The 995,000-nt window shown below is 34.3% G+C and overlaps 7 protein-coding genes across 9 annotated transcripts in view; 5 read left to right on the plus strand and 2 right to left on the minus strand.

Annotated features, from left to right (window-relative positions):
- The first annotated feature begins 51,628 nt into the window (after positions 1-51,628).
- Positions 51,629-73,043, plus strand: LOC149409618 (uncharacterized). The gene is made up of 3 exons (XM_089649542.1): positions 51,629-52,534; positions 62,379-62,594; positions 72,932-73,043. Exons 1-2 carry the CDS (start codon positions 51,878-51,880, stop codon positions 62,574-62,576), a joined length of 855 nt encoding a protein of 284 aa, XP_089505668.1. The 5' UTR covers positions 51,629-51,877; the 3' UTR covers positions 62,577-62,594; positions 72,932-73,043.
- Positions 73,044-78,816: 5,773 nt separating this feature from the next.
- On the plus strand, positions 78,817-103,600 carry pall (F-box protein pallbearer). Its single transcript, XM_089649424.1, has 9 exons — positions 78,817-79,023; positions 81,246-81,373; positions 82,955-83,075; positions 83,330-83,525; positions 86,864-87,009; positions 93,621-93,708; positions 96,279-96,356; positions 97,167-97,331; positions 100,727-103,600. The coding sequence occupies exons 1-9, from the start codon at positions 78,940-78,942 to the stop codon at positions 101,608-101,610; spliced, it is 1,890 nt and encodes a 629-aa protein (XP_089505550.1). The 5' UTR covers positions 78,817-78,939; the 3' UTR covers positions 101,611-103,600.
- Positions 103,601-273,478: 169,878 nt separating this feature from the next.
- On the plus strand, positions 273,479-831,100 carry igl (IQ calmodulin-binding domain containing protein igloo). 2 transcript variants are annotated; one of them, XM_089649614.1, is made up of 5 exons: positions 273,479-273,717; positions 468,528-468,586; positions 487,619-487,933; positions 574,741-574,847; positions 828,518-831,100. In XM_089649614.1, the coding sequence occupies exons 2-5, from the start codon at positions 468,535-468,537 to the stop codon at positions 828,623-828,625; spliced, it is 582 nt and encodes a 193-aa protein (XP_089505740.1). In that variant the 5' UTR covers positions 273,479-273,717; positions 468,528-468,534; the 3' UTR covers positions 828,626-831,100. The 2 variants fall into 2 exon arrangements, with proteins under 2 accessions (XP_089505740.1, XP_089505741.1); XM_089649615.1 differs by lacking the exon at positions 273,479-273,717 and adding an exon at positions 294,980-295,285.
- On the minus strand, positions 384,911-387,206 carry LOC149409621 (uncharacterized). Its single transcript, XM_089649403.1, has 7 exons — positions 386,964-387,206; positions 386,618-386,804; positions 386,275-386,484; positions 385,988-386,182; positions 385,514-385,546; positions 385,284-385,339; positions 384,911-385,049 (listed from the first exon to the last, which is right to left on the minus strand). Exons 1-7 carry the CDS (start codon positions 386,984-386,986, stop codon positions 384,959-384,961), a joined length of 795 nt encoding a protein of 264 aa, XP_089505529.1. The 5' UTR covers positions 386,987-387,206; the 3' UTR covers positions 384,911-384,958.
- LOC149409622 (uncharacterized) lies at positions 811,365-812,751 on the plus strand. Its single transcript, XM_089649434.1, has one exon. The coding sequence runs from the start codon at positions 811,365-811,367 to the stop codon at positions 812,469-812,471; it is 1,107 nt and encodes a 368-aa protein (XP_089505560.1). The 3' UTR covers positions 812,472-812,751.
- Positions 831,101-837,888: 6,788 nt separating the features above from the next.
- Positions 837,889-844,777, minus strand: LOC149409623 (zinc finger matrin-type protein 5). Its single transcript, XM_089649560.1, has 3 exons — positions 844,443-844,777; positions 840,461-840,598; positions 837,889-838,678 (listed from the first exon to the last, which is right to left on the minus strand). Exons 1-3 carry the CDS (start codon positions 844,567-844,569, stop codon positions 838,407-838,409), a joined length of 537 nt encoding a protein of 178 aa, XP_089505686.1. The 5' UTR covers positions 844,570-844,777; the 3' UTR covers positions 837,889-838,406.
- Positions 844,778-846,441: 1,664 nt separating this feature from the next.
- The window catches only part of LOC149409624 (uncharacterized), a 152,532-nt gene continuing 3,973 nt past the window's right edge, over positions 846,442-995,000 (plus strand). Inside the window, exons 1-8 of one of the 2 annotated variants that reach the window (XM_089649668.1) lie at positions 846,442-847,194; positions 972,174-972,320; positions 973,102-973,245; positions 976,372-976,497; positions 978,548-978,663; positions 982,725-982,831; positions 985,295-985,466; positions 985,895-986,085. In XM_089649668.1, coding sequence (XP_089505794.1) covers positions 846,653-847,194; positions 972,174-972,320; positions 973,102-973,245; positions 976,372-976,497; positions 978,548-978,663; positions 982,725-982,831; positions 985,295-985,466; positions 985,895-986,085 — 1,545 coding nt within the window. In that variant the 5' untranslated portion in view covers positions 846,442-846,652. The remainder of the gene's footprint in view (positions 847,195-972,173; positions 972,321-973,101; positions 973,246-976,371; positions 976,498-978,547; positions 978,664-982,724; positions 982,832-985,294; positions 985,467-985,894; positions 986,086-995,000) is intronic. The other variant, XM_089649669.1, reaches the window with a different exon arrangement.

Genomic DNA, 995,000 nt, shown 5'->3' on the forward strand with positions numbered 1-995,000 from the left:
GTTTGAAAACACGGTCATCATGGAGAGCATTCATTTCTATGTTCCCGATGGTTATCTACGTCACCTACAACATAGACTGTTTTATCTCCCAGCCTGTAGAACTAACTTGCCAATGGTCATGCCTGTGGGGAGAGCAATCTTGCTAACTGAATCAATTAGGATATCAACATTTAAGGCATCAAGGAAGCTTCCTTTAAAAGGCAAGCTCTATTATCACTGGTATAGTTGATATACACACTGTTAATATTAATCTTAGAATTCTTATTATAAAATTATATTAAAAACGCATTGAAATTAACAATTTTGTAATGTTTTTGAAATTAATAAACAAATTGAATTGAATTGAGCCCCTGCTAAGTCACCAAACGTAGCGAATCACTTGGGATGACGTATGGCAGAGATCTTGGAAAATATATGGCAAATTCTGGTCACAAACTGACTGCATAAGATTCCCAACTGCTCCCATTGCTCCCAACCATCTCGAGCCAGTGAGATTATAGTATCCCCAATTGGGGTATGATGTGAGGCTGAGAAAAACTGAGAGAGGATAGAGATGGGGCAGAGGAAGATGAAAAAGTACCTAGCTATTCAAATATGATAATACCAAATACGGCTAAAGCCATTTCAAGCAAAGTTTTGATTCTGAACGTGTCGCAAGTAAAATAACGCAAATCAATCGAATATAATTTACACGCGCAAGCCGGGATTTAAATTTGAGACATCCGAATTGATAACCGAGGATTTTAACCACCTGAAAACGGAGGCCATCAAAGAGATACTGTACCAACTAACTCTTTCTATCTGGGCAGGTTAACGTCGTTAAAGTCGTAATAGTAATTTGTTTCATTTCTCGTTGCATTTTTTTTTCCAACAAGACTAGTGAACTTGGTCCATGGCAATCGAAAACTGTTCAATGCGTTCGCCAATCCTCTCGGTAAACCAGATCTTTCTTAGTGAAACAGGGCTGTGCTAAAATACTGAAAGTAGAAATAAGATCCCAATAATAGTAACTATTATATCAATATATCAGATATAACAAACGTCAATACTTCCTAATCCTAAATGTAAAAAAACAATAGGACAGTTCAACCATGAATATCTCGGAGTTAAATTTTTTAATTCATTACCAGAAAAAATTAGAAACATGAATGTAAATATAAACAAATTCAAAAGCCACCTTAAAAAGTATTCCGAACACTTGAACTGAATCATATCAAATTTAAACCAAAATAACAACACCCCCATACACACAAGCCTTGCTTATTTATTGGGGTACATCAAATACTTATATTATATCATATTGTATTATGTAATTAAACACTTTATTATATTATTTAATGTAATTCGTGTATATTTTTTTATAAATAAATAAAAAAAAATAAAAAAAAAAAAATATGTATATATACTTTTCAATCAAATCTTTTATTTGTTTACCATAACAGAATACTCTAATAAGTGCTTAAAAATTTTTGAATTTATAACTAAGCTAACCAGAAATTTTAATAATATAAAATGTATAGAATTATATTTTTCCTATGAAAGAAGTAAACTTGAGTACAATTCTCCTGTCTGGGACCCACATTATAATATACACGTACAAGCTGTTGAAAGAATACAAAACAAATTCTTACGTTTTATAAATTTTAAAATGGGTATTCCAGCAATTATATTGAACTATAACACTCTGTTAAATTATATGAATATGCTCAAATTGTCAGATAGAAGAATTTTCAGTGACTTGGTATTTCTATATAAAATTTTAAATGTTTAAGTTGATAGTTGATAATGATATAATTGATAAGTTTCCGGATTCCACAACGTAATACTCAGGTCAAGTCAGGATTTATTTCAGTGCAGAAATTCTGGGAATAATTACCATATGTATTCCTCTTTGCCCAGAATACTAATAAATGGAGGGAAACAATTATACCAAGTCAGTGGACATCTTCAATTTATCTTTAAACAAATATAAAATGTTGTTAATGAAGCAATTCAGTAATGTACAATAAATAATGTATATTTCTTAATATTCTTATGTAAAAGCCCTGAAAAAGGGCGTTTATAAATAAATAAATAGTTTCTTGAACAGAAATAAACCTCGCGTGCCGAAATGTATTTTTTACTTTTCTCTTATCTAATAAATTGAAACCAGAATTTCCTCGGAAATCGTAAGATTTGTAAGTAGGTACCCAAATATCTATCTAATCAATTATAAAACCATTTATTTTAAGTTACATTTAAAAAAAGTTCAAATAAGGAATTATACAAATTAAAGTTAAAGTTTTTAGAAATAAATGATTTTTTTTTAATATTTCCCTCTTATCTGAAATTTTTTTACAAAATAAATGCACATTTGTAATAAAGAATTATTAATTCATTTTAGTACCTACCTACATTATTGCTTGTCTGAATCGTTCCCATAATCAGTTCAAATTTTGAAACACAAATCAAATCACAGTTCAGAATTAAAATCAACACAGGCTTGTCCTAGTGAGGTTAAAAATTCTTACATAAAAGAAGATAAAATGTAAAGAAACAATAATTCATTGAACCGGTTCTACATACAGACACAGAGACACACCACTGAAATAGTAAATGCTAGCAGTTATTGCTAGCGGGTTTTTTGCTGCTGGGCTGCACTTGGTTAGGCTTCGCCCAGTTTAAGTGATACTAACAACAGTTACATTTAATAGGTAAAAATTAGGTCATTCATAGAGAGAGGGTGAGTATATATTTTAAATAGATTATTACAATATAGCGCCCCTGAGGTGATATCTCACAAAAGCAGCGCTAAACAAATTGTCCAATAAATAAATAAATATAACGTTTACATTTTATTGCGTACATATGCATTGATATACAACGGAATTAGATAAAATAAGGTAATCTTATTAAACTTTATTTCATTAAAACACAAATAATTTTGTTTATATTACTTTATTATATACAACCACTACATGTTTCATGAACGAAGTTCACCTCATCAGGAGTAAGTATACTCCGAAGTCAAAAATTAAATATAGATTACAATTGGAAAGAAGAAGTGGGAGGAGGGGGGAGGGGCTAGAGTGGGCGGGGTTTATCAGAATTAGGAATTACAATATCGTTAGACGGGAAAGACCAGTTGAGTGGGAATATCAGATTACATTTTTGAAAGATTACGGAGGTTGTCAATGATGTTAAGAGATAGTTAAGAGCAGTCGATCAGTTAGCGAAAATTCTCGCATTCAAAATTCAGCCACTAAACACGGCCAAAGCCATTTTAAGCAACTTTTCGATTCTGATTAGGGTGGTAAGTATCTGTCACTGTTGCAGTTCAAATATACAATATATATTTACAAGTAATTTCATGAAACGTATACTAAAAAGACATTTACATATTTATTTGCCCAAGACGGGTTTGAACCCAGATCACTGAGACATGATGTTTTTCCAGAGTCCCTATTGCTCCCATCCGTCTGGACCCAGTGAGACTATTTCATTCCCAATTGGGGTATGTTGTGAGGCTTAAGGTAGTATAGAGGGGAAGGAGATGGGGAAGAGGAATTTCCTGGCTATTCAGATCTGGTCAACAAACACGGCCAAAGCCATTTCAAGCAGCTTTTCAATTCTTTATTGTGCTCTTACACCAAGGCGATACTGAGAGTATCTTCCACTCTGGAACGTGCCGCAAATAAACTTTATTATTATAATTATTAAAAATGAGTAAATTGTGAAATAATACAAATTTATCAAATGTAAATTACTTGCGCACGCCGGGATTTGAACCTGCGAACTCTATCTTGCTAGTCGAGAGTCTCACAGCTTGAACACACAAAATATAATAAATTATTCAATAATTATTTACAAAGCACAGCCCTGAACAGCTATGCACACAGAAACCGTATTCAAGCATCATATAACCGCGCCGGACAAATGAAAGTTAACAGTCTTTACATAAACCTCGCCCGGTCAACAGTCACTATTATTAAACAACTGCTATACAAAACAGTTCAAATTATAATAAAAAAACGACAGTGTAAAAAGTCTATAAAAATTCATTGTCAATGCAATTTATTTTTTCAAACTACACAAGGAACGATCTGTCAGACTGACAGTTATAGTGCGCGCGAGTTTTTGACATTTTCGCGCGCGTTTTGAAGGTGTTTTAATTTCAAAGCGGATGTTTTGAGTTTGCAGAACAACAGCGGATTAGGTATTATATATTTTTTTAGTATTTAATCATTATTTTATTGATTTGTACAGGTCCCGTAAGCACTCGGGCCACAGGCCCATCACGCTACCTCTCACAAGGAGAAAAATAAAAATATCCAGTTAAAAATTTTACAGCATGCCATTTCCTAACTTCCTTTCATAATATATCGGAACACGTGTTCATGCAGATGGTTTATTTTATTATTATATAATGACTATGAATTGAATATTAGAATTATAAAATGTGTTCCGAAATCGTCATAACATGGTTTACTGGTATTTTATTATGAATTCTGTCAAAGACCTTCAGTCCCATTTTTAAAATTAATACAAAAAAATTGAAAAGATTTTGAAAAACTTAAAAACTTAAAAAATATTTTTTCTCCGTGCTTATTAGTAATAATAAATGTTTTACTATTTTTTTTGTTTGGGATCTCTCGTGCTGATGACTTAATTTACATATTATTAAAATGTAATAATATGAAGTAATTATGAATACACATATGGTGTTTAACACATTACGTGGTGTTTTTTAGTCTGTATTTGGTGTCAGTATATTTTCTATGTCTGATCTTAGGGAGATATCGTTACGTATCCATCGTTTTATTTGAGATTTAAATGTTATAATATTGACGTTAGTTTTGAATGAGAGTGGAATTTTGATTAAGCATTTAGTACCATAATATAAGAAGCTTTGTACACAAATGTTGTATTTGTAGTTGCTTGTTGGATATGTTTTTGATTCTGAGATCTAGTGTTTCTAATAAATGTGTTAGTTGTTATTTCTTGTGTTTTGTATTTATGAATGTAAAGGAGTATTGTTTTAGAAAAGAGTTGTTCAATTGACATGATGTTAAAATTGTTGAAGATTTCGTCGGTAGTGTCAGTAGTGAAATCCTTTTTAAAAAAGTCCACCAGGATTGTCACCGTTTTGTTTGTCCAGGTCTCCTGGTTCCATAATATGCTACTCAACTCCCCAGGAATGTCAATAAGTGTTCCAGATTGGTATGGATACTCTCAGTATCGCCCTGGTGAGATCCATTCGGATTCTAAACTTCGCACGTAGTCAGGCACATCCAAACCTTCTTATTTCACACCTTCTTCCCCTTCCAATATGCTTCAACTCATAATAAATCCCAGATTTTATTTTATTTGATTTTAACCGATCTTTTATATGCATTTTAAAACAGAATATATCTTGCAAGCTATCGAAAATTATACAAAAAAATTAAAGTTAATGAATATAAAATAATATTAGTAAAACATGTAAAAGTAACATAATATATTATAGAGACCAGAACAATACTACATATAAGACAAATCACTAAAACTACATTTCCAACGCTACTATAATTTGTAGGATTCAACAAAGTGCTGGTATAGATTACGATTAGTTCTATAAATGGAGTAAATAAATATATCAATAGTACCCGCATACCTGTTGCCCAGATCATGCATCGTATTAGTCAGTGTGTGTGTCTGATAGTTGGTTGTGTATGTATTGCAGAAGAATGTTATATTTTGTCTTGTATTCCTAGTCGATAAATGCAATTTAATAGTGGCAACGATGGCAGGACTGTCAACAAAGTTGTTAGTGACTCTGTAGAACACAATCAGGTCTGACATAATTCTCCCGTCAGACAGTGTTATTAGATGCAATTGATTCATCAGACTGACATAGAAATTAGATGGAGGATACCATAACTGGCTATGGACAGTCAGAAATCTTTCGCGGTAATCAAATAAAAATAAACAACATATAGGTACATACCGCGAAACTTTGGAGAAACATTAAAAAAAACATGGAAAAAATGTAGATATTTTTTTTTCATTTGTGCCCATATATATTTTTTTTTTCGTGAAAATGCACATTATAATTATAATTTCTTAGCACTTGATCAGCTCTTTTATTTAGAATTTGAGATGTTGATTTCTCGCAAAAAAAGCTACGATTACACTGGACAATTTTCATTTATTTATTTTAAAATTATAATTATTTTTTCTTAGATTATCATTTTTTTTTTTTTTTTTTTAAAAGAAAGACAAACATTCCCAGGTTACGAATAACCCAACAATGTTTGAAAATCTCCTACTACCACCACAGAAAGCCGAAAATGTTGCTTGTGTTGTGATGGAGGACTTAGCCAGCCGAGGAATCGAACACGCGACGCTCGGGTGAGACCCAAGCGCTATGCCCACTCAACCACTGACCGGCCGACCATGAATAAACAGATCCCAAAGTTTCGCGGTATGAGCGTGGAATACGGATATAAGAGCGTCAAGAGACTGATCGGTTGCTAAGTTGACAAATACGCAGTGTTCCTACCAAAGATATTAGAAGAACGAGATGTGCTATGAGCAGTTCGTACTGTGTGGAATTGTTTTGCGGAGTGTCGCCGGTTTTGTTCACTAATACTACTGCACACCTTCGCTTACGCTAAGGTAGCCGCACTAATACATAGAACAGATTTCTGTGCGTACACGTCCCGATACCGTTCAAAGTACCCTAATTAGGTAGTACTTCGCCTACGGTCCGACGGACAACATAGCATATCTCGTTCTTCTAATATCTTTGGTTCCTACCCAAGGGTTATGGGTTCATTATTTTTTAATGATAAAATAATGTTTATAAGACAAGATTTGCAACATACGTTAATTAAGTGTTAATCTCAAGTGACCTACAGGTAAGTATTGTACTGTATATTATCTCCATAAATAGTTGTAATAACATAGATCACTGTGGAAATGTATTATAAGTTTGTACAGCGCCCTTGAGGTGATTTTGCACAAAAACGGCGCTATACAAGTCATACAATTATTATTATTATTATTATAGCACAAAGGATAACAAATAATTATAAGCAATAATTAGTCGCCTGAAATATCAATACAAATGGAAAATATCTCCCGAGTAAAAATAAATGCCGCCAACTGGAAATTGAACCCGTACCTTCCGATGTCCGGTCAGGTGCTCTGTATCACTGAGCTATGTCGGCTTATTTCCAAGCCGCCAAATAATTCAATATGTACTAGTACCTACCTCAATCAACAATTACTGCTTATAATATTTTTTTCACATGTATTTGTTATCCTCTATGCTATGCATATAACCTTGTCTTATAAACATTAGTTTATCATTAAAAAATAATAATATTAGACAACTCAAAATATTTCACCAACAAATGTAGATATAATATGTCTCGATGCCATCTAGTGGGAAATTTAGCTCTAACAAAGCCTTTCCTACAAAAATAAAGTTGGTTGTTTACAGGTGAAAAAAATATGATAATCAGTAATTGTTGTCTGAGGTACTAGTATATATTGAATTATTTGGCGGGTTGGAAATAAGCCGAAATAGCTCAGTGGTTTAGAGCACCTGACATCAGAAGTTACGGGTTCAATTCCAGTTAGCGGCATTTATTTTTACTCGAGAGATATTTTCAATTTTCGTACATTTAATTAACCTAACCTAACATAACCTGGATATGTTTGCGTTAAAAAACTAAATTACATAAATTTTCACTTTTTGAACAGTCTATATCTATATATTTTGGACAGTCGCCGTCCATAACCAGGTTGTTATTCAACTTGGTAACACAAAAGGAAATGTTAATTAATTAATATTTAACGGTATGAGAAGTCATTGTTTGAGAAACCATTTTTTGCACAAACCAAGTTTCTCTTTTTATATCGCCATCATAATTGCCTGAAGGATTAATAAGATAACAAGTGACAATAAACAATAATATCTCTTTAACGATGCAATTTAATAATGAGTAATTTTATTACCAAAATAATATTATTTGAATCTGGCCTTTTCCAAATTTATAACTACCGGTTTGTACGTATTTTCTTTTTTAAGAATTAAAAACTAACTTGCTTTTGACGGCTACCGGTTAATTCAGAATTTCTACTGAAATATAACTTGATTACTTATCTTGAACATTAAAACTTTTTGAGGCTTTAAAAGTATATTATTATTTTTTACGATATTTTCTGTTCATTGGACGAGTTGAAATAATAATAATATATATTTTTTTTAATTTTTAAAGTTATAAAAAAATAATATGGTTCTGTTATTTGACATGTTGTGAGCATGAAAAATATCACAGTGTTTCTTTAAATGCTACTTAGGATATTAAAAATCCTACTCAATACATTGTCGAGAGATTTATTCTATTTATATAAGTCGTGCAAATATTTGTTAAGCGGATTTTCATTCAATTTGTTTGCAGATATTATAAGTATATCCATTTTTGGGTTTTATGGCAACTCAGGTTAGAAGCAATTCAACGCATTTTTGACAAGTGATATAAAGTCGTTAAAAGTGATCAAAAAGGCAATTAAAACTAACCTAAAGTAACTTATTTAACACAATTAACAATTTTCATGAATTTATATCACAAGAGTGTGTTGAGTTACTGTTCTGAGTCGCTCGGTTACCTAATTTTGTTATACGGCCGTATATCCTCTTTGCATACGTTTCCAGAGAGTAAGTACCTACCTACAATAGAAATAATCATTAGAGGGATTAAGTATCCGGGGGATCAACTTCCGGGGGATCAACTGTACAGGTATCAAGTGTCCGAAGAACTCAGTTTCCGGGGATGTACTATTCGGGGGTTTAACTGTAAGGGGGATCAACTGTTTGGGGGATCAACTGTTCGCGGATCAAGTGTCCGATGGACCAAGCGTCCGAGCTATTAATTGTCCTGGACTAACTCTACGGGGTATCAACTTCCGAGCGATCAACTGCCCGGAGGATAAAGTGTCTGAAGTACCAAGTTTATGATTGATCAAATATTCGGGGGATCAACTGCCCGGAGGATAAAGTGTCTGAGGGACCAAATTTCCGGGGATCAACTGTCCTAGGGGCCAAGTGTCCAGGGGATCAACTGTACTGGACCATTTTCGGGGGCAATTCAATTCAATTCAATTTTGTTTATTTATTTCAATAACATTACAAAATTGTTAATTTCAATGCGTTTTAAAAATATTTTTGTAATAAGAATTCTTAGATTAATATTAACAGTGTGTATATCAACTATACCAGTGATAATAGAGCTTGTCTTTTAAAGGAAGCTTCATTGATGCTAAAAATGTCAATATCCGAATTGATTCTGTTCAACAGCAAGATTGCTCTCCCCACAGGCATTACCATTGGCAAGTTAGTTCTGCAGGCCGGGAGATAAAATAGTCTATGTTGTCGGTGACATCAGGAACATAGAAATGATCTACTATTCAGGGTATCTACTGTCCGGGGGATTAAGTTTTCGAGGAACCAAGTGTCTAGGGGGTCAACCCTCCGGGGATCAACTGTCCAAGGGACCAAGTGTCAAGAGGATCAATTGTCCAGGGGACCCACTGTCCGGGTTATCAATTGTCCGGGGATCAATACGGGTCACCTAAAATAAACAAAATTTTCAGTCCATAACCTTTCGCACAATCAAAGCGATATTGTTAATTGTCAGTGCCGGTAAAGTGACCTAGTGTGTTTTTTGTATTCTATTGTAATTGTTCCACTAACTCAATACAACCTATGTTGGCCTCCGTGCTTGAGTGGTTACGTTATAAGGCTACAAATCCGGAGGTTGCGGTATTCATTCCTGGCGTGTAAAACTAAATTTCATTTAAACTATAGTATATATATAACCAATAAGAGGTGTTATTTTAACATTCAAAGAAACTTTTCCCGTAAAAGATCAATGGTTTCGTTGCTTGTGTGGCACGTAGCGCCGTCTTGTTGAAAGTAAACGTTGTTCAGATCAATGCTATCCAATTTCAGCCATGAAAAATCATTTATCATCTCTCGATAGCGCAATCCATTCACCGTAACTGTTGCTCCAGCCTCATTTTCGAAAAAGTAAGGTCCCATGACTCCGCCGGACGATAAACCGCACCAAACAGTCACACGTTGAGAATAAAGAGGCTTTTCAATAATAACTCTTGGGTTTTACGAGCCCCAGATGCGACAATTTTGCTTGTTGACGAAGCCACCGAGGTGGAAATGGGCCTCATCACTTAAGATGATTTGCATTTGATTCACTCAAGTGAATTTTAATAATTTCAATGCGTTGTTGAAGCGTGTATCGTTCCACTTTTATTAATGGCGTAGTTTCTACTTGTCAAATGTCGAAAAATGGCAGCTTCAAAAGTAACATCTACCGAAATAGCGGGCTATTCAAAATAACACCTCTTATTGGAAAACCCTATATATTCGCGGTATGTTTTATAGTGTTAGATTCTATCAGTAGTGCCCTGGTGAAAGACCATCATTTATAATTTAAAAGTTGCTTGAAATTGCTTAAGCCGTGTTTGGTGATCGGATTTGAATAGCGAGGTATTCCCCCCACCTTCATTTTCCTCATGTCCTTCCTCTCCCTACTACCATCAGCCTTGCAACATATATGAATTGGGAATGCCATAATCTCACTGGCTCCAGACGGTTGGTAGTAGTTGGGGTTCTTGTCCGGTATTCACATAAAAAAAATTGAGAACAGTGGCAATTCAGCACACTTTTGAAAAGTCATTAAAAGTAATGAAAAAAGGCTTATAAACAATTTAAATGAAAATCCGTCATGTCATGTTCTCCATAATAGCCTTCGAATTCCGCTTTCTTTTGGAACCGCTTATACATTATCCGTCTAACTCATAATAGATAATACGGAGGGATAAGAACAAGTTAAGGCGATGCACTACGTAGTAATTCAAAATCATGTTTTTTTAGTTTGAAAATTTGGTCGCCTAGAAATGTTTCAGATGCTCTAATTAAATACTGCGAGTAGAATACATCTTGGCCTTTGAAATAATCGAGTATTTTTTAGATAAGTCTTTTTATAAGCCCAGAAAAAAATAATGTAAAGGCCTATGAAAACTGCTTTAAAGTTCAAAATCTCCTAATTACGAACCCATTTTCGGTTATGATTTTATTGTATAATGTGGAAAATTAAGTTATTTATAAAATGATCGAAAAAAAATTAAATATTTATGCCTGAACATCCACAAAATAAAATAAAAGACACTTTAAGCGTGTTAAGCGTGAATTTTAACCTTATCGCCATCTACGTAAGGGGTATTATTGATAGCGGCTCGATTTAAAATATTACACTACGTAGTGCATCGCCTTAATAGAAAACGTTACAAATAATCACGCGCACGCGTACTGCTTATACCGGCCGTAATACCGCAGTTTTAGTGGCTGACAGATAACCGTCCGTACCCCAGGATTAGTGAAGTTTTACTAAGATATTAGACGGAGATCGCGGGCTTTGTTAAAAAGTGTTTTTTCTGTGTGATTTCACATTTCGATAGCGCAATGAAAATATAAAAAAGCAGTAATATCTATTGGCAGCACTATCAGAGCAAATACAGAACGCATGATCAAATTAGCCAAATTTCGAAGCAATTCAGAAGATACCGGGTCAGTAAAATCGCAAATGTCATCTGAAGAATCGTGAAGTTAGCAACTAAACGCAAAATGCAAAAATGACCGTGTTTTTTGAGGATTGGAACAAAATGGTTCCAGTCTGAAAAAATCTTGCATGAATATAATAATATACGGCCTTCCTCAGCGTATAGCTATTACCAGCGCTGCAACAGCGTATTAGGGAATCTTTATAAGTAAGACTGAACACGTATTCTCAGAGTAATTATTCAGTAGGTCTTTCTGAATACATACTTACGTGTAGATTTAGGTTCATCGTCAACAGCACAAGGGATTGATTATCCAATTTTGAAAAAGACAATAAGATAATTTTCTGTTGAAATATTATATTATAGGTAGTTTGTTCGAGTTTTTCACACAATTTTGTTCCATTTTGAAAATACACCAAAAATCAAAGAAAATTCATTGAATTATTAAGGACGGGTTGTTTCGGAGAATTTGAACAATTCTTCAAATTTCAAAGTTAATTTTCCAGTTGTGTGAAATATTTTTTCAAGTTCTGTTATTATTTCAGTGTTGTCATGGAACTAGCCTATGATGATATAATAACAGAACTTGAATAGGACTTTCACAGTACCCGGAAATGAGCGTTGAAATTTGATGAATTGTTCAAATTCTCCGAAACAACCCGTCCTTAGTATTTTGATAGCTATGACAGTAATTTTCCGTTAAAATTTTTCATACAATCAGTTCCAATTTTGAAAATGACACTCAGGACGAGTTGTTTCACAGAAATTCAAATGTAACATTTTCATCAATGCCATTTAGCGCCATTTTGTTTATTTGACAATTAAAATATCATCGTTAAATGGCGATTCTAAATCTGCTTTTGAACAAATTTCGATCAGCAGAAGAGAACAACAATAATATTGTGAAGGTTGTCAGCTTAATTCAATTTTATAGAAAGCTGAAACGCACGTAGAATTGGCGTTTAATTAGGATCTTTCAAATGTCAAAAAAAAACAAAATGGAGCTGAATGGTCATTTGATGAATTTGTCACATGTGAATTTCTGTGAAACAACTGGGCCTTAAAGACACAAATCAGTATTTTTGATCAGTAGGTACGTTGAATGGTATTTTTTTACTACTATAAATTAAGATGGAAATAATAAAAAATAAATTGTTTATTTTAAAGCATTAAAAATTTTATACTAATATATTTTGAACGTTTGTAACATACATTTCCGAAATAAAAAAGCATTTAAATTTTGATTATATTTAATTCATCAGCTTCAATTGCTTCGTCGTGTGGACAGACGTAGTTCATTTTAAAATTAACACATGGATTTGAAACTCTAGGCACGAAAATAAGCTAAATATAGGAAATGCGATGGTTCCATAGACATTCGAATTAATATACCAGACAATCAGGGAATGGGAAAGAAACCAAGTGCGAGGAGCGCGGGAGGCGACATGACCGATGACCGTACTATTTTCCGTGATTTGTTAATAAATTAATCTGACGGTGTACAGGTAACTCGTATTGTATATCACCATTCGAACCACGAATATAAAATCACCAATTACTGGATGCGTAAAAAATCTGCGAGCTCCAAATCCTGTAAATAAAAGATCGGACTTATTTCCAAAATGTAATATTTTGTTACATTATTTAGTTTGACACTTTTACAAATGTGTTTTAATTTACCCACAGGCGGTTCGTAAAAAACGAACATTCAGATCCTGCACAGAAAAGTCCAACAATAGACTGCGGTGCAAACCTTAGCCTTACTTAAGCAAACTTTACTTTTCTGCGCAGGGCTTGGCTATTTCAATGTGCGCTCTACGTTTTGCACCTATGGGCACGTGGTTTGTCTACTTTTTGCTAACATATTTATTTGAATGTCTGTGGACGTTCAAAGCGTTTTAACAGACGTGATTAAATTTTCATTATAGTTATATTTTTTCTTTCTTACCTCACTTATTTTAACCATTTAGGCCTCTGACATATTGACCATTATAGTTCTTAAAGAAGCTGTCAGAATGTCAGAGAATTTTTGCGTATTTCCGCTTCTCAATAAAAGCAAAATAAATGGAAAATATCTGAACATATCCGAAAACGAAAATCTGTTTTTAAAAGGTGATAAAAAACACTTTTTTATTAAAAATAAACATATCACTATTGAAATATAAAAATTTTCAATGAAAACATATTTTTTTTTTTTAAATAGCTCGCTTTACGTTTTTTCGTGAAAACACTAAATTAAAAGTACTAAAAAATATATACATTTTATTAAACAAATGTATTCTCAACATGATAAATACCTCAATTTTTTGTTAGTTCATTTAAAAAAAATTTAAAATAAGTTCAACGAATTTCATAATTTTTTCTCAAATTGCGGTAGGATCCTGTGTTTCGATTAAGGTTTACATTTATTATTAATTTATCTATGGTTAATATCTTTATTTGAATATATAACTAAACATTTTTTCTTTTTAATACCATTTAGTTAATATTTCTAACTATGAACATAAGAGAGACACAATCATTTCTATGAAACCATATGAGTTGTTCCCAAAACCAAACAGGAGTTAATTTTCTTCCATTTATAAAGATTTAAAATAATAATGATGTTATTTATGATACATGCAGTTGGCAAGTAAAAATTACGAATATATTATAATACTTGTCATTTATAACTCGTGATTTTTGGGTGCAGTAACGCGAATAACGCGAATAAAAAATACCGTATATTTTTGTGACAGCCCTGCCGCCTAATCGAAGAAAGATCTAGTTTTCACGTGAAGCGTAATACCTTGTAACTAATGGTATAAATTAACCACATAAGTACCAGTAAGCTTCATTACTGTAGCAGAATATTCATTACCACATTACTTGCAATAACCTTTCATAAATTATAATACACGTCATATTTTAGAGAAATGAACGGATAATAATTTATAATTTCGATAATAAATTACAGAAGAAAACAAATTTAAGAAAAACATTTTAAAAATCTACAAATACTATGTATCTGCTTCCTGCGTAACTCTTATTTAATGAAATAAAATTTGCTTTGAATTTAAGTCTCATTTTCAAGATTGGAACTGATTATGTTTAGAATTCCAAAGTACCAAGGCTCTCGACTAGCAAGCTGGGGGTTGCGGGTTCAAATCCCGGCGTGCGCAAGTAAATTTTATTTGATTAATTTGTGTTGTTTCACTAATTACTTATTTAAAATAATAAAAAAAGTATATTTGAGTGGAAGATACTATCAGTATCGCCTTGGTGAAAGACCACCATTCAGAAAAGAAACGTTGATTGATATGGCTTTAGCTGCATTTGGTGAACAGATCTGAATAGATAGGTGCTCCCCACCACCATCAGCCGCACAACATACACCAATTGTAGATGCCATAATCACAATGGTTCCAGACAGTTGAGAAAAGTTGCCTTCAACCCTCCTTGCTTAATTCACATTCAAAAATAGTCACAAACATACTATCTCTCACGCGTACTTATTAAAAACTGTTCAAACCACAGAAATAGTTTGAAAAAAGTTTTTAAAAACTAGTAATGGGTCGTTGTTTTTCTATTTGGTCATTCAATTTAATTCTCAAAATATTAATAAGGAAACATTTGAACTGCTTACTGCTGTTTAAAGTAAATGAATCCACCTACACTTCACCGTTTATTCCATATTTTTAAGTTCTACATAAATTTTGCTCATTATGGCTATCAATAGATCCAGACATTTTTCAAATAAGCCATAATACAGAAGCTCAAAATTCATATTGATTACATCAATAATGTCAGTTTTATGAATCAATTGCATCTAATAACACTGTCTGACAGAAGAATTATTTCAGACCTGGTTTTGAAAACAAGAGTCATTAACAACTTAATTGACAGTCCTACCATCATTACCACTGTTAAATTCCATGTGCCGACTAGGAATACAAGACAAAATATAACATTCTTCTGCAATACATACACAACCATCTATCAGACACACTCACTGACCAATAGGATGCATAATCTGGGCAACAAGTATGGGGGTACTGTTGACTCCATTTATAGAATTAAGCAAAATCTATACCAGCACTTTGTTGAATCCTATAAATTAGAGTAGCTTTGGTAATGTAGTTTTAGTGTTTTGTCTTATATGTAGTGTTGTTGTAATTTCTATTTTATTTTATGTTACTTTGTTTTTTTTTAATATAATCTCATTATACTTGTAATCACAATTTTACTAATTGTCTATTTTGTACCTTCTTTACAATGGATTACATCTATTTACTGTCAGTATCTCCTGTTTAATACAAATATTCTCCTATGTACACTGCATCATGTATTACTTTTATGTAAAAAGCCTTTTAGGCGTATAAATAAAATTGTTCGAGTGATAACTTTACTTTTACTTGTCAAATATTTTATCGCGGTAGTAATCTTGCAAAGATCTTCTCGATATGATTCCCCTTTCTTTATCAGCTTTTTATTCTTTAAGTTAATTAAGCTTGAAGCATTTGATTCATCGGAAACTCCCACATAATTTCAGTTGTGCAAAGAATTTACTCTTAACGCCATCAAAAGATAAAAAAGTATCTAATTAAAAATTATTCCACTATTTAAAAAGTAACTCTTATTTCATGATTACGAGGAGAAAAACCCATTGTCTTTATAAAGAAAAATGTAACATTAATTTTAAAACGACTATGGGAGTTTGTATACATTCTTTGTTCATCTAACACTACAATGGAAGCATTTATCAAAAATTTGCGATCATTATTATTAGAGTTATGATTTGTTTGATTGCTTTTAATTATTGTTTTATTTATTAAAGACTAGCTGAGGTGTTCCCGGTGTTGCTCGGGGTAATGAACTGTCCTAGTGAGGTTGATTTTTATGAGAAAAAACGTGATTTATGTATAATGCGATGCAATAAATAAATAAATGAGTAGTTTAGAGCAGAGGTTCCCAAACTTTTTTGCCCCGTAGACCACTTGCCAAATTTTTTTTTCCGTAGACCCCCTGCCTGCCGAATATTGAATTTTCCTAAAACTATTAACGTCCCATGTGATAATCATTTATTTTTTTGGTAAAAATATTCCCTTCCCTTGCCTGCCCAACAACCAACCGGTGGCGGTATACAGGGGCACCCTTATGAGGTATTGTCACATGATATCCGATTCTTCAACGTTCCATTTCCATAGTCAAAATGTCCTCAAACTTAGTTTTGAAGTCTGTGTGAAGTGCATTTAAATGTTGAACGTCATTATTACCCTGGACCTTTTTCAAAAACAAGTTGGGGAACTAGGAAAATTCGCGACTTCCAATGTGCAATGTTTTGCTTGAATATATTAATTCTGACTAGAAAATGAACGTAAACTCTATTTATATACCTCAATTAACAACTTTACGAAATATAAAAATACAAATATCAAATAAGTAATTTCTCAGTCTATTATATTTGTGTTAGGTCTATTGTGTCATTTACGGAACTCCTAAATGTTGACTTGAGGTAAATGGGGGTCCGCTCGTATGTACCCCCATTTGAATCTCGTGGACCCCCAAATTTTTTTCTCGCTGACATAGACCCCCAGCATGCCGATATCGACCCCTGGTGGTCCATATAGACCACTTTGGGAACCTCTGGTTTAGAGTAAAGTGGTTGTGAATTTTAGTGAAGTTACCTGAAAATTGGGTGCATTTTGAAGTTGGAAATAATATTATTTTATTTGTTTCACTTGAACAAGCCGTGTTCTCTTCGTACATCCTCAATTTATTCTACCATTCGCTTCTAAGTCATACATTCTCTTTACACTCCTATCTTCGTTCATCGCATACGTCACATCTTACAACACGTAAATGTTTGATTCGTGATTTTTTAAATCGTTTACATCATGTAACTAACTAAACAACTATATCACGCCGTATCCCCACAGGGGTAGGCAGAGGGGCCGCCAAACAACTTGGTCTTGGCACACACTCCTTGCCTCATTCACATTCATACACCGGCTCATACATTTTATTATTCTGACTCTTGTATCTGATTCAATTGATCGTGCTATGTCTTCCACGGGCTTCCGACTTATGCTACCATTCACATTTGCATCATCTTCTCCTTACACTCCTTTCGTCGCTCATTTGCTCAAAATGCCCAAACCATCTAAGTGTCCCTTTCTTGATCTTACTCATTACGCTTACATCAGCCTTGCAATCTTTGCGGATTCTTTCGGACATTTCTCATAAGATCATACATGGTTTTACCACACATACGCTTCAGGGATATCATTTCTACAGCAATCAGTCTACTTTAATCCTTTTTCTGCTAGTTCCACGCCTCACTGTCATACATCAGGGTAGGTAACAGCACTCCATTGTGGACTGCTAGCTTCGCTTCTTTGGATAATTTTTTGTTAGTGCCAACTGCGTTCAGTCCTCCGTTAATGGAGTTAGTAATTAATTTCATGAAATCCACATTGTTACTTTTAAATATGTACATTATATAGACTTTTATTCGACTACTTATCTCATTTCAGTGCAGAGATAACGTGTAAAATCTTTTTCGGGATTCCTTGTGACATTCAAATCACTATCTATACAATTTTGACACTAATAAGAACCAACTTCAGTAGTTTTGGAGACCACAGGGTACACACAAACGAACATTGCCATTTATTTATACAGATGAACACAACAAAACAATTATTTTCTAATGATAAACTAATGTTTAAATGAATAAGTTTTTATTCATAGCGCAAAGGATAACAAATTACTAAAAGCATTAATTACTCATCTGAAATATCCATACAAATTGAAAATATCTCCCGAGTAAAAATAAATGCAGCCGACGAGAATTGAACCCACACCTTCTGATGTCCGGTCAGGTGCTCTGAAACTCTCAACCACTGAGCTACGTTGGCTTATTCCCAACCTCCCAAATACTTATATTTGTACAAGTACTTTAATAGACAATTACTGCTTATTATATATTTTTTGCACAGACAACACTTTATACAATATAATAAGCAATAATATTTAATATTTGATTGGTAATAAGCATTAATATTTGATTGGTTCAAATCGTACCTCACAGACAGAAAGCAATGTGTTAAGCTACCATCGCATAAACCATCCCAACTAGCATTAACTTTGGTGTGCCACAGGGCAGTGTACTCGGTCCCACACTTTTTCTCATTTATACCAATGACTTATGTAAACTATCTATTATTAATGGCAATATAATCACTTTCGCCGATGACACTGCCCTAGTACTAAAAAGTAAGACATGGGAAGAAACATTTCACAGAGCGGATCTAACATTGCAAATTATTAAACAGTGGTTGGATGATAATCTACTCACCTTAAACATAACTAAAACGAAATATATAACGTTTAGTCTTAATATTCCGAGTCAGCCTTCAATCAATCATACACTAAAAATACATTCTTGTAGAGATAACTCTAGTTGTCTGTGCAATCCACTAGAACGAGTAGATTCCATTAAATATTTGGGTGTAATAATTGACAATAAACTACGATGGGAAGATCACGTAATAAATGTTACAAACCGTATACGGAAACTGGCATATATCTTCAGGTTATTACGAAATATTCTTAATAAAAATACACTAAAAACGGTATACTTTTCTTTATGCCAATCAATTATATCTTACGGTATAATAGTCTGGGGAGGATGCTCTAACACGATATTAGATCCATTAATTAAAGCTCAAAAATTGATAATGCGGACTATTTACAAAGTACACTATATTCACCCCACGAAGGACTTATTTAACGACTTCAAAGTACTCAACATAAAATCCTTATACGTCAAAAACATATCCTCCTACTATAAATTCAAACATACGAAAAAAAATATTTTTGAATCGACCCATAATACAAGATATTCCAACAAATCGAATTATACTATTCGCCCAATAAAAACCTCAATGGCACAAAGACAATTTAACTTTCTTGCTCCAAAAATATTCAATAATTTAACGTTAGAAATAAAATCAATAGCCAAATACGACAGTTTCAGGAAAGCGCTTGGGGATTTTTTTGATGTGTGATTGTTATAGTGTTAGTAGCCTATTCCAAGTACTCAGATAGAGGTGTATATATTGTTTATATGCGTGAGGATGCGTCATATGGGTGTATGTATAGGTACATGTGCTGTTATATGTATATAGGTATGTCTGCTGCTATATACACATGTGTGCTTGCATGCACACATATTAAAAATTATATATATAATTATGTACATTTTTACAATCTAATGCTAATTTACTTCTTTCTCCTTTCTAATTTCTATCTTCTACTTTTTATTACAATTTTTCCAAAATTTTAGCTTCATCTATAGTTACTAATTTCATATGTTTACACTAGATTTCATATTTCATACAAATTAATTACACTCAATTGGTCACCATGAAACAGGCAGCCGCCTAGTATGGTGATTCATTATATCTACTTTATGTAAATTTCATAATAATGTAACATGTATTAAATAAATAAAAAATAAATAAATATTTTCCTTACATTCCTATATTCATACATTCGCTCTACATGCCCAAACCGTATCAGTCTTACATTCTTTGCGAATCTCTACATTTCTCACACGATCATACATAGTTTTACCACACATACGCCTCAGATATTTTATTTCTAAAGCATTAATTCTACTTTCATTAATCCTTTGCAAGTTCCAAGCCTAACTGCAGATACAATAAGTACTCTATTGTGGACTGCCAGTTTCACTTCTTAACCGAGTTAAGTCCTATATTAAGGCCCCGTAGTAAGCGTTCAAAGATGGTTTGAAAGGGAGATATGTAAATATGAATGTTAGAGGGAGCGCGCTAATATCAAAAAATGAAATAATTAAGTGAAAATATTTATTAAAACACGACTCGTTTGAAATAGAGCAAAAGCCTCTCGACAATGTTTTAGTTGCATTTAAAGATACACTGTGAATTTTTGCATGCCTGTAACGTATTAAATAACAGAACAAAAGGTGTTTTCAATAATTTTTGAAGCTTCTTTGCGATTTTTTTCTATCGAGGGAATTTCATATAATTAACGTTTCGGCCTAACAAATGTATAGATATTATCTACAAAAATAACATTATATTTTTAGAACTTAAAGAGTTAACAAGAAACTTGTTATAAATCGGTATAAATTGGGTATGCGGAAACTTAAACGTAATTTCCCGCTTTAAGCGTTCTCTCAATATCCCAGTCAGTCTTCTCAACTCTTGTAAATCTTCTTCCCAAATACACAAACTCATCCACCTACTCTAAATATTCATTATTTACACCTATATTGCACACTATCTTCGTACACTCTCTTTCAAACACCATGACTTTAGACTTACTTGCATTCATCAACGCGAAAAGTCAATTATTACAAGTTGACTGATGTTACACAACTTTTGGCGCTATGCCATATAAATCACATTTATTTATATATACATATGTTATACATACATGTGTAAATCAGCCAAACATTATAAGTTGTAAGGTTAGGTAATACGTAAATTACTAGATTATGCAATCCCGCAATCCCACATCCCACAATCCCACATCCCGCAATCACACAATCCCAAAAATCACGCAGGATATCTAGATTTATTTATTTATTTATTTTTTTTTTTTTAATTTTTTTTTTTATTGTTTAACTTATAACATTGTTACATTGTACATAAAATTAGGTAATAATAAGTAATAGTGTAAAACATATGTTGTTGAATTTCTACTCCAATGAAGAGTGCTAGCTCTTGAGCTTGGCGTAGGAGTTATTTGACAATTATTTCATGTAATTAACATTATTACAGTACAATAAATATAAACTTAAAAGAGGATTGTGACGTTAATTTTGGTTGTAACATGAATTGAAGTTATAACATTTGATAGGTGATATTAATTTTTTTTAAAGATAAATTTGACCTTCTTTTTGAATAAAATAAAATCTGGTATTTTTTTCACTTCTTCGGGAAGACTATTAAAATATCTTATGCCTTTGTAAATGTAGTTATTGTGCATTTGTTGTGTTGAAAATAGAGGAATTTGGATGTTAAAATTATGCCTTAAGGATGAGTTAAATTTAAGTTTTTTTACTACAGTTTCTTTATATATTTGTAATATTGCATCTTTTTTATAGAGGTCTTCAATTTTTGGTACTTCGAAAATTTTGAACAATGATGCTGAAGAGAAAGTTGGTTTTTTTTTCAAAATTACTTTGATAATTAGTTTTTGTACCACTTTAACAGAGCTTAAAATTTTTTCATATGCACCTCCCCACCCAATGATTCCATACTGAAGTAATGATTGGACTAGTGCGTAATAGACTTTTTTCAGGTTGTTTATCTTGAGAACATTTCTTAATCTAATGAATATATAGATACATTTTCTAATGCGTTTAACAAGTTCACATATGTGTCTGTTCCATTTCATATGTTGGTCTACAATTACACCGAGGTATTTTATTTCAGTTGTTTGGTTTAGTATGGTACATGATTCATTACAAACATCTTTGTTACATTTTTTGTTGTGTATTATTGAAGTGAAACTTCTTTACGCGCGTCATGCAATTTCGAGGACCGGAGTAAAACCGACTCATGACCGAAACGAAAATGCGGGTACCCCCACCACCGATTAAAGTTCATTTGATCTAGTCAAAGTTTTGAAGTAACATATAAATGCTTCTTAGCTCATCCCGACAACTGGCGTTGGTGGTGTAATGGTCAGCATAGTTGCCTTCCAAGCAGTTGATCCGAGTTCGATTCTCGGCCATCGCACATTATTTTTTTGTTTTTAACGCCTTTTTCATTCAATATCTTATTTTTTAGTAGGTCAGAACATTTTTTAAAAGAAAATAATATTGCAAAATAATAAAAACACTTATCTCACTGTGATAAAACATTACTCCGCTAGAGCGCGCTTTGCGTTATTGTGTTGGATTAAAATTATTATCTAATCCGTATATTATGATAATTGTATTACATTTATTTAATTAATTTATTTATTTTGATAATATGTAATAATTTACAGAAAAAAAAATTAAAACTATCTCCCTCTGATAAAATATCCGCTCGCTAGAGCGCACTACGCGATCTTGTGTGGGATTCTATTTCTGTACATTGTACATTATTTTTAAAAATATATTATATTTTGGGTGTGATGTAGGTAACATTATAAAACATAACAAGCTCTCATATTTTCAGAACCTACATAATATAATCAATTTATGCGGCTTTGCTTACAGTTGGTGCTCAGCGTGGTTGGCTTTCAATCAGTTAAGCGAGGTTCGATTCTCGGCTGTGGCATTTTTGAAGTGAAACCTTGTTGAGGTGGGGGAGCCGCTCACGAACGTTCTCTCTCTTCTCTTCTTTCCTCTCTCTCAGACACCAGCGAACTGCGCCACGCCAAGCATCAGCTGAAACTAGAAGTTTCACTTCTGTCTTGCGTAGGCTTGACACACCCACTTTTTTTATGTGAATGTTGGGGTTAGTTTTGAATTTATTTATTGTGAATGGTATATAAACTGTTTTTTTGCGTTAATTGTAAGTAGATTTGTATCGAACCAGTTTTTTAGGATTTGGATGTCATTATTTGCATTTTCATTTACAATTTTCCAGTCATTACCCTTAATTATGATAATTGTATCATCTGCGTAAGATATAACTGTTCCACTGAGGTTTTGTTTGAAAATATCGTTTACGTACATGATAAAAAGTAAAGGACCCAAAACAGTACCTTGTGGTATCCCAAAATCACTTGTGAGTGGTAGACTAGATGCGTGATTAATTTTTACAACTTGTGTTCTTTGGTGAAGATAACTTTTTAGCCAACTTAATGCTGTGTCATTAAAACCTTCGATCTTTAATTTTTGTATTAGTTTGACATGAGATATGCTGTCGAAGGCTTTTTGGAGATCAACAAAAATACCAACACATTTTAATGATTTGTCTAAAGCGTCTTGTATGGTACTAGATAATTTAGCAATGGCGTCTTTTGTGCTTTTGTTTTCCATGAATCCAAACTGATTTTCGTGAATTATATTATTAATCTTTATGAACTGAGTTATTCTTTTTTTGGCAATTTTTTCAAATATTTTTGCAATGTTTGATAGTAAAGAAATAGGGCGGTAATTGGTTGGTTCTTCCGGATTGCCGGTTTTAAATATTGGTATAATTACAGATTGTTTGTACATGGATGGAAAAACTCCGCTTTTAAAATTTGTATTGATTATATGAGTTAATGGTTTTGATACTTGTGATTTTATACATTTCAGTGTTTGTATTGTGACCCCATCAAAACCAGGGGCAGAACCTCCTTTCATACCTGTAATAATTTGTTCAATTTCTTCTGGTGTTGTTGGTTGAAATAATTCAAATTTATGCTCATTATTTACTGTAGTATTTGGGTCATTTGGGGTAAGGCCTTGTTGGGTTTTTTTAGCGAGGTTTTTTCCTACATTAGCAAAAAAATTGTTAAATACATTTGCGACTTCTAGAGGTTTATCTTTACAGCAGATTTTTGAATCATTATGATTTACATTGTTGATTGTTTTATTTTTTAAATGTTTTTTATCGACAATTTCATTTATGATGGACCAAATCCTTTTACTGTCATTTCCAGATAATTCAAGTTTTTGTTTGTAGTAGTCATCCTTTGTGTTTTTTATTAGATATGTAAATTTTTTTTTATAAGCTTTGATATGTTTTTGTAATGTTATATTTTCCGGTTGTTTTGTATATTGTTTGTAGAGTGTTTCTTTGTGTCTAATTGAGATGATTAATCCGTGATTTATCCATGGTTTGATTGGCTTTAGTTTTGAAGATGTTTTGTTAGATTTAATATTTCTACAAGCATTTATGTGAAAACTCAGTTTTTTATCAAATATTTTGCAGCATTCTTCTACATCGTTACATTGATATATTTCTTGCCATTCTTTTTCGTTACTTAATATTTTAGTGAGAGAATTTATATTAATACTATAGTTGTATTTATCAGTTTTATTAACGGCCGTTGTGGTTGGTAATGAGAGGTTTTGATGTTTGTAGTCATATTTAAATATACATGCAAAATGATCCGTTACAGATGTTTTAATTACCGCAGATGATATATTTTGTATATCTTTGGTGTTTGTGAATATGTGATCGATACAAGATGGTCGTTGTCCGATAATGTTTCTGGTGTATGAATTTATACATGAAATGTAATTTAATTCTGCTAACATATTTAAATAGTTATCTTTATCGTTAGAGGAGTAGTCATTAGCGATATTTAAGTTAATATCTCCGATGAGTATTGTTTTTTTGTTTCTATGATGTTGTAATATTTTTTTTATTTCTTCTATGTATGTGGTTATAGCAGAAGAGTGTGTCCGATAAATAGCAATGATATTAAATGAATAATTCATAAAATTTATCTCCAAGTTTAATAAATTGACATTATTCACCATTATTTCATTTACACTTGTGACAGCGTAAATATTTGATACAAATATGGCGACGCCGCTATTTCTGTTAATTTTATATTTTGTTGCATAGTACGAGTAACCCGGTATATTATAATTAATTTCACTCGATGAATGCGTTTCTGATAATATTATACAGTCAAGTCTATTTAATTGTTTAATAGTTATTAGAAATTCTTCGAAATTTTTTTCCAAAGATCTAACGTTCATGTGTATTATTATTAGGCTGGCTGTAGGTTTTACATCTATAAAATCGTTTGTATTATTTACCGTGTCAAAAATCCTTTCGTCTATTTTATATGAATTATCTATTGCGTTTATTATAAAGTCGTTCATTTTGAGGTAGTAATAAAATTAACAATAATGTTGGCGCTGGGAATACACTTCACATTTGCAATTATAATATTATATGTGTTGGCTTGTACATTATCACTGCGTGTTAACACTTTGCGGGCGGGCTTTTCGTAATATTTTTTTGAAATATTGTGCATATTATTTAGGTTTTCGTTACACTTGTAATTAATAATATGCATCATTAGTCGTAATCGATGCGATCCCTCGCAATTTTCAGCATTTTGTTTCTATAGTTGCACCGAATACTGTTGGCTGCGTGGTCCGTGGTGTTTTTTTCTCCATATTTAGAATTTTGTCTGGTGCAGTTTACACATGCTGGTACTGTTTTTTCTCTTCCCGGACATTTTGAAAGGATGTGATCGCCCATGCAGTGTGGGCAAATTGGAGGGCTGGTTCGGTGTAGGCATCTTTTAGCCGTATGCATGAACATACAGCAATGAAAACATTGAGTCAGTGGATCGCAATCTTCAATTTTTACTCGTTGAAACTGTATATTTAGTTTACCGAGTGCAAGGAGACTTTTTCGCATTTTGCCACTAGTTTCTATGATGTAGCTAGTGAACTGGCGCTGCTTTTCGTTTATGTTTGTGTTTTTTATCTCCGTTATAAGTGTGATTTTGTTGTCTTCACTTTCCTTGTAAACATCTTCAATTCCTTCGTTCTGGGTAATTATTCCGCAAACTATTTCGTCTTCAGTAAGATTGGATTTTAATCCTTTTATTATTATTTTTGGTCTTTTCTTTTGAATTTCATTTACCACCAAATCGGTATTCAGTTTTTTTATTTCGGCGGTTAAGGTATTTGCATATTCCTTTTTTGGGCATGATATTATTATTTTTTCTTCTTTTGTTTTTCTCAAACCATTTATTCCTATCTTTATGTTGCTTAAATTTATTTCTTTTTTTATTATCTTTTCAATTTCTTCTGCTTTAGCATTATTTTTGGTCGACGAAATGATGATTGAGAATCTCTCTTCTTCTCGAGGAGTGACTTTGGTTGTTGATAATACCTGTGCATAGGATGGTGTTGATGCGCTTTTCATTATTTTTTCAAAGTTTCCCACCAGTTGGTCGTTTTTTTCGATAAGTTTGTCTTGTAGTTGAATTATTTGTTGTTGCATTTTTAATATTTCAGATTTCACTTCATTGTCAAGATTAATAATAATTTTTTCGATATTAGTTTTGGTTTTCGAGTCTTTAACGGTTTGTATTTTTTGAACTTCATTTTTTAGCGTATTCAACAACTCTTCTACCGTCATGAAAGTGTTACGTTGCGGTGTAACGAGAGCGCGAAGACAGTACCGTGCGGGCTGCCGTTACGAGCGTAAGATTAATACAGTAGTATACAAGTACATGTTACATGATCAATACATTTATTTAGAGAAGCTACATTAGAGCACCATACTAGGCAGCTGCCTGTTTCATGGTGTCCAATGGAGGAATGGTTAGTTTAAATTTAAGTCTCATGTAAACATATTTTGGTAGAATTATAAAAAAAATTGGAAATTGGTAAAAAGATGTTTTCAATAACTCACAAAAATTGACAAAGTTATCTATAAAATAAACACAAATATATAAAGTACTACACATATGTACATACATACACATGCACACGCAAATCTATATACATACATACATGCATATATGCATATACATATTCATACATACACACAGCATACATATACCTACATACATGTATCTTCTTCCTCACACATGTAAACAATATACACACCTCTATCTTAGTACGAAAAGCAGGTTACCGACACTATCCCACTCACTCATCAAGAAATCCCCAAGCGCCCTCCTGAAACTGTCGTATTTGGAAATTGACTTTATTTCTATTGGTAAATTGTTGAAGATTTTAGGAGCAAGAAAATTAAATTGTGACTGAGCCATTGAGGTTCTTAAAATATTAATAAGGAAACATATGAACTGCTTTATTCCAAATTTTTAAGTTCTACATACATTTTGCACATTATGGCTAAATAAGCCATAAAACAGAAGCTCAAAATCCTATTGATTAAATCAATAATGTCAATTAGATGAACCAATTATATCTAATAACACTGTCTGACAGGAGATATATTTCAAACCTGGTTTTGAAAACAAGAGTCATTAACAACCTAATTGACAGTTCTGCCATCGTTGCCACTATTAAATTCAATTGGCCACTAGGAATACAAGACAAAATATAACACTAGTCTGCAATACATACACAACCAACTATCAGACATACTTACTGACCAATTGATATAAGATTTTAGGAGCAAGAAAATTAAATTGTGACTGAGCCATTGAGGTTCTTGTTGCTGGAATAGTGTAGTAGGATTGGTTGGAATATCTTGTGTTATAGGTTGATTCAAAAATGTTTTTTTCGTATGTTTGAATTTGTAGTATAAGAATAAGTGTATAAATTACATCCCGCAATCACGCGAGATGCGGTAAAAAGTACGGGATTTGCAAACCATACCTAATACGTTTATTATTACAAGAGTTTCGTAATTTCGTTTGGTGTGAGAATGGTTTTCACAAAACATAACCTTCCTACTCTGAAGTTTATTATCAAGTCGCACATCAATTCACCTACGTCATTACCATGTAACAGTTAATGCATAGTTGTACCTGTTTACATATAATGCTTTTTACCATCTTCCATATAGTCTTCACTTTCACCTCAGCACACAATTATTTTAAAAACAAACTTACCATATTTCATAATAGAGCCCTTGTTGCGGAAAAACAGCTTTACGTGAAAACGTGAGTTTTGAGAAATGGGCTGTCAAACATTTAAATTGATTGTAGTGAAAATTTACAATATTAAAAATCCGTAAATTATTACGTAATGAGTTATTTCAATTAATGGAAAACACGTTTTATGATTTTAATAAATTCATTCATAAGTTTTAACCCTTCAGGTTTTAAAATATTTTTACCAACAAGTCCCAACGACATGATGAATTTTCTTAGAATTTCGTAATGCTCCAGAGGTATCTAAAGTGTGCTACATATTACCTATTGTGAAGTTGTCGTTAAAACAAATACTATTTTAGAAAGTAGATTAAACTATTTTTAATATTTGGATTTCAAGAAAACATTGATCTTTCTAAAAAATATTTTTTTATGTAAAATATAAAAATGTTAACAAAAAAAACTTACCAGGACATTTTGACTCGGTACATCCTTAATTTTGAAAGAATTCGATATTTATAAAATATATTCCTTTTGTATAGGTATTAAGTAATAAAATATGACTTCGATTTTTATACCGTTTTTACAATAAAAAAACATTAATAATTTTTTAACTTTCAACTGTCAATGAAAAAATGCCAAATTCGCAATCATGCACTTTGACAATTTAAAAAAAATTTAATCATGTAAAATAATGTATAAATATTTGATACGAACTGTGAAGAATAATTATTTATCTTTCCAATGACGAACAGATCACATATTTACGCATTATAGAAAAAAAGATAAAAATATTTTTATAATGTATTGACGCACCGGTCAGATCTGTCCTTCAGAGGCTATAATGGAATATGATGTTTGTGGCTAGTAATGCCCTTCCGAGACCTGAAGGGTTAAATACTTTTATACAGGTAAAAAATTAAAAATAACTTCTTTTTTCCTCAAATTGTTATCATTCGTTTTACTAACAAAAATGTCAGTTTCAATGAAGTATTGGCCGACTTGTATTGGGAGCGCGCTACCGGCAGTCACCATAGGCCTTGTACTGTCTTCTGTATTGAGATTTTAAAACAGTTTTTGTTGTGAATACAGTTGGATATACGCCGCGTAATTTGAATGGACCTGCACAAAAACAGCTTTATTTTGATAACGCTATTTTTTCGCAATTACTGTTTGTCAGCTGATTCCCAAACATTGAAATTATGCAAACAACATATAAAAAATGAACGTTTTATTTTTTATAATAACTCCATACAGGAGGCCCTCCGAAAAACAGTTCCTTTCAGAGTCTATGTTATGTTTGGGGATGTTGAATTTAGCTCTCTTTGGGGAGAGGAAGGACCACAGAGAATGTCAAATTGTTCTCATGTGACAACTGTCAGATGTGTGTTTGGCCTTTTTTCCGACTATGCACCGGTGCCGAAGGGATTAATGACGTTAGTTCCTCTGAGCATCTTCCATTTAAACACCGGTAGAACGAGCACAGCATTTCCACCCGGCTTCTGTGCCTCAAAGATTGCGATCCGTCTGTTATGATAGGGGAATCTAAATGGACCGCATTCAAGATGCCACATAATTAATGTAACTCACGGACAAAACTTACTAATATAAAATTATGTTAATTTATTAAGAATCTGCTCAAATTATTCGTATTCCTGTTATAAACGGGTCTGCAAACCTTGAACGAATGAATTGACAGGTTTCCTAACAATTGTCGGTAAAACATATGTTATCAGAATGTCGGATCATGTGTTCATAAAAATTCTAATATTGTAACATTTCATCAATAGATTTATCAGGAATAGGGTACCTGCATAATGAATATGATCAATCGAAATAAATTCAATAAATATATTTTTAAATATGTCTTTATTCACCTCTGTGCTTTTAAAAATGCCGTATCATTCTGTTGAACGGCGGAAGTTTTGTGCCAAGAAAGTTAAGTCATAATTATTGCACAAGAAAAGACAGCTAACAATAGGTTAGTACTAGAATAATAAGTATTTTTAATTAAATTGTTACCAAAATTAAAAGGCGTGAAATTCATTAAATTGCATTGTTTCTTTGAATGACACAAATGAGCAAGTTGCATGCGTATTTATTGGCGTGGAAAAATTCATGTCGTAAAACCAAATATTTTATATGATATTTCAATAAAAAAATAAATAAATTCGTCCCATGTCTCGCGACGCCTTTTTTTGGAAATAACGTAATTTACCTGTTCTTTTTTGTATTTTCATAAATTAAAGTCTGATTTTTTTTAACATCCATAACCACATTTACTACCTTACCCATACTATTTGACGTTTTCATTTTTATCTGTGAAAATAAAATTGACTATTTTTTTACTAGTTTTAACGAAAATGTAAACATCTCTGTAACGAATTATTGCATTTACTTATATATTATTGAACCCAATGATATATGGTTAAGTACAGTGATAAAATTAAGGAATTTTGAACTAGCATGCATAATTTCCTCGCTTTTATAGATTAATTTACTATTTATTTAGGGAATACCTAACTTTTTAATTTTTACAGTTGTCAGGAAGGTGTCTATGGCTATTATTAATAAACATGGTTTACTATTTGTCGTATTCATTTTTATATCTGAAAAAGAAATTGAGTATTTTTTATTTGTTTTAACGAAAATATCAACATCTCCGTAACAAATTATTGCATTTACTTATATATTCTTGAATCCAATGATATATGGTTAAATACAATGATAAAATGAAGGAATTTTGAACAAGCAGGCATAATTTGTGTCTATGACTATTATTAATAATATATGTTGTCCGGGGTAAAGTGACCGAACTTCTGGAGGTGATTTTACATCATAAAAAAGAAAAAATTACTTATTTAGAAATTTCAACCTTTTAGGTAGTTTTTAGGTAGAAAAGTTGAATTGTTTAATAAGGAAAATCATGTTTTTTCATAGAAAAATACTATGAAAAAAAAATAATGAGATCACCTACCATAGTTTTTTCGAAATTTCACTGTTTATTTTTTCAAAAGTATTTTTCCATGACAGAAAATTATTTTCATTGAAATTTTAAAAAAATCTTTTTTACTGATACTATCATGTAGAATCACCTCCCAAAATTTTTGCACTTTACCCCCCGGATATTCTGTATTCTTGATAACACGGGATTTATGAATGATATGATATTGATATTGATAATTATGCCAGTTGGTGTAACCAAATAATTCTAAATTCATCTGTGAAACGCGACATAGCAACGAGGTTGAAAAAATCCTTATAATTGTATAAGTCTTAAGATGGCCATAAACCAGTAACGGTCAAAAGTAGAATTGGTAGAAAAAGGTTTTAAATACACCTCTTCCATCCGTAACTGCTTTCGAATTACAGCTTCAAATGAACATTAATTGTGGATTGTAAATGAATTAAAACGCATACAAAACGAATGATGTTTGTTGAAATTGGGTGAGAGTATGCGTAAAGATAAAAAAGGTATGAAAGAAGAAAAAAAAGGATGATCAATCACTTACCAAGAAGCAGCACACAATACGATATAATAATATTAGAGTTCCACCGTGATACCAGCAATATGCACACGATAACCAGCAACAACTTGCTTCCAGTACTTACTAATTCTTCTTCTGTTTTTTTTCAAAACAAATGCACTCGAATTTCAGTGTTCTTGCTAATGTTCTAAATATCAAATCTTTCTCCAGCAAGGTGATGGTTGGAGGTAGGTAGGAACTGGATAAAAAACATTCCAGCAGGAACTATACATACTGTCATTTCAAAACAAAACAATACCTATATGGCTATTCAAAATTCCAAAATAATCGATTATATGGTTGACCAAAAAGCTTCGATTTTGCAATTGGCGAAATTTGTATACAGTAAAAATGCTGTTTTTGCCATACCAAAAAATACTTAATTCCCTGGAATTTTTTTAATTCTTAAATCAGCATGCATGAGGCTCATTATATATTAAATAATTTGGCACAGTCAAGTCAGGAGGAATTAGTTTTTATACACAATTTTTTGGCAAGTTAATTGTAAGATTTCATGTTTTAAACTTGTTATTAATTGCAATTTTTTTCTTACTAAAAAGTTAACTGTACAATGTCTGTTTTAGTGTTTTGTTACCAAGTCATTTACGTGAGAATAAGCCAGCAATAAAAAGTCAGTTATTATACAAATACCAACATACAATTACAAAAATATACTCTGTCAAAGGATACAGGCTCAGTATCATCTTTGATCCCAAACTAACGTTCTCGGACCACATATATTATCAAGGATCACATCAGATGTCGACGAACTCCTGGAATTTAGCATCAACACATCTAAAAAATATAGATTTATATTCGCCCATACCTGCTTTCTTTAAATACGCCCGACATCACTCACTCGCTTGCACATAAGAGTTGATGCGGAACATACATATGAGATTCGAATCGGGTTTGACGGTCATATAAACCCTTATTTCAGGAATTGAATTATTACAATAACAAATAATATACATACTATCACTTTGTTGAAATACCGGTGATGTAAACGAAAGGCACGAAGATAAATATAAATACTTGCATTACGATTCGATAATTATGTACATATAGTTGGAACCTTTGCAAAGAGATTGGTATTTAATATTCTTTTAAAAATATTGAATAATTCCGTATTTCATACCATTGAAATGAGGCCGGCACAAAAGGTAGAACTATCCTTCCCGCCGTTAAACATCAGTCGATCGAACGGGTAGAAACCTTTCCCAGCCGAAGTGTGTAAAACATTTTATAATAAACGTATTAATTAATTTATTGTTATCAAGTTTAATTTGTAGAACTCCATTTTAATTTTTATTTTTTTATATATTCAATAATATTGTTATTGGGTTTATAAAAACAGTTTATTTTTTAACAAGTTCTGCTGTGTAATTATTATTACGCGTGACAGCTGTTTCGCCCTCTGAAGGGATTACCAAACTGTCAGTTTGGAACTGGACTGTCAGTTTGGAAACTGGACAATTTGATTATGCCTTCAGAGGGCGAAACAGCTGTCACGCGTAATAATAATTACACAGCAGAACTTGTTAAAAAATAAACTGTTTTTATAAACCCAATAACAATATTATTGAATATATAAAAAAATAAAAATTAAACGTATTAATTTTATAACTCAAAATTAAAATGTACTCTTATAGATTCCGCACATTTTGGTAGAATTTAGGAAAACCAAATGAATTATTAACACACAAACACGGTTACTATCAAAATTTATCGGTTTATTTCTTTTGTTGTTGGTACACAAACGTAGAATAACTTATAATCGTACTAGCTGACGTGTACCCGGCGTTACTGGGGGTTATCTTTAAGAGATAGACAAATACCACTATTGACTTATCTGTAGGCGTTTTTAAGATATACAATTCCCTAGTAGATTATTTTGATGTATCTCATAAGATTTAGCCAGCGTTAGCAATGTAAGCGCACGAAAATATTTTTTACGACTCGATTACAAAACTACGATTTTTCTCTACTTTCTATAAATATAATATGCATATATTATATATTTAAACCTCCCAGAAGAAATTTTCTAAACGAGAGTGAAAACTTTATCAAAATCTGTTGCGTAGCTTAGAAGAACTAAGCGCACAAACAGACAGACACAGATTTAAAAAAATACTATTTAGAAATTTTTGTTGTTAATATTTCGAGTCTTCAGGTTTCGCGCTTACCCAACCGATGCAGTTATTCGTATAGATGTTTGGAGATCCCACAATTTAGTTCAAGGACAATCTATCATAATTCTTTGAGTACCAATTAAAGTTACACGCTAACTGACAGATAATAAATAATACGTCTTTTTGTTTATTTGTAGTGCAATAACAATGCGATTTTCGTGGAATATGTACATAACTACAAGCATTTAAATTAATAAATCTTAATAAAAAAAAAATCTTTATCCTCTTATTGCTCCATCCGTGTCTTCCGTGGTTGGGCGGTTACGATTCTCGCCTATGAATCCGGAGGTCACGGGTTAAAATCTCAGCTTTATTTAATATAAATAATATATTTATAGTATACTAACTGTACCACGCCGCGCGTTGCTGTGGCTCAGTATGTCTGTGCAGATATAGAGACAATAGAGCGAGTTGATTTACAGTCCAAAAAATGGTGCTGTTTTTAAAAAAAGCACCTTTTTACCTGTCACAGGTGAAATCTTTATAATATATGTAAAAAAATATGTGTATTCGAATGCAACGTTGTGACATTCTGAGATTTAAGATTAAAAAAACGATAATTTACATTTTTATTTATATAGATTTGCGGCGTTGCTTGAATGTTTGATGATCAGATCTGAATAGCCAGGCACTTACAAACCTTTCTCTACCTCATCTCCTTCCCTTAAGCCTCACAAAAACCCCAATTAGGGATGCCAAACAAAACGTTGCTTGAAATCCCCTGTATTGTGTTTGGTGACTAGACCCCATGACCCAGGCACTTCCCCACCTTTATCTTTCTCATCCCCTCGATGAAAGAAGATGGAAAGATATTCTCCTTGTACTCCTTTTTTCGTTCATTTGCTCTACTTGCCCAAAGCATCAAAGCGTTCTTCTCCTAATCCTACTCTTTACGTTTAGATCAGCTTTGCATTCTTTGTGAATCTCCACATTTTTAAGACGATAATAAATATGATTTTACCACACGTACGTCTAAAGGATCTCATTTCTACAGCATCCAGTCTCTCATTTGCTCTACATGCCCCAACCATCTAAGCGTTATTTTTTTAATCTTTCTTACTACGCTAACAACAGCCTTGCATTCTTTGCAAATCTCCACACGATCATACAATTAGTCTCATTTGCACAGCATCCAGTATAAGGTAATGCTTCCTCTGCAAGTTGCAAGCCTCATTGCCATATATCAAAGCAGGTACCAGCACTCCATTGTGGACTGCTAGCTGGACAATGTTTTTGTCAGCGCCGACCGCAGTGACTCTGTGATAAAAATAAATAATATTACGTGCAGAAAACATATCATTGCAAGAAATCAACCCATTTTTTAGCCTTCATCTCAACTAATCTTTTGAAATGAGTTTTTATTATTTTTTTTAATGTCTAATATTGGTAATATTTTAGATCATACTTACTGGAATATCTTTGTAACTAGAATGTACTATTTTATACATGCACTTTTATAAATTTTAACAAATTATTATAAGCAATAATTAGTCGCCTAAAATAACCATACAATTTGAAAATATCTCCCGAGTAAAAATAAATACCGCCAATATAATAAGCAGTAATTATTGATTAAAGTATATTACATATTGACTTATTTGGCGTGTTGGAAATAAGCCAACGTACCGGACATACCGGACATCAGAAAGCACGGGTTCAATTCCCGTCGGCGGCATTTATTTTTACTCGGGAATTATTTTCAATTTGTATTGATATTTCAGGCGACTAATTATTGCTTATAATATTTTGTTATATTTGTGTTATGTATAAAAAACGTTGTCTTGTAAACATTTGTTTATTATTAAAAAATAATTAACAATTAGTTGAAGTAAATAGACTAGCTCCCGACTTGACCCAATATTATTTCTCTACTAACTGGGTAATTAAATCAGTATATAAGAATGTTATGTAACATATTATTAATAACTAGAGGACCTCGCTATCGCAACAATGCTTCGCTATTGCTAATGTCTTTCTCGGTCGTATCTACACCATTAGTGCGCCCTACTGTCGAATTTGGCAGCCATCTCTGGTCCGGAGCCCCTAAATACCTGAAAAAACCCTCGACTCTGTGCAGAAACGGGCGGTCCGTTTGATAGATTCCCCAATCTTAACAAACGGACTGCAATCTTTAGAGCACAGGCGTCAGGTAGGTATGCTGTCTTTGTTCTATCGGTAATACAATGGAAGATGCTCTGAGGAACTAGCATCATTGATCCCTTCGGCACCGGTGCGTAGTCGGGATACACGCCAAACGCGCGCCCAACATTTGTACACGGTTGACATTTGTCACATGAGAACGGGTCGCTTCTACTTCTTATTCGTTCTTAAGTTCAACAGCTCGGCTGTGGAACGAACTGCCGGCCTCTGTGTTTCCTCCCTCCTACAACATGGGACTCTTCAAGACCCATGTTCACTCCTTCCTCTCCACAAAAAGACCCTCCACACAGCATCCCCAAAGATGACATAGGCCCTGAGGGAAATTATTTTCTTCAGGGCCTCCTGTGTGGAGTTAATATTAAAAAAAAATCACTATTGTATACCACAATGTTACTGTTAAAAAACTACATTACATCGAATTTAATTCGACTCTGTATCTCACTCCGGTGCAGAGATATTGCGTTAAGCATTCCTCGGGCGACCCCGATTTCTTATACCATTCAAACCACTCTCTAAGCACTTCTGGTACTAATAAGAACAAGTGATGAAATTTTCAACTATATGGGCCGAGCGCAAACCTACGCAATGTCAAACACTTCTTTATAATAAAAAATCAACAAATCATGCCCACAGGAGAATAGAGACTCTATTAATTTTGGATGTTCTTAATACGATAAGTTTGACATTGCGGATTCGAAATGATCGAGGCAAAATAAATATTTTTTACACTTATCATATTTATCTTATTATATTTAAATTTCCCAAAGTTTTCTACGTCAATACGACGTATGTGACTTATTGTATTACTTTCTAAGCGACTAATATCAACACGTTGTAAGTAGGGCTGCCACCTTTCAAAAACAGTAGACCCGGAGATTTTAGAAATATAGTATTTTTATTAAAATAAAACTTTTTTTTATGAATTATTTAATTAAAGCAAAATGTCATGGTAATTTACCATTGGTAATGTTTTTTTTTAAATATAAATGACCTAGCTAGTGCTAAACTGACTTGGACCAGCTTGACACTTAAAACTATATTTTTCATTCTGAAGGGATTGTTTAAGCATTTTTTCTTGCTCAGGTTTCTTCAAAAATACTTGGAAATTCATATTGTAATTAATCTTCACAATTAACTCTGCCTTCATCATGTCCACTGACAAGCAGTTTCGCTCGTCTGTCCACAAATTTCCCATTAAAGAAAAGACACGTTCAACAAAAGCATTGCTTATAGGGATTGAAAAAAAATTCCAATTATTTTTGGCAGTTCGGTGAAGGTTGAGGTGAATTTGAATAACTGAACCCATCGTAAATCAACAGGCAATGAGGAAATACTTCGTTTAATTTTCGGGTCATAAAGTTTATCTTCGTCGACATTTTTCAAACCAAGTGATTCGACAACTTCCACAGTATTTTCGTAACTTACTGCACTTGTTAGATCGAATTTGGAAAAGATTTTGAATACAGAATCCTCAAATTCATAATATTTCTGTATGTATTCAAGAGTTTTCCTATAAACTTCTTTTTTTAATTGATCCTGATCAGAAGGCCTCAAAAACTCATTTTGTCATTATTTTGGCACCGTAAAATTCATCATGCATTCACTCAGTCAGACAGTCACGCGCTCTGCGCCGTGATGGTCGTCTGTCGATTCGCTACCACCGCCCGGTCTGACCCGGAGATATTGATGTTAAACCGTAGCCCAGACATGCACTATGCAAACCCGTAGACTCCGGGTCAAACCCGAAGAGGTGGCAGCCCTAATTGTGAGCGTACTAATACCTAATATACAAAGCATACATAATAGTAATTATTTTTCAGTGGCGCACACGAATTTTTGAATGTGTATTTATTTAGGAACAACTTTTTTTATTTTTTATTAGTTGCAATTGAAAAATTTGTACATGATGTAAGTATAAAGTATAATATTAAAATTAAAAAAAATCACATTCCTCCTTACTAGGGTTTTCTGTTCTGAGGCGGCCTGTAGTTTTTAAACTTTTGTATTTAGTTTCAAGTTGTCTTTACATCGTCTTCATAATATATGTAAGTTGAATATCGTACTTATTTTGAACGGTACGCACATCAATGTAGTATATCATTGAAGATGAAGATAATGCTACTAAATCTAACCGAAACATGAAACAGAACAAGACACATAAAAATAAAAAGGTAACGGTATAAACCTAGAATCGAATCCAGGATCTCTGTCTTATAGAGACAACGTCTTTAACCATTAAAGACAGAGATCCTGGGTTCGATTCCCAGTTGAGAGCGTTATTATGTTTCGTTTAGGTTTGTAAGTATTAGCTTCCTTTTCAATGATATATTACATTGATGGGTTTAACCTTTAAAAGTAAAATGTAAGTTTTTCCAATAATATACATAAATAACAATTTAAATTACAAATTTTAGTACCAACTGCTCATAGTTAAAATATCTGAATTTTTCAAAGCCCTCCAAAACGATAGAAATTTGGTAGGGTACGTGTGACGTCATATGTACCTCGTATTTGGCAAGATTTCCAAAAAACTGTGAAAACTGTTTCCAAAAAAAATGAATTCTTTTGAAATAATTTGTGACTCGTGTGCTAGTCTACGCAGTACAGCTTGGAGTAAAACTGCTCGAATTCTTAATACAAGCGGTCGACCGACCCGTGGGGTATCGACTTAAGTTCTGTCTGAATTCGCCGACCAATCACAGGGCGTTTAAATCTTTTACAGTTTTAATCGTTTTGAAATTGCGATTTATTAATTCCATATGGATTTCAGAGGAGCGATCATGAACCGACCTACACGTAGAAAAAAGAACCTATTGCTAATTTATTAAGAACCTTTTCGAATTGTTGGTAATCCGGTTAAAAGTGGGATTGCAGGCCTTACTTAACGAATGAATTAATAGGTTTACTGATAAACTTTTAGTAAAATACGAATAAATTATCACGATCTCGGAATACGTGATCGTAAAAATCCTAACTAAACATCACGCCGTTTCCCCGCAGGGATAGGCAGAGAAGACGGATCGCCAAATAACTCAGTCTTGACACGCACTCCTTGCCTCATTCACATTCATACATCGTATCATACATACTCTTCTATTATTTTGAATCTTGACATGGCTCAAGTATCTGATTCGCTTGATCATAATGATCATGCCATGTTATCCTCTGGCGTCCCTGCTACAATTCGTCATTACTATTTTATTAAGGCAGGTGTGTTAATACTTGTTCCGATAAATTTGGAATTAATCAAAAGTTTATCAGGAAACGGACTGCAATCCCATTTTTAACGGGTTTACCAATAATTTGAAGAAATTCGTAATAAATTAGCAATACTCATTCTTATCCATGTAAAATATAATATTTTTAACAATAATTATTTTAATTGTCTTTTTCAAAATAAGAATTGTTTTGTCTGGAATTCAGCCATTCGTCATTTTGTATGCATTGTTTCTGAAATAAAACAAAATTCCGTATTCACAGTCGTAAACAGATGCATAGCATTTCTGTGTTCATGTCTCATTAATTACACGCCACTTGAATTTATATGTAATCTGGTATATTATGTGTTATAAGTTATAAAATTATCACATAAATATTTATTATTCGCTTCCGGAAGTATGAATATTTAATTTCATCTCACGTGACGGAAAGCCGTAAGGGACATCTCCGGAATTGCACACGGAAGTATCGGATAAATTTTCTCTTCTACGGAACATTTACGGAAAATAATACAATGTGCTACATCTCTAAATAGTATAAAATAAAGTCGCTATCCGCGTCTGTCTGTTTGTGCGCTAAGTTTATATAAACTACGCAACAAATTTTGACAGGATTTTCACTCAGGATCATTTAGAGAATTTCTCCCGGAAGGTTTGTATATATAATGCATGTATAAAAATATATTTTTCCCGTGGTAGACATGTTGGCCATTCCTGAAAAAGAAAAAATAATAATTCGGTTACTTTATGATGGAAATAGACAATTTAAAACTAGATTTAGTCAAAGTAAAGGTATGTCAAATACGAAAAAAAAATTATACTAAATAGTACCTATAAAATAAAGTCGCTCTCCACGTCTTTCTGTTTGTACGCTTAGTTCTTCTAAACTACACTACGGATTTTGATATGGTTTTCAATGTCATTTAGAGAATTTCTTCCGAAAGGTTTGTATATATAATGCATGCATATTATGTTAATAGAAAGTAGGGAAAAATCGATGTTTTGTAATCAAGTCGTAAAAAAATATTTTTGGACGCTTACATTGCTAACGCTGGCTAAACCTTATGAGATACATTAAAATAATGTAGTACGGAATTATATATCTTAAAAATGTCTACAAAATAGTCCATGATGGTATATGTCTATTGTCTATCTCCTAAGGATAACCCCGTGGTAGGGATGTGTGCATATGTCACATGGAAGGAGAAAATGTATGAGGGATGGGTAGGAATCTAGGGATTAGTGTGTGCAGGAGTGACGGACGTATGAATACATACCTTCCACTGCACCGTGAAAGGCGATGGGTCTAGAAAGAGTCCGGCTGGAGAAGTCAAAAGGTCTCCCTTAACTAATCTCTCTCCCGATCCGACCCGCCACCCAGTATGGTAAACGCATCCGCTGCCAAAACCTAGCCAATTTTCTTCACGCCGTAAGTTACCATAATATGGATTATTCCAATTTAACAGTTCGTAGTGGGAGTCACGATCATGCGAACTCTGGCGGATTAAGAAGGTAGTATCTAACACGGCCACCATCTTCTATCGGAACCATCGTGTATCGGAACCATATTGTACAAATGGTCGAGCTAAAACAGGACTTCACCACCCTCAGTCAGGCTTAAATTTAAATAACAAAACACAGAATTACGTTGGAATGCAGGTTAGTCGTATATAAATTTGATGAAAATTTGTATTCTTTTACGGACTTTTCATGAGATCAATTGTTACGAGAAGCAACTATGCAACAACTACCACCATGAAAATTCGAACATAGAGACAATTTGAGTAGGTGCTGGGATGAGGAATAATCATATAATTGTTTCAATTTTAAACACTACCTATGAAACATTAAATAAATAATAGTCCACTGTCGTGCTCTTGTATTAGAATCGTTTTCGTGGTCCATAGATTGGGTTGAATGTCAAGTTTACACATCAGACAGAAGACAGATCATCTCTCAGTGGAGATTACCGACGGATCGTATTTAGCTAGGAATGTATCTGTCAGGTTCATTGCAGAGCCGACTTTCACTGGTCAATGCCCCCCTTCCGCAGGCGTTATACGAGTAAGACGGGTTTTGTCTTGTCTTGTCTCGTCACTGTCTGTCAATATATATACAGGTACAATACATCAACATGTTATGTACATTGTACAAATGTACAGGGGGTGTCACAATTTTTTTACTATCATATTTTATATTTAACAATTACAATATGGGACGCAGGTATGGGAACCGTTTGTTAGATAATTATTTATTTATTTTATATATATATATAAATTACAAACAATACAAAACAAAATGAACCTTTGTCTGTCCAACTGGGAAGGATTCCCGTTTCAGGACAGTTAAATTGTGAATTTAGTACATAATATTCTTACAATAGAATGGCGATGCTGTCAAAACAACCTTTGAGAACATTGTTGATTGCATTTGAAGTGACAGGATGGTTTCTTTATCCTTGAAAGAATCGCAAAGATGTAATTTATTACTAGGTTCGATTTGGATAACATTAGTAATTGCATTCAAAACAGATGAATGGTTTCTTTCGGGACATCACAAGTATGAGATTCTGAACATTTACAATTGTATAGTTAGAATTTCCACATTTATAAATCAGCGTAGGACATATGAATCCTATAGTACTATATTTTTAGAATTTTTTATGTGATAGAAATTACACATTACTAGACCAGAATATATGCCGTATGACATATGAATTTCCAATTTTAAATGCATATTTACAGAATAAAAAAATCCAATAAAAAAGATACATTATACAAATACACAATCATAATTGCCTTATTAGCGATTTAAATTTATTAATGCTCATGTGGAAAATGTCGATGTCAGAGGCTAGTGAGTTTAGAAGGACTATCATTCTTCCGAGAGTCATTGCTGATGGTAAGTTAGTCCTACATCTCGGAAGAATGAATGGTTTATTATCACTCCTGCCATAGGTCACCCCAAGTGGTTCGCTAGGTCAGGTGACTTAGCAGGGGTTCCCGGGTTCATGGGGTGAAGTTTGTCTCGGTCTTGATGCGTTTACTAACTACTACGTAACTTTCTCTCCTTCATTTCCCCAAAGATGACATAGGCCCTGAAGCATTTTTTTTCCTTGCTAGCAGATTCTTTAATGGTGACCAGCTGCTAAGCTTATACAAATCTAAAGTACTCCCAACAATTGAATTTGGGATCCACATCTGCGCATTGAATTATATAATTATAGTCTATCTTCCTTGCAAAATTAGTGAAAAGTATTATTCCCGTGCGGGAAGTAGGAAGGGAGGTGTGGCGGCTGTCGATGTTGCCCGAATCCTTCCGACAAAAATCCAACAAATGGTGTCGCCGGTGACCGGCGTGTACACTATAAATAGATGATTTGACCAAAGTAAATTTTGTACATCCTCACACCCTGTACTTAAAATATTCAACCAATATTAATTTTACATCTGAAAAAATGTACCGCATCGTCATATTTTCCAATTTCGGCACTTAGATGTCTCTGAGCGAATGGCAAATATGAGATTGAACGAGAGGGAAATTAATGTTGATTACTTATGTAGGCGGCTGTTCGAAGTCCGTCTTATTTAAAATCATGTTGTGATAAAAGAGAAAATAAAATGGTATTGATTTTGTATCTTTCATGAGATGCGTTGGAGTCAAATAATATATTAAAATAAAAAAATAACTTTGTAAACACCACTTTTTTTATTCCCGTTGCTGGTATTGCTATTTTGGTTTGCTTTTATGGCTCGGTAAATCGGTTGATTTTAAGCCCGGCTTTTTTGAAATGTCAAGCTTAGCATGGCTTGAAATATATTCCGTATATACGTCGTAAGCCTAAATATCACCAATATTACATGTGTTATCTATGATTTCAGTAGAGGACCGTTTCTCTTCTTCTTTAAACAAACTACTATGTATGTTACATCAAAGTAATAAATCCGGATATTATATATACTATCCAGCCATTATTTATAATGTCTACCCAATTTAGACAAAGTGATAATTGACCCAGAATTAATCACATTAACGAGCAATTTTATATAATATCTTTGAAGACTTGGATAAAGTAAGTAGGTATAGGTAAGGATTATAAATTTATATTTCAATTTGCCATAAATTTATAAAGTAAATTTAAACAAGGTTGGGTTATTATAGCTTAGGTTAGGTTAGATTAGGTTGGGTTATTATAAGTTAGGTTAGGTTAGGTTGGGTTATGATAGATTAGTTTAGGTTAGGTTAGGTTGGGTTATGATAGATTAGGTTAGGTTAGGTTGGGTTATTATAGGTTAGGTTAGGATAGGGGGTAAAAAGTCAGTTGGACCGTATTTATTACTTTGGCTAACTTTGACCCGATATTATGAATAATATCTGGATAGGGTGATTAATTTATCACATTGTCTAAATAATTTTGTTATTTTATCGAAGGAAGCAAACACTTTGTGATGTGACATTATATATTAAATGAAAAAATACACTTTGTAAAACACCACTTTTATTTTATATATATATTTTTTTATAATATAATATTGATTACATTTTATGACTTTGACTGTCCAACTAGGAAGGATTCCCGTTTCAGGAATGAATTAATTTAATTAATTTTTTTAATTAATTTAATTAATTTTTTGAATTAATTTAATTAATTTTTTTAATTAATTTAATTAATTTTTTGAATTAATTTAATTAATTTTTTGAATTAATTTAATTAATTTTTTGAATTAATATTAACAGTTAACCAGGTTTCGCTTAGCTCAAGCTTCGTCAGGGCTTATTATATCAATATATAATAATATAATAAGTTGATATAATAAACCCTGAAGAAGCTTTAGCTAAGCGAAACCTGGTTGGCTGTTAATATTAATTCAAAATAAAAGTGGTGTTTTACAAAGTGTATTTTTTCATTTAATAATTTTGTTATTATTTAATAACCAGTCTTTATGTATAATAGCTATTTAATCACTATGACTGTAACATATATATAGGTATATATAAAAATAAAAATAAACTGCTATCGTTACTATATTAAAAGATCGCAGTTACAGTAGACAGTAGGCAGTAATATATAATATACATGACCCGTTTGGCCAGACTTTTCAATCACGAAACACACTCACATCACATTTCTAGTGTTATTAGAATAGAACAGATGTGTTATACTCAGTTATTTGGCACAAATTCACGTGTGACAAAGTCATCAAATGATATTCAGCGCCATTTTGTTTTTTTTTACAGTTAAAAGGATCCAATTAAATCCTGATTCTAAGTCCGTTTTCAACGAAATGTGATCAGCAGAAACAGAAAAATGTTGTTAAGCTTGTCAAATTATCACAATCTTAAATTAAAAACGTTGTTAAGAAGAAGCTACAAGCCAAAAATGTGTATATTCTAGAGATACCTTATATCGTAGGTAATAGGCATTAAAATCGCTTGACAAACGGAGTCTAGAAACGTTCGATTTCAAAAAAAAAACTTATTAAACGTTTTTACTTATTTTGTAAATAATTTTATAAGAAAGCAAAAAAGTTAATCAAGTGAAACTGTCACAGATTATCTTAGTTATAAAACTGTATTTTTAAAAAGTTGTTTCCTTAACGCGTTCATACATTTCTATTGAAAATATATTTTTTAGTAGTTTGCATTTATATTTTTTATTGAGTAATTTATTTTTTTATTTGTATTCTACTCAAGCGAAGCGATAGGAAAACTTTCAATTTAACTAAAGTATATTTTTTGGTTTTCATAATGTACAACAATTCGCTATAAAGATTAATTCAAATAGTGATTTGGCATTAAGCTTCGCCTTAAGCTTTTTACAATCTTAAATTAATTTTTTTGTTAAGCTTGTCAGTTTCTTACAATCTTAAATTAAAAATGTTTTTAAGCTTATCAGCTTATTACATAAAAAATCAGCCGGCGTATGTCTGCGCTCGCAAAACTCGAAAAGTAGTCGACCGATATCGCTGAAAATTTAAAAGTTTGTTTTTATTAGTGCCAGTAGTGTTTAAAGAGTGGTTTGAATGGTATAAGAAGTCGGGGAAGCCCAAGGAATAATTAACGCAATATCTCTTCACCGGAATGATATACACAGTCGAATTAAAGTCAATGTAATGTCAATCATTCAAATCAATTATGATTGTGTTCGTCAATCTCTGATGAGTAAATCATGGTCAGAATTACATAACATCATAAATCCAGAAGACGCCTGGACGTACTTTATCAATTACTTACAGACTACCATTAACGAACATACAAACATAATTATAAAACATATACCAAATAATATTTTACCAATTAAGCCATGGATTAACCATACTATTATTAAATCTATCCGTAAACGTAACAAACTCCACAAAAACGTTATTAACAATCCTTATGATATACAACTTCGAAACTTTTATAAAGATATAGAAACATTTGTACCCAAATAATAAGAAAGGCTAAAGAGATATATTACAAACAGAAAATAGAAAACTGTAATAATGATCCTAAAAAACTTTGGAAAACACTTAAAGAAGCCACCCACTCTCAACCTAATCCTACGAATGACTTAAAACAACTAAAAGTAAATGATAAAATATTTAGTTTTTCTAGTAATCCTGATATTATTGTTAATCATGCAAATAAATACTTCTCAAAAATAGGTGAACAACTCGCAAAAAATATCGATGTAAACCATACCAACTCCAGTTCACTAAGCTGTAATACAAATTTGCCCAACAACTTGCATTTTAGTCTAAAACAAATTTCAAATAAAGATACTAGATTGATCATAAACTCATTAAAAAACTCGTCTTCAACTGGCTTGGACGATATATCAAATATTGCCTTAAAAAAACTTGTATCAGAAATAACCACTCCCTTAACAAATCTTATTAACCTAAGCATCCTAAAAGGCCGATTCCCCGACAAACTAAAACACGGAATCATAATCCCAATACATAAAGGAGGCTCTAGAGCGGACATAACTAACTATCGTCCAATTACATTATTAAATTCACTATCTAAAGTCTTTGAAAAAACTATTAATAATCAACTAATTGAATACCTTGAACAAAATAACATACTATCACTCAACCAGTTTGGATTTAGGAAAAATAAAGGCACCTCCGAAGCCCTGGCAACAGTTACCGATTTTCTAAATGAAAACTTAGACAAGGGATCAAAATGCATATCAATATTCTTAGACCTGTGCAAAGCATTCGATACTATCTCTCACTCTAAACTTTTACAAAAACTATCTAATATTGGTATAAATGGTGATGAACTTACTATTATTAGCGATTACCTGTCAAACCGAAAGCAAAGTGTGAAAATCAACAACTGCAATAGCAATCAATTACCAATTAGCTACGGCGTGCCTCAAGGAAGTGTTTTAGGTCCTACCCTGTTCTTAATATACATAAATGAATTATGTAATCTTCAAATAGATGCCAAAATTGTAAGTTTCGCTGATGATACGATTCTCCTCTTCAAATCAAGCAATTGGAATGATGTATATATAAAAGCTAACAGGGGCATAACTATGGTTAAAAGATGGTTAAACAATAATACACTAACAATGAATGTGACCAAAACTAAATACATTGAATTTAGTATTAATCCTTCCTTAAGAAACCCAGAAAATCAAATTAAAATATGTGCTTGCAACCTGACAAATACGATAATATGTGATTGCCCTTATTTAGAACAGGTAACTAAAATTAAATACTTAGGTATTATTTTTGACAGCAATTTAAAGTGGAAACAACATATAAGCACTACAGCAAACAAACTTAGAAAATTCATTTACTTTTTTAGACAAACTCGCAATTTTCTCAACCTAAGCCAGCTCAAAACAATCTACTATGCACTTTGTCAATCTTTAATAGAGTATGGTATCATAGCATGGGGAGGAGCAAACGCTGCCGCCATTGATCCAATATCTAAAGCTCAGAAACTTATAATAAAGATTATCCTCAAACTACCAATCACAAGCAGTTCGGATGAAATCTTTAGGAAAATCTGTGTTATGGACATTAGGCAACTTTATGCCAAAAACATACTAGCATACCTCTTCAAACACAAAACTACTGCTAACTGCTCGTGATACTAGAACCAAAGGACATAATCTCTTATAAATCCCTTTCGCTAAAACAACTTTTGGCCAGAGAAATTTTAGATATTTTGCAACAAGGCTATATAATGCTCTCCCACTAGCCATTAGACTGAACGAAGTTTTTTTGAAATATAAAACAGACATCAAGTCTTGGATCATCAGCCAAGACAGATCTATGATCAAAAATTTTATAAAAATCCCTACGTAAATATGCACTCCAACTAGATGCTGATTAACAAATGTATCATTTATTATTATTATTTATAAATTTTTTTTTATCTTTTTCACAATGTCATTCAATGTATTGAAATATTTTATGTATAAAAAAAATGTAAAAATTAATTCATGTAACAAATACGTCTGTCTCGACACGGGTTTATCCTAGTGAGACAGACATCGAAAAAAAAAACCTGTAAAAAAAACTTTAAATTGATAATAAAAATAAAAAAAAAAATGTAGTTTTTCAACAGCAACAATGTGGTACTTATTTTATTTTATTTTATTTGGGAAACAAACAGTTATGCAAATATATTTTAATACAAATCATTTTTCCAAGTTGCATAAACCAGTTAAGTTTCCACAAAAGATTCATTATATATATATAGGTAGAAAAACAGGTAGAAAAACATATGAATATAAATAATACAATACAATATGAATACTAACTAGTAGAAAAGGAAAATCTCCAAAAAAATAAAAATAAAAATAGTACAGATTCAACCGATACAAAAACAATACACACACTAACTCTACTAAGTTTCCCGCAACGATCGAACGCTACTCTCTTAGGAATGCTATGAATCCTGCGAGGCGAGGTATTGAACACATCGATATTTGTGCATAATCTATTAAAGGTGCTACAGCTTCTTCTTATAAATACATTTTCAAGATAATTAGTATTGCTCTTGGGAATATAAAATGTGTCCGGAGATCGAGTTACTCATAGACATATGAATATTAGTAGACCTGCCCTAAGTGATTAAAAGCGTATTATCCCCACTCCTCATACCGGTTCCATTGGAGCCGGCTGTGCTCGCGTATGGCCTCAAGTGAAATTTGAAAACGTGACGTCATCATTCTTGTGCGAACTATGGTCGAGGCATCATCGGTTCATTTTACGAAATAACACGGCAAAATGTTGACTTGTAATATGAAAACTTGTAAAAATAGATTTGAAAAAGAGAATAAACCCAATTATCGTATTACGTTCCATATATAAGCATTATTTTACTTTATTTTAAGCATATTCACATCGTATAATATGAATCAGTTGTTACTATCACATCGAGAAACGTCTGGACGCGAAACACAAAGCTAGTTGGTTGCTGGTAAATTATGTAAATTATGAACATTTATAAAAGTGTCTTAACTAAATACTTAAACGAAATATTCGACTCTGAAAATATTACCGAATTTTTTTGCCGAATTTGGACTTCGCAAATTTGTTCATAACGTGGCGAGTAATTTGCGCTCCCATGTAAAAATGTCTATTCATTCAAAAGCAGGTTTTACTTTTAAGAAGTAAATGGTGATATTATAATGCGAGATGCCTATTTACTATCAGATTGATTTATTGACGAATCACAGTCAGCTTCACTCCCTTCGTTCTTCAACAGTTGATTTTACCCCTCGCCATTATCTTCTCGTCTATTAATTCCTATGTCTGTGGAGTTACTCTTAATGGACATCTGAAATGAATATTTTGTAAAAGGTATGGGCTATCAATAAAATAGTGGATTATCTTATATAGCATTACTAGGTCTCTGATATCTCGGCGTTGATCAAGAGTTTTAAGGTTCATGGACACATTGTTTTCATCATTTCGCATGCGATAAGAGACATAAGTATATAGTAATGAATGGTGGAAGAAATCGAAATGACCGAGAAAGACATTATCAATAGCGAAGCATCGCGGAGTCCACTAGAACGTTCCACTGGGACCTTTCAAACATCAAAAAACAACAAAATTGCACTGAACGGCCATTTGACGACAAAGATACATTTGAATTTCTGCTAAACAGCTGGGCCTAATTCGCATAAGAGAGATGTATGAGGTTCCATTCTTTCTGCATACCTTTGTGGATAAACTAACTGTTGGATTCACATATGTTTGTATTCATTCTCCGCGACTAATATCATAAACCTACATTTAAATAACAGATAATTATATGTTTTTTGACGTTATCTAAATAATTTCCTGGACTTTTATTAGAAAATTATTATCAACTTACCTTACATTAAACATAAATTTCCTGGTAATCAGAGTAATTTCGACAGTACCTGACATCAATATCTTCGCTTCCATCTTCTCGTATCATTAACAACATTTTTAAACATTCATATTATAGAAGATTTTATTAATTTATTCATATTCATATTTTAGAAGACTGAGAAATAAATTAAATAAATACTACAGAGCTTATTTTTAAAACAATCGTTGCGCCAGATTTATACTGCTGCTCCACGATGTTATATTTGTCCAACGAAGGAAACGTGAACAATCTGGAAGTTATCCTAAATAGAGCAATAAGATGTATAATAAGGAAAGACAAATATGGAAAGGTTAATCAAATGAGAGAGGAGCTAAATTGGATATCAATTAAAAAGAGACTGCTATATAATGTCTTAATTTTTATACTTACACAAATGCCCTAATACTTTAAGGATGAAATAGTAATTAACAAAAATATTTACTATGATGAAACTAGAAAAATTAATGGAATTAGATTGCCGCATATGAGAAAAACAGAATCACTGATTTGCTTAACGTATAAAGGATTAAATATATACAAATGATGAAATGCCTGAAAAATTGAAGAATAAATGTATTTAAAAAAAATTGTTATGTTTACTGCAAAAATATAATTTTATAAATAACGAAATGTAAACATCTAATAGTGTGAATATGGACTAATTCAATATACAATAAAAAATATTATGTTCTAAATATGAAATCACAAATCAAGATACATATAAAATCACACAGTGGGATAAACTGACGATTTAAAACTATTTTTTAATGTAGATCGCACAGTGGGCTAAAATGCCAATTTATAAACTAATTGGTCAAAATCACACCTGGTAGCAAAGCGAGATTTTAAATGGACAGTGAGAGAGTGACAGTGAAATAATTTAAAGTCATAAAAAGTATAACAGATTATGATTGTAAAATATATTTTAGACTTTCGTATGCTATTAATTTTTTAATAAGAGGTTCGATAAAATTTGCATTTGAAAGAATAAGGCTATTATAACGCACACTGTGTTGATGCCTAATCTAAAATTGATAGTTTGCTATGAGTAGAAAGGAGAAAGTGAAATATTATTAATATGTTGAATTATTGTTGTTGTGTTTTTATTGGGACCGTTGTTTAATGGGTAAGAATTCGATCAATTAGTATAAATTAAAACAGTATAACTTGTAAACATTGTATATTTACTGTAAAAAACACAAATATTAAACCAATAAAAATAAAAATTTGTCAAAAACTTAAAAAAATGAAACACACATTTCACGTAAAAGCACATACCCGAAGGATTTTAACCAGTGATTTATGAGCATATTTGGAGTTATAACATTTTGATGTCCGATAATATTTTTACAGAACATTAAACATTTTTAATCAAGCCGGTTAGTTAGGTACAGCAAAGCGGGTCACGTGATACAACCCGCTTGGCTTTCACAAAATTAATAATGAGTGATAATTTATAACTAGGATGATGCTGAGAATATCATCCACCAACCGACATTTTTTTAGCATTTCTAAATCTAAATTACACAGATAAATAAAATAAGTATAATTATTTTACCTACTAGCTATCCGAAATTGTTTTCTTTACCTTTTGGCATTCAAATTGTTTAATATACATAATTCAACATTTCTTTCATCTTTTCAGATTTCCTGATCACCGGGAGATTCAAACAACATCAATATGGGGTGTTTAATACGACTAACTACAATCGTGATGGTGTTTGTATTTACTCTCGTAAATTCTGCCAACATCCCTCTAAGGCCTGTGTACGAAAGATCGGAAGAAGAGGTCAACTTTTTCGGAAAGCCAACACTTGGAAGACAAATATTTACATTGAGTCAAGATACACAGAGATTCCGATCTAACTTCCACGTTCAGAATCAACAAAGAAGATACATCTCTGAAAAAGAAAAGAAACAAAGAGCTCAAGCTAGAAGGTTCGTGCCAATCCCTCAAGATGTTATGAATCAACACATCAAAGAGAATGCAGAAAGACAAGAACTGAATCTTAAAGAATTAGAAGCCAAATTTATCAGAGAAATCACAGCAGTGGTAAAAGCCAATAATTATACAACGGTTAAGCCACTTGTACAAAAGAAAGAAGTAGAGAAACAAAACAAAAATAACACGATTAAAGAGTTGCCAAACCTTGTTGAGCAAAGTGAAACAGATAACAGTTCAAATGAACAAATCAGGAGTAAAAGAATCGCAGACGGTAGAGTAACAAATTTAAAATCACAAAGACACATTCCTCATTCTTCTTATCCGAGGTATTATACCCAAGCACATCAAAAGAATTTCAAAGCCCCTGAACAACCGATGTATGGACAGCAGTACCGAAGGTATTTCCCGAATGGAAATAATCACAATGCACCAGTCAACTATGTTCCAACCCAACAACTTTACACTGAAGATGTCAGCAGCTTGACTTCTTCAGCGTTTAAATACCCTGCACCAGAACCTGAATTCAGTCAACTGAATGTTTATAAAAACAATGAAAATTATGAAACTTCTTTAGAAGCACTGCTAGGAAAAGATCCGAATGACCAGATAAAAGGTTTGAACCATTTGCTTCAACAAAGCAGCGCTAATCACAAAATTACCAACGAAGATCTGAGAAATGTGAATATTAATTTGAAATCTTCTTCTCTGGACGTGCCTGCTCAGTATTACGCATATGAAGAACAGCCTGAGGGAGTTTTCGTCACACCGAGGTATCAATATGAACCTAAAGACGAATATCAACAAGTCAGGGATTACACTCCAATCACAGAAAACGTCCAGGATATAGCTGATACAAGAACACCAGTCAGGATTGTAACTCAGCAAGAAATAGCCACGGAGAGACCAGCCACCTTCACCTCTTCAACAAATTACTACAAGGTGGAAGTCGCCAGTGAAGTAAAGGAACTACCAACGTCTGAAGAATCAAAAGTCTACGCACCATCACCAAATTACGTCTCTGGATATGACAATGTAAGTATTGCGGCTAAAAACAAACATAACGATACTAACTCTGATGTTAAAACCTTAAAAGATATTTTTAAGCCCAGAATGAAACCAGTAACCCTAGTTCTATTACCAACCCCAATTCCAGAAACAGTTACAAAAGAGGGTATTCGAGTTAAATATAGACTAACAACTATGAAGCCTCGAACAACCACTACTGTAAAACCTTTTAGAGTCATCAACAGTAGGTTAAAATTTGGCGATAGATTAGTTAGACGAAACAAGACATTGTCTTTCATGAAGTCATCGAACAGGACTAAAAGACACGTTCTTTATAATTTAAATCAAAATCTTAACAACACCACCCAGTCGTTTTTTCATCATGGCCCGATAGCTAAATCTCGATATAAAAGATTCGAGACAACCACAAATTACGCTGTTTCAAATAATGCTTCTCAAACTAGACTTAAAACTTCTTTGTTAAATTCTTACACTGCTGACAATTCAGTAAATGTTGAAATTCCTAATACAGCCATAGCTGCTCTTACGCAACAAGTTAATTGCAGCGATTGCTTTAAAAGCAATGGAGATTCAGAATTTTATTATTACGATAGTGAGAATAGTACCGATCCGCAAATGGATAACGACTTTCCGTCGTATTATGACTTGGCATATAATAACACAATGGTAGTACCTCTTCGTTTTAATGCTTCGAACTTAAGTATCATACAGATTAACGGCACAAATATAACCTCCGAGAATCCGCATTCCGAAGCTTTGAGATATAGAATGTCCAGACGACCAAAGCTTTATAGATTGCTAAATGGATTAAAAACGAGAGTTCTACGTCCAAATCTAAGCAGATTTCAGAGATATCTTGTAAAGAGACCCATAAAAGACTACATGACTTATAATAATAACAGATACGGCGGAGGTTACGTCACTGGATCTGAATTTGATTATGGTTCAAGAGGAGTCAATAGTGGGCAATTTGAAAACTTGTATGATCCTTCTGGGGAAGCCGAAGAATATATAAATGATGAACAAGATCAGGAAGAATACTATGATGATAGCGAAGTTCAAGAAGATTATGAAGAGTTAGATGAAAAATACACACAACATAGATATGAGAATGTTATTGACAGACCACTGTACAGCCAATATGCTTCAGGATACAATAATTATAACGAAGACTACGTTGTTGATGATGCTCCAGTTTATCAAAACGTATACAGCAATCACAGATTCCCTCAAAACTACGAAACCCGACCAAAAGAAAAGCAGAGATATGCTTCAAGATATAACCATTATCAAAACTACATATCTGACGATACTTTTGCAGACTATACCAGGAATTACAAAGGCACTTATAGACTTCCTCCCGATCAAAGCTTTGATTATGACTTCAACCAACAGTCAGGCAATCCATATATAGAAAGCGACGAATATTTTGATAATTCTGGCAGTTATTACACCTTTGGAAATCAAGTTCAACACCACAGTCAACCACCACAAAAGCACAACCAATACTCAAACAAAGACTTTAGCGATTCTTATGGTAACTTTTACCAATCAAGCTATGGTAAAAAGAAAAAACAAGATCATAGCAATTATTATGTTGAAAATTTCAATCAATTTGTTCAAAAACCTATACGTGGTGGCCATTCAGGACATTTTGAAGAGCACGGGCAAAAACCAGTGAACGTTTACAATATTTTTAGATCCGAAGCTCCTAAAGAGAGGCCAGTGAGAATCAATTCACACAGAGGCCACGATCAAGGGGGTGTTATAAACATTGACCATCTAAATTTATACCCTCATGGTCAAGAGCATGGATGGAAAGGACCTCCTCATGGTAAAGGAAGACCCCATGGTGTCTATGGTAAACCTAGAAGGCCGATAAAGCACAAGAAAAGGAGGCCACATAAATGGAGAGGGTCCGGATTTGGTTCAAGGAAAAACCACAGAAATAATATTCTACATGTTCAAAAAAACATCCATAAATTGAACCACTTGTTCAGACACTATTGAATATATTTTTGACTAGTAGAAAATAGTTGAGTTGGCCCTTAAATTCTGGGGCGTAAAAATCATGCCGTCAGAATACTCGTGGATCTCTCTATTGAGCTTCCATTTGAATTATTTATTTATTAATAACTAACCGTGACCATCAAGCCATCAGGTGTAGGCAGAGAAACTCCAAGGTCAATGGAAACTCCATCACATTAAAGCAGCGAAGAGCGCCATTATGAGTTTTGTGAGTGCTTGAATAAGTCCTGCTGATAACAAAATTATCAAAAGCTGGAATGAGCCGAGAATTGCGAGAAATCGTTTAACGGGGACCGTTCACCTGATTGTTGTTTTGATTGTCATCCAAAGTTATGGAATTTGTAACAAACTTTTTCCAGAAAAGAGTTGTAAAATCTGTCCTGAAAATTGAGAGAATAATGACAATAAAATACTGACTGAAGTCTATACTAACGATAACGATAAGTCTAAAACATCGATAGTAGATAATAAAAACACGGAGAAAAATGATCCTATTAAAAAGTGACAGCATGCCAACTTCCTGATAAAATATTAGTCATTCAGAATATATCGAGGATACGTGTTCTTTTCCTAATAGATATCATGACGGAACGCTACAGTATAAGTATGTCAATATCAATATCAGTATTTGTATGAACACGTGTTCCGCAGTCCTCACAAAACATTTGCTTTTGACTGATACTTTGTTAGGAACTCTTTCAATTCATTCCTTATATCAATTCGTTCGCATTTAAAATCACGAAGAATTTAATTGTTTAATCGCCTACATTTTAAAATTTAAAACACAAGTAAATAAAACAGAACATATCTGTACTAGATATTTGCTATACCTTTGGATTTAAAAAAATTATATTTTCACTTTGTTCCAGTATTTTGGCTTAAAATTTTTTGACAAAAGGGTTGCAGAACCGTTTAAAACTTCAACCCCCTGACATCAATAGTATTTAGCAAATGTGACTTCGGGACTTTCAGCTTTAAGGTACACAAATAAATTTACATGTAGATAACATAATAGGAGGCGGGTGTGGGTATCGCAGCCTCGGGAACAATTTATTGGATAACCAACACCCTCGCCATAGGTCACCCGAAATGGTTCGCTACTTTTGTTGACTTAGTAGGGGTGCCCGGGTTCATGGGGGTGAGGTTATATCGGGATCAGGAGAGGAGATCTTTACTCCTGGAAACATTAACCACCAGATTTCTACCCACCCCTCATACCCTTTTCCTTCTCAGAACTTTCTCTCTTTCCTTTCCACAAAAATAACGTCTAAACGCATACCCAAAGATGACATAGGCTCTGAGGATTTTTTTTCAGGGCCCCTTTTGTAAAGCTACTGTAAAAAAAAGGTTTAAAGTATAAAAATGTTTACAGGCAAGTATTTAGTTTTATCAAATTATTATGTATTTGTATTGTTAATTACGTATTATTGAATTGTTGTTACGTAGTTATAAGAATAATTTAGGAACTTGTGATTTTTTATATTAATATTTTAAAACCTGTGTTAAGTAACCTTGAAACTGATTAAAAAATATCAATGTACATATTTTTTTAATTAAATCACTTAATCGTATTGTAACTCATACTTATTATTTTACCAACAAATTGATGACCTAGTTTTAATTAGTTAATTAGCACTGACCAAGGTATTTTTTTCTTATCTTTTGGATAGATGAAAACGTTCGTAATACGTATTTTATTTGGCCCTCCATTATTCAGTAAATTATGTATCATTATTATTACGAATTCTAAATAACAACAAATGATCTAAGCAAAAATATGTTGGGATTAAGGCATTCTCAATTGGGGCATATTCAGGGGAGGGTTGGGAGAAGGAGAAATGAAAGAAGAATGTGGGAAAGTACCTGGCTATTAGATCTGGTCACCAAACACAGCAAAACCACAAGACAAGCCCTGAAATAAAATCAGAATTTCAACAGAAGCAGCCGTTCACAAAAATATGCGAAACGCGGCCCTGGTGTATTGGACAGACCTGCGGTTGAATTTTGCCCTATCAAATCTTTGAAATAAAGTGGGAAGCTTAACGAAATAAGTGATGAAGTCGTGTAAAAACTATATTCGGCGCGCGGCCTGGCGTAATGGATGGAACTACGGTCGACTTTGCCTTAGCAGGCGATCTTTTCGTGGGATTTATTTTAATTATTTCTGATGAACGTATTGCTAAAATTTCAAATGTTTTTAGAGGGTTCCCTCGTGAAGTTACTAATTCATCGTATAGAAAAATAAAATCTCGTGATTATCGGTAATTTTATAGTTGAAAAACGTTTTATAAAATTTTAAAACTGTTTTAAATAAAATATTTTAATGGAAAGGACCTATTTGTATTAATCTTAAATATAAATAACTTACATTTGTAGAGATCCCTCTAGAAATATTTGAGGTTTTATTTATACGTTCATCAGAAATAATTAAAATGTGAGCGTTGAGCCAATCTCCTTTAATTATTAGTCCTGTGTCGCCTTAAAGCAACGTTTTGATTCTGAATGGTAGTCTATCATCAGGGCGATACTGGAAGTATCTACCGCCCTGGAAAGTGCCGCGAGTTAACTGATATTTGATTACTAGCTGATGTCTCCGGTGTTGCCCGGTCTTTATTCAGAGTTTTACAAAACCAGATTGTTAATGTTAATTTTTAATTTATTCACTCTCTACTTTTAATGAGTGAAAAATTTTAAAATTTTAATTAAACAATAACACTTAATCGTAATAACAACTTCAATTATTACATTATTGATTTTATTAATTTATAAACCGGAGCGTCCCATTTAGAGATCATGAATATTTTATATTGTTAACAAATTACACGAATAAAACATTATATTTAGTTGTACTGTCAGACTTAATTTATTTTATTCAACATCATGTAAGCATAATTGTATTTTAGAAAACACCTACATATTAAAAAATGCCTACATACATTGATGACAATCAACGAGAAAGATAACACTTATTTATTTATTTATTTTGTAAGAAACAAACAGCTTTTATATAATATGCAGTGATAGATATAAATATACAAGTTAATTGTAGTCAAGCCACAGAAGTTTCTTATGTTAAAGTGCATTAGAAATGAAGTTTTAGTTTCTTAAAATCAATTTGGTGTTAAAGGAAGGGGAGAGGAAGAGGAAAATAGGAAGAGGATAGGAAGAGGAAAATAGGAAGAGGATAGGAGATGCTGCCGATACATTCCACACTCTCATATTAATAATCGATTGTACGCATTACTTCATATCGATATTTCTTTAGGTTATTACCAAAAATTTCAATGCTGTAAAATTTTTTATTATATTGTGCACATATGCGAGGAATTGGGGAATTTTTTCGAATGTTTGTTCTACACGAGGGTAGATAAAATAAATCAGATTGTCGGGTTGATCTAGACGGAATATGAAAATTTATAAAATTGGTAAGTTCTGGTGAGTCCAAAAAAAAGTAAAGTAAAGTAATAAAGTACTGTGTTTGCCTTAACTCTCACTATAACTTTTAACAATTTATAATATATTTAATGTAATTAAAAAAAAACTCTATTAATGAAATTGAACAAAAAAAATATTAATTTATAAAATGAATATCAACTTAAGTTTTGCTACTAATTTTCTTATAAATTAATTTAATATCAATAGTAATGAAGAATAACGTAAAAAATGTAAAATCATGCAATATGTAGTAAATAGTTTCCTTTGCATATTGTTAATCTAAAGTGAGCTACCAGGTATGTTATATGCATTTGTTGTAAATAATTAAATAAATAGATCCCAAGAACTCATATTTGTAAATCGCACATGGCGTAATTTTTAACCAAAACGGCGCTGTATAAATTAATTGTCTTACAAACCACAAAACAGTATCATCAGCAAACGTTGAACGTTATGCGCCATCAAAAATAAGAAGTTCTTTTCTAAAAATAAGAGAGGACCAAGAATGCTTCCTTGTGGCACACCCTTATTGACAGATCTAAATTTTAAGGTTACAAATATAAAAATATCCAGTTATTATTAAATTTTTTCTTTGGAATGACAATGCGTCTTTTATGTACGCGTGGTTTTAATTTACCATTACCTATGTATAATATTGAATGCTGAAGAAGGAAGCAACGATGAAACTCACATAATCACGTTTCATTTTCTCTTCTATTTACCTCATCTTTACATTATACTTTACTTAATATAGAATTAAATCATAAAGTTTTATTTGTTTATTTCAATATAGAAAGTAGTCTTACACATATTGTTCAATAAACACACAACATCTAATTTTAATATCTGTAAATTTCAATTTCTCTTTTATTATCAATACGCTTAAATAATTCATCTCTTTTATAATATTAAATGTTCTGAGATGACGTTTCTTTAATTTACATAAATTTTCTTTTTATATAAAGATTGTCGTTGCTTAGAGGACAGCGATTTGGCTGAGGCAGACGCTTTTGGGTTCGATTCCCAAACTGTAACACAAAATTTTTTTTCACAAGTTTTTGTTTTTATCAAAACATGAAGTATAGATATTGTTCTTGATTATGGTTATAACATATGGGGAGTCTAGTGCATAATTATTGTAGATATTCAAAGAAAACAATACATATGAAAAACCTAATATAACCAAAATATATCCAGTGGTAAAAACATCAAACATTTGTCTGGTCTAATTTGTAAAATAATTAAAAATATAAAATCAACAATATATTTTATGATTTGAATTTAGAATAAATTTTCTTTATGTGAGTACCGCACAAGAGTCTCAACTGCTCCTAATCATCTAGAGCCAGAGAGACTATTTCATCCACAATTTAGGTATGTTGTGAGGCTGAATGTAGTGCGGAAGGGAAGGTGATCTGGCTATGCAGATCTGGTCACCAAACATGTCTAAAGCCATTTTAATTCGTTAAAGTTTCAATTCTTATTTAACATCTTTCACTGGGGCGATACTGGTATTTCACTCTCATCTATGAATTAAATTGTGATATAACACAAATAATTAACCAAATGTAATTTAGTTTATCACGCCGGGATTTGAACCCGCATCATCCGGATTCGTAGCCAAGGACCTTTATTATCCTTTTAAACAAAATAACCATTATTTTATATGGAAATGTTTTCCAAATTGATACAGTGCTATTTTTCCGATTAACTGTCAAGATTAAAACATTCGATCTCTGGGTCCAAAGAGTCAAAGAACTTACCGTTCAGCGACGGTGGTCGTCAAATAGTCCATTGGTAAATAATGCTATGCAAAGTAAGGCAAATTCATGTGTTTTTACTTTGAAAATTTGCCGCTGAGAAATATTTTAGATGCTTTTATGAAATACTGCAAGTAGAACATATCCTGGTCTTTGCTTTTATAAGCCTAGAGAAAAATGAATTGAAATTTTTTTTTGATGTGTAAAAATCTCCTACTTAGGAACATCTTTTCAGATATAGTTTTATTGTATAAAGTAAAAAATTAAGTTTTATACATTTTTGTGGGAAAATATTTTAATATTTGTCCCTGAACTTGACAAAATAATATAAAAACATGGATTTTGGGGATGTTTTTTTTTGCAAAAATTAAAATAGTCGGCCGATGTTAGGCGGAAATTTAAATCTTATTTCGCCATTTGCATAAAGAGTTCGTGATTTTGACCGATTTTGTATTTTACACGTCGAGTTGTATCGCCTTAACCTCTAAAGCCTCTGACATTTTACAATGTACTCCGCTTGGGAGAATACAGATTCTGCCTAAAATATTTTTGCATTATATTTAATTTTGGATAAATTTGCTGTTTTTGAAAGTATTTTAAAATAAAATACTATTATTAAAGCAGGTGAAAGACCCTTTCTGATTTTAGTATTACAAATCAACATATGCAATTAAAAGATTTACCAATGGTTTTTATCGTGTAAACTGTAATTATTACTTATTACAAGAAACTAAAAAAACATATTTAAATTCACAAATATATTATTAAAGTTACTGTCTCTTCAATTTTTTTGTTCAATATAAAAATATTTATTTGAAATTTTGCAAACCTTGAAAAATATTTTTCAAAATTTTGTTTCATATAATTATTTCAATTTTTTCGGGAAGCATTTTTGGTAAATTTTTTAAAATACCTGAAAGCGTGGTATTCTCTCCTTCTAACACTGTTTAAATCATATTTATCATCGTAATACTGAGTGAGATAGCATAACTTTTGTGAGACCGTGTCAGACTAGTGTATATATCTCCCAAAATTTGCCGAAAGGTTTATGTTTAAATTAACCTAAATATCTCTTTTTAAGTTCATAACATGGTGAAAGTGAATGGTTTAAAGATGTCCAGGACGCCCGACATAACAACATCAAGTGAACCAAACACTACTCGAGTTAGATTAACAACAGAATCATCAGATTGTTTGTGATGACCAAAAAAATCAGTAATTTTACTTTCTACTCTACTTTTCAAATCGTTAAAATAAATCTATTAATAAAAAATTCCCGAAGCAAAAACTCGCTAGTCATTATTTTTTTTAAACTTTCAACAGCAAGAATAATAAATCAAATTTTGTATCTGATGACTAAAGACTGCTATTTGCTAAATCATTTTATAATCTGATTGCGAATGTACCTATGTTCTTTAATTTGGGAGAAAGTTTTAGATTAAAAAATTATTCCACTTCAAATGCATTCATTAAGAGTAATGATTATTTTTCAAGGTGCGCAATCTAATTTATCAAAATTCTTTAGTATGTGTTTTTTTACCATGACGAACCAGAGTTAAATTAATTCAATTATTATTATATTATATATACTTTAAGTGGATTCATTATATAGAGGAAAATCAGAATGGTATTTACTGTGAACGATCTAGTGTTTCAATTGGAGAACCAGTACTGAAGACTTTATATGTTTTGATTTTGTTAAAGAATATTATAAAATATTACGAAAAAAAGACAAAAAAAATACAGATAATGATTATATATGTTTATGTTATTGTATTTTGTTTGATTTGTTTTTATCCAGACCGAACCATAATGTTTGATTATATGTGTTTGTGTATTCTGTGAGGGTGGTATCAATGGTGAAAACATGTGATTTGTTTAAATGCTAGTTATAATTGTTGATTGTGTTTGTAAAGGAATATGGATATTGGATTTGAAGAGAAATTTAAATATTTTTAAAATGAATGCAAAGAGCAAAACATTAGTTGAATGTTGGGTCATTTTGTTAATAGAGTTAGTTATTATTGTTGGTTGTGTTTGTAAAGGAATATGGATATTGGATTTAAAGAGAAATTTAAATATTTTTAAAATGAATGCAAAGAGCAAAACATTAGTTGAATGTTGTGTCATTTTGTTAATAGAGCTAGTTATTATTGTTGATTGGGTTTGTAAAGGAATATGGATATTGGATTTGAATAGAAATTTACATATTTTTAAAATTAATGCAAAGAGCAAAACATTACTTGAATATTGGGTAATTTTGTTAATAGAACTATTTATTATTGTTGATTGGATTTGTAAAGGAATATGGATATTGGATTTGAAGAGATTTTACATATTTTTAAAATGAATGCAAAGAGCAAAACATTATTGAATGTTCAGATATTTTGTTAATAGAAGAATAATTAAATTTCCAATAGGAAGGGAAGGATGTGAAATAAAACTCTACAAAAATATTTTTATTGTGCTTTTTGTGCAATACAAATAAAAGTGTAAATTTAATAAATATACCACACTATTAAACAAATAACTATAATGTACAAATTTTATAATAATAAGGGTTTGTAATAATATTTTCACTCATTCAAATAAATTAATAAATAATATATATTTTTTAATTCTTCTAGCTCCAATACGCTTCGAAGTATGAGTTTGGCTATAGAGTGCGTGATCCCCATACCGGCAGCGATTTTGGCCATACCGAGGTCAGCGATGGGGACTCAGCAAGGGGTAGTTACCACGTCATGCTGCCCGATGGGAGGTTGCAGAAAGTCAAATACCACGCCGGACCTGATGGATACAAAGCACAAGTGACCTACCATTAGAGGGTAATATTACAAGAGGTAAATTTGATGATGATTATGGAGCTTCACCTAGATCAGTTAAATACTAATATTGCCTCACCGGAGTCAGCAAAAAATACTTTTGCCAGTTCGAGGTAAGAAAATATGTTTCTTTGGCCACATCAAGGTGAGCAATGAGTACTTAACAAGGGGCAGTTACTGGAAGGCTGAAGAAAGTCAAACACTACGCCGTACCTGATGGATGCAAAGCAAAAGTGACCTATCACTTTTAGACGTATTTAATAATCCTCATCCTCAAGAACGTAGAATAATAATTACTGTGTTGTAATAATAATTATTTTACTTGTAGACACCGCTATGCTTCGCAATTGCTAATGTCATTCTCGGGCATATCCGACTTCTTTCACAATTCACTACTGTATACCATAATGTTACTGTTAAAGCACTACATTACAATCTCATTCCAGTGAAGAGATAGGTATTTCGTTAATTATTCCTATGGCATCCCCGACTTATTATACCATTTAAACACTCTTGGCACTAATAAGAACAAACTCTGAAATTTTCAACGATTTAAGTCAACAAATTTTTCAGTTTTTGCTAGAGCAAACATGCGCATTATAATTTGTCATCTATTAAATGATAAATATACAAAATTTTAACTCTAAATCATCTAACAAATAAAACAAGTAAATACACGTAGTTTTGCTTTTTCAGAACAAGTTAATTTAGAGCAACTTTATATAAGAACAGCAAGCTCCTTGGCTCTTAACCCAGAGTTCGCGGGATCGAAAGGAAAATTAAAAGAAACTGTATTTATATTTATAAAACTGGTACGTACCTTCATGACAGAAATCAAATAAAAAAATGCTAGATTATCTTCAACCGAGTACACTCATCTTTGACACTAGAACAAACAATAACAAACACATTTTAGTACGAGTAAAAAAAATATAAAAAATAAACGTCCCAAAATTATTATTATTATGAAATTAGACAACTCCCTATTTTTTTACAATGGTAACACTCGTGTATTTGCTAACTTGACGTCCGCCCGATAGGCGGTGAAGGTAATGACTAAATTAATAACAACACAACAGTGATTTTAACAGCCGAATCGAGATTGGGCGGCTTCGCGCACACTTGGACCGAGGAACTAAATGCCTAGGTGTTCGGGCGATTAGAGCAGAAACCGAACAATGTCTGTAATGAATATTTTTTATAAAATATTATGAGAATCAAGTCTAGTTAAAGATTGTTAATTCTTACGAGTATAATAATAGGCTGAGCGTAGCGAAGTCCTGTTTTAACTCGACCATTTGGCATTTCAATTATTTCATACATGAATAAATGACTTCTTAAAAATATCTTTAATTTTCGCATATTTAACTTTCTTCAGTTTGGCTCTATTTTGTAGTATGATTTGTTTCATTAATCTATCGTTATTAACTCTTTAAGTTTTAACTTCCAAAAAAAAAGTTATTTTTGAAGATTATAACTATACATTTGTTATACCGAAACGTTAATTATTTAAAATTCCCTTAGAAAAAATCGCAAAGTAAACTCCGAAAATTATTAAAAACACGTTTTGTTCTGTTATTTAATATGTTATAGGCATCAAAAAAATTACAGTGTATTTTTAAATGCAACTAAAGAATTTGTCGAAAGATTTTTGCTCTATTTCAAATGAGTCATGTTTTATTAAATATTTTCATCATTTTCGCCTAATTGTTATCGTTTTTTAATATTAGCGCGCTCCCTCTAACATTCGTATTTAAATATCTTCCTATCAAACTATCTTTGAACGCTTACTACGGGGCCTTAAGAATAGAATGCTGCTACAGTAGATAATGTGTGGTACAATGATTTCGCTGTATACATTTTTACTGGAGAACGTGCTTAGGAATCTTCTTATTTTTCCCAACAGTTTTTTAATAATTTGTTTTGAGAAAATATCACTTTGGAATCCAGTATTACACCCAAATATTTATATAAGACACTTCTTTCAAAGCTTTACCGTCTATCAGTATTTCTATTTTATTGGTGTTACTTGTTTTCCAATGTTCATACATTTTGTTTTATTTATATTCAATTATGGTTTATTTTGCCAGATTGCTGGATTAATTGATATATTATTATTTATGTCTTCATTTAATTGATTCACTATGAGTTAATAGTTTTCTAATGTTATGTTTATCAATGCGTCGTCTGCAAATAATCTTATTTTAAATTATTTCAATACTTTTACCACTTCATTAATGTAATCCTTCATTACAAACAGTATAGGTCCGAGAACAGACGCGTGTGGTACTCCCAAGACTATCTCACCCACTTTTGTGATTTGATATCCATTTGTTAGATAATCTTTGAACCATTTCTATGTTTTTGGTTTTATTCCACTTTTTGATAGTTTTTTGTAACTGTACCTCTTTCTATACAGTTATATTAATACACGCAGTACTTTAAGTAGAAAACTATTTTACATTGATTATTTTTTCATTTGAATTTTTTTCGAAACAATATTTTTAAGCGTTTATTTATACACTAGTTTAAGTCCCCGGCGTTGCTTGGGTTTTTCTAAATCAAACGTCGGCAGTATTTATTTTCCTTTTATTTTGAACATCTTCTTAAGGGCGAAATTCCTCTAAAGAGGGTGGGGGTGATTTTTCAAAATCTCATATGCCAAGTGATTTTTTTTTCTCATTTTGACGATCCATTGTGCAAAATTTCATCAAACTCGTAATAAAACTATAGATTTTCATAAAAAGCAAATCAAATCCAGCACAGACACTATTCTTTGTATAAATAGATTGTGCACCTTTTCACATTTTTCTGGGATACAATTTAAATTTGTTTTTTCCCTTTAAACTTTAAAAATATATAATATTTATAAATATTTGTAAAATTGTGTATTTATGTGAATTTCATGTAGGAGAATTTTATATTAAGAACGTTTTATATTGTCTTCTTAGTTACTGTACATATAATCGATGTTTTTTTCCTTAAAATATCATCACATTTCGTCTTTTACCTTTAGTAAGTTTGAATTTGAATAAATCACTTCCTCAAAGTTATTATTGATGTCCATTAAATATTAAATATAATCCTTGGAAATATATCATTAAAACACTTTTCGTCATTTAAAGATGTACTTTATCAGAATTGTTTGTATTTGGTAAATTGTTTTGTATTTTTCTGTTATGGTTTGTTTTGTCGTTATTTTATTGGTCAATGACATAAATACTATTATCACTGTCATATATGCATGTATAAAGACTGTTTATAACGCTAATAAATAGATTAAAAAAAAATAATAAAAAAACTAAAATAAAACTTTCTTAAAAAAGTGAATCAGGCAGTTCTAGCTACCACCGCTTCAACCGAAAAATAAATATTAATTTATGGACTTACGTATATAATAGGCCTCTAGCCTTCGTACAAAATATCCGAAACACTTTCTTTACATGCCGCACGGCTCATGTGCCATTTACAATAGCAATATTTTAACGTTGTAATAAAACATGGAAAATGACCTTAAAACCTTTGCACAGCAGTTGCACAGAGAGAAACCGGTTTGTAGTTCAGATATTATTTTTTAAAGAATGAGAACACAATTTTGAAAATGTTTTAAAAAAGCAATCTGGTGTCGCGAAACCGCTACTCTACTGCAAGCGTTGGTTTTAGAAGATGCTGCTGGAATAAGCCCTATACAACACAATCGAAGGACCAGTCCAAAACTATATATAGCAAAAAAAAATTGATGGAAATTTAAAATGGACCAATCACATTAGCTATTTAGATAATAAAATTAAAAAAATAAGTTATTTTTTCAAAACTATCAGGAATGTGCTCATTAAAAAAGACTTAATCAAAATCTACATGGCTCTCTGCCAATCACTGTTAGAATACGGTATTATCGGATGGGGTGGTGCAAATAAAAATATACTAAATCCACTAGTTAAAACTCAAAAAGCCATATTGAAAATTATACTGAAAGTTCCTGTAAGAACTAGCACTGACGAATACTTCACCAATCTTAACACCATGTCAATTAAACAACTATATTCTAAAACTATACTCAATTTTTTTATTTTTTTTTTATTAGTGTCTATTTAATAAGGTGTGATGAGATTTACATTATATAAAAATCTATAATATTTCATTCATATAGTTTCTTCTTAGTCCTCCTCACTAGGTAGTCCTGTGCTGAGGCGGACTGGTAGATTTTTTTGATTTTCTGTTATTTAGTTTCTATGATGTTTTTAGTACATTTTCTAGTATGTCTGCATCAATTTCTTTCACCCATGTTTTGATTTTTTCCTTAAGCTTATATATCTTTTTCAAACTTGGAGGAAGGATATTGTAAAGTTTGGTTGCCAGATATATGTGGTTTCTTCGGCCAAAACTTGTCTTGAATTTTGGAACATCTCGTATATCCCTTTTTGAGGCTCTTGTATCATGTATCCGAGTTTCATTAGGAGATTTTCTGTTTTTAAAATGATGTATCAAAATATTCTTGGCATATATTTGTTTTAAATTTAGAATATCAAAACACTTGAAAATATCTTTTGAGGAGGTTCTGATGGGTAATTTTAGTATGGTTTTTATAATGCTCTTTTGAACAATATCTAAGTGGTTCATATTATTAGCTGTAGCAGATCCCCATACTAGAATTCCGTACTCAAGACGGGAATGAACTAAAGCATAAAATACTTTTTTGATGTCTTTCCTAGGTAGTATGTTTCTTAGGTTTTTGAAGAAATATACAAGTCTCGTAAGCTTTTTAGTGAGTTCATTTATGTGTATGTCCCATCTATTTCCACTCCTAGATACTTAATACTTTTTGCCTTTGTTATAATAGGGCAAGAGCAATTACATTCATAAGTACAAAAATCAAGAAATAACAACAAACACGTACAATAGAAACACTAGATCTCATGGTCAAAAACTTATCCAACAAATCTTAGTATTAAACTCTACAATAAAATACCACTCTCACTCACAAACCTCACCATTATAACATTTAAATCTCAAATAAAAAGCTGGATACTTAATATAGGGAGATCTGAAATAGAAAATATACTGATATCAAACGCAGACTAAAACCGAATCTACTAAACTGAACTATACAAACAAACACTATCTTACTTATTTTAAAATTATTTAAAAAAAAAATTATACTACATGATATATGTTTATAATTAAATTCATATGTTACTTTGTTGTAATATTAATTTCTTATAATTAAATTATAATATGTAAATGACATCCTCAGCACGGGAGATCCCAGTGAGGATATCATTATCTCTATATGTTACTAAGAAAAGAAGATAATAAATCACACTTCCGATTTTATGTCCGGGTTAAATCTTCCCCGTAGAAAAAACTAAACCCTTCCACACACTTTTCCACAAATGATCATCTAGTCAATCAACACTATGCAAGTGCATTATATAAGCAAAATAAATACAAGAACAACACGTCAACTCACCAGAGATCAAATGGGAAAATAATTCACCAACTCCAGATATTTTCATATCAGAGGGTTCGGCTCGGTAGAAAGATATTATTATAATATTATTATTAATATTATTTCATTTGGGACAAACTCGATGGACAGTATTCCTCAATGTTTTAAATCTGGGCTTCTGGAACATAAGATAAGCCTAGATTGGAGTATAGGAAAATAGAAATCACCCGTAGCAGTTGGGACCAAAAAGTATGCCAGCTTCTGGATGCTTAGAAATATGAATGTTAATATATAAAATTTACAATATTGTATCCCGCGGTCAACTTAATATTAAACATCAATCCGCCCTGTCTGAGGTATCAATTTACACTAAGCTGCACTGAGTATTCACTGAGAAAACTGATATAAAATTCTTGTTAGATTAATTGTTTTCCTATAAAAAATGGGGCTGCAGGCTTTTAACGAATAAATTTACGTTTACGAAATAAAGTTCAAAGCAAAGCATGAGTTAAAAGCGAATGTTTTATGAAGGACTGCGGAACACGTGTTCGTACAAGTACTGATATTGTCGGGTTAAGTCATCATGTTTATTACGAAAAGAACACGTGTTCTCGACATATTTTTTATTTTATTTTATATTATAGAAACAAACAGTACATGATTTACAGAGATGAAACAATATACAGGAATACGATACTTCATGTTGGGTACCTATGATATGTTTCCTTGTAATGTCTGCTAAGTTGTATGTGTATTCCTTAATTAGCAGGTGACGTTTGAAAAACATATATAGGTGTATGCGCATTGAACAGTTTAAATTATTGACATGATGCCAAGTTTGAATTTGGGCAGTGAATCCGAAAAAATGTCAATGTTAGAGTTAAGACAAATATTATTTAGAGTATGAAGAGCTCGGTTAATTGGCGAATTAGATGCTGCATTTGTTTTATAATTTAGCGTGTGGAATAGCACTGTATGTCGTGTAGTCTCAAAGGTATGTTAAAGTTAATAAGGGGCAGAAGTTCTGAATGAATATTCTGAATGACTAATATTTTATCAGGAAATAGGCCTGATATCACTTTTTAACAGGATCTATTTTCTCCGTATACTGTCACTTTGAAAGAAAGGTTTGACAGCTTTTTCTTGCAACAATTACTCCGGTCATGGTGGCATTTTAGGATGGGTACATTGGGTAGGTAGGACAATTATAGGATTTGATATTGAGGTATCCTATCCATCAAGTATTTGCGAAATAAATACCTTACTACTCACATATATATGGGACGGGGATGTAGCGAATTCGTAACAAGGCTAGGGAAAATCTTCTATCTAGCATCTAGATAGAAGATTTGAAAAACATTCGAAGTAATGTAAAAAATAAAACAAATTTAATCAATCTACTGATATATGTGCGATGGAAATTAATATTCTGAACATAATTATATAAAATTCAACTAATATAACATAACATACTACATATATACATATACATAACCCGGCGTTACTCGGGTTTTAAACTTGTGAATGGTTCGGAGTATAGATTTTAAATTGTGAATTCTAGTATACCTACCTGAAAACTGAGTGCATTTGAAAGGTGAAAAAAAAATCATTGTAATGAATTGAAAAAGTTAACTTTTTAAAAGAACTTTATTTTTATCTCGTGCTAGAGCAATCCCGATGAGTTCAAAACTCACTGTAGGACGAGAGGAACTTACATTACATAGGTGGAAGTTAATAGGTAGAATTTTACATTGGTATTTTGATATCAAAATTATAAGTTTCACATACAAAACAGTACAAAAATAGAAAAAAGGGATGTTAAGTAGAACAAACAAAAAAGGAAACAGACAGGGATTTACACATAAGCACCGAACCAATGTAGCAATTTAGAAGAAGTTACATACCAACTAATACGTTGGTAAAAATTATGATTATGATCGATTACAAATACAGGGGATAGAAAAGGAGAGGGAAAGAAACAAAACAAAGTACAACACGACCAGAATATATTTTAGAGACCTTTTGACCTATCTAGCAGGACTCTCTCGGAACGTCCACACCCACACCCCTCATTCCCCTTTCCTTCAAAATAACACCCCGTTCTTCGTTCAGTACATATGCACATTTTACCATAAACAATTGTTTGATTTCATGTCTTCCTAATTCGCCCCCGACTTCTCCTATCTCTCTAAACACTCCTGGCACCAATGAGAACAAATCTTGAAATTTACAGCGAAATCGATCCAGTAGTTTTTGAGTCGTTATAGGACACACACACACACGAACATTGTCTTTTATTTGTACAAATAGATTATTATACTCCAATTAAATTACTGAAGATGACTTTGAGTTTTTGTGTTCATTAAGAATTCAGAATTATTATTGCGAAAAGGTAATTTTCATTAATTAGTAATAATATTCATACGTAACTTCAAAAGAAAGCATAAATATGATTTGCACTTTCACAAAACTTTTGTATTTTTATTTGTGATTAAGTTTCTAGTATTTTATACACGGTGTCAGGGAACTCGTAGTATAATTAAAGCGGGAAACTGGTTAATCTACTTTACGTTTTGAGTTTTGAGTCGATTTTAATAGATTCTTAATAAATTTGCAATTTGATTTTTCTCCATGTACCAACGCCTCCAGGGCGGCGTTCACTTCCGTTTTGGAACCACTAATCTATATAAATATATTTATTATTTTTATTTATTCTTCTTTACTAGCACTTGCAGGTCAATTTCACAACACTAAATATAACACCAAACCACACATCTAACGAGAAGCCACAATATAGAAAATAGATAGTAGAATAACATTTCAAGTGACTAAAATACAAATGCGTAAAATAAGTAGACAGATAGATACTCATAGATATAGGAGAATAACATTTCAAGTGACTACAATACAAATACATAAAATACGCAGACAGATAGATACTCATAGATATAGGAGAATAACATTTCAAGTGACTACAATACAAATGCATAAAATACGCAGACAGATAGATACTCATAGATATAGGAGAATAACATTTCAAGTGACTACAATACAAATGCATGAAAAACGTAGATGGATAGATACTCATAGGCATACACACACTCAAAAGCACACAACGTACTTGAACACACTCAAAGGCATATTTATACAAGTACATGCATACAATCAATGGATACTAATGTACGTACTTATAAGCAATATTAATATTTCAAAAAATTTTGATGTTATAACCATTTTTTTTAGCTTTTTTATGTTCAGTAGTTGACTTGCCTTTTACGTCAGTTGGCATCACATTAAATACAGGGTTTTCCAATAAGAGTTGTTATTTTGAATAGCCCGCTATTTCGGTAGATGTTACTTTTAAAGTTTTAGTTTTTTGACATTTGACAAGTAGAAACTACGCCATTAATAAAAATGGAACGATGAACGCTTCAACAACGCATTAAAATTATTAAAATTCACTTGAGTGAATCAAATGCAAATCATCTTGAGTGATGAGGCCCATTTCCACCTCGGTGGCTTCGTCAACAAGCAAAATTGTCGGATCTGGGGCTCGGAAAACCCAAGAGTTATTGTTGAAAAGCCTCTCTTTCCTCAACGTGTGACTTTTTGCTGCAGTTTATGGTCCGGCGGAGTCATTGGACCTTACTTTTTCAAAAATGAGACTGGAGCAACAGTTACGGTGAATGGATTGCGATATCGAGAGATGACTAATGATTTTTTATGGCCGGAATTGGATGATATTGACCTGGACAACGTTTAACAAGACGGCGCTACATGCCACACAAGCAAAGAAACCATTGATCTTTTACGATTGAATATCAAAATAACACCTCTTATTGGAAAATCCTGTATAAAAGGTACAAGATCAGTGAATGTTCGTTGGCTGAATTTAGTAGTAACTAACTGACATCTACCCGACGATGCTGGGTGTTATCCTTAGGAGATAGATATATACCATTGTGGATTTTTCTGTAGACCTTTTTAAGATATACAATTCCGTAGTACATTATTTTGATGTATCTCATAAGGTTTAGCCAGCGTTAGCAATGTAGTGTCGGAAAATATATTTTTACGACTTGATTACAAAACATCGATATTTTCCTACTTTCTATAAATATAATATACATGCATTATACAGGGTGTATCGGCACTAACCCGACAAACTTTAACCAGCTATTCCTTAGCACATTTGGAGTAAAAAATGTTATGGGCACTTTGCTGTCCGGTAGCATTTTTTTTTCAATTAAAAACAAAAAAATTTAAAATTTCCACACTACATCACTGTCATTGGCATTGCGTTTCGTGTTAAACAGCTGTTATAAGCAAGTGTGTCAAAAAGCGTCTTCGCTCTTTCGCACACACTAAATAATAATAGTTAAAAATGAGACGAATGGTGCCGTGCTATTTCGTTGTGACTGTAAACGTGCGCCAATATAGGTACACACGTGCATTATTCAACGGAATTCGAATAAAATATTTGCCAGATGGGTTTTCAAACTTTATCAAAGGATAAAACAGTGGTGACATGTGGTGAAAATATGAATAATAATTTTTTTATTAAAAAAAAACGTTACCGGACAGCAAAGTGCACATAAGATTTTTTACTCTAAATATGCTAAGGAATAGCTGGTTAAAGTTTGTCGGGTACGTGCCGATACACCCTGTATATACAAACCTTTCGGAAGAAATTCTCTAAATAATAATGAAAACCCTATCAAAATCCGTTCCGTAGTTTAGAAGAACTAAGCGTACAAACAGAAAGACGCGGACAGCGACTTTATTTTATAGGTACTATTTAGTATGTATATTTTTTTGGATTTCACATTCCTTTACTTTGACAAAATCTTGTTCAATTGTTTACTTCCATCATAAAGTGACCAAATAATTATTTTTTCTTTTTCAGGAATGGCCAACCTGCCTACCACGGGACCAACATATTTTTATTTCATTTAATTATTAATATTCGCACTATTTATATTAAGCAATTATTTAAATTAATCTTAAGAATTTATGGGACCTGAAAAACATATTTTTAACCTTAATCACTAGATTATTAAGTTTTTTTTAGCGCAGACCTGTGAAAAATAACGGGATATTATAATTGTATTATTTTAAAAAGCTGAAAGAATTTCTGCCTCTCAAAAAAAGAAATTTTATAAAAGTTTTTTTTTAATTATGTTCTTATCTGATACAATCCAAAATATATCGTGATTTTTCACGGATTTGCGCTAGTTTTAATAAAAGATTAACAAAGCCATTGTTAAAAAGTTATTGTTAAAATATCATATGTCGAATATGCTATTTAGTTTGATAAAATAACCCTTTTAATTTGTTTTTAATTGAGACATTGTTTATATATTTTTAATGTGTTATTTTTGTTATTGTTAATACTGATTTTTTTTAACAAATCAGTCAAATTGTTAATTATTTATAAATTTAAAAATGGTTTTTATCAGATAAGTCAATTAATAAAATATATTTTTGTAAGAAATCTCAGTTGAGTGCAATATTAAAAAATTTAATTTTTAGTTGTGCATTTAAAAAATGCATGCATCATTTTATGAAAATATTGAAATTCATAATGTGATTTCAGTCGTCGAAGCCAAATTACTGTGCAATATTGTTAATTAAAAATAGTAATAAATTATAATGTTTCTATTTTTAAATTTTTGTATGTTGTTATAATACTTAAAATAAATACCTAAATAAAATTATTCGTTTTTAACCATGTTGTACTTTATATCCTTCCTATTCCCAAAAGTTTGGAAACAAATTATTTTTTATTATAAGCAATAATTATTAGCCTGAAACACAAATATAAATTTAAAAAACATTCCGAAAAAAAATTAATGCCGCCGACAGGAATTGAACCCGCACTCTTCTGATTGCCGGTCAGTCGCACTAAGCCACTGTGCTTCGTTGGCTTATTTTTAACCGCCAAATAATTCAATGAATACAAGTATTTTATTCTACAAATATTGCTTATTGATTTTTTCACCTGAAAACAACCAACTTTATTTTTCTAGGAAAGGCTAATTAAATACTGAAGGCTAATTAAATATTAAAATTCCAGTCTTAGGACGGGTTGCTTAACAGAATTTGAACTACTCAACAGATTTCAATGTTGATTTACAAGTTCTGTTGTGGTTCTATTTAAGTTCTTTTATTATATCATTACTGGCCAGTTGAATACTAAATATCCTACTAGGTGACGTCAAGATATATTAGGTATACCTTTATTTAATGGTGAAATATTTTAACTTGTCAAATATAAAATATTACTTTTTATATATTTATTTATTAAGTTTTTTTTACACTATAATTAGAGATGGCAAAATTTAGCATTAATTTTCAGATTTTTTAGCATTAACAATTGGAAATTTAGCGTTTTATAGCATTTTGAGGCATAATTTAGCGTTTTGTAGCAAAATAGAAAAAAATGTATTTCCTGAATGTTTTTAGCGCATATTTTAAGTAGTTTTGGTAAAATATATGTTTAACCATGTGAAAGATTATAAATATTTAATTTTAATATTAAATAATAAGGAAGGAAACTCTAAGTACGGGTCGAACACAAACACAACAAATGCAGATTGCGATTAACATCAATAGGCGTAATTTATTTCGCACAAATTGTGTAATGTCAAAAGCAATTTTAGCCTACAGTACAATAATATTAAATATGTACACATAAAATCGTGGGCAAAGGCTTCCAAAAATAAAATAAAGTAGGCATAATACTTTTCCCTGCACATTCACATGAAACTACCTTCCTTATGCATTTTTCTCAATTCTTCTTTAGTTGTACTGGACTTAATATTACTGTATCAGCTTCTCCATTTTGTATGGTTCTTTGACTTCTGAAATACACTATATGCTCGGAAAGCGTTTAAATTCAGCGTACAGTATAAATTAAAAATAATAAATATTTACACATAAAATAGTAACAAAATTGTAAAAAGAGGTAGGACAGGCTTCCAAAAATGAAATAAAGTAGGCATATTTGAAATACAGGTAAATACATAAAACAATGGAAAAGCCACTTAACTGATTGAATGATAGCATTGCGCACGTTTCAATAGTGGGCTCCTTCATTCTCGTACGCCTGTCAGTCAATACCCGGTATTTTCGGGAAATTCGCGCCTATTTCGCTAAATAGAATAATTTAGCTGAAATACGGCCAAAATCACGTTTTTCGCGTTAATTCGCGAAAAAGAAAACACTGGAAACACTTTCAAATGCCTTGAAACGCAAAGAAAACTTATAAATGCCCTATTTTCGAACCATAAATATTTTTTCGCGTTTTTAGTTAAAACGAAATTTTGCCATCTCATACATCAAATTTTTTTTTTCGAAGAAAATTTTCCGAAGAAAATTTCTTCTGAAAGCTTATCACTTTGTGATGTCAATATTTATTAGAATAATACATAAATAACTTTGTTTACATTACTTAAATATATATAACCTCTACATGTTTCATGAACAAAGTTCACATCATCAGGAACAAGTATATACTAAAGTCAAAAATTAAATATAGATTACAATTGAACAGTGAAAGAAGTGGGGAGGGGTAAAAGTGAGCGGAGTTTTTCAGAATTGGGAATTACAATATTGTTAGACGGGAAAGACCAGTTTAGTGGGAAAATATTTAAAAGTGGGTTTATAATTTTTTTTGCTTATTAATTAATGCTTCTTTTTTTATTTACATAATATTTGGCTAATTTATATAGCGCCGTTTTCGTGAGAAATCACCTCAAGGGCTTTCTAATTTCTAAATTATTTATTTGCGAAGCATTATATCCTGTGTGCAGTGTTTTAAGACCCGAGTTTTTATCAAATGTGTGATCGTTATTTGAAAGATGATCTGCAAACTCAGATTCACAATTTCCGTTTAGAGCCCTGAGATGTTCTTTAGTTCTAACTTCAATGAGACACTGTCTTGTGTTCATAATATATATTTATTAGCTTACGTATCCTTAGCAGATAGACATATTCCATCCAGGACTTTTCTGTAAGCCTTTTTAAGATATACAATTCCGTATTAAATTATTTTGATGTATCTCATAAGGTTTAGCCAGCGTTAGCAATGTAAGCGTACGAAAATATTTATTTACGACTTGATTATTAAACATCAACTTTTCTCTACTTTCTATAAATATAATATGCATGTATTATATACAAACCTTCCGGGAAAATGTCTAAATGATAATGAAAACCCAATCAAAATCCGCTAAGTAGTTTAGAAGAAGTAAGCGCACAAACAGACAGACGCGGATAGCAACTGTGTTTTATATTATTTTTATTAGAAAAAAGATTGAAACTTGAAATCACTGAAGTTTAACTGAAAAATGAAAGAAAGAGTGTGGTCATTCTTCCCAAACGCATGATCACTGGTAGGTTGGTCCTGCCTCTTGGAAAAAAAACGTGAAGTTATCGGGGACATAAATTCGTTCCAGAACAGGTAGACTCACAACAGAGTTTCCATCTTTAATCTTCGTCGAACGTCACAGCGGTGCTGCCAAGGTCTGGTGTCTATGTGAAGATATTTGATACCTGGACGGATGACGAACCTCGTGCTGGCACTGTTGGTGGTCGCGGTGGACTCTCTCGCTGCAGCAGCTAGTCCAGTTTCTTCACCACCTAGGATTCTTGCTGCAGAGTCTCCATCTTCTATCTTCGTGTCACCTGTTCCTGTCCTTCATTATAATTAACTAAACTTCACTTTATTTTTGTAATATTTATATTTTTTGTAATACCTGCATCAACTGTAAAGCGCCCCCGAGGTGATATCTCACAAAAGCGGCGCTTTACAAATTGTCCAGTAAATTAATTAATTAATTCCAAATATGCCCATTGAACAACTTACGTGCTACTAACAACATTGTATTTTTTCTCCTAACGTCCCAGTGATTCCCAATGGGGGCAGTAATGAGGCGGTGGTGACCTCGAGGGCAAAAAGGGGGATTGAAAGGCTCCAAACTGGGGGGGATTTACAAAAATCATTTTCCTAATAAAATCAACCAAACAGTTCAATCAATGATAAGTTATAATTGATGAATTAACAGTATTTTTTTTCCAAAAATCCATTAAGTCATATATAGAAATAAATTCGATTATATTTATTACAAAAATTTATATATGTAGATAAAATTCAAATATGTAGAGAAAAGTTTTAAAATGTAGAATTGTGACGAATCAAATTTCGTCACAAATAAATTTCAATTATAAACTGAGTGTTTACCGCAGTGTGCGCCCAAAGACAAAGAAAGTGTTGCCAGACGTGGGTTGTAAGGAAAGAAGTAGGAAGTGTGAGGTAGAGCGACAGGTCCTACGAGCTCAGGAACTGAGACAGTCAAGACATGGTCAAGACCAAGGCAGGAGAGAGAGGAGACCGAAACAGGAGTGGTGGTGAAGTACGCGTTCCCCGCCCAGCGGTGTGATGCTGGGCGGTGGATGAAGAAGTTACAGACGAGTTCGAGAAAGGGATTTGCAAGATATATTATCCAACGCCCGGCGACGAATTGCTGAGTGTGAGATGAAGAAAATGCGGTGACCAGACGCGGCCGGGAGGGCCTGAGCTGCAGAACTGCAGAAGCTGCCACTTAGAACTTCGGCCTTACTAAGGCCAAAGCACAGAACTAACGCTGTGACAACAGGGTAATTACAGTAAACAATGATGTGAATAGTGGAAAAGCAACCCCGAACCAAATGACAACAACTACTTAAGTTATAGATGTAAGTAGATCTAAGTATAATTTACATTTAGTATTAAAACTAGACAAACCTAATTAAAATCTAGACACATAATTAATAGATGTTTATAATTAAATTCATCTCCCTAGTCCCCACCCAAGCGACCCGAATTGGTGAAAAGGCAGAACATACGAATGAAAAGGTAAGTATGCAACAATGTGTTTAAATTGTTTATTCTGAGCTAGTTGCCGGAGAATATGTAAACGAAATGTAACGAAATGCAGCATTCCCGGGTTACAAAGAATCTGAGATTATTGAAAATCCAACTACTTACATTGTAAGCGGAAAATGTGGTTTGTGCAATGATTGAAGTCCAATCTAGTTGAGGATCGAACCCACAAGGCCCATGTTAAAAATATGCTTAAAAAATGAGCGGAAAGCCAGATAAGGTTGAGAACCTCTGAGCTAGACGATATAGTCCTAGCATTCCAGAGATAAAATCCGAGGGATGCGAGAGAGTTCTAGTATCCCAACATCCTCTCGTAAAGCCGTCGTGTACATCTTTTCTACAACATATCATGTTACTGAGTCAATCTTCAGAATGCAACGAACCAAGGTGAAGTAAAGATAGGCCATGAGGGTGTTAAAAAAATGCTAATCCAAGATTAGTGAGCATAATCAAATTTTACTTATTTGAGAATAATATGTTAAATAAATTGTAAACAATAATATGAAGAATTTGTTTCGGTATTAAAGGCAATTCACCCTGAAAAGAGTGATTTGTGCCGAAAGTTAAAAATAATGGTTATAACTTCGAGGATACTCTTCAAAAGGGAGACATATAAAATATTCATGTCTATGAAAGGCGGCTAGCATGTCGGCTAGCAGCTCACTAGCGCCAACGGCTGATCCGAGCGATCTAGATTACACCAACATACTTCGAAACATTCTTTCGAAAAGTAAAACTTTTCTCTCTATTACAAATTTATTCATAAAAAAACTGCGGTCAATTTTATATTTGGTCAAAGTTAGCATATAATAAAATTCGAAATAATTCTATTGTATTTTTTCTTTCTCCTTATGGCAACACTGATATGTCATTACGTTGTCGCGATTCTCCATCGAACAAAATATTATTCTGCCGTAATTTTCTAGAGATTATTCTGGAAGAAATGTTATTTGAGAAATTTTGAAACCGTGTAAAACTAATTTACCAAAATGTTTCTTCTCGACCTACCCGATGTCATGATAGAGCATGTTTTCTCGTTCCTAACTTACGACGAAGTGGCCAAACACAGAATCGTAAGGATTCCATTCATGTTGTATTATTTTTATCACTAATGTCTGTGTATTTTTGGTACAATGTTGTTGTTTTGCTTTGCGAACGACTTTAAGTTTGTATGCGTACGAAATATTACGGATTTATGTAATATGTCGTACGTTATAAAGGTTTTCATGCACGATTTTCAATCTATTTTAAAATATGAACAGGCCTACGAAAGTATGGCAGACAATAACAATATTAAACAGGTTGCAATATTTTACCAGATTCTTCAATATGTATCTACTTTAGCTGTCAAAACATTAATAAAATTAGAAAGATTTGTAGATTTGGTGACACAATATTTTGAACTCACCACAATCGGTATTCTTAATATAAGAAAACAAGTAAACAAACAAATGAGCCTAATGCGCATCTTGTATTGTTATTTTGGTAAATATTTACCTACGACTACCGTTTTTACTACTACAAAAAATTGCCCCTTTAATAACGCCTGCTCGCGTCCCCTTTAGAGTTATATCCCAGTTTTCAAGTAGTTTGTGGGCTACGCTAGGTTTGTATAGACTGGTTTGTGATTTAATTCTACCTAATCCAACCTAACCTAACATGTACGGAATATTTTCTCAAACGGTAGTCGTAGGTAAATAATTACCGTTATTTTAAACATGCTTTTACCGGTTAGTAGCCAAGTGTGCAAAAATGTTTTGGGTTACACCATAATGATAGTTGAGGAGTCTAAAATATTGTCAGGTTATTCGAAACCCGGGAAAGTTTGTAATAACAAAATTTATAAACTTGGCAGGACATGAAATTCTTCTGGAGAAGAAATGAATCACCTCATTGCTAAAATAGAGGAAGAAAGCCGTAATCTAGGTCTAATGATCAACCACCTTTGTAAGAACAAATAATGCTCTCAAAGACTTAGAAACGGTGATACTTAGGCTCGGCAATAGGTGATGAAGGATGCTGTGACAAAAGACGCAATATGGAGTGATAAGAGGCATTACGAAGACCGCCAAGATGAGATACGTCCTGGCGCTGATTTTCCCCATATTTCTATACGGCCTCATGATGGAAGCTTAGAACCAGCTGTGGTTTTATTGGTAGAACAGTCGGCGACAGCTGAGGAAGACTTAACATATTATTTCTGCACTCGAATGAGATACTGAGTAGAAATAAAGTCCATATAATCTAGTTTTTTAATAGTAGCGATGTGGTATAGAGTAGTGAATGGTATAAATAGTCAGAGACGCCCAATTAATCAAATGCTTAGGTATGGTAAAATGAACAAAGGTGTAATGAGAATGTATGACGTGGACGTGAATGATAGAAGAAGTCGAGGATGCCCATGATAGACACGGCACCAGGAAAAAATAGGAAAAAAAGTAAACTTTTTCAATTCTGTACAATAATATTATTTCCACCTTAAAAATGTAGCCTTCAGGTACCCTAGAATTCATAACCTTAAAACTTTACTCGAAACCATTCATGACCCCGAGCAGCGCCTGGTTAACGTCAGCTAGTGATTTATAAATCTCAGGAATTTATTGGTTTTGTTGATTACATCATTAGTGCGTTTGATAGAGTTTAGTTTAACATCCAGTATTACCCCCGAGGTCTCTGACAAATTCTACAGGGAAGACGAACAATTGACCATCCTAGACGAAGCTGGTAAACTCCTGAGGCTGGGCCTTCGATGGACGAGGGTCGATGAAGTAGCCCAGGACATGGATGCTAGTAGTTCTAGAGGATCTTTGTCAAGGACTCTGATCTGATTTGCATATTCAACAGTATTACTGACACACCTGCTTTGTTGCGGCTCATCCAGTTCAACGTCCCTTCAAGTACACTCCGAAATAATGAATTGCTGTTTGTCAATCAGCATTCCACTAATTATGGTTACCACTCTCCTTTGTTCAGAATGTCGAGACTTGTCAACTCACCGTCAAGTCAATGCATTGAATTTTTTGGTGTAAGCCTAAATGAATTTCGACAGTCGATATGTAATGTATAATTTTTAAAGCCTTTTAAACCTTCTTCATTCATTGTAATTGTCTTGTAACACTTGTAATTGTTGTCCATCTGTACTTTTTATATTATATGTATATTGTCATTGCTCATCATTTATATATGCTCTCCTTTCTCTGTTTCTTAGTCGTGTAAATAAATAAATAAGTGTGTCTCCGACCAGAATAGGAAACTTATGATGTCCTTTTTGTAATAATTGGGTCTTTCTTTTTAGGTATGCAAAGACTTCAACGTGATATGTCAACGACTTCTGAACCGAGGGTTTGTCATGATAGAGCGCAGGCAGTCGCAAAGTCTGAAAGCCATCAAAGCTCTATTACCGAGGAGAGAAAGCGAAAGAAGGTATGTTTCTTTTTTATAATTGAAAAAACATAATGACTAAAACCTCAAATTGTAATATTTAATTATTGAAGATAATATTAGTAATATTATAATATTTAATCCTGGGTTCAAGTCCCAGATGCGACCGTATCTTTTTCTGTTTCAAATTTTCATTTAAAAATCGCTAATATTATCTTCAATAATTTATTTATTTTTTATTTCTTTACATACGGTATTTCTGTTTACATTTTAATTATTAACCTCACTAGGACTAGCCTGTGTCGAAGTATGAAAAATTAATTGATTAGTTAATCATTGAAAGGTACGTTTCATTATCTTCTGCTTATATATAAATAAAAAATTAAATGTTTGTTTGTTCAAAATCTTAATTCTCCAAAAGTTCTTCACCCATTGCTTTGAAATTTTTACACAACGTTGCATTCAAATACGCATGTGTTTTTATATACCTACATTGTATAGACGTGATGAGAAGCATGTTTTTGAAAAACAGCGCCATCTGTTGGAGGTAAAAGTAAAACTGCTATTGTTTCTCTAACGGCACAGACAGACTAAGCCACAGCAATGTGTGGCAGGGTACAGCTAGTCATTAATATTATCATTGATATGAAGATGGTGTGCATAGCTTCCGTGGGCGCTAAGGTCATCTCCTATGTGCAACGTTATTCAACTCCTTCAGTCCCTTTAAGCCTAACAGGGTTGTCCACACAGACAAAAGCCCTACTGCAAAATCTGGATATCATTTTGACTAGCTCGAGGCAAACCAAGTGTCAATTTTTTTGGCACCAATATTCGAGCATGTCTTAAATAAACTAAGACATTATTAATACTTTGATCTCCGACAAATGCACATCGAAAAAACCAGACCCTGCGCGGAAAAGTAAAGTTCGCTAAAGTAAGGTAACAGATTGTAATGCAGTCTGTTGTGGGACTTTTCGACGCTAGGTATTATTTCATACTTCATGTGTTCGTTTTTACTGCGATGAGTTAATTATAAAACATTTAGAAAAGTTTTTAACTAAATTCTGTAACAAAATATTCGCCTTTGGAAACAATCTGAACCTTTGTTCGCCCGATATGGGATTTACAATTATGTGTACAATGCTGCGAGAAATTTGCTACCCATTTTAGAAAGATTTTACTTTCGAAGACTAAATATTGATTCTGCAATACGAATTGTCTGTAAACTGTCAGTTTCATTTATTAACAAATTACTGAAAGGGACACGCACACGCCTCTGCCTCCTCTCTGTTCGTTTGTTCCCTTCGCCCTTAAGGACAAGTCTATCTTTTCTTGGTCTATGGTTGTCCATTTTCCTATCCTTATTCCTAGCTGGCAGTATTATATGAAGTTAGTGTTTGTTTTCCACTCTCAACAGCTGCATCTGTCAAGAGTATATGAGGCGACAGAGTCATGTTAATAGTCCTGTACTAGCCCTACCGAGAGTGCGCATGTGAAATCATCGTTCTAGTATCTTTTTGTTTTCAAACAAGACGCGTGAGAAGGAAGAGGATGATCGTCGATGACGTCTGTACTAGTTTCTATCTATACTGAATGGTTTACTGACCATTACAATGTTTTCAGATGCCACACTTTTTCTCGTCACTGCGACATCCTGACCTCGATGGAAACCCGCCTATCCATGCTTAGTATGACATACACCAAGTTCATTGAACACAACGTCTGCTGCTTCATACCGGGAAAGGTAAGTCTCACTTCTACAGCATTCAGTGTACTTTTATCCTTCCCCGCCAGTTCCATGCTTCACTGCCATACATCAGGGTAGGTACCAGCACTCCATTGTGGACTGCTAGCTTCGCTTCTTTGGATAATTTTTTTTTAGCGTCAACTGCGTTCAGTCCCCCATTAATGGAGTTACCTGCATTTACCCTTCTACTTAGGGTCTAGCTGTAGTAAAATTGTTTATTTCCGTTTGAATAAATCATGAAATCTTTTTAGGTCATCGATGAGATCCGCCGCGTGCTCACCATTGTCGAGAAGTCTGAGACGTTGCCGCGCACCCACGAGGTGCTCGAGGAGTTACGCGACATCTCCAGCATGGCCATTGAGCACTTCGACGACAAGGTGTCGCCAGCCCTCCGCGTCAAGATGCAGATGGCGTGCCGGGCCGGCATCGCCAATAATGGCTTTCAAAGTGAGGACGATTTACTTTTATACTTCTTCACAATGTTCCTTGTTTCCATCTCCTTCAGCCTCACAACCGGTGGTCGTAATGTGTGGTGCAGGTTCACCATGTCAGATAATAAATTAAATTTTAGATACATACCTATAAAAAAAGAGCTCTTGTAGATTTACAACACAATCATACCACCAGAGATATAACCAAACGACACTACAATTTACCTAAACCTCATACTACATCAGCACAAGGACAACTCACCTAACTAGCTCCCAAAACCTTCAAACTTCTCCCTGATCTCCTAAAAAAAGAAACTCCACTCCATACTTTCAAAACACAAATAACTCTATGGATCCTAACTGTTTCTGCTATCGTGGTACGAGAACACGCCGTCAGATGGAATGCAGGAAAACACTTCTTCTTCTTGACATATAAATTTATTAATTCACAATATATTTGCAGAGGATCTTATTTTCCTCTGCTCAAACTTAAACTGAAAGAAATAAAGGTCTAGTTTCCTTTATTCTTCAGTTTTCTCTAGGTTTACATTTTTTTATTTTTTTTAAAGAAAGACAAGCATTCCCGGGTTACGAATAACCCAACAATGTTTGAAAATCTCCTACTACCATCACAGAAAGCCGAAAATGTTGCTTGTGTTGTGATGGAGGACTTAGCCAGCCGAGGAATCGAACATGCGACGCTCGGGTGAGACCCAAGCGCTATGCCCACTCAACCACTGACCGGTCTAAACCTAGTAATTATCTCACGACTGACTGCGTAGGTACGCATGTACCTACCAGTTATTTCAATACTGCCCTCCTCCGTAGGTACGCCTGTACCTACCAGTTATATCAATACTGCCTTTTTTCTGGGAGATATCTGTATTTAAACTAAATTCTGAAGGACATATTACAAAAATTAAGTTGTTCCACCCGCTCGTCGGCAAACAACCTTCTTACACAAAAGATAATGGCAAACAACCTTCTTACACATCGATGCAACAAATATAAATCAATTCAAAGCTCTGTTGGATTCACATTTGGAGAGAAGAAAGGACTTAATTCAAAATTAAAACAACTCAATTACTGTCAAACTTGTTGTGAAATCAGATATGAGCGCATCAGCAGAATGCTGCCTGCTCATTACATAATAATAATAATAATAATAATAATGCACTTAATTATAATATAATTAGACACTTAATTATTATACACTTAATGATACAGACGTGACTTAAACAATACAAATATTTTAAAGGGATTATTTTAAGGGAGATGAAACTTTATTTGGGGTTTTTATTAATATGGGACAGGGGTGGGAAAGGTATTGGCAAATATTTTTAGACATAATGGTTTAACTAGGGTGATCATAAAATGGAGAGCGAACAGCTCTATTTGAAAACCGCCGCCGCTTGAAGTAAAATGTCACGAATTCTTAAATCATAAATGATACACAAACAACACAATATTTTTATAAAAATACCAGGCCAATGAATTGTTTTATTGTAGGGTCGAATGTGCAAATGTGGGAAACTACGCTAACTTTGAAAATACGAACTGTGGGAACGGGCCTGAAGGCTAAATTTTATTGAGCAATATGTAAAAGTCGCATTCTGGAAGATCCACTAACATCTGCAATAAATTTCAACAACAACACCCAAACTTTCTACACTTTAACCCCTAATCTCCCTCCACACACCTCTCACATTCCTCAATTGATTTAATTAATTAATTACCGCTTTTTACATTGAAGAGCACTAGGTAAAATGTTAGCATTTCGTCACTAATGTTATTGTATTGAACCAAAGTGCAAAAATAAATCCATGATCGCACCTGATACATAATTTATTGATGTTTAAAATCCAACATTACTACGAAATAAAATACATTGTAGACCATAGATATACTACTCATGTAGACTAGTTGTGTTTAATTAATTATTTATGACATAAAATATTAACTGAATAAGTTAGTAACTTCACTTTTATCTCGTTCATATAAAAAGTTTTTTTTTTATTTTTATTTTTTATTCTAGATAAAAGAAAATTACATTTTTCACTTATTTAACTAGAAATAACATATATATTACACATAAATATATTACACACTGATATTATTCACTTTCATTGTTTTGTTGATTGAGCATAAAACTGAACAATTTTTTTTTAAATGTACCTATACTTTTTTCATTTTTAATTTCGTCTGGGAGGCAATTGTATATGTTGCTTCCCTCGTAACCAATGGATTGCTTGCCATAATGAGTATGTATGGTGTTTAAATGTATTTTATCGTGTTGCCGTGTAAAGTGTGTGTGTACTTGGGACGTTTTAATGAGTTCTGTATTTGTATGTATGAGTTTATTATTTATTTTATAAATAAGAAGACATGTATTATATTCATATAATTTTCTTAATTTTAATAGTTTTGTTTCCATATATAATTTTTTTGTTGATGTTCTAGATTTGAAGTGAAATAGTTTTTTGATTACTTTGTTTTGTGTTACCTGTAGTTCGTTTATATATGTTTCACATGTATTTCCCCAGATTTCAACCAAGTAGTTTAAATGTGAGTGTACGAGGCTATAATATAAACCTTTTTTAATTTTATTTGGTAACAGATATGATATCCGGCTGAATACGCTAATTAAGGGGGTGATTTTATCTTTAATATCTTGAATATGCTGTTTAAAAGTTAGGTGTTTATCAATGCACAGTCCAAGATATTTCTCCTGTATCAGGATTTGCAGGTTGTTATTTTCAATTTTTAAGGGTACATGAGGAGGAATTATTTTACGAGTTGAGCTTAAAATCATGTATCCTGTTTTTTTAACATTCATTGTTAATATATTTGATTGGAGCCAACTGTTAATTTTGTCTAAGTCACTCTGTGCATTTTCTAGTAAGATGTTTAAATCTTTACCCCAGTAGAAAATTGCAGTATCATCTGCATATAAAAAAATATCACCGTTTAAATCTAATTGGGAGATATCATTTATATAAATTTGGAACAGAAGTGGTCCTAGTATGAGTTAAACCAATTGTTACGATAGCGGCGCAAAATATGAATTATTAATTTTGGCAATTTTTACGATTGTATTAATGGTATCCAGTATAAATATGTGAGGCATACTGGAAAGAAATATTATTTCTCTTTATAAAGCCAAAAAAATTACGTATTTCCGCATGATAGAAAAAAAGATAAAATTACTTTTATAAAACATGGACGGCCCGTCATATATGATCCTAAAATGCTGGAGGAGAAATAAAATTAAATCTATTGTAACAGATAAACGAAAAAGCATCTATTTCCATGGTCTCCGATTACAGAATTGTTGAGATATGTCTTCTTCCGCAGATGTTCCGTCGACCTTCGACGCCGCTGGTCTGGTCTCCGCGCACTCTCCCACGCAGCTGCTGATGAACGAGATGAAGATGAGATGCGCCCGCAGCCAGCGGAGCACCATGCAGATCTCGCGTAAGATGGGAAAGATACTCAACAAGGTATAAATACAGGATAGTCTGATATAGAAACCGTATTCTAGTCAGATTTGCTTACAGATTATACCAATCTTTTACCTTTTAAAACTTTACTCATGTCTGTAAAATTTGTTGGTGGTCACTGTGGTTTAAAACCAATGAATCTGTGTATATTTTACCGTCTGTTTCGATAGCTCTTGGAAATAACCGGATATATTTGCGGCCGCGAATTTCTTCCTTGAATATTGTATAGCGAAAGGGGAACGAACGGGATCTATAAGAGGATGCCACCAGAATAATTAAATTCCTACCTTGGTTATGGTGTCCTCAATGTTCCTCTTGGCCAGCACGTAAAGAAACTCCACGGCGAAATTGCACTAAACTTTGAATGCAACCTTACAGAGGCGGTGTAGAAATTGTACTGGCGAACTTTTCGTCTCCTGGTGACAGGGTTACAAGGACGGGTAGGTAGGAAATGATAGTTGAAAATATCTATCGATATATACGCCCGAACACCGTCTATCCCATATTTTCAGGTTTTATAATTTACTAGCTAAATTTTCCGGCACTGCCCGGGCTTTGCGGAGTTTTTAGAAATCAGACCTAGATCTAGCGACCTTCCTCTTGTTTTAAAGGTCAAGTTTGCAAAATTTCATCAATCTAGGAATAAAACTGTAGATTTGTATAAATATCAAAAGCCGCCCAGTGTCCGCCCGCCCGCTGTTCGCCACAGACAGTCTTCTTTATGTGAAATTGCCCTACCTTGTAATTATTTGGGGCAATATTGAATATTACTATTTCTGTATGTTGTCTATGGTCACGGACATTTAAACAGATGTTCAATTTTTAGAAAACAATAAATTTAAAATGTAGTGCAATGTATACTACACGGAACAAAACGTTATGTAGAATATTCCTTGACAAGAATATTAGTGACATCTTTTGGTATTCTATGTAAGTTTAATCAGGCTAGTGACTACATAAACACATGTTGTGAAGGTTGAAGATGTGTTCGGTGTTAAAATTAAAGAATGTTATATTTTATAATTGATTTATTCTGTTGCCGTGTATATATAACAGCCATGAATAAATTTTAACAATATTTTATATATCACACAAGCTGTACGGGACGTATTTGCCTGCACAAGAAAAGACTGTAAATAATAAGCACCGGCACACATCAGTCCTCAACCTGGGTAATGATTTAAGTAAAACACCGTGAGGTGTTCTATCCAAACCATCATAAAAGAAAGACGATTCAAATCGAAATTCACATTTTGATTACAAGTATTGTACTGGTATACAGAACATACAAAGGGGTGTAGCTTATAGGTACTTCCTATTTTTTACATCCAACCCAATTCACAAGAAATAGTTATATGTATTTCAATACAACTGGGTTTTAAAACACAGATATAAAACTGAGACAATCGGAATTTTTTCAGCGATAATTTCAGATTGGAGCACATTGTGCATCAACGCGCCATACGATACAGTAAATGGCGTAGGTGACTGCTGGAGCAGTGGCCAGCCTCTAGGTTTTCAGCATCAATGGCTAATTCAGTTGGTAGCCAGGAAGAATTGGCCGGCCTCTAGGTTGTCAGCATCTATGGCTAATTCAGTTGGTAGCCAGGGAGAATTGGCCGGCTTCTAGGTTTTCAGCATCAATGGCTAATTCAGTCGGTAGCAAGGAAGAATTGGCCAGCCTCTAGGTTTTCAGCATCAATGTCTAATTCAGTCGGTAGCCATGAAGAATTGGCCAGCCTCTAGGTTTTCAGCACCAATGGCTAATTCAGTTGGTAGCCAGGAGGAATTCATCAGCCTTTAAGTTGTCAGCATCAATGCAACAGGGATTGGCCAGCCTCTAGGTGATCAGCGGCAGCATGGTCATTTGATTATAAGAGCCGGCACACGGAGACGCCCCATTATTGTAATGATGACAGATGCGTCTGGCTCAGCTGATAGAGTGCCGGCCGTAAACAGCTCGTTGCAAATAGTTGTAATCTTTATAATGATTGTGCCGTGATGGAGGAACAGAAGCGACTACAGATTTCAGTTGACACTCAGGAATTTATAATTTTTTAAATTATAATTAACAGATAAGGTTTTAACTGGAGGTGTTCCGTCCACTCGTGGTAATTTTTGAAACTTGAATGCCCCAATATTTTGTTTAAATGGCCTATTTATAATGTCTCCTACCAGCGTTTGTGTGATGTCAGCTTGCAAAAAACATGTTTACGTTTTCAAAAGGCAGGTATTTTTAGTGCCAATAATAATTTCGCCCAGCGACTAGTTTTGTCAATATTTTGATTTCGTTTTAGAAAATAGGGTTATCGAACTGTTTCATGTTAGATTCAGTCTTTTTGCCGCCTGTTAGATTGATAGATTTTTCAACTGGTAAATATTATGATTTGGAAAAAGGGGTCATGGTTTGGAAGAAGTGCCGAAGGTGCGGCGGACCTTGTAGGCAGTTGAGCGGGAGCGGCGTAGACCAGTGAGGATGCTGCCTGTCCTCGTGGTGGTCATGGTGGCGTGGAAGAAGCGCTGGTCAGAGACACTGGAACCAGGGCGCTTGTAATCCGAGTAGCGCTTGCCAGGGACGGCGATCTGGACAAGGCGCTAAGATGATGTCCCGATAGAGTCCATGATGGTACGGGCGAAGCCGGGTAAATAATCCTTTGCGCTAGTAAGAGGAGCGCGGGTGATCACTCGTTGAGCCTCGTTGACTGACGGCTGATAGATAACTGACTGACTGACTCGCTGCGTCGGGCATATTTATACTACACGGCCGACGGCAACATTAGGTAGATGGATGGCAACTAAATCCTAGGCACTCGCACAGTCTGTGTGTTTCACGAAGTTTCGACGGCGCGGCAATTATGCCTAGGCGGTAGACTCGAACCTTCTGGCGAGTTCTCGTAATGTGAAAGACGGCCTGTGACGTATTGTCACCTGGTAGACAAGTAGGTGCTTGTAGTAAGTAGACTGCTTTGTTTACGATGCGATTGCGACTGCAGGTACATAATTCGGGAGTAGGTACTAAGTAGGTCGAGCGGTTTATTATTAATTAGTTAATCTAGATTTTTCCTGACGCCACATAAGTAGTAGACTGACTGAGTACCTTCCCGCTGTCGTTTATACAGGGTGTATCGGCACTAACCCGACAAACTTTAACCAGCTATTCCTTAGCACATTTGGAGTAAAAAATGTTATGTGCACTTTGCTGTCCGGTAGCATTTTTTTTTCAATTAAAAACAAAAAAATTTAAAATTTCCACACTACATCACTGTCATTGGCATTGCGTTTCGTGTTCAACAGCTGTTATAAGCAAGTATGTCAAAAAGCGTCTTCGCTCTTTCGCACACACTAAATAATAATAGTTAAAAATGAGACGAATGGTGCCGTGCCATTTCGTTGTGATTGTAGAAGTGCGCCAATATAGGTACACACGTGAATTATTCAACGGAATTCGAATAAAATATTTGCCAGATGGGTTTTCAAACTTTGACAAAGGATAAAACAGTGGTGACATGTGGTGAAAATATGAATAGTAAATTTTTTATTAAAAAAAACCGGACAGCAAAGAGCACATAAGATTTTTTACTCCAAATGTGCTAAGGAATAGCTGGTTAAAGTTTGTCGGGTATGTGCCGATACACCCTGTATAAGGTGCGAATGCATCGAGAATCATCCAGCGGGTAGGTAGATGGGCAGTACCTACTTTGTTTGCTAGTAGGTTCCAATTCGATTCAAGCTGCAGCTAAGAACGTTTCCGAACATTCTAATTGCTATCGGTACAAATGTTGCCACCCGTAATGCTGAAGCTTCTAGCGGTCGTCCCATGGCTGTAGGAATAGCGCGGTAGTTTCAGGTACCGTCCGGCTTGACCTCTAGGTAACGGCCAAAGTATCCGGTAGTTTTTATGACGGCCTAGGTACCTAAGCACTTGGCGCCGTGTGCGTAGTAGTACCTGTTTATGCCTGTACGTGTTTATGTACATTTTTTTTACCACTAGTCGACTCCGCAATGATTTCTTTCTCGGGCGTCTTCTTCCGCCATTCATTTCTGTATAATGTTACTGTTAAAAAATTACATTACATCGACTTTAATTTGACTCTGTATCTCATTCCGTTGCAGAGATATGGCGTTAAGTATTACTCGGGCGTCCCCGACTTATTTTACCATTCAAACCACTCTCGAAACACTCCTGACACTAATAAGAACAAACTTTGAAATTTTCAGCGATATCGGTCAACTACTTTTAGAGTTTTGCGAGACTGAATTTTTAAATATTAAGAAAAATATTTGTCATTTACTGTAGTTCTAAATTTTTAATATTCTCTGCAACATATTGGTATATAACTGTTTTATGCAGACCATGAAAAATAAATATGTACGATCATGAAGTTAGACAACAAACATTTTGTCAATATGTACTAATATCGCACGGTGAAATAGATCGCATTGAAAAGGACATTAAGTCAACACTAATATCGAATGGTGAAATAGATTGCATTAATTAGGACTTAGTCAACACTCATATCGCATGGTGAAATAGATTGCATTGAAAAGGACATTTAGTCAATACTAATATCTTATTTTTATAAGCAATAATTATTAGCCTGAAACACTCATCCACATTGAAAAATCTAGATATAGATCTAAATCTAGATCTAGATACATGACGCCAACGGGACGATGGTGTCATGTATCTTTTATCAGGAGATTTTTCAATGTGGATGAGTGTTTCAGGCTAATAATTATTGCTTATAAAAATAACTTTTACCCTTTGTGCTATGCATAAAAAATCTTGTCTTAAACCAGAGGTTCCCAAACTTTTTTGCCCCGTAGACCACTTGCCAAATATATTTTTTTCCGTAGACCCCCCCCTGTCTGCCGAATATTGAATTTTCCAAAAACTATTAAACTCCCATGTGATAATCATTTCTCTTTTTCGTAAGAAGATTCCCTTCCCTTGCCTGTCCAACAACCGGGTGGCGGTATAGTTCCTCTATCTTTACACTGTGCAGACAGGGGCGCCCTTGTGAGGTATTACACCAAATGAAAATGAAGCACAATAAGAAACGGGAATTTATTTCTGTAGCTGGCCCTACAGAACTGCCCCTTAAGTTCTTTGTGGGTGCTTATTCCGGTCAGCTCTTCTTGTCACTTGATATCCGATTCTTTAACGTTCCATTTCCAGTCATTTAGTCAAAATGTCCTCAAACTTAGTTTTGAAGTCTGTGTGAAGTGCATTTAAATGTTGAACGTCATTATTATCCTGGACGTTTTTCAAAAACAAGTTGGGGAACTAGGAAAATTCGTGCCTTCCAATGTGCATGTTTTGCTTGAATATATTAATTCTGACGAGAAGAGGAACGTAGACTATATTTATATACCTCAATTGACAACCTTACGAAATATAAAAATACAAATATCAAGTAAGTAATTTCTCAGTCTATTATATTTGTGTTAGGTCTATTGTGTATTTTACGGTACTCCTAAATGTTGACTTGAGGTAAATGGGGGTCTGCTCGTATGTTTTTTTATTTTTATTTTTATTTTTTTTTTATTTTTTTTTTTATAGTGAATACCTCACAAGAGTCCCAACTGCTCCCGTCTGGAGCCAGTGAGACTATGGCATCCCCAATTGGGGGATGTTGTGAGGCTGAAGGTAAGTGGGGAAGGGAAAGAGGAAGGTGGGGAAGTACCTGGCTATTCAGATCTAGTCACTAAACACGGCTAAAGCCATTTGGAGCAACGTTTCAATTCTGAATGGTGGTCTTACACCAGGGCGATACTGGTGGTATCTTCCACTCTGGAACGTGCCGCAAATATACTATATATTATTTTAATTAATTAATTGTGAAATAACACAAATCAATCAAATAAAATTTATTTGCGCACGCCGGGTTCGAACCCGCGACCTTCGGAATGGCAGTCCAATGCGTTACCACTGGACTATGCTGGCCGTCTAACCGGCCGTAACATAGACCGTCTATGTACCCCCATTTGAATCTCGTGGACTCCCAAGTTTTATTCTCGCTGACATAGACCCCCCAGCAAGCCGATATCGACCCTTGGGGGTCCATATAGACCACTTTGGGAACCTCTGTCTTAAACATTAGTTTACCAAAAAAATAATAATTAATATTTGACAAGTTCAAGTATCTTCACCAAAAAATGTAGACAATTTGTCTCGAAGCCATCTAGCGAGAGAGTTAGCACTTACAATGCCTTTCTCATATAAAATAAAGTTGGTTGTTTTCAGGTGAATAAATGTAATAAGCAGTAATTGTTGAATGAAACACTAGTATATATTGAATTATTTCGCGGATAAGAGATAAGCCGCCATAGCTCAGTGGTCAGAGCTGTCGACCGGAAATCGAAAGAACACGGGTTCATGTCCCGTTGGCGTCATGTATCTTTTATCAGGAGATTTTTCAATTTGGATGAGTGTTTCAGGCTAATAATTATTGCTTATAAAAATAATTGTTACCCTTTGTGCTATGCATAAAAAATCTTGTCTTAAACATTAGTTTACCAAAAAAATAATAATTAATACTAATATCGCATGGTGAAATTGATTGCATTGAAAAGGTTAATAATATTTTGTATGTTTCTTTTTGTTCCAGCTGCGCTGGTACAAAGGCCAAGTCGGTGCGCAGAACAGAATTATAAAAGATATCTCTGATAAACAGGCAGAGCAAGAGTGCAATATAGGTAAGTCAAGTGTAAGCAAACTGTTATGGTAGATGTTACATTGTCTTCATTCCGTTCTGTTTTGATGCACTAGTAATTAACTGATAACACATTGATGGACAGGGTCGCTTCGTAGCGTCCTATCAGAATGCCAATTCACACACGACGCTGTACGACATCATTGATTTTCAACAGGACTGTTACAGAATAGCTCGCAATGTCTTGATTTTGATACTGGCCATTGATACTGTACAACCATTCTGTTTTCTGTCACAAAGTGAATAAACAAAACTGCTCTACTGTCACACGGTAGGCCAAAACATAATGTGAACAATTTAAAAAAAAATAGTTATATATCAGGACTCTTATAAATATGATTTAAGATTTTCACGGCCAAAAGTATTTTTGTTATTTGTTTTTGGGGTGCTATGCCGTGTTGCGCTAACTCCTTCTTTAGCCAACGTTTCGGACAGCATTGCAGTGTCAAATAACACATCTGCCCTGATGATGGACACTGCAATGCTGTCCGAAACGTTGGTTAAAGAAGGAGTTAGCGCAACACGGCATAACACCCCAAAAACAAATAACAAAAATCAGGACTCTTTTTTGAAAAATATAACTTGTGTACAACACAAGTATCCGATACTCATATTGTGTACTCACGTCACAAACAACTAGACGCTCACAGTCCGTACTCGCCATCAATACTAGAATGCTTTCATAACCTCACTCACAATCAAACAGTTGCTGTAGTTGTCATTTTTATATCCTGTCATTCTTTGTTGACTGTTTTGTTACTGTCCAAGCATTCATTCATTATCGAAAACAAAAGTGAAAATCAAATAGGTGTATTTAAAAAAGACAGACAAGGTTTGACATCTCGACGAAAGGAGTCGGAACAACCTCGCCCAGGTGGTCGCGGTAGACTGGCGACGCCGACGAGCTTACGAAACGTGGGCGAATGGTCGCCGTATACGAAGCTCCCAGCAGTTGTACGGGTGTAGTTGACAAGTGTCTGATATTTACGTATCCCTGTGGAAGAAAGGCTGGTAAACTTGTCGACTTCCACTGCATGCAAAGGGTCTTTAACCTTTGGAACACCAGACCCTTTTTGAGGGAAATCAAAAATGAATTCTAAAGTGTTCAAATTTCAAGAGATTCTATTAAAAAAAAATTATGCACGTTCTCGTGGCATATAGATTCAAATCGCATATCAAAAAATTCCATCAAGGGCGAAATTCTATTGCCAGCAGCGCATGAATGGTTTGTCGACGGGAAAAAATTCTTGTCACCGGTGCAAAAACGGTTTTCCAGAAAGTTAAAAAAACATCACTTGATTTTAACTTCTCTATCTAATGGAGACAACTATTTAACTCAGGGGTTTGAGTAAACATGCATAAAATAGGTTTTTAGGGTTTAGTTTGGGTTATTTTTATTAATTTATGCGTATTTCCTAACCTTCATAATGAACTTTTATAACTTTGAAAACTTTGTAAAAATAACTTTGTTTTTCAGGGTTGATTTTTGTAATCAGTTGAGGTGATGATATTCCCGCTGGGATCTCTTGTGCTGAGGATTTTATTTACACATATTTAAGTTTTATTTTGTGATCAACAGGTTGCTTCTTTCAGATCTTTCAGCGCCCTTGAGGTGATTTCTCACGAAAACGGCGCTATATAAATTAGCCAAATATTATTGCTGAAAGGATCATTTATTTATTTATTTATATATGTATACGCCTAAAACGGCTTTTACATAAAAGTGATACATGATGCAGTGTACATAAGAGAATATCTGTATTATTCAGGAGATACTGACAGTAAATAGATGTAATCCATTGTAAAGTAGGTACAAAATACACAGTTGTAAAATTGTGATTACAAGTATAATGAGAAAATATTAAGAAATTATTTAAAAAAAAAGAATACTAAATATGAAGCAATATTAGTAAAACGTAAGAGTAACATAAAGTAAAAATAAATTACAACAACACTACATATAAGACAAAACATTAAAACTAATTTACCAACGCTACTCTAATTTGTAGGATTCAACAAAGTGTTGGTATAGATTATGCTTAATTCTATAAATGGAGTCAATAAATAAATCAATAACACCCCCATACTTGTTGCCCAGAACATGCATCCTATTGGTCAGTGATTGTGTCTGATAGTTGGTCGTGTATGTATTGCATAATAATGTTATATTTTGTCTTGTATTCCTAGTCGGCACACGTAGTTTAATAGTGGCAACGATGGCAGGACTATCAATTAAGTTGTTAATGACTCTGTGTAACACAACCAGGTCTGAAATAATTCTCCTTTATATTTATGAAGCGTTTTTAATGCAGTTGTGTGGTTTCTTTTTCAGTCTGTATTTGGTGAGAAACAATCGTACTTTAATTCATCTTTTACCATTTCCCATCATATAATTAGTTATTTTCTTCTAGAAATCAAGTTGAAACCATGTGCTATTTATGTATTTTTTGCCTATTAAGCATGCAGCGGAATTCGACAAGTTTATTGAAGGGCCTTATGTGAATACAAAATCCTATCCTTCAACTTGTTAATTGTCATTTTTATTTGTTACAGCGGAACTTAAAAAGAGAATAGAAGAATGCGATGTGAAATACCAAGAACTAAATAGTCAGGGAGGAAAAGGAATTAAGGGTTTGTTAAAATTATTTATTTATTTTACTTTTAGATTTATGTATTACTTATTTAGTATTATCTATAGTACCAGACTCAAACAGTCATCATCATCATCACTTCCGCAAACCATGGCTGCATTTCAAGTTGGAATAATTTGGCATCATAGGCAGTAACATATTTTTCAGTCAATATATTTTTAAATAAAACCTCAAGAATCAAATATGATACTGTATTGGTCCAAATTATAAAATATAGACTATTAAAGAATTCGATTTCTACAGCATTCAGTCTACTTTCATCCTTTCTCTGCCAGTTCCATGCCTTCAGGATTGGTATCAGGATTGTTTTAACACCCGTATGTACCCCCAGGATCTCATTTCTACAGCATTCAGTCTACTTTAATCCTTTCTGTGCCAGTTGCATGCCTTCAAGATTGGTATCAGGATGGTTTTAACACCCATATGTACCCCCAGGATCTCATTTCTACAGGATTCAGTCTACTTTAATCCTTTCTGTGCCAGTTGCATGCCTTCAGGATTGGTATCAGGATGGTTTTAACACCCATATGTACCCCCAGGATCTCATTTCTACAGCATTCAGTCTACTTTCATCCTTTCTGTGCCAGTTCCATGCCTTTAGGATTGGTATCAGGATGGTTTTAATACACATACTCCCAGGATCTCATTTCTACAGCATTCGGTCTACTTCAATCCTTCCTCTGCCAGTTCCATGCCTCACTGCCATACATCAGGGTTCTTTCACCTCTCCATTGTGTGGGCTAGATCACGTATATATAATGTGTGTTTAGAGGAATGATGTATGTTGCAGACCTGGCCTCCTCGAGTGGCATGTGCGGTCCGACTGCAACGGGACAGCAACACGAGACGGCGCACGGCCAACAGAAACACGTCGGAGAGGCCACCAAACACTTCAGCAGCCAGATACGATTGGACCCCTCGATTTTGGCCATCGGTGTTCGAAGGAGGGGGAGAGGTTAGTAATTTTTTTCCCCTCGTCTTACGGGTTGGTAAACAATCGACGTAAACCAAATGCAGCAAGATCCTGCGCAAAAAAGTTCCATACTGAACTGCACTGCAGACCATTATCTTAATTTTCTGTAAGGCTTCATGCAGCATTCGGTTTATGTTGATTACTTACCAACCCGTGGTACGATGGGCTTTAATTCAAATACAGTACTTTCTCAACATACATAATTTATATAATAAACTGTTGTGTTCCCACAAACAGTTCTCCAACTCGTTGTGGAAGGAGATTATAAATAAATGGTTCTTTGTGATAAATCAGGGATTTATTAATACTCCGCGTATTACAATGGTGACTCGATAGTCGACCTAACTAGAAGCTGGCTAATTGAGATCTGGGAACAGTAAGTTTGTCTGGGAGCATTCTCACTGGCCCTGGCGACTACTGGCCACTGGCTGCCATCTTACGGACTTCCACGCAAGCTCTATGCACTGCCCTCTATGAGTGCATCTGTGAAGCTCTTACTTCCCAACATAAAGTAATAAACAGTGCAGTAGATAATTATGACTAAGGCTGGCCGCATACATACGTTTTCCGTATTCGATTTCCGAATTCGTTTTCCGTATTCGGACATCCGAATGCACGGAATCAGTAGAAAATACATTAACTGCCGCACACGTTTGTTTTAGTTCCGAACGGAACAAATTCCTTACGCGCGTTCCGAATGCCAGCCGGCACGTTCGGAGAAACCGAATGGAAAAAACCTAATGACGTCATGTGGAACGCAGCTCTTGCATACATTTTGTTTGTGCCGACGCAAACGTTCGGAAATTTCCTTTCAGTAATTCAGTGTTGCCAACGGATCTTGACCTAATATCGCCGTTTCTCATACATAAGGTAGCGTAAAGTAGCCGAATTTGCTGTTAGGTGGGACATGTTTAAAATTGATGTTTTTACGTGAAAATAAAAATTTGGGGGGGGGGGGGGGGTGGCTAGAGAATTTCGGGACATGTTTAAAATTGATGTTTTTGAAGTAGCTTAATTGGCGACCAGTCGCCTTTTAGATTTTTTCGGCGCCGATTCTCGCTTCTCGCTCTGAGTAGCCTAAATGGCGATATATCGCCCTTGTTGGCAACACTGGTACTGACGTTTATCCATTCCGAATGAAGAAAAACGAACGTTTGCGCTAGTCTCACTCTCACGGAATTCCGAATACGGAAAACGAATTCGGAAATCGAATACGGAAAACGTATGTATGCGGCCAGCCTTATGCAAACATATTTAAAATTATTGTACTAGAGAGAAAAAAATACAATTTGAAAGGTACATAACATTAGTAATATAAAAGTATGAACGAAGTATGCATGAAGAATGAGTTAATGATGAATGTAAGTAAGTCTAAAGTAATGGTGTTTGAAAGAGAGAGTACGAAAACAGTGTGCAATATAATTGTGAATGGGGAATACTTGGAGCAGGTGGATGAGTTTGTGTATTTAGGAAGTATGTTTACGAGAGATGGGAAGGCTGACAGAGATATCGAAAGAAGGGTAAATGCAGGTAATTCCGTTAATGGAGGACTAAACGCCGTAGGCGCTAACAAAAAATTGTCCAAAGAAGCGAAGTTAGCAGTCCACAACGGAGTGCTGGTACCTACCTTGATGTATGGAAGTGAGGCATGGAACTGGCAAAGAAAGGATGAAAGTAGATTAAATGCTGTTGAAATGAGATCCCTGAGGCGTATGTGTGGTAAAACCATGTTTGATCGTGTGAGGAATGTGGAGATCCGCAAAGAGTGCAAGGCTGATGTAAGCGTAATGAGTAAGATTAAGAAAGGGACGCTTAGATGGTTTGGGCATGTAGAGCGAATGAGCGAAGATAGGAGTGTAAGGAGGATATATGATGCAAATGTGAATGGTAGCAGAAGTCGGGGACGCCCGAGGAAGACATGGCACGATCAAGTGAATCAGATACTCGAGTCGGGCCATGTCAAGAGTCAGAATAATGGAAGAGTATGTATGAGACGATGTATGAATGTGAATGAGGCAAGGAGTGTGTGCCAAGACCGAGTTGTTTGGCGGTCCGTCCTCTCTGCCTACCCCTGCGGGGAAACGGCGTGATGGTTAGTTAGTTAGTTTGTTAGCAATAATAAAATGCTAAGTAAATGGTTATGATGAAATATAATATTGTCTTTACGGTCTATGACAATAATAATATTTAGTAAGGTTATATCATTGCGCATTGTGCAGTTAAAATTCCCAGCCGTTGGCTGTTGGCCGTTGGGACGGGACCACCTATTCCCGGGTGTCCAGCAGGTCCAGTCAATCCCTTCTTTACCGCCCGATACGTACGGTGGCTGGAGTGGTTTCCCTGTTGGCCGACAGAGCGCACCTTTGGTGGCATAAGAGCGAACCAAATGACTGTAGCGCCAATTTATAAATATGCCGCTAACAGTACAAATAAAATTTGCTACTTTCAGCTATCCAACTGACGTTCATTTACACATCCGAAGTCAAGAGTTAGGGCAGGGGTTCCCAACCTTTTTGTACTCTAGAGCACATTCTAAAATATCGGTAGGGTGGCGGGCACCACCTATTTTTAATCGAAAAACTCGGTCAAAATCAAAATGACAACAACGCGGTTCCAGGTGGGGAATGCTATTTGCACATCACTCCTTGTACACGCCGAAAACCCGAAGTGAGTCGATGATCGCCGAACCGATCGGGACGGTACGAGTACGTGACTACTGTCAGTTTGGCTGTCGGGGCCATGATTATTGCTTTAATTGACAGACAGAGCTGGCAGAGTCATGTGCCATGTATTTTGGCGCCTTCGGCGTTCATCGGCTCAGTTCGTGATGTTCGTTCACTTCGGGTTTTCTGCGTGTACAAGGAGTGATGTGCAAATAGAACTCTCCATTCCAGGCTAGCGTGAAGAGTGCAGTCTGGCTCGCCGCTAGACAGGTTGCGACAAGTACTGTCAGCAAAGGAACCACTTATACATACAATATCGCAAACATACGAACGTATTTAATGAACCTAGGCACTCAAAAAATTAAAACTCTAACAAATAAATAAAAATAATTCGCATTTTTAATTAATGTTTATGAAAAAATTATTTCACTGTCGAATAGTGGCGGGCACATACGAATCGTTTAAATATTAAGATGGATTATTTGTTTGCACCTATACATACGCATTATGAATATGAATAAATAGTTTATCCGTGTAAACAGACAGATGCAGATAGTAACTTTGTTTTATATTATTTAAAGATAAACTAATCTAAATTTTATTTTGTAATTTTTTAATAAAATAATTGTATTGATTAATTGATGTTTAATTCTTTTATGCTTTCGTCATTAATATTTTTTCATATTTTAATTTTCTTCTTTTGTCTCCTCACAGCCAGCCCAAACATCAAACCTCGCAGATCATCGATCGAGCCGCCAACGCGTGATGTATCTTCACAAATCGGCGACTCCCAGCCGCCAATTTCACATCCGAAACGACGTAGGCTTCTACACGACCAGCCCTCCTGTAGCAACCATCAATCCAACTTCAGCATCTATAAGAATATCTCTTCGGTCCTCTCAGACCTACTGGGCACCGAAAACACACAAACAGACGGCAAACGAAAGAAACCACGATACCAAATTGATTCAACCAAACCTTGCACGATCATTTCTAATTCTTCCGCTTACAGGCCAGAAGTCGACATCCGCGATTGTGACAGCAGCAAAACTACCTTTGCAAAGATACAAAGTGATAACGATTCATTGGTACGCAAGTTTTTCACGGATATATTTGAAAGCAATCGTTTGGCTGACGCTGAAGAGATGGAAGAAAGGTACGAACCGATGCATTGCGACGCTCAATTAAGCGCCGAAATCAGTAAGAATTTAACACGTGCCGAAAAAGATGTGTCACCTAAAAAGTCTGCTAACATCGATGATTCAAACGCGAGCAATCTCAGAGATCGTATGAATGTTGTTGTAAATCGTGTTTTCGACGTTTTGGGTAAAAATAACACGGCGAAAGACGTGATAGTTTCGGACGTGACACAAGAAGACGATGCCATGCCTTGCACGTCGGGAAGTTCGAACTTTGACGGCAAGGAAATTTCTCCGCCGGACGAATTGGACAACTTGATAAGCGTTATGCAGAATGTTAACCCGCGCGAAACGGAGAAAATTACCGAGTTGATCGCCGTGGCTAAAAAGGTTTTGCGGGGTACTGGGGACGGTGCAAAACAGAAGGAGACAGATCCGAAATGCAGCAAAAAGAAATAATTTAAATTAAAAATTTGATAATTGATTTTTTTTTCCTTTTCTATTGCATGATAATTAATTTGATCTTTGATTAAACGTGAGTAAAAATGCTGTTTTATCTACACGAGCTCGAATCCCGGAGTAATCCTATAATTATTTTTATTTTATTTGTATGTACATTTACGAATGTACCCACGTTTCTTTTTATGACATATAAATTATAGTTATCCGAATTAATAGACTTGCCGTAACGTAAAATCTGAGTATCATTTTGACGAGCTGGAGGCAAAAACCAAGTGACCATATTTTTGGCACCGGGAGAGTTAAATAATAAACTTTTTAAACCGCTTTTAATAAACTACCACATCAGTCAATTGACCACTGAAGAGTACACATTCAAATAACCAGATCCTACGCAGAAAAGTAAAGTTTGCTAAAGTAAGGCATACGTTTGCAGCGCAGTTTCTGAATGTTCATTTTTAAACAAACCACATGGCGTAGCTACGCTAAAATTGAGTGATGTGGGTAAATTGTAACACATTTGTAAAAGTGCCATAACTAAATAGTGAAACAAAATATTCAATTTTGGAAACAAGCCCGAAATTTTGTTTACCCAATTTAGGATTTGGAGTTAAGACTTTTACGCAGCCAGAAATTTGCATGCCATTGTAAAAAGACTAGTAATATGGTGATATTACAATGCGAGTTGCCTGCATACTGTCAGATTCATTTATTGACAAATCACCGAAAGTGTGTTCATTAATTGACAAATCAGTTTGCGCACCATTGTAAAAAGGATTAGTAAGTAATAAGCAGATTTTATTTTCGAGGACCTAATGGTGTTATTACAACTTGTTAGTTCCCCTTTTCCTGATTGGCTGGTCTATTAATTTGAATGTCTATGGTATAAATGAAGTGTTATGAGAATTTTCATCATATTAACACCGTTTTGGACAATTAATTATAGAACATTAATATGTGCGGTTATGTTTGATTCCAGAATTGACAATTTGATATTTTACAGAAAAAACGACATATCTCAAATGTTTTTAATGGATTTATTGTTTATTTTAATTTTACTTTCAATTCGCGTCTCATTCAGATAGTTTTATTTTGATTTAATATTAAAATTAGTAGCTTATTTATGTATATAAAAAAAAACACTTCTTCATGAAATTTTCTCGCTAAAAAAGTGTTTCAAAAATACGTAATTGAATATTACATTACCTCAGAATACGATGTAGAAAAATATGAATTTTTAAAGTTGCAATGTTTAAAGTTTGAAATTTTTTTTGCATTTATTTGTCAGACTGTACTTTGCAGCAGTTATCATTATCTTCACCATGCGCTAATCACTACATGCCTTTTTCAATTATTTATCAATATGTACCATTTTTCGAGGGCTAAAAGTCAAACAAAGTTATCTACAAAAAACATACAACTAATTCTAGGCCTTAGAGTCAAATAACATCATGTAAAATAAAACATACCAAAAATTTGAGGGCTTAGACAACATTATCTACAAATATTTTTTTGTAGATAACATTGTTTGACTGTAAGATCTAGAATTATTTGTATGTTTTTTTGCAGATAACATTGTTAAGTCCTCGATTAGTATCATATCTAACATCCTCCACGACCGTCACATACCCAAATTGTAATAATTCTACGCTTAGATCATAGAAACAAAGGAGATGAGCCATGAAACATTATTACTATTGTACCTAGCGCAAAAGGCGTGTCGCCAACATCATTCATATTACTACTGCTGCTTGCATCTATGCACAGCTACATCCCGTCTTTGTTTCTACCTACATGGCTTTCATTGTGTAGTCTTTTTGATGGTCCATTCAATTTGGTTGTAGCTTAGCGACAGTCGACTCATAAACATTAGGCTTTTTGTATCTGTGTGACTAAAAATATTTTTAAGTTATGTTTATATATTAATACAAACATATCGAGGGCTTAATGTTAAATTACCTTATCTACAACAAAAAGCAATTCAAGGGCTTAAAGTCAACAAACATTATCTATAAAAAAACATACCGAGAATAATTCAAGGGCTTAAAGTCAACAAACATTATCTATAAAAAAACATACCGAGAATAATTCAAGGGCTTAAAATCAAACAACGGTCTTTTTGTAGATAAAGTTTGACCTCTAATTATTGGTATGTTTTGTTATATATAACTTTGTTTGACATTAAACCCTCGATATGTATGTATTGCAAATAATATTATGTCTGATAAAAGGTGAAGCCAATAATTGTAAAAAGCCAAATGTATGTGGAATATTTAACATTGTCTTCGATAAAAAAATTGTTCTGATGTAAATAAACGAGACGGTGAGGCGTGGAAATGAGATCCCTGAGGTGTATGCGTGTAAAACGGTGTATCCTGATAGGGTAATCTGAAAGTAATGCAAGGCTATAAGCGATTAAGAAAGGGATGCTGAGATGAATTTGAGAAATACAAATACACGTATAATATATGTATTATTATATTGTTCAGTTGGATGAAAAATAAAATTATTGAATTCCCCAGGAAAACTTGGATGTTTGAACGTGGCCATCTTTCTCTGCTTACCTCTGTGGAGAAATGACATCATGGTTGATTAGTTAGTTCGTTTGCCCAAATTGTATACACGGTGTCCGGAAACTCACGTTACAAACGGTATACTCGTGAATCTACATCACATTTGGAGTTGATTTTGTAGTGTAACTTTTTTTGATTTGTGCTTCGGTTTTCGAGTAAATTGAGTCTGAAATTTTTTTTTTAAATCGGTCGCTGAGGGTTTAATATGCGTTGAAAATAGATCTGGGTCCAAAAGTTTTTTTTAACCCTTTAATAGCGAGAAAAAAAAAAATGCTCAGATTGAAAACAAAAAAAAATAGAGTTATTTTTGGGTTTTCTATGTGATTAGTTTTGCCAGTTCCCCCGCTTATACCACGAGTTTACGTACACTGTGTATGTGAAATTCTGAAGCCAGGCTGCTAAAAATGCCATTATATAATAAAATTAATTGATGTAAAAAAACTATTAATTTGTATTTATAAGTGTTTAAATGTAAAGCATTGTACCCAATGTTCATTAGTTTGCCAATAATTACATATATAGGTTGCGCAGTTAGAGTTGAGGCAAGTTTTTTCAAGTTTAACAGTGTTTTTTTTATTACATAGGTATTTAAAAAAAATGTTTTTTTTTCTTTTCATTTTTGCTAAAATTTTCTCTTCTGAAAAAACGTTTTGTATGCAAGCAATGCATCTGCGTGTGTCAACTCTGGTTGCTGTACCTATAACAGGGTACAACTGTTGTAGACTTCTATAGCAAAGGCTATTGAAGAAAAAATACAAAAGTGTTTAAAAACATGTAATTTTTAATTGAATATCAAATAAAAATTAATGTATTTGCATAAAAATACTTTAGCATAAAATGCGCTGTTTTATTATTGAATAGTAGATCCATTGATAATAGTAACAAGCGAGATGAGTCATGAACCAGTATAAATATTTCACTGCGCGTATTGCTAACATCGTTCACCCATACAACTGCTGCTCGCTTCTACGCACTGTGGTGCTCCTCCTTTGTTTTTACCTATACACCAAACACAAATTTTATTGCATTTGATAGTCTGTGCAGTTTGTTCGTACCTAGATGCCAGTCGGCATGCCTTCATGGCATCTCTGTTTGTTTCCATTATCTATTAGTAGAACTCATAAGATATCCATTGTTGCCATCTTCATTAACATTAAGGTTAAACGTAACACTCTTTATATTCTACGTGTTCATAGAGGGCGTTAATTCATATATTTTATTAAAATACTGCTTCACAATATTAAGGCAAATAATTTGATTGCGCCAAATACAATATTGTATCCGTGATTCCATCCGATATTGTATTTGTATGCCTCCGTATTCATATATTGATAGAAAAATATTCAGGATTGAAGCTGAAATCTGACAGCTGAGTGAATATTCCATGTGTACGAGCGCAACCAAACAAATCATCTTAACCCTTCAGGTTTTTAAATATTTTTATCCAACGACATGGTGAATTTTTTTGGAATTTCAGAATGCTCCCGAGGTATCTAAAATGTGCTACATATTACTTATTTTTGAAGATGTCTTTAAAAGAAATTCAATTTTAGAAACTAGATGAAATTATCTTTGAAATTTTTGTATAAAAAAATATTGATGTTTCTAAAAAATACATTTTTAATATCAAACATGAAAATGTTAACAAAAAAACTTACCAGCACATTTTGACTCAGAACGTCCATAATTTTGAAAAAATTTGATATTTATAAAAAAATTTCCTTTTGTGTAGGTAATAAGTAATAAAACTGTCACTTTAATTTTTATACCGTTTATACAATAAAATAATTTTTTAACTTTCAACTGTCAATGAAAAAATGCCGAAATTCGTAATCATGCACTTTGACAATTTTTTTTAAATTTATCCATGTAATAATCTATAAATATTTGATACAAACTGTGAAGAATAATTATTTATCTTTCCAATGACGAACAAATCACATATCTACGCATTATAGAAAAAATGATAAAAATACTTTTATAATGTATCGACGCCCCGGTCAGATCTGTCCTTCAGAGGCTATAATGGAATATGATGTTTGTGGCTAGTAATGTCCTTCCGAGTCCTGAAGGGTTAATATTTTGAAGCATAACTCGCTAAGAGTGTTTTTTCCAAAAATAATTAAATTAGCGCCATCTATGAACGAGCAGTTTATGAATAATTTTAAGATCACCCTTAATTAATGAACTTTCTTTAATTTCTATGTGCATTTAATTGGAAGCATTCGACTTGCTGGTATTTTTTGTTTTTGTCATTTTCGTATAAGACGTGTGAGACAGAAAACAATGAAGTGCTTTGCAGCTTGATTCATTCAACAATTATGTATAAGGCTGGCCGTATACATACGTTTTTCGTATTCGATTTCCGAATTCGTTTTCCGTATTCGGACATCCGAATGCACGGAATCAGTAGAAAATACATTAACTGCCGCACACGTTCGTTTTAGTTCCGAACGGAACAAATTCCTTACGCACGTTCCGAATGCGAGCCGGCGCGTTCGGAGAAACCGACCGACCGGAGAAAGGCGACCAGTCGCCTTTTAGATTTTTTCGGCGCCGATTCTCGCTCTGAGTAGCCTAAATGGCGATATATCGCCCTTGTTGGCAACACTGGTACTGACGTTTATACATTCCGAATGAAGAAAAACGAACGTTTGCGCTAGTCTCACGGAATTCCGAATACGGAAAACGAATTCGGAAATCGAATACGGAAAACGTATGTATGCAGCCAGCCTTAAGGTGACCATTCATAAATCTGATTTCAATACAATTAGAGTATACATATTTCAGAAAAAACTTACTTTATTTAATTTCTACGTAAGCATTTGACACACTAATATGTCTATCTGTTTCATTTTATTTATTTATTTATTCATTTTCGGGAAATGACAGTTTACATTTAATCAGTTTGTACATAAGTATTATATAGTAAAATAAAACCAATTATGGATTTCCTCCTTGTGACTTTAACTGAGACAGCATAATATGGAATAAGTTATTTAAATAAATTATACAAAACAAAGATTATATAAAATGAAAAATTTACAAAACAATACATTTATAGCCATGGAGAGAGGTTGTAGGTATAAATCAAATCATAATAGAGATATAAACAATAGAGAAATAAACATTATTCACAAACCATCAGAGAAATATTCTTTTATGGACCTCTTGTATTTGGTAAATTCGCAACTGAAAATATCAACCTTGGATAATACGCTCTTGTAATTATTGCATAGTCTCTTATCTCGACAATCGTACTCAAGCTGTAACGGTACAAGGGTTATGCTCTAGTTTCGTCCCCGTAACCTCAGGAGTTCCCCAAGGTTCTCATCTTGGTCCCCTTTTATTTAATATTTTTATAAATGATGTCAACAAAACTATCCATAACTCTCAGCTGTATCTATATGCGGATGACAAAAAGATTGTCAAAATAATTAAGTCTGAGAGGGATTGTCTAGAAAATCGTCTTCTTCTGAATGCAGATAAATGTAGCGTCATCTCTTTTTCTCGAAAGAAAAACACAATATTATATCCATACTTAATTAAGAACAATATTTTAAACAGGGTAAATGTAATAAGAGATCTTGGAGTTCTATTAGACAGTAAGCTTATGTTTCAATCTCACGTCGAGCATATCACGTCGAAGGCTTTGAAAATGTTGGGATTTATACTTAGGGTAAGTTCAGTTTTCAAAAATCCACAAACTTTTAAGATTCTTTACATCTCTTACGTCAGAAGCCACCTGGAGTACGCTTCGACAGTGTGGAACCCTCATTGTTCTACTTATAAAGCACATCTAGAAAGAGTTCAGAAAAAGTTTATCAAATATGTCTCTTATCGCGTGCGAAATGATGAATACTATGTCCCTATAAACCTTAAATCTCTTGAACAACGCCGTGATATCAGAAACCTATTGATGCTCTATAAGATACTTCATAACCATATTGATAGCCCATACTTACTACAAAATATTCATTTCAAATGTCCAAAAAGAGTTACTCGATCTCTGGATACATTTTATTTAATTTAATTTATTTATTTATTTATATTTTAAATGTACATTTACAGAATAAAAATATCCATTAACAAAGATACATTATACAATCATAATTGCCTAATTAGCAATTTAAATTTAGTAATGCTCAGGTGGAAAATGTCGATGTCAGAGGCTAGTGAGTTTAGAAGGCCTATCATTCTTCCGAGAGGCATTGCTGATGGTAAGTTAGTCCTACATCTTGGAAGAATGAATGGTTTGTGTCTAGGCGCTCTTGCGAAGTTATCAGGGACGTAAAATAAAATTTTATTCAAAATTTCTGGATTGTTGATGTGACCGTTCAACAAGTTATAGGCCATCATCAGCAACGCAGCTTTCCGCCTGTTGACAAGACTATCGATACCTAGCATTCCGGAAAGGAAGGCTGATGGGTATAAATAAGGATAGTACCCGAAGAAGATAAAGATAACGTAGAAACTTCTTTTGTACTTTCTCTACCATAGAAGTGTATGTTGCATCCCCTGGTCCCCATATTATTGAGCCACTTTCCAAAATACTATGTACTAGGCTAAAATATAGCAAGCGAACCACGGCAGAGCTGCAGAAATGCCTGGAGTTACATAGTACAAATCCAAGCATTCTCAAAGCCCTGCTGCATATCGTTTCAATATGAACGTGAAATGTTAAGTGTGGGTCAAAGGTTATTCCCAAATCTTTCGGTTCAGAAATATGTTTAAGAGAACATTGGGACACCTATAGTTGAAGTAAATCACAGTGTTTGCTCTAGTATAGCACATTATGGCGCATTTCTTAAAATTAAAACCTATTTTGTTAATTTCACTCCATACCACGATAGCATTTATGTCTCTCTGGAGCTGTGCGCAGTTTTCTAAGGTCCGGATTCTTAAAAATAGCTTCAAGTCATCTGCAAATAACAAAAATTTCGCAAACTTTATAGCATGATGAATGTCATTAATAAAAAGGGAAAAAAAGTAAAGGACCAAGATTAGACCCTTGAGAAACCCCAGAGTTTGTGGGAAAGTACGACGAGTTAGAAATACCATACGTTACGTATTGCTGTCTACTTGATAAATAGCTTACAAATAAATTTAAAATTTTTACCGAGAATTCAAAACGGTCTAATTTATTTAAGAGTATCAGCGGGTCTACGGTATCAAAAGCCTTTGCGAAGTCGTTGTATGAGACGTCAACTTGGTTGTTACCGTCAAGAGCTTGAGATACATATTCCGTAAAGACCATCAGATTTGACACAGTCGATCTGCCAGATCTAAAACCATGTTGTTCGTCTATTAAATAAGGTTCTACTTGGGCGTAGATATATTTATGAATTATTAGTTCGAACAATTTTGCCGGAGAGGAGAGGATCGCTACTGGTCTGTAGTTAGAGACCAAATATTTATCCCCATCCTTATACAGTGGTGTAACTTTAGAGATCTTCCATAAATTAGGAAATGTTCCCGTGCTAAGTGAAAAATTAAAAATGTAAAGTAGGGGTATTAATAAAGGCTCTATACAACCCTTTAATAAAAATGACGGAATAAAATCAGGTCCAAATGACGTTTTCGCTTTGAGTTTTTTAACTGCAGCTAACATATCAGATTTTGTGATGTTAGGAATATCAACATTCTGCGCTGCTGATGATGTATAATTCCCCGGTATAAATGAACTTAAATCCGTAACTTGCTGACTGTAAACCGATTTAAAATAGTCCGCGAATGCTTCGGGAATATCGATTCCCGAGTGTGATTGTCCATTCCAAGTAACATGTTCGACAAACCCACCATCACTTCTTTTGGATGAGACATATTTCCAGAACGACCTGGGATCAGATTTGATGTTTTTTTCAATGATATTAATGTAATTTGTATGGGCCAATTGCATACTGCGTTTAACTTTAGCTCTAAGACAACAAAACATTTCACATTCTCTTACTAGTCCAGTTTTCTTCCATTTTCTAAAATGTCTGAACTTTCGCTTTATATCACTAATAATTTTATTGGAAAACCATTGAGGATACTTTCTTTCATTCTTCGGAATGCGTTTCCTTTTGAAGCACATATCGAAGTAATTATAAATAGTAGAATAGAAATAGTCTACGGCTAAATGAACGTTATCAAAATTCATCAAAAGTTGCCAATCGTGCGATTGTAAGTGATTATAAATCTGTTTAAAATTGCCATTTTCGAATTTCCACCCGCGCATTTTACTCATAAATTTATTATTATCAGTAACTGGTTCATTTTTACATTTTTTTTTCATATATAGAAACTCTACGTCCAGTGATGGATGGTAAGGATCTTCGCTAACTAGCGAAGAAATAGACTTGCACACATTCAAATCAAAGTTACTCACAGTTAAGTCTAATGAACGTCCTTTCGAATTTAACACAAAGTTTTTGTTTGACATTTGAAACAAATCCAATACATACGAAAATTCAGAAGTAGTGTTTTTGGAATTTAAACACGAGTAGAAATTAAAATCACCTATTAGCAGTATTTTTTTGTTATTTAGTAATTTGTGATTTGAGATAGTATTTTCAAAGAGGCTAGTATACCTTTCAACAGGTGATGCCGGTGGAATGTAAACAATACATGTGTATATTTTCAATCCATTTAAATTAATTTTCAGCCACATATTTTGTCCGTCAGTCTCTTGATGTTGAAGTCTCTCGCCACGAGGTCCATCGTTATTCCAGACCAGTACTCCTCCTCCTCTTGTCTGTCCTGTGTGACGGTCTCTTCTGTGTACTTCATAGCGCTCATCAAACAGCTGTGCATTATATACACTACTGTTCAGCCAGGTTTCTGTAATAACAATGATGTCGGTCTCTTGCCCTAGCACGCTCATTAGGAAGTCCTGCGATTTGGACCTGAGTCCACGGGCATTCTGGTAGTAGAGAGACGAATGGGTGACATCATCAGGCGCTCGGTTCCTTATCTTGGTGAGATGCAGTTAGCAGTAGTTTCTCGCGGTTTAAAGTACCCGTAGTGTCGTACCGGCACTCCTCGGGGCCACAAGTCTTCCTGCAGGAGCTTTTCATACAATTCCTCCTTTACTCCGATTCGGAATGCAGCGTATTCCTGAGAGTGTGCGACGAATTTTTGAATTTCACAACCCGTAATTTTATTCACCTCTAAATGCTCACGTATGTGATCCACTGTAGTATCCTTTTCAATCCTAGATATAATTATATTCCTGATCCTTGGAACTACTTTCACATTGGAGGTAATCTGAGAGTTACCGACGATCAGGTTCCTCGCTATCTGTTGACGTTTTTTGCGTTTGATAACCACCCATTCTTTTTTATTAGATAGAGCTGATTCCGATTCGAGCTCTGTAGCTGGATTCAACTCTAATTCCGATAATTCCGTTTCCTTTGCGAGGGCGCCACTTGCAGAGGTAGCCGCGAGTTGGTTTTCAATTATTTTGGTAGCCGCTCTAGTCCGTATACGTTCTTTGGTCACTGCGTCGGTCGGCGGGTCAGCGGGAGCATTGCGGGGGGCTGCGTGCGGCGGGGGGGCCGTGGCGTTGGCTGTAGCGCCCGCTCTGTGGCGGACGGTAGACTCAGGTGTTGTAGGTAGTTTTGTATCTTTGTCGTTGTTAACAGAATTCACGTTTGACACTTGCCGATTCAAAATTGCCTCCACGCATTTCACACGAGTCAATAGTTCATTAATCATTTTGCTTTGCTGAAGCACAATGCTCCTTAATTCATGGAGCAAGGAATCACTCATATTTAAGCTCTAAAACGCGTAGTAATTTTTAAAAAATTGGCGCGATGTAGAGACGTGTACGTTCCGTGCGATGTGCGACTGGGTTTTTTTGTCTATCTTTATATACCCAAAAGCAATACAAATTACCTTGAAAATGTATTTATTAGAAGAAGCTGTAGCACATTTAATAGATTATGCCCAAACATCGATGTGTTTAACACGAACCTAGCTAAATTCACAGCATCCGTAAAAAAGTGATACTGCATCTTATTTAACCAAAAAACTTAATATTTCATTGATTTTTTTTTAAATATTTGAATTGATTAATACATTTTTGATAATTGATGTACTTTATCAAAATTGTTTGTATTAGGTATGTTGTTATGTATTTTTCTGTTATGGTTTGTTTTGTCGTTATTTTATTGGTCAATGACATAACTACTCTGATCACTGTCAAATATGCATGTATAAAGACTGTTTATAACGCTAATAAATAAAATAAAACAAATAAAATAGTCTGTTCAGGCCAGAATTCTGTTTACAGTTCGTTTTTCTTTGATCAACCCTGAACAGGACACAAGAGTGTGTTTTGGGTGTTTCATACAAGATGAGTATGAGACGGAGGATAATCAAGTTGTGGAGATGTAAATCTGATCTGGAATTTTCGGCCGGTTTTTATACACTAAAAGAGTAATTATATTGAAAATGTATTTATGTAATAGCTGACGTGAACCCGGCATTGCTGGGGGTTATCTTTACGAGATAGACATATACCATGGCAGAAGTTTCTGTAGGCCTTTTTAAGATGTACAATTTATTCCTTTGATGTATCTTATAAGGTTTAGCCAGCGTCAGCAATGTAAGCGCCTGAATATATTTTTTTTACGACCTGATTACAAAACATCGACTTTTCTCTACTTTCTATAAATATAATATGCAATACTCAAATTCTCTAAATGATAGTGAAAACTCTATTGAAATCCGTTACGTAATTTAGAAGAACTAAGTGCACAAACAGACAGACGCGGATAGCGACTTTGTTTTATACTATTTAGATATTAATATTTTTCGTTAAATATCAAAATGTGTAATTATTTTGTTATGTAGCATAAAATGTATATTCAAGATGGTCCAAATAGTTTTTCGTGACTATGTCCAGATTTCTGAAAAATTCCAGAGCGGGTCCACAACTCAATTATGGATTATTTTTAGCATTATAACGATAAAAGCGTACGATTTAATTATTTTATTTCAATATATATTATTATTTTATTATTTGATTGGCAGCATTCGACATACTGGTATCTTCTGTCTCTTTCGTTTTCATGCTAAACGTGTGAAAGGAAAGATAATATTGGAAGAATTTAGCATGAAAAACATTTATTTTGATGACTCATTTTTTTTAAACTATCACCTTTGAAGACCATCAAATCGACGTTTGACCCTATTTTGAATCTTTGAAATTTAAGCGGTCCACGTTCTCGGTTCGTTTCAGTTTTTAATCAGATTATTGTGATCAGTTTTATAAGTTTAGAATATCAACTTTTTTTTTATTTTTATATTTACTCCACACAGGAGGCCCTGAAGAAAATAATTTCCCTCGGGGCCTATGTCATCTTTGGGGATGCTGTGTGGAGGGTCTTTTTTTGGAGAGGAAGGAGTGAACATGGGTCTTGAAGAGTCCCATGTTGTAGGAGGGAGGAAACACAGAGGCCGGCAGTTCGTTCCACAGCCGAGCTGTTGAACTTAAGAACGAATCGTAGAAGCGACCCGTTCTCATGTGACAAGTGTCAACTGTGTACAAATGTTGGGCGCGCGTTTGGCGTGTATCCCGACTACGCACCGGTGCCGAAGGGATCAATGACGCTAGTTCCTCAGAGCATCTTCCATTGTAATACCGATAGAACAAGGACAGCATACCTACTTGACGCCTGTGCTCTAAAGATTGCAGTCCGTTTGTTAAGATTGGGGAATCTATCAAACGGACCGCCCGTTTCTGCACAGAGTCAAGGGTTTTTTTCAGGTATTTTGGGGCTCCAGACCAGAGATGGCTGCCAAATTCGACAGTAGGGCGCACTTGCGATTTGTACAGGGTGAGCAGTTGTGTACTATTAAAGTATCTGCGGGCCCTGTACAGTACACCCAGCTTCTGAGAGGCCAACTTTACTCTGGCTTCGATGGAGCCCCCGTACCTGAGCTGGTCACTTATAGTTACACCAAGCATATCAATGGAAGGCCTGTTCGGAAGATTGCTTCCGTTGAAGGAGACTAGATTATCATTTGGATCCCTTTTAGACGTAATCAGACAGGATTGGGTCTTTGAAACATTAAATTCGACGAGATTATTTTTACCCCAGGAGGAAATACTCTCGAGATAACCGTCCATTCTCTGCTTCAAAGCCCTCCGAGCCGTTGGAGTTTGTGTGCCCTTTGGGGGCTTGTCAAACAAAAAGCTATCATGAACTGTACCGTCATCCGCGTAACAATGAATCGGTGCACATGTCAAAAGGTCATTGATGTGCAACAAAAACAAAGTCGGAGACAGAACCGATCCCTGTGGGACGCCAGCATTTATGGAGTGCGAGGAAGAGGTGGGGTACTAGTACTAGTTTTGGGATTCAACATTTGTTTATGACGCAATGGTATCAGATCTGCCCACAATTGTTTTTGTATATGCAATGTATACTATTCACCCAATTAGCAAAAAAATCAAGCACGTTTCTGTGACCAGTAATCTCTTGTAAGTCAAAGTATTATTTAAACAATGCGAAAAAAAATAAAACTAGAAAAATGACAAAAATCGCAGAAACATACATTACCCCCAATTTGGGTACCCCTAGGGGTACTCTACCTATGGACTTCCACTTGACACTATTTTATGGGTCACCCTGTATGTTACATGTTAAGGTACAAATACACAAATACAAATACTTAACTATTGTAATTTGTATTACACTGAATATGTACCAAATATTAGAGATCTTATTAGTTCATAATATAAACATGTACAAAATAAGGAAAAATAAATCATATTAACATATGTTCGTTGCAGCTTCATTGTGTTTTGGTTTATCGTTTTATTCAGAGTGGTAGATACTCTTAGTATCGCCCTGCTGAAAGACCATAATTCAGAATCCACATTTTGTTAAAATGGCTTTTGCCATAATTGGTGACCATATCAGAAAGGCCCTTTCTCACTCCCTTCAGCCTAACAGCATTCTCCAATTGGGGATGCCACAGTCCTACAGAATGTTCACAGTCAGGAGCAGTTGGGACTCTTGTGGTTGTTAAAAATATAAAATAACACTTCTAGGGAACTTGCGCACGCGCAATTGTATGTGAATTTTATGTAGCCCGGAACAAACTTAAATCCCCTTGTGATGAATAATTATTGGACCGTTTCAGGAGGAAATCATAAATGAATAATACATGACATAGTAGAACAAGTCGGGGATGCCCCAGTGAACCAATTTATTTTTTATTTTTTTATTAACTCCACACAGGAGGCCCTGAAGAAAATAATTTCCCTCAGGGCCTATGTCATCTTTGGGGATGCTGTGTGGAGGGTCTTTTTGTGGAGAGGAAGGAGTGAACATGGGTCTTGAAGAGTCCCATGTTGTAGGAGGGAGGAAACACAGAGGCCGGCAGTTCGTTCAAAAATGAGTTCCTAAATTGTATGACTGAATTAGATTTTAAATCATGCATAAACAAAAATACTAGAGAAATGCACGGACAAAAATCGTCTTGCTTAGATCATATTTGGATAAACATAAAATTACAAAACCTATATAAAATCAAAACAATGATTTGGCAAACGAATATTACTGACCACCACACTTGCTTATTATTGTATGATAATGAAATAAAATCACAAATTAAGGCTCCAATTACTATTAAAAAAACCACAAATATTGCCACTTTAGAGAAAAAATTGAAAGCAGAAACTTGGTGTACGATACTACAATCTAACGATGTCGAACAATGCTCAAATATGTTTGAAAAACAAATTATGGATCATATTGAAACCTCCACAACAGAGGTCTCATTATACACGAATTCAAAATTCAGACGTATAAAACCTTGGATCACTTGTGGCCTAATAAAATCTATCAAAGAAAAAGAAAGGCTATATAAAAATACAATTAAAAATCCACACGATGAAAATGCTAAGATAGTTCTCAAAAAATATAGAAATAAATTAACAGCTTTAATTAAAAAAAGTAAAGACGACTACTTTAAAAAAATAATCTCTACTTCAGAAAACAATCTAAAAGTTATTTGGAAAACGGTAAATTATGCAATTGAAAATAAGAAAAAAAATAATTCTATAAAATATTTAAAACATGAAAATAATATCATAGATGTATCCAAAGACCCAAAACTAACAGCAAACATTTTTAATTCTTATTTCTCTAAAGTAGGAAACAATCTCGCTGATAAAATCACTAAATCTGTACACACACCAAAAACTATAACAACTAATACCCAAAAACAAAATACACTATTCACTTTTAAAAAAACTACCGAAACTGAAATACAACTTGTAATTTATAGAAAGCATGAAAGACGGATCCTCTCCAGGTTTTGACCACATTTCTGTGAAAATTCTTAAAGAAATGAAAATGTATCTACTGAAACCACTAAACCACCTTATCAATCTCAGTCTGACTAAAGGCATATTCCCAACAAATTATAAAAAATCTATAATATCCCCTATCTTTAAAATCGGCGACCCGCAAAATGTTTCAAATTATCGACCGATATCACTAATATCGAATATAGCAAAAATATTTGAAAAGATTGTGAAAAAAAGGGTTGTTGATTTTCTAGAAAACAATAAAATATTACATTCCAATCAATTCGGATTCTTAAAAACAAAAAGCACACAAGATGCAATAGCAAATGTAACATCATTTATATACTCTGCACTTGATGAAGGAAATAAATGCGCAGGAATATTCATAGACCTAAGAAAAGCATTCGATAGTATCTCACACGCAAAGCTTATCAAAAAACTGAAATTAAATAACATCAATGATAAAGCCGTCCAATGGATAGAAAGTTATTTTAACAATCGTGCACAATTTGTTAAAATAAATGACCAAACTAGCGACCAAGAAACATCAAATTTTGGTATCCCACAGGGCACCGTGCTTGGACCAATATTGTTCATTTTGTATGTAAACGACATATTTATTCAACCATTGCATGGCCAAATTATCTCTTACGCTGATGATACAGTCCTTATAATAAAAGAAAAAACTTGGGAAAAAATTAATCTAAAAGCTACAGAAGACATAAATAATCTAAAAATATTTTTTATTTTTTTTTTTTTTATTTATTGAAACATATAAACAAGGTTACAATTTTTTTAACAATATAAACAAAAATATATCAATCACTCTCCTAATAAAGCAGCTGCTTGTGTTTAGGAGAGGACAACAAAAATATTTTTACATTTGTTTAAATTAAACAAAAAATATTAGTAATAAAACAAAAAATAACACAAAAAATAACAATAAAAGTAATAAAAATATAGGTTAGTTAATAAATGATTCAAAGAATTTAAAAGGCAAAAACATATTTCTAAACAATAAGTAAAGTTATGAGGTGGTACAAGAGTATTTTAATTTAATTTTTTTTTTATATTTTTCGTAGTTTTCTTCCGATCGTATATCAAGGGGTAATTTATTAAATAATTTTACACCCTTGAATATATAGTGATGTTGTGCTGTTGTGGTTCGTGCTAGTGGCACGGTTAGTCCTCCAACAGATATAATTCTTTTGCTAATATTCAATTGTGGTAAATTATTTTGACTAAAGAAATCTTTATGTATTTGTAGAAGTGCAATTTTGTCATAAATTTTTGTAAGTGGGGGAACCGGGAAATCTTGAAAAACATTTATAGTTGGGTAGTAATATGGCTTTTTTAAGATGATTTTTATTAGTATTTTTTGAATAGTTTCCAGTGGGAGTAGGGATGATTTATATGCACCCCCCCAAGCCACGATTCCATATTGTAGGACAGAGTGCGCCAATGCATAATAAATATCTTTTAGTATTTTTAATGATACAATATTTCTTAGTCTAAAAAATATATAGATTAGTTTTCTCATTCTGTCTACTGTGGAATTTATTTGACTTTTCCATTTAATGTTATTATCAATAATTATTCCAAGATATTTTATTTCTTTTTTACTACTAATGTTTATACAGTTTGAATTACAGGGTGCGAATTTAAGGAGGCAATTTCTTTCGTGAATTTTTATGTTTAGATTTACATTTGAGTTATTCCCTGTTAGGCTATAAGGTATAAAATGGGTTTTTTCGACATTCAGTGTCAATAAATTTTCGTCAAACCATAGTTTAACGATATTTATTGCATTATTAGCTGATACTACGACCTCATTCCATGAATTTCCTTCAATAGTTATAACTGTATCATCTGCGTAAGATATGATGTTTCCAATGATTGGGAGTTGAAAAAGTTCATTAACATATAATATAAAAAGTAAAGGTCCCAAAACAGTTCCTTGTGGAATTCCAAAATCTATATTTTCTATTTCACTTAATTCGTTGTATTACTTTAACCTGTTGAGTTCTTTGATAGAGATAACTTTTTAACCATGTTTTAGCTTTGCCAGTAATTCCTATATTATTTACTTTATTAATTAATTTTGAATGTGAGACACTATCAAAAGCTTTACTGAGGTCAATGAATATACTTAAGCATTTTTTGCCTCTATCTAATGTTTTGTAAATAATCTTAGTTAATTCTGCAATTGCGTCTTGTGTGCTAAGTTTATCTCTAAAACCGTATTGACTAGGGTTAATACTTTTTTGGTTATCTGTGTGATGAAATAGGTTTCTTCCAAAAGAAAATGTATTTAATGAAAACTAAACCTCAATTACGAAGAAATCATCACACTAGAGACACCTAGCGAACTTTATTGAAATAAATACAGGAGACTGTAATTGGAAAAAAGAGGCGTTCTAGTGGGATGTGTCTACCCAAATTTATTACTAAAATTAGCCAATCACAGTGGGTTTTTGACAGGACAAAGGAGAAATCTACATTATTTATTAACATGGGAACGATGACATCGAGTCAAAGGATAATGCACTATAAGATAAACATGTTCTCACGGGGGAAACATTGGTCATAAACTTTCGGTGTAAGAAACGAAGAGAGATTGATACAAATGAAAAAAAAGGATTGATTGTCATTCGAAATCAAGTAAAGTATGATAGACTGCTATCTGGAAAGGACAAGAAACTTCTAATAAGTAAAATTAACGCGTGAGGGTAGAGTAGACTCAGGAGAACCTGAAGAAAACTGTGTAGAGAGGTGAGAACAAAACAAAACTAAGTGATTTAATTATAGTTTGGAATGATGGAGGGAAACTACATCTACAGATCAACAAGAAAAACGCGTAATCGATATGCAAATTTGAGAGGATCGTACTAGGAAAATACCGGCCGAGGAACCAATGGTTTTGGATCGGTGAGATTAAATACAATGGCCTGATTCATAAATTTATGTGTTTATATTGAGATAAACAATACAAGATCCACGATCATTAGAAGGACAATTAAGATGGAATTGGTCATAAAATTTAACATGGGACATATGGGACTATTTATTTAAAACCAAATGCATTAGATTGACAGGCAGACACATTAGCTACAATTGATGGCTGAGGTACAAAGATTTTATAATAATTACTCCATATAAATCAAAAATTAATGACTATTTTTGAGGGAACAAGATGCAATACGGGTAACGCCTTAATATTTAATTACTTTACAGTGGCGAAACGGTGAAAACGGGCGAAAATAATGTTCATTTCTGGTCAAATGACATTAAGGTGAATAAGAAATTGAGATGGTTAGAAGTACTACCCTGTACGTTTAAACTGAGATAATGCATAAAGATATAAATGAAAGCATTTGAGCTCTGTTTTCCGAGCGAAATTTGAACAGGACGCGTACAGACCGACAGATTGGCAAGAACTAGAATATACACGAAAATAGCAGCATTATGAAGTTGATTTCGGCATCATAGGAGCGTGGAGACGAATTTAAAGTGCCATAATAACCAGAGGAAGGATGAAATAAACGTAAGCACTAATAAACATGATTGGATTGAGGGAATCCAATGCGAACATGAACTTGCCTGCTAAGACAGGAACAATAATGACTGAATTATGAAGCGCAATCCCGAGAAGAACAAAAATTAGAGGGAAAATTATTTATAAGATAAAGAATTAGATAAGGAACGTTGAATGTGAAGTGTGCGTAGGGAGTACGGTAATGGACTGATTATATTCCCAGAAAAATAAACGAAATTAAGCACAGCTAGAAAAACACATCTAACCTTACGACGAACTCTATGAAAACAATTAAAGGATGCTGATCCAGCCCTGCAACTGCAGAGGACAAAGACGGTAAATTTGAAGGCGTGGCCGAGAGATGACTATGTCGTATGAATAAGTGACCAGATTTAAATAATCAAAACTAGTGGCACATATGTTCCAATTTACGAGTTGATTGATGATCTATTTGCCTGAAGGGTGAAATCGACTTAAGTCATTTTGGTATTGAAGACAGTATAAAAACGAGTGCGCGAGAGGATTCGAGACAGTTCTCGGGGAATTTTGTGAGGCTTGAAAGGACGGGAAGTGCGAATTACGCGTGTGTGTACGTCGAGAAAGGTAACTAATAAGTCCCTGGACTTAGGAGATTTTCAATAAAAGTATTAAATTCAGTTTTAAGTCTCTTTGAAAAAAAATCCAATCAGTGAAATTTGAACAAGTCAGTTTTAATTAATTAAACAGTGTTAATAAAGTAGGGTTATATTCAGTGACTTTCAATAAAAGTTAAATTCAGTTATTCCAAATCCTCTTTGAAAATCCCATCAGTGAAATCCTATAATAAAATAGAGTTTAAACTCAGTGTTTAGGAGTGTTAATGTGAAAAGTGCAAAAAAGTGATTTGTAAATTATTTAAATTCTAAACTAATTATTTCATTCAAAGTGAAAATCATTTAAATTCAATTTAAGTGTTTTATCGGATATCTAAAGTGAACGTGATCGCGTATTGATATTTAAAAATAGATTATAATTTAGTATCAATTTTGGAAAAAAAATATTAATAGTAGATACGTACATCATTAGCTTAAAAAGAAACACAATTTAGACAGTTCGAAAAGTAATATCAATGATTAGATTTGATTAAATTTAATCTCTTTGTGATTTTATTATTCAGTTAAAATAAGTACGAAGAGAATTCGGAAGGATTAAAAAAAAGTGAAAATGATAAAAATAAATATTGTCTCTTTGTTTAAAAAGTAATAATGAAATAAATTTGAAAATAAAGGATTCATCGGATACTTTAAAGTTAAGTTTAAAATTAAAATAAACGTTACCTCTTTGTCTTAAAATAGTGTTTCGGGAAAAATAACAATAATCACTCTTCTTTGTTTCGAAATAAAAGGAGTAATAATAATACGATTAGTTCAGATTTTGTATAAATAATAATACTAAATATCTTATCATTGTTTGCGATATATTTTGGAAAGTATTAACCTCAGTCCTTACGTCAATCAACATTTACGAAAACTAAATCAAAACTTTAAAGCCGCGGTCAAATGAAAAAGAAATGGTAGTCACGAATCAATTTAATTAAGACTACATTCTAAACAGCAAGTAGGTAATATTTTGGAACCTTGATCGCAAATTTCGTGTAAACCCGAACGGATATATTTGCATGATCGATCAAGGTGGGTGAGTCAAAAGAAATCAAAATATAAAATAAAAATTCAGAAATCAAAAGACAACGTTCCTGAGAGCCGAGAGGGGAGAGAAAATCATGGGAGACAACGTTCCTGAAAGCCGAGAAATCATAAAAATGAAATCTTATAATATTTTATATTTTATATATATAGGTTATAATTCGGTCCAGCCTCTGGTTGCGATATTTCAGCAACTAGATCTATCCCAAGAATTAGGTACATATGATACCTATAATATGGTATAACTTTGTACCATTTCACATATAAAGATGTATATATCACGAATACCTATTATCACACTTGTGTCATGCACAAATGTCTACTTCAAATACCTATTACCACATTCGTGTCAAAAACAAATACCTACTTCCAAATATCCTTTCAAAATTAGGTAAACCTTATTTACCAACATGTACCATGAAAATCCAAAAACGATAATGTACGATTTGTCTTCTAAACTATCAGCTGATAGTAGATATTATGTCACTGATAGCAGATACAAATATAACCCACAAAGAATTCATAAGACCCTAAAATAGGTCAAAGTCCTCTTAATTAGACGAACTGCATTCCAACCGAACTCTAAAATAAATAAAACATCGTGTCCGATAAGGGCAGGTTTCTCAAAGCTCGTTTCTTCATACCAAATCACAGCAAGCATATTCATGTGTGTTTTATACACTGGCTATAAGTCAAAATAATATCAACAAGAAAACTTCCTAAATACCTAACTACATACGTCAGAGATGAATAGCCCACTCAAGATACCTATTCGGTTAATTATGATTCAATTAAGTCGCACATACTAGTTATGTGATCATATCCAAAGTGGCCAAATCAAAGTGTCATAATAATTTTGTACGTATGAGTACAACCTATTTCCACCCAATGTTAAATAACTCAGTCAAATTCAATCAAAAGAGGGGGGGGACACTCCTTATAAAATCCATCAACGAAAACAAAAAAAAAAATGTGGTTGTCAGACCGCGATACCAAAACTGTCAAACAAACAAACAAACAAATATATTACTTAGTATATCGTATTTATTCGTATTTCCTATTAGTATTTATGTATCGAGATATCGGACTCAGGACTCACAACCCTGGGATTTGAGATTCTTGGTTCCCAATGTTTCATGTGAGAAAATGTTACATTGTGAATTATAAAAAAAACGTATGTATACATATATGTATTTGAATGTATAATCCACTGGGTGATGTGAACCCGCCTACAGCTGGCGTTTTAGGCCTAAGAATGGTCATGTCACATCGCTTCTTGGAGTGGTGGCAAGCCTAGGAAACTTGTCATTACAACAACCGTGAGTATATGATTGTTCAGAAGACGAAACCGGTTCGCTTCAGTAGTCGTAAATCCGGAGGTGATGGAATTTGGAGTGTACTGGACCCAGGGGAGGTTCGATCGTAGCGCTAGAGGGTTGTGGATCTGGAGGTGTGGGAAAGCCTCGCAAGTACCTACCACTAGAGGCACCTGACGACGGTGTGAAAGTCTTATTCGACCTTGGTTCACCCGGTTACATTGCAGGAGGAGGAGCCAAATTATTAACAGCAATATTGCTTTCCGAGTTCGTCTTCGTACAAAATCATAAACACTAACCATACTTACAAAGATTAAATCAACATGTATGTACCCCACAGGTCGTCGCAGAATTGGAGAGAATTTTGGAGAACATATGTTTCATAACTAATATTGTACTAACCTATATTCGATTGTTTTAACTATATATGTATGCTATGACACTAAATTAAATGTTATGTATTTTCCACAGGTTTTACGGTTTCTAAAGGAATTAGAACTAGGAGATAGGGATTATCAGGAAAAATTTAGTTAGGTTAAATGATACCAACGTTCGCAATATCTCGACGTAATCCAATCTCCTTACCCAATCACTAACCTGAAAAGAACCAAAGTTACCACAAAATGAAAGTAATTAAAATCCTATATCATAAATCAAAAAAATTACACAACGTTTGATGGAATTTAATTACAATATAAATACGAAAATATTTGCGTTCAAGGCCGTAAATAACGTATTAATTAGTTAAGTACATATGTCTATAAAGATATATAGTACAAGAGAGCTTTAAGTGGCTTTCTGTAGTTATCAAAGAAATTAAGGGTCCAATTTTCATGGAGGCTTATGTGTTGTAGGGGAAGAATTTTCCAACCCTACGAACACATATGTAAAGCCTTAGAAAAGAAAAACAAATATCGATCATAGCCAAGAGAGAAGAAAATTCTATTTGTTTTAAACAAAAAAAAAAGAAATATAAAAAATTACTCTCACACCCAAAAAGGTGAAACATTACAACTGCACAGCCGTGACCCAGGAGGTTAGTTTTACATCGATTGGGGAAAGGAGGTATTATTACCAGAGAATTGCGAAATAGCGTAATGAAAAAAATAAAAATTAATAAATGAAATGAAATTTAATTAAAATAAAAAGCGAAAAACGTGCCCGCATGCGACAGAATGCGTTACGTAAACAAACGAAAGCAATTAAACACGATTCATTATGACGGGTCGGTGAACCCACAAAATAGGGCACATATTGCTTATAAAAACATCCCTAACGTCCTTGAAATATAAACAAAGTAAGAGATTACGACCTGAGTTCAGCGCAAAGGAATTTTAAACGTAAACAAACTTGGTTCCTCATGAACAAACGGGCGACGATAAAAAAAAGGATAACGTAAATAATCCTTATAGATAAAGATAAACATTGGATAAAGATAAAAGATAAATTTTGGTTTATCTAACGGGATAAAAGTGTAAGGGTTTGTGAACGCTCATGAAATACAAACATCGGAGTTTAGATCAAGTACAAATCAAACAAATAAACGTTGTTTTGAAAAAACAAAGTTTTCAGAAAGTCAGGGAAACATATTATTATAAACATCATGATAGGTATTGCGAAAATCATAAAAGATTTTTGCAAAATCATGATAGGTATTGAAAAAAAAATGTTATTTCGAGTTTAGTCACGATAATGGGACTACAGTTTGAGGAGGGAAACGCGACTTGTTAGAATTTATGATTTGTACCTACCGGTTTTGCAGAAAAAAAAAGACAATACGGAAATATTAATTATTATTACTCGGTGTAGGAAATAGATTGTTCGCGTAGTAATGGACCAAGAGAGTGAACCGCGAAACGAGGAAGAAAAATGTGAAAAAAAAATGATTGTTACATCGGGGTGTTCCGACAATACAGCCCCAGAACTAGATCTTAGAGAAATCTTTCGAAGATCTCACAAGTCAGGGCGTTTTAGGCTATCAATAAAAGCGAAAAATGAAAAGGAAAAAGAAAAGGCGGAAGCTACATGTGAGGTCAAAGATGAAATAATCGCACACGAAGAAGGTGACCCTAATAATTCTACTGATCTTGTTACAGACGAAAACACCAGAAAACGGAAGGGCGAGGATAACAAGTAAATATAAAAAAAAATAAAGAAAAAAAAAATAATAAAAAAAAAAATAAAAAAAATCTGAATTAAGTAGAATAAGCAAAGGAAACATAGAAATAAAAATTTACTCCTAAGGAAATAATATAGTGTGAGAGAAGGAATAATATACATAGTGAAGTGCGGGCTTCGAAATAATTAATTGAGATCTCTGTGAAGACAAGACATCTATACACCGGAAAAATGGTTGGAACACGGCAGCGAGAGAGGGAGCAAGAGGAAATTCAGGTGGCGGCAGTAGTGGAGAATGACACCACCGAGGTTCCGTCGGCTAATATCGGACAGATAACGGCGATCATTCAGGCAGCCTTGGCACCACTTGTCAGTAAGGTGCAAGAATTAGAAAAACAGCTAGGAAAACCGGCAGCAACAACAGTGGCCGAAGCCGATATTGTACAAGGAAATGTACTACAAGTAGTGGAAATGTTGCCTCAACGGGAACGACCCTCATTTTCCGGAGGAAGCCAGGATCCAATTAGCTTCTTAGAAGAATTAAAGGAATATATCAGAAAGGTAAAACGCGCAGATCCACTCAATGTAGTTAGAGAGAATTTAAAAGGAGAAGCGAAAAACTGGATGAAGCTATATTGTAAGCGTTGGCAAACTATGCAAGACTTCGAAAAGGACTTCCTGGCCAATTACTGGAGTGATGTGAAGAAGAACGCGGTGCGTCGCCGACTCGCAGAGGGCTATTATGATGCTACAAACGGAACTACAATGCTCGCACATTTTTCTACTTACTGGGACCTAGCTAAGGCGCTAAATATCACAGAAACATCGATGGGAGTAGTGAACGAGATAATGAGACATTTCCCCAAGGAAACTCAATCACTTTGGTTTTCGGGCGAACCCGGAGATGAGATAGCAGCCGCAGAATTACTAAGAAAATTGGATGGCATGGTATTTTCACCTGAGGAACGCAAATCAAGGAAACGAGATGCAGAAGGACAAAAGAAAGGTGATAAATATCGCGAGCGGTATCGGGAGATGAAACAACGAATTCATGCTATTGAGAGTGTAAGCAAAAATACAAACTGCAGCAAGTGCGAGGGAACAGCGACGGTAACAAGAGGAGATCCAGCACCAACTACAAACAGGAAGGAGATTTGTTTCATAGGGAGCTCGGGAAACTACAGCGGGTCGGTTCAGAGGTCCTAATGGATTCGGCTCAGATAAACAGCGGAAGGACGTCAATGCCCAAACACAACACCGCGCTGAAAATTATGCTGAAATGGAATTGGGATGCAACAAAAGGATTGGGAAAACACCAACAAGGGATAAGAAAACCAATAAGAGCGTACGGGAGTGAATGGAGACGCCAGGATGGGACGGAAGAAAGTTGGTCGAGTGGATATATGAATATGGAAACGTGTGTCAATTTATTACAACAGGCGAGTGCTGGATGGAATCAGATTGGATTTAATGAGTTGGAGGTAGACAGCAGATTTAAAAGTTTTAACAATATTTTTGAAGATGGAGATTACGGGGAACTAGAACAGGGTAGCGCTTTACCGGGGTTGCCAGAGGCCAGAGCATATATAGCCGACACGGAGGTACACTGTTTAATCGATACGGGCAGCCAAATAACATGTGTATCACAAGAATTTTACGAACAATATCTTAAGGACACAGATAGTTATCCTGTTATGCCGGTTGCGGCGATTCAGATTAAAGGCGCAGTAGGGCATAAAAGCCAAAAGATTTCTAGGCTCGTTTTAATACCGTTGCGTTTTAAAGAAGTAGTTATAAACACACCATGCCTAATTATACCAAAACTTATCAGGACAATCATTTTGGGGATAAATTGGTTAGATGAATATGCAGCCGAATTCAAATGCGGGGAGAGTAGAAAGCTGAAGATAATAACGGGGAGCGGGAAAAAGGACATTGAACTAACGGATTCAACAGTTACACGGGTGAAACCAAAAGAGGGGACTAGTGTCGAAACGTCAAATTACACGAGCCAGATTGTCAATACGATCGAAGGTGAGATGAGGGTAGATGAGACACTGCGCTTGCAGAATAGGATAGGTGCCTTCGTGTCTGCACTAAGCTTAGATGATGATGGGAAAGGACGATTATCGACAGTTTTAGATAAACATCGAAAAGTATTTATTGACAGGCCCGGCCTAACTAGAGTGTATACCCACGAGATACGAATGATGGACGAGTCGCCCTTCGTGAAGCGATCATATCCGGTTCCTTTCGCGTATAGAGTGAAGGTAGATGAAAAGATCGCCGAGTTAGAGTCTTTAGGAATTATCAGTCGTGAGGCGACACAGTTTTCTAGCCCTCTGACATTTACACTGAAAAAGGACGGGAGCGTTAGAATCTTATTAGATGCCAGAGAACTAAATAGTAGAATGCAAGCGGAGGTCGAAAAGCCACCACTAACGTCAGAGATAATTCAACAATTTCATGGGGTCAAGTTCATAACTACACTAGACCTTTCAAACGCCTATTTCCAGATACCTTTAAGCATAGAGAGCCGAAAGTACACAGGTTTTGTTTATAATGGAAAATCATTTGTGTATAAAGTATTACCACAGGGGTTGAAAACATCAGTTGGAAGTTTCTCGAGGGCAATGGATAAGATCTTGGGACCCGGGCTGCGAGAGTTTTGTTCGAATTATTTAGATGACTTGGTAATATACACAAACGGGAGTCAGGAGGACCACTTTGAACATTTAGACGCGGTGCTTGAGCGATTAGAGGCGGCAAACATGACCTGTAAACTAGAGAAGTGTCAATTTTTATTTACAGAAGTGCGCATGTTAGGTCATATTATAACACCGTACGGCGTACAAATGGACCCAGAAAAAATAGCGGCAATAAAAAACTTCCCAGTGCCAAAGAAAGTAAAACAAGTCAGAGCTTTTCTCGGCCTTTGTAACTATTATCGTAGATTTGCTAGTAAGTACGGAGAGACAACAATGATATTGTGCGATTTGCTACAGAAGAACCGAGCGTGGAGGTGGGGTGAGCTCGAACAGCGTGCGTTTGAACAAGTAAAATCTTCATTTTTAGAGTCTGTCATATTACATCACCATGACCCCAACAGCACATATTATTTACAAACAGACAGTTCAGGTTTTGCAATCGGAGGCGAACTATACCAACTAGACGGAGATGGGAATCATCATGTTATAGGTTTCATAAGCAGAGCATTACGGGGACCGGAGCTTAAATGGACTACATCAGAACAAGAATTGTGGGCCGTGATCTATGGATTACATAAATTTGAAACCTACTTAAGGGGGGTACAGTTAGTGATTAGAACAGATCATCAGGCGTTAACGTTCCTTAAGAATTGGAAAATGTATAGTGGACGAATAACAAGATGGATCCTCTTTTTAAATCAGTTCAATTATAGGGTAGAGTACGTCGCAGGGAGAGAAAATATTGGCCCAGACATCCTATCACGTTATTCGTATGACGCAACAAACGTGCAGGAGGAGAAAGTCGCCTGTCCCGAAATAGCAGCATTTGCGGTGAGGGGAAAGCAGCAAATTCGTAAATATTTAGAAAAGATTGATAAACTACAAGGTCAAGATGAGTTTTTGGGGGAAATATTAGGGTACTTAAATCAGAGCAATTTTGGGCCACCAACAAAGAGAGCTAGTAGATATCTAAAGAATTATAAGAAAATAGGCAAAAATTTATATTATACGACAGGACAAAATAGAACAGTGTTAGCCGTGCCTCGCGAATTAACTGAAGAACTAATTAAGCTGGTACATTTAGAGATTGGACATGGAGGGGTTTTCAAAACAGGTGCAGCTATGGGAGATAGGTATTTCTGGCCAGGGATGAACAAGGAGATAAAACAAATAATACGGGGTTGTCATTTATGTCAGTTAGCAAAACGGGAGATTCGACCGACTGTAGGGCCAAGCAAATCCATAATGACTCGAGAAGTGGGGCAGATAGTTATGGCAGACTTATACGGGCCGTTACCCAGAGGAACGGGAGGGGTAAGGTTCATATTCGTAATTCAAGATTCCTTTAGTAGATATATTAGACTATACAAATTAAAGATAGCTAACACCAAGACCGTTTTAAACTGCGTGGTAGACTTTAACAAAATAATTAAAATAACTGCCTTACTGACGGACAATGGATCACAATTTACGTCAAAGAGCTATGAAAACAGGTTGACCGGATTAGGGATACGTATTTTACATACTTCAGTGCGGAATCCTGGACCAAATATCACAGAAAGAGTTAATAAAGAATTAGGGAGAATTTTCCGTATATATTGTCATGAAAAACATACTAGATGGGTGGCCTACCTTAGAGATATTGAACAAACATATAATAATTCCATACATTGCTCGACAGGATTTTCACCAAATGAGATAGCTTTCGGAAAATCACCAATTTACAGTCTAGACAGATATACACAGGGATGTAGACAACCAGCGAAGACGATAGATGAAGTCAGATTGATAGCTCAGAAAAATTTAGAGAAAAGTGCCGCCAACCGACAGAAGTACTATAATCTTAACAAGAGGTTAGTAACTTATGAAGTAGGAACCATGGTGAAACTAAAAAGGGCTACGCAATCAAGCCTGTTGAAAAAACAGATCAAGAAATTCGCGCTATTGTACGATGGCCCGTATGTCATCGCCGCCGTTCCATTTAGCAACACTTATACCCTGATCGATCCAGTGACGCGTGAGGTAAGAGGGGACTATAGCGCCATTCACCTGGCGAAATACTACACTAGTACAAGGGGACAGCGACCAAGTTTAGCTTTGATGGAAGTTGGATAGTTGACCATGAAATGAATGAATATTCGCGAGCCTAATCGATGATTTAATTGCTGAAGTAAATCACGAATGAGTACATGTTTTAAATTTACGATAAGAAAAAAAAAATGTTTAAATGATAATAATATTGAGATAGTGTAGCGACGGGCGAATCGTCTATCATGACCGTTAGGTGCGTTAAATAGGTTGTTAGGAAGTTTAGTTAGAAAACTTAGCAGCGAATATGTTCAGGATAGCATAGGTAAGTTTGGATTGATTAATTTACAGTTGTTTAGGATATAAAGAGACTCCAATGTATGATTGAGAATAAAGAGACATTTTACAGCTTATATAATACGTTTATTTAGGGAAAATTTTATCTGACAACATTAGGTGATACATGTTATCTAAGCAGAAGTTTGTTTGGAAATTTCATATGATTCATTTTAATGGTAATAGAAATTAATTGATAAAAATTACATGACACTTGTTAGTGATAAAGATATTTGAAAAAAAAAGAGTTGGGTTTACCAAACAAAATTATGTTACAATTTAAAATGAATTACTACGATTATGTACCAGGGTTAGTTAGTTCGAGATTATAAAATAAGGAATGAAACTCTATGAAAACAATGTATAGATTAAGAAAACTAGAAAGGAAACATATAGAGTAAGAAAGTTTCGTTATAATAAGTTTAAGAAAAAAAAAAAAAAGGAAAATGTATGATCACATGTACACCAACTGAATGACGGCTTGGTTGAGGGCTGTGCAAATAAACAAAACAAACTATACAAAAACAACAAAAAAAAAAACCACAAAAGGGGTATACATTAATACGTATATATACGTATTTGTACATCAAAATTGCACACCAATGGACCACCCGCCTTTCATATGGTCAAATTAGAACCGCGAGATTGCAAGCAATCTTTGATTTGAACCATTGTAAGGGAGATCTCGGTTCAACCAGGTTGGAGATCACCAAACACACGCGAGTCGAGGGGCGTGTTTTTCTTTAAGGAATAACTAGTAGTCTTATCAAGATAAGATCAATTTAAATGCATACGCGAAAAAAAAAAAAAAAAAATCTTTATAACAAACAAGGTTCAAGTTAGAGAATGTACACGATCTGTGGAGGGTAAAAGGAAGAGAAGTTTTGAGGAAATAAGATAGGGTAAAACCAAGAAAAGTGGTCTAGGCCAGCAGTAGACGGTAGCGCGTAGAACAATTGGATTGGGATTCGCAGCAACAGATAACACGGAGCAGGGGTACTCAACAGTTTTGAATTGGAAAAAAATGGATAGATAGAAGAATAAAACGTCAAGGGACGCATACTTTGAGGAGGGAGAGATATGGCGAACTCTAAATTGGTTATATTGCGTTAACTTTATAGTTATAGCTTCCGAACGACTAAAACATCAAAAGGCGTATATTGTGAGGAGGGAGGTCTTAGTCCAACCAGGTTGAGGGCCATCTAAACACGCGAGTCAAGGGGCGTGTTCCAGCAAAAAGAGATTAATTTTGAGTTTATCAAAATTAGGGAAAATTCCATAAAATAAAATCTACGCGAAAAGAAAATAGAAAATACAATGAAATTCAAAGTCAGGATTGTAAAAAATCCAAACAGGATAAGGAAGGAAATGAAGAATAACAGAACGAAGTGGGAGAATAAATTGTATTGTAACAACTCCGGTGTCTAACGAAAAAAAAAGGGTTTGAAGGAGAAAATGGAAAATGGAAAAGCGTTATCCACAGTTAGTTGCGACAAGAGGAGGGAACTGTGATGAAATAGGTTTCTTCCAAAAGAAAATGTATTTAATGAAAACTAAACCTCAATTACGAAGAAATCATCACACTAGAGACACCTAGCGAACTTTATTGAAATAAATACAGGAGACTGTAATTGGAAAAAAAGAGGCGTTCTAGTGGGATGTGTCTACCCAAATTTATTACTAAAATTAGCCAATCACAGTGGGTTTTTGACAGGACAAAGGAGAAATCTACATTATTTATTAACATGGGAACGAAGACATCGAGTCAAAGGATAATGCACTATAAGATAAACATGTTCTCACGGGGGAAACATTGGTCATAAACTTTCGGTGTAAGAAACGAAGAGAGATTGATACAAATGAAAAAAAAGGATTGATTGTCATTCGAAATCAAGTAAAGTATGATAGACTGCTATCTGGAAAGGACAAGAAACTTCTAATAAGTAAAATTAACGCGTGAGGGTAGAGTAGACTCAGGAGAACCTGAAGAAAACTGTGTAGAGAGGTGAGAACAAAACAAAACTAAGTGATTTAATTATAGTTTGGAATGATGGAGGGAAACTACATCTACAGATCAACAAGAAAAACGCGTAATCGATATGCAAATTTGAGAGGATCGTACTAGGAAAATACCGGCCGAGGAACCAATGGTTTTGGATCGGTGAGATTAAATACAATGGCCTGATTCATAAATTTATGTGTTTATATTGAGATAAACAATACAAGATCCACGATCATTAGAAGGACAATTAAGATGGAATTGGTCATAAAATTTAACATGGGACATATGGGACTATTTATTTAAAACCAAATGCATTAGATTGACAGGCAGACACATTAGCTACAATTGATGGCTGAGGTACAAAGATTTTATAATAATTACTCCATATAAATCAAAAATTAATGACTATTTTTGAGGGAACAAGATGCAATACGGGTAACGCCTTAATATTTAATTACTTTACAGTGGCGAAACGGTGAAAACGGGCGAAAATAATGTTCATTTCTGGTCAAATGACATTAAGGTGAATAAGAAATTGAGATGGTTAGAAGTACTACCCTGTACGTTTAAACTGAGATAATGCATAAAGATATAAATGAAAGCATTTGAGCTCTGTTTTCCGAGCGAAATTTGAACAGGACGCGTACAGACCGACAGATTGGCAAGAACTAGAATATACACGAAAATAGCAGCATTATGAAGTTGATTTCGGCATCATAGGAGCGTGGAGACGAATTTAAAGTGCCATAATAACCAGAGGAAGGATGAAATAAACGTAAGCACTAATAAACATGATTGGATTGAGGGAATCCAATGCGAACATGAACTTGCCTGCTAAGACAGGAACAATAATGACTGAATTATGAAGCGCAATCCCGAGAAGAACAAAAATTAGAGGGAAAATTATTTATAAGATAAAGAATTAGATAAGGAACGTTGAATGTGAAGTGTGCGTAGGGAGTACGGTAATGGACTGATTATATTCCCAGAAAAATAAACGAAATTAAGCACAGCTAGAAAAACACATCTAACCTTACGACGAACTCTATGAAAACAATTAAAGGATGCTGATCCAGCCCTGCAACTGCAGAGGACAAAGACGGTAAATTTGAAGGCGTGGCCGAGAGATGACTATGTCGTATGAATAAGTGACCAGATTTAAATAATCAAAACTAGTGGCACATATGTTCCAATTTACGAGTTGATTGATGATCTATTTGCCTGAAGGGTGAAATCGACTTAAGTCATTTTGGTATTGAAGACAGTATAAAAACGAGTGCGCGAGAGGATTCGAGACAGTTCTCGGGGAATTTTGTGAGGCTTGAAAGGACGGGAAGTGCGAATTACGCGTGTGTGTACGTCGAGAAAGGTAACTAATAAGTCCCTGGACTTAGGAGATTTTCAATAAAAGTATTAAATTCAGTTTTAAGTCTCTTTGAAAAAAAATCCAATCAGTGAAATTTGAACAAGTCAGTTTTAATTAATTAAACAGTGTTAATAAAGTAGGGTTATATTCAGTGACTTTCAATAAAAGTTAAATTCAGTTATTCCAAATCCTCTTTGAAAATCCCATCAGTGAAATCCTATAATAAAATAGAGTTTAAACTCAGTGTTTAGGAGTGTTAATGTGAAAAGTGCAAAAAAGTGATTTGTAAATTATTTAAATTCTAAACTAATTATTTCATTCAAAGTGAAAATCATTTAAATTCAATTTAAGTGTTTTATCGGATATCTAAAGTGAACGTGATCGCGTATTGATATTTAAAAATAGATTATAATTTAGTATCAATTTTGGAAAAAAAATATTAATAGTAGATACGTACATCATTAGCTTAAAAAGAAACACAATTTAGACAGTTCGAAAAGTAATATCAATGATTAGATTTGATTAAATTTAATCTCTTTGTGATTTTATTATTCAGTTAAAATAAGTACGAAGAGAATTCGGAAGGATTAAAAAAAAGTGAAAATGATAAAAATAAATATTGTCTCTTTGTTTAAAAAGTAATAATGAAATAAATTTGAAAATAAAGGATTCATCGGATACTTTAAAGTTAAGTTTAAAATTAAAATAAACGTTACCTCTTTGTCTTAAAATAGTGTTTCGGGAAAAATAACAATAATCACTCTTCTTTGTTTCGAAATAAAAGGAGTAATAATAATACGATTAGTTCAGATTTTGAATAAATAATAATACTAAATATCTTATCATTGTTTGCGATATATTTTGGAAAGTATTAACCTCAGTCCTTACGTCAATCAACATTTACGAAAACTAAATCAAAACTTTAAAGCCGCGGTCAAATGAAAAAGAAATGGTAGTCACGAATCAATTTAATTAAGACTACATTCTAAACAGCAAGTAGGTAATATTTTGGAACCTTGATCGCAAATTTCGTGTAAACCTGAACGGATATATTTGCATGATCGATCAAGGTGGGTGAGTCAAAAGAAATCAAAATATAAAATAAAAATTCAGAAATCAAAAGACAACGTTCCTGAGAGCCGAGAGGGGAGAGAAAATCATGGGAGACAACGTTCCTGAAAGCCGAGAAATCATAAAAATGAAATCTTATAATATTTTATATTTTATATATATAGGTTATAATTCGGTCCAGCCTCTGGTTGCGATATTTCAGCAACTAGATCTATCCCAAGAATTAGGTACATATGATACCTATAATATGGTATAACTTTGTACCATTTCACATATAAAGATGTATATATCACGAATACCTATTATCACACTTGTGTCATGCACAAATGTCTACTTCAAATACCTATTACCACATTCGTGTCAAAAACAAATACCTACTTCCAAATATCCTTTCAAAATTAGGTAAACCTTATTTACCAACATGTACCATGAAAATCCAAAAACGATAATGTACGATTTGTCTTCTAAACTATCAGCTGATAGTAGATATTATGTCACTGATAGCAGATACAAATATAACCCACAAAGAATTCATAAGACCCTAAAATAGGTCAAAGTCCTCTTAATTAGACGAACTGCATTCCAACCGAACTCTAAAATAAATAAAACATCGTGTCCGATAAGGGCAGGTTTCTCAGAGCTCGTTTCTTCATACCAAATCACAGCAAGCATATTCATGTGTGTTTTATACACTGGCTATAAGTCAAAATAATATCAACAAGAAAACTTCCTAAATACCTAACTACATACGTCAGAGATGAATAGCCCACTCAAGATACCTATTCGGTTAATTATGATTCAATTAAGTCGCACATACTAGTTATGTGATCATATCCAAAGTGGCCAAATCAAAGTGTCATAATAATTTTGTACGTATGAGTACAACCTATTTCCACCCAATGTTAAATAACTCAGTCAAATTCAATCAAAAGAGGGGGGGGACACTCCTTATAAAATCCATCAACGAAAACAAAAAAAAAAATGTGGTTGTCAGACCGCGATACCAAAACTGTCAAACAAACAAACAAACAAATATATTACTTAGTATATCGTATTTATTCGTATTTCCTATTAGTATTTATGTATCGAGATATCGGACTCAGGACTCACAACCCTGGGATTTGAGATTCTTGGTTCCCAATGTTTCATGTGAGAAAATGTTACATTGTGAATTATAAAAAAAACGTATGTATACATATATGTATTTGAATGTATAATCCACTGGGTGATGTGAACCCGCCTACAGCTGGCGTTTTAGGCCTAAGAATGGTCATGTCACATCGCTTCTTGGAGTGGTGGCAAGCCTAGGAAACTTGTCATTACAACAACCGTGAGTATATGATTGTTCAGAAGACGAAACCGGTTCGCTTCAGTAGTCGTAAATCCGGAGGTGATGGAATTTGGAGTGTACTGAACCCAGGGGAGGTTCGATCGTAGCGCTAGAGGGTTGTGGATCTGGAGGTGTGGGAAAGCCTCGCAAGTACCTACCACTAGAGGCACCTGACGACGGTGTGAAAGTCTTATTCGACCTTGGTTCACCCGGTTACATTGCAGGAGGAGGAGCCAAATTATTAACAGCAATATTGCTTTCCGAGTTCGTCTTCGTACAAAATCATAAACACTAACCATACTTACAAAGATTAAATCAACATGTATGTACCCCACAGGTCGTCGCAGAATTGGAGAGAATTTTGGAGAACATATGTTTCATAACTAATATTGTACTAACCTATATTCGATTGTTTTAACTATATATGTATGCTATGACACTAAATTAAATGTTATGTATTTTCCACAGGTTTTACGGTTTCTAAAGGAATTAGAACTAGGAGATAGGGATTATCAGGAAAAATTTAGTTAGGTTAAATGATACCAGCGTTCGCAATATCTCGACGTAATCCAATCTCCTTACCCAATCACTAACCTGAAAAGAACCAAAGTTACCACAAAATGAAAGTAATTAAAATCCTATATCATAAATCAAAAAAATTACACAACGTTTGATGGAATTTAATTACAATATAAATACGAAAATATTTGCGTTCAAGGCCGTAAATAACGTATTAATTAGTTAAGTACATATGTCTATAAAGATATATAGTACAAGAGAGCTTTAAGTGGCTTTCTGTAGTTATCAAAGAAATTAAGGGTCCAATTTTCATGGAGGCTTATGTGTTGTAGGGGAAGAATTTTCCAACCCTACGAACACATATGTAAAGCCTTAGAAAAGAAAAACAAATATCGATCATAGCCAAGAGAGAAGAAAATTCTATTTGTTTTAAACAAAAAAAAAAGAAATATAAAAAATTACTCTCACACCCAAAAAGGTGAAACATTACATCTGTATAATCAGTAATTTGTTTTTTTATTACTTTTTCGTGTATTTTTGCAATGTTGGATAATAAGGATATTGGGCGGTAATTGTTTACTTCTTTTGGATCTCCGGATTTATATACTGGGATTATAATGGCTTTTTTGTAGTTAGACGGGAATATTCCGTATTTAGTACTTACATTAATTATATGCGTAATCGGTTTGGTTAGAAAATTGCAGTATTTTTTCAAGATTTCTGTAGTTATACCGTCGTATCCTGGCGCACTACCATTTTTAAGTGATTGTATTATGTTTTCAATATTTTTTTCTGAAGTCGGTTTAAAATTTGAAAGATTGCTATTTGTTATTTTATCTTCATGTATGTCATCAGGTTGATAATTTTGGTCAATTTTATATGCAAGTTTTTGACCGACGGTAGCGAAAAATTTGTTGAAAATATTTGCGCACATTTTTGGTTCACGGATAGCATTTATGTTAGTTCCATTATTGTTTATGACATTTATTGTAGACTTATTTTTATTATTTTTATTCATTATTTCATTTATAGTGTTCCATGTTTTTTTAGGGTTTTCTTTTGTGAGGATTATTTTCTCCCTGTAATATTTTTCTTTTGTGTCTTTGATAATTTTAATGAGTTTGTTCCGGAATATTTTGTATTCGTTTTTTACTTGGCTACTGGTAGGGTTTTTTTTTGTGTCTATGAAAAGTTTTTCTTTTTTCCGGATAGATATGAGTAATCCTTGCGTAATCCATGGTTTGATTTGCCTTAATTTAGAACTTGGTTGATTATTTATAAAGGTTGTACAGTCTGCGATATGAGCATTTAAAGTTTCTTCAAAGAAGTTTGCGCACATGTCTGGGTTTTGGCAATTTAGTATTGAGGACCAAGATTCGTTACTTAATTTATTGTTTAATTTTACATTGTTCAATTTGGAAATTATGTTAATATTTTTTCTAGAGTCATTTAATCCTAAGTTTTTATTGAAATCATAAATAAAAATATTTGTATGGTGATCTGTTATATCATTTTTCCATATAATAGATTTAATTTTTTCTGTGTGTTTAATATTGCTCCATATGTGGTCCAGGCATGATGGCGATTGGTTTGCAAATTCTCTTGTGAAATTATTTACACATGATATAAAGTTCATTTCATTCATAGCATTTATATAATCTAATTTATTTTTACAGTGGTTATTAGGACCAATATTAATATTTAAATCACCTATTACGATACAATTTAGATGGTTTTTGTTACATAGTATTTTTTTTAATTCTTCTATAAATAAAGGTACATCAGAACTGTGTGTTCGATATATTGCGATTATATTGAATGGCATATTATTTAAAACAAAATTTAATGACAAACAGTTTGCTTTGCATATGTGTATTTCGGTAATATTGATATCAGTAAATTTTTCTTTAGCGTATACTACAATTCCACTATTTTTATTAATCTGATAATTTGTATTGTAATTTTTGTAGTTTGGGATGATTGGTATATTTATGTTTGCATGTATGTGCGCCTCGGATAGTATTATGAAATCTGGCTGTGAACATAATGTATTTAGGGATACCAAAAGTTCATCCATGTTTTTATTTATACTTCTAATGTTTAGGTGCAAGATTGTTAGTCTATTTATTATATTGTCATAGATCTTATTGCATTCACTGGCTGCTTCACATACGTATTCTTCTATATTTAGATTTTTATCAATTTCGCTTAACCTGTCCGGTGGTGAGTTTCTGGAAAGAAAACGGTCCTGCTGGAGGGAGTTTTTTCAACAATCAAAATATAGAAAAAAATAAATGCCACCTCGTAGAGTATAAAAAAATAAAAATAAAATCCTTAGAAACTAGCACGAAAAAACAAATACTAAGCTATTTAGAAGGAAAAAATAAAAACAATTTTGCAGAAATCGCCAACCATCGAAATCGGAGCAGATTTTTGTTTTTACTTAATAAAAATCAGATTCACTTACCACAATTTTAATGAAGCCAAGGGGGGAAGAACGACTTTTTATACACACTAACATATACGTATTATTATTTACACTTATACTATTGTATTTTCATTATAAAAATTAAACATAGGTATACAATGTATATGCAGTCAATAATTACGATAAAAATAACACTATTCTAATTATTATGTACACTATCTTAGGAATAAAATTGTCTTCACTAACTAATACTGCTTTTTCGTATGGTAGTCTTCGAAACATGGATATACGTAAAATGCAAGATTGCAGTCGGTGCACATATATTTCGTGTCACTTCTTTTTTGAGCTCGAACTGCTGTATGTCTACACACATGGCATTGTCGTTGAGTTCAGTTTCTAACGGGAATATTTGCTCTTATACCTGAGTTAGTTGAATCGAATTCATGAATAATGGGCGTAAACTTACCCTGATCCCATTTACGATGATCAACTTTTCTCTTTTTGGATGTTGAACAACTAGGGAAAGTTTCATCCCCATCAGATTCGTCGGATGAGCTATCTGAATGTATTGGCAAATCATAAAGATCCTCGTAAACATCTTCATCTTCACTTTCGATTAAAATGTCAGCAATGTCTTGTTCATTCAAAGGGTTAACCATTTTTTTATAAAAGTAAAATATATAAATTGAACTAGTTATCAATACGAATCACAAAGTCAAATCACAGTAAAACACTGTCCAAATTATGAATAACCTAAAATAATAAAATGTCAATGATAATAACACTTTGTAGTCGGGCGTTTCAAACAGTAGACTCTAGCCTATAGCGGATGTTTTTCGCGATTAGCACAAAAATATATCCTCATCCCTTTCGTTAGTATCTGAAGAAATTTTTGAAGGGTAAAAGAAAATATCAATTAAATAAATTCCACTAAAAACACGTCTGTTTTGTAACTCTGTATATCATAACTAAAGCACGTGTATATTAGCGCCACTCTATCTTCACAAGTAACGAGTACCGGGAATACATCCAATTGCTAAACAATTTTTGTGTTATCTCTCATTCAGGAAATGATTATTGTCATAACATCCTCGGGATTATCTCATAAAAGTAAAGGTCCAATGAATTTATAAGACGCCATAAAAATATAATAGGTACTCATATTCCCAGTTCAACTAACAAACAATCTTTGAAATTTAACACGATAAAATTGCCTAATTATTACGCGCAATCTCTCATTGAGCTGCGCAAAAGTATGTGTGTATATAAAAGAAACAACGGCTTATCTTTTTTTTGTTACATGTGTGTGTAGTTTGTAATGTCTTCAAGCGTTTAGATTAAATAGTCACGGGAAATAATGGGGTAACTTTACCTTCCTCGCCTTTGAAGTGGAGCCGGCGTAAAGGATATTTTTACCCGTCCCGCCGATAAGCACCAGTCGGCCGCGAGGAAAAATACCATTCCCGCTCATAGTGTGTATACAGTATAACGAATAATATTTCAAATAGTTCATAACACTAAGATTCACTATTGAATTTTGTTCAAACTGTCAAAAACTGTATTCAAACTGAAAACAAACACTGTCGGTACAATATATGTAATAAATATTCACATTCAAACACGTGAGGTAATTTTTAATGCAAGATGATTAGGTTATTCAGTGTAAAAACAAACAAAAACCACAAATTTCACTTCACAAAAGACGTCACTCGCAATAAAAATGTTGTTTACCACCAACTGCCAGACGGTGACGTCACGGAATATTTTAATTGTGAATAACTCCGTTGGTAATGTACCTAAATCGATAAAAACTTTTGCAAGTTATGACAAATTGTCCCTAGATAGCAGTAACTATCGGTTTTCCGGAAGAAATTCAATAGTTAATTAATTTTAGGCGCAACCGTACGGGTACGGTCATACTCCTTACGAGGATTTTTTTTCTCATCGTACCTGTACGGTCATACCACCGGACAGGTTAAGTTAAAATTTTCCATTGTATTTATTTAGGTGTGATAAAATATGTATATAAAATTCTACGAGTAAATGAATAAGTAATAATGCTCATAATTAGTGTAACACTATTCTTGCTCGATTTCAGTTCATATCTAAAATTGTAGGTTTTGATTTTTTCTATAAGATTTATTTTATGTTTAGATAATACTCGGAGACATAGTGAGTGTTTGTTTAATTGACAGAAATAATTAATTTGATTCGTTCTTCTTTTTATAATAATTACAATAAAAAAAAGCGTTTGTAAGAATATATCAATAGTACAAGTGAACATATAGTGTAGAGATTTATTGCATATAGAATATTGGCAGCATGATATATGGATTAGTAATGTATATAATAATAATTTTGACAAATTAATATATCTATAATTAGACTTTAGTATTCTGTAATTTACTAGCATTCGATAAATGCAGTTGTGGATTGTTATTGTATTTTCTATTTTCTGGTAGGAATATACAAATGTAGAACGTAGATGTAATGAATTGTAAAAATAAACATAAAAGTGTAGTAAGTAGAGATGTGTTATCATGAAGAAAATATTTAGGTTTTTTATCTTATATATAGAGAATGATTTAAATTTTTTGGTTTTAAATACATATATCCTGACTTTAAAGTATGTAGAATGATGAAAGATTTGTCGGTTTTTTAATGTATAGACTATATTATTATTATTTTTTATAGCTTGTGGATATTCAAAAGTACATGCGTATTTGTAAGACATTGAGAATAGATATGAAATATTTTTATAGACATCTTTAAAATTTATAACAATATTCCAGTTTTTGTTCCGTGAGAGCAAGTATTTTTTTGTAATATTGACAGTTCGTTTGATTATGGACATTTTTTTTTTAATTGTTAGTATCATTTTTGAATATTTCTTAGAATTTTCAGTTTTAATAGTAAGTATACTTGTTTTATATACTGGAGATTGATAGGGAACATCATGTTTTTTTAAAGAATATGTCATAGCATTATTAATTTTGTTAGTTTTTAAAATTTTGAAAGTGCAGGTACATGCATAATATATTGACAATAAACATGAGTTACTATGAAAAATATACCTTGAATCCAAATTAGTATTCAATTTTCTGTTGTGCGAATGCCAGCATTTTTTTATAATATAAACAGTTGGTTTTATCATTCGCATTATGATTGGTAGGAAATGACAGTTGAAATCATCAAGTCATTTTGAAAAGTGCAGTTTACACACCTCGGTTGATTTGTTGAGGCACATTCTTTGAACAAGTGAGCAGCTCCACAGTGCGAGCAGGAAGGCGAATTGTTTTTCTCTTTCTGGTTGCAGTTTCTTGATGTATGTCCGTAACGTAGACAGAAGTAGCATTGTATTACTGGGCAGGCGTCGCCAACCGTAACTCGCTGGTAGCCAATGTTTATTTTTTCTTTATTTAATAGAATCTTCCTGGTTGTGCTGTCTACTTCTACTATGTAGTTAGCGGTGTCATTGTATTTGTTTTTAATTATTGCTTTTATGTTAAAAATAGATTTTTTTTCTGTTTCTTGCGTTACAATTTTGATATCCTCATTTTTGTTCAAGATATCGTCAGTAAAATCTTCTTTGATAAAGTCGTTGAAAATTCCCTTGAATATCATTGTTGGTTTTTTCTTTGTTAATTCTTTGCAGTCAATATCATGTAGATCTTTAGTAATTAAAGTTTGTAGTTTTTTAGCGTCTTCTTTATTAACACAATCGATTACAATTCGATTTTGGGAGATTTTTTTAATGCCTTCAATGCATATTCCTAATTGGCTGGTTTTAAAGTGCCTTTGAATTTTATTTTGTATTTCTGTTGATGTATCTTTATTTTTTGGAGTAATTAAGATACTGTACTTGTTTTTTATATTTTTTTGTTTTTTTATATCAGCAGGTTGATTATTCTCCAGAAAGCCCATTTTGGTAGCAACAAGGCTTATATTCCCTAGCAGTTCTGTGAGTTTTGGTGACAATTTCCCCATTTGTTCTTTTGTAAACTTATTGCTTGGGTCCATTATAGTATTTTGTAAGGAATTTATAATTTGGTTTGCCGCAGAGATGAAAGAAAAGGTGTCACTGGTGTCCATGGTACTGCTTCGAAATGTAGAGCGGTAAAAGGTTTAGCGGCCCTGCGTGGACGATGTTGGTCGGCGGTCGAACGTCGTAGCACGTACACACACACACACACAAACTGAGTTCAACACTGGCCTATTACCGAGTAAATCGCTGTTTATCAAATGTTTTGAGAGCAAACTTTTTTTTCAAAAATTCGGATTTAGGTTATTACAGATGTACTAGTACAGCTTGACACTTCTTTACTACACTGCTACTGCAATTCCGCATATATTAGTGCACTATTTTTTGTCAAATACGTTTAGAATATTTACTTGTTTGATTTTAAACAGGAACGAAATTCACAGCGTGTTTCTGTACAGCGGTATTATTGTTGTCAAAATATGGTTTGACAATAACGTCTTGTCGTTAAATAGTGATAAAACATATGTCATTCCTTTCGAAATTAACACTAACATTGTACCTCCAGATCTTCAAATATTCTTACATAATCATTCTCTCGCACAACACGATACTAATCACTGCCAACAAAAATGTTCACTTCTGAAAATAGCGGATAAAATTACATATCTTGGAATAATCATAGATAAAAACCTAAAATGGAAAGATCACATCGACCATACAATAAAAAGAGTTAGGAAGTTAATTCATATATTCTTACGAATACGAAAATTCTTATCAACGAAAAACCTATACTCAATATACTACGCATTAGTACAGTCTATTCTTCAGTATGCCATTATCAGTTGGGGAGCAGCTTACAAAACTAATCTGACCCCCATAGAAATTGTTCAAAAACTAATAATAAAAATTATACTAAAAAAACCTCCAGACTTCCCAACTGACAGCATATTCGAAGAATTCAAAGTTCCAACATTTAAAAACTTATTTATAAAAAATTCAATTATACAAATTATAAAAGAAAAAGATAAATACGCATTCATAACTGAAAATCGTACTAGACTTAAACATGTATTTGTGTGCCCCAAATTAAACACTTCTTTTGCACAACACCATTATACTCACCAAGGAAAATTCTTTTTCAATAACCTACCAATAGAAATCAGAAGCATTAGGAACAAAATTCAATTGTTGAACTCCATCAAAAAGTATTTTAGAGAATGTCACACTAAAAATCTTACTTGTTTTTCTTCTTACTGAATACATATATGTTTACATATTTTAGTTAACGGGTCTGATTGCCATGTGTCTATATTACCTACACATACATATATATTGAAATACATGATTATAGTAAATAGTAATTGTAATTATATGAAATGTATTAACTGTATTAACTGCATTGTATTAACTGTAGACGTGACTTTATTTGTACATAATATGTGAAATGTTAACTCTTCTTCCATCCACAAGCTAAGGCTTTTAATGGAAGACCAGTAAAATTATAATATATTATGTTGTTTATTGCATTAAATAAATAAAAAAAAAAATAAAAAAAAAATTATGGAGTGCGAGGAAGAGGTGAAACCGTCAGCAATCGCCTGAATCGACCTATCCCTTAAAGAGTCAGCAATCCACGTACACAGGGATGCGGGAAGTCCGTAAGAAGGCAATTTGTTGACAAGTCCTCGGTGCCAGACCCGGTCAAAGGCCTTGGATATGTCTAGTGCGACCATTTGGGTCTCACCGTGACGTTCCAGGCACCGCCCCCAAACATGCGTTACATACGCGAGAAGATCACCGCACGAGCGGTTCCGCCGGAATCCGTATTGACGGTCGTTGATAATTTTGTTCTTCTCGAGGTATGTGAGCAGTTTGTCGTTGATCACACGTTCCATCACTTTGGACAGAACTGATGTGATCGCTATGGGGTGGTAGTTGGCCGGGTTGGAGCGGTCACCTTTCTTGGGAATAGGGTGAATGACCGCTTTTTTCCAACCAGAGGGCACAGTGCCACACTTCAGGGACATTTTAAAGAGCTTTGTCAAAACTGGAACTATTTCCGCAGCACACCTCTGCAATACCAGGGCAGGTATTCCATCAGGTCCACTAGCTTTGTTAACATCGAGCCCCCGTATGACGTGGAGTACATCCCGATGCCGGATCCTCAGGTTTTTCATATAGAAGCCGCAGTGAGGAACCGACGGCGGAACAGCACCTCCGTCGTCGAGGGTCGAGTTTTCCGCAAACATTTTCCCTAATAGGTTTGCCTTTTCGGTGGCGGTGTTGGCTAGTGAGCCGTCAGGTCTGGTAAGAGGTGGCAAACTGGGTTTGCAAAAATTTCGACCTATTGAGCCCGCAAGCGACCAGAATGCTCTGCTGCCATGCGGGCAGGCAGCCAGCTTTTTGCTGATCTGCAGGTCGTGTTCGAATTTTGACCTATTAATGATTCTCTTGCATTCCTTTGCCGATTTGTTGTATGCTGATCTGCTTTCGGGCGTTCGAGATGTGTTGTAGGCTCGGTAAGCCGCGTTTTTTCGTCGAACTGCTTCGGAGCATTGTCGACTGAACCACGGCTTTGAGCCCACACCAGTTTCTTTAGTAGTCGATTGTATGAAGCCATCCATCGCCGATTTGATGACTTCACCAATCTCCTGAGCACATCTTGAAGGGTCCGAAGTCCGAAAACAAACAGCTGACCACGGAAAAGCGTTGAAATGGGCCCGCATACCGAACCAATCTGCTGACCTATAGTGCCACACTTTTCTCCTCAGCCTCTCATTGGTTGGTCTGAGGTTAACGGGGATTGATGTCGTCTCTAGGCAGTGGTCGGATGATCCCAGAGGCGCTGTGACGTCAATCTTATAACCGTGTGGCACAGTAGTTAAGAATAGGTCTAACAGATTGGAGCGGTGAGTCTGGACATCAGGAACCCTTGTAGGCTCCTGAACCAGTTGCTCTAATCCGTAGCAAATGGCAAAGGATTCCGCCTGTCAGCCAGCCGAGTCCGTTGGGCCTGAAAACTTCAACCATGGTTCGTTATGAACATTGAAGTCACCCAGAACAATAAACTCGGCCGAAGGGTAGCGGGGCAAGAGATCATCAATAGTATCGCTCAAATGTTTGAAGAGTTCGGAAGTGTCTGATTCGCTATTGTTCGGTGAGCGGTATAAACATGCATAGAATCTTGCCGTACTGGCAAGATTGACGCGCACCCACATTACGTCGAATCTGGAGTTTTCCAGACTTAATAGTCGCACACAGTTGACGTCAGCTCGACTATAGAGGCAGACTCCTCCTTTGAGTCGGAACTTGCTTGCGAGGGTAAAGCCCGGGCAGTCCAGATAGGAGGAGTCTGGCGGCTCGGCTATCTGAGTTTCGGATAGGAAAAGAAGGTTGGGACGTTGGGACAAAAGATGGTGATGAACAGAGTTTAAATTTGTGTGCAGGCCGCGAATGTTGGAAAAATTTAGCAACAGTTTTGGCCTGCACCGGGGACGCCTGCTACTCGCCGCTGTATTGATGTTAAATTTATTTTGTATATTCATGATTTTAGGTTTTTTTTAATTTTTTTATTTTTAGGGTATGAGGTGAAAGGAAGGTCTGGAAAGGAAAGGTATGAGGGGTGGGTAGGAATCTGGGGTTCAGGCTGTCCAGGAGTGATGAGCGTTTGGTTCCAGCCCACCCACTGCGGTGCTAGGCGATAGGCTGGGAGAGTCCGGCTGGAGAGGGCATCCAATGCGCCCCAAACGCTGCTGCTGGGTCCCCTCCGGTCACGAACCGGCACAACAGCAGTGGCGGGGTTTTTTCACTCGCTGATGGGGCAGCCCACCCTTAGTCGTGAGCCTGAGGGTCGGGCCCCTGTACTATCGAGCGGCCCGGACAGCGGTAACCGGTTGTAAAGGGTCTCCCTCAACCAGCATCTCCCAACCGGCCCGCCACGCAGAAGGTGGGCCGACGCACCCGCCACCAAGACCCGGGCAAACCTTAACCCATGAACCCGGGCACCCCTGCTAAGTCACCAAACGTAGCGAACCACTTGGGGTGACCTGTGGCAGAGGTGTTGGTCATCCAATAAATGGTTCCCAGGGCGGCGGTACCCATTCCCGCCTACCAAATTAACACAGGTAACAGAAGCAACACACTAAACTCTACAATTTGTTTATTTTTATTATTTTTACCAAAATAAGTTTTGGCTCCCTAAACACTTTAGCCTTAAAATAACAAAGAACACCAAAAAAAAGAAACGTGTACAAAACCAACACTGATAAAGTGATGCTTGAACTTTAAAATGTAAATCAAAGTCAAATTGATTTTTTAAGCGCCCCTGAGGTGATGTCTCACAGAAGAGGCGCTATATAAATTAGCCAAGAATAAATCAATGTTTATGACAAAATTTACTACGCTCAATTTAAGGCGATGCACTACGTAGTAATGTAAAATCGTGTGTTTTGGTTTGAAAATTTGGTCGCCTAGAAATGTTTCAGATACTTTAATTAAATACTGCGAGTAAAAAACATCTTGGCCTTTGAAATAATGGAGCATTTTTTGGATAAGTCTTTTTATAAGCCCAGAAAAATATAATGTAGAAGGCCTATGAAAACTGCTGTAAAGTTCAAAATCTCCTACTTACGAATCTATTTTCGGTTATGATTTTATTGTATAATGTGGCAAATTAAGTTATTTATAAAATGATTGGAAAAAAATTAAAGTTTATTCCTGAACATCCACAAAATAAAATAAAAGGCACTTTTTGGCCATGTTTTTTTCTTGCATAAATCAAAACAGGCGGATGGTGTAAAGCGGGAATTTAAACCTCATCGCCATCTACGTAAGGGCTGTTATTGATAGCGGCTCGATTTAAAATATTACACGACGTAGTGCATCGCCTTAATCAAAGAATGAAATGCTATTCAAAATGTAGGCAAACTTTTTTTAGAAGCAGATGTTTTAATAGAGTAACAAAAGGGACATATTTAGATAATATTTCAGAATAAATTCAAAATTTGAAACAAAAAATTTACTAATTGTGAAATAACGGTATTATTTTTGGTGTCAGGAACTTTATTTGACAAACGTAAACTTAAATATATAGGTAACGTTTTAGTATAAAATAAGTTGTCAAAGTTTGGTGAACATTTACCCATTTTGGGTTGAATATGTATTTTTTGGATGTAACTTTATAGCATTATTGTCGCGACAGAAGACCGTATCGCATCGCTATGTCGTGTAACTCATGTAATATAATTATAAACGAGTGTCTTACGTTCATTCAAAACAAGGCAGACACTCTGGATGAGATTGCAATTACACAATTATGCATCTCTACTTACTCCGAAGAGGAAATAAAGGAGGCGAAAACTATCCTGTTCGAAAAGCTTCCGGATAAACGTACTTTGCGGAAAGGAGATGGCAGAATCAGCCGAGACCTCCAGGACATCCTGAGAGCATTGAAGGAGACCGATCCTGATAAACTACCAGTGTTCGCTGCTAAACAATTGCATAAATTGCCTCCCATCAACTTCGACAGCATAGATGTGTCCAAACTCCTTAAGGAACTCAATGCACTGAAAACGGAAATAACGCATATAAAAACCGAACTAAAAGATTCATCGACCACAAAAAATGAAGACATAAAACAAGAACTGGCACTAATAAGAGAACAAATTGCAAATATTCAGGTCCCAAACAAACAAAGTGACTTAACTGGGAATTCGGAAGTAATTATTAACCACTCAATTGTGGGTAAGTCACGATTTTCAGATAGTAAACAAATACCGACGGGCGGCGCATCCTGCTTATCGACTGGTTCTAGTAATACAGTGTCAACCACACACACAAAGACAATGAACGAACACACTACAAATAGTCCAGTGCAGCCGGGAATGAACTTCGCACACGCTTTAAAACAAAATAATAAACAGGTATCGCGTGACCGCGGTCCGCGGCCTCGGCCTCCTGCGGAAGATGAGAGAGGATTTACATTAGTAACTAGAAAACCCAAACGCAACTTGAGAGGAAAAGCAACCTCAACGACACTGAAGTCGGCAGATTTAATTACGTCAATTTATATTTCACGGTTTACATTGGAAACTACCGAGGACGACGTAAAGACCTACCTTGCAGATAATGGTCTCGAAAATACGAAGATCGAAAAAATTAAGCCTTACCGTCCCACGCCATTTAACACCTTTAAACTTTCTGTAAAAGCAACTGAAGGGCCGAAATACCTGGTGGAAGAACTATGGCCGGAAGGAATTGTATTCCGTAAATATATAGAATCGCGTACATCAACCAAAAATCAAAATGACAACCGATAAATTAAGAATTATTTCGATTAACTGCAGATCGGTCCGTAGCTCCGAAAAATTTATTCACGATCTCTGCGAATCATATGACATTATACTAGTCCAAGAAACGTGGCTACTCCCAACCGAGATTGAATTTTTATCTAATATTCACCCGCATTTCAATAGCTTGGGCACCTCTGCCGTCAATATAGCTAATGGTCCCCTACTAGGTCGGCCGTACGGCGGAGTGGGGATAATATACAAGCAAAACTTAAGGGTTACCACAATCCCGATGGACAATTGTCGTATGGCCGGAATCGAGGTGAGTCTAAATACTGAAAATTTAACCATCTTCACGATCTATATGCCGACTTGCTTAACCGACAACTTTGTGGAGTTTACCAACTGCCTGGCCTCCTTACAAACGATCATTGATGACAAAGATTATATCAATTCAATTATTATCGGAGACTTCAACGCTAATCCCGACTCACTCTTTGGAATAGAGCTAAAATCTTTTTGTCAAGAATTCGAATACATTTGTGCCGACACCGAAATTTTACCTGAGAATTCTTACACATACGTCAGTGACGCGCATAGTACTACCAGGTGGTTAGACCACTGTCTAGTTACAAAAAATATTTACAAACAAATTATCGATATGAAAATACATTACGATGTTGATTGGACTGACCACCGACCCCTCGAAATAACTTTAAATACGAATGGAATAGTAACATCGGAAGTATTTTCATCTATATTAACCCATTCATGACGAACTATTTTTTTTTCGAATTCCGCGCAGAAAATTCACAGAGTGGTTGGTTTTGAAAGTAGAATAAGAACGTTTTTTTCGGAATTTGAAAAAATCGTCTCCTCATCCCCTAGGAGCCTCGAGAAGGATGAGGTCCATATGGATCTTTCGGCAAATAACTAGTCAGAAATTTCATTTTTTCATCTTTATTGTTCAAAAAGTGTAATTTTCAACAACATTATTTAGTGTGATAGCCCTCGAAGCATTTCACGCATAGTCCGACCTTACATGTGATGCAACGGATGCGCTGCTTGCTTTTACAAGATGCACAAGACAGTTTTCCTCCCTTATTAGTCTCAGTTATCGGTATTGGCCCAGGATAATGGGGGACGGAGGTATCATACTGCATCGCCGTTTGACCTATTTTGGTGAGTTTGTCGGGTGCCTTGAAGTATTTCTTGATAGAATACTTCTCGCAGTAATGCTTTGATATTTCTTCACGGAATTCTAACTGCCCCAATTTAAAATTGCCCGTGGCTTTGCGCTTCAGAAGCCAGCAATTCTGAATGGTTACATCAATGGCCCAGGTAAAAATGGACCACCACCATTTCTGTTGGCGAACAGTAATGCGATAACATGCAACGTTTTGGTCCATTCTGTCAGTTCCGCCCATATTCGTGTTATATTGATGAATTGCATATGGCCTCTGTATACTGATCTTTTTTTGCTCCTTCCGTGAGTAACGGCTTGCTAGATCCAATGGATTCTTTCCGTATTTTGTTGAAGCTACAGAACAAACAGCGTTATCAACCCATTGAGTAACGTAGACTGGGGTCTTGCCAAATGATGTCTGCGCACTTTCAGTATGTCCTCGAGAAAGCACACCTTTGTTGTATTTTGACATTGTTGCCTTCTTCTTGGGGATAGGAGATGAACTGGGAATCCGATTGTCTCGAATTGTACCTGTGCCATTGTATCCATAAAAATGCAAATAGTACAGCAATGGCATACCCGTAAAAAGATTATCAAAGTAGAAGTGATATGGCGATTCGCGCTTTTCCACTGGCAATTGATCGACCAACATAAGTAGTGGTGAAGCATTCAAGCCTACAACACCATACTCCTTTGGAATCCGGGGATTGCTGCCTTGGTAGATCTCAAAATTGATCAAGTAACCGGAGGGTGTATTTAGGCTCCACACTTTATATCCGAATCGAATGGGTTTGCCTTTTATGTATTGCTTACATCCATGGCGGCCATAGTATGGAATCATCGATTCATCATAACTTAAATTTTCTTCTGGGTGGAAGTTTCGCATAAACCGTTCAATAAGCCTATCTGTAAATGGACGTAACTTCCACATCCGGTCTGCACTATTGAACTAATTTGGTGAAGCAAAGTGTATCATTTTGTGTATCTGTTCAAATCTATCACGAGACATGGTGGACGCAATCTGCTTATTGTAGAAAGGGCGAGAGCTGCTCCAGTACAATCGAGTTGATGGAATCGGGCATAATCCCGATGTTATAAGTATACCCATGTACGCTTTGATATCCCCGACAGTTAAAGGTGATGCTTTATGACTATTTTCAGGGTCTTGCTTGGTCTGATATTTGTTGGATTCTGTAACGATGAATTCGTACATTTCGTTGTCAAAATTTAGTTCAAATAATTCCACCGGTGATAAAGCAGCTACGTCGGTATAATTTCCTTCGGGAAATATGCTAGAAACAATTGGCGTCACATCGTTAGACTTCCATTGAAACATAGTTTTCGGACCAGGCATACGTTTTGGAATGCGATAAGGTGGTTCAACGGGATCATTCACTCTGTCTCCAGTACTAACACGGCATCGTTTCAAAGGAGGCTCGAAAGAAGTGCTTGCAGACGCTTGACCGTGTGATGCTGAAGCGTCGAATAAATTTATGTCGAAGTCACTGAAAGTTGAATCCAAACGCTCGTCTCCGAAATGCTCTAGATTAGGGTTCTCTTGATCTGAATCATAATCGGGCGTATCTTGTCCCTTTTTGTGTCGACGGCGATTTACGATTTGGCAATTAGAAAACAATTGCGCTCGAGAAATATTGGCAATTATTCCACCGTCATCTTCATCAGCTGAATCTGCTCCGGACAAATCACTCTCATTTGGCGGCTCCACATACTCATCCACATCCACTACCTCATCATCCTCCAAATTCGTATCCGATTGTTCTTCAAGCAGTAACATCACTTCTTCAACAGTCAGACCCCTAAAAAACACGAAAAAACAATGAAATCTGCGAAAAATTACAATTTATGTATAGTGAGATCTGCCGAAAGGTCCATATGGAGCCAAAAATCAAAACCTTCAATTCAAAGTACTCTCTTTGATACAATAAGGATTATTTTTGTAACAATATGTCTATAAATAGTTAGTAAATTTCATTCTTTACGGATCATAAACGGTTTCGGAAAAAAAAAATCAAATGTACACATAAGTTTATTGGATTACTTACTTCACTCGCTTTGACATTTTGAAAAATTTGCACTTTTTTTCAAACTCCGTTTATACACGTCTGTCCACGCCGGCACATGCAAACGAACTGAGCGCCTCTAAGACAAACGTGTTCGTACATGCTTGTAGACTACATAAAACTGAATTTCGCATCGCCATTTTAATATATCGGCATGATGTGACTAATTGAGGTCCAACACTTTTTCGAGGTCCATATGGCACCTTCGTCATGAATGGGTTAAGGGATCCAGCATTATGGAATCCGAAAAATATACGTGATATCGGAATTTACAACTCATGTTCGCAAACTTATCTAGCTAAAATCAACCCAAAAAATACATCTCTTGAGGACGGTGGCAACCCTGAACGTGCCAAAATAAAACACCTCTACGGATGTATAGTACAAGCATTACGAGGCAGTGCCGCTAGTATATTTAGAAATACTACTACACAAAAATATAAGCAAGTTTGTGGATGGAATGAATTTGTCGCAGACAAATACGAAAAATCAAGACAAGCGATGCTCACCTGGATTGATAATGGGAGACCGCACAATGGTCCCATCGCCGAGGATAGAAGGACAAAGCGTGCCGCCTTCAAAACAGCTCTAAAACAATGCCAAAAGAATTCGACACAACTCCAGATGGATAAAATAGCAGCGGACTTAGATAATCGGGACTTCAAATCATTTTGGAACAAGTCTAATAAAATGTTGAACATGCGTTCCAAAGTTTCGTGCAACATAAACGGAGAAACAAATCCTGAAGTAATTGCCAATATTTTCAAAAAACATTTCGCGACTACTACGCCGACCATCTCCTCAAACGAAACGCATTTGAACGCCTATGATGATATTGACCCCATAGTCACTGCAAACATGGTGAAAACCGCCATTAAAAACATGAAATCCGGAACATCAGCAGGACATGACGGCTTAAGTATCGAACACGTCAAACATGCAGGGGTAGCGATTCTGAAACTACTGGCAACATTGTTTACCGATATCATAAAGAGTGGTTATCTACCCAAAGACATGACAAAGACAATCATAATACCGATAGTAAAATCTAAACTGACAGACATAACTTTACAGGAAAATTACAGACCGATATCCATCGCCACAGCGACCGCCAGAATATTTGAACGAGTTCTCTTAGACCAAGTCGGACCCCAATTAAAAACGAAAGACAATCAGATGGGTTTCAAAACAGAATGCTCCACGGACTCAGCCATATTCTGCGTAAAACGGACGCTGGAATACTACAGGAAAAGAAAAACAACAACTTACGCATGCTTTTTGGATCTTAGTAAGGCATTCGACAGAGTTTCCCACCCCCTACTATGGAAAAAACTAAAGGAAAGAGGGATACCATGGAAAGTGGTAAAAATTCTAGAATCATGGCATCGTCAACAGGAAAACCTTGTAAAGTGGAAAGATGGATTCTCAGAACCCTATTTCTTGAAAAGCGGGGTCAGACAGGGTGGATGTATGTCCCCAGTACTGTTCAACTTATACATGGACGAATTAACCCACAGGTTAAACAATGCTGGAGTGGGCTGCCACATCGGAGGTCTATGTGTTAACAATATGAGCTACGCAGATGATATGGTTCTGATGGCACCATCAATACGGGGATTAAGAATTCTCCTGAAAATCTGTGAGGAATTTACTCACAAAACCAACATGATCTATAATGCGAAAAAAACAGCACTGTTGGTCATAAAACACGGGGAAGGCCCAAAAAACATTCCCCCAGTCTTTTTGAATGGTGAGATTCTGAAAACAGTAGAAACCACAAAATATCTAGGACATATCATCAACAACAAGTTAACGGATGATGAAGATATTGACAGGCAGAGGCGTGTACTGAGTATAAAATGTAACATGCTCAGTAGAAGATTCCGGCTCTGTAGTCCACGAGTGAAAAGGACGCTCTTCTTAGCCTTTTGCACCACCCTGTACACATGCGAGCTCTGGGCTAACTTCAAGAAAAGAACAATGGAAAGGCTTCGGGTTCAATATAATAACGCTTACCGATTGATGTTCGGACTCCCCAGGCACTGCAGTGCCTCCTCGATGTTAACAGAAGGGCGAGTTCCAGGATTTACAGCTCTGTTAAGAACCAGGATTGCAGGACTGAGGGAAAGGATAAACCATTCCAGAAACACTATTATCATAGAATCCCGTCTGACTTCAGGATCGAGCATTGAAGACCATTGGAGAAAGATACTTGCTCCCACAATCTTAGATCCGATGGATTCCCGTGCTTCTCTGCTTTAACTTAATTTCATTTTTAATTTTTTAATCTCTTTTTATTTATTTTATTTATGTTACTCTATGTAAATATTATTTGTACTTATATCATCTATGGGATGTGTGGGATTGCACTAACCTCCCCACATCCTGGAATAAAGAATTTATTATTATTATTATTATTATAGCCATTTTTATATTAGAGGTTTTTTTATTAGCGCACTAATGAAACTACTCCAAATATTATGTGAAGATTTTTCAAAACATCATAACCTTGTATATAATACGTCCAAATCAATCGTTATGGTTTTCAAATGCAAAAACGAAAACATGCTAACACCTTCAGTGTGGCTAGATGGAAGGAAAATGGATGTTAGTCGTAGCGTCAAATACCTGGGACATATTATCACAGACGACCTGAAAGACATCGAGGATATGGAAAGGCAAAGAAGAGCGATATCCGTTAGAGCAGGTATGCTGTCAAGCCGTTTTCACCTTTGCAGTACAAATGTCAAAAAGATACTTTTCAACGCATTTTGCACTTCGCTGTACACGTCAGCACTGTGGGTGGATTACACTGCATCCCAATGGCATAAGGTAAAAGCCGCTTACAATAATGCTTATCGCCAACTATTCCGCCTACCGAGATACTGCAGCGCCACGGAAATGTTCCTGGAGGGACGAGTACACTCTTTCAGAGCGCTTCTCCGCCATCACATGGGAAGCTTATGGCGCAGACCACGTCAATCAAGTAACAAAATCGTCACTGCCATGGTTGCCTGGATGGAGTCTCCTCTGATGGCCCTCTGGATACGGGAGATGTGCAAATATCCTCCATAAACTTCTGCTTATACTCATTTTTGTGTTAATATTATATATTTTTTCACTTAAATTCCGCTTTTTTGTGCCTATCCCAATCACCCATGTATTATTATTATTTTTCTTAAGCTAATTATGTATATTATTTCAAATATGGAATGTATTGCATTGTACTACCCCTGCTTACATTCTGGAATAAATTCTTATTATTATTATTAAATCACCACAGAAGATTAATGTTATTTGGTTTTGAAATGAGAATATACTGAGTTCCTACCGAGATATGATTTATCCAGTTCTTACCTATTCCTAACCATCACCCCGCTGGAAAAATATTTGAAATTTGGAACAATGGCAAGAACTCAGTGCAAATTCGAGTGCATTTGTTTTGAAAACAGAAGAAGGATAGGGATGAGTAGTTTATTTATGTGATTGGGACTACCTTAGAAACAAGTTCTTGGTGTTTTTTGTGTACGTAATCTCGTTGAAAAGTAAAAAGAAGGAACTTGACTATCTTGGAAGTGCTCAGTATAGTTTTAAATACTCATTCGTTTTGTTGTGGCGACAATTATCTCCAGGTATCGCGGTAATCTTATATATATAGATATATCTTCACATAGATACAGTGGTAAGTGATTGGTTATTCCGTTTTCCCTCCTTCCATATATCTTGTTAATTCCCACACATACTATCACTCAATTCCAGCATCTGAAACTATAATTCTTAACCAATATCGGATACTGCAAATGTAAAACAATAGTTATTGTACTATATAGACCTCAGAACAGGTATTACCTAGTGAGGTCTTTATAACGAAAGTAAATAATGAACTCTTTTTCAAAGTAATAAAACATACTTGAGTAGAATTAGAATGACAGAAGGGTATGTATGAGACGATGTATGAATGTGTATGAAGCAAGGAGGGTGTGCCAAGGCCGAGTATGACTGTACAGAATATCAGTCTATAATAGCGTTGATAATTTTTATTGATATTGTTAAATTCCACGCTAAAAAACGTATTCTCTGCTGACTTCCTACTATCAATTACTAGATATGAATAGCCAGATAAGCACGGAAAGTTTGCAACGAAAAATACAGGCTTTATACTGGATGTACGGAATCTGTCGCTTATAATAAAATTATTTAGGAATAACATTCAAGCAATACGAATTAAAAAAAAAAAACACCGGAAAGCAATGACATTACAATTTACATCTAGACCCTAGAAAAGTTAGAAGCAAACAATCTTGTGTTTTATGTAAATTATTAATTTAAACGTTGTTCATATATGACAAAGATAGTCATTAAAGAATATGTGCAAGTGTGTGTATGAAAAAAAAAACATAGAATGGGCGGCGTTTTTATATTTAAAAGTTGCAGCGAACACTACATTCTACGTCAACAGTGTGATTCAGATGAGAAGATACGTTTAAGGGGGTGACAGATTACGCTATAAGTTCAAAGCGTTTTATATAATATCCCATACAGACCTGTCACATCTAAAAATATGATGTGCTATAAGTGTGGGCGTGGCGACGATATGCGCTGTGATCTGCTAGCCAGGCTATATTTGAAAATTATGCGACCCTCTCTCCTACCTACGGCAGGAGAAGGGGTCAGAACAATTTACGTTGTCATCTGTTAAAGTGACAGATCCCAACAAAGATATGATATTCCGCGGCAGTCCCCCAATTGATCTGATCCCTCTCCCGAGGAAGATTATAGCGAAGTGTGTCACCCCAACATATAATACGTACATGCCACGCCCAATTATATATGTAGGTTGTATGAGAAGACCTACTGCCAGTAGGTTGTTCTTCTTATACTTATGCGTTGGGCGTTGCTACTTTCGCTATCTCCCTTTCTATAGTGGAGCTTAATATCTTCAGGAAAAAAATCGAAATAATTATAATAAAAATAAGTTATTAGCGTGTATTTACGAATGAAATATTATTCCTTGGATTTTACTAGTGTTTGTCGTGTAACTGAAACACTTTCTTATCACATATGATAGCATTTTAGCACAAATTAACGTAATTTGGTTACAGATGGTACACGGCCTCACGCGACGCGTGTCAGTTTAGTACATAAATAAACCACTCATTAGATCGATATCTTCAGGCTTTTTGTATCAAACAAATTGGTCTTAAACAAACATAGATATGCCAATATATAGACAGTAAAATTCTCATTAGGAACCTACTTTATACTATACACCAATGAAAAACTGTGAAAGTTTATTCCATAGACTTTCAGAGCTTTTCATTGGTGGATATAGTTAGGCAATCCATATGACGTAACAATATTTCCTGCGCAGGTGCAATTGGAGCCGTCCGCTCCAGGCGCCGACTTATAATATCTTAAAACTTAATCCCTTTCAAACCATCTTTTACTTATTAGCCTTGGGCGCCGGACCTGATGGGACTCTTGTGCAGTATTTAAATTAAAAAAATGTTATACAGAATTCGATTGGAGTGTTCGGGTTTTTTTGTCGGACCCAGCAATACACGTGCCAGTTTTTTCGTTGCATGCAGAGTGAAACGGCACTAAAATGCATTCGACACAATGAACAAAGTATTGATTTTCTCTTTTCACAATAAAGTCTACTATGAACTGTATTACATAGTTGAGGTTCGCTACTATATGAAAAACATATTATTATCTGTTGCTTGCTTTTGAACGAGCCAACATAATATTTTTGTTGATATAATGTACGTACATGTATATTTTTTGCGATTTCATCCTAAAATTGGGTCATCTTCAGAATTCTAAAAGAACGCTTGAATTTAATTAAGTTCAGGGTATTTTGAGTATCATTGAAATAGAAGATAATAATTTTTCTAATAAAATTTCTTCTGAAAGCTTATCACTTTGTGATGTCATTATTTATAAGAATAATACACAAATAACTTTGTTTACATCATTTTAATTTATACAGGGTTTTCCAATAAGAGGTGTTATTTTGAATAGCCCGCTATTTCGGTAGATGTTACTTTTGAAACTGTCATTTTTTGACATTTGACAAGTAGAAACTACGCCATTGATAAAAATGGAACAAATCTAAAAAACGAATCACACTTATATATATATGAAATACACAACTGTAATATGTAGTGAACAACTGCTGACCCTGAACCAATCGCAAGTCACTTGCATTAGTAGTCACCTATGATCTGGTGTCCCAAAATAATTTGAAAATCCTGTCTCAATGCTGTAGAGAAATGGGTGGCCCTTTGGAAGACTACATTTTAGATTACAGGCGTCATGTAGAAATGCCATACTTGTTCTACTGGCAAGGAATTAGCATCATAGTCGGGAAACAAAACAAAATATTATTTCTTATCCAAAAGTATTATAAAATCGTTGACAGCCCTGTTTTACTAAAGCCAAATTGCGATACTTGCCCAGCTATTCCAAGTAGAATTAATTTTGAAGGCAACAATAAACTCACTACTAATTACTCTAATATAATATTTTGCTAGATTATACATGTGAAAAAGTCACTTTCTTATACATATTAATATTCCGTTCAAATAAAATATTCTCTGTTATTATAACATTCTAGGCTTTAATAGAATTTACTTTATATTAATTACTATTCATTATCATAAACACCTCATAACTCGATTTATGTCAGGTTTTATACAAATCTACTATTCATTCAACTATTTCTATACTAGTAGATATTTTTTTTAATTATTTATTGTTTAACTGCACTTCTATTAACAACTGTATCACTTGCAACAATATTTTTGTGTACACATTACTTGTTCTGTAATCACTCTGTTGTATCACTCTATTGTAAAAGCCATTTTAGGGAGTATAAATAAATAAATAAAAAATGGAACGATACACGCTTCAGCAACGCATTGAAATTATTAAAATTCACTCAGTGAATCAAATGCAAATCATCTTGAGTGATGAGGCCCATTTCCACCTCGGTGGCTTCATCAACAAGCAAAATTGTCGCATTTGAGGCTCGGAAAACCCAAGAGTTATTGTTGAAAAGCCTCTCTATCCTCAACGTGTGACTGTTTGTTGCGGTTTATGGTCCGGCGGAGTCATTGGACCTTACTTTTTCGAAAATGAGGCTGGAGCAACAGTTATTAAGATAACAACAATTCAATCAAGCAACAGTTCATCAACAGTTACGGTGAATGTATTGCGCTATCGAGAGATGATTAATGATTTTTTATGGCCGGAATTGGATGGTATTGATCTGGACAACGTTCACTTTTAACAAGACGGCACTACGTGCCATACAAGCAACGAAACCATTGATCTTTTACGATTGAATATCAAAATAACACATCTTATTGTAAAACCCTGTATAACCTCTACATGTTTCATGAACAATGTTCACCTCATCAGGAGCAAGTATATTGAGGTGAACATTGTTCATGAAACATGTAGAGGTTATATATATTAAAGTGATTTATTTTATTTTTATTTTATTTCATTTAAACGCCCATAGGGCTTTTACATATAATAATGTACATCTTTATTTTTTTAGTTATACATTTTATATAAAAAAAAATACATATAGATTACATATAAAAATGTCAGATTTAGCAAAATATAGGTTACATAAAATATAAGAGTTTAAAAAATTAGGTATGATAGAGTGCAAATAAGTGCGACAAAAAATATAAAATTTGCCAAAATCCTCCAAATCAACGATAATGTTAATAAGAAGGTATAAAATTAGTTGATAACAATAGTTTACAAAGTATGTAAAAATAGTTCGCACATACTCCGTTTAAAGTTGGCCAAGTTCAAATTATTGTCAAATACATTTATATTATTTAAGTATTTGTTACCAAGACTGTGTAAACGTTGTATTGGAGAGTGAAAACTATAGTTGGAATGAGATGTATGTATGTAAAATGTTGATATTTGCCTAGTTGTTCGTGTAGGTATGTGCAGATTTATTAAATGCAGGAGTTCACAACAATTGAATTTAGAGTTCAATAATTTTAATAAAAAGGTTAGGTCGTTTATTTTTCTTCTGTTTTCTAATGTCGGAATATTTAAATGATTCAATAATGACTGGTAATTTATGTGTTCTAAAGGGATGTTAAGTTTAAAATTGACGAAGCGTAGAAATTTTCTTTGAATTCTTTCAACATTATGAATATGTACATTGTAGAAGGGTGACCAAACTATGGAGTTATGTTCTATCAGGCTTCTAACAAGGGATATGTACAATAGTTTTATGATTTGTAAAGATTTAAAGTTTTTAATTGTTCTTAATATAAAACCTAATGTTTTCATACCCTTATTCACAGTTTGTTGAATGTGGGCCGTAAAGTCTAGTTTCTCATCCATTATTATGCCAAGATCTCGCATTTCCTTTACTCTTTCTAAATTTGTTTTATTTATTGAATAGCCAAAAAATTGTGATGTTTTTTTTCTGGAAAAGGTCAAAATTTTGCATTTTTCTACATTTAAATATAAATTGTTTTGTGAACACCACTTATTTAGCATGTCTATATTAGATTGAAGAACTTGACAGTCGTTTAATGAGGTTATTTCTTTATATAATTTAATATCGTCGGCGAATAGCAGTACATTGACATTTTCAAAGCAGTTGACTATGTCATTTATAAAAACAATAAATAAAATTGGGCCAAGATGACTACCTTGCGGTACGCCACTAGTGGCCAAAAATGGTTTAGATAAAAAAGATTTTATTTTAACAAGTAAAGTTCTACCAGATATGTAGCTACTTAACCAGCTTAACATATTTGCTCTGATTCCTATAGCATGAAGTTTTTGGATCAGTACTTTGTGAGACACTTTATCAAAGGCTTTCGAAAAATCAGTATATATACAGTCAACTTGTTTATTTTTAGAAAAATACTCCAATATATAGTTTTGAAACAGTAGTAAATTTGTTGTAGTTGATCTACCTCTAATGAAGCCATGTTGTTTGTCATTTATTAATGTTGTTAGTGTAGGATATATTTCTTCCAAAACTAAAGATTCAAAGATTTTGGGTAATACAGATTGTATGCATATTGGTCGATAGTTTGAAATGTCAGTCTCGTCACCTTTTTTAAATATTGGAATAATATAGCTGGATTTCCAGTAGACGGGAAAATATCCAGAGGATAGTAGGTGGTTAAATAAAATGGTTAGTGGTTTGGACAATACGGAGGAGCACTGTTTTAGGAAAATTGGCGGGATGGTGTCCGGGCCTGCAGACTTGTTTATGTCTAAGGAATTTTTTTTTTTTTGCAAGATTCTTCGGTGATGTAGCAGTCTGTTAAATGTGTGGTTTTTTTGAATGTGTATGAAGGAATATTTTCTTCTAGTGTTTCATCATCATAAACATTTTTAAAGAAGTCAGAAAAAAGATTTACAATGTCTTGCGTATTGTTGGCGTATTTGTCGTCCATGTGCATTTCTGGAGGATAGTCTGTACTGTCGTTGTTTATTTTTTTAATAAATTTCCAGAGATTGTTCGAGTTTAAGGCTGTGTTCTCGATAGAATTTATATATGTTTTATAACAGATTTTAGAGAGATCTTTGCATTTTTTCCTACTTTCACTGAAATTTGTATAGTCGATTTTCTTCAGAGTTTTTTTGAATTTTTTATGAAGTATTTTTTTTTGTTGTAGTGAGGCTATTAGTTCTGATGAGAAGTAAGTTGGATATGTATGTTTTTTAGGAGTAAATAGTGGTACATATGATTTGATAGTGGTGGAGAATATTGAATATAGATTTTCTAAGGAATCGTCAGTATTAACATCAGACAAAAAAGACCAGTCAACATGCGAAAGATGAGAATTTATAGATTCAAAATCTGCTTTTTTGTAGTTGAGAGTTTTTTCAACGGGTTTCGGCTCGACGCCACATATATTTAACTTAATATAAAGAGGGGGGTGATGGTTATCAACAGGTAACAGAGGATCATTACATTTCTCAATGAACAATTTAGGATAATTTGATATTGCTAGATCTAGTAAGCGATCATTTATGTTGTATATAAAGTTATGTTGTAAAAGATTTAAAAAATTTGTCATATCTAAAATCTCACGTGCACGATAATTTTGACTTTCATTAACAATGAAACCACTTGTTTTCCATTTTAGGTTAGGGAGGTTGTAATCCCCGAGAATAATAATTTTAGAGTTAGGATGTAAGTGATGTAAGTGATGTAAGTTATTTGTGTATTATTCTAATAAGAAGATAATACTAACAAATCAAAACGAAACATCAAACAGAACAAGAAACAGAAAAAAATAACAGTTGCAATTAGCAATCGAACCCAGGATCTCTTGTCTTACCGGTACAGCGTCTTAACTACTCGATCATTGGGACTTAATTCTTAAACGTCATATTTTTACATGTCATATTATCTTGCAACTATTTTTTTAAATGATCACAAATTTCTAATGAATTGGTTTGTAACCTAGATAGCGTCTCGGATCAACATATACGATTTTTATTTATATGGGATACTTATTGACATTTTATAAGAGTTTAAATAAATAAATGGATAAAATCTTAAAAAAATATATTTCTAAACCAGCTCACCACTACCCGGTGTTGCTCGACTTTTCTGTACCTTCAATAAATATAATATCCATGTATTCTCCTTCCGGGAGAAATTCTCTAAATGATAGTGAAAACCCTATCAAACTCCGTTGCAAAGTTTAGAAGAACTAAGCGCACAAACAGACAGACGCGCAAATCGACTTTGTTTATACTATTTAGATATAGAATCTTTGTTTTTCTGTGTCAAATACCTTATAATTTTTCATAAGTCTGCGCTGATAGTGTTATAAAAACATCATTTTAAAATTTCAGGATAATTGGTATTTTCCCACGTAGATAGAATACATGTGAATTATTTTTCCATTAAATTATCTTCCCGGTAATGCATTTAATCCTAGCTCCTAGCGTGTTAGCTTCAAATAAGGACGTTACAGTATGCTGCCAAAAAGCTGGGTGCGGCAAAGTCCAATACTTAAACAGCCAGCTTTATAATTAGCCTAACACCAAGTAAAACAAGCCGGCGGAATGTTGTTAAATTAGGCAATTTTTATTTTATTTACACTAGTGTCACCGTGCCCAAAGCTAGTGAGACTATAGCATCCACAATTGGGGTGTGTCGTGAGGCTGTGGGAAGTGAGGAGGGAAAGAAATGTTGGAAAGTTACCGTCTACTTTGATTTGGTCACTAAATACGGCTAAAGCCACTTTAATAAACTTTTCAATTCGGATATTTCACATGAGTATTTTTAGTCTTTTTTAAAATTGTGAATACAGCTCAAGAACTCAACTGCTCCCAACCGTCTAAAACCAGTGAGACTATGGCATCCCAAATTTGGGGTATGTTGTCAGACTGAAGATAGTGGGGAGGGGAAGGACAGCACAGGCGTCAGGTGAGAATGCTGTCCTTGTTCTAGAGGTATTTAAATGGAAGATGTTAAGAGGAACAAGTCATTGATCTCTTTGGCACCAGTGCATATTCTGGAAACACGCCAAACGAATGCTTAAAATTTATATACGGTTGAAATTTGTCGCATTAGAACGGGTCGTTTCTTCAATACCCATATGAAATCCTTGCTCTCCTCAAAACGACCGTCCACGCAGCATCCCCAAAGACGACATAGACCCTGAGGAAAATAATTTGTGTGGAGTTAATGTTAAAAAATATAGGTAAGTAAGTTAGCTAAGAGCTTTACAGATGCACTCATAGAGGGGAAGTGTATAGAGCTTGCTTGGAAGTCCGTAAGATGGCAGCTAGTGGCCAGTAGTCGCCAGGACCAGTAAGAATGCTCCCAGACAAACTTGGTGTTTTCAGATCTCATTTAGCCAGCTCCTAGTTAGGTCGACTATCGAGTCACCATTGTAATACTCGAAGTATTGATAAATCTCTGATTTTACACAAAATAACCTATTATTTAAAATCTCCTTTTACGAACAGTTGGACAACTGTTTGTGGGAACACAACGTGTAAAGCAAGACAATCAGTGTTTTCGGAATTCTGTTTTCTGATATACATATATGTGTGTTAAACTATAAATGAAGCTTGCTGTTATCGTAGCTATAAAAATTCCCGGGTTCTCAAATTTCCCAGGCAATTCTGTAGGAATAATAATTGTTATTTTCTTCGTATTAATTTATAGCTCTGTTGTCAGAAAAAATTACAACACCCTATGATGAAAAAGATTTAGAGGAAAATGATTTATATTTGAAATAATGTTTGAAATGGTTTTAATCATGTTTGGTGACCAGCTTTGAATAGCCAGATACTTCCCTACCTCTCCCCTTTCTCCTTCAATCTCCTTCCTTTCACCATTCCGTTCAGCCTAACAGATATACCCCACTTAGGGATGCAATTATGTTCCTCTCTCGAGTATTTTTACAAACTATGAATACATTTAAAAGTGTGTAGATGATTTAAATTCTGATCATTGTACAGGGTTTTCCAATAAAAGGTGTTATTTTGATATTCAATCGTAAAAGATCAATGGTTTCGTTGCTTGTGTGGCACGTAGCGCTGTCTTGTTAAAAGTAAACCTTGTCCAGATCAATACCATCCAATTCCGGCCATAAAAAATCATTAATCATCTCTCGATAGCGCAATCCATTCACCGTAACTGTTGCTCCAGCCTCATTTTCGAAAAAGTAAGGTCCAATGACTCCACCGGACCATAAACCGCACCAAACAGTCACACGTTGAGGATAGAGAGGCTTTTCAACAATAACTCTTGAGTTTTCCGAGCCCCAGATGCGAGAATTTTGCTTGTTGACGAAGCCACCGAGGTGGAAATGGGCCTCATCACTCAAGATGATTTGCATTTAATTCACTCAAGTGAATTTTAATAATTTCAATGCGTTGTTGAAGCGTGTATCGTTCCATTTTTATTAACAACGTAGAATTTACTTGTCAAATGTCAAAAAATGACAGCTTCAAAAGTAACATCTACCGAAATAGCTGGCTATTCAAAATAACACCTCTTATTGGAAAACCCTGATCAAAAAATTGTGTATTTTTAATATTTTCATTCATCATTATTGATTTCAAAAACTATCTAAGAGCGCACATTCCGAAATGGTTCCAACTAGCTACAACGTCATTATGAGGTAGACAACGCCACTGGCTGGTAAGACGGCTGTCATCGACGTTTCCCGGTGTGACGTCAACGCCGCCATATTCACGAACAAAAACGAGCATGTCGTTTGGCGGCAATTCGAAAATGGTACATTTTAAAGCGTTATGGAAAATTTATTCGGCAATATAAAAATACACCGAAATGATTTGGGATTGAGATCACGGCCGAAAGTATTAAAAGTAAGCCTGTGAGAAAATTATTTTTGGGGTATTATGCCGTGTCACGTTACCGCTTTCTTTAACCAACGTTTCGGACTGCAATATAATGTCCATCATCAGGGCAGATATGAAAGTTATATTTTGGCAGCGCAACACCCCAAAAATAAATCACCATAAAAATACCTCCATTATCGTAATTTTAGAGAATAAAAATAATCAGTGAAAATACCCAATTGGGGTATCTTGTAAGGCTGAAAGGGTGGGAGAGGGGTAAGAGATGGGGTAGATGAATGCTGAAAGTGCCTAGCAATTCGTATCTAGTCACCAAACACGTAAAATATTGCCATTTAAAGCAATGTTTCACTTGTAAATTATGGTTTTTCACTAGGTCGATACTGATAGTAGATATCCTCTATCAGTAGAGGTGTTGGATATCAAAAAATGGTTCCCGGGACGGCGGTACGCAAACCAGCCTCCAAAATTGAAGATATTACGAGAAAGACGTTAATATAATGTTCAACAATTAATTTTTGTTTTGATAAAGTAATGTAAATAAGACAATCTTTTAATGCATTGCACAAAGAACAGCAAATTATTGCTAACTAGCTGACAATTGCTAACTACCCGGCGTTGCTCTACTTTACTCTACTTTCTATAAATATAATAGGCTGTATTATATTTATATATTGTTGTGTATAAAGCTTCGGGCTTTTAGACACAGATGGCAGTGCTCGTAGTTTTAGCCTCCGACGACAGAGGGCGTCTCAGCTTCAGGTTAGGTTTCATTTGGAATCCCTCTGGCAGATCGAATCTAGCTAGTTCAGAGAAAGGTTGACCAACGCGGTTATATTGTACACGCGATATTCTAAATAAACCAGTTAATAACAAGTAACCTATTTATTACTGAAAGAGGTATCTTCCATCCAAGGAGTGTTGGAAGTCTGTGGCAAGAAGTCCACGGCTGACTACCCTGAAGGGTAGAACATCACAGCTGGCGCAGTCGAAGGATAACTGGAGAATTTTTTTTTGTTGTCACACGGCAGCAAAATTTTGTCAACCGGGAACGTGAGGGCTAAGTCACGGGGTGACTTCCAATTGTGTTTTCCTTCGTGGAGAAGGGAGACAAGATCGACGATTTCTGTTCTAGGAATTAAGAGGCAATTTACCAGAGGACCATTTTAACAAAGGAAAATAATCCATTGCCAAGGCGAGCGGTGGAGCTAATTTGGAACAATAAAACATTGCCAGGACGTGCGGTGTTTGCAGCATCTATCTATTGCCAAGGCGAGCGGTGGATAATAGCAACTTTTGAAGGAATTTCTGGAAGATTGGCGGCGGAGAGAAGAGTTCCTGAGTTAAGTAGTTGTTTTTTTTGTTGGAGGTTATTGTTCCGGGTTTTGTTTTTTTTTTCTTGTGTGTTTTTATTGTGGTCTGTGCTTCGTGTAGATATGGAATCGGGAAGAATTCCGAGTTTTAATCATCTCGAGGGAGATTGGTTCGTGTTTAAGCTTCGTCTAGAACAGTTTTTCGTTATAAATGATGAGATTAACGCGGATAAAAAAAGGGCGTTTCTGTTAAATCTTTTGGAGCCGGATACACTCTCTTTGTTGATAAATTTGTGTTTTCCACTTAGAGTTACGGACGTATCATTTGAAAAATTATGGGCACTTCTTGAAAAACATTGCAGTAAAAAGCGTTCAGTATTCAAAGAACGCGAAGTATTTTTTTCAGCAAGACAAGAGGCGGGCGAATCCATTAAAGATTTTGGGGTTAGATTACGGTCTTTGTCAACTTATTGTGAGTTTGAAGCTAGGTTGGAGAAAAATTTAGTAGATATGTTTGCCATTGGATTATTACCGGGTCGCATTAAAGACAAGATTTACTTGGAAGGGCTGAAATTGTCACTTAGCGAACTAGAGGAAATAGCTAATAGTATGTCAGTTTTAGACGTTCCAAATAATTCAGTTAAATCAGAGGTTAACATCATCAGTAAGAATACTAGCAGTAGGCATTTTTCTAAGGGCAATAAACAAAAGTTTGCCGCGAGTTCATCTGTAAACAAACCGACGTATACAGTACCATCGGGTGCGAAAACCCAGTGCCGAATTTGCAAGAAAACGGGTCATTGTACTAATTCATGCAAATTTCGCAATGCGAGATGCTACAAATGCAATGAAGTAGGTCATCTGCAAAAATATTGTGTGAATAATAACTTTTCAAATAGTGTAAATCCAATTGTTGAGGATTTTTGTTGTAATAATCATGTGATAGCTTCAATAAAACCGTTCACAGCAGACATTATAATTAACGACAAGCATTTTAGAGCGATGGTCGATTCGGGATCTTCGTTAAGTGTAATGCAGGAAGAAATCTTTAAGCGTCATTTTGGTTCATTAAAATTATTGGCGGATAACCGTATCATTACTGGGTACGCAGGGAATCCTTTGAAAGTTATTGGCAAAGTTATTTTTGACGTGAAGTTCAAAAATAAAAACAATAATGTTACATTTATAATTGTTGCGGGAGGTTCAGATCTAATTGTAGGTAGAGATTTCATGGATATTTTTGGGTTAGAAATCGCTTCAGTACAAAATACAATTAATTCGGTGGACCCTGAAGAGGAAAAATCGGAAGACGATCTAGGTTCCGATTTCATAGGCTATATAGAAAAGTGTGAACACTTAGATGTAAAGCGTATAGTCGCAGCAACAGGCTCAGACCCAGAAATTCAAGGAATTTTAGGGCATCTTCGTAGAGGGTGGCCCAAGTGGGTAAATCGCGATAGTTTTTTATGGAAATTCTGGATGAAAAGGAATGAATTATCTATTGAAAATGATCGTTTGTTTTGGCAACATAGAATTATAATTCCAAGTTCGCTTCAGAATATAGTTTTAGATTTGTTACACAGATCGCATTTGGGCATTGTAAAAATGAAGGGATTAGCCAAAGGTTATTTTTGGTGGCCGTCAATGAACAAGGACTTAGAGAAAATCGTTCAAAGTTGCAAAGATTGTTCAGCAGTTAGGCCGTTACCACCTAAGAGTCATTTATCAGTCTGGCCTAATTCAGGATCAGCATGGAAGAGGCTGCATCTGGATTATTGTGGGCCAATTTCGGGGAAAATGTTTTTAGTTATTTGCGACGCTTTCTCAAAATGGGTAGATTGCGTGGAAATACCGAAAGCAGACTCAAGTCATACGATTAATGAGTTGAAGAGAATTTTTTCAAATTTTGGGTACCCGGACTGTATTGTAACTGATAATGGAACCGTTTTTACTAGTCAGGAGTTCAAAGATTTCTTAGAGTAAAATAATATTGAGTTTTTAACAACGCCAGTGCGTCATCCCCAAAGCAATGGGCAGGCAGAAAACTCGGTAAAAACAGTGAAGAATTTTTTAAAGAAAATTCTTGTTAATAACGTATTTAAGTCAAATTATAAAGATAGATTATATGAATTTTTAAGTGATTATAGAAATATTCCACATTCCACAACTGGAATTGAACCCTCAGTGCTAATGTTTGGTAGGAGATTAAAATCAACCTTTAGTAGCCTTTTACCTAAAAGTTTTGAAGGAAACGTAGCAACCTCGACAGAGAATTTAGCGAATGCGAATATTAATAAAGGTCAAGAAAATCAGTTTAGAAATTTCGGTGGGGTTGTTTGTAGAAGTTTTCAGATAGGTCAGAAGTGTTTAGCGAGAGACTTCAGACAAGTGAATAAATGTTCTTGGGCAAAAGGAATTGTTGAAAAAAGACTGGGAAAAAAACTGTATATTATTAAAATTGTGGGGACACAGATGTCGTGGAAAAGGCATATTGATCAACTGAGAGGATGTCTGCAGCATAGAGAGGAAGAGGCAGAGAGTGAACCTTTTGCGTCTGATATGACGAAATGCTGGGCAGATGAGGTTGACACGTCACTCCTTTTGAGAGATTTTAACCGGAGTTCTCTTGATTTCAGGTCTCCAGGGAGAAACAGAAGCCCACCACAAAATGAACCAGCACCATGGGCGGGACGACTTCGTCCCAGACGTCTTTGAAATGACCTCCAGGGAAAGAATCAGCTACTTATAGAGTCAACATCTTTTTGGAGTAGAGTCAGTGCTTAATGAATTATTTAATTTTGTGTGTAATGATATATTTTCAAATATTTAGTTCTTGATTTTAATAATATTGATTTTAGTGACATCTGTTTGCGATTGTATAGATTCGTGATTTTAAAAATAATACTGTAACAATGAAATATCGTAGACAGGTTTCTAGTTAACAGGGGGAAGATGTTGTGTATAAAGCTTCGGGCTTTTAGACACAGATGGCAGTGCTCGTAGTTTTAGCCTCCGACGACAGAGGGCGTCTCAGCTTCAGGTTAGGTTTCATTTGGAATCCCTCTGGCAGATCGAATCTAGCTAGTTCAGAGAAAGGTTGACCAACGCGGTTATATTGTACACGCGATATTCTAAATAAACCAGTTAATAACAAGTAACCTATTTATTACTGAAAGAGGTATCTTCCATCCAAGGAGTGTTGGAAGTCTGTGGCAAGAAGTCCACGGCTGACTACCCTGAAGGGTAGAACATCACATATATATAAACCTTCCGGGAGAAATTCTCTAAATGATAGTGACAACCCTATCAAAATCTGTTGCGCAGTTTAGAAGAACTAAGCGCACAAACAGACGCGGAGAGCGACTATATTTTAGTAATATAGTCGCTCTCCGCGTAATTAATAATTGTTGAATCAAAAATATTAGTACATATTAAATTATTAGGTAGTAACTTGATAAGTAGAATAGCTGACCGGTAATCGAAAGAATTTGGGTTCAATTCCCACCGGCAGCATTTAATTTTTCTCGATTTTTCTCAATTTTTATGGGTATTTCAGGCAAATAATAATTATTGCTTATAATAATAATTTTGAACAGTTTCCTTCAGTTCATTCCATAGTTGCGCTGTATCTTGTTCAGTTTTTTAACCACTAACACCTCTCAAAGCTGACATACAAAAAGCCGCCCGAGGGGAAGATAAACTTAATAAAAAATAATGGTTGCCCGTTGATAAAACACTACTCTGTATGATTAAAAAGGAATATGTATATTGATTCTAACTACTAATACGTATAATTCTTTTATTATATAATCTCATTATTAGATGTACTCCACAAATAGTTCGCAGTAAAGTTAATCTTTTATCTACAGGATTTTCCAATAAGAGGTGTTATTTTGATATTCAAATATTTTTTTCCCGTAAAAGATCGATGGTTTCGTTGCTTGTGTGGCACGTAGCGCCGTCTTGTTGAAAGTAAACGTTGTGCAGATCAATACCATCAATTCGAGCCATAAAAAATCATTAATCATCTCTCGATAGCGCAATCAATTCACCGTAACTGTTGCTCCCGCCTCATTTTCGAAAATGTAATGTCCAATAACTCCGCCGGACCATAAACCGCACCAAACAGTCACACGTTGACGATAGAGAGGCTTTTCAACAATAACTCTTGGGTTTTCCGAGCCCTAGATCCGACAATTTTGCTTATTGAAGCCACCGAGGTGGAAATGGGCCTCATCACTCAAGATGATTTGCATTTGATTCACTCAAGTGAATTTTAATAATTTCAATGCGTTGTTGAAGCGTGTATCGTTCCATTTTTATTAATGACGTAGTTTCTACTTGTCAAATGTCAAAAAATGACAGCTTTAAAAGTAATATCTACCGAAATAGCGGGCTATTCAAAATAACACCTCTTATTGGAAAACCCTGTATATATGCTCTCTATATCTGCTGGCTGAAATATACCCAGCGTTGCTCTACTTTCTATAAATATAATATACATGTATTATATACATAAACCTTTCGGGAAAAAATATCTAAATAATAGTGAAAACTCTATCAAAATCCGTTGCGTAGTTTAGAAGATGCAAACACACAAACAGACAGACACGGGTAGAGTTTTTAATTAAGTACTAACTGACGTATACCCGGTGTTGCTTGGGGTTATCCTTAGGAGACATATAACACTTCAGACTTTTCTTTGGGCCTTTTTAAGCTATACAATTCTATAGTATATTATATTGCTGTATCTCATAAGGAAGCCAGCGTTACCAATAAGTGCCAGAAAATATGTTTTTTACGACTTGATTATAAAACATCGACTTTTCTCTACTTTTTATAAATATAATATGCGTGTATTATATATAGAAGCTTTCCGAAAGAAATTTCCTAAATGATAGAGAAAACACTATGAAAATTCGTCACGTAGTTTAGAAGAACTAATAGCACAAACAAACGGACACTGATGGCGACTTTATTAAGTATATTAGAAATGCAAAAAATAAATGTAAAAATTTTGGCATTCACGTTGATTTACAGTTAAGTAGTACAGATAAAATAAAATGACAATTTAATGGATGACAAATTCATACGTTCATGAAACTTTGGTCATACATTCATCTTAAAAGTATACATGAACATCTGTGAGCCAGCCAAAAACAAATGATGTAACATCCCTTTAGTGGGTTATCCCTTGATATTTTCTTTAATTTCTACGTTTCCTTACTAACAACCTGTCTTATCTCCCCAAATATTCTTTATATTGACTAATATCATTCGATTCAGCACGAATAAAAATATATTAAGCAATACCTCCCTCGACATACTTTGTGAACTTTTTCCAAAATTCTCCTCTGCCTCTTCCCTCAGAGGGGTTGTCAAGATGTACGTATTACCCAGTGGCGGCTTATATTCTCAAAAGGGGTGGTGCGCTAAAAAATATTGAAAGATACTAGCAATTAGCAATTTTAAAGCTCGTATCGAACTACTGGAATGATCGGAATGCGAATATGCATCTATTAAATATAAATAAACCTTCCGGAAGAAATTCTCTTAATGATAGTGAAAACTTCAACAAAATCAGGAGCGTAGTTTAGAAGAACTAAGCGCACAAACAGACAGACGCGGAGAGTGACTTTATTTTATACTATTTAAAGAAGAATGTCTTGACGTGAGTTTGTTTTTTAAACAAATCCACAGTTTTATTGATGAAATTATGCACACTTGACCTTCAAAGTAAGAGGAAGGTCACCGTCTACACGAGATTTAGAAAAACCAGCCCATCTCGTTTTCCCACCACTTAAAGCGGAATTTTGATACTGCTGATGAAATTTCGCACACTTGATGTTTGAAAATAAGAGAAAAATTGCCTCTTACCGGACTAAAAATTTGCCCGCCAGAGACTAAAGCTGGTGTTTATCAAAAGTGAAAAAAGGGGTAGGTACTAGGAACACCTATTAAATTAATCAAACTAAATTTTGAACGACGGGATTCGACCCCGCGACATCTGGATTCGTAGTCGAGGATCTTAACAGATCGATCTATCTTCTTCCTCCCCCACTTTCCTCAGCTTCATAAAATTCCCCTAAAGTATTGGGGATGCTATGGCCTCATCGGCTCCCGGCAGATAGGTCTTTTTTGTGAAATGACATAAAAAAATCTGCCCGCAAGAGGAATGGCTGCGCGGGCTCTTTAAACAAAACTTGAATCAAAATTATTTTTTTTAGTAAGTAAGGATATGTGCTTTTTTATTTGAATTTTAAATTAAAAAATAAAGGCCATTAAATAATACAATTTTCATGATGTCAGAGGCAACTTTGACAATTTTTTGTGTTTTTTTGTTTGTTTGTATATAAGTATAATAAAATATAAAACCAAAAATTAAACATACTAAAAAAGCGTCTCTTGGTTGAAATTTAAACTTTATACAAAACAAATTTGTTATATACTAGTTGTATTTATTTTATACTACCTGTACCCCGCCACGCGTTGCTGTGGTTCAGTATGTCTGTGCCAAAGATATTAGAAGAACGAGATATGCTATGTTGGCCGCCGGACCGTAGGCGGAGTACTACCTAATTAGGGTACTTTGAACGGTATCGGGACGTGTACGCACAGAAATCTGTTCTATGTATTAGTGCGGATACCTTAGCGTAAGCGAAGGTGTGCAGTAGTATTGGTGAACAAAACCGGCGACACTCGGCAAAACAATTCCACTCAGTACGAACTGCTCATAGCACATCTCGTTCTTCTAATATCTTTGGTCTGTTCAGACAGAGAAACAATAGCGCGTCGTGATTTTACGTACAACAGATGGCGCTGTTTTTTCAATTACAACAAAACATGTTTACAACAGCAACAGATTAGGCCGTTTTTCACAAAAAACATGTTTTTACCAATCACTGGTGACATCTATATAATATAGGTATATAAAAACACACGCGTATTCGAATGCAAAGTTGTGTCAAAATTTCAAAGCAATTGATGAAGAACTTTCGTAGATTTAAAATTTTGAACAAACAAACATATATAATTTATATTCTAATGGCCTTAGTTTTATAATTTTAAACGCAAATAAATAAAGTAGCACAGCAATATCTGCTTACTCTAAGGACAGCAGATCTAGATGTTGTTAATCGTCTAATCGAACTTTCTAGGTCAAATCGATCCGTTTACGATGATCGTTCTTTTAGTGTAACAGGCCCTCTCATCTGGAATAGACGTCCCTCAGCTCTAATCTCAAGAAATTGGCTGAATTTAAACAGGCTTTAAAAACTAAATAATTTAAAAAATCCTATCATTCATAAATCTTAACTTCTTTTCAATATTTTATAATAAGCCATATTCTAAAAGTTCCGGTAATTGTTTGGTTTCGGTTGTCTCCTTATTGTACCTTTTTAAAATGTCTGCTCAGAAGATTCCCATTTCTGAGCACAAACTGTCTCCGGTTTTATGTTATGTTTTAGTTTTAATGTTCTTGTTTGTCCTGTCCTGTTGTTATTGTTATTCTAAGTTTTTATTTATTTTTTTGTACACGCCCAGTTAGGGCTTTTACATATGATACAATTAAAAATACATTTGATTTAATCAGAGAGTAAAAGAGATATAACAATAAAATATGTACCAAGTATAGAAATATTAACTTAAAGCAACAAACAGAGTAAACTATAGGATGCACATTCCTATAAATTTAGATACATTGACAATTTATAAACATTACAAAGCTATCAAGATAGACATACATATTTCATAACAATGTTTTTATAGGCTGATAGACATTCAGTACCGTTGGTGTTCATGTGATATTTATTCCCTGCACTGTGCAGTCGGTTCATTACTGAATTTATTTCTGCTTTGGTACCTGCAATGTTAAATGGTAAGGTACCTTCTGACGAACCGTTCTACTGTCATCACTTTGTATAAACAGTATATTTAATGTTATAATATTAGATCTGTATTGGGTAATGCGCACTGTAGGAATAATTTTAAGAACATAACCACTAATACTGAATTATCGTTTTTAAGTTTGTTATAGTAAAGCGCACTTGAAGTGAAATGGCACTAAACTGCGCTATATAATACATACTAGATATTTTCTATACCTTTCTATTAAAAAAGCAACTTTTCTATTAGGTTGGGTATTTAGGCTGCAAATCCAATTTGAATGAAAAAGGACGCGCAGCCATTAAAGGACGAATTTTTACCGTGTTATATAATTTTGTATCTACGCAAATTGTTTCAGATGAAACAAAATCGATTTTTTTTAACTTCGTATGAAAACAGAACTTGGTTATCTTACAACTGCCATTAAGTCCTTGCTCTGAGACTACAGGGGGGGTGTTTTTTAAATCGTGCATGAACAATGTAATTTTTGAATATATTTTTAAGAGTCAAGGAAACTAGTTTTCCAACAGATGTAACTAATCGCCGATTCGACAAAGAAACAAAGTAGAAAATGCATGCATATTGAAATAACAAATAATTATAAGCAATATTAGCCTTAAACACAAATATAAATTGAAAAAAATCTTCCGAGAAAAAATAAATGCCGCCGACGGGAATTGAACCGGCACCTTCTGATTGCCGATCAGATGCACGGAACCACTATGCTAAGTCGGCTTATTTATATTATATACACCTTGATACCATGTATTTTCTTATTTTTTGTTCGCTGCATCATGCACTTAATCATATAAAAAAATATCTGAGAATTGGTAGTTAATGAATAGTTAATGACCTGAAATGTTTATATAAATCATAAATTCAATAATTGACAGCCCTGAACTAATATACTTGATTTCTTTACATATACCTCGCAAACCAACATCGAGGTATTTATTATCTACCGTTCTATTGTGATAACTCCAACACAGAATCTCAATTCAATACCCCCGTTCGCCGTATACTAAATTTGGGTAATGACTATAAAGATGTTGTTGATATATTCAACACATCATTCACCAAATATAAACAAGTCGTTACCAAATTTATTTCAGAAAGAAGAATATCAAATATAATATAATTTAACTATAGAAACTGCGTAGCTCTGTTTATCTTACCAAAGTTTTGTAATTTTCCTAGTATTATATTTTTCCATCTTGCATTGTGGAGTGTCTAGTTTCCACTTTATTTCGTTTTGACATTGTTTTTGTTTAAGAGGTTGTGTTTTATCATGTCTTCTATTTTCTTTTTGATTTTACTTTGATTTTGTTTTCTTTTTGATTTTGTTTTGTTCTTTGTAAAAAAATAAGAAAATAACACGTAAAAGTCCAGCCGGGCGTGAATTTATAAATAAATTAATACTTATCTTATTAATAAATAAAACATTTATGACACGTTTATATTATCATTATAGCTTATACAATTTGAATGTTTGCCAAAAAAAGTCAAAAAATTTCATCAACAAATGTAGATCTAATATATCTCGACGCCATCTAGTGGAAAATTCAGCACTAACAAAGCTTTTCCTACAAAAATAAATTTGGTTGTTTATAGGTGAAAAAATATAAAAAGCAGTAATTGTACATATTGAATAAGCCGACGTAGCTCAGTAGTCCAGAACACCTGACCGGACATCAGAAGGTTGCAGGTTAAATTCCCGTCGGCGGCATTTATTTTTACTCGGTAGATATTTTCAAATTATATAGATATTTCAGGCGAGTAATTAATGCTTATAATTATTTGTTATCCTTTGTGCTATGCATAAAATCTTGTCTTACAAACATTAGTTTATCATAATAATAAATACTTTAATTTTAAAATCCTCACCCATTATCAATACAAACACATTCCAGTTCTAGCATGCTTCTCCATACAAGATAGATGTATTAGTGACCCTAGACTGGATATACGCCAGATATAACTATAACGGGTTTATCTATACATAGGTACCGCCGTATAGACGGATTCCAAACCTCCCTAACTTGGCTGGCTTGACTACAGTAACCCTGGCAACGGTTGCTAGGCGAGACCACAGATTGTGAAAATGTGCTAGAGTGGAAAAACCAATAATCAATAAATTTATTATTGCTACCTACTGATTTGTGTTGTTTGTTTGTTTTTGTGGGGTTGTGTTTGATCAAATGTCTTGCTTCATTCGTACTCATACATCGTGTCATGATTATTATGCACCGAATTTCAACGAAACCCGAATTAAAATGATGTCAGGATTTAATTACACACGGACGGAATTACACTTGGATGAAATTACCCCTAAAATTACACACGTTAAAAATTCTATTTTTTTTAGGTTAACATTTGACAGAGTTTAAGTGACTAGATAAATATTATTGAAAAAAAAAACAAAAAATAGGGTAGGTTAAGTTAGGTTAGGCAATTTTTGACGTGTGTACTGTGTAATTCAAGTTTTTTTTTAATGTGAATTCCGCACAAAAGTCTTAACTGCTCCCAAACTTCTGGAGCCATTCGGACTATGGCATTCCCAATTGGGATGTTGTGAGGCTGGGGTTACTGGTGGGGGGAAGGAGATGAGCAATAGTACCTGGCTATTGAAATCTGGTCACCAAGTAACACCATACTGAAGTAACATCCATCCTATAAAGGAAGGAGAATAAGTTTTGGGTAGGTAAAAAATAAAATAAAATAAATGGTTTGAGGGTTGAGTACGAATCTAGGGATCAGTGATGGACACGTGAATATGCCTCTCCCACTGGAGCGCAAGGCGATGGGTCGAGAGACAAGTTGGAGAGGTCAAAGGGTCCACTCAAACCAGCCTCTCCACGCAGCACACACCTCACCCGATGAACCCGGGCACTCCTGCTATATCACCAAACGTTGCGAACCACTTAAGTTGACCTGTGGCAGAGGTGTTGATTATCCAATAAATGGATCCCGGATGGCAGCACTTAAACATGCCTCCCAAATTGAAACTTTTAAACCAGAGATATAATAAAATAATTAAAAAAAATGATTTTATTTTATTTATGACGTATGTACAAATAACATAAATAATATAATAAATAATAGTCGGCGGTTGAGTTGGCTTCGCCTTTGGGGTCGCACCCAGGCGTCGTCTGTTCAATTTTCCTTCATCACAACACAAGCAACATTTTTGGCCTACTGTGGTGGTTGTAGGAGATTGTCAAATATTGTTAGTTTATTCGTAACCCGGGAATGTTTGTATTTCATTGTAAGAAAAAAACAATGAAATTAATGAACAATCACAACAAATAATTAAATGAAAACAACAACAATAAACAAGGGACCATTCATTTGTCAAGTGAAACGAAGAAATTATGTCAAGTTCTGGGGGCTATCGCTAAATGTGTCCGGAATCTTACCTTTAAAATGGGGATAAATTCTATCGAGGGAATTTCATATAATTAACGTTTCGGCATAAATGTATAGATATTATCTTCAAAAATAACATAAATTTTTTTGGTACTTAAAAATTTAAAGAGTTAACGGGAAACTTGCTATAAATAGGTAGAAATAGAAAATGCGGGGGCTTAAATTGTTTATATATCTATGCGAGATGTTGGAAAAAGTTTAAATAGGTTCTATGGAAAGGAATGTGGAAAGTTTCGAGGTTTCTTCTCTCGGGGTGGCTAGGAAGGAAGATTCAACATTGTGATTTGTAATCATGAAAATAAAATTTATGTCTTTTTTATCACGATGTTGATTTAAAATGGGTTGTTTAAAACAAATAAACAATTTTCAAATTTCAAGTTTCATTTTCGGGTTCTGTGGAAGTCCTATTTAAGTTCTGGTATCATATCACTATAGACCAGTTGCTTGAAAGAACTGAAATCATAACAGAACTTGAAAACTAACTTCGATTTTAAAGAAATGTTCCACTTCTTTAATTGTTCAAACAACCCGTCCGTTGCAATCTCTCTAATCAAATTTGTGTGCTTAGTTCTTCTAAACTACGCAATGGATTTTTGTATGATGTTCACTACCAATTTCCACCGGAAGGTTAATATATATCATACATACATAATGTATTATGCAAAGTAGAGAAAAGTTGATCAACGCCGGGTATAGGTACACGCGAGCTAGTTCAAAATATTCAATGCATTTCTTATAGTAGGTAAGTAGTGCGGACAATTCAGTTCTAAATGATAGGTAATACACGAATTAGTTTCTTTTTTAATTTGACTATTTAATTAAATCTTATAAAAATAAATAATTTGATTATTTCATGACATTTCGTAAGGTTTTCTAAAATAATCGGTAGGTAAATTCAAGTGCCACCTTGAGTCATAATATTGAGTCAAGTCAAATATACCAACCTATTGTAAATTATCCTGAAATAATATGTAGGTTAGTAGCTCAATCACAGTTTTATTTTTAAATTTTACTTCACAGACAACAAAAGTTCGCAACGGATGTGCCCCAGACAAGAGTTTAAAAAATGACTTAACTAATCGCGGAAACCCAACGCCAATATTATATTTTTGTGGAAAGTAGGAATACCAAAGTTGAATAGCTTTTTATTGAGTTTCTCAACCTCCCAACTTTTTGGCACCCCTACTTCTACACTATAGGTTGTATAAACTATGGCAGCTGTCACAAACCTTCGGTATTAGAGCGTGGAGACGCAAAAATTGTATGCGAATCAGTTTGTGGTTTTATTGTGGACTGTAATCAATATTTGACATAATTTTTTGGGTAGCTGTGGTTAACAGTTTGAATTGGAAATAGATTCTGACTTACCCTTGGTCTTTTCGATCGATATAATGGCTTTGAAGGATAGCTGGTGGTCACTGCACAAACTTTCGTAATACACAGAGAAAAATGATCCTGTTAAAAATTGTGATAGCAAACCGAATTCCTGACAAAATATTAGTCACTCAGAATATATCGAGAACACGTGTTCTTTTCCTAGTCATTATCATGATGGAATGCGACAATGTCAATACATTAATATCATTATTTATCATAGAGATTTTTCATAAATTAACAGTATTTTATTTCAGTAAGTTTTCTCCGTGTGGACTCGAATTAAACGCATTGAAGGAAATGTTAACTGCACCGGTTTTCTTAACAGTCTGGTCATTTATTAATTTTTTTGGTATATTTTATTTAGCTATAAAATTTTACATCTTACATCTAGTATATAATATCTATTCTAAAACTTCTAGAGTAATATTATTTTACCTACGTACTAATATTTGGACTTCACATCTTTGAGACATGCAGACATGAAAAACTAAAAATTTTATCTTCCTTATTATTAAAAAGGAGTTCATTCAACATTTTAAAACCTTTATAATAAATATTGATTTGTGTTGACTATGAATTTGACATAGGAAGCCTAAAATCGTTGCAGCTTCTCGTAGGACAGCCATGGACTGTACTATTAGTAACACTTTTTAACATATAATCTGCTAACATTTTTTTAAACTTCTTTATAAATACTAGGGCTTATTTTCTTGCACATGATTTGAGGCAATAATCTACTTGAAGATGATTTGAAGGTACGATTTGAAAGTATTATCTATTTGAAGATGATTTGAAGGAAAGATTTAAAGGTTTTTTTTTATATTAACTCCACACAGGAGGCCCTAAAGAAAATAATTTCCCTTAGGGCCTATGTCATCTTTGGGAATGCTGTGTGGAGGGTCTTTTTGTGGAGAGGAAGGAGTGAACATGGGTCTTGAAGAGTCCCATGTTGTAGGAGGGAGGAAACACAGAAGCCGGCAGTTCATTCCACAGCCGAGCTGTTGAACTTAAGAACGAATCGTAGAAGCGACCCGTTCTCATGTGACAAATTTCAACCGTGTACAAATGTTGGGCGCGCGTTTGGCGTGTATCCCGACTACGCACCGGTGCCGAAGGGATCAATGACGCTAGTTCCTCAGAGCATCTTCCATTGTAATACCGATAGAACAAGGACAGCATACCTAACTGACGCCTGTGCTCTAAAGATTGCAGTCCGTTTGTTAAGATTGGGGAATCTATCAAACGGACCGCCCGTTTCTGCACAGAGTCAAGGGTTTTTTTTAGGTATTTAGGGGCTCCGGACCAGAGATGGCTGCCAAATTCGACAGTAGGGCGCACTTGCGATTTGTACAGGGTCAGCAGTTGTGTACTATTAAAGTATCTGCGGGCCCTGTACAGTACGCCCAGCTTCTGAGAGGCCAACTTTACTCTGGCTTCGATGGAGCCCCCGTACCTGAGCTGGTCACTTATAGTATTATCTATTTGAAGGTATATTATGTGTATGTATAATCTATCCATCGCCTTTGAATAAACAATTACTGTGCCATGTATGGAATACTTCCTTTCTTCGTCCACACGTACGCCAACTTTAACAAATCCTATTCCAAAACTTACAAAAATGTATCTTTATAACAAAAAATAACACAAATGAATATAATGAATATATTAAAAAAAAAAATTAAAAAAAAAATTAAAACGGAAAAAAAATAAAAATTGAAAACAAAGTGATAATCAGCAAAAACATTGTGAAGACGATGTAAAGACAACTTGAAACTAAATACAGGGTTTTCCAATAAGAAGTGTTATTTTGAATAGCTCGCTATTTCGGTAGATGTTACTTTTGAAGCTGTCATTTTTTTTAATATTTAACAAGTAGAAACTGCGCCATTAATAAAAATGGAACGATACACGCTTCAAAAACGCATTGAAATTATTAAAATTTACTTGAGTGAATCAAATGCAAATCCTCTTGAGTGATGAGGCCCATTTCTACCTCGGTGGCTTTGTCAACAAGCAAAATTGTCGTATCTGGGGCTCGGAAAACCCAAGAGTTATTGTTGAAAAGCCTCTCTATCTTCAACGTGTGACTGTTTGGTGTGGTTTATGGTCCGGCGGAGTCATTGGACCTTACTTTTTAGAAAATGAGGCTGGAGCAACAGTTACGGTGAATGGATTGCGCTATCGAGAGATGATTAATGATTTTTTATGGCCGAAATTGGATGGTATTGAGTTGATCAATGTTTACTTTCAACAAGACGGCGCTACGTGCCACACAAGCAACGAAACCATTGATCTTTTACGATTGAATATCAAAATAACACCTCTTATTGGAAAACCCTATACAAACGTTTAAAACACTACAGGCCGCCTCAGAACAGGAAACCCTAGTGAGGAGAACTGTGAAAAAAAATATATACTTTATACTTTTTTACACTCTTTTTTTTTATGCTCTTCAATATTTAAATAAAATAATTAATAATTATTAGCCTGAAACACCTATATAAATTGTAAAAATATTCCGAGAAAAAATAAATGTCGCAGACAGAAATCGAACCTATAGCCTTCTGATTGTCGGTCAGGTGCACTAGCCACTATACTACTAAAAATCTAATCAAAAATTTTAGTTGAATAAAATACTATTATTTATTGAATTGTTTTTCGATTTAAAAATAAACTGACGTAACACAGTGGCTAGTGCACTGCAGTATGGGTGTTTAAGGATAATAATTATTGCTTATAATATTTAGTTATCTTTTGGGCTTTGCATAAAAAAACCCTGTCTTGTAAACATAAGTTAAAAAAAAAATTGGTTGGAATGAAGATAACGAGTTTTCGAGTGCATGATTATTCGTTGATAGTGCCGTGAAAAAGTTCAAAGCTTTCTAAAAACAACCCAGCCAAAAAAAATTATCCCCTAACCAGCCGACCAGAAACTGTGAGCCACCCCTCCGAAGGCTATATATTTATGGACTCGCTGGCTGGGAGGGTGTGTGGGAGGCTGGAGGGTACTAGGGGGTAAAGGGGAGGGGTTCTTTCATCTCGCGATGTTTGCCAGACTTCGCCCAGACATTGTGGCGTCGTCGAACCCGCTATAGCTCCTATAATATTCGCCGAAGTAAGGTTGAAGCTGGGTGTTTATATAATCTTTAAGTTGAATGATAATTTGACGAAGGGCAAAAATCGATATTTTTGTCAATCTACCAGAATGAAGGAATTTATTTCAACCGTTGTTCCGAAAATAAATAAAAATAATGCATTTAAATTTGTTCCACACAGGAGGCTCTGTAGAAAATATTTATCCTCATGTCATTTTTGGGAAAGCTGTGTGGAGGGTCTTTTTTAGTAAATAAAGGAGGATAAATTCTGGAAAGGAGACAGGTATGAGGGGTGGGGAGGAATCTTGGTGGGGAAAATTCTGAATCTATTTCTCTCACTGATTTAGAGAGAGGATCACCGTCAACCAGTGTCTCCCAATCCGGATCGCCACGCTCAATCCCCATGGACAAACATCCCCCTAGGAACCCAGCACCCCTACTGAGTCATCAAACGTAGAAAACCATTTTTGGACCTATGGCAGAGGTGTTGGTTATCCAATAAATGGTTACCCAAACCCGCTTCCCAAATTGTAAAATATTGATTAGTTAATTCATCGTATCAACAGAAAAAACACTGATGTAATATACCGGTAGCAGTATGTTGTGGATGTGCCCAAAGTAAGCTCAACTTTTCCTTACGTCTTGTGAAACTGAGCAAAAATGATCAAACAATGTTTAACCTCAAGTAAATTTGCTAAATGTATACGAGTATTAGAAGTTTTTAATAAAAATAATTCTATGAAAGTAATTTTTTTAAATAATATAAATTAATGTTTTATACGATTTACGAGATTAAAAGTGAGATGTCAGTTTTCTTGCAGATTCCCTAAATAAAAGGAATGTGTTTTAAAAATTTGGTTTTTTCTCAATTTTTGTCGTTTAGAGTAAAAATATACGTGTTTATTTTTTTCAATGTTTGAAATTAATATATTTCAATTTATAAATATCCAAGTCTTTTTCGGATAAAAAAATCTAAAAAGTGATTTTATCGAGTTTCTTCAAATGGTATTTGTTTTTACGACATCTGCTAAAGGAAGATATATAGCACATTTAAAAAACCTTGGAAATATTTCGAAATTCGACGAAAAATTTCAAGATTATACAACAGATAAACAAACCCTTTTGGCCGTGTAAACAATGTATATATCTTTCCTTCAACTCTTTTATATCAGTTTCTATATTAGTAATGTTTTCACATACACGGTGGTTAAATGATTAAATTTTTCACCACGTTTTTTGGCAAGACTTTTATGTTTCTTTATTTTAAATTTTCTTTTTCTAATTTACTCGTTTTAGCATGTTGAGTATTGACAATTTATTAAAGATTTCTTCAAATTGTTAGTAATCCGGTTAAAAACAGGATTACAGGCCGTTTCCTCATAAACTTTGAGTAAATTTCTAACATATCCGTCAACGTAATCATGCACGTGAATTTGTCTTGATAGTGACGAAATGCGGAAATATTAATTTTTTTATGAACACGTGTTCCGACTTCTGATAATAATATCTCGTTAATCAATTCATTCGTTAAGAGCCTGCAATCTGCCTGGATTTAAATTAGCAATATTTTTTATCCGTCATTTTCTCCGTATGCAATATGTGACATGAATTATTTTCTCCGTATGCAATATTTAACATGTAGTTTTTCTCCGTATGAAATATTTAATATTTATTTTTTCTCCGAATGCAATATAGATCAAAAAAACCGATTGTCTTCGAATACAAACTTAATAATATTTGCTTAGCAACTGTTACATCTATTATAGACCTTGGTGTCTTTCTTGATAGCAAGCTTTCTTTTCGGGATCAAATAACTGCAATCGTTAATAAAACCCTCAAACTACTTGGTTTCATCACTAGAATCACTTCGGACTTCTAAAACGTAAATACCCTTAGAACTCTTTACTGCTCCTTGGTTCGCCCCCATCTTGAATATGCTTGTGTTATTTGGTCTCCTTTTTATTCTGTCAACATTCGACGCATTGAATCTGTTCAACATCGGTTCTTAAGAGGGATTGCTAGGAGGCTAGGATTAGAAAAAGGCAAATACTTATAGGGATGAAACTGAACTAACTCTAAACCTCTCTCCTTTGGAAGTCCGTCGGGAAAGAAATGACCTCATTTGCTTCTTCAAAATTATAAATGGTATTATTGATTCACCTACTCTACTGCAACTCATTCCCTTCAATATCCCCTCGCACAGACTCAGAAATAATGAACTGCTCTTCTTCAACCATCATTCGACAAATTAAGGATATTATTCACCATTGTCCAGAATGTGTAGACTGGTCAACTCAAGTCAAAACCTTAACTTTTTTGGGATAAGTCTGAATGATTTTTTCCAGTCGCTAAACAAGTGACGGAATATTATAAGTGTCCTGTGGTCCTGACCCACGGCGTATTCTTGACTTGATTCGACTTGTCACTTTATTTTCTTATATTATATCTGCCATATGTCTTTGCTTTCATGTACCTTTGTCTACTCCTGTATTTTTCATTTTACTGTATTCGTGTTATTATTTTGTAATTTGGACGATGTCCGTTAATAAATAAATAAATAAATGTAACATGTATTTTTTATCCGTGCTATTTATAACATCTATTTTTTTAAATAAAATATGTATTACCATACTACTTAGCAGACATTACAAGGAAACATCATAGGTACCCAACATGAAGTATCTTATTCCTGTATATTGTTTCATCTCTGTAAATCATGTACTGTTTGTTTCTATAATATAAAAAATATTTAAAAAAATTCTCTAATAATCTAAAAAAATAACAAATGCCACAATTCCTTCTTTTCTTCGGATAATTGAACAGATAATCTTTCTTGAACAAAGAACAGATTGAAAATCAATGCCTCTGAAAGGTTTTATGGGAAAATCTTCGAAAAACGCAAAGTTTTTATTTAAGTAGGTACTTTTACGTATCTTGACAGTTCATTAAAAATACAAAGACCTCTAAAATAATAATAATATTGTTTTGGGTTTCCGACAAATTAGTTTTCCGCTGGCCGAAATCTTCGTAATTTCTCATGGGACTGCGATGAATTTTGCAATTAAAATTTGCTTCTTGGTAAATATATCCACGAGACATCTATTTTATTTTACTAACTATTTAAAAATTAAATTATATGAAATATATTCGTTGTGTGTGTGTGTGTGTGTCCGCGCGTGTGTGTTCGTGAGAGTTTTTGTGTGTATGTGTATGTGAGGGTGTATGTGTGTGTGTGTGTGTGTGTGTGAGGGTATGTGTGTGATTGTGTGTGAGGGTGAGAGGGTGTGTGTGTGTGTGTGTGTTTTTGTGTGTGCATGTGTGTGTTTTTGTGTGTGTGTCTGTGTGAGTGTGTCTCTGTATGTGTGATTGTATGGGTGAGGGTGTGTGCGTGTGTGTATGTGTGTGTGTATGTGCTGTATGAGGGTGTGTGTGTGTGTGTGTGTATGTGCGTGTGGGTGTGTGTCGTCACACAATTCTTCATTCACGAGCTAACAATCCTTGCTTCGTTCACTCTTCTGTTATTCTGACTTTTCACACATAACATATTATTTTTTTATTTAATTTGCTCTACACATAAGAGCCTGTGTCATCTCAGGGGCTTCTGGGTGGAGGGTATTTTTTAAATGAAGTAAAGTAGGTCTGAGAATGGAATAGTGATGAGGGATGGGTAGGAATCTGGGGGTCAGTGCGAGTCAAAGGGTCAATCCCGATTCGGCCCGCCACGCAGCTGGTGGGGAGACGCAACATCTAGACAAGCCTCATCCCATAAACCCGGGCAACCCTACTAAGACGCCAAACGTAGCCACATGGGTTGACCTATGATGGCAGAGGCGTTAGTTGCCCAACGAACGGCGACGGTGGTACCCATAACCGCCTCCCAAAATTAACTTTTTCTCTTCAGTAGCCCTATAGGATGTCATTTCTACGGACAATTAATATGTTGGTTATTTGCCTCGCGGACAAATGCGTCATTTCTATGGACAATTAATATGTTGGTTATTTGCCTCGCGGACAAATGCGTCATTTCTATGGACAATTAATATGTTGGTTATTTGCCTCGCGGACAAATGCGTCATTTCTATGGACAATTAATATGTTGGTTATTTGCCTCGCGGACAAATGCGTCATTTCTATGGACAATTAATATGTTGGTTATTTGCCTCGCGGACAAATGCGTCATTTCTATGGACAATTAATATGTTGGTTATTTGCCTCGCGGACAAATGCGTCATTTCTATGGACAATTAATATGTTGGTTATTTGCCTCGCGGACAAATGCGTCATTTCTATGGACAATTAATATGTTGGTTATTTGCCTCGCGGACAAATGCGTCATTTCTATGGACAATTAATATGTTGGTTATTTGCCTCGCGGACAAATGCGTCATTTCTATGGACAATTAATATGTTGGTTATTTGCCTCGCGGACAAATGCGTCATTTCTATGGACAATTAATATGTTGGTTATTTGCCTCGCGGACAAATGCGTCATTTCTATGGACAATTAATATGTTGGTTATTTGCCTCGCGGACAAATGCGTCATTTCTATGGACAATTAATATGTTGGTTATTTGCCTCGCGGACAAATGCGTCATTTCTATGGACAATTAATATGTTGGTTATTTGCCTCGCGGACAAATGCGTCATTTCTATGGACAATTAATATGTTGGTTATTTGCCTCGCGGACAAATGCGTCATTTCTATGGACAATTAATATGTTGGTTATTTGCCTCGCGGACAAATGCGTCATTTCTATGGACAATTAATATGTTGGTTATTTGCCTCGCGGACAAATGCGTCATTTCTATGGACAATTAATATGTTGGTTATTTGCCTCGCGGACAAATGCGTCATTTCTATGGACAATTAATATGTTGGTTATTTGCCTCGCGGACAAATGCGACATTTTTCATCCAGACGTTGCGTCGCGGGATCAATTTTATAATCTCCATCATTGTACAAGCAAAAGGAAATATAAAAATAATGTGAGGTTATTCGTTACGGGAATAGAACCGGGAATGTTTATCTCATTGAGCGTAAACATTGAAGCGCAAGCGACAGAGCGCAGTGAAGTCCTTTTTCAACTCGACTATTTGACGTGTTATCTGTCCCGTCCGTTTTTTTTATCCTGCCAGAGTTCAAATGATCGTTATTCCTACTAAGGGCTGTCACACCGAAATAATCAATATTATAGTACCTACTAACCCAAAGAAAGTTTTTTTAAAAGTCAAGAGTCACAACTGCCCCCAACCGTCTGGAACCAGTGATAATATGGCATCCCCAATTGGGGTATGCTTTGAGGCTGAAGGTAGTGTGGCGGGGAAGGAGATGGGAAGAGGAAGGTGGGGAATTACCTGGCTATTCAGATCTGGTCACCTAACGCGGCCAAAGCCATTCCAAGCAACGTTCTGAATGATCATCCTACCAGGGCGATACTGAGAGTATTTTCCACTCTGGAACGTGCCGCAAATATACTATATATATTATTTTTATTGAGAAATTTACTTGCGCACACCAGTTTCGAACCCGCGATCTCCCGCTTGCAAGTAGAGAGCCTTACCACTCGACCAAGGTGGTCGTAAGTTTGAAAAGAATTGTCATTGTGATTTATTTGGTAATCCCATTGAGGCAAAGTTAATTATTCAGCTAGTGTCATTCTAGTGTAATTCTTTATTTATAATAAATTTACAAACACTTAAATATTCATGGTTTCTAATTAAGGCGATGCACTACGTCATGTAATATTTTGAATCGAGCCGCTATCAATAACACACCTTACGTAGATGGCGATAAGGCTTAAATTCCCGGTTTTGTTTATGCAAGAAAAAAACATGGCAAAAAAGTTCCTTTATTTTATTTTGTGGATGTTCAGTCATAAATATATAAATGTTTTTCGATCATTTTATAAATACCTTAATTTCCCACATTATACAATAAAACAATAACCGAAAATGGGTTCGTAAGTAGGAGATTTTGAACTTTAAAGCAGTTTTCATAGGCCTTATACATTATTTTTTTCTGGGCTTATAAAAAGATTTATCTAAAAAATACTCGATTATTTCAAAGACCGGGATGTATTCTACGTGCAGTATTTAATTAAAGCATCTGAAACATTTCTAGGCGACCAAATTTTCAAACCAAAAACACATGATTTCGCATTACTACGTAGTGCATCGCCTTAAGTAGGCATGTATTTATTTTAGTACCTACTTAAAAAACTTACGATTTCAGAGGAAATTAGTTTTATGATTTTTTAAATAAGAGAAACATTATTTTTTGGACGCAAGGTCTACAACTGTTTACAGAACTAATAGTTAAATATAATATCCTTCGAAAGTACACGGTGATGGCAGTTTTATGTAAAATTTAGTATCAAATATGTATTAAAATATTTAAAAGCTCTCTAAGGCAGTACTTTGTACCAGGGACGTTAGGCAACAACGTTTATATGAGGTTTTTACTGGTAATAGGTTGTAACAAAATCCATTAGATGCTGTAAAGAGAAAGGATACATTTTATGAGAAGGTGTTTACGAGTATCATTTGTAGAGACGAGTTTTTTTATAACGTTACGTTTTGTGTCTCCGGTGTTTCTCACAAACTTTGTTTTTAAATGAAACTCCGGCTACAACAAAACACTTGGACTTCTAAAGTGATATAGCGACAAAGGGCTCTGAGGTCTTAGTTAGCAGGCTGTTGTAATAATGTGGACTTCTACCTTAGGGTTCCCACCTTATCAAAATTGCATCTCACTGTACATAAATCATGTTTTTCTCATAAAAATCAACCTCATTAGGGCTAAGCCTGTATCTAGATTAAAAATTTGAGTGAAGTAAACATAGAGTTATCACAAACATAAAGTAATAAGAAAGAGTAAGAAAAACTATGTACTATATGACTTTAACAGATGGGTAATTTGACAGTATATTGTAACAATATTTGAACCATAACTAATCATTAATCATTATTCCCAAGAAGAAACAAAGTAGACAATAAAGACAGCTAGGGTTACTTTCAGTGTTTAGAACATGGGACTCATATAAAATTTTATTATATAAGAAAGGACAAGGATGAAAAAATATTAAAACAATCAATCGTCGGTCAATACAAACATCTTAACTAACTTTTTAAATTTAACTCACGAATTGGTACATTTAATGATTGATTTGGAAGAATATTAAACACAAACGGTGCTTGATATAAATAGTAATATTGTCCCCTCGGTCTCTACAGTACTGGACTTAGCTAATCGCTATCTATGGGTAATATACTAATCTAGTGCCATCTATGGGTGAGCTCATGCACTAATATTAAGAGGAAGCTACATGCCAAAAATGTGTATATTCTTTGTATAGCTTATATTGTAGGTAATAGGAATTAACATCGCTTGACAAACTGCGTCTAGAAACGGTCGATTTCAAGCACAAAACTTATTTTTATCTATTTTGTAAATAATTTTATACGAAAGTAAAAAAATTAATCAAGTAAAACTGTCACAGATAATCTTAGCTACAATACTGTATTTTTTAAAGTGTTTTCCTTTATGCGTTCATACATTTCTATTGAAATAATATTTTTTTTAGTTGTTTACATTTACATTTTTTATTGAGTAATTTATTTTTTGATTTGTATTCTACTCAAGCGAAACGATAGAAAAACCTTCAATTTATCTAAAGCATATTTTTGGTATTCATAATATACACCAATTCGTTATAAAGATTAATCAAAATAGTGATTTAGCATGGCGATGCACTACGTCGTGCAATATTTTAAATTGAGCCGCTATCAATAACAACCCTTAGATGGCGATAAGGTTTAAATTCCCGCTTAACACCATCCGCCTGTTTTGATTTATGCAAGAAAAAAACATGGCCAAAAAGTGCCTTTTATTAAATTTTGTGGATGTTCAGGCATAAATATTTAATTTTTTTCGATCATTTTATAAATAACGTAATTTACCACATTATACAATAAAATCATAACCGAAAATGGGTTCGTAAGTAGGAGATTTGGAACTTTAAAGCAGTTTTCATAGTCCTTTACATTAATTTTTTATGGGCTTATAAAAAGACTTATCTAAAAAATACTCGATGATTTCAAAGGCCGAGATGTATTCTACTCGCAGTATTTAATTAAAGCATCTGAAACATTTCTAGGCGACCAAATTTTCAAACCAAAAACACATGATTTTGCATTAATACGTATGGCATCGCCTTAAGCTTCGCCTTCAGGATATCACAGCTACGTATATTATATATTAAAAATGAATGTATTTATAGGTCGCGCAATTAGTGTTGAGACGAACAACACATATATTTAGGAATGTATGCATTGGTGTACATTCACGACATTTTTACACGGCAAAACAGCTATTCTAGCACAGCATAGTGCATGACAAGAAGGATGGTGCTATCGGAGGATATTTCTAAAACAGTAGACTTATTTAATTACATCTTCAATTCATTTTCCCAAATGATAAGTATCGAACATAGATAGATAGTAATTTTGATTGTCTGTGATGTGCGTCATGTAAAATATTCCTGCGTAATGAACTCAAATTTGTTTTGAAATTTTCAAAATTGAAAATGATAATTGTATTAATGTAGACAAGCGATACAGTGGGTACCTACCTAAAAGCAAAAAAAAAGATTCCTTTTAAATTTTTGACAGATGATTTTTCAAGTAAAGTGTTTTTGATCGAAATGTAAATTTTTGAAGTTCTGAATGTAATTATATCATTAAAAAGAAATCGGAAATGATTCCTAGAAAATATTTTATCAATACATTCAGCTTCACAAATCTTGTAATTATTACAATATCCCGTGATTTTTTGTTTAAAAATGTGGTACAGTAATTTAAATAAAAAAAAATATATACTCGTATATTGGTAATAATATTATACTTTCTAGATTGGCGACTTTAAAAAACGCCACTGGGAAACAGCCATTTATCTCGCTCATGTCTACATAAATAATATATAAGCGAGAAAGAGAGAACAAGTCTACACAATCGAGAAAAGTTTTTCATTGTTTTTATTTAATTTTTTTTTTTTTTCACCGAAATTTTCTCTTCTGAAGTTGAATAATAATTCTGAAAATGCTGTATGCAAGCTATTCGTCTGTGCAAGTACTGTGGTTGCGATAATTATAAGTGAGAAATATTTATTTTTTTCTGTGGAATCCAAACAATTCTCACACAGAGACAGTTCTGAGTTTCACGTTGTTGCGTTCACTTATAATTAATTAATTTCCGTTTCCAAATTGGATGTTATTAATTCGTTCCTAATTAATTTCGACTATCACGAACCATGAAAAAATATCCTAATTTACAAAGTATGACATTATCTGATTTGATGATGATATCAAAAAAGAGTCTAAAAAATTTAATGTGGAGATTTAGAGAAAATACAAGGCATGTATAAGCGCAATGGTTAAGAATAAGACAGGGACCCTTATAGGCATGTGGAGCGGATGAACGAAGGACTTTAATGAGAAAATACCCTATAATAAAGCCAGAATCTGTTGTGTTCCCACAAACAGTTCTCCAACTCGTCGTGGAAGGAGATTTTAAAGAATAAGTTCTTTATGTTAAATCAGAAATTCAATCAATACTTCGCGTATTACAAGGGTGACTTCGATGGTCGACCTAACAAGGAGCTGGCTAAATGAGATCTGCAAACACCAAGTTTGTCTGGGAGCATTCTAACTGGCCCTAGCGACTACTGGCTACTAGCTGCCATCTTGCGGACTTCCAAGAAAGCTCTTTGCACTGCCCTCTATTAGTGCATCTGTGAAGCTCTTAGCTAACTCACTTCTCAACATAACGACTTAAGTGAAGCAGACGTGCACAAAAATATGCGACGCGCGGCCCTAGTTTATTGGACAAACCTGCAGTTCAATTTGCCCTAACAAATCTCTAAAAAAAGTGGAAATCTTAACGACATAAGTGATGAAGTCGTGTAAAAACAATATTCCGCGTACGGCCAGGCGTAATGGATGGATCTACGGTCGAATTTGCTCTAGCAGGCCTGAAAAATAATCGAACTTTCCGTGGGGCTTAGTTTAATTATTTCTGATGAATCTATTATTTAAATCTCACATATTTCTACAGAGATCTCTCAGGAAATTACTAATTTAACATCTAGAAAAATAAAATCTGGTTCTTTCAGCTTATTTTATAGTTTTTTCAAACCGTTTTACGTAAAATATTTTAATGATGTTTTTATTAATCTTAAATATAAATGACTTACATCCGTAGGGATTCCTTTAGAAGCATTTGAGATTTTAGTAATACGTTCATCACAAATAATTAAAATGTGAGCATCGAGCAAGCCCCCATTATTAGTGTCTTATGTAGCTTTAATGATAGAAGTCGAGACGCCCCAGAAAGACATGACGATCAAGTGCATCAAATACTATATTAATGTCAAGAGTCAGAGTATTAGAAGAGCTTGTATGAGACGATGTATGAATGTGAATGAAGCAAGGAGTATGTGTTTAATGAACACGTTAATTCAGTTGCCCCTCAGAGGCAGTTCGGAAATGGTACGATTTAAAATTTATATTGGTTTTGTTTAGCGAACATAAATCTCAGAACTAACGAATATATGCGATATAATATATTATATTGCAATAACATTAGAAGTCATACATCCGTGCATTCAGCATAAGAGTCGACGATGTCAATCCCAATTGGGGGTACGTTGTGAGCAGAGGCGGCTCGTGACTTTTGATAGAGTGTGTAATTTAAAAATATTGACTTGCTGTTGCTTTGTCCAAAACGAGTTGTTACATTTTTTTAAATTCTGTTTTTTGAATGAACGTTTTAAGGAAATTTAAGTTTGGCAGTGCGCCGCACCGATTTCGCTAAAGCTTTCACACAAAAAACAAAATTTTCGAAAAATATCGAAGACGTTTTCGGTTTCAATAATCAATTTCAATAATTCTATTTTTTTCAAATGTTAACAGTCTAGTACACCTAAGAATAACGAGCCTCCATTGGTTGTAAGGTTAAAGGGAACGGGTTGGAAAGGATACGAGGAAGAGAAAGGTTAGGTTAGGTTAGTTTATGAGGCAGAAGGGAGCGGGTGGGAAAGGATATGACGAAGAGGAAGGTTAGAAAGTATCTGCCTACTCAGATCTTGTCACCAAATATGGCTAAACCCAATTATTCAAGCAACATTTCGATCCTGAGGTTTTCAGGGTGATTTTCACTCTGATTCGTCATAAATAGGTGCTTAATAGTAAATTTTGTCTGTTTTTATTACCCTGCGTACAGTCAATCAAATATTTTATACAGTCGCTAAAATATTCATCGTGACATTTCGTGTCTGATTTTCTTTTGTTTTGTTCATAGTTCGACGCTCCTTTGTTTCAGTGTGATTAATAAAAGATGGCGACGTCTAAATTGGTTGCTTTTGAGTACTATTGGTGATACGTGTAGCGTAGCGGAAATAGCATTGACTCTACGTCCGGAAGTACGAAAACCTTCATTGCAGAGGCTTTACGTCTTTGAACCTGAACCCGGAATTTATTCATATCAAAATAAATTACTATACATAATTTTTTGAATAACTAAATGAGCAAAACCTCAAATTTTCGACTAGACTTGTAGAAAAAGTCAAGAGATGTCGCACATTAAAATAAAAATGGATATATTTATCCATTATGAAGAACGATTTATACATAAGATTAATAAAAAATATTTTATGTAAAACGATTTTAAAATTTTATAAAACTAATTACTATATAATTAGCAGTAAGCACCAACATTTACTTATCTAGACTCTAGAACTCTAGACGATGCATTGGTAACTTCCTGAGGGATCCCTCTAGAAACATTTTAAATTTTATTAATACAGGGTTTTCCATTAAGAGGTGTTATTTTGATATTAATCGTAAAAGATCAATAGTTTCGTTGCTTGTGTGGCACGTAGCGCCGTCTTGTTGAAAATAAACGTTTTTCAGATCAATACTATCCAATTCCGGCCATAAAAACTCATTAATCATCTCTCGATAGCGCAATCCATTCACCGTAACTGTTGCTCCAGCCTCATTTTCTAAAAAATAAGGTCCAATGACTCCGCCGGACCATAAACCGCACCAAACAGTTACACGTTGAGGATAGAGAGGCTTTTCAACCATAACTCTTAGGTTTTCCGAGCCCCAGATGCGACAATTTTGCTTGTTGACGAAGCCATCGAGGTGGAAATGGGCCTCATAACTCAAGATGATTTGCATTTGATTCACTCAAGTGAATTTTAATAATATCAATGCGTTGTTGAAGCGTGTATTGTTCATTTTTATTAATGGCGTAGTTTCTACTTGTCAAATGTTAAAAAATGACAGCTTCAAAAGTAAAATATATCGAAATAGCGGGATATTCAAAATAACACTTCACGTTCATCAGAAATAATTACAATAAACCCCATGAAAGATCGATTTTCTAGGCCTGCTAGGGCAAAGTCGACCGAAGGTCCATCCATTATATTTTGTTTTTACTAGACTTCATCACTTATGTCGTTAAAATTCCAAATTTATTTTATAGATTTGTTAAGGCAAATTCAACCGTAGGTCAGTCCAATACACTAGGGCTACGCGTCGCTTATTTTTGTGCACGGCTGCTTCACTTACGTCGTTAAGATTCTGGCTTTATTTTAGGGTATTGTTGAATCGACGTGGAAATCATTTCTAGTGCTTATTACCTTATTGCATTACTCACTTTAATGACTTAATGCCATATTGTAAAAGTGACATCCAATAGCTAAAGGCCAAAGGTAAGGTACTTATGATAAATATGGTGATCCCCTTTGATCAAATGTATTCTTTGAAATAAAAGGTATTCTTCGAAGACAAATAATTCTTTGAATGAGTACCAACCATCCGAGTAGTTCACAGCCTATTCATTGGCATCTGTGTATTATCGACTTCACAATATAAGATTGTTTAGAATTTTATATGAGGGGTGTTTGGAAACTAGCAACTGTTTGGCTACAAGTGATTTTTTTTAAACCTTCGTAGACAAATGTTTTATTCCGATTTTCCACGGACATTTTACATTAAATATTTTCCTTAAACACCGTTGTTATGCTTTTTAGATAATCTCTATTCAGATGACGAGTTGAAAATGTAATTAAATTAATAACGAAGTTGATGTTTTTATAATTTGACGACCTCCGTGGTTGTGGGGTAAGGCTCTCGACTAGCAATTCGATGTCGATGGTTCAAATCCCGGCGTGCGCAAGTAAATTTAATTTGATGAATTTTTATTATTTTACAATTTATTTAAAATAATATATATAGTATACTTGCAGCGTGTTCCAGAGATTACTGCAACGGCATTTATGCCAGCCTCCCAAAATATCAAATTTACAAACTTCAATCAGTGTTTAATGCGGCAGCATGGCTCATAACCGGGGTGTTTAAATATTCTCACATTTCAGAACACCTTTGTTACCTTCACTGGCTCAAGTGCCCTGAAAGAATCCAGTACAAATTGTGCTGGATGGTGTTTAAATCCATCAATGAAATGGCCCCACCCTACATCTCTGAACTATGCGTCCCGGAAAACACTGGTCTGAGGCAGTCAACTCTTAGATCACCAACATCATCAGCTGTAGGCAGACTGAACCTAAGCGCAAGCCAAATACTAAGTTTGGTGATCGCACTTTCGGAGCATCTGCGACGAAGGCTTAGAATAAATTTCCTCAGGAACTAAGATCCATAACAAGTCCAACAGAATTCAGGTCTAACCTAAAAACTTACCTTTTTAAGCTGTCATATCCTTAAATTAAATATACCATTCCTGAGCGAAAGTCCAATAATATCCAATTTTCCAATTATGTCCTAAATCCTGTATCTAAATTTCGCTAATAAACAATGAGTTAATGTTAATTAAGTGTTAATCTCAAGTGACCTACCAGGTAAGTATTCTACTGTATATTATCTCCATATGTAGTTAGTGGATCATTGTAGAAGTGTATTTTATATTTGTACAGCGCCCTTGAGGTGATTTTGCACAAAAAATGAGCTTTATAAATCATCAAAATATTATTATTATTATTAAGATACTCTCAGTATCGCCCTGGTGAAAGACCATCATTCAGAACCGAACTGGAACTGTAACCACTCAATTGAACAAAAAAACATCACGCAATATATTTATAATTATTTAAGAAAAAACACTTTTTAATATATTTATAATTACTTTAGATTATCCTTAGGTACTAGTAAATTTTGTATTATTTGTGAATGAAATCCTCAGCACGGGATATCATTAAAACTATAGGATTGAAACGTTGCTTGAAATAGTTTTTGCCGTATTTGGTGACCAGATCTGAATAGCCAGGTACTCCCCACCTTCCTCTTCCCCATTTTTTACCCTCCCTTCTACCTCCAGCCTCAAAACATACCCCAATTGGGGATGCTATGCTCTTCAATCTAAAATTGTCCAAGGAGAATTTTTCTGAGATATATTTCGCAGACTCACACGGTCTCACAAAAGTCATGCTACCTCATTTTTAATTACGGTGAGAAATATAATTTAAATGTGTTAGAAAGGGCGAATACCATGCTTTCAGTTTACATTGAAAAATCATCGTAAACGCTCCCGAAAAGTTAAAAATAATTCAATGAACAAGCATTTAAAAAATATTTGTAAAGGTTTGTAATTTTTTAAATAAATATTTTTATTTAAAAAGATAAAAGTCAAGTGACGATATATTATATAATAACTTCGTGTACCTAAATTTCGTGTAAAGTGATATTTACAGTGAATTTTTTAACTTTATCTCTGTTTGCATTCAAAATTCAAATTGCATCTGTCGATTTATAAAATACCAAAGTCTAAAAGTTTTTTATCTGCTGTCAAGAAAAGTATTTTTTTTTAAATGCGTTAAAGATAAAAACAGTGAGTTCTCACATGAGACGTACACTGCAAAATGTCAAAGACACGGGTTCGCGTATGTATATACATATTTAAACGCTTTTTTTATATTCATTAATAGTTTATTGCTAATAAAAAGCACTCTCCCATAAAACAAATTACGTTACAAAAAACCTGAGGTTTTTTAAGCTTCGAGTTTTTTAACTTGAGATCTTAGTACTTGCTTTACCTTTCTCTACTTGCTATAAATATAACATGCATGTATTATATATATGTAAACCTTCCGGAAGAAATTCTCTAAATGATAGTGAAAACAGTATCAAAATCCGTTTCGTGGTTTTGAAGAAATAAGCGCACAAACATACAGACGCGTATAGCGGCTTTATTTTAGTACTAGCTGACGTGTACCCGACGTTACTGGGGGTTTTCCTTAGAAGATAGACATATATTAAAATGCACTTTTCTGTAGAACTTTTTAAGATATACAATTCCTTAGTACATTATTTTAAGGTATCTCATAAAGTTTAGCCAGCGTTAGCAATGTAATCGTCCGAAAATATTTTTTTTACGACTTGATTACAAAACATCGACTTATCTCAATTTTTTTATAAGTAAAATATGTATGAATTATATATAAAAACCTTTCGGAAGAAAATTTCTAAATGATAGTGAAAACTCTATCAAAATCCGTCTCATGGTTTTGAAGAAATAAGCACACAAACAGACTGACGCGGATATCTACTTATTTATTAGTATAATAGAGATAACCAATTTTGCGAATGTTTTTCCATCTCCCCCGACAAAAAAGAACAAAGCTAATACGCAAAGGAGTTTATTCTACAAAGGGATGAAATATTGTAATGCGCTGCTGGAAATCATAAAAACTGTGCCAATTAATAGTGAAATTAATAACAATAGCTTATTAATATAGCTAAATTTGTTATTTTTCAAGTATAAACAACATTTTAGATCAATATTATATACACGAAAATGGTGCCTACTTCGCTACGAGTCTTTGTCTAGGTTCGATGTGTACTCTACCCCTAATGTATTATATGACAGGCTATAGCAAAACCAACCCCATTCAGTCTGCTCCCAGCGTTCGCTGTGGGATGTCGCGTCCATAAAACTACCCGCAGCTCTCCCAAAACATCCCTTAAAACTCAATTAAAAATACACGAATAACGTATCAGAAATATCAAACAGTTTTCAGCGGTTTTCGTGGTTTTTTTGCCAGTTTTTGTTGAAAATACTGCGATTTTAATTAGTTTGTGAAATATTTTTGTTTGTGACTCAGTGATTTTGACAGGTGACCCAACAAACAGTTTAAAAAACGTAAGGTTAAATATATCTATTTACTAATTTTATGTTTATTGCTACACGCACTTTTAAGTTGTTTATTTTCCATCGAAAAAAACTTGTCTGCATTGAATTTATAGTTACATAATTGTCATACAGTATTTAATTTAAAAATTTCAAATTTTAAACTGAACGCACTCATAAAAAAGTTTTTAAAGAAGTGAGGCTAGCAGTCCACAATGGAATGTTAATAACAACCCTGATTTATGGCAGTGAGGCATCACATTGGGAGAGGATAGATAAAGGATTGAATGCTGTAGCAATGCGATTATGTATAACACCGTGAATGACTGTACTATAAATGAAGTCTGGTATAATAGGTCATGTCAAGAGTCAGAATAACAGAATAGAAATATTAAACGATGCATGAATGTGAATGAATCCAGGAGTGTGTGCCAAGACAGATTTGTGTGGTGGCCCATCATCTCTCCCTATCATTGCGGATATGATGTTTGGATATTAAGTTAAAGAAAAAACAAACATTCAAGATATATATATATATATATTTTTAAAATTATCCATTGACGGTAGGTAAACAAACTGTGTTCAATAAATGATTTTCATAGACTTACAACAATTTTGTAGCGCAGTTGATTGAGATTTTTAAGAGGAAGCTACAAGCCAAAAAATTGTATATTCTTTGTGTACCTTATATTGTAGGTAATAGGCATTAAAAATCGCTTGACAAACGGAGTCTAGAAACGTTCGATTTCAAGCACAAAACTGTTTTTTATTTATTTTGTAAAAGTATTTCAGTATTTTTTTAAAGTTGTTTCCTTTACGCGTTGATACATTTTTATTGAGAAAATATTTTTTTTAGTAGTTTACATTTATATTTTTTACTGAGTAATTTATTTTATTATTTGTATTCTACTCAAACGAAACGATAGGAAAACCTTCAATTTATCCAAAGCATATTTTTTGGTATTCATAATGTACACCAAATCGTTATAAAGATTAATCAAAATAGTGATTTGGCAAGCTTCGCCTTAAGGTAAAAGAAAATTATAATGTATGTCGTTTAAACTGTGTTATTTTGACATTAAAAGTCATACCCATAGTTTCTCTTTACACATAGTTTTTCAAAAGGTTTAGACAGTAATTTTCCTTTTTTTTATTTTTACTGTCGAGTGTGTAAAATTTCATCAAAAATTATGGAAATTCTGGTTTAAGGGTGGAAAAGGGGATGAGGTGGTATTTTAAAATCTTTTATAGACAGTGTTCGTCATGTTTTGAAGGTCAATTGTGCAACATTTCATCAATCTCGAAATAAAACTGGAGTTATGTTTTTACATAACTCCACACAGGAGTCCTTGAGGAAAATAATTTCCATCTCTTCTTCTTATAGGAGGGAGGAAACACAGAGGTCGGCGAATCGTTAATCATTTACAGCTTAGCTGTTGAACTCAAGAAAGAGTTTCAGCAACGTCAAGAGTGGTATATACGCTCAGTATTGCCTCGGTGAGAGATCACCATTAAAACGAGGCCAGACACCAAACATAATTAGAATAGGCTTATTTGGCGAGTCAATAGCCAGACACTTCTTAATTTGGGAGGCGGGTGTGGTTACCACCGCCCCGGGAACCATTCATTGGTTAACCAACACCTCAGCCATGGTTTGGTGACTTATCAGGGGTGTCCGAGTTCATGGAGTGAGGATTGCCTAGATCTTGGCTGCCGATGCGCCGGCCCACCTATTGTGTGGCGGGCCGGATTTGGAAAGACTGGTTGAGAGAAATACTCTCAGCAGGACTCTCTCGACCTATCACCTTGCATCGCAGTGAATTAAAATCACCATGAATTCAAACGTCCGTCACTCCTGGCCACACTGTCCCCCAGATTTTCCTAATACTTTTTCCTTCCCAGATCTTCTTCTCCTTCCTTCCAGCATCCTCAAAGATGACTAAGGCCCTAAGGGAAATCATTTTCTTCGGCATCTCCTCTTCTTCATCACCCCTACTCCCAATATCTGCTAGACCCTGAACAATTACCAAAACATGAAATATCCCCAATGACTTTGAACAGCAGAGACTCTAACGCAGTAATCCCAATATAAAATAATTAATTTCATGTTAAATTTATTTGCGTACTTTGACAGGAATTAAAGTTAAATTAATTTATCGGTACTTAACGTAATATCAATTTCCTAACCGCGAAACCACGGAACACTCGTTATGTAACTAATGTTACTGTATTCACTAACGTACGCAATGTGATGAGATCGACTATTTAGTTATTGGTTAATATTATTCACGATCAGTGGCGGTTCGTGGACTTTTCAGTGGGGGCTCAGAATATAAAGAGAAAATATTGTTTTTGAATAACTATTTCATAATTTTTTTAAAATTTCAAGTGCCTTTTCAAACCAACTCGCATTATCTTTTTTTCATGTAAACGACACTATATTTCGTCATTATACAATATAAGATTTGTTTATTTATTTATTAACGGACATCGTCCAAATTACAAAATAATAACACGAAAACAGTAAAATGAAAAATACAGGAATAGACGAAGGTACACGAAAGCAAAGACATAAGGCAGATATAATATAAGAAAATAAAGTGACAAGTCGAATCAAGTCAAGACTACGCCGTGGGTCAGGACCACAGGACACTTATAATATTCCGTTACTTGTTTAGCGACTGGCAAAAATCATTCAGACTTATCCCAAAAAAGTTAAGGTTTTGACTTGAGTTGACCAGTCTACACATTCTGGACAGTGGTGAATAATATCCATAATTTGTCGAATGATGGTTGAGGAAGAGCAGTTCATTATTTCTGAGTCTGTGCGAGGCGATATTGAAAGGAATGAGTTGCAGTAGAGTAGGTGAATCAATAATACCATTTATAATTTTGAAGAAGCAAATGAGGTAAAAAAGATAAAACTAACAAGATTAACTAGAGAAAGCGCAACTCAATATTGCAATACTAGCGGCTTACTACAATTAAGACGAGGCAAAACCCTAAAATAAAGTCAAAATCTTAACGACGTAAGTGAAGATTCCGTTCACAAAATTATGCGACGTGCAGTCCTGGTGTATTGGACAGACTTACGGTTGAATTTTCCCAAGCAAATCTCTAAAATAAAGTGGAAATCTTAACGAAATTAGTGATGAAGTCGTGTAAAACCCATATTCGGCGGCCCTACGGTCAACTTTGCCTTAGCAGGCCTAGAACATTGATTTTTCCACGGAGTTTATTTTAATTATTTCTGATGAACGTATTACTAAATTCTCAAATGTTTCTAGAGGACAACCCCTGTTGTACGAATTTTATGTCGCCTGTAGACACAATCTGTTTTACTAGATGATTCACAAAAGCCATTAGAAGCAAACGGTTGAAGAAATACAGGGACAGTATGAATGTGCTGTAATTTTAACGAGACATATAAAAGTCATTCCATTGATTTGACAATGTCATCATTGGCCACTTTAATATGAAATATTAACAAAACAAATGTTAAGGCGAAGTTTAATGGCAAATCACTATTTTGATTAATCTTTATAACGAAATGGTGTACATTATGAATAACAAAAAAAAAATTGAAGGTTTTCCTATCATTTCGCTTGAGTAGAATACAAATAAAAAAATAAATTACTCAATTAAAAATATAAATGTAAACTACTAAAAAAAATATTATTTCAATAGAATTGTATTTACGCACAAAAAACTTTTAAAAAGTACAGTTTTATGACAGTTTCACTTGATTAACTTTTTTGCTTTCTTATAAAATTATTTACAAAACACATACCAGTTTTACACAAATAAAACACGTTTCGTGTTTGAAATTGAACGTTTCTAGACTCCGTTTGTCAAGCAATTTGAATGCCTATTACCTACAATATAAGGGATACCAAGAATATACACATTTTTGGCTTGTAGCTTCCTCGTAAAGCTTCCTATCGTGTTGTTCTAAAAACTAATTTCTGTTACAGTTGAAATGTATATGTAAGTGTATGTACATTATTCTTTACTTGTACAGTGTTCTTGTTGTGATACACTGTGAAGCATATTATCCATTATGTCATCAATGTTGTGTTTGTCTATAATTAGTGATAGTATCCGCCATGTTAAATGTAATTGTATTTGCGAGAGCTTTGATATGAATCGCTGTTGACGAACCTTAAAAAAAAATAGTAAAAATACAGGAAAATAAAAAATGACTAAACTTCTAAATAAAAAAACATTTGACTTACATCTATGTAGGTACTGCGAGATTCAGCTTCCTGTGCTACGTGGGCGATGACGGCTCGGCCAATATCGGTAATACTCGTCAAATTCCGCAAGTGACTTGGCGCCGCACAAAGATCGTCTTCTTTTGGCGTAGGTTATAAGATTTCACCGTCAGGCGGATTGTGTTGGTTTAATTTTTTTGTGTGAAGTATTTTGTGCTGATTCTATAACGCACAGTAAGGAAATATCGGGTTGGTATTTGACCTATTTTTCAGTAGCGTCGATTTTAAAGTCTGTTTATATTTATTTGATCGATATCTTAAGTGGAATACACATTGCCTACTTATCACGAATAAACTTAGAAAACATATATTTATTTCTTCAAAGACATTAGAAACATACTAGACTCCAAATCAATGAAAATTGGTTATTACTCTCTTTTTCAATCTATCATTGAGTATGGAATAATCGCATAAGGATGTGCAACACTATCAGCTATAGATTCATCATCGAAGGCACAAAAATTAATTATGAAAGTTATTCTTAAAATTCTCTTAATAACAAGTACTGCAGATATATTCTACAAATTCCATGTATTAGAAATTCGAAAAATGTACACAAAAACTATCTTAACTCATCTACTTAAAAATAAAACAAATACATTTTATGAAAATTCCCAAAATATTGTAAACACGAGGCACAAAACCAAAGAACTCATACAAACACCTAAAACAAACGCAACATTTGGTCAAAGAATTTATTTCAAATACATTGCGTCTAAAATATACAATAACCTACCTGAAAAAACAAGACAATCAAATAATATTAACAAATACAAAATCCTGATCAAACAATGGATTATCGAAAAAGGTAGTGCAATAATAATGAGATATAATCCTCTATCTCATTATTGTTACCAACCTGAAAATTATTGCTTTATTGAAAAATTTTCTTTATTTTAATATTTGTAAACTAGTCTGTCTTTCCACAGTATTTCCCGGTGAGACAGGCAAAGCCAAAAAAATATATGTAAACTTTTTTATATAGATGCACATAATAATAATAATAATAATAAATAAATAATAAATAATGTGCCAATATTTTATAATGCAAATTGGTCTCACTGTGCAGGAAATCTGTTTCTTCTTCCAACGACAATTTTTGACAGTGCTTTCTATTGTAACTCCGACTTCTCTCACAAACTTTTTAAAGTTCTACGACCTTCCAAATAATCATTAGGTGGCCATTTTGTTTTAACTGGAAAAGGCTGAACGCTACAGCGCCATCAATTTTTGTACAGTGTAAAGAAAGACACGGGAACTATGTCACCACCTGGTTGGGCAGGATTGCGATGCGGGTTAAGTTAGAGACTGTATAAGGGGTAAAATGAGTATTGCTAATTTATTAGGAATTTTTGAAATCCGGTTAAAAGCGGGATTCCAGGCCCTCAACGAATAAGGTTTCCACTTAAACTTTTATTAAATAACGAATATGCTACCACGATGCCGGAACACTTGTTCGTAAAAAATCCTAATATTTTCGCATTTCGTTATTATGTATTATCAATGCAGATGTAGGTGCACGAGCACGTATTCCGATATATTACGAATTTACTAAAAGTTTGTCAGAAAACGGCCTAAAATCCCATTTTTAATCGGATTACCAATGATTGTGAATGAATGAACGGATTACGATGACGAATTTCAAGCTTAATGCTAAATCACTATTTTGATTAATCTTTATAACGAATTGGTGTACATTATGAATACCAAAAAATATGTTTTAGATAAATTAAAGGTTTTTCTATCGTTTCGCATGAGTAGAATATAAATAAATAAATAATTTACTCAATAAAAAATATAAATGTAAACTACTAAAAAAAAAACATTTTTTCAATAGAAATGTATGAACGCGTAAAGGAAATAACTTTTAAAAAGTACATTATTATGTTTATTTTTCGGAATAACTGTATTGAGTAAAACCTCAAATAGTAATATTTAAATATTGAAGACAATAGTCGAGTCCCAGATGTGACCGTTTCCTTTTCTGATTTTTCTGTTTCAGATTTTCGTTTAGAAATCACTAATATTGTCTTCAATGTTTAAATATTACAATTTGAGGTTTTACTCAATACAGTTATTCCGAAAAATAAATATTCATTCTAGACTTGCAGAAAAGTCAACAGATGTCGCACATTAAAAATAAAAAATAAGATAGGTTTATCTAAAAAGACGCTGTCTAGATTGCATTTAGTTCGGGTTGAATCTTGCGATCATACATAAAGATAGTTGCCAGTAAAAATGTGCGGTGAAAAAATGAAGACAATGTTGGTGGTTCTTATTCGAAGTATGATACAGTTAAAAGTGACCGAGGGGAATAGGGTCCCATTAGCTCAGTTGGTAGAGCACTGTCCCGGAAAGACAAGGGTCCTGGGTTCGAGTCCCAGATGTGACCGTTTCCTTTTCTGATTTTTCTGTTTCAGATTTTCGTTTAGAAATCACTAATATTGTCTTCAATATTTATACATTATTATGGCTAAGATTATCTGTGACAGTTTCACTTGATAAAATTTTTTGCTTTTTTACAAAATAAATAAAAAAACAGATTTTTGCTTGAAATCGAACGTTTCTTAACCCCATTTGTCAAGCAATTTTAATGCCTATTACCTACAATATAAGGTATACCAAAAATATACACATTTTTGGCATGTAGCTTCTTCTTAAGGCATTTGGTGACAATATTCCCACATTAACGAAATTTTGCTTATATTTTTTTCTTAGCACTATAAATCTGGGAGTTAATTCTAAAAGTGCCTATGTCAGTTTGAGAAAATTGATTACCAAATAGTAATCTAAAACGTCTCATATTTGAATACTATTTATTGTATCGCCGGGTTTCTCACAAACTCTCTTATTAAATAAAACTCCGCCTCAACAAAAAACTTTGAACTTTAATGTGATAGATTGACAATGGTTCTGATATCGTAATTAGCAGGCAGTTAAATAATATTAACCCTGACCTGGAGATTCCCGTCGTATTTATAATACTCTCGGTCTCTACAATACTCGACAGCTAAACGCCATCTATGGGTAACCTAATAGACAAATCCAGTGCCATCTATGGGTGAGCTCTTACACAAATATCAAATATATTACAGAATGAATACATTTTTTCAGATACCCACTCTAGATTAAACTTCTTCAGCGTTTTAGGGTCATATATGACCGGACATCTATATTTTATTAAAGTTTTTTTTTTTTCTATCATGCGGAAAAACGTAATTTTTTAGAAAGAGAAATAATAATTCTCTCAAGTTTGTTTCAAATATTTATGCTGGATTTAATTAATTGAAAGAAAATTGTAAAACTGGCCAAAATTAATCATCCATATTTCGCGCCGCTATCGTAACAATCGGTTGCGATACCATACTTAGTAATGCAAAATCATGTGTTTTTGGTTTGAAAATTTGGTCGCCTATAAATGTTTCGGATGCTTTAATTAAATACTGCGAGTAGAATATATCTTGGCCTTTGAAATAATCGAATTTGAAATAATTTTTTAGATAAGTCTTTTTATAAGCCCAGAAAAAAATAATATTTAGGCCTATGAAAACTGCTGTGAAGTTCAAAATCTCCTACTTGCGAACCCATTTTCGGTTATGATTTTATTGTATAATGTGGAAAATGAAGTTATTTATAAAATGATCGAAAAAAAAAATATTTATGGCTGAAATAAAATAAACAAAATAAAATAAAAGGCACTTTTTGGCCATGTTTTTTTCTTGCATAAATCAAAACAGACGTATGGTGTTAAGCGGGAATTTAAACCTTATCGCCATCTACGTAAGGGTTGTTATTGATAGCGACTCAATTTAAAATACTACACGCGACGTAGTGCATCGCATCAACTTTAAAAATTATTTCTTTATACATGAACGAGATAAAAGTGAAGAAACGCTTTTTTTACAAATTCCCCAAATCAAGTTATCTCGATTTTTCTACGATTGGAGTAAAAACTTAAGTAAAAATGCAGTTAGCTTTTTGATATCATTTTCCACGATTGATATTAAAACTTTATTATTTAGAAATAGTAATGATTTTTAAATGCATTCACCGGAAGGGGAATTTTATCTAGTTTCTAAAACAGTATTTGTTTTTACGGAAAATTAAAAAATAAGATGTATATAGCGCATTTGAAATACACAGAAAATATTGCAAACTGAACAAATGTGTTGAAAGGGGTGAAATGAGCACATCTAATTTAAATGTTATTAATTGGAGGGTCCTTTTGAATTAAGCACTGTTGTTTGAGAGACAATCTGAACCACTTTATTTACATCATGAATAGACACTCTTTACAGGGTTTTAATACACTAGATAAAGGCCGGTTCCTGTTCTTCTTTAGGAAAGGTGAAACCTTTGTTTGTTTTGTAGCAAGAGAGCGTTTTTAGGAAAACTTAGTCTTTTATATGAAAAAGTGTTTACTAAGACATTGACACTGTCAACTTCAACCGGCAGCAATACAGGAAACTGTTCTTACCGACGCGATTTAACAGCAAGTAATTAGCAGAGGCGAGAACCTTTCATAATACTTTCATGGTACGGTACTGGGTCCAAGATTATTCATCTTATATGTAAACCGGATATTTTCTCAAACACTTCATGGTAATATAACCTCTTTTACTGACGATATAGTCATCATTGAAAGTGACAATACATGGTAATTAATAAAACCAAAAGCAAAAGAAGATATAAATACTGGTTTGACATAAACTTACTATCTCAAAATACAGAGATGTGCTTTATTTGAAATAAATCCATTTCAAATGGAAATGCAAAATGCAAAATGGGTATTTTACATTTTGCATTTTAAATGCTTTTCTAAAAACCATTTTGCATTTTAAACGCTTTTCTCAATGCATTTTCCATTTTAAATGCTTTTTGCAACATCTTTTTTTCATAAGCCCCAAATATCAGTCGGTCCTCAACCTCGCTATGAGAGATAATTTTCATTTGTCAAGTTGCTCCCTGGTAGGAAGGAGCCCTGGCAATTGAGTGATACCATTACAAAAAATACTGAACATGGGGCCATGACGCTGTAATATTAAATGTTAGATATAGTTTCTATGTTTTTACGTTGGCAACATTAGTCCCGCGCAAATTTTTTGTGGTTTCATAATCTGTAGTCGTGGTGGTTTTGGATTTACCATCATGTATAATGTTTGTTCTACATTGATGTCCATTATTAAATGACAAAATTGTTTAAAAATTCTATATTTATTTTAATTGTTTGACCTGAGAAACCATTTCGCATTTTCAATGCATTTTGAAAATAGGTATTTTATTTTATTTTTTATTTTTATAATATTTGGTTTTATTCACATTTAATGTAAGGGAGTTTGCTTTAAGCCAGTTTTGAAGAACAGTTTCAATTCACAACCTCATACTTAACCTCACATTTTAACACAACCTCAAATAACACATCTGCCCTGATGATGGACACTGCAATGCTGTCCGAAACGTTGGCTAAAGAAGGAGTTAGCGCAACACGGCATAACACCCCAAAAACAAATAGCAAAAATATTGAGGCTGTTTTCTTGATTTACATCGTCAATCCTCACTGTATTTTCGATAGTACTAATTGAATTTTGTTTAATTTTATTTGCTAAATTTGAGCCTATATTGCAAAAATAGTTGTTTATAAAGTCAAGAAGTTTGCCGGGTGTTCTGTAAAAGATGTGGGAATCTCATCAATGTTTAATTCCTTAATGCTATTGTCATTATGTGAGGCTTTAGCATTAGTTATTTCATTTATGATCTGCCAGAGTTTACGTGAATCATTATTACATTCATCAATTTTGTTTTTATAGAATGTTTCTTTAGCATAACGTATTAAATTTTTACATGTATTACGATATCTTTTGTAGAATCGAAGTGTTAGGATATCATAAGGGTTGTTTTTGACTTTTTTGTGCAGTTCATCTCTTTTTCTGATTGAGTTTATAATATTCTGACTAATCCAAGGTTTAATGTGTAAATTTTTATGAGATAACTTTTTTTCTATGGTTTTGGTGTTTGATAGGATAATGTTCTGTAAAACTTCTATAAAATAACTCCAAGCAGTATCAGTATCATCTTTTTCCAGAAGGCTTGTCCAGTCATTCACTGTTAACTCGCATTTGACGTTTTCCCAATTTGTTTCAGACTTCGTTAGGAGTGATTTATTTTTTTGGTTTACATATGTATTTTTTTTTGTAATAGATAGAATTATTGTATAATGGTCTGTCAGTGAGGTAGTACAAATAATGGCTTGAGTTTTTCTATTAGTTTTACAAAAGATATGATCAATGCAAGTTTTGCTTTCATTATATACACGTGTTGGTTCATCAATTAGGCTTTTATATCCATGGTATGCTAGTGTTTGCATATAATCAAATTTTTTTGGATGGCCATTTTCAAGAATATCAATATTTATATCACCGATGATAAATACATCTTTAATTCTTTTTAGTAGACTTAGTTGATTAGATAAGGAGTTGAGGAATGGTTCTAGATTTTGTGTAGAAGGAGATCTATAAATTGCGAGTATTGTTGTGTCATTACCGATTGATATACTTAGACAGTTTGCATTATTGATACAGATCTCTCTGACATCAGCTTCTATATCTTCTTTAATATATACGATGACACCATCATTTTTTGTGTTGTTCATTATTGTAGAGTAAGGGACATAATTACCAATTTGTAGGGGGTAGTATTTATCAGTTAGCCAACATTCAGTAAGAATAATAATATCCCATTTTAAATTTAAACTTTTCATCAATATTTGTAGTTCGTCAAAGTTTTTATTGATACTTCTAATATTCTGGTGCATTATGTTAAAATTATTGTTTATGGATGATATGTTTGGTATGTTTGTTGTTAGTGCGTTATTCATTTTCTCAATTTAAATTATTAAGTGGATTAAGTAATGTTGTTCATATTATTCACTAAATTATTTTCACCATATCATCAAGGTGCTTAATGAAGATAATTTTATCATCTTATTTTTTGCGTATCATAACTTTACCCTGTTTGTACCATACATATTGGTAATTTTTTTCTTTTGATAATTGTTTTGTTTTCCATAGAATTTCTTTATGATACGGGCTTAATTCTTCCCCGATGAAGATTCGAGATGTCGCCAGATCCTTGATTTCATTATAATTTATTTCCTTTTTCTTATCAAGGAGGGAATCTCTTTTTCTTTTATCGGAAAAGGTCACAAGAAGTTAAGGAGGGGCTTCATTTCGTCTGTCTGAGACTCTCGTGACGTCAGTTATATCAGTGTGTAAGAGGTGGATTCCTGCTGCGGCAGCAACTTTTTTAACAATTTCCAAAGGTTGTTCGCGGTTTTGTTGTGGAATTCCTGCTATTTCCAAACTATTAGATTTTGATAACGTTTCCAAATCAGAAAGTCGGATTTCAAGTTTTTTAATTATCATATTTTTTTCCATTTGGTCTTTTTTTATATTTTCAAAATCTGTTTGAATCGCTCGATTTAAATTATTTGAGACCTCAATTTTTTTTAACATCTCATCGTATTGAGCACTGAAAAAATCAATACTTTTAGTAGTTTCTGTAGTTTGTAAATCAATTTTTGTAAATATATCTCTTTTCAGGGTTTCAAATTTCTTATCAATGTATTCAATAATCTTATCCATGTTCAATTTATCTTCCGAAATTATTGGGGTTTTGCTACGTGTGCTAGACATCACTATTTTAGTAAGTTCACAAATGCCCCTCTTTAATTATGCTTGATGAAAAATTGATGGTGGCAATCACTATATAATATTTGTTTTATTGCATAGACAAAGTCACTCAACTTGACATTTAATATTTTTTTACTTTAATTAGTTTTTGCGCAAAAATCACTCACACTTTGAAATCTTAACTAAAACTTTTGATCCCACAAAACGTAGAAGGTTTAAACTTTAATTTAATCTATTTATTGTGGCTTTACAACTCCTATTAATTTTTAGGCTAGTTTATAAGGGACGCGGAAATTTCAGATCTTAGCACAGTTAACCATAGATTATGATAGATTATGATATATTTGCATTTTGCATTTGAAATGCTTTTCTAAAAACCATTTTGCATTTTGCATTTTCAAATGGAAAAGTTTTGACCCATTTCCATTTTGCATTTCAAATGGTTTTGGGTACCCATTTTGCACATCTCTGTCTAAATAGCGAAAAACTCACGTTATACCATTTGCAATAAAATCAAATGACATTCCATAAATTTTTGACATACTTATACATGACAATTTAAAAAAACATTATTAAAAAACTGTACGATAAACTGTTTCACATTGAAAATTTCAAATAAAATAAAATAGATCCCAGAAATAAACGTTGAAATTTGATGAATTGTTCAAATACTCCGAAACAACCCGTCCTTAGGAATAATAATAGACAAAAACCTAAACTGGAAAGATCAAATCAACCAAACCGTCAACAAAATAAGAAAATTAATTTATATATTTTTTGAAAATCCTAATATTCTCTCATTGAAAATTCTAACATCAGTCTACCACGCTTTAGTGCAGTCAAATCTCCAATACGCTGTAATCAGCTGGGGAGCTGCATACAAAACAAATCTACTCCCTATTGAAATTATACAACGTCTAATTATACAAATAATATTGAAAAAACTAAGAAATTTTCCAACACACCTAATTTTTGAAGAATTTAAAGTATTAAAACTTAATGATCTTGTCCAAAAAAACATAATAATTTAAATAATAAAAGAAAAACAAAATCACAAAATTTTTAACTGAAAGTCGTACTAGTCAAAAACATATATTTCCAACACAAAAATGTAACACCACTTTTGTTCAACATCATTACACATATCTAGGGAAAAAATACTTCAACAGCCTATTCGAAAATATCAGAACAATCGAAAACGATGAACACCTACTAAAAGCAATTAAAGAGAAGTTCAATGTAAAAATACCAAAATGATGAAACTATCTTTTTAATTAATTATAAATTTTAATTTTCATTATTATTTCCTTAAATTATCATAAATAACAAACATTAAATATTCTTCATCTTGATGCTCACCACTCTTCAGGAACATTAAGTACCTAATCAAAAGCAGTGAAAACTAATTTTATGAATTATTTTACATTAATGATTATTCTCTGTAAATCGTATGACCTTAATTGTATGAAATTAATATGACCTACACTTCACAAGTGGCACTAATAGTATATAATTAATGCGATCAAAATAATACAATATTGTATCAGCTTATCTTCATTCATACCTGAGCGATTCACTAATTTGACATAGGCATTTCTAGGGATAAGGCATAGATTGAAGATCTTTAGATTCTCCAAAAAGTTAATCTCCAATCTAGGGGGATGGGAATAAGTTTTTACTGAAGAAATACGAAAATGTGCCCAAAATAAAGTGATACAACACCGCTCTGGGAAGTTAATCTTATTTTCGTGTATCTTTTTGTAGGTCGGGTATCTTTTTGTAGGTATCGTTTCTTATTCTTCTTCTTCTTTATGTGCCGTATCAGGTCCCCCCGACGTTGGCGATCACTCTAGAAAATGTCTCTTTGTCTTGCGCTGCCCGGAAAAGCTCCTCCACACTTCTAATGCCGGTCCACTCTCGTATATTTCGCAGCCAAGCCATTTGTCTCCTACCAGGCCCTCTGCGACCCTCTATCTTGCCTTTCAATATTAACTGGAGCAAGTGATACTTCTCCCGGTATCGTTTACTAAGTTCTAATTATGACGGTCTTCGTGGTCGATGGGTAAGGCCCTCCAATAGCAAACCAGAGGACGCGGGTTCAAATCTCGTTGAATAGGTAAATTTTAGTTATATAATTTGTGTTATTCTACAATTTAATCATTTAAAATAATTAATAGCATATTTTCAGCACGTTCCAAAGTGGTAGATCATTTCAGTATCGCGCTAGTGTAATACCATTCAAAATTGAAACGTTGCTTTAAATGGCTTTAGCCGTGTTTGGTGACCAGAACTGAATAGCCAAATACTTTTCCACCTTCCATTTCACAACCTTCTTCCTCTCCCGTTACCTTCAGCCACAAAACATACCCCAATTGGGGATGTCGTAGTCCCACTAGCTTCAGACGGTTGGGAACAGTTAGGATGCTTGTGGGGTTTCACATAAAAAAATTCAAAACACGACGAAACATAATATTAATTCCATAATATTTAAGTTTTTCAAATTAAAAAAAAAATAAAATGTGTAAGAAATACAATTTAATGATGAAATTTTACAAACTTGACCTTCAAAACAAGAAAAAAGGTCACTTTCTACATAAGGTATTTAAAAACTACCCCTTCCTATTTTCCCACTCCTTAAATTCGAATTTTGATACATCTTGATGATTTTGCACACTTGACGTTCAGAATAAGAAGAAGTTTATTATTCTACACATCTGATTTCGATAAACTAAACGGCAAGAAAAATTAAAAGAAAATGTTCTTCGTTGTTTCTGTCCTAAAATACAAGGCTTCTTGACGAACGAATGTTCATTGAACTCTGTTATAGGTCTTAACTTCGGTAAATATAAAATGTATTCATAAAATTTGGACATATTATGTCGAATGTATGTTACGTACAAATACCTTGAAAAGTTTCACGTTGTTATGCGTAATCGTAAATAAACGTAGTACGTCATTGTATTTTCATTACACGATTTCATGGGAACAAAACGCTTTGGTAAGAAACATAATGATAACGTACTTTGTTCATTAAATTTAATAAAATTATTTGATCGTAGAATTCTTTCCAATTTAATTTGTTTGTATAAAATCATTAATTCAATGTTTGATACCCCTGATTTATTATATGTAATCTCTTTTCATACTCCAAGCAGGTCGGTTACAAGACAGTACGTACCACAGACATAGGAATTAATAGACGAGAAGATAATGGCGAGGGGTAAAATCAACTGTTGAAGAACGAAGGGGGTTAAGCTGACTGTGATTCGTCAATAAATCAATCTGACAGTAAATAGGCATCTCGCATTATAATATCACCATTTAGTTCTTAAAAGTAAAATCTGCTTTTGAATGAATAGACATTTTTACATGGGAGCGCAAATTACTCGCCACGTTATGAACTAATTTGCGAAGTCCAAATTCGGCAAAGTAAATTTCTTCTGTTTGCAGAGTCGTAGTTAGTTTCAGAGTATTTAGTTAAGACACTTTTACAAATGTTTCATAATTTACTTACCCCAGTAAACAACGATGAGCACACTTGAGAATCGCTACATTGTGATGTGATAGTATATGTTTCTAAAACTGATCCATATAATACGGTGTGAATAAGCTTAAAATATAGTAAAATAATGCTTACTTATGGAATGTAATACGACAATTGGGTTTATTCTCTTTTTCACGTCTATTTTTACAAGTTTTCATATCACAAGTCAACATTTTGCCGTGTTATTTCGTAAAATGAACCGATGATGCCTCGACCATAGTTCGCACAAGAATGATGACGTCACGTTTTCAAATTTCACTTGAGGCCATACGCGAGCACAGCCGGCTCCAATGGAACCGGTATGGGGAGTGGGGATAATACGCTTTTAATCACTTAGGGCAGGTCTACTAATATTCATATGTCTATGGTACCTACCATATTATTGTAGCAATTCTATATCAACGTCCCAATATCACACTCCTATGCGACGGATTCAACAGCTAGGAAACAAATACTCCGATGTTGTTGATATATTTGGTACATCAATTTCAATATAATATAAGCATACCCTATTGAAGTTTTTTTCCATCAAGTAGTGGAATATTTTAATAAAGGTATTTAATTTGACTAACACCAAATAATTTTGTCAACTGAAACAGTAAAAAATATTTTGGATTATTTATGTTTTGTGCCTACATGCTGTGTAGATCAAGTTCAGTTATATTTTGACTTTATTTTTTTGCAATTGTTTTAAATAGTCGTTACCTGCACTATTTTCGTGTCTAATTTCGTAAATATTTTTTTATATATATATATTTTTTTTATTTTTATTTTAATATACATCATATGGGTTACATTTACATACATATTTTGCAAAATATAATATTAAGGTTCATATATGGTCATGTATACCTTATCAGAAAAGAGGAGCTCTTGTGCCTGATAAGGGAGCCACGATTCTTACTTAGATTCATAATTCATAATGAGATATAATAATAATAATATAATAATTTACTTATCAATTTAAAAGGTAAGAAAATAGTAATACCGGGCATTTCAATTAAAAGAGGGATTTTTCAAGGAGACTCATTGAGTCCTCTTTGGTTTTGCTTAGCATTGAATCCTCTATCTAAAATGTTAATTAAAAGCAAGTTTGGAATAAAAGTTAAGGGTAATACAAGGGAGAGTAGTACAATTTCGCATTTATTATTTATGGATGATATAAAATTATTTTCGAATTCTGAACAAAATTTAGAGAAAATGATCGAGGTAGTTAAAAACTTTTCAGATGATATCAAAATGACATTTGGTTTAGATAAATGTAGAACGATCCATATAGAAAAAGGCAAAATTGTAGATGGGGACGAGAGTATATTTAGAAATTTCCAAATTACTAGTATGAAAAGGGATGAGGTTTATAAGTATTTAGGATACCCACAATCAAATAGATTAGACCATAGTAGTATTAAAAATGATATTAGGATTAAATTTCAAACTAGGATAAGGAAAATTTTAAAATGCAATCTATCTGCTAAAAATTTAGTAAAAGCAATAAATACTTGGGCAATACCTCTATTAACGTACTCATTTGGCATAATTAAATGGTCTAATACAGATTTAGATAACTTAGAAAGATTAATTAGAACCAAGCTAACAAAGTTTAATTGCCATCATCCAAATTCAGCTATAGAACGAGTTAATTTACCTAGAAATTTAGGAGGTAGAGGTATAGTCAAAATAACTTCTTTGAAACATAATCAGGTAGAAATGCTAAGAACTTTTTTCCATAGGAAAGCTCATAGCTCAGAAATGCACAAAATAATTTGCAAGGCAGATAGAAATATTACACCTTTAAATTTATACGATGAGAATGCCAACATTTTTATAAATCCCAACCAGGAATTATTAGATTCCTGGTCAAATAAAATTTTACACGCAAAACACTTCAATTATCTCAACCAAACGTATGTTGACAAAATTAAGTCAAACCAATGGTTGAGTATTGGAGAGTTGAGCGCAGAAATAGAAGGATTTATGCTTGCAATTCAGGATAGAGTCATTAATACTAAAAATTATAGAAAGCATATAATCAAAGATACAAATCAAATTGATGATTTGTGTAGAAAATGTTTGGCTTTTCCGGAAACTATAGAACATATTATATCGGGATGTTCTATATTAGCACCGTCCGAGTATACATTTAGGCACAATCAAGTTTTAAAAATAATTCACCAAAATTTGGTAATTAAACATAACTTGATTGACTGCCGTAATGTAGTACCATATTATGAATACGAACCAAATTCATTTTTAGAAAACGAATTTTATAAAATATATTATGATAAAACTATACTAACAGACCGAGCGATTAGTCATAATAGACCCGATATAGTTTTACATGACAAAATTAAAAAAATAACTTATATCATTGATGTTGCTATTCCAAATTCCTGTAATATTCAAAAATCTGTTAGTGAAAAAATAAGAAAATACACAGATTTAGGAAATGAAATAAAAAGAATTTGGCATTCTCAGACTATAAAAATATTACCATTCGTTATTTCGGCTACTGGCATTATACCTAGCTCTCTAATTAAAAATTTAGGCGTATTAGATCTATCAAAAAATTTATATATAAAGATGCAAAAGTCGGTCATTTTGAATACATGTAGGATAACAAAAGATTTTTTAAATATTTATGTTGAGGGATCAGTAGGATTTATAGGCCCTGTTAGAAGTTCTACCGAGCCGAACCCTCTGATATGAAAATATCTGGAGACGGTGAATTTTTTTTTCCCATTTGATATCTGGTGATTTGACGTGTTGTTGTTCTTGTATTGTTTTGTATTTATTTTACTTATATAATGCACTTACATAGTGTTGATTGACTAGCTGATCATTTGTGGAAAAGTGAGTGGAAGGGTTAAGTTTTTCCTTTGGGGAAGACTTAACCCGGACAACTAAATCGGAAGTTTAAAAATATATATATATATATATATTTTTATTTTTGTTTAATATAAGTTTTTTTGGAAAAAAAGTTTGATTTTATTTATTTGCTCTTGTTGGTTCGTAATACAGCGCAATTCGGAAGGGAGATTATTGTAGTTTTTTATGGCTTGGTAAATATAATGGTTTTGCATTTGAGTTGTTTTAAAGATTGGCGTAATAAATTGATTTCCATTTCTCATGAGTTTATAATATTCTTGATATTCTGTGTTATTTTTTTCTTTACACATTTTTATAATGGAAGTTTGCTTAAATATATCATCAATATTTGGTACTGGAAACAATTTAAAAAGCAATTTTGTTGGGAAAGTAGAGTTTTTTTTAAATATTACTTTTATAATAATTTTTTGCGAGACTTTTACTGAGTTTAGGTTGTTTTTATAAGATCCTCCCCAACCTATGATTCCGTAAATAAGCAGGGAGTGGACAAGAGCATAATATACATTTTTTAGTATTTTCACATTTAAAATATTTCTTAACCTAACAAATATATATATACATTTCCTTATTCTCTTTACTAACTCCCTAATATGGCTTTTCCATTTCAGATTTTCATCGATGATCACACCAAGATATTTGATTTCAGAAGAAGAGTTGATTACAGTACACATAGGATTAAGTAGTTCACAGTTGATATTGTCACAATTTTCATCATGGATTATGATATTTACTTCGTGTTTAGGTATTTTTTGTAGTGAAAATAATACATATGTTGTTTTTTTAGCATTAAGTGTGAGTAGGTTATTATCAAACCATGATTTTAAGATATTAATACATTCATTTCATTTCATTCATATGTATGTAAAAGCCTTAATAGGCGTGAAATAAATAAATAATATGTTATTTTGAAGGCCTACGTGGTCGAGGGGTGAGGCTTTAGAATCGTCACGAGTTCAATTCCTGTAAATTTTATTTTATAAATTTGTATCGTTTCACAAAAAAATCATTTAAAACTAGCTATACACACCAACGCGTTGCTGTGACTCTGTGAGTCTGTTTGTGCAGATTGATAAACAATAGCGCGTATTGCTTTTACGTCCAACAGATGGCTCTCTTTTAAAAAAAATATGTTTCTACCTGTTACAGTTGACATCATATATAGGTATATAAAAAAAAATATAGGTATATAAAAACACACGCGTATTCGATTGCAACGTGGTGTCAAAATTTCAAAGCAATCGGTGAAGAACCTTATCGGAGATAGATTTTAAACAAACGAACATTTACATTTTTATTTAAGTATATAGATTATTGGATTTTTTTAAAATTGTCTGTTTAAATTTTTAGAATAATCGTTCGGCGGGTAGGTACTGTTGTATCTATATATAATTAACACTTTAACAGCCACACATTTTAATTACTGTCACTAACCCTTTGTCAGCCGTTCACGAGCCTCACTCGTGACGTTTTTTTTCCTAGAAGACGCTAATCACGTGCACTACCCGTGATTGAGTTTTAAACTGTTTATATTAAAATCACCACCTTTTTCGTGATTTGAGTTATCAGAACGTGTAGATGAATGCTTAGGCTATACATACATAGGTAATTCATATCGTTCGGCGGGTAGGTACTGTAGTATCTATATATTATGAACACTTTAACAGCCGCACATTTTAATTACTGTCACTAACCCTTTGTCAGCCGTTCACAAGCCTCACTCGTGACGTTTTTTTTCCTCTGAAGACGCTGATCACGTGCACCACCCGTGATTGAGTTTTATACTGTTTATATTAAAATCACAACCTTTTTTCGTGATTTGAGTTATCAGAACGTGTAGATGAATGCTTAGGCTATACACACATAGGTAATTCATCTACGTGAGGTATGCGTATTTGAAGGCACAGAGCATCTACCGCACCTCCTCGTCAGTGTGCGCGCCATGGACTGTATTGAGTGCGCGCATAAAATTTTTTGGTGTGTAACGTAATGTAACTTTTTTTCAGTCTGATTTTTAAAAACAAAAACCAACGTAATACATTTTTTTTGTTACTATCCTTAAAATGTATAATTTCACCTTAAAGATATTCAAAAAAAACAATAATACCTGTAACTATGGACGTGATTTTTTTATAATTCTTACAATCACGCCGAAAAAGCGGTCTTTAAAACGCGCACCTTTAAAAGAAATATATATTTTTTTATAAAAATTAAATCTGTTGAGTTTTGAATTCGTGACCTCTGAGCTTTTCGTTCTGTCACGGAGGTTGTTAATTAAAAGTGCTATCAAAACACGTTATTTTAAATTAAATACTACCTATTCGTTCATTATCGGCACGAGAGAGTGTAGACTGTAGACCTTCCACTTTGTTAGATCATAGCTTCATCAGCTTATAACAGGCAACAACATTTCAGATTGCTTATTAACGCGCCTAATCCCACACTTTTCAATTATTTATTTATTTATTGCATCTCACTATACATAAAAGACTTTTTTTTCACATAAAAGTCAACCTCACTAGGACTAAGCCTGTATCGAGTTTAACAATTTACATTTGAGTGAAGCAAACATAGAGTTATCACAAAAATAAAGTAATTTTACATACAAACACAAAATATTTCAAAATTAAACAAAAATAAGTATTAGATGTGTTACCAGATGTTTGAACCATAACTAATCATTAATCATTATTCAAAAGACGAAGCAAAGTAGATAATAAAGACAGATTGGGTGAAATTCAGTTTTTAGCAAATGGGACTTATATAAAATCTAATTATTTAAGAAATGACAAGGATGAAAAAATATTAAGATAATCGTCTGTCAATACAAAAACCTCAATTAATTTTTTTAATTTAACTAAGGAATTGGTAGACTTAATATGATTTGGAAGAATATTACACGTAAGTGGTGGCTGATATAAATAATTTCTTTGACCAAAAGAAGTTTTAGTATGTACCGCCACAAAGTTCAATGTAGAGCTAATTCTAGTTGTCCGCATTTGTTGTGTTCTTTCAGCAAATTTAATATTGATAAAAAATCGACAAAGTATTTGAGTGATATATAAATTAAAACTATTAAAGTAAGTACGTTAATAATTTTGTATTCTCTGGGCAAATTCATTTCTCTAAGAGTTTTTGCAGTACCGTATATTGTTGTGTGTAACGCATAATAGTCCCAACTGCTCTAGATCGTCTGGCGCCAGTGATATTATGGCATCCCCAATTGGGGTATGTTGTGAGGCTGAAGGTAATCAGGATGGAAAGAAGATGGGGAAGAAGAAGGTGGGGAAGTACCTGGCTATTCAGATCTGGTCACAAAACACGACTTAATGCATTTCAAGCAACGTTTCAAGTCTTCAATCGTGAAATAACACAAATATTTTTTTGCGCACGTCGGGATTTGAACCCGCGACCTCCAACTTGTGCTAGTCAAGAGCTTAACCCTTTGACATTACATTATATTTGTAATAATTTCATATTATTTATACTTCTAAATTTTAATAATACGTAAATGAACATGAACAAGATTCCAGTGAGGAAATCATTATTTCTATTTGTTACAAAAAAAGGAAGACAACAAAACATTTATTATTTTTAATATTTATGTGGCTATCCCATTTATTTGCTTACCCTTGAGTCATAAATAAAAATAATAACAATATTTAGCTAATTTATAAATCGCCGTTTTCGTGAAAAATCACCTCAAGGGCGCTGTACAAATATATTTCTAAATAATTAATACTAATTTTGATATAATAGAAGGTCGGAGTATTTCCGCTTTTCAATATAATCCAAATAAACGGAATAATTCTGAACGTATCTGAAAACTAAAAAATGCATTTGAACGGTGATAGAATACGCTTTCAAATTTTATTACTATAAATAAAAAAAAAAATATTTGGAATTTTAATATTTTGAATTAGAACATGATAAAATAGCTCACCTTAAGTTTTTTGTAACTAAAATTAAATTATTAAATTAACGAATAAATATATAAAACACAACACGACAAATGTATTACAAATGCTATTGTCACAATTAGATGAATTAAAAGGAAAGATAGGTTATTGAGAAAACGCGCGTGGCTGCACTGAACTCGGTCCAGTGGACAAACTGGTGATTTACTGCGTTTACTATCTCACATAAGCTCATCGGTCAGATAAGCTCTCACCGGTTGCCACAAACACGTCCTTCTAGTATCTTTTTTGTGAAAAAAATCCTTTCCTGTGCTTTTGACATGTGCACAAATCATTCTGAGCAAAAACCAAATCTGATGGAGCATCTTTCCATTCGAATATACTCAAAAACTCTACTCGTTCGTTTATTAGTCAGTAGTATATATATACTAGTATATATATAGTACTATATATACTATATATAGTATATATAGTACTATATATAGTACTATGTATATAGTACTATATACATAGTACTATATATAGTACTATGTATATAGTAGTATATATACTATATATGTATAGTATATATACTACTATATATACTATATATAGTAACACTAGCTGAAGTGTACCCAGCGTTGCTGGGGGTTATTCTTAGGCGGTACACATATACTCTCATAAACTTTTTTGTAGGCCTTTAAAAGATATACAATTCCGTCCTGCTTTATTTTTATGTATCTCATAAGGTTTAGCCAGTGTTAGCAATGTAAGCGCATGTAAATATATTTAAGACTTGATTACAAAACATCGAATTTTCATTACTTTTTATAAATAAAATATGCATGTATTATATATTTAAACCTTCCAAAAGAAATTCTATAAATGATGATGTAAACCAGAGGTTCCCAATTTTTTTTTCCGTAGACCCCCTGCCTGCCGAATATTGAATTTTTCTAAAACTATTAACGTCCCAAGTGATAATCATTTATTTTTTTCCTCTATTTTTGCATTGTGCAGACAGGGACGCCCTTGTGAGGTATTACACCAAATGAAAATTGAGCAGGATAAGCACTGGGAATTTCTTTCTGTAGCTGGCCCTACAGAACTGCCCCTTAAGTTCTTTGTTAGCGCTTATTCCGATCAGTTCTTCTTGTCATATGATAGCCGATTCTTCAACATTCCATTTCCAATGTCAAAATATCCTCAAACCTAGTTTTGAAGTCTATGTGAAGTACAACTAAATGTTGAACGTCATTATTACCCTGGACGTTTTTCAAAAACAAGTTGGGGAACTAGGAAAATTCGCGGCTTCCAATGTGCAATGTTTTAGTTCAATATATTAATTCTGATGAGAAAAGGAACGTGGACTCTATTTATATAACGAACAACTTTACGATATATAAACATACAAATATCAAATAAGTAATTTCTCAGTCTATTGTAGGTCGGGTTGTAATATGGCAATGAAATAACATTCAGTTGGTAACACTACATGCACAGGAAGTAAGTGTCAAAAGTATAAGTCTCTGTAATGGCTGTAATGTGTGTGCTCAGTTACAATAAACGTTATTTTGATTATTAAAGATCACCAACTATTATTTATCAAGACTACAGGTTATAGGCCCAGGCACATGTGAAAAGAGGAAAAACATCTTGTAATGATGGAAGGCAATCAAAACATGTTAAAATTGGAGGGGTCAAGAAACTGGAATGTGTGGAAGTTCCAGACTGCAGTATTGTTACGTGGACAAGGATGGCTGGATATAGTGGAAGGTCGGAGTACAAAACCTGAAGAAAGTGCACAGAAAATTATTTGGGAAAACAAGGATGCAAAGGCTCAGTCCTTAATAGTCACAAGGATGACAGAAAATGTTATGTTACACATTATATCATGTTCTACTTCAGCGGAAATGTGGAAAAAGTTGCCGAGTGTGTATGAACAAAAAACGGAGACCAGCATTCGTATTGTACAACAGCGATTTTTCAGTACAAATATGAAAAAGGAACAGAAATGTCTGCATTTTTATCAAAAATACAAGAATTACAGAACCAGTTAAAACAATTGGGAGAAGAAATTTCTGAGAAATTTGTTATAACTAAAATACTCATGTCGCTGCCAGAAGTATATAAACATTTTGTTTCGGCTTGGGAATGTGCCCCTGATGACAAACAAACCTTGGAAAACTTAGTGGCCAGGTTGTTGATGGAGGAACAAAGATTTATTGGAATGTTATTACATTGAGGCAGGATGTTGTAATATGGCAATGAAATAACATTCAGTTGGTAACACCACATGTATAGGAAGTAGGTGTCAAAAGTATAAGTCTCTGTAATGGCTGTAATGTGTGTGCTCTGCTACCATAAACTTTATTTTGGTTAAAAGATAACCATCTATTATTTATCAAGACTACAATCAGTATTACGTAAACTGTTTTATTTGTGTTAGGTGTATTGTGTCATTAACGGAAGTCCTAAATATTGAGTTGAGGTAAATGGGGGTCCGCTCGTATGTACCCCCATTTGAATCACGTGGACCCCCTAATTTTTTTCTCGCTGACCATAGACCCCCAGCAAGCCCATATCGACCCCTAGGGGTCCATATAGACCACTTTGGAAACCTCTGATGTAAACCCTATTAAAATCCGTTGCTTAGTTTACAAGAATTAAGCGCACAAACAGACAGACACGAACAGCGACTTAATTTTATACTATTTAGAGATGATGTCGATACTAAAAAGCTCGTCGCTCGCGGACAAGCTCGACCGTCAATGTGTCGCTTTAAGATCACAACTGGTGTCGCGAGGAGGTAAGAGACACGAGGGGCGTTCATAATAGCATAGCCGTTTCACCCGTACACATATTCTTCGAATGACTACCTCTTTCGAATGCGTTCCGTTCCTTTAGCTATGTATGATGTTATTTGTAGCCATTTCATTCGTACACACAAATTTGTTGCGGCTATTCTTTTCTCTTGCGTTTCGCTATTCGATTTAAAACTTTTAAACATGAACGTGTCATTTTTTTTGATCGATTAGTATGTACATAACGTGTCTCTTCTGTGGTAAACTTATAGATTTGAATATAAATTTGGTGTGTTTTCTATTCAACACCGTTTAGTTAATATTTCTCACCATGACAGTAAGAGAGATACAACGATTTCTAAGAGACCATTTGAGTTGTTTCCAGAAGCGAACAAATTAGCTTGAAGGGTTAAAAATTGAAATGCGTAAAATGTCACGTGTTACGTAAGCCCCAAATAATCCTAGATTCAAAAACTCTAGCCTATAAGTATTTACTTAACGATATGTATTATTTGTTTCGCATCAATCAATCTGTTATTTCTTTCATAAGCAACAGTTTTTATCCTTTTGAAAGTTTTCCAGCTTGTTTAGTTGCTTTCCTTGACATAGTAACATGCATACATCGCGTGACTAACGGAATACTGTACCTATACATAATATATTTGTGTATATCTGCTAACTATAGGACTTCTTCTTCGCTTCTACTGCGTTTGACGTTGCAAGAGTAAATTAATTAAAATGTTTATAATTAAAATGTGGCAGGGGGACTATTTCATCCCCAATCGGGGTATTTTGTGATCCTGAATGGAGTAGGGGAGGTCAGAAAATAGGGAATTATCAGTCTTACTTAGAATATAAAAGTCTGTTATCATATAAAAGAGAAAAATATTTTTTACGTATACAGAAATCAAAAGTCATTTTTAACAATATTTTTTTTCTTCCCTTTTGTACTTGTTTTTTATAAGTTATTCTTTATAACTAACTTAACTTTATATTTAACCTTACACCGTAAATTATACTTTACACCTTATACTTAACTCTATATTTAACCTTTACAGTATATTATACTTTAAACTATATGCTGTATACTTTAAGCCTTTTACTTTTTAACTATATTTAAATATTTATGTTAATATCACATGTCTGCCGTTTGTATTTAAATAATAATAAAAAATAAATAAAGATTTCCTGATACGACAAATTTAAATAAAAAATATCGTTTTAGACTAAACAACATCAATTACGCTTAAAAGTCACGAACCGCCACTGGGTCGTGAACTGCTCGCGTTAAAATCATTTCTCATAATAATATTCATGCCCACAGACATATGAATATATAGACTAGAAATTAAAGGTGAGGGGTAAAATCAACTGTTGAAGAACGAAGGGGGTAGAGCTGACTGTGATTCGTCAATAAATCAATCTGACAGTATATAGGCATCTCGCATTATAATATCACCATTTAGTTCTTAAAAGTAAGATCTGCTTTTGAATGAATAGACATTTTTACATGGGAGCGCAAATTACTCGCCACGTTATGAAAAAATTTGCGAAGTCCAAATTCGGCAAAAAAAAAATTCTTCTATTTTCAGAGTCGAATATTTGGTTTAAGTATTTAGTTAAGACACTTTTATAAGTGTTCATAATTTACTTCCCAGTAACAACGATGCGTACACTTGAGAATCGCTACATTCGACCAATGTTGGCTCGATGTGATAGTATATGTTTCTACAACTGATTCATATTATACGAAGTGAATAAGCTTAAAATGATGCTTACATATAGAATGTAATACGACAATTGGGTTTATTCTCTTTTTCACATCTATTTTTACAAGTTTTCATATCATAAGCCACTATTTTGCCGTGTTATTTCATAAAATGCCTCGACCATAGCTCGACGCTAGTTCGAACAAGAATGATGACGTCACATTCTCAAGATTCACGGGAAGCCATACGCGAGCCCAGCCGGCTCCAATGGAACCGGTATGGGGAGTGGGGAATAATACGCTTTTAATCACTTAGGGCAGGTCTACTAATATTCATATGTCTATGTTCATGCCAGATTTTTTTAGACTGGCATCACATTGTTCCAAACCTCAATAACACGGTTATTTTCGCAATTCGCGTTTTGTTGCCAAATTCACGTTTCTTCAAATAATATTTGTAATTTCATTGAACCGGTCTTTATTGCATAGAAATCCGGCCATTTAGATGATGCGTTCCGTATTTGCTGTGATAAATCGATATTGTGATTTGAGATATCCCTCCGATAGTGCTGCAAAAGGGTATTACTGCATTTTACATATTCATTACGCGTCAGATTGATATTGGCCAAACTTCGCGGAAAAAAGGTTAAAAAATTCGCGCATTCTTTATATTGCCTGTTCTATCCTAACTATATATATATTTTATGAGTAATTTTTCCTACTATCCCGACCTTATACGCCCCTATAAAGTTTATACCGCGATTATGAGTAACCGGATTGTGTTTAATTCGTAGAAATCCTTTTGCAATTTTTATTTTATTATTGTGACAGCTGTTTCAGCTTTCAAGGACATTATCAATCTGTGGTTAGACCACGTTTGAGACAACTTATTCATATTACAATTTTATTTATCCAACCCTATTTTAAATAAAAACCATATTTTATAGAAGATCAGTCACTAAAACTACATTACCATCGCTACTATAATTTGTAGGATTCAACCAAATGCTAGTATAGATTACGCTGAATTATGCAAATGGTTTCAGTAAATATTAATAGTATCTACCCACAAACTTGTTGGCTAGATCATGCATCATATTGGTTAGTGAGTGTGTCTGATAGTTGGTTGTGTATGTATTGAAGAAGAATGTTAGATTTTGTCTTGTGTTCCTAGTCGGTACATGGAATTTAATAGTGGCGATGATGGAAGGGCTGTCAATTAAGTTGTTCATGACTGTGTGTAATACAAACAGGTCTGATGTAATTTTCGTTGACGTATCATATGGCAGGATGGTCTTAATTGTTTTATATTGACGTGTGCACAATTTGTCAAAAGCGATTCGTTATTTTTTAAATTTATTTATTTATTGGTAAAGGTAAGAGACAAACAGCTTATACATAAAATATAAATATAAATATATACATGTTAAATACAGTCAAGCCAAAAAAGTCTCCTATATTAAAATTGATTGGAGGTGGAGTATATTTTAGGTGAGGAGGGGAGGAATAGGAATTTAGGATGAGGATAGGAGATGCTCTGGATACATTCCATACTATTGTTTTAATTTTCGATCGTACGAGTTACTTCTAATCGATATTTGTGAAGTGTATTGCTAAAAATAATAAATGTTAATACCTCAAAAGAGTTCCAACAGCTCCCAACCGTCTGGAGCCAGTTTGACTGTGTTATCCCCAATTGGGTTATGTTGTGAGGCTGAATGTAGTAGGGAGGGGAAGAAGATAAGGAAGAGGAAGATAGGAAAGTACCTGGTTATTCAGATCTGGTCACGAAACACAACTAAAGCCATTTCAACACATTTTTTAAATTTGGTCGTCTTCCACTCTGTCTATCATTATTTTAAATAATCATTTGTGAAATAACATAAATTAATCAAATAAAAGTATTTAAACCCGCGACATCTGGATTCGTAGACAAGGATCGAAACCATTCAACCACTAAGGCCGTCAATAAATAGACAATTCTAAACAGAATATCCCAACTTTGTTTATCGATCGAATTACGTATTTTCTAGATAAGTCTGGATTACTACCGAACACATTCGTGGTTACCATAGACATGCAAAATTAATAGACTTGCCGTAACATGAAATCTGGGTATCATTTCAACGATCTGAAGGCAAACCACGTGACTACATTTTTTAAAAAGAACGGACGTACCAGTTGTTCATTGATATAACCAAACCGTGCGAAGAAAAGTATAGTTCGCTAAAGTAAGACAAATGTTTGTAGGACTGTTCAATGTTGGACTTATCTGTGCAGGATTTGAATGTTCTTTGTAATGAAAGGCTCCGTAGTAAGCGTTTGAAAGAGAGATGTGTAAATATGAATATAAAAAAAACTATAATAATTAGGCAAAAATGGTGAAAATATTTGATAAAACACGACTCGTTAAAAATAGAGCAAAAATCTCTCGACAAATGCTTTAGGTGCATTTAAAGATAAACTGTGAATTATTGGTTGGACTCAAATACACTCACACTAAACATATCTTCTTATATCACAGTATTAAACTCTACAACAAAATACCACTCACACTCAAAAACCTCAACACTTTAACATTTAAATCTGAAATAAAAAGCTGGATACTTAACATAGGAAGATCTGAAATAGAAAATTTACTGAAATCAAACACAGACTAAAACAGAATCAACTGAACTATACCAAAAAACAGTACCTTACTTATTTTAAAATTACTTAAAAAATATATATATACTACATTATACTTTGTTGTAATATTAATTTCTTATAATTAAATTATAATATGTAAATGACATCCTCAGCACGGGAGATCCCAGTGAGGATATCATTATATCTATGTGTTAATAAGAAAAGAAGACAATAAATCATTATTATTATTATTATTATATTATTATCTAAAACAAAATTCACAACGTACAGCATAACTAACACAGGACAGCCAAAAAACAATACAAACACCATAAAAATACACGAATGCATAAACACCAACATCTGCGATTGCCCCCCTCTAGAAAAAACAGAACAAATAAAGTATCTAGGAATCGTAATTGACCATAATCTTAGATGGACACATCACATCAAACAAATCACAAATAGACTCCTCAGAACAATACACATTTTCCTAAACATAAGAAACATATATAAAATAAAACAATTGAAAACATTATATTTTGCACTCTGCCAATCAATAATAGAATATGGAATAATTGCTTGGGGAGGAGCAACAAACGCAGCTATCGCTCAAATAGAAATCGCACAGAAAACTACATTAAAGGTAATACTCAAAAAACATAAACTAACCGACACAGACCAAATATTTAAAAGCTGTGACGTACTTGATATACGCCAATTATATGTTAAAACACTACTAAACTACATTTTCGACCAAAAAAACAAACCCCAACAAACACAAAATATCACTAATAGACCGGTCAGACAAGCGTACAAAGAAAACATAAAAACTCCGACGGTAAACACTACCTTTGGACAAAGACACCATAAATACCACGCTATTAAAGCATTCAACAGTCTTCCACTTGAAACAAAAATTGAGGAAAATAAAAATAAATTCAAACACAAAATAAAAAAATGGATTAAAGAACAAAAAAGACAATATTACCAAAATTCTATAACATAAAAGAATAAAACATAAACACGCAACACAAAAAAATATATAAAACACGCAACACACACAAACACATAAATCATTATAAATGCCGATTTCCATTCTCTTTTAATATTTTTCTTTTAGTGTGATAATTATATTTTAATTTGTAATCTTTATTTTTAGTTTAAATTTATCTTTATTTTAATGTTGTTTTATTTTTAAATGTATAAATTCTTATATTATAAAATGGGGGCCTCAGCACGGGTAAACAACCCAGTGAGGCCAACATTACTGAATTAGAATATAAATATTGTAAAATAATGTACCAACAATAAAAAAAAATAAAAAAATTGCATGCCTATAACACATTAAATAACAGAACCAAACGTGTTTTAAATCACTTTCAGAGCTTACTTTGCGATTTTTTTTCTATCGAGGGAATTTCATTTAATTTATCTTCAAACAGTTAAGGCGATGCCATGCGTAGTAATGCAAAATCATGTGTTTTTGGTTTGAAACTTTGGTCGCCTAGAAATGTTTCAGATGCTTTAATTAAATACTGCGAGTAGAATACATGTTGGCCTTTGAAATGATGGAGTATTTTTTAGATAAGTCTTTTTATAAGCCCAGAATAAAATAATATAAAGGCCTAAGAAAATTGCTTTAAAGTTCAAAATCTCCTACTTATGAACCCATTTTCGGTTATGATTTTATTGTATAATGTGGAAAATTAAGTTATTTATAAAATGATTGAAAAAAAATTAAATATTTATGCCTAAACATCCACAAAATAAAATAAAAGGCAGATTTTGGCATGTTTTTTTCTTTTATTTATTTTTATTTTATTTATTAATCTTAAGTTAGCTCACATCTTCGTGTGTGCTAATAGTTTTATAAACATATAAACATAAACATGTACATTGTTTGGCAAACATAATCTTTCTTTAAATATTTCAATAAAGTCACAAAAAAAAGAAACATTAATAATTGAGATAGACATATTTTCTTAATTCATTTTTGAACTTATTAATATTTTCTATCACAGCAATTTCCTTCGGAATAAATCCTTATAAATTAATAATAATTATAATTTTCCTTATAAATCAAAACAGGCGGAATTTAAACCTTATCTCCATCTACGTAAGGGTTGTTATTGATAGCGGCTCCAACTTGTTATAAATCGGTAGAAATTGGGCATGCGGCTGCTTAAACGAATCGTCTAGCGTAGAAACGCTGAAATTAAGTAAGGTGAGTAAATTATAACACATTTGTAAAAGAGTCCAACTAAGTAGTGTAACAAAATATCAAATTTTGGAAAAAGACACGAACTTTTGTTTACTCGATTGGGATATTTATAATTACATTTTTTAAGAAGCGCTCCATTGTAAAAAGGACTAGTAATTCGTAAGCAGATTTTATTTTCGAGGAACGAATGGTGATATTACAACGCGAGTTGTCATATTAATTTATTGACAAAACACTGAAAGTGGGATGGTCACGCCGCACAGTGGGCTGAAAATCACCTTTCATAGACATAAAGACTTGAATTTTCAAGGGTATTTTTTTGGCTAGAAGTGGATTCTGCTGATCATTACATATGAGTATTCTTTGTCTAGTTTACAATATTTTATTTACACTGGAAGCCTAAAAGCATTTAAGCATTAAAATGAATCATCAATATTAAAAAGTGTTTTTTTCAACTTTGAGGATTTAAAAAAAAAAATCGCAAGTTGCGCCACAATACGAAGTATGTCAAAAAAATACAAATAAATAATAGTATATCTGTGTGTAAGGATAGAATGGCCAACCTTATGACTCCAGAGATAGCCTCATTTTTAATGTCAGTGCCATACAAATTTTTATTTAAAAAATGATAACTCCTTCACTTGTACACGCAATTGCTTCGTTCGAAATTCCATAGCATAGTAATGATCAGCAGAATCCATTTCTAGCCAAAAAAATACCCTTGAAAATTCAAGTCTCTATGTCTATGAAATGCGATTTTCAGCCCACTGTGCGCCGCCCCCCGCGCTCCGCGCAGTTGGTTTGTTCCCTCTTCCCTGGCTCGTCTATTCATTCAAATTTCTATGGCGATTAAGCTAGGCTTATGAGCGACCACAATATATGCTACGTATACATACGCGAGCCGAACTGCTGAACTGAACCTCAACTTATAGGAAAGGAACAAAGCAACTGGAAATGGCGCAAAACGACGCTTGCAGTTGCTTCGTTCCTTTCCCGTAAATCGTGGCTAGGTTCGCAAATGTATACGTAATATCACATTAGTATCACATTAGCTATTTAGATAATAAAATTAAAAAACTAAGTTATTTTTTCAAAACTATCAGGAATGTGCTCATTAAAAAAGACTTAATCAAAATCTAAATGGCTCTCTGCCAATCACTGTTAGAATACGGTATTATCGGATGGGGCAGTGGAAATAAAAACATACTAAATCCACTAATTAAATCTCAAAAAGCCATAATGAAAATTATACTGAAAGTTCCTGTAAGAATTAGCACTAACGAAATCTTCACCAATCTTGACATCATGTCAATTAAACAACTATATTCTAAAACTATACTCATTTACATTCATAAGTACAAAACACAAGAAATAACAACAAACACGTACAATAGAAACACTAGATCTCATTGTCAAAAACTTATCCAACAAATAATTACTAATACAACTTTTGGGCAAAAAAGCTTCTTATATCATAGTATTAAACTCTACAACAAAATATAACTCTCACTCAAAAACCTTAACACTTTAACATTTAAATCTGAAATAAAAAGCTGGATACTTAACATAGGAAGATCTGAAATAGAAAATTTACTGAAATCATAGACATATGAATATTAGTAGACCTGCCCTAAGTGATTAAAAGCGTATTATCCCCACTCCCCATACCGGTTCCATTGAGCCGGCTGGGCTCGCGTACGGCCTCAAGTGATATTTGAAAACGTGACGTCATCATTCTTGTGCGAACTATGGTCGAGGCATCATCGGTTCATTTTACGAAATAACACGGCAAAATGTTTACTTGTACTATGAAAACTGGTAAAAATAGATGCGAAAAAAGAGAATAAACCCAATTGTCGTATTACATTCCATATATAAGCATTATTTTATTTTATTTTAAGCATATTCACATCGTATAATATGAATCAGTTGTTACTATCACATCGAGAAACGTCTGGACGCGAAACACAAAGCTGGTTGGTTGCTGGGAAGTAAATTATGAACATTTATAAAAGTGTCTTAACTAAATACTCTGAAACTAACTACGACTCTGAATATAGAAGCTGCCTTACTTTGCCGAATTTGGACTTCGCAAATTTGTTCATAACGTGGCGAGTAATTTGCGCTCCCATGTAAAAATGTCTATTCATTCAAAGCAGATTTTACTTTTAAGAAGTTAATGGTGATATTATAATGCGAGATGCCTATTTACTGTCAGATTGATTTATTGACGAATCACAGTCATCTTCACTCCCTTCGTTCTTCAACAGTTGATTTTACCCCTCGCCATTATCTTCTCGTCTATTAATTCCTATGTCTGTGACTGAAATCAAACACAGACTAAAACAGAATCAACTGAACTATACCAAAAAACATTTCATATATATAACTATACCAAAAAACACTTCATATATCAAAAAACATCTTACTTATTTTAAAATTATTAAAAATTATATTGCATGATATTTGTTCATAATTAAATTTATTTGTAACTTTGATGTAATATTAATTTTCTTATAATTAAATTATACATAATATGTAAATGAAATCCTCAGCACGGGATCTCCCAGAGAGGATATCATTATATCTATTTGTTACACAAAAAAAAGATAATAAAACACTTATTATTATTATTAACATTATATATTATGTGTGTATAAAAAAAAAATCTTCTGATTAGCGTATCGTGAAACTGTACTGTGTGGGATTGTTCAATCAATATAACTGTCAATTCATCAATTTATTGTTCTCAGTAACATATCGATGGTTCAGACTTGAAATATTTTATCTCCAATTTTGTCGAAAATGAGTTCAGTACCGAGATATACTAAATAGACCGGTCGATGGCTAGGTTGGCATCGCGTTTGGGCCCCACCCAGGCGTAGCGTGTTCAATTTCTCGGCTGGCTAAGTCCTCCATCACAACACAAGCAATATTTTCCGCTTACTGTGGTGGTAGTAGGAGATTTTCAAATATTGTCAGGTTATTCGTAACCCGGGAATGTTGGCCTTTATTTAAAAAAAGCTATTTGGATTCAAATATTGCATCTCCTGAACCTACCGTCCCAAAGATATAAACTTTTAACTATGTTGTAAATCCTTAATGTATATTATTATAAGCACAGTTATTGCATTTGCTTAGCAATACAATTTATCTATATCATAAACATTAGAAATTTATAAATGCTAAAAGTCTATCCATGCCAAAATATTATATTTACATCTGAGACGAGTACCTAATATGGAATCAAAAATTATTTTTACGTCCCAAAATCTAATTTCCAAGGTTTGTAAACGTAAAGATTCATTGTGTGGCACGTAGCGCTTTCTTGTTGAAAGTAAACGCTGTCCAAATCAATACCATCCAATTCCGGCCATAAAAAATCATTAATCATCTCTCGATAGCGCAATCCATTCATAGTAACTGTTGCTCCAGCCTCATTTTCGAAAAAGTAAGGTCCAATGACTTCGCCGGACCATAAACCGCACCAAACAGTCACACGTTGAGAATAGAGAGGCTTTTCAATAATAACTCTTGGGTTTTCCGAGCCCCAGGTACGACAATTTTGCCACCGAGGTGGAAATGGGCCTCATCACTCAAGATGATTTTTCGATGGAATTCTAATAATTAATAATAGTGAATTTTCATAATTTCAGTGCGTTGTTGAAGCGTGTATCGTTCCATTTTTATTAATGGCGTAGTTTCTACTTGTCAAATGTCAAAAATGACAGCTTCAAAAGAAACATCTACCGAAATAGCGGGCTATTCAAAGTAACACCTCTTATTGGAAAACCCTATATTATGGAGATATAATATTTTAACTCTTAGTCATCGATATTTTTCTATGTACGCAATGTTGTTCTGTATTACGCTGCGGAGCAGTTTTTCATGGATGAATTAATGCAAATCTTGAAAGTGGAAATTGACCCACTTCTCGATATCCGATTGAGCTGAAACTCGATAGATATACTCGTTGAAGAGACCCGTATTGTAGGAGGGAGGGACCACAGAGGTTGACAAATCATTTACAGCCGAGATGTTCAAGTTAGGAACGAGTCGTTAAAACGACACGTTCTCACGTGACAAATGTTAAATGCCCCGAAGGGACCAATGCAATGACATTTAAATACCCATAGAACAAAGACATTATTCCCACCCGATGCCTGTCCTCTAAAGATCGCAATCCGTTTATACGTAAACTTTGCTTAAGTTTCATCAATGAAAGGTACAGAAGCCTTCATATTTAGGTATAATTGTATTAAGTATTTAAGTATTAAGATCTTAAGATTAGAGAGAATTAAAAATATTCTTACTTAGAGAGTTTAGGCAAGGATCACGTGTTTTAAAGTCGAATTATCGAAAGACACAAAGCCGGTTTAAAACTACTTAATATCTGAACAAAAACGAGCTCGTCAATCCATCGACAGATGATCTAGATTAAGGCTGCCGAACCTTTTTAACAGTTAGGCAAAATTGACGATTTAAAAGTCACTGGCGGGCCACTGACTACTGACGGTTCCTATTTGTGTTACCTAAGCTTTTTAATGTCTTGTTTTATGCAAAAAACAAATAAACACATTGAAATTTTATTCTCGTTTATTGAAATAATAAAATAAATAGCATCTACTGCCAAATAACAAAACAACATTTTATGCAACAAAAATCTAAATCCAAGTAATTGGTACAATCAATGTGATTTCTGACATTGTTTTTGTTTTAATAATTCTCCTATGTAAGGAGTTAATTCAGATGTTGACAGTGGCAACTAATCAAACATATGTTGCTCAGTTAGAGATGTGCGGTATTAATTTTTTACAAAATAAAGATTAGAAAAACTCTTTTCACAAACATACGTTGATCCAAAAGTACTTAAAAATTTAAACGCCAGTCTTCCTTTGGCACCAATTTCCAGAAATCTCCAAATTCTTCTGAAGAAGTTTGTGACTTTGAAAATATTTTTTCTGCAAAAAAGTTTTTCAGTGCAGAGTGATTTTGCAATTCAGTGAGTTCAAACTGGATATTGGCAGGATAACTAATTATTTCAGTCACACTGATTATAAAACGATTAAAAAAAATTGTTCTTTTTGTTTTGTACTTTCAAAGTCCTGGAATCTGCTTTTAAACGACTGTAATAAGCTTGTAACTTTAGCTTCGTACTTAGTAAGTTTATGGTGGCAATATTGAGCTTCTCTTTCAAAGCTTTGAGTATGGGAAAAAGGCCAATATTTTCGTTGGCTAAACATAGTCGGAAGTGAACAATCTTTTCCTTGTAATTTGAATTTAAAATATTGAGATAATTTGTGATGTCAACAATAAATGCAAGAACAATCAACCAGTACTTATTCTTGAGTTAATCACTTTCCAAAGGTAACGCCCCTTTTTCTTAAAAATTCCAACACCTGCTCTTTCAAGATAAAGAAATGTTTTAACATGTTGCCTTTTGAAAGCCATCGCAAAGCGCAATACAGTTGTAACTCTCCAAATTCGCTGATTTCTTCTTCAAATAAAACTCTGAATGATGTAATGATACGAAATTTTTTTTGAAGTATCTAAATAAATCTACCTTTTTTACTCTAAATAAAATCAGGAATTACTGATTTAAAATATGTGTTTCGGAAGGTTTACGTATATAAAACATACATATTATATTTATAGAAAGTAGAGAAAAGTCAATGTTTTATAATCAAGTCGTAAATGTGTTTTCGGGTACTACATTGTTAACGTTAGCTAAACATTATGAGATACATTAAAATAATGTACTACAGAATTGTATATCTTAAAAAGGCCTACAGAAAAGTCCGTGAAGGTAAATGTCTCCTAAAGATAATCCCCAGCAACGCAGGGTAAACGTCAGCTTGTTTATTAATAAAAATATCTTCAATAACAACATTTTTTATATATTTTAGTCAAACTGCATCCCAATGCCTGAAGATTAGTGAATCCAGTGTGACTAGGTTTGAGTGGTCCCATTCGGCACCGGCCTGGGTCAATATGCCCCTTATAATATACATTAGAAGTCGTTGGTTGTTTGGTCGATTGTGGACTGGTAACGCTCTCAGTTCTCACCCAGTACAGTGGAAACTCTGAAATACAGAATTATTGAAATCCATAATCCATAATAAATGCATTATATTATCTCTGATGACATTTGTTGGAGCGTGTAAGGGGGCGTTCAAGTATTATGTAAGCACTATAGGGGGGCAGGGGGGTCTTTGCTTTGCTTACTTTTGATGACATGGGGGGTGGGGGGGTCGAGATAGTGATTACGTCAGCACTGCTCAGCAGTAGTTATTTTTTTTTACACATTGACAACCCACACATTGTCAATGTTTGAAAACCGAATACATATTTGGAGATTCCCACAAATAATTAATACGTTTAGGTACTCGCTTAGTTTGTTTAAATGAATATTATGTGCATTAAAGTCCTCTATCCTAAGTCTATTTTATAAGTGCTGATTATGAATCAATAAAAAAACAGAATACATTAACAGAAAAATGCAAATAGGTACCAATTTTTACGTAAGCATGGGAGGGGGGGGTAAGAGCTTTGCTTACTTTTGGTGACAAGGGGGGAGAGGGGGTAAATAATTGTAATAAATCTGCTTACGTAATACTTGAACGGCCCCTAACAGGCCTCATAAAATGCGGGCTTTATACCCTAGAAAGTGTAACAACTGAAAAATTATTACGCGGCGTTCTAACCTCAAAGATTATGGTTCAAAATTGCCTAAACGTATTATAAAAACGTGCACTAATCTGACGGAGATCCCTTCCTGCAATAATAAGGCTTCATCTGGCCCATGCAATATGTGCAGCAGATTTTTTTTTCTTATTGAGTGGCACATCAATCAATTTGCTATAGGTGGTGTGAAAAAGAAAATTATTGAATCTTGCAGATGCCAAATTTTCCAAATAACAGTTGTAAGAGACAATAGAACACCGAAAAGCACGATGACAAATAGTTGTAATTTTAAAGTATTTTATCAAAATATATTAAGTCATTTGTTATGCATCTTTAAGGTACTTATTAAAATACTAGAACATTATAAACTAACCGAATGTTCACGTTCTAACTTAACAAATGTCGATTTCCTAGTCAAAATAATTTTCATTTTTCAAAGCACGCCAAAACGACCGACATCAAACGGGGCACGCGTGACGTCATACGTACGTCAGTTTTGTCGTTTATTAAGGTAGATCCCATCCGGTCGATACGAAAAAAATAAAACAATTTATGTTACGTAAGTTGCAGTAGCGAACCGTGCGCGAGTTTGCGCAGCGCAACACATGAGGTAGCCGTTGTGCTGTCAGAACTCGCCGACCAATCATAGGGCGTTTGAGTGTCTCACGGTTTTAATTGTTTTTAAGTGACGATTTAGTAATAAGTATAAAAATATACAAAAAACTTATATCTTCAGAATCAGCTTTGGTTGATCTACACTCTACACCAATTTGTTTTTTAGTCAATAATATTTTTCACTCAAGTTCCTTATTATAATTATTGAATTTAAGACGCTTGTGTGGTTTTCACGTGAATACTTAATATAATAACCCTAGGAAATTTATTTATTATTTAATTTATTAAACTTAAAATAAATCCACTTCATGTGGTCTGATATAAACAAATATGCTTATTCTAGGTATATTTAATATCACTGTGAACTAAGGTAAACATCTGGATGTCTGTACAGTTCAGAATTCTGTGTTTTTGACTAACTTGTTTTTTATCAATTTTTTTTCACAATTCTTCCAATGAAAGACACTTTTAGCCATTTTCTTCAAGAGATATCTTTAGGTCTAGAATTCTAGAATTACTTCCATGTACTTTAATATAGTATTAACCTATCCCAATTTGTCAACGTCCATTATTTGATGAAGTTCATTGTTCTTTTGGTTACCAATGATCGTGTACTTTATTCTTAACATCGTGATTAACATTTGGGTTATTGTGCCGTGTTACGATTCCTCCTTCTACAGCTGACGTGTGAGCGTGTAAACTCGGCCATCCGGAAAAATCGGCAACTACCGAACACTTAATTGAAACCGGCCATTACTTTGGATTTGCTCCTAAAGTCCTGGGAATACCCAAAACGCATCGACCACGCCTGATTATGGAGGAAATTTAAATCCTCCAAAACATCATTAATATTGATATAGATTACGGGGATAAGCTTTATAGTTCTTGGTATCAGGTACTTGACGGCTTAACTTAAACTAAACACAGAAAACCACATTAATTTAACTGATTATTATAATAAAATATGGCTCCCAGCAACACGGTATCACGTCTACATCACCACAATTTACACATCTGACCTGATGATGAACACTGTTATGCTGTCCGAAATGCTGTCTAAAGAAGGAGGAAGCGTAACACGGCATGATAACCCAAAATTAATCACTATAATACCTTTGGCCGTGAAAATCTAAAATCATATACATATATTTTTTAAATTTATTTAATAAATTTAGTATGTTTTTTAAAAAAACTGTGATAAAGAAAATTGTGATGGAATTCGTGCACAAATAATACAGTCACGCAGAGTGCAGCAAAACAGACAGTGCAGTTTTGAAGGACCGGTACATCCCGTATAGTGGGAGTAGGAACCTGGGAGTCATTGTGTCGATAAGGTCGTGCCGTTTTCAGTCGTTACCATATATCGAAAATGGCCGTTTTTTGTCGCCATTCAGCGGGCCTTTCAGCTGCAATTTGTGACTTCTTTCTGTAGGGCGACATGAAGGAAAATGTTTTTAAACATCAGCCCACACCTCGGAAAACTTCAGAAATCGTCTTCATCCATGTATCGCTGCTTGGGGCCATCATCTTTCCGATGTCATCTTCAGGACTTGATGCATAAAATGGCACGATGTACAGAAAGAGTACCATTCGGGCAGCCAGCTGAGGACGACGTGACTTTGAGGGAAGATACGAGCGAGCAAGTCGACAGTCTTACGGGCTATTTAACAACAATATTAGTTAGATCTCTGGGGGTGAGCGTCAATACGAAGTACTGAGCACACGGACGGAATTTAAATTACATCGAAGTGTGACATTGTGTGTGATGACATAAAATTATCCGACCTGATTTAACCAGTGAAGGGCGCCAAACTACGCTTAAGGCGTTGTTAAATTTAGAAAACGATGCAATCCGATGACCAGTGTAATAATTCTACAAGCTGATGGCGTCATCGCTGCCCGTAAGACTGTCAACTGGAGTGCTCGTTCGTATTTTCCTCAAGACGTGTCGCCCCCTGCAGGCTGCCCGGTTGGTACTTCTTCGGTAAAATAAAACAAACCCCATTATAATAAGATGCTAATATTCATAGCCCCTCAAAACTACAGCGTCTGTTTTGTCGCACCCTTTAAAGGTAATAAAACATTTTAAATAATAATAACAAGAAATTAAAACTAATCAAATTACTATAAAAATATTTAACTTATTTTCCGTTAGTAAATAGCTTTCCCGGAAAATAGTGAGCGTACAGTATATTTTCCACTTGGGTGGGGGACGGAATGTACCAGCTATAATCTCATAAGATAAGGTAGACACCGGAAAATAAATAGCTAGAATGACCTACATAAATCACGGTACAGTGGTTATGATCAATATTTATTTATTCAATTATTATTGAACACAATATTAGTGATACCTAAACGAAATTTGAAACAGAAAAAAATACGGTCACACCTAGGACTCAAACCCAGTACCTTTCAATGCCAAAGCACTGCTCTACCAACTGAGCTATCAACTACTAACACTGTCCTAATTTTTCTCGCCGTACATCTGTAGCTATCTATGCTACAGCACATTTTTATCTACGCTATAGCACATCTATGCACATTTTTACTGGCAGCTAACTATGTTATAGCACATTTTTATCAATGCACATTATTACTTTCTATGTTTTCAGCATCTATCTATGCTATAGCACATTTTTACCTACGCTATAGCACATCTGTGCACATTTTTACTGGCAGCTTTCTATGCTATAGCACATTTTTATCTATGCGATAGCACATCTGTGCACATTTTTATCTTCAGCTATCTATGCTATAGCACATTTTTATCTATGCTATAGCACATCTATGCACATTTTCATCTATGCCATAGCACATCTATGCACATTTTTATCTATGCTGCAGCACATTTTTATCCATGCTACAGCACATTTTTATCTATGCTACAGCACATTTTTATCAATGCTATATCACATCTGTGCAAATTTTTACTGGCAGCTATCTATGCCATAGAACATTTTTATCAATGCTGTAGCATATCTATGCTATAGCACATCTGTGCACATTTTTATTGGCAGCTATCTGTGCACATTTTTACCTGCAGCTATCTATGCTATCTATTGGCAGCTATCTATAAAATGAAGACAATGTTGGTAGTTCTTATTCGAAGTATGATGCAGTTAAATATGACCGATGGAGTGTTCCATTAGCTCAGTTGGTAGAGCGGTGCTGTTTGTGACCGTATCTTTTTCTGATTTTTCTGTTTCAAATTCTCGTTTAAGAATCGCTAATATTGTCTTCAATAATTAAATATTACAATTTGAGGTGTTACTTTTAAGTTATTACAAAAAAATAAAAATAAATTATTTATTCATTCAACTAAATTAATTATACTCCATTAGTGATGTACTATGCTTGTCTCATTGGAAAATCCTGCGATGACGTTGATGTTTTATATTTGAGACATAAAGTGAAAAATTGGGTCCCACTATTTCACCTCCAACGCTCTAACTGAAATTACCGAATCCTTTCTAAGCGCATCACTTATCGGGATCTAACAGTGGAATGTTTCTACGAGATTAGTACGCAATAGCTCCTCTAGTTGTATAGCGCAATGTGTGTTGAGAGAGCAGGCGCAGTTTCTAACATAAGTAGTATACATACAAATATTTACGCTATTTTACGTTCAAAATAAGAGACAATCGTTATCGCACATTTATTTATGTCTTTGGATTAGGCGATTCACGGATTGGCATCTCATCGTAATAATATAAATATATATATTTTTAATGCCAATACTTGCACAAGAGTCCCAATTGCTCCCCGTTATCCGAAGCTATTGAGACTAGATATCTCCAACTGGGATATGTTGTGCAAGGGAGAGTAGGAGAAACATGAAGATGTTTATGAAATACCTAACTTTTCAGATCTAGTCACCAAATATAGATAAAGTTTCTGGAGCCACGTCAAATCTTCTAACGCATCCCAAGGTGTCCCAAAATGTATGTATTTTGGAGAGCTGAAAGCCAATAATGGAACGGAAATTGCAAATTTATTTTCAAAATATTTCAGTTCAGTTTTCAGTAAACCCTCCGATCCACTTACCCTTTATCCAACTGAAGTCGGGAACCATACATCCAATATAAGCAATATTGAGGTGACACGAGAAATCGTCTTAAAATACCTTAAGGAAATTGATACTCGCAAAGGTGCCGGTCCTGACGAAATACCTTCAATCTTTATCAAACAATGTGCACACAATCTAGCCTTACCCCTTTCTTTAATTTTCAATCGTTCCCTAACCGATTGCACTGTCCCTGTTATATGGAAATCTGCTTATGTGTCTCCTATTTTCAAAAATGGCAAAAAAACAGACGTTAAAAACTACAGGCCAATCTCCAAACTTTGTATATTTAACAAAATTTTTGAAAAAATATTCTATGACCAACTATATTCTGCTCTTAAGCCCAGCCTAAATACGACCCAACACGGTTTCATTAGTGGTAAATCTGCAACCACAAATCTTTTAACCTTCACAGAGTACCTGCAGGATAATTTGGATAACAGAATACAAGTGGACACTGTCTATACCGACTATAGTAAGGCGTTTGACAAGGTCGATCACTCAACCTTGTTGAACAAGCTTTTAAAAATTGGTATTCACGGCAATCTTTATCGTTGGCTCTCTTCTTATATCTCCAACCGTAGTCAAATAGTAGTGGTTGCTGGATTTAAATCCGACTCTGTTGCTGTAACATCGGGAGTTCCTCAAGGCAGCCTGTTAGGACCGTTACTATTTAATATCTATATCAATGATATTGGTCACTGCTTTTTACACTCGCAGATGCAGATGACATGAAAATCTTCTCACCTATAAAATCAATCGAAGACTGTCACAAACTGTGATGAAAGGCTTTAAATCACAGTGAAAAAAAACAGATAAACCATAGCTGCAAAAAAATATGCAAATTATTTATGAAAACGGACATGCTAACGACATCTGGCGGAGAAAGAATTGATCCAGCTTGCTTGCAGTAGACACCTGTAATAGTTGAAATTAAATCTAGGTTCCGGGACGAAAGCAGAGAGGTCGTAAAATCGTCTAGGACGACTGGTACTTCCCCTTTCCTAGGCCTATAAATAAAAATTGAATTTTGTCAACCAATAGATCTGAACAAAGAGCTATAAAATTTTGAGTAACCAATCAGTGAACGAAGGGGGGTGTGTCTACGAAAGACAAAGGATTGAACCTTGGACCCGACATTAAAAAAGATAATTAATGGCTTCTTCTTTCCCACAGAAACTAGAGGTGAACGCACTTTAGGGTCAACGTCGACTTTCAAGGTGACAAACTCCTGGAAATGTTTACAATAACTGAGGCATTTAGGTGATGGCGAACCATTGAAATCGAGTGCTTTGAAGATTTTACAAGTTGAAAAACACACACACGAAAATGCAATGGAAAAACTATAAACGTGATAGTATAAAAAAGGACGGGAAAAGCGAAGGAAAATCACTGGCAGAATTTTCAACTGTAGTACAATTATTTATGATAGAAGGAGGGTGTCATGTTCGATAAAAATCGTACTAAAGAGAGGTGAGAGTTTTGGAAACAATGGAAATTAATCGTTATCAATTTAAGATGAAACGGACATATTGGTAAATCAATCTTGGATGAAAATCTCGCAAAAAAAATACACATTTTAGAAAAGTGCGGCGATCGAATGGAAGGTTAATACAGATATTTTGGACTGCTACGAAGGTTCTAGGAAAATGAAAATTGAGTATTAGAAGAAGACAGTAAAATTAAACATATATCGATAGATTAGATTCAGGAAAAGTAGACATTTTCATGATTATTAGGTTAGATATATATTAGAGTTACCCAATATTACGGAGGGATCGAAACAAGATAAAAGGTTGGCGGTCTCATGTATATTTTGAAGGATAAACAATCGGAATTTGAACATGATTTTTATTTACGTTAAGGTAATAAACGATTAGAAAAGCGATTAACTTTAACGTGGACCTTATGGAAGTATTTAGATTAGACAAAAGAGATAAAAATTAATAGGTTTGAAATTAAACTAAATTTACGAGTCTAGTACCAAAATTTTAAACATAAACAGATGTCAATGCATATGTTTTATGTGAATCCTGGTATGAGAAAGATAGAAAATTGGGCGGAGATTGGGTCAGGCAATAAAAATGACAGATATCCCAGAGTCTAATTAGGTATATCTCCCATGGAAGTGTGGAAAACTATATATTAATTAATAATAAATGAAGTATGAAATTTCCCAGCAGACTACACACATCGGGAAAAGTGGAGAAAAGATAAAAGGAAGGGTAAAGAACGGAGATAAAGAATAATCCAAGTGGAAAAAAGTGATACAATTCGAATTTATCCGTGAAATTAATAAATACGACTTGGAAAATGAGTAATTATAAGAGTTATGAGAAATGACATAAGAATCAAGAAGAATTTGTGCAAGAAAACGTCGCGGATAAAAATAAAATTCAAAGATAAAGGAAAAACTCAAATCTGCGTCATGGAGATAGAAAGTACGAGTGGAAATGGAAAAGCTCATATAAGTAACAATAAAATTAAGTAGAATTTAAACAAATCGAAATTCAAAAATGCGTAGTAAAGATTTCAGCATGGATTTAAACAATTTCGCACGAGATGCATAAAATTGAGATCTATATATATGTTATTGAGGACGGACCTATCGCGGATTGAGAAAAAAAAGGAACGCAAAATCATGAGATTTTAACTACATTTTTGTATGAACAGAGGACAAAGGGAGCTTGGGCGATTAACGCAGACTTACCTGATTCGGACCCTATCGATTTAGAATTGTGAGATGGAAACTGAACACCGCCTTGAGCCGGAAAACAGAAGATCGTATGTAGGAACGATCGATATTGATGGAAGGGGTGTTTGGATTTACGAGTTGATAGGAGATAGAATTAAGCATCAAGAGAAATTCAGATACGTCTTTTGGAACCTGAGAGGGGTATAAAGTGACGGTACACACCAGTTTTGGGACAGTCGCGCCGAGGGTTTGAAAAGTTGTTACATGGCAGTACTACGTCTATTGGTAAAATTCTAGTGAAATAATCTAAGTGTTAAATTCTGAACAAGTCCCTGGACTTAGCAAGTTTTGTAATAAGTCTTAAATTCAGTTTCTAAATTCTGAAAACCCCACCAGTGAAGTTTTGTTAAATCAGTTTAATTTGGTTAAACAGTGAAAATAAATATAATTTAAACTCAGTGCTTAAAAGTGTTAAGTGAAGTGCAAAAAGTGAATTGTGAATTAATTAAAAATTTAAAAATAATTATTTCATTCAAAGTGAAAACATTCAAATTAAATTTAAGAGTTTGTTATCGTTAATCTAAAGTGAACGTGATCGCGTATTGATATTTAAAAATAGATTATAATTTTGTGTAAAAATAATAATAGTAATAAATATTTACGTCTTAGTTTAAAATAAACACAATCTAGACAGTTCGAAAAGAAATAATAACAAATGCTCAAACCTTTGTTCTAAAATTAACAGTTCGGAAAAGAAATTAATTTTAAGAATCGAGATAATTAAAAGTCTGCGCAATTCGAAAAAATTTTCTTTTAAAAATATATAAAAAGAAATTTAGAATTAATAAATTGTTCAATTAAAATCCATCGTGCGTATAGCGACAGTGTTAAAAGTGTTTGTCATTTTAACCGGAATTCTAAACATCAATCTACCATTTCGAAAAAAGTATTTTAACAGCTATCATTCAAAAGCCTAAACTAGAAAAGTGTTATTGAATCAACGGGTTTTCTGAATTAGGATTTCGTTCGGAAGAAAAATTAAATATCAGCTAATTTATACGATTCAAGCGAGAATAAAATATTAAATAGGAATAAATAGTCGAAAAGATTTATTTTGAAATTAGTTGAAAAATACAATTAATTAGGTAGGATTTCTTCATCAAGGTTGTTGTGTACTACCCGACCGGAAATACCTTGACGTGGGTGAGTTTTCCTTTTATAAATAATTTTCAGGTCCCAGGAGACACAGAAGGGCTGTGAAGTGGAAGTATATCAATTGAATATTAAATTAAAACAACAAAACAAAGAATTACACATTAATATATGTATATTGTATATTTGTATATATATTTATAAATATAAAATAAAATATTGTATATAAAGAATATATATATGAGTAATGTAATTATATATATGTATTTTATTTATTAATCGAAGCATCGAAATGGTAGCGATTTTTAATACCTACCCGAGGACATATCTATATTATTGAAAAAGAAAATATGTATTTATTAATATTCCAGACTATGTAGAATCATATATTTTATATTTATTTATTAATATATGTACTTTTATTTAACATATTTTGACAATAGAGATATGTGTACTTAAATATATATTTATATTTATTCTTCATTTAACCTAGTAAATTTACTAAATTCGGAAAATGAAATAAATAGTTTAACTTCAATAAAGGATTTAAAAATATTTTAATAAATAGTGCGCAATAAAAGTAAAGAGGCACAAATGACTTCTAAGGAATTTTAAAATAAACAAATCTCACATTTAGGTTAGTGTGTCAGGAGATGTTTATATTATTTGTTTACAAATAAAGAGCTCACTGGAGAATTGGGTCAACCGCATAGATTGGAAACGACCTTGGCCATAATTAGTTAGTCACAAAGGATTTTATTAATTACCCGAAACAGCTGGAAGATGCGTGTTCTCAAATACCTATCAATCACAAACGACAATTGAAAAATCACGGGTTAGGAAGATTTATATCGAATAATTATACGAAACATTTGAATATTATTGATTGGGTGCTCATACAAAACCCCATCAGTTGCCTGAGATATTTGAGGGTCGACTACTCTCTAATGTGGCAATCAACCACTTGAAACAATTGGAAAATCACGGGATAGGATGAACAAAAATTAATGTTGAACCCTGGAGGTAAAATTTAAAACAAATACAGTTCATCAATAGGAGGCAGTGGTCGCTCCTATAACAAGACCATTAACCAAATCCAATAGAGATGGCGATTCTCTTAAATAAAAACGTCAAAACCAAACAAACAAAAGCCTGGAGTTCGATAGCTCTCCAAAACAAACTATCAAATATGACCTTATTCTACTAGTATTTATTAGTATCACCTTATTAGTACGTATATATTCGGTTACCAGACCTAGAGCTTCGCAGAGTTCTTGGCGCGAGATCCGAGCTCGGGATGCGAGGTAGATAGCCTCGTATTGCGAGTTATAAGCCTTTCCCAAACTGTATGTATACATATATTTATTCGTATGTACTGTTTACTGGAGGATGCGGACCTGCATACAGCTTGCATTTTAGGTCTAATAGACCACTATCGCATCTTCTCTTAAACGTGGAATGAGGATTCACGACCCGTAAGTCCACACCAACCGTGAGTATATGATTGTATATAGGACGAAACCGGTTCGCCCTAAGTAAATTGTAGTCCAAGGAGGGGTCGGAATTTGGGGGTATCGGGACCCGGGGGGAAACTTGAATGCAGTACATGATGACGTGGAAGGCTTCTTGGGACACGATAACTTAGGTATCAATCAAGGAGCCGTGTCAAAGGATTGTGCAAATTTCTAGTCCACTCCCGATCATCTCGTTTACTTGATGGAGGATTGGAGCCAAATTATGCCAGCAAATGGGCTATTCCGAGTTCGTCAAATATGCAATTAACTAATTACATTAACCTACTAAATCAATCTTTACATGTACCTTATAGCAGCAGAATCATAAAGGAGTGGTGCCACACAGACACAAAAGTTCACCAAAATCAAATTTACTAACAATTAACCATTTGAGTTATATTAAATTACCTGTCCAAATAAACATGTATAATATCTTTTATCAGCGTTTAACTACGATTTTGTTAGGGTGCAGGGAATCAGAATAATTACAATAAGAAAGTTAGCTCATTCAGAAAATTCATTTAAGTCTAGGTTTGCAATGGAAAGACCAATTAAATTGTGAAACTCAACACCTCGATCAGAACCAAGGGGGTTACCACAAAAATGAAAGTAATTAAAATCCTATATCATAAATCAAAAAAATTACACAACGTTTGATGGAATTTAATTACAATATAAATACGGGTATATTTGCGTTCAAGATCGTAAATAACGTATTAATTAGTTAAGTACATATGTCTATAAAGATATATAGTACAAGAGAGCTTTAAGTAGCTTTCTGTAGATATCAAAGAAGAGGGTCCAATTTTCATGGAGGCTTATGTGTTGTAGGGGAGGAATTTTCCATCCCTGCGAACACATATGCAAAGCCTTAGAAAAAAAAAAAATTAAACATCGGTCATAGCCAAGAGAGAAGAAAATTCTATATTTGTTTGAAACAAAATAAAAGAAAATGGTGAAAAGGCGAAAACATCACAACTGAATAGCCGTGACCAGGAGGTCAGAGGTCATATAAGTTTTGAGAGGAAAAAAACAAAGTTATTGGTCAACCTATTGCAAAAACGGAGAAAATAATAATAATAAATAGGACGAAATTAATTAAAGAGTTAACAAAAAGAATTAGAAAAAAAAAAATTTCATCAGAAAAGTGCGACATTACATAAATACAGTGAAACTTAAAAATAATAATAGATTAACGTAAACAAACAATAAATCCAAAAAGAAAGTGTAAACGAATAAATCTTATAATACAAAAAGTGTCCTTATAAATAAAAAATGTGTTAATTCAAATGACCGTGAACTTTAGAGTCAATAAAAATACCTTTCATACGATAATATAAACAATATGAAAGAAGTAGGTTAATGATGTCATTCACTCGAGAGGAATGCGTTCCGTAAACAAAAACATTGTTTATGTTTTGGGTTCATCGAACAAATCGGAATGTTGATATGAAGCAAGTCTAATAAACAGGCAAACCCGAAAAACATCGAACTTATTGGGACAACAAAGAACATCGAAAAAAAAATGATAAGATAAACATCGAGATTTTAAAAGTCGGAAACATCGTTGAATAATACGTATCACTCCGAGGAACAAAAAATTAAATAACAAACGTCGAGATTAAATAAACAATGACACAAAACGAGATAGCTGGAACAAATATAACATAAACATTGCATTTGGATATCGTGAAGTATTAACGTAAACAATTATTGTTTCTCTTATATCCGAAAATACAGACCAGTGGCGGGCCGTGGTACTTAACAAATTATTCACAAAGTCAGGAAAAGAAATTATTATTTCATCGTTAGACATTCGACAGATTTATTAGAAGAATAGAAAGGTTTAGACAAATTAAATTGATTTAATGTTTTGCAATATCCAATGTACCTTACTAGATATCATTGGTTTTGCAAAAATAATAATTACGAAAAATATAAAATTGATTAATATCAATTGATTAACAAAAAAAAAATATATATATTTTTTTTTGATTAACATCAATATCATTATAAAACAAAAGAAAAACAATTATTTTGAGATGTTGGGGTGTAATCTATTATGATCATGTTGTAACATAATAAATAGCGGAAATATTACACCCATATCATGTGATAGATAGATCTATAATAACAATAATATCAAAATAGAAAAGAGTAATTGTATTACATCATAGTTACTCATTAGGACCACGTGTTAGATTCAAATGGTCGCGCTACGTGCCGCCAATGTAGATACTTGTTGTCAGGATCACAAATCTCGATAATCGGCAGAGACATTAATGAGGGTGAAACATTTGATGTTTTGTTTTGTGAGGTAAGATTAATCTTACATAATATAATTTACCATATAAACGGGTAAGTTGAAATAACGTAAGATTTACTCATGATAATTTTGTTGACATTCGGATCAGGTTGTTGACTATTAAGACATATTTTAAGACACAGAGAACCCAGTCAATGGATTCGATAAAGAATTCAAGTATAGGCCAAACAAATAAACGTTGTTTTGAAAAGACAAAGTGTTAGTTGAGAATTCGAGTTTCAATTTCAAAGAAAAAAAAACAATTCAGAGTCGGCTCGAGACTTTAATGTCGTTGACGAATGTTTATGATGGATATGTGTGTATACATGTATATATATATATATATGTGTATATAGTATATATGATATACCTATTTAGAGGAAATTCATGTTAGGCATTGCAAAAAAAATCATAATAGATTTTGCAAATTTTGCAAATTGAATATAGATTTGAACTTAACCATAAATCAATATGGCGGAGAAAAGAAAAATCGATGACGCGAAGGTAAGCACCGAAACAGTTCCTATAGTTGATGAACTAAGAGAGATATTCAAACGATCGCGAAAAAGTTCGTTACAAGTCGAGAATTTGAAGGCACCTGAAAATATGGGTCAGTCAGAGGGGGAGGCTAGAACATATTCGGATATCAAACAAGACGAGGGTATACAAGAGAGTGATGTGAAAATCATAAACGAACTTGAAATTTTACAGGAACAGTCAGGTGATGAAATACAAGAAAAATCTAGAAAAACAAAAAAAAAATAAGAAAAACGAGAAAATTTGAAAAAAAATATAGAATAAGAAAGGCAACATATATATAAATAATTAAGAAAATTAAAATAGGAATATTAAGGTTGTCGCTTAGTAAGAAAAAAATATAGATACATAAGCCGGTAACACTCGGAAGAGCTAAGAAAATGGTGGGAAAACGTGGAATGGGGAGGCAAACAGAAGCTTTAGTGACGGCAATCGAGGAAAATGCTACAGCTGGGACGTCAGCAGTGAACATCGGAGATATTACTACAATAATTCAAGCAGCTTTAGCACCGCTTGTTGATAAAATGCAGGAACTTGAGAAACAATTAGGAAGACCAACAACAGTGGCGGTGACAGGAGAGGATAATGCGCCGAAAAACGTTCTCCAAGTAGTGGAAATGCTACCGCAGCAAGAACGACCTTCATTTTCCGGTGGAAATCAAAACCCCATAAGTTTCTTAGAAGATATAAAAGAATACACTAGAAAAGTGAAACGTACAGATCCATTAATTGTCGTACGGGAAAATTTGAAGGGAGAAGCAAAAACGTGGGCCAAGTTATACAACAAGCGATGGGAAACAATGTTGGATTTCGAAAGAGATTTTTTAGCTACCTATTGGGGAGACATAAAGAAGAATGAGGTTCGCCGTCGTCTTGCAGAAGGGGTATATGATGCCAAGAGAGATATATCCATGCTCACTCATTTCGCGAATTATTGGGATTTAGCGAAAGCATTAAAAATCACAGAAGCACCGTTAAGCGTAGTTGACGAAATTATGAGACATTACCCTAAAGAAGTTCAATCGCTATGGTTTTCAGGGCAGTCAGGAGATGAGATTGTCGCTGCTGAGTTTCTTCGAAAACTAGATACAATGGTTTGCACACCGGAAGAACGGAATACAAAGAAAAGGAGTGGGGAGGAGTTCGCCAAGAAGGACAAATACCGTGACCGTTACCACGCTATAAAGAAGAGAATTCACGCAATAGAGAGTGTGGAAGGAGGCGCTAGCTGCAGCAAGTGTGCCGAAACTACGACATCTTCAAAAGGAGGTTCTACAATAACTACAAGCGGCAAGGAGCTAGTCATCGCGAACAATTCGGGAAACGGCCGAGGGTTGATTCATTAGCCCTCATGAATACGACTCACACAGGGAGAGGGACGCCGGCACCAAAACACAACACTGCATTGAAGATTATGATGAAATGGGGGTGGAATCCAATGAAAGGACTGGGAAGAAATGAACAAGGGATGACTGTTCCAATAAAAGCAGAAAGGAATGTGAGAAGACGAAAGGATGGAGCGGAAGAAACGAGAACGGAAGCGGAAATAGATGTGGAAGTATGTGTCAATTCCTTACAACAAATAACGGATGAATGGAATCAATTGAAAGTGAACGAAGAGAAAACAAGAAGGGAAATTAGTGGGTTCAACAACATTTTCGAAGACAGAGATTATGAGGAAGTAGAAAAGGGTAGCACTTTACCGTTATTGCCGGAAGCCAAAGCACAGATAGATAACACGGAAGTTCACTGTTTAATAGATACCGGAAGTCAAATCACGTGCGTTTCTCAAGAGTTTTATGAAAATTATTTAAATGATCAAGCAATTTATCCTATTATGCCTGTAACGACTATACAGATTAAAGTAGCGATAGGACATAAAAGTCAGAGAATATCTAGGTTGGTTCTAGTACCGTTGCGATTTGGAGATGTTATAATAAATACGCCGTGTTTAATAATACCAAAGTTAATTAGGCCAATTATATTGGGTATCAACTGGTTAGACGAATATACAGCTGAATTTAAATGTGGAGAAAATAGAAAGTTAAAAATAAAAACAGGAAATGGGAGGAAGGAAATAGAGTTAGTAAATTCAACCGTAATTCATAGGAAACCTAAACAGGAGGTTAGAAATCAAAATTTCACAAGTGGAAAAATAATTAGTATTGAATTAAACCCTGAAATAAATAATACGGCGTGCCTCGAGCGTAGAATAACGACCTTTGTGTCCGAGTTAAATTTAGATTCAAAAGGAAAAGAAGGGTTAGAAAAGATTTTAATTAAACATAAGAATGTATTTATAGACAAACCGGGCCTAACTACTTTGTACACTCACGAAATAAGAATGACGGACGAGACGCCTTTCGTTAAGCGATCCTACCCAGTACCATTTGCTTACAGAGATAAGATTGATGAAAAAATTAGAGAATTGGAGTCATTAGGAATCATCAGTAGAGAGGCCACGCAGTTTTCTAGTCCTCTAACATTTACCTTGAAAAAAGATGGGACGGTTAGGATACTCTTAGATGCTAGATTCTTAAACACCAGAATGCAGGCGGAAGTAGAAAAACCACCATTAACTTCAGAAATTATACAGCGTTTTCATGGTGTAAAATTCATAACCACAATAGATCTAAATTCAGCTTACTTTCAAATACCTATCAGTCCAGAAAGTCGCAAGTATACTGGGTTTGTATACAATGGAAAATCTTACGTATACAAGGTATTACCGCAGGGGTTAAAAACATCAGTAGGGAGTTTTTCAAGAGGAATGGACAAAATTCTAGGACCAGGGGTGAGGGAATTCTGCGCTAATTACTTAGATGATTTAATAATATATACGTGTGGTAGTCAAAAAGATCATTTTGAACATGTAAACGCAGTGCTTGAGAGGTTAAAGGAAGCAAACATGACTTGTAAACTCGAAAAATGTCAATTTTTATTCACAGAAGTACGTATGTTAGGACATATTATAACGCCTTTGGGAGTTCAAATGGATCCGGAAAAGATTGACGCCATAAAAAATTTTCCGGTACCCAAGAAAATAAAACAAGTTAGAGCCTTTCTTGGACTTTGTAATTATTACCGTAGATTCGCGAATAAATATGGGGAAACAACACGGGTTTTGTGCGATTTACTTCAGAAAAATAGAACCTGGCGATGGGGTGACTCAGAACAGCGCGCATTCGAGAGGGTGAAAACATTATTTTTAGAGACAGTTATTTTACATCATCATGACCCAAATAGTACTTATTATTTACAGACAGATAGTTCGGGGTTCGCCATAGGAGGAGAATTATATCAGTTGGATGAAGAAGGGAATCACCACGTTATTGGATTTATTAGCAAAGCTTTAAGAGGACCGGAGTTGAAATGGACCACGTCAGAGCAAGAGTTATGGGCGATAATATATGCTTTACATAAATTTGAGACATATTTAAGAGGAGTACACTTAATAATTAGGACGGATCATCAAGCATTGACATTTTTAAAGAGCTGGAAGATGTACAGTGGCCGACTAACACGGTGGATTTTGTATTTAAATCAATTTAACTTCACTGTAGAGTACGTCAAAGGGAAAGAAAATATAGGGCCTGATATTTTATCTCGTTATTCTTGTGATGCAAAAAATGTACAGGAGGAGAAAAACACGTGCCCAGAGATAGCAGCTTTTGCAGTGAAAGGTAGACAACAGATTCGAAAACACTTAGAAAATATAACTGAACTACAAAAACAAGACACATTTTTGGGAGAAATTTCCGGATATTTGCGCAAGGGAAAATTTGGGCCGCCGACAAAAGATGTTAATAGGTATTTGAAAAATTACAAAAAAATAGGCAAGACTTTATATTACACAACAGGACTAAACAAAACGGTGTTAGCAGTACCACAAGAGTTGACTGAAGAACTAATAAAAATGATACATTTAGAAATTGGACACGGAGGAGGTTTTAAAACAGGGACAGCTTTGGGAGATAGGTATTATTGGCCAGGCATGCACCGAGATATAAAACGCATAGTGAGAGGGTGTCACCTATGTCAGCTGGCGAAGCGCGAAATTCGACCAACTGTAGGGCCGAGTAGATCCATAATTACCAAAGAAGTAGGACAATTAGCTATGGCAGATTTATACGGACCTTTACCGAGAGGAATAGGGGGGGTTAAATTCATTTTCGTGATCCAAGATTCATTCAGTAGATTTGTAAAATTATATAAATTAAGGATAGCAAGTACTAAGACCGTGTTAAATTGTGTAGAGGATTTTAATAAAACAATACAAATAGATGCTTTGTAAACTGACAACGGATCTCAATTTACATCGAAGAAATGGGAAAACAACTTAAATAGGATGGGCATACGAATCGTACATACTTCAATACGAAATCCCGGACCGAACATAACAGAGCGCGTGAATAAAGAATTAGGTAGAATTTTCCGTATTTATTGTCACGAAAAACATACCAAGTGGGCGGCTTTCCTTAAAGAAATAGAACAAACCTACAATAATTCGATACACTGTTCAACAGGATTCTTACCTAATGAAATAGCTTTTGGGAAATCACCAACTTATAGTTTAGACAGGTATACTCAAGGCTGCGGAAAATCTACGAAAACAATAAATGAAATAAGATTAGCAGCACGGAAAAATTTAGAGAAAAGCGCTGCAAATCGACAGAAATACTATAATCTCAACAAAAGATTAATAATTTATGAGATTGGGACCCTGGTCAAGTTGAAAAAATTTACACAATCAAACCTACTCAAAAAAGAAATAAAAAAATTCAATCTGCTTTACGATGGACCTTATGTAATTGGGTCAGAAGTTTATAGTAACACGTATACGCTAATTGATCCGGTAACTCGGGAAATAAAAGGAGATTATAGCGCAATTCATCTAGCGAAATATTATACATGTAATAAGGAACGAAAACCGAGTTTAGAGATAGTGGAAATCAACGAATAAAATGCGAAATTTACAAATATTTGAAACTGTAAATAAACAAACGATTGAGAAATACAAATAAGAATATGTTAGAATACGATATAATTTAAGGAGGGAGGGAGAAAGAAAATTACTAAAATATTAGACTATCAGTTTGTTTGCGAGGGGCGGGTCGTCCTTAAGTCTTTAAGGTTGAGTGAACAAATTTCTTAATAAGCGACAATCATATTCTAATTTACTAATAGAGTAAGAGAAAAATTTTTCGATAATATTGATTTTCTAGTTTAGAAAAAATTTTTGTGTGTTAGTGTGTAGGGAAATTTTGTTAGAAAAGTAAGAACACAGAAGGAAAACGTATAGGAGCTATATACCCACAAAAGGAACAAAAAAATATATATATTATAAATAGGATAGGGTACGTTTTATAAAACAAGATTTTAAATTGACAATGCATAGAGTTTTTTGGAAACTTGAAATAAGGTTAACTATAGATTTAGAGTAGACATTAGGTAAAGATAAAAAGGGAACATTAGAAATTACGATATAGTTAGGTTAAATTTTCAAAAAAAAAAAAAATTTAAAAGGAAACAGGAACGATGAGAAAATTGGAGGTTAGTTAAGAACATTTATGAAATAAAAAAAAATTAGGATGGACAACACCTAGGCTAGAACAACTTGTTTGAATGATCTATGAAAAGACAATTAGAAATTACACAAAAAAAAATTTTAGCGAATAAGAGAAAAAAAAAAACAAAATGCTGGAAAAGTTTAAATGAAACATGTATACCACTGATTGTCGGATTGGGTGAGGTCGTGCAAAGATATACATTTCACAAAAATATAATACTTACAAAACCAAAACAAACAATTATTTGCACACCAAGAGACCACCCGCCCTTCAGTTGGTCAATAGACCGCGAGATTGCAAACAATCTTTACCTGAATCATTGTAAGGGAGGTCTTAGTCCAACCAGGTTGAGGACCACCTAAACACGCGAGTCGAGGGGCGTGTTTTTCCCAGAAAAAAAAAAAAAGAGATTAATTTTGAGTTTATCAAAATTAGAGAAAATTCCATAAAATAATATCTACGCGAAAAGAAAATAGAAAATACAATGTGATTCAAAGTCAAGGTTGTTAACAATCCAAACAGAATGAGGGGGGGGGAGAAAGGGAATAACAGAATGGAAAGAGAGATAGGGAATAACAGAATGAGGGGGGGGGAGAAAGGAAATAACAGAATGGAAAGAGAGATAGGGAATAACAGAATGAGGGGGGGGGAGAAAGGAAATAACAGAATGGAGAGAGAGATAGGGAATGATAGAGTGAGGTAGAGAAAGGAAATAACAGGAAGTGATGTAGGAAAAGGAATAACAGAACGAGGGGGGGGAGAAAAGCTAGACTACATTTTGAACACAATTTCGATGTCTAAAGTAGTATACAACGTTAGCCACAGCAAATTGAGTTCAGAGGGGGGAACTGTGATGAAAGGCTTTAAATCACAGTGAAAAAAAACAGATAAACCATAGCTGCAAAAAAATATGCAAATTATTTATGAAAACGGACATGCTAACGACATCTGGCGGAGAAAGAATTGATCCAGCTTGCTTGCAGTAGACACCTGTAATAGTTGAAATTAAATCTAGGTTCCGGGACGAAAGCAGAGAGGTCGTAAAATCGTCTAGGACGACTGGTACTTCCCCTTTCCTAGGCCTATAAATAAAAATTGAATTTTGTCAACCAATAGATCTGAACAAAGAGCTATAAAATTTTGAGTAACCAATCAGTGAACGAAGGGGGGTGTGTCTACGAAAGACAAAGGATTGAACCTTGGACCCGACATTAAAAAAGATAATTAATGGCTTCTTCTTTCCCACAGAAACTAGAGGTGAACGCACTTTAGGGTCAACGTCGACTTTCAAGGTGACAAACTCCTGGAAATGTTTACAATAACTGAGGCATTTAGGTGATGGCGAACCATTGAAATCGAGTGCTTTGAAGATTTTACAAGTTGAAAAACACACACACGAAAATGCAATGGAAAAACTATAAACGTGATAGTATAAAAAAGGACGGGAAAAGCGAAGGAAAATCACTGGCAGAATTTTCAACTGTAGTACAATTATTTATGATAGAAGGAGGGTGTCATGTTCGATAAAAATCGTACTAAAGAGAGGTGAGAGTTTTGGAAACAATGGAAATTAATCGTTATCAATTTAAGATGAAACGGACATATTGGTAAATCAATCTTGGATGAAAATCTCGCAAAAAAAATACACATTTTAGAAAAGTGCGGCGATCGAATGGAAGGTTAATACAGATATTTTGGACTGCTACGAAGGTTCTAGGAAAATGAAAATTGAGTATTAGAAGAAGACAGTAAAATTAAACATATATCGATAGATTAGATTCAGGAAAAGTAGACATTTTCATGATTATTAGGTTAGATATATATTAGAGTTACCCAATATTACGGAGGGATCGAAACAAGATAAAAGGTTGGCGGTCTCATGTATATTTTGAAGGATAAACAATCGGAATTTGAACATGATTTTTATTTACGTTAAGGTAATAAACGATTAGAAAAGCGATTAACTTTAACGTGGACCTTATGGAAGTATTTAGATTAGACAAAAGAGATAAAAATTAATAGGTTTGAAATTAAACTAAATTTACGAGTCTAGTACCAAAATTTTAAACATAAACAGATGTCAATGCATATGTTTTATGTGAATCCTGGTATGAGAAAGATAGAAAATTGGGCGGAGATTGGGTCAGGCAATAAAAATGACAGATATCCCAGAGTCTAATTAGGTATATCTCCCATGGAAGTGTGGAAAACTATATATTAATTAATAATAAATGAAGTATGAAATTTCCCAGCAGACTACACACATCGGGAAAAGTGGAGAAAAGATAAAAGGAAGGGTAAAGAACGGAGATAAAGAATAATCCAAGTGGAAAAAAGTGATACAATTCGAATTTATCCGTGAAATTAATAAATACGACTTGGAAAATGAGTAATTATAAGAGTTATGAGAAATGACATAAGAATCAAGAAGAATTTGTGCAAGAAAACGTCGCGGATAAAAATAAAATTCAAAGATAAAGGAAAAACTCAAATCTGCGTCATGGAGATAGAAAGTACGAGTGGAAATGGAAAAGCTCATATAAGTAACAATAAAATTAAGTAGAATTTAAACAAATCGAAATTCAAAAATGCGTAGTAAAGATTTCAGCATGGATTTAAACAATTTCGCACGAGATGCATAAAATTGAGATCTATATATATGTTATTGAGGACGGACCTATCGCGGATTGAGAAAAAAAAGGAACGCAAAATCATGAGATTTTAACTACATTTTTGTATGAACAGAGGACAAAGGGAGCTTGGGCGATTAACGCAGACTTACCTGATTCGGACCCTATCGATTTAGAATTGTGAGATGGAAACTGAACACCGCCTTGAGCCGGAAAACAGAAGATCGTATGTAGGAACGATCGATATTGATGGAAGGGGTGTTTGGATTTACGAGTTGATAGGAGATAGAATTAAGCATCAAGAGAAATTCAGATACGTCTTTTGGAACCTGAGAGGGGTATAAAGTGACGGTACACACCAGTTTTGGGACAGTCGCGCCGAGGGTTTGAAAAGTTGTTACATGGCAGTACTACGTCTATTGGTAAAATTCTAGTGAAATAATCTAAGTGTTAAATTCTGAACAAGTCCCTGGACTTAGCAAGTTTTGTAATAAGTCTTAAATTCAGTTTCTAAATTCTGAAAACCCCACCAGTGAAGTTTTGTTAAATCAGTTTAATTTGGTTAAACAGTGAAAATAAATATAATTTAAACTCAGTGCTTAAAAGTGTTAAGTGAAGTGCAAAAAGTGAATTGTGAATTAATTAAAAATTTAAAAATAATTATTTCATTCAAAGTGAAAACATTCAAATTAAATTTAAGAGTTTGTTATCGTTAATCTAAAGTGAACGTGATCGCGTATTGATATTTAAAAATAGATTATAATTTTGTGTAAAAATAATAATAGTAATAAATATTTACGTCTTAGTTTAAAATAAACACAATCTAGACAGTTCGAAAAGAAATAATAACAAATGCTCAAACCTTTGTTCTAAAATTAACAGTTCGGAAAAGAAATTAATTTTAAGAATCGAGATAATTAAAAGTCTGCGCAATTCGAAAAAATTTTCTTTTAAAAATATATAAAAAGAAATTTAGAATTAATAAATTGTTCAATTAAAATCCATCGTGCGTATAGCGACAGTGTTAAAAGTGTTTGTCATTTTAACCGGAATTCTAAACATCAATCTACCATTTCGAAAAAAGTATTTTAACAGCTATCATTCAAAAGCCTAAACTAGAAAAGTGTTATTGAATCAACGGGTTTTCTGAATTAGGATTTCGTTCGGAAGAAAAATTAAATATCAGCTAATTTATACGATTCAAGCGAGAATAAAATATTAAATAGGAATAAATAGTCGAAAAGATTTATTTTGAAATTAGTTGAAAAATACAATTAATTAGGTAGGATTTCTTCATCAAGGTTGTTGTGTACTACCCGACCGGAAATACCTTGACGTGGGTGAGTTTTCCTTTTATAAATAATTTTCAGGTCCCAGGAGACACAGAAGGGCTGTGAAGTGGAAGTATATCAATTGAATATTAAATTAAAACAACAAAACAAAGAATTACACATTAATATATGTATATTGTATATTTGTATATATATTTATAAATATAAAATAAAATATTGTATATAAAGAATATATATATGAGTAATGTAATTATATATATGTATTTTATTTATTAATCGAAGCATCGAAATGGTAGCGATTTTTAATACCTACCCGAGGACATATCTATATTATTGAAAAAGAAAATATGTATTTATTAATATTCCAGACTATGTAGAATCATATATTTTATATTTATTTATTAATATATGTACTTTTATTTAACATATTTTGACAATAGAGATATGTGTACTTAAATATATATTTATATTTATTCTTCATTTAACCTAGTAAATTTACTAAATTCGGAAAATGAAATAAATAGTTTAACTTCAATAAAGGATTTAAAAATATTTTAATAAATAGTGCGCAATAAAAGTAAAGAGGCACAAATGACTTCTAAGGAATTTTAAAATAAACAAATCTCACATTTAGGTTAGTGTGTCAGGAGATGTTTATATTATTTGTTTACAAATAAAGAGCTCACTGGAGAATTGGGTCAACCGCATAGATTGGAAACGACCTTGGCCATAATTAGTTAGTCACAAAGGATTTTATTAATTACCCGAAACAGCTGGAAGATGCGTGTTCTCAAATACCTATCAATCACAAACGACAATTGAAAAATCACGGGTTAGGAAGATTTATATCGAATAATTATACGAAACATTTGAATATTATTGATTGGGTGCTCATACAAAACCCCATCAGTTGCCTGAGATATTTGAGGGTCGACTACTCTCTAATGTGGCAATCAACCACTTGAAACAATTGGAAAATCACGGGATAGGATGAACAAAAATTAATGTTGAACCCTGGAGGTAAAATTTAAAACAAATACAGTTCATCAATAGGAGGCAGTGGTCGCTCCTATAACAAGACCATTAACCAAATCCAATAGAGATGGCGATTCTCTTAAATAAAAACGTCAAAACCAAACAAACAAAAGCCTGGAGTTCGATAGCTCTCCAAAACAAACTATCAAATATGACCTTATTCTACTAGTATTTATTAGTATCACCTTATTAGTACGTATATATTCGGTTACCAGACCTAGAGCTTCGCAGAGTTCTTGGCGCGAGATCCGAGCTCGGGATGCGAGGTAGATAGCCTCGTATTGCGAGTTATAAGCCTTTCCCAAACTGTATGTATACATATATTTATTCGTATGTACTGTTTACTGGAGGATGCGGACCTGCATACAGCTTGCATTTTAGGTCTAATAGACCACTATCGCATCTTCTCTTAAACGTGGAATGAGGATTCACGACCCGTAAGTCCACACCAACCGTGAGTATATGATTGTATATAGGACGAAACCGGTTCGCCCTAAGTAAATTGTAGTCCAAGGAGGGGTCGGAATTTGGGGGTATCGGGACCCGGGGGGAAACTTGAATGCAGTACATGATGACGTGGAAGGCTTCTTGGGACACGATAACTTAGGTATCAATCAAGGAGCCGTGTCAAAGGATTGTGCAAATTTCTAGTCCACTCCCGATCATCTCGTTTACTTGATGGAGGATTGGAGCCAAATTATGCCAGCAAATGGGCTATTCCGAGTTCGTCAAATATGCAATTAACTAATTACATTAACCTACTAAATCAATCTTTACATGTACCTTATAGCAGCAGAATCATAAAGGAGTGGTGCCACACAGACACAAAAGTTCACCAAAATCAAATTTACTAACAATTAACCATTTGAGTTATATTAAATTACCTGTCCAAATAAACATGTATAATATCTTTTATCAGCGTTTAACTACGATTTTGTTAGGGTGCAGGGAATCAGAATAATTACAATAAGAAAGTTAGCTCATTCAGAAAATTCATTTAAGTCTAGGTTTGCAATGGAAAGACCAATTAAATTGTGAAACTCAACACCTCGATCAGAACCAAGGGGGTTACCACAAAAATGAAAGTAATTAAAATCCTATATCATAAATCAAAAAAATTACACAACGTTTGATGGAATTTAATTACAATATAAATACGGGTATATTTGCGTTCAAGATCGTAAATAACGTATTAATTAGTTAAGTACATATGTCTATAAAGATATATAGTACAAGAGAGCTTTAAGTAGCTTTCTGTAGATATCAAAGAAGAGGGTCCAATTTTCATGGAGGCTTATGTGTTGTAGGGGAGGAATTTTCCATCCCTGCGAACACATATGCAAAGCCTTAGAAAAAAAAAAAATTAAACATCGGTCATAGCCAAGAGAGAAGAAAATTCTATATTTGTTTGAAACAAAATAAAAGAAAATGGTGAAAAGGCGAAAACATCACAAAGCTGCAAAAGGATTTACAACGTTTAAACGCGTATGTTAATGCCCATTGTCTGGAATTAAATATATCCAAATGCTTCATCGTACGCTTTACTAGAAACAAAAACATATTTATACACGAATACTCAATTAATCATCAACTTTTATCTACCAAATCAGAAATTAAGGACCTTGGGGTTATACTTGATAGTAAACTGAATTTCAATAAACATATTGACCACGTAGTCACTTACGCATCTTCTATGCTGGGTTTCATAATCCGTTCCTGTAAACAATTCAAAGAAATTGCTACTTTCAAGACACTGTATTTCTCATACGCTCGTAGTATCCTTGAATACGCATCACAAGTGTGGAACCCAGGCTATGCAATACATAAAAATAGAATTGAAAGTGTTCAAAATAGATTTTTAAGGTACCTTAATTTCCGCTCTTTTCGATCTCTTATCAGTAATGAAGACTCTTCAAAGTTCTTCAATATACAGACGTTAACTTTCCGAAGAAATGTAGCAGATTTATAAATGTTATTCAAAATTACACACAATTTAATCGATAGTCCTGATCTTCTTCAACGCCTATTATTCCATGTTCCCAATCGCAACAGCAGACAGTCGCTTACTTTTAATCTCCCTCATTGTAAGACAAATTCCAAACAAAACTCATTTATCTACAGATCCACACACTTTTTAAACTTAAATTATAACCATATTGACATATTTAACTCGACTTTACGCGACATAAAACAAAAACTCAATAATCAACAAAACTCAAACTAGAAGTTCAATTCCTATATATTCCCGTCCTTTGCCTCTTAATCCTTATCCTATATATCCCCCTCCTCCCCCCCACCCTCCTTTATTTTAATATTTTTAATATTTCCTAACTAAACAAGACATTAATTTAAGAGAACATCTCTATGCCATTGTACACCATTGTAACACCATTAACTATTCATCAGTGGAAAGTTCATAATTGGCATAATTAATAATATTATTATTGTATAATTATATAATTACAGATTTGCTGTCAACTTTTCCAAATAAATAAATAAATAAATAAATAAAGCCATTTCAAGCAACTTTTCGATTCTGAACGGTAGTCTTTCATCAGGGCAATGCTGACGACATACCACAACAATATATTATTTATTTATACAGGGTGTATCGGCAAGTACCCGACAAACTTTAACCAGCTATTCCTCAGCACATTTGGAGTAAAAAATGTTATAGGCGCTTTGCTGTCCGGTAACATTTTTTTTTCCATTAAAAACAAAAAATAAATAAAACATCCACACTCCGTCACTGTCATTTGCATTGTTTCTCGTGTTCAACAGCTGTTATTAGCAAGTGTGTCAAAAAGTGTCCTCGCTCTTTCGTACACACTAAATAATAATAGTTAAAAATGAGATGAATGGTGCCGTGCCATTTCGTTGTGATTGTAAAAGCGCGCCAACTTAGGTACGTACGTACATTATTCAACGAAAGTCGAACAAAATATTGCCAGATGGGTTTTCAAACTTTGACAAAGGATAAAACATTGGTGACATGTGGTGAAAATATGAATAGTAAATTTTTTATTAAAAAAAAATGTTACCAGACAGCAAATTGCCCAATACATTTTTTACTCCAAATGTGCTAAGGAATAGCTGGTTAAAGTTTGTCGGGTACGTGCCGATACACCCTGTATATACGCCTAAAACGGCTATTACATAAAAGTGATACATGATGCAGTGTACATAGGAGAATAACTGTATTATACAGGAGACACTGACAGTAAATAGATGTAATCCATTGTAAAGTAGGTACAAAATACACAATTATAAAAAAAAAACTAAGAGCAACATAAAGTGAAAAAGAAATTACAACAACATTACATAAGACAAAACAATAAAACTAATTTACCAACACTACTCTAATTTGTAGGATTCGACAAAGTGTTGGTATAGATTATGCTTTAGGCCAGTGCTCCGCAACCTTTTCTCACCTACGACACACCAAATTTCTTCCTAGAATTCCGCGGCACACCAAAAGCTAAATATTTATAGATATTAAATTGATACACAAATTTTACAAAAAATTCTAGTTTTTTATTTGAAAAGTATACATACATACATATAAATATAACATATTTATTTTTACGCAATCTTAACAATTATTATAAAATAATAATAAATTAATGAGCGAATAATTGTTAAATTAACCTGCCCTTGTTTCAATGAACACAAAAGTTTTATATTCGGCTTGATTTTCGACAGCGCAACCCGAAGTTCTTGGTCAAGACCTTTTAAGCATGACCGCTTATCATTTTTAATTAATACAAGAGTTGAAAAACTTTGCTCACATAAATATGTCGTTGAAAATGGAAGTAGTGTTAAGAATGCTTTGGCGAAAATGTGAGGATATTCTTTTTTAACGTAAATCCAGAAAACATCTAATTGATCTTCGGAGAAGTGAAGTTTTAATGTCATGTCATTATTTAAATCTGTAAATTCCACTCAAATTTGCAAAGGCAGTGCTTCCGTAGAATTTATTGCATTGGTTGCAAAAGGATTTCGAATCCAATCGTATTATTCCGTATTAATGGAATGAAAATACTGACCAAATTTCTGCTGAAGCATACTTAAATGTTGTTGGGCCAGATCCACAGTTTTCCATTGTACTAACCTTGATCCTTGGGCTAACTTTGGTACTAACTCTTTCTGCCGAAGTTCGTTATTAAGTTCTGTTTGAGCAGGATTAAGAGAATGGATTGAATTGAATAATAATATCTATTTTAAATGAAAAGTGTTACTTTATTTAGTCTTTACATGAGCTTAATTAAATGCTGTTCGCGAGCGCGCGATTCGATTCAGAATGACTCACATCAATGCACGAGTATTGCCGAGGATTACCGAATCGTGCTCGACCCACACACCTGCACAGTTTCTACCTAACCGTGCATCCACACATTCGCCTACAGAAACATGCAGAACTCAGTTCGCCTTAATACTACCGCCGTTCGAGTGTTTCTCATTTCTCGTTACCATATTTAGCTTATAGCATAGATCTTGGAAACGGTCTCGCGGCAGCGCCTTCGTAAATATATCTGCTCTCTGATTTGCAGATGGAACATATTTAACTACAATTTCTTTATCATTCACTTTCTCGCGGATAAAATGGAAGTGTATGTCTATATGCTTCGTTCTTTTGTGAAATACTGGATTTCTGACTAATTGAATTGAACTTTGGTTGTCAACGTAAAGCGTTGTTTCTTCATTACATGGACATCCGATGTCTGATAACAGCTTTCTGATCTAGACTACTTCCCGAGCTGCTGCCGATGCAGCTACGTACTCGGCTTCCGTTGTACTTAGCGTCACCAGTCTTTGACGCTGTGACGACCAAGTTACGGCCCCGTTCGCGAGACAGAAAACGTATCCTGTTGTCGACCTTCGCGTTTCTACATCCCCGGCGTAGTCAGCATCCGAGAAACCTATCAATTTTGGTTCACTACCGCCGCTTTGATATTCAATACCGTAATCAGTTGTGCCTTTTAGATATGCAAATATTCTCTTTACTGCTTGCCAATGCGATGAATTGTGCTCGTTCAAATACTTGCTTACTGCATTTACTGCGAACGCGATGTCTGGCCTCGATACAGCCGCTAGGAAAACCAGAGACCCTACTGCTTCGCGATACGGTACATTTTTAGTTTTATTGTTTTCCACAACTGGAATCAGTGCTGCGTGCGGATCCGCTGACACGCACACTGTTTTCGCATCCGCCATTCCGAATTTTTCAATTATTTTCTGCGTGTACGCGCTCTGATGAATCATCAGTTTACCTCTCTCTCTATCCCTTTTTATTTGTAAGCTGACAAAAATATTCGAGTCCTCGACTGTTATTTTAAATGTTTCGCTTAGTCGTTGAATAATTTCCTTAAGGGTCTCTATATATACAACAATTATTGAAGAGTCACTTTCCCAAATGCTGATATGATGTAAAATTATACTGTTTGTAAAATTGTACTGTAACTGGAACGAATGTTCTGTTGTACAATAAAAAAAAAAAAAATATATATATATATATATATTGTTCGAGGCTACTAGCCCATCATCGACGAATAGCGCCAGATATACTTTGTTGTTTTTAATCCTTCCAGTAAATACACATTTGTCTGCTTCGCATTCTACGAAGTTGAATTCGTTCAAAAACTTGTTGAATCGTTGATTCCAACATCTTGGGGCTTGTTTGAGCCCGTAGAGAGCCCTCTCGAGCTTGCATGCGACATTCCTTTTGTCTTCTTTCAGCTTCAGTCCTTCCGGAACTTTCATGAAAATTGTTTCTTCTAGTTTGCCATACAGGAATGCAGTTTGAACGTCAAATTGCATTACTTCAAGATTTTCTGCGGCTATCGTTGCCAGCAAAATTCTCAGCGAGTCATATCTCACCACTGGGGAAAACGTTTCCTTGAAGTCAATCCCCTCTCTTTGCAGGAAGCCCCTTGCGCACAATCGAGCCTTGAAACGATGTGACTTCCCGTCGACATCCGTCTTTACCCGAAACACCCATTTCGAGTCAATTAGTCTCATCTCCGGCGTTTTCTTCACGAGTTCCCTCGTACGATTTTCTTCATGAGCTTTAAATTCGTTTTTAATAGCACCCGCCCACTGCGCAGCTTCAGTGCTATTCGTCGCTTCTTCGTACGTTAATGGGACTATGTACTCCGCCACATTTGCATTGTGTTGATACCTTCTAGGAGTTTTAATCAGTGCTCGATCTCGCAGGATTCTTCGATCTTCACAGTCTTGATCGTCCTCTTGTTCGTTTTGGTCGTTTTCTTCGTTGTTGATCACATTGTCGTTCACGTTCTCGTTCTCTCGTGCCTCGTTCTCTCGTTCCTCGGGTTGTGAAAGAATTGTTTCGTATTCCTCCTCCTTCTCGTTTTCTTTCGCCACTGGCGCCCCGATTTTTTCGTTGAACACAACATTTCGAACCACACTGACCTTTTTCTTTTCAGGATCATACACCCGGTAATTCGTCGATTCTTCCGTATATCCGACGAATATCTTTTTGCTCGCTCGTGCATCGAATTTTCATGTGAATTGTTTGGGAGTGTGCACATACGCGTCTGATCTAAAGATTCGAAGATGTTTCAGATTCGGAGCTTTTCCAATCCACGCTTCGTACGGCGTTACTGCACCACTTGTCCACACTGTTCGGTTGAGAACGTATACGGCACAATTCACTGCTTCCGCCCAAAGGGTTAATGGAAGATTCTTCGCGATTATCATTGTACGAGCACTTTCAACAATCGTCCGATTGTCGCGTTCAGCTTTGCCATTTTTCTCCGGATTGTATGGCGCTGTTGTCTCTCGCTTTATTCCGCATTCTTCGAGGTATTTATCCATCTGGTCATTGCATCGGCCATTGTCGGAGCGAAGAGTTTTCATTTTTCTTCCGAACTTATTTTCGATCATCTTTTCGAAGATCTTGAATTTTTCGTACACCTCGGATTTCGTTCTCATGAAGTACACGTGTCTGTAGCCGGTAGCTTCATCTTTAAATGTCAAAAAATACCTCGATCCTCCGACAGAATTCGTTGACATCGGCCCACAGACATCTGAATGCATTTTCTCGCCTGGCTTTATTTTCTTATTTCGCTCCAGTTTCTTGTTGAAGGGCAGCCTGTGCGATTTCCCAAATTGGCACGGTTCACAGAAGACGTCACTTTTGTCTGAAAATGTTACTCCACTCACGAGCCCCTTTTCTGCTAATTCACGAATCGCTCGTTTCCCGACGTGTCCCAATCGCTCGTGCCACACAGTTAAATTTGTCGTAGCTACGTTAGCTTCTTCTGTGCTTCCTTGTTTCGTGACCTTGAAGAACATGCGATACACGTCATTGTTTTGTTTCATTCCCGTCCCGAGCACTTCACCGTCGCGATCCACAATAACCCGATTATTTTCGAAACGCACTCCGAGTCCCTTCTTTGTACATACTCCGACGGAGAGTAAGTTTTTTCTCAATTTCGGAACGTGTAGCACTTTTTCAATTCTCGCATCTTGCCACACTCCATCGATCATTTTTTTTAATTCGCACCGTGCCTTCACCAGCGACGTCGCATATCTGATTGTCACCAAGCGATACTGTAGCGCCCGTGTTATCCGGCTTGTAGTCAGTCAGCCAGTCACGTCGGTAGGTTAGATGTTTCGATGCGCCGCTGTCGATCAGCCAGACCTCGCTTTGATCGATCGCCATTACGCCACTCTCCGTCCACGGTATAAGCGCGCTATTTTTCATGCCCGACGCGATCGAGCTACCTGTCTCTCCTACAAACGCGCAATCACTTGATGTTTCGCCGTCGTCACGTGGCTTCCGCTTATTCCGACACTGACTCGCAATATGTCCCATGCCTTGGCATTTATAACACTGCACTTTCTTCATGTCCTTTTCAGCACTTTTTGTTCCTCGCCCACGACGATTTTTGGCTATTGCAGCCAGCGCTTCCGACGCTTCTTCTTCGCCGCTGAGCCTCGTGTCCTCTCTTATTAGCCGTTCCTGGAGATTATCGAGAGTTTGTCGCGCAGGGTCTACGCTGTCCCACGCCACCTGCAGCGTGCTAAACTTTTTGGTGAGACTCGCGAGTATTTTTGCCATTATCGTAGTGTCTGATACATTCTCACCGACGTCCTTCAGTTGACTCGCCATATTCATCACCCTGGCCACATGCTGAACCGCAGTGTCTGCTTCACTCATCCGATAAGCGTGAAATCTTTGTAGCAGACCCAGCTTGTTTGACGCGGTTTTCTGCTCGTGAATGAGACACAATTTGTCCCACATCTCTTTCGCAGAGATGCACGACAACACACACACTTGTTGAGCCTCGTCAAGATTTGACAGAATTATGAATTTTGCCGTTGCGTCATCTTTCACGTTTTTCTTCAGCGCGGCCGCATGTCCATCGCCGGCAGCAGGCTTCTCTCTCGTTCATCACAAATAGTGCACTCACTTGAGCTTTCCAGCCCTGGAAGTTTGTTCCATCGAAAGGCTTCACACCCTTCACCGAGATGCCGACCGACATCGTGAATTTTATTCACACTTCACGCTCGTTTTCAAACAGTTAGCTCTGACACTAAAACAATGGCCGACTTCCGTTCCGCACCACGTGAGACTTGTCGAATAATTTCACTCGCGTTCTCTTAATTTTTAGTTATACGTTAACTGGGCCCATAACCTGTTTGAGCAGGATTAAGAGAATGGATTGAATTGAATAATAATATCTATTTTAAATGAAAAGTGTTACTTTATTTAGTCTTTACATGAGCTTAATTAAATGCTGTTCGCGAGCGCGCGATTCGATTCAGAATGACTCACATCAATGCACGAGCATTGCCGAGGATTACCGAATCGTGCTCGACCCACACACCTGCACAGTTTCTACCTAACCGTGCATCCACACATTCGCCTACAGAAACATGCAGAACTCAGTTCGCCTTAATAAGTTCATTCAAATGCTCGAATATATCATCCATGTATGTATGCAAGTTTGGCTATCCAGTAATTATCATCGAGGTGCTGATGTACAGTTTGGGCATATTTTGATTTAAAAGAAACTCACACACCTCGTGACGAAGCTCAAACAATCTAGCCAAAACGTTGCCTCGGGATAGCCAACGAATTTCAGTATAAAACAATAAGGATTCATATTCGGCTCCCATTTCTGCACATAGTATTCCAAAGATTCGCGAGTTTAGGGCTCTTGATTTAATTGTGTTTACGATTTTAATGCATTCATTCATCGTGTTCAAAAGTTCCTCCTGTAAATTTTTGACCATCAATGCTTCTCGATGTATGCAGCAGCGTGTAAATTGTAACGTTGGATTTTTTCGTTTTACACAAGAGACAAAACCCTTTTACCCGTCATTGCCGCAGTGCCATCCGTGCAAACAGAAATGCAATTGCTCAAATCATCGGTTACTTGAAATCATCGGTTACTTGAAAAAATTCTTCACCGGTAGTTCACTCTGGAACCTCCTTACAAAATAAATAATGTTCCTTAATAAAGTCCTCGTCAACCAAAAGTACAATAGCTATCAACTGTGCTTTATTTTTAATATCGGTTGTTTCGTTGATCTGAAGTGCAAATTTTTCAGCCAATAACAGTTTTCTAATCAGTGTTTCTAATATATTGTGAATACGTCTTTTAACACTATCTGCAGACAATGAAAAATAGACAATATTATGAAAAACATTTTGTCATTGTGTATTATATACATAATGAAATATTTTAAAATGTCAAATACATTGAATTTGACCACGGCACACCTGTGTCTGGCTCACGGCACACCAGTGTGCCACGGCACACCGGTTGCGGAGCACTGCTTTAGGCGATGCCATACGTGGTAATGCAAAATCATGTGTTTTTGGTTTGAAAATTTGGTCGCCTAGAAATGTTTCAGATGCTTTAATTAAATACTGCGAGTAGAATACATCCTGGCCTTTGAAATAAGTCTTTTTATAAGCCCAGAAAAAAATAATGTAAAGACCTATGAAAACTGCTTTAAAGTTCAAAATCTCCTACTTACGAACCCATTTTCGGTTATGATTTTATTGTATAGTGTGGAAAATTAAGTTATTTTTAAAATGATCAAAAAAAAATTAATATTTATGCCTGAACATCCACAAAATAAAATAAAAGGCACTTTTTGGCCATGTTTTTTTCTTGCATAAATCAAAACAGGCGGATGGTGTTAAGCGGGAATTTAAACCTTATCGCTATCTACGTAAGGGTTGTTATTGATAGCGGCTCAATTTAAAATACTACACGACGTAGTGCATCGCCTTAATTCTATAAGTGGAGTCAATAAATAAATCAATAGTACTCCCATACTTGTTTCCCAGATCATGCATCCTATTGGTCAGTGAGTGTGTCTGATAGTTGGTCGTGTATGTATTTCAGAAGAATTTTATATTTTGTCTTGTATTCCTAGTCGGCACATGGAATATATGCACATATATTAAACAAATTTTATTCATTTGCGCACACTTGAATTAGAACCCGCGATCTCTGGATTGGTAACCGTGCACAATTTTCCTAAGCATTTTGTACGACATTAGCTGTCCCTAGGGAATGCAATCCTGGTATACCGGGATCCCGAAATACCGAGATCCCGCAGACATTTTGCGGGACTAATCTCGGTCGAAAATTTTGCGGGATCCCGCTGGACTGGCGGGATTACAGAGAAGCGCAGCATTGTCACTTCAAGACGAACTTGAACTTACTTTGATAAGTATGAAGAGTTCAACAGCCCATCAACAACCTAGATCTGGCAATATGAGCAACCTTTAGGTTTTGATAAAGAAGGAAATGAATTACTTCGAGTCCGGTGGATTAAAAGGCACATACCTTCAATTCACTTACAATTCGCTAATGACTATTAAACCAACCAGCGTGGAAGCTGAACGAGCTTTTTCAGCCGCTGGCTACCTTGTGTCCAATATCAGAAGCCGTTTATCAGATGACACTATTAATACTTTAATGTTTTTACGAAGCTATTTCAAAATAAAGTTTAATTAAACTTATGATGTTCATTGTACAAGAATATTGTTTATCGTGTGAACGTTATTATTTAAATTTAAGTTTTAGTTCAGTTTCAGTTTCAGTGCCGGTAATCCGGGCGTTTATTTTATTTTCATTTGTGTACATAGATTTCTTTTACCCACCTCACTAGACAAAATCTGTTCCGAGGCGGGTATGTTATGTAAATTTATGTCTTATCTTATTCTTTGCCAATTTATGACTTAAATTTTACCTATGTCTAACTAAAGGTATATACCTATTAATAAATCATTTAAAATATCCCAAAGAACTTGTTATATTATAGGTATAAATTTAAAACTCTAAAACCAAGGTTGGTAGATCGAGGTATAAGGTCTTTATAATACGATTGATTAGATATCTAAGTCCACTCTGCTGGATCCCGCAAATACCTGGATCCAGCGGGACTAAGATTGTTCAGTCCCGCAAATACCTGGATTGACATTTTCTTGCGGGATTGCATTCCCTAGCTGTCCCTGTTAAGTCCTGCTCCGTCTTTACACAGAGTTTTTCGAAAGACAGTAATTTTCGTTTTATTTTGAACGTCAAATATGCAAAATGTTATCAAGAAATATCAAAATTCCGCTTTAAGGTGTGGAAAAGGTTGTAAGGATGGTTTGTTAAAATCTCATAGTGATCGTCCTCGGGTTAAGTGTGCAAAATTTCTTCAATCTCGAAATAAAAGTGTAGATTTGTTCATAAAAAAACACACCGAGTCCATGCTAAGGGGCTTAATAATAAAGCTGTTTTAAATTTTACACAACTAATAAACAACCACGAATGCAGGGTAAATAATTGTTTTTCACTGTATTAAATGTAAAACGCTTTTATTAGTAAGGAGGAATATACCTAACCTAATATATACCATAATATTTATCTATGCATAGTACCAAAGATAACAAATAATTAAAAGCAATAATTTGTTACCCTTTATGCTATGCATAAAAAACCTTGTCTTATAAACATTAGTTTATCATTAAAAAAATAATAATATTTGACAAGTCAAAATATTTCACCAATAAATATAGATATAATATGTCTCGACGCCATCTAGTGAGAAATTTAGAACTAACAAAGCCTTTCCTACAAAAATAAAGTTGGTTGTTTACAGGTGAAAACATATAATAAGCAGTAATTGTTGATTGAAGTACTAGTACATATTGAATTATTTGGCGTGTTGAAAATAAGCCGACGTAGCTCAGTGGTCCAGAGCACCTGACCGGACATCAGAAGGTGCGGATTCAATTACCGTCGGCGGCATTTATTTTTACTCGGGAGATATTTTCAATTTGTATGGATATTTCAGGCGTCTAATTATTGCTTATAATAATTTGTTGTCTTATTACATACTTACTTTAAAAAAATCAACTGCTGTATAGATGCTATTACGCGTGACAGCTGTTTCGCTTTCTGCAGGTATTATCAAATTGTCTTCGGAAAGCGAATCAGCGTAATAATAACTACAAAGTGGAACGAGTTTATATATATTTTTAAATATTATACAATAATATTATTAAATGTAAAAAAAAAACTTGATAACTATTAATAAAATAATTAATATGTTTTTATTTTATTTTACAGGAAAACAAACATTTTAAAAGTTTTAGTGCCAAAAACCGACAGTTATTTTAGTGAATTTTGAATTTCAATGTAATCATAGATTATGAAAAAGTTTTTGAAAAATAATTATTCATAGTAAAGAAGTAAAGTGATTAAAGTTAGAATCATGGGGTGCAACACGAGTCAAGATGCCAAAAAGGTAGAAGAAGAAGATTCTACTTCAAAAGATAAGAAGAAAGAAGAAAATCACGTGGCGGACAACAAAGGTAGGATTTTTTTTTTGTTGTTTTTTTTATTTTTTTTTTTTATATTTTATTTTTTTATTTTTTTTATATAATAGAAATAATAGAGATGTGTCGCCAAAATATTCACCCATACTTCTGCTGTTCCTTTGTTTCTACCTTCACAACAAACGCACAACATTCATTGCATAGCTGATTTGACAGTACTTAGCAGATTGGTTTGCAGTTTACTATGTTGAAGCGCTTAGGGCCGATTTTATGACGTCCCGATAAGGTGGCGATAGATAAATTCCCCAGATAGCCTAAGCTACTGTATTGTAACACGCAGATAGCGCTTTTGCCTGCTAAAATATGCTTTTCATGTTTTAAGGTTCGATTTTATGGTGTCACGATTTTTATTTATCACTCGTTAAAAAAGCTTAAATATTTACCTGTTTTGTACAATATACTCATAAACATTGCAGTAGATTAGTACATACACGAAATTCAACAATTTTCAAGTCCGACAAATTTTCACAAAACCATTTTTAATCATCTCTTTAAAATCAAAACAAGTCAATTTTACTTAAAGCCCCGTAGTAACCGTTCAAAGATGGTTTAAAAGGGAGATATGCAAATACTATTGTTAGAGGGAACTCGCTAATATTAAAAAAAAACACGATAATAATTAAGCAAAAATGGTGAAAATATTTAATAAAACAGGACCCGTTTGAAATAGAGCAAAAATTTCTCGATAAATGCTTTAGTTGCATTTAAAGATACACTGTGAATTTTTTCATGCCTATAACATATTAAATAACGGTTCCATGATAACTCAACACAGTGACAATTCAATACACTTTCAAAAAGTGATATAAAGTCATTAGAAACGATGAAAAAAATAATTTTAACCTAACCTAACCTACTTAACCCAGTTAATAAAGTTTTTGTTCATCATTTTCCATGTCTTTATATAACTTTTTAAAGATGTGATGAATTGTCATTGTCATGATTTATCCGATCACCTAAATAACAGAGCAAAACGTGTTTTTTATAATTTTCGGAGCTTATTTTGAGTGTTTTTTTCTATTTCATATAATTAATGTTTTGGCATAACAAATGTATAGATATTATTTTCAAAAATACTTTTTTTAGTTATGAGTTATCAATTGACTTGTTATACATCGGTAGAAATTGGGTATGCGAGTGCTTCACTTCTCAGGCCTCCGGCATATTCTGTCAGAAGGTTTGAGTATTTCCGTTTTTCAATAAAATCCAAATAAATGCAATATTTCTAAACGAATTCGAAAACTGATAACAGTTTTTGTACGGTGTTGAAATACGCTTTCAAATTTTATTATTTAAAAAAAAACACATTTTTTTGAATTGTTAAAATTTTGAAAGCAAACAAAAAAATAAATTAAATTCGCACACTTTTTACTTCCCTTGATTTCATTAAGGTGCACATTTTGATTCAAATGTGGTTAACTTCTAGATTTGAATATAAAGCGTTTTGTTTTCTCTTTCTTACCCCCCAGGCTAATTTATTCGCTTTTGGAAACAACTCATATGGTCTCATAGAAATCGTTGTATCTCCCTTACTCTCATGGTGAGAAATAGTGTTAGAAAGAGAAAACACCACGATTTATGTTCAAATCTAGAACTTAACCACCGAAGAAATAAAATTTTTATCTCTATGAAACCAAAATATCAATGATTAAATTATAATTAGTTACAAAAAATGCTAGGTGAGCCATCTATCAGAAAAAAATGTAGGTAATAATTTAAAAATTATAAGTTTATTTTAGTACTAGCTGACATTTACCCGGCTTTGCTGGGGGTTATCCTTAGGAGATAGACATATATAAGCCCTTACTTTTCTGTAGGCCTTTTTAGGATATACAATTCCGTAGTATATTATTTTGATGTATCTCATAAGACTTAGCCGGCGTTAGCAATTTAGTTCCCGAAAAAATATATATTTTAACGACTTTATTACAAAACATTGACTTTACTCTACTTTCTATAAATATAATATGCATGTATTATATATGTAAACCTTCAGGAATAAATTTTCTAAATGATTTAGTTTAGAAGAACTAAGCGCAAAAACAGACAGACGCGGATAGGGACGTTATTTTATACTATCTAGATATAAACAACATTTTAAAAATTATTTTAACACTTTTCAAAAAACAGTTTTATTTTTCGGATACGTTTTGAAATATTCCATTTATTTGGAATGTATTGCAAAGCGGAGTACTATAAAAATCCCCATATCGATAATTTTAATAAATTATATTAATAAAGTAGGTAGCTGTAATGAAAGATTTCTCAGGAATGCCTAATCTGAAGTTTAATTATCTTAAGAAATTATTTTGGATTATTTGATATTTATTATTTATTAGATTTATTTATTAGATACAAATAATTACATACATATTAAGGAAGCTTTGGCTGTCCAACTAGGAAATTTTCCCGTTTTAGGACAGCCAAATTGCCTGGTTTAGTTAACATTTGTACACGCTGCTGTTATGAATTATATTTCCATACTTTACATTAATAGTTACGCTAGTAATATAGTCTATATACATATATATTTATCAAAGTAATCAAAATAAAAACTTTTTCAGACATATTTGTACACCCGAATATTAGTTTTTTTTATGAAAACACCTGATAAATTTTATCAAGGTACATGTAATAATATGCAATTAAGGAACACTGTATCAGGGTACATGATAACATATTGGATTAATTCAATTTATAGTTACAATATAAGAAAAATATTAGGTGGGTTTCTTAATTTGATCGCTGTTACTGTGCTGTGTATTAATTTACATAATCAAGGTACATATAATATAATATACATAATCAAGAAACATATAAACAAGGTACATGAAAACATATTGTATAAACATTATCAATCACAAAAATTATCAATCGCATTGTATAAATCAAATGCATGGTAGGAATTTTTTATTTAACTGCCAATAACAATGAATAAATGTGAGTACAGAACATTTTTGTTTATCTGTTGGTCATCATAAGTTCGCTTTCGACTCTTCCCAAGTCTAGAAGCCAATAATAAACTAATTTACGCAGAATGCTTATGCTTTTCGATTTCCATAAATCGGGTAAGAGGTTGAATAATTTTGGACCAAGGTAATAGAATTGTCTTTGGGCAAAGGATGTCATAGTAGTAGGTGGAACAACTGGATTCCTCCTTGAATGTCTAGTGTCGTGATAATGATCAATGGAAGGGTAGTGGTGACGTTGTTTTTGAGTGTGTAATATAATTTTTTTTATGTATAGTTGCCTGACATCAAGAACTCGTATCTCTTTGAATAATACATCACTGGGGTACCTAAATGGTTTTTTTAGGATGACCCTTAGCAGTGATTTCTGTGCTTTTACTAAGGGATCCAGTATTGTTTTGGTACATCCGCCCCATCCCAAAGATGCATATTCAAGTAATGAGTTACACAGAGCATAATATAAACATTTAAGATCTTTTATGCAGAGAATATTTCTAATGCCCAGGAAAAGATGAGTAAGTTTTCTGACTTTTGTGGAAATTGAGTCTATATGTAGGTCCCATCTCAGAAATTTGTCTATCATAATTCCTAGATATTTTATACTATCTACGCATTCTAGGGTGTTACAATTACAAGTAGTTAGGTTATTGCAGTGGTGTATAATAATGTTTTGTGTTTCTTTCGGTTGTCCCGCTTGAGTTGCACTGAAGCGGATGAATTTTGTTTTCTCCGTGTTGAGTGTGAGTAGATTATTATCAAGCCATTGTTTAACACTGTTTATACCAGCTTCTGCTTTACTGTGAACTTCATTCCAGTTTTTACCTTCAAATAACAAGACCGTATCGTCTGCAAAGGTAATAATGTGGTCGGCAAGGGAACTGTTACATAGCTCATTAATATATATATTAAACAAAATTGGCCCTAGAGTACTTCCCTGAGGTACACCAAATTTAATATTTGCTGAATCGCTTAGAGTATCATTAATGTTCACTCTTTGGCTTCTGTTTTCTAAATAACTAACCATCCACTTTAATAGTTGACCCTGTATTCCAACGCACTGTAGTTTTTTCAACAGAATTTTATGTGATATAGTGTCGAACGCTTTGGCTAGATCCAGGAATAGTGCAGTACATTTAATTCCTCCATCGATATTATTAGAGATGATTTTTGTCAGGTTAGCGATAGCGTTTTCTGTGCTTAAACCTGGTCGGAAGCCGTATTGTCTATTAGAAAGAATGTTATTATCTTCCAGATATGTGCTAAGGCGATTTTTTACAATTTTTTCAATAATTTTCGAGACCGAATTTAGCAAAGAAACTGGCCGGTAATTATGTACATGCGATTTGTCACCATTTTTGTGAAGCAATATAACTACTGAATGTTTTAAATGATTGGGGAATATTCCTGATTTAAAACTTAGATTCGAAATGAACGCGATCGGTATTGCGACTGAGGATTTAATAAGTTTTAACAGATTTGATGAGACTTTATCAGGACCACAAGCATTTGATGACTTAAGATCGTCAATTATTTTCATGACTTCGTTTGTCGTTGTTTGTACATTGTCTATTTTATGACCGAAATTAGAGGTAGTAAACTTAGCGAGATCAATTTCAGTAGTATTAAGTTTATCAAGAATTTTTTTCGCAAGAGTGACTCCCACTGAAGTGAAATAATTATTGGCAAAATTTGCCATAATTTTTGGGTCTGAACAGTTTATATTATTAATGTACAACGATTTAATTTCGGAAGATTTATTAATTTTTGTTTTAGATATATTACGAAAAGTTTCCCACAGACGTTTTGGCGTACAGTTATTTTCGTAAATAATTTTTTTATAATAATTTTCTTTGGTCGATTTAATTAAATGTTTACATAAATTCCTGTACTTTTTATAATGAGCTTGTACTAAAATATTTTCAGGACATCTTTTCGCCTTTTCGTGTAATTGATTCCTTCTGTGAATAGATTTGACAAGGCCAGGGGAGATCCAAGGTGTGAGTTTTACTTGATTATTTGTTATGTGTATGTGACTAGTGTGTTTAGATATATATGAATGTAATTTTGTGATAAATTCATTCATTGCTGAGTCAGTATCAATTTGGTCTAGAACGTTTTGCCAGTTTTCTGATCGCAAGTCTTCGACTAAGTTATTGTAATTTGTTCGAGGGACATATTTAATTTTAGCATCAGTGGGAGGTTTGTTTTTAAGACAGAGAGCTGTGGTGTAGTGGTCTGAAATTGTAGTGTGAAAAACAAATGAGTTGATTAGGTTAACATTTTTAACATTGATATGGTCTAGGCAAGATTTACTCATGCCCTGTTCTCGAGTAGGGCTATTAATTGTCTGAATGAATCCATTTTCAGTAAGCAGGCATAAATAATCGTTATATTGACGATGGTATTCGGGAATAGTATTAATATTGAGATCGCCTATGATGATTTGACGTTCTATTTTTTTTGAACTATTGATGATTGCTTGAAGTGAGCTCAAAAAAGTGTCGATGTTTTGGAAAGCGGGTGATCTGTAGATTGCAAAGATACATAAGTTGTTGTTCAAAACAATTTTCAGACAGTTTGCTTGTGATAATAAAATTTCATCTACTTGTGCTTGTATTCCGTCTCTGATGTAAACAACGATTCCACTTGATTTATTTAAACTTATGTTAGTGTGATATTCAGAGTAATTTTGTATAATTTTGGAGGTGTATTCTTTATTTATCCAACATTCCGACAAAATTATAACATCGAATGAGTAATTAAATTGATCAAGAAATAATAAAAAATCATCGATTTTTGAAATGCTTCTGATATTCTGATGAATGATTTTTAGACTATATGAGCCCCAATTGTATTTGTTTAGATTATTTAGATCATAAATAACATTTGTGTTATAATTTATATCGGAATCATTATAATTATCATATGGTAAACGAAACATATTTAGTATATTTTAAATAAGTGTAGTATTGCGTAACATAGTTATTATATTTTAGATTAACGTGGTGCTGTGATAAACTTTCGCATAATATAAGTTTTAATACAATATCTAATTTAGTTTTATTGACACCTAAAATTACTATGAAGCTGGTGATAATACAAGTTCCTAGCAGGTAGTGGAAAGCAATAGACTTGATGAAGCGGGAACAACGACTAAATATAATAGTAAACAAGCGAGACGAAATATACCTCGAGAGCGAAATTGGTACAATTTTATCACAGTGTTGGCAATTTTGATTCATCGGAAATGAGAATAGCATTTGATCCCGCCTCTTTTCTAATATATATGTTCCCTCCTTTAACCCACGCGAATCGAAACATACGTTCCTTGGCATATTGGCGTGTCTTAAACCAGAGCTGCTTTGATCGAAAGGTCAGTTGTTCGGAAACGTAGATAGGTGAGCGAGGACCGGCAATTCCAATGTTCAATGTGTTAAGTTTGTCTTCGGTATTTTGTTGATTTTTATTGTAATTTTTCACATCCGCTAGCAGCTGATCTCTAGCTAGATTCGTCTTTAATTTGATAACTATTTCTCTCGGATGATTCTGTTTATTATTTTTTTTAGCTGACCGATAGATAGAGTCGATATCTTTAGTTTGAATCGAGGATTTTGTAGTCTGGCAGATGTTGAACATTACGTCTTGTAAATTCTCCCCGTTGATTTCAGGAATGCCTCTTATTTCGGCATTATTTGCTTTGAGGGCACGCTCTTGAAATTCTAGACCATTCTCCAGGACCGTAATTCTGGCTTCCAAAATGGCGTTCTTCTTCGTGAGTTCATCATTCCGTTGCTCCATGTTACGAAATCTGGCAAGAAAGTCCTCATACTGCGCACTTATGAATTGGATATTTTCTAGAATTTTATTATTTTGGTCCAAAATATCATTTTGTTTTTTTTCTAAATTAGTCGTTTTATAAATGACTAACTCTTGCAGTTCTTCTAGATTAGTTGATGGTTGGTAGGTGGGCGTTGAAGCTTTGTTGGTCACTTTTTTTGATGGTTCCAATGTTGCGGTATCACTGGTGGTCTCCGTTAAAATAGTAGCACTTGAGGCGGCTGAGCGAGTATCCTATATGGTATGGAGTATGGATATGGTAGACGCGATAGTTCAAATCTCATTAGATAAATGACCCTGCTAGCTTATAGCTTCCCTGCTACTAATATCGGGAAGAATTATTTGAAAGGAGATTATGGACCGATAGGACTACTAATCCATTGATTTGTAACTTGCTGATACATATCTCTAACTGCCCACTGACATGGTTTTGTGAGGGATAAGAATTATTTCATTACTCAATTTCATTAGGGATAACTTACAGAAACTTATAAACCTCACAGGAATATTATGTAATCATTACATATAATTAATAATATTTAGACCATATTACATTACATGTTATATGGTCTCCTTTTTATGCTATCCATATTCGTCATAATAATAATAAATGTTTTATTGTCTTCTTTTCTAAGTAACATATAGATAATGATATCCTCACTGGGATCTCCCGTGCTGAGGATTTCATTTACATATTATTATTTAATTATAAGAAATTAATATTACAATAAAGTAACATATGAATTTAATTATAAACATATACCTATCATGTACTACAATTTTTTTTTAAAAATAATTTTAAAATAAGTAAGATAGTGTTTTTTTGTATAGTTCAGTTTAGTAGATTCGGTTTTAGTCTGTGTTTGATATCAGTATATTTTCTATTTCAGATCTCCCTATATTAAGTATCCAGCTTTTTATTTGAGATTTAAATGTTATAATGTTGAGGTTTTTGAATGAGAGTGGTATTTTATTGTAGAGTTTAATACTATGATATTTATAAGAAGCTATTTTGCCCAAAAGTTGTATTAGTAGTTATTTGTTGGATAAGTTTTTGACCATGAGATCTAGTGTTTCTATTGTACGTGTTTGTTGTTATTTCTTGGGTTTTGTACTTATGAATGTAAATGAGTATAGTTTTAGAATATAGTTGTTTAATTGACATGATGTTAAGATTGGTGAAGATTTCATCCGAGAGTCCGTTCAGCATCGGTTCCTAAAAGGGATTGCTAGGCTAGGATTAGAAAGAGGTAATTACTCGTATTATAAAATTGAACAAATTTCTAAATCTTTCTCCTTTAGAAGACCGTCGACCATCTCATTTGTTTCTTTAAAATTATCAAGTATATTATTGACTCACCTACATTACTAGAACTCATCTCATTCAAAATACCTTCTCGTAGACTTAGAAATAAAGAACTGCTCTTCCTCAATCAACACTCGACTAATTATACTTATAATTCACCACTGTCCAGAATATGTAGAATAGGGTGGATCGATTTTTTGTTTTTATGTTTTTCTTAGCAGCGGGGTGTGGAATGGTTGCTCTATGGGGATACTTTTAAAAGTCATTACGACAGCATTAAGATATTTCGAGTGCAAGTACTGCCCCAAGTCAATTCAAATTTAAAAAAAAAACAGCGTGAAACTAGAAAAAGAAGGGTTTAATCTTTGCTGAATAAAAGTAGTTAAAATATAAAAAAAATTTACTAATAATATTATCTACTAATCAAGAAACAATAAAAGTACCATTGCTACACAAAAAAAAATCACAAACACTGTTAAAAAATATAGTCAAAAATCATAAAAGTTATTGTATTTTATAGTCCTTCTTCGAATTCGATACTGGCACTATACAACAAGATTCTAGCTTGTTTTGATCCACTCTTCACGTCTTTCAGGGCCGCAAACAGCAGAACATGATGCCGTTACCACTTTGATGCATCTTTCCGTGGCTTGCGTGTGACTGGGCATCAATCGGAACTTACACAAAATGTTGGATTCGATAATTTCGTGGTCTGCAATGGCATCAATTATTGATATCAGTTTTGTAAGAGGTGCTTCTGATGGTTTTTCCTAGTAGATCAAGTCAATATAGTCTTCTGCGTTGAAATTAAAAGTAGGTAGCTTAAATACTCTTATTGGAGAGAACCCCAACGTAAGTTCTCTGATACTTAGAATCCGTCTGCGAGCCAACTCTCTAATCTGTCTACGTTCGTCGTTTAATAAACTACCTAATAAGTATATTTTCGCTTGGCCAAAATACTCGTTGCATTGAATTACGGGATCTACCACTTTTTTCAAATGCTCTGGAAGGTAACGAGACAATTTTATGGTTTCGTGGAGGTGTCTCGCCGGTTGAAGTCTGCTCTTGGTTGTCTCGAAGGTTGTGTTTTTATTTTAAACCACATCGGAGCATAAACTCTTAGCATAAATTCAGTCAATATCACCTAATTTCTGTCGGATTCTTGGTTGATGCGTAAAGTCGGAGTATAGTATTGGATGTTGTTAACCAACGCGAATGACAGATTTTACCCGGGTTTCTTTTCGCTAAGTTTCCATTACATTGTCCTTCGGCGATTGCTCGGCACATTTCCTATAAAAAAAGCTGGTCTGTGCTAAGGTAGTCACGGGATTTTGTAATTTCATAAGTAAGGTTCATAGGTGAGTTGCATTCTATTGCTTGAAATTCTATCACAGGAAGATGTTCACAGTTCTTGAGTAACTTTCCTAGTTGGCCGCTAAAGCTTCTAGAACCTGTTGTCAATCCATCAAGGTATTCGAAAAGGTGTCTCAAACTTAACCCTTTAGCATGTAACTGACAGACCAACTACTGAAGTAGATGATGGAGCCTTCCTTCAAGAAGTCGAATAATGCCAGACTTAGTTCCAGTATTAACTGCTGTTCCGTCACATTCGATAGCCATGATGCACGCTAAATCAATGGATTTTGCCACAAAATATGAAAACAATTTGTGAGCTATTGTTTTAGCATCGCCGAACTTAACGCCCATGAGGCCAATGTATTTTGAGCTAGGTTCTTTCAAAAGACTGATATGTTCTTCTATCACAACTTCTCTGCGTCCATCCTCCATGATTAATGTTTTATCCTTTGACCGTCAAACGATATGCAAATGCACAAATCAAATTGGGGCTTTTTGATGGCAGTCAGTGTGGTCGTAGTATTGGCACGAGCACGTCGAATCTTATTACGATCGATCACGTTTGTTAGATTGTCTGTTGTCACTAATTCAATATCTTGCAATGTAGCGCAGACGATGGCAGCACCTGCCTGATCAGAAATACTGTATCGATCCAATGTTCTGGATACAACAGATAGTCCACTGTTTGTTGGATTTATTACATAAGAAGAAGGAGTAAATGAAGCAAAGTAATGTTGGTCAGTTGGAAGATCAACGTTAGTAAAACTTGAAACTGTACTGCGAGATATGGACGGTTGATCTAAAGATGCGCGGTGCGCGAGCGAGGCGCGAGAAAGTGGACTCGGCAATTTGTCAAATTTTCGCGGGAAAATAAATATTATCACATTATTATTTAAGGCGCGGCAATTTTTATTCATTATGAAATGTAAAAATAAAAATTAAAGTATTAATATTGACACAAAACTGTTTTATAAAGGGACAATTTTTTACCACATTTTAAATAATTCAACTGCTTTGGGGCAGTACTTGCTATCAAAATTTTAAATTGATATTTTGTATGCTTAATTGTATGTACCTAGAGCATCTATTCCGCACCCCGCGAAAACTTATTTATAAAAATAAAATAAAAATTCCATACAATGGCGATCCACCCTAATGTAGAATGGTCAACTCACGTCAAGACCTTGATTATTTTGGTATAAGTCAGAGTGTTTTTTGTTGCTCACTATGCAATTGAGGATATACTTGACTAGACTTGACACTTCTATTTTGTTATGTTTTCCCTGTTTTTCTCTGCTTTTATATGCCATCCTTTACTCTTGCATTGTACATTGTCCCAAATCTCGTGTCGCTTTGTAATATATTGGAAGTAAGTCCGTTAATTCATTAATAAATAAATTACAGAATATAATATTTACAACTCTTAATGAAAATAAAATACAGAGAGATAATGTTAGTTATTAAAAAAATGTAATTTAGATAAAAATGAAAGAAAGTAATGAGGTGGCAATAGCTCAATTGGAAAAAAAATGGTTTTTGTCCAAGTTGCGACCGTTTTTATTTTGTGTTTTTTTTCAATTATTCTTCATCAATGATTAAAACAGAATTTTTCTTATACACAATTGAAACTAATGCAGCAGCACATTTGCCAATTAACCTTGCTCTTCACACCTTCAATAATATTCGCTTAAGGCGACATAATACTCTAATAACGGGGGTTAGCTCAACGCTCACATTTTAATTATTTCTAATGAACGTATTACTAAAATCTCAAATGTTTCTAGAGGGATCCCTCCGGACATAAGTTATTGATATTTAAGATTAATATGTGAAACGTTTTGAAAATTTTATAAAACGATTTTCAACTATAAATTTAGCAGTAAGCCCTCTAGAAACATTTGAGATTTTAGTAATACGTTCATCAGAAATAATGAAAGTAAACTCCACGGAAAGAAGATTTTCTAGGCCTTTTAGGGCAAAGTCTTCACTTACGTCGATGTATCATCTTAAACTCCAACATCGCAATTTTTTCGAATTCACTGTCCATATTTAAAAGGAGCACCATGTCAGTAATATAAACTGTTCAACGCGCATACAATAGTTACTCTTTCACAGATCACCATTAATTCTCCCACCTGCAAATATACTCACACATACACACACACACTTATAAATTACACACCGCACCCGGTAATTACAAAATATATATGTACCCCAATATGCTACGTAGGTGGTCTCGAGCCGAACTGGCGAACTGAACCTCAACTTATGGGAAGGAAACGAAGCAACCGCAAATGGAGCGAAACGGCGCTTGCAGTTCATTCGGTCCTTTCCCGTAATTCGTGGTACGGTTCACGTTTCGGTTCGCAAATTTATACCCACTCAAAAGACATTACTTACATCGAAACATATCACCATAAAATATTTCACTGCAACCAATGTACTGTTTAATCCATATAAATAAAAATGTTAATGTTCGTTTCTTCAAAATCTCCGAAAGTTCTATACCAATTGTTTTGAAAATTTGACACATCAACCAATATGCGTGTGTTTTTAAAATAATTTACTTTAACCAGTGATTCCTATTACATTATTTGGAGTGTAAAATGTGATCAAAATCTCCGGTGATTTTATGTTTTTTTTTTCTTTCTAAAAAAAAATTAAAATCAGTAAGAATTGGACAGCTAGGGTCAATGTGAAGGGTTTGGCGGTTACTCTGCTTGGTGACAAGTGTCAACATGTGGAAAATTTAAAAAAATATATATTTTTGAAATAAAAAAATTATATTTTTTGATATATTTTATATCAAAAAAGTATCTTTAAAAAAAATTGAATTGATATTATTTACTCGAAGTAAGCCAGGAATCACTGGTTAAAGTAACTCAAGTACGTTCCTTAACACTTGCATATAGAAAATTTAAAATACTATAGAAAATTTCTAAAATTCGATGAGAATTATTAATATTTCAACATATCGATAGACAACCCTCTTTAGCTGGATAAACACTATTTTATGTCAGTTTCTATATTAGTAAGATTTTCACACACACTGTCATCTATCAATTGAATAAAATATTCACGACATACAAGGCTGGTGTTATTTAAAAAAAAAAATTCTTAGTACAAATCAATCACATATTTTTGTTATTTAAGTTTAAATTTGTTTATATTTTCTTCTAATTTAGGATCTTGATTAAAATTGAAAATTTGGTTTTAATAATCAGTGTAAATAATATTATTAAAATGACTATTGCGCTATTTGTGTTTCTTCAGCTTTGTAAAACATTTTATAAACATGACATGTTTGTGGAGTTTTTACGATTTTTTAAATTTTATAGAGTGACATCTATGTTTTGTAAAATTTAGCTAAATGTGTCCACGTAGGGTAGATTTGAGTGCGGACACTTTTAGTAATTACTTCGTTCGCCCTCCGATAGATGTCAGACACGCTCCAAATTTAAACTTTTTGAAAGCTCTTACGATAAAAAGCACGCGAATATTTCTTGGAAATTCCGGGCACGTTTTTTAATTGCCTACATTAAAAGACAAATATGCTTTTGACGAGACCTAAATAATTAATTCATTTGAACCATCCCTCTAAAACCCTTCTTCTAAACCCACTGAAGAGATACTTCTATAGAAGTGTGACGTAGGCGTGACTGTGTCCCCGTTATAAGCAAAACTTTTTCTTACTTCTGGTGAAATTGATTATAAATTCGCAAGAATCGCACTTCTTTCTTTAACAGATTGGTTATTAGTGTAATAAGGGTCTACTAAGATTTTATTATTATTTTTTTTATTTTTCAATTTCAACGTTTGGTGACTTGGCAGGGGTGCCCGGGATCATGGGGTGAGGTTTGTCTAGGTCTTGGCGGCAGATGCATTTGATCAGGAGAGACTGGTTGAGAGAGACCTTTTGAACTCTTCAGCCGGACTCTCTCTCGACCCATCACTTATACCGCAGTGTGAGGGATGGATTCATAAGTCCGGACACATGTCATTGACCCCCAGATCTACCCCTTATAACTATTTCTTTCCAAGATCTTTATCTCCTTCCTTTCCCTAAAAGACCGTCAACAAAACATCCCCAAGATGTAATAGTCCCTAAAGAAATTTTTGTTGATAAAATTGCACATATGTCATTTTATCAAGCGAAGAAATTTTTATTTTTTATTATTATATAAACAATCTTTATTGAAAAAGAAGAGGATACTACTAACTAATCTAATTGACACAGAACAAGACACAGACAAATAAAAAGAAAACAGTCACAACTAGGAATCGAACTAAGGATCTCTTGTCTTATCGGGAAATGCGTCTTAATAAGTATATAAACAAAATCGGATATGTATATCTGTTGTGTTCGCACAAACAAGTCTCCAACTCGTCTTGGAAGGAGTTTTATAAATAAATGGTTCTTTTAGATTAATCAGGGATTTATTAATACTCCGCGTATTATAATGGTGACTCGATAGTCGACCTAGCGAGAAGCTGGCTAATTGGAATCTGAAACAGTGAGTTTCTCTGGGAGCCTTCCCACTGGCCACTGACTCCATCTTACGGACTTCCTCGCAAGCTCTATGCAATGCCATCTGTGCGTGCATCTACAAAGCTTCCTAACAATATCCAATCCACTATCCAGGTTACAAACCAACTCTTTAGAAATTTATGACAATTTGTAACATTTATAGAAACAGTAAACTCTTCTAGACATTTTTGTTCAGTGGCTAAGCCTAATGACACTGATGAGAAAATTAGTGGAATTTACATTAAAATCATTTTAAAGAGCGCACGTTCGAGTGTACTTACCTATTTGTGCACACCAATCGTGGTTTAAACAGGTTCAGAATATTTTAAAATATAAATCGCACGCAGTCCCCTCTTACCCCGCATTTTTCCTACGATACAGCACACAATTGAACAAGGAAGAATCTATTAAGGAAAATTTTAACGAATTGCCTATTTTTACATAACCATGAAAAATATATCGTATTCTCCGGAGACTGTGGGTATATGGATTCACTGTTTAGGGTTTTCGAAGTGGTTACGAACTTTGGCTAGGAATCCGAAAGTCGCGGTTTCATATCCAGTTATTTCATAATTTATTCATTTAAATGATATGTTTGTGGTACGTTCCAGAGATGTAGATACTTTTAGTATCGCCGTGGTGAAAGACCACCATTCAGAATTGAAATGTGGCTTGAAATGGCTTTAAGTACTTACCTACCTACCTCCCTCTTCCCAATTTTCTTCTTCCCCACTACTTTCAACCCCTCATCATACCCTAATTGGGGAAGCAGGGAGCAATTGAGACTCTTGTGACTCGTATGAAAATAAACAAAATATCTTCCACTCTGGTATTTGCACGGAGAAAAATGAGTTTGCTAATTAATAATCTGGTTAAAAGCCTGATTGCAAGCCGTTTCCTTATAAACTTTTAGTAAATTCCTAAAATATCGAACACGTGTTCAAGATCAAGTACTTGATAATATACAATGACGAAATGCGGAGATATTATGATTGTTTCGAACAGTTTATTAGGAAACTTAGCAAGTCATTCGTTAAGGCGATGCACTACGTCATGTAATATTTTAAATTGAGCCGCTATCAATGACAACCCTTACGTAGATGGCGATAAGGTTTAAATTCCCGCTTAACACCATCCGCATGTTTTGATTTATGTAAGAAAAAAACATGGCCAAAAAGTGCTTTTTATTTTATTTTGTGGATGTTCAGGCATAATAATCAAAAAAAATTTCGATCATTTTATAAATAACTTAATATGCCACATTATACAATAAAATCATAACCGAAAATGGGTTCGTAAGTAGGAGATTTTGAACTTTAAAGCAATTTTCATAGGCCTTATACATTTATACATATTTTTTTTCTGGGCTTATAAAAATACTTATCTAAAAAATACTCGATTATTTTAAAGGCCAAGATGTATTTTACTCGCAGTATTTAATTAAAGAATCTGAAACATTTCTAGGCGACCAAATTTTCAAACCAAAAACGCGTGATTTTGCATTACTACGTATGACATCGCCTTAAATCCCATAATGCAATCCCGTATTTAACCGGATTACGAATAATTTGAAAATATCCTTAATAGATTTGTAATATCAGTAATTTTTCTCCGTGTGCCTAGCCTAATTGTACTTGATATTTTAAAAAACCTTGTAGATAAAAACATCCACCCTTCTTTAGACAACGGATGTTGTTCCTTGAAATTTTTTTGGAAAAATGCCATTTTTACTGCAGCAAATACTTTTTAGGTTCCTCTAATGCTACGTATACATATGCGAACCGAACTGCCGAGCTGAATCTCAACTTATGGAAAAGGAACGAAACAACCGCAAATGGCCCGAAACGCCGCTTGCAGTTGTTTCGTTCCTTTCCCGTAATTCGTGGCTCGATTCTCGTTTCAGCTAGCAAATATAATCGTACCATTACAAAGTAGATAATGCGGTACGATGCTATGGAAGACGCAATTATAAAATGCCGTAAATGGAAATAAATTCATAAGTTTTGCATTCATTTTTACACCTTTTGCGAAAATTGAATTAAAGAGAATGCAAGATTTTTAAAATTTAATTTTCTAGTATCCATAAAAGATTTACATACCAATATATACATATTAGTCGTAGTTTTGTGAATGGTTATTTGTTTGTAGGTATATTATAAACTATTTGTTTAATGTAACATTTTTTGTATATTAAATAAGGAATTTTTCAATTTGTCCAAAGAAACGTCACTATCTCCATGTCAATTCTTTTTTCAACATTCTACTCAAGCAGGTAAGTAATATTGAAAAATACGAATAAGAGAAACCAAATAAACAAAAGGTTTCATTTTTAATTTTTTTAACTGAGCCATTAAAACGGCCACCATCTTGAACCGGAAACGGAACGTACAAAAAACTGTTAATTCAATTACAAAGATGACAGATGTATGCTGGTTGAGCACATAAAGGTACATTGAATGCGGAATGGTAAAACAAAATACATTAACAATCAATAGATGTAATAAAATTATCCGATAAAGTATTTTTTTTTGAAAATGATTTTTCAATGAATATTAAAAATACATTCAGAAATAATTTCGCAATATTTCCAAGTAAGGTTGCGTATAAACTGGACAAAATTTCTGCGAGCTGAGCCACAAATAACGGGGAAGCTACATTTTTCGGTTGCTTTGTTCCTTTCATGTAATTCGTGGCTCGAATCGTGGAATTTTATCTTATAATACGTAAAATAATGACAGCTGTCAAATAAAAGAACAAGTCCTATTTTTCACCCAAAACCATTTTTTTAAATACATATTTTTTTACATTAGCTCCACGTGCCCTGAATAAAATAATTTCCCAAAGGGCCTATGCCATCTTATGATATTTATAAGGAAAAGAATAAGAGGAAGTTCTGAGAAGAAACAGATGTGGGTGTGAGGGGTCGGTAGGAATCTAAGAATTAGTGTGTCCAGAAGTGACGGACGAATGAATCAATCCGATGAGTCGAGAGAGTGCTGCGGGATAAGTCAAAAGGTCTCCCTCAGTCATTCTCTCCCGATCCGGCCCGTCACGCAGCAGGTGGGCAGACGTATCTGAAGCCAAGATCTAGACAAACCTTATCCCATGAACCCGAGAATCCCTACTAACCGAAAATAGATAAATTTAACTAAGTTGTGCGGGTTTTTAAACAGAAGTTCATATATTTCAATACATTTAACATTTTTTATGTGCGGTTAGTGGAATCCATCACCTTTCTTAAAACAAGTTTTTTCATCTTCTTTCTATCTCGTTGGTATCGTAAAGCATTTCCTTTGCCAACATTGCAAAGAATAATTGAATGCATTTCCTGGCATAGGCCCAGAGCGTGTTGTCATTTTTTGCATTTTTTTCAACCCAACCTTCGAGCTGTTATTTCCTTGACCTGCAATCCCGTTTTTAACCACAATTACCAACAATTTGAACAGTCTCATAATAAATTAGCATCATTTTTTCCGATAATAACAATAAGTTGGCACAAACAACGTGATGTTTCTCGATGACGCTTGGCAATAAATAAATATAAATAAATTCTTTATTCCAGGATGTGGTGAGGTGAGTGAAATCCCACACATCCCTTAGAGATAATGATATTACTGTCGAAAGCATGTACAAATGCACCAATACACACAATCTTAAGAAGGTATTTGTTGTTCGCATCAACTTTAATTGCACGACCTATGATTTGAATCAAACTGTCAAAAGTCAGTAGCTTTTTTGTCGCCTTGTCTGGGCTTTAAACCAAAATACACAAAACTAGCTAATCCCGCAATCAACAAACTTAACACTAGAGATCATTATCCTTTGTTTAACAGAAAAAAAACATCAAAACAATAACATACAATCGAAACACACCCCTAAAACAAACTTCCAAAAACACTGAAACATCCAGAAAAACAAATAAACAACAAAGCTTATATTCCTTTGTTGAAAACTCGCTACTTCCGACGTTATTCTGTTGGAGTTTTCCGTTTTAGTGAGCTTATCAAATTTTGAATTTCCTCGTTTTTTGTCTTGGGAAAATAGTACTTTTGAGAGATTTGTATTAAGGTGAAAATCGCTTGTATCGTGGGAGGTGGTTAATTCTCTCCGTGGATGTTTCCGCAGGTGAAATTCTCGATCGATATTAAGGCTTTAGTACAAGCTTCATAAGGACTATTTTACCTTACACGGGTAAGGGATGAATTTCATTTTGAAAATGAAACGCACGCTGGTTTTCAAAATTTCCAGGCGATGGAACCTAACATGTATTAATTTAAGAAAATGTAAGCCAAAGTCACTACCGCAGTCTTTAATCTCTAAATAGTAGGTATATAATAAAGTCGCTATCCGTGTCTGTCTGTTTGTGCGCTTAGTTCTTCTAAGCTACGTAACAAATTTTGATAGAATTTTTACTGTCATTTAGAAAATTTCTTCAGGAAGTTTTACATATATGAAACATGCTTATTATATTTATAGAAATAATTAATAATAATAATGATAATTGGATGACTTGTATAACGCCGTTTTTGTGCAAAATCACATCAAGGGCAAATAATACATTTCTACAGTGATCTATGTTATTACTAACTATTTATGAAAATAATATACAGTACATTACTTACCTGGTAGGTCACTTGAGATTAACACTAAATTAACATTAACTAATTGTTTATTAGCGAAATTTAAATACAGGATTTAGAACATAATTGGAAAATTGAATATAACTAGACTTTCTCTCAGGAATGGTATATTTAATTTGGCACTGATAGCTTAAAAAAGTAAGTGACCTGAATTCTGTTGGACTTGTTATGGATCTTAGTTCTGGAGGGAGTTTATTCCAAGCCTTCAGCCCAGATACTCCGAAAGCGCGATCACCAAACTTAGTATTTGGTTTGCGCTTAGGTTATATCAGTCTGCCTACAGCTGATGATGTTGCCGATCTTTTGTTTTTTTTTTTTTTTCTTTATTCATAAAAATATATTTGGATACAGGTTTTTTACATGCTTTTCGACTACCACACTAGACACATGTCAGTATTATGGTAGTCGAAATTTGTGTATAATTATATAAATGTAATACATGATTCATTCAGTTGTAAAATAGGTATAGGTTAAATAGGTTTAACTGAAAATAAGAAAGCGATGAAAATAAAGATAAATTAAATAATTATTTTTAAAAGAAATTTTAAACAGAATTGAAATGAAAAAAAAGAATAATAAAGCAAATGAACTTATTTAATGATGTCAGGTATTCTTTAAAATAGTTCTTTCCCTTAATAAATAACCAATACTGAATATATAATATTATGTACATGATCACATACAGGAAAAGAATTGGAGTAGGTGAATCTTGTAAACATAAAGATAAAAATAAGGTAGGATACAAATAAAAATAATAGATAATGCTAGGGATAATAGAAAGAAGAGAAAAGACGATTTTTATAATCAAGTCGAAAAATTATATTTTTGGGCACTACATTGCTAACGCTAGCTAAACCTTTTGAGATACACCAAAATAATTGAAGGAATTGTGTATCTTAAAAAGCCTACAGAAAAATTCGCGATGGTATATGTCTATCTCCTAAAGATTACCCTTAGCATTGCTGGGTACACGTCAGCTAGTTAAATAGTATAAAATAAAGTCGCTATCCGCGTCTGTCTGTTTGTGTGCTTAGTTCTTCTGAATTATGCAACGGATTTTGATAGTGTTTTCACTATCATTCAGAGAATTTCTTTCGAAAAGTTTATATATGTGAAACATGCATATTATATTTATAGAAAGTAGAGAAAGGTTTCTGAGCCACGCCGAGTACACGTCAGCTAGTATAAAAATAATTTTACACTTTCAGAATTTTAGGTCGTTCTTAGTTTGTGTTCCTAGTCGGTACATGGAATTTAATAGTAGCGACGATGGCAGGGGTGTCAATTAAGTTGTTAATGCCTCTTTGTAATACAACTTTCGATTGTTTTCCAAGACAGCCAATGGTTTCGTAATCTATCTTCCACATTAATCAAAATGTAAATATTCGTTTTTTCAAAATCTTTAATCTCCGAAAGTTTTTGACCGATTGCTTTGAAATTTTGTATTTTATCTTAGTATATAAAAATCATGTATATAATTAAACTTAAATGTACCTAAAATTTGTAATCTTCTCCGTTAAGTATTGGTGTATAACCGTTTTATAGAGAATATGAAGAAAAACAGCTAAACACCATACGTACGAGATTTGGCAAGCTACCTAGGGGGGAAATTTATGTAACTTCAGACGACGTTCAAAATTACGTCATTTAAAAAATGGTTACCGGATAAATCATCACAACGATAATTCATCACATCTTTAAAAAGTTATATAAAGTCATGGAAAGTGATGAAAAAAAAACTTTATTAACTAGGTTAAGTAGGTTAGGTTAGGTTAGGTTAGGATAGGTTAAAAAAATTTTTTTTCATCGTTTCTAATGACTTTATAACACTTTTTAAAAGTGTGTTGAATTGTCACTGTGTTGAGTTATAATGGAACCTTAAAAAATATATATTCTTCTAGAAAAATTAATAAGTAAAATCATTTCAGTGAAGGTATCGGCAATCTGTTATATTGTATTTATTTAGGTACACTGAGAAAAATGAGTATAGCTGATTTATTGAAATACTGTTAAAAACTTGCAAATGAAATATTGCTTAAAAATTTCATAATAAAATATTATGCCATTCAGAATATCACGACCCCTATTCATGCTGTGCTTTTCCTGAAAAATATAATGACGAAATGCCACAATATTAGAATTTTTATGAACACGTGTTCCGACATCTTTATAAACTTATTCGTGTACAGTTTGATAGAAAACCTGTCAATTCATTCGTTAAAGGTCCGCAGTCCCGATTTTAACAGGAGTACGAAAAATTTTACCAGATTTTAAATAAATTAGCCATATTTTATATCCGTAAGTTTTCTCTGTATAGTGGAATATAAATATTGAACTATATCCCTACCAGGTTGGGTTAGGTTAGGTTAGGCGTTGTAAGGCGGGTTCAGATAGGGACCGGTGTTCCATTGTTATTTGAGTTCTATCGACCATCATGCTAGAGTGATGCCCATATATGCTGAAGATTATTTTTTTAAATATATTTTTGAATAATACTCCAGTTTACACGGCAGTTTCAACGCGCCCCAAAGTTTGACATTCGCCGCGTTCCGGAAAAGCATCCCCTCTTCCCTCTGTTCGCCCATTCTCCGTCGAGCAGCCACCGAAGTAGCACGCGTTCGAAATTCAAATTTTCAAATTCGAATCGATTTTGAATAAGGAACGCGCGTTCGAACCACCAGTAGACGATCCCGCACATTCGAAACCCACTAAACTCGCGACATTCGAAATATTATCGGTGAAATTCGTTTTTATTCGGAAATTTCGTTCCATTTTTAAAATCAAGTGTTGTTCGGTTTAACACTAGCGGCGCGTTCGAAAGGTATTTTAAATTTGAATTTGTTCGATTTTTGAATTAAAAGTGTTCACAGTGAGGATTTCCGGTTTGCTCAAAGAATCAGTCTAATAGGTATGTAGTTTTTAATTTAATATTCTATGATAGTTATTTTTAAAAACATTTAAATATCTTCGTAATATATGTTATTTGTAATGCTATTTGTCTATGGTATTATTAATTGTTTTGATGTTTTTTAGGAACGTTCTTACAATTTAATAAAAAACATATATATTATTTGAGATCGTGTTTTAGCTCCTTTAAAAGTCTTCATTTTTATGTTTTCTTTTCAGAGCTTTCTCCCTTATTTAAGCGTGAAATGAACCATCAAAATGTTTTCTGGATGATTAACTTTTTCCGCCTTTTTTGAAATGAAGAAGAAAAGGAGGGCTTAATTAAATGAGGCTTCTCTCCCTTTATCATAAAGTGTAAACTATCTCCTTTAGATATCGATAAACATTAAAACATGATATATTTTCGATAAAATCGTTCTGATTACCTTTGCTAGTATCTAAATTTTGGAAAATGGATCATAAGGCATTTTTAACAACTTATTCATTTTTAAACTGCGAGGATTATTTCCGTTTTGCCGAGATATATAATTTACCACAGATACCGATATTTCGCAAAAAAGGTTTTGTCTGAAAAGTGAGGTAAATAGACACTATTACACTTATTATTTATTATTTGGGTTATCATAGAAAAAAATAATATTCTATCTAATAAAATAGAACACGATTAATACACACAAAAAAACACTAAGGACGGGTTGTTTCAGAGAATTTGAACAATTCATCAAATTTCACAGTTAATTTTCAAGAATTGTGAAAGTTCTATCATTATAACAGTTCTTTGAAGCAACTGGCACATGTTAAGGCGATGCACTACGTTGTATAATATTTTTAATTGAGCCGCTATCAATAACAACCCTTACGTAGATGGCGATAAGGTTTAAATTCCCGCTTAAGACCATTCGCCTGTTTTGATTTATTCAAGAAAAAAACATGGCCAAAAAGTGCCTTTAATTTTATTTTGTGGATGATTTTATAAATAACTTAATTTGGAACATTATACAATAAAATCATAACCAAAAATGGGTTCGTAAGTAGGAGATTTTGAACTTGAAAGCAGTTTTCATAGGCCCTTACACTATTTTTTTCTGGGCTTATAAAAAGACTTATCTAAAAAATACTCGATTATTTCAAAGGTTTAGATGTATTCTACTCGCAGTATTTATTTAAAGTATTCTACTCGCAATATTTAATTAAAGCATCTGAAACATTTCTAGGCAACCAAATTTTCAAACCAAAAACACATGATTTTAAATTACTGCGTATGGCATCGCCTTAATATAATAACAGAACTTCAATAGAATTTTCACAGAGCTTGGAAATCAAATTTTAATTTTGAAGAATTACTCAAATTCTCCAAAACAACCCGTCCATAGAATATCTAGATAATAATGAAAAGTGAATATTTCTGTTTTCGGAAATGGAAAATAATTCATTTTAATAGTTACTTGAAATTTCGCCAATAATGCAATGAACTTAGAAGGGAGTTTTCGAATAACCACCCCTTACTTACATATTTTAATCCCACTCTCCACACCCTGTTTCGCACTTACTTAATTCTTGTTGTAATTTTTTTTTACAATCCAATTATAACATCACTTTTCTGTCTCTGCTTTGTAGTTATCAGTGTCACCCTGATGAATGACCATAATTTAGAATTTCAACAATGCTTAAAAATTTACTTGACTAATTTTATTTTTTTATAATTTTTTTCATTTAAAATAATAATTTTATTTATAGTGGTACACACTCTCGTTATCGCCCTGGTTAAAGTAAGTAAGTAAGAAATGACTTTAGCCGTTATTGGTGTCCAGATTTGAATAGCCAGGTACTACCCCATCTCTTATCCCGCCCCACTACCTTCAGTCTCAAAATACATATACTCCAATTGGAGATGCCTTAGTCTTACTGGCTCCAGAAGGTTGAGAGCAGTTGGGACTCTTGTGCTCCACCTTCCTCTTCCTATTTCCCATACCCGACGCTGTCTAATTCCTACTCACTCCTTTTAGAATCACAATAAAACATACTCAAATGAGGAAGCCATGATCCCGCAGGCTCCGGTATATTTAACTACCTATTTAAATTTAGACTGAGTTCGTTTTTGGAGTATTTCTCGATTATGCACCGGTACCGAAGGGATCGATGACGCTGGTTCATCGAAGCATCTTTCATTGAAATACCTGTAGAACAATACAGCATTACCACCTAACGCTTGTGCTTTAAAGATGGCAATCTGTTGCCTATCGGATGGGTCAGTGCAAATAACAATATTCTAAATCCACTAATTAATACCCAAATAGCCGTAACGAAAATAATACTCAAAGTCCCTGTAAGAACTAGCATTGTTTAGTATTGAAACATTTTTGAATAATATCTACCATTTTTCCCATCATATACCTACTGTCATACCTACTATCGATTTTCATTCCTTAAAAACAGCCTTACCTACATTTGAAAATAAGAAGATTTTTGTTGCATTGTAAATTGTCGCAAGTACAGCAATCGAATTCGTGTCGTGTAGCAAGAAGTTGCAATTGTAGTGTTCTCGTTGTATTATTCACATGCTTTGTGCTAAATATCAAAATCATATTAAAGATTATCTCGTTTCGGAGGAAATTTCAGCCCGTGAACAGTGCAAGTTCGTCGACAGCCCTATTGCCTGGATTCTGGGGAGTTCAAGGTAGGCTGTTCCTTCATTCCACTTTTTCCCGTGATTTATTTAAAACCAATTGAATGAGTTCTTCATTGTCGTATTTATTGTGGATTTGATTTATAGTTCATTTTAGTTCAACACGTTACAAGCATAGAAGACAAAATCTTCAACAATCTAAACATTATGTCTATTAAACAACTCTATTATATACAATTCTCCTTTACATTCATAAATAACAATACCTATTAAGGCCTCGTAGTAAGCGTTTAAAGATGTTTTGAAAGGTATATATTTAAATATGAATGTTAGAGGGAGCGCGCTAATATTAAAAAAAAACCTAATATAATTAAGCGAAAATGGTGAAAATATTTAATAAAACACGAATCTCTCAAAAAATTCTTTAGTTGCATTTAAAGATACACTGTGAATTTCATGCATATATCATATTGAATAACAGAACAAAACATGTTTTTAATGATTTTCGGAGCTTACTTTACGATTGTTTTCTATCGATAGAATTTCATATAATTTATATTTCGGCATAACAAATACATAAATATTATCTTAAAAAATAACGTGTGTTTTTTGTGGAACTTAAAAACTTAAATAGTTAACGAGAAACTTGTTATAAATCGGTAGAAATTAGGTATGCGGGAGCTTAAGTACTGAAAAAAAACTTTCTATATTACGGTACTAAATTCTACAAAATAATTGCACTCTTATTCAAAATTCACAACAACATTATAACATTTAAATCTCAAATAAAAACTGGATACAAAATATAGGGATATCAGAAATAAATAATAAACTAACACCAAATACAAACTCAAACCTAAACCACTCGACTGCAGAAGCACTATATGATATATTTAAAATAACTTCATATTATTAAATTTTAATATGTAATTGAAATCCTCTGCACGGGAGATCCCAATGATCCCATTGATCATTATCTCTACTTGTTACAAAAAGGAAGATAATGAAAAATTAATTATTTTTATGATAGTGAAAAATTGTCCCAAAGAAGCGAAGCTAGAAGTCCACAATGGAGTTCTGATATCTACCCTGATGTATGGTAGTGAGACATGGAACTGGCAGAGAAAGGATGAAATTAGGGTGAACGCTGTAGAAATGAGATCCCTGAGGCGTATGCATGATAAAACCACGTATGATCGTGTGAGAAATGTTAAGATCCGCAAAGAGTGCAAGGCTAATGTAACCGTAATGAGTAAGATTAGGAAAGAGACGCTTAGATGGTTTGGGAAGAAAGGAGTGTAAGAATATGACGCAAATACAAATGGTAGCAGAAGTCGGGGACGCCCGAGGAAGACATGGCATGATGAAGTGAATCAGATACTTGAGTCGGAAGAGTATGTATGAGACGATGTATGAATGTGAATGAGGCAAGGAATGTGTGCCAAAACCGAGTTGTTTGGAGGTCCGCCCTCTCTGCCTACCCCTGCGAGGAAAAGGCGTGAAGGTTAAGTAAGTTAGTTAGTTAGTTGGGGGAAATTGTACCGCCCAATATTGCACAGAGTCGAGGGATTTTTTTGGATTATTTTGGGACTCTGACTGACCAGACTAGGCTTCCACTTTTGATACACCAACTTGACTCAGGCTTTGATGGACCTCCCGTATCTAGTCACTTAGATTTACACCTATCAACGAAAGGCCTATTGGAAGTATAGTGCGGTTTTCACATAAAATAAAATTGATTTGTTTCGAGCCAACCCCTTGCAAAGTCCCAACATTCCCATTAGTGGAATACTGCCATGATCCTGCAGGCTCCAGAATCTTGTGCCATAACCGCAGAAATACGATGTTTCGATTTAAAAACATTTTATGCTTCCACAGACATTCTACAGGCTTTTCATATTTACATTTGTATATTCTCTTTGATCAATTCTCCCCTAAATAAGTAGAGCCTTTTATACATCCGATAAGCCTATTTTAACCCCTTTGCAAGAATTCACTTCCGTCCTGTCGAGTGCCGGCATATTCTATCGGCAGGCTTTACCGCTCGGGGGCGAGATAACATCAGTCAGACTGGCGATAAGTTTTCACGTCCTTCCGTCGTACTTACAAAGCCCTGAAATTATAATGTAAAGATTGAATTTGAAGGATTGAATATTGCTTGTGAATGAAGAATTTTGTGAATATTTTTTGCGCAACAAATGAATCAACACCACGAACAATATTATTAATATAATTGTTGAATGAACTTATCACACACAAAGCCGAATTGTCAATTTACGACGAAAAAATATTTTTCTTTGAAATTCTAATCAGAAATGCTTCTGAAGATAGTATCTAAGAAATTCGTTCCGAAAAATACATAATATGGGTTTGACTAGGTCAGGTACTCTTGGTATTCAAATTGAAAATTGATTATTAAATTGAGTTGAGTGAGATTTATTTATTTATTTATTTATTATTTATTAACGCCGATTATAGCGGCTTTTACAAAAAAATAACATTTGTTTTACATAATAATACAGAATATACATAGATAAAAAAAAATATAAAGTACATAAAAGAGAACAATAGAAATAGTTATTATAAATACAATACAACAGTATAATATAAATATATAAACAATTCATATACAATAAATCCCGGATAAATTAATACTTTAAAACTGTATTTGATTATAATCAATCTGAGAAGCGCTGACATACAGTTTTAATTAAGTAGTGTTTGTATGAAGTTAAGCTAGTAATGTTTATAGATTCATCCAAAACATATTTATTACCAAGTACATGAAGGCGATTCATTATGGAATTGAGTTCAGCGTTAGATCCTGTATTGTTGCAATGATAGGGTAATTTGAAACGAACTGATCGACTAGGTACATGGAAACATATTAACGAAAGAAGTTCAGAGGAGTTCAACAGGTTGGTAACGATTTTAAATAAATAAAATAGGTCAAAACAAATTCTTCTTTCTTTTAATGTATCGAGTCCCAATAATTGTAACAGAGAGGGGTAATTAATGTTTTCGACGAATATTCCCAATTTAAAATTAATATAACGTAAAAATTTATGTTGGACTCGCTCAAGGGAATTCTCATGTACACTGTAGTAAGGACTCCAAATGGTGGTGTTAAATTCTAGTTGGCTTCTAACAAGTGAAGTGTAAAGTAATTTGACAGTTTTTAAATTTTTAAAATCCTTTGAAATCCGTAAGACAAATCCTAACATTTGCATTGCTTTACTGGTTATATTATTAATGTGTTTAATGAATGTTAATTTAGTGTCAAAGGTTATACCAAGGTCTCTTATTTCATCCACAGATAATAAGGTGTGATTATTGAGAAAGTAGGTGAACAAAAATGGGTTTTTTTTTCTGTGGAATCTCATAAGTTGACATTTTTTTACATTAAGAGTTAATTTGTTTTTAAGACACCAATCGTAAAAGCTATTAATATTAGATTGAAGTGTTAGACAGTCCTCGATATTGTCAATAATTCTAAATATCTTCATATCATCAGCGAACATTAGAATGAGAACACGGGTGAATATGTTTGTTACGTCGTTAATGAATAAATTAAAAAGTAAAGGACCAAGATGCGAACCCTGGGGTACGCCACTGGTAGCTTCGAACATGTAGGATAAGTGATCATTAATACAGACAGTTAACTGACGCCTAAGTAGGTAACTCTTAAACCAAGATAAAAGGTTTCCATTAATGCCGAGTTTCAAAAGTTTATTAATGAGGATTTTATGACAGACCTTATCAAACGCCTTACTGAAGTCGGTATATATAGAATCAACTTGTTGTTTGTTGGCAAGTGCATTGGAAATAAAATTTTCATATAATGTTAGGTTAGTCAAAGTTGATCTGCCGGAGATAAAGCCGTGTTGACAAGTTGCGATACAAGAGTTTACAAGAGTTTACAAAGAAGCTGATTTTCTTAAGAATCAATTTCTCAAAAAGTTTAGGATAGGTAAATATAAAATATATTTAGATTAAATTGTAAAATGACGATAACTTGCTAAACTGATTATAGGTATATACAAACACACGCGTATCCGAATGCAACGTTTTGTCAAAATTTCAAGGCAATCAGTGAAGAACTTTTGGAGATTTAAGATTTTGAACAAACAAACATTTACTTTTTTATTTAATTAATAGCTGCTCCCCATCGCGCGTTGCAATGGCTCAGTCTATCTGTGTAGATAGAGAAACAATAGCTCGTGTTGCTTTTCTGTCCAAAAGATGGATTATAGGTATATACATTTGACCGGTTATATTTGACCGGTCAGTGGTTGAGTGGGCATAGCGCTTGGGTCTCACCCGAGCGTCGCGTGTTCGATTCCTCGGCTGGCTAAGTCCTCCATCACAACACAAGCAACATTTTCGGCTTTCTGTGGTGGTAGTAGGAGATTTTCAAACATTGTTGGGTTATTGGGTTATTCGTAACCTGGGAATGTTTGTCTTTCTTTAAAAAAAAAATTAAATACAAACACACGCGTATCCGAATGCAACGTTTTGTCAAAATTTCAAAGCAATCTTCGAAGAACTTTCTGAGATTTAAGATTTTAAAGTAGATAGATTTATTAAATAATTTTAGCGCGTGATGCAGAGAAAAAATATTTTTTTAAAGGTTTAGATAACAAATAAATGACCATACTACTTGCTATATTTATATGAAGAACTTGTTCGTAGTACCCTTGTTACGTTCTGAATTGATTGGTACTCGACGAATGGACTGTACATTAGATCCATAAAATAAGATTGAACAATTGTGTTTATCACAAGGAGAAATTGGAATGTTAATGAGGTTTTTACTTTGACATTGTTGGGAATCCACTTGGAAGTTCCGATGTTGGTCTTGAATCTGGCATAGTAGTCTTTATATGTACATCTAATAAATTTACAAAACAAACGGTGTTTTTGATCACCACATTAATCAACTCATCGGCTTTTCGATAACTCTCGAGAAGACAATATCAATCCACTGTATGACGATTGGATCCGATTAATCACCATTACATTTTTTCGGATTCACTGTCCAAATTCAAACGTGGCATCATGTCAATAATTTAAACTGTTGACACACACACAAACACTCTTACATAAATTACACACACACTTATATACTACATACGTCATCTGGTAATTAAAAAATATCATAGGTACCCAACATAAAGTATATTATTCCTGTATATTTCACCTCTGTAAATCATGTTCTGTTTGTTTATATAATATAAAATAAATAAAAATTACCACACGAGGCCGACCAAATATATGCAACCATCAGACTACCCAACCTCACAACTTTTCCAAGACTTTCAAGTCCCACCACTAAAAAATACATATACAAAAAATACGCTGCTTCAAATCCACAAAAATCTGTATAAGAAGTCACACCACGCCATGGTTCGTGTTGAGAGCAATAGGCAAAATACAATGGGTCGCTTATGCACTCCATTAATGCACACCAGTTTTGCACAACACTATTACACGTACACTGGAGTGGTGTAGTTTAATCAACTAACGACAGAGATAAGGTTAGAACCGGACTATAATAAATTCAAAAATAAAATAAACTTCACTACCTTAAATAATTTAGCGAATTAGAGTGACGATGACATCTCATTATATTACTTTATATATTATTATAAAAATAAAAAAATCTCTTCACTTTATATGTTTTTGTGATTTTTTGTTATGTTTGTTAAGTTTTGTTATTTTTTTCCCTTTACACACGAGCTTTTGACTAAAAAAAATGCAGCGACGACAATTATGAGAATAATAATGTAACTTGCTTTTTTCGAATGCAAGACCTTTTTGGAAAATGGAATAGACAAAGTAGAGGGCAATTTAGGTAGGAACCGGATTGGAATAACCATAAAAATGTTTCAATACTATACAACCCTAGAATATAGCTCCATTATTTGGGCATTTCTGAATAAAATCATGTATAAAACATTTATTTAATTATTGAAGACAATATTAGCGATTTCTAAACGAAAATCTGAAACAGAAAAATCAGAAAAGGATACGGTCACATCTAGGACTCGAACCCAGGACCCTTGTCTTTCCGGGACACCGCTCTACCAACTGAGCTAATAAGACCCTATCCCCCTCGATCACTTTTAACTGTATCATACTTCGAATAAGAACTACCAACATTGTCTTCATTTTTTCACCGCACATTTTTATTGGCAACTATCTTTATGTATTTTTTTTTATTTTTTTTTTATAGTGAATACCTCACAAGAGTCCCAACTGCTCCCGTCTGGAGCCAGTGAGACTATGGCATCCCCAATTGGGGGATGTTGTGAGGCTGAAGGTAAGTGGGGAAGGGAAAGAGGAAGGTGGGGAAGTACCTGGCTATTCAGATCTAGTCACTAAACACGGCTAAAGCCATTTGGAGCAACGTTTCAATTCTGAATGGTGGTCTTACACCAGGGCGATACTGGTAGTATCTTCCACTCTGGAACATGCCGCAAATATACTATATATTATTTTAATTAATTAATTGTGAAATAACACAAATTAATCAAATAAAATTTATTTGCGCACGCCGGGTTCGAACCCGCGACCTTCGGAATGGCAGTCCAATGCGTTACCACTGGACTATGCCGGCCGTCGAAAGCAAGCAAGCAAGTATGATCGCAAGATTCAACCCGAACTAAATGCAATCTAGACAGCGTCTTTTTAGATAAACCTATCTTATTTTTTAATGTGCGACATATTTTGACTTTTTTGCAAGTCTAGAATGAATATTTATTTTTCGGAATAACTTTATTGAGTAAAACCTCAAATTGTAATATTTAATTATTGAAGAGATGTGACCGTATCCTTTTCTGATTTTTCTGTTTCAGATTTTCGTTTAGAAATCGCTAATATTGTCTTCAATAATTAAATATTACAATTTGAGGTTTAACTCAATAAAGTTATTCCGAAAAATAAATAAAAACATTTATTATTACGTCTTATAGTGTATAACTTTGTTCAAACAAAGCTCAATATATTCAAGCAATAAAGATTATTAACTGAACAATCTAAAGTAGTTCATTTTAAAGAACTTAAGCCCAGAGAGTAGCTTTAAAATAGCTCTTCAAGAAACTCAATATCTCAGAATAATGCTTCAAAGAAACTGCTCTGTAAACTGCATTCTCCGAGTAATGTTCTCCGAACTAACTTTAATGGGAGAATTCTATTCAGCCAAGACTTGGAGAATAGTGGCTTGGTCTGGCCTTTCATTACTTACACAGCCAAGATGATGAACTCCAGCGTTTTAGGTTCATATATGACCGGGAGTCCACATTTTATGAAAGTATTTTTATCTTTTTCCCTATCATGCAGAAATACATAATTTTTTTGACGTTAGAAAGAATAATAATTCTTTCTAGTTTGTCTCAAATATTTAAACTGGAATCCATCAATAAAATCCTAAAAATAGCCAAAATGAATAATTCATATTTCGTGCTGAAAATTATTTCTTATTTTTTATTATATGAACGAGATAAAAGTGAAGGCACAATTTTCTTACAAATTCTCAAAACAAAGCGATTGTTTTTTTGAAATAACGAGTTCTTGAAATTTTTCTATGATTGGAGTAAAAAATTAAGTAAAAATGTGATAAGCGTTTTTGAAAAAATTTTTCAAATTTGATATTAAAATTTTATTATTTTGAATTAGTAATATTTATTTTAAATGCACCCACATATTGCAAACTGAACAAATGTTTTCATAGTACTGAAGGGTTATAGTAATTGATTCCTAATTTTCTCTCATTTAATAAATCTGAACCAAAATTTCATCTAAAATCTTAAGATGTGTACCTACTTAATAAATTATGAACTATATATTTTATTTAAAAATATTATATTTCATATTAGGAATTATATAATTTGTCATAAGAAATGTCACCATCTCAGTGGCAATTATTCTTTTTTTAAGGTATGTAAAATGCGAATAAAAAAGTAAAAAATAAAGACGACGATTACACATTAAAAAATCTGTACTGAACCATGAAAACGATTACCATATTAATCGGAAACAAAACGTACAAAAAAATTACAGACAAATGAAATGCAAAACGGTCGAGTTAAAACAGGAATTCATTACGCTACGTTTTAGGGATGCCTTTGGAATTGTATTTTTAAATATTATCACATTATTTGAAAACCGTATTAAGAGGAAGCTACAAGCCAAAAATGTGTACATTCTTGGTATAATTATTGTAGGTAATAGGCATTAAAATCGCTTGTCAAACGGAGTCTAGAAACGTTCGATTTCAAGCACAAAACTCTTTTCTGTTTATTTAGAAATAATTTCATAAGAAAGCATTAAAGTTAATCAAGTGAAACTGTCACAGATAATCTTAGCTGTAATATTGTATTTTTTTAAGTTGTTTCCTTTATGCGTTCATACATTTCTACTGAAAAAAAAAATTTTTTGTAGTACATTTAGACTTTTTATTGAGTAATTTATTTTTTTATTTGTTTTCTACTCAAGAAGGAAAACCTTCAATTTATCTAAAGCATATTTTTTGATATTCATAATATACACCAATTCGTTATAAAGATTCATCAAAATAATGATTTAGCATTAAACTTCGCCGAAGATCAGTGCCTTTTACTATTTAAAATGGTCCCCTCTAAACGTCGATTCTTGTTCCATTTCAGCTTTTGATCAGATAACAGGCATAATGGTCATGTTTTCATGCTTGTCTTTTGATAATAATTTGAAGAAAAGCTAAAAAGGACAATGGTGGGACTATGACATACCCAATAGGGGTGTGTTGTTAGGCTGAAGGAAGTAGGGAAGGTAATGAGATAGGGGAGATGAAGGTTGCGAGGTTCCTGGTAATTCAGATCTGATCACCAAACATAGCTACAGCAATTTCAAATAAATTTTCGATTCTAAATGGTAGTATTTCACCACAAAATTTGAGAGAATTTACCACAAAATTAATATCATAAGTCTTGCCTATCGCTTCATATATCTCATCGGAGACAATTCGTGTTGAAGTGCTAGTTCAATATACCTCGTATGACCAAGTACCTAAGAAAAGCATAATAATATTTTAGAAGGCTTTATTTAATACAAAAAGCCTTTAAGCGTAAGCGCGTACGCGTATCCTAGCTCTGTTCGTGATAGCACGAACGTTAGTTGCACCGGAAAGTGTTTTTTTGTTAAACTCGCAAAGGGTAGTCTACAAGGCTTTAATTAAACTACAAACAGTCTCGAAACTTGGCAAAAACAGGCACTTTATGCAGTTTCTTAGAGCTTCTTTATGTGTTTGTTGTAGCCGACTGGTAAAATGCATTGGGTAGGCACACAAGCGTCGCGGGTTCATTTAAATGGAATTTGTGGTGATTACTCGTTTAGATAATGAACTGGATCACCAAGATAAATAAGAAATTGTTACGTAAAAAGTTAGCCAGTTAAGAAATGCAAATAAAGCTTAAACAAAGTATCAGTACTTATGCGTAAGAGGCAGTTCGCTAACATATAAACAATGTTTATTTATTTATTTCTATCAATGACTTTTACAAACACGAGATATATAGGGTTTTCCAATAAGAGGTGTTATTTGGAATAGCCAACTATTTCGGTAGATGTTACTTTTGAAGCTGTCATTTTTTGACATTTGAAAAGTAGAAACTATTAATAAAAATGGAACAATACACGCTTCAACAACGCATTGAAATTATTAAAATTCACTTGAGTGAATCAAATGCAAATCATCTTGAGTGATGAGGCACATTTCCACCTCGGTGGCTTCGTCAACAAGTAAAATTGTCGCATCTGGGGCTCGGAAAACCCAAGAGTTATTGTTGAAAAGCCTCTCTTTCTTCAACGTGTGACTGTTTGGTGCGCTTTATGGTCCGGCGGAGTCATTGGACCTTACTTTTTCGAAAATGAGGCTGGAGCAACAGTTACGGTGAATGGATTGCGCTATCGAGAGATGATTAATGATTTTTTATGGCTGGAATTGGATGGTATTGATCTGAACAACGTTTAATTTCAACAAAGCAGAGCTACGCGCCACACAAGCAACGAAACCATTGATCTTTTCCGGGAAAAGTTTCTTTGAATATCAAAATTACACCTCTTATTGGAAAACCCTGTACATAATAATGTAGTGTAACAGTAAAATTTGCTATTAAAATTATGTTTAACCAATGCATAAGAATAGTATTATGCTAACCTTAATTATTATTATTGAGGTATGTTATTATAGCCTTCTTGTAACTACATTCCAGTTGAACACATCTGAGATTTATGCGAAAGTATTGCATGCAATCTAGGTGTAAGCGAGTATCTAAATAATATTGTTGTTGCAATTAAAAATAATTTTCTATAGAGTAGTCTATTTGGTATGTTGAAGGTGATTAGGCTCGGTAAATTAGGGTCGTCTATAATTTCATTAACAATTTTAACTATCCCGCAGCCAAGTGGGGGAGTAGGTAGTACCCAAAATTACTATCCTCCTTATATATGCTTAAATACTTGACATATCATTTTAGTATTTTACGTATTTCTGCGTAAATACATAAGTTACCATTAATAGTTGACTGAATAATTGGGATTTTTACAGTTTAAAAGCCCATAAGATAGAAAAAATGCATGGGGTCGTCGGAAGACACACTTGGTTACAGACGTTGTGTTTGGCATCTTGGCCTGTCAAGGGTTAATTTATATTTTGAAATATATTGTTTTCTTTTGTCGACCGAGGCACAAGTTGCTATCAACGAGGTAAATGATAAGAAGACGTGATAAAAAGTAGACACGCCCTTTTATACGATCGGCATAGTCTTTGTATCTCATTCATACATGAATGTCTCGTTCATACCTTTAGACGTACGTTCATCACAAAATTTAAATGCCATTTTAGAAATTGGAACTGATTGTGTCAAGAATTTAGTTAATCAATTAGTACTACCTACATTGAGAAAAATGAGTAGGTTCGGCTTTTTTAAAATCAAAATACTATTAAAAATTCACAATAAAATATTAGTCATTCAGAATATATCTGAACACGTATTCACGCAGGTGCCCTTGTCCGAATATATATAATGGATGAGATGTGAAATTATTATTTGTTTTAAATACGTGTTCCGACTTCCTCATAATTCGTGCTTTACTGATAGTAATTTGTCAAATCATTCGTTATAGGCCTTCAGTCCCATTTTTAACAAGAAAACGAATAATTTCATCAGATTTTGAATAAATTAGCAATATTTTATATTGGTAAGTTTTCTCAGTGTATAAACAACCAAATTAAATGTTATAATTTCTAATTAAATTATAGTAAGCAAGCTGTACACCGCCACGCGTTGCCGTGGCTCGGTCTGTCTTTGCAGATAGAGAAACAATAGCGCGTATTGATTTTAAGTCCAACGGATGGCGCTGTTTAAAAAAAGCATATACTTACCTGTCACAGATTACATCTACTTAATTTAGGTATATAAAAACATACGCGTATTCGAATGTAACGTTGTGTCAAAATTTCAAAGCAATCGGTGAAGATTTTTTTGAGTTTTACGATTTTGAACAAACGAAAATTAACATTTTTATTTATATGGAAGATGATATCTTTTATACATTACTATCGCAGATCCTTGAAAAATTATGGGATATTGGAGAAGTAGTTGACTTAAAATTAGTTTAACTTAAAATTTGAAAATAAAAATTAAAAACAGTGATATTATAGACCTCTCTGGGAATTCTCGCATAGATTTTGCTCTGCAGGTGAGTGACAATGAAATTCAGTCATCTGTGAATTTAACCCTTGAGACGTTGTTGATTTGCACGGATCGAACCTTCTACAATCTTCCATTTTTTCAAAGACAATAACAAGCACTATTTCGTTCTCTTTCTGACATAAAAGAAATAATTAATTTTTAGATGAGAGGAAGAGAGATATATGCATTTTAATAATGTGCGGTCGTTCTGGGACAAATATGGTCTTAGGAGAGTATAATGCGCGCACGGCATTTGGGACTGTTTGGGTCTTAGAAGGTCCCAAGGGTTAAGCAGCTGGATTCATCTAAATTATATTGTTTGACAAGAGAGGGCACTACTAGTCCTGATTGTCATTTTCTGATTTTAAATATTTTTGTCACAAGAAAAGTGACAGTACTTTTAGAATTACAATGTGTTAATTCAATTGATTCTAAATTCTACTCTCTTGAGACCTTGTCGTTACAGATTATTTTATCATGGTGCGAATTCAAGTGTTATTGTGCTGATTGCCGTCTGCCGAATTTGGAGATTAAGGAATAGCTGCCAATCTCAATGCGAGTGATTTATTCGGTGAGTTCTCTGTTTTTTTTTTGTATTTGGTGGCTGGATGATAAGTTGTTACGTTTCCTGCAGAGTGAATTTTGTAATCAACCCATTTTTTTCATAGGTCAATTATAATATTACCAATTTTTTAATGATATAATTGTATTTTTGTTGACAAGTTAGAGAGATAGAATAAATGTAAAAATATCAATAGTAATGGAAGATAAAGAAGCAACTGTAAATCATGTCCAGTGTTTTAGTGTCCTCTGCGTGAAAAAGTCGTATGTTCTCCAAGGCTCCACTAGTCTCAAGGGTCGAAAAAAGATCAAATTGTGACATTAAATATTCGCACACGGTGATTTAAAAGGACCTCTGGATAGTTCTAGTGAAATTCTAGTTAAATCGCACCCCTTTGAAATATTCCTGCCGTCGCGACGTCAGGCGTCGCAACGTTTCGGCCGCTGAGGGAAATTTATTATACGGACACGTACGGTCGTTAGGAATGACAGGGCGGTTTTGTCATACACATGCGATGGTATCGCATTCACTGAACAGCAAATCCCTAGACGTGTGAATTGTGAGTGTTAATTGTAACAATTCTACAAGTTTCAAAGTTAATTTTCAAGTTCTGTGAAAGTTCTTTTCAAGTTCGGTTATTATTTTAGTTCATACTGGCCTATAATGATATAATAACAGAACATGAATAGGACATTCAAAGAACTCGCAAATAAATGTTGAAATTGTATTAATTGTTCTAATTCCATGAAACAACCCATCGTCAGTATCGAGCAGTACAAATGATAATTTTCTAAATTCAGCAAATTAAACTCACCTGCTTAACTGCCAAAGCAGTCTGTCAGCAAGTGTCAACGATATTAATAATAACACAAGGCACACCTATAAGGATAAGGCACAATATAGAAAATAGATATAGAAGAAAAATATTTCAAGTGGCTACAATACATAGGCCTATTCTTGAACTCTCCTCACCTCTTTTAACCTATCTGATCACTTTACCCTTTAAAATGTTCGATTCTTGTATTTTTATTTCATTATGATAAGGTATACATAACCAATGATGATCTAAAATGAAATATTTTTAAATACAAGGTTTTCCAATAAGAGGTGTTATTTTGAATAGCCCGTTATTTCGGTAGATGTTACTTTTAAAGCTGTCATTTTTTAACATTTGATAAGTAAAAACTACGCCATTGATAAAAATGGAACGATACGCGCTTCAACAACGCATTGAAATTATTAAAATTTACTTAGTGAATCAAATGCAAATCATCTTGAGTGATGAGGCCCATTTCCACCTCGGTAGCTTCGTCAACAAGCAAAATTGTCGGCTCTGGGGCTCGGAAAACCCAAGAGTTATTGTTGAAAAGCCTCTCTATCCTCAACGTGTGACTGTTTGGTGCGGTTTATGGTCCGGCGGAGTCATTGGACCTTACTTTTTTTAAAATGAGACTGGAGCAACAGTTACGGTGAATGGATTGCGCTGTCGAGAGATGATTAATGATTTTGTATGGCCGGAATTGGATGGTATTGATCTGGACAACGTTTACTTTCAACAAGATGGCGCTACGTGCCACACAAGCAACGAAACCATTGATCTTGTACGATTGAATATCAAAATAAAACCTCTTATTGGAAAACCCTGTATTTATGTATCTATATTCCTCTTATTACAATAAAAAAAATTTGTCTGTCGTAATATTATTTTTATTATTTCTTTTTTATGTTCTAAATTATACCACATAAACTTAAAATGTAAAAAATATATGTAAAAAATGTAAAAAATGCATAAAATAAATAGTCATATATATATAACACTGTATAACAGTCAACATACCCATAGGCGTAAACACACTAAAAGGCACACAAAATACTTAAGCCCACTCAAGGGCACATTTATTCTCTCATATTCATACAATCATTGGACACTTATGTATGTAGAAAAAAAATCAATATAAAAAATCTTAACCCATTAATATATTTTTTGAGTTCAGAAATATAAAATATTTATAATTTACTTCTTGTTATGTCTCTGCTTTACTAACAGATTTGTGTGTTGGGAACTCTTTGATAAAGTAAAAGGTTCTTTTAATATAATTGTGTTTATTTACGTAACAATTAATAAGTCTGGATTAAGCTACACTGTTCATTACCCGAGGGTTGGTAATTCTCAGTTTCTGGAAGCTTGAAGTCTGACAATAATATCCCACAGGCTATCTACACTCTAGCGATATCTGTCGGACTCTGGAGTAATCTTTATGACTAGTGCCATCTATCGCTTAAATACCCAATTTATTATCATACATCACACTACTTGAAAGGAAGGTGAGAAAGTTCTGGAAGGAAAATGGTATGAGGGGTGGGTAGGAAGATAGGGATCAGTGTGTCCAGAAGTGATGGATTTATGTATCTATCCCTTCCGCTGCGGTGCAAAGCAATTAGTCAAGATATTAAGAGAACAGTTGGAGAGGTGAAAGGGTCACCCCAACCAGCTTTTCACAATCTGGCACGCCACGCAGCTGGTGAACGCGGGCACCCCTGCTAAATTAACAAACGTGGCGATATACTTGGAGTGACCCATGGCAGGGGTGTTGGTTGTCCAATAAATGGTTCCCGAACCAAAACATTCCCTCCAATTGAAATCAAATGTATATTTGTCATATATCTGGTATCAATTCGGGCACGCGGACACGTCTACGATGCACTTCTATCTGATTACTTTTTCAGTGAAGCCAGGCTTTCGTCTGAAAACTTACTTCAACATATTCATATTCAGTAGTTTTACTATACTTTGCGTGAATTTCACCTTGGATAATGTTACGACTTTTGAAACTATTGTAATTTAGCATTTCACCTACGTGACTTGGTTTTTATTTTTTTTGCATATATTTAAATTACACGACTATTATAGGACGCAAAATATTAGTAATTTTACGTGAAATGACAATACCAAAACGTTAGAATAAATAGTATAAAAAAAGCAGGACAATTAAATTTATATTACACAGATGATGAAGTAATAGTTACCGCATATATTTTGAAAATTAATCTTTTTTTTATTTTAATGATAAACTAATGTTTATAAGAAAAAGTTTTTTATGCGTAGCACAAAGGATAACAAATTATTATAAGCAATAATTAGTGTCCTGATATATCCATACACATTGAAAATATCTCCCGAGTAAAAATAAATGCCGCCGACAGGAATTGAACCCGCACCTTCTGATGTTCGGTTTAGGTGCTCTGGACCACTGAGCTACGTCGGCCTATTTCCAACACGCCAAATAATTTAATATGTACTAGTAATCAACAATTACAACTTATTATGTTTACATACATTTTTTTTTCTCGGAAGATATTTTTAATTTGTATGTATATACACACGGGCAGCGTCCACCTGGCTGAGTAATGCAATGAAAAAATCCATTATTAGGTTAATCCATTTGTAAAAAAAATAATAATACCGTGCCGCCGACATTACAAATATTACTTACAAATTAACGACTCATTTGTGAAGACTTGTTTTTCTTTACCGATTTCCCTAACGTTGAATGAAACAAATGCTTCTGGTATACAATAAACTTCTCATTATTTTTTATAGGTATAAACCTATATGTAATTTTTTTTTAAATAACTTGAAACAAAAATATTTGAAAAAACACGAAGTATGATTGTTAACTTGAATTTATAATATCCTACGATATTTTCCTTACGGGACGAATTTATTCCAACTTTTAATAAATTGTTTTATAAATTATTTATTGTTTCTTTTATGTAATTTAGAATGATATCATTACATCACAGTATTGTTACTGAATTATTAGTATTACTGAATTTTATTATTTCACACAAATAAAATAATAAAATGAAAATTCATTGAAATTGTACCAACTGAGTTACTGTCAGATTAACTAAACTTTCTCACAGACTAAAATATAACATAAAACGATAACAACATATAAATTAAGTAAAAAAAAAATTATTATGATAACCCATGAAAAATCACGGGATATTATAATTATCGAATTTCTGAAGCTTCGCTATTGCTAATGTCTTTCTCTGGCGTCTCCAACTTCTTCCACTATTCACTACTGTATATCACAATGTAACTGTTAAAAAATACATTACATCGAATTTAATTAGACTCCTTATCTCATTCCAGTGCAAAGATATTGCGTTAAGTATTCCTCGGGCGCCCCTGACTTCTTCAACCTTTCAAACCACTCTCTAAACACTCCTGGCACTAATAAGAACAAACATTTTCAGCAACATCGGTCAACTTCTTGTCGAGTTTTGCGAGAACAAAAATATGCAGACTAAATTTTTATCTATATTTTTATTTTATTTTATTTTATTTTATATTATAGAAACAAACAGTACATGATTTACAGAGATGAAACAATATACAGGAATAAGATACTTCATGTTGGGTACCTATGATATGTTTCCTTGTAATGTCTGCTAAGTGGTATATTTATTCCTTAATTACCAGGTGACGTGTGTAGTTTATAGGTGTGTGTAATATATGTGTAAGTGTTTGTTTGTGTGTGTCTGTATGTATGCGCAATGAATAGTTTAAATTATTGATATGATGCCACGTTTGAATTTGGGCAGTGATTCCGAAAAAATGTCAATTTTAGATTTAAGACAAATATTATTTAGAGTATGAAGAGCTCGGTTAATTGTCGAATTAGATGCTGCATTATAATATTTACCTTTCAAAAAAATGTATTACCTTTCGAATGAACGCCATAAACTCATTTTTAATCACATTTTTTTATTATTTTTACAATCCCATCTTAGACATGTGCCCTTTCACCGTCCGTTCTATCTCTCCCCACATAGTCACCTTTCCACCCCCACTTCTACACTTTGAAATATATTATTGTTTTGTAATGTCAAGTTAGTATATTTTGCCCTGGAGGTTGTTGCAAATCCGGTTAGACTAACTAACTAACCATCACGCCGTTTCCCCGCAGGTGTAGGCAGAGAGGACCGACCGCCAAACAATTCGGTCTTGGCACACACTTCTTGCCTCATTCACATTCATACATCGTCTCATACATACTCTTATATTATTCTGACTCTTGACATGGCCCGACTCAAGTATCTGATTCACGTGATCGTGTCATGTCTTCCTCGGGCGTCCCCAACTTCTACTACCATTCACATTTGCATTATATATCCTCCTTACATTTTACATGCCCAAACCGTCTAAGCGTCCCTTTCTTGATCTTACTTATAACGCTTACATCAACCTTGCACTCTTTGCGGATCTCAAACATTTCGCATTTCTCACACGATCATACATGGTTTTACCACACATACGCCTAAGGGATCTCATTTCTACAGCATTCAGTCTACTTTCATCCTTTCTCTGTCAGTTCCATGCCTCACTTCCGTACATCAGGGTAGGTACCAACACTTCATTGTGGACTGCTAGTTTCGCTTCTTTTGACATTTTATTTAGCGCCAACTGCGTTCAGTCCTCTGTTAATCCATGAATCCGGTTACCATATTATATTTAAAAAAATAAACTTGTGGTTTGAACAAAGTAACACTTTTCATACATTTTTTTTAATGTTCTTACTTTTAAATGTTCTTACTTTCTAAAAAGCTTAAGAGTTCATTGTTCACTTGGCGCCGCCGCACAGCGCAGGTGGAATTAATTAAAAAGGTAATGGCTTTTATATATAGAATAAACTTCCATTTTCATTTCCATTCATTCGATATTGAATTAATTAATTTACTTCCTCTATTGTACAGTGGCTATATTACGTAACTGAAGGTTTGATTCTCCTAATAGCGAAAATATTAATTCCAGCTTTTTTCCTAATGCTTCATCGTACAATTTATAATTCGTTCTAAGATATTCTCCGTTGTAAGTGTTCGAAAAGAAGAAGAATATGGTTTTAACGAGAAATATTTATAAACGAATGTTTTAATTAATTCCAAAAAAAACTAATAAATACGGCCAGCGAACGTTCACTTATCTTGTACTTTCTATATTTCAAATCAACTTTTTTATATAGACATTGTTTATAAATACATTAGTATTTACTGATTGTATGCATCTATGTGTGTAAATACGCCTATGAGTGTGTTTAAGCAAAACCTCCTAGATCACAAGGCCGAAACACTGAATTAAATCAGCTTCCTAACTTGTATCCTCCAAAAAAAATATATTTATTTATTTTTTAAATTAATTAACTTATTTTAAGATGTTTAAATAAAAAAATAATAAATTCAAAAAAAAAAAAAAAGGAATTTTTTTGTAAAACCCCATACAAGTTAGGAGGCTGCTTTGAATGAGTGTCCTGGCCTTGCGGTCTAGAGGTTTTGGTTTAAGGCGATGCACTACGTAGTAATTTAAAATCATGTGTTTTTGGTTTGAAAATGTTGTCTCCTAGAAATGTTTCAGATGCTTTAATTAAATACTGCAAGTAGAATACATCTTGGCCTTTGAAATAATCGAGTATTTTTTAGATAAGTCTTTTTATAAGCCCAGAAAAAAAATAATGTAAAGGCTTATGAAAACTGCTTTAAAGTTCAAAATCTCCTATTTACGAACCCATTTTCGGTTATGGTTTTATTGTATAATGTGGCAAGTTAAGTTATTTATAAAATGATCGGAAAACATTTAAATATTTGTGCCTGAACATCCACAAAATAAAATAAAAGGCACTTTTTGGCCAGGTTTTTTTCTTGCATAAATCAAAACAGGTGGATGGTGTGAAGCGGGAATTTAAGCCTTATCGCCATCTACGTAAGGTGTGTTATTGATAGCGGCTCGATTCAAAATATTACACGACGTAGTGCATCGCCTTAAGTATGTTTTGTGCCTTTGATTGCATGTATGCCAATGATGTAAGACGACTGTGTTATGTCTGTCTATGTATATATATATTTTATGTCTCTGTATTGTAGACACTTGAAATGTTATTCTTATTTATCTATTTTCTATATTGTGGCTTATATTTTTATGTGTGGTTTATTTATATAATTAATATTGCAAAATTGACCTGCTGACAAACTGCTTTGGGTGCTTGGAATGAAGAATAAAAAAACAAAAAGAGAGGGAGTGCAAAAATATTTAATTAAGCATGACTTATTCAAAAAAAAAAAAAACTGGACATCTGAGTTAAATGGCATTCAATGATTTTTTTCATATCTTTGCAATTTTTTTCCAATCGAGGGATTATGTGTAATTACGTTTTCAACTCGGAAAATGTATAGATGGTGATAAGGCTTAAATTCCCGCTTAACACCATCCACCTTTGATTTTTGCAAGAAAAAAACATGGCCAAAAAGTGCCTTTTATTTTATTTTGTGGATGTTCAGGCATAAATATAAAAAAAAAATTTCGATCATTTTATAAATAACTTAATTTGCCACATTATACAATAAAATCATTACCGAAAATTGGTTTGTAAATAGGAGATTTTGAACTTTAAAGCAGTTTTCATATGCCTTATACATTATTTTTTTTCTGGGCTTATAAAAAGACTTATCTAAAAAATACTCGATTATTACAAAGGCCAAGATGTATTCTACTCACAGTATTTAATTAAAGCATCTGAAAAACTTCTAGGCGACCAAATTTTCAAACCAAAAACACATCATTTTGCATTACTACGAGTACGTATGGCATCGCCTTAAAAATAACATATATTGTTTAATAGCTAAAAATCTCAAAGTGTAAGGGAAGTTTGTTTCATTTTGAATAAATGAATTGTAACCATAGAATAAAAAATAACAAAGATCTGCAATTTTTGCGTATCAAAAGTTTGACTAATAAAATAGACCTTAAATTTCAAATACACAACTTCTGTTTCTCAGTACAGATTCAAAATTACATGGAATGGCTATACACGATATCAGCCACTGTAAGAGAGATAGCGCTATATTTTCATTGGCTCCCTCGGGGCTAGTAAAAGAAAATGTACAATGTTTTCGGCTTTAGTTGGTTTCTTTCAAAACGACATGGAAGGAACTTCTTGCTTGTATCGGTAGGCGATTTACACGATGATTTTTTTCGTCTAATTTCCACATGGGTCGACTTTTTTTTATGGATTCGTGATGAAAAAAGGAAGGGTTATATTTTGTTACCGATTTTTAACCTGTTTAAGATGCAAGACGTTATTTGACATCTTTCGTAACTAAATATAATGTCAAAATGTTTATTTCTTTTTATATTTATAAATAGATTGCATACCATTTGTAACTTTATGCTAATGCTGCTGATGTTTTTTTTTGTGTTCGTTTCTTATTCACTGCTACTATCTTTGTAATATTATATATTTGTACACTTCAAAATTGGCTGAAAATTAACTAACTTACCATTAATATAAGCAAAACTAAATATATGACATTTTCAATGAACTCAAGGGGTTAACCAGTAAAATCACACGAACTAAAATTACACGAATGTCATAAAAAAAAAATTTCAATGTCAATGCCCAATTATATAAAAATCACAAAGCTATCTAGGGGTAGCAATTGATGATAATCTTTGGTGTGACCTACATATCAAAGGTATCACGGAAAAACTTACAAAACTCATATATTTCTTTAAAAATCTAAAAAATGTGGTAAATAAAAAGGACATGAAAAAAATCTATTACGCTTTATGTCATTCTCGTATTGAATATGGAATTATAGGATGGGGATCTGCTGTATCTAATTATATACATAACCTACAATTCAAAAAGGAATCATAAAGACAATTCTGAAAGTACACATAAGAACGCCTTCGATTGAAATTTTCAATAGTTTCGATGTAGCAAATGTACAAAAAATATGTGCTAAAAATATACTATTGCAACTATTTAAAAATACTGAATCCTCTACTATAAATATTCCAGGTCATAAACCACATTCGGACAAAGAAATTATATTCATTTTGCAACAAAACCCCACAACATCCTTCCCCCTAATATAAAGCGAACAGAAAATTTGAATGATTACAAATCAAGAATTTAAAATCTAAAACGACATAAAAAAATAAAAAAACAGAAATGAATAACTTTAGTTCACCTCAGCACAGGTCACCCTAGTGAGGAAGACTAAGAAATTCAATTTACCATACATATATTTAATATCATACATGTTAGAAAGTCGCTATAATAAAAAAATAATAAAAAAAAAATAAAAAATTATAAATTGTTTTTGTTTTTTTTTTTTTGCTTATATAATATATCTTCTCTTTTTTCTTTTTATTTGGTACTATGACTGTCAAAAATACATGGCACATACGCCGTGAATTATAAATAAATGAATATTTAAAATATTGATAAAACCAAAATTATAATGTGCGTTCAAAACTTTGGTACGTTTGGTATTGGTATTGCCAATACGCATTAATTTACACATACATCTTATGCACACATATATACATACCTGTGACCACTGTACTGAGATAGTATTGTTGTTTCTTTGTCCTATCTACGTCCATTCCTACACCTTTCTGTGCACATTGCAGTCAGTCTGTTTCAATAACCGGTATAAAAAAACAGCATACGCGCGATATCTTATCTCGCTTACCTTATTACATTTTCATCCGGGCCGATATCGTGCAAACTGTTATGTGTTCAGTGCCATTGCTGGGAGGAGAATAAACAGGAAGAAACGAGTGCCCTTGTTCCTGATGGCGAGTCCTTCCTTCCGTACAACATATTATTGTCTTATGTGCAGTGGTAATTACACTAACATTCAAGGTCCTTCGACAAACATTTTTACACTCCTAAAACAACATAACATAACACCTTTTACACATCAGGTATTGTGAAATTCGCATGTAGTTTTGATTATTTTTTGATGGCAGCTCAAATACAAATGACAGTTCCTTTCATGCGATCTATTGTAAGGTTTAAGATATCATTTTTTTCCCTATTTAGTACTGTTCCAAAATATTATTTCTTCTCAAATGTCAACTCCAATCAGATCTGATAGTTGAGTGTGCTAATAATGATCGTGAAAAGCAATAATTTTTATATGGGTCCCGATATAGTTTCGATATGGGGATCGGTATGAAAAAAACATCGTGTAAAACGCCTATTTATAACCTTGTCTATTTAAGCATTAACAGTTTCCCCCGTTTCTTTAGATTAAAGATTTCATTATTAGTTGAGACGTCTCAAACTTAGATTGATGTGATAATTTTTTTTATTATCTTTTCTGCAACAAAATTCGATATTTCGAAATGTGTAAGCAATTTAACCAGAAGAAGTATGATTATATTTAGCTTGAATTCAGGCACACTGATTTGCTCACAGCACTTTTCTATCGACTTATTACTTCGCTGACAGGAAGGTAATAACAATAAATTGTCGTGAAAGTACCTGCAAGAATCGCTATTAAAACGACAACGATTGTTCTACAATAAAAACTACTTATATAAGACGGTAAACAGAAGGAAAAACAAATTTGGTCTTAATTTAAAGATATTATCTCGGTTATGTATTTTATTATTATTTGCTTACATTAGCTTCACACAGGAGGCCCTGAGGGAAAAAAACACTCATGGTCTATGACATCTTTCGGGATACTGTATGGAGGGATTTTTAGAAAAATAAAGAAGAGAAAGTTCTGGGAATGCAAAAATTTGTGAGGAGTGGGTAGGAATCTGGGGGTCAATGTGTCCAGGAGTGCAAGGCGAGAGTCCGGCTGGATAGGTCAAAAGGTCACCCTCAACCGATCTCTCCCGATCCCACCCGCCACGCAGTAAACTTACCCTCATGAACCCGGGGACCCCTGCTAAGTCACCAAACGTAGCCAACCACTTGGGGTGACCTAAGGCAGGGGTTATCCAATAAATGGTTCCCGGGGCGGCGGTACCCATACCTGCCTCCCAAAATGTAGTAAATTTAAAACAAATAGGTAGTAGAAATTCGTTCCTGTAAAAGACAATATTGTATTTAGTTCTTTGCATCAATCCCACTCAGAAGGCCTTGGAAGAAGTAAAAAAATTTATAAACGGTATAAAAAGTGACAGTTTTATTACTAATTCCCTAAATAAAATAATATGTTTTCTAAATATCGAATTATTCCAAAATAATGGAAAATTCCAGTCAAAATCAAGGTAAGATTTTTTGTTGACATTTTTAATTTTCATATTAAAACTTTATTATTTGAAAGATAAATTTATCTATTTTCCAAAATGTTATTTATTTCTACGACAGCTTCAAAAATAAGAAATGTGTAGCATATTTAAAATACCTCGGAAGCTTTCAGAAATTCCATGACATTGGGACGTATAGGTAAAAATATTTAAAAGCCTGAAGGGTTAATTACTTCATAATGAAAAATTCAATTTTAACTTATTTATAAGGGTAACGTACAATGGTTTGTGCTTTGCCTGCTTCGCTGAGAGAAATTCCTATGTTGAAACAGGATGAGATAATAAATTTCAGGATGAGACCCAAACTCCAATATTAATATTGAATGTCCCGTAGTTCCGTTGTTTTTGTAAGAATAACGGAGAAGGAATAACAACGCTATAATTCTTCTTTGCAATAAATTCTCTCTCACTTGGAATTTTGATAACGAGAACATAATGAAAAAATGTAGAAGAATAAAGAATAACCGAAAATTCTTTTCAGCTAACTGACCATTTTACTAATGGGTAGGCAGAGAAGTTATAATGCCACACACTGCTGTTCTGATCTGGCGTATTTATTCCCTTTATACATCAACAAAAGTCAATAGGGTGATTTTCGCGGCCTAAATAAGTTATTATCATGATTATTTTTTAAAGTTTATTTATTGCAATTAAAATAGCTCCACAAATGTGGTCTAATATAAACATAGGTACATTTTAAATTACACTTCTAATTCTACATTTTTTTATTTCACGGGAAACCAAACTGTTCATCTGGATTCATGGACAGTGAACAATTCTGTGTTTTCGTTTTCTTAATTATTTTTTATTCTGATGCTTTCTTTCTGTCTTGTATGGTGTGTGTTTTGTTTTGTATTTAGTGACATACGTTAAAAGATAATTGCTGAGCTGTCTGTTAGTGATGTTGAACATGTTGATGGTCAATGCAGAATCGTTAACAGTTGGCGCGTTCTGATAGGCAGAAGTCCTCGTTTTCGGAGTATGAAAAAGTGAATGGAATTTTCTACGAGTATATTTGTAAGGGACTTATAAGCTAACCTCTTTTAATATAAGTAGGTTGAGTATCGTTCCAGTGATTAGTTTGCCTAGAAACATTTTTCGGTGTGCTTCTAAGCTGTTGAAATCGAGCATTCCTGTTAACAATAACCAAGGATATAGAACTGGATAGTACTTATATTCTGTCATACATAGATAACTTATAAACCTCTTTTATACTTTTCTATTACTAGGATATGGTTTTGTTCAGAAGGGGCCCAAATAATGGAGCTAAATTCGAAGATGCTGCGAACAAAGGCTTTATATGTTCTTTGTGTTGCGATTTAGTTAGTAAACAATCTCGAATTGTATAAGTGTGTGAGGAAGTCGTTATTGTAATGTAGTCTGTCTCTAAATTAAGTTGATGGTTAATTGTTAAAAACTTTGTAGATAAAAATTAAAACGTTATACAAATTTTTTTTTTGTATAATACACCCGTTTATTTAATTTAACATTGATTTATATTTATTACACTAAATAAATTTTCTCATATCTCTATTCTGGATTATTATTTTTTTTTGCTACCGACATTACAAAGATAGAGAATACTAGAATATTAGTTATATATGTTAGGTGCAACAATTGTTTTTATAAAAAAGTAAACTTTTTTTTTCATCGAAGTTTTTCCTAATGCTTCTAATGAACAATTTTTTTAAGCTACCTGCATTACTAAGATGAAGAAAAGTAGAACAGTTATGCCGTGTCCCGCTTTCTCTTTATTCATACAAAATTTCGGACAGCCTTGCAGTGTCCATCATCAGGGAACATTTATTTATTTATTAACGAACTATGTCGAATGAATTACATATTACAAGAAGTTAATATATGATTAAAAAAAATACAGCTTTAACATAAATAACAACACAAAAAAACAATAAAGATAATGTCAAGTCAATACGGGAACAATGTTTTGATGGAGTTCACGACTTCTGTCACATCAATATTACTTGCGTATATAATGTTTGACAGAATCATTAATCCCCTGAATTCCGAATTTCCACCGATTTATAACACATTTCTCTAAAACACTTGTTTTTAAATTCCTAAAAAATACGTTGATTTTTTAAGATAATATATTTACATTTGTTAAATTGAAACGGATATATATGAAATTCCCTCGATTGACAAAACAATTCAAAGTTTGCTCCAAAAGTTATTAAAAACCACATTTTGTTATCTTATTGAACATGTTATAGGTATGAAAAAATTAACAGTTGTCGTTTTTTTAACATTCGTAATCAACTGTCTCCCTTTAAAACCATCTTCTTCTTCTTCTTTTTGAACGCTTAGTACAGAGCCCTCAATGGCACATGTGTAGATTGTCACAGAAAGTCAGAAAGGACCATCTCCAAAAGGGTTTCAGAACTCTGTCGAGCATGCAAACTCAGCCATCCGGACAAATCGGCAATTTCCGAGTGCCTAATTGAAAACGGCCATTACTTTGAATTGGTTTTCGAAATACTGGTAAGACCCAAAAAGCATGGAGTACACTTAATTAAGGGAGTAATTGAAATACACAAAAACCTCATTATTATTAATACGATGATGGATGACGGGTTTAAGCTTTATAGTACTCTGTATTCGATTCTTGACTTCCTTTACTTGCGCCTCCTTCTTTAGCCGACGTTTCGGAAAGCCTTCTAGTGTCCAACATCAGAGCAGATATCATTGATGAAGTGTGGTTTTTGCAGTACATATAAGTGAAATAAATATGGTTTTCTGCGTTTCATTTTGGTGTAGCGATCAAGTATCGGATACAATGAACTATGAAACTTCCTCGCCGTCATCGTCTCTATTGATATTAATTGGGTTTTTGTGAATTTTGTGAAATATTGCCTCCGTAACTATGATATACACTGTTACGCATTCCGAAACGTTGGCTAAAGAAAGAGGAAACGCAACACGGCGTAGTAACCCAAAAATACACTTGATAATAGACAGAGAGACGTCCTCCGTAGTCGAGGGGTAAGGCTCTCAACTAGCAAGCCGGAAGTCGTATGCTCAACACCCGACGTGCGAAAGTAAATTTTATTTGTATTTTGTTCACAATTTACACATTTAAAATGATATACAGTATATATATGCCGCATATTCCAGAGTGGAAGATACTCTGCAAACATTAAGAAACGTTGATTGAAATGGCTTTGGCCGTGTTTGATGACCAGATCTGACTAGCCAGGTACTTTTCCATCTTCCTCTCCTCTATTTCCTTCCCCTCCACACTACTTTTAGCCTCACAACATACCCCAATACCATGGTGTCATTGGAGTAGACAGTTGGGACCAGTGTTGAGTGTTTTGAGGTTTCTCATAAAAAAAAACCAGTCTAAAATAATTGACATAAAAAACCTGATAGCTCTTTGTTAGCGGAGTCAATTGTAGTTTGACCTAGTGACCTATATAAAAAATGGTGTAAACAAAATCAAATCATCTGAAATTCTTAAATAATTTTCGAATCACGTGTTTGAAAACAAGTTCCAACGTAATCACATGAAATTAACCTACTATTTATTATAGGGTTGGTATTAAGCCCTCGCATATCCAATTTCTACCGATTTATAACAAGTTTCCCGTCAACCTAGACTAAAGTTTATAAGTTCCAAAAAGAAGAAGTTATTTTTGAAGATAATATCTATACATTTGTTATGCCAAAATGTTAATTATATGAAATTCCCTCGAAAGAAAAAAATCGCAAAGTAAGCTTCGAAAATTAGTAAAAATAGCTCAGTAGTCACCGGAAATCGAAAGGACACGGGTTCAAGTCCCGTTGGCGTCATGTATCTTTTATCAGGAGATTTTTCAATGTGGATGAGTGTTTCAGGCTAATAATTATTGCTTTTAAAAATAATTGTTACCCTTTGTGCTATGCATAAAAAATCTTGTCTTAAACATTAGTTTACCAAAAAAAAAAAAAAAAATTTATATTTGACAAGTTCACGTATCTTCACCAAAAAATGTAGACAATTTGTCTCGACGCCATCTAGTGAGAGAGTTAGCACTTACAATGCCTTTCTCATATAAAATAAAGTTGGTTGTTTTCAGGTGAAAAAATGTAATAAGCAGTAATTGTTGAATGAATCACTAGTATATATTGAATTATTTCGCGGATAAGAGATAAGCCGACATAGCTCAGTGGTCAGAGCTGTCGACCGGAAATCGAAAGGACACGGGTTCAAGTCCCGTTGGCGTCATGTATCTTTTATCAGGAGATTTTTCAATGTGGATGAGTGTTTCAGGCTAATAATTATTGCTTATAAAAATATTAATAAAAATACGTTTTGTTCTGTTATTTAATGTGTTTTGGAGGATTGTGATTATCGCTAATTTAAATGGGTTGTTAACTGAATGATTCTGTGGTTCTCCAATCCGCAGAATCCAAGGTGAAGTGATTACTCTCGGTGTGTAATAATGAGAACTCGAATATTTTCAATTAGTTTTTATTTTAATAAAACTCACGTTACAATAATTTTATGAACAAAACAGATCGCGTACGTTAGAGTAGATTTAGGGCTAAACCGGCGGCTAGACCACTGGAGAGAGAATGTAATATTTGCCGCGCGAGGTATCGCGCGCAGGTTCACTGTGATTTCATCCTCACATGAATGTGGGTAAAAGTAATGTTGTTTTTATTTTCGGGAGATGTAACTTCCTATAATTTACCCTACAATGTAAAGGCATGATTTTTTTTTATTTTTTTACCTGTAAACAACCAACTTTATTTTTGTAGGAAAGGCTTGAAAAGGCTAAAAAAAGTATAATAAGCAGTAATTGTTGATTGAGGTACTAGTACATATTGAATTATTTGAGCACCTGACCGGATATCAGAAGATACGGGTTCAATTCCCGTTGGCGGCATTTATTTTTACTTGGGAGATATTTTCAATTTGTATTGATATTTCCGGTGACTAATTATTGCTTGTAATTATTTTAAATAACACGTGTTCCGACTTCCTCATAACATATTTATGCTTTACTGATAGTTTGTTATGAAATTTGTCACATCATTTGTTTAGGCCTCTCATCAAGAAAACAAATTTGACCAGACCTTTGACCAATATTTCATATCAATAAATTTTCTCAGTGCAGATGTAGTCTGTAATTTTCCTCTTATTTTGAAATTGAATTGTGCAAAATTTCGTGAAGTATCAAAATTCTGTTTTAAGGAGCGGGAGAAAGAGGGTGGTTTTTCGAAATCGGGAGTAGACATTGACTTTCCTCCTGTTTTGAAGGTCAAGTGTGTAAAATTTCATTAATCTCCGAATTAAACTATCGATTTGTTTAAAACCCACACCGGGACTGTATTTATTTAATATCTTTCTTTTATACTAGCTGAAGTCTCCAGCATTTTCCGGGCTTTAAGATTTTCTTTTATTTTGAAAGTCGGGTGTTCAATATTTCATCAATATTGGAACCAAATTGTAGATTTTAACAAAAGCATGTCAATTAAATGAATTGAAATAGATTACTTAACATTTTTTTTGAAAACAAAGAATCCTTCTTGAACACTTGTACCATCAATTTTCACTATCCATTCATTTGTTGCTGAGAGATTAAAGAACTTGGAAGATGTGTCAGATTTGCATTGAAGTAAAAAAGTTTTTATGTGGTCACTTAATGGAAATCTTTTGAAGTGTGAGCCAGGGCGAGCGGGCAGAGTGGATTTGATTTTTAAACAAATCTATAATTTTATTCTGAGATAGATGAAATTTAGCACACTTGGCTTACTTAATAGATTATTTAATTCACTGTAATTTTCGTTTCAATAAGTTTTAATCATGCGGAAGGCGTGCAATCCATATGTTGTATTGTAAGTATTCCCTTTATAGGACGACTTTTTTTGAACGATACGACCTTAATTTTTTTATCTATGTATTCTATATTAATTTTGATGAACAGAAACAACAAAAATTTTTTTTGCTTTTTTTGATATTTTCAATTTTCCAGCAGTCTTTTTTCTGACCGGTGTCCATTTAGGTAAAAAAAAAAATCGATTTAAAATTTTTGTTTTCATTTCAAAAAGACAGGGTGGTAAGGAAAAATGTACTTTTATTTATTTGCTTTACAGGAGAATAACTGCTTTGATAATTTTATAGAGAAACTGACAAGGACGCGATTTTCGTAAATTTACTCAACATGTGCGAATTTCGGAGCGGTTGGTTCGATTCAAAACCTCTGTGCGTTACCTCAGAATGATTACAACCCATAAGGGGGATTATAACTTGTAAACTTAAAGAAATATAGACCTTAATGTTGCTGGTCTCAAAACTATCCGTTTTTAGCTAATGACCTATAAAGGGTTTCTTGTTTTAACAATACAAAAAGCACGTGAAAAGCACGCGAGATTCATTTGAAATCAGATATTTCAAACAAATTGTCAAAATCAGTATATTATTTATAGTTTGTTATTGTAGGTTCTAGGGGTAGTTTTAAGGGTATAATTAAATATGGCACACCCTCGTGTACTACGTTCAGCCTTTTGTAGAGTCCCCTCTCTGCTATAAAGCACTTTTTACAACGTAGGGTGGGAAATCGATATTATCAATATTCATACCCGTATTCGAAACAAGGTCGGTCGATGTTTTGTAGTTTGCGAAATCTGTGTGCATTTACTAGCCTTGCTTGATTTATTAAACCGAGCTTTTTTACTCGTTGAGTACAAAAATTGACATTATGGTGTTTTGTTGTGTTCCTTATTTTTTGCAATACCATTGAGATTAACTGCACACAGGAGTTTCCGAGAAAAATAATTCCTTTCAGGGTTTATCTTTGGGGATTCTGGTATTTTAAGGAAAGGAAGTGAAATGTTTGTCATATGTAGCTCGTAAAAATGTGGTGTAGAGGCTGGTGTGAAGGTCGTACACAATAATGATACTTATGTGATCTATTTACTGATATTTATAAGGGAGTTGCTTGTAGCAAAAAAGGGCGCACAACTAACGCGCATCGCCTTTTATAAGATCTTGCAAGCATTCCATCTCGCTTGCACTCATCCACATTCGTACAAGCATCACAGGAAGGATGGTAAGTTCTGGGAAGGTAAAGGGTACGAGGAATGGTAATTATCTGGGAGTCAGTGAGTCCAGGAGTGACGAACGTTTGATTCCATCCCTCCCACAGCGGTGCAAGGCGATGTTCCGAGTCTTCTGAACTCTCTAATGAGTCCCATTAGAGAGTTCAAAAGGTCTTCCTCAACCAGTCTCTCCCGATCACACAGTTGGTGGACAGATGTATCCGCTGCAAAGACCCGGATAAACCTCACCCCATAAATCCGAGCACCCCTGCTAAAACACCAAACGTAGCGAACTTCTTGGGTTGACCTATGACAGACGTGACGTTTAGCCAGTAAATGGTTTCCGATGCGGCGGTACCCACACCGCCTCCCAAATTGAGATGATCAGGAGATATTAATAATAGGAGTTTGTCTGAGATTACGAGTGTGTTTATCGACTCCAAGGTGTGCTCCCCACATCTTTACTGCGTGCAACATATTATGCTATGATCCACTCCCACCTGAGTTATCTAGTTAGTATCTGGGGCACCATTACCAAAAAAAATGTTCCGAAATATAAGTAATTCAAAAAAGAGCCTTACGTAATATATACATATAATCTGCCATGGGATACACATGTCAAAGATATGTACTCACAGACACAAATACTTTCTTTTACAGTCCTGCCAAAGTATAACATCACAACTGCCATTCTACAAATAATTCAACACTCCTCACACACCAACACTAAACCAGTCTTTAATTCTGACATACACCAGCACAAAACACGATCACAAAATCAAATACATTTATCGTCATCTACTTACACGACCAAATTTGGAATTAACTCCTTACAATACATTGCACATAAACCATATAACGCATTACCTAGTAATTTAAAACTTCCGGCAACGAACAAAAAAACATTGGCAAAAGCTCTTAAAAGCTATTTCCTCAGCAGTTTTATTAATGACTAACACAATTTTTCTCTGGAACTCCATAATAACATCTGCGTTTATTTATTTTAATGTATTTTATTTATTTGTCTTGTCCTTTCTAACGTTGTCTTTCCCGAAATGAGTTTTATAAACTCACTGGGAATCATTTTGTAATGTATTATCTTGTAATAAAAAAAATAAAAATAATAATAATCGTGGCATAATTATAATGAATATCTAACTTGACTCACGATCGTTCTATAGGATGTTATTCTGAAGCGGTAGGTTCGTTTACTGACGACGCTCGCCCGTCGATCGGCTAACATCGTTTTTTTTGTAACCATTCGAATATTATACCCAAACGTCCGGCATGTTATCTCTGTCATGGGGTATTACTCCTGAAACCTATGGAGACACCTTAAAACTACATAACTAAACTATCTAATCATTACGACGTTTCCCGCAGGGGTAGGCAGAGAGGACGGATCGCCAAAAAACTCGGTATTGGCACAAACTCTTTGTCTCATTCACATTCATACATCGTCTCATACATACTCTTCTATTATTGCGACTCTTGACATAGCCCGACTCAAGTATCTGATTCACTTGGTCGTGCCACGTCTTCCTCGGGCGTCCCCGACTTCTACCATTAACGTTTGCATCATTTATTCTCAAAAGAATAAAAAATAAAATATATATATTTATAAAAGGGTTAGATAGTAAATAGTATATAGTCCCACAAATAGTCCCACCTTATACACATTATTTCACACAAGTACAAGGTTTTCCAATAAGAGGGGTTATTATGATATTCAATCGTAAAAGATCAATGGTTTCGTTGCTTGTGTGGCACGTAGCGCCGTCTTGTTGAAAGTAAACGTTGTCCAGATCAATACCATCCAGTTACGGCCATAAAAAAATATGAATCATCTCTCGATAACGCAATCCATTCACCGTAACTGTTGCTCAAGCCTCATTTTCGAAAATGTAAGGTCCAATGACTCCGCCGGACCATAAACCGTAACAAACGTTGAGGATAGAGAGGCTTTTCAACAATAACTCTTAGGTTTTACGAGCCCCAGATGCGACAATTTTGCTTGTTGACGAAGCCACCGAGGTGGAAATGGCCTGAGGGCCATCACTCAAGATGATTTGCATTTGATTCATTCAAGTGAATTTTAATAATTTCAATGCGTTGTTGAAGCGTGTATCGTTCCATTTTTATTAATGGCGTAGTTTTTACTTGTCAAATGTCAAAAAATGACAGCTTCAAATGTAACATCTACCGAAATAGCGGGCTATTCAAAATACACCTCTCATTGGAAAACCCTGTATTTTGTTGTCTTTATTCAACAACAAAGAGAAATAAAACATAAGAGTCTCAACTGTTCCCCAATGGGGTATGTTGTGAGGTTAAAAATAGTGGGGATGAGAAGAAATGAGAGAGAGAGGAAGGTGGGAACCTGGCTACTCAAATCTATTCACCACATTTAGCTAAAGCCATTTCAAGCAACGTTACAAATCTGAATGATGATCTTTCACTAAAGCGATTCTGATCGTATCAACCACTCTGAAATTAATGTAACATTATTATTGGCAATTTCGAAAAAAATATTTTTTTGTTGTACGCGATCCTTGGCTCTTTAAGGACCTGCCGCTTCCATCAAAACAAAGTTCCTGACATTTTTCACTTTCCTTTCAGGAAAATCGCTTAGGAAAATAATACCATCGCTAGATTTTGACAGCAGCCATTATTTAAGCAACACCGCCCCACGGACCTGAAAAATAAACTGAAAAACACCGGAGATTCACACTGAAAATGAGGCTCTATAGTAAATATTGGACCATGTAACTTAGGAAGGACACGTAGAAAGATGGAATTTACGTGGTTCGTAAATAGTAATAATAATACCCCTTATAAATGTAACCTCCGGCCGCAAGTTTCTTGTTGACGAAATGTTAACTTTTTTTTTACAATACTTCACATAACTCCTCAAAGGAGGCCATGCCAATTTCCCTTTGGGCCTATGTCATCTTTAAGGATTCTATGTGGGGTTTTTGAGGATAGGAAGGAGTAAAAATGGGTCTTGAAGAGATCCATGTTGTAGGAGGGAGAAAACACAAAGGCCGGCAAATCGTTATACAGCCGAGTTGAACACAAAACCTAGTCCTAGAAATGACTCGTTATCATGTGAGAAATGTCAACCGTGTACATATGTCGGGAGCGCGTTTGGCGTGTTTCCCAATTACGCACCATTAATTTTGCGATCAATGACGCTAGTTCCTCGAAGTATATTCTATTGTAATATCGGTAGAACAAGAACAGCATATGTACCTGATGAATGTGCTCTAAAGATTTTTTTTCTTTATTCAGTGTTTTTATTGGTTTTTACAGTTTTTAGATGTGTTAAAACCGGTGACCGGATAAATTATCACAATGGTAATTAATCACATCTTTAAAAAGAAATATAAAGTCATGGAAAGTGATGAAACAAAAATTTTATTAATTGAGTTAAGTAGGTTAGGTTAGTTTAGGTTAGGTTAAAAAAATAATTTTTTTCATCGTCTTTAATGACTTTATATCACTTTTTAAAAGTGTGTTGAATTGTCACTATGTTGAGTTATCATGGAACCGTTAAAACCATGCCCGTGTTGTGGAGGAATCTATCTTACGGACCGCGAACGGGAAAAGGGAAAGGAAATGGTACTCCGTGACGATGTCACCAGAATATTAAAAAGGCCTATCTTATTCATTCCCTAGAAGGACAAAAAACTCCACGGTGAATTGCACGCAACGCGGTTTTGAACTTGTAACTTGGTCAGTTGCGCGGTAGAAAAAGGTAACCTAAAATATCAAAAATAAATTCTGATTTTAGTTGTGCATGTTTCTCGGTCCCGTTTTCGAAATCTCGCGTGGACATTCCCCTTATTTTGATAGCCATCTCTGTGTGCAAAATTGCATCTATCTCGGAATAATATTATAGATATGTTTAAAAATCAAATCCACGCTGCCCGCCCGCCCTGGCTCACACTTCAAAAGATTTCCATTCACATCTGACACATCTTTCAAGTTCTTTAACCTTTCGGCAAACAAATGAATGGATAATGAAAATTGATGGTACAAGTGTTCAAGAAGGATTCTTTCTTTTCAAAAAAAATGTTTTCCTTAAGGCTTTACATCAAGAATAAAAGACTGGTGCTAAGCGTTCACTCTTCTAAAGATATGAATAAAAAATTGAATGAGAAACAGGGGCTAGACTTTTTAAATGTATAAAGATTATTTTTCAAAGTGTTTAAAAATATACTACTTAGTTCAAAAGTGTATTTTTTATTGCGGCTTCAGTAAAGGTTTCCAAGTGTCTGGGGGTAGGGGGACAATGACACCCCCAGCAATGGGAAATGTTATGAGGCGAAAGGAATGGTATTTATGAAAGATGATTTTAGATAAAAATATGGTTGTTTATAATTATTTTTTATGTGCATACTGCAGAGAGTCCCAATTGCTCCCAACCGTCTGTAGTCAGTGAGACTATGGCATCCCCAATTGGGACATGTTGTGAGGCTGAAGATAGTAGAGAGGAGAAGGAGATGGCGAAGAGGAAGGTGGGTAAGTATCTGGATATTCATATCTGGCACCAACTAACGACGTTTTAATTCTGAATTGTGGTCCTACACCAGGGCGATACTGAGAGTATCTTCCAATCTGAAACGTGCCTAAAATATACTATCTCTATTCAAATGTTTCTTGTTTCTGTTTTTCCTTCTTCTCCGCACTTATCTTTCAATCTTCTGTTTCTCCACTCACCTGGCTTAAGTTCTCAGAAAATGATAATTATTTTCTACGTATCTTTAGATATTTTTAGTATGTAATTATTAAAACCTTCTCGTACCGTAGGGGGTAATTCACTTACCCCAAACGAGAACTTTGTGCGATATCTAAGTTGTATTTTACATTAAATACTCTATAATTTAAGTGATTCTAGAAAAGGGATTCGGTAATCGATCTTCCTTTATTTTTTGTATTTTTTGTTATTTACGTCATTAGGGCTTTTACATAAAACAAGTCTCAATTAAAATTATTGTAATGTTTTTATTCACAGATACATGAATGGGATATTCAATTTAATTTATCCATATTAGTACTATAGCGAACAATAAATTACAAAAACAAGACACGAACAAAATTAATAGCAAAGATAAAAGAAAAAGTAAGAATAAAATAAATAAATAAATTAAAAAATAAAATTATCCTGTTACTGTTTTTTAGGGTATTACATACATATATAAGTCCTCCATCACAATTTTCCGCTTACTTTGTTGGCAGTAGGAGATTTAAATTTTGTCAGGTTATTCGTAACCCGCGAAGGTTTGTCTTTCTTTTTAAAAAAAATGTATATATATTTTCATAAATATAAACAGGGTCAAAAATTAACATTGTAAATTACCGCCCAATCTCAATACTCACTCAAAAAAGATCAGCACTAACAAACTTGGTAAATTTTACGGAATATTTAAAGTGTAATATGGACAATAGAAACCAAGTAGATGTAATCTACACTGATTACTAGAGATGTGCCGATTATGACTTTCGCCGACTAGCCGACTAGCCGATTAGTCGGTTGTAATAAGACCGACTAGTCGGCCGACTAGTCGGCTAAGCCGATTACGGTTTCGGGGATAGTTCTAGGTACCCTGAAATGTCGCGCATGGCCAAAGTGTACCTCTGCTGTCCCGCAAGTTCTGTTTACAGTGAGAAGCTGTTCTCAGAGGCCGGAAACATATATGAAACAAAAAGAAATCGATTGCTTTAGAAAGCTTTAGTCTCCTTACATCATAATTTACCCTTAATTAAAAAATATAAGTTATAAAAAATATAAGGAGATTAAGGTGAGTTGGGGTAAGTGAATTTTTGGGGGAAGTTCATCCAGGCCTTCTACCTTCTTTGAATACAATATTCAAGCGCTGCTATCTATGAGAATGTAATATAATTAGCTAAATCCTCATTCTGACATATAGATGGAGCTGCTTCATAAACACAGAGAGTTGTTAGAGAGCTTCAAATTTTGGCAGTTGGTTTTAGTCTGCGTGCGAGTTGTGAGCGCTGCCTTCATTTATCTATAACTTGACAAAAACTTGTGCTAGGAAGCTACAAATTGGTGAGTACTATATAATTGAATTGAGGTTTGATGTGTATATATTTGCATTATGAATATCTTAAAGAATTGTGATTTATGAGACTAGATTCACTTCCCCCATAAATTATCATGCTGGGGTAAGTGCTACTAAACTGTAGATCCACTTCCCCCTGATATTTTTGTATGGACGCAAATGTTACTAGTGATGTGCATACTACTTTAAAAAAACGAAACATAGTATCAGACATAGAAATAATAACTACTACTGATTTTGAAATGTGTATTGATGAGGAAAACATAAAAATAGATAAACCAAGTCACAATTGGAATGCGCAACCAACAAAAACATTACCTGAAAATCCACTATCATCAATAGAAAATATTGAAAAATTTTATGCCATACCTTCCACATCTAAAGAAATCAAACCTTTTAAAGAACAATTTGTATCACATGTTGGAAATGACCCAATTCAGTATTCCGAGTCTTCTACTTATACTACCAAAAATCACTCCCTTAACCCGTTAAAGAAGATTACAATTTTAGAAGACTGAATAATTAAAACAGCTAATTCAGATTTTCTGTGTTCTGTAAAGGTCAAACAATCATTTGAAGAGCTTATGCTGAGATCTATACAAAAAAACAAACCTGCTAAAGTAAAAAAGACGAAAGTTGCACCTGGTGCGGAGGTCATAACATACGATGATGTCGTAGAGCGTTTAAAAAATAAACTAGATGATTCGAAGAAGAAAATTAGTTCAAGCAAGAAGTCTAACCTAGCCTGGCGTCCGAAACATCTGTCAGCAAATCTGATTGGAAGTTTAGTTCTGAAGATGAATGCGACTATTTCCAAAATCTATTAATGGAAGACGTGGAAGACAATACAAATAACGTAACTTTAGATGATGTTCTGTCTATTGACATTAATGGCATTTTGCAAGAACTGGATGTACAACCAAATTTAAACGTTGAGACAAAAGTTGGTGACTGGATACTTACTAAATTTATAGCGAAGAAAAGCCTCAAACATTACATAGGAAATATTATAAAAAATGATGAATATAAGAAGACAGTCAAATATGTACGAAGGGTTTTACATTTAACCAGAGAAAATCGTAACGTATTTTCATTCCCGAAAGTTGATGACGTATCCGATATTTATAACGCAGATATTATATCTGTTTTGCCAAACCCCTTAACTGGGAGAAGAGGAGAATTCGTTTTCAAAATGTCCTTTAATGGTTTTAATATTCAATAAGGGATTTTGTATGAGATAAATTCTTACCTGTAAAAGAAATTTATTTTTTAATTTTTTTTATCATTTTAATGTCGGAAACAACAGGTTCCGCAAAGGCGTTATTATTTCCATATATTGTGTAATTTTAAAAAAATCTAGTAACCAAAATATTAGTTCCTATAAAAACATATTAAGTTCAGTTATTAGTAGTAAATATATATTATTATAATAAAATTGTTAGTAAATATTGTGAAAAATAATACTAATACATAAAAAAAAGTTTATTTTCGTTGCCCCATCACTAGTCATAAAATGTTGCACTTACCCCAATCTGCCAAATAATGTTTGATTTATGATGTATATTCCACTATATTCAATATTTTTAAATGGCGAAATTGTGTGTTTAGTGTGTTTGATTGGATTTGCAATTAAACATTTTTATTCGTTTAGCCAAAAATCTAAATATTGAGGTTAGATCCACTTACCCCGAAGGCGGGGTAAGTGGATCTATCAAGACCTTTTTTTTTTGAATACTTAAAAATCTAATAAAAACAGCAGATTAACTTCTTGCGATAAAACAATTTGATTAAGGAATAGTTAATATTCCTTGTGTAAAAATTTGAATGCGATGGGATAATGCTGTGACGTATGGGAGTACTTTAAACTTCATCTATTCATTTTATACAGTGCTCTTACCCCAACTCACCTTATGATATTTTTGGTTTTCACAATTGTGACTTTGATTTGATTAGATTATGTAGGTATGGTTATAAGAAATATGTTTTTTTCATTTTTTTTTGTTTTTATCAAACAGTTCATGTTTAGAATTTTTGGATATACATATACAGGGTGTATCGGCACGTACCCGACAAACTTTATCCAGCTATTCCTTAGCATATTTGGAGTAAAAAATCTTATGTGCACTTTGCTGTCCGGTAACGTTTTTTTTTAATAAAAAAATTATTATTCATATTTTCACCACATGTCACCACTGTTTTATCCTTTGTCAAAGTTTGAAAACCCATCTGGCAAATATTTTATTCAAATTCCGTTGAATAATGCACGTGTGTACCTATATTGGCGCACACTTACAATCACAACGAAATGGCACGGCACCATTCGTCTCATTTTTAACTATTATTATTTAGTGTGTGCGAAAGAGCGAAGACGCTTTTTGACATACTTGCTTATAACAGCTGTTGAACACGAAACGCAATGCCAATGACAGTGATGTAGTGTTGAAATTTTTTTTTTTTTTTTTTTAATTGAAAAAAAAATGCTACCGGACAGCAAAGTGCCCATAACATTTTTTACCCCAAATGTGCTAAGGAATAGCTGGTTAAAGTTTGTCGGGTTAGTGCCGATACACCCTGTATATATAATATATACATATATTACTGTGCATCTTGTACATACAATCTTGATTTAATACATATAACTGAGTTTGTTAATTGAAAAAATCTACTTTTTATTTTAATAATAAGAAATACTTATAAATGTTCATTGAAGATAAGAAGATATTATGTTATTTTTTATGTTAATTAGGATAGATACTAATTTTGTTCAATAAATGTCATAATTATGTTTTCTTTACAAGCAAGTAATTTTAAAAAGTGATTACCAAAGGAAAGATTGCTTTACATTTTTTAATGTATAAGACTGATTATAAAAAGAAAATATATATAATCAAGGTTTTTATTTCATGTAGTTCCCCCGCATTCATATTATTGAGAAATACATACAACGTAAGAAGCCGGATAGTCGGCGCTCTTTGCCGATTAGTCGCCGACTAATCGCCGACTACAATAGTGGCCGGATAGTCGGCTTTACCGACTAGTCGCCGACTAGTCGGAACATCTCTACTGATTACTCTAAGGCCTCCGATAAGGTAAACCATTTCATTCTAATTCAAAAATTAAAACAATTAGGCATCCATGGTGACTTACTCCGGTGGCTCACTTCATACCTTTGGAGTAGACTTCAAATTGTATTAGTTGAGGGAACAAAGTCCAGCTTCTTCTTTGTGCCCTCCGGTGTACCTCAAGGTTCTCATTTAGGCCCATTATTATTTAATGTGTATATATACGATATTCACAAATGTTTTTTACATGCTAATTACCTAGCATATGCAGATGATAAAAAAATATACTTAGTCATTAAATCAATCAACGACCGCATTAAACTTCAAGAGGACCTCAGTCGTCTTTTTGTATATTGCAAGTCTCCCCAAAACCAGCCTCTCACGATCTGGTAAGCCACGCAGATTGAGGGCAAGCGCATGCTGAACACACCTGACCCAATGAACTCAGCATCATCGTGGCAGAGGTGTTTGGTTCCCGGGGCTGTGGTACTCGAACCCGCCTCCCAAATTGAAAGTAATCTAGTTTCTAGTTGCAAAAAAAATCATGTGTTATTTTATTAACATTTTTGCCTGAATCTCTGGTGATTATTTTTTCCTCTGTAGTACGGTACTTTTGCATGTATAGCAAATCACGTAGTTAGAGTGAGCACTTGTAAACTGTAAAATAACTTTTAAGTATCTCCAGCATAGTTTGGATGGTCAATTTTTAACGAGCTAGGTTTCGCAAACCGGAAAACTTCGAGTGCCATTAGGAAAAGAATATATTAATACTGTGCAGTTACAACAACGTGGAAACTTAACAAGTGATTCAACTTTGTAACCTAAAAGATTATTTTTAAAGCTTGAGGTTTTACTCATTAAGTTATTCCAAAAATAAAATATTCAACTCAGACTTGCAGAAAAAGTCAATAGATGTCGCACATTAAAATAAAAAAATAAAATATATTTATCTAAGACACTGTCTAGATTGCATTTATTTCGATCATACATATAGAGCTTGTAATTATTTTATACTTTTTGTCGTCATTTTATGATCTAATGCCACAGTTAATTGTTATTTTTGTTTAAATTGTTACTAGTGTTTGATCTGTGTCATATGATAAAGATTGTGTATAGTACATTTCTACCGTTGAAAAAAATATAAAAATAAAGATAGCAGCCAATAAAATCGTGTGTTGAGAAAATGAAGATGATGTTGGTAGTTAAATATGACCGAAGGAGATGGGGTCCCATTAGATCAGTTGGTAGAGAAGTGCCCCAGCAAGGCAAGGGTCCTGGGATCAAGTCCCAGATGTTACCGTATATGACTTCGCGTCAAAGAATTTTGGAGGATTGTGATTATCGCCAATTTAAATGGGTTGTTGGTTGAATGATTCTGTGGTTCTCCAATCCGCAGAATCCAAGGTTGCGTGATTACTCTCGGTGTGTAATAATGAGAATTCGGATATTTCCGATTTAGTTTTTATTTTAACAAAACTGACGTTACAATAATTTTATGAACAAAACAGACCGCGTACTCTATAGGAGATTTAGGGCTAAACCGCTGGAGACAGAATGAATTATTTGCCGCGCGAGGTATCGCGCGCAGGTTTACAATGATACCAGCCTAACAAGAATGTGGGTAAAAGTAATGTTGTCATTATTTTCGGTAGATGTAAACTCCTTATAATTTACACTACAGAATTATGTTTCTAATTTTCTCTAATTTATTAAAAAAAAAACAAATTATCCTCTGAAATAAAAAAAAATGTAAGAAGGTTCTTAAATACCCACCCACTTATCAATAAACCATATATTTTAAGAAACATTTGTGCTAGTCAAAAGTACAAGATTTCATCAATCTTGGAATAAAAATGTAGATTTGCATAAAAAACAAAATCATGCCGCCGCAGACATTCTTCTTAATACAGCTAATAATATTAACAAATGTTTTACTGTCTTCCTTTTTATATAAGAAATAGAGATACTTACTATAGTGTTTCTTGTGTTTACTACACTTTATATTGAAGCTCTTGGCTCGTTAGATGATTGAAACTCTGATGGTTATTTTACAGATTTATTACGATAAATGCTATTTACAACCCAGCTGTACAATCGTGGTTTGATAACATGTGCTAGCTATCGGGGTGGTTTTCACGACTGGATCGGAAGGGCTCGGCCTTCCCGAGCAGTTCCGAACCGCTTGTTCAGTGTTGCTAGACACTGCACTTACATACTCACTGGGATCTCCCGTACTGAGGATTGCATTCAAACATTATTAAAATTTAGTTGTAAGGATAATATGAAGGAATTATACATATTTCACTAGGTGTTTTTTACATGAGCGGTTTTGGGTTTAGTCTGTATTTGGTGTCAGTATATTTTCTATTTCTGATCTTCCTATGTTTTTTATTGAACTTTTTATTTGAGATTTAAATTTTATTATATTTTAGCGAGTTTTGAATTGGAGTGGATTTTTTTTTTTTATTTATTTATTTTTTATTTTTTTTGTTATTTTTTTTTATTTTTTTTATTTTTTTTTGTTATTTTTTTTTTTTTGTTATTTGTTTTTATAAGACATCTGCCCTGATGATGGACACTGCAATGCTGTCCGAAACGTTGGCTAAAGAAGGAGTTAGCGCAACACGGCATAATACCCCAAAAACAAATAACAAAAATACTTTTGGCCGTGAAAATCTTAAATCATATTTGGAGTGGATTTTGTTGTACATTTTGATATGTTTTTGGTAAATTCTCACAGTGAACAGCGCAGTTCATCCGTCTCAAACAGCACTATGCCAAGTAGAAACATATATAGCGAGGGGTGGGGTGTATTCAATCAGGATAAAGGTACCGAAGCGGTATGCAGTGAAGTGCAATGGTTCGGATAAGGCCGCCAATACAAAGCGACCAGTGAATTGGAAATTTAGTCCCGTAAATCGTTTCTATCTGGGCTGAGATAATTACGTTATGCAATATAGATAGCTGATTTTGTTGAAAACGTTATTATATTTACACGATATGCACATGGATAATTGTATGCAAGCGTTGAAAGGTGTAGGCTTGGGTGCGGAAATGAACAATCGGATATGATGTCGCCCGTTTTATGTACGTATTTATAACTTTATTGAAGATCTACATAAATACTCCCTCACTAATAAAAAAGTGTTAAAAGCAAATTTAACACACGTCATCAACAACGATTTATATATGGTAAACGGCTGTTTATCAGCTGCGTAAAATAAAAAAAAGCGTTTGTTAGTAAGACGCATAGTGTCTAGGATAAACCAAGTATGATTCTAGGTAACAATGTTCCCTGCTAAAATGCTCTCAGTCAAAATGTTCTCAATTAAAATGTTCCCTTTCAAAATATTCCCAGTAGAAATATCCCCAGTTGAAATGTTACCAGTAATAATGTTTTAAAATTTTCCTAATTAGAAACGAGTAAAATATGATTATATCCTCACACTCAGTCAGCAGACTCAGCATGTAATGACCTCACTTAAGTTAACCTAACTGACAATGCGACTATTAAATACAAACAATTTGGCAACACATTTTAACGGGGGACATTTTTACTGGGAACATGTTGACAGAGAACGTTATTACTGTCCCTGACCAAGGATGTATGCAAAAAGATTTTATTATGAATGTTAGTAAGGCTAAAGTGATGGTGCTTGAAAAAGAGAGTATGAAAGCAATATAGTTGTGAATGATGAATTCTTGCAGCAGGTCAAAGAGTTTGTGTATTTGGGAAGTATGTTTACGAGAGAGACTGATAATATGTATATTGAAAGAAGGGTAATTGCAGGAAACTCCAGTAATGGAAGATTGAAAACGGCTGGGGCTAATAAAATGTCTAAATAAGTGAAGCTAGCAGTCCATAATGAAGTGCTGGTACCTACCCTATATGACATTGAGGCATGGAACTGGCAGAGGAAGGATTAAATTAGATACAATGAAATCCATGTATGATGTTCGCAAAGAATGTAAAACTTATACAAGCGTAATGAATGAGATTAAGAAAGGGATGTTTACATGGTTTGTACACTTAGAAAGAATGGATGAAAAGGGGCATGGTAGAAGAATATACAAGGCGAAATGAATGGCCTAAGCAATTTGGAACACCCAAGAAAGACAAACAAGGCCTAAACAAATTAATTAAATACTTGAGTCGAGTCATTTAAAGAGTCTGTATTTACTAAACAATGGTATTATGAGGTGGTATACAAGTTTTAATAAAACAAGGAGTGCCTGGCAAAAGAGAATTTAAAAAAAATTTTTAGAAACCAATTAACAGTAACAGATTTCTTATTTAACCGTTTCAACATTATATAAATATCTACTGTTTTAAGAATTTAATTCAATTGCGCCATTGCTATTGTCTTGCGCTGTGTTAGAACATCTGTTCTGCCGTGTGGTATCTTGAACAAGTCGTGGCGACGATTTAGATTGACGTTTTCAGGCACTGTTATAAGCAAAATCATTTCAAGAGGAACGGACTGTCAATAGTATTTGCAAGATTTGCAGAATGTCTGGTTTATAGGCTAATTCATTGCCTCAAGTCCACATTATGATGCATGAACCTCGAATAAGTTCCATGCGCCCCATACAGATATTCCTATTTTGTCTATATGTACATATATTCCATGGTGTTCACATTAATCACATCAAATTTGTACGGCAGGAAGCTTGGAGGTTAGGGGTAGAAAGTGGCAATTACTCATACGATGAACTTTAAATAAAATTATTAAACCTTTCCTTTTTACAAAAAACAATGGAATGACTGATCTCATCTGCATTTTCAAAATTATTATCAGTATGATTGACTTAACCACTTTGTTGCAACTCATCCCTTCCAATATCCCTTCCCGTAGACCTAGAAATAATGAATTGCTTGTCCTCAATCAACACTCTACTAATTATGGATACCATTCACCAATGTCCAGAATGGCCAGACTCATGGGAGAAGTCAGGGCTTTGAATTGTTTGGTGTTAGTCTTAAGGATTTTTGTCAGTCATTACGCAAGTCATATTTTAAATTGATGTGGCAGAAGTCAGGAGCTCCCTCAAAATCTTGTTGCTGTCTTGACTTGCCCTCATCTTTATTGTTTTCTGTGTCCTATTCTTAGCATTTTGTAAATTATTCCCATATTGCATCATTTCTTCCTGTATTCATTTCGTAATGTGTTGTAATTTTACATAGTCCTGAAATTAATTAATAAATACCTGAAGATTTTTTTTGTGAGTTTGTTGCAGTACATTTATTTATTTATATTGGTGTGGAGTCCATACACGACAAGCATACTCCTGCTAGCTTATTATAATTGATAAGCTTTCGGATTTCACTACGTAATACTAGAAGTCGGGATTGTTTTTAGTGCAGAAATTCTAGTACTAGCTACCATATGTATTCCTGATTTCCCAGAATACTTATGGAGGGAAATAATTATATCCAGTCAGTGGATATCTTTAATTTATCACTTAACAAAGAAGTTTAGTTTTGTACAATAAATATGCACTCTGTCAATATATACATTTTAATATTAATATATAAAAGCACCTGAGAAGGGCGTTAATAAAGTGATACATAAATAATGCCATCGAATTGTGAAGCGCTGCTCTCAACTGACAGACATGCCTAAAAAGATGATGTGTTATAAGTGTGGTTGTGGCGACGATATGTGCCGTGATCTGCTAGCCAGGCTATATTTGTAAATTGTGCGACCCCCTCTCCAGCCCATGCCAGAAGAGGCGGTCAGAACAATTTACGAAGCGCCGTAATTACGCGGCTGTCATCTGTCAAAGTGACAGATCCCATACAAAGAAATGACATTCCGCGGCAGTTCCCAATTGATCTGACCCCCTCTCTTGAGGAAGATTATAGCGTAGTAAATTATGCGCGCATAATATAGCGTAATGTGTCTAAGGCTTAATGGTTAGTAAGTTGATTAGTTACCTCAAAAAATATTATTTTTAATATATTTTAATAGTAAATTATTTTTTGCACGTATAATTTTTGTGTATTTTCGGTTGAGTCAACAAATTTTGAGCGAATTCATGTTTTATCACTCTGAAAGGTAAAAATAGCGCCTTTCTGCTGATTTGCAATTACCTTAACGACATTAAAGTCTGTGTGCGCGACACTTTATAATTTCATACTGTGTACACTGTGCTATAAACTGTTTAAACATGACTCAGGAAATGTTAGGAGGAAGGTGGATAACTCGAATAGGACAATTTTTGAGATACCAAAAATATATGAAAAGCATGAAAATGTGAAAATTATATTAAAAATAAATTATTCTTCTTTAGCCAACGTTTCGGATTACAATACCCACCATCAGGGCGCATATAGAGTAATAACACATCACAGCTCTGATGATGGACGAAACATTTTGGACAGAATTACAATGTCCACCAATTGGACAATGTAATGCTGTTATTATATGGAACACGGCATAATACCTCAAAAATAAATTTTTATAATACTAATTTTGGATGTAAAAATCTCAAATCAAATGCGTTAGTTTCTACATAAATGTATATATATAGGTATCGCAAACAGAGTTTAGTCAAATTCAGTACCTACTCGAACAGATGCATTGTTTGCATACAGCATATTTTAAGCGTGTTACTAGATCAGAAAAAAAAAATTCAGAAAAATGTTCAAAACATATATTTTATTAAAGCACTTAAATTTTTGGAACGTTTTGGTAAATCTTTAGAATCTTTCTCTTTAAAAACATTAATGCAAAAAACAGACAAAATGTTGTTTCTCAGTGACGTTTTGCAAAAACATTAATTTTGGAAGTGTATGCACAAGACTATGTTTTTGCCAATAACCGGATAAATCATCACAATGATAATTCATCACATCCTTAAAAAGTTATATAAAGTCATGGAAAGTGATGGAACAAAAACTTTTTTAACTGAGTTACGTAGGTTAGGTTAGGTTAGGTTAAAAAAAAATTTCATCGTTTCTAATGACTTAATATCACTTTTTAAAAGTGTGTTGAATTATCACTGTGTTGAGTTATCATGGAACCGTTTTTGCTAGCCTAATACCCGTTGTTTTCTCATTTCCACCACTCAAGGCTCTTCAAACCGATATTTTAGCCCACACAACATCCCCAAAGGTGACATATTGACCTGTTAGAAACCTCAGAGCAGTATGTGAAGTTAGAACGACAAAAATCCACCCCTTTATCAAATATAATATCAAATGATATGAAATTTTACGAAAGAAACGGCAAAAGCAAGAAATATGTTTTATTTATTAAAATACTCGGATATAATATATACAAAATTGTTATTTGTCTTTTATCTTGTTCAGTGAATTGGTTGGCAAAGCGTATACGTCCAAAATCTCCTACCTAGGAGGTTTTAGTACGTCCCACCTAATTTAAAATTCATATCTAGTTTGCTTCCGAGTATTGCCTGACGTCGTATATCGCCATCCTATTTGAATTTCATAACTATCGGTCAGTGACTGAGTTGGTATCGCGTCTACTTCTCACTCACACGGAGAAAACTTACTTAGGTATATTAAATACTAGCTAACATGTACCCGGTGTTGCTCGACTTTTGTCTGCTTTCAATAAATATAATATGCGTGTATTATATATATAAACCTTTCAGAAGAAATTATCTAACTATATCAAACTCCGTTGCATCCATAGACATATGAATATTAGTAGACCTGCCCTAAGTGATTAAAAGCGTATTATCCCCACTCCCCATACCGGTTCCATTGGAGCCGGCTGGGCTCGCGTATGGCCTCAAGTGAAATTTGAAAACGTGACGTCATCATTCTTGTGCGAACTATGGTCGAGGCATCATCGGTTCATTTTACGAAATAACACGGCAAAATGTTGACTTGTGATATGAAAACTTGTAAAAATAGACGTGAAAAAGAGAATAAACCCAATTGTCGTATTACATTCCATAAGTAAGCATTATTTTACTTTATTTTAAGCTTATTCACACCGTATTATATGGATCAGTTTTAGAAACATATACTATCACATCACAATGTAGCGATTCTCAAGTGTGCTTATCGTTGTTTACTGGGGTAAGTAAATTATGAAACATTTGTAAAAGTGTCTTAACTAAATACTCTGAAACTAACTACGACTCTGCAAACAGAAGAAATTTACTTTGCCGAATTTGGACTTCGCAAATTAGTTCATAACGTGGCGAGTAATTTGCGCTCCCATGTAAAAATGTCTATTCATTCAAAAGCATATTTTACTTTTAAGAACTAAATGGTGATATTATAATGCGAGATGCCTATTTACTGTCAGATTGATTTATTGACGAATCACAGTCAGCTTAACCCCCTTCGTTCTTCAACAGTTGATTTTACCCCTCGCCATTATCTTCTCGTCTATTAATTCCTTTGTCTGTGGTTGCATAGTTTAAAATAACTAAACGCACAGATAGACTGACGCGGATAGTAACTGTTGTGTTCCCACAAACAGTTCTCCAACTCGTCGTGGAAGGAGATTTTAAATAATAGGTTCTTTGTGTTAAATCAGGGATTTATTAATACTCCGCGTATTACAATGATGACTCGATAGTCGACCTAACTAGAAGCTGGCTAATTGAGATCTGAGAACAGTAAGTTTGTCTGGGAGTATTCTCACTGGCCCTGGCGAATACTGGCTACTAGCTGCCATCTTACGGACTTTCACGCAAGCTCTATGCACTGCCCTCTATGAGTGCAGCTGTGAAGCTCTTACTTCCCAACAGTAACTTTGTTTTATAGTATAAAAATATATATTTAAATTCTTTTTAAAAACGGGACTGCAGGATTTTAACGAATGAACTAATAGGTTTAATGTTAAACTTTTAGAAAAAAAAGAATGTATTAACGTCACATCGGGACACATGTTCATAAATATCATTATATTTTCCCATTTCATCATTATAAATTAACAGGGTAAACGCAGGTGCATAAATACGTGTTATTAACATAAATATTCTGAAAATATTAATTACTTTATTAGAAAACGGCCGGCTGTCCGATTTTTAACAGGATTTTATTAAATCAGCAATACTAATATGTCTCCGTTCAGGCGTCGCGTCGTGAGTTCAATTCCTCGGTTGGGTAAGTTTCGTCTTCTGCCAAGACACAATCAATATTTTCCGCTTTCTTTGATGACAGTAGGAGATTTTCATATATTGTAAAATTAATCGTAACGCGGGAATGTGGAGCACAGTTTTGTGTTGGAAATGTAAAGCCAAGTTTGTCAGACCTTGGATCCTGAAATACGCCCAAATCGTATTTCTTATGTTCTTCTTTATTTAATGGTGGGATTCAAATCCTTCAAAGGCGATGTAGAAGAGAATCGTTCAGAAGTTGATACCTGGATATTCAGATATTGTCATTAAACGCGGCTAAAATCCCTCCAAGTAACTTTTTGATTCTGAACGGTCGTTTATTGCGAGGATTGAGTATATTTAATTAGATTTATTTGTGTTATTTCACAATTTATTCATTTTAAATATTCTATTTATATAAAGAGGAATGTCTGTGGCGACCGGACATCGGACGGGCGGTGTGGAGTTGATTTTTATACAAATCTACAGTTTTATTCCGAAACCGATAAAATTTTACAAACTCGATTTCAAATAACTCCATTAAAACCCGGGCAACGCCGGGGAATTCAGCTAGTTATAGTATATTTACAGCACATTCCAGAGTGGTAGATACTTTTAGTATCACCCTGGTGTAAGACCACCATTGACAATCGAAATGTTGCTGAAATGGCTTTAGCCGTGTCTTGTGACCAAATCTGAATAGCTAGGTTCTTCCCCACATTCCCCTTACAACATACCCCAATTGGGGATGCCATAGTCTCACTGGCTCCATACTGTTGGGAGTAGTTGGGACTCTTGTACAGTATCTATCTTCTATGTATACATATAAAGAAGAGTGTCTTTTCAAAACAAGATTAAAATGATGTCAATATCTGATTTAGAAAAAAACTCGGGGACTTCAGTTAGTTCACGTATAAAAATAAAAATGGCACGAGTTCAAATTTCACGCACAAAATAACGTGGATGATTTTCACCATTTAGCGTTAATTTTTAACAAACTGTTTTTGTGTAATGTGTATCCTATTTGACAGTTCGTTAGACGCAAGCCGTGCGACAAACGAACAGTGTACAAATTACCCCTATTGGAGATGCAATAATGTCAGTTGCTCCAGACGGTTGAGAGCGGACTATTACAAAAGGGCGATACTGGGAGTATCTACATCTCACGTAGTAACTCAAAATCGTTAAAATCTTTTTACCTAATACCGTATTTTACCAGGTGCGCGAAATGACAGAAAAAATATTCGCAAGATTTATTTTTATGAAAAGGTTTTTCCGACAGAAATTTATTCAAAGGGAAGGAATATGATAGATTGGACATTTTTATAAAATTGGAAAGATTTTTTTAAAGCGGTTCTTTTCCAAACATTCGCCTTTCTGTATTTCTGTTCTGATGACGGATAAAATCACGTAAACCTTTATGAAATAATATTTTTAGAACGACTCATTTAAATGGTAGCGTGATATTTTATTTTATTTGGTTTTTCGCCGAGCTGTGCTTTTATATGGATTATAAGAACTGAATATACCTAATGAGTTAAATAACTTTAAACTGATAAATATATGAAACAATATTAGTAAAACATGTAACAGTAACATAAAATAAAATACAAACTAGAAACATACTACAGGGATTTCCAATAAGAGGTGTTATTTTGATATTCAATCGTAAAAGATCAATGGTTTCGTTGCTTGTGTGGCACGTAGCGCCGTCTTGTTGAAAGTAAACGTTGTCCAGATCAATACCATCCAATTCCGGTCATAAAAAGTCATTAATCATCTCTCGATAACGCAATATATTCACCGTAACTGTTGCTCAAGCCTCATTTTCGAAAAAGTAAGGTCCCATGACTCCGTCGGACCATAAACCGCACCAAACAGTCACACGTTGAGGATAGAGAGGCTTTTCAACAATAACTCTTGGGTTTTCCGAGCTCCAGATGCGACAATTTTGCTTGTTGTCGAAGCCACTGAGGTGGAAATGGGCCTCAGCACTCAAGATGATTTGCATTTGATTCACTCAAGTGAATTTTAATAATTTCAATGCGTTGTTAAAGCGTGTATTGTCATTTTTAATAATGGCGTAGTTTCTACTTGTCAAATGTCAAAAAATGACAGCTTCCAAAGTAACATCTACCGAAATAGCGGGCTATTCAAAATAACACCTCTTATTGGAAAACCCTGTATTATCGACGAAAGAATTATAGGGGATGTCAAAGAAATTCTTGTATATTCAACTCCGTTAAACGAGATTTAGTAGTCAGTCAGCAGAAAGTAAAATTTCCTAAAAATCAAGTGGAAGCTACATTAATTCTAAAAATTGAGCCAAATATCAATTGGGTAGGACCGACATTCAAGCCGAAACAATACCCTAAAAATAGAGTCAGATTCTTAACGTCGTAAGTGAAGCCGTGTAAAAAAATATGCCAAGCGCGGCCCTGGTGTATTGGACAGACCTGCTGTTGAATTTTCCCTGTCAAATCTCTAAATGAAGTGGGAAACTTAAAGACATAACTGATGAAGTCGTGTAAAAACAATATTTGGCGCACGGCTATGTGTGGTGGATGGACATACGGTCGCCTTTGCCCTAACGGGCCTAGAATATTGATATTTCCCAGGGATTTATTTGAATTATTTCTAATGAACGTATTACTAAAATCTCATATGTTTCTAGAAAGATCCCTCGGGAAGTTAATTCATCTCCGATAATTCATCGAAAAAATATAATTTGATATTTAACGATGTAGAAAAACGTTTTATAAAATTTTAAAACCGTTTTACATAATATATTTTAATGGTAAGGTGCTGTTTTTATTAATATTACATATAAATAACTTCCATCCGTAGGCATCGCTCTAGAAACATTTGGGATTTTAGCTCGTCGGAATTAATTAAAATCTGAGCCTCGAGCGAACCCCCATTATTAGAGAATTATATCGCCTTAATTCGTATATTAACTGCTGTAACATCATACAATTTTAGAAAAATGCGTAGGTATATGTCAGCGTTTGTATGCGTGATTACCACCAAAAGTTGATAGTGATATTTGGATCATTTATATAGCGCAGTTCTTGTGCAAAATCACCTCAAGGGCGCTGTACAAATATATGATACGTTTTTACAATAATCTACTAATTAAATATGGAGATAATATTCAGTACCATACTTACCTGGTAGGTCACTTGAGATTCACACTTAATTAACATTAACTTGTGTTGACTCGACCTCCTAATTGTCCTAACTCGCTTGAATGAGGTTTTTATACCTCTTTATCCCCAGCGTTCAGTTCGCTTTTGCAAAATGATATCGTGCTGAGCCTAGCTAACTCTGAACATCCCCCGCCCCTGCGATATTGCACACAGTAAAATAAGGCCTTCGCTTTGGGGTTGATCTACAATAAATCCCTTAACTTCACGTTGTGTGATTTGTTAATTCGAAGCCCACCGTTATGGGGTGGTAGGTATTTAATGTCTCCTTTCCATGGTAACTCCCGGTTCTTTTTAGCCAAAGTGTGGGGAAAACGTCCATCGACCCTCAGCGAGTACTACAAGAAACGAGTACGTGTCTCACCTAACTTTCGAATACTGGACCCTATTGCTAATTGACCTAGTAGTTTCTATCATATCTCTACAATTTCCTTGTATCCCCGCCCTTACCTAATGTCCCCGTGTTTATAATTCTAGATTGTGACATAGAACCGTACCCCCCCCCCCTCCCTTTGTGTACGTGCTACTAAACCCTTCGTTGAGTGGGGTGTTGTTTCCGCATAAGTACTGGGACTCCCTCGTCGACCTCTGTAATGGTGTACTGAAACTAGATAGATGGATTTAGCTGTGGTTAGTAAACTTTGGGTGTTGCGAATGGAAAGTGGAAACGAGAGAGAAAAGGAGATGGGAACGGATTGAATGACGAGAAAAGGTTTTTTTTTGCAAACTGGGTCGGCACCTCACTGCCCCAAATGAAATGGTCGCTATTCTTCCAAATGCACAACCCCAAGAACCAATACGTGTCTGGCTTTCCCCGAGGTCTGGTCTAACTTCTTCTTATAGTCGCCTTGTCACCTCCGGACCGCTCACGTCAGAGGGAGAGGCAATGCACCTGTTGGAATATCCCAAATCACCCCGCCCCGCTTCCTCCGACGGACTACTTTACTGACTGTAAAAGGGGAATTTTCATTGCTTCCCTTGTCATGATGCTAAACGCGTGCATGTTTCAAATAGGTTTGTTCTGGTGAGGCTTTCAACGTCCACTAGCCGCCAGGCCTACTATCCACCTCACGAAGGTTGCTGCAAAGGATCTCGAGGGTTTTCCAGTCGAGTTGCATCAACCTCCGGGTAAACCCCGCTTTAGTATGTGTTCGTCCTCCGATTTTGAACCCTCGTTCATCACGCCGACGTCCCCTCCACGCGATTTTGAAAGACTTGGAGCCCGTTCAATTAAACGCCTTCGCAGCGAACCAAGGCCCAAACATTCCAACTTGACATTAATTTTCATACTGCCTCTCGTGTCCTCTCATCCGACCCGGCTCCGCGAAAAGGGATGACCTCCCGAACTCTTCGTGATTCTCCATACAACGTTGACGCCCCGAAATCGCGTGATGAGGAAAGTAGAGAATCTTCTGAGCTGAGGAAGTTGTGTGCTTTCCCAAGACAGCTTACGGACAACATACTCCAACGGCGAGTTCTAAGCCGAGGCCAAAGGTATTTGGGAATTTGTTAGTGAACATATAAGGTTATACAAATATTATTAATTTGATTTTTTTATTTGTTTTGAGCATGAGTTGGTTGCAGCTAGTCGCTTCCATGTTGATTTGGGGTGCCTCTGCGCGGCTGCCAACTCGGTAGAATGTACGACTTTTGTCGTCAGGCACGGACGTCAAGTGATTTATGGGGGTCCCTTTTCTTCCTTTTGGGTCGTGTGTCCCCACTGACTGCTTACAAATAAGTAGGTCATTGGCCTCGTGCTAAACACAGCTGTTAGAAGCAAGCAAACAGTTCTAAATGTGATACTATTTTATCAGTATCGCAGCTCTGTCCGAGCTGCTGGTTGCAGCCCCATCTTCGTCGTAATTTTAATGTTCTGGAAATATATATTCATGCAAGTTCACTCACCCAAAATCGTAATATTACCAGTCCAGTCGGGATATCGACGACATGTACATTAATCCGCGTCCAGGAACTGTAGGTATGAGTAGAAGCCCCTAAGCCGTTTAAGGTTCGTATTAAATTCGAAATCGATTCTCTATGTCACCCGTCTACTCGCCAGTAGGAACTATAACCATATTGTATCTAATTTTTCTAGCTAAAATTTCTATTTTCATACGCCGCCCCGTAGATAGCACATAATTTACCGGATACTAGAATTCGGAATGTTTAAGCGGATCATTTCTTTCAATAGAAGATCTCTTCCTCCCTAACCGTAAATTGATAGTTGACATGCATCGGTATCTGTTGGCCTCCACTGTACCTAATCTAGATATCTCCCCCTAACGACTATTTTAGAGCATCTAAGTAAGCATTTGCCGAGATCTACCCAAACTCCCTCCCCCTCCCTAGAACCTTTCATATATTATTTGCCACGTTCACTTCGATTTTTTCACTAAATTCTTATATCGTGTAAACCGTTAAAATCCTTCCCGTGCTCGCAAGGAAAACACTGTCTCTTCAATTTCACAATAAATTTAGAACTTTGTCTTAGCCGTTTTCGTCAGGTCATTTGATAATTATTATGGTTCTCTATTTTTTCCTCCTCTAATGGCACACGCGTTATTATTAAACATTACTGCAGTTGAGTTTCATCGTTCTATATTAGTCCAAACCAAGAGACTCCAACCCGTGAATTTAGTATTGGCTAATTATGAGTCTACCCTTTTTTTTTGGTTGAATCTAATTAAATTTTAAAACACTTCAATTATTTCAATTAATATTAAAAGCACTCTAACTTCATGAAAATACCTTGATTTTCAAAACTCACAACTTCACTACATTTAAAACTCTATAAGTTTAGTTTAAAAATAGCACGCCAAAACTGTCGCGACGCCAAAGATCTCGAAGACCGACCCCAACCAAGTTAAAACGAAAAAAGCCCCGATTTCCTCCAAACAACCCTATTTAGTAATGTTTTTTCGAATAAATCGACTTAAAATTTGTGCGACTTTCGCCTTTATGCATTCGAGGTTTCACTTCCTGTTAAGTTTAGAATTGCATAATCCCGTTTCAAGGTTTTTTGTTCCCGCCTCCCGATTTTGAGGTAAACACCTCCCGAACTGCCGAGATGGGTACAGGCGTGTACTCGGTGACCTGACTTCCGGGCGCCCTCCCGTAAATGATTTTCGGCGATGTAGATTATTGCGCAAAATTATTTGATTATTTTTTCTCGTACGCGTGTTGTGTCCGTAATATTGGTTGATTTCCGGCCTATAGACTAGGTGTAGCTCATTTCTATATCGTTGTTTTCGAAATCTTTCCGAGAAATTCGCTATTGATATCGATAATATAATCGATAAATTATCCCAACTAACGGAAGCTTTTCACCTATTATGTCCAGCCCTTGCGCAATCCAGTATCCTTCCTTGTGTGCTGCCTTCTAGCATTTGATTGGTGTCTACACGATCCGTGGGTGATCCCAGGACACATATACCTTCCCCTCGGTGATGACATACGTAGGCATTCGTTCCAAAATTTGATCCGACACGTTTTTGTAATTTCGCCTACCTGTTTTGACTCTTTTCGTGATATCCGCCGCATATCTTCTGGTAATCTTTCGTAACCCAACGCTGTCCATTACCCGAGTCGTTGAAGCCCCTTCCATCATGAGCTAAACTACTTTTCGGGTTTCTTTTCGATTTCCGGTCCTTTCTTTTCGGCGATCTACGCCCAGTACATCCCTGTTTTTACAGTTTTTTGCGTCTAGTTTTAGCCCAACCCATATACTCTTTTCTCGCTTCATCTAGGAATTTCAATATATTATCCTCGTAACTTTGTTTACGCGCAAAAAGGGTCGTAAAATTTTGATCGTTAATCAAAGACTTCGTGACCCATTAACTTTTATGTCTTTTCTTAATAACCCCACTTGCATCTCCCCCGTGTTAATATAATTAGGCAATTTCGGCCAAACGTCCTATCTTAAGTTAAAATTTGTGTTCACTGTGGCCACTTGAAAAGAGCACTCAGAAGTTCAGCGAACGTAAACAATTCTCTCTACGAGGATCAACTCGTAATATGTCTTCTGGACCAAACATTCTAAAACACCCTCTCCTTTCACCAAACCGTCACCCCCTTTTTTCGTTATCGATGGTTGGGTATCGCTTTGTTTCTGCCTTAGAATGCAAATTTACCGTCGAATCCCAAGTGCCTTTGCACGTGTCGTGAGACCGGATCCCAAGGTTAACTCAACAGTAAATCAACCTCGAGTGTATCGTGTCTTAGACCGCCCTTAATCTCCGTGATTGGCGAAAAATTATTTAATTGATTTTGGGAATGATCTGATTCGTTGAGCTCCATCACGCCTCTTTTCAATTATTACGTGGTTAACACCTATTACCGACGTAGGTTTCTATAATAAAGCTTCTAGTATGTCCCAAAGATGTCCATAGTCTGTTCGTTTCTCCCTATTCTCTGAACGTATTTTAATTTATGAAAAAAAAAATTCTTTACGTTCTCTTACCCCAAACAGGTCCATTACAAACTCAACACAGGCTTGTCCTAGTGAGGTTAAAAATTATAACTTAAAAAAAAAAGATAAATCAAATCAAAAATTATTTATTGTAAAATTAAAATTACAAAAGGTATAGCTTATGGGTAGACCCCATTTCTTCCAGCTAACCACATTTATTTAATTACAATGTTTATACAGATAAAATAATAACAATATACCAATGAAAAAATAAAAAAATACAAATATATATATACCAATAAAAATAGGTGTTTCATTTACGTGAGGTATTCACTCAACGTGTAGTGACATTTATTAACAAGGAAAGTGTTTAGTAACGTTTTGAATTTGTGTGTATCTTGTATTTGTTTAATGTTATGTGGAAGGTTGTTATATACTTTAATGGCCATGTAGTATGGTCCTTTTTGGAATATTGTTTTGTTTGCTTTTGGTATTAGTAAGTTTTCTGTGAGCCGTGTAGCGTATTTATGTGTTGAGTTTTTTAGTGGGAACTTGTCTGTAGATGATCGCACTAACATGCATAACTCCAATATATATATGTCTGTGACTGTCAGAATTTTCAGATTTTTAAACATAGGTCTACATGAATCTAAACGATCAGAGTTTGTAATTTTTCTTATGCATCTCTTTTGTATGATGAAAACATCTTTAGCGTTTACCGAGTTTCCCCAAAAAATAATACCGTATTTTATTATTGAGTATACATAACCATAGTATGCGGCTATTGCTGATTCGGTGTTTAATATTTTTCTTAAGGTACCCAGAACAGAAGAAAAACTACTGATTTTTGCTACAATTTTTGAGACATGTTCTTTCCAGTTTATGTTTATATCTAATTCCATTCCCAGTAGTGAACAGGTTTGGGAAGGTTCGATAATATTATTATTAATGTTTACATTTATATTTATAGATGTAGCTTGCACTGGACAAAATTTTAAAATTTGGGTTTTGTTTGTGTTGAGTGATAGATGTTGCGATAACAGCCAGTTTGCTATTAATTGGCAAGTCTCGTTAACTTGTTTGTTAAATTCGTCAACGTCTCCATTACATTCAAACAACAAAGCGGTGTCATCAGCAAACATTGAACATTCTGTGCCAGCAATTATTGGAAGTTCGTTTATATAGATAAGGAAGAGGAGAGGCCCAAGAATGCTTGCTTGTGGCACACCCTTGTTTATTGTTCTCCATTTGGATTCTACCATGTACTGGACCATTTTTTCATTGATATTTGAAATTTGAACTTTCTGCTGACGATTTTTTAAGTACGATTCAAACCATTTTAATGTTAGACCTCTAATACCCACATGTTCAAGTTTAGTTAGAAGAAGCTCATGATCAACATTGTCGAATGCTTTTGAGAGGTCGAGAAAGATACCTACAGTTTTTTTACTAATATTAATATTTTCTAGAATTTTTTTCAAAAAATTGAAAACTGCCTGTGTTGTTGAACGGCCTTTACGGAATCCAAATTGTTGTGGACATATTATCTCAAAGTTTTCGAGAAAGTTATAAATGCGATTGTACATGGCTCTTTCAAATATTTTTGAAAAGTTTGGTAATAAGGATATCGGTCTGTAGTTTGAGATTTCCTGTTTAGGACCCTTCTTATACAAAGGTACAATAATAGATTGTTTTAATTGTTCTGGGAAGGTTCCTGATTCAAAAGATTTGTTAATTAATATTTCCAACGGGTAACTTAACGCTTCTGCACATGCTTTTATAATTTTTATAGGGATTTTGTCAGTGCCGACACTGCTTTTATTTTTCAGTTTTACGATGATTTTAATAATTTCCTACCTGTTTACAGGCGTTATAAAGAATGATCGCGACTGTTTGTTTTTGACTGTTTTGGCAGATTGTGGATGTAGAGATGTGTTTTGTGGTGGTGGCGGTGGTGCAAAGAAAATGTTAAATTCATTTGCAATGTTTTTTGGTTCTGATACCAGGTTATCATTTATTTTAAGACAGATTTTTGGTTTACTTTTAGAATTAGAATTATTTGAGTTCTCTTTTATTATGTTCCACGATGTTTTGGTTTTATTTTGCGCATTTTGAATTCGTTTACTATTGTAATTCCGTTTAGCTACCTGTTTTACTTTACTGAGAATTTTTTTGTATTGTTTGTAATTGTTTATGATTGTGAGGTCATTTGTGTTTTTTTGTTTCATGTACAGATGTCTTTTTTGTTTAATAGATATCTTAATACCAGTCGTTACCCAATTTATTTTGCGTTTTTGGGGATATTTATACTGTTTAAAGGGGAAACAAAGCTTCATACCATTATTTATTTCATTAATGAAGTATTCGTAGCTGTCATTAATGGATTCAAAGGATTTCAGTGGTTCCCAACATATACACGATATGTAATTGTTAAAAATGTTTGTGTTTTCTGTGTTAAATAATTGTTTTTTTGTATACCACGTTTGGTTTATATTATATTCTGTTTTTACGTGCATTAACTGTGCCATATGATCTGATACAGCTAATTCTGTGACTTCCCATGTGTAAGAGCTTTTTGATATATTTGTACCTATATGATCAATTATCCTTTTTTTATTTCCTTGTATACGAGTAGGTTTATCAATAATCAAGCGTATGTTGTGAGATTTTAGTGTGTTTTTGAGTGAATCTGCGTTTTTGTTCTTGTAGCTTGTATCAATATTTAAGTCACCGCAGAGTATTATTTGTTTTTTGTTGTTTTTGCAAATTTTGTTTAATAATAGTTCAAGTTGTTCAAAAAAAATATTTATATCAGAGTCATTATAGTAAACTGTACAAATTATCATTTTAAGCTTTGGGATTTCAATACCAACACATTCAAATACAAATTCTTTCGTTATTTGTTTAACACTTTCTAGTTCTGTAAAAGCAATGTTTTCGTTTAGGTAAATGCAGACACCTCCATGAATATGGCTCTCTCGACAAAAAATTGAACCTAATTTATAGCCCTTAAAATTGATAGATGTCGCTTCACCCTTTTGATACAATGTAAAGAAACGATAAATATATAAATAAATAAATAAATTGTTTATTAGCGAAATTTATGTACAGGATTTAGGACATGGAAAATTGGATATAATTGGACTTTCTCTCAGGAATTGTATATTTAATTTAAGGGTGTGATAGCTTAAACAAGTAAGTTTTTAGTTTAGACATGAATTCTGTTGGACTTGTTATGGATCTTAGTTCCGGAGGGAGTTTATTCCAAGCCTTCGGCCCAGATACACCGAAAGCGCGATCACCAAACTTAGTATTTGGCTTGCGCTTAGGTTCTGTCAGTCTGCCTACAGCTGATGATGTTGCTGATCTAAGAGTTGACTGCCTCAGACCAGTGTTTTCCGGGACGCATAGTTCAGAGATGTAGGGTGGGGCCATTTCTTTGATGGATTTAAACACCATCCAGCACAATTTGTACTGGATTCTTTCAGGGCACTTGAGCCAGTGAAGGTTACGAAGGTGTTCTGAAATGAGCAAATATTTAGAAACCCCGGTTATGAGCCGTGCTGCTGCATTAGCTCTCCGAGTTTCAGCTCCATCGGATGTTGGAAAGTGGGTTAATTTCCACTTCCAAGATTCCACTTCAGTCATACATTGAAGAAAACAAAAGTGAAATCCAAATTGATTTAAGTATTTTAAAAGTGTCAATGTTTCTAAGATTCAATCAAAAACCTTAAATATTGTAAATCGCAAAAAAAATTGCGGTTATTTTTTATATTTAAATACATTCAGTTTCATATTTCTGGTAGTTTATCGGGTTTTATTACGAAGTATTAAAAATTTATCGCCCACCGTGAAAAACCATCATTTGAAACTGAACATAATGCTTTATTATGACTCTAGCCGTGTTTGGTAACCAGATCTGAATAGTAAGGTACTTCCCCAATTTTCCCCTTTCCCATCTTTTTCCCCTCCCCATACCCTTCAGATTCACAACAAACCATAATTAGGGATGCCGTAGTCTCACTGACATTGACATTAAAAAACCGCCTGTAAATTGTGTAGCCGCTTTGATAGTTCATGCAGTTTGGTTGTAGCTTGGCGATAGTCGGCACGTTTTTATACCTTATCTCCCGTGTCAGATAGGGTGAGACACACAAGTACGGTAAAGTAAACCTGAGGTTTCAATTCACGGAGGCGTAAAATGACATTTCTTTCATCTAGAGCTGGTCCGATATGCCCGAGAGGCTCCTTCCGTTTAACGTTGCCGGGTCTGGTCTAAAGAGAAGTAGAATAGTCCGTAGTCCAGGGTGAGGCGAAGATCAGTCAGGTGTGTGGCTAGTATGTATAGGAGGTTCAACGCTACCAACAACGCCATTATCTCGGACACGATTCCTGGAATGTGAATGCGTCGGTACGCTTTCTTTTAAAAAAAATTATTTATCTGCTTACTTCCTTGTGGCACCACTCAGAAGTTTTATTTATTTTATAAATAACAATTACATTTTTATTTGGGGACTGAGCCTGGAGATCTGGTTATCGCTAGGCCGCCTGAGTAGCGAGCCTGTGGGCGGGCCGAACCCCGCCTCGGGCTCTCGTCCCCCCTTTGCGACCATGTCATACACTCTGACATGGTCCTGTGGTCAGCACGTCTGTTACATCTCTCTTTGTTTAGTTTATCTAGGTCATTAAGAGTTTTTCAATTATTTGTTTATTTTAATATCAACGGTATAAAATATACCATATACAGTAAATTATAAACAGTGACATCAGAAAATATACAATTAACAGAAACTCTAGATGGACATAAAAAGTTAGAGATACAAGTACATGCAAAACTTATAGGTAGACTAAGTTAGATTAGTATTGATTGAAATATATGATAGTATAGATACATGAAATAATATATTACAATAGCTAAAATGTATGCATTTATTTACAGGTTTTGGTTGAAAGTAGGTAAGTGCCAATCAAGCTGTTGGTTCACCTTATTGACCCAAGTTTCCTCAGTTGCCCCAGGCAGTTTATTTTATATACATATTTATTTGAATTTTTACGTAAGTATGAGTAGACTTACATTTTGTTGGTCATGATTTAAAAGATATGATATTAAAGCCTTTTTGTACCTAGCTTCTGTGCAGTTAAACAGATCCGCTACATCTGCGTACCTATTACTTATTTCATGTAATCTAGGTACAAGCGAGTGTTTGAAATGTGCAGTCTTAGAATCGTTACAATTAAAGAGGGTCTTAGAACGAGTAGCTCTTATGGGTACATGAAATTCAATGAGGTTAATTAAATCCAGGCTATCTACACTACCATTTACAATTTTGAACATAAATATTAAGTCGGGTATAATTCTTCGACCTGAGAGTTTTAATAAATTTAATTTTTTCACTAAGTATCGCCAGGTTATTATTTACCCAGAAAAAGCTTGATTATTAGTGCGCCAAATTTCATCAAGAAGTATCAAAATTCTGCTTAAAGGGGTGGTAAAAGGAGGTTAAGTGGTTTATCAAAATTTTCTCGTAGACAATGACTTTCCTCTTATTTTGATGGCCAAGTCTGCAAAATTTCATCAACCTCGAAACAAAACTGTAGCTTTGTATAGCAAAAACAAATCCCCACAGACGCTTCTTTAAATATGATAGCTGAAGTCTCCGGCGTTACCCGGTTTTTATATTTACAGATTAACAGTATTTTTAATTTTATTTTGAACAAGAAGTATAACAAAGCTGCTTTAAGGTGTGAAGAAATGGAATGGGGTGTTTTTTTTAAATCAAAATTTCGCCAATCTCGGAATAAAATTGTATAGTTGTATACAAATCAAATCCTTTGCCACCCAACACAAACTAGTTATTCTGTATATAAAACATAGACAGATGAATTATTGCCCGTAGCCTGCCTTGCAAAAGCGACATAAAACGAGTTTTTTTAATAAAAAGCTTGTGTAAGTAAATATTTCTAATTAAAGCCCCGAAAGGCCACCATCTTGGATATGCGAAAAGCTTCTGAAGGTTAAATCGTGCCCATACATTTCTACACTCTAAGTAAAACGCGCCCTTAAGGTTGTTCATTCCAGAGAGGGTGTTTTATTGACCTCTTGGCCTAGTTTCCGGGCCTGACCTTTACAGCCCCTGGATATGATCTTTTTAACTGACGGGGTCTTTTCAACGACCCTGTGGAAGAAATAACGTTTGTAAAATTGAAAGGTGGAAATACAAGGTACCTAAAAAAGATTCGATTATCCCTCACTAAAGGTTACAAAGCTAGTTAAGTAGGAATTTTGAAATTATTCATTATTTTTTAAACACCCTGTACAAATATAATTTGTCGTTATGATTGATGCCCGAATGCCAGTGAAATGGACTGTAAATGAAATAAATGGAAGTTCATTCATGGGGTAAAAATCACTAGCAAAACGAGGAGAGATTATAATGCTGTTGATTCTTGAAAGTTCCATCGTTTGGATCACTTAAAGTTTATAGGTGTAAACCTTATATCAACTAACTAACTAACTAACATCATCACGCCGTTTCCCCACAGGGGTATGCAGAGAGGACGGACCGCCAAACAACTCTGTCTTGGCACACGCTTCTTGCCTCATTCATATTCATACGTCGTATCATACATACTCTTCTATTATTAGCCCAACTCGAGTATCTGATTCACTTGATCGTGCCATGTCTTCCTCAGGCGTCCCCGACTTCTGCTACCATTCGCATTTGCATCATATATCCTCTTTGAACTCCAATCTTCGCTCATTCGCTCTACATGCCCACACCTCAAACCTCACCCAAACTCGTGTAATCAGAATTAATGATATTCTGATGGTCTGCTGATCTCTCATGGCATATTTCATCTTTGGGGATGTTGTGTGGAGGGTCTTTTTGAAGGAAAGGAAGAAAAGGAAGTTATGGAAAGGTAAAATGTATGAGGGTTGGGTAGGGATCAGTGTTTACAGGAGTGACGGAGATATGAATATATCACTCTCATTGAGGCGCAAAGCGATGGGTCGAAAGGCCAGTCAAAGGTCAAAAGGACTCTCTAAACTAGTCCCTCCCGATCCGGCCCGCCAAGTAGTAGACCTAGACAAACCCCGTCACTAAAGTCACCAAACTAGCAAATCACGATATTTTAATGCAATTTTAGACTTCCCTAAAAGAGTTTTCAAAATCTTTCAACATTATTCACCTAAGGAGGTTTGTAGAGTCGGTACGAGTAGCTTAGATATTGTGGCTTAGATATTGCCTTCCGCACAAATAACAACTTAGGATCATCTCTTAAAAACTCAAAAAGTAAGGTACTCAAATTACAAAATAGTGGCATTTATAAACTCCAGTGTGACGAATGCAACGCTGTTTATGTTGGACAAACGGGCCGGTCCTTTAACACTAGGTTACCTAGAAATAATATAAATGTATCGTCTGTAAGTGGGCTACACACAGTTTGATAATGCCTTTAGAGGGCGAAACAGCTGTCACGCGTAATAATAATTACACAGCAGAACTTGTTTAAAAATAAACTGTTTTTATAAACCCAATAATAATATTATTGTATATATAAAAAAATAAAAAAATAAAATGGAGTTCTACAAATTAAACTTAATAACAATAAAAAAAAAAATCGGTACGAGTACTTTCAGCATCGCCCTGGGATAGATTCATGCGTCCAAAACTCCTGCACATATTGGCCTCAAGATTCCTAACCATCCCTCAGAGCTTTTCTTTCTTAGAACTTCCCTCCTTCCTTTTCCTAAAAAGACCCACCAAATAGCAGCATTTTCCTGTGTAGAGCTAGTATAAAAAAACTAATTAAGTAAACATCACGTGGTTTCAACGGAGAGGAGGGCTCTATGCTTTCTCTGGATGAACCGCCAATCAACTCGGTCTTGGTACACTCCTTGCAAAAACGCACTCAAGTGCATTCGTGCATTTAGTGAATTTTGGGTATCTTCTTGTTTCATTTCAAAACATTAATGATTTTTTCAGATGATTCGGAGAATTTTATTATCATTCCGGAAAACTAAAGGCTATTTACGAGCATTTCAGAGGAATTCAGAGCACTTTTGATATTTTCAGTGCATTTAGGGAATTTTATTATAATCCAGGGTTGCCCAAACCAATCAATGAACAAGGGGGAAGGAAAGCTAGATAATTTCCCAATCTTCAAGGTTTCTTCGGTGAGAATGGCTTCACTGGTGTACGATTAATCGATTGGTCAATGCACAGACTATATCCGTCTAACTCTCACTATCATATTGCCGGCTCCACACGTTCGCTGTGTGCAATGAGAATGCGACTGCTCTTTTCAAGCAATAAATCAAAACCCCCATCGAGAGTCCGAGGTCTAATAAAAATAAAATTCGAATTTCACGACGTATTATATAAATGTGATTAATTTACGAAAAAGATTTTTCTATACGAAAATACGGGTTGGGCAATACAAGCAGGCTATATATTTTTTCTTTATGGGAATAAGGAACGTTATTTCATTGTACTCACGGTGTTCTGAAAATATTCAGGGATATTGTAAATCATCTACTTGCATTAATGGAAATGTAAGGCTCTCGACTAGCAATCCGGATATCGCGGTTTCAAATCCTGGCTCCTGGGAAAGTAATGTTTATTTTGATTACTTTGTGTTGTTTCACAATATATTCATTTAAAATATTATGCAGTATATTCGCGGCATGTTTCAGAGTGGAATATATTTTCGGTATCGCCCTGGTTTAAGTCCATCTTTCAGAATTGAAACATTGTTTCAAATAGCTTTAGCCGTGTTTGGTGACCAGATCCGAATAGCCAGGTACTGAACCACATACCTCTTCTCCATCTTCTTCCCATCATACCCCAATTAATGATGCCATAGACTCACAGGCTCCAGACCGTTTGGAGCAGTTGGGACTCTTGTACGGCATCTTCTATATATAAAAGGAGTGTCTTTTCAAAACAAAATGAAAATTACGTCAATATCTGATTCAGAAAAAAACTCCACACAAAGCCCGGGCAATGCCGGGGACTTCAGTTAGTTCACGTATAAAAATAAAAAGGGAACGTGTTTAGATTTCACGAACAAAATAACGTAAATGATTTGGCGTTTATTTTTTGACACACTGTTTATGTGTAATGTGTATCCTATTTGACAGTTCGTTTGACGCAAGCCGTGCGAAACGGATTTTTTTTTACCTAGCTTTATTTTTTTAAATTTCTACATATCTCCGGTGTGGAAAGGTTGTGCATTCAAATGCTGATAATATACAATGTCAATACAATCACGCACAACACCCGCATATATGCGCATATCTATGGAATCGGATGACTTTACTGCAGTCAATACACGAAATAAATGACGGTCCCACCCGATCGATATTTGGCGAGGTTGGTCGAGTTCTCGACTACAGTTTATGTTACTGTTAAGTTTTACTAATATTGTTTCATTTTTAGTCTTTTTTAAAATTAATTTTCATTATATCCTCACTACTTATAATCACAGTTTTATATTTGTGTATTCATAGATCTAGTTTGTTCCTACTTTATAATGGATTACATCTACATATTGTTATTATTTTCTATACAGGGTGTATCGGCAAGTACCCGACAAACTTTAACCAGCTATTCCTTAGCACATTTGGAGTAAAAAATGTTATGGGCGCTTTGCTGTCCGGTAACATTTTTTTTCCATTTAAAACAAAAAATAAATAAAAAATCCACACTCCATCACTGTCATTTGCATTGTTTCTCGAGTTCAACAGCTGTTATCAGCAAGTGTGTCAAAAATTGTCTTCGCTCTTTCGTACATACTAAATAATAATAGTTAAAAATGAGACGAATGGTGCCGTGCCATTTCGTTGTGATTGTAAAAGCGCGCCAACGTAGGTACGTACGTACATTATTCAACGAAACTCAAACAAAATATTGCCAGACGGGTTTTCAAACTTTGACAAAGGATAAAACGTTGGTGACATGTGGTGAAAATATGAATAATAAATTTTTTACAAAAAAAAAATGATACCAGACAGCAAAGTGCCCATAACATTTTTTACTCCAAATGTGCAAAGGAATAGCTGGTTAAAGTTTGTCGGGTACGTGCGATACACCCTGTATAATACAGATATTCTCCTATATACACTGCATCATGTATCACTTTATCACGTATGTATAAATAAATCTCCAATAAAACCAAAAGTTTTTTTTTTTTAAATAGTATAAGGTATGATTTGAGATTTTCACAGCCGATGATGGATACTGCAACGATGTCTGAAACGTTGGCTAAAGAAGGAGATAGCTCAACACGGCATAATACCCACAAAACAAATCACTATAAATAGTATGAACATTATAGTAAACAATATTTTTATCTTTGATGGATTGATTTTATTTAGATTTTCAAGGTATTTTTTCATCGAATTAAATCTTCTATAATATACGTCTCCACGAAGACATATTGTTATTTAACTGAACCCAATGCCTTGGTATTGCCTACAAAAGCCCGAAAGAAGAAAAAAATACCTTATCTAATGAAACCACCGTCTTCGTTACGGTGTTTTATCTGCTCGGTGAATTTCATTAGAGAGTAAATAATGAAAAGACCGACCAGCTTTTCGCGAAATTGCCAGATTAAGGTAATTGATTGCAACCTGTAAATTTAGTTCAAGCCTGAAAGCAACGTATATACAAAGATAGATTTTTGTATAGAGTTTTGAGGTTAGGTATGCCATAGTATCGTGCCTTGTATCTCAAATGAATGCCTTAGTTTCTACTGATACCTTTTACTTTATTAGGTTTCGAGAATAAATCATGGAACTGGCAAAGGAAGGATGGGTAAATATCCAGAATAAGGAACTTGAGTGAAAAATATTTTTGCTTGAGAGGAATCTACAAGCCAAAAATGTGTATATTCTTGGTATACCTTATATTGTAGGTAATAGGCATTAAAATCGTTTGACAAATGGAGTCAACAAACGTTCGATTTTAAGCAAAAAACTGGTTTTTATTTATTTTGTAAATAATTTTATAAGAAAGCAAAAAAGTTAATCAAATGAAACTGTCACAGATAATCTTAGATATAAAACTGTATTTTTAAAAAGTTGTTTCCTTTATGCGTTCATACATTTCTATTAAAAAAATATTTTGTAGTAGTAGTTTGACTTCTCAAGCGAAACGATAGGAAAACCTTCAATTTAACTAAAGCATATTTTTTGATTTCAATAGTGTACACCCATTCGTTATAAAGATTAATCAAAATAGTGATTTGGCACTAAGCTTCGCCTTAAGAAATAAAAGGGGAAGTGTTCACTTTGCATTAATTTCTATTTCAAAATTTGCTATGTACATATTGTTCTTTACAAATGTATTATAAAAATTGTACACACACCTCATTTTTGCATATAAAAAACAATTAATAAAAAAATCACGAACTTTCATAATTTTTCTTAAATTGCGGTCGGAAGCTTTGGTTTCATATTCAGAAGTGTACGTTTAAATTCTTCTGTGGTCAACTTCTACATTTGAATATAAAGTGTGGTGTTTTCTCTTTCTAACACCGCAAGGGAGACACAACACATGAGCTGTTCCCAACAAATACATTTTCAATTCGTTTTTAAAGAAATGTAAGAAAAAAATATATACAGGGTGTATCGGCACGTACCCGACAAACTTTAACCAGCTATTCCTTAGCACATTTAGTAAAAAATGTTATGGGCACTTTGCTGTCCGGTAACATTTTATTTTAATAAAAAAATTACTATTCATATTTTCACCACATGTTTTATCCTTTGTCAAAGTTTGAAAACCCACCTGGCAATATTTTATTCGAGTTTCGTTGAATAATATACGTACGTACCTAAATTAGCGCGCTTTTACGATCACAACGAAATGGCATGGCATCATTCGACTTATTTTTAGCTATTATTATTTAGTGTGTATGAAAGAGCGAGCACGCTTTTTGACACACTTGCTAATAACAGCTGTTGAACACGAGAAACAATGCCAATGACAGTGACGGAGTGTGAATTTTTTTATCATTTTTTGTTTTTAATATATATATGTATATATTATAGAGAAAGAATTAACCTTTCTCTAAAAAAACTATATATTCAATTAATTTTTGACTGGTGGTGGACATTTCCACATTTGATTCTAGGAGCCTCATTTATTCATATATATCGTCAAATGCTGATACTGAATACTTAGTTTTTTCTATATTTTTATATTTAGTCATTTAAAAACGTTAAAAACCGTAAGAAACTTAAACGCCTTGTGATTGGTCGGCGGGTTCAGACAGAGTAGTTACGCTGCGTAGACTCGCACACGGGTTACAACTGTGGTATACAAATTATTTTAATAGAATTCTGTTGAGACGGGATTTGTTGATGTCACGCGTACCCAATCATCAGATTTCAATCGTGTTCAACGGTTAACTTGGTGTGATTTACTTCAAGCCCTTAAGTTCAAATGGAAAAAAAGCAACGTATCCTAATGGATAAAAAACCGAAGTAAGTAATGATTACTGATGTTTGTTAGAGGTTAGCCATCGGTTTTAATATCACTCTTAAAAGAATTCTTATCGAAGGCACGCACCTTTTTGTAACGATTGTAAATAGATTCTCGTGTGTAGAGATTTTTTTTATTACGTGTACTTAAAAGTGCTTACTGAAATCAAGAAAATATTAAAATATCGATGAAGTTATTTAATAAAAAAGAATTTTGGAATAAAAAAGAAATTTGATAATGCTTGTAAAATTGATTCTAAGATGTGTAATTTATTTTTATTACTGGCTCAAAACTTACTTATTGAATTCAAGAGAGGATTCAAAGTATCGAATGGAATATATATATCTTTTATTGTTTTTGTAATGGGTATTTGCACATTTTCTTAAATGCTTTATTTTTATTGTGGGTTTTTATTGAGGTTTTTACTAGTGTTAAAAACGCTTTATAAAATGAAAAATGAAATTTATTTTGTTATTTTCGAAATTATAATAAAAAAACACATATTATTTTTTAATGTTAAACTAATGTTTATAAGACAAAGTTTTATGCATAGTATAAAGGATAACAAATCGGTTGTTTGCAGGTGGAAAAAATATGATAAGCAGTTATTGTTGATTGAGGTACTAGTACATATTGAATCATTTGGCGGGTTGGAAATAAGCCGACATCAGTGGTTTCAGAGCATCTGACCGGACATCAGAAGGCACGGGTTCAATTCCCGTTGGTGGCATTTATTTTTACTCGGGAGATATTTTCAATCTGTATTGATATTTCAGGCGACTTGCTTATAATTATTTCTTAAAAAAACACACACTATTTTTTATTTTTCGTTAAAGCTACAAAAATAAGTACTTTAAAGGATTTCTTTGTTAGTAATATTATTTGTAGAAGGATTTGAAAATTGCATTAAAAACGCAATATTATTATTCTGTTTTCAGGGTCGTACTTGATTTACTTTAACCAGTGATTCCTGGCATTATTTGGAGTCAAAAATGTAAATAAAATATTGGTCTACGGTGATTTCATGTTTTTTTTTATAATTTTTTTTTCTGACCTTATCTGTGTAATTCCTGCTGAATCACTACGTTTTTTTTTCGTCTTGAAACAGAAAAAATCGAAATACAGGAATCACTGGTCAAAGTTATTCAAGTACATCCCTTAATACTCTGTATAGGTAGTTGAATTCTTTTAAACAAAAATAACTTTGGACTTTTAAAATTGTGTTATGAAGCACACAATAATAAAAATATCAGGGTATCTAACATATTCGATTGATAAAGGTTTTATTGATAATGTCGGTAACTTATCATCGTTTCCGAGCACGACTGCTGATCGATAAAACATTTGTTCACGCTTATTTATGAATTGTTATTTGTCCGTTGTCTCGGGAACGATGAGTAGTTCCCGACATTATCGATAAAACCTTTATCGATCCACCGTGCTTTATACCACGGCGATAATGAGAGTATATACAGATCTGGAACGTGCCGCAAGCACGTATATGAATTTTACGTGAAACACAAAACAAAAATACAAAATTAACACACCACAAACATAGAAGAAGTTTTGAAATTTTGTTCCATAACTTGCGGAAAAGCGGAATTATATACGAAAACAGAAACGTAAGTCTTATATATTAGATTTCAACAAGTGTTTATAAAATCCGAATTTCATTGAAAATGGTTGTTTTTCATTCTGTTGAGCGAAATATTATCCGCTTCGTGTGAGAAAATACACAGCTGATTATTTGTAACACGCTCACACGGCGATCTTCCTGTTTCATCTTCCTCTCAACGCCTCCCACCACCCCCTAAGGGGGAGGAGAGCACTTTAAAACGAGAACACAGCCTCCCCGGATCATCCCATTCTCGGATCACGTTCCAACATCTGAGAAAGTTCTCTAGAGACGGAATAATACGAGATGGAGGTTTTCTTTAACGTTCAGCGAACTGGTGAACGATTCCTATAAAATGTTTGTTTTTATATCTAACACTGAATCATCAAATACATACACTGATAGAAGTTTGTTATGGGCGTGTCTGTTTGCCGCGATGCACAGGTTTTTTTGTGAATTTGTTCTAACATTAGCTCCACACAGGAGAAAAACACGTAAAACGTTACGAAAAAAAAGTTGCCTCAGAACATGTCATATTTTTTGATGCTGTGTGAAGGATCTTTTTAGAGAAAGGAAGAAGAGAATTTTCTGGAAAGGAAAAAGGTATGAGGGGTGGGTAGGAGTCTGGGGGTCAGTGTGTCCTGGAGAAACGAACGTATGAATCTATCCCTCCCACTGCGGTGCAAGTCGATGGGTCAAAAGAGACTTCGATTGAGGCTAAAAAGTCTCCCTCAAACAGTTTCTCCCTTGTAGACTTGTAGAAAAGTCAATAGATGTCGCACATTAAAATAAAATGGATATATTTACCCGAGACACTATATAGATTGCATTTAGTTCAGGAAGAATCTTGCAATCATGCATAAAGATAGCAGCCAATAAAAAAATGCATTAATATGATATTGGTAATTTTTAGTCGAAGTAAGATACTTTTTAATGATAAACTAATGTTTATAAGAAAAGCTTTTTATGAATAGCACAAAGGATAACAAATTAGTTTAAGCATAAATTACTCGCCTGAAATATCCATACAAATTGAAAACATCTCCCGAGTAAAAATAAATGTTTGTACATATTGAAATATTTGTCGTGTTGTTAAGCCGACGTAGCTCAGTGGCCCAGAGCACCTGACAGGACATCAGAAGGTGTGGGAGATATTATGTCGAGTTATTAGTGAAGCTCGATACAGTTAAATATGATGGAAGAGGTTAGGGTCGAAGTAGCTCAGCTGTAGAGTAAAACCTCGGCAAAGCTGAGATCCTGGATTCAATTCCTAGATTCAATCGATTTTTTTCTCATTTCTGTTACTAATTTTCGTTTATAGTCCCTAATATCGTATTTAATGAATATCTTGACTGTTTCTCGTTAATTCGACCATTTTGCTTTTTTTTACATTATCCCCACACATGAAAATAATTTCCTTCAGCGCCTATGCCATCTTTTGGGATGATGTGTGTAGGGTCTTTTTTAAGGAAAGAAAGTGGAAGAAGTTCTGGGAAGGTAAAATGAATGAGGGTTGGGTACGAATCTAGGGATCGGGGTGTCTAGAAGTGACCATATGACCAAGTGACCATGTGACCAAGTGACCAAGTGACCAAGTGACCATGGGTGTCTGAAGTGAACATATGAATACATCCCTCCCACTGCGGCACAAGGCGATAGGTCGAGATACCATTTGGAGAGGTCTAAGGGTCTTCCAAAACCAGCCTACCCCGATCTGGCACGCCACGCAGCGCAATGGGCAGGCGCATTCTGAACGCACCTCACCTAATAAACTCGGTCACCCCTGATAAATCACCAAACGTAGCAATCCACCTGGGGTGACATATGGCTGTATATTTTTCTGGTTTATGGACTTTACTGGAAACACTTGGAGCGTATTTTAACTTTTTTATTTTTAATCACAAAACATGCTTTTTATAATATCAACGTTGACAAAAACAATTTATTGATAACGGGCCCTACCCTTGTACAGATAAACACTGTTTACTGTAATAAATTTCTGAAGGAAAGAACACTTTTTTACTGGGAACAGTCCCTTTATAGGTTAAAAATACTAATCCATTGACACTATTGACAGATTCGGACATACACAATGAAAAAGAAGCAACTGTTTATCGACATGGTTAGAGCTCTAGAACGTTAGTGCAGATTCACACCATTTCTAATAATCAATTATTCAAACAATCCATAGATGGCGACTGTATCCAGAATTATTAAAAACTTATCATTTACAAAATTAAACAATGGCAGAGGTGTTGGTTATCCAATAATTCCCGGGGCGGTGGTACCCAAGCCCACCTGCCAAATTATACATCTGTCTGAAAATATTTTTGCTACGCTTCCGGTTCAAGATCGTGGCCGTGTCGGATACTACCTTTTTATCTCGCAAGAGTTGGCATGATCGTAGTTCCTACTACGAGCTGTCAAATCAGAATAATCATGGTACCTACCGGCCCTTATAAAGTTTCAAAAAAGAACTGCAATTAAAATAGTGACAAATTTTATAATGCCTTATTTGAAATAATAAAAAAATGTCAAAGAATCTGTTATTCTATTCTTACTGTGATGAGAAAAGTGGAAAAATATAATATTTCGTTTTTTATACTAACTCTATATTATTAATCTATATTCTAAGGTCTAAATATTTTCTATAGGAGGTAAAGTGCACTTTGGGTGGTGATTCTACATGATTTTAGAAGTAGAAAATATAAATAACTAATAATAATAAATGCTAAAAAAATTTGAATTGTTTGTAAGGGAAAATTAATATTCTTCTATCCAAAAATATGAATATACCTACGAGAAAAAAAGTTGGAATTTCGAAAAAAGTGATTTATCTTTTTTACATCTACCACCATGTAGAATCACCTTTCGAAGTTAGAGCACTTTACCCCCGGACATCCTGTATATAAGTAATTATATTTAATTCGATAAAAAATATAAATTTTAAATAATCTAAAACCTACCCATGTTTCTTTTATATAATTTATAATATTATATTATTAATTTGATAAAAATATGTTGATTTATAAATAACTTCTGCGGTGTAATCATTATTACACGTGATTCGCCTTCTGAAAGTATCATCAAATCATGGTGAGGTCAATTTATTTTACATGATTATTTTCTTTTTATTTATTTCAGAAGATCTATTTATTTTACTGCCACATAATGTATGTAGTCTATATATAATTAAGATAATGATTATATTTAATTCATAAAATAATTATATTGAATAAGATAATTCGAATAATAATATTGTCGAATATATAAAATTAAAATTTTCCACAAATTGAAAGTGTTAATAATAAATGTGTTTATCCAAGTTATAATAAGAGTGACAGAAAAAAGGACCACGCTAGGGTTTGCAATCCGCAATATTTGTGTTTAGAGTCAAGGAGCTTTCTGCTTTGCCAGAGGCTTGTCGAAAACCGTAATCCTTCATTTTTATTAAAAATACTCTACGTACAGAATTCCTAAATATTAAATGGGTTCAGAGGAAAATGTTAAGGCCTTCTCTGAAGTTGAGAAACATAATATAATATCTTTTCTCATACCAGTAAGAAATATAATCACAGATTCACTGAACAACAAATACGTAGAAGTGTGATTTGTATCCGTTTGAAAGTAAAAATGTTTTTGTCAATTCACAGAAGACCTTTCGACTTTTTATAGATGATTTTTTTAAATGTGAAACTCGCCACTTAAAGCCTGTTAATTGAAAGCCTTACCCCCCGACCTCAAATGCCATCGAATAAGCTTAATTATAAGACAAAATAATCATCGCATAAAAATTCAACATAAAAATCTATCAAAAATAAAATACGAAAGAAATGAGAAAAAATCATTTTGAGGAGACATATTCCTTTTTTTATATATTTTTTTTATTTGGGAAAATCAACAGATTATTAACATATATAAAAAAAAACTAAATAATAAAGATAAAATCCAATAACAGATTTTCACTATTTATAATAATAAAAAAAATATTTAAAAATATATTTTTTTAAAAAACTAAGGGTTCGGTACCCGTGGCTTGAGAGATTTACAAAAAATACAATATTGTAAATAACAAATAAAAAATAATAGAAGAATTAATGAGATTAATCACCAACAGCAAATTGGGACAAATTACTGGATGACTTGACGTCGATGTTTAGTGCATTGAACATTCTGTAGGCGACGAACCATAATTAAGAGGAAGCTACAAGCCAAAAATGTGTATATTCTTGGTATGCATTATATCGTCACTAATATAGGTAATGGACATTAAAATTGCTTGGCAAACTGAGTTAAGAAGCGCTCGATTTCAAGCGCAAAAGTGGTTTTTATTTATTTTACAAACAATTTTATAAGAAAGCAAAAAAGTTAATCAAGTGAAACTGTCACAGATAATCTTAGCAATAATATTTTTTTATTCTACTCAAGAAAACGATATGAACAGCTTCAATTTATCTAAATCATTTTTGGTATTCATAATGTAAACCAATTCGTAATAAAGATTAATCGACAATAGTGATTTAGCATTAAGCTTCGCCTTAATTTACGTTGAGCGAACGCGGTTCTTGTCTTGGAGATAATGCATTCAATGTTCGCTGAGCAGCGCGTGTGCCTTTGATTGAGAAAGCTATAAGGAGGTTGTTTGTCTATACATAGCATAGGTTTACTTTTTGCAAAGCGAGTTATTATTTTGAGGATAAGCCGAGTGAAATAATTTTCATTAAAGGGCATTTTCCGCGTCAGTGGAAGATTAGAAAATTTTTGAAAATATGATTGAACGAAGTTTCATTTCTAACCGATTTGAAAAAATCTTATGTCGCTAATTTATAGAGCATATCTTTGGGGATGCTGTATGGGTTTTTTTTTGAGGATATGAAGGAGTGAACATGGTTCTTGAAGACCAGCAAAACGTTCCACAGACGTGCTGTTGAACTCGAGAATGAGTCGTAGAAGTGACTCGTTCTCAGGCGATAAATGTGGACAAATGTACATATGTTGGGCGTGCGTTTGGCGTGTTTCCCGACTCCGTTCCTCGGAGCGTTTTCCCTGTAATATCGGCAGAATAGGGCTAGCATACCTACCTGACGCATGTGCTCTTATTATTGTAATATGTCTGTTTGTTAAGACAGGGGAATTTATCAAACGGACCGCCCGTTTCTGAACAGAGTTAAAGGATTTTCAAGGTATTTTGGGGTTCCAGACCAGAAGTGGCTGCCAAATTAAATATTGGGCTTAATTCGAACGACCTTATTTTGCAAGCGTATTTCGTTCGGCACGCGAACTTTTTCGTACTGCCCACTTTCTAAAAAATATTTAAATCGAAATTTTCTGTTTTGGAAAAGGATTTAGGGGAAGGCTTTTGTCATACTCTTAAAAAGACAGAATTTTATGGTTTTTCTTTGTTTTTGCATTATGTGTAATTTAATTTTTACCATTTTAGAAAATGCAAGCAGGTTTGTGACACCACCGACTTCAAAGTTAACCTTTTCAATCTGTACGTTAACTATTCGGGAAAAAAATAAAAATTTATAAATTGGCCGACCTAAAAAAGGTTTATCATCACTGTACTAAAGTTCGGAATAAACTACCAAATGAACTAAAATAAAACACTTGGAACGAAACTCAAAACTCATCTCTTCAAAAATTCATGTCCATTAATAATTAATAATGTTTGAACCTTTTTTGTAGCTTGCTCGAGCCTTTCTTCTGTATTCTGGAGTTCAATATTTTGTTTTCACCCTGTTTTCAAATGTGGATCCCCAATGTAATTTTTTTTTCATTCTTGACTCTGTTACTCAACATTATCTGAACCCTTTTAAAGCCTGTGACATTTGTAAATATGTAATAAGGACTTTTCGTTTTATGACACCGCGTTTAAATTTCGCAGCTACGTATTTTAAAGGATATTCATTTTAATCATTGAAGACAATATTAACAACTCTCAAACTTATTAGAAAGGTTTTTTATTTCCGATTTTCGTTTGAGAGTCGCTGATATTGTCTTCTAGTGGGAAATTCAGCTCTTACAAAGCCTTTCCTACATAAATAAAGTTGGCTGTTTACAGGTGAAAAAATGTAATTTTATTTATTTTTTATTATTTATTGAGTTAGTTTATACAACATTTGAATATAAACTAATATAAACAAGATAATATTTCATTTTGTAACATTAAATATTTTTGCAATAAACATAACATTTCTTTTTAAGGCGATGCACTACGTAGTAATGCAAAATCATGTGTTTTTGGTTTGAAAATTTGATCGCTTAGAAATGTTTCAGATGCTTTAATTAAAAACTGCGAGTAGAATACATCCTGGCCTTTGAGATAATCGAGTATATTTTAGATAAGTCTTTTTATAAGCCCAGAAAAAAATAATGTATAAGAACTGTGAAAACTGCTTTAAAGTTCAAAATCTCCTACTTACGAACCCATTTTTGGTTATGGTTTTATTGTATAATGTGGAAAATTAAGTTATTTATAAAATGATCGAAAAACATTTAAATATTTATGCCTGAACATCCACAAAATAAAATAAAAGGCACTTCTTGGCCATGTTTTTTTCTTGCAAAAATCAAAGGTGGGTGGTGTTAAGCGGGAATTTAAGCCTTATCACCATCTACGTAAGGTGTGTTATTGATAGCGGCTCGATTCAAAATATTACATGACGTAATGCATCGCCTTAAATACATCCATTCTTCAGACTTTCAGGCATTTCATCATACATCTTTAGTCCTTTGTACATTAGGCAGTTCTGTGATTTTGATTTCTTCATATGTGGCAATCTAATTCTATTTGCATTTCTGGTTTCGTAATTATGAGCATCTCTATTAAAAACAATTTATTGCTTAAAATATTTTGCCATTTGGTTGTTCATGACTTTGTGCACAAAAATTAGCACATTAAATAACAGTCTCTTTTTTATTGGAACCCAATTTAGCTGCTCTCTCATTTGATTAATGCTTGCATATTTGCCTTTTCCCAGCATACATCTCATAGCTCTATTCTGTATTACATCTAGTTTGTTCTTATTTCCTTCTTTGGCCAAATGTAACATAGTAATATATAATTGATTGAAATACTAGTACATATTGAATTATTTGGCGGGTTGGGGATAAGCCGACGTAGCTTAGTGATGCGGAGCACCTGACTGGCAATCAGAAGGTGCGGGTTCAATTCCCGTCAGCGGCATTTATTTTTACTTCGGAGATATTTTCAATTTGTATGTATTTATTTGTAATAATTTGGTAAAATAAATCTTTTCGACTTTGTTTTTTTTTATTTTTTTATTATTGAATTATTTTTTTCTCTCCCAAGTGGAGATACAATATCAAATATAAATTAAAGTTATTTTAAAAAATTTACTGTACAGATGCAATACAAGAAACTAAAGCATGAAATATGTAAGAGTTTTAAAATAACACAAAAAATAAGGTAAATACATAGACATATGAATATTAGTAGACCTGCCCTAAGTGATTAAAAGCGTATTATCCCCACTCCCCATACCGGTTCAATTGGAGCCGGCTGTGCTCGCGTATGGCCTCAAGTGAAATTTGAAAACGTGACGTCATCATTCTTGTGCGAACTATGGTCGAGGCATCATCGGTTCATTTTACGAAATAACACGGCAAAATGTTGACTTGTACTATGAAAACTTGTAAAAATAGATGTGAAAAAGAGAATAAACCCAATTGTCGTATTACATTCCGTATAAAAGCATTATTTTACTTTATTTTAAGCATATTCACATCGTATAATATAGATCAGTTTTAGAAACATATACTATCACATCGAGAAACGTCTGGACGCGAAACACAAAGCTGGTTGGTTGCTGGGAAGTAAATTATGAACGTTTATAAAAGTGTCTTAACTAAATACTTAAACGAAATATTCGACTCTGAAAATAGAACCGAATTTTTTTGCCGAATTTTGACTTCGCAAATTTGTTCATAACGTGGCGAGTAATTTGCGCTCCCATGTAAAAATGTCTATTCATTCAAAAGCAGGTTTTACTTTTAAGAAGTAAATGGTGATATTATAATGCGAGATGCCTATTTACTGTCAGATTGATTTATTGACGAATCACAGTCAGCTTCACTCCCTTCGTTCTTCAACAGTTGATTTTACCCCTCGCCATTATCTTCTCGTCTATTAATTCCTATGTCTGTGGGTAAATACTAGTTTTTAAAGAAGACATTTTAAAAAGTGAATTAGCAGACATAGCATAAAATCATAAAATATATCCACTGTTTTGTATGTATGTAAAATAATAAAAAATAATCTGTCTATGGATATAAATGTTACAGATAGCTTTGCTAAAACTTATAAGAAAAAAATATCTAGTTCAGTGTTTTTTAGCCAGATGTAGTTTTTAGTTTTCCTTGATTGAATGAATAAATGAATTAATGAAATGGAATGTTGGAAGTGGATATTAACCCACTTCCCGTCATCTGATTGAGCTGAAACCCAGCAGATAGACTCGTTGTCGAAGACAACGATGACAGTAAGCTTTTGGTGGCAATCACGTGTACATATTTATTTATTTATTGCACTATACATAAAACACTTTTTTTTTCACATAAAAATCAACCTCACTAGGACTAAGCCTGTATCGGGGTTAACAATTTACATTTAAGTGAAGCAAACATAAGAGTAATCACAAACATAAATTAATTCTACATACAAACACAAAATATTTCAAAATCAAAGAAAAAAATAAGTATTAGATGTGTTACCAGATGGGTAATTTGACAATATATTGTAACAATATTTGAACATATGCAAATATATATACGCATTTTTCGAAAATTGGAAGAATTTACATGAAATAGTTAAGATTAAATGGTTAAGACGCCTGTCAAGACAAGAGATCACGGGTTCAATTCCTAGTTGTGACAATTGTCTTTTTTTATTTTACAGTGTCTCGTTCTGTTCTTCTTTTTCAATAATATAATATTATGTTCATATTTTTATCACAACATTCTGGTAACAATGTGATCTCTTTCCTTCAGCCCGTTTAATGTGAATACAAACCGCATTCTTTCTTATAAAAATACCAAGACATGTTTTCAACAGTGTCATATTCCAACCCTCTTCTGACAACAACCCTCTCCAAACCCGCTGAGATCTGTGTGTATACTCGCGGTCCTGTATACGTGTAAACCATATACTGTGTATATCATGTTTGCACAACTACACACACGACACACAACAAACAACACACAAGAAATAGGCCTCTCACATATTCCGCCACTTCTGCTTTGTGGGGCAATCTCAACGGCAAGTGGACATCTAATGTTACAAGAGAGAGGGTAAACATTATAAATATATACATAATCAGTCTTGCCTATAAATATTCCCTAACGTGTAGTGTAAGCTATTCGGGGAAGAGGGCCGTATACTGCTCGAGTTAAAATCTTTACTCATAATAATATTCACGCAAATTTTTTTCAGACCAGCACACCTTTGACATGATTTAAGATTTTCACGGAAAAAAATATAAAAATGATTAATTTTTGGGATAGTATGCCATTTTGCGTTACCTCCTTATTTTAACGTTTCGTACAGCATTACAGTGTCCATCAACAGGGCAGATGCGCCACATGTGTGATAATCTATCTGCCCTGATGATGGAAACTGTAATGTTGTCTGAAATTTTGGATAAAGAAAGAGGTAGCGCAACAAGGCATAATACCCCAAAAATAAATCACTATAATGGCACCACTTTGTTCCAAACCTCAAAAAACGGTTATTTTTGCATTTCGCGTTTTGTTGCTATTTTCACGTTTCTTGAGATGACATTTGTAATGTTATTGACCCTGTCTGTTTAGAATTGCATTGAAATCCGGCCAATTCGATTATGCGTTCCGTAATAGCTGTTGGTAAATCGATATTTCGTTATAAAATATTCCTCTGACAGTGATAGAACTGATTTATTTACATTTTAATTGCGCGACCGATTGATATTTGTCAAATCAAAGAGATTGTTAACAAAGTCCTTACGTTCCTTTCCTGGTTGTCTGGCGGTTTAAAATCTGTCAATTACTAATACGACCGTATTACGGTAAGTATACGCAGTACGCATGTACGTCATTATGAGTAAAGTTTTCTACTAATAATAATAAATAATATTTTGATGATTTTTTTAGCGCCGTTTTTTGTGCAAAACCATCTCAAGGGCGCTGTGACCTGTAAGACAGGGATAAAAAAGTGGGTGTGTCAAGCCTACGCAAGACAGAAGTGAAACTTCTAGTTTCAGCTGATGCTTGGCGTGGCGCAGTTCGCTGGTGTCTGAGAGAGAGGAAAGAAGAGAAGAGAGAGAACGTTCGTGAGCGGCTCCCCCACCTCAACAAGGTTTCACTTCAAAAATGCCACAGCCGAGAATCGAACCTCGCTTAACTGATTGAAAGCCAACCACGCTGAGCACCAACTGTAAGCAAAGCCGCATAAATTGATTATATTATGTAGGTTCTGAAAATATGAGAGCTTGTTATGTTTTATAATGTTACCTACATCACACCCAAAATATAATATATTTTTAAAAATAATGTACAATGTACAGAAATAGAATCCCACACAAGATCGCGTAGTGCGCTCTAGCGAACGGATATTTTATCAGAGGGAGATAGTTTTAATTTTTTTTTCTGTAAATTATTACATATTATCAAAATAAATAAATTAATTAAATAAATGTAATACAATTATCATAATATACGGATTAGATAATAATTTTAATCCAACACAATAACGCAAAGCGCGCTCTAGCGGAGTAATGTTTTATTACAGTGAGATAAGTGTTTTTATTATTTTGCAATATTATTTTCTTTTAAAAAATGTTCTGACCTACTAAAAAATAAGATATTGAATGAAAAAGGCGTTAAAAACAAAAAAATAATGTGCGATGGCCGAGAATCGAACTCGGATCAACTGCTTGGAAGGCAACTACGCTGACCATTACACCACCAACGCCAGTTGTCGAGATGAGCTAAGAAGCATTTATATGTTACTTCAAAACTTTGACTAGATCAAATGAACTTTAATCGGTGGTGGGGGTACCCGCATTTTCGTTTCGGTCATGAGTCGGTTTTACTCCGGTCCTCGAAATTGCATGACGCGCGTAAAGAAGTTTCACTTCAATAATCTCCTTACTTTACCCATCTATTATGAGTAAGAAGGTATGTGTACATTATATCTATCTTGCTATTTATAAAGAGTATAAGTAAAAAAAACATATTTTGATATTTTCAGTTGATTTTACATATATATCTTCACGTGAAATCAAAATAAACCATTACAGAACATTAACAGAAACGTTTCTCATGTATTGTCATTTTTTTACACCTTAGGAAGTCTACTTTCATCGTGTCTATTCCAGTTCTTTGCCTCGCTGCCCTACTAAACGTTATTACTTGGTTGGTTAAAATACCATTGTTGGAAAACGAAAAGAAAAATGTTACAAATTCGAAAAATGGTTGGAATACATTTTGAAAAGCGACGGAAAATGGCTCAATCCCAAATATAAAAAAAATAATAACTTCTTCTCTGCGCAAAATTACTCTGAATAAAATGGATTGCGTCGGAGTTTTTTAATGGGCACCCGGTACAGGGTGCCAGGAAAAACCCAATCATATAAACGAACAAGTTATTTTTATTTCATTTAAATAAGAAATAAAATATTTATATTTCAAAAATTAATTAACTCATCAAGAGCAAAATACAAAGTATAGTTTTTTAAAATTTATTTCATATTGTAGGTAGGTAGACTTAATATTTTAGCGTTTTAAAGTCATATTACAGTAAGTTTTAAAGTCATATTCAGATCTAGTATTTTTTTCTGAATGGTCGCCTTTATCAGGTATTGAGTGTATCCGATTGTATTCACAAACAACTTGTCGCACACGCAGGGCTCTATTTAGGCGCAATTGGAGCAGTCCGCTCCGGGCGCCGTATTGCCAAGGTGCTGATAATATCAAATACCTGACAAATCACCCTTCAGATTATTTTTCATAAAAACGGCGCTAAACAAAAATACAAATCATCCATGTATTTTTGATAACAATGATCACCTATATACATATTGGTTTTGAAAAGGACCCAACATGTTTATTCGCGAAAAGCGCCGTTTGGCCCTGCGCACACGGTCTGTATACATTGCTACTGGAATCACCAATGTCGCCACAAATCATTAAGGTGACATAATACTCTAATACATGGGTTTGATCGATGCTTACATTTCAATTATTTCTGATGAACGTATTACTACAATCTTAAATGTTTCTAGAGGGATCTCTACGGATTTAATTTATTTATATTTTAAATTAAAAAAAAACAGGACTTACCATTAAAATATTTTATGTAAAACAGTTTGAAACTTTATAAAACGATTTTAAACAATAAATTTTGCGTTAAGCATCAAATTTTATTTTTCTAGTCGATGAATTAGTAACTTCTCGAGAGATCCCTCTAGAAACATTTCAGATTTTAGTAACACGTTCATCAGAAATAATTAAAATACACCCAAAGAATGATCGATTTTCTAGGCCTGCTAGGGAAAAGTCGACTGTAGGTCCGTTCATTACGCAGGGCCGCGCGCCGAATATTTTTTACACGACTTCATCACTTATGTCGTTAAGATGCCCACATTATTTTAGAGATTTGTTTAGGCAAATTCAATCTCAGATCTGTGCAATACACCGGAACCGCACGTCGCATATGTTTGTGTACGGCTGGTACAAGTGATTGTCTCTAAGATTCTGGTTTTATTTTAGGGTATTGTCTCGTCTTAAGAAATTCTCAAAATAACAAAACTAGAATGCATTCATACAGGAAACTCACAACAAAATAGTGGCTGTAACTGTCATTCAATTTTATTTGAATTTTATTCTTGTTTTCGGTAATGAATTGATACATATATTGGAAGTGGAAATTATATAAATATTTCTAGTAACACTGTACCACGCCTATTGGTGATTAAACGTAATTCTAAATCAGAATTATTATGGTCCATTATAATTTTATTGAAGCGCAGTAAAAAGTAGATCATTTTATCTCGGGGCGCCCTGTGAGTCTGTGAGAGGAAAAGGCATTCTCATGTTATTTGCAGACCGACAAAAGTTATTTTTTTACAGAGCCACACTCCTATGAATGACTCTTATTTGAGACACAATATTTTTTTAAATTTAATAGTTATTACCTGGCTTTGTCTAAGCTCCAATACACTATTTTCTCAATGAATAAATTGAATATGTGGTTATGATTTGAGAATTTCATGACCAAAAGTAATTTTTTTTTGGGATATTATGCTGTATTACGCTACCTCCTTGTCTAGCGTTTTGGACAGCATTACAGTGTCCATCATCAGAACAGATGTGTAAAAATATTTAAAAGTGTGATGTACACTGTAAAGCTGTCCGAAACGTTGGCTAAAAAATAAGGTAACATAACCTTGCATAACACCAAATAAATAAATAAAAATAAAATTGAATATGTGCTTTATTTGATTTATAATTTACCTTCTAAACAGACTATAACATAAAAAAATAACACATAATGAATACCAACCGTTAAGTTTTTTTTTTATATTAACTCCACACAGGAGGCCCTGAAGAAAATAATTTCCCTCAGGGCCTATTTCATCTTTGGGGATGCTGTGTGGAGGGTCGTTTTGTGGAGAGGAAGGAGTGAACATGGGTCTTGAAGAGTCCCAAGTTGTAGGAGTGAGGAAACACAAAGGCCGGCAGTTCGTTCCACAGCCGAGCTGTTGAACTTAAGAACGAATCGTAGAAGCGACCCGTTCTCATGTGACAAATGTCAACCGTGTACAAATGTTGGGCGCGCGTTTGGCGTGTATCCCGACTACGCACCGGTGCCGAAGGGATCAATGACGCTAGTTCCTCAGAGCATCTTCCATTGTAATACCGATAGAACAAGGACAGCATACCTACCTGACGCCTGTGCTCTAAAGATTGCAGTCCGTTTGTTAAGATTGGGGAATCTATCAAACGGACCGCCCGTTTCTGCACAGAGTCAAGGGTTTTTTTCAGGTATTTAGGGGCTCCGGACCAGAGATGGCTGCCAAATTCGACAGTAGGGCGCACTTGCGATTTGCACAGGGTCAGCAGTTGTGTACTATTAAAGTATCTGCGGGCCCTGTACAGTACGTCCAGCTTCTGAGAGGCCAGCTTTACTCTGGCTTCGATGGAGCCCCGGACCTGAGCTGGTCACTTACAGTTATACCAAGCATATCAATGGAAGGCCTGTTCGGAAGATTGCTTCCGTTGAAGGAGACTAGATTATCATTTGGATCCCTTTTAGACGTAAACAGACAGGATTGGGTCTTTGAAACATTAAATTCGACGAGATTATTTTTACCCCTGAGGAAATACTCTAGAGATGAAGTGACGGTGTAACGGTAATAATAATCAAAGAAATAATAAGTGTGCAATAGTAACGATTGCGTAGGATGGCCTGGGGCCTTAGCATGAGAAGTCGATATAGCCCTATAGCAATACGATATCGTTAAAATACGTCATCAATGAGCACTTAACGACATATGCTAGCACGATCAAAATATAACAACCGACGATTGTTAAAATTTCTTGTCTATGGTCAAAGTAGCGACGGTATCGTTAAAATTGCGAGCATGAGAATGTATCGATAGGATAACTTCCGACCGACGGTTGCTAAAAGCCCGCCGAATATAACGTGGGGTCTTGAGTGTCAGTTAAAACTTTGGTTGGCTGTCGATATACATATTTTTTTTAATAATGTCGTTCATTATGCAAAATTTCTGGTTCAATGAAAGGAGGCAGGTTAGGGAAGATCGTAGGATTGAAAGGCGTCTTTTACGCGATCAATTGAATCCGTTCGAACTTGCAGAGACGGAATTCAGACAATTGTTTCGAATATCTCGCATTATGGCTAGAGATCTCATTGATGAATTAACTCCTTTTCTAGTGTCAAAAAATACATTAGGACTTCCAGTATACATTAAAGTGAGAGTATTAAACATTATTGATATCTTAGTAAAACAATAACACAATATAAATCTATCCACCACTGGAACGACCACGTGAAATAAATAAATTTGTTTCGATTGCTGATGATAATTTTTCACAATAAAGTGATTAAAATGATCAAAAGTGAAGTTTGTTAATTAGTTGTATTATTTATGATGTTGACAGATACTCGCACCCATCAGCTTCTTTGCTACAGGGAGCTACCAACGTGGAGTAGGCCAAGATCACTTCTTGGCGATAGGGCAAACTACCGTTAGCAAGTGCATAAAACTGTTTATGAAAGCAGTTTTAGAACATCTGTACAGAAGATGGATACATTTTCCGGCTACAAATGAAGCCCGCAAGCAAGTAGAGAGTAGTTTTAGGGAAAAATTAAACTTTCCACATGTTCTGGGATGCATCGATTGCACCCACATCGCCATCGTCACCCCTTCCAGACACGAGGAGCAGTACAAAAACCACAAAGGATTTTATTCGCTGAATGTTCAAGTGGTAAATATTTTTTCAGAAATAAAACAGCCGGATTGTTGTTTTCAAATTTTATTGAAGGTTTTTTATGTTTGATAAACAGGTCTGCGATGCTACGTTGAAAATATTGAGCATCAACACACGCTTCCCGGGTACTGTCCATGACCAATTCATTTGGAATAATAGTTTAGTCAAAACTGAAATGAACAGACTATACAATCAGAGAATTGGGACATATTTCTTGCTAGGTATGTATTTCAACAACTCATTTTAAAAAAAGGCAAAAAAATCATAACTTAGTAGTTATATGTACCTATTATAATGGGTGTTTTGTTTCAATCAGGCGATTCTGGATATACACTCGAGCCTTATCTGATGACACCAATATTGAATGCAGTCGAGGGGAGTGCCCAATACAGATACACAAAGGCGCACTGTGAGGCGAGATGTTCCATAGAACGCCTATTTGGGGCATGGAAGGCTATATTCCGTTGCCTCAGGAAAGACAGAGTTCTCCATTATGAGCCCGATGCTGCTGGTCAAATAATTATTACTTGTGCTATACTATACAACATGATGAAGCACTATAAGTCAGTTTCCTTGTTGAACTATATGCATTTAAAAAAGTAAGGCAACAGTACAAAATATTAATAAATTGTTCTCTATTTTCAGATTAACAGACTATTATAATGATAATGTAGAGTTAAGAGAGGTTGAGCTGCTGCACCAGCCTGAAGATGTCAGCAGGGTTGTTGCAGCCCGCAGAGTGAGAGACGAACTAGTGCGAAAGTACTTCTCCCACGAATGATAATATATTAAACAAGGAAACTGACTTATAGTGCTTCATCATGTTCAAACATTGTATCGTATGTACCTACATTGTAAAAACAATTCACGCCTCACAGAGACGTTGCGAGAGTTTGAAGAACTGCTACTAATCAAGTACATATTCATATATGCAAAGCGCTGCATGCAATATTTCACAAAAAGAACTTCAATAGTACTTTAAAACATTGTACTGTATGTACCTACATTGTAAAAACAATTCACGCCTCACAGAGACATTGCAAGAGTTTGAAGAAATGCTTCTAATCAAATATACATATATGCAAAGCGCTGCATGCAATATTTCACAAAAAGAACTTCAATAGTACTAATCGTATTCATCCTCTGACTCCAACTGCAACGTATAGTTGGGCGAGTTGGCAAATGATGTTGACCGTTGTTTCGATGGTTGAGTTCGTCTAGAATTAGAAATGTTTTATTAGAGATCTTATTCATTCTACTTTCATCGTACCTCCTAGCTGGACTGCTTGCCTCTCCAAGGACAATTGTTAATAATCGTGTTCCATCCCTTGTGAACATACTTCGCAATCTCTCAAGTGACATATTAAATAATGCAATATTTAATTTAATTTGTTCAGTTTTGTACATTAAATGTTTTTAAAAGCCTGTATAGATGTATAGCAAATAAATACCTCGCCAACTGTCGTTGGAGTAAACAAACCCTTTCACGTTCCACTGCCGTGTATCTCTGAAACAAGAGATGATAATTCATTAATTTACTAACTTAATTTACCTTCTATAGTAAATTAGTTATTAGTGCCAGTGAGACGAGACCAGAAAAGCACCATGTCTATGTAGACACTGTATCTTGCCCGGTCTCGGGGTGCCCTGACAAATAATTACAAAAAGGAACAGGAAATACCTCAAAAATGTCAGCAAATCGATCCATTGAACTCTGAAATGATAAATAACAACTCATTAATTTAATTTAAATAACAATAGGTAGTCGACATACTAAAAGGAAGATTATAAATTAATTTATTCATTTTGAATTTCTCGCCAAGCTGGATTTTACATGTTTATTAAATTTTTTTAACACAAAGAATATCTAAACAAACAGATCAATAAAAACTCCACCGCGCAAAATGGAAAAATAGTACATTGGGAATAGTACAATAAATAAATGAAATAAGTCAAAGCTGGGCATTTTATTTTGTTCTACTAAGATTTAATTCTAATTTAAAAGTACAGTGCCACACTTATAAGTTGAACTTACTCACACTTATAAATTGAATGAATTTAAACATGAATTGACGCTATTTCTTTATATTTTAATCTGGCAACTTACACGTGTAGCGCTGTATTTGGGAGTGATTCGAAGAGAAATAGGAAATACCTTAAAAATATTGGAGAAATTATTAATAGCTCCCACAAGCTCCTTGGATGATTTGTTGCTAGCCTCCTGCGCCATCACCATCCGAACCCCCACATCTGGCTTGTCAGTTAGCTTCCTCTTCTTGCTCGGGCGAGAAGGGGAAGCTAACTGCGCCGTCTGCAAATCTGTGGGCCCTTCTCCAACTTCATCGGAATACTGTAAAACACACAAATAATTTTCATTGATAATGAAAGATCAACTAAATTTTGACAGAATATATTATATTAACATTTTAAGACATTAGTGACCTCAACATCCTGCATTATGAGTTCAGGTCCATCTCCTATACAGCTTTCTGGAAGTCCGCTGCCCTCAGAACTGGCTCTGCCGATGATGTTGATGACCTTCTGTGTCAGGTCAGTTAACACCGGTATCTCGGCAGTGTTTCCAGTCGTGAGGGCAGCTCGCTTGGCATCGGCGTTTTGGGCGCGCGATTTGCATTTTAAGTCACGCCATGTCTGTAAAATGTAAAAATAATGTCAGGTTAAAAGTGATTTACGGTCTTATATCAAGTGTCTCGATGATAGATTATATTAGAAGGTCAGCAAAGTTTGCTGCAACCAGTTTGTATAGGTAGGTACAAATACTCACTGTTTTCCACTGCTCGGCTGACTTAGGAGGACCCAATTCTGCCAGTTGTTCCGCCAAATTACGCCACATCTCCTTATTTTTTTGGGAACCCTGAGGTCCCACAAACCTTCCAGCCGCGAACTCCGAATGGTCAGCCATATAGCTGGTTAACAAATCCATTTGACTGGTCGTCGACCTTACTCTCTTCCTGAAATCATAATATCAGCATTTTGAATATCTTAAAATACTGCGTATGATTGAAATATTAGTAAAAATAACTTCAAAATTTTGACACAATAGAATGTAAGTATATCTCTTTGATAATAATGGAAATTCTTTCACATAAAAAGATAAATAAATAACTTACCCAGCTACCATTGCTTGCGACATCGTAAAATATTAAAACAAACACGGCGGTTAAAATGGTCACGCTTGAAATCTGACGTTTGACGTCTATTCAATTCATAGACAATTCCGTCCCAGTATTGCCAGCGTATATCGATTTGTATTTATTGCCTTATCGATGTCGTTAGAGTTATCAATAGCATTCTCATGCTAGGGAAGTCGTTATAAAATGGTCGGTAGATACGCTTAGCAATCCGATATCGTTAAGTTCGATCGATTCTCATGCTAAGGCCCCTGGGGGCGAATGTCATCTCTATTATGCTTTAAAAACTCCCTGTTGCTAAAAACCTAACTGCTACACCATCTTGGTACAAAATATGGAGGGGCGAACCAATATACTACCGACATCTGTTGGATAATTATATAAGTGATCTCTAAGATCCTACACTAGAGCCATCTATGAACTATCACAATAAATGTATAGAACAACTGCAACAATAACAAAACAAGATACAATAAAGTTTGTAGGTCAGTTTAAAGGTCAAAAGATTCGAGAAATTTACTTAACTTCTGGAGGCTATCGCGTTAAACATGTTCGAAATCTTGCCACTGAACAGGAAATTATTTTATTTTTAATGATAAACTAATGTTTATAAGACAAGGTGTTAATGCGTAGCACAATGGATAACAAATTAAAGGATAATTATTTGCCGGAAAAATTTATAGAATTGAAAAAAATCTCTCGAGAAAGAATAAATGCCGCCTACGAGAATTGAACACGCCTTCTGATTGCCAGTCAGCTGCTCTAACCATTAAGCTACGTGAGATTATTCTAATCTCGCCAAATAATTCAACATGTACTAGTATGTTTCACTAAAAAATTGTAGCTTATTACTTTTTCCATCTGAAAACAACCAATATTTTTGTAGGAAAGGTTTTGTTAGCTCTGAATTTTTCACTAGATGGCGTCGAGAGATATATATCCTCACTAGGGATTTTTAGAAAAAAAATATTTTTACTAGTACTATCATGTAGAATCACCTCCTAAAGTAAGTGCACTTTACCCCCGGACTTGTTTTATAAACAAGCCTACAGATTTATTTAAAGATTGACGAAACTTTGCACACTTTCAAAAACCTTCAAAACCAGAGAAAGTAGATGAAACTTCTAAAAAAACCACCCATATCTCCATTTCTGACCCTTAACAGCAGAATAAAGATCAGTTTAAAAATTGTAATAAATTCTTGGATGAAATCATCCTTCCCTTTCCAGCATCCCCCCTTTTGAAAGCCTACAGTGTTCCCCTGGGCACACAATGGGAGTAAATCATTTGGAGGAAAACCGCCCGAAAGCAAGCGACCGGGCCATATTGCTTTTGTTACTTTTTTGAACGAATTCTGTACAGTTGTACGCCACAACGTGTGTGTAATGACTACACACCCATGTTATAGGGCTCAGTTGAAAAGTGGACTAAGTCAATTTTCACAATTTTTTTTCTTTTCTTAAAATTTGCACAAAATTATTCGTAGACATTCTCAGTAAAGCCATGTTGAAAGATCACCAGGAAATGATTTCAGTCGTTATTTATTGTTTTTGTGTTTAATTCGTAAAACTCAATTTATTTTTTTTTAAATTTAATTAAAATCAAATTTAATAATATAATTATTAAGTTCTGCAAGTATTTTTTGGTTTTTGTTATTTTGTTACAGCTGTTTCGGCTTTCAAGGCCATTTTCAAACTGTTGCTAAGCCACGTTTTGACGACTTGTGTGTGCAAGGGTTTAAGTTCATTGTTGTCAAGCGGGACGTGATTATTTACTAAGAGATGTTCTGCGAATTTCGAAAATGTGCTCTTATTATTATAACATCTTATATGTTCTTTGAATTTTGAAAAAAAATTAAAAAAAAATTAAAAAAATAAATAAAATTTCAGTTGTGTTAGCCAGATACATCCCCTCTTTCTTTCATCAAATCTTTACCATCCACTAACTGTTAACCTTATACAAATCTCAAGTACGCCCGACAATTGCATTTGGGAGCCATCTCCGGGCTGGAGCCCCACAATACTTGATTTTGTGCAAAGGAGGGCGATCCGTCTGATTGGCATTAACTGCAATCACCTTTTATAAGTCCATTATTGCTCCACATTTTAACTACTGCTCAACTATCCTTTTCCTGTGTAACGACCGAGAGCAAAATAAATTTCAAATTCTCCAAAATAGGGCAATGAGAACAATACTCAGACGAAATAGATATTCAAAAGTAAATAAAATGTTAAACGAACTAAATTGGCTAACGGTGAAACAGATGTTGACCTTGAACACGATGATATTTGTACACAAAACAGTAAACAACCTGCTACCCAAATATTATTTAAATAAAACTGTATACAACAAGGACATACACAAACAAAAAACAAGGACGTGCAATGAAATCAGGCTACCAAAAAAGGATAAGGCAAATACTCAGAATAGTATACTATATAAAGGGATGAAATACTATAGTGCGCTGCCGGAAAACCTAAAGTCTACCCCAATTGGAAATTTCAAGATGTTGTGTAGGAGCCACATCAAGCAACAAAAAATATAATATATTTATATGCAACAAATTAATAAGTAACTTGTTAACTTAAATGTAAAAATTACTAAAATAAAATTAATAAATAAAAAATAAATAAAAAAAAACATTCCATTATTAACTGACCGATTGCAACCTCTAATGCATTCATGCAATTAGGGCATATTGAGTCTGTTCTGAGGAATTTTTCATCAGGATAGTTCAAACGGTGCTGACTAGCGTATTCAAAGTGATATTTAAGGTTTTTAATATGATTTGTGCCATGGGGATGGTAAAAACAGCAACATTTTTTTTGATATAGGATGTTTTTTTGATATAGGATTTTGATATATTGATGTAATAGTTACCCATATATCTTTAGCCTCGGTAGTGTGGACCAGCTAGGTTGATGAGCAACATTATGTTTGGACTGGACAGCAATAAGAACACCCCCTCCCAATGTTTGACCTGTGAGATTATAGTTTCTATCACGTCTAAATACATTATATCTGTCGTCAAATATCTCGCCATCTTTATTGGATAACCAACACCCCTACCGTTGGGCACTCCGAGTAGTTGGCTTTGTTTGGTGATTTAGCAAGGGTGCCCAGGTTCGTTGGATGAGATGTGTTCAGGATTCGCCACCAGCTGCGTGGCGTGCTAGATCAGGAGAGACTTGTTTGGGGAGACCTTTTAACCTCTTCCGCTGGTCTCTCGACCCATTGCATTGCGCCGCAGAGGGAGGTATATATTCATATGTCCGTCACTCCTGGAAACAATGATCCCTAGATTCCTCACCAACCCTTATACTATTAAAACACAAATAACTTTATTTACATCATTTTAATATATATAACCTCTACATGTTTCATTAACAAAGTCCACCTCATCAGGAGCAAGTGTATACTAAAGTCAAAAATTAAATATAGATTACAATTGAACAGTTGAAGGAGTCTTACCCCTCCCCATTCCTTCAACTGTTCAATTGTAATCTATATTTAATTTTTGACTTTAGCATATACTTTCTCCTGATGAGGTGAACTTTGTTCATGAAACATGTAGAGCTTATATATATTTAAGTAGTGTTAACAAATTAACTCGTATTTGTGTTTTAATATTATAAATAATGACATCACAAAGTGATAAGCTTTTTTTTCTTCGAAAAATTAAAAAAAAATTCAACCCTTATATCATTTACCTTTCCCAGGACTTCCTCTCCTTCCTTTCTTTGAAAAAAGACCCTCTAAACAGCCTCCCAAAAAATGATAAATGGCCCTGAGGGAAATTAATTCCTCAAAATATGGAATAGTATTTTTTTTAAATGCTCATTAACTCGCAAATAAAATTCAAAGCTCCCATATAAAAAAAAAAACAAGTGTTTGTTAGTTTTGGAAATATTCACATTTTGGAATTAGTCACTTTATTATAGTCATTCTGATTTCTTGCGCATTAGTTAATTAGTGACGGCATCCGTGGTCGTGGGGTAAGGTTATCGACTAGAAAGGTGGAGGTCGCAGGTTCAAATCCCGGCGTGCGCCAGTAAATTTTATTTGATTAATTTGTGAATTAAATTCACTCATTAAAAATAATATATAGTATATTTGCGGCGCGTTCCACAGTGGAATATACTCTCAGTATCGCCACAATTTAGAATTTAAACGTTGCTTGAAATGGCTTTAACCCCATACCCACAATCCTCATATCCTTCCCCTCCTTTAGCATCACAAAATACCCCAATTGGGAATGCCATAGTCTCACTGGCTCCAAACGGTTGATAACGGACTCTAAAATATTAAATAAAGTTTTTTTTTTAAATACATGATTTAGAAAATGGAAATAAAAGTCAATGGAAGAATTGTTTGTTGTTTCAAAAGTAATTCTGCCTTTGGAAAATTCGCTTCTTTCTTTACGCGATCACTATTTCCAACATTTAACACATTTCCAACGGTCTGAAACTTTAGTTTTTCTCATTTTTCTTTTGTGACATTATTTACTTTCAGTTTGCGGCGGGTGTTTTAGGCGACAGACGTATTACCGTCGCTTTGGTACACAACAATGATATTTAAGAGTCACCTACGAACTTATTTTCTTGCGTTCAGCGCGTTTTATTGGGGAAGAGAGAAAAAATCTCTCACCAAATTTTATTTTTATTTTATATTATTTAAGGATCAAACACAGATACAGGCAGTTATTAAAAGATAATTATGTAAAACAATAACTTGAGAATTCGCCTGCATCCTAACTATTTCTCACAGATTGACTGGTAGATAACAATTTTAAATATTTTTTTACATGTAAATAAGGAAAATGTATAAAACAAAATTATTTGGAATATAGATAATGTCAAATAAAATTGTACAAATATTTTTTATACAAGTTTAGAGATAAATCTTAAAAAAGTAAGTACTTAAAGAGTATAGTGAATGAAGTAAGTACACATTTTCTATTTTTTATCGGAAAACTTACTTCAATTTCCTACCAAAAGTACTATTTGTATCAAAAAATATGTAGGAATCCTTCAGGTTTTGGTTTTTATTATACAATTCGCACATTCTTCTGATTGGATCCCTGATACCAGCATTTGTGCGCGTCCGGCTAATATGGAATAAGTCGTTAAGCCTCGTCGTTCTGGGTGGTTTTTAAAGTTTATTAGATTGAGTAAGCCAGGACAGTCGATAAAGTTGTTACAGATTTTGTACAAGGTCATTAGGTCAAAGTAAGTTCGCCGGTTAGTAAGAGTGGAGACGTTATATTTCTAGAGCATTTTTGTGTATCCCCGTTTAGGCTGGCCGCATACATACGTTTTCCGTATTCGATTTCCGAATTCGTTTTCCGTATTCGGAATTCCGTGAGACTAGCGCAAACGTTCGTTTTTCTTCATTCGGAATGTATAAACGTCAGTACCAGTGTTGCCAACAAGGGCGATATATCGCCATTTAGGCTACTCAGAGCGAGAATCGGCGCCGAAAAAATCTAAAAGGCGACTGGTCGGCCTTTTAGATTCAATTTTCATCAAATTTAAACATGTCCCGAAATTCTCTAGCCACCCTCCCCCCAATGAATTTTTTTTATTTTCTGGGGACAAATTTTATTTTTTTGAAATTCTCTAGCCACCCCCTCCCCCACGAAATTTTTATTTACACGTAAAAACATCAATTTTAAACATGTCCCACTTAACAGCAAATTCGGCTACTTTACGCTACCTTATGTATGAGAAACGGCGATATTAGGTCAAGATCCGTTGGCAACACTGAATTACGAACGGAAATTTCCATACGTTTGCGTCGGCACAAACAAACTGTATGCAATAGCTGCGTTCTACATGACGTCATTAGGTTTTTTCCATTCGGTTTCTCCGAACGCGCCGGATTGCATTCGGAACGTGCGTAAGGAATTTGTTCCGTTCGGAACTAAAACAAATGTGTGCGGCAGTTAATGTATTTTCTACTGATTCCGTGCATTCGGATGTCCGAATACGGAAAACGAATTCGGAAATCGAATACGGAAAACGTATGTATGCGGCCAGCCTTAGGTGCGCTCATTCTGTGGTTGAGGTAACGCAGAAATTTCTTCTGGACACTTTCAATATTTCCTTTATAGATATCGTAAAGTGAAGTCCATATGGAGGTGCAGTATTCAAGTTGAGAACGGACCAGAGTGTGGTTAAGAAGAAGGAAGGTTTCAGGGTTTAGAAATACGCGGCTGTTTCTAATAACAAAGCCCAGCAAGCAGTAAGCTTTATTCACAATGTTTTTAATGTGCGTATCGAAATGAAGTTTGGAATCAAATAGTACGGCACTATATTTAATACACTATTTCTACCGATTTATAGCAAGTTTATCGCTAACGTTAAGTTTTTAAGTTCTAAAAAATATATTTGTTATTTTTGAAGATAATATCCATACATTTGTTAGGCCTAAGTGTTGATTATATGAAATTAATTCGATAGAAAAAAATCGCAAAGTAAGCTCTGAAATTTTTTTAAAACACGTTTTTCTGTTATTTAATATGTAATAGGCATAAAATAATTCACAGTTGTTCTTTAAATCCAACTAAAGCATTCGTCGAGAGATTTTTGCTCTGTTTCAAACGAGTCATGTTTTATTAAATATTTTCAACATTTGCGCTTAATTGTTATTGTTTTTTTTATATTAGCGCGCTTCCTCTAACATTAGTATTTACATATCTCCCTTTCAAACCATCTTTGAATCCTTACTACATGGCCTTAATTTTTTGAAAAGCTCAACAATCGTGTGAAAAATAACTCAATCCTCTGGAAAGTTCAGAGATAATATCAATTATTCCTAAAATGTTTGTAAAGCTCAAAGATCAGTTAACAAATTTCTCAATCCCAATACAAGCTCAGAGATCATCAGAAAAAAATATCGTTATTATCTAAAAAGCTCAAGGATCATCTTAAAAATGTTATCTTAATTATCTGAAAAGCTCAGAGATTGTTTTAAACATTCCTAACTTCTCACAGGAAAAGCTTACAGAACGTCTGAATTCTTTAAAAGCTCAAAGATTATCCTAAGCGGTCCTGATTCCTGATACTACAAAAGCAATAGAATTCTTTGAAGGTACATATCATGATATTTTTTTTCACTTCTAAATTGTGTTACTGTAGATAAAATATTTTTCTGACTTCTTTATTGTAGTATATAATGTTTTGCATTGAGAACAAATTCAACTAAAAACAGCTTAGACATTTCAAATTTCGATTCAATGAATCTCTTATTAAAACAGTAATTACAGAACTAAAACCAATTTTGAGAATTATATTTAAATGCCAACCTACCCACCCTTCGAACGAACTATTTGCTAAAATTAGGGTCTTAGATATTCGCCAGTTATTTACTAAGACAAGATACATAAAAATAACCTGATGGTGTCTTCACAACATCAAGCACACACCCGCTTTTCATCAAACCTGAATGCGTGGTTCCTAATACTAGAACTACATTATATAAAGGGTTATTGTCATCATCATGGAGGGTGACAAATTAATATGTAGATATAGTTTTAATTGGTATGGGGTGTGTGTTTACCATAAATAGTAGATTTCTCAGGGTATATCGAGTCTTTCCACGGATTTTACAGTGTTACACTGAGCGCCAAAATCTACAATCCCTTGCCCGATTATGTCCGTAAAAAGTAGGGCATGAGACAATCCTCTCAGAGCGTGTGCATATTCATCCGAATTTGTACTTGTAAGGATGCAAAGAAAAACAATGGATTTATATTGGATATAGAAAGATTAACTTTCTAAATTAACTTTCAACAAAAACTTTATATTACGCTGATGCGATTATTCTTATTTTTATTTCTATTATCCCTAACATTATCTATTATTTTTATTTGTATTTTTACAAGATTAACTTACTTCTACTCCTTTCCTGTGTGCGATCATCTACCTAATATTGTATATTCAGAATTGGTTATTTATGCAGGGAAGGAACTATTTTAAAGAATGCCTCACATCATTAAATAAAGTTCATTTGCTTTATTATTCTTTTTTTTCATTTAAATCCTGTTTAAAATAATTAATTAATTAATCTTTATTTTCATTATATTTACAAGTAAAGTCATTTGTTGATTTGCCCATTTGTATTTATGTTTATTTTATCTCATTAAAATCAACAGTTTGCAATACGGTTGGTTTATTCTTGTGAAATGTACTCAGCTAGAAAACCAGTTAAATTATTACCTATTTTACAAAAACATTGCATTTAACAAAATAATATATTAACAAATGAACATGTATTACATTTTATAATTATAAACAAATAATACGGACATGTGTCTAGTTTGGTAGTCGAAGCATGTAAAAAACTGTATTCAAATATATTTTACGAATAAAGGAAAGAAAAAAAAAGATCATATATTGTTACCAAATGTAGAAAAGTTACAGTAGATAATAGAATACAATAGGTTACAAGATGACTCACCCATGGACCGTCTTGTGAGGCTAATTTATTCTATGAATCACTAATTACGTATGCCATCGAAGATTGTAACGGAGAAAACCATCAGGGAACGGTTGCCGCCTTTGCTGGGTAGCGTGGCCTGATCAGGCCGTACTTCCATCTGATGGTTCTGGAGACACGGATACGCGGTTATCCGGCTGAGCGGAAGCGCGTAGAATTATAGTATCGGATGACAAATGAATCGTAACCATAGACATATGAATATTAGTAGACCTGCCCTAAGTGATTAAAAGCGTATTATCCCCACTCCCCATACCGGTTCCATTGGAGCCGGCTGTGCTCGCGTATGGCTTCCCGTGAATCTTGAGAATGTGACGTCATCATTCTTTTTCGAACTAGCGTCGAGCTATGATCGAGGCATTTTACGAAATAACACGGCAAAATAGTGGCTTGTGATATGAAAACTTGTAAAAATAGATGTGAAAAAGAGAATAAACCCAATTGTCGTATTACATTCCATATGTAAGCATCATTTTAAGCTTATTCACGTCGTATAATATGAATCAGTTGTAGAAACATATACTATCACATCGAGCCAACATTGGTCGAATGTAGTGATTCTCAAGTGTGCGCATCGTTGTTACTGGGAAGTAAATTATGAACACTTATAAAAGTGTCTTAACTAAATACGTAAACAAAATATTCGACTCAGAAAATAGAAGAAATTTTTTTTTGCCAAATTTGGACTTCGCAAATTTGTTCATAACGTGGCGAGTAATTTGCGCTCCCATGTAAAAATGTCTATTCATTCAAAAGCAGATTTTACTTTTAAGAACTAAATGGTGATATTATAATGCGAGATGCCTATATACTGTCAGATTTATTTATTGACGAATCACAGTCAGCTTTACCCCCTTCGTTCTTCAACAGTTGATTTTACCCCTCACCTTTAATTTCTAGTCTATATATTCATATGTCTGTGATCGTAACTTACTTTTTACCAATGCATATTATGAGCCGCGGATACACTATCGATGACGGTCAATTTTCATTCCCGATCTTGTGCGGTCCCTTTTTACTATCCGTATTCAACATTGGCTATTGGAAAGGGAACGATCCTTCTTTAAGGAATGCATGAGTTCCTAACACTGTTTAAAAAAAAATTTAAACTCTATCATTGATTTAGTTTTATCTTCATTTCTATTTTTAATGCGGTTTCTATAGTAGAATGCATTTTTTAAATTTTTGTTTTACCATAACAATTTCCATTTCAGTTATGTTTTATTATTGTTATTTTTAATTGTTAGTCAAATCATGTACGACTACCATATTACGGGCATGAGTCTATTATGGTAATTGAGAAAGTCACAAAAATTGTAATTTTTTAATATTTGTAAAATAAAAAAATAAGGATTCTACACTCTAGAGCAGTGGTTCTCAACCTGGGTTCGATCGAACGGAGGTCAAGACATACCACCGACTCATATGATTCGTGATGACAGTCCATCATTAGCTGCAGGTGATCACGCAACATGGCTTGGCCTATCTGTGCTGCAGGGAATTTGGTGCGCCCAGTAGTCATATTGTAACTGTCGTGATGGTACGTCGTATGATACCTTTCTTAATATTTTAATAACTGTGATATATGGTAATAAGTTGAGTATTTAAGCGATTGATGGCGCTAGTCATAAAGCTTACTCCAGAGTCCGACAGATGTCGCTAGAGTGTAACAATTACCTGTGAGATGAGATTGACAGGGAACAAGCTTCTCAAAACAGAGAATTACCAACCCTAGGGTAATGAACAGTGTAGCTAAATCCAGACCAATTATTTGTAACGTAAATAAACGCAATTATAAGTAGAACCTTTCACTTTTTAACAAAGAGTTCCCAACCCTTAAATCTGAAAAGTAAGACAGATATAACAATAACATTATTTTTGTGGTTTTGTTCTTTAATGGTTTTATTCATTTTTTGCACCTATCTTTATATACCCTTGTTTTGAATTAACAAGAATCATATTTTATTTTTTCAATTAAGAAGGGTTCGGTAAATGCGCATATGAAACTGGTGGGGGTCAGTATCTCCAACAAAGAACCACTGCTCTAGAGTAATCCCCATTAAAGTCGAATTCTTTATTACAGATGTAATGTTGCACTAAAATATAATTTAAAAGTATGATTAAAAGTGGTATTTATGGCAACTGATTAATCTCGCACAGTGTAATAGTGATAACTTCACATTTTATAGGCCATTATACATCTTTATGCACTTCCTTGGCATGAATATTCCGACACCCATTTTGTATAAGAATGTTCTTTTGAACAGGGCCACAGAGAAATTCTCTTTGAACAGCGCTTTCAACGTGGATTTTATTTTACATATTCATAAGCCTTTCCACATATTAATTTTGTGCCGTTTAGTTCCCGTAGTAAGCGTTCAAAGATGGTTTGAAAGGGAGACATGTAAATACGAATGTAAGAGGGAGCGAGCTAATATTAAAGAAAACCTTTATAATTTAGCAAAAAATTTAGATGCCGAAAATACTAGCACAGGTCCAATAAGCTTGCCGTCTGAGCGGCGAATGACGATTTTTTTTAAATGAACTTATATATGCAAACCTGAATGTTAGAGAGAGCGCGCTAATATTTAAAACGATTGGAATGTACAGACGTAAGCGACTGCTGTGAAAATATTAAATAAAATATTACTCGTTCAAAATAGAGTAAAAACCTCTCGACAAATTCTTTAGTTGCATTTATATACAGGATGTATCGGCACGTACCCGACAAACTTTAACCAGCTATTCCTCAGCACATTTGGAGTAAAAAATGTTATGGGCGCTTTGCTGTCCGGTAACATTTTTTTTCCATTAAAAACAAAAAATAAATAAAAAATCCACACTCTGTCACTGTCATTTGCATTGTTTCTCGTGTTCAACAGCTGTTATTAGCAAGTGTGTCAAAAAGTGTCCTCGCTCTTTCGTACACACTAAATAATAATAGTTAAAAATGAGACGAATGGTGCCGTGCCATTTCGTTGTGATTGTAAAAGCACGCCAACGTAGGTACGTACGTACATTATTTAACGAAACTCGAATAAAATATTTCCAGACGGGTTTTCAAACTTTGACAAAGGATAAAACATTGGTGACATGTGGTGAAAATATGAATAGTATTTTTATTAAAAAAATGTTAAGGCGTAAATATATTAAGGCGATGAACTACGTCGTGTAATTTTTTAAATAGAGCCGCTATCAATAACAACTCTTACGGAAGATGGCGATAAGGTTTAAATTCCAGCTTAACACCATCCGCCTGTTTTGATTTATGCAAGAAAAAAACATGGCCAAAAAGTTCCTTTTTATTTTATTTTGTGGATGTTCAGGCATAAATATTTTTTTTTGGATCATTTTATAAATAACTTAATTTTCTACATTATACAATAAAATCATAACCGAAAATGGGTTCGTAAGTAGGAGATTTTGAACTTTAAACAGTTTTCATAGGCCTTATAAATTATTTTTTTCTGGGCTTTTAAAAAGACTTATCTAAAAAATACTCCATCATTTCAAAGGCCAAGATGTATTCTACTCACGATATTTAATTAAAGCATCTGAAAAATTTCTAGGCGACCAAATTTTCAAACCAAAAACACATGATTTTGTATTACTAAGTATGGCATCGCCTTAACGGTTTAGCGAGTGGAAAAAGGCTTTGGTTTTACACCCAAGCGTCGCAGATTCAATCCAGTGGTAGCTTAGTTCTCTCATCATTCACTTTATTTTACTATCATGAAAACATTACAAAATTATTCAGTTGAAGAATTATTAAATAAATATAAACAGTGGGTAAATCTACTATCCTAGTACGTAACAGATTGTATTTTAATGGCAGATTCATTGAAATCTTCATTAAATATGTCGATATCCCAATTCATTCCGTTCAACAGCAAGATTGCCCTCTCCACAGGTATGGCCATTGGCAAGTTAGTCCTGCAGGATGGGAGATATATAACAGTTTATGCTGTCGGTGACGGAGATAACCATCGGGAATACAGAAAACTGAGTTTTCTAACCATCCACGAACCAATCTGAATAAATGTTTAGCAATGTGTACATCCCCTCTGACCCGTAAATAGCTCATTCCGAGCATACCTGAAAGAAATTTGGCAAGATAAAGCCACGGGTAGTAGCCATACTCCTTCATACAGAGAAATCTCAGAAATTTCTTCTGAACTCTTTCTAACATAAGGGAATACCTCACACGATGTGGACCCTAAATTACCGACCCATTTTCAAGTCAACTACTTAATAAGGAAATTAATAAAACTATAAGATCCCGAGTATTTCATTAGAGTTCCAATTGTTCTCTATCGTCTGAGGGCTGAAGGTAGTGCGGAGGGAAAGGAGATGGGGAAGAGAAAGGTGGAGGAGTACCTCCCTCCTTCTTTTCGTCTCATCATGACCATGATTCATTCCTTCTTTTCTTTTAAAACAACTCCACACAGCTTCCCCAAATATGGCATAAACCCTCAGGGAAATTATTACTGAGTTATTATTTAAGTCCAAAAAAATATCACATAATTATAATATGTCATCCAAGAGGAAATTCGTAGTCTCTGGATAAATAATCTTTAGGAAAACATACGAAAATTGAAAAAATAACTTGTATATTTTATATAATACCTTTCGACTCCTACACGGAGAAATCTTATTGATTTAAAAGATCACCAAATTATTAAAAATCTCCTCAATTTTTTCATATTCCAGTTAAAAACGGGACTGCAGGACTTTAAAGAATGAATTGACAGGTTTCCTAAAGAACTATCAGTAAAACACGAATGTGCTATGGCGATGTCCGAACAAGTGTTGATAAAAATTCTAACATATTCGCATTTCGACATTGTGTTCTATCTAGACAAACGTAGGTGCATGAACACGTGTTCCGATATATCATTAATGTACTAAAAGTTTATTAGTAAACGGCATGCTATCCCGTTCTTAACAGGATACGTTTATAACGTTTTTAATACTCATTTTTTGTGTGTAAACCCTCATAGGGGCCAGGGATATTGTTTATCTGCTCGATATTTGAAATATTTTATCAATTTAAAAGAAAGGTGAGGAAAAATTGAGCTCACTTCGGTTACACTAAAACCGCCCACAGCACACTTCTATAGTTTTATCTCTTCATTGTTCGTAGTTTTACCATAGTATTATATTCCCAGAGGATAGCAAAAATGCGTGGAACAAACGAAAATTATTTGTTTTCGTTTCGTTTTAAAATTATAAATAACTCGCATATATTCGAAGGGTGTTTTTTCAAGTTTTTCCGATTTTAGTGGCGGTTGAGGGAAACATGGAAAAAATCAGCTATTGAAAAATTTATCAGAGGATATGATACTCTCAGTATCGCCTGGTGAAAGACCACATTGGGAATCTAAACCTCCTTCTTTGGCTAAAGGCATAATACCCCAAAAATAAATCACAAATTCTTTGGTCCGTGAAAATCTCTAATCATATCTACTTTAGCCGTGCGGTAGTCACCTTCCTCATCCCCATGTCCTTTCCCTCCCCATTATCTTCTGACTCACAAATGCAAATATAGGGGATGCCAAAGTCCCACTGGCTCCTTACGGTTGGGACTCTTGTGCGGTATTATTGACACAATCGATAGAATTCTTGACACAATCAGTTACAATTTAAAAAAATGACATTTACATTATTTAGTTATGTGTGTTCCATGGTAAAGGATTTATTTATATCATTTCTTTTCTTTCGTGTTCCACCAGTTACGGAAACTGTAAAGGAAAGGGGAGCAAAAATAATACCATCTCTTAAAATAAACAGGCAGGACAGACTGAGTTCTCCATTTGATTGGGTGTTTATTTTGTGGAACTCTCATTGTACTAGAGTAAGAGAAGTGTGTGTGCTGAGCAGGATAGTTAAGTGGAAAAGAAGGAAAGGTGAATTCCACTGTTCAAATAATATAAATAACAAGTTTAGAGTCCACGGTTTTCCAGGTATAACTTTCAGGTTTGTGGGTGTCTTAAGAGGTACTTTTTTATTTACATCAGTTTCAGTCAGGAGACCATGAAGGAGAGGATTTTATGTTTTACTATAAAGACATTATTTTTTTTTGCTTACTGTCCAACGAAACGAAGCTAGTAGTTAGTAATAATAAAGTTAATTGCTGTAGAAAAGAGTTGTAGAAATGTGTTGTAAAAATGAATTGTATAAATGAGTTGTAGAAATGAGTTGGAGAAATGAGTTGTAGAAATGAATTGTAGAAATGAGTCGTAGAAATGAATTGTAGAAATGAGTACTAGAAATGACTTGTGGAAATGAGTTGTAGAGATGAGTTGTAGAAATGATTGTAGACATGAATTGTAAAAATGAGTTGTTGAAATGAATTGTAGAAATGAGTTGTAAAACTAATTTGTAGAAATTAGTTGTAGAAATGAATTGTAGAAATGAATTGTGGAAATGAGTACTAGAAATGAGTTGTACAAATGAATTGAAGAAATGAGTTATACAAATGAGTTGTAGAAATGAATTGTAGAAATGAGTTGTAGAAATGAGTTGTAAAAATAAATTGTGGAGATAAGTACTAAAAATTAGTTGTAGAAATAAGTTGTAGAAATGAATAGTAGAAATGCGTTGTAGAAATGATTTGTAGAAATGAGTTGTAGAAATGAGTTGTAGAAATGAGTTGTAGAAATGATTGTAGAAATGAATTGTAGAAATGGGTTGTAGAAATGAGTTGGAGAAATGAGTTGTAGAAATGAGTTGTAGAAATGAGTTGTAGAAATGCTGCAGAAATGAGATCTTAGAGGCGTATATGTAGTAATAATAATAATCATGTGTGATCGTGTCAGAAATGTAAAGATTCGCAAAGTTGGTCCATGTCAAGAGTCAGAATAACAGAAAGGTATGTATGAAACGATGTATGAATGTGAATGAGGCAAGAAGTGTGTGCTAAGACTGAATTTACCAATGACTTAATGGAAAAATGGCGTGATGGTTCGTTAATTAGTTACATACTCACACGATTATTACAAGATCTTCATAAATTAAACGGAATATTTTAAATGAACCCTGATCAAACACCCTTTATTCAACCGTATGAACAACATTCAAAGCACCTCAACACAATGGCAAACCCTTGACTAAATTACTAAACCAGAGATTAATTTCTACAATGTACGCACCCTTGAAACAGAGAAGACTAAATATTGATCAAAATTTTCTTTTCAAAATTGTTAAAGTTTTAATAAACTGCCATTTTCTACTCCATCAAATGAGGTCCTAGAATTGGTTTCCGAATTATACATTATATTCCGTTACAAACTAAGCTGGGATATGACTCACCTTTACCAAGAATGTGCCGTAATTTTAACGAGACTTATAGAAGTCATTCCATTGATTTGACAATGTCATCATTGGCCACCTTTAAATCAAATGTTAGCAAGACTTAAAGCTCCCCATCGTGTTTTTCTAAAAACTTATTACTGTTACTGTTATATAATGAATATTATGTAAGTATATGTATTAATGTAATGCATATGCGAGTGTGTGTATGTATGTGTATATGTGTATACATGTACGTACATTATTCTTTACTTACAGAGTTCTTGTTGTAATATACTGTGAAGCATATTATCCATTATGTCATGAACTGAATCTCATTCAAAGCTACATGTCAGAAAAGTCACAGCTAGTCAGGATTAAAAATGAATCAAGTCAACCAATACCAATTCAATACGGAGTTCCACAAGGCAGTGTCTTAGGGCCGATTTTATTCCTGATATATATAAATGATCTATGTAATCTAAACTGTCACGGCTCAGTAATTAGTTTCGCAGATGACATAGTTCTTCTCTTCCATGGAAAGTCGTGGGAGACTGTATTCGTAAAAGCTGAAGAAGGGATGAATCAGGTAAAACAATGGCTTGATACAAATTCACTAACATTAAATGATACAAAAACTAAATATATTAAATTCAAAATTTACAACAAACAGACAGATAATGTCAATTCAAACCTAAACATAAAAAATCATAAAAACTGTTTAACCGCGAACCATGAAATTCCATGCAACTGCCCAAAATTGATTGAAATTCAAACAATAAAATACCTTGGGATAATTATTGATCAAAACTTAAATTGGAACTCCCAAATAGAAAATGTGAGCAACAAATTAAAAAAACTAACCTATTTCTTCAAAACAATAAGAAATATTTTAGATAAAGAACAACTAATTCAAATTTACTACGCACTAGCCCAATCTCAACTACAATATGGTCTTATCGGATGGGGAAGCTCATGCGATTCCACTATAAAACCAGTCCTCATAACACAAAAGGCAACTCTAAAAATTATACTTAGGATCCCCATCAGAACTCCTACCGACTATGTTTTTAAAACCCTGAATGTAATGACACCAAAACAATTATACGCAAAAGATATACTAATTTACGCATTCAAAAACCAGGACAACTTTACACAGACAAACTCAGACAGACTCACAAGATCCACATTACAACACATGTTACACCAACCTACAACTAAAACAACTTTTGGACAAAGAAATGTGCAGTATTATTCTATAAAATTATTTAATGTCCTCCCTTTTGAAATAAAAAACATTAAAAAAATAACGAACTTCAAAAGAAACATTAAGAAATGGATTATGGATATGGGAAGGAAGAATATAGATATAATTTTGCAACCCAACAAAGACTAAAGCTTGTATTATGTTTTATTTTTCTCTAAATATTGTGTTTTTAATTTTCTATGTAATATTTTAACATATGTACTTTTACTATTTCAAAAACATAACCATGTACAATGTGACCTTAGAACGGGGTACCCCAGTAAGGACACATTATCTTATATAAAAAAATTGTTAAATAAAAATAAATAAATAAATAAAAATCAATGTTATGTTTGTCTATAATTAGTGATAGTATCAACCATGTTAAATGTAATTGTATTTGCGAGAGCTTTGATATGAAACCCTTAAGGGCTAATTATTTGGTGATAACCACCCTTAACAAATACCTGATAGTATAATAACGCACCTTGTAATACATAATTTATTTATTACAGTTTATCTGATTTAATTCAAAGCTATTAAAGTATTTATTTATTTGATATATTTCTAATTAAGGATGTCGTGGGATCAAATCCCGGCTTGCGCAAAACAATTATATTTGATAAATTCGTGTTATTTCACAATTTACTCATATAAAAATCATACACTCTCAGTATCGTGAGAGGTACTCTCAGTATCGCCCTGGTGTAAGACCACCATCCAGAATTGAAACGTTGCTTGAAATGGCTCTGGCCATGAGAGGTGACCAGAACTGAATAGTTAGGTGCTTCCCCACCTTCCTCTTTTCCATGTCCTTCTCATCCCCACTACCTTCAGCCTCACAAAATACCCCAATTGGAGATGCCATAGTTTCACTGGCTACAGACGGTTGGAAGCAGTTGGGACTCTTGTGTGGTATTCTCTGTGAAGTAATAAATTCCAACAATATACAACTAGCCCCTACAAATTTATTTATTTATTTATTTATTGTAAGAAACAAACAGCAATTTTTTACAGGATTAGTTATACAAGAGGTTACATATAATTTGATAATAGGTTACAATATTTGACAACCTACCGATTTTTGCGCCACGGCATCACTGGATGTATTTCAAACGGGCTCTCGGCTCGGCCATGTGTGCCCTCGTAACTTACACCGTGTCCAAATGAATTCATCCAAATGGTTTAGGGGGAAATGACTCTGCCGTGTGTGTCCAGCTTAAAGTCTATAAGCCATGAAAATTTGATTTCTTTAATGGCTATATTTTATAATTTAAAACAAAAGTATATTAAAGTAGGTACATCTGAGTAGTAAAAGATATGACAAATTATTATAAGCATTAATTACTCGCCTGAAATATCCAGCGAGTTGGGAATAAGCCGACGTAGATCAGTAGTCCAGAGCACCTGACCGGACGTAAACTGTATATATATTCAAACAAACTGTAGAAAATATTGATCGGATCTGCACATTTTGGCCTTCGGCAATCTTTTCCAGCTAACGTGGCTTATATAGCTTAAAAGGTCAACAGTATTTCAATTTGAACCAAAGCACTTGTATGGCTCTTTGAAGATAATATTGCAAACGTGAAATTTACAAAGGTCGTACGGTATTTTGTATTTAGCTAGGTTCTTGAGAGAAACGACTGGGCGGCCTTTTTTATACAAAACATTAATTTGAATTTGAGGCCAAAATATTTTACCAAGCTGAATAATTATTTTCTTTACCAAAATTTTCAGCAAATAACTATTACGGAACTTAAAAACTTAAAGAGGTAACTAGAAACTTGTTATAAATCGGTAGAAATTGGATATGCGGGGGCTTAATACGTTAGGTTTACGGCCTTTTTTATCACTATTAATGACTCTGCATCACTTTAAAAAGTGTGTTGAATTTCCATTGTCCTGAGTTGTCATGAAACCATTTATTTAATGCAAACTGAAAGCACGAGTTTTCTCTCTTTCTTACACTGCTTACATCATATTTCTCACCATAATACAAAATGAGATAGCATAACTATTATGATACCGTGTCAGTCTGGGATATACATAATGGGGCAAAAGTAATGTCATAATGTGAATGTGCCATAATTTTTGCAAATGGCGTCAAATTTCATTAAGCTTTGACATTTATGCTGTGGACAGATAGAGAATTAGTTGACAATCAGCAATGGAACGATACACGCTCTCATTCAAAACTCAAAACAATATTTTAACATTTAAATTTTAAAATAAAAAGCCGGATATAAAAACATAGGATGATCAGAAATAGATAATATACTGACGCCAAATACAGACTGAAACCGAAATCACTCAACTGAACAAAAAAAACACCTTGTCATAAATTTGAAATCATTTCAGAAAAAAAACACCATTTAATATATTTATAAATAGGATATCATTATATCTGTTTGTTTCAACAACAACAACAAAAAAGATAATAAAATTTGTTGCGAAGGTTGAAGATCTGTTCCGTGTTGAAATTAAACTATGTAATATTTTATAATAGATTTATTCTGTTGCCGGGATAAAAACAGCCGTGAATAAATTTTAACAATATTTCATATGACAGACACGTAATTAATCACAACAGACACAGCAAAGATTATTTAAGTAATAGCGGCGCGAAAAGATTGAGTTGTTTTGATTAGCGCGTTTAAAATATGCAAGTAGTAGACTGCCTGAATACCTTCGCGCTGTCGCTTATATAAGGTGCGAATCCATCAAAAATCAACCAGCGAGTAGGTAGATGGGCAGTACCTACGATGTTTTGCTAGTAGGTTCTAATGCGATTCAAGTTGCACCTAAGAACGTTCTGGAACATTTTTATTTATTATCGCTACAATATGTTGCCGCCCGTTATGCTGAAGATTCTAGCGGTCGCCCTGTGCCTGTAGGAATAGCGCGATAGTTTTTTATACCGTTCGGATTTACCTCTAGGCAACGGCCGAAGTGTCTAGTAGGTTCTACGACGGCCTAGGTATCTTAGCGCTTGGTACTGTGTACTAAGTAGTACCCGACACCGACCGACTCGAGTAGTGGCGTACAACTACAAACACTTTACAGAAAAGCAAAATGGTCGATTTAAAACAGGACATCGCTGCTCTCAGACAAAAAAGGGATTAAACACTGTATTACGCTCAAATTATATATAAATCACGTAATACAGATACAAAATTTCTTCTCGTCGACACAGCTAAAAGAAAGAAAGTATTATCTTATCGTACAAATTTTAAAACTTGTAGCAGATTGTAAATGAAGCTGTTTAATTTAATAAGGTTAAAATATCTGATTTTATCATACTCGTATTTAAGTACTCGCTCCAGTGATATACGTGGTACTTGATAAAATATTCATGTAAATTTATGGTAATCTTTAACCTCTGCTAGGCCCTCCAATGACCAGGGATTGTGAACCCGCTGCCAAACAATTAGAAGTTTGGTCCTTAAATACTACTTCATTAAAACTGACAGAGTGATAAATCTACAGAATTAAGGAATTTAGCGACAGTTTTTGACCCTTGCAGAGCTTCGTACATTTTTAGCCACCGGTTCAGTAAAAAAAATCAATTCAATGATTTTATTAATTTTAAACCCTCAGGTATGAAAACTGTTAGAAAGTCTGAGTATTTCCGCTTTGAAATTAAATCTAAATAAAAGAAATAACTCTGAAAATATCCTAAAACTAAAAACTAGGTTTGACAGATGATAAATGTTTCCAAATTTTATTATTGGAAATGGACATGTAATTAAAATTTTGAATGCAAAAATAAAACGGTTTTAAAAATGGCTCATCTTACGTTTTTTCGTGGAAACACTGAACTAAAATTACTGTTAATGAAAAAAGCAAACGTCTTTTTGTACAAAAATTTACGAAGTTTCATCATTTTTCTTAAATTGCGGTCGGAAGCTTTGGTTTCGTAGAAGAAAACTGATAAATTCTTTAGTGGTTAACTTCTATATTTAAATATAAAGGTTGGTGTTTTCTCTTTCTAACACCGATAATATCATATTTATAACCATGAATGTAAAGGAGACACAACACACGAGCTGTTAAAACCATTAAAAAATACGTTTTCAATTCGTTTTTAAAGAAATGAAAAAAAATATATATATATATAAAGCAGTTTTTATATGAGCAGTAACAAAGCTTTCCGTTTAAACACTGATTCATTGATTTCAGTACTTGCATTACATTTTTCTTGTTTGCAATGTTTCCTGTGTATTTCAAATGCTCTATATACATCTTATTTTTAAATTTTCGAATAAAAAAAATTCATACCAAATACAAAAATAGATTTAAAATAAATATTACTATTTCTAAATAATAAAATTTTAATATCAAACGTGAAAATGTTGTCAAAATCGCTAATTTTTTCTCCAATCATAGAAAAATTGAGAGAACTCGACATTTCGAAAACACTTTCGAAAACGTTTTGTTTGGGGCATTTTTAAAAACTGTACCATCACTTTTATTTTGTTCATATAATAAAATATAAGAAATAATTTTTAAAATTAAACCGATTGAAACGATAGTGGTGTGAAAAATTAATTATTAATTTTGACTATTGTTAGGATTTTATTAATAAATTTCAGCATAAATATTTAATCAAACTGGAGGGAATTATTATTTCTCTTTGAAACGTCAAAAAAATAATGTATTTCCGCATGAAAAAAATAATTCTCTTAGAAAATATGGATGCCCGGTCATATTTGACCCTCAAACGCTGAAGGGGTTAAATATACTAAGATTGCTCTTTCCATCGCAGTGTATCGGCATGATCATTGGCAAGTTAGACATATAACAGTATTATGCTGTCGGTGACGGAGAAAACCATCGGGAACATAGAAATGAATGCTCTCCATTGTGACCGAGTTTACAAACTATTCAGGAATCAGTCTAAAGAAATGGTTTCTTTTTTTCTCGAAACAAGAATATTATTGGATACAACCATAACATAAAGAACAACACTTGAAATGCTTTCCATACCAATTTGAATGGAAACAAATTCTCCATTTAGCCCAATAGCCCAGCGCTCCATTTCACTTACACTTGCGTCACATCGTAGATCTCCATCCTATTTCCATTTCGTAAACACAGTTTTGTATTAGAAATTTAAGCTTCGATTATCAAATCACGCTCACAAGACATTTCTTGTGTTATTCTTCATTCTAGGTTCAGAGAACTGGTTATTTCTACGATTCATTATTATTATTGTGTTAAATGTTCTAGCTATATGTCATCTGTAAACGGTAAAAACCTAATTATTATTCAATACCTTCGTTAGAATTCCAGCGATTTTCCACCCCTGTACTAATGAAGTTTCTTGGAATAAACTACCCCGAGGGAGGTTTCAGACTACCCTTAATAATGTTAAAATTTCCACTTGATTTACTACCCTGTTACAAAGACACTGTTACAACTTTAGAGGACTATGGAAACGGGTTGTTTAACTCGGTGTATGGCGAACGAACAACCACTTTTGTGATTTAGGGTTGTTGGAAGACATGTTAAAGAGATTAACAAAAACTGCTGTGGGGAATTTGATAAGATGAAGGCTTGAAACTTATTTAAAAAGCAGATAGCACAAACCTTTCCATTTTAAATCAGAATCATCGATGCCGAAGTGATTTGAAATCAAGATAGCTCTCCCCACCGGCATGACCATTGGCAATTAGTCCTACAGACTGGAAGATAGATATCTATACTGTCTGTGATGGAGACATCCATCGGGAACATCAAAATTAATGCTTTCGATGATAGCCGAGTTTTCAAAACATCACCGGATCAGTTTGAAGAAATGTGTAGCAATGTGTAAATCGCTTCTGATCTGTTGTTGGTTCATTCAGAGCATGCTTACGAGAAATTCAGTAGGATAAAGCCACAGAAAAAAGTTTTTACAGGCTAGCAGTACACAATGGTTTGTTGTATACCAATACCAATCTTGATGTATGGTAGTGAGGCATGGAAATTCCAGAAGAAGGATGAAAGTGGACTGGATACCGTAAAAAGAAGATCCTTGATGCTTATGTTTGGTCATACCATATTGTATGACCGTGTTACTAATTTGCAGATCCGGAAATAATGGCCGATGTCGGCGTGATGAATAAGAGTAGGAAAAGGACGATTACATTATCTGGACATGTGGAGAGGATGTACAAAGAAAGGAGTATATGAGATTTATTTATTGACGCCCTATTGGGCTTTTAAGTACATAAAAATTACAAATTTCATTTTTAACAACAGTATAAAGCAAACAATAGAAAATCGAAATAAAATATAATGATTTCTCATACATTATTTACATTTAAAAAGTGGTGGACTAATTTGGCTTTAAATGTATTGAATTTTAAATTAAATATCTCAGCGACATCACTTTGTTCATTGCCCAACCTATGTATTCTTTCTAACACAGAATTCGTAGCGAAGTTATTGTTGTAGAATAAAATATTCCGTCTAGTATATTTTGGAGGTATATGTAAAGATAGCAAATTTATAGTGTTAGGGCAGTTCAACCTTGAATGAACAATGTTATATAATAAAAGGAGATCAAATATTTTTCGCCTTTTAGATAATTTCGATAAGTTAAGTTTACTGCGTAAATTGACATAATTGATTTCAATAATAGGAATAATAAGAGATGTGAATAACTGAATGGTAAATTAAGTCAGGAATGCCTGAATAAGACATGCGTCGATCTAGTTAATCATGCCTACTTTTTAGTCGGTTTAGAAGAAAAAAAGTCAATATAACAGAAGAGTTTATATGAAATGATGTATGTATGTGAATTCTGCAAGACATGTGCACTAAGATAAAGTTATGTGTTACTCCTATGAGAAAATGTGGTAACAACCAACTTTACACGACATGGAAGCACAAAGAAGTTTCTGAGATATTTATATCTTAGAGACTTCGGATATTATCCCTGGTTATATCCATCAGCCTTTTTGTCCGGCATGCTGGGTATTAATAGCCTCACCGATAGAAGGAAAACTGCTTTGCTGATAACAGCATATAAACTTCTAAATGGTAACGTCTGTATTCCCGATATTATAGAAAAATTTGAGTTTTATGTCCCCGACAATTATACAAGAGCGCGCAGGCACAGAACCTTTGTCGTTCCAAAATGCAGAACCAACTTACCATTAGTAATGCCGCTCGGAAAAATGATTATGTTACTAAATTACCTGTCCCCTGATATAGATATTTTCCAACTTAATATTCACCAGTTCAAAAACGCTATTATTACTTAATAAATTAAAATAAAATGTATGTTTATTATTGGTTATGTATAACTGTAAATGTGCATTTAAAATAAAATAAATAAATAAATAAAATGATTTCTAATAATTTGAAAATATTTTTTTGTGAAATAACGGACTATTTTATTATGCAAACAAAAGTGTTCAGGTAGAAAAACATATCTTCCATCTCCTTATCTTCAAATGGCCATTATTTATAGAATTCAAGTTCAAATAAAAAGCGGTTACGTTCCTAGATTATATAACTTTGCAAAGGGGATACAGATAAATGATAATGGATCCGAATTTGTTGAGTACAATGGAAACTAGAAACGTTTCGAATTTTCATTCATACTACTTTCGTGGTTTGGTGGATTTACAATTCCCAAGGTCGCAGTTCAAATGCGCCAGTAAATTTTATGTGATTAATTTGAGTTAATAATATTTATTACATTTGCGGCATGTTCAAGAATGGTAGATACTTTCAGTGTCACCCTTGTGAAATAACCACCATTCATAGTCGAAACGTTGCTTTTGTTTATGATGCATTGGTACTTTCATCCATTTCCTACGGAATAATCGCCTGGAGAGGAACATTCAATAACCATGTGAAACCTCTAGAAACTATTCAGAAGTCTATCATTAAGATAATGCACCAGAAGACCAAGACATATACCACCGATAAATTGTTTAAGGAAACTGACATTATGGAACTAAGGCAGATCTACTGTGTCCAATGTCATAAATTTGTATACACTCGTCCTTATAATTTATGTAAAAATCCAAATCGTTCTAGCCAGAGACACAACATATGCGTGTACACAGTGCCTCACTGCAAAACTAGGCTAGCCCAAAGACACATTAACTATATTGGCCCAAAATTGTTTAATTCCTTGCCGAGTTCCATCAAGATGTGCCAAAACCTAAACTCGTATAAAATAAATGTTAAAAGCTGGGTAAAAAAGTATCTGGAAGTGAGAGATTTTTTTTCTATAAGTTATACGAATATGATACCTATATATGATAATATGTTAACATCTAAATTTAAAAAAAAAAAAAAAGTTTAACTTCTTTTAAACTGTTTTTTTTTATTAAAATAACCAAATGTACTATATGATTTATTTTTTTCTTTATTCATATCTCTTTTTTTCATTTAAACCATAGATAATGTAAACACCACTGTTTTGATTTTCACCTTATAATGCCCACGCACAGGCTTCGCCTTTGTGGGATTTTTTTGTTACTGCCTTATATTTTTGTATAATTATATATGTACCTGTATGTATCAAAAAAATTGACAATAAATAAAAAAAATGGCTTTAGCCATATTTGGTGATCAAATCTGAGTAGCCGTGTACTTCCTCACCTTCCTTTTCCCCAACTTCTCCACCGCCGTAGTCTTACTGGCTCCGATTAGCAGGGAGCAGTTGGGACTGTTGTGCGGAATTCAAATTACTTAAAAAAAAATTTTTGTGGATAATCCGTGCATTTTGCATTTTGCATTTCGTAGAAATTGAAGATTTACGATTGGAAAAAATATTTGTAACTCAACCCTTTTCCTGAAAAACAACTCTTTCTTCAATAGATGTACGTTCCTTAGGAATTCTAAAAATTACAATAAAATTTGAATAAGGCATATTGAAGCCAAGAATTATATTAGCATAGCACCCATTATTCTTGCATAATGCCATTTGATCGTAAATCTGACGTATAAGATATGGTGTTAAGTACTTTTTGAAAAAACATAAATGACAAGGTCTTTGATAAAATTTATAGGGCCAGTAGTTTTACAAAACTTGATATCTGTGATAAACTGTTCATTCTAGTCTAGATTTGCAATACACTCTATTTATTTATTTACTAACAGACCGTATCCAATTACAAAACTTTAGACGAATTTAATAAAGAGGAATAAAGGATAGTTAAAAAATTACAGTGATGACAAAATAGGACATAAACACAATAAAAATAATGTCAAGTCAAGACAGGAAGAAGATTTTGATGGAGTTCACGATTCACGACTTCTGCTACATCAATACAAAATATTACTTGCGTAATGATTGACAAAAATCATTAAGACTTACACCAAAAATTCACGGTCCTGACTTATTTATTTATTGCATCTCACTGTAGATGAATTACGTTTATTCTCATAAAAATCAACCTCACTAGGACGCCTGTATCGAGGTAAACAATTTACATTTCAGTGGAGCACATTTGAATTGAGAAGTCTGGCCATTCTGGATTTTGGTGAATGGTATCCATAATTAGTGGAGTGTTGATTGAGGAAAGGCAATTCATTATTTCAGAGTCTTCGTGAAGGGATATTAAAATGGATGAGTTGCAATAAAGTAGGTGAAATTTTGAAAATGCTTATGAGACCAAAGTCCTTTCTTACGTTTTTCTCAAGAAGAAAGGTATAATTTTACTTCAAGTTCATCGTATGAGTAATCGCCTCACTTGAGATGATCGGGAGATTATAATATTACTTCGGTTTGTCTGAGATTACGAATATGTTTATTTTCGTAACATAGTTATAATTTTAATCTAACTACTGTACTCACGTCCGTTCCACAGGATGCTCTAATATGAAGCTGGAAGAAACACTGATTGAGATGCTCGCCTGCAGATCGGCTAACATCGGCTATCTTCGTAAACATTCGGGTATTATAACCAAACATCCGAAATGTTGTCTCTGTAGTGTGGTACTACTACTGGCACCTATGGAGACACCTTAGAACTACATAAACTAAAAAACCTAACATGAAACTACATACGATTGAATATTATTGAAACTACATATATTTACACGCACTAAAATATCCAATTTTTCAAACAAGTGCTGTTATTATTCCGTTATAGGAAGTTCTGGGAAGTAAAAAGAAAAGAAGGGTGGGCAGAAATCGGGGGTTTAATGTGTCCAAGAATGATATTTGTTTGAACCCATCACTCCAACCGCTGTGCGCTATTGCAGACGCATCCGCCGCTGAGACCTAGACATATCTCACCCCATTTACTGAACCTTTAAAACGGCCACCATCTTGAAACGGAAACGGAACGTACAAATAAATTTACAGACAGACGAAATGCAAAAAGTTCGAGTTATAACAGGACTTCGCCACGCTCACTCAATTGTGAAGGCAATTTTGTTTTGTTGCTGGTTAACAAAAAACAAAAATTAGTTTTAAAAGAATTTCACTAACTTAAAAAGAGTTCTTATCAAAGAAGTTATTGTTCTGAGCTTTGGAAATTCGTGGTTTTTGGTAATTTCTCGTAGCCTGGTCGTATTTTACTCGTACCTTTCTCTTCGACCGCCCTCGGCGCTGTCAATGATATAAATAATGACAAATGGATGGTTTTCCAATGCGGTATAATAAAGGACTGTATATTATCCGGTACAGTTGTAAGGTGCAAATAATGGCGAAAGAAATATTGACGCGGGAGATGTTGAATGTATTTGTTTTGTAAGAAATCTTTTTTATTCTGTAAGGTAACACATAATTCTGTTTGTTTCAAGTAGTCAAAACTCTCGCACCTTAGGTTGTAAGGTGCAAATAATGGCGAAAGAAACATTGACGTGGGAGATGTTGAATGTATTTATTTTGTAAGAAATCTTTTCATTCTGTAAAGTAATACATAATTCTGTTTGTTTCAAGTAGTAAAAACTCTCGAACCATAGGTTGTAAGGTGCAAATAATGGCGAAAGAAATATTGACGTGGGAGATGTTGAATGTATTTATTATGTAAGAAAAATTTCTTATTCTGTAAAGTAACACATAATTCTGTTTGTCTCAAATAGTAAAAACTCTCGAACCTTAGGTTGTAAGGTGCAAATAATGGCGAAAGAAATATTGACGTGGGAGATGTTCAATGTATTTATTTTGTAAGAATTTTTTTTATTCTGTAAAGCAACACATCTATTTTTTTCAAGTAGTAAAAACCGTTGGCAGTTGCGTCATGAAATTTGCACAGGATTGATGATTCTGAAATGTATTTCTTTTGTGTATACTTATCCCTTTTACAATAAGTTTTGACTCGTGATTGATAATCATTTCTAACATTTGATTTATATGCATTATTTTTTAATTTGTCAATTTGTTATCTTTATAATAATTTTATTAATCGAAAATATTAATGGCGGTTGTGCGTGTGTCCTGGGTAACTCTCGTTCAATGAACTCAAAATTGTTTTAAATTTACGTGTCTTTTTTTTCTTTTCATTTGGATCTGATTATTTGAAGAATTCAGATTTTAATAAATGTGAATACCGCACAAGAGTCCCAACTGCTCCCTTTAGTTCCCTAGAGTCAGTGAGACTATGGCATCCCCAATTGAGATGTTGTGAGACTGACGGTAGTGGGGGGGGGGAGAAGTAGATGGGGGAAAATGAAGATGGGGATGTACCTGGCTATTCAGATCTGGTCACCAAACACGGATAAAGCCATTTAAAGCAACGTTTCAATTCTAAATGGTGGTCTTAAACTAAGGCAATACTGAGAGTATATTCCACTCTGGAATGTGTCTCAAATACAGGGTGTTCGGTGATTCTACATGATAGTACAAGTTAAAAAGATAAATGACTTTTTATGGAATTCCAACGTTTGGTAGTTTTTAGGTGAAAAAAGTTGATTATATGGAATACTCAATATATTTCTAAGAAAAAATGTTAGAATTTCGATAAACTTTATTTATCTTTTTTACTTCTACCATCATGTTAGTTAGCGTACTTTACCCCCGGACACCCTATTTACTATGTATTATTTTAGATGATTAGATAACATAATTTAAACAAATAACAATGATCTTATTCACGCCGGGGTTTGAACCCGCGACCTTCGGATTGCTAGTCGAGAACAGAAAATTATTTTAGTTGTAATTTTTCAAAAACAGACTTTTCAAGAATAAATTAATTATTTTTTTCTTGTATTTTACTTTTTTATTCGTTGCATTTATTAATAAATTGTTAACTATGAGATGTATCGCAATGCACAACCCCCAAAATCTGATTACCTTCTGGAATATTCTTCTGTAAGTCTACTCAACTTACGTAAAAAACCAAATAAATATGTATATAAAATGAACTGCCTGGAGCAACTGAGGAAACTTGGGTCAATAAGGTGAACCAACAGCTTGATTGGCACTTACCTACTTTCAACCAAAACCTGAAAATAAATGCATACATTTTAGCTATTGTAATATATTATATCATGTATCTATACTATCGTATATTTCAATCAATACTAATCTAACCTAGTCTACCTATAAGTTTTGCATGTACTTGTATCTCTAACTTTTTATATCCATCCAGAGTTTCTGTTAATTGCATATTTTCTGATGTCACTGTTTATAATTTACTGTATATGGTATATTTTATACCGATGATATTAAAATAAATAAATATTATGGACATTTCTATTAATAATTGCAGTGGTAAAAGGCTGAGAGAAGCAGGGAAAGGAAAATAGTTGAGGAAAAGATAGGTAGGGAAGAACATAGCTATTCAGATCTAGTCATCAAACGTGATTTTAGTCATTGGAAGCAACGTTGCGATCATGAATTGTGGTATACCAGGGCGGTACAAATAGTATCTTCCAATTGAATCAGCTAATGTCAAAATTGGTCATAACTTTGAGATGAAGTCGTATGAATATGAACAAACCAATTATTCTGTCTACTATCCCTATTTTGATATTTGGTGCGGTACCCATAACAGTGTAATATCAAAATTATATTACAAAATCCTCCACACTTATCTCACCTACAATACAACCTACATTTCCTTATAGAACCTTATCATAAATCATGTCTTCTGATGAAATATCGCACCCCCGGATTACCCCAGGGCTTAGTATTGGGTCCTCTACTAAAGGAGGCTGGCTTAGGGGGTGAGTTCTCCACCTGTGGGTAGGCCTATGGGGTTGATTGATTGGCGTTATTTGTACGGCAAATTGTTATTTAGGGGATGAGTGTGAGGATACGATTAATTTATATTAGTTTGCTTTGGGAATTGTTATTTTGGGAAGCTGTTGAAAAAGCTGATCATCATGAATATAAGTAATACGGTTTTATGTATGAATTGTATTTATTCGTATTTTATGTGTTGCGTGCAAATCTGTAAGTATACTTTTTTTCTGTATTTTTTTCTATTCAATTTCTAATATATCAGGTTGTGAACATCATACCAAATTCACATGACGATGATTTTTCTTGGTGATGTGAATAAACGTTGGATTTTAGCGTGAAATTATGTCATTAATTATGATTATCTTATCACACTTTGACGTATTTTGATTTTTTTTATTTTATAGGTTGTGCTTTAAAATTTTTGGAAGCATCATTAAAAAATGATCAATTATTTCCAGGAACACTCTCTTCTTTTTTATTTCGACACCTTGCTTTCTCCAACTCATTAATGTGGTTAACTTGATCATGCCAAGTCTTTTTGAGACGTCCTCAACTTATGCACCTCCCAACGGCGCATCAAGTAATATTTTTTTTAAACTTTAACTCCACACAGAAAGCCCAGAGGCTCTTTGGGGATGCTGTCTTTTTACATAGCGGGTGGATTTCTATATATAAACCACCCCATACTACATTTTCAATACGCTTTCATCAGCTTTACACTCAATTCAAATCTGTTGCAAATAATTTCATTTGCAATATAAAATTTTACCAACACACGATTTTACGTACAGAATATTTATTTTCCTACTTACCAACGAAAATTATATATATTTTAAATTATAGAAGAAAGCAAACACTTTGTGGATTGATATTATATAAATGATACATGAAAATTTTTAAATGGGGCAATGATTATATATTATATTCTCTATTTAAATAAAAATGTAAATGTTCGATTTTTCAAAATATTAAATCTGCGAAAATTCTTCACCGATTGCTTTGAAATTTTGACACAACGTTGCAATCGCGTGTGTGTTTATATTCTAATATTAGAAAGGAAAAAAACATGATTTTTAAAAACAGCGCCATCGTTTGACGTAAAAGCAACACGCGTTATTGTTTTTCTATCAGCACAGACAGTATGAGCCACAGCAACGCGTGGCGGGGTTCAGCTAGTTCTAAATAAACAATCACAATTAACCGACAGTCCAATTTTAAGTTGTTCCATTTCTCCCCATGAAACCTCCTCCCTTCCCCCACCATCTACCATCTACCATCCTGTCTGGTGTTCTCTTCCTCTCGTATATACTATCTCTTTTCCTTTTGTTTGAGTTTTAATTTTACTCTGTACGTTAATTTAATTTATATTTCCATTTTCTTGAAGAAGATTGAGTGCAACCGAAACCGGTCGATCTAATTAGTCGATAAAGTGATTTCAAATATATAAATGTATCATTTATATATTTATTTTTTGTATAAATATTTTAATAACAACAACTTTTAGAAAATTCAACCATAAAAAAATGTTACGTTTGTTTTGGACTTTTGAATTAATTCTTCAAAGAAATTCATTCCAGACTACTTTTAAAAACAGAATTTCAGTGTTCTTAAATTATAACTCATTTTTTTTATTTTATTCGTGTAGCTAACAACTCAAAGGCATTTAAAAAAATCTGTTTTCAAAGAAAGAAGAAAAGAATGTTTTAAAGGATACCTCAAAGTATATTACAGCGAAAATATTGTAAAATTAAATTTTATAAATGCCATTTCATTGTGTTATACCGTAAAGTTGTCAAATTTCTTGGAACTATTGGGTACTTGAGAAACCTTATGGGAGTCTCAATTGCTGCCAACCGCCCGGAGCATTAGAGGTGAGGCGTATTTATCGTACCCAGTAAAAGTACCGGGTATTTCCATGCGATACTTTGTACTTGTGACAGATCTCCAAAATACCTGGTTCCAAAATACTCATGAGTATTTTATACCGGGACTAAATATTTTTAATAGATTTTTTTACCAGGTATTTTTGATGGGTATTTTTAGTAGGTATTTGTTGATGGGTATTTTCAGTAGGTATTTTTAATAGGTATTTTTGATGGGTATTTTTGATGAGTATTTTTGATGGGTATTTTTAGTGGGTATTTTTGATAGGTATTTTCGATGGGTATTTTTGATGGGTATTTGTAGTAGGTATTTTGGATAGGTATTTGTAGTAGGTATTTTTGACGGGTATATTCGATGGCTATTTTTGGTGTGTATTTGTTACTGGTATTTTATATGATATTTAGCGAAGGGAAAAATGTGAGGAATTTTTCGAAACGGAAGCACTCATTTTGAAAATTTTTTGTGGGGAATTATGTTTTACAGAAATTCTCTAACAACCCTCCCCCCCACCTCCATGGATTTCGAATAATAAAAGTAGGAATCAAGCTCACGTAGAATATTTTTGGGGAATATGTGGGTAGAATTTATGCGAGTTCATTAGAATTACTTATTCTGAATCAATCCTCAGGTCGGTATTAAATACTTTTGAGTATTTTGTCACCGGTATTTTTACCAGGTATTTTTCTGTACCTGTACTCATTGTACCCAGTAACGAAAAGTACTCATAGGACCCGCCTCTACGGAGGATGTGAGACAATGGCATCCTTAATTTCGGGAATGTTACGAGGTTAAAGGTCGTGGGTAGCGGAAGGAGGAAGAACAAGATGAAGGTCACTGTCTGTACGAGATTTCAAAAAACTACCCCATCCCTTATTTCCAATTAATTAAGGCAGAATTTTGAAAAAATTTTTTGGAGCTTTGCACAATTGAAAATCAAAATAAGATGAAAATTACTATTTTCATTGTAGAATCAAGATGAAAAGTGTCTTAGATATAATTTTGAATGGAAAAATGTCGCATTTAGCCCAATGGCTCAGCGTTCTGTGTTATTTACAGTCGCTTGACATCGTAGATCTTCATCCTATTTGAATTTCAAAAACACAATTTTATATAAGAAATTTAAGCCCTTATTAGGCACATATTTGGATCATGAAACACTTCCATAAAGTATTTCTTGTGGCCTTCTTTATTATATGGTCTACACTCTACATCTACTAAAAATATTTCGAAAAACTCGGTGTAAATCCCTGGCAATACCGGGGACTTCTGCTAGTTACAATAATGAAGTAAAGTATGTTTCTGTATATGTTTTTTTACATCAGGTAAATCCTAGCAAGTGATATTTGTACTGCGCCCTTTATGATACTTTTTTACAAAAACGGCGCTATAAAATTGCTCCTTTATTATTATTACAATTATCAAAGATAAAACGGAGAAAAATGAGTATTGATAATTAATTTCTTCAAATGTTTGGTAATCCGGTTAAAAACCTGATTGCAGGCCTTTAACGAATTAATTAAAAGTTTTCTGATTAAATTTGAAATATATTCGTGGTTTACTAAAAATCAGGAAACCTGTTATTTCATTTGTTAAAGGCCTGCCTGTTAACTGGATTACCAATAAATGAAAAAAGAAAAATTATAAAAAGCATTAATTATTCGCATAAAATACCCATACAAATTGAAGATAAATGAAGGTAAAAATAAATGCTGCCGACGGGAATTGACCCAGCAACCTTCTGATTGCCGGTCAGCTGCGCTTTCATTCAAAAATTATTGCTTATTACAATTTTTTTCACCTGGAAACAGACAACATTATTTTAGTAGGAAAGGTTTTGTTAGTACTGAATTTCCCAGTAGATGGCATCGAGAAATATTATATCGAAATTTGTAGGTGAATTATTTTGATTATTTTGTCAAATATAATTATTTTTACAGATGAATTTTTAAAATGCAATAAAATAAATTTGTTTATAAGACAAGGTTTTTTCATGTATAGTTCAAAGAAAGCATAAAGATATTTAGTGAATTTGCAATACTAATTTTTCTCCATGGCGTAACGGAATCGGAGAGATTGAAAGACATTGGAGAAAGTTATTATCCCCATCAATCTAATGCGACATATCATTATATCATAGAATTGCTCAATTTTATGTTTTCATAAAAATCTACACAGGCCCGGTATATCAGTCCATTCGTATTCTCTCTGTGTACAAATTCCTCTCTCGAATTTAACGGGCTGTCGCAAAATAGATTATTTTTTTAGACTGGCACCATTTGTTCCAATCCCCAAAAGCACGGTCATTTTTGCATTTTTCGTTTAGCTGCTAACTTCACGTTTCTGCAGATGATATTTGCGATGTAATTGACCTGGTCTGCTTTGAATTGCTTCGAAATTTGGTCACTTTGATTATGCGTTCCGTATTTGTTTTGGTAAATAGATATTCCGGTTTAAAATATTCCTCTGGGAGTGCTGCCAATGCGTATTACTGCTTTTTTACATCTTCATTGCGCGACCTATTGATATTTGTCAAATCAACCAGATTTTGAACAAAGTTTGCGATCTCCGTCTTGGTGATACTTCATACTTGGCTCATTTTAAAATATCGGAAACCAAATATGATATGATATGATAAGCGAGCTCTGAGCTCATTTAAAAAAAATAATGGAAAGGCTTCGGGTGCAATATAACAACGCTTACCGATTGATGTTTGGACTCCCCAGGCACTGCAGTGCCTCCTCAATGTTTAGAGAAGGGCGAGTTCCAGGATTTACAGCTCTGTTGCAAGAACCAGGATTGCAGGACTGAGGGGAAGGTTAAACCATTCCAGAAACATTCTTATCATACAGGGTTTTCCAATAAGAGGTGTTATTTTGAATAGCCCGCTATTTCGGTAGATGTTACATTTGAAGCTGTCATTTTTGACATTTGATACATAAAAACTACGCCATTAATAAAAATGAAACGATACACGCTTCAACAACGCATTGAAATTATTAAAATTCACTTGAGTGAATCAAATGCAAATCATCTTGAGTGATGAGGCCCATTTCCACCTCGGTGGCTTCGTCAACAAGCAAAATTGTCGCATCTGGGGCTCGGAAAACCCAAGAGTTATTGTTGAAAAGCCTCTTTATTCTCAAAGTGTGACTGTTTGGTGCGGTTTATGGTCCGGCGGAATCATTGGACCTTACTTTTTTGAAAAATGAGGCTGGAGCAACAGTTACGGTGAATGGATTGCGCTATCGAGAGATGATTAATGATTTTTTATAGCCGGAATTGGATGGTATTGATCTGGACAACGTTTATTTTCAACAAGACGGCGCTACGTGCCACGCAAGCAATGAAATCATTGATCTTTTATGATTGAATATCAAAATAACCCGTCTTATTGGAAAACCCTGTAGAATCCCGTCTGACTTTAGGATCGAGCATTGAAGACCATTGAAGAAAGATACTTGCTCCCACAATCTTAGATCCGATGGATTCCCGTGCTTCTTTGCTTTAATTTCATTTTTAATTTTAATTTCAATTTTTAATCTATTTTATTTATTTCCTATTTGTTAATATTATATCTACTTATACCCTCTATGGGATGTGTGGGATTGAACTAACCTCCCCACATCCTGGAATAAAGAATTTATCATTATTATTATTATTAAATATCACTTAAATGATAACTAACTAAAGACGAGATAATGCCCTAAACTTAAGCCAGAATCTTAACCTAATCCTTAATTCCTCTAGAAACATTTGAGATTTTAGTAACACGTTCATGTGAAATAATTAAAGTGTGAGCGTTTAGCAAACCCCCTTTATTAGCCTTATGTTGCCTGAAACTGAGTATTCCATAAATAAGTTTCACCCAATCAATTTAACTGTTATGAATTCTGGATTTACCTGTGAATTAATCAGACGAATTATTTGGGCCGAACCTAGGTGAAAATCAATCCATCAGCACTGCGTGTATATTATGTATCATAAACGTCCATATCAATTAGTTCGGGACCGATGCAGTGTTTGCTGTTTTACCAACGATATAAAATATACTAGATAACTCTGATAGTTACACGGAGAAAACTTTGTGATATAAAATATTGCCAATTTATTAAAAATCTCGTCATATTATTCGTATCCCTGTTAAAAACGGGACTGAAGGATTTTAAAACAAAGCATCAGTAAAACGCGAATGTGTTATGAGGACGGCGGAACACGGTTCATAAAAATACAAATATTGTTGCATTTTGTCGTTATAGAAAAAGAACAACTGCATGAATACGTGTTCCGATATAATGGACACATATTTTTTCAGAAAATGGATTGCTTTCACGTTTTTAACATGATTAATAAATCAGCCATGCTTATTTTTCTCCGTGTAGAGATAAATGACAAAGATAGCTAGAATTAGAGGTTATAGACTTAACCGACAGATGTCTCTAGTATATAGGTTTGCCCCTCCATGAAATTTTAAGCGAAGTGATATCCAAGTCCAGTAGTTTTGAAATCTGTAAGACGCACACAGGTAGAAATTTCCTTTTATTTATGTAGATATGCGTGCGGTTGTTGGGTCTCTCTTATACCCGTCATTTGGTATCTCTTATACTTGGCATTTGATCTTTCTTATACCTGCCATTTGGTCTCTTTTATACCCGTAATTAGGTCTGTCTTATACCCATCATTTGGTATCTCTTATACCTGTCATTTGGTCTTACTTATACGGGTCATTTTGGTCTCTCTTATACCCGTCATTTAGTCTCTCTTATACTCGTCATTTGGTATTTCTTATACTCGTCATTTGGTCTTTCTTATACCTGCCATTTGATCTCTTTTACACCCGTAATTGGGTTTGTTATGCCCGTAATTTGGTCTCTCTTTTACCTGTCATTTGGTCTCTTTTGTACCCGTCATTCAAAATTGGAATTGCCTAAATTACAGCATTTTTACTAATATTCCACCATTCAGATATATCAGTAAAACCCTAATGCGAAACCCGAACATAGCTATACACTATTTTTATAGATACCTAGTGTGTTGAATACGTGATAAACGTCCACATCAATTAGTTTGGAACCGCTGTTGAAATGCATTAGCTGTATCATAATAATTAATGACAATCAAATCAATGATCAGTACTATTTTAAATTGTTGACAATTGACAGGTCATTGTATAATTAATATTTGCGGTACGCTGCAGAGCGGCAGATACTTTCAGTATCGCCCTGGATAAAGACCATCATTCAGAATCGAAACGTCACTTGAAATGAATTAAGTCGTGATTGCTGATCAGATCTGAAATGCCGGGTATATACACAATCTTCGTCTTCCCTGTCTCCTTCAAAAATTACTTTATTTCCTGAATTGCAATGTCAAAGTCACAATTTAAATATGGGTACCGCTACCCCGAAAACCATTAATTGGATAACCAACATCTCTGTCATAGGTCACTCGCGGGGGTTCGCTACGTTTGGTGACTTATCAGGGATACTGGGGTTCATGGGGTGCAGTTTGTACAGGTCTCGGTGATGGATGTGTTTGCTCACTAGCTGCATGGCGGGCCGGATGGAGAAAGTTTTGTTAAGGGAAACCCTTTGATCTCTCAACCCATCACCTTGCATTGCAGTGGCAGGATTGAATTCATGCGTCATTCCTGTCCTATCCACATCTCACGTTTTTTTCTCAGAATTTCCTCTTTTTCTTATACTTAACCCTGTACACAGCATCCCCAAATATGTAATACACCCCGTGGGAAGTTAAATTTCATGCTGAAAATTCTTTCAAAAAGTTCACTGAAAATAAATTATTTTCAAAACAGCACAGTAAATTTCGTGTATAGGACGTAGGAAAATTAACTTACAAATTTGACAAAGGCTTATCGAATTATAAATCAACTTATTAAAAGTTTTCGCATTTTTCTTACAATAGGAAAATACAACAAAAGAAAACTAGCTTCATTCCAAATCGATGTTGGCTTTCTTGGCGTACAATTTTTTGTCGAACAGCGCTATAATGGTAATTTGAAAAAGTAACTCGGGAAATACCGGCGTTTGATTGGTCAATCAGCATAAAGTATTCGGCCAATAGCGTTCCAGCTTATAACGTAATAGTTGATTTATGGAATTTAGAACTTTGCTTGAATTTCTGAGGCAGAAATTAAATAAGAAAGTTTGAAATTGGATCATTTCTTTCAAAAAATTGGAAGTAATTTGGCTTAGTTAAAAGATTTTTCACATTTTTAGCACATTGAGTTGATTTGAACTACACATATTAAGGATTGTGTGTATTGATGCATATCTTTGTACTTCTGAAAACGATTCTCTCAATCACTGAGAAACAGCGTTTTATCTTGCTTATATCTACTTATTGATTTTGGCTATTGAAAAGGACAACTGTTGACAATTTATAGTTTTAAAAATTATCTTTCAGAATGTTCACTGAAATTTCGATTCTCCAGTAGTATAACTAGTTAAGATTTTCTCTATGATAGCAATGCATCTGTGTTAGCATTTAAAAGCTCTATTGGTTACAACTGCCATACCTAAAACAAATTGCATACTCAAGGCAAAATTGTTATTTTGATGGTAGTCATCGTGATTCGCTTCAAAAGAATTATATACGGTATTTTCGTCAACACAATTTACAGTTATCTAAATTACTCTCATTCCGCAAATGTTACTTCATTTCTCTCACTGTGAGCAAATGCGAACTGAAGTTTTTTTAAGAAAATAAAAACACAGACATTATTTCAAACCATTTTTGGATGTTCACTGAACCCTAAAAGAATTAGATTAACAAATTGCCAGGAACAAAAAATTCTTGATGCGAACATTTCAAATAAATTCATAACATTGGAGGTAAATATATTTCATACGAGATCAAAGGTTTTCCAATATTTAATTTGGAAAAGGAAAATATTGTAACAATCGTTTGGTCGAATTGCCTATTAAAATCGATCTACTTATCTCTGGCTGAATCCTATCTCCGATATGAAATTACTTGCGGACATTCTTGTAAAACTAATATACGTTACATTCAAACATTACGAAACTCCAGTACAAAATTGTTAATCCATAAATATACCAATGCACATAGAAGTAACATTAAAATAAGAGACAAGTTTCTGAATGTTTTTCCTGTTGGAGGGATATTATTGAATAATATTTATTTATTTATTAACGGATATCGTCCAAATTACAAAATAATAACACGAATACAGTAAAATGAAAAATACAGGAGTAGACAAAGGTACATGAAAGCAAAGACATAAGGCAGATATAATATAAGAAAATAAAGTGACAAGTCGAATCAAGTCAAGACTACGCCGTGGGTCAGGACCACAGGACACTTATAATATTCTGTCAATTGTTTAGCGACTGGCAAAAATCATTCAGACTTATCCCAAAAAAGTTAAGGTTTTGACTTGAGTTGACCAGTCTACACATTCTGGACAATGGTGAATAATATCCAAAATTTGTCGAATGATGGTTGAGGAAGAGCAGTTCATTATTTCTGAGTCTGTGCGAGGGGATATTGAAGGGAATGAGTTGCAGTAGAGTAGGTGAATCAATAATACCATTTATAATTTTGAAGAAGCAAATGAGGTCATTTCTTTCCCGACGGACCTCTAAAGGAGAGAGGTTTAGAGTTAGTTAAATTCCATCATATGAGTATTTGGCTTTTTCTAATCCTAGCAATCCCTCTTAAGAACCGATGTTGAACAGATTCAATGCGTCGAATTGTAAGTCAACATGTCATATTGTCTGCTTCCTTGTAAAGTGAAAGAGTTAATCATAAAATAATGCAAGATTCACTCAAATTGTACCAAAATATTTAATAAAATACCAATGACAATCTTTAAATAGTACAAAATAAAGTCGCTATCCGTGTCTGTGTGTTTGTGCGCTTAGTTCTTCGAAACTACGCAACGAATTTTGATGGGTTTTTAAGGTTTTTACTATAATTTAGAGATTTTTTCCAGAAGGATTATCTATTTAAAATATATGTTTTATGCTAATGGAAAGTAGAGAAAATTCAATGTTTTGTAATCAAGTCTTAAAAAAAATATCTTTGGGCAATTACATTGGATTACGCTGAATAAACCCTAAGATATATCTTGAAAAGGCCTACAGAAAAGTCCACAATGGTATTTGTCTATCTCCTAAGGATAACCCCTAGCAACGCCGGATACATCTCAGCTAGTTAAAAATTATAGCATTTGTACTGCTAAAGTCAAATATAATGTAAGAAAATGGCGATTAGATACGGATAATTAATATTGATGCCCTACTGAAGACCTTGTATTGCTAATTAGAAATCGCCACTTATAACTTTTTAATACCTTATTTACTTACCTATATCTATGAAACTATTTATGTTAATGTGTATTTGTTATATAATGCTGATACTGTTATTTATATTTATACTATTCTGTTTATTTAATATATCGATTAATTGTTAATCTGTCATCATTATTATTATAAAAGAAAATAATTTAAAAAATACAAAAAAAAATAATAATTATACATATATACCGTTGTGGTATATGTGGTAGATGCCCGCAGACAAACTACATGAGTAGTTTAGCAGGTTTGAATGTTAATAAATAAATAATTATTAAAATATTTGAAATATAGTACTACTGACGTTAGTATGTGCATACTCAATAGACAGATAAAACGTTTAGGTATGTTTTTAATAAAAATACATAGAATTTTTCAAGGACAATTACTGTTTGCATTTGTAAAGTTCATACCCTGAAGCTATATTTATACAAGCTTTGAATGAAGAAAATGCCAGCACATTTGTGAAATAATGTAAGGTTATGCATACCTAGATTCTACTTGGCAAATTTCAGCAACCTAAATTCATTCGACTTTTAGAAGCAAGAGGCATTAATAACCGAGATATTTACGTTATAACTAATATCTACTGGAAGCAGAAAGTCGATATTAAAGTACTTAACGAATTCAGTGAAGAAATCAAAATTCAACGTGGCGTAACACAAGGCTGTGTTTTATGACCTCTTTTATTCAAACTTTGCTCCGAATCTATATTTAATGAAACCTCTCGTGGAAAGTACTTTCATGTTGGTAAATGGTAGGCTGTAAATAGTAAAAAAGATTTTCAGATTATACGATTCTGCTTCAAGATGGTATCAATGAAAGACTACCATTCAACAAAACGTTGCTTGAATTGATTTGAACCTTGTTTGGTGACTATATCTAAAAAGCCACGTACTTCACAACTTTCTTCTTCCTCATCTCCCTCTATCTAAATGGGACATTCAAATAAACAATATTTAAAAAAGACTGAGAGCGATTGTGGGTAGATTATATAAACTGAAGTGTTTCGTTCCAGTGATCATTTTAAAAATCATTTACCTATCACTCGCAGAATCAACTCTACGACATGGAATAACCAATCGGGGAAATTCTTGTAAAACTTACTTAAATTACCTACAATCGGTACAAAACTCTATGGTTAAATTACTAGTTTCAAAAAATATTTTTTCACAGAGACGTTTTGTTGTATCGAAACCTAAATACGTATCTTGCCTGTGCAGGCCTTACTAAGGGACAACATATTAATTGAGCATAAACATGGTTCACAAGTAGAAAAAATTTTTACTAGTCATCACTTCCAATCAATAGTTGTTATTTATTAGCATCTAGATTTAGTGTTATTTTAGACTATTTGTCCCAATAATAATAATCTGAATATCTTATAAGTAGCAACAATATTATGTATACCTATTTTTAAACTTCCGATTTAGTTGTCCGGGTTAAGTCTTCCCCAAAGGAAAAACTTAACCCTTCCACTCACTTTTCCACAAATGATCAGCTAGTCAATCAACACTATGTAAGTGCATTATATAAGTAAAATAAATACAAAACAATACAAGAACAACAACACGTCAAATCACCAGATATCAAATTGGAAAAAAAATTCACCGTCTCCAGATATTTTTATATCAGAGGGTTCGGCTCGGTAGAACTTCTAACAGGGCCTATAAATCCTACTGATCCCTCAACATAAATATTTAAAAAATCTTTTGTTATCCTACATGTATTCAAAATGACCGACTTTTGCGTCTTTATATATAAATTTTTTGATAGATCTAATACGCCTAAATTTTTAATTAGAGAGCTAGGTATAATGCCAGTAGCCGAAATAACGAATGGTAATATTTTTATAGTCTGAGAATGCCAAATTCTTTTTATTTCATTTCCTAAATCTGTGTATTTTCTTATTTTTTCACTAACAGATTTTTGAATATTACAGGAATTTGGAATAGCAACATCAATGATATAAGTTATTTTTTTAATTTTGTCATGTAAAACTATATCGGGTCTATTATGACTAATCGCTCGGTCTGTTAGTATAGTTTTATCATAATATATTTTATAAAATTCGTTTTCTAAAAATGAATTTGGTTCGTATTCATAATATGGTACTACATTACGGCAGTCAATCAAGTTATGTTTAATTACCAAATTTTGGTGAATTATTTTTAAAACTTGATTGTGCCTAAATGTATACTCGGACGGTGCTAATATAGAACATCCCGATATAATATGTTCTATAGTTTCCGGAAAAGCCAAACATTTTCTACACAAATCATCAATTTGATTTGTATCTTTGATTATATGCTTTCTATAATTTTTAGTATTAATGACTCTATCCTGAATTGCAAGCATAAATCCTTCTATTTCTGCGCTCAACTCTCCAATACTCAACCATTTGTTTGACTTAATTTTGTCAACATACGTTTGGTTGAGATAATTGAAGTGTTTTGCGTGTAAAATTTTATTTGACCAGGAATCTAATAATTCCTGGTTGGGATTTATAAAAATGTTGGCATTCTCATCGTATAAATTTAAAGGTGTAATATTTCTATCTGCCTTGCAAATTATTTTGTGCATTTCTGAGCTATGAGCTTTCCTATGGAAAAAAGTTCTTAGCATTTCTACCTGATTATGTTTCAAAGAAGTTATTTTGACTATACCTCTACCTCCTAAATTTCTAGGTAAATTAACTCGTTCTATAGCTGAATTTGGATGATGGCAATTAAACTTTGTTAGCGTAGTTCTAATTAATCTTTCTAAGTTATCTAAATCTGTATTAGACCATTTAATTATGCCAAATGAGTACGTTAATAGAGGTATTGCCCAAGTATTTATTGCTTTTACTAAATTTTTAGCAGATAGATTGCATTTTAAAATTTTCCTTATCCTAGTTTGAAATTTAATCCTAATATCATTTTTAATACTACTATGGTCTAATCTATTTGATTGTGGGTATCCTAAATACTTATAAACCTCATCCCTTTTCATACTAGTAATTTGGAAATTTCTAAATATACTCTCGTCCCCATCTACAATTTTGCCTTTCTCTATATGGATCGTTCTACATTTATCTAAACCAAATGTCATTTTGATATCATCTGAAAAGTTTTTAACTACCTCGATCATTTTCTCTAAATTTTGTTCAGAATTCGAAAATAATTTTATATCATCCATAAATAATAAATGCGAAATTGTACTACTCTCCCTTGTATTACCCTTAACTTTTATTCCAAACTTGCTTTTAATTAACATTTTAGATAGAGGATTCAATGCTAAGCAAAACCAAAGAGGACTCAATGAGTCTCCTTGAAAAATCCCTCTTTTAATTGAAATGCCCGGTATTACTATTTTCTTACCTTTTAAATTGATAAGTAAATTGGTATTCCAAAAGGACATAATATTTTCCAAAAAGCTAATAATAATGGGGTTAATTTTATATATTTTTAATACTTTGATCAGCCACGAGTGCGGGACACTATCGAAAGCCTTTTGGTAGTCTATATAGCAAGTATGTAAATTACGTTTTCGAGTTTGAATCTGTTTTAGAATTACAGAATCGATAACTAATTGTTCTTTACATCCCATATGTTTTCTGCGACAACCTTTTTGTTGTTCAGATAAAATATTTTTTTCATCTAAATGAGTATATATTAAATCTGTTAAACAAGAGGTTAAAATTTTGTATATTGTCGGTAAACATGTAATGGGTCTGTACTGAGAAGGATTATTAATATTTTCGCTTTTGGGTAACATATAAGTAATACCCTTAGTTAGAAAATTTGGAAAATTTTGAGGTTGACTGACAAATTTTGAAAGATTTTTTGCCAAAAGAGGATGTAAAGTAGTCAGACGTTTGTACCAAAAATTATGTATCCAATCGCAACCCGTGGCTTTCCAATTATGAGTATTTTTAATAATTTTGGTTAACAATTCAACCGATATATTAGAAAAACTCATTTGTTCAATACCTGAAAAATTGAGTTCTTCATTTTCTATCCATGGAGTTGACTCGTTATGTTTTATAATTAGTAATAATATTATGTAAACATTTACATTACCTTATTTACATTGTAATTGACCATGTAGAAGGACTGCTTTAATTTGCATTACAAATATTTTTCCTTAACAATGTTTTATACCACTATGCTAGAGCAGTAGCTGCTAACCGTGAGTGGCATAATTCATTTGATATCTAGCGTCCTAACCCGGCAATCGATTACTTCCCACCGTCGTTACACCGCGAGTTCCGTGTGAATCCTCTGTAAAAAATTAGTCTCTCAATAAATTTATCATTAGTAAATTCGAGATTTTTAATCAACATCTCCACAGCAAAAACTGAACACCGATTTACAGATTAGGAAGTATATAATATATTCCAACCTCTCTGATGACAATAAACCTTTCTATAAACATGTACATCTTGTTGACAAACTGCTTAATTTTAGTTTAACGAGATACAACTTTAAAAAACAATTTTTTTTAAACTCACCACTAACCCCAATTGTGGATGACGTAGTCCCACTGACTCTGAACAGTTGGGAGCAGTTGGGATAGTTACGGTATTCACAAACAAAATTGGAAATAAAAAAAAAATGTAATTTTTTTTTAATTAAAGCTCTAGTAGTCTCGAAAAGGCCCTTACAAACGTTAATTTAGTAATTAAAACTGATCCAAATTGGTTCAACCAATGAAACGTGTTTCTCAATATAAATGTTTAATTAACGAATAATGGATCCATCTCAAGTATTGAGGGTTATTTAAGATGGCAAGGGTCGCTTTTGTTAAGAGGAACGGCTACACGGCCTCTTTCACAAAAAATTGAAAAAATTATTTGAGGCCTAAATCGCCAAAAAAAAAAAAAAAATTATTTAATTAGTTATAGCGAATATGTATAACTTTATTCATTTATGTTTTATATTGAGATATATTATAGGCCATTACAGAACTCAATTATGCATGATAATGCAAATTTGTTAGGTAATTGTAATTATTTAAAAAATAATCTTACCCTTATATAGTGTGTTAAAATTTTATTAAAAATAAAATAAAATTTCATTAAAAAAGACGTTTATTGGAGTAGACATTTTAATTTCTTTACGACAAATTTGTTACTTAAATTTTTGCCCACCAAAATGCTTTAATTGATAATTTTTATTTAATATTTATATGTATATAGGTATATACATAGACATATGAATATTAGTAGACCTGCCCTAAGTGATTAAAAGCGTATTATCCCCACTCCCCATACCGGTTCCATTGGAGCCGGCTGTGCTCGCGTATGGCCTCAAGTGAAATTTGAAAACGTGACGTCATCATTCTTGTGCGAACTATGGTCGAGGCATCATCGGTTAATTTTACGAAATAACACGGCAAAATGTTGACTTGTACTATGAAAACTTGTAAAAATAGATGTGAAAAAGAGAATAAACCCAATTGTCGTATTACATTCCATATATAAGCATTATTTTACTTTATTTTAAGCATATTCACATCGTATAATATGAATCGGTTGTTACTATCACATCGAGAAACGTCTGGACGCGAAACACAAAGCTGGTTGGTTGCTGGGAAGTAAATTATGAACATTTATAAAAGTGTCTTAACTAAATACTTAAACGAAATATTCGACTCTGAAAATGGAACCGAATTTTTTTGCCGAATTTGGACTTCGCAAATTTGTTCATAACGTGGCGAGTAATTTGCGCTCCCATGTAAAAATGTCTATTCATTCAAAAGGAGATTTTACTTTTAAGAAGCAAATGGTGATATTATAATGCGAGATGCCTATTTACTGTCAGATTGATTTATTGACGAATCACAGTCAGCTTCACTCCCTTCGTTCTTCAACAGTTGATTTTACCCCTCGCCATTATCTTCTCGTCTATTAATTCCTATGTCTGTGGGTATATATAACACCTAAATGGAGAAAAATTATTTTTTTAAATAATTATTTTTTATGTGAATACGGCACAATCCCAACTGCTCCCAACCGTATAGAGCCAGTGAGACTATAGCATTCCCAATCGGGGTGTGTTGTGAGGCTGAAGGTAGCGGGGAGGGGAAAGAGGAAGGCGGGGGAGTTCAATCGTTAACATTTCAATCGTTTTCATTTTATCATAATTATCGTTAACTCACAAATAATTGCCAAATTTGCCTCTAAGTCGGCCATTATTTTTTTAAAATTTGAAACACAAATAAATCAACTATTTAATATCCGTACTAGAAATTTGATAAACATTTTGATTAAAAAAATAATTATTCAGTTTGATTGGGTATTTTGGCCTCCAGTACAAATTTTAATTTTGTATTAAAAACACCGAGCAGCCGTTTTTCTTAAGCTGTAGAAACTCTTCAAATAAAACTCAATTACTAGAAAGACCGTAGCCGTCATTTTGACGTCTCCTGATGTGACAATATTAAGCTTAAAGTTTATTGTATTTATTTGATTTTTTTTACTTTACATGACTCTTGATTTTTTTTTTTTTTTTTTTTTTTTTTTTTTATTTATGCTTTAATATATTTGTTAAACAATGGTATAGTATATTGTCCTCCACGCTAGGAGTTCACCTGTGTTGTGGAGGACTTTTTCAATTGTAAAGTTATATAATTCTAAAACAATACAGTGGAGTTGGTTACACAGAGAAACATTAAAAATTAAAATATAAAATCGATTTTTCCATAGTTATAACAGTAGTTTTTCCATAGTTATTCCAAAAAAGTGAAATATAAAAAATTAAATATTAACAGGATTGTAGCCAGTTCCATATGTGTTTTTTGTATTCTGTAAGATTAGATGTTTTATATTGTGTTGGAAGTGAATTGAATAGTTTTATAGCCTGGAATCTGTAGTGTTTTTGTCCAAAGGATGTGTTGGTTTTTGGTATTAGTAGTTGGTGTGCATGTCTTGTTCTGGTATTGCGAGAAGTTTGTGAAGTTTTAAATGTGTTTAGGTTCTTGTAAAGGAAAGTAAGTATTTGTTTTGAATATAGTTTTTGAATCTTCAACACTGGGAATTGTTTAAATATGGTTGAAGTGGGTGTTAGTATTGGTACTTTAAGTATTACTTTTATTAAGGTTTTCTGAGCTTTAAATAGTGAGTCTATGTATTTTTTACTGGCATAGCCCCAGGCAATAATGCCGTATTCCATTATAGATTGTGCTATTGCGAGGTATATATTCTTAATATCAAATATGTTCAGTATATTTCTCACGTTTTTGAAAAAGTAAATCAACTTATTTATCTTTCCTTTAACCGATTCAATATGTCTGTCCCATTTTAAATATCGGTCGAAGTATATACCAAGATATTTTATATTTTCGGTTTGTGTGATTGGAGGACAATTGCATGGGATGCTCGCTGAGTGACAGGAATGTATTTTAAGGTAGATGTTTTTGGCGGGTTGGCCTCTCGAGTTTATGCTAAAGGTTATGAATTTAGTCTTATCTATATTTAAAGTTAATAAGTTAGAGTCAAGCCATTTTTTTGTAATATTTAGGCCAACTTCAGCTTTTGTGATTAGTGTGTTCCAGTCAGTGGCCTTAAAAAGTAACACAGTGTCATCAGCAAAGCTTATAATTTCCCCGTCTATTTCGAGGTGACAAAGATCGTTAATATAAATAAGAAATAGGATTGGGCCAAGTACGCTGCCTTGTGGTACTCCGTAGGATACTTGTTCCTTGTCACTACATGTGTTTTCTATTGAGGTATATTGGGTGCGATTTTCCATGTAGCTTTCAATTAATTTGAGTTCTGTTCCCGTGATTCCGAAATATTTAAGTTTATTGAACAGGTTTTGGTGGTGAATTGTGTCAAACGCTTTTGCCAGGTCTAGGAATATTCCAAGGCATTTTTTACCCTGATCTATATTTGTTTTGAGGAAGTCTGTTACTGAGGCTATGGCATGTGAGGTACTCATATTTTCCCTGAATCCAAATTGATTTGGTGATAGTATATTGTTTTTGTTAAGAAAAATTAAAAGGTGGTTTTTGATATGTTTCTCGAGAATTTTTGAGAGCGTGTTTAGAATTGTAATTGGTCTGTAATTATTAATTTCTTCCTTGTTTCCTTTTTTGTGGATTGGAATTACTTTGCCCGTTTTCAAAATAGTTGGGAACACTCCTTCTTTAATGGACCGATTTATAAGTATAGTAAGTGGGATAAGAAGTGCTGACTTTATTATTTTTAGTGTCATCGGTGATATTTTGTCGCTACCCTGAGAGTTTGTGTTTTTTAGTTCGTTTATAAGTTTTAGTGTTTGTATTTGGGTAATGTATGGAATTTTAAAGGAAGAAACACTAGTGTGTGTATAGTGGTTTGAGAATTCTGGGATATCGTCATTTGTAGTGATTCTGTTTGCTAATACCTTGCCGACGTTAGCGAAATAGTTATTCACAAAATTACATACTTTTAGTGGTTGTTCTGATGTCTTAATAATCTCGTTATCTATTTTAATCTCGGTTATGGAATCGCTTTTCTTTGAAGATGTGTGGGATATTTCTTTTAGGATTTGCCAAATTTTTTTGGGGTCCTTGTTGCATTTATCTAATTTATTTTTATAATATATTTCTTTCGATATACGTGCAAGTCGTGTGCATAAGTTTCGATATCGTTTATAGAAATTTATGAGATAGATGTCATATGGGTTAGATTTGCATTGTTTGTGGAGTTTGTCTCTTTTACTGAAACTTGTTATGAGTCCTTTTGATATCCACGGTTTTAGAAGTTTATGTTTAGTTGGAGAACTTTTTTCGGACGTGATGGTATTTTTTTTAAATTCGTCTTGAATACATTCTATAAAAAGTGACCATGCTTCATTAATTTTATTATTTTCTACGAGTTCTTCCCATTTTTTATTAAGTAGTATGTCATTTAATTTTAAAATATCAGTTGTATTGTGGGTTTTTGTGGTTTTGGAGTGTATTTCTTGTGAATTGTTTGTAGTGTTTATTTCCAGGATAAGTGTATAGTGGTCTGTAATTGTCGAGTGATGGATTGTGGATTTGTATGATCTTTTTGTTTTTAACATAATGTGGTCAATACAAGTTTGCGTGGGTAATAGGTTATTTTGTTTAAAGTTGACTCTTGTGGGTTCATTTATGGTGCTAAAGAGTCCATGGAATAACAAAAGGTTTAAGTAATCGTCACTTTGTGGATGTTTTTTATTTTCTAAAATGTTTATATTCATATCTCCTATTAAGCAGATATTTTTTTGTTTTTTCATTTTGATAAGTTGACTGTCTAGGGACCTCAGAAAGGGAAATATGTTTTTTATAGAAGGTGATCGATACATAGCTAAAATACATATGTCATTATTTATGATTATTTCAAAGCCGTTTGCGTCTGTGATATCTACCTCCGTTAAAGTTGAATGTAGATGTTTTTTGCAGTAAATTACAATACCGTCATTTTGATTTTTAATATTTTTGGAGTGAGTGACCGTATAATTAGGTAATTGTATTGGTGTGAAGATTTTATCTAGCCAACATTCTGTGAGAATTATCACGTCAAATTCTGTCTCCAATTGTTGAAGTACGACAGTGAAATTGTCAAAATTTTTTGAGATACTGCGTATGTTTTGGTGTAATATTTTTAATTGTTTAGCCATGGTAAGATTAAAATTATCGGATGGATGTGTACGATTTTGGGATAGTAAATTCAGATCATCTTTATTATATCATCGGAGTGTTTAATATAAATTATTTTATCTTTCTCGGCTTTCCGCGCCATAACCTTTCCATCTTTGGTCCATACAAATGCATAACCCTTTGTGATGGCTTGTTGTTTTGTTTTCCATAGTAGTTCCTTTAGATATGGTGACAGGATTTCACTGATGTAGATTTTTGAGTGTAGCCCTGGGGATGTTTTGTATTTGACTTCTCTTTTCTTAGAGAGCAAAAGCTCACGTAATTTAGGATTATTGAATCTAATTTTGATTTTCGGATGGTCCCTTTGTTTTGTTGACGTTGATGCTGCAGACGGTCCCCCTGGTTGAGCCTTGGCAGTAGTTGGATGTAGTCTGACGGCCTGTAGAATGTCTTCCGGAAGGATCTGAATGTCCGCTGTTTCGGCTATTGACCTTACTATTTCCAATATAGATTCATCCGCTTTAAGAGGTACTCCGGATATTTCTAACGAGTCTGCCAGCATTCTATGGTCGCTTTCGGCAGCCCGTATTTCCAGATTCTTTAGTAGAATACATTTTTCGTTTAATGTTTTTTTTAATGTTTCGATATCTGTCATCATTGTTTTTTCCGAGAGAATGGATTGGTTTATTTTTTCTATTAATTCATCATATTTATTACAAAGAAAGTCTATGGTTTTTTGTCTTTCTGCTGCTTCAAGGTTCATTTTTTTGAAAAGTTCGTTTTTTAGTTCATCTATTTTTGTGTCTATGTGCGACATTAGTCGATGTGTTAGGTCTTCGAGTAATTCGGCTGAATGAGGAGTAGGAGATGCACTGGTGTTTTTACGTGATTTCGACATTTTTAAATTTGTGCTTATGATTTGGTCGATAGATGTCACTTTAATTAAGTTAAATTTAGTTCTATTGCCTTCAGTTCCAATTATTTAAGTAGTCACTGTAATCTATTTTCAAGTAGTTTAGGTTATTTAGCTAATTTATTATTAAAGTAACAGAAAAAAAAAAACTTTTTGAAACAGTAAGTAGGATTCGAACTCACTTGGTTCAGATATCTCCCCTGTCTAGACTGCCGCTTTCGTGACTGTTCACGCCACTGCACTATTGGCCGCTTATGACGTATCGTGAAATAGGTGCAATATGAAATTTCTTGGTAGAGAAATTTTATGAAATAAGCTGATGGATTTTTTCGACAATAGTCACTGTCACTTTGTAGAGATTGTTCACTTGAAATCACTTGAAATCACTTAATGAAATCACTGAGAGTTCACAGTCCGTAGAATTTAACTGTAATTTATCTTCATGTAAACGTTTACTGATATCTTGTTTGGTTTTTTTGAATTATACGCTAAAATTCGGATAATTTTTGTGGAGCAATATTTTTGCGTGCGCTCTATGTGAAAGATTTAACGACTATGGTGAAAAAAATATTTATCTTAATTTCATTTAAAAATATAATATTATTTACCTACAAAGACTTTCGCCGTCAATGTGACGGTTGAGGCCATTAAGTTGAGTTTGTTTACAAACTTTTCCTCCAAGTTTACAACATACCCATTCCACCTCGCAAAATAACAGTACTAATCCGTCTGTCTCTTTCTTTTGGTATCGCATATCGTCTTGATTGATCACTGTATTTTGATGTCAGTTGTTAGTATTCTATCTCATGTTGATCTCTGCGCACGTATTTCAAGTCGACGAATACTTTACCAAATGTGTCCCTAATTAAATAAAGTGAGCAATTTCATTAATTATTGTTTTATTAAAAATTACACTCACGTGTGATCAGCCGTCAATATGACGGTTGCGATCTTTATAGGTATGGAGCAGTACCCGGTCGTTCTAGTGTTAAAGAAAAATGGGTTCATCCTTTTTTTAAAAACTGGAAACCTGTTTTTAAATATTTTTGCGCATTCGGTTTCCGTTTTCTAAAATCTTCTGTATCCACTTTATTGTTTAATCAAGCTTTTCTTTGGCTAGTTGTCTAACTTTGACTATGGTTCATTATAGATTGTTTTACCTGCCTGAAACAAGCTGGAAAAAAGAATTGTAATTGAGATAGTGACGTTTCTTCTGACTATCTGTAAGTTCCTGCACAAGAGTCCCAACTGCTCCCACCCGTCTAGACCCAGCGAGACTATAGCATCCCCAATCAAGGTATGTTGTGAGGCTTAAGGTAGTGGGGAAGGGAAGGAGATGGGGAAGTGGAAGGTTGGAAAGTACCTGGCTAGATCTAGTCACCAAACACGCCGCAAATATACCATCTTCATTTTGAAATGAGTAAATTGTGAAATAACACAAATTATTTAAATAAAATTTAACAAATTATTATAAGCAATAATTTGAAATTGAAAATATCTCCCGAGTAAAAATAAATGCCGCAGACGGGAATTGAACCCGCACCTTCTGATGTCCAGTCAGGTGCTCTGGACCACTTATTGCTTATAATAATTTGTTATCCTTTGTGCTATGCATAAAAAATCTTACCTTATAAATATTAGTTTATCAGTAAAAAATTGAAATAAAATTTACTTTTGGGATTTGAACCACGGAGGCCGTCGTGCAAAAGAAATCTGTTAAAAAATTGTAATTTATAGGTATATTATTTATTGATTTATCACTTTATTACAATCAGTTCCAATTTATAAAATGACACTTAAATTCAAAGCAATTCCGAGTTATTTGAACCATGGTTACAATGAAACATAACCGAAAAAAATATTTTAATATTTTCCTTTTCAAAGTTCTCAGTAAAAACGCGTAAGCGATCGAAGTATTACGAAGTTATCCGATCCGATCGCAGAAAATACAATTTGAAATAACCAATAATTTTATTGAAGAACTTAGCGTTTTACTGCCGACAATCTTGACTTTATAGTAATGTAATTTACATCGTTATATCGGAGAAATTTCTTTTGACATTTTACAGCGTCTAAGATACATTTTAACGTTATTCTTTCGATGGGTATTCGGATATGTTTTATTATTTTATTTTATTCACAGTAAGCCAGTCAGGTTTGAACAATATGATATCACATTGGTAACAAAATCTGTCAGATTAGGGATTTATTTTGAAATATTAGCCTTGACAATCAATTTTAAAACTTTTAACTTATACAAGATGTATTTTAAAATGTGTGGGGGTAAATAGAATCATACAAATAAGTCGTCCCGACGTAACCACATTTTAAAATGGCCTTGAATGCCGAAACAGCTGTCACAATAATAAAAAAAAAACTAAATACTTGCAGAATATAATAATAACATTATAAAATTTTATTTAAATTAAATTAAATGGGGTTCTACGAATTACACACAAAAACAATTATTAATTTATTTTTATAAGCAATAATTGTTCGCCTGAAACACTCATCCACATTGAAAAAATCTCCTGATAAAAAATACATGACGCCAACGGGACTCGAACCCGTGTCCATTTGAGTTCCGGTCGAAAGCTCTGAAAAGAGTTTTTTTTTTTTTTTTTTAGTTCGAGTCCCGTTGGCGTCATGTATTTTTTATCAGGAGATTTTTTCAATGTGGATGAGTGTTTCAGGCGAACAATTATTGCTTATAAAAATAATTGTTATCCTTTGTGCTATGCATAAATAAAATCTTGTCTTAAAAACATTAATTTATCAAAAAAAAAAAAAATATTAATTTAATTAAAACATTGTAAACCTTTACAAAGAGAAAGCTTCGTATTATCTTTGTCTAAATTCTTTATGTCATATTAGTCCAGTCAGTGGGGGATAAAAAAGGGCTCCACCTTGCAAAAGGTTAGGTAGTAGCGATTTTCACATATGTTGTTAAGATTGGGACTCTAAAGAAAAAAAAAAGTTTTCGACCTTGGGGGGGTCGAGCTCGACCCGCCATCTTGGATTGAAGGTGCCAAAATTTGGTTTTTTCAAAATAATTATGAAGTGGTTGATTTTACAACCAAATTGTTCAAAGCAAACTTAAAGACAACTAAATTACCTACATTTTTTGTAGAAAGTTTTTTTTGTAAGTCTAATTAGGTAACGAGTTACAGCGGTTGAAAGAAGAAAATTTTGACAAAAAATTGTAAAACTCCAGTTTTCTTGATAAATTTTGTACGAACATATTACACAATATCATTTTAACGTATTTTTACATTACAATATACTTATATAGCATTATCCGTGTGCTCGATGACGTTGATTTGTTATAGTGGGATCCTAGTCTAAAGCTTCCTTAAATTCGAACTCGCCCCATTTCCTTTGTCGCTTTTCACTGAAGAAGGAATGCGCAAAGGTACGAAATCATCATTTTATGGTGTTTTCGAACAACTTCCAGAAGGCGAGCAACTTGGAGGTAGCAAAATTAATGTTGTGGATGGAGGATATCTTTTACATAAAGTTGTATGGAATCGGAATGATTATTTTGGGTCAATTTGCGAGAAATACGTTCACTATGTAAGAAATCACTATGGATCACATGCAGTCATTGTTTTCGATGGATATCCGCTTGATGATGGTGAAAAAAATACGAAAACCGCAGAAAGACTTCGCCGATCGAAGAAGCACATGTCTGCAGATGTTCTTTTCGATGAAACAATGCCAGTTCAAGTTTCACAAGAACGATTTTTAGCCAATGAAAATAACAAAGTCCGTCTGATTTCGATGCTTACAAATCAATTTATACAGGATGATTTTACAGTTAAGCAGGCTGAAGAAGATGCTGATGAGTTGATTGTCAATACTGCGATTTCCTTGTGTTCATCATATGACGCTGTTTTCATTATTGGCGAAGACGTTGATCTCCTAGTTCTGCTGACAGCATTAGCACCACCCAAAAGTAGTATATATCTTCGCAAACCCGGGAGAGGTAAAACTTTTGAAAGACTGTATTCCGCGAATAGTGTGAAATACAAAGAGGCGGCTGAGAATATTCTGTTTCTTCATGCCTTTAGCGGCTGCGATACAACATCGTCCTTCTTCAACCAAGGAAAAACAAAATTTTGTTCGTTTGTGCAAAACGAAACAAGACTCAATGCCATGATAGGAATCTTCAAACAACATGATGCAACACCAGAAGACATAGCAGTTGCAGGAACACTCTGTCTTGTTGCTTTGTACGGGGGTGACATGGATAAGGAAACCTTGGAAGAAGTCCGCTACAAACGTTTCGCAAATTCGACAACAAAAAGCAAATTCAATCTTGCCTCTTTGCCACCAACGAACGACGCTGCACGGTACCATGCATTTAGAACGTACCATCAAGTCCAAAAATGGTATGGAATCCGAAAAAATCAGAAAACTGGGGCTGGAAACGTGACACCAACGGGCTTGTTCCAGTAAGAATGACAAAGAAACCAGCACCCGAGACTTTATTAAAATTTATTTCATGCAATTGTAAAAAAGGATGCGGCGTTGCATGTAGCTGCAGGAAAGCTGGATTGAAGTGTTCTATTGTATGTGGGTGCTGTAATGATCAAACATGCCGAAATTCGCCAGAGGTTCACATCGATGTCGAGGACGAAGAAGAAGAGATTTTGTCAATGGAAGCCCAGAATCTCAGTATCACAGGAAATGAGTTAGATGATGACATTGATGACGAAGACTGTTATTAAGTAACATAATTTATAGTAACATAATTCATAGTAATGTAACATAATTTCGAAATCTACCATCGCTGGTATATCTGTGGAGTAGACCTACTGGGGATACCACAATAAAAAATGCACCATGTTCTCGACCTCATAGTGGTATGGAAATGAGTTATCAAAATTATTATAATTATGTAATGAATAACCCGAAAAAATTACAAAGTTGGGAATTTCATCATTTTTTAGAAAAATATTCACATTTCCGCCACTGTAACTCGTTACCTATTAGATTTACAAAAAAAAACTTTCCACAACAAATGTAGGTAATTTAGTTGTCTTTAAGTTTGCCCTCAACAATTTGGTTGTAAAAACGACCACTTCACAATTATTTTGAAAAAAACAAATTTTGGCACCTTCAATCCAAGATGGCGGGTCGAGCTCGACCCTCCCAAGGTCGAAAACTTTTTTTTTTCCTTAGAGTCCCAATCTTAACAAGATATATCAAAATCGCTACTACCTAACCTTTTGCAAGGTAAAACTCCCCACTGACTGGACTATATGTCTAACCATACAATAAAATAAGATTGAATGAGTTTTATGAGGACATGTAAGTTGGTGACAGATTTAGCACAATTTGGCTCAAAACGACTTTAAAGTTTTGTGACAAATATAGCACGACGTTGCTCGAGTGGTTAATTATGAAATTTTTAGACCACTAATTAGTTACTTGAAATGACTTAAGACGTGTTTGGTGACCAATTTTCAAAACCAGATATTTCTTAATATTCATTTTTTACATCACCTACCCAGGCAGTGGCGTTTGGCCTAACTGCATGCCCCAATAATTGGTAACGCCATAGTCACACTGGCTCTGGGTAGTTGGGACTCTAATGTAGTATTTACATTAAAAAATCCATTTAAACTGTTCCACTTAAATGTTTGATTGTAGAGAAATCAAAAAGTTTGTAAAATAAATGATTTGAAATTTTAGCTCACTTCCTTATTTCATCGGAGTTGGGTGAGGTTAGGTTAGGTGTGTTGGCAATAATAATAATTGTATAATTTCTCTAGATCAATTATTATATAACCTCTCGTTGCTGTGGCTCAGTCCGTCTCTGCAAATAGAGAAACAATAGCGCGTGTTGCTTTTACGTCCGACAGATGGCACAGTTTTAAAAAAAAAACATGTTTTTACCTGTCACATGACGACTTTTCAAAGAGATATTGTCATATCATATATAAAATTATTCTTTAAGCTCATTAGAGGTGATATTAAAAAAACAAGGTTCTATATTAATTAGCGAAGTATTATTATTTTAAAACATCCTAGTCTTGCCTCCTGAAAAGTAAAGTTATACAGATTTATCTCCCAGTTCCCAGCATCCCTCTGGCCATACAACACTGACACCATTATGACAGAATTATAAATAACGTCCCCCTGGTAAAGTGATATCAAGTCTAACTTATTGCGGAACCCCTTTGGATTAAGTAGCGCACAACCCAAGGCATGTTTATTAGCCGTGGATATTAAATAATGTGAACCATGAACAGGAAAAGGGAACACAATATGCACTAAGAAAAATTTCACAAACTTGTATATTTTCAAAGTTTACTTTTCGATGAGCCTTCCCCGCACAGAGTTTTGGCGGCCAAGCGGAAACATCCGATGAGTCACGAGGCTGGCCACATGAATACCGTACAATGGTGCCTAATGCTTCCAACCGTTTAGAACCAGTGAGACTATGTCATCCACAATTGGGGTATATTGTAAGGGTGAAGGAGGGTGTAAGGCGATGGGAAAGAGGAAGGTGGGGATTTCCTGGCTATTCAGATCTGTTCACTAAACACGGCTAAAGCCATTTCAAGCAACGTTTCAATTCTGAACGCTGGTCTTACACTAAGATACTGAGAGTATCTTCAACTATTGTCACCCTTGGTTTGCAAGAGTTGGTTTTACCCTCCTAGGTGCGCCAAAAGATATCTCACATCTACATTTCATGCTAAGATCTATACTTACCCAATATAAATGTTCACCGAAGTGAAAAACTGGGATACTTGTATGTGTACTTTGATAATCCTCTAGTTCGTTAAAACATATCGTGTAATAGAAAAGCCCTTTTGTAAAAAGTGATTGTCTCTCACGTTGTTAATGTGATAAATCATCTATTTCTATCGTCCGATGGGAACATTGAAGTCTGTCTTTGTGCCGCGAACAAAGGATTTCTGAAGGTATTGATTTTGTAATGTATTACCTGAGCGAGGAGTTGAGAAGTCACGGACGGCGTAGTTTATAAAATATAGCAGAAGTTTATTTAAATATTTATGATGACGTGTACAAATAAATACCGTGTTTTGTAACTTCTGGTGTACCACAGGGGACAAATTTTGGCCTTCTGCTTTTTTTAAGATTCATATATGACCGGGGTTCAAAATTAAACTTTATTATTATTATTTTATTTCGCCCATGATCGTATTTTTTTTTGTAAAATTTTGTAATAACTCCTTCAAAATAAACTCAATAAGTGGTCAACACCCAAATACATCCGATCAAGCTGGAACTCGTCTGATAGACTCGTTGTCTATGACAATGCCTTCTATTAGCTTTTGGTGGCAATCACGCATGCATAAGCTTACTTATATGCATTTCTCTAAAAATTAATCACGTATAACAGTCAATAAACAAAATAAATGTCATTCCTACTTAATCCGGATTTGGATCAGTGGTTAGCGCGGTTGACTTTGACGGGCTGATGTATTATAGTAAAAAAAATTGCCCTTTATGGGTTGATTTTATCAAAGATTTTTTATCTGGCGAAGGGTCCATCTAACGTAATTTATTTCGCTATGTTCTGAGAAACTTGTGTTTGCAGCCTTTTGACTGGCAGCATGTCGCAAGGTATCAAAGCTTCTCAATACAAATTCCTCTTTTGTCCCATCACATCCTTTCATAACTGAAAGCGTAATTTCCCGAATCCTTCAGGACGTGATTCTGAGAATAATTCTTTAATCGGTTCAACGGCCGACGGCTTTCAAGGCTTTCACGGTGTCGGCCATTTTGTGAAAGGCTCCAAGATGGCGGACGGAAGTCGGCTGTCAGACGAAGGGAAGTGCGTCATTAATAATAACACAATATTACAAGATATAAAGACGGACGTAAAATGAAACGTGCATCGCGTTACGGATATTAGAAGATTGAGGAAAATGATTTGCCGAAATGTGACATTTTCTGTGCTCATTTGATTTACAAATATCATTTTACCGCAAAACTTCACCGTGTCACCAAAACGCATTACGATCGCTAGTGTGAACGAGTGTGTTACACAGTAGCATGATACGCCGCTCTGATATGACACATGATACGGCCCGTCCCGTCTAGAATCATGTTTTGTCTATCATCAACGGATATGACAAAACAATGGAATTACAAAAAATTAAGACGGTGCGATACCCTAAATTAACGTCGGAATCTTAACGACGTAAGTCATGAAGCCATGCACAGAAATAAGCGACGCGCGGCCCTGGTGTATTAGACAGACCCACGGTTGCTTTTCCCTAGCACATCTCTAAAATAAAGTGGGAATCTTAAGGACATAAGTGATGAAGTCGTGTAAAACAATAATAGGCGCGCTGCCCGGCGTAATGGACGGACCGATGGTCGACTTTTCCCAAACAGGCATTGAAATCGATCTTTCTATGGGGCTTATTTTAATTATTTCAGATGAACGTATTACTAAAATCGCAAATGTTTCTATGAGGATCCCTCGGGAAGTTACTAATTCAGCTTACCGCTAATTTTATAGTTGAAAAACGTTTTTAAAAAAATAACAAAATAACGTTCCACATAAAATATTTTAACGGAATCCTTATAGAAACATTTGAAATTTTAGTAATACGTTCATCTGAAATAATTAAAATGTGAGTTTCGAGCGAACTCCCGTTATTGGAGTCTTGTTTTGCCTTTCCTTTTAAGTCCATGTATAATCAACTCTCTAAGTTAACGTACTTTTCCACCGAACTCCCTGTATACCTCTCTATACAGGGTGTATCGGCACGTACCCGACAAACTTTAACCAGCTATTCCTTAGCATATTTGGAGTAAAAAATCTTATGTGCACTTTGCTGTCCGGTAACGTTTTTTTTAATAAAAAATTTACTATTCATATTTTCACCACATGTCACCACTGTTTTATCCTTTTTCAAAGTTTGAAAACCCATCTGGCAAATATTTTATTCGAATTCCGTTGAATAATGCATGTGTGTACCTATATTGGCGCACTTTTACAATCACAACGAAATGGCACGGCACCATTCGTCTCATTTTTAACTATTATTATTTAGTGTGTGCGAAAGAGCGAAGACGCTTTTTGACATACTTGCTTATAACAGCTGTTGAACACGAAACGCAATGCCAATGACAGTGATGTAGTGTGGAAATTTTATTTTTTTTTGTTTTTAATTGAAAAAAAAATGCTACCGGACAACAAAGTGCCCATAACATTTTTTACTCCAAATGTGCTAAGGAATAGCTGGTAAAAGTTTGTCGGGTTAGTGCCGATACACCCTGTATATATATTGTAAGATTTATTTAAATCACATCAACGTCTCTCAACTCCAAACTAGAGAACCAATTGTAAAATTTGTATCCAGTATTACAATTTCCAAGGCACAACGATGATTGAAGCTGTGAATGTTTGAATGTCTAATTGGCAGTAAGACTTTATGGCATCCCGATTGTATGTTTGTTTGACAAGGAATTAAATAGGATTTGAAGAATATGGAGAAGTAATTAAATAAACAGATTCAGTTATTTCAAAATACTGGTATTTATCACCAGCACGATACTAAGAGAAAACATATGTAATTTTTATCTACTCTGTATGGAAGTACTGGTGCCTACCCTGATGTATGGAAGTGAGAAATGGAACTGGCAAAGAAAGGATGAAAATAGATTGAATGCTGTTAAAATGAGATCCCTGAGGCGTATGTGTGGTAAAACTATGTTTGATCGTGTGAGGAATGTGAAGATCCGCAAAGAGTGCAAGGCTGATGTCAGCGTAATGAGTAAGATCAAGAAAGGGACGCTTAGATGGTTTGGGCATGTAGAGCAAATGAGCGAAGAAAGGAGTGTAAGGAGAATATACGATGCAAATGTGAATGGTAGCAGAAGTCGGGGACGCCCGAGGAAGACATGGCATGACCAAGTGAATCAGATACTTGAGTCGGGCCATGTCAAGAGTCAGAACAATAGAAGAGTATGTATGATACGATGTATGAATGTGAATGAGGCAAGGAGTGTGTGCCAAGACCGAGTTGTTTGGCGGTCCGTCCTCTCTGCCTACCCCTGCGGGGAAACGGCGTGATGGTTAGTTAGTTAGTTAGTTTTTCGGTTTTCTGTTGTATTTTAAAAGCGTCAAGTGTCTACCAAGGCATCGAAGGCTCAATCTTCTGCTGGCTTTACCCTACATTATTCTACAAGCAGCAGCATTTTCCCAATATAATGAAAGCAACCATCTCTGAACTGGAGCCCCATAATAGTCACTTGAAAATCGTCGACTCCTTTCAGAATCGGGCAGTCTGTTTAATAGATTTCGCTTTCTTGGCAAACGGATTACAATCTTTAAAGTACTTGTATCAAGTGGGAAATATGTCCTTTTTTACCAGGCATTTCAATGGAAGAGGTTCTGAAGAACTAGCATCATTGATCCCTTCGACACCGGTGCATAGTAAAATTAATCATAAAAATAATTCTCAAACTTCCTCTTTCTACCAGCACTGATACTATCTTCAATACTATCAACATTTTGGATATAAAACAGCTCTTTGCAAGAACCATCTTGATTAATTTACACCAAAACAGCAAAACACTATACAAACCAACTCAAACGATACACAATACCCGAGCCAAAAACAAAGAACTTCTTCAAACTCTTTTTGCTAAAACCACCTTTGAGCAAAGACATTTTAAATACATAGCTTGCAAACTATACAATATACTACCAGATACTATTAGACGAACAGAGTCAATGACCAAATTCAAACATGAAATAAAGAAATGAATAACAAGTATTGGACGTCCCACTATCACAAACATATGTAAACCAAATTACACGTAAAGAGTAACAACAATTCACATACAAAATAAAATAATAGATTCAATAATTTTATAATAGCCCCTTTGTAAGTAATCTTTAAGTACCTGAATACGTCTGTCTCGACACAGGTGTACCCTAGTGAGACAGATGTCGAAAAATGTATGTAATAAAACTCTTAAAGACCCATATTCACTATTTCCTTTTCATACTTTCACACAGAATCCACAAAGGTGACATAGGCCCTAAGCGAAAATGTTTTCATCTGTGCCTCCTGTGTATCAATTAATGTATCAAAAACGTAGGAGGAATTTAAATTGTAAGGTTTTACATAACATGGAAATGGTTGTTTTTTTGTTTAAAAATATCGTCTGTCTTTGAACCATACAATTCTCAATAGTACACTTAAATTTTTCATGAATAAATAAATATAAAACCAATTTTATATGTGCACCCTGAACATGTATGAAAAGCATTCCTAGTTATCGTAACGCGGAGCAACACAAATTGAAAACGAATATATTTATTTTTCATCGACTTGGAATCTCTTTAGAATTCTCCCAGTCGTTCATTGATTTCGAAGAAGAAAGCTTCAAAGCAATTGCATATTAAATTTGTACAAGAAAGTAGAAGCGGAAATTACTTTTAAATTTAACGGGTAGTGAAATTTTAATGATCAGTTAGTTTGAACCCTTAGGGCTAAAATAATATAATGTCAGAAATATTCGACTTGACATTAAATTTCAAATAGATTAGTTGATTTTGAATGTATCCCAAAATAAGTATTGTTTTATTTTACAAATGTTTAGGCGCAATTAAAAATATTAAAATTTTGAACCCAAATCTTTAAAATTATAAAAAGCTTACACACGGAGAAAATTCATGATATAAAATAAAACTAACTATCACGCCATTTCCCCGCAGGGGTAGGCAGAGAGGACAGACCGTCAAACAACTCGGTCTTGGCACACACTTCTTGCCTCAACTTACAATCATACTTCTTGCCTAAAATGACTTTTGAAATCTTTAAGTTGAAAACGTCAAGAGACCTAGAGGTATCATTTAGCAGCACCATACCTCTCGTCATGCTACGCTGGGCCATAACGTCCGTTCTTCCGTGTGGAATACAGAGCAAGTCGTGGCGTCGACCCTGACGTTAGTTGTTCGGTACAAACAATTTATAGCATTTCAATTTATTTATATATTCTCCTTACACTCCTTTCTCCGCTCATTCGCTCTACATGCCCGTATATAAGATAAAGACATTGATAAAACAAGCCATCACTGACTCATACAACACTTCGGAAATCGTCTACATTCTTCATATAATATAACATTATGTATGATGTGCGTTGGGGTCCTTCGAACCCCACCACGTTTATTGACCATCACATCAACAATCAGCACCATTTCGATTTTTCGACATTTGAACGGTCTCCGTCAAATACCGATTCTTGGTCTATTTTATTTTTTTTATGAATTTATTTAACCTAATTCACAACGATTATTTTTATTGTTCGTCTATTCTTTTAATTCATTTTGTACCAATGTCTTTAAATATCTATTTTCTTCCTAACCTGTAACCATAAAAAAGATTGTAAATGGAACTTAACTGGTTTATCTTATATTAAACTTAAATGTAAAATTAATTTCCTGTCTGTCTGTCTGTTTCCTAAATAAACTAAAAAGAAGTTATAAAAAATAAATTTAGAAAGTTTCGTGATTACGCGATGACTTTAAACAGCATAGATATACCACACACATAGACGGTAGTTTGGTTTTACAAAGAAAAAAGAAACACGTTCATCTATTAAAATCATTGACAATACGCGTAATATTGCTGATATCAAGCTTACGACCTGTACACGGATTATGTTCCAATCCACGCTAAGCTATAAATCTACATTCAAACCAAGCCGAGCTTAAAATCAACTGATATACCGGGACATAGAAAACCAGGCTAGTTGATGCAATAAGTAAATTATTAGTTTTATAGATCCAACCAAGTGACGAAAACATTTTTCCAATACAAAATTTTTCTCACATATTCAAACCATCATACAATTCACATATTCACGACACAGATTGTATACATTCTGTAGTCTAGAAGCGGGAACTTTAGATCACATTAGCTGTCCCTCTCTAAACAAATATCCTCTCATCTATCTAAAATTGCCTCCTCTCCACTCAACATCTTATCTCTTCTTAGTCTGAACTCCAATCTTCAATATAAATTTGAAATTTTCCCATTAAAACAAAATTAATATAAAAATTCACTTTTCCTCTCTCCATAATTTGAAATGATGGCCTAGAACACCCTTGAAAGGTGAAAGCCAAAATAATTTTAAAAAAACTTGCTAGATAATGAAATCAGTCAATAAATAAAACACTTAACAATAATTCTGCAATATTATTTCGTACTTCAGCTCAATAAAGTCAAACCCTAAAAAACATCTATTAATGAAAGAATCGAAGTAATTTATGCCTTTTTTTGCGCTATGAAAAATGTTTTCGGCAATTGAATTGCGTGACTGTCAGACCTTGATATTTGGCGCGAATCCGCGTTCCAAATTTAAAAAGAGAATGGCTGCCATTTTTAAAAGCGGGCAAACAGCGGCCGCCAATTTATTTGGAATTTGACGATCGATTTATTAAGTTTGATTTGGAATTGATGATTGGTGGCGCAGCACAAAATTTGTAGAAGTGTTTTAATTCATTTACGAAAACCGATACATTTGAAGGAAAACCGATGTCTCAAATGTACGTAGACGTTTTGAATCCTTGGCCAATTAAATTGATTTGTCTTTCATCAAATTTAAAATTGCTATTCAGACAACAGGTGGAATATCGAATCAATAATTGATTTTTCAAACAAGAATTTAAATATTTTATAAAGTTTTATCAATCAACCAAAGTAAGAGAAAATTTAACTTATTTCAATAACACGTACGTACCAACAAACGCTATAAGTATTACTAAAAAAAAACATTTCACAACCGTTCAATGGTGTTTTGTTACACATTATATTAAGACTGTAAAAGTTTAGATTCGAGTTGGTACTAATAAAAAATATCTTCAACTGGGCTCCGAACGAACTGGTAACGTTGAATTTCTGCAGACTCACACGCGATATTTCGGTCTTGAAAAAGTCAGGTTATTTCCGATAAATTATTTAATGAATTTCACCGTATGAATGTAAAAAGCATCCATGAAAGTGATGTTTATTAATAACATTAATATTTAATGTTTGTAAAAGTAAATATAAATCATAGAAATCGACTTTGCTTTTACGCTAACAATGAATTAAAAATCTATTTAGATATTGAAGACAATATTAGTGATTTTTAAACGAAAATCTGAAACAGAAAAATCAGAAAAGGAAACGGTCACATCTGGGACTCGAACCCAGGACCCTTGTCTTTCCGGGACAATGCTCTACCAACTGCGCTAATGGGACCCTATTCCCCTCGGTCACTTTTAACTGTATCATACTTCGAATAAGAACTACCAACATTGTCTTCATTTTTTCACCGCACAAAGATAGGTTTATCTAAAAGACGCTGTCTGGATTGCATTTAGTTCGGGTTGAATCTTGCGATCATACATAAAGATAGTTGCCAATAAAAATGTGCGGTGAAAAAATGAAGACAATGTTGGTAGTTCTTATTCGAAGTATGATACAGTTAAAAGTGACCGAGGGGAATAGGGTCCCATTAGCGCAGTTGGTAGAGCATTGTCCCGGAAAGACAAGGGTCCTGGGTTCGAGTCCCAGATGTGACCGTTTCCTTTTCTGATTTTTCTGTTTCAGATTTTCGTTTAAAAATCACTAATATTGTCTTCAATATTTAAATATTACAATTTGAGGTTTTACTCAATAAAGTTATTCCGAAAAATAAATAAAAATCTATTTTTTGTTGTTTGTATTCTGTGGAAATAATAGTAAGATGTTTTCATATTATTTTATCGTACAAGCGAGATAAAAAGTAAAATGACAGTTTTCTTGCAGATTCCCTGAATAAAAGGAATGTTTTTGAAGTAAAAATATGTATGTTTTTTTTTCAAGTTTGCTATTGAAATATTCCAATCATCGTCAATCATATAAATATCAAAGTATATTTCAAATAAAAAAATCTTAAAGGTAATTTTATCTAGTTTCTTAAAATGGTATTGTTTTTACGATCTTCAAAAAAAGAAATGTATGTGACATATAAAATATTCTATAAATATTAAGAGATTCGATGAGATAAAAATAATTTTCTTTCTTTGTATAATGTTGTCTTTCCGGAAATGAGTTTTATTTTTTTGATACTGTATATAATGGGAATTATAATACTGATAATAATAATGATACTGTATGTAGGTTGTACCCAACAAACCCCATCTCTCGCATGTGGAAGCCAAAATTTTGAAACGGTACCAAGATTCACATACCTGGGCTCCCTGATAACAAACAATAACAACACTACAGAGGAGATCCAGAAGCGCATCGTGAATGCAAACCGCTGCTATTTCCGCCTACAAAAACAAATAAAATCCAGACTGCTTTCCAGAACCACCAAGGTATTAGTGTACAAAACACTAATTAGACCAGTGCTTACGTACGCAGCCGAGACGTGGGTTCTAACTAAGAAGAATGAGCGAGCACTGGATGTTTTTGAAAGGAAAATTTTGAGGCGCATCTTCGGACCGGTTCTAGAAAATGGACTTTGGCGCAGACGTTATAAAAATGAGCTCTATACTCTGTTTAAGGAGCTAAACGTCACAAAGTTCATAAAACTGGGAAGACTTCGGTGGCTAGGTCATGTGGAGAGAATGACCGAGCATCAAGAACCAAAGTCCCTGCTGAGCTCAAGACCGATAGGGAGAAGGAGCCTGGGAAGGCCAAGGTTAAGATGGAGCGACAACGTCCTCAAAGATTTGTCTGCCTTGGAGCTTCGAAACTGGAGAAAGCTGGCGCGGGACCGAGATGAGTGGAGGAAGACTCTTGAGGAGGCCAAGACCCACCAGGGGTTGTAGAGCCAAGAGTGATGATTATGTAATGGGAATAATGAATTACTCTGAATATAATTGTCATTATTTTGGAATATATTATCACTTCAATTTGGGAGGCGGGTTTGGGTACTGGTGCCCCGGGACCCATTTATTGGATAACCAACACCTCTGCCGTAAGTCACCGCAATTGGTTCGCTACGTTTGGTGATTTTGCAGGTGTGCCAGGGTTCATCGGGTGAGGTGTGTTCAGGATACACCTGACCACCAGCTGCGTGGAGTGCCAGATCGGGAAAGGCTGGTTTGGGGAGACCTTTTGACCTCTCGAACTGGAGGGATACGTTAATATGTCCGTCACTCATGACAAACTGATCCCTAGATTCCTACCCACCCTCATAGCTTCTTCTGATATTAAGATGACAGGCTCTGAGGGGAATCATTTTCCCTGGGGACTCCTGTGGGGTTAGTTAAAAAAAATCCACAAAAATCCTGTTGTGTTCCCACAAACAGTTCTCCAACTCGTCGTGGAAGGAGATTTTAAAGAATAAGTTCTTTATATTAAATCAGGGATTTTTTCAATACTTCGCGTATTGCAAGAGTGACTTCGATGGTCGACCTAACTAGGAGCTGGCTAAATGAGATCTGCAAACAACATGTTTGTCTGGAAGCAGCCTAACTGGCCCTGGCGACTACTGACTACTAGCCAGTGGCCAGTAGTCGCCAGGGCCAGTGGGAAGACTCTCAGAGAAACTTACTGTTTCAGAATCCAATTAGCCAGTTTCTAGTTAGGTCGACTATCGAGTCATCTTTTTTATAAACGGAGTATTAATAAATCCCTGATTAATCTAAAAGAACCACTTATTTATAAACTCCTTCCAAGACGAGTTGGAGACCTGTTTGTATGAACACAACACTTCCCAACAGATCCTGAGGCAATATTTTATATATACTTTCAGATTCACAAATCCTACATTTATAAAATCCCGATATTTTTATCACCGGTTTGCGCTAGTATTTATTAATTTTGTTGTCAAAATGATGTATTGGCTATTGAAATACAAAGTTAAAGGTAAAGGTTGATAAATATAACGTACTTTACTTTCAGCAAATATTAAAACTTTTGTTTCGTGAATAATGACCCAGTTTGGTATAAAACACGGGAATTGAAAGAAATAATTTTTATTCTGATTGTAATAATTTTCGCTTTTGATTTGTTTCCCTGGGGTTATTATGATTGAATACATTAATTTTAAATACGATTGCGTGATTTGGTTTGTAATTTTACACCTAAAAATCGAAACTTTTATTCGAAAATCAAACACAAACCTACTGTACACTAGCTGACCGTGTACCAGGCGTTGCTGCAGGTTATCCTTAAGAGATAAACATATATCATGGCTGACTTTTTTGTAGGCCTTTTTAAGATATACAATTCCGTAGTACATTATTTTGATGTATCTCATAAGGTTTAGCCAGCGTTAGCAATGTAAGCGCAAGAAAATATTTTTTTTACTCCTTAATTACAAAACATCGACTTTTTTATACTTTCTATAAATATAATATATAAACTTTCCGAAGAAATACTCTAAAGTATAGTGAAAACCTTATTAAAAATCGTTTAGAAGAACTAAGCGCACAAACAGACAGACATGAGCATGTAACACTGTGTATAAGAAACGGGCAAATCATTTTAAATGAGACAGGTTTTAATTTATTTGTGCACACCGGCACTATCGAAAGCTTAAAAAACGTTTTTCGATTAACTTTGGAACACGAGCACGCAGTCCCCTCTTACCCTGCGAATGCTCAATGATAGTAAATGCGTAGCGATGTTTATAACTAATTTCGTTTATTTTTATTATTTATTCTATTTACGTTTTTTTTTGTTTTATAAAATTTTTTTTTTTTAAATTCATCAGTACAGCCACAAGCAAATTCGTTAAGAAAATTAATGTGATATTTGTAGCTTTCAGTCAAGTTATGTTGATGTGATCGAATTAGCTCAGTAACCACAGCACTTCTCATATAAGGAAGAAATCCTGAGTTCAATTTCTGTATTCGTTCCTGGATGCGTTATAATTGTGTTCAGTGATTAAACCATTTATTGGTTTGCTAATTTTAACTATTTTGTTTTATTTATTTATATTTTCAACGATGCGAGATGTTTCGATTGTGAATTGTGATCTATATACTACTTCATAATCCATATAATAATCTACCCTAAAGGCCCCGTAGTAAGCGTTCAAAGTTGCTTTGAAAGGGAGATATGTAAATACGAATGTTGAGGGAGCGCGCTAATATTATAAAAACGATAATAAAACACGAATCGTTTAAAATAGAGCAAAACTCTCTAGGTAAATGCTTTTGTTGCATTTAAAGATACACTGTGATTTTTTTCATGCCTAATACATTTTAAATAACAGAACAAAAAGTTTTTCAATAATTTTCGGAGCTTACTTTGTGATTTTTTTCTGTCGATGGAATTTCATATAATTAAAGTGTAAAACAAATGTGTTAATATTATCTTCAACAATATTTTTTTTTATATATGTATAAATTACAAACAATATAAAACAAAATGAACCTCTGCCTGTCCAACTGGGAAGGATTCCCGTTTCTGGACAGCCAAATTGTGTATTTAGTACATAATATTCTTACAATGGATTGACGATGCTGTCAAAACAAAATTTTAAGAACATTGTTGATTGCATTCGAAGTGGCAGGATGGTTTCTTTATCCTTGAAAGAATCGCAAAGATGTAATTTATTACCAGGATCAATTTGGATAACATTAGTAATTGAAATCAGAACAGATGAATGGTTTTTTTCGGGACATCACAAGTCTGAGATTCTAATTTAATAACATACATTTATATATTTTTTGTAACTTAAAAACTTTAAGTGTTAACGAGAAACTTGTTATAAATCTGTAGAAATTGGGTATGCGGGGCTTAAATATTTTAGTAAAATCAATTAGAGCAGTACTAAATTAAAAATTAAAACACTTAAATTTTGTACAAAGTGTTTACAAGTTGTTCGAAATTTTGTTTTTCTTTGTTTGACACAGCCGAGTTGGGCCTTTAAGTGTGAACAAAGTTGTTTAAACTTGCTAAGAACACTGTTCAACATTGTTCAAGTATTTTGTTTTAACGAAATTCGCCCAAGGAATTGAAGCTTAATAGATTTGTTAAAACTTAAGAAGGGTGTTGTGTTTGTCTTCGATAATCTCGATTAGGGGTGTTGATTAAACGCCCTGGTTTATTAATTACATAAGCTTTGGATACATTCATTATAATTAAGATGTTGAGTCAAGATGAATAAATCTTATAATAAGGTATTGTTTTCAAGGATTGAATATTATTACAATTTGAGGTTTAACGCATTAAGTTATTCCAGTATAAAAAAATAAAATATTTGATTTTTTTATTTAACGGCAATTTAAAGTAAAGTAAAAAAGATACAATATTAAGTCAAATAAAGATATAAAGTGATGTAGTTTGTTCTTAGTCCTCCTCACTAGGTATTGCTATTCCGAGGCGGACTGTAGTTTGTTGTATGTGTGTTGATCGTGATTTCCTCATCTTCTAATTTGTTGGTTCCCACAAAATATAAAATAAATTAAGCAAAAAGTATTTATGTTTGTTGTCTGTAGGTTGCGTTGGGGTTACTTCATAAATTTAATGATTTCCTCATCTTCATGTTTAGTTAGCCATAATTTGATGTCTTTTTCTATATCCATGATGTTTTTAATTTCAATAGGAAGGGCATTATATAATTTTATAGCATGGAAATAGTGGTTTTTTTGGCCGAAAGATGTATTTAATTTTGGAATGTTTAGTAGATTTGAGGATTTCGTCCTTGTAGTGTAGGTGTGTTGTTCAGCAAGGTACTCATATTTTTCTTTAAAATTGAGTAATGCATTTTTTGATTACAGTTTTATAATTCTAAACACGTTAAATTTAAAAAAAAATCTTTTGATGGAGTACTTATGGGTACTTTCAGGATTATTTTTATTATTACTTTTTGTGTTTTAACAAGCTCCTTCATGTGAAGGTTTGAGGCAGATCCCCATACAATAATCCCATATTCTATGCGTGATTGGCAAAGAGCATAGTAGACTTTATAAAGATCATATTTATTTAGTATATTGCGTACGTTTCTAAAGTAGTACATGAGCTTTGTAAGTTTCTTTGTAATGTGACTTATGTGAGTGTCCCATCGAAGATTTTCATTACATCCTTACTTTTTATTTGGAAGAATTTCGATAGATTGTCAGCGTCATCCAAGTTCCAAGCCAATCAAGTTATCTCTAAATATTTTCTCAAACAAAGTCGCTATCCGCTTCTGTCTGTTTGTGCGCTTAGTCCTTCTTAACAACGCTACGGATTTTAATAGAGTTTTCACCATCATTTAGAGAATTTCTTCTGAAAGCTTTACATATATAATACATGCATATTATATTCATAGAAAGTAGGGAAAAGTCGATGGTTTGTGATCAAGAAGCCTTATGAGATCATCACAACCTCACAACTTTACCCTAAAACAAGTTACAAGTCACGTCACCGGTACAAGTCATATAGTATTGTACAAAAGGTTTTTTTCCTATCATAATGCGAGAATGAATACAGCATTTATTAACTTACCCTCCATAAAAAAAAATCTTGTACTGTTTTACAAAATAGACAAGGTCACAAAATAGCACTCAGTTCATATATATGAAAAACATAATTAGTTTCGTGGTTCTGTTGAAAAGAACTTTTATCTGAAATATCATTCTCGGTTGAATACACTGAAACACTTTGAGAGGGGTAGAAAAGTTTTGTATAAACAGTGACTTGAATATGATGTTATATATTTGTTGCCAAAAACAGTTCTCCAACTCGTCGTGGAAGGAGATTTTAAATAATCGGTTCTTTGTGTTAAATCAGGGATTTATTAATACTTTGCATCTTACAAAGGTGACTCGATAGTCGACCTAACTAGGAGCTGGCTAAATGAGATCTGCAAACACCATGTTTTTCTGGAAGCAGCCTAACTGGCCCTGGCGACTACTGACTACTAGCTGCCATCTTGCGGACTTCCAAGAAAGCTTTTTGCACTGCCCTCTATGAGTGCATCTGTGAAGCTCTTAGCTAATTCACTTTTCAACATTATATAATCAAACATATTAATTTCATTTGTATGGGCTGTGCGAAATCTCCTGCGTGAAATCTGATTCAATGAACTCAAATTTACTTTTAATTTGTTTTTTTAACAATGTCTTTTTCAAACTTTCTTCAGGCGAGGTATAACAATTTTGATCATTCCGATTGGACAGCTCGTAGTAGGAACGGTGATCATGCGAACGCTGGCGGGATATAAATGTAATATCCAATACGGCCGCCATCTTGAACCAGAACCAGAACGTTGCAAACAAATTTACAGATAAATGAAATGCCAAAAGGTCGAATAAAAACAGGACTGTGATACACTCCATCAATGACACAAAATACATCTATTTAAATTTCGCCTTTCTTTTCGGTAATCAATGAATGCAAATCTTGGAAGCGGATATAAACCTACTTTCCCACGTCCAATCGAACTGAAACTTTTAAATCACGTACACTGTTAGATAATAAATTTCCACGGAATCGAACCGCGTAGGGAAATGTAATATACAGTATTCAAGAATACAGGGCTAGCTCAAGCAGGTTCCGTGTCTTTAGTACGTTTGTATTTAGAGAGAACAGCCGCCTTCTAGAAGTGGATAGAACAAAGTGGTTTCATGGAACTAAAACACTATTATTATGGTGCTTTTAAATGCCTTAAAGAAGACTTATATTACAGCACTAGAATCTTTGCGTAGGAAAAGCTCAAATCTCTTTGTGGACGGTTAAAAGAATGAAAAATGATGTTAAATTTATAGGAAGAGAGCAGAAACAGAAATAAATAGAATAAAACATGGAACGATACCGCAGGGATTTTGTAGACGTCCAGGGTGGCAGCACAAGAAAAAATGATTCGAAATATACTAGTTATTAATTTTTGGTGACAAACACTTTCAAAACACTATTTAGCAAAGCAAATCTCGAATTCCAAGCGGAGAGCGAAACAACCCGTCTTTACGAAAGCTAGAACTCAAGAGAAGCTCTCTCCTCCGTCGGAGCTGGGGACTGGGCCCTCGCCCCGCCTCCCCCGATAATGGTCAATGCCCCCAAGGGGTTACCATATGAAAATATTTAAATATAAAAAGTACTTGATTTTAAGAAAATATTGCGGGGTTGAATGTTTAATTGTAATAAAGTTCATTTCATAACAACACACAGGCAGACAAATACGCATTTTACCGAAATTGTATGACACTACAACGGTTAAGGCTTGCTAGTTCAAAAAGAAGAAGAAGATAGTCTGAAAAAAGATATCCAAATGCGTGTGTTGGAGGGAGTGCGTTAATGTATTAAAAAATAGAAAGAAATTAAGCGAAAATTTTGAAAAATTTTGATAAAATATGACTCGTTTAAAATAGAGCAAAAATCTCTCGACAAATGCATAAGTTGCATTCAAAGATACACCGTCATTCCATTGGTTGATTTGGTTCCTATAACACGTTAAATAACAAATCAAAATGTATTTTTTTATAATTTTCGGATCATGCGTCGCGATTTTTTCTATCTAGGAAATTTCATATATTTATCGTTTCGGCTCTACAAATGTACAGATATTATCTTCAAAACTAAATATATTTTGTAAAGAACTTATAAACTTAAAGTGTTCAAGAGAAATATGTTTAAAAACGGTAGATTTTCGGAATGCAGCAAATTTTGGTCCTACCCGATCGGCATTTGGCGAGTGTACTGGACATCTACGCCAGTGACATCGACTGTAAATGCCGGTTTCCTCTCGGGGGTACCTTGGATAAGGATTTGCAATGAAACACAAATTGCGAATGTCGTCGAACAACTGACTGGTTATGCCAGTATTTATTGGTGATGTGGATCAATTATTCTTATATCTAAACAGAAATATTATAAGGCGTCATAGCGTCCAGAATTAATTACTAAGGTCCCACAGTTTTATCGTGCGAGTAATTCATCCTTGAAATGGCGATATGACACGTGTACGGTGTTTTAAATTCTTAGCAAGATGACTCATCATACGAGATAAGCTTCAAAGGAGTCGGCATCGTAAAATGTGTGATGCCAGAATATTCATTTTCTTATTAATTTAGGTAATTATTAGGTACATCCATCTGCTGTCCGGTACAGCGAGGTTGATAGAATTGTCGACTCCGGTTCCTGAGTATGAAGGTTCAATCCTGAGTCAAACCATTTATTTATTTTTTTAGTTGCAAAATACATTTTTAAATGTATTGTTGTATGTTGTTAATTTCAAATCCCGGTAGAGACAGTAGCCATTTTCTCGAATGATTTTCTGGGACAATAATACTTTTTTTAAATAATGAAAATTGTTTTATCAAACCAATTTGGCATTGTAGTACTATTCACTCTGTAGATGTCAGATTAAAGAGTTTGCTGGAGTGTTGGAATCCCCTACTAGCGCTTTCATAAAGTTTTGATATTGGTGTGAAGCATTGACTTTGATTGCACTAGACAGGTTTGATGTCACCGTAGTCGACGAGAAAGGCCCTCGACTGTGAAAACCGAGTTCTGACTTTAATTGTCAACTTTAACCATAAGAAATTTGAAAAACGTAAGTTTAAATTTCAAATATAGAATTAAAATATTTTTCTTGTGAAAAAATATTGTGACATAATAGGTTTTGAAGAAGGGAATTTTTTTAACATTTCCTCCTCACGGGAGACCCTGAGGAAAATTATTTCCATCAAGACATTTGTCATCTTTGGGGATACCGTGTGGAGGGTCATTTTGAGGAGAGGACTTGAAAAGACACGTGTTATAGGAGGGAGGAAACACAGAGGCCGCAAAATCGTTCTACAGCCGAGCTATTGAATTCTAAAACGAGTCGTAGAAACGAACCGTTCTTATGTGACAAATTTCAACCGTGTACATATGTTGGACACGCGTTTGGTGTGTTTCCCGACTATGCCTGCTGCCAAAGGGATCAATTACTAAAGTTCATCGGAGCATCTTCCATTTTAATACCTGTATAACTAGTGCAGCGTACCTATCTGAATTAAATTAAAATAAGAATTTTTCCGGTAAAATATTACACTCGAAGTATGTACTTCATCGCTTGTCTGAATTTTTAACACAATCAGTTCCAACTTTGAAAATTAAATTTAATTTCTAAATGTTGATATAGTTAAGCCACCACCTCTTTTCGATGGTTCTTGATGAAATTTTGCACACTTGAAGTTCAACCATGAGTAAAGCACGAACAACGCCGGGAACTTCAGCAAGTTCGAAATATGTATATGAAACTACGGTTTGGTTTTCTCAAAACAATGTATTTTACAATTTTTTCATCACATGATTTATTGTTTTATTTTTGAAGAAAGAACGGAAAAGAGATTGAGTCAATGTATTCTAGGTTATTTTATATCTTAGGGTTTACCAGAAATATCAAACTTTTTGTTTGTATAACTTCGCAATACATGTAGAAAGTTCGTCGTTCAAATTGAAATATAATTAGACAACGCATAAGTTGGTAGATTACCATTGCTGATTACATTTTGTAAAGCGAAATGAGCGGGAAAAACACTCACAATTGTTATTACAAAATATTAAATACAATCATGATTACTAGTACAATTCAATGAAATGTTTTGTGTAAAATTTAATGCAGAGTTAGGCGTAGTCAGTAACAGTGATATGTCGAAATATTTTGGAATGTAATTAATTACTCTTGGAGTACTATGCCGTGTTTCGATACCTCCTTTTTGAGCCCACGTTTTAGACATCATTACACTGTCCATCATCAGGGCAGATGTGAAATGCTGTCCGAAACGAGGGCTAAAGAAGGACGTAGCGCAACACGATATTTTACCTCATATAATTATTCATTCACTCTAATACTTTTGGCCGTGAAAATCTCAAATCATATCTTAGAATAGGCTTTCGCGATTTTGATTTTAGGAATGTTAGTCATTCGGGAGTTTGAATTTAAGATTTCGGATAGCGGGAAAATATCTTGCCAAGTTGGGATTCAGAAACACGGTTATTGTAGTATTTTACTTTTTTGATATTGGTTGAGGGGAATTTTTTCATTTAATAAATCGGTTTATGTGAACTTAGTTCTTGGAAAGTGTTTAATTTGAGATTTTGTGGATCAAGACTTACTGGTATACTGTTAGTATCTTCCACTCTGGAACGTGCCGCAAATATACTATATATTATTTTAATTAATTAATTGTGAAATAACACAAATTAATCAAATAAAATTTATTTGCGCACGCCGGGTTCGAACCCGCGACCATCGGAATGGCAGTCCAATGCGTTACCACTGGACTATGCCGGCCTACTTGTTTATTGGGTAGTTCGTCATTCAAGATTTCCGCCATTAGGAAATTGTATTTTTTTAATGTGGATACCGCACAAGAGTACCAGCTGGTCCTAACCGTATGGAGCCAGTGAGACTATGTCAACCCCATTTAGGATATGTTGGAAAGGATATGGGGAGATCAAGGCGATGAAGTATCTAGCAATTCAGATCTGGTCACCAAACACGGTTAAAGCCATTTCAAGCAACGTTTCAAATTCTGAATGGTGGTCTTACAGCAGGACGAAACTGAAAGTATCATCCACTATATAACGATTATTTATGGATTTCGATCAACAAGAACTTTTCTAGTACCAAATTTGGTTTCCAAGGTTTTAAATTTTCAATAATTGGATGCATTTGGTTTTCGGTTATTATTTGGTTATTTGCGATTTCGGCTTTCGTGACTCGATCTCCAAATGAGATATCGGCTTTCACACAGTTGTTTTTTTTAAGAATTTCGTTATTCGTGATTTTCGACCATCAGTTAAAATGTCATTGAGAATCAAAAATTAATATTTTGTAAAAACCCTCACTTAGCAGGCTCATTGTTATAAATAGCATTTAACCACATCATTCTAATAAATCGCATCATTTCTACCGCATTATATATTCTCCTTGCTAACAATTTGTTTAAATTCCATTTCAAAAGACCTTACAATTAATTGCAAGAGATCCTTCGCATTTTACAATTATTCCTTAATGTTTATGATTTTGGGAGAAATCTGTGCCCTTTGTGATTTAACTGAACACAGTGAGAGCGTACCGTATTGTTTCCGTAATTAATATATTTTGACGTCAAAAGAACTGGCTAGTTGAAAGGGTTAAATTTTGGGTTCAAAGGGAATAATGATTGTCCTTTCTGTTTTTCAAAATATGCATTAATAGTGAATAGTAGCTACTGACCCGGATACTCAAAGATGTGACTTACGTAAAGTAAACATCGTAAGCAGAAATCAGTTTCTGAAACAGCAAAACAATTATTTGGCATAACAAGTGCTACTTTTAGGTCAACGTATCTTTGTGCTGTTCGAGTCATTCCTTAGTTTTTTTTTTATAATATTCCACACTGAAGAAAATAACTTCCTTCAGGGCGTATTTCATCTTTAGAGATTCTGCGTGGACGAGCTTTTTAAGGAAAGGAAGGATATTTTTGAAGTGAAACCTCTTTACGCGCGTCATGCAATTTCGAGGACCGGAGTAAAACCGACTCATTACCGTCACGAAAAACCGTGATCATTTCGCTATAGGAGCCTAGCTAATATTATAGATATACCTAGTTTAGGTCACTCTCCAAACTCAGCTTCGCGGTCTAGAGGCAGAGCGCCTGACTGTGGTCGTGAAGAACCGAGTTTCGAACTCCGCTTTAACTAATTTTTATGTGAAACTGCACAAGAACCCAAACCGTCTGGATTCAGTGAGACTATGGCATCCCGAATTGGGGTATATTTACAGGCTGAAGGCAGTGTGGAGGGGAAGGAGATGGGGAAGAGAAAGATGGGGGGATATGTGGTCTACGGCCAAAGCCGTTTTAAGCGATGTTTCAATTCTAAATAATGGTCTAATACCAGGGTGATACTGAGAGAATCTCCCACTCTTAAAAGTGCCTCAAATATAATTTTTTTCGTTTTAAATAGTAAATTAATCACATAAAATTTATTATAATTTTTTTGGTAAACTAATGTTTAAGACAAGATTTTTTTATGCATAGCACAAAGGGTAACAATTATTTTATAAGCAATAATTATTAGGGTTCAAGTCCTGTTGGCGTCATGTATCTTTTATCGGGAGATTTTTCAATGTGGATGAGTGTTTCAGGCTAATAATTATTGCTTATAACATAAAATTTACTTGAGCCAGCTGGGATTTGAACCCGTAACCTGCGGCATAAAAGCCCGGGCACAATTTACGTGGCAAACTACTCGGCGTGAAATATAGGCGTTGGTTGTCTAATACATGGTTCTCGGGGTGGCGGTTTCCAGAATTATAGGCTCTGTGAAGATGTTGGAAGTTAAGGTTATATAAAAGATAAGTTTTAAAAACGTTTACTATGTAATTTAAACGGAATAACCGAAAAATGAAACTTTGTCAAATTGCTGCGAAACTATCTCATGAAGCACTGAGAAATGAAATAAATAAATATGTATTTCTTTTACCATTTACAGGGCAATATTAAAAACACCTAGTTGAATTCCAATTTGTTATCTTGATTGAATGAATGTTAGAAACGGAAGCGGAAATTAACCCACTTCCCGATATCCGATCGAGCTGCAACTCGGCAGATAGATTCGTTGTCGATGACAACATATTCTATCAATGAAAATACCCGCGAGCAACACTCATCTTTCTGAAGTTGAGTGACATTATATTTAAACAATTACAACAGTTACTCGAGCGATTTGTGGCACAGTTTGCAAAATGTTTTGAGCGATCGCTTGCTACAATGTGCCGAATTTATAGAAATAAAATAAAGGAAAAACGGAGAAATCTAGGTGGATTTATTTGCTTCAAGCCACAGTAAGCAGTTTCCATTTTGATATTTTGATATATTAATTAAATAATATTTTAAAAGTATATAATTACAGAATTTTCCAATAAGAGGTGTTATTTTTAATAGCCCGCTATTTCAGTGAATGTTACTTTTCAAGCTGTCATTTTTTAACATTTGACAAGTAAGAACTACGCCATTAACAAAAATGGAATAATACACGCTTCAACAACGCATTGAATTTAGTAAAATTCACTTGAGTTAATCAAATGTAAATCATCTTGAGTGATGAGGCCCATTTCCACCTCGGTGGCTTCGTCAACAAGCAAAATTGTCGGAACTTGGGCTCGGAAATCCCAAGAGCTATTGTTGAAAAGCCTCTCTATCCTCAACGTGTGACTGTTTGGTGCGGTTTATGGTCCGGCGGAATCATTGGACCTTACTTTTTAGAAAATGAGGCTGGAGCAACAGTTACGGTGAATGGATTGCGCTATCGAGTGATGATTAATGATTTTTTATGGCCGGAATTGAATGGTATTGATCTGGACAACGTTTATTTTCAACCAGACGGTGCTACGTGCCACACAAGCAACGAAACCATTGATCTCTTACGATTGAATATAAAAATAACACCTCTTATTGGAAAATCCTGTATATGAAAAAAAATATTCAAAGGGTTAAACGAAATTAATGTCGGTACTTTCCGGATTTGGCTTAGGTGTTAGTCGTTTGACTCCAGTCCCTCGGGAGGAAGGTCTAATCCTCGGTCAAACAAAAAAAAATCTTTGAAATTGGCTACTAGACAAAAGATGTCAAAAATTTAAAATAGATGTGTTATGTTTTTAATAGATAGATTTTTTATAGTTTGTTCTGTAAAAATCTGATATGAATAGATTTAAATAGTTAGATTTTCTCTAATAAAAAAAAACATTGATTATTTATTACAACATTGATAACAATTCTCCCGAAATATTAACACAAATCAAAGACTTAGGCACCACTTTTCAATGAAATCTTTCATTTGTTAACCACATAACAGAAATCTCTAATAAGGGCTTAAAAATATTGGGATTTATAAATAGGCTAACCAGAAATTTTAACAATATAAAGTGTATTAAATTGTTATATTTTGCCTATGTAAGAAGCCAACTTGAGTACAATTCTCCTGTCTGGAACCCACATTATAATATACATGTACAAGCTGTTGAAAGAATACAAAACAAATTCTTATGTTTTATAAATTTAAAAATGGTATTCGAGCAATTATGTTGAACTACGACACTGTGTTAAATTATATATATGCTCAAATTGTCAGACAGAAGAATTTTCACTGACTTGGTATTTCTATATAACATTCTAAATGATTTAATTAATAGTCCGGTATTGCTAGAATTGATAAGCTTCCGGATTCCACAACTAAATACTATAAGTCAGGATTTATTTCAGTGCAGGAATTCTGGGACTAACTACCATATGTATTCCTCTTTGCCCAGAATACTAATAGAGGGAACAATTAAACCAAGTCAGTGAAAATCTTCAATTTATCTTTAAACAAATATAAAATGTTGTTAATGAAGCAATTCAGTTATGTACAATAAATAATGTATATTTCTTAATATTCATATGTAAAAGCCACGAAAAACGGTGTTAATTAATAAATAAATACATCAATATTCTTCTTCGTCTTTCTTACTTACCACATACCAAAAAAAATCCCGTAACAGGCATCTTTATATACCCACTATATTAATATACATTACTTTAATATTATTTTTATCTAATGAAGAATTCCAATGGAAAAAAGCTCAAAACAGGCATCTTTATATACCCACTATATTAATATACATTACTTTAATTTTATTTTTATCTAATGAAGAATTCTAATGGAAAAAGCTCAAAACAGGCATCTTTATATACCCCACTATATTAATATACATTACTTTAATATTATTATTATCTAATGAGGAATTCCAATGGAAAAAAGCCCATAACACGCATCTTTATATACCCACTATATTAATATACATTACTTAAATATTATTATTATCTAATGAGGAATTTCAGTGGAAAAAAAGCCCATAACAGGCATCTTTATAAACCCACTATATTAATATACATTACTTTAAAAAATAAATAAATAATACTTCTTCTAACTCAGCAAACTTATTTTGTGGCACCATTTTAATTAAAAATTAATAAAATACTTCGTTTTAACCACTTTTATTGTTTATTACCAACATGTTTCATGAGCAACGCTCACTTCTTCAAAAAACCCTGTAGAAGAATTAATAAAATACTTCGTTTTAACCACTTTTATTGTTTATTACCAACATGTTTCATGAGCAACGCTCACTTCTTCAAAAAACCCTGAAGAAGTGAGCGTTGCTCATGAAACATGTTGGTAATAAACAATAAAAGTGGTTAAAACGAAGTATTTTATTAATTTTTAAATAAATAATATTTTTACTTTAAATAATTATAAGTCGAATAGAATTTCTAATATTATTATTATCTAATGAGGAATTCCAATGGGAAAAAAAATCAAAAATAAAAAAAACATTCAGTGATTATAAAATAAGTTATATTATAAATATATTGCCACGCGTTCTTGAAAACAAAATAAAACAGCCGTGAAAAAACAAATCTGAACGCTCCGGCTCAGCTAATGATGACGTCATAAATACCGCATTGGACGACAGCGCGGACGAAGTATACAGCCATGTGACGTCATCAGATGCAAAATATCTTGGGGACACTAAAAAAAATTGACCAAATTAAGGATAAAAATTACTTTTATTATGATAACGTGCTTTGAAAAAATATTTAAAAATAGTCTGGAATTCCTCATTTTAGTGGCATTAAACACCTATTAAAAAACTGTTACATTTATCATGATATAACAGTTAATTTCCAATGTCCGTGTTTCAGGACAGTGATGGGTGGCGTTCTTTCAAATCTGCCCACCCTTACGGGGATGCGGCGCGATGGTGTGTATAATATGATATTAAACGACAAGTTTATTTATTCACAATATATATTATGCTTATCTTATTATAAGGTTATCCTTTATTTAAACAAAAAACTATATTTTTGGCCGCTTGCAGCAAATTTCGCTTTGCACTTTTAAAATTTATATAACATTGCGTGATGAGCGCTTTATGCTATATATGGCTGTTATTCCACAGCCGGTACTGATTTACAGTATTTTTAGCACATTTTAGCACTACTGTTAGAATTAGCTACTGCTGCCATCTGTAGGTGTAAGTCTTAAGCTTTTAAGGTTTTGAACTTGACTTAATCATGCCATTTTTCAGTTGATGATAAGGTAGATTTCTACTCAAGGCTCACTAGATAAAATCATTTTGTCGATATTTGAGGTATATCAAGTCATCTTTTAGTTAAGTCATCAGTTTGCTAAAATCTTCCTTCATTCGTTACCATACGCTGAACAAGCCGGTTTTTTCATAACGATCAGGGGGATCAGGGGATATTTAACATAATTGGGCCCCTTTAAGTGTAGATATTTTAAATCATCATTTGATTGTTTCATTGAAAAATTAAATAAAATCTATAATCTTCAATGGAGTGTTTTTATTGAAAAGACCTGGAAATTTAACAACTACAAAAGATCTAGCTACATAGATGCAGAGAGATAATGGCATCAACACGACGTTGTGAGACAAAGTAAAGCAAAGTAGAAAATGATGGGAAGAGAAAGATTGCAAAATAACAGGCTTTTGAGAACAAAACGTGGTTCTCTATAGTGGTGTTACCAAAGGCAATACTTACAATGAATTACTTTGAATTTATTCCAGCGTAATACAACATATTTGCCTTAAACATTAATAAAACACATCTTGTTGTGTTATTTAATATGCTAAATTCAAATTGCTTCTTTAAGGCGAAGCTTAGTGCTAAATCACTCTTTTGATTAATATTTATAACGAATTGGTGAACATTATGAATACCAAAAAATGGGCTTTAGATAAATTGAAGGTTTTCCTATCGTTTTGCTTGAGTAGAATACAAATAAAAAATAAATTGCTCAGTTAAAAATATAAATGTAAACCACAATTTTTTTTTTACAATAGAAATGTATGAACGCGTAAAGGAAACAACTTTTTAAAAATGCAGTATTATAGCTTAGATTATCTGTGACAGTTTCACTTGATTGACTTTTTTGCTTTCTTATAAAATGATTTACAACATAATTAAAAACCAGTTTTGTGCTTAAAATTGAACGTTTCTGGACTCCGTTTTTCAAGCGATTTACCTACAATATAAGGTATACCAAAAATATACACATTTTTGGCTTGTAGCTTTCTCTTAAATGCTTCTAAACTCGGATGTCTAGAGGTTTTTGCTTTATTTTAAATATATTTTCACAACAGTCGCTTACGCCTATATTTATGATCGTTGTTTTATGTTAGCGCGCTCCCTCTATCGTTCGTATTTCCATATTTCTCTTTCGAACTATCTTGAGTAATCTTCTAACTCTTTTTAACGCTTATATTGACCATAAATCTGCATTGACCATCGTCATTTTCAACGTTACTTCCAGACAGTTTAGCAAATATCTTTTGACGCATGTCACAAAATAGTAAAACTGCCCACGTGACCTTTTTATACTTACATGTACCTTATATTTGTTATCTTAAAAAATATCTTTTGACTGCTAATACTTTCAGTTCCTTTCATTTTTTAGATCATATGATCTGGAGCTTTGAAAGATCCATTTATCAGCCAAATTATAATCTCCATGTTGCATTTTATATATTTTGAAAGTGTGACTTGGTGTAACCTTTGTGTCCTGAACCAAGAACAAAGAGAGATTAGCACTCCAAGCTTTTCGTGCATTGAGATGTTATCATTGTTTACAGTAACATTGGAAGCATCCGTTCAATACTGAATTGTTATTTTTATCCTGGGCAACTAAATCTAATCTGCCCTGATGATGGATGGAGGAAGGGCACACGGCATAGTAACCCATAAATTAATTACAAAAAATAGTTAATTCACTTATTGAGTAAAACCTCAAATTGTATTATTTAATCATTTGATACAATATAAACAACTCTCAAACGAAAAATTTGTACCATAAAAATCAGAAATAGATTCGTTTTAAGATTTGAAGATCTAGGAAATGAACCCAAGACCATAATCTTGGCGGGCCTTTGCTCTACCACTAAGCTAATTCAACCCTCTCCTCTTCGGTCACATTTAACTATGCAGCAGCCACGTGGGGGAGTTGGTAGTACCCAAAATTACTTTCCTAATTATATTAGCTTAAATACTTGACATATCATTTTATTATTTTACGTATTCCTGAGCAAATACATAAGATACCATTAATAATTGACTGAATAATTGGGATTTCAATAGTTTAAAAGCCTATAAGACAGAAAAATGCATGGGGTCGTCGGAAGACCCACATGGTTACAGACGTTTTGTTTGGCATCTTGGCCTGTCGAGAGTTAACTTCGACAAAGGACTACAAACATTTTCTTAACCCATGTTTTTATTAACTGCTAATTTCTTTGTAAATTCTGCTTAAATTTCCCAAATGAGACCAAATATTGTCTTTAATGATTAAATAGTTCAGTTTGAGGTTTTACTCATTAAATCATTACAAAAATAATGATATTTATTTTAGGTACAATTCTAGGGCATTAATTTTCACCCCACATTTAGTAATTTACCCCGTTTACCAAACAAACCTTCGCATTAGATTCATGCTTATCTATAGATACAATTATCATCACAGACATCCGCTTATTTCATATACAACAACAATATATTGAAAATCCATTACATTGCCAGCAGAGTACACATTATAACCTATGAACAACCTGCTTCACCTGCACAGTTCTCGATTATACAGCCTGCATAGCCCTGAAAGCCTCCCCTACCTTCAACCCCACATCCCCCACAATACCCCCTTGCCTGCCCCCATGATGAAAATAGTATCCGGAAGTGAAGGGAGGAGGTCACGTGACCACAGTGACGTCACCGACCAGTGAAATAACTTCCTATAAACGGTTTTCAGGTAGATATACTGTACCCACTATAGGGGGAAACCAAATGTGTTGCAGGCTTTTCCCCGTACTCCAAGTGACCTCAATTTTTCTTTCATTTTGCTGAAATTGAACAAATATTTTGAAAAAGATTATTAATTTATCATTGAAGAAGAATATAATATTAATAAATCTTAACGAAACATGAAACAGAAGAAGACACAGAAAATAAAAAAAATAACGGTCTTGAACTTGACCATTAAAGGTGCGATTCCGTGCCACGCGGCAGTCGGCAGATGGCAGCAGCAGACGTCGACTGCAATGCCGCCGACGGCAGACGGCACTACTTAACTGTATGAACTTGTATTGGACCGTTTCCGACACACCACTACAAATGCCGCGCGGCATTTGCAGTCGACGACTGACGCCTAGCGGCAGACGGCGCTCGAGTGCAAGCATAGTACTGCCGTCGACTTTTGACGTAATGGACGTGTTGAAAGACGAAAAATGGATTCTAAAAAAAATAAAAATGACAAAAATGGATTCTATTAATAATTATTCGGAACCAAGTGAAGAAATTCCATCATTGCCGGAATATTTAAACCAGTAGCTTAATATAACTAAGGACAGGTTGTTTCACAGAGTGTGAACGATTTATCAAAATTTAAAGTTAATTTTCAAGTTCTGTTATTATTTCAGCTTTGTGGTTCAACTGGCAAAATATTGATTGTAATAACAGAGCTTGAAAAGAACCTTTGCGGAACTAGAAAATTAACTTTAAAATTTGATGAATTGTTCAAATGCTGTGAAACAGCTCGTCATTTCTTCTGTGTAATTCATTACAAAATAATTTTAATTTGCTTACCTTAGTGTCAAGAACAATTTTTCTTCTGGCGATATTGTGTTTCGCCTTGTTTTTTGAGCAAGATCATTTTAAATTAAAGAGATTACAAAATTAAACTGTTTTTTATTTAAACGGCAATAACTTCTGAAAATGTCTTCACTCTCTTCTAGGTGTCTTTTTATCAAAGTTTCATAAACGCCTTCTTCCAGTCTATTTAAGTACATTGGCAGTATAGGCTTTCTACTTGAGTAGTAATACAATAATAAGTCATCGTCTTCTTCTTGCAATAACACATTGTATTATTCATAACTATATATGAAAGACACAACCGTCGGCAGTAATGCACTGCAGTGCCGTCACTGCCGTCGATTTCGGAACCTACGGTATTGCCGTGTCGGCGGTACTGCAGTCGGCGTCTGCTGCTGCCGTCTGCCGACTGCCGCGTGGCACGGAATCGTACCTTAAGGCCTATTTATTACACGTCATATTTGTCGATCTCATATTTCAAATTAAAATTAACAATTTCATCTTAAAACTAATTTTTATCATATTTTTTTGGCATCAAAATGTATTAAATTAATGGAAACAAATTTTCTAATGAAATTGGTTTGTAATCTAGATAGTGTGTCGGATAAACACATCTGATTTTTATTTCAACGGTGTACCTTGACTTTTAAATAATCTAGTTTTCTTTCGGCATAACTAATGAATAGATATTATCTTAAAAAATAACTTGATTTTTGGATCTTAAAAACTTAAAGAGTTAACAATTATTTTACAAGCAATAATTATTCGCCTGAAACACTCATCCACATTGAAAAATCTCCTGATAAAAGATACATGACGCCAACGGGACTCGAACCCGTGTCCCTTCGATTGAATCGATTGAATCGAATCGAAATCGAAGGAACACGGGCTCGAGTCCCGTTGGCGTCATGTATCTTTTATCAGGAGATTTTTCAATGTGGATGAGTGTTTCAGGCGAATAATTTTTGCTTGTAAAATAATTGTTACCCTTTGTGCTATGCATAAAAAATCTTGTCTTAAACAATAGTTTACCAAAAAAATAATAATTAAAGAGTTAACGAGAAACTTGTTATAAATCGTTAAAAATTGGGTATTCGGGGGCTTAAGGCAAACTATAGATGGCTTCGTTCGTATGAACAGGACAGTTTTTTTGATAATGTTTGTGAATTATTTTGTATTTATTATCATGTAGCCAAGCATTTATCATTTAATTTATTCGTGATTTGATTTAGAGGAAGTTACAAGCCAAAAATGTGTATATTCTCAGTATACCTTATATTGTAGGTAATAGACATTAAAATCGCTTGACAAACTGAGGCTAGAAACGTTCGATTTCAAGCACAAAACTGGTTTTTATTTATTTTGTTAATAATTTTATAAGAAAGCAAAAAAGTTAATCAAGTGAAACTGTCACAGATCTTAGCTATAATACTATATTTTTTAAAAGTTGTTTCCTTTATGCTTTCATACATTTCTATTGAAAAAATATTTGTTTTAGTAGTTTACATTTATATTTTTTATTGAGTGATTTTTTATTTTTATTTGTATTCCACTTAAGCAAAGCGATAGGTAAACCTTCAATTTATCTAAAGCATATTTTTTGGTATTCATAATGTACACCAATTTGTTACACAGATTAATCAAAATAGTGATTTGGCATTGAGTTTCGCCTTAATTTGGAATCACAATTCATAAAATACATGGTTTTTATAATAGACAATTTAAAAAGCATTGAAACATTGAATCACGGTACTAGGCAACTGCCTATTTCATGGTGATCAATACAAAATACTTATTTTGAATAAAATGTAAACAATACAAATTAAAATTTGGGCCTTACTAACAAACGTGTTTCAAACCCTACACAACTGATAACCAACCCTTAATGTAGAGTAAATGGACGTCTCTCAGCTGCATAAAATCTAAAACACGCCAATGGCCAACACACATAAGGGGTTGGAAATTTAAATATTAGGAATGGATGCATTTATAATTTACCCTTCAGGTTTTAAAATAATTTAACCCTTAAATGCATGATTTATTAATTTTTCTGGAAAAAAATATATTTTGTAGATATTTACATGCATATGCAAGGAAATATAAAGAATTTATTTTATTTGTAATTTTTTATTGATATTTGATTAAAAAAAATTGTTGCAAATTTACAACACCATGTATTTAATAAAAAATAATATGAACAATTTACGTATGAAAAAAAAAAAAAAACTAAAAAAATTTTTCAAAACTAATAAGTGTACCGGAAAATACGAGTTATTACGTGTAAGTATTGTATCTACTTACCTAAGAAAATCAAAATAATAACAGCAAAACCAAACTGTAATTCTAACCTCCAACCAATTTTCGAGAATCTTCACTTTGTTGAATAAAAAGTGACATTTGACATTCGCGAAAGAAAAAAAAGGTGATGCCACTCGATAAAATATATAACCGTGAACTTGATAATTCTAAAACGGCATGCATTAAGTATACACCAAAGAGTTAAAGGTGGTTTGAACGGTATTTTGCAGTTTTACAACAGTATGCATTTAAGGGTTTTAACCAACAAGTCCCAATGGTGAAATTTCACGGAATTTCGGAATGCTACTGAGGTATCTTAAATGTGCTATATATTGCTTATTCTTGAAGTTGTCGTTAAAAGAAATACCATTTTAGAAACTTGATAAAATTATCTTTGCAATTTTTCTATTTGAAATAAACATTGATAGTTATAAAAAATATTTACAATGTATGTTAACTAAAAAACTTACCGATACATTTTGTCTCGGAACGTCCATAATTTTGTGGGAATTCAATATTTATATAAGTTATTCCTTTAGTGTGAGTAATTAGTAAGAAAACTGTCTCTTCACTTTTTGTGCCGTTTATACAATAAAAAATAATATTTTAACGTTCAACTGTTAGTGAAAAAATCCTGCCAATTCGCATTGCATTGCATGCACTTTGACATGTTTTATTTATTTTATCTGTGTAATTCAGTATAAAATTTATACAAACTTAAGAGAATAATTATGTATCCTAACAGTGGCGAACTAATCACCTATCTACGCATTATAGAAACAAAAAAATGAGGAACGCCGGATATGTCAGCCACTATTTAATAAATCGAAACCAGATTTTCCTCTGAAATCATTCATATATTCACGTTAATAATCACAAAAGACAAAATTGAGATGGTAACATCCATCTCAATTTTTATCAACTCTTGTTAAAACTTTTTCAAGCAAGTAGGTACCATAAAATTTAAATATTTCGAATAAAAACTTAAAATAAGAACAACAATATTAATTTTGAAAAGTTAATCTTTACCGAACCATTAAAATGGCCATCATCTTGAAACGGAAACGAAACGTAAAAACAAATTTATAGTCAGACAAAATGCAAATTGGTCGAGTGAAAACAGAACGATGCTACTCTCAGTTAAAAAAAAGTCCGTTAGATTGACGTTTTGTGCTGCATTTCCAAACAAATATATTACAGTAAGGCAGTTTTAACGACTTGTTATTTTGCTAAACAGCTCGGCTATTGATTCGTTTGCCTGATTCTGTGTTTCCTCCCTCCTTTAATCTCTTTAAAACCTGCTTCTCTTCATTTAATATTCCATCTGCACAACATTCCCCAAGATGACTCACACCCTGAAAGAAACCTCTAGGTCTACTGCGTGGAGTTAGTGTTCTAATTTTTAATGCTAATGTTTTCGAATCAAACTTTAGCAGCGCATTCAATCCCCCATTAATGCGCGATTATATCAATTTTTAAAATAAATTCAGCGTAAAAAATCAGCGGGTCATAAAACTGCCAGACTGACACATTTTAAAATTATGTCACTGCCAGTTTTGTTAAATTGCGCCGGGGCTTACTACATAGGAAAGGAAATAAATAAATTTAAAAGGGTTACATTTCAGAATTTCGCAACCATTTTTATCGCCGTGGTTTCAGACACGACAGGAAAAAACGGCATATCATTTTGTAAATAAATCTGAAAATAAATTTTTATTATATCTCAGATCAAAACGTCAAATTTTTACATGACATTTTTTTCCTGAAATTCTGATTCACGTTTTTATCGCGTAAGAGTCAACCGTCCCAACAGCCTGAAGCTAGTGGGTCCATCACATCTCTAATTGAGAGTATTGTAAGAATGAACGACGCGATGTAAGGGAAAGAGATGAAAAGAGAACGGTGGAGAAGTACTCTGTACTCTTTAGATCTTGTCACCATACACGATTTAAGACCAAGCAATTCGAATTTTTAACAGTTGAAAAGTTGCTTGAAATACTAAATGAATGGTACTTTCCTCTACCCCATCTCATTACCCTCCCTACTACCTTCAACAAAACATAAAGGGTTCTCTTGATCTTGCCATGTCTTTTTTGGACATCCCCGACTTCTTCTACTATTCACATTCTTGTAATATATTCTTCTTTCACTTCTTTCTTCGTTCATTCGCTATACAGGTCCAAACCATCTAAGCGCCCTTTAATTTCATCAGCCTTGCATTCTTTGTGACTCTCCACATTTTCAAACGAGCATACATGGTTGTACAACATATATGCATCAGAGATCTCATTTCTGCAACATTCATAATAATAGTTAGAACAATGTAACAGCATGGTAATTATATACAACGCAATTTAATGGTTCGTGTATCACAGTAGGTGCACTTTGCATTAATGGCTTGACCTATTTATATAAATTATACAACTGTCCCAAAATTAGAAGTTTTTTCTTTTAATGGAATGTGGTCAATAGCAGCACTAATTAGGATTGCGCGACAGAAATCAAAATTGTAAAATATGAAAATTTGTAGTTGTGGCACTAAAAAAACTGACCGAAGGTGTAAAGTTTCGAAAAATTCGTAAAAATGCGAATATCTTCAAAATTAGACTTTTTACAGGGGTGATGTTAGATAATCTGATTAGTCGTGAGCTGGTCTATGACCCCTTGAAAGGTTGGCGTTAAAGTTTGGGACACGTTGTATGCAATGTATGTAACCATTCCATATACGTCGTCTTTCAGAATATGATTCCGACAGTCGGTAGACAAAAGCCACTGCTTTTAGCAAGGCCTTCAAGGTGTCAATATGCACAACTTTTTGGGTAATGTCGTTCGTTATTCAAAACAACTGGCTTATTAGTGAACTGAAGTGAACTAACGAAGCTTTTAGAATTTGAAGAAACTGTATACACAATCAATAGACTTAATTAATTAATCTAAGACGATCAATTGATTCCAGCCAGGAAAAACAATAGTTGTTAGTTATTTATGACTAAATACCTCATTGACTAATTAACTCATTTTTTTGTATCAAAAAGTACATGCGGACTGAAAACTTACATTTAAGTTAATATTTGATTTAGACATTGTTAATTTATTGGTATTTTTATCTTTTATATAGCCGTCTGACCGAGAACCACCTCACACAAACAAACGTTACTTGGATAAAAATGATCTTGCTTTAAAAACTAATAGCATGCTAACTTCCTTATAAAAGATTAGTCATTCAGAATATATCGAGAACACGTGCTCTTTTCCTAGTAGATATCATGAAGGAATGCTACAAAATAAGTATGTCAGTATCAATATCAGTATTTGTATGAACACGAGTTACGACGTCCTCATAAAACATTTGCTTTTCAATTCAATTCAATTAAGTTTATTCATTTTAAAAACATTATAAAATTGATAATTTTAATGCGTTTTTAAAAATACATTTGTTAATAACAATTCCTACATTAATATAAACAGTGTGTAAATCAACTATTCCAGTAATAATAGAGTTTGCCTTTTAAAGGAAGCTTCATTGATGATAAAAATTTCGATGTTCGAATTGATTCTGTTCAACATCAAGATTGCTCTCCCCACAGGCATGACCATTGGCAAGTTAGTTCTGCAGGCCGAGAGATAGAATAGTCTATGTTGTCGGTGACGTAGATAACCAATAACCATCGGGAACATAGAAATGAATGCTCTCCATGATGACAGAGTTGATACTTATACTTTGTTAGGTACTCATTCAATTCATTCATTTATAACAGGAAAACAAACAATTTGATTAGATCCTTATAAATTACCGTGTACTCAAAAATTATTAGCGGTAAATACGCGTTAAAAATGTATTATCAATCACGTTGCGTATCCCGTCTTTTCAACATAAAATTGTCACACTATTCAATCATATTTGCTTGTATATACATTGCTAATACCCAAAAAAAAACGACAAACCCCTAAATAATCACGGTGTGAAAAAAGCCTACGTGGTAATGCGATATTTTCCGAAAGCATCATCCCTTCCATATGATGGCAGAGCGCTCATTTCCTCCGAAGGCAAACGCAAAATGCCACAATTTGTGAAACTTTCCCTAACTTAACTATGACGAATGAACGTAATCATTCAACCGAATGTACTGGCCAAATTATCTTTTTTTTTAAATTTAAATGTTTGAATTTATTCTTTGACATTAACTTCTCGGGATAATTTGTTCGGTTTTTTGAACGAACAGCTTTTATCTGTAGATTCAAATTGTTCGCTTTTCATAGAAATCGTCGTGTCTCTCTTACCTTCATAGATAGAAATATGAACTAAACGGTGTTAGAAAGAAACAAAACACCAGGTTTTACATTTAAATAAAGAATAATTATAGAGTGTATTAAATTGTTATATTCTTCCTAAGTAAGAAGTCAACTTGAGTACAATTTTCCTGTCTGGAACCCACATTATAATATACATGTACCTACAAGCTGTTGAAAGAATACAAAACAAATTTTTACGTTGTATAAACTTTAAAATGGGTATTCCAGCAATTATGTTGAACTATGCTCGAATTGTCAGACAGAAGAATTTTCACTGACTTGGTATTTCTATATAAAATTCTAAATGATTTAGTTGATAGTCAGGTATTGCTAGAATTGATAAGTTTACGGATTCCACAACGTAATACTAGAAGACAGGATTTATTTCAGTGCAGAAATTCTGGGACTAACTACCATATGTATTCCTCTTTGACTCTTTGCCCAGAATACTAATGGAGGGAAAAAATTATACCAAGACAGTGGACATCTTCAATTTATCTTTAAACAAATATAAAATGTTGTTAATGAGCAATTCAGTTATGTACAATAAATAATGTATATTTCTTAATATTCTTATGTAAAAGCCCCGAAAAGGGGCGTTAATTAATAAACAAAATATACACCCCTATGAAACCAAAGGTCAAGGGAAAAATTTATGCAAATTATTAATTATATTCATATGAAAAACGAAAAAGTGAAGTGGCAGTAAAAGTCATAATATATTTTTCAAAAGAACTTTTTTTTTCGTTATCAGTAATTTTAGTTCAGTGTTTAGATGAAAAAACGTAAGGTGAGCCATTTTTAAACCTTTTTTGATTCAAAAATTTAATATTATAATTCTTTTTTAATTTTATTTTTTTTATAGATTTTTAAACGTTGCAATTTTTAACTGTAATGAAAATTGTTATCTAATAATATTATTTGAAAATATTTTTCAATTACTTTCAAAAACAGTTATAAGGTTTCGGAAACGTTCATAAATTTGCTATTTTTTTGGATTGTATTGAAAAGCGGATATTTACCCAAGTTTTCAGACTTTCTGACAGCATATTTTAACGGTCAATATGCCAGAATCCTAAAAGATTAAATTCTCTTAAATTCAATGTTTTCCTTTGCCTTTTTACTATTTATATTGTGATCTAGTTACTGGCGACTTTTCGTATTTTACGTGGAGAAAAATAAGTATTGGTAATTTATTAAGAATCTCTTAAAATTATTGGTAATCCGGTTAAAAATGGAATTTCAGACCGTTTTCTGATAAACTTTTAGTAAACTAATAATTATTGCTTATAATATTTTTTATCCTATGTGCATTTACATTTAATAAAAACAAAGTTATTAATTTATTCATTAAGGGCCTGCAATCCCGATTTAAACTGGATTACCAATAATTTGAAGAGATTTTTAAAATATAAGCAATACAATATTTTTCTCCGTGTATCTGCACAAAAGTGCCAACCGCCATGAGTCATCAGTAATACTAAAGCATCCTCCAATTAGAGTATGTTTTGTGTTTGAAAGAAATAGGGAAGAAAAAAGAGATGATAAAGTGTAAGGTTGAGAGATACACTCAGTATCACCCTGGTTAAAGATAACTATTCTAAATAAAATTAAAAAATATATATACATATTTATATTATATCTAGATAGCAGTTTGTCAGCGGGTTTTTAGTAATAATCTACTTATATGAATAACACATGTTATTTGTAGATTTTTACTGTCAGTATTATAATGCCCTGAAGAAGCTTCGGTTGTATCAAAACCTGGTCGGCATTAGGTATAAAAAAAGCGTGTTTACTAGTTTGTTTTTTTTTTTATTTAAAATTACTTTGTAAACCAAAAATAAGTTTTTGAAGTAAATAGTTTCTTTAACTGACAAGTTATTTAACTCTTTCGACATTCGTATATCTATTTTTCCTAGGAATAATTCTCATTTGTGTGGCCGTGAAAATCTAAAATCATTATAACTTCTGCTGCTTTGTATGTTTCAGATAAGTTATTTATTATTAACACCGGATTTTCATTTACGCCTTACCCTTCTCTGCTAAATATTTAAACAGAGTGCACGGTGGGGAGGGGGGAGAATGGGGGGCTCTTTAAATATGTGATGGAGTAGATACTTTGGCATTTATGTTACCGGAGAGGGTCCGAGTGAAAAATGGCAGAGTCAAGTTTAGTCACTGAACAGATAAAACAATAGAACTGCGTTTTGTGCGTCCAAAGTAGGCTCATTTTAACACAGAGGTATTGAAGAGATATACTATACATAGTGAGAAGCAAGCTGGAGTATGCGAGCGATGTTTGTGCACCGTACCACCAAAAGTACATTGATATGATCGAGCAAATCCAGAAGAAATTCCTCAGGTATGTCTATATGCGGACGCATGGAACCTATCCTAGGTTCAAGCACCATATCGACTTATTTGAGGAAACTAATTCTGTGAGTCTGGAAACTAGGCGGAAAGCAAGTCTAGCTATTATGTCTTTCAAAATTTGAAACTATTTTAACAATAGCTCATTCCTCTTGGGATGCTATGATTTATATGTACCAGACCGCTACAGCTGAAGTCGATACCATGACTTATTCAGAGTACCAAAAGGCAAAACCGACGTCCTGGCAAAGCATAGCATGACGAGGGGAGTGGTGCTGTTGAACGAACTAGCAAAGAATTTGGATGTAAGTGACTGTTCTCTAAATGATCTAAAACAATTATCAAAGAGTCACTTAGCTAAATGCTGATATAATGTAAAATTTTACTGTAACTGGAATGAATGTTCTGTTGTACAATAAATACGTCTATAAACTTCAACATAAGATTAAATTTAGAAGAGAACTCAGATACAGATGGTAATTAACAAGACAATATAAAACATTGACTGGAGAATTCATATCCTAACTATTGTAAACATTTCAAGATATTTTTTACGTGTAAGTTTAAATTTAAAAAATTAACAAATTATCAAAAGCGTTAATTACTCGTCTGAAATATCCATACAAATTGAAAATATCTCCCGAGTAAAAATAAATGCCGCCGACGGGAATTGAACCCGAACCTTCTGAGGTCCGGTCAGATGCTCTGGACCACTGAGCTCAGAGTGCCAGTTATTCAGTTCTGGTCACCGAACACGGTTAAAGCAATTTCAAGCAACTTTTAGATTCGGAATGGTGGTCCTTTAATAGGGCGATAAAAAAAGTATTTACTTCTCTCGAATGTACCGCAAATATACTATATAATTATTATAAATTGATGAACTGAGAAATAACACAAATTAATTAATCAATTTAAATTTACTTGCGCACGTAAAGAATTAAGCCTCGACCAAGGATGGTAACCAATTCCAAAGGTATTTGTTGAAATAATTAACGTCTTAATTTTTTTTAAATCGGTTTGGATTCACTTCTAACAGTTTTCCGTTCAGTGAGTGAAGTAGGTACTTGTATGGAATTTCGTTTGTAAATTACACAGCATAGATGTCATTTGTCGGCATTAATTAAAATTACATTTTAATGTGCGAATTTCATATTTTATTAATTTGTTGAGTGTAGGGTGAAATTCTCACTCGAGTGGTTCAATTATTTCTGAATCGATTAAATTCTGGCTTCAAAAAAACACTTGGGCTTTTATTTTGATAGATTGAAGTGGAAGATACTATACTCTGTATCGCCCGATGTAAGACCACCATTCAGAATTGAAACGTTCTTGAAATGGCCTACCTTTCACCATCTCCTCCTCTTCCATAATACCTTCAGCCTCACATCATGCCCCAATTGGGGATACCATAGTCTCACTGGCTCCAGATAATTTGCTAAGCTAGGCTAGTGGCTAGTTCGTTATGCAATATAACTGGCTTATTAATGAATGGAGGTGAATTAACTAAGCTATTAAGTTGAAAGAATTGTATACACTAACACGATCCATGGATGATCGAAACGCGATCAATTGATTCCGTTCTAAAAGTTGTTGGCCATAACTAAAGACCTCATGAACCAAGCAACTTAATTTTTCCTGTCAAAAAGTACATGCGTACTACCAATGTATATTAAAGTGATTATATAAATTCGACATTGTCAATTTATAGTATTTTTTACTTTTGCTAGAATTGCCAGCGAATATCGACTTGTATCACTACATCGGTTGGCTTATCAACAGTTCGACCATTGCTAACTACATCAGTACAAATTCGTCGGTAGTTCTGCCTATCGATCCGATATTGTAAAGTTATTGATAATTTGACATTCCAAATCATCAAACATCACATATTTGAATGTCTAATTGAAATACTAACCTTAATATGCATTGGTCGATCGTATTTACTTTTTAGCATTAAAAAGGGAGTTAATTAGTAAATTAGGTCTTTATTCACAGCTGAGTTAATTTGTCGATGAGATCTTTAGCCATAACACGAGATATACGAAAGAAGTGTCTAAATTTGGTCCCTCCAAATTCTAACGGATTTCATTGATCGCATAAATGATGTCTCTCTATCCTAGGAGCTTCGTTAATCTTCTTCCGTTCATTAATAAACCAGCTATTTAACTGACAGACAAGGAAATTTGGCGAACTTTCTTTGTAGGAAAATCTTATCAATCATTGACCGTGCTAGGGAATGTTGCTAACTGACCATAGATCACAAATTTAGTCAATATTGTATTGACATAGGGCTTTATCGATCGCAAGCGCCAGACATTCAGCACAGGTTCTCCTAGAGAGGTGTTCACAAAACACTACTACGGACCCATATAGATACTGATTTTTAACATTGTTTGTATAACCGCTACTTGTAAGAGATTAGAAATGAATAAATTATTTTTAATGATAAACTTATGTTTAAGATACAAAGTTTTTTATGCATAGTACAAAGGATAACATATTTGACATTTTAATCAAGTCAAAATATTTTCACCTATGAATGAAGATATTACATGTCTCGACGCCATCTAGAAGGAGATTTAGCATTATTTCCTACAAAAATAAAGTTGTTGTTTTCTAGTGAAAACATCTTATCTCTAAATAGTAAACAATGAAGTCGCTATCCACTTCCGTCTGCTTGTGCGCTTAGTTCTTGTAAACTGCGCACGGATTTTGATAGGGTTTTCACTATAATTTAGAAAATCTTTTCCGGAGGGATTACATATATGATCCATGCTTATTTTATTTAAAGAAAGTAGAGGAAACTCGATGTTCTGTAATCAAGTCGTAAATAAAATATTTTCACGCACTTGCATTGCTAACGCTGGCTAAATCTTATGAGATATATCAAAATAATATAGAACAGAATTGTATTTCAGTTCAATTCAATTAGTTTATTCCTTTAAAAACATTACAAAATTACATTTTATTTCGTTTTTAAGTACATTTGTAAAATGGTATTACATAATAAGTAAGCGGTGTATAAACTATACCAGCATCAATAGAGCTTGCCTTTTAAAGGCATCTTCACCTTCAGCTAAATATGTCGATATCCGAATTGATTCTGTTCAGCAGCAAGATTGCTCTCCCCACCGGCATGACCATTGGCAAGTTAGTCCTGCAGGCCTGGAGATTTTTTTTTTTTTTTTTTTTTTTTACTTTATTTATTTTCATTTCTTTACACATATTATATATATTAATAGATAGTATAAAATAACATAATATATAATACCAAATAGTTTACAAAAGAAATGAAAACCCACTAAGGCACTGACTGCCTGAGTGTGGGTAATATAAAACGATTACTATATTTCAAGTACCTAAAGTATAATATACATTAGTAGAAAAAGTTTTTTTGTTGTTTATAGTTATTATAAAAAGTAAAGAGAAAACATTATGTACAATAGTTTATAAAGTTTCAGCAAGTGAGTTGTAGAAAGGATAAATAAATTTATAGTAAAAGCGTTTCAATATCTGCGTCAATCAGCCATAATTTTACCTCTTTAATATATTCTATCTTTTTATTTATCATTTGAGTTTGTAGTGGTAGAAGGTTAAATGTACGAGGACCAATGAAACTGCTATGCGTCTGCATTAATTTAGTATTGGTTTGGGGGGTGTAAAATATATTATTTGTTCTTTTGCTCATTCTGTTTTCATTTATTTTGAAATTGTTTTTGTTTTTAAATAGATATTTCATAGTTTGTAATATAAATAATTTACGAATGTTAAATAATTTAGATTCCTTGTATAATAGGTCGGTCGAAAATGTTTTATTTTTGTTATATATGACTTTAATTATGTGCTTTTGAATTATTTGTAGAGGCTTAATAAATGTATCAGGTGCACCACCCCATCCAATTATGCCATAAGTGATTGCAGATTGCACCAGGGAGAAGTAGATCATTTTCAATTTTTCAGCGTTTAAAATTTCCTTGAGTCTATAAAATATGTAGGTTAGATATCTTAGTTTAGAAGTGGTTTGATTAATATGAGATTTCCAATTAAGATTAATATCTATTGATACTCCTAAATATTTTATATTTTTGACATTAGCAAGTTCGTTGCACAGGAAGCACATTTCTTGATTGCAAGTTGTATTATGGATTCTAATTTTAAGGTTGTCTTTTGGTTTGTTTTTGATGTTTTTATAAAAAGGTAAGTAAAATGTTTTGCTGTAGTTTAAGACAAGTTTGTTGTATTTTAACCATTTTGAAACAAGTGAAATACATACTGTTGCATTCGAAAAAGTTTCTGTCCAATTATTACCATCCACTATTATTGCCGTGTCATCGGCGTAAGAAACAATTTTACCAGGGATTACAAAATTACATAAATCATTAATATAAATTAAGAATAAAATCGGGCCAAGAACAGTTCCCTGCGGAACTCCGTTTTTTATCTGTGTTTCTGAACTATAATTATTCCCAATTTTTGTTTTTTGTGTTCTGTCTTTAAGATAGTTTGATAGTAATTTTAGTGTGTGTTTTTTGAAGCCCAGTTGAGTTATTTTTTTAATGAGTAAATTATGATTAACGGTGTCGAAAGCTTTTCTTAAATCTAGGAATATGGCAAGACATTTCTTTTTTTTATCGATAGATGTATAAATATTTTTTGTCAATTCATATATGGCATCCTCAGTGCTTAGATCTTTACGAAAGCCGTATTGGTTTTTCGATAGAATTTTATATTTTTCTAAGTGTTCAATGACTCTAAATTTGATGCATTTTTCGAATATTTTTGATAGGTTTGAAACAAGGGATATTGGTCTGTAATTGTCTAATTTATGCGTATCCCCAGATTTATAAATAGGTATTATAGTGGAGATTTTAAACTGTTCTGGAAAATGACCATCTTTGAGGCATATATTAAAGATATGTTGTAATGGCGTTAATACATGTTGTTTTATTTTTTTCAATGTATCACAAGATAGGCCATCATTTCCCTTAGAGTTAGATGGTTTTAGGTTATCAATATATTTTTCAATTTCATTAAATGTAATAGGAGAAAAATATTCTATTGAGTTAATTGAATCGTTATTAGAGTCTAATTGAGGAGATGTCTCCATATAATCATGATTAACATTAATGCCGGAAGATTGAAGAACCTCGTCTACTATATTTGTAAAGAAGTTATTAAAACATTCTGCAATGGTTGATTTGTTAGTTATTATTTCATTATTTATTTTAACCTCATTTACAATATTTGAAGACATAATTTTTTTGTTGGCAATTTCATTTATAATATTCCAAGTTTTTTTAGTATTATTTTTAGCATTTTCAATTTGTTCACAATAGTATTTCTTTTTGCAGTTTCGTATCAGTCTATTTAGTAAGTTTCGGTACATTAGATATTTTGTTTTCAGATAAGGCATTGTTCTGAGATTATTATTTTGGCAATCCATTTGATATTTTATCATTTCTCTATATAATTTATCTCTTTGTTTAATTGATATAATTAATCCAACTGTAATCCAAGGTTTAATTTTTTTATATTTTCTGTTAGTGACAACTATTTTACTTTCACTTTTTAGAATATACTCTCTAAGAGTATTATAGAAATTCTCTAATGCTATATGTGGATAAAACAGTCTATGCTGTCGGTGACGGAGATAACCATCAGGAACATAGAGACTAATACTCTCCATGATAGTCGGATTTTCAAACCATCCACGAATCAGTTTGAAGAAGTGTGATACAATATGTACACCTCTTCTGACCCGTAGATGGTTCATACCGAGCATCCCCAAGAGAAAGTCAGTAGGATAGAGCCACGGCTAGTAGCCATACTCCCTCAGGTAGAGGAATCTCAGAAATTATATCTTAAAAGAACCTACAGAAAAGTCCACGTTGGTATACGAGTATGTCTATCTCCTAAGAATAACTCATAGCAACACCGGGTACACGTCAGTTAGTAAGCAATAATTGTGGAATGAAAAATACATATGGATAATTTGGTTAGTTTTTAATAAGCTGATGTAGTGCAACTGGTAGGGCACCTGCCCAGCAATCAGAAGGCAGCGGGTTCAATTCCCGTCGGCGGCATGTATTTTTTCTCGGAATTTTTTTTTCATTTTATATTGGTGTTGGAACACAATCAACTCACTAACCAAAATCTTTTCTTCTTTACAGCAAAACTGCAAGACATTTCAGAAGAAATTCCCGCAGCGAAACCACAACAACCGGCAGAAGTTCCCATCGAAGATCAAATCTTCGACGAGAACGACCTTAAATCCGTTACAAAGATCCAGGCTTGTTTTCGCGGTCACAAGGCCAGGAAGGAACTGACCCTCGTGCCGGAAGTAGCGCCGGAGGTAAAGGAAGTGAAAGAAGTGAAAAAGGAAGCAGTTGTAAGTGAAGTGAAAGTTGCAGAGATGAGTGCACAGAAGGTCGAAATTGAATCTAACAAGGCTGAGATGGAAGCAGAATTCAGTGCTGATGATAAGGGTAAGTTTTAATTATTTACTAGCTGTAGTCCCAGGTGTTAATATGTATATAAATGAATAAAATTTCATCATAACTATCAAAATTCTGGCTTAAGGGGTGTTCGCGCAGTATATATTTATAACCAGACCAGAATATATCCCTTAAACCAGAATTTTGATAACAATATATGGATGTATTCGCAAAGACTTGGTAGATGGCAAATATCAATAAAAAACCATGCAACTCTCCCAATCTACCCAACGTATCCATCTAAATTGTAGGAAAGGCAAGAAATAACAATAAAAGTCATAACTATACTCACGGGAAAGGCAAAATGGCGCGTTATCTCATACTATATTCAAAAACTTCTAGCTGCGCTTTAACCTATTGAAAGGGTCGACACATCTCGCACATCAGTTTTCAGGTTTGGGACGACACATTTTGCTACCATGATCAGGTCTTGAGCCCTCGACCGGCTCGGGATATGCTCGTTCAAGGCCGTGCGTGCGCTTATGTAGGCTGTCCGTGGTACATCAATTGGTAGGTAGCGTGGATCTGGCCTTTGATTAGTTGGTTAATAATTTGCGTAACCACTAGGAGATCTGTGAAGACTTGCGTTCGTAGATAGGGATACCGTAATAGTTGTGAGCGAGAACGTATTCGGTGTCGCTCAGTTTCGTCCCGTTACAAATGTGAAATAATTGATATGCCGCCAAAACGATATGTTCGTTTTTATTCGTGAATTCGGCGGCGTTGACGTCACGCCGGGTTAAGCTAGATAGGCGTCTCACAAGACATTGGCCTTTTTTATGTCACAATGACGTTGTACTCAGTTGGAACCATTTCGTAAAGTAAAGTTTTCATAAACAGAAAAATAAACATTAAATCTTCCTCATAATTTGCGCTATTCATCAATAAATCATCAAAAATTCTAATTTTTGTTTTCGCTGTGTCCTATGTAACTCTGCTTTAAAGAACTCAAATTTTATTTGAATTTAAGTATCATTTCAAAATTAGAACTGAAGTGTCATTTTCTATCTTGGAACTGATTGTGTGAAGAATTTGGTAAAGTACGTACCTATAGTATAATATTTCGAACATAAATATTTTGAACAATTTATTATTTTTAAAGAAAGACAAACATTCCCGGGTTACGAATAACCTGACAATATTTGAAAATCTCCTACAACCGCCACTGAAAGCGGAAAATGTTGGTTGTGTTTTGATGAAGGACTTGAATTCAGCCGAGGAATTGAACACAATATGCCTGGGTGGAATCCAAACGCGATGCCAACCCAGCTACTGACCGGTCTGTCATTTTTAAAATTGTAACTGATTTTTCAAGACTTCAGACTATCCCGTGATTTTTAACGCGTGCTAGTCATTATGTCTGTTCCTACATTCGAACTTGGTTGAAGTTCAACAACAAGTTGGAGCATTCTGAAAAGAAACAATCTTTTTTTATTATTGCCCAATAAATTTCTCTTTTTCCGCCAAGTGAGCACAATTTTAGCCAAACGATTAATTTTATTTGAGTTTTGGAATGCGGGTGTTTTGTATGTACGTGAGTGGTTTATTTACGATATGTACTAAGTTTTAAATAGAAAAACCTGACGTGTGCAATACTCAAACCTCCGTAAATAATTATAATTACGATAAACAGTTAAATTACACTTAATATATAAATTAAATTGGTTAAAAGGTAATGTGTACAGTTCACCAATTTAAAAATCGAGAAAGTGCAGCATAAATTTCTAAAATTTATTGATTATGAATTAAGAATGCCAGTCAAAGATCTTAATTACACCTTTTTAATGGACTTTTTTATTTTTATTTTTTTATTACCAATATAAAGTTGTTTTACAGGTGTTTTTCGATATCTGTCTCGAGACAGACGTATTGGATACAAAAATGAGTATTTGTATAATTTGATACATGCATAACTATAACTAAAACATAAATTATAAAGTTGTATACATTTTAAACCGCGAAGACATAATAGAAAGTGTAGGTTATTGTACAAGGATAACAATATTATAAATGTATACGGAAAAGTTAAGATAAAATAGTTAATGAAATAATAAATTGAAGTAAATAAAATTGAAAAGATCAAATATTTAGGTATTATTATTGATACAAAATTAAATTGGAAGTCACAAATTAATGATACCGTCTGTAAATTAAGATATCTTACATACACATTTTACAGACTAAAAGAAGTGCTCAATGTTGAAAAACTGAAAATTATTTATTTTTCTTTGGTGTAATCTTTACTCATATACGGAATAATAGGATCGGGTGGTGTGCTTCATGCACATATAAAACCTTTACAAATAACTCAAAATTATATCATCAAAGTTATGTATAATCGGAAAAGAACATTTTCAACAGATGAGTTATACAAAGAATCTAAACTATTCTGTATCCGTAAACTATTTATTTTGCAAAATATGAAATACATCTTTAAAAACAAAAATAAATTCGAAATAAATGAAAACAGAATCAACATTAGAAATAAATAGATTGAAGTTTTTTGTTCCACCAAATACCCTTAGAATGGTATACCTGTCATTGGCGGAATCCCTAATAAGATATGGAATAACTTCATGGGGACATTCAACAAAAACAAATCTTCTTTCAGTCCAAAATGTACAATTTTCTTTGTTAAAATTATAATTAAACAAAACTAAATACGAACAAAGAAATGACGTACCAAAGTCATTACTATACAATTATGTAAATTTATTATCTGTTCGTGCTATTGTGGTTTAAAATTGCGAGTCAGCATAAATCTCAATCTGAACATAATAAAATAGTGACACATGTTCATAATACAAGACTAATTGCAAACGATGGACTTGTAGTTCCCAGATACCTGAATAAATACGGTCAAAGAACTCTAGAATACCTCGTTCCAATAATTTGCAACATGTTACCAAACTCATTAAAAAGCTGTGAATTGACTCACAGAAGGAAATTTATGTTAAAAAATGGTTATGTAAAAGCATTTTTTGTACTAATGTAATTATTTGTATATTTTATGTAGGTACTTGTTAAAATTGTATATGTATTTAAAAAGTAATTGTTAAAAGAACCCGTTGACAAACTGATATCAATCAGTTTAACGGGACTTAATATTTAAAAAAAAAATGTATTTTTGAAAGTTTATAAATGATGAAAAAAAAATGTATATTATACTCCCCAAACGAACACAAAACAAATGCAAACACACTGCAGTTTCATTGGACCTCGTACTTTCAATCTTTTACCAATAAATATTCACCATATATTACACTAAACACTTATAACTTCACTATACACTATTTTAAACATTTTTTATACAAACCGCTTAGACAAAATGTAATCTTGTTTTTGTTTTATATGCCCACAATATGTTTATTTCTAGGTACAATAATATAATAACTTAAATATATTACCCACGCACAGGCTGCGCCTTAATGGGCTCCCATTATTCGTATTGATTTATATAATATTGTATGTAGTTAATGTAAAAAATTGGGAAAAATAAAGGAATGAAAAAAAAAGTTAATATAAGCAGTATTACTTAAGATAACATATATAACAATATTTCATTACATTAAATGACAGATGTCAATCAGTATCTAGTTGGAGTATATACTTATAAAGGGTTTTTTTTATAAAATGTTTGATCTTATATCTGTCTTGGCTGATGATCTAAGACTTGGTGTCTGTTTTATATTTCAAAAAAATTGTGTTCAGTCAAATAGCTAGTGGAAGAGCATTGTATATCCTTGTTGCAAAATATCTAAAATTTCTCTGGCCAAAAGTTGTTTTAGCGAAAGGGATTAGTAAGAGATTATGTCCTTTGGTTCTAGTATCGCGAGCAGTTTGGACATTGTCAAAAGCAGTTTTGTGTTTGAAGAGGTATGCTAGTATGTTTTTGGCATAAAGTTGCCTAATGTCCATAACACAGGTGTTCTTAAGACTTCATCCGAACTGCTGGTGATCAGTAGTTTAAGGATAATCTTTATAGTAAGTTTCTGAGTTTCGGAGCTATTAAAATTGACCGACTTATCATCAAGGCGCATAATGACCGTTTTAGTTTGTGTTAAGATTTGTTTGGGCTTGATGAAGTCTTCAATAACAGACGCATGGTTTTTTTTTGTTTTTACTGCATAAAACTGCATTTCACTTTATTTAATGTTACAAAGAGTTAACTTATTCCCGGACAAAACACTTTTACTAATGGTCTGTAGACCATAATGACTGCTTATTACTATTTTATAGGAGAGAAGAAGAAGGAATCCAGTCGGCGAGGCCTATTATAACCTAACCAAGTAAAACACATTGACAAGCTAATTGTAAACAAACACTGTCAAAGAAAGCCAATTGATAAGGCAAAACATCTGTTTCATCTGTTAGCCCTAGTTTTACCTCTGACCGCTAGGTGCTAGGCAGGAGCCTGTAAAGTAACTGGTGGTGAACTTTGCTAATGGTTCGTACATTTTTAACAGTTTGTCTTTTCAAAATAGCGAATGGCAGACTGGACGCCATGGATTTAAAGAATCTTATTATTTATCGTGTACCCACGCGTAATACAAGCAGACTGCTCTATATAATGTTCCACAGTCTGTTAATAATTATTTCGAGAATTCGCCAATTTAGAGGCTACACAGACTAAGTATTAATTATAGTTCTATCGATTTAAGTGACCAAACTAAAAAACAATGATCATATAAATAATTTCTTTAGTGACGTTGGTCCAAACTTCGCTAATAATTCGTGTATTGCTAATAAACCTAGTGAGATGTGTCTTATGAATGATTTTAAATCTGAACTTCACGTTACAGGGGACAATTTTTATTTTAAACCAACTAGCTTTTTTGAAGTCACAAATGTAATAAATGATTTAAAAATGTCTTTTTATATCGCTAATTTATTAAGAATCTCTTCAAATTATTAGTAATTTCAGTTAAAACGGCAGTTTGCAGGCATGACGAATGAATTAACAGTTTTCCTGATAAACTTTTAGTAACTCACGAATACATTATCATAATTTCTGTGAATCCGAATATTTATGCATTACAACCAAAATTCTTTAAATCGTCATGATTATTATCAATGCAAATTTATAAAACATTTTTAAATTGATATTTTATTAATAAGGCCTGTTAATTGTGAAACATGAAAACAAATAATATTGAGGATAAATACCTAGATCTGTGAAAACGAAATAATATCAAAAACAAATAATATTGTGAAAAATACCTAGAACTTTTAACCATTGTTAAAAATAAAACAATTACTATCGTACATTATGATCATAAACATTATAATAATTAGTATATTAGTATGTTAGATATATACTATTAAGTAAATAATATGTATTACGCATCAAGATAACAAATATATTATTATAAGCAAATAAATAGGAAAAGAGAGAGATTTCTTACAATAAAACTGATTGATCAGTTTTGTAGGATTTAAGTAAGATAAAATATTGTACAAATAATAAAAATTAAAAAATAATAATAATAATAATCGTGCGGGCAAATATCAATCTCTCTCCGTGTGATGATGAACACTGTAAAGCTGCCCAAAACTTTGGCTAAAGATCCTTCTTAAGAAGCTTAACACGGCATAATAACCCAACAGTTAATCACGATAATACATTTGGACATTAACAAAAAGGACATTAAAAGCCCAGAATTATTACACTTTTTATCAATACTTAGTTAATTTCGCCGTTAAACCGCAACAAAATCCAATAACATTAAACAACAATGACACGCGTTTTTATGATAATATTATTTTTATAACAATGTGGAATCCAATTAGGGAAATCGTGTCACGGAATATTAACGACATGGAAATCACAATGGAAATCTCAGGAAACGTTTTAAACACGAGTGCGAACTTGAATTGAGAATAATGTTAATATTATTTCATAAATGTCTTTTTGCCGATTATCGAATATATTTTATTGTGTTATCGTCAGCCATTTTATATCCAATACAAATCAAATATCTCACTTCGACAATAATCATTAATATGTCAACTTAAAGGTTTTGCTTTACATGTTTTTTTATAAATAAGTAACACATAAAATTTTTTTTTTTAAAATAAGAATACTTATTTCGACTACTTTGAGATTGAAAAAAATTCAAGTGCCTCCCATAATTATTAAGGCGATGCACTACGTAGTAATGCAAAATCATGTGTTTTTGGTTTGAAAATTTGGTCGCCTAGAAATGTTTCAGATGCTTCAATTAAATACTGCGAGTAGAATACATCTTGGCTTTTGAAATGATCGTGTATTTTTTAGATAAGTCCTTTTATAAGCTCAGAAAAAAATAATGTATAAGGCCTATGAAAACTGCTTTAAAGGTCAAAATCTCCTACTTACGAACCCATTTTCGTTTATGGTTTTATTATATAATGTGGCTAATTAAGTTATTTACAAAATAAAATAAAAGGCACTTTATGGCCATGTTTTTTTCTTGCATAAATCAAAACATGCGGGTTAAGCGGGAATTTAAACCGTATCGCCATCTACGTAAGGGCTGTTATTGATAGCGGCTCGATTTAAAATATTACACGACGTAGTGCATCGCCTTAACTTACTTTTTTACATTACCAAGAGTTGCGTATATTAAAAACAATTATTACAAATATAATTTTTAAACATGTATTATTGTATGGGTAGGATAGATAGGGTGGGAGTGATTTAGAACAAGCAGGATAATCAAGTCAATTCATGCAGGATAACTTGATTGACACACGGTAGGAACTGAGGATGGATAGTCCGATACAGTTTTCCATATAAACTTGTGGAACCAATGACGTTGATAGAAAAGATATAATTCCATTATTAGCGTATTACTTAATTAAAAAAATTGTCAGTTTTGTAATAAAAGACTATTATTATTTAATTTAGCTAGAAGGGTAACAATTATTTTACAAGCAATAATTGTTACCCTTTGTGCTATGCATAAAAAATCTTGTCTTAAACATTAGTTTAACATAAAAATAATAATTAATATTTGACAAGTTCTAGTATTTCACCTAAAAATGTAGACAATTTGTCTCGACGCCATCTAGTGAGAGAGTTAGCACTTACAATGCCTTTCTCATATAAAATAAAGTTGGTTGTTTTCAGGTGAAAAAATGTAACAAGCAGTAATTTTTTAATGAAACACTAGTATATATTGAATCATTTCGCGGGTAAGAGATAAGCCGCCATAGCTCAGTGGTCAGAGCTGTCGACCGGAAATCGAAGGAACACGGGTTCGAGTCCCGTTGGCGTCATGTATCTTTTATCAGGAGATTTTTCAATGTGGATGAGTGTTTCAGGCGAATAATTATTGCTTGTAAAATAATTGTTACCCTTTGTGCTATGCATAAAAAATCTTGTCTTAAACATTAGTTTAACAAAAAAATAATATTAATTTAGCTAGATTCCGTCGAATTTTTCGAGATATAATTTGTTTGCCGTCGCCCTTCTAGATTTCGTTAACGGCCTCTAATTTACTTTGAACCTTCTACTCTTCTTCTTCTTCTTCTTCTTCTTCTTCCTAGCACTATCCCAACTCATTGCCTAGGTAGGCTGTTGGGGTCGGCTCTTCTCGTTCTCAGGTTATAGCTTCTTCGGTTCTGAGTGTCGCTTTCATCTAGGCCGTTTCTTTGTAGGATTTTGGAGCATTGGGTCATCCAGGAGTTCTTTGGTCTACCTCTGGATGACTGTCTTTGAAGCTCTATAGACATTGCCTGCTTCACAGTGTGGTCTGGTGGTCTCCGTCTTATGTGCCCATACCATCTTAACTGTCGTTCCTCTAGCTTACTGTTTATGTCAGTGACACTTTGAACCTTCTACTGCCTCCCTGAAAGCCTCCAGCGCCCATAAGGGGGCGTTATCGCCCACTTTAAGAAATACTGATATATACCAATCTATAATAAAACTGTTATCGCCAGCTTACATCAGATCTTTGAACTCCTAGGCCTTAGATAAGTCAACGAATTTGATTAATTTTATTTTTTATGTGAAATCGCACATATTCCCGACTGCTCCAAACCGTCTGGAGCCAGTGAGACCATGGCATCCCCAATTGGGGAATTTTGAAGCTGAAGGTGGGGAGAGAGAGAAAGGGACCTGGCTATTTAGATGTGGTCACCAAACATATCAAAATATCAGCGTTTGTGTTTCCTTTCTCTTACAACGTGTGTGTCTTCAAAACCCAGGATCACCACTCCAAAAGTCCTTTCATCCTCCCCACCCCAAAGATGACATAGGCCCCGAGGGAAATTATTTTTTCATACACACTTTTTTGTTAATCTAACTTGACAAATTTGATTCACTTGATCGTGCTATGTCTGTCTCTAACGTCCCCAACTTCTACCAATCACCTCCGCGTCTAATTTTCTAATTCTCCTTACACTCCTTTATTCGTCCATTCGCTCTACATCTCCAAACCACCTAAGCTAATTTTCTAATTTTTCTTACTTTCCCTATTTATCCGTCTATTGCAAACAAAATAAACTTAGTGCTGTTAAATACATAATAATAATTCAGGGTAATAGCGGCCCACCTAAATACAAATTATGAGGTCAGAGATGACAGATTGACTAATGCCTCTCTCATTCTGATCGCATATATAAATTTATTATGCTTCGCGGTTCATTGGAAAACAGGGTTGCGAAAAAAATTTAATTATTCGAATCGAATCGAATCGAAATATTAAACTTTTTTTAAGATTCGTATTCTATTAACTTGTAGCTCTTTCCGTCTGCTACTGACTTGGTAATATTTGTATCTTTATTGATTTATTTATTAACGGACTCGTCCAAATTACAAAATAATAACACGAACACAGTAAAATGAAAAATACACGATTAGACAAAGGTACATGAAAGCAAAGACATAAGGCAGATATAATATAAGAAAATAAAGTGACAAGTCGAATCAAGTCAAGAATACGCCGTGGGTCAGGACCACGGGACACTTATAATATTCCGTCACTTGTTTAGCGACCGGCAAAAATCAGTCAGACTAATCCCAAAAAAGTTAAGGTTTTGACTTGAGTTGACCAGTCTACACATTCTGGACAATGGTGAATAATATCCAAAATTTTTCGAATGATGGTTGAGGAAAAGCAGTTCATTATTTTTGAGTCTGTGTGAGGGGATATTGAAGGGAATGAGTTGCAGTAGAGTAGGTGAATCAATAATACCATTTATAATTTTGAAGAAGCAAATGAGGTCCTTTCTTTCCCGACGAACTTCCAAAGGAGAGAGGTTTAGAGTTAGTTCAATTTCATCATATTAGTATTTGCCTTTTTCTAATCCTAGCCTCCTAGCAATCCCTCTTAAGAACCTATGTTGAACAGATTCAATGCGTCGAATGTGGACAACATAAAAAGGAGACCAGTTAACACAAGCATATTCAAGATGGGGCCGAACCAATCTTGGTAGACTTGGAGGCATTTTGTGCTCAGAAATGAGAATCTTCTGAGCAGACATTTAAAACAAGATACAATAAGGAGCCAAAAACCAAAAATTTACTAAAGTTTGAGAATGTGACTTATTATAAAATATTGAAAAGAAGTTAAGATTTATGATTGGTAAGATTTTTAAATTATTTTGTTTTTAAAGCCCGTTTAAATTCAGCCAAATTCTGGATTTTAGTTAGAGCTGAGAGAAGTTTATTCCAGAAGAGCGGGCCTGTTACAAGATAAGAGCGATCATAGTAAACGGCTCGATTTGACCTAGAAAGTTCGATTAGACGATTACTAACATCTAGATCTGCTGACCTTATAGTAAGCTGTATATCGCTTAAGTTTTGTCGGACACATAGTTCCGATATATAGGCTGGCGCCATTCCTTGCAATGCTTTGAAGGTCATTAATCAGATCTTTTACTATTTAGCCTGACAATTTACCCCAATGGATTATAATAAATGTTTAGAGGTTTAGAGCCTCTAACGAAACCAAATTTAAAAAAAAATACAAATGTGATTATATACCTTTTTTATTCGGATCGAAACATTTTGACATTTTGCACAACCCTGCCTTTAACAGTTTATAAATTCATAATGTTTTCTTCGCGCCAGGCAATTGGCGAAGTTTCGTCGTACGTATGTAGGGCTTCGCAGCGCTTTCACATGGGTACAACCGACCATTAACAATGGCGAATAATGGTGTGGGCGTTTAAAGGGGCGTACGGTGGGTCGAAGGGGAGGCGCTATTAAAATTCGCTCTTTAATATTCATTTGGTTCCGCACGCGAAAATGGGGCGCATACGTGTCATATTATTCATAGAAACTTGGAATAGAAAGAAGTCTATATTAACCATAAAGCTGCCTCACTGTAATAATAGTATACAACTGCTGACCCTGTACAAATATCAAGTGCGTCTCCCGTTGAATTTGACAGCCACCTCAGGTCTGGAACCCTAAAATATCTGAAATAAAACCTTGAATGTGCAAAGTCGGGAAACACGCCAAACGCGCACCCAAAATACGTATACGGTTGAAATTTGTCACATGAGAACATGTCGCTTTTACGACTTGTTCTTGAGTTCAACAGCTCGGCTGTGGAACGATTTGCCGGCCTCTGTGTTTCCTCCCTCCTACAACGTGGGTATCTTCAAGACCCATGTTAACTCCTTCCTCCCCTCAAATGACCCTCCACACAGCATTACCAAATATTACATATTTGAAAAATAGGATAATTGTTTTCCTCAGGGCCTCTTTTGTGCAGTTAATGTAAAAAGAAGAAGAAAACGGGTGTTCAGGTATTGTTGAGAATAGTTTGGGGCTTGATGAAGTCTTCAAAATAACAGACGCATGGTTTTCGTTTTTACTGCACAAACTGCATTTTTTAATTTATTTAATGTTACGAGTTTAAAAATTATTTCCGACCCGGACAAAACACTTTTACTAACGGTCAGTTGACCGTAATGACTGACTGTTACTATTTTTTGGAGAGAAGAAGTGAAAAATCCACTCGGCGAGGCTTTTTATAACCTAATCAAATAACACACACTGACAAGCTAATTATCAAAAACAAAACACTGTCAAAGAAAAGCCAATTGGTAATTAAAACACCTGTTTTATCTATAGGCCCTAGTTTTACTACTGACCGCTAGGTGCTAGGCAGGAGCCTGTAAAATAAATGGTTGTGCACTTAGCTAATAGCTTGTACATTTTAAACAGGTATTCTGATTGAGTTTAAGAGTAGCCATGCCACTTGTAATCAACTACCGTTTTAACCCATCGCGAATAACTAATATAATTTATTTTAACCCCTTGGGCATTTTCTTGAGATAGTCTTCCCTACAGACATCCGTAGAGTCTTTTGGGTAAATACGTTTGGCGGTTACGATGGTGAATATCATTTAAACAGTGTAAGAAAGAGAGAATACCACATTTTCAGTTTGCATATAAAAGTTTAGCATATTAATTAAAGTAATTTTATGAAACAACTTCGTCAAAAAAATTGTGAATATTTGCAAAATTTTAGTAAATATTTTTATAAAAACTAAAAAAAGTGCAGTGACAGTATCATGTTTGATTTTAAGTGATTTATTTTTGGGGTACTATGCCGTGTTGCGCTACCTTCTTCTTTAGTCAATGTTTCGGACAGCATTGCAGTGTTCGTCATCAGGGCAGATGTGTAATTAGATTGTTTGATGTAATTAGATTGATTGATGCAGATGTGTATTGCAGATACATCTGCCAGGATGATGGTCACTGCAATGCTGTCCAAAACGTTGGCTAAAGAAGGAGGTAGTGCAACACGGCATAATACCCGAAAACAAATCACTATAATGACAGTATCTTTTACAATATCTTTGTCCAATTAAATATTTTTTTGTTCCTTGTAAAGTGGTAATTAATACAGTTTATATGAAAAAACCATCGATAAGAAACTTAAATTCTGTTTATCTATGTTGCGTAAAAAAATTTAATATTTTTGATTACTAATATTTGAAACCGTCTTTTGTCTGCTTTCAAGAATGGTATTTAAAAGCATGAACTATATTCTACCTGATATTTATTATACAAATAAGCCTCCTCTACAAACGGCGAGAGACAACAAAAACGTTTATAAATAGAGAATAAAAAAAAATATATACTAAAAATTAAACAAAATCATAAAATTTAATACCAGTATCGGAATACAGTCAGAAACGAAACATTGAATGATATGGCTATGGATTTGTTTTTATACCAAAAATACTTATTAATTACTAGTCTTTCTCGGGCATCTCCGACTTCTTTCACCATTCACTACTGTATTTAACAATTTAACTGTTATAAAACTACATTAAATTCGACTCCGTATATCATTCCGGTGCAGAGAAATTGGGTTAAGAATTCCACGGCGTCTCCAACGTTTTCTACTATTCAAACCAATTTCTAAGCACTCTTGGAACTAATAGGAACAAACTTTGAAATTTTTAGCGATATCGGTTTACTAGTGTTCAAGTTTTACGAACACAAACATACTACAGGTTGAATTTGTATATACAGGGTTTTCCAATAAAAGGTGTTATTTTGAATAGCCCGCTATTTCGGTAGATTTTACTTTTAAAGCAGTCATTTTTTAACATTTGACAAGTAAACACTACGTTATTAATACAAATGGATCGAAAAACTCTTCAATAACGCATTAAAATTATTAAAATTCACTTGAATGAATCAAATGCAAATCATCTTGAGTGCTGGGGCCTATTTCCACCTCGGTGGCTTCGTTTACAAGCAAAATTGTCGCATCTGGGGCTCGGAAAACCCAAGAATTACTGTTGAAAAGCCTCTCTATCCTCAACGTGTGACTTTTTATGGTCCGGCGGAGTCATTGGACCTTACTTTTTCGAAAATGAGGCTGGAGCAACACTTACGGTGAATGGATTGTGCTATCGAGAGATGATTTATGATTTTTTATGGCCGGAATTGGATGGTATTGATCTGGACAACGTTTAATTTCACCGAGACGGCGCTACGTGCCACACAAGCAACGAAAGCATTGATGTTTTACGGGAAAAGTTTCTTTGAATATCAAAATAACACCACTTATTGGAAAACCCTGTATTTCTAGCTGCCGTGTACTGGCTACTAATTTTAGAATAAACATGGACTTTTCTCTTCTTTCTATTCTTCTTCTTTCGTATGGTGGGGGGTCAGAGGGGGACATCTAGGTCTGCGAGCCAGTCTACGGCGAGAATTCGTTGACCACATGTTCTTTGGTCTGCACCGCACCACATTCACACATCGCCTACTCTTTAAGGCCCCATCTGTGCATCATGTGGGCACATCGGCTATGGGAGCACCTTAACTTATTGATGGCGGACCAGGTTTTGCGAGACAATGAGAACCCAGGCTGTCTCGAAGGGGTCCTGTATGATGTGGGCATTTCCCACGTTGGCCGTTTGCCACTCAAGCTTCCACCTATCTTCTGGGGTGAGAGGTAATCGGAGGAGCCTCTAGAATTCACTACGTCGTGTAATATTTTTAATTGAGCCGCTATCAATAACACACCTCACGTAGATAGCGATAATGCTTAAATTCCCGCTTTACACCATTCGCCTGTTTTGATTTATGCAAGAAAAAAACATGGCCAAAAAGTGCCTTTTATTTTATTTTGTGGATGTTCAGGCATAAATATTAAAAAAAAATTTGATCATTTTATAAATAACTTAATTTGCCACATTATACAACAAAATCATAACCGAAAATAGGTTCGTAAGTAGGATATTTTGAACTTTAAAGCAGTCTTCATAGGCCTTTACATAATTTTTTTCTGGGCTTATAAAAAGACTTATTTAAAAAATACTCGATCGAAATGAAAATCAAAGGCCAAAATGTATTCTACTCGCAGTAATTAATTAAAGCATCTGAAACATTTCCAGGCGACCAAATTTTCAAACTAAAAACACATGATTTTGAATTACTACGTATGGCATCGCCTTAATGATAGTGAAAATCCTATCAAAATCCGCTTGGTATTTGAGAAAAACAAAGCGTATAAACAGATGGACGCTGATAGTGCCTTATTTTATGTTATTTAGAGATGATTCTGAAGTCTCCAAGACCAAAACTAATACTCTTCCCACTCTACCAGGAATATCTTAACCATAAACAAGCACTGCCATTAATCAGTAAGTCAACAACCAACCCAACGCCTTCGATAAGTCAATAATCGATAGATCAATTTTAAACGACCGACCATCGCCAATGGCCATAGTCCAATCATCCGCCTAACTCTGACTTATTGAGTCGAAAGGGCCTGGCTAGGTTGGGAATTAGAACTAAATTACTATTGACTTATGTCCGGAATAACTTCATTTAAGATTCTTAAACCGTAGCAGCCTTACATAAATACGGTGAAAATTTTATACAATTGATTAACAACCGTTTACGTAAAATGCTCACTAATATAAAATTTACATTTAACGGCCATGAAATAGTACTTGGAAAGATATATACATTGTACAGCCAAAGAAAGCTTCAAATTTCTGAATATTTCCAAGGCTTATAAATGCGCTTATATTTCTTCATTTTGAAGATGTCGTAAATGAAAAGACAATTTTTCGAAACCAGATTAATCTTTAGATTATCGTATTTGAAATATATGTACCTAATTTAAGGAAGGTTTGTTTCAGGGAATTTGAACAATTCTTCAAATTAAGTTAATTTTCAAGTTCTGTGAAAGTTATTTTCAAGTTCTGTTATTATTTCAGTTCTTTCAAGTAACTGGCGTATAATGATATAATAACAGAACTTGAATATGACATTCACAGAACTCGCAAATGAACGTAGAATTTTGATGAATTGTTCAAATTTTATGAAACAACACATCCTTGTTGATATATACATTTGAATATTTTAATTTAAAACTCGATAACTTAAAAACTACTTATAGTTTCACTCCAAACGTTGAAATATTGTAGAAAATACGATTTTTTTTAACATTCCTGTTATTTAAGGAATCTGAAAGAAAACTGTCACCTAACTTTTTATCTTGTTAATACAATAAAAAAAAATAATTCACAGAAATAACAAAAAAAGCCATTTTAGATTCATCTTTCGCGCTATATAAACGTTGATTGCTTTTAAATATGATTTAAGATTTTCACGGCCAAAAGTTTTTTTTGTTATTTGTTTTTGGGGTATTATGCCGTGTTGCGCTAACTCCTTCTTTAGCCAACGTTTCGGACAGCATTGCAGTGTCCATCATCAGGGCAGATGTGTCTGCCCTGATGATGGACACCGTTAAACGGTTTTTTAGTTCCACGTTGAATAAAGACTGTACAATTTGTGTTTCGAATTATAACTAATCAAAAAAGTCTTTAGCTGGCTGCGAATGAACTGACTAACTTTTAATTGACTTTCACCGCGTGAATTTAAGAAGAATTCTACGAAAGTGTGCAGACACATCTGCCCTGATGATGGACACTGCAATGCTGTCCGAAACGTTGGCTAAAGAAGGAGTTAGCGCAACATGGCATAATACCCCAAAAACAAATAACAAAAAAAGTTGATTGCTTTTATTTATATTTACGTACACACGCATAAGGCATTTGCGCTTTTACAATAAAACACTTTCGTAGAATTCTTCTTAAATTCACGCGGTAAAAGTCAATTAAAAGTTAGTCAGTTCATTCGCAGCCAGCTAAAGACTTTTTTGATTAGTTATAATTCGAAACACAAATTGTACAGTCTTTATTCAACGTGGAACTAAAAAACCGTTTAACAGTAGAGAAGTGTTTTTTTATTAGCAAGGCCATAAGTCGATAAAGCATTTGGATTTTGAAAATTACGAAAATGATAGTACCTATAACATTTAAATATTTTCGCCTGAATTTCGCAAAATAAATAAAACACACTTTTTGGTAATGTTTTTTTTATAAATCAAACAGGCTGCTGTCGTTAAAGCAGGAATTTAAATCTCATCTTAATCTACAAGTTTTATTGTTAGCGACACGTTTTTAGATGTTACACGACGTAATACTCGTACATCGTCTAATGAACAAAAGATAGGTGGATCACAAAAGTCGTTTCTCAAAAAGTGGTTCTCTAATTTACATACTTTGAGAAACACTGTATTAGATGATAATATATTCTGAATTGTCTGCCATAGTTGAGTAATTTACATAATATGAATTATGGAGGGATGATATTATAGATATGGAATAATAACTCCATGATTCCTTCGTGAAATTGGATCCACACAAATTATTTGAAATCAAATTTTGTACTAGAAATTATTAGTCTTCATTTTATGTTTTATATAATTTTTTAATATTGGGAAAACTGATGAGTTTTTCTGATTAGAGTAAATGTATTCTTAGGAGACGGGGCTGAACTAAACCCTTCCACACCCTTTTCCACAAATGATCATCTAGTCAATCAACATTATGCAAGTGCATTATATAAGCAAAATATATACAAAACAATACAAGAACAACACGTCAGCTCACCAGAGATCAAATGGGAAAATAATTCACCGACTCATATTTTCATATCAGAGGGTTCGGCTCGGTAGAACTCCTAACAGGGCCTATAAATCCTACTGATCCCTCAGCATAAATATTTAAAAAATCTTTCGTTAGCCTACATGTATTTAAAATTACTGTTTTTGCATTTTTATAAATATTTTTTTTGATAGATCTAATAGACCTAAATTTTTAATGAGAGAGCTAGGTATAATGCCAGTAGCCGAAATAATGAATGGTAATATTTTTATAGTCTGAGAATGCCAAATTCTTTTTATCTCATTTCCTAAATCTGTGTATTTTTTTATTTTTTCATTAACAGATTTTTGAATATTACAGGAATTTGGAATAGCCACATCAATAATATAAGTTATTTTTTTTAATTTTGTCATGTAAAACTATATCGGGTCTATTATGACTAATCGTTCGGTCTGTTAGTATAGTTTTATCATAATATATTTTATAAAATTCGTTTTCCAAAAATGAATTTGTTTAGTATTCATAATATGGTATTATATTACGGCATTCAATCAAGTTATGTTTAATTACCAAACTTTGGTGAATTATTTGATTGTGAATAATAACTTGATTGTGCCTAAATGTATACTCGGACGGTGCTAATATAGAACATTCCGATATGATATGTTCTATAGTTTCCGGAAAAGCCAAATATTTTCTACATAAATCATCAATTTGATTTGTGTTAGTATTAGTATTGAATGCAATCGTCGTTTTTAAAAAATATACGAGGCTAAGGCCATTCGTACACGGAGATACTCGTATATACAAGCGACTCGAGTGTTGTGTGCGTAGCAAACGCGTCGCTCGTGAGTATCCACCATGCAATTTCGATAGTGTCCGTACACAACGCTACGCGGCGTGACGGGTTTGTCGTGAGTTGCATGCTACTTACAGTACTGGTAGCACGCTACGCTATTTTCACGGACACAAATGGTGTCCGAATTTATGTCATTATAATTGAATGGAATACGTAAGAAAGGATTTAGGGGAGATGATGATGGAAAAATAGTTAATTACAATAAATACAGGGTTTTCCAATAAGAGGTGTTATTTTGAAATTCAATCGTAAAATATCAGTGGTTTCGTTGCTTTTGTGGCACGTAGCGCCGTTTTGTTGAAAGTAAACGTTGTTCAAATGAATACCATCCAATTCCGGCCATAAAAAACATTAATCATCTCTCCATAGCGCAATCCATTCACCGTAACTGTTACTCCAGCCTCATTTTTGAAAAAGTAAGGTCCAATGACTCCGCCGGACCATAAACCGCACCAAACAGTCACACGTTGAGGATAGAGAGGCTTTTCAACAATAATTCTTGGGTTTTCCGAGCCCCAGATGCGACAATTTTGCTTATTGACGAAGCCAACACGAAGGTGGAAATGGGCCTCATCACTCAATGTGATTTGCATTTGATTCACTCAAGTGAATTTTAATAATTTCAATGCGTTGTTGAAGCCTGTATTGTTCCATTTTTATTAATGGCGTAGTTTTTGCTGGTCAAGTGTCAAAAAATGACAGCTTCAAAAGTAACATCTACTGAAATAGCGGGCTATTAAAAATAGCATCTCTTATTGGAAAACCCTAAACTTAGTTGTTTGTGTGAACCCAAAATCATCTTTTAGGTGTTTTTCATGCTTACAATAAAGATAGAGAAGAACAGTATTGTTTCCATCACTAGAGTCACTTGTCAATAATTCTATTAAGATACACTTTTCGAAAGTTATGCCTGATTTTTTAAAATTTTAATAAAAAACACAAACATTCCGGGTTACGAATAACCTGACAATATTTGAAAATCTCTTACTACCACCACAGTAAGCTGAAAATGTTGCTTGTGTTGTGATGGAGGACTAATCTGTCGAGGAATTGAACACACTACGCCTGAGTTTTACCCAAAAGCGATGTCAACGCAGCCACCGACTGGCTTTTATTTATTTATTTATTTATTTATTTTAGGAACATTAACAGTCTTAGTAATATAATATACATAAGAGAATAACAAAAAACAGACCAATTATTAATGTTCACAGATATATATAGAAACATAAAACTAACCTGCAAACGATAAACCTATAATATGCCTACCATAAACAGCAATAAATAAAAGTGATTTTAACTATACTTAAATAGACTTGGGTTGGAACGGGAAAGGGGAGGAGAGGGATGAGGAAAAGTTGCCACGCAGGTAATATTAAAATATTAGGTACAATCATTTTAAAATACTAATATTAATTATTTGTTTGCGCTCGTATATACGCAATATAAATATGAATAAATAGTTTTGTTCGTACACAAATACAATTATGTTAAGAACGGCATACAAATACAATGTTGTACCGGCGATTCAATCCAATATTGTATTTGTATTTCTAAAATAATTAAATTTAACGCCTTCTGTGAACACGAAGATTATAAAAAACGTCGCGTTTAACATTAAGTACAATTCCAACAGCAATCTATTTCTTTTGTTTGACCCTCTTAAAAATACTCGCCCCTATCCAAGCGTCCAGAATTGGAAATCACATCCAAAAAAATTCCATTTTAATTATAAAATCGAATTGTAATTAAAGTTCTATTGTCTTCAACCCCGTCACGTCCCACGAGAACTGATTGGGGTAACTTCGCGCACAATTGAATCCGAAACAATGATGCTCTCAGACAAATCGACTGGTTAAAATCACCCCAAGTTAGTCGTTAAAGTTACTCCAAGCCATATAAAAAAACGTATTTAATATTAATATATTTCGTTTAAATATTGCGATGTATTTTGTTAAAAACATTGCTGAACTCTGCATTATGGCATCGCGTCTTATATATTTACATTTCAAAGATACGTTTCAAAGCTAAATTGCTCGTGGAGTGTTGTGCTCAAAGGGGCTGAAAATCGGTAAAAAAATGCTTCGAGTATCGGTGTTGCTCAACTATATGCATCTCCCATTAACATATTTTCCTCCATTCCTCTACCTAATTTTCTGTCCCTATCTGACAGTGTGGAGAATCTACATGCCTGCATTGCAACAATGTATTATACATGACGAATATGTTAATTAAACCTGTGCAGCAAACATGTCCCTTGAGTGCGTTTAATTCGAGTCTATTTCGGAAAATGTGCACCAGAAACGTCCCCAAGGCCATAATATCATGCGAAAAGACCAAGGGTAAGTCAGAATCATTTTCCAATTCTAACTGTTAACCACAGATCCTCAATTGTTGTGTGAAATATTGATTACAGTCCACAATAAATTACAAACTGATTCGCATTATTTTTTACATTTAAAATAGATTTTTCATAATACCATGCTCACGATGTAAGAGCTAAAATTTGTTTCGTTGGGTACGAGTTCCGTAATAAACAGTTTTGCAAATTTCATGCCGCCATTCAAAAGTTTTTAGCAGGGCAAGCCAAAAAAATCTACTTCATTCTTAAATCAGTAATGTCTACCCGGTTTCGCCAGATTTAAACACAGTTTTATAAAAACCGTTCCAAGGATTTAGAAATTTGGTTTAGAAAAAAAAATGGTTTGTTTTTTATCGTCAATCGATCTGGTCAGCGAGGAAAGAGGTTACGTTCTGAAATTAAATGTGCTTTTGTAAAAAAATAGTTAAAATAATATTTGTGCAAACTGCATTAAGTCAGAGCTCAAAGTTAAAGAGTTTAAGTTGCTTCCGATTACTTTGATGATGAATAATGCTACAAAAATGTCGAAATAATCCCGTGCTGGCAAAGCTTACCTGCCATAGATTTGTAAAAAATAACAACAAAAACTGTTTATTTTTTGTAGTGCAAATTTAAATGTTTAATCATGGACCAATCTGTCGATCATGAAAGAACTTTAAAAATTAAAAAGAGCGTTGTTAAAGTCACACCCCTTGTCAAAGTTTGCCTGTTTTCCGTAAAGTCGAATTTAAACCGTAAATTAATTACAAACTTGATTAATCAATCTCTTGGCGATGGTAAAAAACATCGGCGATATTTGCTAGAGGGGTGAAAAGGCAAAGTTTTGTGATTTGTTGAATAAGGGGAGGTGGTAAATTGATAGGGGTGAAAGAAAAAGGGATGTTTTTGTTTTTGGATCCATAATAGCCATGTTAATCATGAAGATTAACTAAGTTAGTACTTACATGAATCTACCTTGATAAATCTACCATGAAAATATTTTATTTATTTATGTTGTAGGTGACTCGTCCACTAATAGCGAACGATGTCCACTAATGACTGAGAGCCTATAAATCTCAGCATCGCAACGAACCTAGATAGTCCGAACCAATTCATTCAGTTCGTATCTACCTAGATTACGACAGCCTGCGAAGTGCTACCGTGTGCACTGTGCGCTCTCCAACTTCTCATTGAAATATTAAAATTTAATAATGTGTTTTAATTGATTGTTAATATACCTCCAAGTAACCTTCAATAGCATTCTTTTTTGACATAGCATCCCATCAGAAACACCCATAATGTGAATACCGCATTAGAGTCCCAAGTACACCAAGCTTTTCGGGTCCAGTGGAACTACTGCATCCTCAAATTGGGGGTGTTGTGACATGAGATGAAAACATTTTTACTTTTTAGTGTTAAACCTCACAAAAACGCTCTTGTCTCTGCACTGTTAATGCAGGAGAGCTATGTCGCCACCCAGATGGGCAGCATTGTGAGGCGGGTAGTACGCCTGGCACTCCATAAAATTCTGAGAACTTTCTTCAGCACCACACTTCGAAAGCGTCTATCGGCTTCCTTTCACTAGCTTTAAGTGTTCATGTTTTTGATAGACCAGTCCACCCGAGAAAGGGGAACAAACCTTAACATGAAATGAAATACACAAAATACTTTTCTGACGTGTGACATGATACTAATAGGTACCACCTTAATTAGAAAGTTAGATTGATATCTATTGAGGTCAAGACTTGCGAGAAACACCGATTGATGTGTTGATAACAACATATTTAAAATGAAATTACATTGACATGCTACCCCTTGAACGTATTAGTTTTTATTATAAATTTAATATGCCTTTTACAGTGTCCTCCTCTTATACTTATTGAAGTTATTCCGTATCGTATCGTGAATAATAAACGGACAAATCCACCATCGACAGAGGCTGTGGATTTTCCCATTACATGGTAATGTGTATTGGTGAAAATAATATTTTATTCATTGCATGGGAGCTTTCGCAGCTTTGTATCGGAGAATTGCGACTGTCGGGAATGCGTCACGTAATAAATTCAACTTATTATTTATTGTTCGATAGCAATAAATAACAAGTGCTTATGTCTAAATCGCGTTGAGTTGAAAAAGTCCGGGGATTGGTGCATTGAGTATTCGTATTTAAATTTGTCCGGAACTACGACCTTCAAATGTGGAATTTATCGACATTGACAGTCTGTGTGGGTAGATTGAGAAATGGCCCTTTTTTATCCATTTCCTTATGGGACGTATTTTCATACAGATTCTCGAAGAAGAAAAGAACATATTTTTTTTATACCAAAGATGGTTTGAAAGGGAGATATGCAAATACGAATGTTAGAGGGAGCGCGATGATATTAAAAAACCATAGACGATAAACACGGTGAAATTATTTACTAAAACACGACTTGTTTGAAATAGAATAAAAATCTCTCGACAAATGCTTTACAATATATAAAATACACTGTGATTTTTTTCATGCCTATAAAATATTAACTAACAAAACAAAACGTGTTTTTAATAATTTTCGGAGCTTACTTTGCGATTATTTTCTATCAAGGGAATTTCATATAATTAACAGTTAAAGAGCAACTTGTTATAAATCGATAGCAATTGGGAATGCGGGGCTTAAGGAAGGTTTACATTATTTTAAATCGTTCTTCTGTCATTTTTTTACGTAACTCCACGTGTGTCCGGGGGAAAAGTGCGTTAACTTCGGTAGGAGATTCTACGTAATTATGGTATATAGTATATTTGCGGTGTGTTCTAGAGTGGAAGATACAATCAGTATCGCCCAGGTTTAAGACCACAATTCAGAATTTACATGGCCTTAACCGTGTTTGGTGACCAGATCTGAATAGTCAGGTACTTTCCCACCTTTCTTTCTTCTTTCTTTCTCTTCTTTCCAATCTCTTTCCACACCCAACTACCTCCAGCCTCACAACATCCCCAATTTGGGATGCTATAGTTGGGAGTAGTTGGGACTCTTGTGCGGTATTTACGGTTTTATCACACATGCAATTAGTCTAATTACATCCTTCTTCTGTCAGTATCATGCCTTGCTGCCATACACATCAGGGTTAGTATCAGCCATAAATAAACCACTGACTAGATATCTTAGGGCTTTTTTTATGAAACAAATTGGTCCTAAAAACCATAGATATGCCAATATATAGACCGTAAAATTTTTATTCGGAGCCTATTTATTATACTATACACCAATAAAAAACTCTGAAAGTTTATTCCATAGACTTTCAGAGTTTTTCATTGGTGGATATGGCTAGGCAACAATATGACGTCATAATATTCATGGTTCCAATTTACGATCGGAGTTATACCCTCTTGGTATCAGATCTTAATGTTGGACTTCTAGATTAGATTGTATATCAGTAAAACAAAATTTGGAACAATCATCAAGGCGTTTTTAAAATTGGAACGGATTTGTCAAGAATTCAGATATTTTGTCATATTTCACGGTTTTGGCTGAAGTACTCTAACATTTGGTTAGAAAATAACAATTAATTATACAGAAAAACAGAATGTGTCCTCATAATATGTGTAAAGCAAATACTAACTAACTAATCAATCATCCATAGAGATACAACGTTATGTCCTTCGCAGTATTTACCCCTATTGTAAAATAATGGTTTAATTATCTCCCCTAGTTTAAACAATGATTTCGAATACATACCGCAGTAATATAATTTTCTATTGTATATAGCGGCTGTATTCATTATGAATTCATGGAATTTATCATCAGAGATGTTTGCCAATTGGGATTTTGGTTTTCGGGATAATGGCTTTTGGTAGCATGACCAAATACCGTTGTATCACTTAATTACTCACAGCAGAATGTATTCATTTGAAATAATATGCTAGTATGCATGGAGAGAAAATGGAACAAAAAAAATTATTAGACAAAATCAAAAAAAGTCATAAATTCTTAGAACAGGCAATCTGCCTAGCTAGTAACTATTATCGACCAGACAAGACAATTAATTTTAATAAAATGATTACTGTGGGTATCCTGAAGAGATAGACGTATATCATCGCAGATTTTTCAGTTGGCGTTTTTCAGATATTCAATTCCATTATTTTAATGTATCTCATAATATTTAGCCAGCGTTAGCAATGTAAGCGGCCAAAAATGACTTGATTGTAATTAACTTTTCTTTACTTTCTTTAAATATAATGTGCACATTTTATATAAATATATATATATATATATATATATATATATATTATTCTTCCTTATATATATATATATATATATATATATATATATATATATATATAAGGAAGAATAACTCTATAAGATAGTGAAAACCATACTAAGAGCACAAAGAGGCAGATGCGGATAGTGATTTTGTTTGATTAAACGATTACGAATTTACTAAAAGTTTATCAGGAAATAGCCTGTAATCCCGTTTTAAGTTCACTATGATCTGGGATGTTTCCGAACTTTCCAAACTATTCCCGAACATTCCAGAATGTTCGGGGAGGTTCTGAAATGTTGTGGAATGCTCTCGAATATTCTCAAATGTTCTGGACTGTTCTATAAACTTCTAGAGGGCGAAACATCCGGCCCTTAATCTTCAAAAGCACGCCCTTCAGATAAAAACGGGAACCTTCTTCATGGATGGGGGATAGAAGGCTTTCACACCATATAACTGAAAAATTAGAAAGATTAATATACATTACTACTTATAACCTGATCAGTGCTAGACTACACTGTTATTAGAAAACCTTATGATGTAGCATGAATTATGTACTGCCAAGCGCCACAAGCCTAAATATTTTTCATTATCATACATAGTCTCTAGTTATTAAAATTTTCTACCCTTATTTTAATGGAAGAAGTCCCTTGAAGCTAGCTTCATTAATGCCTTCGGCTCCGGTATACAGAAGACAGTGTAGAACAAGCCTGCTCGACAAAAGTCAAACACTATATTAGCAAATGGATTCTTGCAACATGTTTCGATAGCTCTTAAAATATTTCCGGCCGCGAGTTTCTTATGAACGAAATAATGGAAAGGGGAACGAAATGGAACTCTGAGAGGATGCCACCAGAATATTGAAAGCCCTACCTTGTATTTGGTGTCCTCTCTCTGCCAACATATAAACTCCACGCAAAATTGCACGTAACTCGGAATTGAACTAGTAACTTGTGATCGGTTGCGTGTTAGTAAAGGTACTGTCTTGGTACTCCCCGACTCCTGGTGACAAAGTTGATGGATATGTATGGAGGGAAGGTTGGAAGTAAACTATATCTTAAAGATAACATTGAATGCTTGAAAAACAAGAAAATATAACGGATAGCTTGAAAAAATTCTTATTATTATTACATAATAAGTCACAACCCAAGAAGAAAGACGAGTCACCAAAATTGAAGGAATGAGATATTGCAATTTCCGATTGTTCTTTGTTCGATTTTAGTAACTCAATCTGCAACATGTATTTCTGTGTGTAGTGCTCTGGATGAGTAATGAACTTTCCTACGCAGGAACTGGGGTCAACCGCGCTAACAACATTGCCAAATGCCGATCGGGTAGGACCGACATTTATTAAGTGCTGTAATGTCATTCTATTTCAGAGAAATGCTTATATATCTGCGTGCGTGTATGTGATTACCATCAAAAGTATATACAATGTTTTTTCATAAACAACGAGCCTATCGGCCGAGTTTTAGCTCGATTGAATGTCGGGAAGTGGGTTATTTTTCGTTTACAAGATTTGCATTCATTAATTCAAATCTAAAAACAAAATTGAAATTCAAAAAGATGTATCCTTGAAGAAGAAACGAAACAAAACAAGACAAAAAGTTAACGGTCACAACTAGGAATAGAACCCAGGATCTCTTGTCTTTCTGGGATGGGCGTCTAAAACCACTCAACCATTGGTACCTATTTATTAAGCGTCATATTTCAAATTCCTAATTAATATTATCTTGCAACTATTTTTTCTAATTATTCTATTAAATAGATGTTTAAAAATAAAACAAAAACATCTTCAATATTATTCAATCAATAACTCAATTAATTAGATACAACATTATTCCGGGCAAAGCCAACTATAAAATACGCTGATACTTTGAATAATGTTTTTATTATAAACTTTCTATTGAGACCTTCAAACGGCAGATTCAACAATATGCCTTATTTCCTCGACTGAAAACGTGGAAGGAGATCTGTGTAACTGCCACAAAGCTTTATTAGGAGTGACAGAGAGAAAACTGTCAGATGATAAATAGTCTCTCTGACAGGTCTTTCTCTCTCTCTCTCTATCTCCGGTGTACAAGTTTTATACTGTTGAATAAAACGGGGGTTGGTTGGTTTGATCGATGTATTTCGGATATTATTTAAAATATACGCTTCATAGAGGCCTCAATTCCATATAGACATATCAGAACTTCCCACCCTACCTCACTCACTTAAAAATATAAATGATATAAAAATTATTTCAACAAATCAATCTACCCTTTCAAAAATATGAGCAAAGTTCCAGCTACACATCTACGTGTCTAAAACAGAAACAATGCGTGGACAGTCCTACACATGTGCCCTTTTGGCTGAGCGTCTCGTGCAAACCTTCAAGAAAGCTTTTCGTGTAAACAGACCTACTTTTTAAAATTTCTTACAAAATGGTAGCCAATTCACATTACTTTTGCCCTACCTGCGTTAAAACAACATACCGGAAATTGGTCAAATAAGCAGTAACAATAATTCTGCGTTCTTCAAGTGTATATTGCTCTATCTGTCTACAACATAAATGTCAAATCACAATGAGATTTGACGCCATTTGCGAAAAATATGGTAATATAATAATAATAATAATAACATAACATTTATATAGCGCAGTTTTGTGTTGTTTCACTACAAGTGCGCTTAACTATAATAAACTTAAAATAAAATTTCCTATTGTGTTCCTTTTAAAAAAAATTAATTACATAATATGAAATAAAGAATAAACGGTTTACACAAAAGCAGAGAATAAAATTTAACAATAACAGTGCTATTTTAGTAGAGGATAACAATAAAAGACAGTGACAGTGCACGAAAAATAAGATCTTTAAAATTAAAATATTATATAAAACAGGAAAACATTAAAATATTATATAATAGGTGGACATTAAACATAAAGGTACAATAAGGAGGAAACCGAAACCAAACAATTACCGGAAAACTTCAAAACCTGGCTTTTTATAGTATATTAAAAAAGAAGCTTAGATTCATGAGAATATAAATGGTTTTTAATTATTAAATATGATTTTTTGAATAATTTTGTTTTTAAAACCCGTTTAAATTCAGCCAAATTTTGTATATTGGTAAGGGCTGGGGGAAGTTTATTCCAAATGAGTGGGCCAGCTACACGAAAAGAGCGATCATAGTAAACAGCTCGATTTGACCGAGAAAGTTCGATTAAACGATTGGTAACATCTAGATCTGCTGACCTCAGAGTAAGCTGTCTATCGCTTAGGTTTTGTCGGACACATAATTCCGATATATAGGCTGGCGCCATTCCCTGCAATGCTTTGAAGGTCATTAGGCAGATCTTGAACTCTATTCTTTCAGGGCATCGAAGCCAATGAAGACGATCCCTTAGAAGCGGGGTTATACGACAATGCTTAGATTCACCAAAAATCATTCTCGCCGCAGCATTGAAAACGGACTGGATTCTGTTGAATTGTTTTTTAGGTAGGCCAGCATATGCACTATTACAATAGTCCATACGTGAGACAACGAACGAATTAATGAGTGATTTTGCTCCATCAAAGGGAAGGCATCTCCTAATTGATTTTATCTGCCTTAGATGGCAAAAGCCAGCACTTACAGTTTTTGAAATTTGCGATTCAAGAGAAAGACAATTGTCTAAAGTGAAACCTAGAAATTTTATTTCCGTAGAAGGGATTATATTTGTATTCTGAATACGGATTGGACTGGAGTCGATGAGGGCTTGTCTTCCAGGAGAAGCTATCCAAATAAATTCCGTCTTTGTCGGATTAAGTTTGAGTTTATTAACAGACATCCAACTTGAAACCGTGTCAATGAAACTAACCACCTCGTTTTTAAGGACGTCTTTTTCATCCGGGGAGCAAAACTTGAAAATCAAACGATCATCCGCGTAGCCTTGTGATTCAAAGCCAGCTGAGTGAATGAGTCGTTCGAGACGATTAGTATATAGAATGAAGAGAATGGGACCCAGTACAGAACCCTGGGGAACTCCAAATTCGATGGGAGTTTCAGGTGATGTATATTTATGGTACATTAACATTATGAAATTACTTGAAGATAAAACAGTAGATAAACTTGTAGATTACCTTGTTGATAAAACAAGGAGTTTTATTCTTATTACCCACACATTACAGTAAATAATTTTGGTAATCATTGTAAGTTAGAATTCTATGTCTTATACGTGCCTGAAAATGTGCCACAACACGTATAAGATACCAAACGGCAGAATAGATGGTCTAACACAGCCCAGAATAGCAAGAAGATTAGTGCTAAATATAACGCAGTAGATATATTTCATTACTCTTAAATAACCTTGAAACATTTTTGTATTTCAATCTTTCCAAAAATTAAAAGTATTCTAAAACTAAGACCTCTTGAACGTACATGTCGTCCATACTATAAATATATGATGTACTTGTCCTACAATCATTTAAATAAATACATAAGTTGGCTTACAACATTTTTTATGAACATTTAAACTTTTTTAAATTACGTTTACGATGCTTTTACGCTGTAAGAGTTTTTCAACCACCAATTCAAGAATTTCAACACGAATGATATGCGAAAACATAGGTTAAATACGTGAGTAAAATTTGAAATAATGTGATAAATTGAAACTGAGTTGAGACTAAGAAGAGATGAAATGTTAAAAGGGGAGAAATTAACATGAGATGTAAATTTGATGTGACCGCAATAAGTATATGACCGAGAATCTCACTTTTAGAACACAATAAATAATGTTAGGATTATATACATAAGCTTCAATATGTATATATATATATGTGTGTAACGCATACTTACTACTACTAATACTACTGAGCCACATTTTATACACTTCGTTTGCGCCATTTTGCTAAAACCAAAAAATATATTATATTTCATATGAATACCGTACAAGACTCCCAACTGCTCCCAACCGTCTGGAGCCAGTGAGACTATGACATTCAAAATTGGGCAATGTTGAGAGGCTTAAGTTGGCGGATTTGAGAAGGAGATGGGAAGAGGAAGGTGGGTTAATACCTGGCTATTCAGATCTGGTCATAAAACACGGCTAAAGCCATTTCAATCAACGTTTCAATTCTTAATGGTGGTCTTACACCAGGGCGATACTGAGAGAATCTTCCATTCTGGAACGTACCGCAGTATGCTTTTTGGCCCCAACTGCATCGGGTTAGTACCCTTTTTCTCATACTCCAATCTGGGCTTATCTTATGTTCCGAAGCCAATGTTTATAACATTAAGGAATACTGTCCATCAAGTTCAGCAGATGCATTAAAAATAGATTGTCCTATTAACAGAATTGTAGTTAACATAGTTCTGGGACTGGTTCTTCGGGTGTGTTGCATGCCATATGGCTTATTCTAGCAATAACACTAGTGCAATTAAAATAGTTCTGGGACTGGTCTTTCGGGTGTGTTGCATGTCACAGGGCTTATTCCAGCAAGAACACTATTGAAATTAACATAGTTCTGGGACTGGTCCTTCGGGTGTGTTGCATGTGATAGGGCTTATTCCAGCAATAACGCTATTGCAATTAACAATGTTCTTGGACTGGTCCTTCTGGTACCATTACCATTGGGCATACAATTGGGCTTATTCCAGCAATAACACAATTGCAATTAACGTAATTCTGGGACTGGTTATTCGGTTGTGTTACATGCCATAGGGCTTATTCCAGTAATAACACTATTGCAATTAACATAGTTCTGGGACTGGTCTTTCGGGTGAGTTGCATGCCATAGGGCTTATTCCAGTAATAACACTATTGCAATTAACATAGTTCTGGGACTGATCTTTCGGGTGAGTTGCATGCCATATGGCTTATTCCTGTAATAACACTATTGCAATTAACATAGTTCTGAGAATGGTCTTTAGGGTGTATTGCACGCCATAGGGTTTATTCCAGCAGCGCCTTCTTACACCAACTAATATACAGATGATCATCGATATCATTGCTTCGGGCTTGGAAATTTGATATTTTACTGTGTCGAATAAAATAGTTCAATTTATTGATTAATCGCCGTTTACCGGAATAATTTTACTGTTACAAACTACAATATACGGTACACGTGCAATGGATTAGGATGGATCTTCGAGAGTTTCGCTAAATAATAAGTTTTATTCAAATCGTTAGGATGGATGAAAGTTTTCCAATTGTCTTTCAAAGGAACAAACTAATTACATAACTACATAAAATTCGAAGAATATCCGCCTATTCTTGATGTTATTCCTTTGACAGATCTGAACTAAAATTTGCATGGATAATATTTAATACCTTAGACGCCTTAGAGGGGAAATAGTAGTATGTTGGATTTCAGAGGCAAGAAAGACTTTTCAAGAGTTTTGGCAACGGTGGTGTATAAACGTATGTATTTTTTTTAGTTTAAAATACACATTTCAATTTCTTATCTTAAAAATACGCATTCAAAAAAACTAAATATTATTAAGTTTTTCGGAATAACTTTATTGAGTAAAACCTCAAATTGTAATATTTAAATATTGAAGACAATATTAGTGATTCTTAAACGAAAATCTGAAACAGAAAAATCAGAAAAGGAAACGGTCACATCTGGGACTCGAACCCAGGACCCTTGTCTTTCCGGGACAATGCTCTACCAACTGCGTAAAGATAAAAATGTCAATAAAAATGTGCGGTGAAAAAATGAAGACAATGTTGGTAGTTCTTATTCGAAGTATGATACAGTTAAAAGTGACCGAGTAGGATAGGGTCCCATTAGCGCAGTTGGTAGAGCATTGTCCCGGAAAGACAAGGGTCCTGGGTTCGAGTCCCAGATGTGACCGTTTCCTTTTCTGATTTTTCTGTTTCAGATTTTCGTTTAAGAATCACTAATATTGTCTTCAATATCTAAATATTATTGCTTAGTTCATAACTTACAAAAGTACATAACTTACATAAGTACATCACTTACATAAGTACATCACTTACATAAGTACATAACTTACGCAAGTACATAACTTACATATGTACATAACTTACATAAGTATAATTTAATTTTAATTTTACTCGGTGCTCTAGAGTAAACAGTTTTTTTCTTAAATATATTCATTTTTTTATTTTTTTTTATTTCTATACATACATTACAGTGTCTACCAAATATTTACATTTGTATATGATACATAAATTTAGAACTGTTGTTAATTTGGTGTTTTATGCTGGGTGTGAGGTAGGTTTGAGTAGGTGACACTGTGGTGGGTAATGTTATATGTTTCGTGAACACCTCACTGGGAGAACCTGTGCTGAGGTGTTTACCTGGTTATGATTAAATGGTACATGTATTTATCTGTATATTGACTTATGCCAAGCTATTGGGAAGGAGATTGTATATTTGTACATCCTCGTGGTCTATGTTTCTTTTAATACTTCTAGTCTTTCTTGAATGTGTGTATAGTTTGTTATGTTGTATTGTGTAGGGTTCATGTACTTGTGATGTTTTTATGTATAAATCCATTTTGAATTTTGTAGATTAATAAGCATATGTTATATTTTTAAGCCCCCGCATTCCGAATTTCCGCTGATTTATAACACATTTCCCTCTAACAATACAAGTTTTTAAGTTCTTCAAAAATCTAAGCTATTTATTTACATTTTTGCCGATATTATAATTCACTCGATAGAAAAAAATTGCAAAGCATGCTCCGAAAAATATTATAAAGATATATTATAGTTTTGTATTAGTGATTGACAAACCGGTGAATGCAATCTTTTAGCCATGAGTAGGTAATAGTTTGAAAAAAATCTTCTGAGAAAAAATACATGCCGCCAATGGGAATCGAACCAGCAGCCTTCAGGTGCTCTACCAATTGTGCTACATCGGCTTATTCAAAACCCGTCAAATTATTCTAGTTTTAGGTTAGTAATTATTGCTTTAAAATAATTTGCTCTCCTTTGTGATATGCATAAAAAACCTTGTCTTTTTTTTTTTATATTTCCGATTTTATGTCCGGGTTAAATCTTCCCCACAGGAATAACTAAACCCTTTCACACACTTTTCCACAAATTATCATCTAGTAAATCCACATTATACAAGTGCATTATATAAGCATAATAAATACAAAACAATACAAGAACAACACGTCAAATCACCAGAGATCAAATGGGAAAATAATTCACCGACTCCAGATATTTTCATATCTCAGGGTTCGGCTCGGTAGAACTTCTAACTGGACCTATAAATCCTACTGATCCCTGAATATAAATATTTAAAAAATCATTCGTTAGCCTACATGTATTTGAAATGACTGATTTTTGCATTTTTATATATAAATTCTTTGACAGATCTAATAGTCTAAATTTTGAATGAGAGATCTAGGTATAATGCCAATAGCCGAAATAAAAAATGCCAAATTCTTTTAATTTTATTTCCTAAATCTGTGTATTTTCTTATTTTTTCAGAAACAGATTTTTTAAGATTACAGGAAATTTGAATAGCAACATCAATGATATAAGTTTTTTTTTTTTAAATTTTGTCATTTAAAACTATATCGGGTCTATTATGACTAATCGTTCGGTCTGTTCGTATAGTTTTATCATAATATATTTTATAAAATTAATTTTCTAAAAATGAAATTGGTAATTTAATATTATTATTATTGTTAGTAAAAAGAAAAAAAGTAATTAAATTGAATATTCCGTTGAATTACAGCAATTTGATTGTTATGATTACCATTGTAGGTACCTACAATGAATTGAAGATAATTACAAGAATACCGCTGATTTCGCGAGAACTTTTAACAGAATATTCCTGAATATTCCCAAAATTTCACACAGATCGCCAACACAACATACTGACGGTGCGAAACTCCAAAACACGTTAATTTTGAGGAAATTTCCTGGGAATTTAGAGGCACTTAGTGCGGTTGATCGGCAGTGCGGTGTTCACAATTCCGCGGTGACTGGTCGTTTCTGTCTTAGTTTCGGCTTTCAGGGGAAAGGCTTTATCCCTTAGAGCCTTAGAGCCTTCTAAGGATCTATAAACATCTATGGACAACATGAGTAAATAAAAAAATAAAAGATTTTTTTTGGACAGCGTATTTACGCTGTGAAAAAAAAAATTGCATGGTAAATTATATAAATGGATTATGTCTCAATGTTGTGAAATCTAAATTTTAGTATCTAAGAAGTAAATAATATTGTAGTAGTCATAGAAAATAATATATTAGGTATAAGATGTAAACTCTTATAACTAAATAAAATATACATTAAAAAAATAAAAAATATTTTTTTTTTACATTTTACATAACATGTAAAATTTATTGTATATTTACACTGTGCAAAAAAAACTTTTATTTTTTTATTTACTCATGTTGTTACTAAACACAGTGTAGTATAAAATAAACATAATATAGATATAGCTGTTCCTCGCCATAAAGAGACAAGTTTCTTATATTTTATGACGGAATTTACTCTCAATCAATGAAATCATATTATAATATTATTTTAGTCTATATTTCGCTTGATATATTGGTGAAAATAATTTATTTTTTTTTAATTTTCTATAACCGACCGGTTTCGCTTAGCACGTGCAACAGCATGTACTTAAAATCTAACACAGTAATAGAGAGAAAGAAAGAGAACTGTCGGTTATAGAAAATCTATATAAATAAAAATGTAAATGTTCGTTAAATCTCCAAAAGTTCTTCACCAAATGCTTTGAAATTTTGACACAACCTTGCATTCGAATACGCGTATGTTTTTATATTCCTATATTAAATAGATATCACCTGTAACAAGTAAAAATAGGCTTTTATGTCACCTGTGACAGGTAAAAAGATCCTTTTATTGAACAACTCAGTCATCTGCTGATTCTCTCTCTGCACAAACACACTGAGCCACATTAACTAATGACGTAATACAGCTAGTTTAATAATATAATTTCTATTTATTTATTTTTCGGAATAACTTTATTGAGTAAAACCTCAAATTGTAATATTTAAATATTGAAGACAATATTAGTGATTTCTGAACGAAAATCTGAAACAGAAAAATCAGAAAGGATACGGTCACATCTAGGACTCGAACCCAGGACCCTTGTCTTTCCGGGACACCGCTCTACCAACTGAGCTAATGGGACCCTAACCCCCTCGGTCACTTTTAACTGTATCATACTTCGAATAACAACTACCAACATTATCTTCATTTTTTCACCGCACATTTTTATTGGCAACTATCTTTATGAATGATTGCAAGATTCAACCCGAACTAAATGCAATCTATACAGCTTGCATGATTTCTGTTTCAGATTTTCGTTTAGAAATCACTAATATTGTCTTCAATATTTTAATACAATTTCGTTGTTATTAACAAATTAACTGTTTTTTTTTCATTAATAATAGTCAGTGTAAACATTGAATATTTCAAAAATAAATCAGTTCAATTTTTTCATATTTTTTTATTATTTTCATTTCTTGTGTTTTAGCATCTGTTGTAATTTTATTTTATCATGTCCCAATTCATTAAATCGAATGCCAAAGATATACTGTATTTTGTAACAGTCCTAGAAGGGTTTAATAAAAATAAAAAATGTTTGAAAAACTGTACACAAATATTATCTTTCTTTCTTATCTTTCTTCATGACTTGCATGATTTCTGTTTCAGATTTTCGTTTAGAAATCACTAATATTGTCTTCAATATTTTAATACAATTTCGTTGTTATTAACAAATTAACTGTTTTTTTTCATTAATAATAGTCAGTGTAAACATTGAATATTTCAAAAATAAATCAGTTCAACTTTTTCATATTTTTTTTATTATTTTCATTTCTTGTGTTTTAGCATCTGTTGTAATTTTATTTTATCATGTTCCAATTCATTAAATCGAATGCCAAAGATATACTGTATTTTGTAACAGTCCTAGAAGGGTTTAATAAAAATAAAAAATGTTTGAAAAACTGTACACAAATATTATCTTTCTTCCATGAGTACTCCATGAAATTTTACCTCCGTGCGACCCTTTCCCTCTTCTGATTTCCGAAGAATATTAATCTATAGAGACTTTGAAATATTTCATTGAAAATTCTCGCTTCAGCGCATTAGCGTCAAAGCAAGTTAGAAGCAAAGTTTTCCAATTGGATTTTATACGTGTTGCGTTCATGATTTGCTTGCTGGCTTATTTATTGATTTATTACTTAATTCGACAGCTATGACGCCTTTCTTAACCCTTAGTCAGGCAACGTGGTACATATGCTTCCCACCTGGAATTTCACCATTCGTAAACGGACAAATGCTTCTGGACATCCCATAATATTTTAAAATTAGGATTAATTTATTTATTTAATATCAACGGTATAAATATACCATAAACAATGATAACATGTCACAGTTAAAATCGTAGAAATATTAAAAAAAAAGAATTACAAATATATGTGGCATTTGATTGTGAAATGACATTAGAGAGTAAGTAAGTAAGTAAACAAGAGATACAAGTACATAAGTTTCTATAGTGCAAATAAGGTAGAATTAGATTAAATTAATATTGATTGAAAAGATTTGATAGCATAGCCCTCTTGTACCTACCTTGCGTGCAGTTAAATAGATCTGCCACATCTGCGTATCTATTACTAACTTCATGCAACCTAGGTACAAGCGAGTGTTTGGAATACTCAGTCCTGATATTGTTGCATTCAAACTAAATTTTAGAACGAGTAGCTCTCGTGGGTATATGAAATTCAATGAGGTTAATTAAATCAGGACTGTCTATACTACAATTTACAATTTTGAACATAAATATTAAGTCGGATATAATTTTTCGATCTGAGAGTTTTAATAAATTTAGATTTTTCATCAAGTAATTATAATTTATATTTTCAATGGGAATACCGAGTTTAAAATTAATGTGTCTTAGGAATTTATGTTGAATTTTTTCGATTGAATCTGAATGTAATTTGTAGTGGGGGGACCAGATCGAGGAGTTATATTCGACTTGACTACGAACCAGGGATGAATACAAAATTTTTAATGTTTAAATATTCTTGAAACCTCTGGAATTTCGAAGAAAGAAGCCTAGCATAATTATTATTGAATATGGCAAACCACAGTCAGCGGTGAATTGTTACGCATTTTTTATGCGTATTCAGTTGCGTAGTAGTGGTGAAATTAGCTTATTGATTTTATATATGTGATTATTCTTTCTCGGTTGTTGTGAATTTCATAGAATTCCCCGAAAAGGTCTGATAACTAGTAATTTTTTTAAGGCGATGCACTACGTCGTGTAATATTTTAAATTGAGCCGCCAATAACAACCCTTACGTAGATGGCGATAAGTTTTAAATTCCCGCTTAACACCATCCGCCTATTTTGATTTATGCAAAAAAAAAACTTGGCCAAACAGTGCCTTTTATTTTATTTTGTGGATGTTCAGGCATAAAAATTTAAAATTCAAAATCATTTTATAAATAACTTAATTTTCCATATTATACAATAAAATCATAACCGAAAATGGGTTCGTAAGTAGGAGATTTTGATCTTTAAAGCAGTTTTCATAGGCCTTTACTTTTTTTTTTCTGGGCTTATAAAAAGACTTATCTAAAAAATACTCGATTATTTCAAAGGCCAAGATGTATTCTACTCGCAGTATTTAATTAAAGCATCTGAAACATTTCTAGGCGAACAAAGTTTCAAACCAAAAACACATGATTTTGCATTACTACGTATGGCAACGCCTTAAACATTTTTTTATAATTTTCGTGTGTTTTTTTACGTGTTAATATTATTTTATTTTATTTTATGTGAAGCCGCCCAGCTGCTACAACCGTCTGGAGCCAGTGTGGCTATGGCATCCCCGATTGGGGTCTTTTGTCAGACTGAAGGTTGTGGGGGAGGGAAGGAGATGGGGAAAAGGAACGTGGGGTTCTGGTTATACAGATCATGTCACCAAACATGGCCAAATTCATTTCAAGCAACGCTTCCATTCTTAATTAAGTTCTTACAACAGGGCTATACTGAGAGTATCTCATATAACACAAATTAATCAAATAAAATTTACCGGCATTTGAACCCGCTACTTCCAGTTTGCTAGTCGAGACCCTTTCCACTCGACCACGGAGGCCTACAATTATTAATTCTATATTTGATGTATGTATTTTTTTTTGACAGATTTCGTAATATTAATAAATACTTTCAGTTTGACTAATCCTTCAACGATTTTAATGTCCAGTGATTTTTCATGGGGCTGCGTTAGTTATGTACGTTTTAAAAATGTATACAGAATAATTTAATAAAAAAAATAATAACGCGTAACTGAAATAACATTTTTCCTTGATCAACTAATTTTCTTTCTCATACAGGGTTTTCCAATAAGAGGTGTTATTTTGATATTCAACGAAACTTTTCCCGTAAAAGATCAATGGTTTCGTTGCTTGTGTGGCACGTAGCGCCGTCTTGTTAAAAGGAAACGTTGTTCAAATTAATATCATCCAATTCCGGCCATAAAAAAATCATTAATCATCTCTCGATAGCGCAATCCATTCACCGTAACTGTTGCTCCAGCCTCATTTTCTAAAAAGTAAGGTCCAATGACTCCGCCGAACCATAAACCGCACCAAACAGTCACACGTTGATAATAAAAAGGCTTTTCAACAATAGCTCTTGGGTTTTCCGAGCCCCAGATGCGACAATTTTGCTTATTGACGAAGCCACCGAGGTGGAAATGGGCCTCATCACTCGAGATGATTTGCATTTGATTCACTCAAGTGAATTTTAATAATTTCAATGCGTTGTTGAAGCGTGTATCGTTCCATTTTTATTAATGACGTAGTTTTTAATTGTCAAATGTTGAAAAATGACAGCTTCAAATTAACATTTACCGAAATAGTGGGCTATTTAAAATAACACCTCTTATTGTAAAGCCCTGTGCAATCGTTTCTTTCGTAAACTTAACCACGTAACCTACCCTTTGAAACATTCTCATCAATATCGATCAAATTATAAATTAGGAAGCATGAAACACTGCCTTTAACTCTATATAAATAAAAATGTTAATGTTAGCTTATTCTAAATCTTAAATCTCCGAAAATTCTTCACTGATTGGTTTTTTTTTTTAATTCTTTATTTTGGCTTTCACCCATTAGGGGTGATCTTGACCGTACACAATTAACATAACGTAACATATATAAACCAAACATAGCATAAACATAACATATAATAAACATAATATAACATAATCATAACATATAATAAACATAACATAACATACAAAGATTGTAGCAGTTATTTCTGGCCCGCTACAGAGTCATAGCAACAATCAGTGCCCATCTCTGATTTACGGCTGTTTTAAAGGATGGCAACTTCGCCACAAGGAGAGACGGGTTGGCGGTCAGCACAGCCACTTCCAGGCGTCAGTATTCAACAGGCGGCGGTACCAGAACGTTGTGGAGCAGAGAAGACACGAGCCACCTCATGAGCCGACATGACATATATTTTACGAACTACAATGACGTCGCAGATTAGCTATTTTTGCCTTGGTCATCCATCGTTCTTCACATAAAATATTAGCTTTGCCGATGGCACTGCTTGGCGCCCTTTTTACCATTTATCAGGTTAGTTAAGTTTTTAATGTCACAAACCTTATTGTCTTCACTCAATGTTACTTTAAATTTCCAACCGTGCATTCAACCTTCGGTTGATGCACACGCCTGAGACATTTGCTATTGATTAAAGAGTTCTTATGTTATTTAAAAGATGTAGATATAAATTTTGTATTTTGGAATCATTTCCTCCTATCTTTTATTTTCTACACTTATGTTACCACTTATCCTGAGATAATCGGCGCGCAACGTGCCCTTCACCTTATAATCCCGTTTCAATGGCGCCAACGTGGTTGGATGGCCAATATTGTAGCGTCTTAAGATTTTTCTAAAATTAGTAGCGTTTTTTTTTAAACAGAAATATGAAATTGGCAATCTTATAAACAAACACAGCATAAGAGAGTAAACAAATGTGATTATAAAACATAAAGATAAACATAACACAAACATACCATGAACATACCATAAACATATAATATGTTTTATAAATTTTAAATTAAATATCCCTGTCGAAGACTTAAAATACAATTTCTTATTAAATACTCTAAAAATACACACATTAGAAGATAGACGTAAAATAAATGATTTAACGTTCTTATTCAAAATACTTAACGCTAAATTCGACTGTTGTGAACTCCTGCAACTTATAAACATACATACATCCACAGTAACAACACGACAAAATACAATATTCTACAGCAGCACACATAAGCGTAACTACATTGCCCACTCTCCGATACAACGACTTCACATCATGGGAAATCATTACTTGGGTGATGTTGACATATTCAATGCCAACTTGGCAAGTTTTGTGGATCATTTAAAACATTTATTTCAACAATACTCCTAAACACATCATGTAAACCTACAAATAGCTGTAATTTTCTGTTTTTGTTTCTTGTGTTTGTATGACTTGTTGCATAGCTTTTATCAAATGTCATTTTATTCTTATTTTTTTATGTTTCAAAGTAGGTTTCTGTCAAATTAAAATTATACTACCAACCATGTAAAAGCCCTCTGGGCGTTAAATAAATAAATAAGTATCATAACATAACAAACACATAACATATCATAAACATAAACCTACAATAAACATAACATAAACATAACATAAGTATAACATAAACATAACTTAACAAAAACAATACAGAGCTGGTAATAATAGGTGATTACAAAATTATAAAAATAGGAACCTTTGCACAATAGTAGTGGGCGTTTTTGATTATTTAAAAGAACAGATTTTTCCAAAATTAGAAGCACTTTTTTTTTTAAACATTACTATGAAATAAATATAAACAAATACAATAAAAGAATCATGAAAAATATACAAATACATAAAAAATAGTGTTTTAACTCATTCAACTGATTGCTTTTAAATTTTTGACACAATTCGCATTCGAAAACGATTGTGTTTTTATATACCTGTATTAATAAAAAAAATCATGTCTCTCTGTGTTCGTACATGCTAATCTTGGAAATCGCCCGATTTTAATGAAATTTTGATTCAAAACAGGATATCTCTTGGATGTAAAAGCAACACACGTTATGTTTTCTCCATTTGCACAGAGATCTTCGGGGATCCATAGAAGCCCGAGTAAATCAGGCCTCCAAGAAGTTGGGCGTCTTGTACAGGGCTAGGAGATTCTTCAACAGTGACCAGCTGCTGACCCTGTACAAGTCTCAAATCCGCCCAACTATTGAATTTGGGAGCCACCTTTGGGCTGGTGCCCCAAAATACTTAATAAACCTGCTTGAATCTATGCAAAGGAGAGCGATCCGTCTGATTGACAATCCGTTGTTAACGGGCCGATTGCCTTCTCTAATGCATAGACGCAATGTAGGCATGCTGTGTCTGTTCTACAGGTATTTCAATGGAGCATGCTCCAAGGAGCTAGCAGCATTGATTTCTGATGCACCGGTGCACGTGCGCGAAACTCGACGGACACGAACTGAACACCCGTTCACGGTTGACGTTGGCTTCATGAGAACGGGCCGTTTTTTCGACTCGTTTTTGTGTAAGTCGGCTCGTATGTGGAACGAGCTACCGGCATCTGTTTTTCCTCCCTCCTATAATCCGAGCCTCTTCAAGGCCCGCATTAACAAATCCCTTCCTACAGCCCCTACCTTATTCCGCCTCACAACGCCGCCCAACCGGGTGGTGACATAGTTCCCCTGACTGTACACTGCCCAGGCAGGGACACTCTTGTGAGGTGTCACATAAAAATTAAAAAAAAAAATTAAAAAAAGAGTACACTGAGCCATGGCAACGCGTACAGCTAGCAATAAATAGATTCAATTTGCCGCCATTGAAAGGAATGTCAAATTCAATATGTTACACTAGCGCTTCTAACGGCTTGAGTTGTTAATATTGCCACTATTTCTCTGGAGTTGAACGTATTATTAATATTAAAGTGTATTTGAAATGAGCTATTATAAACGTCAATGTTTCTATTTTTTAATGATAAACTAACGTTTAAAAGACAAGGTTTTTTTATGCATTGCCTAAAGGATAACAAATAATTATAAGCAATAATTAGTCATCCGAAATACTAGTACAAATTGAAAATATCTCCCGAGTAAAAACAAATGCCGCCAACGGGAATTGAACCCGTGCCTTCTGATGTCCTGTCAGGTCCTCTGAATCCACTGAGCTATGTCGGCTTATTTCCAACCCGCAAAATGATTCAATATGTACTAGTACCTCAATCAACAATTACTGCTTATTATATTTTTTCACCTGTCAACAACCAACTTTATTTTCGTAGGAAAGGCTTTGTTAGTGCTAAATTTCTCACTAGATGGCATCGAGACATATGATATCTTCATTTATTGGTGAAATATTTTTGACTTGTCAAATATTATTATTAGAGATATTTTCAATTTGTATTAGTATTTCGTATGACTAATTATTGCTTATAATTATTTGTCAATGTTTCTGGTACATAGTGGTCATTTTAACAACTCTATTATTATCTATACAAACAACAATGTTTAAAATTTTTCCACTCAATGTTATTGTAATAAAAATATCATAAAACGTGATCGGTAACGTGAAATTTCAATTACACATTACGTAATTAAAATTTCACGCCAATTTCACAGTGTTTTTTACTTCGCATATTTTTTTATAAAGGCCTATCTACTCTTTTCATCGATTATGTTATATTTTTTTTTACCCACAAAATTAATATTAGAAGGGTGAAAAAAATTAATAAATATGTTGAATTCCGCTGCAAGCTTATTAGGCAAAAAATATATAAATAGCAGTTGAGAAAATGAGGCTGGAGCAACAGTTAAGGTGAATGGATTGCGCTATGATTAATGATTTTTTATAGCCGGAATTGGATGGTATTGATCTGGACAACGTTTACTTTCAACAAAACGGCGCTACGTTCCACACAAGCAACGAAACCATTGATATTTTACGATTGAATATCAAAATAACACCTCTTATTGGAAAACCTGTTATTAATCAACTATTCTTTAGACTGTTGATTTCCCTAAAACAAAATAAATTAATAATCGGGAACAACTTAAAAAAAACTTATTTTGAAGGTTATTATCATCAATATAATATATCACTAAAGAATTAGATAATACTAATAAATGAAACTGTTGGGAAGTAAGTTAGCTAAGAGCTTCATAAATGCACTCATAGAGGACAGTGCAAAAAGCTTGCTTGGAAGTCCGCAAGATGGCAGCTAGTAGCCAGTAGTCGCCAGGACCAGTGAGAATGCTCCCAGACAAACTTGGTGTGTTCAGATCTCATTTAGCCAGCTCCTAGTTAGTCGACTATCGAGTCACCATTGTAATACGTGAAGTATTAATAAATTACTGATTTAAAATTTAAAAAAAATTGTATAAGATTCACTTATATTGTCTTCAATAATTAAATATTTCTGTTTTTATATTTTTGTTGTACCTACTTAAATATCTCATTCTCGTTTTGCATCAGCCTTTAGATAGGTATCTACAGCTTACAAACTAGCTGTGTACCTAACATATTTTTAATTAGATATCGATGAAAAGGTATAAATCAGAGTTCTCATTTGAACTAACGTCAATTTCAATTTTGTAGTATTTTAATAATAACCGGATAAAAATGAAGAAAATATTTTGTGTCGTGATATTAGTGGCAGTTTCTTTGGACTTGTGTATCACAAAACCTACCGAAAACGTAAAAGACGAAACTAGCAATAACACTGACGATAACACAAATGATGATAATGGAAGCGAATACCTAAACATTGATAATAATGGAAACATCGATAGTTATAATTACAACGACAATAACAACGATAATGAAATGGTAAGAAAAACAATAAATGCAATCAAAACTAACACATTACTTAAAAAATTTCTAATTTAATAACATGTATGATGGCAAAAAAAATGCTGGAATACCTGAATACACTGAACAAAAGACCGATGGAAGAGTGTTCTGGGAGTGTTGTGTGAGAGTAGGTTAATTTTTTTCCTACTTTTGGTGAAATTGATCAATCATTTCTCTCTGGACTTGATAATCAATTTAATTGGCCTGCCTAGGGTTTAGGAGTCGAAAGGTCTTATGTATATTGATACAAAACACTTCAAGGACGGGTTGTTTCGTAGAATTTGAAAAATTCTTCCAATTTCAACGTTCTTTTTCGGGTTCTGTGAAAGTCCCATTCAAGTCCTGTTATTATATCATAATAGGCTAGCCGCTTGACCAAACTGAAGTAATAACTGAACTTTAAAATTAACTTTGAAATTTGAATAATTGTTCAAATTCTCCGAAACAAACCGGTCTAAAGTTTTCTTTTTGGATAATATTCTTGGACTACTAATAAATTTTATTTTTGACTAGCTCTGCAAGGAGAATAATTAGTAATTTATTCAAAATCTCGTTAAATTATTGGTAAGCTTTCTGATAAAATTTTAATAAATTCTTAATATTATCGGAACACGTTTTCACGCACCTGCGTTTGTCTTAATAATATATCATGGCGAAATGTAAAACTGTTTTTATGTACACGTGCTCAAACATCGTGACAAAACATTGGTATTTTACTTAAAGTTTATCAGGATATCTATTGATTTATTCGTTTATGGCCTATAATCCCGTTTCGAACAGATATACAAATAATTTGAAGAGTTTCTTAATAAATTAGCAATATTTTTAACATGATATTTTCTCCGTGTTCACAAAGAAAAGCTATTGAAATTCATTAATTAACAGTCATTTATATTTACAGGATGACAATACCAGCGGTAAACAGCAAAAAATTGATAGTTTGAACAACAATAACAACATTGGCAACAATAACATCAACAGTAACCAATATAATAATAACGATAACAATTCTGACGACGATTCTGTGTCTAATTTGAATAACAATATCAATATCGGCGAAAGCAATATCAACATCGACAACAACAATAACAACGACGGTATCCATAATAGCAATAATAACATGAATGTAGGAAGTTACAATATAAACAGTCATCAATTCAACAATAACAATAACGTCTACTGCAAAAATGGAGAGTGTGTTTCATACGGCAACAAAAAACATAAAAATAACATTAATGTCAGCAATGGAGTCACCTGCATCAATGGAAGGTGTTTTTTTCATAGAAGCGACAACAATAATAATAAAAGTGGAGTGACCTGCGTCAATGGAAAGTGTTTTCCAAATGGAAGCGACAACAACAATAATAATATTAATATCGGCAGTGGAATGACCTGCGTCAATGGAAAGTGTTTTTCAAATAGAAGCAATAACAATAATAATAATATCGACAGTGGAGTGACCTGCGTCAATGAAATATGTTTTTTTAATGAAAACGACAATAATTACAATGCAACATATAATCGAGAAGTTGCGGAGTACTGGAATAATTGGAGTAAAAATTTTCAAAATAACTTGAAAGCAAAGTTAAAGAATGCAATGCCATGGGCTGATATTCACTAAATTAAATTTAACCCTTCAGGCCTCTGGCATATTGACCATTACATTCCTTAAAAATGCTGTCAGAAAGTCTGAGAATTTTTGTATATTTTCTCAATAAAATTCAAATTGATGGAGTATTTCTGAACGTATCCGAAAACTAAGTAGTGTTTTTGAAAGGTGATGAAATACACCTTTCAAAAATCTCTCTTCAAGGAATTTAATGTACTAGATGTCCGACAGTGCTACATATAAAAATTGTAATCCATTTTCATAAAAAATAAAAACAAAATGAAAACAGCCGAACACAAACATCAAACCAGAAGTAAGGGAAGGAATGACCTTTCCGTTCCAACAAGCAACAGAGCTGCTTATCAAAAAATATTCTCATATCTCGGTCCTAAAATATATAATAAAATCCCCTCTCAGCTGAAATTGTGTGAATTGTCATCCTTCGGTCCAAGAGTGACAAAATGGTTGTTGGATCTAGGCAAGACTGATTCCGAAATGATGTAATTTGAAATCACGAACGCCTCTATGTATCTTTTTATGTATATTCGATTTAACATACTTATTTTAGCTAGTCTTAAATCCTGTATTCGTCTAGGATAACTTGAAACCTATAAATTTGACTGTCCTGAAACGGGAATCCTTCCTAGTTGGACAGTCAAAATCATAAAATGTAATCAATATTATATTATATAAAAAAAAAATTAAATAAAAAAAAATGAACCCCAAAAATAAAATTATTATTAGATATAAACATATAATTTTTAAATGTTAACATTTTGAAATCAAACATAAAAAATTAAAAAATGGCTCACTTTAGATTTTGTTCTTCTAAAAACTGAACATAGATAAAAAATATATATTTTATTGGACAAAAATTTCTGCCACCTCACTTTTATTTCGCTTCATAAAAAAAAAATATTAAAAAATCCACAAAGTTTCATAATTTTTTTTCAAATTGTGGTTTGAACCTTTAGTTTTACAGAGCTGCACATTTTAATTATTCTGTGGTGAACATCTATATTTGAATATTATGGTATTTTTTTCCAACACCTTTTGATTCACATCTCTAACTATGACGGATAATGAGCTGTTTATAAGGAGTTAATCAAAAAAACCTATCTCATCTTATCTTCTGCCCTTGTCCAAATTAGTTTGAGGACTCATCGCTTCAATTAGGCACGTCCCATGCATCCATTATCGGGGCTACTTTAATGATCTTCATATTTTAATATTATTTATTTATATTATATTATATTAGAATTTTGTTCATAAGTAAATTCTCTTCCCTTTGCACATCTAAACTTCCATCAGAAATTAGGCCGGCCTTCTATACTAATAATAACTTAGCCAAATTTTTAAATAATTGTAAAGATAAAGAAGATACGTTTAGCCACTCTGGGATCTACAAACTTAATTGCAACGATTGCCCGGCAATATATATTGGTAAAACCGCGCGTAATGTAAAAAATATTCGAGTAAAGGAACATGTCAGGTGTTTAAAAAATACCGGTTTTCCAGAATTCGCCGAACACCTAATTAACACTAATCATACATTTAATAGAACGACAGGAGTTCAAATACTACATAAAAATAAAATAGGAATACGTCTCAATAATCTAGAATCATTGGAAATCTCAAAAGCAAGTAAAAATAAAAATAATTACCCAAGTAAGTTTTTAGATTCTCACGGCCAAAAGCATTTTTGTTGTTTGTTTTTGGGGTGTTATGCCGTGTTGCGCTAACTCCTTCTTTAGCCGACGTTTCAACAAAACTTGAGCAGAACTTATAAAACTGACCGATGCACTGGAGCGCAACGGTTACCCGGCAAGTCAGACTAGGCAAATTTTAAGAGCCAAATCTACAACAAACGAAGACAGAGTTGAACAAGACTCAAAAGGCTGTGCTTTCCTGCCTTTCGTTCACAATGTGACAGACAGAATTGCCAGGCTGTTGAGAAAAGAAAACATCAAAACTGTCTTCGGAACCACCACCAAAATCCAAGACCTACTGAGGTCTGCAAAGACTAAGTTTCCTCTGGAAGCAGATGGAGTGTACAAACTCAGCTGCTCTGGTTGTGACAAAGTTTATATAGGCCAGACAGAGCGGACGATTTCCAAAAGGATAGCAGAACATTTTCGTGCTTGTAAACTTGGCCACCCTGATAAATCGGCAATCGCCGAACACTTAATTGAAACCGGCCATTACTTTGGATTTGCTCCCGAGGTCCTGGGAAGACCCAAAACTTATAGATCACGCCTGATTATGGAGGCAATTGAAATCTACAAAAATCCATTTAATATCAATAGAGACGACGGAGCTAAGCTCAACAGCTCTTGGTATCCGGTAATTGACGGCTACACCAAAGCTAAACGCAAATAACATGTCTAAGTATACTCCAATACCATATAATAATACAATATAAAACCATTGCATTTATACCTTGATACTGGGTACATCTACTCTAACTGCTGTCAATCGGTTTTCTAATTCTAGAATTCACCACAAGATGGCGCCACTTCCGTTGGCATTTCGCACTTGGATGGGCCCCAGGCTATCATAAATACTGTGCTTTCAGAATTCGCCACAAGATGTCGCCACTTCCGTTGGCATTTCGCACTTGGACGGGCCCAGGCCACAAATAAATAAGCACAAACTCGACAACCAAAATTTACACATCTTCGGATCTACCGGATCTGCCCTGATGATGGACACTGCAACGCTGTCCGAAACGTCGGCTAAAGAAGGAGTTAGCGCAACACGGCATAACACCCCAAAAACAAACAACAAAAATAATTACCCAATTTTAAACAAACAGATAGAACTCACTAAAAGCCCTATTTTAAAGATGTTTCCTTTCTCCCTGGGTAATCCCCACCCCTCCCCGACCCCACTACCTACTCCGTTGCCCTGATGCTCTCTCCCTCACATTTATATACTTTCTCTTTCTTTATTGTTTACCTAATAATCTTCCTCTGTATTATATTTTAGTTTATATTTGTACTGTCCTGATGAAGGTTGAGTTCAACCGAAACCGGTCGACGTCTATAAATGTAATAAAGTGGTTTAAAACAAAGTTATTCTTTAATTTGTGTAATTTATTTATTCTTTAATTGAAATATTATTTAAAAAAAATACAAATCAAGGCGAAGCTTAATGCCAAATCACTATTTTGATTAATCTTTACAACGGATTGGTGTACATTATGAAAACCAAAAAAATACGCTTTAGTTAAATTGAAGGTTTTCCTATCGCTTCGCTTGAGTACATATAATACAAATAAAAAAATAAATTACTAAATAAAAAATATAAATGCAAACTACTACAAAAAATATTTTTTCAATAGAAATGTGTGAACGCATAAAGGAAACAACTTTAAAAATACAGTTTTATAGCTAAGATTATCTGTGACAGTTTCACTTGATTAACTTTTTTGCTTTCTTATAAAATTATTTTTTAAGTAAAAACAAGTTTTTGCTTGAAATCGAACGTTTCTAGAATCCGTTTATCAAGCGATTTTAATGCCTATTACATACGATATAAGGTATACGAAGAATATAAACATTTTTGGCTTGTAGCTTCCTCTTAAAGAAGTTTTTCAGTCCTCCTCACTAGGTATTCCTGTTCCGTGGCGGACTGTAGGTTGTTTTATATGTGTTAAATAATGATTTCCTCATCTGCGTGTTTGTTGACTGTAGGTTTTGTTGGTGTTTCTTCCTATGTAAGTTTAATGATTTTCTCATCTTCATGTTTAGTTAGCCAAATTTTGATGTCGTTTATAAATTTATTTTACATTTGAGGTTTTCATCCTCTTTGTGTAGATGAATGGGTCAGTAAGATACTCATATTTTTCCTTTAAATTTTATGTAGTTTTTGTGGCTACTTTCAGAATTATTTTTACTGATGATTTTTGTGCTGTAACGAGCTACTTCATGTGAGTGTTTGAGGAAGGTTCAGTTTCATCTAGAAAAACGCATATAACAATTCAGTTCCTATCTAGGGAACACCTTCAGTGATGTTACTTCTGTATATTAAATTATGTTTTCAAGTAATTTCCTTTTCCTTTGTAATTTTTTCTGCGTATCTAAGCCTTATTATTACCACAGAGCTGCACATTAATTAGAGGCGCTATTACGTAACAATATTATGATCTCGTCGTATTGCGTAGTAATTTTATAACATGGCGGAGACCGTAATCGCTGTTAGATCGTTGTGAGCTTTCGAGGTAAATTAGAGGTAAAAAGATGACACCATTTTTTTTGCTTCCTATCTCATCTAAATAAAATTCATACAGCAATGAATATTTTTATCTTCAATTTTGTGACATTTCTAAATTAGTATGTTTAATTTTTTTTAAATAAAGGCTGACCTACAATTTTGATTATAATCATTGTTAAAAGTTAGGACTTGGTGAACAAGAGGTAGATTCTTCATTGTAAATAAAGCACTTTTGAGAAGTTGAATTCCATCGATTTATTGTTATGTTTTTTCAAAGTTTATATTGCTACCGACACTCTGAAGATATCACTCAACCAGCGGACAGCGAGTATAAGAATTACATTGTGTTTATTAAGCTAGAAATATCGAGGAGAAGTGAAGTTCTCTAATTAAATTCAGTCCTTAAATAACCTATTTTTACTGCCCGTAGAGAAGGGATAAAAAACTACAATTTCATTATAAAATTTACTAACTACTCAACTAGCGCCATCTATGTTTTAAATCAGCTAATCTATATTAGTTTTATAATTGGTTTGAAACTTGGACCAAATACTAACAATCATGTTTATCAAATTATTATAAGCATTAATTACTCGCCTGAAATATCTATATAAATAGTAATTATCTCCCGAGTATAAATAAATGTCGCGGACGGGAATTGAACCCGCACCTTCTGATGACCAGTCAGGTGCTCTGGACCACTGAGCTACGTCGGCTTATTCCCAAACCGCCAAATAATTCAATATGTACAAGTACTTCAATCGATAATTACTGCTTACATTTGTTCTTTGCATAAAAACATTGTCTTATAAACATCAGTTTATCATTAAAAAAAAAAACAAAAATAATAATCATGTTTTTTTACTCTCTGTATTACCCTAGTGAAAAACCGCCATTTTAAATGGAATCGCTTTGTAAAACTGCAAAAAATGGCATTAGCCGTGGTTTGTGAGTAAACAGAGACTTCCCAACCTTCATCTTTCCAATCCATCCCATTCTCCAATCTCTTCAGCCTCACAACAAACCCTGATCAGGGATGTCATAGTCCCACTCTCTCCGAATAGTTGCGATTATTAAAAAACTTAACATATCATTTTTCTAGTAGTGTATCTTTAAACATTATCTTAATTATATCCAATTAATATTGAAAGGCAAGATAGAGGGTCGCAGAGGGCCTGGTAGGAGACAAATGTCTTGGCTGCGAAATATACGAGAGTGGACCGGCATTAGAAGTGTGGAGGAGCTATTCCGGGCAGCCCAAGACAAAGAGACATTTTCTAGAGTGATCGCCAACGTCGGGGGAACCTGATACGGCATATAAAGAAGAAAAAGAATTATCAATCAAATTATATAAAACAATGCCGCTATCCGCGTTTGTCTGTTTGTGCGCTTGGTTCTTAAAAACTATGCAACTGAGTTTTCTAGGGTTTCCACTATTATTAATAGAATTTCTTTCGGAGTTACATGCATATTATATCTGTAGAAAGTAATAAAATCGATGTTTTGTAATCAAATCGTAAAAATATATATGTTGGGGCGCTTACATTGCTAACGCTTGCTAAACTTTATGAGATGCATCAAAACACCGTACTAAGAAAATGTAAATCTTAAAACGGTCTACAGAAAAGTCTATGGTGGCATTTGTCAGCTAGTTAATTAATTAAAAAGTGTAAAACAAGTTCGCTATCCTCGTCTCTCTATTTGTGGACTTAGTTATTTTAAACTAGGCAACGGATTTTGATAGGGTTCTTACTATCATTTAGAGAATTTCTTCCGAAAGGTTTATGCAGGATTTTCCAATAAGAGGTGTTATTTTGAATAGCCGGCTATTTCGGTAGATCTTACTTTTGAAGCTATGATTTTTTGACGTTTGACAAGTAGAAACTACGACATTGATAAAAATGGAACGATACACGCTTTAACAACGCATTAAAATTATTAAAATTCACTTGAGTGAATCAAATGCAAATCATCTTGAGTGATGAGGCCCATTTCCACCTCGGTGACTTCGTCAACAAGCAAAATTGTCGCATCGGTAAACCCAAGAGTTATTGTTAAAAAGCCTCTCTATCCTCAACATGTGACTGTTTGGTGCGGTTTATGGTCCGGCGAAGTCATTGGACCTTACTTTTTTTGGAAAATGAGGCTGGAGCAACAGTTACGGTGAATGGATTGCGCTATCGATGATTTTTTATAGCCGGAATTGGATGGTATTGATCTGGACAACGTTTAATTTCAACAAAACGGCGTTACGTGCCACACAAGCAACGAAACCATTGATCTTTTACGATTGAATATCAAAATAACACCTCTTATTGGAAAACCCGTTATATATATAATACAAGCATATTATATTTATAGAAAGTAGAGAAAAGTTAGTGTTTTGTAATCAAGTCGTAAAAAAATTATTTTCGGGCACAAAATTTATAACCTCAAAAGCTTACTCCAAACCATTAAAAATTCTGAGCAACACCGGGTACAGGTCAGCCAGTATAATTATAAATTTAAAAAAATGTAAATTTTCCTTTTTCTTTTGCATCAGCCACTTTATAGATAAATGTCAATTTGTTATTATTATTTTAATACTTCTTCAATTTAATAATAACAAGTTTGTTATTTATTGATAAGCACAGTATAAATAGAACGTTTCAGATAGGAACTGTGTCAATTACAGTTATTGTGGAAATATAGTAACAACTTTGTCAAAATGAAGAAAACATTTTTTGTTGTGATTTTAGTGACATTTTCTTGTAGTTTTTGCACCACGAAACCCACCGAAAACATTAATGTTGTAAGGGGAGTGACCTGCTTCAATGGAAAGTGTGTTCCTAATGGAAGCAAAGACAATAACATTAACATCAACAACGGAGAAGTCTGCATAAATGGAAAATGCTTTTCGAATGGAAGCGACAACAATAACAATATTAATAACAGACATGGAGAAACCTGCATCAATGGAAAGTGTTTTTCAAATGGAAGCGACAGCAATAACATTAATATCAACACCAATAATGGCATTGGAGTATCCTGCATCAATGGAAAATGCTTTTCGAATGGAAGCGACAACAATAACAATATTAATATCAGACATGGAGAAACCTGCATCAATGGAAAGTGTTTTTCAAATGGAAGCGACAACCATAACATTAATATCAACACTAATAATGGCATTGGAGTATCCTGCATCAATGAAAAATGTGTCACGAATAAAGACAATAACAACCCAGCGTATAATCGAGAAGTTGCTGAGTACTGGGAAAATTGGACAAACAATTTTCAAAAGGACTTGAAAGAAACTATAAGAAAATCGATGCCATGGGCCGATATTGACTAAATCAAAAATAATCGAAAAATTATTAAAAAATTATATTCTGGTTTACTTAAGCGGCTTAAAATATTATTTTTTTTGTTATTTGTTTTTGGGATGTTATGCCGTGTTGTGCTAACTCCTTCTTTAGCCAACGTTTCGGACAGCATTGCAGTGTCCATCATCAGGGCAGATTTGTTATCTGATAACATATCCAAATCGTTGGCTAAAGAAGGAGTTAGCACAAAACGGCATAACACCCCAAAAACAAATAACAGAAATACTTTTGGCCGTGAAAATTTGGCCTAAAATATCATCTAATTTTAACAAACTAATTTTTCCTAAGCGATTTTTTCAATCATCATGTTTTATTTTTGGGTCATTATGCCGTGTTGAGTTTCCTCCTTTTTTGGCCAACATTTCGGATAGCGTTGCAGTGTCCATCATCGTGGCAGATGTTACTCTAATGCTATCTAAAACCTTGCGAAAAGCGTGACACGGCATAACAACCTAAAAATTAATCAATATAAAACTTATGGCCGTGAAAATCTTAAATGATTTCTTGATTGTTTCAATATTTGCTTACAGTTTTTTTAAATGAAACAAATGACAATAATTATTTAACAAACATTATGGCATTTTTGTTTACATTTTTTTATTCATTTAAGTACTTTATTAATAAAAAAAATCATTTTCACTTTGCTTATTTATTATGTACCCACTGCATTATTTATTATTATTTTATTTATAATATTTTATGATAATTATAATATTTTCCAGAGTGGAAGATACTACCAGTATCGCCCTGGTGTAAGACCACCATTCAGAATTGAAACGTTGCTCCAAATGGCTTTAGCCATTTTGAATTATTTGACGTTTGGAAATAAGCCGACGTGGCTCAGTGGTACAGAGCCTCTGACATTAGAAGGAGCGGGTTCAATTCCCGTCGGCGACATTTATTTTTACTCGGGAGATATTTCCAATTTGTTTTGATATTTCAGGCGACTAATTATTGCTTATAATAATTTATTTACATTTTTATTCATATAGGTAGGTAGATTTCGCAAAAAATTCAATGACAAAAAAAAAATATAATTATAACAGAAAATGCTTAGGGAATTAAATAGAATAAGTTTTAAACAAATAATTTTCTATGAATGTATTATTTTTTATTTACAAAGATTTCAACAATTTTTTACACATTTAGTATACAAACTACATTCCAATAAAATCAATTACACACATACAAGACAAAAAGAAAATACCCAAAAAGATTGAACAAATTAGAATCACGAAATTTCATATACGAGTATATCATACAAATGAATACTTTCCAATGAAATCAAAAAGTGCCTAGATTAAGAACATTTAAAGAAAATGTAATTTTTTTTTTTTTTTATAGTGAATACCTCACAAGAGTCCCAACTGCTCCCGTCTGGAGCCAGTGAGACTATGGCATCCCCAATTGGGGGATGTTGTGAGGCTGAAGGTAAGTGGGGAAAGGAAAAAGGAAGGTGGGGAAGTACCTGGCTATTCAGATCTAGTCACTAAACACGGCTAAAGCCATTTGGAGCAACGTTTCAATTCTGAATGGTGGTCTTACACCAGGGCGATACTGGTAGTATCTTCCACTCTGGAACGTGCCGCAAATATACTATATATTATTTTGATTAATTAATTGTGAAATAACACAAATCAATCAAATAAAATTTATTTGCGCACGCCGGGTTCGAACCCGCGACCTTCGGAATGGCAGTCCAATGCGTTACCACTGGACTATGCCGACCGTGTTCGGGAATAGTCTGAAACGTTCGAGAACATCCCAAATCATAATGAGCTAAACACGGTATTACAGGCAGTTTCCTGATAAACTTAGTAACTTAGTAAATCCCGGTAAATTCGTAATCGTGACAATACATTGGTACCTCTAAATAGTATAAAAGAAATTTACTATCCGCGTCTGTCTGTTTGTGTGCTTAGTTCTTCTAAACTATGCAACGGGGTCTTATTTGGTTTTCACTATGACTTACAGAATTTCTCCCGAAAGGTTTAATATATATAATACATGGATATTATATTGGTTGAAATTAGAAAAAAGTCGGGCAACGCCAGGTACACGTCAAAATCAACCGGTAAAAACGAAGTTTTTTACTATTATTTCCATAGACATATGAATATTAGTAGACCTGCCCTAAGTGATTAAAAGCGTATTATCCCCACTCCCCATACCGGTTCTATTGGAGCCGGCTGGGCTCGCGTATGGCCTCAAGTGAAATTTGAAAACGTGACGTCATCATTCTTGTGCGAACTATGGTCGAGGCATCATCGGTTCATTTTACGAAATAACACGGCAAAATGTTGACTTGTGATATGAAAACTTGTAAAAATAGATGTGAAAAAGAGAATAAACCCAATTGTCGTATTACATTCCATATATAAGCATTACTTTTCTTTATTTTAAGCATATTCACATCGTATAATATAGATCAGTTTTAGAAACACAAAGCTGGTTGGTTGCTGTGAAGTAAATTATGAACATTTATAAAAGTGTCTTAACTAAATACTTAAACGAAATATTCGACTCTGAAAATAGAACCGAATTTTTTTGCCAAATTTGGACTTCGCAAATTTGTTCATAACGTGGCGAGTAATTTGCGCTCCCATGTAAAAATGTTTATTCATTCAAAAGCAGATTTTACTTTTAAGAAGTAAATGGTGATATTATAATGCGAGATGCCTATTTACTGTCAGATTGATTTATTGACGAATCACAGTCAGCTTCACTCCCTTCGTTCTTCAACAGTTGATTTTACCCCTCGCCATTATCTTCTCGTCTATTAATTCCTTTGTCTGTGATTATTTCATTATCTATTTTCAATCATGAGCCGGCTACTAGCCAATTTCAAAGAAAATTATTTATATTTTGTCGACTGAGGATTTAGCTTTCCTCTCCAGAGACTTGCTCATAAACTGCTGTGAACTTAAAGTGTGTTTTAAAATAAATATGGTTTGAACGGATACGCCCACACAAACTTTATATGGTTTTACCTACATTCATTGGCCGGCCAGTGGCTAAGTTGGCATCGCGTTTGTGTCCCACCCAGGTGTCGTGCTTTCGATTCCTAGGCTGGCTAAGTCCTAGATCACAACAAAAGCAACATTTTCCGCTTAATGTAGTGGTAGTAGGAGATTTTCAAAAATTGTCAGATTATTTGTAACCCGAGATGTTTGTCTTAAAAAAAAGATTATTTGGTTGGTAGCTATAACGTCATAACAATTCACCTTCAATAAAATAACATGTTCTTCTTAACACTCGTGACATTACGTTGTTGCGTTTTGTGATTTTTTGTGTAAAAAATAATCAACTAAAGCAGAAAAAAAAACAATTACATGGCTGCAGTTTGTAATAATATAATCGTAAATTATTCCGAAAAATCATAATAAAAAATATGATAAGGAATTTAATGTTTTTTTTAAAACACCACTTTCCGAATTTCTACCGTACTTCCCTTTAAAAACATACTTATTATTTTTTAAGATATATATAGCTGCTAACCGTGACTGGCATAATTCATTGTGTGTTAAGCGTCCTAACCCTGCGATTGACTACTCCCCACCGTCGTTACACCGCGAGTTCCGTGTGAATCCTCTGTAAAAAAATATTTTCGCAATAAATTTATCGTTTGTAAATTCTAGAGTTTTAATCAACGCAGCAACAACTGAACACCGATTTACAGATTTAAAAGTTCTGTAAATCGCGAGTATATTCCAAACTCTCTGATGACTATAAATCTTTCTACATTGTACATTATAAGTAGGCATATATACTCGTATTTATATACAGAGTTGGCAAAATTGAAAAAGTAATTATGCGAAATTCCATAGATGGGGAAAAAATCGCAAAATATACTTCGAAAATATACAAAAATCACATTTTTTAACGTTAGTTTTACACAAGAGGCCCTGAGTAAAATTAATTCCCTCAGGGCCTACGTCATCTTATGGGATGGTGTGTAGAAGTTTATTTAAAGGAAATGAAGTAGAGCAAGATCTGGGAAGGCAAAAAATATGAGGGGTGTGTAGGAACCTGGAGGTCGGATGACCTGACGGATGTTTGAATTCACCTCCCACTGTGGCGCAACGTGATGGATCAAGAGAGTCCTCCTGTAGAGGTAAAATATTTCTCTTAATCTGTCTCTCCAAATCCATCCTGCCTCACAATAAGTGGGCGGACGTATTCTCCGCCAAAACCTAGACAATTCTCACCACCACGAAGCCGGGCAACCCTGTCGAACCACTTGGGGTGACCCATGGTAGAGGTGAGATGTTGGTTATCCACAGAATGGTTTCCAGGGAGGCTGTACCCATACCCGCTTCCCATACTGTGATATAAAACATCTGGTTCTGTTATTTAACATGTTATAGGCCGCGCGTCGCATATTTTTGTGCACGGCTGTTTGAGTTTTATTCTCGTCCTAATTCGTCTTAATTCGTTTATTCAAACGAAATTTTATTATTGGAAATACGGATTCACCAGAATGATTTAAAAAAAGAATCGATTGGGTGTCTTCTAATTATTCGTTCTAACAAATTTTGTTGTTTCATAGTGAATTAATCCATAAAGGTCATCACTAGAAGCGTATAAAATTTAATTTCCACTAGAATCATTTTACACCTTACTCTCCTCAAATCGAGTTAGCTCCGAGTTTGATGTAATCGAATAGTGTTCTAGCATCAGGGCCGTCTCATCTTTATATGCAAAATGTGCAGCACACACGGGCGGCCAAACCGCGGGGCGGCTAAACCGCGGGGAGACTTATTCACACTCCTGCTAAAAAAAATTAAATTCGACAGGAATTCGTCTAATTTTATCGATTTTAATTGGGTTCTTAAGTATGCACACGAAAAAGAAAGTCTTATTAAAAATATTACATGGTTTTTAAGACGATAATATAAATGAGATTTCTGAGGCATTTATGAATTAAATGTAAAAAAAATTGATTTTATCGGGGGTTGTGTAATGTAACACATATCTAAAATAAATAAGATTTTAAATGTTGTCACCACAGTTGGACGGGATTCTATCTTCATTTTATCATGTTCTGTCTGTGTACGTCATATTTTCCTTTAAAATGTGTCAAACTTAAATACTTTGCACATAAACAAGTATATAATACAAGTATCTTCGGATATACAACACAAACGGTTCTAAAAGTTATTTTGTTAAAAATATCGGTTAGAACCTTATCCAAATGAGCTGAAGGTGTGTATAATATATTAGCTTCACACAGGAGGCCCTGAGGAAAAAAACAATCCCTCAGTGCTTGTCATCTTTGGGGATGCTGCAAAGCAGGGTCTTTAAAGGGAAAGGAAGTTCTGGGTAGGAAAAAGTTATGAGGGGTGGGTAGAAATCTGGGGGTCAATCTGTCCAGGAGTAACAGACGTATGAATCCATCCCTCCCACTGCGGAGAAGGCAAAATATCAACCTGATGTCTCTTCCGATCTGACCAGCCATGCAGTAGGTGTGCAAACTCATCCTAGACAAACCTCACCCCATGAACCCGGGCACCCCTATCAAACATAGCAAACCACTTGAAACAACCCATGGTAGGGGTGGTATCCCATAAGTGGTTCCCGAGACAGCGGTACCCATACCCGTCTTCTAAATTGAATAATACACATGTTCACAAAATTAATATTTAAATGATTACGTAATTAAGTATTTTGTATTCGTTTATCGAGGATATTTATTGGTGTCCAGAAAAGCAATCAGCGGAACTCCATTCTCCATTGATAAAAAATAATAATGTGCTCTTAGATTGGATCTAAAAAAGTGCAATCGTCCTTCCGGGAAAATTTTAGCGCTATTCGTAGCGCTGCAGTATCTTGGTATCCAATTATATGGCGTGATTTTGGATGACCGTCAGTTTATGCCACCGTAGTGTAGTCTTCTAGCAATTCTGTGCAAAATGCGTTAAACATTATTTTAGTATTTTAGACTTTTTAGTACAGGCTATAAGTACCCTAGCAGCGATCCTGCCTTGAATTGACTTTGCAAGGCGCTGAACACGTAATATACTTAAGGATTACCGGCCCTAATTTGTGTAACAATTGCGATCCATTAGCTAAACAAACTGGAGATAATTGAATTTTAAGACATCGTCTGCTGGCTACTGGACGGGACCGGAAATTTCCCTTAGGGCGTCAGATCCGGAAAAAAAATTTAGGACTGGGGCAGTCTTTTAAAACACACCAAAACAATTCATTAACTTTTGGTTAGACCATTACATAGCTTTTGTAATGATTTGTCATGATGTAATGAGCAGGCAGCATTTTACTGATGCTCTCATATCAAATTTCATAATAAGTTTAACAGTAATTGAGTGGTTTTTAATTTAAAATAAGTTCCTTTCTTTCTTCTCCCCACTAGTAGACAAATTCTGAAATGTATAAAATCAAAGTTTCTCGTCACGTAAATATCTATAATTTATTTGATTTTATCTTTTATTGAGCAATTTAAAATTACATGGACTTGTAAGTTTCCCACAGGTGATACATACTCTCAGCCACATTTGTGACACCTAAACAGCATGTTTAAGCCAAATCACTCAGTTTTTTAAACTGGTTGTACCATTACGAATGACTTCCAACCTAGTTTGAAATGCTAATATATTTTTCTTAATGAGCCTAAAATTTACATTTGTTAAAACACTACCGGAATAGCTTTAAGCCATGAATTCAGTATTTTTTGTAAAGTCCTTTTACATATATTTTTTATCATTTCGAAAAAAAATTTTAATGGAATTTACCCCATAGAAAACTAAAGATTTTCCGCTGTCTGTATAAAGTTTGTTTAAAATCATTTGTTAGGGTGAGGCTTGGATAATTTAAAAGTAGAGGCAAACCAAAATGTTGAGAGTGCGAATAATATTGTTACTTATTTACTTTTTGAAATACTGTCAGCAGGGCCGTTTTAAAGAAGGTAGTGATCCCAAATGCCAAATTACACCTGCCGAGTGCTCGGCCGAGCAACTTATTGGAGAGTAGAGGTGATCACATGTTAAAGTGCTGATAACATGGTTTTGCAATGAAGGAAAGAGATAAAAATTAAGAGAGCAACAACAAACCTTCACATACTCTTCGAAAATTGTTATTTAAAAACAAAAAAAAATCTTTCACCGAACTGACTGAAAGCAAGCGCCGAGTTGAGTGTGAAGATGGTGGGGGTATTTACTTGACCGAGTCAGTGAGCTTTGCTTCTATCAACTGTATCGGCAGAATCAATCGCCCTCCACTTGACTGAGTACTGACTGTTATGATCACATCAGCCAACCGCTCAGCAGAATGCACTGAGTCGGCCGAGCATTTGACTTGTGTAATTTATGCTTAAATCTTGAAGAGGTAGAGATTTTGTGAGAGGGAGGAAACGTGTCTGGCAAGTTCATTCGGTAAATGTAAACCATGTATATTTGGCATGCATTTGATATTTCTATCGTCTTAACTGTGCCGAACGGATCAATAGCTCTTGTATTTCGGAGAGCCTACCGTTGAAACACTGCCAGAAAAACACAACTTCTAACTTATTTTTTACATTAGCTCTACACAGAAGATCCTGAAGGGAGTATCTTTTTGAGGAAAGGAAGAAATGAACTCGTTGAATCCTGAACAAGTTGTAGGAGGGAGGAAACACAAAGATCGTATTCGAATGAAATGTGATAAACGTCAACTTTGTACCCATATTTGGCATTTGCCTTGTTCCGATGATTAAAATCTGTTTGTTAAGAAGATATTGGAATATCTAATCTATCGAATGGCAATCATGCTAATATTAATATCTGCCAATACTATAAATGTTAAACGTATTACTTCTTTCGATTTCGGTTTTTCTTTAATCTTTAATGTCGTTCATATATTCAGCTTTGATGAAAGTAATAAATTACCTAATGAACCTTTTGAAGGCATTTTCACAATTCTGCACATGAAATAAAATCTTGTAAAAACTCTACATTACAATAAATCTACGAAAAAATAGTTCAATGATTCGATTGACTATTTGCGTACACTTTTCTAAAATCAAGACAATAGACCAATAACTATCGTGTTTGGAATACCACAGGGCACGTCTCTTGGACCAAAATTATTCGTTATCGTCATCTATTTACATAAATGAAATATTTGTTCATTATGGTCTGACTGTCCGACAATAACGCTATTATAATTTATAAATTTTACTATAAAGACAGGAAAATGTGTTTTGAAAAATCGTTTGACATAATACGTTATGGCGAACCCTTTAAATAATGAACAAGAGCACAGTTTCATAAGCGACACAGAAAAAGTTTCACAGCTGTGGTTACAGGAAGTTTGATCAATAAATTACAACTGCTACATAACCTCAAAGTATTTTAATAAAAGGGTGCCAGTGATTAATGGGAATATCGCGTGTTGTCTATGAAATGCGGCCGTCTGATTTTGCAAATGTATCCGGCTAATGAACACAAACTATCAATATAGGTTGTTTTATACGTAGGTGGACAACATTTCATTTTCTGTAGGTTTTTCTTTCTGTTTTTGTGATACCGCGCCCTTGTCTAGAGCCAGTGGCACTATAGCATTTTTTATATTTGAGGCTGAAGAAAATTTAATCACGTTATTATTGAGAATACGGTTCATTTATCGCAGCATTAATTAGAAGATGATACCTGAATTTATCCGTCGGAAGATCTACTCCCTCTTCCATAGCCTTTCTCAATCTCTTAATTTCGTCATCTCCCTTCTGTACATATTTTCTGACAGTTATTGTCTCTTTCTAATATTTTTATCTTTTTCTAATGTAATATACATGTTCTCTTTTGCAGCATATTTATTTATTTACGGAAGAATAGTCCATTAACAATATAATATTTTTTACACGAATGGGAACAGAGATGGCAGTGAAAGGAGAACATATATAAACGACGAGCAATGACAATATACATATAATATAAAAAAGTACAGATGGAAGACAATTACAAGTGTTACAAGACAATTACTGTCGAAATTCATTCCGGCTTACACCAAAAAAAAATGCTTTGACTTGACGGTGAATTGACAGGTCTCGCCACTCTGGGTATATTATACTCTCTCTGTCCTTTCATTTTTGAGAAACTAACTGAAGTCCCCGGCGTTGCCAGGACTTCTTTGCCAGGAGTTTTTCGAATTCAGACGTAGACAGTAACCTTTTTTGCCTTGATTTGCATAAAAATCAAAATCTACGCGCCGCTCTCCACAGACCACTCTCCTTCATATAAATGGATAGAGATCTTTCTATTTAGTCGTCATATATTTTTTTATTATCAATTTGGGAGGCGGGTTTGGGAACTGCTGCCCCGGGAACCATTTATTGGGAAACCAACACCTCTGCCATCAAGTGGTTCGTTTGGTGATTAAAAAGGATGCTGATAGAGTGCCAGATCTAGAGAGGCTAATTTGGGGAGACTCTTTGACCTCTCCACCTGGTTTCTCGACCCATCGCCTTGCGCCGCAGTGGAAGGGATATATAAATATATATATCACTCCTGGATGCCTAGATTCCTACCCAACCCTCATACCTTTTACCTTCCCAGAACGTACTTTACTTAAAAAGTAAAACTCTACACACACCATCTCAAAAACTTCCTCGCTGAAATAAGAATAAAATTATTACTTATCATTCGATAAATATTTTACAATGTTGTAAAAAAAATAATAATCTGCCGCACGTACGACAGTCGTCGTTTGAAATAAAAACAAAAAGTTTTCTTCTAGCTCTTTAAATAAATGAATTCCCTTTGTATCTGGTTGAAATTTTGCAAAAAGGGTTGTCCGTCCCTCGTGAAATAATTGCATGGATTATTTAGGAGTTGTGTAATTATTTATTCAAGGTTCTATTGAATAGTTCGGAGGCTAACTTCTGCCTTACGTCTCTTGGGAGGAGGATCTACCCTCGACTTGTCAGGGCTGTCGTAAGAAGGGTAAAGGTCGACCAAGTTGTGTGATAAACAAAATGGAAAAGATTTTTTTCCTTTCTTACACAATTTGTGAAAACAACAGCGGATTAAATTTGTAATTAAATTCATATGAAAAACACACTCAAAAACTAACTAGGTACACACAACATAAATTTTTCAGAAGGACTTTCATAAAATAAAATAATATATTTCAGACGTCGATATTTTCCATTTGTCCTTAGTTCAGTTTACTAAATGCATATTGGAAAAAATTAAATCAATTTTTTTTTATTTCGTACCCTCTCCCCCTGCTGTGTGTATGATATCTAAGATATCCAAATTATTTTTACTAAGATATTTTTATGTTTTTTTTTCTGTATTTCAAATGAATTTTATGCGGAAACCTTACTGGTTAATGCAACATGTAAAATTTAATTATTTAAATAAAATTGTAAAAGTGTTTGTTTTCCCAATAAACTAAAATAAAATAAAATTTGGCAGAAAAGTTTTCCTGCCAGTTAAGAATTCTTTTCATAGATTTTATTTTTCGTAAAGATAGAAAAACTGTCAGAGTTATGAATAACCTAAAAATACCTGAATATCTCACAAGAGACCCAACTGCTCCTAATCGTTTGGAGCCAGTGAGACTATATCATCCCCTATTGGGATACACGTGGAAAACTGACTGATCTTAAATATAGGTAATTTTTGAATCTAGTGTATAATGGTGATGTCGGAACACGTGTTCATAAAAATTTAAATATTTTTACATTTCGTCATACACATGTTATCAGGATAAAAAACAGGTGCACAAACACATGTTCAAATATATTACGAATGTACTAAAAGTTAATTAAGAAACACCATGCTAAACCGTTTTAAGGCGATGCACTACGTCGTGTAATATATTAAATTGAGCCGCTATCAATAACAACCCTTACGTAGATGGCGATAAGGTTTAAATTCCCGCTTAACACCATCCGCCTGTTTTGATTTATGCAAGAAAAAAACATGGCCAAAAAGTGCCTTTTATTTTATTTTGTGGATGTTAAAGCATAAATATTTAAAAAAATTTTGATCATTTTATAAATAACTTAATTTGCCACATTATACAATAAAATCATAACCGAAAATGCGTTCGTAAGTAGGAGATTTTGAACTTTAAAGCAGTTTTCATGGGCCTTTACATTATTTTTTTCTGGGCTTATAAAAAGACTTATAAAAAATACTCGATTATCGCAAAGGCCAAGATGTATTTTAACTCGTAGTATTTAATTAAAGCATCTGAAACATTTTTAGGCGACCAAATTTTCAAACCAAAAACACATGATTTTGCATTACTACGTATGGCATCGCCTAAACAGGATTTTAATAAATCAGCAATATTATTTTTTTCCGTGAATGTTGTGAGGCTAAAGGTAGTGAAGGTGAGGAAGGGTGTGGAGAGGAGGAAGGTGGAGGTAGTACCTGGATATTCAGTTCTGGTCACCAAACATGGCTAAAGACATTTCAAGTAACTTATCAATGAATGGTAGTCATTCAACAATTCGATACTGATAGTATCTTCCACTCTGGAACGTGCCTCAAACATACTGTAAAATATTATTTTGAATTAATTTATTTTAACTCGCCAGGGTTTGAACCCCGGACCCTCGAATTCATAGTAGAGAGTCTTGCCACTCGACCATGGAGGCCGTCATTATAAACCAAAGATAGTTATTTTGCAAAAATGGAAAAAAGTTTTCAGAGCAGTTATAGAGAAATTTAACTCGACGCATTTGTCAACTCGGACACTAACCGTTTCTTCTGGGGCACACTGCAGTCATATAGAAGGATAGCTGTACTGCTCCCAACTGACAGGAGCCAGCGGAAGTATGGCGGCTCCGATTCTTACATTTTTCTTATCCATATGGGCTTAGACGACCAATTTATTTATTTTGGTATTCATTTTCTTCAGTTGGATAAAAAAATATACATACAGGGTGGGGCAAAAGTAATCACCCTATTGGAAAACGCTATAACTTTTGCAAATCATGCCAAATGTCAAATCTGTTTTAACATTTGTGAAGTAAACAAACACAGAATACTAATCAACAAGACATAAATCGGTTTACCGAAAAAAAACAAATTTCACAAGCAGTACCAAAGTTTATCATTAAAAAAATGCAGCAAAAGAACATCGGATGATTATTATATGCTGTGTTTGAGCACATTTTCAAATATTAGAACTTTGTGTCATTTATTTTAGCTATGGTTTTGAAAGATTATTAATAAATACTAATAATTACCCATAATACAATATATTCCAACAAATCCAATTATACTATTCCCCCAATAAAAACCTCAATGGCACAAAGACAATTTAACTTTCTTGCTACAAAAATATTCAATAATTTAACGTTAGAAATAAAATCAATAGCCAAATACGACAGTTTCAGGAAAGCGCTCGGAGATTTTTTGATGTGTGATTGTTATAGTGTTAGTAGTCTATTCCAAGTACTCAAATAGAGGTATATATATATATTGTTTATATGCGTGAGGATGCGTCATATGGGTGTATGTTTACATATGTTTTTATATGTATATAGGTATGTCTGCTGATATATACACATGTGTGCTTGCATGCACACATATTAAAAATTATATATGTAATTATGTACATTTTTACAATCTAATGCTAATTTACTTCTTTCTACTTTCTACTTTTTATTACAATTTTTCCAAAATTTTAACTTCATCTATAGTTACTAATTTCATATGTTTACACTAGATTTCATATTTCATACAAAGTAATTACACTCAATTAGTCACCATGAAACAGGCAGCCGCCTAGTATGGTGATTCATTATATCTACTTTATGTAAATTTCAAAATAATAAAACATGTATTAAATAAAATAAAATAAAATAAATAAATTGTTATTTTGCCAAATTTTATTTCGTTTATTTGTCAAAATGATTTGTGATATTTTTTTACACATTCAATTCTATATAATCTACACCGTCATTTCAAATAGTAGTAAGAAGAAAGGCAATTTATATATTCATTTTATTTATATGGGCAAATTTCAGTCGAGTCAGCAAGAGTCAGAAATGATAATGTTGAATGAAAGGGAGACAATTTTAGATAAGGCTTTTTTTAAAACGACAAAGGAGAAGCCTAAGCATAGTGTCTCACATGATTGCCCGCAGATTTTTCAAATGCAGCAATACCGTTAACGCATTCTGTACTGGCCTGTATTCGTGTGAGACATGGTGTCACTACCGAACTTGCTCGATGGAACGACTCCGAATTCAATATAATGACGCCTGTAGAATAATATTTGGATACCGAAGATACAGCAGCGCATCGACAATGTTCACGGAACTAGGACTGAATGGATTTGACGGCCTGATGAGACACCGGGTCACTGGAGCCAGGATGCGGCTAATGGCCTCCGCCAACACGTTGTTGGTTACCGCAGCCTACCAGCACCAAGCGCCACTCCTGAGTGAGCGCTGGGCCCAAGCGCACTCAAGACCACACCCTGCATAGTTTTCCTTATTTGATAATTTATTATATCTATTGTACAAAAAAATGTATATCTATATGGGACGTGTGGGATTGCACTAACCTCCCCACATCCTGGAATAAAATATTATTATTATTATTATTATTATTAACAACTCCACTGCACTGCACTGAGTAAAATAATTTCCCTCGAGGCCTGTGTCATCTTCGGGGATACTGTGTGGAAGTTTTTTTTGAGGAATGGAACGAGACGAAGATCTGGGAAGGAAAAAGGCTTCACGGGTGGGTAGGAACTATGGTGGAGCTATGTTTTGTTTTTTTTTTTAGTGAATTGTTATTTTGTTGTTTGTTTCAATATTTGTTTTTTTAAGTTTACAGTCCGTCCCACCGTCTGCATATTATATGACATTTTACTAAGAACCTGGCTTCACTGCGTTTGAACAGCGCATGAAATATGCAGCCACGGTGGAGGAATTCCTTTTGGCCGCCCTCCAAGGCAGCGGTGGTGAGTTTCCAGACTTCCCTGCACTAAATCAGGGGCCACCAACCATTATTTATTCAACGATATCCGTTACGACAGCTCTGAAAGCGGTTGTAGTTTGAAAAGAAAAACGACTATTTTATTTGGTGTCAGTGCAAAATTACTTGGGCGTGAATTTCACATCCAAATGTTAGCCTAAATTACACTCGGTTGGAATTTTAAATCTTGAAATTTGATAACCAAATCATTTTTTTTATATTAGTAAATTTTGGTTGAAATATGACTTTTAATAAGAAGTTTCAGTCAGTTAAATAATATAATGAACCTTCAAGTTCTAACTTAAATTATTGACGGGGTACGCGTGACGTCACGTGTATCTCAATTTTCTCGCTTTTCAGTAAAGTCAAACCCACTCGGGTCGGTTAATTTAAATATTTTGCAAGATTTCCACAATATATGTGATCCGTATGCTTATCTACGCGGCGCAGCTTGGAAATAAATTGTCCGCATTCTTAATGCACGCGGCCGACTGATCCGTGAGGTAACGGTATAAGTTATGTCAGAACCCACCAACCAATCACAGGGCGTTCATATGCTCTTATGCTTTTTATCCTTTTTAAATTACGATTTATTAATTCCAGGTATAAATTAATTATTATAAAACTTATACATTCAGATTCATGGTTTGATTCATTTGATCTGTTGAATACAATAACTTCGAAAACACTACTAATGTTTTTGGCTTTCCGTAACTCTAGTGCCTCTAAGTTATCCATTCTCAACCCTATTCCATTCCTATGCAGTAACCTGACCCCTGTGTTTTTATTAAATTTATATTAATAATTATTTTTTAAATTATAATGTCACATCACAATGTTTCTGCTTCATATGAACAAATTATATTTTTCTCAAGTTCCTTATTGCCTACTAGAGATTCTATAAACCTTGTACAAATATTCTTCGTTCTTCATTGTTCATTCTTCATTGTTGATTCTTCATTCTTCATTCTTCATTCTTCATTCTTCATTCTTCATTCTTCATTCTTCATTCTTCATTCTTCATTCTTCATTCTTCATTCTTCATTCTTCATTCTTCATTTTCCATTCTTCATTCTTCATTCTTCATTCTTGATTCTTCATTCTTCATGCTTCATTCGTCATTCTTCATTATTCACTCTTCATTTATATACATACATGGGCTATATGGGCGAATATTTGGCTTGCTTGAGTAATAAAGTGGATGCAACAGAGAAAAATCTGGAAACGGAACGTATAAACAAATGTACAGACAGATGAACAAAGACCAGTTGCTAAACGGTCGATTGAAACAATACTTCAATACGCTCTGTCAATTATAATTCATTGAATGTCTCGTAAGAATTCTAGTAAAATATTTGAAAGCCAAGAGCATCGTCAAAACAGTTTCTTGTCTCTCCCGAACAACGATTTTGTAGATCGGTTGTTATGCACACAAAACGACGATATAATGTAATAAGTTTCCAACCCCTGTATCGAATGCTTTAAACTCCAAACTTCACCGCTCAGCAAATAGTGCCGACAATTGCTTGCACCCTCGCCTATTCCCTTCATACAATAAATGATAACCTCTCCGCCCCGACAGCGCACATGCCCGATGCACATTATGTTTCAATGTTCCCCATATATGCCCCAGATATGCCGCGGTTAACCACCGCTGTCAGGGAAATTCTCTATTGCCGGTTTAGTTGGTATGTACGATATATGAAAACCACCGAAATGTAACGCAGAAATCCTTCCGTTTAGTCCAAAGTTGTGGACTTAAATTCAACTTGTTTATTTTTACACCACTTTTTGTACAAAATACAAACAATAACATTAGCGTTTTTAGTTCTTGGGAGAGTGCTAATTCAGAAACATGGCGCAATTTGGGAGACGGGATTTTAATTGAAATCATTTATTGGATAACCAACACCTCTTGTTGACAAGTACGGGTGTTCGGATTCATCGGGTGAGGTGTGTACAGGATGCGCCTAACCCACCTGCTGCGTGGGGTACCAGATCGGGAGAGGCTGGTTAAGGTATACCCTTTGACCTCTCCAACTGGGCTATCTTAACCCATCGCCTTGCACCCGCAACCGGAGGGATATTTCATTCGTCCGTCACTCTTGGACACCCATCATACCTTTTTCCTTCCCAGATCTTCCGTTCTTTCTTTTCCTTAAAAAAACTCTCCACACAGCATCCCCAAAGATGACCAAAGCCCTGAGGGGAATTATTTTTGTCAGGGCTTCTTGTGTGGGGTTAGTGTAAAAAAATTATATAAATCGATATTATTATAAAATGCACCCGAATTTCACAAAAAAATTGAAGGTGTAAATAAAACTTTTACAAAGTGTTTATGCAAAGGAGAAATAATAAACAATTTGTATTTAATGATTTTTGTGTTAGGAACAATTGTGTTATGTAACTTTGAGTTTTGTTTCTAAATCAGACATATTCACGTTATTTTCAAAGTCACCGACCAAACTTTTCGAAATATAAAAAAATTTGAATGGATGTTGAACAAACAAAAATTTACGTTTTTATTTATGTAGAAGATTACAGATTCTGTGCACATCAATGGAAATGTAAAAAGTTTATGTTGTCTGTCGTCGTTGAGGATCCTGTGTTGAAGGTCTTTTTATATCAAAAGGTGGAGTTAACCAAGGCTTTGAATACCCATATTATTTATTTACAACACATTACACAATACACGAAGTTACACAAAAATAAATGTTACAATATAGGATAATAATTTTTTTTTTAAACTACTGCTATGACAAAAATAGGGAACAAAAACAATAAAGATAACGTCAAGTCAAGACAGGAACAAGGAGTTCACGACTTCTGCCATATCAATATAAAATATGACTTGCGTAATGACTGACAAAAATCATTAAGACTTACACCAAAAAATTCAAAGCCCTTACTTCTGCCCTGAGTCTGGCCATTCTGGACATTGGTGAATGGTATCCATAATTAGTGGAGTATTGATTGAGGAAAAGCAAATCATTATTTCTGAGTCTACGGGAAGGGATATTAAAAGTGATCAGTTGCAACAAAGTAGGTGAGCCAATCATACTGTTAATAATTTTGAAAATGCAGATGAGATCAAAGTTCTTCCTATGTTTTTCTAAAGAAGAAAATTTTTATTTTACTTCAAGTTCATCGTGAGTAATCGCCACTTTTAGCCCAAATCTCAAAGCAAATCCCCTTAAGAAGCGATACTGTACGGATTCGATATGATTAATGTGAACAACATAGAATGGAGACCAAATAATGCAGGCATATTCTAGATTAGGGCGAACCAACGAACAGTAAAGAGTTCTTAGGGTAATTATATTATTGAAGTCAGAGGTAATTCTATTGATGAAGCCAATTGGCTTGTATGTACTAACTTAGATGTACTAACCACGTTAATAACGGAGGAAGGAAACACAGACGCCGGCAAAAGGTATTTGTCGATTACCCGCTGTGAGAATAAAACTCGGCTTGTCCATCTAGTGCTATAGAAAACACCACTTCATTGTTTTCAATTTATTGCATTCAATTTACAAAGATAAAAGAAAGAGTCGTGCAGATTGTAGAGTTTATCGACTATCGTCTGTGCTGCTAAAGATAATTGATTAACTAAATATACAAGGCATTGAAAATGTCAAAGGTCACTGCAGCATATTGTCAAGCAAATGAATTGCCATACTGATAAGCTGTTTTGATCACGCTGCACAGTGCTTCAATCTCACACAAAGCTAGGGACAAAAAACAGGTTGGACAACTAACGAATTGCACTCAATTGCAAAGAACTGTTTCTCAGAATAATCATGGGAAAAATGTTTCCTCAAACACCAAGCTTAGAGCATGACCATCAATAGAAAATAATTCACATTTAGAAGGACAATACAGTAGGCTTTATTTACACACAAGAGACAGTGAGGCTGTGGCATCGAGTCATGGTATGTTTTGTCTTGATGTGGTCATATTAAGCAATCAATTCCCACAGGTGGTGTTACACCAGGGCTATTCCGAGAGTATATACATTATTTTAAATGATTGATTTGTAAAATTAACACAAATAAATCAAAAAAAATAATTTATAATTATTAGCCTGAAAGACAAATATAAATTGAAAAAAACTTCCGAGAAAAAATAAATGCCGCCGACGGGATTTGAACCCGCATATTCTGATAGCCGGTCAGTTGCACGGAACCACTGTGCTACGTCGGCTTATTTTTAACCGCCAAATAATTCAATAAATACTAGTATTTCATTCAACAATTATTGCTTTTTAATTTTTTTTCACCTGAAAACAACTAACTTTATGTTAAATGAAAGCTATTGTTAGATACTTATTTTCTCACTAGGTGGCGTCGAGATATGAAAGGTGGACTTATGGTTTCAAGACAAGGTTTAATAAAACATAAAATAATGTGTATCACAGGGGTAGCTATTATACAGTCCGTTTCGCCCTGTTGAAAAACCACAAATCAAATTCGACACGTTGTTTGCAATGGCTTTAGCCGTGTTAGGTGGCCTGATCTGAATTGAGAATTACTTTTCTACCTTCCTCTTCCCTGTATTGTTTCTGAGAACATAATTTATTTATTTAATAATCATTGGAAAATCAACAGTAAAATTTTATAATTCTTAACTTTTTTTACATTTTTTCACAAAAAATAAAATAATTTCAGATATCTTTCTCATGTTTAGAATGAACAAAATCAACAGAACAGATTTACATATCACAAACAATGATATTATGTTATAATAAAAACACAGGATATATCTAGAAAAAACAATTTTCATTAAAACAGAATTGTTTGAATAACAACAGAAAATGTATCACAAAATGGGGATGGCAAAGTCCCACAGGCTCTAGACCAGTCTTTCCCAAAGTGGGCAATAACTGCATGAATCAACTTGATTACCTTGCTTGTTCTAACTTGCTCACACCCTATCGATCCTATCCATATGAAAATTCATGTTTAAAAATTATATTTGCAATAACTGTTTTCAAGATACGCAACAGATGGTAATGTAAAAAGGTATCTTTAAAAACATGGGGGCACTAGAATTTTTATTAATCTCAAAGTGGGCGTTGGTCAAAATAAGTTTGAGAACCTGTGCTCTAGATGGTTGGGACTAACTAGTGCGGTGTTCACATAAAAATATAAAATTTAAAACCCTTATACCAAAAAAACCTCGCATTTGGATAAAGGTAACTAAAGCACCTTTAAAATAATTCAAATAGAATTTCAAACTATCTCCAATTCAAAACATCGTAGTCTGCACGTGATCTAATTTACCTCGAGTACTTTTAGTCTTGTGGGAATATTTTTTCTAATTGGAGAGGTGCAGAGGCAAACTGTCCCACAGGGCCAGCGGAAATTTCACGTTGAATTCCAGTAATTCCGGGAATTTATCCCATGGGATAGCGAGAATTCAGAATTCAAAATTTTTCTCGATATTATGAACCATTTAATTGTACTGGTAACATTGAAAAACGCGTGTGTTTGACTTTAAGATGCCACAGATATTGCGCATGGCTACATTTCACAAGTTACTCTAGCTTCGTTCACTATGAGCTTACATATATAAAATATATACACATAGCGGGCCACGCGCAAGCTCTTGGGTTGAAGTTTGCAGAGCCACGGCATCTACACCTCCCCCCCCAAAATAATTTTTGTGACATATAACCTTAACAACTTAACCAGCTTGACTTCTATTTTTAATAAAAGAAGAGAACCATCTCAGTAGATTTCCACATACACCGATTTTCAAGAGCTTATTTAATAGTATGTCGTGATTTACTTTGTCAAATGCCTTTGAAAAATCTGTGTAAATGGAATCAACTTGTTTCCCACTATCCATAGAATTGAGAACATAATCAGTAAACTGTTCTAGATTCGATTCAACAGATCTGCCTTGAAAAAAACCATGTTGGTGGGGGCTAAAAATAATATTTTTATAAGTTAAAAAGTTGGTCATATACGATTTTTTCCATGATTTTACTCAAGATACATATTTTAGAGGTAGGTCTATAATTTTCAATATTAAGTTTTTCCCCTTTTTTAAAAACAGGTGTTACAAATGTTTTTTTTTTTAAAAATACTAGGAAATACACCTTCTTTAATTTGGATTTTTTAAAAAGCAGTGTTACAGGAGTAACTAGTTATTCAACACAACTAACAATGAAAATTGGGTTTAATTTATCACAACCTGCACTCTTTTTCGTATCAACGTTGTCAATGAATAAATATTACAATTTGAGTTTTTACTCATTAAGTTATTCCATAAATAACAATTAAATATTAATCCAGGCCTTGTAGAAAACTCAATAGATACCGCACAAAAAATGCTTTTATTTATCCAAAACACTATTTACTAATAGATTGCGTTACGTGAAAATATGTGCATTATGAGAATTAAGGTAATTTTTATGTCTGTTTTTACTCAAGCAGACTTCGGGTGTTGGGAATTCTTTAAAACAGTAAAAGGTTATTAATAAAATTGGGTTTATTTACGTTACAATAACCTGTCTGGCTAGCTACACTGTTCGTTACCCGAGGGTTGGTAAATTTCTGCGCCTCCAGACGCATGCTCTGTCCGATAATATCTCTTGCAAGTACCTGCTATACACTGGAGTCGCCTGGCGGGCCCTGGTATAGGTTTTATGTCTACCGCCATCTATCGATTAACTTCAACTCTACAACTCTCTTCCAAATATAGATTAAAAACAGCCAGCATAATCCAAAAATTCAAAGTAAGGCTTTAGAAGAATACATTTTTTAAAACATATAAAAACGAAAATACTTCACTCTTGTTTTGAACTTTATTTTGATTCTTCCTCTCTCTTTTTATATCCCCTGTATTTGAAATCTAGCATAATCAATTTTTACCGATGTATTTATCAGTGGGTTCCTCTAAATTCCTACCTTGGCTCTGTGCTTATGTGTATATCCCTGTCTGTTTCCTTTTTGTTTCTTCTTATTTGTTTTACTTAACCTCCCTTTTTCTATTTTTATACCGTTTTTTTTATGTGACACTAATAATTATGATATTTTTGCAATGATTTGTATTTGTGAAACTTATAATTTTGAAATCAAAATAACAATGTAAAATTATTGTACTTATTAACTCCCATTTAATCTCCCGTATTTTAAGTTCCTCTCGTCCTGCAATGAGTTTTGAAACTTATCAGATTGCTCTAGCACAAAATAAAAATAATAAAAAAAGAAATAAATAAACAAATTTTCTCATTAAGTTACAAAAAAAGGAAAATTAAATAAATATAGTCACCGTAATATAAAAGGAGATAGAACAAAAATTATGAGTCCGTATCAGTTTGTATCGTAAAGGGCAAAAAAAACTCTACTGCTATCGATGTAAAAATACTCAATGGCTTAAAATTCGCCACATGCGAACGGATCACCTCTAGAATTCGTTATTTTATTCAACATGTCGGCTGTGGATAATAAATAAGCCTACGTGTTTCCTCGCTCCTTACTTATGTCAAAAAGATCCATTAAACAGTATCCCAAAACATGAAGCAGGCCCTGACAAAAACTTCATAAAAGTATTGAAAAGAGATTAGTAATTCTCACATACCGAATTAGGAAATATTTTTTTATATTATTTGTGTTTTGTTTTTCTTCCCAATTCGTAACTGTAGAGATCCATGAATAACTAGTTACAATTCTGGTTATAAAAGCCTCATTTTCAGGTTGGATAGGCACCAGGGTCGGAGGCTTCATGCATTCCTAAGCACGAGAGCTTTCTTAAGGGGAAAGTTGGAAGTTGAAAGTTTTACATTCCTAAGATCTAAGAAAGTGCTAGTCTAGTACTTGTTTATAAAATTATGTTTTATTATTGTTATATATTGTTATTATTGTTATATGTATTTTAGATTGCATAAAGGTCTCTCTCTGCCTTCTGAAAAATAATTTTTAAAAATTCTTTTTCCTCATTTTTATAATTTTTTTACTTAATTTATACAGGCAATTTTAAAAGGTACGAAGTGAGCTAATGTGACCTTATATTTCCTTCGTTCATATTTAATTTTATCATACTTCTAATAAGAACTACAAACATTATCTTCTTTTTTTCACCGCATATTTTAATTGGCTGCTATCTTTTTATAAATGATAAACGAACTAAATGCGGTAGCAATTTCTCAGCTGGCTAAGTCCTCCATCACAACACAAGCAACATTTTCCGCGTACTGTGGTGGTAGTAGGAGATATTAAAATATTTTCAGGTTATTCGTAACCCGAAAACGTTTGTCTTTCTTTTAAAAAAAAAAAGATAGCATCCAATAAAAATGTGCCGTGCGAAAATGAAGATAACGTTGGTAATTCGAAATATGATACAGTTAAATACCAAAGGAAATAGGGTCTTAAGAGAACAGTTGTTAGAGCAGCGCCTCGGCAAGGCAAATATCCTGGGTTCAAGTCCTAGATGCGACCTTTCAGTATGTATCTTATGGATAGCATAACAAGGAGACCAAACAACACAACCATGTTCAAGATGGGGACGAACTAAGGAGCAGTAGAAAGCTTGACAGGTAAAAACATGCTTTTTTTAAAAGACATCGCCAAAAACAACACGTGCTATTTTTTCTCTATCTGCACAGACAGACTAAGCTACAGCAACGCGGGGCGGGGTACACCTAATCTATATAAATAAAAATGTAAATGTTTGTTTGATCATAATCTTAAATCTCTGAAAGATCTTCACCAACTGCTCTGAAACTTTGACACAATGTTGCATTAGAATGCGAATGTGTTTGTATTTGCCTGCGTTATATAGATTTTTACCTATCACCTGTGATAGGCGAATTATTACTTTTTTGAAAATCAGCGCCATCTGTCGAACTTAAAAGCAACATACGCTATCGTTTCTCTATCTGCACAGATATAATGCGCCACAGCAACGCCTGGCGTTGTAAAGCTAGTTTATAAGCATTATGATTAATTTTTCGATTACTATACCGTGTTGCGCTTCCTACCTCTTTAGCCAACGTTTCTATATCATCATCAACTAATAACATCTTTCTATATTAATATTTTCAAAGTTCATTTACAATAGTTATTTTAGGCTAAACGTCGTAATTTGTAACATTTTCAAAGAATTTAGAAAACTTGGCATTAAATCTTAGCAAAAATACTTCATCTTTTTCATTTTTCTTCCTTGATTCTCTTCAAATTACAATCAGCTAATTTCGTTTATTATACAATGAAGTATAAATCAACTCTTAGGCTGGCCGCTTACATACGTTTTCCGTATTCGATTTCCGAATTCGTTTTCCGTATTCGGACATCCGAATGCACGGAATCAGTAGAAAATACATTAACTGCCGCACACGTTCGTTTTAGTTCCGAACGGAACAAATTCCTTACGCACGTTCCGAATGCGAGCCGGCGCGTTCGGAGAAACCGAATGGAAAAAACCTAATGACGTCATATGGAACGCAGCTCTTGCATACACTTTGTTTGTGCCGACGCAAACGTTCGGAAATTTACGTTCGTAATTCAGTGTTGCCAACGGATCTTGACCTAATATCGCCGTTTCTCATACATAAGGTAGCGTAAAGTAGCCGAATTTGCTGTTAGGTGGGACATGTTTAAAATTAATGTTTTTACGTGAAAATAAAAATTTCGTGGGGGGGGGGGGGTGACTAGAGAATTTCAAAAAAATAAAATTTGTCCCCAGAAAATAAAAAAATTCATGGGGGGGGGTGGCTAGAGAATTTCAAGAAAACATAAAATTTGTCCCCAGAAAAATAAATTTCATGGTGGCTAGAGAATTTCGGAACATGTTTAAAATTGATGTTTTAGAAGTAGCTTTTGGCGACCAGTCGCCTTTTAGATTTTTTCGGCGCCGATTCTCGCTCTGAGTAGCCTAAATGGCGATATATCGCCCTTGTTGGCAGCACTGGTACTGACGTTTATACATTCCGAATGAAGAAAAACGAACGTTTGCGCTAGTCTCACGGAATTCCGAATACGGAAAACGAATTCGGAAATCGAATACGGAAAACGTATGTATGCGGCCAGCCTAAGATCAGAATTCCTTCAACTATCAGAAGGAATTCTGATTGAACGAACAAAAGCTTAGTTCAGAGATCGTGCTTTCAAAGTAACAGGCCATAAAGCTCGCAATAGACTGCCACATTAACTAAACCCAATAAAACACTCAACAGAATTCAGAGCGAAAAGGAAAACTCATCTGTCAAGAAAGTTACAATCGTTATTTAATACTAAAGCTGAAAACCTTTATTCTGGGAAATCTAGAATTGCTTAAAATCTGTAATGAAAAATGTAATTTTTTCATTCATTCATTTTCGTTCATTCTTGACAGTTTATCCAGAAGATGTTTTGAGACTGTCTAATCTTTGTTAAATAGCGAAGAAAATTAAAAGTATTTTTCCTGAGGGAATGGTTTGCGCAAAAGGCTGATTAAAAATGTGTCAAGTTTTACCAAAAAATGTCCCAAGTACCTGCATAATTTTACTAAATTCAAAGACTCTAAAATATATCTAGACTTGTTATTGTCTCACAAGATTGTGAAAAAAGTGGCAAATAAGAAAAACATTTGTATGTTTCCGCAAAATTCTTTATTCAAACTTTGTTCACGTATGACAAAGATGGACATTAAAAAATATGTGTGTAAACGAGATTATAAACCGCGTTTGATATAGCAGGGGTGCCGGGCTCAAGTTCAGGATACGCTTGCCCACCAGCTGCGTGACGTGCCAGATCGGGAGAGGCTGCTTTGGGGAGACCCTTTGACCTCTGCAATAGGGTATTTAGCATGGTCGATCGATACAGGATTTATCGGTAATGTCGATAACTGCTAACGTTTAACCTTAGGCCGACTAACGGATGTTGAGGTGTCGAGTGATCAATTCAGTGTCGTGCCATAATAGAGCAACGACAGTTTGCAAGTGGGCCGCGATTGTTGCTGATACTCGTTGAAACTGCTGATTTATATGTTGTTTTACCACAAGCAAATGAATAAACTGAGTGATTAGATTATTTTAAAAAGTGCCCAGACTTGTCCTTTAGTCGGCTTTGTATTTTCGACGCATCAAATCTACGGGTGGTGTAAGATTGTATTATTTATATTAATCAATAATAATACATGATTTGCGTGACTTAAAATATTATATTTTATTCCTTGGCTTTAATAATAATTTTACACACGAGGGATATTTGACCTATTTTTATGACAAATTACTTTTCAACTTACGCAACGTGTGACAGTACTAAAACTACGAATTCGAAAGCACTGCAATTGGCATACCTTTTGCTAGCCACTTTGAGATTAATACAGCGCGTCTATATATATTGAAACGTCATTGACAAGGCTTTATTTGTTTAGACAAAACGTCGAATTTCGGTTGTGCCTCAGTCTGTAAATTGGAAGTATTTTTTTGGAGAATCTAGAAAGTTATTTTATGGCCCCGTAGTGAGCGTTCAAAGATGGTTTGAAAGGGAGATATGTAAATACGAATGTTAGAGGGAGCGCGCTTATGTTAAAAAAAATGATAATAATTAAGCGAAAATGGTGAAAATATTTAATAAAACACGATGCGTTTGAAATGGTGCAAAAATCTCTCGACTAATGCTTTAGTTGCATTTAAAGATACACTGTAAAGTTTTTCATGTCCATAACATATTAAATACGTGAAAAAACGTGTTTTTAATAACTTTTCGAGCTTACTATGATTTTTTTTTCTATTTAGGGAATTGCATATAATTAACGTTTCCGCATAACAAATGTATTGATATTATCTTCTAAAATAACATTTTTTAACTAAGTTAGCTAGAAACTTGTTATAAATCTGTAAAAATTGGGTATGTGGGGACTTAATTGTCTTTGCTAAGTTCAGTCAAAAATTAATTCGTAGGTTACCCAGATGTCAGCCTAACTTTAAAAAAATCGTGTTTTAGGAAATAGCCTTAAAAAATACTTTTTTGGTAAATTATGTCAAATGTTTTAAAATCGCTCCATTTTTCAAATGTAATAAACAAAACCTAAGAAGTTAGTTTGACAAATTGATTAATGGGGGGATAACACTTTTGAGATTCTCGAAAGAAAACTTTTGAAAAGGGTTTAGAATTGTTCAGAACTCGTAGAATTAGTGTTGAACTTCGTTTAGACTTTGTGTACTTTCCAATTTTTTTTATTTTTTAACTTTACCCAATTTTTTTCAACAAAATCAATTATTAATCTGGAGTATAAGAATTTGAATTAAATTTAATCTGTGAGAAATAGTTTGAATAATGCTGGCAAATTTCCCCGTTAATGTTTTTTTATTTTATTTTTTAGCTAATTACTGTCTATATCTGTGCTTTCTTCATTCATAACAATAGTAGAAAACCACTTTTCAAATAAAATTTCAATAAAACCCATTACTATAAACCCAATCTTATTTATAACGCTGAAGTCGATTTGTCTAAAGTAGCAATAGCTCTTTATTTATTTATTACTAGTTAAGTGAAGTATCTAATTCGCCAATTAACCAAGCTCTTCAGACTCGAAATAATATTTGTCTTAACTCTAACATTGACATTTTTTCGGATTCACTGCCCAAATTCAAACGTGGCATCATGTCAATAATTTAAACTGTTCAATGCGCATACATACAGACACACAGACACATTACACACGTCACATACACACACATATATACTACACACGTCACCTCGTAATTAAGGAATAAACATACCACTTAGCAGACATTACAAGGAAACATATCATAGGTGCACAACATGAAGTATCTTATTTCTTTATATTGTTTCATCTCTGTAAATCATGTACTGTTTGTTTCTATAATATAAAAATAAAATAACTTTACCAAGCGTTGCTTGACTTTTCTTTGCTTTCAATAAATATAATATCCATGTATTATACATATAAATGTTTCAAAAGAAAATCTTATCAAACTCCGTTGTAAAGTTTAAAAGAACTAAGCACACAAACAGACAGATACGGATGGTAACTTTCTTTTATACTATTTAGAGATCTCAATGTATTCTCAGGATTACTCAAAATTTATTAAAAGTTTATCTAGAAACGTCCTGTAATACCGTTTTTTAGTTCATTATGATCTGGGATGTTCTCAAAAGTTCCAGACTATTTCTCGAACATCTCAGAACATTCCAGAATATTCCAGGATGTTTTGGAAAGTTGTGGAATTCTCCCGAGTTAACTCCAAGTTCCAGGCTACAATCTGTAGAGTGAAGATTTCTCTGATGATATCCAACCACAGAAAGCAAAGGGAATCAGAAGAACGCGAACATTTGGTGGCATATTATCAAAACATTTATTTTATTTTGAAAATACTTATTATTAGGATTGAAATCAAATAAATGTATTACTTGATTAAGTGAGATAAATAGAATTTGAGCATAATTAGAAATTGGCACCAACACATTTCTTTTACGATGCCTACATTTTAAATTTAATGCAATTACATTCTGAGAGAAAATGTTTTCCATTCCGTAGATTTGTATTTATATCAACCAGGATCTTACGAGAATCTTTAAATCTAAAACATGGATGGCGAACTTTTTTGAAAATTTAAATATTATTTTTTGGTTTACCGTCCAGCTATGTAGTAATTAGTAGTATTTCAAGATAGTGGAGATAGTTTAGACTTGGCACGATCAAGTGAATCAAATATTTGATTCAGGTCATGTTGAGGTGGAGAGACAGAATTAGAGAAAGGTACGCTTGAATGATTTCAAATCCTGGCGTGCGCAAGTAAATTTTATTCGATTAATTTACTTCAAATTTATTAATTTAACACTAGCAGTTGAAAACCCGTTCCGCGGGTTTTTTGCTGCTAGGCCCTGCGGGCGGCACTTGGTTGGGCTTCGCCCAGTATAAGTGATACTAACAACAGTTACATTTAATTGGAACATATTAGGTCATTCACAGAGAGAGGTTGAGTATATATTGTAAATAGATTATTACAATATAGCGCCCCTGAGGTGATATCTCACAAAAGCGGCGCTATAAAAATTGTCCAATAAATTAATAAAAATATTGTTTACATTTTATTGCCAACATATGCATTGATATACAAGGGAAATAGATAAAATAACGTAATCTTAACCCTCTTTTAAATATTTTCCCACTCAACTGGTATTTCCCGTCTAACGATATTGTTATTCCTAATTCTGATAAACTCCGCCCACTCTTACCCCTCCCCCTACTTCCACGTCTTCTTTCCAATTGTGATCTATATTTAATGTTTGACTTCAATGTATAAGTACTTACTCCTGATGAGGTGAACTTCGTTTATGTAACATGTAGAGGTTGTATGTAATTGAGTGATGTAAACAAAGTTATTTATGTTTTAATAAAATAAATAATACCATCACAAAGTGATAAGCTTCCAGAAGAAATCTTTTTATTAAACGCTTGTTAATAGTCAAGTTATTTTGCGTATTATTAGCTGCATATTTAAATATTTGCGCTAGTCATTTGGTTCGTTCTTATACCGCCAGAGGGGCAGAGCGGTCGAATTTTGCCTGCAGACCCCCTATTCGGGATTTACCCGAAACATACAATTTGAATTCGACCAATCAGAGGGCCTAGATCGTCCAGACGCTAGCGTAATAATACTATCAGATAAGATATAGTATACCTTCGGTACCTTCCAGAGCTAAAGATACTAATTCCGATTGAAATTCAAAAAAAGATAGAAACCAGGTGCTGTGCAAATCTTGCATTACTTTTCCTGAAAACTTTTGTCACTTATAAATAGTCAAAATATCGCATAGCAGAATAGATATTCTTGAATATCACAGAATTACAAAATAATTAACAGAGAACCATAATAAATAAATAAAAAAATATGTTGCAAGTTCTCCAACATAGAGCCATAAAAATAACTAAAATGTTAAAAGAACTAAATAAACTAACAGCAAAACAGACGCTGACCTCAAATGCGATGATATTTATGCATACAATAATAAACAACCTATTACCAATAAAAACTTTTCAAACAAAATTATTCACATCAAGGACATTTACAGACATAACATAAGAACGTGCGATGAAATTAGGCTACCAAAAAAGGACAAAGCTAATACACACAACAGTTTACTAAAGGAATGCGACATTATAACGGAATGCGACATTATTAATACACACAACAGTTTACTATAAAAAGGAATGCGACATTATAATGAGCTGCCAGAAACTATAAAGTTTTCACCAACTGATAGATAAAAACTGGATTGCAGGACTCATATTAATCAAAGTAAAATCTAATACATAATAAAAAATAATAATAATGTATGTGTGTATTTTGTTTTGTATTCCTTGGGCATTAACTATATAACAATTCCTAGACATTTTTGTTATATTTCCCAATTTTGTTAGTTAAATTTTATTTTCTTTTTCTACAAGTACGAAAAGTTTACTAGCAAAGTTAGCAAAATTTCAGTAACAAATGTACATTGGAAAATAAAACTCTAAAAATGTATCTATATGTGTAAGTAATAATAAATTAGACATTTTTAAACTTGGATGTAGAAATAGCTAAAGTAAAATTAATAAATAAATTATAAGAGGAATAGTGCTATTGAAATAATTTTTTAAAACAGTGGATAAATTTTTTTCTCTTTGAATAACTTTAAAACATTTTCGTATACATTTTTCACAAATGTTAAGAATGTAAAAATACGTAATCTTGAACAAATTGGTTTTCCATCCCTCCAAAAAAACGATACTCCGTTTTCCTTGAAGGTTTTTTCACAGCCATAAATCTATGGCGTTTGAAAGTTTAGGTCTCGTGCAAATGTAGAAAATAAGCCAAATTCTTTTTTAAGCTCTTACCCGGGTTATATAAGAAAAGGAAATGGGAAATGTGTGAAGGAAGATATGCTGATATCTTTTTTTCCAGTAGATATCGAATTTGTTATGGGTGGTTTGAATTGAAGATTTTTTTAACTAGCCGTATTTTGACGGCCTCCGTGGTCTAGGGGTGATGCTCTCGACTAGCAAAACGAAGGTCGCGGGTTCATTTAATTGCATAATTTTGTGTAATTTCACAATTTATTTATTCAAAATAAAAAATGGTATATTTTTGAAACTTTCCAGAGCGGAATACAGTGTCAGTATCGCCGTGTTTGGTTACAACATCTGAAATTCCCCTCCTACCTCTTCCCCATCTCCATTCCCTCTCCACTTCCTTCAGTCTCACGAATACCCCAACAAGGGATGCCATAGTCTCACTGGCTCCAGACGTTAGGGAGCAGTTGGGACTCTTGTGCGGTATTCACATTAAAAACCAAAAAAAATCTTTTGTAAACTTGACTGCTCTCAATACAGGGTTTTCTAACGAGAATAAAAGAGTCACCCATAAAAAATGATTGGCGAAGCTTAATGCTAAGTCACTATTTGATAATCTTTATAACAAATTGGTGTACATTATGAATACCAAAAAATATGCTTCAAATAAATTTAAGGTTTTCCTATCGTTCGCTTGAGTAGAATACAAATAAAATAATAAATTACTCAATAAAAAATATGAATGTAAACTACTAAAAAAAAAATTTTTTCAATAGAAATGTATGAACGCGTAAAGAAACAACTTAAAAAAATATTTTTTTATAGCTAAGATTATCTGTGACAGTTTCACTTGATTAACTTTTTGCTTTCCTATAAAATTATTTACAAAATAAATAAAAACCAGTTTTGTGCTTGAAATCGAACGTTTCTAGACTCAAGTGTGTCCAGCGATTTTAATGCCTATTACCTACAATATAAATTTAACCAAGAATATACACATTTTTGGCTTGTAGCTTCCTCTTAATATGGCCCTGTTGAAAAACCGCCGTTCAAAATCAAAACGTTGCTATAAATGGCTTTAGCCGTACTTAAGACAACGAACTCCGGATTTCTACCCACGTGAAACATTCTTACATTAAACGCTTTGGCTCTCTATTTAAATAAAGAAATGAGAAGAAAAATTAAATGAAGTTTTCTCGATAGTAAAAAAATCGCAAAGTGTACTAAGAAAATTATAATTCATTGTGTTTCTTTAAATCAGGTTTCGACAGATTTTTTCTCACTTTTAAAGTAGTCGCTTTTATCAAATACTAGCTAACTTGTTTCCATCATTGTTCTACTTTTCTCTTCTTTCAATAAATATAATATCCATGTATTATACAGGGTTTTCCAATAAGAGGAGTTATTTTGATATTCAATAGTAAAAGATCAATGGTTTCGTTGCTTGTGTGGCACGTAGCGCCGTTTTGTTGAAAGTAAACGTTGTCTAGATCAATACCATCAATTTCCGGCCATAACAAATCATTAATCATCTATCATTCACCATAACTGTTGCTCCAGTCTCATTTTCTAAAAAGTAAGGTCCGATGACTTCGCCGGACCATAAACCGCACCAAACAGTAACACGTTGAGGATAGAAAGGCTTTTCAACAATAACTCTTGGGTTTTCCGAGCCCCAGATACGACAATTTTGCTTTTTGACGAAGCCACCGAGGTGGAAATGGGCCTCATCACTCAAGATTATTTGCATTTGATTCACTCAAGTGAATTTTAATAATTTCAATGCGTTGTTGAAGCGTGTATCGTTCCATTTTTATTAATGACGTAGTTTCTACTTGTCAACTGTCAAAAAATGACAGCTTCAAAAGTAACATCTACCGAAATAGCGGGCTATTCAAAATAACACCTCTTATTGGAAAATCCTGTATATACAAACCTTCTTAGTGAAAATCCTATCAAACTCCATTGCATATTAGTTTAGAAGAACTATACTCACAAACAGACAGACGCGGTTAGTGACATTTTTCTATACTTTTTAAAGATACCAATGTATTCTCACAATTTGGGAACACGTGTTCCTAAAAAATCTTTTCGCATTTCGTCATTATATATTATCAGGTAATATCGCAGGTAAATGAACACGAGTTCTATTATATTATTACGAATTTACTAAAAGTTTATCAGGCAACAGCCTGTAATTCCGTTTTTAGTTCATTATGTTCTGAGATGTACCGGAATGTTCCAGATTGTTTCCGAAGATTCCACAACATTCCAGAATGTTCCGGGATGTTTTAGAATGTTGTTGAATGCTCTTGAATACTCTCAAATGTTCTGGACTATTCTAGACATTTCTAGAGGTTGAAACTTCCAGCCCTTATATCTTCAAAAGCACGCCCTTCATGTAAAAACGGGAACCTTCTTCATGGATAGGGGATAGAAGGCTACCACGCCATTTAACTCCCTTGATCTTACCGGGACTAGTTTCTGAGTTTTAGCTGTACGCGCATTGTACACTTACTTTTATAATGTATATTGATTATCAAAAACATAAATGGAATATAATCGTACGTACAATTCAATTTTAAGTTTTTCTTTCATAGTAATGATGTCAGCCACTTCAGATATTTTACTGGGAAATCAATAATGGTATAGATAATAAAAATAAAATCTTATTGCTTGTCATTAAAAGTGCCTACATGGGAATAATATAATCTAGATAATAATATAACTAGAACATTCTTCATGGAAGGGAGATAGAGGGCTACCACACCATAAAACTCATCTTCAGTAATCTTCTTCTTTTTGAACGCTTTTAACGGAACCTTAATGACCAGATCTGATTATCCAGATATACTTCCCTCCCACCTTTTCTTCTCTTATCCAATACCTCACAAAATACACCGATTCGGGATGACATAGTCTCACTGGGTACAAATGGTTGGGAGAAGTTGTCATATTTTTGAGGTGTTTACATAAATATATAACTAAAATATACTAAATAACATTGCCCTTCTGAGAAAATTGTTGCCATAAAACGAAAAAAAAATATCTCTAGAACGACACTCAAATCTTTGTTTGAAAAGCCTTTTTTTATACGGCTGCCATTCATGGTGTTAAAACACTTGAGACCAATTCTTTTAGCCTTTATTTTCTATAGGGATAAATAAAGTACTTATAACACTGAAGAAACGTACCAACAGAAGTGCACCGTGAGCGTGTCCGTGTTCACGATTTAAGCTCAATTTTCCAAAGAAATTAAAATAAATGTTTTTTGAGCAGATAACAAATTTTATTTATTTATTAAAAAAAAATGGCATTGTTTCAAATTAAAACAGTTTTGGGACCATTCCATATCCCAAGATCCTGTTGATAATATTGTCGTCTCCCTTATTCCTTTCCTTCTGTAAAGTCTTACCTTGGAAGAATGAAGAAAGAAAACAAAACTATCTACTTCGCCAGTTATATGGAATTTTATTATAATACACATGCAATTTGGGAGGCGAGTTTGATCAACGCCGCCCCAACACCTCTGCCTTAGGTAACCCCAAGTGCTTCGCTACGGTCGGTGAATTAGCAGGAGTACCCAAGCTCATCGGGTGAGGTATGTTGCATTCCTGCCCACCAGATGCATGGCGTGCCAGATCGGGAGAGGCTGGTTTGAGACCCTTCGACCTCTCAAACTGGTCTTTCGACTCAAAGCTTTGCGCCGCAGTGTGAGGGATATATTCATATGTTCATATGGAGTGACGGACATATGATCTATCCCTCCCGCTGAGGCTCGAGGCGATGAGTCAAGAGATATCCGGCAAGCCAAGCAGCTGGTGGACAAATGCATCCTAAACACACCTCACCTGATGAACCAAGACACTCCTGCTAAATCAACAAAAGTAGCGAACCACTTAGGGTGACCTATAGGAGAGGGGTTGGTTATCCAATAAATGGTTCCCGGAACGTCGTTACCCAAACCGGCCTCCCAATTTTTTGTCACTCCATTACACTCAGTACTAGATCACATTACTAGATATTACCAATTCACTGACCTAAAAAAAATTTCTCCACGGAGACTTAAAATGGTTCCAACGACTAAATCCACAATGTAGCCTTAAACAAAAAATCAAACCGTCAGCAAACTGAGCACTTGAAATAAAATAAGGGTAAATACTTCCTTTACCTTAAATTTCAGCATTTTCTTCTAGTTTTTATTTGCTCAACGTGAATTTGTCACACCCATTATAAGAGGTTGCTGAATTGAATGAACTTCTTATAAATATTTCTGAATTACTGTAATTTTATTTCTTAGTCCTGCGTAAAACTTATTTCATCTGGTTCAAAGTTTTGAAATTTTTTAACTATTTTCATGTGACACCTCACAAAAACGCGCCACTCTGTACAAAGGGACGCTTAGATGGTTTTGGGCACGTGGAGCGAAGAAAGGAGTGTAAGTAGAATATATGACGCAAATTTGAATGGGAGCAGAAGTCGGGGACGCCCGAGGAAGACATGGCACGATCAAGTGAATCAAATACTTGAGGCGGGCCATGTCAAGAGTCAGAATAATAGAAGAGTATGTATGAGACGATGTATAAATGTGAATGAGGCAAGGAGTGTGTGTCAAGACCGAGTTGTTTGGCGGTCCGTCCTCTCTGCCTACCCCTGTGGGGAAACGTGATGGTTAATTATTAAGGGCAGTAGGAATGGATTTATTAATGCGGGTCTTGAAGATGCCCTGATTATATGAAGGAGGAAAAACATATGCCATTAGCGTAAATACATCGAAAAGCTCTGTTATGTATTGGCATTTCGGTGAAATCCCGCTAGTGTAAAATATGGTGGAGTCAAGTGTCTAGTAGAAGGTATTATTTGGGGATGCTGCTATCCCTTTTCCACTATTTTAATACCATCCACTTCTATTATTTTTTTCTTCATCCCTAATTCATTTCCCTCTTGAATATATCCATTAACTGTTTATTATTCATGATTACCGCATATGTTAATTACTGCCATTACATTCTCACCATGCAAAAACCACTCTTACATATTACAAATTTGGTTTGGCTGCTTGCAAAATTGCCATTTTGCAAAAACCTTGACTTCTATCACTCCACTAATGCTCGACTCTCTCCCACAGAGTTGTGCCATGCCGCGACCAAGATCCAGGCCAGCTTCCGCGGCCACCAGGTCCGCAAGCAGACCGAGAAGGCAGTGGAGAAGGAGGTGGAGGAACTTTCGGCTAAGGTAGGAACTTAAATCTGTCACTTTTACAGAATATACTTATGAGTTTTTATTAATTCAGGAATTTTTTTCAAGATGTGTTACTTTTCCAGGAAATGTTTACGAGATGTGTCACTTTTTCGGGACATGTTTACAAATAGTTAAATTTGAAGGATTGTCCTTTTTAATTGTGATACTTTTCCAGGAAATTTTTTCAATGTGTCACTTTTTCAATAAATCTTTTTAAGTTGTCACTTTTTCAGGACATGTTTACGAATAGTCACATTTGAACGACTTTCCTTTTGAGTTGTGACACTTTTACAGGATACGTTAAAGAGTTAGGCAGTCTTATTTTTTTAGAACTAATTAACCACAAGATAGGCATTTTTTTGGCCGTATTTTTAATTTGTTCAACGGGATAGCATGTTTTTGAGTTATATTACTTTCCAGGTTTTGTTAACGAGTTTTGTAATATTTCCAGGATACGTATAAGTTGTGTATTAGGATATATTTTTAGTGTGACCCTATTCCAGGACATTTGAATTATGTTAATTTTGTTGGCTACGCAAACAACTTATTTTGTTTTCCCAGGATAAGTTGAAAAGTTGTGCAGTATTTCCAAGGCACGTTTAAAAGTTATGAAACTTTTCCGTGATACGTTGAAAACTTTTGTGCGATGTATTTAAAAAAATGTGACCCATTTCCAAGACGTGGTTATAGGTTGATTTGCTTTTTCGCAATATTTTAATGACTTTTGAAACCCAGCCGAGATGAGTTGGTGTTGTGTTATAATATTCTAGGAGATTTTTCAAAATTTCAGAAAATTTTCTGTTTTTTTTTGTGCCACTTTTCCAGGAGAAATTTATGAGTTGTATCTCTTTACCAATACCATATCGTCGAGACTTCTGAAAAACTTCGTTCGGTGTTTGGTTTAATTAAATGCATAACTAGTAAGTGTATTTATTTACATATTATAATATCTTAAGCGTAAACTGTTGTCAGCCATCCATGCACTAGGTATTTATGTAGGTTTTCAACAGCATTACATTTACTTATCTCTGCTTTACGGCTGGTAGACTAGGTGGATTCCAAACCATGTAACTTAAAGCAGATTATGTTGAAGAAAGAATCTTCATTCATTTTCAGTGTTCTATAATAAAGATTTTCTTTCGACAAAGTGATTAAAGCGATGCACCACGTCATGTAACTGCTGAAATCGGGCTGCTTGCAATAACACTCTTTATTTAGATAGCGATAAGGCTTAAATTCCGGCTTTACACCTGTAATGATTCCATCCTTCTACATTTATACCTATTTGAAATAATGGTTATTTCTCCTGTCTGATCTGCAAAATGTTGTAACATCCTGGTCATTGCCCTTCGATTTTCCTAAGCTGTTGGTGGCGCCCTTAGAGGACTACCTTAAGAAGAAACCCTAGCTAAGTCTTTCGACCCCCGTATGGAACATACGGCAGAAGATCTTAAGATTTAATTCGCAATAATGCCCCTTTTTCAGCGTTGTGTATTTTTTGATTTTGAAATTCATATGAGATATGAACGGGCTATTAATGCATATATTTGTGGTAATCCTGGTTCGTTTAAATTAGAGTGAATGATCCCTTTACCATTGAAATTTTAAAACTTTCTTATAAGACCGCGCGTTTAGCCTACTCTCGTCTCCTACAGTACCCCTAACTCTAATACAGTAGTAATCAATTGTAAACCTTTCCTTTTAAGCTCGTTCCTACCTTTAATAAATCCGAGGACATAAAATAGTTTCGTTATTGCATAAATTAGTATAGTATGGTGTTGACATGCATAGTGCGACGGTTTTCGTCATCTCAGCTCCGGGGTCGCCTTCATTCTGTTTTACATATGTTAATTTTGTTATTCGACACTTAATCTTTTATAGGGAAGGGATGAGAGGGGGGGGGGGAGAGGAAGGGTAAACTATGTGATCGAAATGTTTTTTTTTTTTGCAAATTACGTTGGCTCCTCCGCTGACCAAATACGAGAACGGTGGATGGTGATCAGAAATCAAACGCTGACTCCGACGTGGCTACACTATACCCCACAGCTGGCGACCCATTTCATAAAGGTACCCTGACCTGTCGGATGCATTCACGTCCAAGAGAAAGCGAATTAAGTCATCACGCCACTTCCGAAATCGCTCCAACGCCCATTCCTCCGGACGAGCTACTTTACTGAGTCTAGATGGGGAAGGTAATTGCATCCCATATCATGATACTAACGCGATAAGTGTGTCGTGTAGGTTTGCCTGATGAAGCTCAATCTCCCACGTGCCGTCAGACCTACAGTTCACCTCAAAGGAGCTGCTGTAATTCCGCCAAGGGAGCGCTCCAGTTGGCTTACATCAGCCCCTCGGTCGACACCATTGAATAATGTGATAGCGCTGCGGACTTATTCCCACGTCATCTCACGCCGCCGCCCTCCACGTGGATTTTCACAGACGTCCAAAGTGCCTTCATCCTAAACGCCCCAACTGCAGGCCGTGTTCTCGTTCATTACCAGTTGGCTTCATAATCTTCATTCCACTTTCGCGCCCTCGACTCTACACGGCCCCGTTAGGGGGAGTAGTTCTCCAGCGCTTCGTTGGCCTGATTCGTCCACGTTGGCAACCCCTCTCACGTGATAGCGTGAGAAAAAAATCCTTCTGTCTAGTCCGTGTTTGTGAGAAACGGATTTGCAGCGACACTATCAGACATTACCCAACTATGAAGTTTATTCGAGAGGTAAATTTGGGAATGGGGTAAGGCTTGAGGGTAATTATATTGATCTTGTCGGGGAATCCTGAAAATTGACATGTTGGTTTTATGTACATATTAAAGTGGATTAGTAGTAACTGTCAGTCGGCAAATATCAGCATCACGCGTTCCAAGTCCATCTGGGAATTTGGTTGAATCGAATTGGAAATAAAACACTTACCCAGCCCCTATCCGCTAAATAACAACATCCGGGTTGGGTTTTACACAACCGCTGCCATTTTGGGCGGGGTGTTCGCGAATATCACTAGATTTACCCTGAGCTTATACATAATTTCTTTACCTCCACCTGATACATCCTCAACATTATTTTCCTAATTTTTATTGTGTTACCCTCTCTACCGGCCGTAACGAATGTGCTTCGATATCTCCTCCCTAACCTGGTAGTTATTGAAAAATTTCGTTGTAACACGGCTTCGATCGAGCCCAAAACGCGGTAGCAAGATACTTAGGTATATAGATTTCCGTTATAATTTGACTTTAATCCGAGGCTCCATTGAAGCCCCCAATTAAAGTTTTATCACTTTCGTTTAAAATTTTCCGAGAAGAATATTTTTAGGAATTTTAACGTTTATTAATTTTTAATTACAACTCGTTTATAATCCGTGGCTTTATTTAAAACATAGCAATCGCGCTCAACTTTATTCGAGAAGAAATTTTAACGTTTATTAATTTTAATTACAACTCGTTTATAATCCGTGGCTTTATTTAAATCCATAGCAATCGCGCTCAACTTTATTCGAGAAGAAATTTTAACGTTTATTAATTTTAATTACTGAATTTAAACCAATTAAACCTTTCAACCTGAATTTAATTATTACGTCAAGGACACTGAGTCTAATTTCTTCAAACACTGAATTGAACTGTATGTTTTTGACCAGAAAATCTCTAAGTCCAGGATAATGACCAAAGTGATAATTTCTCCTAGCGCGGCGCGTACACTCCCTTAAAAAAGCCCTCGGCGACTTGTGACGAACCATCTCGATTCGTGCCCGCGCATGATGTCTTATAGCAGTAATTAACTACGCTTGTCATTGCGATCCAACCTTTATTGAAGCGTTACGGTCTTATATTTCTCGCACAATATCCTCTGTGTGACTTAAAACTTATCAGACTTACCCTTCTGCGTTTCTCAGAAAAAATGGGCATCTGCTGTCTCACAACACAGGCCCGTACTGGTGAAATTCTGAAGTTTGCCCCATCCTGCAGGTGCCTTATAATCCGTCAAAATTGACCTGTTTTTCTAATTTAAATTTTTCGCGTTCCTATTTGGTCCGTGATGTGTGTTCTGATGACCTTTCCTTTAGTGCGCTAAGACGTCCTCTTACGCGTAACTAATCAAAATTTTCCTATTAACTTTCCGTTTTCGTGGATATATCCTACAGCCTACCTTTAATCTTCTTTCTCCCGTGTGGAAATAGAACTCGCAACTCGCCTTTTGTCGAATTGAATGCTGTACACGTCCGTTCCTCCCTTTACCTCTCGAATCGATCACTTCTGACAACCATTCCCCTTCCTCCGTATGATAAGTCCCTTGCGTAAGGTCGCCTCCTACATTGCACATTTATTCACCTTCCCCTTTCGTAGTTTAGTATAATAATCACACTTTTCACTGATTATCCCAAGTTCCTAAGGCCTTTTCGGTACTTGTTCTAGTTGAAATGTCCCAGTACACATCATGTCGCTCACCCTTTGCCTTTCGTCCGAGATCGCATCGGTTTGATAACCTGTTTATTCCTTTGGCCAGTTTCATTTTAAGAACTATTACTGAATTTTCACGATTCCTCCCTGCAATTATGGGTGTTGGCCCAAATGATTCTGTCACACGCCTATCTTCTCTCTCCGTCCCTCAACTCGTTTCGCATCAATCAGAGGTCTCAAGTTCCCTTCATAACAAACCCGTATGTACTCGGTCATAATTCCTCTGCCAAGCGTCTATACATTAATTTTAATGTATTTTCGTCTTCCATAAGCCACGTATAAAATTAAGTACTTTCGATAATGGTTATTACCGACTAAATGACGCAGAACCATGTTCGAAATTTTCCCAAAAATCAACTCCCTCAAGTGTCTGAAATTGGCAACCCTCTTACTTCTTTTAACCTCGAGTAACAGGCCTGTTGCTACCAAATCTCGCTCCGTCCGAGTGAAGTTATGCGTTCAAAAAAGGTTGTGAACTCCTAGAATGTCAAGTGATTTAACCTTGATCCTAGCCCCGTTCGTTCACCTATTCATTTTGTGGGAATAGTTCCAAGGTCGATGCTATATAAATCAAAACCTAAACACGCCCCCTATCTGTAATTCCCTTTGTCCTGTCAGAAAGTCACGCCTTCCTCTTTCGTCGCAACCCTAAAGGAAACTCCCCCACCTTTGTATGCAGTTCCCTGTAATTCATATGCGACTGTGCCGACAGATAGCGCTACTATGACGGATTATATCATCTACCTCGGGAGAGACCTTGATTCATCACACACCAGCCGCCGGTTTCGGTTTATGAAAGAAAAAAAGAATCTAAAATTTCGAATCAATCAAATTTTCAAACCATAATCTCATGATTTTGGTGTTGTGTTAAAGATGATAATCCAAGTTTGTGAACCTGTCTAGAACGTGAAACATTACCCTTCAGAAGTATTGTAAGCCCCACATGTACACTGTGCATCATTTAATTATATATTAAGTATAATATACAACTGACAGAATAAGATTGGCTAAGTCTTCCATCACAACACAAGTAATATTTTCATTGTGGTGGTAGTAGGAGATTTTAAAATATTGTCAGGTTATTTGTAGCCTGGAAATGTTTCTTTTTCTTTATAAAAGTTTAAAAAATTTAAAATAAAACATTTATTTTATTATTATTTCAATATATCACAAAATTAATAAATATTTATTAGTTGTATCGTACACGAATCATTTTTTCAATAAAGGCATACAGATTATTGAAAAAATATTGATGATTTTAGTGAAAATATTGATATTGAATTGAGCCTTGCTGTACAACAACAAACTTAACTTTGGAAAGAAGAAAAATATTTGAGATTAGCTCCAGGACAACAAAACATCCCACAAAGTTAACTCTACGATGAGCCTTCCCCGCACAGAGATTTGGCGGCTGGGCGAAAACAGACGACGAGTCATGAGGCTTGCCGAATGAAGTGTCGTTCCGTGGAAGAGCTGAGAAAGAGAAGAAAAAGATGTTTAAACGTTTTTAAAGAATATTCTTTGGTTTCGCATTGTCAGCGTCGTTCTGTTGCGTCCTCCATAATTGTGCGTACATTTCGGATTACAAGTAGAAGCCTTTTAAGCGTTTTAATTTTATTATTGAATAAGAACTATTGATGTGATACGGCTTCCGGACTGTTGCAAACCGTGTGACCTTTGTTAGTGATTTTATTCTACTTCAAACCTGCAAGGTATTGATTTAAGTTTTAATTAGTTTAGGGTTGGTTTAATCAAAGCGGAAAACTACCCCTAACAGGGCGGGACTGTGAAATTCAAAAGGAAAGGTTAAATCAATGATTTCACAGTGGAAGCAATTTGGCTGCTCTATCAACCATGTTCCCAAGTATGAGAACTAGAGACAAGTATTTTTTTTACATTAAAACTGTGTCAGCAAACTCGTTTTTATAAAAAACGCAATCTACACAACAATTTCTTATGAAAACGAGAATTAGAATCAATATGTTGTTTAATAAAGCCATGTTCTTTTATTGAGTGATTAACTATGTAACAGCAGTTCAAGAAACCAAGGGGCTGATGATAACATAATACCTAACAGCGCCTTTGAGGTTTTCACTGAAGCCAAGAGCCATTTGGCTCAGGGCTCGCAATTCATAAACACTTCCTACCCAATCATACTAAATAGAAAATATAAATAATAATAAAATTTATAAACTTATTTAAATAAATCAATCTACACTTAAAAAAATATGCGAAGCCGAATCGCAGCGCCACGCCGTACTGACCACCCGACTATAACGTGTCCAAAGCAGAAACTAAGTATACCAAATTAACCAAATTTTATAATTAAATGTTGAATGTGTTCTACACAAAAAAAGTACGTGTTGTGTACGCAAAGCGCATTCAAGGGAATTGTGTTATCGGAAAATGCATTGCCTTTCGGTACAAACCTCAAATCATATATCACGTAAAGCCAGTTAACAAAAAAGTTTATTTATTATCAATCAATTCGTTGTTTTTTATACTTAGTGCGCGCCCTTGATGGTACAGGCATGAGCCTAGCATGGTAATCAAGAGAACTAACACAAAAAGACTAAATAGTTCAAAAAAAAAATTTACTTAAATTATTTTAATCAAATAAAGTAAAAACCAACTAAAGAGTCTGAACAATCGCCAAGTGACTTCATATAACAAAAAAATCAATGTCTCTTCATTTTTATAACCAATCCGATCCTGTCGCTAGCATGTTCCTAATGTGGCCATGTTCACGGTTTAGTACTTCCAATTATTTTTTGCTGAGCAGTTTACTGGCTTCGATTGAAGTAAAAGCTAAAAATACAAACTAAATTATTTAATACCAAGATTTTTAATTAATATGTCATGTCAGTTAAGAGTTATATAACGTAGAACATGAACATGAAAAAAAATTACAACTTGAAAATGTTTTGATTCTCACAACATCCGTTATGTTCTTTGGCTTTTGGAGAAATGACTGGTCACCAAACACGGCCAAAGTCACTTTCAGCATCGTTTCAATTCTGAATGGTAATCTTGCACAAGGGTGATATTGAGAGTATATTTTACTCTGGAAAGTGCTGAAAAAAAATTACAAATGAGTAATTTATGAAATATTCACTCCTGCTTCTAATTTTTTAGCCAACGTTTTAGAGAGTCTTACAGCTTTCATCATCAAGTCAGATGTGAAGTGTGTAAAGAAATGATCATATAATTGTGTTTGAGTGACACTGTGTAAGACTTATATCAAATATCAATCATTTAATTGTTATTTGTCGAGGTTATTTTTGGCAAGTAGAGCTAGTTAAATTTAAAATTATTATTAGTGGTACTTTGGTATCAGTAAAAATCTTTTTTTAATCAATGAAAGTTATCTGTACCTATCTGAAATCAATTCAACTTTTCGAAAATGTTGTTTTTTAAGATATCATTGTTGAATTTTGAGGTTTGGACATAAAAGTTCTTTTTAATTTTGAACCACTAAATTAACTGGATTGACTATTCATCAGGACCAAAGTAACACCAAGTAAAAACCATCAGCAAATACAGAAAGAAATATATAAATTTAGTTGTCACGAAAAATAATTATAAACTAACTAACTAACTAACCATCACGCTATTTCCCCGCAGAGATGATGAACCGCCAACCAACTCGGTCTTGGCACACACTCGTTGCCTCATTCACATTCATACATCGTCTCATACATACTCTTCTATTATTCTGACTCCTGACTCAAATATCTAATTCACTTGATCGTGCCATGTCTTCCGCGGGCGTCCCTGACTTCTTAGATCATTCTTATTTGCATCATATATTATCCTTACTCGCCACATATTTGATACCCAAACTATCTAGGCATCTCTTTCTTAACCTTACTCATTACGCTTACATCAGCCTTGCAATATTTGCAGATCTCCACATTTCTCACACGATCATCCATGGTTTTTCACACATACGCCTCAGGGATCTGATTTCCACAGCATTCAGTCTACTTTCACCCTTCCTCTGTCAGTTCCATGCCTCACTGCCATACATCAGGGAAGGTACCAGTCCTCCATTGTGGACTGCTAGGTTCACTTTTTTGGACAATTTTGGTATCGCAAACCGCGTTCAGTCCTCCATTAATGGAGTTATCTTCATTTACCCATATTTCAATATCTCTGTCAGCCTTCCTATCTCTCTTATTCATGGTAGATTCCATTGTAATGATTTAATTGAAACAAATTTAAATCCTCCTAAATAATATATGTGTAATCAATAAAAAGTATGGAAAAGATTAAAATTAGTTTTATTTAAATAAATATTACATGTTGGAGTGGAAATAGCACAAAAATACAGACTGGTAAAATAAAGACAACGCAGAAAAAATAAAGCTTGTGTTAACAACAATATTGGATCATTGCAGACAATATTAACGACCCTCAAACGAAAATTTGACAAAAATCTAACAGAACGGTTAGAAAAATATTAGGGCGTCCAATTTATTCTGTTAATATTATGATGTCATTTATGTTGTTTGTTTTTGGGGTTTTATGCCGTGTTGCGCTAATTCCTTCTTTAGCCGACGTTTCGGACAGCGTTGCAGTGTCCATCATCAGGGCAGATCACACTGCAACGCTGTCCGAAACGTCGGCTAAAGAAGGAGTTAGCGCAACACGGCATAACACCCTAAAAACAAACAACAAAAATGCTTTTGGCCGTGAGAATCTAAAAAACTTATGATGTCATTATTAATTTCAGATTTTTTTGGGAACTTTATTGGTTTAACAAAGTCTTTGATCATTTATTTTATCAAGCATCAAGCAACGAAATAACTTATTTTAGAAACATTATACCTAGTTTATTTGATTTAAGAGCCCGATGAGTTCAAATTTTGAGATAGTGAGTTACGTTAAGCATTCTGTTAGTCCTTAGGACAACTGTTTACTTTGCCCTGTAGATGGGTACTGCGAGAATATCTGAATCATTAGATTAAGTATGACGAGAAAGCGAAACGCAGCTAATTTTCCCAAAAAACCTAACGGTATTACTTTTAAATCCATGGTTGAAATAGATTTCCAAGATTTTCCGTCACTATGGGATAAGCTTTATGTCCATTTGCGTATTTTTGAGAATCGCTTTTATGCCTCATCAAGGAATTTTGCATGTCGTATCCGTGGTGCATCCAATTCTTTTTTTTGGGATATTGATGATGACTGTGTTCATGGTAATTTCCATAACGTTTTGAAGCTTTAATAATTGATTTCGGTTTGCAAATGAAACGATTGTCTTCCCTAAAAGTACAAGGATAGTTGTAGTTAATCCCGTTTCCCGTATCTAGGAAAATTTCAGCATCTTGAAGGAGTTTCCTTAATGTCACAAAATCAGAAACATCAACATTGAGGATGTCTCTCGATTTAATTGCATTATTTGCATGACTTTTAAGAACTGTGTTTTGGCGAAAATCCTCCAAATTTTGTTTCACCATATCCGATTTGAGTTGGTCCATAAATGCCTGGTTTGGAGGCTTATTGAAGATGCTCAGATTGATGATGTCTGCGTTTGTTTCTGGAATGATGAAGATATTCTTCGGTACAGTTTTGTGGATGTGTCCATCAAGAGAGAGTCTTTGAGAATTGAAAGGATTTCCACCAAGAGTGTTTTGATTAATTTCTTTTTCCTCTTCTTCCCGTCTGATGGCATCTTCAAGATCCATGGCTAGGTTTTCTTCACTATCAATTAGTTGGTGGAAAAAAGCGTGATCTTTAGCAGCTTCAACCTTACTCGCTCCTTTCAGTAATGCTTTGTCAACAGATACTTCTGAATTATCTTTACCACCAGTTGTTTTACCTTTTAGTTTCATTTCTTTCTCTTCTTCTTCTAGTCTGATAGCTTCTTCAAGTTCAATGGAGAGATTTTCATCACTATCAATTGGTTGGTGAAAAAACCCGTCATCATTCGTTGTTGCTTTTGCTTCTATAGCTTTAACATTACTTCGTGCTTTTATTAATCCTTTATCAACATTTACTTCACCGCGAGGTTTTCCAACAATTCCATCTTGTTTATCACCTGCTACTGCTTCAGTATTGATTGCTGCTTTTAATAATGATTCATCTAAATATACATCTGCATTAGCTTCACCGCCAGATTTCGTAACAACTCCGTTTTTTTCCATTTCTTTCTCCTCTTCTTCCCGTTTGATGGCTTCTTCAATATCCGTGACGAGGTTGTCGTCACTATCAATTGGTTGGTGGAAAAAACTATCATCTTTAGCAGTTTCAACCTTACTTGCTCCTTTTAATAATGTTTCATCGACGTATACTTCTTCACCACCATGATTTTCACCTACTCCTTTTTGTTTAACTTCTTTCTCTTCTTCTTCTAGTCTGATAGCCTCTTCAAGTTCAATGGAGAGGTTTTCGTCACTATCAATCGGTTGGTGGAAAAAACCGTCTTCTGTTTTAGTTTCAACATTATTTCGTGCTTTTATTAATGTTTTATTATCATTTATGTCTGCATCATTTACTTCACTGCCAGATTTTCCGCCTACTTCGTCTTGTTTGCTATCTGCTACTTCTTCAGTATTATTTGCTGATTTCAATAATGATTTATCGACATACACTTCTGAATTAGCTTCACCACCAGATTTTGCAATAACTTTCTCCTTTTCTTCTAATCTGAGAGCTTCTTCAAGTTCAATAGAGAGGTTTTCTTCACTATCAATCGGTTGGTGGAAAAAACCGTCATCATTAATTGTTGCTTTTGGGAATATTTCTTCGTTTAAAACATCATCATTTGTAGCCTTTAGAGATACCTGAGCATCTGAACTTAAATTATTTCCTGCCGGTGGTTCAGCATTACTTTCTGCATTTGTATCACTTGCTACTTTTGGTGAGACTTCTAATTCAGAAGTTTCACTGTTTGCTGCCTTTGCCGATACTTCTGAATTGTGATGTTCATCACTGTTTATCTGTGGTAATACTCCGGCGCTGGAACTTGTACCATTTGCTGCTTTTTCTGAAGCCCCAACATTAGCTAGTGCGTCGTTTGCTGAATCGCCAATATTTTCTGAAGTGCCATCATTTGTTGTCACTGATACATCAGGAATATATCTCGCCACTACATCATTGCCCTTACTTAATGCGTTCAGCAGAGATGGCTCCCGTTTAATTCTCAGAACGCTTCCGTTGATCTGAAAAAATAAAAATTTGATTAATATTTATTTATACTATATGGAACTTTTATTAATTCTTTCTTTTACACCACTGAATTTCTTTTCAAGCAGTTTCGGAACTGCTTAAGTCAGGCTACAAGATAATTTACGAAAAAGGCTATTTTTATTTCCATACAACAACGAACAGAAATAAAAAAAATGCAATCCAATTATTGACCTCCTTGGCAAAGTGGTAAGCCAGAGGTAACTTAGAGGGCACGGTATCAAACCCCGTTTAGGCTGAATGAAAAACATAAGAGTGACAGGGAGTTTCTTTTATATTTTACATATTTGCACTGATATTAAATTAATTCCGTATGGAAGCGTTCCTTGATGTAGCTTTCCCATGATTTTTTACTAGATCTGAATAGCCAGATACGTTCACGGCTTCTTCTTCACTTCACCTTCTCTTGCCTGGCAACGTCCTACAAATTAGGGATGGATTACCACACTGACTTAGCACTGAAATAACGTGTTTTGCGGGAACAACAGTTTTCCAAACCGATCGATTACGGAGCATCATTTGGTCGATCCCAATAATTACGAACGATTGTAGGTCGTAAAAATATGCAAAATTTACTATCTTACTATTTATTTACTGAGAATTGTATTGACATAATGATATTTCATGATTTTCTTGTATTTCTTAATTCTCACAATGTAAATCTAAAAGCAAACATAATTTGTATTGATCACACTTGGATTATACTGTTGTCTCACTTCTTTCAGTCTGTTTTTAGTTGCAATATTCTATCAAATTCGTGTCTTCCTGTGTCCAAGATCCATTTTTTATGAATGTATTGATATTTGTAAGTTATTTAAGGAATAGTGGTAATTTGTTGTTTTATGACGTAGTAAATGAAATTTCTCTGTCCAAATGTTGCCTTCGTTTTAGCTTGTTGGATGTATTTTGGATTGAAAGATCTAGTGATTTTATTAAATATGTTCGATAGTAGATCAAGTGAACTATTATTGGTTTTGGCAGAGAGTCATTTAAGTTATATGATATTTCGATTCTTGAAAGTTTGGTCTAAGCAAGTTCTGACTGGCATTTTGAATAGTATTTTCAAAGTGGCTTTTGGCGTATAACTACGGGATTTAAAGTGGCTTCATTTGCATTTCTCCATCCAATTATTCCATGTCCTAATAAAGATTGACAGACGGTCGTGTAGATTCTAATGAGTTAGATTGTTTACAATTGATGCGTTCCTTAAAATAGCTGTTGCAATTATTATTTACTATTTCTGAATAGCCAGGTACTACACCACTTTCCTTTACCCTGCCACCTTACCCTCCCGACTACCTTCAGCCTCACACCATACCCCGATAATTGGGGATGCTATCATCTCACTGTCTCCACACGGTGGGGAGCAGAAGGTTCTCTTGTGCGGTATTCACATTAAAAAATATATTTTACGTAAGCAACATTGAAAATTTTGAAAATTGCGGTGAAAGAGTCCCGACTAAGACTGAAATAAGTGGGGATGGGATGGCGATGGGGTATGAAAAGCTTGACAAGTACTTACCTATGTATTTAATTTTTGGTAAATTCCAATATTTTGTTTTTAAAATATCGTTTAAGCAATAAAATTACCTGGTTATGTAGAACTTGTGTTATCATAAATAAACCTAATAATTTTATGCCCAACATGGCAACGTTTTGATCTACGAACTCCTATCAACCGATTCTGCAGAAATCTATACATTTTTCTTTAAAGTTTAAATCTGTTTTTTAATGCAATTTTATATAATGATGAAAAAATAAGAAAATATGTGTTGCAGGTTGCAAGTTGATTCTTTTTTTCATTTATTAGTTTACGAAATTAATTATTAAATTAAAATTTAATTAACCAAAAGATTTGACTTTCGTGAAGTGCAAAATGAAATCAAATTTATGGTTTTCATTTTAAATAAATATTTAAAGTTTTGTTTTATTGAAATATCCAGCAATTGTTTGCAAGCAAGCAAGCACCGGTGTACCACCGATGCAACGCACTGTGATTCGCCTCACACCAGCTAGAAGGAATATAATTTTAATGACATTTGGTGTAAAATTAGTAGCGCTTCGAATAGAAAGAAACAGTAAATTCGTTAAAAAATCCACTTCGTTTATAAACATAAATAAGTAAAATGTCGATTGCGACACTTTGCAGAATTAAGTAAACTTTCTAACTCCGTTTTAAAAAATTTAACCTTAAATTACAAATTTTTAATGATCAAAACTAAATACAGAAACATGTATGATGTTAATAATGACTCGAGGTTTTTCACCAGGACGTTTTTCCCTGCAAAATTTGACTAATGGTAGTATGCATTTTACGAATAAAGCCTACGATAAGTCGCTTTATTTTTTAACGATAACGTAATGAGGACATTACCAGACATACAGTGGGACAAATTCATCCTTTATTGGGGTTATTAATGCACGTAATACCACAGTTCGAAAGTCTGATAATTAGTTTATGAAATGCCAGATCAATTAACTCGTATATTATCTTTATCTTATTATATCTTATCTTCTTATTTCCTTATCTAATTATTTTCTTATCTTCTTATTTTCTTCTCTTATTTCCTTATCTAATTATCTTCTTATCTTATTTTCTTATTTTCTTCTTACCTTCCTATTTTTTTATCTTCTTTTTAGGAGTATACCAACTACGCGCTATAATTTTAGTTTTTTTTAGTTAATAGTGCAACTAATTTTTCATTTATATCAGTTTAGCTATCAGGTACTTTCTCGAACAAACCTCCAACGATCTTATTTTGTTATTTTACAGGCACGAGATTTTTAGGCTGGCCGCATACATACGTTTTCCGTATTCGATTTCCGAATTCGTTTTCCGTATTCAAAATTCCGTGAGACTAGCGCAAACGTTCGTTTTTCTTCATTCGGAATGTATAAACGTCAGTACCAGTGTTGCCAACAAGGGCGATATATCGCCATTTAGGCTACTCAGAGCGAGAAAAAAAATCTAAAAGGCGACTGGTCGCCAATTAAGCTACTTCAAAAACATTAATTTTAAACATGTCCCGAAATTCTTCAGCCACCCCCCCCCCCATGATTTTTTTTTATTTTCTGTGGACAAATTTTATATTTTGAAATTCTCTTGCCACCCCCCCCCCCCCCCCCCCCCCCCACGAAATTTGTATTTTCACGTAAAAACATCAATTTTAAACATGTCCCAATGTCCCACCTAACAGCAAATTCGGCTACTTTACGCTACCTTATGTATGAGAAACGGCGATATTAGGTCAAGATCCGTTGGCAACACTGAATTACTGAACGGAAATTTCCGTTCGTTTGCGTCGGCACAAACAAACTGTATGCAATAGCTGCGTTCCACATGACGTCATTAGGTTTTTTCCATTCGGTTTCTCCGGACGCGCCGGCTCGCATTCGGAACGTGCGTAAGGAATTTGTTCCGTTCGGAACTAAAACGAACGTGTGCGGCAGTGGCAATGTATTTTCTACTGATTCCGTGCATTCGGATGTCCGAATACGGAAAGCGAATTCGGAAATCGAATACGGAAAACGTATGTATGCGGCCAGCTTTATACGAGATTTCCATGCAGGAATTGTTCGTAGCATGGAGGAGTTTGCCGAAGAAATAAAGGCTTTAATGATGTTTTTAATAATACAATAAAAAAAAGTATATTTGAATTTTAAAAGCTCGGTGCAAGAGGTAAAAACGGTTGTAGATCAGATATGGGCTTACTTTTATCTTAAAATAACTTTTTTCTGATAATTTATAACTATACACTTGGCTAAAAATGCGCATAAATTAATGATTTTGCAAAAAATTTGTATAAATGCAAACGATTACAAAAAAATAAAAAAACACATATTTTTGAAGAAAAAAAATGGACACATTGTTTATCATAAATTTTCATTTCATTGGGTTTAAATAAACCCCACTCACCTTATGAGAAGAAAATGGGTTGGAAAGAAGTTCTTGATTGGTATATTAGAGTTTTTACCGTCTATCTTATATGCAACGAATTAGATCGTGCAACGCCAATGGCTATAAACTTGATACAACACTTAACATTTTGAATAAGAATGAGACAAAATTTTAATCACTTACTTGATTTTGCGCCTTCTTAGAGTTTTATAGCATTTCATTGTGTGTCTGTATCCTATCCACTGCTGTCATCTTGTAAATACAATGCGCAATACAGTATTATTTTTATTGCCTGTGCCAATTGATTATACTGGAAAACAAACAGTTGTGTAAAAAAATTAATTTATATTCATTGATTTACCTGAACAATTGTAATTTGACGCTACTTACGTGAAGTTAAATAAAAAAATGTGAAAAAAGTGTTGTATAATAAAATATAAATATATTTATATTATGAATCTTCAAATTCATTAGTCACATAATTTCAATTTACTGAGGATGGAATTGTTTCATAGAATTTGAACAATTCATAAATTTCAATGTTAATTTTCTGTTGCTGTGAAAGTCCAATTCAAGTTCTGTTATTATATCACTGTATGCCAGTTACTTGAAAACACTGAAATAATGACATAACTTGAAAACTACTTTCACAAAACTTGAAAATTAACTTTGAAGAATTAACACGTTCTCCCAAGTTTTGAAATAACGAGAAAACAATATTCTAATGTTTGCCATAAATCAAATAATACCATACCTACGCCCGGGGATACATTCATTGGATAACCAAGACTTCTGCTGTAGTCATCCCAAGTGGTTTGCTGCGTTTGGTGACTTTGTGGGGGTGCTTGTGTTTATGGGGTGAAGATTGTCTAGATCTTGACGAAGGATGCTTCTGGCCTCATACTGTGCGATAGGCTGGAGTTGGAGAGACTGGTTGAAGGATATATTTTTACCCCTCCAGCGGGACTCTCTCGGTCCATCGACTTGCACCGCAGTGGGAAAGATGAATTCAATCATCCGTCACTCCTGAACATACTGATCCACAGATTCTTAACCATCCCTCATACCTTTTTCATTCCCAGATCTCTTTGTTTTCTTTTAAAAAAACCACCATACACCATCCTCAAAGATGACATAGGCCCTGAGGGAAATGATTTTCCTCAGGGCCACCTGATCCTTCCACCCATCCACGAACCGAAGGTTTTTAACCATCGATTCCAGAGTATATTTTGAGTAAAAAAAAACGAAGTTATTTTGCTGTCCAATGATATTTTATCATTAAAAATAACACGTCGCAATGAATCACGTGGTAAGAGCTCTATCTCGTCTGTATATTGCTGCTTGAACGAGACGGAGTGCATATAACGTGACCCGCTTAGCTACCCAGTGGTGGCGTGTGAAGAAATTTTTATTTATTTTTTTTATTTTATTTAAAAATTATAATGACATTTATATTTTAACTCAAAACACGCTGGTTAAAATTCTTCGAGTCCGTGGTGATACGTGGTATACGCCTGTGGTTTTGCACAACATATAATGACACCATCACCAAATGATATTACACTTGCGTTGTTAATTAATTATTTAGATAAATTAATGAATAATCTTAACTGGAATTGTTTGTAAAATTTTACGTAGAGCTGCAAAACTTTTTCAATAAGTCAGAATAGTGGATTTGACGATCGATATGTTGTTTGAACTATATAGGTACAAACTACGTAGCGCATTCCCTGTTTCTTGATCCATATTTTACGTAAAGATTTGCAGTACCAGGGCAGATGTGTAAATTGTGTTAATTATGTGTTTATTTACGCATAAGTGACACAAATAAAATAATTAATCACCAAGTGAGGCTCACATTATCAAAAAAACTTCTTATTTATCAATAAATGAATAAATAAAATATTAGTCCAAGAGTCGTGCCCTCTGGTATTCCAAACTTTGATGCCATAAATGTCACTGAATAGATAAATAGAAGTGTTTTGTGAACGCGTCTGTGTTCCAAAAGTAATATAAATTTAAATGGATAAAAAATTTTTAAATACATTTTTTTTCTTATCTCTGAAGATTTAGTTGTGCTGGCAGCAGTCTGCTAAAGGTAGAAAATTAAATGATGGTTTCTCAAGTCACATAATCGCTTGGAAAAAATATCAATCGCATTTTAAAAAAGGCTTCGCCGCTTATTGTAACTTAATAGAATTATGATTGCAGTAACAAACGTCAGCTAAAAAGTGATAGAAGACGTATTTATATGCAGAGTTAATAAATATTTCGAGCGCAACCATAACCAAATTTTAATGAAAATAATTTATTATTTTTTATGCATAGCACAAAGGGTAACGGACACGGGTTCGAGTCCCGTTGGCGTCATGTATCTTTTATCAGGAGATTTTTCAATGTGGATGAGTGTTTCAGGCGAATAATTATTGCTTGTAAAATAATTGTTACCCTTTGTGCTATGCATAAAAAATCTTGTCTTAAAAACATTAGTTTACCAAAAAAAAAAATAATTAATATTTGACAAGTTCAAGTATTTCACCTAAAAATGTAGACAATTTGTCTCGACGCCATCTAGTGAGAGAGTTAGCACCTACAATGCCTTTCTCATATAAAATAAATTTGGTTGTTTTCAGGTGAAAAATGTAACAAGCAGTAATTGTTGAATGAAACACTAGTATATATCGAATAATTTCGCGGGTAAGAGATAAGCCGCCATAGCTCAGTGATCAGAGCTGTCGACCGGAAATCGAAAGGACACGGGTTCGAGTCCCGTTGGCGTCATGTATCTTTTATCAGGAGATTTTTCAATGTGGATGAGTGTTTCAGGCGAATAATTATTGCTTGTAAAATAATTGAAAATAATATTTTTTTTTTCATAAGAGAAAAAAACTTTGATTAAAAAAATCTAAAATCTGTGAACTTTTGTAGCGATAAATGAACTATGGTACTATGAAATTTCTAGGATTACAGTAATATTTCATACTTTCGATTGTGAGCTATTTTAAATTGCCATTTAACTGTATATGACAATGCCACGTTTGTTTATACACGTGCATTTAGAAAAGAAAATTCAAAAAAGAATTTTAACGAGATAGACAGAAATAGATAAGGTGTAAGGGAGAAAAATTCGGCTGGTCCCCGCGGGAGTTATAGACCACAACCCTCTAACAACAAGAAGAAACAAAATACTCAATATTGCAACTTTAAATACGAGAACCCTTAGAACCGAAGAAAGCCTACACGAGCTAGAAATAGCTCTCTAAGAAATAAAATGGGATATCCTGGGCATTAAACTCACGGCTGGACATCAATGGAGAAGAGTAGCGCGTAACAGGTCCCAATGGAAATTGTTAGAGGAGGCCTATGCCAAGAGGCAAACTGAGCTTCGGGATATATTATAACAAACAAAACATTTCTAATATTAATATACCTAACAGAAGTTCAGAATAAAAGGCTCATTATTATATAAGGGAGAAAAAAAGATACACAAAGCTTCCTAAGCATGATAAAAAAACTTGGTAATGCAGAAAGCAGCCAGTCATAAAAAAACTGAAACTTTTGTTATATCAAACCACCCCGTGGAAGCAACTTTCTCCCTAATTCATGCAACGCAAACATTTGCTGTGTAATACTGTTAGCTCTGTGAATCTCGAAGCCACAAAGGCCAAGGAAACTTTTGAAACAATTCAAAAAAATATATATATTTCTTGGAATAGGCTAGATTTTGGCCAGCGCAAGCGCACGGGTTTTGCAAACTGCAAAAATTTGGCCAAATAAACTCCAGTGAATAATCACAATAATTATTTTTCAATGTTTCTTCATGATGTTAGGTAACATAATATTTAAAATAAAGCTAGTAAGAGATGCAAATGAACAAGACTATATCAAATTTGTAAAACGAATCTTTACTGAGCCATTAAAAGGCCACCATATTGATCCGGACACAGAACGAATTTACAAAAGGATGAAATGCAAGCGTTCGAGTTTAGATAGGACTTCGCTAAGCTCAGTCAATCATCAGTCAGTCATCATTCGCAAGTTTCCACTTGTCTACTATGTGAACCATTGTTTAGCGTTTAGCTTAGCCAACGTTTTGCTGTCCAACATTTTTTTGTTGATTTACAACAATAGAGAGCGCGAGAGAGAGAAAGAAAAACAAACGTATTTGAAAAAAGGACATGTTTAAATAACATACATTTGTTTGCTTTCCAAACAAAACCCTTTTTGAGTGAAACTGTTGAAAATACACAGACAGAAAATTTTAAATTGTTCATTAAAACTAACCGATCGCTCCACCACTGAAGAGATATAGCAGTAGAAGTGTAATGTAGACTTTTCCATCTGCCTAATTTCTGATAACATTGATTTTATTTCCATTTTCCGAAAAGAAAAAAACCGAAAATCGAATTACAAAAAACTGCTCAACTAAATTTAATTTTTTTTTTAATACTGACCACGTGAACAAGCCTGTGTTAACCTTCAAAGCTACTTAATAAACCATAGTTACAAATTTACTCAATAAAAACCATAAATTCCATGGAATATCCTTATTAATGAGTTTAAAAATATCATCCGTTTTACTAAATAGATTCCTATACGCCCGTTCAACGTTGGTGTGGTAAAGCCAGCCTCAAGCAAGGTTTAAGACCGTTCAACCAAAGAAACGTCTTGGAAATAAGTCAAGTTTTTCACTGCTCGACCTCACGCGCCGCATAATATTTAATACCACGTTTTGTAGTAAGGCTGCATGAAGAAAAACAAGATCAAAATACGGAAAAGTATACATGAACATGAGGAAATCATGATGTAACACAAATACAACAACAATTAATATGTGGATAGTAAAATCAAAAAACCTGAAAATGAGGTTTACAAGCATGAGGATTAGGAAATCAATAAACATAAAGATGTAAAAATCATGATGCAATACCAACACAACATCCTACAGTCCGCATCACCACCGAAATCCCTAGTGAGGGCAATGCATCTTGATAGTTAAAATAAAAAATAAATTGAAAAAGAAAATGACCTGCCGGGGTCTAGAAGTCCAGAGGTATAATTTAATTTGGTGACTCCGGTTTTATTTCAAGTCAGTATGGATCACATTTCGAGAGCCTTTAAGGACAAATAAATAAATGGACGTTATTCTTGAATTTGTTTAGTTTTGCGTGAAAGTGAATTTAACGCATTTAGCTGGTTAATATAATCATGAAAACGGTGAAATTTTAATTTATTTTGAGTACCCGTGAAAAAACGGAAATATTGAAAATTTATGGTCAGATCAGTCAAGTCTGATACGTTAAAACAATGATAATAGGAACAACGAGATAGGCCATGAACCATAAAGAGTACACAACTGCTATTCGTACCTATGCAAAACGGCGTCTCGCCTTTACTTCTATGTACACCGGAGGTTTTGGGTTGAAATTTGTGTTATTTTTAAATTTGCTCAATTAAAATCTATTTATAAAAAAAATCTTGTGTCACGGTGTTTGTGGTCGCACTCCTCCGAAACGGCTAGACCGATTTTTTTGACACTTTTTATGTTTAATTGTTAGGTATGAGAATAGGTTTTAAAGTATATTTTATACCGTTAGGTGATTAGAATGTCCCTATTCAGAAATTTTTTTCGGCTTTTTTTGACAAATAATATATATTATATATTATTTATCTATAACCTTAAATGTTCACCCTCCTACCCCACCTTACCATTTTTTAATAGTGATTGTGGTATTTATGAATGAAATAATTTAACCGTCGTTCATATATCAAACAGAACGAAATTATTTACATTGTTGAATAATAGATGGCGCTGCGTTCTCCTCATCGAAAATTCATCCACACATGCGCAAGTCATTCACGAGAAGCGTCGCGACAGTTTGACATTTCATTTGGCATTTATTATGTATCACAACGCAGTGCGCGCATAATTTTGTACGATTCATTTTAATTTATTTATTTGTGTGCGTGTATTACAGTGAACAATGCCAGCAAGACGCAAGGGGGCCCATTTTGGACCGTCGAACGAATTAAGCAATAAACACGCAAAATAGTAGAGCAGAAAGAACAGACATACAAATCAAACAAGATAACGAAAATGTGCGTGTGAGCATGTCGCAATTGGGTAAATCTCAATCTCAAAAGGAACGAGCTGAACCAAATCAATTTATTTTTTTTTTGCTTAAATTTCGGCACACCATGTTTTTCACATGGACAATTATAATTGGCATGTTCTCGCGTGGGCAAACCATCGAGCTTATTTGTGTTAGCTAAAGACGGACTGACAAAAATTATTGTACACTCAATTGCTCTTCGAAATTAATATTAATTTTCTTTATTTCATTTTCCTACTTTAGGATAAAAAATATATTGATTTTTTTCACTTTTCATTTAACTTTTAAAAGATCTTACAATGAATATGTCCGTTACTTTAGTGAAACACGTTGAATTAAGAATTTTTTTTATTTTTTTTAAATAAATATAAAATAAATCAAATTTAATAATGTTATAATAATTATTAAGTTCTGCAAGTATTTCTGTTATTTTAACAGTTTTTAATGTGACAGCTGTTTCGGGTTTTAGATTAAATTTACTAGAACAATTAGAGATAAATAAAAGAACTAATGATCCAAACATAACCCTAATAATAAGTCGTCGCCGTGTGGACATATCCACAGTTTGATAATGGCCTCAAAAGCCGAAACAGCTGTCACATTAAAAACTGTAAAAATAACAGAAATACTTGCAGAACTTAATAATTATTATAACATTATTAAATTTGATTTATTTTAAATTTATTTAAAAAAGTTAAATAGAGTTCTACGAATTAAACACCAAAACAATAAATAATTGAATTAAGAAAATGAATGGTTGGTGTTTTTTGTTTTTATCGGCGGTCATCGTCTTCAGTGCTCCATTCATCTTTCTGCCATAGATCTCTCAGTATCGCCCAGGTGTAAGACCACTATTCACAATTGAAATGTAGCTTTGGCGGAGTTTGATCAATGAACAGATCTGGATAACCAGTATTTACCCACCTTCCTCTTGCACATATCTTTCCCCTCCTCACTACCATCAACCTTACAACATATCCCATTCGTGGAACCCATAGTCTCACTGGCTCCAGACATTTGGGTATATTGCGCGGTACTGTTGAATACTTTTCACAAAACTACTGGTCTTAAAATGCCACTGTCAAAAAATAAATTATACCTACGCCAAGATGTCAAAAAAATGTTTTGATTTTTATTTCATTGGGTGTAAACTTACTACGTTTTATAAACCTATTAAACTGAACAATGTGATTTCTTTCGCATTTCACCAATAAACCCCACATTTAAAATTTACCCGCAAATGTGTTAAGAATCCGCATTTATTAAAATTAATGTGTGTTTTTATAGCAAGGTAATTTTCAAACGTCATTTTCACGTCGATTTGTGGCTTTTTTATGGGTTAATGGAGTCGCTGATAAATTTTGTTGGTTTTTATATTAGTTTAAAGTAAGCGACTATGGAGGTGAAACGGAAAAATTTTAAACTCATATTATATTTGATACTTGCCAATATAATATGTGAAAACCAGTGTGTTGTAAGTTTACTATTTTGTTTTGTATAAATAAGATATGTTTCTCATTATTGCAACTACTGGTTTAGTTTTAATGATTTTTCTCCAGGTAAGTAGATGTTTTATAATGACCAGGAAATGGGCTAACGGGCTGATTGTGATCAAATAAAAAAATGATAGTGATTTTAATGATTTTTTTTTAAATATCGATACTTCGCGATGGTCTCCGTGGTTGAGTGGTTTTGATCATTGCTACTAATTTAGAGGTCCGGTTTCAAATCCCGACGTGCGCAAGTAATTATTATTTGATAAATATGTGTTATTTCACAACTTATTCATTAAAAGTAGTAATCATCATCATCACTTTTGGCTCTACAACCCCTGGTGGGTCTTGGCTTCCTCAAGAGTCTTCCTCCACTCATCTCGGTCCCGCGCCAGCTCTCTCCAGTTTCGAAGCTCCAAGGCAGACAAATCTTTGAGGACGTTGTCGCTCCATCTTAACCTTGGCCTTCCCAGGCTCCTTCTCCCTATCGGTCTTGAGCTCAGCAGGGACTTTGGTTCTTGATGCTCGGTCATTCTCTCCACATGACCTAGCCACCGAAGTCTTCCCAGTTTTATGAACTTTGTGACGTTTAGCTCCTTAAACAGAGTATAGAGCTCATTGTTATAACGTCTGCGCCAAAATCCATTTTCTAGAACCGGTCCGAAGATGCGCCTCAAAATTTTCCTTTCAAAAACATCCAGTGCTCGCTCATTCTTCTTAGTTAAAACCCACGTCTCGGCTGCGTACGTAAGCACTGGTCTAATTAGTGTTTTGTACACTAATAATACCTTGGTGGTTCTGGAAAGCAGTCTGGATTTTATTTGTTTTTGTAGGCGGAAATAGCAGCGGTTTGCATTCACGATACGCTTCTGGATAGATAAATAAAAGTAGTAATACAAGTAGAAAACTAGTGAATCGATGAGCGTGGTGGTATAATCATATTTATTTTAATGGTTCGCCATTTATATATTGGTTGATTGAGAAAAAACCTTGAATCATGTTTTGTCGGTAGTGAAAAATATCACGTTTTATTTTATTTTATTTATTTATCAATTTTATTTTAGTAATTTGCACATTTAAGTTTACAAATGACTAATTAATTTGTTACATATACTATGTTTTTTCTTGCTTGATGTGGCTCCTACACAACATCTTGAACTTTCCAATTGGGGCAGACTTTCCGGCAGCGCATCATAGTATTTCATCACTTTATATAGAATACTATTCTGAGTATTTGCATTGTCCTTTTTTGGTAGCCTGATTTCATTGCAGGTCCCTGTTTTATGTTTGTGTATGTTCTTGTTGTATACAATTTTATTTGAAAAATATTTGTGTAGCAGGTTGTTTACTATTTTGTGTACAAATATCATCGTGTTCAAGGTCAACATCTGTTTCACCGCTATCCAATTTAGTTCGTTTAACATTTTATTTACTTTTGAATATCTATTTCGTCTGAGTATTGTTCTCATTACCCTATTTTGGAAAATTTGTAATTTATTTTGTTCTCGGTCGTTACACAGGAAAAGGATAGTTGAGCAGTAATTAAAATGTGGAGCAATAATGGAGTTATAAATGGTGATTGCAGTTTTTTCGGACAGTTTTTGGCGAATTCTTCCCAAAAAAGATATCTTTTTTCCAATTTTTCCAACAAGGAATCTATTATAACTCCTAAGTATTTTATATCGGTAACATTTTCAATAATTTCACCAACAATTTTGATTTTGCTTTCACTGGATGTCTTGGTACGAGTGTGAGTGCGGTACAAGAGTCCCAACTGCCCACAACCGTCAGTAGCCAGTAATACTAAGGCATCCCCAATTGGGGTATGTTTCAAGGCTGTAGGTAGTAGTAATGGGAATGAAAATATGGAAGAGGAAGATGGGGTGGTACCTGTCTTTCAGATCTGGTCACCAATCATGGCTAAAGCCATTTAAAGCAATGTTTCAATTATGAATGGTTGCCTTACAGCATGGCGAAACTGAGAGTATCTTAAACTCTGGAACATGCCCCAAATATACTTTAAAAAATTTGAAATATTATAAATTAATCAAATAAAGTTTACTTGCGCACGCTGGGATTTGAACCCTTGACCTCCAGTTTGCTTATCGAATGCTACAAATATGCCAAATTTTTCAACTTTTTGCATCAATTTACCCTGTACAATAATAGGCAATTGGAATCCAGAAAAACCTCATTAATATTGATGGAGACAATGACGGGGTTAATAGTTACCTAAGGGCTACACAAAAACTAAACGTTGAAAACCACATTTATTCAACTAATTATTTTACAGAAATATATTTCTACATGCAATATACACTTGTCCACAAAAAAAAACATCCATCACATTCCATTTACAATTTTTTTTTGTAAATGGAATTCGAATTTAATACTGAGTCGATTAACCGGCGATCCTATTATCAGTGAGCAGCATTTTATCATTATTTCCTTTTTTCTTCGTTTGAAAGAATAATATATTTCATATTTAATGGAAAAAAAACTGGCTAGCAAACAATAAAAAATACATTATTTTATTATTGCGAGTAATGTTATTACGTTTAATAAAATATTATTTAGAGGAAAATCGTTTTGCTGTCAATTCGTCACATAAACTGTATAATTTACATGTTCAGCTTTATATTTAAGGCGATGCCATACGTATTAATGCAAAATCATGTGTTTTTGTTAGAAAATTTGGTCGCCTAGAAATGTTTCAGATGCTTCAATTAAATATGCTTTATTTAAATACTGCGAGTAGAATACGTCTTGGCCTTTGAAACAATGGAGTATTTTTAGATAAGTCTCTCTATAAGCCCAGAAAAAAATAATTTAAAGGCGTATAAAAAGTGCTTTAAAGTTCAAAATCTCATACTTACGAACCCATTTCGGTTATGATTTTATTGTATAATGTGGCAAATTGAGTTATTTATAAAATGATCGAAAACAAAAGTTGTGGATGTTCAGGCATAAATATTAACTTTTTTTCCGATCATTTTATAAATAACTTAATTTTCCACATTAAACAATAAAATAAAACCGAAAATGGGTTCGTAAGTAGGAGATTGTGAACTTTAAAGCAGTTTTCATAGGCCTTATACATTATTTTTTTCTGGGCTTATAAAAAAACTTATCTAAAAATTACTCGATCATTTCAAAGGCCAAGGTATATTCTACTCGCAGTATTTAATTAAAGCATCTGAAAAATTTCTAGGCGACCAAATTTTCAAACCAAAAACACATGATTTTGCATTACTACATATGGCATCGCCTTAAGTATATTTTCGGCACTTTCATGGTAGACTGTATCACTCTGGTGAAGGAGCACCATTCAGAATCAAAATGCCTTGAAATGGTTTTAGCTATGTTCGGTTACCATATCTGAATAGCCAGGTACTTCAGTAGACCTCCTACAATATAATCATGATGCCATAGTCTTACTGACTCCGGGCAGTTAAGGTTCTTATGGGAGATAACTTTACAGTGGCGACTCGTGTCTTTTGGGAGAATTACAAAAAATGCAATTATTGAATTTTTTGTAGCTGAACACAATTTTTTTTTAAGAAGATTTTCAGGAAATCCGTGCGGCCAAAATGAAATTTCCTGAAAATCTTCTTACGAAAAATGGAATTTTTGCAAAAAAATTAAAAATGTTTCCATCTACAACAACATCAATAATGCAATTTTTCGTAATATTAGAACTCAAGAATACCCAAAAGTCACAAGCCGTCATAAGAGCTACTAGGGGTTACGCTTTGACTTTGTAAAAAAAATAATTTTGTAGATGTTTGGTCGTTAAATTTAAAAATAGACAATATCTGCAAATGCTGTTTTGTTTTTCCCGCCGGTGATAATAAACAAACTGTAACTATCTAATCTTTAATTGATTTTAGGGAAACAATGAATTATCATCGATCGACAATATCCAAGAAAATTTAGCAAAGAGTCCAGACCCATTCCAATCTTACGAACCGTGTCTAGGAGGAATTTGTGAAAAAGTAATGTTTATTTTTAATCCATTTCAGGTGACTCAATGACTAGATGCAGTTTAAAAACATAAAGATGCATTAATACAAGCCATCGATTACCTAAAAACAAATCATAACATCAAATGAAAAGACACAAACAATTATTCAAATTACCAAATTACACAAATATCAAGATAAAATTTTATTCCAAGGCCACTCTTTTTTTCAATTTAATCAAACACAGCAACAAATAGTCGCTTTCCTAAACTAACTTCCTGAAAAAATGTTATGCGCTTTTGGAATCAACTCACGACTCAAGTCGCGGGTTCAAATCCCGGCGTGCGCAAGTAAATTTTACTTCACATTTTATTCATTTTGAATAATATACTGCGGCATATTCCAGAGTGAGATACTCTCAGTATCGCCCTGGTGTAAGACTACCATTCAGAATTGAAACGTTGCTTGAATGGCTTTAGCTGTATTTGGTGACTAGATCTGAATAGCCAGCTACTTTCCCATCTTCCTCTTTCCCATCTTCTTCCCCTCCCCACTACCTTCAGATGCATAACATACCCCGATTGGGGATGCCATAGTCTCACTGGCTCCAGACGGTTGGGAGCAGTCGGGACTCTTGTGCGGTATTTACGTTAAAAAAATATGTTAAAGAGCCACGGTAATAAGCATAATCTGCTCATGCTACTTACATATTTAATATGTACCTACGCATGTTTTTTTACAACAACTTCACACAGGAGGCACTGAAAAAAATATTTTCCTTCATGCCTATTTCATTTTCGAGGATGCTGTGTGATGAATTTCTGGGAAGAAGGAAAGTACGAGGGATCGGTAGTAATCTGGGGCTCAGTGAGTCTAGGGCTGAAACCACCCACTGCGGTGAGAGTCCGGCTGGGGAGGTCAAAGGGTCTTCCTCAATTGGTCTCAGATGGTGAGCATAGCCATTCTCCGTCAAGACCCGGGCACACCTCTCAGCCCATTAATCATCTAATATGTGAATGTTTAGGTGACAATACTTTTTTTGTCTTTCGTTTGTACTGACGTCAATAGTTTATAAACCATTATGTTACTTTTGTGTCTTCTTTATAGAAAACAAATGCGTTCATTCCATCGGCCTTTGAAAACCTACCGGGAGATTTATATTCGGACCTAAATAGGTTCCTTGCTGAACGCCAATCAGTGAACACTCCAAGCGACCAACTCGATGGCATTAATAATGCAGAACAACCAGGTAATTACAATCTTGCTGAATTTAAACCGGAATATTATCAAAAACTTAAAACAACTTTTTCCAATCGACATAATTAAGAACATATTCCATTTTATAATCCAGATACTGACCCAAAAGAAAGGCTCAACTATGTAGATTTAGATTTAAAACGAAAATACAATATTGAGAATGATTACCATGTTCCAGAACAAAGATCAGAAACTGAAAAACATTCGGCAATAACCGATCTTCCTGAAGTTCGAAGAAAATCAAGTCCATCAAATTATCATGGTAATCAATCGGGACAGAGTTCTTCCGGTTCGATTAATGCTCACAGAGGTTATAATTCTGGTAAATCTGACTATCGAAATCACCAAGATTCGTTCAATTTTCGAGAAAGTAAAGACGACCATCCAGAAGAATTTTTAAATGATTCGGGTCATTCAGATTTGCACGATGTTCGGGACGAGGAAGATCACCTGGATGTATTTGATGTTCGATCTCGCTCAGGAAAATATGTAACTATGTTTAAAATATTACTACACTAACCGTAATCATAATTAAAATATCAACACCGTTCAAAATCCTTAATCCATCATATAACCTTTTGCAACGCATTGGTCAGATCTAAATTGGGTTATAAGGGAGTGTTTTTTGTAACCCACACTAATTATAAGTTAAAATTCAAGTTCTGATAAAGTTTTTTTATAGTTCTGTTATTGTTTCATCATGTGCCGGTTGTTTCACAGAACTTGGACGATAACCAAATTTGAATAGGACTTTCGCAGAACTTGAATATTAACGACGGGTTGTTTCAGATAATTTAAACAATTCATCAAATTTCACAGTTAATTTTCAAGGTCTGTGAAAGTTCTATTCAACAACCCGTGTTAACTTTGACATTTGATGAATTGCTCTATTTCTTTGAAGCAACCCGTCACGAGACTATTTTCAAACTTTATGCTGACGATACGGTAATTTTTTACAATAACTGAACCTAGCGGAGCTTGAAACGGAGATGAATGCTGATATTTCCCATCTCACAAACTGGTTGAGAATAAACAAACTCACTCTTAACGTAAAAAAAACCCATTATATACTTTTCGGTAACAAGAAAAATTTCAGCCTCGATATTAAAATTGGAGACAACTGCCTCGAAAAGAAAATATTTGGGTCTGATCGTAGATTCCCAACTCTCGTGGGATCTCCATATAAATCATATAAAAGAGAAAATTACCCCTATAACTGGTGTACTATATAGGCTTCAAGGATTACTACCCATTCCTTTACTAACTTCAGTATACTATGCCATGGTACATTCACACCTTTCCTATCTCTGCTGTATCTGGGGTTTTGCCTCAAAGAAATTGATAGCTGACCTGCAGGTGGTTCAAAACTGAGCTCTCAGAAATGTGTTTGAACTTCCATGGGACACTCATGTTAGGGACATCTATTCAGTTTCTGGTATCCTTCCAATTACAATCCTTCCTAAATATGAAATCACAAGCACCATCCTACAAATTACCCAAAAATCAACTCACACCACCATCAAGCTACTTTACAATCAAGACATCCACAACCACAATACTCGAAATAACAATAAAATCCGCATTCTTCAAACACACACTACAAAATATGGGTTAAAATCACTGAACTATATTGCCTATACACTATATAATTCGCTTCCAGATATCTACAAACACATCCACCATAATAAAAAATTGCAAAGCAATGCTTTAAAAGAATATTTTTTAACTACATTTAAAAATGAAAATATGTAACTGTGTTGTCATTTCTTATTGTATCTTATCCATGTTTTTTTTTTCTTTCTGTACTTGTTTTCTATTGTTGTTTGTTCTACTTAACGTGTCATTATTTTAATTTTTAATTTTTATGCTGTATTGAATGTGAAACTTATATTTGATATAAAAATACCGTTGTAAAATTGTACCTACTACCTCCTACATATGAATTGTAAGTTCCTCCTGCCCTAAAATGAGTTCGGTAACTCATCGGGATTGCTCTAGCAAAAAATAAACACAATAAAAAAATTTAAAAAATAAAAACATGAACTAAATGACTTAATGCAATACTTTATTTATACTAATCTGAACAAAAGAAGACAATTTATTGTCTTATACGTTTATATAATAAATTAAAATTCCTAATAGACGCCTTTTATGACGTCATAATACATGACAATATAATTAATAATACTAACGATTCGCAAATGAAAATTTAAAACAAAAAAATCTGAAAAAAATAAGGGTGCAACTGGAACTTTCCAGGACGGTGCTCTGTCAACTGCGCTAATCCGTCCTTATTTACTTCGGTCATATTTAACTGTATCATACTTCAACTAATAACTACCAACGTTATCTTCAACACTATTCATCAACTGTATTAACTTTTATTTTATTCATTAACTTCTTAACACATATTTTTATTCACAACTCGAACAAAATGCAATTTAGATTGTGTCTTGATTACATTTATCCTATTTTAATATGCGACATCTATTGACTTTTCTGCAAGTCTTGTTTGAATATATATATATTTTTTTTTTAATAATAACTTAATTAGTAAAACGTTCAATTATAATATTTAACTATTGAACTATTATTCTAATTAACTATTTTGATTGATTGAATGCCACTATAAACAGTCTTTTTTTTTTTTTTTTTTTTATTTTTTTTTTTATTTTTTTTTTTATTTAACAATTTTTTATATAAGATAATGTGTCCTTACTGGGGTACCCCGTTCTAAGGTCACATTGTACATGGTTATATGTTTGAAATAGTATAAGTACATATGTTAAAATACTACATAGAAAATTAAAAAACAATATTTAGAGAAAAAATAAAACATAATACGAGCTTTAGTCCTTGTTGGGTTGCAAAATTATATCTATATTCTTCCTTCCCTTATCCATAATCCATTTCTTAATGTTTTTTTTGAAGTCAGTTATTTTTTTAATGTTTTTTATTTCAAAAGGGAGGACATTAAATAATTTTATAGAATAATACTGCATATTTCTTTGTCCAAACGTTGTTTTAGTTGTAGGTTGGTGTAACATGTGTTGTAATGTGGATCTTGTGAGTCTGTCTGAGTTTGTCTGTGTAAAGTTGTCCTGGTTTTTGAATGCGTAAATTAGTATATCTTTTGCGTATAATTGTTTTGGTGTCATTACATTCAGGGTTTTAAAAACATAGTCGGTAGGAGTTCTGATGGGGATCCTAAGTATAATTTTGAGAATTGCCTTTTGTGTTATGAGGACTGGTTTTATAGTGGAATCGCATGAGCTTCCCCATCCGATAAGACCATATTGTAGTTGAGATTGGGCTAATGCGTAGTAGATTTGAATTAATTGTTCTTTATCTAAAATGTTTCTTATTGTTTTGAAGAAATAGGTTAGTTTTTTTAATTTGTTGCTCACATTTTCTATTTGGGAGTTCCAATTTAAGTTTTGATCAATAATTATCCCAAGGTATTTTATTGTTTGAATTTCAATCAATTTTGGGCAGTTGCAAGGAATTCCATGGTTCGCGGTTAAACAGTTTTTATGAATTTTTATGTTTAGATTTGAATTGACTTTATCTGTCTGTTTGTTGTAAATTTTGAATTTTATATATTTAGTTTTTGTATCATTTAATGTAAGTGAATTTGTATCAAGCCATTGTTTTACCTGATTCATCCCTTCTTCAGCTTTTACGAATACTGTCTCCCACGACTTTCCATGGAAGAGAAGAACTGTGTCGTCTGCGAAACTAATTACTGAGCCGTGACAGTTTAGATTACATAGATCATTTATATATATCAGGAATAAAATCGGCCCTAAGACACTGCCTTGTGGAACTCCGTATTGAATTGGTATTGGTTGACTTGATTCATTTTTAATCCTGACTAGTTGTGACCTTTCTGACATATAGCTTTGAATGAGATTCAGTTCACGACCTACGATTCCAATCTTTTTGAGTTTTTCTAGAAGATATGTATGATCAATTGTATCGAAAGCTTTACATAGATCTAAAAATATTCCGATACACTTATTACCATTATCGAGACTATGTTTTATACTTTTTACAATAGAGGCGATGGCATCGGAAGTTCCCATATTTTTTCTAAAGCCGTATTGATTTTCAGATAGTATGCGGTTTTTTTCAAGATATTGAGTGAGCTGTTTCTTAATAACTTTCTCTACTATTTTTGAAAGATTATTCAAAATTGTTATCGGTCTATAGTTACTTATATCCGCTTTATTTCCGGCTTTAAAGATTGGTATAACAGAACCCAATTTAAGCGATGCAGGAAAGATACCATCCTTGATACATCTGTTCACAAGGTGGAGAAGTGGTTGGATTAGTTCATCTCTAGTTGATTTAATTATTCTCATTGAAATGCCATCTGATCCGGAAGTGAGTGTTGGTTTCAATGAATCTATAATGATTTTAATGTCATCTGCCGTAACTGTATTTAATTTAAAGGTGATATTATTAGTAAGTGCGTTATTATTCTCATTAGCAGTACGAAGAGGTTTAATGATTTTTTTAGCTAAATTAGAACCGACATTGGTGAAATATTCATTTACAAATTGGACTATTTCCCTTGGATGTTCTTTCATATTTAATTTTTGATTTGATGTATCCAGTTCGGTAATATCACTGTTTGTATTGTTGTTAGTATATGTCATCTCCCTAATAATTTTCCAGACAATTTTAGGGTCGTTATTACAGTCTTGAATCTGACTTTTATAGTAGTTACCTCTGGCATATTTCAGAAGTTTGGAACACATATTTCTATAATGTTTATAAAGATTTATTAATGAAAGATCAAGTGGGTTTTTTTTAGTTTTCAAGTGTAATTTGTCTCTAATTCTTATACTTTTTAGAAGTCCTTGAGTAATCCAAGGTTTTTTTATTTTACGTTTGTGTGAAGTCTGTGTTGTGAATGATTCTGAACATTTATGAATATTTGTTTGAACAATGTTTGTAAACGAGTGCCAGCAATCTTGAAAATCTTTAATTTTAAGTAATTCTCCCCAATCTTCCGATTTTAGTAAATCCTTTAATTTGTTAACATTAATTCTTTTTTTAACAAGTGTGTTTTTAATATATGTTTGTGTATTTTGAAGTTGAATGGTGAGTAGTAGTGTAAAGTGGTCAGTAATATTGGAATGGTGAACGGCGGTACAGTATGGTTTATTTGTTTTTACCATGATGTGGTCAATACAGGAGGCAGATACAGTTTGAGCGTTTTCGATATATCCTAATCTTGTTGGTACATTAACTGCACTGATCAGTCCATGATGCAGCAAAAGTAGTTGGTAGTCATCACACTGCGGGTGTTTCTGTCCTGTATTTAGTAGATTAATATTAATGTCCCCAATTAAGTACACGTTCCGAACATCTCGTAGTAGGGTTAGCTCATCATCCAGGGAATTAAGAAAGGGAGAAATGTCTCTTGTTGACGGTGATCTGTATATCCCGAATATTGAGATGTCATTATTAATGTTTCTCATCATCATAAAGTCATCTGTACAGTTTCGCATATTTTACAAAGGAAATTAACAAGTCATGGAGAATAGTGCCGCAATTAAAAATGTTATTTACTCATCCTATATCTTACATTTCCACGGTTCTCTTTATATTATTTTTATTTTTTTCTCTTTATTGTGTCTTTATAGAATTTTCGTCACAGCTTAATCATAAAATATACATCCTGTGGACATTTTAAATTTCAATTTTATCTTTAACCAGCTGACTTTTCTCTACTTTATATAAATATAATATCTATGTATTCTCTAAAAATAGAAATTCTCTAAATGATAGTGAAAATCCTATCAAACTCCTTTGCGTAGTTCAGAAGAACTAAGCGCACAAACAGGCAGACGCGGATAGTAATTTTGTTTTATACTATTCGGAGATACCAATATGTTATCACAATTACGAATTCACTAAAAGTTTATCAGTAAACGGTCTGTAATTCCGTTTTTAGTTCATTATGATCTGGGATGTTCTAGGATGTTCCCGAACGTTCCTTACTATTCCCGAACATTCCCAAACATTCCAGAACGTTCCGGGATGATATGGAATGTTGTAGAATGTTCTCGAATGTTCTGAAACTTTCATCCCTTATATCTTCAAAAGCACTCCCTTCAGGTAACCTTCTTCATGAATGGGGGATACCACACCATATAACTCCCTTGATCGTACCGGGACTCGTTTATGAGTTTTAGTGGCACGTACATTATACACTTTCTTTTATATCATATGAGCCAGGACAATAATTTTTCAAATATTATTGAATAAGGATGAAAATTCCAAAAACATATTTACCGAAAAGTCGTTTATAAATTTGATCACGTATTTTGATAGGAAATAATTTCTTCTAAATAAAGTTCATCAAATTTCAAAGTTAAGTAAGTTCTATAATTATATAATTACTGGCCAATTATTTCACAAAATCTAAATAATAACAGAACTTAAAGATAACTTTCACGGAGCTTGAAAATTAACTTTGATATTTGATGAATTGTTCAAATTTTATGAAAAAACCCGTCCTTTGTTTATTGTTATTAAGTTTAATTTGTAGAACTCCATTTTATTTTTTTAATATATATAATAATATTATTATTGGGTTTATAAAAACAGTTTATATTTAAACAAGTTCTGCTGTGTAATTATTATTACGCGTGACAGCTGTTTCGCCCTCTAAAGGCATTATCAAACTGTGGGTAGCCCACTTACAGACGATACATTTATATTATTTCTATGTAGGTATTTTAATTTAAATTACGTCCTTTGTTGTTTATCTTCAACCTAACTAAATAATGACTACGCCATTCTCCCCAAAGGAAATATTATCGAGGTGTAACGCAACAAAACTCTGTCTTGGCGCACTCCTACGAGTATCTTCTTTTAATTTGACTTTTGGAACTAAAGTTACTCGTTCAATTTACATTCCAGGATCGGATAAAGTCAAATAAAAAAATAGATCCACCGATATCAAGAAGACGTCTTTCTTATAGAAAACATTCCACAAACGCAAATCCTAGAAAATTGGAAGAAAATCATTTTGATTCAATGGAAGATAACCCTTACAAACGACACTCAAAAAATTTGGACATCCTTGGAAAATCAAAACATAGACGTCCATCAAATGATTATGACTATTTTAAAGAACCAAGACAAGGAACAAACGATTTTCACCATTCATCCGAAGAACATGATTCAAATGAATCAAACATAAACAGAAGATATCAACAAGATTATGGAAATCATGATGATTTATACGATACAACGAGGCATGAAAATAAAATATTTCCTGTTCCAAAAAGTTACAAAAAATATGTAACAGTTCTGGAAAAAGATCCTGATTTATACGCCTCAACAAATCATGAAGATGAAATAATTCCCATTCCAAAAAATTTTAAAAACTATGTAAGAGTTCTCGCTAAACATCCTACTAATAAAGATGATTTATTCGATACACATCACGAAGATAAAATATTTCCTGTTCAAAAAAGCAACAAAAAATATTTAACAGCTCTGGCCAATCATCCTGCTTATCACGATGATCATTATGACACACATCACGAACATGAAATATTTCCTGTTCCAAAAAGTAACAAAAAATATGTAACAGTTCTGGCCAAAGATCTTACTGATCATGATGACTTATACGATACAACACATCTTGAAGATGAAATATTTACAATTCCAAAAAGTAATAAAAAATATCTCACAGTTCTAGCCAAACATCCTAATAATAGTCGAAGAAGACCAATTCGTCCACAGAATCTCAGGAATCAAGATTACATAAAAGATTTGTCTCTACCAAGAAGTTATGAAAAGTATTTAAAATTCTTAAGGACAGGAGAAATTCTACCAGGTCACGGATCAGACTTACGTAAATATAAACACTATGATGCCGAACCAAATATGATAATGATGAACCAAAATTTTCCGAAAAATCACTTGGCCAACATTTTGTCTCCGAAGGAGCGAGATTTCAGTCGAACATCGAATAGAATTTTGCAAAATGACAATAATCCTCGTTTTTCTAAAAAATACAGAGATAAACTGAAACGGCTTGAAAGATTATATCCAATCGCTGGCGACTCAATTAGAACTAGTGAAAAACATATTCCAGGTCCAGCTGATGATTTGTTTAGCGATGAAATGTTGCCCTCCAAATTTGTGACAAAAAAACCAAAAACGCACATATCGAGAAATTATGCCAATTATCTCAAGAAATTGTCACAGGAGTATCCAGATTATTCGCATGAAAAATACGTCATCAAAAGAATAATTAGTAAATTAGTTGACAATCCGGATTCAGAAAAACATGATGATGGTTTGATTGAAATTTCAAATAGTGCAAAAGTGTTTAAAAACAAGTTTTCTGATCCTCGCAGAAGACAGAAACCTGATAAAGACACTGGCAGTAGGCCCGTTAATCTATTGGATCTAAGACAAAAGCCTGATAAATATACGGATAAAAAACCTCATCTCAGTGTTGAAATATTAGACAGCTTACTGGAAAAATATTTTAGACCAAATGATACTAAATTGGTTGCTTCACCTGAACAAAGAAAAAAAATGAATGACTTGGAAAGTGTATCTCATAAACAACATCTTGAAAAAACATCTGATGACACAGCAGACTCTTTATTAGGTGAACCCGTCATAAGAAATCATTATGGAAAGATTGATGATGGTGTTTATGTGGACCCTCATTTCAGCCAAAAGTCAAATGAAAGAACATCTGAAAGAGAAAACCCTAAAAATGTTATTGAACACTTAACAGATATTAATTTAAATCCTGACTTAATAAAAAATGAATCATCTGTGAATCAACAGCTTAATCCAAAATCAGCCAATGTTGATTCATATGATACGTTTGAAGATCAATTGAAAAAAATTTCGGAGTTGTTATATGTTCACCGAAATCAAACAACTAATGAGGTTGAACTAAAAATCTATGAACCCGAAGTTATGGAAAAAAATTTGGAAGGTTTCCAATTTTCTCCCAGCCAAAGACAAAATCCTGTTTCTACAGATTCCCTAAGTGATTCACTCGACCAACCTTTGTTAGATCATAAATCACTACAATCATATAGTGAAAAAAAACTCAAAGAAAAAATTAATGATGAATCCAAACTTCGAAAAAACTCCGATCATTCAATTAAAGAACCTAAAAGAGAATACGAATCGGGTGGTGAACCTAATATCAAGGATAATTCAGAAGATATAGTGGACGAAATTAAACTAAGAAACCAATCAGACGATGAACCCAACCTAGGGCAAAAAAATAGAGATTCAATCGATGAATCAAATCTCGGAAGCAATTTAAATAATTCTGGCGATCCCAATGATCCAAAAGCATTTGGTGTTAACAAACCGAAGCTTAAAGAGGAATTTGAATTCGATGATGGCAATGTTACAAAAAAGTTACTGGACCCAAATTTGAAACCAGGATTCCAATTAGAAGATTCATTTAACAAACCGAGCGTCAGTCAAAAATATAAGGATTCTAGTAATGAACCTAATCAAGGACAATCAGATAATTTACTTAAAGAGCCTAAATCAAAACATAATACAGACATTTTTGAAGAGCCCAATAACACAGATAAACCGGTGAATTTAAATTATGATCCCGATTTTCGACACAAATCAAATGATTTAGTCGGTGAAACAAATCAAAATCCAAAAAATCAGAACCCTCTCGATGACACAAAATTGAGACTACATGCGAAAATATTACCTGATAAGCCTAGTGTCACAGAAAAATCAATGGATCCTTTTCATGAACCACACAAATCGAAAGAATCGCTTGAACATAATTCAAGAGAAAGTGCAGATATTCTTAACAAGCCCAATACGGCAGAAAAATCATTGAATTTAAATGATAAACCAATTATTCGACATAAATCAGATGATTTAAACGATAAATTGAATCAAGGTCATAAAATAAAATCTAAAATAAATCTAAATGATACAAAATTGAGACAGCATGCGGAAATATTACTTGACAAGCCCCGTAACACAAAAAAATCAATGGATCCATTTTATGATCCACATAAATCAGAAAAATTACTTGAAGATAAATCCAGAGAAAATGCAGATATTCTTGACGAGCCTAACATGACAGAAAAATTACTAAATTTAAATGACGAATCAGAGCATTTAATCGATGAACTAAATCAAAATCTAAAAAGTCATACACCTCTAGATGAATCGAAATTGAGACAACATGCGGAAATATTACTTGGTAAGTCCGGTATCACAGAAAAATCACTGAATTTAAATGACAAACCAGATGATTTAATCGATGAACCAAATCGAACAAGTCATACTCCTCTAGATGAATCTAAATTGAGGCAACATGCGGAAATATTACTTGGTAAGCCCGGTATCACAGGAAAATCACTGGATCCAATTTTTAAACCCAGTGGAACAGTGAATCCTGGACATACAGCGAATGATTCACTTGTCAAATCTAAAGATATGGAAAAATCACCAAATCCAAATGACAAAATAGGTGTTAGCCAAAAAGGAAATGAATTACTTGATGACTTAAACATGGCTGACAATAAAAATAATTCAGATATTCCACAAAAAGCAAACGAATTACTTAAAGGTGCCAACGTCACAGAAAAACCAAAAACTTTAAATTACAAAAAATTAATTCGAAAAAAAATAATGGATATTTTCGATAAACTGAATCTCAACAAAAAATATCAGAATCCTCCCGGTGAACTAGAGATGAGACAAAATATAAATATATCACTTGATGAACCCAAAATAACAGAAAAATTACCAGGTCCAAATGATAAATCAAGTTTGTATAATAAAACTGATGACTTACCTGACGAACCAAATATAACAGAAAAACCACTGATTGTAAATCACGAATTAGAAAACCGACAAAAATCCAATGAATCAATCGAAGAAACCAATGTCAAAGAAGAACCACTAAATTTACATAATGATTCAGATATTCGAGAAAAATCAAAAGAATCTCTTGATGAATCCAATGTCAAAGAAAAACCACTGAATTTAAAAAATGTATCAGGAATTCGACAAAAATCAAATGAATCACTTGATGAATCCAATTTCAAAGAAAAACCTCTGACTTTAAATCAAGAATCAGATAACCGAAAAAAATCTAATGAATCACTCGATGCATCTAATGTCGAAGAAAAACCACTCAATTTAAATAATGAATCAGATATTCGTCAAAAATCTAATGCATTAATCGATCAATCTAATTTCAAAGAAGAACCTCTAAATTTACATAATGAATCGGATATTCCAGAAAAATTAAATGAATCACTTGATGAATCCATTGTCAGAGGAAAACCACTATATTCAAATCCCGAATCAGACGTTCGAAAAAATTCCAACGAATTGCTCGATGAACCCAATGTCAAAGAAGAGCCATCAAATTCAAATAATGAATTAGATATTCGACAAAAATCAAATAAATCAGTTGATGAATCCAACGTCCCAGCAAAACTACTGAATTCAATTCATGAATCAGATATTCGACAAGAATCAAACGAATCACTCAGTGAATCCAATGTCAATGAAAAACCAATTAATTCAAATAATGAATCAGATATTCGTGAAAAATCCAATGAATCCATTGTCAGAGAAAAACCATTAAATTCAAATCCAGGATCAGACCTTCGACAAAAATCAAACGAATCACTAGTTGAACCCAATGTTCCAGAAAAATCAACAAAATCTTTTGATGGGCTGGATGCTAAACCGAAGATCGAAATCACTGGTGAACCCGACGTCAGACAAAAATTTCCGGTATCTATTTATGAACAACGAGTTGGGCAAAATGGAAACGAGATTCCTGATGAAACCAATCTTTCAGGTGAACCTGTTGAAATACTTGATGAATCCAATAAATACGAATATTCTCCAAAATATGATCATGAATCGAGTATTCGAAAAAAGGGAGATGAATTGCCTGGTCAATCTTACGATGACAGAGAAGAATTTCTGGATGTCAATCCTAATGGTGATCTTAATAATAATCCTTCCGGCCATGATAATAAGCCCATTGTGGGTGAAAACTTGGCACACGGTGAGGATTCTTTGGATACGGTAAATATTAACTTCAGATATTACAAATTTAATTGATCGGCTCATTTCGTCTTCTTCCCTTGTCCTATTGGTTTCGGTGATCCATCGCTTCAGGCGTTCCTGCCCTGGGCTACTTCAGCGGCCTCTGTCCATCGTAGATCCAGCCTCGCCTCCCACATTCTCTGGAGTGTTTTCCCAAACCTTGCCTGGGTTGACACACTGAACGTCTTCCCTCTAGAAGTGGCTTATCACACGCGAGAATCGGCCTTCTATCATTCTCAGTTCATTTCCAAGCCGCTTCATTTTGCGGTTTTTCTGTGAATATTAAATTAAAAATTCATAAATATATTTTTTTAACGTTGTTTTTAATAATAGTTACGTATGTATTATATATACATGTTTTGTAAAAAGTTTCCACGTTGTGTCTTCTCACTGTACGTTATTTTTTAATCAAACAAATACAATGAATGCACTTCATCGTATATTACGAATATACAAAACAAGTCAAAATGATTCAGTTTTTATTGAAACAACTTTTCTGTTAACTTTTGGTTATACCCAATGTAATATATCACTGAAGAAGAGGATAATACTAACAAATCGAAGATCAAATCGGTAAGACAGAGATACTGGGTTGGATACCAAGTTGTGGCCGTTATCTTTTTTTATGTTCTTCGTCTTGTTCTGTTTAGTTTAGATTTGTTAGTATTTTATTTTTCTTCAATGTTAAAATAATTTTTCAAAAGTATTTTTTAAGAGTTGACCGTTTATCGACGACCTTTCACGATATTGCTTCACCATTGACTTTTGTATGATTTCTGATTTTTTCTGGTTATAGGAAAATGCTGATAATGTTGTGGTTTCAAAGAAACGCTTTTTGGATGCAACCCGAGAATTCTCAAAACACTACATCTCTTTTTTGCAAAGTTTGGCTGAACTTAATCCAGATATTATTGCTGATGAGCCAGAAATCACACCGCTTTCCGAAACACGTGGAGGGGACCAAGCAAAACATAATGAAAAAGCCATTGAAATACATGAGCCCCAAACGGTAGACGATATTGCAAGACAAGTAATTAAGTCGATTCATGATGTAATTGAAATGAGACTCACAAAAATCAAAGAAGACGAATTGAACTTAGAATTTGATGATAATTTAACGGCGAATCCAGCCCAAGTACAAATTACAAAGGTTTCTGAAATACAAAATCCACCCAATTCAGACCAAGAGAGAACAACTAACAAATTAGGAGGATCTGGAACGTTGTACGATTCAGGAGATGGAAGAAAAGCTTATAATTTAGGAGAAGAAAGAATAACAATTTACAATATAGGAGAAAAGAGACAACCTAAAAAGAAAGGAACAGAAAAGGGAGCTACTGATTTAGGAGAAGAGAAAAATTCTCACATTTTGGCAGAAGAGAAAATAGATAGAATATTGGAAAAAGAGAGAAAAACATACAATTTAGGAGAAGAGGAAAAGCTGGCAATGTATGAAGGAGATCATGAATAATCAGACAAGTTGGGAGAAGAAAAAATAGATAGCACATTGGAAGAAGAGAGAAAAGCATACAATTTAGAAGAAGGGTAAAAACTGAAAATATAGACGAGTGGGTCTTTACAGAACTTAGAACTTAGAACTTTCTTTACTTAAAAGAACAAAGCTTATGTTTTAGAAGACGAAGAAAGCAAATGATTGTACTTTGAAAACACTTTTAAAATCTTTGAATCGAATAAACCCAATGACAAAAAATAAGAGACATAAACCAAAAGACCTGGTGAAGGCATTAATCAACTTGGAAGATCAAATAACACTGTCCTATTGAGTCGATCCGGCCACCCCAAACTGAGTAATAATAAAAGAAAACGCACCTTAATATTCGATTTGCCAACTGTCGGAACAATGAGTAATTAAATATTCGAGGTTTTATAGTACGAAGGTTTAATTATTGGTGTTTTTCGTAATACTTCTAACATTTACAAATACTGGATTCTACCTACTTGAATAACCACAAATAATTGTCATTTTTACTGAACGCGGTGATGAAGTTACTATGTTTACAATTTTATTTTATTATTTCTTGCCTAATAAAAAAAAAACAAATGTAACACAGAATCTTTCAGATCTTCTATCCATCTTTTTCTATACTTATAAAGAATAGAAAACATTTCAGAGTTACGAACAACCTGCTGATATTTGAGTTCCCCGTCTACTATTACTGTACGGGACGTGTTTGGCTGCACAAGAAAAGACTGTAAATAATAATCACGGGCGCACATCAATCCTCAACCTGGGTAATGATTTAAGCAAGACACCGTGAGGTGTTCTTTCCAACCCATCATTAAAGAAAGACGATTCAAATCAAAATTCAAATTTTAATTATAAGTATTGTACTGGTATACAGAACGTACAAAGGTAGCTTATAGGTACTTCCTATTTTTTACAGCCAACCCAGTTCACAAGAAATAGTTATATGTATTTCAATACAACTGGGTTTTAAAACACAGATAGAAAACTGAGACAATCGGAATTCTTTCAGCGATAATTTCAGGTTGGAGCACATTTTGCATCATCGCGCCATACGATACAGCAAATGGCGTAGGTGACTGCTGGAGCAGTGGCCAGTTCATTTGGTAGCCAGCAGGAATCGGCCAGCCTCTAGGATTCAGCATCAATGGCTAATTCAGTTGGTAGCCAGGAAGAATTGGCCAGCCTTTAGGTTTCAGCATCAATGGCTAATTCAGTTGGTAGCCAGCAGATATTCGTCAGCCTTTAGGTTTTCAGCATCTGTGGCTGGTTCAGTCGCAGGAATTCAGCGGCGGCATGGTCATTTGATTATAATACCCGGCACACGGAGACGCCCCATTATTGTAATGATGACAGATGCGTCTAGCTCAGCTGATAGAGTGCCAGTCGTAAACAGCTCGTTGCAAATAGTTGTAATCTTTAAAATAATTGTGCCGTGATGTAGAAACAAAAGCGACTACAGATTTCAGTTGACACTCAGGAATTTATAATTAACAGATCGCGTTTTAACTGGAGGTGTCCCGTCTGCTCGTGGTAATTTTTGAAACTGTAATCTCGAATATTTTGTTTTAACTGGCTATTTATAATTTCTGCAACAAGCGTTCTTATGACATCAATAACATTAAAAAAATAGTCGTTTGTATGAGTCAGCGTCAGGTGTTCAATATTCTTTTTTTTCCGGCTTGAATCGCCTAGTAACCGATTATTTTGATGCATTTTTCAACTGGCAAATTTTATAATATTAAATGCAATAAAATCATGTTTTCATGGTCGATACAATTATCATAGAACCCGCGACACCTGCGTGGGAGGTAACCTGACTGTCCACTTTTGTCCACTCGACTACTAGCAGGACAAAAAAATATACTGGAATTGGCCTCCAGTCCTTTAAAGCTGAAAAAAGCTGTTATTTATTATTAGAGCACCTCAAGATTTTTACGACGATGGACGAATATCTCATTGAACTCAGTTATGACCTATTCTTTGGTCAAACAGAGAGCATTTGCCTCCCCTCCTACCCCTCGACGACTTAAGCGCACTAACAAGCAACAATCTTCAAAATATATACGCCACTTGGCACCACAACCCTTGCGCCAGCCATTTAAATATTTTGCGACAACTCTGGCGGTACCTTAGTATGAAAGCCTTTAAAAAAAAAATTCACGTTAAAATAAACCATATTTTTTTAAGACAGTTGAAAAATATTTGAAAATTCTGATTGAAATGTTTTTTTCTATAAATTTGGCAAGTAACTTGTAAGCTCATTTATTCACACGGCCACAAAAAAATTAAAGGTTAAAAACCTTAAAAATGTCTTCATTAGCCCTAGAAGACTAATCTATTTTATAGGAACACAAAGCCTTAACATACGTCTCAGAGGCGTACACATGTAAATGAAAGCCTGTAGGCCAAAATATACGTACTTGTGCCCTATTCTTTGATGGAAATTTAAGGTTGACCCCTATTTGTTGACCAAATATCCCGCGTCCATTCTTACCGCGAAGAGTATTTCCAGGAACACGATAATTTCGCCCTGAATTGGCAGATTGCAAAGCATGAGCAGCATCAAATGCCAGCTCAGCTTTTGAAATTTTTAGTCGGCTTCTTCAGTGGGAGCAGATTCTTGTAAATAGAAAGCCTCTTCAGTTACATAGTTATTCTCATCCTAGCTTTGAATGTGGTCCCAACTGGCTGTTCTCGTCTTCAGGAGCTGATTCTCCAAGAGAAATACTATCTTCTTAGTCTAAGATTTTCAAAATATCGTTACTGTTTTATATATTATACCATGACATATTGGTATCTGAAACAATGCCAAAATAAACATAAAATGGATGAAAAATTAACGAAAGTAAAAACATATAATCTTAGTTAAAAGTTACACAAAGCCTAAACATACGTCTCGCAGGCGTACTATACCTGAAAAACTCAAAAATGGCTTAACTTACCTTAGTTATACAGGTACCACCGGTGAGCTCCCGTCGGCCACTAGGTTGGTTAAAGAGCACGTGGCGCTAACTTCAACCGTTAGAAAGAGAAATAGAATTTAAGATTGTGTGTACGCCTCGCAGGTGTAGATAAGGCTTCTAGGGTTAGAGTAACGTGGGAAGACTTTGGGTATGGGGAGGCTTTAGGCCCCACCGGAGTTAGCGATGAAACTATATGATAAAGAATAACATAAGAAGTGCTATTGAACGCTGGGCGGATGGGCTAAGTGGAGCATTTATTTTTATTAAAATTTGTACTTCTTATGTTATATTCTTTATTATAAGGTTGAAACGCTTTTATTGTTGCCATATATTTAAATAAATCTCATGGCCCAAGGGTTGTGATGCAAAGTGGAATTTTTTATTATAAAACTAGACCATTTTCCATTGCTTGTTAGTGCTCGGTCATGAAGCCGGGATGGAGATCAGATTAGAAAATCGAAATTGACTCTGCGAGAACAAAAAATCAATCATAACTTCGCAACGAAAAGGGTTACATGAGTTATTCATGCGTCGTCATGTAAATGAGGTGTTCTAAAAAGTAAGACGAGTATAAAAAAATAAATGAAGCCCAGTAAAGAAGGAAAGACGTGTTTACGCAAAAATGTGACCAATCCCAATATTATTTCACATTAAGTGTTATTTGTACGGTATAATTGGACAGTTATCCGTTAGCAAATCAATTAATTAAAACAAAAACAACGACGACCAGCGAAAGATCTATTTTAAATTCTTTATTTTCTACCTTTCTTCTTTATTAAAATACTTTCGATTTAGTTATAAATTATCTTTGATTGTAACAAACATTTACTGTCTTCCATCAATATGCCACAGTGTAATAGAACTTTTTTAACTGCCTGCTTTCTGCACACATCCAATTTCTATCTAATTCCCTACACATTAGCACAGTCCCACGGTCTAGTTTTCCAAAAATCTGCCCTGATGATGGTCACTTTAACTCTGTCCGAAACCTTGACTAAAATGAAAGAAGCCCAACACGGCATAATACCTCAAACATAAATCATGATAATTACAAAAACGTGTTACTTTTTAAATACAGGGTTTTCCAATAAGAGGTGTTATTTTGATATTCAATCGTAAAAGATCAATGATTTCGTTGCTTGTGTGGCACGTAGCGCCGTCTTGTTGAGAGTGAACGTTGTCCAAATCAATACCATCCAATTCCGGCCATAAAAAATCATTAATCATCTCTCAATAGCGCAATCCATTCACCGTAACTGTTGCTCCAGCCTCATTTTTGAAAAAGTAAGGTCCAATGACTCCGCCGGACAGTCACACGTTGAGGATAAGGAGGCTTTTCAACAATAATTATTTTGTTTTCTGAGCCCCAGATGCGACAATTTTGCTTGTTGACGAAGCCACCGAGGTGGAAATGGGCCTCATCACTCAAGATGATTTGCATTTGATTCACTCAAGTGAATTTTAATAATTTCAATGCGTTGTTGAAGCGTGTATCGTTCCATTTTTATTAATGACGTAGTTTCTACTTGTCAAATGTCAAAAATGACAGCTTCAAAAGTAACATCTACCGAAATAGTGGGCTAGTCAAAATAACACCTCTTATTGGAAAACCCTGTATATTAAGAGATAAATACTGTTATATTAACGTTTCTAGGAATTTATTAGGTACCTACATGGTACCTATTAATCTAATTCCAGCCAATTCATAACAATATAATGTATGAAGCATGTAGGGTGACCCTGATATACATTGATATTTAATTGCAAATAAATACAATAAACTATTATTTAAAAACGAGAAAAAAGAAAATATATTTTATTATGTCATTCATTTTTATTGCCTTCTACAAAACCATTTCAGAATCACGTGCTGTAATAAGTTTCAGAGAAATAATTGAGTTTTACATAATGAAAAAAAAACGTTTTTATAATGTATTAAATAACGTTTGAGATGCTTGAAATTACTGTGGCCAATTTCTGAAAATGAAAAAATGCAGATAACATTAGATAAATAATTGCTATTTATTCGTTGCATACATGATATATCGAGTATTGCCAATTACAAATATACCCGTGAAAAATCATGGGGTAGTCTGAAATCTTGAAAAATCAGTTCCAATTTTTAAAATGTGTTAATTATATTATTGGTTACCAACTTTATGACTTGTCTGAATTCTTCATACAATCAGTTCTAATTTTGTAAAATGACCCTTAAAATTCAAATCAAATTTGAGTAAATTGAACGAGATGTCACGCAAGACTAACACAGCACAGAAAAACAAAGAGTATATTTTGATAATAATTCATTAGTATAATAACTAAATTTCGTGAAAAATCTGTTCCAATTTTGAAAACGATTGAAAATAATAAGTTTCTGTTAAAAATATTACATTATAGGTAAGTTTTTATTTTAGGAGGTGCGTATCCGTACCGCCGCCCCGGTAACCATTTATTGAATCTCTGCCACGGGTGACTTAGTAGGGGTGCCCATGTTTATCGGGTGAGGTGTTCAGTTCTTGGCGACGAACTCTTGGAGTCTTTTCCTTCGTAGAACTTTCTGTCCTTCGTTCCTTCCTTTAAAAAGACCCTCCACATAGCATCCTCAAAGATGACACACGCCCCGAATGAAATTATTTTCCTCAGTTTCTCAAAAAAGTACCAACTTTATCGCTTGCCTGAATCTTCACAGATACAATTCTATTTTTGAAAATATACTTAAATTCAGAGCAATTTGTTTTTGTGATCACAATATTTATTTATTAATTAATTACTCTCGGACGTGTTTTACAAGGTTTTATATTTTACATGATTTACTGCTTGATAAAGAGAAAATAAGATTTTTTTGATGTTCAGCTTACAAAAGTTAAAAATAAAAAAATAAAGAATTAACTCAGCTTATTATAGATATACCTACAGTTGCGTTTAAATGTATGTTATATATTAAAAAAGATAAAAACTTCACCGTAAACCCAAATATGCGGAAAACTCTTTAATAGGACGTATTTGTAAAACTCTTTAATATGACATATCTGTAAAACTCTTTGATAGGACGTATCTGTAAAACTCTTCATTATGACGATATGTAAAATTCTTTAATAGGACGTATTTGTAATACTCTTCAATAGGACGTATCTGTAAAACTCTTCAATTGGGGGAAATATAAAATTCTTTAATAGGACGTATATGTAAAACTCTTTAATGTAACGTATCTGTAAAACTTTTCAATAGGATATACATGTTGTTCGAAGAACGAACAGGGGTTGGAATAGCCGACTCAAGGGCTATTCCACACAGATAACAAATAAATTAATAATTATATGGTTTTTGACAGGCGAATGCGGAAACACAATGCGTAACGTTACTTCACAAGCAACTTACCGGTGAAATGATGGTGAAATCTGCATCAGCCTCATCTGTCAGCACTGGAACGGAATTGTGTTTCTTTAGCATTTGTTGTTTTAAAGTAAATTGCGATAAAATTACGTCTGAGGATTATTCCGATTAGACAACCGGCGATCGAGATTTGACGGGACGAACGGTGTTTTTTCAACTGGCTCGGCTCACGGCTTTCCGTCGTTTTAGCTGACTTGTGCGAACTTAAACTATACAGTTTAAATTCTGACGATACGATTGATTATTACACAGCCTGTCAAAAGCAATTGGCGTTACGGAACATTCCGCCCACCAAAATACAACAACGTGTATTTTAAAGAAAATTTAGAAACCAAAACGGGCAATGCTGTGGAACGTTGCGTGAATGAAGAACAGTGAAAAGAGAGAAGAAAAAGAAAAAAAAATATATATATATATATATATATATTAATAATAATAATGAAAATGATAAGAAAAGAAAATAATGAAAATAAGACTAACGAAAATCGATAAGAGAGAATGCGCCGCGGAAGCGAAGATGATTAGTCACATTGACTAGGCAATGGACATAATTTGGTTAATGGTCTCGTGAGAAGAGAACCATTCGATGTACGAACCGTAGCGATACGCACAACGCCGTCGGGACCTGGGTGCAATTTGTCGACTCGCGCAAGAGGCCAGTGCAAAGGGACAGTATTTTCGAGTCGGATTATCACTACATCATTCACAGACAGTGAGTTGCAATCTTTGGTCCACTTGGCGCGCTGAGTTAGCGATTGGAGATATTCAAACTTCCAACGTTTCCAAAAATCTCGTTGGAAACGTTGAATGAGTTGCCAGCGACTCAGACGGTTGATTTTTAGATTAGTATAATCCTCGTCCGGCACGGAAGTCAAGGGTTCCAAAGTCAAAAAATGACCTGGAGTCAACACGCGCAAATCGTTTGGGTCAGAACTCATCGGGTAGAGAGGCCAAGAGTTTAGCATGGCCTCAATCTGCACGAATAGTGTCGTCAGCTCCTCGAAAGTTAACGTTTGGTTACCGATTAAGCGATAGAGATGAGTTTTAACCGATTTAACCTGAATCTCCCATACGCCACCGAAATGGGGACTCGATGGTGGATTGAAACGGAACTCAATTTGTTCTGACTGTGAAGCAGTCTGCATAAAGGAATTGAGCTGAGTCTTAGCTCCAACGAAATTCGTGCCGCAATCTGAGTGTATGACGTTTACACGACCTCGTCGACCTACAAATCGACGTAGCGCTGCAATAAAAGCTTCGGAAGACAGGTCAGAAGCGACTTCAAGATGTAGAGCCTTGGTGGTAAAACAGACGAATAAGCAAAGATAAGCCTTGTTTATCTTAGCGCCGCGATGGTTGCCGGCCTTTATACGAAACGGACCACCGTAATCAATGCCCACAATCGAGAATGGTTTGACCTGATTAACGCGAGCGGCGGGTAGGTCACTCATGAAAGGTTCTAGAGGTGCTGGATTTATGCGATAACATTGTATACACCTTGACAGACAATGTCTGATGGCGCGCTTGGGGGACAGAATCCAGAACTGCTGTGTCAAGAAATATTGCATTGTGTTAATGCCTGGGTGACAATGTTCTCGATGTACAGCGTCTATCACAAGAGAAGTAAGCTTAGATTCGCGAGGAAGTAGGGCAGGATTTTTATGCTCGAATTCGAGCCCAGATCGTGATAACCTGCCACCCACCCTGAGCACACCGTGGTCGTCAATGAAGGGATTAAGCTTCCGCATTTGTTTTGACATAAGGTTGCCCTTTTTCAAGCGCGTGATATCATCATTAAAATTTATATGTTGAGTGCGTTTAACTACTGTCAAAAGTGAAGTGTGAATTTCGGCACGGTTTAATGGAAGATACAAACGACGAGATTCTTTATTCTGTAGGTTGTAGATGAATCTAAGACCGTAACCGAGAATGCGTTGGATTTTCCGAATCGAAGAAAATTTAACTAGTAATAAGTCCACCAGATTTTCGTCCTGTTGGACAAATAACGATCGAACTCGTTCCTCAGAGTGAAGTTCAATTTCGTCGACATTGCCATCGAAAGACGGCCAAGAATCGGATGACTGGATCAGCCACGAAGGCCCCGCCTACCATAACGTGTTATCTATCAGATCGGCTGGAGATTGACCACGAGAAGCGACATCCGCTGGATTATCTCCAGATGGCACGTGATGCCAAGAAGTCCCTTTGAGGGTATCTTGAATGTGACTGACACGGTTAGCTACGAAAGTCTTCCAGCGACACGAAGGAGAACGTAACCAAGCGAGCACGATTGTTGAATCCGACCACGCAAAGGTATTGGAGATCGGAAGCAATGGTACGTATAAATCTTTGACGAATTTTAATAGATCTGCTAGAAGAACTGCCGCATACAGTTCAAGGCGAGGCAACGAAATCTTTTTTGTGGGGGTGACTCGAGATTTGGCGCAAACCAAATATATTTGGACTTTATCGTCAACATCCGTGATTCGCAAGTAAACTACCGCGCCATATCCAAGTTCCGAACTATCTGAGAAGCCATGAAGTTGACACGACTCCATGTGAGGGAATGACACCCATCGAGGGATTTTGAACGACTTCAAGAGCGGTAATTGTTTAGTATAACGATCCCATTGACGAACAATGTCAACAGGGGGGGTGTCATCCCACCCAACCTTTAGAACCCACAACTTTTGTACTAGGGATTTGGCGAAAAACGTCAAAGGGCATAGAAAACCGAGAGGGTCAAAAACCCGAGCGACTTCACTGAGGATAGTGCGTTTAGTGCACTCGCGATCGAGGCACAGGACTTCGAATGAAAATGTATCATGTCGTGGCTCCCACTTTAATCCCAATACCTTGAGAATGTGAGAGTTATCAACATCCATGGACACCAAGTCATTGAGGCAGTATTCCGGAGGCAGATCGGCGAGTAATTCTGGTTTGTTACTAGCCCACTTCCGCAATTCGAATTGACCTCGTTTGAACAGCTCGATAACTTCGGTTTTCGTTTGTTGAGCTTGTTCTAAGCTGTTACAACCGGTGACGATGTCATTTATGTAAATATCCGAAGTTAGCACACGACGCGCTAGCGGTAAATCATAACCTTCATCTTTGGTCAACTGTTTGACAGTACGACAAGCCAAAAATGGGGCAGAGGAGACACCATAGGTTACAGTGTTTAGTTGGTACTCTTGGATGGATTCCGACGAATGAAAACGCCAAAATATTCTTTGGAAAGCGCGATCTGGTTCTTGAACCAATATTTGGCGATACATTTGTCGTACATCAGCAGTAAACACTACCGATGGTAAACGGAATTTCAGCAAAAGCTCCAGCAGGTTCTTTTGAAGCTTTGGACCGATAAGCAAGGTATCATTTAACGAGGATCCGTTCACATCTGTCGCTGAGGCGTCGAAAACCACTCTTAACTTAGTGCTAGCGCTGCCTGGACGAAGAATGCAATGATGAGGTATGTGATACCTTCCCTTGTGCAAATCTTTTCCAGGAACACGAGTCATGTGACCACTGTGTAAATAATCAGTCATGAAAGCAGAATATTGTTCACGTAAGGTTGGATTTGCTATGAGTTTGCGCTCGAGTGAATGGAATCTGCGTAAAGCGATCTCACGCGACCCTGGGAAAGAGATATCCCTTCCCCTTTCTCGGAAAGGCAAGGATACGATGTATCTTCTCGAATATCCGTCCCGTGAGTGGTCAGTGCAGTACATTTGTTCACAAAGTTGTTCCTCAGGAGTAAGGTGTGAAGACTGGGGAATGGTGTCTAACTCCCACAGTCGCTGGACCTCTTCGTGAAGCCGGTCCTCGTTAGTAACGATGAAAGATTTCGTTTCTTAGCAGTGTCCGAACCAACTGAACCTAAAAGAAGCCAACCAAATGCAGAATTGAAAGCTGATGGCTGACGTGGACCACCATTCACATTACCAGGTCTCAGAAGAGAAGAGAAAACCTCAGCACCCAGAAGAAGATCAATCGGTCCCGGTCAGTCAGGATCGGCAAGAGGCAAGTTTCTCAACTGATGCCACGATGACTTATCTAGACTAACATTTGGCATGTTGCCGCAGATACTAGGCAGCGTAAGTGCCTTGATGTTGAAGAGAACCCGTCCCTTAACACCGATCTCTAATTGAATGACTCCCGACGTGGTTGCGGAAGATTGGCCTAAGCCGCTAACTCTCTGAGAACTGGCTTGACGAAGGATGCCCTACGAGCTCCGCAGCGCGATCGGTGATGAAGTGAGCTTGACTGCCCGAATCAATCAATGCGCGAAAGGTTTGGAAACGGCCGGATGAATCGCGAATGCCAACATTGGCTGTTGACAATAGTACTATGGACTTGTCTCCTAAATTGGTGAGGACCTGAATTTTAGAGTCGGAAGAAGAAGTCTCCGGGTCCGTAGACGTCGTGGGGTGTTGATGCTGATCTTCCAAAGAAGCATTTTCGTCTCGATGGAGCAAAGTATGTTGTTTTTGCTGACATTTTTGACATGTAAACAAAGATTTACAATCTTTGAGATAATGAGAAGAATGAAGACAATTGAAACACCAACGGTGTGATTGAGCAAACTGTAGGCGATCCTGAACTGACTTGAGTGCAAATACCTTGCACTTGGAAATGGAGTGGTCTTCCCCGCAACAGGAGCACTTCAGGTAAGTGGTGGAGGTCGAGGACCTATTTGTTTCAGACTGTCCTTTCTTAAGATCGCAAAGAAGCGCTGAAGTGCGTTTTTTGGCAGCCTGATTAAAGTTCCGTGCAAGAGGTTTGTCAATAGTACTGCTATCGCGAGTCGAAAAATGTAAGTCTCGTACAAGAGCTTCGCATTTGTTGTAAAGAAACTCTTTGAGTTTCAAATATGAAGGCAGCTCGGTAGGAGATTGCAGTTGTTTGAATGCGCATCTTGTAGGTGAATCTAATTTCGATAGAATTAAATAACAAAGCACGAAGTCCCAATTGTCCGTTGGGAGATCCAATTCCTTTAAAATTGTTAAATCCTCGTTAAATATATCGAACACGCGACGGAATTCAAAAGGATCGTTGGGCGGAAAATTTAAATTTAGCATTTCCCGCCAACACGTAAAGGCGAGTTCACGCGCGTTACGATAGCGCGCGATTAATCTTTGATATGCTTCAACGTAGTGAGCTCCTTGTACTGGAAATGTCCGAATTAACCCTAAAGCTTCTCCAGATAAACATGAGAACAAATACTGCATGCGTTCGATGTTGGATAAAGATTTGTTTTCATGAATCAGAGCGTTAAACATGTCGTAAAATTCGGGCCATTGCTTGACATTTCCAGAAAATATTGGAATGTTTATTTTTGGTAATTTAACGTTTGTGCACGCATTCGCGGTTTTACAATCGAGAGGCTGACTGGTTAACTCCTGGTAAATTTCGACAATTTGATAATACATCTCGTCAAAGGTTTCGCGAATTTTATCCTCATCAATTTCGTTTGTGTCATCTAAAGCTAATATTTCCGCGTGAGACGTTTCAAATTCAAGAACTATCTTTTCCAGAGTAGTATAATGCGCTAACAGTAAGTTGCACTAAGTTGCATCGTGCAAAGCGCTTTTTGCTATTTCATGTGTCTTGACTAACCTATTATTCGCTAATGTCCGTTTCCGGCGCAATGTTTGAATGGCTGGGGCCATGTTGAATAAACACGATTGGAAACGTACCCAAAAACGAAACAAAATAAATGATTATAATTTAATCTATTATAATTATATGCGCGGTAGGTCGTAAATACTCAAGCGCTAGGTACCTACCTAATTACTGTTCGAATTGATTATTATTCAAAATTTAAGAAACATTCCACAGCATTATCCGTTTTGGCATAGATAGATTATAATCTTAAAGTTCCCTGGTTTCGGCACCAAAAACGTTCGAAGAACGAACAGGGGTTGGAATAGCCGACTCAAGGGCTATTCCACACAGATAACAAATAAATTAATAATTATATGGTTTTTGACAGGCGAATGCGGAAACACAATGCGTAACGTTACTTCACAAGCAACTTACCGGTGAAATTATGGTGAAATCTGCATCAGCCTCATCTGTCAGCACTGGAACGGAATTGTGTTTCTTTAGCACTTGTTGTTTTAAAGTAAATTGCGATAAAATTACGTCTTAGGATTATTCCGATTTGACAACCGGCGATCGAGATTTGACGGGACGAACGGTGTTTTTTCAACTGGCTCGGCTCACGGCTTTCCGTCGTTTTAGCTGACTTGTGCGAACTTAAACTATACAGTTTAAATTCTGACGATACGATTGATTATTACACAGCCTGTCAAAAGCAATTGGCGTTACGGAACATTCCGCCCACCAAAATACAACAACGTGTATTTTAAAGAAAATTTAGAAACCAAAACGGGCAATGCTGTGGAACGTTGCGTGAATGAAGAACAGTGAAAAGAGAGAAGAAAAAGAAAAAATATATATATATATATATATATATATATATATATATATATATATTAATAATAATAATGAAAATGATAAGAAAAGAAAATAATGAAAATAAGACTAACGAAAATCGATAAGAGAGAATGCGCCGCGGAAGCGAAGATGATTAGTCACATTGACTAGGCAATGGACATAATTTGGTTAATGGTCTCGTGAGAAGAGAACCATTCGATGTACGAACCGTAGCGATACGCACAACGCCGTCGGGACCTGGGTGCAATTTGTCGACTCGCGCAAGAGGCCAGTGCAAAGGGACAGTATTTTCGAGTCGGATTATCACTACATCATTCACAGACAGTGAGTTGCAATCTTTGGTCCACTTGGCGCGCTGAGTTAGCGATTGGAGATATTCAAACTTCCAACGTTTCCAAAAATCCCGTTGGAAACGTTGAATGAGTTGCCAGCGACTCAGACGGTTGTTACGTGTAGGTTTTATTATTTTATGATATGAAATTTTGGTGATATTGTCTTTTTTGTTCTTTAATCCATTTTGTAATTTTGTGTCTGAACTTATTTTTGTTTTCCTCAATTTTATTTTCAAGTGTTGGACTTTTGAATGCTTTTATAACATTGTATTGATAATTTCTTTGTCCAAAGCTTGTATTTATCGTCGGAGTTTTTTTGTATTTTCTTTGTACGCTTGTCTAAATGATCTGTAAGTGATATTTTTTGTGTGTTCAAATTTGTTTTATAATAATAATATGACAACCCACGATAACCTAACCAAACCGTATAAAAATAAATCAAATCTGGCCAAACGAGATTCTTGCTAAAATATGATTATTATGTTTAAATGGTACATGAATTTTCACCAAATTAACCAATATATTTTCAATCCATTTCAATTTTTATTCCATAGAAAAGATCACTCAATAAAAAATGAAATGCATTATTGCATTGTTACACGTTACTATTACACGTTGTTCGCCTTGATTTTGCATTGGTGCATACATTCTTTTACGATGCTACATAATTCATCGAGTACGTTGCTATGAAATGGAAGTTAATCAAATAAAACTTGTTGATAATTGACGATATCAAAAAATATCGAATAAAAGATATATTTATTTATTATTTGGAAAACAGAGGAAACGGAGCACGCAATGTAAAAAAAAAATAATTAAGGAACGATATAGTCCGTCTGCTTGGTGCGAAACAGATTTTTTTTAACTCCTCGTGACAAAAAAACGGTGTGTCTCACTTACTGCCATAGTTTGAAATACGAATTAAAAGATGTTAGAAAGAGAAAACACCAAGCTTTATATTCAAATATAGAAGTTAACCACAGAATAACAATCAAATTGACACCTCTAAGAAACCAAAGATTCCGATTATAATTTTAAAAAAAAATGAAACTTTGTGTTATTTCTATATGACAAAAATTGGGTGTCCCGCACGTGTCATGCACGTGCATTTAAAAAAATGTAAAATATTAAGATTTACGTGAACGCGTGTGCCGACATCGCTGTAATAATTATTCATAATTTACTAAAACTTTATTAGAAAACCCGTAAATTCATTCGTAAGGCCTGCAATCCTGTTTTTAACCGGATTATCAATAATTTGAGATAATTTGAAAAGATTCTTAAAAAATTAGAAAACCTACTATTTTTTCTCCGTGACTAACTAGTTTTCTATTGACACTAACATTATTTGAATCAACTTTTTTCGTTATTTTAATGATTTGTATTTGAGAAGTATGTTTACGAGAGATTGATAGGCTCTTAGATCTATGTAAATAAGGGTAAATGCAGGAAACTCCGTTAAGGCGAAGCTTAGTGCTGAATCACTATTTTGATTAATCTTTATAACGAATTGATATACATTATGAACACCAAAAAATATGCTTTAGATAAATTGAAGATTTTCCCATCGTTTCGCTTGAGTAGAATACAAATAAAAAAAATAAATTACTCAATAAAAAATATAAGTTTAAACTACTAATAAATTATTTTTTTTCAATAGAAATGTATGAACGCGTAAAGGAAACAACTTTAAAAAATAGAGTATTATAGCTAAAATTATCTGTGACAGTTTCACTTGATTAACTTTTTTGCTTTCTTGTAAAATTATTTACAAAATAAATAAAAATCAGTTTTTTGCTTGAAATCGTATCGAATAGACTCCGTTTGTCAAGCGATTTTAATGCTTATTACCTACAATAAATAAAGGTATACCAAGAATATTCACATTTTTGGCTTGTAGCTTCTTCTTAATATACTATTGAACGTGGTTGACGCTAACATTGTCCATAGAACGTACAAAAGAGGAAGAAGGTACTGATGTATGGAAATGAGGCATGGAACAGACAAATGAAACATTAAACTATACTAAATGTTACAGAAATGAAATCCTTAAAGGAAAACGTATGGTAAAAACATGTTTGATGGTGTGAAAATTTAAAGTGTAGTGACTAAGATTAAGAAAAGGACGCTTAGATTGTTTTTACATGTAGAGCGGTTGAAGAATGAAAAGTCCCATTAAGTTATTGATTTAGTATTTGGACCCATAAAATTTATTTACAAATGAAAACAAACAACATTCTTAAGAAATACATAATACTCATAGACATATGAATATTAGTAGACCTGCCCTAAGTGATTAAAAGCGTATTATTCCCCACTCCCCATACCGGTTCCATTGGAGCCGGCTGTGCTCGCGTATGGCCTCGAGTGAATTTAGAAAACGTGACGTCATCATTCTTGTGCGAACTATGGTCGAGGCATCATCGGTTCATTTTACGAAATAACACGGCAAAATTGTGACTTGTACTATGAAAACTTGTAAAAATAGATGTGAAAAAGAGAATAAACCCAATTGTCTTTTTTCATTCCATATATAAGCATTATTTTACTTTATTTTAAGCATATTCACATCGTATAATATGGATCAGTTGTAGAAACATAATTATACTATCATATCGAGACACGTCTGGACGTGAAACACAAAGCTGGTTGGTTGCTGGGAAGTAAATTATGAACATTTATAAAAGTGTCTTAACTAAATACATAAACGAAATATTCGACTCTGAAAATAGAAGAAATTTATTTTGCCGAATTTGGACTTCGCAAATTTGTTCATAACGTGGCGAGTAATTTGCGCTCCTATGTAAAAATGTCTATTCATTCAAAAGCAGATTTTACTTTTAAGAACTAAATGGTGATATTCTAAGGCGAGATGCCTATATACTATCAGATTGATTTATTGACGAATCACAGTCAGCTTTATCCTCTTCGTTCTTCAACAGTTAATTTTACCCCTCATCCTTAATTTCTAGTCTATTAATATTCATATGTCTGTGATAATACTAGATTTATTTATTTATTTTGTAAGAAACAAACAGCTTTTATATAATATGCAGTGATAAATATACAAGTTAATTGAAGTCAAGCCACAGAAGTTTCTTATGTTAAAGTGCATTAGAAATGAAGTTTTAGTTTCTTAAAATTAATTTGGTGTTAAAGGAAGGGGAGAGGAAGAGGAAAATAGGAAGAGGATAGGAAGAGGAAAATAGGAAGAGGATAGGAGATGCTGCCGATACATTCCATACTCTCATATTAATAATCGATCGTACGCAACTTCATATCGATATTTCTTTAGGTTATTACGTTTATTTTTTATTTAGTTTTAGATGACGTGCACCCGTTTTTTTTGCCTTTTCTCTACTTTCTGTAAATATAATATGAGTGTATTATATATATACAGGGTGTCCGGAAAATCGTAGTACAAGCGGGAAACTGGTGAATCTACATCACATTTGGAGTCGATTTTGTAGTATATTTTTTTTTTTATTTGACCTTCGTTATCGAGTAAATCGAGTTTGAAGTTGATTTTTTTTTTTTTTAATCAAATTCTTATAAATTATTACTGAAGATCAAAGTACCCAACTAATTAAAACTATTTAAAAGTAAAACAAATGAAGAAACTCGGATTTGAAGCATTATTTTGAAATCACCCTTCATTTAACCCGGTGTAATCATAAAATATTTCTGCTCTGCAGGGTTAAAACATCTGTTATTCAACCCTAAACACCAGAAAAAACTTTAACCCTAAAATAGCCGAAAAATATTTTTTTTTGGTTTTTTTTTTTTTTTTTGAAAATGCTCAAATCAAAAAACTTTATGTTTTTTTGGGTTCCCCATGTGGTGTAGATTCTCCAGTGTCCCGCTTGTACTACGAGTTTCCGGACACCGTGTATAAACCTTCCGGAACAAATTTTCTAAATGATAGTGAAAACTCTATCAAAATTTTTTGCTTAGTTTAGTAAATATAGATTATTCACTGGTAAAGAAATACAGTTTTGCATGATTATATAATTCAAAACAATAAAATAAAGTACGAGTAATGATAATGAAGAAGGAGAATGAAAACAGAGAGGAACGGAGGTAAAAGAATCTTAGAAAAATATGTATTACGCTAATGTGAATGGTAAAAACTTTATATAATTTTTAATTAATAAAATGTGAAATAACACAAATTAATTGATATGAACCCGTTCCATCCGGGTTCTTCTGCGAGGACCGTAACCACCCAATCAAAAATAATATGATTTTCATTGTTAAATTATTTTTTTTAATGATTAACGTCAAATTGTAACATTTGAACGGAAATTTGAATCAGAAAAAACGAACTTACCATTGCCTGTGCGCTGCTTTACCAACTGCGCTAATAGGACTCTATTTCCTTCGATCATATTATAGTATTGAATGTATCGAAAAAAACTACCAACATTATCTTAATTTTTCTCATTGCACATTTTATTGGCTGCTATATTTACGTATGATCGGAAGTTTCAACTAATTACAATAGTTAGTGTCTTGGCTAAATATACTATATTTTCATTTTAATGTGCGACATCTATTGACATTTTTTGCAAGTCTATTGTGAATTTTTTTTATTAATATTTTTTTTAAACTATTAATTTTTTATAAATAATTTATTAAAGCCTCAAATTTTAATATTTAATTATAAAAGATAAGTTTTTTTTCAACTTTTCGTATAAAAACCGCAAATATTATCTTACAATTCTTAGTTTTATTCATTAAGTTAATCAAAAAACAAACAAAAAAAAATCTTGCGTACGCCTGATTTGATACAGCAATCTTCGGATTCGTAGCTGAGAACCGTTAACATCCAACCACGCAGGCCGGCAAAATATGATATAATATCAATTTAATTATTGAAGACAAAATTATCAATTCTTAAGCGAAAATTTGACACAGAAAAATCAGAAAAAGATAGGTCACATCTAGGACTTATACCCAGGACCATCGTCTTGCCGATACGCCGCTCTACCAACTAAGCTAATGGGACCATATCTCATTCTGTCATATTTAACTGAATCATACTTCGAATAAGAACTACAAACATTATTTTATTTATTTTATTTTTGTTTATTGCAGAAAAAAACAGTACATAATTACATAGATGACAATAGTTTCAAAGTTATAAAAGTTAGTACAATAATTGGTACCAATGACATGTCGCTGACATATATACATATATACATTTTACGGTTAAGTTACATTTTTAAGTTAAGTTAATTAATGTGCTGGGGAAGGAGAGAGGTGTGTGTGAGTGTTGGTGTGTGTGTCTGTGTGTGGTTGTATGTGTTATGTGAGCGAATTCAGTGTGCTAAAAAAGTTTTTCTTAAATATAGGGAGAGAATCAAAAAATATATCGGTATTTGTGCTTGTATGAATTGAGTTGAATGTTTGAAGGATGCGAGAATAGGGGAATTGGCTGCAGCGTTTGTATTATTACTAGTTGTGTAAAAAAGGTTGGTGTGTCGAGTTCTTTTAGATGGGGTGTTAAAATTTATTTGGGATAGAAGTGTCTATTTCGTTGTGTATTTATTTTATGGAGAAATGTCATGTCAGCTACCGTTCGCCTGGATTTCAGGGATTTGAGAGTGCAGATATAATTATTGTTGTATTTATAACCTAGGTACTTACTAAATATTTTTGTATGCGCTCTATATTATTGACATAGTAAGTGTATTTGGGATTCCAGACAGGCGATGCATATTCCAGTGTACTTCTGACTAGTGAGGAATAAAGCATTACTAGCGAACGTGAATTTTTAAATAATTTACTCAGACGCAGTATGAAACCTAACATTTTGTAAGATCTAGCAGTGATTGAAGAAATGTGCGTATTAAATATAAGTTTACTGTCTACGTAGACTCCAAGGTCCTTACATTCGCATTTTGAGATCACGGTTATTATAGATAAAGTTTTTTTTATTTATGCTTCCGATTTTAATCTTCCCCATAGGAAAAACTAAACCCTTCCACTCACTTTTCCACAAATGATCAGCTAGTCAATCAACACTATCAAGTGCATTATATAAGTAAAATAAATACAAAACAATACAAGAACAACAACACGTCAACTCACCAGAGATCAAATGGGAAAATAATTCACCGACTCCAGATATTTTCATATCAGAGGGTTCGGCTCGGTAGAACTTCTAACAGGGCCTATAAATCCTACTGATCCCTCAACATAAATATTTAAAAAATCTTTCGTTATCCTACATGTATTCAAAATGACCGACTTTTGCATCTTTATATATATATTTTTTTATAGATCTAATACGCCTAAATTTTTAATGAGAGAGCTAGGTATAATGCCATTAGCCGAAATAACGAATGGTAATATTTTTATAGTCTGAGAATGCCAAATTCTTTTCATTTCGTTTCCTAAATCTGTGTATTTTCTTATTGTTTCATTATGTTATTATTATGTTAGATTATCTTAATTTTCTCATCACACATTTTTATTGACTGCTATCTTTATGTATTACATTATATTTTGTATTATATTTATATTATTATACAATTTGAGGTTTTAATCATAAATTTATTCCAAAAAATAAATAATTTCAATTTGTTTGACTATACATTCACCTTCGAGTGGACATACTATACCCCACGGAGGGTAACTATGAAAACACCATTTGATTACTTTGTTGGTATAAAAGAACAAACATCGCTGGCGATTGATATGTTCGCTAAAATTACAAAGCAGTGAGATGAATCTCTTTGTAGCAACGGCTTTTGCGATTCTGGCTGTTGGCCAAATCAATGGACGTACGTGAGTTTGTAAAACTGCATTTTTAAATATTTTAACATTTTTTTTTTTGGTAAAAATTAATGTTTCATTGTTTGTATCCTATCCACTGGAGCAGTGATATTTGGCATTTTTCAAAAACTTTTGTGCGATAGCTTGCCATAATGTGCAAAATTTATAGAACGGAATATATGCGATAAACGGTGTAATCTAGGTGGATTCATTGGCTTTAAACTGCAATAAGCAGTAACACTTTTTTTTAGTTTTATTTTTTATTTTTTTTAGTTTTTTTTTTCACTAAAAAAAAAAACTGAAAATAATTTATAAGAAAGGCATAATATTCCATACTTCTATCAGAGTCTCAAAATTCTTTCAGTGAGAGCAATTCTGTGGTACAAATTTATATTTCAGCATATAAATAACCCTTTACATATTATACACAGGCTACGTAATCATAATACTCGTTTTATCTTTAATGAAGGACTTATTGTACCTAAGCATACAAATTAAAATGGGCAAAGAACGTTAAGGCGATGCACTACGTCGTGTAATATTTTAAATTGAGCCGCTATGAATAACAACCCTTACGTAGATGGCGATAAGGTTTAAATTCCAGCTTAACATCATCCACCTATTTTGATTTATGCAAGAAAAAAACATGGCCAAAAAGTGCCTTTTATTTTATTTTGTGGATTTTCAGGCATAAATATTTAATTTTTTTCTGATCATTTTATAAATAATTTAATTTTCCACATTATTCAATAAAATCATAACCGAAAATGGGTTCGTAAGAAGGAGATTTTGAACTTTAAAGCAGTTTTCATAGGCCTTTTACATCATTTTTTCTGGGCTTGCAAAAAGATTTATCTAAAAAATACTCGATTATTTCAAAGGCCAAGATGTATTCTACTCGCAGTATTTAATTAAAGCATCTGAAACATTTCTAGACGACCAAATTTTCAAACCAAAAACACATGATTTTGCATGTACTACGTATGGCATCGCCTTAAACTATATGATTCCCAGTTGTTTTAATATGTTACCTGCTGAAATTAAAAACTGTGCCCAAAACAAACAATTGGTGAACTTACTGAAGACTTGGCTTACTGAAAGAATTAATTTGTATTTGATTACAATGATATATTATTCTAAAGGCTTTTAAGATTGTTATTTATGTTTTCATAGTTTTTTTAGCTATATTTCTATAAAAAAATATTTTTATTTTTTATTGATATAATTGTAAAATGTAACTGTAAACTCACTAATAAGATTTATAATGTAAAGAACCCGTTAGACAAACTGCTAAAAAGTAGTTTATCGGAACTTTTTGCCTTGTATTTGTAAAGTGTGTATTTTTAAATAAAAAATATTAAAAAAATATTTTGAGGGATTAATTAAATTATATATATGACACCAATCGCCCGAGTGGCTGTAGACCAAAAACTAGTGCCAGAAGTCTTTAGAGAGTGGTTTGTGGTTTCGAGAAAAACTTATCTTTAGCACTGGAATGAAATACGGAGTCGAATTAAATTCAATATAAATTTTTAATGGTAACAATTTATATTTCATGATACTACATGAATTGAATGGTATAAAAATTCGGGGACATCTGAGGAAGATGTGTAGATAATAATTATTTGTAATAAAATGAGACGTAATTTATGAACAAAGAAAGAGGTGTAAAGGTGTGACGGCCGGCATAGTCCAGTGGTAACGCATTGGACTGCCATTCCGAAGGTCGCGGGTTCGAACCCGGCGTGCGCAAATAAATTTTATTTGATTAATTTGTGTTAATTTCACAATTAATTAATTAAAATAATATATAGTATATTTGCTGCACGTTCCAGAGTGGAAGATACTACCAGTATCGCCCTGGTGTAAGACCACCATTCAGAATTGAAACGTTGCTCCAAATGGCTTTAGCCGTGTTTAGTGACTAGATCTGAATAGCCAGGTACTTTCCCACCTTCCTCTTTCCCTTCCCCACTTACCTTCAGCCTCACAACATCCCCCAATTGGAGATGCCATAGTCTCACTGGCTCCAGACGGGAGCAGTTGGGACTCTTGTGAGGTATTCACTATAAAAAAAAAAAATTAAAAAAAAAGAGAATGATTGAAGAGGTCGAGAACGCTTGAAGAAGACATGGCACGATCAAGTGAAACAATTACTTATTACAATACAATAATATCATTTCCATTTTAAAAATGCACCCATTTACCAGATACTCTTACCCCAGACCATGTATAAGTCCCCGAACAACGTCGGGTTCATGTCAGCTAGTAATTTATTTAACCATCCTTCTCTATAAGAGGCAAGAAAAAGAACAAATCATAAATAATGCACATCACATTATTACATACATCACACTATCGTTCATTTTCTATTATTTATTCTGATTTTTGAGTAAATGATACACAGTCAAGATACCGGTCAAAATAACAATTTCAACACATCTTTAAAAAGGGAGTTAAACCTAAGCTAACCTAACCCCTTGGATTTTTTAATGCCTAAACGTGACTCATAAACAAAACAATAATAGTTACACCGGTGCAAACAATCTATTTTTATAAAACAAGCAATCATCAAAAACAACACTACAATTCTCACACGATCATAGAAGGTTTAACCACGCATACGACTCCATGCTTCACTGCAATACATTAGGGTATGTACCAGCATTCCGTTGTGGACTGCTAGCTTCGCTTCTTTGGACATTGTTTTGATAGCGCCAACTGCGTTCAGTCCTCTGTTAAAGGAGTTTTCTGCGATTACCATTCTTTCAATATCTCTATGAGCCTTTCTATCTCTCGGTATATCTTTATCTGGTGTTAACACTACTTATCATCACATTCTATTACGAATTTTCTTAAGTACACATATAAAAAAAAATTCTCCGTTTCTCATAATGTTCTGCTTTTAAATAAGAAAAAAATACAAGTTTACTCTTTTGGTAATGGTAAAATTTAGGTTTTCATTTTTTCACGAGCGTCAAGTTTATTTTTTCCTCTTCTGTTGGTTCTTCGTTGTCGTAGTTCAGAGCCTCTACTAATTGATTGTTGTTTTTTTAAATAATTTTATTTGGTTTTACACCCAGCTGGGCTTTTACATGGATTATAAGGACAAAAATTGAGCCATCGAATTTTGTACAGTTATTTAAATATTTTATTTTTTCAGACTGGCCTTGGACACATATTAAGAAATAGCAATTACAACATTGGAGATGGAAATGTAAATTCCGACCAATATAACAACAATAATAACGTTTACAATCAATTGTTGAAACACGGTCTTGTAGGGGGATTGACAAATGGAAACATTTACGGGCTCAAAAATAACAACCACAACAATGGAAATGGAAATGTGAATTCCGACCAATATAACAACAATAATAACTGTTACAACCTATGTACGCAATACGGTTATGTAGAGGGATTGACAAATGGAAACACTTACGGGCTCAAAAATAACAACCACAACAATGGAAATGGAAATGAAAATTCCGACCAATATAACAACAATAATAACTGTTACAACCTATGTACGCAATACGGTTATGTAGGGGGATTGACAAATGGAAACACTTACGGGCTCAAAAATAACAACCACAACAATGGAAATGGAAATGTAAATTCCGACCAATATAACAACAATAATAACTGTTACAACCTATGTACGCAATACGGTTACGTAGGGGGATTGACAAATGGAAACACTTACGGGCTCAAAAATAACAACCACAACAATGGAAATGGAAATGTAAATTCCGACCAATATAACAACAATAATAACTGTTACAACCTATGTACGCAATACGGTTACGTAGGGGGATTGACAAATGGAAACACTTACGGGCTCAAAAATAACAACCACAACAATGGAAATGGAAATGTAAATTCCGACCAATATAACAACAATAATAACTGTTACAACCTATGTACGCAATACGGTTATGTAGGGGGATTGACAAATGGAAACATTTACGGGCTCAAAAATAAAAACCACAACAATGGAAATGAAAATGTAAATTCCGACCAATATAACAACAATAATAACTGTTACAACCTATGTACGCAATACGGTTATGTAGGGGGATTGACAAATGGAAACACTTACGGGCTCAAAAATAACAACCACAACAATGGAAATGGAAATGTAAATTCCGACCAATATAACAACAATAATAACTGTTACAACTTATGTACGCAATACGGTTATGTAGGGGGATTGACAAATGGAAACACTTACGGGCTCAAAAATAACAACCACAACAATGGAAATGGAAATGTAAATTCCGACCAATATAACAACAATAATAACTGTTACAACCTATGTACGCAATACGGTTATGTAGGGGGATTGACAAATGGAAACATTTACGGGCTCAAAAATAACAACCACAACAATGGAGATGGAAATGTAAATTCCGACCAATATAACAACAATAACAACATGTACAAATGGTTCGAACATTGTTTTGGCAATGGGGTTCCAGTTCACGGAAACGGCTACAAAAATAACAATAACAACATTGGAGATAACAATGTAAATTCCGACCAATATAACAACAATAACAATTTATGGATGGATTACAACGGGTATTACTGATGCTGTTATAACAACCACTGAGGGGATGTTATTTATTTGTCCTGTGTTCTTATAGCACAATTATAAAATCTGAATTAGCGAACGTTTAAAATCAAATTAAAATAACAATGTACTTAAAATCAATTATTTATATTTACCTTTCATATATTTTTACTTATCTATGTGTTATCATAACTTTTGATATCCACTTTCTTCCTAATCCGTAACCATAATAAATAATAAATGAACCTCTGCTGCTTTGTTTTAAATTCACCATAATATGTATAGCTGTATTGTAATAGGGAAATATGTAATGTAGGAACATTCCAATGTTTACAAAAACGGTAGAGCAAAGATCTCAATCTCGTGATTGTGGGATTAATTTTCTGTCAAGTAAGGTAGGAAATCAGAAATAATAAGAGTAAATACTTAATAGAAATTATATTGAAACCATCAAAAGTTACAACAAAGGAGTACAAATAATAACCATGTAACAATAGGAATAAAAGTAGGCACATACCAGATGGACTCCTGAACCAAACTAAACTAACTTTACGTGGTCGAGAAACGAAGGAATAACAACGGGTGGCGAACGAAAACTTGTCTCCGGTAACGGAGAACGGACCAGTGACGGATGCCAGGACATCCTTCACTTAATGGAGACGGGAAGGCGCAAGTCCTTCAACGCGCGCCGTGTGGGATCATCAAGTCCGCAGCACGTGGCAGGCAACCAGACTCGTCTTACGGAGCCAGGACATCCTTCTCTTAGTGGAAACAGGAGGGCGCAACTCCTTCAACAAGTGCCTGCAGGAACATCAGGTCTGCAGCACGTGGTAACCAACCAGACCATCAAACTGTGGGCTTTGACGTTCAAGATGACCGAGCCTTTTGACGCGGTGGCTTCAGTTAGAACTGTGCGCACCAGACAGTAAAATTAGGGTTGGCACTGCTCAAATATATTTTATTATATATATTATACTCTAATTGTAGAGCTTAAATTCACCCACATTATGTTTCGATTTAGCAGAAGCTTTAGAAGATACATTAATATCAAAACAAAACTGACATTATTAAGAATAAAATAATATAAATGAAAAAGTTTTTGTTTTAAACCACTTTATTTTATTATATACGTCGACCGGTTTCGGTTATTCTCAACCTTCTTCAGGACAATAAACATATAAACTAAATTAAAGTAAAGAGGAATATTATTAGGTAAACGAAAAATAGAAAGAGAAAGCATTTGAGAGACGGGGTGGGGGGTGCGGGCATCAGAAACAAGAAAGTAGAGGGGTAAGGAAAGGGTGGGGTTTACATAGGGAGAAAGGAAACAACTTTAAAATCGGATGCTGGTTAGTTCTGTTTATCTAAAAGACGCTGTCTAGATTGCATTTCGTTCGGGTTGAATCTTGCGATCATACATAAAGATAGTTGCCAATAAATAATGTGCGGTGAAAAAATTAAGACATTTTTGGTAGTTCTTATTCGAAGTATGATACAGTTAAAAGTGACCGAAGCTGATAGGGTCCCATTAGCTCAGTGGTAGAGCGTTGCCCCGGCAAGGCAAGGGTACTGGGTTCGAGTCCTAGATGTCACCATATCCTTTTCTGTTTTTTCTGTTTCAGATTTTCGTTTATAAATAGCTAATATTGTCTTCAATAATCTAATATTTATATTAGGCTCAGTTTTCCCAATATACATCAATCGTTGCAATTAAGTGTGTATATACCAGAGTGGTTTAATATATCTTCTTTATCTTTACAATTAATTAAAAGTTTTGATGAAGTTATCAAGATATTTTTCTTTGCTAAAACAACGAAATAAAAATAATTAGATTACCATTATTAATAACTCACGATCCGATATTAATCTTTTAAATATTGCAATAACTGTTACTGTAATATTAATTGAACCACTTGAACCACAATTTTATAAATATTTATTTATTATTACACGCCCTAATGGGCTTTTACTGCAAAGTTTAATAGTAGAGTATCACAGTTATTATAAATGAAAACAATAAAGGAAACATAATACAACGAAAAAAGAAAAGAAAAAATAATGTTACAACAAAAGCATATAATAAAATAAGATACATTAGTATGTTTATTTATTTATCAACAGAATGTTTTTTTTCGTATTATTACTCACATTGATTTCGTTAATTAAATTTTTATATTTTTTTATTATATACTTCTTATATTCTATTAAACTCTATACTCCTTATTTTCTTTTAAATTATGTACTTTTAATATTTCTTTTAATTTCTTCTATATTTTATTCTTGACATGTTCTTTTAATTTACTGTCTGTATAATCCACCACCACAACACGGGCATGTGCCTAGCTTGGTGGTCTAAACCTTCCTAATAATTGTAATAACCATTACACTGAAAAAAGAAAAAATTGTCAATCATCAACTTTGATGTCTTCGTAAGCGGCCCTACGCTTGAAAAGTCTGTGCACTCCTGCTATATTGCGTTCCCTTGGCAATCGGCCAATTTCGGCAAATATCGGAAACTACCGAACCTCCTCTCGGCAAACCTCCACTCTGCTCTATATTTTTTTTTATTCTTAATATTTTAGTTACGTTTTTTTATTATTAAGGAATTAAAGGAATATTTTATAAAAAAACCACTACATTAATTGGCGAACTGTATTAATTACCATAAAACAATAACGTTATTTATATCATTAACTATTATATTCTTAAGTTTATGCAAGTCCGCCTTCATGTTAGGGCGGGTTGTTTCGAAGAATTTGAACAATTCATCAAATTTCAACGTTAATTTTCAAGTTCTGTGAAAGATTTTTTCAAGTTCTGTTTTTATTTCAGTTTTGTCAAGCAACTAGCCTACAATGATATAATAACAAAACTTGAATAAGTCTTTGACAGAACCCGAAAATGAACGTTGAAATTTGATGAATTGTGCCAATTCTCCGAAACAACCCGTCCTTAGTGACTTTAATTTAAAAGTAATTTTACTTATGATGTTATACGGGTTTTTCCAATAAGAGGTGTTTTTTTGAATAGCCCGTTATTTCGGTAGATGTTACTTTTGAAGCTGTCATTTTTTTACATTTGACAAGTAGAAACTACAGCATTAATAAAAATGGAACAATACACGCATTGAAATTATTAAAATTCTTTTGAGTGAATCAAATGCAAATCATCTTGAGTGATGAGGCCCATTTCCACCTCGGTGGCTTCGTCAACAAGCAAAATTGGCGCATCTGGGGCTCGGAAAACCCAAGAGTTATTGTTGAAAAGCCTTTCTATCTTCAACGTGTGACTGTTTGGTGCGGTTAATGGTCCAGCAGAGTCATTGGACCTTACTTTTTCGAAAATGAGGCTGGAACAACAGTTACGGTGAATGGATTGCGCTATCGAGAGATGATTAATGATTTTTTATGGCCGGAATTGGATGGTATTGATCTGGAAAACGTTTATTTTCAACAAGACGGTGCTACGTGCCACACAAGCAACGAAACCATTGATCTTTTACGATTGAATATCAAAATAACACCTCTTATTGGAAAACCCTGTTCTAATAAATTTATTTAGTAATAAAAACATGTTATGTAATAAATTTTATTGTTAATAAAAATGTGTTTTAATTATCTTTGACTGCGCCAACCCTTAACTTGGGAGTCAGCTTTTTGTTGGTAATTTGATATCCCATGCATCCGGCCGAAAAGGGTTCGATCACTGCAAGGGACGAACGCTGGGACGGTCGAGCTTTGCCACGAGGTGCCAAGTGCCAGAGTTCCAGACACTGAATGCTTCCACTACAATGTTCCACCACCATATTATATTATTCGAAAGCTCGTGCTTGATCGATGGTGAAAGGGTATTTTTTAATTTTTTATTTTATAATTTTTTTTAAATTACAATTTAGGTGATTTTCTCAACTACCATACCGGTAGTTGAGAAAATGCCCAAGCCCGTATTGTAAGAATAACAATAATAAAACATAAGGTAAAAGGAAATAGTTATGTAAAACAAAAATTTTAAAAATGCACATTATTATAGAAACCAGATTAGAAATAAAAATAAAGAAAAACTGATTCATGAAAAGGATATTTGAAAGAAAATAGAAATAAAAATATTAAAAGTAAGATTAAAATGCATGCAAAATTGTACCAAATTCTTTTATTTCATTATTTTTTTAAACAGGTAAATCTTGGTACGTACTTATCTAAGAATGTACCTATTTACGGTCACACTGTAATATTTGAATTTAGCTTTATAATATTAAATTAAAGATATAATTTAATAACTGGATTGATAATAGATTCAGCACAGCCACCCATCCCACAATAAACACTTCATACCTCGATTTATGTCAGGTTTTATACAAACCTAGTATTCATTCAACTATTTCTATACTAGTAGATATTTCTTTTAATTATGTATTGTTTAACTGCACTTCTATTAACAACTGTATCACTAGCGACAATATTTTTGTGTACACATTACCTGTTCTGTAATCACTCTATTGTATCACTCTATCGTAAAAGCCATTTTATGGCGTTTAAATAAATAAATACCATATCGTCGCTCTAGTTCGTTTTTGTCCAACAGACCATTTTTGGCGAAATTGAGTTTAGTATGCAGTTGTTCTCAGAAAGCATTTATTTATACGATACAAGTGAAAAAAACTCAACAAAATATGTTTAATGTGTTTTCAAGACGCAGTTTGTCTTATGTCCACCAAAATTAAACAACATTCCGAGCGTGTTTGTCCAACACTTTGTCCTACATCCAAATTAAAAACGTGCTTTCTGCGTAATTTTAAACATCTGGAACGAATTCTACTTAAATACTAATAATAATTTATTTTAGTAAACTTTGAATTGAGCTAATTTCATTGTATATGCGTTTTTCGTAAAAAAAAAACTTTGAAGCTCTATTTCTCCCGATTTACGTTTCGGTCTGTTGGATAAAAACAAACTAGAGTGACAATATGTAGCTACGAATTTTAAAAGAGCAACATAGACGCTTCTTAGAATCTCCAAGTCTAAGTTGGACCTAAGAGAGCAGAATATATGGCAGAGCTTACGTAGTCTTTTTACTGTGTCATTTACATGAGCTTCCCAGCGTAGTTGGTCATCTATGATTATTTCCAATTATTGAACTTCCTTCGATGATTTTAGGGTGAAACATGTGCAATGGATATTAGATGAGGTTTCATGAGTTTTTAGATTGAGTGAACACGAATGGATGATTGCTTTAAGACAGTTATTGGAAGTATTATGTTTGCGTATGTAAAATGTCTTGTATGGAGTTTTGTCGATGTTAAGTGTGAGGAGGTTTGTGTCTAGCCAATGTATTACTTTTATTAGTTTTATGAGTTACCATGATTCATCCTCAAATTTTAACACTGTATCATCTGCAAATTATATGGTCTTACCTCCAATATCCAGGGTACACAGTTGATTGATGTTTATAAGAAATAAAAATGGGCCTAGTACACTGACTTGAGGTACCCCGTAGGACAATTTAGTAGAGATAATTTTGCTGTTCATATATATTTTATCTGAGTGGATAAGAGTTTATTGTGTCGGTTAATTAGATAATTTTCAAACCATCAATAGGCTACTCCTGTTGTTCCGATCTGTTGAAGCTTTTTTAAACAGTAATGGATGGAAGACCGTTTCAAATGCTGTTGCTAGATCGAAAAAACAGCAAGTGTTTTGCGACCAATTTAAAAATTATGAGAGACGAATTTGGTGAGAGCGACTATTGCATCTGAAGTACTCATATTGAGACCACGAACCATTTTACATTGTAAAAAATTTAGTTCTAAATCATGTAATAATTTACTGTGTGTGATTCTACATAATAATATAAGTAAACAAGTTAAATAATTTTTTCCAAATAAATATTCTTCTATGGAAAAATACTTTTGTGTGGGAAAATATAAAATATAATAAAGATTTTCATCGTTTTTTCATATCATGTAGAATTATCTCCCAAAGTTTATTTAATTTATTTATTTATTTAAGGAGAATACACAGATACAGACAGTAATTAAAATATAGTTTTATATAACAATAACTTGAGAATTCGCCTGCATCCTATCTATTTCTCACGGATTGACTTGGTAGATAACAATTCAAAAAAAACTTTTACATGTAAATTTTTTAATTTTCTTATTTCTCTATTTTATATTAGAGTAATGTATAGATTCTATGTCGGCAAACTGTAAAATTCACCCGCCATAACACAGGGTCATCCCTAGCATGGAGGGTGAAATAACACAAAAAAACACATGTACTCTCTAAATCATGTATCAATAAAATAAATAAATAAATAGGGGAAAAGTATATAAGAAAATTATTTTGTGTATAGATAATGCTCAATGTCAAATAAAAGTGTAGAAATATTTTTTGATTCAACTTTAGAGATAATTCATAATTAATATTGGACAGGAGCAAAGATATTAGAGTTCTTCTACGGCTCACTTGCAAACACCGCCACCGAAAAGTCTAACTTATTAGGGAAAATGTTTGCGGAAAACTCGACCCTCGACGACGGGGTGCTGTTCCGCCGTCGGTTCCTCACTGCGGCTTCTATATGAAAAAGCTGAGGATCCGGCATCGGGATGTACTCCACGTCATACGGGGGCTCGATGTTAACAAAGCTAGTGGACCTGATGGAATACCTGCCCTGGTATTGCAGAGGTGTGCTGTGGAAATAGTTCCGGTTTTGACAAAGCTCTTCAAAATGTCCCTGAAGTGTGGCACTGTGCCCTCTGGTTGGAAAAAAGCGGTAATTCACCCTATTCCCAAGAAAGGTGACCGCTCAAACCCGGCCAACTACCGCCCCATAGCGATCACATCAGTTCTGTCCAAAGTGATGGAACGTGTGATCAACGACAAACTGCTCACATACCTCGAGAAGAACAAAATTATCAACGACCGTCAATACGGATTCCGGCGGAACCGCTCGTGCGGTGATCTTCTCGCGTATGTGACGCATGTTTGGGGGCGGTGCCTGGAACGTCACGGTGAGACCCAAACGGTCGCACTAGACATATCCAAGGCCTTTGACCGGGTCTGGCACCGAGGACTTGTCAACAAATTGCATTCTTACGGACTTCCCGCATCCCTGTGTACGTGGATTGCTGACTTTTTAAGGGATAGGTCGATTCAGGCGGTTGCTGACGGTTTCACCTCTTCCTCGCACTCCATAAATGCTGGCGTCCCACAGGGATCGGTTCTGTCTCCGACTTTGTTTTTGTTGCACATCAATGACCTTTTGACATGTGCACCGATTCATTGTTACGCGGATGACAGTACAGTTCATGATAGCTTTTTATTTGATAAGCCCCCAAAGGGCACACAAACTCCAACGGCTCGGAGGGCTTTGAAGCAGAGAATGGACGGTTATCTCGAGAGTATTTCCTCCTGGGGTAAAAATAATCTCGTCGAATTTAATGTTTCAAAGACCCAATCCTGTCTGATTACGTCTAAAAGGGATCCAAATGATAATCTAGTCTCCTTCAACGGAAGCAATCTTCCGAACAGGCCTTCCATTGATATGCTTGGTATAACTATAAGTGACCAGCTCAGGTACGGGGGCTCCATCGAAGCCAGAGTAAAGTTGGCCTCTCAGAAGCTGGGCGTACTGTACAGGGCCCGCAGATACTTTAATAGTACACAACTGCTCACCCTGTACAAATCGCAAGTGCGCCCTACGGTCGAATTTGGCAGCCATCTCTGGTCTGGAGCCCCTAAATACCTGAAAAAAACCCTTGACTCTGTGCAGAAACGGGCGGTCCGTTTGATAGATTCCCCAATCTTAACAAACGGACTGCAATCTTTAGAGCACAGGTGTCAGGTAGGTATGCTGTCCTTGTTATATCGGTATTACAATGGAAGATGCTCTGAGGAACTAGCGTCATTGATCCCTTCGGCACCGGTGCGTAGTTGGGATACACGCCAAACGCGCGCCCAACATTTGTACACGGTTGACACTTGTCACATGAGAACGGGTCGCTTCTACGATTCGTTCTTAAGTTCAACAGCTCGGCTGTGGAACGAGCTGCCGGCCTCTGTGTTTCCTCCCTCCTACAACATGGGACTCTTCAAGACCCATGTTTACTCCTTCCTCTCCACAAAAAGACCCTCCACACAGCATCCCCAAAGATGACATAGGCCCTGAGGGAAATTATTTTCTTCAGGGCCTCCTGTGTGGAGTAAATATAAAAAAAAAAAAAAATCTTTGGACAGGAGTTTGTTTAAAAAAGGGACTTAAAGAGTAGTGAATGAAATATGTACAAATTTTATTTTTTATATGAAAAAAGACATCAATTTGTTACCAAAAGCACCATATGTATCAAAAAAACATGTCGGCATCCTTCAGGTTGTGGTTTTTATTATACAATTCGCACATTCTTCTGATTGGATCCCTGACACCAGCATTTGTGGGCGTCCGGCTAATATGGAAGTCGTTCTGGATGGTATTTGAAAGTTTATTCGATTGAGTAAGCCAGGACAGTCGATAAAGTTGTTACAGATTTTGTACAAGGTCATTAGGTCGAGGTATGTTCGCCGGTTAGTAAGAGTGGAGACGTTATATTTTTTTTAAAGAAAGACAAACATTCCCAGGTTACGAATAACCCAACAATGTTTGAAAATCTCCTACTACCACCACAGAAAGCCGAAAATGTTGCTTGTGTTGTGATGGAGGACTTAAAAGACTTATTTCAAGAGCATATTTGTGTATCCCCGTTTAGGGGCGCTCATTCTGCGGTTGACGTAACGCAGAAATTTCTTCTGGATATTTTCAATATTTTCTTTATAGATATCGTAAAGTGGAGTCCATATGGAGGTGCAATTAACGCATTTTACCCCCAAATATCCTGTTTAATATGCGAAACATAATACGTACTGAATTAATCATAATTGTGGCACATTATGACGAGACAAAAATCGTTCGGTTGGTTAACCCAGTCACGTATTTTCTTTGTAAAAAAGTTTTCTAAAAAGTGTATTAATTTATGTGGACAAAATTTGTGAATTAAGCTTCTCTTTCGAAGAAAAGTTTGCCGATTTTAAAAAGATTATGTCCATATTAGATTTATTAAATAACCCTTTGGAATTGGGGTTTAAAATGCTCTTTAAAGTGCAAGCAGATGTTGGAGTTTGTTAATCTACAAAAGGTTGACTATTTTTGTCATAACATGACTTAAGTAATGGTAATCTGCTAAATTTCTATCGATTAATATTCATTCTGGGTAGAAAAATGATTAAAATGTCCAAATTTTTACACCACAAAATCGCCATCAAATAAAGCGATAGTAATGTTAATTGACAGTCACAAATCAAATTCAATGTTTTGCAAATAAAATTACTTATATAAAAATACGTAACTGAATAATAAAAATAAATTTTGATGTCTTCGTAATTTCTTCGTCTGTTTTTTTTTTCAAACGTTCGTTGGCCAAATGACGGAAACTTCCGATCTTGATCCCGCGTTCCCTCTATATTTAAACCTCCGCATTCCCAATTTCTACCGATTTACAACGTATTTCTCTTTAACTCTTTATGTTTTTAAGTTCCGAAAAAAAAGTTAATTTTCAAGATAATATCCATTAATTTAATATGCCGAAACGTTAAATAAAGGATTTTCCAATAAGAGGTGTTATTTTGATATTCAATCGTAAAAGTTCAATTGTTTCGTTGCTTGTGTGGCACGTAGCACCGTCTTGTTGAAAGTAAACGCTGTCCAGATCTATTCTATCCAATTTCGGCCATAAAAAATCATTAATCATCTATCATTCACCGTAACTGTTGCTCCAGTCTCATTTTCAAAAAAATAAGGTCCAATGACTCCGCCGGATCATAAACCGCACCAAACAGTCACACGTTGAGGATAGAAAGGCTTTTCAACAATAACTCTTGGGTTTTCCGAGCCCCAGATGCGACAATTTTGCTTGTTGACGAAGCCACCGAGGTGGAAATGGGCCTCATCACTCAAGATGATTTGCATTTGATTCACTCAAGTGAATTTTAATAATTTCAATGCATTTTTGAAGTGTGTATTGTTCCATTTTTATTAATGACGTTATTTTTACTTGTCAAATGTCAAAAAATGACAGCTTCAAAAGTAACATCTACTGAAATAGCGGGCTATTTAAAATAACACCTCTTATTGGAAAATCCTGTATATGAAATTCCCTTGGTAGAAAAAAATCGCAATATGAACTCGGAAAATTATTAAACACGCATTTTGTTCTGTTATGAAATATCTTAAAGGAATTACAAAAATAGCAGTTTATCTTTAAACGCAACTAAACAATTTATTTTTATTATTTTTTAAATAAATTAGTATTACAAAGGTATAGTACATAGTCCTCCACGCTAGGAGTTCACCTGTGTTGTGGAGGACTTTTTAAATTGTAAGGTTATATAATAGTAAACAATACAGTGGAGATTAGTTACACAGAAAAACAATAAAAATTAAAATATAATATCGATTTTTACATAGTTTTAACAAAAAAAATGCAAAATATAACAAAAAGAAATATTTAAAATGATTGTAGCCAGTTCCATGTGAGTTTTTTGTATTCTGTAAGATTAGATGTTTTATATTTTGTTGGAAGTGAATTGTATAGTTTTATAGCCTGGAATCTGTAGTGTTTTTGTCCAAAGGATGTGTTGGTTTTTGGTATTAGTAGTTGGCGTGCATGTCTTGTCCTGTATTGCGAGAAATTTGTGAAGTTTTAAGTGTGTTTAGGTTCTTGTAAAGGAATGTAAGTATTTCTTTTGAATATAGTTTTTGAATCTTCAACACTGGGAATTTTTTGAATATGGTTTAAGTGGGTGTTAGTATTGGTACATTGAGTATTACTTTTATTGTCGAGAGATTTTTGCTCTATTTTAAACGAGTTTGTTTTATTAAATATTTTCAACATTTTCGCTTAATTATTATCGTTTTATAATATTACAGTGCTCCGTCTTACATTCGTATTGACATATATCTCCCTTTCAAACCATCTTTGAACTCTTACTACAGAGCTTTTAGTGGAACACGAATCAGTGAGATAAATGTACTGCTCGGCACCTCTAATTATATCTCTATGGACGATATAATACTCTAAAATAATGCGAGAATCTTAACGGCGTAAGTGAAGCAGCCGTGCACAAAAATATGCGACGCGCGGCCCTTGTGTATTGTACAGACCCAAGGTTGAATATGCCCTATCAAATCTCTAAAATAAATTGGGAATCTTAAAGACATAAGTAATGAACTCATGTAAGAACAATTTTCATCGCGCGGCCTGGCGTAATGGATGGACCTATGGTCTACTAGCATTTACTAGTATTTTCTCGGGTTTAGTGCCACGGGAACCATTAATTGGATAACCAACACCTCTCCCATAGGTCACACCAAGTGGTTCGCTACGTTTTGTGATTTAGCAGGGGTGCCCGGGTTCATCGGGTAAAGTGTGTTCAGGATGCCCACCATCTTCGTGGCGTGTCAGATCAGTGTTAAGATTTGTTTGGGCTTGATGAAGTCTTCAATAACAGACGCATGGTTTTTTTGTTTTTACTGCACAAAACTGCATTTCACTTTATTTAATGTTACAAAGAGTTCAATTATTCCCGACCTGGACAAAACACTTTTACTAATGGTCTGTAGACCATAATGACTGATTGTTACTATTTTATAGGAGAGAAGAAGAAGGAATCCAGTCGGCGAGGCCTTTTATAATCTAACCAAGTAAAACACAATGACAAGCTAATTGTAAACAAACACTGTCAAAGAAAGCCTATTGATAAGGCAAAACATCTGTTTTATCTGTTAGCCCTAGTTTTACCTCTGACCGCTAGGTGCTAGGCAGGAGCCTGTAAAGTAACTGGTGGTGAACTTTGCTAATGGTTCGTACATTTTTAACAATCAGAAGAGGCTGGATTTGGGAGACTCTTTGACCTCTCCAATTGGTCTCTCGACCCATCGCCTTGCGTTGCAGCGCGAAGAATAGTTCATACGTCCATCACTCCTGAACACACTGATCCCTAGATTCCCACCCATCCTTCATACCTTTTTCCTTCCCAGAACTTAGTTTCTATAGTGCAAATAAGGTAGAATTAGTTTAAATTAATATTGATTGAAAAGATTTGATAGCATAGCCCTCTTGTACCTACCTTGCGTGCAGTTAAATAGATCTGCCACATCTGCGTATCTATTACTTACTTCATGCAAACTAGGTACAAGCGAGTGTTTGGAATATTCAGTCCTGATATTGTTGCATTTAAACAAAATTTTAGAACGAGTAGCTCTCGTGGGTATATGAAATTCAATGAGGTTAATTAAATCAGGGCTGTCTATACTACCATTTACAATTTTGAACATAAATATTAAGTCGGATATAATTCTTCGATCTGAGAGTTTTAATAAATTTAGATTTTTCATCAAGTAATTATAGTTTATATTTTCAATGGGAATACCGAGTTTAAAATTAATGTGTCTTAGGAATTTATGTTGAATTTTTTCGATTGAATCTGAATGTAATTTGTAGTGGGGGGACCAGATCGAGGAGTTATATTCGACTTGACTACGAACCAGGGATGTATACAAAATTTTTAATGTTGAAATATTCTCGAAACCTCTGGAATTTCGAAGAATGAAGCCTAGCATTTTCATTCCTTTATTATTAATGTTATTTATATGCGATATAAAGTTTAATTTAGAGTCGAAAGTTATCCCCAGGTCATTAATTTCTTCGACAGAGGTAAGGATTGAGTTATTGAGTTTATATGAATTGGTTGATTTATTCTGTAAAATATTATTGAATAACACTTATTTATGTTCAGATGAAGTTTGTTAAGAGAACACCAATTAATTAACCTGTTCAAATTATTTTGTAGACAGATACAATCTTCAGCGCTTTTGATTATTTTAAATATTTTTAAATCATCTGCGAAAAGTAACGCATTAATATCTTCATCAAATATATTTACAATATCATTTATGAACAGTTAAAATAATATTGGGCCTAAATGAGACCCCTGTGGTATACTACTGGTAGCTATAAATTGATTGGAAATGAACAAATTGATTTTTACAAGTAAAACTCTATCAGTTAGATAGCTAGTAAACCATTTTAAAAGTTTTCCGTCAATACCGAGCTTACGTAGTTTGATCAGGAGAATTTTATGGCATACTTTGTCAAAGGCCTTGATAAAGTCCGTATATATGGAATCGACTTGGGTTCTGTTAGCTAATGCGTTTGATATATAGTTTTCATATAACGAGAGATTTGTCAGAGTTGATCTACCTGATAAAAATCCGTGTTGATTCGGAACAATGAGATGGTTAATACATGGTGAAATTTTATCAAGTAATAGTTTTTCAAAAAGTTTAGGAATTATTTGGTGGTATTTTTTGGTGTAGATTATGCTTAATTCTATGTATGGAGTCAATAAATAAATCAATAGCACCCCCACACTTGTTGCCCAGATCCTGCATCCTATTGGTCAGTGAGTGTGTCTGATAGTTGGTCGTGTATGTATTGCAGAATAATGTTATATTTTGTCTTGTATTCCTAGTCGGCACATGGAGTTTAATAGTGGCAACGATGGCCGGACTATCAATTAAGTTGTTAATGACTCTTTGTAACACAACCAGGTCTGAAATAATTCTCCTGTCAGACAGTGTTATTAGATGCAATTGATTCATCAAACTGACATTAATAATGTAATCTATAGGAATTCCGAGATTAAAATTTACGTACTTAAGAAATTTTGTGCTGAACTCTTTCTATATTATTGGAGTGAACTTTATATAAAGGGGACCAAATAGGTAAATTATACTCCAATTGACTTCTGACTAATGAAATATAGAGTGTTCTCATACAATCTATGGACTTAAAATCAGTTATAGTTCTGCAAAGGAAGCCAAGCATCTTTAAAGCCTTATTAGTTATATAGTTGATGTGTTCAATGAATGAAAAGTTTTCATCGAATATTACACCCAACTCACGAATTTGTGATACTGGTATTAATTTCATATTATTTAATGTATATTCGTGTAAGAAATTATAACGAGTTTTGGAAAATCGTATAACTTGACATTTCTGAATGTTATAAACATTTCGAACCTATTTGATTAAGTAGTGGTTTATACAAAGTTATTTATTTTAATTAAATTAATTAAATGACGCCACAAAGAGAAATTGCAATTATCGAAGAAAATTGAATGTGTAGTTTTATTGTTCACAAACGCTATAAAAAGTAAGTCGATTATGCAATGTGAATATTGATGTTGCGAATCTGATTTTTTTCTGATATAGTCGGTTTGTTCAAAACAAGGCATATTGTTGTAAAATGTAAATTATTTATGATAAAATTTAACCTGACCTGACGAGTGATTTTTAAACCGTCAGTTCCTGCGAAAAATCACGTTTTATCAGTTTTGATTTTTATTAGCAACGACAATTAATACAATTTCTCCCAACTGATAACTCAGGGCAGAGGGGATGGAAAACTTGGTGTTTTTAAGCTGGGATTGATGATTGGAGATTCATATCTATCCCCACAAGGAAAAAGTTCACGGAGGTGGCCTCATGGCCACCTCCGTGAACTCTTTCCTTGTGGGGCCTTCAGGGAACCAAAAGGGATTGGAGAGTAGAGATGAGACCTGGGAAGACACATTGAGGAACCAGAAGACATGGCCACATATCCAATGATAACCCTGGTGAACTTTATAAAAGGGACCGGGTGACTGTTAAATGAATGAGGTAAAATGGGAGATAGCACAATGGGCCTATGGCCGAAATGCTTACGGGAACTACATGTAAACCGTCTTTGCTCTATAAATAAATAAAAAAAATTAAATAAGCTGGGATTCCATCACAGATCATTCCGACAGTTGATCCCCCGAATGTTGATTCCCGAATGTTGATACCCCAGTTTTTCTTCTGACATTTGATTTTCTGACAGTTGATCCCCGACAGTTGTTGCACTGACAGTTGATCCCTGACAGTTGACCCCCCACCCCCCCTAAAGATAGTCCTCCGACGGTTGATCCCCGGACTTTTAATCCTCGGGATCATTGATCCCTCTTCCAATTGAACCCTCGGACAGCTGATCCTCCAAAATATTATTCGCTTGACTTATATCTGTAAGCGTATTTTTCTTCTGACATTTGATCCTCCGAAAGTTGATCCCCGACAATTTTTGGCCTGACATTTGATCCCTGACAGTTGACCCCCCCCCCTGAAGATGGTCCTTCTGACGGTTGATCCCCGAACAGTTAATGTTTGGGACAATTGATCCCTCTTCCAATTCAAAAGATTATTCGCTTGACTTAAGCTTTTATCTGTAAGCGTATTTTTTTATTCGGCGGTATATCCTCTCTGCATCGTCCTTCGATATCCATTAAAGACGCCTGCAGGTCGTTTATTTCCTACGTGCATGCGTTACCAAGGAAGAATTACCTCTACAACAGAAATAATCCTTTGGGGGATCAAGTGTCCGGGGGATAAAAAACCGATGTGTTTCATTTACATAATTAATCCATTATTAATAATTATGTATAAATTTTGGTACCTTATTTCGAACCAGGGTATCTGCGTTTCTATTCCCTGAATATCGATTCCCCTTGGCAGGGAGACCTATCGGTCTTCGGCCCCGTAAATAGTGGCATAGTTAAGGTGCTCCCATAGCCTCTGTGCCCACATGATGCACAGATGGGGCCTTAAAGAAGGGATTGATGAGGTCGACAAGGCGACGCCTGAGGCCTTAGGCTGGCTCGCTGACCTAGATGTCCCCCTCTGACCCCTCCACCATACGAAAGAAGAAGATTCCCTGAATAAGTGATTTCTTTTTTAGATTGGCAGTACTAACCAAGCTCATAACGATCAACTTCCACAATACCATGTCATCACGAAATGAATCTTGAATATTACTATTTTCCCTCTCCGAGAGCTTCAATAATCGTTTCTAATTGTCATTAAGTTGAATCAAATGTTTTATGCGTGTTAACAACGGTAGTTGCATGTAAAGTTAAAATGATCGACTTCGATGCGGACATACTATACTTCGCCAATGGTTGCGTAATATACTAACAGCTTTCAAAAAACTATTTGTATAAAAGCTGAAAAGCATTGGTAAATGTCAATGTAATAAGTCAATCCTTGAAAGATGAATATCATCGTAGCGACAGCACTCGCAATTGTGGTGATTAGCCAAGTGACTGCACAGTTACAAGTAAGTTTTTTTATTTTATTTTTTATTGAATTTAGTTTTCTTATTATTCAGAATGTCTAACAGTTTATTGAATTTACATTAAAAGATTATCATAAAATATTTCTTGGAACTGTTCCACTAATTTATTCACCTGAATTATTCACTAGATTTATTCACTTCACTTATTCATCGACTATTTTTGATATTTCTCTTTGTGAAAACATTCCTCAATTAATACTTAATCATTGAAGACAATATTAACGACAAAACGTCAAACATAAAATTTAGATAAAGATTCAGTCGCATCTGGAAATAATAATTTATAATATTTATATAATTTATAATAATAGAATTTGAAGTTTTACTCAATAAATTTATTCCACTATGAAAACATTGAAAATTTTTTGATTTAAAATAAGTGTCAAAATCCTTTAAACGAACTTCTCTTTTTTTAATCAATATTTTTTGCAGATTCATATTTGTCGTTTGTTAATATGACTAAGCATTGTTCATCCATGTTGGCTGTCTCGTGTTTTCATCAACTCCCCATTTTTCAAAAAAATATATTTCCTAACTTTTATTTTCGAAAAAAGTATTACTTAATTTAAAACATGTAAATGACTTAAAAATTAAATACTGAAAATTATGTTTTTTAGTAATTCTACACAAGTGAAGAAAACTACCTCTTGAGTTTGGTGTAGGAGTAAATAATTTTTTTAATGATTTTTTTTTTAAATATAGTTTTATTTTTTTCTTGCATAATATCAAATCAGTTATTTTTTTTTAATTCTTCGGGAAGACGATTAAAATATTTTATCCCTTTGTAAATATAACTTATTAGAATAATATTGCTCAAAATCACTTGCTTGACTCCCCAGGTTTTATTTTCTAAAGTTTTATTGTGGGAACTCTAGATTATATTTTTTTCTCTCAAAACAAATGTATTCTTTTAAATTAAGCCCTATTTAAAAATACTCCTTATCCTTTTTAACGTATCATCTCTTCTAAGTCTGAACTCGAATTCAATTTTCCGTGATTGCGAAATTTGCAAAATTTAAATAAAATTTCGTGTAAACTATCCTTCCTTTTCTCCATGTATTAAAAAACGTTGTTTATATTGTTACAAACTTAAACTGAAATGAAATCAATCAATTCTCTAAAATACCCTTCTCTCTGCATCTTCAAAGATGACATTCCTGTGTGCGATTAGTATAAAAATGAAATTAAATTGAAATAGAGTTAAAAACTGATTTTAGTTCTGGTATGATTTAAAACAAATTAAAATTTGTCAAACAAGACATTTTTTAAGCGTAAATTAATCTAAAAAAACTTATTCTTTTTAACTATTTTGAATGTTTGAGATAATACTTATAAATCTAATCGAAACATGAAACGGAACAATACATGTATATGTTTGTCCGAGACCACTGTCTAGGTTACAAACCAAATTCATTAGAAACTTTGTTTCCATGTAAAAAGATAGATGCCAAAAATATGGGAAAAATTGGTTTGCAAGATGATATGGTTAATTCTGGATTTGAAATATGAGATCAACAAATATGACGTTCAATAAGTTAGTTAAGACGCCTGTCCCGGTAAGACATGAGATGCTGGGTTCGATTTCTAGTTGTGACCGTTATCTGTTTATTTTTTATTATTATTAGTGTTATCTCTTTCTTTAATGGTAAATTATTCTCGTTAAAATTACCAAGATAATAACGGATATAGAAAATAAATTTGATCTACCGAATGATCTACTGTAATTGATTCAATAAATATTGCTGATTATATTTCTTTCAGGTGCCAGATTTATATGAGCGTAGCCTATTTGGATACGGCAACACATATAAGACAGGTTTTGGAAATTTATGCGACGTCCTGTGTAAGAACTTTTACGGAAAAGGATTCCAATATAAGAACTTGTGCAACAATAACAACTGCAACAAGGGTTTTGGAAATTTAAATAACGACCAATATAATTATAATGATAACTATTACGGCAAAGGTTACAACTACGGCACAGGAGTTGGATTCGGTAATGGAAAAGGATTTGGATTTAGAAATAACAATTACAATTTTGGGGATGAAAATGTAAATACCGACCAATATAACCACAATAACAACAATTACGGAAAAAAATACAACTACCGCACAGGATTTGGACTTAAAAATAACAACTATAACGAGGGTTATGGAAATGTAAATAACGACCAATATAATTACAATGATAACTTTTACGGAAATGGTTACAATTACGGCACAGGAGTTGGATTCGGTAATGGCAAAGGATTTGGATTTAAAAATAACAATTACAATTTTGGGGATGAAAATGTAAATGCCGACCAATATAACCACAATAACAACATTTACGGAAAAAAATACAAGTACGACACAGGATTTGGACTTAAGAATAACAACTATAACGAGGGTTATGGAAATGTAAATAACGACCAATATAATTACAATGATAACTTTTACGGAAATGGTTATAACTACGGCACAGGAGTTGGATTCGGTAATGGAAAAGGATTTGGATTTAAAAATAACATACAATTTTGGGGATGAAAATGTAAATACCGACCAATATAACCACAATAACAACAATTACGGAAAAAAATACAACTACCGCACAGGATTTGGACTTAAGAATAACAACTATAACGAGGGTTATGGAAATGTAAATAACGACCAATATAATTACAATGATAACTTTTACGGAAATGGTTACAACTACGGCACAGGACTTGGATTCGGTAATTGAAAAGGATTTGGATTTAAAAATAACAATTACAATTTTGGGGATGAAAATGTAAATACCGACAAATATAACTACAATAACAACATTTGCGGAAAAGGTTACATCCACGGCACAGGAGTTGGACTTAAAAATAACAACTACAACGATGGTTATGGAAATGTAAATGACGACCAATTTAGTAACAATAACAACTTTTACGCAAAGGGATTTGGATTTTAAAATAACAATAAAAATTTTGGGGATGAAAATGTAAATACCGACAAATATAACTACTATAACAACATTTACGGAAAACTTTTCGGTGGTTTTATGGGCCTCTAAATCATTGACGAAACCAAATATGGAATCAAAAAAGAACATGGCTTTATAGTAGATTTAGATTCAGTGGACATAATCTGTTAACATGGCTTCTGATGAGTTATTCTTCTTGTTCTAAACTCTTAAATGCTTGTTCTTTTAAAATACACTTTTATTCGCAACAGACAATTTGATATTTTATAACTGTACTATCATCATAGCCCACAATATTCAAATTATAAAGTCACGTGTACCACCTCGTAGAAAAACTTCCGAAAAGGAAGAGCCAAATCTACACAGATTTAATTTAACTTATCCTCAAGTCGTTTTCACATTCTTAATAATTGTAATATATTATGATAATGAAAACATTTTATTCAATAAACCCAACGGAAAACTTTTGTTGTTACTTTACTTTGACCCTTTGCATTGTGGTTTGATTTGTGTTTTACGGTTTGATGGGTCAGCAACCTGTAAAACTTACACTATTTATCCATTTATACTGGGTTTTTACAGACGATCTCACTTACGTGATAACAATCCAGTTATAAAAACTCAGTTAATATACAAATAGGTACAACAATTACCAAAATCTACTCAGCCATAGGACACATTAATTTTCATGTACCTAAATAAAGATTAAAATATAAAACAAATAAAAATTCAAAATTGAAAATATGTATGAAACACAAATATTACAAAAAAGTAAGAGACGCAAGTAATACATAATATAATCAGTGCAACCTATTTATTTACAATAGCAGAAATTTTTTTCTGAATCCCTATAAATTATCGACGAAAATATCTACTTCAGCACACTCAATTTTATTATACAGTCGACACATTTGGGTCAGAGGGCTAAAATAGGCGATATTATTTTTGAAAATATTCAGTTGAAAAATCTATGGTGTCTTAAACAATGGGAACCGGGGACATTTATTTCAATATTGCTAAGACATAATGAGGTATCAAGATGGCCGTGGATAATTTTATTTAAACATATTAGGTCAGTCAATTGCCTTCTTATTTTAAGTGTATTAATCTTAAAGTATTCACGACGTGCGTCGTATGATCTAAGATGGTCATGTAGTCCACATTTGAAAGATGACAGTCTAAGCATTTTTTTGAACCGATTCTATAATGCTTTCATATTAACACTCAAGCTATCGAGTATTCACGTTTGTATTAGTTTTGCCCATGTTTGATCAGGTATATGTTTTTAAACAAAGCACTGAACTGTGAATAGTTAACCAAAATTTAACAGTTTGCCTGAAAGAATCCAGTTCAAGCCCTGCTAGACGGCATTTAAGTCAATTGGATAGCTCCGGCTTACTTATCGGAAGTGTGTATTCCTGATAATGATAACTCATGACAGTCATCCCTTAGGTCAACAGCGTCGTCAGCTATTGGAAGGTTGAAGGAAGCTCTATCAGTGTTCTTTCGAAGTGTCAGGACCTAAAGTCTGTAATAAATTGCCACATGATTTGAGAATGATTACAGACTCATCAGAATTCATGGCCAATTTTTAAATTTATCTCTACTGCGTGCCACATATTATGCTATGATCCACTCCCACCTGAGTTATCCAGTTAGTATCTGGGGCACCATTACAAAAAAAAACTTCCGAAATACAAGTCATTCGAAATAGAGCCGTACAAAATATATATATCATCAACCATGGGATACACATATCAAAGATATATATATACTCACAAACACAAATACTTCCATTTACGATTCTGCCAAAATATAACACCATTCTACAAATAATTCAACACTCCTCACACACCAACACTAAATTAATCTTTAATTCCGACATACACCAGAACAAAACACGATTACAAAATCTAATACACTTATCGTAATCTACTTACACGACTAAATTTGGAATTATTCCTTACAATACATCGCACATAAGCGATATAACACATTACCTAGTTATCTAAAACTTCCAGCAACGAACAAAAAAAAATTGGCAAAAGCTCTTAAAAGCTATTTCCTGAGCAGCTTTATTAATAAGTGACTCATTCTTTCTTTAGAACTCCAAAATAACTTCTGCGTTTATTTTTTTTAATGAATTTATGTTGTCTTGTCTTTCTGTATTGTCTTTAATCTAATGTTGTCTTTCCCAATACCAATAAATATATTTGTAACAATTATTTTATAAGCAATAATTATTAAAATAAATAAATATTTAAGACAATATTAGTGATTTCTAAACGAAAATCTGAAACAGAAAAATCAGAAAAGGAAACGGTCACATCTGGGACTCGAACCCAGGACCCTTGTCTTTCCGGGACAGTGCTCTACCGACTGAGCTAACTTTTTTTTAGTTTTGGAGCAAAGTGATGCCAGTCTAAAAATATCTTTCATGAATATTATAATGAGTATTGATTTAAACCCGAGCAGTATACGGCCCTCTTCGCTATACCAACGCTATAACAGCGTGTTAGGGAATCATTATAAGTAAGACTGGTTATGTATAATAAGGTATGTTGTAAATTTTTGGAACTTCATTTTTTATTATCATTGCGAATAGTAGTTTACTTCAAACCAGTATTTTATATTGTACTAGATGTAACCCGCTACGCTTTTTTGTGGCTCATTCTGTCTGTGCAGATAGAAAAGCAATAGCGCATGTTGCTTTTACGTCAAACAGATTACGCAGTTTTTCAAAAAAAAATTTACCTCTCACAGGTGACATCTAAATTATATCTTTATATAAAAAAAAAAATATGTGTCACTGTTTTCGTGCACGCTAATCTCCGAAATCACCCAACCGATTTCAGTGAAATTTAGTGAATGTGTATGGTTGGTTCCGGCTTGAAATATTGGATAGTTTTGGACCCAAAAAAATTGTTAAAAAAAAATTGTTTTTTTTTCAGATTTCTCATCCAAAATTACACACAACCACAAATTTTAACTTTCCTTCATAGAAGGCGGTCTGTGACAGGACGACATCTTATATTATAAAATGCATTCCAAATAGTTGAGTTAAATTCTAACTAGTTTCTGATCTCAATATACAGGGTTTTCCAATAAGAGGTGTTATTTTGATATTCAATCTTAAAAGATCAATGGTTTCGTTGCTTGTGTGGCACTTAGCGCCGTCTTGTTGAAAGTAAACGTTGTCCAGATCAATACCATTCAATTCCGGCCATAAAAAATCATTAATCATCTCTCGATAGCGCAATCCATTCACCGTAACTGTTGCTCCAGCCTCATTTTCGAAAAAATAAGGTCCAATGACTTCGCCGGACCATAAACTGCACCAAACAGTCACACGTTGAGGATAGAGAGGCTTTTCAACAATAACTCTTGGGTTTTCCGAGCCCCAGAGGCGACAATTTTGCTTGTTGACGAAGCCACGGAGGTGGAAATGGGCCTCATCACTCAAGATGATTTGCATTTGATTTACTCAAGTGAATTTTAATAATTTCAATGCGTTGTTAAAGCGTGTATCGTTCCATTTTTATTAATAGCGTAGTTTCTACTTGTAAATGACAGCTTCAAAAGTAACATCTACCGAAATAGCGGGCTATTCAAAATAACACCTCTTATTGGAAAACCCTGCATAAAAATTTCAACCTGCATATGTTTGTGCTCGCAAAACTCGAAAAGTAGTCGAGCGATGTCGCTGAAAATTTCAAAGTTTGTTGTTATTAGTGACAGGAGTGTTTAGAAATGTTTAAATTGTAGAAAAATTTAAGATTTTGAACAAAAGAACATTTACATTTTTAATTATATAGATTCTAATACTGTAATTATAGCTAGTCACAAACTAAACGTTTTTTTATGAATCAGTCTTTAAAAACATATATTAAACATTCGTTTTATTTTATTTCACGCAACATATTAATATGTTTACAGTAAAATAATGCGAAAATCGTTGTGGCAATAAAGAAATAATTTGTTCCAGTAAAGTATGTTTACTTGATTCAAGACGGTTAAATTTGTGCCGTGGAACCTTTTTTCCCTCTGAAATATTATTTGAAAGTGTTATAAAAAATAAACCAGGTTAGAAATCTGCGTTTTCAAAATTATTAATGGTATTATTGACTGACCTACTTTGTTGCAACTCATTTCTTTCAATATCCCTTCCCGTAGAAAAAAAATTAATTGCTTTTCCTCAATCAGCACTCCATAAAATATAGGTAACTGTGATGTTTGGTAATAAGTTGGGTTTTCAAGCGATAGATGGCACCAGTCATAAAGCTTACTCCAGAGTCCGACAGATGTCGATAGAGTGTAGCAATTGCCTGTGGGATATTATTGTCAGACAACAAGCTTCTGAAACAGAGAATTACCAACCCTCGGGTAATGGACAGTGTAGCTAAATCCATACTCATTTATTGTAACGTAAATAAACGCAATTATAGTAAAGAACCTTTTACTTAATCAAGAGTTCCCAACACAGAAATCTGTTAGTAAAGCAGAGATACATTCTTGACACAGTAACTACGTCAAGAATGGCCAGACTTGTTAAATCGAGTCGAAACTTTGAATTCTTAGTCCTTGAAGTCTATTTTTGTAAGTTATTACGCAATTAATATTTTGTATTGATGTGGCAGAAGTCGGGAACTCTGATTTTGCTCCTGTCTTCTCTCATTTCCAATTGTATTTCATTGTACTTCGTGTAATATGTAATGTGTTGTAATTAGACATAGTCCGTCAATAAATAAATAACACCAGACTAAATTGAATTGTTCGGTAATCCATCGACTTTGAAGTGGACATACTATACTTTACATAAATTTCGTAACACGATTTTTTTTTGTATAAAATGCCTAAAAATCATGGCGGCAAAAATCAGAACATTATCGATACAATATGAAACTGTTCGTTTCAACAACATTTGCAATTTTCGCATTAAGTGAAGTCTCTGCACGAGTGAGTATATTGTTCTATTTGAATTTAACTTTTTTTTAAATGAATGAATGCAAATCTTAAAAGCGGAAATTTACACACTTCCCGATTTCCACTTGAGCTGAAACTCAGCAAATAGACTCGTTGTCGATGACAATGCATTCTACCAACAAATGGCTATCACTTATACACTCGCGGATATATATGAATTTCTCTGCAATTGGATGACCTACCCGATCAGGACTTGTCAGCGTGTTTGACTTAAGCCCTTCGGAAGGAAGGTACAATCAACAGTCAAACCAAAAAAATTAATTCTTTTAAATTGACTAATAGCCGGCACAAGAGATGGCGCAACTAGGTCGAAAATTGATAATAAATGTATTATAGATTAAAATTTATTTATTTTAATTTTGTTTATTCTTCATTATTTTCATAAAAAAATATGTTAGTTCAGTAGTTATAATGGTGATAGTACGATGAATTCAAATAATTACATGTTATTCGTAATCTGGGATTATTTGTCTTTCGTTTTGTTGAAAACGTTATGAAATACGTTGTTCAATTACAATGATGGCGCATTTAAGTTTTTGCCTTTTTTTGTCTTTTTTGGTAAACTCAATATCTTTTGGTTTCTTTCAGAGCAACAAAGAAAATGATTACTTTAACGAAATTGGTAGTTACAATCAAAGAGGACGTGGATTCGCTAAAAGAAGTGATATTGACGGAGCTAAAGGTAATGTTAAGGGAATTGGATTAGGTGTTGGAAAGGAATTAAGCTTCAGTAATGATAACTACAATTACGAGAATAAATTTGTTAGTAATGACCAACACTTCAATTACAATAACCGTTACGAAGACGGAATGGATAATGTAAATGGATTAGACCACGGAAACGGTAACAAGGTGGGAAGTGGATTAGCTTATGAAACAAATGGCCCTGGAAATAACAACAACAATAACGGGGATGATAAAGTAAATAACGACGTAAAAAACAACAACGGAAACAATATTTACAGTGTCGGTGGCGGTATGGAAGATGGATTAGGCTCTGAAGAAGGATTTAGTTTCAGAAGTTACAAAAACTATAATAGGAAAGAGAATTTTAAAACAGACCCATACTATCACTATAGTAAACTTAACAGGAACGGCCTGGATAATGTATATGAACTAGGATACCAAAGCGGTGCCGGTTTAGGAGGCGGATTAGGTAAAAGAAAATTGTTGGGTTTCGAAAATAGCAACGACAATCTTGGGACTGATGATGTCAATGAAGACCAAACAAATCACAAAAGGGGACAAAATAACGGATTAGGAACCGGTGGTAAAGAAATTGTCCTCAACAACAATGATTTCGGGAATGATAATGTTAACGCCAACCAATATAAGAACGTTGAAACGGATAATCGGTCAGAATTGGAAATGGTTTCAGATCTAGGAGAAGAACCAAGTAGAAAAGAATTAAATCCCGAATATAATATCGTTGATTTTGATTATGATAACGTTATTCCAAACCAATATAACAACAATGGAATCCGTAACGCACTGGATAACGGATCTGGATCAGAATTTGTTTTTGGTCTGGGAGGTGATTTTAGTGGAAATAACAACGACAATTTTGCAAATTTTGGATACCCTAATGGACTGGACGTAAAAAGAGACATAAGAAGTGATTACGACCAGGATATCGGAATTGGAAAAGATTTTAGCCTTACAAACAACCTCCATAAGTATGGAAATGGTAATAATAACTACGGAAACATTAACGGACTGATTGACGGAATGGGATTAGGAATTGGTTTCGGTCTGGGAGCTGATTTAAATCAAAAAGTAATAGGTCTCGAAAATAACGGAGGATTAGCAGTGGGGGCTGGTTTCGGTGTAGACAGTGATTTAAGTGGAAAAATATTTAATTTACAAAATAACAATATTAGAAATGAGGATCAAGGGATTGGATTAGGAGTTGGTTTTGGGCTGGGAGGTGATTTAAGTGGAAAAGTATTCGGTCTCAAAAATAACAACTATGGAAAATCTGTAATGGATACTGGTTTGGGATTAGGGACTGGCTTGGGTCTGGAAGGTAATTTAAGTGGAAAAATATTCAGATTCAAAAATGTAACCGGTAAAAACCGTGGAACGAAAGAAGGGTATGGATTGGGAGTTGGTTTTGGTGTAGGAGGTGATTTAAATGGAAAAGCATTTGGCCTCCATAACGACATTGGGAAAGTTGTAATGGATAGTGGTATAGGGTTAGGGGTTGACGTTGGTCTGGGGGGTGATTTGACTGGAAATGTATTCAGTTTCAAAAATAACGATAATAAAAACCGTGTAACGGAAGAAGGGTATGGAATGGGGATTGATTTTGGTCTGGAAGCTGAATTAAATGGAAAAGTATACGGCATAAGTAGTAACATATATGGAAACATCGATACAGATAATGGATATGGATTGGGACTTGGTTTCGGTCTGAGTGGTGGTTTAAGTGGAAAAGCATACAGTTTCCAAAAAAACAACGACGATTATGGGAATATCAACAGTCAAAAATCAATGACAAAGGATATCGAACATAACAACAATGGGAACACTGTAAATGAAAAAGGTTTAGGAATGGGATCAGATTTTAACCTGGCACGTGCAATAAGAGAAAAAGTATTCGGCCCCAGAAGTAACGACAACAATTATGAGAATCTTAAAGCTAATGAAGATCAATATACGAGTGACAACAATGGGAACCCTTCAACTGACGAAGGGTTGGGATTTAATTTTGGCCATGGACGTGCGTTGATCGAAAAAGTATTCGATCCCATAAGTAATAACAACAATTATGGGAATGTTAATATTAATGACAAAAAACATAATATCATTGAGAACCCTGTAACGGAAAATGGAGTTAGATTTGGATTTGATTTCGACCCAGGACGTTCAAAAGTTTTAGGCCTCAAAAATAACAAAAACAAATATAATAAAATTTTCAATGGAAATTTTAATGTTGATGACGAGCAATATTACAACAATGCGAATACTGTGAAGGGAAGGGAATTTTTGGGATTCGGTTTTGGCAACAGAATGATAAGTAAATAACAACAATATATACAATATTTTTTATTTTAGACCCACATTTTCACAATTTGGAAGGCGGGTTTGGGTACTACCGCACCGGGAATATTTTATTGGATACCCAACATCTCTGCCATAGGTCACCGGAAGAGCTTCGCTACGTTTGGTGATTTAGTAAGGGTGCCCGGGTTCATCGAGTGAGCTGTGCTCAGGATATGCCTGCCCACCGACTGCGTGGCGTGTCAGATCCGGAGAGGCTGGTTTGGGGAGAACCTTTGACCTCTTCAACTGGTCTCTCCACCCATCGCGTTGCGCTGCAGTGGGAGGATATACTCATGTGTCCGTCACTCCTGGACACGCTGATTCCTTGATTCCTGCCCAACCCTCATACCTTTTACATTCCCAGAAATCCATATCTTTCCTTTCCTTGAAAAGACTCTCCATACAGCATCCCAAAAGATGACATATGCCCTGGGGAAATTATTTTCATCATGGCCTCCTGTGTGGGGTTAATGTAAAACGAGGTAGTGGAAATCCGATTGACCGAATACGAAATAAAAGAATGGTAATTCTAATTCCTAATAAAATGCCAAATGGAAAATTATAACTGTTCCAAAATTCTTCTGGACAATAGGCTCCATCAAAGAATGGGTTGTGTCAAAATTAATAATCTCATAAGTTCTGTGAAGGTTCTATTCAAGTTATGTACTGAAGATTGAATTTTGTAAAGCAACTGGTCCATAATGATATATAACTAAATTGGCTGTGAAACAGATACTGACTTTAAAAACGGTGATATTTATACATAAAATAATAAACAACGTATTACCAAAATACTTTTCAATGAAAATCATACACATCAAGGACAATCATAAATATAATAAAAGAACGTGTAACGAAATTAAGCTACCAAAAAAATTAAAGCGAATTCACAAAAAAAATTACTGAACTGAGGAATACAATATGCACTGCCGGAAACCATAAAGCCTGCACTACTCAGAGCTTTCACAGAACTTTAAAATTAACTTGATGAATGATGAATGGTTGAAATTATGTGGAACAACTCGTACTTTTACCCGACTGGATCGGAAGCGCCTGGCCTTCCCGAGCGATTCCGAACCGCCTGTTTAGTGTTGCTCTACACTGCACTTAGGTAGGTATCTATACGTGAATCACAAATTTCAAAATGTAATATCTAAATGTTAAAAATGTCTTCAAATCTGTTGTCTTTATAAAAAGGTCGATTTTAACCCATTTCTTTACGTGTGTACCGGTTACGTCACCCTGTATGCAAACATTCTCTTATCAGCAGTTTTACGTATTACTGTACCGATATTTCAATTGAAGTTTCGTAAGTCTGATTGTTGATTCAGCATTTTTCACTCTTGCGATCTGATTATGATATGATGACCCTAGCAGCGGTGACGTAACCGCTACACATGTTTACGTAATTAATAGTATCTTCAATAAATTAATAATAAAAATGAAGACAATGTTGGTAGCTCTTAGTCGAAGTATGATACAGTTAAATATGAAATGACAATTCTACACACCTTTAAAGGTGATATAAAGTCATTAAATAGTTACATATGTAACCTATTTAACCTAGTTTTGGATCATCACTTTTCATAAATTTACAATTAATAGTGTGCTTAGTTGTCATTTTGATGAGTAATCCGGCCACCGTTTGCCAGTTAGGACGCACTCAAGATCCATGACATGTTACGTACTAAGGCTGGCCGCATACATACGTTTTCCGTATTCGATTTACGAATTCGTTTTCCGTATTCGGAATTCCGTGAGACTAGCGCAAACGTTCGTTTTTCTTCATTCGGAATGTATAAACGTCAGAACCAGTGTTGCCAACAAGGGCGATATATCGCCATTTAGGCTACTCAGAGCGAGAATCGGCGCCGAAAAAATCTAAAAGGCGACTGGTCGCCAATTAAGCTACTTCAAAAACATCAATTTTAAACATGTCCCGAAATTCTCTAGCCACCCCCCCCCCCCCATGAAATTTATTTTTCTGGGGACAAATTTTATATTTTCTTGAAATTCTCTAGCCACCCTCCCCATGAATTATTTTCTGGGGACAAATTTTATTTTTTTGAAATTCTCTAGCCACCCCCCCCACGAAATTTTTTTATTTTCACGTAAAAACATCAATTTTAAACATGTCCCACCTAACAGCAAATTCGGCTACTTTACGCTACCTTATGTATGAGAAACGGCGATATTAGGTCAAGATCCGTTGGCAACACTGAATTACGAATGGAAATTTCCGTACGTTTGCGTCGGCACAAACAAACTGTATGCAATAGCTGCGTTCCACATGACGTCATTAGGTTTTTTCCATTCGTTTTCTCCGAACGCGCCGGCTGGCATTCGGAACGTGCGTAAGGAATTTGTTCCGTTCGGAACTAAAACGAACGTGTGCGGCAGTTAATGTATGTTTGAAAATATACCGTCTTATTACACCGCAATCGTGTATGCTTTCTAAGCAAATTCGCCTTTGACATCCGTAAAATATACTACAACACTACCGTAAATTATGGTATTCGTTTCTTTTCGTAGAAAGAACTAGAAAGTAGACATGGGCAGATTCATTCACAATAGTGAATGAATTCAGTGTTATTCACCTGGTCAAGTGAACTAATTCATTTAATTCCTTGATTCGACAGTTGTTTTGTGTCTTGCTGTGACATTAATGACTTGCGTTCTCTAGACGGTGCGGACGAACCTGTAACTAGTAAGGAAAGGGACTCAATATCTTCAACGAATTGGGAATTGGGAACTCTGTCTCTGTGTCACAGTGTCTCTGTTCTGTTTCACTTATTCCCTGAGACTGGGATTGAGCGCTTGTCCGTACAGACTAGGTACATGGGAAATAGGATTTGTGTCTACGACGCGTGACGTCACAACTGAAAACGGAATAAATTCATTAATTCCTTGACTGGGGACTCGATGACAAGAGTCTTTTGGATTACGGCGCGGGACGCGGGATACTAGATACGTGATTTAGTGCGACAGGGCAAAGTATTTATAAACTCCGCGGCGTGCCGTAATAATATTTAATTAGATTTATTTTTTTTTCTTTTTCATATCATGGTAATTTATAGATTCTGTTCAAACTGTAAAATTCACCCGCCATAACACAGGGTCATCCCTAGCATGGAGGGAGAAATATCACAAAAACTATATGTACCCTTTTCGTCTTGTATTAATAAAATAAAAAATAAATAAAAATTTTATGAAACACTATAATATATAAATCATTTAAAGTGCACGTCATTATTAATTATTACCTTATTATCATGAAATAATTTAACTGTAAAATGTATAGAAAAAAAAGCTAAAGAAAGGGAATGAAGATTCAATTCCTTTTAAAAATGAGAATCAGATCGAGTGTGTTACAAGATCATTAATCATCTCTCGAATGCGCAATCCATTCACCGTAATCAATTCCTGTTGCTCCAGCCTCATTTTCGAAAAAGTAATGTCCAATGACTCCGCCGGACTATAATCCGTACAAAACAGTCACAAATTGAAGATAGAGAGGCATTTCAACAATAACTCTTGGGTTTTCCGAGCCCCAGATGCGACAATTTTGCTTGTTGACGAAGCCACCGAGGTGGAAATGGGCCTCATCACTCAAGATGATTTGCATTTGATTCACTCAAGTGAATTTTAATAACTTCAATGCGTTGTTGAAGCGTGTATCGTTCAATTTTTATTAATGGTGTAGTTTTTACTTGTCAAATGTAAAAAAAAAACAGCTTCAAAAGTAACAGCTACCGAAATAACGGGTTATTCAAAATAACACCTCTTATTGGAAAACCCTGTATATCAGATATAGGAACACAAGCATAAACACGGAGTAATAGTATCGCACAACCAATTGATAGTGGTTTGGTAAGATCTCTACAAAATATTGTTAGATAATGCGTTTCCACGGAATCGAACCGCGTGTTAGATAAAGAGTTTCTACGGAATCGAACCGCGTATAGAAATGTATTATATCTTCAAGAATACCTGGCTAGCTCAAGCAGGTACCGTGTTTTCAGTTCGTTGGTATTAAGAGAGAACATGCGCCTTCTAGAAGTGGGTAGAACAAAGGGTATCTTGGAAATAAAACACTATTATCGTGGTGCCTTTAAATGCCTTCAAAAAGACTATATAATTACAGCACAGGAATCTACGCGTAGGAAAAGCTTAAATCTCTTTGTGGACGGTTAAAAGAATGAAAAAATGAAGTTAAATTACTGGGAAGAAAGGAGATACAGAAATTAATAGAATAAAGCAGGGAACGATACCGCATGTAGGTTTGTAGACGTCCAGGGGGCAGGCAGTAGAAAAAATGAATCGAAATATACTAGTAATGAATTGACAAACACTGTAGAAAGAATGAATCGAAATGTACTAGTAATTAATTGACAAACACTGTTTTAGCAAAGCAAGTCTCGAATTCAAAGCGGAGCACGTAACAACCTCTCGCAACCAGCGCGGAAATCCAAAGAGACCGGTCTCCCTTCGTTCGGAGCTGAGGACCCCTTTGCCCCGCCTCCTTCGCTAATAGTCACACCCACTGTAAACGCAACCACGGGGTGGCCATATGAAAGAATTTAAAAATACAAAGTACTTGATTTTAAGAAAATATTACGGGGTTGAATGTTTTAATTTTAAGAAAGTTCATTTCATAACACTTCCCCGAAAACACAACGAAAAAACTGCCGTGGGAATGAAAGTTTTTTGACTCTAAATCGCTCAAGACCCCTTTGACAAAAGCTACAAAAGAAGTCATCCACATAGAGATTCAGCATTAAAAACCTACGCCCAAAAGTTACATATTATTATTTCAAATTATTATTTATATAAATACTTTTTTTTTTTTTGGTAATACGGTGCACATAATCGTAAGAGCAACAGCAGCAAGTGATGGTGACAATCGTAAGAGCAACAGCAGCAAGTGATGGCATCGGCTCTCAAGTGATGGCATCGGCTCTCTCTGCAAAGGGCCGCAAGCAGTAGCGTAAACTCGTTCGTCATGGCGTAGATGCCTCGATCCCCGGCGGGAACGATTCAAGGAGAAGCGTTAACATGAAAGCGAAACATAAGAAAATATTTAAAAAATGCAAATAAGCAGTGGGCAATGAACCAAAAAAAAATAAAAAATCGCGTTCACATAAGGAGTGAGAAACTAATATTGAATAGTAAATATAGTTGCACAGGGGAGCAGTATACAGGCAGAACTTCCCATTGTCTATCGTGACGCACACATATATGTTTATATTTTATACATAAGGCGAAAAACATACTAAAATCATTAATTAGCACTAAATAATCAATATATGCTGAAAAACACACACGAGAATCAATATCCACCTTTTAATGGTACGGATTTGTTTCGGTGCAATCGGCTTCAACGTTTTAGTTTTTTTTTTTTTTTTTTATCAGCATATCTACCTTTTAATGGTCCAGATAGCTGTTTGAAGATTAGCTGAAAAGAAATAACACAAAACAAACAATATAAGTCGAAAAAACACACACGAAAATCAATATCCACCTTTTAATGGTACGGATTTGTTTCGGTGCAATCGGCTTCAACGTTTTAGTTTTTTTTTTTTAATCAGCATATCTACCTTTTAATGGTCCAGATAGCTGTTTGAAGAGAAGCTGAAAAGAAATAACACAAAACAAACAGTATAAGTTGAAAAACACACACGAAAATCAATATCCACCTTTTAATGGTACGGATTTGTTTCGGTGCAATCGGCTTCAACGTTTTAGTTTTTTTTTTTAATCAGCATATCTACCTTTTAATGGTCCAGATAGCTGTTTGAAGATAGCACAACATACGAGTAAAATCAAAATCGTCCTCCTTTAGTGACCTACATATCGCCAGAAATCTTGTAAGAATTGCTGACATAGGTATAATACGCGACGTATCTTTCAAATACTTAGTGCTGTGGACCTTATTTATTTGTGTGGAAAATCATTGCATCCATACAAAAAAAACCTCCCAAAATGAACAACACAAGAACAAGAAAACAAATTAAAAATATTTTGTCGCAAGTCATTGCACTTTGAAGTTTTCGGATACAATGGATTATAATGGGTTAGAATTTATTACATAATAATATATATACCGATATGGGCGCCATCTTGTTTATGGCTAACAAGCAACCATAGGATCGAAGTCACAAATAATTATTTTATAATTTTTTCAGTTTTTTAATAAAGTTGGTGAAGTTTGCACCAAATTAATAGCAAGTAGGAACTGGGTACGAATCAGACACAATGTGAATGTCGTACTGCGTGTAGGAATGTTCAAAGATAGTGTCGTGTATTTAGCCGCCTCCGGTTAATTACTCCGGAGTGACTGTAATGTTGGAGTCTGTATACACTGCCTTCGAAGGGGCCCTCTCGAAGACAGTGCCGTGTATTGTGTAGATGTGCATGTTCAATGAGTACTTGTACCTTATTTATCTTTCCTTGCGAATTTTAAAATAGAATATTTTCCCATCCGGGCAGTCAACAAAACTGGCTTTCCAATATTCATCGCATCAACCAGATTTCAAACAGATTTTTCCAAGAATCCAATTGGGGTAGGTTGCCAATTGTTGTTTTTAAATTCCTAAGGGGTCACAGTTAGGGTATAGGAGAATCAGTCTGGTTCTCCGCGGAGCTACCTAATTTAACCATATCTTTTACATTGTATCTACCCAAGATTTTTCCTGACTCATCTGCCAACACATATATGACGTCAGAAACCTTTTTAATCACCTTAGTCTTCACAAAGCGCGGGGCGAGTTTGGTAGAGAAGTAAGCAGCGGAATTTGACTGAGCGAAATTTTTCCTCCAAACCGTATCACCGACGGAATACGTCACGCGTTTTTTTCTAAGATTGTATCTTTCGGAGCTCTTTTGATACGCCAGGAACAAAGCGTCACCGACATCGCCGTAAACGGCGGATAGTTCTTCTAGCCGGTCGGCGTATTCGTTAGTTGTTAGCGTGGTTCTGGGGAATGGAGTTTTATGAAGGCCACCGAGGGGTACCTGCTCATAGCCGTGATCCAAGAAAAACGGCGTGTATCCAGTGGTTAGATTTACGGAATTATTTAAAGCCGCCTGAATTTTATCCAGATGTTTACACCATGTCCGTTGATTTTTCTCTACCACTATGGCCAGGGCCGTGCCAATCGTTTGGTTATACCGTTCCACAACGTTATTCATCGGGGTATAATAGCTGTTGTAAAATATGTCGGGCACTCCGTAACTACTCAAAAAGTTCCTAAATATTCGTGAAATAAATACTTTCCCGTTATCTAATATCACGGTACGAGGCACACCATGCAGTAAAAAAATACGTGTTTCTAAAATTTTGATTATAACTGTGGCCTTGGCGACTTTTAACGGAAATATCCAACAAAATTTGGTGAACGTATCTACGACACTAAGAATGTGCATATTCCTGGCGAAACTTTTCGGAAAAGGGCCTATCAGATCCACGGATAACACCTGTAGAGGTCTGTCCACACGTTTCTGGGTGCTCATATGTCCCAGAGGGGCGGACGTGCTATGCTTGTATGCTTTGCATATCCCGCACTTAGATATGTATTCGCTCACCTGGCGATACAGTCCCGGCCAAAAGTGTCTTAGGCTAAGCCTTTTATAAGTGCGATATATTCCGGGGTGAATAGTTTTATCAGAATTGTGATTTTCTACTATTAGAGCTTGCCGCTGTTCGGATGGTACAACGAGTTTCCACGAATAATCCTCCCGTACAGAGAGCGCGGCAGGGCAGTGTCGAAATAGCTGCCCTTCGCGGATAGTGTAGTTCGCGTATTTCTGCGGGGATTCTAGGCAGTTGTTATAAGTGCTTAGGTACCAGGTATCGGAGGTAGCCGGTGGCGTGCTGACAGCTGATATTTTTCCGTGTTCTACGCGGGAAAGAACGTCCGGTACCACGTTAAGTGCTCCTCGTCGGTGAACAATATCGAAAGAGTATTGCGAAAGACGTGTGGCCCAGCGGGCCAGTCTCCCAGAAGGGTTATCTAGAGAGTGTAACCATTTTAAGCTCGAGTGGTCCGTTATTATAGTAAATTTTCCGCCTTCTATGTATCCGCGGAAATAACGTACCGACTCCAATACCGCCAAAAGTTCTTTTTCCGTGACACCATAGTTTCGTTCATTTTTATTTAAGCAACGGGAAAAATATGCCATCGGAAAATTTTTGCGTAAGTACTCCCCCAATGCCTACATTTGAAGCATCTGTGTGTACACAGAAATCGAGATTGAAATCCGGACAGTTTAGCACCGGTGCTGATACTAAAGCGGCTTTGAGAGTTACAAAGGCCCGCTCGGCTTCATCGGACCACTTAAAGTTGCTTATGCCTTTTCTACAACCGGTGAGTTTAGTCAGTGGTTCGGCTATGTCAGAGAAACCTTTTATGAAGCGCCGGTAATATCCAGCCAACCCAATGAATGATTTGATTTGCTTGGAATTTACAGGACGGGGAAAATTCTCTATTGCTTCTACTTTGGCTGGGTCGGTGCGGAGCCCTGCGTTGTCTATGACAAACCCTAAGTAGCAGAGGCGAGACTTACAAAATTCAGATTTTTCGTAATTTATCGCTAACCCGGCCGACTTTAATCGTTCCTGCACCAAGTGGAGAGTGGCTATATGCTTTTCAAAGGTATCGCTCACTATTATAAGGTCGTCCAAGTAGCAAAAAAGTTGCTCGTCTAACTCGGGTCCAAAAAGTTTGTCGGCTAATCTCTGAAGCTCGGCCGGCGCGTTACGCAACCCGAAGGGTAGGCGGGTAAATTCAAACATTCCGCGGTTTGGTATCACGAACGCTGTCTTTTCGCACGAGGCTTTAGCCAACGGTATCTGCCAAAAAGCCTTACTTAAATCTACTGAGGAGATGTACCGCGCATTTCTCAATCGGTCTAAAATGCGGTGAATGAATGGCAGAGGATAAGCGTCAGCCTTGGTGACCGAGTTGGGCTTGCGGCTGTCGAGGCAAAAGCGGGCCGAGCCGTTCTTTTTGGTCACAATCAGAGTAGGGTTCGTCCAGGGGCTACGACTCGGACGCACGACGCCTAGTGCTAACATTTCGTCTAATTCTCGCTCCAATTGCTGCTGCCTGATCGGTGAAAGAGGATAGTACCTTTGTTTGATTGGCGGTCCCGTGGTTTCAATGCTATGTTCGACAAGGTGAGTCAGCCCGAGGCCGCATTTTTCAAAGGAGATATCTTGAAATTTATTCGTGATATTTTGTAAGCTATTGGCCTGCGAGGCAGTAAAATTTTCAACCGGGATAAGGGTTCTGATCTCGTCTATTTTCGGAGGCGATAAAAGAACTCTTCTCGCCGTCGGAGTGATGATCTTCGGGGCCACGTTGAAGGATCTCCAAAAATCGGTACCAAGGATAAATTTAGGTGATAATGACGGTATGACTAAAAAATCTATAGTAGCGGTGTATCCACTGCAGGTGACGGGCAGAGATAACACACCTAACACGGTTTGGTGACTTGCATCAGCCGTGATCACCGGAGACCTATACGGTTTCATTGGTACTCCCATACTAATGAATGACGCGTACGAATTTCCTCCTAGGCAACTAACATTTGCTCCCGAGTCTAACAATCCCGTAAAAGGCACATTATTTATAGTAAACTGCGCGTAAGGGCGACCGTCTACGGCTTCAATGCATTCAATTTCCATAAGATGTGCCGTTTCTTCTAAGAATTTTTGGTCATCTAGCCACTCAATACGTCCACGGCCAGCGTCACCTTGTCGTGGAAGGGGGCTATTTGAGTGGCTGGAAATTAGTTTTTTGAATTCGGTATTCTGGGCGGTGGTCGGGTTAAATCTATTCCCGCAGGGAGAAAACTTGACTGAGGTGACGGATGGTCGGATATGTTATTACGCTTATTTTCGTAACGGCGGCCACCGCCCGCCCTCATATGTTTATATTGTTCGCGAGTATTGCGAAAACCGCTGTCTGAGCTATTTTTCCCGGGGTCTGCCGGTAGAGCTGCAGGGCTTGATGAAGCCACGCTATTGAGGTAACTATTTCCCCCCGATCTCGCCTCACGGGGCGGGCGCGATGCTTGTTTCTGGTAGCTCTCGAATATCGTGCACGCGGTTTCTAAATCTTCGATAGAGCTACTGCTATGCATGGTCAACATACTAGCGTATTGGGGGAGGAGGCCACGTTTGAGAGTTTCCACCAGCTCCTCTTCCGATATGGGCGATTCTAACATGTGATTTTTATGACGCGTTTCGATAAAAAAATCTCTAGCCGTCTTCCCATGCGCTTGTTTGGATACGTAAACTTCGAGTTTACGTTCCCATTTAGAATTAGGCGGTTCAAATTTGCTGAGAAGGAGCTTTTTAAGTTCGGACCAGGATAAACTCTCTCTCGGTAAGGAGAGAAACCATAGCAGCGCCATTCCCGTTAAAAGTTCGTTGAAACATTTAGCAACTTCCTCAGAATTAACACCCCGGGATATGGTTAATAACTCCACACGGCTTACGAATTCTCTGACATCGGTCGTTCCGTTAAATTTAAGGTTCCATGAAGCGAAATTCGTCACCTTTGTTTCCTTCAGAATATACCTAATCTCTACTGGCCGTTCCCGGACTTCCGTATCAGCGCACGGCGTAGGATCAACCTTGTCGTTTGCGGGTTTTATTCGCCGAACGAAAGCCTTGTTAAACTGGCGGGCTTGTTTTTGTAAAGCTGGCAAATCTTTACTCCCGGCAATACCACGTTTTCTCAATGCCCTTTTTAGTTGCGGAACGCTTGAAGAATCAACGTGGACGATAATGCCTTCCTTAAAGCGAATTAAGGCGTCCATTTTATTAATTTTATTTAAATTAGCCGACTTGATTTCTTAAAATTACTTGTGTACTATTGAGACAAAACTAAGTAGTGAATAGATTCCAGGTACGCCCTTTCCCTTTCTTATTGTCCGCGGTTTTTCTAGTTATCATAAAAGGCTACCGGCTCAAGACGTATTTCTGGGAAGTAATTATTTTTACCAAAACCCAATTTTGCAATATTAAAATGAACACGACCTATAAAATCTGTTACTAACGTATTTTAGGTTTATCCCAAGTATCACAAAAGGCTACCGGCCCACCTTGGACGTATTTCTGGGAAGTAATTATTTTTCCAAAACCCAATTTAGCAATATTAAAATGAGAAAGAAACCTTTAAAATCTTTTGTCTTTAAATTTTACACGAATATAACCGCACAAGTAGGTACCTGTATTATTACGCTTTGAGTTTATTCTATAACCTAACTTTATATTACTTGAATGAATCCGCAACAAAATATACACAGAAGGGTAGGAAGGAAATTATAAATTGTTAGGAAAACACGCGAAATTTATTTTATTTCTTGAACGCAAACTGTCGCAAGATTTAAGTATTTGTCGAAACTCTTCTTATTTTTTTTTTAAAGGACACTATGATTCTATGGCGATGCGTGCCAAACACGCGTGGGCTAAAACGAAACGGCGCAAGCGTTTACAAAATGGTGACTGCCAACCACATGTGGGCTTTAAACACACTGACGCTATGAGTAAAAAAAAATGGCGAAGAATGCAAAACACGTGTCGAATTTAAAAACCAGTTCACGAACGTTTATTAAATGGCGGTTATTACGGAACACACGTGGCCTTTAAAAACACTGACGCTATGAGTAAAAAAAATGGCGAAGAATGCAAAACACGCGTTGAATTTAAACACCAGTTCACGAACGTTTATATTAAATGGCGGTTATTACGGAAAACACGTGGCCTTTAAACACACTGACGCTATGAGTAAAAAATGGCGAAGAATGCAAAACACGCGTTGACTTTAAACACAGGGGTACCTAGATGTAGGAAAAACAATTATTTACACACATATATGAACATCACGACAACAATAAAAAGTTACAACAGGAAAGCGATTCTCTCAAATAAAGCCACACGTTTCTGGGTCCAGTGTTAGCTAATGCGTTTCCACGGAATCGAACCGCGTGTTAGATAAAGAGTTTCTACGGAATCGAACCGCGTATAGAAATGTATTATATCTTCAAGAATACCTGGCTAGCTCGAGCAGGTACCGTGTTTTCAGTTCGTTGGTATTAAGAGAGAACATGCGCCTTCTAGAAGTGGGTAGAACAAAGGGTATCTTGGAAATAAAACACTATTATCGTGGTGCCTTTAAATGCCTTCAAAAAGACTATATAATTACAGCACAGGAATCTACGCGTAGGAAAAGCTTAAATCTCTTTGTGGACGGTTAAAAGAATGAAAAAATGAAGTTAAATTACTGGGAAGAAAGGAGATACAGAAATTAATAGAATAAAGCAGGGAACGATACCGCATGTAGGTTTGTAGACGTCCAGGGGGCAGGCAGTAGAAAAAATGAATCGAAATATACTAGTAATGAATTGACAAACACTGTAGAAAGAATGAATCGAAATGTACTAGTAATTAATTGACAAACACTGTTTTAGCAAAGCAAGTCTCGAATTCAAAGCGGAGCACGTAACAACCTCTCGCAACCAGCGCGGAAATCCAAAGAGACCGGTCTCCCTTCGTTCGGAGCTGAGGACCCCTTTGCCCCGCCTCCTTCGCTAATAGTCACACCCACTGTAAACGCAACCACGGGGTGGCCATATGAAAGAATTTAAAAATACAAAGTACTTGATTTTAAGAAAATATTACGGGGTTGAATGTTTTAATTTTAAGAAAGTTCATTTCATAACAATATGTTACATTCCCATAACAACTACACGCAGTCTTTCAAAACTGCTATTGAAAGCGTTCCACCAGGCACACCCGACAATTTCGTAATCCATGCAAATAAAGTTCATAAGAATCAGAGTAATTAGCCTTCATCCGTAATAACCAAAATAAATTAAGAGTAGAAAATTAAGTTCATCTTCAGGATGCTCTACGGTCGAATGAACATTGCAGCGACATTGGACAATTGGTTATTCTACCTTCATCGTTCAAGGGTGGGCCTCGATATTTGCCAGACATCACGGTAAACTTGATCTTTTTATAACTGCAAAATGTAACCCGAACTGGACAGAAATCAAGGAAAATATCAACATCAATTAAATAATTAATAATATAATACATTCATAATAATAATTAATCTAATACATTGGTAAAAATAGATTATGCTCGATTACAAATACATGGGATAGAAAATGAGAGAGAAAGAAACAAAACAAAGAAAGAATTACATATTTTCGTTTTTATATGTTCTTAAAAAAAAATTCGTACTTTGATTATGCTAGCTGTTTTTATACATATCTGGAAGAGAGTTATAGAGTGTGTAGGCAATATATTTAAGAGATTTGGTTCCAAATTTCGTAGTGTGTGTTAGAGGAATGCAGATTATACGAGTATTGTTATTCCGAGTTTGTGGTTGTGGATTTCTCAATTATAAAGTAGCTTGATGTTAGTGTTTGTTGTTTCTTGGGTAATTTGTAGGACGGTGGTAGTGATTTCATGTTTAGGAAGGACTGCGATTGGAAGGATACCGGAAATTGAATAGATATCCTTGACATTTGTGTCCCATGGAGGACCAAGAACATTTCTGAGAGATCGGTTTTGGACCACCTGCAGGACAGCTATCAGTTTCTTTGCGGCAAAGCCCCAGATACAACAGAGATAGGATAGTTGTGAATGTGCCATGGCATAATACACCGAAGTTAGTATTTGAATGGATAGTAATCCTTGAAGCCTAAGTTGGTTTTTACATCACATACTAAATCCTTGAAAACTTTTCGGTAATCAATCTGCAATTAAAAAAATATACCGTTACAATTTTTTTTGTATATATTGTCACAAGTAATTGTGGTGTTTAAAATGTAGAGTGTTAATCTTGATCAGAAGGATTATGGGATATAAACTCACACAGACAGAGTTGGCAATATTGTGTGAAATGGGTACTTAATAAATGCAACAACAATAAACGCATACTAATAAAATCAATCAACCACACTTTCGGGACACAATAGACTCGGTTTTTTTAAGAAATTCTCTTTAAATGAAGCACATTTTCTTCAAGACAAATTTAACAGTTAATTGTCATATTTTACTTATTTACATTGTACCGACTCAAATATAACCCCACCCAACTGGCTGAAATGATTTTTTTATAGGAAATACCTTGATAATAATTACATTGAAATTATAAACGATCATAATAGCCCTCTGAGAGGAGGAAATTATATCGCTTGTACTGACATCTGTGATACACTAAAATAATTATTTACTTTTCAACAACACTCAAACAAAAATTCATTTGGTTTGAATCATGACTCAATTTCTAAACATGAATCTCTCCTTCAAGAATGTATGATATATTTATATTTAAATATATTTATTTTTTTAAGGAAAGATAAATATTCGCGGGTTAAGAATAACCTCATAAAATTTTAAAATCTCCTACTACCACCACAGTAAGCGGAAATGTTGCTTGTGTTTTGATGGAGGAATTGAACACATCACGACTGGGTGGGACCCAAATGCGATGCTAACTCAGCCGCTGACCGGTCTGACCTAATATCGAAACCTTTTTTCAATTAAGACAAAGAATAAACATAAAATACAACTAATTGCAGACACAATAATAAAAAAAGGAGAACCACGCTTAAAAAATAGATATACTTAATTAAAAATTAGTCTCTATCTTATTGACTGTTGTTTTAAAATTAGCTGAGAACAATTTTTTTTAAATGTAATAAGCTTAAAATAACCAAATCAATAAATAAATACCTAATCAAAACTGAAGTTAGCCCTTTTAATCCCAAAATAAATAAATAAAATTATAGCAAAATATAATAACAACATTTGATGGTGGGTCAACTCCCGGCACTGGGAGGAATGGAAAGAGCACCCGGAATGAGGCAGTCCAAATTAAGTCCACTTATAAGCGGACCAGACCCAAGGCAAACCAGACAACTACTCAACATGGACAGAAACTCACTGAAGGAACTGGTAGGACTACTAACGGGACACTGCCATCTCAGGAGACACATGCAGTTGTTGAGAGTGGAAAACGCCAACAGATGTAGGAAATGTGAAGAGGATGAAGAGACTCTAATTCGCATCTGGTGCCAATGTCCCGCTCTGTTGGGAACATGACTCAGATATCTGGGAAGACACATTGTAGAACCAGAAGACATAGCCACATATCCAATGACAACCCTGGTGATTTTCATTAAAGGGACCGGATTACTGTTAAAGGAGTGAGGTAAAATGGTAGATAGCACAATGGGCATATGGCCTATAGCCTATGTGAGCTCACGGGAAACTTATGATACGTATACATTTGCGAACCGAAACGCGAACCGAGCAACGAATTACTGGAAAGGAAAGAAGCAACTGCAAGCGGCGTTTCGCGACATTTGCGGTTGCTTTGTTCTACGTAGCATTACTTCAATCGTCTCTTATAGTAAAAAAAAAAAACAAATATATCCAAAAAAATCAAATGTGAAGTTTCGGGTCATCCTTCCATGGTTAGATAATATACGTCTTCGGCCATATAGTTTATAAGTACGTAAACTTTAAATTAACAATATTTTTATTTAAAAACTTAATATTATCACTAGCAACAGTTGATCACTTTGAAATGACCGTCACGGTCCAGTAATTGTTCACAATTTCCGTACATTAAAAAATTCGCTCGTAGATTTTTTTTTAAAAGTCAAGTTGATTTTTTAAGTTGGCCGCCGAGGAGGCATTGTTCCATTTTTTGCGACTAGTCCGTTGGAAGGGCTGCATTCATCCTCAAGTCGATATTGTCCTCTGTGGGCAATAAACTTAATTTGGAGATTGCCCTTTGGATTGTACCTTGCGATGTAGTGATAGTCACCACGCGAACTCTTTCGTCAGCGCCAGGATGCACTGCGGTCACATGTCCCAGCCTCCAAAGACAAAGAGGAACGTTATCTTCCTTCAGTATGACCATATCGCCAAACCGCAGCTGCACCAAGTGTTCGTCAGTCCATTTTGTTCTGGTCTGTAGCTCCGACAGATATTCCTTTCGCCACCTCGACTAAAAGGATTGTATTAGTTGTGACAATTTTTGATAATGATTCAAACGATCGAATGGCACATTTTGTAGATTTTGCTCAGGAATTGCTGATAAACTTGCTCCAGTGAGAAATTGACCGAGGGTTAAAGGATTGGGATCGTTGGGGTCATTGGATAAGGGAGTCAGTGTTGTAGAATTCAAGCAAGATTCAATTTTACACAAAACAGTTTTAAATTCCTCCTATGTTAATGAAGTGATACCTGCTACTCGTTTCAAGTCATTAAATCCTTATCAAAATAAGAAATGCAACGCAAAGGAGTACCACAGTCGTTCAAAGATAATTATTATACACTGTATTTTGTATTTCAGACATCTTTTGAAATCAAGTAAAACTTAAATGAAAATGAGAGACAGATAGTCCTCATGTGTAGTGTAATTAACCAAAGTTGCCATTCATTTAACTGCCAAATGTAAAAAGCGTCGACGGACAGATGGGTCCACCGAGGGTTACTTTTGGCCGTGAAAATCTTAAATCCATAAATATTTAAATGTTCGAAAGTAAATAAAAGCACAAACTTCAAGAGGTTTCTAAATGATAAAACAAGTGAAAAAAATAAAATACAAAAATACTTTGCCAAAAATCATTTTCTCCAAACAAACCATTCAACTTTTGTACCTGAAACCCCAAAATCGTTGAAATTTAAAAAAAAATGTTTACTTTTTTTACTTGTACTATCATCCAGAAACTATCCCAAAGTTTTTACTTTTTACTCCCGTACACCCCGTTGTTGTAGGAAAAATTGTACCAGTCTGAATGTGGGTAAAAAAATAATTTTAACAATAAAACGTCTATTTTCGTGTGTATACTGTTAAAATAAATAAGTTTCGGCTGAATCTAGAACAGAAGCCAAAATTCTATTTCGGTTTCGGCTGAAAATCTAGTTTTGGCCGGTTGCTATTAGTATCCACATCATAAACAATGATTTCTAAATCTAACAAACATTTGTCTTTTGTTTCAGGTAAGGAATTTTTTCTTCTTCTTCCCGTTTTGATGGTGTTTCTTTTAAGGTAAGTTTTTGAAAAATAATATTTTTATAAACCTTCGTTTTCGGTTCCAATGTATTGATGAACATGTTGTTTGAATACATTTACAAATGGTGTGGTTACTGCCAAAAGTTGGTAACTATATTTTGTTTGTTTTTTGAGTCTGGAATAAGTTTAGGTCCCCTCTTATGTCGTTCAATGGGTTTTTAATTACTGGTTTCCTAAATAGTATAAAATAAAGTCGCTATCCGCGTCTGTCTGTTTGTGCACTTAGTTCTTCTAAACTACGCAACGGTTTTTATAGGGTTTTCTTTATTATTTATAAAATTTCTTCTGGGAGGCTTATATAATATAATACATGCATATTGTATTTACAGAAAGTAGAGAAAAATCGAGCAACGCTTTGTAACTTAATTTATTTTATAATTATTAGACAAGAAACATATTGTAAGATCGAAGGCGTATTTTTTTAAACAACACTCTAATGATTATTTTTAAATTAACATTAACATTTTAATTACGCCAGAACAAGACAATTGTTGCTGTATCATTCAAATTTTGTTCTTTATAGTTCATATATATATTTTATTTTATTTTTTTATTTAATATTTGTATGTTTTTTACAATAAATATACAATTATACATATTATACAGTGTTATCAAGGTAAATAATAATAGCTTTTCCTCACCATAAAGAGACGAGGCTATATGTTATTATAAAATCCCTTTTTATGTGAGTTTTTATTTGTTTAATTTTTTAAATATTTATATTTATCACGAGAAATATTTGTATTTAAATGTACCTAGTTGGAACAATATAGCATCCACTGCGTCAAATGTTCCAAGAGTACATATACATTTGTGAACCGAAACGCGAACCGTGCCACGAATTACAGGAAAGGAACGAATCAACCGCAAGCGATTGCTTCGTTTGTTTCCCATAAGTTGAGTCCAAAATGTTTGATACAATGTTATAAAGAAGATCAAACATTAAAATTGAGTTTACTCCAAAACATGTTTGTGCATGTTTATATAGGTATAACAAATCGAGATGCAATTGGTATTTTTATGTCTTTTGACTATAATTCTTCTTCTTCTTCTTCCTAGCACTATCCCAACTCATTGCCTAGGTAGGCTGTTGGGGTCGGCTCTTCTCGTTCTCAGGTTATAGCTTCTTCGGTTCTGAGTGTCGCTTTCATCTAGGCCGTTTCTTTGTAGGATTTTGGAGCATTGGGTCATCCAGGAGTTCTTTGGTCTACCTCTGGATGACTGTCTTTGAAGCTCTATAGACATTGCCTGCTTCACTGTGTGGTCTGGTGGTCTCCGTCTTATGTGCCCATACCATCTTAACTGTCGTTCCTCTAGCTTACTGTTTATGTCAGTGACACCCAGGCTACCACGAATGCGTGAGCTTTTAATTTTATCTTTTAATGATACTCCTGCCGTCCATCTAAGCATTCGCATTTCTGCTGATTCGAGTTGCCTAGAGTAGGAGTTGTACATAGTCCAGCATTCGGAGCCATACATTATCGCGGGTCTAACAATAGTCTGGTATGTCTTTCCTTTAAGTTTTATTGGCATTTTCGTGTCGCACAAAATTCCTGTTACGGATCTAAATTTCATCCATCCCACTCCTATCCTATGGTTGACATTCGCTGCACATCCTCCGTCTCTGTGGATGAGTGAGCCCAGATACTTAAATGAGTCACAGTTGGTCTCAAAATTATTATTTCTCTTGACTATAATTATTTTTTTTAAATGTTTCAATTTAATTTATATGTAGGTACTACGAAAAGCAACTATCCACATTATGTTATGATTCCAAAGAAGTTATTCGCCGTGTCCGAGAAAAAAAGATGATATAACCAAAAAAATAATTCAATCTGACCATTTCTATTATTTTTTTAACATTTTTTCGCAAACTTTAGGATTGACAAAAACCCGTGGGGCTGGGTCCATGCTTCTACGCATTTAAAAAGACATTGTGTTAACCCCCCAAAAATTCTGATCGTTTTTGAAAGGCAATGGTCCCGAGTTCTAAGGCAAATCTATCTGATCTATCTGATCTATCTGAACTATATGACCTATCTGATCTATCTGATCTATCTGATCTATCTGATCTATCCGATCTATCCGATCTATCTGATCTATCTGATCTATCTGATCTATCTGATCTATCTGATCTATCTGATCTATCTGATCTATCTGATCTATCTGATCTATCTGATCTATCTGATCTATCTGATCTATCTGATCTATCTGATCTATCTGATCTATCTGATCTATCTGATCTATCTGATATGTCTGATCTATCTGATCTATCTGATCTATCTGATCTATCTGATCTATCTGATCTATATGATCTATCTTATATCTGATCTATCTGATCTTTCTGATCTATCTGATCTATCTGATCTACCTATTCTATCTGATCACTGTCTTGTAAGTCAGTAGCCACATTTTATTATTTTTAAATCATTCACTATCCACATTATTTTTATAGAATTCTTGTGGATGTTGCTTGAAACGGCTTTTGTCGTGTTTGGTGACCAGATCTGAATATCCAGGTACTTCCCCAACTTCAACTTCCAATATTTTTCCCTTCCACTACCTTCAGCCTCACAACATATCTACCACAATCAGGGATGCCATAGTCTCACTGGCTCCAATTGAGACTCTGGTGTCGTTTCGCAATATAAAAATACTGAAAGAGGAATCGCTCAAGTTCGTAATATAAAAATAATGAAAGAGGAATTGCTCAAGTTAGCATTATAAATATAATGAAAGAGGAATTGCTCATGTTCGCAATATAAAAATAATGAAAGAGGAATTGCTCAAGTTCGCAATATAAAAATTATGAAAGAGGAATTGCTCAAGTTAGCATTATAAATATAATGAAAGAGGAATTGCTCAAGTTCGCAATATAAAAATAATGAAAGAGGAATTGCTCAAGTTGGCAATATAAATATAATGAAAGAGGAATTGCTCAAGTTGGCAATATAAATATAATGAAAAAGGAATTGTTCAAGTTCGCAATATAAAAATAATAGAAACTGATTCCAAAGAAAAATAATACTGTGTTCTTCTTCTTTTGTATGGTGGGGGGGTCAGAGGGGGACATCTAGGTCTGCAAGCCATTCTAGGGCCTCAAGCGTCGCCATGTGAACCTCATCAATCCCGCCGGGGAATAAATGGAGCGGGCATTCGTTGACCACATGTTCGGTGATCTGCATTCACACATCACCGACTCTTTAAGGCCCCATCTGTGCATCATGTAGGCACGGCGGCATCATGGGAGCACCTTAACCTATTGATACGAGTAATACTGGGTAATCTTGCGACAGGATCACAGAAACCAGGTAACCTGGACAGGAACGTCGACCATCTCTAAAGTTGATAACAAGAACAATAATGGTCATCAAAATGGATTTAAAAATTGTAATTAGAAAGCAGTTTTTGATAATGTTACGCCGCATTATAATTTTGCAGTGGTTAAAAATTTTACCTATTTAGAATTTTTTTTGTTGTTGTTATTACTCATACCTGCATCATCAGCAAGGATTAAAAACAATAATTTTCATCCCATGCTGAATTATAATTCATAATTGATAATTATCAAGAAGTTTTAAGGACGTACGTAATAGGTAAATTTACTATGTATAATTTAATATTTCGTGTATTATAACTTGTAGAATAATGTAGTGTATGTCCAAATTTAAAAAAAAAAACAACAAATTATACAATTTCATTAAAAAAAATCAAAATTCTAAAATTAACAGAAATAATATTTAAAAATTAAAAAATGTGTTGGTGTGTTTTAACTAACTAACTAACCCGTAGGGGTGGGCAGAGAGGAAGTGGCCCACACTTCTTGCCTCATTCATATTCATACATCGTCTCTTTTTGCACCTTTTCTACATCACGACCATGTAAAAAAATACAACATAGATATAGCACAAATCTCTCTATTAGGGTAAGCGTATTACCCCCATTCGGAAAGAGAGTGTTAAATTGGCAACATATAAATGCTTTTTAAAATAACTAACTAACCATCACTGCCGTTTCCCTGCAGGGGTAGGCAGAGAGGACGGACCTACAAACAACTCGGTATTGGCACACATTTCTTGCCTCATTCACATTCATACATCGTCTCATAGATACTGTTCTATTATTCTGACTCTCGACATGGCCTGACTCAAGTATCTTATTCACTTGATTGTGCCATGTCTTCCTCGGGCGTCCCCGACTTCTAGTACCATTCGCATTTGCATCATATATCCAAATTAGACTCCTATCTTCGTTCATTTGCTCTAGATGCCCAAACCATCTAAGCGTCCCTTTCTTAATCTTACTCATTACGCTTACAACAGCCTTGCACTCTTTACGGATCTCCGCATTCCTCACACGATCAAACATACGCCTCAGGGATCTCATTTCAACAGCATTCACTCTACTTACATCCTTTCTTTGCCACTTCAATGCATCACTTCCATACCTCAGGGTAGGTACCAGCACTCTATTGTGGACTGCTAACTTTGCTTCTTTGTACAATTTTTTATTAGCACCAACTGCGTACGGGAGAATAATGTTTTTTCTAAATATAATCATGCATATATTTTGAAATTATTATTCATGGTAATACGAAGTTTTTGTTATGGTTTTTGTAAATGATTTTTAAAGCTCGATCAACAAAAAAATCAAAACAAGATGATTTATGCGGAGTAATAAAAAAATGAGATATTTCTGTAGTGTGTTCGCTTAAAAATCGGACCACACAGATAAGTAAAATTCCGTAGCGTTGTAAATTTGTATGTTTTATTACTATTTTTCTAATCGCAAGAGCAACTGGTACAACTATGGCAACACTAAATGGTACATGCCAACGATTTCAAAGCATTTGTGTAGGAACCCGACACCTTGGACCACTCGACTACCGACGGTCAAAGTAATATTGATAAACGGTGAAGCTTTGAAATTAAATATTTCGAAGTAATACTGGACTCCAAACTGGCTTTTCCCAAAACAAAAAACCAACTGTTTAAAAAATTGTCAAAATAAATCTCACTATTGTGAAGAATGAGAAGATCATTAAATTCTGCCTCCAGTAAAAATGTATTCAATGCAATCATTTCACCACACGTTAACTAATGCATCACCATTCTATTCTAAGTCTACGATGGATATATGAAACAAATGACAGTGCTGCAAAAAAGAGCTATAAGACTGAATAAAAACAGATATTCGAAAGTCAAATAATGTTGAAAAAGTTAAATATCTTGTCATTTAAACAAATTATGTACATAAATAACTCTTTATTTTTAATGTACAAATTAATTAATAGCCATACGTAAACTGCATTTGTTAGAAAAATTGAAAACCTGCAGCACAAAACACACATTTTTTTTTCAAAGAAAGACAAACATTTCCGGGTTACGAATAACCTGACAATATTTGAAAATCTCCTACTACCACCACAGAAAGCTAAAAATGTTGCTTGCGTTGTGATGGAGTACTTAGCCAGCTGAGGAATTGAACACACTACCCCTGAGTGGGACCCAAGCGTGATGTCAACTCGGCCACCGACCGGACATATGAGATGAAGAAAAGAAATAAAATAAGTCTTTTAAGAAAGAAAAAAACGCAGACTCAAAAGTGATGTGCGGAGCAATGAATATTACAGAGGAAATTGAATTAAAATAAAATATAAACAAATTTAAATTGAAATTACTAAAATATGTAATAATATACTACCAGCCTTACTAATAAAAAAATCACTTCACGACCGTTGAGCGATGTTCTTAAAACACATTGTACAAAGACTGTACAATTTATACTTCGAATTATTACTAATAACAAATAAAAATATAATGAAATAAATAAAACTTCCATTAAAGTAATGTTTTTTTAATTATTTAAATGCCTTCTGCAAATAGTTTAAAAATAAAAATTAAAATAAATAATCGTTCGTGTCGTGCCAAAATGAATCCAAAATTTTTGGTTTTTTTTATCCTCTGGGAATTATTTTTTTTTTATTGATTTAACGATATAAAAAGTGAATAGAAAATTTTCCTGCGGTTACAGGTGCTGCAAATTAAAATTGATCCGAACATACATATTTAGAATTGTGTGCATTCGTGAAGATGTGAATATATTTTATAAATTCAAAATTGTCGGGACTATCAAAATGGTTTGGTGTATAGATAACAACAAAGTGAACGGAACTAAGTGTGAACGATGTTTCTAATATTATACTAGCTAATGGTTTTAAAAAATGGCTTTGAAGCGAACGTAGTATATCTATTTGAAACTAAAATGATGAAATACTAAATAAATTTTCTTTTTTCATATAAAAGCTTTCGATAATTCAAGAAAATCGTCAACACACAGTAGACCATTGTCGGAGATCAAGATGAAACTTATCGTATCAATCGTCATCGCAGTTTTGGCAGTTAGCCAAATAGCCGTTTCAGTAAGTCAAAAGAATAACATTACAAATACAAAAAAATATATATTTAGATTATTTTACCAATTTTTTTTTATTATTTTTTTTTAATTAATCTAAAATAATCAATAAATGTTTTTTTTATATTTTTTTATTATTCATTTTTCCTATTTTAATTGTGCAATTTATTAATATTAAAAAAAAATCCCGCATTTGAAAGTGATCCTTCGTTTTTTTTTTTTATTTGCAACGACATTGGATTATAATTATTATTAGACTTTTCTAGTGCATACGCGCGAGTGTGACATTTTAAAAATTGAATGAATTGAATTGAAACTGATGAATAAATTATGTTACGAAGATTATCATATTTAGAAATTAGCCTTTTCAAATCCTACCTACCTGTAGCACGTTTTTCAAGACGATTATTTTTATTCTATATTTGAACTTGCACGATATTGCTTATACCTACGCGAGTAAATCAAACACATTTACTAATGGATAATAACCATTCACAATCTTTAAATTTAACTCAATTTAAATGGCTTTAGCCGTGTTTGGCAACCAGATCTGAATATTCAGTTACTCATCATCAACATCACATTGTTAGAATGCAGAGGTGCGCACTAACCGCGTATTCATTCAAATATAAATTACCCGTCGCAGTATTGGAAACTATACTGTGTATATTTTCTAAAAACATACGCTAAAACATTATCCGTAAAATATACTTAAGTACTACATCTATACATATCATTGTGGACCTTGTACACTGTACACTGTACACTCTGCAAAGCGCGAGTTATCAGAATGTAAACAATTAGTAGTACAATTCAACCAAAGGGAAACATAATTACGGAAAATGAAACATCAATTTTATCAGATATAAAAAATTTACTCAAACTAAAGACCTAATTTGATTCTTTATATTTAATAAAAATTAGTTTATTACGTTCTTAGTTTGACTTCATTCTGTTTTATTTAATCTATGGTGAAAGAATGCAATTTTAAAAAATCGAACAATGAATTGACACAGTATTTTTTACCTTGTATACATTCAAAATACGCCTAAACTAATCGATTGTATGAAGTATACGTGATCGGCACGCACCAAGCATGTGACGTTCTTAAGGCGATGCACTACGTCGTGTAATATTCAAAATTGAACCGCTATCAATAACAACTCTTACGTATATGGCGATAAGGTTTAAATTCTCGCTTAACACCATTCGCCTGTTTTGATTTATGCAAGAAAAAAACATGGCCAAAAAGTGCCTTTTATTTTATTTTGTGGATGTTCAGGCATAAATATTTCTTTTTTTTTCGATCATTTTATAAATAACTTAATTTTATGGGTTCGTAAGTGGGAGATTTTGAACTTTAAAGCAGTTTTCATAGGCCTTTACATTATTTTTTTCTGGGCTTATAAAAAGACTTATGTAAAAAATACTTAATTATTTCATAGGCCAAGATGTATTCTACTCGCAGTATTTAATTAAAGCATCTGAAACATTTCTAGGCGACCAAATGTTCAAAACAAAAACACATGATTTTGCATTACTACGTATGGCATCGCCTTAAAGTATAGGACTATGGGAGCGTTTTGGCCTTGTCTATTTTAAAAATACGCCCCTTGCTCTTCCGTTTTCTGTTTTCTTTGCCTTTTCACTACTTTCGATCTCACAATATGCCATGGTCCCACTAGCTTCAGACGGTTGGGAGCAGTTGGGACTCTTGTTTGGTGTTCAAACATATTAGTTTATAGCGACCCCATTATTTTATTTGTCTTTATATCTTTAACGAAATGTACTTATTTGCAGTCTCACGGACAGCCAGTGAATAAAAATAACAACAAAAACACTGGACACTCTAACGTTAATTCCGATAAGTATAATGATAACAACAACGTCTATGGACATAAAACGAACGATAATGATAACAACGACGATGACTCAAACGATGCCGACTATTTCCATCAATCAGGATCTTCCCAGGATTATGACAATGACAATAACAACAACCAAAACCCCGACCACCTTGAAAATCCCAAGAATAAGGATAACCACTTCCACATAAAAATATTTGGTTGATGTCGTGATTTGATCAATCTTTATCATACTTTTGGACATAAAAATGGTTATGGATATCGCATGAAAAGGAACAGCAACACCAATAATGGATCTGGAAACGTTAAAGACGACATAAATAATATAGAAAAAATAAATAACAAATACGTCTACTCCCCAGACGCACAACCCACGTAACCCTTGAATAAAAAGAAAAACGTCAACATCGGCGACGAAAACAGTAATTACAACAATGTCTAACGGAGGAGGAATGCCACAGAATAAAAATAATAACACCAACGAAAGTGTCTTAAACGTTAGTTCCGACCTGTATAACAATAACAACAATGTCAACGGACAGTTACAAACAAAATACGGGATCTGGTAATGTTAAATAGGATGAATTCATCAATAAAGACAACACCTGGAACATCGGCAAACCCCTGAATAATAACAATAAATTCATCCAATTCCATGAAAAATGTTGTCGTTAATAATTTCATAATTAAATAATCATCTAAATATTATAATTCAGAATTCAAACAAAGGCAAATAATGTAATGTATTACAGCAGTTATAATAAAATAGATTTGAAAAAATATTTTAAAGCACATTTGTTTTTCCTTTTAGCTAACTAGAAAAAAAACAAAACAATAACTTTGTTTGGATCACTTTTATTTATAAATTGCCGATAGGTTTTTCTATTGTCGTAGCTTCTCCGGGTCAGTATGACATAGAATATGTTATACGGTAAACTAAACAATGATTGCCCGCAACTAGTGATGGCCCACTCTCCAATTTGAGTGTCCCTTTTCTCACTTATTTAAATATTTCACCGAATTCTTAACAGATTTGATGTCTATTATTAACAGTTCAATGTGAATTGACAAACTGTCATATTGGCAGAAACAGTCACGTTGTTGAAAAGTGAAATCAGATGATGACGGCCTCCGTGGTCGAAGGGTAAGACACTCGATCAGCAAACCAGAGGTCTCGGGTTCTAATCCCAGCGTGCCCAAGTATTTTTTTTTTATTATTATGTGTTTTTTCACGATTTTGGCTCTTATAATGATATATATTTGCGGCACGTGGAGACTCTATATCAAAATGGACGATACTATCACATTGTAACGTTGTTTGAAATGGCTTTGGCCTTGTTTAATATTAAAACACTTTTATGGTTATTCTGACAATCCGGTTCCTACCTAAATTTCCATCTCCCTTGTTTTTATTCCATTTCCTAAAAAATAGAAGGCCGATATAAAGTGTCCCTCGTTTATTTATGGTAATTATTTTCGTCGTTGTTGCATATCGTTGCATATTTGTCGCCCCCTCGTAATAATCATCGGAAAACAGAATAAGTTATCAGCCCCAATCATCATACAGGGTTTTCCAATAAGAGGCGTTATTTTGAATAGCCCGCTATTTCGGTATATGTTACTTTTGAAGCTGTCATTTTTTTACATTTGACAATTAAAAACTACGCCATTTATAAAAATAGAACGATACACGCTTCAAAAATGCATTGAAATTATTAAAATTCACTCGAGTGAATCAAATGCAAATCATCTTGAGTGATGAGGCCCATTTCCACCTCGGTGGCTTCGTCAACAGGTAAAATCGTCACATCTGGGGCTCGAAAAACCCAAAAGTTATTGTTGAAAAACCTTTCTATCCTCAACGTGTGACTTTTTAGTGCGGTTTATGGTCCGGCGGACTCATTGGACCTTCTTTTTTCGAAAATGAGGCTGGAGCAACAGTCACGGTGAATGGATTGCGCTATCGGGAGATGATTAATGATTCTTTATGGCCGAAATTGGATGGTATTGATCTGGACAACGTTTACTTTCAACAAGACGGCGCTACGTGTCACACAAGCAACGAAACCATTGATCTTTTATAATTGAATATCAAAATAACACCTCTTATTGGAAAACCCTGTACTTTAAATAAATATTGTATATTAACGAGAGTGATCAAAAACTGTTCATGTTGTAAAACAATAAATATAAGGTAAAGACCTCCTTTCCCACTCCTATTTTTCTTTGTGATAAACACGATTCGTTTAATCTTATTTTTATGTTCAAAATTACAGTCCGTTCGTTGAGTACCAATCGATTCGGTACGCAAAGTGCCGTGTTTGGTCACCAGATATGAATACCCAAGTATTTCCCCACCGTCTTATTCCCTATCTTCTTTCTCCTCCTCACTACCTTCAGCCTCACAAAATACTCCAATTTGGGATGCCATAGTCTCACTGGCTCCAGACGTTTGGGACCAGTTGGGACCCAGTTTTTTTCAGTTTTGCAAGTACTTCTTATATTATCTTAATGTTTTTACCTATTATAATATAAACAATACAAAAAAGTGTGTTCAATCTTCATGTTATTTTTTTGTTAATTTTATTTAATCACTAAAATGGGCAACCAATGGCATTATTGTAGGAATCACTGTGAAACATGAGAATACTAACTGTATATTTGGCAACTTTTTTTGGTTTAAGAAAATTCTCATTTATTTATGATGTAATATGGAAGGATTCGATGGATAATTAATGATATAATGTTCAATTATTTATTGTTTTGTAATATGGTGGGTAGGACCAAACCTACACCCATAAATATACCACTCTCTAGATCGATATCTTCGGGCTTTTTGTATGTAACGGAATTATACAGTACTTAACCACAAATATACAATCAGTACCTACCGTGCGGAGCAGAGCAGTAGACAAGGTAGAGGAAACTCAAGGCCATTTAAAAAAAGATGCGACCATAGACAAGTTAATTGCTCTCAGCCTTCTCTATTCATTCACTAGCCCAAAAAAACTATTATAAAAATAAAAATGTCCTTGAAGCAGAAAAATGTCGAAATGTTTTCCAAGGGCAAGGTTCATCTGACTAAGAAAATAAACTTTTACAGTGCATTTCCTTACGATGAAACATGTTAATCTGAGAAGAAGAAACCCAAAATGACAAGAAATTTGCAAGAACACTGAAGAAAATTTCCAAAACATGATTGTGCGACAGTACGACGAAGAATTCCGACATTTTTTAGCCTCATGAACTCGTGGTTACATATGTTTAAAAATCTTTAATTTCACCAAAACAATAAGATAATACAGGATAACACTAATCAATAACATGAATAAGTTTATCGATATAATAAATAACATTTATACGTTGTGGAGGAAGACATATGCCAAGTATGAAGCATTGTTCAAAAAACCGAACGAACAACCTAAAAACTGTCAATTCACTTTAAACTTGAACTTACGTAGGTAGGTTAAATATATGTTTGTAACTCGCTAACACTATACTGGCTTATATTGTTTTTTATCACGAACATCTTTAAAACGCAATATTTTCGACAGAAATGATAGTATTTCGGCAGCAAATGACAACCCGCGTGTATAAATAAACCACTCACGGCAAAATTCCGTCATCTCTTTCTGTTACACGAGTCATTTTGGTAGAGAGCGAGAGATCAAACCAATCCTTCTGCTCTCACCAATGAGATCTGAGCTTTTAGCCATATTATTCGTTTTCTACAAGAATTTTGAGGTGGGCGTGGCGGTTTCAAATGAGTTTCAAGGCCAAAGCTGAGAGAAATGCCCCTGCCTACACCTATTCAAACACAAAATTTCTAACACTTCCGCACCGTACGGGGTAATACAATTCCCCCAAACGAGATTTTTTTGCGATATCTAAGTTGTTTTTTTATCAAATAGTCAATTCTTGAAAATTATTTCATAAGCAATAATTATTAGCCTGGAACACTCATCCACATTGAAAAATCTCCTGATAAAAGATACATGACGCCAACGGGACTTGAACCCCTGTCCTTTGGCGTAATGTATCTTTTATCAGGAGATTTTTCAATGTGGATGAGTGTTTCAGGCTAATAATTATTGCTTATAAAATAATTGTTACCCTTTATGCTATGCATAAAAAAATCTTGTCTTAAACATTAGTTTACCAAAAAAAAAATTAATTCTTGAAAACATTTCTATAATCAATTTGCAATGAAAAAAAAAACCCGTTACTTTTTTTATTTATTAATTCCTAATGCCTCTGGCATATTGTGTCAGAAGGTTGAAGTATTTCCGCTTTGCAATAAAATCTTAATAAATAGAAAAACTCAGCTGGGCGTAAACCCAAAAAAATTAAATAAAAATAATTTGTGATATTTTAAAATATTTAATGTAAACATAAAAAAATACCAACGAAAACATTAAGAACACACATATTTTATTAGACAAATGTATTAAAAAATATGTTAGTTTTACCGTCACTTTTTGACGTTTTACGTATTAAAATAATTGATTAAAAAAATGCAAATTTTCAGAATTTTTTTTTCAAATTTTTTTCTAAATCTTAGCTTTTATAGAAGTGTAAATTTTATTTCTACTGTGGTTAACATCTAAATTTGAACATAAAGAGTGGTATTTTCTTTGTAAGATCATACTTCTCACCGTTTCAGAAAGAGAGACTCAACGATTTTTATGAGACCATACGAGCTCCATTGTTCCCCCAAAAACGATATAGTCAAAATGTTTTTCTACATCGATATGACAGAGGTGCCAGGGTTCATGGGATGAGATTCGTGGTCGGTAGAATGTGAATTATGGTAGAAAGGGCTACAATAATATCGACGCCGGAAAAGCAAAAGGGCGTAAGCGACAATTTACCCAAAAAATAGTTATATAAAAATAATATACAGTTTGATCAGACAATTTTGATTAACTCATTTTGAATAAATTATCACCTAAACCCTTTTGCCCTTCCGACGTCGATATGTATTTGAGTTGCGATCGATTTTGTACTTTTAAAGTTTTGCATCTCTTTATGATTGACTTCTGGGGGAAAGGAAACCAGGGAAGCAGTAGGTATAAATAAATATTGAGTGTTAGTGGAAAGAACACTGGGAATATTTAGATAAACAATGGTTCCGCAATACATTGCGGACTCCCTTGTGAATCCCTTTTGCGTGATACGTGATTTTTACTTTCTGGCACGTAAATAGGTGAAGCGGGCCATAATTACTTATTCTACTCCTATATATGTTACAGATTGTGACTAGGATTTATAATCCCTTAATCCTGCATCCCGCAATCCCGCAGGATTTCAGCAATATTTGACCCCACGGATTTACGGGAAACACGCTCTCTGCTTCCACGTTTTTGGTGTAAATTTAGTATTTTCTTCAATCCGCATATCTCGCACAAGAAAATCCTGTAAAATAGAACATAGATGTCGCACAAATCTATCTATTGGGGTAAGTGTGTTACCCCCATTCGGAAAGGAAATGTTAAATTAGAAATATTTTTAGAGTGACGTTTTATAAAAATCTAATCATGCATTTATTTTGAAATTATTATCCATGGTTATACTAAAAGCGCTTGTTGTTATTTTTTTAATTGAATTTTAAAGTTCATAGCAATTTCTGTGTAGTAATAAAAAAATGTATAGTGTGTTCGCTTAAAAATCGGCCCCACCAATTTTCATGGGTAAAGTTCCGTAGCGTTGTAAATTGTGTAGGCTTTATTATTTTCTGACACATCACAAGGGCAGCTGGTAAAACTATGACAACAGGGAAGAAATAGTTATCTGTTAGTATCATATCTGTTCAATATTGTGATTTATTTATTAAGCCGTTATATTAATTTCATTTAAAACGAAGACAAGCGGGTAACGAACAATCTGACAATATTTGTATACCTACTACTTCATCGTTATGATTGGAAATTTTGCATTGTGCGGTGATGGATAAACTAGCTTGCAAAGGATTTGTATAGGAACCCGCCACCTTGGAATTATTTAAAAAATTGACCAAAAACTCTCACTATTGTGAAGAGCGAGAAGATTTGTAAACACAGCCTCCATTAAAAATGTATACAACTTAATCATTGTAACACAGGTTAATTTCTGTAGTAGCATTCTATTCTTAGACAACGATGGATAATAAAACAAATGAGAATACTACAAAAAAGAGCTCTGAGAATTATACTGAAGAAAAATAGATATGCGAAAGTCAAATAATATTAAATTTCTGAGAACAATTTAAAGCCTGCCGCACAAGCACATACATGAGACGGGGAAAAGAAATCAAATAATTCTCATTCGGAAAAAAACCCAGAGTCTTACCTTTGATGTACGAATTTAAAGATATTTGGTGAATTATCAGAGGAAATTAAATTAGAAGAAAATATAAACAAATTTAATTTAAATTACGAAAACTTGTGATGACGTATTAAAGAGTTTTTTTTTAAATATACGCGTAAGCATTGTTTTAGGACACAGGTAACTAAAATTCCGTGTGCCGACTAGGAGTACAAGACAAAATGTAACATTATTTTACACTACATACTCAATCAACTATCAGACACACTTACTAACAAGTTTGGCGGTACTATTAATATTTTTACTGACTCCATTTATAGAATGAAACGTAATCTATACCAGCACTTTGTTGAATCCTACAAATTATAGTAGCGTTCGTAATGTAAGCTTAGTGATTTGTCTTATATGTAGTATTGTTCTAGTTTCTACATTATTATTTAAGAAAGTCAAACATTATCAAAAAAAATATAAAATAAATAAAAAAAATAAAAATAAAATAAAAAAATAAATTTAAAAAAAATTTAAAAAATTTAAAAAAATCCCGGGTTACGAATAACATGACAATATTTGAAAATATCCTAATACCGCCACAGTAAGCGGAAAATGTTGCTTGTGTTGTGTTGGTAGAACTTAGCCAGCCAAGGAATTGAACACACCACACCTGGGTGGGACCCAAACGCAATGTCAACTCAGCCACCGACCGGTTTTATGTTACTGTTTCATGTTTCAATAATATTTTTCATATCAATTTACTGTTATTTCATGCTTTAAAAAAAAATGTGTATCATTTCTGATAGCTAGGTGTATTCTGTTTTTAAAATCATTTAAAAGCCCGGCAACAATGTATCTTTTTAAAAATCATGAATGTGTGTAAATACAAACATGGGTATATTCGAGCGACGCTCTCTTCAAGGAATTTAATGTACTAGATGTCCGACAGCGCTATATAAAAAAATTGTAATCCATGTTCATAAAAATAAAAACAAAATGAAAACAGCCGAACACAAACATCAAACCAGAAGTAAGGGAAGGAATGACCTTTCCGTTCCAACAAGCAACAGAGCGGCTTATCAAAAAATATTTTCATATCTCGGTCCTAAAATATATAATAAAATCCCCTCTCAGCTGAAACTGTGTGAATTGTCATCCTTCGGTCCAAGAGTGACAAAATGGTTGTTGGATCTAGGCAGGACTGATTCCGAAATGATACTAAAAATGTAATTTGAAATCACGAACGCCTCTATGTATCTTCTGTATCTTTTTTATGTATGTTTTTATGTATCTTCGTTTTAACATACTTATTTTAGCTAGTCCTAAATTCTGTATTCGTCTAGGATAACTTGAAACCTGTAAATTTGACTGTCCTGAAACGGGAATCTTTCCTATTTGGACAGTCAAAATCATAAAATGTAATCAATATTAAAAAAAATAAAATAAAATAAAATCACCAAAAAAAATCTGGTTTATTAACGACGTGTATTGAGGTTGCTTATTAGAGTTGACCCAAACCAACACACTTAGAATTGTGTGCATTAGCGCATATATACATACACTCCAAACTGTACGGACTATCAAAATGACTACTCAAAAAAAATTACAAAACGGCTGGGCGTTTGGTGCATAAGATACATTAAGTATACGGTAGATACGAGTAGTACGGGTGAACTATTTTAGCGACACGTTTCAATACTAATACACAGTCACATTAATACACCAAGTTAATACTAATACACAGTCAATATTAATACACGGTCACATTAATACACTTAGTTAATACTAATACACAGTCATATTCATACACTAAGTCAATACGAATACACAGCAATACTTATAATGGTTCACGGCCTATCCTTGTTTTTAATATTATTATTTCAGCTATGATGTGGCTGTGAAGCGAACGTAGTATACCTTTTCTAAATTGAAATGATGCAATATTAAAAAATAAAATTGTATAAAAGCTATCGTCAATTCAAAAAAATCGTCAGCACATAGAACACCATTGTCGAAGCAAGATGAAATTTTTCGTATCAATCGTTATCGCAGTTTTGGCTGTTAGCCAAATAGCAGTTCCAGTAAGTTAAAAAAAATACATATTTCACTTTGAAATAATAGAAACATTTTTTTAATTAATCAAAAAACCAATGAAAGTTTTCTAATGTATTATTTGTATTGATTTTTTTCCTATTACTATTACTATTTTCGATATTGGAGTGCAATTATTTTTAGACTATGTAATTTTCATGTGCATACCACAAGTGTAACATTTTCAAAATTGGACCTGATATATAAATTATATTACGAAGATTTGTAAAATTTATCCTTTCAAAATTCTACATACCTGTAGCACATTTTAAAAGTCGAGTATATATTAGACATGGGCAGATTCATTGACAATAATGAATCAATTCAGTCTTATTCACCTGGTCAAGTAAACTTATTTATTTAATTCATTGATTCGACACTTGTTTTGTGTCTTGCTGTGACATTAATGACTTGCGTTCTGCAGACGGTGCGAACGGACCTGTAATTAGTAAAGAAATGGACTCGATATCTACAACGAATAGGGAATTGGGAACTCTCTCTCGAGACTCTGTGTCAATGTGTCTCTGTTCTGTTTCACTTATTCCCTGAGACTGAGATTGAGCGCTTGTCCGGACAGACTCGGTAATACCTGAAATACCTGAAAAAAACCCTTGACTCTGTGCAGAAACGGGCGGTCCGTTTGATAGATTCCCCAATCTTAACAAACGGACTGCAATCTTTAGAGCACAGGCGTCAGGTAGGTATGCTGTCCTTGTTCTATCGGTATTACAATGGAAGATGCTCTGAGGAACTAGCGTCATTGATCCCTTCGGCGCCGGTGCGTAGTCGGGATACACGCCAAACGCGCGCCCAACATCTGTACACAGTTGACACTTGTCACATGAGAACGGGTCGCTTCTACGATTCGTTCTTAAGTTCAACAGCTCGGCTGTGGAACGAACTGCCGGCCTCTGTGTTTCCTCCCTCCTACAACATGGGACTCTTCAATATCCATGTTCACTCCTTCCTCTCCACAAAAAGACCCTCCACACAGCATCCCCAAAGATGACATAGGCCCTGAGAGAAATTATTTTCTTCAGGGCCTCCTGTGTGGAGTAAATATTAAAAAAATATTTAAAAAATGGGACATAGGATTTGTGTCTACGACGCGTGACGTCACAACTGAATACGGAATAAATTCATTAATTCCTTGACTGTTGACTCGATGACAAAAGTCTTTTGGATTATGGCGCGGGACGCGGGATACTAGATACGTCAGGTCACAGTACATATTATAAACTCAGCGGCGCGCCGCCACAGTACCGTAATAATATTTTATTAGATTTCTATGAAACACTATAATATTTAAATCATTTAAAGTGCACGTCATTATTAATTATTACCTTATTATCATGAAATAATTTAACTGTAAAATGTATAGAAAAAAAAGCTAACGATAAGGAATGAAGTTTCAATTCCTTTTAAAAATGAGAATCATATCTAGTGTGTTACAAGATTAATTCATTGAATTAATTCAATCAATTTGGCCCACCTCTATTATATATTGTTCTAGGGAACTATTCGCGATTAGTGTCACGGTTACCAATGATTTCCTTTTTTTCCTTAGAAACGATTAGAAATTACATTCTTCTATTCTTTTACAACATTGCATCATAATTCGCTACTTGCTATTTTTTCAGCTATCATAATCATTTGTTTTGCTGCGTAAATAATTAGGAGTGTAGTTCAAGCAAAAAAAACATGACAGCATTTATTGTATCAACCAATCAAAATGATTTTTTTAAATATATGATTTAAATATATATCAGAAATAAATAAAATAACCTTAAGTAAAAACATAATGTATTTTTTCATTATTTAATAAAAAACAGGGCTTTTAGGTTCATGTTTTACATTATTCTGTTTTTATTTAATCTACGCTGAAAGAATGTCATTTTTAAAAAGAACTCCTACGAAGAACATAATAACATATTTGTTTGCATTTTTTTCTTGTATACATTCAAAATACGCGCACACTTATCGATTGTAGGAAGTATACGTGATCGGTACGCACAAGCATGTGTACTTTCTAAAGAATTTATTTCTCCATACTTCAGAAACCATACACCTCTAGTACGCTATGGGTGCGTTCTGGACTTGAATACTTTAAAAATACGTCCCTTACTCTCCTTTTCTCTTTCTTCTTTTCCTTTTCACTACTTTCGACCTCACAACATGCCATAGTCCCACTAGCTCCAGACGGTTGGAAGCAATTGGAACTCTTGGTATTCAAACATATTTTTCTTACGGCCGACTGCTGTGGTTGGCTTTACACGTTTATCGATTTTTTTTAAATTTAATTAAAATTAAATTCAATAATATAATTATTAAGTTCTGCAAGTATTTTTGGTTTTTGTTATTGTTACAGCTTTTTCGGCTTTCAAGGCCATTTTCAAATTGTGGTTTTAACCACGTTTAGACGACTTATTTTTATGATTCTATTTTACGCCTATCAATTTAAAATGATTTATTACCGGTTTAACCGATAAACTAATAAAATAATATAATTGTGATAATAGATTACATATTCTGTGGGAAGGATTCCTTAAATTATAAATTATATTTCAAAATAATCACGTCCCGTTTGACAACAATGAACTTAAACCTTTACAAATAGAAATATAGGGCCTTAGATTAAATTTACTTGAACAATTAGATATCAATAAAAAAAACCAATGACACTAATATAACATTAATAAAGTAAGGAAATTTATTTATTCCCCTCTTCGTTCACAAAACCTAAGCAATATAACACATTTATATAAATTAATAGCTTCCACATCATTATTAAACAATTAAGAGAGATTCATGTGGGGAAAACAAACCTCAAAATACCCCCACAGAATATGAAATCTATTATCACAATTATATTACTTTATTAGTAAATCGGTTAAACCGGTAATAAATCATTTTATATTGGGGGGGTTAAAATAGAATCATATAAATAAACGTGGTTAAAACCACAGCTTGAAAATGGCTTTGAAAGCCGAAACTGCTGTAACAATGAACACCAAAAAATACTTGCAGAACGTAATAATTATATTATTAAATTTGATTTTAATTGAATTTAAGAAACAATGGAGTTCTACGAATTAAACACAAAAACAATAAATAAAAATGTTTATCGAAATTTATTTATTTGCAGGGTTGCGGACAGCCCACAAATAAAAATAACAACATCAATCAAGGTTTTGGCAATGTTAATGATGACGAATATAACAATAACAACAACCAAAACCCAGGATCTCCCCTTAATAAATATAACAACCTAAACAAAGGAGACTCTAACTTTAATTCCGACCAAAATAATGATAACAACAACATGTACGGACAGACAATGACCGATAATGATACCAATAACGTCCACGGACAGACAACGACCGATAATGATACCAACAACGTCCACGGACAGACAATGACCGATAATGATACCAACAACATGTACGGACAGACAACGACCGATAATGATACCAACAACGTCCACGGACAGACAATGACCGATAATGATACCAACAACGTCCACGGACAGACAATGACCGATAATGATACCAACAACGTCAACGGACAGACAATGACCGATAAACCCAACCAAGCGACTGGACTTGGAAATGGATATCGAATGAAAAGGAACGGCAACACCAATAATGGATCCGGAAATGTTAACGAGGACGAGTATATAAATAACAACAATGTCTACCCCCCAGGCGCACAACCCGGGACAAACATGAATAAAAATAACAACGTCAACATTGGTGACGACAACAGTAATACCGACCAGTATAACGATAACAACAATGTTTACGGACAAAAAATGCCTCTGAATAAAAATAACAATATCAACGATGGTGACGAAAACAGTAATACCGACCAGTATAACGATAACAACAATGTCTACATAGGGAAAATGCTCCAGAATAAAAATAATAACAAGAACGAAGGTGATTTTAACGTTAATTCCGATCAGTATAACAATAACAACAACGTGAACGAACAGTAAACGTTTTCCCGGAATAAAAATAGCAAACAAAATATGGCATCTGGCAATTTTAAAGATGACGAATTCATCAATAACGACAACACCCACAACATTTGGAACATCGGCAAACCCCTGATAATGACAATAACGGCATCCAATTCCAGAAAAAAAACGTTCTTGTTATTATTTTATAATTAAATGATCATATAAATACTTAAATACAGAATTTAAATAAAATCTTCAAATAAGAAAATTAATTATTTTTATTTCATGCTAGAGCAATCCCGATGAGTTACAAAACTCATTGTAGGAGGAGAGGAACTTACAATACATAGGTGTGAGTTAATAGGTAAAATTTTACATTGGTATTTTGATATCAAAATTATAAGTTTCACATACATACATTATAACAGTACAAAATTAGAAAATATTATAATTATATTTCGACGTTATTTATTTATTAATCTATTTAAATACAAACGGCACGACATGTGCCATTAACATAAATATAAAAATATAGTTAAAAATTACAAGGTTTAAAGTATAGTTTACAGCATAATGTTTAAAGTATAATATAGGTATACAGTGTACTCCACACAGCATCCCAAAAGTTGACACAGGCTCTGAGAGAAATTATTTTCCTCATGCCTCCTGTATGAGGTTAATGTAAAGAAACACTTTATGTTCTACGTATAATATCTACGTATTATTGTAAAAAATTAATGTCATTTGTATCAATACGATTAATAAAGAAAAAAAACACAAATATATGAGTAATCGTCTCTTACTCTCCCTAATTTCCATGCAGAGACATTTTATGACATCATGCATAGGAACCCAATGAAATAATTTCTCTCAAGGCCTGTCGTCTTTGAACGTGCAGGCTGGAGGGTTTTTTTTGGATACTTAAGGAACGCATGTTGTAGGAAGGTGGAAACAAAAACATTCCACAGCGGACCAGTTGATCGATCAAATGGCACGATCAAGTGACTCAGATTCTTGTGTCAGGAGTCATAATACTAATAGAGTACGTATGAGATGATGTGAATGTAAATGAGGCAAGAAGTGTGTGCCAAGACCGAGTTACCGATGAGCTCATTCGTGTTGATTCAAGTTGATTCCTGTTGATTCAAGTTGATTCTAGTTGATTCGATTTGATTCGAGTTAATTGGACTTGATTCGAGTTGATTCAAGGGGAGAAGAGTTGTGATGAGCTAATTCGAGTTGATTCAAGTCGATTTCAGTTGATTCGAGTTGATTCGATTTCGGTTGGGTTGGGTTGGGTTTAGTTGTTTGATATTTGGAAATAATAATCAAATTTATCATCTCGTTGAGAAATTAGGGATTAATAATTTGCAAGCAAAAATTTATGACATTTATTTATACCAAATACTTTATATACACTCTAAGGTACTTAGATACGTCACTTTTTCATTGGGATTTTTTTTTAAACTTTGTAATTAAAATTTTAAAAAATATACGATTTCACAAACGTAGAAATAATCTTTATTGAACCATTAAAACGGACAGCACGGGAACATACTCGGAGAAAACATACTTGTATAAAATATTGCTAATTTATGACGGTTCTCTTTATATTATTCGTAATACGGTTAAAAACGAGATTGCAGGACTTTAACGAATGAATGAAAGATTTCCTAATAAAATTTTATTTAAATACGAATATGTATAAAAAGTCTAATATTTTCGAATTTCGTCATGGCATATTATCAAGACAACCGCAGGTGCATGAACACATGTTCCGATGTATTATGAATGTACGAAAATTTATTACGAAACGTTCTGCAATCCCACAGTATTTTAATAAATCAGCAATACTAATTTTCTCCGTGTATAAATAAATTTACAGACAAATATAAAATGGTAGAATTAAAGCAAGACATCGCCACGTAATATACATACCTAAAAAACCCTGTCTTAAAAAAATAAAAATATATTTTCTGCCACTTTTTTTGTTTCGTGTTTCCTTTTGATTTTGTTAATTTCGCAATATGTTTCATCACATTGCAATTTGTTTATTATTTCTCAGAAAGCGTTCATTTCTATAATTTATAAATTAAAATCAATTAACCATGGTATAGAAAAAATACGCTTTATAATGATTTTTTATTACTTGTCGTATTTGTCTTTAAATGACCATTACAAAAATCGAATGTGTATAGTTCGTTCACTGTAAGCACGTCTCCAAAGAAAGATAATTTTTGTATGTGATAAAGCACACAGGTCTTAAATTTTTCTAGCGGACTGCGGCATTCTTACAACAAATTGACTGAGCGTATCGAAGTCTTGCTTTAATTCTACCATTATATACTTGTCGGTAAATTTATTTGTACCTGGAGAAAAATTAAAATTGCTGATTTATTAAAATATTGTGGGATTTGCAGACCGTTTCCTAAAAAACGTTTTTTACATTCATAATACATCGGAACATGTGTTCACGCACCTGCTTTTGTCCTGATAATATGCAATGACGAAATTCTAAAATATTAGACTTTTTATATACATTCGTATTTTAATGAAATTTTATTCGAAAACCTGTCATTCATTCGTTAAAGGCCTGTAATCTCGTTTTTAACCGTATTACGAATAATTTAAAGAGATTCGTCAAAAATTGGAATTATTTTTATAATAGTATGTTCCCGTGCTGGCCGTTTTAATGATTCAATAAAGATTATTTCCTCGTTTGTGAAATCGTACGTTTATTTAAATTTTAATTTCAAAGTTTAAACAAAAATTACCAATGAAATAATGACGTATCTTTAAACAAATTGTGTTTAATTTTAAATATAAAATAATTATATTACATTAAATATGTAGTATATATAAATGATTTAAGTAACTATTTAAAATCTTATAATTTCAAGGGATTTATTAAATAAGAGAAATCGAAGATTGTTACATCGTGTTCGCTTTAGTCGACTAAATAAGGTTTGTATATTTTTACGTTAAACCTCAAATAATCCCCAAAGATGACATAAGCCCTGAGGATTATTTCAACTCAGTTTTCCTGGTTGGAGATAATGTATGGCCAAGCGCCCATCGCACAAACCCTCAGCATCAATTAAATATTGGCTGACTTGTATTGACAGCGCGCCACCGGCCGTCTGGGGTTATGATTTTAAAATATTTTTTTAAGTGAACATAGTAAGATATATGGCGCATAAATTAAATGGATATTCACAAAAGCAGCATTATTTCAATAACGCTGATTTTCCGTATAACGGCTCAATTGTATAGCACTGTTTTTCTGAAAAATTATTTGCGGAAGGTCAATGTAAGTGTCCTCAAATTTGGTCATATCGGTTGACAGGTAGATTACTTAAATATGATTAAATTCTATCATGTTGAAAAATTTAGGTAAAATAAATTAAGGGAAATAAAGTCAATGCACTGATGCGTTCTGTTTTTTATTGAATAAAATCTTAGACGAATATCAAACAACATACATTTTTAAACCAAAATTACATTCAACCATAAGCTTATGAGGTTAGGTGACGTTTTTATTGATGATTAACATGGTTAATACAAAATGGTAAATTAATATGTGTCTTCGTAACTATTTTTTTTATGGGAATTCAAATCTAAGGCAGAGCTATTAATATTTTCACCCGTACGTCCTAGTTTGGGTTGTTATTATTGTCATCATTACCATTCTGGGGAGATAGTGCATTGTTTTGGTTGTTATTATTGCTATTAGCATCGCTTCCCTGGTTTAGGTTTTGGTTCGTGTTATAGTCATCATTATCATCTGGAATACCCCAGAAAAAAATTAAGGACTTATTGCGTTGTTTGTGGGGAGATTGTTGGTCTAGGGGGGTATTTCACTATCTCTGATTATGTTCTGACTAAGCACTAATCCGCGGATTAGTCATTTTTTCGTTTTCACTATATCTGAATAACGCTAACGCTCGGGTTAAAGTCCGATTTGACTAATCAGTGCTCGAACCTCACGTTAGGCGCTATTCCTCGAATCAAAGATGGCGTCAAAACATTCCGAGTTTGACAGCGGAGAAGTGAGTCGAATTTTGTTGAATGAATTTGAATGCTTGTATGATCTATCCTGAATTATTTGATTGTGTTTAAAATAAGAAACAATGTATTAATTCGACACGAATCCATCTAAAATGACCTGATAATCAACATAACATAACCAAAAAAATGCACACTTTGCGGTGTGCGGACTGTGACGCATGACAGCCGTGGCAGTAGATGGAGTAACTGCAAACATTTTGCGATGTTGCCAGACTATTTCGAGTGTTATCTATCCGGAAGCTCGGAAACAATGGTGAAACGGTCGCCGTTGAATAACGAAGTTATTCTGATCTTTAAAGCCAGCCAACGGATAGCTAGTCAGATATTTAGCCCGACATGTCGCGACATAGTGAAATACCCCCTAGGTTTTGATTGTTGTTATTGTTGAATTCTTCATCATTAACGTTTCCGTGATCTTGATTGTTGTTATTTTTATTCGTGGGCTGACCGTGAGCCTTTAAATAAATAATGTTCGTTAAATATGTAAAGCCAACCCTTGCAACGATCTTGCGAGTCATACACCAATAATTACGATAAAAAAAATTTAGGTAAAAATGTTTTCAAATATTTTCAACATCGTGGTTAATATAATGTAAGATAATATGTATAATAAACAATTATTAGATAACATAACTCATGAGTATCATACTAAGATATTAGAAACAGTGGAAAAAACACAAGAGAAGTTGCTGCTGTCACCGCAAGTTCTAACTATGAAAATTTTGCGTTTAGAAACAAAGAAGGGGTGTCGGAACGATTTGCAGTAGCATTTACTGCCTCACTGTCTTCGATCCCATCATTAAGACGAGACAATACCCTAAAATAAAGCCAGAATCTTAACGCCGTAAGTGAAGCAGTCGTGCATGCAAATATGCGACGAGCGACCCTGGTGTATTGGACAGACCTGCGGTTGAATTTGCTTTATCAAGTCGAAAAACGTTTTATAAAGTATTCAAACCGTTTTACATAAAATATTTTAATATTAAGGTACTGTTTTTATTAATCTTAACTCATACCACTCCTTTGTCGAGTGTGGCTCGACATTATGTTTCTTACACCAACTCCTATGTCGAGTCATACTCGACATTATAGTAACGCAATTTCGAAAAATAATTTAAATTATCAAATGTATTTTTTTTTCTTTTAAACACTTTATATCTCATTCTGAATATTCCGAATACGCAAAATACATATATCTCGTCAAGTTTCGCCTTTTAGATAATTTTTAAAATCGTATTATATTTAACCTTGTAAATGCACTGCGCAGTTATTTGGTTGCGACGCATGTAAGTAGGTAGGTACTTGCCTGTCTACCTGCGTAACAATAGGAAGCGCTGAGGGATTTCTCCCAACACATAACAAAGGATTCTTATACCTATTCACTTGTTATCACATAATATTTTGTTCTGTTTGTGTATTTACATTTGTTTTTACTGTTTTTAGTAGCAAATATTTCGTTAGTAGTGAATAAGGGCATATTAAGTTGTTAATTTTATATATTTCTATGTTTTTTGTACTCTATGTAAAGAAAGAGTAATAAAAATTACATATTTTAAAATTTTTTGTTTACCTTTTTATTGAGGCCACTTTTTATCCCTTTTTTGTAAATTAATTAAGGTGTTGGTAGTAGGTAATTAAAAAAAAATTAGGAGTGCAAAGGGTTAAACACAAATAACTTACATCTGTAGAGATCCCTCTAGAAACATTTGAGATTTTAGTAATACGTTCATCAGAAATAATTAAAATGCGAGCTTTGAGCGAACCCCCTTTATTAGAGTCTTATGTCTCCTTCGATAACAAAAATTAATAATAAAAATAATTCTGATATATTATTTCCTCTCTCTATCAACACTGATACGATCTTTAATACTATGGACACAACGTTTCGGTAATAAACATTCTGCACTAAAACACTGCACAAATCAGCACAATCCCCGAGTTATATATGAAAAACTTCTCCAAACTCCTTTTACTAAAACCACCTTTGGACTAAGACATTTAGCGCCTCAGGCCTCTGACATATTTAACTTTATATATCTTAAAGACGCTGTCAAATGATCGGAAACTTTGTTTGTATTTCCACTTTGCATTGAAATTCAAATAAATGTAACATTTCTGAACTTATTCAAAATTAAAAACTGTTTTTAATTTAATTTTTTTTATGTGACACCTCACAAGAGCGTCACTGCCTGTGCTGTGTACAGACAGGGAAACTATGTCACCACCCGGTTGGGTGGCGTTGTGAGGCGGAATAAGGTAGGGGCTGTAGGAAGGGATTTGTTAATGCGGGCCTTGAAGAGGCTCGGATTATAGGAGGGAGGAAAAACAGATGCCGGTAGCTCGTTCCACATACGAGCCGACTTACACAAAAACGAGTCGTAATAACGGCCCGTTCTCATGAAGCCAACGTCAACCGTGAACGGGTGTTCAGCTCGTGTCCGTCGAGTTTTGCGCACGTGCACCGGTGCATCAGGAATCAATGCAACTAGCTCCTTGGAGCAGGCTCCATTGAAATACCTGTAGAACAGACACAGCATGCCTACATTGCGTTTATGCATTAGAGAAGGCAATCGGTCTGTTAACAACAAATTAGATTTAATTTGACATCTTTAATTGTACCTTTTAGAATTTGATAAAAAATCTAAACGATCTGTTCTCAGCACGCTGTAATTAATATGACACGATTGTAAATAACGTGAAATTTAATTGTAGGAGACTTTTACACACAATGGTTTAGTGAGGATTTCCCCATGTAGATGAAAATCCCCACCATGTTTTTAACGGGATAAATCAAGTACCCCGTTATTTTTATTATTTGGTATGGACGCTTACATCTGGTGACACTGATGGACTGATGGTTCTGAGTTGGCCGGAAAACTATCCATCACCATGTGTCTTTTCAATAATCAGTAAAATTACAATACAACTTAATAAGTAGATTTACATTTTGACATTACATCCGCGCACGTGGTCCTAAGGAGAAAAATTGCCTATCATCTTTGGGGATGTTGTGTGGAGGGATTTTTTAAGGAAAGTAAAGAGAGGAAGATCTGGGACGGAACAATGTCCGAAGGGTGGGTAGAAATCAGTGTGACGAATGAATCAATCCCTCGCATTACGGCACATGACGATTTGTAGATAGAGAGTCCGGCTGGAGAGGTCAAGAGGTATTCCTCAACCAGTCTCTCACGCAGTTGGTGGGCAAACGCATCCGCTGCCAAGGCCTAGACAACCTTACCCTATGAACCCTGGCACCCCTGCTAACTCACCAAATGGAACACTTTAGGTGACCTATGGCAGGGGTGTGGGTTATCCAATAGATGGTTCCCGGGGCGGCGGTACTCATAACTGCCTCCCAAATTGATATTTATATTCGAATTAAGAAAATAAAAAAGCAACTCTTTATTGGTAGGTAATAGTTATTATTTTCTTACCGGAATGGCTATTTGGCTAACAGCCAAAACTGCGAGTAACGTAATAAGGAAGAGATTCATATTTCTCTTCAATATACTGACAAATTAGAAATGGTTGCATCGCTTTTATACCATAAAGAGAAATAAATCACTAATATGGCATCATTTTAATTGCATTTAATATTATTACCTCAGATGCCGTCATTGAGCATTTTGGTGTATTTTTTCAAAACATTTAGTTATTTGTTTCATTGGAAATAAGGTTTTTATCTTGTAATATGTAGACTTCTTCACAACTTAAGCATTTACCATGTACATCATATTTATGTTAATTAAGATACACATAAGATTTTATTAAGATATGTTTAATCATCGCAATATTGTATTAATAACAGGATTTCATTTTTTCTATTTCCTATCTTTTCTGTTTTATACGCACTAATTACTCATATTACTTTCGTAATCCTTATTTCATGTCATAGTTTTTTGTATTAAACTAAGTAATGTTATGTAAAAGTCGAATGTCGATAATGATACAAATAAATAAAATAATTATATTCCCAGGCAATGGGGACACATTTAGATATTTACAATAACTCTCTAAAAAGGTGAGATTTAAGTTTAGCTCTGAATTATGTCAAGTCTGTGATCATTATTAAGTCATGTGGCAGTCCATTCCAAGCTTTAGTTCCTTAGGTTAACTCATATGTGCCTTGCAAATATATTCGTGGGAGATCCCATGCACTTATATTATACCCTGAAAGTGAGGACTTCTGCTTATCGAAACGCGCTAATCAACACAGCTGCTTAACGATTCTGCATTGACCATCGATATTTTCAACATCACTTATAGACAGTTCAAAAAATAAAATTGCCCCAAGACCTTTTATATCTATCTTTAATTTGTAATCTTCCCAGCAATATATTACTGATTTTGAAGAATCTCTACAGATGTAAGTTATTTGTATTCAAGATTATCAAAACGGTACCTTAAGATTAAAATATTTTATCTAAAACGGTATGAATAATTTATAAAACGTTTTTCGACTTGATAAATTAAACAAATTCAATCGCAGGTCTATCCAATACACCAGTGTCACGCGTCGCATATTTGTATGCACGACTGCTTCACTTACGGCGTTAAGATTCTGGCTTTATTTTAGGGTATTTTCTCGTCTTAATGATGGGATCAAAGGCAGTGAGGCAGTAAATGCTACTGCAAATCGTTCCGACACCCCTTCATTGTATCTAAAGGCAAAATTTTCATAGTTTAACCTTGCGGTGACAGCAGCAACTTCACTTGTGTTTTTTTTCCATTGTTTCTAATATCTTAGTATGATACCCATGAGTTACATTATCTTATAATTATTTATTATACATATTATCTTACATTATATTAACCACGATGTTGGAAATATTTGAAAACATTTTTACCTAAATTTTTTTATCGTAATTATTGGTGTATGACTTGCAAGATCGTTGCAAGGGTTGGCTTACATATTTAACGAACATTATTTATTTACAGGCTCACGGTCAGCCCACGAATAAAAATAACAACAATCAAGGTCATGGAAACGTTAATGATTGTAATGATTCCATCCTTCTACATTTATACCTATTTGAAATAATGGTTATTTCTCCTGTCTGATCTGCAAAATGTTGTAACATCCTGGTCATTGCCCTTCGATTTTTCTAAGCTGTTGGTGGCGCCCTTAGAGGACTACCTTAAGAAGAAACCCTAGCTAAGTCTTTCGACCCCCGTATGGAACATACGGCAGAAGATCTTAAGATTTAATTCGCAATAATGCCCCTTTTTCAGCGTTGTGTATTTTTTGATTTTGAAATTCATATGAGATATGAACGGGCTATTAATGCATATATTTGTGGTAATCCTGGTTCGTTTAAATTAGAGTGAATGATCCCTTTACCATTGAAATTTTAAAAACTTTCTTATAAGACCGCGCGTTTAGCCTACTCTCGTCTCCTACAGTACCCCTAACTCTAATACAGTAGTAATCAATTGTAAACCTTTCCTTTTAAGCTCGTTCCTACCTTTAATAAATCCGAGGACATAAAATAGTTTCGTTATTGCATAAATTAGTATAGTATGGTGTTGACATGCATAGTGCGACGGTTTTCGTCATCTCAGCTCCGGGGTCGCCTTCATTCTGTTTTACATATGTTAATTTTGTTATTCGACACTTAAACTTTTATAGGGAAGGGATGAGAGGGGGGGGGGAGAGGAAGGGTAAACTATGTGATCGAAATGTTTTTTTTTGCAAATTACGTTGGCTCCTCCGCTGACCAAATACGAGAACGGTGGATGGTGATCAGAAATCAAACGCTGACTCCGACGTGGCTACACTATACCCCACAGCTGGCGACCCATTTCATAAAGGTACCCTGACCTGTCGGATGCATTCACGTCCAAGAGAAAGCGAATTAAGTCATCACGCCACTTCCGAAATCGCTCCAACGCCCATTCCTCCGGACGAGCTACTTTACTGAGTCTAGATGGGGAAGGTAATTGCATCCCATATCATGATACTAACGCGATAAGTGTGTCGTGTAGGTTTGCCTGATGAAGCTCAATCTCCCACGTGCCGTCAGACCTACAGTTCACCTCAAAGGAGCTGCTGTAATTCCGCCAAGGGAGCGCTCCAGTTGGCTTACATCAGCCCCTCGGTCGACACCATTGAATAATGTGATAGCGCTGCGGACTTATTCCCACGTCATCTCACGCCGCCGCCCTCCACGTGGATTTTCACAGACGTCCAAAGTGCCTTCATCCTAAACGCCCCAACTGCAGGCCGTGTTCTCGTTCATTACCAGTTGGCTTCATAATCTTCATTCCACTTTCGCGCCCTCGACTCTACACGGCCCCGTTAGGGGGAGTAGTTCTCCAGCGCTTCGTTGGCCTGATTCGTCCACGTTGGCAACCCCTCTCACGTGATAGCGTGAGAAAAAAAATCCTTCTGTCTAGTCCGTGTTTGTGAGAAACGGATTTGCAGCGACACTATCAGACATTACCCAACTATGAAGTTTATTCGAGAGGTAAATTTGGGAATGGGGTAAGGCTTGAGGGTAATTATATTGATCTTGTCGGGGAATCCTGAAAATTGACATGTTGGTTTTATGTACATATTAAAGTGGATTAGTAGTAACTGTCAGTCGGCAAATATCAGCATCACGCGTTCCAAGTCCATCTGGGAATTTGGTTGAATCGAATTGGAAATAAAACACTTACCCAGCCCCTATCCGCTAAATAACAACATCCGGGTTGGGTTTTACACAACCGCTGCCATTTTGGGCGGGGTGTTCGCGAATATCACTAGATTTACCCTGAGCTTATACATAATTTCTTTACCTCCACCTGATACATCCTCAACATTATTTTCCTAATTTTTATTGTGTTACCCTCTCTACCGGCCGTAACGAATGTGCTTCGATATCTCCTCCCTAACCTGGTAGTTATTGAAAAATTTCGTTGTAACACGGCTTCGATCGAGCCCAAAACGCGGTAGCAAGATACTTAGGTATATAGATTTCCGTTATAATTTGACTTTAATCCGAGGCTCCATTGAAGCCCCCAATTAAAGTTTTATCACTTTCGTTTAAAATTTTCCGAGAAGAATATTTTTAGGAATTTTAACGTTTATTAATTTTTAATTACAACTCGTTTATAATCCGTGGCTTTATTTAAAACATAAAAGAATCGCGTTCAACTTTATTCGAGAAGGAATTTTAACGTTTATTAATTTTAATTACAACTCGTTTATAATCCGTGGCTTTATTTAAATCCATAGCAATCGCGCTCAACTTTATTCGAGAAGAAATTTTAACGTTTATTAATTTTAATACAATTCATTTATAATCCGTGACTTTATTTGAATCCATAGCAATCGCGCTCAACTTTATTCGAGAAGAAATTTTTAGCGTTTATTAATTTTAATTACTGAATTTAAACCAATTAAACCTTTCAACCTGAATTTAATTATTACGTCAAGGACACTGAGTCTAATTTCTTCAAACACTGAATTGAACTGTATGTTTTTGACCAGAAAATCTCTAAGTCCAGGATAATGACCAAAGTGATAATTTCTCCTAGCGCGGCGCGTACACTCCCTTAAAAAAGCCCTCGGCGACTTGTGACGAACTATCTCGATTTGTGCCCGCGCATGATGTCTTATAGCAGTAATTAACTACGCTTGTCATTGCGATCCAACCTTTATTGAAGCGTTACGGTCTTATATTTCTCGCACAATATCCTCTGTGTGACTTAAAACTTATCAGACTTACCCTTCTGCGTTTCTCAGAAAAAATGGGCATCTGCTGTCTCACAACACAGGCCCGTACTGGTGAAATTCTGAAGTTTGCCCCATCCTGCAGGTGCCTTATAATCCGTCAAAATTGACCTGTTTTTCTAATTTAAATTTTTCGCGTTCCTATTTGGTCCGTGATGTGTGTTCTGATGACCTTTCCTTTAGTGCGCTAAGACGTCCTCTTACGCGTAACTAATCAAAATTTTCCTATTAACTTTCCGTTTTCGTGGATATATCCTACAGCCTACCTTTAATCTTCTTTCTCCCGTGTGGAAATAGAACTCGCAACTCGCCTTTTGTCGAATTGAATGCTGTACACGTCCGTTCCTCCCTTTACCTCTCGAATCGATCACTTCTGACAACCATTCCCCTTCCTCCGTATGATAAGTCCCTTGCGTAAGGTCGCCTCCTACATTGCACATTTATTCACCTTCCCCTTTCGTAGTTTAGTATAATAATCACACTTTTCACTGATTATCCCAAGTTCCTAAGGCCTTTTCGGTACTTGTTCTAGTTGAAATGTCCCAGTACACATCATGTCGCTCACCCTTTGCCTTTCGTCCGAGATCGCATCGGTTTGATAACCTGTTTATTCCTTTGGCCAGTTTCATTTTAAGAACTATTACTGAATTTTCACGATTCCTCCCTGCAATTATGGGTGTTGGCCCAAATGATTCTGTCACACGCCTATCTTCTCTCTCCGTCCCTCAACTCGTTTCGCATCAATCAGAGGTCTCAAGTTCCCTTCATAACAAACCCGTATGTACTCGGTCATAATTCCTCTGCCAAGCGTCTATACATTAATTTTAATGTATTTTCGTCTTCCATAAGCCACGTATAAAATTAAGTACTTTCGATAATGGTTATTACCGACTAAATGACGCAGAACCATGTTCGAAATTTTCCCAAAAATCAACTCTCTCAAGTGTCTGAAATTGGCAACCCTCTTACTTCTTTTAACCTCGAGTAACAGGCCTGTTGCTACCAAATCTCGCTCCGTCCGAGTGAAGTTATGCGTTCAAAAAAGGTTGTGAACTCCTAGAATGTCAAGTGATTTAACCTTGATCCTAGCCCCGTTCGTTCACCTATTCATTTTGTGGGAATAGTTCCAAGGTCGATGCTATATAAATCAAAACCTAAACACGCCCCCTATCTGTAATTCCCTTTGTCCTGTCAGAAAGTCACGCCTTCCTCTTTCGTCGCAACCCTAAAGGAAACTCCCCCACCTTTGTATGCAGTTCCCTGTAATTCATATGCGACTGTGCCGACAGATAGCGCTACTATGACGGATTATATCATCTACCTCGGGAGAGACCTTGATTCATCACAGCCTCCCTATAGGTCTAAATCCAGCGGGTAAGACTACAGGTGTTAGTCGGTGGGATTAGACCTAAACACAGGTAACTTTTCTTCATCTGTTTTTTTTTTCAATCTTCCGTTAATTTTTTGCTTATTTTCTTCTCACGAAGTCCGCCCCTGTACGTGTCTTGACTCAAATGCTTTTAAACAAACGTAAGGTACAATGCCACTCACACATCTGTCTTTTCCTACCACTCGTGATTTCATTAAGGCGAAACACGGTCTCATTTGTCACCAAACCCGTAACTTTGCATTCATTTCTAGGCGCTCCGCTAATAACCGAGTTTCCTCTTAAATACACATGGGACCCTGTCATCCCTTATCTCTCCGGGAGATTTATGACTAATTTTGTTGCACCCTCAAAGGCCTAAGCAAAGTTCTATGGGTACCTGACTGAAGTTTTGGTTGTATGTGTTTTTTTTCATGATGATACATGCACGCAACTTGAATCTATTTAAAACGCGTAGCTATTTTGCATGTGGGTTTTTTTCCTGTTTTTTTTTTTCAAGCGTTCCTCCCTAAAACCTGAAACAACTGTTCTTCACCTTTACCTGTTAATTGTTTCTACCGAAAAGTACGCAATCTTTGATTTGCCCACCATTTTGAATCTTCGCGTGACTTTAACCTTTTTTCTTTTCTTTAATAAATATTAGTCCTTATGTGTGGCTGGTTATCAATAAAGCCTTAATAAAATCTGAATAGGGTTAAATCTGGTTTATTGTATTGGACACGCCCCTCGACTCGCGTGTCCCAGTGGTTCTCAACCTAGTTGGACCAGAACCTCCTTTACATATGATCAAATCAAAGATTGTTTAAATCTCGCGGTCCTACTTGACCATATGGCTCACGGAAGGTTGGTGTATGTGATTTGAGTGTCGTCTAGGCTTATTGCGACCTCCTTATGAATACGTGAGTGTCTCACAAATGCTTTTATATAAATTTATTGATTTAGAAGAAAATTATATATACATATCTATGTATATATTTCCAACCTGCCCGTATTCCATTTGGTATACATGTTTTTAAATTATTTTTTTTTTCTTAAATATTTCTATCATTCCTTTCTTTCAGCCCTCCCCTTGTGGTCCTTGTTCATGATTTCTTTCACCATTTCTTCCTCTTTCACCTCCCCCCTCCTAGTGACATTTAGCTAGATTGTTCGCGAAGTGTTTCTCCTCCCTTTTCCGCAAAATCCCTTAAACGAAAATTAATGTAACAAGATTGCCTAAATTTAACGTATCATCTCAAAGCCCCTTTATCCTTTACTAACTCCTACGCAGCCTAGAAAAGTTGAGGAAAGACAACTCCGAATTTTTCTCCTTTCCCTATATGTACCTTAAATCTCAGCGTTGGTGTAGTAAAATATTCTAAACATGATCATAAGAATATAACCTCAGAGTCCGACCATAAAACTAAACCTCACCAAGACACTATTCTCTAACATGATATATTAATTACCTTATACTTATAATGCGATTACAAGAAACCTAAATTAGTAAAATGAACTATTTTCTAACATAACATGCCTATCCCCTGTCAGTCGATTTCAATTAAATCTATTTGTTTCGGTTGCTTTTCTGCCTCGCTAAGGTAATATCTTGCCAGGTGTAAGGCGCTATAATCCCCCCTTATCTCCCGCGTCTTGGGGTCGACCAGCGTATAGGTGTTATTATATGGGACGGCAGCAATTACATAAGGTCCTTCATATATTAACGCGAACTTCTTTATTTCCTTTCTCAATAAGTTTGACTGCGTGCACCGTTTGAGCTTTACCAAGGTGCCTATCTCGTATGTAACTAACCTTTTGCCTATATTATAAAATTGTTGCCTCTTCTCGGCGCTATTGACAATATTTTTTCGTACCGCACCTCTTACCTCTTCAGCTGTTAATTTTGGTATAACGCTTTCGCGCATGTATTTGTCTAAACTATACTTCGGTGATTTCCCAAAAGCTACCTCGTTCGGTGAGAATCCGGTCGTACAATGCACTGTGTTATTATATGTTTTCTCTATGTCGTTGAGGATCATCGGCCACTTGGTATGTTTCTCATGACAATATATTCTGAAAATCCGTCCCATCTCCTTATTCACCCTCTCCGTGATATTTGGTCCGGGGTTCCGTACTGATGTATGCATAACTTTTATACCTAACCGTTCTAAACCCTGATCCCATTTTCTAGATGTGAATTGAGACCCATTGTCCGTTAATAGCGCATCCACCCTTAATTTCTTTATGAACCGCTCTACGCAATTCAATACCGTCCTGGTACTCGCTACTTTAAGTTTATATAATTGAATGTACCTACTGAATGAGTCTTGTATTACGAAGATAAATCGCACCCCCCCAATGCTTCTCGGTAATGGTCCATATAGGTCCGCCATTGCGAGCTCACCTACCTCCTGAGTTATGATCGAACGTCCTGGTCCCACCGTTGGCCGAATTTCGCGCTTCGCCAATTGACAAAGACGACAAGTCTTAATAGCCGTTTTTATTTGCTTAGTCATACCCGGCCAAAAATATCTACTTTTCAATGCCCGCCCCGTCTTAAGGCCACCGGCGTGCCCGATTTCCTGATGTATTAGTTCCACCAGTCCTTTTGTCAAACCGTTTGGTATTGCCAGTACCGTACCATAATTTCCCGTTTTGTAGTAAAGCGTTTTACCTCCTAATTTGTAATTTTTCAGATACCTATTTACCCCTTTCGTGGGCGGGCTACGGAGACCCCCTTTTAAGTGTCTGATTATCTCCCCAAGGAAATCATCTTGTCTCTGCAAAAGTTCTAGATTTTCTTAGTGTGATTTTATCAATCGTTTCCCATTAACCACGAATGAAGCGACTTCGGGACAATCTACCTTCTCTTCCTGTATTCGTACGGCATCGCTTGAATAACGTGATAAAATATCGGGCCCGATGTTTTCTTTGCCCTTTACGTATTCCACTTTGAAATTAAACTGATTTAGGTAAAGTATCCACCGCGTTACTCTCCCGCTATACATCTTCCAAGTCTTTAAAAATGATAAAGCCTGATGGTCGGTCCTTATCACCAAACGTACGAAGCGCAAATAGGTCTCGAATTTATGTAATGAATATATTATGGCATATAGTTCTTGTTCCGAAACGGTCCACTTTAATTCGGCGCCCGACAGTGCTTTGCTGACAAACCCGATGACGTGGTGATTACCATCGCTATCTAGTTGGTATAATTCCGCCCCTATCGCGAAACCAGAACTATCAGTCTGCAAATAATAGGTGCTGTTTGGATCATGGTGATGCAATACTACAGATTCTACAAATAATGATTTTACATTGTCAAATGCTTCTTGTTCTTTATCGGTCCACCTCCACGGCCTATTTTTCTGTAACAAATCGCACAATATTCGTGTGGCCTCGCCGTACTTCTTCGCGAACCTTCGATAATAGTTCACTAAGCCTAGGAATCCTCTCACTTGTTTTACCCTCTTGGGCGCAGGGAAGTTTTTTATCGCAGAAATTTTTTCGGGATCCATCTGTATACCGTATGGTGTTATTATATGTCCTAACATCCGCACTTCTGTGAATAAGAACTGGCACTTTTCTAACTTGCAAGTCATGTTGGCGTCACGCAACCTCCCTAAAACTACACTAACGTGCTCCAGATGTTCTTCGAAATCTCCGCACGAATATATGACCAAGTCATCTAAATAATTTGCGCAAAAATCTCTTACTCCTGGGCCTAGTATCTTGTCCATTGCGCGCGAAAATGACCCGACGGACGTCTTCAAGCCTTGCGGTAAAACTCTATAAACAAAGGACTTTCCGTTGTACACGAAACCGGTGTATTTTCGGCTCTCCTTACTAATAGGTATTTGGAAATACGCATTGTTGATGTCTAAAGTAGTTATATGTTTCACACCGTGGAACCGCTGCAAGATTTCCGATGTCAACGGCGGTTTCTCCACTTCGGCTTGCATCCTAGAATTTAATTCCCGCGCGTCAAGTAAAATCCGAACTGAACCGTCCTTTTTCAGGGTAAACGTCAACGGGCTCGAAAACTGGGTGGCTTCCCTGCTGATTATGCCTAAGGTCTCTAATTCACTAATTTTCGCGTCTACCTTGTCTCTATAAGCGAATGGGACCGGATACGATCTCTTCACAAATGGAGTTTCGTCAGTCATTTTTATAATGTGTGTATATTTATCAGTTAAACCCGGCCTTTCGCTAAAAACGCTACGATGTTTGTTCAAAACTATTTTCAGCTTCTCCCCCTTTTCCGGATCTATAGATAAACCGGCCACGGCGTTTTCTATTTTCCGTTCGAGACTTTCCACATCTTTTAAACCTGCGCTACCTTCGATGACGTTGACGGAATTGGCGGTGTTATGTACAGCCTCCTCACAAAACTGCTTACTTGGCTCGATTTTCACGACCCCGGAATTTAATACTTCTATTTTCGTTTTACCCCGTTCTGTCGTAATCACTAGCTCCCTTTTGCTACCGCATTTCACCTCAGCTGAATAATTATCTAGCCAATTTATCCCCAGAATAATCGGCCTAATTAATTTCGGTACTATTAAGCATGACGTGTTAATTTGAATCTCCCCAAAACGTAGTGGTATTAGGACTAAGCGAGATATTTTCATACTCTTTTGTCCCATCGCGCCTTTAATCTGCATTGCGGTCACAGGCATGATCGGATACCGCGCTTGATCACGCAGGTTGCATTCCCAAAATTCCTGCGAGACACATGTTATCTGACTGCCCGTATCTATCAAACAATTCACTTTTATATCATCTACGTGTGCCCTAGCCTCGGGTAATTGCGGTAACGCACTATTCCCTTCCATCTCACTGTAGTTTTCATCCTCAAATATGGTATTGAATCCGATGTTTGTTCTCTCCCTCTCTCTTTCCCTCATCTCTACGGCACTCCATACGTCACTTAAATGTTGCAGGGAATTCACGCACGCGTCAACTTCTATTCTCTCATTCTCCCACCTTACATCCTCACTTTCCACTCTGCGCACGGCTTTATTTGCCTTAATAGGTATTTTTATTCCTTGCTCATTCTTTCCTAATCCCTTTGTCGCATCCCAATTATACTTTAACATTATTTTTAAGGCTGTGTTGTGCCTCGGTGTCACTGCCCTTGTTTCTTCAGGAGTCGCAATCCCCAGAGCTACTGGACCGACCCGCTTCCGTTTCCCGCGTCTTCAGCCAAACATATCGCCTTCTCGCTAGCCGCAGTATTGTTCGTGCTATTTGTAGCCTGCGCGCTTGCCCCTCGGCACATATTGCAGACGGATGACGTGTGCGGTCCCTCAATCGCTGAAATCTTAGGCCGCACTGCTTGCCGATTATCCTTGTACCTCCCGTGTTCCTCTCTTCCCTCTCTGTCTCTCTTAACAGCATTCCTATCCTGCGGTGCGCAAACCATGTTGTCTAGCTTCCTTAGGAACTCGGCGGCGTCCAATTCGGTTCCTGGCGATCGGGAGAACCACAAAGCTTGTGTTTCTCTAGGGAAATGCCGCATAATTTCGTTCACAACCCCCGATTGTGTGTCCGTGATTTTCAACGCTTTCGCGAGCTCCTAATATTTGGCAAAGTGCGCTAACATAGATGCACCCCTTTTTGGGTCCCACATATCGTCTGAAAGTTTTCTGCGTAAATTTTTTTGATGAATATCGCCCCAAAAATTCGCAAGAAAGTCCCTCTCGAAATCGTCGATAGTCTCCCATCGGCTCCAATATAACTTCATCCAGCTTCGTGCACTTCCTCGGAAACTCTCCTTTATCTGCATCATGATGTCGGTCCGCTTCGTTCGCCTAGCATAATCCTTCAAGTCCTCCAGGAATGTAATCGGGTTCTGGGTACCTCCACTAAACGTTGGCTTCTCCTGAGCTGGTAACATCTCCACGAGTTGCAGAATATTCCTCGCCTCGACTTGCTCTCCCACTGGGGCGGGCGTCGCCACAGGTGCTCCCTTTTGCTTCTCGATTTCCTGAATCCTGTTAACCAATGGTCCCAATGCTTGTTGAATTATTAGGGTTATCTGCCCTATGTCCATTTGCGGAGCCCCACTCGAAGTGCTCTCCATGGCAGCCGACATCTCCAGTTCTCCCTCGGCCCTCTTTTGTCGCGTTCCAGTGCGGCGTTTATCTCCCGACATTTCTTCTCTTTTCTCCGAAACCTACCGAAATGATTTAAACGCACTGACTTTATGTTATTATTTTTATTATTTCATAAATTTGTATCCCTTTTTTTTTCTGAAATAAGGTTGATCCACGCTATTTGTCTTTATCTAGGTTAAATGGTTACGCTCCCATCGGTCCCGCGTTCGACAACAACTTTTCTGAATTAAGGTTGATCCACGCTATTTGTCTTTATCTAGGTTAAATGGTTACGCTCCCATCGGTCCCGCGTTCGACAACAACTTTTCTGAATTAAGGTTGATCCACGCTATTTGTCTTTATCTAGGTTAAATGGTTACGCTCCCATCGATCCCGCGTTCGACAACAACTTCTTTACACGATCGTTGGTTCCGAAGTACATTCATCACTTTGTCTTATCGGAGGTTAGGTAACACAATAAAATTTCTCCTTTATCTATTTACTTAACTCACTTTTTTTTTCTCGCAGTTTTGCATTTACAAAAATAATAAAGTTATGAGTACTTGAAGTGAAACGACACCTAACTGTACAATACAAATGGAATGTTATTATTATTTTTAACGGGAACTAGGGTAACCGTTTATACCTGATTTTTTTGTCCCTTTTTTTTTTCAGTGTAACCTATTCATCGGCCTTGCTATGACCTAGTTATGAGGTACAATGAACTACAATGTCATAAATCACGATACTAATGGTTTGTTTATCTTCCAGTCTACCTTTTTTTTTTTTGAACTTGGGTTATTGACCTCGTTTTTTTTGTTTCGTTGTCGTATATATTATACTCGTTAGTATTGGAATGTCTAATCTGTTTATTTTATCCTGTTTTAATAACTATGTTTGCGAGTCTTAATGTTTTTTTTTTTCAATAGATAAGAAATCATTCATCTTGTATTTCTAATTCTCCCTGGTCACATGGCGCCAATTGTAATGATTCCATCCTTCTACATTTATACCTATTTGAAATAATGGTTATTTCTCCTGTCTGATCTGCAAAATGTTGTAACATCCTGGTCATTGCCCTTCGATTTTTCTAAGCTGTTGGTGGCGCCCTTAGAGGACTACCTTAAGAAGAAACCCTAGCTAAGTCTTTCGACCCCCGTATGGAACATACGGCAGAAGATCTTAAGATTTAATTCGCAATAATGCCCCTTTTTCAGCGTTGTGTATTTTTTGATTTTGAAATTCATATGAGATATGAACGGGCTATTAATGCATATATTTGTGGTAATCCTGGTTCGTTTAAATTAGAGTGAATGATCCCTTTACCATTGAAATTTTAAAAACTTTCTTATAAGACCGCGCGTTTAGCCTACTCTCGTCTCCTACAGTACCCCTAACTCTAATACAGTAGTAATCAATTGTAAACCTTTCCTTTTAAGCTCGTTCCTACCTTTAATAAATCCGAGGACATAAAATAGTTTCGTTATTGCATAAATTAGTATAGTATGGTGTTGACATGCATAGTGCGACGGTTTTCGTCATCTCAGCTCCGGGGTCGCCTTCATTCTGTTTTACATATGTTAATTTTGTTATTCGACACTTAAACTTTTATAGGGAAGGGATGAGAGGGGGGGGGGAGAGGAAGGGTAAACTATGTGATCGAAATGTTTTTTTTTGCAAATTACGTTGGCTCCTCCGCTGACCAAATACGAGAACGGTGGATGGTGATCAGAAATCAAACGCTGACTCCGACGTGGCTACACTATACCCCACAGCTGGCGACCCATTTCATAAAGGTACCCTGACCTGTCGGATGCATTCACGTCCAAGAGAAAGCGAATTAAGTCATCACGCCACTTCCGAAATCGCTCCAACGCCCATTCCTCCGGACGAGCTACTTTACTGAGTCTAGATGGGGAAGGTAATTGCATCCCATATCATGATACTAACGCGATAAGTGTGTCGTGTAGGTTTGCCTGATGAAGCTCAATCTCCCACGTGCCGTCAGACCTACAGTTCACCTCAAAGGAGCTGCTGTAATTCCGCCAAGGGAGCGCTCCAGTTGGCTTACATCAGCCCCTCGGTCGACACCATTGAATAATGTGATAGCGCTGCGGACTTATTCCCACGTCATCTCACGCCGCCGCCCTCCACGTGGATTTTCACAGACGTCCAAAGTGCCTTCATCCTAAACGCCCCAACTGCAGGCCGTGTTCTCGTTCATTACCAGTTGGCTTCATAATCTTCATTCCACTTTCGCGCCCTCGACTCTACACGGCCCCGTTAGGGGGAGTAGTTCTCCAGCGCTTCGTTGGCCTGATTCGTCCACGTTGGCAACCCCTCTCACGTGATAGCGTGAGAAAAAAAATCCTTCTGTCTAGTCCGTGTTTGTGAGAAACGGATTTGCAGCGACACTATCAGACATTACCCAACTATGAAGTTTATTCGAGAGGTAAATTTGGGAATGGGGTAAGGCTTGAGGGTAATTATATTGATCTTGTCGGGGAATCCTGAAAATTGACATGTTGGTTTTATGTACATATTAAAGTGGATTAGTAGTAACTGTCAGTCGGCAAATATCAGCATCACGCGTTCCAAGTCCATCTGGGAATTTGGTTGAATCGAATTGGAAATAAAACACTTACCCAGCCCCTATCCGCTAAATAACAACATCCGGGTTGGGTTTTACACAACCGCTGCCATTTTGGGCGGGGTGTTCGCGAATATCACTAGATTTACCCTGAGCTTATACATAATTTCTTTACCTCCACCTGATACATCCTCAACATTATTTTCCTAATTTTTATTGTGTTACCCTCTCTACCGGCCGTAACGAATGTGCTTCGATATCTCCTCCCTAACCTGGTAGTTATTGAAAAATTTCGTTGTAACACGGCTTCGATCGAGCCCAAAACGCGGTAGCAAGATACTTAGGTATATAGATTTCCGTTATAATTTGACTTTAATCCGAGGCTCCATTGAAGCCCCCAATTAAAGTTTTATCACTTTCGTTTAAAATTTTCCGAGAAGAATATTTTTAGGAATTTTAACGTTTATTAATTTTTAATTACAACTCGTTTATAATCCGTGGCTTTATTTAAAACATAAAAGAATCGCGTTCAACTTTATTCGAGAAGGAATTTTAACGTTTATTAATTTTAATTACAACTCGTTTATAATCCGTGGCTTTATTTAAATCCATAGCAATCGCGCTCAACTTTATTCGAGAAGAAATTTTAACGTTTATTAATTTTAATACAATTCATTTATAATCCGTGACTTTATTTGAATCCATAGCAATCGCGCTCAACTTTATTCGAGAAGAAATTTTTAGCGTTTATTAATTTTAATTACTGAATTTAAACCAATTAAACCTTTCAACCTGAATTTAATTATTACGTCAAGGACACTGAGTCTAATTTCTTCAAACACTGAATTGAACTGTATGTTTTTGACCAGAAAATCTCTAAGTCCAGGATAATGACCAAAGTGATAATTTCTCCTAGCGCGGCGCGTACACTCCCTTAAAAAAGCCCTCGGCGACTTGTGACGAACTATCTCGATTTGTGCCCGCGCATGATGTCTTATAGCAGTAATTAACTACGCTTGTCATTGCGATCCAACCTTTATTGAAGCGTTACGGTCTTATATTTCTCGCACAATATCCTCTGTGTGACTTAAAACTTATCAGACTTACCCTTCTGCGTTTCTCAGAAAAAATGGGCATCTGCTGTCTCACAACACAGGCCCGTACTGGTGAAATTCTGAAGTTTGCCCCATCCTGCAGGTGCCTTATAATCCGTCAAAATTGACCTGTTTTTCTAATTTAAATTTTTCGCGTTCCTATTTGGTCCGTGATGTGTGTTCTGATGACCTTTCCTTTAGTGCGCTAAGACGTCCTCTTACGCGTAACTAATCAAAATTTTCCTATTAACTTTCCGTTTTCGTGGATATATCCTACAGCCTACCTTTAATCTTCTTTCTCCCGTGTGGAAATAGAACTCGCAACTCGCCTTTTGTCGAATTGAATGCTGTACACGTCCGTTCCTCCCTTTACCTCTCGAATCGATCACTTCTGACAACCATTCCCCTTCCTCCGTATGATAAGTCCCTTGCGTAAGGTCGCCTCCTACATTGCACATTTATTCACCTTCCCCTTTCGTAGTTTAGTATAATAATCACACTTTTCACTGATTATCCCAAGTTCCTAAGGCCTTTTCGGTACTTGTTCTAGTTGAAATGTCCCAGTACACATCATGTCGCTCACCCTTTGCCTTTCGTCCGAGATCGCATCGGTTTGATAACCTGTTTATTCCTTTGGCCAGTTTCATTTTAAGAACTATTACTGAATTTTCACGATTCCTCCCTGCAATTATGGGTGTTGGCCCAAATGATTCTGTCACACGCCTATCTTCTCTCTCCGTCCCTCAACTCGTTTCGCATCAATCAGAGGTCTCAAGTTCCCTTCATAACAAACCCGTATGTACTCGGTCATAATTCCTCTGCCAAGCGTCTATACATTAATTTTAATGTATTTTCGTCTTCCATAAGCCACGTATAAAATTAAGTACTTTCGATAATGGTTATTACCGACTAAATGACGCAGAACCATGTTCGAAATTTTCCCAAAAATCAACTCTCTCAAGTGTCTGAAATTGGCAACCCTCTTACTTCTTTTAACCTCGAGTAACAGGCCTGTTGCTACCAAATCTCGCTCCGTCCGAGTGAAGTTATGCGTTCAAAAAAGGTTGTGAACTCCTAGAATGTCAAGTGATTTAACCTTGATCCTAGCCCCGTTCGTTCACCTATTCATTTTGTGGGAATAGTTCCAAGGTCGATGCTATATAAATCAAAACCTAAACACGCCCCCTATCTGTAATTCCCTTTGTCCTGTCAGAAAGTCACGCCTTCCTCTTTCGTCGCAACCCTAAAGGAAACTCCCCCACCTTTGTATGCAGTTCCCTGTAATTCATATGCGACTGTGCCGACAGATAGCGCTACTATGACGGATTATATCATCTACCTCGGGAGAGACCTTGATTCATCACATGATGAAGAATTCAACAATAACAACAATCAAAACCTAGAACAACAATCTCCTCACAAAATAAGGCCTTATTTTTATTCTGGGGGATTCCAGATAATAATGATGACAATAACACAAACCAAAACCTAAACCAGGGAAGCGATGCTAATAGCAATAATAACAACCAAAACAATGCGCTATCTCCCCAGAATGGTAATGATGACAATAATAACAACCCAAACTAGGATGTACTATCAAAGCCTGAAAATATAGATAATTTCCTTAATATTAATACCGGACACTTGAACAATAAACTCTCGAAATAAAATAATATTAATTAATAGAAGATGACTTAAACGTTAATGTTAAATGAGTTTTACAATAACAATAACGTAAATAAACCCGGTCCCAATAGATAATTTATTATAATGACAGTAACCTGTTATTTCTGTTCAACAAAAACCAGGGGATGAAAATATTTATAGCTCTGACTAAGATTTGAATTTGAATATGCGGACGACATGGTCCTGATGGCAACATCTATAAGGGGACTGCGCATTCTTCTGAAAATCTGTGAAGAGTATGCTGAAGAAACAAATATGTTGTATAACCTCGCTAAAACGGCTCTCTTGGTCATAAGACATGGGCAAGGCCCGAAAAATATTCCTCCAGCTACCCTGAACGGTGTGAAATTGAAGGTGAACGAAGGAACTAAATACCTTGGAATTATAATCACCAGTGACGTGATGGACGATGATGATAACGATAGCGAAAGATGAGCTATCAGCGTTAAAGCAAACATGCACAGTAAAAGATTTCGCCTTTGCAGTACCGCTGTAAAAAGGACACTCTTCCTTTCCTTCTGCGCAACGTTGTACACGTGCGAACTATGGGCAAACTACAAAAAGAGTTCGGGTCCAATACAATAACGCCTTCCACACAATGTTTTGTCTCCCCAGATACTGCAGCGCTTCCCGTATGTTCACGGAGGGGCGAGTTCCCGGATATGCAGCCCTTATTAGATCCAGGGTGGCAGGATTGAGGGAAAGGATAAGCAGCTCTGGAAATATCCTCACCATTGAAGTCCGCCTCACTCCATCCTCCAGGCCTGCGATTCTGGAGTTAAACGATCAATCGTTTTCGTATGCGCCGTCTTCGAGTGAAAAACTACTAGTCGCCGCGACTAACTTTTTCGAATGTTTCAATTTTACGTATTCTTGAGCGTCGAACGGTCGAAGTTGGTAGAAGAGATGGATTATATTGGCACCCCTGTGAATATTGTCTATGTTCCTGATGTTTTTGGGATTTCTATGGTGTGACTGTCAAACAGACAACAGTTATTCGTTATTCAAAACAGAAATGGCTGCGGGAAATATTACAAATTGCCAAAAGCAACTCTTAATTAAGCTTGTAAGCTCCGATAAAAACTTAGTAAGTGGGAAATTTTCACCCACTTTTACATTTGCGGAATCCGCGCGGTAAAACAAAAATTGACAGCTAGACTAGATTTTGACAGCCAATTCCATAGAAACGCCAACAACCTACCACTCGCTGCCCTGTTTCTACTGGTTGCACCCAGTAGATGTTGTGTGGAATGACTTTTGACGTTTGGCGTCAAAGTATGTACCTTCGACCAATTTCGGGAATAGCAACGACGACCAACGTACGTACTTTCGACGGCGATTACGAGCGCCCTTGATTCAGGAATAGAGCCCCAGCATTGACGCACACTGGAGAAAAATACTAGCGCCTAATATAGTCACGGCTCCTTAAAGCTTCAACTTTCTATTATTTTTATCAGTTTTGTGTTCAATTCATCTGTTTTTTTTGTTTTTGATGGAATTTTTTGTATCTTTATATGGAATGTGTGGGACCGCACTAACTTTCCCCACATACCGGAAAACACTTATTATTATTATTATTAAGAAATAAAATATATTAAATAATATTTTTTTTTATTTATTCTGAACTTTTTTTAATGTTTTAAACATTTAATTATACCCATACTAATAAAAGTGTTTTAAATTTTACTATACATTAATATTGTTTATCAGTTGTGTAAAATTTAAAGCACGTTTATTATTGAGGCCCTCATTTCTTGCTTGCTGTAGGTATTGTAATATACAATGTGAAACGAGGTGTGAAGTTTTTTATTATGCACAAAATGGAAAAAAATCATAAAAAATTTATTACTTTGAGATTTATCTCGTTAACATTTAAATAAATACTTGCAAAGGCCCAGTACGCAGTTTTTGAAAATCATTCTTCAATAAAACGGCTATGCATTATTTTTGAATATTTGTAATATACTCGTACAATGTGAACGAGATATGAAGTTTCTTATTATAATATTTATGCATAGCAAAATTATTAAAAAAACAATCATAAAAAATTATTATTTTGTGATTTATCTCGTTAACTGCCAATAAATACTTGCCAATGCCTACTGTGCAGTTTTTTTTTCAATTCTCGGCTCCATGAAACGGTTATGCAGCAATATATTACTGGTAAGACTACAAATTTGAGGTAAATGTAAGTATAAAAGGCATCATGGGGCAGTTTTATTTTTTTTAACTGTCTATAAGTGACGTTGAAAATATAGATGGTCAATACAGAATCGTTAAGCAGTCGAGTCACTCTGTGTTGATTATAATATATTTATTTTTCGGAATAACTTTATTGAGTAAAACCTCAAATTGTAATATATAATTATTGAAGACAATATTAGCGATTTCTAAACGAAAATCTGAAACAGAAAAATCAGAAAAGGATACGGTCACATCTAGGACTCGAACCCAGGACCCTTGTCTTTCCGGGACACCCCGAAATTAGCTCAGTTGGTAGAGCGGTGTCCCGGAAAGACAAGGGTCCTGATGTGACCGTATCCTTTTCTGATTTTTCTGTTTCAGATTTTCGTTTAGAAATCGCTAATATTGTCTTCAATAATTAAATATTACAATTTGAGGTTTTACTCAATAAAGGTATTCCGAAAAATAAATATTCATTCTAGACTTGCAGAAAAGTCAATAGATGTCGCACATTAAAAATAAAAAAAAATAAGATAGGTTTATCTAAAAAGACGCTGTCTAGATTGCATTTATTTCGGGTTGAATCTTGCGATCATACATAAAGATAGTTGCCAATAAAAATGTGCGGTGAAAAAATGAAGACAGTGTTGGTAGTTCTTATTCGAAGTATGATACAGTTAAAAGTGACCGACGGGGATAGGGTCCAATTAGCTCAGTTGCTAGAGCGGTGTCCCGGAAAGACAAGGGTCCTGGGTTCGAGTCCTAGATGTGACCGTATCCTTTTCTGATTTTTTTGTTTCAGATTTTTGTTTAGAAATCGCTAATATTGTCTTCAATAATTGATTATAATATAGGTGCATGGGATGGGCAATATGGACATGGCGCAGGGTATAATATTAGTTTGGGGATCTGGTGAGGAGACACAATGAAAGAAGTTGTGAAGGTAACATTGTTTTATTGTTGAGTTATAATGCATGATTGGAGATGATTGTATTGACGTGGGTAGTTCGTTCAGCGGAAAGTACTAGTAGGCAGTAGGTAGGAACGTAGGAACACCGATCGCTCGCATTGCGTCTGGAGTGTTAATGTTCGGTGTAATGCATTTTGTATGTGCGAGCGTTCTGGATAAATCTCGTAGCTCTAGCCACATAAGTGATACAAAGATACTTGGTTTTAAGTCACTTTATTAATATATTTTTACTGTCTACCGGTTTCGATACCTCGGTACCATCATCAGTAGTATTGTAAAAATAATGCTATCAAATACAAAAGTACACATATATAGACTCACACATTTACTCATATTATCAAGAAAGAAAGGGACAGTATACTAGAATGGGTCAGTGCGTCAGTTGTTGGAGAGAGTTGGGGGAGGGGAGTGTGGGATAAGTGAAGTAATGGGGATAAGTGAAGAAATAGTTTCATTTATTTTAAATGTCAAGTCACAATGTGTTTGCTTCTTTTGAAAAAATATAATATAATTTCATGGGATCTCACACGAGTATATTTGCTAGGCACATATGAACTAACCTAAGAACCGCCTGGAATTGACTGCCACATGATTTAAGAATGATCAGACAGACCAACCAAAAAAAAAAAAAATTAAATCAAAGTCTAATATCTAGTATGGATATGTGCTACTTTATTTAATTATGTTTTAAATTATAAAATATAGGCGTTGACAATTATTTGAATGACATTTTGGTCTCCGATGACATTTTTTTTCAACTAAAACATAAAAAAATTTGTAGGTTTTGAACACTTGGGGTCTGGGTGGGTGTTAGGTTATTCGTTTGAGTGATCATTAACTTTTTTTTACTTTGGGGCATTTGTTGTTATCGTTGTACTGGTCGAAAATAACGTTCTAGTCACATCTGTTGAAGTTGTTATTGTTATGAATGGGTGGCGCTGGTTTTGCGTTTGAAGGGTAGACGTTGTTGTTATTGTTATTCTCATCCTTGATAACATTTCTTGATCCATTGTTGATGTTGCCGTTCCTTTTCGTGCGCTGTCGGTGGGTGTTAATGGGGGTGGGAAATCACTAGTGGTTTAGGTTGTTGTTATTGTTGTATTCATCATCATTAAAATTGCCAAAACCAATATTATGGTTGTTATTTTTACTGTCGGCAGTTTTCGCATTCTTGTTGACGTTGTTGTTATTGTTATACTGGTCAGAATTAGTATTCAAGTCACCGACCTTTTTGTTGTTATTTTTATTGTCAGGAGTTTCCCCATTCTTGTTGACGTTGTTGTTATTATTGTACTGGTCAGAATTAGTATTCAAGTCACCGACGTTTTTGTTGTTATTTTTATTGTCAGGAGTTTTCGCATTCTTGTTGACGTTGTTGTTATTGTTGTACTGGTCAGAATTAGTATTCAAGTCACCAACGTTTAGGTTGTTATTTTTACTGCCGGGAGTTTTCGGATTCTTGTTGACGTTGTTGTTATTGTTGTACTGGTCAGAATTTCATGTTAAATAGTAGGTATTTTTTGTGTCGGAATAGTCCATAATTACCTGATCTTTGTAAATATCATGTAAATGTTATGTATTTTATAATCATCATTTGAAATGATAAGTATTTTATAATAGGGAATTCTCGTGCATTTTGTAAATAATTTATTTCAATAAAGATAATTATTTTATTATGTGCCTCTTTTTTTTCTTTTTTTTTAAATGCATTTTCAATTTTTTGTAGTTGTTTTAAAAATTGCGTGCTATTTCGGCTCTGAAAACGGTCATGCGCCATTTTGACCGCTACGTCACACCTTTGCCGCCGCCGCTGCCATCGGTTTGCAGGATCTACTCAGGCCGGTCAACAGTGACGTCATCGTTCGCCCTTGAACGCTTGATCAATCACCGGGTGTTTTTAGCTGCATTGAAATATTTCGTTCGCGCCTATTTTTAAAGTCATTATAACTTTAATAAATGATTTTTGAAAATTATAAAAACTATGTATTCTTGTGTCTGAAGTGTTTCTACATGTGAATAATTAATAATAAGTGATTTTTTGGTGTGAAGAGAATTCCCTATTATCATTTGAAATGTTAATGTCAAATTTGTTGTGTCAGTGTTGCCACTGTCGGCCACTGTTGCCATATAAGAAAAATAATTGCCATATAAGAAAGAGAATAAAAAAACAGTGACTACGTACTGGTGTATATGTGGCGTATTTGGGTATTCGTGTATTTTTATTACTACAAATAATATATTAAAGTTATCAACAAAAACCAAGTACCCTCCCCCCCGGACGGACGGACGTTTTTAACTTGCCAAGGTGGTACCCCCGGAATCTAGGGAAATCTAGGGAAATTTCGACTCCCAATCTAGGGAAATATTGCAATCTGGACCTGGCAACGCTGCTTCAGTTTCAAGCGGGCTAGCGGTTGGAGCAGACATTCTAGAAAGACTGGACGTGGGATCTCGGAAGGAAATGGCCGCGTTAGTTAGTTTCACCTTTATTTGACTGGACACTGTCTTCTTAAATTACTATTAAATTTATTAGAGATTAAATTATCATCTCCGCATACTCTCACTCTATACTTTATCACAGGTTAGTTGATCTCCTGGTATTTTATGTCACTTTTGCGAATTCATAATGTTACATCTTAAATTCCTAGTTGCTAGCGATCTTCGACCTGGCACACAGCCTTGAGTTATTATAACCACTTATTAACTTTATTGAGTCTCACGTTTTTAATTGTTAATTAATAAATATTGCTAACTTTAAATTATATTATTCTTTAAAAATGCAAACCTTTCTTATAGAGAACCTAATCTGTTAAAATGACGCTTCAATCGCGGTTTTGTCATCTCATTACTTGGTAATTATCTCTTATTAAATTACTTGGTAAAGATATCACGTTACAATGGCCCCAACATGTCATCTGCTCCTTGTAAAATTCTCTACGTTGCAATAGCGTTCAGCGTGTAACGCTTTGCTTTTTTCATGTTACAAAGTCTGTGATCGTTCTTAAATCATGTGGCAGTCCATTCCAGACTTTTGGTCCTTAGGTTAGATCATATGAGCCTTAGAAATAAAATTCTCTACGTTGCAATAGCGTTCAGCGTGTAACGCTTTGCTTTTTTCATGTTACAAAGTCTGTGATCATTCTTAAATCATGTGGCAGTCCATTCCAAACTTTTGGTCCTTAGGTTAGCTCTGGACTAGCTTTGGACCTTAGGTTAGCTTAGGTTAACTCGTGGAAATAAAATAATAAAGAAATAATCCCAAATATTATAATTTTTCTAAAGAAGCAAACACATTGTGACTTGACATTTTAAATAAATGAAACAATGAAAAAAAGTAAAAAAGAATATTTATAATCTGCCATGGGATACACATGTCAAAGATATATACTCACAGACACAGATCTTTACAAATTCCTTTTACGATCCTGCCAAAGTATAACATCACAACTGCCATTCTACAAATAATTCAACACTCCTCATACACTAACACTAAAACATTCTTTAATTCTGACATACACCAGCACAAAACACGATCACAAAATCAAATACACTTATCGTCGTCTACTTACACGACTAAATTTGGAATTAACTCCTTAAAACACATTGCACATAAGCAATACAACGCATCAACAATTTATCTAAAACTTCCGGCAACGAACAAAAAAACCTTGGAAAAAGCTCTTAAAAGCTATTTCCTCGGCAGTTTTATTAATGACTAACACAATCTTTCTTTGGAACTCCATAATAACATCTGCGTTTATTTATTTTAATGTATTTATGTTGTCTTGTCCTTACTTCACTTATACCACACTCCCCTCCCCCACCTCTGTTCCACAACTAACGTACTGTCCCACTCTAGTATACTGCCCCTTTCTTTCTTGATAATATTTGTATATATGTGTGTGTACTTCTGTATTTGATAACATTATTTTTTAACAGTCCTGATGATGGTACGGAGGTACCGAAACCGGTGGGCAGTGAAAATATATGAATAAAGTGACATAAAACCAAGTATTTTATTTTCAATTATATAATACCCTGTGCCATGCCCATTCCATGCCCTTATACGGGGTTTTCCAATAAGATGTGTTATTTTGATAGTCAATCGTAAAAGATCAATGGTTCCGTTGCTTGTGTGGCACGTAGCGCCGTCTTGTTGAAAGTAAACGTTGTCAAGATCAATACCATCCAATCCAGCCATAAAAAATCATTAATCATCTCTCGATAGCGCAATCCATTCATCGCAAAATTATCTACGATCAAATTTATACAACAATTGTTCGCAACATACAAAACCAACAACACGGATTTCTACAAAAAAGATCGGTACTAACAAATTTGGTAAATTTTACGGAATATTTAACGAGCAATATGGACAATAGAAACCAAGTAGATGTAATCTACACTGATTACTCTAAGGCCTTCGATAAAGTAAACCATTTCATTCTAATTAAAAAATTAAGTCAAATAGGCATCCATGGTGACTTACTTCGGTGGCTCACTTCATACCTTCGGAGCAGACTTCAATGTGTATCAGTTGCGGGAACTAAGTCCAGTTTCTTTTCCGTGCCCTCCGGTGTACCTCAAGGTTCTCATTTAGGTCCATTATTATTTAATGTGTATATTTATGATATTCACAATTTTTTTTACACGCCAATTACCTAGCATATGCAGACGATAAAAAAATCTACTTAGTTATCAAATCAATCGAAGATTGCATTTAACTTCAAGAGGATCTCAATCGTCTTTTCGACTACTGTGAATCAAATAAACTTGTAGTAAATACCTCAAAGTGCAATAAATTATCATTTACACGTAACAAAAATAAAATTTCCTTTGATTATACATTAAATGGGACACATATCAAAGAAGTAGAATCTATCAGAGACCTTGGGGTAATACTGGATGTGAAATTAAACTCCATTCAACACACTGATGCAATCATCAAAATGCTTGGATTTATAATACGCTTAACGAAACCTTTCCGCGACCCTGAGACTCTATATTCCCTTTACACAGCGTTCATCTGTCCCCACCTAGAACACTGCACACCGATCTGGACTCCTTTTTACCAAGCTCACATTGAAAGAATCGAAAGAATTCAAAAAAAAAATTTAAACACATTAATTATAAACAAAACTTACATTTCTTAAATTACTCCGATACTATTAAATACCACAACTTCAACTCCCTTCACACACGACGTTTGATTTTTGATCAAATCTTATTATTTAAAATTCTTAACAATGGCCTCGACTCACCAGAGCTAACCAATTTAATAAATATTCATATTCCAACAAGATCAACACGGTAATCCCATTTGTTTCATTTACCTACATATAGAACTAACTTTAGAAAAAATTCACCCATTCCACGTATATGTGCCCAATATAATACTAAATTTCAAAACATAGACATTTTTAGCAATACACTTCACAAATATCGATTAGAAGTAACTCGTACGATCGAAAATTAATACTATAGTATGGAATGTATCCAGAGCATCTCCTATCCTCATCCTAAATTCCTATTCCTCCCCTCCTAACCTATAATATATTTATAAATATATATATTTTTTTTATGCAATAAAACTCCATCTCCAATCAATTCTAATATAGGAGACTTTTTTGGCTTGACTATAATTAACATATATATATTTATATTTGCTCTGTTAAAGCTGTTTGTCTCTCTACAAAAATAAATAAATAATAACTCGAAAAAAAAAATAAAAATAAATAATAGTAACTGTTGCTCCAACCTCATTTTCTAAAAAGTAAAAAGTGGGTTTTCCTAGCCCCAGATGCGACAATTTTGCTTGTTGACGAAGGCACCGAGGTGGAAATGGGCCTCATCACTCAAGATGATTTGCATTTGATTCACTCAAGTGAATTTTAATAATTTCAATGCGTTGTTGAAGAGTGTATTGTTCCATTTTTATCAATGACATAGTTTCTACTTGTCAAATGTTAAAAAATAACAGCTTCAAAAGTAACATCTGCCGAAATAGAGGGCTATTCAAAATAACACCTCTTATTGGAAAACCCTGTATTATAATCAACAGTGTCTCAAATGCTTAACGATTCTGAATTGACCATCGATATTTTTGAGGTTAAGTATAGACAGTTCAAAAAGTAAAACTGCCCCATGACTTTTTATACTTACATTTACCTCAAAGTCGTAATTTTCTCAGTGATATATTGGTGCAAAACTGTTTAGTGTAGAATATGAATAAATAAATAAAAATTCTTTAATAAAAAAAAACTGAACAGTAGGCATCGGCAACTATTTATTGAGCCGTTAACATATCTCAAGGTAATTATTTTTTTCGATTATTTTTTCAATTACAATTGAAATAAAATCTTTTTTATATATTCATTCGAAACCCGGTGAAATCTCTGTGAAGTAATAAAAAACAAAGGTTGTTACAGCGTGTTCGCTTTGGTGGACTAAATAAGATTTTTATATTTTTACGTAAAACAGAACAAGTCTTTTCCATAGAATTTCTATATGGGAGGCAGATATGGGTACTGCCGCCCCGGGAACCATTTATTGGAAAACAAACACCCCTGCCATAGGTCACCCCATGTGGTTCGTCACGTTTGTTCACTTAGCAGGGGTGCCCGGGTTCATGAAGAGAGGTTTGTGTAGTTCTTGGCGCCGGATATATTTGCACTACTACTGCTTTCCGGGTTGAATCGGTCGAGATTGGTTGAAGGAGACCTTTTGACTTATCCAGCTGAACTGTCTCGATCCATCGCCTTGCACCGCAGTCGAAGGGATGAATTCATACGTCTGTCACTCCTGGACACATTGACTCCAGACCTACCCACCCCTCATACATTTTTCTAACCAAGAACTACCTATCATTTTCCCTTAAAAAAAACTCCACTCATCATCCCCAAAGATGACATAGGCCCTAAGGATTATTTCCTCAGTTTTCCTGGTTAGAGATAATGTATATCCAAGCGCCCATCGCACCAACCGTCAGTATCAATGAAACATTAGCCGACTTGTATTGGCAGCGCGCTACAGGCCGTCTGGGGTTATGATTTTAAAATAATTTTTTTCAAAACATAGTTGGATATATGGCGGATAAATTGAATAGATATTCAGGTAGATTATTTAAATATGATTAAATTCTATCAAGTTGAAAAATGTAGGTAAAATAAATGAAGAAAAACAAAATCAATGTACTGATGCGTTCTGTTTTTATTGAATAAAATCTTAGACAAATATCAAACAACATACATTTTTTACACCAAAATTAAATACAACCATAACCTTATGATATAAGTTGTCTATTTTATTGATGATAAATGGTTCATACAAAAAGGTAAATTAATATTATGTTTTCGTGATTATTTTTTCTATGGGGATTCAAATCTAAGTCAGAGCTATAAATATTTTTCACGACCTGGATGTTGTTGAACAGAAATAACAGGTTACTGTCATTGTGATAATTGTTTATCTTTTGGGACCGGGTTTATTTACGTTATTGTTATTGTAAAACTCATTTAACATTAAATTAATTTATTTAGATTTTATTTATAGTTAAAGTATCCGGTAATAATAAATATTAAGCAAAGTATCTTTACTCTCAGGCTTTGATAGTACGTCCTTGTTTGGGTTGTTATTGTATTCATCATTACCATTATGGGGAGATCCAGCCTGATTTTAGTTGTTATTATTGTTATTAGGGACGCTTCCCTGGTCTAGGTTTTGGTTCATGGTATTGTCATCATTATCGTCTGGAACCCCCCAGAATAAAAATAAGGCCTTATTTTCTGGTTCTTGGGGAGATTGTTGGTCTATGTTTTGATTGTTGTTATTGTTGTATTCGTCATCATTAACGTTGCCATTACCTTGATTGTCGTTGTTATTTTTATTTGTGGGGTAACTGTGAGCCTGTAAATAAATAAATTTCTATCAGCATTGATCTTCAATACTATGTACACAAAGTTTTTGTAAGAAACAAGAAACAAAACACTACACAAATCAACCCAATTCCTGAGTCAAAGATCTTCAACTTCTCCAAACTCCTTTTATTAAAACCACCTTTGGACAAAGACATTTAGCACATCAGCACACCTTTATATATCTTAAAGACGCTATTAGATGATCGCGGACTTACGTTTGTATTTCCACTTTGCAATAAAATTCAAATAATTGTAATATTTCTGAACTTATTCAAAATTAAAAACTGTTTTTAATTAAAATTTAATTTGACATCTTTAATTGTGCCTTTCAGTATTTGATTAAAATTCTAAAATTATGTATTTAATATGACAGGATTGTAAATGTACTGAAATTTCCTGAATATCTTCATACAAAAAATCGAATTTTCGAAACATAATAAAACATCGTTTTCAGCCACAACAGCGTCAACAGTGCCTTTTTTGTAATAACCGCCTCGCAAATTGATATATACGAGGGTGTTCTGAAAAGTTTCCGACCTCAACGCAAAGATGGCGGTACTCGTCAATAAAAGCTAGTGAATATAGTTGTGCATCACATCGACTCACTCAAACGACTGTCATTTAAAAACTGCGCATCCAAAATGCGATTGAGATGATTTAAAAAAACAAAAACATTTTTTTTTTGATAGATAATAGATTTTTTTCTTACCGGAATAGCGATTTGGCTAAAAGCCAAAACTGCGAGTAACGTGACAAGGAAGAGATTCATATTGCTCCAATAATAATCTTCAATATACTGACAAATAAGAAATGGTTTCATGGCTTTTATACACGATAGTGAAATAATCAATTAAAATTGCATCATTTCAATTGCGTTTATTATTATTATTACTGCAGATGCCGTCATTGAACATAAATGGTGTTTTTTCTTTAAACGCGTTCATATTTGTTTCATTGGAAATTAAGTTTTTATCTTGTAATATGTAGGCTTCTTCTCAACATGAAATACCCACCCTTAAGCATTTACCATGTACATCATCTTTATGTTGATTAAGTTACTCATCTCTAAATAGTATAAAATAAAGTCGCTATCCGCGTCTGTTTGTTTGTGCGCTTATTTCTTATAAACTACGGAACGGATTTTAATAGGGTTTTCAATATCATTTAGAAAATTTCTTCCGGAAGGTTTATATATATAAGAAATGCTTATTAAAGTCATATAAAGTAGAGAAAATTCAAGCAATGCCGGGTAGACGTGAGCTAGTTATATTATAAAAACATTTTTTTATTATTTATTTATTTATTAATCTTAAGTTAGCTCACATCTTCGTGTGTGCTAATAGTTTTATAAACATATAAACATGTACATTGTTTGGGAAACATAATCTTTCTTTAAATATTTCAATAAATTCACGAAAAAAGGAAAAAATTAATAATTGAGATAGATATATTTTCTTAATTCATTTTTGAACTTATTAATATTTTCTGTCACAGCAATTTCCTTCGGGATTTTGTTATGGAGTTGAACGGCCTGGTATATCAGAGATTTTTGGGTGCTTGTTTTTTTTCTTGTTGGCAATCTAATTTGCTTAGAATTTCTCGTCCCGTGTCCGTGTATCTCGTTATTGTAATTTATTTTTCTTTTCAGTTCCTTAGACATCATCCCTTAGTTAATTTTATGTATAAAAATAAGTACATTCAAATACACAGTTTGCTTCACCGTCAAAATATTCAGCTCCTTTAACATGTCTCTTATCCGTGTGTATATGTTGCGCTTAAGTATTATTCGCATTGCTTTAAAAGTTTACATAACATTTATCATAAAAGTATTGTATTAATTACAGGATCTATGTTGTTTACTTTGTTATTTATACATGTTAAAAATAAATGAAAACAGAACGAGCAAAAGAACAAATAATATATTTTGCACCCCGCAAACCAATACTAAATTAATGCAGACACATAGCATTTTCATTGGTCCTCGTACATTTAACCTTCTACCACTACAAACTCAAATGATAAAATATGTAAAATTATGGCCGAATGACGCAGATATTGAAACGCTTTTTCAATAAATTTAGCTACTCCTTCTACAACTCACTTGCTGTAACTTTCTAAACTGTAGTACATTATATTTTCTCTTTACTTTTTATAATAACTAAAAACTAAAAAACAAAAAACTTTTTCGCTTATTCTACAGGATTGGGGCAAAAGTAATCACCCTTTTGGAAAACACTATACCTTTTGCAAATGGCGCCAAATGTCAATTTGGTTTTAACATTTGTGAAGTAAACAAACGCAGAATACAAATCAATAATACATGAATCGGTTTATGATTAAGTAAACAAATTTCACAAGCAGTACTGTAGTGGTACGCCACTACTTTACTAGAACGTTATTCTAGAAGTTTCCAAACAAGCTTCTTGGATTTTCTTTTATTTTTTTAAATATTTGTTTCTGTAGCAACTGGAATATTTGAGAATGTTTTATTTTCCACTTAGATAAGCGACAACGTGAGCGAAATGGTCAGTACAGTACCAGCAACAGCGACATCGAGATCGAATTCTTTTGCCTACGTGACGCACTTCGGAACATTCTCGAACCTTCCTTTCGTAAATCATTTTGTTGTATTTTCTACGTTTATTTATTGTTTTCGGATGTATTATTAAAAACTGCTTCAGCCAAATTTTGTGGTTCATTTTTTTTAGATTTTGTCCTCATCAAAAAAAATTACAGCAAAAGAACATCCGGTGATTACTTTTGCCCCATCCTGTACTTATGTATTTAATACGTATTAGGTACTTGGAAATATAGTAATCTTTTTTATACTACCCATACTCAGGCAGTGCCTTAGTGGGTTTTCATTACTTGTTTATACTATTTGTTTTTATGTTTTAAATGTGTAAAGAAATGAGAATAAATAAAGTTGAAAAATAAATTCAATCCTCTGCTGTTTTATATTCTGATAAGAGCTGTTTATTTGTTCGTTTTTGTCGACAAAATAAGATTTTATTTATCTATGTCAAATAGAACAATAGTCCTTTTCATAGACTTCTATATGGGAGGAAGGTATGGGTACTGCCGCCCCGGGAACCATTTATTGGATAATCAACACTCCTGCCATAGGTCACCCCAAGTGGTTCGCCATGTTTGGTCACTTAGCAGGGGTGCCATGGTTCATGGAGTGAGGTTTGTGTAGGTCGTAAAAAATGTGATTAAATATTTTAACTATATTGCCTACACACTCTATAACTCTTCTCCAGATATGTATAAAAAAATCAAAGTAAGAAAAGAATATTTTGCTAAAACGTATTAATTCTAGACAATTTGTATTTTGTCTTGTTTATTTATCTCTCCTTTCCTATCCCCTGTATTTGTAATCGAGCATTATCTATTTTTATCCATGTAATAGTGGGTACCTTCTTGTAAATTCCTACCTTCGCTTTGTGCTTATGGGTATATTCCTGTCTGTTTTTTTGTTATTGTTTATTCTTGTTTGTTCTTGTTTGTTCTACTTAACGTACATGTTTCTCTTTTTGTACCGTTTTGTATGTAAAACTTTTAATTTCAATTATTTCTATTTTTGAACTGTTTCGTATGTGAAAATTATAATTTTTAAATCAAAATACCAATATAAAACTGTACCTATTAATTCCCACCACATGTATTGTACGGTCCTCTCATCCTACAATGAGTTTTGTAACTCATCGGGATTGCTTTGTAGGTACATTTAAAAAAGTCAATATATGTACTGATGCATTCTGTTTTTTATTGAATAAAATCTCAGACAAATATCAAACATTTTTGAAACCAAAATTACATACAACCATAAGCTTATGAGGTAAGATGTTATTGTTATTGATAATACGTGATTAATACATCATAGTAAATTAATTCAATATCGGTCGATGTTTTCGCTACTATTTTTTCTCTTGGGATTCAAATCTATGTTAGAGCAACAAAAATGTTCATCCCCTAGACGTTGTTGAACATAAATAACAGGTTACTGTCATTGTGATAATTTATTATCTATTGGGACCGGGTGTATTTACGTTATTGTTATTGTAAAACTCATCCACATTAATATTTAAATCATCTTCTTCGTTAATTTTATTATATGTTGGTAGTTTTTTTATAGTTTAAGTGTCCGGTATTAACACTAAGCAAAGTATCTATATTCTCGGCCTCCGATTGTACGTCCTAGTTTGGGTTGTTATTATTGTCGTTATTACCATTATGGGGAGAACCCGCCTGGTTTTGGTTGTTATTATTGTCATCGTTATCATTCAGTTATTGTTATCGTTGTACTGGGCGGAATTAACGTTCCAGTCACCGATGATTACGTTTTTATTTTTATTTTGTAGCTCGTTTCCCTAGTCTAGGTTTTCGTTCATGTTATTGTCATCATTATCATCGGGAATCGCCCAGAATGCTTTTGACGACTTATTTTATTGTTTTTGGGGAGATTTTTGGTTTAGGTTTTGGTCCATGTTATTGTCATCATTATCATCGGTAACCGCCCAGGCCTTTGATGGAGACTTATTTTCTGGTTTTTGGTGAGATTTTTGGTTTAGGTTTAGGTTCATGTTATTGTCATCATTATCATCTGTAACCGCCCAGGCCCATAATAGAGACTTATTTTCTGTTTTTTGGGGAGATTTGGGGTTTAGGTTTTGGTTGTTGTTATTGTTATATTCATCATCATTAACATTACCAAAACCTTGATTGTTGTTGTTATTTTTATTCGTGGGCTGACCGTGAGCCTGTAAATAAATGAATTTCGTTAACTTCTAGTGCCGAAAATTAATTAAACCTTTGCCAAAAAGCACGAATCCTTCCTAGCACCTTACATCTTCAACACCTTCCTAAAAGAAACCACTTACTGCAACACTCATAAACACCCAAACAGTTTACTTAAACATTTCAACACATGGTTACTACACAAAAAAGGGCATGCATCAGCAAGTTTCTAGCAATCCCTTCTTAGTCTAATTCTCATTCCTTATTTACATACATGTGTTATTCACATTTATAAGGATTTACTTTTTCTTATTAAAACTGCATATGTTTTACGCATGCCTAGTTTATCAATACCTAATACTGTTGTTTAAACTATTCTTTGATGTGTTATTATGATGAGATTTAGACGCTACCATTTTGTAAATTTAAAGTTCCTACGAAATTCCTGTTTTTATGTAACTATATATGTATGTTACTATATATGGAATGCTCCATGTATATATTTGTATAAATATATGTGTATGTGTAAATATATATATATACCCGCCTCAGAACAGAAATCTTCTAGTGAGGCGGGTTACTTTCATGTTTGTAAAATTGATCATTTTATTACAATAAACGCCCGGGTTGCCGGCAATTAAAAAAAAAAAAGTACAGAGGATTAGCAGTAGGAGGCCTTGAGGAAAATAATTTTATGTCATCTTTGGGGATGCTATGTGGTGGGTTATTTTAAGGAAAGGAAAGAGAGTCAGATCTGGGAAGGAAAGGGGTACGAGGGGTGGATAGGAATCAGTGTGACCAGGAGTAACGAATGAATCCATCCCTCCCACTGGGAGGCAAGACGATTGGTCAAAAGGTCTCCCTCTATCGCGCTCTATCACGCAGTATCTATCCGCTTCCAAGACAAACCTTTCCCCATGAACCCTGGCACCCCTCCTAAGTCACCAAAAGGACCACATTGGGCGACCCATGGCAAGGGTGTTGGTTATACAATAAACATATCCGCCTCCCAAATTGATATATAGGTACTTAATTTGTGAAACCAAAAAAAATGTTTTTATTTGTAGGTAATAGATATTTTTTTCTTACCGGAATAACGATTTGGCTAACAGCCAAAACTGCGAGTAACGTGACAAGGAAAAGATTCATCTTGCTTCAATGATAATCTTCAATATACTGACAAATACGAAATGGTTGCATCGCTTTTATACCATAAAGAGAAATAATTCATAATTATTGCATCATTTCAATTGCATTTAATAGTATTACCTTGATGCCATTACTGAACGTTATTGGTGTGTTTTTATCTTGTATTTAATTCATTGGAAATAAGATTTTTATCTTGTAATATTCTTATTTTAGACTTCTTCTCAACTTGAAATACCTCCCCTAAAGCATTTATTATGTACCTCATCTTTATGTTAATTAAGTTACACATTATATAACATAAGCATATTTTTATGATCGCAATATTGTATTAATAACAGGATCTTTTTTTCCTATTATTTTCTGTTTTACACGCTCCTAATTACTCACATTACTTACGTAATTCTAATTCCATGTTATAGTTTATGTCTTATACTATAGATTATGTTGTGTAAAAGCCGAAAGAAGTTAATGTTACAAATAAATAAATAAATAGAGTTTAGCTCTGAATTCTGTCAAGTCTGTGACCATTCTTAAATCATGTGGCAGTCTATTCCAGGCTTTAGGTCCTAAGGTTAACTCATATGTGCCGTGAATATATACTCGTGGGAGATCCCAAGCACTTATATTATACCCTGAAAGTGAGGACTTCTGCTTATCGAAACGCGCTAATCAACACAGTTACTCAACTGCTTAACGATTCTGCATTGACCAGTTGAGACAGTTCAAAAAAATAAAATGCCTTATGACCTTTTATACTTACATTTACCTCAAATTTTTAATCTTCCCAGTAATATACACGGTGTCCGGAAACTCGTAGTACAAGCGGGAAACTGGAGAATCTACACCACATGGGGAACCCAAATAAATATAAAGTTTTTTGATTTGAGCATTTTCATCAAAAAAAAAAAAAAACAAAAAAATATATTTTTCGGCTATTTCAGGGTTAAAATTTTTTATTTTGCGAATATGTCAGAGATAGGTATGCAATTCAAAACAACAGATGTTTTAACCCTGCAGAGCAGAAATATTTTATGATTACACCTGATTAAATGAAGGGTGATTAATAATGCTTTAAATCCGGGTTTCTTTATTTGTTTTACTTTTAAATAGTTTTAATTAGTTGGGTACTTTGATCTTTAGTAATAATTTAAAAGAATTTGATCAAAAAAAAATCAACTTCTGACTCGATTTACTCGAAAACGAAAGCTCTAATCAAAAAAAAATATACTACAAAATCGACTCCAAATGTGATGTAGATTCACCAGTTTCCCGCTTGTACTACGAGTTTCCGGACACCATGTATATATATATATTTTTTGTATTAAGCAATTCACCCTAAAAAGAGTGCCATGTGCCGTTAAAGTTAAGGGAGATGGTTATAATTTTATGGGAAATCTATACGGGAATAGGAAATCTCAAATATTGAAGTCATTCAAGTCTATGAACTTGTATAGAACTGAGAAAATGCGAGAATTGTTGAGAGAAAGTAAATAAGGGGAGATTGGTGGGTGATTTTTATAAGTAAACGATAAATGCCTTTGAAAGATAAATGATTTTTACAATTAAAGAAAACATGATCAAGAGTCTCATTTTCCATGCTGCACTGGCAGAGTGGACTATCTAGGACCCGGATTTTAAACAAATGGGATGCAATGGAGCAATGACCAATTCTCATTCTCGAGATACAGGATATATATCTTTTGGATTTTTTCTTGCCGTGGAACCAAGGTTTACTTGGAATATGATTTTGTATTCCAGCATAAAAAGCACCAGTTAGGGTTTTCGTATTAGTCCAATTTTCTTCCCAGGAGCGAATCATGTTGGATTTAAGAATTGGGATGACGTCAGAGATAGGAATTCTAAAATCTAAAGGATTAGAGCCAGAAATCGTTCCAAGTTTAACTAGAGAATCGGCTTTCTCGTTACCCTCAATTCCTAAATGGCCAGGGACCCAAACCAATATTGTCTCGAAATTTAATTCATTTAAAGATTTAAGGGTGTTTCTGATATTATAAATAATATAGTCTTCTGGTTTATGGATATTTGAGGAAATTTTCAACACTGCGCTTTGTGAGTCAGTGCACAGTAAGGCTCGTCGAATATTGAAAAGACGTTTCATGGAGAATATGAACAAATAAATAAATAAAAATTATGTTATTTTATAAAACTGCTTAGTAAGCATTTTTCAATTATTTATTTAGCCGTTAACGAGATAAATCTCAAAATAATAAAAATTTTATGATTGTTTTTTTAATTATTTTTTTTATGCACAAATAATATAATTAAAAACTTCACACCTCGTTTCACATTGCATGAAGCTAGACATGAGGGCCTCAATAAAACGAGTTTTAAATTTTACACAACCGATAAACAACAATGTAGGGTAAAATTTAAAGCACTTTTATTAGTAAGGATGTAATGCTTACAACATTAAAACAATATTCAGAATACATTCAAATTTTTTTTTTTTTTTTTAATAGATCTCTTCTATTTTCACTTCTTGTTTTACGTGAATGAATTGATAAATGCAAATCTTGAAAATGAAGATTAACCCACTACCCGACATCAGATCGAGCTGAAACTCGACAGATATACTCGTTGTCTTTGATAATGCATTCAATCAAGCATATTTCAAAATTATATGACATTACAGCAGGGAATATAAGAAATAAATATCGGTCCTACCCAATCAGGATTTGGTGCAGTCGCCTTGCAGGCGCGGTCTCCTCCAGTACCTGGGGAGGAAGGTACGATCCTCAGTCAATTTTTTTTTAGTTTTAAAACTTCTCAGCAGTTAAGAATCAGGGTGTTTCAATTCTCAAGTTCATTAAAAATTTCATAAAACTTTAAAAAAAATAATTAAAAAAATTTAAATAATAATAATTTTTAAATAACAAAACACGATCACAAAATCAAATACATTTATCGTCATCTACTTACACGACTAAATTTGGAATTAACTCCTTACAATACATAGCACATAAACAATATAACGCATTACCTAGTAATTTAAAACTTCCGGCAGCGAACAAAAAAACATTGACAAAATCTCTTAAAAGCTATTTCCTTAGCAGTTTCATTAATGACTAACACAATCTTTCTCTGGAACTCCACAATGACATCTGCGTTTATTTATTTTAATGTATTTATTTTAATGTATTTTATTTATTTGCCTTGTCCTTTCTAATGTTGTCTTTCCCGAAATGAGTTTTATAAACTCATTGGGAATAATACATTATTACTTTATCATTTTGTAATGTATTATCTTGTAATAAAATAAATAAATGAATAAAAATAAATACATTTACTAATTAAAAATATACGTAATGTAGTAAAAAAGTTTTTTCTTTTATTTATTCAATAACACCATCATTCAATTTATTTAAAAGAATATATATTAACAAGTTCTGCGGTTAATTTTATTACTACGCATGACAGCTGTTTTGCCTTGTGTTTATATTATATAATATATGTTTATATTATTTCCATTAGTACTTACAAATAATGAAAAACAAATTGATATAAATTTATTACCTGTGCCTCAGCAATTTGATGGTGCCTTCGGAAGGTGAAACAGCTGTCATTTTGTTCTGATTACCGCACAAGAGTCCCAACTGCTATCAACCGCCTGGAGCTAGTGAGCTAATCCCCAATTGGGGATACAACAGTTGTGAGGCTGAAGGTAGTGAGGAGGGGAATGAGGATCTGGCTAGTCAGATCTGGTCACCAAACACGCCTAAAGCCATTTCAAGCGACGTTTCAATTCTGAATGGAATTAAAATAGAGTTCTGCAAATTATACTTAACTAGCTGACGTGTACCTGGCGATGCTGGGGGTTAATCTTAGGAGATTTTTCTGTAGGCCTTTTTAAGATATACAATTCCGTAGTACATTATTTTGATGTATCTCATAAGGTTTAGCAAGCGTCAACAATGTAAGTGCCCGAAAACATACTTTTTCGACTTGATTATAAAACATCCAGTTTTCTCTACTTTTTATAAATATAATATGCATATAATCATTTATGCAAACCTTTTGAAAGAAATTTTCTAAATGACAGTGAAAACTTTATCAAAATCGGTTGCGTAGTTTAGAAGAACTAAGCGCAGAAACAGACAGATGCGTATAGAGATTTAGGGATGACAATAAAAATAAATAAAAGTTATTTTCATAGGTACAGAATAATAATGTAATATGTTATTGCTTACGAAAAGAATGAATACAAATAAATATCGGTGTTTTAGTTTTATATTGGTTTTATTTATTTATTAATCTTAAGTTAGCTCACATCGTCGTATGTGCTAATAGTTTTAGAAACATTTAAGAAAAATCACAGTATTTGGAAAACAATGGATCTTTAAATATTTTAATGTAAAAAAACATCAATATTTGAGGAAAATATTTTTTCTCAATTCCTCTTTAAACTTAACCATCTTCTCAATCTCGATAACTTCCTTCGGGATTTTGTTATGCAGTTGGACGGCCAATCTGTTGTCAATCTGATTTTTCTTGCATTTCTCGTACCGTGTCCGTGTATCTCGTGGTTGTAATTTATTTTTCTATTCATTTCTTTAGACATCATCCCTTAAATTTAAATTTTATGTCATACAGGATTTTCCAATAATAGGTGTTATTTTGATATTCAATCGTAAAAGATCAATGGTTTCGTTGCTCGTGTGGCACGTAGCGCCGTTTTGTTGAAAGTAAATGTTGTCCAGATCAATACCATCCAATTCCAGCCATAAAAAATCATTAATCACTCTCGATAGCGCAATCCATTCACCGTAACTGTTGCTCCAGCCTCATTTTCGAAAAAGTAAGGTCCAATGACTCCGCCGGACCATAAACCGCACCAAACATTCACACGTTGAGAAAAGATAGGCTTTTCAACAATAACTCTTGGGTTTTCTTAGCCCCAGATGCGACAACTTTGCTTGTTGACGAAGCCACCGAGGTGGAAATGGGCCTCACCACTCAAGATGATTTGTATTTGATTTACTCAAGTGAATTTTAATAATTTCAATGCGTTGTTGAAGCGTGTATCGTTCCATTTTTATTAATGACGTAGTTTCTAGTTGTCAAATGTCAAAAAATGACAGCTTCAAAAGTAACATTTACCGAAATAGCGGGCTATTCAAAATAACACCTCTTATTGGAAAACCCTGTATTTCGTTTGAAAAATGTAATTTCGGCAGACGTGTACATACGTCTCTCTTGTTAAATAGTACAAGAATTGAGAAATTATATCCCTTAGGCGCATATGTTGTAAAACAATGTATGACTGTGTTACAAAAACCGAGATCCGTAAATTTAGAAAACTTTGTGATATAAAATACTGTTAATTAATTAAAAAAATTGATTTCGTGGATTCGTTACTCTTTAAGTTTTCAAGTTCCAAAAAAATATATGTTATTTTTGAAGATAATATCTATACATTTGTTATTTATTTATTTTATTTATTAACGGACATCGTCCAAATTACAAAATAATAACACGAATACAGTAAAATGAAAAATGCAGGAGTAGACAAAGGTACATGAAAGCAAAAACATAAGGCAGATATAATATAAGAAAATAAAGTGACAAGTCGAATCAAGTCAAAACTACGCCGTGGGTCAGGACCACAGGACACTTATAATATTCCGTCACTTGTTTAGCGACTGGCAAAAATCATTCAGACTTATCCCAAAAAAGTTAAGGTTTTGACTTGAGTTGACCAGTCTACACATTCTGGACAATGGTGAATAATATCCATAATTTGTCGAATGATGGTTGAGGAAGAGCAGTTGATTATTTCTGAGTCTTTGCGAGGGGATATTGAAGGGAATGAGTTGCAGAAGAGTAGGTGAATCAATAATACCATTTATAATTTTGAAGAAGCAAATGAGGTCATTTCTTTCCCGACGGACTTCCAAAGGAGAGAGGTGTAGAGTTAGTTGCTGAAACGTTAATTATATGAAGTTCCCTCGATAGAAAAAAATCGAAAAGTAAGCTCAAACAATTATTAATTAATATGTTGGAGGTATGAAAAAATTCACACTGTATCTTTAAATGCAACTAAAGCATTTGCTAGAGATTTTTGCTTTTTTTCAAACATTTTCAAATATTTTCACCATTTTCGCTTAATTAACCCTTAAATGCACATTGTTGCACAACGGCAACATACCGTTCAAACCACTTTTAACTCTTTGGTGTATACTTAATTCATGCCGTTGTAGAATTATCACGTTCACGGTAATGTATTTTATCGAGTGACAGCACCTTTTTTTCTTTCGCGAATGTCAAATGTCATTTTTTCTTTGACAAAGTGAAGATACTCGAAAATTGGTTGGAGGTTAGAATTGCAGTTTTGTTTTGCTGTTATTATTTTGATTTTCTGATGTAAGTAGATACAATAATATAATACTTATATGTAATAACTCATCTTTTTTTCCGGTACACTTTTGAGAAATTGTTTTAGGTTTTGTTTTTTTTTTCATATGTAAATTGTTCATATTAATTTTTAGTAAATACATGGTGTTGTAAATCTGCAACAAATTTTTTTTAACAAATACTATTAAAAAATGACAAAAAAAAAAACTTTATTTTTCCTTGCATATACAATGTACATATTATTAAAAGCGAATGTTTTATGAAGACAGCGTAACACGTATTCATACAAATACTGCTATTGATAGTGACGTACTGATATTATCGCATTCCGTCATGATATAAAAAATTAAAATAAATAAAAAAATAATGTATTAGGAAAAGAACACGTGTTGTCGACATATGCTGAATTAGTAACCTTTTATCACGAAGTTTGCATGCTGTCACTTTTTTAACAGGATAAGTTTTCTCTGTGTAATTAATAATATTAAGAATGGGACGCTTACACGGAAGGAGATAGAACTAAATAACCATCACGTCGTTTCCCCGCAGAGGTAGCCAGAGAGGTCGAAACAATCGATCTTGGCACACGCTCCTTGCCTCATTCACATTCACACATACTCGTCTGTTATCCGAACAAACCTACATAACAAAAAACACTAGATCCTTCAAACAAAAATACATCCAGCAAGCAAATACGAAGACACCTTTTGGACAAAGAAATTACATTTAAAACTTTACAACAAATTACGACTCTCCTACAAAAACCAAGCAAATGTAAATATATTCAAAGCGTTCACAAAACAATGGATTTGGGAAACAGGGAAACACGAAATTGATAGATTGATTGGATTATATTAAAATTAAATAACAAGACTGAAGATACAAAATATCTTCCCCAGCGCGGGACATCCCAGTGGGGAAAACATTATGATAAACATAAATTAAAAATTAATTCCTACTCTTGACATGGCCTGACTCAAGTATCTGGTTCACTTGATCGTGCCATGTCTTTCTCGGGCGTCCCCGACTTCTGCTACCATTCACATTAGCTTCATATCTTCACCAATCTTAACATCATGTCAATTAAACAACTTTATTCTAAAACTATACTCATTTACATTCATAAGTACAAAACCCAAGAAATAACAACAAACACATACAATAGAAACACTAGATCTCATGGTCAAAAACTTATCCAACAAATAACTACTAATACAACTTTTGGGCAAAACAGCTTCTTATATCATAGTATTAAACTCTACAATAAAATACCACTCTCACTCAAAAACCTCAACATTATAACATTTAAATCTCAAATAAATAGCTTGATACTTAATATAGGGAAATCTGAAATAGAAAATATACTGAAATCAAACACAGACTAAAACCGAATCTACTAAACTGAACTATACAAAAAAACACTATCTTACTTATTATAAAATTATTTAAAAAAAATTAAAAAAATTATGCTACATGATATATGTTTATAATTAAATTCTTATGTTTCTTTGTTGTAATATTAATTTCTTATAATTAAATTATAATATGTTAATGACATCCTCAGCACGGGAGATCCCAGTGAGGATATCATTATCTCTATATATTACTAAGAAAAGAAGACAATAAATCATTAATATTATTTTATATTCTACTCACACTCCTTTCATCGTTCATTCGCTAACATTCCCTTTCTGCGTCCCTTTCTTAATCTTACTCATTTCACTTACATCAGCCTTGCATTATTTGCAAATATCCACATTTTTGAGGGATCAGGGATCTCGATTTCGTCCTTCCTCTGCCAGTTCCGTGCCTCGCTGCCATACATCAGGGTAGGTACCAGCACTCCATTGTGGACTGCTGACTTCGTTTCTTGGACCATATTTTGGTTGCGCCAACTACGTCCAGTCCTCTATTAATGAAGTTTCCTGCAATTACCCTTCTTACAATATATATTTCAGCCTTTCGATCTCTCGTATACAAGGATGAACAAATCATCATCCAGCCACCAAATACAAAAAAAACAGAGAACTCACCGAATATATCACTCGCATTGAGATTGCAACGATTCCTTTATCTCCAAATTCGGCAGCGGACGGCAATCGGCACAATCACACTTGCATTCGCACTATTAAATTATGATCTGTCACGACCAGCTCTCAAGAGAGTAGAATTTAGAATAATATTCAATTAACACATTATAATTCTAAAGTACTGTCTTTATTCTTGTGACAAAAATATTTAAAAACAGAAGATGATAATCAGGACTAGTGGTGCCCTCTCTTGTCAAACAATATTTTTCGGATGAATCCAGCTGCTTAATGCATAGATGACTGTAATTCATTATCACTTACCTGAAGAGCAAATTCTATACAAAACTGACCAGAGAGGTCTATCTTGTCCAATATTTTTAATTTTAGTTTTCAAATTATATTTCAAACTAATTTTAAGTCTACTGCTTCTTCAACCATATTATACCACGTTACAAATGTGGAGATACAGAAAAAATTGCAAGGCGTAGTGAATAATTTGAAGAAAAGTACGCTTAGATGGTTTGATCATGTAGAGCTGATGAAAGATGTAAAGGAGTGTAAGGGAAATAATATAACGCGAAAGTGAATGGTAGATGAAGTATTTGTACAGTTAGGGGGCTACTGGGACTTTGGAAGCTGGACAGTATGCCGATTGTCCCGATGCTTCCTCGGATTCTTATGATGGCCACTAAAAGTTACGCCAATCAAGGGGGCAACTGTTTGGTGAGTGACCCTTAAGAGAACTTATTTAAATTGCCTTCTCTCTGCACGCATGTTTTCCCGTATTCTTTTTGCAGAATACCGTCCATTGTATTCGGGTTAAGGAGTGTCAAATAAATAAGTCACCAATATGACATCATACAGAAAGAATATATTCACTTATTAACACACATTAAAAAGAGTTGCACAAATAATGAAAGGTACGTCTGTACCGTCTGAAAGCTAACTAAGCTAAGATCAAAGAGGAGTCATTAGTACTGTATATTTATTTATTTATTAATCTTAAGTTACCACAGATCTTCGTGTGTGCTAATAGTTTTATAAACATATAAACATGTACATTGTTTTTTTTTTCCATTATTTCTGGCTTTCACCCTTCAAGGGTGTTCTTGGCCATCATTTAAAATTATTGAGAAAGGTGTATTGAAAGTTGAATTTAAATATTAATTTTATTTAAATAGGCAAATTTCAAAATTATAATGAAAATTGGAGTCGAGTTCAGACTTAAAAGAGATGAAATGTTGAATGGAGGGGAGGCAATTTTAGTTAAGGCTTGATAGAAGAGAGGATATTTGTTTAGAGAGGGACAACCAAAAAATATGTGATCTAAAGTTCCCACTTCTAGACCACAGAATGTACAATCTGGGGAGTCAAGGACGTGAATTTTAAAAAGATGGGAAGGAACGGAACAATGACCGATCCTCATTCGAATGAGTGAAGAAATTTCTTTTTTGGAAAAATGAGGGAATTGCTGAAACCACGGTTTTGATGGAATAGTCCTTTGTATTGAGGCATAGCAGGCTCCCTTGGATTGACTAGCAATGTGCCAATACTCTGACCAAACATTGCGGGATCTTTCTTTGATGATGGAAAAAATGTCAGATAAGGGAATGTGGTTTACGAGGGTAACAACAGGGTTGGACGCTCCTTGTTTTGCCAAGGCATCCGCAATATCATTACCCATGATACCAACATGTCCAGGAATCCAAATCAGAGTTACAGATTTACCAGAGCTTTGAATGGATGCTATCATCTCTCGAATAAGGCATACAAAATGATCATCAGGATGAAGAAGAGGACTGGATTTAAGTTTTTGGAGGGAACTGAGAGAGTCAGAGAGAACGAGGGAATGTTCAAAATTATTTTTGATTATATATTTGAGAGATTCTATTATTGCAATGCACTCAGCTGAAAATATTGAAAATTGATTTGAAATTGAATGAAATATTCTATCATTAGAATTATTGTGGTAAACGTTAATACCTATACCACAGTTAGGAGAGTCGGGAGATTTGGATCCATCAGTAAATAAAAGAGAAAAGTTGGGCCATTTAGATAAAATAATGTCATTGAACATATTATTGACAGTTCGGGCCGGGAGATTGGAATGACTTTTAAAGATTCCGATCCCTTCTAATATTGTTGGGGATAGGGTGACGTGACTATATTTTAGTTTGTATAAGGGAAGTAGATCATTTTGGATGATGTGGAGCTCTGAGAGAGACTTAAAATTTTTACAGATGTCAGGAATAGGTTTAGTTGAAGCTCTGATTGTAGATGAATGGGTTGAGTCAATGAACAACGAGACACTGGGGATAACCTGATGACATTTAGAATTTAAACATTTAAGAACAAATTTGTCAGCAAATAGTTGACGCCTTAAATAAAGAGGAGGATCAGAACATTCTACTTGAAGGGAATTGATGGGTGACGATTGCATCGCTCCAGTTATTATTCGCAAAGATTTAGATTGAATTTTGTCTAATTTATTAAGTACATTTTTTGAGGCGGTACTAAAAAGTGGGCAGGCATAGTCGAGATGGCTTCGAATAAGTGCATTGTAAAGCAACTTAATGCAAGTAGGGTGAGCTCCCCACCAAACGCCAGATAATGATCTGATGATATTTAAATTTTTTTCGCATTTAGTAACTAAATTATTAATATGGGAAGACCATTTAAGTTTCCTATCAAATGTTACTCCCAAAAATTTTACTTCAGAAGCGTTGGAGATTGGAGAATTTTTAAATAAAATTTGAACGGGGGGGTTTTTATGGCGGTTTGAGAAGGTGACACACTGAGTCTTTTGGATTGAAAGTTCAAGACCATGTAACGTGAGCCATGTGCAAAGGGCATTCATGGCTTCGTTAAGATATTTGACGGCGAGAGGGATGATTTTGGATGATAAGAAGAAAGCTATGTCATCTGCGAACTCGATAATTTTTATTTGTGGGGGAATAGTGACATGCATATCATATGTGTATATATTATACAGTAAGGGGGACAATACATCGCCTTGTGGTAAACCCTTCCAAATAGACCTACTTTGAGGAGAAATATCTGGAAGTTCAATGAAAATTTTTCTATCTAGAAATAGATTAATAATTGATTGGACAAACATGGGGGGAAGGCCAAGGCCTAGAAGTTTTTTTTTCAGGATTGGGATGGAAACATTGTCAAAGGCGCCTTCTATATCTATAAAGACGGCAAGACAAACTTCCTGTTTAGAAATTGATAAATTAATATCAGTGCTGATTATGGCAAGGTTATCCTGAGTGGATTTTTTTTCCTAAATCCAAATTGAGATGGAGAGAGAAGCTGTTTACTCTCGACAAAAAATTCTAATCGGTTTTTAATTAATTTTTCATAAAGTTTACTGAGGGTGGATGAAAGAGCGATTGGCCTGTAGTTGGATCCAAAATTTGGAGATTTGTTTGTTTTTAAAATAGGGATGATTATTTGAGAACTCCAGTCATCAGGCATTATACCAGTCTGGAAGATTTTATTTAAGATGCTTAAGAAGTGGTTTAGAACATTATCATTACTATTTTTGATTATGCTGTAAGGTATACCATCTCTGCCTGGAGATGAGTCCATGACTGTTGATAAACAATTTTTTAGCTCAATTAAGGTGAATGGAGAGTCTAGCCAATGATTAGACATGGGAGTATTATAGATGGGCGTTATTTCATCTAAGTTAGGAACAGAAGGGGGGGCAATTTTGTCCAAGAATTCATCTATCCATTTAGAATGGGACGCTCGAGGAGATGGTGAACTGAAGGAGGATCGAAATCTTCGGATCATAGACCAAACTTCCGAAATTGGAGTGTTCGGAGATACTGAACTGCAAAAGTTGTACCACCCGGATCTTTTTTTTGACCTCAATACCCTTTTGGCATTGGATTCAGCGTTTTTGTATATAAGATAGTTCTCCATAGTCATATTGTAACGATAGGAAAGAGATTTAGCTTTCCGAATTCTTACTACTTTGGAACATTCCTCATCCCACCAGGGAGTTGGAGGGAGTTTTTTGAGAGATTTAGTTTTAGGGGGAGGATTTTATTTATTTATTGCAGTTATGAGCATTGATTTGAAGTTATTATAATCATCTTTGACGGAAAATATATCGGTGGCGGGTGAATTTAGTAGGAACTTGTCCATATGAGAGTTAAATTCATCCCATTTGGTGTGTTTCGTTTTAATCTTTGTCGAAATATGAGACTTGTCCGATTGGAAAGAAGTTTGATAAATAATGATGATCGGGAAATGATCACTGGAGCAAGGGTCGGGGGACACCACCCACGAGGAGAGAGAAGCCAGACTAGTAGAACATATCGAGAGATCCACTGCACTGGGGTTTGTGCTGGGGCGTGAGATCCTAGTAGGAGATCCGTCATTCAAAAGGAAAAGGTTGGATTGATCTAGGAAATCCATCACACTTCGACCATCTCGGTCGGAGAAAGCAGAACCCCAGACGGGGGAATGGGCATTAAAATCGCCTAATATAAAGAAAGGAGGGCTTAGTTGACTTACAATTTGCAACCAAGTTTGTTTATTGAAGTGGGCTGTTGGGGGAAGATAGACTGAAATAAAGGATGTGTCCTTTATTTTAGCTGCAACCATTTGGAAGTCAGCATTGGGGGGTTTGATATTATTTATTGGGGAAAATGATATGGATTTTTTAATAAAAAGGGCAGCACCGCCGCCCGAACCTTCCGGGCGATCGTCGCGGAGACAGGAATACCCTCCCACATTAAAGTGGGTGGATGGAGTAAACCAAGTCTCCGAGATAGCAGCCAAAGAAATAAAGTTGGAATTTAATAGGTTAAGGAGATCAGATTTGTTAGAAATAGCACTTCGGCTATTCCACTGAAGTATTCTGACATCCTGAAGAGCCATTTTGAATAAATGATTTTAATGTGGAAATAATAGTAGCAGCGTTGGACGGTAGATTACTTTGAGAAGAAATAAGGTCAATTAGAAGCATAATAAGAGTTTGGATAAATGAAGAATTGTCTTGGGAGAGTTTTTCAGAAAGTTTAAGAGAGTTCATTGAGGACGGATTATAATTATTTGCACACCCATTTGTGGCATTTGAAAGAGATGAACCATTGGGATTTAAGAGCAGTGAGTTGTGTTGTTGCTGATCGTATCCAGGAGCCGGTTTAGAGATAGCGTTTTTGTATGTGAATTTAGTTGAACGAGAAGAAGTTGTTGTAGTGGAGGGAAGAGGGTTGGATGAGGAGTTGCTGGATAAAGCCTCAGCAAATGATTTTTTGACAGGCGGGAATAATTTAGAAGCCTGCAGAAAAGACAAGTTCTGAGAGGCCATTGAAATTTTAATATTTTTTTGGCGAGATTGTTCTGGGCAAGATGTGTTGATAGCTGTATGTGAGCCTGAGCAGTTAAAACATTTAGGTGAGGAGGAAGAAGGACATTGGTCAGCTGCGTGGTTTTCTCCACATTTAAAACATCTGGGTTGAGATCTGCATGCAGCTTTGGTATGACCAAAACGGCAGCAATTGAAACATTGAGTGGTGGGATATGTATACATTTCAACTGGTAATGAGTTGAAGAATAAATATATATGGGAGGGAAGAGATTGACCTTCAAAGGTGATAACAACAGATTGGGAGGGCTTCCAGGTAATTATACCCTCAGAGGAGTCCTTGTAATTTAGCCTCCTGGCTTTTATGGGATTGCCAATATGTTGGGGGGTTGAAAGTGAAGACAGAATTTCTTCGATGGACAGATCGGTCGAGATACCTCTGACCAGGCCCATGCGAGTGACATTAAAAGTAGGGATATATGCCTTGAACTTTGAATTAGATGAAATGAAGATATTTTTGATGAAACTGTTGGCAGCTGGCCCTGAGAGGAATTCGACGGAGATTCGGAAGCGACCCTCGGCTTTTACACCTCCAGGTTTGATTGAAAGATTCTTGCTATTTGATAGGAATTTGCCAAATTCAAGAGGGTGGATGGTTTTTCCTTTACAGTTTTTTGGGCGTATGCTATGAATGGGCCACGGGAATGAGGAGAATAAAAGTTTGTTGGAGGAAGTTGAGAAAGTGCTGGTGGGGACAGTGAAGTCGAAGGCAAGTCAAGTTTTATTGGGGAAGAAGGAGTAAATTTCCTTTTTTTGGTAGAAGTCAAGATGACAGAATCACTGTCAGAAATTTCTACATTTTCCCCATCTGGGGGGTCTGGAGAGGGATCTGGGGGCTTTGTAGGGGCTCCAGGGGGGAAATCTTCCTCCATTATTCACAACAGTAAACAACTACAATAATAGTATGAAAAATGACAGAAGTAAAAAAGTTTATAAATATCTGGAAATCAGCAGCGAAAAGTGACTCCTGGAAGATCAGGAGGGAGAAGAAACCTCAAGGCACAACACACTACACTTTTTTTTTGCCAGAAAACAAAAAAGAATGGTAAAAAATTAATTTTAGATAGAGCAAAACAAAACAACTGATGACAGCCAAATGTTATTGTTGCAATCATGTACATTGTTTGGCAAACATAATCTTTCTTTAAATATTTCACTAAAGTCACAAAAAAAGAAACATTAATAATTGAGATAGACATATTTTCTTAATTCATTTTTGAACTTATTAATATTTTCTATGACAGCAATTTCCTTCGGGATTTTGTTATAGAGTTGAACGGCCTGGTACATCAGAGATTTTTGGGTGATAAATAATATAATAATAATATAATATACATTAATAGATAAAGATAATTGTATCACAGTGCGCGGGAAAGTAGGCTGTAGGCGGTGTGATTTTATTTATTTATTTATTTAGTATTAATAATACCCCAAACTAGGCAAATGCCCGTATTATGGTGGTAACATAAATAAGAACATATAAAAACAATAATGTTGTACATATATCGTTATAAAAATGGTAATACAAACAAAAATTATAAATATATTTACGATAATAAGGATAAAGTAGGAATGATTTCACTTTAGCGTCTTTCTTTAGTCATACAATAATTTCATTCAGGAAGCTTTCCGATTTTGTTCTGCCACTTTATATCAGCCATACCGTAATTTGCTTTTAAAGAAGATCTGTTTTAACCTTACTGCATTGCTGTTTGAACCCATTAAATTTCTTAGGAGCCAGGAATGAATAAAAAAAGTTTCATGAGTGCAAATCAAGAATTTAAATTTGGCTAATAGAAGTCAATGAAAATTTTTTTTAAAGCAAAGCTAAAAACAACATAGATGACGCACCTAATAAATTAAATTAAATAACTTGAGTCCGCCTCAGATCAGCAATTTGTTCAACTTAGTAAACATTCAAAAAGGATTAGTTGAAGATAATATTGATAATTCTGAATTTAAAATATGAGATCGACAAAAAATGACGTACATCAATTAGGTCTCGATGGTCGAGTGGTTAAAGACGGTATCCCGGTAAGTCAGAGATCCTGCGTTCGATTCCCAGTTGAAACCGTTAACTTTTAACTTTTCCGTGTCTTTATTATAAGGAATAATTATTCGCCGGAAACATCCCTACAACTGAAAAAATGTCCCGAGAAAGAAGACGGGAATTGAACCCACAGCCTTCTGATTGCCGGTAAGCTGCTCTAACCATGAAGCTACGTAGACTTATTCCAAGCCGCCAAATAATTCAATATGAATTAGTATTTTTCATTCAAAATTAATTCTATTTTTCCACCTTAAAATAACGAACTTTATTTATGTAGGAAAGGCTTTGATAATGCTGATTCTCTCAATAGATAGAGTCAAGACATTTTATATTTACATTTATTGGTGAAATAATAATAATAATATTTGTACGATTTGTATAGCGCCGTTTTTATGCAAAATCACCTAAAGGAAATATTTTGACTTTTCAAATATTATTATTTTTTATGATAAACTAGTGTTTAAAAAAAAAGACATATTCTAATTCGGGAGATTTTTTAAATGTATATAGATATTTCAGGCGAATGATAATCTCTTATAATAATTTGTTATCCTTTGTACTATACACAAAAAACCTTGACTTATAAACATTAGTTAATCATTAAAAATATTTCATTTTGTGATTTGTTCTGTTTCGTTTTTTCTTTAGATTTAGTTAATTTCGCAGTACGTTTCATCACATTGAAATTTGTTTATTATTTCTCAGAAAGCGTTCATATATTAATTTAAAAATTAAAATCAATTAACCATGGTATGGAAAAAAATACGTTTTATAATGACTTTTTACTACTTGTTGTCTTTGAAAAAAAACGATTTTGTATAGTTCGTTCGCTGAAAGCACGTCTCAAATGAAAAAAAAATATATGTATTTTTTATGTACTGCGGCATTCCTCGAACTAATTGACTGAGCGTGGCGAAGTCTTGTTTTATTTCTACCATTTTATACTTGTCTGTAAATTTATTTGTACACGGAGAAAAATTAGTATTGCTGATTTATTAAAATACAGTGGGATTGCAGACTGTTTCCTAATAAACTTTTTGTACATTAATAATACATCGAAACATGTGTTCATGCACCTGCGGTTGTCCTGATAATATGCAATGGCAAAATGCGAAAATATTCGACTTTTTATACACATTCGTATTTTTATGAAAATTTATTATGAAACCTGCCATTCATTCGTTAAAGGCATGCAATCCCGTTTTAACCGTATTACGAATAATTTAAAGATATTCGTCATAAATTATAAACATTTTATAATAGTATATTTTCTCGGAGTACGTTCCCGTGCTGGCCGTTTTAATGTTTCAATAAAGATTATTTTTACAGGTGTGAAATCGTATATTTATTTCAATTTTTATTTCAAAATTAAAAAAAGAATTGCCAATGAAATAGTGATAAGTATATCTTTAAACAAAAGTATTTAAACTTAATTCAAAACTTATAAATATATATTATTTTAAATGTGTAGTGTAAATAGGTATATATATATATATATATACCATTATATACCTACTAACACTAAAACACACTTTGCAATGCACCATTTTTATTGAATTTAGAAATGACAGCCAACCAGGTTTCGCTTATCTCAATCTTCGTCAGGGCTACGTCAGCTGGGCGAACAAATGCGTCAGGTTCTCACCCAAGCGTCGAGGGTTCAATTTCTCTACTAACTACGTACCCCATCATTGTAAAATAAACATTTTCCGTTTATAATGATGCTAGCAGGAGGATTGTTGAGTTATTTTTATTGAAAAATGATTATAAATGTTCAACCTTATTCATGAGTAATAGGGATTATTGACGAGCTTTGTTTTTTAGCAAAAATGTGAAGATGTTGCTTCCGAAAAATAAAAACCACATTCTTTAGATATTGTAAGTTCTTTAAATAGAGTTGAATGTTATTAAATTATGTATGCTTTTTGTTTAAAATTATATTCATTGATAAGATTGGGCAATCTACTTTTTCCATCAATGTTTCCATAATATTTACCAATAATATTGTTTATGTCGCCGCTGCGTCACCATTGGAGTTGTTAGAATGTTTCATATGTCGCCGTGGCGGCGACAACGGAGAACAAATGGTTAACTTTGTTGTTTCTGTAATTTTTATACGTGGACGAAATTTCTGGATCAGTATTAATTTTGGAATCTTTTCACTTATTTTTGTCACTAAACTGGTTCGTATACTTAATAAATGCTCCAATCTACTTTAAATTAAAATTTTATCAAAATTAATATATAAATTCACCATCCTCTCTCCATAAATTTATATTATGACCTAGAATACCTTGAAGGATGAAAGCCAAAAATATTTGAAAAAAAAAAAACTTAACACTCTAAAATTTTGTGTGCCGCGAAGAGTAGATACCTATTTATGACTTGATGTACGAATATGAATATGAATGAAGCAAGAAGTACGTGCCAAAATAGAGATGTGTGACGGTCTATCCGCACTGCCTACCCCTCTGGAAAATCGTCGGGATTATTCAATTAGTTAATTATGAGAAAATTTTCATAAGCTTTTTTAAGCCTCGTGATTAATGAGCGTTTTGAGGCGGACAGACTATACTGATTTGGAAAAGGTGATGTAATATTATAAAAGACGTACAAAAACGTATAAAAGCCTTACATAGTTTTTTACAATCGCCTGACGAATCCACTTGCAAGATGAAGTTTTTTATCGCCTTCATACTCTCAGTTTTGACCGTTAACCAAATTTTGGCAGTAAGTATGGAAAAAATGTATCTGTTTACCTATTATTTGTGTAAATCCTACGTATGTCCAGTGAAACGGGTATTGAAAAATCAATTAAAGTAAATAAAATAAGAAAAGGAAAATCTATAGATAAGTCTGAACACTAGATTTTGTTCGACTTTTTCTAATCGTATTTTAAATCGTGATTTTGGCAATACCTTAAATTGAAATATTATAGTTTGTCTTTATTTTATTGCCATTGCAATGCGATTTTTATTCCGAGTGTAGAGGGCCATATAAACCGGAAAATATTTGTTATCGATTAAAGTGTTAAATAGTTTTAATTTTTGTCAATGATCAATTAGATTTGTATAACTATTTTTATTAATCATTTTTAGTTCCAAGTTTATGGCCATGGATGCTTACATAATATCCGGAAACGAAATGACAACACCAACAATGGCGATAACAATGTAAATGCCGACAAGCACAACAATAACAATAACGTCTACCCTAAAAAAGTTGTACCATGGATCTTCTATAATAAAAATAACAACGCCAACATTGGTGACTATAACGTTAACAGCGACCAGTATAATGGAAACAATAATGTCTACGGACAGGGAATTTGGAAGAATAAAAATAACAATGCCAACATTGATGACTTAAATGTTAACAACGACCAGTATAATGATAACAATAATGTCTACGGAGAGGGAACGTGGAAGAATAAAAATAATAACAACAACAAAGGCTTTGGCAATTATAATGATGACCAATATATCAATAACAACAACATCAACTATCGCCATAGAAGGAACAGCAACGTCAATCTCGGTAACGAAAACTATAATTTCGATGAGGAAAACAATAACAACAATATTGGCGGAAATGGTTACCCTCCCAAGGGATTTGAAAATGCTCAGAACAAAAATAACAACGCCAACATCGGTGACCTAAACGTTAATTCCGACCAGTATAACAATAACAACAACGTCTACGGACAGGGAAATGCCAAGAATAAAAATAACAACGTCAACATTGGTGACTTAAACGTTAATACCGACCAGTATAACAATAACAACAACGTCTACGGACAGGGAAATGCCAAGAATAAAAATAACAACGTCAACATTGGTGACTTAAACGTTAATACCGACCAGTATAACGACAACAATAATGTCGACGGACAGGGAAATCCCAATAATCAAAATAACAATAAAAACACTGGCTTTGGCAATGTTAATGATGATGAATATATCAATAACAACAACGTCCATAATCGCCAGAAAAGGAATCATAACAAAAACATTGGAGATAACAATCTTAATGACGATAAGAACAACTTTAACAACAATACTTACGGGCAGGCTTTTAACCCTTATAAAAATAACAACATCAACATTGGTGACTTAAACGTCAATACCGACCAGTATAACGACAACAACAACGTTTACGGACAGGGAAACAACTCTCCCAATAAAAATAATAATTACAACAAAGGTGATTTTAACGTTAATTCTGACCAGTATAGCGGTAACAATAACTTTAACGGAGCCATTCCCAATAATGAAAATAACAATTACAACGAAGGTGATTCAAATGCGAATTCCGATCAATATAACAATAATGACAACGACTACTGAGAAGTTCAATAGGTATATAAAAACACTGATAACGAAAATATTTACTAAGTATACCAACAAGTTTAGCGACAGAAATATGTGAAAAGATTCAAAAATAATTAATACCGACCAAGAAACGTCGTCCACGGATAAAAATTGCAAAAACAACAAAGTTAATAAAAGAACTGGTAAATATTATGGTCATTAAAACATTGATGGGAACGGTAGCTTGATTAAAATTTTAATGCCCAATCTTATCACTGAATATAACTTTAAACAAAAAGCAAACATAATTTAATAAGAATCAACACCATTAAAAAACTTACAATATCTAAAGAATCTAGTTTTTATTTTTTGGAAGCAACATCTCCACATTTTTGCTTAAAAAACATAGCTCTTCAACGATCCCTATTATCTATGAATGATGTTGAATATTTATAACCATATAAGACAATCCTTTACAATACAAATAACCTTACAATCCTCCTGCTAGCATCATCATAAGCGGAAAATGTTTTTTTTACTATGATGGGGGGGCGTAGTCCTCACCCAGGCGTTAAACCCTCATCGCTTGAGTGAGAACCTGGCGCATTTGCTCGCACAGTTACTAACCGGTGACTGATTCTCCCACTTTGTTTCAAATAACCCAATTAAAAATCTCTTCCAATAAACTCAGAAGTAATGCATTTCTTTTCCGAAATCAAAACCACAATTTGTTATGGGTACAATTCACAACATTCTAAAAATTCAGTCAGCTTAAAGTTTTTTTGCAAGTTTAAAACCTCCAAATTGAGGACTAAATGCGGTAGTGGCTTTTAAAAAGTTATCCAAAAAGTAATAATAATAACACGGCATTTATATAAAGCAGTTTAGTGTCATTTCACTTCAAGTGCGCTTAACTATAACAAACTTTAAATCGGTAATTTAGTATTAGTGGTCATGTTCTTAAAATTATTCCTACAGTGTGCCTTACCCAATACAGATATAATATTATAACACTTTATATACTCTTTATACAAAGTGAAGACAAAACATAGAATAACAATAACAGCAGGACAGGACAAAACAAGAATATCAAAACTAAAAACAGGAGGCAGTTTGTGCTCAGAAATGAGAATCTTCTGAGCAGACATTTTACAGGTGCAATAAGGAGGCAACCGAAACCAAACAATTACCGGAAGTTTTAGAATATGGCTTATTATAAAATATCTAGTATTAATAACGTAATTAAATGTAGGTATAAATACACTTTGAAAGTGTTGTAATATGGCAATGAAATAACATTCAGTTGGTAACACTACATGCACAGGAAGTAGTTGTCAAAAGTATAAGTCTCTGTAATGGCTGTAATGTGTGTGCTCTGCTACAATAAACGTTATTTTGGTTATTAAAGATCACCATCTATTATTTATCAAGACTACAGGTTAAGGGCCCAGGCACATGTGAAAAGAGGAAAAACATCTTATTATGGAAGGCAATCAGAACATGTTAAAATTGGAGGGGTCAAGAAACTGGAATGTGTGGAAGTTCCAGACTGCAGTATTGTTACGTGGACAAGGATGGCTGGATATAGTGGAAGGTCGGAGTACAAAACCTGAAGAAAGTGCACAGAAAATTATTTGGGAAAACAAGGATGCAAAGGCTCAGTCCTTAATAGTCACAAGGATGACAGAAAGTGTTATGTTACACATTATATCATGTTCTACTTCAGCGGAAATGTGGAAGAAGTTGCAGAGTATGTATGAACAAAAAACGGAGACCAGCATTCATATTGTACAACAGCGATTTTTTCAGTACAAATATGAAAAAGGAACAGAAATGTCTGCATTTTTATCAAAAATACAAGAATTACAGAACCAGTTAAAACAATTGGGAGAAGAAATTTCTGAGAAATTTGTTATAACTAAAATACTCATGTCGCTGCCAGAAGAATATAAACACTTTGTTTCGGCTTGGGAATCTGCCCCTGATGACAAACAAACCTTGGAAAACTTAGTGGCCAGGTTGTTGATGGAGGAAGAAAGATTTATTGAAAAGAATGATGAACTTCAACAAACCCCACCATCGTCAACTTTTGTAATGAAAAATAAAAAAAATGGAAAGTGTTTTAAGTGTGGAAAAATCGGACATTTCCAGAGCGAATGTAGGAAAAATAAAAATAACAATGAAGAAAACAAAATTGACAAGTGTTATTATTGTGGCAAATTTGGACATTATAAATCGCAGTGCTGGTTTAATATAAATAAAGACTCAAGTAAATACAACACAAAGAAAAGTAATGCGTTTGTCGTATTAAATAAAATTTACGACAATTATCAAGATTCTAAGTGGCTCGTAGACACCGGTGCGGATGAACATATGTGTTGTGATAAAGCCTTATTTACAAATTTAACAGACATTTTCAATAAATCAGTGATAGTCGGTATTGGCGAGTCAATTAGTGTGTTGGGCTGTGGCCAGATGGCGGTACAGGTGGAAAACAGCACGGAATGGGTTGACACTACCATAGAAAACGTGTTATTCGTACTAGATTTGAAAGTTAATCTGTTCTCTGTCAATCGCGCTATCAAAAAAGGTTATTTTATGATGACAGATGACAAGTCTTGCAAATTTTACAAGGGTGGAGATATTTGTGCCGTAGCAAGACGAGACGGAAGCGGTTATTATATGGATTTACGTTTTAAATGCAATACTGCAATTGTGGCAAAATCAGAACTGAATGATTTTAATTTGTGGCACGAAAAATTAGCTCATCAAAACTTTGAGTATGTCAAGGAAGTTTTACAGAAAAACAACATCGATTCACAACAAACATTAGTTCCGAAATGTGAAAGTTGTTTACAAGGAAAAATTCACCGATTGCCGTTTCCAAAAAGTAATTACACCAGCAAGAAGACATGTGAAGTAATTCACGCGGATACGTGTGGCCCAATGGAAGAAATGTCATTAGGAGGGTCGAAGTACTTTGTTCTGTTTAAAGATGACTACTCAAATTTTAGATATGTTCATTTTGTTAAAAATAAATACTACATCAAGAATTGTATTGAAGACTTTCTAAATAAAACTGAAAATATAATTGGAAATAAGGTTAAAATCTTTCGAAGTGACAATGGACTGGAATTTATAAACAAAGAAGTGAAAGAAATGTTCTCAAAGCGTGGTATAACCCATCAAAAGACTGTTCCATATACTCCAGAGCAAAATGGAAAGGCTGAAAGAGAAAATAGGACTCTAGTGGAGGCTGCAAGGACAATGCTACATGCAAAAAGTTTACCAAAAAAACTATGGGCAGAAGCTGTAAGTACTGCAGTTTTTGTACTTAATAGGACTGGAAAAAGCAAAGTAAACGGAAAATCTCCCTTTGAAGTATGGACAAACAGAAACTTTGACATTCGTCAATTGAAAGTGTTTGGTACACCTGTATATGCGCACATTCCTAAAGAAAGAAGAAGAAAATGGGACAAAAAGGGTGAGAAATGACTAATGGTTGGTTACAGCGAAGATGTGAAAGGGTACAGGATATATTTTTCACATAAGAATACCATAGAAACAAAAAGGGATGTAATTTTCTTAGAAAATGAAAATAAACTCCAGGAATCAATTGAGATAATATCTTTAGAAGACAAACCATCACAGATGACTGAAACAATGGTAAATGAAGAAATTAGAACATTGGAAGATGAAGGTGGTATGAAAATCTCTACTGAAGAAGATATGCTATATGAAACCAAATCGGAAAGTGATAATGAACCATGTGTTGATGAGTTGAGTTCAAATGAGTCAGTGAGTGAAGATAATCCACTGGCACCCTACTGTGAGAGATCAAAAAGAACAAGGAAACAAACTTCTTTCTATAAATACAACAATGTACAAATTAATGTTGATCCTGATCCGATGACATACAAAGACGCTGTGAGTAGAGTTGATGCTTCTAAGTGGCAGGAGGCCATTGAGAGAGAGCTGCAAACACTGAGAGAAAACAATACGTGGGAAGTGTACAATGAGCCAGTAGATCTAAGTAAGGTTGTTAGTAGCAAATGGGTGTTCAAAATTAAAGTTCCAAATCAATATAAAGCCCGGTTGGTTGCTAGGGGGTTTGAACAAGATAATTTGTTTAGTTATCAAGACATTTATGCTCCAGTAGCAAAATTATCCAGTTTTAGACTTTTTGTTGCTATTGCTAGTAAATTGAACTTGCAAATCTATCAAATGGATGTTACCGGTGAATTTTGTATGGAGAAATCCAAGATGAGGTATATATTCAGTTACCTGAAGGAGCTTATTCTAATAATGAAAATATTGTAAAATTAAACAAATCACTGTATGGTTTAAAAATGTCTCCTAAGTGTTGGAATAATAAGTTCAATGATGTCATGACTAGAGAAGGTTTTCTAAGATCAAGCTGTGATTCGTGTTTATACAAAAGGTATAATGGAAATGATAAAATTTTTGTATTGTTATATGTTGATGACCTATTAATTTTTGGAACAAATAACTGTGAAGTTAAACAGCTTAAAAAGGCTTTGAATAGTGAATTTAAAATGAAGGATTTGGGATGTATTTCTGATTTTCTAGGTATTAATGTGAGTCAGAACTTAAAATCTGGTATAACTGAACTAAGTCAGAAAAGTTACTTAGAAAATATTCTTGTAAAATTTCAAATGGAAAATTGTAAACCGGTGGCTACACCGATGGATAAAAATTTTAATTTTAAAATCTTTCAAAATCAAAAGGTAGATAAAAATATTGAAAAATTATGTAGGCAGATAATAGGAAGTTTAATGTATGCTGTACAAGGTACAAGACCAGACTTATGTTTTGCTGTTTCAATGCTAAGTAGGTATCAATATTGTGCAAATAATATATTGTTAGCTGCTCTAAAAAGGGTATTGCGCTATGTTAAGTATACATTACATTATAAGTTGATTTACAGATGCACAGATGTAGGTTTAGAGGATTTTTGCGATGCAGATTGGGGTGGTAATATAAATGATAGAAAGTCCACTTCTGGTTATATGTTCTTTTTCTCAAAATGTTTAATATTATGGAGTTCTAAGAAACAAGCATCTGTGAGCCTGTCGTCAACTGAGTCTGAGTATGTGGCTATGAGTATGGCTGCTGGTGAGGCTTGCTGGTTGATAAACTTATTGAATGATTTTGGTTTTCAAAATGTTTGTCCGGTAAACATTTTTTGTGATAATCAGTCAGCAATCTTGACTACAGCTACAGAATCTATTAAACGTTTGAAGCACGTAGATATTCGTTTTCACTTTGTCAAAAATCTAGTGAAAAATAATAAAATAAATATAAAATACATAAAAACTGGCGAACAACCAGCGGATATTCTCACTAAATCTTTGAGTAAAGAGTTATTTGTACGATTTATTGGAATGTTATTTTATTACATTGAGGGAGGATGTTGTAATATGGCAATGAAATAACATTAACATTAACACTACATGCACAGGAAGTAGTTGTCAAAAGTATAAGTCTCTGTAATGGCTGTAATGTGTGTGCTCTGCTACAATAAACGTTATTTTGGTTATTAAAGATCACCATCTATTATTTATCAAGACTACAGAAAGATTAGAAATATTTTTTTTATTTTTTTATATACTTCATTCAAAAACACATATTATATGGAAATTGTTTATTCGCTTGTCCATTAAAGGTCACAAAAAGTTTGATAACAAAGTTTGTATCAAACAATTACAGGAAGTTTTAGAATGTGGCTTATTATAAAATATTTAGCAATAATAACGTTATTAAATGTAGGTACGAATACCCTTTGAAAGATTAGAAATATATGTATTTTTATATACTTCATACAAAAACACATATTATATGAAAGTGTTTATTCTCCTGTCCATTAAAGGTTACAAAAAATTTTAATTGGTCCCTTACTAAAACTTATAAATTAACCAAATCAACTGTTCACAGCTATATATAATGCACAGACACGAAAAACTTTCTGGTATTCTGAAGGAACAATTCAAAATTAGAAACATTTCGTAAATTACTAGCTATCACACTTTTAGGAACTCTAAGGAATTCACTATAATCGATGTAGAAAAATCATACTACTTGCGCATCTTGCGCATTTTACATCTTCAACATAAAATGTGCTGTATAAAACATCGCTGACTGTGGTTTGTCATTTACTGTCCTAATTTAAAAGTATTTTGGGATGCCCATAAAAAGTAGTTGACCGTTTAGTAATAACAAAATTCTAGGTGGGGAGCATGTTTCACGGTTTGCCTAAGGGTTGAGGAGTTTTTTTAAACATATTACAAGTATTAATAGCTTTTAAAAAAGCTTCTGAAGGTGCACCACACAAACATACACTAAATACATCGATATCCGAATTAATTCTTTTCAACAGCAAGATTTCCTTCCCTACCGGCATGACCATTGGCAAGGTAGTCCTGCAGGCTGTCAGAAAAAACAATATATGCTGTCGGCGATAGAGATAACCATCGAGAACATAATGATAATAATTGGATGACTTGCATAGCGCCGTTTTTGTGCAAAATCAGCTCAAGGGCGCTGTGAAATGAATGCTCTCCAAGATAGGCTAGTTTTGAAACCATCAGTCTGAAGCAATGCGCACATCCCTTCTGACCCGAAGGTGGTTCATTCCGAACATATCCAAGAGAAAGTCAGCAGGATAGAACACGGGTAGTAGCCGTACTCCCGCTGGTGGAGAAATCTCTGAAATTACCAACCCTGAAGAACAGCAGTGAGGCATGCATCTGGCAGAGGAAGAATGCTCTAGAAATGACATCTCTGATGTGTAGTAAAATCACTTTTGACTGTGTTGACCGAAATTAATGTCGGTCCTACCGACCGGCATTTGGAAAGTACAATCCTCAGTCAATACAAAATAATAATAAAAAAAACATTTTAAAAGACACAAAAATAAATGTATTAATAATCTACTACGAAAATACAATGAAATAAAAATTAAAAAATAAAACATTACAAATATGCGTTTTTTGTGTCGGAATTTAAAATACAAAAAAAATGTATTTCAACGTAAATCGGTCATTTTAAAACCAAATTGAAACACAACAAAATAGTTTTTTTTTTAACAATTCATATTTTTTCATTTAATATTTCATTAATTAGCATAATGAAAACGTAACGTTATTTTGTAGTAACTACAATTAAATCACAAATAATTGAAAAAGTTGCCTCTGAAATCGAGAAAAATATTAGGCCACAAATCCAAATTTTAATTTTGTACAAAAAAGTTCCCCTTAAAATTTTTTTTAAAATGGTTTGACTGCGGTTCGAACCTTTCCACTCAGTAACTGGAGTCAAAAACCTCGCCAAATGCCTATAGGGTAGGAACGACATTTATTTTGTATATTAACTGCTGTAATGTCATCCGATTTCATAAATGCGAATATGTCAGGGTGAGAGTAGTTGGTCCGCTGTAAGTAATATATTTTGGGTGATTTAAAAATAGACCATAACTAATGGCTTCAGTAGGTAGGTAGTTAACCTTATTGGTCAATATATACGAACCCTAAATTTACAATGTGAAATAAATTTAAAAACTCTATAATTCATGACATACATAGTTGCAAGATATTGAGTTCATAAAATTGGCCGAACGCCCCGTAGTAAACGTTCAAAGATGTTTTGAAAGGGAGATATGTAAATACTAATGTTAGAGAGAGCGCGCTAATATTTAAAAAAAATTAAGGCGATGCACTACGTCGTGTAATATTTTAAATTGAGCCGCTATCAATGACAACCCTTACGTAGATGGCGATAAGGTTTAAATTCCCGCTTAACACCATCCGCCTGTTTTGATTTATGCAAGAAAAAAACATGGCCAAAAAGTGCCTTTTATTTTATTTTGTGGATGTTCGAGCATAAATATTTTTTTTCCGATCATTTTATAAATAACTTAATTTGCCACATTACACAATAAAATCAAAATCGAAAATGGGTTCCTAAGTAGGAGAGCAGTTTTCATAGGCCTTATACATTATTTTTACTGGGCTTATAAAAAGACTTATCTAAAAAATACTCGATTATTTCAAAGGTCAAGATGTATTCTACTCGCAGTATTTAATTAAAGCATCTGAAACATTTCTAGGCGACCAAATTATCAAACCAAAAACAAATGATTTTGCATTACTACGTATGGCATCGCCTTGAGCCAAAATGGTGAAAATATTTAACAAAACCCTCGTTTTAATATAACAAAAATCTATCGACAAATGCTTTAGTTGCATTTAAAAATACACTGTGAATTTTTTCATGCTTATAACATATCTATATCTCAAAAAATTGTCATCGTTCCCGAGCACCACTGCAGATCGCCAACGCACAACAACAGTTCACACCAATAATAACTAAGCGAAAATGGTGAAAATACTTAATAAAACACGACTGGTTTGAAATAGAGCAAAAATCTCTCGTCAAATGCTTTAGTTGCATTTAACGATGCACTGTGATTTTTTTCATACATATTAAATAACAGAACAAAACATGTTTTTAATAGTTTTCAGTGCTTACTTTGCGAATTTCTATCGAGGGAATTTCATAAATTTAACGTTTCATCATAACAAATATATGGATATTATCTTCAAAATTTACTTTTTTTACTTAAAAATTTAAAGGGAAATCGTAGAAAAATATGAATCTTATGATTAAATTGTTTGGAATGGGTATTGTCGCATTCTGGAAGGAATAATGATATTAGACGCAATCTTTTGATCATTTTCGTTACAAAGAGTTTTAAGTTACATTACTAGGAAATTTCAATGGGCCACCTCTTCTTCTTTATAACTCCGTGTTTTTTTTACATTGTTGATTGTACACTGATTTTAATATCTGATAAAATATTTCATGTTCTATGATTGAGGTTTTAATCAAAAAGTGATTAACCGTAGCAACAATAAAAATAAATTTATTTGTTTTTTTTTAAAACAAGCAATGTTTTGATTTCTGATTGAATGAAAACACGGGGAGTTTGCATTTCATTTACGGTATAGTGTGTTCGCTTAAAACGTAACTGAGTCTGGCTCTCTGGTGATTTAGAATTTTTTTAACAGCACATTCAGAGAATTATTTATTACATTCACATTCCTGGAATGACCTATCATTTGTTTAGACGTTAGAAAAATTGTTTTGATTTTTTTAGTAATAATGGAACAAGGATAAGAAAGGGATGCTTAGATGGTTTGGATGTGAAGCGAATAAACTAATACAGGAGTGCCAGGAGAATATATAATGTTACAAAGAAGTCGGGAACGCTCAAGAAAAACATACATATAACCAAGTAAAACAAACACTTGAACTGGGTCATGTTAAGAGTCTGAATATATTTAGAAATGTATATGAATGAATAAAGTATTGTTTTGCGGTCTCTGCCTTCCCCTGCGGGAAACGGCGTGATGGTTAGTTAGTTTGTTAACAAATTATTATAAGCAATAATTATTCGCCTGAAATATCTATACAAATTGAAAATATCTCACTAGTAAAAATAAATGCTACCGACGGAAATTGAACCAGCACCTTCTGATTTCCGGTCAGGTGCTCTGGACCACTGAGCTACGTCGGCTTATTTCCAACACGTCAAATAATTCATTATGTATGCAGTGTATAGCAATACCGAACAGGCGGTTCGGAACTGCTCGGGAAGGCCGAGCATTTCCGAACCGGTCGCGTAAACTACGGGCGCTGGCGGAACAGCGCCAGACGGAAAACCACCCCACTAGCGAGCACACGTTACCAACTAATATTGTACAGCTTGGTTGCAAATAGCATTTATCGTAATAAATCTGTAAAAGAACCATCAGAGTTTCAATCATAGAACGAGCCTTGAGCAACAGAAAAGTGTAGTAAACAACAGAAACACTACAATGTACTAGTACTTCAAACAACAATTACTGCTTAGAATATGTTTTCACCTGTAAACAACCAACTTTATTTTTGTGACTAATTATTGACTATAATAATTTGTTATCCTTTGTGCTATGCATAAGAAACCTTGTCTTATAAACATTAGTTTATCATCAAAAAAAATATTTAGTTTGTAGCTAAAATTTGCTACCCTTTCCGCTATAGCGATTTTTGGCATATTATGCCAAGTTTGCAAAACGTTTTGAGCGATCGCTTGCCCTAATATGCCAATTTTATAGAATGTAAAAATATGGGCTACACGGTGAAATCTAGGTGGATTTATTGGCTTTAAACCACAGTAAGCAGTTGTATGGTAAATTATAGGGTGTTTACAAGTCCCGAAAATAACTACAACATTATTTTTACCCACATTCTTGTGAGGCTGGTATCATTGTAAACTATTCTATCTCCAGTAATATTATTCTGTCTCCAGCAGTCTAGCCGTCGGGTTAGCCTTAAATCTCCTCTAGCGTACGCGATCTATTTGTTCATAAAATTATTATAAGTGAGTTTTGTTAAAATTAAAACTAAATTGGAATTATCCAAATTCTCATTATTTCACACTGAGAGTAATCACGCAACCTTGGATTCTGCGAATTGGAGAACCGCAGAATCATCTAGCGATCTAGCCAATAACCCATTTAAACTGGCGATGATAACAATCCTCCAAACAGTTTTATATGTTTCTGTATTAATATTTTAATGTATTAATAAAAGAATATGGTAAATGTATATATATATATATATATAAATATGACACCAAACCGCTCGATTGGTTATAAAAAAATATGAAAAAAAATATTTGGCGAACATACTATATTCGTTTTGAAATGTTACTTACGAGAACATCTATAAACCTTTTTTATGTTTTGGTAAACAAATTATGTATAACACTATGTGATAGTGATGTAATCTCAATCAACTATTTCAATTGTTTTTTTTATATATAAGACTACCTCGCTTTGGTGGAAGTTATTAAAACATTGGGAAAGCCTACACGCAGCAAGATGAACGTTCTTATATTAAGCGCCCTGGCGATTTTGGCGTTCAGCCAAGTGTCCGAGATTCAAGTAAGTTGAAAAATCTCATTTTAAATTATAAAATAAATTTCCCGATCCTTTTGAAGCTGACACATATCCAATGCCGAATTACCCACAATACCTTACCTAAGATATCGTCAGATTATTTTCATGAACACCACGCTACAACAAAATACGAATCATCCAAATATGATTGTTTACAGTGATCACCTGATTTACTTGCGCCAGGCGTCGTTTTCTTTCGGGCCGGCCCTGCACAGAACGTTGATGGTTCCATGATAAATCAACACATCGACAATTCAAAACACCTTTAAAAAGTGATATAAAGTCATTAGAAACGATGAAATTTTTTTAAAACCTAACCTAACCTACTTAAACCAGTTAATCAAGTTTTTGTTTCATCACTTTCCATGACTTTATATTTCTTTTTAAAGATGTGATGAATTATCATTTTGATGATTTATCCGGTCACTATCGTTGAAATATTCATTTTACTGGCGCCAGGCGTCGTTTTGTTTAGGGCCGGCTCTGAACAGATCGTTGATATATTCATTTTACTCGCGCCAAGCATTGTTTGGTTTAGGGCCGGCCCTGCACACATCTTAGATATATTCATTTTGATTTGGCTTCCCCTAACTATTATGCTGTCCATTGTCCACTGTTCTCTCTCACATTTGTAATCCTCTAGAATCACGAAAAATCAAATTCTTTAATGGTCTTTATTTTCGATATATAAATGAATATGTGCAATACGTTTTGAATAAAAAAGTATAAAATATTTTAATGGTGGAATAACTTATTGAGTAAAACCCAATTTTTTAAATTTAATAATTCAATTTAAAAAAATAAATTAAGAAAATGAAGATAATGTTAGTAGTTCATAGTTGAAGTACGATGTAGTTAAATTTGACTGAAAAGGATAGTGTCGGATTAGCTCAGTTGTAGAGCATACCCCGGAAAGGCTGAGGTCCTGGGTTCAAAACCTAATTGAGATCATATTTTTTTCTGTTTCGCATTTTTCGTTTTAAAGTTGTTAATATTATCTTCAATGGTTAAAAATAATTGTTCAGTTTGGTTCGGTATTTAGGCCTCAAATTTAAAATTATTTTTTAATGGACAGGCTGCGCAGCCATTCTTCTTAAGTTTATTTCTACAAACGAACCATTTTTGATTGATATATGTAATATTTACCCAAAAATATTTTTTAAACATTTTTGCGAGTAATAACACATGCAATTTTAATTTTCAGTCATTGCCGACTGCCGCTGGCTATAACAAAAACAATAATTACAACAAAAGTGATGAAAACGTTAATAGTGATAAGTACAACAATAACAACAACGAAAATAAACCCGAAACTGGTCCCAACAATAAAAACAATAATATCAACAAAGGTGATAAAAACGTTAATAGTGACCAGTATAATAATAACAACAACGTAAATAAACCCCAAACTGATCAAACGAATAAATATAATAATATCAACAAAGGTGATGAAAACGTTAATAGCGACCAGTATAACAATAACAACAACGTAAATGAACCTGAATCCGGTACAAAGAATGATAATAATAATGAAAGACGCAAGCGAGATTGTTTATTGCCCAGTAATAAAAATAATAATATCAACATAGGTGATGAAAATGTTAATAGTGACCAGTATAACAATAACAACAACTTAAATAAACCCCAAACTGGTCCCAAGAATAAAAACAATAATTACAACAAAGGTGATGAAAACGTTAATAGTGACCAGTATAACAATAACAACAACGTAAATGAACCTGGATCAGGCACAAATAATGATAATAATAATAATGGAAGACACAAGCGAGGTGCTTCATCGCCAAGTAATAAATATAATAATGAAAACGAAGGTAACAATAATGTTAATACTGACCAAAATAACAATAACAACAACGTTAATAAACCCCAAACTGATCCCAAAAATAAAAATAATAATATCAACAATGGTGATAAAAACGTTAATAGTGACCAGTATAATAATAACAACAACGTAAATGAACCTGGATCAGGCACAAATAATGATAATAATAATAATGGAAGACACAAGCGAGGTGCTTCATCGCCAAGTAATAAATATAATAATGAAAACGAAGGTAGCAATAATGTTAATACTGACCAAAATAACAATAACAACAACGTTAATAAACCCCAAACTGATCCCACGAATAAATATAATAATATCAACAAAGGTGATGAAAACGTTAATAGTGACCAGTATAACAATAACAACAACGTAAATGAACCTGGATCCGGTACAAAGAATGATAATAATAATGAAAGACGCAAGCGAGATTGTTTATTGCCCAATAATAAAAATAATTATATCAACAAAGGTGATGAAAACGTTAATAGTGACCAGTATAACAATAACAACAACTTAAATATACCCCAAACTGGTCCCAAGAATAAAAACAATAATTACAACAAAGGTGATGAAAACGTTAATAGTGACCAGTATAACAATAACAACAACGTAAATGAACCTGGATCAGGCACAAATAATGATAATAATAATAATGGAAGACACAAGCGAGGTGCTTCATCGCCAAGTAATAAATATAATAATGAAAACGAAGGTAACAATAATGTTAATACTGACCAAAATAACAATAACAACAACGTTAATAAACCCCAAACTGATCCCAAAAATAAAAATAATAATATCAACAAAGGTGATAAAAACGTTAATAGTGACCAGTATAATAATAACAACAACGTAAATGAACCTGGATCAGGCACAAATAATGATAATAATAATAATGGAAGACACAAGCGAGGTGCTTCATCGCCAAGTAATAAATATAATAATGAAAACGAAGGTAACAATAATGTTAATACTGACCAAAATAACAATAACAACAACGTTAATAAACCCCAAACTGATCCCAAGAATAAAAATAATAATATCAACAAAGGTGATAAAAACGTTAATAGTGACCAGTATAATAATAACAACAACGTAAATGAACCTGGATCCGGTACAAAGTATGATAATTAATAATGGAAGACAGAAGCGAGGTGCTTCATCGCCAAGTAGTAAATATAATAATGAAAACGAAGGTAACAATAACGTTAATACTGACCAAAATAACAATAACAACAAAATAAATAAACCCCAAACTGACCCTAAGAATAAAAACAATAATGTCAATAAAGGTGATAAAAACGTTAATAGTGACCAGTATAACAATAATAATAACGTAAATGAACCTGGATCCGGTACAAACAATGATAATAATAATGGAAGACGCAAGCGAGATTGTTTATTGCCTCATAATAAAAATAATAATATCAACAAAGGTGATAAAAACGTTAATAGTGACCAGTATAATAATAACAACAACGTAAATGAACCTGGATCCGGTACAAAGAATGATAATTAATAATGGAAGACAGAAGCGATGTGCTTCATCGCCAAGTAGTAAATATAATAATGAAAACGAAGGTAACAATAACGTTAATACTGACCAAAATAACAATAACAACAACATAAGTAAACCCCAAACTGACCCTAATAATAAAAACAATAATGTCAATAAAGGTGATAAAAACGTTAATAGTGACCAGTATAACAATAATAATAACGTAAATGAACCTGGATCCGGTACAAACAATGATAATAATAATGGAAGACGCAAGCGAGATTGTTTATTGCCTCATAATAAAAAATAATAATATCAACAAAGGTGATAAAAACGTTAATAGTGACCAGTATAATAATAACAACAACGTAAATAAACCCCAAACTGATCCCAAGAATAAATATAATAATATCAACAAAGGTGATGAAAACGTTAATTGTGACCAGTATAACAATAACAATAACTTAAATTAACCTGGATCAGGCACAAAGAATGATAATAATAATGGAAAACGAAAGCGAGGTATAAATAACGGTAATAATAATTATAACAACTGATGTGATGAAAATGCCAATACTGACCAGAATAACAATAACGACAAAACTCCCCAACAAACGACAGTAAAACTATAATTTTTTCCTAGAAAAAATATAAATATTCCAATAATTATCATTATCATCCTTCAAGAATCAATGTCTTTCAAACTTTATTACTAAATATTGAAAATAGCTCAACGAATACTTCACTGGACTACCAACAACGACAATCATGGTCATAGAAATGTTCTTAAGTTGAATGTCGAAGACGTTTATGTAACATATTTATGTATGTTATATTATTAATGTTAATTGATCGCAATGCACGCATCTATACTATCCACAAATATTCTTTTGTAAAACTGTTAATTTACAAAAAAAAAAAAAATTGTTTCGGTTTTTTTAAACGTACATTTGATCTTTATCTTTGATTGTACTTAAAAATTAAAACCTCGAATTTAGCATGTATTTATATTACAATAAAATACAAGTACTTATTCAACAATGAAGTTGTTTTTTCCTCATCCTTCACAACCTTTCCTATGATTGACTGAGTGTAACTGAGTTTTTACTCGACCGTTTTGCAGTTTGTATGCCTGTAAATTTATTTGTTCATCCCGTTTGTGGTTGAAGGTGGTAGTCTTTCTAATGGTTCAATAAAGATTATTTTCTCTAATGTTAAATCGTCGCTTTTACTTGGACTTTCTTATACTCAGTTTTCAATATTATTGTACCTATCTGTCTGAAAAAAGTTTGAAAAAATATTATAATAAGATGTATGGTTTTTAATTTGGTAGGTATTTAATTTTGAGTAGTTTTGAGGTTCTGAATTACAGTGTACCTGACAACTGGGTGCATTTTTGAGGTGGAAATAATAATATTGTAGTTAGTATATGTTTCACTTGATCGCGCCATGTCTTCCTCGGGTGTCGTCAATTTCTTCAACCGTTCAGTTCCACCTGTTACATTTTCCTTAGAACTCTTTCTTCTTTCATCACGTACGCCTTATTTTACTACAAATAATTATTTGATTCGTGTCTGTCTTGACTATTTCTACTCATTCACTTCACGTAATACGAATGTATCCAATTCAGAGATCTACCATTTACCACTCTCTAATAACAAACAAACATTAATTGTATATATACGTGGAAGAGAAAAATTGAAACACACTTATTTGGAAGCCATGTCTACTGGCGACAGAACTACTTGTTTAAACTGTATTTTGTTTTATATAAATCAAATTTCATTTAGGTATTGCAATTAGCAAGATGAAATTTTATTTTATTTTATTTTATTTGTGGTTTTTAAATAGTCACACAGTTAAATACGTCCTATTGCAATCCAATAATTAAATTAGCTTAGCCAGTCGTCTTCATTAATACTATGGTTTGTTCGTGAATCTCAATTGCCTTAATTAGGCGTCCCAAGACATCAGAAAAAATTCAAAGGAATGGCAGGTCTCAATTAAGTGCACGGCAATGCCGATTTGTCAGGGAGGCCGAGTTTAAGTGCTTGAAAGCGGTACGATATTATTTTTGAGATCTTCCGTTCTGTCTGGCAGAGCATTGCATGTTTTTTTTTGTTCTTTATTTTTGGGGTGTTATGCCGTGTTGCGCTAACTCCTTCTTTAGCCAACGTTTCGGACAGCATTGCAGTGTCCATTATTGGGGCAGATGTGTTATTTGAGGTTGTGGTGAAATGTGAACTTATGTATGAGGATTTAATACCGTGTTGCCAGATCCAACCCTCTGAGCTAACATTAACGTATAATTTTTAAAGTGGTTTTCTTTGTTTAGCTCTGGTGTAACCGTCAATTACTGACGATGAGCTAAGCTCAATAGTTCTTGGTATCCGATAATTGAAACTTATAATGCACAATGTAGTGCTGGTGCACCTGTTGCTGCTAGTGACCAGATCCGAATATCCAACCTTTTCCTTCCTCATCTTCTCCCGATCCCTACTTCCTTGAGTATATGTGGTTGACAAGCTTGACACACAATGCTCTGAATTTATATTAGACCAAATATTTTTTTACAAATATGTCATCGATGAATTACAAATTATAATGCAATTTCATACAGTCGTAACGCAAATCTTAACAATAATTTCCTATAAAAACAAATTTCATGATAACAACGCGTCGTTTTATAAATGATTTATCAATTTACTACAGCCATCAAAAATACATTATGTTTACCAACATTTAGAAAAATATGTGTTATGCTTTATTTACACAAAGGGTTACCACATTCAACCATTCGCGCTTAGTAATCATAACAATTAATTTTGTAGCCTGGTTTGTTTTCAAAATCACCTCAAGTGTACTAGAAAGTTACCTTCAAAGTAATGTAGTCACAAAACAGGTTTGAAAATTATCTCAATCGAAAAAAAAAACGTAATGAATCGTTTCAATAATTGTAAATTTTGAAACAATGTGTTAATCATTGGGCTATATGTCAACATATTAATTGTAGGTAAATACGGTGCAATATTTTAATTTTCATGCATGGAAAAATATATGTTATACGTACTTATTTAAAATTAGTTATTTATTATTTTTTAAGCAGTAAAAACAGCAGGGGTTCCATTAGAGAGTAGCGATGTGTAGGTTCAGCCGGATTGAGTCCTTGAGCCCGAGTCCTTTGCGGGAAGCGGGTCCTACTCCCACTCCTTTTCGTAATCAACCACTCCCAGAGAACTCGGTCTGGGACTCGGACCCGAATGCCTCCAATCAACGACTCCCAGAGAACCCGGACCCGAGAATGCCTCTAAGGACTTGGACTCGGACCCGAATGCCTCTAATCAACAACTCCCAGAAAACTCGGACTTGGGGTCTCGAACCCGAATGCCTCCCTCCACCACCGGCCTCGCGAGTCCTGCAGTGAGTGGTAAGTTCTGGTGGTGAAGACATCTTCTGTTTACCTGCTTTACAGTAAGTGGATGTTTTGTTTATTGTTTAATATCTAGTACTTATTGGAGTTATTTGGGGTTATGAGTTGCTTTTCTAAACCGATGAGCTAATTAGTTAAATAATAATATCGACTGACATGTACTAATAAATCAATAATAGCAATAAATTATTTGAGTGATGTAAAAAAAAATAAGTTAAGTAATATTTAATTTAATTAGGTGTATAAAAATTAGGCTGTGACTGGGGTTTTCACTTTAAAAAAAATTGATTCTTACCCTAGTATTGTCGATAGTTTTATCAATCAATTCTGTTTCAGCAATCAATTCTGCCATTCGATACAATTAACAGCATTCCTCAAAATATTAGTATTGAAACAATAAGAAATGATTATTGCGGCTTATAGCCAATGAATTCACCTAGATTTTACCATTTTTCCAATATTTTTAGACTCACTAAGTACTCTAGGATGTACCTAGAGGTGCTACTAAGATATTGCAATACTTGCAAAAATTTGACGAAAAGCGCTCCAGTGGATGTTTTTATTTATCTTCTAAAAAACACAAGCCACTAAGGCCACAAGGCATTTTGAGATATTGCCGATTAGTTTAACGGTTTTTATGTAAAATCTCAATGATTTATCGCAATTCTTTGATGTTTTATATTTTTATTTTAGCCCCTCATATTTGTAGGCGCTAGGTACCTACTGTAAGTAAAAATTATTGTTTTATTTTAATTATCGTTCACTATTTTTATTTTTTGTGTTATTAAAAATACAAATTTCAGTGGTGTCTGTCTGTGAATATGGATTTGCTTTGATTTTAAAAATTGGAACTGATTGTCAACTGGTATTGGAAAGATTCAGACAAGCGATAAATTAGGTACCAAGATTATTTTATTCAATAATTGTTTATTTAAAATGGCTATCTTTTGTTAAATTTTTTTAGCTATGTCGTAATAGTGTTCATTCGAAAGGCAAATTTCTGGCAAATGTTTATTTTTTGATCCTGAGACATATATATGTATATATTTGTGAAACCAAAAGGAAAAATATACAAATCAAGTATATAATATACACAAATCCTACAATAATATATTGAACAAAGTGTGTATGTATTGTAAAAGTAAAAAAAAATGGACTGGAATAAATAGATATTAAAACATGTTGTTAATTGTTAAAATTTTAATAGTTCAATGCTGTACCTAACTACTTCCTGACTTTGTTTTTAAAACATCTCGCCTTTACTGAGTTTCATTTGATAGAGGCTTCGACCAAGTACCTTTATCTATATCGATGGACAGAGATTATGAAAACGACAAATTCTCAACGACAACCGAAATTTATGTTACTACATTTGATTTATTACTGCTTACGCGTGTGCTAAAATTATCATCTGGAACTTGGAACCTAATACTACATCCGTTACGGCCTCGCATTAGCCGTAGCCCAATCAGCTGGAACACGACAAGACACGAATGGATTTCGTTGAACTTCGCCAAAATGTAAACTGCACAACTCGCGACTCGGGTGCGATGGGTGACGGGATTGACTCCGTGTTCTCGTGTGGGTCCGAGTTCTTGTGCGGGTCCTTGTCCTGCTACGGGTCCGAGTTCTTTCGCGGGTTCTATCCGAGTCCGAGTGCCGAGTCCTTGGCCGGACCCGTGCGTCCCGGTAGTCGCCCAGTACCCAGTCCGCACCCAAGAACTCGGACCCGGGACCCACTCCAAGAACTCGAGTTCTTTTAAAAGGAAGCAGTCCTCGGATGCCTCCGGAAAAATGCAGAACTCACCCACCTCTATTAGAGAGCCTTGCGGTACCCAAGAAAATAAAAATTGAGCAGAATAAAACCCTTAGGAAAAACCAAACTGCTTACGATTTTCAATACACGTCACTATTATTTATACATTGAACAATCACTATAGCAAAACCGACTTCGTGGTTTTTAGCGAATTGGTTAAATACCAGTCATAATAACGTAGTCTCCGTTCTAGTATCTTCTATCTTTTTCGTTTCATGCAAGACGTGTGAGAATGAAGATTTTTACTTAAGCATTTTACGGCGATCGTCGAAGACGTAACGTACGACCACTCTCTGGGACTACTATAAATTCTTATCTATAATAAAACCAGTAATAAAAATAAATTAAATATTTTCTTTCGTTCGTCACCTAATTTTATATTTTTTATTTTGAAATGAAACAATTTTAATTAAAAAAATATCGGCATCCATGAACAATAAACTTCAGCTTATGATTATTTTAATCTATAGAAAGATTCGAGTATTGTTGCCAGTATTGAAAACTGAGAATAATGCAAATAAATTTATATGTAACAAGACATTGTTACGTTTGCCAGACACACTTGGGTGAAGCCGGCGTGACCGTCCTTCTTTCGGTGAAGTGTGGTCAGTAAATTAATCTGACAAAATATTATCAATGGTGATATTACTAGTCCTTATTTACAATAGCGCGCAAATAAACAAAAGTTCGGGCTTGTTTCCAATATTTAATATTTTGGTACACTATTTAGTTAGACACTTTTACAAATGTGTTATAATTTACCCACCCCACTCAATTTTAGCGTCGCTACGCCAGGTGGTTCGTTTAAAAACTACCATTCGGATTCTACGCAGAAAAGTCCGGCAATGGACAGCGCTGTAAATCTTTGCGTCACTTTAGCAAACTTTACTTTTCTGCGCTTGATCTGGTTATTTCAATGTGCGCTCTTCGGTGATCAATGTACGACTGATTTCATAATTAATTGAAAGCATTGTCGACTCCTCCTGGTGCAAAAAACATGGTCACGCGGTTTGACTCCAGCTCGTAGAAATGATACCCAGATTTCATGCACCAGACACAATTTGTTATTGTTTACGACTTATGCGACTTAGCGGTTTGTATCCTTGACTACAAATGCATAGGTCGCGGGTTCAAATCCCACCGTACACAAAAAGACTTGGTGCTTTTTAATATCTTAAATCTAAATTATTTTTTTTATTTTATTAATAGCGAAGACCTAACTTTTTTGAAAATGAGGCTGGAGCAACAGTTATGGTGAATGGATTGCGCTATCGAGAGATGATTAATGATTTTTTATGGCCGGAATTAGATGGTATTATTTGAACAACGTTTACTTTCAACAAGACGGCGCTACGTGCCACACAAGCAACGAAACCATTGATCTTTTACGATTAAATATCAAAATAACACCTCTTATTGGAAAAAAATAAAGTCGCTATCCATGTCTGTCTGTTTGTACGCTTAGTTCTTCTAAACTACTCAACGGATATTGTTAAGATTTTCATTGAGAGAATTGCTTTTCAAAGGTTTATATGTATAACACAAGCATATTATATTCTTAAAAAGTTGAGAAAAGTCGATGTTTTGTTAACAAGTCGTAAAAAATATCCTTTGGGGTGTTTACGCTCTGGCTAACTTTGGCTATATCTTATATTATGAGATACATCAAAATTATGTACCACGGAATTGTATATTTTAAAAAGTCCTACAGAAAAGTACGTGATGGTATATATCTATCTCTTAAGAATAGCCACCAGCAACTACTGGTACACGTCAGCTAGTTAATATTTCATCTAACGTAAAACATGCTATCACGTATTTTCAGCGCAGATATAAAATATCTCCTGTATCAGAGAACCTAACCTAATCCAATTATTTAATATTATTCTCAAGCAGTAAAAGGTTCGCATCTCGGATATAAAAGAGACATCAATCATTTATTAACAGAGGGGGCCTATATAAAATGTAATAAAATGTCATGAAATCTAATTATCATTATAACCCACAGGTTTTACTACTAATTAGGAACCTACCTCACGTTCAATTTAATATAAATTGGATTATAGATCGATATACTTCATTGTACAACCTGCGGTGCCGACATAGATATTGGTCTTACCAAATTCGGTAAATATACAGAAAATATCGACACGGTTAATACACACTTTTAAGAAAAATCACTGTTTATCAGTTTGAAAACAATGAGAAGTAAGTATTTCAGTTTTTGGAAATGAAAAATAATGCATTTTAGTAACTATTTTGTAAAAAAAACGGTTAATTTGACGTATTTTCTTCGATTCCGCCTACCGAGATACTGCAGCGCTACGGAAATGTTCCTGGACTCTTTCAGAGCGCTTCTCCTCCACCAAATGGGGAGGCTTATAGCGCAGACTCTACCGTCTATTATTTCGTACCTAATAAATACATTTTTATTTTTATATCTTATTTTTTCTAAGTTTAATAACTATTATATTATTTAAGTTATAATTTAAAGTGGTTTTCCTCGTTAAAATGATACGTTAATGTTAGCTCAGAGGGTTGGAGCTGGCAACACGGTATCACATCCTCATATATACGCTCAAATTTCACCACAACCTCAAATAACACATCTGCCCTGATGATGGACACTGCAATGCTGTCTGAAACGTTGGCTAAAGAAGGAGTTAGCGCAACACGGCATAACACCCCAAAAACATATAACAAAAATACTTTTGGCCGTGAAAATCTTAAATCATATTTGGACAATATTTTGTGTTTATCTAAATTTCAATATTTTTTTTTACGAGCAGTATATATATATTTTTTTTTATTGTTGATACATTTTTTTTTACAATATTTCATATTTCAATTCAGTAATGTTGGCCTCACTGGGTTGTTTACCCGTGCTGAGGCCCCCATTTTATAATTTAAGAATTTATACATTTAAAAAAAAAGTAAAACAACATTAAAATAAAGATAAATTTAAAATAAAAATAAAGATTAAAAATTAAAATATAATTATAACACTAAAAGAAAAATATTAAAAGAGAATGTAAATCGGCATTTATAATGATATATGTGTTTGTGCGTGTTGCGTGTTTTATATATTTTTTTGTGTTGCGTGTATTTGTTTTATTCTTTTATGTTATAGAATTTTGGTAATATTGTCTTTTTGTTCTTTAATCCATTTTTTTATTTTGTGTTTGAATTTATTTTTATTTTCCTCAATTTTTGTTTCAAGTGGAAGACTGTTGAATGCTTTAATAGCGTGGTATTTATGGTGTCTTTGTCCAAAGGTAGTGTTTACCGTCGGAGTTTTTATGTTTTCTTTGTACGCTTGTCTGACCGGTCTATTAGTGATATTATTATGTATATATGGAGTTTATATATATTTCAATATAAGCAATATTTTGTTTTTATATAAATTACAATATTTTTTATTACTAGCAATATTTTGCTTACATATAAACTGCAATATTTTTTATTGCGAGCAATATTTTGTTTTTATATAAATTTCAATATTTTTTTATTATTATTATGTTGTCTTGTTAAAGGTTATTAGTTACAAATAGGAAATCCGTAATTGATTTAATTTTGGCTACACCACTACAAATGTACAAACTGATAAAACATAAACGGTCAATTTCACTAAAATAAATAAAATTAAAATAAATCAATTATCGTCAGTTTCCTAACCTATTTACACCTAGGTTTTTTATTTCATCATTTTTCATGACTTGTCGCTTTTTAAAGGTGTGTTGAATTGTCATTTTGATGATTATACGGTCATCAATTGTTACGTAGATACCCCAGAAATGTACGACGTTAATACCTTGTATTTCGCAGCATTAACTTGAAGAGTGCGTAATCTCCCTTTTACAGAACCAGACGTAAAAGTCAGGATATTTTGTAACAACCCTTTGATATTATTTATGCTTCATATATGTGGGCGACGTTCCTTGGACACTAAGTTCCTTGTGTGTCCCGTTTTGCGGTGTTTAACGTTGCTCTAAGCTCTTTACCCCTTATAGAAGTTACATTTTAATGATAAAAGTGTTATATACACAAATGCGGTGGGCTATGGCTAATGTGGTCACGTTTGTAACGAATGATCAGTTAAAACGGTGACTCCATTATCCGAAAGCCTTTGTTTAAACCTCTGCATACTCAATTTTTACCGATTTATAACAAGTTTCTCGTTAAATCGAAGCTTAATGCCAAATCACTATTTTGATTAATCTTTATAACGAATTGGTGTACATTATGAATACCAAAAAATATGCTTTAGATAAATTTAAGGTTTTCTTATCGCTTCGCTTGAGTAGAATACAAATAAAAAAATAAATTACCCAATAAAAAATATAAATGCAAACTACTAAAAAATATTTTTTTTCAATAGAAATGTATGAACGCCAAAACAACTTTTAAAAAATACAGTATTATACCTAAGATTATCTGTAACAGTTTCACTTGATTAACTTTTTTGCTTTCTTATAAAATTACTTACAAAATAAATAAAAAACCGATTATGTGCTTTAAATGGAACGTTTCTAGACTCCGTTTGTCAAGCGATTTTAATGCCTATTACCTACAATATAAGGTATTCCAAGAATATACACATTTTTGGCTTGTAGCTTCCTCTTCCCTTACTTATATGTGCCTACAACACATTTTTATACTCCGAAAGCGAGGAGTTTTGCCTTACGATCCTGCATTGACCATCGACATTTTCAGCATGTCTTCAGCAACAATTTTTCAACATATGACCCAAAAATTTAAGACTGCCCTCATGACCTTAAATACTTTGATTGACCTAAAATTCGCGATCTTCTCCGCAATATATTGGTACGTAACCGTTATAGAACATGAATAGATAAATATGTTGAATTAAACATATTTCCCAAGGTTAAACCCATTGTATACGCAATAGAAAAATATTGTAAGGGTGTTTTTTTACAGGAGGCAAATTGAGGAAAAAAAATATTTCCCTCGGGGCCATTATCATCTTTGAGATGCTGTGTGGAGGTTCTTTTTGGGGAAAGGAAGTTCTGATAATGAAAAGGTATGAGGGGTGGGTAGGAATCTAGGGATCAGTGTGATCAGGAGTGGCAGACAAATGAATATATCCCTCTCACTGAAAGAAGAAACTAACTACCTATTCCAAGATTCAAACAAAAAGTTTGTAACTATTAATGTCTCACTGCCGTACATCAAATCAAATCATAATTGTTTTCATAATTTTGTCGAAAAATTTCAAAGTTCACAAAAGCAAAAATTTTCAATAACCAAATAATGCGAGATAGGTTTAGGGTTAGGTTGTTCAGTATTTTTTTATTAAAATTCCTCCCTTCCAAGACTTTTACGTTTTCCGTAAAAAGTTCATGATATAAATTCATGAACTGGGAGAGGGTAGTTTTGGGATCCGTGGGAGGATATACGTATCCTTTATTAAGTACGAAAATATCATCCTTCGTAGAAATAAGGGATGAAAAAAGGTGTGTTTTTTCAAAAAGGATTATTCTAGCGAAACCCTGGATAAACAATTCCTTCGATAAAAAATATTTCATAAATTTTTTCAAATTATTATTTTTATGGGAATACAGTACAAGTGTACGAACTACTCGAGTAGTTTCAGCACAAGTGTACGAACTACTCGAGTAGTTACAGCACAAGTGTATGAACTACGCGAGTAGTTACAGCACAAGTGTACGAACTACGCGAGTAGTTACAGCACAAGTGTACGAACTACGCGAGTAGTTATAGCACAAGTGTACGAACTACTCGAGTAGTTACAGCACAAGTGTATGAACTACTCACCCTCGAGGTCATCCAGTAAATCCATGAATGTAGTTGGTTTTTGATTCAATCGGTCGTGCCAATTTTTATTTTCAATTCATGTTTTTTTAATATCATTAATGTTTTTTAATTTAAAATTAAACAATAACTTTGTAAACATCACTTATAGGTAAATACTTAATGTCGACCGGGTTTCGCTGCAACCATAGCTTCATCAGGACAGTATAATACTAAACCTAAACATCTAAAATATAAATTAACATGTGTTGATATCACGGTAAGTAGACGGTCTGAGCTACAGTGGAAGAGGTAGGGATAGGTGGGAGATTGAGATGCAAGTGCTCTTTGTCAATAGGGAACAATCTGAGTATAGGGCTTTTATTTAGGTTTATTTGGTTGTTGATGACTTTGCTATTGACGTTTTGGCTTTCCTTAACTCTAGCGCCTCTAAGTTATCCAACCTAAGGCCTATTCCGTTTTTATGCAATAGACTGACGCCAGTGTTTTTGTCAAACGTATGGTTGGTTGATATGAGATGATTTGCGAATTCGGAGAACCCATTACTATTTAAGCATCTCAGGTGTTCTTTGACTCGCGTGTTGATATTACGTGCTGTTTTGCCTATGTAAAACGCGGGACAGTCACTACATTGCAGTGAGTAAATACCTGAATGATTTAACCGATGTTCTTTGTCCTTAACGTTCATCAAAAATTTACCTATACTATTGTTAGTGTAAAAAGCTGGTTTGATATCTGGTGGGAGGTTTTTTATGCTTTTTTGAGAGAAATTATTGATGTACAAAATTCTACGCCATTATTGAGGTTGATTATTATTAGTTAATATATTATTATTATGAGGGGAGCTGTTAAATAGAAATTTACTTGTCGATAATCTTTTTAATTTCTTATTTAGGATGTTATTGACCATATTTGCATTATAGCCATTATTAATCGCGATTTGTTTAATCGTCGCTAATTCTAATAAGAAGTTGGAATTTGATAACGGGACGGTAACTAATCTATGGATCGTGGAATGGAAAGCAGAATGTTTGTGGGAGATGGGATGGTTAGATGAATTTTTAATAGTTGTATCAGTGTAAGTGGGTTTACGATAGATTTTAAATTCTATTTTATTGTTAATGATTGATAGGGTAAGATCCAAAAAGTTTAAGCTAGAATTAGTTCCTATTTCTATTGTGAATTTAATTTTTGTATGAAAAGAGTTTATTAGTTTTAGGAAGGAATCAAGTTGGCGCTCAGTACCTGTCCAAATACAAAAAACATCATCGACATATCTCTTCCACAATAACACATTCTTTAATAATGGCGATTTACAGTTAAAAATGTTATTCTCAAGATTGTCCATAAATATGTCGGCGATGAGGGGAGAAGTCAGAGCTCCCATCGCCAGGCCATCTGTTTGTTGATAAAAAGTTCATTGTATTGGAAATAATTTTGGCCTAGACAAACATTAAATAGGTGAGAAAGTTCCTTAGAGAAATTATTTGGTAGTTTTGAATTTTGTAATAATTTGAACAATATACTTTTACTTTCATCTACGGGAATATTTGGAAACAAGTTAACAACATCAAATGAGACTAATTTTGAATTATTCGGAATATGTAGATTTTTCAGTTCATCAATCAAAGCGAATGAATTCTAAATGGTGAATTTCGGAGTCAACACTTTAGAATTATTAAATACTTCAGTTATAAATGAAGCTGTTTTGAAATTCGGAGAATTACAACTTGACACGACCGGCCTAATAGATTTGTCACTTTTATGGATTTTTAAGAAACCATATAATTTAGGGGCTTTTGGATTTTTTGTTAGAAATTTCACTTGTTGGTATGAATTGTCTTGAAAGATTGGGGATTTGCATGAATTCAAAGCACTTTTAATGTTATCTTGGTATTTGGAAGTGGGGTCTTTACGTAGAATTTCAAATTTGTGTTTAAGTATTTACCTATAAGTGATGTTTACAAAGTTATTGTTTAATTTTAAATTATAATGTCACATCACAAAGTAACCGCTTCATATGAAGAAATAATGTTTTTTTAATTAATTTATCTTTTCTCCTTGTTACAGGTACGTTGAAGTCTGGATTCTCGGTAAATAACTTCGACAGATGATCAACTGGAAACTGTAAGTAAAAAATCATCAAATCACTAAGAAAAGACAAAAGGAGAGGTTTTTTATTTACTTATCTATCAATATAAAGTTTTTTACGTGTATTTATCGACATCTGTCTCACTAAGGTATACCTGTGTCGAGACAGACATATTCAGATACTTAAAGAATATTTTCATGCATAACTAAATCAAAATACAAATTACAAAGTTGTATACACTTTAAACTATGGAGTCAATAGAAAGATAATAGAAATAGTAGGTACAGGTATGACAATATTATAAAGAGGTGATGTACTTCAAAGAACAACCGAATTTTTTTAAAATTTTAGCCGCTTTGTCCACAATTATGGTTCAAACACCGCCATCTTTATTAATATAGGTGCTGTCTGCACTGACAGTTTGAGAGACCTGTTTTTGGACTTATTGCACTGTGTTTAGTACTAAAATCTGCTAAACCCAGTGCAAGAAGTCGAAAGCTGGTCTTTTTAACTGTCAGTGTAGTTTCTACAGCATGGCCTGTATTAAAGATGGTGGTGCTTCTAACCATAGACATTCGAATGAAGGCATTCCATAATAAGCAGTTCAGAAAGAATAAGAAGATGGTTTGAAAGGGGGATATGTAAATATGAATGTTGCTATTGACTATTCAGCAGCCAAGTGGGGGAGTAGGTAGTACCAAAAATTACTATCCTCTTTACATTAGCTTAAATACTTGACTTATCATTTTAGTATTTTACTTATTTCTGCGCAAATACATAAGTTACCATTAATAATTGACTAAATAATTCGGATTTCTATAGTTTAAAAGCCCATAAGACAGAAAAATTCATGGGGTCGTCTGTAGACCCCCTTGGTTAGACATTTTGTTTGGCATCTTGGTCTGTCAAGAGTTAAAAAAAAAAAAAACAAAATAATTAAGCGAAAATATTTAATAAAACATGACTCGTATACAATACAGCAAAAATCTCTAAACAAATTCCTAAGTTGCTTTAAAGATACACTGTGAATTATTTCATACCTACAACATATTAAATAACAGAAGAAATGTCTTTTAAATACTTTTCGGAATCTACTTTTTTTATGTGATTTTTTTCTATCGAGGGAATTTCATATAATTACCGTTTCGGCATAAGAAATGTATAGATATTATCTTCAAAAACAACATATACTTTTATGAACTTTAAAACTTATAGTGTTCAAGAATAGTATTTTATAAATTGGTAGAAATTCGGAATGGGAGGACTTAATAGGCCAGCCAATCAGGGCAAAGGAACAAACCAAGTTGCAAGGAGCGCGGGAGTATTCGCAATTCACTTGCATTGTAATATCACCATTAGGTCCTCGAAAATAAAATTACTAGTCCTGTTTGCAATGTACGGGGGGTCAAATGTCCGGGAGGATCAACTGCCCGGAAGGATGAACTGATAGGGGGATCAAATGTCGGGGGATCAACTGTCGAGTCACCATTATTCCTGTATAAATTGGTAAATAATAAAGGCTTATCTAAATAAAGTTCAATTTAAAAGTTAATAAATGTAACCGTCACCCCCATCTCCTCCAGCTCCAACAGCTCCATCAGGACCAACAGGAGAACCAGGCATGCCATCAGGAGAAACAGGCCTATAAGGTCTACCACCGGGAGATCCAGGCATACCAGGTTTACCACCATCTCCACCGCTACCACTCCCAGCTCCTTCAGCTCCACCAATGCTACCAGGATTTCCAGGAGAACCAGGCCTACCAGGTTTACCACCGGGAGAACCAGGCATACCAAGCTTACCACCATCTCCACTACTACCACCCCCAGTTCCTTCACCTCCACCAGTGCTACCACCACTAAAACCACTAGGGGAACCAGGCCTATAAGGTCTACCACCGGGAGAACCAGGCATACCAGGTTTACCACCATCTCCACCGCTACCACTCCCAGCTCCTTCAGCTCCACCAATGCTACCAGGATTTCCAGGAGAACCAGGCCTACCAGGTCTACCACCGGGAGAACCAGGCATACCAGGCTTACCACCATCTCCACTACTACCACCCCCAGTTCCTTCACCTCCACCAGTGCTACCACCACTAAAACCACTAGGGGAACCAGGCCTATAAGGTCTACCACCGGGAGAACCAGGCATACCAGGTTTACCACCATCTCCACCGCTACCACTCCCAGCTCCTTCAGCTCCACCGATGCTACCAGGATTTCCAGGAGAACCAGGCCTACCAGGTCTACCACCGGGAGAACCAGGCATACCAGGTTTACCACCATCTCCACCGCTACCACTCCCAGCTCCTTCAGCTCCACCAATGCTACCAGGATTTCCAGGAGAACCAGGCCTACCAGGTCTACCACCGGGAGAACCAGGAATACCAGGCTTACCACCATCTCCACTACTACCACCCCCAGTTCCTTCACCTCCACCAGTGCTACCACCACTAAACTCACTAGGGGAACCAGGCCTATAAGGTCTACCACCGGGAGAACCAGGCATACCAGGTTTACCACCATCTCCACCGCTATCACTCCCAGCTCCTTCAGCTCCACCAATGCTACCAGGATTTCCAGGAGAACCAGGCCTACCAGGTCTACCACCGGGAGAACCAGGCATACCAGGTTTACCACCATCTCCACTACTACCACCCCCAGCTCCTTCAGCTCCACCAGTACTACCAGGTTTCCCAGGAGAACCAGGCATATCAGGTCTCACAAAAAAAGAACCAGGCCTACCAGGTCTACCACCAGGCTTACCAGGTCTACCACCAGGCCTACCAGGTCTACCACCAGGCTTACTAGGTCTACCACCGGGAGAACTAAGCAAACCAGGTCTGCCTCCAGGAGAACCAGGCATACCAGGTGTCCGTCCAGGAAAACCTGGTCTACCACCAGGCTTACCAGGTCTACCACCGGGAGAACTAGGCAAACCAGGTCTGCCTCCAGGAGAACCAGGCATGCCAGGTGTACGTCCAGGAAAACCTGGTCTACCACCAGGAGAGCCCGGCCTACCAGGTCTACCACCGGTAGAACCAGGCCTGCCATGTTTACCACCAGGAGAACCAGGCATGCCAGGTGTACAAAGTACGCCTCCACCACCACCACTGCACTCTCCAACCCTGCCACCGGACTTAGGTTTGGGTTTTCTTAGCTGAGCAGGCATACCAGCGATATTGTCCCGTTCGGAGGGCAAGCTAGAGCAATTCGATATATATACAATCCTTTGATAAAGTCCATCTTTATAGACGTTCGCATATGATCTATGGTCTTCATAAAGTCCTGGTTTATCTTCTTCATCAGCTGAAGATGCTACATTGTCTTCATAAAGCTCTGATTCTTCATCTTCAACTTCTAATGATAATTTTAATCGGCTATCATTCTCCGCTGCTTCTTTATCTGTCTTTCGATAGGATTTTAACATCTCGTCTGATGATACGTAGGGAGCAGGTGTGGTTACTTTGGGAACAACAACTGTTGTTACGTTGGGTTCAACAACTGTTGTTCTGTGAGTGGTAAACCACGTGTCGTAATAACCTCCAGGAATAATTACACCACGCGTCTGAAAAATATCAAAATACATAAATATATATATAAAATTCCATAGTATATTATTTTGATGTATCTCATAAGGTTTAGCCGGCGTTAGCAATGTAAGCCCCTAATTTTTTTTCTACTTGATTACTTTTCCCTACTTTCTTTATATATAATACGCGTGTATTTTAAATATAAATCTTCCGGAAAAAAATCTCTAAATGATAGTGATAGAGCGTGGTTAAGAAGAATTAAGCGCACAAACAGACAGACGCGGATAGCGACTTTATTTAATACTACAGGGTTTTCCAATAAGAGGTGTTATTTTGATATTCAATCGTAAAAGATCAATAGTTTCGTTGCTTATGTGGCACGTAGCGCCATCTTGTTGAAATTAAACGTTGTCCAGATCAATACCATCCAATTCCGGCCATAAAAAATCATTAATCATCTCTCGATAGCGCAATCCATTCACCGTAACTGTTGCTCCAGCCTCATTTTCGAAAAAGTAAGGTTCAATGACTCCGCCGGCCCATATACTGCACCAAACAGTCACACGTTGAGGATAGAGAGGCTTTTCAACAATAATTCTTGGGTTTTCAAGAAGATGGGAGATGAAAATGGGCCTCATCACTCAAGATGATTTGCATTTGATTCACTCAAGTGAATTTTAATAATTTCAATGCGTTGTTGAAGCGTGCATCGTTCCATTTTTATTAATGGCGTAGTTTCGACTTGTCAAATGTCAAAAATGACAGCTTCAAAAGTAACATCTACCGAAATAACGGGCTATTCAAAATAACACCTCTTTTTGGAAAACCCTGTATTTAGAGATTGGTCCAGATAAATTTACTATATTTAACGAATAAAATACGTAGCTGTAATCTAGGCATTTTCTAGGAATACACCTATTCTAAAATTTACTGTATTGGATTTTTTCAATCGTATGTGAATGAACTTTATAATTGATCACTGAATTAACAGTTGAACAAAAAATGTAATTAATTCGAACTAAAATTGTACTTAATTTGGTCGATGTGAACTTTTGTCTGTTAGTTGGCGAACTGCGCTTAGTTCTTCTAAAGGGGGTTTTTCATATTTAAAGAATTTTTTCCAAAAGGTTAACATATAAAGTTTACATTTAACAAGGAGAAAAATGATCCTGTTAAAAAGAGCATGTCAATTTCCTGATAAAATTTAGTCCTTCAGATTATATCGAGAACACGTGTTCTTTTCCTAATAAATATCATGACGTAATGCGACAATATCCGTATGTCAATATTTATATGAACACGTGTCCTCATAACCACCTCATCATGCTTACCGTCCTAATAAAACATTCCCCTTTAACTGATACTTTGTTAGTAAATTCATTTGTTAAATGCCTGCAGTCCCGTTTTTAACAGAAAAACGAACGATTTAGTCGACAAAACTCGAGCAACGCTGGCTACAGGTCAGTAAGTTATCGATAAAGTCTTTATCAATGCGCCCGTGCTAAAGGGGCCATTTTGGAATATAATTTGAAAAAATCTACGTTTTGTTGTTTATTTTTGTTTTCCGCTTCAACAACACAAAAAAATATATATTTTTATAATTATTGGTACTTACTGCATGCGTTTTTAAAATTAACATTGAAAGTCCAAACAAATAAGTAATCCACTTCATGATTCTGTTTAGAGAAAAGTGCTGAAAATTCGTTGGCACTAATTGATATAACGCAAGGAAATGCGTATAATTGATTTTCTAAATAAACCAATTATTAAAAAAAATAATCAAATCAGATTCAAAACACGGTACGCTCCGGTTAATGTAATCAATTCCTTTGCCTCTTTATCGCCTCGCCCATTCATTTTAAAGTCACTCAACTCAAGCGACTTGCTCTTGTCTCACATTTTAAAGAATTTTGACCAATTTTTATTTATAAATCTTTTTACATCCCTACGGAAGTTATTTAAATTTAAAATTAATAAAAACAGTAACTTACCAATCAAATGTTTTATGTAAAACGGTTTGAGAATTTTATAAATAGTTTTTCAACTATAAAATTAAGCTCCAGATTTTTTTTTTAACTTCCCGAGGTATCCCTCTAGAAACATCTGTGAATTTAGTAACACGTTCATCAGATATAATTAAAATAAACCCCATAGAAAGATCAATTTTCTGTGCCTGCTGGGGCAAATTCGACCGTATGTCACCGGGCTGCATGCCAAATATTGTTTTTACACGACTTCATTTAAGGGACTGGCTCTGAACTACTGTGAGATTTTAATAGGTTGATTTTACCTTCATGTATTTTATTTTACCTTCATTCCCAGAGACTAAAATGAGTGAACCGCAATATCACTTAACCAAATCGTGATTGGATGGTGCCGAAATATATTTCGTATATTAACCCTAGATAACTAAACTGTTTTCATTGTTTCATTGTAACTACACTTTCGTCGAGTGGATTACGCAATAAAACACTAGGAATAAATGAAAAATATTTAATTAAGATAGGAACTTGTTACGTGGCACAAAAGTAAGGTTTATAATGAACAAATTAAGTACAAATTAATTTCAAAATATCGGTCTACACAGTGACCACATATGTCAACATTATGTGGACCACAAATAGCCAATCTACATCTGGTGCAATGGTGTTTGGTTATCCTCCGGGTCTTAGATGGACACAGGTAGCAAATTTTAAGCACGTTTGACGTAGATGGAACCGGAGCTTCTATTGTAGAAGATTCACCAACATAAAAATTTTAAAACTTTAACCTTAAAAACAAAAAATTGTTCTTATAACCAAATTTTCGTCCAGCGGACGACGAGATGGTCATAGGGCACGTCCTAGTATGCGTGTGGCCGCAATCGCGTCACGTGCTGCACTGTTTACTCAAATTAGGAAGGTAATGAAAGAGTCAAGGTCGGGAGCGGGGGGAAGTTGGTGATTTAGAATTTCGCCGAGTAGCGCGTCGTCGCCTCGACGAGCGATTAATTATCTAGGGTTAACTGCTATAAGTGTTATAGTGTCATCCAATTTCAGAGAAATATGTGTGTATGCGTGTATGTGCGTTAGTGCCACCAGAAGAAATGTGTGTGCATGCGCGTATGTACGTTAGTGCTACCAAAAGAAATGTGTGTGTATGTGCCTATGTGCGTTAGGGCCACCTAAAAAAATGTGTGTGTATGCGCGTATGTGCGTTGGTGCCACTTAAAGAAATGCAAAAATCTTGATAGAATGTATCGTCATCGACAACGAGCCTATCTGCCGTGTTTCACCTCGATCGGTTGTCGGGAAATGGGTTCATTTCCACTGCCAAGACTCCACCTCATTCGTCGTTCATTAATTCATTGTTTTTACTTACATATATCAATATTTGAATTTCCATATTATTTTAGTGAATAAATTAATGAATGACTTATGAAATGGAATTTTGCAGTGAAAATAAACCCATTTTCCGACAACATAATATTAAAAAATTACGATTTTTTGATATTCGGTGACTGTTTTTTCTTTTTTTTTAACTAAACATATAACAAAATCAGTAAGTATTGAAAACTCTGAAAGCCCTAACAAGTGCCCAGGGTAATTTATTATCCCGACCGTCGCCTTTTATTGCGCGCACATTGCACCACTAACATAATCACCAGGAACAAGATTACATGGAGATGGACTTGCCGAACGTCACAGCGGTGCTGCCAAGGTTTGTTATCTATGTGAGGATACTGTTACAGCGCTTAATTAGCAGCAGACACATACCTGGACGGTGACGAACCTCGTTCTGGTACTGTATCTCACAAAAGCGGCGCTATACAAATCATCCAATAAATAAATAAATATTGGGCAATTAGGGTCGAGTAGGCGGTTGAGCAGTTACTAGGCTAAGTGAAAAGTAATGAAATGAAAAGGAAAAATGCTTGTTTTGATAATAATAAAAAATATGTCACTGGAGACCAAAACTGCATTGAAATTTTTTACTCATCATTTGTACGCACTGATCCCAATCAAATTGAACCGATTAGCCATCCGATTCTATTAACCAACAAAAGCATTTATTCACGCTTACTGTAATAATTGCTTTATGATATTTTTGTAAATTAGTTGCTGACTCATTGCATTCAATAATAATTTTGTTGGTTTTACTTAAATTGAGAACAATTTAATTAGTTTATGTTTTACGATAATGAAATTAATAATTTAATTAGTTTTAGTTTTACGATAGCGATTTTAATTATTTAATTTGTTTTAATGCCTGAAATTATTTATTAAATTAATAATTCAGCCAATCTCTTGGTAAGCACTCCTTGCTTCATTCTAAGGTCCGTAGGATATTATTTATCACGATACATTCCGGAGTGGAAGATACTCTCAGTATCGCCCTGGTGTAAGATCACCATTCCGAATTTAAAAAATGCTTGAAATGGCTTTGAGCGTGTTTGGTGATCAGATCTGAATATTTAGACACTTCTCAACCTTCCTCTTATCCATCTCCTTCCCTTCTCCACTACCTCATAACATACCCCGGTTGGAGATGCCATAAAAAATACTTGCAGAAAATAATTATACTATTAAATTTGATTTTAATTTAAAAAAAATTTAATTATATACAGGATTTTCCAATAAGAGGTGTTATTTTGAATAGCCCGCTATTTCGGTAGACGTTACTTTTGAAGCTGTCAATTTTTGACATTTGACAAGTAGAAACTACGCCATTAATAAAAATGGAACGATACACGCTTCAACAACGCATTGAAATTATTAAAATTCACTTGAGTGAATCAAATGCAAATCATCTTGAGTGATGAGGCCCATTTCCACCTCGGTGGCTTCGTCAACAAGCAAAATTGTCGCATCTGGGGCTCAGAAAACCCAAGAATTATTGTTGAAAAGCCTCTCTATCCTCAACGTGTGACTGTTTGGTGCGGTTTATGGTCCGGCGGAGTCATTGGACCCTACTTTTTCGAAAATGAGGCTGGAGCAACAGTTACGGTGAATGGATTGCGCTATTGAGAGATGATTAATGATTTTTATGGCCGGAATTGGATGGTATTGATCTGGACAACGTTTACTTTCTACAAGACGGCGCTACGTGCCACACAAGCAACGAAACTATTGATTTTTTACGATTGAATATCAAAATAACAACTCTTATTGGAAAACCCTGTAGTATAGATTAAGTAAAAGTATATTATAGGTACAATATATCACTATTCAATTTCAGGGAGTTAATTTTCTTTTTGAATTGTATATACATGTCGTGCGTCAAATATATTTTGTGACATAAATTTGGATTCGTTTTAACACAAACACGTTTCGGCAAAATTATTTCTAAAAATCAATTGCATACTTATCTGATAAGGATGATACTTTTTTAATTGATATCTACACTAGGATTCCTCAAGTTTGACGGACACTGCTCTAAGCTACTACAACTATATTAAATGATGCATTGATTGTTCACTAGTGTAACTTGTCTTAAATCTTAAAAAGAAACGTGACTATCAATGTAAAGTGCCAAAAGTTTAAGCATAAACTTTGTAAACAATTACAGCAATTCTTTAAAAATACTTTTAATCCTTATTTAAACCGTAGTGTTAACGTGTTTTTCAGTTTAGAAAATAAATATCACTTTTTGATATACATGGTGCCTGAAAACCTGTGGTACTGAAAAACCGGAGAATTTACGTCATGTAGGAACTCAAAATATGTTTATTTTTTTATCTGAGTTACTAGTTTCCGGACACCGGACGAGATTGATGACATTTTGCACACTTGACCTTCAAAACAAGAGGATGGTCACTGTCTACAAATTAGTCTGAAAATTATAAAACCACCCCATCCCCTCCCATCCCCTTTACTCACCCTTTGACGCAGAATTTCGAGGCTTCTTAATGATATTTTGAATGCTCGACTTTCAATATAAGAGGAAAATTAGTGTTCACGTCTGATTTCGAAAAACTCTGGGTAAAACTAGGTCATGGCGAGGATTCAAAGCCGCAATCTCTTGCCTCACTGTCGAGAATTCGAACCCGCAATCTCTGGACTCGCTGTCGAGGGTTCGAACCCGCAATCTCTCGACTCGCTGTCGAGAATTCGAACCCTCAATCTCTGTACTCGCTGCTCAACCATCGAGTCAGTCAAAAGATGTGTGTATGTACGTATTTATAGCATTCAATTACCAATACCAATATTGGTTCATATATGTTTACCACTAATCGTGGCAGATTTCCGGATATCTGAAACGTGACCATCGTAGATTGAAGTTACTAGATTTATAATCCCTGCTAATTGGAATATCCCAATATTGGAAAAACTTTTGAGGATATGTTCAAACTTGTGTTACAAATCATTGTTCGGACAATAGTTAAGGAACATCAAAGGATTTGATAAAAATCGTTCCATTTTATTTTATTTACTGCCTAAAAACTAAAAACCGACTTGAAAATTTTATTCAATTGAATATGTGAAAACATTACTAAAACTGTTCATGGAAAGATATATACAGTCGACTCTCGTTAATTCAAACCTGCGATAATTCGAACCTCTCTATAATTCAAAGTTATCACGAGTTCCCTACGAAATCTATTTATATTTCGAACTAAATCCATACATTTTTGTACACTTGGTAATTCAAACGAAAAAATCATTCCTATATAACAAAACGACACGTTAATTCGAACTCATCGGCGTTCAACATTCGACAATTCAAAGTTGCAGAGAGAAAGAGACGGAAAGATTGTTACACACACGTTAGTACAAATACAATTTGGCGACAAGTTCAAACGTGTATTGTTTTTGTTATGATTAGTTTGTGACACACACTCTAACGAATTGGTTTGTGTTATCATTCAGTTACTGTTACTCTTTCGTTGTTTATACAGATTAAAATTTTCTGTTAGTCATGAGCCCTAGAAAGTATAAATGTTGGACGATTGCTGAAAAGAAGAATTTAATCAAAAAAGTAGAGGAAGGTGAGAAGAAAAGTGATATTGAAAAAGAATTTAAGATTCCTCTGAGTACTCTCTCAACCATAATAAAGCACAAGGAGAAAATTGATGCTGCTCAAACTGCTGGAGTACGGAAAAGAACTACTAAAGGTGAATTTCCTCGTCTGGAAGAAAGCCTGGTCATTTGGCTAAGACAGTGTAGAGGACAAAAAGTGTCTATTAGCGGAAACTGCAAATATCGCGGTTTTGACAGCTATTTTACTGATTGACAAGTTGTACATTGTTTACACAGCCAAAGAGGGTTGTTTATCTGTTGTATACACTTAAAATTTCTCATCGAATTTCTGAATATTTCCAAGGTATTTTAAAATGCCTCTGCTAGCTATGTTAGTTCACCTTTATTACAAGCAACATGTACGCTTATCATGATAGTAGATTTTCAAATTTTATCAGGTTATTCTAATCCCTGGAAGTTTTGTATTAGTTTTAAATAGAAACACTATTCGCACATAGTTATTCCGTTTCTCCACTGTTATGAAATCCTCGGATCCCTCGACGTATAGGGGATTATTAGATCTGCCGATTCTACAGAGAACCGCTTAAATTAATCTGTCAGAATTCAGGACCCACTCTGTCAGATTATCTGCCAATCTAATCAGGAACAGGAAAGGTCTGACGTGATAATCTGACAAAAAAATGGCAAATTCGGACGAATTTCAACGAATTCCAACTGGAAAATTGTTCATAAGAAAATTAATTGTTTTTCTCTCATTTTTTGTTGTTGTTCACAAAAAAACGTATGTGCTTCAACTCACAGAATATAAAGAAGTTTGATCCCTACCGATTAGGAAGAAAATATTTTTGTTAGTCCTGTGACTCCTTATTCTTTTTTACGTGAATATTGCACAAGAGATCATATTGCTCCCACTATCCGGAGCAAATGAGACCATGACATCCCATTGAGGTATATTCTGGGCAAATGCGGTTCCTTGGTTTGTGCATTTGTGCATTGCACTGCTTGTCTTCAGTCTCACATAACTTACAACATCTGTATCGCATCACCTACCAGGACATTATTATGATGTCGTGTATATTCCGATGTGTACAATTTTTTCTCACTATACAACGAGGCTAACATGGGGCGTTATCGATAGAGCTCGGCCCACCATCACCCAACAGTGACACGAGCGAGAACGTTACGTTACGTTACGTTAACGTTACGTTTACGCTCCTAACTCATCCCGTGTACTTCGCATACGCGAAGGCATGTGAATTTTTCATTACTTCTGGAATAAATTCGTTTAGGAATACTAATTTACAATGTTAGCGCTACAACATTCACACATTGGCACTCGTGTGCGGTGAATTAAATCGGTTTCGCTTGATTTTCAGCGATGAATTTCGTGTCCTTTACTCTCGAGAATATTTAGCGAACTCTAAATAGGTACATTTTAAAAGTTAAATTCACTGCTAGCAATTTCAGTCACAACCTGCCTCTGATAGGGGACAGAATGAAATGGGGAAGGGAAGGATGTGGGGAAGAGAATTTAGAGAAATTTAACTGTTTTACGGTGGTACTCTAAAACATTTTACTGAAGGCGATACTGAGAGAATTTACCACTCTGAAACGTGCTGCAAATATATATTTATTTTCTTACATTAAGCAAATGTAAAATGTTTAATATTAATCAAATAAAAAAAATATTCAGTTATCCCTTCAGTGTTTTTAGCAGATAAAAATACAAACAACTCATTATTTTTGTGAATTAATTTAAAGTTTGCTATAATTTGTGTTCAGTTTTGATTGATGATTGTTTATTTTCAGTACTGAAGGCAAATCATTTCATAAAAGCTTTGATAAATGTCAGCTATTTGAGTTTGTTGTTGACACATCTTACTGCGACATAACAAAACTTCTTTGCCGATATACATACAAAACTTAAATTTGGATTTGAGACAAAAATACCCAACTAAACTGAATAATATATATATTTTTTAAAAAGGTTTAAAAATAATCTAGGGGAGAGATGTGCTATTTTATTTATTTATAGTTTAAATTATAATGTATGGACCATGGTGTTGGTTATCCAATGGATGGTTCGCTAGGCGGTGGGTGGTACACTTACCCTCCTCCCAAATTGAAAACTATCTCTGTCGAGAATTAAAACAGGCGATAAAAGATCTACCTACAATATAATACAGGGTTTTCGAATAAGAGGTGTTATTTTGAACAGCCCGGTAGATGTTAGATGTTACTTTTGAAGCTGTCATTTTTTGACATTTCACAAGTAGAAACTACGCAATTAATAAAAATGGAACGATACACGCTTCAACAACGCATTGAAATTATTAAAATTCACTTGAGTGAATCAAATGCAAATCATCTTGAGTGATGAGGCCCACTTCCACCTCGGTGGCTTCGTCAACAAGCAAAATTGTCGCATCTTGGGACTCTAGCCCAGTCAATGAAGGGAAAAAAAGACCCAACGTCGGAACTAATTCCCCGGAAGCTGAATTTTTCACAGATGTTAGAAGACCTTTAGACATGTATTTTTACAAAAGTCCCCGACTTTCCCCCTTGTGCTTCCTTCCCCACCCCCTCTTTAATATATTTTTAAAGTCTTTCGGAACACGCTAATATCTCCTTAATGGTAAATATATTTAAGAGTGGGTGGGGAAGGAAGCACAAGGGGTAAAGTCGGGGACTTTTGTAAAAATACATGTCTAAAGGTCTTCTAACATCTGTGAAAAATTCAGCTTCCGGGGAATTAGTTCCGACACAAAACCTTCATTGACTAGGCTACTCGGAAAACCCAAGAATTATTGTTGAAAAACCTCTCTTTCTTCAACGTGTGACTGTTCGGTGCGGTTTATGGTCCGGCGGAGTCATTGGACTTTACTTTTTTGAAAATGAGGCTGGAGCAACAGTTACGGTGAATGGATCGCGCTATCGAGAGATGATTAATGATTTTTTATGGCCGGAATTGGATGGTATTGATCTGAACAACATTTTTTTCAACAAAACGGCGCTACGTGCCACACAAGCAACGAAACCATTGATCTTTTACGATTAAATATCAAAATAACACCTCTTATTGGAAAATCCTGTATTTTAACAGAAAACTATTTTAATTGTATTTTCCAAAATTGGTATAGATATGCAAAGATTTCAGACAAGCAATAAAGTAGGTCGGAACCTACCTCTAATTTAATATTTTATACAAGAAAATCATTTTAATTCTGTATTCCAAATATTTAATCTTGACAAGTAAACTGAAATTTGAAGATTTTGGGTTGAAATTTATGAACCCTACAATATATATTTTTTTTATATTTTCTTTCTCTTTTTAAACTGTTTAGCACATAACCAACACGTCTGCCATAGCTCACCCCAATAGGTTTGCTACGTTTAGTCACTTAGCAGGAATGCCCGGGTTCATCGGGTGAGGTGTTTTCAGATCTTGGCGGTGTATACGTCTGCCATATGTCACCCCAATAAGTTTGATGACTTAGGTGATAGGCTGGTTTGGTGGGACCCTTTGACCTTTCCGGCTGGACTATCTCGACCCATCGACTTGCACCGTAGCGATGGGAGGGATGGATTCATACGTCCGTCACTCCTGGACTGACCCCTAGATTCATACCCGTATACGTTTTGGTAAAATTTCGATCGCGCTGGCCTCGCTTATTATGAATATTTTTTAGATAAAACCTTTAGATTCACCTTAATTACTGTACGACAAAACTTTTAACCTTCGGGGAGGTGGAAAATATTGCAATAAAAATTTCAATTACGTAAAACTAAAATCAGCTTTCGTTTTGTGAAACGAGACCGTCCATTTTCAAACTTTTATTTGTTTATTGTCAAATGTCATTTTGTTTTGTTGGTATTTCTGTTACTATAGGACAAAACGAACGGCTAGAAGTAGCTAGAGACAATCGCGCGGGCGTTTTTTTTAATGTTAAAAAATTCCGTCAAATTAGTATTTACCTAATATGCATGCATTATGTGCGTTGTGATTGAAATTTATTAGCTGGATTTTATTTTTTTACGTTCAAATTTTATTTAAGTAAACTATATCTGCGATGTTGAGCGGCTACGCTAAGTTTGTAATACAAAAAAAAGTGCCCCTTTTATAGCGCCTGCTCGCGTCAAGGCAAGAAAAACATCCCAGTTTTCAATTAGTTTAGCGGCTACGCTAGGTTTGTGTAACATGGTTTGTGATTCAAAAGAAAGTGTCCCTTTTATACCGCCTGCTCGCGTCAAGGCAAGAAAAACATCCCAGTTTTCAATTAGTTTAGCGGCTACGCTAGGTTTGTGTAACATGGTTTGTGATTCAAAAAAAGTGTCCCTTTTATACCGCCTGCTCCGTCAAGGCAAGAAAAACATCCCAGTTTTAAAATAGTTTAGCGGCTACGCTAGGTTTGTTGTAGTTTTATATATATATATATATATAGATATATATTTTATATAGATATATATATATATCTCAAAAACCATGTTACACAAACCTAGCGTAGCCGCTAAACTAATTGAAAACTGGGATGTTTTTCTTGCCTTGACGCGAGCAGGCGGTATAAAAGGGACACTTTCTTTTGAATCACAAACCATGTTACACAAACCTAGCGTAGCCGCTAAACTAATTGAAAACTGGGATGTTTTTCTTGCATTGACGCGAGCAGGCGGTATAAAGGGGCATTTTCTTTTTCATCATAAACCATGTTACAAAAACTTAGCGTAGCCGCTCAACATCGCAGAAATAGTTTACTTAAATAAAATTTGAACGTAAAAAAATAAAATCCAGCTAATAAAATTCAATCACAACGCACACAATGCATGCATATTAGGTAAATACTAATTTGACGGAATTTTTTAATATTAAAAAAAACGCACGCGCGATTATGTTTCTAGCCACTTCTAGCCGTTCGTTTCGCCCCATAGTAACAGAAATACCAACAAAACAAAATGACGTTTGACAGTAAAGTTTGAAAATGGACGGTCTCGTTTCACAAAACGAAAGCTAATTTTAATTTTACGTAATTGAAATTTTTATTGCAATATTTTCCACCTCCCCGAAGGTTAAAAGTTGTGTCGTACAGTAATTAAGGTGAATCTAAAGGTTTTATCTAAAAAATATTCATAATAAGCGAGGCCAGCGCGATCGAAATTTTACCTACGTTTTTCCTTCCCAAAACTTCCTCTTCTTCCTTTCCTTAAAAAGACCCTCGACACAGAATCCCCAAAGATGACATTGGTCCTAAGGGAAATTATTTTCCTCATTCAATTTTGATATGCCACGATTTTTACTGGTCTATGCTAGAATTTAAAAATATATAAGCATCGAGTTCCGGCAACCGTCGTGTCGGAAGGACGTACTGTTAAGCTATGTCGTGCAACGTATGTAACATCATTATAAATGAGTGCCTCGCTTTTATCCAAAACAAGGCGGACACTCTCGATGAGATCGCGATCACGCAATTATGTACCTCCGCCTTCTCGGAGGAGGAAATAAAGAACGCGAAGACCATCTTGTTCGACAAACTTCCGGACAAACGAACTCTGCGGAAAGGAGACGGCAGGATTAGCCGAGATCTCCAGGACATCCTGAAGGCTTTGAAGGAGACAGACCCTGACAGGCTACCTGTATTTGTTGCCAGACAGCTACATAAATTGCCTCCCGTCAACTTTGACAGTGTGGACGTATCCAAACTCCTAAAGGAACTAAACGCTATGAAAATGGAAATAACACACATTAAAACCGAATTAAAAGATTCTTCGGTCACAAGAAATGATGAGTTAAAACAAGAACTGGCTTTAATAAAAGAACAAATTACTAAAATTCACGCTCCAAATAAACAAAGCGATTTGGCCGAGAACTCGCAACAAAATAGTGTCGAAAATGTAGGTAATACTCATCTTAAAAGTAAACAAATACCGACAGAAGAATCCTACTCAACGGTTGTGACTAAGAACGCATACAACAATGCAACTAACACACACATGAAAAATACTCAAGAACGCACCGAGCGTAGAAACAGTGATCGCTGTGATCGACCGAGTTTGCACTTCGAACGGCCCGAAAACAACAAACAGAGAACGCGCGAGCACGGCCCGCGGCCCGAACCCCGGCCTTCCGCGACGGGCGAAAACGGATATACTTTAGTAACGCGGAAAGCTAACCGAAACTTGAGAGGTAAAGCAACGTCAACAATATTAAAGTCGGCCGACTTAATCTCAACGGTTTACATTTCGCGGTTTACCGTGGAAACCACCGAGGAAGACATCAATGCTTACCTAGCAGAAAAGGGTTTGGAAGGTACCAAGATTGAAAAAATCAAGCCTTTCCGCCCTACGCCTTTTAACAGCTTTAAACTTTCTGTCAAAGCGATCGAAGTAAAGAGATTCCTGGCAGAAGAACTCTGGCCGGAGGGAATTGTATTCCGAAGATTTATTGAATCGCGCATATTAACCAAACATCAAAATGACAAATAACAATTTAAGAATTATATCCGTGAACTGCAGATCGGTTCGCAGTTCTGTAAAATTTATACATGATCTTTGCGAATTACACGATATTATATTAGTTCAAGAAACGTGGTTACTCCCTACAGATATTGACTTCCTATCACATATACACCCGGATTTCAACAGCTTGGGAACCTCTGCCGTTAATATCGCCGATGGGCCACTCCTGGGAAGACCGTACGGTGGAGTGGGGATACTCTACAGACAAAATTTAAGGGTTGCCGCAATCCCAATGCATAACTGTCGGATGGCCGGACTCGAGGTTAGTTTGATTACTGAAACAATAAGTATTTTTACAATCTACATGCCAACTTGTTCAACTGACAACTTTGAGGAATATTCTAACTGCCTTACCTCCCTACAAGCAATAATTGACGATAAAAATTACATTAACACAATTATTATTGGAGATTTCAACGCTAATCCCGACTCACTCTTTGGATTGGAGCTAATCTCTTTCTGTCAAGAATTTGAATACGTATGTGCCGACATCGAATTATTACCTGCGGATTCTTACACCTATATCAGTGACGCACACAGCTCTACCAGGTGGTTAGACCATTGTCTGGTAACGAAAAATATTTTGAAGCAAATTGTTGATATGAAAATATATTACGATATTGATTGGACAGATCACCGGCCTCTCGAGCTGATCTTACAAACAGATGGAATAGCAACAACGGAAGTGTTTACATCTGAGTTGAGGGATCCAGCACTATGGAATCCGAATAATATACTCGATATCGGAAAATATAACTCTTACTCGCAAACCTATCTCGTCAAAATCAAGTCAAATAAAACATTTACTGAGGATGGTGGCAACCCTACACACGCCAAAATAAAATACCTATACGGCAGTATAGTAAATGCTCTACGTAGCAGTGCCATTTCTGTGTTTACTAAGCGTACTATCCAAAAACATAAGCAAGTATGTGGGTGGAATGAATTTGTAGCGGATAAATACGATGAATCCAGACAAGCGATGCTCACTTGGATAACTAACGGGAGACCAGGCGAGGGTCCTGTCGCAGAGGATAGAAGGGCAAAGCGTGCTGCCTTTAAAACAGCACTAAAACAATGCCAAAATAACTCGACTCAACTCCAGATGGACAAAATAGCAGGGGATCTAGATAATCGTGACTTCAAAAAATTTTGGAACAAGTCAAATAAACTGTTAAACATGCGTTGTAAAATCTCGTGCAACATACACGGAGAGACGAATCCAGAAGTAATTGCAAACATTTTTAAAGAACATTTTGCAACTACCACACCGACTATTGACTCAAGTGAATCACATTTAACGGCTTATGATGATATCGATCTCACCATCACAACTAACATGATAAAATCGGCCATTAGTAATATGAAATCTGGAACGTCTGCAGGGCATGATGGTTTAAGCACCGAACACGTCAAACATGCAGGGGCAGCGATTATGGGACTTCTGGCAACACTGTTCACCGACATCATAAAGAGTGGCTATCTACCCAAAGACATGACAAAGACAATTATTATACCGATAATAATATCCAAACTGGCAGACATAACTTTACAGGAAAACTACAGACCGATATCCATCGCCACGGCCATCGCTAGAATATTTGAACGAGTTCTCTTAGATCAAGTCGGATACCATATGACAACGAAAGATAATCAGATGGGTTTCAAGAGAGAATGCTCTACTGACTCAGCTATATTTTGCGTAAAAAGAACGTTAGAATACTACAGGAAGAAGAAAACAACAACTTATGCATGCTTTCTGGACCTTAGTAAGGCATTCGACAGAGTTTCCCACCCCTTATTATGGAAAAAACTAAAGGAAAGAGGGATACCATGGAAAGTGGTAAAAATTCTCGAATCATGGCACCGTCAGCAAGAAAACCTTGTAAAGTGGAAAGACGGATTCTCAGAACCCTATTTCTTGAAAAGCGGGGTCAGACAGGGAGGATGTATGTCCCCAGTACTGTTTAATCTATACATGGACGAATTAACCCACAGATTAAACAATGCTGGAGTGGGCTGCCACATTGGAGGTCTATGTGTTAATAATATGAGCTACGCAGATGACATGGTTCTGATGGCACCGTCAATACGGGGATTGAGAATTCTCCTGAAAATCTGTGAAGAATTTGCTCACGAAACCAACATGATCTATAATGCGAAAAAAACAGCACTGTTGGTCATAAAACACGGGGAAGGCCCAAAAAACATTCCCCCCGTCTTTTTGAATGGTGAGATTCTGAAAACAGTAGAAACCACAAAATATCTAGGACATGTCATCAACAACAAGTTAACGGATGATGAAGATATTGACAGGCAGAGGCGTGTACTGAGTATTAAATGTAACATGCTCAGTAGAAGATTTGGGCTCTGTAGTCCACGAGTGAAAAGGACGCTCTTCTTAGCCTTTTGCACCACCCTGTACACATGCGAGCTCTGGGCTAATTTCAAGAAAAGAACAATGGAAAGGCTTCGGGTGCAATATAACAACGCTTACAGATTGATGTTCGGACTCCCCAGGCACTGCAGTGCCTCCTCGATGTTTACAGAAGGGCGAGTTCCAGGATTTGCAGCTCTGTTAAGAACCAGGATTGCAGGACTGAGGGGAAGGATAAACCATTCCAGAAACACTCTTATGATAGAATCCCGTCTGACTTCAGGATCGAGCATTGAAGACCATTGGAGAAAGATACTTGCTCCCACAATCTTAGATCCGATGGATTCCCGTGCTTCTCTGGTTTAATTTCATGTTTAATTTAATTTTTAATCTTTTTATTTTTATTTTTATTTATTTTACTATATGTAAATACTATATGTACTTATATCCTCTATGGGATGTGTGGGATTGCACTAACCTCCCCACATCCTGGAATAAAGAATTTATTATTATTATTATTATTATTATTATATCGTGGTGTAGATTTTGATAGAACAATTATAGGACAATAAAGGGAATTTTTATGTTGATGGTACCTACCAAAGATATTAGAAGAACGAGATGTGCTATGAGCAGTTCGTATTGAGTGGAATTGTTTTGCCGAGTGTCGCCGGTTTTGTTCACCAATACTACTGCACACCTTCGCTTGCGCTAAGGTATCCGCACTAATACATAGAACAGATTTCTGTGCGTACACGTCCCGATACCGTTCAAAGTACCCTAATTAGGTAGTACTCCGGCTACGGTCCGGCGGCCAACATAGCATATCTCGTTCTTCTAATATCTTTGGTACCTACAGTATTAATTAATAACAGATGGGTCCGAATTCCCGGAAATTGTTTTATTAAATTTAACTACGGTATATTTATATACCTTATTTATTCTAAGTTGTTCTTTCATTAGAAGCACTTTATTTTAATTTTGTATAATGAATTCCGTCTTCAAGCATGTTATGAATAATGGAAAAACAGCGAGGATAGTTCTGCCTACCAGATACTGGTAAATCTTACAATTTATTAATATATTAAACATGATGGAAAGGCTGACAAGGATATTAAAATAAGGGTAAATGCAGGAAGTTCTATTAACCCTTCAGGCCTCGGAAGGACATTACTACCCACAAACATCATATTCCATTACAACCTCTGAAGGACAGATCTGACCGGGGTGTCAATACATTATAAAAGTTTTTTTTTCTATAATGCGTAGATATGTGATATGTTCGTCATTGGAAAGATAAATAATTATTCTTCACAGTTTGTATCAAATATTTATACATTATTGCACGGATAAAATTTTTAAAAATTGTCTAAGTTCATGATTACGAATTGGCGGCAGTTTTTCGTCGACAGTTAAAAAATTATTTAAATTTTTTTATGCCATTCATACAATTAAATTGACAGTTTTATTACTAATTTAATTACCTACACAAAAGGAATATGTTTTATAAATATCGAATTCTTTCAAAATTACGGACGTTCGGAGTCAAAATGTCCTCGTAAATTTTTTTTATTAGCATTTTCATGTTTGATATTAAAAATGTATTTTTTAGAAAGATCAATAGTTTTTTTCAATTGCAAATATTTCAAAGATAATTTTATATGGTTTCTAAAGTATTTTTTCTTTTAACGACATCTTCAAAAATAAGTAACATGTAGCTCATTTTAGATACCTCGGGAGCATTTCAAGAAAATTCACCATGTCGTTGGTACTTGTTGGTAAAAATATTTTAAAACCTGAAGGGTTAACTTGTTGACTGTGGATGGGACACCGGTGTCCTCCATATAAAAATTGATGAAATATTTTTAAGCGATTTTAACCCTTATGTACAAAGTACATTTACATGAAGAATAGGTTCAGAATCGCTTACGCTTTATATTGCTTTAGAAAATACTTTTTTATTTGATGTATGCAGCTTCTCTGACGACTTTGGAATAAATTATCTACGATTTTTCTGCATGTAATTTTTTCTCAAATATTTCAAAATGCGTCTCTTATTGAAAATAGAGCATAAATGTCTAAGGTAGCATTTAAGGAAACACTGTACATTTTTTCATACCTAAATATATCTTAAATAACAGAACGAAATGTGTTTTTTTTTCTATATAGAGAATTTCATATAATTACCGTTTCGACTCCACAAATGTATAATATAAGCTTCAAAAATAACATATAAGCCGTAGAAATTCGAAATGTTTCAGGGGCTAAATAGAGTACTGTACATGGTTGGCGCTAGCAAAAATTTGTCCGAAGAAGTGAAACTAGCAGTTCACGGTGAAGTGCTGGTACTTACCCTGATGAATGGCAGTGAAGCATGGAACTGACAGAGGACGAATGAAAGGAGACTAAATTCTGTACAAATAAGATCCTTAAGGCGTATGTTTAATAAACCATGTATGATCGTGTAAAAACTGGGAATTATTTTCCATCGTGTTTACAATACTCGTCCCATAACCACGAACTATAGAACTCAATTTATGGAAAAAAGAATAATAAATAACTTCTCATATTTCAACATTCTTTATTGATTTACAATGCTGATGTGAGCAATCGGTGGTTTGGACATGTAGCGAATAAACTAAGAAAACAGTGTAAGGTGAATATATGACGCAAATATGAATGGTAAAAAAATTGGAAGATGCCCGATGAAGATTGCACGATCAAGTGAACCAAATGCTCGAGTCCAACTGTGGTAGACTTGCCATACCATATAATCTGGGGATCATTTTGACGAGCTGGAGGTAAACCACGTGACCATATATTTGGCACCACAGAATGCTTTGAATAAATTACGTCATCAGTCGTTAGTTTACGTCAGAAGAGCGCACATTAAAATAACCAGACCCTGCGCAGAAAAGTAAAGTTCGCTGAAGTAAGCCAACGGTTTGCTGCGCAGGACCCGAATGTTCGTTTTTAACCGAACCGACAGTAGAGATTATTGACGTGGATGTATAATTTTGATGCGCTGAAAGAAATGCATTGGGAAGTTAGAAGCTGAGACAGAGGAACTTTGATAAGTACGTGTATGTCAATTTAAATCCAAACACTGAAGCTATCGTTGGTAGGACTATATTCTGACTACGTAGCTACTACCCTCATGAAACTCTGGACAACTTTATAACTGCCGAAATGGACTGAATTATTCTCGTATTTCACAAGAGACAAGAAAGAAAGTGGGCGAAGCATTTATAATTAAGCCTTTAATTACATAAATGAAAATAGTACCTATACTCGGAAAAGTAGAGCAAAATACACAAACAGTTTCAGGATCAAAGTGAAGTTCCAGGAGCAATTATTTTCAAGCATTATTTTTTTTAAATATTTTTTTTACATTAGCTCTACACAGGATGTCGTCTTTGGGGATGCTATTTGAAGGGTGTTTTTAGGAAAGGAGGGGGAGGAAGTTCTGGGAATGAAAAAGGTATGAGGCTTGAGTAGAAATCTGGGGATCAGGGTGTCAAGGAGTGACGGACGTAAAATCCACCCCTTCCACTGCGATGCAAGGCGATGTTCTGTGATGTCCCTCAACCAATCTCTCCTGATCAGGCCTGCCACACCGTTGGTGAGGAGAAGCAGTAGACTTAAAATTAGTTTGAAATAAAAATTAATATTAAAAATAGTGATATTATAGACCTCTCTGGGAATTCTCGCATAGATTTTGCTCTGCAGGTGAAGTGACAATGAATTACAGTCATCTGTGCATTAAGCAGCTGGATTCATCTGAATTATATTGTTTGACAAAAGAGGGCACCACTATTCCTGTTTGGTCGATTTAAGACTAAAATATTTTTGTCTCAAGAATGTGGCAGTACTTTTTGATTTAAAATGTGCTAATTCAATATTATTCAAAATTCTACTCTCTTGAGAGCTTGTCGTGACAGATCATAATTTCATGGTGCGAATGCAAGTGTTATTGTGCTGATTGCCGTTCGCTGCTGAATTTGGAGATTAAGGAATCGCTGCCAAACTCAATGCGAGTGATATATTCGGTGAGTCCTCTGTTTTTATCTATTTGGTGGCTGGATTATAATTTGTTACGCTACCTACAGACTACAGAGTGAATTTTTGTAATCAACCCATCTTTTCATAGGGAATTAATTATTCCCTGATGGTCTGTTTGGCTTACAAGCCAGAGCATCACCAGGTGGGCAGACGCATCTGTCACCAAGACCCGGACAAACCTCACACCGTGAACCCAGACACCCCTATTAAATCAACAAACGTAGCAAACCACTTGACCTATGGCAAAGGTATTAGTTATCCAATAAATGGTTCCTGAAGCGGCGGTCCCCCTCCCGCCTCCTAAATTAAAGTTACCGATCTGAAACTACTGTTTTTTTATGTTACCTGCAGACTTCTTGGATATCAGTAAAAAATTATCTAATTAAATAAAGTATTGCATAATGCTTTGTGAAAACAGAAAATTATTTACGAAACTCCTACAAAATTTTATTTGAACTTTGTGAAAAACATGTTTTTCTCATTCAAAAGTTAACATTTCGGAAAAAACAAAAAATACGTTTTATGGGCCAACCTTTTTTACGGGTTACACATCAGTGACAGAATGGATATCGTAACTCTAATGATTTTCCAGAACCCAAAATTCCGATTTGCATATTAAATCCGAAATGGTTGAATGCGAAATCCAGTTCGACGGACCAAACTCCACAGAGAAACTGGCCCAGTAGAACATTCATTATAATGTCAAAGTTTTCAAAATAGCGAATAACCCGATAATATTTTGGAATAATTTAATGACCGCAGCGGAGTCTTGTTTTAACTCGACCGTTTTGCACTTCGTCTGACTGTAAATTTGTTTGTACTTTTTGTTTCCAGTTCCAGTTTGAGCAGTTTTAATAGTTCAGTAAAGCTTTTTTTTAAATGTGAAATTGTCTTGTATATTTGGACTGATTTGCAATTTTCAATATTATGGTACATGAAAAAATTGTCACTAAGATAGTGACGTTTCTTTGGACAAATATTGTATGATTCCTTATTTAAAAATGTTACATAAAATATATGGTTTATAATTAAGTACTGATGTATTTAAGTACCTACTTACAAATCTTATGGTTGCAGAGGAAACTTTTGTTTTAATGTTTAAAAAAATAAATTTTACAAATAACAGAACTACCAGTCCGGTTAATTTTTATAGCACTGTTATGGTTTGAGCCACGTTCAAAGACTAGATCTGATTTGTTGGGTACTTAGCAACCTGCCTCTTGCACATTTCATCCCTTATCTCTTATTTCGGCCTAAATCTCCAAAATTGAGGTTGCCAAAGCGCCACTCGCTCTGGGCAGTACAGAATCTTGTTCAATAATCAAAATTCAAGATCAATGACATGAAATTGATTATCGGTTCATTGACGAATATTGTACTGGAAAATGTGTACGTCGAATGAATGGTAGGAGTCGAATTAAGTCGACGTAATGTGGTTTTTAAACAGTAACATTTTGGAATACAGCAGTGAATGATGTAAGAAGTCGGAGACGCCCGACAAAGACTTTAGGAAGCAAAGCATTGAGGGCTATACAAGTATTTAATAAGATTTTTCTACCGATTTATAACAAGTTTCTCTTTAAATCTTTAAGTTTTAAGTTCTAAAATATAAATGTTATTTTTAAATATAATATCTATATATTTGTTATGCTGAAAATTTAATTATATGAAATTTTCTCGATAGGAAAAAATCGCAAATTAAGCTCCAAAAATTATTAAAAACACGTTTTATTCTCTTATTTAATATGTTATAGACATGAAAAAATTCACAGTGTATCTTGAAATGCAACTAAAGCATTTGTCGAGAGATTTTTGCTCTATTTCAAACCATTCGTGTTTTATTAAATATTTTCACCGTTTTCGCTTAATCATTATTATCATTTTTTTTGTTTTAGCGCGCTCCCTCTAACATTCGTATTTACATATCTCCCTTTCAAACCATCTTTGAACGTTTACTACGGGGCCTTAAGGCATTATTAATAAAAATATTATTATTGTCCGCAAAGAGGTTTAACTTTGGGGATTGCCGCATTCTTAAAGAAGGCATTTCTTTTGGAAATCCAATTTATATACCCTGCAGAATAAAATTACTGAATTCCAAATGCCCTGTGCCATGTTAGGGGAGTTTTAATATTTCAGCGGATACATGCGGCAGCGCACAATGGAACCAAAAGCAAATTGATCTGGTCAAAAATATTTGTGAAAGACTTGGTGATTAATCTCTCACTCGCTTAAAAGGCAAAAATCTGGCGTTTCACCGTAAGCCGGATTTTAACTGACTGAGGATTGAACCCTCCTCCCCAGGGACTGGCTCTTAACTGTTGTGAATTTTGAAAACTGAAAAAAAAGGTTTTGACTTCAGATTGAAACTTTCTCCCTAAGGACTGACTAAAATGAGTGAATCACTTAAGCCAAATCCTAATTGAATGGTACGGATATTTATTTTGTATATGTGTGTGTGCGCGTATGTGTTTGTGAATGCCATCAAGAGTTGATAGAATGCATTGTCATCAACGAGTTTATCTTCCGAGCTTCAGCACGATCGGATGTCGGGAAGTACAGGGTTTCCAATAAGAGGTGTTATTTTGAATAGCCCGCTATTTCGGTAGATGTTACTTTTGAAGCTGTCATTTTTAACATTTGACAAGTAAAAACTACGCCATTAATATAAATGGAACGATACACGCTTCAACAACGCATTAAAATTATTCAAATTCACTTGAGTGAATCAAATGCAAATCATCTTGAGTGATGAGGCCCATTTCCACCTCGGTGGCTTCATCAACAAGCAAAATTGTCGCATCTGGGGCTCGGAAAACCCAAGAGTTATAGTTGAAAAGCCTCTTTATTCCCAACGTGTGACTGTTTGGTGCGGTTTATGGTCCGGCGGAGTCATTGGACCTTACTTTTTAGAAAATGAGGCTGGAGCAACAGTTACCGTGAATGGATTGCGCTATCGAGAGATGATTAATGATTTTTACGGCCGGAATTGGATGGTATTGATCTGGACAACGTTTACTTTCAACAAGATGGCGCTACGTGCCACATAAGCAACGAAACTATTGACGATTGAATATCAAAATAACACCTCTTATTGGAAAACCCTGTAGATTAATTTCCACTTCAAAGATATTTTTTCATTCGTTCATAAATTCATTTATTTATTCATGAATTCAAGAAAACCAAACCAATTAAAAAAATCTGCCAGCCTGCAGGACTAACTTTCCCAATGGTCATGCCGGTGAGGAAGGCAATATTGTTGGTGAAAAGAATCAATTCGTATATCGACATATTTAACATCAATGAAGCTGTTTGTAAACGGCAAGCTTTGTTGCTGTTAGTATAGTTGGTAACTAATAATTTTATTTTTTTATATTTCTGCTACCTATAAATTCTAATATAATTTATTTAAAAAATTTACAATGTTTAGTGGTTAAAAATAATAAATTGAATTGAATTGAAAACCGCAATCTGGGATGTAGGATCATTATATAGTTATGATGACGAAGTTGAAAAAATATAATTATGGCCAGATTTTGTTAATATTTGGACATTATTTTTGGAGCTGGCCACTGCCTTTCCTTACCCCATCTTGAAAAGGACATTAGACTAAATAATACAGCGCAGATGTGGTCAACTTTAAGAAAAATAAGACACAATTTACCGTGGCAGGATTAGTCCAAAAACTGCGAAAAGACAAGAAGTTTTACGGGCGTAAATAATTTACTAATTTACAAAGCGAATGCTTTTTTTACAAAAGTTTAGTACGTAATTTTAGTGTCCAAAAATTAAAGAGATTTTTTTGTTGATATTTTAATTAAATATATCAATTCCTCTAAATATAGATGTTGATAACGTTGAAGAAAGTTATATAATATGGAACATTAAATTGAAATGTTATAACTTTGAATATCACTTTATATGGAGACAACGACGGTGAAGCAAACTATATATTTGAATGTTTTTTTTTACATTTGCTTCACACAGGAGGTCCTGAAAAAAAAACCTCAAGGCTTACGTCATCTTTGAGAATGCTGTGTGAGGGGCCTTTTTAGGGAAATGAAAGAGAGAAAGTTCTGAAAGTAAAAAGGTGTCCATTAAAAGTGAAATTAAATGGAGTGGTTAAAAGGTCTCCCTCAACCAATCTCTCCCGATCCGACCCGCCACGCAGTAGGCATCCGCCGCCAAGCCCTAGACAAACCTCACCCCATGAACACGACGCGTCGTGTTCATTCACTTTTAATGGACACCTTTTTACTTTCCAGAACTTTCTCTCTTTCATTTCCCTAATAAGACCCCTTACCATAGACATATGAATATTAGTAGACCTGCCCTAAGTGATTAAAAGCGTATTATCCCCACTCCCCATACCGGTTCCATTGGAGCCGGCTGGGCTCGCGTATGGCCTCAAGTGAAATTTGAAAACGTGACGTCATCATTCTTGTGCGAACTATGGTCGAGGCATCATCGGTTCATTTTACGAAATAACACGGCAAAATGTTGACTTGTGATATGAAAACTTGTAAAAATAGATGTGAAAAAGAGAATAAACCCAATTGTCGTATTACATTCCATAAGTAAGCATTATTTTACTTTATTTTAAGCTTATTCACACCGTATTATATGGATCAGTTTTAGAAACATATACTATCACATCACAATGTAGCGATTCTCAAGTGTGCTCATCGTTGTTTACTGGGGTAAGTAAATTATGAAACATTTGTAAAAGTGTCTTAACTAAATACTCTGAAACTAACTACGACTCTGCAAACAGAAGAAATTTACTTTGCCGAATTTGGACTTCACAAATTAGTTCATAACGTGGCGAGTAATTTGCGCTCCCATGTAAAAATGTACTTTTAAGAACTAAATGGTGATATTATAATGCGAGATGCCTATTTACTGTCAGATTGATTTATTGACGAATCACAGTCAGCTTAACCCCCTTCGTTCTTCAACAGTTGATTTTACCCCTCGCCATTATCTTCTCGTCTATTAATTCCTATGTCTGTGCCCCTTACACAGCATTCTGACGATGTGAGATAACTTGTTTAATAAATTAATAGAACCGTGTCTTGAAGAGGACAGATAAACAGGGTGTTAAGGAACGTACTTGTACTTAGTAAAAAATTGAAATGATATTTTGGTCTCGGGAGACTCATTTGATGCTTTTTTTTAAATTGAGCAAAAATCTCTCGACAAACGGTTGCATTTAAAGATACACTATGAATTTTTCATACCTATGACATGTTAAATAACAGAACATAATGTGTTTTTAATAATTTTAGTAGCATACTTTGCGATTTTTTTCTGGCGAGGATTTCATGTAATTACCGTTTCGGCTTTAGAAATGTATAGATAATATCTTCAAAAATAACATGTAATTTTTTAGAAACTTAAAGTGTTCAAGAGAAATGTGTTATAAATCGGTAGAAATTTGTAATACGGGGGATTAAATCCTTTGTTTGCAGTGATACAGGGTAACCAAAACCAAACTTTCTTTGCCAAAAGAAAAAAAAACTTGGAAACAGAAACAATATTTTATTTAAATATGATTTAAGATCTTCACGGCCAAAAGTATTTTTGTTATTTGTTTTTGGGGTGTTATGCCGTGTTACGCTAACTCCTTCTTCAGCCAACGTTTCGGACAGCATTGCAGTGTCCATCATCAGGGCAGATTTGTTATTTTGATGTGTTATGTTGGCTAAATAAGGAGTTAGCGCAACACGGCATAACACCCCAAAAACAAATATCAAAAATATTTTATTTATTTATTTGTAAGAAACAAACAGCTTTTACATAATATACAATGATAAATATAAATATATGAAGTTAAGCCACAGAAGTTTCTTGAGCAAAAGTTCATTGGAAATGAAGTTTTAATATCTTAAAATTAATTTTGTGTTAAAAGAAGGGAAAAGGGAAAGGAAAATAGGAAGAGGATAGGAGATGCTCCCGATACATTCCACTTTCTCATATTAATAATCAATCGTACGCATTACTTCATATCGATATTTCTTTAGGTTATTACCAAAAATGTTAATGCTGTAAAATTTTGTATTATATTGTGCACATATACGAGGAATTGGGGATTTTTTTCGAATATTTGTTCTACACGAGGGTAAATAAAATAATTCAGATTGTCGGGTTGATCTAGACGGAATATGAAGATTTATTAAATTGGTAATTTTGGTGAGTCCAGACCATTATTTAGGATTTTAAACAATAAGATTTGATCAAAAATTAGACGTCGTGTTTGGAGGGAGTTAAAATTATGAAATTTAATGGATTCCGTATAATTTGAGAAGTGTAGTGTATTTTAATACAAATCCATGATATAACAGAACATGGGAAACGGTGTTAATACTTTTGTAGGGTTTTTGAATAAATAGTATTAGCAATGTAGATTCTAACGCAATTCAGAGTCTGGAAATGTTGAGGGTTGTTACAAGAGTATAAGAGGCATGAAATATTAAATAGGTAGGTTAACCTACATTAATACGTAAATTTTAAGCTTAGAGTTCTAATTGAATTCATTAATTATGTGGGTTTGATGAATCAATTGCATCCAATAACACTATCTGAGAGGAGAAATGTGTCAGACCTGGTTGTGTTACACAGAGTCATTAACAACTTAATTGACAGTTCTGTCATCGTTACCACTATTAAATTCCATGTGCCGACTAGGCATACAAGACAAAATATAACATTCTCATACAATTCGTACACAACCAACTATCAGACACATTCACTAACCAATAGGATGAATGATCTAGGCAACAAGTTTTGGGTACTATTGATATATTTACTGACTCCATTTATAGAACAAAGCGTAATTTATTTATTTATTTATTCATTTTCGGGAAATCGACAATTTACATTTCATCAGTTTGTACTTAAGTATTATATAGTAAAATAAAACCAATTATGAATTTCCTCCTTGTGACTTTAACTGAGACAGCATAATATGGAATAAATTATTTAAATAAATTATACAAAACAAAGGTTATATAAAACGAAAAATTTACAAAACAATATATTTATAGCCATGGAGAGAGGTTGTAGGTATAAATCAAATCATAATAGAGATATAAACAATAGAGACATAAACATTATTCACAAATCATCAGAGAAATATTATTTTATGGACCTCTTGTATTTGGTAAGTTCGCAACTGAAAATATCAACCTTGGATAATACGCTATTGTAATTATTGCATAGTCTGTTCAGGCAAGAATTCTGCTTAGAGTTGGTTTTGCTTTGATCAACCCTGTACAGGACACAAGAGCGTGTTGAACGCGCAGGTACATTGAATGGAATCTTGTTTAGCAACTCTGGGCATTGAATATTATTGTTAATTACTTTATACAGGAATAGTGCATCCTTATGATGCCTCCGTACACTCAGTATCATAATCTATACCAACACTTTGTTGAATCCTACAAATTAGCGTAGCGTTGGTAATGTAGTTTTAGTGATTTGTCTTGTATGTAGTATTGTTTTAGCTTATATATTATTTTATGTTACTGTTACAAGTTTTATTAATATTGTTTTATATTCAGTTTGTCAGTTTACTGTTACATCATGATTTAATTTTTTTTTTGTAATTTTCGATAGCTTACTAGAAATGTTCTGTTTTTAAAATCCATCCAAAACACATTGTAACCACAGATATTGTAATTGTGGGATTTATGAAACTGAAAGCATTTACAAAAAAATTGTATATTTGCCACAGAATTTTTGCCTTTCAAAAGAAGAATTTTACCTATCGAATGTCAAAAAAACATAGTACAGCTATTCAATGACATTGTAAAAATACGAGACACGTCGTATTGACTGTAATCTAAAGCAAAAACACCGCTTATGAAGAACTTGAAGTATTTTTGAAGTATTTTTTTGAAGTATTTTTCCCTAGATATATGTAATGATGTAAATGATGTTGAGCAAAAGTGGGTGTTACATTTTTGTGTTGGTAATACCTATATGTTTTTGACGAGTACGACTTTCAGTTAAAAAGCTGTTATATTGTTTTTCTTTTATCATTTGAGTTATTGTGTTTTTTTGGACAAGATCATTAAATTTTAAAACTTTAAATTCTTCAAAAATTAGGTGTGTTGGATAATCTCTTAGTTTTTTTCAATATTATTTTTATAATTATAAGTTGTACAATTTCAACAGGGAGTAGATTTGTTTTGTAGGATTTTTAAATAGTTTTTTTTTGTAAAACATACACATTATTTAGTCTTTCATCTTGATACTAGTCAATAATATACACAAGACATATTCTTTCCATTTGGCAAAATTCCAATATGAATACATTATGTATTATTATTTGGTGTGGTTTGATGATTGAAAGCCTGGCTTCATTTATTTACAAGAAGTTTTTTGGCACTCGTCTTCAAGCATAATGATTGAGTTTATCTCATTGTTCTTTGTTTATTCGTCGAAAGTAGACTATTTCATTCATTCCCAGTCAAGGTCAAGGAGTCCAGAGGTCAAGTAAGGCTTCTCATTTCAAGTCTTGTGATATTTTCTTATTATTCCTAGGTCTTGTTGTAACGTCGCTGCTTTCAGAAGAATTCCATTAAGTTTGTATGGAAGTTTAGGGTTAGTTTTTCCAATACTCTCCTCTCCACATAAAGACCTAGGTAGTATTTCTTCTCCTCTTCACAAAATAACTATCTCTTCTAATCTCCTCTCCACATAAATACTTAGTATTTCCTCTCCTCTTCACAAAATAACTATCTCTTCTAATCTCCTCTCCACATAAAAACCTAGGTAGTATTTCCTCTCCTCTTCACAAAATAACTATCTCTTCTAATCTACTCTCCACATAAAGACCAAGGTAGTATTTCTTCACCTATTTCTTCTCCTCTTCACTAGTCTTCTAATCTCCTCTTCACATAATAATAATAATAAAACATTTATCTGTCAAAAGATAAATTTTACACATTTTTAACATAAATTCTATTGACAAAAAGGTCACTGCTCAGCTATGCATGCCGGATCTCTCCGGGAATGCAGCTGATTTTCAGCAGTGCCTCCAATATAATAATAATAATACATACATATTTAGGTATAATAATGAACAATGAAATAATATTAACAATAAAAACTCAAATCAACACAAACAAATGAAAATAAAAATAGAAATAGTAGGTTATACAAATCAATGCAAATTAATAATATAGTCCATGAATAATAAAATTAAGAACCAATTAATCGTTCTTCCCTCCACATAATGTCCTAGATTATATTTCTTCTCCTGTTTACATTTATACCTATTTTTTCTCTTCTTCATGAAATAAGTATGTCTTCCAATCTCCTCTTCATATAATGACCTATTATTTCTTCTCCTCTCCACACAATGACCTAAATTTCTTCTCCTGTTCACATAATGACCTATTTCTTCTCTTCTACACAAAATAAGTATGTCTTCTAATCTCCTCTTCATATAATGACCTATTATTTCTTCTCCTCTCCACACAATGACCTAATATTTCTTCTCCTGTTCACATAATGACCTTTTTCTTCTCCTCTTCACATAATAACCGATTTCTTTTCTAACTTCCAGGCCGAAGAGTTGGACATCGACCTCACTGACCCCGAACTGAACAAGGCGGCTACCAAGATCCAGGCATCCTTCCGGGGACACAAGGTTCGCAAGGACACCGACAACTAGACGCCGGCTGAATCAATCTTGCCGCTTAACCTACGTTCCCCGTCTCACTCTATGGCTTCTATCGGCCATACCAGAGACAGTAATAATTATTATTATATCAACACTGTTTCATCTGCCCACCGGAATGAATATGATTTAGTGTGTACCGTCAGCAAGCGTGCGTACAATGGATTTTGTGAACAAGGTCTTCTGTTATTGTACGATAGATGGATTTGGTAAACGAAATCTTCTATCATTGTGTGATAGATTGATTTTGTAAACAAGATCTTCTATCATTGTGTGATAGATTGGTTTTGTAAACAGAGTCCTTTTATTGTTCAAAAGATCTATTTTGCAAACAAAATCTTCTATTATCGTGATATGGGTTAATTTTGTAAACAAGTTGTCTCTTTACTGTACGATAAACTGTTTTTGTCAATAAGGTCTTCTTGTATTGTACTGTAGACAGATTTTGCGAACAAGATCTTCTGTTACTGTACGATAAATAGATATTTTGAACAAGGTCTTCTTGCATTGTGCGATGGATAGATTTTGCAAACAAGATCTTCTATTATTGTATAGATTTTGTGAACAATGATTTCTCTGTGTGAACCATCGATTGTTAACAAATTCTAAGATAGATTTTGTAAACAAGGTCTTCTATTATTGCATGATGGATGAAATTTGTGAACAAAATCTTGTTTTATTGTACAATTAGATAGACTATGTATAAAAGGTATTTTCACTGTTCAACGGTTGGATTCTATAAACAAGGTCTTGTATCGTGGTAATAAATGTTGGTTTTGAAATCAAACTCTTCAATTATTGTACAATAGATAGATTTTGTAAGCAAGGTCTTCTATTATTGTACTATAGGTACATTTTGTCAACAAGGTATTCTATAATTGTACTATTATATAGATTTTGTCAGCAAGGTTTCATATTATTACAGTAAGATACAAAGGTTTGAAGATGGCTTTCAGAATGATCCCGGATTGTAATGTTATGTATTTTGTATATTTAATTGCAGTTTATTATGTTTTTACCCCTATTTGCTATTCCCCGTCGCTATAAGACTATAAAAATCGACAAGCTAAACACCAAAAAGAGTCGTGAGTTGATTAAATGAGATGGTAGGTATAGAAAGAAAAAGAAACAGCAAAAATAATGTTTAAAAATATATCTGTGGATAAATAACTAGGTACTTACTTAAAACTTGAGCAGCTACTGGTTAGTTACCACATCACTGACTCATATCAATATATTGATTCTCTATTAATTGAAATTCTTGAATATTTAAGACCATCAACCCAAATATGTAAATTTCTAACTGAAATACAAAAAAAGATATTCATATGTTTCTCAGAACTCTGACTCCTCGACTCGAAAGAAAATTTTATTCATGCAGTAAAGAAGAAAATAATATTTTTTTCTTTCTACTTGTTGATAAGGCCAGTTTTTCACAGATATGAAACATATTTTGCTGGAACACAGCCAAGTAAGAAACAATAACATGTCAGACCAAGCTATTATATTGACATTAAACTCCCAACCACTTAACTTTGACACATTACATTGTCAAGCTGTCAAGCCATTTATAAATGAATATTTTAAGCTTGTTGATTCAACTTTGTGCAAGAAATTAGAAGAGAAAACATTTGACATTGTGCAGAGAATCGAACGAAACGTGTAAAATAGATTTGTCAGCATGTTTTTAGCTATAATAATGTAAGAATTGATAGATTTTAATTTAAAGCTTTCGTCAGATTTGCTTGAAAAAATAAGTTTAAAGTGTAAACTTTAACAATAATTGCTAGTCACATGTGCGTTGTAGCGACCAATATTAATTGTGTTCAGTTATCTAGGTTGTACTGGGCTGCTAAATTGTGTTTTGTGACAAATTTGCAACTTAAATATAGCTTAACTACTTTAACAGTTAGAATTTCAACTATCAGAGTCTATTTGTTCAAAAAACATTCTTCTTCCGATGTTGATACAATCTGAGCTTTGACTTAACCTAACATTAAATTGGCTGCTTTATTTTTTCCTGAAATGTGAATTGAATCAGACAGTTTAAAAATATAATAATAATTGCATTTACTGCTTTGGAGAGCATTTTAAAACAATTAATACAAAAAATGGAGGGAAACGACTTATGTATAAGGGTAACAAAAACCTTTTGACTTGGAACCTTTGAAATTACATAAGATTAATTCGAGTTTTTCATTATCGCAGGTTCGACGTTTCCATTTTTATTGATCAACTTTTATTGAACGAAATATGCTTTCAAGTGTCGAGTTGATCAACAAAAATTGAATTGTCTCAACACACTATGAAAGTTTGAAAATATTTAAAATGGAGTTGAAAATAGAAAAGTATGTTTTGAGTTGTAACACAGATGGCACTAATGTTGTTTAGATTCCATAGAAATGTTGTAGAATCACCAGCTTTGCTGCCACAGATTTAAAAAAATATGTTTGAATGGAAACAAACCATAGACAAAGCACTCTCTTTAGGGTGAATTGCCTAATACAAAAAAAAAAAAAAACAAACCATAGATAATAAACATAATGTAAGATAAATAGATGTGTGACTGTAGAAATATTGTATGTGAACTTGTATGTATTACTGAATCTGTAATGAAAAAGCTTTTTGAAAAAGGACTATACATAATAAAATATGTTTTAACTATTAAAAGCGCTTTTAAGCGTATAGTTTGAATGTAATTCATAGATGTCACTTGTGTCTCATATTGTTACAGCACTTAATGCTTTTGTATTATCAACTCCAATGTTTAATAAAGGTCATTGTTAAGCATTATACTAAATAATATGATCATTGTTGCTTGAGTTCTTATGTAGTGTAAAGTGGACCAGTCTGAAGAAGAAATTGAGAGGAAAATTTGGTAATTTACAGAGTATTTGCATGCTACAATCGGAAGGGGTCAATTCTTTATTTAATTGTGATCATCAAAGATGATTAATATGATGTAAAAGTCAATATTTTCCTAACCTTAAATTCCTTTTAGTGGAATATTTATAAATATGTATTTAGTGACAATCCTTTTTTAAACCACTTGTTTCTTATTACTGTATGCTGCATAACATTGTATTACAATATCCTAACTGTATACTTACATAATTAATAAATTTAAAAACGAGTCCATATTTCGTAAGTTTTTAAACATTAAAATACAATATTACATTATATACAAAGTCGAAAAAAAGGAATACTCTTAAATCTTTCATACTTAACCTTCTTAAATACATTAACTATTTATACAGTAATAAATTGACCATTTGATAATTGACTATGTACTTAATAGGAATTAGATATAATCTAATTATTATTATGTATTCTGCATATAATAACCATTTATTATCTATTAATCCCTTTAAATTGACAACTTGAGTTACATTGAGAAACTTTTTATATTTACAATCAGGGCCAGCCGAATGCGGGTGCAATGTGAGCAGTCCGTTCCGGGCGCCGGATCGTCAAGGCGCTGATAATGCCTAACACCTAACAGTCGTAACACATTGCCCTTAAGATTATTATTCACAAAAATATGCAAATCATCCGAAAATTATTGATCACAGTGATCATACTGATTTTGACAGGGGTGTCAAAATTTTATTGTGCCTGGCATCGTTTCACTCAGGGCTGACCCTGTTTACAATTCTAATATTACTAGATGCTGTCAGAAAGTTGACTAAGGCAATTTCTAAAAAAGAATGTCATCTTTTTTATCCACTCGAGTGGTGGGATATTTACAAAGTAAATGCCTCGAGCAATGGAGATTTCTGGGCATTCGGTATCGAATTCGTTGGCTGTTTACGGGAATTGCTAAATAATTTGAAATAAATTCGAAAAATCGTATACCTGAATTTAGGCAGCCATCGCTTAAGGCCTACAGCGATGAGACCTAAATATGGATAGCCATCGTTCGACTGGGTATTCTTAAAACAAGGTGAATGTGCAAATATAAGACGTTATGTCCACTAACAACTTAGAATTATCAGTTTGATACCAATACCTTGTGAATGCTTTGTTATACAACATAACACACAGCCGTAACCATAGATACAGGCGAAAGATCAAAGAAAGAATCCTTCATTGTATTTCCAAAATGAGCGCAGATATTCATATTCATAAAGGCATAAGTACCTACATATAACTAATTGGTGTAAATTTATTTAAAACAAATCGATGATAGTGTTGATAAAAAAATTACATTAACTTTACTGGTTCTCAGTTAGATATCATAAGTTTAAGGCTGAAAATAGTGCGAAGTGTACGTCAGTTAGGTACGGTAATATATAGGTGAATGAATGAAGAGCTGTAGTGCAACGCTGACAGTCAGTCGCTATGCGCCACGTACGGAGTACATCTGTCCAACCCGTCAGCACTACATCGTTGGTCGACCGATGCGCTTAAGACTACTGTACTCTGACGACGTCGGTACACCATGGTGCGATCATCGAGTAACTGACGGTCAGCGACCGACGTACACGTCTCACTATTTCCAGCCTAAAAAGTGTCTTACTAAGTACATTCTTCCAAAAACTCAAAGAAGGTAATTCAATTATTTATCAGAATGTTTCTCAGTGTATTCTCTTAGATTCAATCTATTTCTTTAAAATCTATCTGATTTTTAAATTACTGATTTCTTTCTACTGGTGAGATAAAATTAGTCATATAAAATTGAATATTGTCCCGTGAATTAATATTATTAGCTTGTTTTGTTGTTTTACGCAGGCTTTAAAAGCTGAATTAATATTAGCGGTAGTGTATATAAAATGTTTGATTTTGTTTACATAATTTCAATGCAATAAACTACATTATTATAACAGTTACATATTAGATTAAAAAACTAATTGACACTATAATAATTGATAGCAACGTAAAAGATAGAAATTTGTTAAAGTATACATCCCGTCGCATTGTTGAAGCAACAAATACAGCAATAATGTTAAAATATCTGGATAATATATTGTTTATGTACTATTATCCCGCGTAAAGAAAGATCAAACACTAAAAATAATTATTAATTTACCTACAATTAGACAATTTGCATTGGAACATAAATATCTGTGAACAATGTCCATAGTCATTTTGTCTCCATCATGAACCTAAAAGCCCTGGACGGAAAGTGGTATATTATAATGAACTATTAACTTTATTTTTATGTTATTAATGCACTTATAACGACTTATGATGTTGTTTGGGGTATTTGGTGAGACAGGGAATGGGATGTCATTAAAGATTGTAAGTATATAAAAGCATTTATCATTCATCTTCCCCCTCACACAGCGGCTTCAAATTGTTCTCGAATAGCTCCGTCCAAGGCGTTTTCGGTTCATGGTCTCCATGGGCATTTATCTATGGTTATTTTGACTCAATGAAGATTTATCTGTGGATATTTAGTTTACAGCAATTTTCTCTTTCCTGCAGAGGTCCTGAAGGTGAATTGTCTTTTTGAAGGAATTGTCCATGGATACAAAGAAATGTTTTTGTATATTTTTGTATGTATTTGAATTAATTAATGCATTTAAAATTAAGAATGCAGTGTCATTAAGATGTGATTATGTTGATTCATCAATTTTCAGACAAAAAGGGAGATTTTAACATTTTTAGAAATTTCTATCTTATGCGATATAACATTAAGATTAAACGCGACGCTCTTTATATTCTACGTGTCTATAGATGGCGTTAGTTAATTTATTTTATTAAAATACGCTTTTTTCAAGGAATTGCTTTACAATATTAAGACACTTAATTGTTTGAGCCTGTACACACGCAATACGAATATGAATAAATACTCAACTCAATTCTTTCGAGAAAGGCATACAAATACAATACTGTGTCAATGATTTAATCCAAAGAAATAATCCGTTTAATATTTTAAAGCATAACTTTCAAAAGCGTACTTCCATAAAATAATTAAATTGACTCCATCTATGAACGCGTACATTATAACGTAAGTTTCGTTTAACCTTAAAAACGTTTATGCACTATTTTCAATTCACTTTTTGCAATACATACAAATATATAATTTAATCACATTTACGTAAAATATTATGACATAGAGAATTAATAAAATTAGTTTAGAGAAATGATAGAGGAAAGAACCACAAAGAAAAATAATTAATATATGTGATATCTATGAGATATTTCATTAGTAAGACCCATACACAAAATCATTGATTTAAATGAATCAATCAACAACTTTAGAAGTATACTTAACTTGTTTTCAATTTTCTAGGAAGCTTTCAGATACTCTATGATGAATTAACAACAATCCATAGAAGCAGAAAAATTCACATATATAATCATTGCGCAATATATAATTCATTCAAAAGGGGACATACTATAATTCTTCTTGTTATGATGCCATCTCTTATTCGAAGTCGGCTTTAGCCATTTTGAATGCATCGGTGTTTTAAGTACGAAGGGGATAATTGTTGTCTTCTTAGATGGTATTTGTAATTTCTTATGATGTGACCAATATGTGAAGTTTTCTCTTCTCAATCGTTACATTTTTTCTCTTGATGGAGTACAAAAGTATGAAGAATCTCAATAATCAGGCACTTATTTATAAATTTTTACTCGCGGCTGACGCGCACTTATATGATGTAGAAAATCAAGCCCACGGCGCGGCTGACGCATATGTTAGTAGTAGAGCGGCACCCAAGATTCCAATCAAAATTTTGCAGAATCTTAGAGTCTAATAGTAATCAACCTGGGTACATAATGTGGCTTATTCTTTATTCCACTGACATCTATTGAAATATTCAAGGAGCAATATCTTTATTTCATCTAGTTGTGATAAAGCAAAGTCCCCAATTCTCGGCGGCGCCGATCTCACGCCCTAGAATGATGTGCATACAGAATATATGTTATTTTAATAAAATTATTGTCTTGCTAGGGTTCCGAACCCACAATCTCTGAGTTTGCAGCCAAGAAACTGACAGTTCTGAAACGGAGGCCAACAAACCGTTTCTGTGGAGCTTTGAAAGTGCCGAATTACTGAGATTCTACTACATAATAATATAAATTGAATTAGTGACATTTATAAATTAATTGTGTATGGGTATAATGGTTTGTGGTTAAGATAATCAAATTACTGCACTTATTATTGTAATTGCACGGAATAATTAAAAAAGTAGATGATTATTTGAAATCAATAAATGAATACTATTATTGACATTAAATATAATATTACCTACCTACAATGTACGCATCTTACGTAAGAATTCCAATTGTATATAAATAATTTATTATTAGCCATATTAATACTATTGCGTTTTCATTTTAAGCTTTTAAGAATCACTCTGAGAAATTTTCATAATTTCTGTGAATTTTAGGCATTTTACAATGAATTATTCAACGGTGTTGCAAAAATATTAATTTATAGAATTTGAATCATTGAAATAAATTTATTGTAGGTCTATTTTCAGTTTTAAGCAGTTTGGATGATAGAGGAATAATATACAACAACAAAAAACCACACAGATAAATAAAGGACATGGTAAAATAACCACACATAAAAATAGCAAACAGAAACTTAACCACACATAAATAAAGAAACAGAGAGATAAAACAGAAAAAAAAACAACACAGATAACTAATGACACAGTCAAATCACAGTTACAGATTAATGACACATAGAAATAGAAAAATAACAGCACAGAAAAAAAACAACACAGATAAATCACAAAACTGATACAAACTAGTCACAGAAACAACCACAAGGAAAAAAAAACCACACAGAAAAAACCATACAGATAAAGAACTATTCGGATGTTAGACTGAGAATCAAATGGTTCTATAATGAAATAACAATGATTATTTGCTATGTATGTAACACCATCATAATTCATTGTATTATGTCTTTGGCATTGCAAATTTCCAAAGAGCACTCCGGAATTGTTTACATTGAGACTTTGTGTTGAAACATATATTATATTCCATTTATAGGATAACATGCTTTATTCAAATAAATATACAATAAATAAATAATTGATCAATGTTTTATTTCAAAACCTACTAAGTTTTCTTGCCACACTGCTGAGCATTGTGACTCCTACTCCAATTTCCCTGATGAATAAGGCTCCTCCACTCCTCGCTGCGCTGCACAAAAAGTCAAGGACACCCTGGTTCCGGACACCAATGATACTTGATCACTCCAAGGCATCGCTGATCTTTCTCTGCTTCTCCTACCAAACACTTTGGCAGTAATCACAAGTTTCTCCTGGTTTGAGTTCGCAGTTTGGCGAATAAGGTGTTCAAAGTATCTTAAAATATGTTTTAGGCAGATAGCCTATTGTAGATGCCAAGTTCTTGCAGAATGGCTAGCCTTCTTGCATATTTTACGGACAAATTGTTATCATCACACAAACCGAAAAAATACAGAGATAATTGCGAAAAGGGAGCACACTTACATGAGCAGAGCAATGACAATTAACATAAGACAAAAATATATCTAGCCACTTGAATGATTTTTGGAATATTTTGGCAAGTTTGCAAAACGTCTTGAGCGATCTCTTGCCACAATATGCCAAATTTATATAGAACCTAAAAATATGGGATAAACGGTGAAATTTAGGTGGCTCCATTGGCTTTAAACTGCAGTAAGCAGTTCATATTATTTTTCTATATTCATATTTTAAGGAATGATATCAATTAAATTGAATTGCCAAATTAAAAACCGAACACCCATCGCTCGAGAAGATAAGGAAGATAATTTTGTTTTTTTCGATAATTCGACTTTTTGGCAAACATTTTTTGAAGTCCTATTTTTAATTTAATGTAGTTATATAGAATGGACGAGGTTAATTAAATAACACAATTACAAAAATATTTATTTACTTCAATAAGTACTAAATCACATAACTAAAATGGCACAACTTTTTTAAATACATCTATTTGAATTTCATTTTTGTTTTTGGGAGCGCAAATTTTAAAAGCGGAAATTAACCCACTTCCCGATATCTGATCAAGCTGAAACTCAGCAGATAGAACTGTTATTGATGACAATGCATTCTATCAACTTTTGGTGGCAATCACAAACACACACGCGAACATATACGCATTTCACTGAAATCCGATGACTTTACAGTAAATATGCTAAATAAATTTCGGTCCTACCCGATCGACATTTGGAAAGGTTGTCAGAGTTGTAGACTTCAGTTCCTGGGTAGGAAGGTTCAATCCTGAGTCAAAGATATTTTAAGATATGCATATTTTAGTAAAAACACCTGTTTTTAAAGGGTTCCTTTTTTATTTTTTAGTTTCCATAAAATCAGTTTATTCAGTGTTAGTTGCACTGCTAAGGTTATCATGATATTTTCAGAAGGAATCATTGGACAAAATTGCAATACAACATTGTTCAGCTTCTTAGAAAAAGTTCAAATAATAAGAAATATTCTGACCGTACAAACCGACAGTTTCAAATTGTCTTGATGTGAACGTTGTACGGAAAAGTAGTCCACGCAAACGACAATCGAAATATTTAAATTTTGCGCTCATTGGTCAAAACTATTAAAACCACCATAACTGTTGAACTAACCATTCGACAAAATGACGAGCAATCAGTAGGTATCTCAAAAACAAAATAACTTATCGACTAAACACAACGACTGTACGCACAAGTCTACTGGCCTCTAAATTGACACGTGGAAGTTATACTCTCGGGGGAAGCATTCAAAAGAGACGAGTAGATTTGTATTTGAAGCTCATCATTTTAAAGAATGTTAGCTATCTAGGGCACCATTTACAATAATAATTATATATTAATCCATCAACCCCATTCAGCAAACTCCTCATCTTTAAAATCTGATCCCTTCAATCGCATTATACTGCGTGGAAGATTGCCAATGTTATCTAACGTTTCCGGGTATTTCCAACCCATCAACGTAGTGACATCAGAGTCCTTTGTGAAGACCGATTCGAGGAATGCTTTCTCCAGGGCAGCGCTGTCTTCAAGTCCTCGCTCTCTTCTGCTGGAGAACCAGTTCTGAAGAGTCGGAGCTTCACCGGGGACTGATGACGAAGGGTATTGAGATTGCTGCACTGAAAAAAATAAAGAATTAAATTGTTATGAATGTTTTTTTAAAGCATTTTTAACCACTACAGTGGATTCTGTTTAAATGGTAGACCGATATATCGAACAGCAGCTTGGGCCAAAACCCAAGAAACAGAGGCAAAATAAAGAAACTAGTACTAATTTACTTCGGTTATCTGGGACACTGGAACATATTCGCATCTGAAGTCAATGCAAAACGAATTTTAGTTAAGATGGGCGGATGTGCAGGTGAGAGTAGGGGATGGGCTGCGCTACGGGAATTCCGAGTGCATTCGGCAGTAATTCGGTAGACTTCACCTCGCCAGCTGTTCACCGTCCGCCAACATTAGTCAACGTAAGTTGTTCAGTTCGCAGTGACTCGATGTGTCTCAGTTGTGCGTAATCGACTGTACATTTAAAGCAGAATATCTGTGAGAAGTAGTCAAAACACTTCAGTGGTGAGCTCTGGCGTCATTGAATGTGACAACGCATCGTCATCTTCTTCATGAGCTTTTAGTAATACATATTAAGCTTAACAGTTTTTGTTCTCTATTTTTCAATATTTGAATAACAAAAAAGAGTGTTGAAATAATCTCGGATGAAGCTAAGTACAGATTACTTGTCATCAGGGTAAAACAGAAACCTGTGTTACCACAAATGGTGAGCTCTGGAATCTTGAAATTTGCAGTATTTTCTGTCTGAAATTTTTGGAGCGTAATAAAGAAATTAAAAATTAAATTAAATAAGCACTAGAGTGGTGGCAAAATTCATCTTCCTCACCTCCTTCCCCTCCCCACTTTTTTGTGCTCCTCACTTCTCCCTCACTCCTTCCAACATACCCCAAGGTGTATCAGTTAGATAACAATAAGAATAATTCACGATAATTGATCATTTTACATCTTTTCTTCACAACATGTTTTGACAAAATAATTTTAAATAGTTTTTTTTGCATTTAAGTTTTAATAGTGAATTCTCGTTCATTTTGTAAATAATTTATTTCAATAAAGATAATTATTTTATCATGTGCCCCTTTTTTTTCTTTTTTTTTAAATGCATTTTCAATTTTTTGTAGTTGTTTTAAAAATTGGGTGCTATTTCAACTCTGAAAACGGTCATGCGCCATTTTGACCGCTACGTCACAAGTGCTACGTCACACCTTTGCCGCCGCTGCCGCCATCGGTTTGCAGGATCTACTCGGGCCGGTCAACAGTGACGTCATCGTTCGCCCTTGAACGCTTGATCAATCACCGGGCGTTTTTAGCTGCATTGAAATATTTCATTCGCGCCTGTTTTTAAAGTCATTATAACTTTAATAAATGATTTTTGAAAATTATAAAAACTATGTATTCTTGTGTCTGAAGTGTTTCTACATGTGAATAATTAATAATAAGTGATTTTTTGGTGTGAAGAGAATTCCCTATTAAACCCAAACTGATAACATAAGAACCTACCTTAGGGTCATATGTTCATATTTCAGTTTAAATAAGAGAAGAAAAAAAGAAAAAAACTAACCTTAAAACTTTGACATCAACGACAACGGCAGCTAAGTAAAAAGTGGTGTTAATTTTAACGAAATAACTGTTAAAATGCAATATTTTATATTTCCGAAAACTGAAATACTTACTTCTCATTATTATCTAAATACTATAAAGTATTTTTAAAACAAAATGTGCATATTAATCGTGCCCCTGTTTTCTGTATCTTACTGTCTAGAAAAACTTTGCATAAAGCCCGGGCAAGACCCGGGATTCTAACTAGTACAGTATAAATGAACTTATCAAATGACGTACCTTCCCACCTCAAGGCGCCCAGTTGCTCGCTTGTAAAATGGGTAAAACGGCAAATGGCCCCGAAGTTACATTCCTGGTTATTGTGAAACTTGTTGCATGGCCGCTTGGCACTCTCCTCAGCAAGAATAGTTGGCTTATCTGCAACAACAATGAATACATTTTAAAAGGTCTGTACAAACAATTATGGTTAAAAAAAGGTTTGAATCTATGATATCAAGATTTTGCTCACTAAAATAATGCTACATATTGGCAATAGATGTCTCTATTATCACTCTCATTTATCGATAGAGCTGTGAACCCAAAAGTACTCTGACACTAAAGCTGTTATAGGTAATCGGAGAAATCATTTTTTAATAGTACGATAACAATGTGCAATGTAGTTGTGAATGAGGAATACTTGGAACAGGTGGCTGAGTTTGTTTATTTAGGAAGTATGTGTATGAGAGATGGGAAGGCTGACAGAGATATTAAAAGAAGGGTAAACGCAGGTAACTTCATTAATGGAGGACTGAACGCAGTTGGCGCTAACAAAAAATTGTCCAAAGAAGCGAAGCTAGCAGTCCACAATGGAGTGCTGGTACCTACCCTGATGTATGGAAGTGGGGCATGGAACTGGCAGAGAAAGGATAAAAGTAGACTGAATGCTATAGAAATGAGATCCCTGAGGCGTATGTGCGGTAAAACCATGTATGATCGTGTGAGGAATGTGGAGATCCGCAAAGAGTGCAAGGCTGATGTAAGCGTAATGAGTAAGATTAGGAAAGGGACGCTTAGATGGTTTGGGCATGTAGAGCGAATGAGCGAAGAAAAGAGTGCAAGGAGAATATATGATAGCAGGTAGCAGAAGTTGGGGACGCCCGAGGAAGACATGGCACAGCAAAGTGAATCAGATACTTGAGTCGGGCCATGTCAAGAGTCAGAATAATAGAAGAGTATGTATGAGACAATGTATGAATGTGAATGAGGCGAGGAGTGTGTGCCAAGACCGAGTTGTTTGGCGGTCCGTCCTCTCTGCCTACCCCTGCAAAGAAACGGGGTGATGATTAGTTAGTTTAATTAGTTAGTATCCTTAAGGATACGCCGGCAAAAAACAGGTTAATACGCATTTTTTAACAATCGGTTTCAACTGAATTACTCATTAATGTATTATACTAGATTTGCCCTGACTAGTTAATTTCATTTTAAAAATAACCCCATCTAGGGAGTAATTTAACAATACAACTCTCCATCGAATACCGCCGCCTCACTTAGAAAGCCTAGATAATAAAAATACATGTTCCTTACAATATAAAACAGCACACAAAGTTATTCCTCAAATCCCATAATGTAGGTTGCTCATTTATCGGCCAGTAAGAGAAGCCCGAAGAACGCGCGTCACAAGATATGGAGATGAACTTAACAATCCAACTTGTTGTACAAGCGTTCAAAGTCCTAAGCGAAACCATGGAGATTTTGTGTCAGGGGTGTTGTAATATGGACAGAAATTACTTACTTACTAATACTTAAGGCCACTTCTATATGCTGAATAAGGGCTGCATTAGGAAAAGAATCAATAAATAACACAAAATGATTTTAATTTCAATATTTTTAGTTTTTGAATTCTGTACAAGTCCTATAGAATCAAAAACGGGAAACGTATACATTTTTAATATTGTGCATAGGTTTTTTTTTTAATTTACCAAAGTATTTATATGGAATGGTGTATAATTATTAAAGAAAGCAATTACTTTGTGACTTGACATTATCATTTAATGAAAAGTTATTTTCTTTTTAACCACTTTGTTAGATTAAAAAAAAAAAAAAAATGGTGACGTCAATATATTTAATATTAACTTTGCGAATGTTGTAGATCACGTAAAAGATTTATTTCAACACTGTTCCGAAATGAAAGTTGTATTTTTGTAAACTAGTCAAATCGCTGTATTTTTAATTTATTTTTGTTTCTTGCATATATTATTTTTTAATGGAATTTTATTTTTATTATTTCTTTCACATGTTTCAAAATTGTCTACCATCAAAATTGTACCACCTACATGTAAAAGCCCTCTGGGCGTTAAATAAATAATTTCGGTTATACTCAACCTTCTTCAGTATAGCATTATTGAAAACTAAGTTCTAACCTACTTTACATTAAATATAATATACAATTAACATAAAGAGTAAGACTAATCATATAATGTTGTGTATACACACGCGAGCCGAACTGCCGAGCTGAACCACGACTAATGTGAAAGGAACGAAGCAAACGCAAATAGTGTGAAATATCGCAAGGGATTGCTTCGTTACTTTCCCATAATTCGAAGCTCAGATCGCGTTTCAGTTCGCAAATGAATAAGCAGCAATGATGAGGACACCAGCACCACACCGATGAATGACACGTTAAGTATGGAACTGGCAGAGGAAGGATGGAATAGACTAAATGCTGTAGAAATGAGATCAGTGAAGCGTATTCCCTAAAATTCCATTAAATAAGGGTAAACTTGAATTGAATTGAATTCCGCTGCATCCAAAGGCTCTTTAAATAAACAACACTTGATTTCAACTTAATCATCTAATGGAGACAACCATTTAAGTCGGGGGTTTAAGTAAACATGCCCAAAATAGGTTTTTAGGATGTTAGTTTGGGATATTTTAATAATTTATACGTATTTCCTAACTGTACGATTGAGAAAAATGGAACTTTAACCTGTCGAAGGCGATTTTAATGCATCTTTTATCAATCTCCCCGACATAAATAGTTATTTCTTGTCGAAATTTAGTTGAAAACAAGTGCTATTTATAATATATTTTGTGTATTAACCTTTCCCTTACTGTGCTAAAAAAATACACGCGTTCCGGTGCTGTGTAGTCAATACACATCTCAAAATAAGCGATTTAATATCAGAAAAATATGAATATTCATAGCTAATCGCTTATGTTTATTATATTTTATATCAAAAGTGATAATAATTGTAATTTAATTGCTGAAAACATGAAAAAACCATCGGAAGATGCTGAAGAAACGTGCGAGGGGTCCTCATCTAACGACGGTTCGCGGCCAACTGGCTAGCAGCGCGGCTGGCGGCTGGCACAAACACAGCTGTGCGGTCGTAGGTATCGATGGTCTAAATCAAAAACTACAACTGAAGAAGTGTGGATGTCTCATGTTCCCGCATAGCGAATCAAAGCGGGACATCAATAGCGTGTCATTTCCTCGCACACTCTTCGCGTATTAGTATCACACGGTTGGGGTAAAATTCGGTTTATGGGAGTCACTCGAATAACCGAAATTGAACTTGATTTAGACTAATTTAGGGCTGGGGAATCCGAATCTGTAAGAATTAGGTGGGGGTCGGCACTATTAACTGAGTTATAGGGTTTTGAAATTTCGTACGCGATACATAGAAACCATGGTTTATTTATCAATTATGACATAAGAAAATCAAATTAGTGACGATTTATTAGTCTCACATTTCAGAAGTGCCAACCAAAAAATAAAAAGTGTTGCCATATAATAATAATATCAATGCATGGAAAATTCAGAAAATTAAATATCATTTGCCAGATTTGTAGTTTATTATTTAAAATCTTGTAAATATTAAATTTATATATATATAACCTAACCTAACTGTGATTTTCTATAACAAAAAAATGACCCTTTAATAACGCCCACTCGCGTCCCCTTTAGAGTTTGAATTTAATTGAATTTGAAAACTATGTAATATATTATTTTTTAATTCAGTGTATAAATGTATAACACAGGAATACCTAAAATCTGAACCAATAATTTATTATATTTATAGAGTTATTAAAGTTATTAGAAGCAATGTGTAGTAAATACACACCACAGATAAGGAAAGGTTAAGCGTTCAGCGTAATTCGACAAGTTTATCTAAATGAGTTATGAGGGTCAAAATATACGTATACTGAAAATATGCTACTTATTAGATGGAAAGGGAAATAAGCGCGGCTTTATATCTTAGCCAATAAAGTAAAAACTAACCTCTAAATTTGTGGTAGTGATCTTTGAATTGTTTCTGATGAGCAAGACCGCTACGGTGCTTCTTGACACTGTCCGAAATTTCCCGAAAAGATTTGTTACAATATTCGCAATAGTAACTGCGCCCCATTCTGATGCCGGATAATGTAATCGAAAGGATAATGGACAGAATGAAACCGTCAAATAGACGAACGATATATCGATGATATTTCGACAGATAACGAGGTAGCGTAAGCAAAACACAGCTATATCAATATTGTCAAAACATGGTCAAATCATGGTCAAATCCATAAATAAACCGTCAAATCAAAAGTCAAAACACCACGGCCATAGATATAACTTTGACAGATGACATATTCATAGAAAAAACAATCAACTCGATTTGTATCTTTGATTTTCATTTCGGTGTGGCCATAGTACGAATGAAATACAAATTGCAAGAAAAGATATTTTTTAAGGAGTGGGCGGACATTTTTTTGTCCATTGCTTTCTGGGACTTTATTTAAACGATAGATCTATATACAAATTACAAGCACTTGGTGAAGATAATGGTGGAGACGTAGTACAGAAGTGTTTACAACAAAAGGTAGTCATTCAAAACAGCGGCATGCATGGCAGCTAGTTCTTAAGTACCAAAAACATTGAAAACGTACCTAATCATTTGAGAGTACATTATTTTTTTTATACTTAGGTACTTGGATTCATTCTTTACCATGTTGGTGCTGTTTCTCTCATTCTCATCTCGCAAATCTAATATAAAGTAAAATTTTAAAATAAAATTGCTTACCTAGATGCGTATTTAAAAAAATATTACTATCGAGTAGGTTTCCTGACAACCCGATCCGTCTCATGTGAAATACCTACTAGCTCTCTGTGAAAAACAAATCCATTGCAATTTACTGTGACCATTGCATAAAAGTTATAAAATGCTAAGTTCCGCGGTCTGTGAGCGTAGGTACCTGATAGCGCCCGAAACGCATTCTGGCAAGAAAACGATACCCATCACAAACGGCTAGAATTCGTCTAACTCCCTGAAATACTAAAGAAAATCATAAAATAAATATATTTTAAAAACCTCAAAGCTTACCATTGCGCAAAACTATTGATATGAGTAATCAAATGATGCACAACATACTCGTTCGTTGTAGAATAATAAATTTTTTATTCATTGCAAAATTTCAATTTGATTTATTTTATGATGTTCATATTGGAACATAATATAACGTACTATTTTAAATTAGTTAGTCATAAACTACATATTCTCGTACGCGATATTTACCTGACCTTACTAAACGTTGTCTTCAGTTGTCGTCTCTAACTACCTCTTCCATCTTCTCATAAATTGTTCATACACTAAAGGCACACATTTTATCAGAGGTGTAATATTTTCCACGGAGATAGATAATTTTAAATTCAGTTCGCTATTTTGGATAGTTTTTGTGTCCGTGCTTTTTTCTTTCTATTATCATTCACTAAAACTAAGTATATCAAGTTCGTTTACTTTGCATTCCTTTTCTATAAAATGTTTAATAAAATCAACTTACTTCTACAAACGCTAACTTGGCGGTTTACAAATGTATTGTTCAATGTTTAATGGTAAAGTCAAATGATTTTCAGAGCATTTGAACAAATTCTAATGTCAACCTTTTCCTTCTGAAATGTCCTAAAATAACATAAAAAAATAATCGTCCTAGCGCTTCCAATTCCAATGTTTATCATCGGCCACACAGGTTAGCACCTGTTCTCAGTTGGAGCGCAGGTGTAAAATTTAATGTTTAGCGATAGTTTTACTAATACCAATATATTTCGTGATATATGCACACAACTTGAACAATCAATACGATGAGACTATAATGTTTTTCCTTTCCTTATATAAAAAGCAAACATAATTTATATTTATTTCGTAAAATGTATAGGTTATCAAAATCATTAACAGGTGAAGATTTAGCCAAAGCGCTACCAGAATTCTAGCCGCTCGTTCGGCCATGCATTTGTCAAGCGCTCGGCAGAGAAGTGAGAACGCGATGTGTCATTTCGCGATTGTTTATCCTCCGTACACGCTAACTTAAATGTTATCGCGCGGCAAAATAATGAAAAAACGCACCGTGAGATGTATCATAATTAAGTGACAAGTTAAAAGTGTACAATCGTGTTTAGTTTGTGCTAGATAAAGTGTGTTTTCGTTTTTGTAATTATTGTGTTAGTCGTGCAAGATGGCGGCTTCTCGAAGCCGTGTCCAGCAGAAGAATATATCTTCGATATTTTCGAAATTGCACGGCGCGTTTTCGGACGCAGTGTGTCCGCCTAAAATGGCAACAGACAAGAGAACATTAGACAAAACATGGAAATTGATGGACAAAGTTGTGAAATTATGTCAACATCAGAAAATGAACTTGAAAAACAGTCCCCCTTTTATCCTGGACATCCTTCCGGATACCTATCAGAGATTGAGAGTTATATACTCCAAATATGAAGAGAACATGGCTGCTTTGAATTCTAACGAGCACTTCAACATCTTCATAATCAATTTGATGAGGAAATGCAAGCAAGCCATCAAATTGTTCAAAGAGGGGAAGGAAAAGATGTTTGACGAAAACAGTCACTACAGAAGGAACCTCACCAAGTTGAGTCTGGTTTTTAGTCATATGTTGAGTGAATTGAAAGCTATATTCCCCAATGGAACCTTCGCTGGAGACCAGTTTCGCATCACCAAGAGCGACGCTGCAGAATTCTGGAAGAATAACTTTGGCAACAGGTAAAAAAGCAATAATTAATTAAGTTGGTACCTTTTATAAACAACCCGTTCTTACTTTTCCTGAGCAACCCTAGTGCTTCAGATATTGCACAATATTTCACACTTTAATTTCTAGTTTTCTTCAGTACCAGGTATTTTAACTGCACTACACAACGATTTGTTTATATGAAAATATATTTAAATCTTATTATTTGACCGTGTGCAATTTTCATGTGTGTAATATGAATTTCGCAGTGCATCTTTGTTTGCATTATTGACAATAGTTTGTGGGTTGTGAAAAATTAAAAAAATATATTAACAGAAAGCATTAAGATCCATCTCAATTTGTTCATAAAAAGATATCGGTATGTTGGCGTTGAATTTTAATGGCTTTTCACGATGTTCGTTACGGGTCACATTGAAGATTAACTAAACCATCGAGCCGCTTCCGCAGAGGTAGGCGGAGAGGATGGACCTCCACACGACTCTGCCTTGATACACTCGTGCACGCACTTCTGTTACCACGCTTAATATGCATATTTTATTCAAAAAAACACTTTGTAGGTTATAATGAAAAGTATTTCAACATGTAGCTATTTCGTTTAAAAAAGCGGATAATTTGACGTCTCATCTTCACGCCGTGTTTAGACATAATAATATTAAGCTAGGTTTTTTTAAATTACATCCAAATTAAGAACCTTTTTAGAATCGCAGGTTCAAATGTGTTAAATAAGAGAAGGGAAAAAACTAACTTTAAAACTTTCACATCAATAACAATGACCGCCAAGTGAACAATCGATTTTAATTTTAACGAAATAACCATTAAAATGTATTATTTTACATTTCCGGAAACTGAAATACTTACTTCTCATTTATTATCTTACTAATACAAAATGTTTTTTTAAGTATGTATACGTGTTCCTATTTTCTGTATATTTACTGAGAGCTGTTTAATAATAATAATGTTTATTTAATACAGCTCACCTTCAGAGGTGAGTGCAATAATACTATGTTTGCCATATAAAAGCTTACATTAAATGAATACTATGATGTAAAATTAAACACAGGATAAATCAAATAAGCTAGTTATATATTTAGCAGTTGTACTACGGTGGCGGGACGGAAATTCTCCAGGTATGGTGTAGGGGACCGCCCTGCCACTGGGCGACAGCCTGGATGAGAGTGTTTTCCGATAGCCCTGACTCAGTAGCTGATTTAATCAGGTGTGAATGAGTTCCCTGAGGCATAAATGTGATAAATCCATCTATGGTTTATCGTTTAACAAAAGTGGAGATCCGCAGAGTGCAAGGCTGATATATATAAGATATGTATGTATGAATTTTAATGAGGCAAGGAGTGTGACCAAGACCGAGTTGTTTATCCCTCTTTGCCTACCCCTGCGGGGAAACTGCGTGACGGTTAGTTAGTTAAACCCTTCATAATTGCACAAGCAACGTTTTCCGCTAAAAATAATGGCAGTAGGTAGTATCATCAAAAATAGTAATTTCTGTTTTGAGTCCGTCTGTCTGTCATGTGAGTCATTGTACTGGGGTTTTGGGGGTATAACTCCGATCGAAAATTAGAACCGAAATAACTATCATAAGTTTGCCTGTACTATATCCACCAATGAAAAACTCAATGTCTATGGAATAAACTTTCAGAGTTTTTCATTGGTGTATGGTATAATAAGTAGGCTCCGTATGAGAATTGTAGTGTCTATTGGCATATCTGGTTTTTTAGGACCAAATTGTTTCATACAAAAATCCTGAAGATATCGATCTAGTGGGTGGTTTATTTATGCTGGGGTTCAATGAATTCGGATGTGTCATTTTCAAAATTGGAATTGATTGTGTCAAGAATTCAGGCGAGCGATAAAGTACCTACCCATAATATTTTAAAAGAAAATTATTTATATTGTCTTTTTCAAAATTGGAACATATTATATTACCACGTACGTCTGTTTTATTGTGATTTTTTTTTTTTACTGTGATTCTATGTAAACCGAATGTTTTGATATGCTGGTGAGTGGGGTTGTACCTACTTTGTGAGGCAAGATATGCCGAGCTCTGCGGTGAGACATAAGAACCCTTCTCAGGGTGGTGGGCATATGGGGCTTATTCACAAGTAAATCAGAGTAAAAGACAAGTTTCTGTACATATAAGTTGAACTCTATTTCATGATAACAGGGTAATCATTTTCATAACGTTTTCTGTGTATAAAGTAACGTGTTTACCATATTTTGTGTGATTCGTGTTAAGGTAAGTTTGTTTACGCTCATTCGCAATGTTTACGTGCGTCACCTTTGAAGGAAATCCCTTTATTTCCTACACCACAAGATGTAAACATTGTAAGCAATTCTGAATTTGAACTTTCCTACAAATTTAACCTTTAAAAAGTTATTAAAAACTATGAAAAATATCCTTTAAACCTGACCTACGTAACTTTATTTTTTTTAAAGATAGACATTCATTCACGTGTGACGAATAACCTGACAATATTTGCAAAATCGTTTACTTGATATAAGCGGAAAATGTTGCTTGTATTGTGATGGACTCACGACGTGGGACTCAAACGCGATACCAACTTAGCCACTGATCGGTATTTAACCTAGTTTTTATGACTTTATTTCACCTTTTAAATGTGTGTTGAATTGTCATTTTGTTGAGTTATCCGGTTACTAAATTTCAGACTGAAAACGCAATTCTTATTTCATGACACTAGAGCTACCTAACCGACAGTTTTTGCTGATTTAGGTAGGGTTGCCATACAGGAAGTTTATACGTAGAATATTATCGTGACATATATGTTTTTATTTGACATAGATTTATTTGTACAATATCTATATTGGCTTCCTGTCGACTTATACTTATAATTTATAAAGTAAATTTGAATTATTATCAAAGTCCATTACGGAAGCAGTAATCATTGTTATGGTCTATCAAACATAACAATGAATGTGATAAATATGTCAGTTTAGTAGCTAAGTGGACAAATGCGTCGGTTTTCTCCATAATTACACAAGCATTGTAATGAAGAAAGTAAGATAAATTCAATTATTTATTATTCGTAACTAGGTAATGTATGTTTTTATATTTAAAATAAATACTCTGGACACTAAGGGACAGTTGTTTCGGATTTGAACAATTCATCAAATTTTAACCTAATTTAGGCTAATTGCTTGACAGAAATGAAGTAGATAATAACAGAATTTGAAAAAATATTGCACAGAAGTAGAAAATTAAATTTGAAATTAGAAGAATTATTCAAATTCTCCGAAACAACCCGTCCTAAGGGTCAGTTGTTTCACAGAATTTTAACAATTCATCAAATTTTAAAGTTATTTTTCAAGTTCTGTGAAAGTCCTATTCAAGTTTTGTTATTACTGTGAAACAACCGACCCAAGATGAAATAATAATAGAACTTGAATTTTCACTCTGAAATTTGGTGAAACAACCCTTCCTAAGTATTTATATGGAATTATTTGCGTGCTAGCTTTACGTGGAAATAAGTTCCATACCGATTCACATGTGGAAACCATAATCAGAACAGATATGGGAAATAAAATCTTTGCTTTATGCGATCATTATTTTCATACCTGCGATGTCACACAGATTTTCAGAAATAGTTGGCATTGGAGAGGAAAGAGAGGAAGCTCTGGTAATGTAAAAGGTATGAGGGTTGGGTAGGAATCTAGGGATCACTGCGGCGCAAGATGGGTCAAAGGGTCTCCCCAAACCAGCCTCTCCTAATCTGACACGCCACGCAGCTGTTTGGCAGGCGTATCGTGAACACATCACCCGATGAACTCGGGCTCCCCTGCTAAATCACCAAACCTATAATCTTTTAATCATATTTAGAAGTAAATACGTAACGTTTCCACATAGAAGGTACGAAACATAAAATGTCGACTTGGATGGAATGGATACGAAAAAATATTTTGTAAAACGTGCGGTCAATGAACTTAACTTCTTTCAAAACCGTGCATTTTCTCATCATGCATGTATATATATCTTCACAATTAAATACGATATCTTTAATAACATTACAATACCCAATTAAACATACGTATTTGCGAACGATTGTTACAGATGTAATTAAAGTGATAAAGTAATGATATTATACTCTAAACAATTCTCACACACGGCTAATGACTTTTTGCACGTTAACTTAAATAATAGCGATAAACGAAATAATACGATAAATTAAATTACTGCAATGTGTTGTTTCTGAAATTGAATCATTTAACACTATAATAATATTATTAAACGCAATAACGTGAACATAGTGTAGAAGACGAGAACTCCAGTTTTTTTATATTTTTTATTTTTTTTTACCTTCTAACTTAAATAACAGTAGTTTTTTTATAGTTAGCTTTAATTTTTCGGGTCTCCCAAAATCCCACCAAATCTATGGATGTGACAGGTTACGGGTGACGTCATCAGTCTCAAAAACCATACTTTTTTCAACCGGCGCTGTTTTGTAAGGGAGTATTTTTTATTATTAAGATTACGCGCTTTTAACAGTGAAGAACACTAGGTAAAGTAGCATCTTGTCACTAATGTTATTGTATTGAACCAAAGTGCAAAAATACATCCATGGCTGCATCTGGTAAACAATTTACCGGTTGAAAATCTGCATTACTACGAGAGAAAAAGACATTAAGTCGTACCAACCAAACAGTGTTTTAATGTGATGGTGTTTTATTCTAGTTTTTTTTTAAATAACATAATAAAACTTACGTATTCAGAATCAGCGTTCCTTGTTCAATATGAATATATATTTTTGATTGGAGTTCCTTATTGTCCATTGTGACGGTTTCTCTGGATTTTCAGCTATGATTAAAACATGTTTACTTGGTACACCGCCGCCTTAACCTTCCAGCGGGCGCGCTGTCGTAAAATTTACGACAAACGCGCCTTATCGCTTCCCCCACTCTTGCGACTTAGTTGTAAGCATCGAGCTTCGAGCTATGCTAGAGTCAAATCAAATGTCAAACACTTACCGCAAGATATAAATGCTTTTTTCAAAGTGAATTACGGTAGGGTAGTTAAACCGATAACAGAAGCTTTCCAAAATGCGGTGTTTGTCGGTTATGTGCACTGGATAAGAAAAGATCCTCGGCATCAATGAAGTGTTGCCGTTGCCAGTCCTTTACATGCAAGAACCATTCTTCAGTTGAGGTGGTTTCTAACAATTGTAAGGATGAGAATATTGATTCTGACTAAATAGGTCGATACAATATTTTGTTTTGAAATATTAACATGTTTAGAGTGTTGCTTCGTTTTTTTTAAGAAAGTCAAATATATTTTTTTTAAGTACTGCCTATTATGATTTTTCATATCCTTAAAGAAATTCCCTAACGTTTGTATAAAGAAAACACCACTTACATGGAGAAAACTTGATGACGTAAAATTTACGACAAGCGCCCGCTCAAGGGAAATTTCTCAACGCGCCCGCTGGAAGGTTAAACATAGATACTGTCGATACTGACATGAATTATGGTTTCCTAGATACTTTCAGGACTCTCCAAGGGTTAAAGCACCGTCTATGTAATGTTGGTTTGAAACAATTGAATTGCTAACTTTTGACAAACCTTACTGAAATGACTTCGCATCCGTCGTAGATTATCACCGATGTAACCATGCGTAGCGTTAGAAATCTGACCCAATTTCAGAAGTTTACAATAAAGATATTGCGTGCATTCGAATTCCACCAAGAAATACCCACAAAGTAGAAATCCACAAATCAAGGACTCATAAGGATGTTCTTTATCAATTTCTATAGTCGTTTCTAAGGACGAGTTGTTTCGGAGAATTCGAACAATTCATCAAATTTCAACGTTCATGTTCGGGTCCTATCAAGTTCTGTTATTATATCATTATAAATATTTAAGACTTACAAAATCATTTTTTATTAAATACTTTAAAAATACACACATTGGAAGACAGGCGTAAAATAAACGACATAACTTTTTTATTCAAGATTCTAAACTCCTACAATAACAACATGACAAAATACACTATACCAATGCAACACACATAAGCGCAATTACATTGCGAACTTCCCAATACAACGGTTTCACACTATGGGAAATCAATACTAGGTGATAGATGTCGATATATTTAATATTAACTTTGCGAAGTTTGTGGATTACGTAAAAGACTTATTTAAACACTATTCCTAAATGGAAGTCATATTTTGTAAGTCATTCAAATCGCTGTATTTTTTAATTTATGTTCTTTTATTTTTAATATTTCTTTCTCATGTTTCAAAACTGTCATTAAAATTTTACCACCTACATGTAAAAGCCCTCTGGGCGTTAAATAAATGAATAAATAAATTACACAGATCTGAAATAATAACAGAACTTGAAAATTAACTTTGAAATTTGAAAAATTCTTCAAATTATCCGAAACGAAATAAAATTTTGCTATTTTTATTTTATTTTATTAGGAACATTAACAGGTTTATAACATAACATGCATAGAGAGAGGGAAAAAATAAGTAAAAGAATTAGGTTACAACCCAATAACCAATGTTCACATCATGCAATAAAGATAAAGAAGGTTAAAAAGCAATAAACAAACAAAGAAAACAAAGAAAGGTTAAAAACAAAGAAATGTTAAAAACAAGTAACGAATGTAACGAATTAAATTGAATTTTCTGCAATTTCAATTTGCGATGATCGCTCCTCGAAATAATGACTTCATTTAATAATTAACGATCATTATTGGCCCTTTGTACAGAAAACACAGCTCTTCTCACGGGTCAGCCGTCAAAATATTTAAATTTGTTTTCATACCAAACCGAGTGGGATTAAACTTACTGTTAAGGCGATGCACTACGTAGTAATGCAAAATCACGTGTTTTTTGTTTGAAAAGTTGGTCGCCTTGAAATGTTTCAGATTCTTTAATTAAATACTGCGAGTAGAATACATCTTGGCTTTTGAAATAATCGAGTATTTTTTTAGATAAGTCTTTTTATTAGCCCAGAAAAAAATAATGTATAAGGCCTATGAAAACTGCTTTAAAGTTCAAAATATCCTACTTACGAACCCATTTTCGGTTATGATTTTATTGTATAATGTTGCAAATTTAGTTATTTATAAAATTATCGGTAAAAAATTAAATATTTATGCCTGAACATCCACAAAATAAAATAAAAGGCACTTTTTGGCCATGTTTTTTTCTTGTATAAATCAAAACAGGCGGATGGTGTTAAGCGGGAATTTAAACGTTATCGCCATCTACGTAAGGGGTGTTATTGATAGCGGCTCGATTTAAAATATTACACGACGTAGTGCATCGCCTTAACCGACAACAAAGTGGTACGCATGACGTCACGCGTACCCCGTCAGGCGGTATTTGAAAAAAATGCTGACTTTCAAAATTAGAATTCTTATTATTATAATTCATTGATTCCAGTATCGACGTATCAGGTAAAATACCTGCTTCCTCTTTGGATAGATTTAGATGTTTGTAATGTAAACACTTCACTACACACAATACATGTGAATAGGAATTGGGGCAAGCGTGATTTGGTATGCGAATCATAGTTTCTTTTGTTTGATTCAAATGTGGCACACGTGTACGTGTAATAAGTATTGCAAAGGCCAATAGTTTAATTATGTGATCGCCGTATTCAGTTTAGTATTGAATGCATTATCATTATTAGTATTATTGCTTGTGAAAATTAACGCATTGACGGGTAGCAAATGTAACTGCACGATTTTACGTTCTGATATAATGAATGCTCTTAATAAATGTCAGTGTATTTACCAACTTTTGGTACTTGCCCCATGATATTAAAATCATCAAATGGCGTATTATTATTGTGAAAAAGTTTCGTTGTTTAGAACATAAGAACGCAATAATTGCCTTTGTCAGAAGTCTAAAATTCTCCCGTCTGGTAAACAATACAATATTCATGTACAAGCTATTTATTGAAAGAATACAAAATAAATTGTAATTTTTTAAAATAGGTATTTCAGCAATTTTGTTGAACTAGGTATATCACTCTTTTAAATTATATTAATATCGTTAAATTTTCGGACAGAAGGATTATCAATGATATTTCTGTATAAAATTCTAAATTATGCATTTGATACTCCAGAATTGCTTGCATTGATAATCTTTCGGATTCCACTATGTAATACTAGAAGTCGGCATTTATTTCGGTTCATAAATTCCGGGACTAACTGCCACACGTATTCCTCATTTCCCAGAATACTTATGGAGGGAAATAATTATACCGAGTCAGTGGACATCATTCATTTATCTCTTAAAAAGTACGAACGATTATTAGTATTATTACTCAACACCATTTAGTTATGTATAATACATTTGCACATACAGTATGATATATTATTTTTACTATTCATGTGTAAAAGCCCCTAAAAAGGGTGTTTATAAAGTAATAAATCATAAGTCAGAACCCCACGACTTCGAAACTTACGTGGCTGATGCGAGGGCAGTTCCGCTGGGTTGTTCCTGGGCAGTCTGGTTCGGTAGAAGGGGGCACCATAAGAATATTAACTGATTTGTTTTAACCCTTGGAATTCCAGGGGTAAAGTGTCGTACGCCGGCTGACGCTATTTTCATAATAACTTCTTGTTTTTTGCATTCAGAGTATTCAGAGAAATGTTGTTTTTCTCTAATATTATAAAAAAATATTATCTAATGAAGACATACGAAAATATTAGTGATTTTTACTATATTTTCTAGCTAAATAAAGTGGATTTGCTGTAAATGAGTAATGTACTACTTTTGAAAATCGGAATTACGACATTTAAAATAGAATAATTACAAATAAAATAAACATGTTTGCCAGTGACGAAGAGACGAGCTAGAATAATATTCAGATACATTATTTCCTTGTCTAGCAAATAACACATATTTCTCTACTCTAGGAGCATTATTAAGGCGAAGCTTAACGCTAAATCACTATTTTGATTAATCTTTATAACGAATTGGTGTACATTATGAATACCAACAAATATGCTTTAGATCAAGGCTGCCCAGGCCCGCGGGCCACATTGTGGCCCGTGAACGAATTATAAGTGGCCCGCGTGAACTATTTTCAAAAAACCCGCCAATTTGAAAATGTGTCGCGGGCCCGCGGTAAAACAAACAATGCAGCTTGCGCGCGGTCACCAGTGTTGCCAACGAAGGCGATTTATCGCTATTTAGGCCACTCAGAACGAGAATCGGCGACGAAAAAATCTAAAAGGCGACTGGTAAGTTCTGTAACAACCCCCCCTCCCCATGGATTTAACAATTGGCGGGGAATCACATATGATATTTTTGGCTAGTCGGAATTTTTTTTTCAGCGAAGTTCTGTAACAACCCCCCCCCCATGGATTTCAAATATTTTGTGGGGAGCACTCATTTTTGTCGGGAATTATGTTTTATAGAAATTCTCTAACAACCCCCCCCCCCCCCCCCATGGAAATAGGAACCGTCAGTATTCAGTGGCCCGCCAGTGATTTTTAAATCGTCAATTTCGCCCAACTGTTAAAAAGGTTGGGCAGCCTTGCTTTAGATAAATTAAAGGTTTTCCTACCGTTTCACTTGAGTAGAATACAAATAATATATATACATCTATTTTTTTAAATATTTTTATTCTAGATAAAAGAAAATAACATTTTTCACTTATTTAACTAGAAATAACATATATATATATTACACATACATATATTACACACTGATATTATTCAGTTTCATTGTTTTGTTGATTGAGCATAAAACTGAACAATTTTTTTTTAAATGCACCTATACTTTTTTCATTTTTAATTTCGTCTGGGAGGCAATTGTATATGTTGCTTCCCTCGTAACCAATGGATTGCTTGCCATAATGAGTATGTATGGTGTTTCAATGTATTTTATCGTGTTGCCGTGTAAAGTGTGTGTGTACTTGGGACGTTTTAATGAGTTCTGTATTTGTATGTATGAGTTTATTATTTATTTTGTAAATAAGAAGACATGTATTATATTCATATAATTTTCTTAATTTTAATAGTTTTGTTTCCATATATAATTTTTTTGTTGATGTTCTAGGTTTGAAGTGAAATAGTTTTTTTTGATTACTTTGTTTTGTGTTACATGTAGTTCGTTTATATATGTTTCACACGTATTTCCCCAGATTTAATAAATTACTCAATAAAAAATATAAATGTAAACTACTAAAAACAATATCTTTTCAATAGAAATGTGTGAACGCGTACAGGAAACAACTTTAAAAAATACAGTATTATAGCTAAGATTATCTGTGACAGTTTCACTTGATTAACTTTTTTGCTTTCTTATAAAATTATTTACAAAATAAATAAAAACCAGTTTTGTGCTTGAAATCGAACGTTTCTAGACTCTGTTTGCCAAGCGATTTTAATGACTATTACCTACAATATACGGTATACCAATAATATACACATTTTTGGCTTGTAGCTTCCTCTTAAGGTTCAAAATATCATAAAATCGAAGCAAGCGCGGTAAGCTACTAGCAAATCTGGATTTCTTGGCACACTAGGGGTTAATTACCTTCGCTGCCCTTTGTAACAAAATCCTAATGAATGTTGTCCCTTATGGCCCTTACCTAAGCTTAGTGCTAATTGCCTCTCGAGTAGTAGTGATTACCATCATTACCCAGTTATTATCTTGCTATCCATGTCGCCTCGTTGTGTTACCAGTTGTCATAATATTTGTATTGCGTTTGACCCAGAAAACTCCGGCTGAAAATACTGGAAATGGACAATGTACCATCATAGTCATTATGCACAAAAATAATTTTAACAGTTTTCACACCGTTACGATAATCACAAGAGATGTCAGTTTACAGTAGTCTTTTACACGGTCGCCATTTTACCTCTGTTGCTTTGTACATTGTTTTTTGGCAGAGAAAGGATAAAAGTAGACTGAATGCTGTAGAAATGAGATCTCTGAGGCGTATGTGTGGTAAAACCATGTGTGATCGTGTGAGAAATGTGGAGATCCGCGAAGAGTGCAAGGCTGATATAAGCGTAACGAGTAAGATCAAGAAAGGGACGCTCAGATGGTTTGGGCATGTAGAGCGAATGTAAGGAGAATATACGATGCAAATGTGAATGGTAACAGAAGTTGGGGACGCCCAGGGAAGACATGGCACGACCAAGTGAATCAGATACATGAGTCAGGCCATGTCAAGAGTCAGAATAATAGAAGAGTAAGTATGAGACGATCTATGAATGTGAATGAGGCAAGAATTGTATGCCAAGACCGAGTTATTTGGTGGTTCGTCCTCTCTGCCTACCTACCTGTTAGTTATTCAATGTTTATGAAATATCACATCGCGTGTCGCCAACGTCCTTCGCGACATTCGGCACGCTTCCATGCCATGTTTCCATTTTATCAATGGTACAAATTGACATACTTAACTATGCAGTCGGAAGAGATACTACTGTATATGTCCTATGAATGTAAAAAATCATGCGTTCGTTTTTATTTGCAATCTTTTTTTGCACAGCAATGTTTATTCCTTCTAAACTTTTGCAAAAGATCATCAGCTAAAGTTTATTGTAACAATTTTGTTGTTTTTAAAATATATTGATACATAATATAGCAATCACGATTGAATGTAAGATGCATTTCAAAATTAAAGATTATAGATAGCATATACCTTTTTCTACCGCCGGTACAGATAACCTTCAATCAGACTTCGGTCAATCGATTACATCTGGTGAGAGACCCACACGGAGAAAAGGGAGAAATTCACGAATGAAAACGAACATGTCATTTTTGGCGGCAAATCGAAAATGGCATATTTTAAATCGTTAACGAAAATTTATTCGTCAACATCTATATAAATAAAAATGTAAATGTTTTTTTGTTCAAAATCTTAAATCTCCGAAATTTCTTCACCTATTGCTTTGAAATTTGACACATTCCAATATGCGTGTGTTTTTGTGTACCTATATTGTATATATGTCATACTACAAAGTACCTTCACTACATACCACGTCAGCTCAAAGACAATTTTTCTTCCTAGCTCCTAAAATCTTTAACCTGATCCCCGAAAACCTAAAAACTGTGAGTCAACCCCATTCCTTTACCAAACAAATTACGAAATGTATATTTCAATGAAATGGATTTCAATACCCATTCATTCTACACTCTATCAATTTAATCACCTTTCAGACAAAACATAATATATCCTTATTCCCTAACTTAGTGGTATAGTATACACATAATTAATTAGTGTGATCTATTTACTAATAATTTCTCAAAATTTTCATTTTCTTATAATTCTCTAACATTCTCTTCTTGCAACCCAAACTAGCTATACATCATTTTTATATTATAGTAATATATAGATTCTATGTCCGCAAACTGTAAAATTCACCCGCCATAACACAGGGTCATCCCTAGCATGGAGGGTGAAATATCACAAAAAACCACTCCCTAAATCATGTAGCAATAAAATAAAATAAATAAAATGTGATAGGTAAAAACATGCTTTTTTTAAAACAGCGCCATCTGCTGGGCGTAAAAGCAACACGCGCTATTGTTTCTATATCTGCACAGACAGACTGAGCCACCGCAAGGCGGGGCGGGGTACAGCTAGTAAAAAATAAATAAAAATTCCTTCTTTATCGTAATTGTTGTGGAGACTAAAAAAAACAGTGAAAAAATCCTAGTGTTCACGACATTCCGTAAACCCACTCTGTTTTGTAGTTGGATTTCCTGTGCTGTTATCAGTATAACCATATCTGTTCTTAGTGTACTTTGTCATCTTTAATCGTATATACCTGAATTTCTCATTAATTTACCTAGAATTGCGTGCGATCAGATTATTTTGCATGATTTTCCGATGAAGCTATTTGATTCTACCTGTGTCGTTTTTTATTGATCTTATCACCTTTTATGCCCTACGGCCGGAAACGGCCTTATCACCTATTGAACAATTCCATTCATTCATTGATGATAACAACGTTTATTATAATATTATGATAATCGTTATCTATTTGCGTATTTATGGAATATGTACGATGCAAAAGTATTTAGATAACGTTAAGTCAATCAATCGCTCAATCTTAACGTTATATTTATGTATTATTTCCTGTTTAAATCTTGCTAAAAGATAATTATGTCATGTGGTTATTGTAAGGTGAATTATTATAAGAAAACTAGATTTGTCTTCTATACTCTGGGCCTCTAGACATAAAATTCCCCACACACTTCAATTTATAAAATTAACAGATATTAAATATACATATAATTATTACTTTATCCGAATGGAAGAAGAAACGTAGAGAATACGTTGTATATAATAAAAAATGTTAAGGCGATGCACTACGTCGTGTAATATTTTGAATCGAGCCGCTATCAATAACACGTCTTACGTAGATGGCGATAAGGCTTAAATTCCCGCTTTACGCAATCCACCTTTTTTGATTTATGCAAGAAAAAAACATGGCCAAAAGGTGCCTTTTATTTTATTTTGTGGATGTTCAGACACAAATATTTTTTTTTTTTGATCATTTTATAAATAACTTAATTTTCCATATTATACAATAAAACCATATCCGAAAATGGGTTCGTGAGTAGGAGATTTTGAACTCTAAACAGTTTTTTCATAGGCCTTATACATTATTTTTTTCTGTGCTTATAAAAAGTCTTATATAAAAAATACTCGATTATTTCAAAGGCCAAGATGTATTATACTTGCGGTATTTATTTAAAGCATCTGAAACATTTCTAGGTGACCAAATTTTCAATGTTTCAGATGCTTTAATTAAATACTGCGAGTAGAATACATCTTGACCTTTGAAATAATCGAGTATTTTTTAGATAAGTCTTTTTATAAGCCCAGAAAAAAATAATGTAAAGGCCTATGAAAACTGCTTTAAAGTTCAAAATCTCCTACTTACGAACCCATTTTCGGTTATGATTTTATTGTATAATGTGGCAAATTAAGTTATTTATAAAATGATCGAAAAAAAATTAAATATTTATGCCTGAATATCCACAAAATAAAATAAAAGGCACTTTTTGGCCAAGTTTTTTTCTTGCATAAATCAAAACAGGCGGATGGTGTTAAGCGGGAATTTAAACCTTATAGCCATCTACGTAAGGGTTGTTATTGATAGCGGCTTAATTTAAAATATTACACGACGTAGTGCATCGCCTTAATCACTTTTAATGACTCTGTATCATGTTTTAAATGTGTGTTGAATTTTAATTTTGATGAAATATCATGGAACCATATATTTAAACATGTCATCTTGTGCCAGGTAATTTTTTTTAACAGCGCTATTTGTTGGACGTAGAAGCAACATGCGCAATTGAATCTCCATCAGCACAGATAGATTGAGCCACAGCAAGACGTCGCGGGTACAGCTAGTTAGTAGGAATACTTGATGCAATACTTCTGCACTGGAATGAGATACTGAGTCGATATAGTGTAGTTTTTAACAGTGAAATTGTGCTATACAGTAGTGAATGGTGGAAAAAGTCGGAGACGCTTGAGAAATACATTAGCAATAGCGAAGCATTGCGGGATCCATTAGTTAATAATGATTATTACTATCGATTTCTCTTGACAACGATCTTTCGATTATAGATTACAATTAACACATTGTAATCGGATCACGTATTAATACGTTTTTAGCAAATTAATGCTAGAGAGCAGATCACGTATTTATACGTTTTTGATAGATTGTTAGTGGAGCGCGGGTCACGTTAAAATACGGGTTCTAATATACTTGAGTTTTCGCTATATAGCGTCTGTAGGGTTGTAGCCATGCAATAATAATTTTTATTTTACATTTAGAAATAATTTTTGTGTATAATTTGTAAAATAAAGGATGTTATGTAAAAAAAATATTTTTTTTTTCAAAACTTTCCTACTTTATGTGAAATTCTGCACTAGTTTAACAATGAAGAATACATTTCTAAATATAATAAAATAAAATGAAATAAAATAAATAATTTGCAAAAAGAATTATTGAAATCAAACAAATATTTTTGAAGTTATCGCAATTTTTCTAGAGGTCTACGTTAGCGTGAAATTACGCGAAAAATCACCCGTTACCAGCACGTACGCGGCCGAAAACTGCCCGATCAAAATGTGTTAAAACAATTATTTATATAATCATTTAATTGTTTAATTATTGAAGACAATATTAGCGATTTCTAAACGAAAATCTGAAACAGAAAAATCAGAAAAGGATACGGTCACATCTAGGACTCGAACCCAGGACCCTTGTCTTTCCGGGACACCGCTCTACCAACTGAGCTAATGGGACCCTATCCCCCTCGGACACTTTTAACTGTATCATACTACGAATAAGAACTACCAACATTGTCTTCATTTTTATTGGCAACTATCTTTATGTATGATCGCAAGATTCAACCCGAACTAAGTGCAATCTAGACAGCGTCTTTTTAGTCAAACCTATCTTATTTTTTTTATTTTTAATGTGCGACATCTATTGACTTTTCTGCAAGTCTAGAATGAATATTTATTTTTTGGAACAACTTTATTGAGTAAAACCTCATTAATTTAATTGTGTTCAATTTTAATGTCTTTGGATTAAAATCACTATTCTCAATTTTACAAGAACATTAGAATAGATTAATTTATTTTCCTGATTGGAAAGCGTTTCGAAATTAAGTAATATCCAAATATAATAATATCGAGAGATATTTCAATATCTGGATAAGTACATTTATTAATAGAGAAGATAATAATAATTTGATTCATCTTACATATCTATGTGGGTTATGACGTAGAATGAATTATTATTTTTATCTTGTTTTATATAATATAGGAGATCCATAAAATAATGTCCCAGTTGAATAACAAATCACACATCAAATTGTACGGTAAACTAACCTAGTTGTGTTGTTCAGTGATGAGTCAACTTTTGATCTAAGTGGGAAGGTAAATACCCATAATGTTCGCATCTGGGGGTCAGAATATCCTCATGAACTTGTAGAACACCAAAGAGATTCCCTAAAATTAAACGTTTTCTGCGCTTTGTCCAGACATATTTTAAATACAAAACTGTAATCAGGAAAATAAACGACAAATAACAAAAGAAATAATATTCACACCAACATAAGAATAACTTGTGCTTCATCTGTGAAAACCTAATAATATTGTCTTAAATCCACAAATAAACAACCCAACACGAAGAGCTCCGATATACTTGTTATCGCGACAAACATAGGCACTCGCCGCGGCGGCTTTTGTGCGTGCGGCAAATAGTTTTGTTGCAAGTGAGTTATTCGAAGAATCTAAACTATTCTGTATCCGTAAACTATTTATTTTGCAAACTATGAAATACATCTTTAAAAACAAAAATAAATTCGTAATAAATGAAAACAGAACCAACATTAGAAATAATAATGTATTTTATACCCCCCAAACGAACACAAAACAAATGCAAACACACTGCAGTTTCATTGGACCTCGTACTTTCAATCTTTTACCGAAAAATATTCAAGTGATTACTAAACTTCCTCAATACTTAAAAGAATTAAAATTATGGCTTTTCGACACAGCAGTTGAAACTTGTTTTATTTAATTTGTATCAATTTATGTTTCTCATAAAATATTCACCATATATTACACTAAACACTTATAACTTCACTATACACTATTGTAAACACTTTTTATACAAACTGGACAAAATGTAATCTTATTTTATTTTATATGCCCACAATTTCTTTATTTCTAGGTATTATAAAATAATAACATAAATATATTACCCACGCTCAGGCTGCGCCTTAGTGGGTTCCCATTATTCGTATTGATTTATATAATATTGAATGTAATTAATGTAAAAATTGGGAAAAATAAAGGAATTAAAAAAAAAGTGATTTTTTAAATTACGATATCTTGTACTAAGATATTAAAACCATTTTTATCTACATTTGTGAGTGATAAGCGATTAAAACTATATCGGTCAAACAGGCTTCGCGTCTTTTTTTGTTGCGGATAATTTTTAATGTATGATATCTTCTAAGATATTAATTTAAATTATATGTTTTAAAGTGCAATTTTAATCAACATTACATGATCAACATAACCAACATTCAGTTGGATAAGAATTAATATTTTAATGGTCAAAGTAGCGTCGCAAATAATACATAATACAGGGTGTCCGGAAACTCGTAGTACAAGCGAGAAACTGGTGAATTACATCACATTTGGAGTCGATTTTGTAGTATATTTTTTTTTTATTTGAGCTTTCGTTATCGAGTAAATCGAGTTTGAAGTTGATTTTTTTTTTTTTTTTTAATCAAATTCTTATAAATTATTACTGAAGATCAAAGTACCCAACTAATTAAAACTATTTGAAAGTAAAACAAATGAAGAAACTCGGATTTGAAGCATTATTTTGAAATCACCCTTCACTTAACCCGGTGTAATCATAAAATATTTCTGCTCTGCAGGGTTCAAACATCTGTTATTCAACCCTAAACACCAGAAAAAATTTTAACCCTAAAATAGCCGAAAAATATTTTTTTTTGGTTTTTTTTTTTTTGAAAATGCTCAAATCAAAAAAATTTATGTTTTTTTGGATTCCCCATGTGGTGTAGATTCTCCAGTTTCCCGCTTGTACTACGAGTTTCCGGACACCGTGTATAAGCAAAAGATAAAAATGATTACTGTTGGTTATCCTTAGGAGATAGATATACACCGCCGGGGACTTCTGTATGCCTTTTTAAGATATACAATTCCGTAGTACATTATTTTGATGTATCTCACAAGGTTTAGCCAGCGTTAGCAATGTAGTGTCCGAAAATATATTTTTACTACTTGATTATAAAACATCGACTTTTCTCTACTTTCCATAAATATAATATGCATGTATTATATATGTAAACCTTTCGAAAGAAATTCTCTAAATGATAGTGAAAACCCTATCAAAATCCGTTGCTGCGTTTAGAAGAACTAAGCGCACAAACAGAGAGACGCGGATAGCGACTTTATCATATACTATTTAGAGATTTGCTGCATGTTCCAGAGAATATACTTTCAGTATCGCCCTGGCATAAGACCACCATTCAGAATTGAAACTTTGCTTGAAATTGCTTTAACCGTGTTTGGTGACCAGATCTGAATAGCCGGGCACTTTCCCACCATCCTCTTCCCCATCTTCTTCTCCTCACTACCTTCAGCCTCACAACATACCCCAATTAGGGATGCCATAGTCTCACTGACACTAGACTGCTGGGAGCAGTTAGGACTTTTCACATTAAAAAATATATATGTAATTTATCACCAGTAGTTAGCGTGATAAAAAACCACATTTTAAGTATCTATGTAAAATATACAGGTAGATAATAATATTGTTATACATAGGTATCAAAATCTACCACAGTAATGAGATTGCAATGTTCAACACCCACCATTATATTCAATAATTCTAGTAGGTAGCGTGTATTTACCTTCCGGACTTTTATTATTGTAAATGGTATTAGAAAAATCCACGTATGAATATAAATTGCTAACTTTGCGTGGGTGACTAGACTAGTCAACGGCACAATATTCTGATCGAAGAAATGCAACATGCACGTTCTAGTAGCTTGCCTGTGAATAATTAATTCTGTGATTCCACGCTGTTTGACGCCTACAGGCGAGTTTAATTCAATCTACCTAGGACTATCAATGAAAAATACAGAATATATATTATGCTAAGTATACATACGCGAGCCGAACTGCCGAACTGAATCTCAACTTATGGGAAAGGAATTATGCTTCGTTCCTTTCCCGTAATTCGTGGCTCGGTTCAGGTTCGCAAATGTATACGTACCATTACGTTTATAGGTAATATAAATAAGGGGAGATATGACGCCGAATCATTGCCGAGCTACGATCAAACTGCACGGACTGTAAAAGCGGCTGTGCAATGTAATACAAAACAAGAACAAAGTCTGGGGCGCTTCCTCGCACTATCCCTCTTACGACCGCGGAGTAATCTCGAAATCAAAACATATAAAGCTGCAAGTACACGTTGGGTCAATGCGCTGGCTCTACATATATAGGACCACTAGGCGATGGCCGACCAACCATTAGATGACATGAAAATCTTCTCACCTATAAACTCAATCGAAGACTTGTCACAAGCTGCAAAAGGATTTACAACGTTTAAACGCGTATTTTAATGCCCATTGTCTGGAATTAAGTATATCCAAATGCTTCATCGTACGCTTTACTAGAAACAAAAACATATTTATACACGAATACTCAATTAATCATCAACCTTTATCTACCAAATCAGAAATTAAGGACCTTGGGGTTATACTTGATAATAAACTGAATTTCAATAAACATATTGACCACGTAGTCACTAACGCATCTTCTATGCTGGGTTTCATAATCCGTTCCTGTAAACAATTCAAAGATATTACTACTTTCAAAACACTGTATTTCTTATACGTTCGTAGTATCCTTGAATACGCATCACAAGTGTGGAACCCAGGCTATGCAATGTATAAAAATAGAATTGAAAGTGTTCAAAATAGATTTTTAAGCTACCTTAATTTCCGCTCTTTTCGATCTCATATTAGCAATGAAGACTCTGCAAAGTTCTTCAATATACAGACGTTAACTTTCCGAAGAAATATAGCAGATTCGGTAATGTTATTTAAAATTACACACAATTTAATCGATAGTCCTGATCTTCTTCAACGCCTATTATTCCATGTTCCCAATCGCAACAGCAGACAGTCGCTTACTTTTAATCTCCCTCATTGTAAGACCAATTCCAAACAAAACTCATTTATCTACAGATCCACACATTCATTTAACTTAAATTATTACCATATTGACATTTTTAACTCGACTTTACGCGACGTAAAAAAAAAAACTCAATAATCAACAAAACTCAAACTAGAAGTTCAATTCCTATATATTCCCGTCCTTAATCCTTATCCTATATTTCCCCCTCCTCCCCCCACCCTCCTTTATTTTAATATTTTCTAACTAAACATGAAATTAATTTAAGAGAACATCTCTATGACATTGTACACCTTACCATTAACTACTCGTCAGTGGAAAGTTCATAATTGGCATAATTAACTATATTATTATTGTATCATTGTATAATTATTAAAGATTTGCTGTCAACTTTTCCTAAAATTTCTAAATTTAAATAAATAAATTAGTTTTTCGTGCACACATCAAAGGATTTTGGCGCCAACAGCGTTCAAATGTTGGCCCCATTCGTCATAGTCAGCACCCATCGTCTTGTTTTGCGCTATCCTTTTCGTCACTCTTTGTTATAATCGAAAATAAATTCCAGAAAATAGTTTCCACATCCTTTTTAATAAAATGGCCAATGCAGAATTGGCATAACGGTAAACAGTATCGTATTTGTAGCCCAACGTGTACTGGGAGCTTAATATATACGAGTATATATTTTTTTTAATTTTCCGGGTAATATTTTAATTTGAGGGTTAGTTGAAACTAACCCTTTAGTACTTACATCACATTTGTTCAGTTTACAGTGTTTTCTGTGTGTTTCAAATGCGCTTTATATATCTAATTTTCACATTTTCCTTGAAAACAAATACTGTTTTAGTAATTAGATAAAATTATATTTCGGGTGTATGCATCTAAAATAAATATTACTATTTCTAGGTAATAAAATTTTAATATCAAACGTGAAAATGTTGTCAAAAACGCTAACCACATTTACTCCATTCATAGAAAAATTGAGAGAACTCGATATTTCGAAAACACGTTCGTTTTGTTCGGGGAATTTGTAAGAAAACTTTACCTTCACTTTTATCTCGTTCAAATAATAAAATAAGTTCAAACGATTGTTACGATAGCGGCGCGTAATATGAATTATTTATTTTGACTATTTTTAGAATTTTATTAATGAATTCCAGTATAAATATTTGAGGGTAACTGGAAAGAATTGTTATTTCTCTTTCTAAAGTAAAAACAATTATGTATTTCTCTATGATAGAAAAAAATATAAAAATACTTTTAAGAAATATGGACGCCCGGCCGTATATGACCCTCAAACGCTGTAGGGGTTAAATCATCCCGCCTCCAGTAATCCGCTCGGTACTGACTGTCTTCACAATGCGGTCATATTTCTTCCGGCGAATAATATTCCATACATTTTTAGTATGGAGAGAATATTCACAAATAATTGCCAAAGTTACCTCTAAAATCGTGAAAATAGATTTATTTAATGGACTATATTTTATAATTTGAAACACAAATAAATAAAGTGGCACAGATCCGTACTAAATATTTGCTACACCTTTTGATTAAAAAAGTAATTATTCACTTTGTTCAAGTATTTATGCCTCTAATCCAAATTTATATTTTGTACAAAAAACGCCGCGCTGTTGAATTCCGCTTGGCGAAGCTTAATGCTAAATCACTATTTTGATTAATCTTTATAACGAATTGGTGTACATTATGAATACCAAAAAATATGCTTTTGATAAATTGAAGCTTTTCCTATCGTTTCGCTTGAGTAGAATACAAATAAAAAAATAAATTACTCAATAAAAAATATAAATGTAAACTACTAAAAATTTTTTTTCAATAGAAATGTATGAACGCGTAAAGGGAACAACTTTTTAAAAATACAGTATTATAGCTAAGATTATCTGTGACAGTTTCACTTGATTCAATTTTTTCCTTTCTTATAAAATTATTTACAAAATAAATAAAAATCAGTTTCGTGCTTGAAATCGAACGTTTCTAGACCCGTTTGTCAAGCGATTTGAATGCCTATTACCTACAATATAAGGTATACCAAAATATACACATTTTTGGCTTGTAGCTTCCTCTTAATCGGTTGTCTAGTTATGCTAATTGCGCAGTTAAAGTGATATGACACAAAACTGCGCTATACAAATGTCACGTTATTATTTATTACTTTTATTAATACCCTCCCTGTGAGTATGATGTGTAATCTGAATTGTTGTAAAATAATATTAATTATTACGAACCGCTTCCCAATTACGCTGACAGCGATACAGTCAAGAAGGAAGAACTCACAAAACTGGTTGTATAAACTGGTATAAGTTAGATTGATGTCGACTAGGTACTATTAGAGTGTTTTCATGACCACAATAAAGCCGTGTACAAAAGCTGCTAGGCGTCTTTCAACTGTGCAATTAACTGTATTTTTATAAGATTAATTTTAAAAATGCTTTGTGTACTATTATTCTGCATACTTGTTTTGTAAGAACGCTTTTTCTTCACGACAAAACTAACTAGTCAATACAGAAATATTAATTGATAATGAATTGTTGGCTTGTGAAATATTATTCTTCGGAATCAATAATATTATGTAAGAGGTGTGCTTTGGAGACATGCTTTTTTTTCAATTTTAATCGTTGAAGATAATATAATAACAGTTCCGAACGAAAGAAGTCCCTCAATAGAAAGCGCTGCAAAAGTTTGCCCTACTTTACCGAACTTTACTTTTCAATGTACGACTGATGTCATATTTTATAACTTGACAAAAGGAAAGTCACGTGGTTTGCCTTCAGCTCGTCGAAATGATACCCAGATTTCACGTTACAATTTGGGAGGCGGGTTTGGGCACCGCCGCCCAGGTAACCATTTATCGGATAACCAACATCTCTGCCATAGGTCACCCCAAGGGGTTCGCTACGTTTGGTGACTTACCAGGAGTGCCCGGGTTCATGGGGTGAGGTTTATCCGGGTCTTGGGATGCGTCTGTCCACCGACTGCGTGGCAGGCCGGATCGGGAGAGACTGGTTGAGGGAGACCTCTCCAACAGGACTCTCGGAACATCGCCTTGCACCGCAGTGGGAGGGATGAATTCATACGACTACATTCCTACCGACCGCTCGTACATTTTTCCTTCCCAGAACCTCCCATTCTTCCTTTCTTAAAAAGATCTTTCACGCAGCATACCCAAAGAAGACATAGGCCCTGTGGGAAATTATTTTCCTCAGGGCAAGTCTATTAATTTGAATGTCTATGGATTCAGCAAAGATTTTACATAAATTACACTTAATTCTATAAAAGGAGTCAGTAAATATATCAAGAGTACCCCAAACTTTTTGTCCAGATCATGCATCCCGTTGGTTAGCTAACTAAACTAACTAACTAACCATCACGCCGTTTCCCCGCAGGGGTAGGCAGAGAGGACGGACCGCCAAACAACTCGGTCACACCACACACTTCTTGCCTCATTCACATTCATGCATACTCTTCTATTATCCTGACTCTTGACATGGCCCGGTTCGAGTATCTGATTCACTTGATCGCGCTATGTCTTCCTCGGGCGTCCCCGACTTCTGCTACCATTCGCATTTGCATCATATATCCTCCTTACACTCCTATCTTCGCTCATTTGCTCTACATGCCCAAACCATCTAAGCGTCCCTTTCTTAATCTTACTCATTACGTTTACATCAGCCTTGCACTCTTTGTGGATCTCCACATTCCTCACACGATCAAACATGGTTTTACCACACATACGACTCAGGATCTCATTTCAACAGCTTTCAATCTACTTTCATCCTTTGCCAGTTCCATGCCTCACTTCCATACATCAGGGTAGGTACCAGCACTCCATTGTGGACTGCTAGCTTCGCTTCTTTGGACAATTTTTTTGTTAGCGCCAACTGTTCAGTCCTCCATTAAGGCGATGCACTACGTAGTAATGCAAAATCATGTGTTTTTGGTTTGAAAATTTGGTCGCCTAGAAATGTTTCAGATGCTTTAATTAAATACTGCGAGTAGAATACATCCTGGCCTTAAATATAATATGAAATAATCGAGTATTTTTTAGATAAGCCCAGAAAAAAATAATATAAAAGGCCTATGAAAAGTGCTTTAAAGTTCAAAATCTCCTTTTTACGAACCCATTTTCGGTTATGATTTTATTGTATAATGTGGCAAATTAAGTTATTTATAAAATGATCGGAAAAAATATTAATTTAATCTAATTCTACCTTATTTGCACTACAGAAACTTATGTACTTGTATCTCTTGTTTACTTACTTTCTTACTCTCTAGTGTCATTTCACAATCAAATGCCACATATATTTGTAATTCTTTTTTAAAAATATTTCTACGATTTTAACTGTGACATGTTATCATTGTTTATGGTATATTTATACCGTTGATATTAAATAAATAAATAAATGGCACTTTTTGGCCATGTTTTTTTCTTGCATAAATCAAAACAGGCGGATGGTGTTAAGCGGGAATTTAAACCTTATCGCCATCTACGTAATGGTTGTTATTGATAGCGGCTCAATTTAAAATATTACACGACGTAGTGCATCGCCTTAAATATTATGTATTACTTAACCTTCGTGATAGTTTGACAAATGTGCCAGAATATCATACTTCGTCTGCGAGACTGCGTAGGTGCTCGATCATCACTTCTACTCTCACCAGACCTGCCATGAATGTTATAAAACTGATAGGACGATATTTATGTTCTTACCAAGCTGTAACTTACCTTAACCGTGTCCCGCTAGTTAAGAAACCCTTTGCTATTTTTACCTCCCAACTTGCAAGCCTCAGATTATATTTGACAAGAGAGATTTACTGGATGAGACCCGACACAATTATGTAGAGGGTGGATTTTAGTTTGGAGCATGTTGGGACTTGTTCACATCTTCTTCTATCTTGTTGGGAACTCCTAGTAATGTGAGAATGGATGGATTTTTATAGATAGTCTTCAGGTAAAAAAATGTTGAAGCTTAAAGTGAAATCACCATTTCAGATTAATCATTACTACGAATATGTTTGTATTATGAATACCAAAAGAATATGCCTTTTATAAATTGAAGCTTTCTCTATCATTTCGCTTGAGTAGAATTAAAATAAAACTTTTAATTACTTAAAAATAATATAAGCTTATACTACAAAAAATGTATTTTTTCATTAGAAATGTTTGAACGCACATATAAAAATTAACGTGTTAAGGTTATCTGTGACAGTTTCCTTTGACTAACTATTAAACAGTTTAAAACTTTAAAGCTTTCAACAGTTTAAAATTTGAAATTAAAATTGAGGAAAATAAAAATAAATTCACACACAAAATTACAAAATGGATTAAAGAACAAAAAAGACCATATTACCAAAATGTCATAGCATAAAATAAAAATAAAACCTACACGTAACACACAAAACCAACATAAACACACATCACTCACAAACACACAAGATTATTTTCATTGTATTTTTTTTTATTATTTTAAATGTATTATTATGTATTTTTAATTTTAAATTTATTATTTTCTTTTCAAATTTATTATCTTCTCTTTAAATGTAATATGTAGATTAGATTTTCATATTATAAAATGAAGGACTCAGCACGGGCAAGCCACCCAGTGAGGCCTACATTACTGGAAAACATAAATTGTAACAAAATAATGTACCAAATAAAAAAATAAAAAAAACACTTTAGCGCTAAAATCGACTATTTCTAGAGTCTGTTTGCCAAGCGATTTTTTTATGATTATTATCCATATTCGTGGTGATTTTAGGCCACATTTTTGGTTTGTACGAATTTACTCCTCGATGACGATATATTTTGTGGTAAATACTCCAAGTAGCGCTCTGGTGAAGAATAATACTTATAACCACGATTATTTTCTCTAAATACGGTTATATTATAATACAAGTGGACCCTGCAATGATTCGCTACTGCTAATATCTTTCTCGGGCGTCCCCGACTTCTACCTAACCTAACCGCTCTCTAAACACTCATGGCGCTTATAAGAACAAACTATGAAATTTTCAGCGATATCGATCGACTACTTTTCGAGTTTTGCGAGTACAAACATACGCAGGTTGATTTTTTTATATATTAAATAATTTATTTATTCCGATTTATGTCAATTTCTTACCGGCCCAAGGACTGTCGAATTTTTCTTATGTATCGCCTCGGAAGGATATGCATAATTTATCAGGTACACAACAATGAAATAATAGGCATAGTAAAAAAAATGGTAGCTCTTTTTATACTCCTGCTATATAAACAAATAAAAGACGAATACCTCCAAAGAAAGAATAATTCATACAGTGTTTGTTCAAAATACGTAACATAATGTAATGCAAACCCTGAGACTGAGACCTATCATAAAATATCGGCTATTTTTGTGTGTGCTTACGCAAAACTAAAACCTGGTTACACGTCCCTTTGTTCGAGATATGTGCCGAAGACGACAACATGTGTGCGGACAATTTTTAACAGATGTGTGCGGTCGCACACCTTAGAGGGAACGTTGGATATACAGGGTTTTCCAATAAGAGGTGTTATTTTGATATTCAATCGTAAAAGATCAATGGTTTCGTTGCCTGTGTGGCACGTAGCGCCGTCTTGTTGAAAGTAAACGTTGTCCAGATCAATACCATCCAATTCCGGCCATAAAAAATCATTAATCATCTCTCGATAGCGCAATTCATTCACCGTAACTGTTGCTCCAGCCTCATTTTCGAAAAAGTAAGGTCCAATGACTCCGCCGGATCATAAACCGCACCAAACAGTCACACGTTGAGGATAGAGAGGCTTTTCAACAATAACTCTTGGGTTTTCCGAGCCCCGAGATGCGACAATTTTGCTTGTTGACGAAGCCACCGAGGTGGAAATGGGCCTCATCACTCAAGATGATTTGCATTTGATTCACTCAAGTAAATTTTAATAATTTAAATGCGTTGTTGAAGCGTGTATCGTGCCATTTTTATTAATGGCGTAGTTTCTACTTGTGAAATGTCAAAAAATGACAGCTTCAAAAGTAACATCTACCGAAATAGCGGGCTATTCAAAATAACACCTCTTATTAGAAAACCCTGTATATTATTATGCTTTCCGTGGGTTTTCATGAACAACCCCTGTAATTTTGCGGTACTACCCCGAAATACGGTTCGTAAATATATTTCTGAAGAGTATATTTTCAACTTTTGGCCAAGTAGCTCTTTGTACATTACTGTTCAATCTTTTGAAGAGTGGATATTTCATGCTAGCGACCTCATCGCAACTATAAACTCCATATTATGAACTATTCCGAACTATCTTTACCCGAAGAGAGCGATAACACGTGAATTCTGTACTCCTAAATCCGTACCAACGTGTGGGATGTAGTAATCAAATAAACCATACTGAGTTTATACTCTTTCCCACGAGACGAGGCCCAAAAAAGTGCAATTTTAAAATACATTTATTTGAGTTTCACGTTTGCTTTCGATAATGAATTAATGCAAATCTTGGAAGCGCAAATTAATCCACTTTTCGACATTCGATCGAGCTGAAACTCGGCAGATATACTCGTTGTCGATGGCAATGCATTATTGAAAACTTTTGTGGCAATTACGTACACACACGCGAACATATACGCATTTCTCTGAAATCGGCTATATTGTCGGTCCTACACGATCGGCATCTGGCAAGGTTGGTAGCGCGGTTGACTCCGGCCAATCAAAAAAATAAATACATATGTATATTTATGGTAACCGGATAACCTATCCAAATGACAATTCAACACACCTATAAAAAGTGGTATAAAGTTGTGAAAACTGAATAAACAAAAACTAGGTTTAATAGGTTACATATGTAACTGTTTAACCTAGTTTTTTTCATCACTTTTCATAACTTTATTGCACTTTTTATAGGTGTGTTGAATTGTCATTTTGATGAGTATCATTGAACCTATATTTAAATGTGTTTTTTTTAAGACTTTTCAAAATAGATATAATATATCCTATAGTTACAAAACTTTGTGTTTACGGGTAGATTTAAAAAAAAACACATTTTTACACTTGTTTATGATAAGAATAATAATAATATATTGTTTCAGCAAGGTTGCAATGTACTTTTGTGGTAGATACTCTCAGTAACGACCTGGTATGAGAACACCATTCAAAATATCTGAATAAGCAGGTACTTACAAACCCTTCCCATCCCCATGGGTTGTTTTTAAGTGTGTAGCCTGCTTATACCTGGACCATTGTTGCAGGTGCATAAATGTCTAAATAGGTCATTAATGCTGGTAAGATGAGATCCCGTGCAGATTCGGAAAGAATGAAACATTATACAATGCTGACGTATTGTATAATGTTTTTTTTTTTTTTATAGTGAATACCTCACAAGAGTCCCAACTGCTCCCGTCTGGAGCCAGTGAGACTATGGCATCCCCAATTGGAGGATGTTGTGAGGCTGAAGGTAAGTGGGGAAGGGAAAGAGGAAGGTGGGGAAGTACCTGGCTATTCAGATCTAGTCACTAAACACGGCTAAAGCCATTTGGAGCTTGTAATGTAAGCGTTATAAGAAAGGGACGATTAGTTGGTTTGGACATGCCGAGCAGATGGACGGTGATAAGTGCGACTGAGGAATATCTGACGCGAAAGATAATGCTTGAAGTCGGGTACGCCCGAGGAAGACGCGGCACCATCAAATCAATCAAATATTAAATTACTGAAGAAGATAATATCAACAATTACTTAATCGATGGGTAAGGTTCTCGACTAGCAAGCCTGAGGACGCGATCTCAAATCCCGGCGTGCACAAATAAATTTTATTTGATTAATTTGTGTAATTTCACAATTTATTCATTTAAAATAATATATAGTATACAGGGTGTCCGGAGGTAAAGTGCGCTAACTTCGTTGGGGGGGCAGGGGGGTGATTCTACATGATAGTACAATTAAAAGAGATAAAAAACTTTTTTCGGAATTACAACGTTCTAAGGTCGTTTTTAAGTAAATGAGTTGAATTGTTTGTTGAAAATATGATACAGACAAAGACACAAAGAAGGTGACGGTTGCCATTGGTCTCGAAATCAGTTTTCTCTTGTCTTTATGGGACTGGCGTCTCTTCCAATGGAGCTATTGCTACCTCATAACATCATTTTATTTATATTTTCGTTAAGAATTGTTGATATTATCTTTTCAGTCAGGTTTATAAGCATCTATAAGTTATCATTTACATATATATAGATAAATGTTTCTTTATTATTATTTTTTTATGATAAACTAATGTTTATAAGGCAAGGTTTTTTTATGCATGGCACAAAGGATAGCAAATTATTTTAAGCAATAATAATTATAATACGATAATTGGTTTAAATGCAATATTTTTATGGATATTTCAAGCGACTAATTATTGCTTAAAATAATTTGTTATCCTTTGTACTATGCATACAAAACCTTGTCTTGTCTTAAAGATGCCGTTTGAATAGAATTGAAGCAAGTAGTGTCTGCCTAGACATGTTGCGTGGTTATCTCTGCCTTACGACACCCTTTCATTATTTTCTCTGCGATACAGAAATATCAGATTTCTGTATAAATTATTTTTTGTGGGAACGCCTCGAATAACAAGGCACTAGGAATAGTCCCAATTTGCTGGAATACGGTAGAATTTCGTGTAAAAAATATATACCTGGGATTTTTCGAACCCATTATTTTCTCACCTTTTTTTCAGGAACTTACGTGAAATAGTAAAGTATTCGACACGTTCTTTAAATGTTTGAAATCTATACTTATATAAATCCTGACGCCAAGTCTCCTGAAAGGTAATCCAGAGCGGATGTATTACCAAACGAATTCTTTATTCTCAGTTACATTGTGTAATATTATATTGTCGAGTAGTTTACATTACTCGTAGCCTAATATATAAATATTTGTGCTTATTTTCTTTATTATTATTATTATTTATTGGACAATTTCTATACCGCCGCTTTTGTGAGATATCACCTCAGGGGCGCTTTACAGTTGATGCAGGTATTACTAAAAATATAAATATTACAAAAATAAAGTTAGTTAAATTAAGTAAAATGAAGTGCAGGAACAGGTGACACGAAGATGGAAGATGGAGAGTCTGCAGCAAGAATCCTAGGTGGTGAGGAAACTGGTCCAGCTGCTGCAGCGAAATAGTCCACCGCGTCCACCAACAGTGCCAGCACGAGGTTCGTCATCCGTCCAGGTATGTGTCTGCTGCTAATAAAGAGCTGACACAATATCCTCACATTGATAACAGACCTTGGCAGCACCGCTGTGACGTTCGACGAAGATAGAAGATGGAGACTGACAAGAATCTTTGGTGGTGAATACGAGACAATACCCTAAAATACACGGTGTCCGGAAACTCGTAGTACAAGCGGGAAACTGGAGAATCTACACCACATGGGGAACCCAAAAAAACATAAAGTTTTTTGATTTGAGCATTTTCAAAAAAAAAAAAAAACCAAAAAAATATATTTTTCGGCTATTTTAGGGTTAAAGTTTTTTCTGGTGTTTAGGGTTGAATAACAGATGTTTTAACCCTGCAGAGCAGAAATATTTTATGATTACACCGGGTTAAATGAAGAGTGATTTCAAAATAATGCTTCAAATCCGAGTTTCTTCATTTGTTTTACTTTCAAATAGTTTTAATTAGTTGGGTACTTTGATCTTCAGTAATAATTTATAAGAATTTGATTAAAAAAAAAAAAAAAAAAAAAAAAATCAACTTCAAACTCGATTTACTCGATAACGAAAGCTCAAATAAAAAAAAAATATACTACAAAATCGACTCCAAATGTGATGTAGATTCACCAGTTTCCCGCTTGTACTACGAGTTTCCGGACACCCTGTATAGCCAAAATCTTTTCGACTTAAGTGAAGCATCCGTTCACAAAAATCTGCGACGCGCGGCCCTTGTGTATTGGGTTATTATTATTATTTCCTATAAAAATATAATAAGCAGTAATTGTTGATTGAGGTACCTACTAGTACAAATTGAATTATTTGGCGGGTTGGAAATAAGCCGACATAGCTCAGTCGTTTCAGAGCACCTGACCGGACATCAGAAGGCACGGGTTCAATTCCCGTTGGCGGCATTTATTATTTTTACTCAGAAGATATTTTCAATTTTTTTTTAATTCCTTTATTTTTCCCAATTTTTACATTAATTACATACAATATTATATAAATCAATACGAATAATGAGAACCCACTAAGGCGCAGCCTGTGCGTGCGTAATATATTTAAGTTATTATATTATTGTACCTAGAAATAAACAAACTGTGGGCATATAAAACAATAACAAGATTACATTTTGTCTAAGCGGTTTGTATAAAAAGTATTAACAATTGTGTATAGTGAAGTTATAAGTTTTTAGTATAATACATAGTGAATATTTTATTGATATTTCAGGCGACTAATTATTTCCTAGGCTCTGTCTATCGAAAACCTGTTATTTGTTTTTGAGGTACGTAAGCGTAGTGTGTGATGTGATATTGGGTGAATAATTTTCTCGCAGAATGAATGATAGATATATGTGATATTGGGTGAATAGTTTTCAAATTGTTTCTTATTACTGTGTTATTCTAGCCACAAGGAAAATCCAAATGGAATAATTTAAAAAAACCCGTTTTCCTTATCCACATAAATCCTACAAAAAAACCTCAAGCTGCCAACATTCTATTTTATCTTATTGCCATGTTGATTTAAAGCATTTAGCAGCCGACTGCACTCTAGGAATACAACTTGCATTAGATAAAATTGTATTAAATTTCTCTTATCAAAATAAAATTTATGCTTATCAAAAAATGGTAACTTCCGTTGTGAAGCGTTGTTATTTAATGATATTATAAATTTGTATTCTGTACGGAAATCCCACATTACGAAAAGTTCCCTTTTCATTATTGTATTATCAATGATAAGCGGTATTACTGATGTGTTAATTTGTTTATCGTGTTTATGGGACGACCGCAATAATATTTATCGAAATGTATTTGAATAAGAGCTAAATATTGGATATAAAATGTTAAAAATATATTGATAAATTGCAAATAAAAGCAGGTTTGATTGTGATTATTTTCATTTAATCTTATGCATTACATGCGGAACAAAGATACACAACAAACCCAACAGAATTCAGGGCCAAACTAGAAACTAATCTTTTTAGGCTCATACCCTTAAGGCGATGCACTACGTCGTGTAATATTTTAAATCGAGCCGTTATCAATAACACCCCTTACGTAGATGGCGATAAGGTTTAAATTCCCGCCTGTTTTGATTTATGCAAGAAAAAAACATGGCCAAAAGGTGCTTTTTTATTTTGTGAATGTTCAGGGATAAATATTTAATTTTTTTCCGACCATTTTATAAATACCTTAATTTGCCACATTATACAATAAAATGATAACCGAAAATGGGTTCGTAAGTAGGAGATTTTGAACTTTAAAGCAGTTTTCGTAGGCCTTATACATTATTTTTTTCTGGGCTTATAAAAAGACTTATCTAAAAAATACTCGATTGTTTTAAAGGTCAAGATGTATTCTACTCGCAGTATTTAATTAAAGCATCTGAAACATTTCTAGGCGACCAAATTTTCAAATCAAAACACACATGATTTAGCATTACTACATAGTGCATCGCCTTAAACTAAATATATCTGCCTGAGAGTAGCATTCTTGTATTGCCTACAATTTATCCTAATCACACTTTCTTATTGGATTTACATTTTTCGAAGCATATATATACTTTTCCATCTGTCAAATATCTCCCATATCTGATCTCAAATCATTGTAATTTTGTTGCTTTTCCACTGAACTTTATATAAATTTCTCTAATAGACAATGAACAGTGATAATCTCAAGTGACCTCCCAGGTAAGTATGGTCTCCTGCCTGTACAGAAAAAAAGTACATTCTAACGCAGCATCGCGTTCATTGGTCAAATGCACTTTAGATATTCAATCGTAAAAGATCAATGGTTTCGTTGCTTGTGTGGCACGTAGCGCCGTCTTGTTGAAAGTAAACATTGTCCAGATCAATACTGTGATTATTTCAATAAAAAGGGTTCAGTTTATTCAGTAATGACTTTATTCTTCTTCAACAAGTGTACACTTTGACAGGTCTCTTCTCAGTAATAGACAATAGAACAAGGTTAAACAGTATTGCCAACAAAACAATGTTTACAGATACCTTATAGCCAACCTAAGATAATTGCATTTATATTGCCATATTCTAACACCCCTTCTCAATGTAAATACAGTTGTTAAACATAAACAAACTAATAATAATTCCTATATTAACATTGATAATGTTATACAGTTTTGGCCATAACACCACACTTATTTAAATGTTTTACAATCAGCTCTCTACTCAAAGCTTTTGTTAATATGTCAGCTGGTTGCAAATTTGTGTTAACATATCTTACACAAATTTTATTTTCTCTGACCAATTCCTTAACAAAATGATAGCGAATATCTACATGTTTTAATCGCTTTATAGCATCTGTATTTGCATTTATTAATGCCGACTGATTGTCACAAAATATATTAACAGGGCAAATATTTTTAAAATCAAGTTCAGATAGCAGATTTATAAGCCATGACACATCACTAGCAGCCATGCTCATAGATACATATTCTGATTCAGTGGATGACAAAGAAACAGAAGCCTGCTTCTTTGAACTCCATGCGACAAGACAATTATAAATCAAAAGTATATAACCAGAGGTGGATTTTCTGTCCTTGATATCACCACCCCAATCAGCATCGCAATATCCTTCCAAAATGATATCATTACATTTATAAATTAACTTATAATTTAGACTATACATTATATATCTTAACACTCTCTTTAATGCACTTAATAGCTCATTGTTGGCGCAGGTTTGATACCTACTTAACATAGAAACCGGAAAACACAAATCAGGCCTGGTACCTGATGCAGCATACATTAGACATCCTATCATTTGTCTGCACAAATTCTGAATACTGTTGTCTACAGCAATACTGTCTTTTACAAATATTTTAGTGTTAAAATTAGGGTCCATAGGGGTTGACATAGGCTTACAATTTTGCATATTAAATCTTTTTAAAATATTCTCCAAATATTCTCTCTGATCTAACTCTGTAATACCAGTTTTCAAATTTTGCTTTACATTTATACCTAGGAAATTTGATATTAGCCCTAAGTCTTTCATTTTAAACTCTTTACATAATATACTCTTAAATTTAGAAATATCTTCCTCATTTGTACCAAAAATTAAAATGTCATCGACATAAAGTAAAATGTACATTTTCTCATTGTCATAATACTTTAAATATAAACATGAGTCACAGTTAGATTTAACAAAACCCTCTTTCTTTACTACAGAATTGAATTTTAGGTTCCAACACTTTGGTGAACTCTTTAAACCGTACAGTGACTTATTTAGCTTTACAATATTATTTCCCTCAGAATAAGCCCCTTCTGGCAATTTAATATAGACTTCCTTGTCTATATCGCCATACAAAAACGCCCCTATTACATCCATTTGATATATAGGTAAATTTAATTTAGTCGCTATCGCTACAAAAATTCTAAATGTTGATAATTTAGCCACAGGAGCGTAAATGTCACTTAAATCAAAACAACCATTTTGTTCAAACCCCCTTGCAACTAGCCTAGCCTTATACTGCTTTACATTACCATTTCCTTTAAGTTTAAAAACCCACTTGCTACTTACTACCTTTTCATGTACTGGTGCGTTACAAAAATCCCAAGTATTATTCTCTTCTAAAGTTTGCAATTCTCTACTTATTGCCTCTTTCCACCTATTTGCATCGCTTCTTTCCATAGCTTCTTTGTATGTCACTGGCTCATTTTCTTCACTTACAACATTTTGACATTGATAGAATGTTGTCGGTTTCCTCACCCGCTTGCTTCTTTCATTTTGAGGTAACAATGTTTCATCTAGGTCTGATAGTTCATCATCACATGGCTCATATTCACTTTCACTTTCACATAAAGAACTGTTTTCAGTGAGATTTGTATGACTGTCATTTTGAGTAACTTGAGTTTCCTCACATTCAGCAACCTTTTGTTCTTCCACTGTTTCTTCTGATGTCAGCAAAGTTTGAGTATTCTGATCCGACACATCCTCAATTTCTTCTGTTTCCTCTTGACTTAAGAAAATTACATCTCTCTTTACATCTACGCTGTTTTTCTTAGGGAAGTAAATTCTATAGCCTTTGACGTTTTCAGCATAACCTACCATCAAACCCTTCTCACTTTTCTTATCCCATTTCCTTCTTTTCTCTTTTGGGATGTGTGCATACACTGGTGAACCAAATGCCTTCAGTTGATGAACATCAAAACTACTATTTGTCCATATTTCATATGGAGAATTTCCTTCTTTACCTTTCCCAGTTCTATTCAAGACAAAAGCAGCAGTATTTACCGCTTCTGCCCACAATTTCTTAGGTAAATTCTTCGCGTGTAGCATTGTTCGTGCTGCTTCAACTAGGGTTCTATTTTCCCTTTCAGCTTTCCCATTTTGTTCGGGAGTATAGGGAACAGTAGTCTGGTGGGTTATCCCACGCTTGGAAAATATTTCCTTTACATCTCTATTTATGAATTCTAGCCCATTGTCACTCCGAAATATCTTGACTTTGTTTCCAGTAGTATTTTCGGCTTTATTTATAAAATCCTCCAAACAGCGCTTAATCTCGTGTTTTGCTTCAACGAAATACACACTTCTAAAGTTAGAATAGTCATCCTTTAGAACGACAAAATATCTCGTCCCGCCAATTGATTTTTCTTCCATGGGTCCACAAGTATCCCTAACTAACTAACTAACTAACTAACCATCACGCCGTTTCCCCGCAGGGGTAGGCAGAGAGGACGGACCGCCAAACAACTCGGTCTTGGCACACACTCCTTGCCTCATTCACATTCATACATCGTCTCATGCATACTCTTCTATTGTTCTGACTCTTGACATGGCCCGACTCAAGTATCTGATTCACTTGGTCGTGCCATGTCTTCCTCGGGCGCCCCCGACTTCTGCTACCATTCACATTTGCATCGTATATTCTCCTTACACTCCTTTCTTCGCTCATTCGCTCTACATGCCCAAACCATCTAAGCGTCCCTTTCTTGATCTTACTCATTACGCTTACATCAGCCTTGCACTCTTTGCGGATATCCACATTCCTCACACGATCATACATGGTTTTACCACACATACCACACAAGTATCCCCATGTATGATTTCACATGTTTTTGTGCTCACATGCTCACTCCTCTTAAATGGTAGCCGGTGTATCTTTCCTGTCAAGCAACTTTCACATTGGGGTACGTCAGTTTGTTTTACTTCAATGTTATTTTTCTGCAATGCTTTCTTTACGTAATCAAAGTTTTGATGTGCGAATTTCTCATGCCACTCGTATAGGTCATTTTTAATAATATTAGCAACACTTGCGACCTCGCATTTGAAACGAAAATCCATATAATATGAACTGTCTACTCGACTTGCTATCGCACAAACAACGCCATTTTTATAAAATAAACACGAACTGTCACTTGTGACCATAGTGCAGTGATGGGCAAAGTACGGCCCGCGGGCCAAGTCCGGCCCGCCAGGCTAGTCAATCTGGCCCGCGACATTGTTTTGAATAACCCTACCACAATTTACCAATTGAACAAAATGTATTTTCTACGTAGATAGAATAGAATACTTAACGGTTTCCTTCTCATTGTGTTTTAAGTACGGTATTATTGCATCTAATATTAGTTTGCACACAACCTCGCGCTTTGCAGATCGGTAGCATGGCGAATGCATGGCGATGTGAAGTGCAATGCGTGTGTTTTCTACTATGAAGCTTCGCAAAAACAGTGTTAGAAACCGATTGACTGACCACCATTTAGCTTCACTACTGCGAATCAGCTCATCCCAGTTTTTACCAGATTATGATAAACTTTTAGAAGCTCAGCCACAGTTTCATCTGTCACATACGCCTTCATACTCTTCTAAAGAATAATCAATTTTTGTTACTTTTTTACCATTTTAGCATATAATGTACTCAATATTATGCATGATGTAAAAATTCAAAAATAAAGTGCTTATATCACTTATAAAAAATTATTTTATTAATATTTTTTTCCGGCCCGCCTAGATAATTTTTTTTATTTTATCTGGCCCTTTCCTTAAAAAGTTTGCCCATCTCTGCCATAGTGTATCCGCGGTCAGCTGCGCATTTCACAGAAAATAAATTTGACTTCAGATCCGGAACGAACAAAACGTTGTTTATGGTTGAATTTATCCATTCAGTCCCATTATATACTTGTACCGCCATCTGTCCACAGCCTAACACACTAATGATAGCTCCATTTCCAACAATAACTGACTTTTGCGGAACATTTGAAAATGAAGTAAATAAAGAACGATCGTTGCACATGTGTTCGCTCGCTCCAGAGTCAACTAACCACTTTGATTGTTCATAATTTGTATGCGAGGAATTCAACACTACAAAAGCATTACTTATTTTCTTATTTTCTTTTGACTTTTTAAACCGACACTGTGCCTTATAATGCCCGAATTTTCCACAATAAAAACATTTACGTTCGTTTAACTTTTTCTCACTGTCTCGATTACTTCTACACTCAGCTTGTAAATGTCCGACTTTACCACACATGTAACACTTAATATTTCTTTTAGCTACGAACGCAGATGAGGACGAAGTATCTTGTATTTCATCACTTTTAACTTTCACCCTTTCCTCTTCAATCAATAACCTGGCTACTAAATTGTCGAACGTTTGTTTGTCGTCTGGCGCCGATTCCCACGCCGATATAAAATGTTTATATTCATCTGGCAAGCTCATTAAGACTTTAGTTATTATAAATTTATCAGACATATCCTCGCCCATTTGTTTTAACTGATTTTGCATCTCTTGAATTTTAGAGAGAAAAACTGACATTTCGGTGCCTTTCTCATATCTGTATTGAAAGAATCTTTGTTGGATAATATGAATACTGGTTTCCGACTTCTGTTCATATACACTTAGAAGCTTACTCCACATAGCAGCCGAAGTTGTGCACGATATGATATGTAGCATAACGTTTTCCGACATTCTCGTAACCAGTAGCGTCTGAGCTTTAGCATCTTTTGTCTCCCAAGTGGTTCGCGCGGTAACATCTTCAGGTTTCATAGTGCGCCCTTCAACAATGTCCAGCCATCCCTGTCCTCTGAGAAGTACTGTCGTTTGAAATTTCCAAATATTCCAATTCCTTGCCCCTTCCAACTTCAATACATTGGTAGTCATCACGTTTCCTTCCATTTTGCTATCCTGCCTTGCCTGATCAAATATATCAGTGGTATTTTATCCTTCTCAACGAAAATTTTCTGCACGCGTTCCGGCAACCTAACCTCACTTTTCGCTGATATTCACTCCCGTTGATTTATTTTGCGCACTTTTAACTTCATCAACAGATTAGCGACTCTGGGCCCATAACCTGTGATTATTTCAATAAAAAGGGTTCAGTTTATTCAGTAATGACTTTATTCTTCTTCAACAAGTGTACACTTTGACAGGTCTCTTCTCAGTAATAGACAATAGAACAAGGTTAAACAGTATTGCCAACAAAACAATGTTTACAGATACCTTATAGCCAACCTAAGATAATTGCATTTATATTGCCATATTCTAACAAATACCATCCAATTCCGGCCATAAAAAATCATTAATCATCTCTTGATAGCGCAATCCATTCACCGTAACTGTTGCTCCAGCCTCATTTTCGAAAAAAGTAAGGTTCAATGACTCCGCCGGACCATAAACCGCACCAAACAGTCACACGTTGAGGATAGAGAGGCTTTTCAACAATAACTCTTGGGTTTTCCGAGCCCCAGATGCGACAATTTTGCTTGTTGACGAAGCCACCGAGGTGGAAATGGGCCTCATCACTCAAGATGATTTTTCGATGGAATTCTAATAATTAATAATAGTGAATTTTAATAATTTAAATACGTTGTTGAAGCGTGTATCGTTCCATTTTTATTAATGGCGTAGTTTCTACTTGTCAAATGTCAAAAAATGACAGCTTCAAAAGTAACATCTACCGAAATAGCGGGCTATTCAAAATAACACCTTTTATTGGAAAACCCTGTAGTTTTGTATTAGTGATCGGCGAACCTGTGGATGTAATCTGTTAGCCATAGGTTGATAATAGTTTGTCTAGTCTATAGTTAGTAATAAGAAAGATCATTGTAGAAATCTATTATCGATTTGTACAGCTCCCTTGAGATGATTTTTCACAAAACCGGCGCTATAAATATCATCCAAATATTATTATTATTTAATATTATTTCTCGACCCGTGTCCGTGAACTCATAACTAAAATCACTATCTTCAACAGCTCTGCAAATAAAAACATGTACAATTTCCTGTTTTAAAATCAAATATTCGCACGCTTGTCTTTAGCCATTGAATTTATTATGCAATTCCTATGTGTGTGAAATAACCAAGTAAGTGCCTTGTTCGTTGCACGAACATAATTCCTCTGTTACGCCTATGTAGGATTATCAAACAGTTCGACTATTGTTACGTTATAAATATGTAAAATTTGCCTGAGCATTAGACCGGGCAGTCAACGTATGAAGGTTTTTTTTAAATAACGTTCGCTCTCCAGACCTAGCGTGACCGTACAGATAATTAAGCAAAATAAATTTTGATAAATTCAACTGTAGATGCACGCTTGTTAAAAGAAACACATTATTCTATTAAACTCATAGACAAGACGTGTAATATTAGTGAAATGTATGCTTAAAACATATGTACGAATTATAATATAGCCATAACAAAAAAAATTGATGAATGATTTTGATGGTCGAGAAGTAATGTTTCGACTAGTAATTCGAAAATCGCTGGATCAAATCTCGGCGTGCGCAAGTAAATTTTATTTGATTACTTTGTGTTACTTCACCATAGTATATTTGAAGCATGTTCCAGAGTTGAGGATACTCACATCATCGCCCTGATGTAAGACCACCATTCAGATTTGAAACCTTGCTTGAAATGGCTTTAGCCGTGTTTGGTGGCTATATCTGAATAGCCAAGTACTTTCCCACCTTCCTCTGCCCCATCTCCTTTCCCTCCCACTACCTTTAGTCTCACAACATACCCCGATTGGGGATACCATATTCTCACTGGCTCCAGGCGGTTGGCAGAAATTGTAACTCTTTTGCAGTACAGAACATTAGTGCGATTTTGTATGAATGACGGTGAAGCCAAATTTAGGGTGAGGCGAAATTATCCGGCAGCCATCTTGTACGACAAACTATTGAAATGATTTGTATGCAAAGTCCGATGAAACGTCCCTATGCACATGGACAAGTTAATATGATGTTTTATTCAATGTCGGCTGTTCAAATGTAACGCTTTATATCTTTCTCGTATTGAATATGGAATTATAGGACGGGGATCTGCTGTATCTAAGTATATACATAACCTGAACACAATTCAAAAAGCAATCATAAAGACCATACTGAAAGTATCCATAAGAACGCCTTCGATTGAAATTTTCAATGGTTTTTTGATGTACCAAATGTACAACAAATATATGCTAAAAATATACTATTGAAACTACTCAAAAATACTGAATCCTCTAAAATACCGCGTATTCACCAAGCAAGGTCAAATCACAATGACATCAAAATATTCCAGGTCATAAAACCACATTCGGACAATGAAATTATATTTAATATGTGACGAAACTCCACAACATCCTTTCCCCTGATGTAAAGCGAATAGAACATTTGAATGATTACAAATCGAGAATAAAAATCTGGCTGAAAGAGATTAATGAAAAAAACATTAAAAACGACATAGAAAACTAATAAAACAGAAATGCATAACTTTAATTTGCCTCGGTACAGGTCACCCTAGTGAGGAGGACTAAAAAATACAATTTACTATACATATATTTAAGGCGATGCCATACGTAGTAATGCAAAATCATGTGTTTTTGGTTTGAAAATTTGGTCGCCTAGAAATGTTTCAGAAGCTTTAATTAAATACTGCGAGTAGAATACATCTTGGCCTTTGAAATAATCGAGTATTTTTTAGATAAATCTTTTTATAAGCCCAGAAAAAAATAATGTATAAGGCCTATGAAAACTGCTTTAAAGTTCAAAATCTCCTAGGTACTTACGAACCCATTCTCGGTTATGATTTTATTATATAATGTGGAAAATTATGTTATTTATAAAGTGATCGAAAAACATTTAAATATGTGAGCCTGAACATCCAAAAAATAAAATAACAGGCACCTTTTGGCCATGTTTTTTTCTTGCATAAATCAAAAACTGCCGATGGTGTTAAGCGGGAATTTAAACCTTATCGCCATCTACGTAACGGGTTGTTATTGATAGCGGCTCAATTTAAAATATTACAATTTTTACAAAATAAAAACTGTCATGCTTATTTATCTTGTTGATAAAAACTTTGGCTTCGGAAATAAACCTTTGCCAGTCCACCCTAATGTACGTGCATAGTAGGAGATGGGTGGCATGCAGGTAAATAAGTACCCGCATAAAGCTACTTTGAAGAAGTACAGTAAAAAAAAATAATAGACAAAGCATCCATTGTCTATCAGTGGCGAAGCGTACAACGAACGAGAATAATACAAGTACTAATTGGTAATATTATTTTAATTTTTTAAATTACATTACAATGTGAAAGGGTCGTTGCGCCTTAGGCGAATATTTTAGATTTTGGTTTTTCATTACTAACAAAGCATTTAGGTACCGATTGCATGAATGGCGTGCGTTTAAAATACAATATTATTTACTTTAAGAGGAAGCTACAAGCCAAAAATGTGTATATTCTTGGTATATCTTATATTGTAGGTAATAGACATTAAAATCGCTTGACAAACGGAGTCTAGAAACGTTCGATTTCAAGCACAAAACTGTTTTTTTTAATATTTATTTTGTAAATAATTTTATAAGAAAGCAAAAGATGTTATCAAGTGAAACTGTCACAGGTAATCTTAGCTATAATACTGTATTTTTAAAAAGTTGTTTCCTTTATGCGTTCATACATTTCTATTGAAAAAAATATTTAGTAGTTTACATTTATATTTTTTATTGAGCAATTTATTTTTTATTTGTATTCTACTCAAGCGAAACGATAGGAAAACCTTCAATTTATCTAAAGCATATTTTTTGGTATTCACAATGTACAGCAATTCGTTATAAAGATTAATCAAAATAGACCACTGAAGTGTGTTGTTGGCTTGTCCGTGAGCCATAAGTAAGCTCGATTTTTCCTTACTTACGCTGAAATTAATAAAACATTTTTCAAATATGAATATTCTTTCTTTTTTATAATGTAAATACTGTACAAGAGTCCCATCTGCTCTTAACCGTCAGTAGCCATAGAAACTATGTCATCCCCAATAGGGGGATGTTAGGAGGCTAAAGATATTGGGAAAGGAAAAGTCATGGGGAAGTACTTGTCTATTCAGATCTGGTCACCAAACACTGCTAAAGCCATTTCAAGCAACGTTTCAATTCTGGATGGTGGTCCTACACCAGGGCGATACTTGCACACTGGTACGTGCCGCAAATATACTATAAATACATTGTTTTAAATGAATAAATCCCAATGTTTATTTATCACATGGAATTTACTTGCGCGCGCCAGAATTTGAACCCGGATTGCTAGTCGACAGCCCTTACCACGTCCACGGAGGTCAATTTTTTTGAGCAGATGTTTACTTTTTAAATCCAAATTTGCTACAACTACCTTCTTTCGTTGAGTGATGTTTAACGGTAATTTAGATGCACTAGCGCATACCACTGAAAAATCACGGGATATTATAATTGTAGGATGTGTGAAGCTGTAAGTATAAAAAAAAACATTAGCCTCACGATCAGAAATTTACCATTCGGATGGAAAGTCTGAATGATTACAACTATTCATATTTAGATCTGTCAAAATCTAGACGAAAGAAATACAGATTTTAATTTTAGTATAATTATTAAATTCAAATATATTTAGTACCCTGATATGATTAAATTAATTAACGCATTGCGCAGGAATATTTCACACGCGCACATGCACCAACAACCGAAATTAGTACTATGTTCAATTTTTATTCATATACACCTATATTGCCTGAATTTCTTGCCATAATAATAAATTCCTAACAGAAACGATGGTTGAGCTTTAGCCATGCTTATTGACCAGAGCTCAGTAGCGAAGTTTTCTCCTTAACCATCCTCCCCTAGTGTAGTGGATATACCATAATACAGGGTTTTCCAATAAGAGGTGTTATGTTGATATTCAATCGTAAAAGATCAATGGTTTCGTTACTTGTGTGGCACGTAGCGCCATCTTGTTGAAAGTAAACGTTGTCCAGATCAAAACCATCCAATTCCGGCCATAAAAAATCATTAATCATCTCTCGATAGCGCAATCCATTCACCGTAACTGTTGCCCCAGCCTCATTTTCGAAAAAGTAAGGTCCAATGACTCCGCCGGACCATAAACCGCACCAAACAGTCACACGTTGAGGATAGAGAAGCTTTTCAACAATAACTCGTGGCTTTTCCGAGCCCCAGATGCGACAATTTTGCTTGTTGACGAAGCCACCGAGGTGGAAATGGGTCTCATCACTCAAGATGATTTGCATTTGATTCACTCAAGTGAATTTTAATAATTTCAATGCGTTTTTGAAGCGTGTATCGTTTAATTTTTTATTAATGGCGTAATTTCTACTTGTCAAATGTCAAAAAAACAGCTTCAAAAGTAACATCTACCGAAATAGCGGGTTATTCAAAATAACGCCTTTTATTGGAAAACCTGGAGTTATACCTGGCTTCGAACATTTTGAATTGTTATTCTGTCTTCAAAATGTTTAGAAAAAAATATTGATTTCGTTTCGCTATAGAATTAGAAACCCGCTCTCATATTCGCGACACTCGCTGACTGACAAATTACGCATTTTTTGTAAAAGGTCTCATACAGGAGCAATGGCCGAACAATGATGAAGCATGTCCTGAATATTAAAATACGTGCGAACGAACTTAATGACAATATATTCTAATATTATTGACTTTCAAAGGGAATAAGCAAATTTAATCAAATTTACAGCACAAAAAAATCTTGTCGTACTGTGGTTTCTCTGTGGGGCTGATGGGAGTGGGGAAAGAAGGAGATGGGTGAGATGAAAATTGGGAAGAACCTAGCTATTCAGATTTGGTTACCAAACACGTCTATAGCCATTTTAAGCAACATTTCTATTCTGAATGGTGTGATCTCTCACTGGGATTATCTGTCACCTACGACCGCTTGTAGTTCAGAATCATCAGAAGTGCATCCTACTGTTGAGTTTGTGGTAGTCACCTCTGATCTCAAGCGCCTACACATCTTTAAAATCACTTAGCAAAAAACGATCAATCCGTCTGATTGTTTTTAATTTAATTTAATTTTTTGTCGTATTGAATCTTTAAAACATAGTTGACAGTTTGGAATGCTGTGTTTGTTTCACCGGTATTTACATCAAAGGTGCTCCAAGGAACAATTTTTACTGTGCTTATTCAACCATATCAACTTACGTCATTTTTAACTGTATCCATACTTCAACTGAGAGCTACCAACATTATCTTCATTTTCTGAAAACATGTTATTTTGGCTGCTATCTTTTAAGTGGTTATTCTGTGGTCTCAAGCTCCTAGATATCCGTAAAATCACTTTGCAAATCCGTCTGATAGATACCTTTAAATTCTTATCGGTCGTATTGAATCTTTAGAACATAGTTGACAGTTTGGAATGCTGTGTTTGTTTCACCGGTATTTACATCAAAGGTGCTCCAGAGAAAAATTTTCACAGAGTTTATTCGACCATAATAACCTTACGTCATTTTTGACTGTATCCATACTTTAACTGAGAGCTATCAACATTATCTTCATTTTCTTCATTTTCTTAATGCATATTTTTTTGGCTGCTATCTTTTAAGTGTTTATTCTGTGGTCTCAAGCTCCTAGATACCCGTAAAATCACTTTGCAAAAATGAACCAATCCAACTGATAAATACCTATAATTTTTTATCGGTCGTATTAAATCTTCAGAACATGGTTGACAATTTGCAATGCTGTGTTTGTTTCAGCGGTATTTACACCAAAGGTGCTCCAGGGAACAATTATATTTATTCTTATTCGACCATAATAACCTTACGTCATTTTTAACTGTATCCATATTTCAAATGTGAATGGTAGCAGAAGTTTAATTCTATAAATGGAGTCAGGGGTAGCAGAAGTCGGGGACGCCCGAGGAAGACATGGCACGATCAAGTGAATCAGATACTTGAGTCGGGCCATGTCAAGAGTCAGAACAATAGAAGAGTATGTATGGATGTGAATGAGGCAAGGAGTGTGTGCCAAGACCGAGTTGTTTGGAGGGTCCGTTCTCTCTGCCCACCCCTGCGAGGAAACGGCGTGATGGTTAGTTAGTTAGTCCATACTTCAACTGAGAGATACCAAAATTATCTTCATTTTCTTAAGGCATATTTTTTTTGGCTGCTATCTTTTATGTGTTTAATGCGATTAAAGATTACAATGTTCCACCATATAAAGATAATTTTTAATTTATATCTCTTATCAGATTCATTTCTCCGACATCATCCCGTCGTAACTTTAACTGTGTACGTTCATATTTGCTCTCACAGATCCGGTAAACCGGATGCACTCCAGCCGCCCGGCAAAAAAAAAGAACCGGATCGAACCGGTAAAAACCGGTGCGGGCGACATTCGACATGCCGCTCTTCCCGCATAACGACATGTGCCGTGGCAGTTTTGTGACGGGCAATTAGTATTTATACAGTTGTAAAGGACAGGACACGTCGCTTGTGAGATGGACAATGTATCCCATTTCGTGTCCCTCTATTCATGCCTAAATCACAAACACTTATAATTATTGTCCCTAACACAAAGTATTGTCTCATTAGCGAGTCTGTTCTGATAATATTCTCAACAATGGATTCAACTTGTAATGGGAATTGTGTCGATTATTCCGTGATAAGTAGTATTTTTGTACGCATTGTCAGCAAAATAATTATTTATTTTATGGATACCTTGACACGTTTAGTACTTCGGGAAAAAAGTTGATGATTGATGGCATATTGACCGTTATATTTCATATTTTTATTTTTTCATATATACGGCCACAACGTGTGCTATCGACAAAGTAAGTATAGTGAAAGTACAAAAACTCAAACAAAGGTATTAAGTAACAAACATAAAATGTAAGAGTTCAACAACTCAAGGAAAAGTATAAAATGTAAAAGTGCAACAACTCAAAGAAAAGTATAAAATGTAAAAGTACAACAACTCAAAGAAAGGTATAAAATAACAAGTATAAAATGTAAAAATACCACAATTCAAAGAAAAATATAAAATGTAAAAGTACAACAACTCAAAGAAAAGTATAAAATGTAAAAGTACAACAACTCAAAGAAAGGTATAAAGTAAATAACTGTTTTGGAAAGGTGGTAAAAGAAACGCGTTCCTCTATTACACAGGTTCTCAAACTTATTTCTACCACCGCCCACTTTGAGATTAAAAAATGTTTCAATGAGAGGAAATAATACTTGTACTTAATTAATTCAGTTAGATTCCGTCGGATTTTCATAGATATTTGTCTGCCGTCGCCCCTCTATATTTTCTTAACGCCCCCTCATTTTCTTTGAGCCTTCAACTGTTCCCCTAAAAGCCTACAGCGCCCACGAGGGGGCGTTGTCGCCCACTTTGAGAAAGTCTGCTCTATTACGTTCGTAGACAACAGTGTAATATTTGTGATATCTAGACTTAAGACGTATACACGGATTACGTTCCAAGTAGCGCTAAGCTCGACATTCCAACCAAGCCGAGCTTAAAATCAACTGATATACCGGGCCTATCTCTTTGCAACATTCTTCACCGTCACGGCTCAACATATGCTTTAGTCCCACGGGTTCCGCACTTAAATCAATCAGATTCCCCGAAAGATTAAGCAGTCATCGCGCATCCCCATACCTGTTTACGTGACTCAGTCGAAAGCATCACTGATATTATCCGTTGGCTAAATCGAAATACAAAATTATATTCTTGGAATTCACGTCAAAGGTGCTAGTTTAGGATGCCATGCGCACAATAATAAAATAAAAATATTATGCCAAACCTCGAAGTTCTAGTTGGGATCGGATACATGCACTGAGCCCAATAATTGAACCACGATGCGAATAAACAGCGTTATCGAAATAACACTGTTTTTGTGCAGATCCATTCAAATTACGCGCCGTATATCCAACTACGTTCACAGCAAAAACTACCGATACCCAATGTTTCTCGTTAACTCTTTTAAGTTTTTAAGTTCCAAAAAATGTGTAATTTTTTGAGAAAATATCCATACAATTGTTATGCCGAAACGTTAATTATATGAAATTTTCACGATAGAAAAAAATGGCAAAGTAAGTTCCGAAAATGATTTAAAACACGTTTTGTTCTGTTATTTAATATGTTTTAGGTATTCAAAAATTCATGGTGTATCTTTAAATTCAACTAAAACATTCAAATACTGATTTTTGCTCTATTCCAAACGACTCGTGTTTTATTAAATATTTTCACCGTTTTCGCTTAAGGCGAAGCTTTGCTAAATCACTATTTCGATTAATCTTTATAACGAATTGGTTTACATTGTGAATACCAAAAAATATGATTTATAGAAATTGAAGGTGTTCCTATCGTTTTGCTTGAGTAGAATACAAATAAAATAATAAATTACGCAATAAAAAATATAAATGTAAACTACTAAAAAAAACATTTATACAAACGAAATGTATGAATGCGTAAAGTAAACAACTTAAAAAAACAGTATTATAGCTAAGATTATCTGTGACAGTTTCACTTGATTAACTTTTTTGCTTTCTTGTAAAATTATTTACAAAATAAATAAAAACCAGTTTTGTGCTTGCAATTGAACGTTTCTAGACTCCGTTTGTCAAGCAATTTCAATGCCTATTACCTAAAATATAAGGTACACCAAGAATATACACATTTTTGGCTTGTAGCTTCCTCTTAATTATTATCGTTTTTTTAATATTAGCGCGCTTCCTGGAGTCCCGTTTTTAACAGGAAAACTAATAATTCACCAGATTATCAATAAATTTACGGTATTTCATATCAGTAAGTTTTCTACGAGCAAGCAAGATACTTTTACAGTTTAATTTCTTCAGTGGAATGGGTACGCGATTACGCGAAATTGAACCCGGTGGATCGCGCATCAGAATTAGGTACGATATTATTTAGAGAGAAGCCTCGTTGCCACGAGCCTAAAAGTATGGTAGGGTGTGATTAATTTTCTGCGAATTTTGGGTCACGGACGTGAATAACGAAATAACGTGCATGTCTATTTTCATCAGTACTCATTCCCACCTATGTCAAGCCATGCGGCACCTCTAAAAAAGACAAATGCATAATACGCCTAATTGTTGGATTTTCGTTGACTGCCATTCAAATTCGAGTCAAACCATAGACATACAAATTGATAGACTAGCCCATCGTGGAAAAGGGAACAAATCGTGGCCGTAGGTGTAATGTAGGTGACCGGATCCTTTTCTGTGATTTGTTAGTAAATGAATCGATAGTATACAAGCAACTCGCATTTTAAATTATAATATCAGCAGTAGGAGGCGAAATTAAAATCTGTTTACGGATTACTAAAAACTACAAATCCTCGGTCGGGTATACAAAAGTTCGGGCTTATTTTCAAAATTGAATATTTTCTCACACTATTAAACAGTTTTACAGATCTCTAAATATTATAAAACAATGTCGCTATCCGTGTCTGTCTGTCTGTGCTCTTATTTCTTCTAAACTACGCAACGGATTTAGAGAATTTCTTCCGGAAGGTTTATATATGTATACATTATACATGTTTTATATATTATAGAAACAAACAGTACATGATTTACAGAGATGAAACAATATACAGGAATTCTTCTTAATGTGCCGTATCAGGTCCCCCCGACGTTGGCGATCACTCTGGAAAATGTCTCTTTGTCTTGCGCTGCCCGGAATAGCTCCTCCACACTTCTAATGCCGGTCCACTCTCGTATATTTCGCAGCCAAGACATTTGTCTCCTACCAGGCCCTCTGCGACCCTCTATCTTGCCTTTCAATATTAACTGGAGCAAGTGATACTTCTCCCCTCGAAGTACATGACCCAGATTTGAAAAGATTTTTATTAATCTAAGCAGTTCTCTCTCTGCTCTAGCCCGTCTGAGAATTTGTGTGTTGGTGATCATGTCGGTCCATGGGACTTTGAGTATTCTCCGGTGAAGCCACATTTCAAAAGCCTCTAACCTGTTCATGGTATTTACTTTCAAGGTCCATGTTTCACATCCGTACACACATAACATTTTAGCATTCTCTGCCTTAGTTTTAAGCTGATATTATCATTGCAGAAGAGGGATTTCATTTTAATGAACGCAGTTCTTGCTGCTTCAATTCTGCACCTAACCTCTACATCTGGGTCAAGAGTCTCCGTGAGAATACTGCCGAGGTATCTAAATACAGGAATAAGATACTTCATATTGGGTACCTACGATATGTTTCCTTGTAATGTCTGCTAAGTGGTATGTTTATTCCTTAATTACCAGGTGACGTGTGTAGTTTATAGGTGTGTGTGTGTGTGTAATGTATGTGTGAGTGTTTGTGTGTGTGTCTGTATGTATGCGCGTATGTATTGAATAGTTTAAATTATTGACATGATTCCCCGTTTGAATTTGGGCAGTGAATCCGAAAAAATGTCAATGTTAGAGTTAAGACAAATATTATTTAGAGTATGAAGAGCTCGGTTAATTGGCGAATTAGATGCTGCAGTTTTATAATTAAGCCTGTGGAATAGCACTGTATGTCGTGTACGTCTCAAAGGTATGTTAAAGTTAATAAGGGACAGAAGTTAAGTACAGTCAATGTCATTGTTTAAAATTCTGTGTATGAATATTGAGTCAGCTACTGCTCGTCTTCGCTGCAAAGTTTCAAATGTACACTCAAAGTTATTATACATGCATATTATATTTATAGAAAGAAGCGAAAAGTCGATGTTTTGTATCAAGTCGTATAACATATTGCTAACGCTGGCTAAACCTTATGAGCAGAGATGTGCTTTATTTCAATAAATCCATTTCAAATGGAAATGCAAAATGGGTATTTTCCATTTTGCATTTTAAATGCTTTTCTAAAAACCATTTTGCATTTTGCATTTTAAATGCTTTTCTCAATGCATTTTCCATTTTAAATGCTTTTTAGCAACATTCTTCCTACTATCTCCACTCATATTTTTTTCATAAGCCCCAAATATCAGTCGGTCCTCAACCTCGCTATGGGAGATAATTTACATTTGTCAAGTTGCTCCCTGGTAGGCCCTGGCTATTGAGTGATACCATTACAAAAAAATACTTATTCAAATACTGAACATGGGGCCGTGACGCTGTAATATTAAATGTTAGATAACAGTTTCTATGTTTTTACGTTGGCAACATTAGTCCCGCGCATTTTTTGTGGTTTCATAATCTGTAGTCGTAGTGTTTTTGGATTTACCATCATGTAATAGGTTTGTTCTACATTGATGTCTATTATTAAATGACAAAATTGTTAAAAATTCTATAATTATTTTAATTGTTTGACCTGAGAAACCATTTTGCATTTTCAATGCATTTTGAAAATAGGTATTTTTCATTTTGCATTTGAAATGCTTTTCTAAAAACCATTTTGCATTTTGCATTTTCAAATGGAAAAGTTTTGACCCATTTCCATTTTGCATTTCAAATGGTTTTGGGTACCCATTTTGCACATCTCTGCTTATGAGATACATAAGGTTTAGGTATAATCCGTTCGGTAGAAGATCTAAGCGCACTGACAGACTTGAGAGACTAGACTATTGAGAGATAACTCATTTTATTTCTCAAACTTATTTGAACATAATTTCGTCCTACTACAAACAGTTTATGAAAAATTAATATTTATAATCAACCAGATTCTGTATGATTTCTATAAAACTTTTGTTGATTTTTCTTTAGAAGCCAAACCAATATTTTAACAAAATATTATTTCCAGCTTTCACTTTATTTATTTTTTGTTATACTATAATATGAAATATTCCCGGAAGGGCGGGTAAAAGCTAATTGGAATATTACTAATTGAAATTTGATAGCCAATTTATGATTGGAATTTATTGAATTTTGATTAGCAATGTACATAGTACAACACAAAAAATAGTTTTAAAATAGCAGGTAGATGGGTTTCTCACTTTGCCTGCTCTGGTGAACCTGAGATTAAATAGATAAAATTGCTCCCAGATTGCATGGAGAATTGAGTATTGCCAATTTATTAAGAATCTCTTCAAAATTATTAGTAATAAGGTAAAAAATGGATTGCAATTAACAGGTTTCCTGCACGATGTCGGAATACTACAAGTTTGTCATGAAACCTGTTAATTCATTAATTAAAGGCCTGCAATCTCGTTTTTATCCGGATTACCAATAATTTGAAGACATTCTTAATAAATTAGCATTACTAATTTTTCTTCGTGTGGATAATAATCTCAGTATCGCCCTGTTGAAAGATAAGCTGTTTATAATTGATATGTTGCTTGAAATGGTTTTAATCATGTTTCGTGACCGGGTCTGAATAGCCAAGTACCCAACTTTCCCCTTTCCCACCTCCTTCAATTGTCCAATCCCTTCAGTCTAACCAAATACCCCAATAGTCGACAGTTGCGAGCGATTGTGAGTCTGTGATATTCTCTTAAATATAAAGTGTTAAGACAAATTAGCTCAGTGGTCACAGCATTTCCCCGATAAGGAAGAGGTCTTTGGTTCAATTCCTCGGTGCGACTTGATCTTTTGTCTTTTCTGTTTCAAATTTTTCGTTTGAGAGTCGTTGATGAAATATCACAATTTGAGCTCTTACGTTATAAAAAATTGTTTTTTTTACATAATTTTTATAATGTGTCCATACATTGCTTTGCGTAGGGAACTTCGACCTATCCCAACAAACACTTAATGCTTAAATTGTTGCGTTTTTACACTTATTGTATGAGACAAGTGGAGCCCGCGCAGATAAACTAGTCCCAGCGAGAGTTCGTAAAGGGTGTCATGGACGTTCGTCATCTTCATTCTCAAGCAACTTGATTGAAAATGAGGAAGACAGAAGATACTAGAACGATGACGTCACGTACGATCTCTCGCTGGGACTAGTCCACTGTAAATTCAACAGCACAAGGGCACTAATAAACAACTTGATCTCTGCATTGTTCAGGTGGAATCCAACTTGTAAAGGCACCAGGGGCTCTATTCCTGAATCGAGGGCGCTCGTAATCGCCGTCGAAGTACGTACGTTGGTCGTCGTTGCTATTCCCGAAATTGGTCGAAGGTACATACTTCGACGCCAAACGTCAAAAGTCATTCCACACAACATCTACTGGGTGCAACCAGTAGAAACAGGGCAGCGAGTGGTAGGTTGTTGGCGTTTCTATGGAATTGGCTGTCAAAATCTAGTCTAGCTGTCAATTTTTGTTTTACCGCGCGGATTCCGCAAATGTAAAAGTGGGTGAAAATTTCCCACTTACTAAGTCTTTACCGGAGCTTACAAGCTCAATTAAGAGTTGCTTTTGGCAATTTGTAATATGTCCCGCAGCCATTTCTGTTTTGAATAACGAATTACTGTTGTCTGTTTGACAGTCACACCATAGAAATCCCAAAAACATCAGGAACATAGACAATATTCACAGGGGTGCCAATATAATCATCTCTTCTACCAACTTCGACCGTTCGACGCTCAAGAATACGTAAAATTGAAACATTCGAAAAAGTTAGTCGCGACGACTAGTAGTTTTTCACTCGAAGACGGCGCATACGAAAACGATTGATCGTTTAACTCCAGAATCGTAGGCCAGTAGCTTTGTAGGACCAGTAGGAAGATAATATGAGGAATGATTGCTTGTACGCGAACCAGTCATTTCTCTATTTAGTAGGCAAAATTGTACATTTCTCGCATGTGTTTAACGGGGGTGAACATCCTTATCTTCTCACAGGAATGCACGATAGCAGAGTTGAACAAAGGACATTCCTTTACAATGGCCGATAAGGCCGAAAATTCATTAAAATTAATTGCAGTGGTCTCACGCTTCTTCTGTGGTATAAGGGTTGTACGAAATATGTGTCGTCGTGAATATGTGAGAACTTATTATTTAAAGGAGCAAACACATGTTATGATTCATCAGTAGTCGCTTTTCAGGTATTTTTGAAAAATCAATACATATAATATGTACAGGGTTTTCCAATAAGAGGTGTTATTTTGATATTCAATCGTAAAAGATCAATGGTTTCGTTGCTTGTGTGGCACTTAGCGCCGTCTTGTTGAAAGTAAACGTTGTCCAGATCAATACCATCCAATTCCGGCCATAAAAAAATCATTCATCATCTCTCGATAGCGCAATCCATTCACCGTAACTGTTGCTCCAGCCTCATTTTCGAAAAAGTAAGGTCTAATGACTCCGCCGGACCATAAACCGCACCAAACAGTCACACGTCGAGGATAGAGAGGCTTTTCAACAATAACTCTTGGGTTTTCCGAGCCCCAGATGCGACAATTTTGCTTGTTGACGAAGCCACCGAGGTGGAAATGGGCTTCATCATTCAAGATGATTTGCATTTGATTCACTCAAGTGAATTTTAATAATTTCAATGCGTTGTTGAAGCGTGTATCGTTCCACTTTTATTAATGGCGTAGTTTTTACTTGTCAAATGTCAAAAAATGACACCTTCAAAAGTAACATCTACCGAAATAGCGGGCTATTCAAAATAACACCTCTTATTAGAAAACCCTGTACAATTAAAATAACTCACCTTTCAAACCAAATACTTTTGTTTTTGTTTAGTAGGGAGTACCATTTTTAATATTATGGTTATAAAACAGATAATAACTTGTTCCACTTATTTATTGTAATTTTATCGGTCTTTCTACAGGTTATTTCTAACATCTGGGTTAGCGGTAAACATCTTAGATTTTTTTTATGTTACACCTCACAAGAGCGTCCCTGCCTGTGCAGTGTACAGACAGGGGAACTATGTCACCACCCGGTTGGGTGGCGTTGTGAGGCGGAATAAGGTAGGGGCTGTAGGAAGGAATTTGTTAATGCGGGCCTTGAAGAGGCTCGGATTATAGGAGGGAGGAAAAACAGATGCCGGTAGCTCGTTCCACATACGAGCCGACTTATACAAAAACGAGTCGTAAAAACGGCCCGTTCTCATGAAGCCAACGTCAACCGTGAACGGTTAAATTCTATTTTATAATATATTTATTCCTTTATGCCCTCGAGCTTTTACATAAATAAGTATAAACAAATTATATTACATAGTCTATTCAAATTAACATAATAATAATAAAATAAATAATCGTGTATTTATTACCAGATGCAAGAGAAAAAGGGTATTTATTAATACCCGTATTCCTGCCTGGATTAAATAACAAAAATCAACTTAAAAAATAAGTTAGGGATTACATAATTTTATTTGAGTTTATTTAGGAAAAATACAGTTGTGCTTGTGAATTAATTTAACATTTACGTAGAAAATAATATAATAATGTTAGCGAAACAAAATGTTATAAATTTATGATTTACATTTTAGTATGGAATAAATGAAAATATCAACGGAACATTTATTTCCAAGCCTATTATGTAGCCTTTGGACTCGGGAATTAATAAAATAATCTTTAGATGAATGAACAAAGAACAACTCGGCAAGTCAAATAATATCTTTTCATGGTATTACATATATTACGTGTTTAGGGACGGATTAGACAATAATGAAGTGAATAAATTATTTATTTTATATAATACTAGCGCTCCCTTTCATGTCAATTGAGCAGCTTCTGCCAACTTCCTCAGGTATCCTACTAACAGTATTATCAGTGGCAGTCGGTCATAGCATTCACCTTTGTAATTAAATTATTATATTATTTAATTAATTCATTAGCATTTCCAACTCTGATCCCCGCTAGTACTCTCGCTTCTCAACGCCGCAGAATCCGGCAGGCGAAACGCCCACCACATCATCTGTCGGTCTGCGGATCCGCTTGCCACTCGCCATACACTATTTACGCTGCCGATGAATGAGCTTACAGAGTCGCTTCCTGCCCCGCGTACGTCACTGAGCGGCATTGCCGACCTGCATATCTAGCATAGTCGATCGATAAAAGTATTTATTTTTTATCGATAATGTCGGTAATTTGTCATCGTTCCAGAGTGTGAATGCAGGTCGCCAAGCGAACAAACAACAGTTCACAATGACTTAATTTGTAAAGTCGATCGATACCATAGACATATGAATATTAGTAGACCTGCCCTAAGTGATTAAAAGCGTATTATCCCCACTCCCCATACCGGTTCCATTGGAACCGGCTGTGCTGGCGTATGGCCTCAAGTGAAATTTGAAAACGTGACGTCATCATTCTTGTGCGAACTATGGTCGAGGCATCATCGGTTCATTTTACGAAATAACACGGCAAAATGTTGACTTGTACTATGAAAACTTGTAAAAATAGATGTGAAAAAGAGAATAAACCCAATTGTCGTATTACATTCCATATATAAGCATTATTTTACTTTATTTTAAGCATATTCACATCGTATAATATGAATCAGTTGTTACTATCACATCGAGAAACGTCTGGACGCGAAACACAAAGCTGGTTGGTTGCTGGGAAGTAAATTATGAACATTTATAAAAGTGTCTTAACTAAATACTTAAACGAAATATTCGACTCTGAAAATAGAACCGAATTTTTTTGCCGAATTTGGACTTCGCAAATTTGTTCATAACGTGGCGAGTAATTTGCGCTCCCATGTAAAAATGTCTATTCATTCAAAAGCAGATTTTACTTTTAAGAAGTAAATGGTGATATTATAATGCGAGATGCCTATTTACTGTCAGATTGATTTATTGACGAATCACAGTCAGCTTCACCCCCTTCGTTCTTCAACAGTTGATTTTACCCCTCGCCATTATCTTTTCGTCTATTAATTCCTATGTCTGTGATCGATACCTTTCCATCAATAATGGTTTACGAGCACGCTGAATAGATACCCTGGGGCCTAGCACTTCCGCATAGGTAAAGGTTTTATCGAAAACTTCTGTAATAGTAACTAACTTTCTAACCATCATGCCGTTTGTCGGCAAGGGTATGCAGATAGGATAAAATAATAATAATAATAATTGGATGACTTGTATAGCGCCGTTTTTGTGCAAAATCACCTCAAGGGCGCTGTACAAACTTACAATACATTTCTACAGTGATCTATGTTATTACTTAACTATTTATGGAGAAAATATACAGTACAATACTTACCTGGTAGGTCACTTGAGATTAACACTTAATTAACATTATCTAATTGTTTATTGGCGATATTTAGATACAGGATTTAGGACTTAATTGAAAAATTGAATATAACTGGACTTTCTCTCAGGAATGGTATATTTAATTTAAGGGTACGACAGCTTAAAAGGGTAAGTTTTTAGTTTAGACCTGAATTCTGTTGGACTTGTTATGGATCTTAGTTCCGTGGGAAGTTTATTCCAAGCCTTCGGCCCAGATACACCGAAAACGCGATCACCAAACTTAGTATTTGGCTTGCGCCTAGGTTCTATCAGTCTGCCTTCTATCATGATAGATCTCCATACAACTCTCTCGCACTCACTTCTTGCTTCATTCACACATACATACTTTGTTATTTTGAATCTCAACATTCTCGACATGATCCGACTCAAGTATTTGATTCACTTGATCGTGCTATGTCTTCCTCCACTCCTTTGCTGTACATGCCCATTACCATTATCTACCATTTACGTTTACGTCAACCTTGCATTCTTTCCGGTTCTCAAGTTTTATCACACATACGCCTCGAAGATCTCATTTATACAGCATTCAGTCATCGTCAATAAAAACTAATTATGATTTTTTGATGATTTGTGTGGCGCCGTTTTCGTAAAAAAATCCCTCTAGGACTGTGGACAATATTATACTGTAGGATAATCTTGTCGGATATCTCGGAAAATATTGCTCAGAAAAAAACTCCAAAGCAACGAAAATATTTAATAAAACACGACTCGTTTGAAACAGAGCAAAAATCTCTCGACAAATGCTTTAGTTGCATTTAAAGATACACTGTGAATTTTTCCATACCTATAACATATTAAATAACAAAACAAAATGTGTTTTTAATAATTTTTGGAGCTTACTTTGCGATTTTTTCTATCGAGCGAATTTCATATAATTAACGTTTCAGCATAACAAATCTATAGATATTATCTTCAAAAATAACATTTTTTAACTTGCTGTTATCAAGCGGGCATTTAAACCTTATCGCATAAAGATTGTTATTATTAGCGGCCCAATTCATAATTTTACATGACGTAGTGCATCGCCTTAATTATTATCGTTTTTACTTATTTTAATATTAGCGCACACCCTCTAAAATTCGTATTTACATATCTTCCTTTCAAGCAATCTTTTTCTTATTTTTGAACGCTTGCTACGTAGCCTTTAAGTTCGAGTCTGTAATTAGAGGTAGCCTAAGGATTAGTATTGTATGTAATAGTTTTCTGTGCTTATTATTGAGTATGTTTCCATAACAAACACCATGGCAACTCCGACGGAACGCCACGCATGCGTGCAACATAATATGCAATAGCAAAAGTGATTGCGCTATCAACATGCACGCTCTGTTTACTGCCGACATAGATGCATTCCTCAAATATTTCTATGTCTAGCGTCGGGGAATTCAACAAAGCCAATTGCAATGCTTCGATTTGCTAATTTTACTGCAAATATTTTCATGTATGCTAAAATTGGAAGTGTGAATGTTAGGGTTTTTTCCAATAAGAGGTGTTATTTTGATATTCAATCGTAAAATATCAATGGTTTCGTTGCTTGAGTGGCACGTAGCGCCGTCTTGTTGAAAGTAAACGTTGTCCAGATCAATACCATCCAATTCCGGCCATAAAAAATCATTAATCATCTCTCGATAGCGCAATCCATTCACCGTAACTGTTGCTCCAGCTACATTTTCGAAAAATTAAGGTCCAATGACCATAAACTGCACCAAAAAATCACACGTTGAGGATAGAGAGGCTTTTCAACAATAACTCTTGGGTTTTCCGAGCCCCAGATGCGACAATTTTGCTTGTTGACGAAGCCACCGAGGTGGAAATGGGCCTCATCACTCGAGATGATTTGCATTTGATTCACTCAAGTGAATTTTAATAATTTCAATGCGTTGTTGAAGCGTGTATCGTTCCATTTTTATTAATGGCGTAGTTTCTACTTGTCAAATGTCAAAAAATGACAGCTTCAAAAGTAACATCTACCGAAATAGCGGGCTATTCAAAATAACACATCTTATTGGAAAACCCTGTATATTTGATTTTTGTGTAATTTTTGTGAGTTTTTCAGTGATGTTGGGATGGTGGAATAATAGTCAATAGACTGTAATTAACATAGTTAGCACCGTATATTTTATTAATATAATGTAAATAATGGTTTGTTCTTTTAAGTAGAGTTCCCAAAAACATTCTAGTAATTTTTCCGATCCCCTCCACTTCTACCTTGCGCCCCCACCCCATTTGAACGCTATAGCTACGCCACTGATGAATTATATATTATATGATGTAATAATACTAGGATACAGGGTAATCATTGAGTAATTAATTAGTACAAATAGAACCAATGGGTGAAATAGTAGAATTATATGCCACCTTAGGGTAAATTACGTATTATATTGAAGAAATTATAACGATATTCACATCATCAACTATATTACCAAATCAATGCGACCTACGTACAAGTGGTCGCATTCATTTGGTAATATAGTAAAATTAGATACAATCGCTCGAGTGATTATAGTATGTATTGGTTTATGTGATTTTTATTAGATAATAATGTATGTCATTTTCAAAAATCACTAAATTATAAGTTTTCCCAAATGGTTTAGCCTTTTTTCTAACTTGCGTAAAATTTTTGTGTGATGTTTTTTTTTTTTAAATTACTAATTTTATTTTTCTCCTTGTTTCAGGTATGTCCAACATTCCACCATCAAAAACTACATATAGAATGACACAGTATGTATACCTACGAATTTTAACTACACGTAGAACTCATGATAGGTCCGTCGGAAGCCATCACATGTGTATCCGTCGCATGTCGCAACTTATTCGCTTTAACTGTGACCATTCCACAGACATAGGAATTAATAGACGAGAAGATAAATGCGAGGGGTAAAATCAACTGTTGAAGAACGAAGGGAGTGAAGATGACTGTGATTCGTCAATAAATCAATCTGACAGTAAATAGGCATCTCGCATTATAATATCACCATTTACTTCTTAAAAGTAAAATCTGCTTTGAATGAATAGACATTTTTACATGGGAGCGCAAATTACTCGCCACGTTATGAACAAATTTGCGAAGTCCAAATTCGGCAAAGTAAGGCAGCTTCTATATTCAGAGTCGTAGTTAGTTTCAGAGTATTTAGTTAAGACACTTTTATAAATGTTCATAATTTGCTTCCCAGCAACCAACCAGCTTTGTGTTTCGCGTCCAGACGTTTCTCGATGTGATAGTAACAACTGATTCATATTATACGATGTGAATATGCTTAAAATAAAATAAAATAATGCTTATATATGGAATGTAATACGACAATTGGGTTTATTCTCTTTTTTCGCATCTATTTTTACCAGTTTTCATAGTACATGTAAACATTTTGCCGTGTTATTTCGTAAAATGAACCGATGATGCCTCGACCATAGTTCGCACAAGAATGATGACGTCACGTTTTCAAATATCACTTGAGGCCGTACGCGAGCCCAGCCGGCTCAATGGAACCGGTATGGGGAGTGGGGATAATACGCTTTTAATCACTTAGGGCAGGTCTACTAATATTCATATGTCTATGGACCATTCATAAATCTAACTAATTTATTCGTCACAATCATAAACCTCCAAATTGACAGACTTGTCCTAACATGAAATCCGGATATAATTTCGACTAGCTGGAGGCAAACCACGTGACCATATTTTTGGCACCCAGAAGAGTTCGAGAATTTTTTGAATAATCTACGACGGTCGTCGAAAAACGCTCATTCTAATATTTGTTATATTGTTCCGCAGAACAATAAAGGTAGCTTAAGTAAGGCAACGTTTTTCAGTGCGGTCCATTTTGGAACTTTTCTGCGAAGGATCTTAATTTTCATCTTTAACCGAACCGCTTAGCGTAGCGACGCAAAAACATGAGTGAGGTGGGTAAATTATAATACGTTTATAAAAGTGCTGGTCAGTGGTTGAGTGGGCATAGCGCTTGGGTCTCACCCGAGCGTCGCGTGTTCGATTCCTCGACTGGCTAAGTCCTCCATCACAACACAAGCAACATTTTCGGCTTTCTGTGGTGGTAGTAGGAGATTTTCAAACATTGTAGGGTTATTCGTAACCCGGGAATGTTTGTCTTTCTTTAAAAAAAAAAATAAAAAAATTACTACATAGCTTAATAAAATATGCAATTTTGGAAACAAGCCCTAACTTTTGATTACCCTATTTGGGATTTGTAGTTTAGTTATTTACGCACCCAGCAAATTCATGCCATTGTAAAAATGTCTAGTAATTTGTTGACAAATTTATTCTCATTGACTAAATTGGGGATATTACAATGCGAGTTGCCTGTTTACTGTTGATTCATTTATTGGCAAATTACAGAAAGGGAGACGGTCACGCTCTCTCCGCTCCATTTGGTTTGTTCCCCTTTCTCTGATTGGCTAGTCCATCAATTTGGATGTCTATGGACACGATAAAAGATTCAAAGAGAAAGTACCTTAAACATTCGACATACTTATATATTCCGCCTCTTTTTTGATGCAAAACGAGTGAGAGGGAAGATAATAGTCGAAAAGAATTTAGTACGATAAAAATTCTTCGATGATGAATCTGCCCTTCTTGCTGGGTCTACCAATGTCCCGTTTGTCATTTCCCGGTTGAATTAACCTTATTATGAGATCGCCGTTATATTTACGACAATTAATAATGTCAACGATAACAATCAGCAGGTATTTGCTGGAACTTTATAGTAGTCATAATTCTAAGTACTCTGTACCGTCTGGTTCCCGAAATATAGGTTAAGTACATCCTTTATTTACCGTTGTACTAAACGTAATTGCCTTACACATGAATACCGACTATTGTCTAATAAACGAGGGCGATTCTGCTTCAAGCTTCAATCACGCAGTGTAATGGTTATGTTTTTGGTACTTAACTTGTTAAACAGGCGCAATTGTAGGTCATTCACTATCCGAACGTTGAAGAGGACACACGTGAATAATTAGCACCGTAAAATGGATACGACTGCTGACGAAGCCGCTCAAGTGGTGGCACTACTGCGATCAGGGATGCGACTGTGTGATTTGCTCTACCTTCCCAAAATTTCCTCTGTGTTCAAAAAAACGAGATAAGTAATGTAAGTAGGTACTTAAAAACCTACTTACTTTTGTCCCCTCGGCGAACAAAAGGTTCCCCGAAATGTGTACATAACCATAAAGTTCCACATACTCGGAATTGAAATTTGGACGAAGAAAACAGGCCGATAGACTTGCCCTAACATGACATCAGTGACTGAAATTTTGTTCTCCGGTGAACCTATTTTAAAATGGCTTAAAATCATTTTTGTTAGCTCTTCCTTACTCCCATGGAGTTGTGGGGAAAACGTGGTAAATTATTTAATTAATAACAGTGGACTTCGGCAACTGAACTTAAGGCGAACCTTAATGCCAAATCACTATTTTGATCAATGTTTACAACGAATTGGTGTACATTATGAATATCAAAAATATGCTTTAGATAAATTGAAGGTTTTCCTATCGTTTCGCTTGAGTAGAATACAAATAAAAAAAAATTACTCAATAAAAAATATAAATGTCAACTAATAAAAAATAAAAATTCAATACAAATGTATGTTCGCTTATAGGAAACAACTTATATGTAAAAATACAGTATTATTATACAGTATCTGTGACTTGTTTCACTTGATTAACTTTTTTGCTTTCTTATAAAATTATTTACAAAATAAATAAAATCAGTTTTGTGTTTGAAATCGAACGTTTCTAGATTCCGTTTGTCAAGCGATTTGAATGCCTATTACCTACAATATAAGGTATACCAATAATATACACATTTTTGGCTTGTAGCTTCCTCTTAAGTCGTTTTGCCGTGCGACGACGGTTCCAACGGTTTCAAGAGACTGGTGGCTTCATCCGGAGTCAAAGAGACGATCGCTTTATTGTCTCTTAAGATTTTGCAATATGTGCAATTTTTGTGACGCCGAGTGTATCTTTAAAAATAATTATTTGGTGTGTTGTTTCAATTCGTAGCAAATTCATTATATTATTATGATTTATGTGTTCTTGGCACAATACGTAAATATTATTACTCGTATTTATAGATACATTCCGGAATTGCCATTCAGAATCGAAAACAACCCGACGTACTAATTCATACCGCAAATATCCGGCGGCAAAACATAATATCCAAGAATCGTGTAAATGGAAATACACAAAAGCAATGTAAATAGCCCATTCTGTAGTACATATTAATTTAGCATTTTCAGAATCAAGATTACGACATTGGCCCGTACATGAATGAACGAACGATATTATTTGCGCACGTGCCAGTAAACAGAGACTGTATTAGCTTCTGATATTGTTTGTTTTGACTGAGTATTGAACCTTCCTGCCCTGGAACTGGAGACGACAAATCTACCTACCTCGCTAAATGCCGATCGATTAGGACCGACATTTATTTCGTATATTAAACTGCTTTAATGTGATCCAATTTCAGAGAAATGAGTATATTATAAATGTGTGTACGTGATTTACACCAAAAGTTGATAGAATACATTGTCTTCGATGACGAGTATATCTGCCAAGATCTCGATCGGATGTCGGGATGTTTCGCTTCCAAGATTAGCATTAATTAATTTAATAATACAAATAGATGCATTTAACCCTTTCACACCCGCATTATGTTTCCACACATATAAAATATGTAATGCTTGATAATACCTCAGAAAATCATTTGAAAATTTTTGGCATTTCATTTTTTTTTTTTTTTTCAAATTTTTCTATGTTAATTTGGATTAACATTGGATGTCACAGGGTATTTTTTTAAATAGTAACGTAAAATAAACATAACAGAAAAGTAATACAAATAACTATGTATTTCATTTCAAAAATGCACATTGACAATGTAGTGATAATCTCTAAGGTACAAACAAATAACATTTTAACTAAAATTCATTCATAAATAAAGAAATAATCTAGGATAATAAATCTTTAAAAATTCGCCATACTAGTCGAAAACATGTCCCTCACTACCAGTGTTAATTTGAATGAACATTGAAATTCATTTATAATATTCTGGGAAATGACTGTGATCAGTGAATTGAACTGATATTATTATTATAGAACACATCTTAATGCGTTAAAATATTTGTAATTCGAGTATAAAATATTGATATTTCACCTTAAATTAAGTAATCAATGACGGCAGAAATTCGATGAAACTCACAATCAGCAGATGTCAAAATATTTATCATTGTTGTGGCGGGAATAATGATTTCAACAGAGCGGAAAAAATAGACGCCACAGAAAAGACTACAAACTATAAGAAAGCGAAAACATGGCTTTTCTAAATCGCTACAGTTATGGTAAAAAAATTCACAAAGTTCATGTTAATTTGAATTAACACTGGGGCTGAAAGGGTTAAAAATGCTAATTTCAGTTGTAACTCTGGTTCAATGAACTCTTGAACCTATGCTTTAAATATGAGCATCATTTTCAAAATTGGAAGTGTTTATTTGGAGTATCCTGACCAGCGATCAAGTACTACTGCTTAGTATGGAAGTGTCGCTCGAAATGGCTTTTGCTATGTCTACCAACTAAATTTAATTTTCTCCCGCCCTCCATAATGCCTTAGACTCACTGCCCGAGCGTTCTACAACTCCTCATTGTGTTAAACAATATTGTGTGTCTTCCTCCTACAACACGAGTCCCTTCAAGACGGGGGATTTCTGAAGTTTTCGGCAGTTTTTGGTAGTCGGGTCTGCTTTTCTTGAAAAAAACTTGAGCGGCGTGAACAACGGATTTTTTTTCGAACTTTGAAAGCCGAATTGCAATTGTTTAATTTCTTTCAACACAAACTTGCAATACCTTTTTCCTTTCGCCGAGTTCATGCGTCCACAAACAAAAATAAGAATAAGAGAAGAGGTCGAATTTTTCCGTAGAATTATATTTATTTTCCTACACAGGAGAAGCTGACCGTTGGAAAATTAAAGAAATCAAATCTGTTCACTACTTCACTTTAAAAAAAAAATTATTAAGTAAATAGAAACAATTTTGTACAAATTTAAGGTAGTCCCACAAAGCTGTCATATGGCAGCTTGTCTGTAGGTTCTACCAATTAAACATTCTACTAAAAACAAGTTATACATATTCAGTTTCAGTGCCGGCAACCCGGGCGTTTATTTAAGGTTGGTTCTGTACAGATGTTTTTTTTTTCATTACCCTCCTCACTAGACATAGTCTGTTCTGAGGCTGGTAATTAACAATTTATATATAAACTAAATGTTTAGTAAAAAATATTTAAAAATAATAAGAAAAAATAGAAGTTTAAAAATGAGTAATATAAAAATAGAAAAATAAGTGTAGTACTATATGTGTTGAAGAATTATGTATAAAAATATGAAATGAGTATGTCGTATTATAATAAATTGTAAAATTTTGTAATTTTGTTACAATTTGTGTGCAGTATGGTTTGTAAAATGCATTAGATATTTAGAATATTTCTAATGTCAGTTCTTTGTTTTATCATCAACCAGTTTAGGTAGATACATCAAAAAATATTCAAGGATACATGAAATTTTCATACATTAGTCACAGCTTTACCATTTTTAGACATAGTCTTTAATTTTTTTCAAATTTAAGATTTTTATTGATTTTATTGAAAATCACTGGAATTACATATTGAAGAGTACGGCTTCCATATTTATTTAATATTCGAAGAGTTTTTAGACCCTTTCCTTCTTTAAATCTTGTGGAATGTTTGTGTACCAGTGGGTGTTTGTATGAACTTTCCCCCATGTTATCCATAATAATAGTGAACCAAAGGAGACCTTTTATTGTAAGCAGGCTCTCTGATCCATATAGTACTTTTAAGTTATGTCTCCGATTGTAAATATTAGATGTGACAATATTTTTTACTATGGCAGTTTGTAAATTTTGAATATATTTAATGTAAATAGTGCTTGCGTGTCCCCAAGTTCGAATTCCGTATCTTAGGATCTGAGCTGGTTACATATTTTTTTTTCATTTTTCTATCTTTACATTTGCTCAAATCGTCGTGCAAATTAAGCTTCTTTCTCGACGGACACGAGCAAAGCTTTACTCCTCGCTGGAATGCTAGCCTTTGTCATCTTTGGGGGTGATATTATAATTCTGTACCCAGATTAGTTCATCATCAGTGAGTTTCGGACATTCAACCAACCCATATGTAATATTCTTTGAATAAAGGGAGCTTTACGGAACAATCGGTTTCTTTTGGATAACCCCTCGTATATTATTACATCTACCTAACCTACCTGAAATTACTGTACCTGAATTTATTCATAATTTCTATTTACATTTACAATGTCGCGGACTGTGAAAAGTTTCAGGCAAATTCCTCTAATGTCACATTCTGATGTACTTTGTACTATAATAGGTCAATATCATAGACTAAATTAGACTAGACACGGCATATTCATTTAAAAATAACCCTAAAACAATTTTGGTTTGGTTCACATGCACATTTATGAAAAGGCCCACGCATTATGACGCAATGCGAAATAGGCACTGTGCATTGCGTTTTACCTTTTGTTGATCTATTTTGCTTCTCAGCTATGCTGGGCAAGTTCATTTGTTCAATCACAAAAATAACCGAGTTCCAAATATTAAAATTTGAATTATGTCCATATTACAACACCTCTGACAACAAATTCTCCATGGTTTCGCTTACGAGTTTGAACGCTTGTACAAGGAGTTTAAACAGAGTTGGGTTGTTAAGTTCATCTCCATATTTGTGACGTACGCTACGTGGCGTTATTTTTAAAATGAATTTTACTAGACAGGGCTAATCTAGTATAATACATCAATGGTCAATATACATGAAAGGTCTCGTATATCAAAATGTGACCATTGTAAATGTTCAGCTGTATTTTTGCTTATGACGACAGTAAACCAGTAGATCGACGCATTTGCTCACTATAGAAAAGCTGCGCTATACAGGTACAGCAAAACAGACAGTGCAGTTTTGAAGGGCCGGTACATCACGTGTGGTGGGGGTAGGAACCTGGGAGGGTCTCATTGTGTCGGGAGGGTCGTGCCGTTTTCAGTCGTTACCATGGTTTTGTCCGGACAACAGCGGGGCTTCGCCGTCCGCACGTTTCTTGAAAATAACCGTTATTTCAAGACATTTGTAGTATTGCTTTCCACTGTACATAAATCACTCACTTCACTGGGACTAATAGCATGTCTGTATCGAGGTTAACAATTTATATATTTGAGAGAAGCAAACGAAGTAATTACTGCATACATAAACACAAAATATTAGAATATTTAATTAAATTAAATTAAGACATTAAATTCGCCAGCAGATTTTCTCTTCCGCTAACTTTAGAAGTCGAGCCTAGAGAGTTTAAAACAAACAATGCGGTACTATTTTTGGACTCGGAATGGAGCTGTTTGGATAACTTCCATTCTGGCGAATTGCCCCATATAAATCTGAAACGGTCGCAATTACAAAATCTTCATTCACCTTGACCCGAATCTCCGGTCGAACTACCACTGTATTTTTAATATCCGTCTAGGATTTTAAGTACACCGACGTTCGTGTAGAAATGTATGCTATAATTTTGATTAATACTTCCTGTTTTTACACGCTTGTGTATAACATTTTGTAATAATATCTTTACCAAAAATAACTAAATTTGTTTTTCAAAGGTAAGCTCTGGCGTCATAAATTTTGCCCAGCATTTCTGGCTTGGAATTTCAAGGCCAACGCACGTGTTTTCAAATCGCAACTTTCAGCCATTCCATTACATTTTTGTGTGCAGCTTTTCCTCTTCGTCTTTTCTCTCGGTTTCACGACATTTTAAAAGACTGCAGATCTAGAAGACTGTTTCTAAAAGAATTGGCACAAATGAAGTTTAAAATAATCGTACAAAATATCAATAATGCCTACTGCAGGGTTTTCCAATAAGAGGTGTTATTTTGAATAGCCTGCTATTTCGGTAGATGTTACTTTTGAAGCTGTCATTTTTTTTACATTTGACAAGTAGAAACTACGCCATTAATAAAAATGGAACGATACACGCTTCAACAACGCATTGAAATTATTAAAATTCACTTGAGTGAATCAAATGCAAATCATTCCACCTCGGTGGCTTCGTCAACAAGCAAAATTGTCGCATCTGGGGCTCCGAAAACCCAAGAGTTATTGTTGAAAAGCCTCTCGATACTCAACGTGTGACTGTTTGGTGCGGTTTATGGTCCGGCGGAGTCATTGGACCTTACTTTTTCGAAAATGAGGCTGGAGCAACAGTTACGGTGAATGGATTGCGCTATCGAGAGATGATTAATGATTTTTTATGGCCGAAATTGGATGGTATTGATCTGGACAACGTTTACTTTCAACAAGACGGCGCTACGTGCCACACAAGCAACGAAACCATTGATCTTTTACGATTGAATATCAAAATAACGCCTCTTATTGGAAAACCCTGTACAATAACGATTTGAAATAATACGTCCATTATTAACGAACCAAGTAAATAAAACATGAATATAACAAACAATAAAGCAAAATTAATATTGTGATGCGCGTATTTATAAAGGTAAATAAATCTGCGTAAGTGCATAGGATCGGAGCCCACAGATGCAGAGCATATATATGTTTCCCGAATGCATTCGGTAATGTTCGTAGAGTTTCGTTTCCTAGTCCCAACAACGCTATCGCGGATATCGTACACGAATAACGAATTTTGGCCTACATATACCTAGCAGCACCGTTCAAAACAGACTTTATGTTATATGAAATCTACCATAGGTTTTCTTAGCTTTCTTGTGCGTTTTGGAATCCGCTCTGGGCGGGATTTTTTTTACACAACACTAACCTAACTAGGTACCTATGCTAAAACTTACTACAAACCCGCTCGAAATGGCTTATGTGAATCGATGTCTTACTTATCCCGTATTATGGAAAATAGCAATTTTTAGAGTTCAACCCATATTTATAATTTTTTTTATTACAATTGGTTAAAAACCGCCATAGTAGCAAGCAGTGTTGCCAATTTGATTTGATATGCAAATGTTTTAAATATATTATTTTATTGGTAGGTCCCTACTTTATTGTTTGCCTGAATTCTTACTTCAACTAGGTAATTATGACCTTTTGTATTTTAAATTTCGTGATCTCTCGTAACTAAAAATTTGTCTATATAACAGCTACACGTGAAATAAGAAATTCACTGAAACAATTATATCAATCCCAATTCGTTTACAAACTCTCTAATCTGAAATAGATGAGATGGAGGTACATTTGAATTATTCTGTGGTTAACTTTTATTTGAATATAAAGCATGAGGATAATTATAATTCGAGTGAGTCTCATTCGCCGTAGTTATTTTTTGGGGTTCACTACATATCCGCATTAGAGAAAACCGCTACTATCCCTTGATACGATATCACTCCATCCTCAGCTCCGTTGATATCACTCTGGTTCTCCTACCTTCAACACTGCCAGTGAACACATTACGAGTACATGTGATGAGCAAAGTGTCCAAAGTACCTTGGGTAGACACTTGATAGCCTTATTTTGGCAATAGCCAAACGTAGTATTCAATTCGGAACACTCTGGACCTTGAAGTATGGCATTCCATCCTCCATCCATTCATTAAAACACTTCATCGTACCTCAGTACAAAACTTTAAATGACTCCATTTCTACTTTTAAATTATGCACATACATAATATTTTCGCTTCCGCCGACCTTACTCCATCTCTCTCGATCTTCTATTTTGGTACTCCGTTGATACTCTGCACCAGAAGCGGGCAAACTTTCAATGGACGTTCAACTTCCAGTTGGAATAATTAATTCACAACTTTTAGATTTTACAACAAAAAAATTTCGGTTAGGTTGGGTTATTTATATATATTTACATTAGCTCCACACAGGAAGCCCTGTATGCCATATTTCCGGGAGGGTCTTTTTGAAGAGAGAAAGTAGTTTACAATGTTGTAGGACGGAGGAAACTTTAAACTGTTTTGGTTCACCAAATACAGGACACGACCAATCTTTTCTTGTGTTGTGTATTTTTTTAGTGTTATATCTGCATTTACTATGCAGACTTTGTGTGTTGGGAACTCTTTAAAAAGGTAAAAGGTTCTTCTTATAATTGTGTTTATGTAAGTTACAATAAACAGGTCTGGATTTAGCTACACTGTTCAGTGTTCATTACCCGAGGGTTGGTAATTCTCTCATTCGAGAAGCTTGTTCCTTGTCAATATCATCTCACAAGTACCTGTTACACTCTAGCGACATCTGACGGACTCTGGAGTAAGCTTTGTGACTAGCGCCATCTATTGATTAAATACTCAACCTTATTACCAGACATCACAATAAGTGTGGCATCAAGGAATCGATGCGCGGTGAAGTAATTTTGACGTTCATGCGCTTCGCGTCTAAAGGCTGTGCGTATAAATAGGAGAAAAAATGCTCGAGCCGAACCACAAATTACGCGAAATGAACAGAGATTTATTTAAGATACATTACATTATATGGAAGGAAGCTTTTGACTGTCCAACTAGGAAGGTTTCCCGGTTTATGACAGTCAAATTAACAGGTTTCAAATTGTCATATATATACACGATTACAAATACATAACAGTAACATACAAAATATATAATAGTAACACAATTACATAATAGTAATACTATCTTGTTGAATTTTATGACAAGCAAATTGAGTAGGTAATACACTAATGGCGAATATAAGAAAAATAAATAAATGGGTTAAATTTAAAATTTGAGAGAAAATAAGTATGTAAAAGCGAAGATACAACCAGGCGTTCGTGATAAATAATTATCAGATTACATTTTTTAGTAATATTTCGGAATTAATCCTGCCTAGATCTAATAACCATTTTGTTATTTTTGGGCCGAAGGATAACAATTCACACAGTTTCAGCTGTGAAGGGATTTTTTTAATATATTTTAGGACCGTGATAAAAGAATAGTTTTTGATAAGCCGCTCTGTTGCTTGTTGGAACGGAAATAATGTTTATATGTATGGTTAGTATATTTCGTAATTTACGTGTTCCAAAGTCTGCACACCCCTTTACCACTACTACTACGAACTTTATGTTCATTCATCGACTGCCAAAATAAAACATCACTACTAGACCGCCCCCCCCACACCCCCACCGCCCATTCCTCGCACATCGCACCCCGTCTTCGTATTGGCCGATCGTCGCGGTCCGTCCGTTCATAAATAGCATAAATACCCACTGACTGTTGTAGTTTATAGTAACTTATCTTGAATAGAGTCGCGACTTGATTGTTGTTTTTACGTCTTTTCACATTGTGAATGGTGGGTGCTTTCTTTGATTTAGCAGCTGTAGAGGATGCAGTTTCATTGTTAGATCAAAGCTTTGAAATGTTTATTGAATGCGAGAAAGAATAAAGGAATTGCATTCATATTTGACCATTTCGTCTTATTCAGTGTTGTATTTTATTTTTTACATTAATTTCACACAATATCCGTAATCACATCTTTGGGAATGCTGTGTGGAGGTTGTTTTGATGGAGACAAGAGCCATGTTGTAAGACGAAGGAAACACAGAGGCCGGCAAATCGTTCCATAGCTCTAGAATTCAAGAAAGATTCGTAGAAACTACCCGATCTCTTCCATTGAAATACCGATTGAACAAGGACATCATTGCTAAACTGCTGTAGATATGAGATCCGTGAGGCGTATGTGTGGTAAAACCATGTATGACCGTGTGATTGATAAAATGACACATGGATGTTTTGGGAATGTAGAGCGAATGAACTAAGAAATTAGTGTTTACAAGGAGAAAAAAAATATGACCCAAATGTGAATGATAGACAAAGTCGGGAACGCCCGAGGAAAACATGACACGTCCAAGGTAAACATGACACGTCCAAGGCTACCAAACACGATGTATGAATGTGGATTAAGCTATGAGTGTGTTCCAATATCGAGTTGTTTGGTCTGTCCTTGCGGTGAAACGGCGTGAATGTAGTTAGTTGTCTCCTTCTGGTGTCTTCGTATTGTAGGTTGGCTATCATCAGGGCATCTTTACAATGCGTGCTTCAGCTCGGAACAACTCGCGGAACTGCACACGTACCACTCACAATTTTCTAATCCATGAAGTAAAAGCATTGCAGGAAATATAATTAAACTAAACGTTGTCGTGTGTATTTGTGAGAACTGATAACATTTCGATATCAGGGAATAACGGAAGTAACTGGTATTGTTACATACGATACAATGAAATGCGTTCACACATGTTCATTTTAATATGGACCTGTCTTGAAAAGGGAGTAAGTCCGTTACCCGCTGTGAGTATCCAACTGGTTCCGTCTGATTACTAATCGAAAAGCCTAACCACCGGGATGTCGACCCCCTCAAACTTAACACATTCTTTGCGGGAAACGAGAAAACTCGTCATACGCCTTTTTACAGTAAGACGCGGGAGACGAGTTTACTCGTTTTGTTGCGCAAGGAGCGGCAAACTTGTAAACAAGGGGTTCTAAATGGGTGCGGGGTCATGTGTTTTCTATTGTCGGCGGTACCCGATCTATCTACCTGTCAATACAATGAGTTTGAAACAAGTTTTGCAATGTGCCCCTGCATAAAGGAAAGTGTTTCGAACGCTATCACACATTGAAGTACTATTAGGTTATAGTTTTTTTTGTGTGTATTAAAAATTTCTATATAATCTTGTAATTTTGTATGAATAAATTTCGATATGTTATTTCGATTGCGAAATACTGTTTTTTTTTATGATTCCCAAGAAAGTAAAAAGTTTTTGTTCATAAAAAAAGGAATTACACATACATTGCTAAGTAAATAAATAGAGACATCTTTTTAAAGTAAAACACTGAAAGTTTCATCGAAAAATATCAAATAGATCATAAGATATGAATATTTTGCGGAAAGTCTAATTTTGGCGCTAAAATTTAAAAAAACACCCGGGCTTTGCCCGCAATTTGGCGGTAAAATGCCCGACCATATAGTGTTAACAACCTTTTGTCACTTGAAATATTCCATTTTATTTACTAAGGACGGGTTGTTTCGGAGGATTTGAACAATTCAACAAATTTCAATGTTGATTTCCGGGTTCTGTGAAAGTCCTATTCAAGTTCTGTTATTATATCAGCATAGGGTAGTTGCTTGACAGAACTGAAATAAAAACAGAACTTGAAAAAATCTTTCACAGAACCTGAAAATTAACTTTGAAATTTGAAGAATTGTTCAAATTCTCCGAAGCAACCCGTCCTAAGTATCGCAGAATTTTGAAAAATCACGGTATAATCTGAATTCTTGACAAATCAGTTCCAATTTCTAAACTGACAATTAAAATAATTTACTGTTAAAAACAATATATTATAGGTAAGTAATTTTTCGCTTGTCTGAATTCTTCAACAATCAGTTCCATGTTGGGCATGTAGATCGAAGAAGGGAGTGTAAGGAGAATATATGACGTGAATGTGAACGGTAGAAGAATTTTAATACTTTATACTTCTTGGGGATGCTGTGTAGAGGGTATTTTAACGTAAATGATAGAAGAAGTCGGGGACGCCCGAGGAAGACGTGGCACGATCAAGTGAACCAAATACTTCTACAAGAGTATGTATTAGTCGATGTCTGAATGAGAATGAAGAGAGCAGTGTGTGCGAAGACCGAGTTGTTTGGCGGTCTCTACTGTCTGCCTACCCTTGTGAAAACGGCGTTATGGTTAGTAAGTTAGTTATCAGTTACAATAAAAAAAAAAACACTTAAATTCAAAAACAAAATCCGGGTTCATTGAACCAGAGTTACAACCGAAATTAGTACTTTTTGTTTTATTAATCTCGTTGAACTCATTTTGATAAATGAATTTTGATTATTTTCAAAATTGTATGAAATTATATCCCTATTTATGAAATGTATGGAAACAATTGTTAACAAATTTCTTTAGAATTATCTACGTATTTGAATCCAACCTTTATAAAACTTTGAATTCAAAACAATGTCTTTGAATTTTCCTACCTTTGTTACAAGAATAAATGTATATTTTTAACAGTGGGTAATAATTAATAACCGTCTTCCAGCATTAAGGCGACATGGTGGTACGTATACATTAGCGAACCGAGCCACGAATTACGGGAAAGTAACGAAGCAACTGCAAGTGGCGTTTCGCTCCATTTACGGTTGATTCATTCCTTTCCCGTATGTTGAGGTTCAGCTCGTTCAATTCGGCTTGCGTATGTATACGTAGCATTAATTTGGGTTTGCTCGAAGCTCGCATTTGAATTATGTCTCATGAACGTATTACTAAATTCTCAAATGTTTCTAGAGGGGATCCCTAGGGATATAAGTTATTTATATTTAATATTAATAAAAACAGGACATTACCATTAAAATATTTTGTGTAAAACTGTTTGAAAAATTTATAAAACGTTTTTCAACTATATATTTAGCGGTAAACACCGGATTTTATTTTTCTAGACGATGTATCAGTAACTTCTCTCTAGAAACATTTCAGATTTTAGTAATACGGTCATCAGAAATAATTAAAATACACCTCACGGAAAGGTCGATTCTCTAAGCCTGCCACGGCAAAGTCGACCGTAGGTCTATTAAGCCGGCCCGCGTGCTGAATATTGTTTTTACACGACTTCATCACTTATGTCGTTAAGATTCCAACTTTAATTTAGAGATTTGATAGGGAAAATTCAACCGTAGGTCTGTACAATACACCAGGGCCGCGCGTCGCCTATATTTGTGCACGGCTGCTTCACTTACGCCGTTATGATTCTGGCTTTATTGTAGGGTATTGTCTCGTCCTAATTCTTTCATCCCTTTCTCTCGGCTTTTCTCATTCAAAATCTCTTCGTTTCTAAACCAAATTATTATAACCCAATTGTTGTTTACGCTTGTGGTATTGATTTTCCCGTGGCGAATTGTTTGCGTCTCGATTGTAATATAATATGCGTTATTTTTTTTTATATTCTTCTCATTTTGTGCTGTTTACGGTTCCTTTTGAGTTTCTATAATGAAAAGGGCTGATTTTTAATTTATTCGTAAGAAACATGATTATACCAAAATAAAGCCCCTATCCGGGTCTGTCTGTTTGTGCGCTTAGTTCTTCTAAACTACGAAACGGATTTTATTTACTTATACGCCTAAAAAGGCTTTTACATAAAAATGTTACATGATGCAGTGTACATAGGAGAATATCTGTATTATATATTAGGAAATACTAACAGTATATAGGTGTAATCCATTATAAAGTAAGTACAAAATAGATCTAAGAATACACAAATGCAAAATTGTGATTACAATTATAATGAGGATATATTAAAAAAATTAAATTAAATATGAAACAATATTAGTAAAACTTAAAAAAGTTAAAACTTAAAACTTAAACAAATTAACTAACCATCACGCCGGGTAGGCAGAGAGGACGGACCGCCAAACAACTCGGTCTTGGCACACACTCCTTGCCTCATTCACATTCATACATACTCTTCTATTATTCTTGCTTATGACATGGCCCGACTCAAGCATCCGATTCACTTGATCGTGCCATGTCTTCCTCGGGCGTCCCCGACTTCTGCCATTCACATTTGCGTCATATATTTTCCTTGCACTCCTTTCTTCGTTAATTCGCTATCTAAGCGTCCCTTTCTCAATCTCAGTACGCTTTCTCAATCTCAGTTTCTTTTTTTACCACACATTTGCCTCAGGGATCTCATTTCAGGTGACCGGATAAATCATCAAAATGATAATTCATTACATCTTTAAAAAGTTATATAAAGTCATGGAAAGTGATGAAACCAAAACTTTATTAACTGGGCTAAGTAGGTTAGGTTAGGTTTAATTTTTTTTCATCGTTTTCAATGACTTTATATCACTTTTTAAAAGTGTGTTGAATAATCACTGTGTTGAGTTATCATGGAACCTTCATTTCTACAGCATTAAGTCTGTTTTTGTGATTTTTCTCTATTGTACATTGTACCATTCATTTACTTTTGCGGTCGGTGATATAAAAATAACCTTCATAAAAATAATTGTAATTAGATTTTTTCCGTGGAATTATTTTCCTTTTTCGATTTTTTTGGATGCTTGTTTCCGAGGAATTAATTGGTATTTTTTTAATGTTGTTCATAATTTATTTTCGTCCTCTCAGACCGTAAGTCTGGAGCTATTTATACGTAAGTGGTTACTCTCATAAACAAATACTATGTATATTCCTAGAAAAATAATAATAAAATACAGTCTAGTATGATTTGAGATTTTCACGGCCAAAAGTATTATAGTGATTTGTTTTTGGGGTATTATGCCGTGTTGCGCATTGCAATATCGGGAAATATCCTCACATCCACAGTCCACACATCTGCCCTGATGATGGACACTGCAATGCTGTCCGAAATGTTGGCGTTTTTCAGAATAAATCCCAATGTTTATTTTCCCATGCAAACAATTCAACTTTTTATCCTAAAAACTACCTTTACGAATTGGAATTTCGAAAAAAGTTACGTAATTTTGCTTCTTAAATCGTATAGAATCACCACCCGAAGTTAGCGCACTTTACCCCCGGACACCCTGTGTAACATCTTGTTTTTTTAACTTAACGTTACCAACCGTCCAGTGAGACTATGGCTTCCCTTATTTAGGTATGTTATGAAGCTGAAGATAGTGGGTAAGTGGAAGGTTTAGGGCTACCTACCTTGCTATTCAGATCTAGTCACCAAACACGGCTAAAGCCATTTCTAGAAACGTTTCAATTCTGAATGGTGGTCTTACACCAGGGCGATACTGCCACTCAAGAACGCGCCGCAAGAATATTATATGTATATTATTTTCTATGATTAAATTGTGAAATAACTCATAAATAACATTTACTTGCGCACGCCGGGAACTGAACCCGCCACCTTCGGATTGTTAGTCTAGAGTATTACCCCTCGGAGAATTCCTATTCTCAATCATTCTCTATCCCATTCCCCTGCCATCTCCCCGTTCTCTCATAGTTCAAACGACATTTGATATCACCATCCTTCGCTATAATAAATATTCATTAGCGATATCCAATACCTGTCGAATGGTTCAGACTCCGATTGCATGGGATTGGCTGAATAATAATAAATCTATACGATTGTCTTCCCAACACTAGCTATCACTTACACTTCAAACCAGACCACTTGTAGTGTTTTCTGATCTCTTTTAGAGAACTTCGCAGCACTGGGTATAGATCGTTGGATTATTGCAAATTGAATTACAGTACTCCATAACGATTTGAAAGAATCCTGGGGCCTATACAGCCGCGGTAACTAAAAACACAGTGTATTCCTTGAGACTCGAGGAAGACGCTGCGCTTTAATTTACCACGGCAGTATATGGGCCAATTAAATTGATTTTCTGTTCAAGAAAGAATGTCGGAAGATAGTATGACACGATCAAGTTAGTCAAATACTCAAGTCGGATCATGCCGAAAGTCAGAATAACAGAATAGTGTGTACATATAAGGCCAGTTCCATCCTCTCTGCTTACTTACTTAGAAATATTTATTTATTTAAATACAAACGGTACGACATATGCCATTAACATAAATGTAAAAATATAGTTAAAAAGTACAAGGTATAAAGTAAACAGCATAAAGTATAAAGTGTAAGGTTAAATATAAAATTAAGTTAATTATAAATAATAAATTATAAATAAACAAGTACAATAGGTAAGAAAAAAAATGTTGTTAATAATGACTTAGAAGAATTATTTGTCGACTATGCCAAACATAAATGATTATCAATTGTCAAAGTAACGATAATGTAAACAATAATATATGCCTAATTACTTATCTTTTGATTTTGCATACGTAAATAACTCATAAGGAGTCTAGAAATTGTAGATTTAAGCGAAAAACTGTTTTTTTTTTATCGATTTTGTGAATAATTTTATAAGAAACGAAAAAAAAATATCTAGAGAGACTGTCATAAATAATATTTGTCATAAACTAGCATATTTAAAATAGGTACCTACTGTTCGTTAATAATTTTCTTAGTAAAAAATATATTATTACGTAGTTTTTGTTTTATATTTAAAAAGTAATTTATTAAGTAGTTTACTTTTATATTTTTTACGGCGTAATCAACAATTTTATTATAATTCTTCCCGAGCGAAACGGTAGGAAAAGCTTCAATTTATTCAAAACATTTTTTGGTTTTCATAATGTAAACTGATTCGTCGTAAAGATTAATCGAAAATAATGATTTCACGGATAGCTTCGCCTTAACCTTGCGGGGGCGCTATTATAGTTAGTTGTAACTCGGTGATAAAGCACTGAGTAATTTCGCTAATGCTTCGGTTACTCCCTTTTTGCCTTTTCTCTTTCGACGCGGTAATATAAATTCTCGCATGTCTACCGCCTAAAAAACTTCATCACCAATTCCTAGTAATCTTGATGAACATTGGACGCGCCTGTGATATCACACAATTAAACACCCGACGCTCACATTCACACCAACGACAAACTCACGCACACTTTGCAAACGCAAACAGTCATCACATCACGACAAAAGTGTGTTAATTTTTCATCATTTTCTAACGTGTACCAAAACCTCCTAGATCGCAAGGCCAGGAAACTCATCCTAACTTGTTTGGGATTTTATAAAAAATTTCGTTTTAATTTTTTCCCATACCAGCGACGAGGCTGGTGAGGTTTTGCGTGTACCTATCATTGTGATTTCTAGTATACCGGATACATTTTTAAGGTAGAACAAATATTATTGTAAATAATTTTAAAAGTTTATAATTCTTGGGGATGCTGTGTAGAGGGTATTTTAAGGTAAGGAATGAGATACGCTAATGTATATGATAGAAGAAGAATGGGACGCCCGAGGAAAACATGGCACGATCAAGTGAACCAGATACTTCTAGTATGTCAAGAGTCGGGAATAATAGACGAGTATGTATGAGATGATGCATGTATGTGAATGAGGCAAGGAGTGTGTGTAAAAACTGAGTTGTTTGGCGGTTCGTATTCTCTGCCTACCCCTGCTGAGAACCGGCGTATTGGTTAGTTAGGACGGAGAGATAGATCTGAAAAGGAAAAAGGTACACGACGAAAAATAAGTAATGCTTTTTTATTGAAAATCTTAAATTATTAGTCATCCTGTTAAAAACGGGACTGTGAGCTGCTTCGTAATAATACTGGAACACGTGTTCATCCACCTGCTTTTGCCTCAATAATATATATGCAAAAATGTTAGGAGTACGTGACAAAACATTGGGATTTTATTTAATGGCATACCATCCCGTTTTTCACAGGAAACCCAATAATTTGATGATATTTTTAATAAATTAGCAAAATGTTGTTATCAGGAAGGGTGGGTAGGAATCTGGAGGTCAGTGTGTCCAGGAGTGACGGACTTTTGAATTAACCCATCCCACTGCGGTGCATGACGATGGGTCGAGAAAGTCCTGCTGGAGAGTTAAAAAGATCTCCCTTAGTCAGTCTCTAGTAGGTGAGCAGACGCATCCTCCGCCAAGACCTAGACAATCCTCACCTCCATGAACCCAGGCACCCCTGCTAAATCCCCAAACGTAGCAAACCACTTGGGGTGACCTATGACAGAGGTGTTGGTTATCCAATGAAAGGTTCCCGGGGCGGCGGTGCCCATACCTGCCCCTCAAAGTGAAATTATTTGTATTGCAATAAAAACGGCAGAGATAAAGTCGGATATCAAGTTATTCTTATCAATGAAATTACTTTGTATGATATATTATACAAATATATAGTATTTTGTATAATATTTTCGTGTTCGTGTTTGCATTAATTCGATAATAAAACTTCAGGGGCGAACTTTCAACCAAAATTGTCCAATAATAAATAATATTCATTAGGAATATTGCATCAGTATTTTGAATTCGAAATTTCAATAAGTGTTTCTCCTATAAGAGCGTATTTTACGCGAATTCGTTGCTAAATTGCAAAAAACTGATGACGGAAAATTGAAAAAAAGTATCAAATTTTATGTTAAATTCGCCACGGTTCCATGATATTTAAATATTGAAGACAATATTAGTGATTTCTAAACGAAAATCTGAAACAGAAAAATCAGAAAAGGATACGGTCACATCTAGGACATGATATTTCATCAAAATGACAACTAAACACACCTTTAAAAAGTGATATAGAGTCATTCAAAGTGATGAAACAAAAACTAGGTTAAATAGTTACCTATGTAACCTTTCGCCACATAGGTGTACCCTTTACCGCACAGTACTTATTATTTTAGCTAATCAACATTTTAATAACGGTACAAAACGAACCCAGGCAAATTTAATAAGAATTAATAATAATCCTAAGAATTGTCATTTTGACCAATCCAACTTACGGAAAGTTTGGAATAATAATTTGTTAATAATTAACGAAATCAACGAAAATCCATACTGCAATTTGCACCAAAATATTATTCGACACATTTACGGCCAAAAGTATTATCATGATTTACTTTTTTTTTAAATTTATTGTAAATCAAGTTTAATAATGTTATTATTGAAGTACCTGTAGTTATATGCGGTATTCTTTTTATTAATAAATAACTACGAAATTTGGCTGAAGCGGTTTTTAATAATACAACGCAGAAAATACAACAAAATGATTTACGAAAGGAAGGTTCGAGAATGTTCCGAAGCGCGTCACGTAGGCAAAATAATTCGATCTCGATGTCGCGGTTGCTGGTACTGTACTGACCGTTTCGTTCACGTTGTCGCTTTTCTAGGTGGAAAATAAAACATTCTCGAACATTCCAGTTGCTACAGAAAGAAATATTGAAAAAATAAAAGAAAATCCAAGAAGCTTGTTTGGAAACTTCTAGAATAACGTTCGAGTCAAGTAGTGGCGTACCACTACTAAATAGAGAATATATATTGTCACTTTACTTTCTCGATAAATCGGTTTAACCGGTAATAAATCATTTTATACATCATAAAAATTGAGATTGGGCGGGGTAAATGGAATCGTATAAACTAAGTCGTCCTAACATGGCCTCGCAGTTTGAAAATGGCCTTGAACGCCGAAACAGCTGTCACAATAATAAAAAACTAACGTACTTTCAGAACATAATAGTAATAACATAATAATAACAAAAAAAGTAGAGTTTTACGAATAAAAAAAAAGATTTACACTTGTTTATTCCACGAAAGATGTAGTGGTAAAAGTTTCTAATATTGATTTACCTACATATTAGATTATTCTTATTTATTAATTATATTTACATTAGTGATGTATAAAAAAATATATATTATATTTTCCGATTCCCATTTTGACAATTCGACTCTGCAAAAATAAACACGTTATTATGAATGAAATTTTAATCTGTCCACAGCGGACTGAACGTTTGAATAATAATATTATTATTATTATCCGTCATTAATATTACTATAATATTAGTATTATTAAAGATACGCGTTATCGACAAGTGTAATTTGCTGCGAGTAAATACTTAAAAAAAACAACTCATTGATGCCGATAAATGGGGGTTTTAGGATCACAGGGGTCTATCTACAAAAACATATATCTCTTAAACGGCTGTATGTACGTCACAGAGCTTCGTGTCACTAATTTATTTTTATTTATTTTTTTATATTAACTCCACACAGGAGGCCCTGAAGAAAATAATTTCCCTCAGGGCCTATGTCATCTTTGGGGATGCTGTGTGGAGGGTCTTTTTGTGGAGAGGAAGGAGTGAACATGGGTCTTGAAGAGTCCCATGTTGTAGGAGGGAGGAAACACAGAGGCCGGCAGTTCGTTCCACAGCCGAGCTGTTACCGAAAACAGGCTTAACCAAAAAAATCAGTTTTTGTAGTAAGGCCCCTGTAATCCTAATCCCCTGAAATAAAACTGAAGATTGTTATTATTAACTGATATTTAATAATACTCGACTCGTTTGAAATAGGGCAAAAATCTCTCGAAAAATGCTTAAGTTGCATTTTAAGATACACTGTGAATTTTCCCATACTTATAACATATTAAATAACAGAACAAAACGTGTTTTTAATAATTTTTGGAGCTAACTTTGCGATTTTTTGCATCGGGGAAATTTCATATAATTAACATTTCGGCATAACAAATAATATTTGGCTAATTTATATAGCGCCGTTTTCGTGAGAAATCACCTCAAGGGCGCTCAAATGTATAGATTGGAACATAAAGAGTTAACGAGAAACTGCGCCTTTGAGGTGATTTTGCACAAAAACGGCGCTACACAAATCATTTAAATATTATTACTATAAATCGGTGGAAATTGGGTATGCGGGGGCTTAACCATCACGCTATTTCTACGCAGGGTTAGGCAGTGTGTGTTTTTTTCTTCTATTCATTGTTTAGAAGTTATTGCTGATTTAATCTGAAAGAGTTCTCTCCAAGGTCTTGGAGGGTTTTTTAGCATAAAATGACAAATTGTACACTGTGTACTAGAAATATAACATTTTATTCAATTTAAAAAAATTGGATAAAATTTATTAAATCGGAAAAAAAATTAGGTTCAGATTAAACACAAAAATCACATTTTATAATATAAAATTAGGTTGCCGCCATAGACATATGAATATTAGTAGATCTGCCCTAAGTGATTAAAAGCGTATTATCCCCACTCCCCATACCGGTTCCATTGGAGCCGGCTGGGCTCGCGTATGGCCTCAAGTGAAATTTGAAAACGTGACGTCATCATTCTTGTGCGAACTATGGTCGAGGCATCATCGGTTCATTTTACGAAATAACACTGCAAAATGTTGACTTGTGATATGAAAACTTGTAAAAATAGATGTGAAAAAGAGAATAAACCCAATTGTCGTATTACATTCCATAAGTAAGCATTATTTTACTTTATTTTAAGCTTATTCACACCGTATTATATGGATCAGTTTTAGAAACATATACTATCACATCACAATGTAGCGATTCTCAAGTGTGCTCATCGTTGTTTACTGGGGTAAGTAAATTATGAAACATTTGTAAAAGCGTCTTAACTAAATACTCTGAAACTAACTACGACTCTGAAAATAGAAGCTGCCTTACTTTGCCGAATTTGGACTTCGCAAATTAGTTCATAACGTGGCGAGTAATTTGCGCTCCCATGTAAAAATGTCTATTCATTCAAAAGCAGATTTTACTTTTAAGAACTAAATGGTGATATTATAATGCGAGATGCCTATTTACTGTCAGATTGATTTATTGACGAATCACAGTCAGCCTTACCCCCTTCGTTCTTCAACAGTTGATTTTACCCCTCGCCATTATCTTCTCGTCTATTAATTCCTATGTCTGTGGTTGCCGCCTATACTAGTAACTAAAATCCAATAAAAAAATTGCGCGCAAAGTCCAGTTAACATCAGCAACTGAAAAACGACAAACTACAAATAGGTAGGAAAAAAATTCTTAATTCAGTTTATTTTCAAATATACAGGGTTTATCGGCACTAACCCGACAAACTTTAACCAGCTATTCCTTAGCACATTTGGAGTAAAAAATGTTATGGGCACTTTGCTGTCCGGTAGCATTTTTTTTAAAATTAAAAACAAAAAAATTAAAAATTTCCACACTTCATCACTGTGATTGGCATTGCTTTTCGTGTTCAACAGCTGTTATAAGCAAGTATGTCGAAAAGCGTCTTCGCTCTTTCGCACACACTAAATAATAATAGTTAAAAATGAGACGAATGGTGCCGTGCATAGACATATGAATATTAGTAGACCTGCCCTAAGTGATTAAAAGCGTATTATCCCCACTCCCCATACCGGTTCCATTGGAACCGGCTGTGCTGGCGTATGGCCTCAAGTGAAATTTGAAAACGTGACGTCATCATTCTTGTGGGAACTATGGTCGAGGCATCATCGGTTCATTTTACGAAATAACACGGCAAAATGTTGACTTGTACTATGAAAACTTGTAAAAATAGATGTGAAAAAGAGAATAAACCCAATTGTCGTATTACATTCCATATATAAGCATTATTTTACTTTATTTTAAGCATATTCACATCATACAATATGGATCAGTTGTAGAAACATGTCTGGACGCGAAACACAAAGCTGGTTGGTTGCTGGGAAGTAAATTATGAACATTTATAAAAGTGTCTTAACTAAAAATACTTAAACGAAATATTCGACTCTGAAAATACAACCGAATTTTTTTGCCGAATTTGGACTTCGCAAATTTGTTCATAACGTGGCGAGTAATTTGCGCTCCCATGTAAAAATGTATATTCATTCAAAAGCAGATTTTACTTTTAAGAAGTAAATGGTGATATTATAATGCGAGATGCCTATTTACTGTCAGATTGATTTATTGACGAATCACAGTCAGCCTCACGCCCTTCGTTCTTCAACAGTTGATTTTACCCCTCGCCATTATCTTCTCGTCTATTAATTCCTATGTCTGTGGTGCCGTGCCATTTCGTTGTGATTGTAAAAGCGCGCCAATATATGTACACACGTACATTATTCAACGGAATTCGAATAAAATATTGCCAGATGGGTTTTCAAACTTTGACAAAGGATAAAACAGCGGTGACATGTGGTGAAAATATGAATAGTAAATTTTTTATTAAAAAAAATGTTACCGGACAGCAAAGTGCACATAAGATTTTTTACTCCAAATATGCTAAGGAATAGCTGGTTAAAGTTTATCCGGTACGTGCCGATACACCCTGTATACACGGTCCGAAAGGCTTAAACGCGTAGCGGTTAGGTAGAAGTCATAACAATCTGTATTTGTAAACGTAGTTGTCTATATAAGTCTTATCGGTATTGTGTAAATACCCTCATAAAAATATGTATAGTTTTGAGTCACTAGTTAAAGGTCTTAGTTGTAAATAACTAGACATTAATCTTATTTATAAGCCACAAGTCTCAGTGACAGTAATAGATTAAATGTTTAAATTAAGTTGTTAAGCGCCATTGATTTGTATAGCGCCGTTTTTGTGCAAAATCACCTCAAGGGCGCTGTTCAAATACATAATACATTTCTACAGTGATCTATGTTATTACTAACTATATATGAAGATAATATACAGTACAATACTTACCTGGTAGGTAACAGCAACATATGTTATTGTCTCTCTATCTGCAGACAGACTGAGCTACAGCAACGCGTGGCGGGGTTCAGCAAGTTATTAAAAATATTTACCAGATGCAAACAAGAACTGGCTTGAAAACTGCCTATTTTGTATTAAAAATACGAACACACGTCGTTCAATATTTTTCTATTTTAAAATCGCATCGTTAGTTGTTACACTTCCCTTTCCTCAATAATCATCAGCATATCGGAAGTCCCGCATGGCACACTGTACAGTGTATACAGTAGGTCTGTTGTGCATAAAAAACAATGGAATTTTACCATCAAGTGCAGCGATAGTGCACTTTTATTGTCTCGTTCACATCCGTACAACTGCATCCTGAGAGTTGTACCTACTTTTAAAAGCTGGTGATGACAAAACATATTTTTGTTAGAAGTGCATGTTTTTTATATTTTTTTATCTTTATTTAATTTTTTTTGTTACGGTTAAAGTATACTTCATAATCTGCTCGTTTAAGGCGATGCACGACGTCGTGTAATATTTTAAATTAAGCCGCTATCAATAACAACACTTACGTAAATGGCGATAAGGTTTAAATTCCCGCTTAACACCATTCCCGCGTAACAATACTAAGTGTCACAGTCAACACGTAAATTTTTGCTCCACACAAATTAATAATTATATTAAAATTAAGAGCTTAAAGTAGTGTTTTTCACCCACGAGTACTTTACCATAATCAAAAATTAACATTGTGTACCAACAGTTGCAGCTGCCTAACCGGTAATTCTTTATTATTAATTAAAATTTCAACTGTCACTGGATTCCATTAGACACACACATACAAAGCCGATTAGAAGGAAGAATACTAATACAATCAAAGTTTCGAAGAGTACAAGTGAAACGCCCACCCACTTCTCGCCATAGACAACGCATGAACACTGCATCTTATATAAATTATTAATATACAAAATCCAATTGCAAGATGAGTACCACTGATGCACTATCATATATCAACAAGGCTAAGGAGGAAATTAGTGCTTTATATAGTAATATTACTGATCCGGCACTTAAACTAACTAAAGATCAGATGACTAAATTACTAAACAAACTTTCCAACCTCTCTGGCACCATGCTGGATGTTGGTGTCAAAGTTGGAATCCTCGAGGGACAGGTTAAGTCATATGAACACATGGTCTCCTCAAATTGATAGAATCAACCTCACAACATGAATCTTCATATTTACCAAATTTAACAATGTGCGAAGCTGCTGACGAGCTCGAGGAGAGGAAAAAACGTTCGAAAAACATTATTATTTTCAACTTTCCTGAAAGCTTGGCCTGCTCTCAAATTGACAAAATTACAGATGACACGACAAAAATATCAAATACACTAACGGCCATAAACTCAACCATCACCAAGGCCAACATCACAACCTTTCGTCTGGGGATAAAAAAAACGGACAAACCCAGACCTCTAAAAGTGATGCTTGACAATCCCACCCAAGCCATTGATATTTTGCGAAAAAAAAATAGCATAACAGAGTACCCTGGCATTAAAATTTATTCCGACCAAACTCCAGCCCAAAGAAATTATCTCGCCAATTTACGATTAACCCTAGACCAAAGAACCCGAGACGGTGAAATAGGTCTCACAATCAAATATAAGAACAATAAACCTGTTATTGTAAATACAAAAAACTCCCCACGAAACTAACATTTTACTACCAAAATGTTAGAGGTTTGCGTACCAAGCTCAACACCCTAAGGTGTAATATTCCAACGATAAATAACGATGTGTACTGCCTAACAGAAACCTGGCTTCATGAAAATATATCTTCCCCTGAATTAGGCTTCACCAACTACGATGTTTACCGGCTGGATCGTGAAAATATTATTGGCGGCGGGGTTTTAATATCGATCAGAAAGATGTTCCATTCAAAACTATTAAAACTAAAAAATAAAAACATTGAACAAATAGCTATATTAGTGAAACTCAAAGCAACAAAAATAATAATTGTGTGTGTGTATATCCCCCCCCAAGTTAGTGCTGATGTGTATTGTAAACATTGTGATGAAATTGAATCTTTGAAATTGAAATATCCTGATGCAAAATTAATAATTTTTGGGGATTTTAATCTCCCAAATGTAAACTGGGTACAACCCACCGAGTCTTCAAATCCCATTTCTGCTAAAGCCCAATTAATCATTGATATCATCAACTTTCTCAACCTTAAACAATTAAATCATGTTAAAAATATAAATGACAGAATTCTTGACCTTGTCATATCAAACATAAATAATAGTAATGTCAGCGAATCGCGTGAATCAATAGTATCCATTGACTCTCATCATCCCCCTTTACAGGCGACCATTTATTTGGCACCCATTGAACTCCTTAGTCCCCAACCTCCCGTTCACGAACTAAACTACAAGAAAGCCGATTATAATCAAGTGCGGTTATATCTTTCTTCGCTCAATTGGTCCCGCATTTTTATGTCTACAAACGTAGAAGAAGCAACAAATGTGTTCAATTCAAACCTTTATGATACTATTGAAAATTGCATACCAACTTCTATTGTAAAACGTAACGACTGTTACCCAAAATGGGTTAGTACTGAACTAAAAAAACTCATTCAATGTAAAAAAATTGCCCACATTAACTTTAAATCCGATAACTCCACTGACTGCTATAAAATTTTTTCTGTTTTACGAAATAAATGTAAAAGTCTATCTAAAAAATGCTATTCAGATTATATTACAGATGTAGAGCAGACTATCAAGTCAAATCCAAAACATTTTTGGAATTATGTGAATTCTCTTAAAGACAACAACGGCTGTCCTCGATCAATGTATTCAGGGCGAAAACATGCTGACAGTGATCAAGAAATAGTTGACCTCTTTGCTGATCATTTCTCAAGTGTTTATGAACAGAAAAATGATAATGTAACTATACCTGAATTTAAATACACCAATGTAACTGACATATCAACATGCCACATTTCTCTGGATGATGTTAATACAAAGATCAGATCTCTAGATTGTAAGAAGGGGTCAGGTTCTGACAAAATTCCACCGGTATTCATAAAGGAATGCGCTCAGTTTATAGCAGCTCCACTTCAACACATATTCAATCTGTCACTTCAAACTGGAATATATCCTGATCCTTGGAAACTTAATCACTTGACACCTGTATTTAAATCAGGTGATAAAAATTGTGTTTTAAATTATAGACCAATTTGCATACTGTCTACCACCCCGAAAATGTTTGAAAGTATTGTCTTAGATAAAATTGCTGTTAAGTTTAGGCATATTATTACTCCAGAACAGCATGGTTTTGTGACCGGTCGGTCTACCACAACCAATCTTCTATTGTATGAACACTATATCTGTGAAGCTTTCACGTCTCGTGCACAAGTAGATTCAATATATACTGACTTTTCAAAAGCCTTTGATAAGTTAAATATTAATATCCTTCTCGCGAAACTGCAAGCCCTTGGTATACATGGATCATTCCTAAAATGGTTGAATAGTTACCTCTGTAACCGCGAACTGATGGTAAAATTAAATAATAAAGTCTCATATAAATTTAAAGTAACATCTGGAGTTCCTCAAGGCTCTCATCTGGGCCCACTTCTCTTCGTATTGTTTATAAATGATTTATCTTTATGTTTCGAAAATGTCAAATTCATTCTATTTGCAGATGACCTAAAGCTTTTTAAGATTATAAAATGTTTAAATGATGCACTTATCCTTCAGCATAATATAGATAGACTTGCTAGCTGGTGTGAAATAAACAAATTATTCCTAAACGTAAAAAAGTGTTTCCACATGTGTTTTTACCGTTCACGGACTCCAATAACCATATCGTATTCAATTAACAATAATGAAATTGCATTAGTACCATTTATCAAAGACCTTGGTGTTATTTTTGACAGAAAACTTACCTTTGATCGTCACTGTGAAACAATTTCCAATAAGGCCATGCAAATTCTAGGTTTTGTAATGCGTAACACAAGGACTTTTCAAAACATTGAGTCAATTAAATTACTCTACTGCTCTCTTGTGAGATCGCACCTAGAATATGCATCTCCTGTATGGTCTCCGATTTATACCTGTAACTTACACCGCTTGGAGAAAGTACAAAGAAAATTTCTTCGATACGTTCAATTCAAATTGAGACAGCCTGTAATTGATATCTGCTATAATACATTAATGTCTGGTCTAAATCTACCACTTCTTTCTACCCGGCGAACTATTAATGACATTCTTATACTTTTTAAATTACTGAACAATCTCATAGACTGCCCTCAAATGTTAAGTGTTATAAATTTTCGTGTCCCTGTTAAATCAACTCGACTCCACCATCTTTTCCACAGTGACAATCATAGCACTAACTATTTGTATCATTCACCGTTGGCGCGTTTTCACCGCACTGCCAACACGTATACAGACCTTTTTGATATTTTCAAAACCTCACCGTCTTGCATCAAGGCAAAAATACTTGGTTATGAATGTAATTGATATGTTTGTGAAATGTTAAATGTCTGTTTGTACTGCATCATACTGACTGTTGTGTTCTTCTTTATGTGTAACATATATATGGTGTTCTATACATATACATTCCACATATATACATATATGTGAAATGTATATGTATAGCATCAATAAAAACTGCTTGTGGATGTATTATTTTAATGAAAAATGCTATTTCTAATTGTCAAGTCTCTGACAGCCCTGAACTGTGTACTTATAATCCCATGTTTCACATTACTGTAAAAGCCTTTTATGGCGTTTAATAAATAAATAAATAAATAAATAAATAAATCCTCCTGTTTTGATTTATGCAAGAAAAAAACATGGCCAAAAAGTGCCTTTTATTTTATTTTGTGGATGTTCAGGCATAAATATTTAATTTTTTTCGATCATTTTATAAATAACTTAATTTTCCACATTATACAATAAAATTATAACCGAAAATGGGTTCGTAAGTAGGAGATTTTAAACTTTAAAGCCGTTTTCATAGGTCTTATGCATTATTTTTTTCTGGGCTTATAAAAAGACTTATCTAAAAAATACTCGATTATTTCAAAGGCCAAGATGTATTCTAATCGCAGTATTTAATTAAAGCATCTGAAACATTTCTAGGCGACCAAACTTTCAAACCAAAAACACATGATTTTGAATTACTACGTATGGCATCGCCGAAACAACTGTTGGCAAATTATACTTTGAAATACTATAAGGTTAAGTAGAACATACGTTATAATCTATGCGTTTGTGGATGGCGCTAATTTTATTAGTTTAGGAAAAAAACACTTAAGTAACGCAAGTTTTATTTCAAAATATTATTTTTTTTTATATGAAGCAGATACTTTGTGATGTGATGTTATTGTTTTAGAATAAAACAAAAACTTAGGAAACAAGACCTTTATTTTTTATACTTAGGCCCCGTAGTAAGTGTTCAAAAATGGTTTGAAAGGGAGATATGTAAATAAGAATGTTAGAGGGAGTGCGCTAATATTAAAAAAAATGATAATAATTTCGCGAAAGTGGTGAAAATATTTAATAAAACACGACTCGTTTGAAATAGAGCAGAAATCTCTCAACAAATGCTTTAGTTGCATTTAAAGATACACTGTGATTTTTTCATGCCTATAACATATTAAATAATAGAACAAAACGTGTTTTTAATAATTTTCGGAGCTTACTTTGCGATTTTTTTCTATCGAGGGAATATCATATAATTAACGTTTCGGCATTACAAATATATAGATTTAAAAAATAATATTTTTTTGTAGGAACTTAAAAACTTAAAAAGTTAACCAGAAACTTGTTATAAATCGGTATCGGTATGCGGGGGCTTAATTCCGACCGGGTTTCGCTGCAACCGCAGCTTCTTCAGGGCTGTATAATACAGTTATTGTTTTATTATACAAGTTATTATTAAAATAAAAAAAATATTAAGGTGAATAGTTTGTTTGCGCATGTGCATGTATGTGCATGTAATATGAATAAAATAGTTTTGTCCGTATGAAACAAAATTATTTTAAGAAAGGTATACAAATACAATATTTTATCGGTGATTCAATCAAAGGTCAAGTGTGCAAAATTTCGACAATTTCGGAATAAAACTGCAGATTTGTATAAAAATCATTTCTCGCCGCCCGCTACAGACACTCTTCTTTACATAAATAGATGAGATTCTTATTTGTAACTAATAAAATGTCTAAACCACACAAGAGTTTAAGTTCTCCTTGTGTAGACAGTGACCTTCCCTAATATTATGTGTGCAAAATTCCATCAATCTCGGAATAAAACTGCAGATTTGTATAAAATTTATTTCTCGCCGCCCGCCACGACGACACTCGTGGTCACATAAATAAAATATATGATTTCCTTTCGATACAAATAACAGTTTTACTACAATCGCTTTAAAAAGGGGTATCAGACAATAAAGGACTCTAAAGGGTATGTCAATCCAAATAGGCATAAAACAATAAATCCCAGCCATCTAAGGGTAAAGTTTATTCCCGCATAAATTCCCTAGATTCCCTAATTCAAGCTAAACTAAAACCAAAGCCACCGCTGAAGAACATCTGCTCCTGTAAATGAATATTATTATTCGTAACTGAGGCGAAGCGTATCCTTACTCCTTCGCTCTTTCATTAATTATAATAATAATATTGCGACGACCGAAACGCCAAATAAGAATATTCAAGTAATTATTCGCATTGCTTCTGCAGAAGGCTTAATTTAATTGACATCCTGTGTTGGCAATGTCGAAATGATAAAGGAACGTTTTCTTTGGGACGTTGGATTGTTGAACTGTAGAGCGAATCGAAGATGATTTCAGTATGGACCAGTGGCGGTTTCCTTTAGAGTGCGTTTGTACAGTGAACCCCCATAAAACCCCCATGAGAAAATAAGACAATATTATTAGCAGATAAATACGAACGAAGAGCAAATCCGATATTCCCATTTGTCCGTTATAGAATCAGCACAAAATACTTCATACAAAAAAAACATCACTATCCCCCCTGACGATGAAATCCAATAACCTACGCTAAAACAATACGCCGCGATAGTAGAATGATTTATGCCACGTGACTCTCCATCACGTGGCTTGCTTTTGCATTTGTTTTTGATGGCATTTGGCATAAATATAGGTATATAAAAACACACGCGTATTCGAATGCAACGTTTTGTCAAAATTTCAAAGCAATGGGTGAAGAACTTTCGGAGATTTAAGATTTTGAACTAACTAACATTAACATTTTTTTATTTATACAACGTATTCTCTACGTTTCTTCTCCCATCGGATAAAGTAACTCCTTTGGGTCGGTCGTACAAAATATAGCTAGACTATTATCATTATATTATATTTTGTCAGGGAGAAGACTTATAAGTTATAGCGGGCAGCTTTATCAAATAAATTGGATATAAATCTAGCAGCGAACGCAATATGTAGCCGGTTTGTTTCGAGCAAATTTTCCCGACAAACGGCCTCCCCCAGTACGGTGGTAGGGTAATTGATAGAACGCCGCGATTTGTCAAATGTCACGCTTTGACCTCTAAAGAATGAGTCATTTTTGTTTTCAACACTTTCTTGTGTAATAACAGTAGTCTATTTTTACTTTGCGTAATACACGGGGGAAATTTACTGATATTGCTATTTTATTAAGAATCTCTTTCAAATTTTTCGTAATCCGGTTAAAAACTTTTAGTAAAATACCAATGTATTGTCACGATGTCGGCCCACGCCTTATGAAAATCATAACATTTTTGCACATCGTCATTATACATATATTATCAAGAAAATCGCAGGTGCATGAATATTCGGATATTTTTACGAATTTACTAAAAGTTTATCAGGAGACTGGCCGCAATCCCGTTTTTAACTGGATTACCAATAATTTGAAGATATTCTTAATAAATTAGCTATCCTCATTTTGCATTCTCGTCCCGTGTCCGTGTATCGCGTAATTATTATAGTTCTAACCGGTTTCGCTCAAGAGAATTTTTTTTTTATAATACTCTCTTTTGTCATTGAAAAATATGTAGCAATTCAAAATGGAATTTTACCTTTTTTTATTTTATTATATATTTTATTGAAATGACATTGCGCACTGAAAATAGTAGCGTTGATAAACAGAAAAGTGTTACTAACCGATTCACGCGGTATTCAGTTACATTTTGACGATATTATCCGAATAAGGTCTTAGCGCCAAATTGAGTCTATGTAACCGATTCCTTTTGAGCATTTCAAGGAATCGTTCAAACTCCAATATCAATATTTATCATCGAATCGATGATGCATACCGAATTACCATTCCAATAATATATGGAGTTCATCCTGTCGGCGACACTGTTTTTAAGTGTGTCCTAACCCATTGTGTCCTAACAAACGTTAAGAATATAAATTAAAAAATATGTATTTATTATTAACCTCTAGTGTGCTAAGAAATCCACCGTGGATTTCTGACGTTTGAATCCATCGTGGATTTGCTAGTAGCTCACTGCACTTCCCTCGTGCTTTTATGGTATTTTAAACCTTAAAAAATACCCCTAGCATAATAAAATATACTTTATTTTGCTTGGCAAGGAAATAATGTATCTTAATGTTATTCTAGCTTGTCGTTTCGTATTTGCAAATGTGTTTATTTTATCTGTGAAAAAGCGCGTCGCAGAATTCCATGTCAAATATCATAATTAAGATTTTCAAAAGTCATAATACTGTATTTATGATGAACGCTTTTTTTGCTGAAAAATGCAATAAAACCCATAACCTTAATTTTTATATAATTATGACTTTTCTCTGAATATCAGTAGCTATCCAGGGAAAACTACGTATATTAGATATAGTGCTGTTATTTATTTGTAGTTTCGATATCGCCCACCAGATGGCGGTACAGTGTGTAGATCTAACTTATTATTATCCAGCTAATGTGGTTTTAAGGGTTTTCCTTAGATGGCGGTACTTGTACATCTGACAGAGATAGCATGTCGGCTGTACCCGAATGGTTACGAGTACAGCCGATGCAAGCCGATTCCTAGGTAGGGATCTCACTTCTAGTTGCGTCCCACTTTAGAATAACTCATAGCTCGTGATAGAACGGACGTATGTCCTGCTTATACTACGATAATAAAGTACATACTCATAATGCTTGACGAAGATAATTATACAGTATATTACAGATAAATTATTTTTTTATAATACGTACGTTCTCTGAAGGATGTCATTTCGTGGGTTAATTAATCTTCGTCATCATCGTTGTCCAAAATCATTGATTTAATTAAGGATGAATGCATTCATGGTTTGTCTTTGTTTGCAATTGAAAGGTAGCATGCTGCTTTAGGTTTTCTCATATAAGGATTTGTTGGTTTTCAAGCTTCGGTAGGACGTAGGACCTCGCTGAATATATTATGAACCTAGCCCGGTCTAAAGTAGCCTAATATAGTCATTTATTCTGTGTGCAAAAGGAAGAAGGATTCAAAATGAGGACTAACGAATTGGTTACATTCAACCGTTTTTCCTTGCTGTGTTTTGCAAGGTTCCATGATAACTCAACACAGTGACAATTCAACACACCTTTCAAAAGTGATATAAAGTCATTAGAAACGATGAAAAATTTTTTTTTAACCTAACCTAACCTTCATAACCCAGTTAATATTTTTTTGTTTCATCACTTTCCATGACTCTATATAACTTTTTAAAGATGTGATGAATTATCATTTTGATGATTACCCGGTATCATTTATCCGGTCACCGCTTTGCACATGCCAATCGTTACCTTCATTCTAACAGAACATTTAAATTAGTAAAATTTACAGGTGAGGGAAAAGATACATCGATCATAGATTTCCATAAAAAAATAAAAACACTTTTTTTTCATTATCGCACACATCTTTCATGCCATCTTTGGGGATTCTGTGCGGAGGGTCTTTTTGAGGCGAGGAACTGGAAGAATGGGCCTTGAAGATACCCATGTTCACTACACTAACGCACGAACTGACGGATTTCCTAAAAACATATCAGTGAAACGCGAATGTTTGATGAGGATGTCGGAACACGTTCTTATAATAATTATTAATATTTTCTCATTCCGCCGATATATTTATTAGGATAAGCGCAGTTGCAAGAACACGTGTTGTGATATATTCTGAATTTACCTATATTTTGTTCGGAAATGGCGTGCCATTACGTTTTTAACAGGATTTTATTAAATCGGCATTACTCATTTTATTCCGTGTGAAAATTAAAAACAAATGCTATTTTTATCGTAAGTATTTTATTATAATTTAATTTATCCTATTAGGGATGCCCTTGTCTTATTGGCTTCAGCAGTGTTGTATGAATTATAAATGTAAAAAATGAGAATTTGGCAATGGAGAATATTGTCCCACACCGAAAACAGTATCCACCCGCATCTCAAATGTCGGACGTAAACATCTTTAACTATCCCGCAGCCAAGTGGGGGAGTAGGTAGTACCAAAAATTATTATCCTCCTTATATTAGCTTAAATACTTGACATGTCATTTTATTATATTAAAACACATATAACTTTGTTTACATCACTTTAATATATATAACCTCTACATGTTTCATGAACAAAGTTCACCTCATCAGGAACAAGTATATACTAAAGTCAAAAATTAAATATAAATTACAATTGAACAGTGGAAGAAGTGGGGAGGGGTACGAGTGGGCGGAGTTTTTAAAAGTTGGGAATTACAATACTGTTAGACGGGAAAGACCAGTTTAGTGGGAAAATATTTAAAAGTGGGTTTATAATTTTTTTGTTTGCCTATTATATAGTCTGCTTTTTTATTTACATGTTTTCTAATTTCTAAAATTTCTAAATTATTTATTTGCGAAGCTTTATATTCTGTGTGCAGTATTTTACTTATTCCTGCGCAAATGCTTAAGTTTCCATTAATAATTGACTGAATAATTGGGATTTCTATAGTTTAAAAGCCCATAAGACAGAAAAATGCATGGGGTCGTCGGGAGACCCACTTGGTTACAGACTTTTTGTTTGGCATCTTGGCCTGTCAAGAGTTAACTCTTCGCTTTTTATCTCCCCTGTTATAAAAAGTGGCCAAATTTGATTTGCGCCTTGATGGATTGCCGGAGATGCCATACACATTGATTATTTTTACAATTTCCTATTTCGCGTACAAAAAATTAAGCCCTGAGGCCTTACCTTTGACTTCTGACGCAACAAAATTTAATTCATGTTTCAAAAGAAATCGAGAAAATTCGCTTTATTGCCTAAATGTATCAGTTTCCTAGTTGAAATTTTCCTTATAGAATCTTTTCGTAGACTTCTGAGGTTACAAAATGTATTTTCTATTTGATATTTTAAATTTATCTTTATCGGCTCAAATTTGACTATAGGAAAAGCTAGATTTTAGACACAGACCTGAGTGTTTCTTCATTACGGAGTTTTTTTTGCTGTATATACAGACGTGTGCAGATTATATTGGTACGTATACATTTGCGAACCGAACCACGAATTACGGGAAAGGAACGAAGGAACTGCATGCGGCGTTTCGCGCCATTTGCTTTTATTCATCTACTAGCTGTACCCCGCCACGCGTTTCTGTGGCTCAGTCTCTCTGTTCATATAGAGAAACAATAGCGCATGTTGATTTTACATCCAACAGATGGCGCTGTTTTTCACAAAAAGCATGTTCGAGCCAAAGGTAACATTTATATAATGTAGGTAAAATTTCAAAGCAATCGGTGAAGAACATTTGGAGATTAAGATTTTGAACAAACTAACATTTTTATTTACATGGATGGAGAAAACGGAGAAAACTTCCTGATAAAAAATATTGCTAATTTATTAAAAACCTCTTATTCGTATTCCTGTTAAAATCGGGATTATGGGCCATTAACGAATGAATTGGTCCAATAAATATCCCGATAAACTTTAAGTAAAATACCTATGTTTTGTCACGATGTCCTAACATTTTTTTTATTTGGTCATGATATATTATTAAGGGCCTTCCTTACTAGCGATCTCAATCGTTGTATGGAGAATCATGAATTGTCAGATTCAAACGACAATCTAAGTTATTAATCGTCAAAATATCGACAATGTAGCCACGCTAGGCTATCATAAATACATTTTTCTGTCGAGATATATGTTTTTACTAACAATTTATTTTCGTTAAATACTATATAATGAACATCAAAGAATTCTCCTACTCATTCGGCTCTATGAGGTGGCCGTGAATGCACGCTTCCTACGGTCCGTCGTTTCAATCTTTTTTCAAAGTTCGAAATTCCGCGTAATTATTACACTTCCATGTGACGTTTCAACAATATTCCACTCTATGCGTTGCGCGTAGGGACTATAATAGTGTGTCGCCTTTTTTTATGTTTCATCTGTGCGTTTCCGTCGAAGCTGTGTAGTGTCAAATAGTATTATTAAGAATCAATTTATTGTTAACATTTTTTTGGGTTTCTAGGTAATAAACAATTTAATATTATTAAGAATTAATATATTGTTAACATTTTTTCGGGTTTCTAGGTAATAAACAATTTCATATTATTAAGAATTAATTTATTGTTAACTTTTTTTCGGGTTTCTAATAAATATAGTAATAAACAATTTGATGTTTTTAAAATATAAAAGTATATGAAATATTCCAGCACTTACAATAAAATAAAAGAAGCACATCGTATAAAAATGTTTCAGTCGAAAAGATCGAATGCCGAAATCACTTACTTCGAAATTATTGCAAAAAACTTAAATCACTGTTAGAAGTATCCCTTAGCATTGAGGAAGATTGTGTCAAGCCGTATTTTACGCCTGAGAACGGCTGTACGTTGTGCAATAACGTACCGGAAGGCTATGAATTGTAGTCTAGAGGAAAAAATAAAGCAGCTATATTTGGATATATTGAATGGTCCAAAACATGTATTTGGAGACCACTCACTATGCAAGGAACGGGCATACTTTTGCAAACGCGATACTGGCGACACTAATTACGTACCCAATATGACTTCGAGCTTGATAATGTCCAGAATCATGCAGCACGTTCGACTTTTGGCATCTAATGCTCGAAGTTTAATACATGATGTAGATAGCAATATTGTGGAGTGCTATAATAATGTTGTGGCTTAATTTGTTGGTGGAAAGCGTATTAACTATTTTTTAAAACGGTCCTACAATGGAAGGTGCGCTGCAGCAGTAGTGGCGTTCAACACCAATCGTCCACACTATTCTTTGCATAAATTTGCAACCGGTAATAGTCCCGGAAAACTCATAAAGCAATTAGAAATAAAAAGATTGCAGAAAAATAATCAACAAGCACTAAGTAAAAAAAAGAAAAGAAAAACCCTGCAGCTCGCTCCAGCAAAAGATCAGCATTATGGTCCCAATGCAGAAAAACCTGATATGGACCAAGCATCGTATGAGGCAGCTAAAGATGATTTTTTGGAAAGGCTTTTTACCATAGCCAAAGATAGGCAAGCAATTGAAAGGGCGACAGTACTTCAAGCATCTAGTGGAAAGTGGATCGAGATGCGCCGCAATATGATTACGACATCGTGGTTTGGAAAAGTGTGGAAACGGCGGCAAAATATCAGTTGCGCTCCATTAGTCAAAAATATACTGTACCAGCAATCCTTATCAAATATTCCTTCAATTCAACACGGACAAAAACATGAATACAATGTCCTGAAGGAGCTTGCAGAACTAGAAAGCATTACCATAAAAAAGTGTGGTCTTTTCATAGATGAAGAGTATACTTATATGGGTGCGACCCCAGATGGAATTTCTTCTGAAGACACCGTGATTGAAATTAAATGTCCTTTCGCAGCACGCAGTATGCTCATATATGAAGCAGTAAAATCCAAAAAAAATTACCTTTTGGAAACTTAACAAAAATGGAGAAATGCTGGTAAATACATCCGACGATTGGTTTTACCAGGTTCAGGGCCAATTACATGTAACAAAAAAAGCTATTTGTATGTTTGTTGTATGGACTGAACTCGGAATAAAAATCGAAAAAATTTTAAGGGATGACGAATTTTGGCAAACTAATATGGTTAAACAGCTGAAACGCTTTTACAATTTTTGCATGCTACCCGAATTAATTGATCCTCGACACACTCGCTGCATGCCTATTAGAAATCCTGAGTATTTAGAAAAGTGCATAATAGCGAAAAGAAATAAAGTAAAATTGGTTTCAGCTAAAACCAAAACATGTAAAAAGGAATTGTTTCGAAGAAATCAATAACATTTTATTTCATTGAAGTGTCTTCAGAAGAAATTTCATTTATATTCTTAATGTATGTAGTCCACATTTTTAGAAATAGATAAAAGGAGGGTTGGAAAGTTCCTGGCTATTCAGATCTAGTCACTAAACAACTAAAGAAACAAACTACCATAAAAATTTGAAAATTAATATTATTATTACTTCAATAGAAGAGAGTCCAAATATAATTACTAATCATATAAATTACTTCTTCAGTGACATTGGTCCAAGCTTCGCTAATAATTTGTGCAGTGCTAATAAAACTATTGAGATGTGTCTTGTGAATGATTTTAAATCTGAACTTCACGTTACAGGGGACAATTTTTATTTTAAACCAACTAGCATTTCTGAAGTCACAAATGTGATAAATGATTTAAAAATGTCTTTCTCGTGCGGTATTGATTCTTTAAGTGTAATGGTGTATAAAATGCATGTATCAGAATTAGCTGGTCTCATATCTCACCTTGTAAATACAGGGTTTTCCAATAAGAGGTATAATTTTGATATTTAATCGTAAAATATCAATGGTTTCGTTGCTTGTGTGGCCCGTCGCACCGTTTTGTTGAAAGTAAACGTTGTCCAGATCAATACCATCCAATTCCGGCCATAAAACATCATTCATGTTTTTTCGATAGCGCAATCCATTCACAGTAACTGTCGCTCCAGCCTTATTTTCAAAAAAGTAAGGTCCAATGACTCCACCGGACCATAAACCGCACCAAACAGTCACACGTTGAGGATAAAGAGGCTTTTCAACAATAACTCTTGGGTTTTTCGAGCCCCAGATGCGACAATTTTGCTTGTTGACGAAGCCACCGAGGTGGAAATGGGCCTCATCACTCAAAATGATTTGCATTTGATTCACTCAAGTGAATTTTAATGATTTCAATGCGTTGTTGAAGCGTGTATCGTTCCATTTTTATTAATGGCGTAGTTTCTATTTGTCAAATGTCAAAAAATGACAGCTTCAAAAGTAACATCTACCGAAATAGCGGGCTATTCAAAATAACACCTCTTATTGGAAAACACTGTATTAGCCTGGAGAGTGGGATTTTCCCTTCTCATTGTAAAAAAGCTAAAGTAATTCCCCTTTGTAAAGGTGGAGATTGTCTAGATGTTAATAATTACAGACCTATATCCTTACAAGTGATGCAGTGTTGGGGTTATTGTCCAAAGTCAAAGTCAAACATGAATACAATGTCCTGAAGGACCTTGCAGAACTAGAAAGCATTACCATAGAAAAGTGTGGTCTTTTCATACATGAAGAGTATCCGTATATGGGTGCGACACCAGATGGAATTTTTTCTGAATACACCGTGATTGAAATTAAATTTCCTTTTGCAGCACGCATCATGCTCATATATAAAGCAGTAAAATCCAAAAAAATTACGTTAGTAAAAATGGAGAAATTCTGGTAAATACAAATTATAATTATTCCCTCAGGGGTACCGCAAGGCTCCTATCTAGGGCCTCTCTTGTTTATTTTATACATAAAAGATATGAACCGTGTTATTAGAATTGTTGTTTCCTATTTTACGCTGATGACATGAAATTATATAAATCTATTAGCTACATAGATGATTGCGACCAATTACAAGAAGACCTTGGTAAAATTGAGGAATATTGCAAAAACAATCAACTATATCTAAACATAGATAAATGTAATGTTATTACTTTTTCACGAAAAAAACATTCAATTTATTATACTTACAAACTAAACCATGTACCCCTACAACGAGTAGAAACAATAAAAGATCTTGGAGTAATACTAGATTCTAAAATGTTATTTAGGGATCATATTGAAAATATTCTAAAAAATCTTATAAGCAATTGGGTTTCATTATTCGCATTACAAAGCCTTTTACGGTAGCACATACCCTAATTCTGTTGTATATGTCATATGTACGGTCACAACTAGAATTCGCCTCAGTAATTTGGAATCCTCAATATCAAACATATATTGATCGCATTGAAAATATTCAGAACAAATTTATGAAACACCTATCGTATCGTTTTAGTGACCATCGATTTGTCCCTGTCACTTTATATAAACGCAGAAAAATCTCTGATGCATTATTCTTACACAAAATCGTGAACTGTCTTGTTGATTCATCATATCTGTTAGAAAGGATTGCATTTCGTTGCCCCAAACAAAACACCAGATCGAACGATTTATTTAGAATACCACATTGTAAATCCAAATACGCGCAAAACTCTGTAATAGTACGTATCTGTGAAACTCACAATGCCTTACGAGATGTAGACATTTTCAAACATAACTTGATATCATATAAAATTCAGCTTAATAAATTAATAAATTAAAATACTTTTATTTTATTCGATTTTTTTGTTGTGAAAATTACATTATTATCACCCGTAGGTAAGAAATACTAAATCAACATTTAACATAATGGAACTTAATTGGTCTAGAATATATGAATGTTTATTGTTATATTTTTTTACTGTACGACTGTTTGCTTCCTAAATAAAAAAAAATTTAAAGAATTTAAAAAATACATCTCACTATTGGTTTTACCAGGTTCAGGGCCAATTATGTAACAAAAAAAGCTATTTGTATGTTTGTTGTATGGACTGAACTCGGAATAAAATACGAAAAAATTTTACGGGATGACGAATTTCGGCAGACTAATATGGTTGAACAGCTGAATCGCTTTTACAATTTTTGCATGCTACCCGAATTAATTGATCCTGGACATAATCGCTGCATGCCTATTAGAAATCCTGAGTAATTCAAAGTGCATAATACCGAAAAGAAGTAAAGTAAAATTGGTTTCAGCTAAAACCAAAACATGTGAGAAGGAATTGTTAAGAAGAAATCAATAACATTTTCATTGAAGTGTCTTCAAAAGAAATTTCATTTATATTCCTTATGTATGTGGTCTACATTTTTAGAGATAGGGAAAAGGAGGGTTGGAAAGTTCCTGGCTATTCAGATCTAGTCACTAAACATATCTACGCCGTTCTCAAGCAACTTTCAATCCTGAATTATGGTCTCTCACCAGGGTGATACTGAACGTATCTTCCACTTTTGAACGAGGTACAGATTCATTATATGTAACTATATAAAATTTATTTTAATTCTATAATATGACATATTTATATAAATTAAATTAAATTTGTTTTGTCCTCGCCGGCTTTTGAACCCGTGACCTCAAATTAAACTATAAAATTTAGTATTAACAGTGCCCCGCCGCACTGCGAAACCAGGCTGGAACAAAGGGAAGCCTTTTGTAACTCTTTATAATTGTATTTATCAAAAAAAATAAATCCAAATAAAACGTTATATTAAATGTTGTTACTGAGAACCTCCTCCACGAATCAAGCTATTGTAATATTGCATTACATTCTAAAATATATTTTAACATAATTTTCATAATCACAATATCTTTAATTCATAATAATTTGTTTTGCTCTGTGCGTGTCTTGTATTGAATGGAACGCACCGGCCAGCTGCAGGCGCAGCGAGTTGGATATTCGAATTCGCGCTGGAAACATTTAATAGCGAGGGCCGTTAAGACAAGCGCAGTTAGATGAACAGTATGCAGTCCAGTTTTATCAGTAAATCGAATAATTTGATAATTTTTATATCAATAAATTTTCTCCGTGTGCCTAGTTTATCCAAAACCGATAAACTGCCCACAGTAATAATAATTGGAAAAAAATTTACAGCGCTGATTTTGTGAAAAATGTACCAAATACGACTTCCATCCTGAACAATCTTTCACATGTAAAAAATAAATAAAAATCTATGTCAATAGTTAAATGACACCGATCGGATAGGCAAATCTTCAATATCAAGTTCAGTTCCGATCGAACAACCAACCAATTAATTAATTATTATTATTCGCTACGCGTTCAATTCGTAACGAAATAATAATAACCATTTAACATGCTTCAAATGCCTTGGGCAAGATTAGATTTGTTGTGGCGGTAGCGTTATTGCTTTCATACGTGTAATATTGACTCATAGATAGTAAAAATAATAACTGAACCTTCAACGAATGAATGAACGAATGAAGTTCCTAACAAAGTTAAAGCGAATGTTTTATGAGGACGGCGGAACATGTTTTCATACAAATACTGATATTGTCTCATTCCGTCAATTAAAGAACACGTGTTCTCGATATATTCTGAATGACCAATAGTGTGGTAAAACCATGTATGATCGTGTGAGGAATGTGGATATCCGCAAAGAGTGCAAGGCTGATGTAAGCGTAGTGAGTAAGATCAAAAAAGGGACGCTTAGATGGTTTGGGCATGTAGAGCGAATGAGCGAAGAAAGGAGTGTAAGGAGAATATACGTTGCAAATGTGAATGGTAGCAGAAGTCGGGGACGCCCGAGGAAGACATGGCACGACCAAGTGAATTAGATAGGTACTAGAGTCGGGCCATGTCAATAGTCAGAACAATAGAAGAGTATGTATGAGACAATGTATGAATGTGAATGAGGCAAGGAGTGTGTGCCAAGACCGAGTTGTTTGGCGGTCCGTCCTCTCTGCCTACCCCTGCGGGAAACGGCGTGATGGTTAGTTAGTTAGTTTACCAATATTTTATAAGGAAATTGGCGGGTTCCTTCGGAGAATTTGAACAATTCATTTTCATTGAAATTTGTTTCAATCAAATTCCTATTTAAGTTCTGTTATTATATCACTATAGACTAGTTGCTTGACAGAACTGAAATAATAACAGAACTTTAAAAAATCTTTTACACAACTTGAAAATTAAATTTGAAGAATTGTTCAAATTCTCTGAAACAACCCGTCCTTAGACTTGTGACTTATTACTTGTGGATTATAACTAATTTTCATAACTAGTGGCTTATAACTTGTTTTTTATAACTAAGATTAATTTCGAGTCTTTTTCTTCTTCTTTCGCATGGTGGGGGGGTCAGAGGGGGACATCTAGGTCTGCGAGCCATTCTAGGGCCTCAGGCGTCGCCATGCGAACCTCATCAATCCCGCCGGGGAATGAATGGAGCGGGCATTCGTTGACCACATGTTTGGTGGTCTGCACCGCACCACATTCACACATCGCCGACTCTTTAAGGCCCCATCTGTGCATCATGTGGGCACAGCGGCTATGGGAGCACCCTAACCTATTGATGGCGGACCAGGTTTGTGATTGATGAAATGTCAATTGCTTTACAACAAAGACTTTTAACGTATTTGATATGTTTATAATATACGTGTTAGTTGTTATTTCTTGTGTTTTGTATTAATGAATATAAAGGAGTATTGTTTTAGAATAGAAATATTTTATTGACTTGATAAAATTGGTGAAGATTCTTACGATAGATTTTTAGCATAATTTTCATTACGGCTTTTTGGGTTTTAATTGAACCGGGGCCATTCACTTGATTGACTTGAATGCCATTCAGCAAAGCTTGAACTGATTATTTGAGGACATTTGAGCCAGTAAAGCTATGTGACTGCATATGACTGCCTGTCAGACCGCGGGGGGCGATGACTCCCACCACCGGCCGTTGTGTTGTTGTTACTGTTGTTGTTTCTGTCGGTGTTATTGCGGTTTCGTGTCGACCGTATTGTGCATTGTGGATTCTATTGTGGAGGGCCTTTGGCAAGACTTCTGTCAGCTGCTGCCGGTGATGAAATATAGTTAGTTTGGGATGAAGGATGATTTCAGTACCGACATTGTGAATTAAAAAAAGACTTCGAAGAGTACCAACCGCTTAGGTTTGTTGTGAGCCTGAATGGAGTAAGAAGGATAAGATGAAGAAAGGTAAGGTTGAGAAGTTTTAATAAATCATTCCGGGCGGATTTATCAATTTGAGTGCCTATGAAATTACCATCTATACAGGGTGTATCGGCACTAACCCGACAAACTTTAACCAGCTATTCCTTAGCACATTTGGAGTAAAAAATGTTATGGGCACTTTGCTGTCCGGTAGCATTTTTTTTCAATTAAAAACAAAAAAAAATAAAATTTCCACACTACATCACTGTCATTGGCATTGCTTTTCGTGTTCAACAGCTGTTATAAGCAAGTATGTCGAAAAGCGTCTTCGCTCTTTCGCACACACTAAATAATAATAGTTAAAAATGAGACGAATGGTGCCGTGCCATTTCGTTGTGATTGTAAAAGCGCGCCAATATAGGCACACACATGCATTATTCAACGGAATTCGAATAAAATATTGCCAAATGGGTTTTCAAACTTTGACAAAGGATAAAACAGTGGTGACATGTGGTGAAAATATGAATAGTAATTTTTTTATTAAAAAAACGTTACCGGACAGCAAAGTGAACATAATTTTTTTTACTCCTAATATGCTAAGGAATAGCTGGTTAAAGTTTGTCGGGTACGTGCCGATACACCCTGTATTACCTGATTGGCAGAACAACTATATTATCACTTTTTCTGCTATGAAGGTGAAGAACATTGGAGCAATCACTTACTATATTTCTAAAAACTTTTAGTTTTTACTTATTATTTGACATTTGAATGGGTATTTCAAAGCTCAAAACATTACACAGTTGACCTATGCCACGTGGGAACGGGTCGTTACTATCACTCATGCTTGTGTTCAACAGCTGTGGAATGAGTTGCCGACCTCTGTGTTTCATCCCTCGTACAACATGGGATTCGTCAAGACCAATATTCTCCTTCCTTTCCTCGAAAATAATTTCAACACAGCATTTCCAAAGATGACTTTGGCCCTTAAGGACATCTCCCTCCGCTTGTATGGATTGAAAAAAAATCGTTATACCTAGTTATATCGTTGATCCTTGCTACGTGTCTTTTTAATTCAGTTGTATTATCCCAAAGGTAGAACATTATACAATATACAACCTTATAATAGGTTGTATTCGAAGGCTTTTGAAGGCCCCGACAGCTGTTGTTATCCCCCCCTCCCCTTTTGCACCCACTCCTTTTTCTCCCTTGTTCTCCTAGTACCTACCTAATTCCACCTTTCTGGCAGGTGCAAACGAAGACATGTTCTCACGCATACAGGGGTGGTAATAAGGCTCAGTTATAACCGTTCAAAAGGAAGAAGCAAATGAAGAATAAATACGAATGATAGACGGAACGCGAATATTAAAAAAATAAACCTTTGTGATTAATATTGAATAAAACACGACTTATTTAAAATAGATCAAATATCTCTTGACATCTGAGTTAAGTAGCATTAAAAGAAACATTGCGATTTTTTTCATACTTAAAACATGTAAAATAAAAGAACAAGAAGTATTTTTAATAATTTCCAAAGCATTCTTTGTGATTTTTTTTCTATGTAGGGAATTTTATATACATAATTGCTTTTTCAACTTTGGCATCTGAGTAAAGATCATCTTCAAAAATAACATATGTTTTAATTGTACAACAGATCTCTCTATGATAACATGTATTGTACCTGCTTATAATAATAATAATAACGTGGCATTTATGTAGCGCAGTTTAATGTTAATAAATAAACCTTAATTTGCTAGCATCATTTTAATATTTCACCATGTGAGTTACACCATTTCTGCTATGGTTGCCATATTATCTGCCGATCATTACGTTATGATATAGTAATAATATTTGTTTGATTTGTATAAAGCCCTGTTTTTGTGCAAAATCACCTCAAGGGCGCTGTACAAATATATAATACATTTCTACAATGATCTATTCTATGTTATTACTAACTATATATGGAGATAATATACAGTACAATGCTTACCTGGTAGGTCACATGAGATTAACACTTAATTAACATTAACTTGTTTATACAGGATTTAGGACATAATTTGAAAATTGGATATAATTGGACTTTCTCTCAGGAATGGTACATTTAATTTGAGGGTATGACAGCTTAAAAGGGTATAACTATTTTTAATTCTTCCCCACGTCACAATCTCTACTTTTCAATCAGCTCGTGTAATTTACCAATAAGCTTAAAATTTATAATAAATGTTTGAATCCATTAATGCCCCCTTATCATTTATCAACATTTTTTTTAAATTTAAATTTTTATCGCGATCCTTGCCTTGTCAAAGTCTTTCATGAAAAGTACCCGCTCGGTCTTTTTTTTAATGTAAAACCACAAATGTGACTTTCTAGGCTCTATCCATCGAAAACCGACAGACTCTTTGTCGATGACAATGCATCCTGTCAACTGGTGGCCAACACGCGTAAGCACGGGGACATATACTTATATGTATATCTATTAATGACCGGTCGGTGGCCGAGTTGACATCGCGCTTGGGTGGCTCCACCCAGGCGTAGCGTGTTCAATTCCTCGGCTGGCTAAGTCCTCCATCACAACACAAGCAACATTTTCGGCTTTCTGTGGTGGTAGTAGGAGATTTTCAAATATTGTCAGGTTATTCGTAACCCGGGAATGTTTGTCTTTCTTTTTAAGAAAAAAAAATCTGAATTTGGATGACATTACAACAGTTTATACAAACTAAATTTCGGTTCTATCCAATCGGGATTTGGCTCAGTTAGCGCGGTTGACTGCAGTCCCTGGGGATAAAGGTTCAATCTTCAGTCAAACAAAAAAAATATATATATTTATAACGGTTCCATGATAAATCAACACAATGACAATTCAAAAACACTTTTAAAAAGTGATATAAAATCATTAGAAACGATGGAATCTTTTTTAAACCTAACCTAACCTACTTAACCCAGTTAATAAAGTTTTTGTTTCATCACTTTCCATGAATTTATATAACTTTTTAAAGATGTGATGAATTATCATTTTGATCAGTTATCTGGTCACCATTTATAACATCACACGTAAAAATATATGTATTAATGAAAATAAATGAATTATAGTAAAAAAAAACATATAAGTATAATTTTTTGAGTTGAAAAAATTAATTAATTTTTTTCATTTAAACTTCCCAAAGTATGTTCTGAAAATTATTATAAACGCATCTGGTTATGTTATTTAACATGTTATAGGTAGGAAAAAATTCACAGAGTTTCTTTAAATGATACTTAAAACATTTGAAAAAAGACTTTTGCTCTATTTTAAATAAATCATGCATTATTAATTATTTTCCCTCTAGCATTCGTATTTACATATTATCTCCATTTAAAACCAACTTCTTCTTTTTGAACGCTTACTACGGATCTTTAATGGCTCCATAATTTATAACTTTAAGCTAAGCAAAAATTAAAAAAAAATACTTTTGAGCAGTTCTAGATGTTTGCCATAATAACTCTTTGATTAAAACGGGATCGTCTAAAAGGTCGCGCAGCTATTCCTCATATAAAGGGCCTAACATTGCGAAATTGTACTAGATATAAATAAAATGAGATTTCCTCGAAATCTTGGTTGTATTATGAGGGAGTGACTAGTGCAATGTTGCCCAACTGAATAATCCAGGGGAAGATTGATGGAAGACGTAGCAATAGAGATTAGACGCCGCACTTATTGGTTTCGAAATCTGACTGGTGCAAGTGCAGCTCCTCTATGTTATCCCAGGCTGCAGCCTTCGGGATGTAGGTTTCCCCGATGTTTGTCAACCTATGATTTGAGAAGGCACCAGAATATGAAAAGCATAGTTTAACCACGTTTTTGAATTAGTGTATTATGAATACTTGGAGCAGGTGGACGAGTTTACAGTATTTGGAAGAAGGAATACTGACTAAACACAGTTAAGAGGAAGCTACAAGCCAAAAATGTCTAGATTCTTGGAATGCCTTATATCGTGACGAATATACGTAATGGGCATAGACATATGAATATTAGTAGACCTGCCCTAAGCGATTAAAAGCGTATTATCCCCACTCCCCATACCGGTTCCATTGGAGCCGGCTGTGCTCGCGTATGGCCTCAAGTGAAATTTGAAAACGTGACGTCATCATTCTTGTGCGAACTATGGTCGAGGCATCATCGGTTCATTTTACGAAATAACACGGCAAAATGTTGACTTGTACTATGAAAACTTGTAAAAATAGATGTGAAAAAGAGAATAAACCCAATTGTCGTATTACATTCCATAAGTAAGCATTATTTTACTTTATTTTAAGCATATTCACATCGTATAATATGAATCAGTTGTTACTATCACATCGAGAAACGTCTGGACGCGAAACACAAAGCTGGTTGGTTGCTGGGAAGTAAATTATGAACATTTATAAAAGTGTCTTAACTAAATACTTAAACGAAATATTCGGCTCTGAAAATAGAACCGAATTTTTTTGCCGAATTTGGACTTCGCAAATTTGTTCATAACGTGGCGAGTAATTTGCGCTCCCATGTAAAAATGTCTATTCATTCAAAAGCAGATTTTACTTTTAAGAAGTAAATGGTGATATTATAATGCGAGATGCCTATTTACTGTCAGATTGATTTATTGACGAATCACAGTCAGCTTCACTCCCTTCGTTCTTCAACAGTCGATTTTACCCCTCGCCATTATCTTCTCGTCTATTAATTCCTATGTCTGTGGTAATGGGCATGAAAATCGCTTGGCAGACAGAGTCAAGAAACGCTCGATTTCAATCGCAAAAGTGTTTTTTTTTAAATTTATTTTGTAAACAATTATACAAGAAAGCGAAAAAGTTAATCAAGGGAAACTGTCACAGATAATCTTGTATTTTTTAAAGTTGTTTCATTTATGCGTTCATACATTTCTATTAAATAAAAGCATTTAAAAACAAGTTTAAATTTATATTTCATATTGAGTTAATACATTTTTATGTGAATTCTACTCAAGGGAAACGATAAGCTTCAATGTATCTGGTATTCATAATGAAAACCAATTCGTTATGAAGCTTAATCGAAAATCACTATTTAGCATTATGCTTCGCCTTAATAGAGGCCTGAGCGCGGTGGGGGCTAACGAATGTAGAAGCGAAGCTAGCAGTCCATAATGGAGTGCTGATACCTAGCCTGATTTACGGCATTGAGACATGGAACTGGCAGAGAAAGGATGAAAGTTTCATGTATCGTTTCATAGTGCTTTCACACAAACGAACTATTGAAATCCGTAAGTCTAAAATTAAATTTTAGTAAAGTAGACTGAATGCTGTAGAAATGAAATTCCTGAGGCGTATGTGTTGTAAAACCACGTATGATCGCGTGAGAAATTTGTAGATTCGCAAAGAATGCAAGGCTGGTGTGAGCGTAAGTGACTTTTAGATGGTTTGGGCATGTAGAGCGAATTAACGAATAAAAGAGTGTAAGAAACGCCCAAGGAAGACATGACGCGATCAAGTGAACCAGAGCCAGATAACAGAAAGATAATAATAATAATTTTTGCTATTTGTTTTTGGGGTGTTATGCCGTGTTGCGCTAACTCCTTTAGCCAACGTTTCGGACAACGTTACAGTGTCCATCATCAGGGCAGATGTGTCCTGCCCTGATGATGGACACGGTAACGTTGTCCGAAACGTTGGCTAAAGAAGGAGTTAGCCCAACACGGCATAACACCCCAAAAACAAATAACAAAAATACTTTTGGCCGTGAAAATCTTAAATCATAATAATAATAATATTTGGCTAGTTTATATAGCGCCGTTTTCGTGAGAAATCACCTCAAGGTCGCTGTACAAATATATTTCTTAAATAGTTAATACTAGAACTACTGACTTAAAACTAGTGACTTGCGTCTGAGACTCATATATCTAGTGACTTAAATGTAATGTATAAGACGTTGTATGAATATGCATGAAGCAAGGAGTGTGGCCCAAGACCGAGTTGTTCGGCGTTCCATCCTCTCTGCCTATCCCTGCCGTTGCTTAGTTAAGACGATGTTTAATTTCTTCTCCTCGCTACTTGACTGGTTTCGCGCGAAACGACAACCGGTTATTACGCGGTCACGTTACGCGCAGTGAAGTAACTGCCGCGGGTTACTGTTGTTTTTTACCGTCCTAACTGACGCGAAGACTCTTATTTAACAATATCACCCACTGGGGTACATGCGACTGATGCGACGTGGATAATTCAGTGTTCCTAAAACTGTGTGCCGAGTTTCGTCAGTTTGTGAGTTTAATTAGGTATGCCGCGACAATTTTTGACAAACATAATCTAGATAAATAAAAGACTCAAAGACTACAGGACCGATTTCGTTGAAAATTTATTTGAAAACGCATGTCACTGTTGAGTGTTTTTCTGCATGTTTGTGTGTTGCTTTGTGTGGATGATCGTGTGGTTCCAATGATTACCCCGGTATAGATAATTATTATATATTTATAATAATAATAATAACATGGCATTTATATAGCGCAGTTTAGTGTCACTTCACTTCAAGTGCGCTTAACTATAACACAAAAATGCTAATTCAGTATTAGTGGTTCTTAAAATTAGTGTGCCTTACTCAATACAGATCTAATATTATAGTACTAAATACACTGTTTTATACAAAGTGATGACAGAACTTAGAATAACAATAACAGCAGGACAGGACAAAATAATAATATTAAAACTAAAACAATAAAAAACAGGAGGCAGTTTGTGCTCAGAAATGGGAATTTCCTGAGCGGACATTTTAAAAAGGTACAATAAGGAGACAATCGAAACCAAACAATCACCGGAAGTTTTAGAATATGGCTTATTATAAAATATTGAAAGAAGTTAAGATTTATGAATGGTAAGATTTTTTAAATAATTTTGTTTTTAAAGCCCGTTTAAATTCAACCAAATTCTGAGTAGTAAGAGCTTATTAGACCGAATACAAGGATTTCGGAAGCGTCTTCACTAGTTAGCAGTTGGGATGTGATGTGATACTCTATGATATTGATTTTTACTCCTACACCAAGCTCAAGAGCTAATTCTCTTCGTTGGCGTGATAATACAAAAAAAAATACACGACACTTTGTTATATTTTTATTTTATTCTATTCTATTTTTTTACGCCCAACCGGACTTTTACATGAATAAAAACAGAATATATCTAGTGAGCTATCGAAAATTATACAAAAAAAATTAAAGTATGATATCACAGTAAACTAAATATAAAACGGTATTAGTAAAACATGTAACCGTAGCATTAAATAATATAAAAACTAGAACAATATTACATATAAAAGACAAATCACTACAACTACATTTCCAACGCTATTCTAATTTTTAGAATTCAACTTCTATAAATGGAGTCAGGGGTAGCAGAAGTCGGGGACGCCCGAGGAAGACATGGCACGACCAAGTGAATCAGATACTTGAGTCAGGCCATGTCAAGAGTCAGAATAATAGAAGAGTATGTATGTATGAATGTGCATGAGGCAAGGAGTGTGTGCCAAGACCGAGTTGTTTGGCGGTCCGTCCTCTCTGCATACCCCTGCGGGGAAACGGCGTGATTGTTAGTTAGATAACGATTCAATAAATATATCAATAGTACCCTCAAACTTGTTGCCCAGATTTAGTGAGTGTTTCTTATAGTTGGTTGTGTATGTATTGCAGAAGAATTTTATATTTTGTCTTGTATTCTTAGTCGGCACGTGGAATTTAATAGTGGCAACGATGGCCGGACTGTCAATTGAGTTCAAATAAAACCTTTTTTTTAATAGTCTTACTGTGCGCCCGCGAACTACAGTTTGACGACCAATGAATGTATACAACAAAAAGGAAGCGGTTGTGAGTGCCGTTATAGCGACTTATGCCCGTGTATGTGACACTAAACTTGTTTTTAAATGATTCGCAATGTGCATGACAGGTGCTTCCAAACAGAGGGTCGGGAGAGTATTTTTGGAGGAATTTATGCGTCCTGTGTCTCGTGTATTAATGCAACCAATTTCAATGCATCGTAACAACAGGATATTGTAATATTATCATCGTAACCGCCGTTCTTTACTTTGTCAATGGAATAAAAACGGTTTTGCAATAATAATAGATAAATAAATTTCTGTGGTAGGTTTCATTTACGGATAACTAAGAGGCAAATGTATTAAGAGGAACGGCTGCGGTGCCTGTTTCATACAAAATTTTAATTTGGATTTACGGCTAAAATACTAGAGTAAACTGTTTTTTTTTTTTTTTAGATAAAGACATGGTAAATATAAAGTACGCATATGGATCAGATTTTCGATTTTTGCCTTAAATTATAGAATATAGGCCCCAGAAGATGACGATTTTACATGATTTTACGAGGCATCTTTGGCAATTTTTTGTGTCCAAATGGAAGATATTTTTTGAAAAAATCTCACATATCCCGTCTCAGGCATATAATGAACTATACAATAAAATTTGAATCTTCACTGAAAAAAGTTTTATTTGCTTCAAAATCCGAATTTGGTGGCCATAAATTCAACGTATATTTAACTAGCTTTTTTGTTATTGTCTCATTCGCACTTTCTTGAGTCGGGCTGGCTAGAGTAGGTGAAGCACGGGCCGGGGGGCAGGGGCCCCGGAGAGATCGCCTGCCTAACAAATACATGCATACATACCTACGTCAATCGTCCTTCATTTATTATTATTGCTAGTGTATGTATATGAGACATTCGCAGTCAGCCCGCGCGGACATATAGTTGACGAATTTGTTACTTTGTTTACGAATAATATTATTTTTAAACTCCACAGTTTTTAACCGAAGCATCCCCAAATAATTTATTTCATTCAACATGGGTAAGTAATCATTATTTGAGCATTTTTAACAATTATAATTAGGTTATGAATTAGGGTACTTACGTTATTGATTTTTATAAAATGTTATTTGTGTTTTAGGTCGAAAGTGGATACGTGGTAAGCCACCCAGTATGCACCGGAAAAAGATGAAGTGCAATGTCAAAAAGACAGAAAGAACTCGGAACAGGTGAAAATTAAATGCAATATTTAAATCAATATTTATTATAAGTATTTATTTTTTACGGTAAAAATGTAATGTTTTTTTGTTGTTTTCAGTTCCGTAAATGATGTTAAAGATTGTCAGGCTAAATTTGCCAACAAGGATTTTTTCGATGCTAAAACATCGATGTGAATTGTGGGATTTTGAGCAAACGGTAAGCAAATAATTTTATTTTCACAAGAACAAACTCTCGAGAATGTACACAATAACATCAAGATACCATCTTTTGGTTAGTAGTGAGAGTTTCATTTTATTGCCGTTCAGCTTTTAGTTTTGATGACAGTGTTTTTACACATTGGTACAATTCAATATTACACCGACGATCTTTAATTAAAAGTGATTAAATTTAAGAATAAAAACCGTCCTCCATTTTTGCCTATAATTGCTTGTACTATTTTGTCGAATTTGTAAGTATAATCACTACACATATTGATCATACCTTGACAGTATAATATGCGGTCTTTTGTTTTCACGGTTTGATGCCTGATTTTTTTTCTTTTAGTACCGATGTGATTGAACCCGAAATATCGTCGCAGAAAATGTCAGACGTATCACCCGACATTATATAACATATAAGTAATGCCTTTAGTTAGAAAATTTGGAAAATTTTGTGGTTGACTGACAAATTTTATGAAATTAAATTTTTATTTAAATTTTATTTATGTAATTATTTATTTGCTTATTTATATTGGAGTCTGTTCTTACTATACAACTACTACCTGTCCGACTTTTTTTATTTTTCACCTTGTGCACATGTATTGTGTAGATTATAAAATAGGATTTTTTTCAGTATAAAAAATCTGGGACTAACTACCATAAATGTATTCCTCACTGCCTAGAATGGACGGAAATAATTATACCGATTCATTGAACATTTTTTAATAAAATATGCTTGTTGCTATTATTCTTGCTGTTATTGTGCTGCTATTTTTATGGTTATTTTTATTTATAGTTGTATTACTTAATTTTGTTGTTCACATAATATTCTTCTTACACAACACTTAAAAATAATCTCGACCAAAATCCCAGTGATAAAGTCAGTGCGTGTTCGGAATTATATACACAGCGACACGACTTTATAACTTTCTTCCAGATAAAATAAAAAAAATGTGATTCACAAAAATTTCAAAAGTAAGTAATGTAAAAATTAAAAAATAAAAGATTATGTCAAAGGTAAGGCCTTTACCGGTGCACTTACACAAATTTTAAGTAAGTGTATATTTCTATTCTCTACAATTATATTACTTACTGTTCATATATTATTTACTGCTGTTAATTCTATGTACTTATCTAATTTATAAACTTATACACCTATTATTATTATTATTATTATTTCGTCTGTGGCCACATGTACGATGCACGTGTACAATTTCCGTATCTCCTACAATAATACACGTATCTGCTAATTTAAATGAACTAAACAAAAGGGTGATTCCCCGTTTAGATGCAAATATATTCACGCACAAAAGAAAAAAAGCATTTCTCTTTTACTGGCCTTTTATGCGTGATATTGTCAGTGCCTAACGTGTACATGCGCATATACCAATACTATTAAAGAATAGGTCGGAAGCCCTTGTATGTCTGTGCTGCTAATGGAATGAACTAAACGAAAGGGACATTTCACCGACTTCGTGCAAATATTCAAGCATTGAACTTAATTTCTTTTTTATTTAATCTCATATTATCTAACTTTTTTTGATCGCTTGCAACGTCAGCCCTACTAAAAGCCAGGTACTCCCTCTCCGTTCCCCGCTGCACGCTCCGTTAGAGAGGGACACAGGACAATAATTATTTTTGCGGGAGTCGAAATTTCGTCCGCGAAAACAACGCTCTTAAGAGAGAGCTACAAGCCAAAAATGTGTATATTCTTGGTATACCTTATATTGTAGGTAATAGGCATTAAAATCGCTTGACAAACGGAGTCTAGAAACATTCGATTTCAAGCAAAAAACTGTTTTTTATTTATTTTGTAAATAATTTTATAAGAAAGCAAAAAAGTTAATCAAGTGAAACTGTCACAGATAATCTTAGCTATAATACTGTATTTTTTTAAGTTGTTTCCTTTATGCGTTCATACATTTCTATTGAAAAAAATTTTTTTTTAGTAGTTTGCATTTATATTTTTTATTAAGTAATTTATATATTTATTTATATTCTACTCAAGCGAAACGATAGGAAAACTTTCAATTTATCTAAAGCATATTTTTTGTATTCATAATGTACACCAATTCGTTATAAAGATTAATCAAAATAGTGATTTGGAATTAAGCTTCGCCTTAGGCGATGCACTACGTCGTGTAATATTTTAAATTGAGCCACTATCAATAACAACCCTTACGTAGGTGGCGATAAGGTTTAAATTCCCGCTTAACACCATCCGCCTGTTTTGATTTATGTAAGAAAAAAACATTGCCAAAAAGTGCCTTCTATTTTATTTTGTGGATGTTCGGGCACAAATATTTTAATTTTTTCCGATCATTTTATAAATAATTTAATTTTCCACATTATACAATAAAATCACAAACGAAAATAGCTTCGTACGTAGGAGATTTTGAACTTTAAAGCAGTTTTCATAGGCCTTATGCATTATTTTTTTCTGGGCTTATAAAAATACAGAAAATACTCGATTATTTCAAAGGCCAAGATGTATTCTACTCGCAGTATTTAATTAAAACATCTGAAACATTTCTAGATATTCGATTTTACATTACTACGTAGTGCATCGCCTTAAGGTTTTTTGCTGTCATGTTTTTATTACTGTCTCTATCTGTTCTTTCTGCAATAAAAATATTAAAATTATATACGGAGTCGACTCTAGAATTTACGATCTCAAAACCTTATCCTAAACCATTTACAAGTCTCTGAGCAACGCTGGGTACACGTCAGATAGTACTAATATAATTATGTACTGTATTATTACAATTAGTAGGTAATAAGTACGTTTCTAATTTTGTTTTTAAAATTTTCCTCTAAAATAATAAGATTTTTAAGTACTCACTTAAATACCTACCTACTTAATCATAAACGATATATTTTGTGTAACTTATCGAAAGTATACAATTTGTCCAAAGAAACGTCACTATCTCATTAACAATTCTATTTTTTTCAAACTTTCTTCAAGCAATATTGGAAAAATGCCGATGAATGATCAAATAAACACGAAACCTTTTATTATTTAATTTTCTTACTTTTCGGAGCCATTAAAATGGCCACCATAATATGATAATATTAAACTGGAGACGGAACGTACAAATAAATTTACAAACAGACAATTAAATAAGCACCGAAGAAAAATGGTTCTTCAAATGATGAGAAGGTCCATTCTCTCGGCATCCAAACTACAAACGTTTTTTTTGTTGTTGTTGTAACTATCGCAATCGGGCGACTTTTAAAGGTGTGCTGCTGCTGCCTGATCAAACTCGATTACGATTGACCCTGACTTTCACCATCCACTTCCACATGACGTAATTCTTAATGACTTTATCACTATGCGCTATCCGCATGCATGCCTCGTGTCATTTATCAAATATCGTGAAAGCATCTTTGTATAGTTATTAGGAGGAACGAAAAGTATAGGCCAGTAAATAATTCAATTTTTTTTATGATTTTAGAGGTAACTTTGATATTTTTTTGTGAGTGTGACAGAAAGAGGCCGCGTTGTCTTTCAAAGCGAATGGAATATCTATAACTTCTTGCTACATTCACATTCATACATCGTCTAATATACTTTCATAAATGACCCGATTTCAGTTTTAAGTAGATGATTCACAAAACTTGATCGTTGTTATACAGGGGGCAGCAAAACAGACAGTGCAGTTTTCAAGGGCCCGTACATCTCGTGTGGTGAGGCTAGGAACCTGGTCTCAATGTGTCGGGAGGGTCGTGCCGTTTTCAGTCGTTACCGTGGTTTGGTCCGGAAAACACCGGGGCTTCGACGTCCACGCGTTTCTTGAAAATGGCCGTTATTTCGTCGCTACCCAGCGGGTCTTTCGACTGCAATTTGCGACTTCTTCCTGTGGGGCTACTTGATGGAATCTATTTTTAAATATCGGCCTCACACCTTGGAAGAACTCAAGGATCGAATTCGCGAAGAAATCGCCGCTATATCGGTAGAAATGTGCCAAAATGCGGTCGAAAATTTCAGAAATCGCCTTCGTCAATATATCGCTTCTGGCGGCCATCATCTTTCTGATGTCTTCTTCAGGACTTGATTCATAAAACGGCATAATGTACCGAATAAAATAAAACAAACCCCATTCCTGTAAGTTAAGCCGTTTTTTTTAATAGCCCTTCAAAGCCTCACTGTCTGTTTTCCGCACCTTGTAGCATTTGTATGAACGCCCACATGAACTTTGCGAGTAGCTAACTCACGAACTTCATTTTCCAGCATTGGTATGCAGATGAAACGCCATACAATCTGTCGCGGCACATTTCTTATTTCATCTGCATTCATAAATTCATAATTATGCCTTATTTGTATTCTTCTGTAAATCAGATTCTTGATATGACACAACTCAAGTGATCATTCTCTTGATCGGGCCTTGCTGTACGGGCAAGTTTTTCAAAAGGTAGACACGATTTCTCTGAGAACGTATGAGTTTTTCCCAAAAGTAAACAAATTGGTGTGAAGGGTTAGTTCATTTTACACACATACGATTAGTAACGGTTCGTGGTCTTTTCAACTCAAGCAGAAATTCAAGCGAACATATATTCAATCAATTACTGTTGTTGTCGCTGTACACTGGAACACAATATTGCATAACTAGCGACCGAAACTTTCGTAAAAGTAACTATGGAATATAGCGTAATATCTTTAAAAAGGTTGAATTTACGAAAACATAAGTATAAGTACATTAAAATCTGTTCATTTTACTAGTAGTTTTATAGATGCCATTAAGCAAACGGTTGGAGAAATGCATGAACATGAAAATAAAATTTTACTACCACTTCCATAGAATGTTATATACCCAAACATAATAATAAAGGACATTTAACCTCAACTTATTGTGCCCAAGGACCGGCCGACCGCGCCATTCGTTCTCCGGAGTTCACGTGGCATCAACATAGTGCTTCGCGGCGCACAAGGATAGTTTTAATTTAGCATTAGTTTGTGATGTTTTGATTTTTTCATGAAATATTTTGTGCTGATTCTAAAATACACAAAATGGGAATACGAGGTTGCTCTTATATTATTATAATGTAAATTTGTCTTCAATAAATATTTTTTCTCATCTTTTAATGGGGTTCACCGTACAAACGCACTTTAGAGAAAACCACCACTGCATACGACTGAAAAATCTCAATTCGAATGAATTCATTCTAATTTCGTCCTCTTCCGCGCTTCAGTATTGGTATCAAAACCTCATTATGAACTTTGTCATGAACAATATCGACGTTGGAATCATAACAGCTGCTTCATCACACTGCTTGTTAAAACGAACTGGGAAAAAGCTTGCAAAAACGAGTGAAGTCATTAAAAATACATTAATATCAATAACCGCTCAACGGCCGTCGATGACGCTTGTCGGTTTTGCTTTCGATGTATATTATTATACTAGTACAGCTCGTATAATACTGGAAAGGACGGAAGTGTAAAATATCATACAGTGGGAACAAATTGCCGCTTCTGATGTGTATTGTCAAGTAATAATAAAATATGCGAGATAGGTTTTTAGGTTAAATTAAATCAAATTAAAGCATTGTTTATCTGCATGAGAGGTCGCCGCATTATTTATATCCATCGCTCATTGAGTCTAGAGCGTTGGTTGACTTTCGTGTCCTGTCCCAGAAGTTGGCTAGTCGTTGGCGAAGTAAGGCAAGGGAATGAGTGCAACTTCCCTTCGGTGAACATCGTGGAGGCACTGCAGAACCTTGGCATAAGTTGCCTGTATGAATAATTGTTGTAGCACACCCTCAGCTTGTCCCATTGCGCTCCTGGGTTTAGCACGCTACCCAATTATAGTGGATGCCATTGGCCCACCGGCTCCGAGCAGTTGGGAACAATGCGGTATTAACATAAAAAAACAAATTCGTTCGCCGTTAAATTCCATCGCGATAACATGATTATTTGCACGACAGGTTAACGGAAACAGCTGTGCATCCGAAATGCCTGCATTTCATATGCATTTATTTGTTATTATTATTTTTCTGATGGTCAGGCGCTGATAACTCCGCTGTAAACTTATTCCTCTTCTGTTAAAGTAGACCGGAGACAATCAATATCAATTGTGAGTGACAACGTTCATTGAAGTGCGATCGAGGGAACCTCGATCAACCCGTCAATATTTTCGCCTCAGTTGCTTTGTGGATATCTGCGGAAACATAACCTACAGTGTGTGAATACAATACAGTAGCGATATGTCGTGACTCATTTTATTAAGAGCGGCAGCCACGGTACCAGCTCAATATTTTCGTACGGCTCGGAGTCGATTCAATTGAACGACGGCTCTATTGAACGCCTTGGAGCCCAGGGCGTATGAGCAATGAATAAATACTGCGCTCGCCTAACGCCACTCCCCCGGTACGGTTTCCCCGATACGGCTACCAGCTCCCAGTGTACGAATGATCGTACGCCGCACGTACCACACGGTATATATTGTTAATTTATTAAATATCGGTAAGTCGGAATCTCTTGTCATATGTTAAAATCGTAAAAATTTTGGCTCAAAATGTACATTTCTTTTTGAATTTAGCAATAAATAGCTAAACCCTAGAAGTGCAATCTATACCGATTTTAAAGTAAACCGCTGTCGCCAATTTGCATAAGACTTTTCTACTCCTAGGCCCAAACAAGCCTACTAAATTGCTTATACAGGGTTTTCCAATAAGAGGTGTTATTTTGATATTCAAAGAAACTTTTCCCGTAAAAGATCAATGGTTTCGTTGCTTGTGTGGCACGTAGCGCCGTCTTGTTGAAAGTAAACGTTGTCCAGATCAATACCATCCAATTCCGGCCATAAAAAATCATTAATCATCTCTCGATAATCCATTCACCGTAACTGTTGCTCCAGCCTCATTTTTGAAAAAAGTAAGGTCCAATGACCATAAACCGCACCAAACAGTCACACGTTGAGGAAAGAGAGGCTTTTCAACAATAATTCTTGAGTTTTCCGAGCCCCAGATGCGACAATTTTGCTTGTTGACGAAGCCACCGAGGTGGAAATGGGCCTCATCACTCAAGATGATTTGCATTTGATTCACTCAAGTGAATTTTAATAATTTCAATGCGTTGTTGAAGCGTGTATTGTCCCATTTTTATTAAGCTTCAAAAGTAACATCTGCCGAAATAGCGGGCTATTCAAAATAACACCTCTTATTGGAAAACCATATATGTTCAAGAAAAAACTTTTCGATATTTGAAAAATTATTTTCGATTAAACCGGAAATCAGGAAAATTTTACTTACTTTTTCGCAAATAACTACGAATAGCGTTAAAATTGTGTGGAAGATTTTAAGTTTATTTTTCTGATTACGATTATCGTGCTAAGAGTGTGTAATTTTAATATTTTTAAATAATTATAAGCAATAATTAGTCATCCGAAATACTAATACAAATTGAAAACATCTCCCGAGTAAAAATAAAAGCCGCCAACGGGAATTGAACCCGTGCCTTCTGATGTCCGGTCAGGTGCTCTGTATCCACTGAGCTATGTCGGCTTATTTCCAACCCGCAAAATGATTCAATATGTACTAGTACCTCAATCAACAATTACTGCTTATTATATTTTTTCACCTGTAAACAACCAACTTTATTTTTGTAGGAAAGGCTTTGTTAGTGCTAAATTTCTCACTAGATGGCGTCGAGACATATTATGATATCTTCATTTATTGGTGAAATATTTTTTGACTTGTCAAATATTATTATTTTTTAATGATAAACTAACGTTTATAAGACAAGGTTTTATGCATAGCATAAAGGTAAATTTAATATTTTCATTCATAATTATCGTTTTCAAAAACTATCTAAAACCACACATTCCGAAACGGGGTTCCAACTGGCTTTTTTTTTTTTTTTTTTTACAGTATTACCGCACAAGAGTCCCAACTGCTCCCGTCTGGAGCCAGTGAGACTATGGCATCCCCAATTGGGGTATGTTGTGAGGCTGAGGGTATTGGGGAGGGGAGGGAGATGGGGAAGAGGAAGGTGGGGAAGTACCTGGCTATTCAGATCTGGTCACCAAACACGGCTAAAGCCATTTCAAGCAACGTTTCAATTCTGAATGGTGGTCTTACACCAGGGCGATACTGAGAGTATCTTCCACTCTGGAACGTGCCGCAAATATACTATATATTATTTTAAATTAATTAATTGTGAAATAACACAAATTAATCAAATAAAATTTATTTGCGCACGCCGGGTTCGAACCCGCGACCTTCGGATCTGTAGTCAAAAGCGTATACCACTAGACCACGCCGGCCGTCAAAATAGCCAATGTCAAAAGTCAATGTAGCCATTATGGCTACAACGTCATTATGACAGAAACCACCAATGTCTGGTAAAACTAGTTACCAACGTCGCATGGCGTGACATCAGAGCCGCCGAAATCAAGAATAAAAACAAACGTGTGGTTTTAGAGGCAAATCAAAAAAAAAAAGAAGTGAAACCGCACAAAAGTCCCAACTGCTCCAAACCGTCTGGAGCCAATGAGACTGGCATCCTCTGGGGTATGTTGTAAGGCTGATGGGAAGGGAAGGTGATGGGGAAGAGGAAGTAGGAAAGTACCTGACTATTTAGATTTGGTCACCAAACACGGCCAAAGCCATTTCAGGCCACGTTTCAATTCTGAATAAGATACTGAGGATATCTTCCACTTTGGAACGTGCCGCAAATATACTAAATACTCGTATCATTTTAAATGTAGAAAAAAAACGGTGAAGTAACCCAAATTAATCAAATAAAATTTACTTGCGAACGCCGGGATTTGAACCAGCGACCTTCGAATTGTAAAAATACTTCGAAAAATACCTCCTTATTACTTTTTGTTTTCGAGAAAAAATGAAAATACCCTGTTATTATTATTATTGCCTTTGCAATTTAGTAACTTTGTGATTAAAATTTTACAATAATAATTAAATACTTTAACTTTGTAAACATGACTTTATTTTAATGTGATTTATACAAAGTTATTTAGTTAAAGTTATTATTAATACCTTGTTATTTAAAGTTATAACAAAGTTCAAGTGTTTTATTTAATCTAAGAAAGATTGATGATCTCAGCTGCTGATGGGTAGTAATAGATTTAGCCCTATTAAACTCAACGAAGTACAATATAATTTAATACGGTGATTCATTTTTGGGTTACTATGCCGTGCTTTCTCCTTATTTAGCCAACGTTTCGGACTGCGATACATGGACATCATCGGGGCAGATGATGGACACTGCAACGCTGTCGGAAACGTTGGCTAAAGAAGGAGGAAGCGCAACACGGCATAATAACCCAAAAATAATCACGATAATAACCCGGGAATTTCTATTCAACCATGAACCATTTATTGGAAAACCAACATCTCTGCTATAGGTCACCCCGTGTGGTTCGCTACATTTGGTGTCTTAGCAGGAGTGAGGTGACGCGTCTGCCCACAAACCGCGTGGCGGGCCGGATCGGGAGAATCTTATTGAGGGAGACCTTTTGACCTCTCCAGCTGGACGGATTCATACGGCCGTCCCGGACACAGACCCTTAGATTCCTACCTTCCCCTCATTCCTTTTTTCTTCCCAGAACGTCCTTCTAAAAAGACCCTCCACAAAGCATCCCCAAAGATGACATAGGCCCTGAGGGGAATTATTTTCCTCGTCCTATGTGGAGCTAATGAAAAAAAATCAACCCTCGAATAACGATTTTATTTTTTACTAAAATGCATCTACTATTCATATCATCATTTTCAACCTAGTTGTGAGATTTATTGGGCCGACTGGTAGCCAATTTCAAAGAAAAGAAGAAAAAATGGTTTGAGCATCGAGTCTTCCTCCCTAGGCTACTAGGGACTGTAGTCAACCGCGCTATCGACAGCGCCAAATCGCGACATTTATTAGGACTGACATTTATTTGGTATATTAAGTGCTACAACGTCATCCAATTTCAGAGAAATGCTAATTCGTCCGCGTATGTATACGTGGTTGCCACCAAAAGTTGATAGAATGCATTGTCAGCGTTTTAGGGTCATATATGATCGCCATTATGGCCTCCAATCCCGTTTTTAACCGGAATACCAATCTGCCGAGTTCAAGCTCGATCAAAAGACAAATAAATTGCATTCGTAACCGAAAACAAAAGTGAAAATCAAATAGAAAAAAAAAAAATTGAAGACCTCCGTTGTCGAAGGGTAAGGCTCTAGAAATGCCAAGTAATTCCCCACCTTCCTCTTCCCTGTCTCCTTCCCCTCCACAGTAGCTTCGCCTCACAACATACCCCAATTGGAGATGCCATAGTCTCACTGGCTCCAGACGGATGGAAGTAGTTAGAACTCACATAAAAAACTTTGCTCGACTTTTTAGCAATTCTGAATAATTTTCCCAAAAGTTCATAATGATAGGCAGTTGGGAGTTATAGTTTTTAAACACTGAAAATAGTAATTCTATTTCGGAAACTGATAATAATTCGTGGTGGAAAATCCCATTGTGATGTTGGGATTGAAAAACTTTTTGTTCCACTCAACTATTTGGGACCATTCCGAACCAAACATACAGTTCTAAATAATGGAACAAAGTTGGGAAGTTTTTCAATCATATTATGGAAATGATATATTATTGAGTTGGACGAAACTTTTGTTTCAGGATTACCCATGCGGATGACAACCATTCAGGATCGAAATAATGCTTAAAATAGCTTTGCTGATGTTTTTATTTGTTTGAATACCACACAAAAGTTTGGTAACCGGGCAATTCAGGACAGTGGTAATTCAACCCGCTTTTGGAAAGTGGTATTAAGTCTTGAACAGGGATTCTAAACAAGTAGTATTGTTGGGTTAGATTTATAAGCCAGTTTTTAACTTCTAACTTTAATTAACTTTTGATCTTTTTCTTTTTCTCATCACTTTTAACTTTAACTTTTAACTTTAACTTTTAACTTTAACTTTTAACTTTAACTTTTAACTTTAACTTTAACTTTTAACTTTAACTTTTAACTTTAACTTTAACTTTAACTTTTAACTTTAACTTTTAACTTTAACTTTTAACTTTAACTTTTAACTTTAACTTTTAACTTTAACTTTTAACTTTTAACTTTAACTTTTAACTTTAACTTTTAACTTTAACTTTTAACTTTAACTTTTAACTTTAACTTTTAACTTTAACTTTTAACTTTAACTTTTAACTTTAACTTTAACTTATAACTTTTAACTTTAACTTTTTAAGTCTGGGACTTTAATTAACTTTTGATATTTTTCTTTTTCTCCATCACTTTTAACTTTTAACTTTAACTTAACTAGGACACGATCAAGTGAACCAGATACTTGAATTGGGCCATGTCGAGAGTTGGAATAACAGAATAGTATGTATGAATGTGAATAAAGCAAGCAGTGTGTGCCAAGACCGAGTTGTTTGGCGGTCCATTCTCTCTGCATACCTCTGTGGTGGGACAGCGTGGTTAGTTAGTCCTTTATCACTGCACAAGCAATATTTTTATATTGAAAGCAGGGAGAAACCAAACATTGTAATTTTATTCCTAACCTATAAATGTTTGCCTTTCTTAAAAAAAAAAATTAACCTCGAATTTGTTTTGCTTCTTTCCAGCACCCTGGTATCTTGGAAGATATTCCGGCAGGGCTTGAACAGCGTACACCCAATATCCTCAGGTCTGGAGACCATGGCGCTGAAAACCACCATAGACCTGACCTGCAACGATTTCATCTCCAACTTTGAGTTCGACGTGTTCACTAGGTTAGTATTTAAAAAAAATATATATGGATTTAGAAAAATACTGTATGTGAAAATTTATCATTTTATTTGTGGGTTATGTTGCGCTACTTTAGCCAACATTTCGGACAGCGTTACAGTTGCATTGTCCATCATCAGGGCGGATGTTTTATTGGAAATGTTGGCTAAAGAAGTAGGTAAGGCAGCACGGCATAATACTCAATAGATGGTTGACATTAAGTTAATTTGAATGTATGTTTTAAGTTATATTATAACTTTGTTAAGTGCCTTTGAGATGATCAATAAAAATAGATCTTTTAAATTTTGCAAAAGTATTCTTTGTTAAGAATCTACCTATACAGGGTGTGTCCGGGGGTAAAGTGCGCTAACTTCGGGAGGTGATTCTACATGATTGTAGAAGTAAAAAAGATAAATAATATTTTCGAAGTTCGGGCATTAATTTTCCCATACAAACTATGTAGGTAAAAAGTGTTTGTCACTTAAAAATTTACTGTTTTATTCCAAGATTGGTGAAATCTTGCATACTTGACCTTTTTTGTTAAAAATACTTTTGGGCCAGGTCTAAATTTTTGCGCATTTTAAAATACAATAAATAGCTGATAAGTAACCCCGGAAATGTTTTCAAATTAAGCCTAAAAAAAAAATCCACTTTCGGATGCGATTTTCTCGAAAACGAAAGCTCAAATCAATCGACTCTAAATGTGATGTAGATTCACTAGTTTCCCGCTTGTGGTTTTCGGACACCATGCTTGGATGTTGTAACTGAAGTATTTGTTATTTGCAGGTTATTCCAGCCGTGGGGCACCCTTCTGCGCAACTGGCAGATATTAGCAGTCACTCATCCAGGCTACGTAGCCTTCTTGACCTATGATGAGGTCAAAGCCCGTCTCCACAAATACATCACAAAGGCTGGGAGCTACGTCTTTAGGTAATTGATAACATTATTTATTAAAACCTTTATACAATACCTTTGCAGATTCTTTATACACAAACTGCTACGAGCAGTCTATATCGACAGCTTCAAGCAGCCACTGCAAAGCATTCTATAGTTGACATGCACTGTTCAACAATGTTTTTTCTACAAGGACTGCTGATCTCTATTCAGTGAATGCTTGCAGTTATCAATATTCACTGCTTGTAGCAGTCCGTTTATTCCCAGCCAATGTTTTGGTCTCCCAGCACTCCTTCGTAAGGATGTGGATGGCTATCTTCAACCTGCATAAGGAGGTGGTCTCGAAGTACAGTATTAACAGTAATACACATCTCGATTATACTACAACTACTATAATCCGTCGTTATGTTTACTGGTTGAAAGCACCAAATCAAGTTCTATAAATTATTATTTTAATGTACCTACTTCACAACTGTATATTTTATATATTTCATACTAGCTGACGTGCATCACTTTTGCTAGACTCTTCTCTACTTTCTATAAATATATTATTTAAAATATTACTTTCTATAATATTTCTTTGCATGTACTATACAGGGTGTCCAGAAACTCGTAGTACAAGCGGGAAACTGGTGAATCTACATCACATTTGGAGTCGATTTTGTAGTATATTTTTTTTTTATTTGAGCTTTCGTTATCGAGTAAATCGAGTTTGAAGTTGATTTTTTTTTTTTTTTTTTTAATCAAATTCTTATAAATTATTACTGAAGATCAAAGTACCCAACTAATTAAAACTATTTGAAAGTAAAACAAATGAAGAAACTCGGATTTGAAGCATTATTTTGAAATCACCCTTCATTTAACCCGGTGTAATCATAAAATATTTCTGCTCTGCAGGGTTAAAACATCTGTTATTCAACCCTAAACACCAGAAAAAACTTTAACCCTAAAATAGCCGAAAAATATTTTTTTTTGGTTTTTTTTTTTTTTTTTGAAAATGCTCAAATCAAAAAACTTTATGTTTTTTTTGTTTCCCCATGTGGTGTAGATTCTCCAGTTTCCCGCTTGTACTACGAGTTTCCGGACACCGTGTATACATAAACTTTCCGGAAGAAATTCTCTAAATGATAGTGAAAACCTTACCAAAATCCGTTGCGTAGTTTAGAAGCAGTAAGTGCACAAACAGACAGACATAGTGACTTTATTATATACTATTTACAGATTTCATACTTGATCTATTCTTTTAATGTACTTTATATACATATAATCAACTACCATAACACGGGCATGTACCTAGCTTGGCGGTCTAAACATTCTAAGGGGGTATTTCACTGTCTCTGATTATGTTTTGACTAAGCACTAATCCGCGGATTAGTCATTTTTTCGTTTTCACTATATCTGAATAACGCTAACGCTCGGGTTAAAGTTCGATTTGACTAATCAGTGCTCGAACTTCACGTTAGGCGCTATTCCTCGAATCAAAGATGGCGTCAAAACATTCCGAGTTTGACGGCTGAGAAGTGAGTCGAATTTTGTTGAATGAATTTGAATGCTTGTATGATCCATCCTGAATTATTTGATTTTGTTCAAAATAAGAAACAATGTATTAATTCGACACGAATCTATCTAAAATGACCCGATAATCAACATAACATAACCAAAAAAATGCACACTTTGCGGTGTGCGGTGACTGTGACGCATGACAGCCGTGGCAGTAGATGGAGTAACTGCAAACATTTTGCGATGTTGCCAGACTATTTCGATTGTTATCTATCCGGAAGCTCGGAAACAATGGTGAAACGGTCGCCGTTGAATAACAAAGTTATTCTGATCTTTAAAGCCAGCCAACGGATAGCTAGTCAGATATTTAGCCCGACATAGTGAAATACCCCCTAAACATTCTTAATGACTGGAATAAGCAATGCACTGAATAAAGAAAAAAAAATTAAAAAGTCAGTATTCGAATGTCAAATTCTGTAGTCCGCCGCGTGCCTGAACACGAGTGCCAAGCCAAGTACGCTGACGGGTTGGGTTTCCTTACACACTCGGTTACTATATCACCGTCTATCGTGCTAGAGCTGACCATTTTACCGGTCACCGGTGTTCATGATTTTTGTTTTAGAACATTTCCCTTAGACCTCAGTGTATTCTAGCAGCAGTCGAATGTGTTTCTGTATATTCGTTCTATTTAAAAGTCGATACATAGCGCGTGTTTGTTTGTCTTCACAAAATATCTATTTCAATTTATTTATTTTTTATGTAAAGTAAAAAAGATACAATATTAAGTAAAATAAAGATATAAAGTGATGTAGTTTGTTCTCAGTCCTCCTCACTAGGTATTCCTGTTCCGATGCGGACTGTAGTTTGTTGTATGTGTGTTGATCGTGATTTCCTCATCGTCTAATTTGTTGGTTCCCACAAAATATAAAATAAATTAAGCAAAAAGTATTTATGTTTGTTGTCTGTAGGTTGCGTTGGGGTTACTTCATAAATTTAATGATTTCCTCATCTTCATGTTTAGTTAGCCATAATTTGATGTCTTTTTTAAACTTTTCTATATCCATGGTGTTTTTAATTTCAATAGGAAGGGCATTATATAATTTTAAAGCATGGAAATAGTGGTTTTTCTGGCTGAAAGATGTATTTAATATTGGAATGTTTAGTAGATTTGAGGATTGCTTCCTTGTAGTGTAGGTGTGTTGTTCAGCAAGGTACTCATATTTTTCTTTAAAATTGAGTAGTGCATTTTTTGAGTACAGTTTTATAATGCTGAACACATTCTTTGATGGAGTCCTTATGGGTACTTTCAGGATTATTTTTATTATTTCTTTTTGTGTTTTAACGAGCTGCTTCATGTGAAGGTTTGAGGCAGATCCCCATCCAATAATCCCATATTCTATGCGTGATTGGCAAAGAGCATAGTAGACTTTATACAGATCATTTTTAGCATATTTTGTAGATATGTACTATAATCTGCCACTTTCACAAATTGGACACTACTTGTACAGTTTTTGGGATGGTGCATTAGTGAGAGAGTACTGTTCTCAATTTCTCAATACCCAGGCTGCTCTTTTTTGAGGCTGTGTGTGTTATTTTGTTATACCCTTTCCCAGGATTTTTTTACGTCGAGAAAATAATTATAATTGTTTTTTCATTTTCCAGGTTATCCTGCACACGGCTGGGCCAATGGGCAATCGGATATGTGACGGCTGACGGAGAAATCCTCCAAACCATACCTCAGAACAAGAGCCTCTGCCAGGCCTTATTGGACGGATACCGAGAGGGATTGTAAGTTAAATGCTACCACTTACTATGTAAAGGTGTGAGCTACCGTGCTCAGGCTAAATGACACTGGGGAACAGTGTCGAGAACGGTGCCTTCGAGATAAAGTGTCGCATCACTGAGTATTTAGGGCTCTACTGGGGTGAACCTTTTATTTCCTTGGATACTCGGATACCTTGGATAGAGGGAATTCCGATGGGAAAACCATTACCGCTACAGGATCTTCCAGGAAAACAGGGACCCTCAAAACAAACTTATAAGAATGAGGTGAAATGGGAGATCGCACAGTGGGCCCATGGCATTATTGCTCACGGGAACTATCTGTATACCGTGTCCGCTTTAGTAAATAAATAAATAATAATGGATTATGTCTGGCTTAATAATAGATAGGCCAAGGTTCAGTTAAGATTCGTACCGATGGAGTTTAAATCTTTTTCGAGAGGTCAGTACAACAGAAGAGTATGTATGAATGTGGATGAAGCAAAGAATGTGAGCCATGACCCATGACAGAAGTATGCGGTCCATCCTCTCTGCCTACCCTATCGAGCCTGCACTGAAATGGCGTGATGGTTATTTAGTTAGTGTTTGAATCTATGTTTATTTAGTCTCTCGTTGAGAACTTTTAAAAAATGTGTAATTCTGTTTGAGCACCCCGATTTTCCAAACCCAGCAGGCTATGGAATCCCTTACTTTGGAGACTGAGTGAGGCTGATCAAAATGAATGTGAACTTCAAAAATAGCTAAAACCAAGAAACGTAAACGTATTCTGAATAATTGATTTACTCAAGAAGTTCACTGATCTGCTATCGAAATATTGTTAAGAAGATAGGTGGCAGATAATTTCAGGTTATAATATCGAGCATGTGGTTTTGATACTTACAAATTACAACACCTGCAATCTGTTGATATTGCCCACCTCTAATACGGCAATACACATGTTGTGGAAACGGCTGTGCAAATATTTGACTTGTTCGGCCATGTTTGCATTGTAAATGCCGTGCATTCCCACCGAGCTGTCTTGTGTGCACACAAGTGACACACGGTCAGTAAGATGTAATAATAATATTACTTAGATCATTTTTATAGCACTGTTTTTGTTAAAATTCACCTTGGTGGCGTTTTACAAAGCTAGAAAATGTTATTTTTTTTAAGTACACATTTTTTTTTTAAATTTTACGTGAGTGCCGCACAAGAGTCCCAACTGCTCTCAGACGTCTGAAGCAAGTGAGTCTACGGCATCCCCAATTATCGGGATATGTTGTGGGGCTGAAGTTGATGGGGAATGTGGGAGGAGCACCTAACTATTCAGATTTGTTTATCAAACACGGTTAAGCCATTTCAAGCCACATTTTAACTCATAACCTCCCCCAAAAAAAACCCTCTCCACAAATTAATGGTTTTCATTTTATTAATTATAAACATCCTGACAGGCTTTTATATTTTACATGATTTACTGCATGATAACAGAAAAAAAAGAATTTTTGGATGTTTAGCTAACAAAAAATTTAAAATAAAAACTTAAAATGAAAATAGTACATTTTAGACATAAAGTTGCATTTAAATGTATGTAGCGATGCTATGAGAATTTTCTAGAACGCTCGCCAATACAAAATGCTCCCAACTGCGCAACTCTCTGACTCACAATAAACTCTGTGACACAACATCATCTTTCATTGTCTCCTTACCAGGTACCCAAATGTATATAATTCATAAGAAAAAGAAAAAAAAACTGAAACCAGTTTTTAAATTGCAGATGGCATAAAAATAATAATATAGATTCACAATTCATAATTTACAAGTGAACAAAAAGAAGAATGTAAAAAATATGTGCAATAGCTCTCTCTTAAATACAAAATTAGACAAAAGCTGACGTAATCCCACTGTCTTCATAAAAACAACAAAAATCTGTCATAAAGTTCATCATCTCAAAGAAAAATAAAAGCCAAGTATTATTATTATTTATTGATGTATAATACAATGTACACATTTGATACTGGTTGTAGTCGCTCGTCTGTAAATTGAATAAATAATAGAATGCTCGTTTGTTTTTTTGCAGCTACCTGTACCCGGATGGACGGGATACGAACCCTGACCTCAGCTGGGCGGTGCAATCTCCCAGCGAGGACCACATTGCCGTTACCCAGGAACAGTACGAACTCTACTGTGAAATGGGTCAGTTTTATCTTTTACAATCTGTGCAATGTTATAGGTACACAAACTAGACAAACGCAAAGATGACCTAAGTTTATTGAATGTTTCAAATGTCTTTAACGACTTCCATAATATGTTATAATCTTCTTGGCTATAGACCTGGAGGTTGCGGGCTCAAAATCTAGCATGGAAAGATATAAATCTTACTTAATACCACTGGCAGAACCGATGTTCTAGCCCAACAGCACTACAAGAGAAGGTGCTATTGAATAATATTTCTAAAACAGTAGATATTTAAATAACCTTAAGGTGATGCACTACGTAGTAATGCAAAATCATGTGTTTTTGGTTTGAAAATTTGGTCGCCTAGAAATGTTTCGGATGCTTAGATTAAATACTGCGAGTAGAATACATCTTGGCCTTTGAAATAATCGAGTATTTTTTTAGATAAGTCTTTTTATAAGCTCAGAAAAAATTTATGAATAAGGCATGAAAACTGCTTTAAAGTTCAAAATCTCCTACTTACGAACCCATTTTCGGTTATGATTTTACTGTATAATGTGGCAAATTAAGTTATTTATAAAATGATCTTAAAAAAATTAAATATTTATCCCTGGAGATCCACAAAATAAAATAAAAGGCATTTTTGGCCATGTTTTTTTCTTGTATAAATCAAAACAGGCGGATGGTGTTAAGCGGGAATTTAGTCCTTATCGCCATCTACGTATGGGGTGTTATTGATAGCGGCTCGATTTAAAATATTACATGACGTAGTGCATCGCCTTAAAACATTTTTGTGTACCTATCTTCCCAAATCTTCTATATAAATAAAAATGTAAATGTTCGTTTGTTCAAAATCTTAAATCTCCAAAAGTTCTTCATCCATTGCTTTGAAATTTTTACACAACGTTGCATTTGAATAGGGATGTGTTTTATATACGTTTATTTTATCGATGTCATCTGGTAAGATTGTTTTAGAAAAACAGCTTCATCGATTGAAGCGCTATTGTTTCTCTTTCTGCACAGACAGACTAAACCACAGCAACACGTGGCGGGGTACAGCTAGTGTTAAAATAAGAAATTTTGCAATGCCGTAGTTGTTGGACAAATTGGCCGGTCCTTTAATACTATATTGAAAGAACACATGCGATTGTTTAAAAAATAATAATTATATAGCCTCAATTTGCGAAACATCTCCTAGATAAGAATCACTCACTCAATGATAATAAGCCAACCCCGTTATGAGGCCGTAAACTCGACCTTTTGGAGCAATTGGAAATTAATAAAAATTCTAGTAATCCTAAGCTAGTTTTTTTTGTTCATAAATGAAGCTCGCCACTCTTAGATATGTTTAAGCCGATTTCAATTATTAATTAAAAAAAAAAACACCTCTGAAATTATTAATTATTATTCAACATTATTTTAACAAACTTCAGTCAAATTTAAACAAAACAATGATCACTGAAATTTGAAATCAATAATGGCATAGGTAATAAAAAATATTTAATTATTGAAGACAATATTAGCGATTTCTAAACGAAAATCTGAAACAGAAAAGGGTACGGTCACATCTAGGACTCGAACCCAGGACCCTTGTCTTTCCGGGACACCGCTCTACCAACTGAGCTAATGGGACCCTATCCCCTTTGGTCACTTTTAACTGTATCATACTTCGAATAAGAACTACCAACATTGTCTTCATTTTTTCACTGCACATTTTTATTGGCAACTATCTTTATGTATGATCGCAAGATTCAACCTGAACTAAATGCAATCTAGACAGCGTCTTTTTTTAGATATACCTATCTTATTTATTTTTTATTTTTTAATGTGCGACATCTATTGACTTTTCTGCAAGTCTAGAATGAATATTTATTTTTCGGAATAACTTTATTGAGTAAAACCTCAAATTGTAATATTTAATTATTGAAGACAATATTAGCGATTTCTAAACGAAAACCTGAAACAGTTTTCAGATTCCTGTTTCAGATTTTCGTTTAGAAATCACTAATATTGTCTTCAATAATTAAATATTACAATTTGAGGTTTTACTCAATAAAGTTATTCCGAAAAATAAATTTTTATTAAAAGTCCTTGTTGAAATAATACAAATGTATCGTCCGCAAGTGGATTCACCACTTTTTGATAATTATAATGATTTGACAAAACAGTTGTCGCACAACAAATTAAAATTTAAAAATTAGATCAAATGAAATAATATATCGTCGTTCGGCGTGCAATACCGTGTAAGCAATGTTAAACAAATTGTTAAGGCGAGAGAAACCTCGACACTTACACAGTTTTGTCCTCGAAAATCATGTCTATTTGTTAAAATGAACATTTTAACAAATATTTAGCATTCTGACGAACATGCATATTATAAAGAAAATGGTTACGAATTGAATGGCATTAAAACAATATCGCCTTTGGAAGAATTGTTGTATTCATAGCATTCCACGATTAAGGATGAAATTGTTCACTTGCGCTTCGTTGCTGCGTGAACGATACTTCTCACCTTCCTGTTAAGAAACTACCATTCAGAATAAAAACATTGCTTGAAATGTTTAGCGACCAGATCTAAGCAGTGAAAACTTTATCGTTTCTGAGAGGTTCTGTTACAAAGGCGGAAATATAGAAAAAAGCTACATTCTTACTTAAATGATTACTATTCTAGAAGCCCTAAAAATAAATAAAACCAATTTACTCAATAAACAATAACTTGTCAAATAGCGCCATTTTAAACATATTCCCCTCCCTCCATCTACATTCACTCCTACCTCCCCCTCGCTCTCGCCAAAGTTGATGTTCTCTCTCCCTCTTCTATCTTATTTATAAATACATTGTAACTCTGTTATTGATTTTATATAACGCTGATGAACCTTCAGGGTGAACCGAAACCAGTTGGTTTTATATATTAAAAACAAAGTTATTTTATTCTAATTATTATGATTAATATTCTAAAAAAAGATACATATGTATTTATTATTTAAATAAAAATGTTGAGATTCTTAAAAACTTGGTTCTTCATCAGCACATTTTGGAGTAGGATTTTTTTCACTTCGACAATTTTAAATCTTTCTTGAAGAGTATGCATTTTTTTCACCGGTCGGTTAATCTTTATGGTTGAAACGGTAAAAAACTAGATAGTAAAAAGTGTTTGAATGTCTAACTATAACTAAAGTCAGAAGCGGCCTATCGATCAAGTAAAATATCTGGATGTTTTAAACGACTAATTCGGTAAAATGATGCATGAAGAACGATTGGTGTGATCTATTTTTTGCGAATTTTGTGCTAAATTAATTCAGGACTGGAAGATATAAATGACGCATTCGGTAAAATGATTATTTGAGGAACGATCTATCGAGATTTCATTGTACTTTCCAATCTTTCTTCTCTCTTTCTGCTTCCTTTCCCCACTACCTTTGGCCTCACAACATTTCCCAAATAAGGATGCCATACTTTTGCTGGTTTCTTGCAGTTTGAACTCTTATGAAATGTCGCTTAGCCTCTAGCATATTTTGTCAGAAGGTCTGGAGAATTTCCAATAAAATCCAAATAATGGAATATTTCTGAATGTATCCGAAAACTATAAATATACTTTTTGAAAGGTAATGAAATACGCTTTCAAATTTTATTGTTAGAAATAAGCATATAATTTTGGAAATGTAATTTTTTTTTTTAAATGGCTCACTTTTCATTTTTACTGAACTAAAATTACTGATAATGTAAAAAAAAGTAAGCCCAAATTTTATTAGACAAAAGTATTGTAAACACTACTGTCACTTCATGAAGTTTCATATTTTTTCCTCAAATTGCGGTTGGAACCTTTGGTTTCATAAAGGTGTATATTTTAATTCTTCTGTGGTAAACTTCTGGATTTGAATATAAAGCATGGTGTTTTCTCTTTCTACCACCGTTTATACTATATACTATACATAGGTTATACACCATGACAGTAAGGGAGGCACAACTATTTCTATGATTGCTTTTCACTACATTCTCATTTCCCATAGCGTAGTATTACATTTCAGAATAAATTTAGAAAATTGAATTAATATTTTATTTGTTGTTTTTGTTCTCAGGGAGCACCTTCCAACTGTGCAAGATCTGCGCTGAAAACGACAAGGATATTAGAATAGAACCCTGCGGACATTTATTGTGCACGCCATGCCTGACCGCCTGGCAGATTGTAAGTAATCTATTAAACAATAACTATGTATCAATAATTGATTCATTTACATTCAAACAATGAGAGATGAGAATAAGAATTACCTACCAATTATTGATTCATTACTTTCGAACAGTGAGAGATGTAGTTAAGAAAAGAAAAAATATCTTATACAACATCTAGTATACACATCGTCCGGAAACTCGTGGTACAAGAGAGAAACTAAGGAATCTACATTACATTTAGAGGTGATTTTATGGTATAACTTTTTTGATTTGAACTCTTGTTTTCGAGTAAATTAAATAATAATAACTAACTGACGTTTACCCGGCGTTGCTCGGGCATTTATAAACGGTTTGGGGTAAAGTTTTGAGGTTGTGAGGCATATATATTAGATATAAAATTCCGTAGTACATTATGTTGATGTATCTCATAAGGTTTAGCCAGCGTTAGCAATGTAAGTGCCTGAAAATATCCTAATTATGACTTGATTACAAAACATCGACTTTTCTCTACTTTCTATAAATATAATGTACGTTTATTATATATATAAACCTTCCGGAAGAAATTCTCAAAATGATAGTGAAAACTTTATCAAAATCCGTTGCGTAGTTTAGTAGAACTAAGCCCACAAACAGACAGACGTGTATAGCGACTTTGTTTCATACTATTTACAGATAATATTTGGATGATTTGTACAGCGCCGTTTTTTGTGCAAAATTACCTCAAGGGCGCTGTTAAAATTATACAGCGTGTGAAATAGAGTCCGAAGCTGGAATTTTTTAAATCAAATTTGAAAAAAATTGGTCGCTAGGAGGTTAATGTCAGGTGTTGTGGAAGTTTTATAGCGATTTATTTTTGGGGTATTATGCCGTTTTGCTCTACCTCCTTCTATAGCCAATGTTTCGGACAGCATTGCAGTGTCCATCATCAGGGCAGATGTGTAATCAGCAATGACATGTTGTGGAAGTTTTTTCCATACACTACTCTATAGTAGCACTGATGACATGATGTGGAAGTTTGTTCCATACTTCAACTACTCTATAGTAGCACTGATGACATGTTGTGGAATTTTGTTCCATACATCCACTACTCTATAGTAGCACTGATGACATGTTGTGGAAGTTTGTTCCATACATCCACTACTGTATAGTAGCACTGACGACATGTTGTGGAACTTTATTCCATACATCCACTACTCTATAGTAGCACTGATGACATGTTGTGGAACTTTGTTCCATACATCCACTACTCTATAGTAGCACTGATGACATGTTGTGGAACTTTGTTCCATACATCCACTACTCTATAGTAGCACCGATGACATGTTGTGGAAGTTTGTTCCATACATCCACTACTCTATAGTAGCACTGATGACATGTTGTGGAAGTTTGTTCCATACATCCACTACTCTGTAGTAGCACTGATGACATGTTGTGGAACTTTGTTCCATACATCCACTACTCTATAGTAGCACTGATGACATGTTGTGGAAGTTTGTTCCATACATCCACTACTGTATAGTAGCACTGACGACATGTTGTGGAACTTTGTTCCATACATCCACTACTCTATAGTAGCACTGATGACATGTTGTGGAAGTTTGTTCCATACATCCACTACTGTATAGTAGCACTGACGACATGTTGTGGAACTTTGTTCCATACATCCACTACTGTATAGTAGCACTGATGACATGTTGTGGAACTTTGTTCCATACATCCACTACTGTATAGTAGCACTGATGACATGTTGTGGAAGTTTGTTCCATACATCCACTACTGTATAGTAGCACTGATGACATGTTGTGGAAGTTTGTTCCATACATCTACTACTGTATAGTAGCACTGACGACATGTTGTGGAACTTTGTTCCATACATCCACTACTGTATAGTAGCACTGACGACATGTTGTGGAACTTTGTTCCATACATCCACTACTGTATAGTAGCACTGATGACATGTTGTGGAAGTTTGTTCCATACATCCACTACTGTATAGTAGCACTGATGACATGTTGTGGAAGTTTGTTCCATACATCCACTACTGTATAGTAGCACTGACGACATGTTGTGGAACTTTGTTCCATACTTCCACTATCTATATACTTCGCAAAATATGGATTCTTAATAAGGTTATGTATGGGGAAACTAAGGTTCGCCATCTTAATCTTTGTTCTATTTATAAATAGCAACAAAAAAAACTAATTTCGTACTTTTGCGCTAATGGAACCAATCGTATAATTATTTAGTTAATTTTTTTTATCTTTTGTGCTATGCATAAAACCTTGTCTTAAAAAATTAGTTTATCATTATAAAAAATTGATTATTATTTAGTGTTTTCATTGTCTGCCTGTAAAGCGACACGGTTACGAATCTCTCATTTATCATCCTGTGTTTCTCTCGTATCATTTCAAATCCATCCGTAATTTAAGTCACCGCTATTTTTCATCAAATTATTACTATCACACTATGTATTCAAAAGGCCTTCTCCGTGTTTCAGGACTCGGAGGGCCAGGGTTGTCCGTTCTGCCGTGCGGAAATCAAGGGCACAGAACAGATTGTGGTGGACGCATTCGACCCGAAGCACTCTCGTGGACACCAAGCCAAGATCAAGCACCACTCGACGGCCAGCAGCAATAACAGTCATGACGGAGGTGAGTTATTTTAAAATTATTGTTTATACGTGCTAAATACAGAAACAACATAAATTGTAATAATGGAAGACTGTAATCCGGAGCGCGCCGATTCAAATCCCGGCGTGCGGAAGCAAATTTATTGGTTACTGTGCCAACAATGTTTGTGACACGCGTTGTGCCATACTAATTGCAATTAGGCTGTCTCCTAATTTTTTTTATTTTTATCAAAATGCATTATATTTAAAGAGTTTGTTACAACACTAAATTAGTTTTCGATATCTCCAAAAATGACGATGTTATGATTTAACATGTGACGTCACACGCAGTACAATTCATAATTCGAATGGCAGTACTGCAATTAATAAGAAACATTTGCATGTGAAATTAAATTTCGTTGTAGGAGACATCACAGCCTCATTGTATTTGAATGTAATTTCTTTCTCCAGGTGCTTCCGACCACTCTCCGATCTCCCCGCCATGTCACAACGGTATCTCGCAGCCAGGATCCAAGGAGTCGGCAGCGTCTTCCTCTTCCTCGACCAGCTCCGGGGGTACGTCGGCTCCGAGCGTTCCTGCCAACAAGCCCAACTCTCTCGCCAACTTCAACGGATTGTCTGACGATTTCGACGACCTTGAGGTACCAAATAATATTTAACTACATATTTATTTCATATCAATTTACATAGTTTATTAATCTATTTTTTTTTATATTGCTTGCCTGTTTTTTTTAATACTATATCATTTTTTAGCCTCGTTCTTGTCTTGTGAATTGTTAATTATTAGCGGTTAGTTTAGCACAACATTGAAGGTTTTACAGATATCAAAATTTTTAGTGTTCGCAAATATATATTTTTTATATGTTAAATATGAAATATTTTAGCTTTTTGTATAAAATATAATCTATTTTGCCAACCAGCATGATTCATTCATTCGCTTTGTACAGAAATTTTTACCGAATTGCATAAAAATACATAGAAATTAATTTTGTTTGCACTTGAGCCCAGGTTTTAAATTAAAAAAATTATTTCAGAATTACTTTTGAATATTCTGACGATACTTTGACTGTTGTCTGATGATAATTAGCAGTATCTCGCGATATTTATAATATAGTCTTTTGAATTAAATTTTCTATCGAAAAATCTGTTTGTTTTTCAGGAGAAAACTAATTAGTTTTTTTTGTTCATAGTTATATTGTCATATATCCTGCAAAATTGATATTTATAATTTAAGAAAACACCAAGAATAAAACTGCTTCCAAGTTTGCTCCTGTGAATTGACAGATTTATAGATAGAATACTTTATCAAGGTTACGTCCATTTAACTATTGCCTAACAATATTTTGACTAATATCTGACGATACTTGGGCTGTTGTCTGACAATATTTTGACTGTATTTGACAATATTTTGACTGATATTTGACCATATTTTGGTTGTTGTCTGACAATATTTTGACTGATATCTGACAATACTTTGGCTGTAGTCTGACAATATTTTGAATGATATTTAACGATACTTTGTGGCTTTTGCCTGACAATATTTTGAATGATATCCGACAATTCTTTGGCTGTTGTCTGACAATAATTCAATCAATTAACAAAGTAGTTTGAAATCATTTGTTAGATCAGGTTGAAGATAAAATAAATACATATTTTTTTAAATAATCCCTTGCATGACTTTAAAATTTTCAGTATTGTTTTGTGTATTTTTTTAATATTTAATTTTTAATATTTTTTTCCCTTTCTTAAACCGAAGAATTAAATCATTACTTATAAAAGTGTTTTCTGTTGTTTAATTTCAAGTTTTCACGCACAACGTTTTGTTTTATTCTGACAGTTCATTTCACACTTGTGTTAAAAATGGTTTTTGTTTTGTGTTCTAATATGTTGTATTTGCGGCAGAGTTTATGTAATATTTTTATCCGAGAACGTTTTAATGTTTTTTGTAAAGTTTTATAGGCAAAACTTAACTAAGGAGGGAACGTTTCTGCAATTTGTTCAGAAATATCCTTCTTTCCGGGAAATGAATTTTAAAAAGGTGAACTATCGAGGAATTGTGACGTGTCACCGTGGAATAATTAAAATCGTGAGGTATGTTAGTTTTTTTTTTTTTTAATATTCTCATATCTTTTCAATGGAATATTTCAATTCATTTTGGTTTCTAGTTCGAAATTATTTGTGACCATCTAAAATTCCGACATTAAAACCTTTTTTATCGCGGTTTTTGGTTTTGTTTATTTTCACATTTGTTCGATCAAACATGACGGTCATCGTTTTGACAGTCATCTTAAATTACAGTAATTTTAGTCTAACTCTGTCAGACATTTAAAATACTCTGTCGAACATCATACAATGTTCTTTTAGACATTTTACCATACTTTATCAGACATCTTATGATACTCTGTCAAACATCATACTCTGTTAGACATTTACATCACAATACTTTGTCAAGTAATAATACTTTAAAAAGTTATTCTTTCACCTTACAAATGTCTCTCAGACATTTACAATACATACTTACTTACTTTATTATTTCAGTTATAAAATATTCTCAGACTTTCAAGCACTCTTTTGATCTCATATTTATATTACGATACTTTGGAAAAAAATAAATATATATATCTGCCTACCTTTTGACAATGCAATTACATTTCTTTTAGATACAATATTTTAACAGACACCTCAAATTTACATCATTCATTCTAATGACAAATGGAAAATTAACAAAACTAATAAAAATTCGAAAGAATATACATATCGAAAATTACAATTTACTTGCCGTAAACTCTGCTGCATTTGCATCTCTGTCGAGTACCGCTGTCCCCTGGTTTTGCCTTACAGCAAAATTTTTCTATTTTAACTTTTTGCATTTATCGTTTTGTCATGTTTTCTTTATGTTTGTGCCTGCAGTCTATCCATCTCTTAATTTTTTTTATTTCCAGCACCGCATCACTCCACCGCATGGCTGAAAAAAGTTTTGTTACAAATCGCAACCTTAATAAGTCAAAAACTAAAAAACAAAGCAAAGTGATTCTAATAAATATTGTATTTTGTGTATAACATTTTTTTGTGCTTAAAACCACCGTTTGTATTTGAATCATCGTGTATTGTGGCAAGTCTTGGAATATTTTATATGGGGGTGCTACGTAGATAATAGATACAAGGGAGACGCGCTATGAATCATTATTAGTAGTTCACTATGCGTGTCGGGAACATCATTCATAGTTCATAGCTTTGATAATCTGTGCAGTTTGGTCTTAGCTTGACGACAGTCAGCACGATTCCATGCCATATCTCCCCTTGTTTCGATTATCTATGGCACGCTCGTTTGTGTATAGGATGTGACGATTTGATTCCCGAAGAGTGCGAAAAAGTGGTTTTCAGTCTGAATGAAGGTTTGATAAGTAAATATATTATTATATCTGAATTTTTTAAATATTAGGTGACCATAGAGGTTTTATCATCTGCCGAAGCACTCAGTTCAGTTCTTGCGAGGGGCAAAGTCGTTGTTTATCCACTTGAACGATTGCATTAATAATTGAAATACGAGTCTAGTGACCAGGATTTCCGTGCGTTCTATTTGGAATTTTAGTATAGAGACAGATATACTGATTTTAGTGCTATATAGCCAATGAATCCACCTACATTTTACCATTTATCTCACATTTTTTGTATTTAAAAGAACATATGTTAAAAAATCGTAAACTTAAATAATATAACATATAAATGCGCGAATTCTGCATGTAGTTTCTTAGAAATTGCAGTATGTGGTAATTCAATATTGTCTATTTCTGTATGTTTTCTTTGGCCTACTTAATAATCACAGATACAAATATATATATTAGAAGACACAATTTTTTATCATAAACAGCTGTTGATAATTTGGGTTCGCGAATTGCCAAAATTGAATGCACTAAATTAGGATATTTAATCCATTTACATTTTTAAATGTTTTGCGTAAAATAGTTAAATTTGGCACATTATGGTAAGCGATCGCTCAACACGTTTTACAAACTTGCCATAATATGCCAAAAATCGTTCGAGTGGATAAGATGTAGAGCAATCTATTCAATTTCATTAATAAATTCAAATTGATCACTATAAGCGTGTCCAAATAATATCCCGTAGTTTACTAAAAGTTAGCAAAAGGTTATTTTCTGCTACCCCCTCCCCCTCTTAAAAGTCGGCAATAGGTTTTCTATCCCTCCCCCTCCTTTCTTGGGAGTTATCTGTAGTTTTGCTAACCTCCCCTTTTCTGATGATGTCAATATTTATTTGCTGTTTCTCCCCCTCCTGGCTAGCTTCCCTTGGAAGTGGTCAATAGTTTATTGCTATACCTCCCTCTCCATTCCTCATATGGTCAATAGTTTTGCTATCTCCCCCATACCTTCATGAATGTGGTCGATAGTTATTTGCTATCTCCTCCTTTCCTTCCTGAATGTGGTCGATAGTTATTTGCTATCTCCTCCTTTCCTTCCTGAATGTGGTCGATAGTTATTTGCCATCTCTCCCTTTCCTTCCTGAATGTGGTCGATAGTTATTTGCTATCTCCCCCTTTCCTTCCTGAATGTGGTCGATAGTTATTTGCTATCTCCTCCTTTCCTTCCTGAATGTGGTCGATAGTTATTTGCCATCTCTCCCTTTCCTTCCTGAATGTGGTCGATAGTTATTTGCTATCTCCTCCTTTCCTTCCTGAATGTGGTCGATAGTTATTTGCCATCTCTCCCTTTCCTTCCTGAATGTGGTCGATAGTTATTTGCTATCTCCTCCTTTCCTTCCTGAATGTGGTCAATAGTTATTTGCTATCTCCACCTTTCATTATTTTTGAAACAACCAAAGCTAAATCTTTCTACACAATTTCATTTTTCATTATTTTTTCTGGTAACCTCACTGTGGACCTCAAATAAAATAGATTTTTGGTGCAAAGACGAAAGAGCAATATATTTCTCTGTAATAAAACTTTTATTATTATCATCTATGGTTGAAATGTGGGAATGATGGTTGTTATTTGTCTATGGTTTGTGTTTAAAAAGGGAATGCTGAACATTTGGTATCATGTTATGAATGTCATGGTGAAATGACTTGTATTGCATTTTTGTTTTTCATATTTATTAAAATAATACTTTTACTGTAATGAATAATTATTATGATATTATTAGAAATAATTATTTATTGTGTTTTTTAAATTATTTATTTAAGTATAAATAATAATATTTTACAGTTTTCATCATTATTTTTTTTATAAATTTGCCTTAAAATATGCAAGACTGAATATAATTTTATTACAATGAATTTAATGAAATCTCTGTATCATGTTTTATTGCGTCCTTTGAAAAAATAAAGATGCTTCTTTTTGATAAAGTATTTATTTAATTTAAATAAGTTTTTTTTTACATCTGGTTACTCTCAGTATCGCCTTGTTGATAGACCACATTGTTGGGAACAGCTTTAGCTATATTATAATTTATTGAATTGCCAGGAATTTTATATTTTCCTTCCAGCAATTGTTATACAATTAAGAGTTGTGCCACTGAGTAGAAAAAATCAATAGAATTGAGTTGTGGGCGTGTCCTTACACCCAAAGTAAGCTTAATTTTTCCTTAGTTCTGATATAATCGATCAAACACTTGTAAATATCGTAATTCTTTCTTGAACACTTGATCACTTTCATTGACCTGTCTAGGGCCTAAGAGTCCAAAGATCTTGCGTAAATCAGTTTTCTTTCAAATCAGTATAGATCTTGCTTTTTGGGATTTTCAGTTTTTTTTTGTTTTAAGTTTAACCCCATACAGAAGACAGAAAAATAATTTCCCTCAGGGCCTATGTCATCTTTGGTGATGCTGTGTAGACGGTCTTTTTAAGGAAAGGAAGGAGAGGATGTTCTTTGAAGGAAAAGGTATGAGGGGTGGGTAGGAATATAGGGAACAGTATGTCCAAAAGTGACGGACGTACAAGTATATCCCTCCCGCTGAGGCGTAAGGTGGTGGATCGAAAGACCAGTTGGAGAGATCAAAGGGTTTCCCCAAGCCAGCCTCTCGCATCCTGAATGAACCCGGGCACCTCTTCTAAATCACCAAACATAGTGAACCACTTGGAGTGTCCAATGGCAGAGGTGTTGGTTATCCAATTAATGGTTCTCAAACCCGCCTCCCAAATTGTTATCTTGATAGATAATCTACGCCCTATGAATATAAAAAATGCTAAAAACTGCTTATAAATATCAGATTTTGTCAAATGTGGTAGTGAATCTCATTCAGAATCGAAACTGAGCTTGAAATGGCCTTAGCCATGTTTGATGACCAGATCTGAATAGTCAGGTACTTCCCCACCTTCGTCTTCCCATCTCCTTTTTCTCCCTACCACCTTTATCCCCATGAACATAGAATAAAGAATATCAAAAAGAAATTAGATTTGGGCGTATTCATGAACCAAAAGTCTGGTCAATCGGGGCTTAAATTTCTAATACAAAACGTCGCTTTAAAATTTAATTTGGATGACGAAATACGATGTAAGAGACAGAGTGCGTGCTAAATGGGCTAGAACCAAAAGATATTAAGTCAGTGATGACATTGGTTTCCATTCTAAATCTACACAGAAGACATTTCTATTGTATTTTATCTATTCAGTGGTCACGACATACTCCAATGATTGGGGTTGCCATAGACTCCCTAGCTCCGGACGATGGGGAGCAGTTGAGTCTCTTGTGCGGTATTTACATTAATTTCTAAGCACGAATGAATTTAGTATGGAGAGAGATTGAAGTACACCATATTTAGTCTTAATTAATTTAATTCATTATTTTTACACTAGGTATAATTATTTTTTAATTCCAAAGCTAAAGAAGTACACAATTTGACAATTGTAATGTTTTTTTAATTAGTTTTTTTTTTATAATTATTTATTATGTAACATGATTTTTATAATAATAACTATTCTATTGTTGATAAACTACTTGAAACAATCAAATTGATGTTTTATTTATATTTTAAGCTTAGATAAACATAAATATTAAGGGGTAAAGGACAATTGGCAAAAATGTAGGGGAATTGTACCCACCTCACAATACTATTGAGTTAACACATTTGTGGCTGGTATTTTTTGCGCTGGCTCTACGCTGTCTCTGGGTGAAAATAAAGGTCCCGCGCGAATTTATTTACTTTGTTTTAAATTGCTATATCTTTTAAATAATAATAATATTTTAATAAAAATTACTACTTAGTGACGCAGCATACCCAAGCTATAAAAGTATTAAAAGAAAATCGAGTATTATTTGAAATGCAATTCAATTCACCTTGTAATATGTTTATTACGGTCCGCCTATCCGTATTTGCCCATACCTGCTTTCTTTAAATATGCCCGACATCTCTCGTTCGCTTGCACATAGGTGTTGAGTGGGGCGGAACAGAGATAGAGATTCGAATTGGGTTTCACGGTCATAAGCATTGTAAGCATTTCACTTGAAGTGAAATGACACTAAACTGCGCTATATAAATTCCATGTTATTATTATTATTATTATTATAAAATCATTCATCCAGGAATTGAATTATTACAATAACTATAATTACCGATGTAAACAAAAAGCACGAAGATACATATAAAAAGAAGACTTGCAATACGATTCGATATTTATGTACATTAATTGGGACCTTTACAAAGAGATTGGTATATAATATTCATATAAAAACATTGAATAATTCCATCTTTTCTGCCATTGAAATGATGCCGGCGCAAAAGGTAGAACTACGCTTCCCGGCGTTAAGCATCAATCAGCCGAACAGGTAGAACTACCTTTCCCGGCCGGAGTGTGTTAATAATAATAGGTGATATATCATTGAATAGGTTTTTTTTAACCACTCAAGCGATAGCTACCCAAATTCGGGTAGCAGCGCTTAATGCACTTGAGTGATAGCTACACATATTTGGATAGCACCGCTGATGCCCTTAAGTGATAGCTACCCAAATTTGGGTAGCACCGCTAATGCATTTGAGCGATATCTACCCAAATTTTGACTGCACCGCTGATGCCCTTTAGTGATAGCTACCTAAATTTAGCACCGCTAATGTCATTGAGCGGTAGCTATCCTAATTACACCTAAAAAACTTTAGATTGAAAACAAAAGCTCAAGTTAAAAAAGTTCGATTCCAAGTGTGATGTAGATTCACGAGTTTCCCGCTTGTAGTACGAGTTTCCCGCTTGTAATATTATTTCTTTTGAGCGGTGAGCCCAAAATTTTGTTGATGTAATTCTTTTTGGTACGTAACGCACATACACTTTTTAATTAAATTTTCTAATTTAGGCAACAAATATTTAACGGTGCCAATAACACAACACTCAAAACACAAATACAAATTTATCAAACATCTTCAATCTGTGACATGAAACAAAAAATGATTAAGAAAGGGAGGCTTAGATGATTTGGACATGGTGTAGAGCGGTTAAGGGTGAAAGAAGTGTTGGATACACCTGGGGAAGACATAGCATGGTCGTGTGAATCAAATACTTGAGTCTGGTCATTTGTACAGCTGACATTTGTCACAATTTAGAATGGGTAGTTTCCACGACTCGTTCTTGAGTTCAATAGCTCGGCTGTGAAATAATTGTGTTTCCTCCCTCCTGTAACATGTTCAGTCCTTCTTCTTCTCAAAAAGACCCTCTCCATACAGCTGTGTGGAATAAAGTTTTTTCTACTATCTTGGTACAAGAACACCCAGTGGTGGTAGTCAGGAAAACATTTTCTTCGATTTTTCTTCACATCAATTTATTTTAATAAAATCTAAATACAAAGGGTACTAACTATCAGCCGCAGCTGAACTAACTAACTAACCATCACGCCTTTTCGCCGCAGGGGTAGGCAGAGAGAACGGACTCATTCACATTCATACATACTCTTCTATTATTTTGACTATTGACATGGCCCGACTCAAGTATCTGATTCACTTGATCGTGCCATGTCTTCCTCGGGCGTCCCCGACTTCTCCTTCCATTCGCATTTGCATTATATATCCTCCTTACACTCCTTTCTTCGCTCATTCGCTCTATATGCGCAAACCATCTAAGCGTCCCTTTCTTAATCTTACTTATTACGCTTACATCAGCCTTGCACTCTTTGCGGATCTCCACATTTCTCCCACAATCAAACATGGTTTTACCACACATACGCCTCAGGGATCTCATTTCAACAGCATTCAATCTACTTTCATCCTTTCTCTGCCAGTTCCATGCCTCACTTCCATACATCAGGGTAGGTACCAGCACTCCATTGTGGACTGCTAACTTCCCTTCTTTGGACAATTTTTTGTTAGCGCCAACTGCGTTCAGTCCTCCATTAATGGAGTTACCTGCATTTACCCTTCTTTCAATATCTCTGTCAGCCTTCCCATCTCTCTAGAACATACTTCCTAAATACACAAACTCATCCACCTGCTCCAAGTATTCTGCATTCACAACTATATTGCACACTGTTTTCGTACTCTCTCTTTCAAACACCATTACTTTAGACCTAAAACACCATTACTTTAAACTAACATTAATTGACATGAACAATAGAAATATA

This window comes from Hesperophylax consimilis, chromosome 30 (assembly GCF_061612785.1).
Source record: "Hesperophylax consimilis isolate HC1 chromosome 30, BYU_Hcon_1.0, whole genome shotgun sequence".
Lineage (NCBI taxonomy): Eukaryota > Metazoa > Arthropoda > Insecta > Trichoptera > Limnephilidae > Hesperophylax > Hesperophylax consimilis.

What these genes read in the sequence shown, in the direction of transcription:
- LOC149409623 (XM_089649560.1), bottom strand. Translation starts at nt 844,569, where the DNA reads ATGGGGCGCAGTTACTATTGCGAATATTGTAACAAATCTTTTCGGGAA. An exon ending in TCACTACCACAAATTTAGAG is followed by an intron (nt 840,599 to 844,442) that starts GTTAGTTTTTAC and finishes TTGTTGTTGCAG; the next exon opens with ATAAGCCAACTATTCTTGCT. An exon ending in GGGCGCCTTGAGGTGGGAAG is followed by an intron (nt 838,679 to 840,460) that starts GTACGTCATTTG and finishes TATTTTTTTCAG; the next exon opens with TGCAGCAATCTCAATACCCT.
- LOC149409621 (XM_089649403.1), bottom strand. Translation starts at nt 386,986, where the DNA reads ATGTCGCAAGCAATGGTAGCTGG. An exon ending in CAGCCGAGCAGTGGAAAACA is followed by an intron (nt 386,485 to 386,617) that starts GTGAGTATTTGT and finishes TACATTTTACAG; the next exon opens with ACATGGCGTGACTTAAAATG. An exon ending in ATTTCTCCAATATTTTTAAG is followed by an intron (nt 385,547 to 385,987) that starts GTATTTCCTATT and finishes TTATCATTTCAG; the next exon opens with AGTTCAATGGATCGATTTGC.
- igl (XM_089649614.1), top strand. Translation starts at nt 468,535, where the DNA reads ATGGGTGGCGTTCTTTCAAATCTGCCCACCCTTACGGGGATGCGGCGC. An exon ending in TACGGGGATGCGGCGCGATG is followed by an intron (nt 468,587 to 487,618) that starts GTGTGTATAATA and finishes TCTTCTTTACAG; the next exon opens with CAAAACTGCAAGACATTTCA. An exon ending in ATTCAGTGCTGATGATAAGG is followed by an intron (nt 487,934 to 574,740) that starts GTAAGTTTTAAT and finishes TCTCTCCCACAG; the next exon opens with AGTTGTGCCATGCCGCGACC.
- LOC149409622 (XM_089649434.1), top strand. Translation starts at nt 811,365, where the DNA reads ATGTCGTGCAACGTATGTAACATCATTATAAATGAGTGCCTCGCTTTT.
- pall (XM_089649424.1), top strand. Translation starts at nt 78,940, where the DNA reads ATGTTTCTTCTCGACCTACCCGATGTCATGATAGAGCATGTTTTCTCG. An exon ending in CGCCAATAATGGCTTTCAAA is followed by an intron (nt 83,526 to 86,863) that starts GTGAGGACGATT and finishes CTTCTTCCGCAG; the next exon opens with ATGTTCCGTCGACCTTCGAC. An exon ending in AGAGCAAGAGTGCAATATAG is followed by an intron (nt 93,709 to 96,278) that starts GTAAGTCAAGTG and finishes TATTTGTTACAG; the next exon opens with CGGAACTTAAAAAGAGAATA.
- LOC149409618 (XM_089649542.1), top strand. Translation starts at nt 51,878, where the DNA reads ATGTATGGACAGCAGTACCGAAGGTATTTCCCGAATGGAAATAATCAC. An exon ending in ACGTCTCTGGATATGACAAT is followed by an intron (nt 52,535 to 62,378) that starts GTAAGTATTGCG and finishes TAATTCTTCTAG; the next exon opens with CTCCAATACGCTTCGAAGTA.